The 1,127,061-nt window shown below is 39.3% G+C and overlaps 10 protein-coding genes across 36 annotated transcripts in view; 5 read left to right on the forward strand and 5 right to left on the reverse strand.

Annotated features, from left to right (window-relative positions):
* Positions 1 to 14,812: 14,812 nt before the first annotated feature.
* On the forward strand, positions 14,813 to 15,637 carry LOC148145963 (general transcription factor II-I repeat domain-containing protein 2A-like). Its single transcript, XM_087999261.1, has one exon. The coding sequence runs from the start codon at positions 14,813 to 14,815 to the stop codon at positions 15,635 to 15,637; it is 825 nt and encodes a 274-aa protein (XP_087855387.1).
* A 135,910-nt stretch (positions 15,638 to 151,547) lies between these two features.
* On the reverse strand, positions 151,548 to 350,701 carry tcf7l2 (transcription factor 7 like 2). 19 transcript variants are annotated; one of them, XM_043712749.2, is made up of 15 exons: positions 349,817 to 350,701; positions 349,505 to 349,574; positions 349,156 to 349,280; positions 264,419 to 264,520; positions 200,378 to 200,510; positions 174,889 to 174,991; positions 174,211 to 174,297; positions 162,447 to 162,587; positions 162,014 to 162,176; positions 161,376 to 161,483; positions 160,928 to 160,976; positions 160,095 to 160,167; positions 159,753 to 159,825; positions 158,708 to 158,732; positions 153,298 to 153,517 (listed from the first exon to the last, which is right to left on the reverse strand). In XM_043712749.2, exons 1-15 carry the CDS (start codon positions 350,003 to 350,005, stop codon positions 153,438 to 153,440), a joined length of 1,521 nt encoding a protein of 506 aa, XP_043568684.1. In that variant the 5' UTR covers positions 350,006 to 350,701; the 3' UTR covers positions 153,298 to 153,437. The 19 variants fall into 19 exon arrangements, with proteins under 19 accessions (XP_087855006.1, XP_087855011.1, XP_043568673.1 ...); XM_087998880.1 differs by lacking the exons at positions 158,708 to 158,732; positions 159,753 to 159,825 and adding an exon at positions 159,022 to 159,075 and having other exon boundaries at positions 151,548 to 153,517; positions 200,423 to 200,510; positions 349,817 to 350,672; XM_087998885.1 differs by lacking the exon at positions 158,708 to 158,732 and having other exon boundaries at positions 151,548 to 153,561; positions 349,817 to 350,667.
* Positions 350,702 to 403,723: 53,022 nt separating this feature from the next.
* Positions 403,724 to 737,828, reverse strand: vti1a (vesicle transport through interaction with t-SNAREs 1A). 5 transcript variants are annotated; one of them, XM_087998891.1, is made up of 9 exons: positions 737,697 to 737,828; positions 713,002 to 713,060; positions 711,218 to 711,328; positions 642,849 to 642,932; positions 640,833 to 640,853; positions 638,162 to 638,246; positions 562,757 to 562,827; positions 560,768 to 560,840; positions 403,724 to 406,721 (listed from the first exon to the last, which is right to left on the reverse strand). In XM_087998891.1, exons 1-8 carry the CDS (start codon positions 737,788 to 737,790, stop codon positions 560,775 to 560,777), a joined length of 591 nt encoding a protein of 196 aa, XP_087855017.1. In that variant the 5' UTR covers positions 737,791 to 737,828; the 3' UTR covers positions 403,724 to 406,721; positions 560,768 to 560,774. The 5 variants fall into 5 exon arrangements, with proteins under 5 accessions (XP_087855017.1, XP_087855019.1, XP_087855015.1 ...); XM_087998889.1 differs by having other exon boundaries at positions 404,142 to 406,721; positions 560,779 to 560,840; XM_087998893.1 differs by lacking the exon at positions 640,833 to 640,853 and having other exon boundaries at positions 403,728 to 406,721.
* Positions 737,829 to 737,909: 81 nt separating this feature from the next.
* zdhhc6 (zDHHC palmitoyltransferase 6) lies at positions 737,910 to 762,025 on the forward strand. 2 transcript variants are annotated; one of them, XM_087998887.1, is made up of 11 exons: positions 737,910 to 738,047; positions 738,740 to 739,267; positions 742,646 to 742,737; positions 750,377 to 750,536; positions 750,768 to 750,929; positions 751,362 to 751,415; positions 753,066 to 753,233; positions 755,841 to 755,882; positions 758,128 to 758,273; positions 760,132 to 760,178; positions 761,682 to 762,025. In XM_087998887.1, the coding sequence occupies exons 2-11, from the start codon at positions 738,971 to 738,973 to the stop codon at positions 761,780 to 761,782; spliced, it is 1,269 nt and encodes a 422-aa protein (XP_087855013.1). In that variant the 5' UTR covers positions 737,910 to 738,047; positions 738,740 to 738,970; the 3' UTR covers positions 761,783 to 762,025. The 2 variants fall into 2 exon arrangements, with proteins under 2 accessions (XP_087855013.1, XP_087855012.1); XM_087998886.1 differs by lacking the exon at positions 737,910 to 738,047 and adding an exon at positions 738,385 to 738,635.
* A 9,513-nt stretch (positions 762,026 to 771,538) lies between these two features.
* acsl5 (acyl-CoA synthetase long chain family member 5) lies at positions 771,539 to 830,371 on the reverse strand. Its single transcript, XM_043712730.2, has 21 exons — positions 830,233 to 830,371; positions 819,786 to 819,947; positions 817,850 to 817,964; positions 817,560 to 817,624; positions 815,108 to 815,209; positions 813,451 to 813,550; positions 805,125 to 805,303; positions 801,540 to 801,572; positions 796,597 to 796,648; positions 792,048 to 792,121; positions 787,367 to 787,444; positions 786,816 to 786,950; positions 786,292 to 786,426; positions 780,485 to 780,580; positions 780,143 to 780,215; positions 778,223 to 778,311; positions 778,027 to 778,143; positions 776,925 to 777,068; positions 776,551 to 776,652; positions 775,899 to 775,970; positions 771,539 to 771,795 (listed from the first exon to the last, which is right to left on the reverse strand). Exons 2-21 carry the CDS (start codon positions 819,915 to 819,917, stop codon positions 771,655 to 771,657), a joined length of 2,034 nt encoding a protein of 677 aa, XP_043568665.2. The 5' UTR covers positions 819,918 to 819,947; positions 830,233 to 830,371; the 3' UTR covers positions 771,539 to 771,654.
* Positions 830,372 to 835,674: 5,303 nt separating this feature from the next.
* gucy2g (guanylate cyclase 2g) lies at positions 835,675 to 907,870 on the forward strand. Its single transcript, XM_087999262.1, has 26 exons — positions 835,675 to 835,701; positions 845,216 to 845,500; positions 846,311 to 846,659; positions 851,433 to 851,593; positions 853,236 to 853,418; positions 854,990 to 855,134; positions 859,773 to 859,908; positions 860,507 to 860,661; positions 862,360 to 862,410; positions 864,154 to 864,198; positions 864,722 to 864,885; positions 864,996 to 865,130; positions 867,990 to 868,073; positions 869,247 to 869,351; positions 872,391 to 872,462; positions 880,769 to 880,937; positions 881,034 to 881,189; positions 886,651 to 886,822; positions 888,458 to 888,598; positions 892,125 to 892,317; positions 895,877 to 896,051; positions 900,875 to 900,973; positions 902,630 to 902,721; positions 904,875 to 904,982; positions 905,105 to 905,150; positions 907,454 to 907,870. Exons 1-26 carry the CDS (start codon positions 835,675 to 835,677, stop codon positions 907,459 to 907,461), a joined length of 3,456 nt encoding a protein of 1,151 aa, XP_087855388.1. The 3' UTR covers positions 907,462 to 907,870.
* An 11,966-nt stretch (positions 907,871 to 919,836) lies between these two features.
* Positions 919,837 to 972,813, reverse strand: LOC122561192 (EF-hand calcium-binding domain-containing protein 6-like). 3 transcript variants are annotated; one of them, XM_043712726.2, is made up of 18 exons: positions 972,409 to 972,813; positions 971,557 to 971,651; positions 967,568 to 967,668; positions 961,579 to 961,656; positions 959,992 to 960,165; positions 957,271 to 957,399; positions 952,752 to 952,822; positions 950,811 to 950,956; positions 949,303 to 949,499; positions 949,006 to 949,113; positions 947,094 to 947,159; positions 943,504 to 943,614; positions 936,639 to 936,741; positions 935,678 to 935,802; positions 935,324 to 935,567; positions 930,354 to 930,523; positions 923,103 to 923,265; positions 919,837 to 921,890 (listed from the first exon to the last, which is right to left on the reverse strand). In XM_043712726.2, the coding sequence occupies exons 1-18, from the start codon at positions 972,713 to 972,715 to the stop codon at positions 921,672 to 921,674; spliced, it is 2,607 nt and encodes an 868-aa protein (XP_043568661.1). In that variant the 5' UTR covers positions 972,716 to 972,813; the 3' UTR covers positions 919,837 to 921,671. The 3 variants fall into 3 exon arrangements, with proteins under 3 accessions (XP_043568661.1, XP_043568660.1, XP_087855020.1); XM_043712725.2 differs by having other exon boundaries at positions 952,671 to 952,822; positions 972,409 to 972,812; XM_087998894.1 differs by lacking the exon at positions 961,579 to 961,656 and having other exon boundaries at positions 952,671 to 952,822; positions 972,409 to 972,812.
* Positions 972,814 to 993,986: 21,173 nt separating this feature from the next.
* On the reverse strand, positions 993,987 to 1,004,825 carry prdx3 (peroxiredoxin 3). Its single transcript, XM_043712721.2, has 7 exons — positions 1,004,775 to 1,004,825; positions 1,004,035 to 1,004,161; positions 1,002,744 to 1,002,885; positions 1,000,311 to 1,000,446; positions 999,785 to 999,888; positions 995,929 to 996,094; positions 993,987 to 994,432 (listed from the first exon to the last, which is right to left on the reverse strand). The coding sequence occupies exons 1-7, from the start codon at positions 1,004,796 to 1,004,798 to the stop codon at positions 994,379 to 994,381; spliced, it is 753 nt and encodes a 250-aa protein (XP_043568656.1). The 5' UTR covers positions 1,004,799 to 1,004,825; the 3' UTR covers positions 993,987 to 994,378.
* Positions 1,004,826 to 1,004,996: 171 nt separating this feature from the next.
* lsm1 (LSM1, U6 small nuclear RNA associated) lies at positions 1,004,997 to 1,033,841 on the forward strand. Of its 2 annotated transcripts, none has more exons than XM_043712723.2 (4): positions 1,004,997 to 1,005,057; positions 1,025,776 to 1,025,844; positions 1,030,249 to 1,030,364; positions 1,031,248 to 1,033,841. In XM_043712723.2, exons 1-4 carry the CDS (start codon positions 1,005,012 to 1,005,014, stop codon positions 1,031,416 to 1,031,418), a joined length of 402 nt encoding a protein of 133 aa, XP_043568658.1. In that variant the 5' UTR covers positions 1,004,997 to 1,005,011; the 3' UTR covers positions 1,031,419 to 1,033,841. The 2 variants fall into 2 exon arrangements, with proteins under 2 accessions (XP_043568658.1, XP_087855022.1); XM_087998896.1 differs by lacking the exon at positions 1,004,997 to 1,005,057 and adding an exon at positions 1,019,104 to 1,019,134.
* Positions 1,033,842 to 1,053,710: 19,869 nt separating this feature from the next.
* LOC122561187 (G protein-coupled receptor kinase 5-like) overlaps positions 1,053,711 to 1,127,061 on the forward strand; it is a 233,515-nt gene continuing 160,164 nt past the window's right edge. Inside the window, exon 1 of the mRNA XM_043712718.2 lies at positions 1,053,711 to 1,053,987. Within this exon, the coding sequence (XP_043568653.1) occupies positions 1,053,936 to 1,053,987 (52 nt within the window). The 5' untranslated portion in view covers positions 1,053,711 to 1,053,935. The remainder of the gene's footprint in view (positions 1,053,988 to 1,127,061) is intronic.

A 1,127,061-nucleotide genomic window follows, 5' to 3' on the forward strand; every position in this document is an offset into this window, starting at 1 on the left:
AAGGATAAACCAGATCTGAAAGTTGAAGTTCTAAATTGGAGAAAGGCCTATTTTGATGGTATTAGGCAAGAACTTTTGAAAGCTGATTGGAGGCAGATGTTCGCAGATAAAGAGAGGGCTGGAAAATGGGAAGCCTTCAGAAATGGGGTAACGAGAATCCAGAGAAAGCATATTCCTGTCAGGCTGAAAGGGAAGGCTGGTAGGTATTGGGAATGCTGGATGACTAAAGGAATTGAGGGTTTGGTTAAGAGAAAGAAGGAAGCGTATGTCAGGTACAGACAGGATAGATCGAGTGAATCCATAGAAGACTGTAAAGGAAGTAAGAGTATATTTAAGAGGGAAATCAGGAGGGCAAAAAGGGGACATGAGATAGCTTTGGCAAATAGAATTAAGGAGAATCCAAAGGATTTTTACAAATATATTAAGGACAAAAGGGTAACTCGGGAGAGAATAGGGCCCCTCAAAGATCAGCAAGGCAGCCTTTGTGTGGAGCCACAGAAAATGGGGGAGATACTAAATGAATATTTTGCATCAGTATTTACTGTGGAAAAGGATATGGAAGATATAGAATGTAGGGAAATAGATGGTGACATCTTGCAAAATGTAAAGATTACAGAGGAGGAAGTGCTGGGTGTCTTGAAACGGTTAAAGGTGGATAAATCCCCAGGACCTGATCAGGTGTATCTGAGAACTCTGTGGGAAGCTAGAGAAGTGATTGCTGGGCCTCTTGCTGAGATATTTGTATCATCGATAGTCACAGGTGAGATGCCGGAAGACTGGAGGTTGGCAAACGTGGTGCCACTGTTTAAGAAGGGCGGTAAAGACAAGCCAGGGAACTACCTATAGACCAGTGAGACTGAATTCGGTGGTGGGCAAGTTGTTGGAGGGAATCCTGAGGAACAGGATGTACATGTATTTGGAAAGGCCAGGACTGATTAGGGATAGTCAACACGGCTTTGTGCGTGGAAAATCGTGTCTCACAAACTTGATTGAGTTTTTTGAAGAAGTAACAAAGAAGATTGATGAGGGCAGAGTAGTAGATGTGATCTATATGGACTTCAGTAAGGCATTCGACAAGGTTCCCCATGGGAGACTGATAAGCAAGGTTAGATCTCACAGAATGCAGGGGGAACTAGCCATTTGGATACAGAACTGGCTCAAAGGTAGAAGACAGAGGGTGGTGGAGGAGGGTTATTTTTCAGACTGGAGGCCTGTGACCAGTGGAGTGCCACAAGGATCGTGCTGGGCCCTCTACCTTTTGTCATTTACATAAATGATTTGGATGCGAGCATAAGAGGTACAGTTAGTAAGTTTGCAGATGACACCAAAATTGGAGATGTAGTGGACAGCGAAGAGGGTTACCTCAGATTACAACAGGATCTGGACCAGATGATCCAATGCGCTGAGAAGTGGCAGATGGACTTTAATTCAGGTAAATGCAAGGTGCTGCATTTTGGGAAAGCAAATCTTAGCAGGACTTATACACTTAATAGTAAGGTCCTAGGGAGTGTTGCTGAACAAAGAGACCTTGGAGTGCAGGTTCATAGTTCCTTGAAAGTGGAGTTTCAGATAGATAGGAAGGTGAAGAAGGCGTTTGGTATGCTTTCCTTTATTGGTCAGAGTATTGAGTACATGAGTTGGGAGATCATGTTGTGGCTGTACAGGACATTGGTTAGGCCACCTTTGGAATATTGTGTGCAATTCTGGTCTCCTTCCTATCGGAAAGATGTTGTGAAACTTGAAAGGGTTCAGAAAAGATTTACAAGGATGTTGCCAGGGTTGGACGATTTGAGCTACAGGGAGAGGCTGAACAGGCTGGGGCTGTTTTTCCTGGAGCGTCGGAGGCTGAGGGGTGACCTTATAGAAGTTTACAAAATTATGAGGAGCATGGATAGGATAAATAGACAAAGTCTTTTCGCTGGGGTGGGGGAGTCCAGAACTAGAGGGCATAGGTTTAGGGTGAGAGGGGAAAGATATAAAAGAGACCTACGAGGCAACTTTTTCATGCAGAGGATGGTACATGTATGGAATGAGCTGCCAGAGGATGTGGTGGAGGCTGGTACAATTGCAACATCTAAGAGGCATTTGGATGGGTATATGAATAGGAAGGGTTTTGAGGGATATGGCCGGGTGCTGGCAGGCGGGACTAGTTTGGGTTGGGATATCTGGTCGGCATGGACAGGTTGGACTGATGGGTCTGTTTCCATGCTGTACATCTCTATGACTCTATGATTTACCAATAAAGTTTAAATTGGTGCATCTTTTGGAAATTGCATATCCAAATAAATAGATACATTGCATGGTCATGAAAGCAATTATTGTTTGAGGTCAGCATCAGATGCTTGGTATGGAGGGATTTGCTGATGAGGAGAGATTGAAGAGGTTGGTATTGTACTCATTGGAGTTTAAAAGAATGAGAGGTAACCTTATTTAAACATCCAAGATCCTTAGGGGTTTAACAGGGTAGATGTGGAGAGGTCATTTCACCTTGTGAGAGAGTCTAGGACCAGAGGGCATAATTACAGAGAATGAGCTCACCTGTTGAAGGCAGAATTGAGGAGGGATTTCTTCTCTCAGAGGGGAATGAAACTGTGGAATTCTTTCACAGAGGGTTGTTGAGGCTGTATTGTTAAGTATATACAAGGCTTAGAGAGGCAGAGTTTTAATCATTAAGGGTTACAGAGAAAAGACAGGAAAGTCGATTTGAGATTATCAGATCATGTTTTGCCTATTTCTTCAACAATGAGCTGGTATATTCTTGTTGCTGGGCCTATCTGTCAGTGAGAAAATTAATTTTCCAGTGACCTTTTATTGTTTAGCCATAGTAACCAATGCCAAAGCACTTTCTTGACAACACCAGTTAAGACGTCTTTGAGTTAGAAAACTTGCTTTAATGGGAGGACAATGTAACTGGCAGAGATGTACATTTTGGAAGAATAGTGATTCAAAAGCTTTTACAAGATAATTTTCTAAATTACAATCACCAAACAGCAAGTTACATTACCTCTGTGCCAGGCTATCACTGCTACTAAGCGAACAAGGCATTTGTCTAGGGCAGCATGACCTGTGCGCTAGGAAAGAAACAGCCTCTTGCTTTTTTTAAAATTTGAACTAAAACCCAATATTTTCAACACATCGATCCCACATTTCATCATTGACTAAAGGGAAAGAAATTACAAATCCCATCTGCCCAAAGCAATTTCATTCAGTGACATCACATCGGGTTCAGTGCTGCCCAATCAAATTCAAAATGTGTTACATTGAAAGGTTAGATCGGTGGAATTTGTTTGGCTGTGATTTTGACAGACTGTGAAGGGATTGGTAGACTTTTAGTTGCTTTGTGGGATTGGGTGCTAGGAGCAAGCACGATAACTCCAATGGGCACAAACAAGGGTTCACATTACTCGTCTTGTGATTCAGGACAATGGTTTGTTTTCACAGGTTACTGCAAATGTTCTCACACTATTTCTCTTGAAGACTGTGACTGGCAATTAAACAGCAGCATTTAACCCACAGCCCACTCATTGCTCCAGAGTATTCCCACAGGAGGATGTTTCAGTTCCTAATATGGTGGCAGTGAATCTGCACATGAACCTGTTCCCTCAGCTCATTCCTGGGTTCAGAGAACTCATAACCCCTTCAAATCCACTGTGCTTTGCTGTTGACTTTCCATTACATTACTTTTGCTGATCTCTCCGGGGATACAGAGGTGGGGGTGGAGGATGGTAGGTTGCACATTCATTGAAGGCAGCAAACCTCCTTGTGTTGGCTATGCCCTTTGCGATGTTGTCAGGCTTGGAAATGAGGAAATCCTTTCGGTTTCACAATAGTGTCAAATCTCGTCATTTTGCTAACACGACACTTGATAGCAGTCACATTTCTGGCACAAAAAACATGGTTACCACCAAACTTCTGAAGGGAAAATACAGTTAGGGAAGCCAAGCCCAAAAACGTTTGAATGTACTGCTTTTCATTTTTCATAAGATCTTTTGGAATCCTATGTGCTGCCAGCTGGATTGGGTTTACCAAAGCACACAATCAAATGTGGACCAGTTGTAGTTCCTTCCTTTTCATTCTGCAGCCTCTTCAGAAAGGTCTCAAATGTCGTGAGGTGCGACCATCTCCATCCACTGCTGTAGCCCACCACTTAACTCTCCCAGATTTGTGGAAAAGGACTTTATAAGCAATTGGGGATACTCCAAAGGCGGACACATCCGGGTATTTGAAAGGATTGAAGAGGAAATATCTGCCAAATGTTTGATCTGTCCTCAGAGAGCAAAAGCATCAGCCTGTGAGATCGATTACCTTCATTTCCTGTCCACCTGGTCCCAGCCTGAGGCCTCTGAGCAGGTACAGCTGGGATCATCAGATAGTAAGTCGGGCAGGCTTGGCAGGAGAACCCAGGCTCCCCATTGACATGCCAGCAAGTCATTGTGCTGAAATAATGGCAAGAGGTTTAAGAAGCAACAGCTAGTCTTGAACAGATCTAAGACCAAAGTTTAAATTTGTTTTGAATTTTCATTGCGGCCCTCTTGAAACTCCCTCAGGATTCCAATGGTCTCACAACAGCCTCCTGCTATCCCCCATATACTTAGAGCCATAGAGCTGTATGAATGACAAACAAAAATCCTTCTGAATGGAGTTTTTGATCACTTTGAGATAAATGGTTGCTTGGTTGATTTTGCTGTGATCCTGGTTTGGTGGCATTCAGAAAAATGTGACTCATTAGGTTAATGGAAGCAATCACAGTGTTTCCTTCTATGGGCATTTTGAAATCTGGTTACCTGAGATGTAATAGTCACTTTTATTTATATAGATATACATGAGATAAACATAGAAAGTTAAGTGAACAAACAAATAGGGACCAATGGATGCAAACAGCAAAAAATCATTCACCATAGTAATTATGAGTACCCTTGGCATGACTGAATCATATTGTCTGGGGTTAGAGAAAAGCACTTCAGTGCATTTCTTTAGCATATGTTTGATGGGATTTTCTTTTGTTGTTCTGATTAGAGGCTCAATTGTTGCCACAGAAAGGATGGAATACTGTGTAAATGCTGGACTGGGAAACAGCAATATCTTGGATGCAGCAAAGGATGCCTGAAGGGCTTATTCACTAACAAGTTTAGGAATGGTTGATAGGTAATAGAATCAAAAATGGTCAATTTACAAATAAATGCAGTGGGTGAGCTATTAAGTATACTTAAAGCATGTATTTTGCCTGAGCATTTTGAAATTAATTTTTTTAACTCCTTTAGACACTTTATAACTCCAAGTGCACATCACATATTGAATGTATTTACACTGATTCCTTACATCTGTCACACTCTGGAAAAAGGACAGGAAAATACATTCTCCATAAGAAAATCACTTCCTGTGATTTGTGTTTTTTAGCCTTCTTGTACGCAATGGGAAATCCCCCTTCAGATTCTGAAATGCATTTTGTTGAGATCTAGAGGGTATAGAACAATAACCAAATTTTCATTTAATCAGGAAATAAAAAAGGAGAAATATCCCTTGAAACGGACTCTACACTCACCCAGACAGCAAGGATGGTTCGTGGAGCCACAAAGTAAACAGCCATGAGTATATTAGGGGATAAAACATCAGGCCATTTCACCCCTCAAATTGGCATGTAGAGAATTTGACATTTTCTCTCCCACGAGTTTAAACATTGTACAGCTCAAGAATGTTCATGGCAGTTTTCAGTTTCATTCTTCAAGTAGTATTTGTCTAGCGTGACATATTCAGGGGCCAAGTGGTTTGGTTTCGATTTGTCCCTTTATGAGGCATACAGGTAAAAAAAATCACACTCGCAAATATGGAGAAACAATCACAGCTCATTTTAGGCAAGACAGCAGAAATCACAAACATTTCTAAATGGAAAAATGTTCAAAACATTCATCAGGGCAGTATTAAAAATACCTCACTAAGCACATCTGTAGTGTAGAAAAAGGACAGAATGATGCAAATTTACATTTCTCATCAGTAACCAAATAAAAAATACTGAATTTCAGGCTGTTGCAGAAAAGCAGAGCTGATGGTTTTCTGCCATTGAAATTGATGCTCTTCAGTTGGATCAATTAATTAGCCATGTCTGAATGCCACACAGAAATCAGGTAGCCATGTTTTTTTTAAAAAAGTTTGGGTTCGGGGAATGGACAGATAAGCTGATAACCCTTGTGTTTTTGGTTTTAGGAGTTCCACTTTGTACCATTAATTGCAACTACCACCATTAATTATTGAGTAGTTTTGAGGACTTCTTTTCATGGACACCTTTAACATGAGCAGTAAAAATAAATAATTCAGATATAACCAGAATTTATTCTACAAAAGATTATGATGTGATTCACATGACAGATATTAAAATTTCACAGAAACAAAAATGATTCAAAGCAGCACAAAAAAAACAATCTAACCATTCTTAAATTACTAGAAATGTGTTTTATGATGAACATGTAGGAAGATTTTGCTGATTTTTAAATGAGAATGGATGTCCAAAAAAAAGTCTATTAAATAGAGTTTTCAATAAACACTTGTAGGATATAGGCATTATTTGTGGAGAGAGAAACAGAATTACATTTTGAAGTTGAAGACGATTCTCCAGAACTGGTACAATTCCCAACAGCATTGATACAATGCCCAGTTGGTGAACAAAGAGAGAGAACCACTTGCATACTGTCATGATCCCTAGAAGTCTCCTGACAAAGATTTGCAGGAAGGTGGCCATGATATTATCTGCTCTCAGAACATGAGTGGTTTGTAATGAAGTAGAGAAGTAAGGAAAAAGCTGCAGATATTTATGTATTCAGAAGCCTTTGAAGGTTGATAAGCCTGTTCAGAAAAAGCATATGGAATACTTTGTAGACAGGGATATTGCATCTAAAAGCAAAGAATTTGTACTTAATCTTTACAAATTACTGGTTAGGCCTCAGAGGGCATATTGTGTCTAGATCTGAGCATCAAGCTTTCATAAGGATATCATAGCCTTGCAGAGGATGGTTCCCAGGATCATATCAAGGAGGAGAGCCCCTAGTTACATTGCTGGAGAAGGTAAACTTCATAGAGGCATTCAAAATTATGAGGGCTTTTGATAGCGTAAGGAAGGAAATAAAAACCACAGATTCTGATTAACTGGCAAAAGAAGTAGTGGTGAAATGAGGAAGATGTTTCTCACATGGGTTTTTATGATCTAGAAACCTGTAGTTTAAAGAGGGCCAAGAGCAGACGACAAGGAACGTTCAAAAGACTTTGGGTATCTCCTGGAAGAGGACTAAATTCCAATGGGATGAGGAAAAGGCTGGGTGTAAGACTCAACTTCAAAAATCCAGCACAAGCACAATGGGATGAATGGGCCAAAAGATCCTAATACTCTTTCATTTCATTTGCTCTAAATAGCCCATTAATAGAGAATAAACAAACTCAAATCACAATGCAAAACTAATTAATAGTGTTGTGCAGCCCAGCAATCCATGGCTTTTATTCTGATGTTTGACAGTGGTAATGGTTTATTGATTATTCCTGCAATTAGCTTCAGACATGAGAAATGTAAAAGAACATCAAAAGGCTAAAACGTATGCCTCTGGAAAAGCAGGACACTTTCATTTTTATGTATAATCATATGCTTGTCCTCAGAGAGTGGCGTTTGATACAAAGTTACTTCGTTTGAACTCTCACTCATGCTCTCACTATCCACAGAATTAATACATAAATGCACAACTCTTTCTCAACAGGTGGTCTAACTTTGCTCTAAAGCAAATATTTTCATTAATTTCCTCCTCTTTACATGTAGTGCAATCCAGGTTAGGCTAGAAGTCCAAACAACCTTAACACAATGATAGCTTAATACAATGTAAGGCAGAGCTAAATAACATTACCGATGAAGAGAAATTTAACTTGATCAAATGAGTCATTGAAGCTCATAAGGTCAGGTCTCTTGGGTTTATAATCATTGCATTTATCCCCTGTTCTTGTTATGACTAGACTCCATTTCTTCTTATATTTTGTCTCAAAAACAATCATTTTTGTTATTTTACACAACTTAAATAATTTTTATTTAAGTTTACACAATCAGTATAAATACAATAATTCAAATAAACTGGCAAATAGTTTAAAATGTTGATTTTGTTACTTCTGAGCAGCTTTAAATCGTTAGAGAATTTATGATATTACATGAAACAAAGCTGTTTCCCTTTTTTTCATAATTTGTATTCATGTTATTTGCACCCATATGTCATTTCTGTAAGCTTGACTTTAACTTAGGGACCAGGAGTTGAAAGTCACATGACCCATGCCATTTTTAACTCCCATGCCATGTTAACACTTCACATCACATACTTCCACTTCCGCCATCACCAACTTTTTTTTAATTCATCCTTGGGTTTTGGGTGTTGCTGGCTGGCCAGCATTTATTACCCATCCCTAATTGCCCTTGAGAAGGCGGTGGTGAGCTGCCTTCTTGAATTTAACTTCACATCCTACACATTTCCCTTATGTTCAGCAGTTCTCTATCCACACTGGCAAAACTGATAATGTCTTACTCTTTTTCAAACAGGGAGGGAGTCAAAAATCAGTTAACGACAGGTCAATCAGCTTATTTTCCCAATGTATCATTGGGAAAATGTCAAAGTCTGTTATGAAGGATGTAAGAGCAGAGCGTTTAAAAATACATATACGGTATGTCATGACGAGGAAATCATGCCTGACAAGTTTATTGGAATTCTTTGGGAAATAACAAGCAGATTTACTAAAAGGCAAACAGTTGAGGTAAGATATTTGCTTTTGCAAAACGTTTGATAAGTTACTGTACTCTAGATAAAAGCCCACGAGGTTACAAGTAGTTACCAGTTAGGATGAGGGGCATTTTCAGAATGACTTACTCTAATTAGTGGAGCGCCATAACGGATCAGTGCTGGGGCCATGATTCCTACAATCTATATCAATGACTTAAATAATGGAAGTATTGCCAATGCGATGACACAAAAATCCCATTTCATGCACAAAATACATGAGGGTATTGCGGACTGCTGCCACACACAATTTGTTGTGGTATACGGAATATGATATTCAATGTTCCAAGAAATTCACCAAAGATCCTTCGACAGCATCTTCCAAACCCATTATCATTTTCATCTAGAAGGATAAGGGCAGCAGATACATGGGAATGCCAGCAGCTGCAAGTTCCCCTCCAAGCCTCTCACCATCCTGACTTGGAATTATATCACTATTCCTTCATTGTTGCTGGATCAAAAAAATTGGAATTCCCTCCCTACTACCACTGTGGATCAACCTACAGAACATGGACTGCAATACAGTTCAAAAAGCCCACTCACTATCACCTTGTTAAGGATAACTAGAAGATGGGCAGTAATGCTGACCAGCCAGCAACGCCCACATCCTGTAAGTAGATAAAAAATAATGTCAACACCTATGGCATTACTAGTATCTTTAATCTGTGACACAAAAAGGAATTTGGTGAAATAATCAGCCTTCTTGGACATAGAAAATATCAGTCAGAGTTCAGGAGGAATGCCTGTGGAACGAAAGGTTGTGTAAAAACCATGTCTTTTTATTTTGTGTTTTTAAAAACTGAGGGCTGAAATGAGAAGGAGCTTCAAAGAGTAGCAGCAATTCTGAAAGCAAGTACCTGTCATCCATTGTAGGCATCGTGTAAACAATTGTTTGACCAAGCAGTAATTGGGGTTTGAGTAGAAGACAGTTTGAAGCTGAGGAAATGTACAGATGCAGCTTTTGTTGGCAATAAGAAGTTGATTGATCAATGGGTTAGTGACAGATATCAATGACAGAGACCTTTTTGCCTGCAGCAGCTGTATGATTAGTTCTCAGGCAGTTGAACAGCTTGGAGCTGGAAACAAGTTACAAAGAGGGAGAAATGTTCAGCTCTTCCTGAGCTCAAGAGCAGTCTCTCTGTTCTCTGTTGTCAAAACTCACTTTAAACCTGAAGAAAACCAATAATAGCTGTTGTAAGCTTTTACTTTTAACTGATAAATCAGAGGGATTTTTAATAAGAGAAAAAGTCACTTTGTGTCTCTTACCAAGCAATGGAACCATCAGACATCAATGACAAAAACAAAATACTGGCCAGCAGACAAATGATATGGATCATATCAACAACCAAACCTGGGAGCAAAGACTATTGAACTGTCTTTTCAGTTTTTCTCCACTACTAATAACCTGTTTTCTCTGTCTTCATGGTTATGTGTGTAAAAGGAGGTTATAAGGGGATTAGATTTTTAGTAATACTATATGCCAGTGGTTTATAACAATTTACCAGTTGATTGAGTCCAATTACTTGTAATAAATAGTGATTCCTATTTAATACAGATAGCTGGTCTGTGTTTTCTATGGATCCAGGTCCGAAACTCAGGTAAATTGGGGAACTTTGTGTACTTTATCAAATCTTTACTTTTTGTGATGACTCAGGGAATAGTGGGGCTCAATTTCCAGCATGCTACCCAACTGAGACATAACACTTAATTGTTCAGATGGATGGAATTGACATGCTTCACACAGGAAGGCTGATTGGTTGATTGGTGTCCTTATTCATATTGGACTAGAGCGAGGGAATATTTGGATTCATATCAATGAATTTTATTTTATTTGATCTTAGTTTATAATAACAAAAGGCATCATCAATTTTCTCTCCTCACTGGCACCATAACCTTGCAAACTATTTTTTTCTACTGAATGATTATTCCACAACACTACATTCTACCTACATTCAAGGGACATGCTATTAGTCTTTATGAGCTTTTGCATCAATGTCCAATTCTATCTTCAATGGATTTTGGGAGAAGTTTTATTTCTGTGTCCATATCACCTATATGAGTATGATCTAACGTGTCTTGTTGTAGCGCATGCCTTTGTAGACTACGCTCATAGAGAGATGTAATTCATCTCTGAATGAGCGTGCTAGCTCTTGGACCTATTGGATGCATCATGCAACTCATCATCTTGCTGTACCTGCTTGGACATGACCAAAATGGATGAGATAAATGTTGTAGTGTGATATCTTTGGTGGTGCAGCTGATTGATTTGTTATCTTATGAACTGTAAGAATATGTAGATTTGTGTATGGTGGCAGACTGACGATAAAACAACCAACTGTTTCAGTGACATAAAAGGTCAGATGTCTGACCCAAGATTCTGCAATAACATTTAAGAGGGACAATGAAAATGCATGGAATGTTGAACTTTCTGTAAGCAACTACCCATTGAGCACTGCACCATGCTCTGCCAGGTTCCTGACCATTTGTGTGTAAGATGCATAAAGGAACAATGTTAGCACTTGGCAAACATTGAATGCTGTTCATTCCTTATGGGGCAATCACTTGGATGGAAGAGATAAAGGCTTCTGTTTTTCCCACAGTGTCCATGTGGTATATTGGGGTCTGAAATCTGTAATATTGCAGCTGACTTCATACACCATTTAGCTCACTGTCCTCTTATGGAGGAAAGTTTGTGTATGCCACAAAATGCCGGATACTGTCTAGGTGGGTAAGACAAGCCATACCAGTTTAATATTGGTATTGTGCCTTTAGGTGAAGGGATCTTCTCCCAAAGTCCATTGAGGATGCAATTGGACACTGATGCAAAGGCTCACAAAGTCCAATAGTATGCCCCTTGAATGTAGGTACAATGTAGTGTTGTGGAACAATCATTCAGTAGGGAAAAAATGCTTTGCAAGGATATGGTGCCAGTGAGGAGAAAAAATTGATTGTTTCTTTTGTTATCATAACGCAAGATCAAAGGTGCTTTGGCCATGATTTCTTCCGTTGTTAATAGAGATTGTGAAGTTTTATTCCCCTCTCATCCTCACATCCCTCCACAAAGGATATCAAAGTATTTTTATAGATGATGTGGACCAAATCTAGAAATTCTCAGCGGAGATATCAACAAAATTCAGCCAAGTTAATTTTAGCAGTGATATGTGATTCATTATCTATTTCTAGGAAATTTTGTAATATTACTTCATCAGCTAAAAAAGGGGTTCTGAAGATTCCAGAGCCAACATATATTTATTGTAACATCTTTCTGGTTAATAAATAAGATTTATTTCAATACCATTTGTTTATTTTATTCCTGCCGGATGTAAGATATGTAGATTTATTTAACCAAATCTAACCTTTAACTTTTTTTAAACATACTTAAAGTAAGATGTGTACCCAGGCAGTGAGTGTGAGTTAGAGTCATATTGTCATACACCAGAGAAACTTGCTGACCAACAAGCACCATACTAATCCTACTCACCTGCATTTTGTTCACAGTATATTATGCTCTGACATTTTAAGTGCTCATCCAGATGTTTGTTAAATGTTGCAACAGTACTTGCCTCCACTCCCTCGTAGGCAGCGTGTTCCATATTTCTACTACACACTGCATGAAAACATTTTTCCTCAGATCTCCTTTAAATCGCTTATTCCTCTCCTTTAACTTATGTCTGGTTCTATACACATTTGCTATAGGGAAAAGATTCTCACAATCCACCCCATCTCTGTCTCTCACAATTTTGTATATCTTAATCAGATCCCTCTTCAGCCCTTTCTGCACTAAGGAAAACAAACCCAGCCAATCCAGTCTCTTCTCATAACTGAGACTTTTCACTTTAGACAACATCCTGGTGTAACTCCTCTACACCCCCTCCAGAGCAATCACGTCCTTCTAACAATCTAAGGTCAAGAACCTCACATAGTGTCCCATCCGTAAGACTAACCAATGTTTATAAAGTTTATAAAGTTGAAACAAGACTTTCTTGTTCCTATATTCATATCCTGGCTAATGAAGACAAGCTTCCCATATGCCTCCTTCGCCCCCTTGTCCACCTTCAGGGAACTATGGACATGTACACACCATTCATCATGCATATCCTTCCCTTATTAGTCCTCCCAAAATGCTTCACTTCACACTTATTGGAATTAAATTCAATCTGCCATTGCTCTACCCAATTTACCAGCGAGACACTGAAGAATGTAAAACTCATTTTTCTCTGAAGGACAAAAGGATAACTAGGGAGAGAATAGGGTCCTCAAAGATCAGCAAGGCAGCCTTTGTGTGGAGCTGCAGGAGATGGAGCAGATACTAAATGAGTATTTTGCATCAGTATTTACTGTGGAAGAGGACATGGAAGATATAGAGTGTAGGGAAATAGATGGTGACATCTTGAAAAATGTCCATATTAGAGAGGAGGAAGCGCTGGATGTCTTGAAACACATAAAAGTGGATAAATCCCCAGGACCTGATCAGGTGTACCCTACAATTCTGTGGGAAACTAGGGAAGTTTTTCTGGGCCACTTGCTGAGATATTTGTATCATTGATAGTCACAGGTGAGGTGCTGGAAGACTGGAGGTTGGCTAACGTGGTGTCACTGTTTAAGAAGGGTAGTAAGGACGAGCCAGGGAACTAGTGAGCCTGACAAGTTGTTGGAGAGAATCCTGGGAGACAGGATGTACAAGTATTTGGAAAGGAAGGACTGATTAGGGATAATCAACATGGCTTTGTGTGTGGGAAATCATGTCTCACAAACTTGATTGAGTTTTTTGAAGATTGAGGATTGATGAGGGCAGAGTGATAGATGTGATCTATATGGACTTCAGTAAAGCATTCAACAAGGTTCCCCATGGGAGACTGATTAGCAAGGTTAGATCTCAAGGAATACAGGGAGAACTAGACATTTGGATACCGAACTGCCTCAAAGGTAGAAGACAGAGGATGGCAGTGGAGGGTTGTTTTTCAGACTGGATGCCTGTGACCAGTGGAATGCCACATGATTCAGAGCTGGGTCCACTACTTTTCATCATTTATATAAATGATTTGGATGTGAGCATAAGAGGTATAGTTAGTAAGTTTGCAGATGACACCAAAATTGGAGATGTAGTGGACACCGAAAAAGGTTACCTCAGATTACAACAGCATCTTGATCAGATGGGCCAATGGGCTGAGGAGTGGCAGATGGAGTTTAATTCAGATAAATGTGAGGTGCTGCATTCTGGGAAAGCAAAACTTAGTGGTAAGGTCCTAGGGAGTGTTGCTGAACAAAGAGACCTTGGAGTGCAGGTTCAAATCTCCTTGAAAGTTGAGTCGCAGGTAGATAGAATAGTGAAGAAGGCGTTTGGTATGCTTTCCTTTATTGGTCAGAGTATTGAGTACAGGCGTTGGGTTGGTCATGTTGCGGCTGTACAGGGCATTGGTTAGTCCACTGTTGGAATATTGCATGCAATTCTGGTCTCCTTCCTATCAGAAAGATGTTATGAAACTTGAAAGGGTTCAGAAAAGATTTACAAGGATATTGCAGGGTTGGAGGATTTGGGCTATAGGGAGAGGTTGTATAGGCTAGGGCAGTTTTCCCGAGACCGTCGGAGACTGAGGAGTGGCCTTATAGAGCAGACCTGGGCATTTTACAGCCCACGGGCCATATCCGGCCCTTTGGTCATTCCTGTTCGGCCCGCATGAGGTCAATCTTAAATTAGAACATAAATAAAAAAGTATTAACGCCATGCACGCAATACAACTGTGTTGCTTTTGTTTTGAAAAGGATGCTTTTTTTATTTATGTATGGACTCACATGCGCGTGTACGGGCGTGAACAGCTAAAAGTGGTGTTTGCTGGCTAGCCCTCAAAATGTCAGCTCACGCCAAGACAAGTTATGTCATATCCCACAAAATCACCAGAAACAGTAAACCGTTTTCTGATGGAGAGTTTATTAAGGAGTCCTTGTTGGACTCTGCAGAACTAATATGCCCGGAGAAAAAGGAGGCATTTGAGAATGTGCCCCTCTCCTGATGCACTATAATGAGAAGGATTGGGGACATCGCTAGAAATCTGGAGCTTCAGCTGCAGCACAGAGTGGTCAACTTTGACTTTTTTTCCTTGGCTTTGGCTGAAAGCTGCGACGTACGTGACACAGCCCAACTACTCATCTTCGTACGTGGGATAACTACGGACTTTAAAATCATGGAGGGGCTGGCAGCCATGCAGTCAATGAAAGGAACAACAACTGCTTATGATTTGTTCACGGAGGTAAATGCATGTTTGGACACATTGGGACTAAAATGGGACAAGCTGGCAGGTGTGACAACGGATGGTTGTCCAAATCTAACGGGAATAAATGTTGGACTCTTAAAGAGAATGCAGGATAAAGTGACAGAAATTGACCCTGAACAGAAATTGGTATTTTTTCATTGTATTATACATCAGGAAGTGTTGTGTAAGTCAGTGTTAAAAATTAACCATGTGGTTAAAGTTGTAACTAAAATAGTTAACTTCATCAAGGCAAGAGCTTTGAATCGCAGGCAGTTTGTTGCACTTTTGGAGGAAAATGAGACTGAACATCGTGACATAGACTACCACACAGCTGTCAGGTGGCTCAGCCTGGGCAAAATGCTGAAAAGTGTATGGGACCTGAGAGAAGAGATTCAAGATTTCTGTGTGAAGAAAGGGAATGGCATTCCACAGCTTTCAGATGCAGACTGGATTGCAGACCTTGGTTTTGCTGTTGATGTGACTGCACTTATGAATGAACTAAATGTGAAACTGCAGTGCAAGGGCCTTTTTGTGCATGAAATGTACAACTTGGTGAAGGCTTTTATGAGAAAGTTGCAGCTTCTCTCAAGCTAAAAGGAGGGCAACATTCTCACCCACTTGCCAACACTGAAGGAAGCTGCACCTTCAGCTGATTACCTCCACAAGTACTCATCTATGTTAGAAGCATTGCATGGTGAATTTTCAAGGCGATTTCAAGACTTTAAAATGGTTGAGAATGAAATGCACATGATTTTTTTCCCCATTTACATGCAATGTGGAGATTGCACCTAGTGATGTTCAGCTTGAACTCATTGACCTGCAATCTGACACACTTCTGGCAGAGTACTTTAGGTCAGTCTCACTGCTTGATTTTTATTCTTCCCTCAAAGAGGAGAACTTTCCACACATGAGGAGGCACAGTCAGAAGATTCTAGTCCTCGTTGGACCTACCTATATATGCGAACAGACATTCTCAGTGATGAAGTTCAACAAATCCAAATACCGAACCTCTATCACTGATGATCACCTCTCAGCTGTCCTTCGCATATCCACCTCAGACATTCAACCAGATTTCAGTGCACTTGTTCAGGCCCAAAACAGACTGGATTTTTCTCACTAAAAAAGTAAAATGAACTGAAAAACATCAAAAGCACTTATTGCTTTTTGTATAGAGTTGTTTGTTGTTTGTAATACTGAACAATAATGAAACAACTTTTCATTATTGGTTTGTGAGATTAACATGTTAAAAATAAAATGAAATACTGAAATTATTGTTTTTACTGTTTATTTCTTCTATATTTGACCTACTCCACAATTTCATATCTTTATTGTAACAGAATATCCTTATGATTATAAGTTTCAGTGAAAAACTATATAATTTAGTACTTTTTACAATGGGAGAAAATTAATACTGAGCAGAATTATGTTCAACTTATTTCTGGTTCGGCCCTCCAACACAACTCATGTTTCTCATGTGGCCCCTTGGAAGAATTAATTGCCCACCCCTGTTATAGAGGTTTACAAAATCATGAGGGGCATGGATAGGATAAATACACAAAGTCTTTTCCCTGGGATGGGGGAGTCCAGAACTAAAGGGCATAGGTTTAGGGTGAAAGGGGAAAGATATAAAAGAGACCTAAGAGGCAACTTTTCCACTCAGAGGGTGGTTCGTGTATGGAATGAGCTGCCAGAGGAAGTGGTGGAGGCTGGTAAAATTGCAACATTTAAAAGGCATTTGGATGGGTACATGAATAGGAAGGGTTTGGAGGGATATGGGCCGGGTGCTGGCAGGCGGGACTAGATTGGGAGATCTGGTCAGCATGGATGAGTTGGACCGAAAGCTCTGCTTCCGTGCTGTACATCTAAATATTTTGAGATTTTGGGTTTACCCAAATATTCAAATTGAAACCGCCCTCTTCAGAAAAACAGATCTTTCATGCAGTTATAGTAATTTTATGGCAGTACATAGAACATTCTCTCATACAATCAATGATGGCACACCTATTGTGATACTGCAGGTTGGTTCTTTCTTCTATAAAGCTCTGCACTGTTGATATTGTAAGTGTAATGGGTTATGACTGACTATGAGATATGTTAATGAGGCACAGTACATGTCAGCACAGGAAATAGTACAAAGTTGTACAATCTTGCTTTCTCTTGCAGCCTTATGGTAAGGTGAAGCCACAATGAAATGAATGCTTTCCTTTCCTCAGCAGACTCTGTAAGTATTCATCAGGTGTATTGTGCCTAATACCTCGGAGAGCTTTAGTGAGACTTCTCTATTTTTATTCTCCATTCTCTTTGAAAGAAAGCATCTAGCAGAGCACAGCAGATGATAATCATTGATGCCTATGCTTCGCAAGGCAAGTTGCTCCTAATCTGTGCATCATTCTGCTGCAGTAGCAGGGCTGCGAAAGCCATCATTTTCCCTGAATCGTTTTGCCTTAGATTTCTGCCGAAGTGGTGCAAGGATCACATCTGCCCAAATGCGTGCACAATGCAGTTTACCAGAGTTCATAATTTTCCAAAGGGGAGTGTGATCTTCTGCTGCAGTTCTGCACAGAGCATTGACTAGAGTTTCTAACTCTTCAGATGATTACTGAAACTTCCTTGGAACCGGTCTGTTGGACAGCAGTCTGCAGATTATGAGTGACACTCAATGATTCTCCTTCCAGTATATCTGGGAAATTACAAATGTGAGAAGGAAATGCAAGCTTCATGTAAAAGTCTCATCCCTGCTTTAAATAGGGCTTTGGCTGAACCATTGGAAATTGCTCCCTGGAAGTGGGCAGGTTTCCAGTCAGGTCAACCACAGAGTGAGAAACTCACCAGCAAGATTATCATTAAGCTCGAGGGCTGGAATGACCCAGAGGCATCTTTGACTGTAGTAGGTTAGTTTAAAAGCAGTTCACCCACCCAAAACTGACAGAAATCAGGACCATGTAAATTCTTCACAGGAAGCCACTTTGCTTCAATTAATTAAGTGCATAATTTGATTTTGAAATTACAAGCTAGCATCATGACACTTTGCCAATCCAAGTTCCTGTGTTAGGTCAATATAGTCAGAGCTGACCCTGCTTGACAGAACTTGGAACTAAATTCAGTTTTACACCAGAACAACTGGCATTAATTCAACATATTCAGCAAATTTGAGTTTGTTGGGTCACAGTGACCTGAAAAAGATCTGAACTTAGCTGCTATGCTCATCTCTTAAATGTGTACTCTTCGGCATGTCTGCTGTCACTAGATGCTACATTATTATGTGTAAATGCGCCTAATTGATAGTTCCAAACAACCACTGAAAACACAAAATCATTCCTTCTTTTATTGGTTGCTTAGCTGACATACACTTCCCAGATAAATGTAGGATTGTCTGTAGGCTTCACTAAATTGATATCAGTAGACAACTGCTATATTAGTTAGTGTTTTATTCCATCACCTCTCTGATTATCATACGCTGATAGATTTATGACAGTTGTTGGACCCAAAGATACTTACTACAGCATTTTCTAGTGCAGAGAGCGCTGTGAGGGAGTCCTAATGGATTAGATGGTTGTTACTTGATCGTCTGACAGACGGAATTGGGGATTTCTCCAAGCCATCCTTGCAAATGCCAGCCACCAGTCCTAAATATGCTAATAACCATGGCCCACAATTATCAGAATACCGACCTTCATAAAGGATTAGTTTTCTCAAGAGTCATTAAATATCAGAAGTTGGAGGTATTACACCATCAGCAGCATGCATTGGCTGCAAGCTTTATACAGCTGTATGTTTTGTTACATTCCTTTCTGGTTAGTAGAATTTAAACCAAAATACATTCTACCTGGGGGTCTCAAATGTAAAACCAGATCTGGAATGCACAGCAATAGTAGATGGGGATTTCAACTGAACAGCCTTGTGCTCATGCCCATACTGAATCAGAAGTTCAATATGTACAAGAGAAGGTGCTGGGATATGGAGGTGAGGATATTTCTGGACAGATCCAAGACAGATGGGCTGACTGATATATGGCAAACAGAGTTGAACCAGTTGTCCTCGAGTACTCTGCCTTATGTCAGCCATCTAGTGTTTCTCCAAAGGAGAAGGTTGGTGTAAAGTGTCATAGGGGAAAGCTTGGGTTGTTCATTTTCCACCCACCCATCTACAATCACCATGACAACTTGGCTACACCAGGAATTCTACGCTTTAATTCTTTAAGAAGCTGAATTAATGCTGAATATTTTGCCAGGTAAAAGGTGGCATGAGTTTTGCTAAGGAATTCAAGAGTCCAGCTATTGATGCCACAAGGCCATGAGTAACCTTTTACATGGACACTTCTGGCATATGTGGAAGCTAAGTATTGCTGGCCTCAGCTTTTCCTTCATTGCAGAACAGATGGCAAGGGAAGCCGTGTTGAGTAGCAGACTCCTGCATCATCTTCTGATGGCCACTAACACAAAGACTGCACACTGTAATGACTGTGTCCCCACAGTTTGATAGGATACCCACACAATTAGAATTTGGAAACTGTGTGTTCAATTGCCTCATTTACATCATCATGTGCATTATTGCAGTTAAGGAAGATGTGTTTCTCTTATCATTGGTGATGGCAACGCTCTTTTCAAATGAATTGATTTTAGTGCCAGATGAGAGCAAGGATTGAGAAGGAGGAAGAATGGGGTCAGTACATTCCTCATCTAGATCCCAGGAGAAAGTGGGGACTGCATATGCTGGAGATCAGAGTCGAGAGTGTGGTGCTGGAAAAGCACAGCAGGTCAGGCAGCATCCGAGGAGCAGGAAAATCGACATTTTGGGCAAAAGAAGAGCTTACGACCGAAACGTCGATTCTCCTGTCAGATGCTGTCTGACCTGCTGTGCTTATCCAGCACCAAACTCTTGAATCATCTAGATCCCAACCCACTTTGTGAAATATTAATGGTTACACCATTATGGTCAGTACAGGGCACATCATCAGAGGGAGACAAGGATCTCCAATGTGCAAAAGCCAAGTATAATGATGAAAATAGGACTCAATGTGATTTTATCACACAGGTCTGCATTTAGCCAAAAGAAAAATCAGAGGAATTGCTCTAATGTTTACAAGAAGATGAGATGGAGCTTGAGTTGCCAGGGTGGTGAGACAGGGGGATGTTCATTCATGATAATAACTACAGGTTAGCGAGAAGTTCTGCCAAATTTAATGATGGAATCTCTTTAACTTTTGTTTTGATTTGAGACATGAATCATGAAGCGTTAGTCTGCAATAAATGATTAGGAAGTCAAATGGAGTGTTGGGATTTATTGCAAGGGGAATCAAATGTAGAAGTTCAACAGTGTTGCTACAGCTGGATAGGGCCTTAGTGAGAGTGCATCTGGAATACTGTCTGCAGTTTTGCTCTCCTTACTTAAGAAAATATCTAATTACGTTAGAAACAGTTCAGAGAAAGATTACCTAACTGATTCCTGGGATGAAAGACTCATCTTCTGAGAAAAGATTGTGTATGTTGAACCAATACTTACTGACTGGGTCACTGAGTATAGTTAAGCCTGAGTTAGATTTTTGATCAATAGCGGAGTTGAGGATTATGAGAGGCAGACACATGGGTGGAATTAAGACCTCAGTCAGATCAGTCATGATCCAATCAAATGGTGAAGCAGGTTAGAGAAGCCAGATGGCTGGAGACAATGGCTTCAGTCTCCCCAACTTTTAACTGGAGAAGATTGCAGCTTCTCCACAACTAGATAACAGCTGAGAAAGCTGAAACAATGAGGCAGTAGAGCTGTAGAAATCATTGACAAAGAGATACAGCTGAGTAACAACCACAGACACTCTTCCACGTGATGTTGTCAGGGACCACATAGAGTCAGAAAGTCATAGAGATGTACAGCACAGAAACAAACTGTGCAGTCCAACTCATCCGTGATGAACAGATATCCTAAAGAAATCTAGTTCCTTTTGCCAGCATTTGGCCTATATCCCTCTAAACCCTTCCTCTTAATATACCAATCTAGATGCCTTTTAAATGTTGGAATTGTACCAACCTCCACCACTTCCTCTGGCAGCTCATTTCATACACACACCACAGTCTACACAAAACAGTTGCCCCTTAGCTCCCTTTTAAATCTTTCCCCTCTCACCTTAAACATATACTCTCTAGTTTTGGACTCTCCCTATCCTGAGGAAAAGACCTTAACAATTTACCCTATCCATGCCCCTCATGATTTTATAAACTTTTATATGTCACCCCTCAGCCTCTGATGCTCCAGGGAAAAAATGTGCCAGCCTATTCAGCCTCTCCCTATAGCTCAAACCCTCAAATCCTGGCAACTTCCTTGTAAGTCTTTTCTGAACTGTTTCAAGTTTCACACTATCGTTCCTAAAGGAGGGAGACCAGAATTATGCACAATATTCCAGAAGTGGCCTAGCTAATATCCTGTACAGCCACGACATGACCTCCCAACTCCTATACTCAATGCTCTGACCAATAAAAGAAAGTATACCAAACACCTTCTTCACAATCCTGCAACTCCACTTTCAAGGGGCTATGAACCAGAGGACGGTCCTGTCACAGATCCCTGGAGGACTCCAGAAGTGTTGATGCTGGAGCTGCAGCAAGAAACAAAGTCATTGCTGGGGATGCACTCTCTGTAATCAGATGGGTAACAGTAAGACTAGGTAAGTACATTCCTAACTAGACTGGTAAACAGAGGAAAAACATTGAAGGAGACTACCATAGTTTCCATTATCAGAAGCAAATAGAGGGCTGAAAGAATCTAGGAGTGATAAGGTGCAATGATCACAGTCAATATAATCTGTCTTTTTTCTTTACAATGTACCAGCAACACTTTTAAGTGCAAGAGCCCTTTAAGTTTATTAGCTCGAACTTAAAGCAACTTTCTTATGCTCAGGCTGTAACCATGAATCTCACACCACTGATTGGAGTCACTTGAATAATTAGTTCGGATCATTTCCATATTATGGCAGAGGCATAAAATTGATTGGAGAGATTCAGACATGGATTTGGTGGAAAAACAGTAACAAAGTAACAATGCTAGTTCAGTCCATAAACATGGCACTGATCTCATTAAGGAAAATGCTGTAAAACCTGGAAATAATGTGGGACTTCTCTCCATTATTCAATTGGCTTTGGCAGGATGCGGTAGAAACCAACAGAGAAAAAGGCATAAAGGCTGTTTGCAGTCACTTACACTGTTCCTCTTGAGATTCTGTCAAATTCCACTAAAGTTAATGCAGGAAACAGGGGCAGTCGCTATAGAATTCCAGTGCCCTGTTCTGTGTAGGATCAGAAAGTCTACTCTAATACACCAAGGCAAATAGAATGAACATGGGACTGACCTGGAAAGCATACACACCAGGGAAAATAAACTCAGTGTTGAGCCATTGCCCAATTCAAAAATAAATAACAAAAGCTCCAGAAAACTCAATGAAGACAAAGGGGAATTTATAAGTTATTGCACCTCCCTGAAAGCCCTCCAGGATGCGAACTCTCCACCCTTGCTAATCTCACTCTCAGCTCTGACAGGAAGAATCACAGGTGCGGAAAGATTAGACAGCTAGGAAAAGGATTAGAAAAATCCACAGCTGCACTCTTCCCATCCTTTCGCCTTTTCATTGTTCTGTTATGCAGTTTGCATGTTCGCTTCAATCTTGCTCCCTGCCTGAAACAGCCTGTAGTTTCCACCCTGACACCAATTCCTCACTACCCACTAAGGGACTAGACTTAAGTAACTCCCATTTCCATTCCTCATTAATGGTCAAGAAGTATCATGTCCTCGTTTTTTCAGAAGCTGGTCGCCCTGGTGTGTATTTCCAGCATTTTCTAATTTGTCCATCCTATAGATTTGACTGAAGCATTAAAGAAGTATGTGCCACATCCAAAAAGCTGCATCCATTTTATTTTTCAATCAGTATAAACAATGAAGGAATTCTGTCATGGTACAAGAATAAGGTTCCATATTCTGACAAAAGGTAATGCGTTTCATCACTGATAATTTTCTTCTATCTTTGCCGGAGCAACTTGGCACAGACACCTCATGAAATATATGGAAGGATATCATTTTGCTTGTAACTAAACAATACCATAAGAGCTTTGCAATCCAGGAAGGAAATACTTTTCACAGCCCACACACAATCTGAAATGTCATAATTAAAGTTGGTTTTAATAACTTGTCGTGGTTTCAGCTCAGTTTAAATTAAAAGCTGGTTCCTATTGCTAACTCACACCCATCTATTACTCCAGTCCATTAAAAAATGATTTGTCCATTAAAAATAAATTACCCCAGTTGCTCAAAATAAAACTGCTATATGACAGACACTTTTAACTTCACATACCTAGCAGAACTCAGGAAGGTGAGCAGTTAAAATCATCTGAATTGGATTACCACAGCTTGTCAAATATTAATATTCACAGTGATGAGCAGGGCCTTTGAGTTTTATCAATAGTTCCAGGTGGGGCTTGGCAATTGGGAGCATATGTAGCTGGATATGGGAATGCAATGAGAAGAATTCTGGAAGATGGAACCGTGAGAAGGATACTTCATGTCTGGAAAAAATGATAAGAGTCTCATGGGGTTGGGGAGCTGTAGACTGGATGCTGAACTATGGGCAAAACCTACGGGGAGGGCTAACTGCTGCGTGGATCATGATTCACAGGATGTGAGAGCGGGGATGTGTTTGCACAGCATGGAAGCATTGGGAGCAAAGATGAGGGACTCAAATTAAGGCCCTGCAGAACTGAAAGAACTGGAAGTGACTGCAAGTTGAAGGCACTGCTTGTGTTCTGTTAAGGAAGGTGCAGCTTGATTTTAAACACTTATTAGTAACAGAATATTTGCTCAAAATAATTCCAACAGGTTTTCCAACTTCATGTCGGGAAAATGATTTCAGCAACTCCACTCTCTTGTTCTTCAAGTTTCAAAATCATTCTTCCAGCTGTGTCCTAGAAATCAATGTAAAGATCTTTAGCGCTCACTATTCTTAGACAAAGTTAAGAAATGTGATTTGAAAACTTCAAAGCTTGTTTTACCTCAGATTGCAATGACAGTATGAAAGTGGCAGGATGGATGGGGGGGGCTTTTGCCCAAAACGTCAATTTTACTGCTCCTCGGATGCTGCCTGAACTGCTGTGCTTTTCCAGCCCCACTAATCCAGAATCTGATTTCCAGCATCTGCAGTCATTGATATTACCTAGTATGAGAGTGACAACAGAAGGGAAGCTTTCGGCTCAAGAGTGAGGGAGAGGTGGTGACATAGTGGTGATGTCACTTGATGTGTAAGCAAGAGACCCAGGCTAATGTTCTGGGACAAGGGTTTGAATCCCACTGTGGTGGATGGTGAAATTTGAATTCAATAAAAATCTGGCATTAATAGATTACTTAATGGAGACTATATAACCATTGTTGATTGCGTTAAAACCCATTATTCACTAATGTCCTTAAGGGAAGGAAATCTGCTATCCATATCTCATCTGCCCAATCCCACAGCAATCGGGTTGACCTTTGCAATAGGGTTTTTCTACTTGTGCCCAGAGACAAGGGGGATTGATCATGTTAGTGGGGCTTTCAAGGATAGAGGGAGCAAGGGGAGCAGTTTGATAGTTGAGTGAAATGTTCATTGCTTTGGAGACCTCGGGTAGGAGTTGAAACATACACCAGCATCATCCAGCTTGAAGATAAAGCCAGAAAGAGTCAAACAGACACATGAGTGATGAGATGATCAGTATCATGTACCATCTGTAGTAAAGACAGAACTAAGAACACACAAATGTTACTCGTGTTAGTTTAATTCTGACAGAAATGAGGAACAGATGAACTGGTCGGAAATAACAGCAGAAAAAATGTGACAGGGAAGTGTTAGCAGGACAGCTTGCATACTGATAGCCTTATTGGATGATAGGGGCCAGGGTGGAAGAATAGGCCTGACATTATCATGGATTTCTCTAAGATGGACCCAGCACTTTGATAAGTTTCTATTCCCTCCTGTAAGTTTCCATTAACCATTAGTTTGTATTTTTTGTTAGAGCTACACCAATCAGGGTCTGTTTACCCCAATTTTTGCCTTGTTTAAAACAGTAGAAACTCAGCTTCCTTCTGTGCTGTCAGTTTCTACACTTCCACTTGGAGAGCTCCCACTTTGCTGTTCAGAGTGAATTGGAGGATGTGCTGACTCCTTCAAAACAGTTAGCAACAAATTCCAATGGCAAAGTATTTTCAGAAGAAAATGTGACAATGCAGAAAGTTTTCATTTTATTGAGATCTTGTATGTTGTAGGGGTTTCAAACCCTTTTATTTACAATGCGTCCGCTTGATTCAGTATCACTCAGATCTGTATGAAGATTGTGGGGGGGCAGGGATGTTGTGTAAAATTGTTTCACTAGTGGAAAAGTAATGAGGTAAGAAGAGCATTTACATGAGGGCCAGGTCTTTTGCATAGGTTTTGGAATAGTGATTAGTGAAATACTGATGTAAAATGGTTGTAAAATGGCTGGACTGTGGAAATTTCTCCTTGAGTTTTGAAATCAGCGCAGTCACTTCAGCAACAGACAGGAGTCAAGCAGGAAGAGATGGAATGTTACTTGGATCAATTACTTTACCCCACAACTAACTTCACTTTATACTTGATCAATCTTTTTATGATACGTACTAAAAATATCTACAACGGGAAGAAGCAGCTCAGGCAGACACTGAAGAAAAATACAGAGTTTTGTTTCTGACTCAGACCTGCAGGCTTTCTGAAGAAATTGAATGAAGGAAGCACATACTCCTGGGTTTTTGTGCCAACGTATTGCCAGGAATGTCACTCATGCCACCTGGAGGGATGAAAAGTGCTTTGATGCCCCTTGCAGCAGTCAGTGCAGAGTTCCCTGAATGTTGATCATTGTGATGCTCTCCCTTGTGTACTCCAGGCTATAACAAAGCCAGGGCCCCTTCACCACCGATGTCAAGGCCCAATTCTCATTGAATGGTGATGTTATGAAAGACACAGCAGGAAGTAACTATTCCAGACACATTATCAGGAGCAGATTTCACAGCCTCTGACAACAGTATAAGCATTTTTTTGGGACTGATATAGTGTAGGCCTGTGCTTATTAATAATTGTATTCCTCTGTTGTCTTATTTCAAATTTACTCTTTCATGAAATGTGGGAATCACTGGGAAGGCCAGGATATTTTTACCTGTCACTAATTCCCTTTGAACTGACTGCCTTGATAGACTATTTCCAAGGGCAGATAGGAGTCTGGACTCACATGTAGCACAGGATGGATAAGGACGGCAGATATTGTTTCCCCAAATTGCATTTGTGAATCACAGAATCCCTACAGTGTGAGAGCAGGCTATTCATCCCATTGAGACCACACCAACTCTCTGAAGAGCAACCCACCCACACCAACTTCCCTAGCCCATCTCTTTAATTCTACATTTCCCACGGTTAGCCTGCACATCCCTGAACACTATAGGCAATTTAGCATGGTCAATCCGGCTAACCTGCATATCTTTGGGCAGAATTTATAAAGTCAGAGATGTCTGGGGGGAGACAGTAGTACGTTATTTTAAACATAATGAGAATGAATTATGTAATGATAATTCAATCGAGTACTTGGGGAGAGCTGGTTTATGTGGGTCTGAAAGGGTTAATATCTAAAAGCAGGTGATTAGCACCGCCCACACTGTTGATGTCACATGATCACAAGAGATGGTCTGAGAAAATTCAATGGAGAGACAACGAAAGCTTTAGCATGAGCAGCAACCTGATAGAAGTTGTTCTGTAACCTGAAGTTATAACAGTTTACAGTATAGTTTACAGCAATGCAATAATTCTCTCAATACTTTATTTCTGAAGATCTCTACTCATTAGACCTTGGAGGTAGATTGTCCTATCCACAGCAGACCAGAGCATGTTACCAGCATTGGTTATGACAAGCATTAGTTATTGGCAAATTAGGAAATAATAACTATTTAGCCTATAACCTGATAATAGACTAATTATTCTAATGGTCATGATTTGGAGATGCCGGTGTTGGACTGGGGTGTACAAAGTTAAAAATCACACAACACCAGGTTATAGTCCAACAGGTTTAATTGGAAGCACACTAGCTTTCGGAGCGACGCTCCTTCATCAGGTGATAGTCACTATCACCTCATGAAGGAGCGTTGCTCAGAAAGCTAGTGTGCTTCCAATTAAACCTGTTGGACTATAACCTAGTGTTGTGTGATTTTTAACTTTATTCTAATGGTGTATTACTTCTTAACAAAACACACTTCCTCCTCCACAAACAGTAGAATGTGAATAAGAAGTGTCAGATTTTCCTCCCTTCATAGTATCAATATAGTTTTTGACAGTAAATATGTTTATGCTATGACGTATTGGCTCTTGTATAATGAATGCCAGAGCCACAGCTGAATGAAATATTCCACCCACACATTGACCAGCAGTCTTACACTTTCTAGGTGAATACGAGCACACACACACATAGTAGAAGTCTACTGTTGTGGTTTTCTTTCGGACTTTGCCAAATCCCATCCAAATAAAAGCCTGTGGGTCTATCCCATTGAGGATGTTTCTAATGTCAGATAGCTCCAAAATAATATCAAAGTTGAAAAGAAAAAAAATTAAGAACAAGACAGGCAGTTTGCATGACGCAAAATTTTGGGACCAGCTCAAAAGAGGATTTTCCAATGGTGCTAGCTGCTAGTTCATGTTGTGAGTGGAACATTCTATGAGTGAGTGGAACTGTGGCTCTGACATTGATTACACCACATCATTGCACAGGCATCTTTCTGTCAAAAACCATGAGGACAGTGTGAAGAGAAGAAAGCCTGAAACTTCTTATTTACTGCTTTAGCCCAAGTAGAAAATTGCATTACTGCTTCTGGCTGTTCTCAAGGTGGTGTCATTACCAAAGGGACATAGGCGTAAAGGTAGGTCATTTAGCCCATCAAGAATGCTTCATCATTCAACCAGATCATGGCTGACCTCATAACCCTAAATTCCATTATTCTGTCTTTTTATTAAATATATCCCTTGATTACCTTACTGATTAAAAATCTGTCTGTTTCTGCCTTGAGTATACTTACCAAACCATCCTCAACAACAACCCTCTGTAGTAAAGAATTGCACAGATTGACCACCCTCTAAGAGAAGAAATTCTTCCTCATTTCTGTCTTAAATTGGCAACCCAGGTTATGCCCTCTGGTACTGGAATAATCCTATAAGAAGAGATATCCTTTTCACATCTGCCGTGTGAAGTCCCCTAAAAAGCATAGATGTTTCGATAAGGTGACAGCTCATTCTTCTAAATGCAAATGAATACTGGCCCAATCTACTCAACTTCTCATCTGAAAATCCCTCCATACCTAAAACCAATCTTGCTAATCTATTCTGCATGGCCTCTATTGTCGCATCCTTAGATAAGGGGACCAAAACTGTTCACAGTATCCCAGCTGTAGTCTGGTTAATGCCTTCAATGCTTGATTAAAAAGGCCTCCCTATTTTTCTACTTCATTCCCTTTGAAATAAAGGCCAACAGTCCATTTCCCTTCTCTACTGCTGGCTGAACGTAGTGCTGGCTTCTTGTGATTCATGCATGAGGACTCCTAAATCCTGCTGTGCTTCAGCTTTCTGTGGTCTTGTCCATTTAAATAATAGTCAGCTCTTCTATTCTTCATACTAAAGTGGATAATCTCACATCTTCTTCAAGCGAGAGAATAACAAACTTGTATTTATGTAGCACCATTGTTTCCAATTGTGGAACACTTCAAAGCAATTTACTGCCTAATAATTACTTTTGATGTATGCTTACTTGTAATGTAGGAAACAGATCAACCAAACTGTATGTAGTTACATCCCACAATGGCAATATGATGATAATTAGGTAATCTGTTTAATTGATGATTTTTTACTGGCTATGAAATAATTTGTTGTCTGGACACATCATTCACCACTGGCCAGTTCAAAATGAACTGGAACTATGTGAATAACCATGTGCATAATATTTTCCTTTGGGGAGGTGGTGAGAGGTGTGGCAAGGGAAACTAATTGAGTGAACTGACCCTGAAGAGATATATGCCTTCTTCACTGCAAGCTCACCAAGTAACAGTGAGGGAAAAGATTAGATTAGATTACATTACATTACAGTGTGGAAACAGGCCCTTCGGCCCACCAAGTCCACAACGACCCGCCGAAGCGCAACCCACCCATACCCCTAACCTAACACTACGGGCAATTTAGCGTGGACAATTCACCTGACCTGTACATCTTTGGACGATGGGAGGAAACCGGAGCACCCGGAGGAAACCCACGCAGACACGGGGAGAACGTGCAAACTCCACATAGTCAGTCGCCTGAGGCGGGATTTGAACCTGGGTCTCAAGCGCTGTGAGGCAGCAGTGCTAACCACTGTGCCACCGTGCCGCTCCATTGGGAGCGTTTTTGCCTGACCAGCAATTATGTCAATGAATGACCTCTTAATGGACTTCACCAGTTTCCTCATTTCCCCTTCCCCACCTTATCCCAGATCCAACCTTCTAACTTGGCACTGCCCTCATGATCTGTCCTACCTGTCCATCTTCTTTTCCATCTATCCGCTCCATCCTCCTCTTCAACCTATCACCATTACCCTCACTTTATCTACCTATCTCACTCTCAGATACCTTCCCCCCACCCCCCCAGCCCCACCTCCCTCCCATTTATCTCTCTACCCCCTTGGCTCACAAGCCTCATTCCTGATGAGGTATTTGAAACATCGATTCTCCTGCTTCTCGGATGCTGCCTGACCTGCTGTGCTTTTCCAGCACCACATTCGCATCTCTGTTCTCTAGCATCTGCAGTCCTCACTTTCTCCTAGACCTCTCAATGGCCTCAACTCTGCTCCCCATTTACCTTCCTCTCCATACCTTCCCCTTCGGTTTGGCAGGCCCTCCATTTGGTGGCAATTGGAGGCATGTATTGGGGGAAGAAAGAAAAAGATCCATTTGTTGGACCATCAGAAGAGTGGGCCTTGCCCAAACGTTTTTAAGATGGCAGTTTCTACTGGGTTGCAAGATACTTGGGTATGCTCAGGAGAAGCTGATTGGCAGAGACACAGAAAGCTTTCTGAGCAACAAGGAAGGATAAATAGTTTACATATAACATGCCTGCCCAAAACTTAGTCATATTTCATTTATATTAATGAAATCTGGACCAAACGGAATTCAATGAATGCAGAAGAAAAGTTTTATTTATTTATTCTTTGCAGTTTTGTGTGTGTTGCTGAACCAGAAAGAAGTTGAATATTAAATGAAAACAATTCTTGTCATAGTATACTTACAGACTTTGCCAGTTCCATTAATGTTAATGAAAATCACTACAATCTTTATCTTTGTTATAAAACACTTCAGCCATTCACATTATTTGTTTTCATTAAAGTATTAATTTTATAATTGAACCATGAGCCCTAATTAACACTGCAGATGTCTAATTGGTTGCTTGCAGTGCTGTTTCTCACAAATATATGTTATGAATCCAGTTCAGAAAAGAAACACATGTCAAGCAATGCATTTTTAAAACCTTTAACACCCTTCCAGACCATTTTAAAGGACATTAGTGAGTCTTATTGATATTGAGCAGCTCATAGCTATAGCAACATTTTATACTGTTAGATTTACACCCTGAATAACACCTTTTTTCATTTTTCACTGCTGTTTAAAAGTCTCATTGATGACCACTTGTGTCAATACATAACACTTTCATTGCTAACCAATATAATCATACAAAACATAATAATCATACAAAACGTGCACACAGATATTTGATTAGAATCTATCATCTTCTACCCTCCCTAATGCCATTTATGACATTAACCAGCAGTTGGATTAGTTCCTTTTTCTTTAAAAGAGTCTTGCATATATATGGCCATGACCACCAGCCATCTCAAAGCATCTACAGCCAATGAAGGACTTTTTGAAATGTGGTCACTGCTATGATGTAATAAATGCAGCAGCAGTTTGCACAGAACAAATCCAACAAACAGCAGTGTGATGCAGACCAGATAATTTGAGGTTTTGAGAAATAAATATTGGCCAGGATACCCATAGTAACTCCACTGATTTCTTCAAAATAATACCTTGCGATCTTCTGTCAAACAAGCAGACAGATCCTGAATGTAACTTTCATCCAAAAGTTGGCACAGCTCATCCCTGACATGTCCTGCACTGCAGTGTCAACATAGGTTTTTGAAGCTCAAATCCTGAAAAGGGATTTGAATATCACTGTTTGATTGTAGTCTAACCTCAGTTCAGATATACATCTAATATCCTTGTTATGCACTGGCATCAACAAGACATATTGTCAAATAATCCACACAGCCAGCTTGGCTAGAATATACTAACCAGCGAGAGCCCTTGCTCTTCCTAAACATTAGAATGTTTTAACAGTTCTAAAGTAAATAAGTGGTGCAGGTGGTTTTAAGTAAATAAATCCATTATTGAACATACTGAAAATTTGATTGGTCGTATAAATCAGATGAGCTGTTATTAAAGCCGGGCATTGCGTGAGTTTTGAAAGGTACAAAATTAATTTTCTGAATACAGTTCCTGAAAACCCTGAGTTTTATTTTGTTTAGACTGTTGTAAGATCTCAGCTAAACTATGGAGAGGTTTTATTTCAACAGTATATTGTATCTGTTAAATGCAATACTTTGTCTGTGTATTATGTTACACAAACTGCAAGTTGAGACTTGTGTGAAGAAACTATTAACTCAAATTGTTCTGTAATCCATCTTTCAGATAATACTTGTAGGAATTTGGAAAGATTAATAATTTATAGATTGTCAACTGGCTTGAAATTTCCATGGAGGCAAGGGGGCAGGGTGAGGATTGAAGAAATGAGAAAAGACAGTGTGACATTCTTTGTAAGATTAAATCATGAAACTCCTTAAAATAGTTAGGAATCCTACTTTTTACATATTTGTGTAAGTAATATAAGAAATTAGTTACAGAACATTAACTTCTGGTCTGCTGAAAATCAATTTGAACATGCAGTCAAAATCCATATGCTGTAGGTTAAGGGTTATGCTGGTTGTGTAAATGTAAACCTCATGAACAACTGATAAAATAGGGATTTAGATAAGCTACTAGAAATGTCATGGCATTATACCATGTGACTGCTCAATATTGTCACGGTTCCGAACATGTTAAGTATTGTGACTTGTTGAGTCGAGTTGTGAAATTAGCCATTGTCCACTGTGTTTATTTTAAATGGAAATAAAAACAGACCTGAGCAGGGCCACTGGTTTATAGTGATTGAAAAAGTCAAATTCAATTTTTATTACATGGGACCCTAGGAATTTTATGAGATGCTTTGGGCAGTTGTATTCTGCAATTCTATGTTTGTAATTAGGAGCAGAGATTTATGGGTACTGAGTAAGTCAAATGTTGATTTTATTAAATAGCATTTTCTTTAAATTGTACAGTGAATTGGAGGTCACGTTTTGTAAGCTTTACCATTTCTCTATGAAAACCACAAACTCATGACCTTGGGCATAAACAAATGAGTTCAAGGGACAGGGAGGTTGCCATAACTTTTCATTTACATCAATATTCTGAGCCTGCTTAAAATTTGTTAATAAAAGATTAGAAGTAAAATTCCTTTTTGTACTTTGTCAAAGTCTTATTATAGGTCAGTGAAGAGCTAGTGGAGAATTGTGCTTCATAAAATTAGAGAATGTGAGCAAATGTGAGTACTGAATCTCCAGCTCAAAACCAGGGCTATGAACAACAGGAATAATTTCAACATACCCGGGCAATAACAGGCTGAGGAACATCCATGGGCACGTTGAGCTCCTAACGATGGGTTCGGACATTCTTGTCATTTCATTAGGAGCAGACGGAAAGCATGTGACCTGCCACACAGTGTTGAGGCTCTGTCCAACAGGAAGGTTAGGACTAAGATCTGAACCAGGAGGGTGAGACAATACACTACCACTAGCACCAAACACTATTGCCCCCAATGTTTACCACCAAGACCTATGCATAACCATAATACTTTTCTACAAGACAAGTAACTGAAATCATACTTTGCTGATCAACAGCATCGACTTGTATTTATGTATCACCTTTCACATAATACAAAGGTGCTATATAAATACAACTTGATATTGAACCTTTGTAAAATAAAGTTGACACATGAAAAGATATTAGGGCAGATGAGTAAAAGCTTGATCAAAGCAGTCGGTGATGGGAAATATTTCAAATCAGAAAAGAGAAGTAGTCATCTTAAAGGTTATTGGAAGGAATTCCAGAGTTTTGGACCTTGGCGGTTGAAGGCATGGCCACCAATGGTAAATGATTCAAAGCTTGGGGTGTTCTAGAGGCCAGGATTAGAGGACAGCAGATATTTTAGATATTTTATGGGCTGAAGGAGATTTCAGGGAAAGAAGGGGTCAAGATGTGGAAGGATTTGAGAACAAGGGTGAAAACTTTAAAATTGATGCGTTACTTAGCTAAGAGCCAATATAGATCTGTGAGAATAGGGATGATGTTTGATCAGGGCTTGATATGCATCAGGACATGGTCAGCAGAGGATTATATAACCTCATGTTTATAGGGGATTGAACATTGAGGGTGGCTAAGAGATCACTAGAATAGTTAAATCTAGAGTTTCTGACAACACTTCAGTGCTAACAATGGATCAGAACCACAGGTCTTCCATCAGCACCTAAGTAATAAAACAATAGTGATGATTTACAACCCAGAACGGATCTTCTTATAGAGGTAGAGGGCTAAGAATAAGTACCTTGCACTGTCTCTACTAAAAATAGAGTTTGCTGCCAATATAACAGTAAAGGAGGCAGCAGTGGTATTGATACAATAAAAATAGAAAAAGAGTTATGTACTGAAAGGTTTAGCAGTCCTTAATGTTAAAACATTTCCCTGTCCAAACTGAGTGAATCCCATGTTCCTGAAGTGACTGTGGGCAGATGCTGTCTCATTAAAATCTCATAGGCTTTCGTTTTACTTATATCTATTATGCAGTACTTTGTAAAAAATCTTTTGAAATTGCATATAGACAGCATCATCACATTACTCTCATTAACTTCAATCATTACTTGCCTTTAACAACTCCATGCAGAGCTTTACTGATTAGACAGTAATTTTCAAAATGAAATGTATGCTCTTTTTGGCAAAGTATCAGTCTTAAGGAGTTTCATGGAGAGTTTCATGTCCTGAAGCCTGTCAAAATCACTTGCCATATGTCATAAACTCACCTCATTAAATATCTTGCTCCCACCCCTTCAGTGGGCCACCTTACCTGATTCTAACCCCATTTTTCCACATGCCATTCTTGGAACAACTCACCACTCAGCCAGTACGCATCAAAAGACAGGCATCCATGGTGCCCTACCAAGTGTAAAAGGATCACTGTGCCCCCAGACTAGTATTGGCAATCTGCTGAGGCTCCTTACCAATAACATGATGGCACATCAGCCACAAAGCCTCACTGCACATGGCACATAGCCAGCTGAACTCTCTTATACATACAGTCCCAAACTCTCACTCTGACCCTGTTTAACCACATGGGAACACACAGTTTACCTGTCCTCCATTACATCCTGTCTAAACACAGTCTTTACATTACTGCGCAATGCTCAGAGCTTGTCATTGTCCAGAGGAATGTACAATTGGAAAACTCTAAACATGAGGTTTTACTTGCAACCAACAACAGTGAACACCATCAATCCACATGGAGGCGACAGTTCACCCTCACAATGCGAAAGAAATGCTGGCATCATTCCCGATCACTATTTTACATTCCACAACAGTCTGCTGCAGCCAGCTTTCATTAACAGGAACTGGATGTGAATCAGGTCCTGTCTGCTTAATGGTGCCTAACAGCTGAGATCGGTCATAGACAAAGGGAGTTTCCTTCTCCCCAGTGTCCTCCTCCTCCTATTGGGAAGCCAGCCCCCATTCCCCAGTTCTTCAATATCCAGCACTTCGCCTCATTGACTGCTCCGATTGGGCCGAGCATGGCCCACCAGAATGATATGACATACTCTGTCTGGGCCATTCTGGTACACCCTCCCCACACAGACTAGTCCAAGCAGTGGAACTGCCCCTTCAGTAGCCCCATTGTCTGCTCCACCACAGCCCTGGTTGAGGCTGGGCAGCATTGTATCAGTGCTCCCCATCAGGCAGGGCGTTTTACACTGGAGTCATGAGCCACGGTTGCAGCGGGTATCCCCTACCCTCTCAGTAACCAGCTTTGTAAGGCCCTGGACCTTCAAACCCACCAGGTACACCAGAATGCTCCAGGATGTTGGAGACACGGCAGCTGCCAGGGCAGTGGGCCCACACCCTCCAGGAAGTGGTAATGGTGATCACAGACCACCCAGGCATTAATGGAATGGATGTTCTTCCTGTTGATGAATTCCACAGTGTTGTGCTACTGACTCCCCTCAGTTCTATGTGTGTATAGTCGATGGCTCCTTGCACCTGGCGGAAGTCAGAAAGTGTGGTGCTGGAAAAGCACGGTATGTCAGGAAGTATCCGAGGAACAGGAGAATTGACGTTTTGAACATAAACCCTTCATTCCTGATGAAAGACTTATGCCCGAAATGTCGATTTTCCTGCTCCTTGGATGCTGCCTGACCTGTTCTGCTTTTTCAGCACCACACTTTTTGAATCTGATCTTCAACATCTGCAGTCTTCACTTTCTCCTACACCTGAGGGAAGCCAGCATTTGTCCTGAATTCCACTGCCCGGGCTGCAACACTGATCTGATCATGGGGGAATGAAGTGGACCAGGATGATCCTGTATAGATGGCATCGGGCACTTTCCTAATGTATTTGTGGGAGCACGACTGAGAGATCCCACACAGGTCACCCATCGTTCTCTAAAAGGTATCTGTAGTATAGACATTGACAGCAGTTGTCACCTTTACAGTCACCAGATCTCAAAAGAGTCAGGGGTGGCATGACCTGCAGATACTCCTCCAGACAGTGAGACACAGTGTCACCAATATCTCAATCAGTTATTCAGCTTCAGCCTCAGTGTGGGCACCAACTTGGTGAAGGTGCTGCTTCAGCTGAGTGACCAACACATGACAACAAAAAGGGAGAGCCTACTGCACTCCAACCCCCTTCCCATCCCAAGCCCACATCAACTTTTGTCTTCTGTATCTGGAAATGCCCTTACATGCAACTGAATGTTTTTTTTCCCATCACCAAATCATTCTTGGTTTTTTTACCATCTATTAACCACCATCAGTAACTCAATTGAATAATTTACATGTAAGGTAATGCAAACCATCAAAAGTGAGGGAGACAGGGTGAGAAGGTTTCGAGATGTTACTACACACCTCTGGGTCATGAAACCCATTCTCCTGGCTTAGAGGTAGGGGCACTACCACTGTATCACAAGAGTCCTTATTCTAGATTATTATTGAATTCATCTGTTGTAGTGTGATTTGAACAATAGTCTGCAGAACAGTACCTGGGTTGCTGGATTAATAATCTAGCAATAATACCCGAGGCCATCGCTCCCCTCAGTCAGATGTACATCAGCCATTAAATTTGTCATTGCAGTTAGCTCAATCCATTATAATATCACATGACAGATAATGACATGATTGTTTCTGGCTCCAACAGCCTCTTTGGAAGTTTTACAAGTGACAGGATGCTTTTGGCCAGCATGTCCTCTTTTTAAGTCATTGCTGTTAACTTCTGTATCAATGAGATGCCAATGTTAGACTTTCAAGCTGCAGTGGTGTGGTGCAAATCACCTTTGACTACCATTTGAACCCTAAGCACATTCACTCTGTAGATTGTAAATGGATGATGAAATGATTAGAAATGAAATAAAACTGGAGATTGCAAACATTTGCTTCATGCATTTGCCCCTTGAATGTCCAAGCAGAAACAGATCCCACACTTTTTCCATCAAATTCACACAGACTCCACACACCCTGAGCATTTAAAACCATGTTCCAGCTGCAGTTCAAATCTAGAGATAGCATGTCACTATGGGGCCACTATTGCCACATACTCTCCCTAGCCTCCCTATCCTCTTTTACCTCACACTGCCCTGATAGTCCATTCCCATCCATCCATCTCTTGTGGAGACCAATCACGTTGAGCGTTGCATCCACCCATCCTCCCTGCCCCCTGAACCCTGAGTTCACTCCTTACTGATGCCCATGCCCAAGCTGTTCCTCAATGTTGCCCCTGTGGAGGCCACGATGGTGGTTACTGCCAATAGCCCATCCTCGCTCCCACAGCCTAACACACCCTTCACCCACTCCCTGTTATTGTCCTTAACCCCACCTCAATACATACCTCTGTTTTACCCACTTTGCCCAGTTTTGCCTGTCCTGACCCACTTGGCAATGAGCAACCCACTTTGCCTACTGGTAACCTTCTCAACAATCACACATGGACCCCGAGGCCTTATCGGCCCCAGGCCTCTGAACGCCTTTGACAAGCAGCTCCTAGCAGCTCCCTGACTGACGATAGCTGATTGCCCCTGACTGCTGGTGTTGGCCCATTGCCTGCTCCCCAGACTGTAGTCAGACAGATCAGCTGACCTGACTGACCTGAATGGACAACTGATTGTGTCCAAGGCCCTGGAGAGTGTAGGTGCACCCATCACTGACTGGATTGGAATCCCCTGTGTGGCAGCACCTTTCCCGACACCTCACCTCACCCGACTAGACTGAGGACTAGCCCCTGCCCAGTTTTCAACCTGACCATGAGATTGATTAAGTAGGCTGGCATGCTAGGGACATTAGCTTGATGCTTGGTGTGCCCACCAGTAACCCCTACTCCCTCCCTCATCTCCCCTCCACAAACAGATCCCTACTAACAAGCAGCCTGTTCTGTGTGACTGTATGAAAGAACATGTCAGAACAGCAGAATGAATAGTTTGTAGGTTCTGGCAAAAGCACTAATAGGCATGGCACAGAATGACAAGGCAAAGCAGAGCATGGATGCTGTGAGGATGCAGGTAGGCAGGAAGTGAGTGAGTGCCTGAGATGCAGCCTGCTCCACTCCGTGAGCTGGGTGCCTGTCCCTATGCTCAGTGTCCTTGCAGCAAACTTTCATCACTAGTCGCTGGTTCGTCCTGCTATCTATATCCCTATTCCAAAGTGTTTTGCAAGTCTATCAGAGAAGTGCAATGAAGATTGTGAGGAGTTGGCAAATATCCAGTGCCAATGTCTGTGCAGAAAGGGTGCACGTGCTGGTGTCCGTAAATCATACCCTGAGATACCATTATGTTGTGAGAAACATGGACGCTCCTCACAATCGGGGTGAGCGGAGGTCACCAGATCCATACTGGGACCTCCAAGTTGAGAATTCTCGGTGTCTAGTTTGCTCACAGTGGGTGGTAGAGTAAGAATCTGTATATTAATGTAGCGAGAAGATCATCAACAAGCAATAATCCCCCTTTCGTAGGCAACTTGCCACTGCCTAGTGAGGATCTCGCCTTAGCTCACAGAACTTAGTTAAAAGAAGCAGTAATGTGTTCCAGGTTTGTCGAGATGGGCCTCACTGGATCTTCTGTGTAATTCTGTCATAATCTCACCATAACCCACATTGTTCAGGCCTCTGTACAATTCCACCCCAAGTCTTGAAAAGCTCTCCTATCCCAGTAGTTAAGCTGACTTTCCAGTTGCTGCTGCGATCATCTCTCTCCCCTTCTGTACACTTTTGGGGAGGACAGGTGTAACACTTACAACTCTTCCAATCCTCCAGCGTTATCTCCACTTTTAAGGAGGATTGGAAAGTTGTGACCAGAATGTGTGCACTTTATTTCTATCAGGAATGTCAGTTACATCACATCCGGACCAGATGAGTTTTATACTTTTGAAGATGGCCAGCCTTTCAATTACAGAAACATCGGCAGCATTCTTTATATAGATGCACAACCCACATTAAAATTAGATTACTTACAGTGTGGAAACAGGCTCTTCGGCCCAACGAGTCCACACCAAACTGCCAAAGCGCAACCCATCCCCTTACATTTACCCCTTCACCTAACACTACGGGCAATTTAGCGTGGCCAACTCACCTAACCTGCACATTTCTGGACTGTGGGAGGAAACCGGAGCACCCGGAGGAAACCCACGCAGACACAAGCAGAATGTGCAAACTCCACACAGTCAGTCGCCTGAGGCGGGAATTGAACCCGGGTCTCTGGTGCTGCAAGGCAGCAGTGCTAACCACTGTGCCACCAGGCCGCCCATAAAATAGGGCAATCTTTTTCAAAAAGGCCAAATATATAAAAACATAAGACATAGGAACATGAGTTTGCCAATCAGTCCTTCGAATCTGCCAATCAATGCAATCAGGCCTGATTTTCTTTTACAACACTATTTTTCTGCATTTTATTCCCATTTCGCTTGATCTTTTTAATATATTAGAAGTATGTCAATCTCAGTCTTGAACATACTGAACAGCTGAGCCTCCACAGTCTTCTGGGGCAGAGAATTCCAAAGATTCCCCACCCTCTGAGTTGAGGAGGTGCTCCTCATCCCAGTCCAAAATGGCCTGCCCCTCAATCTGAGATTGCATCTTGTGGTTCTAGATGCCCCACTTCCTAGCCAAAGGGAACATCTTTCCTGCTTCTACTCTGCCAAGTTCTTTATGAATTTTGCATGTTTGAATGAGATCACCTCTCATTCTTCTAAACTATAGAGAATAAAAATCCAGTCTTTTTAATCTCTTCAAGATTCGTGAGTTGATTAGGGGGTGGCTCAGTGGTTAACACTGCTGCTTCACTGCGCCAGGGACCTGGGTTCGATTCCACCTTCAGGCAACCGTCTATGTGGAGATTGCTTGTTCTCCCTGAGAGTATGTGGGTTGGCTTTGGTTTCCTCTGACAGTCCAACAATGTGCAGATTAGGTGGATTGTTCATGTTAAATTTCCCACAGTATCCAGGGATGTATGGATTAGCCACAGGAAATGCAGTCTTTAGAGAGTCAGTTTAGAAATAATGAGCTGAATGGCCTGCTCCCATAGCACAGGGATTCTATGAGTTTCCTTAAACCCTTGATCACATAGGTTAACCTCGTGAACCAAAGACCACTGTTGGTGAGAATAATACAGGTTGACAAGTGGCAGTTATTTAAACAGACATTTGAAAGTATGTTAACTTTTGACACACTGAATATATTGCATGTTGACACATCTGTTATGAACTAGTTATAATGGAGGGAAATGAGTAGTTTATCAAATACAACTGACTGACACATTGGTTTCGATCTCGTTTGTTTGCATTTACATTTAAACCAAAACAATTGGATCAGCATTATTGTTACCACAGACAACCAGAGCTGAAATCTTAGAAAAGATTCCTAACGTGTTAATATCACACTCCAGGAGACACAGTCTCACAATAAGGGACGGGCCATTCAGGACTGAGATGAGGGGAAAACATTATTGTGTGAATTTGTACAAAATTAAATCTCAGAGACCTTCCATTTCTGCTCTGGCCTGAAAGGTTAACTGTTTCTCTTCCCTCAAATGTTCCGAGGTTTGCTTATTATTTTCATTATCATTTGTTCTTAAGTTTAACATTTCATCCCTACACATTTTAATGTAGTCATGATTTGGAGACGCCGGTGTTGGACTGGGGTGTACAAAGTTTAAAAAAATCACCCAACACCAGGTTATAGTCCAACAGGTTTATTTGGAAGCACTAGTTTTCAGAGTGCTGCTCCTTCATCAGGTGGTTGTCCATTTTAATGTAAACCTGGTGACACATATAAAAATATCTTACTGAGGAGATGACAGGGCTTTGGAAGACCAACCTTTTCCACTGGAGAATCCAGAAATTCATTGCATCAAGATCTGCAAAATCTTGAAAGAGAAATCAAATCAAGTTACTGTGATAAACTCCGATGGTAAGTGCTCCAATAGGAAAACTTCCCCAACCTTCCCAATCTAATTCAGAACAAGACACACTTGATGGAATCAACGCTGGAAGAAAAATGTTCCTGGAAGCAACAGTTGACAGTGTAATTTTCAATATCATGTCAACGTTTCGTACTTGTGAAGAGAAGAACCCCACATATTTAGTAATAATGATCAAAATAGAGCATAGACCGTCAAAGAGAGGATGAGGAGAAGTGGCACTGGAATGACTTTGCAAATCCCTTATTAGCCCATCAATGGCTCACACAATCTGATGACAACCATAACACCTACAACTAAAATTCTCTAGTCGAGGAAATGGACACAAAATTTCTCTTGACATGAACAGAACAATTTGAGATTAATTGCCACCATGATAAATTGAGGCCTACCCCTGTCTAACTACATTAATAATAGGCAATGAAAGTTGAATTTGTCAGCATTATTTCAAAAGTAATCAAGATACTTTATGGAGTATGACTGTTGCACTAGCAAACTCTACTACGTGGATTTTGTCAATTTGTGAAGAATTTGTCAGCAGCTTTCTTATTAATCCATGGTTTGGCAACCATTTCCACCTGAAAAGCCTTTTTCTTTACAAAGATTGCCAATAAAAACTATTGGGAATCACAGGATGACAAAAGATTAATGAAAAGAGTAAAAACAGAGCTTTATTGAATGAGGAGAAAAGATATTTATTGAGATTCCAGGAAACGTTATGCACTTACTTGATTCTGTGAAAAGTCATTTGTTTTAACTTCTCTCTAATTCTTATAAGAATGACTGCAGCCACTACATGTAATTTCGATCTTGCATATAGATCAGGCAAATAACCATTCTCTATATTCCAGAACGTGATTGAATAAAAAGACATTATTTTTATGGAGAAAGTTGTATCTTGGTGTGACCTGAATCTTAAATTTGTCCTCAACTTTATTAACATTTTATTTGAGAATTAATTTTGCTTTAATCATTCACAGGAATGAGGGCATCACTGGCTAGGCCAATTTAAAGTATTCCTGATAAAGGGCTTTTGCCTGAAACATCGATTTTCCTGCTCCTTGGATGCTGCCTGATCTGTTGTGCTTTTCTAGCACCACTCTAATCTTGACTCAGTTTAAAGTCAATCCTATTGTTGTGGGTCTGGAGTCATATGTAGGCTAGCAGATCTCCTTCTTTAAAGGACATTAATGAATCAGATGGACTTATTATGACAATGCTTGCCATTAGACCTGCTTGCTATTCAGGAATTTTAGTGAATTCAAATCTCATTGTCCACAAGTGGGATCTGAATCCACATCTCAGAACTTCAACTTTGGGCTCTGGATTCCTAGCCCATTGACATTACCACTATGCCACCATCTCCCCATCATAATAGCATGTTTTCTTTCACTTCTAGATAGGTGCCACATCATAGAAAGGGCATGATTGCACTGGAGAGGGTACAGAGGGTATTCACCAGGAGGGGAGCTGTGGGTGTCTGATTAGGATTTATGCTGCCAAATGGGACTAGTTTAGTTTGGGAACCTGATTGGCATAGACTGAAGGGTCTGTTTCCATGCTATTGACTATAAAATGATAAGAGGCATACACAGGGTAGATAGGAGCCTTCCACATCCATCAAAGTTTTACTTGCACATCCACTAATATCATTTATTGTATCCGTTGCTCCCGATGCGGTCTCCTCTACACTGGGGAGACTGGGCACCTCCTAGCAGAGCACTTTAGGGAACATCTCCGGGACACCCGCACCAATCAACCACACCGCCCCGTGGCCCAACATTTGAACTCCCCCTCCCACTCTGCCAAGGACATGGAGGTCCTGGGCCTCCTTCACCGCCGCTCTCTCACCTCCAGACGCCTGGAGGAAGAACGCCTCATCTTCCGCCACAGAACATTTCAACTCCAGGGCATCAATGTGGACTTCAACAGCTTCCTCATTTCCCCTTCCCCCACCTCACCCTATTCCAAACTTCCAGCTCAGCACTGTCCCCATGACTTGTCCGGACTTGTCCTACCTGCCTATCTCCTTTTCCACCTATCCACTCCACTCCCTCCTCCCTGACCTATCACCTTCATCCCCTCCCCCACTCACCCATTGTACTCTATGCTACTTTCTCCCCACCCCCACCCTCCTCTAGCTTATCTCTCCACGATTCAGGCTCTCTGCCTTTATTCCCGATGAAGGGCTTTTGCCCGAAACGTTGATTTCACTGCTCCTTGGATGCCGACTGAACTGCTGTGCTCTTCCAGCACCACTAATCCAGAATCTGGTTTCCAGCATACATGTGGAGAGACCTCCAATCATGTACGTGGCATGTACTCCTGTGACTCAGCCAACATTGTCCATCTCATATGCTGCAGACAAGGATGCCCTGAGGCATGGTACATATGTGAGACTAAGCAGATGCCATAACAACGAATGAATGGACACCACGCAACAATCACTAGACAGGGTTGTTCAGCAGTCAGGGATATTCGGCCTCTGATCTTCGGGTGACCATCCTCCAAGGCAGACTTTGGGATACACAACAACGCAGAGGCTGATAGCCAAGTTCGGTACCCATGAGGATGGCCTCAACCAGGGCCTTGGGTTCATGTCACACTACAGGTGACCCCACTACACTATACACTCTCTCTCTCACACACAGACACACACACACTATTACATACTCACACACTCACGCAGACCCTCTCTCATACACACACATACACCCCCCACAGCCACACACTCTCTCAGAGCTTTTCTCCATCACACTCACAAACATACACTTTACCAAGCATGCACACAAACTCTCTCATGTGCACTCACACTCACATGCAGACACTCACACTATCTCATGCACGCACACATATAAATCTTTGCGGTGAATTTGCATTTGCAGTCAATTCATGTAATATTTCATAAATTCCACTTTGGAAATGGAACCAGTCTGACTCAAAATTGGGATACAGACAGATTCTGACCCCACACCTTTAATGCATTGTCTGAGCTGAGATGTCACCATTTTTTAAATAAAACCTTAAGCTATCTCAAAAATATGACTTAAAAGAAGTTCTTGGATTTACCTATTAATGAACCAAAACCTGCAACTCATTCTAAAAGATGAAAGACTTAACAGCAATCTAGGTTTGTTCAATATTCAGTTGCTTGGCACTGTGATCTTTTGCGATGACTTCTGTGTCTTATGATCCTGCTCCACAGCTACCCGATGAAGGAGCAGTGCTCCAAAAGCTTGTACTTCCAAATAAACCTGTTGGATTATAACCTGGTGTTGTGTAATGTTTAACTAATTTCTTTGAGGCATTTTCTATAATAATAATATTCAAATGTAAAAAAAGTTGGGAGTTACAAATAAGATACTCAAGAGCCTGTGTCTCTGGACCTGGGCACAGATGACTCTTGAACTAACTCTTCAGTCAGTATTGTATCTTCCGCCTGGGCAATTTGACAAAAGATGTTAGGAGGGCCACAGTGCAAGAAAAGCTTTCTAAATCTGTAAGTACATCTATGATCCACAAGTGGTGACACCACAGAATCTCCAGCCTATACTTACCCTCCAATAAACAGAAAAGGTACAATGTAATGTTGTCAGCCAATTATTTCAGGTTGTGAATTTACCTAAGGAAATGGAATAGCAGTTTTAATTAATTGTCAAACAAGCTTCTGGGCATGTGTCAGAGAGAAGTGAATAATTTAATCCCTTTGTGAAATCCCCACTCTCTTTTCTGACACAAGAGTGGAGTATTGTGATTGCACAGTATATTGAAGCAGCAAAGAATTCTCCCATTTAAACCATTGTTGCACCTTACTGGAGGAAAAGAGCATTGATAGATCAACATGTTAAGAAAACATGAACAGACTATAGCACTGAGCTATGCTCAGGATGGTGGATTTTTCCTGTGGCCATTGTATCCATACTGGTTTACATCTGCAGCAGACATTACACATGATTAGCATATTGCTGGTACAAAGCATTTTCCAGCCAGGGGATCTGATATTCCAATTTTGTAAAACCTAGGTTATTGAAGCCTGAGTTTTCTGCTCCTAGCTGCCACCTGTAATGGTGTAAATCCAGGCGCAAAAGATGGAAGGAAGCTTCTTACCTCCAGCTCACTACTCGCTTGATGTAGTTTCCAGTGCCATTTCCATTCTGCAGGAAACTGCCTTTCAAACAACTTTGAAGTGCCAACTTAGGCCACCTTCTACTTTTTGAACATGGTAGCCTTGCTTATCCATCCTTCTTCCTTGCAACCGTCTAAAATTAGGTCAGTTTGTTCATAATCTATATATCTCGTAACTTCTACCTTCATAGTTATCCCATCACTGACTCCTATTTCCACCATTCTAACATTGTGAGAAAGTGAAGACAGCAAATGCTTGAGATCAGAGTCAAAGAGTCTGGTGCTGGAAAAGCACAGCAGGTCAGGCAGCATCCGAAAAGCAGGAGAATTGACATTTCAAGCATAAGCCCTGATTCCTGATGAAGGGCTTATGCTCAAAACTTTGATTCACCTGCTCCTCGGATGCTGCCTTACCGGTTGTGCTTTTCCAGCACCACACACATGAACCACTCTACAATTGTACACTTCACCCTGTCTTAGCTCATCTGCTCTTGAAACTCTCATTCTGACCTATCTTTCCTCGAAACTGGATGGTTCCAGTGCAGTTCCTGCTGATCTTTCATACCCACACTCCATAAACATGAAGCCATCTAAAACATGCAACCCATCTCTTAATTCACAATGAAATCCCATTCCCTTATCATCCCACTATTCAGACTGACAGTGGCTCATGCTCAAGCAATATATTGATTTAACAATTTTCAGACTTACTGTCAAATCCCAGGATCGCCTTGCCCCTCCCTATTCCTGTAATCTTCTCCAACTCCACAATCTTCAAGATACACAAATGGAATATGGGTTTCCTGTGTTTAAAGATGTTTAATGATTAATTCTAAGTATGTCTGTAGCCATGGTAATTTCATTTTTAAGAAATAGTATGGGAGATATAGTTCTTCAAGCGCAGTAGAAAATTGTTTACATTAGGAGAGTTTTATGAGCAAACAGTTTACTGCATCTTCTTCAGTTTGTAAGTTGTAGAAATCATACTTTCTGTTAACTTTTGGAAATATCTATAGCTAGGAAAGCATTTTATTTTCAGTCCCAGGGTTTGCAGAAGTCTTGGCTGAGTCTGGATGTGAAAACAAACTATTAAATTACCTCAATATAAGGAGGTAATTTAAACATTAAATTATCTCAATATAAAGAGTTTAGTTTTAAAGTCCTGGGCCAGATTGTTTGGTTTATACCCAAAAAGGATTATTTGAAGCTGAGAAAGTACCAGCTCAGTTGAATGAAGACTCCAGGGGAGGCTATCAGATTCTCAAGTCTGAGAACTTAAGCCATAGTTGAATTAAGTCCTATAAATGTGACAAAGAATGGAATGGGCTCTAGTGTGAATACAGTAAAAGAGTGCTTTAATGTTCATGGGATTATGTTGTAACATGTACTTCAAATCTTTAAATTTGTGTCCCATGTAAGTAGCTTGGTTTATTATATTTAATCCTCATTTTTTTACACAATAAACTCCTGTTTTAGTGTTAAAACCAAATCTACAGCATACTGTGCTTATTTTTCAGTGTAGGAATATCTCTAAAAAGAAAAAAAATTGATGAAGCTAAATTGTAGCCTGGGATCCAATTTACCAGCAATGACATAAGCTGGGATCGTAATAGATAACGATAAACGTAGACTATCAATATTCAACTACATCTATCATCTGATTTGTAATACAGGAGACCTTCAAGGTCTAGCTTAGGTTGATGATATGTATGTAAGCTAACTCGCTGAGCTGGAAGGTTTGTTTTCAGATGTTTCATCACCATACTAGGTAACATCAACAGTGAAAGTCTCCAGTGAAGCGCTGGTGAATGTCCCCCTCTCTATTTATAGGTCTTTGTTTCTTAAGGTGGACCTTCAAAGTCTAATGTGATCTTTAATGAGGACAAATATTGACCCAAAATGGCTTCCATCATAACCTGATTCAAATTGAAGCAAGTCTTGTGAAACATGTATGAAATATCTTGGTATATGACATGGTTTGGTGTCATACTTTGTTTTATAAAGCCCTGTGGAACACTCTGAGATGTTTCATTACATTAAATACACTAAGTAAATATAAATTGTTGGCAACACCCATACTCTTGAGTTACTATTGGCCTAAATGTTAGAGTGGGTGATAATGGTGGGATAACAGCTGGTTTCCCGTATCTTGCTGCTATAGTAATTTGGCTAATGTAGGCTCTGAGTTGCCAGGCTCCACAATATCAGTTGGTGGGCATTAAGACGAGGAGTTTGTCATCATTACAATCTAAAAATCATATACAGTGATTTCTGTATTTTGGGAAACACTATTAAAATCCTGCAAAGAACTGTAACTGTTTCCGACTGCCTCTCAGTATCAGATTCCTGAAAGATTTTCAAAATATAATTTCCCTTGCCGAAATAAACAGTCCTCAGCAGGTACAACACACCACCCTCTCTGCCATCAGCTTGGAAGAGGAGCATTAACAAAGGATGGCAATAAGAAGAGTCAGTCATCATTCAAGGATGATATAGTTCACCAGAAATTGCCCTAAATCAAAAAACATATATATAACATCAATCATATCAGGGCTTCGCCGGTGGAGCATTAGTATTTCACCAATGGAGCCATAAAATTTACAGTCATCAAGTTTTCATAGCATGGCAAGAAGCTCTTTGACTCATTGAGTCATTGATTCTAATCCCATTTTACAGCACTTGGCCTGTAGCCTTTTATGGCAAGGCTTTTCAAATGCTCTGTGAAATAGTTCTTAAATGCCTGGAAAGTCTAACACCTTTTGCAGGTAGACCTGAAGTGAGTCCTCTACTCCCATTGGACTCTGACTATAAAGTGATCACTACTGCCTAATTTTATAGCATCATGTCAATACAGTCAGCCAGGGAATAATACAGGCATGTGCTTGATAGATGACTCATAGCTCTTCACCGCGGAGTGGCCTAATTTCTGAATGTTGTCGGGTACTAGATTAGATTCTCTACAGTATGGAAACAGGCCCTTCGGCCCAACAAGTCCACATCAACCCTCCAAAGAGTAACCCACCCAGACCCATTCCCCGACATTTGCCCCTGACTATTGAGCCTAGCACAATTTCACATGCACATCTTTGGACTGTGGGAGGAAATTGGAGCACCTGTAGGAAACCCATGCAGACACAGGGAGAATGTGCAAACTCCACACAGACAGTGGTCCAAGGTGAGAATTGAACCCAGGTCCCTGGCACTGTGACGCAGCAGTGCTAACCACTGAGCCATCATGCCGCTCATCGGTAGTACATTCATCGGTCCTTGTATGTTTGTAGGGCTGTTGAACTGTACAACATCCAGTGTGCAATTAGTGGCACCAACATTGCATTAGGTTAGCCACAGCAATAGGGGATTCTGTTCCCTCAATGTCTGAAGTGTACATGACAATATTCAGAGGAGCCTTCATGTCAATGTGCGTTCTATAGGAAGATACCAAGAAGCCTCTCTCACTGCTTCAAAGAAAAGAACCAGATTCATGAATGGCTTCTGGAAAATGAAAGCTAACCATGTAACAGTGGCTGGTAACGCGAGAATAGTGTGTCCCAAGCTGAAGCAGAGAAATGCAGCTACCTGGCTAAGGAGTGAAAAGACTGCTAGGATGTGGAGAGGCTGACTTTCACTGTCCAGACAAAGGATCACCGATAACCATCTAGAATAGGAATTATCCACTGTATCTTTCATAACTTTTCCAATCAGAAGGAACATGGCTGAGGAGTTGGTCCTAATTCCAATGGATCCAAAACTTAATGGCACACATAATCATTAAATTGCAAAGCACGCAAGGAAGTGCATTCTCTCAGCAGTAATCTTTCCATTTCTCATTAATAAATGTTAATGTGGTACCTGGAAATAAATGTAACTGTTTGTATGTCATATATGTTGCATTTTATCCTTCATAACAGACTTTATTTTATGTCCACATATTTCCTTTGATTCCCTATTAATGAAGGCTAACATTAGACGTTTCTCTTCAAGTTACAAAACTTCATCCAAATTTATTCCCAGAACCCAGCAATGGCCAAACTTGAGTTTCCATTCTGTACCATGAATTCCCAAGCTCCCCAGCAATATTACTTGTGAACTGTTCTGTTCAAGCAAAAATGTCAGGGCTAAACCCCATGGTGCCTCTTAGAAATACTTTTATAAATGATCAAATGGACATTCTCAAATTTCCAACGCTGTAAACTTTTGCATGCTCTAAAGCTGGATTAACATAATGTCATTTAAGTAAGTTAAGAAACTTATTAAGTAATTATATATTATGAAAGGAGAGTTATATGGACACACATTGTTGGTTATTTTTCTTCGATTTGATGGTCATTAAAATCTGCAAAAAATAAGGTTATTAAACTTTTTTTTTGAAAATGCTCAAATGATCTTGTAACTATGTACAGTAGTGACAATTTATTCCCTAAATCCTTCATCTGATGATTCAATCAGTACTTGTAGGTGTTCAGAATGTGTTTCAATACCCTGGAGGTTAGGATGTTCTTCAGAGTAGGCTTACTGAATGCTTTCAATCCCATGACCTCATTAGGTTGCTTTCCTGTGGGAGAATGCTCCTAATTGATAGAGACTCTGAATCATGCACAAATACTTAACTAAGTGAATTAATCCAGGACAGCATTGAATCCCAGCACAGAATCATCACTCAGCAAGATAAGGAAGTGGTGATAGTTGTGAACATAGCTTATTGCACGGTGTTTTGGTATGTATAATATTATCAGGACACAAATTAATTAGGAGACTAATGCATGGAGTTGTGGAAAAATGGTTAAACCTGACAGTAATGAGAAATTGAATATGGCTCTGACATTCTTTCACCAATTTCAAACTTATGAGGGATTTTGGTAAGCGAAAGAGCAAAAATTATGTTCTTAACTGGACAGTGAATCAGTATTAAGGTGATATCAATTTAAGATCAACACCAAAGAAGGATGATGTTGGGAGAATGTTTTTTAAGCTACACACTTTCACATATTACTATATCATATCTAAAACAACAGAGGAAGCAGAATGCATAAAAAAACTTTTGAAAGGGCAGTGGCTAAAAATAGGGAAGGACACAGGCTGGAGTGGGTAGGTCATTCAAAGATTGACTTATTGAACAGAATGGTTCTCTTCAACATTGTAAAAGCCTATGATTAGATGTAAGTCTCCCTTACATCAGTAATCCAGGTGGAGGGTATAACCAAATCACCTCTAGACAACCTGTAAGTCTTTAAACCTTCAAAAGACATAAGAAACATTACCAGGCAGACTGCAGATTTCACCTCAGCCCATCCAGTAAATAAACTGCTACTGTCAATCTCTGAATAGTTCCCTCACTTCCACCATCCTCCAGGCCAGGTCTTCAGCCAACTACAGCATCCAGGATATGAGTGCAATTCAAGCACACCTAGTTTTGTCATCCACTATCAAGTTTGGTTCTGCCATGTCAATCACTGCCACATATTCCCTCTCCATACTCAACCCTCTTATTACTCCAAGGTTATCTGGAGGGCAAGAATAATTCATGACTCCCTATGACAAATTGTTTCTTTCTGCCACCTTTCCCTGGTCCAGCAGGGATGTACTGCTGAGGCTGTACAAGGCTCGGGTCACACTACATTTGGAATACTGTGAGCAGTTTTGGAACCCACATCAAATGAAGAATGTGCTGGTCTCCGAGGGGGTCCAAGGAAGTTAACAAGGATGATCCTGGGGATAAAGGGCTTGTCATACGAGGAGCAGTTAAAGACACTGGATCAGTGCTCAGTGAAGTTGAAACTTACAGAATACTGAGAGGCCAGGATAGAATGGATGTGGAGAAGGTGTTTTCGACAATTGGAGAGACCAGAGCCCAAGGGCACAGCCTCAGAGTGAAGGGATGACCCTTTAGAACTGAAATGAGGAGGAATTCTTTCATCCAGAGGGTATGAATCTGTGGATCTTATTGTCACGGAGTGTTGTGGAGGCTGTGTCATGAGTGTATTTAAGGTAGAAGTTCTTGATTAGTAAGCAGATCATGGGTTATAGAGAGAAGGCAGGAGAATGAGGTTCAGAAACTATCAGTCATGATCGAATGGCAGAGCAGACTTCATGGATTGAATGGTCTAATTCTGCTCCTGAAGCTTTTGTTCTTATATTCCTTCCAGCTTCAGCTCCAACTTTGAGAGTTTAAGATCAGCTCTTTGCCTCAAGTAGCAACTTTCCCTCAAGCCAGCCACTTCCCAACAACATCTTACTTTAGCACTGACCTGCCACACCAGTTTGAAGCTTTACTGATTAGCGCCCAATCTTTTCTCATCTCAACTGTTCTATCATTTCTGGTCTTCCAAGTTTTTGTCAATGTTGTTAGTGGCTGCGTCTATTCAGACAATATCCTTTTTCCATTTGGAACTGCCATCGACCTCTTGCTTCTCATTTCCTTCGACAGCTGCCTAAACTGTGACTTCATCTCTTGTCCTATGCCCCTGTATTCATCGTCCACTCCCAGCTTCATGCTCTACACACCTACGGCAATTTGCTGTCTTCAGGTTCTTCTTTATTTTGCTTCGTTCACAGCCCTGGTCAGGGCCATTATCCATTGGAACAGAGACAGTCAACACAATAATTGCCTATAAGCCATACAGTCACACAGCAACCTGAAACTTTCTGCACAAGTTAGTGTCTTTAACTTACACTGCATGCACAGACTTGCAATTAGTACTAAAGAGCCCTATACTTAAAAAAAACCAACCATTCATTACCAAACATTTTGAAAGTGTATTAATGACACGCATTTCCCCCCTTCCAGAACACTTGCTGTTTACCTTATAGTTATCTCCATTCTGGTCCAATGTTAAATAGTAAAATGGTTTGGAGTTTACCACAATTAAACAAGAGGACAAACTAGGACATTCTTTATAACTCTTGCTAGGAGGTGCCCACTGACACTTCTAATCTCCTGCCCAAAAACTTGCTTTTACTGAACCAAACTACAAGTACGTATTATATTCTGGTCAACCTAAAGCTGGGGTTTCAAACCTCAAATCATATCCATAACCAAGACTAATTAATTCCATCTCAATGACACAGGCAACCCCTAATCTTTCCTCATCCACACCAAAGCATCAGAAATACTGCTACCTTGTCCCGAAATAAGCTCTCTTCACCCATTCTCTCTTGAAAAAAACTACAAAAAATCAATCATGTAAATTAAATTAGGGAGAATACAAAATCTGTATTTAGTAACTAAACCTTCTACCAAAATGATTTGGAGATGCATACACACACACACACACACACACATACAGATCCTCTCTCATATGATCACACATACTCGCACATGCACCCTCTCACAGACTTATACCCCTTTACACTCACACTCACACACACACCCTCTCTCACAGACACTCATAACCCCTGTACAACCCCCCCCCCCCACCCCCCACACACACACCCACACACCCACATGCACACATATACATATGTGGGGTGAATTTATACTTCCAGAAATATATTTTACTTTTCTCAAAAACTACATGAACCCACAAAAGATTCTGTAAATCCATTTTTTAGATTAGAATCAATCTGACTATTGTGGCATAGACAGTCTCACACAGAGCACTTCACACTTTAATGCATTATGTAGGCCGCTATGACACCAATTGTTAAAGTTCACTTGAGAATGTAACTTTTAAAGAAGTTTTGAGATTTACGCATGAAAGAACTGAAACCAACATGGTCATTCTAAAAGATGAGAGACTTAATAAATAAACCAGGTCTTTTTCAATATATAATTTTAGTTACACCACACTGTAAACTTTTGCTATAAATTCTGTGTCTTATGATCTTATAGGATAAAGTGAGGACTGCAGATGCTGGAGATCAGAGCTGAAAAATGTGTTGCTGGAAAAGTGCAGCAGGTCAGGCAGCATCTTAGGAGCAGGAGAATCAACGTTTCGGGCATAAGCCCTTCTTCAGGAATGAGGAGTGTGTGCCAAGCAGGCTAAGATAAAAGGTAGGGAGGAGGGACTTGGGGGAGGGGCATTGGGAATGCGATAGATGGAAGGAGGTTAAGGTGAGGGTAATAGGCCGGAGAGGGGGGTGGGGGCGGAGAGGTCGGGAAGAAGATTGCAGGTCAAGAATGCGGTGCTGAGTCTGAGGGTTGGGACTGAGATAAAGTGGGGGGAGGGGAAATGAGGAAGCTGGAGAAATCTGCATTCATCCCTTGTGGTTGGAGGGTTCCTAGGCGGAAGATGAGGCGCTCTTCCTCCAGGCGTCGTATTGCCATGGTCTGGCAATGGAGGAGGCCAAGGACCTGCATGTCCTTGGCGGAGTGGGAGGGGGAGTTAAAGTGTTCAGCCACAGGGCAGTTGGGTTGGTTGATGTGGGTGTCCCAGAGGTGTTCTCTGAAACATTCCGCAAGTAGGCGGCCTGTCTCCCCAATGTATAGGAGGCCAAATCGGTTGCAGCGGATGTAGTAAATGATGTGCGTGGAGGTGCAGGTGAATTTGTGATGGATATGGAAGGATCCCTTGGGGCCTTGGATGGAAGTAAGGGGGAAGGTGTGGGCGCAAGTTTTGCAATTCTTGCGGTTGCAGGGGAAGGTGCCGGGAGTGGAGGTTTGGTTGGTTGGGGGTGTGGACCTGACGAGGGAGTCGTGGAGGGAGTGGTCTTTCCGGAACGCTGATAGGGGAGGGGAGGGAAATATATCCCTGGTGGTGGGGTCCGTTTGGAGGTGGCGGAAATGATGAAGGATGATACGATGTATCTGGAGGTTGGTGGGGTGGTAGGTGAGGACCAGTGGGGTTCTGTCCAGGTGGCGATTGGAGGGGCGGGGTTCAAGGGCGGAGGAGGAGGAAGTGGAGGAGATGCGGTGGAGAGCATCGTCAACCACGTCTGAGGGGAAATTGTGGTAAAGTGAGGACTGCAGATGCCGGAGAGCTGAAAAATGTGTTGCTGGAAAAGCGCAGCAGGTCAGGCAGCATCCAAGGAGCAGGAGAATCAACGTTTCAGGCATAAGCCCGTCTTCAGGAATGGGGAGGGTGTGCCAAGCAGGCTAAGATAAAAGGTCGGGAGGAGGGACTTGGGGGAGGGGCGTTGGGAATGCGATATGTGGAAGGAGGTTGAGATGAGGGTGATAGGCCGGAGAGGGGGTGGGGGCGGACAGGTCGGGAAGAAGATTGCAGGTCAAGAAGGCAGTGCTGAGTCCGAGGGTTGGGACTGAGAAAAGGTGGGGGGAGCGGAAATGAGGAAGCTGGAGAAATCTGCATTCATCCCTTGTGGTTGGAGGGTTCCTAGGCTGAAGATGAGGCGCTCTTCCTCCAGGCGTCGTGTTGCAATGGTCTGGCAATGGAGGAGGCTAAGGACCTGCATGTCCTTGGCGGAGTGAGAGGGCGAGTTAAAGTGTTCAGCCACAAAGTGAGGACTGCAGATGCTGGAGCTGGAAAATGTGTTGCTAGAAAAGCGCAGCAGGTCAGGCAGCATCCAAGGAGCAGGAGAATCGACATTTCGGGCATAAGCCCTTGTTCAGGAATGAGGAGAGTGTGCCAAGCCAGGTAAGGTAAAAGGTAGGGAGGAGGGACTTCGGGAAGGGGCATTGGGAATGCAATAGGTGGAAGGAGGTTAAGGTGAGGGTAATAGGCCAGAGAGGGGGTGGGGGCGGAGAGGTCTGGAAGTTAAAGTGAGGACTGCAGATGCTGGAGATCAGAGCTGAAAAATGTGTTGCTGGAAAAGCGCAGCAGGTCAGGCAGCATCCAAGGAGCAGGAGAATGATCTTATACTCCACAACCACCTGATGAAGGAGCAATGCTCCGAAAGCTAGTGCTTCCAAATAAACCTGTTGGACTATAACCTGGTGTTGTGTGATTTTTAACTTTGTACCAAAATGCATGACATGCTGTGTTAAAAGTAATGACAATTTAAACATTTGGTTCACAAAAAGAAGTTGTGCTCGTGAATGTGTGTCATGAATTCAACACTTGAATGATCGCTTCGACTGCTGGCTTCCACCACTTCCTCTTCTTTTGCCAATTGACAGTAACATGATCATTTTGGTGGTTTGCTTGAAGTAACAATGGGTTAATCCAAGAACAGCTTGTTTATTCTCATGCCTGGGACTTGATCACATTCATGCAAATTTCTCTGGAGCTGAAATACTTTAGAAAACTTGGCAGGACCACTAATTTATTTTAAAAATGATTTTTTGCAATGATATTTTGGCCTGAATCTTCTATTCAGTGGAATGCCTGTGTCCAATATTGATCTGACAAAAAACAGCCCATTTACCTGCAAATGATTTTTCTGGCCAAATGTCAAATGGAGGATCCAGAAGGACTCCCTCAACACACGAATCCACAGAGGGAAGCAAAGAGAAGTTCTGCAGACACCACAAACCCTTTTTACAGCATTAGCTGCTGCATTCTCTGTGTGTCTAAAGGTCCCAAAACTTCTCAATGTGATGTACTGGTGAATGGCTATATATATTCCAACTGTGAAAGTGGATAGAATGAGTGAGATCAGTGGTTAGGATGGTAAGTGAGTGCAAGGCAGTTGAATGAGTCTGGGTGTCAGGATGGATCATCACAGTGTCAAAGGGGTCAGTGTGAGTGATTGAAGGCCCAATTGGTATAGTTACCCAGAAGTTAGAATAGGACATTTCTGTCTCACACCTCCTATATAACTATCCATGTATGTATGCCCAAACCATTCAAAGTATTCAACTCTAACTCCCTGTCAGAGATATTTATGAATGGTCCGAGGGAGAAAGAGAGTAATCTGTTGGAAATTCAAACTTCCTGAGAAATTCCCACAGAGTCAATGTGGCGGGGTTTCCTTGGGGTCCAGAGACTGGACGAAATGGAGCTTTTGAATTGTGACATTTTTAAGTCCAAACATGTTCCAAATAATTCAAACTAGAAGCTGCTTGATATTATACCTTTACAGGTAATGTGCAGAAGAAGGAAGTGACACATGAAAATTTGAAGTTTAGTTATAGGGGAATAAAAGGTTGAAAAATGGTTAATTTGTTCTTTCCGATATTTCTAAACAACCTATTAAGATGCCTTTAGAAGTCGAAGTAAGAAATTAAAAGGGATAAATCTACTAATTTTATTCACAGTTGAAACAGATTTGGAAATCTAATGGATATTTGACTAAATTCTTGGCTTTGAGCCCTTGCTGATAGTTTTTGGCTCAGCTGCAGCATATATGCCCCATTGTGCTTTATTATCAGAGCTGGTTATGTTCCAACTCTAGTGGGGTTTGTTCCTGAATTTATTTAGCCCGCGTGTCACTAAAGCAGTAAACATTTTATGTCTTGTTTTCCTGAAATGCTGAATACCCCTTGGCACTGGTAACCCTTCCTTATCTATTTTGAGAAGCTGCCTCAGATATATAATTGACTAAAAATAATAAATGTCCAGCTGGTCCAGTTTACTTTAGCCTAAACGTAGAGATTTTGTCCGTGAAGTTAAGACAAGTTGGATTTAGCTTTTCACTTTCTCATAATCCTATTGCTCAATACTTGGAGTCTCCCAGAAAAGAACTACGTGAAAAACTTTCAAACACAGGCTGAACAATGAGGCACCTATTGAAAGAATGATGGTTATCTTATGGAATGAAGAATTATTGTGAAATTCTAAATGCTAACCTAGGATCTGCAAGTCCAAGCATAACAAGTAATCTACTAAATATTAGTTTGGTTTGCAGCAGCTCCCACCTTATTTTGTGAAAATCCTTTTAGGTTTTAAAAAAAGGAAAGGCAATCAATTATAATCTGCAATCATGTCTTGCAAATGATATGAGTTTGGCATTCCTTGCGAAATTCTGGCCTGCACTGTGAAAACAAATGTAAGGGCATATTCAAACTCCTTTTTTTTGTCCCATTTGTATTTACTTTACTGTATGGAGGGATCAGCCAGCCTTTGGCTTTTTGTTATTTTCACATGGCAGGTCATGTCATTTTCTCAACCAAAGGCTCATGAGTTTAAGTTTCAATAGGACATTTTATCCCACCTTGTTTCCCTTTGTTACAGCCGCTCAGACAACACTGAATAGCTATTCAAATCAAGCAAACTTCTCCATGAAACAAAATCACATTTACTATTGGTTGATATCCAGAACATCATACTGTCTTAGGCTAACAGTCATAAATATTTAACATTCAGCACACTGCTGGAGGATGTTGGAGAGTATGCGCATAAACAATTTAGGAATGTGTATCTTACTGTTCAAATTTTCTGTCCCAAAGCAGCTGTAGAAGGTCACTTTGCAGAGTCTTGAATTTTCAAAGTTTGGAAGTGATAATTGATCAGCAATTGGAGCACAAAAACACAATTCCAATAAGAGCCAATGGATAGCAATAAACAATGGGAACTCTGGCAGATTATCCCTCACCTTAGCCCTATTGGTAAAATGAAGCTTTACAAGATCGTTCACAATCATAGGATGAATCAAAGTGCTTTACATTCAATAAAATCCTTTGTAATATAGTGTTTGAGTGGAAAAGAAAGGAAATACAGCAACCAATTATTTTTGACAGATGTTTCATGGGATGCGTCAATGCTAGCTAGGCTGACATTCTTTGCCAATCCCTACTTGGCTATAGAAGGCAATAGTGAGCTAGCTGTCTTCTTGAACCGCTGTTGTTCTTGGGATATAGGTACACCCACAGTGCTGTAAGTAAGGGAATTCTAGGATTTTGACACATCAACAGTGCCATAATTCCAAGTCAGGATAGTGTGTAGCTTGGAAGGGAATTTGTAGGTGGTGGTGTTCCAATGTATCTACTGCAATTATCCTTCTGGGTGGTAGAGATCGAGGGTTTAGAAGATACTGCCAGCAGACAATCTACACTAGGCCTTCTAACGTAAGGGTCATAAGCTGAAATTTTGGAGGTGCAAGCCCTGAGACAGCAATACAATGGAGCTGTGTGCAACCTTCCAGCTCAGCACGGTCCTCATGACCCATCCCATCTGTCCATCTCCCTTCCCACCTATCCACTCCACCCTCCCCTCTGACCTATCACATTTATCCCCACCTCCATTCACCTATTGCACTCTCAACTACCTTACCCCCAGACCCACTTCCCTCCCACTTATCTCTCCACCCCCGAGGCTCCCAGCCTCATTCCTGATGAAGAGCTTCTGCCCAAAATGTTGATTTTTCAGCTCCTCAGATGCTGCCGGACCTGCTGTGCTTTTCCAGCACCACACTCTCGACTCCTGCTCTAAAGGACAGGTCCCACTCTCACAGCTTTCCCCAGTAGTTCTCACGAAGGCATTGTAACTTTGAGCAAGCCATGAATTGGGGTTCATGGGGAACAAAAACTTAGGAAACATTAATTTACACAGTAAGCCCCTACCAAAAAACATTGAGGTGCATTATTTACTTTGATTAACTTGGCTGGTCAGGATGGCAGGAGAACTCATCTGCTCTTCTTCAAAAATTGTCAGGATATCATTTATGCCTTTTGCTAAAAGGTTAGACCATAAAAGTGGGGAAGTGTTGCTGCAATTATACAAGGTATTAGTGAGACCTTTTGGACCCCTGACTTGAGGAGGGATGTAGTTGTGTTGGAGGCAGTTCAGAGAAGGTTCACTAGATTGATTCCAGGAATAAGGGGTTTGTCTTATGAAGAGAGATTGAGCAGCTTAGGCCTGGAGTTTAGAAGAATGAGAGGAGATCTAATTGAGGTATGTATGATACAAAAGGGGATTGACAAAGTAGATGTAGAAAGGGTGTTTCCTCGTATGGCAGTCTAGAATGAGAGATCATCGTTTTAGGATAAGGGGCACTTTAACAGAGAAGAGGAAAAATTACATTCTCTCAAAGGGTCGTGAATCTGTGGAATTCATTACCACAGTGTATAATGAATGCCTCGATATTGAGTACACTTAAGGAGGAATTAGACAGGTTTTTAGTCAGGAACAGGTTGAAGGGTTATAGACAGCAGGCAGGAAAGTGGAGTTAAAGCTGAGATGAGATCAACCATGATTATATTAAATGATGTCGCAGGTTTGCGCAGCTGAATTTTGTCCTCCTGCTCCTAGTTCTTAGATTCTTTGGTCCACTCGAGAGTGATCTGACCTCAGTTTACAGTCTCATCTGATAAGCCCAACAGAGCAGCATTCCTTTAGCACGGCTCTAAGTTGTCCCCGTAGACTATGTGTTCAAATCTACAGGGTACTCTCAGGAGAGAGAGCAACAGCTGACACCAACCATCATATCCCTAGACAAGTCCCACCTGGCTTAACTACTTCAGTATAGATCAGGAGTTTAGTTTCATAACAATCAATCTTTCAATTGTTCAAAAAATTTATAGTAAAATATCAGTGACAAAAATCTGTAAAAGATAAAGTTGCTGAGGATGGATTCTTATTTCAGGAAACATCAAGTGTTTCTAACATAGGAGGGTATGTAATATCAGAGGAACAAAATCAATCCCCTGAGAAAAATATGATGTGAAGTAAGAAAAGATTTTTGTAGCAATATGAGACATTTCAAACTAAAGATTATAACACAATAAAAATAGTCAGTGCTAAAAGGGCACTGTTAACCCACAAGGGAACAGAACACTTATGACAGTTTTTAGTAATATAAAAATTCCCAACTATACAGCACCTCGAGCTTGTTACAATCTTTTCAAAAATCAATTATATTTGTACTTCATTCATATTTTCTACATTCCCTCACAGATCCCATTGTAACACATACTGTAGACTATTCACAGGGGAGGTATGTTTAAAAATTGGATTGCGCAATGCCAATTTTCTTGTGATTAAATGTATGCCAAAGGGTTCAATATGTCTGGCAGCAACCAATTAATGATGCCACCCTGTAAGTGTGTCACATGTCATCTTAGTTAGGCCTGCTCAGCTGATATTCAAGGTTTGTATCTATGATGGGCACTAAACAGACTGCAGTTGTAGACTGAGGGCTGAACACCAGACTGAGGCCAAACTGGGTTTCAAATTGAGCAGTAAGCATCAAGCATGCAGTAGTCAATTTTTTTCAGACTTTCAGGGGGTATTAAAGAGACCCTTGGAGGCTGCATCATAAAGGTAAGATCCAACATCTTTATTTACTTTATGATGAAATTAGGAGGAGCAGCATTAACTCAAAAGGATTCAGCTACTTAAAAAAGTAAATTGACTCACAAATGAGGATAAAATTCTTGGGAGGCTAAAAAGTGTAATTCAGCTCTCACATAGTTTTGAATAACATAAATGACTGGCACAGTAAGAAGGAAGGCAAGATGTCACATCTATGGGCAAGTGACTGAGCAGTGCAAATCCCCAATCCTTCATCCAAAAGCAGTGCTCTGAAAGCTAGTACTTCCAAATAATCTTGTTGGGATATAATCTGGTGTCCGTGCAATTTTTAACTTTGTCCACCCCACAACATATTTGGAAGGCGGTGGAAAAAGAGATGTTTGTTTGTAGGAGCAACTAGCATTGCCATTGGATCCCAGGCCTGCAATATATACTCACAGCAAATGTCTTTAAAACAGTCGGCACAGCTTTGCCTTGGGCTGCTGGCCGATATTATGAGTTTGCCCTGGATTCCTCATAAGTGTGGTGCTGGAAAAGCACAGTAGGTCAGGCAGTATCCGAGGAGCAGGACAATCGTCAGATGCTACCTCTCCTGCTCTGCTTTACCAGCACCAAACTCTCGACTCTGATCTCCAGCATCTGCAATCCTCCCTTTCTCCCAGGTTCCTCATGCTCAGGCCCAACAAAAGTGGGTGGGTGGGAAGGGGTCAGACGACGAGCAAAGGGACGCACTACTGGCATAATTGGAGTTCCTGGCATTTCTTCCTCCTTTTATTTGGAAAGATATAAGAAAGGGGGAGTTGACTGGAAACACTGTTTTCTAAATTATCTTCAAAGTTTAAAACCAAAGTACTTAACACCAGAATACTTAACACAAAATTACTGGAACATGGAGAAATGTAAAAGTATCCAAAGAGCTGATTTCAAAAGTGACCTGAAAATAAAGCTATGATTCTTGAAATGATCGTTCATGTACATTTAAGCAGCTCTGGTTCATTTATATTAATATAAATCCACAAAGTTGCATGGACTTGCCTTTGGCAATTAAATATGAGAAACCTAACTACAGACTAGCAGGTACTTCTAGAATTGGTGTAGTTCCCACACAGAACTAAAAGACAAACATTTCTTCTTTGGTATGGTACACTTGAGATAAGAAGCAAGTCAAACAGTCAGGGCAGGCAGGGACAAAGCAGAGAACAAGGTAGGAATGATAAATTAATTCAATGCAACGGGTCTAACAGGGAAGGCATGGTTAGGAACATGGGACTGGGACATCACAGCAATTACAGAAACATGGCTCAGGATGGACAGGACTTGCAGCTTAATGTTCCAGGATACAATGCTGCAGGAAGGACAGAAAGGGAGCCAACAGAGGAGAAGGAATGGCGTTTTTGATAAGGGATATCATTACAGCTGTACATCCAGGGAAGTTATCTGGGTGGAACTGAGAACTAAGAAAGGGCTGATCACCTTATTGGGTTATATTATAGACCCCCTAATAGTCAGAGGGAAATTGAAATTGAAAAACAAACTTGTAAGGAGATCTCAGCTATCTGTAAGAATAATAGGGTGGTTATGGTAGGGGATTTTAACTTTCCAAACATAGACTGGGACTGCCATTGTGTTAAGGGTTTAGATGAAGATGAATTCATTAAGTGTGTACAAGAAAATTTTCTGATTCAATATGTGGATGTACCTACTAGAGAAGATGCAAAACTTGACCTACTCTTGGGAAATAAGGCAGGGCAGGTGAAGGCAGGGCAGGTGACTGAGGTGTCAGTGAGGGAGCACTTTGGGGCCAGTGACCATAATTCTATCAGTTTTAAAATAGTGTTGGAAAAGGATAGACCAGATCTAAAAGTTGAAGTTCTAAATTGGAGAAAGGCCAATTTTGATGGTATTATGTAGGAACTTTCAAAATTTGATTGGGGGCAGATATTTGCAGGTAAAGGGACAGCTGGAAAATGAGAAGCCTTCGGAAATGAGATAACGAGAGTCCAAAGAGAATATATTTCCTGTTGGGTGAAAGGAAAGACTGGTAGGGATAGGGAATGCTGGATGACTAAAGAAATTGAGGGTTTGGTTAAGAAAAAGAAGGAAGCATATATCAAGAATGATTGAATGAATCTTTAGAAGAGTATAAAGGCAGTAGGATTATACTTAAGAGGGAAATCAGGAAGGCAAAAAGGGGACACAAGATAGCTTTGGCAAATAGAGTTAAGGAGAATCCAAAGGGTTTTTACAAATACATTAGGAGGGAATGGGACCACTCAAAGATCAGCAAGGCAGCCTTTGTGTGGAGCCGCAGGAGATGAGGGAGATACTAAACGAGTATTTTGCATCAGTATTTACTGTGGAAAAGGACATGGAAGATATAGAATGTAGGGAAATAGATGGTGACACCTTGAAAAATGTCCATATTACAGAGGACGAAGTGCTGGATGTCTTGAAATGCATAAAAGTGGACAAATCCCCAGGACCTGATCAGGTGTGCCCTAAAACATTGTGGGAAGCTAGGGAAGTGATTGCTAGGCCTCTTGCTGAGATATTTGTATCATCGATAGTCACAAGTGAGATGCCGGAAGACTGGAATTTGGCTAACATGGTGCCACTGTTTAAGAAGGAACAGCTAGGGAACAGTGGTAAGGAACAGCTAGGGAACTACAGATCAGTGAGCCTAATGTTGGTGGCGGGCAAGTTGTTGGAGGGAATCCTGAGGGACAGGATGTACATGTATTTGGAAAGGCAAGAACTGATTAGGGATAGTCAACATGGCTTTGTGTGTGGGAAATCATGTCTCACAAACTTGATTGAGTTTTTTGAAGAAATAACAAAGAGAATCAATGAGGACAGAGTGGTAGATATGATCTATATAGACTTCAGTAAAGCGTTCGATAAGGTTCCCTTTGGGAGACTGGTTGGCAAGGTTAGATCTCATGGAATACAGAGGAACCTTGATTATCTGAATGAGATGGGTGGGCACTATTTCATTCCGATAATTAATTATTTGATTAATTGATTCAATGCCTCTCCTCTGGGGCTTGGAGTTTTCTGAAGTTTCTTATTTCCTCGCTTTGCCTGCCTTGCTCCCTCTCTGTCTCAGGGTTTGTTTCTAAGCAGACACCCAATTGTGTGTAAGGGGCCTGCAGCATTGCTGAAGCCTGCCAGCCTGCCATCAGTTCAATCAGATTGACACAGTGAGCACTTGCTAAGTCCATTCTCCATTCAGAAGACGAGGAAGCAGCAAATCACGCACGAGCCCCCCCCCCCCCTCCCCTGTCCACCACCCTCTACCCCGTCCAACAGCATCTGCGCACCCAACCCTGGTCCACGCCAGTCCCTATCCCCACACCCAACCCTGTCCAACCCCACCTGCCCCTACCCCACCCCCAACCCCAATGCCATCCAACCCTGCACCTCTATCCACACTCACCCAACCATCCACCACCTCAATGCCAGTGCCCACACCCTGCCCCCGTGCGACCCAGCTACCCCCGCACCCCTGCTGCTGCCTTTGAGGGGTGAGTCTCTAAATAGTGGAGACACACACACACAAACACACACACACATTTTTAACAAGTTCTACCTTTGTCCTTTACAGGACAAGGCTGGAGAGATTATCTCGGGAATGGGGGGTTAGGGTACACCCCTGTGTAGAACTCCAGGGAAAGTATGGGGAGAGAGAGGGGGCTGGCAGTCAGTCATTTGGAGACTGTGCCTGGGCTCCCATCAATGTCCAGGACTGTTCTCGGCAGCATTTGCCAAATTCACTTTTAATCATTGTAAACAAAAGACGCAATCAGTGTTGGAAAAACCTCTTTAATATAATGTTTCTATCAGGACTTTGCAATCTTCGGATCATTCGAAATTCAGAAGATTGATATTCGGATGATCGAGGTTCTTCTGTACAGAGAGAACTAGCCATTTGGATACAGAACTGACTCAAAGATAGAAGACAGAGGGTGGTGGCGGAGGGTTGTTTTTCAGACTGGACGCCTGTGATCAGTGGAGTGCCACAAGGATCGGTGCTGGGTCCACTACTTTTCGTCATTTATATAAATGATTTGGATGTGAGCTTAAAAGGTATAATTAGTAAGTTTGCAGCAAAATTGGAAGTGTGGGGGCAACGAAGAAGGTTACCTCGGATTACAACAGGATCTTGATCAGATGGGCTGAGAAGTGGCAGATGGAGTTTAATTCAGATAAATGCGAGGTGCTGTATTTTGGGAAAACAAACCTTGGCAGGACTTATACACTTAATGGTCAGGTCCTAGGGAGTGTTGCTGAACAAAGAGACCTTGGAGTTGCAGGTTCATAGCTCCTTGAAAGTAGAGTCGCAGGTAGATAAAATAGTGAAGACGGCATTTGGTATGCTTTCTTTTATTGGTCAGAGAATTGAGTACAGGAGTTGGGATGTCGTATTGCAACTGTACAGAACATTGGTTAGGCCACTTTTGGAATATTGCAATTCTGGTCACCTTCCTCTCAGAAGGATGTTGAGAAACTTGAAAGGGTTCAGAAAAGATTTTACAAGGTTGTTGCCAAGGTTGGAGGATTTGAGCTATAGAGAGAGGCTGAACAGGCTGGGGCTGTTTTCCTCTAGTCTGAAAAACAACCCTCCATCACCACCCTCTGTCTTCTACCTTTGAGCCTGTTCTGATTCCAAAAGGCTTGTTCTCCCTGTATTCTGTGAGACCTAACCTTGCTAACCAGTCTCCCATGGGGAACCTTGTCGTACGCCTTACTGAAGTCTATATAGATCACGTCCACTGCCCTGCCCTCATCACTCATTTTTGTTACTTCTTCAATGAACTCAATCAAGTTTGTGAGACATGATTTCCCACGCACAAAGCCATGGTGACCAACCTTAATTACTCCTTGCCTTTCCAAATACATGTACATCCTGTCCCTCAGGATTCCCTCCAACAACTTGCCCACCACCGAAGTCAGACTCACTGGTATATAGTTCCCTGGCTTGTCCTTACCACCCTTCTTAAACAGTGGCACCACATTAGTCACCTTCCAGTCTTCTAGAACCTCACCTTTGACTATCGATGATACAAATATCTCAGCAAGTGGCCCAGCAATCACTTCCCTAGTTTCCCACAGAGTTTTAGGGTATACCTGATCAGGTCCTGGAGATTTATCCACTTTAATGCTTTTCAAGACATCCAGCACTTCCTCCTCTGTAATATGGACATTTTTCAAAATGTCACCATCTATTTCCCTGCATTCTATATCTTCTGTGTCCTTTTCCACAGTAAACACTGATGAAAAATACTCGGTTAGTATCTCGCCCATCTCCTGCATTTCCGTACAAAGGCTGTCTTGCTGATCTTTGAGGGGACCCATTCTCTCCCTAGTTACCCTTTAGTCATTAACATATTTGTAAAAATCCTTTGGATTCTCCTTAACACTATTTGCCAAAGCTAGCTCATGTCCCCTTTTTGCCCTCCTGATTTCCCTCTTAAATATACTCCTACTTCCTTTATACTCTTCTGAGGATTCACTCGATCTATCCTGTCTATACCTGACGTATGATTCCTTCCTTTTCTTAACCAAACCCTCTATTTCTTTAGTCATCCAGCATTCCCTATCCCTACCAACCTTTCCTTTCACCCTAACAGGTATATACTGTCTCTGGACTCTCGTTACCTCATTTCTGAAGGCTTCACGTTTTCCAGCTGTCCTTTTATCTGTGAACATCTGTCCCAAGTCTGCTTTTGAAAGTTCTTGCCTAATACCATCAAAGTTAGCCTTCCTCCAATTTTGAACTTCAACTTTTAGATCCTTTTCCATCACAATTTTGAAATTATGGTCACTGGTCCCAAAGTGCTCCCCCACTGACACTACAGTCACCTGCCCTGCCTTATTTCTCAAGATTATTCCTGAAGAAGGGCTCATGCCCGAAACGTCAATTCTCCTGCTCCTTGGATGCTGCCTGACCTGCTGCGCTTTTCCAGCAAAACATTTTCAGTTCTCAAGAGTAGTCAAGTTTTGCACCTTCTCTAGTAGGTACATCCACATATTGAATCAGAAAATTTTCTTGTACACAATTAACAAATTCCTCTCCATCTAAAACCTTAACATTATGGCAGTCCCAGTCTGTGTTTGGAAAGTTAAAATCCCCTACCATAACCACCCTATTATTCTTACAGGTAGCTGAGATCTCCTTACAAATCTGTTTCTCAAGTTCCCTCTGACTATTAGGGGTCTATAATAAAACCCAATAAGATGATCATCCCTTTCTTATTTCTTGGTTCAACCCAAATAACTTCCCTGGATGTATTTTCAGGAATATTCTCCCTCAGTAATGCTATCCTTTATCAAAATCACCACTCCCCCTCCTCTCTTGCCTCCCTTTCTGTCCTTCCTGTGGCAATTGTATCCTGGAACATTAAGCTGCCAGTCCTGCCCATCCCTGAGCCACATTTCTGTAATTGCTATGATATCCCAATCCCATGTTCCTAATCATGCCCTGAGTTCATTTGCCTTCCCTGTTAGGCCTCTTGCATTGAATTAAATGCAGTTTAATTTATCAGTCCTACCTTGTTCTTTGCTTTGTTCCTGCCTGCCCTGACTGTTTGACTCACTTCTGTTCTCACCTGTAGCAGTCTCAGATCCATCTCTTTCCTCACTATTTCCCTGGGTCCTACCCCACCACCTTACTAGTTTAAATGCTCCCATGCAGCTCTAGCAAATCGCCCAACCAGTATATTAGTTCCCTTCCAATTCAGGTGCAACCTGTCCTTTTTGTACATGTCACTTCTACCCCAGGAGAGATTCTATTGATCCAAAAAATGTAAATCTTTCTCCCATACATCAGCTCCTCAACCATGCATTCATCTGCTCTATCCTCCTATTCCTATCATCACTAGCTCGCAGCACCGAGGGTAATCCAGATATTACTAATCTCGAAGATCTCCTTTGTAAACTCCTACCTAACACTCTAGATTCTACCCTCAGAATATCATCCTTTTCTCTTCCTATTTTGTTGGTTGCAATATATACGATGACTTGCTGCTGGCCCTTCTCCCCTTTGCAAACACTCTGCACCCTCTCTGAGACATCCTTGATCTTGGAACCAGGGAGGCAAAACACTATTCTGATTTTTTCGCTGATGGCCACAGACATTGTCTGCCAGCATGTGCAGCTTTTATTTCATTATCTTTTGATAATGGTCAGTTTAACAATTGTTGTGAATGCCTCATATACACTGTTACCTATACTCAGGGAAAACTAATACTTCAGAGGTGCTTCAAACAGGTAGGATGTCCTTTATCTGATGAAGTAAAAGCAAAAGATCTGAACACACAGGTCCACAGATCCCTGAAAGTAGCAACACAGGTGTATAAAGGTGGTCAAGAAGGCATACTGCACACTTGCCTTCATCAGCCGGGGCATTGAATATAAAAGTTGGTGAGTTATGTTACAGTTATACAAACCTTTAGTTAGGCCACATTTGGAATATTATGTGCATTTCTGGTTGAAACACTACCAAAGGGACGTGAATGCTTTGGAGAGGGTGCAGAGAAGGTTTACCAGGACAGGTTGGATAAACTCGGATTGTTTTCACTGTAAAGGTGGAGACTGAGGGGCAACCTCATAGAAAGTTACAAAATTGAGAGGCATTGATAGGGTAGATAGTCAGAGGCTTTTTCCCAGGGCGGCAAGATCAACTATAAGAGGGTACAAGTTGAAGGTGAGAGCAACAAAGTTTAAGAATGATTCCTGAAGAAGGACTCATGCCCGAAACGTCGATTCTCCTGCTCCTTGGATGCTGCCTGACCTGCTGCGTTTTTCCAGCAACACATTTTCAGCCGAGGATGGTGGAGGGTTGTTTTTCAGACTGGCGGCCTGTGATCAATGGAGTGCCACAAAGATCGGTGCTGGGTCATCTACTTGTTGACATTCACGTAAATGATTTGGATGTGAGCATAAGAGGTACAGTTAGTAGGTTTGCAGATGACACCAAAATTGGAAGTGTAATTGACAGCGAAGAGGGCTACCTCAGATTACAACAGGATCTGGACCAGATGGGCCAATGGGCTGAAAAGTGGCAGATGGAGTTTAATTCAGTTAAATGCGAGGTGCTGAATTTTGGGAAAGCAAATCTTAGCAGGACTTATACACTTAACGGTAAGGTCCTAGAGAGTGTTGCTGAACAAAGACACCTTGGAGTGCAGGTTCATAGCTTCTTGAAAGTGGAGTTTCAGGTAGATAGGATAGTGAAGAAGGCATTTGGTATGCTTTCCTTTATTGGTCAGAGTATTGAGTACAGGAGTTGGGAGGTCATGTTGCAGCTGTACAGGACATTGGTTAGGCCACTGTTGGAATATTGCATGCAATTCTGGCCTCCTTCCTATCAGAAAGATGTTATGAAACTTGAAAGGGTTCAGAAAAGATTTACAAAGATGTTGCCAGGGTTGGAGGATTTGAGCTATAAGGTGAGGCTGAACAGACTGGGGCTGTTTTCCCTGGAGCATCGGAGGCTGAGGGGTGACCTTATAGAGGTTTACAAAATTATGAGAGGCATGGATAGGATAAATAGGCAAAGTCTTTTCCCTGGGGTCGGGGAGTCCAGAACTAGAGGGCATTAGTTTAGAGTGAGAGGGGAAAGATATAAAAGAGACCTAAGGGGCAACTTTTTCACGCAGAGGGTGGCACGTGTATGGAATGAGCTGCCAGAGGAAGTGGTGGAGGCTGGTACAATTACAACATTTAAGAGGTACTTGGATGCGTACATGAATAGGAAGTGTTTGGTGGAATATGGGCCGGGTACTGGCAGGTGGGACTAGATTAGGTTGGGATATCTGGTCGGCATGGATGAGTTGGACCGAAGGGTCTGCTTCCATGCTGTGCATCTCTATGACTCTATGACACTACTGGGTCTAAATAATGGTGAGGAACAGGCGCAGATGTGGTGGGCCGAAGGGCCCATTCCTGTGTTGTATAAAAGTTCTAATGGAGGTAATGACATGATCATATTTCTATCTGCCCTCACAAAATAACATGCTTGCTGCTGTCTGCCATATTGCATGCACTGGTGTCCATTTTATGCCTGTTAACATTAACCAATTTAATCAATGTAATCAAACTCTGTTTTGTTTTCTTCCTTGCATTTGTATGCATGGTCACGACTGCTTTCATTTGTAAAACAAATGCGTGAACTACAGAGTTTTGCTTTGACAATAATCTCATGAATATCACCCACAGTCTTATTCAATTTGCCTTTGTTTAAAATTCCACATTCACCCCACCCACACATAAATTAATACGAATATTACTTAGCCAAGTCTCAACCATCCTGACTGCATTATAACTGAGGAAATGGGCCAAGTGAGAAGGAAGCAATGGAAAGCTGCTGTTTGCCTTTAACTGTTTGCTAACTGCAGCAACCTGTCCATAAAAACCTAATTTTTTTCCCAATTCTTAAACTAAAAGTCAGAAATGAAACACAACCTCCTCCTCTGTATATCAGAGACACTGAGATCATTGGCCTTTGCAATTAGCAACAAGACAAGTTTTCTCACTGTTCACCTGAAAGAAAGCCTCAATGAGAGACCCAGCAGGCTCTCTGGTAAGAATATTACCTCCTTCCACTATCCAATGAACTGCAATGTTTTTCATAAAGATTCCCAAAGCATCTACCTTCCCAAATAGCCAATCCCATCGATGAATTCTGAGACACAGTTGACCAGGAAGTGGAAAGCCACTGAATTAAATTTTATTTTAAAAATTACCTTGAGTAAGATAATGATTAGGCCACATATATGGGGCGAAGGTAGAAGCTAAAATATGAATTAATGTTTTTTAAAATTATTTAAACTTTATCATGTTGGTGGCCTCAGGAGGAGGCCATTTAGTCCATCAAATACCTGCTAGTGCTTCACAAAGCAATCCAGTCAGTCCCACTCCTCTGCTCAATCCATATACTATGCACAGTTACTCCTCTCAAGGTTCATCTAAATACATTTCAAATTCATTATTGTTTCGGTTTCCACCATCCTAGTGGACAGTGAGTTCCGGGCCATCACCACTCATTGTGTAAAAGTGTTCTTCCTTACATTCCCTCTGCTTGCCCACAACCAAGGCTCTTGAATCCTTGTACCATCAGCTAACGTGAATAGTTTTTCCCAGTTTGCTTTATCTCAACTTGCCATGATCTTGAACACCTCTATAAATCTCACCTCAATGTCTCTGCTCCAAGGAGAGCAACCATTGCCAACTTAAACTCATGGCTACAATTCCTCATCCCTGGAACTTTCTCTTACATAGGAATTAGAAACAGGAGTAAGCAATACAGCCCTTCAAGCCCATTCCACCATTTAACATGATCATGGCTGATCTTATCCTGGTCTCAACTCCATACTCCTGCCTGCTTCCCAAAGTCCTTTATTCCTCTTTCTATCAGAAACGTATCTATTTCTGTCTTGAATCTGTTAATAGATTTGCCTCCATTACACTCTGGAGCAGAGAGTCCCACAGTCTCACAACCCTCTGAGAGAAATAGTTCCTCCTCATCTCCATTTTGAACCTATCTCTTTTTCCTCTCAATCTATACCTATGCCGTCTTGCTCGAGACTGTCCCACAAGGGGGAACATCTGTTCCACATCCACCTTATCAATCCCCTTTAGCATTTTATGCACCTCAATCAGATCGTCCCTCATTCTTCTGAAGTCCAAGTACAGGTCCAAGCTAATCAACCACCCTTCGTATGACAGCTCTTTCATCCCTGGAATCAATTTGATGAACTTTCTCCAGTGCCATCCTATCCTTCTTCAAGTAAGGAAACCAAAACTGGACACAATGCTCCAGATATCGTGTCACCAATGCCTTATATATTTGTAACAACAAATTCTGCATCTTCTTTTCTGCATCCTCTCCAGGACTAGACACAATCGTCCAGAGAGGGCCTCACTGGTGCTTTATAAATGTTCAGCATAGTGTCTATCTTTGTATGAAGTGCCCACATGAATTGTTAACCACTGTTTAATATGATTTGTTAACCATGTACATGCATCTCCAGGTATCACTGCTCCTGCGAGCCCTCTGTAACTGTCACATTGCTGGCATAGAAAGCGTTAAGTTGCTTTTCCCTAACCCTTCTACCTAAGTGCATTATCATACTTTCCTATGGTCAATTTCACCTGCCACATGTCTGCCCATTCTGCTCATCCATCCTATTACAGACAATTTGTCTCATCCTCAGTACCTGCCACTTTTCCCAAGTTTGGTGCCATCAGTGAAAAGTGACATTCTCAATTCCAACTTGCCATTTTTTTGTATCAAACTCCAAAAGCAGTGGCCCTTACACAGACTTTTGGAGAACACCACTGCTGATCATCTTCCAATCTGAAAAATTTCATATGACATGCTTTCTTTTGTCCTTAAGCCTGTTTTTCCTTTCCCCAGTTGGACCCTGAGTGTCCAGTTCCTGTTCAGGGTGGATACAAAAGGTGCCACAGTATTAGTCCAATGAAAGGCAGAAAAGTTACCTCCGGTGTCCTGGCCAATATGTTTACCTCAAAAAAATAACTCAGCAAAACAGGGAGGGGGGGGGGGGGTCACCTGTCATTTATAACACTGCCATTTGTAGCAGTTTACTGAACTCAAAATGGCTGCCATGTTTCCAATATGACAGCAGTGACTGCACTTCCAGAATAACTTCATTGGCTGTAAAGCGTATTGAAATATCCAATAGTCAGAAAGGGCACTATATAAATGCAAGTCTTCCATTTTTCTTTCGTAATCTTAACTACCCCTGTCAGTTTAGACCTCAACCTATGCTTTTCTACAGCCTATTCAATCTTTCCTATTACTAAGTGCTCATTCTGACACTTCTCAATGTCATTCTAGTTCATCTTTACTTGCACTTGTTTTTTTTTGTTTATATATGTGGGTGCAGGAAGTGAGCAGCCACCTCCTTTTAGCGATCACTGGGACCCAGTGGTGTATTTTGCTGACAGCAATTAATTAATTGGAAGCTGTCGGGGATGACAGCCAATTAAAAACAAGCATGACCCTCTCCAGAGAGCTACTTGACCCAGTCAGAGAGCTGGGAGCTATGCAGTATCATTGCCAGCATCAGCCATTTGCCAGGGCTACTGCTAGAGAATGAGGGTGCATTGATACCCAGGCCCCCCTCAAAGACAGGTGTGTGGTCTGGGAGCATTGCCTTGTGGGGTGGTGAGAGGGGGCTGTCGCTGAAGTCAGGCAGCATCATTGCCATGGTGGGTGCGGCGAATGGGGCATTGATGCTTCTTCCCACATGGGCCACAGAGTGCCCAGAAAAAAAATGCCCACCCACTGACCCTACCAGGAGGCCACTAAAACTTACCTGGTAGGCTTTCCATTTGGGAGTGGGGCTGTCGATGGCAGGCAATTGCATGTGACGATAGGAGTGGGCTTTAACTGGCCACTTCAATGACTCAACTCGGCCCTCAGTGGGTGGCCCAAGTGCCAAGCTTGCTGCCACAAGCAAAATGGCATGATGGTGGGATGACACTGGGAAACCCATGATGCCTTCCATGCAAATATTGCGAGCATTCTACTTCCCAGGTCATTGACAATGAGGCCAAAACTTTCTGACCTTATTTTCCAAAGATCATGTTGTGACTTAATTCTCTGAACCAAAATGCATCACTTCACACTTATCAATCATGAGTCAGTTACCAATAATGTGCCCATTCTGGGAGATACTTGGTCAATTAGTTACAAATGATGCCCATGTGAGACATTTGTGCACATTTTAATAAATAGTTAATGTGATGACAATAAAGATGACAATCTGATATGTTCTCACAACTCAGTGAGCAAATATAGTGAGACTACATAAACCTGCAAGATCAGTCAATCAGCCATATGTCTTGTTAACCCCCTGCCAGCAATAAGTCAGTATCCAGGAACATGTGCTTGAGCCTGGAGTTGTCCAAGGGTTAGATTTCTCACAGGTTGACAAAGTCTACATTCCTGTCAGAGAGTTCTTTAGAAAGTAGCTCACATTTTATCCCAGATGGCTTTCAGCATTGACTTAGTGTATTCTCATTACCATGTCTGTTACTTGGATTTGTGGTCCTTGACAAAATCCATTTTCCAATGGGTTGTTGCTAAATGGACCAGGAATCTGATGGCTGAGTTTGTTCACCTTCACAGCATTAGATTGCGGGTTGGATAACCTATTCTTAACTGGAAGATAATGTGAGGATTGCTATCTGCTTCCTGAGTGGTGAAATCCCAGATTTCAAGCTTCCATGGGAAATCTGGACAACACTAGAACGGTCAAGGATGGGCCCAGGAAGATATAGGACAAGTAGAACGTGAGAATCTGCTTCAGTTGTGACTGTGATCATCCAAGTCAGACCATCAGCCATGTACTGAAGGTGTGCTCTAAGAGACCCATTCCTGATAGTAGTTATAACCATTCACTATGTGTCAGTAGAAGTTGGTGGAATGGATTGTTTAAACTGTAACTGCATGTGAATAAAAAAGATAGATCTGGCACAATGATGTTAAGTTAGTCAGCTTGAGTCCAGAAGGTGAAAGAATTTGTTCTAAGCATCTCATGTCATGGAGGTAAAAAATTATTCTCAAGGATTACACACCTTTGTTCTGTGTCTAATATTGGCAGCTTGACTGCACAGAAAGAGGAAACAATCAGACTCCATATCAAACAGTTTCAAAGGGTCACGTAACATGGCACCAATTACAACCTACTTTTGTATATGAGCCAAAGCTACTTGGATGATTTGGAAAAGCCGGTGTTGAACTGGGGTGTACAAAGTTAAAAATCACACAACACCAGGTTATAGTCCAACAGGTTTATTTGGAAGCACGAGCTTTCATAGCACTGCTCCTTCATCAGGTGGTTGTCCAATACTTGGTTGGACTATAACCTGGTGTTGTGTGATTTTTAACTACTTGGTTGAGAGTAAGTGGAGGGCTGTTAGTGCAATTGAAGGGATGCTTCAGGAATCACTTGTTACAGTTATACGGTTTACAAAATTCTTAGGTTGTGCGACTGTGTCTTCAAGGTAAAATGGCAAGGATTATGTGGGCTGTTCTGAAGTCTACCTGACAGCAAACCTGAGTAGGTTGATATTGAGAGACTGAAGGCAGCCCAGATTTTACCTTCTTTCCAGTAAAACAATCTGTTTCTGTTTAAAGGCAATTAATGCAGCCTGTATGCTAACAGTGAATTGCCGATGAGTCTAAGTCCAAGAAAAGCATTCAGCATCTCACATTGCTGAAAATTATGTTCTAAACTATGCATTTAGTTCTGAGATGAAAGACGTTTGTGTTCTCAGAGATATTAATCTATCTGGATACATGGTGCATGTGATTCATATTGCCATGGAAGTGGAAACTCTCAGATAAGGTTAGTCTGTCAGGATCCTGGACAGTGACAGAGCAAAGATCTAATGGCCAAAAGTATCTATGGTGCATCACACAAGAATGTGGGTTGGAGCTTGGACTCAGATTGAAAGACCAGATTCATGGGGAGTTCAAACAAGGCTGGAAGATTTTACTAGATTTAGCTGAGGGAGAAGTCTCTAGGAGAACATGCACCATGAAAGACAATTTTGGAGTTAAAAAGTTTCTAAGTTGGAAAGGAAAAGGTGAGCCATAAACCTTGGGGAGCTAAGAAACATTTTAGGTGATTCTAAGAAAATTGAAGGTTTGCTTAAAGGACCATGTATTGTTTACCTGATGGTCTTCTCAGTTGGGTTTAAAAGATTAAAGTATAAGTTTACGACAAACATAGTGTTTAGTAAATAGTGTGTTTTGGTCTGTCTGTGACAGTAAACATTTTAAACCATGAAGTATTGCTGTGTCATCCATTCAGCTATTAGCTGGCTGTTCAAAAACCATTTTAAAAATGATTGGTCTCTACAGTAATTGGAATACACTGTTTTCAGACAAGAGGTGAATATTTTATTTGCATTGATTCTGAGAAGACGACTGTGGTCTCACAGTAATGCTCCACTTATAAATGAATACAAGTTTCTATGGCAAGGACAGATTCTGGCCCTGGGCAATTAGCCAGTTAAGCTATTCACTACAGCATTAGCTTCAAACACTAGGATTGTCTGGCACTGAAAGACTTATCAGCTTGTGATAACTCTCATTCGTTCATAGCTGAGTTACAAATGGAGTAATTTACAGTCACTGGGGCCTCTACAGTGCTCACTCATCCTGTTGAAATACTACAATTCAATTTACCTCAGTTTAAACAAGCTCATTCATGACATCAACTGGTTTGAAATGTTCCCAACTGCCACTAGCTTCAGATTTGGTAAATACAGAGAAGCTATTTATTCTTTGGGTAATCAAGAACAAACAGACATAATCTTAACATTAGAATAAGACATCTTATGGGGGAAAACAGGAAGCACTTTCTCACATAAAGGGGAATAGAATTTGGAATTCCACTGACACCATTACCCCTGCCCATAGCCCCCTAAGAATGCGAGGACAATGAAAGCTTTCAGTGACATAGGAAGGGAAAAGGTTGAGATTCTGAAGGGAGATTACAGAGAGTTAGGCAGGAATTTAAAAAGGAGGTCCTCAAGAGTAGTAATATCTGGATTCCCCCGCTGCTACTAGCTAGGGAGGGCAGGAATAGGGTAGAGCAGATTAATGCATGGCTGAGGAGCTGGTGTATGGGAGAAGGATTCACATTTTTGGATCATTGGAATCTCTTTTGGGGTAGAAGTGACCTGTACAAGAAGGACGGATTGCACCTAAATTTGAAGAGGACTAACATACTGTCAGGAACATTTGCTAGAACTGCTTGGGAGGATTCAAACTAGTAAGGTGAGGTGGGGGGTTGGTGGGGTGGTGTGAGATGGTAAGACTCAGGCAGTTAGTGAGGAAATACATCAATCTGAGACTGGTACAGTTGAGAACAGAAGTGAGTCAAACAGTCAGGGTAGGCAGGGATAATGTAGGACTAATAAATTAAACTGCAGTTATTTCAATGCAAGGGGCCTAACAGGGAAGGCAGATGGACTCAGAGCATGGTTAGGAATATGGGACTGGGATATCATAGCAATTACAGAAACATGGCTCAGGGATGGGCAGGACTGGCAGCTGAATGTTCCAGGATACAAATGCTACAGGAAATATAGAAAGAGAGGCAAGAGAGGAGGGGGAGTGGTGTTTTTGATAAGGGATAGCATTACAGCTGTGCTGAGGGAGGATATTCCTGGAAATACATCCAGGGAAGCTATCTGGTTGGAACTGAGAAATAAGAAAGGGATGATCACCTTATTGGGATTGTATTATATACCCCCCCCCCCCCCCCCCCCCCCCAATAGTCAGAGTGAAATTGAGAAACAAACTTGTAAGGAGATCTCAGCTATCTGTAAGAATGCTAGGGTGGTTATGGTAGGGGATTTTAACTTTCCAAACATTGACTGGGACTGCCATGGTGTTAAGGGTTTAGATGGAGAGGAATTTGTCACATGTGTACAAGACAACTTTCTGATTCAGTATGTGGATGTACCTACTGGAGAAGGTGCAAAACCTGACCTACTCTTGGGAAATAAGGCAGGGTAGGTGACTGAGGTGTCAGTGGGAGAGCGCTTTAGGGCCAGCGACCATAATTCTATTAGATTTAAAATAGTGATGGAAAAGGATAGACCAGATCTAAAAGTTGAAGTTCTAAATTGGAGAAAGGCCAATTTTGACGGTATTAGGCAAGAACCTTCAAAAGCTGATTGGGGGCAGATGTTCACAGGCAAAGGGACGGCTGGAAAATGGGAAGCCTTCAGAAATGAGATAACGAGAATCCAGAGAAAGTATATTCCTGTCAGGGTGAAAGGAAAGCCTGGTAGGTATTGGGATTGCTGGATGACTAAAGGAATTGAGGGTTTGGTTAAGAAAAAGAAGGAAACATATGTCAGGAATAGACAGAATAGATCGAGTGAATCCTTAGAAGAGTATAAAGGAAGTAGGAGTATACTTAAGAGGGAAATCAGGAGGGCAAAAAGGGGACATGAGATAGCTTTGACAAATAGAATTAAGGAAAATCCACAGGGTTTTTACAAATACATTCTCTAGGGAGAGAATAGGGCCACCCAAAGATCAGCAAGGTGGCCTTTGTGTGGAGCCACAGAAATTGGGGGAGATACTAAATGAGTATTTCGCCTTAGTATTTACTGTGGAAAAGAATATGGAAGATATAGACTGTAGGGAAATAGATTGTGACACCTTGCAAAATGTCCATATTACAGAGGAGGAAGTGCTGGATGTCTTGAAACGGGTAAAGGTGGATAAATCCCAAGGACCTGATCGGGTGTACCCTAGACCTCTGTGGGAAGCTAGAGAAGTGATTGCTGGGCCTCTTGCTGAGATATTTGTATCATCGATAGTACAGGTGAGGTGCCAGAAGACTGGAGGTTGGCTAACGTGGTGCCATTCTTTAAGTAGGGTAGTAAGTACAAGCCAGGGAACTATAGACCAGTGAGCCAGATGCTGGTGGTGGACAAGTTGTTGGAGGGAATCCTGACGGACAGGATGTACATGTATTTGGAAAGGCCAGGACTGATTAGGGATAGTTAACATGGCTTTGTGGGTGGGAAATCATGTCTCACAAACTTGATTGAGTTTTTTGAAGAAGTAACAAAGAGCATTGATGAGGGCAGAGTGGTAGATGTGATCTATATGAACTTCAGTAAGGCGTTCAACAAGGTTCCCCATGGGAGACTGATAAGCAAGGTTAGATCTCACGGAATACGGGGAGAACTAGCCAATTGGATACAGAACTGGCTCAAAGGTAGAATACAGAGGGTGGTGGTGGAGGGTTGTTTTTCAGACTGGAGGCCTGTGACCAGTGGAGTGCCACAAGGATCGGTGCTGGGTCCTCTACTTTTTATCATTTATATAAATGATTTGGATGCGAGCGTAAGAGGTACAGTTAGTAAGTTTGCAGATGACACCAAAATTGGAGGTGTAATTGACAGCGAAGAAGGTTACCTCAGATTACAACAGGATCTTGACCAGATGAGCCAATGGGCTGAGAAGTGGCAGATGGAGCTTAATTCAGACAAATGTGACATGCTGCATTTTGGGAAAGCAAATCTTAGCAGGACTTATACACTTAATGGTAAGGTCCTAGGGAGTGTGGCTGAACAAAGAGACCTTGGAGTGCAGGTTCATAGTTCCTTGAAAGTGGAGTCACAGGTAGATAGGATAGTGAAGAAGGCGTTTGGTGTGCTTTCCTTTATTGGTCAGAGTATTGAGTATAGGAGTTGGGAGGTCATGTTGCAGCTGTACAGGACATTGGTTAGGCCACTGTTGGAATATTGCATGCAATTCTGGTCTCCTTCCTATCAGAAAGATGCTGTGAAACTTGAAAGGGTTCAGAAAAGATTTACAAGGATGTTGCCACGATTGGAGGATTTGAGTTATGGGGGAGAGGCTGAACAGTCCAGGGCTGTTTTCCCTGGAGCGTCGGAAGCTGAGGGGTGACCTTGTAGAGGTTTACAAACCTATGAGGGGCATGGATAGGATAAATAGGCTAAGTCTTTTCCCTGGGGTCGGGGAGTCCAGAACTAGAGGACATAGGTTTAGGGTGAGAGGGGAAAGATATAAAAGAGATCCAAGGGGCAACGTTTTCACCCAGAGGGTGGTACGAGTATGGAATGAGCTGCCAGAGGAAGTGGTGGAGGCTGGTACAATTGCAACATTTAAAAGGCATTTGGATGGGTATATGAATAGGAAGGGTTTGGAGGGATATGGGCCGGGTGCTGGCCAGTGGGACTAGATTGAGTTAGGATATCTGGTCAGCATGGACAGGTTGGACCGAAGGGTCTGTTTCCATGCTGTACATCTCTATGACTCTATGACTCTAAGTCTGTGATTGCTCGATTCTGGCTAGGTAAGGGATATGGATCTCTGCCAGTTGAAATACAGATTTCACCGTGATCCAATTAAATGTTGGAAGAGTTTGAGGGGCTGAGTGGTCTCTTCCTGTTGCAATGCTCTGAGTTAAAACAGGATCGTTCAGATTATCTAGAGTATGGAAACAGGCTATTTGACCCAGCAAGTTTACACCAATCCTCCAAAGGGTATCCCATGCCCCTACCCTTTATTTACCCCTCACTAATACATCTAACACTGTGGGCAATTTAGCATGGCCAATTCACCTGGCCTACACAGCTTTGGATTGTGGGAGGAAACCCACTCAGACAGTTACCCAAGGTGGGAACCAAACCCAGGTCCTTAGCACTGTGAGATAGAAGTACTAACCACTGAGTCACCATACCACCTTTATATCAGGAATTCCACTGGTTACCAGATCCAGGTGGAGCAATTGACTTGAATTTACTAATTTAACCCATTCAACTCTGAATGTAGAGGGCAGTGTGTTAAAATGTGTATGCAATCAGGCATGGCAATTGGTAAACTGACTTTTAATTGTATTGTAAAAGTGCAAATATAAACATAACACCAATTTGTTAAATTAATGATTTGGAGATGCCGGTGTTGGACTGGGGTGTACAAAGTTAAAAATCACACAACACCAGGTTATAGTCCATCAGGTTTAATTGGAAGCAATAGCTTTCGGAGTGCTGCTCCTTCATCAGGTGATTGTTAAATCAAAGATGAAAAAAGTAACTTATTAAGAAGTCTATTGCCTTCTTTGGCTTATAATTAGCTTTTCCAAAAGAACAAAGAAAAGGAATCCATTCCTTTCAATTTTCTCCAATTATAACAGCTTGTCCAATTTATCCATATATCTGAAATTCAGCATCCTTGGATTTATTCTCCTCAATCTGTTTTACACTGTCTCTCACACCTTCCCAACCTTCCTAAACTATGGTGTCTAGAATAGAATATAATGCTCTAATTGAGACTCAAAACAGCACTTTGCACAGATAGATTCTAACTTTCTTACTGCTAATATACCCCTCAATAATGCCCAGGATCCCAGGTGCTCTACTAGCCACTTTTTCAATTTGTCTCAATCGGTCATGACAATTCAACAAATGAGGTAATCCAAGATGGAGGACGGGAAAAATTTCTGACTGTAAGAGCTGCTCCTTTTTTAGAGGTATTTTATGTGCTCGAGGTGATTTCCTCGAATTCCAGGAGCAGCAATTACTGTTTTATATGCATGATTTGGAGATGCCGGTGTTGGACTGGGGTGTACAAAGTTAAAAATCACACAACACCAGGTTATAGTCCAACAGGTTTAATTGGAAGCACACTAGCTTTTGGAGCGATGCTCCTTCATCAGGTGGTTGTGGAGGACTCAATCCTAACACACAGAATTTATAGCAAAAATTTACGGTGTGATGCAACCGAAATTATACATTGAAAAATTGATTGTCTGTTAAGCCTTTCATATGTTAGAATACAGTGATAGTTTCACTTCTTTCATCTGTAAATCACAAAACCTTTTTTAAAAAAAGTTGCATTCTCAGGTTAGCTGTTAACAATGGTGATAGCTAGACAATATGTTGAAGGTGTTGGCCCTCTGTGTTCTCTGGCTATGCCATGATGTTTAGATTGATTCTAATCTAAAAAGTGAGATAACGAAGTTTTACATAAGTTCGTGCAGTTTTTGAGCTCAGAGTTCTACATGAATGCATGCAGTTTTTGAGCAAAGTGCAATGTAACCCTGCAAGTACAAATTCACCCCACAAAATATATGTGTGCATGTGGGTCTTTGTCTGTCTGTGTGTCTGTCTGTCTGTCTGGGATGGGGGTTGTGAGTGTGAGAAAGCGTATGTGTGTGTGTAGAGAGTACAGAGTGTCTTAAGTCTGTGAGGGGGTGCATGTGGGAGTGTGTGTGTCTGTAAGGGTGTGTGTGGGTGTCTGTGTGCGTGTCTGTGTGTATGTGTATCCATGTGTACGTGTGTATAGGAGTGCCTGAGTGTGTGTGTAGGAGTATCTGTGTGTGTGTATAGTGCAATGGTGGTCACCAGTAGGGTGACATGAACCCAAGGTCCCGGTTGAGGCCCTCCCTATGGGTACCGAACGTAGCTATCAGCCTCTGCTCGGCCACTTTTCTCTGCTGCCTGTCCTGAAGTCCACCTTGGAGGATGGTCACCCGAAGGTCCGAGGTTGAATGTCCTGGACCGCAGAAGTGTTCCCCAACTGGGAGGGAACCCTCCTGTCTCTTGATTGTTGTGCGGTCATAGCCTTTGCTCAGTTTCCCCAATGTACCATGCTTCCGTTGGCTGAGTCACATGAGTACCTGCCATGTACAAGGTGGGAGGTGTCTCCACGCGTAATGGTGGTAGCTATGTCCACACCCTGACACGTCTTGCAGTGCCTACTGTGACACGGTTGTATGGAGTTGTCCTGGCATAGGCATAGCCAGAGAACACAGGGGGCCAACACCTTCAACATATTGTCTAGCTATCACCATTATTAACAGCTAACCCGAGAATGCAACTTTTTAAAAAAAGGTTTTGTGATTTACACATGAAAGAAGTGAAACTATCACTGTATTCTAACAGATGAAAGGCTTAACAGACAATCAATTTTTCAATCTATAGTAAATTTTTGCTATGAATTCTGTTTGTTAGGATTGAGCCCTCCACTACCACCTGGTGAAGGAGCGTCGCTTCAAAAGCTAGTGTGCTTCCAATTAAACCTGTTGGACTATAACCTGGTGTTGTGTGATTTTTAACTTTGTTTTATATGCTGTTGCATTGTTTTGGAACTTTGGAAAAAAAAAGTCAAACAACAGCCATTTAAAAGGGAGAAGAGCAGACAAAGGAAGCACAGACAAAGGAAGCACATGGTGAGGACAGTGCAGGAGAGAGAGAGAGAGAACGAATGAATGAACAAACGAACGAATGAATGAACGATCCAGCACAGTTACCGCCTTTGCAGTTTGAATTCGTGTATCGCTGGACATCGGAGTGCATCTGGGAAAATTAACAAACAGTGAAATTCACAACTAATCTTGGAGGAACCTGTTTGGGCAAAGTTCACAGCACAGAATCAGATAAGATAATCGTTGTTTTAAGTGTGTCCAATAGAAAGACTGCAGTAGTGAGTAGAGTGGGTTCTTTCTTGATTATATGTTTTTGGAGACAAGTGTCTTGATTAAACCTAAAATATAAGCATAGCTATTAATTTAACCTTGGGCAGTGTTTGTAGAGGAATAAGACAGTGTTACTTTCTGGGTCTGTAGATTGTGAAGGAGCAAAGATGGCCTTTGCAGTGATATGTACTTCTTGTCAGATGTGGGAGTTTAAAGAGAGTTTAAGGGTTACTGCGGATTATACCTGCCATAAATGCTGTTGGATGCAAATCTTATCAGATCGAGTAGATCGGTTGGAAAGACAGATAGAAGCGATGAGAAATTTGCAACAGCAACGGTATGTGATGAATGGCAGTTATAGGAAGGGGGGAAAGTCTCAGATACAGTCGCATAGATGGGTTAACTCCAGGAAGACTGAGAGAGGTCGACACATAGGGCAGTAGTCTTTTGTGGATATACCCATTTCAAACAGGTATGCTGTTTTGGAAAATGTACAAAGTTAAAAATCACACAACACCAGGTTATAGTCCAACAGGTTTAATTGGAAGCACACTAGCTTTCGGAACGACGTTCCTTCATCAGGTGGTAGTGGAGGGCTCAATCCTAGCACACAGAATTTATAGCAAAAATTTACAGTGTGATGTAACTGAAACTATACATTGAAAACTTGATTGTCTGTTAAGCCTTTCATCTGTTAGAATACAGTGATAGTTTCACTTCTTTCAGGGAAAATGCAGGGGGTGATGGATTCTCAGGGGAACATAGCACGAACAGCCAAGTTTCTGGTATTGAGACTGGCTCTAATGCAATGAGGGGTACATCAGCTTCCTAGAGATCAATTGTGTTAGGGGATTCTGTAGTCAGAGGTACAGACAGACGTTTCTGTGGCCAGCAGAGAAAAAGCAGAATGGTGTGTTGTTTCCCTGGTGCCAGGATCAAGGATGTCTCAGAGAGGGTGCAGAATGTTCTCACGGGGAAGAGGGGCCAGCAGGAGGTCATTGTCCACATTGGAACCAACGACATTGGAAGGGAAAAGCTTGAGACTCTGAAGGGAGATTACAGAGAGTTAGGCAGAAATTTAAAAAGGAGGTCCTCAAGGGTAGTAATATCTGAATTACTCCCAGTGCTATGAGCTAGTGAGGGCAGGAATAGGAGGGTAGAGCAGATGAATGCATGGCTGAGGAGCTGGTGTGTGGGAGAAGGATTCACATTTTTGGATCATTGGAATCTCTTTTGGGGTAGAAGTGACCTGTACAAGAAGGACAGATTGCACCTAAATTTGAAGGGGACTAATATACTGGCAGGGACATTTGTGAGAACTGCTTGGGAGGATTTAAACTAGTAAGGTGGGGGGGTGGGACCCAGGGAGATAGTGAGGAAAGAGATCGATCTGAGACGGGTAGAGCTGAGAACAGAAGTGAGTCAAACAATCAGGGCAGGCAGGGACAAGGTAGGACTAATAAATTAAACTGCAGTTATTTCAATGCAAGGGGCCTAACAGGGAAGGCAGATGAACTCAGAGCATGGTTAGGAACATGGGACTGGGACATCATAGCAGTTACAGAAACATGGCTCAGGGATGGGCAGGACTGGCAGCTGAATGTTCCAGGATACAAATGCTACAGGAAGGATAGAAAGGGAGGCAAGAGAGGAGGGGGAGTGGTGTTTTTGATAAGGGATAGCATTACAGCTGTGCTGAGGGAGGATATTCCTGGAAATACATCCAGGAAAGTTATTTGGGTGGAACTGAGAAATAAGAAAGGGATGATCACCTTATTGGGATTGTATTATATACCCCCCCCAATAGTCAGAGGGAAATTGAGAAACAAACTTGTAAGGAGATCTCAGCTCTCTGTAAGAATAATAGGGTAGTTATGGTAGGGGATTTTAACTTTCCAAACATCGACTGGGACTTCCATAGCGTTAAAGGTTTAGATGGAGAGGAATTTCTTAAGTGTGTACAAGACAATTTTCTGATTCAGTATGTGGATGTACCTACTAGAGAAGGTGCAAAACCTGACCTACTCTTGGGAAATAAGGCAGGGCAGGTGACTGAGGTGTTAGTGGGGGAGCACTTTGGGGCCAGCGACCATAATTCTATTCATTTTAAAATAGTGATGGAAAAGGATAGACCAGATCTAAAAGTTGAAGTTCTAAATTGGAGAAAGGCCAACTTTGACAGTATTAGGCAAGAACATTCGAAAGCTGATTGGAGGCAGATGTTCACAGGTACAGGGACAGCTGGAAAATGGGAAGCCTTCAGAAATGAGATAACAAGAATCTAGAGAAAGTATATTCCTGTCAGGGTGAAAGGAAAGGCTGGTAACTCTAGGGAATGCTGGATGACTAAAGAAATTAAGGGTTTGGTTAGGAAAACGAAGGAAGCATATGTCAGGTATAGACAGGATAGATTGAGTGAATCCTTAGAAGAGTATAAAGGAAGTAGGAGTATACTTAAGAGGGCAATCAGGAGGGCAAAACGGGGACATGAGATAGCTTTGGCAAATAGAATTAAGGAGAATCCAAAGGGTTTTTACAAATATATTAAGGACAAAAGGGTAACTAGGGTGAGAATAGGGCCACTCAAAATCAGCAAGGCGGCCTTTGTGTGGAGCCACAGAAAATGGGGGAGATACTAAATGAATATTTTGCATCAGCATTTACTGTGGAAAAGGCCGTCTGCTTTTTGTCATTTATATTAATGATTTGGATGTGAGCATAAGAGGTACAGTTAGTAAGTTTGCAGATGACACCAAAATTGGAGGTGTAGTGGACAGTGAAGAGGGTTACCACAGATTACAACAGGATCTGGACCAGATGGGCCAATGGGCTGAGAAGTGGCAGATAGAGTTTAATTCAGATAAATGTGAGGTGCTGCATTTTGGGAAAGCAAATCTTAGCAGGACTTATACACTTAATGGTAAGGTCCTAGGGAGTGCTGCTGAACAAAGAGACCTTGGAGTGTAGGTTCATAGTTCCTTGAAAGTGGAGTCGCAGGTAGATAGGTTAGTGAACAATGCATTTGTTATGCTTTCCTTTATTGGTCAGAGTATTGAGTACAGGAGTTGGGAGGTCATGTTGCGGCTGTACAGGACATTGGTTAGGCCACCTTTGGAATATTGCATGCAATTCTGGTCTCCTTCCTATTGGAAAGATGTTGTGAAACTTGAAAGGGTTCAGAAAAGATTTACAAGGATGTTTCCAGGGTTGGATGATCTGAGCTACAGGGAGGGGCTGAACAGGCTGGGGCTGTTTTCCCTGGAGCGTCAGAAGCTGAGGGGTGACCTAATAAAGGTTTACAAAATCATGAGGGGCATGGATAGGATAAATAGACAAAGTCTTTTCCCTGGGGTCGGGGAGTCCAGAACTAGAGGTTTAGGGTGAGAGGGGAAAGATATAAAAGAGACCCAAGAGGCAACTTTTTCACCCAGAGGGTGGTACGTGTATGGAATGAGCTGCCAGAGGATGTGGTGGAGGCTGGTACAATTGCAACATTTAAGAGGCATTTGGATGGGTATATGAATAGGAAGGGTTTGGAGGGATATGGGCCGGGTGCTGGCAGGTGGGACTAGATTGGGTTAGGATATTTGGTCGACATGGAAGGGTTGGACCGAAGGGTCTGTTTCCATGCTGTACATCTATATGACTCTATGATTCCTACATTTTTGGCATAGGTGGATCCAGAGGAAGTCTTGTACAATGTAAAAAGAACTGGCGTCTGTGTGCAGTCAGTCCAGTGCATCCTACAAATGCTTTTATCTTCTGAGATGTGCACTAGGACCATTAGAGTTCCAAAATACAGGTCTCGTATGGAAGGTTGCAAATTAAATGTAAAACAGCCTTGATTTGTTAGGCTGGTTAATGGTGTTTTCAGAGAGTCTTCCAAGTCACTAGCCTTAGTAAATCAAGTCACTGTACTGTTACATTTGCCTTATGGCAACTGTACTAGACCTGTACCTCAGGAACTTGCAGCAATGCCATAATTTAAATACCTGATGAGTGACTTCTAAATTGTGTGCAGGGTGTAAAATACGACTATAAGTACCAATCCAGAGAAGGTTTCTAACCAGGTGTTTAGGAAGGAAATCTGGAGATATGTTGGAGTGTGTGGAGTCCTGGAGAACTACATATGACTATGGTAGGACATACTCAAAGAGTTTCAGACAAGCATAAGAAGCAGTGAGGGAGACAATGAGAACTACAAAGCCAAATGTGGATTACACTGGGAATCAGAACCAAGCCTCATCCTCTTCTGGACGGTCATGGATGCTCGAAATGAGCAAGGCAGATCGGTGTGCTATGGTTAATGGTGTTTGCAAATAACATTGCGATGTGTGGTGGGGATGATGAGAACATTACCAAGTACTTGGAAAACTGGAGAAAAGCATTGAAAGTAAGGGGTAGGAAGATCAGCAGACCGAGCCCAATTTATGGATTATCAGTTTTAGCCCAAGGAAAAAGGAAATATTATGGGTGAAGGATTGGAGAAAGTGAGTAGTTTCAAATACTGGAATCAGTGGTGGAAGGAGATGGAAATATAGAAAGAAGATTATACAACAGTTTATAGGATTTCAGTAATTGGAAAGGATTCAATAGATTATTACTTGATAGAAAAATATCACTGAAACTAAAAAGAAGAATCTGTAAGACCCTTCTAAGATGCATTATTTATTAGTGCAGGAACATGGGCAAAATTAGAAAGAGAGGAACAACAACTGGATACCAAGCAGATATGGATCCTGAGAGAGATGTTTGGGATGAGGAGAAAGGACAACATCAGTTAGCACATCAACAGAAGCTGATTGTGGGAGCACAGCAGAAAGTAGCTGTCAAGAGATGGTCATCTATTGCTGAAAGAGAGAGAGAGAGAGAGAGAGAGAGAGAGCAATGTCAGATGTGGTGAGACGAGTGGAGGATCCAGGCTCCTGACAGGAAGACAGAGAAGAATAAGGCCTAAGACTAGACGGAAAAATGCGGTGGTTAGAGATTTAAACCAAGAGGGACTGGAAGAGAAATGGCGACTGACAGAGATGGAGAACTGTGATCAACCTACATTATATTAACTTCACCACCCCACCCTCATAAATGAACTTAGGGAAGCCGAAAGAAGAAGTAGCTATGAAATTCAAACATTCAAAGTGACTGTGCATTTTCTAGTGTTAATAGGCTTCACCCCCCTTTAACCACGGAGATGAGACTGTTGTTTACTTAGGTCATTCAGGTTCTGAAACAAATGTGCATCAATTAACCATGGTTTTAAAACCGTGGCAGAATTGATGGGACTAAATCCTGTTCCATTATTTGGCACTTTGTTTTGAATTAGAAAGTATATCTCCTACGGACTCTTCACACAACAGTAGCATTAAATTGCAAACCTCTGGCAGTCTTCCTCTCTAGTTTTGTCTGTTTTGCTCCTGAGTTGGAGAAAACGTACAGTAAAGGCGAGCAACTGTTTTAATGAGAGAAATTTGAGGAAGATTTGAGGGCATAGTAGTGGTTTAAGCTAAAAGCCCTTCATTATTTAGACGAAAGAATAAATCAAAATTAACACTATGATTGGTCTGTTGCTTTATTTAAAACCAAATCTGCACTGATGGACTCAAGAACGTCAGTTGTTCTGAAGAGCTAGTAGGGATGATAACAGATAGTGAATTCTATCTACCATATCTGGATATCATTTAGCAATGAATCAAAATTGTTTGTGAATAATTTTTCTAACAACCCTTCCTCCACCCAATGAAAATATTCAAATTAATTATTTAGACCTCAAACTTAAAAGCATTTCAGTATGTTCTACATTGGACCAAGGGCAAATTAAAACAGAAATTGCTGGAAAAGTTCAGCAGGTGGAGAGAAATCAGAGTTAATGCATCAGGTTGAATGAGCCTTCCTCATTTCTGAGCTTTTCCAGCAATTTCTGTTTTTGTTTCTGGTTTACAGCATCCACAGTTCTTTCATTGTTTTTTTAATCAGCAAATGACATTGTTTGTCTAACATTTTTGAGTCTGAACTATTAAGATTAATAAATGCCTATGTCAAAATTCATTTGCCGGGATTTTGATTGATGAACATAGCAGTGACAGAGTCAGTATAGCACTGAAAAAGGCCATTCTTCCCATTGACTCCTTGCCAGTTCCTTGTAGAGCAATCCAGTCAGTCTCACTGCCTCCACTCTTTAATGCACTGTCTGAGCTGAGGTGGCACTTTTTGTTATAAAACCTTAAGTTGTTTGGAGAATCTGACAAAGGAATTTCTGGGATTTACGTATTAAAGAACCAAAATTAGCAAACCTATTCCAGAAGGTGAAAGACTTAATCTAGATTTGTTCAATATATGATTTTGGTTGCATGACACTGTAATCTTTTGCAAAAAGTCTGTGTCCTTTGGTGCTGCTTCACAACCACCTAATGAAGAAGCAGCGCTCTGAAAGCTAGTGTCTCCAAATAAACCTGTTGGATGATAGCACGGTGTTGTGTGATTTTTAACTTTGTCCACCCCAGTCCAACACCGCCTCTGCCACATCGTACTCCCACTCTATGACTTTGTGTTATATTGAATGTTATCCACATCCCCAAATGGAGGCTATGACTTGTCAGGAAGAATTAAATATGTAAAGTGTTTAGTTTTCTTCAAGGAAATTCAATAGAGAGGATAGACTAGATTAATTTCAGTGGAAAAAGATTAAAAATAACATGCAAAAGAATGACTGGAGAAGGAAAAGGCATCGTGAAAAGTGGCAGAACTGGCAATGTTTAAATGTTAGAAATGTTTCCATGAGGCAAGTAACCAAGGGTCAATTCTGTTAGGATTGCTATTGTATAATTGGTTAGCCCAGTGCTGTATAAAACAATGCCAAATATCTTCGATAAACATTTCAAATAAGCTCCACTTAAGTGCCACTTTCAGTGCCAGAAGAAGAAGAAAAAGCAGCTTTTGATGAAGCAAATTCTGTTTGGTTACTTTTCTGCTTCAATACCAAGAAGCAGAGAGAAAAAAAAAATGGCAAAAGTAATAATAAAACAGGACTGATATCATTTTTCTGGGGTCTGGCTATTTTGAGCAGCCTGCAACAAGCAGTGTATTTATCTCGGTTTCTATGACCCTTTTCAGGCACTCTGTCAGTGAGCTTAAATTGAGCAGCCAGGCTGGGAGAAAGTTGGAGTCTGCTCCAGGCCTCGTCGGTCCACAGGGACTCAGGGAATTATTGTTGGCAAGCCTGGCTGGCTCCAGAAGTTGATCCAGTGCCCTCCACCCCTCCACCCCCTTACTGATGCAGCGGCAGACCAGGCTTGGAATGTCCTTATAACTTAATTACAGTTCGTGTTGATTGGCTGCTGGAGGTGGCCTTGTTACAAATGTTGAAATCTCTGGCGAACAAGGGTTACTATTCAAAGAACAAGCTGGAGTCTCACAGCCCATCCATAAACTCCTAAATTTGGACCAATCAGACCTTCACACTTTCTTGAAGTTGCCTACCTGCGTGGTCATGTTGGGCAAAGTGTTGTTATTGGAGGAAGCAGTGAAGTGAAACAGTTGAAAGTGTTATTAGATGCACAGTAAAGTAAGAGCTGAACCATAAAAGGAAAGCAATCTAGCAAAGCCTATTGATGGATAAGAGCTAAAATTACATTACCAACTAAATAATATTAGGGGAGGGCCTTTACACTAATGTTGCACCTATAAGTGAAACTGAAATATAAGGAGTGATTTGGAGGAGCCGGTGTTGGACTGGGGTGTACAATGTTAAAAATCATACAACACCGGGTTATAGACCAACAGGTTTATTTGGAAGCACTAGCTTTCAGAGCGCTGCTCTTTCATCACAACCACCTGATGAAGGACCAGAGCTCCGAAAGCTAGTGCTTCCAAATAAACCGGTTGGACTATAATCTGGTGTTGTGTGATTTTTAACTGAAATATAAGGAGTGATTTTTTTCTGTATCCTACGCCCATAAATGTGCTAAATGTAAGAAGTTTGAACTCATAACTCCCTCTGCCTGATTATCCTCCTGGTCAGCCTCCTCACATTTCACATTGGAGAAACTGTGCCTGAGAATAAATATTGTGTTGTTTTCAGTGACGTATAAATGTAGTTGGCACTGGTGACTCATCTGTGCAGCCAGTTTTACCTCATTTTATGCTGGTTACAAGATGTGGTTGTGAAAACAATAAGCAGGTTTTCACTGCAGTGCTGCAACAACAAAGTACAAAGGGCAGCACGGTGGCTCAGTGGTTAGCACTGCTGCCTCACAGCACCAGGGACCCAGGTTTGATCCCAGCCTTGGGTGATTATCTGTGTGGTGTTTGCACATTGTCCTACAATCCAAAGATGCGCTGGACATGTGAAATTGCCCATAGTTCAGGTAGATGCATCATTTAAGTGTAAAATGTAGGGGAATGTTTCTGGGCTGGTTATTCTTCGGAGTGTCAGTGTGGACTTGTTGGACCAAATGGCCTGTTTCCACACTGCAAGATTCTATGATGAAGTGTCTGGCAATCACAGACAGAATAGGAAATAGCCTCCCAGTCCTGCATGGACAGCTGGTTTGAACTCCATAGTACTATCCTTTGTTTCCCTCCAGTTCCTTACTTCATTATTTGTCTTGTGACCAAAAATATTGACAGAATGTCATTTTGTTTTCAGCAGAGTTCAAGGATGACTGATTCTTGCTGGAAATGAATTTCTAAACATTGGAGCTATACCAGGTTAAGGGTTTGAATTTTCAGGCAAGGCTTCCTCAGCTGGCGTCTTCATTCAGCATCAAATGGGTCTCATGTGTAAAAGATTCGTTAATAGATGACTTTTTGCTGTACTTTATCAATTTAAGCAATGATGCTATCCACAAAGACACAGTGCTTTTCCTTATGGGTAGGTTTGATTCTTTTTATTAGCTCTACCTTTTATGTTGCCTTCATTTGATTCCGTAATTGTGATGACACTCCACTCAATGCCCGGGAATCAAATTCTGATTGAGCCAGGATTTTCTCCAGCTGAGCCGTTATAAAACCAAGGCAATTCAAGTTCTCTCTTGCCAGGAATTTTCCATTTCATTCATTGATTCCATTGCCTTCCTTTCTATTGGTTAAATGGGACACACAAATATTCCTTCCCACCTTGTCCAATGCAGACGCAAGTTTCTGATCCCATATACAGATCACCACACCCTAGCTCACTGATAATCAAACCTCAACCTTACCATGTTACCAATCTACAGGAGCACTTTCTCAAAGGTTCTCCTTGCCAACCTTCTTAGCTCAACTTGACACAAGGTACAACTCATTGGCAGGCCCATCCCATTCCACATAGAGTCTTCCAATTAATCTTTGGACCCCAGCAGTCTATTTTCAGACAGCTCAGATACGGGCATTCCCCTTCATGTCAGGGGGTTGGCATGACCATGAGGAAAATTGAACTATTAGCACAAAGTCTCATGGGAACAAAAATGCCAGAAGAACAGAAGAGAAAACTGTTGAAAATATTCAAAAAGTACCTAAAATGTTGCATATTCAATTATCCTTACATGTTAAAAATCAGTTATTTCTCTGGTAAGACACACACTTTATACTGTGTCATTTAGAAATTGGACAGAGCACAGATAGGGTGACTTGGAACCTCTCATTTTGCCAAAAAATGAATACTTGTGGTACTGACAGTTGGTTTGTAATCCCACATACTCATTCTGCATCTTTAATTCATTCAGTGCTATTTTTTTAGGCGTCTATCATACTCATTGAAATTGACATGTGCTTATTTAATGTCATAACATCTCCAGGAGGAATTTTTCAAATTCTTTCAGGATGTAAGCACTGTTGTATATGCCAGCATTCACTGTCCATCCCTAATTTCCCTTGGGGAAGTAGTGGTGAGCTGCCTTCTTGAACCGCTGTAATCCATCTGATGTAGGGACACCCACACTGCTGTTGAGGAGGTGGTTCCAGGGTTAAGACCTGGTGACAGTGAAGAAATAGCGATACATTTCAAAGTCAGGATATTGTGTGGCTGGGAGGCGAAATTGCAGATGGTAGTCTTCTCATGTGTCTGACATCCTTGTCCTTTTAGGGGGTAGAGCTTGTGGGTTTAGAAGGTGTGCTTGAAGGAGCATGGGTGAGTTGTTGCACTGTATCCTGTAGATAGTGCTCACTGCTGTCAGTGTGTGTGTGGAGGGTGTGAATGTTTAAGGAGTTGGAGGAAGTATCAATATTCACTTCCTCTGAGCAACCAACAAATGCACTTTTAAACAACTCTGGCACTGCATTCACCAATCGTAAACTAGTTGCAGAAATCCTGAACAGGAGCATTAGGAAGGGCACCATTCTGAGTAGTACTTGGAGATGCTATCACATTTTTTTGGGTAATCCACTCTTCATTTGTATGTGCTGCCATTGTGCTACTTTGGAGGTAGTTAGCTTGCTCGAGCTGACAGTAATCCTTTATGGAAGTATTCAGTCAGTCAGCAGTGAGATTGAAAACCCACATTTCCAGCAAAATTCTATTATTTGAATGGTTTTGTGCTTGCACAGTTATTGCATCTGCAAAACATACAGAGGGGGAGAAGGCTAGAATCCAAGGACCTGTGACTTGAGACGGTAAAGTATAGGCTCAGAATCTCTTCCTTGCAGTCATCCAAGCAACAGTATCTGTTATTACTGCACTTCTCCCTACAGAAGTGCTCCGAGGGGTGAGTGGTTGCAGTTTATACCCAAGGCAGGAACAGAATGAGACTCAGTTTGTGTTACCCTGATGCTAATTGGTCAGAATTCTGGAAAGACCTTAGTTCTGGCAGAAGACTCTGGTACCAAGGGAAACACAGATCAATTGACACCGTTAATACGTGAGACACAATCGCTATGTCTGCCTGTGTGAGCTTCGCCTGTAACCAGCCCCATGCATCAGTGCTATGTCAGGAGATGGACAATCCCACCAATCATTGTAAGAGGAAAGGAAGCTGATTGGAGCTGTGTGGCTCTGGGTTTGTAAACCACTGGAATTAATTAGTTGCTGCTGGAGGTTCTGTGCACATTGCCTTTTGCTCTAAAGTTTTATTTCCTTCTAGTGGGCGGCACGGTGGCACAGTGGTTAGCACTGCTGCCTCACAGCGCCTGAGACCCGGGTTCAATTCCCGCCTCAGGTGACTGTCTGTGTGGAGTTTGCACGTTCTCCCCGTGTCTGCGTGGGTTTCCTCTGGGTGTTCCGGTTTCCTCCCACAGTCCAAAGATGTGCAGGTCAGGTGAATTGGCCATGCTAAATTGCCCGTAGTGTTAGGTAAGGGGTAAATGTAGGGGTATGGGTGGGTTGCGCTTCGGCGGGTCGGTGTGGACTTGTTGGGCCGAAGGGCCTGTTTCCACACTGTAATGTAATGTAATGTAATGCTTCAGTAAAGTGATAAGTCATAATTTAATCCATACCTTATCATGTTGAGTCCATTTTTACAAGCAATTTACAAATGTTGGTTCAATAATTACATTAAAAATATGTCTTATACCCAAGGAAGTCTCATAGACTGTTTTACCTATTGGGAAGAAATAAGAAAATGTGTTAATGATGATATTAATAAATACAAATCAAAACTTTATTTATCTTCAGCATGTAAATGGCAGCATGTAGATTCTATCTTCAGCACGGAGAAAAAAAGCATACATAAAAGAATATTAGTTGCTTTAGATAAGGTTGATTAGCAGGGCATGCAGTAGACAGTGTGGAGGTGTGCATGTGTATAGGATAACTGGATTGTCAGGTCTGCTGCAGCACCTTAATGGGTGGGTTGCCCTTCGGCCCAACAAGTCCACACCGACCTGCCGAAGCGCAACCCACCCATACCCCTACATTTACCCCTTACCTAACACTACGGGCAATTTAGCAATTTAGTATTATCACTGGCTTGTTTATCCAGAGACCCAGATAATGTTCTGGGGATCCAGGATCGCATCCTGCCATGGCAGATGGTGGAATTTGAATTCAGTTTTTAAAAATCTGGAATTAAGAGTCAAATGATGACCATGAGTGCATTTTTGATTGCCAGAAAAACCCACCTGGTTCACTAAGATCCTTCAGGAAAGGAAACTGCCATCCTTACCTGGTGTGGCTTAATCATAGATTAGAATCCCTACAGTATGGAAACAGGTCTTATGGCCCATCGAGTCCACACTGACCCTCTGAAGAGCATCCCACCCAGTCCCAATCTATCACTGTGCATTTCTCCTGAATGGCCCACCTAGCCTCCACATCCCTGAATATTATGGGTAATTTTGATGTCTAATCTGCACATTTTGGCCTGTGGGAGACACCCAAACAAAAACCACGTAGACGCAGGAAGAATGTGTAAACTCCACACAGACTCTTGCCTGAGGTTGGGATCAAAGTTGGGTCCCTAGCGCGGAGAGGCAGCAGTGCTAACCACTGAGGCACCATGCTGCCCTTACACGTGAGTTCAGATTCACAACAATGTGGTTGATTCTTATTTACTGCCTGAAATGGCACAGCAAGGCTCTCAGTTCAAGGGCTGCTTTGGGATATGCAGCAAATGTTAGCCTTCCCAGCAAGAATAAGAAAAAGCTTCTTTTAAGAACTTGTAGCATGATGAAGTCTGGTTCTGTTTTGCATTCTGCGATTCAGGATGCTGATATGTGGCAGACATGTGCCTCAAACGTTCCTTGGGAAGACAGGAGCAACACAGAATAACATAATAGATATGACCCACACGTCTTGTTATAAGTTTGTGAACAATTCTATCATTGCCTGGAGCATTTTGTACCTTTAAAATCACAACATTCTAAAAATGTTAACATTCCTTTCCAAAAAGAGTTTTAATTACATTGATTAAAACAGTCTTCTTAACTTACCACTGTATTCAACACTTTTATTGACAGATTCCATCATTCATACAGGAGAAAGAACTTCCCCCTAAAACCAGGTCAAAGCCAATCTATGAACTGAGCCACTCTTTAACATAGAACACTTTAGTGTTCCTTTCAGTGGAAAAGGTCATCCATGTATTGTTCTCATCCACTGCCAGTTCTATTGGACTGTGCTGCTGAAAGTCAGAGAGCCATGTGTGATGGATCACCAGTGGCCTAAGTGCTCTAGAGTATGACAGATTTTATGCCAGAGACACACGGGTTGGCTAATCAGCCTTCAGCAATTTTGAAAAGTAATTTAAAACCTTTGCTCAGTCCCCTCCTTCCTCTCTCAGATCACACCCTTCACTCCAAACTACAGGACTTACCTTGGACCACTGTCAGAGTTGCAATGGCCTGAGACTGTGCTTTTTGCAGGCGCGAAACCTCCCAACTAAACTTGTACTTCTTTCAATCCAGCCGACCTACTGCATGCACTGTTTTCTAAACAGAGGAGGTCAGTGACTGACTAGGTGACTACGTCACTTAATCTACAAGGATGGTTTGGACTGTCTGGCCTCTTGTCATTTTAATTGATGTGGAGATGCTGGTGTTGGACTGGGGTGGACAACATTAAGAATTACACAACACCGGGTTATAGTCCAATAGGTATATTTGGAAGTCAACGAAGGAGCAGCACTCCAAAAGCTAGTGATTCCAAATAAACCTGTTGGACTATAACCTGGTTTTTAACGTTGTCATTTTAAATCTCTGCCTTGATCCAACTCCGACTGTTCTGTCCATTGCCTGCTGCAGTGTTCTAACACATGATCAAGAAACAATGGCCTTATCTTTTAAGTTGACATTCAACTGCCTCCTGAACTTAATGTTGAGTTCAACGACTTTAAGATAAACGGAGGCAGAGGTTATCATCAGTATGATTTTTTTTGTTTTCACCTCTTGTTGTGTTGGGTTGGGCTTCAATATTGCATTTGAATAGTTTTCATGTAGCAATTAACACGTCATTTGCACAGAACCTTATCTCTCTTTACTGATACCTAATACGGCTCCCTGATGAAGAGTCGTCTAGACTCGAAAACTTAGCTTGTTTTCTCTCTGGAGGTCACAGCTGCCTGACCTACTGTGATATCCAGCACATTTTGTTTTCAGTACAAATTCCAACATCAGCAGTAATTTGCCCCTTACTTTTTTGATACTACACTCTTTAGCTGTTGCAACATTAGATCTTTTGTTATTTAATCTCTCCTGACCACCACACTACCACAAATATTCCCCATTGTTTTTCACGCACTCTCATCCCTTCCACTGGCTGAAAAAACTCTTATAATTCTATTTCTCTTCAGTTCTGATGAAAGGACATTAACTGGAAACATTAATTCTGTTTTTCTCTCCACAGATGCTGCCTGAGTTGCTGAGCTTTGTTCGTATGTCAGATTTCTAGTATCTTCAGTATTTTGCTTTATAAATAAATATTAATTGATGTATTAAATTTTTATTTCAATAGGATTTTGCTGAAAATTCTAACAATAATTATAAGATTACAACATACCAAATTGGATATTAAGTAAAGGGTGAAAATTAGATTAAGTTACAAACATCACATTCACTGAAGTATTTATTAGAAGGCAAATGTTACAGCATCAATTTGTGGATTTATTGTAGGTGGTTCTTGTTGCAAATAAATAACACAAAACCAGTGACAATCAGCCAATTCAAAAGTTTAAGTAAATAATCAACATAGTAATAAGTCCTTTCAAAAAAACTCTCCTCCACTAAAACCACAATGTGTTTTGTGGAAATAGCTGAAATTTAATCTGTAGTTTGCTGTTGACCGTGCTGTATACTGACTAGCTTTTCCCACCCCAATAAAAATGAAACCACAAGGGAACAGTAGTAAGGATTGTGACACAGCCATCTAATGACCCAGTCACTGTTCCTTTGCAGTTTAATTCACTTGGTCTAATTTCAAAAATGTCTAAAAGAAAATAATAGACAAGTCAAAGCAAACAGCCAAAGCTGAGGAGGAGGAGCGAGGGTGAGTGAGAGAGGTGCAGCGAGAGCAAGGAATGCAGTAAAATCAGTTTCTCATTTCCTACAGAGGGCCCCCTGCAGTGAAAACAACCTCTCTAAAACAAAGCACTCGTTTATGACTCAAACAATGTGATGTATTAAGCAATAGTTTCAAGATTTTTTTCCTGCCACCCAGTTGCAAAAACATACTCCAAAAATACCCATTAGCTGGCTTTAAGCATTAATCCCGTAAAGTGATGTAGCAGTCATACTGACAAATATATACTGAATTTTCTGTGGGGAATAACAGCAGAATTTCAACATATACTTTGAAACTTTTTGTGTACTCCATTTTTCTTTCATTTCCAGTGCAATCGTAAAATTCCTCTTTCCTGGAGAAATCAGTTTCTTGCTGTAAGATTCTACTAGGATTTTCCTTCAACCTCAGGGACTGACCAATCATCAAACAGTGGACCGTCCACCTGTCCTCTAACCCATCTCCATTAAAACCAGGAGCTTGGGGCAGGTTTGAGATTTAAGCCCCACCCAGTTTATCAGGTCATGGAGGTTACAATCCAGCTTGTAGTGTGACGGGTTTCCCTGTCATTAATCACATACAAACGCGTCAAGCATTGGCGGTTGCCAGAAAATAAGCTACGGCCTGTCAGGGTAGTGAGGGCTGGGACTATAATATGTTACTAATCATCTATAAACGTGGCATTCTTGTAACTCCATCCAGACAAATGATGAGTATTCTATCAGATTCCTAACTTGGGCTCTGTGGTGACAAACCTTCTCAACAGCAATAAGAAATTGGTAATAAATACTGAAGAATTTATCAGAGACATCCACACATCAAGAACAAAGTTTTTGGGTATCAAGAGGAGAATTACTCATTACTCAGCTTCTGATCCACTCTTGCAGCCACAGTACTTATAAAACTAGTCCAGTTCAGTTTCTGGTGAATAGTAACACCCAGGCTATTGATATTGAACAATCCACTAATGGCAATGCATTAAATATCAAAAGAAGATGGTTAGGATCTTTTAAACTTACTACCCACTGACCCAATGTTTGCCTCATTATCTGAGGAGTTATGAATGGTACTGAAAACTGTGCAATCATCAGTGACCATCCTCACTTCTGGTCTTGCAATGGAAGGGAGGTCACTGATGAAGTAGCTGAAGATGGTTGGTCCCAGAACACATTGTGTTAAGTACCATGTAGGGGGAAGAATCCCATTAATTTCCATTTTGAAAGGGCTCTTTGATGCCATACCCAGTTAAATACTATGCTGATGTCAGAGGCAGTCACTTTACCCTCACATCTAGGATCTTACTATTTTGCCCATATTTGAATTGGGTTATAATGAGGTCCAAGTTAAGAGATCCCAGCAAAATTCCAACTGGTCCTCTGTGGGCAGGTTATTACTGAGTAAGTGCCCTTTTATAGCATTCTTAGTGACATTGTCCATCACTTGGAGTGAATCTGATAGAGGCAGCCTAAACTGAAGCAGGCATCAGATGATTATTTGGATAAAAATCATGTGCAAAGTTATAGGGGACAAATCATGAGATTGGCACTAGGCAATGATGCTCATTTAACGAGCCAGAACAATAAAATGGGTCAAATGGCCTCCATCCGCATCATAACACTCTGTGATTCTGTGAATTAGTCAGTTCATTTGAAGGGTGAGACTGAAGTCTGTCAGAACCATCGACAACACTAAATAAGGCAGTAACCAATCTGCAGATTTCATCACAGTGTTTGCAATACACTCGCCTGAGGCAGAGCAAAATGTCAATGCGTTTAAGTAAAAGTAAATAATAAACCCTGGTCAGTGGTATTTAATTTAATATTTGTCCCCAAAGAAGTGATATGAAATTAATTATCTTCTAAATTTATTCCTCTCTTTTAAAAAAAAAATTGCTCAACTTCCTCTATCATGCCAGGTTGTTGTTTTTATGTCAAGGTTGCAGTTGGGGATTTTTTGAAGATGAGCCTAGATCGTCTTCATATAATACATTGATTAGCTTTTTTTGTAGTTTCTGTCACTGCACACACGCAACTGCCCAGCTGTGGAAAGAAAGCACAGGCATTTAGCTGATGATGTGTTATGTTCAATTGAAGTACAGGGATTCACATTCATAATTGCAACACCATCTCCAAAATGCCAATAAATGACCAAACCAAGTGTCAAAACCCGAGATATTTTGGCAGGGTCAAGGGCATGTGCAGCTAAACAGGCACTTAAAACATTCAAGGCTTCAATAAGGTGAATCCAAAGAAGCTCTTTCGCTGGTGGGTTACATTCAGAAGACAATGATATAACCTTATGGTTAGAGCTGCATCAATTCAGTGAAGGGAAGCTTTTATTCACACTGAGCAGTTTGGACATCTGGAACTTGCAACAACACTGAGCATGCCGGCGCAACTGTAATTTTCAACAACTGAATTTACTTTGTGGAATAATGAAGTTTCTTCTTCTCTGTGAAAGACAGTTTACTGAAGCTTAGTTTACAAAAAAAAAACTGTGAACCAGCGTCAGATTGCCTTCAATCACCACCAGCTGTCTACAAGAAGCAACTATTGTTTCAAGGACCCTCGTAGCCATTCTATCTGTTTTCCCTCTGGCTATCAGGCAGAAAGAGAATTCCAAACCATTCTCCCTCAGGCTTCTAGCTCTGAAGATAAAGAAGCTACTTCTTTGTTAAGTGCACATCATGAGCTGGATTTTTGCCTCTTCAATTCTGCTTCCAATTCCTTCTGTAGCATCCTAGAAACTACAGACTTTAGGGAAGGACCCTCATTTTTAGCAGTGCACAAGTCAACCAGCACCATTTTAATTCCCTGATCTTTCACAGTATCTGAGTTTCAAATCTCCTTGTGTTCCAGGACAGAACCCCACTGGTCCTCACCTACCACCCCACCAACCTCCATATACAGCGTATCATCCGCTGTCATTTCTGCCACCTCCAAACGGACCCCACCACCAAGGATATATTTCCCTCCCCTCCCCTACCAGCGTTCCGAAAAGACCACTCCCTCCGTGACTCCCTCGTCAGGTCCACACTCCCCACCAACCCAACCTCCAATCCCGGCACCTTCCCCTGCAACCGCAAGAAATGTAAAACTTGCGCCCACACCTCCCCCCTTACTTTCCTCCAAGGCCCCAAGGGACACTTCCATATCCGCCACAAATTCACCTGCACCTCCACTCATTTACTGCATCCGCTGCACCCGATGTGGCCTCCTCTATATTGGGGAGACAGGCCGCCTACTTGCGGAATGTTTCAGAGAACATCTCTGGGACACCTGGACAAACCAACCCAACCACCCCGTGGCTCAACACTTCAACTCCCCCTCCCACTCCACCAAGGACATGCAGGTCCTTGGTCTCCTCCATCGCCAGACCATAGCAACATGACGGTTGGAGGAAGAGCACCTCATCTTCTGCCTAGGAACCCTCCAACCACAAGGGATGAACTCAGATTTCTCCAGTTTCCTCATTTCCCCTCCCCCCACCTTGTCTCAGTCAAATCCCTCGAACTCAGCACCACCTTCCTAACCTGCAATCTTCTTCCTGACCTCTCCGCCCCCACACCACTCCAGCCTATCACCCTCACCTTGACCTCCTTCCACCAATCGCATTTCCAACGCCCCTCCCCAAGTCCCTCCTCCCTACCTTTTATCTTAGCCTGCTGGACACACTTTCCTCATTCCTGAAGAAGGGCTTATGCCCGAAACGTCGATTCTCCTGTTCCTTGGATGCTGCCTGACCTGCTGCGCTTTTCCAGCAACACATTTTCAGCTCTGATCTCCAGCATCTGCAGTCCTCACTTTCTCCTCCTGTGTTCTAGAAAACCAAAACACTGTCAAAAAAATACTTGTGTGTGGAACTTATTTTGTAAATCTCTCACGCCGTTCAGTGCTACAGGATTTTCCATTCCTGGGATGGGTACCAGATTTCAATTACATCGAATAGATTGTTTTTATAATGTAAATCATTGTCAAGATATATCTATCACACCCATTATTCTAATGGACTGTTCTGGTTTGAATTGCCGTTTGGTGAGTTTCTAGTACAAAATCCTCTGTCCACTCCTGCAAACTTCTCCAACAGGTTAGACTTCATCAGGAAAATCTACTCACTGCTGGACCCAATCAATTTTGAGATAAAATTGACCTCTGTGAGACTTCTCTTATTTGAGTTGTCTCTCAGTTAGGATTATGTTTATTGCAAGAAGATTATGTGCCTTCTTGTTGCGAAAAATGCAACATGAGTCACTCATATGACTCCGTGGCGACACTTTGTGCTTGATTCTCCACTTTCGAAATTGAATAGGTCTCTGAGAGTCATATGATTCCACGTTGATTTCGGGAAACCATCAGACCATAACTCAACCACTGAAATCTATTGCAATCTCCTTAGGGGCTGATAACTTTGAAAAATAAATTCCAAATTCTTGAAGGGATCAAATGACAAGATTTCAACTGAAGATTTTACTGCAGCACACAAACCAGAAGTAACTTTACTAAATGCTATTTCATAAGGAATTTATATCCCAGACAACAAAAAATTCCCTACTTAACACCAAAAATTACTGAAAAATCTCCTTGACAGGGGCATACTTTACATTGTCACATGATTAGATACTTTGTTCTCAAGAGATCAAGCTAAAGCTAGTCTTAGACATTGAAGTCAGTCTGGGAAAATTAACAAACACTGAAATTCACAACTAATCTTGGAGGAACCTATTTGGTAGAGGTCACAGCATAGAAACAGCTAAGTGATTTGTTTTAAGCTTGGCCTTACAGTAAGTCTACAGTAGTGAGTAGAGTGGGTTATTTCTTGATTATATGTTTTATTGAGATATGTCTCTTTATTAAGCTTACAAATATAAGCCATAAGTATTAAGTTAGCCTTGAGCAGTGTTTTGTATAGGGAAAAAACAGTGTTATTTCTGGGACTGTAGATTAAAAGAAGCAAAAACAGCCTTTTACAGAGTGATATACTCTTCTTGTCGGATGTAGGAGTTTAATGAGAGTTTAGGGGTTACTGCGGATTATATCTGCAAAAAATGTCGTTGGTTATGAATCCTATCCGATCGAATGGATCGGTTGGAGAGACAGTTGGAGGCAATGAGGAATTTACAGGAGCAAGGAAATGTGATGGATGGCACCTATAGGAAGGGAGAAAAGTTGTAGATACAGTCACATAGATGGGTTAACTCCAGGAAAGGTAAGAGAGGTAGGCAGGAGTCTTCTGTGGCTATCCTCATTTCAAACAAGTATGCTGTTTTGGAAAATGTAGGGGATGATGGATTCGCAGGGGAATGCAGCATGAACAGCAAAGTTTCTGGTATCGAGACTGGGTCTAACGCAATGAGGGGTAAGTCAGGTTCCAAGAAATCAATTGTGTTAGGGGACTCTCTAGTCTGAGGCACAGACAGATGTTTCTGTGGCCAGCAGGGAAAATTAAAATGGTGTGTTGCCTCCCTAGTGCCAGGATCAAGGATGTCTCAGAGAGGGTGCAGAACTTTTTCAAGAGAGAGAGGGACCTGCAAGGAGGTCATTGTACACATTGGAACCAATGACACAGGAGGGGAAAAGAATGAGACTCACAAAGTCTTATTGGGGGCGCGGCACGGTGGTTCAGTAGTTAGCACTGCTGCCTCACAGCACCAGGGTCCCAGGTTCAATTCCAGCCTCTGGCAACTGTCTGCATGGAGTTTTGCACATTCGGCCCGTGTCTGCGTGGGTTTCCTCTGGGTGCTCCGGTTTCCTCCCACAGTCCAAAGATGTGCAGGTCAGGTGAATTGGCCATGCTAAAGTGTTAGGTGAATTAATCAGAGGGAAATGGGACTGGGTGGGTTACTCTGCAGAGGTTCAGTGTGGACTTGTTGGGCGAAGGGCCTGTTTCCACACTGTAGGGAATCTAATCTAATCTAATCTAATCTAATCTAATCTAATCAAAGGACAACCTAGACAGTTAGGCAGGAATTTAAAAAGGAGGTCCTCGAGAGTAGTAATATCGGAATTATTCCCGGTGCTACAAGCTAGTGAGGGCAGGAATAGGAGGATAGAGCAGATTAATGCATGGCTGAGGAGCTGGTGTATGGGAGCAGGATCCACATTTTGGATCATTGGAAGCTCTTTTGGGATAGAAGTGACCTGTACAAGAAGGACGGATTATACCTGAATTTGACAGGGACTAATATACTGGCAGGGAAATTTCCTAGAGCTGCTTGGGAGGATTTAAACTAGAAAGGTGGGGGGAGCGGTGGGACCCAGTGAGATAGTGAGGAAAGAGATCAATCTGAGACAGGTACAGTTGAGAACAGAAGCGAGTCAAACAGTCAGGGCAGGCAGGGACAAGATAGGACTAATAAATTAAACTGCATTTATTTCAATGCAAGGGGCCTAACGGGGAAGCCACATGAACTCAGCTCATGATTAGGAACATGGGACTGGGATATCATAGCAGTTACAGAAACGTGGCTCAGGGATGGATAGGACTGGCAGCTTAGTGTTCCAGGATACAAATGCTACAGGAAGGATAGAAAGGGAGGCAAGAGAGGAGGAGAGGGAGTGGAGTTTGGATAAGGGATAGTATTGAGGGAGGATATTCCTGGAAATACATCCAGGGAAGTTATTTGGATGGAACTGAGAAATAGGAAAGGGATGATCACCTTATTGGGTTGTATTATAATCCTTGAGGAGAAAGTGAGGTCTGCAGATGCTGAAGATCAGAGCCGAAAATGTGTTGCTGGAAAAGTGCAGCAGGTCAGGCAGCATCCAGGGAACAGGAGAATCAACGTTTCGGGCATAAGCCCTTCTTCAGCCTGAAGAAGGGCTTATGCCCGAAACGCCGATTCTCCTGTTCCCTGGATGCTGCCTGACCTGCTGCGCTTTTCCAGCAACACATTTTCGGCTCTTGTATTATAATCCCCCTAATAGTCAGGGGGAAATTGAGAAACAAATTTGTAAGGAGATCTGTAATCTATAAGAATAATAGGGTAGTTATGGTCGGGGATTTTATCTTTCCAAACATAGACTGGGGCTGCCATAGTGTTAAGGGTTTAGATGGAGAGGAATTTGTTAAATGTGTAGAAGAAAATTTTCTGATTCAGTATGTGGATGTACCTACTAGAGAAGGTGCAAACCTTCCTGATGAAGGGCTTTTGCCGAAACGTCGATTTTGCTGCTCATCGGATGCTGCCTGAATTGCTGTGTTCTTCCAGCACCACTGATCCAGAATCTGGTTTCCAGCATCTGCAGTCATTGTTTTTACCAAGGTCCAAACCTTGACCTACTCTTAGGAAATAAGGCAGGGCAGGTGACTGAGGTGTCAGTGGGGGTGCACTTTGGGGACAGTGACCATAATTCCATTAGAATAGTAATGGAAAAGGATAAACCAGATATAAAAGTTGAAGTTCTAAATTGGAGGAAGGCTAATTTTCACGGTAATAGGCATGAACGTTCAAAAGCATATTGGGGACAGATATTCGCAGGTGAAGGGACGGCTGGAAAATGGGAAGCCTTCAGGAGTGAGATAACGAGAATCCAGAGACAGTATATTCCTGTTAGGGCGAAAGGAAAGGCTGGTAGGTATAGGGAATGCTGGATGACTAAAGTGTGATGTAACTGAAATTATACATTGAAAAATTGAAATTGAGAGTTTGGTTAAGGAAAAGAAGCAAGTATATGTCAGGCATAGACAGGATAGATCGAGTGAATCCTTAGAAGAGTATAAAGGTGGTAGGAGTATACCTAAGAGGGAAATCAGGAGGGCAAAACGGGGACATGAGATAGCTTTGGCAAATAGGATTAAGGAGAATCCAAAGGGTTTTTACAATTACATTAAGAACAAAAGGGTAACTAGGGAGAGAATAGTGCCTCTCAAAGAACAACAAGGCAGCCTTTGTGTGGAGCCGCAAGAGATGGGGGAGATACTAAATGAGTAGTTTCCATTAGTATTTGCTATGGAAAGGTACATGGAAGATATAGAATGTAGGGAAATAGATGGTGACATCTTGAAAAATGTCCATGTTACAGAGGAGGAAGTACTGGATGTCTTGAAAGGTGTAAGGGTGAATAAATCCCAAGGACCTGATCAGGTGTACTCCAGAAATCTGTGGGAAGCTAGGGAAGTGATTGCTGGGTCCTTTGCTGAGATATTTGTATCATCAATAGTCACAAAAGGTGCCGGAAGACTGGAGGTTGGCAAACGTGGTGCCACTGTTTAAGAAGGGTGGTAAAGACAAGCCAGGGAACTATAGACCAGTAAGCTTGACGTCGGTGGTGGGCAAGTTGTTGGAGGGAATCCTGACGGACAGGATGTACATGTATTTGGAAAGGCAAGGACTGATTAGGATACACAACATGGCTTTGTGTGTGGGAAATCATGTCTCACAAACTTGATTGAGTTTTTTGAAGAAGTAACAAAGAGGATTGATGAGGGCAGAGTGATGGATGTGATCTATATGGACTTCAGTAAGGTGTCTGACAAGGTTCCCCATGGGAGACTGATTAGCAAGATTAGATCTCATGGAGTACAGGGAGAACTAGCCATTTGGATACGGAACTGGCTCAAAGGTAGAAGACAGAGGGTGGGGATGGAGGGTTGTTTCTCAGACTGGAGGCCTGTGACCAGTGGAGTTCCACAAGGATCAGAGGTGGGTCCTCTACTTTTCATCATTTATATAAATGATTTGGATGTGAGCGTAAGAGGTATAGTTAGTAAGTTTGCAGATGACACCAAAATTGGAGGTGTAGTGGACAGTGAAGAAAATTACCTTAGATTACAACAGGATCTCGATCAGATGGGCCAATGGACTGAGAAGTGGTAGATGGAGTTTAATTTAGATAATTGTGAGGTGCTGCATTTTAGGAAAGTAAATCATATCAGGACTTACACACTTAATGGTAAAGTCCTAGGGAGTGTTGATGAACAAAGATACCTTGGAGTGCAGGTTTATAGCTCCTTTAAAATAGAGTCGCAGGTAGATAGGATAGTGAAGAAGGTGGGGGTGGGGAGAGAGTGGCATAGAGTGGCAAGGATGCCTGCCTTGAAGAAGTTTTCCTCCTCTCTCTACAAGAATCTCAGGGAGTCTCTCTCTCACTGCAACTCCCAGGTCATTTCCTCAGCCCTGAAGCTCTTCAACCATGTCCTGAAACAAACTCGCTATCACAGCCACATTTGCTTCCTCAGTGCCTGTCTCCGTAACCAACTCACCCCACACGGACTCCGGACCACCTTTAAACCAGCAGAGTTCGGACCCAAACAGGACAAACAGTACAGATTACAGATTCAAAAACACCAGTAACGGCTCTCCATCAACATCCTCCGCTCCACGCTTGCAGCAATGCGCCGGTACCTAACCTCTCTACAGTCTACCCTGCCTCAGCTGAGGGCCACACTCTCTCAGAATTGCAAAGGACCCACTCTGTACTACATCCTCAGGAGAATCCATACTCTCAACAAACAGTATTTCAATTCCATCTCAAACATTAAAAACTGTAAGTACAACAAACTTTTATCTACCCACCTCCATAACCAGCGCTCCTCGAACATTCCAGAAGATTCCACTGGCCTCGGAAACACCATTAGCCATGCGGCTGACGCAGCTACCACCCCCACGCTGATTGATGATGTCACTTCTGCCCCCATCATGGCCACTCCCACAGCCACTTCCGGCCCTCACATCATCGCTGATGCCACACGCTCAGTGACTTCCACCACCCCTACTGCCGTGTCTGCCACCACTTCCGACCCCACCAGCGCCACTCACCTGCATTCTGCTGACACGCCCCCCACAGACCCCACTGTCACTATCCCCACCCCCCAGAACCCCGAGGGGAACACTACCCCTGCTCATGACTCTATCCCCATTCCCCCCACCATCACACCCACTCCAGGTACTGGCTCCGACCCCACTCCCAGCTCTACACCCACACCAGCTCCCAGCTCCCAGCCCTGCCGAGTTTTCACCATCCCCCCAGACCTCCCCCTCACTGAGGACGAACGATCAGTCCTCAGCAAAGGACTCACCTTTGTCCCCCTCCGTCCACGCATCAATGAATTTAATACACGCCGTGACATCGAACAATTCTTCCGTCGCCTCCGCCTCAGAGCTTACTTTCACAATCAGGACTCCCGCCCACCTTCCGAGGACCCCTTCGCCCACCTCCAACACACTGCATCCACCTGGACACCCCGTGCTGGCCTATTACTTGCCCTCGACCTCTTCATTTCCAACTGCCGCCGGGACATTAATCACCTCAACCTGTCGACCCCCCTCCCCCACTCCAACCTCTCACCCTCACAACGCGCAGCCCTCCAATCCCTCTGCTCCAATCCTGACCTCACCATCATGCCAGCGGACAAAGGGGGCGCAGTGGTAGTCTGGCGCACTGACCTCTACATCGCTGAAGCCAACTCGAGGACACCTCTTCCTACTGCCCCCTTGACCTTGACCCCACCCCGCATCACCAAACCATCATCTCCCAGACCATACAGAACCTCATCACCTCAGGAGATCTCCCACCCACAGCTTCCAACCTCATAGTCCGGGAACCCCGCACTGCCCGGTTCTACCTCCTTCCCAAGATCCACAATGGCCGACCCATTGTCTCAGCATGCTCCTGCCCCACTGAACTCATCTCTACCTACCTCGACACTGTCCTATCCCCCCTAGTCCAGGAACTCCCCACATACGTTCGAGACACCACCCATGCCCTCCACCTCCTCCAAGACTTCCGTTTCCCCGGCCCCCAACGCCTCATCTTCACCATGGATATCCAATCCCTCTACACCTTCATCCGCCATGACCAGGGCCTCCAAGCCCTCCGTTTTTTCCTCTCCAGACGTTCCCAACAGTACCCCTCCACCGACACTCTCACTCGTTTGGCCGAACTGGTCCTCACCCTTAACAATTTCTCCTTTGAATCCTCCCACTTCCTCCAGACCAAAGGGGTAGCCATGGGCACATGTATGGGCCCCAGCTATCCCTGTCTCTTTGTTGGCTAAGTAGAGCAGTTAATCTTCCGTAATTACACCGGCACCACTCCCCACCTCTTCCTCCGCTACATTGATGACTGCATTGGCGCCACCTCGTGCTCCCGCAAGGAGGTTGAGCAATTCATCAACTTCACCAACACATTCCACCCTGACCTTAAATTTACCTGGACCATCTCTGACACCTCCCTCCCCTTCCTGGACCTCTCCATCTCCATCAGTGACGACCGACTTGACACTGACATTTTCTACAAACCCACCGACTCCCACAGCTACCTGGATTACACCTCTTCCCACCCTACCTCTTGCAAAAATGCCCTCCTGTATTCCCAATTCCTCCGCCTCCGCCGTATCTGCTCCCAGGAGGAGCGGTTCCACCATAGAACACACCAGATGGCCTCCTTCTTTAGAGACTGCAATTTCCCTTCCCCACGTGGTTAAAGATGCCCTCCAACGCATCTCATCCACATCCCGCACCTCCGCCCTCAACCGCAACAAGGACAGAACGCCCCTGGTGCTCACCTTCCACCCGACCAACCTTCGCATAAACCAAATCATCCGCCGACATTTCCGCCACCTCCAAACAGACCCCACCACCAGGGATATATTTCCCTCCCCACCCCTCTCCGCCTTCCGCAAAGACCGTTCCCTCCGTGACTACCTGGTCAGGTCCACGCCCCCCTACGACCCACCCTCCCATCCTGGCACTTTCCCCTGCCACCGCAGGAACTGTAAAACCTGCGCCCACACCTCCTCCCTCACCTCTATCCAAGGCCCCAAAGGAGCTTTCCACATCCATCAAAGTTTTACCTGCACATCCACTAATATCATCTATTGTATCCGTTGCTCCTGATGCGGTCTCCTCTACATTGGGGAGACTGGGTGCCTCCTAGCAGAGCGCTTTAGGGAACATCTCCGAGACACCCGCACCAATCAACCAAATCGCCCAGTGGCTCAACATTTCAACTCCCCCTCCCACTCTGCCGAGGATATGGAGGTGCTGGGCCTCCTCCACCGCCGCTCCCTCACCACCAGACGCCTGGAGGAAGAATGCCTCATCTTCCGCCTCGGAACATTTCAACCCCAGGGCATCAATGTGGATTTCAACAGTTTCCCCATTTCCCCTTCCCCCACCTCATCGTAGCTTCTAACCTCCAGCAACTCGATCCCCTGACCTGTCCGGACTTGTCCGACCTACCCAGCTCCTTTTCCACCTATCCACTCCACCCTCTCCTCCCTGACCTATCACCTTCATCTCCTTCCCCACTGACCTATTGTACTCTATGCCACTCTCTCCCCACCCCCACCCTCCTCTAGCTTATCTCTCCACGCTTCAGGCTCTCTGCCTTTATTCCTGATGAAGGGCTTTTGCCCGAAACGTCGATTTTGCCTGTCCTCGGATGCTGCCTGAATTGCTGTGCTCTTCCAGCACCACTGATCCAGAAGAAGGTTTCCAGCATCTGCAGTCATTGTTTTTACCTAGTGAAGAAGGTGTTTGGTATGCTTTCCTTTATTGGTCAGAGTATTGAGTACAGTAGTTGGGAGGTCATGTTGCGGCTGTACAGGACTTTGATTAGGCCACTGTTGGAATATTGCGTGCAATTCTGGTCTCCTTCCTATCAAAAGGATGTTGTGAAACTTGAAAGGGTTCAGAAGAGATTTACAAGGTTGTTGCCAGGGTTGGAGGATTTGAGCTATATGGAGAGGCTGAACAGGCTAAGGCTGTTTTCCCTGGAGTGTTGGAGGCTGAGGGGTGACCTTATAGAGATTTATAAAATCTTGAGGGACATACAAAGTTAAAAAAATCACACAACACCAGGTTATAGTCCATCAGATTTAATTGGAAGCACACTAGCTTTCGGATTGCAGCTCCTTCATCAGGTGATTGTGGAGGACACAATTGCAAGGCACAGAATTTATAGCAAAAAGTTTACTGGGTGATGTAACTGATATTCTACATTGAAAAATATCTTGATTGTCTGTTGAGTCTTTCATCTGTTCGAATACCATGATAGTTTCACTTCTTTCATGTGTAAATCACAAAACGTTTTTTTTTAAGTTGCAGTCTCAGGTTAACTGGCGTTTGGTATGCTTTCCTTTATTGGTCAGAGTATTGAGTACAGGAGTTGGGAGGTCATGTTGCAGCTGTACAGGACATTGGTTAGGCCACTGTTAGAATATTGCGAGCAATTCTGGCCTCCTTCCTATTGGAAAGATGTTGTGAAACTTGAAAGGGTTCAGAAAAGATTTACAAGGATGTTGCCAGGGTTGGAGGATTTGAGCTATAGGGAGAGGCTGAACAGGCTGGGGCTGTTTTCCCTGGAGCGTGGGAGGCTGAGGGGTAACCTGATAGATGTTTACAAAATTATGAGGGGCATGGATAGGATAAATAGGCAAAGTCTTTTCCCTGGGGTCAGGGAGTCCAAAACTAGAGGGCATAGGTTTAGGGTGAGAGGGGAAAGATACAAAAGAGACCAACAGGGCAACTTTTTCTTGCAGAGGGTGGTGCGTGTGTGAAATGAGCTGCCAGAGGATGTGGTGAAGGCTGGTACAATTGCAACATTTAAGAGGCTTTTGGATGGGTATATGAATAGGAAGGGTTTGGAGGGATATGGGTCGGGTGCTGGCAGGTGGGACTAGATTGGATTGGGATATCTAATTGGCATGGACAGGTTGGACCAAAGGGTCTGTTTCCGTGCTGCACATCTCAATGACTCTATGATTCTATAATTGGTGTTAGCTAGACTATATGTTGAAGGTGTTAGCCCCCTCTGTTCTCTGTCTGTGCCATGCTATTTAGATTGATTCTAATCTAAAAAGTGAGATAACAGAGATTTACACGAATTAATGCAGTTTTTGAGCAAAGTACAATGTAACTCTGCAAGTACAAATTCACCCCACAAACGTATATGTGTGCATATGGGTCTTTGCGTCTGTGCGTGTGGGTCTTTGTGTCCGTGTGTGTGTCTGTCTGTCTGTCTGGGTTGGAGGGTTGAGAGTGTGAGTATGTGTATATGTGTGTGTATGTGAGTATAGAGTGTCTTAAGTCTGTGTGGGGGGATGCACGTGTGAGTGTGGTTGTGTGTGTGTGTCTCTGGGGTGGGGGCTTGAGAGTGTCTGTGAGAGAGAGTGTATATGTGTGTGTGCGTGAGTGTAGAGTGGTCTAAGTCTCTGAGAGGATGCATGTATGAGTGTGGAAATGTCATTCAGAATAGAACAGATTACTGCAAGGAAGTGTACCGACAACTGAACAACCAGCAACACTACAGGCAACTACCAGCTGATCCGACCAAAGAACATACCCGTGAATTAAACAAATTGATCAGGACTTTGGATCCAGTCCTTCGGAGTTCCCTACGCGCCCTCATCCCACATACATCTCGTGTAGGTGACTTCTACTGCCTTCCAAAAGGTACACATAGCCAATACACAAGGACGTCCATTGTATCAGGCAATGGGACCCTGTGTGAGAATCTCTCTGGCTATGTTGAAGGCACCTGGAAACCTATTGTACAGGGGATCCCCAGCTTCTGTCGCGACAAAAACTCAACACCCACGGACCATTCGAACCGGGAACATTCTTCGTCACACCAGCATCCCCCACAATGAAGGCTTCACTGCAACAGCCTCAGTACTCAACACCAACAACTACCAATCTCCAAACATCGTCCTACAACTCATCCACTTTATCCTCGATCACAACGTCTTCACCTTTGACAACCAGTTCTTCATCTAGACACATGGAACAGCCATGGGGACCAAATTTGCACCCCAATATGCTAACATCTTCATGCACAGGTTTGCACAAGACTTCTTCTCTATGCAGGATCTCCAACCAACATTGTACACCAGGTACATTGACGACATTTTCTTCCTCTGGACCCATGGCAAGGAGTCACTGATAAAACTCCACAGTGATATCAACAAGTTTCATCCCACCATCAAATTCACCATGGACTGCTCTCGACCATCTGTCTCATTCTTGGACACATGCATCTCTACCAAGGATGGACACCTCAGCACCACACTCTACCACAAACCCACAGACAACCTCACTACACGTCTCCAGCTTCCACCCAAAACATATTAAAACAGCCATCCCCTATGGACAAGCCCTACGCATACACCGGATCTGCTCAGATGAGGAGCAACGTGACAGACACCTGGAAGTACTCAAGGATGCCCTCATAAGAATGGGGTATGATGCTTAACTCATTGACCGCCAGTTCCGATGTGCCACAGCAAGAACCGTAATAAGCTCCTCAGGAGACAGACATGTGCTGCAACCAACAGGGTACCCTTCGTTGTTCAGTATTTCCCAGGAGCTGAAAAACTATGCAATTTTCTTTGTGACCTGCAACACATCATCAGTGAGGATGAGCACCTCACCAAGACCTTCCCCACACCTCCACTGCTTGCCTTTAAACAATCGTCAAACCTGAAACAGATCATTGTTCGTGGCAAGCTGCCCGGCTTTCAGGACAACTCCATACAACCCTGTCACGGTAGGCGCTGCAAGACGTGTCAGAGTGTAGACATGGACACCACCAATACACATGGGGACACTTCCCACCTTGTACGTGGCAGGTACTCATGTGACTCAGCCAACGTTGTCTATCTTATTCGTTGCCGACAAGGATGCCCTGAGGCATGGTACATTGGGGAAACCGAGCAAAGGCTACGGCAACAGATGAATGGGCACCACACAACAATCAACAGACAGGAGTGTTCCCCCCAGTTGTGGAACCCTTCAGCGGTCCAGGACATTCAGCCTTGGACCTTCAGGTGACCATCCTCCAAGGCGGATTTCAGGACAGGCAGCAGCAAAAAGTGGCCGAGCAGAGGCTGATAGCTAAGTTCAGTACCCATAGGGAGGGCCTCAACTCGGACCTTGGGTTCATGTCACACTACAGGTGACCACCATTGCATTATATACACACACAGACGCTCCAACACACATACACTCACACACACCCTTACAGACACACACACTCCCATACTCACACATGCATCCTCTCAGAGACTTAGACCACTATACACTCACGCACACACATATACAATCTCTCTCACAGACACTCACAAGCCCCCACCCCAGACACACACTCTCCCACACTCACACATGCACTCCCTTACAGACTTAAGACACTCTACACTCACATACACTCACAACCCCCAACCCAGACAGACACACAGACACAAAGACCCACATGCACACATAAACATATACGTTTGTGGGGTGAATTTGTACTTGCACAGTTTCATTGTACTTTGCTCAAGAACTGCATGAATCCATGTAAAACTCTGTTATCTCACTTTTTAGATTAGAATCAATCTAAATATCATGGCACAGACAGAGAACACAGGGCTAACACCTTCAACATATTGTCTAACTAACACCAATTGTTACTGTTAACCTGAGAATACAACTTAAAAAAAAGGTTTTGTGATTTACACTTGAAAGAAGTGAAAATATCATGGTATTCGAACAGATGAAATACTCAACTGACAATCAAGGTATTTTTCATTGTATAATTTCAATTATATCACATTGTGAGCTTTTGCTATAAATTCTGTGCCTTACAATTGTGTCCTCCACAACCACTTGATGAAGGAGCGTCGCTCCGAAAGCTAGTGCTTCCAATTAAACCTGTTGGACTATAACCTGGTGTTGTGTGATTTTTAACTTTGTACACCCCAGTCCAACACCGGCATCTCCAAATCATGAGGGACATGGATAGGATAAATGGACAAAGTCTCTTGCCTGGGGTGGGGGAGTCCAGAACTAGAGGGCGTAGGTTTAAGGTGAGAGGGAAAGAAATAAAAGAGATCTAAGGGGCAAACCTTTCACACAGAGGGTGGTACGTGTATGGAATAAGCTACCAGATGATGTAGTGGAGGCTAGTACAATTGCAACATTTAACATCTGGATGGGTATATGAATAGGAAGAATTTGAAAGGATATGGCGGGTGCTGGCAGGTGGGACTAGAACGGGTTGGGATATCTGGCCAGCATGGACAAGTTGGACCGAAGGGTCTGTTTCCACGTTGTGCATCTCTATGACTCTATCCCTCCTTTAAAAATCAAGCCAGCCAGGTTTGTTGTCAGCAGGATTCAGAACAGGTCACTTGACCCTCTTAATTCTTCCCTTCAACCCAAAATTAAAGACAAAGTCCTAAAGTGTAACAGTCTTGCTCCATTTTTACAGCAAACAGTTCTGTAATTTGTCCAACACTGTAGCTACAATAACATCTGTGATACTTCAATGAATGCCCTGTGTTATTAAGTGTCACCCTCGGGAGTACTCTTAGCCTTGTTCTGGGTTTTGACAGTATCAGCTTGAATGTTACCCTCCCAAGAGCAAATTTACCACCATCATCCTGTGAAGTTCACTGACAGGTCAATGACAACCTTTGCAAATGAGGTGAGCAATGTTGTTATTGTTGGACCTTCTAGAATCTTCCTTTGATCTGCTTCGGCTGTATGCCGGCTGGTCCTGTAGGAAAAGTTGGAGCAGATTAGTGAAAACAAACGAGGCAGCTCAGTGCAGAGGAATAATCAACAAGTCAGGAAAGAGATGGGAGGAATTCTCAGGGCAGTGGCAAGTCTTAAGTATTGTTTGTACGTAATAAGCAGAATGAGATATAAAACAGTGTGTTGCTGTGACTTGAAGAGAGGGATAAGAAACCTGGAGCGCTAATGTTTAGGCAGCTGTCATTAAAGAGAGGTGTGGAAGATTGTTTCACCTTCATAATTCTGGTGAGATCATTATAGTATTCCTGGCATTGCTGTTAAATCTGAAGAGTAATCTCATGAAACCAATCACAAATTTTATTTTTCTTACTTTCCCTTGATCTCTTTTTCTCTCTCTATCCCTCATCCAATCTTTCTCTTTCCATTCATATTTCTGTCTCTACTTTCTTCTGTACTCCATTTTTTTTTTCTCTTTTCATGAGTCGAATTGATTTCGCAGTTTAGCAATTGCTTCCATCAATCAACAAGACTATGTCCTTATGACATTCTGAGTTTGAGGCAGGGTCACTCTGATTTCTCTCCACAGATGCTATGAGACCTACTGAGCATTACCAGCAACTTCTGTTTTTGTCTCTTTACTAAATTTGTACAACCAACCTTTTAGGCCACCAACATAATTGGACTTGATGGACACAGACAAAAGTTCCGACTTGGGATGCTTACCATAACAAGCAAATTTTAATGCAATGCCCCCTGAACTAGTTCCCCTCTGTAACCCCCTCTCAAGGCTTGAAAACTCCAAGAGCCACAGTGGCAAGGGTGAAGAGGAAGAGGAATGATCAGTTAGGCCCTATGCCCCATTAAAATTCTTAGGATTTAATAGTTGATGCCCATAACAGTATTGTTGGGGTCATGACCCCAGAATTTCACCTTGTGAATGCACTGAGATTAAGAACCCACAGCTCTAGTCTTGGGTGTTCGCACACTAAGATTAGAGCGCATTTTAATTTGACAAGTTGAGCTGAAAGGTGAATAAAATGGCTGGCTAAGGCAGCAGAGAATTCCCTGGAGCTGTTGATCATCGATGGGTTAAACAGAAAAGAACAATTTCACAAAGAACCAACAGATTTGAGTGACTCAGCAAGTAAAATAGGCTGGGCTCCAACTATTAGGAACAGAAAGTACAACCCACTATCTCATTTAGGAAGAAATTAAGAAATTACTTCACCACCATTAACAGGAAAGTGAGTCATCTTTATTATGCTTCCCTTGTATTTTGAATATCTTATTGTAATAGTGGCTTTGAAGAAAGCAAATTACATGATAACCTGAAGGGAGCGTAAATTCTCTGGTACTTATCTGCATGTGGTATCATTCAGAACTGCACACCCATCTCAACACGACAAACAAATGTTATGTAATTTCTAAACAGAGCATTTCCTATTTCACTCTGTAGCTACCACTTCAAATCGAAGAGAAATGAAGCATCAGGGTCTCAATTGGTCTTACAAACCCCTAGCAGGACTTGTGCTTCACACACCTAATGGATACCACCACAGTGTGAATGCTGATTGCGTAGTGCTCACTTGCAATGGCTGCCCTTTCTGCTCTTGCACAAATGAGTGGAATTTTCTGGGTCCACTCAGAGTTTTTTGGATGATGGCATGGGATGTTAATTGAATCGTTGTGGTCAAGAACATGATTTACGATCATGACATAAATACTCCAGGAGAAAGTGAGGACTGCAGATACTAGAGAGTCTGAGTTGAAAAGTGCAGTGCTGGAAAAACACAGCAGGTCAGGCAGCATCCGAGGAGCAGGAAAAGTTGATATTTTGGGCAGAAACCCTTCATCAGGCCCATTGGAATTACATTCAAGGGTGCAATCATAAACTGGGAAATAGTCACAAACCAGTCCATTAATAAGGAGTATACCTGATGGGGTACACCTCTTTGTCTAAGCTCCAAAAAGTACAACCTTCTTCAGTTATTTAGCTCCTTCATAACCAAGCTGTTTCTTTGTGGTGTTAGGGGTGCAGTCTCTCCACTTGATCAGCTTATGAGGTCTTGTTGATTGTTGACAGAGTGAGTGGGGAAGCCTGATTTGCTCAATTGGCTGCACCCAAACAAGGCAGCCACACCTGACTGATGCCAGCAAATACAACTGGGACAAGTAAATGATTGTGTCATTGTCCAATGGGAGCCCTTAGTTATCAAACATTTACATTCTCATTGTGATGAAGGATCAGTGACTTAAATGTTGCACAAGCTGCTGAATGTTATACCTCCGTTATGTAAGTGGGATAGGCGTGAGATGCAATGCTAGTTGGTGCCAGTAATGCTGATCTTGGTAGCTGCAATGAAGTGACAAACATTGATTGCACATGAGGCATCTATGGTAATTTCCAGCACCAACCTTATCTGTGACACAGTCTTCAGCAGTGTTAACTCTCACTCACAGGGGCATGGAGCAGATAGTGGTACATATCCTGGCGGAGTGCAGCAGATTATTTATCCTTGTATGGCACTGGAGATGCCTGTGAGTTCTGACCTCCAAAGCCATATTTGTCCAATGATCCATCACCTGTGCATGCACTCACCTTCACATTTTGTCTCAAAAAAAACCCCAAGAAAATTGGAATGCCCTAAAAATTCTTTCTTAATCCTTCCATTTCTCAAAAACATGATACCCCTTAGCAACCTCATCTGAAAACACAGAATTAGATTCTGCGTTTTTGCTGATGACATTTAGTTCACCACACCTCTACTGAACTCTTCACAAATTCCAAACACTCAATATCCAGACAAAATCACAACATGGTAGAAATCCACGATATTTATAAGTCAGTTAGAAATAAAGCCCACAAAGTATAACCTGAAGATAATTACAGTCATCGTAGAGCTGGAGCTGTTTTTGTCAGAGCCCTTTAACTGAGCTATAACCATAGCATCTTGCCCAAAAGTCCCCTGGAGGCACCCAGGGGTCTCCTCCTGTCTTGGGCAGAGCAGGTGCCTACTCTTGGGCAGTCCTCCAAGTGCCAGTGACATGAATTGGCACTGTTGTGCTCAGAGGTAAAACCAATGACTGCAGATGCTGGAAACCAGATTCTGGATTAGTGGTGTTGGAAGAGCACAGCAGTTCAGGCAGCATCCAAGGAGCTTCGAAATCGACGCTTCGGGCAAAAGCCCTTCATCAGGAATAAAGGCAGTGAGCCTGGAGCGTGGAGAGATAAGCTAGAGGAGGGTGGGGGTGGGGAGAAAGTAGCAGAGTACAATGGGTGAGTGGGGGAAGGGATGAAGGTGATAGGTCAGGGAGGAGAGGGTGGAGTGGATAGGTGGAAAAGGAGACAGGCAGGTATCACAAGTCCGGACAAGTCATGGCGACAGTGCTGAGCTGCAAGTTTAGAACTAGGGTGAGGTGGGGGAAGGGGAAATGAGGAAACTGTTGAAGTCCACATTGATGCCCTGGGGTTGAAGTGTTCCGAGGCGGAAGATGAGGCGTTCTTCCTCCAGGCGTCTGGTGGTGAGGGAGCGGCGGTGAAGGAGGCCCAGGACCTCCATGTCCTCGGCATAGTGGGAGGGGGAGTTGAAATGTTGGGCCAGGGGGCGGTGTGGTTGATTGGTGCGGGTGTCTCGGAGATGTTCCCTAAAGCGCTCTACGAGGAGGCGCCCAGTCTCCCCAATGTAGAGGAGACCGCATTGGGAGCAATGGAAACAATAAATGATATTAGTGGATGTGCAAGTAAAACTTTGATGGATGTGGAAGGCTCCTTTAGGGCCTTGGATAGAGGTGAGGGAGGAGGTGTGGGCGCAGATTTTACAGTTCCCGCGGTGGCAGGGGAAAGTGCCAGGATGGGAGGGTGAGTTGTAGGGGGGGCGTGGACCTGACCAGGTAGTCACGGAGGGAACGGTCTTTGCGGAAGGCGGAAAGGGGTGGGGAGGGAAATATATCCCTGGTGGTGGGGTCTTTTTGGAGGTGGCGGAAATGTCGGCGGATGATTTGGTTTATGCGAAGGTTGGTAGGGTGGAAGGTGACCACCAGGGGCGTTCTGTCCTTGTTACGGTTGGAGGGGTGGGGTCTGAGGGCGGAGGTGCGGGATGTAGATGAGATGCGTTGGAGGGCATCTTTAACCACGTGGGAAGGGAAATTGCGGTCTCTAAAGAAGGAAGCCATCTGGTGTGTTCTGTGGTGGAACTGGTCCTCCTAGGAGCAGATCTGGCGGAGGCGGAGGAATTGGGAATACAGGAGGGCATTTTTGCAAGAGGTAGGGTGGGAAGAGGTGTAATCCAGGTAGCTGTGCGAGTCGGTGGGTTTGTAAAAAATGTCAGTGTCAAGTCGGTCGTCATTAATGGAGATGGAGAGGTCCAGGAAGGGGAGGGAGGTGTCAGAGATGGTCCAGGTAAATTTAAGTTCGGGGTGGAATGTGTTGGTGAAGTTGATGAATTGCTCAACCTCCTCGCGGGAGCACGAGGTGGCGCCAATACAGTCATCAATGTAGCGGAGGAAGAGGTGGGGAGTGGTGCCAGTGTAATCTACGAAGATCAACTGCTCTACGTAGCCAACAAAGAGACAGGCATTCCTGGGACCCATACGTGTGCCCATGGCTACCCCTTTGGTCTGGAGGAAGTGGGAGGATTCAAAGGAGAAATTGTTAAGGGTGAGGACCAGTTCGGCCAAACGAATGAGTGTGTCCATGGAAGGGTACTGTTGGGGACGTCTGGAGAGGAAAAAACGGAGGGCTTGGAGGCCCTGGTCATGGCGGATGGAGGTATAGAGGGATTAGATATCCATGGTGAAGATGAGGCATTGGGGGCTGGGGAAACGGAAGTCTTGGAGGAGGTGGAGGGCGTGGGTGGTGTCTCGAACATATGTGGGGAATTCCTGGACTAGGAGGGATAGGACAGTGTCAAGGTAGGTAGAGATGAGTTCAGTGGGGCAGGAGCATGCTGAGACAATGGGTCGGCCACGTTGGTCAGGCTTGTGGATCTTGGGAAGGAGATAGAACCGGGCAGTGCGGGGTTCCCGGACTATGAGGTTGGAAGCTGTGGGTGGGAGATCTCCTGAGGTGATGAGGTTCTGTATGGTCTGGGAGATGATGGTTTGGTGATGGGGGGTGGGACTGTTGTGCTCAGTTGAGGGGTAGAGGAGATGTTTTGGATGTCCTCCCTTTTGATGCTGTGTTGAAGCCATTGGTAGCTGCAGCAGACAAAAGAGAGAATGTGTTATGAACAAGGACCAGAGCTTGGCTATGTTAGGTGTCCACTCTCAGGGGGGCAAAATAGGAATGTAACACAGCAATGGACCTTTTGCTTGGTTGCTGAGACACATCTTTTGGAATCTCCTGTTCTTGCTGGCTAACACAAGACATGTTGGGTGAGGAGTCAAATACCCAATCACCCATCCTGGCTCTCCCTACCATATTATGGACTAACGTCTCCTGGAATGAGACAAAGAGGGGTAATTGAGTGAGATGAAAGTGTCTCTTAGTGCTGCTGCAGGTGGGGGAAAAGGGTTGAAAAGTCCAGAATGAGTAGAGAGCGCAGAAGGCATGCAGGATTAACAGTCTATGGAGGGAGTGTGATGTGAGTGAGTGAGGAAGTTGCTGCATGCAATAGTCAGTGTGATACACTGTGGGCCTTGCTGGGAGGTGGGTGTAGTAGGAGAGAGAGAATGAGTGTGAGGCATCGGGAGATGATGTTTGAAGGAAGGCAGTGAGGATTTGGGAGCTGATGACCAGGGAGTCAGAAAGGGAGAGGCAAGCAGGGCACCTAATGGGGTGGGGACAGAGAAGAGTTGGGTGCTGCAGGGAGCAGAAGGCTCTCCATGTGAAGGATGGAGACACTAAGGACACTAAGTGGAGCAGGATGTCCACCATGTGGAGCAGTGAGGAGGGGCGAAGGAGGATGAGTGGAGAAGGAAGTGGGATGGCAGGGCACCTGTCAAGTGAAACAGTCAGTGGGAGAAAGGGTTACCAATAAGAATATCAAGAGAAGTGGGCAAGTAGGGCCCTGAGCAGCGCTGCAAATGTCGTAATCGTGACAAGTGTGGTGGCAGGAAATACATTAGTGTTACATCTCTATCTTTCAATATTGCTTTCAATCTTTTATTGGAGAGCTGGTATTCACTAATGTTGTTTTAAATTGAATACCTGTGGATCTTTCTAGACTCTGTACAACATCATATTTGTCAGCCAGTTTTTAAAGCTCTATGTTGCTTTAATGCTGTCTCAATAAAATTTACACCTTCATTGAAGAATTTAAGCGGGTGTTCTGTCCGGATTTACCAATTTCAAGATTTTAAAATCTGTTGCTTTCTCATTCTGTGCTTCTGTACTGCTCACCAAGTTTTCCCAACTTCTTTGGAGGTTTTCCTTTTTAATGATCAGAATATTGGCTATCTACTTCTCCTAGGGATTTTCCCACTTTCTACAGCCAGGTTGGAGTTTTCCCACTTCTTCCTGAGTAAAACAGATACCTTCCTGCATTTCACGATCCAAAACACCAAGTACTTCCTCCTACACAACTTTTAAACTTAAGGTTTCTGGCTGCACAACTTATAAATCATCCCACTAAAAATTGTAGTTTAATTACTGGCTTTTACTTAACAACGAGCTGTCCTCTGACACAGGGAGAGAGACAGAAACAGTTTGCCTTTAGACAGAGAGACCATCTAGAAGCTCAGTACATTTCCAGATGACCACAATCCTGCTACCTTGTGCTTATGCCATCGCTGCCAGTATGTGGTACTGGATAAGAGTTGTTTGCTGCCACCAGTATTGCTTGGTGTTTGTTTTGTCTTGGCCAACATGGTGAGTAGTGGGACCTGGTGCACTGTGGTAGAGAATCTACAGAAGAAGCACTGTTCTTAGGAAACAAGGTTTATTGCAATGTTGGCAATAAGTTCAACTACACTGAGTAAGGTATAATTACTAGGCCCTCAGGGAGTTCGTCCAGATACATCTGCTCCCTTCAAAAGCTTTAATAGAAACTCATCATCTCCACCAACAAACCGTGTGACATTGGTAGAATGGCTGGAATCGATGTTACTTGAACACGAACCCCTTCAGGACCATGAATGTAACATTAAGATGCAAACTACCAATGCAGTTTTTGATTCTTCAGGCACTGCATGGAAGGTGATGAAGATAACCTGTATCCAGTCCACTCAACAACTTCATATCATCCACTGCTGCCTTTCACAAATAAAGACCAAATCCTCACTCAATTTGCACTGTACTGAACTGAAACGTTTGTCACCGCAGCTTCTGTCAGATCTCTTTGAATAATTTACAGAGGAGTTGCATTTTATTTTGAGTGACTAAGATATTATTTGCTGAGTGTAGTAACAGTGATCTGTATGGTATGTGGTTCTCTTGATGTTTGCCTCTTAATTCACCTCTCTTCAACATCCAAATGTCTCTGGTCTCTTCAATTAATGTATTCTAAACTCTTTTTCTCTACTTATATATTATGTTGAGTATATCATTCATTTAATACAGTATTAACACTTATACTGTTGAAAAAGCAGTAAGTACATTACTCCTCCAGTTAATGATAGAAGGTAGCAGTGGAAACGATCACAAAAGTTAATCTTCAACCTACACTTCAGGATTAAAGCACCATGTCCCCATAAAATCAACGAGCTACTCTGGGATGTACATAGACTAGCTTTCTCTATGCTTCAATATATTTAGTTTAATGAATAGGGTTTTTTTTCTGCCATCTTCCATTAGAGTTTTGTCAAGCAGGATTCATGATGCCTGGTCTGCTATGGTTAGCAGTGATTTTTACTCTCACAGTCTTCCAGCCTTCATCTCATTCATTTTGCAATAGGTGCCTTAGCCACTTTTCTCAGGGAATTGGGTAGGCGGAGAGGCAGGGGTGCTCACTACTGCTGGGACCTTCCAGTTTTCATGTCTTTGGCACCATATTTAAAGCCACTTCCATCAATGCAACTCAGAAACTAGGCCTCATAGTGGGGCATCCATGCCTCAATATTCAATGCATAGCCCAGAGGAAAGGAAAGCTCACTCCCTGGTCTTCACAGATTGGGACTTGGATGGGTTTCTGCATGAGGTCAGGGAGAGCAGGACAATTCTCCTTTGGCCCAAAACTGCAGAAGGCCACACCACCAGACCCAGCCACCCTGGATGCACATTGCAGCCTGGGTCTATCCTGTGCCCTAGGTGAAGTGAGATGCCAGCAGCTGAGGATGATCAATGATCTTTTGTAATGTGCAAAGCTAAGTTCTCTCTTACAACCTCATACTCAAGGCCCCAGCATTTAGCCTAACCCTACCACCAAACATATATCTCATTCAGGGTCACGGACCCTAACTCTCACTATAGACATGCATCATGCCTATTCAATGACTCTCACCCACATCATCCTCCCAAACTACTGCCACTTGCTGCCCTCTGTGTTTCCTACTCCCTCACTGGGGACTCCTCACCATCTCTCTTACTACTGCATTTTATTGCTCTTTCATCCATTTGTATCACGTTCAACCTTCCTTAGTGTCATTGCAGAAAATGTGGCACGCCTTCCAGACTAACACCACCATGATTCCTCAACAGGCTTCTCTGTAATCTCTGGACTGCTTGCAATGGTTCTGCAGGATTGAGCAAAGACTAATCACCAAACTGCGAGGACACAGATCTCTGAACAGTAGTAGGATAAGCATCTGACCAAATATGGCCAAATCCCTGGTTGGAATAGGATGAGGCCAATGATTGATTGTAGTCATATCCCCTGACTCATTATAGTCTCCTTTCACTCCCATTAAGGTTCACAGAAAGTGTTTGCCACTTAAACTGCTGGCATGGCAGGTATGTTGATGTAGCACAGTGCTGCATCACGATATGCCAAATGGCTTCACTATTCAAATCTTCCACTTTCACAGGCTGTTTTTAGTTAGTCCTAAAGAGCACTAAGAAAGCAAGCTAACAGCCATGACATGCATGTATCCATGTGAACAGAAAAATATCCTCTGTGTAAATGCAGCAGTGCATGTATCCCAGCATACAAGGGCAGAAGCTTGCAAGTCATAGGTGACCTTAAGCAACAAAGTGAAGTGTTGAAGGTCTGAAGTGATGTCGAAGAGCAGGCATGATGTGGTGAGGCTGGTCCTTTGCTGATGCTGACTTGCAAAGGGTTGAGGGTGTTGGTGGTCATGGAGCACACAACGACATTGTGCTGAAGTACTTGTTTCATGGTGTCCAGGACAGGCAATAGGTGAGGGGCATCTGCTGTGTCCATGGCTTTCATGGCAGAGATTTACAGCATTTAGCTTCTCAGTGAAGGACAGGAGAATTGGAAGCGATGAATAAATAAAGTGGGTTGGGGTTTTAATGATGGGAAAATGTTTGAAAAGGAGGTAGTTGCCCCCACTTAATGCTGAAATGGAAAATCAGGAAAGTATTGTTTTAATGCTGAGAATAACATTGTTTTATTCTCACTGTAGTTTCCCACCTTCAATGGCATTGCTCCCACCACACCAGAGAAGGGATTATCCCAGCTTGTGATATGACCTGGAATTACGTTGATGATCATCTTTTTATCAAAGGAAGATTAGAAATGCACAAAGGACAGAAAATGTTCACAAACTTCTCTGCACATTTAGCTGTTAGTGCCTTGGTCATACTTGACGAATAGAATAATGTTCTCCTGGTTTCCCACTGAACCTAGCAAATTCCAACTTTTGGTACCAATTCCTGGATAATGCATAGGTGCAATCAAGAGTTTAATGAGACAGTGAAAGACATGCAAACTTCTCTTCAGTCAATTCCATCAATCTTACACTATACAAAAGCTTGCTCAAGGCATGTGGACCAATACAGCTAGACAGAGCTGGAGCTTGGCTTGTGGGGGTTGGGAGATTATATTTCACTTTGAGAGGCTAAACATATAACAACTTACTGAAGAACAGATCAGATATTGTACAAAACTAGTTAGGCAGCCAGTCCATTAGTGAGTCTTATCTAAAATGAACAAATATGAATGGTTTATCCTTGCTGTCTCCAATTACAGTCTTCCTGTCATTTATTTAAATCCAGAAAGCCTTATTGTAGCTCAAAATGTGCCCTAAACATCCAGCTGTCCACTTCTGAATAACACCATGTGTAGTAAAGGCTGTGTCAATCTGTCAGTCTCCATTAGCTGAAACCTTCTCTGTGTGGCCTTTATTGAAACAAAAAGAAACAAAGCACTAGATAAGGTTCAATAACATTGCAATACATTACCTCAGAAATGCTATTAGTTATAAAATCCCAGTAGTGTAGTCCTTCCTAAATTAAAAGATTTTACTTGAGAAAGACCCCGATAACAGCCATCATTGACCTGGAGTTTTATGTTCAATGTAAAGTTTGCTATGAAGCTGGGAGAAGAACTTCATTAAGGAAAAGATTCCAAAAAAAATCACGTTCACTTAAAAGAGACAAATCTGAATTTTACAAGAATACAGGAAATGAAATGAAACAAAAATAAAATGAACGCAGCTCTTCTGCAAAACAGTTTTTCTTTCAAAATCATTTATGCTGATACATAGTTTGAAAAATCACTCTTTAGTTTTGATTTTAACATTCACTGTTCGCTGTGGTAACTGTGGGTAGAAGGATACTGTCACCAGTCCTCTTTCTTTGATTGGGAATACAAGCCTAATCAGATTACAATACTACAGGAACAACCATTAATGAGTTTTAACAGGAAGAAGTTCTTATCTGTAACAAGATGTAGTTTATTGCATGATATCAATCATGTTCAAGTTACATTAGTAAGATAAACATTTTGCTGAGTCTATGAAGAGGTCAGTGGATCATAGGTCTTCACTTCACAGGGTCCTAAGATGTTCTCCCTTATCCAATATTAACCCTTTTAGAATCATTACCTTATACAAAATCTACCCCTCCCCATAACTTTTATTGTAGTTAATATGGTTATATTTACCACTAACCCCATCTTCCTCCCCCTCCCAAATGACTTCACCAATTTAGTGAATCTGGAGGCTTCGCAATTCTTCCAAAGCATGCTGTCTTCAAACTCAGAAAGGTCACTGGAGTTGAAACATTAATTCTCTCTCCACAGATGCTGCCATACTTGGTGGGTTTCTCCAGCAACTTTCTTTTTATTCATTGGATAAGGGCATCACTGTCCAGGCCAGAATTTATTGCCCATCCCTAATTGTCCAGAGGGCAGTTAAGAGTCAACCACATTGCTGTGGGTCTGGAGTCACATGTAGGCCAGACCAGGTAAAGATGGCAGTTCTTTTCCCTAAAAGAACAGTGAACTAGGTGCTTTTTTTCTCTCCACACCCCCCCCCCCTCCAACAATTGGCAAAGGATAATGGTCATCATCAGAATTTTAATTGCAGATTTTATTTTTAATTGAATACAAATTTCACCTCTGCCATGGTAGGATTCAAACCCAGATGCCCAGAACATTATTTGGGTCTCTGGATTTATAGTCCAGCAATAATACCACTAGGTTTGCGGTTTTAATTTGTTCCCGATCTCCATCATCTGCTGTTCTTGGTTTTAGTTTAGGTGTTTCCCAGCTTGTGATTCAGTATTTAAGTTGGAAGTAACTCTGCATCTTAAGAACTATTTGCTATAAGATGCCTAATGCTTTTATTGTATTTCACTCCTATCCACCATTAAATTTTGTAGATGGTATTATTTCTTCCACCATGTTTTCTCACTGTGATTATTTTTCTTACTAGAGAGCTTCTGCAGTATCTCAGGGCTGCTGCAATCTCAGTCAAATGTAAATAGCAATGCTGTTTAATTTTCCTTTGTTAAAAGTTTTAAGTGGTATGCTATAGCATGGTTGTATTATTTTCCTCTCAAAGCTTTTAATGCTGACAAATAGTAAGTAATGTGGATATATGACATCACTATGAGCTTGCTCATGTTTTTATGACCAGAATGTAGATTTCCCACTTTCTCAAAAGCAAAATGGAGGTTTATAGTCTCTTCATGAACAAAATGAAGGTTTTCTGCCTTGGTGAGATCAAAATTGGCAACTTCCCGCTTTTCACAGCCGAATAAATAACACATATTCTGTTCCATGACTTCCCTGAATAAGGCCTTGTATGTGTGCACTTAATGAATTTTTCCTTCCGGAACCACATTGTAAAACTATGGATCGCCAGTTCTTTGTTAGAAAAGAGAGATTACCCCAGCCTGTAATGTTAAGAATAAACTTTATCAAGTGGCAAAGAGTCATGGGCAATGGGAAAGCTTCAAACCGAAGAGAACTGAATCTGTTCTCATTGCAAAGGCGGCGGCTAAGAGGGGATTTGATAGAGACATACAAGATGATCAGAGGATTAGATAGGGTAGACAGTGAATGTCTTTTTCCTAGGATGATGACATCAGCTTGTACAAGGGGGCATAACTACAAATTGAGGGGTGATAGATTTAAGACAAATGTCAGAGGCAGGTTCTTTACTCAGAGCGTGGTACGGGCGTGGAATGCCCTACGTGCCAATGTAGTTAACTCAGCCATGTTAGGGAGATTCAAACAATACTTGAATAAGCACATAGATGATGATGGGATAGTGTAGGGGGACGAGCTGAGAATAGTTCACAGGTCAGCACAACATTGAGGGCCGAAGTGCCTGTTCTATGAAAATCAGTGTTCGCTGGTACACCCCAAGCTATTGGCCTTGGCCTAGACCCACACTTGTTTTTTCAGTCATCAGGTTGAAATATCAAACCAGGTCAAACTCTGACCATCCAGATTATGGAACCATTACTGAAGCAGTAGGAGAGGTTAGCTACCAGGAAAATCCAAATTTTCTTTTCAAATGGGCAAACAGAATAATGGGGAGTGATGTTTAACACTGAGAAATGTAACATCATTTGAATCAACAATATTCAAGTTTTGTCAATACCCAACACTACATTGTTCCATCAGCAGGGGTACCATGCAGTTATTTAAGAATCTATATCTAGAATAATTTTGAGAGACATGTTCAAATTCACATTCAGCCTCCAAAGCACCCAAAATGTTAGGTTCATGAAACAGAACTTGCGCCGACCTTCAACTACAGGAATGGAAATGTATCAGACATTGACCAGTATGGCATGGCCTCCGGGAACTCACATTCTGCTAAAAATAGGACCCTCCATGAGGAAGTTCAATACCAGGCAACCTGCTTAGTTATAAGCAATTACTTCTAAATTGCTAGCATCTCCTGGTTGGTCACATTGCGAGGCATGAACAGTTTCCAAAAGAGAAGAAAACCTCACCCCATATGCTATCTTTATTTACTTATTTTTTTTGAGAACGTAAATAACTAGAGCAATCTTGCACAAATCCGAATGATCATGCCCTCCAAGAGTTAATTTAAGGAGAGCTTGTAAACTTTTTAATTAATGGGACTAAATGCATTATTCAGCTCCTGTGAAATTCTTTACTGAAAGTCAACGGAGGGAAGCCTAACAAAAGCAAGATGCTTTTATAGGTTTTTGTACTTTGTAGGTCCTGTCCATAAAGCAGCTGAAGGCTCAATGCAAATTTACTATACGATTCTATATGGCAATCAACACATCCTGTTAAGTATAAAACAATAGTCTCTGATAATAGTTGAACCCAAAACCAAAGAGGTGTGAGACAAATCCTTCGCCACAGTGGCACCAGGTTGCCTATTAAAGCAAGATTCTTCTGCTGTAGGAAATAAGCTATGGCATTATATTACTATAAACCATAGTTTTCAATAAAGAGAAACATATTTATATCTAATATACAGCCATAAATTCTGTTTATAATTAACATTCACATAGCAAAGACAGTATGGTTTTGATTTATCTGGAGATTATTTTACTCTGGCACTGCAATGAATACTTGTTGTTGGTCTGCTTCTGGTGGCCGTATGTGCCACAGACTCAAGCTCCCTGCAATGGTTTTCGACTGTCAGGCTTACTAGTTTGTATTAATTTATCATGGGTTGTCTATTTCAGGTTTAAAACAATCTAGCTTTTCTGCATATTGAAACTAAACATTCCCACGTTAATAGACACATTAGCACACAAAGTTTCTTTGACTAGTGCAAAAACACAAATTATATTTATAATGTGGTTTTAATCCCAAAGGGCTTCACAGCCAATGAAATAATCAATTTTGGAAGTGTAGTCACTACTGATTTGCAGATGGTTACAGCAGCTAATTTACAAAGTCCCAGGAACAGAAAAGAGACCATCCACTTTCTTGGTCTTTGGCTGAGGGATAAATATAGGTCAAGGTAATGGGAAAGATTTCCCCTACTTTTCTCAAGTGTCCTCTTGTTTTCTTAACATTGACGTACATTTTGCAAGGTGACTGAGGCAACTGTGGGTCCACTACAGAATGTCTTTGGCCCCCAAAGGCTAAAGTAGGACAGCGAAAAAAAAAGAGTTGCCTGTCAATCAAGCAGCATTTCGCCTGAGTGGCATGAACACAGAGACCAGTATTGCAGTAGCTTACCTTTAGCCAAACACACATTCCCCGATCATCAGAATCAAATGGCCAGGACAGAAGACCAAAGCAATTGATCATGAATAGCTTTGCCTTAAGTGCTAGCAAATCCATACATCCATGTAAATTCCACATCACCAGCAACCTACAATAGCTTGCTTTCTCATTATCCAAAAGTCTCATGGAAATCTGGTCATTACACCTGGTAAACATAGTGTACCAGGAGGTAAAGTTTAAAGTACTACCAAAAACATAGGTTTCAAAAGGATTCAAAACTTAGCAGAATTGCAGCAAAAAGAAGACATTTACTAGGAGTGAGTGAAGTCAGAGATGTACAGCACAGAAACAGACTCTTCAGTCCAGTTCGTCCATGCCAACCAGATATCCTAAATTAATCTAATCCTATTTGCCAGCATTTAGTCCATATCCTTCTAAATGCCTTTTAAATATTGGAATTGCATCAGCCTCCACACTTCCTCTGGCAACTCATTCTATACACTCACCGCCCTCTGCATGAAAATGTTACCCTATATGTTCCTTTTGGGCTTGGGGCCAGATGATTGAAATATCTGTGAATGATCAGTGATGGCAGTATCTTAAATCGATCACGACGGGAAAAGCAGACACTTGGTAGTACAATCACCTGAGGGTTGAAATGATTCCCTTCTGTTCCCACTCCTCTTTGAGAGTAACAGAGGTGCTTTGGATCTTTTTTAAAGTATGTATTTGTCATTTCAGTTACTGTTTACATATGGATGATAAAGAATTAAACAACCAGCATTTCTTGGGTTAAAGATGTTTTATTATTAAAATCTACCCAAGAAAATAAATCCAAGACTTTGTAGGTAAAACACACATGAACGAAATATGCAGATACAAGTTGTAGGGGGGTTTAATGTTGGACAAAATAAAATTCAGTAAAACTTGAGTTCACAAGGGATAGATCCAGAGATGTTGTGACACAGCTGAAGCAGCCTTTCAAATCATAGTTGGTGTGTCCCTCTCTAAAAGCATGTTGTGAAATTCTATTCTTTCTGTATAATTTATTTGATTAATTGTATCTATGTTTCCACAACTAAACTCAGAGATATTCTTCCCACAGTTGCTGCTCATCTTCTGCTAATACACCTCCTTGGTCAACAGAGTTTGGTCAGTTACATGACTATTGTAATCAGAACTTCAAAACTAGATTTCATACACCAAAATGTAGGTTACATTAGCTCATGTCTGCAGTCATTGTAAGAAAAATCAAGATATTTTGTCTAAACAATTAACTTCTGAATGGCTCAATATTACATGGTTGAATACGGTTTCCCTCTATTTTGGTAAGACAGGAAAGTGTTTTCCTACATTTCCAAAGGTTTACAATCTCTGGTGGCATCTTTATAAACTCTCCATCTTCATCCCAATGAATTGGAACATCTCTCCCAAAAAAATGCAATATAACAGCCATTCTTAGTTGGGTTAGTGTCCCTGCTTCAGTTCAAAATAATCTTTTTTAAAACAAGATCCAAATGTCACTCTCCAGTCAATTATTTAATTATTAATGATAAAAATATCTTAGTAATTAACTGAGTCACTTATTCTTACTCCTCAACTTAAGGATGATGATTCAAGTCAAAAGATTTTTTTGAAACAAACCTGACAAATTGAGTGATCTTGAATGATCAGAGTTTTGGATTATTCCCTCTATGGTTGCAAGCTCAAGGGTGCAGACACAATAGTGTAACAGTAGAACTTCTATTTACTTTAAGAGTATGATTAAATTTACAGCAGACAGCAATGAAAACCACTCAAAACGAACTTGATGAAATTTTTGTAAAACAAAGAACCATGGATGCTGCAAATCTGAAACTAAAACAGAAATTGATGGAGAAACTCAGAAGGTCTGGCTGGATCAGTGGAGAAAAAACAAAGTAAACCTTTCAAATCCAGATGCTGCCAGGCTTACTGCATTTCTTCAGCACTTCATGTTTTTGATTTGAAATTTTTCCTTAATGAGGAACAGCAAAAAAACCTTTTATTTTGCAGAATTTCCAAGGGCCTAAAATTGGACCCATTAATTAGATGGAGCATTTCAGAATTTCTGATTTGCTCACTGCAGCACATTGAAATTTCTGTTCAGAAATTTTGGAGTAAGTCCACAAAATTGCCATGTTATTCAGTGGAAGTTATTGCACACATCATCAAATTCTTATTTAAAGAAAGCACTACTGGGACCAAGTTTGCACACAAAATCATTTTTCAGGGCAGATAGGACTCTGCAGAACATTTCACATTTTGCAGGCCTATCAGCATCTTGATGGGAGCATTCAGAAGGACAACGAAGATTCTCCCTTGGATACCCACCATTTACAATGCAAATCATAGTCCTAAATCATAATGATAGGACTAGAGACAGCACAGTGTTGCCTTAAAAGAACTGAGAAGCAGATTCAGAAGAGGGACAGGTGGGTGGTTCTTAAAATCTCCTTATTGTTGCATCATTTTACTAGCACAGAATGATCAGCTAAATGGATTCCTTTTGACTCAATTTCCATATAGAATAGAATTCCTGCAGTGTGAAAACAGGCCCTTCAGCCCAAAAAGTCCATACCAACCTTCCAAAGAGTAACCCTCCTAGACCGGTTGCCTTACATTTACCCCTGACTAATGCACCTAACCTAGAAATTCCTGAACACAATGGACAATTTAGCATGACCAATCCACCTAACCTACACAGCTTTGGACAGTGGGAGGAAACCGGAGCACCCATTAGAAGCTCCTGCAGACAAGGGGAGAATGTGCAAATTCCACACAGATAGTCGCCAGAGGCTAGAATCGAACCCAAGTCCCTGGTTCTGTGAGGCAGCAGTGCTAACCACTGAGCCATTGTGCCATCTTTTGGGCGATCCCTGACCTGAATTCATTGGAATCTCCTCACTGCCTAATGCAAAGGGAATTCAGCCAAATCTAACCTGTTCCAGGATGAAATCCCATTGCTAGCAGCTTGTGAGAGTAGAAAATCTTCAGAAGCAGAACAACATTTTGGACAATCTCTCAATTTTTCCGTTTGTCATGTATTACACTAATATCTGGACAAAGTTCTTTCAATTTGAACAAAGAACAAAAACAAAGAAAATTTACAGCCCAGGAACAGCCGATCCAAATGTACTGTTTAAACCTGTCGGTCAATTCCTAAGCATCTGTATCCCTCTGCTCCCCACCTACTCATGCATCTGTACAGATGCATTTTAAATGAATCTACAGTACCTGCCTCTACAATCTCTGCTGGCAACGCGTTCCAAAGCCCACCACCCTCTGTGTGAAGTACTAACTGTGTGTATCCCCCTTAAACTTTCCACCTCTCACCTTGAAAGTGTGACCTCTCGTTATTGAATCCTTCACCCTGGGGAAAAAGCTTGTCTCTATCTACCCTGTCTATACCCTTCATGATTTTGTAAACCTCAATCAGGTCCCCCCTCAATCTCCTTTTTTCTAAGGAAAATAAACCGAACCTACTCAACCTCTCTTCATAGTTAGCACCTCCCATACCAGGCAACATCCTCGTAAACCTTCTCTGCCCCCTCTCCAAAGCATCCACATCCTTTTGGTAATGTGGCAATAAGAACTGTACACAATATTCTAAATGCGACCGAACCAATGTCTTGTACAATTGTAACATGACTTGCCAGCTCTTATACCCCGTCCAATGAAGGCAAGCATACTATATGCCTTCTTGACCACTCTATCCACCTGTGCAGCAACCTTCAGGGTACAATGGACCTGCACTCCCAGAATTCTCTGCCCATCAACTTTTCCCAAGGCTCTTCCATTCATTGTATAATTCGATCTAGAATTAGACTTGCCTAAATGCATCACCTCACATTTGTCTGGATTGAAAACCATCTGTTACTTTTCCGCCCAACTCTCCAGTCTATCTATATCCTCCTGTATTCTTTGACAGTTCCTTATGCTTTCTGCTACTCCACCAATCTTCGTGTCATCTGCAAACTTGCTGATCATACCAACAGTGCCCTCTTTCAGATCATTTATGTCTGTAGACCTTTGCTGGAATTGCTTTCCTTCCCTTACTTTAAGAGAAAGTGAGACTGAATATGCTGGAGCTCAGAGTCATGGAGAAACTATCAGATTTTCTATCTCCACCAAGTTTTAATGATATAAATCTTAAATGTCACTTTTACTGTGACACTGGACAATTAAGATTGTTCAGGGTAATCAGGAAAGTGCAAAGTGCGATTAATTTTGGATTATCAAAGCAAATTGCTCACATGGATACAACAGGCCAAATAGTCATCTTCTGTGCTGTACAGTTCAAATGATTATAATGCAATAAAATTGATAACATCTCATCAAAATGGCTCAGCTATCCACCAGTTTTCACAAACCTAATCCAATCAATTTTCAGTAGATGAAAAAAAGCAAATCAAAATTGCTTGCCCAAAGCCTATGTTGGTGCGCATTCATCACTATTACTGAACAATACATATCATCATTCCTGATGAAGGGCTTTTGCCCGAAACATCGATTCTCCTGCTCCTTGGGTGCTGCCTGACCTGATGTGCTTTTTCAGCACCACTCTCTCAACTCTCATCTCCAGCATCTGCAGTCCTCACTTTTGTACTGTTACTGAACAAATCATGCCATGTAGAATGGCTGTTTTAAAGCTTTAATTGAAAAACTTACAAGCAATTTCCAATCTGTACAATTGTTTTATCAAGCAACAATTATATGTAGACCTGAAGCTAACTGCTGCACTTTGTGGCCTTAAAAAGACATGAATCCATCTTTGGAAAATAACACAATGTACACTACACAGTAGAACCATCAACTGATTTATCACGAACATGACCATCAGGCTCCTGTCACTGCTATATTACATCTTCAAATTGTACCCTGCCACAAGACTACAAATGCTTAGCTTTATTGCTGTATTTGGCAAGATCAATAACATTATAGGACTGGGACAGTGGTTGTAATGGAGCAGCTGGTCCATTGTTTGCAACTCATCGCCACAGTTGGCCATCACTAAGTTACTGTCAATGTATCCTCATTTGCAGACCATTACTTTTGAATGACAAGTACTAGTGTGTAAGTAATTGAGGCATTGCCAGATTGGCCATGGTTCAGAAGATCCAGCTGGGAGATGCTCATCAGATCAGAAATCCAGACAATGTGGCTTATACTGTGGATGTGTTCTCCAGCCGTTAATTCTTCATGGTTTCACATTGCAGAGTAAATGCAGCACAAATTAAGGTTTTTCCGACCAGAATGATCCCACAGCAAAGCCACTGACGTTTGTTTCTTTTGCTTCCCATTATGCCTGCACTTCAAATGACAGGACATTCTTGATGGTAATCATCATACACTTTGCTCAGCTTAAGGTTGTCAATTATGCTGTAGCAGCAAAACAGAGAGCATTCATTACCAATATCACCAAATAATAAAGAGGTTTTGATGAGTAAGGCACTTGCATTGTGTAATGGCGATGCTTGATATTTTCCAGGTATTGGTATTTTCATCAGACAAACATTCACATTGCATATAATCAACTGGAAACGTTCGGGTGATTACAGGTGGTGGTTAATAGAAGAAACAAACAAACACCATGGGTGGTGATTTGGTAACAGGGACAAAAAGTTTACTTGTATGTAACAGCACTCCTGAATATAAAAGAGAAATAGAAAACATTCACAGAAGGAACAATTTGAACAAAAAGCTGATATCTACTTTTCTGTGAACTACATCATTTGTGATAAATGAAAGCAAGCAATCATTTCATTTTTAAAAATCCATATTTAAAAACATACTCTATCCAGTTTCAAAGTGACAAACATCATTGAATGTTACAGGACTGAAAGAGGCCACTCACCTCATCTTGTCTGTACTGACTCATCTGTTGAGTACCTAATTAATTCCACTCCACTGCCCTTTCCCCACAGTTTGGTTTAGTTTTTCCCCTCAAATATCAAATTATCTTTGAATGTCACCATTCATCCTGCTTCCACTACCCTTTCAGGTCACAAACATTTTTCCTCATATCACATCCAGCTTTTTGCCAATCATCCTACATCTGTTGAGTTCACTGACTCTTCCTCATAGCTGTTTTGAAGAGAAGTCCTATTGGTCTCAAAATATTAACTGTCTCTTCACAGATGTTGCCAGATCTGCCAAGTTTCTCCACCACTTTGTCTTTTGTACAGTTCTCCAGCATTCACAGGATTTGGCTTTTTACCTTGAACCTCTTCTCTGGTTACCAAACATATTACCACTGAAGATAAACTTTTTCCTTATTTATCAAGGTATTGAGGAGTTGGAACACCTCCACATAATCTCTGAACAATCTCTATTCGAAGCAGAACAATCCCAGCTTTTCCGGTCTCTCCAAATAATTGACGCGCTTCTCCCTGGTGCCAATCTATCAAATTTCCATTGTGCTTGTACCTACTATCTCAGTCACAGATGACTTTAGTTTTATATACCATTATTAAAGACAATTCTGGCAATTCTTTTCAGAATGTGAACTTGTCTGGAAGTACCGCAATACTTAGCTTGGCAAATTTAACTCTTCACTTGAATTATTTGCTTTTATATTTGGTTGGCTTTCTGCTAGGGTCTATAAGGCATTTTGTTGCAAATTTGTTAATCATTAATTTCAACCACTACACTATTTTCAGATATTCCAAAATTGGTAAAACGTCCTCATTGTCAACCACAATCCCATCTAATCTAGTAGCCTGTGCAACTCACAATGTAAGACAAAAAACAGGGGAATCAAATGATCAAGTCAGAAAAAAAGACATCACAGGTGCTAAAGTCACCCAGTTTTAATTTGATCAAAATTCCATGAAAATACTATTAAGGCTTAGAAATAGACACATCCAACTGGAGCGGTCTGTGGAAAATCTTCCTTCCTCTTACACATTTGATTTAGCAATTAATTTAATACAGTGGCAGTAGCTATAATTATTTAAACTGGAGATGGAAGCCCAGCCACTGGAGACATTCATCTCAGCAAGCAGTTTCCAAGCTCTGAAACGCACACACATATTCCAGAGCAGACCTTGGTTGCAGTGGGTTGATGGATCACTATGGGCAAAAAAGCAGCAAGGCAAATTAAAGGCCAGGTAAGCTGAAGGGACAGCAAGATGTCAAAAAAAAAACATTAGCAGGTGTACATTATGGCTGTACCAAATCATATGGACTGCAATGGTTCAAGAAGGCAGCTCACCACTACCTTCTCTGGGTGATTAGGGATTAATTCATACTGACCTAGTCTGCAAAGCCAATAACCCCTGAATGGATAAATACACACACATTTGAAAGCATTTCAATTAACGTTGTTTCACATCAGTACGATCTTCCTGTTCCCCACTGCTGTCACACCAATAGAAAATTAATACTTGTTGGCGCAGATGATATTCCTGCGTGAATCAAAAACAGGAATATAAAAGTACAGTTAAAACTGGTGGAAGGATTTAGATTCTGGTCAGCTTTCTCTTCAGAACCAGACCATACAATGGTTCAAAAATCCTTCTCCCTGAGACTACCTGGATTACATGTATTTGGCTGGAAGCCATAGTTTGCATACATTGCATCCTACTGTAGCTATAACCCAAGGGTATGGAACCCTAGAATCCACCGGTTTTCACAAAATGCTGAAGCAACTAAATTAGGAAATGGGCTCCCAAAAATACCACACATATGTTCACAATGCTTTTTGTTGAATTTGAAAGTGTGCGCGTGTGTCTTAGAATAATCTCTATACCAACAGTAAATTGGATAACAATAAACAATTTGATTTCCATTACTGTATGTCATTCAGGTCACTACAACTGAAGGTCAAAAATAATCAATTTCCTGCTTATATTTGTGGAGTAAAAACTGCGAGATTTGTAATAATACTGAAGCTAATCCCCAAATTGAGTGACAACTTTTAACTCAGTGTAAGTGAATGGTTATTGCATTAGTTAAAATATGAGATTCCACAGTAACATTGGAAGCAATGAAGAATTATCTGTAACATTAGTCTTATGGCTTATAGCTCATGTTTGCAAAATCTGAATTTATATTGGCAAACATGAACCAGTGGTATTTGGAGTCTCACCAGGATAATTCAGATCTAAAAGTAAGAGGAAATTTAGTTTGTCCCACAACATATTAGCTTGGGATTTGATTTAGGAAAGGTCTTTTATATCATTTTGGGGGGCGGGGTCAGCCAGGTACTCAGTCGTCAGTATTCACATCAGAAAAGGACAATGTTAGTGAGCGTACGGAGACACGGATTACTACATTAGGTGGGATTGTGGTTGACAACAATGAGGTTTTAGCAATTTTGGAAGATCTGAAAATAAATAACACCCCTCGGCTGATGGAATTTATCCTTGGATTCTCTGGGAAGCTACAGAGGCAATTGCATAGCCTTTGGCTTCAATCTTTATGTCATTATAGTTGACAGGAATAGTGCCAGAAGACTGGAGGATAGCAAATGCTGTTCCTTTGTTTAAGAAGGGGAGTCAAGACAACCCTGATAATTATAGGTCAGTAAGCCTTACTTTGGTCATGGGTAAGATGTTGGAAAAGGTTATAAGACATAAGATTTATAATAACCTGGAAAGGAATAATTTGATTAGGGATAATCCACACGGTTTTGTGAAGGGTAGGTCGTGTCGAACTAACCTTATCGAGTTCTTCGAGAAGGTGACAAAACAGGTGGATGAAGATAAAGTAGTTGATGTGGTGTATATGGACTTCAGTAAGGCATTTGATAAGGTTCCACATGGTAGGGTATTGCACAAAATGTGAAGTTCTGGATTGAAGGCGATTTAGCAAATTGGATCAGAAATTAGCGAGCTGAAAGATGACAGAAGGTGGTGGTTGATGGGAAATATTCATCCTGGAGCTCAGTTTATCAGTGGTGTGCCACAAGGATCTGTTTTGGGGTCACTGCAGTTTGTCATTTTTATAAATGATCTAGATGTGGGCGTAGAAGGATGGGTTAGTAAATTTTCAGATGACACTAAAGTAGGCAGAGTTATGGATGCTGCCAAAGGATGTTGTGGATTACAGAGGGACGTAGATAAGATGCGTGGCTGCGCTGAGAAGTGGCAAATGTATAAAGTCTAAGGTAGTTCACTTCAGAATAAATAAAAGGAATGCAGAGTACTGGTAAAATTCTTAGCAGTGTAGATGAACAGAGGGATCTCGGTGTCCAGATGCATAAATCCCTGAAAGTTGCCACCCAGGTTGATAGGGGTATTAAGAAGGCATATGGTGTCTTGGCGTTTATTGGCAGGGGGATTGAGTTTCAGAGCCACGAGGTCATGCCTCAGCTGTACAAGACACTGGTAAGGCCGTACCTGGAGTATTGCATACAGTTCTGGTCACCACATTAAAGGAAGGATGTGGAAGCTTTGGAAAGGGTTCAGAGGAGATATACAAGGATGTTGCCCGGTATGGAGAGAAGGTGTTACGAGGAAAGTCTGAGGGAATGGAGGCTGTTTTTGTTGGAGAGAAGAAAGTTGAGAGGTGAATTAATCAAGACGTATAAGATAATCAGAGGGTTAGATAGGGTGGACAGCGAGAGCCTTTTTCCTGGGATGGTGAAGGCTAACATGAGGGGACATAGCTTTAAATTGAGGAGTGATAGATTTAGGACAGATATCAGGGGTAGCTTCTTTACTCAGTAGTAGGGGTGTGGAATGGCCTGCCAGCAACAGCAGCACACTCGCCACCGTTAAGGGCATTTAAATGGGCACTGGACATACATATGGATAATAATGGAAGTGTAGGTTAGATGGGCATCAGATCAATTTCACTGGAGGGCACAACATCGAGGGCCAAAGGGCCTGTACTACTTTGTAACGTTCTATGTTCTAACAACAACCTTTTCCACCTTTTAGACTGCCAAGTACTTGAATCTGATGTAAACTTTAAAGGAACACATTTCTGCTATAGCTAGCATCTAACTCAACGTTTATGCTGCAGCTATAAATTCAACTATTTCATATCAAGCATAAACGCGAGGTCTGTAAATTTACGGGTGGACTTTAAAAAGGAAAAAAGTGATTTTTTTTTTGTCCTGGGTGTTTTATTCTATCCATTTCATTTATGTCAGGTCTAGGTCACAAATTCAATGTGCACTTTTACCATAACGATCCCATATGAATATGAAGAAACTACATGGTTTACTGACACTACAACTGTTGAATAAATGCACTGTTACACACATTATTGAAGGGCTTGATATTATTGGGTAACAGAAAATCCTCGATTCCTAGATTCTGGATTGGATTCAATTGGAATGATTGCATCTTGAAAAAGGTCCAGAAGAAACAAACTTCTTGGCTCTAAACTTAATACCTAGTAAGCATGGATCATAGCATGATTCACAATACTGTAAAAAAACTGGACATTTTCATCAACAGACTGTGGATGGTTGCTGAGAGCAGTTGGGCAGATCTTGAAGTAGGAATTAATGACAGTAAGAAGATATTGCTTCCCATTTGATCCATGCTGAAATTATTCCTGTAGGACATGATAATAACATTGTAAATACAAAGAATGCAAATATAATATTCTGCAACAGTGTGGGATCAAATACAGAAAAATGTTGACTCCAAAGCATCCCACCTGACTAACTTAATGATACTAAGTAGATGTTACTATATTCATAATGATCCAGTTCAAAATCATTAACATTTGAAGTATTCTGAACACCCAACAATTAACCAACATTGTGCCACAGATTTCATGCTTTTAAATATAAACAAATACTATCATACATCAAAAATAATTAAACAAAATAAGTATATTAATCTAACACTATAAAGGATTGGTGTTATAATTAGTTCTACCTTTTACTCTACCCCACCACATCCCACTCCATAAGTTTTCTTAGTTGAAATTTTGAAAACTCATTCACTTTTCCTGGGACAACCCAGAATTTGCTTAGCTATTTTGAGAGTATCGCAGCTAAACCTTCAAAGCATATGGTTTTCTGGGGGCACCTCCATTAGATTTTAGCTGAGTGACCCTCAATTTTGTAACTAATCTCAGAACTCTGCATTCAACTACTACTGACCACTGCATTCCTGATGAAGGGCTTATGCCCGAAACATCGATTGTCCTGCTCCTTGAATACTACCTGACCTGCTGTGTTTTTCCAGCACCACATTCTTGACTCAAACTCCAGCATCTGCAGTCCTCACTTTTTTCTATGCAACCACTCCTGAACAGTTGCTTAAAATATCAGAAAACATTTTTGGTTCTCCAAAAGCCCATTACTATGGTTTCAAACTTAATCAAGCTGATTACTTCCAGAAAGAACCAAAAAGTTAAAGTTTAAATTGGAGTAAGGTCAATTTTGACAGTGTTAGACAAGAACTTTCAAAAGTTGATTGGAGGCAGACGTTTGCAGGTAAAGGGGCAGCCGGAAAATGGGAAGCCTTCAAAAATGAGATGAGAGTCCAGAGACTGTACGTTCATGTTAGGGTGAAGGGCAAGGCTGGTTGGTGTAGGGAACACTAGATGACTGGAGAAATTGAGCTTTTGGTCAAGTAGGAGGACAGCAAAGATCGAGTGAATCCCTAGAAGAGTATAAAGGCAGTAGGAGTATACTTAAGAGGGAAATCAGGAGGGCAAAAAGTGGACATCAGATAATTTGACAAATAGGCTTAAGGAGAATCCAAAGGAATTCTAAAAATATATTAAGGACAAAAGGGTAACTAGGGAGAGAATAGGGCCTCTTAAAGAACAGCAAGGCTGCCTATGTGTGGAATCGCAGGAGATGGGAGAAGATACGAAATGAGTATTTTGCATCAGTGTTTAGTGTAGAGAACATGGAAGGTAGAGAACATGAGGAAATAAATAGCCACATCTTGAAAAAATGTCTCTATTACAGAGGTGGTGGTGCAGGACACCTTAAAGCACATAAGGGTGGATAAATCCCCAGGACCTGATCAGATGAATGCTAAAATCCAGTGGGAAGCTAGGGAAAAGATTGCTGGGCCTCTTGCTGAGATATTTGTATCATCGATAGCCCATAGATGAGGTGCCGGAAGACTGGAGGTTGACAACGTAGTACCACTAGTTAAGAAAGATATTAGGGAAAAGCCAGGGAACTATGTGACAGAATTTACATGTATTTGGAAAGGCAAGGACTGATTATGGATAGGCAATGTGGCTTTGTGCATGATAAATTGTTTCTCACTAACTTGATTGAATTTTTTGAAGTAACAAAAGAAATTGATGAGGGCAGAGCAGTGGACATGATCTATATGGACTTCAGCAAGGCGCTCGACAAGGCACTTCATGGTGGACCAGTGAACAAAATTAGATCACTCGGAATAGAGGGCGAACTAGCCATTTGGATACAGAACTGGCTTGAAGGTAGAAGACAGAGGGTGATGGTGGAGGGTTGCTTTTCAGACTGGAGGCCTGTGACCAGCAGTGTGCCACAAGGATTGGTTCTGGGACCACTGCTTTTAGATAAATGACAAAGTGATTTGGATGTGAACATAGGAAGCATAGTTAGTATGTTTGCAGATGGCACCAAAATTAGTGGTATAATGGACAGTGAAGAACGATACCTCAGATTACAATGGAATCTTGATCAGATGGGCCAATGGGCTGAGGAGTGGCAGATGGAGTTTAATTTAGATAAATGTGAGGTGCTGCATTTTGGAAAGGCAATTCAGGGCTGGACTTAACTCTTAGTGGTAAGATACTGAGGAGTGTTGCTGAACAAAGGGATTTTGGAGTGCAGGTTCATAGTTCCTTGAAAGTGGAGTCACAGGTAGATAGGATAGTGAAGGCAACATCTGGTATGCCTTCCTTTATTGATCAGAGCACTGAGTATAGGTGTTGGGAGGTCATATTGTGGCGATACAGGACATTGATTAGGCCACTATTGGAATGCTGCATGCAATTCTGGTCTCCCTGCTATAGGATGGATATTGTGGAAATTGAAAGGGTTCAGAAAAGATTTACAAACCTGGGTTGACGAGTTGAGCTATAGGGAGAGGCTGGGGCTGTTTTCTCTGGAGTTGAAGGCCAGGGAACTGTGTGACCTTATGGAGGTTTATAAAACCATAAAACATAGAAAAGTACAGCACACGATGGTGTGCTGAGGATTAATCTTAATGTAAAATAACTTCACCTACGCACTCCTCAATTTACTGCTATGTGCATGTCCAGCAGTCGCTTAAATGTGCCTAATTTCATGATAAAAATCATGAGGTGCCCTGATATGACAAATAGACAAGGTCTTTTCCTTGGGGTGGGGAAGTTCAGAACTGGAGGGCATAGGTTTAGTGTGAGAGGAGAAGGATATAAAAGGGACCAAACAGGCAAATTTTTCACGCAAAGGATGATGCATTTATGGAATGAGCTGCCACAGGAAATGGTGGAGGCAGGTACAATTACAACATTTAAAAGGCATCTGGATGGGTATATAAATAGGAATGGTTTAGAGGGATATGAGCCAAATGCTGGCAAATGAAACTAGATTAATTTAGGATATCAGGTTGGCATGGACAAGTTGGACCGAAGAGTCTATTTCTATACTGTACATGTCTCTAACTCCAACTGTAATAAGGATAACAATATTTCAATGAGGATTACTGTAAACACAGCTATCAGTTAAATAAACCATCCGATCAAGTTCCATGGAGCTACAAGCTATAAGAAATCAAAACCAACAGTTCCTTCGCTACTGACGAACCATCAACCAGTGTTGCCTGTTGGCTATCCAGCAATGAACAGAGGCAAACTCAAAACAAAGAAACACAAACCGCCACCCATCTCAGTGGTATTTATAGAAATACAAATTAATCACCTTGGAATTCCAAACTTTCCTTAATTCTGGGAAACCATGTAATTTATTCTTTATTGGAAAAATTACAGATGCCGTGTCTCTTGTTCTTCAACAGAATAGGTACACCTGCTGTTTTATGATGCTCACCTTTAAATTGTTACCAACTTCATCCTCACAAACTACTTTTGAATTGTACTCATCTCAAGTTTGTGGGCTTTGCTGGCTTCTACATGTTGACCAGAGCTTTTCCCCACTGAACCTGCATTTAAAACTTAATTTCTAAAATAAAAAGCTATACTAAAATAGATGCAGGGATTCAAACAATAAGGTCATATTGGTCTTCCAAACAAAACTAGCCCCATAAGGGTCTGAAGGGGCAATTATTTTAATCTCTGACCATTAGTTTGAAAGTCTCCAATAGGAACCCTCAGGAATTGCATCCATAGGAACCCTTACTAATTTACAATGGATGTCAACCCTTTGGGAAATTCCACAACTGCCAATAGCCTTCTTTAGATCCTGCAAGCCACCAAAGTAATGCAACAGCTTGTAAGCAATCTTAATGGATTTATTTTCCTACCTTTGATCCTTCACGGTTTCTAAATCTGACTTTTTAAGTCATTCCTCCCAAGTTGCTTGTACCACACTGATAAATCTCTTGTCTGAGGTGTGAGACATTTTATAGGATTACCTTCCTCTTAGTAACAAAGTTAACTTCTCAAGTACTAGCTTTTAAATGGAAGAGTCACACTTTTCAAAACTGTAAGTGTCTTTTAAAAATGTTCTCTAGATCACCAACTTCACAATTGCATTTGAAACTTTGCTCAAGAATAATGCGTGGTCCACAAAACTCAACATTCAAGCAGATCTGGGAAAATGGCAGTAAAACTTGATACTGAGCGCAACAGGTCAGGCAGCAGGTCAGGCTGCCTGACCTGCTGCGCTTTTCCAGCAACACATTTTCAGCTCCGATCTCCAGCATCTGCAGTCCTCACTTTCTCCTAGTAAAACTTGAGAGTCAAGCTTATAATGTCACTGACAAAATGTATCCGTGAAGTAAACACCTAAAATTCAGAAAGCCTTCCATAAACATGTAAGGATGATCACAAGGTACTTGCATACTATATTCGATTTACAAGATCTGCAATTGTCATCCCAATGGTCTCAACTGTCATGTTTTGATGAAAGTGTACTGATAAATTTAATCATATTCAGCATTTGAATTGGGGCCAATTCTTAAATCAGTAAAGATACAACATTTATCTGACCATAATCATTTTTGCATGATAGCTATATTTGGACATTAAACTGTCTAGTAAATTGAATATATTACCATGGATGAAGTCATACCAAATTTAATAAAATGTAAGATTTTAAAAGAACTGCAATTAGGAATACATTTTGAGATCTTGGGATTGTAAAATACAAACAGATTAAAATTCTACAACAAACTACTCAGTATAACAGCTGTGTTGTTTGTTACTTGGAAACTTGACTACTTTTAAATCAGATATTCTCAGCAATAAAAAGGAAGGCATGGTCAGTGGAGAAACAGTGCAAAGTTCCAATATGAATTTCTTGACATGACAGGAATATGGTTAAAGCAGGAAAGCACAGCAAGCAACCTGCAATAAATTACAGCATCATTACAAAAGCAGCATTTTCAATATGAAATATCCCTCTATTTTACAAGGGAATTTTTTTGCGGTGGAGTTTCACAGATGCGTCATTATCAACCCCAAACATCTGGCCCAATGTCTCCATCCTCTCTACATGAGTGCCATCATAGCATCGATAGACTACTTGTCTATAAAAGGGTGCCAGAGCCTGATCCTGTCTTGGCCCAATCATTAAACATATACATTCCTGTGCATCAGTTAAGAGTGGGAACTCTGCAACATCTGTTTTCCTTCAGGCAAGATATCAGAGCCAAGTATATTTGAGTAAAGATGCTGCCATGAACAGCTCAGCTGTGTAGAAAGTAAAGGAACGTTGTTATATGGTACTGCTATGTGGTGACGATAGTTGGGATAACCAAATACTTGAAATCTCTCAGTGCAACTTGTTCATTTTGACATTGCCAGCCAACCATAGGAGACCAAAAGACAAGACAATCAATTCGGAGTGATCATGGAAAATTAAATGACTAACAGGAGGTGGCTGCTCCACAAATATCTCCGTCCTCAGAAACTGGGAAATCCAGTAAATCAGAGCAAAATACAAGGTAGAAGTGCCAACTGGATAATCATCTTGGTCCCCTCCTTAAGTCACTGGCATCACAGAAGCCAGTCTTCAACCTATTTGATTCACTCCGCATGGTATCAAGGAATGGCTAAAGGCACTGGACTTTGCAAAGGATATGAGCCTAAGAACAGCACTGAGGGCTTGTGCTCAGGAACTAGCTGAGACCATAGCCAAATGGTTCCAGTACAGCTACGACACTAACATCTAACTGATGATACAGAAAATTACCCAGGACTATCATGTCTAGCAAAAGCAGGACAAATTCAACCCTGTCAATTACCACCCGATCAGTTTACTATAAATCAAAACGTTGATGGAGGGGATAAAGGTATGCTTACTAATGCTCAGTTTGAGTTAACCCAGGATACTCAGCTCCTGATCTCATCAAAGCCTGGTCCAAACATGGACAATTGAACTCTAGAGGTGAGGGGAGAGTGACTGCTTTTGTTATCAAGGCAGCATTTGACTCTGTATAGTTTTAAAAAGGCTTAACAAAATTACAATCACCTGGAATCAGGGGAAAATTCTCTGCTGGTTGAAAGCATATCTAGGACAAGACATCATTGCAGGAATTCCTCAAGGTAGTGCCCTAGCCCAATTGTCTTCAGCTGTGTCATCCGTAACCTATGCTCCATCATGAGACCAAAAGATTGTGCAATGTTCAGCAATCCCCATTCACAATTCCTCAGATACTGAATAAGTCCATGTGCAGCAAGACCAACAACATCTAGGTTTATGCCTGAAATGTCAATTCTCCTGGTCCTCGGATGCTGCCTGTCCTGCTGTGCTTTTCCAGCACCACACTCTCGGCTCTGATCTCCAACATCTGCAGTCCTGACTTTCTCCTAATATCTAGGCTAAGACTAATAAAAGGCAAATGCTATTTGCACCTTATAAACAACCATTTCCAACAAAAGAGAATCTAACCATCAATCCTTGATGCTCATTTCTTTATACACCATCATCAGCATTCTGAAGGTTTCCATTGACCAGAAATTGAACTGGAACAGCTAAAACAGTGTTATAGCTACAAAACCAGGTCAGAGGCTAGAAACCCTGCAGCAAGTAACTCATCTGCTTCCTTCAAACCAAGTCAGGGCACAAGTCAGGAGTATTATGGAACTATATTTTCCTGCTTGAGTGCAGCTTCAAGAACACAGGAATCACAACAGCATTCAGAACAGAGCAGCCCACTTGATTGTTATCCAATTCACAACATTCAACATTGATTCACTTCACCATTGGCACACAGTGGCAATAGTGCATACAGTCTACAAGATGCACTCCAGTACTTTACCAAGGCTCTTCCAGTAGCACCTTCCAAATCCATGACCCCTGCCAGTTGAAAGGACAAGGCAAACAGGTATGTAACACCACCACCTCCAAGTCCCCATTGAAGCCACATACGAAATTCCAAAGATTCACAAACCTCTCAGATTAAATTCAATTTCATCTCCATCTCAAATGGGCAAATGTCGCTTGTGTAAATTTTCTGCTTTTTCACGATTCCCCCGGGAGTGGAAGAATCCTAATCAGCATTTATTCTGTCAATGACAATCAAAATCAGTTGTTTCAATAAGATCACCTCTTGGCCTTAATTGGCTAATCCAAGCAATTCCAAATTTAAAAAATTATGATAACTGGGTACCTTGATTAAGGTCACTTCAGCCGTTTCACATTTATTATAAAAAAAGGGAAAAATGTTTCCTTTGCAAGCAGTGAAATCAGTGTGGATAATTGTGTGTGATAAGGGACACAATGGGTGGAAAGGCAGAAGGTTGAAGTGAGACTGACTTCAGTAGGAAGGACCTATACCCAAACGTCGACTCTCTTGTCCCTCCGATGCTGCCTGACATGCTGTGCTATTCCAGCACCACACCTTTTGACTCCGATTCTCCAGCACCTACAATCCTCACTTGCTCCTTCTCTTGGACCTAGGTCAATGATGTGATCAATGATAAACTGAATGATAATTATGAAAACAAAATCAACCTATTTCTAACAAAAAGCAGTAATTATTTGTAAGGTCAGAAAAAAAAGTTCAACATGCAAATACAAATAATGACTTGTCCAAATTGAGAACCACCGAATATTTAATTTAGCCTTCATAGTAGACTGCATGTGCCCTTGGCATCCAAGACTGTGACCCCACCTCCATTGTTTAGCCATTGACATATGTCCATTCGGTTGTCTGAAATAACATTTTGTTTCCATCGGTTTATATGAAGTTTTACTACTTGCAGTCTTTCCAAACTTCTTTCAAATTTTCCAAGTTATTGATGCTGACTTCTGGTCCCAGGTCACAGTTTCTCTCAATATTCTTTAGAATTTTATATTGGATGGTGACATGCTTAACTATTTCCTAACTAGCTCACCAACACTGGTCCATGCGAACCAAATTTAAGCTGTTTGTCCAGGTTATCAACCAAGAACACAACAAACAGTAACAGACATTATAGATCTTATACAGGTTTATAAGATCATGAGGGACATGAATAGGGTGAATAGCCAAGATCTTTTTCCAAGAGTAAAGGAGTCCAAAATTAGAGGGCATAGGTGAGACAGGAAAGATTTAAAAGGGACCAGAGATACAACTTTTTCACACAGCGGTTGGTGTGTGTGTGTGTGTGGAATGAACTGCCAGAGTAAGTGATGCAAGCAAGTACAACAACAACATTTGAAAAGCATCTGGTTGGGTATATGAGTAGGAAGGGTTTATATGGTCCCAATACTGGCAAGTGGGACTAGATGAGTTTAGGATAATTGGTTGGCGCAAACAAGTTGGACGAAAGGGTTCTGCTTCTGTGCTGTATAACTCTATAACCATCCTGACTTGAAATTTATCACATCGGTCCTTCACTATCATTGCTTCAAAATCTCTTTCTGATGCAACTATGGGTGTCCCTATATCCCAAAAGGTAGTGGTTCCAAAAGACAGCTCACCACCACCTTCACCAGGGTAATTAGGATAGACAATAAATACTGGCTTAGACAGTGAAGTCCACATTTAACAAACAAATGAAAAAAAGTCTTCATCCTTTGATGCCTTACTATATTACGTTGGGAACATGCAAAACTCCAAAGTTCTTTCACAGATATAACTCTGATGGGATATAGGTGCTGAAAACCACCTGGTTTCACCAGTGAGAAATTTCAGTCCAATTTGAACAATACATTAGAATACACCGGCGTGAATAAATTCATCAATAACTCATCATACCAAAAACACAAATGTGCAATTTTAAAAAAAATGCAGCTGCCCTGACCTTGTCAAATCTGCTTTCATGGATTCAGAGGCAAAATTGTGGCAAAGGTTATAGCTAGGGCTCAGTACAACAAATGTTTTATGAATTGGCACCTGTGGGACCAGAAGTGTACTGGATGATCAAGAGGTCTGTATAATCAATGTAAAAACATACATTTAGTGATCAAAATATAATGCAGGGGGTATACACATTGCTTTATGTTACTTACAGCGTGAATCACTTAAACAATATTGCAACTTTCCTTAAAAACAACATATTGGCACAGAGCCTTCTCACTCGTACCCTCAACTGACTATTCGGACATTGTGGAGATTATGAAAATACAATAAAACTCGCGGTATTTTAGGTACATAATTTTTTGCCAGTTTGTGTGCGCCAGCTCGTAAGATATCAGTTAAAACAAAATTTGATATACAGATCATGCTGCTATAACATCTGTTTCATTAACATGAATTCGCTCGAACATGATTGACGAATTGAGGACACTGTTTCTGAAGCACAAACGTTTAAAATATGTGTTGGCTGTAATGCAATTACATTGCCAACACTTCAAGCACTGTTTCTATAACGTGATTTTTCTATAATGTGGGGTTGCACAAGAATGCAACCATTGTGTTATTGAAGAACTATCCATGTATACAAAGTAGTGCAATGCTCTGAAATGGGACTATCAACAATTCTGAAACAACTGAGGTTTTTCATGGACTTTTATTTAGTGCAAATTTTCTTAAATAGAATCATGGAGTCCCTACAACGTGGGGCCCTATCTTTGGCCCAACAAGTCCACACCGACCCTCTGAAGAATAACCCACCCAGACCCATTCTCCCTACATTTACCCCTGACTAATGCACCTAACACTATGGGCAATTTAGCGTGGCCAATTCACTTAGTCTGCACATCTTTGGACTTTGGAAGGAAACAGGAGCACCCAGAGAAAATCCACACAGACATGGGAAGAATGTGCAAACTCCACACAGAGAGCTGCACGAGTCTGGAATTGAACCCAGGTCCCTGGTGCTGTGAGGCAGCAGTGCTAATCACTGAGCCACTGAATGTTAAGTTAATTTCTACAACTTTGCATCCTGGGTGTTTTGATACCATTACTGTTATCATGAGAGCAATATGCTCAATATTACAACTGAAATAACACCACCTTAATTTTTACCTTCTACGTGGCTTTACACTGGGGTAAAAAGCTGTCACAAGGTTCTAAATTTTTGCCTAACATGTGCAAGCACTGAAGTGCACATGCTAAGTTAGATACATTTGGAAATTTGTTATATGTTTACATGGCTAAATAGTATTTTTAAAAGCTTTAAGGTTGATCTGGTCACAGAGTCCGAGGACTTTACAGCAAGGAATTCACTCAGTCCATTACAACCCTGCAATTTCTGAAAATGCAATTTTGCCCTTTTCCTGAACTCTACAGAGTTTTAACTCATAGAGTTATGTGCCAATGGGTTATAATGATTTATCTGTAGCTAGCATCTATTTATTCATAATAATTAGCAATGTTTGCAAAACTGGGAAGAGGGGTGAAAGTAGAGGGCTGAAATGATCAAGGAGAAAACTGGACTTCAGAAAAATAAAATAAAATGTTGACATACATGCAATAATTAGATTGGCCTTCAGCAAAGCATCTTCCAACTTCTATGCTGTAACAGACACAGTTCAAAAGCTTCAGTCAAATATGACTTCTATTGTCATACCCATTAAGCAATGAGCATTCTTTTTGTTACAAAGGGCAGAACACCGCAGCAGCTTCTGAACAGTTCAGTACTTCTGTAAAACGATTCATGATGTAAATCAAACAAATTTCCTCTAAATTGAAGACAGATTTATGAAATCCTAGAAAGTCACACTCCCACGTTTTTTTTTAAGTTGGCATCAATCTATGTAAAATATATTTACACTCCTAGTTCATCCCTTCACAGCAATCATTTTTCAATAGGAATCCGGAAACAGATGAGAATAACTCTCACATCACATCCAGTTCAAAACTGCCAAAGTGTTCTTCACATTCTGAGATGAGAGTACCAACCTATCGATGTTCTGAACATACTCATTTTCAAAAGCGATCTGGAGTCTGAAGCAGGCAGAAGACTAATGGAAGTTTGGCAAAATTTGATCAAACGATTTTAAGGTGACAACTCAGTGTTGGAAGAATTCACAAGTTTTAGCACACAGTTTTTGCGACAGGCAACTAGAGCCACTAACAAGAAGTCATTCATCATGTGTACTAAAAATCTAATCAGGCATTTGATTTTGGATGGGGGCAGAAGGAGTTAGCATAAGCACTCATAGCAAATAGTTTGGAAATCATCCAAACTGTAATGAGCACAGTACTTATCAATCTGCCTGGATAACTGATAGCATATTATGAATTACCAAGTTATTGCATATAACAGATGCAACGACAAAACATTAATGCTATAGGGACTGACATATAATAATCGCTATTAAGTATTTAACATTGGTAAGTTCATTAAACCCCCTTACAATATCATGAACAAATTATTCTCCTTTTCAGCTGGAAGTGCACCACTGTTGAAAACAGAATCAATTCATGGGATGCAGACTCATCTAACTTCTTTTGTATTCGACAGACTGTGCCATAAAACTCAAACTGTTAGGTGAGGAATAGAAGCATGTTAACAAGGCCGAAGAGAAAGATATTACCAAACCTAAGTGATATTTCCACAAGTGAAACAGGCATTTTCTAATATTTATCTGATAACTTAAAAACACATATGTACGGAAGGCTCCATTCTTTATTGCAAGACTTTTAAAAATCTGAACTTCAGTATATTTGCGATTCCATAATTTAAAAATGTTCCAACTTTAATATGAAATATGCGCACACACACAAAAAAAAATCAAATTACACATTATCCCTAGGGAATTCAGTGTCAGGAATTGGTTAACAAACATGGAATACTGTTTATTATGCAAACCTTTTATAGTGTTGAAACAGTAATAAAATATACTTTCAAAAAGGAAACACTCACCCTGAACTGTGAAGAAACGCAATTGCCACAAAGTAGTAATAGTTATAAACGATACGGAGTTAAAAAAAAAAGCAAAGTAAACAAAATCAAATGTAACTTAAATGACTAGATCTGCAACTTTTGTGCCCGGTACACTTTTTCTTCAGTAACTCTATATTTACAAAACCTCAACATTCACCTCTCACAAATCATCTGAACTTCGCAGAGATAAGAGTCAAATATTATTTTAAAAGTTTTGTTATGGCTCAGTTTAAAAGTCGATGATCCATTTTCTACTACAATGGAGAGCACACGAACACCACAAGAATTCTCTGCACGTACTAAGTTGCTTTTATTAATCCAGAACTGCATGCTACAGATACTGTACAGCATGAACATTGATTCATTACAAAAATGATTTCAAAAACAAAAAGAAAAAAGGAGCAAAAAACAGAACAGGAACATCACAGTTGTTAGGAAACATTGAGAGTATTCACAAAAGGTCATCAGCTTCTTAGTAAAATGGAAAAAAAAACAGCTATACAACTGCTTCATTTCTACTACAATGGCACCAAATGAATGAACTTTTTCATCAGTTGTATACAGCCTTTGCAACATCAACATGCCTATTTTAAAATTTACTAAATACCTACTGATAGTAGTGTACATAAAAAGTGGCAGTTTCAGTTTTGAGTAATTTCCCCAACGTACAGAAAATTTGGCCCTTATGAGTTTTATTAATTCTCACCCTTCAATGCTTTGCTTCATATGAATTTTTTTGGATGATTTTGCCAATAGCTACCAAACACATTGCGTTATAGCTTAAACTAGTCAGCAACATTAAATCTACATACATACCTATGTTACCTCACAGCTAAAAAGGACCAAAATACAGCAAAAATGGGGGAGGGAAGATGTATCAACCTTTAAAGTTTGGCACAGAATACATACATAGAATATAGGCTAAGCAATTCCAGGGGTTGAGGTTATAGTCCACTATGGGGCTTTAGATGGGTGATCAGATGCTTTTTTTTGTGCTATTCCAAAAAACATTCCTCCCTCCCCCAATCGCTTTCAAGTTTTATTTTGTACAATGGCTTTTATTTCAGCAATTTTGTGCACTTTTGTTCTTTACAATGCCACTACATTATCCATTTGGTGACAGTCATGTATCACAACAGAGGAAAAAAGGTGAATCCTTGGTAAATGAATCTTTTCATATATAAGATGCTTACACTAAGCAAAAAAAAACTTTATACATTGAAGAAATGAAAAATATTTAAAAGACAACATACATGATACAACAAGCATCTCTAAAGCAATAAATACTACTGGTCCTATAGCGTTGTAATTTCGTTTTGCAATCTCCCCCCCTCCCCCCTAAAAACAACGCCATGGAACAATGCATATTAACACAGTTTTCCCCATTATTTCTGTACATTTAAACAATAACACGTAACATCACAAAAGTTGTTCCACACAATTAACAGGTGGCACTGCATTCATTGTGCCCTTAAGGATAAAATGGACGTAAAATGATTGGTTCGCAAGCTCTTATTTAATACAAATAATACAGCGTAGCCAACTCCTTCCACAAGGGATTCTTTGAATTTGACGTTAGTCTCTTACTGGTAAAGAACCACCCAGTAAGAGCCCCATAACAGTGATGAACACTACAAGGTTTTGCAATGATTGACAAGAGGTTGGCAGGATTTCTCTCAAGGCTTATCCTACATATTCAAAGAGGACCTTGAAATAACAATGGGTCAAATATTGACCAATGCACTCCATAACATCTACCGACATGTAGCCATATGGCACAAATGAAATAAAAAGAACACTGGCAACTAGGCTAAAAGCTATTCTAAAGACTTGGTTACGAGTGAAAGTGGCTGGGACTGTGTCTCTTGCAAAGAACCATGGGAATGGATAACTGGCATGGATGAAGTCGAAGGTCGAGTCTGCGACGAAGAGGAGCATGTGGGCTGGTGCAAGGTGATGGATCGGTGCTCTAATGCCCCGTTCTGGCAACTAATAGCTGAAACTGCGCTGGACTTGAGTGCTGAGTTTGTTGACAAGACTGAGGAAGAAGATGGTGAGGAAAGATGGGCCAAAGGATCAGGTTTCATTGTGAGTGACAGAGGTTGTATTTGTTCAGTCTGTGGATCAGAGTCTGCTGTAGAAGGGCTTAACATGGAAGGAGAAGGGGGAGGAGAATCTAATATGCTTCCATCTGAAGAGGGTGGGCTGGCGCAGCTGCCTTCACCTTGTATGTAGCGAATGCACTTTTTTTTTCTCCTAGAAACAGGGAAAGATTTATCTGTAAATAAAGGGCAAAAAGACTAATGGAGTTGGTTATTTGAACAAAGAAAGTAATCTCATTCAGGCAACAAGAGAACATCCATGACACTCAAAGCATTAATAACTAATGCAAGGCTCAGTTAAGCCTGCATAACTAAATGGACTTACAAATTTGTTTAAATGTAACAAAGTTTAGCTTTCCGATGTGTAAAATACAAACCAAATGACAATATATCAGATTTATCTGTTAAGAACCACACCAATTTGAGAATGACAGGGGAAAGATACTAAAGAAAAGAATGAAGAAAAGGAAAGGAACAAGAAACCATAGAAAATGCAAAATGAAACAAGAATAACTGGTTCTATGGCCTGCAGGCTGTGGCTGATTCTTTTAATGGGCTGCAATGAAAAACGCAAGTCAATTAAGGTTGGTTGATTGAAAAAAGATTCACATTTCATTAATAGGTTTCCTTGTATGCGTCATTTTCATACCAGCTATCTGTGAGAGGAAAAAAGGCTTTATTGTACTTCACAATTCCTGGAGCAGTTTGGCCAAGGGTTTATTGTTAGAGTACATTTGGTTTCCTTTACAAACAAGCAATAGTTCAACCACCAAATAAAATTAGCAAACAACAACATGTAGTATTTATTAGTATGCCCCTCCTAACTTTTACTACATGGATAGAAAAATGCATTAGTATTCAGACTGCAAATAATCTTACTTTGTCCTGCATTTCGCCAAAAAAAGGGATATAGAGTCCACTTTTAAAGTTTTCTAACATTACACCTCATTGTCCCTCACCCAAGTTAAAACTTCACACCCAATAGAAGTCTGTCAAATGTATTCCAGGCCTGGATGGCAAGATGTATTTGAGACAGTTTCAGAGTTCAAGCCACAAAAGCCTGCAAGGTCAAACACATGCTAAGATGCAACATATGCATGCTGTTAAACCCAAGGTTCCTCATCACAAAAGGGCCATGTAACAAGACAGAAACATGCAAGTGAAGCAGCAGATCATGCATCGTATTAGAACAAAGCTGGAGGTGAAATGACCAACTTGGTGGGCTCAAAACAGAAAATAAAACGCAACAACAACAATTAGGTTATTGCCAAAGGAATAGGATCTTTTGACTCACTTCAAAATAATTGCAAGTCATGGCTTGGAAAGTACAAATAATCGTTATTTAGCTCAATCCCTGAACTGCTGAGGGTAAATGATCTGGAAGCTGTATTTAAACATTGCTTAAATTATTTCAATAACAGAGCAATTTATTTAAATACTGATCCCAAAAATTGTTTTGAAGTAAAAAAATATATAAATACAGATAAGACATTAGATTAGATGCAGAACAAAAACAAAATGCATGTGCCGGAGGTTTCTCTGTATCAGTGCATTACAGATGGACGTTCAGTTTCAAAATTTAAAAAAAGTTATAATAGGAACATTAATGATTTTGCAAATTCCAAATTAAAATGTTTGCTTGGTTGCAGGGGAAAAAAATTCTAAAGTTTCAGCAACTGTTAGTCAAACAAAATTAATAATAAACGGGCAGCATATGTTGAATCCTTTATAATTTCTGTTTCTGATGTCAATACTTTCAACTTGATACTTCTTCCCCATTTTCATTTTCTGCAAATGGATTTCATTTCTCTATTTTCCTCAGCCAAAATCCTTTCTCCAATAGCATCACCCCAGTACTGCCAATTTAATTAAGCCAGCAAATGGGAAATGTCAATTACATATTCCTCTCTCCTTCCAATGAACTTTAAGTTTCTAGAAACAATTTATCTTATTTTCTCCCATTTGGAGCTTCTAGGGTCACAGATCTTACAAAGCTAAGGCTCTGAACAAAAGAATACTTTTTAGGCCTGCTCCAAATGAACTGCGTTATACTTTTATTTGTCCAAAATCAATATTAGGTTTATAGATTGGGTAAGTTTTTCTTGCTATTAAGTGTCCTGCCTCCTAGTTAGCAGCATGTTAGTTTGGAAAATTGTGAAACAATGGCAGGAATGTAGTGAGAATTTCATTTGTTACTTCATTAGAGATTAAAGTTATATTAATTCTAATTACCACCTTTACTAATTGTCCAGCCCTCAGCAGCATTCTTCAAGAGTATGGCCAACCAATCTGTTACAATTCTTGCACTTTGGTTGGTGTCTGTGGATGGCAATGTGTACATTCCGCACACAATGAAGCGTTCATTGATTCAACCCAACCACAAGCTCTGGCTGCGAGGGATTGCTCATGCAAAGATATGTCTTAACATTCTGTGGAAGATCACACTGCTAACCATTCTTCTAACATTATGTAAAATGCATTGCTGAGTACATTCAATTTGACTCCATTTTTAACTCTTAGATGCAATAATCTGAAAAACAACAATATAAACGGAGACATTCCTCCCTCTTCCAAGAAAAGTCAAAATTAAAAATAAAAAGCATAAACTATTTTGCTTACAATTTTTTTTTCTAAATTCAAGTCAGGAAAAACCTGGGCAAAATCCAACAAATGTGCAGAGTTTAAATCATAATACATAATGCCATTGAGTCAAAGCACTGTGCAGCACAGAAACAGACCCTTCAGTCCAACTCATCCATGCTGACCAGATATCCGAAACTAAACTAGCCCCATTTGCCACATTTGGTCCATATCCCCCTAAATCATTCCTATTTATATACCCATTCAAATGTTGTAATTGTACCAGCCTCCACTATTTTCTCTGGCAACTCATTCCATACACGCACAACCGTCTGCATGAAAAAGTTGCCACTTAGGTCCCTTTTAAATCTTGTCCCTCTCACCCTAAACCTATGCCCCCTAGTTTTAGGCTCCCCAACCCTGGGGAAAAGACCTTGGCTATTCACCCTATCCATGTTGTTTAGCCCTCCAACCCAGGCAACATTTTTGTAAATCTTTTTGTAAATCTTTTCTGAACACTTTCAAATCCTTCACATAGCATGAAGACCAGAATTGCATGCAGTATTCGAAAAGTGGCTTCACCAATGTCCTGTACAGCTGCAACATGACCTCCTTACTCCTATACTCAATGTACTGACCAATAAAGGCAAGCATACCAAACGCCACCTTCACTAGCCTGCCTATCTGGGACTCCACTTTCAATGAGCTATGAACCTGCACTCCAAGGTCTCTTTGTTCTGCAACACTCACCAGGACCTTACCATTAAGTGTATAAGTCCTGCCCTGATTTGCCTTTCAAAAATACAGTACCTCATATTTATCCAAATTAAGTTAAAAATCACACAAAACCAGGTTATAGTCCAACAGGTTTAATTATAAGGTAAAAACAATGACTGCAGATGCTGAAAACCAGATTCTGGATCAGTGGTGCTGGAAGAGCACAGCAATTCAGGCAGCATCCGACGAGCAGGTTTAATTATAACCTGACTGTAACCTGGTGTTGTGTGATTTTTAACTTTGTACACCCCAGTCCAACACCGGCATCTCCAAATCTTATCCAAATTAAACTCCATCTACCATTCCTTGGCCCATTGGCGCATCTGATCAAAGTCCCGTTGTAGTCTGAAGTAGCCTGCCTTGCTGCCCACTGCACCTCCAATTTTGGTGTCACCTGCAAGCTTACCAACCATACTCGCTATGTTCACATCCAAATCATTTATATAAATTACAATAAGCAGTGGACCCAGCAGCGATCCTTGTGGCACACTGCTGGTCACAGGCCTCCAGTCTGAAAAGCACCACTCCACCTTCACCCTCTGTCTCATGCCTTTGCGCCAGTTCTGCATCTAAATGGCTAGTTCTCCTTGTATTCCATGTCATTTAATCTTGCTAATCAGTCTACCATGAAGAACATTGCAAATTTAATTTCACCTCAAAGCTTTTGAAGGATATGATGTGGGTGAACTACAACATACCTTAACTGCCTACAGCAACAAAGGATCACAAATACCAGGCAGTTAACAAATTGGTGAGGACAATGACACACTGGCTTGGACTCAGTTGTGATGTCCCCTACAAAATAAAGCGTACTGGCACTCACTATCTGGATTCAACATGGAAGGTGCCTGTTTTGGTATAGCACTCGAGTACACCCACTAACCTGGGAGTGTATCTAATAAGGGAGTTAATGTTTTCATGAGAAGAAAAGAAATTAGGACTGAAGTATTTCTTCTCAAAGGATGATATGTTAATTTTTAGGAATCTCGAATTCTCATTCCTATTATTTTGCAATTTTAAAGAAAGTTTTAATCATTATTGATGAATTATTTATCCATCACTTTTTTTTTAAAAATAGACTTAAATGACGTTGCAACAATCCAATTTCTATATTTTTGCAAAAGCCTTCACCACATAGAATACTAACCCACAAGTGCAAACTCAACATCTGAAATAAGGGATGGCACCCTCAAATATAAAGCATTTATGTGGCAATATTAAAGGTAACCATGCAATCAGATCATTTGAAGAATCCCATTCACAACTATTTATTTGGATTCTTTGCTCATTCCTTTTAATAATACATTTTGTATTATAATTCTAAACATTAGTTCATTGAAAATGCATGAAGATGCATTAATTGTGATGTCTCAATTAATTACTCAAAGAATTAAATCATTTGTAAATTTAAAAGGATTGCATGATAGCCAAAATGCTCATGGGTGCTAAGAATGCTATGAGAAATTAACCAGAAATGCTGCAGTCTCAAATTTACTGTTGCTTTTGCAAAATCAGTATCGGCAAACAATCCTCTGGCACCTGCTCAGTAATGTACGATGTTCGTCCATCACTTGGCAATTGTCCCTGTTGCATCTTACATAATATTTACTTTTAATTTGAGCACCAATTATTAGACATGACAGTCAAATAAGATGAAAAATGTATATCTCAATCATGGAATTCAGTCAGAAGCACAATTATATTTACATCTTAATTATGCTTTAAGTTCATGATTATAGAATGAAGGCAGCTACTCTTAACATACATGCCAACATAAAGACAATGCTAAAAAGAAACACGCAAGTGCACAGTCTCCATAAGCCCCAGATGATCATCAGAATTTTCAGTAATTTCAAAAGCTGATAAAGTGTGGTTAGAGAGACTGTAACACATTTTGAATTAGGTGAAATGAAGTGTGAAAAAGAGATCAAGCACTACGTATACATGAAAAACAATAAGTTTCAACTTGGAAGAAACAAATACCTACCATGACAACATTCCCACTTCAAAGACTGCATGTGTCAGGACAAAGAAATAAGATTTAACCAAATGCAGTCAACAGGAAAGGTGTATATAAACAGGACAAAACATTTATTCCCTCTACCCAGCCAAGTCCTAAGAATTAGAGAATTGGCAAATGGAGTAGTTTGAAAAGTTCTAGAGTACCCAGATTAGCTGTGGTGGATAAGCCTTTGACCGTTTGATGTCTGAGTTTGTTTAGTTAAACCGAATTGTAAGAAAACTAAAAGAGAAATTTAATTGTGTTACTTAAAAAGATATTCCAACAGATTTTGCACTCGCCTGAAAATGAAAGTTTCCTCTGAACGAGCTTGTAGCTGGTATGACGCCCAATTACTAAAAATAAATTGGCGATTAATACATAAAAATGTAAAAACATAGTTACTGGAGTGCACAAATACCTTTCTGCTTCTTGGAAACTTATCTGTTGTACAAATCTGTGATTATCACTCAGGAGAGGCGACTATTTTATCAATAAGATAACACTTTCTGTAAACAAAATAGTAACGCTATACGTTGAAATTTCACATTTACTGATCAAAATGGACTCATGCACAAAGAGTATCAGTACATGTTGTGCACTTAGAATGGCATTGTCCACACATCACCAGAAACCAGGTGAGAAATATATGTGTGTATACATATACAGATTTTGATGAACCATGGATGGTTAGTAGTTAGAGCCAGTTTCTAAGAATAAAACTTCTCTCTCCTCAATCTATGGTTCACTGCACCAATCTCCGACACAAGGTCACAGGCCCATCGTAACCACGGTTTGGGGAGGGCCAGGTAAAGGGAGGGATGGAGGTTAAAGGAAGTGGACAGTGCTTGCAAGGAGACAGACCAATGCTGCTAATAAAAGGCAACAGGTAAAAAAAGAAAAGGAAAGTAAAAAGAAAAATCTGCAATAAGCTATAGAATATTAGCACATTAGAGCACAGGAAAGTCACACGAATGCACTACAAATCCAATAAAGGGCATATTTAATTCCGGAAGGCCTAATGGGAGTATACCTGCAAGGTTTGCACCATAAACTCTGTTGGTCTAGCCCGAACAATGCCCGACACTTCTTTGGAGTATTTGCATCTGTTAGCATGAAGTAAACAAAAACAACAAATGGAGGATACTGCTCACTGGATGTGACATCTCAGCCAGAGCTAGTGGTTTAGCTGGCCAAGTTGGCATTCTCCCCTCATCACTCAAAAAACAAAATTCACACTTCCTGGCAACAATAGATGCAAGGGTAAGTATCGAATCCAATAAAAAAACACTGAAACAGTGATAGCAAGAAGGGGAAAGTACCAATTTAACCCAGCTGAAACCAACCATAGCAAACCTGGGAAAACGATACACACCTGCATGGGCCGCACCAGTTATTCTGTTGATCAAGGCCAAAGCGCGCTCGGCATTTCTTAGGAGCGCTCAGATCTGAACAAATTGGAAGAAAGCGAGCAGAGGAGACAGAAAAGGAAGAAAGAGAGACAAGAAAACAAAAAAGGAATAAATCAATGTATCTGTTACTAGTGATCAGTAATGCCCTCTAATTTCATAAAAATGTATTAAAATCACAGCTGTATTTTTCACCCGTTTAAAAAGCACCAATATTGTGTGGCAATATAAATTTGAATTATTTTATAGTAGATTTCAATCAGAATTGACAAAAAGAAGCAAGTGGACTGAATAAAGAACCTGCTGGTTACTGCCAGCAGAGAATGTTAGGCTTGAATCAAGCTAAGAGGTTAAAGTGCATTGCAAAAGAAGCTAGATAGCAGATTCAATTTTACATGCAGGTCTTTTGACAGCAAATGGGATTAGTTAGCTGGTAAGGCTAATTACATGGAGGATGCATCAGAAAACAGGTACAGCCCAAATGAATATGTCACTACAAAACAACAAGTACATATAACAAGCTTTAAAATAAGTTACAATAGTTAATGCACTTATTATTTTATTTTTACAAGAGTTTTACAAAAACAAGCACTAGGACATCTACAATTCATGCACCGATTACTTTATCGCTCTTGGAAAGGCAAACAAGCCATAAAATTAAAACTGCACATACAGTATTATAATTAATAATGTTATAAAACATAGTTAGCTGCTAGCTAGGGTTTAATCTGATTAAATGCTGTTATTCTGATATGTGAGGGGTGCCCTTTATTGTGGAAGATAATTGCTACCTACTTACCATTGGTTTCCCCTGCCTGCTTTTCCCTTTTCCTCTTCTTCCTCTTGCCCTAATAGCGAGAGAGAAAAAAAATGGAGAAGGGAAGAAAATAGCTCTGTTTGTCCATTAGGTTCACAAAAACCATGGCAATCATTATCTGAAACACCTCAGAAGAATACAACCCCAAGGACAGCAGGACTCCAAGAAGGCAGATCACAACCAGGGCAATTAGGGGTGAGTAATAAATTTTGACATAGCCAAAAAAAAAGTTCCTGCCAATCAACATTAAGAAAGAAAAGTTAGTGAAGAACAGCCCTCTGACATGCACAAGGTTCTGAAGATGGGAGGACACTGTTGGTTCATCATAGTTGTTATTTGCAGTATTAACTGAGACGTATGCTGGGCCTATAAAGAACAAAGAAAACAAGTATGGGTGACAGCAGGAAACGTATTAGGGAATCAAACTTACATAGTTATCTCGTGCTGACCAGCCTGGGTAGAGTTGCATATGAAGCTGCCGTTCCTTTCTAGCTAACTCGTAGTACTTTGCTTGTTCTTCTCGAGACAAGGCATGCCACTGAGAATGAATTGGGTAGGATGTAGGAGAAATAAAGCAAATTAACTACTTGCATATAGAAGAGCAAGAAAAGGTTCTTGCATGAAAACTGACTTTCAATACAATGTAAAGTATTAGCATTAACAATGGGACTATCTTCCTGATTCATTTACTGAAAAAATAATTAGAATTTATTGTAAAAGTAGAATACATGGATTCATAGGAAGTATACTGTTATGTCATTGGAGGAAGGCAAGATAAAGTATTCAACTGAAATAAAAATAAAGCTACAAAATAAAGGAAAAAATACTGTTGCAATTTAACAGATTTCACTGATCTGATTGAAATATTAATACAGCAGATTACCACATGCTGCCTCATTCAAATTAATGGAAACAATTGCCTCGAAGTCCTAAAGTCTGTCAGTCTGGACATACAATACAAAAACTTTCAAGGTCAATGTAAAAATTGACACTGACTGCCCTGCTCACTAAGGTCACATTTTGAACTTGGTCTTGTGCAAGTTCCTATCAATGGTTTAGATTACTTACCCTTCGGCCAAGGATCTGATTGATGGCTGCACTTTCTTTCAGCGTGCACTCTGCTACTACCTTCGCTCTCATTTCCTTCATGTACAACATGAATGCATTCAAAGGTTTCTTTATGTGTGGCTTTTTCTTCTCCTCTTCTTTTTTGGCATCCTGATGATGTTTTCTAAGAAAATGAGAATCATTCTAGACTTCAGCAGTGGAAGTGAAATAATAATTTAAATGATTCAATGTTAAAATCAAAACAAAAGCACATTATTAAAAAACTGGAGTGTAAACGGTTTACAATCCAAACAAAATGATATCTATTGTTTTTACATTTTCATAAAGGTTTTACTATGGAGCATAGGGCTACTTTAATAACATCTTGAACTATTTGCAAAGTTAACATGCCAGTTTTGTTTTTAAAAAACGAGGTACAAAAATTATGACTTACGAATTATTGAGGGATCCGATGTCACTCTGGGAAGACTCTTGTTTGACAGTTGGTGTGACAATGGCTGGATGAGGAATTCCCGTTGTGTGTAAACTGTGATGTGGTGGAACCATGTGTGGGGGGAACCTACCAGAGAGAAAACTGTGTAAATCAACAGAACAGAAATGAATGAACGGGAGGGATGGGTACATTTAATATATAAGCAAGCATACATGCAAGCACAAGCTGTCACAATCACTCTATGTAGCTGTGATTAATAACATAAAATGAATCATCATTACATGACTGTCAGTTTGACTTTGAGACTACTAAAGGTATTTCATGAATAAAAAAAATACAACGTATATGCTTCAGAAATACATATTATGAAATGTAAGTTCCAAGATTTTCTCTTATACAACGGTGTATGGGTTTATTTTTTTGAAAAAACAAGGGCAACTTTGATTTAGACCCTTTGACAACGTTTGCATCATAACCTGTCCAAATAATGTGGTCAAATCACAATTTCTAGCATTATTGAAATAGGCTGAATTTAAGATACATCAAAATCTTCCATGAATCAAACCAAGGACATTATTTCCTATTAATACAATAATGGTATATTTACTGCTTCATTTCAAAATATAGTAAAATGATTTTGGAGTGAACATTTCTGTCCAATTACACAGCACGTGGGAGGATGTTATTGTGCTAGCTGACAGATAGACTTTTTTTTCTCTAGCACAAAGTATTAGCAGAGTGAGCAGTGAAAATACCATTTACAGTTACCACATAAACATAAGACAGTACACAGGTGAAGTATTTTATAGTACACCAGGGCTTTCAAAAGCTCAAGAGTATTATTCTTCATGCGATGAAGTGGTTACATTCATTTCATTACCTGAAGAGACTTATGAGAGTTCATAAGTTAATGGACACTATAAAATGTCAATCTATCATAAGGTGATTACTACGATACCATCTACAAAATATTTGAAATTTGGTACAGCTATTGCATTATTTAATAGATATATCAGCAACTGAACAAGGAAACCACATTTACTATATTTTATTACATATATTCCATTGTAAAAACTTAAAATTCTAAACAGCTAATTATGAAAAAATCCTGACTGCTTTTATGGCTGCAAGCCAGAATATAATGATGTGCATAAACTCGCAGGCCATGTTACGAACAAACTCATTTTTGTTCCACAGTGTCTCTGGGGTTTCTATTGCATTCACTCTCACTTTATTTCACTGTTGACATTTTTCTGTTAACTGCATGTCATCTGCTTGGCTTTGTTTTATGTGTGAGCTGTGGGAAGCTTTTCTCCCCCTTGCAGTAAAAAAACAGCCTCTTTGAGTTGCAGCTAGTTTGTCATTATTCCCCCTCCTCTCCCTGTGCAGTTGTTATCTCTCATCTTTTCCAAGCTCAATTTTCCTGAGCTTTCTAAACCACCACAAACCCACATTATGGTTTATACATGATGCCTATCTCTTTGAAAGCAGCATATTTCAGAGCGGACCCTAGTCAGGAGAAGCACCTTCAGCCAATTTACTAGGCTGAGGGGCCCCGAAGCTCTAACATCTCAATCTAACAGGGTCACAGGGTGGCACAAGTGAGTGTCAGCTATTGCTATTTAATTGCCAGTCTATGCCTCTCTGCTGTGTTTAAAGTATAATGACCCATCACTTAATTCCAAGAAATCACTGCCCTACTACTGGATGGAATAAATATCAAAAGGCGTGCTCTGGCAGGGCATGGCATCTACATTTCCTACGGATGTCATTCGAATAATACAGACGTGTATTTCCATCAGCCTACTACCACACAAATGGCTTATATTTCTTTTTTATCTGAATAACTAATGTATGCCCCTACAGGAAAAACTGCTAAGTTGCTTTAATGATTCCCTTAAAAGTGCACAAATCGTGTTTCTTCCCTGACAATTTGATCCCTCCCCATTCTCTTTTACCCATCTTCCCCTCCCACCCCCCCCAAAAAACAAGACTAAACCAAACTGAAAGACAGGTATACCTACCAGAAATTAATCCTACCCCTTTCCCTCTTCTATACTGGACACCATCCACTTGTCTTACTGCAAGTTACAATGCTGGAAATTGTAAATATTACTGAAACATTCTTAAATCATATCTTGCTATTTTGTGATGAACACTTTTACTATTCTGCTAAGCCTCTGGAAATTGTTAATTTTAAATGGTTAATTTATCCTGTCCTTGTCTAATGCTGTACTTTCACAAATGCATCTACTAAATCTCTGGAGATGGGGAGCCTCGCCTAATAATCTATGCTAATTTAATTAACAGCTATCATCAAAATGCATTAGCTGTTTCAGCCCATCAGTAAAGTCTAACCCTCCACCAATTAAATTAGCTGAACTCTAAATCAGATGAACAGAAAATAAACCCATCATTAGGAGCAATTAGTGATTGCTTAAATACAGTGCTATGGAGTAGTTTGTAAATATACTTGTAGCCACTGGGAAATTAGCTAGTATTGGATTAATTGGGGCTGTGACGAACAGTCAGGGCCCCGATCAAAACAGTAGCTTTTCAAGTTCTGAACATCAGCTTCCAAGAGCTTTGATGTGTCATCAATTAGCAATCTCTCTTATTGGTTTTGTATGTTTGCATTTGTTGTGCATGCATATGGACATTAATATTGTACATGGAGCCAGAAACGGGTGTGATAATGCTGATGTGTTATAAAGTTTAATGCATACGTATTTATCTTCCATGGCAGCTATTTTGTCTAGTTAAAATTACATACAGATTTACAATATCTCATTACTTCTTTTACTTTACCTCCAGTATTACTAAATACCCATTTAAATTTTACGTGACTGGCACTATTAAACCTTGTGAAAATTATTGCATTTTTCCATTAAGAGGGCCTCATTACTGCTACCATGCAGTTTACCAATACCACAATTATACAATTATACTGAAGCCCGCAGTCATAATTTGGTGTCAGCATTCAGGCTCCATGTTGCAAGACTAAGTGAAACCATGAAACAGGACTGGGTAATTTTGGTTGCACTGCTTTACAATGTGAATATAAAATTTGTTTCTATTTAAGATTTAGAGATCAAAAGAGTAAATTTTGCTCAAAAGAGGCAAAATGAAATGACTGCAATAGAGATGGATTCAGCACAAGTCCGTATGCAGCTTAAGTGGGAAAATAATTTCGAGAGAGATCCTGTGCATGTAAATTTGAAAAGTCGGAAAGTATTCTGAATTCAACAACCTCTGCAAATCACATCAACAGTGGTTTTGGTTCGACATTAGAGGATCGTAGCAAGTAAAAAAGCTTAGCTTTTGTGAATAAAGTTCAAGAATTGCAACCATACTTTTTAGCTAAACAGAGAGACACAGGCCTTGGACCAGTCCCTATGCTCCCACTTTGCCCTACCCCATTTTAAGAAAAAGCACAAATTCCCAAAATAGAGAGCATAAGATTTTTAAAAGGCAGTACAAATACATATAAAATTTAATCTTTGCCCCAAAATACATTTAAATAGGCGTACTTGTCAGTGAGCTAGTTAGTGTGGTATTCCATATATATGTACAGAAAACTGCTGGCTTTGTTGCAACAAAGTACAGATGTGTTCTTTGACCTTTACTTGATGAGCTGGCTAATTGACACAAAGATTGGATGAATAATGTGAGTGAAATAAGCTGGTGTTTGTATGCTGTGATGGTAATACATAACTAGAAATGTGCTGGTTTACTTAATGCAATTTTGGTTTACTTTTGCCACTTTTCCAAATAGATCCAGGTATCTGTCTGCTTATGCCCAGAAACAGAAAGCCACCAATCTGTGGTACAACATAGAAGATTAATGGAAAATATAAGAAAGGATGACAACATGCACATCAGAAGTTTACCTGTGGAATGGTGGGGAGGGAACAGGTGAAGAAGTGAACAGCTCATCTAACATATTACCGAGTAGCCTCAGTACAGAACCATAGAAGTGCTACAGTGCAGAAAGGGGCCAGTCATCCCATCTTGTCCATGCTGATCCAAAACACTCAGATACCCTTTTCAATCCCATCTGCCTGCACCTTACTGCACTTAAATGCAGATTGAGGTACTTTTTTTGAGAGAGTTTAGAGTCTCTGCCTTCACCAAATATTCAGGCAGTGAATTCTAGACACCTACCACCCTCTGCATAAAAAAGGTTTTTCCTCACATCCTCTCTAATCCTTCTGCCACTCAGCTTGAATCCATGACCCTTGGTTTTTGAACTCTTTGCCAAGGGAAACAAGTTCTTCCTGTCTCTTCCATCTTTGCTGCTCACAATTTTGAAATCTCATACCATGTTCAAGTTAATGCCAGTTCTCCTCTCCCTAGGATAGGGAATTTCAAGACTAGGGGGCACATTTTAGGGTGAGAGGAAAAAGATTTTAAAAAGACAAATGTTTTTACAAAGAGGGTGGAATAAACAACTGCAACATTTAAAAGACATTTGGATAGATACATGCATAAGAAAGGTTTGGAGGGAGATGGGCCAGGAGCAGGCAGGTGGGACTAGTGTAGTCTGGGATTATGTTTGGCATGGACTCGTTGGACCGAAGGGTTTGGTTCCACGCTGTATGAGTCTCTGACTCTATGACACCCCGCAGCCTTCTCTGGTCCAAGGAATAGTGGGAAAGGGTGTAGGCTAGCCACACAATCTATGTTATGTAAACTCCCAAAAACATACAAGTAGAGATGCTTCGGAGTTTAGAAGAATAAGAGGGAATCTCATTGAAATAGATGAAATTCTGAGGGGGCTAGACAGACAGGATGCAGAAATGTTGTTTCCTCTGATGTGGATGGGGGAGGTGGGTGTGCGTGGGAATAAGGTCCCATGGTCTCAGTGGGTACAGAATAGGTCATTTCAGTCAGAGATAATAAGAAATATTTTCACAGGGGTGGCGAACCTGTGGAATTCTCTATCACAAACAGCAGAGGTAAAATCATTAGATTTCTAGAAGCTATGGGGATGTAGCAGGAGTACGTTCAAAGTTTGTGCGAAGAGTACGTGTTGAGATGCAGAATCAGTCAAAACCATGTTTTTACTTTAATCTACTTATCTTGTGTGGAGAGATTGAGCCAGCATGGCGGACAGTGAAAGAGGGTGGGGTAGTGCAAGACAACGAGCCCAATGGGGAAGATCGAGCCCCAGCGTGATGGTGATAGAGATAGAGGCCCCCGGCATCTGCGGTAGCATCAAAAATGGGGGGGGGGGGGGGGGAAGAGAAATCAAGCCCGACATGGAGACCGAACCGTCATAGGAATTATGAGTGCAGCATGGCTAAGCGCTTAAGAAAGACTGTAATATTGAACTTATTAACTGTATTTTCTTATTTTTCTAATTTGTACCAAAGATTTTGTACCTAGGTATTTTTAGATCTAAGATGACACCAGGAATGATGACACTGTACACTTTTCAATGTACTCCTGTATCCCTGTACCCGAGTACACAGGGGAATAAAATCTAATTCAAATTCAAAACTGTATTCGCAATGCTACTTGCTCCTGGCTGCACATCATCCACAATATTGGAGGATGGTTGGAAAGGCCAGTGTGAAAACAAACACCTCAGGATTTTGGAACTGATATCATTATCTTTATAGTGGAGCTTTATATTTCAAAAAGTATATGCGCTCTCTCTTGTATACAGATATATTTCTGTAGGTGGTCGAAAGGGATTCCACAGCATTAAACTTGTATTCAGTTGGTATACTGAGTAAGCAAGCATCTTAACTAATAGAGTTAACTAATCAAGATTTGAAGAACAAATTCACACTAGTATGGCACTGTGGTCAGGTCACAGTGAGAATTGACATAGTGCAGTAGTTTGAAATTTACAGCCACTGCAAATGGAATTCACAAATTTCAGGGACAAAACAAGAGTGCACTTTACTGGGAACATACACCTCTGCGTATTAAAGCTGTGTCGCTACAAAATAGGTCAATCAGCATTTAAACTCAATGCTCCTATGTGTCGCATGTCCTATTTTTATTTCAACTTTCATTTGTAACGTTCTTTTTACTGTTCTACAGAATATTATACTTGCAGTATATGCAAGTGTGGACCATAACATTGAATAGAACAGAATATCCTTTACTGTCACCAGTACTCAAGTAGAGAAGTACAGGAGCACAGTGAAAAATTTTACAATGGTGCAGAAGCAGGCCATTCAACCCATTAAGTTCACCTTGCCATTCAATGAGATCATGTTTGATCTGATTAACCTAAACTCCATTTTCCTGCCATTTCCCATAACCCTGGATTCCTTTATTGGTTAAAAATCTGTCTCAGCTTTGGATATTCTGCCTCACCATCCCTTTGTATTAAGGATTCCACTGATTCACTCACAAGAATTTTCTCATTTCTGCCTTAATCAGAGATTGTGCTCTCTGGGCTCGTACCTTCCCACAAGGGGAGACAATCTTTACGGATCTACCCTGTCAAGTTCTCCAAGAATCCTATATGGTTAAATAAGGTCGCTCCTCACTCTTCTATATTCTAACAAGCACAAACTACTCAATCTGTCTTCATAAGTCATCCCTGCCATACCTGCTATCAGCTGAGTGAACTCTCACTGGACCGCCTCCAAAGCCAATATATCTTTCTTTAGATAAGGACCCCCAAAACTTCACAGCATTCCAGCTGAGGTCTGACCAGTGCTACGCATAATTTTAGCAAAACCTCCCTACATTAATATCCCATTCTCTTTGGAATTAAGGCCAGCAGCCCATTTGCCCCCACTATTACACACTTAACTTGGACACTAGTTTGTTTTGATTAATGGATGAATTCCTTTGTGCTATAACTTTCGGCAGTCTTCCTCCTGAATAATATTCAGCTCCTCTATTCTTGCTGACGAAATGCAGTGCCTCACATTCCCCACATTATATTCCATCTGCCATGTTTTTGTCCAATTACTTTCACCTAGACCCCCTAATAGTCAGAGGGAAATTAAGAAACAAACTTGTAAGGAGATCTCAGCTATCTGTAAGAAAATAGGGTGGTTATGGTAGGGGATTTTAACTTTCCAAACAAACATAGACTGGGACTGCCATAGTGTTAAAGGTTTAGATGGAGAGGAATTTCTTAAGTGTGTACAAGACAATTTTCTGATTCAGTATGTGGATGTACCTAGTAGAGAAGGTGCAAAACTTGACCTACTCTTGGGAAATAAAGCAGGGCAGGTGACTGAGGTGTCAGGTGGGGAGCACTTTGGGGTTAGCGACCATAATTTTATTAGATTTAAAATAATGATGGAAAAGGATTGACCAGATCTAAAAGTTGAAGTTCTAAATTGGAGAAAGGCCTATTTTGACGGTATTAGGCAAGAACTTTCAAAAGCTGATTAGGGGCAGATGTTCGCAGGTAAAAAGGACGGTTGGAAAATGGGAAGCCTTCAGGAATAAGATAAATAGAATCCAGAGAAAGTATATTCCTGTCAGGGTGAAAGGAAAAGCTGGTAGGTATAGGGAATGCTGGATGCCTAAAGAAATTGAGGGTTTAGTTAAGAAAAAGAAGCAAGCATATGTAAGGTATAGACATATGCTTAGAATCCTTAGAAAAGTATACTCCTACTGCCTTTATACTCAAGAGGGAAATCAGGAGGGCAAAAAGGGGACATGAGATAGCTTTGGCTAATAGAGTTAAGGAAGATCCAAAGGGTTTTTAAAAATACATTAAGGACAAAAGGATAACTAGGGATAGAACAGGGCCCCTCAAGGATCAGCAAGGCGTCCTTTGTGCGGAACCGCAGAAAATGGGGGAGATACTAAATGAGCATTTTGCATCAGTATTTACTGTGGAAAAGGATATGGAAGATATAGAAAGTAGCAAAATAGATGGTAACACCTTGCAAAATGTCCATATTACAGAGGAGGAAGTGCTGGATGTCTTGAAACGCATAAAGTTGGATAAATCCCCAGGACCTGATCAGGTGTAACCTAGAACTCTGTGGGAAGCTAGAGAAGTGATTGCTGGGCCTCTTGTTTAGATATTTATATCATCAATAGTCAAAGGTGAGGTGCCAGAAGACTGGAGGTTGGCTAACGTGGTGCCATTGTTTAAGAAGGGTGGTAAGGACAAGCCAGGGAACTCTAGACCAGTGAGCCTGACATCAGTGGTGGGCAAGTTGTTGGAGGGAATCCTGAGAGACAGGATGTACATGTATTTAGAAAGGCAAGGACTGATTAGGGATAGTCAACACGGCTTTGTGTGTGGAAAATCATGCCTCACAAACTTGATTTGAGTTTTTTGAAGAAGTAACAAAGAGGATTGATGAGGGCAGAGTGGTAGATGTGATCTATATGGACTTCAGTAAGGTGTTCGACATGGTGCCCCATGGAAGACTGATTAGCAAGGTTAGATCTCAGGGAATACAGGGAGAACTAGCCATTTGGCTACAGAACTGGCTCAAAGGTAGAAGGCAGAGGGTGGTGGTGGAGGGTTGGTTTTCAGGCTGGAGGCCTGTGACCAGTGGAGTGCCACAAGGATCGGTGCTGGGTCTTCTACCCATTTCGTCATTTATATAAATGATTTGGATGTGAGCATAAGAGATATAGTTAGTAAGTTTGCAGATGACACCAAAATTGGAAGTGTAGTGAACAGTGAAGAAGGTTACCTCAGATTACAACCTCAGATGGGCCAATGGGCCGAGAAGTGGCAGATGGAGTTGACTTCAGATAAATGTGAGATGCTGCATTTTGGGAAAGCAAACTTTAGTAGGACTTATATACTTAATGGTAAGGTCCTAGGGAGTGTTGATGAACAAAGAGACCTTGGAGTGCAGGTTCATAGCTCCTTGAAAGTAGAGTCACAGGAAGATAGGATAATGAAGGCGGCGTTTGGTATGCTTTCCTTTATTGGTCAGAGTATGGAGTACAGGAGTTGGGAGGTCATGTTGCGGCTGTACAGGACATTGGTTAGGCCACTGTTGGAATATTGCATGCAATTCTGATCTCCTTCCTATCAGAAAGATGTTGCGAAACTTGAAAGGGTTCTGAAAAGATTTACAAGGATGTTGCCAAGGTTGGAGGATTTGAGCTATGGGGAGAGGCTGAACAGACTGGGGCTGTTTTCCCTGGAGCATCGGAGGCTGAGGGGTTACCTTATAAAGGTTTACAGAATTATGAGGGGCATGGATAGGATAAATAGGCAAAGTCTTTTCCCTGGGGTGGGGGTCCATAACTAGAAGGCATAGGTTTAGGGTGAGGGGAAAGATATAAAAGAGACCTACGGGACAACATTTTCACACAGAGGATGGTACGTGTATGGAATGAGCTGCCAGAGGAAGTGGAGGAGGCTGGTAGAATTGCATCGTTTAAAAGGCATTTGGATGGGTACATGAATAGGCAGGGTTTGGAGGGATATAGGCCAGGTGCTGGCAGGTGGGACTAGATCGGGTTGGGATATCTGGTCGGCATGGACGGTATAGACCAAAGGGTCTGGTTCCATGCTGTACATCTCTATGAGTCTATGACTCTGTATCCTTCTAAGTTCTTTGTCACCCTCACCACTAGCCAACTCACCTTTTTCGCGTATTCTGCAAACTTGGCTATCACATATTCACTTTCTACATGTAAGTCTTTTAATATACATTGTAATGAATGTGACCCGAGCACTGAATCCTGTAGCACACTAGAAGGTCCGCATCGGTCTTTGTTAGTCAGTCAATTATCTATGCATGCTAGTATACTACCTCCAACTTGATGGGCTCTTATTTTATTAAGCAGTCTAATGTATGATATCTTATCAAACACCTTCTGAAATTCTAAATATTTTAGATCCATTGTTTCCTCTTTATCTATCCTCCTTGCTGCCTCCTTAAAGAATTCTACTAAATTGGTCTGGCTTGACTTTCCATTCATCAAGCCATACTGACTCGGCTTGATCATATTGTGTATTTCTAAATATTCTGTTATTACTCACTTTATAGTAGATTTTAACACTTTCCCAAAGAGTTCCTCCAAGAGAAGTTGGGTCAATTACCGTGACTGATCAGCGATGCATGCAAGAACCTGGTGTCAAGGAATGGTAAGCCCCAAACGTTACATCACTGTAGCGTTTCCATCCTTCCCTCCTCCTTAAACCAATAAACAGGCTTTGAGCTAACTGGCCTGTAGTTATCTGTTTTTGTCTTCTTCCATTTTTAAATAAAAGATATTACACTGGCAGTTTTCCAATCCTCAGACTTTCCCAAACCCTCCAGAATTACCAAAGACTCCAATTTTCCTTTTGAGTTTATCTCCACACTGAAATTTTAAACTAATGGACAATACCAAGCACATTAATTGAGTCACTTTCTCTTCAATTAATGGTCAGTCATTGCTAGCTTTCTAAGAACAGTTTCCATGGAAAAAACAGATTTTTATGAAAATGGATATCAGTACAGAAAGCCATAGAATAATCTGAAGTCTCCTTCTCTATTGAGACGTTGAGCTACATGAGAATTGTTGAAAGCTAATTTACTCTATTCTTTCAGAAAATGTTTTAATTCTCACACATTGTTTATTTTCTTTTATGCATGAGAGAATCAATAATTTCCTCTTTCTAATTGCCTCTAAGGGTAAAAACTGAAAACAAATATGGGCAAAATACAGGCAATAAGGTACCGATCGAAGGGAAAGGTAAAAGGCAGAGTTAATTCCAACAGGAATCAACTCTCAGGCTATCAAACTCTCAAATGGTTGATTTTTGGACTCTGACGTCCTCCTAAAAGGACAACGTATTGTTTACCTAGCCCAGATTGTATGTGAAGGCAGGAAGGAATAATAGATAGCAAGTGGTGGAGATCAATGGGTAACTTTGTAATGTGTCAACCAAACAGTTGTGTGAAGATAAGCTTCTGCAAGGAGGCCTGAGAATCCAGTAAGTAAAAGGAATATTAGTGGATCCTAGTTTTTCCTTAAATTTAAGACGACCATGGAGATAATTTTATGATCGCTGGCTCCACTGATATATCAGCCATGGTACTCCAATAACTGCTGCAACTTACTACTTCCACAAAATCATTTCCTGCTTTTGAACTGGAGTACTTTTGTCATTGCACAATACTAAGGGCTTTATGTTCCTACCTACGGACTCAATAGAAACAGCTGCTGGCCTCTAAGTGCAAGAGCAGCCAGCCTATTACTTTTTTTTGGAGTAGTTCCATGTTGAAGTGGCCTTTAACCTGTGATGTAACGATGAAGATTATTACTCTCTGAACTGACTTAGTATGGCTCAAGTAGTGATAAGTGACTCTAGCCACGGGGTATAATAAATATTAACTGCACTTTTCTGTCTGCAAGTGCTAAAATATTGTCCCTTGGGCTCCAACATTGACTCCAACATTGATATAAAGTGTGCAATAATTGCAGCACACTCTTGACACTTACATATCCCCTTGGGGGCAATATTTTACCACTACAGCCTTGCAAAGGAGTCAATATTTGTGGACAATATTAATGATCGCCTTTCACAATAATTCTGTAGCAAAAAAAACTCCATTCCAAACAAATGACGCATTATTTGCTGGTTCACTCAAATCCAGTAGCTCTGGAAGACATTAGCTTGTTTATTTATTAAGACAATATAAATTGCACAAGCCAATTCTCCCACTGCAATAATGGAAATTGTAATGCCTGTCCTCAATGGGCAAAGACAAAGACATGATGATTAAAATTAAAGGGCTGTTGAGAAAATGCTGGAAGATTATGTACTTAAAATAAAATGAAGAGTTGATGACACCAAGGCGAGTGTACCCACCTTGACATGGAAGCATTGACGGTGAGCGCAGTGGGGTAAGGATGTCGAAATCCCCCTGTTGTGATTGGGTAAACAGGTTGACCTTGCCTGAAAAGAAAGAAAAAAAAAACCTGAAAACTTCTGCTGTTGGAAGCTCACTCTCATTTGACCAGAACAAAAAAATCTTGTTGATTTCACAGCTAGGATCAAAGGATGTAAATAAAGAACAATTTTAATGTGCTAAATCTGATAGAACCAGCTAATTAAATTTTATAACCTCTACTAATGTCAACAGAGACCTTCTCCCCAAGCTAAAACTAGGTGTTTTGTTGTGATAATTAAAGGCGAAGCGGCGTTTGCTTTAATGGAGCCATCACAATAATTGAGGGCTACAGATCCAAAAGAAAACAATAATGAATGTAAATTTATACCAAAATAAAATACATCAAATCAAAGAGCCGCGGTTCTGCTTCGGGCCTCTTTTGGTATTTAGAACTCAGTAGGAAAACATTAAATTAACAATCCTTAATTTGTAGCCTTTTGTCATAGTAACTAGTGTTGACAGGTGTTGCCAAGGGAGAAGCCCCATATGAATATGTGGGTACCCAGTAGCCAATCACAGCTCATTACAATAATTGCACAATACAGTAACATGCAAAATTCTATAGGAATTAAAGAAAAAGAACTGGAACTGCTTACTGTGGTACTAACCATCCTAGTGGATGGGGGATTTGGCCGACGGTACCTGGCGAAAGTGGATAATAAGGAGAAATATCTGAAGGATGTGGAGGCCTTGGAATTCCTAGAGATAGTAGAGAAAACCAAAATATTAACTTTCAAGAGTAAAACTGATTATAAAATATGTTGATAACTTCGAATGTATACTTGTTCCAGTTAAGCTTCCAGCTTCCAATTCCACCAACTTGGAAAAGTTTGGCAACCCAAGCCTTTAATAACTTAGGTCATGTGCACCTTTTGTCTCCATTTCTCAGCATATTTTTAATTGTTGCAGCTGTTGTTCATAAAATTACCTTCCGTTCAAGAAGCACTAATGGGGCTCTTATGACAAACTGCATGCAAGTGGGGCCCATGTCAACAGGCCGGGTTCAAGTCTCGCCTGCACCAGAGGGGTGTTGTAACATCGCTGAACAGGTTAGTTACTGAATATTTTCAAGAAACATCTGTACCTGAGCACAGGGTAACTTAACATTCAATTACATCACTTCAATTGTAATTACTTGGAGCATCACTTCAGAACAAGCAAGTTTGATATTAAAGTTTAGTTTTACAACATCAGTAAATGTTTGAGCATATTCACACCAAGATCCAGTAATTTTCAGGAAAATAATGCTGTGGTTTCACTTGATGGTCTCCATAAGACTCAGTCTTTGAAATTACTTACACAAGAATTAATTTACTTCCTCTGTGAATCTTTAGTATATTATAATTTTGCATGCACATCACATATGTTTCAATTATGTGGATAGCCTAAGACTCATTTTACATTTTATCTAATTCAAGTCTTGGTTCTTCCAACCACAATTTGCCATTAAATTCCAGCATACCACACAGAAGACCTGTTAAGCTGACAACAACCTTTCCAACTTTATTTTAATTAATAAACATTACTTACTTTAGTCAACCTTGAATTCAAAACATTGTATTCAAAATCATTTTAAAATCAGTAGTCTGGTCTAAACCAGCGTGTCTTTTAATCCTGCTTGAGAGAATCTTTTCCATCCTATCCAACTATCTCTCACAGTATTTCCAAAACTTCCATCACTGCCATTATCTTATTTCCTTATTAATGCCAAGCACCTTCCACTAACCTAACCCCCAGCTCATAATATCACAAATTGCACCCTGTCACTATTACAGGAAAGCTCGTTTCCTCCCTGAATCTAGGCCCTTGCCGTGAAGAAGTTTTTTTCATATAACACACTTGAATTAAAAGCAATATTTCCTCTATCATCGCCAAGCAATGCCATAGCAAATCCACTTGTGTGAAAAATATTCCACATCAGTCACACACTGTTAGGTACAAAACAATCACACAATTATTACCACCACCTGGCTTGGAGCCAGAAATTTACCAGCAATTACCATTGTCTGTTGAAATCACAACTTTACAAGCAGTTGCAATTCCTGTGATTTGTCTCTGAGGTTCACCATCAGAAGTATCTATTTATACAATTGTAAACTGCCACGAGATTAAACATAGTTCCATCACAACATCAAGATGTCACAACTATCTTGACCATCAAAGAATGCTAAGAAATCTGCTAAACTGTGTCTTGGCCCTAACATTTAAGATGCACATTTGAAAATTAATCCATATCACCTCACGTCAGAAGACAGGAAAGACAGTCATATACAAAAGTAACTAATCAGTTAAGCAGAAATTCAGGGAAAGAGATTACAACTACAGATTTGCTGACCACATTGTAATGATCATAACATGTAGTCATGACCAAATCTTGACAGAGTGAATTTAATTAAGTTTCTGAAGTTTATTTTTGAAACAAAGCCCTTGAATCTCATTACATCTCCAACAGCCTCAAATGTTTCCCTCCCGGTATGCTATTTGTTTCACTTAAGGTGCACTGTGCACTATGAAGCTATTTTTTTCACTTACTGTGCATTTTACACAATGAAGCTATTTATGCCCCCAACTAATCCCACTGCGCAAAGAAGGGTCAACATGTGACATTAATCACATTTTTCCACAAACAATTCAACATCCCTCTTGTATGGCATTATCTAACTGCACAAATTGTAGGACCGTAATGTTTACCTGGGTGCAGCCAGGGCAGTCAAGGCCACATGAAGCCAGCATAAATGTTCGGAATTCAATTTGCAGAGCCCCTGCATGGTGTTAATTATTGATATGAAAACAGCTAGGGCACTTATTTATCATACAGACAGAAAATGACTTAATTAACTGTGACCAACAAATGAGACTATTTCCCTTCATAGTTTTCATTTGAAGCTACAAATATACATTTATAATTCTTCCACAGTAGCTCCCTTTATCAACATTAAATTCAAGATTATTATTGTTTGTGAAGGTGCCCACACAAGAATTGATTGTGTTCCTTCCATTTATAAGGATGTACAAGAGGAAAATCTGTGCAAACACACATGGGCGAGGTAGAGATAAAACAGTTTGTATGCAAGATAGCAAAAAAAAACGGAGAAATTGTTTCAGGAACTCAAAGGGCAAAGCATTGGACTATATTAAAGCAGTTTTTTTTAAAGTTGCAGAGGCTAAATGCAATGAATGACGTGATGGCGATCATTGGATTGTGAAGTTACAATTCACAAACTGAAAATTGCTCTCAGCGCTCCAAGATACTGGCAGGAGTTAATCAGCCAGCTTTGCTGGTCCTGATGGCCAGTGATCTCTGCTAGATAACAGGTAACAAGATCAGGCTCAGCTATGTTTGCCAAAATCAAACAACTGCTGCCCTGACTATATATGATCATTTGTCCCATCAGATCACTTACTTCAGTCAAACAAAGGTAAAGGGGTAGGAGAAAAATATAGACAATATTTTACAATTAGACAATAATAAATAAAAATTCACTTTCAATGGATACATTTAAAGTTGTACTGCATTGTACAGTCAAGAGTGACTGAAAGTGGAACTAACAGTTTAGTGTTTGCAAAAGTCAACCATGAACTCAGGGATAATACTACATTACAACCATGACCATACAACAAGTACTTTGTTGAGACCAGTAGTGCAAGGCACTATAGAAATTTAGGTTTCTTTTTATAAAACTGTATGGCTTTTCCAGTTCACTACAAATGAAGACCCTTACTTGTACTTCAAGATTTGACTCCATATCTCAACATCTACTGCAATCATAACTGAAACATCCATAACCAGTACAATGGCTAATTGACATGTGGGGGAAAAAAAACATTTTTCTTAATACGAGTATCTCTTAACTAAAATATCATTTGATAGGTAGTAATGAAAGTACTTATTTCTCAGAAATGACTGCCACACTATTCAGATCTCTTGGCATCATGAAAGCCCAAAAACCCACGAAAACAGCAGCTAATGAACTTAAAAGACCCGATCCAAACAACAAGCAAAACAAATGTAATTTATAAAATACCTTGCAAGAACTGTAACAACACTACATTGGACAAACAGGCAGAAAACTAGCCACAGAATACACAAACGTCAATTCGTCTCAAAAATACATGACCCACTCTCACTAGTATCTTATATACAGATGAGGAAGGGCACCACTTCAACTGGGACAATGCATCCATCCTAGGACAAGCCAAAGACAGATACGCATAAGAATTCCTAGAAGCATGGCATTCCAACCGGAACTCTATCAACAAACACATCAACTTGGACTTCATTTACCATCCCGTAAGAAAAAGACCAGGAACTGATATCACCACAGGAATTGGTATCACCAACCCATGGAAACCTAAACACAAATAGACAGCGGGCCACTAACACCAGTGCTTCACCAGAAGCTCACTGATGACGTTACCTAGTATGGTGACGAAACGTCCAGCTCAGCAAGCAAACTTGCACCCAGAACCTCAACCTGAGCCACAAATCTTCTCAAAACTGGATAACTTATTTCTTCTTCCTTTCTCCAGCTATCTCCTCCTATTTCCATCAGCTGGACTCTGGTTCCTCAACATCTGATTGAGTCAATATGAATCTTAAATACCAAAACCATTTAACAGTTGATATTATGACACTGATTCACTTCTCTTAATAAAAGATCCTGATTTACTTGGCCCTACCAATGGATTCTGTAACCAGCCAAAGTTTTTTTGACTTTCACATTGAGCCGTAGAAGAAATTTCGACTGTAAAAAGTCATTATGCTTTTCCTTCTATCAGGTGAGGCTGGCACTGGAGAGTCTCTGCCCAATCTTTACCAGATATGTGAATGCATCCAGCCACTTTACAATAACTTCAATTACGTAGCTCTCCTCAGAGTTCCATAGTTTTTCCTATATGATCTTTCAACCAACCCTCAGCTCTCTAAGATTCATACATCATGATTCATTTTCATTTTGTCTTGTTTACCCTTACTTTGCAACCGATTTTAGCTTAAGCAAACTAAATCTCATCTTGGGCTGAGTTTAAACATCAAATCATACAATCAGAAATCTGTCATAGACTAGTGGGATAATCTGCAAGATATCAGTCTGTAAAGAAAAACACGAAAATTACTGCCTAACTAGTCATCTAGCAAAAACCATTCTCAAAGCAGTACTTTTTAAACACTGGATGATTGGTGATATTCATGTGTCTTGACTCCATTCTTGTCTGAAATACTGCCAACTCTCCTGTATATGAATACCTGGCAGCAACATCTCACAAATTGCAAACAAACTTCTCAAAGCCTTAATAGTTTTGGCATTACAGCATCATCTATTTGCAATAGTTGTTGGCCAAAACAAGGTCCCCCTTTCCCTACCACTTCAAAGAAATCAACATATATTTGTTCCCACTGTTTCTTATTTGATGATGGATTGAAAAGAACCTTCATTGGATAATTTCTCCATCCACGTATGCTTACAAAAAGTAGTGATAGTCCATATAAATGCAGTAGCTGTATGCTACTGCATTTATATGGACTATCCCTATGTGTCCATGATGAAATTCCCCTCTCTAAACCTGAGTAGAATGACTCAAATTTGAAAGGATACAACCTTGATCTATATTCAGTTCATTTCTACATGAGAAGTACTTCTGCAAATCATCATACATTACGGACTAATAATTTATTATATAACTGAATATTTTATTGAGCTCTTGGACTACATCACTAATTTATCTGCCAAGTACTGGCACATTATTTGTGCATATAAAGTTATTCAAAGTTAGCTCAATGGCTACAAAATTAACTTGTCTTATAGACACTGAATTCATATGAGCTGTAGACATGAAATATTTAATATTGAGCTTATACCTAAGTTTATCATTTGGTCACTCTTGTTTACCAGACTACTTCGTCCACTTTCGATAAATGTTTATTTGCTGATCCCTACTGTAAAGAACCCTGCCGAGTTTAAATGACTTTTCTTCTGCTAATTCCTTCCTATTGAGGAGACTTTGTTCACCTCCACTACTGCCAATGATAGTTTTGTATTTAATTCATTTTAGAGTGTAATGAATGCCCACACACTTGCCTCCCTAACCGAAACTGCAATAGCCATAGAAGTATTGAGAGATTGTACAATGCAGCATAAAAACACTGAAAACTTGGCAGACTGTATCAGACTCTCTGAAGATGGCACACTAAGCACAAAAGGATAATGGAGTTACTCCAGAGCTCTCAACGGTGTTTCTTTTTTGGAATTAAACTCACAACATTTTTAAATACCTTTACAAGGCCAGGCCATTGTAAGGTGAGAACAAATTGAACAAAGACCGTTTTTCATGTTTTTTTTTCTGAAATTGCATTTTCATTTGGTATTTCTTTTGACTTAATGTTTTAGGCAACTCAGGTTACACAGCAGTCTGTTTGGTGATATTAAAACTCTGCTTAACACTAATTTGAGACTGGATTGCTGGGATTGACACACAGGGATTTTGTTGTTCAGGCATCCCTTTAGCATACAAAAGTCACCTAACCATTTTTATGAGGGAAACATTTAATTTATCCTATTTCATCCACTCAAGTCAAATGTGTAATCTTAGTTTGTAGTTACACCTGCCCACCTTGTTAAGGCTGCATTCCCTTATTGTTCCCATGTGTCATTTTGCCAGTTGTGTACTGCATGGACTCATTGTGCAGCTCAACGCAATGTGCGCATGGGGCATCTTTCAAATTGCTCAAACTTCCTAAAAATTCAGTTTTACAAATTCCACATTGTGTAACAAAGGTCTTCAGTCCTTAATTTCTCAAATAAGTGCAAAAGAAAATTTCATCCCATCGAGGTCATCAGCTTTATGTTGTGTATTGCATGGGCTAAGATTAAAGCAGACTCACCTGCAAGTCACCATGACTGGACTAACTTTATTTAAACCTTCCAACAGAGAAGGCAACAGAACAGTATGTTCAGATCTTGCAATTTACTACAACATTGGTTGCAAAACTATCCAAGACTAGAGAAAACCAGTTCAGCGTACTTCTAAATTTAGAATATCCAACAACAGTAGATAAGATAGATTTGATTCTAACACTTTTCATTTCATTGTGCATCATGGCCATGAAAAACCTGTATGATGCTTTTCCTTTAAATTTTCATGGGTAAGGTTCATGAAGTAAATCCCTAATTTCCCACAAGAAACTGGCTCTGGATTTACGTTTTTGAACTGCTGCAGTCCACCTGATGTAGTTACATCTGCAGTAGTGTTGCAGAACAAATTCCAGGACATTGACGCAATGGCAGTGAAGGTAGGGACAATAGCTGTGCGTCTTGGAGGGGAAGGTCCAGGTAGTGGAGTTCCTGTGCGTCTGCTGAGTTAGTTGTTCCCAGGTGGCAGAGGTCACCATTCAAAATGAGCTGGAAGTGTTTCATGACTTGCTGTACTGCATCTTGTAAACACTACATACCTCTCTTACTGTAGGCTGGCGGTGGATTTACCAATTTACAGAGGTAAACAACGATGGATTAGGACTTGGCCAGAATTAGTTTAATCACAGCACCATTTCTTCATTATTATTTTCCACAATAATCCCACAGATGCAAGCCACAATTATCCAAACTAAAAAATAATCCAATCAAAGCTAGTCTTGAGGTTAGGTACAAAGGTTTTGCCAGCTGAAGAGCAACTTTCACCTGGCATCAAGCTACTTCCGTGATATTACTATTGAACTACAGTTCAGGGAGAATAATTTCAGGTTAATTGGTAACAAGCTCACTTCTGGTCAACCTCTTCAATTTAAAAACAAAGACACAGAACTAAGAACTGATTCAATTTGGTATCCTCATCAAGAATAAACAAGGCACATTTGACAGTCAGTGCAGAAAAGCAATACAATTTATTATACTTACAAGAGTTTGTTTGTAATGGGGGTATGAAACAGCTGCAAAACAGCCATAAAAAAGCACCAATGAAATGCTACATCAAATCACCAATTGGGGTTGAGAAACATATTAGTTACGATCAAACGGCGATCATAGTAGATGGGCCAAATCATCTAATTTTGCTCCAATATCTTATGGTCTTATGGAGCAGCCAAATACCTAGAGACCTGCTCAATGATGCTAATGAGGTAAATGTGTTAATTATTAGGACGCCCAGTAACATAAATAGAGTCATTCAGCATGGCAACTCATTCAACCAAGTTGCCCAAATGAAATTAATCCCGTTTCCTTGCATTTGAACGATATCCCTCTAAACCTGTCCTATTAATATATGTATCCAAATGGCTTTTAAATGCTGCAACCTTATCCACCTTTACCGATTCCTCTGGTGTTGTATCTTCTGGAAGACTTACACTGTTTCTCCAAAACCTAAAGTTCTTTATACAAATTGAAAGAATAACAAGCCCAAGGTTGACCCAATACTACAGCAGATATTCTCCTAATGTGAAAAAAAAAATTAATTCCATATCCTGCTTTGATTCACGTTACTGAGCCATACATACCTCTACTTTTCTTTTAATTCAAGGTCTTCAATCTTCTTACCAAAATTTCTGCATGACACCCAGTAAGTCCACACATAGAACATGTATCTTTTCTTTATACCATAAAATTATTCAATTAAGTTAGATTAGCTTTAACAAATACATGCTAGCCCTCCTTACTTGTTCATTTTAATCGAAATGAAATTAGATTTTGTTGTTTGCAATTGTTTCTGGTAACTGGCTGGTGCTTTCTTGGTTCATGCTTTATCCTACTGCCTGAATAATGATAAAACATTTACAATATCCAGTACTATACCAATACGTGTTGAAAATTGTAATCATAGCTTTAATATTTCTATCTCCTGATATTATGTAAAATATCATCTTTCAGCAAACCAGAATGAATTCTCAGGACCAGATAACTCAATTTACAGTAATGTTGATCTTTTAGCATGTCTTCTCTATCTATAATTGCTTTGTGTGTAACCTCTTTCTTCTTTTAGTGAAACCCTCACATTATCCACTTCCAAAGAGAAGGACTTTGTTTAGTATTAAGTCATATTCTCTCCTTCTACAAAAAAAAAATTCCCATTGGGGCCTTATGAAACCTGAACCAAAAGGGCATTTATTGAGCTAAATAATTTATTTTTAAGTGTGATTCACTAGTCATTACCAAGATGATTACAGCCTCACTTAAATCCTCACATACCATTTTATAAAAGGGCAATAAAGGTAAAACAACCTTGTTCTAGCAGAGACCTTGGATCCCTGTACACTAGCCCAAAAAGATGGAACAAATGTTAATCTCATTGCACCAAAGATCGGTCAAAGTTTCCAGTATGATGCAATCACCAACCATCTTCCCTTTGCTAAAGGGAGTGATCCCTCTACAACACCCTGATTTATCTCCAATAAAATTGATAACAGTTGCCCTTTTGCCTCCTCTCTTCACACCATCCAAGGCCCCAAACACTCCCAGGTGAATTACACTATATCTGTTGCTCAACAAAGTCTGTTCTACTTTAGGAGACCAAATGCAAATAAACTGAGGGCTTTGCAGGGCACCAATTCAGCCACAAGTATGACCTTGAGATTTCAGTCATCAATCACCTTAATTCTCCAGCTTGCTCGCGCACTGACCTTTCTGTCAAACATCTGCTGTATTCTAAAGAATTCAACATGTGCCCAAGAAACAGCTCATATTTCAGTTGGCAGCTTACAACCTTTTAGGGCTATACAATCGCAATAATCTTAGACTGCAACCTTTGGACCCACGTTGTTTCCGGTTTCTTTGCAGGTTTTAATTTGTATTGGCCAATGCACTTTGAGACAGGAAAAAAAGTGTTTTATGTTGGAGTGATAGTCCCTTTAAGAGCTAGACTAGACAGAAAAACCAAGGAACTTTGGATGCTGGAAATCAGAATTAAAATCAGAAACTGTTGAATGTGGCAGTAAGAACATTTCAATGGTTCAATCGTGCCAAGAAAAAAATGCCACAGGATTTCTGATGCTTTTACTAGAGATTAAAGAGATTACAAATTTATGAGTTATATTTTCATTTTGCCCTCCTTAATTTATTTCCCTCATGCTGACTGTGCAGAGTTCGGATAATTTATGCCCTGCCTGACCCTGCACTTAGCCGGTGTCTACATTCATGTTCTACTAGAAGTACCCAATTAGCAATTGAGAACAGCCAGCTATACCAATTCTTGCTAATCCAGGGACACTGAGGTCAGCTGAAAGTATTGTTGCAGTCTTTGTAGGTGCTTCATGCAGAATAGCATGTACAGGTAGTTCTTCTATAACACGATGATTGCGTCCTTGTGCAGCACCATGTTACAGAAAAATCATGCTTTAGAAGTAGCGCTTAGCGTTGGTGACGTAATTGCATTACAGCCAACACGTATTTTAAAAGTTCGTGCTTCAGAAATGGTACCACAATTAATCATATGCGTTAAAGCAGATTCACTTTAACAAAATGCACATTATAGCAGAATGGCATTTAATAGTAAACTGGTGGAGTCAACATCCACTTCTATAAACTGGAATGCTAATCTTCCACCAATTAAATTAAGATCAGCTAATTTTTCCAATTTCTTTAGGTTGAGTTTGTTTTATTGGATTTCATTATTAATGCCAGCTTTTCAATCTATCAGGGTTCACCTGCAATAATATCCAAGTGGCTTACAAACCCCTTGAACTATGCTACACCAATCAACTATAGTGGGAGTAGGAAATTGCATAATAAGCAAAGCAGCATTCTTTACCTTTGCCTCCGATTTTCATGACATGGTCATTGTCAAATTTAGAAAATCTGATCTGATATCAGAGGGCATCAAACTCTCCAAATGCCTTTGCAAATTTTGAAAGGCCAGGATTTTGCTGTAGTAAGGACAACAAAACAGTCCATGGCATAGGCAAGAACATGCATGACTTGAATATTAACATCAAGACATTATTACATATTCCTGGGGCAGGTGGGACATGAATCGGTCTCCTGGTCCCAAGGTACAGACACTATCACTGCACCCGAAGAGCCCCAAATCTTAACAATTCTGGTCTCCTTCCTATTAGGGGATGTTGTGAAACTTGAAAGGGTTCAGAAAAGATTTACAAGGATGTTACCAATGTGGAGGATTTAAGCTATAAGGAGAGGTGGAATAGGCTGGGGCTGTTTTCCCGACAATATTACAGGTTGAGGGATGACCGCAGAGAAGTTTATAAATGAGGGACATGGATAGGATAAATAGACAAGGTCATTTCCCAAGAGAAGGGGTGTCCAGAACTAGTGGGCATAGATTTAGGGTGAGAGGGTTAAGAATAAGACGGTGTTATTTTCTGGGTCTGTAGATTGTGAAGGAACAAAAATGGCCTTGTAATGATATGTACTTCTTGTCAGATGTGGGAGTTTAAAGAGTTACCGCGGATTATATCAGCCATAAATGCTGTTGGATGCAACTCTTATCAGATCGAGTGGATCAGTTGGAGAGACAATTGGAAGTGATGGGGAATTTGTAACAGCTAAGTATGTGATGGATGGCAGTTATAGAAAGGGGGCAAAGTCTCAGATACAGTCAAACAGATGGGTTAACTCCAGGAAGGGTAAGAGAGGTAGGCAACTAGAGCAGGAGTCTTTTGTGGATATACCCATTTCAAACAGGTATGCTGTTTTGGAAAGTGTAGGGGGTGATGGATTCTCAGGGGAATGTAGTACAAACAGCCAAGTTTCTGGTATTGAGACTGGCTCTAATGCAACGAGGGGTACGTCGACTTCCAAGAGATCAACTGTGTTAGGGGATTCTGTAGTCAGAGGTACAGACAGACGTTTCTGTGGCCAGCAGAGAAAAAGCAGAAAGGTGTGTTGTTTCCCTGGTGCCAGGATCAAGGATGTCTCAGAGAGGGTGCAGAATGTTCTCACTGGAGAGAAGGGCCAGCAGGAGGTTATTGTCCACATTGGAACCAACGACATTGGAAGGGAAAAGGTTGTGACTCTGAAGGGAGATTACAGAGAGTTAGATAGAAATTTATAAAGGAGGTCCTCAAGGGTAGTAATATCTGGATTACTCCCAGTGCTACAAGCTGGTGAGGGCAGGAATAGGAGGATAGAGCAGATGAATGCATGGCTGAGGAGCTGGTGTATGGGAGAAGGATTCACATTTTTGGATCATTGGAATCTCTTTTGGGGTAGAAGTGACCTGTACAAGGAGGATGGATTGCACCAAAATTGGAAGGGGACTAATATACTGGCAGGGAAATTTGCTAGAACTGCTTGGGAGGATTTAAACTAGTAAGGTGGGGGGGACACACAGGGAGATAGTGAGGAAAGAGATCGATCTGAGCCGAGAACAGAAGTGAGTCAAACAAACAATCAGGGCAGGCAGGGACAAGGTAGGACTAATAAATTAAACTGCATTTATTTCAATGCAAGGGGCCTAACAGAGAAGGCAGATGGACTCAGGGCATGGTTAGGAACATGGGACTGGGATATCATAACAATTACGGAAACATGGCTCAGGGATGGGCAGGACTGGCAGCTGAATGTTCCAGGATAGAAATGCTACAGGAAGGATAGAAAGGGAGGCAAATGAGGAGGGGGAGTGGCATTTTTGATAAGGGATAGCATTACAGCTGTGCTAAGGGAGGATATTCCCGGAAATACATCCAGGGAAGGTATTTGGGTGGAACTGAGAAATAAGAAAGGGATGATCACCTTATTGGGATTGTATTATAGACCCCTCCAATAGTCAGAGTGAAATTGAGAAACAAACTTGTAAGGAGATCTCAGCTATCTGTAAGAATAATAGGATGGTTATGGTAGGGGATTTTAACTTTCCAAACATCGACTGGGACTTCCATAGCGTTAAAGGTTTAGATGGAGAGGAATTTCTTAAGTGTGTACAAGACAATTTTCTGATACAGTATGTGGATGTACCTACTAGAGAAGGTGCAAAACCTGACCTACTCTTGGGAAATAAGGCAGGGTAGGTGACTGAGGTGTCAGTAGGGGAGCACTTTGGGGCCTGTGACCATAATTCTATTCGTTTAAAATAGTGATGGAAAAGGATAGACCAGATCTAAAAGTTGAATTCTAAATTGGAGAAAGGCCAACTTTGACGGTTTAGGCAAGAACTTTCAAAAGCTGATTGGAGGCAGATGTTCGCAGGTAAAGGGACGGCTGGAAAATGGGAAGCCTTCAGAAATGAGATAACAAGAATCCAGAGAAAGTATATTCCTGTCAGGATGAAAGGGAAGGCTGGTAACTCTAGGGAATGCTGGATGACTAAAGAAATTGAGGGTTGGGTTAAGGAAAAGAAGGAAGCATATGTCAGGTATAGACAGGATAGATTGAGTGAATCCTTAGAAGAGTATAAAGAAAGTAGGAGTATACTTAAGAGGGAAATCAGGAGGGCAAAACGGGAGCATGAGATAGCTTTGACAAATAGAATTAAGGAAAATCCACAGGGTTTTTACAAATACATTAAGGAAAAAAGGATAACTAAGGAGAGAATAGGGCCACCCAAAGATCAGCAAGGTGGCCTTTGTGTGGAGCCACAGAAAATGGGGGAGATACTAAATGAGTATTTTGTATCAGTATTTACTGTGGAAAAGGACATGGAAGGTATAGACTGTAGGGAAATAGATGGTGACATCTTGCAAAATGTCCAGATTACAGAGGAGGAAGTGCTGGATGTCTTGAAACAGTTAAAGGTGGATAAATCCCCACGACCTGATCAGGTGTACCCGAGAACTCTGTGGGAAGTTAGAGAAGTGATTGCTGGGCCTCTTGCTGAGATATTTGTATCATCAATAGTCACAGGTGAAGTGCTGGAAGATTGGAGGTTGGCAAACGTGGTTCCACTGTTTAAGAAGAGTGGTAAGGACAAGCCAGGGAACTGTAGATCAGTGAGCCTGACCTCGGTGGTTGGCAAGTTGTTGGAGGGAATCCTGAGGGACAGGATGTACATGTATTTGGAAAGGCAAGGATTGATTCGGGATATTCAACATGGCTTTGTGGGTGGGAAATCATGTCTTACCAACTTGGTTGAGTTTTTTGATGAAGTAACAAGATGATTGATGAGGGCAGAGCAGGAGATGTGATCTATATGGACTTCGGTAAGGCGTTCGACAAGGTTCCCCATGGGAGACTGATTAGCAAGATTAGATCTCATGGAATACAGGGAGAACTAGCCATTTGGATACAGAACTGGCTCAAAAGTAGAAGACAGAGGGTTGTGGTGGAGGGTTGGTTTTCAGACTGGAAGCCTGTGACCAGTGGAGTGCCACAAGAATCGGTGCTGGGTGCTCTACTTTTTGTCATTTACATAAATGATTTGGATGCGAGCATAAGAGGTACAGTTAATAAGTTTGCAGATGACACCAAAATTGGAGGTGTAGTGGACAGCAAAGAGGGTTACCTCAGATTACAACTGGATCTTGACCAGATGGGCCAGTGGGCTGAGAGTGGCAGATGGAGTTTAATTCAGATAAATGTGAGGTGCTGCATTTTGGGAAAGCTATTCTTAGCAGGACTTATACACTTAATCGTAAGGCCCTAGGCAGTGTTGCTGAACAAAGAGACCTTGCAGTGCAGGTTCATAGTTCCTTGAAAGTGGAGTCGCAGGTAGATAGGATAGTGAAGAAGGCATTTGGTATGCTTTCCTTTGTTGGTTAGAGTATTGAGTACAGGAGTTGGGAGATCATGTTGTGGCTGTCCAGGACATTGGTTAGGCCACTGTTGGAATATTGCCTGCAATTCTGGTCTCCTTCCTATCGGAAAGATGTTGTGAAAACTTGAAAGGGTTCAGAAAAGATTCACAAGGATGTTGCCAGGGTTGGAGGATCTGAGCTACATGGAGAGGCTGAACAGGCTGGGGCTGTTTTCCCTGGAGTGTCGGAGGCTGAGGGGTGACCTTATAGAGGTTTACAAAATTATGAGGGGCATGGATAGGATAAATAGGCAAAGTCTTTTCCCTGGGGTCAGGGAGTCCAGAACTAGAGGGCATAGGTTTCGGGTGAGAGGGGAAAGATATAAAAGAGACCTAAGGGGCAACTTTTTCACACAGAGGGTGGTATGTGTATGGAATGAGCCGCCAGAGGATGTCGTGGAGGCTGGTACAATTGCAATATTTAAGAGGCATTTGGATGGGTATATGAGGAGGAAGAAGGGTTTGGAGGGATATGGGCCGGGTGCTGGCAGGCGGGACTAAATTGGGTTGGGATATCTGGTCGGCATGGACGGGTTGGACCGAAGAGTCTGTTTCCATGCTGTACATCTCTATGACTCTATGACATAAAAGGGACCTAAGGGGCACTTTTTCATGCAGAGAGTGTTGCATGTATGGAATGATCTGCCAGATGAAGTTGTGGAGACTGGTAGAATTACAGCATTTAAAGGCACCTGGATGGGTATATGAATAGAAAGGGTTTACAGCGATATGGGTGCTGGCAAATGGAACTAGATTAGGTTAGATATCAGCATGGACGATTTGGACCAAAGGCTCCAAAGACTATCAATTGGACAAATCAAATTGGCAAAAACTTAGCTTGGAGAATGTGTTCGTTATAGACAGCATCTTAGAACAAAATATTCTAGAACCCAAGAGGGAACAGACTAATTTGGTAATGCGATAAGACAGTAGCAATTCAAGACACAATAATAAAGGATCTTTTGGGCAAAAGTAACCACAACATGGCAGAGTTTTAGATTCAGTTTTGCAGCGAGAAATGAGTGTCCAATGAATTATGAAGATGTGGGTGCACTGTACCTTAAAGAGAGTTAAAAGCAACAGAACTACTGACAGCACCAAATGTTCTGAAAAAAGATATAATGTAATCTTCTGGTCCAGCAGTTAGAATAGCTGGTTGCCTGGAGATAAAAACAGAGTCGAATTAGGCCAAACAGAATTAGGCCCCAAAAAATAACAAACTCCAATCCAGTTCGATTAGTATATTGACAATTTGAAAAGCCAATACTTTGGAGGCATAAGACTGGGTAACATTGAACAGTTGAGAAGAGAGCTGCCAAGCCACCAGCATGTAAAGACTGCCTGAAAAATAGCACTCTTCGAGGTACCTTTATCCATCAGTATCCTGTGAAGAAGAATCCCCAAGATGACGAAAAGACGACAGAAATACAGAGAATAATCGAAAGCTGCCTGGTTTTGAGATAAGTAGTTTTGTTTTGTAAACCTTAATTTTATCAGACCAGTATTGTAGAGGGGAAAGTAAAAGATAGGTTAGAGGAAGGAGTTGTAAATAGTTGTTAGTTAATTATTCTCTGTTATACATTAAGGAATCAACTTGTTATTTTTTACATTAAATAGTTCTTGGCCTCAAACTTTCACAGAAAAGATTTATCCCATGCAGTAATCTATTAAGCTGGTTTAAATTAAGGAGGGTTTATCCCGTGTCGTAACAGTTTGGGGGCTCATTGAGTTGTCAAAAATTGGTTTGTTGCATAGGATACAATGAATGACAATACGGAAAACATTGGTAGACATTTCAGGAGACATGTCATAACTTTCAACTAAGATATATTCCAGTGAGGAAGATTACCGGAAGTAACTTCCAACCATGGCTGAATAAGGAAGTTAACCTTGAAAGAAGAGGGTTACAATGCCAGAAGGATTATAGGAGGAGAACTTTGTGTGTGAAAGAAAAATAGCAAGAAATTAAAATCCAACAGTAAAAACTTCTATAATTGAGCATTGGTCCCTTAATGGTGAACTTTGGAAATAATCATGGATAAAGAGGAAATGGAAGAAACTTTGAACAACTATTCTGATCAGTCTTCACTGTACAAAAGACAAAATGTATCCCAAGAATAATGGAAAACCATGAGGCAAAAAAGGAGGAACTTAAAATAATCACCATCACTAGAGAAAAGCAATGGGACTTCTTAAGGTTGCCAAAACGTCTGGGTCATATATCTCCTTGGATTGATGTATTTGTAATCTTCCAAATTCTCCAGATTCTGCAACGGTCCTGGCAGATTGGAAAACGATAAAATGTAACCCTTCTGGAAAGAGGTGGCGGAAAATAGGAAATATTGGCCAGTTACTCCAACATCTGTCATTGAGAAAAATATTAGAGCCATAATAAAGAGGTAGACGCAGGTCATTTAGCAAGTTATAATACAATCAAGCAGAGTCAACATGGTTTTGTGCAGGGAATCAATATTTAACAAATTTATTTGACTTGTTTGAAGACGTAGCAAGCAGGGTAAATAAAGGGGAACCTGCAGATGTTGTGCATTTGAATTACCAATGGCATAAGGCAGCATGTAAAAGGTTAATGCACAATACAAGTTACGTCATTGATGTGACATTCAAACAGACAATGGAAATAGACTGCTGAGATAGTTATTGTACATTTATTGTAATCAGATATCCCACAATGCATCTCCAGAGCAAATGAGACTTAAACCCAGACCTTCTGGTTCAAAATGTGCCATATTCAGGTTGACAAACATGAAACAGTGGAGTACCATAGAGATCAGCTCCCAACCTCAGCTAGACTGAATCTAGATTAATGACTTGGATCAAGGGACTAATTGAATTGCAGCCAAATTTGTTGATGTTGTTATGAAAGTAGGTAGAAAAGCATGTTGTGAAGAGGATATAAAGAATCTGCAGAGGGATACAGACAAGTTAAATGAGAGGAAAAAAAGGCAGGAGGAACAAAATATGGAAAAATTTTACGTTGTCCACTACAACAGGACGAACAGAAAAACAGATCATTTAAATAAAGATATTATAGAATGTTGCAGCACAAGAGTACTTGGGTGTCCTTGTATATGAATCACATAAATTCAAGTAATTAAGGGAGTGAACAAAATGTCGGCCCTTATTGCAAGAGGTTGAAGTATAAACATATGGAAGTCTTGTTACAAGTTCTGACACCTGGAGTGGTGTCTGCACCACCAAACACACAGCAACACTAGTGTGCACCATCTACAAGTTACACTGCACTTTCTAAACTTCCCATCCTTTACCACCTAGAATATCAAGACCAGCAAATGCATGGGAAAGTTACTGCCTACAAGTTTCCCTCCAAGCTAATGACCATTGTGATTTGAATGTATGTCGTTGTTCCTTCACTTTTGCTCAGTAAAACTCCTGTACTGCTTCATGACAACACTGTGGATGTTCTTATATCCTCAGGACTGCTGAAGTTTCAGATAGTAGCTCACCATCGTTTTCTCCAGGAAACTGAAACTTAGGAATAAATGCTGGCCTATCCAGGGATGGTGGTTAGCACTGCTGCCTCACAGTGCCAGGAACCCGGGTTCGATTGCAGCCTGGGGCGACCCTGCGTCGAGTTTACATATTCTCCATGATGTCTGCGTGGGTTTCCTTCGGGTGCTCTGGTTTTCTCCCGCATTCCAAAGATATGAGGGTTAAATTGCCCATAGTGTCCATGGATGTGCAAACTAGGTGGACTAGCAATGGGAAATGCAGGGTTACGGGATAGGGAAGTGGGTGGTTCATGATGGGCCAAATGGCCTGCTTCCACACTGCAGGGTTCGGCATGGGACCATTTGCCACAGCAGATTCGCTGTCGACGATTAGCCACTGCCCTTTGACCACCACGGACGCTTAGCCACCATCCATTGACCACTGAAGACGATTCGCCACCACAAATACCGCAATAGAAGTATATACAATATTGGATGAACCCCATCAAGTCTTTTTACTAAAATACAATATACCTGAGAGAATAAAATAGGGGCTATGTTGAACATACCATCCACAAACCACGTCGATTATGCTAAATGATGTATCCAAGACTCCCTACCAAATACAATTATACGATTACTTCCTTGACCATCCAATATTGTATATGCTTCTACCAAATAAGCAGCGTTCAACATATGTATGTATGTTTGAAATGGTGAAGTCCTTGGTACCTAATCCCAGACCACAGTATAACCATTATGACTTTGAGCAGGCAGCTATCAGTGCTGAGAGAATGCTTTGCTGAAGTTAGAATTAGGGGCTGTTTCTTTCATTTGGCACAAAGTATGCATAGACATATTGCTGCAGTTTGAGCAACTCATCAATACAACACCGATCCTGATTATGCTTTAAAAGCAAAAATGATAATTGCTTTGGCTTTTATCTTTATATATAAGTTGCGCATAACTATCAAATGAACTAAAATTTAATTGCTTAATGTGAGATTTTACTGCCATTATAAAGATTTTTAAAATATATTTCCTTTTTCTGGTTAAAATTTGTAACTCATTCTTATATATAAACAAATAAAATGATATTTATTTTACCTTTTTTTTTAAATCAATATGTAGTATGTAGTTGTATAAATAAAGGGGACTGAGAAGTATGAAAGAACAGGTGGGAGGGAAAACAATCAGTACATATATGTTTCCGGTGGCGAATCGTCTCCAGAGGTCAAACAACCCCAGTGGAGAAACGCTGGTGGAGAACTGGCAGTGGCTAATCATCGGCGGTGAATCTGCCGTGGCGAATCGTCACCAACCTGTAGGGTTTCAATGGTACTATGAAATTAATAAAAATAAATGTGCACAGTTTAACTGTAAATAGGAGGGGACACTGTTTCACTGGAAGCTCTACAGAGAAGTTCAAAGAGAAAGAACAAAGAAAATTTACAGCCCATGAACAGGCTCTTTGGCCCTTCAAGCCTGAGTCAAACCAAATGTACTGTCTAAACCTGTCACCCAATTCCTAAGCATTTGTATCCCTCTGCTCACGCATCTGTCCAGATGCATCTTACCGTGCCTGCCTCTACCACCTCTGCTGGCAACCCATTCCAAACGCCCACCACCCTGTGTGTGAAGTATTTGCCATGTGTATCTCCCTTAAACTTTCCACCTCTCACCTTGATTCCGTGACCTCTCGTTATTGAATCCTTCACTCAGGGTGGATAGAGACAAGCTTTTTCCCAGTCTATACCCTTCATGATTTTGTAAACCTCAATCAGGTCCCCCCTCAATCTCCTTTTTTCTCATGAAAACCTTCTCTGCACCCTCTCCAAAGCGTCCATATCCTTTTGGTAATGTGGCAACAAGAACTGTACATAATATTTTAAATGCAGCCGAACCAATATCTTGTACAATTTTAACATGACTTGCAAGCTCTTATACTCAATACCTCGTCCAATGAAGGCAAGCATACTTGACCACTCTACCACCTGTGCAGCAACCTTCAGGGTACAATGGACCTGCACTCCCAGATCTCTCAGCCCATCAACTTTTCCCAAGGCTCTTCCGCACATTGTACAATTCGCTCTAAAATTAGTCTTGCCTAAATGCATCACCTCACATTTGTCTGGATTGAAATCCATCTGCCACTTTTTCACCCAACTGTCCAATCTATCCATATCCTCCTGTATTCTCCGACAGTCCCTTATGCTCTCTGCTACTCCACCAATCTTCATGTCATCTGCAAACTTGCTGATCATACCAACAGTGCCTTCTTCTAGATCATTTATGTATATCACAAACAACGGTGGCCCCAATACTGACCCCTGTGGAACACCACTGATCACCTTTCTCCATTTCGTGAAACTCCCTTCAACTACTACTCTGCCTCCTGTTGCTCAACTAGTTCTTTATCCACCTAGCGAGAACACCCTGCACACCATATGACTTCACTTTTCCATTAGTCTATCCTTGCATTTACTATCCTTCTAAAACCCTTCTGGAGTCGACACAGAGAGAAAGATGTGGAAACCCAGAACGTTCAGTGGGTGATCATGTTCTTTTTCAGATGGTGTGCTGTAAAAATTCTTACTATGGTACTATGTTGAAATCACTGATACAATGAGAACATGCCCTTTACTTTGCTAGTCCTGAGAAAATTGAATGAGGTGTTATTGCATTTGAACATTGTACGAGACTCATAACGGCTACTGAATAACCTCTTTGGCCCAGAATGTAGTTTTTCAAGATGTGTGTTTTATAGCATCTATTACACACATGGACTGGCAAAGCCAAACAATAGCAAACCACTCTCAAACAAGATTATTTGAGAGGAATGTCAAGATACTCCAATAGAATGTATTATAAAAAGCTTTTTAAAATGGTTTAGTAAAAAGGTGTATAGGAATTTTTCCAAGCTGCTGGCTGAGGATCCTCTCTCCCTTCAATGAAAGTTCCCCACATAGCTATATCTTCAACTACTTGCTTGTTGGTTGTAATGGCATTGTAGCACTTATCACCAAATGTGGCATTGCCTAACCCTATACTTCTCTGACAATTTCTTCAATTCCAAGCATCTTCCACCCATTCTCAACCCTCAAATAAAAAATGTTGTCTCACCCCTTCCAAATTCAATAAAAGAACACTCATTGAGATGTTTGCGGATTTTTCTTCCTCAATCACATTAGATAATTTCTCAGCCTCAGTGATTTTAACCATCATCCCAACTCATTTTGCTCTCTCTTCTGAGTTCACTGCCCTCAGTGAACCTCTCCCTCAACATTAACTTTCAATCACAGCCACTTCCCAGCGCTTGCCACCTCACATGGTCTTGGTAGTTCCATTCTATCAATCACAGGCAAGTCTACTTCTGATCAGTTCCTTCTTTCACTCTCCATCAACATCCACTACTACCTTTTGCATTCATCCCTGTAAATAATGCTTCTAATTCACTTACAATTATACCGCCAAAAGTTGAAATTAGTTTGCCACAACCATTTTGCAGTTATAGGTTTTCTCAGCCAGTTGCTCACTACTTCCTTCGAGGTTTCAGCCTGTATTAAAAGCATTCCCCTCTCTCAATGCAGCAGTTTCTCTGATATGGCCAAGATCTCCATTCCCTTTCGTCCAAAGAACTTGCACAGAAATAGTGGACAATTGGCTTAGTCATTCATTGCTAGGTCTGGTTGGAACAAAAACTAGTGCTTTTTGTTGAGAAAACCTATAACTGCAGAAAGGTTGTGGCAAAGTGACTTCAACTTTTGGAAGTATAATTGTACGTGAATTAGAAACATTATTTACAGGGATGAACTAAACCAATCCGCCACTCCAAGATCATCCTGAAATGCAAATGAAACTACAGATTGTTCTGCTATAACGCATGCTTAGTTATTGTGAATTCATTATAACGAGATTGCCAATTGGGGACAATGTTTCTGAAGCGCAAACTTTTAAAACATGTGTTGGCTGTAATGCAACTACATCACTACATATTTTAAAAGCACAATTTTTCTATAATGTGGAGTTGCTTCTTTACTCTACTGCAAACCATCTTCTTAAACTCCTCACCTTCAACATTATGTTAATAGTTCTCTGTCTTGATGTCATTCTCCCCTCCAACCCGCTGTCACCATCCTATTCCTCAAAACACAACTCCCGACCCACTGATGACTACCCTATCCCTTCCAAGGTCCTTGAAATTGATATTATTGCTCAACTTCATAAAGAATTAGGATTAATCATATGCAAATGTACATCCAATACACTGCTGTATCACAGTCAAATGTCAAACAATGTATCAGTCCATCAGCTGACAAAAAATATACAATACTCCAGAATTGTGAGACTATAAATATAGAAGATGTTGTTCCCTTTTATGCTGGTGTCCTTGTGAATGTTTTGATGATAGCATAATGAAAATCTGCAATAGAATGTCTTCTTTCATCAATGCTAGAGTCTACAAATTGATTATTTCAACTTTCTGAAGAATAAAATGACACAGCATTGAATGCGTATTTCTCCCAAATTCATGTACATCTTTCCTGGTACTCAATGTCTGAACAATTTCAGTTAGGTTTCTACCAAAGCCACAGTACTGAAATGGTTCCTATCAAAGCTCAGCTCCATTCTTAACCGTTTGTTTACTGGCAGATATCCTATGCAATGGATTATTTTCTTATTCTCACACATTTGCCTAGAATATCTTCCATGCTTCAAGTCGGAGTTCCTTTCTACTTTTCAATCATATACTGCTCTTCAGTGACAACCAAAAGCACAGCAATCATGTTTTTAATCCATAATGATAACATCCAGCTCTCCACTGCTCACCACCTCTCTCAACTCTTGTACAGTTCCTGAGTTATCAGGCTGTTTATCCAAAATTCAGTTGAACAGAAAATTCCTCCAATTTAAATATCAGGAGGACATATGCCATTGTTTTTGATCCTCTCTAGTTACTGACTCCATCCCATTCTCTTTTGTAACTGCCTGTGAAGAGATTTTTGAGATAAGACTAGTCTGTTCACAGGGAGTCTGGATTGACAGCAAGTGACCAACAATGGGAATTAAGCAAGTGAAGAATTGAACCACCATTGACATTTCTGGAGAAATTTCCCCAGGAAACCACAGGGTGGGCCCAAATTATTGAAGAAAATATTGACCGAGCTCAATCAAAAAGCTAAAAAATGGGCAACCTATTGTTTAAGTTTTAGATTTCTAACTCTGATCTTACAAAATAAATATGTTGAAACTAATAAACTTGTTGATTTCATTTACTTAAGGGCAGTTTCCCAGACTCTTAATCAGACTTTTCCGTGTATCTCACATTTAACATCTGAATCGCCAATCTAAATGCTGCAATCTAAAAGTAAAAGTTACACCTTCTAAACACATTAACTATGGAATCAGATATTCACAACAATGAGCTACAAGCTTAAAATTTGAAAGTGAGTATTTCCGATGCATAGCATCATGGCCTATCTGCACATGTACAGCTGCACCCATGGTATAAGGCCAGCTCATACCTTTTGCCCATGTAAGCTTTTAACCATGAACCTTAAGATGCCGATCTGAATATCAAGGAATTCAGAGTCTTCAAATTTAATGTTAATAATACAAATTCAAAAAGTTTATACGGTAGCACCATACATCACATATTTTCATTAATTTTATTTCGAAGAGGAAGAAAGGTAAACTATCTATCCACAGACTATTGGCTAGAAACACAGAGCTGACTCAACCAATGAGAAAATAGAAAGCATACCCTTGCACAAACAGAAAAACCTTTATAAACCATCTTTAACACTGAAAACGTCCCAAGGAACATCACAGAGGTATTATCAAAAATAAAAGAAGATGGAACCAGAAGAGCTATTGTACACACATGGTTTGGTTCCACATATCAGTGGCATAGGCCACAATCATAGCTATTTTTAAAACTAAGTAGAAAACTAAAGGACAAAGTTAATGTAATCAGCAATGAAAATCATAAAACATGTAAGTTGTATCAGTTCAAAATAAACTGAGCTCAAATGTTCAAATTAACTTTTAAAATTATGTCTCAGAGGAGTTTAGAACAGGTAAGAATTTATCTGACCAAAGGATGAGACAAACCTTTAAGTATTTATTAAGAAAGATGAGACATGGAAGAAATAAAAAGATCAACTGAGGGATCAGACTTACTCTAGTAGTTGTTAGTTTTGATGTGCGCGCAGACAGAGGCAGGTAGCTTGTCTAACCAAATAAAAATTCATTCAGATTCAAATGGCACTGTCAGCATTGCAAGTTATTTATTTTAATCTTACAAATTTTATTAATATTTTGAATAAATATTATAGTTTACAAATGTAGAATTAGTTTGCGATTCCATCCTTGGTACTCCTTGTTATTTTATTCAAACCTTATTTCTGTCTCTTCCTGTTCTCAATTATCATTCCCAAGGTAAAGCAGTTGACCCCTGCTTTACTGCCCCTTACTTATGGGCATGTATAATCAGGAAAATAGCAAAGCCATACATTTCCCTGTGCTAAGTGATGATTATCAGGTTTGCCCCTTTCTAGACACTTTACAGAGTGAGGGATCACAAGCAAGGGTATAAAAGCTATGGAACAATCAGTAAACTTCTCATATGTATATTATAGGAAAAAAAACTATAATAAGTATAAAGCATGAATTTTGCCATGAACTGAAAGAAACCACGTGGTGAATATTACACTACTGTGCCAGGGGTTTTTGGTTGGGAAGCATGTAACTTGGATCAGCTGGCCAGACCATCACAATCCCAGAGCTCAATCCCATGATAGAGAGGGAGAGTAGATGCTAAAATTGGCAGCCCACATAGCAAAGTAAGTAAATAATTATGGATCAATCAAGATTGTTTAAAATTGAATGAACTGCAATATTACATTGCTCATGCCTCAACAGCTGGTAACGACAGGCAGATGGGAGGGAAAGACTTCACTGCCTAAAGGGCCACCAACTTACCTTACGGCAGAAGTCATTGGCCTTTCTTCGTGTACTTGCTTGCATTTCCAGCAGTGTCCCTTATGGAGCTCTGGTGATGGGCAGGACATTCTCGCACTGTGGGGCATAAGTGCCACTTTGCCTTTATTTAGCCCAGCCACAGTGTCTTATGGTGGCAGGGCAAACTTGTGGAATCGCTCCTTTTTTTAAAAAGCTCAGCAAACAGTTCAGATCCCAAAAGCATGGAAGTTAACTTTTGTTTACATTTCTTCCTAAGTGTGTAAGTACATCACAGATCTACCTCAATTTTCACAACTGATTCTGTGCATACCTTGATATATAATTTAATGAAAAGAAACACAGAGTATTTGCAAATACCATCAGCAAGTACCCAGATAGGAAACTTTTGTTTTTGAAGCTGAACCAATAGCAATTTACCTTTACAAGCCACCTCAGCTAGAACAATAAAGGTCATAAAATGAAATTTGAAAAGTTAACTTTTCCACCAGAAAGTCATTCAGCCCTGGCAAAATTACATGTGCAACATTTGAGCACGGAATGCACAACTTTTAAATTCAATTCCATTGCTGATGCATATCATTCAGAACTTATAGTACAAAAATAAATTCCAAACATTACAGGTCATTCTGCTATAATGCGACAGCTGTGTTCCTCTGCAACCTCATGCAATAGAAAATCACAAAATGGAAATCTGCTTTAGAAAATCACATTGTAGAAGATTGCTAATATAAAATCGCTATACCAGTTCCGTAGGAAGTTCACATTATCCAAATAACGTCCACAATTCATCAATCATGTTATAGCCAATTGGCGCTAATGAAACGCACATTATAGCAGAACAACTTGTATTTAGTTCTGATAGAGATATGGATCTTCGCTAATGCCTTTTGAGAAAAAAAAAATCAGAAGACTTCCGAACACTATAATCCCAGAAGTACCAGTGAATTTTTTTTTCACTTACCTGTTTTGGGGTCCACATCTGCTGGTAAGTGTGGTGGAGGGTTACCTGGTGTGAAGTGTTCATTGCTGTATGTTATCAGTGGCGTTAACGGGTGGACATGATGGGGATGTTGCACAACGGGTACTTTGTTAGACTGTCAAAAGAAAGACAGGAAGAAAGTGAGTGTGACAACAGCAACCAACCGATGAACCATGACTTAGACTAATGGCATTGAGCTGAAAGGGGCCTCCAACAGGGAGCACATGAACACATTAAATGTTGTCAAAAATCAGAGGCCTACATTAGATGATGAATGGTCCTGGGTCAGATTTTATTTTAATATATGTCATCTCTCTTCTGCTATCAATTTAGGTGAATTGTAACAAAGGAGAGTAATTTAAATCACTCTGTATTAAAGCAACCATATCAGCTACTATTTATCAAATCAGGTTTTGGTTACTTAATAAACACCCAAATTCCATCAAGGCAACATCCATGTGAAAACTGCAGTAACTATGAAGCAGCATGGAGTAACAGAGAACTACAAACCTAATGGAATCGCAATGATAAGCCAATGTGATCATAATGAAAGAGAGGTTTTGCTTTTACCTGGTATGTCCAGCTTAACAAAAATATTACTTTTTTAAAATTTAATTGACTCTAATTCAATTTGTTGATGAAACTCCAGAACAATTACTGCCTAAAAGACAATTGCAAGCAGGAAAAACTTTTATTTAATAAAAGTTAATTTTTATTTAATACTGTATCCAAAAAATTCCCAAAAGTATGATCAATTATGTTCCACTTTTTTCAAAAAACCTTGAGATGTTGTTAACAAAGATGGTATTTATGGTCCGTATATAAATATGAAAACAGACTTCAGCTATGAACTTGAGGGAATATTTTCATGTGGCTCTTGTCAAAAAGAGTACAACTGGCTCAGTCATCAGGATTTTTTTATTAAATTAAAGTCACAAAGCATTAATATTTTGACATGCACATGAAACTATGTGATTTCATCTTTATTAACTAGTTGGTGAATGAAAAACAAAGTAAACAAATGAGAGGTTCACAGTAAAATAAAAATGTGAAAGCACCCCAACATCACAAATTATTCTCGGCAAGAGTGTTATCTATGTCTTATCACACCAATTCCATCATCATATGCATGCCTACCAGTGACATCTAGCAGCACTAAACCAGTACTGCATTTTTACTTTAAAAGGTTGACTAAAACATTCATCCAAGTAGTTTTTAAGAAGCTTTTTGAAACATATGAAGCCATGTTATTAAAAATGATTTCTGAAGCTACTTGCAAAGTGTGTATTATGAAAATCACAACTGATGTGCAGAATATGCAGGGTTAATTGTTGGGATTTTTGTTATATACAGAAACCTAAAGATAATCACAAACAACGGGTCCCTCTAAGAAAAACAGATCTGCTTCCCATCGAAACAAATGAGAAGTAAAACTTTTTTTTGATTGCGAGCATGAAGATTTCATCATGACGCTACAGGGCATTTTCAGCTGTGGAGTTGCAGCTGCTTGCTCTTTGCAAGAAGGCTCACTATTCACTCGCAGCACAAGTCTCCTATAAGTTTATGCTTCGGAAAGAATTTGCTGCAGAATCTTGCGAGCAAACAGCAGGAGGCTACAGCTCGTTATTTACAGTCTACAGTGTCTCCTGTTTCTAATTGGCGCCTGCTATTGTTGTAATGAGTTTATAGGAGGCATGGACAATATAGAATAGATCATGATTCAGTTGCTTCCCCTTTATAAATGTTTTGAAAGTCCCATCTCATCATCAACAAACTAATTTCAATTGCACTGAAACATTTATTAACACAAAACCAATTTGGAGCAATATAATCTGACTTCAATCCATCTTATTTCAGAGATTACTTTGATTCTGCCTAAATTCTCTTCAAAGCCCATTTATTACTCAAAAGTTAATACTTTAACCAGGATAGTCAAGAGCACCATTAATTTAACATGCATTAACACATGGGAACTTGCAGTTAGAACATTACCTCCTCTGCAAAGATCAATGGTCTAATACAGCCTCAAATATTTTCTCAGAAAGCATGCACAGGAAAATCATCTCAGCCATCGGGCTTTCTCAGCCATATTATGGTCTGATCTGATGCAGTCTTTGAACCACACCCTTTTCCGTGAATTGGGAATTGATTCAATTCTCGTTTGAATGCTTTGTCTGTGTTCAAAAATCAACTAGTCTTATTGAGAGGTACATGTTTAACCCAAGTTCAACTCACATGCCATTTTGAGCATGTGATTAATAGGCCTGGTTATGTTTGTTGCCTTCAATAGTTCTCCACATCCAACTCATCATTTACTTTTACTATTTCAAATGTTTGGGTAATATCCAGTTCTATCTTTCTATTTTGGTAGAAATTAAGCTTTAGCTTCCATACATGGTGCAATGATCTTAAAAACACAATGTACAATATTTTTCACTACACCAACATTTCTGTTGAGTCACAGTGGTCATCTCTGTTCACAAGTGCACTGGCCACAAGAGTTCCCAGTGAGTTTGTGCAGGTCTCAATCAAATTTCACTGTGTACAAATCTACAACAAGACACTACCCATATGTGGCACTAAATAATCCACCCATGCACAGAGTCCATAAGAATAGTTGATGTGGAAAGTCAGAACGACACTGAAGTGGAAGTAGTGAACATTGTGAATTTTGGATTATAGATGCTTCATAGGATGCAGTCAGAGTTGTGTTTGTCTTGAGACTGCCTGATATTCAGATGATATTTCAGCCCATAAAATTTACCAAAAACATAAATCAAATTTCCTGAAAGGATAACTTAAAACTAAGATAATAAAATAGTACCAGTCAACTCCAGAATATTTATTTTTTGGTGAGTTAACAGTGAGTAAGGAGTGGGCAAATAAACTGAAAAGTACAGAAAATGAGGAAGAGGAAATATAGAAGAAAAAAAAGAGACCAAATATAAAGAACAAAAGAACGAAGGCATTAAAGGAGCAGCCTCTTCAAACAAAGTGTAGTTACATAAATTTACATTTATGTTTCTAAATAAAACTTCAAATTGCTTACCAGATGACAGCTAACTCATGAAACACAGTAAACCACCAGTTTATACTTTGTCCAAATGCACATTGCGTCATGTGACTGAGCAAGCCGGTTGACTAGTGCTCCCAAATGGATTCGGAGTTCAGTCGCCCTTTAAAACTCATGAAGTAACAAAGCATTCAGGTGCTACAAGCAACACTTAGAGGGTTCTGAATAATTTTTGGTGAAAGGCAGTTATCATCCACAACACAATGCAACCCATCAGATTAGATCATTCACTGAACAAAGTCTAGCATGAAGGATCTGATTACAAGGTAGCAGTAAGACCAGAAATAAAAAAGTTCCCTGATAGCAAATACTGAAAAATGACAATGAATTATGCTGAGAGCACATTTTACATACGCTTATCAAATTTTAGACAGTATGATTGTATCTCAAGAAGTAGTACATTTATCAGGTAAACACATGGATAACCCAATTCAATCCATTAACTAAAATAACCAGATCCAAAAGAGAAAAATTAATGTAGTTCATATGAAAATTAGCAAAATATATGATCATTTCAAAGCATTTTAGTGATCTTTTGGGCACTTTTACATCTGTTAGGTACTATTTGCATTGACTATATTTTTGTATCAGTGAAAATTCTGAAGGGCAAGACTATGGGCAACATTTAACATAAATGTTTAGCTTGGATTTAAAACATAACCCACTTCCAATAGCATACAAAAGAGAAATGTACACTTAACAACACAGTCTGTAGCAGCTAAATATGTAGAGTCCAAATTACAATATTAACCTGTTAGTAAATTTAGCTACTTTAATTCCATTCCCTGATAGAGACTCCTAAACTGGTCATTAGCACATGCGTTTACGACCTAATCACATATCAGTAGCTGAATTCAGTAATACTACTCAACTGACATTTGTTTGAAACTAGACATAAACAGAATACAATTATTTCTCTCACTTACATTACAAGTTGGTAGGCAAGATTAGAAAGAACTCAATACCAAATCTGTACAAATAAGCCAAATATCAAGCTGATCGACACTATTGCTTTTTGAAGTAACTGATGTAATCAACAATACTTCACGTGAAAAATGGCATAGTTCAATTATCATTTGTTCTTATGGGAATACGCCCCAATTTTAAAGCTTTCAATACCTTTTCTTTTAGGAACACCACAACAGAAAATACTGAACACATTTTATTGCAACATAAAAGCATCACTGTCTTATATGAAGGATTTTTTTCTTCAAAAAGCAATAGTGTCGATCAGCTTGATATTTGGCTTATTTGTACAGATTTGGTATTGAGTTCTTTCTAATCTTACCTACCAACTTGTAATGTAAGTGAGAGAAATAATTGTATTCTGTTTATGTCTGTAAGCAACCTTGACTAGTTACTGCTGGAATAGGCAAGGAGGGAGATGAAGACGTTATTTTGAAACAAAAGCCTTTCATACTATATTTAGCAGTTTCAACTTGTACAAACTAAGAAAGTTGCAGCGATTTTTCATTCACTGGGCACTTGCCCTGGTCAAAATGTATCTCACAAACTAGAAGCATGATAATACCCGAGATGTAAACCCATGAGAAGAATAGAACTATTTTCACTGCATATACCAAATTCAGTTTCTTTCATTAGATTTCTAGTGATTAGAAATCAATTTCTGCACATGTCTGTGCTTCCAGTGGAAACCACAAACCAATGGGCTTGTATGTAGGTCACACCTGTATGGGCACAGAGGCAAGCATAAAGTGCATGGCTTTGAGCCAGATTTTATAGTACTGCTCTCTAATGCTCATTTAAATAGTCTTTCACTTTTCACTCCTTCCTCACTTGATTTCACCAGTTTCACATACACCCATCCATGGAGATCATGTCTATTTTTATCCTAATAGTAGAACTTTCTTTCTTAATTATGGTGACCATGAAACTATGTTCAGTGGGAATCGATATCAAAAAATCTTGTCACTTTTCTCTATTGAAAACTGTGTTATTTGGGATTTACATGAAGGAAAGAGGATGTTAGAATATTAAGCTGTTGCCAAGGGAGGAAACTGAGGAAATGCCTGTAGGAAGTGGGACTGTCCATCAAACAGTGGCAGTAGGCAGGCTGTGAAGGGAAACCCCTCCTCTTGGATCATTGCACAACACTTTACCCAGGAAACTCGAGTCAACCTCTGACCTTTCTAGTGTACTTAAGCGTCACATTCCAAATAAGCTGCAGTGGGAGATATTTCACTGGGGTGGACCCTACACAGTATTCACAATCAGGAATGTGACAGTCAATGATTGATTGAACAGTCGTAGTCCTTCCCTGCTTTTCTTAAAAAAGAGATTGGTAACCCGAGAGAAATGAAAGCTTGCCATTCACCTCTGATGTCATTAATCAAGAGACAGGCAAAACAAACTAGAGCTGTTGTGACCATCTTTCTACCCAGTCCCTTATATTGAATGCACCCCTATTGCGTTCATTGCATTTCTGTGCAGCTGAAGAAAGATTGGGTCTGAAATGTGCATTTGTGCTCAAAGTACAATAAAACAAAAGCAGCTACACAAGGGGGCTTGTCAGGCTGCCTTCCCCAGGCTAATTCTGGCAAGTCCGATGCTTTGCTTAAATTACTAGCCCTGAGCTTGGCTGTACCCAGACATGGCTTACTGTTCCAAAGCTACTAATCTTAATGGTCTGCAACACTACGTTCTCTTATTCTGCAAGTCTGCTCTGTATTAACTCTCTAATTGCTGGTCAATTACAAGTTACTGCAATTTTTATGCAGAAGTTTACGTTTGTTTATAAAAATGCTATGAACAGTTAAATTTTGCAATTCTGCCCCCAGCACAATAATTCTACATGAACAGAACTTGGAAGGATTTCCGAAAGGACAACATTTAAATCCACGCTTTTATTCAACATTTTCTTCTCATTCTCACTCACCAAAAAAAAACTTTCACACCTGAGTAAGCATTTTCTTCCAAATCTACTATCCCTATTCTTATTTATACAGTGGTCTGAGCCCTTTCACAGTATTATATAGCTCATTTCTGGCCAAGGTCTTGCCCTTTGTTAACTGGCCATTGTTCCCAAGGACAAGGCCTTCATTGACTAGTAAAACTCTCCTGTTCAGAAAGAGGCCTCTCTTCTCCTCCAACAAACGATAACAGGACCACTGACACGACAGCATACAAGACAATACTGCATGACCAGGCAGCACAAAACCTCTTCAGAATGCTCTCACATATTTCCACGCTGTTCCAGCTGTCAAGGAAGAAAGACAACTTTCGGGCCACCCAATTGTGTAAGCAAAATCAAATTAAAATCCAGTTTTGGGCCCTACTATTATCTGCTACTATTAAATGTACTTTTTACATTAAACAATTGACCGTCCAGCTCGACTGCGTCTCTGCATATTTTGGGAGCTAGAAGATTTTTGTGCATTTCAGTGGAACTGTCTCCCTTCTGGTTGCACTGTCAGTCAGCCGCAGCATTTTGTCAAACTTGCCCTCTCCATGTCTATTAAACTTTTGTTAATTTGCCTTTTGAAATTTTAACAAATATGGCACAACTATATGTTCTAAAATAAAGCAACCACAATCATTTGCAGTATTACTGCATCTTTATGTAAATAGCTGAAATTAGGCATTTATTTGTACAAGCCTGTGCAATAAAAAGAAAGATCACAGATTGGATGATTTTCTCAATAATCAACTTCTGAATCTTACAGTAAAGCTAATGCACAGTGGAAGAAATAAAGAGCTCCTGTTTGGAAAGGGAGGTGATGGGGGTGGGGAAGAATGCCACACTTAAATATTCATCTGGGATTCAACTTGCATTGTAAAAGAATAATTAAGACTACAAGACAAAAACAGAGAACAAAAGATCACAAACGAAGAAGTAACTTACTAAAAAATAGATTAACATGTGATCACAGCATGTTATAGCACATTAGCCACTGCTCAAGAACACTAGAGTTTCCGCAATTGGAAAATGCATTCCATTGCAAACGCAGTTACGTACTGAACTGAGTCCTTTATCCCAATTGCTTTACTAATTCCACCTGTTTCAAACATACTTGGGACCCTATACAAATCTGGCAGTCATAAGAAAAAAAAGCATTTAGATTGATGTTGGGAGGTATCTCTTTTACAAAGTAACCCATAAATGTAATTAAGATTTTGGTTATTGCAGAAGGTTAAAATAAGAGGATTTGCATAAATCTTTTCAATAATACATTTAATGCTTTTGACTCCCTTTATCAACCCAATAACATTGGCCAGTAACAGATCTTTTGCAGTTTCCTGACCAAGTTAGCTATCAAATTATCCTGTGCACTACATATGAACATTTAAAATGTTTTTCAGTAAGCTAATAGGTTTTGGATATATTCTGCACACCAATTCACACATTGAGTTAATATGGGACCTCTATCAGGTGGACGCATTGTTTTTCACTGTGATTTTAAATAAGTTACTTATTTCCATTTGATAACAGTGAACCCAAGGGCAGAAAGGTCACGCTTTACAAAGCAGTTACCATTTCTACAATACATATGTTTATTCAGAACTCTTCAGCATCACACTTTTCAACTAAAAAAAATTCCACTTATAACAGCTCAGTCTAAAATAAGAGTTTCACAGAGTCCACAGTACAATGACTGTGTGTGCCAGACAGGACAAGTAGTACAAGGAAAGTTAACTGACAGGCAATGATCGATTGGTGTTTCAGGTTGACAAATTCCAGCGGTACAAGACATCTGCCAAGCATGTGACCTGATAAATAGCAGCACCAAGGCTCAAGTATTCATTTCAGTATAAACTAGAAAGCAGTCATGTGCAAGAAAAAAAATATGAATTGCAGAAAAAAAGTTGGGCAATTTTATACATTCTTAATAAAGTCCTACTTATTTGAAATTACAGTATTTTTATGGCCTTCAAAACATAAGGAAAACGGAAACAGTACATATGCGCCAATCATTTCGCCTAGAATGCTAAGTGACATTAATGTAGCTGCAGTAAAATTACCATATTAAGTGATTAGGCAACAAAATACAGTAAAGGTCTCTTAATGGGAACACCTGCATGGAGAGTAAAATGTTTCCTTTATCCAATTACTGCTAAACAGGTATAAAAACCTTGAGTAGCGATCAGATGCAAATCGGAGGTGTTGAAAATTGAAGTTAAGAACTGATCTTTAATAGTATGTTTGCAAAATCTTAGAGAATGCAAAACTATCCAACTGCATGCATTAGACGTTTGTTGACTAACACAATGAGAATCCCGACCAACTCCGACTGTGAATGGCTGTAAGCACTTGGCTAAACAGATTTACCGACTGCATTTGTTTATCTCTTCTGATTCAATCATGGCCGTTTCTGTTTTGCCAGATCAGCCCAAAATATTCAACACAAACGAACAGAATCGTCATTAGAGTACATTTGGATTAAGTTAATCCATCAAGTGAATGCAACTTCTCAACTATCAAAGGGCTTCCCTGTCAGAAGTATACTGTAAATGATAACAATAAAAATTATGCCCGGACAACATACGGGGGATGTGGGCGATAGTGAGGAAGGTTTTTTAAATAGTGCCTGGAACAGTATCCTATAAAGATAAATTCAAGTTTTGGAATGATATTGAATGTTTTTTTTTAAATAAAAGCTCACATTCACAGTAACACAAGTTCACATCACTTCAAATTTTGCGTTTTTTTCCCTCCAACTTAAAAGTGCCACTTGAAACTTTTGGGCATTATCACTTCAACACCAAGAAGTTACACAAGGCTTTACCGTACATTAAGCTTAACATTTTAACCAATTCTCACAGGAATGATTAGGGTTTGCTGCAAAATACTCTCTGCCCCACACTTTACATATTTGTGTATCTGACACTTAAATACCAGTAGATACCATGTATTTGAGTGAAATACAATCATAATATAAAATCACCAGGCTAGTTGGTTAATTATAATGGAGGAAGGAAAAAAAAATCACAGGGAACATTCATGAAAAAAAAATTTCAGTCTTAAAATGCTCATTTTATTCATGCTGGTGGTATGTTCAGAACATCTGGCACTAATTTTGCTCATAGCAGGAAAAAGACAGCCCCACAGCAGTGGAATACATATACAAATGAAAACCTCAACCTATATACATACTGAAGAAAAACATCAGATTTGTTTTTAAATCCAATCAGAATGCATAACATTAGACCTAAATCGCCATTTGGGTACATTCTAAAATATCATTGAATGGAAGGCTTTTGTTACACTTCCCCACAGTGAACGAAGACATGCCAAAACCTCAAAAGTGAGGTTTTCCTGTAAACTCAAAGACTGTTCAGAAATGCTCTGCATATTCCTTTTTAACCAGTAAATAAAATCTTCTGCTCCTTCACAAAAGTCTATGAAAATGTGCACATTCAAAACAACAACTTGCTGTCTAAGATTCTACAAAGTACCTATTATATCTGAGGTGCGCCACGCTTAAAATAATTTTAGCATTTTCAAATACCTTTATAATGAGTGAACCTTCAAATATCAAATTATCATGTGCAGAGTATTAATAGACAATGCACAACTTTTAAAGGAGAAAGAATGCAAGTAAGAATATCAATATTGTTTTTACACTTGAATTCATAAAACAATTTTATTTTTGCTTTTCACAATCCAACTGATAGTGTGATATTAGTTAATAATAAAGTTTAATTTTTAAAAAATGCAACTTTTTTGCTTTCAATGCCCTTCAAATGACAAGCCTTTATTTAAAAAACGCCTGAGCTTTATACATTATTTGCACTCTGCTGCATTCAAAATAGCTTCAATAACTGAGTCATATAAGCAAATCATCTGACACTTTCCAATATATTTCATTTAAATTCCAGAAGCACAGTTTAACTGAATGCAAACAGGATAGTGGAATGTTGGAATGAGTCTAGTCACAGCTCAAAAATGTAAATTCAGAGTGCAGAATATTCCATACTAAACAGTTATCAGGTAAAAATCAGTACTGAGCTGGTTAAACAACTTTTCTGAAGAAAAGCCAGTCATGCTGCCTGCAATTGGGTTTCCCTTTTTGTTTCTTCTTCACAGAAGAGATGCTTCTGAAAGTGGCGACACAAAGGTCACAGTTTCAAGTATTGGATAGAAGGTCGCTCCTTTAGCTGACCACCTCTTAACCATAGTAACTGGCCTTATCTGAAGCCCATCGGTTGAAATAAAACACAAACGTGCACTGTAGCATATAGTAACTTACCCAGCTGTTTAGATTGAGATGCCAGCAACCAAACTGATGGAGAAAGGAGAGCCCAGAGGCTAGCGTTCCTCCTTTATTGTTCCCTTCTTCCATTCCCAGCAAAATCGCATCCCTCGGGTACATGCTGCTTTATCTTCTGTTGTCTCTTAACCTCTACAACTTTCCCCCCCTTTCTCTGTCTCCTTGGTGCCGACTGCGCTTTGTATCTTTGTGGCTTTGCGAGTGTCCTTTTTTTTTTAAAAACGATTACTAAAAAAATGTCTTAAAATATCAAGAGCTTTCCAGTTCTGTGACCTGGTGTTTTTAGAACAAACATTCTCATTCACGGTTTCCATTAGTAGCATCTTACTCCTAATGTAGTCCTATATCTGCCGTACAGCAGATACCAAAATTGAGGACACACTCAAACGATAACATAGATCACTGCACCAAAATGCTCACTTAGAAATGAGTAAGACCGCACACATGGGTATAACCCCATGCGTACCATTTATTTTCTTTTCAAAGCCGATAACTCTCCTAGGATTACCAAAATGACAATGCTGCAACTCTAAATGGAAAGGTATCAATAAGTGCAGCAGTGAGGAGACAAGCATTGGTTAAGGGAGCATGATCAACAAACTGTAGCATGCAGTCACATCTGTGGGAATGTCAAATCCCTCACGCTGAACTTCTGGGGGTAGAGCTGAGAGAATGCTCTTTTTTTGACACAGTGACATTATAATATATATCATACATACACGTACTCATACACTTGAAAATATAAAAAAAAAAGTAAAAAAAGACACCTGTGAGGTCTTGCCATCAGTCCCAGCAGGCTTTTTTTTATTATAACAGTAAATAGGGTGGAGAAAAGGCAAAGCACTAGACCTCACTGCAGCTTCTACTGGCTGACCTCGGCTACACACAATATACAAGAGCAGCTTTTGTATTGCAAGGATTCTCTTTCCGAGTTGCTTTTTGCATACTGCTTCCCGTCGCTAATTGCATCCCCAAACAAAACCCTCTCCATCTCCAAATTGGGGGCAGCTCATATGTTCCAGTAAATGCCTTTCACAATAGAAGCAAAAGTAATGAAATGCTCCCATTAACCGTGACACCCCCCCCCCTCCACACCCACCTCCAAAACCATGAGTAAAGGTGGCACACAGCCCACAAAACCATCCCACCTCCAAAAACCACTCAAACAAACTTTATACACATCCAGTTTAAAACTCATTCAGCAGAATCTGCAGAAACTGTCGCATACCTTTCTTTCCCATCTTATCTGTCTATTCAAAAAACTGACAAGACACGAGAACAGGGGAAACAAAACAGTATGCAGTTTTTTCCCTCTTTATTTAGTGCTCTGCACTAATCTGGCCTTCGCGTGCAAAGTGTCGGCCAGAAATCTTTAAGGCCTTAATACCAAAACAAAACCTTTGAATTCCCTTTATATGGTGCAATACAGGCGCTAACAAAGGCAATGAGGCTACAGTTTGACATGTAAAAAACCCAACAACGAGGCAGCTAATTACATTCCCTCCCTCTATTCATGGTGGCCACCACACTCCAGCAGCTTCTTTTGTCACACGTGCAATTTCTTAAGTAAACTGGGAGTTTGGTTGCTGATGATGGACAGTTACTAATCATTTAGCACAATGAATGCTAAGTACGGCAGAAAGGATGGGCAACTTCAACACAGATTTCTTTGGGATTGGAGGATGTGAGAAGAAAAAGCAGGAGGAAAGCTCGCCACACAGACGACGAAAGGTGAACACTTAAAATACCAGACCCTTTCAGGACACACATTTACCTTACATTCACTGAGGGAGTGGGTAGTGATGGTTCTTTTTTGGGGGGGTGGGGGGGGGGGGGGGGAGAGAATGTGGAGGGAATGGCAAAAAACACACTGTGGGAAAGAGAGACCGCAAATCAAACTTGCCAACTCAGATCAACTTCAGCCATTACAGCAAGAAAAGAAATTCTGAACGCTTCCATCACCCAATAGTTTCTTTCCCCCAGAAAAGTTTGTCTTAAATCTCAATTAAAACAAAACACGATGTAAAAGCACAATTCACCTAGAAGCTATATTTGTAAATCAAAAATAACACTCTAAGGCATTCAACGCTTCTTAAAATTTGCTAACTTACCATTTACACCTGCTCAAATTACGATGCTTCACCCTGCCTGAATTCAAGCATGCTGCCGTTCCCGTGCAACAGCTAAAATCAGCCAGTTCTTCATGATGTGGGCAAATCCACTGGGGGGCAGCACCCTACCTGAGCCACTAACAGCTGAGATGCTGCTGAGATAGGGAACGAAGCGTTTACATCCAACTCCAGCTCTCCAGGAAAAGATGCTCAAGTTCAGGTCTATTCAGTGAATTACCTTGCTTCATGGGAAAGAGATAATGAGATGGCAACACTCATTTGATCAGAACCAGCCCCAAATCACTAACGGTTCAGAAAGGAACAAAAGAGTAACAGTCGTTTGCCTTCTTGACAACATGAAAACCAGTTTCAATCTCCCATAATGTTAAACTGGCTGCTATTTTGAAACAAGAGACAAAAAAAGAATTTCCTCTATCACCCCTCCCTTCCCCAAGATATAAAGGCTAACATACCGTTTATTTTGCCCACGTAACCAGATCAGTTTAAGCAGCTTCATCAGAAAAAGTAGAACTACGAAATAATTTTGATACATCAATTGCAAGTTTTAAAATAATGGCAACTTAGCAAGTTGTATGTCTGTGCTCTAATATTTGTCACAGCCAAGCGTGGAAAGCAGTTCCATAAAGCTTCACTGCCCACTTTTGAAGCCTGCGTTACTAACACACGCAGAATGACACCACTGAGCGCCTTTAAAGGATACTAAGGGAAAAAATGACTATTGATCTTCAAATGGTGATAATTGAAAAGATCAAAAGATTAAACAAAATCAAAAAATGCGCTGACTTACCATGTTATGCTTTTTTTTGTTACAACTTGGTTGAAATTTCAGTCAAACAAGCTTCATCGGAGGTGTCAAATTTTTGGCGGACTGTGATCGTATTACTTCCGCAGCCTTGCCTCTCAATACTTCAGAACTTTTTACCTAGCTTTGGTTTACTTTGAAAGCTGCAGCTCAGCAAACCAGCACAAATTATCTTGCCACCTTCTACAGCTCTGATGCTTTGGCCGCTAACTTTGGAAGGCCCTTTACTACTGCATCAAAATTAGCATTGTCAAAGCGGTTAATGAATATTAATACTGTATTTGTCATTGGAGCTGGCCTGATGCTGAACTCCGAGCCATCCATCAGGGACAAGATTAAGAACACAATTATTTCTGACTGACAGGGTCCAAATCTGCTAGATTTTTTTTTGCAAAAAAAATAAGAGACAAAAAAAAACATCTTATGGGTTCCCCCTGGGGACGAACAGTCAGATTAATACACTTTTAATGAAGTGAAGGCTATTAAGTATGAAGAAAAAGCAAACAAGATGTACAAGTCGAACTTACAAATGCAGCAAGGTGGCTGATAAAAATTAAAAGAATACAATATCTTTTTCGACAGCTGTCTGAAATTTTTCTTCAGAGCTTTCTGCGATGAAGAAAGAATCTTTCTTCCCAAATCTGCATCATTTGAATAAGGAATGCACTGTTATAACCCACTTGGGATAATTGTCTCTATCTTATGTCTTAACAACATCAACTCAAAGGCAGGATCCTAAATAATTCCTACACAAATATAATAATCAACACTTCCTGAAAAACAATTGACAATCACTATTCTTCTCTCAATTGCATCTGCATAAATCATGTTGCTAAAAATACTTAAAAAAAATGTTAAACAGACCTTGTGCAGCTTTCACCATACCATATTAAAAAATTGCAAAAAAACTTTATCTTGCAATACAAAAGCACAAGTTATAACATACTTAGAAACAATGCCCTAACCTTATAAAGCTGACAGTTTCTGTGGAAATTTAATCATGAATATCGACAACAAAAGGCAACTTCATTTAACTAAGCTTTTATGGTTATCTTTTATTTACAGCTAAATATCACTAAAATTTCCCTCAAGTCATGCGACTTGGTTTGATCTCAAGTACAAGAACAGTAGATACACAGTAAATATTATCCATCGTTACTCTCACTTACTTCCTTTCCACCCATGCAAGCTTTGTTCTCTGCATTTTGGTAAATCTGCACAATTTTTAAAAATATATATCAGAATACAGCCATGGCACCCACAATGGGAGACAGTGAAAAAGTTCAGACGCAGTTTTAAAGAACAAAAAGAAATTTGGAATAAAGTGATTTGAATTGCAAACCTATAATATTTAATTGCTCAGCCAACCTTTAAGAGCAAGCTCTAAACACCTGAAACGGGGAAATATAGAACTGGTTTTAGCCCTGCTCACAGGACTAATTTTTCTTTCTCTGCAATGTTAAACCTTTTAAAACTTATTTTACTTAAAAGTTGATTTAAGGCTGAGGGGGTAGTGGAGGAGGAGGAGGAAAATAAAAAAACAAACTGACAGATGCAACAGTTAATGCCATCTGACCAGTGAAATAAGGGGGCCTGGGTCAAGCGACTATGGCTGCCAAGCTAATCTACTGCTCTCAATGACCACCCCACTTGCTGCTCCTAATACCATTAGCAATCCTTAGATGAACATTCTAAATTGGAGTTTTGTCCCCTTACGAGCCAGTCTGACCCTGGTGTAACAACCCTGGCACTCCATATGCAGATGATAAATCTCCCGAAAACACTTCTTTCAGCTTTAAGATTCTTTTTCCCTTGCGCGTCTTTTGTCTCGCTCAATTCTTTAAACCCACTCCGACTTGAAATAAACACTGCAAGCATGAAAATAAGCCCAATTTTTTCCACCAACATGTTACACATACCATTTAATTTTCAAGTGCACCATGATACATTTCGAACAAAGTATTATTGGTGTTTTCCATCTTGCTTGTCTTTGTGTAAATTGTGTCTATATTGTGTGTCTTGAGAACAGGTGAGAAAAAGGGAAAATGGAGGTCGTTTGTGAGAACTGTCACATTTGAAGCTTTCTAACCAAGTGAAGTTAGAGGCTGCTGACTCTGAAGCGGTGGGTACAGAAAGCATTTGCCTGACAGAACACTTACGGCAGACAGCTCCCGCTACCTCTACTTACACAGCACGATCACATCAGCCCTAGTATCAAATTAACTCACTGACTTTGAAAGTTATTGATCTGCTATTAAGACACTAGTGAACTTGATGAAATCAGTGCTGTAGGTGCAGTGAAGACTTCAAAGTCTCACACAGACACATAAAACAAGTTTCTTTGATCCTTTTTACGATCCGCAGAGGGTTTAAAGCCCAATTCTTGATGTGCTGCTTTTCACACTCATCAGGTCTGATTTTTTTTGCAATAGACAGCTTGATAATATTAATAGCACATATTTTAGAAAGCAGCTAATTCTAAACCAATACCTTAATTTGCTTAGACAACAGCATCATTTATTTAAACATGTCAAACAATTTTCACCTTTATTGCTGTCTGCACTGCAGGAATCAGGAATTTTCAATGCAGAAGTGTATACGGCCCTTGCCAAGTCTACATCAGTATTTTAACATTAAGATGACTAATGTGTACAAACTTGCTGAAATGCTTATCTGAAGGACTGACCATTAATATTTACTGCAAATTTGCTATGAAACACCATAAATAAGTATATTCGGAACTGATTTTATGGATTTATTGAATTGATATACAAGGTCAGGGTCTGGAGCTATTATTCAGAGATTTTTTTTAAAAAAGCACAATAGATTTTTTAAAAATAGCCAAGTGTCTAAAGGAATGCAACACTAAAGCATAACGAGCAGCAGTATTATTGGACATGCAATAAAAGATGTTAAGAAGTTCAAGTAAAGAGAAGAAAAGAATTTGAGCTGGAAACTGCAACTTTAAACTAGAAAATGAAATTGAATAAAGAAAAGAAAATCCAAACCTCAGTATGATAAAATAACCCACAGATTAGGCCCTCGGTCTTTCATTAGGGACAACAATTATTTCTTTCTACACAACACGCCAACATGAAAAACTAATTATTGATAAAGATATTTAAGCTGGAATTTAAAATATTGTACACTTTAGTAAAATGGTAAAAGAGTACTCTTTTAAACAAGGATCTCCTGCATTAACCAATTCTCAATTTCACTATTAAATTTTAATTACATTAGACAATGCCAAAAGTTCTAAGTTGGTTAGGAGGTAATATTTTAGTTTTAAGAGATATATTTGTAAAATATATTCAGCAAAAGTGACAATTTACATAGGTAAAATACACATGGTTAATTATGAGAAGTAGCATATTATTGTAAACAAAAAAATCTTAAAAAACAATCCTTTACCATGATTTTACATTTAAACAAAAAAAAGGTTCATGCAAATGTGCTACAAAATTCTCCTATGTGGACAGTTCTCACCAAAACACTGTTCACTAATGAAATCATCTACAATACAATTCAGGAACAAATTAAGTTTTTGTACTAGCTACTGGGGTCCCACTTACAATTCTAATGAAGTCAACACTCCAATAAGATGTGTTCAGAAAGTTTCCTGGGCCACCAGCACAGAGATCCTTTTCACCAATTAGTGCAAAGAAAAGAAGGGAAAAAAAAAGCGCCCGCACTCAAAGAGCTAGGCCTTACGGCAAATCTGTCATGTCGACTGAATTGATCAACGGGACTGGTATTTCTAATGGCACCTTGTCAGAAAAAGTCAGCCATAGGGAGCCACCTGTGTTACTCTTTGCAGACAGCTAAAGAGCAAGATACCGATCTCAGGCAACATCTTTTACTAACAATTTGGATGAGCAGTCTGATTTCTACTGCCGTACAACTTGTCATTCTGCAATCATCACCTGGCTACTTTTTTTTTGAGGATTGTTATACGCTGAACACAGCTCCTCTGTAGACAGCCAATTTACTCAATGCTACAAAAACTACAAAACGGTGAAAATTATCCATTTCTAACAAACACAATTAATTGTGCATATCATTATGTTCATGTATTCTCTTGCCTAATCCCAAACAGAGCTTAGACTTTGCAATATGACAAGAGTACAGTTGTCATGAGGTCCTGTTTGGCCAAGGAACACTTTTCCAGGTTCAATAACACAGCCCCCGAAATCTCAAAAGTTAGCACCAAACAATAAAGTGTCTATGAACCATTTTGCATTACAGTATATGGACAGCCAGATGTTTACCAAATACATTATTGGGTTCCACAAAAAGAATTCTGAAAGTGAGCTAACTTGCACATAAATATCAGGAGATGGACATATTTTTTCTTTGGGGGGGGGGGGGGGGGGCAGGCTTCCAGTTTGTTAAGTGACTCAAAAGCACTTGGATTGTAAATCACGTATTGTAACCTTTCTTGCTCTCATCAGTCAATGAAATTCTCAGGTTCTTTTTTCGCAGCCTGCGGCGGTGGCTTTGCCCAGGGACATGTACCAATAGAAAAATTTTCATTGTGTTAGCATTTCAAATGGCAGAAAGTGAAAGGAAGCCCTAACTGATCATAGCCTGCGGAATTAATTGGCTATTCTCTGAATAATGTCGCGCATCGCATATCCTTGGGAGACGAACACTAGCCAAGGCCACATTTTGTGCAACAGCTTCAAAAAAAAAGCGCTTCGGGGGTATTGGAGGTCTTAAGACTTTAGCGCATTTCCCCAAAGACCACGCAAATACAACCAGTGAGCCTTGCCCAACTAATCCATTTGGTAATTAAATGCACAATTTCATTAAACATTCTTTCATCGTTTCAAAATTATACGAACAATAGATTCCCTTCAAATCTATATGTAGGATTCTATACATCAATGCAATAAGTGCAACTGGAAGACTTCGGTTTTTAGTGATGAAAAGTATGAAATATTTTCGGCTTTTTGCCAATTTTAAAACAAAGAACTCAAGTAGACGCCATGTTGCTACTTGTTTCATTCTGTGGGATTAAAGTTTGAGCTTTCTTTCTTTCGTCAAAGGCTATGCAATGACCCTGCTTGATATGAGTATACTTCTCTTTAAGACACATCTTAATCTAACCTTTTGCAGGACTCTTTGCTTTCAAACTCAAAACAGCATTAAAAATAGGCATTGTTGGTCAGCCCTGGGAGACTGAGCTCCTAGCTTTCGCTGGCCAGGGCAGTAGCCTTCTGGATACACAGCTGCTTATGCACCAAGTTAAGCTCTGTATAGCAAAGGAAAGCAAAGTGGGAGAAAATGAAAAGACGAGATTAAGCATCTTCGCAAATGTTCCATCTTTCGTTATCGACTTCAGCCTAGCGTGAGGTGTCAATTTTCAGCTCTAAAGAGAGGACACAAATTCGCAGCGGTCCCATTATGCGGTCTCTTCGCTCATTGTATATTCCGTCAACGAAGTCAATCTTATTAACTTCCGCTCTGGTTCACACATGACATTTTCTTCAATTTTCTTGCCAACATCAAAAACATCAATTAGCAGCTAGAAAATAGGAAGGAACAAATGACAGAGCCCGATAACGTCAACTATTTGAAACAGAGGGTAAATCTATTCCGCAATAGTGAATGCATTCATTACCAATTCATTTTCAAAGCAGACTTCCAAATAGCAAGGAAAATTAAATTTATCATCTAGAAATGTCCAGAAATTGTTTGCTTTTTAATCCTATATCCACAGCGTCATTTCCAAATATATGATGATGAAATGTTACCTAGTTTTAGGTTTATACAATGCAACTTAGAGAGAAGTTGGAATTACTCTAGATGGGTTCAGCAGTATTCCGAATGCAATGAAAATCATGTAAAAACATGAAATAAATGGAACCATCCAAATTTACTCCAATATTTATGCACATTTTTTGGTCTACTTTCCAAATTTAAGTTTAAGAAAGATTTCTTTATCCATTGAAATGAGTCAAATTACAATCTTATTTGCTTTTTGCAGACGACTTTATTTTACTAGATAGCTGACATGTAGCTAAAAGTGTACTGTGGCAAACCTTGTTTTACAATACTTAAGTAAAAGCTATTTCTGCTGATGTGCCTGCTTTATGAGAATGCTTTCATGCTTGTATTACATCTCCAAGGGAGTGAATAAAAGCAAATTTAGTGACTGCTGAAGACGACTGCTCGGAATTAATGTGAACAGAAAAGAGCAGCTACACCAAATAAACAGATCACTTTCCTCTGGCCATTGATTTCTTGATCTTTTGACATTATTTACGAGCTTCCTATTCTCTTTCCTGTCTTTTTTCCAATGTCACAAAGGAAAAATGTCTAAACAGCTGATGGCAGGATTATCAATTAGCTGTCAAGATTCTGCTTTCCAGTACTGAACAATACCTGCCATAACACAGTGAATCAGTAATATAGTGAGGCACTTATAATACTGTGCTTTTTGTGTATAGACTTGCATAGCACAGTGAAAACGTCTTGACTGAAACTTACGTCTGATCATTTCTACAAATATATTGATTTATCTGTAACTGAATACATATTGTAAATTATAATTAAGAATTTATATTTAATATCAGATAACACTGACTTTTAAAACTATATATTTTTCCTTTTAAATTATGGGGTGGCAGATAGGGTGAGTGATACCTGCCACATAACCTCCTGTAAACACCTTCCATTAAAATTGCAATCATTTTCCTTAGGTACACGCCAAGACCTAATATTGGTGCTTTTATTTATTCTGTGTCTAAAATGGGGTGGAGAGAGATAGAAATAGTATCCAGAATCTGTGATCAAGTTGGCAACAGTGCTAATGAGGATGGATACATTCACTTAAACAATCATTTGCACAAAAGTGTATTTTGCTTTTAAAAGATTGTTGCAAGCTGTGAAACTAAGACTTTGAGAATTGTAATTTAATAAACATCTTACAAGATTCAGTAGCCAGTTCAGTATAATTAAGTCATTTTAAAAGCAAGACAAACAACTGAAAATAGCACTATCAAGTTAACAAGTTGGACGATATTGTCCAAGCTTTAGAAATCAAATTTCAACAGTAAAGGCACAGAAAATTACATGGTAGAAACAGAAACCATAGCCACATAAATGAATACACTGTTAGAGTTCACGAAAATAATAAGTTAAAATGTAAATGATCTTTATCTTAACTGGTATCTTTAAATAAAGTGCTAATGTAAAATACAGAATGTAAAACCATTTCAGTTTATTTAACAACTGTCTCTATGTTACTTTCAGTTTGTGAGAGAATTTTGCATCAAAATTTTCAATACTTTCAGTCCCTTAAGAGGTAGAACAGAGACCTTGGTAACTGCAAGGTGTTGAAAAAACATTGCTCCAGTAGCTTAAGTGGATGATGCTTGGAGGTTCTGACACATTTAAAAACCAATATCACTGCTGGGTAATTTAGTCAACATTTTATAACTATTTCAACATTCTGTGGCACCTTAAAATGTTGTTTCAGAATTAGTGCTTAAAGGAGCTACAAGTATTTTAAGTAATGACTTAGAAGATCGGGGACAGTAATCAGTCAGAACATATTTGGCGATGGGGTGGGAAGGAAAGGAGAGCATTGGTAAGGAAAGAATCTTCAAAGATTTTCCAATGCTTTAATACTTGGCTGTATTTGTTAAAACATTCCCCATCTGCAGTATAGTACAGTACACCCACGACTGCATAAAATTCAAAAATATTACACATGATCAGAACCAGGTTATGCATTGTTAAAGTCCAAAATTTATGTTTTAATTTGCAAGCTTTTTGTTAACATTTATCTAACATTTTTTTTTAAAAACTACTCAAATTATTATTGGTACCACAAATGTCAAAATCAAATTCTATAAAGTGTTATTGGTATTTTTTCCTGACAATTTACATCCTTATTTGGATTAACAAGTTCAAATATTTTTACTGTTGTGTCAATAGCAAAATGTTCATTGACCCAAAGCAACAAACAGTAACCACAAGCTGCTGATTACCGGCATTTGTGGTTGTGGTTCTGCACCGTACTCTGTCCTTGAAACTGATGCCGCACACGAATCCATTAGGCGAGAGCGTTGGTGCTCTTGATCTATTATTTACAAAGAAAACCCTCCCCTTGCTTAAGTGGCCCCTATACTTCAGCCTTCATTACATGATCATTTTTATTCCTGTAAAAAAAATCCTCCGTTTAATCAGGCTGATGGCACCTATATGGTATCCAGTCTTGCTGCTTGGGGTTAAAAAAAATCCTAGCATTCCTGCAATGGCATCATCATTTGGAGTACTGCGATAATTTAATATCTAAATTAAGTCTAATTTATTAGCAGAGACCCTGCGCTACTTGGCCTTTTTGAAACAAAACTGAACAATTTGCTTCCTATCATGCATTACTTTAGATTTTTCTTTAGTTATTGCACTATATACAATTCATTTTCAGACAATGCAAGCATTCTACATATGGTTTCGTTGACATTATAATCTGTGGAAATTTTTTTTTAAGGAAACTAATGGGATTTAATTATGTTTTAGATACTACTTAAGAAACCATTCCAAATGGAATATCTTTTTTTTTCAAATCAGTGGTAAACTTATTTAAGTGATACTTTATGCTTCATCAAGTGCTTGCATTTCTAACTTGCAGGACAATTTAAATATACAAGCATTTACTAATTGTTCTTGACCACATTCTCTTCTCACTAAATCATACAACTATACACCTCATAAGAACAAGATTGAAAAGCTATACAACAGATTAATCTCTCCTCCACTATTCTCTCCTTCACCCTTCCAAAACAATTTTTAAAAAATAAAATGTGATAGAATTTTTACTAATTGCTATGAATTTGTGCAATTATGTTATTTGTTGTGCAGGAAAAAAATACAATTTAAAAAAAAACTTTACTGCTGATTCATTTATACCATAATATTACAAGTCAAATGGATCCAAAAGCATGGACTATCACTAGAGGAATTGCCTTAATCATTTTGACATTTAACTAGCAATTATTAATTCAATTTGTCTTTATTACAGCTTGATAGATGAGACTGATGGATAACCATCACTAGCTGTGGTATGGCATTGCATGACAGAAAACTGCAGAACAATGCAATGTTATAGATAAAGCTGTGAAGCAGCTGCTACAATTGCACAGCGAAGACTCCCTTTCAGGTGCACACTATTAACCTGGCTACAGTTGATCTAAGTATTAGCAAAAATACTACAATGTTGAACTATTTGGGTCACAGTATTTCACGAATAGAAAAAAAGAAAAAAAATACAAGATGAAATATTCACTAACCATATCTCAAAATAAACAATTTTATTTGCAATGCCAGGTTTGCCAGATATTTAATTTTTCTATTAGCTATAGATAATCAGATTTGGTACCCACCAGAAACATTGCCAATCTATTTTTTTTTAAAAGAAATGCATGAATAGTGTGCACATTCGCCAGATTAAAGTGACTTTGATAGCCAATTGCAATTCCATGCCATTTAGTGCCAAGACATTTGATATTTTGACAACGTGGAGGTATACTCATCGCCATGTCACTGGCAGACACGAATGAAAATTGGTCAAAAGCAACCAGGTTTTCAAAACTTGTAATGAAGTTATATGATTTCTACTGATAGCCTGGAATTACTGAGAGTTTGAGTCACCATTGAGGAGTCCTAAAGTGCTGTATAATGTAGTGTTTTACAGCACAGTATATTTATCACATCAAAAGTATAACACCCCAAACTACTTACTTTTTTCTCGTTAAATATCTATTTCATTTTCGAAAGCGTTTACGGATTCCATTTACTCATCATTACTTGTCGGCAATTCTGTGACCTTATAGCCCAGCATATATAATTTTCTAAAATTTTCAAGATTTTTCTGTCGATATTGAATGCTTTTAGTTAGGACTCATTGGAAATAGTTCACTAATATTGCAGAAATGACCACATAATTTTAAATGGCTCTCAGACCTTCTCTAACTTGATCTGCTCCAGATGAAAAAAAAGAGACCCAATTTTTCCAGTCTTTGCTTATAACTAAAACTTTTGACTCGCTAGCATTTTCATTGTGCGTTCTGGATCCTCTCCATAATCTTGGCATCATCCCATAGTGCGCACAAAACTGGAAAAACAAAAACCTTCAGGCACTCATGCTTGGGATTGAGCACTCCTAAATCAGTTACAAACAGCATCCTTCCAATTTATTGCCCCTCTCCATCTCTCAAACTGGCATTATTCCAATCCCCGACAACTTCCACCCAATAGACATGAATTGAAAAGAAGATAGTGAAACAATACTGTACTTACAATCCCAAGGCCAAAAATCCAGATATCACCGAATTCCAGTACCTTGCTCTTGTTGCCATTCTTGCCGTGTGAATCCAAGAATGTAAAGACTGGAAATCAATTTGACCATTTTGGATATTATAGTAAGCCCTATACTGTCCCCATGAGTCATGTTTTGACATAAACATCCCACATAAACGTCTGTATTGTCAATTAGCACAATCCAATGATTTTTATCTTTTGTATTCTCGCAGCACTGAAAACATTTGGAGAACCAGCCTGGCTAACTTGGCATCATCAAAGATCATACTCAAAAGCTTCTTATCCAATGTTGCTCAGATGACTGGTGAACTAGATTTAATGTTCTGATTAATGATGGAATTTTAAAAATTGTTTCACCAAAATCTTGTAAAAGTTATTGTTCAGCTTTATTTCAACTGTAAAAATCAAATTTATACTCATTAGGAGAGCATAGTAAAAATGTGGCTCACTTCATTTCCAGCTTAACAAGTCCTAGCTGGTTCTTTATGACATATAGCTTTCATAGAAAGGAGACTGGGATCATATCTTAATAAGCAAAGTAATGAGGAAATGTTATTTTCAGTGTTATATATTTAAAAATGTAATTTATAGCAGGTTCATCCAATGGTTTCTCCAACCAAACAAATAAATGTTTATACACTGCACTTTTAAATAGCAAGATAGTACAGTGTAGTCATCAAACATTAGTCCAAGAACGAAACAGAGATCACAATTTCTTTAAAAAAATGAATGAGGTTTTAAACTCTTTTTAGAGAGATTTCAAATCACAAGATGAAACCAAAGTATGCAGAAAGAATTATCTAATAGTGGCGAGAGAATGACACAGAATGCGTGGTGTAGAATCATAGAAATAAGATATACTAAAACTGTGAAACTAAAAAAAGGAAGCATTGGCAATATGCAACTCTGAGCAATCAGCAGTTTAAAACTAAACCTGTGTCAATATTGTCAATAAAATGGTTTAAGCTAAAATGCTAACCTCGCCTTTCTCTTTTAGATGCTGATTGACTAGTGTGCCTTTTCAGAATACTTTCACAGGCTGCAACAAATATTTGTTGTGATGTCCTCACTAATGAGATGATTAAAGATTTGGCTTTCTGCCGAAAATAACATTTGTTTCTAACCCAGGTGAAAAACTTGCCTGGCCACTAGAAATGATTTTTCACCCTCTTCAAAGACCGGTCTTTATAGGTTTTTTTAAAACACGGATGGTTTAACTCTGTCTTAAACAATATTTGTACTTTGCCAGAACACCACTCCTTGCCATGTACTGTGAAAATATTTACGATTTAAGATTAAAGTCTTTATATCCAGAGAACAGTCTTTTACCATTTGCTGCCTAATGCAATCAAAGCAGACAAATTGTCGGGATCACTATCCGTTTGGAGTTAATCAACCATTCAGCCTAGTCTGTTCATTCTGTAATATTTCATGGAATGCAACAATGTGCACTTAATACCTCGCTGCAGTTTATATCGCAATTCTCAGCTTGATGATGCCCAAAGGGTGCAATTATCTTCAATTGCAGCAAGTTTTTTTTATGAAATTCTAGTTGACCGCGTCACATAAGAAATTGGAATATGCAAGCATTTCCACCCATTTCTCAAACAGCGTAAGCATTTTTGAGACTTAAATTATATAGGATTTAATTGCAGAGCAATATTAAATGCTTGTTAAATGTAAGCAAAAAGTCGACAATGGACCAAATTAATATACTGTGTGTATAAAATCTCAGCCCAGGAAAGGACAATTATAACCTAAGCTTTTCTAAAACTGTCAAAAAAATTTAAACTGGACCATACTACATAAAAATTGAGTTTACTTGTAACCAATTAAAGAGTAATGAATAATTGTTTGGTACTTGCCAGTAAATCATATAAAATGTAATGCCAGGGTGTCCTTTAATTGCTACTTTTAATGCACTGAACCAATTACCGTTTCAGCAGGAACTGATTATGTAACAGTTGCAAGGCAGTGAACACATGAAAGTTTGGTGGGGTGGGGGAGTGGAGAGAAGGTGGGGGGGTAGGGAGGGAGTGGGGAGGGGAGAGAGAGAGAAACAAACTCAAGTCTGAAATTTTTTTCCACGTAACAATCAAAATTCCTTTTTTATTCTCAGAGGTGAACTCTCCCAACTCAGTGTTAGAATACTACCGGGATTTAATAATCACTGCTAGATCTTCTCTACAGGTTCAAGCATCTGAGGAGATTATTCAGTATGTCAGCCGCAGCTTCAAAAATTTCACATCATATTTACTTTTTCTATAAGTCAACTGATCTGGAATCAATTGGTTTGCTCAGAGTTAAATGACGATTTGCGATGAAAGATAATCTACATTTACAGAATGAGATAATCTCAATTCTTTCAGTAAATTGAATTTAGAACTATAATTGCAGCCGGCACTCTGTGTTGCAACAATCCCCTACCCCTCCCCACAAAGTGTATACAACATGGATAATTGACACTGTACACCAGAGTTTAGCTGCTTCACATGCAGAGAATCCTTCTGTGTTATCCTATACCATCCCAAAACAAATCTTATGGATCAGGTTTTAGTTGTCCTAAAGAAGCAAAACTACTGAAGCAAGAATTGACAACAACACCAACTGTTCCCAGGTTACTCTATGAAGTTATCCAAAAGGCTATTGGAATGTTAGTCTTATCCCAATGGGAGTGGAATTCAAACATGGTGCTTTGATCACCGTGCATCCAGAATAAATAAAAACTGAAGCTACTGGAGAAACACAGCAAGCTCAGCAGCACCAGTGAAGAGAAAAAACACAAATAATATTCTGAGTCTGATGTGACTTGTCTTCAGAACAATCATCTAGAGTCCTGCTAAGGGTTAAGCCACTTGCACAGACTTGGTTATTCTTCTCTTGGGTTCAGAAGTTCAAGTGCGATCTAATCAAGGTCTTTAAAATGGTAGAAGGGACTCAATACAGAGATATTACACATGGTGGGGAATCTAGATTGGGCAGAATGTTAAAAATGGAGTCATATCGCTTCGTGGTGTAAGTAGGAAGATGTTAGTAAAAATCCGGAATTCCTGATTCTGAAAATAGTGTGGATATCAGAGTAAATGTATATTTCAAGACAAGGAAAGACATCGAAGTTTATGGGACAATGGGAGGTCAAGTTCAATGAGCCTGATTTAGTTAAATAACAAAATACATTCAAAAAAACATGAACGCTTATTCCTGCTCCCTTTGTTTCTTTCAAGGAGTAAAACAAGTTCTGTTTCCCCTAAAAGCAATAATTCACAAGAATCTCCTTATTGAGAAAATAACAGTAACAAGAAAGTAAATGTTTATAAAAGTGAATTCAACAAGTACGAAGACGACTTTGGTTGATTCACTTGTTAAAAGTTTCTGGCTTTCAATTTTATCTGGGGAACAAATGACAACCTGTGAGCTGGGGAATAACTGGTCCAAGTGTAAGCAGAGCTACGTCTCAACTTATGCCCTCAAAACCTCCAGTGCAGCACAAAGAACCACTCTTAAGTGTTTGCGCTAAAAATAAACTCAGAACTGTCAAAAGCAGTGCTGATATTTAGTGCTCCATGCACTAAGGTATCTCTCTTTTGGAGTAACTGACTCCCCTGCCCCACTGAAAGGCAAGTTTCCTGACTCAAGCCCTAGTCAGCCACTGGAAAGCAGAGTGGCAAGCAATTTGGTGAATCATGAGTCTTAATAGGGATGCCCTACTCCACATGAAGCTTCTGAGCAGAGATCAGCTATTGGGAGCAGAAGCCCAGGTTTTGGGGGATCAAGCAGTAAGGCGGCAAATCATTTATTTAGGGGTCACAGGGAGGAGTTTGAAGGAAAGGACGACCTTCAGTCACCAGCCCCTCACCATCCATTTCTACCCTCAATTTTCCTTAGATTGAGACTTCACCTCACTCCAAATCCAGCAGACATATCACCCTGGCTTCCAACCAATCACATTTCTCTGCTTCCAGGAAGTCAGATAATCAAGCCAATGGTCATTAATGGACCACTTAAGGGCCTTAAATGGTGGTGAGTTGAGAAGGTCCCCAATGAACATCCTTTCCAGACCTAATCGCTGAGGCAGTGAAATGGCAGCAAACATCTCCAGGGCCAATTCACCCAATTGTTTATCCTTATTGCTACTTTATTTTCCTCTCCTTGAGGTGGTGACAAGTGTCCAAAGGTACAAGTGAACAGAAAATGTGAATCTTTACTAAAGTACAGGACTCTAAATTTAAAAATTACGAACACTAAATGCCAATATTCTGTGTCATTTTAAAACTGTTGATTCTCTTTTAACTGTGAACATTCTAATTAAACTCCTAACAGTCTCCTGCAGGCTCTCTGTTCACAGACCAAAAGCAAGCTGCCTTGATTCCTTGCAAAGTTCTCATCACCACCTCTCACTGCTGCACATGAGCACACAGAGTCTCTCAACCTACAAAACAATATTAGAACCATCACCTAATTCTTTGGCGTCCAGATGTTATTTTGCAGATGTAACTTTTAAAACATATGGTCCCGTGGAACTAGTTTAAAGAACAAGGGAGTTATCCCACAGTCAACATCACAAATACAGATTTTATCTGGTCATTATCACCTTGCTGTTTGTGGGACTTTATTGCAGATAAACTGGCTACTGTGATTCCTACTTTCTAAGTGACTACATTCCAAAATGTAATAAGTTGGCTACAAAGCATTTTGGGATGACCAGTGGCAAAGAAAGTGCAAATCTCATTTTTTCCTTTTTACTTAAATCAGTCATAGATGATAGCATGCACCACTCTTTAATCAGAAGGTTCAGAGTTCAAATCACACAACAAAGAGAACAAGGCTGACGCTTACACGAAGTGCTGCACAGTCAGAGTAGCTGCATTTTGGATGAAATGGAAAACCATAATCCTTTTGTATTAATGTAAAGATCACATGGAACTACACTGTAGAGGAAGAGGGTTATCATCGTGTGCCTCGGCCAATATGGATTTTCAGTTAACATCATAAAATAGATTATCTGGTCATGTTCACTTTACTAATTATAGACACTATTGAAATCTAAATATTTTATCTCCCATTGTCACTGATAACGGAGAATACTTAATATACTGTAGTCACTATTGTTTACCATCTCACACTCTAATCTTCTGCAGAACATATACTTTAAACTATTTTTCTGACATAAAAATATAAGCATCATTTCCTCTATGCCCCAAGTGTGAAAATGATCCAGATTCATAGGATGAATACCTCCTCTCTCAGCACCTTGTATACATTACAAATAAAATCATACAGTGTCAGGCTGCCTCCTAGTATAAATCAATGATAAAGAAAGGCACCTGCCCTGGCAGTCAAAAGAGCTACTCAGCTACTCCAGCCCTACCTCCGAAGCCCTTTAAATTCATGACTTTCATTTATAGATCCAGATCTCTTTTGAAACCTTACCTAGAATCTACCTCTACCACTCTCCCAGGCACCATATTCCAAATCCTAACAACTCTGGAGTAAAGACGTTTAGCGATCTATATGGACTTCAGTAAGAAATGTCCTGTACAGCCGCACCATGACCTCCCAACTCCCGTACTCAATACTCTGACCAAAGGTTCGAAAAGGTTCCCCATGGGAGACTGATTAGCAAGGTTGGATCTCATGGAATACAGGGAGAACTAGCCATTTGGATACAGAACTGGCTCAAAGGTAGAAGACAGAGGGTGGTGGTGGAGGGTTGGTTTTCAGACTGGAAGCCTGTGACCAGTGGAGTGCCACAAGGATCGGTGCTGGGTCCTCTACTTGTTGTCATTTACATAAATGATTTGGACGCGAGCATAAGAGGTACAGTTAGTAAGTTTGCAAATGACACCAAAATTGGAGGTGTAGTGGACAGCAAAGAGGGTTACCTCAGATTACAACAGGATCTGGACCAGATGGGCTGAGAAGTGGCAGATGGAGTTTAATTCAGATAAATGCGAGGTGCTGAATTTTGGGAAAGCAAATCTTAGCAGGACTTATACACTTAATGGTAAGGTCCTAGGGAGTGTTGCTAAACAAAGAGACCTTGGACTGCAGGTTCATAGCTCCTTGAAAGTGGAGTCACAGGTAGATAGAATAGTTAAGGCGGCATTTGGTATGCTTTCCTTTATTGGTGAGAGTATTGAGCACAGGAGTTGGGAGGTCATGGTGCGGCTGTACAGAACATTGGTTAGGCCACTGTTGGAATATTGCATGAAATTCTGGTCTCCTTCCTATTGGAAAGATGTTGTGAAACTTGAAAGGGTTCAGAAAAGATTTGCAAGGATGTTTCCAGGATTGGAGGATTTGAGCTATCGGGTGAGGTTGAACAGGCTGGGGCTGTTTTCCCTGGAGCGTCGGAGGCTGAGGGGTGATCTTATAGTGGTTTACAAGATTATGAGGGGCATGGAGAGGATAAATAAGCAAAGGCTTTTCCCTGGGGTAAGGTAGTCCAGAACTAGAGGGCATAGGTTTAGGGTGAGGAGGGAAAGATATAAAAGAGACTGAAGGGGCAACTTTTTCACGCAGAGGGTGTTACATGTATGGAATGAGCTGCCAGAGGAAGTGGTGGAGGCTGGTACAATTGCAACATTTAAGAGGCATTTGGATGGGTATATGAATAGGAAGGGTTTGGAGGGATATGGGCGGGTGCTGGCAGGTGGGACTAGATTGGGTTGGGATATCTGGTCGGCATGGACGGGTTGGACTGAAGGGTCTGTTTCCATGCTGTACATCTCGATGAATATGACTCTATGACTCTTATCTCACTACTAGCCTTCTTGCTGATAATCATGAAATTATTACTTACTGACGCATCTTTTGTGGAAACAGAATGTCCTTTTCTACTCATCAAAATTGTTCATAATTTTGAAAAACCTCAATATGGTCTCCTCTTAATTTCTGCTCCAAGGAGAATAAGTCTGATTTGATTAATCTAAAATCCCTCATTCCTGGTATCATTCTAGTAAACCTGCTTTACACACTCTTCTATTAAAATGCATTATCTCACATTTCTTTGCACTGAAAATCATCTGCCAGGTCATTGCCCATTTGACCAACGTGACAATGGCACTTTAAAGTCTCTCAGCATCATCACAAATTACTGTTCTCCCTATCTTAGTATCAGCTTTAAAATTAGAGATTTTGCTCTCAACATCCATCTCCAAAACATTTATATAAATCAGAAAAATCATGGATCCCCAACACAAATTCCTAGGAAACATCAGTTTTTACTCTTCTTCAATTTAAGCCTACTTGCTGCTTCCTACCTTTCAGCCAACTTTTAATCCATGCTGCCAAGGACCCTTAATCCCAAAGACTTTTGATTTGCTAACAATCCTACCATGTGGCCATGTCAAATGCTTTCTGAAAGTCTAAATATACAACATCCACGGCACTACCCTCATCCACTGTCCGTGCCATCTTGTCAAAATACTGTTAAATTTGTCAGACATGACCTGCACTTATTAAAGCCACATTGATGGTCAAGTATGAACTAATTTTTCTCTAAGTGCATATTTAGCTTACTCTGTATTGTGGCCTCCATCAGCTTTCCCACTAATGGTATCAACACAACAGGTCTGCAATTACCTAGATTATCTTTTGCTCGTTTCTTGAACAATGGCATCACACTTATAATCCTCCAATCCCCTAGAGACTAATCCTGTGTTCAGTAAGGATTGGAAAATTTGTCAATGGACACTCAATTTGCTCCTTTGCCCCTCAGCAATCTAGGATGCATCCATCTCTATATGGAGTGCTGCCAGCCATTTTAACATCTCTTCTTTATCTATCATTTAACTGCTCAGTTGCTGTATACCTACATTTTCAAGGCCATTGTCACAATTTTTGAATTTAGTAAAAACAGAAGCAATATATTCATTTAGTATCTCTGCCACACTCTTGTTTCAGTAACCAGCTTATTCTGCTTGTGCCTTATGGGCCCCACTATTTCTCACTAACCTTTTACTATTAATATGTAAATACCAGGCTCAATAGGGCTAGAAAAGAAGGAACTCCGCTTTGCACATAATCTGTGAAGTACTTGACAGAGAGAGATAGTCGTGCTTCTGCTCTTTACATTATACTTTCATTTTACACGAATGGCCACCATACTCAATTGAACCAACTCAGTTTTGGCACTAAGTGTCTTTTCTACCAGTCCAGGTATTTTCAACCTTTAATTGCACTGAAGTAATGTCTTCATTTCCAAACCTTGAGTAAAACTGTTCATTTTTGTGCCTCTTTTCTGACCTTAAAGGTAACGCCAGGAAGAGATTGGGCAGCATAATTTACTGTAGACTTGCAAATTAACAATGGAGGTGCTTTGAGGTACAATTTGTGTCCTGTGACTAAAAAGGATGATTATCAGTGTCTAAGATGGGAGATATATGCAGTATATCATGGCTTCTGGTCATGTGGCTTTAAAGCACTACTGCCATTAAATTTAAAATTGTAATTGAAACATTATTGATGCGAGGAGTGCAAGGAAGTGCCCCTTTCAATGTGAAACTCACACCTTGTACTCATTACACATTCATCTCTCAATTATAAAATTCATAAAATATGAAATTATTTTGTGAAATATATTCAGCAGTGGTTAAAAAAAACACTTGTGGGGCAAAATCTCTGCTAATGGAGACAAGCAGAGAATTTTAAAATGCTGCTGCTGGAATTAAATTATGCAATGGAAATTTCAATAGTTATACTTCGGTTCTACGTAAAGGTTAAAGTTACAGTTATATTCACGTTAAGATGATACTTTCTCTACTCCAAGTCGCTATATTGGCAATGACTAATGGCCCCATGCATAAGCTAGATAACAACATGGTCATTAAATACAATCCAACATGAAAAGATACTTGGTTCCTCAAGAAAATACTTACTCCATCGTCAAAGATCACCACACTCATTGAACTAACTGCGTTTTTTATAATACTCTCTAGCCTGTAACATTACTACATGAGAGAAACCAGAGGTGACACTACCTCAAGTGCTGCTGATGGTTTATAAATCACTGCTATATTGAAGATAGCATATATTAAATGGGAGATCAGTGGAGCTTCCCCACTGTAAAACATAAAATGTCTCAACATGAAAGTTGTAAGAGATTTAAAAAGGGAAGGAGTACACAAAGCTAACTGCACCAGCTATTGGACGATCAGGATGCTACTTAAGGCCAATGCTGAATTTTCAAAAGATTATTTAAATGGGATACAAACCTAAACTTCAAAATATGTTGAGTATCAGATTTTATCATCTAAACCTTATTCCAATAAAATATTATAGATTTCCTAAATTAAAGACACATTTCCACTCCCATTGCACTTCTCACCAGTTCGTAGAAATGCCATTTGACTGTAAACTTACATTTCTATCACGAATTGTACTTCCTGATACTATGAAAGGTGCTATATAAATGGAAGACATTCCTTCCATTATTTTGCACTAACAAAGGCACTTTTACATAACTACATTCATATGTACCCCACATATAAACTAAAATTACAGTTAAAACATTGCTTATGTGAAATTGCAAAGATCTTTGGGTATCCTCCCCCACATTAGTCGCACAGGAGCTAAGATAATGTAAGAAATCAGTCTGAATATCATGTGAAAGGATCAGTACAAAGCAACTCACAGTACAATGCATTATTAATAAATTTCTGTCACTATACGAGAAATCCTTAAGAACTGAGATATAACAATGCTCCTTCAGGACTTGAGTGTTACCAATCACATCTTTAATCCCACTCCTAAAGTAATTTATGCTGGGTAAACAGAATTCTCAAGCTGCTCTTTTTTGTCTTAAGTAGATCTATAGGATGATTTCTTGTCATTGCTACTTCTAGCTATATCACAAGTGCATTCCAAATGGATGCACTTTTGATTTCATGAGAAATGCTGAATAGTGGAAATATTTGTGTATTGTGACGCTCCTAAGTAGAAATCATCCTCAACGTGGTTTTAAAACAGCATAATTGTAACCAAGCACATGATGAACCTCCTTTGTGAAATATAGATCTTTTCAGGAGGTTTGGGGAGGGGAAAGGAGGAGGAGATGGTGTGGGAGGGATTAAGATACAAATGGTATTTGTGCATATTGCAAGCTTAAGCAATTACTGTTTGGCCTGGAATACTGGTAATTAAACCTTAATCCTGTAATCATTGTTTTTGTTTTAATAACGAGAGAGTCAGCCAAAACAAAAATGCACACCAGCATAACCTGATCTTAGAATTATGTAAAATACATTATTATTCATAACCCATTCGTTAAAGGTATCACACACCAAGTTAGAAGACTGTGGAATGAATCTTTCTTCAATATGGTGCCAATTTTTAGGTATGCATACAGCAATATCCGTATGTCCTAAAACCAGGCATTTGAGGAATAGTTAGTTATAAAGCTTACATCTCCTTCACAAATGAGTAGCTAAGCTATCCCACTTAGTCATGGGAGTCATACGAAGAGATGGTTCAGCTTGTCAAGATCCCAACCTACTGCTAAATGAATCCTGCTGCTATGAATCTTTTGTAGTAAAAGTTCAACTTAAGTTTCTGGTTAGATTTGGAACTCATCTGCACAACTATTAACTCTCCTATTTGGAAATGCACGTGTTACTCTTCTGTATAGGTATTCCACTGTGATCACAATGTTTGGCTGCATATTCCATCAGCAACACAAATGTCTCAAAAATGCAAATCTGAAATGTTTTCTTTATTAAAAGGCCACACTTTCTTTGTTAGCATCTACTTTTAAGTGTCCTTTCAATTTTAATGCTCCTGAGGGGGTTGGAAAGGATCAAGTAAAATAAAATGTGACATTCTCGTTCACAGCCAATACCCGGCCCCAGGAAGAAAGCAGAGAAATATGGTATGCAACCCAGGTTCCCGCAACATTCTTTCACAGATTGGTGGCACTCTCTGCTAAGCCTCCCATCAACCCAGATTATACCTTTCATGGGACTCCTTCAGAGCTTCAGCCCTTTCACGACTTGCTTAGATAGTCACACCTCTAATGAAGAGACATTAAAATACTTGTATTAAACATTCAAAAAGATGAAGATCATGAGGCCCCAATTTCATTAATTCTGAATATCAAGATTAAGCGAGCTTTTGCCCTTCTAGTACACAAGAAATCCTTGAGCTCATAGAAAACCTGCATTACAATGTATCAGGTGTAGCACCCCTATCAAACTCCCCAACTGGACAAGTACTATTGTCAAACAGTATCTGCAGGTAGACATGAAATGGATGCCACATTTGGACTTGCCAGAGCAGTGCTGTGGCAGTGAGAAAAACAGCAGGATATGACAGAGACACATGATTGAACTATAATTCAACTGCACTGACACTTATTACAACATCTGCTCTATCACCACATATCACTTAAGACAGTAAGATGCAGAAACTGAGTCAACTGGATGATGGGTGAACTGATAATTCTCAACTCTACTTTGCTGCCTTTACTCCATAACCATCAATACACACTCAGGTTAAAAATGTATTTTGTCCTTGAATACACACAATGATCCAATCGTTACTACAGAGGACTGCAAATAATTCCATAAATTTATGACCCTCAGAGAAGTTTGTCTCCCTCATCTCTATTTAACTGGATGATGCCTTCCTCCGAGATTATACCCTATGGTCCTAGGCTCTTCTGCAAGGGGAAAGAACCTTCGAGTATCTACCTTAACAAGTTCCTTAAGAACCTCTTTCTTCTGAACTCCAAGGAGTTTAAATCCAAAGTGCTTAACTTCTTCTCATCAGTAAATCACTACACATTCAAAATCAACTTAGTGAATCTTCTCTGGACTGCCTCCACCATCAGTATACCTTACAATGAAGGATTCTCCTTCTCAACCCCTTCCCTCACGCAAGGCCTGGTGATCCTCAGGTAAAAACCATCATCAGCCATCTCTATCTAATGAGAAAGCAGCGTTATGATCTGGTAAAACTACAGCAAATTCACATTGATATCTTTCTTTTAACAAGGGTCCAAAACTGCCCATAGTATTCTAGGTCTGGTTTAATTAGCATCATTAATAGTTTTAGCTGGACCTCCCCATTTCTAGTTCTGAAGACATCATCCTGGACTCAAATACTGATCTGTTTCTCTCTTCACAAATGCTGCCAGACATGTTGAGTTTCGGCAGCGTTTAATCCCCATTTTAATATTGCATTTCCTTTAAACTGAGGACCAAAATTCCATGTGCCTTCTCTAGTACCTGCTGAATTTTTATTCTAGTTTTGGGATTTACGCGTGACGATATGCCAAATCCCTCTGCACGGCATCTTTCTCAAATTAAATAATAACTAAATGCTTTATTTTTCCTGCCAAAGAGCGTAACCTCAGATTTCCATACATTCTATTCCATCTTTCCAACCTTTTCCCCACTCATTTAACCAATCTGCCTCCCTCTGTTGTCTCTTTATCCCAGCGTCATCACTTGCCTTCCCATGTATGCTTGTGTCATCCGCAAAACTGGAGACAGTCCCTCACCCAAATTAATATATGCCGTAAATAAGTATGGCCTACACATTGATCTTTGGGATATCCCACTACTTATAGCTGCCACCTTGAAAATGGCCCCTTTATCACAATTCTCAGATTATTATCAATAATCCAGCTAATAAACTGCACCCAATACCATGGCTCTTATATTAAGCAACGTAAGGTGCAGTGCTTTTTTGAACTCCAGAAATATTACGTCTACTGTTTCCCTTTTAACTATCCTGCTTGTTACCTCCTCAAAGAATTATAATAAGTCTGAAGCTCCTGACGGCTTAATTATATTATGTATTTCTAAATGCTCTGTCATTCTATCCTCAATAGAAGACTCTTAACATTTTCCCAAAGGTAATGTCACATGAACTGGCCGATAGCCACCTGTTTTTTCCTCCTTCCCTTTTCAATATCCCAATCATTGAGGATTGACAGAATCCAAGGATTCTCGAAAGAATACTAACATTACTTCTGCGGTTCCTTCCTTCAATATCTTAGGATGCAACCCATCAGGGGACATATCTGTCTTTTGTCTCTTTCACTCCCTGGTACACTTTCCTCGTGGTAGTTGTTGTATTTATTGTCTCATCTTCCTTCCTGCCCCCCCCCCCGCACTCCTCCTCATCACCTACCCTTCCCATTCCCCCAGCCCGCCACCCCCAACCCCCACTGCTCCCTTTGAATATCCAGCATTGTTGTAGTCATGAGATGACTTGCAGCCCAAACTCCCAAATCCCCTGGTGGTATCTACATTAATCAAATGGTGGTGGTACATGGCCAATGGAACAAACTGATCAAAAATTGGCAGCAACTTTACTTCAGATATATTTCTTCAACTACGTTGGATTCATTACAGAGTGTACTGTGTGAACGGTCTGAAGCAGGTGAAAAAAACATTTTAAAAACTTAATAGTCAGACAATTTAGTCTGTAATACAAATGTGTGCATGATCTAATGCATGTTAAAGTACAGTGTGGATGTGTGTTTGGAATGGCTTTCAAGTTTTAATTTTGTTAGCTTTAAGTTGTAATTAAATTTATTTTGATATATTGAGTTAATTTGTGCTTCTAGCATAGGACCAGGTGTTAAAACATGTATTAGATTTTAAATTTTAATGGTTCCACAGAATGTTGCACCTATTATCACTTAAGCTTACACATCTCCACTTGCATCTAATGATGTAAAAATTGAGCAGCCAAACATTATCTTCAAAAAGAATAGCAAGTTTTAATGATACTCAAAAATTAACTTTAGAAGTTGAATTCAAAATTTAAAATGAAGCAATGAGGTACCAGAAAAGAAGAACACAGGATTAATCTATACATTAGCATAAACAAGTGCTATCCATTCAAACTGTTCCAGGACTTTCCACCCTTGGACATCTAGTCAACAGCAAAGTGCACAAACTTTAATGTGCTCAATCAATAGAATAAGAATCATACAGATGTGCACCTCCTCCTCATCATACATAGCATAAGTAAAGAAAATTGCAAGTGCAGTCAGAGGAAATGTGAATCCCTTCTATAACCTAAAGGATAGAGTATGATTGGAATCGTGGCAGGAGGAGATATAGCTGAAAACAATATGGATATCTAGCTAAAGGTAAACTTAGATTGAAAAACAATCCAAATTGCCTTAAAGACCAAAATGAGCAGAGGGAAACCAGATAACTGGAAAAGGATAACTGAAAAAAATGGGTCAACAGTAGTGAAAAAAAAATCCAAAGATGACAGACATCTATTAAATTATGTAACTTTTAAGTAAATAGGTTGAGTGTTTTATTCTTCTACCAAAAAACAATCAATCAGCTAGATGACTTCATCTAACAATGGATTCATAGAATTTTAACAAATACTGGAAGTTTCATGTTCAACACAATGTTTCTTCAACTAGATTAAGCATTACAGAGGCAGAGATGATGGGTTCATGCATTTTGTGCCATGGCTCTCTTTGTAAACTGCAAACATTGACAAATAACAATTGAACAACTATAACTTAAATGAAGATTGAGCCAATCCATAACTTGGAACAAAAATCCTTACATCCTAAACATGAAAAGCATAATTTTAATTGCAGATGCACAAATTTTTTTCGAAAACTGTTTCTAATGTACTTGTACACAGGTAGTGTTTTTGAGTTTCATGTTATGTGGCTTATTACAAAATAGACTGCACAAATGTTCACACCAATACCCGTAATAAAAAGTGGAATAAGAACAAAGAGTTTGGAAACACTTAACAGATCAGGCTGCATCTGCAGAGAGACAGAGCGCTAATATTTCAAGTCAATGATCTCTCGTCAGAACTGACTTGTTTAGTTTTTCTAGACTTTTCTTGTTCAGATTTCCAGCATCTCTAATATTTTTTTTTTACCTTAAGAAATAGGAACTATTTTCTATTATTTCCACAATCCTTTCTGCAAATGAGATCCAAAACTCTGCAATCAGATTAAACATCAAATACCTACCAAATAATGTAACCCTGCTCTAATTCCAAAACCATGGTTCCAATTCAAGCTGAAAGAACCTTCCAAATCAAGCCCTTCATTTAAACAAGGCTGACACAATGAACTCCAAAAATACTATGATCCTGAAACATTACATACAAAATCAAGCGCCTACATAAAAATCACCTCAATGCCTGAAATACTTCCTTGCGATCCCTTTACCCAAGGGATGGAAATGAGATTACCAAAACTCCCCTTTCCCACCTTTAAAGAAAATGCACTCAATCTGAGTGCAATGAGCCAGAAGCATAAAATGAAAACTAAATTGGTGCCATGTACCTTCGCTCCTCTTTTGCCTTATATTTCATTTACAAGAATCCCAAATCTTCTGTGCTGCACTTTTTGGAGTCTCTCTCCACTTAAATAATTGTCTGTCTTTTTACTTTTCTTACCCAAAATGCATAACCTTACTGCCAATTTCTTGGTTCTTGTACCATCTTGTGCATTAACTTTTTATGTGGTACCTTGTCAAAAGCTTTCTGGAAGAGATAAGGCTCCCATTTATGGGATTCAGTCATGCTGAATAGATGCTAAACTTGCTATCACAGCATGCCAAGAACTGCCAATTACTTGTAAGCGCACCAATGGAATCATAGCTCAGCACAAGTAGATGCCTTCAAAACTGAAAGGAGGGAGGATGGGGGTTTGGGGAGAGGGTTGAAGAGGAACAGGAATCATAAAGAGAAAATATTAATTTTACAGCAGCTACTGCTTTGATCCAAGTTTTAAAATCTATCATTGTACTATTTAATTCCACAGCAATGATACAACCTGCACATTAATTTTAACAGAAAATTTTTAAAGCCACCTTTTTGTTTTTAAAATGTCTAAAATATTGTTTTTCTTTGCCACCTACTGTTAAATATTCTCAGAAGCTCTGCATCCACTTTGTAAAACAGCAGGCTTACGTTATTTAACTTCAAACGTATATTTTCTTTATTGCTTAACAGCGTTCATGAGTTCAAGGATGATGGTTCTGTTAACAGTAAGAATTTCTCCTGTGTTTATCCTACTAAATATTTTCATGCAGCAGTTTGAAAAATCCATTAAAACCCTTGCACAAAAACAATCTGCATGAGAATCTACCATTTCAGTTGTATAAAAATAAGACAAAAAACTAAGCATGCTTTGCTTCTGTAATCCATACGCTTTGGGTCTCAGTGTCAATTAGCAAGCACTTAGGCCAGAATACTATGTTTGCACTAAAAAAAAAATCTGTAATTACTTCCAGAGAGGAAGAGGCTTTCACAGCATACAGACATCTCTAAAGCAGCTTTAAGTATTAGTTAGCTTGCGCCAATTGTGGGCAATAACTATCAGTATGGACTACAATAATTCTAGTTTGTTCCTTTACCAACAATTTCAAATTAACTAAAAGCAATTAAACTTTAGGGAACTGCCATCATTCACCAATAACATTATTCTCAAATGCAAATAGTGTAGTTTCCCAAGAGCTAGCAGCATCGGAGGACCATGTCTTCTGTATCTTTGGGAATGACTATTGCATTACCTGGGTCATTAACTTGCCAGAAAATAGTAAAAGACCAGTGGGGTTTGCTGATAATGACAGTGTAATGTATCTGGGCAGCAACTGCATTTACGAGTCAGAAAGTTGTGGGTTTCAGAGATTTGGGTGCAAAATCTATGTTGACACTTCAGTATTGAGATATTAAAGCAAGGCTGCCTTACCGTACAATGGAGATAAACCGTGTGGTGGCATTATTTAAAACAAAAAGTAACAGATCAGTTCTCTTCAGTGTCTTGCCCAAAATCTATTTTTCATCCAACACCACCAAAACCGATATTACACTGTTATTTGTGTGAAAATTGGCTGTCACATTTTCTATGTCGCAGCAATGACTACAATTCACAAACTATTTCACAGCCATAAAGCAGTGTGTGACACTGAGGCTGTGAACGTTGAGATGTAAATATAAGTCTTCCTTCCCTTTATCAACTTAGCTCACATTGAAGCCTGACTCTCCAAGGTTAAAGCACATAACCTAGCTAACAATCCAATACTGTTCTGGTACATGGAAACAGTACTGTATGTAGTAATTGGGAAGGCAGCAATAACACAAGTGCTCAATACGGTCACTACTGAGATATTAAACAGAGACCCTTAAAGTGCTGGAGAAGTGCTGTTAGAATACAGTATTCTAACAGATGAAAGGCTTAACAGACAATCAATTTTTTAATGTATAATTTCAGTTACATCACACTAAATTTTTGCTATAAATTCTGTTAGGATTGAAACCTCCACTATCACCTGATGAAGGAGCGGCGCTCCGAAAGCTAGTGTGCTTCCAATTAAACCTGTTGGACTATAACCTGGTGTTGTGTGATTTTTAACTTTGTACACCTCAGTCCAACACCAGCATCTCCAAATCATTATTTCAATAAGGGAATACACTATTAAATTTCATGTTTGCTGATGACAGCTGATGTTGTAAGAGAAAGTGAGGAGGTAGATGTAAAAGATGCTTCATGGCAATTCAGTTAAGTTCAGTGACTGGGCAGATGCAGTGTAATGTGGATAAATGTAAGCTGTTCATTTCAGTTGGGAATAAACAGAACAGCAGGAGCATTATTTAAATGGTGATAAGATTGAGAAAGCTTAATGTACAATGAGACCTAGGTGCCCTCATACACAGGCCATTGAAAACATTCTCGCAGATACAGCAAGCAGTTAGGAAGGCAAATGGTTGGTTTTCATAGCAAGATAACACGAGTTGAGGAGCAAGGAATTCTTGCTGCAGTTGTACAGCGCCTTGGGGATATCATACTTGAAGCAGCATGCGCAGCTTTGGTCTCCTTACTTAAGGAAAAGATATACATGCATCAAGGGAGTGCAGTGACTGCTCACTAGACTGATATCTGGGGTTTGCCAATGAGGGGAGATTCAGTTAACTGGACCGGTGATCACCGGCGTTCAGAAGAATGACAAGGATCTTCTTGAAGCATAGTGTTTTGACAGGGCTGGAGAGACCAGATGTTGGGATGATGTTTCTCTAAGCCCGGGGTTCCAGAAAAAGAAGTCACAGTCTCAGGATATGTGGTGGAACATTTTAAACTAAGATGAGAAATTTTTTAATGCAGTGGCTGGTGAACCTGTGGAATTCTCTCTCACAGATGGCTGTGGAGACAAAGTCACTGAATGCATTTAAGAAAAGAAAAAGATTTCTAAAGAATTAAGTTGTCAAAGGGTATGGGAAAAGAATGGGAGTATAATGTTGTGAAAAAAGGATCAGCTATAATCATGAATGGCAGAGCAGGCTTATTGGGGAAAATAAGAAGGAGCCTATTTCTTCTTTTATTTTCTATGTTTCTAGCTAGTTGAAGAATACAGGGAATTCTTTGGGTACCTTGAGCTCAATTTCCTTCTCACACACAATCAATATCACCAAGTGCAGATTGCCATGTATCTGGTTGTTTTTTGTGGGAGCTTACTTTACATAAAACTGTTTACTTATTTAGCTACATAACAGTTACTCTATTTCAAATTATTGAATTGATTGGGAAGAGATTGGAGTCCTATAGAGATTCAAGTCTTTCACTTGCTTTACATGAGCACTAATTCAGGAGCTGAAAGAAGTACTAATTTTGGTTCTTAGGAAGTTTGTTATTGCTGTACCATCAGGACTAGACATTTTAGGACAACTAGAAAAAAGTAACATTCTCACCTCTTCAGGAGATGTGAATTTCTTTTATTTGCTTCCATTTACAACACAATCAGCTAGAAAAGTACGTTCAAAACTCTCTGTTCTAAACTACAGCCAGCCAATTTAAAAGACCATTATTTTTAGGCTATGGAATTATTTCTATGGCGTAAAAGAGCCTGTGTACAAAAAAAAAGTACCCAACTCAAGGGCCAATGTAATGATAAACCAATCCCCATATGGCAACACATCCCTCAAAAATATACAGATGCAATGTACAATATCCTAACACCATCTGTTATCATGTAGTTATAGATTTGCACTGTAGAGTCATTAATCCCAGCAGTGTTTCTACAGAGAAGCACAAAGGGAGTACCAGGTCTTTCCCTAGAAGGGGAAGGAAAAGTTAATTTGATAATAATCATGTCCCTCACATCTTACAGTAACTCAAGAACAGAACCTGGTTTCCTCACTTTATCATTCCTGTCTCGATCTGTGTTTGGGCAACAAGTAGCCACAACTGGAAGGAGGAGTAATTAAAATTTAGAATAACCTTTCAAAATGTTTTACACAAGTATACTAAATGCAAAGTATTTATAATAGGATCAAGGCGGCACACAGCGCCCTTGCCTTCATCGGTCGAGGCTCTGAATATATAAGTAGGCAAGTTAGTTACAGCTGTACAAAACTTTAGTGAGGCCACATTTGGAATATTGAATGCAATTCTGATCAGCACAGTACCAGAAGAACATGGATGCTTTGAGAGAGTGCAGAGAAGTTTTACCAGGATGCTGCTTGGTGTGGACATATTCAGTTATGAGGAGAGGTTGGATAAACTCAAATTGTTGATACTGGAAGTACAGAGGCTGAGGGGTAACCTGATAGAGGTCTACAAAATTGCAAGAGGGATAGATAAGATGGAAAGGTCAACTACAAGAGGACACAAGTTTATCCTATCTCATCTTGAACCTATGAGAGGTGTGGAGAAAATCTTTCACATAGAGGGTGGCGAGTGCCTGGAATGCACTGCCAATGTAGACGGTAGACAACATTTAATGCATATCTTGATAGACACATGAATGAGAGGCAAACAGAGGATAGAAACTGCACATGAGCTGATGGGACTGTACAGGAATCATATGCTATTTGTACTATTTATAATGGAAGACAGTAACCATTCACAATTTAATAAAGTTTTGAAAAAAACTTTCAGATATTTTTCAGAACAGAATATTGCTCGTTTACCACAATAAAATCTCCCAAGATTCCTGATAGGAGCTTTATCAAACAAAATATGACACTGATCCAAATAAGGTCAGATGACTAAAGGCATGATTAAAAAAGTAGAGTTTAAGGAGTGCATTAAAGAATGAAAGGTGAAGAGGTAGAGAAGTGTACAGAGTAGGGTTTAAGAAGTCAGCAACTAACAATGCTCAAGCGGATACAATGAAAGGAACATAAACATCTTCAATGGTTATGTGGCTTGAGATTACAGATATACGGAGGAACGAGGCATAGAGGGATTTGAAACAAGCATTGCAATTTTAAAAGTCAAAAGTTAGCTTCAGAAGGAACCAATGTCAGGCAAGTGAGCATGGGGTGATATATCATGTTTTCCAGGATCCTATATGAATGACACAGGGAAAACTTTCTCTTTTGTTTGTGTGTGTGTGTGTGTGTGTGTGTGTGTGTGTGTGTGTGTGTGTGTGTATGTATGTGGGGGGGGGGAGAAGAGGAGAGAGAGAGAGAGAGAGAGAGAGAGATGGGGGGGGGGGGGGGGGGGGGGGGGGGGGAGATGTGTCACAAACTACCCTTTTTACATGTATGCAGATTAGTTTCCAATTCTGCTTCCTTGATGGTCATCTGCACAGTAGTGCAAAGTGTTTTAACTACTTTCACTTTGTCACTCTTTACATTCACTATTCCTAAATTCTGGAGTGCCTTAAGGCTTCATACAGATACGATTGTAGAATACTTTTTTCTGCACTTTCATTTACAAGGAGACCATAAACCACAATGCATTATCAAATGTGCAACACCAAATTGAGCAAATCAAAACCCACCTTTTAATACTTGATACTCAATTCCTATTTCTTTGGTAATAGTGGTTAGAGGGAGAAAGATGTCGAAGGAACAGGCAACATAGGGATTGTGAAAGAATTTGCACTTATAAAAGCATTTTTTTTGTATTCAAAACAGCTGCATAACAACGGAGTTATATTTTTCTGAAATTTGCCCTGGAGAGGACTCTCTGTAATTCACTGCTCTGTTTCCCTCAGGGCCAATACTGGAGTGCTTCCAAGCTGTGACACAGACAGGCGTTACATTACACTACCTCCTGCACCACCACAACGCTGTTGAATATACTTATTCAGATATAGTTAAACAAAAATGCAAAGGCTGCAACAATCATTCAACTGTTACCACCCAGTCACGGCCCCATCTCAGTGCCCCAAACCCCTGCCTGGGTAGTAGAATTTTTCACTAAATAACACATACTGAATACTTGAAGAACCACAATAGACCAACACATTTAGAAGAGAATGCTGCCTTTAAAGGTCTTGTCAAAATGGCATTGAAACTGCAGTAATTAGGAGAGATTTTTCAACTAACTTTGGTGCTACCGTCAAGCTTGTTTTGTTTACATTGATTTTAAATTCCAACAAATACTTCCTTAAACTCTCATAAAAGGGACTCTAGTCAACTGTCAATTTAAGCTCTTTTAAATGGAGACTGATCTGACAAGTACTGGTGCTGATGACATATAAATGAATGTTTGCTGAGGACCTCTGTGTTCACCCTTGACCTCTGTCCTGTAGATCACATTAAGCCTGACATTATCTTACTGTCAACTTGATCGGAAAGAGAGTTTAAGATAGAGTGCAATCAGACTAAGACAACAAGTTGAAATTGTAAAGCACGTAAATTTGGCTTTGTCTACCAGTAACAGCCAGTAAATATCAAACAAAAACTTCCTGCTTTCCATCACGGACACTAAAACATAAGCACCAACACCACCAAGTCTATTAGCCATAATATCAACAAAGTTGTTCATTTTATTTGCTCCTTTATGACAAGATTACACTGGAACTGATAGTCAAGGTGGGCTACAATACACAAAAAAGCCCTATTCATTCCACAGACAAATAGCTGGATTATCCAATTGTTCTCATTTCTGTATTGCGACAAGAAACTTTGTGAGATGTTAGTTACAACAAAAGCATACAGTTCTAGGCATTCTAACAGACAATAAATGAATCTTGTTAGAAGAATTATTTCATATTTGTTCTTAAAATGGGAGTTAGTCCAGTATTTATTGACCATTCCCAATTGGCGCTCATCAGACGATTATAAGCAAAGTTCTTGAACCGCTGGAGTCCACAAGTGGTACACACACCCACAATTCTCTCAGGAAGGGAGTTCCAGTATTTTGCATTAAGACTAGCAATACATATCTAAATGTAAAAAAATACAAAATTTCCAATTAATTAGTCTAACTTAAATTATTTAATTCATGAGGCATATCAACCTTCAAATCTCTCAGTCAACATCAAATAATATTTAAAACTTTAAGCAAAAACGTTCACACTGCAGGCATCAGGACTTCATTGCTGGGTACTAGTTACAGGCCCCATCATGATTGTCAATATTTGCTACTGGTAGCAGGAGGTGGGTGGAGGGTGCTGAGCTTGAAGAGCAAGTTACACAACTATTGTTAGGGCTGTTTGTTACCTCTCATGTCATTTCCAGATGAAATATGCTTCATGACACCAGGTGCAGCACCCACAAGGCAGGTCTATGCATAATATCTCATACTGATGATGGCAGTCTAGACATAGTTACATGTTTTCCTCTCTATTCACTCCCTTTACAAAGTTTGAATCAGTGGCCCAGAGCCAAAACATTGTTTACAGCAGTGAGAAGCAAATCAATGAAATTTCTTTTCCATAATTCCCTCTCATTTATCAAATAAACCACAAGAAAAATAATTGAATTAAACAAGGCTATTTCAGTGAATTTCAAAATTTTGAAAATCATACCCGTTTGCTTGCTTTTTCCGAAAAAAAACCTTGGAACTTGTTGCTTAAAAGGACAGTGAAAGTGGAGGTGATAAGTGATTTCAAATGGAGTTTAGCACTTGGGGGAATTAAATTTGTAGAGAGAGGATAAAGTTGAGAAACAGGACTAACAGCTCCATGGAGAGCCACATGGATTTGATAGGCCAAATGGTCTCCTGGGCCATACCAACTCAAAGACTCTAGTATGGACCTAAAATCCAAGGTTATCACCAAATTGAAGTGATACATTACTTATCATCAAGTTAAAAAAAGTCAATACAGGACAACTTAAAACACAAAACATTGAATAGGTGTCACCAAGCTTGGGTTTGAGAAGTCAACATTGTAACGAGAATTTGGGGTATGAGAAGGTAAAAGTTTCCACAGTTTGGAAGCCCTTGGTAGAAAAAAAAGTGTCAACAATAAAGTACGCAATAAATTTAACATAGTAGCTATGTTAGAGGGTGACCAAACACTGACACAGTGTACCTACAGTGAGAAGAACAAGCGAAAACCTGACTATACAGGATCCTTGAAATATAAAAAAAAGGCAATGAGAGAAAAATGACGACAAGGATGTAATCGTTGAAGAAATTTCTTCTGCATCATTAGAGTTTTGTATGGACTTTCACTAAACAGCCAGTTAACTAATGTGATGAAAATATGAATCTTGAAAAAAGAGGTAGCAGTAACTGTAGCAATGGCACTGAGATGATTTGACTGAAATCAAAGTTACCAAGACCAAAACTGTTGACAGATGAAGAACAAGTGATGAAACTCAAGTTATTGAGTGTCAGCTGTTGCACAGACTTAAGAAATATGAAGAAACAATAGCCAAACAGTGGTTTCTGTAACTTTAATAAATAAAGTTAAATGGACTGAGATTACAAGACTAATGTCAGTGATCTTGCTTAGTAACGGAATGCTTCTAAATGGCACTAGAATGAGAAGGACTGAAGAAATAGTATAGGGTAGGAGCACAATTACCGTGCAACACGCTGAGGATATGGGAACGAGTATTATTAGGACAAATTGTCTTATTGGACTAAACAATGAAGCAGCAAATTAAACTTGGCGGAATAAAATTTGATGTCAGACAATATGTAAGCAGAATGGAGAAAAGATTTTCATGAAGATCAATAGGGCTGGGGAAATGCAAGCCAAAAAAGTGAACTTTATCTTTAGGAAAGTTAGCAACCGTGATGCTTACATACAAATACATTGACTCAAATAAGCATTAATTACAAAAGGCATTTACAAAGATGCATTAATTAGTCATGCTTTCCTACCTCCATATTGTTTCAATAAAAGTCTGCAATAATTTCTTACTAATGAAAATTTGAGGAAATCAAGAAATATGGTCAAATTCTACATCGCTGCTAGCAGCTATTCTAATCCCTCTTTGTCTATCAACACTGTAAAGGAAACTGTTTCGACTGTTACAACTAGTGGTTCCTGTTTACCTGGTCAAAAACAGTTATAAAAAGAAGTTGGGAAAGTTCCAAATCAACTCTTATTCTTTCTTCAAGCAAAAAACAAACATCCCACAATACTATTTTTTACCCAAAGATCCACCTTACAATTGCCTAAGTAGCCACAGACAACATAGGGCCCAAAAAAAATCACAACTGCACTGGAGACATGGAAGTGCAAATAGGCATGCAAGCTACCATTTTGCATCTTTCGTCAGCTAAAAAAGATTTTATCCTTGATACAGAAACTATTTTCTAACATGGATGGAGCAATTGCCTGAAGGTGACATTCTAAATTCCCAGTCACTTTATGGTGACAGTGCAAGAGGTCACAAAGATTTAAACTAGTGATACTGTTTTCCAGCTATTACAAAAATATAACATAGACAAAACTCTCTTACAACCAACTTGTAGACGAATACCTTTATCATAGTCAAAGGTGTGAAAATAAAGTGCAAGATTTCCAAAGCAGCTTTAGGCTAGCCTAGTCTCTTCAAGCAAAGTTAAAACCAACAGTATGGAATCAGTTAGAATCATAGAATGGTTCTAACACCAGAGGCCATTCTGCTCAGCATGTACCTGTCAGCTCTCTGCAAGAGGAATTCAGCTGGACCCACTCCTCCATCTCACACTTCCTTCTGGAATTCATCACTTTACACTTCTCATCATTAATATTTCATGGCTGCCCATTCCACCAATCTATCTGTTTCCTCGAAGTCTCTTGATTCAAATTAAATTTTGTAGCAATTGCTAAGGCACATAAAAAAGTACTCGTTTACCTCACCATGCCCACTGCCTCCACATGTGATTTTCCCTTATGATCCCCAATCAACCCCACTTCTCACAAATGGTAAAGGGCCAACAAAATAAAGCATGTAGAAGACTTTTGTATTGTACCTTTGTCAGTGGCTAGTCTTTCCTCATATTTTCTCCATCTTTTACTTCCTTTTTCAGTTCCCTGAACTTTTTATATTGAGTCGGTTTCTCATAACTTATCAACCTCAGATTTTTTATACGCATATTTTCCTGCTTCATCTTACACATTTTTATTGATTTTTTCAGAGTGGTGCTGGAAAAGCACAGCAGGTCAGGCAGCATCTGAGGAGCAGGAAAATTGACGTTTCGGGCAAAAGCCCTTCATCAGGAATTAGGGAAGCTGGTGGAACCAATGGTAATGTTACTAGACTTGAAATCCATGCACCTCCATTCCAGTACAAGTATTCCTGATGAAGGGCTTTTGCCCGAAACATCGATTTTCCTGCTCCTCGGATGCTGCCTGACCTACTGTGCTTTTCCAGCATCACTCTGATCTAAACTCTGGTTTCCAGCATCTGCAGTCCTCACTTTTGCCTTACGCATTTCTATCATCCATTGAGCACTGGTTTAGTTTGTGCTACCTTTACCCCCCTCATGGCAACATACTTCACAATGTATTTGAAGCAATGCCTCCTTAAAGGCATTACAGTTGGGCCAGCAATCTTTGGTTCTAATTTACCTCAATCAGATTCTCTCTCAGCCCATTGAAATTGGCACTCCTTCAATTTATTATGTGACTCAGAATTGCTCCTTGTACTTTGCCATAAACTAACATTAATCTGATGGCACTATGCTCAGTGTCTCATAAATGTTACCCTCCTAACATTGGATCTACTTGACTCACCTTATTCATCAGATCTCAACAACGCGTCTTTCCTCAATGGACTGGAAACACATCAGATCTACAAAATTCACCTAACCACAGTTTAGAAACTCTTCCCCCTTGCTACTTTGCTTTATAGATTGAGCCCAATAATGTATAAAGCAAGGTAGCAAGGGGGAAGAGTTTCTAAACTGTGGTTAGGTGAATTTTGTAGATCTGATGTGTTTCCAGTCCATTGAGGAAAGACGCGTTGTTGAGATCTGATGAATAAGGTGAGTCAAGTAGATCCAATGTTAGGAGGGTAATATATATGAGACACTGAGCATAGTGCCATCAGATTAATGTTAGTTTAAGGCAAAGTACAAGGAGCAATTCTGAGTCAAATAATAAATTGAAGGAGTGCCAATTTCAATGGGCTGAGAGAGAATCTGATTCAGGGAAATTAGAACCAAAGATTGCTGGCCCAACTGTAACGCCTTTAAAGAGGCAAAGCTTCAAATACATTGTGAAGTATGTTGTCATGAGGGGGGTAAAGGTAGCACAAACTAAACCAGTGCTCAATGGATGATAGAAATGCGTAAGGCAAAAGTGAGGACTGCAGTTGCTGGAAACCAGAGTTTAGATCAGAGTGGTACTGGAAAAGCACAGCAGGTCAGGCAGCATCCGAGGAGCAGAAAAATCGATGTTTTGGGCAAAAGCCCTTCATCAGGAATTAGGGAAGCTGGTGGTACAATGGTAATGTAACTAGACTTGAAATCCATGCACCTCCATTCTAGTACAAGTATTCCTGATGAAGGGTTTTTGCCAGAAACGTCGATTTTCCTGCTCCTCGGATGCTGCCTGACCTGTGCTTTTCCAGCACCACTCTGATCTAAACTCTGGTTTCCAGCATCTGCAGTCCTCACTTTTGCCTTACGCATTTCTATCATCCATTGAGCACTGGTTTAGTTTGTGCTAGCTTTACCCCCCTCATGGCAACGTAATTCACAATGTATTTGAAGCAATGCCTCTTTAAAGGCATTACAGTTGGGCCAGCAATCTTTGGTTCTAATTTACCTGAATCAGATTCTCTCTCAACCCATTGAAATTGGCCTCCTTCAATTTATTATTTGACTCAGAATTGCTCCTTGTACTTTGCCATAAACTAACATTAATCTGATGGCACTATGCTCAGTGTCTCATAAATGTTACCCTCCTAACATTGGACCTACTTGACTCACCTTATTCATCAGATCTCAACAACGCATCTTTCCTCAATGGACTGGAAACATCAGATCTACAAAATTCACCTAACCACAGTTTAGAAACTCTTCCCCCTTGCTACCTTGCTTTATAGATTGAGCCCAATAATGTAAAGTCCTCTTTATAATTATGCTATCATGGTTTCACCTCTATAATTCCGTTGCAAATGTGTTCCACAATACTATTTATGGTCAAAAGAATATACTCCCGACAGTGCCTCAATCATTTCTCAGCTCTAGCTAAACTGATTTTGACCTTACCTAAACCAGGGTAGCCTCTCTCCTTCTTGCAGCACTATAGTACAGAGCAGCCTCTGTTATCCGATCATCAATTATCTGAAATTTGGATTATCCAAACAAAATCTCAAGGTCCTGTAAAAACATTATCTGTTATCCAAATAATCAGCAGTCCGAACAAGTTACTCATCCCCTCCCCATCTCATTTGGATAATCGAGGTTGTTCTATACTCCCTTTAATTAAAACTACAACACTGTCTCCTTTCTTTCTTTATCTTTTCTGAATATCTCAGGCGAATATTTAGTACCTAGTCCTCTTTTAAACCAGGTCTCTATTATCACCACTGGTTGATTGGCAAGTCACCAACTCACCATTTTCCTGCTTAACCTTAAAGTGCAGTGTAACCACATCCAAAAATGCACCATTCAGGAAATTTTCAACCTCAGGTGATATTCAAAGAAAGTACAGTAGAAGCTCAGCAGTTCTGGCAACATCTGCATAGAGAAACTAAATTTGTGTTTCAAGTTTGATGGGACTCTTCTTCAGAAGATCTGCAACAGTCTATTTTGCCATCTTGTTATAGTTGCCTGAGGAAGTTCTTTGTTGAGTGATAAGATATGCTGGAGAGGAGACCTAGCTGGTTCCAAAGAATAGACATATTGGACTCAAAAAGCTGTTGCTGCTCTTTCCACAGATGCTGCCAGACCTGAGAGTTTGTCCAGTACTTGATGTTTTCTTTTCACATCTTCAGCATCTGCACTTATTTTGCTATTATTGCACTACAGGTCGCTCTACTTTACCGTGTGTTTTGTTAATGCAAATTTGCTATAACACAATTGATGAACTGGGGACATTTCTATAACACGATTTCAGCCCCATTAAATGGTGCTGCTATTATGCAATTTTCTTATAACATGGGTTTGCATTTATTGCAGAACCTGTTTAGATTAGATTAAATTCCATACAGTGTGGAAATAGCCCCTTCGGCCCAACAAGTTCACACTGAAGAGTAAACCACCCAGACTCATTTCTCTCTGACTAATGCATCCAAGGCTATGGGTAATTTAGCATGGCCAATTCACCTGACCTGCACATCTTTGGAATGCGGGAGGAAACCGGAGCAAACCCATGCAGACACGGGGAGAATGTGCAAACTCCACACATTCGCCCAAGGCTGGAATCGAACTTGAGTCCCTGGCACTGTGAGGCAGCAGTGCTAACCACTGAGCCACCGTGCCGCCCTTTTATAGTGATGTTAGCTGTCATCGCATTCACACATTCTGATAATACTGCGCTGCTATGAAAATTCTCAGGAGTTCAGACATATCACAATGCTCTTTTGAGCTTGAGACAATCTTTGTGATAGACAAGGGAGAAATACTTAATGATATACTTCCACCCCATGAATAACAGGACAAAATCACAGCCAGTTGAGAATGGTTTAAAAAACCAGAGGAGCTTGCTCTGACAGAAAGTGGAGGATGTCAGAGAAAATGTCAAATTTGGAAAAGCAACATCAGCTTATGAAAGAACAGTCAATATCTTCCCTATATTTCCACTCCAAACTTATTTTATCACTCACCATAGAACTTTCCCAGGCCACACTCATGCAGGATGAAGGCACAGGCTGCTGCAGATCAACTTACCAAGTACCCCTTCACCACATGACCTTCTAAACTACCCACTGGCTTTGGCTTGACACTAATTGGCAAACCTGCTGAACTATATTGAGGCAAACAAAAAGACACCTGGAGTTCTGTCAAAACATGTCGCAAGTGAAAACTGAACAATTTAAATGGGCTCAGACCTACCATAGTGCAATTTGGTAAAAATGGGGGTAAGTATAACCTACAGAGAAACAAAGATTCACAAGAAGAAATTATAGAATTCTGTACTTGTATTCAAGATTATCCAATTTGACATGTATTGTTAGATCCAACAAGAGGAAATAAAGTGCATACGTACTTTCTCACTGGCAGGTTCTTTTCAATACAAATATCTCAACCAAGAAAGTAGGGGGAAAAAAAGCTACAAAAGTGGCTTTCAATAGATTTGCTAGTCAGAGATCAAATTTCACTTTAATGTGGGAATGCAGGCGAGTAAGTGAAATATGGGATTTTAGGTCTTGCCATTGTTCAAACCTCAAGACTTAGCCAAGAATGCACTGATTTTTTTTAAAGAAAGTAGTGTTTATTATAACTTAGATAAAAATAATTAGAATGGCAATCCAAAACATTGTAATAGTTACTTGTACAATAAAATAATGGAACCTTGGAATACAATCTAAAATCTAACTTGGTCAGATCGCAAGAAAGTGTACAAAGGGTCTTCATATGAGTCAAGTCACTGCAAGAAGAAAGTCTATAAAATACATCAATTCACTTCCCATACTTCTGCCTTTTACCAGCATAGCAAGTACAAGGTCCAGAAGATGTATGGCCTCATTAACTGTCTACACTGTTCAAAACTGAAAGTCCTCAATGCTGATCAGTATTCATTAGCCTCTGTTTGGAAGCGTTGATCTATGACCAATAGAGTAAAAGAACAGGATCATTCAATAAACCATGTGCAATTAAATCAAACATGACAAAATAAACCACACCCGTTATGTAGAATTTATGTTACGTTTACTTCAATAGTGAAAAATCAAGCTGTGAGATTGCAAACTTTATTCAGAATGTCTATTAGCTACCAATTGGCTACTGACATTGTGTACTTAAGTTGTGTCAACTCCTGCTAATTTAAAAAGGAGTTTAATTTCAATAATCTGATATTTCAAATATATCTTTGAGTAAACGTGGACTTTAATGATTAACAACAAGATTAGTGACACTAGAGCAAAATATTGAAGTTTAGAAACAGAAACAGAAATTGCTGTAGAAACTCAGGCGGTCTGGCTGCATATGGAGAGAAAGCAGAGATGATGTTTCAAGTCGAGTGACTCTTAGAGTCACAGACAAATAAAGCACAGAAAGAGACCCTTCAACCCAACTATTCCATTCTAACCAGATGTCCGAAATTAATCTAATCCCATTTGCCAGCATGTTGCCCATATCCATTTAAACTCTTTCTTTCATTTACCCATCCAGATGCCTTTTAAATGTTGTAATTGTACCAGCCTCTAACACTTCCTCTGGCAATTCATTCTATACACGCAGCACTTTCTGCTGGTGAAACAGTTGCCCCTTCAATCCTTTTTAAATCTTTCCCCTCTCACCTATGCCCTTTAGTTTTCGACTCCCCTACCCAGAGGAAGACTATTCACTCTATCCATTCTCCTCATGATTTTATAAATTTCAATAAGGTGACCCTTCAGCCTCTGACATTCTAGGGAAAATAACCCCAGCCTATTCATCCTCTCCCTATGACTCAAACCCTCCAACCCTGGCAGTATCCTTGTAAATCTTTTCTGAACCCTTTCATATTTAACAACATCCTTCCTACAGCAGCGAGACCAAAATTGAATGCAGTATTCCAAAAGAGGCCTAAACAGTGTCCTGCACTGCTGCAACACTCTTCTTCAGAGCTTTTATTCTACTCAAGTTTAGAAAGCTGCTCGGAAGTAGCAATGAGCAACATTCATCTGTACTGCAAGACCAATTCTCTTAACCATACTGCTTTTAAGTTGTCAAACTGTTCATGAAACATCCTATAGTAGATGACCAAAACTTTTGTTCAACTAAGTATTGGGGAAAAAAAGGAACCTTTGACTTCAGTGTACATTATATAATTCCATTCTGTGGTCACTAATTCAATCCTACTCCTCTTCAGCCAAACTAGCCTGCTCGCAACCTTGGTGTAATATTTGATGTAGAGCTGAGCTTGGTGTTACAATATTATCTAACTCATCCCCGGCCTTAGCTTATCTATTGCTGAAATCCTCGTACTTACCATAATCATCATCATAATATCTGGCTCAGTGCCAATTTTTTGTTTGATAATAGTGTGAAGCACCTTGGTGTTGTTTATTGCATTATTGACTCTTATGTACCAGGTCTCAAAATACACAGGGCAGATGGCAAATTTACGAATGAAACCTCCAAATTGCCCAGGAAAATGCACTCGGGGCAGCAAATTTGGGAATGATTGCCCTTGTAAATAGAACAAAAGGAAATGAAGTGGTGGTTGTAGGATGCATATATCTCATAATTGCTGTTGATTAGATGCACTACAAAACCGTAACCATATGACACAGGAGCAGGACTAGGACTAGGTCATTCAGCCCATCAAATCATAGTCATCTAACAATCATCACCTGCACTTTCCTGCCTTTTCCCACAAGATCAGCAACAAACCTGGGAGAGAAGCAACCTGCAATCGGAGGAATAGCATGAGAAACGCTCAGTGAGGCAGTCGCCTAGAGAGAGCAGAGGAGCCGAGAATCCTGACCCAGCTGCCTTTTTGCCAAGGCGGAGGAGGCAGAATCACTGACTAGTTTCCAGATGAAGAGATATTATATTGTTTATAGGTAGGGGAATCAAAGTTATCAGGGTTAGATGGGAATGTCGAACTCGGAACACAAACAGATCAGTCATGAACTTATTGATTGATGAGGCACTCTCAAAGGGCCAAAACAGCCTATTTCAGCTTGAAATTCAGTTGATATCCATAAAAAAAAAACCTTGAAATCACCAAAATAATGAATCAGTTGCAAATGAAATTGAAATCTGTACCTCAAGGCTGTATTTGTTCAGGAGCTCCTGTTTGGCAAACATGCAGGGGATATTATTGTGATGAAAGTTGTTGAATCAATTGCTGAATTTAAAACGAAGACAGAATCCAAAATGCAATAACTGCCTGGTTAATAATCTACTTTTGAGCGTACTTGATGGAAATGTATCAACTATAACCTCACCAATTTGTATGGTCTAGTAGGATATTTTTGTCTGTGTATAAACGTTTGTGTTACTAATTTGAAAAAACAAACCTTTGTTTTTTTGCCAGTCTAGAAAATGAATGATTTCCAAGTGCTGTGGCTTTAATATTGGATTGATACTTGAGGATATTGATAAATTCTTCTAATTCTGCTTCTAAAAGTCCAAATATTCCACTTCTTAACAGAAATACAGATGGTAATGTTAATACGCTTCACATGAATGTATCATGTCATAAATTATTTAGTGAGAATTAAAAAGCACCTGAAAACCAGAAAATAACCCCTGTAATATCAATAAAAGGCCTTTTTTTAAATGGAAGGACAAAGAGAAATGGACGGATTCTGCAGTAGTGTGTGTGCAAGCTATATGTATGCCATAATGACAGATATACAGAGGAATCTCGATTATTCAAAAGACACGGGCTGCGAGTATTTCGTTCAGTTAATTGAATTCCAGATAATCGAATGCCGGATAACAGTTTAGCCAAGCATTGGGACCTTGTGATCTTGCCAGATAATCTAATACTGGCTGATCGAATGCCAGCATACTGAAATATTGCTAACTGATCAATTAAAAAGTTAAGTATTTGACAAATCATGCTTTGTGAAATTGATTAATCCCTTTTCCATTGCAAATTTACCCACATCTGGACTTCAGTAAAGCATATACATGTACTGGCAAAAAGATGTATAAACTTGACCCACATCCACAAAGAAAAGGACTGCATAATTGGTTGATGCCCGACCCAGTTCCTTTTTCATAAAAATAGGTTGATGCTGAGAATCTAATATCACCTAACACTAAATACAAAGTCTTTGCAAATTGCAAACTAATATGTATTGCATTCCACTGAAGTTCAGTGGATATATGAACCAACACAAGATAAAGGGTTCCTATCAGCCCCTAGCCTTAATCAAATAGCATAATTTCAAGGTCCAAGTTCACACCCAAAATTGCTCACATCATTATTGATGTAAAGCACAGCAAAAGTAACTAATCATCCACTAACATACTGCAAATGCACACAAAGCCTATGTGTTACCCTACTCCATGCAAACATATGCATTTCCTTCAAAATGTTCAGTATTAAAATTTCAATATTTAAATATTCAGTGATAAAATAAGAATGGGCTGAATGTTCAAACTATTATCCAATGCATTTAATAAATCAAATATATTTTTTGCAGTTTAAATGCTGGCATTTTCTTAAGGAAAACCAGTTTTTTGCAGACACAAAAAATGTTTTATTCTAATATTTTAACAGAAAAGGAATTTCTTTTAAAGATAAAATGATATAAGTGAATAGTTATGGTACTTTTATTTTTGGTGCTTTGTCGATTACAGGGTAGAAGCCTAGAGCCCATGTAATGTTTTGCCAATAGAACTAGCTACTTTACCAAATTGTAGAATAGAGCAGCAAACGTTTTTTAAAATGTGTGTCTGATTCTGCTGTCAGGATTAGTAAACCAGGTTCAATGTAAAACTGGTAAAGTGAGCCATGCATGGATATCAATCTCCCCTACTCAAACTGGAAGTAACTAAATGGGATAACAAGTTAAAAATCAATGTTGTTCTTCCATCAGCCGACAGGAGGCAGCATTCATGAAGACGAATGATATTCTAGTTGCCATTATTCCCCTTTTCCCACAGTAAAACTTCATTCTTTTATTAATTTCCATCCAAGTGTCTTGATAAATCATTTGACCATCTAAACCCCTCAAAAATATGAATATGTATTTTGAAAGGATAACTACAGCTATTGCCAACAATAATGAGAGCATTACATTGTGCATATGCACTTTTAAGCAGAAATGAATTAGAGCCTAGAAGGGTTAACAAAGAGGTACTGTCTTGTTGAATAATCATTTATAATTTTTATTCTTCAGGCTCAGTTACAAACGAACACTCTATGAATGAAAAAGGCTACTTGTTATCATTCAGAGAGAACACTGAGGGAAGGAAAAAAGACGACATTATTCCCTTTCCCAAGCAGCTCAGAGTGGGCTGTTCTCAACTTCATGTCCTACATGACCTTTTAAGTCTATGATTCCATAGTTTTAAATTTTGTTTCAACTGCTCATTTAGTTAAAGTTGAACACTTGTTCACTGTGGCTTTTGTTTTGGCTGGGGAAAAAAAAAGGTGCAGGTGTTCTTTTCCCACTCATTTTAAAAGAGAACACCATGAACAATACGGTCACATTTACAGTGTGAACAATCTGCAGTCAGTCTGTACAAGTCAACATCCATCTCCACAAGAGCTGATTCTACCTTTATCTGTACAGAAAGCATCCTAAAAAAAAATCCATCAATACAAGGGATAACTGTCCAGAGTCAATTTCCTCAAGTAATGACTTTTTTTGCTTTTGGTCTGACTCTTAGGTTGTCAGTTTCAACAACCGCCATGAAGGTTTCAGCTTGCAGAAGGGGAAAAAAAACATGTTGCTGTGCAGGTTAAGTGAATGAAATGTAGTTCTGTACATAACTGACAGGGTTACATGGCAACATTACTTAAAAGCTGCCCGATCTTTGTAACCGAATATACACACTGCAAAATAATTCACGGTCTTCAGAACCATCTTCACAGTCAGAGGAATGAAGAGTGCACTATTCTGAACATCCTCCTTGTTTAAATTTAGTTCAGATGAACTGTTGCTGCCAAAAGTCAGTAATTTGAAAGCTGTTCCGTCTTGCCTATTTCTGCTCTCAGGTAACCTGGTTGCCATCAGTCACAGGCTAATCAGAAGCAGGTCTGTCTGTTCCAAGAATGTTTCTCCTGGTTCAAAAGCTCATCCAGCTTTTCACTGGATCTCTACTTTACTACAAGCAGTTTTTAAACACAGAGGGGCTAAAAGGAAAACAAAACCTTGAAAAGTCACTTTGTTTGAGTTCCCATTTGAAAGGGAGAATTACCAAGCATCTCACTGGGTCACTCCCTCAATATTTACAGTACGTGGATCTTAGCTGGCAACCATTCTTAACAAATATATTGACATTCCCTCATTCTGCCATCACAGCATAATAACAATGACAATCCAAAAGCCACCTTATCACTATTGTTTCACATACAATGACTGACCCTCAATGTACTCAACACTAATTCCAGTTTAACTTTAAAAGTCAGAAGTTAATTTTCTTTTGTAAGAAAAACAACTTCTGAAACATATGGTCAAAAACCACATTGAAGCTTAAGGCACTTGATTTTGTCAGGAGCTTCATTTCAGTGTGACAGACAAGAAAAATCAATAGCATTCAGTTACCAAGACAGACTTACAGAGAAGCTAGATTGTTCCTCTTGTAGAAGACATAATTGGGGTATTAAGTAATATGTTCAAAATTATGAGGTGGGGGTGTTGACAGAATGAATAAGGAGACATTGTTTTGACTAGAGTGTGCACTAGTAACAAATGCAATTTCTAAAAGGTAATTGGCTTTGCAGATGAAATACACACATTGGCAAGTCTAGGGGAAAAACACAGCGGGACCATTTGAGTAACTTTTTTATCTCAAGAAATCACAGTGGCATGATGGGTTGAATGGTCTGCATCAGTGTTTTAAGATTCACAGAATGAGATTAATAGGTGACCCTTGCACCTGTGTCAGCTCCTTGAAATGAGTCAAATGGTCCCTTATGTTCTGTGAGGTTTGATGATTTGTTCAATAGATATTTCACAACGAGCTCAAGTTGATCTTACAGTCTTATTTCGATTGTTACTTGTGATGTTCCCATCTTCCTTTATTGCCATGCTAAGCAACATGACAGTGAGCTATGACAGCAGCACATTTTCAGGACAACATAGACTTCTACTTATCCAATGTTTTCCCCAAAAAAAACATACTTAAGAAACATCTTTTAAAGAAAATAAGTCCTGATTTGAGAGTATTGGGACAAAATGTTGTAGCACCAGTCTACAACACTAATTTGTGCATCATGGTTCCTGATATCCATGAAGCAATAGCAGCAATTGTTTCAAAGAAGTTCTTTGTGCCTAAATGCTATTCTCAGCTCCAAGTATAAATTATCATTCAAATACAAATATTACATTCATGAAGATCTTTGTCTCCTCAAACATATAAAGGAACAATTATGACCATGGTGATCAGGTTTTTAAACTTAAGACACTATTGAATCAAGAGCCAACATAGATCATCAAGCACTGGGATAAAATTTGAACAGAACTTTGTGCAAGTTAGGATACATACCACCTCTTTCTGAGCCTAAATTAAAGAGGATAGAAGATCAGAAATGCTGCATTTCCAGCTCCAATTGGTCAGATTCAACTGGAGATGCAAAACCTGGACATCCAGGTGCCCATTAAAATCAGATTATTAGAGGGTAACACAGATACATCATCACCTTGCATTTACGGTGTAAATTCTGGCTCTTATTTCCTCACAAGAAAACTAGGAAAAAAGATGAGTTGGGACAAAGGAAGCAGTTTGAACAATGAAAACGTGGCACACAGCCACTGCTCCTCTATAATCTGAACCAAGCAAATACTTCTGATGTAAAAGCACCTCCGATATCAATGGGTCTCAACTTCAGATTTATATTAACAGTGCCATCATTGGTACAGCATAAAGGATGATGTTAGGCAAAACTCAGCTCAAGCAGATATGCACCGGGGACCTGATGCTATTTTCTTGCACGAGTATCTAAAGGACAGTCTGCCTTGGAATGTGAATTAGTTTATTAATTTTCCAAAAAAACTTCTAAATTCATGCGAACCTCCCATTAAACCATTTACTACACTTCTGATAAATCACAACTAAGTGACATTAGTTGTTCTGTGCCTTAAGCAATTTCTTTCCAATTACATTCTTGAAATAGTGCCATTAACTGCCTCACTAGCTTGATTACCCACTTTGTCCAGCTGTTTTGATTGTGCTAAGTTTGATAGCCAGCCATGTGCATCCACTAAAGTGCAAATTTCATTTCTGAACCTCTTTACTATTTTGGAAAAAAACCGACTTCTGTGATCAATAAAAGACACAAGGTATGTATTTGTTTAATTAAGTGGATAATTATTAAAAGTGCTCCATACTGTTCTTTATGACATTTCTGTGAGCCACAGCAGAATGACCTCTGGCACCAGTATCATGTATTACTTTTACTGCTTGGCTGCAAGTTGCTGCTTCTGGGCCATAACAGCTGCTGAGCGGAGCAAACAGCATTACGAAAAAACATATGAAATACTGCCAAGAAGTAAATCCATGACCTAAACTCATCAAAACAATATAGATACAGAACATGCAATCAATGAAAACCAGAATGACATACACAAACTATCAGAGACCATACCATTTCCCTCTTAAGTATCACCACATGAGCAGAAATTCAGGAACTTTCGCCAAAATCCTAAAATCATCAATTTCTCAATTACATTGACTTTTGCATTAACACACTTGATTTTGATATTTTAAACTTCACAACATTATATCCCACTTCTCCTAAAGGCTTTTTCGCTGAAAAGCATTAGTGTTTGTCGGGGTTGAGGGGATTTGGCCAGAAACTAGGTTAACCTGGTGGAATGTGGTTGCTATTTTGCCTGCAATGATCAGGAATGTACTCCTGCTAATCCTAGTCAACCTCTGAAGGCACTGGACCTAGGGATACTTTCTTTATCTTTGGACCATTATGAAGCACCTTATCAGACGTTTAGCTTCCTATCCTTGACTCAGCAAGTCATTGTGGCAACATTTGCAAGAGGGAGTTGAAATGTTTGTAAGTTATGAACAAGTTTGCATGTGGATCTTTTAACATAATTTCAGTTTTCATTTCCAAGTAATTTGCTTGTACTTATCTTCAATAGCATTTAAGACTCTATCTCTGCACAGCTATCAATAACTTCACTTAATATCTTGGTAAGATAATGAGCACAAACCCCTTCACTTTCAATAGAGTTTTGCTTAGGGGTGGAAGAAATGTGGAATGGAGTCAATTTTTAATATTACATGGAACTGTGAGATTTATGGGAAGTCCCACACCATCAGGTAACTTGAGCATTAAAAATTTTTCAAACTTCATTCATGCAGTGCAACAGCATCTGGCATACATATCAGACAGATTAGTGACCAGGGAAGGTATGCTTTGAATTTAGTGAAAAACAATTTGTCATGCTACCAAATTGCAAATATTCGATGTAAAGCAGTCACATAATCATTGGTATCTCGCTGTAGGAAGATTTCCGCTGCTTGCTATCTGTAGCAAAATCATAAACACATTCTTTGTGATTTTCTTTGAACAGAAGCATTCTTCACCCTAGAATACTGGTTGGTAGCCACATGTTCAAGGCTCATGCTGATTAGGAGGCTTACAATGTTTGCAGTTAACAAGACGTGAACAGGGATAGCAATGTATGAGCACGTGGCATGTCAACACTTTTGTTTTCTAATGTTTGTTTGTGTAAGAATACATCACAACCTTTATTGGGCTTTTCATCTCGAAAATGATATTCTAAGACAGAGGGATTGACATTAAACCACTATTTATATTCAGCTGAATTCTGTGCAAAACTCCAAATAATGACTGACTGCATCCAAAACCCATATCACAGAACCACCACAGCACAAGAGTTTTTTCACTGTCCATGCAAATTAACTAGTTTTGGAAACAATTTCAAATCATAGTAAGATATGATCAGGACAAGTTGAAGTGTTAGTATGCCACTAGGAGTACAAACTAGACACGTTCTCTGCACACTCACAGGTGGCAATTTTTTTTAAAATGGAAAATTCTGCATTCAGCCACATTAATCGCTGTGGACAATGGACAAAACCATTTAAAAGAAAAGCGCTAATGTTAACTGGGAGCATTGTCTTTTGGGAATTTAGGAGGGGTGTCAAACACAAGGAGAATTTATATCAACTGTAAATGAGTAGATACCCAAAACATTCCACCTGTAATCACTGAAAGGCTAATTCTCGTTAGATCGAGAAAGACCTTTTGCCAAATAAAATAAATAGTTTGACAGAAAAGAAATTGTCATTTCATTCGCAAACTTAATTCTATACATAGCAGTTAAGAGGAAATCAAAACTCCTACACAATAGGTGTTGCCAGAAATTTACCATAAAAGTTGTTTTTTGAAAAGGTAAATAACACCATAGTATATTTTACTAAGTTAACCATTGGACAATTAATCAGGACTTGATGAACACATAACAAAGGACAGCACACAGGTATTTTGTTAGCAGCTGTGGAGGATCACAGTGATAATTGGGGTCAAAGAATAACCTATTGTGCAGTGTTCAGCCAGTCACTGAAGCAGAGCAAAGAGCATTGCTCAGGGTTCACTTCTGCTTATGAATACAGAACAGGAATGTTGCTGGAAAGGGAAGAGGACATTACGATCTTATAATATTCTATAGTTACTTTTATATGCGTATCATAGCAATATAGGCTCTAGGTTACTGAAATCCATCAGTTAGATCCTAGCATTTACTCTGATAAATCTGGTTCCCTTTTATCACTGATTCAGGTTCATGGTTCCAAAAAAATTCAGACTCCATAAAGTCTGCCATGAGCATAAATGTTGAGAAGAAGTGTATGAGAGCTATGTGCAATCCCCTTCCCAAATAAATCCAACGTAACATTCCAATTGCCACAACAGTAACACATTATGCTATTTTCAAAATGAGTGAAGAATTCAACCATAAAACACCTTATACTTCCAGTATCTAACTGCCTATGCAGCCCCTTTTCACTTCACTATAGTTGTGAACACATTTCACAAATACCAAGGCAGAGGAGAAAGTTTTCTTATAAATGCGTCTACATATAAGTATACTATGTTTTTGTGTTTCAGAGACATTCACTTCACATGATCAACAAGTAATCTATTTTCTACTCGTGTTCAGCTTCTCTCCATACATGAGTCAAAGTGAACCATACCCCAATGTTTTCTGCAAAGATAAGAAAAGCTCAAAGGAAAATTGAAGTACTGCTGTTCAAACAACAATGAAGACACAATTTAAAAAAGATATTTCAATCCCTGTCTGACCATGGGCCAGGAATGGCAACCACACTGTATGCCACTGGCAAGCTCATTATTTGTTATTTTAAGATTTGAACTAGTTCCTATTTTGGCAAAGGTACATTATACACAATAGTATAATCAAGGATCTTGTGTGCTTAAATATATTGTACACAACAGCAACATTAAGGCATATTCTCCATAAGTTATTTACCAACAGCTTTATTCTTGAATGATAGTATCCTTTTGAAATACTCACACTGATGCAAAGAAAATACATCTAGCCACTACTTACAACAATATGTGCTGGAGATGGTGACCTAGCATCCTTCAGTCCTTGCCTACCCTGTAGGCTCCCTGCCTGCACATCAATCAATGGCCATTTCATCTGCAGGTACTGGATATGGGAAACAAAATAAAAGAAAATGATTAAAAAAGAAAAGAAAAACAAAAATCCATAAGTACAAATGAATGAACACAAAATGATAAAGTATAAAGATGAGCGATCATAAAAATTATTTGCCATGATGAAAAATAATGCCCTTGACACAGATCTGAATAATGGTTTCACCTTCCGCAACATGCATATTAATACACTAAATATTTAGTGCAATAAAATTGGACTAGGCAGTTCATTGAATTTCATGAAAATAACACTACTCCCTTTCCGAAGTCCTCATTTTTCTTTTCTCCAGTCTCAACTTACAGTCAATTTCTTAGAACTATAACCAATCTCAACTTATTTCACTAGTTCAGGTCTTATCAACTCAATTACATGTGTTTGAACATAAAGCAGTGAGGTGACTCAATCGAAAGTGAAACAGGAACAAACAGGTTAGGTGCTGGGCCAAAAAATAAATTTTTACATAATTAGTTGGATTGGGTGGAAGAACATGGAATCAAGGAAATTTTTAATTTAAAATAACAGTCAGCCACAGAAACGGAGAAATACAATTGGGTAGAACTTCAACAGAATCAGGATGGCGAGTTCCAGTGGGAGTCTCGAAGCAGAATTTAAACTAACACCACGCAGTGAAAGAAAGGTCACCCTCTAGGTCTTTTCGCCATTATGTCCAAGGGTCTGTTAACTGATAGAAACCATCATAGCTGGTATAGATATATAAATCGTCATATTTAGCAAAATGTACCAAACTTGCATTGGGATTTAGTCACACAAGGGTACAAAGTGCTCAGCAAGGAATGTGATATTTTGATGGTACTTTCTGTAATTTCCAACTTGAACTGTTTTGGAATATACTTGCCAATAATTTATGAAAAGCATATTTTTACAAATAAAAACAGTTGATCCATACAACCACTTTTGTTATCAATACTCCACATTAATAAGATACCATAGAATAGTCATCAACTCAAAGAATTAGATTATGACAGTATTATTGCCCTGCAAACCCAAACATTACAATACAAATTAGCCAGGCAAGTTAAAATAGAATACTTAAATAACCAAATTTGGTTGCATGTAAAAATGCATCATATTTTCACATCCACAACAATATTAAATGAATTACTTTACTAGCAAATAATGCCTGTGATGAAAATAGCAAGTCTCCTTTCACCCAACATGGAAATTTGTACAGAAAAGCACAAGATTGAATGTTCACCAATTCTGGTTTTCCAGCAGATATATTCAAAGGTGTGCAATACTGGATGCAACAGTTAATTACTTCAACTCTGAAATCATGAAACAGTCTGATTTTCTAAAGGCATCAGATCCTGTAGAAAACACATATGGAAGGCATCCCACAGGTCTACTTGGGAACAGATTTGTAATTGCTGGCCTGACATGGAACTGGAACTTGCAGGTGTTCTCGTAATATTACCCTTGTTTAAAAAAGCACAAAGGAATGTTTGAGCAAGAAACAAACTACAAAAAGGTATTATAAGTGTCTAAAGTCAAAGCCAAAATGTGTCGGGGTTGACATTAAACTCAGATTAAGATCTTCAATCCATTCGAAAATGTTCTAAAAGAAAAATACTGCCTAAAAAAGGAAATTTCAGCCAAAGCATTTTTGCAAGTGTGACTCATGGCAGCCCAATGCTCACATAATCTTCCACTCAACATCTCATCAATTTTACAACCAGTCACTTCAGTGTCCATCTCATGAAGTCTCACAGCAGAAGAGGTGGAAATGCTTGTGCCGTTGGGACTTTGTAACGTTCATACCACTGACTATGTTTAAATCCCAGATGTATAGCACATCAGATCCTGCAAGTCAGGATCTGCCCTTCACACTTGGTCCTGCACTATCATCCCCCCAAGGAAATAACCCAGAAAGGTAAGTTAGTTGCTAGCACCTGGAAGTACTAGGGGCGGGGTGGAGGACAGGAGGCCTATACTATACCCTGCTAATCAGCACAGGGGGCCACACCACTAGATACAGCCTGTCTGGGATAAGATTGCAAGCCAGGTCAGTGCAATGCCCCACAGGAACACAGTAAACAGCTTTGCAGGAAAGAGGTTAATGATCCTCCGCTCCCTGCTAAGATGAGTATCACCATCTTCTCTCTGCCAACTCACACTAGGGTCATCAGTCACTCTGACTCTGAATCGCATCTCATCATGGCTTGTGGAATACAACTCCCGTTATTGCAGCCTTTATGTCCATTTAACAGCTCTCACTACCACGTCCTTCTGAACACCTAACCTTCCTGTTCTGTGTATCCTACTTACTCGCTGGACATCTTACCTTCTCTCTTCTTCCAGCACCATTAACTGATTTTCCATCCACTATCATTACTGTCAGTCCCTCCCCTTGTCTCATTACAGGAAAGATTGTTATTCCGCTGCTATCTTCCTCCCTCCCTCCATCCATCCCACCCCACATGCAGTGTTTGTCAAATAAGCAGCTTGTAGAAGCTGTAGGTGAGACATTGATGGATCTTGTTACTGCACAGCAACATGCTCACCTTCTTAACTGTTCAGAACAATAACAAGCTGCCCCTTAAAAGCAATAAAAGGCAGAGGCTGACAGTCTCAGAATAAGCACAAAATAAGCATGAGATGCACGTGGTGTCCATGTATTCAAGGCAATCTAGCAGAAACACGCAAATCCTCAGTGTCTCGGACATCCAAAGTGAAGTCCTGAAGTGTGGATGTCGTGTATGAGATTGTCGAGATCTGCTGTGTGCGTGGTTTGGCATTGCTGAGTTATTTGGAGAAAGGGTGGAAGAGGACAGTGTCCATTAAGCATGCAATGACATTGTAGTGAAGACCAAATTGAATGAAGGACCTGAACAGCAAATGGGAAACTGCTGCTGCTGCCACCAGGCTACACTCTTTCATGCCCGAAATTGGCAACATCTAATTTTTTCAGTGAAGGAGATGAGAATGGGGGCTGCACAGACGCAAGACCAGTTAAGCTATTAATGACATACAAATGACTGAAAGGCAGTCATTGCTCATTAGTGAGATTCTGAACTCGCCTTTTACAATACTGGGAAGGTGGTGTGGTGAGGAGGTAATTGGAAAAAGTCTCAATGTCTAGGTTCTGCTTTTTTTCAAACACGCCATATTTTTCACCATTGTCCACACTGCTCAAGCGAATAGAAAATTCTGCTTATGCAGAGTTATTTGTTGATAATAATGTAATCATCAGCATTGAGCAATGATCTTATTTGTAAGGCGTCTTAAATATTTTATGTACTTACTGAACTTCAACTTGTTGAATGGCTTGACAACAGTGGATAATGCAACATCAAAAACAGCCTCAAATTACAAAACAGTCACAGCGCAGAATGCAAATGTGCCTTGTCAAGCCAAAAGAGATTCTCAGCAACAGTATTTTAGTTAGTCTCACTCCTCTGCCCTGCCCTGTAGCCTTGCAAACTTCTCTTCAGGTGCTTATCCAATTTTCTTTTGAATATTCCCTTTTGGAATCATTGTTGTGAAACTGTTGCAAACTTGGATAGCTGCAATCATATCAGTCCTTGAAAGCTCAATACACACATGCACATACACTTTTGGCAACTGCTTGTGCGGTTTTTCATAATCTCTAATGATATGCTTGTAGAGGAAGCCTTATCAGAGCCAGTTTTCTTAAAAAAGTAGCAAGGATTCCTGATTAAAATTTTAACATCTTTTCATTTTGTAACATTCTGTACATTCAAGTTTTGTGAATATTTTAAGAGTGCTTATGGGATAATGAGGGGCACGTGAATGAGCACTGTATCAATATTTAAGGGCTTTCTTATATTAGAACTCCTGCCTCTACAAATGGTAACTGGAGTTCCTCTCAGTTCCAAAAAATATTTATGATTTTGTTAGTTTTTAAAACTGTTGCCACCAACACAAGGCAAATAGCATACAATTATTTTAAAGGAATAAATGGATTTGGTGATATGGCTAGAAGAAGATTAGGCATGCATGCATGAAGCATAAACTCTGACAAAGAATTGCTGACAGTGATGTTGAGTTTCTGCACTTTAAATACTAAGTACTAAGTTTTTAAAAAATGTTGTGCTGACATTAATTTGATAACTGGCTAATTGTTTTCAAATTAATCTTTAACAAAACATTTCATTTGAGAGATGAATGCCATCTGAATGCCACCTCCAGAATTAAACGCCAAAATTACTCAGAACAAAATTTGTTTGCCCCACTAGTGATGGAGAGATCAGAGGGAAGAAAGGATCGCAAATGAAACCATGAACATGTACTACAATTGTTGCACATTTTGAGATAAACATCATTTTGTTACAGCTGTGACATGTAATTTCAGGGCAGCAAGATCCAAAAATAAATGAACGGCCACATAATCTGCATTTGCTATTAGTCAGAATAGCGCACTGGTATCATGGACTACTTCCTGAACACTGTATTTCCCCATCTCCCACTTCCACTGTCCAACCACTCAGTGTTGCACTTAATGTATACAGTACTAGGTTATGAGCTCAAGTAGCAGATGAATTCACAATTGTGACTCAGAGGTAAATGTGGCTTACTCAGCCAAAATACTGCCTACAGTCTCCACTTACAGCCTTAGAACAACTGCTACTTTAAAAGAAAGTACTCTGCTATTATTTGCTGCTGCTTCACAAATCTAGATGGAACCAGTTATTTAAGATTCATATTCTTGAATTGCATATTGTCTATTAGCAGAATTGTGCCATCAATACTCTGAACCTTATCTGGATTTGCTATTTTTCAACCAATTTTCCCTTGAAACACTTCAATGCTAACTCCTCTTGTTCTTGAGCCAAAAAACAATCCTGAAGCAGTAGAATAACACCATTATTTAACAAACCTTCACATCATTTAATATTTTCCAGAATTAAAATCTGAATACACTAACATTCCTCAAAATTCCTGAAATTTTGTGTATTCCAATGGATGCACATCAGGAGGTATGCTCACTTGTTTCATTTACAAAGTTTACACTTGCTAAGAAATTGTGTGATGGAATCTAGTGCCAGCATCAAAAGTTCCTGGATAAACTGCAACACAAGGTGGCTAAAGCTCACTCATCAAGCCTTGAAAGAACAGCTTCCCCTATCTTTTCCACTGCGTGCATCCAGACTCATGTAACACAAGAACCTTCATATGTTTAAACCACTGATTTGAGATAGCTCTTAAACCCAGGTACCATATGTGAAAAAGACAGTGCATTCTCATTGCAATGACCAGTCCTGGATCTACGTGGTAGCTTTGGATTTCACACGGCATACTGTAATGCATGACAGCACTAAAATCAGGCACAACCTGTGCTCTCACGTGTTAGATGTAACAATCTACTTATAGGTGCTAATATAAACCAGTTCCACTTCTCTGGCTGGTTGGAGTTTGCATCTGAAATGCAAAACGTAACTCAGGAATAGACTTCCTCAGATTTGCTGCAAATACAGTCCAGCACTTCTACTTGTGAGGACTCCACAATGTGAGGGTGACATCAGTATATCACACTCCTATCAGGATAAACCAATCATTTTATATTTGATTAGAACATTGAATTATTATTTGAATGCTGGAGAAGTCAAGAGATCAGCCTTTATGACATGGGATCAGTTAGTTCAGTTGGCTGAGCAGCTGGTTTGCAATGCAGAGTGATGTCAACTGAGAGGGTTCAATTCCTACAATGACTGAGGTTACCATGATGGTCCCACCTTCTCAATCTTGCTCCTCACCTGAAGCATAGTGACCCTCATGTTAAGCTCACCACCTGTCCCCTATTTCTTCTAAGAGAACAGCTCTTGTGGGCGGCACGGTGGCACAGTGGTTAGCACTGCTGCCTCACAGCGCCAGAGACCCGGGTTCAATTCCCGCCTCAGGCGACTGACTGTGTGGAGTTTGCACATTCTCCCCGTGTCTGCGTGGGTTTCCTCCGGGTGCTCCGGTTTCCTCCCACAGTCCAAAGATGTGCAGGTCAGGTGAATTGGCCATGCTAAATTGTCCGTAGTGTTAGGTAAGGGGTAAATGTAGGGGTATGGGTGGTTTGCGCTTCGGCGGGTCGGTGTGGACTTGTTGGGCCGAAGGGCCTGTTTCCACACTGTAAAGTAATCTAATCTAATCTAAAAAGCTCTATGGTCCTAATTTAACCTATCACATGACAACAATGAAAAGTCATTCCCAGAGGCTTACATCAGTTTCTAAAAAGAAAATCAATATCATCAGTTAAATGCTGAAGAAATGTAAAAGTTAAAAAGGGACATCATTGTTTAGACTAGGTGGAAGTGAGTACTGCAGATGCTGGAGATTAGAATCAAGATTAGAGTGGTGCTGGAAAAGTACAACAGATCAGGCAACATCGGAGGAGCAGGAAAATAGACGTTTCTGGCAAACTCCTGATGAACTCCTGCTCCTTGGATGCTGCCTCCCCCATCATCAGTTAGAGTCAATTCACATTACTTGTTGGACTTGAGTGAACCTACTATGGCTCGTTATATTAATTTGCACAAGTACAAGCTGGTGTCAAGAAACAGTGAAAGTGAGCAAGAAAGTTACAAAACCTCAAGATTGCTCAGCTCCAATTTTACAGTTTATGATTAATTTTTTCTGAAGTCAAAGTTTCTGTAATTAAAAACATGAATGACATCTATGACTGCATATGCAATGATGACTGACCACAGATATTGCCAACTTGTCTTCTTTTCAAGCAGCTTTTACCAAATCACACAAACTTCTTACCTCACCATTACATTGAAAGGAAACTTTAGTTACCCAACCTCCTCCCCCACTCATTTTTATTCCTACTGCCCCAAGTTTCAGGCATCTACTTCAAAATTCATTTTGTCTGCAGCTAAACAAAAGCAATACCACAGCTAGACTTTTTTTCCTCATGCCACTGCGATAAATAGGGTAGTTCCACCCTGAAGTAACAATTCCACATTGCTTTCATATCTGCTTATCTCCATTGTTTCTTTGGTGACCGTCTCTTATACATATGCACGTCATCTGTGCTCCTTGATTAACTGATTGGATGCCTGGGTCTGTGGGATCTTCGAACACAATTATGTGTACTTTTGTTTTTACCACACCCTTATTCCCACTATAAAATGGTTTGATTCATTGCAATAATCTATCCAATCACAAATTGCCAGCCTTTTTCCATATTAGTTCGAAGTCCATTCAGAAGCATAATCAAACGTTCAAATGAAATTCTGAAAATATAAATCAACCTTAAATTAGTCTACAAGGAATCAAGTAAATTGCATATTCATTCTTTTTTTTTTAAATAGTTGGTGGAAGTTTTGACCACGTTTAGCCGAATAAAGGAAAACCAAATCTTGACAGCCAATTGGATACATGTTATTCATACAAAGGCCTTTATTTAATAACTGGAACATACATACTAGTTTTATTGTAGCCATCAGAGAGTTAATGCATAAAAGGTCTCTCTGTTGCAGCTTTCTTAACTATGCAGCTAGGTCAATTTTAACAACTATCGAGTGCAGGACTTTCTAGTCCAATTGCTTATCAAATGAATTTATACAGAGAAAGCCAAAAGGAAGATAGGACCTCGACTCACTGCAGATTTGATTTATAATTTCATATTGCAGTCAAATCTGCAAGTAAAATCAGAGTCCATAGCAAAAGGCACTGAGGAAAAAAATAAACAAAATCAAGAAAATTCCAAAGCCTGCTGATCTGCTTTCTGAGGTTTAACTTTATTACCAACGCAACTTATTTTTCCTCATTTCTTTACCTGAACCACATGTTTTATGTGTCTGCATTTTAGTGTTGCTAGTCTGCACAACATGTAATTTTCAATTATGTTAAGGCATAACAAGATCACTGCCTGTAGTGCCTTGTGAGTGTGAGGAAATGAGACTCAGCCCTACTGCAGAGAGAGATAACCAAAACCAGATGGGCACAAGCAGTCCTACAGAGTTACGTAGTAGTAACCACCTCACAAACAATTCACTCACACAATGGAAACAGACGCCAGATAATTGCTGAGGCCCCATGCTTTCTGCACATAGCATATAGCGTTAAATTCTAGACTAGAAAAGTATGAAGGAAACACAGGTCAAGAGGTTTAATGACAAATTTGCCATGAGCAGAAATATTTCTATAAAGCTAAACTGGATTTCCTATCAGTCCAGGTCAAAAATATATTTAAGTACCAAAATTATTTATTCTTCAACTGCTCCTTCCCTCAAGTACACAGAAAAATATCTTTCAAAGAGTCCAAAATGTAAATCTAAATTTACACAAAGGCATGAAATGATCTATATAAACTTTGTGTTTTAAGAATTTTGGGTACTATAGACCACATATTTTGTTTTTAACTACTGTTTGGTACAATTATTTATTTCAAGTTACAGGAGAATTCGCGAGCCATTTTAATACAACAGGCACTCGGGAGTCTGATTCAGTGACCTGATCAACATTCCAGCCTCACCTTTAGTCAAAAGGGTGTATCACTCACTACCTGTTCACCAAACTACCCAGAAAGAGACCCTGAGGTTTACGCACTTAAACTAAACCTCTTTTCATAGAATAGAATAGGAGCCCTACAGTGTGGAAACAAGCCATTAGGCCCAAGTAACCCACCCAGACCCAATCCTCTATAATCCCTAGTGGAGGATTAGAACAGAGAATTTCAGAGTATAATTAGAGAGGGGGAAAACATAACATTTTCTCTGTTATCTTTCAACATTTCATTACTTTGGGGTATACAAGTGGATATAACAATGCTAAAATATATGCAATTTGAATGCAATTTTCCCTAATCCTTCCTACAACTTTCACATTTCTTGGAATGGAGTAGGAGACAATGTTCCATGGAAACATTGGCCACATTGTAGAGAAACCACTGCTATCTTAAGGGTTGCAGCAACACTGACATAATTAACAATAGAGATCAAGAAAGTACAAATAAAGTATTACATGTGATCTTAACCAAATCAAAATGGTCAGAATATTCTAATATAGTCTTATTATATGTCCAAGTTGCCATTAAAGATATAAGCCCTTAGTTTACAGTTTTGGTAACTGTTCTTTCCCCATGAGAGACCAGAATATTTGAAACATTTCCTGCTATAAATTTAGATTTCCAAAATTTGACTTTCTTAATACGAAAAGATTGCCAGGCTAAGCAATGCATTTCTGCTATCTAATTGTACACACTAAGCACACACAATTGAATGCATTGATCAGTAATAGGCACCCCAAATGCCAAGCAATGCTATATGCTTTTTCGCATCAGAGAGCGGCGGGAGCTGGGCGGAAGTGAAGGCAAGAGCGCAGAGCCGGTCGGGAAGGTAGGTGATTGTTATTTGAGTGGGTGTGTTCTAGATCCGAGGTCCTACAAAGTAGGGCCTCCCTCCTTCCCTCCTCCTCTAACCTAAATTAAAAGTCCACAGACTTGCCCCAAAAAGAGGGTCCAAGGAAGTTCCTGTGGATTGAAGAGTGAGGCTTTAGCTCAGGAGTCTCTGACAAGGAGGTTGAGTGAAGTGATTACGCCACAGTTGAAGAGGGTGAAGACATGACTGCCAAGCTGGTTCAGTGTGCTACATGCTTGATGTGGGAGGTCAACGACTCTGGTGTGTCTGGCTCGTATAAGTGTGGAAAGTGTGTGCACGTTCAGCTACTGACAGAGCAAATTGCAGCACTGATGAAAGAACTCGAGGACCTTAGGCTTATCCGAGAGAACGAGATCTTTCTGGACAAGACCTTCAGCGAAGTTATTACACCAATCGTACCAGAAGAGAACAGACGATGAGGAAGGCAGAGAGGAGACAGGTGCAAGAGACCCCGGGGAAAGTACCTGTCAGGAACAAGTTGAATCTTTTGGAAACAGTAGAGACAGATGACACTGCCAGTCCGCGAGGCGGCCAGATCTGTCAATCAAAAGTTGGCGTGGAGGCAGAGCGGAAGAGTCAGACATCGCACAGAGCCGTAGTAATAGGGGACTCCATAGTGAGAGGAACTGACCGGGGCTTTTGTGGCAGCAGACGGGACTTAAGGATGGTGTGTTGCCTTCCTGGTGCCAGGTTTAAAGATATCACAGACAGAGTGCAGGAAATCCTCAAGGACGAAGGTGAAGAGCCAGGGGTGGTGGTACATGTCGGCACAAATGATGTCAGGAAGAAGAGGAGGAACATACTACAGCGGGACTTCGGAGAACTAGGAAGAAGGCTGAAAAGCAGGGCGTCCAAGGTGGTTATCTCCGGTTTGCTTCCAGTTCCTCAGGCTGGTGAGGCCAGAATCAGGGAGATAATTGACTTGAACGTGTGGCTGGGGAACTGGTGCAGGAAGCAAGGATTTAAATTCTTGGATCACTGGGGTATGTTTTGTGGTAAGCATAAATTCTACAAGAGAGACGGTTTGCACCTGAATAGGTTAGGGACCAGCATTCTGGCAGGCAGGTTTGCTACTGCAACACAGCTATGTTTAAACCAAGTTGTTGTGGGGGGGGAAAGAGAGGTGAGGGGACGAACTGGATGTTTAAGAAGGAAATTGGAGGGAACGTTAGAACAAGGGAAGTCAAGAAAGACAACTGTATCAATGAGGCAGAAAACTCAGAAAGGGACCATGCTGTAAGGTTGAGTGAAATAGGAGTTGATGGGAAGGGTGAGGGCAGTAACAAATTAAAAATACTATACATGAATGCACGAAGCAATAGAAATAAGATGAATGTTTGAGGTTTTTTGGAAATTGGCAGATACGATATTGTGGAGATAACTGAGACGTGGCTTCAAGTGGACATGGCCTGGGAAATGAATATTAAAGGCTACACGTGCTATCGTAAGGACAGACTGACAGGCAGGGGGGGTGGGGTGGCCATGTTGGTAAGGGATGATATTCAGTCCCTTGCGCGGGGGGGAACCTAGAATCAGGGGATGTAGAGTCAGTGTGGATAGAGCTGAGAAATTCTCAGGGTAAAAAGACCCTCTTGCGAGTTATCTGCAGGCCCCCAAACAGTAGTCTGGATGTTGGATGTAAGTTAAATCAGGAGCTGAAATTGGCCTGTCGCAAAGATGTCACTACAGTTGTTATGGGGGATTTCAACATGCAGGTAGACTGGGAGAATCAGGATGGTATTGGACCTCAAGAAAGAGACTTTGTGGAGTGCCCCAGAGATGGATTCTTAGAACAGCTGGTGCTGGAGCCGACCAGGGAGAAAGCAATTCTGGATCTGGTATTGTGCAACGAACCAGAATTGGTCAGGGACCTCGAAGTGAAGGAGCCATTGGGAAATAGTGATCATAATACAATAAGCTTCAATCTGCAATTTGAGAGGGAGAGGGTACAATTGGAAGTGACAATATTTCTGTTGAATAAAGGGAACTATGAGGGAGGAGCTGGCCAAAGTTCAATGGTGCAATACCTTAGCAGGGATGACAGTGGAGGAACAATGGCAGATATTTCTGTGTATAATGCAGAAGTTGCAGGATCAGTTCATTCCAAAAAGGAAGAAAGATCCTAGGAGGAGGCATGGGTGGCTGTGGCTGATGAGGGAAGTTAAGAAACATATGAAGTTAAAAGAGAAAAAGTACAACATAGCAAAGATAAGTGGGAAAACGGAGGACTGGGAAGCTTTTAAAGAACAACAGATGATTACTAAGAAGGAAATATGCAGAGAAAAAATGAGGTACGAGGGTAAACTGGCCAATAATACAAAGGAGGGGATAGTAAAAGTTTTTTTTAGGTATGTGAAAGGCAAAAAAATGGTTAAGACTAAAATTGGGCCCTTGTAGACAGAAACAGGGGAATATATTACGGGGAACAAAGAAATGGCAGAAGAATTAAATTGGTACTTCAGATCTGTGTTCACTGGGGAAGACACAAGCAATTTCCCTGAGCTAACAGTGGCTGAAGGACCTGAACTTAAGGGAATTTATATTTGCCAGGAATTGGTGTTGGAGAGACCGTTAGGTCTGAAGGTTGATAAGTCCCTGGGGCCTGATGATCTACATCCCAGGGGACTGAAGGAGGTGGCTCGAGAAATCGTGGATGTGTTGGTAATTATTTTCCATAGTTCGATAGATTCGGGATCAGTTCCTACGGATTGGAGGGTGGCTAATGTTGTACCACTTTTTAAGAAAGGTGGGAGAGAGAAAACAGGAAATTATAGACCAGTTAGTCTGACCTCAGATGCTGGAGTCTATTATAAAGGATGAAATTACGACACATTTGGATAGTAGTAACAGGATAGGTCAGAGTCAGCATGGATTTATGAAGGGGAAATCATGCTTGACTAATCTTCTGGAATTTTTTGAGGATGTAACTCTGAAGATGGACGAGGGAGATCCAGTAGATGTAATGTACCTGGACTTTCAGAAAGCTTTTGATAAAGTCCCACATAGGAGGTTAGTGAGCAAAATTAGGGTGCATGGTATTGGGGGCAAAGTACTAACTTGCATTGAAAGTTGGTTGGCTGATAGGAAACAAAGAGTAGTGATAAACGGCTCCATTTCAGAATGGCAGGCAGTGACCAGTGGGGTACTGCAGGGATCAGTACTGGGACCGCAGCTTTTTACAATATATGTTAATGATATAGAAGATGGTATTAGCAATAACATTAACAAATTTGCTGATGATACTAAGCTGGGTGGCAGGGTGAAATGTGATGAGGATGTTAGGAGATTACAGGGTGACCTGGACAAGTTAGGTGAGTGGGCAGATGCATGGCAGATGCAGTTTAATGTGGATAAATGTATGGTTATCCACTTTGGTGGCAAGAACAGGAAGGCAGATTACTACCTAAATGGAACCAATTTAGGTAAAGGGACAGTACAGAGAGATCTGGGTGTTCTTGTACACCAGTCAATGAAGGTAAGCATGCAGGTACAGCAGGTAGTGAAGAAGGCTAATAGCATGCTGGCCTTCATAACAAGAGAGATTGAGTACAGAAGCAAAGAGGTTCTTCTGCAGCTGTACAAGGCCCTGGTGAGACCACACCTGGAGTACTGTGTGCAATTCTGGTCTCCAAATTTGAGAAAAGACATTCTGGCTATTGAGGGGGTGCAGCGTAGGTTCACGAGGTCAATTCCTGGAATGGTGGGACTACCTTACACTGAAAGACTGGAGCGACTGGGCTTGTATATCCTTGAGTTTAGAAGACTGAGAGGGGATCTGATTGAGACATATATAAGATTATTAAAGGATTGGACACTCTGGAGGCAGGAAACATGTTTTCGCTGATGGGTGAATGCCGAACCAGAGGACACAGCTTAAAAATAAGGGGTTGACAATTTAGGACAGCGATGAGGAGAAACTTCTTCACCCAGAGAGTGGTGGCTGTGTGGAATGCTCTGCCCCAGAGGGCAGTGGAGGCCCAATCTCTGGATTCATTTAAGACAGAGTTGGATAGAGCTCTCAAGGATTGTGGAATCAAGGGTTATGGAGATAAGGCAGGAACAGGATACTGATTAAGGATGATCAGCCATGATCATATTGAATGGTGGTGCAGACTCGAAGGGCAGAATGGCCTACTCCTGCACCTATTGTCTATTGAAACTATTTCTCTTACATCCCTGTAGACAATAAGATGCAGTCTTATTTATGTCTAACATGCATGCAAACCTGAATGTGTACAAACTGAAATAAGAGTGATACGAAATGAGATATCATTGCCTATGTAGATGGTGCCAACTGATCTTCCAGATGGCTGCTAGAGAATGTACTTTACTCTTCTTCTAAGTATTACCAATAAATTCATAAGAGAAGTTCAAGATTCCTTTGTAGTAGATGCATGCTGGAACTTAAGTGTTCCCTTTTATGCTACAATCACACAAATCAGCACTTAATGCCCCATTTATAATGGGTCAAAAATCACATGACACTTGGTTATCGTCCAACAGGTTTATTTGAAAACACAAGCTTTCAGGGCATCGCTCTAGCATCTGAAGGTTGAGCAAGGCTTCAAAAGCTCATGTTTTCAAATAAACCTGTTGGAGTATAACGTGGTGTTATGTGACTTTTGACCTTGTCTAGCACAATCCAACACCAGCACCTTCACATCACGACTGCCATTTATATTACAATCGATATTAATGATGTGCTATGCTTCATTTATGTTGTTGCCATCCTGAGGTTCGATGACCCTTTGTGCTAAATGTGCAATTAGAACCTTGGAATTATATTAATTATATTGCACAGTACAGCAATAGAGAAATACATAAATTTTAAAAGTGCACAGTTGTTTAACAGCTATTATGCCCATTTCTAATTTTAGATAATTCTCCATGGTTGAAGAACCTCAATAGAGATCTACAATGGAAAAGCAGTTGACATCAGCAGTATTTATTTTTGCTGCAGTCAGTTTTACTACCTCAGGAGGAACTAGGCAAAACCAATGCTTCCCCAAAGAGCTGCTCTTCATGACAATACAGGAGTTGTTCCTCCGGAGTGTTGCTGAACAAAGAGATCTTAGAGTACAGGTTCATAGCTCCTTGAAAGTGGAGTCGCAGGTAGAAAGGATAATGAAGAAGGCGTTTATTGGTCGGAGTATTGAGTACAGGAGTTGGGAGATCACGTTGCAGCTGTACAGGACACTGGTTAGGCCATTGTTGGAATATTGCATGCAATTCTGATCTCCTTCCTATCGGAAAGATGTTGTGAAACTTGATGTTGCCAGGGTTGGAGGATTTGAGCAATAGGGAGAGGCTGAACAGGCTGGGTCTGTTTTCCCGAGAGCGTCGGAGGCCGTGGGGTAACCTTAGAGGTTTAAAGAATTATGAGGGGCATGGATACAGTAAATAGACAAAGTCTTTTCCCTGGAGTGGGGGAGTGCAGAACTAGAGGGCATAGGTTTAGGGTGAGTGGGGAAAGATATAAAAGAGACCTAAGGGGTAACGTTTTCACGTGTATGGAATGAGCTGCCAGAGGAAGTGGTGAAGACTGGTACAATTGCAACATTTAAAAGGCTTTTGGATGGGTATATGAATAGGAAGGGTTTGGAGGGATATGGGCTGGGTGCTGGCAGGTGGGACTAGATTGGGTTGGGATATCTGGTCGGCATGGATGGGTTGGACTGAAGGGTCTATTTCCGTGCTGTACATCTCTATGACTCTATGAGTTCAGAGGGTCATCCTCGAGATCATCCTGATAGGCACACAAAGATCAAAAATAGGAAAGTCACCCTGCTATACATTGTGCACTTGTAGATAGGAGCACAATTTCAACTACATCCAGGATCAGAGCAAGAGGATCACAAAGCCTAGTCACAGAATGAGCAAAATAAGTGCTGTGAAAATAAACCCGCAGTTTAGAAAATTAGACTTCAAGCAAGGCAAGCTTGGTATGGCATAACATGTTCGTCCTTTATACTGGGAGGTCACTGACACCAAAACAGCAGCAAACCTGCCCAATGAACAATCCAATGTTTGTGTTGATGACACTGCAATTTTTTTTAAGGTTAGGGATTAAATCACTTCCAAACTGGATGAGCCAATTATCCCTGCTACAACTGGCAAGTAGGTCAGGCCTGCATTCGTAAAGGTACAAGATGTATTATCACTGTAATAATAAACCAAGACATTTTAAACAACAGAAAAATTTTTAAAAATGAACAGCAAAACTGATGCCTATAAATGGAGTGAAGTACTTTGGTGACTGATTTCCAGACTGATCCAAATATAGAAGAATTAGGTTGTTTAAAGGCAATCTCAAGTTAATGAGGCATTAATTAGGAATCTTGTTGACTATTTAATAAATGCATTGTTGAGAAAGTCAGAAAAGTGATGAATATAAGAATGAGCAATTATTTTAGTCATGACAATCTAAGGATTTGATTCTATGAAAAAATGTATGACACAGATGGTCATGCACCCCAGGATAACGTGGAAGAGATCCCAGTGTACTCAAAATATTGGTCTTGACTAGATGGCAAATTGACACTTATCAGCAGCTGTGGACAATGAATCAGTTAGATGATAATTGACAGTTAACCACCAAGCTTTCAATTTTAAACCAGGTAGATCAAAGCAATGTCCTGAGTAATGAACCAGGGAATGGCTATACACTACCACTGTGCCACAACATCGCTTCAGAAAAGGGCTGTCGATATTTTCAAATCAACCTATTCAGAAACGTTACGATACATATCTGGAACAGGTAGGTTACTACCACTGTGCCACAAGAGAATGGCTGTCATCAATTTGTTGAAACAGATGTGTTATACACGACAAGTTAAATGCTTTTAGATAGAACCCTTGCATTTCTAGTTAAGATTTTTATTTCAACAAGCCACACAACATAAATCTCTTCAATCTTCTGGATCAATCTTATTTATACACGTTAAAACTCTTTTTTATCAAAAACCACGAAAAAAACTAAATTCAAACAAACAGCGATTTGGGTATATACTGGAATACTGATTAGCTCACAACACCAGTTTGCCTTGTTACCTTTAACACATTAGGTATTCAGCATCCTATTAAGAAAACTAAATGCTAACAAGATGTACTATGTTCGTGTTCTGTCTACAAAGAACAGAACCCTGTATGTGTAGCTTCCCGCGCACACAAATGCACTGCAATGCAAGCCCAATTGACAATCCTAAATTGGCTACCAATGTAATTTTTCGTACACCCAGTATTATTTAGCAAATGGTGTCTGATTGCAATATCACTTCCAATATTGGACAGTGTACTGCGAGTCTTGTATGTGCGCTCTGATTAGGCACGATCAGTACCTTGTTCATGGCAAACAGCCAAAGGGAAATGCTGATTGGCACAAATCAACCATCTTTGGGATGCACAGCCTAAATAGCAAATCTCACATCAGTACTGAAAAAAATTCAACCAAATGATTAATCTAAGGATCGATGACTGTGGAACATGGAAATTGTTCGAGAAAAGATCAAGATTCATTGAGTTCACTTCAACCATCTTCATGAGATAAGTGCTGAAGATTTTGAGACATCATTGCAATCAATCTCTATAATTTGTCTGCAATATATATTGGCATGAGGCCCGATAGGTCCAAAACCACCTGTTTTGTCAAGTATATTATTATTGTCATGTCGTGTCTCAAAGCACCCTCGTTCTTCACTCTAAAGTGTAACTGTTGAACAAAATGTAATCTATATCAAAATTAATCAATACTTTTCGGTTCTAACATGTTCCTTCAGACGCCTTCTATAGATTCACCACTTGCTGATGGAAATATTGGCCTGAATTTGCAGTTAGTAGACAAAACATTTTGAAAGAAGTTGTCCACAACCAATGAACAGATTCCATGATGTAAATCTCCCCAATAATGATGCCAGTTTCAGTCCGGTGTCTGGAGACAGTGATGTCATCAAGTAACCATGAGTTTGAAGAATTCTCAAAACACCAAAGTTGTTGTGATCTCAGTTGAAAATACTGGACAGGCCAGATCTTTGTTATGATCTGGCTTGACAAACCATCTTTTAAAGAATAACATGTGGGAGAACCTAGCGGGCGAAAATAAGCAAGATACCAGGATTGAACCAACACCCCAAAACAAATATGTTCACGAGACAAGTTTAAACAAGACAAACATTAGCAATAATAACTAATTAGATATACTGAACAGACAATAATGAACCATTTAAATATTTTAAACCATACACAACATTTAAATTGTTTTTAAAAAAAAACACACATACAACTTGGACTCCAACGTTCAAGTTTAATGACGAGCTAAAGAAGGGAAAACAAACTGCAGGCCAACATCAAATGGGCAATGCATTCCACCCAGACATTAGTGACACTTGGGTTCTTAAATCTCTAAAATTCTCTCTCATTTACAGGGGACATCAAATCTCCACTTTCTAAGATTTAGCCATGGAATGGCCTTCAATCTTTCCAATCAAGTCCACTTCAACATCTAAAATCATGTCTTGGTAGTTCAATCTCCTCCTGAGACTCTTACTAAGCATCTAATTACTAGCACAATTTCAGCATTAACAAACAGTTAGCTTCAGCGAGTTGCCTCAGATTTCTAAAATAATTTTTTTCAGGGTCAGGAACATGGTTCAGTCAATAATTATGCCTTAGCATTCCATTACAAGATTACTTATAGTATAGGCTTGGCATTTTCACGGTTATTGCCATGAGAAAATTCATAACATTTGAAGTTCATATCAAATCACTAATTGTATGTTTATCACATGCATGAAGGCTACAATAGTGTGCCCCATGGAGGAGCAGGCAAAATCTGGACTTCCAGATGTACAGACACTAGAAGTTGCCATCAATTTTATGCAGTCATTGCAACCTCAGGGAACGCAGTATTTCTGCTTAATCCAATGCCTCCAAACCCATAATCACATTATCTCTTATATCCTAATAACTAGCTGCATTTTTTTTTGAACTGCAACATCCACTCCTGCATACAGCCTTCAAAATCTGGTCACAGCTACAATTTATAAACTGGCAAAATTACCTGCAAATTCAACATTACGCTCAACAGCTCAATGGCTGATTTTTTGTACCAGCAGCCACTGTTGTGATAGCTTCCATTTAACAGGCCCCTCTCACTTTAATTTTCTGTTCATCTTTTCCTTCCAATTGAAAGTCATCTGTCTTACATCAGCCCAGTTCCAAAATATATTCAAATCTTCCTGTAGCTTGTCCTTTTGAGTTTACCATCTTCATTCGCTTTGGAACATCTACTAATTTAGTCACTTGGCTTGTAACTTCTAGCAGCAAACCAATAAGAGAGATCCCAAAACATACACCAATGGACCCCATCAAAATTCTTTTCCTATCCTCTGGGTTCTAATTTTAACTATAAATTCAATAATAGTTATATCGCATATTCTTTTCAGGGCAAGCCAATAAACAATGCAGGCAAGTTGCAGTTATTCTTTGACCCTACAATAACTTTTAATTACAACTCAAAAATTTTTCACCCTTCTGCTTCAATATTTCCATCTTCTTTCCTTAAGAAGGATTGCCCAGTTAGGGCCAAACTGTTGGCAACTGATGCTCTGGACAGCAATGTACTGTGAATGGGGTGAAACCACCCAAAACTCATTTGACCCGAGACCTTTAACAGTGATCAAAGAGAAAAATTACTTTCGATGTATGAGCCTCATTTAGGAAAAGGCATTCAAACAAAAAATTCCAATCTTGAAAATTTAATCCAACAAATTGCATAAACAGGTAAAGCCAGGCTGTTAAAAATTCAACTACATTCATGGGTGCTACACAAATGAACTGAGAAAGGCTTTTGGTTTAACATAACATCTTTGTTTAAACATAACGTCTTAATTTAACAGTAAGTCTCCAACAAATTTCAGATGCAGAGTAAGAGCTTTAATCTGATACACAACTATTGAATTCCTGTTCTCATCATATCATTAAGGAATTATTTTGGCATCCTTAATATATGCATAATTTGGGGATGCCGGTGTTGGACTGGGGTATACAAAGTTGAAAATCACACAACACCAGGTTATAGTCCAACAGGTTTAATTGGAAGCACACTAGCTTTCGGAGCGATGCTCCTTCTTCAGGTGATAGTGGAGGGCTCGATCGTAACACAGAATTTATAGCAAAAATTTGCAGTGTGATGTAACTGAAATTACACATTGAATACTATCACTGTATTCTAACAGATGAAAGGCTTAACAGATAATCAGTTTTTCAATGTATAATTTCAGTTACATCACACAGTAAATTTTTGCTATAAATTCTATGTTACGATCGAGCCCTCCACTATCACCTGATGAAGGAGCATCGCCCCGAAAGCTAGTGTGCTTCCAATTAAACCTGTTAGACTATAACCTGGTGTTGTGTGATTTTTAACTTAATGTATGCATGCATTTTCTAAATAAAAAGAATTTTGTTTAATCATGGATGGGAGGAACTACATTGAGCAATTGCATAGAGAAAGAAGGGAGGTTGGATAGATTGACTTTGTTTTCACTGGAACGCAGGAGTTTGAGGGGCAACCTGATAGAAGTTTATAAGATTGTGAATGACACATGCACACACATAAATCTATTGGGTGTATTTGCATTTGCAGCTACAGTCCATTTTGTTCAAGAAACACAATCCGTAGAGTTAGTCAGTCAATATGGCATTTTGTTAATTCCTACTTTGGAAATAAAGCCAGTCTGGCTCCCAGATTGAAATACAGACTTGAAATATGACCTTACTCCTAAACTGCATTGTCTAACCTGAGGTGTCACCTTTATTCTGATAAAACTCGAAGTAATCTTGGGGCAGTGAATTGAAAGAAATTCTGGGATTTACATCTTAATCAATTGAAATTTGCACCACCATTCTAACTGATTAAAGACTTAATAGCCATCTAGTTTGTTTAATATACTTGCATAAGTTGTATGACCCTTTGATCTTTTACTTATAAATTCTATGTCTGATGTACTCTCTCTCATGAGCCCTCCTGATGAAGGAACAGGGGCACTGAAAGCTTGTGTTTCAAATAAACTTATTGGACTTTCACCCCAGTCCAACACCAGCACCTCCACATCATGGACAAAGTGGAAAGTATGAAGCCTTTTACCAGGGTGGAGGGGGTCAGTTAAGAGGGGATACAGGTTCAAGGGGTGTGTGGGTGTTTGTGGTGGTTGGAGGGGCGGTGAGATTTCCCAGAGATGCGAGAGTGAAGACAGTTTTAGCATGGAAGGGCACAATGTGTCAGCACATGCTTGGAGAGCCAAAGGGTTTGTTGCTGTGCTGTATTCATCTTTGTTCTTAATTCTATCTTGACTACACAAAATCAAAATACAACTCTAATGATTTTTATTAGTGTTCGGAACAGGGCTTGCAGGACTTGAACATCACCATGTTATTTATAACAACTGAGAAATGAGGGATAAGAACAATCCTAAAAGAAACATTTTAGAGGTGCAATGAAAGTGTACTTATTCTTGGATCAGTTCCATGTCAATTTTTTTAAATCCAGTGAAAGGACATTATGAAGCAAAATGAACGTGCAACTCAGAATTCCCCTGCAGAGCCTCCATTCCACAAGATCCCCACCATCATCAGCAGGGGTGCAACATTGAATTCAATTCAGACATCATTCTTAAAAAGACACAAGCCAGAGGGAAACAAACCCTGTGAAACATTGAAACCAGCATAGCATCTACAGATATCAATGCTTTTATTCAACAGGTTTTTTTTTGCACTAATACTTTTTGAAATGGTGATTTTTCAGAGTCTACACACATGGATTACCAAGCTGAGGTTACTTCTGCTCAAGCAAAACATTCATGCAAATGATTGTGCAACAATGTAGATAGAATGACATCCAAAATCTCAGTTCAAAATATTAAACTGCAAACAAGTTAAATGCTGAATTCTAAATTAAAAGAGCAGTCACAATTCCAAACACACTGCTTGCAGCTAAAGGTTTATCACCTTCTTACATCACTGTAATGGGAATACAGCAACCCAAATACTTTATTTACATGATAAATCCATGAGATACTTGTAAATATATTTTCTTAATGCAGGTTAAACCTAATCTTTCCAGCAAAAAGGCAATCTGTGTTTAAGGTATTTACAGCTCTTAATTCTCTAACCTTTATATGAGTATGCTAAGCACTGACATGAAATGTAGTTAAGTACAAAATGGCATAAAGTTCAGACTTAATTAGACTCATCCTAGGTTAACATGGTTTTCACATCAATAACAAAATACCAAAAGGAAAATATGCTTTCACTCTCACATCCTGCTTTCTTAATCATAAGAATTGGGAGAATAAATTTAATTATTTGCTTCAAAATGTAATGATTTCACTATTTGGACAATCAAGGTTGGAAATGCTGCTTAACTGAGCAAAACCGTTTAACTAACCAACCACCCAGCCACAGACTGGTGTAAAAGAAGTGAAGGGATAGGTTGTTAGGCACAGTATATCAAACCCTCTCAACTCTAACACAACTATCCATCTTGGCCACAACTTGAGAATAAAAAAAAATCAAAACTGCACCAATGCAATATGTTTCTATTTCCCACACAAGAGAGAAATCAGGTATCATGGTTGCAGATGCATACAAACTGAATCAAGTTAGTTTACATTAGAGCTTCAGAGTTGTAGGGAGGAAGTTGGTTGTGTTTCAAAGTTTCTGTTCAACGACTTTGGATTTGGGAATGGAACACAGAACAGATTGCTGCCTGGATTCAAAATGCAGTAAGTAGTTATTTCTGTTATTACACACAGAGTCAGAGAGATGTACAGCATGGAAACAGATCCTTCAGTCCAACTCGTCAGTGCCAAACAGATATCTTAACCCAATCCAGCATGCGGCCCATATCCCTCCAAACCCTTCCTATTCATATACCCATTGAGCTGCCTTTTAAACATTGTAATTATACCAGCCTCCACCACTTCCTCTGGCAGCTCATTCCATACACACACACCACCCTGTGTGTGAAATTGTTGCCCTTAGAACCCTTTTAAATTTCTCCCCCCCTCACCCATAACCTATGCCCTCTAGTTCTGCACTCCCTCACCCCAGGGAAAAGATCTTGTCTCTTTACCTTATCCATACCCCTCATGATTTTATGTACCCTCAGCCTCTGATGCTCCAAGGAAAATAGCCCCAGCCTATTCAGCCTCGGCCTATAGCTCAAATCTTCAAACCTTAGTAACATTCTTGTAAGATCTTTTTCAGAACTCAAGACAAAGGGTAAAATGCTCAATGTACAGTTTTCACAAGCCTGTAGTATTCAACTGGAAAACTGAACAGGTCTAGGTTTTACATGATACTTTTTCACACATCTTTAGAAAAGTTTTGACATGCATGAGCACTTAAAATACACAGTGGTGTTGGGCAAATTTGGTCCAAAGGCTCCAAAGTGGCCACACAGGGGACAAGCAGTTGGAGAAAAGTTGCTCCCTTACATGGTAAGAACAGAATTTGTGATGGGTTAACCCTCAGGTATCATTCCCTTTCCAAGCTCTCCAGTCAGAGAATCTATAGTTGGATGACCAGCCAAGGCAGGAAGAAGGAAACCTTTGATGTGAAAAGGATTTCCCACTACATAAGAAATAATTTAGCGGACTAAAAAGTGAGGAAGATGTATACTCATTGAGATTAGGCCCAAGAGAGAGATGAGATGAGATGAGGCTGAGGCCTATCAGGTTGGAGCCATTTTACAGGTGGCAAGGCATTGGTACCAAGTTGACAAAAACCCCCTCACCCTGATCCAGCTCCAGTTACTCACTGCCATCCTGGTTTGGCCTCCTGGTCTGCCCCAAGCTAGAGATGGAGTCCAGGGAGCCATTCTGACATTTTATTCTTGTGGCTGAGGATTAGCAGCTTCAGCGAGTGTCACTAAGCAGCACCTCCACACCACAGTAACAGCCACATGATCCTCAAATGGCGAATCACAGACATTGTTTTTGGGACCATTGAGGAGTTGGGAAGTGATGTAATGGTGAAGACCAGCAGTTTTTGGAGATGATCTCTGCAAACCCAACATTAAAGCACAGGCTTTGCAAATATCAACTACTTTCCATGGCCTTTATAAGAAGTTTTTGGAAGATAGGCCATTTTCTGCTTGAAAAATGGTATCTTCGTTTCTCTCAAAGGAGGAGAACAAATTGTCATAATCTCCTTATCCTATTCCTTGGGACATTTTATTCTAAAAAGGTAGAGATAGTTAGTATTAATGCCTCAAAAATAGAAATTTACCGCTTATAAAATTGATCACATAGTTAAATAACAACTGTACAAAACAAACGTCTGATCAATAACATACATTTATGAAGATAGTGACCATTTTGGGAAATTTAAAAAATATAGAAGATATCTTCCATTTTCAAACTATTAATCCTTTCAACATAATGTGTTCTTTCCATTTTAGTCCAGGAAATTACTTGTGTGTATAGTTCAGGCGAAAGTGAGTGATCATCCTGAAGGTTTTCAGCTGCTCTGACAAGATTTGTAAATAATAGTTCATTCCTCAAAAACATCAGTGGAATGTTTCAAAAAAATTACTGAATTAGTAGCCAGAGGAATGTCTATGGAAATGATTTGTATCAACTTCCAGCAGTCATTTAATAAACTCCCTCATTACAGACTGTTAGCTATATTTAAATTGAAGGAAAACTATTGATCCAGTTAAGGAACTGGCTGCAGCAAATGAGAGGTGGACGAATGGACAGGATGGATGGGACTACTGATGTCCTGCAATGGCCCACACTGGGGTCTCAATTTCTCAATACTGGGGGAGGTGGGAATGCAATGTTGGGAAGCATAGACTTTGAGCTCTGCAGTGTACATCATCTACTGTGTGGGTTACATAATACTTTTTTTCATTTCCACAAATAATACTGGTCACCAGTCAACTTCACATGTTTTTGTTTAAAAGGGAGGAATTTGGCTGAGTCAGGAAACTAGATTAATACTTGAAGGCAAAAAAACTGTTGTATTAAAGAAAAAGAGCAAGGGAATGGAGTTAACTGGCCAGCTCTTCCAAAGAGTCAATACAGACACAGTGGATACACTAGCCTCCTTCTGTACTTGCCATTCTATGAAACTCTTGATTTTTCTGTTCTTATCTAAATAGCAATAAGTGAATGTTTGAACATCCATTCAAACCACTGGACATGAAGAACTACATAGAGGAATCAGATTCTGATTACATTACTGGACTATATTGGGTTAATGACCAGAGTTAGGATTTCCTTGAGCTTACCATTACCGGCAGTTCTAAGTTACATGGTTATTTTGCTTCATATTGTCCTTTCACTGAATTTGAAAAAGTGACACAGAATTCATTTAAGAGTAATTACACTTCCACGGTAGCTCTAAGGTTTTCCTATCAGTATTGTTCTATTCGCTCATTTCTCAGTTTTTATAAAGAACGATTGTTGTTAGTGTCAGGAACAGAGCTTGCAGGACTTGAACATCACTGTATTAGAGTTATACAGTCAGATGTACAGAAACAGACCCTTCAGTCCAACTCATCCATATCAACCAGATATCCAAAACTAATCTCGTCCCATTTAACAACACATTGTCCATATCCCTCAAATTCCCATCCTTTTAAATGCTGAACTTGTACCAGCCTCCATCACTTCCTCTGGCAGCTCATTCCATACATGCACCACTCTTTGCGACCTTTCCACCCTCACCTTAAACCCATCCCCTCTAGTTCTGGGCTCCCCCACCCCAGGAAAAGACCTAGTCAATTTACCCTATCCATGCCCCTCAATTTTATAAACTTCTAGAAGGTTACCTCCCAGTCTCCAACATTCCAGAGAAAACAGCCCAGCCTATTCAGCCTCTCCAAATAGTTCAACCCCTCGAACCCTGGTAACATCCTTGTAAATCTTTTCTGAACCCTTTCAAGCTAGTTGTATTTTAATTTTGTACTGACAGTCAGTTTGTGATTTTGTGTAGTCAAGATAGGTAGAATTAAGATGAGGCATTACATCTCTAGCATTAGTTGATTCACAGTGCTACACCTGAGTGAAGCCAAAGATTATGCTGAAATCTTGGAGACGAGTTGAGTAGATGTGTCACACCAACTGAGCCAAAATGATTCAAACCACCAGAAAACAAGGATGAAATTAATTTTTCAATTCACTTTAACACATAGCTTTAAGAGTTGACCTTTTGTTGCAAAGCTGCTGCGGTTTCAGTGAACTTATGATTTAAAGCCACGAAAGAACATTAACCATTCAAATGGCTAGCAAGCTTTGGGACCTGGCAATTCAAAATGATGCGAACTCTTCCTTAATTGAATATCGAAGTTAATTTATTTTTCCTTTAAAAACTGAGCGTTGGAACCCTTTCTTAATTTTGAAATTATTTTGTAATGCTTTTCTATAACGAGTATTGTGATAATTAACCATTCATGGTTCCTCAAGTTACTGCACATTAGACTCCTGCAGCCTTTCACATATGAAAGATTTTCAAATGTTCAAATTTCAGTGTCATATGGCATGCACTCTCTTAATGTTTTTGCCTGACAGGAAATACTCTTATCGCGTGCTCTACAATGATTTGACACTTATGATCTGCTCTTATGATCCTTTAAAGAGTGGTAAGGTTGCAGCAATACAGTAAACAAAATCAAAATATATTAATGAAAACAAAGGGAGAACAACCATAATCACTGCATGACAGAATCAATCGTAAATCATAACTAAATACGTAACAAGAGTGATTTGTGCACTTCTTTTAAAAAAGTGTTTATTTGAGCCAAGCAAACAATGCATAATGCATATATGTCATTCCTTGTACACACACAATCCAACACTTTGCTGAATGATAATTATCTCCATAAAAACAGAATTTCAATACAGCTGCGTAAGATGCCAGCTCCTATAGATTCCTGCTTTGCTCAAACATTCAGCAGATTGAAATTTAAAACTAAATTTGGAATAAGATTTGAGATATATACTTATTTCAAAGTTAACATATCTGAGATGTCTCATTCAGTAGGGTAAGAGAATGAAAGGGAAATCCTGCCTTTGGGTAGTACTTATATAAAATTAACACAGGCTTGTCCAAGAGGCAGCCTGCCTTGGTTTCTGATGGGCTATCAGCAAACGTGGAAGAGAATCAGCCTCTGGTTGGAGGAGCAGCATGCTATATGAAAGTTCTTGGCAATTATTCAGCCCAAGGCTTGCCCATCAGGAATGGGGGTGAATGTGTAGCTGTTGGGCGAGACAACAGGAAGTAACCACCTGCTGAATTGGTGTGAGAATAAGGTTGAGGTGTTCGTGTGCACCTGTTTGGAGAAGAGACACAATTAGTAATAGTGAGAGTGAGAGAGAGAGCGGAGGTAAGGTAGAGCACGTGAAACCAACAGGGGGAAATAGAGCGCGAGATGTGTGAGAAAGGGAGAAAAAGTCTCTGGCGAAGTGATGACCCAGGAGGGAGTGAGAGGGGTACGATCGGGAGTGCTTGTGCGCATGCATTGAGTAGTGAGTAGAGAGGTGTGTGTAGGTGGGAGCAAGAAAGTAGGGCAGTGTGTGAGAACACGGAGACTAAGTGAGCCTAACACACATCCCACCAACCTGAAACCAAGCTGGGAGAGTAGAAAAGCCCAGGTCAAAAGGCCACCTGCTTAAAGCAGGTAGTGAGTAGATGTAATTTCACTGGACTAGGAACCCACAGAGCTAGTTTATGCTCAAGTTCCAAGTCCCATCCCAGCAGATCGTGAAATGTGAATTTGATTAATAAATCTGCAATTCAATGGGAGAGAGTTGAATGGCAACCATTGTCAGTCAGTCATAGAAATCCAAATGGTTCACCAATATCTTTTGAGGGAAGAAATCTTCCATCCTTACCTGGACTGGCCAACATGTGACTTCAGACCCTCAGCAAAGTGGTTGAAACTTAAATGCCTTCTAAAATGGTCACTCAGTTGCAACAAACCCAAAAAATAATTAAAAGGAGGAACTGGCCTGCCCAGATCGCGCACAGTGATATAGGTAAGAAAAATGGCATCGCAATCTAGCTTTGTTGACACCAGGTGTCTGACATTTAGTCATACAGCACAGAAACAAACCTTTTGGTCCAACTCATCCATGCTAATCAAACTTCCGAAACTAAACCAGTCCCACTTGTCTGCTTTTGGCTCATATCCCTTCAAACCTTTCCCTCTTCACGTACCAGTCCAAATGCCTTTTAAATGTTATAACTGTACCTGCGTCCACCACTTCCTCCGGCAGTTCATTCTACACACAAACCAGTCGCTGTGTGAAAAGGTTGTCCCTCATGTCCCTTTTAAATCTTTCTCCTCTTATCTTAAAAATGTCCCCTAGTTTTGAACTCCCCCACCCTAAGGAAAAGGCCCTTGCTATTCACCTTATGATTTTATAAATTTCTAAGGTCACCCTCAACCTCCAAGACTTCAGTGGAACCAGTTCCAGCTAATCCAGCCTCTCCTTTTAAATCAAGTCCTCCATTCCCGGCAACATCCTGCTAAATCTTTTCTGAACCCCCTCCAATTTAATAATATCTTTCCTATAGCATGGCGACCAGAGCTGCACACTATGCACTAAAGGCAGAACACATCCAAACCAGTCCATCGCTCCATATTAATCTGCTCTCAGTGATAGAAGGTGTCATTAACAGTGCTATCAAGCAGCATCTGCACAACAATAACCTGCTCAGTGACACTCTGTTTTTACCTTGGTGGAAACAAAGCTATGACTGCAGATGCTGGAAACCAGATTCTGGATTAGTGGTGCTGGAAGAGCACAGCAGTTCAGGCAGCATCCAAGGAGCTTCGAAATCGACGTTTCGGGCAAAAGCCCTTCATCAGGATGCTGCCTGAACTGCTGTGCTCTTCCAGCACCACTAATCCAGAATTTGTTTCCACCAAGGCCATTCAGCTCCAGGCCTCGTTGCAGACTTGCTCCAAAGAAGGAAAAAAAAACAGCTGAACTTCAGAGATGACAAGACTTACTGCCCTTAAAACTAATGCAGCATTTGACTAAGTACAACATCATGCTGCAATAGTAAAAATAGACTCAATGGAAATCAAGAGGAAATTTTCCCACTCGTGGGAGTCGTTTCCAGCACAAAGGAAAATAGTTGAGGTTGTTGAAGATCAATCATCTCAGTCCAAGCACAACTCGACAGGAGCTCCGCAGTGCAATGTCCTAGCCCCAACCATCTTCATGTACTATATCAATGATCTTCCACCCATCATAAGCACTGAAGTGGGGATGTTTGCTGTTAACTGCACAATGCTCGACACCATTCTGCAGCAAGTAACTCACTTTCCGTTTGCTAGTGCTGGTGCTACACCTACAAAAGACAAAGTCAGAAGTGTGATGGAATGTTCTCCATTTGCTTGGATGAGTGCAGCTCCAACAAACATTCAAGAAGCTAGAGTCCAGCCAGTAAAAAAAGCAGCCCACTTGATTGACACAACATTCACTTTCACTATCAGTGGCAGCTTACAAGATGCACAACAGCAACTCACCCAAATTTTTCTAACAGTAACTTCTAAACCAGTGACCACTACTACTTGGAGAACAATGGGGACAGCAGTTACCACCATCCATTCCTCAGAGCCTATGTTGTGCAAAAGGTGGTTCAATCTATGCTGGACAATAGCTCAAATTAAATTTATTTAAAATATTTTCTGGTTTCAAACTACACAACTGATGCAATTATAAAACAGCACACTGCACAGAATATATCAGTTACTCAGTACAGACTCCATTCTTCACAGTGTAATGGATTTATTTTCTCCTTGAGAACCAGCAACCAATTCAAACTAGTAATGTTAAGATGAATGGTGTTGTGCATATGTCACAGAGTGTAGCATTACCTGCTGACTTGAAAACAATTACTTGCTAAATCCATACACAGACTGAGTGATCAAAACCTACTGGCACCAAAGTACAGGGCTTGCAATATTCATTTTGAATTGTTAACAAGACTGGTGTTAATGTAATGCACCTCCACTGATCGCGTACAGACTCTTGCAGATCACTTTGCCATGCAGATGTTGATTAACAACTCTGCAGCAGATACAATACAACTTCTGATCAATATGGTACATTAAAATTGCCAATGCAGTCAGTTACCTTGAAGGATCAGAATAAACCAGAGACCAGCTGAAGCAAGTGCACAACCAAAGTAAGCCAATATTAAAACCGAACAGAAAAGATGAAAGAGTCAAGCATAAAACAAAAGTAAGATTGCAAAACAAAATACAAGAGTTTCAGCGGCAAGCTTGAAGTAAAACATCGTGAGGCTAGATGCCAATGAGAAACATAGCTCAAGTGAAGACTATGAACCCAGAACATTGCTGTGCTGTCCTCATAAAAATTGTAAAGTTATTCAAATGTGCATCTAAACTGTAACAATATTAAAAAGATCGGTAGTGTGTGCTTGGCAAGGAAAATAATGAACATGTTAATATATTACTGTCGTTACATATAATGCAGACACTCATGAGCTGAACTCTATAAAAAATAATCTGACAATCAGCAATCATAATCTTATTTCTTTCACTTGATCCCAAGTCAAATACTCAAGTAAACTTGCTGAAGACAGCATACATTTCGAAAAAAGGTCCTGGCAAAGGCTATGTTTTGTCCTTAATTTAATCAAACTGACTAAATTGCCAGTATGGCAAAACTGTAATTACAGTGGCTATCATTCATTTAAATATGACAGTCATGAACGTTTTAGCAGGGGACTGCGATGCAGAAGTTAGTTCTTGCCAGAGTGGAATAGGAATGCAAGATTAGCCCTTGATGTTCAGCAAGGTTCAACTTACTGGACTCGATCCGTCTTATCCATTGCAAAGTGAAAATTAATCTGATAGATACATTTATGCAAAAGTGAACCTCAGATGAGTCAGTGTTGCACACAAAAATATCAGCTCCATCTCACTGGTACTGGAAACCAAAAAGCCAAGAGCATCGATCGTTTGAGTTATATGGGAGTAGCTTTGTTTTAAACCATTGTGATTCAAAAGTGAACACTGATAAGCAGACCACATGTGCTGTACTCCTCCCAAAAAAGACAAAATTAATTACTTTCACAAATAGAGAATCAGGGCTTTGCATGACTCCAATTTGTGGGTGGAGGTATTTGAACTTCAACTTATGCTATGTAACTAGTTTACAGCTTCATTAACCATTGTGTTTGGTTTGGGCTCGACAACATGATGGATGGGGCAGTGCAGCATACTGCAACACAAACTGCTCTTCAGCTGCTAGTGCCTGAAAATGAATTCAGTCAAAAGTAAAGGAATGGGGAAGACTCTTAAGACAGAATATGAGGGGAACTAAATGACTTTGCATAGCATTAACTTTAGAGACCAAGTCTACAATGCAAACTGAACATAATCTCAGTCTTGCAAAAGGAAATTCTGAAAGGCTGGTGAATGGCAATAGGAGATGAGATATATTGCAGGTCTAGGAGAGATCAAGGGTGGGGCTAATGAGCTGGAGCAAAGTACAGAAAAGCTTTGAAACAGCTGACATGGGAGTGCCCAAAGTCAATAATGGGCAGCAAGGGTGTAAAGCTTTCCCTCTCCCCTCACTATGATTCTGCAACAAAGACTACAGTTTACAGCCAATTTGGGACAGATCAGTTGAAGTTTATTGAGTCAACTTCAAATAGAAATCCAACTACAACTACAAAATGTATTTAAAGCAAAATGGAAGGCACTTTTACAACTACTATGGTAACATTTTGCAGGATCTACTTGACACACCTCATTAAATTGTGCTGGGTCCTATTTACATTGCTTTTGAGATGAAAATAACTCAAATACAATATTTAAGAGGCATTTGGATGGGTATATGAATAGGAAGGGTTTGGAGGGATATGGGCCGGGTGCTGGCAGGTGGGACTAGATTGGGTTGGGATATCTGGTCTACATGGACGGGTTGGATCAAAGGGTCTGTTTCCATGCTGTACATCTCAATGACTCGATGACTATAATCGCCAGTCATCCAGAATCAGTTTGTACAACTCTTGCCATTTTAGTGATGGCAAAATTAGATTGTGCAGCAGGTGAGCAGAACTCTTGCAGCAACATCAATACATCAATACACTGCAACTATGAAGCTTGTCATGCTGATTCATGATGTTGAACGTGCTTACCAATGAACGCGGAAAAACTGCATTAAAACCTTTTGATTTCAGCAACCAACAGCAGGCCAACAATTTAGCACTGTGTGCATAACTAAATACTAATACTCTGACATTTGTAAACCAAACTAGAGAAGAAATATATAAAGCATCTTCGCTAACCATGTGATAGAGCATAAAGTGATAGTAACCATATCACTGACGATAAACCCTGTTTAAAATTACCTGAATTTATTTAACTCAAAATAAATTAGGATATCTTAAACTGCATGGCATGTTAATTGATTGTAAAAATCTTTCTAAATTCTCCTTTCAGTCTGCTCGAACTTTGAGAGGTTGTTTGGACACACAGTTAGCTTGTATGTACAAACATTTCTGCTAAAATTAAGTAAATAGAATGGGAATACTCAAGAAAATTCTGTGTACGTACATGAAGCAGTTTTTTTTTCCTCCAGGGTTGTACAGCCTTCACTAAACACAGATTAATTTCAGTGCAAACTGCAATTTCATTGAATAGTTCTCAAATCCCCCAACACCCTACCTCCATTCCCAACCCTCGCCACAGATCAGTAAGCATGGGAATAGAATTAAATTAAGATACAGCCAGATGAAAATTCAATGAACTGTGCTGGCAGGAAAAGAACCAAGCATTCCTAAAAATGAAAAGTCAACTTGGAGAAGCCACAGCACAGGACAAACATCAGGAGATAGAAAACGCAAAGCCAAGCAATTCCATAACAAACCAAATCAGTTCAAAGCTCCGCTGTACTGCCACATCCAGGCTTTAAACATTGAAAATTACATAATGAAACAAAGTTAAAAATCACACAACACCAGGTTATAGTCCAACAGGTTTGTTTGGAAGCACTAGCTTTTGGAGCGCTGCTCCTTCATCAGGTGCTTGTAGAGTATAAGTAGGACACAGAATTTATAGCAAGAGTTCACAGTGTGGTATAACAAATTATATATTGAAAAAGACCTGGATTGTTTGTTATATCGCTCATCTTTTAGAATCGGCATGTTGGTTTCAGTTCTTTCATACGTAAATTCCAGAATTTTCCTAAAGTTATATTTTCAAGTGAACTTTAACAATAGGTGCCGTGTTGGCCCAGATAATGCACCGAAGGTGTGAGGTGCCCTGTGTGAGGCTGTCTGTTCAGACTGGTTCTAATCTAAAAAAAGAGATTTACAGAATGTTAAGTGGATTCATGCAGTTTGTGCAAAATAAAATGTAATTCTGCGAGTACAAATTCACCCCACAAACACGTGTATGAGAGTGAGTGAGTGAGTGTGTGTGTGTGTGTGTCTCTGAGCGTATCCATGTAACATTCAGTAAATCCCTTTTTAAAATTTGAATCAGTCTGAACATTGGGGCACAGACAGCCTCACACAGGGCGCCTCACACCTTCAATGCATTATCTGGGCCAACATGGCACCTACTGTTAAAGTTCACTTGAGAATGTAACTTTAAGAAAGTTCTGGAATTTACATATGAAAGAACTGAAGGCAACATGGTCATTCTAAAATCTGAGAGACTTAATAAACAATCCAGGTCTTTCTCAATACATAATTTCAGTTACATCACACTGTAAAAGTTTATGATTAATTCTGCGTCCTCCGATCTTATACTCCACAAGCACCTGATGAAGGAGCGTCGCTCCGACAGCTAGTGTGCTTCCAAATAAATCTGTTGGACTATAACCTAGTGTGTGAGATTTTTAACTTTGTACACCCCAGTCCAATGCTGGCACCTCCAAATCACAATTAAACAATAGCAGGATGCTCCCCAAACATCCCCACCCTCAATGGTGAAGGAGCCCAGGGTAAAGCATTTGTAAACATTATATCAAGTGAATGATCTATCTCAGCCCTCTACTAAGGTCTCCTGCATCACAGGCTTAGTCTTCAGCCAATTTGATTCACTCCACATGATAACAAGGAATGTCTCAACACAGTGGATACTGCAAATACTTCTTGCCCTGATATCATTCCAGCAACAGTACTTAAAACATATTCTCCTGAACTAGCCATGTCCCTCTCCAAGCCCCTCCAGCACAGCATCAATCCAGCAGTAAGGCAAATTATTTCAGCATGTCCTTGTTTTCAAAAAAGCAGGACAAAGCCAAGCTGGCCAATTATCTCCCCATCAGTCAAATCTCAATCATAAGGAAGGAAGTTGTCATCAACAGTGCTTTGAGCAACACTTGCTCAGCAATAACCTACTGCTTAGATTTAGTTCCACCAAGGCCACTCAGTTCTTATTCTCATTACAGTGTTGCTACAAAAAATGAGCTAAAGAATGGAACTTGTAAGATTATGAGAAGGTGACTGCACTTGACATCAATGCAGCACTTGACCATGTAAGGCATTAATGAGTGTAACAAAACTGAAGTCAATGGGAATTGGAAGAAAAGCTCTGCACTGGTTAGAGTCATAATTAACCTAAAGGAAGGGGATTGTGGTTGTGTAAGTCAGTCATCTCAGCTCCAGGATATAACTGCACAAGTTCCTCAGGCTGGTGTCCAAGGCCCAAATATCCAAAGCTACTTCACCAATGACGTACCCGCCATCCTAAGGTCAGAAGTAGAGGTGTTTTCTCTGTCTTCACTTTGAATAATACAGCAATTACTGAAATGTTTTTGCAGGGGAGGCGGAAGGGGACAGAGGAATTTACCAAAGTTACAATCACAGGGTAAACAGTACTGTGCAAACTGATGGAGCTGTGGACTGACAAAACTGTGGATCTAGATAAATTTTACTCAATAGTTTTAAGAGATTGTTAATGAGGTAGTTGATGCATTGGTGTTAAGCTTCGAAAATTTCAAAGATTCAGGAAAGGTTCCACTGGATTAGAAATTAGTAAACATAACCCTACTATTCACAAAGGGAGAGGCACAGGAATCAGAAAAATGCATTTGTACTGCAGATGGTATCAGAATTGATTTAAGAAATTATAGTCTCCTCATCTTGGTGTCACCTGAGAATGTAGCTACTATGCCACTACTCCCCTCACTTGAGCCATTAATGTAAACTGTAAAATGTCAAGCCCCTAGCACAGATTCTCATGGGTCTCCATTAGTCATATTCCACCACTTAGAAAAAAAAAGCAAGGTAATCCAAAAGAATCAGCACAATACTGTCAAAGGGAAATCATGTTTAACCAATTCATTGGGGTTCTTTGAAGGAGTAATGTGCTATGGATGAAAGGGAGTTGCTTAGTATCCCTACCACTGGGCCAAAAAGTCTGCAGTCAAGTCAAACCGCATTCCCTCAATTTCCTGTCGGCTGCATGAGCCTTCAAGGTCCAGAAACAGCAGCAATTTCTGGAATCAGAATCCAATGTTATGCTGCCAATCTCTGTGCACGCAGCTTAGAGAGAATGCCAATGTTAAACCTGCATCAGATAGATATCATGATGTGTCAGAACAGGTTGATTAAGTAAAACTCAAAGACAGCCTGTAAACCTACTAACCTTGAATTGCACCTTTGATAAAATGCCACTTAAAATTTATTGTAGAAAATAAAAGCTCATGATGTAGGATAACAATGCATCAGCATGGACTGAAGATTGGCTGGCTGGGTCTTTGTCTGATTGGCAGGATGTGATGAGTGGAGTCCCTTGGGGACCTGTGCTAGGGCCTCAATTTAAACCAACGACTTAAGTGAAGGGAGAGAAGGCAAAGTGGCTACATTCTCAGCTGGCACCAAGATATGTAGGAAAGTACGTTGTAAAGACAACATTAGGAGGTTTGTATATGGACATACAGAGTGGGTGAGTGGACAAAAATTTGGCAGATGCAGTATAATATGGGAAATGTAATGTGTTCACTTCGACAGAAAGCATGAAAAAGCAGACTTAAAACGGAGATCAACTGCAGAATTTCGGAAGGAATTTAGGTATTCTGCTGCATGAATCACTAATTGTTAGTATGCAGGTAGAACACAGTGGAGGCAATTAATGTGATGCTATCCTTCATTACAAAAGAAAACTAACATAAAGGAGGCTGCGCTTCAATAATACAGGCCATCGATGAAACCACATTTCAAATCTTGTGTGCCATGTTGGTCTCCTAATATAATGAAGGATATAAGTACATTGGTGGCAGTTTAGAGGAAGTTTACTAGATAGATAACTGAAATAAGAGGGTTATCTTAGGAGGATAAGCTGACAGGGTGGGCTTGTTTTTACTGGAGTTCAGTGGAGGGACAGGTAACTTGATTTGAGTGCATGAGATCCTGAATAGTCCTGACAAGGTAAACATGGAAAAAATGTTTCATGTAGGTCAGTTCTGAATGAGGCGACTTGTTTTAAAACCAGGAGTTGCCCTTTCAAAACAAGGACAAGAAGATTTTCTTTTCCAGAGGATTGTGTGTACTTGGAACTCGGAAAGCAGTAGAGATGGAGTTATTGAGTTCAACAGATTCTTATTAGAGAAATTAAAGTAGATGGCAATGTGGAATTCGAAACACAAACAGACCAGCCATGATCTTTCTTAATAGTAGTGCAGACAGGCCAACTTCTGCTCCTATTTCATAGGTTTGTATGTTTGATGATGCTTGCACTGTTCAGCACCATTCACAAGTCCACAAATAATGAATCAGCCCATATTCAAATGCAGCAAAACCTGGTCAGTATCTAAACTCGAGCTGAGAAATGGAAATAGACCATCTCCAACAAACAAGAATTCCAATCCCCTCTTCTTGACATTCAATAGTAATAATTACTGAAGTATAACTGTCAACATCCTGTTGCCCAGAAAGTGAACTGGTGCAGTCACAGAAATACTGCGGTTACAAAAGCAGTTCAAAGGCAGGAATCTTAAGACCAGTAACTCTTCTTCTGACTCCTCAATGCCTGTCCACCATCTACAAGTACAATACTCCTCACTTGATTATATTAGTGCAATTAGAATTAGTCTTATTGTCACATGCAGGTCATTTTGCTATAACATATGTTCCGTTCACTGTAACGCGATTGGCGAAATGGGGACACTTTCTAAAGCGTGCACTTTTAAAGCGTATATCCATTATAACGTGATTCTGGCCCCATTAGTTTAAACGGTGCTGCTATTATGTATCAAGAGCACGGGATTGCACAAAAATGGAACTATCACGTAATAGTAGAACCAGATGTACACTCAATGAGTATAATGCAAAGTTTATATATTGTCACTCACAGTCATCTTACATATAAAGATATCTAGGCACAGCTTCTTTAGTTAGAAGAGTTGAGACAATAGAGAAATAAATGCCCAGCACTGCAGAAATAAAAGTTCAGAACAATAGACCACATTGGCACCTGGATTCCAGTCCGCACTGGGTCCTGGCTCCAGACCACACCGGGCTTCACCTTCCAATAACACGCATGAACCGTGACACTATCCAGGGTAATTGCAGCCTACTTGATTGACCATCCCATTCATCACCTTCAATGCTCAGACCTCCACCATTTGCAGTTAGTAGGGCATCATTACATACAATGTATGAGGCTCTACTGAAAATAAACAAGGTTCCTTTAACAGCACCATTCAAACCCATAGCCTCTACCAACGAGAAGAACAAAAGGTGCAAAGAAGCATCCCAACCTCATCATTCCCTCTAAGCTATATACCAGCCCAACTAAGTGACTATTCTTTCAGTCACTAGGTCAAATCCTGAACTCCCTTCCGAACAATTCACCAATGCAGCAGGACAACTGAGTAGATCATCAGGGCTGCAAAGGGGCATATTGACAGAGAGAGCTGGACTTTTTTTTAAAAACAGGAGGCAAACAACAGCTGGGATGGGTTATCAAGAAAGATAACTGAGGCCAAGGTACTGCACTCATATAACATACATTTAGTGAATAAGAGGGAAGGAAGAGCGACAATCTAGAAGTGCAACAGCAAATGGGACAATGACTGTTTTTGCTAAACATCTTGTGGTCATTTGCAATAGGCTCTTTAGCAAGATAATATTTAAATGTTAGATTGCCACTTTTTTCAAACAAACTATGCTCCAAAATTGATTTGCAATGAGTAGCTCAATTATCAAGTGATAAATTATCTGTTGTATGAGCAGTTCATATTGGTATAAGCAGCAAAATAACTCTCAGGCAACATACTGCAAATCTATGCAAACATAATAAACATGATGTGAGGCACTTTGATGGTAGTTCTAGTGTTCTCTGATAGACACAGTCAAATAGTGACCCATGCCATTTTTTTTAAAAACAAAAACCACTGATCTCTGTTGGAGGTTTAATAGAAAGAAAGAGTTAATGTATCTTGAGTAGTTCACTACCATACTGGACGTTGGTCACAAATAGTTAAACAATGAAATTAAAATGAAATATTGGAAGCAAACCACTAATTCTGAGCTCAATTAAGGATTTGTAGCATCATTTCAAAGACTTGAACGAACACCTAACACAAGTCAGGAGTTACCAAAACTCTAAGCAGCGCACAAGACATAATATAACATGCATGAGATATAAGAAGTGTTCTCCATTTCTTTCCTCCAAATTCTTGACATTACCAATCACTAATTTCCCTTGATCAGGTGCCAGCAAGCAAGCCACCTTCTTAAATTACTAGTATTGCCACAGCACTGTCAATTACAGGAATCCAAGATTTTGAATAAGGAAAAAAAATGAAGGAACAATATATTTGCAAATGGGGATGGTGCACAACTTGGAGGAGAACTTGCAAGGAAAGACATTTATTTGTGCCTGCTGACCTTGCCCTTCTAAGCTACCTTGTCCCGGATGGTGTTGAATTTTCTGCATGTTGTTGGAACAGCATTCACCCAGGCACAAGGGGCAACTTTGCATCGTGCTACTAACTTGTACCTCACAGGCACTGGCAATGTTTTGGACAGTCAGGAAGTGGGTTTCTTGCCAAGAACACTCAGCCTCTGACCCATCCCTCAGATTACAGAATTCATTTCGTTAGTCCAGCTAAGTTCTTGGACCATTAGTCTAGTGACAGTGGAACATTCAGTTAACAGTGGTGCTCTACTGTTGATACCCCACACAATTCCCACTAGAAACTATTTTACTAGGGCTTAATTATATCACAATCTGTCAAAGGCAGTCATGCTCACTTTATGATTTGGAGACGCCAGTGTTGGGCTAGGGAGTACAAAGTTAAAAATCACAACACCTGGTTATAGTCCAACAGGTTTATTTGGTAGCACTAGCTTTCAGAGTGCTGCTCCTTCATTGGGCGGTTGTGGAGAATAAGATTTTTAAGACACAAAATTTATAGCAAATGTTTAGTGTGCTGTAACTGAAATTATGTATTGAAAAAGACCTGTATTGTTTGTTAAGTCTCTCATTTTTTAGAATGAACATGTTGGTTTCAGTTCTTTTACATGTAAATCGCAAAACATTTTTTTAAAGTTACATTCTAAATTAGATAGACAGGGGAGAAGGTGATAGGTCAGAGAGGGGAGTGGAGCAGACAGATGGGAAAGGTGATGGACAGGTCAAGAAGGTGATGCAAGTTGGAGGCTTGGGACTGGGATAATGTGGAGAGGAAAGGGGAAAATGAGGAAACTGGTGAAGTCCATATCAATCCTGTGTGGTTGCAGGGTCCCAAGGTGGAATGAGGCATTCTTCCTCCAGGCATCGGGTGGTAAGGGTTTGGTAATGGAGGCGGCCCAGGACCTGCATGTCCTTGGCAGAGTGGGAGGGTGAGTTGATCTGTTTGGGTGCGGGTGTCCCAGAGATGTTCTCTGAAGCAGTCTGCGAGTTGGTGTCCTAGCTCCCCGATGTAGAGGAGAACTAAACTATTGTAAATTTCAATAATACTAAATGACAGGGTCACTGTAGTTACTGCCACTATCATGTTATAATATGCTCTGGAGTTTGGAGTATTGCTCAATATCTGCAAAAAGCATATGACCACTTTAATCCCCTTGTTTAAGTATCAAGAATTAAGGAGAGCATGGTTGCTTGGTTTCAGTACTAAACAAACATTGTCAAAATAAAATCTCCCAAAGTCAAATGAAACAGAATAAAATCTAGATCTAGAATGGCTCCAAGATAGCAATCTCTTAATCATATGAGCTTTGTTCATAGTTTAGTACATCATCTGAACAACTTAATGAGATGTGATTACCTCATGCTGAGTCATTCATTATTTGCTATGTGATAGAAGCCTGCATTTCCTATTTAATCCATATATTGCCCCGTTAAAATTATTTATTTATACATTGTATTCTTCAGCTATGACATCAAATTCCAACATACATAAATTTTCTGAGTTTGCAAAAGGTATTTATTACTTTTTGCTGTAAAACATTTATGAGTAATTAAAAGTGCACATCATTTTATGTGCAGCTGGTATTTTTACGCAAGTTGTTTGCTGTGTATATATTAAATTGTTCTGAATTGTCCTGTGTTTGCTTTTACTGTTAATACTGTGCCTTTTTGTGATCTTGCCAACAGGGACTTATGTTTGACTTGCCTCTTGGTTGGCTAAGTGAGTTAGCCTATATAAATACAAATTAGGAACAAAGAAAACAGTTCATAACAGCAATCCCTAAACTAACTACATGCCCAATGAAGTAGTTATATTGAAGATCACAAAAAAAGACTTAAACCAATTTGTTTTCAATGCTTTCTAAAGACAATTGGGGGAATTAATTTCAAACATTTCTGTTACAAATTCGAGGAAAATTCAAATAATAAACAGAACCTATGAAGTGAGTTACTGTTCAACAATGGGGTGCTAATTTTACTTCCCAATACTCTTTAAAAAAAGGGAAGTCTTGCATATTTAAATATACTAGTAATATTTCCAATGTATATCAACTATCTCATTTAAATGGCAAGTTAACAAAATTCTCAGGATATATTCTTGTAAAAAGGACTTCAGATAGTAGCCTCTTCGTTCCACATTAAAAAGTAGCATTTCTTCCCCAAACTAAGAGTATTGCAATAGGCTTGTAATAGGCTTCGTACCCATGGCGCCCCATAGTTTTGACAGTTGAACATTAATCTTACTGATAGCACTCAGCTGCCAGTAGTCAGGTTTCCGAGGTTTCAAGCCAGTCTGACCCGCAATAACTTATACTCCTCCCCCAACCCTACTCAGCTACCTTGCCAAAAGCCCCTTGCTATTCAAGTATCATCTTGCTGTAACAAATTACACCAGGGGCAGGATTACAGAACCGTCCATTCCCTCCTGGAGAGCAGGGAAATAAACATTCCCTCCCAGGATTGATCACCATTTGTTTCTCAATCAGTAATCCTCTGGTTGCCATTTCGACAGAGTAGGCTACGAGGCTTGCAACAGTACTCTCACCCTTCCCCCAATCAAAAGTAAGCTGAATGTCTTAATTGTCTATTATGAAGTGAAAGACAAGAGCTTTCCTCTTGAATCCTCACACAATGCTGGACTATCTCCACACATTTGTCTATCTGACAGCAGGCTGCGAGAGCCTAATCCTGCAAATTCAGAAAGGAAGAATGTCTCCTAAAGCTACTCATTCAATTCATTTGTCAAATCTCCCTGGGATATATGGCTGGGTAACACCTCTTCACTGCCAAATGATGTGGATGCCAAAGACTTTGAACCACACAGCCATTGGTTCAACTGCTTTCAAATAACTCAAGAGACAAGTGAAGCAAATTGTACAGGTTTGAGGTCTATAGATTTCGGAGATCTCCTCAGAAATGTTAATCCTTTCTCCTCCAAGCAGCAATCAAGGACAAAAACTGTAAACATAGGTTTCCTTTGGAAAGAATATTTATACATTTGTGATATAGTAATGTGCTTCTAGGATTGATTCTTGTCCACAACCACCTGATGAAGGAGCAGTGCTCCGAAAGCTAGTGCCTCCAAATAAACCTGTTGGACTATAACCTGGTGTTGTGTGAGTTTTAACATTATGCTTCTAGGAGGTTCTGAAAGTTAGCAATCAGATTTTCACAACAACCTCTTCCAGTTCTACTGAAAGGTTATTGACCTAAAATAGATGTCTTTTCCTGACTCTGTTTTCTTCGGTCAGACTAAGTTTTATTTTGAATTAGTTGCAATCTTTGAGCTGGAGAAATCTTTGGATACCCCTTACAAAAGAGAAAGTGGAAAGAACAATCAGCATTCCAAAATCAGAGCACATGTGGCAAACAGACTCAATAGAAACACCTTACTGATAGAGTCATAGAGTCATACAGATGTACAGCATGGAAACAGACCCTTCGGTCCAACCCGCCCATGCCGACCAGATATCCTAACCCAATCTAGTCTCACCTGCCAGCACCCGGCCCATATCCCTCCAAACCCTTCCTATTCATATACCCATCAAAATGCCTTGTAAATGTTGCAATTGTACCAGCCCCTCCACCACATCCTCTGGCAGCTCATTCCATACACGTACCACTCTCTGTGTGAAAAAGTTGCCTCTTCAGTCTCTTTTATATCTTCCCCCGCTCACCCTAAACCTATGCCCCCTAGTTCTGGACTCCCTGACCCCAGGGAAAAGACTTGGTCTATTTATCCCATCCATGCCCCTCATAATTTTGTAAACCTCTATAAGGTCACCCCTCAGCCTCGGACACTCCAGGGAAAACAGCCCCAGCCTGTTCAACCTCTGCCTGTTCAGCCCCTCCCTGTAGCTCAGATCCTCCAACCCTGGCAACATCCTTGTAAATCTTTTCTGAACCCTTTCAAGTTTCACAAATCTTTCCAATACGAAGGAGACAAGAATTGCACGCAATATTCCAATACAGCCACACCATGACCTCCCAATTGCTGTACCAATACTCTGACCAATAAAGGAAAGCATACCAAACGCATTCTTCACTATCCTATCTACCTGCGATTCCACTTTCAAGGAGCTATGAACCTGCACTCCAAAGTCTCTGTTCAACAACACTCCCTAGGACCTTACATTAAGTGTATAAGTCCTGCTAAGATTTGCTTTCTCAAAATGCAGCACCTCGCATTTATCGGAATTAAACTCCATCTGCCACTTCTCAGCCCATCTGGTCTAGATCCTGTTGTAATCTGAGGTAACCCGCTTTGCTGTCCACTACACTTCCAATTTTGGTGTCATCTGCAAACTTACTAACTGTACCTCTTATGCTTGTATCCAAATCATTTATGAAAATGACAAAACAGAGGGCCCAGCACTGATCCTTGTGGCACTCCACTGGTCACAGGCCTCTAGTCTGAAAAACAACCCTCCACCACCACCATCTGTCTTCTACCGTTGAGCCAGTTCTGTATCCAAATTGCTAGTTCTCCCTGTATTCCATGAGATCTAACCTTGCTAATCAGTCTCCCATGGGGAACCTTATCGAACGCCTGACCGAAGTCCATATAGATCACATCTACTGCTCTGCCCTCATCAATCCTCTTTGTTACTTCTACAAAAAAACTCAACCAAGTTTGTGAGACATGATTTCCCATGCACAAAGCAAAGTTGACTATCCCGAATCAGTCCTTGCCTCTCCAAATACATGTTCATCCTGTCCCTCAGGATTCCCTCCAAAAACTTGCCCACCACCGAGGTCAGGCTCACCGGTCTATAGTTCCCTGGCTTGTCTTTACCACCCTTCTTAAACTGTTGCACCACGTTTGCCAACCTCCAGTCTTCCGGCATCTCACCTGTGACTATCGATGATACAAATATCTCAGCAAGAGGCCCAGCAATCACCCACAGAGTTCTCGGGTACACCTGATCAGGTCCTGGGGATTTATCCACGTTTAACCATTTCAAGACATCCAGCACTTCCTCCTCTGTAATCTGGACGTTTTGCAAGATGTCACCATCTATTTCCCTATAGTCTATATCTTCCATGTCCTTTTCCACAGTAAATACTGATGCAAAATATTCATTTAGTATCTCCCCCATTTTCTGTGGCTTCACACAAAGGCCGCCTTGCTGATCTTTGAGGGGCCCTATTCTCTCCCTAGTTACTCTTTTGTCCTTAATATATTTGTAAAAACCCTTTGGATTCTCCTTAATTCTATTTGCCAAAGCTATCTCATGTCCCCATTTTGCCCTCCCGATTTCCCTCTTAAGTATACTCTTACTTTGTTTATACTCTTCTAAGGATTCACTCAATCTATCCTGTCTATACCTGACATACGCTTCCTTCTTTTTCTTAACCAAACCCTCAATTTCTTTAGTCATCCAGCATTCCCTAGAGTTACCAGCCTTCCCTTTCACCCTGACAGGAATATACTTTCTCTGGATTCTTGTTATCTCATTTCTGAAGGCTTCCCATTTTCCAGCCATCCCTTTACCTGCGAACATCTGCCTCCAATCAGCTTTTAAAAGTTCTTGCCTAATACCGTCAAAATTGGTCTTTCTTCAATTTAGAACTTCAACTTTTAGATCTGGTCTATCCTTTTCCATCACTGTTTTAAAACGAATTGAATTATGGTCGCTGGCCCCAAATTGCTCCCCCACTGACACCTCAGTCATCTCCCCTGCCTGATTTCCCAAGAGTAGGTCAAGTTTTGCACTCTCTCTAGTAGGTACATCCACATACTGAATCAGAAAATTGTCTTGTACGCACTTAAGAAATTCCTCTCCATCTAAACCTTTAACGCTATGGAAGTCCCAGTCGATGTTTGGAAAGTTAATATCCCCTACCATAACTACCCTATTTTTCTTACAGATAGCTGAGATCTGCTTACAAGTTTGTTTCTCAATTTCCCTCTGACTATAAGGGGGTCTGTAATACAATCCCAAGAAGGTGATCATCCCTTTCTTATTTCTCAGTTCCACCCAAATAACTTCCCTGGATGTATTTCTGGGAATATCCTCCCTCAGCACAGCTGTAATGCTATCCCTGATCAATAACGCCACTGCCCCTCCTCTCTTGCCTCCCTTTCTATCCTTCCTGTAGCATTTGTACCCTGGAACATTAAGTTGCCAGTCCTGCCCTTCCCTGAGCCATGTTTCCATAATTGCTATGATATCCCAGTCCCATGTTCCTAACCATGCCCTGAGTTCATCTGCCTTCCCTGTTAGGCCCCTTGCATTGAAAGGAATGCAGTTTAATTTATTAGTCCTACCTTGTCCCTGCCTGCCCTGACTGTTTGTTTGACTCACTTCTGTTCTCAACTGTACTAGTCTCAGATTGATCTCTTTCCTCACTACCTCCCTGGGTCCCACTGCACCCCCCCCCACCTTACTAATTTAAATCCTCCCAAGCAGTTCTAGCAAATTTCCCTGCCAGTATATTAGTCCCCTTCCAATTTAGGTGCAATCTGTCCTTCTTGTACAGGTCACTTCTACCCCAAAAGAGATTCCAATGATCCAAAAATGTGAATCCTTCTCCCACACACCAGCTCCTCAGCCATGCATTCATCTGCTCTATCCTCCTATTCCTGCCCTCACTAGCTCGTAGCACAGAGTAATCCAGATATTACTACCCATGAAGACCTTCTTTTTAAATTTCTGCCTAACTCTCTGTAATCTCCCTTCAGAATCTAAACCTTTTCCCTTACAATGTCGTTGGTTCCAATGTGGACAGTGACCTCCTGCTGGCCCCTCTTCCCCGTGAGAACATTCTGCACCCTCTCTGAGACATCCTTGATCCTGGCACCAGGGAAACAATACACCATTTCTGCTTTTTCTCTGCTGGCCACAGAAACGTCTGTCTGTACCTCTGACTACAGAATCCCCTAACACAATTGATCTCTTGGAAGCCGACGTACCCCTCATTGCATTAGAGCCAGTCTCAATACCAGAAACTTGGCTGTTCGTGCTACTTTCCCCTGAGAATCCATCACCCTCTAAATTTTCCAAAACAGCATACCTGTTTGAAATGGATATATCCACACAAAAGAGTCCTGCTCTAGCTGCCTACCTCTCTTACCCTTCCTGGAGTTAACCCATCTAGGTGACTGTATCTGAACTTTCCCCCCTTCCTATAACTACCATCCATCACATAAGGTTGCTGTTGCAAATTCCTCATCGCTCCTATCTGTCTCTCCAATCTGATAAGATTTGCATCCAACAGTTTTTATGCCCAAATACACAATTTATTTACATCTACAAATTGTCAATACAATTAGAAATGGGTTTTTGGTACTTACATTAGAATAATCAGGGATATTTACATTAAATAAAGGCATTAAGTTACAATGAATTATTGATCCAACATAAAGTTTAAACACATGAGTTCATGTTCTCACTACACCTGCGGCTTGCCAAAGTGAATTGGACCAATTCAGATGCAACATGGATTATGAAAGTACAGAATTCCACCTCAGTTAAGGTCCCATTCTTACTACACCACGTAATTGAATCTTCCGCTGTTAGTATACTTCATATGTCCATGTGGGTACAACACATGAGTAAGGAACAAGAGCAGACCACTTGGCCCTTCAGTAATTGAATAGGTTTTTTAAAAATGCATTCACAGGAAGCAGGCATTGCTGATTAGGGCCTCCATTTATTGCTCAACCCTAATTGCCCAGAGGCCAGTTAAAGAGTCAACCATGTGGTTATGGGTCTGGATGGCACCTTCCCCTGCCACCGCAGGAATTGCAAATCCTGCACCCACACCTCCTCCCTCACCTCCATCCAAGGCCCTAAAGGAGTCTTCCACATCCAAAGTTTTAACTGCACACCCACCAATATCATTTCTTGTATCCGTTGCTCCTGGACGCCTCCAACATTTCAACTCCCCCTCCCACTCTGCCGAGGACATTGAGGTCCTGGGCCTCCTTCACCGCCGCTCCCTCACTACCAGACACCTGGAGGAAGAACGCTTCATCTCCCGCCTTGGAACACTTCAACCCCAGGGCATTAATGTGGACTTCAACAGTTTCCTCATTTCCCCTTCCCCCACCTCAACCTCGTTCCAAACTTCCAGCTCAGCACTGTCCCCATGATTTGTCCTACCTGCCTATCTTCTTTGCCATCTATCCACTCCACCCTCCTCCCTGACCTATCACCTTCATCCCCTCCCCCACTCACCTATGCTACTTGCTCCCCATTCCCACCTCCACCCTCCTCTAGCTTATCTCTCCACCCTTCAGGCTCTCTGCCTTTATTCCTGATGAAGGGCTGTTGCCCGAAACACCGATTTTACTGCTCCTCGGATGCTGCCTGAACTGCTGTGCTCTTCCAGCACCACTAATCCAGAATCTGGTTTCCAGCATCTGCTGTCATTGTTTTTACCTAGTGACATATAGGTCAGAGTGGGTAAGGATAACAGCTTCCTCCTCTTAAGGAGACTAGTGAGCCAGGTGGGGCTTTTTTTTGACATTTGACAATGGCCACCATTAGAATCTTAATTCCAGATTCTGTTGAATTCCAGTTCCATCATTTACCATGGCAGGATTCAAACTGGATTCGCAGAACATTACTCAGGTCAATGAATTAACAGTCTAGTGATAATTTCTCAAAGCCGTCACCTCCTTAAGATCATAATGGATTTGACTTCAACCTTAACTCTACATCCTTGTATATATTTAAGGTAGAGATAGATAGATTCTCGATCAATAGGGAATCAAGGGTGATAGGGAAAATGCAGGAAAATCAAGCTGAGGAATGTGGTATCAGTTGTGATCCTATGCTGAATGGCAGAACAAATTCATGGGGCTAAATGGCCTACTCCTGTTCCTTTTTCTTATGGTCTTATCCATGTATACCCCCAATAATCTTCCACCCCTTTGCTGACCAAAAATCTATCTACCCCTGCCTTAAAAATGTGAAAATTCTGCATCCACAGCCTTTTGAGGAAGGGAATTTCAAAACTCTCAATGCTCAAAGAAAAACACATGTTTCCTTATCTGTGTTAAACAGGCAACCCCTTATTTTTACACAATGACCCCTTTTTCTAGAAGGGGGGAATTCCACATCCAGCCAGTCAGGTTCACTGAGGATCTTGTATGTTTCAACTGAGTCAACTTTGACTCTGATAATCTCCAAAGATACAAATCCAGCCATTCCTCACAAGGCAAACCACACATTCCAGGTATTAGTTTAATAACACTTCATTCAACTGCTACTAACATATTAAACATCCTTCTGAAAGTACACTGACCAATGGTCCTATGTAAGCTCCCTGCTCTTGCATTCATTTCTGCTCACAATGAAACATGATATTCTATTAGCTTGTGTGATTACTTGCTGTACCTGCAAACAAACGTTCTGCAATTATGCAGTAGGGCACCCAGATCTCTCAGTACTTCAGAACTTTGCAATCGCTCATCAGCAGTAGATGTGATCTATATGGACTTCAGTCAGGCGTCCGACAAGGCTCCCCATAGGAGATTGATTAGCAAGGTTAGATCTCATGGAATACAGGGAGAACGAGCCATTTGGATACAGACCTGGCTCAAAGGTAGAAGACAGAGGGTGGTGGTGGAGAGTTGTTTTTCAGACTGGAGGCCTGTGACCAGTGGAGTGCCACAAGGATCGGTGCTGGGCCCTCTACTTTTTGTCATTTACATAAATGATTTGGATGCAAACATAAGAGGTACAGTTAGTAAGTTTGCAGATGACACCAAAATTGGTGTAGTGGAAGCGAAGAGGGTTACCTCAGATTACAACAGGATCTGGACCAGATGAGCCAAATCGGCTGGGAAGTGGCGTTTAATTCAGATAAATGCGAGGTGCTGCATTTTGGGAAAGCAAACCTTAGCATGACTTACACTTAATGGTATGGTCCTAGGGAGTGTTGCTGAACAAAGAGACTTTGGAGTGCAGGTTCATAGCTCCTTGAAAGTGGAGTCGCAGGTAGATAGGATAGTGAAGAAGGCGTGTGGTCTACTTTCCTTTATTGGTCAGAGTATTGAGTACAGGAGTTGAGAGGTCATGTTGTGGCTGTACAGGATATTGGTTAGGCCACTGTTGGAATATTGCGTGCAATTCTGGTCTGCGTCCTATCAGAAAGATGTTGTGAAACCTGAAAGAGTTCAGGAAAGACTTACAAGGATGTTGGCAGGTTGGAGGATCTGAGCTACAGGGAGAGCCTAAACAGGCTGGGGCTGTTTTTCCTGGAGCGTCGGAGGATGAGGGATGACCTTATAGAGGTTTACAAAATTATGAGGGACATGGATAAGGTAAATAGGCAAAGTCTTTTCCATGGGGTCGGGGAGTCCAGAACTAGGGGGCATAGGTTTAGGGTGAGAGAGGGGAAAGATATAAGAGAGACCTAAGGGGCAATGTTTTCACACAGAGGGTGGTACGTGTATGGAATGAGCTGCCAGAGGAAGTGGTGGAGGTACAATTGGAACATTTAAGAGGCATTTGAATGGGTATATGAATAGGAAGGCTTTGGAGGGATATGGGCCGGGTGCTGGCAGGTGGGACTAGACTGGGTTGGGATATCTGGTTGGCATGTACGGGTTGGACCAAAGGGTCTGTTTCCATGCTGTACGTCCCTATGACTATTTAGAAAATGTGCTCTTTTTTCCCCTGCCAAAATAGGCAATGTTACATTTTTCCACATTATACTTGATTTGTGCATTCTTTAGCCACTCATTTAACCCATCTCTAATGCTTTGTGGGCCCCCTAACATAATCTTCACACCTCACTTTCCTACCTAGCTTTTGTCATCAGCAAACGTAGCTACAATACCTAATTGGTTAGTTCATTTAGCTGGTATGCAGTGCAGTGTCACACCAACAGTGGGTTCAATTTCCACACCCACTGACATCGCCCTGATGGACTTTCCTTTTCATACCTTCCCCCTCACCTGAGGGGTTGTGACCCTCAGGTTAAACCACCATCAATCATATCTCTCTAATGAGACTCCAGCCCTATGGTCCTGTAAGACTATGGAGACAAAAAAGTATTAGCTTGAACTAATCCAGGTGCCCTGTTAAGAATTCTTTAATAATAACTTGTAACATTTTCCCTATGATAGATCTCAAGCTAACAGGACTGTAGTTTCCTTCTTTATTTATAAAGAGAGGGGCGCAGAAAGGTGTTATGATAATTATATTCCAAGCTAATGGAAAATTCCCCAAATCTAAAATTGAAACCAATGTATAACTATTTCACCAGCGACTTCTTTTAAGACAGCACGAGAGCAAACAAAAGAGTTTATAACTTTCCAACATTCGTTAAGAAATAAAGTATGACTATATACCTTTTTGAAAGTGATGGCTCAAACTTCCAACTGTATTCTAAAACGTTGGTTGATTTTATTTTTGCAGAACAGAAACCAAAACCAGCCATGGAGTAACCTTGCACAGAAATAACATTCTCGTCATTATCAGGAGGTAATGAGTTGCAAAAAGTGTTGGCAAAGTTCAAAACTGCAGTGATAAATATATTCAGCACTGAGATTAAGCTTGATTGGGCAAAAACCAAGCTATTTTCAATTGTGGGGTATACCTTTAGAAATTTCATAGGCATAAAAACTTCACTTAGACAGATCTTGTACTATTATGGGATTAAAGCACTATTTTATAAAGCACACAAAGCTCCTTTTTGTAAAAAAATCTTTCATCCATTGACAAGACCAAGGAGTCTTGAGATATACTTCTTATGCTTAGGTTTCTTCGTGTTTGATCAATGTACTGTTAACATTTGGGAAATACATTATGATGTAAAACCACCTCAAAAGGCCTCATGAGGGACCTAAAAAGGAAGCTGAAGCACAGGACTGACTCGCAAAAATAACATTGTCTGTCCAGCTTTAAGAGATCAGCTTTACAAGTGTGTAACTATGTCATTCCAAGCCTGATTTGTAGCAAAAATTGTCAAGATGTTCGTTGCAATTATTTTTAAAACAAAACATCAACTCAAGTAAATAACCGGCATTTTCTGCAGCGCACTGATGACAATTCGATTTATGCAACTCAAAATATTTTTGGGATTTACTTTATACTATAGACATTTACTTTATACTGCAGCATATGCCTACGCTTAAGAAATCAATAAGTGAGCAATTAACCAATAGTCAGCTCAGAATAGCTAACTTTCCCAACAATCAAGGACTTAACAACTATGATGGAGCCCTCAGGAAGAAGCCTACAATTTACAACGATAGCTCTCAAATCCCAGTTTTTCCATTCTTTAAAAAAGGACTTAATGAGCAAAGATTAATGATTTGAGATCAACTTACAGACAAAAGCACGAGATCCTGTACTATGTATATGTGCTGTCAAAATGGCTCATTTCTTAAGCACTTATGGTTCTCGTGGTTTAAATGAATTGATGCAAAATAAATCAGTCGTTACTGTAAGCAAATAAAAATCAACAACTCAAATAGCCAGAGGGAGAGTAGGTAACTGCAGACAGGAAAGTACTGGTAGAAATTGGGGTGGAAAGCCGCAGGTTTCATGGCCTCAGGGCAGGTCCAAGAGGTTCCAACATGCCTATATTTGCTCAGCAACTAGAAAAGAACAAACTGCAATCTGCTCAAGGCAGGGGCTGGAATTGTGCCTCAATTGTAGCATTCTCCAAAACAGAACAACATCTCAAGAGCAGGTCTGGATTTCATTAACCCATCTTCCCCTCCCCTTTTCATCAACATAATGACATGCCATTCACTATACATGGGCATTGGAAGTTGTCAAAGGGTACAGTAGCTTGTTAAACTGGTTTAATCAATTCAATACCAATTCTCCTGGGGAGCAAAATCATGTTTTGGATAGCAACAATTTGCAGCAAAATAAAGTATCAGAGAGACTAAGAAATTCATATTCCTTCAGCCAACTTCAATATGACACCCAAGATTCACATCAAGTGAACTTGTGGATGTGATTCAGGTGTCAAGATCCAAAATGACTCCAAAACAAGAGATGAGAGTCCATCCCCCTGGAGCTTCTCACTTTGTTCAGTGTCAATTTTGGCCCAGACTCCAGATTCAAGACTTAAACTCGATTACATTAGATTCTCTACAGTGTGGAAACAGGCCCTTCAGCCCAACCAGTCCACACCGACCATCCGAAGAGTAACCCACCCAGAACCATTTCCCCTCTGACTAATGCACCTAACACTACGGGCAATTTGGCATGGCCAATTTACCTGACCTGCACATCTTTGGACTGTGGGAGGAAACCGGAGCACCCAGAGGAAACCCACGCAGACATAGGGAGAACGTGCAAACTCCACACAGACAGTCACCCGAGGCTGGAATTGAACCTGGGACCTTGGTGCTGTGAGGCAGCAGTGCTAACCACTGAGTCACCTAAGTCTTAAACTATAAACTACCTTGCACTATTGATGTCTTGTACTGTGACAACAGACCAAAACAAAAATGCTTATTTCGTAGGCATGAATGCTCATTTTTAAATTATCCTTTCTTGATGACATTTACATTTTTAATACCATTTTTAAATCTAAAAAACATTGTGCATTTCTGCAGCTTCATTCAGAACCACCAGGCTTTACAGCCAATAAAGTAATGTAGGGAACATTCCACACAATTTGTACACATCAAACTCCCTTAAACAGCAGAGAAGTCTATTTCTGTGATGGTGAACAAGGTGTATAAGGACACCAGGATGTACTCCCCTGCTCTCCTTAAAATAGTACCATGGGGACTCTTTTTTTTAAGCTAAGAGAGCAGATGCAGCTTTGGTTGAATGTCTTAACACAAAGATAGCTCCTCCACCACTGGAGCACTTCTTGTGATCCCCACAGGGACCGATAACATTTAAAAGGAAATTTGAACTTCAAGCTAATGAGGATGCTATGACAGGATTTCAAGATTAAAACTTTTACAATGATGATCAGGTGATCAAAATATCTAAATTACTATTTTAGAAGGCAACTTACACTCAAGCTCAGAAAAAAGCAGTCCCCGATTTTGTTATCAAAATGTAATCGTCCACAGAATTGTATCAACCAGTTCACAGCTGCTGTCGAGTGTGGTGCTGGGTATGCACAGCTGGTCAGACAGCATCCGAAGATTAGGATAATCGACACTCCTGATGAAAGGTTTATGCCTGAAACGTCGATTCTCCTGCTCCTCAGATGCTGCCTGATCGGCTGTGTTTTTCCAGCACCACACTCTCGACTCTGATTTCCAGCATCTGCAGACCTCACTTTCTCCTAGCTCACAGTCACTGCCAGCTTCCAATGGGTTCTCATTTCCCCAATTCACCAAGTGGTAACTTCAAATCACCACTTTCAGGGGCTTCCCCTTGATATTCAAAGCATTTTCAATATCAACTATCAGTAATAAAACTTGACCCAATGAGTCTTCCACCCTGGCTCTGCCAGAATCCTTGGATGGCATTGTGATGTATCCAACGCCCCTCCTCCAAGTCCCTCTTCCCTACCTTTTATCTTCTCCTGCTGAACACTCTCTGCTCATTCCTGAAGAAGGGCCTGTGCCCGAAACGTCGAATCTCCTGTTCCTTGGATGCTGCCTGACCTGCTGTGCTGTTCCAGCAATAAAGTTTCAACTTGTGATGTATCTAATCCACTACAGAACAGGCTCTCCCACTTTCCGCTTTGGTAATTCAAAGCTTTGTGCTCGCACACATGAAACCCAACTGTCAGCAATATTCATTGATATGTAGGGAAACCTGCAACCTGACCTCAAAGATGGGTTCCTCTACCTCCTCCCAAAGGTGGAATGAAACAGATCAGATTTTAAAACATGCAGAAATGATGATTAGCAGTTCTTGATCACAACTCCCTTTCATCTTCGAGAGAAATGGGCATTTTACAGCACAACTATTTAATACCTTTCTGATGCTTTAGGAAGACATGGGGATTGCTACTACTGCCTCCCACAATGAACAAGCAACTAAATCTTTGATCTTTTGCTTTAGAAAAAAATGGTTTACCTTAATATTAAAGACAGTTCTAAAACAATCTTATAAACCACAATTTTAACACATTCCTGTGCTTTCACAGAGAGGTGCCAGCCTTGATTTTTGTGCTCCAGTCCTAGAGTGGGACATGAACACACAAACGTTCAATTTAGAGGCAAGAATGCAATTAACTGAGCCAGGGTTGACAGCCTTTATAAAATATATTGTAATCCTAAACCTAAAGACAACATAATTCTGCAAGGATGTAGCAAAACCAAAAGCTCAATTTTGTAGATGAAGTATACTGATGCATTCAGAAGTTTTACTCAATCCTGGTTATTCGTATTTCTCTAAAGGAGCATCTTGCCGTGAACTGAAAGAATTGTAAAACTTTTAAAAAATACAATATTCAAAACATGCAGTTGTGCAAGAGGGTTAAATGTGAAATTGTCTGAGAGTTTACTGGATAGGTGTGTGTTAATATTAGTGTGCATGTCTGTGCGGTGGTGGTGGGGAGGAGAAATGCTATGGGTAAGGCTCAATTGCTTATCTGTACGTCAGCCTCAGCAACCACCCCCAATCAAGCCATCAACTTGAATGTTGAACTTCACAGTACTGGCTGCCTTTCGCAACAATCCTTTTGATGTTACCTCCAAAGCGAGAGATCAAAGCAGCAGAGTGTGGTGTGGGGAAGTCCCAGGCTCTTAGGCTGCCAGCCTGTGATATATGTAAAAGCCAAGCCAAAAAAAGGGAAGGCTTGAAGGGAGAAGTGTAGAAACAGTTCAGTCTAGTCAGAAACTAAAATTTCAAAAAAAGGGAAAGAGATTCTATTTTTTGCCCACTTTAAATTAGTACTCATTTAACCTCACTCATTTTATCTTTCAAACAAGTTTGGCTTGGATAAAGGTGAATGTATTTGTTTAGAGATATCAGCTCTTCCCAACACACCTGCACATGGTTTCTTATTAATAAAGGTACAACTTAACAAGTGTAAACTTGCAAAATCTTTTTCCGTCATAATAAATACTCTTGTCAGACTATGGCTTTGTTAAAGACCAGCTTCACTAGTGCACACATGTGTGTCTCTCTCTCTCTCTGTCCGGGATGGCAGCTGCTGGAGGAAAATAAAGTGAGAGGGAGGGAGACAGAGAGAGTGAGCGCATGAGAGGAAGAGATAATAAGAATCATAGTGCATTTTCATCTTACAAGACAATACCAGAATTTTGAGAGATTGATTCTCTCCCTAACCCCACTGCCCGTGTTAGGTTGAAAAATCTTCTGGTGGTGCTTATTACTTCTACACTGAATTTTAAATGGTCCTTTTCTCATCGCTTTGTGCCTACAAGTTGGTTTAAAACAAAAGACTTTTTTAAATTTGACAGATTTTGTCAATTTTCATCAAAGGAGTTGAAAAGAAGAAAGTTCATAGAACACTCAAAGGATTAAAAGTTTTAATGTAGCCTTCCTATTCCATCTTTCTTCTTCTCAGACTACAACCTAATAATTGTTACTCCAGAATGGGGCAACTCAGTTGAAGACGAAGTTAAAAATAAATGCTCTCCAGTAGATCAGATATTAATAGAGACAGGAGTTATGTAATGGGAGGGTTCAATTTAAAAATAAACACGAGGATGGAAAAAAGTTGAAGGTCCACCTCCAAATTCTTCCATATTACATGAAACTATCTTCTGTGAAAGTCAATAATATATATAGTTTATCAACTCCGTTACGACCAGAACCAATGTACTGCTTCAGTAAATGCCACGCTCTATACCTCCAAATGTTTTGCATTATTGTGCACAAGACCCAGGGCAACATAATGCTTCTGGCCAAGGTTACGGTAACATCTCTAAAAATAATAAATTGCAGATACTGCCTTCTAGAAATTTCAGACAATTTCATATTTAACTCTCTTGCCCAACTGAGGCAAATGAGCATTAACTCAGATTGACTGCATGTTTCAACCCAGTTAAAAAAAACAGCGAGGCAGAGGCAATGAGTGAATTTTAATTTGAATGGTATTTTACCGTTATGTGAAAATGAGAACTATCACTCGTTAGAAACAGGCATCAGATGATTTTACCCATCCATGATCGACACTAATTTAACAGGAGTGGTATAATTATAAAAATAAACTCCAACTATTTCACTTTCCACTGCCATTCTGTAACTCATTTTAGAATTGTAACCCTCCTTATAGTTCCATTTCTTACTAATGGGAATGGCTAGATTGTCCTAGAAAGTATGGATGGGCCCAAGTGGCAAATGGCCTTACTTCGCATAATACTGACTCCATAACAATGCTCAAGGCCCAAAGCTCTCTCAATGAAGAACTAGCTGCAAATGATACCAGAGGAGAACAGGCACCGAGAAATTATACAAAAAAAACGTGAAGCAGCAACAAACTGGTGCAGGCTAGTAATAAGAATTGGGCAGCACCACTCAGATGTGCTCTGCTTGATCACAGTTAGAAACAGATCCTGATGAAGGGCTTATGCCCAAAATATCAATCACCTGCTTCTCGAATGCTGCCTGACCAGCTGTGTTTTTCACAGAAGAGCACCACATTGTTTGACACAATTAGAGTCTGTCAGTTTGGATTACACAGAGAATAAATTATTTTCCAAAAGTTGCAAAAAAGTGATCACAAAAATCCTAACAATAACATTCTCAAAGCTGGGGTTCAAAATAACCATAATAGTGGTCAAGAAGCACATTAGAGTTGAAAATGATTGCTCAGGGTACCGGCACTAAAACAAAATTAGCACCCATGGAAAAACAGTAATCCAGGCTACCTTACCCAGTTTCTATTTCAAAAAAAGAGGTTGCCTGAATATTTAATACTTTTATTTAATACTCCTATTTAATACAAGACAAATCTCTTGATTTTTACCTGACATGGAGAAATACTGATCTAAAAATAGCTAATTGGAATATTAGAAGCCTGCTCTCCACCACATGCAAACTTTAGTAAAGTTTCTTAAATGTGGACTTCGGTCTCTAAATTTGGAAATCCTAGCAAAGCTGGATTTTCCATGCTCTCCACAAAAGGCAAGAAATTCCTTTCATAGACAAGATTGACTTAGCATACAAAAAGGAAAGAATTCAAACTAAGATTGAAAATTATTGGACCCACTTCTGTTTCTCTGGGGAGGTTGACCCCGATCATTGGATTAGCACATTTGAATTTTCGAGCTTAAAGTATGACGAAATGGCAGACCCATATCTCATCATTGCTTGGTATTATATTTTGCAGTTTTCACAAAAACTGGCCTTCAAGGCAACATTGATGGGATTGACAGAACATTAGTAACACTAATCTGGTATTGTTTTTACAGGCTGCATAACACAAACTTTTAAATGAACAGTCATTTATTTAAATGAACAGTCATTTATTTAAATGAACAGTCAGATGTTAAACTATGTTCTGAATTGAAACAAGAGTTTCAGCATATTCAGGAGGGAAGAACCACTTCATGGTAGAGCTGGATGACCTCACTTTATCCTAGAAATCCAGAGCTCTGTACTATAAATGGCCCTGCATTCTGAGCAGGTCAATTCCTGGATAAACACAACTGTACCCCCCACCACCAGTGCGGTCTACTCTTGAACACGCTCAGCGCTTCCCAGCTCAGACCCATGTCAGCAATCTTGGTTTGCAGGGGAGTTGGTGTTAATTGTCCCATGTGCACAGTTTTCCTCTTCCAGGCCCAGGTGGTTTGTAATCACCAGTTGTCTACCTGCAGTCTTCTCAATAATGTGAAAACCCACTTTTTTTAAGGAAAATCTAAATCAGGACCAATAAAGATATTTAAAAGCAGGCAGGTGATTATCAAAGATTGGATCGCATGTGGTCAAATCAGCAGTTTCAGGTTCACATATTCATGCATGGCTCTGTAGGAACAACACGAACTACCTATTACATGTACTCCAGATTTCTGTTTCTGCCAGCTATCTCAAGCAATCACTTGTATATTGAAGTACCAAACTGAAAAGGAAATAAAATAATTCAGAGCCTTTACAAGAATACACAATACAAGTTGGAGGAGCCTCAAGCCCTCATTTTAATCGATTGACTTCCCTCTTCTTCTGACCTTTCGAATTCCTACAAAATTACATATTGACTTAGAGAAAAAAGTAAGGCATAGAGGTCTGGTCTCCCTAAAACACACTTACAAGTTACATTCCATATCACAGCTCTTGCTGTCAGAAGTTATCCCAATGGATTTGTAGCCTGTAATTTATCTTATACCAATAACCCAATTAGTGCAGCTGATTAATTTGAAAGCAAATGGCTTTATGTTCTCCTGAAGGCCTATTTGCCAATTCCATTAAAAATAATTCTCCTCCTAAATACAAGGCTCTACCATACCTCATTACATGACAGGTGCTGGCCATTGTAATAAAGCAGTTGCTCAACAACAGCAGGATTTCCACCTTTTTCATGGCAAAAACCCACTCAAACCATAATACCTTCTATCTTGACAGCATCAGGAGATTTAAAAATCCTGTTCTAGGAGCATATTAAAAGGGTTCATGGCTGAACTCAAGACCTTCATAAACAAATCACTGACAAAAATATAAAAGTTTCACTTTTAAAAGACAAGTCAGGTTTTATCATGTTCTTATCAACTTCCAAAGAAGTGAGACAAACAATTTCCATTTCAAATCCAGTCCCCTGTTTGAATATGTCTGATCCGGATACTAATTAACAGGCATAAAGGGAACAGGAAATTACTTCAAAATATTTACTCCTTGACTTTTTAATGATTTTGCATCAACTGAAAGAGAAATTAGAAAATCAACAGCAAATATTGATTGGCTACTGAAGTGTGAAGAAATGGACTAAGAAAAATATTAGTTCTGGAACCAAAGTAGTAACCTAATTTCCTGTTAGCTCACCTGTCTGACAGCCATTTTCATAAGCACAAAGCTCGTATTTAGTACAGGAGATTGAGTGTTTCTGGTTGCCCAACCATAAGGTTCTGGCTGTCAGAGATGACAGATTAATTTATCAAAATAATCTTTTTTCAAAATTTTGATTAAAAAAACAACAGATTTGTGTATCATAATTTAAACAATCTCTTACTCTTCTTTTTGGAATCAGATTACTGGTATGTATTCATAAGAAAACAATCTAGAGCTAAACTGAAAATGCAGCTGTATCATGCAATCATGCATAATCCTCAGGAATGCATCAATTCTGATATGCCTTCTTTACCACATCACTGAATAAAGTTTCATCAAATTTGACAACTGAACCTGCTGTTTAAGGGATAAGCGTTCTTTTCGGATTCTCCAAATCAACAAGTTAGACTGCTTCAGAGTAGCTTGGTAGAAAATTCACAGTACTGACATGTTAGGAAGGGATCACTGGAGCTTTACTTTGAAAGAGCTTAATTGATCTTTTTGATAGACTCAAATAAATCAAACCAGATTGATTCACATGAGAATGGAACCTAATCCCACAGTCAGATCCATGTGAAAAGAAACCAAACCAGCTGTTAATTTGGGCTTTATAACATGAAGCACAAGAAATCCCAACTGATGTACAGGAGTCTAGGGCTTTAGTTAATATTTGCAATAATGAATCCACTTTCAAGAATTCACAAGTCAACAAATTTTAATTTTAAAAAGTGGAAGAACAAAGTTAAAGGTAGATTTCACATTTTGGCAAGTAAGGGTCAATAGCAAGCACAGTCAAACACCCAATAGCAGCTTACTCCTGCCTTATGTTAGTTGCTCACCAATTTACTCTCACTCAGCCATCAAGAGATTAAATCTTCAGAACTGAAGATTTTAGCCATCTTCATTTAGGCAGCAAGCCGACCACTAGGTGGTTATCAGGAAGACTATTATTCAAAGCCATGATTGGAGTTTTTTTTTGGGGGGGGGGGGGGGGGGGGGAGAGAGAGCTGTTTGCTCAAATTCCATATTTTGAAATCTCAAAATGTTGAAATGCTGCACGAAAGATTCTGACTAAGGCATACGTGGAATGTTTATTCTATGCTATCTCTGCAGTATTGTGATCTTAGATTCTATTTGTCCAAATGCACAGTGCAATAAACAGAACACATTATCATTCATTCATTTTATAATCCAAAATTAAGTACTTTAATGAATCTTAATTTATGCAGATTGGAAATTAACCAAATCATAGATTTTCTGATAATGGGATTCAAGGAATTTCAAAGCTGAAAAACTCCTACACAGATTAGTTTAGAATTATGCATTCTTGGAAGTACAAAATTACAGACAGATTATGGTTAGAATATAAATCTAGACTGCAGAACGTGTAGTATTCTCACAGAGGTTGCTCTAACTTGATTTCACAGAATTGCCTTCAAACAAAACAAGCTGTATCGCTAGCACTGAACACTCAGTATTTTCAAACTCACATTGCCCAGAATAAGGTGCTAATGACTAAATGGCAAATACCACTTGGTTTGAATGTGCGCCAGATAGATCACCAATTACCAAGATTCAAACCCTCTCTGTGATGCTATGATGAAAACAGGCAACTGTCCCAACAGCAAAACATGCAAAAATCGCTAACTCATTCATCGCCACACTGGCTAAATATTGCTACGTTAAAAAAAAATTAAAGTATAATATTTATAGTCCCCTTTATAAATATTAAGAAGAAATTCTTCAACTGGTCTTGGCCAAGTCAGTGCAATCATATGTAATATCCTTTGTTTCTTTTCACTTTTCAATCCCTTTGGACCATTGCAAGAGGAATCTTACCCAAACCTCCTCCCACCTCGTACCAAAACCGCTTCCATTCACACTTCTATTTCTTTGGGAAAAAAAAACATGACACCCTGCAGCCACACTGTCTGGACAAAAGTCCAAATTGTACTCAACAAAGAAGAGGAATGTGAATTACATTTTATAACAATGTTCGCATGGGAATACTAACAATGCCACAGTCTTCGGACTCACTCCTGGGGCTCAATCTAGCCTCCCAAATACCACGGGGAATGCATTCCCCATACAACCACTAAGCTATGAAACGGAGATTGCCAATAGCCTCTGTAAACAATTAGGGAAAAGGTTCACAATTTACGAGGCCTCAGGTCCCTAGGAACAATTCATAAATCACAATAAATCATAATCTGGTCCAGATTGCCCTTGCCGCCCTGCCAAGAGTTATGAAGTAAATAAGATCTTCCCTATACCAGCCTGAAATAGAGCATGGATTTTGACAACAAACTGGGACACAACATTAACTTGAGCACAGGGCTGGAAACCAAATGAGCAAATACAAATGAAATCAGCCGTTACAATTCTCTTAACTAAAATTTCCCACCTGCACATACACCAACCAAAGACTAGAAATGATGGAATTGCAGTCATGAACTACAATGTCAAGATCTATTTTGATGCACTTTCTCAAAAAGAAACACCTCTACGTGCACATTTAAATAATATTGCTGGATGTTATAAGCTTATGAATACCAGAGTAAAAAGTTACAGGGACAAAAAATTTCTTTGCTCGTGCTCAGAATTCCTTACATATCCAACAATCGATGTTTAGTCAAATTGATATCTGTCAAAGTCTACACTTCGTAACATTTACTCAATGAAAGGATCTACAAAAGCCAAGAGTTTCATGATAAACTGGACATTTCCATAAAAGTCTGGCACAAATTTGGAGTTACATTTATGGGTCCCATATTTAACTATTCCTCATTTTAATTGCAAAGAGAAGTACTCTACCTAACCAAGTTCTGTTCAAAACAAAAGGATAAGTTATTCTGTACTGATTAAAAAGAAAATTAAACAACTGACTTTAACAATAATTAAAAGTTCATAACTTAAGTTCAGCTCACATTGAATTGCAAAAAAATTACATTGGGTATATTGTCCATTACTACTGCCAATGTGAACACCATCATACAAAGATTCTGGGATCCTGTGCAAACAACAATAACAGACAAACTAATGTACAAAGGCAGCTCCTATATGAATTACTACTTTCTACAAACATAATATAATCACTGCAAAGAAAACACTAATGCTCTGCGCATATACTGTAGTGTTGGTTTGTGCATCTTTTCCTATTTTGTCCTGAAAACCTGTTAGTGGTTAAGGCATACAAGAGTACCTATCAATTCTTATAAAATTCCATTCAAGTAAAGTTGAACTTAGAAACCAAAAACTGAGAAGGACCAGCCTCAAAACGTATCAAGAGATTTCATTCAATTAAAAAATATGTAACAACTGAACACGTAAAATGCCTTTTCCACAAACAATGATAGCATCAACTGGAGCCAACTACACCAACATCCACTGCAACCACATTTTTTCTTTGCACTTTCCACTGAGCTTCCTTGTTGGACAAGTCAATAAAATGAATTTTAAAGTGGGAAGCTAACTCACCAGATTTTTTTCCCTGTTTGTTGAATCAAAACTTAAATGGAGCACCAATAAGAAACACAACAATCTTTATGTAACATTACAGACATTTAATCAGGGAAAAAGAAAGTGTCCAGAGTTTAAAAAAAACTCACCAAATTAACAAACATATTTAAAGTAGTGCTTTTGGTTTTAAACATCAGACATTTTTAAAAGGGAGTCAATATTGAAAATATCATAAAAGCAAGCTCAATATGGGTGTTCAACTTCATGCCACAAAAATTTAAAGATGTTGAAAATATGGAAATCTAGAGGAAAAATTTAAATTCCAAAAATAAAATGCTACATTACAATGCTGATAACAGGACAGCACAGTGGCAATATCATGAATTGATGTGGCCCCCAAGTTATTGATGCACTGACCCCATTATCATGTGGTGATAGCATAAGTTTCAACTCATCACATCACAACTTAAGAAAGCTGACTGAAAACAAGAAATCAAAATTAAACTTTAATGACGAGGTGTTTCGGAACGAAAGCAAGCAGCAGAGACTGGCAACCTGAGTGGTCATAATTTAAGAAATGAACCACATTATTAAAAAAGGTCCATACTGTATGATCAAGATCAACAGACTACACTTCACAATCAAAACCACAAACCAAATCTCTAACCATAGCCGGTTCATATGAATTCTAACACTCAGATAAAAAAAGCCACGTTTGCTGAGACTGAGATAATAATGAACTGAGTAATTTGAAATCAGAAACCTGTACACTTTGCATTTGTGGTTTCAAACTGTGAACCAATTCTCCTTTTAAAGTCAAACCGCTTATTTTTCAAATTTGCATATTGGGTTAATCTCCCCAGTGACATATTCTTAAAGAGTACAGATTTTGTTTCAAACAACAATTTTGTTTTTCAACCCTTCTAATGAATCACAGGAATATTTTGCTATTTCATTTCAGGAAGGATTGGTTTTTTTTGCAACTGTGCTGTCATGTGTAAAAATACAATTCTGGTTGTTCATAAGAGGAAAAGGAGTATAAAAAATTCCTATTTAAATTCAAACAAACATACATAAACATGCACAATGTAGATATACAATATTTAGTACAAGTACCAAAAGATAAATTTTAGAAGCACATAAAAATGCATGTTTCAGCATTTTTACACTTACCAAACAAAAGTATATCCTGCACAGCTTTCAATTTTTATTTGCAAATGGTTTATAATGCTTAAAAGAACCACTGATTATTTCTTACATTAAGGTGTATTTTTCGAACCACATTCATAATTCTCAAATCAGGCATAACCTTATGCAGAATTCTTACTTTCAGGTTAGTCTTGCAGATCTGAAAACTTTGACTTAAATAACTGCTAATGAAATTACTACTGTTGTCTATATACATTTTGTTTAGAAAGAGCATGGGAAAAAGTATTCAAGATCCTAAAGCTAGTTAGGCTTGTCTTTCTGCCTGAGGTACCGCTTGTAGCGATTTTTACACTGCACTGATATTGCACGAGCAGTTAGTACATCTTTTTGCCATTTGAGTATGTGAAACCCATTTGTATGAGCAGCTGGAACTGGGCACCTCTGCTGCTGTCCCAACAAGAAACAGCCAACATCTGCTTCAGCGCATCCAATCACTCTTAGCACATCCATTCCCCCTTTGACTAATGTGCATCGACAATCGTATATCACCTACAAATTGGCCCAAATGAATTAACTAGTGCTCTGCTTAACATTACGAGATTTAAATGGATTTTCTCTCTACAGGTCTCCTCAATAATTGCATTTATCCATCTTGTTGAAATACAGTTTACACTTGCTAACATCATTCCAATTCAAGCTACATTTTCTGCTCCAGTGGCAGGAACACTGGAGATTTGTCATCATATCATAACGGGTAATTCAAACAACAATTAGTTCTATGACGGCCCGTATGTCAACATCTGCTCCAGTAAGCGCAGCTTCAGTCCCGCACACAGCTTGCTAAGATGAATTGTGCTTACTAGTCTTCAATTTGGATACAGGCTTAACAAGTCGATGCTTCACAGGCAGAAGCCTCATTACAAGTTTTTCTTTATTAATTGTGCTGTTAAAAGGGAAGAGATGCAGTCATCCTACTTTACCAAAATATGACATTAAATATTTTATTCAAAAACATTTTTTATAAAAAAATACATTTAACAAATCATCAACTATTTACAAGTCTTCTATATTATGAACAAAACCAGAACATCCTCTGCCTTAATACTTAACCTTTGTTTTAGAAACTACTAAATAAAAAAATGTATTAGCGGAATCTGATGAGTAAGATATAGAGAGATGTTAGCAATACATTCTGAAGCTTTCCAGTCTAATGCAGATATCTCACTAAAAAAAACAGTTTCAACTATAAAAGTGCTTTTGATCCTATTTAAGTAAGTAAACAGCACCAACACCTATTTTTCAAAATAGCATCTACCTAGTGTTTCATGCATTAAGCTCTTAGGTAAACAAGAATACAATTGATGAAACCCAAGGCTGAGCTAGGCAATGTTGAGCAGAACAGAACTGGTAATGAGCACTGCTAGACAGCTGAAGTCTCGTGCAGAATTGCTAGGAGATGAGTACTTCTGCATTCAAAAAATAGAATGGAACAATGTAACTAACTCCTAGGCAACAGCATCAATTCAGCTGTGTAAACACATGCTTTCTCTCTCTTCTCATCTCCCCACCCCCTCAAAAAATCCTCATTATCTGTAAAGCTCCAGAAACTCCTCAACCCCATTACACACATTTCTGAACTATACGATACAATGTCAGCTGGGTACAGGGTACGATTTCAATCACTTTGTTTTCAGATTTTCTGCCTTTAACATCTGAAATATTTACTGAGATTCAGAGGGGAGCTAATTAAAACACTGCACACAATCAGTTGACAAACAGAACTAAAATTTGACATGTGCTGGACAGAGGAACAATCTACAGGTGCTGCTTGCCACTAGTGTTCTAAGAACAAAAGAGCAGCTGCTTTTGTTCTCCAACTCACTACCCAATACAGTTGTAGAACATGGAATCAGAACTCAATATTCCTCACCTGCAATGTTCCTGGGATCCGTTTAGTTGTCAAGAGACACCGAGTTGAGACCAAAGTACTATACTATCCTCCAGTAAAAGTTCTCTTGCAACCAGAAAGAGGTAAATGCATGTTTACATTGGTGCCTGCTTGGTTTAGAGATTGACATCTGTGCATCAGCTTTGCACATTTATATTACTAACCCTTGACAAAATGCAGTCTACAATTCTGCCACTTGGATAAAGAAGCCAATTTTCAGCGCAAACACTAGAAAGTTATGCATGAATGGTATCCTCCCACAATCCAAATTAAACAAACACTGATGGAACAGACTCTTACGAGGCCAAGCAATGAAATACAATATAATAACTTTTTTTTCCATTTCCCTGCAATGACATAACATTTGAGGAGCTTACCATTTGGGTGTGTAAACTTTGTACTTCCTGCAAAACAATCAATATCACCAGCTGTGTTACACTCAATCATACATAGGAAAGGTCACGGACCCAGTCAGGATTCTTCTAAGGCTCCTTCCCAAAATCCACAAACAAAGCTTCGCTGACAGACACTTTCAGCCTGTCCCTTCTCCACCAGAACTTATATCTTAAGATAGAGTCTTAGCTCCATCTTTTCTCCACTCAACCAGTGTCTGCCCATTCACATTGATGAATTTTCTGACACTGGGTCAATCACACAATTTCCAGTTTAATGGCCCTCTTCACCATGGATTTGCAGTCAGTCCCTCAACACATCCATTCCCCCATCAGTATGGCCTGAAGGGTCTCTATTTCTTCCTTGAAAGAAGGCCTGAACAGTCCTCAGCCATCATCACCCTCCTTTGCCTGGATGAGCTCGTACTGATTTGGAACAATTTTTCTTTAACCTCTCACTTTCTCCAAATAAAGGTGGGGGCTACAGATACCTGCATGGCACCAGTTGTCCCCCATGTCTTTGTAGAGTATGTGAAACACTCCTCCTTTCAGTCCAACAACTATCCACTCTCTCTCTCTCTCGCTCTCTCTCCAAACCATCAATAATATAATTGGTGGTGCTTGCTGTTCTCTTTGGAATTGGAAAGATTAGTCAAATTTGTTTCCAGTTTCTATCCTGAGCTCACCTTCATCCATCCAGTCTCGTCCTTTCCTTGACTTCTGTTTTTATTTCTATTCCTGGGTGTACGCTGTCCATCAATATCCATTACAAACCCACCAATCCCCAACTACCTTGATTACACTTTCACACACCCTGTTTCATGGAAGGACTCCATTCTCCATCAAATCCGTTGCAATTGATTTGTTCAGTCTTGTCTTCTGTCAAATCTGTTGCAATGACCCCACCATCTACTGTGGTATTTCCAACATGTCTTCCTTTTCCTCAACCGAGGATTGTCCCCACCACTGTTTAAAGGGTCCTCAGCTGTGTCCAACCTATTTCCTACATTTTTGCCCTCACCCCTTCTCCTCCCTCAGATATCAATGAAGAAAAGTGATTACTTCTCCTCACTTCTTCCACCCCCATCAGCCTCCATACTGAAAGGATTATCCTCCATTTCCAATGCTTCCAGCAGAATGCCACAACCACATTCTTACCCCACCCCCAAACTCCCTCATTAGCATTCCACAAGAACCGTTCCCTCTTTCCATCACTCAAAGGCTCTTTCATCTTCAACCCCTAACCCCCAAGGCACCTTCCAGTGCTACTGCAGATGATACTATGCTTATTCTTGTACTTCCTTCCTGTTCAATGTTCAAGGCCCCAGATATCTTCTGGTTGAAGCAACAATTTATGTGAATTGCTTTCAATAGTCTGTATGACCTTATGGTTATGCCTACCAAATCTGTCAGAATTCTTTGAAGAGGTAACAAGCAAATTAGACAAAGGAGAGCCAGTGCACATGATCTATTTGGATTCCAGAAGACCTTTGCCAATGTGACACACAACAGGAGTTTGCTGAATCAAGTAACAGCCAAGTTTAAGCTGACTGGCAGAAGGGAGTGAATGGGGATCAAGTGGTCTCTCTCAGGATGGTAGCTGGTGACTAGTGGAGCTCCACAGGAGTAGGTATTGGAACCACAGCTATTCACGTGATATATTAACGACCTGAACAAAGAAACATACGGCACTGTTAAGTTTGCAAATGACACAAAGATAGGAGACAGGACAGGTAGTGTTGATGTGGCAGGGAAGCTGCAGAAGAACTTGAACAGGCGAGGAGAGTGGGCAAAGAAATAGCAGATGCCATACAATGTGGACAAGTGTGAGGTTATGCACTTCAAAAGAAAGACAGAGACTATTTTCTAAATGGGGAAAAGCTCAAATCTGAAGCACAAAGGAACTTGGGAGTCTTAGCTCACTTTGCAGTTAAGGCACCAAACACAATGTTAGTATTCATTTCAAGAGGACTAGAATACATGGGTGTACTGCTGAGGGTTTAAAAGGTTCTGGTCAGACAATATTTGAAATACTGTGAACAGTTGGGGCCTCATACTAAGGAAGGATGTGATGGCTTTGGAGGAGGTCCAGAGGAGGATTACGAGAATGATCCCATGATGGGCTTATATATGACGTACAGTTGAGGATTCTGGGTCTATATTCAATGGAGTTTAACAAGCATGAGGGAAGGGGGCGATCTCACTGAAACTTACAGAATACTGAGAGAGGATGTTTCCACTGGTAGGAAAGGCTAGGTCCTTGGGCACAGCCTCAGAGTAAAGGGATGACCCTTTAGAACTGAGATGAGGAGGATTTCTTTCAGCCAAGAGGGTGGTGAATCTATGGAACTCATTGCCACAGAAGGCTGTGGTGGTCAAGTCATTGAATGTATTTAAAACAGAGAAACACAGGTTCTTTATTAGCATGGGGGAGAAAGGTTATGCAGAGGAGGCAGAAGAATTGGGTTGAGAAACAGATCAGCCATGAGCAAATGGTGGAGCAGACATAATGGGCCTAATATCCTATATTTTATGGAACCCAACATCCCAGAGGCTTGTTATTTCAATAAATCATCTTGCTCACATTTCTTCTCCTATTTCATGTTAACATTTCTGTCCTAGGCCTAATGCCATATTCCAGTGAGGCCGTTGCAAACTCAAGGAACACCACATGAATACTGTCCCACCCATAACCCCTTCGGTGTCTTATTTGCATGGGATTGTTACCATCAGAGTTTTTTTTTTTATTAACACCTAGCATTAACATCCATTCTTCAGCTACATGACCTCTCTACTACCCTTTGCCTTTCGCCCTGGACACCGTTGCCATCTATTTCAATTGCTTCCTCCCCATTTGCTAACTGCCTATAACCACAATTTTCTAATCTTAGAATCTCTATAGCATGGAAACAGGCCCTTCAGCCCAACAAGTCCCCACCGACCCTCCGGACAGTAACAAAAACCCATTACCCTACTCTATTACTCTACATTTACCCCTGACTAATGCAACTAACCAACACATCCCTGAATACTATGTACAATTTAGTACAGTTAATTGACCTAATCTACACATCTTTGGATTGTGGGAAGAAGCCAGAACACCCAGAGCGGAAACCTATGCAGATACAGGGAGAATGTGCAAACTTCTTTAGTTCTGACTTGTTGTGCTTTTCCAGTCCCACACTTTTCAACTCCAACCTCCAGCATCTGCAGTCTTCACTCTCTCTTACAGATTGCTGGCTACATGCTGGTTATACCCTTTAGTTCTGAAGAAGAATCATTTGGACTCAAACAGTAGCTATTTTTCTTTCCACGGATGTTTCAAGCTGAGTACCTCCATCATGTGCGGTTTAATTTCAGATTGCCACAATTTGCAATACTGTGCTTTTATTTATTGCACAGGCTCAAAACCTGTACTGTGCTACATGAGATAATCTCAGGCAAGCCAACAATCTGTAAGAGAGAATGCAGACTGCAGATGCTCTAATCACACGCAAAAAAAGTGTGACACTGGAAAAGCACAACAGATCAATTAGCATCCAAAGGAGCAGGAGAATTGAAGTTTCAGGCATAAGCCCTTCATCAGGAATGTGTACATGCGCATAAGTGTGTGTACATGCATGCACGCTGGGAAATAAATAGGAGGGTGGGGATGGGGCTGGGGGATGGGAGCTGGGAAGGCAATACATAGACGCAGGTGGGGATTGATGGTGATAGGCCGGAGGGGAGGGTGGAGCATGTAGGTGGGAAGGAAGATGGACAGGTAGGACTGTGCCAAGTTGGAGGGTTGGATCTGGGATGAGGTTGAGGAGAGGGACAATGAGGAAACTGGTGAATTCAACATTGATGCCATGTGCTTGGAGGGTCCCAACGCGGAAGATGACGCATTCTTCCTCCTGGCGTCAGGTGGCTTGCATTTAGCAGTGGAGGCGGTCCAGGACATGCATGTCCTTGGCAGAATGGGAGGGGGAATTGAATTGGTTGGCCACAGGGCAGTGGGGTTGTTTGGCGCGCGTGTCCCAGAGAAGCTCCCCGATACGTTCTACGAGTTGGCATCCTGCCTCCCCAACGGAGAGGAGAGACCAACTCGCAGAATGTTTCAGGAAACATCTCTGGTACACACATCAAACAATCCACCACCCCATAGCCGAAGACTTCAACTCCCCCTCCCCCTCGGTCAGGCAAGTCCTGGGCCACCTCCACCACCAAATCCAAGCCACCCAACACCAGGAGGAAGAACGCATCATCTTCTGCGTTGGGACCCTCCAAGAACATGATATCAATGTCAAATTCACCCATTTCCTCATCGCCCCTCTCCTCAACCTCATCTCAGATCTAACCTTCCAACCCATCATGGCCCTCTTGAACTGACCAACCAGTCCATCTTGCTTCCCACCCTCCCCTCCGATCTATAAACATCACCGCCCACCTGCATCTACCTATTGGCTTCCCAGATACCTTACCCCAGCCCCACCACTACCCTTTTATTTATCTCTCAGCCCCTCTCCTCCCTCCCCGCCAACATGCCTAAAGAATGGCTTATGCCCAAAACATCAATTCTCCTGCTCTTTGGATACTGTCTGACCTGCTGTACTTTCCCAGCACCACACTTCCAAATCTGTAAGTGCTTCCTGAGTTAAGCAGGGGAGGTTGGAAATAACAGAGGTCCCACTCTGAAATGACAAATCCAATACCTCCAGTGAAAAAAATATGCATCTGTTGACCTAAGACAAAATTAGTTACATTCATAATTATTTATACAATGAAATGTCTTATGGTGTTAGCCAACATAATGACACATTTTGAAACAAAAACTTATACTGGACTCGATCCCACAAATGAGATTACACTCAAACATGATAAAAAGGCATTTAGCATAAAGCAGATTACAAAGATGAATAAACCCCTCCACAATTATTTACACAAACTGCTGCAATAAGAAATATTTGGAACTTGTGTCAAAATACTTGAAATTACATTTTGAAGTGCAGTGCCTGCTGTTATATAGGAAAGTGTGTCAACCTTTTTGCGTCTTTCACAGACCACAAACAAATGAAATGAATACCCAGGCATTATGTCGGAGATTCAACAAGGGAAGAATATTGCTCAATAAAAAGTTCCTGCTCTTCAGAAAAAAAGTTGTATCATGGGTCCTTCAGCAAGCATCGAAAAGTGAAAGTAGGATTTGTTTGACAGCACTTTCAACAACAGCAAACCTTTCAGCACAGCACTTGAATGATAACCTGACACAAAGCACACTGATAGGAATACCCTGTGAATACCCACTGAAATTCAAGAGAATGAAAAAGACAGTATTTTTCACAAAACAAGTAGATCAGATTGATCAGTAGTAGTTATGAATGGCAACAGTCTGGATAATTATCCTTTCAACCGATTGTAATTTTTCTAAAAATTACATATTTTGTTCATACAAATTAGTTGCTTTAACTATATTGGAAAAATCTATTTACATTAGAAAAACAATGTTCAACTTACGAACCCTTACAAAAAAAGTGTTCCATGAAAAATGCAATATACTTTCTGAAGATTTAGTCTGCAGTCTCAAGGATGCAGGTGATAAGATTATGGACAACTCTGATGGTACTTGTTATCATGACTTCTTTCTGAAAGCTGTATGATTGTATATATATTTTTTTTTAAAAATCAATAAGCCCTTGCTCTCATGGTTACATCACCAGAACTTCAGGCATAAATCCACTTCAGGTACCATTATTTATAACACATGCTGGGACCTTTTATGAGCAGCTACACCCCTATCCTGCATTGCTTGGTGCTGGCTGTTTCACAAAGACTTGGAGAATTCCTCACATCTTTGACATGCAATGACCTTTATATTGAATGATTAACCGTGAAGATACTTCTGCATATATCCTGACGAAGATACGCTTGGCTCGTGTGGGCAGTCTCATTTTTGCATTGCAATTGTTGGTTCAAGTTCCAATTCAAGGATTTAGCAAGCCAGCACAGTACTGAGAAATGTTTCATTCATTGATATGGTTTTACCCTCTCAGGTGAGATATTGAGCCAAGGCCCTGTCTACCTCCTCCAGCAAATTTTAAGAATCAAGTGGAACCACTGAGTTAAAAAAAAACCTCGAATTTCTCTCAATTATCCGCTCAATTTTATCCAATCAGCCAATGCTCCCACAACCACACATTCAACGCAAATATTTGAGCAGATATTAATTCTACAATTGGAATCTTGCTCCACTTCAATCATAGGAGAAAGTGAGGACTGCAGATGTTGGAGATCAGAGCTGAAAATGTGTTGCTGGAAAAGCGCAGCCGGTCAGGCAGCATCCAAGGAACAGGAGATATCGACGTTTCAGGCATAAGCCTGAAGAAAGGCTTATGCCCGAAACGTCAATTCTCCTGTTCCTTGGATGCTGCCTGACCTGCTGCGCTTTTCCAGCAACACATTTCCAGCCCACTTCAATAATAAACAATTGCATGCAGTGCAGAGAGATGTTGTTGATTGAAATTTGATTAGCAAATTACCTACATAATGTAAAGCCTGCCCGAATTAAAAACTTTAGACCAGTGTAAATCAATATTGCAAAACTATCAAGATTTATTACAAAATTTCAACATCTGAATAGGCTTCAATAATGTTAATTATATCAAATACAGCTTTCAAATTTTGTTCTGGAGAGCTAGAATTTCATTCTGAAATGAATGCATGTTGAGCTGTCATGTTTTTGTCTGAGTTTCTCCCCTGCACCACCCCAAATAACCTTCACCCATCTTACACTTTGGGCAATATTCTCTAAGTAGAGAGCAATCCTAGAGTGCATGTCTTGTGAAGCACCCCAACATATCTTCCTACAGTAAAGATGCTTCCGTAACTGCAAGTTGCTGTTCAATAGGTTTGAAATTGGACAAATTTCTAACAAGGCCATTTTGTAATTATAAATTGTTTAAACTCACGACGAAGAGGAGAAAGCATGTATTGTCCTATCTGACCTTGTGACTCAACCTGACAAGAATGCTATAATTGTAAAAAAGTATTAAACTAATTCATTGAAAATTCAATTCTAGGTAACAATAATTTAAGTAATGACAAAACACTGAGGTCACTTTTCTTTTAATATTATGCCAATCACTGAATAATATCGAAATACAGAACACCACAATAAATTTTCAGGAAGAAGCATCAATAATTGCCAACATTATAGTGGGGTTTAAGTCTGCAGTTGACATCACAAATTGACTGTAAATAGAAATGTGCAAACACAAACATTCTTTTGAGAATTTCATATTTCTTAAAATGTTGGTACAACTTGATTAAGCATTGTTCCCAAGAAAGTAGATAACTTGCAATGAGAAAGAACCTTCCCAATCGGCAAGTTAAACAATACAAAAATACAACCTCACTTCATATGCACCAATGTACACTTGAACTAAGTTTATAAATGTCAGGCTGGTCTGTGTTAATGTAGTCTTCCAGTCAATAAGACTGTCAAACATATCCAGCAGTGCAACTGATGCCCTGAAAGCTTTATATCCAATTTAAGCTCATGTATAAATTTACACATCTTATCACACTTCCACAACTAATGAATTAAAAGCCAAACTTTGGAACTACACATTATATTTCTCATATAAAATGACTGAAAAGGCCATGCAAGCGGCTGGTAGTGGCAGGAATGATTTTGACAGAAGTAAAGAGCTTTAAACAATAAAATTTATTTATATTTATTAGCCTTTAACCCATTCTGCCTTTCAAGTAAGCTTGCAAATTCTGCACAGTGGTACTTAATAACAATAATCAATTTATGCAGTTCATGCACACTAAAACAACACCACCCATTTACCTGCAGTTACAAAATATTGTTTTTTTGATAGTCTGATTCCCACGTAATCTTCTTAAATTTGGATTCTCAACTGAATAAGTATAACAGCTAATTCTGTGTCTTAGACCCCACTTATTACGCATATTAGCTTCAGTTAAAATGGATCCAAATGCAAATAAACACTGTCGCAAATCAGTTACTCAAATCTAAAAACTCACCCCATGAGACAGAAGCAAATAAATTGCAAAACCACAACAAAATATCCAAAACTGGAAACTGTTTCCATTGCACTCTAACACTGCACTGAGACAAAGTTAAACGTAATGGTTGGGAATTCCTCCCAATTTCCTAAAGTTCTGTATTTTAATGCTATGGTTAGTTGAGGTTAGGCAAAATATAGTAGCCAATACCGCAAAAACAAAAGTTGATGAAAATTACATTTGTAATTCAAACAGTAGAGTCTTTCGATGGGTGCATACAGTCAAAGTAGTATTGGAAACAGATTTCAGAATTAGATCAGATTAGTAAAATATCTAAATGTTTTACCTTGCCTACATTTCAAACTTAGTCAGTCCGGAAAGTAATATATTGGAAGAATCTAGTCTATTGGAATTTCTAAATTGCAAACCTCAAATGGTACAAATAATGAAATGGGCTGGTGACTTGTAATGCAATTAAACATATAGCAAGATAAAAGAATAGTGGTTTAAGGAAGTGAGAGATCCTCTACAGTGCAGAAAAGAGACCATTTGGCCCATCAGGGCTCCAACCCTCTAAAGAGCATTCCCCCACCCTAGCCCAATAACGCCACATTCATCAAGGCTATGCCATCAAGCCTGCAGATTTCTGGACACTACAGGGCAATTTACCATGCAATCCACCAAACCTGCACATCACTGGGCTGTGGAAGCCCCTGGTTGAAACCTACACAAACATAGGGAGAATGTCTGTGTGGAGGTTGCACAGTCACCCTAGGCAGGAATCAAGTCCAAGTCCTTCGCGCTATGACACAGTCATATGATAGTGTTACACAGATATACGGAGGCTATATTAAGGATTGTACAGAATATTTTAAAAAGATATTGGTATAAATTGATGTTTGTTATTTCACAGTCCAAGAAACACCTTAAATTTCTATGTGATGATATATGCCATGGATTAATGAGGAATATCACTCTTCCTATTCCCCATAGATTCAGTTAATCTACTTGGGGGAAAAAAAACACTATCTTGTTGCTGCACCACAGCATCTTAAAAAATCCAAATAAACCCTGGATACTGAAAATTCCTTCCGATAAATTTTCATTTGCCAGAAGTTGAGAGAAGCAAAATAAACTTCAATTTAAAGAACAATCTCAAGTAATTAAGACATTCTGCATAATAAATGAAGCTGTGATTAAATTAAGAACAGATAAAAATCAAGCCACAGCACTGAAATCTAAAAAATTCTCACATTGTTTTGGCTTCATACATGCAAAAGAAAAGCAACCAGGCACCTGAGAAGTCCTCATATTTCATGTGAAAAAGGAGGAAATGGAGCAAGATAAATCTAATTACTATGTACTAATTCCCACTAAAATTCTCCACATTGGACATAGCATTAACACAATATTGTTTTAAAATGCCAATTATTCTCTTTTGTGCTACCATAATACAAACCTCAGTAGGCCACACACCTTGACATAAACTCCAGTTTGCATCCTGCAGGTAACTACTCATTGCATAAAAAAATTCCAGTGTACTTATTATTACAATGGAAGGAAGCGAACACTGACAATTAACATTAGTTGTGAGTGCCACAATTCGAACAAGGCCTTTAAATGAAACTATTTTCCCCTTGAAATTCCTGTTAGTAATTGAATCCCCAACTGTTTTCTTAAGGATTGGAGATACAAAAACATTCAGCCTTTCTGAAACCATTCGTAGTGAATAAGTGCACAGAACATTGTAGGGCTGAAATTAGGAAAGACAGGCAAGAACCACACACATGGAAAACTCAAGATTACAATAAAAGCACCCCTACCCTAAGGCCCCCACCCACCTTCAACTCGCCTTTGATAAACATGAATTTGAATTCCTCATCCTTTTTCTTTTTGTAGACAGCCACTGGGACAACTGTTCTAATTATTCTAACATTAACAGCAATTACAAGTACTACTCAAACACCTTTTGTTTCCTGAACAGCTTTTGCCAGCCTGAAATTCCTGCCTAAGAATGGTCTCTGTGGAAGATCTCTTGCCCCTCAGAGTGCAACATTAACATGTTTCTACCTATTTTATTCATGTCCCAGTGGTCCAATTGAAACTTTAATGCAAATTTGCCCAGGCATTTCTTCCCAGAAAGTCAGCACAGCTCTAGGCAATTCTTGTGGACGTTGAATACCCCCTCCCTCCCCTGCAAAGGAACTTGATACTGTCACAGAAGCACTCCCTTCCCACCAAGCCTCTTCAGTCTCAGCGGCAATCCAGGTGCCTATTCAATAAATTAAACCCTAGTGCAAACTGGAGGTACTGTGCATTTCCTTTGTCTGAACGTTTCATTACTCTACATTTCAAACAAAAGAAAACTTGCAGGTTTCTCCACGACAATGACCATTGGAACAAAGTAAATATAGTGTATTTCTATGGTCATGGTAATTTGCTTTTCTGTGACAACTTTATTGCTGGTTTCTGGCACTTTACGCTCTGCAGGCCAATGCTGCATTAAGCCCAGGTCACTGTCAAATTAATCTGAAACACTAATTGCCACACTATAAATTAGAAGTCAACTTAATTTTGTAGTTATGTCAAAGTTATGTGACATTTTCAATGGTTCTCTATCTGTTGGTCTGCCATAGAAGTTGACATACTAGTCAACCTTTAAAACTCAAAAAAAAAGTTTTTTAAAAATGGGGTTGACTTACAAATGAAAAGAGTATAAAAAATATGAACTCCTATCCATAGATGTGGAGGGTGGCCATTTGAAACTTAAAACTAACAACAGCAACTCACAGTAAATTCACTTGGCACAGTACGAAGAAACCTTCAATAATGATGAATTAATTTTCTCTGGCAACCAAAGAGTTCATCAAATTTATTGAATCACTTTCATTCTTGTGTCATTGCAAGAATCTCATCCTGGATCACATGTGGCGCTTTGGTTTCAGAATCATCCCTCCATAACAAATCACTGTCCTCTCCATTCACAGAATGAGGTATGATGCATCTTGAACGATCCAATGACATTTCGCTCAATTTGATGACAAAGCCATACAAAACATCGAGCAGGGCAGTGTACACATTTCCACTTATGATAAAACTTTCCTCCGTTAACCATCCACTTAAGAGTCACGGAGATGTAGAGCCCGGAAACAGACCCTTCAATCCAGCTTGTCCATCAACCAAATATCCTAATTAATCTAACCCATTTGCCAGCACTTGGCCCATATCCCTCTAAACCCTTCCTATTCATATACCCATCCAGATGTCTTTTAAATGATATCATTGTACCAGCCTCCACCACTTCCTCTGGCAGCTCTTTCCATACACGCACATCCTTTGCATGAAAGCGTTGCCCCAGAGGTCCATTTTAAATCTTCCCTCTCCCACTATATACCTCTGCCCTCTCGTTCAAGACTCCCCCCCCCACCTCAACCCAGGGAAAAGACCTTTTTACCTTGTTTATACACCCTATCCATGCCCCTCGTGATTTTATAAACCTCTATAAAAGGTCACCACTCAGCATCCGACGCTCCAGGGAAAACAGCCCAGTCTTACACCATTTGGAACAAATACTTGACCAGCTTGCTGAAGCACGTGTCAAATATTAAACCAACAGGTTTGTTATTTCTTCACAAATATCTCCTTACCGGATTTAGATTTGAACTTATAACACACTAAGCTACATTCACCAGTTGCCTATCCCACATATTAGCAATCCACAAGTTCACACCATCCTCAACCATATAACCACTATCATGGACATTCACCTGCAGGGAACTTATTTTTGGCATGATTTCACATTTGAAAATCATCATGAGTTTTACTTTAATTGTTTCAATGCAGACAAGAACCTCTATGAATCTTGTCTTTTCATGTTCAGTGGTTTTCACCTGAAAGGTTTTCAAACCTTTCTACTCCACAGTTGCTGTGCACATCAGGATTCCCATATTGCCAATGTGGCATAATGTTTTGCTGCTGTCTTATCATGAATTATTGGAAACTGGTAATTGTAGTCTCAAGCTCTTTAGTCGTTCCTGAGCAATGTTGTGTCCTCTGCCACAACAGAATTGTCTCGCTCCATACAGCAGCCAAAGCAGCCAACTGCTACACGAAAATCATTACCAGACTCCAGGTTAACTTTGGCCCTCAAGTGCACATCTACCTTTGATAATGAAACCAAACTGGCAATTTTAGAGGTCACATTCCAATACACACTTTAAAACCAAGTGAGTGGCACATTGCTCTCAAGCATCTTCATTCTTCTTCCATTCTCATGCCAGTTTTTCCACTAACACCAAATTCCATTCTAGATGTCCGTTTGCTTGCTAAGCTGGAAGGTTCATATTCAGAAATTTTGAAACCATACTAGATAACATCAGTGAGCCCCCACATGAAATTCCATTGCTACAGCAGTTATTCAATGGGTTAGAAAATATCATGGCTTTCAGCTTCAAACATAATTAGTTTGTTTTAAAGACTCATTTCTCATCCTTCATTGTATGGTCTGCTCTGTGTGGGCAGTCTGGAGACTCTCATGCCTCTTTACAACATAGCATCTCTTTGTAACACAGCTCATGTTGTTTGCTGAACTCCTTATACCCAGTATTATAGGTACCACGTGCAACTCGGAACAAAAGGTTGAGCCAGACGAACGTGAGAACATCATATGGCTGAACCATGAGGTAGATTTATATGCTTGAATATACGCAAAAAAACACAGAAATTTGGTTTTGTCTTATAAGAAAGGTCAATCTGTGGTTTGTGCATTCAACTTAATGGTCTCCCCCTGATCTTGCCTCCATGTAAGTTTTACTTAATGATTTTAAAAAGTATTACATGCAAGAATGACACTCCACTAAGACTTAAAACTTACAAAAGGAATCAACATGTGCAGCACAGAAACAAACCCTTCGGTCCAACTCATCCACACCAACCAGATATCCTAAATAAATCTAGTCCTATTTGCCAGAATTTGGCCCATATCTCTCTAAATTATTCCTATTCATGTACTCTAGATGCCTTTTAAATGTTGTATTTGTACCAGCCTCCACCAATTTTCTGGCAGTTCATTCCATACACGCACCACCCTCTGCATGAAAAGGCTGCCCCTTAGGTCCCTTTTAAACCTTTCCCTCTCACCTTAAACCTATTCCCTCCAGTTTTAAACTCCCCCACCTTGGGGAAAATACCTTTTCTATTTACCCTATCCATGCCCCTCATGTTTTCATAAACCTCTATAAGGTCACCTCTCAGTTTTCGACGCACCAGGAACACAGCCCCAGCCTATTCAGCCTCTCCATATAGCTCAAACCCTCCAGCCTTGCAATATCCTTATAGATCTTTTCTGAACCCTTCCAAGTTTCACAACATCCTTGCTATAGCAGGGAGACCAGAATTGCACGCAGTATTCCAAAAGTGGCTAACCAACGAGAGAATCCAGAGTTTTTCCGCAGTGGTCTATACAAAGTTTATGGTTTAAGGAAAGAATGCATTGGCCTGGATACAGATTACAATGTTCTAATCCCCATGAGAAGTGTGCAACGTCTCAAGTGAGGTCAGGATTGGATCCTACTTTGATTTCCCTCTGCAACTAAATAATCCAGTCAAGCTCACTATTGAAATTCATGTTATAGACAGGGATGTGGCACCCAAACAGAATCTTACCATACTGACAAAACTTCTGTCTTTACTTTACTATCCTTTTTCCATCTGTTAAGGTAAGTGCTAGACATGCATATTAAGACAAGAACTCAATTAGCACTTCTGTTGTTTACAAATCCAAAATTGATGCAACAGGCAAAACTGAGGTCCAATCTGGAGCCACTTAAACATTCCCATGCCCTTGCAAATACTCAAACACAGGCAACAGTTTATATTTATATCTTTGATCTGTTAGATATTTTCTATATCAACTTTTCAGAGAATTTATAACATACAAGTGGAGCAGGAAGGACTTAAACCTAGGTTTCCTGATTCAGAGGTAAGGACACACTACCACAGCCCCACAAGAGCCTTTCTTTGAATTTCCTGCACCTGGGGTTTGGAGATTCCTATCTTTAGTGCTGCAAATTAGTATGTAAACTTAAACTAAAGCAACATTCCAGACACAGGTCTTCCAAAGCTCAACTATCCTTATATAGAAAGAAAGTTATGCAATTGCTTGTTAACATATTCAAATTGAACATCAGCTCATTGATAGCATTATTAAGGTTTTTGGTTTTCTTTCTGGGTCTCCCCACTGGGGTCTTATTTTCTCAGGTGTATGGTCATTCCACTCTCCATCTTTGGCATAATTAGCTTTCCATTCCTGCTGCCCTTTTGAGGGGGCCACTACAGAGGACAATGCTCTGCGCCATAGCTCCCAGTAGAGAATTGGGAATACGGGATGGCATTTTTGCAAGAGGTAGGGTGGGAAGAGGCGTAATCCAGGTAGCTGTGGGAGTTGGTGGGTTTGTAAAAAATGTCAGTGCCAAGTCGGTGGTCATTAATGGAGATGGAGAGGTCCAGGAAGGGGAGGTACGCTGTCCAGCTAAGGTCAAGACTGAATAGTCAAAAAAAAAATAGGTAAAAATAAGGACTGCAGATGATGGAAACCAGAGTTTAGATTAGAGTGGTGCTGGAAAAGCACAGCAGGTCAGGCAGCGTCCTGTTCCTTGGATGCTACCTGAACGGCTGCGCTTTTCCAGCACCACTCTAATCTAGTCAAAAGAAATAGACTACTCATGCAAAAGTGACTCTGTCCTTCCAATCCACTCCAATCCCAACCAAAAAAAAAAAATCGGAACCATCTATCATGCTGCCACTTTTAGTCATTTCAGTTAATCAGTGACTGATTTGTGGCATCTTCACTCACCAACAGGTCACTCAAATCAGTCAGAAAACAGAGGGGGATGAAAAAAAATGAAGTTGCTCTTCCCAACAATCTGCACTGCACTTCTAGATAAACCAAGTATGAATAACAAAGGAATATTATTAAATCTAAATATTCTAACCATTACTAATTGGTTAATCCAATGTAAATTTGTATTTTGATAGCTACCCCTGCACTTAAAACGATCTTACAGTTTTTCTGGGAAAAAACGTTGATGCTTAACCCAGCCTTAGTTCAAAAACATAGGGTTAAAAGTGAAGTATATCAGCAACTGCATGCTTTACAAAGAATTTTTTTTTAAAATTCCACTACTCCTTTAAAAAAAGATCGATCAACAATACAGAACCAAACTCCCCCACTAAATCTTACTCCCAATTAATCAACAGGCATAATAAAAACTCCTGGTGTTCAATTTAGTTTGTAAATACTTACAGCAACAATAGTTCTCCCATTTGTTGATCACTACTGAGAAACCTCTCCATCATCTACATCTGCATTTCATTGACTTAAATTTACCACATGTTGAGATGGGAGCGGTCTCAAATCCATTTGAATCACTACACAAATATGCAAGTGATTTATTTTTTTAAATCGCGCTGGTTTAGTTGGACTCCATCTCATGCAAATTACTCCTCTGGTCTTCTAGGCCCCAAGCAACAAGTACACACAAATTTGGACTGTATAATTGTACCCTACTCTGCTAATACATTCTCAATCCAACAGCCAAATTTGAAGACATTTGCTAAAACTACTCCTATATTGACACTTCAGACATACAGAAAACGGTCTAATGTGGTGTTAAAGAGCCCATTCAGTGCCATAAACCCCCATGGAGATGGCAATTAGAGACAATTAACTTGAGCAGCCACAGCACAGATATAAGTTGTTTACTAAATCTCTCACATTCCTTGAAGCAAGACATTATCAAATATTTTGCCAAATGCAATTAAAATTCTAGCTAAATCCAGATTACAATTCTTGGTGTGTTTAAAGGGTTAAATCTCTGCACTGAAAACAACCAACTGCAAATAAACAAGTGGAAGGAAATGATTAAACCTGGCTAGCTCCAACACATTTTTAATCCCGTAGTTGTCTTTAGCAACAAACCCCACTTCCAACATCTCCTTGAATCATATGGTATAAGGCCAACACAACATTAAGTATTTCAACTTTCATAAGTGACACAGTCACAAATAAACTGCTGCAGATTTATGACTCTGTTGCAATTGCTAGCCAAGAGTTTGGAGAGATTTCTGTTATGATGGCTTGTCAATGAGTACATTTGGTTGCATTGTATCTGTTGAATCTAGCAGAGGGAACTTCTAGCAGCTAATACAGATAAAATCATATATTTAAAAAAACTTTCCTGCCAAACCAAGGACTTAAAGTTTCACTGACAAAGAGCTGCTGTATGAGCGTTAAACATACAACTCAAAAACTGAACCAACCACTGCAGAAAGTTCTTAGAGGACAGCTGGAAATTCTCTTCCAACTTTAGTTATGGTACAGAAACTTATGTTCTCACAAATCTCTGCAGCTGTCACTCCCAAATACATGATTTCCTACCTAGTACTGAATCTCTGCAAATGTGTTTTTAAAACAGCATCAATCCTTTTCTTGTAACTTCTCAAAACTATATCTCGGTAAGTGAAATTAAAATAGCAAAACACAAGGCAATGTAATATATGTGAAAGTATATTATGCACCACATTGCTACTCATATAACCTTTCAGACGAGAATTACCCATAACATTTTAAAAATAGGATGGCTTAAGAATTATAGGTTCTATTTTAAAAGCAGTAAACGTACAGAATTACTTGATTCTTGAAACCAAAAACTTTAGCAAAATACAGAGACATAGTAGGACAAACCCTTAACCTCTTACTATGCTGTTTGTTTCCCTGTCTTTTGAAAAATATTGAAATGTCACTTGTGGAATGCTTCCATGTCAACCAATTTCAAAAACAGAGGAAAATTCCCTGCTTAACTAATATTGTTTTATTTTCAGCTGAACTCACCTCTAGCGCGGTTCTGAAGAGAAAATCTCATTACTTGTTTCCAATTACCATACAAGTATTTAATATAGTATCCTTAGTAAATAAGTTTAAATAATTTTGAAAAGCCCTTTTAAAAAAAAAAATCACCATTCTTCAGAAATTGTTTTTTGAAAAAAAAGATTAACAATCATTAAGGACCTCTACAAAATCAAGGGTCCTATTATGACCAGTATAATTTTTTTAAAAAAGGTCATAATATCTGTAGTTGAAACACAGGTGTTTGACTGAAGCAACAGATCAAATATTTCATAACAAAAAAACCTCTGATGAAGTTGCGGGCTGAGACATCTGTAAATTGAATGTTCTTAAGTTACCTGCCCTGTACTTTTAACTGCTAGTCATAAACATTTTGTACATAATGCACAAATCTCCCAACACAAAAGACCAGGAACACCTGCTCCCTTCAACGTGATAAATATTTTACTGCTCCTATTTGATACATAATGGACTGTGTAATGATAAATAGTTTTGCATTGTACTAAGAAAAAGATATGCACCACGTGGAAGTACTGCCGTAGAATTTGCATGAATGGATATCATCTACCATTCTGTGGACGAGCCTGCATTGTTTTAATCAGGTTCTATTTGCTTTTGCCCACTGCCCCATGCTGGCAATATACATAATCTCAAATAAAAGTGGGCATTAAAATGTTATGCCGACACTAGAATTACAGTAGTAATTTAGATAATCATAAATGTCTCATCCAGTTCTCCCATACTGTACTGACAGTGCCAAAACTAGACATTTAATTATGATCCTACATGCAAGGTTGTAGAAGAGCAGTACAGTCTAATACATTATTCAATGATACAGCATACATAAAGGCCTGCAATTTAGGTATGTGGGGAAATTTTATACAAAAAGGTCTACATAGCTTCTGTACTTAATGCACTGCCTGTACGGTAGTCTACAAATGGGTGTCAAATCAATGTTTTGATTTTTAAAAATGTCACAATGTGGCAGACATATTAATCTACTACATACAGGACCAGCTGACTAAAAAACTAATCTGTTCAATTAAATCCATACATTCCTAAAAACTCAACAAAACTACACTGATACTAAGGTCTTACGAAAACAATTCAAGCTCCATTTACTTTATCTCCATAATTCAAAGATTTTCCAATGACATGCACTCCAAGTTAAGCAGATTTCCTCAACTGTGGGGGGGGGGGCTGTACATGGATGCTAACCATTAAGAACTAGTTTTCAAGAAAGATGAAAAAACAGAAAATTAAATTACACTTGTATTTAAACATTCCATCACTATGTTTAAAATAAATTAAACCATCATCACAACCTATACTGTTGGCATCTTCAGAAAAAAATCCATTTATAGAAAACCAAGTATGTCAAATTAATACTTTGCCTTTAAAATTGCACACTGAAAGAAAATTGTTCTGCAGTGATTTGGACAATTTTACAAAATTCAATTATTTTAGTCAACAGAGTGGTATGAATCTTGCCTGATGAAATAGAAACTGAGTATACCTTATAAACTTCTACTTTGGTGAGCAAATAGAATTGCTCTGGATTTCAAAACTGCAACCAATATAACTACATTCATGCAGATTGACACTTTCAAGAATCTTACTAAATAAACATTTCCCTCCCACCACCACTCCTCTTCCTTTGCGTGTGATGGTGGGAGAAAATTGCCAATATGTTAATAATACATCGTATTCCTCGTAGTGGGAATTCTGAACCCTGGTTCAGTTTCAGAGTTTAAAGTCTCTTGCCTAAAAGTATCAAAGTTTCCCTAGTTTATTTCACGTGACCCTGATGCTATTTCAAGGCTGACGGGGGCTGACAGTTCGAGAAATCGTGGAGGTAAACTGCGAAGGAGCTGAAAGCCTATCCAGTCTAGCAAATTAGCCCCAATCGCAATAGTAATGTCCCGCTGAGCTTCCTATTGTATTGCATGATGACCTGTAAAATTCTACACTTCCAATACAGTTAAGGTTTGACAAAAGATTTAACTCCCTTCATGAAAATGCCATGTAAAAACAAACAAAAAAAGTCTCACAAATTAGTTGATTATCAATAAAAGATGCCCGTTTCTATGCACTTTGTTTCAAAAGCTCAGTTTTTAAAGTAAAATACAACAAGCAGGTAGGCACTCTATTGGGAGAGTACTTTTTTTTAAAAAAAGACAACAAAACGAACAAGTCGACTTCACATCAGCCAGCTACAAGAAAGGATTAGAACCGGCAACAAACGGCTGACAACAGAAGCTGGAATGCCATTCACTTGTTTTGGGTGGGGGTGGGGGCTACGAGGATGTATGTATTCAAACGTGATTTTGTTTTAAGAGAAAAGTTTTTTTAAAAAATAAGTTCACCTAGTCAAGAGAAACCAGTAAAGGACAAACTCCCCCAAAACACAAAACATGAAATTTTGGTAAAAAGTATCGATCTTTGAAGTGAAGATATCTATGCATCAACAGCCTTAATAAGACGAGAAAGAGAAAATTAATCAGCACGGCGCTGATACGAGTAAAAGTGCTTGTGCGTTATTTTTATTTCAAGAATGCCCTGGGAAAACTTTAAACGTTTGTACGTTTTACTCCCCTTTGTTTTCAAGGCACTTCGAAAATGTAAATAAAAAAAAAACCTACCGTTCTCGCACTGGGAGATAAAGATCCATTGGGAAGGTAAGGGCTTGCCAGGTCAGGAATCATAATAAATGGGTAGCCAGGATATGGTGGGCCCTTGAACAACCCTCCATCTTGCCTCTTTGCCGCTAGGTCAAGAAACATGGCGGGGAATGAGAGAGAGAAAAAGAAAAAAAAAGTTAGGGATCAAACTTTTTCTCAACATACTTCACGCAGCACAACAGTCCGCCAGAAGTGCTCCCGACTCAAATCTGAGACATTTGAGAGAATTAAAGGAGAGACGAAGAGGAACAAAAAGTGACTTTTTAAAAAAAAAACAGAAACTTTTTTGTTTCTTTTCCGGCCAACTCACCTTCTTCTAAACTCTCCCTGGATTTGTCCCGAAAACTTTCTGGCTGACGAGGCGGCGGCCGCCTTTCCGCCTGAGAGGAACATGGTGGATGCGAAAGAGAGAGAGAGAGACACACACACACAAAGTCACAAGAGTTTGGATTATTCAGCTATGATCATCAGGTTGCAACATTATTATAACTTAGCCAAGTGTCTGAGGTAAAGAATTATTTTGTTTTCCCGTGCGCCACTATGTAAGTTCCCTTTACTGCCACTTTACCTCAGGTACAACAACAAAAAAGAAACTAAACAAACAGGAGATTTTGCTGCTTACCTCTGAGTCTGATGAACTGTTTTGGTTGGTCTCTGACTCGTTTACTAATGAAGACTTGACGTCTGCTAAATCCCTTTCTGCAGAAGCGTTCTCCGAGATCTTTTCTTCCTGCTCCCCTTCATCTTTAAAAGAGATCATTTCATCATTGGCCCCCAGATCGTCGCCGCCACCGCTGTTTAGCTGCGGCATCCTTTTTTAAAATAAAAGCGCCTTTTCTTTCCCTTTTTAAAAAAATGTATAAAGTGATCGACTTGATGCAACTCGTTCGGGGGGGAAAAAGGGAGTGGGGAGTGTTGATGGGGGGGGTGTTGTTAATCCGTCGCAAGTATGTTTTTTTTTCCCTTCTTCCTCTTGTTTCTTGTTCTTCTTGCCCCCCTCGCTATCTGTGAGTGAGTAAATAAATCGCAGGAGCGGTAATTGTTAGTGAAGGCACGCCGAGGAGCTAGCTCTCCTGCTCGGAGTGAAGTTGTTGGAGACTCGGCGGCGGCTGCTCCACTTCAAAGGCTCGCCGCTGTTTGATTGACACTTTGATTGACAGGGAAAGCTCCACAGCCTGTCCCCGCTCCCAAACTAATGAGATGCACAAGAGGGGAATACGTACAGAGTAATGAGGAGGGACTTACATGACGTCTGCATCAATAAATTAAAAGGCAACAGACAGACTGAGAGAGAGAGAAAGCGAGCAGAAAAGAGAGGGGTTGACTAAGGCTTTTAATGTTAATCAAAAGCCCTTGAACTTGATTTCCTCAATCTTTTTATTTTGCTTTTGTTTTGATCTTCCAACTTTTTGCTCCAGTTTATGCATCAGCCCAACAAGGGTTTTCCAACTCCGTTCTAGTTTTTCTTAAAGATATATCACGACGTTGCAATCGATCTTTATATACATACATACTATATAGGAAATCAAACAACCGTTTTAAGCTCCACACATTCTTCCATGTCGTTGGCCTGACCAGATTTATATCTCAGCTTGAGGATGCGCACCGAACATTTCCAGATAAATAGTGATACATTTTGAAAGTGTTATGGGATTGTTTTCATTAATTTCCTCAAGTACTGAAGTATGCAACAATATATTTCCTTCTTGCAAGAAAAATGTTTTAAAATGTTACTGTTTTCTCTTCTCAAATCTGCCGGCACTATTTGAATTCAGACTTTGACATGTTCGACAAAATGAAACGTTCTGATCATATTAATTTTAATAATGAACTAAACTATGCGAACTAACGTTGAAGTGGAAAGTTTGAATCTTGCGGTATAATTTTTTGAGTTAAATTGACGCATGCGTTTATGAGATAGATATTAAATATTAATTGAAATATGATAGCCCATGTAAGTTGAAGTTCATTTGTACCAGGATATGTCCAATACCACAGGATCACTCTTTGGAGTTTAAAGTGAGTTTTCATGCACGTCGTATTTTGCAGCTCCTATAATGTAAACACGAACCACACTAAAAATAAAACCATGTTTTATAAAAGGTAATAGTATAGCATACAGTTTGCACATTTATATAAAAAAATATTAATTTCGAAGCAAATTAATAGAAAGGTATTTAACATATTCCATACACCGCACAAACGCTATTTTTACAAATTTTAGTTTGCAATATTTATCTGGTCAATTATTTATTTTCTGCCCTTTTTATTAAAACAGCTTATGAATGAAATGTGCATCAAATGAGCATGCTGTGTATAAACTGTACGGGGAATTAACATCTCCACATCTCCTTTGATTCGGGCGATTACTAACGCCTCTGCAACCTCGATACAAAAGGGATCGCTTTTTACTTAGCTATATTAAATCAGCACATGCACGTTATAAAGCATCGCAAAGACAAAGACAAGATTTGCATCCTTATGCAACTGTCTTTCAACTATTATTAAGCCATCATTGATGTGTGAAAAATTGATGTTCTGTAAGAGGACTAATAGTGGAGGAGGGATTCGAGGTGGAGTTGCTGGCACTTTGATCTTTGATCGGCAAATTCCCATTTTTCTTTGTGTGACTATATTTGGTAAATCAGATTCGCACTCCACGTGTTGTGGGGAGTAAAAAGACTATTGCTTACTTCCGGGTCTGGAAGGGGAGAAAAAAAGCCCAAACTGGCAATGACGTTTGATTATTTCTTTCAGCTTATCAATTGCATTGGTATTTTCTCAATTTATTGGCATTCGCCGATTTCTGAGATCGAGTGGAGTTATGCTGTAAGGTGTTAATAAATATTAAAGTGCGTGAATAAGGCACAATGTATAACTAGTTTTATACTGCAGATGCTTTCCACAATAGACATATTTTGCATTGTAAAATATTGATTTAAGTATTTCTTCCACTTAATAACCATCAAAACGTTTCCATTGAAGATGAAAAATAGCATCAATGTCAACACGCACCTTAATTAATTAATACTGTACTAATGTGCATTATTAATGTTGATGGGTCAAAACCATGTCTGATTTGAATATACCACAGAGAAAACCTATGGTTAACATTGCCATAATAAGAGGATTGTTATATTTAATTGGCCCGTTATTTTTTATTTAAGCATAATGTTTTCACAGTTTATTGTGTCCCTGGCGGCAACCAACCAGAAAGGGTCATGACACGAACATTGGAGAGATTGGAAAAAAATAGAAAGGGACATGGAGCAGATTAAGCGCAATACACGCAGATACTAGGCTGAAGCATCTGCTCGTCTTCAGTAGGGAGCTGTGGGCTTGCTGGAGGCATGGGCATGCATTAGGGGATTTTATCAGGAACATCAGGACTACAAGTTTCCAAAAACACTTGCAACAAAAAAATGATACGCGCACACACGCGGACACACACGAAGCTCTCAAAGACACAACTTCAACAAAGAGACCACCTTATCCAGTAGCAGACAGGAGAGGCAACAAGGTGACTTCATGCTCTCTGGCGATCTGTTCTTATCTCGGATTCTGCCTTTTTTTTCTGTTTACTCACCAATAGAGAAAGAAAAGTTTTATTGAACACGAATTTTCGCCAGTAGCATCGTGGTTTCTTTATTATTATTTCACCTCAAAATCCTGTTTTAGGCGATCTCGTTTCTGGCGGCTGTGTCAATCTGAGTCGAGTGTCAAGTAAAAGTCAGAAAAGATTAAACGTACATCGAAGCAAAACAAGATTCCACCGTATGGAAATGCAGCAGATGTTAGCTTTGATGCATAGATTGTTTATACTATTATTTCACATTGATCCGCTTGTATTGATTCAGCTTTGTTGCCCAAGACGACGCGAAAGTTCCCGCTATTGCAGTGTCTGAGAGGTGTGGGAGGATTAGAAGAAGTTTGAAGTTTCGGCATTTGTTAAATATAAAGAACCCTTAGTCCCAAGATGTTCAATTAGTAAAACAAGTCGCGCATTTCATCGTAAATAATAGTGACATGTTTGTAGAAAAGGTTGCTTCGATAGCCCTACACAGAATAAGCATGCATAATTATGCAAAAAATATTTCATTATTAATTGTGTTACATGGAGTCAAAGTGAACACGGAGCCCTTAACTTTCAAACAGTTCTGTTTCGGACGAAATCGTTTGCGGCACAATAGAACGTGACTGAAGGGAATTGTAGTAACATCAGTTAGCGATTAAACGATACAATGGGTGTTTTCTTGTGAGCAAGTATGAATGCCCAGACAATTTCGTTAAATAAAGTTTATCCTTTTAAAATGTGTTCTTGAACATTTGCTGAGGCATGACTGGAAGTGAACCGTATTAATTGATCCAAGATGTATTCAAGAGTGCTGAAATAATTTCACTTTTGAAAGAGTTCTCGGTCTCCAAATCACGGATTGCAGCAAATAGTGTTTACATGGAACAAATCAAAAGCAGTTACCTTCCTTATGATGGTTAAAGGCTTCCTGGTCTCCATGTACCTGGGAAAAAGGACATTGGTTCTAAGAATGCTATTTGCTTTATACAGTTTCAAACTATGGGAAATGACTGACGTCGGAGGAAATAAACTCGGAATCTATGGCAATGAACAAAACTAATCAGAACGGAATAAACAAGGATGAGTAAAATGTAAAATTTAAAATAATTGTAATAATTAAGTAAAATGTGGTACATAGTTTGAAACATGGCATTTGTTTTTTCAGAATCAAAACTTTTCTCATTATTCTGCATATTTTAAAAAGTCGAAACACACAGAATACACAAACAAGGGAACTTCAAGTTTGATGGGAAAATGGGTGGACTCACAGCATACCATTTGAAAATGCAGCAATAAAGTCCAAGGATGTTATGTAATGAAAATGGAATTTAACTCAGTCAATGCCAATAATTATACATGAACAGAGTTAGGGAATGCTATTTATGGTTAAATTAAAAAAAGAAAAAATTCTGATTTACTTTGCTACAGTAAAGCGGTGATAGTACCTACAGAGAAAATAGCAAAAAACATCCTTTTATTGCAGAATGGAGAATTAGTGAATGTGGGTTGATTGGTGCATTTTAAACTGTTTTGGTATATTTAACATGATACCTGCAAAACAAATCCCTTACACTCTGTAACACTCACTAATATATATACATATATAATATGTTTCATTAAATAACTATAAATATCATTCATTAATCTAACCATAACATATAATGAAATCCAATAAATTAATTCACTGATATACCCATAAAAATAAACAAACTCCAGAAATAATATTTATTGGTGACATAAAGTGAACAGTTGTTCACACAGCAAGAACATAACCTACATTGATATACCCAAAAATTGACATACATTGCTAACCATAAAACATGCACCAATAAACTCCACAAAAAAGAACACCGTCATCTCACACAATAACAGACAAAAAAAAACTCTAAATAACACAAATAACAGTTATAACTAGAACATAATTATACTGATACCCCTAAGAAAATCATTCACAAGTGCATATAGTAAAAGAATCATTATAAATAATAGCTACCCCCCAAAAATGGCACACTAATGCATTTTGTCTAAAGCAATAGTAAAGGAGGACCATTACACAGGTAGAGACTTGGCCCTCACACTATTACAATGACTCTCTGTCATCAATACACATTATTTCTTTCTGACACAATTTTTCATAAATATTTGGGTATTGGAACATTGCAGCAGGAGTTGGCCATTCAACATCTCGTACTTGTTTTGCCATTTATATGATTGCGGCTGATTTGCACCTCAATTCCATTTACACACTTTTGATTTATATCAGTTTTGATAGCCAATCTATTGGTCTCAGTCTTGAATGTTTTAATTGGTTCAGCATCAACAGCCATTTGTGGAGAAAGAATAATACATTTCCACTACCCTTCAGGTGATAAAATGTTTGCAGATGTCACTCCCGATTGGCCTAGCTGTAATTAAGATAGGGTCCCCTTGTTTTAGATTCTCCCAACAGAAAAACATATCTTTGTATTCAACTTATTGAACTGTTTTATAATTTTAATATAGTACTATTTAATAATGAATAAAGTTTTATCATTTTAAGCATCTCCAATTCTGAGATCACCAATTCTAAACTGAAATGAACACAATCCGAGTTTTTATTTCTTCATAATTTAACCCCTTAAGATCCTAAAACACTTTGAGAAATCAAGACAATGTTCTCCATAAGGCATCATACCCAGAACTGAACACTATACCTCAGACGGAAACTGACAAAACCTCAACAACTGGAGCATAACTTCTTTCCCCTTGTAGTACAACCCTCTTGAGATAATGGAAAACATTTTGATTACTTCACTTATATTTTAATTTTTTGAGATTTGGGTTCTCAAACACCTAAATCCAAATGCTCCACTAGTTTCTAGTCTCCTGCCCCATAAAAAAAAAGTTCTGATCTGCCTTCTTTGAATCCAAATTATCTTCTACTTCCCCAAATTGAGCTCTATATGCTAGAGTTTCTTTCTCTCACTTAATGTTTCAATTTTTCCTTTGTAATTTTTGGCTACCATTTACAGAAGTTATTGAAAACCTGGATAGCGAACTCTCTGGGGTAGATTTTGATCTTGTTCAATAATGTGAAATGGATGATAGAGAGTCCAGAGCTCATTTTACATACATTCTGATATTCATTTCAATGTGACTTCAATCATAATAAAAATCAAGAGAAATATAAAATTCATTGCCAATTTAGTCACACTTATTTTACATTATTGCACTGAATGAAGATTGCTCTATTTCCTTCATCGAAATCATTGATATACATCAAACAGAAATTCAACTGGACAAACCATATAAATAACATGACTACTGGAGCCTGTTTAGAGGTTGGATTTTCTTTTGGGAGTATCTCACTTCTTTAATCTTCAAAACCTGTCTATCACTTACAAAGCAAAGTCAGGTGTGTGATGAAACTTCCTTGGATGTGTGTAGCTACAGCTACATTCAAGGAGCTTGACACCACCAAGACAATGTTTGATTGATGTCCCATCCAATACCTTAAAGATTCACTCCATCTACCACAGGCACACTGTGTTCAATAGGTATAGAAAGCATCTCAGAAAGACTTCTTGAAAAGTTCCTTCAAAGGTATACTTGGAATATTGTGAGCAGTTTGGTCCTTGTATTGAAGAAAGGATGCGGTGGCCTTGGTGAGGGTCCAGAGGAGGTTTACAAGAATAATCCCAAAGATGAAGGGCTTGTCATTAAGGAGTGGTTGAGGACTCTGGGTCTGTACTCAGAGTTTAGAAAGATGAGGAGGGATCTCATTGAAACTTACAGAATACTGTGAAGGCTGGATAGAATGGATGTGCAGAAGATGTTTCCACTCATAGAAGAGACCGGGACCCAAGGGCACAGCCACAATGAAGGGACAATACTTTAGAACTGAGATGAGGAGCAATTTCTTCAGCCAGAAGTTCATGAATCTGTGGAACTTACTGGACCACAGAAGGCTGTGGAAGCCAAGCATTTCTGTTTATTTAAGACAGAGATAGATAGGTGCTTGATTAGGAAGGGAAATGAAAGGTTATGGGTAGGTGGCAGGAGAATGGGGTTGAGAAACAAAAACAGCCATGATCAAATGGCTTAGCCAACACAATGGGCCAAATGGGTTTATTCTGCTTCTACATATTATGGTCTTACTTCCCAAACTCTCAAACACTTTGACGGGCAAAATATTGAAACATCATAGCCCACAGGTTCCTGACTGAATCACGCACACCATCACTGGATTGAAATTCTGAAAGACCTTATCTAACAACATAGTGGAAGTACCTGCAACAGATGTACTCCAGCAATCAAAGTCAGTGGGCCGCTCTACATTCAAAGGATAGTAAGAGAGAGCAACAAATGCTGACCATGCTAGCAACACACAACTACCAAGAATAAATTAAAAAGTTGACAGTTCAATGCTTCATTTAACAAGTCTTCCCTTTATATATTATGCATTATAATTTTGTGCATTTGTCTTCACTGAGCCAGCATAGTTTCTGACTACTCTTTCAGGGAAAAAAAAACTGCTTTTTGTTTTGATAGCTGTTGCGAGTTTTTGTTAACACTCACTTTTTGGATGTCTTGTCATTTTCTTTTTTTGTTGTTCTACTGCAGTTAACCCAGTTATTTCCATTTCTTTTGCATTTGAGTCAGTCTTTTGTTTTAGCTTAATCTTCTGTCTTATCTATTGACCATGGTTGATTACAATGCATGTGGACGATCTTTCATGGAAAGACTTGCATGAACACACACAATTATTCTCAGTCTTCAAATATGAGCTTTAATTTAATTCAGGATGGAAATGATGTAATAAAACAGGACAGAGAAGGTGGCAGGTCCTCTAGATGTCACTGAGTGGTCGAACTAATTTTTATTCCAGATTCTCATGAAGATTTGGAGGCCAGACTCCTCCTCTTAAATAGTCCTTAGGGATTGAGAAGGATTTGCTTCTATGCCAGTTCAATGGGTTCTGAGGTGACTGATAAGTCCAAAGCATGATCTGCAGAGTTCTAAGGAGAGTTGTGTACTTGCTCTGATGCCTCTACTCTGCACGTTCTTGACAAAGTTTCTTCACATTACTAAATAAAAACCGAGAGAACTGCGAATGCTGCAATTCAGAAACATAAACAGAAATTGCTGGAAATGCTCAGCAGGTCTGGCAGTATCTGTGCAGAGAAATTGGAGTTAATGTTTTGGGTCCAGTGACTCTACCTCAGAACCCTTATGAGGGAGAGTCACCGGACCTGAAACGTTAACTCTGATTTCTCTTCACGGATGCTGCCAGACGTGCTGAGCTTTTCCAGCAACTTCTGCTTTTGTTTCTTTGTATTATAGTGTCTTCCTGAGTGAATCTTCTCTGTTTTGCAAAGGCAGACTACTCTGCTGATTGCCTGTAGAATTGGGCAGATAGCCCACTTGATTTTCAGATATCTCTGTGGTGCTTCCAGTGAAATGAAGGTTTGTATTAAGGTACTCTTCCCCAGAATCATTGCCTGCCTCAAAATTGTTCTTGATTAAAAAAAATAGAAACTAAGAGTGGGAGTAGACTGTTTAGCTCTTTGAGTCTACTCTGTGAAATGCTTCTCTGATTGGGAATCAAATCAATACAGGGAAAACACCACTTCCCACACTCGATTACCAATGAACACCAACAAGAGTACCCCATATGTGTGCTAATATCATAATTCCCTCTAAGGTTGAAACTTGTAAAAACGAGTTTAATTACTTTACATCAGTGATGCTCAATAATCATCTTTACTCCTCCACATGGTTCAGCAACACTATTCAACAAACCTCTTCCACTCTCACCTCAGCTACTACCTCCCTTCCAGCATAATCTTCAACATACGATTACAACACACTAAAATACATCTCATTTAGTACAAACAAATTCATCCTTTCCTTTCTAAACCACACATTATCATGTTCTTGTTTCACATGCTAAAACTTGCACAATCACCAAGTATCTTCAATACTCCTAACGTCATCTTACACAAATTCCCCGTGGTCACACAAACCTATCTACACTAACTCACACCAAGTCCCAAACATCAATTATCCCTGTGCTTGCTAATTTAATTTGGTCCATATGCACCTTCCTGTGGCCGTCTATTTCAACCCTCCTTCCAACTCCCCTGATGATGTGTCCATCTGGGTCTCCTCCACCACCTAAACAAGGCCACCCACAAACTGGAGGAGGAACGCCCCATCTTTCTCCTCGGGACCCTACAACCACACGGCCTCAATTTTGAATTCACCAGTTTCTAAATCTCCCCTCCTCTCACCCATCCCAGATCCAACCCTCTGACTCAGCTCTGTCCTCTTGACCTGACCTACCCGTCCATCTTCTTTCCCACTTATCTGCTCCACAGTCCCCACTGACCTATCACAATCACCTATCGCCCACCTATCACCATCCCACCTACCTTTACCCTAGCCCCAACCTCTCCCCATGTTTATTTCTCAGTCCCCTTCCTCCTCCCCAGTCCTGGTTAAAGGGTTATGCCTCTTGATCCTCAGATGCTGCCTGACCTGCTGTGCTTTTTCCAGCACCACACTTTATCAACTCTGACTTCTCCAGCATCTGCAATCCTCACTATCTCTAATTTAATTTGGTTTCCAATGAAACAATGCCTCAATTTTAAAATTCTGATCTTTGCTTTCAATCCCTTTTTGTCCTCACCCATTCTTATTTCTGTATTTTCTTTCATATATCTTTCTAAGATATCTGTGCTTCACTAATTCTGATTTCTTAAACAGCCCTGATTTTCATTGTTCCAACATTGGTGTCTGAGCCTTCACTTTCCTAAACCACATGTTTTGAAAATCCCCTCCTACATCTCTCCACACCCACCATGCTTTTGTCCTGAATAGTTCTCTCTTTACCAAAGTTTTTGGTGATTGGCTCTAATATCTCCTGCTTCAATCTGGTGTGAATATTTAATGCTCCTGTTGTGCCCTGAGGGATTTTAGTATTGTAGAGGTATTGTATATATTGTTGTTTTATTACATTCATCACTTTCCCAACTTCATCCTACTTTGTTTCTTTTACACCTTCCACTACATCTACTTAATGCAAAAGTTCACACATCTCCACTCACCAAATCAACCTGTTCAATGACTTCAATTCACTTCTTCTGCAGGGTGGGTAGAAGGGTCCTCAACACCAACTCCATCATGCAGGCAGAGTAGAAGGGGTCATGTACATCAATGAATATACTTGGGCAAGGTATCTGCTTATTATTTCTGCTGCTTCATTCAACATGCAGCAAGCTTAGCATCTGCTATGTGATAATGTACAGCTTCTTTCTCCCTTCATAAGTCATCCCCTTTCTCAATCTGCCAAATATCAAGAGTCTCCCTCAGAATAACTGATACACATGGTGGATTTTTATTTTGAGCTTTCACTTTTCAGTACTCCAGACCTTCTTGTTACCAACTTGTACACTAGATCTCCCTGTGTCTTAGTGAGGTAGAGGGCTCTGTACCATTGGACAGCAGCAGCTACTGGTGGCAGGGACAGCCTAGCAGAAAATTCAAGAGCAAGCAAGGCTTTCTTCTAGCTGGCTCCACTATGAGCAAAACATTTCTGCTTCACACAAACTGCTATATGAGGTATTAGGAGGTGTGTCAAGGCGTTGCACCACTATGGTTAGGCACATGGTAGAGATCGCCCCCCCCCCCCCGGTTTCTGTGTGGCATCATCTTACGGAACATCCCACCATCTACCTTGTATAATGTAGTCTCTTTATCAGATAAGGCCACCCCAGCTTGGTTTGGGCATCTGGACGAATCTCAAATATCTGTCATGGTGGCTCTGAGTTCCAAATTGGAGATCATTTTTGATCAAATTAATTGATGCTTTGACAGAATAACTTTCTGAAATCTGCTCTCCAACAAGTGACTGTGAGTAGAGATCAATGTCAAGGCAGTGGTGCAAAGACAGCAGTCTCTTTTCAGTTATCTTCACGTTTGCATGTCTTTTTCTCCCCTCCACCAATACTAAACATATTGCCGTCAGCTTGGCTAAACCCAACTTGCCTCGCAGCAGTTGAATTGCCGAAGCTTACAATTCGGCGACCACATACATGTCAGGAGCCTTCACACAAGGATCTGCTTTGCTTATCTTGTATCTTTTCAGAGTAATAGAATTAGGAAACATTTAAGGAAATGTACAATGGATTGATCACTTGGGCGAGAAATGAATGGAATGCATTACTTACATTTGCCATTTGGTTGATTACCTTTATTTGATTTGGCACTTTGCTCCACATTATGGTTTGATATCAGCTTCCAAATGATAGGTCAGAATGTCATTGATTTAAAGTTGCCTCAATAGACAGAATGCTGGATAAAAGGGATGGTGAGTAATGTAATGAGTATTGCAGAGGGGTTCTGGCTAAGTTACAATTAGGGCATGATAGTGAGAAACCTAGCAGAATCATTGAACCTGAGACTAACATCTCCAACTAGAAGATGTGCTTCCAGTTCGTTTGGTCCCATTCATCTTTCCCCCAGGTTTTCTGCCTCTGCTGACGACTGCTCCTGTCGGACAGTCTTTCCTCCAAATGCAGGTTTTTCATAGAATCCCAACAGAATGGGAGCAAGCCATTCAGCCCATCAAGTCCACACCAACCCTCCGAAGAGCATTCCACCCAAATCTCCTCCCACTCCCCCAAATCTATCCCTGAAATTGTGCATTTTCCATGCCTAATCCACCTAGACTGCACTTCCCTCAACACTTTGGGCAATTTAGCATGGCCAATCCAACTAATCTGCGCATCTTTGGACTTTCCACAATGTAATGTGTATAAAAGGTAGTAACCCACAGTGGTGTGTGAAACTAACTGGGCTAAACTGCACAAAGTCTCCATGTAAGAAGGACTGGATCAAAAGCAGCCTAACGGTGAATTTTCTGATTACTCCAATGAGAATGTTAGGGATACATTTTTGCTCTATCAGCACAAACAAGCCAAAAGACGTCCTCGTGCTAGTAGAGTAAACTGACATGAGGGTTGTGAGATAACAAAGATACTGATTCCTATAAACCATGTATCAATATTTCCACAGATCCAATGAGCTGCAGATGACAGTAACTTTCTGTGCTGCTTCAGAAGACATCACTGCAGCTTGGGGTCCTCGTAGCCCAAGGCTGGGAGAGGCTTTTGTAATTTTGGGTTTAAATCCAGTGAGACAATCTAAGACTTCATCGAGGTATGATCTTGAACTTCCAATTTAGACACCATCACTTTGCTCCATGCAGGAGATTGACATGCAGGAGAAACTCAGAAGAGAAAATAGCAAGGAAGGGACTTAGTACTGGCATGTTGCTGAGACCTCCAGACAAATTTTATTGTTTGTTCCCATTTGCACTGTCTTGATCTCACCAAACAGACTGGAATAAAAATGACCGTAAGGTGACTTTTCTGATTAGAATATTAGCAATGTATTTTCATTGATGTATCTTAATAAAATTCAAAATTGTAAATGATTTAGAATGAAATATCAGTGCAGCACTGATAGAGCATTACAGTGTCAAAGGTGCCACGCTTCTGATGATCCATTAAACTCTGACCCATCATAGTTGAAGTAAAGATTCTATTACATTATTCAATGAAGAGAGGGCTGGCTCACCCTATGTCCTGGCCAATTTTACCTGTCAACCAACATAATTAAAACTGTTTATCTGCTCAAGATCTCATTGTTGTGGGTATTTGTTATGTCAGGTTGGCAGTTCATTTCTTTACAAAGACTGACGTCTATTCAAAATACTTAATTGGCTGTAAAATACTTTGATATGACCTTACTTGAGGTCATGAGGAATACGCTATAACTCAAAATCTTTCTTTGAAAAAACCTGTTCATGTTATCATATACCTTCAGGGCAGTTGCGACTTGAATCTAGTTCATCTAGCTCGGAGATAGGGACACCCTACTGCATTTTAAGAACCCCTGCTAGAGATTAGTTCACTTTCAGTAAGGACAATTCACACGAGATGTTAATGATTTGTTGTTAAAGCATCATGGTCTTCAGGTGTTGCTGAAAGTATCAGCCTGGAATCACCAGGAGCAGTCTTATATATGGATACTTTGTTTTTCTCTTTGTATCAAATTCCTTTTGTCACTATGTAACCTTATCATTTTAAAGTAGGATAGTATTCCTATTAAAATAGAAGAGGAATGAAATTCCACATGGATCCATTAAGTGGTCATAAGATGGCAATCTTTTGATTACTTAACGAGACCTCATGATTCAACCCAAAAATGAATATCTCAGCCCGACATACACTGTCGTCCACATTTAAGTTTGTGGCTGAGCTCCTTCATGTATTTTGTTCATACATTACATTACTTGATTTTACAAATTACTGGAAGTTGTTTCATAAAGTTGGAAAAAGCACACCAACTTTGTCTGGCAGTGGTTTACCCTCACAGGATTTCACTGCTCGATCTCGACTATCAATGGGAGTTGGTGAGATCAGTGTTTAGGAATGTTGGTTGATGTGTGCCTCCTGGAGTGATTCATTAAGACAGGTAAAATAGTTTTTTATTTTCCAGCTGCCTTCCTATTGTGAGGACATGTTTTCACACTGGGCCGTCCTTCACAATCTTGACTTCGTTTGGTTCATATGTTACACAGATAAGGGGAGTGGGGTCATGAAGGAGGTTTTGTACAAATACAGACCGGTGGCCAACATAGCTTGATATGGAGAAACATATGGCTTTATGTATTGGGACACAAATAGGAGATATTGACACAGCTGCTCCACTCAACCTGCTCCCAACCTAATTCCTCACTATCTTGCACTGCCACCATTCTCCCAGGCAATTCTCATCTGTGTACCCTTAAATCTGAAGGCTGTAGGAGTAATGCACATCTATCACAGTGGACAAACAGGTTGCTTGTGTGCTATGTAGTTCAACAGTACTTTGAAACAGCTTTACATCTTCCTTGGCATCCTGACACTGGAATTATACAGCTAAGTAAGGCAACTATTTTAACAACAATAAATCATCTCATCTCATTCCCTTTTCTGCTCATCCCATCTTAAACTTCAACACTACGAATGCAAAGCTAATGTTTTGTTACAAAGATCAAATCTTTTTCGTTGGCTGACTCCATGACATTTGCCCCGAATCCTCCTCACTGTCCCAGGCACCCTCAATCTAACTATACCCTTTTCTGACTCCACAATACTTTGCAGCTTATCACTCATCTCTCAGAGCAGCAAGCAGTGGATGAGCAAGAGCAATGTATGAAACCAGAAACTCAGTACCTTTGGCTCCTGCTACATCTCTCTCTTTGTCAGCTTACCCTAACTAAAGCTAATATTTTATACTGAAAACCTATGGCTTGATTTGATCACAGGTGCAGGATTGAGTCCACTGTGTCATTCAAGTTGATCATGGTTGATGGTCTATCTCAAAGCCCCAATGTTCCACATTCCCCCCAAATTCCTTGACACCTTTAAACTCCAGAAATCCATGTATTTCTTTCTTAAATGTATTCAGAGACTTTGCCTCTACAGTCTTCTACAGTCGAGCGTTCTAAAAGTTTACTCCCCTGACTGAAAAGAAATTCTAGGTGAAAGTGAGGACTGCAGATGCTGGAGATTAGAGTCAAGATTAGAGTGGTGCTGGAAAAGCACAGCAGGTTAGGCAGCATCTGAGGGGCAGGAAAATTGACGTTTCAGTCAAAAACCCTTCATCAGGAATGAAAATAAATTCTCGTAATCTCAGCCCTACCAGATAATCTGAGGTTGTGGCCCTTTTTCTGGACACCCTAAATCAGACGAAACATCATCCCGCCATGCAAGCTGTCCAGCTCTGTCAGAAATTTATGAGTTTCAATGAAATCCTCTCATTCTTCTAATCTCTATTGAATGCAGGCCCTGTTAACAAAGTGACCCCTCACATCACAACATCACAGACAGGAATCAGTTTGGTGAACCTTCGCTACACTATATGGAAAGTACATTTCCTCTTAAATAAGGAGACACAACTGCACACAGTATTCCAGGTGTAATATTATCAAAGCCCTATATACTGCAGTAAAACTTCCTTGTTCTTGTACTCAGACCTACTTGCAATGAAGGTCAACATACCATTTACCTTTTGAACGGCTTGCTGAAACTGTATGCTTGCTTTCTACATCAGTGTACAAGGACACCTGGGTCTCTTTGTATTCTGTTTCTCAAGCTAATTGAAATAAACTTTGCCACTCTGTTTTTCGTACCAAAGTAGAATAATGCAGAATTATCCATGTTAAACTGCAAGTGTCAAGCAATTTCTCACTGTCTCAATTTTTCTAAATTAACGAGAAGGGTATTTACATGCTCCTCAACACTAACAATCTGCCTAGTTTTGAGGTGTCTGCATACTGGAAAATGATTTGATTCCCTCATTTGATTCCCTCAAGCAAATTTTTGGAAAATATTGTGTATATCTGGGTTCCAATCATTGATCCCAGCAGTGCCCCACCCTACCTTCCAATCTGAAAAGTTCTATTTATTCCTACACTCTGTCTCCTGTCTGCTAACAAGTTCTCAATCCATACCATTATATTGTATCCAATCTAATGAGCTTTAATTTTATGCACTAACTTCTTTTTTAAGACTTTATTTAAAACATTCTGAAAATCCAAACACACCACATGCATTGATTATCCCTCATCTTTTCTACTAGTAATGTCCTCAAAAAACCAAGAAAGGTTTTCAAACATAATTTCTATTTCATAAATCCATTTTGACTTTCTGTAGAGTCAGAGGGTCAGCACCGAAACACACCCTTGGGTCCAACTCGTCCATGCCAACCAGATATCCTATAAATCAAGTCCCATTTGCCAGCATTTGGCCCATATTCCTCTATTCATGTATCCATCCAGATGCCTTTTAAATTTTGTAATTGTACCAGCCTCCATCTGTTCCTCTGGCACCTCATTCCATACACACATCACCCTCCGCATCATAATATTGCTCCTTAGGTCCAACCCCAGGGAAAAAAAGCTTAACTATTTTCCCTATTCATGCCCCTCATGTTTTTATGAACCTCTATAAAGTCACCCCTCAGATGCTGAAACTCCAGGGAAAATAGCCTCAGCCTATTCAATCTCTCCCCATAGCTCAAAGCCTCACCCTGGCAACATCCTCAGAAATCTTTTCTGAATCATCTCAAGTTTCACAACATCCTTTCTATAGGAAGGAGACCAGAATTGCACACAATACTCCAAAAGTGGCCGAACCAATGTCCTGTATATCCGCAACATGACCTCCCAACTCCTGGACTCAACACTCTGACCAATAAAGGAAAGCATACCAAACTCCTTATCTAACTGTGACTCCACTTTCGAGGAACAATGAACCCGCACTCCAAGGTCTCCTTGTTCAGCAACTTTTCCTAGGACCTTACCATTGAGCATAGAAGTCCTGCCCTGATTTGCCTTTGCAAAATACAGCACCTCACGTTTATCTAAATTAAACTTCATCTGCCACTCCTTGACCTTTTGGCTCATCTGATCAAAGTCCCATTGTACTCTGAGGTAACTTTCTTCGCTGTCCACTACACCTCCAATTTTGGTGTCATCTGCAAACCTACTAACCATATCTCCTATATTCACATCCAAATCATTTATATAAATGACAAAAAACAGTGGACCCAACACCAATCCTTGTGGCACACTGCTGGTCACAGGCCTCCAGTCTGAAAAGCAACCCTCCACCACCACCCTCTGTCTTCTACCTTCAAGACAGTTCAATATCTAAATACCTAGTTCTCCCTGTATTCCATGTGATCTAACCTTGCCAATCAGTCTACCACAAGGAAACTTGTAAAATGCCTTGCCAAATTCCATATAGATCACATCCACTGCTCTGCCCTCATCAATCCTCTTTGTTACTTTGTGGGGTGGCACAGTGGTTAGCACTGCTGCCTCACAGCATCAGGATCCGAGGTTTGGTTCCAGCCTCGGGCGACTGTCTATGTGGAGTTTGCACATTCTCCCCGTGTCTGTGTGGGTTTCCTTCGGGTGCTCTGGTTTCCTCTCACAGTGCAAAGATGTGCAGGTCAGGTGAATTGGCCATGGTCAATTGCCCATAGTGTTAGGTGCATTAGTCAGAGAGAAATGGGTCTGATAGGTTACTCTTTGGAGGGTCGGTGTGGACTGGTTGGGCCGAAGGGCCTGTTTCCACACTGTAGGGAATCTACTCTAATCTAAAAATTCAATCAAGTTAGTGAGACATGATTTTCCATGCAAAAAGCCATGTTGACAGTCCTTGCCTTTCCAAATACATGTAAATACTGTCCATCAGGATTCCCTCCAACAACTTGCCCACCATCAATGTAAAACTCACCGGTCTATAGTTTACTGGCTTTTCCTTACCACCTTTCTTAAATAGTGGCACAATGCTGGCCAACCACCAGTCTTCCAGCACCTCACCTGTGACTATCGATGATACAAATATCTCGGCAAGGGGCCCAGCAATTTCTTCCCTAGCTTCCCACAGGGTTCTTGGGTACATCTGATCAGGTCACAGGGATTTATTCGCCTTTATGTATTTTAAGGTGCCCAGCACCTTCTCTGTAATATGGACATTTTTCAAGATGTTGCTATTTATTTTCCTTTATTCGATATCTTCCAAATCCTTCTCCACAGTAAACGCTGAGACAAAATATTAGTTGAGTATCTCATTCATCTCCCGAGATTCCACACATAGGCTGTCTTGCTGATGTTTAAGGGGCCCTATTCTTTACTTAGTTACATTTTTGTCTTTAACATATTGTTATGGACCAGGACAGACGGTCTCAAACATTTCAGGAAAGTAACCCAGATCCTAACTTTGCCAGTTGTTTTAAGCATGGATATAGTGGATATTTCAGTAGCTGAAAATGTGTTGCTGGAAAAATGCAGCAGGTCAGGCAGCATCCAAGGAGCAGGAGAATCGATGTTTCGGGCATGAGCCCTTCTTCAGGAATGAGGAAAGTGTATCCAGCAGGCTAAGATAAAAGGTAGGGAGGAGGGACTTGGGGGGAGGGGTGTTGGAAATGCGATAGCCAAGTCCCTCCTCCCTACCTTTTATCTTAGCCTGCTGGACACACTTTCCTCATTCCTGAAGAAGGGCTCATGTCCGAAACGTCGATTCTCCTGCTCCTTGGATGCTGCCTGACATGCTGCGCTTTTCCAGCAACACATTTTCAGCTCTGATCTCCAGCATCTGATCTCCAGCATCTGCAGTCCTCACTTTCTCCTTGGATATTCCAGTAGTCATGCAGCTGGCCCAACAGGTTAGTTTTAAACAAAATAGAATTTATTTGCAAGATTATCAAATGAAACATAAACAAAAGAGAAAAGAACATAGAATAACTTAAACTATCTGAAAACCCAAACGACTACCCCAACTTAATCTTGCTGTTCCAAATTCCTGCAACAATCCCCATAAACATTCCTTGACAAAAAAGGTGAAATCAAACACAGGGTCTTACAGGAGAGAGCGAGAAAGCAGAGGGATTCATCATGGAACACCTTCTTCCATGGAGCTGCTTCTTGACTGGTTAGCAGGTCTGAGCCCAAGCCAGAGAAAAAGCTGAGCTGGGAGAACTGGCCACTTCCCCTTCAGAGAGTCATAGAGATATATAGCACAGAAACAGACTCTTCGATCCAAATTGTCCATGCCAACACTGTACAAGTATTTTTTTAAACAAGAAAGCCTTTTGCCTGAGGCAGTACCTGTTAGCTATAATCAGACTGGCCCTAAAAACCCACCAAGCCAACCTTTTGAAATCGCTGCTTTTATGACCTCTCTGAAAAAAAAAGTCAAGGACAGCATAATCTTGTTAAAGGAGCAGCATCATCACAGTATTTGTAGAATCCCTTTGGATTCTCCTCAACCCTTTTTGCCAAAACTCTTTCATGTCCCCTTTTTGCCGTCCTGATTTCCCACTTAAGTATATTCCTTTATACTCTTCCAAGGATTCACTCAATCTCTACTGTCTATACCTGACAAATGCTTCCTTCTTTTTCTTGACCAAAACCTCAATTTCTCTAATGAACTGAAAAAAAAATCACCCAAAGTGATTTGATAAATCTGATTGTGCTTGTAATAGACCCAAACTGGTTTTGAGACTGGTTCTGAAAATGAAAGTATTAAGATCTGCACTAAATAAAGTCCTAATGATACAAAGCAAAATACTGGAATGCTGGAATTCTGAAATAAAAACAGAAAGAATTGCAAATAGTAAGTCAGGGAATCTGTGGAGAGAACAGTAGAGATAACATTTCAGGTCAATTGCCATTCATTAGTTTCATAGTCTATAACCTGAAATATGAGCAATGTTCTCTCCACTGATGCTATCAAGTCTGCCAGGTATTTCTTTTGCTTTTATTAAAACCTCAGTGATCATCTGTGAGTGGCTTCAAAGTGGGACAGTGGAATTTGCTCAATCCAGAGGACAAGTGACATCATAACTGAGAATTTAGCCTTGATTTCCAGTTGACTGCAGTCAGTAACCAGGTACAAGGTTTATGATAAAGCAGCAATATTGTTCTGGACAAGACTAACCAGATCAAACTAAGAATTAGCTCTTTGGATTCCTTACAAACTATTGAGAAGAGTAAGAACTGTACTGAACAAGCGTATGCCAGAAATGTTTCAATACTTAATGAAGCAGACTCTAAAGCTGCCAAATGACACTGAGGAAGTAGCTGTCACAAGTAGGGATGCCAACCTTCTTGCTTTGGATGGAAATCTACAGGAATGATTGGTCTCTTGAGCACTGCTTCTGGCACACAAGAGAAACTGTCCTTGCCTTGTTCCTGTGAGCAGTGCATCGGCGGTCAAAGTGTGTCAAAGTTCTTCAGGTCCCCAAGCTCTGGAAATATTGCTTCATTGACAATTATGACGATGGCATCAAAGCTGATGCAAGTTGCCTGGAAACCATGTGATCCCTAACTGAGCATCTGGGAAGGGTGAAACAGAGAAGCACAAATGGGGGATTGGGAAACACAAAATGAGATAAAGAGAGGGAACATTACTAACAAGGGGGAGTAACAGAAAGGAACATAAACTGGAGGAGGGAGGGGAAGTTCATGTGGACCTGTGATGTGAGTTGTTGTAGCATTAGTTTTATTAAGGGAGTCAGGCAGGTTTGTTGCTCCTTTCTGAGGAAGGAGTCTCACATGCCTGAATCTGGGCTTAGAGTCATAGAGTGATATAGTCATAAAGATGTACAGCACAGAAACAGACCCTTCAGTCCAACTCGTTCATGATGACCATATATCCTAAATAAATCTACTCCCTTTTGCCAGCATTTGGCCTATAACCCTCTAAACCCTTCCTATTCATGTACCCCTCTAGATGCCTTTTAAATGTAATTGTACCAGCCTCTACCACTTCCTTTGGCAGCTCATTCCATGAACACACTACCCTTTGCATTAAAAAGTTGTCCCTTAGGGCCCTTTTAAATCTTTTGCCTCTCTCCTTAAAGCTATGCCCTCTAGTTTTGGACTCCCCTACCGTGGAGAAAAGACTTTGATAATTCACCCTATCCACATCCCTCAAGATTTTGTAAACATCTATAAGGTCACACACCCCCCCCCCCCCCCCCCCCAGTCTCCAATGTTTAAGGGAAAATAGCACCAATGATTCAGCTTCTCCCTATAGCTCAAACCTTCCAACCTTATAAATCTTTTCTGCACCCTTTCCAGTTCAACAACATCTTCTCTGTAGTAGGGAGACCAGAACTGTACACAGTATTTCAGAAGTGACCTAACCAACATCCTGTACAGCTGCAACATGACCACCCAACTCCTATACACAATGCACTGACCAATAAAGACAAGCATAGCAAACACCTTCTTCACTATCCTATCTACCTATGACTCCACCTTCAAGGAACAATGAACCTGCACTCCAGGGTCTCTTTGCTAGGCAACACTCCGCAGGGGCCTCCCATTAAATGTATGAGTTTTACCCTGATTTGCCTTACCAAAATGCAACACCTTACATTTATCTAAATTAAATGTAATCTGCCACTCCTTGACTCACCTGATTAAGATCCCATTGTACTCTGAGATAACCTTCTTCACTGTCCATACTTACCAACCATTCCTCCTATATTAATTCTTTGTGGAATATGGGATTTGGAATTATATTTGGTTCAGATTGGGTATTATTTATCATTATGTAACTATATACTGTAAACTGTCAAAATCATATGAAAATTCATTTAGAAATTGTTTGTATTGATGAGGCTTTTGTTGAATCATTGATATTTAGTTGGACCAGGATTTGGCTAGAGCAATGAGAAAAAAAAAGACATTGTTATAGGACAGAGGACAGAGGAGATTAAATAACAAAAGATATGGCAGGACAAGGCAAAAGGCTAATACGACCATAATGGTAGTTCAGAACAACTAATCTTATAACAAATAGTGGTAATGGTTACAATCTGAAATTGGTGATCACAATGCTGAGTCCAGAGGCTGTAAAGTGCTCACAGAAATGTTGGAGAATAATATGCTGAATGTGATCGAGAATGTGGTGCTGGAAAAGCACAGCAGGGCAGGCAGCATCCGAGGAGCAAGAGAATCGACAATTCCCCTGTTCCTCAGATGCTGTCTTACTTCCTGTGCTTTTCCAGCACCACTGTTCTGACTCTGATCTCCAACATCTCCCATGTTGAATGTGGTGTCTGGTGAGCTGAAAGGTAAGGTCAAGAGAAACCTTGCATGGTTCTGGGAGAGTGGGAGTGACAAGAGCAGGCATGCAGGGAGTAGAATGGATATATCAACTTTAGTGAAGGGGAATTCGCTGTTAATGGTAAAGGAAGGATTACTGGAAGCACGGGGAGGAAAGTAACTATTTGAGAATAGATGTGACATAGACAGAGAAACTAAATTGGAAAAGATACTAACAAAAAGTTGGGCAGTAGTACATGGAATCAAGGTAGCTCTGGGAGTCAGTCTGGAGTTCAACTATTTCAGATTATAAATACACCTTATATTTTTTTCCAAACAGCAGTTAATGGTATTAATTCTACCATTCACACCTCATTTGGAGTCATGATCTGTTTCTTCACTTGTTGCATTATCGTCTCAGTTTGCCTTGCACATTCTTGCCTTTTGACATTCAATTTCTCCTGCATGCCATCCTAACATAGACATTGCTTTTTGTTCATTTGTCATTTTCACTTTTCGTCTGCATAATTGTTTAAGATGTAAGAGGAAAAGTAGACCATTCAGCCCAGAAAGTTTGCTCTGCCATTCAATGAGATCATTGGCTGATCTGATAATTCTCAACTCTATTTTCCTGGCTTTCCCCCATAAGCTGAAAAATGTGTTGCTGGAAAAGCGCAGTAGGTCAGGCAGCATCCAAGGAGCAGGAGAATCGACATTTCGGGCATAAGCCCTTCTTCAGGAAGGACTGATCTCCAGCATCTGCAGTCCTTACTTTCCCCCATAACCCTTGATTCCCTTAATGATTAAAAATCTGTCATATTTAACAACCCAGCCTCCACAGTCCTTTGCACTAAAGAACTCCATAGTTTGGCCATTCTGTAAAGGAAGAAATTCATCCTCATTTCTATTTTAAATGAGTTTAAATTTGTGGGCGGCACAGTGGTTAGCACTGTTGCCTCACAGCGCTAGAGACCGGGGTTCAATTCCCACCTCAGGCGACTGACTGTGTGGAGTTTGCACATTCTCCCCATGTCTGCGTGAGTTTCCTCCGGGTGCTCTGGTTTCCTCCCACAGTCCAAAGATGTGCAGGTCAGGTGAATTGGCTATGCTAAATTGCCCGTAGTGTTAGGTAAGGGGTAAATGTAGGGGTATGGGTGGGTTGCGCTTCGGCGGGGCGGTGTGGACTTGTTGGGCCAAAGGACCTGTTTCCACACTGTAAGTAATCTAGTCTAATCTAGACCCCTTATTCTAAGATTATGCCCTTTGGTTGTAGACTCTCCTTCAAGGATAACAACCTTTTTGCATCGAACCCATCACGTCCCCTAAGAATCCTATTTCAATAAGATTGACAGAGGGTGGTGGTGGAGAGTTACTTTTCAGACTGGAGGCCTGAGGCCACTGGTGTGCCACAATGACTGGTGCTGAGTTCACTGCTTTTCATCATTTATACAAATGATTTTAATGTGAACATAAGAGTTCTGGTTAATAAGACACTAAAATTGGGGGTGCAGTGAACAGCAAAGAAAGTTACCTCACAGAGTACAATGGGATCTTGATCAGATGGGCCAATGGGCTGAGGAGTGGCAGATGAAGTTTAATTTAGATAAATGAGAGGTGCTGCATTTTGGAAAGGCAAATCAGGGTAGGACTTATACACTTAATGGTAAGATCCTGACAGGTGTTGCTGAACAAAGAGACTTTGGAGTACGGATTCAATGTTCCTTGAAAGTGGAGTTGCAGACAGATAGGATAGTGAAGAAAGCATTTGTTATGCTTGCCATTATTGGTCAGTGCATTAAGTCTAGGAATTGGGAAGTTATATTGTGGCTGTACAGGACATTGGTTAGGCTACTATTAGGATGCTGCATGCAGTTCTGGTCTCCCCGCTATAGGAAGAATATTGTGAAACTTGAAAGTGTTCAGAAAAGATTTACAAACCTGCCAGGTTTGGAGGGTTTAAGCTACAAGGAGATGCTGAAAAGACTGGGGCTATTTTCCCTGGAGTGTCAGAGGCTGAGGGGTGACCTTATAGAGGTTTATACAATCATGAGGGGCATGAATAGGGTAAATAAATGCAGTCTTTTCCCTGGGGTGAGGGAGTCTAAAACTAGGGGGCATAGGCTTAAGGTGAGAAAGGACAAATTTAAAAGAGATCTAAGGGGCAACATTTTCACACAGAGCATGGTGCATGAAAATGGCAGAGAAAATGGTGGAGGCTGGTACAATAACATTTAAAAGGCATCTGATGAGCACGTGAATAGGAAGGGTTTAGCCAGATATGGGCCAAATACTGGCAAATGGGACTAGACTTATTTAGGATATTTGGTCAGCATGGAGAGTTGGACTGAAGGGTCTCTTTCTGTGCTAATTATCTCTATGACTCTGTAAGGTTGCCCTTCTAAACTGCAATGTGTGCAGGCAAAATCTCGAGTATGATGCTGGAAAAGCACAGGCAGCATCTGAGGAGCAGGATAGTCAACGTTTTGGACATAAGCCCTTCATTAGGAAAGGAGCTCCAGCATCTGCAATCCTTACTTTCTCCACAGGCACGATCTACTCAATCTCTTCACAAATAGCAATACCTCCATACCTGGAATTAACCTAGTGAACCTTCTTTGGACTGCTTCTAATATCAGTATGTCTTTCCTTAGATAAGGGAACCAAAACTGTATTCTACATGTGGTCTGATTGGGCCTTATGTAGTTTTAGTAAAACCTCCCTATTTTTGAAATAAAGCCCACATTCCACTTGCCTTCCCAATAACCCACTAAACTTGTGTGAATTTACATCAGCAAAATTTTCCAATTCTACCAAAATTGATGTGAAAGGTTAAATCTGCTTTTCTTTCCATATATGCTATCTGACTTGGAGTATTTCTACCTAGTCTGCTTCTAATTCAGACTCCCAGAGTCTGCATTTTGCTTATTTTCATAGAGATTATTATTTTTGTTTGTAATTGTGAACTGAGTGAAGATGGGACAATATGGTATTAGAAGACCTGATTGAGAGTGGGCACCTTGTATCAACTATGCTTTTCCTGTATTCTTTTGTTATTCTGTGCCGGAAATGTTCTAGAGAATATAGGTATAAAAGCAGCAATTAACACACCAGTGTGAACATTTATTTGGATATATCACCTGACATTTTCCATGTATAGTTCAGAGACACATTCAGAGGTGCCTGTGGCTAACTCTGGGAATGTGCAGGCAAAGTTTTCATCATTTGTAAAGTAATAACAAACTTTTAAGAAATGGGTACAGAAGGCAACTAACAGATTTAAAGGTTATAAAATATTAATGCAAGGGAAGATTGTCAAAAGATGGACATCACTGGATTTGTAGATTTTTATTTATAATTCAGAGAGTAGAAGTATCTACTACTCACTCCCAATTTCAGTCTCATCATCACGGGAAAGTTCCAATTGGAAACCAGGCACTCCCCCCACAAATAATGTATTGATATTCAGTCCACACATCTAGTATAAATAAAATATAACCACACAGCTGTTTCACGCATAACACCCAAAGTGTGCAAATCAAATGTCATCCTATTTCTGCTCCATTGTGTTGTTCATACAGGAAATTATATAGGTAAAAGAAGTTACATTCTTTGTCATGCTTCCCATTTAGCAGCTTCTGCAAGGCAAATGCAATTTATATCATACACTTTTGATGAAAAGATATATAGATATTTAGTGCAGCATACATCTCATTTATGAATATTTCATAAACCTGCCATTTTCCAAGTTTTTACCATCCCTGTGGCAAACTGGAAGTGACACAATGGCTGAAACATGATTCTCAGTAAGCTCCCTATCAGTGTTTCATTGAACCCATCAATATACTACAACGCAAACTAGTCTGCTATACTGCAGCACTCAAAAATGTCAAACTAGTGCTATGGGATATTCATTGCTGAATTACGATTCCAATTCAACTCCACGTGATTTTAATCATTATGATTTTAACAGGTTGGATCCCATTAATTAATGGATGAATACTCTGTCGAGAGTGAGCTACCCTGCTCTTGGGTTTTATCTGTATATGGTAATGCCATTGTTAAAAATTTGACACTGATAAGTTTTATTTTAGAGCTTAACTATATCATATTAGGAGAATTTTATATCTTGTTAATAATTCAATAAGCCATCAGAATGGAGAGAAATATAACCAGTTTTCATATCTAGACAAAGGCCTAAATCATTAGGCTACTATAATTATGGATATTGGTAGCAATTTGGTAAAGTGGGATTAAATTGTGCCACCTCACTTATACCCACTGGTTATTTATCCCTGTGTAGAGATTTCTGTGAAACCGAGGGCATCATTGTGAATGTTGAAATTCATATGAAGTTCAGGTGTTCGAATTGGTGCTCTAGTTTTCACAGGAATCAAAAGGAAGCAACAGTGTGTCATCTATTTTACTTGGTTTGGTCACCCAAATGGAAGGTGAAAGTCAGGAATTAGACTCATGTTGGTAATTAGGAAGATCAATTTACCAAAACATTGAGTTTGGTCTCATTATTGCACAGTGATTAGCACAATTACTCATTCAAATCCCCATTTTCACAGTGCAAGTATCAATGGGGACATGGAATTAAAAATTTGTCACTGTTGACTTGTGTCATCAATTTAGTGCCAAGCAAATACCAGCATAAAATGTGGCATTAAAAATGTAATTAGAAATTATATGCTAAATCCGTTTATAATACACGTCTGACACACAGTGAAAACATATAGAAGTTACATTTAAAGCTGTATAGATTTAGAAATGCACAGGCTTTTGTACCAGACATATAATACCCATTGTCGTATTGCACTCAGACATGTCTTTCGAAAGAAATAATGAGTAACTGGAGTAAGACAATGAACCGTTGTCTTTTGTCACAGTTAGGGTAATTAGATACTAATGCACTTGCACTATTGACTGCTAATATTACACAGACAAATCAGTCCAAGGTTGCACAAACCAGTTTTACTTTTCAGTTCACAAGAGGCATTCTAATATTCTATAAATCATGCCAGAGAGATACTATTCCTCATGGGACCACTTGAGTCTCAGAAAAATTCTACAGCAATGGTAATCATGGGACTGCAGCTTATACTGATACAGCACAAGTCCTTGAAAGTTGGACTATGGCAGTAAACTAAATGTGAAGAAACTCTCACTTCCCCAATGGCTCAGTGAGGTTCTCTATTGAGTGGGTGAGTCATTTAACTCAGAAGGTTCACAGGTTTATCCATGGTATGATAGTAATTTACCTCAAACCCAGCAGCAATAGGATGTTAATATGTGACCTCAACATATCAATTGAGGGAGGGAAAGTCAGCTAGAACTTTCAATTGGAATTATCTGGATCTGCCCAGTACTTTCAGTAGGAAAACCAATAGCCCGCAGCCACCACCTGATCCAATGTACTTGCATGCCTGAGCCGTGACATCAGACAGAACTTGGGAGGACTTTTCTGCCCTTTGCTCCAGTCTGGGCATGATCTCTGGAATCTCTGTCACATATTGCCTTGCTTGGCTATGCATCCCCATCAGTTCATTAATGGCTGAGTCCAGAGGATTATCATCAGCAGGGTCCTCCTCGGAACTGAACTGCTGTGCTTTTCCAGCTCCACTCTAATCCAGACTCTGGTTTCCAGCATCTGCAGTCATTGTTTTTACCCATCAGCAGGGTCCTTGTCTCCAGTAGTCCTTTCATTGTCAGAGACCTCAGCCATTTGTTCTTCTGTTAGGTGTTAGCCTGTGTCAATCCTGTGCCCTTAAGCCTACGCTAGATGGATCATCCAGCAAAGTAATTGCCCCATGCACTGATGGAGTTTGAGGGGGAGTACCTTAAAGGTGCGTCGTCTGAGGTATGATGTGTCAGACTGGGAGAGATGGCCTTGGGCTCTAAGACTCTTCCATACGTGTCTGTCATCTGGAAGCTGCAGAGAAAAGGAAAGGATTTGTTTGTGTTGTGAGCTGCCACCATTCTCAGTTTTACAAAGATGTTGCTGATTGATGCACAGCTGTGACTAGTTGCTTGGAAGCTTTCTATTAAGATTGCTCTACATATTCAATCTCCCCTTCAGCACAGGTACAGCCCAATTGCTCACCGAAAACCACAGCTGACTGCTGCCCGAAGGCTGAGGGGAAGCCTTGGTCAAATATTCCCATTCCCTGCCTGTACACCCTCAAACTGGGTTGTGCACTTCTTATCCTGTAGAAAGGAGAGAAACTTTGAAAGACATTAATATGGACACAATACCAGCATTAATAGATATAGATAAAAAACGATGGAATGGAGGAAAGGCTTTATGAGTCAAAGGCTCTGAATGGAAAGTGTTCAAAGAGCTCAAATTGATGGAAATCAATAGAGCTTTACATGACACGTTTGCCTGATATTCCGGTGAGGTGTTGATTCTGAAGGCACCTTTTGTGGTTGTGACCTTATCCCCTACAAGTCTCTTGTGAGAAGCTAACAGATGTGAAAGTACTCCTACTCATATGAAAACTTGGGGAGCTAATGATGTGTGAAGTGCTGAGTGTTTTTGGCTCGTTTTGTGTTTGATGTGTGAACCTGGCAGTCACGTGAGAGGCTGTATCACTGTGATGCAAGCAGTGCAGCACTGGTAGCTGCAATGAGGGGACAGATGTTTTTGTACATAATGGAGTTTTCTGCCAACCCAATTGTGTGCAGCACACTCCTGTACAGCAGGAAGTTTACAAAGCAAACTCGTGCTCACATATGCATGAAGCATAAGTTGATAGTGGAACCACATCAAATGCTTTCTGGAAAATCAAGTATAGTATGTCTATTGGCTTCCCTTTATCCACAACGTGTTATTCCTTCGAAGAACTCCAATTAATTTCCCTTTGGCAAAACCACACTGACTCTTCATCACTATCTTGAGATTTCTAAGCGCATAGTTATAATCTCTTCATTGATTATTTCTAACACCTTCTCCTAGAGTTTCCTAGTTTAAGGATATTATTAAGCTGGAGAGGGTTCAGAAGAGACTTACTAGGATGTTGCTGGGTATGAAAAGTTTGAGTTATAAAGAAAGGCTGGATAGGCTGGGACTTTTTCACAGGAGCATAGGAGATTGAGAGGCGACTTAATAGAAGTTTATAAAATAATGAGGAGTATAGATAGAGTTAATTGTAGTTGTCTTTTCCGTAGGATTGAGGGGTTTCAAGACTAGAGGTCACATTTTTAAGGAGGGAGGCGAGAGGTTTAAAAAATACATGAAGGGCAAATGTTTTACACAGAGAGTAGTTTGTGTGTGAAATCAACTTCCTGAGGAAATAATGGATAAGGGTACAATTACAATGTTTAAAAGACATTTGGATAAGTACATGAATGGAAAAGATTTGGAGGGATATGGAACCAGGAGCAGGCAGGTGGGACTAGTTTAAATTTTTCAATTATGTACAGCATGGAATAGTGGGCCAAAGGGTCTATTTCCGTGCTGTATGACTCTGTGACCCTCAAAGGGAATATGTTTACTACTTTCCAGTCTGACAGAATCTTTTCTGAATTGAAAGAATGATCAAACATGAACAATAATGCATTGACCAGCATCTTTTAGACCCTGAGATGAAGTCCATCTGGACCCAGATACTCATCAGCCTGCAGCTCTATCAATTTATTTGGTATCACTTCCCTGGTAATTGTGATTTCATTAAGTTCCTTTCTCCACTATATCTCCTCATTATTGCTGGTACTGGAATATTATTTTTGTATCCTCTGTAGTGAAGACCAAAGCAAAATATTTGTTTATTTAATTCAGATATTCCCTTATTATCAATTATTAATTCCCACTTTAACAGTCAAGCCATTTCAATTGGTTCTTGTATCATATTGCTATGGTCAGTTTGCTCAGCAAGTCTACAACTCCTGCTTTCACCCAGGCAGACTGAGAAAACTTCAGACCTATTGGACAATTGCAAAGGCTGGCATTTCTGCTGTCTTACCTGCCTTGCTTGCAGTCATCCCTTCGTAATCAAGGAGCAAATCAGATAACCCGATCCCGAGTGGAGTGACTGCCTCTTAATCTGAAGTATCTCCTTCTTGATGTTTTGCGGCATCTGTGGTTCAGTCTCAAGCTCAAAAATGCTGTACTGAAGCTGCTCAAACTCCAAATCCTGACTGCAGGGCTGTTTATTCTGGATCAGTGTAGCATCCAAGATCTCCCTTCCACTGCAGCCCTGACAGATCACCTGAATTGCCATCTCTAATTAATTATATTGTTCACTTATAGATGTTGCATTTTATAGGTTTTGTTCACTTCACCACCAATTTGCAGACCACAATAAAACCTAAGAGCAGAAAAGACCTTAATCACTGATCAGAAATTCACCTAACAGATTGTTTTTCTAAAGCAAAGCAAGACCAATTCCTATCGGTTCCAAGGAATTTAGCTCTGTCTCTGACTGCCTGTCTCAGGGGAATTCAACTTGCCTGCTCCTTACTCAAGATAGTTATATTCATCATTATAAAGCTGTCGCAGGATTGTGATGAAGTTTCCTGAACATCCACCTCTCTGGAGAACAATCCACCGAGCCTTGTGATTTACTGAATCAAATGCTTTGGTTAGGTCCTGATGAGTTCCTGGGATTTCTCTCAACATTTTTCTTGACTCTCCAGTGGATGCTTCAAATCTGAAATAAAAACAGAGAATACTATGAAACTCGGCAAGTTTGACAGCATCTGTGGAGAAAGAAATAGTGTAAATATTTCAAGTCCAAAGGCTTCTTCAAACCAAGTTCCATTTCTCTTTCAACAGATGTTGCTAGACCTGCTGAGTTTCTTCAGCATTTTCTGTTTTTATTTTATTTCAATTTATAGTCCCAAAAGTGAACAAAAATGTGGTCTCTTACATGTTCATCCTCCTCCTTGTTTCTACACTAAAATTATGTCAATTATAGTCAAGTAAACAGAAACTTATATAAATGGCAAATTAATATTTATCTGGCAGTTGATATACCCACGGGATCACTATTAGTACCATTGCTAATGCTTACTAATAGCAGTTATCCAAGTGACTAATTATCATGTGTCCAATGTGTATCTGCTGTCAGACAGCTTATAAGTATTATCATTCAGGATAATGATAATCTTTATTACAGCTTCCAATTGGATCCAATCATTTATTTTTCTATTTTAAAAAGAAAATTACATGTTCTAAACACAGACTAAATTGAGCAAATACTTCAAGTTGTCACCCATGATAATCAAGGTTAAAAACAATAGTCTGGTCCTTGTTTAGCAAGACAAATGTGCAGATTGTGTTCAAGTCTCTATTATTTGTTGGTTGTTAGAGAAGACTTGGCTTTTATGTGGTAACACTAGCGTACCAGTCAGTATCTGAATACTGCTGAATTCAGTCAATCATAAAATGAAGCAGCACTGTAGGAGACCATGCAGCCTCTTGCAGCTTTTTCAATGTACAGTCCAGTTCTTGCTAAGTGCTATCCCCATATTCCTGGAATTTTATCTCTTACTTATTTTATCGCTAAGCCTACATATCAACATTTAGTTACTAGTGAAAAAGGACAAGCGGGTTCCTTTAGTCATCAACCACATTAAAAATCCTCTGCATTTCTGTCCTTCCCACCAAAAAAGGGATAACAACATTTTTTCCACATTGTATTCTGTTTGTTTGTTCTTGCCTACTCACTCAGTCTGTAAAAATCCCCTCAAATTTTCTTTGCATCCTCCTCACACTTTACAACTGTATTTAATTTTCTGCCATCAGCAAAACTGGAAATATTACGAATGGTCCCCACATCCAAATCTTCAGCAAACATCACTTCTGAATAGCTGAGCCCAACCTCTGACTCTGAAAGCTTCCTATTATCTTTAGCCTGGGAGGTGATTGCATTGAAACATAGATTTCTTAAGGGCTAGACAGACAACTGCTGAGAGGATGTTCCTCCTCATGGGAGAGTCTAGGACCAGAGGACATAGTCTCAGAATAAAGGGGCACTGATTTAAGACTGAGATGAAGAGAAGTTTCTTCTCTGAGGGTTGTGTGTCTTTGGAACTCCTTGCCACAGAGACCTGTGGGGTAAAGTCCCTGGGTACATTTAAGGCTGAGATTATTAGATTCTTGATCATCAGGGAATCAAGAGTTATGGGGAAAATGAAGAAAAGTGAATGTGAGGTATGTCAGATCAGCCTTGATTCTATTGAATGGCAGAGAAGGCTCATGGCGCTGAATGGTTTACTGATCCTGTGTCTTGTGGGCCCCAAAATAGTTCAGGAAGCATTCCCATACAAGTACGCCACTCACCACATTGAATTTAATGATTTATTATCACATATAATTTACACTAAAACAGTAAAATACAGTGAAAAGATTTTCCAATATTGCCACAGTCCAGCGCCATTTTGAATAATTTTAGAATAAGGCAAGAAAATAGAAAGACAGAGATAAAAATAGAGTCCACCAGTCCTGAGCCAACTCTTAACCATCAACGACACCTCTGCCACCATCCCTTGACTACAACCTCATCTCCATCTACACCGGTCCCAACCAACATCAAAGTCGCCAAACCTCAGGCACCATCTTTCCCTGCTGAGCCAATTCTTCTATGCCGCTGCTTCCCCATCAGCAGCGCCAGATTCAAAGGATGACAATTTCACTGATCTTCAGGCTCCTGGGCCTACATCACTAATGTCATCTCCACCAATGTAGCAGCCACTGATTCTGATGCCAGGCCCCTTGCTTGCCCTGGAAAGTAAGGAAGGAATCAATTGAGGTCCATGCTGGGCCTACTCTCCTCCATGCTGAGCTTGCTCTAGGTCCACTGCTGTTGCCATCTGAGCTCAAGAGGGAAGTAAAGAAAATATTAGACAGAAAGAACACAACAAAAGAGAAAAAAATCAAAAATGAACGAACTCCAACTCAAAAGCTCGACTCTGCCATCATCCTGCAACCTATTCGATAAGGACAAGGAAGAAATCACACTGAAGCAAGCCTTAGATAGTTCGCACATGCAAGTAATAGGCTGATTGTTCACTTCCAGCCCCTGCTAAAACAATCATTGGCCCTGAAATATGGTAAATACAAAGAAGTGAAGGTGAAGAGGTTAATTAAAAAAAAATGGCACAATCTTTTACTTCTTTTAAAGTTGGATCTAAATTTAATTCAGATGTTTGCTAAGTAAATTGTCTTAATATGTCAATGAAGTGTAGCCAAATATTATTTGTAGCTTCTAGAATCACAAATTATATATTTGTGTGTGTCATTCTGTCACCTTCAAAGCTCACCATGTGTCTAATGTATAAAATTAGCAGTGCTCTTGTTAACCAAATGAGTTTATTTAATAAACTGTAATTGAACACACTGCATATATATAATATAATCCAGATTAATAACACCAATAATAGTTTTTTAATCACAATTTTTAAAAATGTTTAAAGTTTTCAGGTCAGTTTTCTACAATGTATACGTTGTACTCTCACTATGGAATGGGGTATCATTAGCATTATATCAAACTTACACCACACCTGCAGTGCAATTCCTATTGAAAATAATAGGTTTTGAAATTGGATAATGAATTCACCAATTGCTCTGTCTTACTGACCAGCTATGCCACATGCTGGGTGGCTCCTTTGATCTTGTTCCTTCAGATCTGTTCTCATTGGTAGTGGTGCCCAGGAAGCTGTTTAAAATAAAAACACTTGCTGTCAAAATGCTAATAGTACTAAGTGTCACCAAAGCACACGGTAAAATGTTGATAACGTAAATATTTAGTGATATAAAAAGATTACATCTTGAATGTAAAAATGTGAGTTGTTTTGCCAATAGATAAGACACCAATAATTAGGTTCGACTGGTAGAAAAGCTTCCCTTTCTCTGTCTATGCACAAATCTACCTTTTAGAAATGTAGTCTAGTAGAATCATTCCTGATATTTACATTTGGATTCAAGTTGCAAGGTCTGACTTGAAATTTGGAGATTAATATTTGGTTAGGTGCTGACAGGTAATTGCTCAGCATTGTCTGCTGATCCCCAAACTTGGTGGAGACCCAGGCTTATTTTTACAGCCATTGAGAGATTATGTTGGAGAATCGGAATGCAAGTTCCATTCATTTTTGGAACATTATGGAGGGCATTCCATAATCAGAGAGAACTCTACCAATGATTGGAATCTGGTTAGAACACCAGGCTAGTCTGATCCACAATGACTGATGGAATATTTGCCTCCTCTCAGTTCCAACTACAGAGCTTTTGAAGAATAAATGTAATCGTTCTCAACCCATTTCTTAGAATCTTACTCATGAATGTTTTGTTTCAATCAATCAATCAGCTACATGCTGTCACCCTCCCCACCCACCAACCTCCACAAACAAACATGATCTGCAAACATACATTTTTCATATGTCTGCTGATACCAGTCAGCTCTACTGAACATCCACATCTCCCATACTGCTCCTCTACTCTAAACTATCAAATTATTTGTCAAGCATTCCAAACTGGATGAAAAGAAATTAAATACTGACAGGTTGGAAACCGTATTGTTTTCAGTCTCCTCTCTAGCCACCAAGTCCATCTCCCTTTCTGATGATAGACTGAGCTGAAAGGGCAATATGCAGCCTTGTTATTACAGTTGAACCTGAAATGAGCTTGTAACCACATAACAGTGCCATTAATAAGACCACTTGTATCTACCTTTAACCTTTATGACTCTACCGCTGCCTCAGCTCTTTGCTGCTAAAACACTCATGCTTGCATTTGTTTACTGTTGACTTGACCATTTAAATGCACTCTTGGCCAGCTTTTTTGTTCTGTCTTGTACAATCTTGAGGTTATCCAAACATTACTGTCCACATTTGGAAACTCACTAAATCCCATTTACTTATCACCTCGCTGTTAGCTGAGCCACATTGGCTCCCAATTAAACAGTTTAAAATGTCATTCTTGCTTTCAAATCCTTCCATGATTGTCGCCTCCCTATCTCATAGAGTCATAGAGCTGTACAGCATGGAAACAGAACCTTCGGTCCAACTCATCCATACCAACCAGATATTCTAAATTAATCTAGTCCCATTTGGCCCACATCCCGGTAAACCCTTCCTATTCACATACCCATCCAGATGCCTCTTAAATGCTGTAATTGTACCAGCCTCCACCACTTCCTCATGCATTACCCTCTGTGTGAAAAAGTTGCCTCTTAAGTCCCCTTTAAATCTTTCCTCTCTCACCTTAAACCTATGATCCTCTTGTTTCCTCCAGGGAAAAGACCTTCTCTGTTCACCATATCCATGCCCCTTGTGATTTTATAAACCCCTCTTAGATCACTGCTCAGCCTCTGCTGCTCCAGGGAAAACAGCCCCAGCCTATAGCTCTCCCTATAGCTCAAACCCTCCAACCCTGGGAACATCCTTCTCTGTAGTCATTTCCAGGTTAACAACCCATTGAGATATCGAAGCTTTTCAAGCTCTTCTGTCTTCAGCTTCGCTAATTTCAATGCCGTCTGACAGTCAATGGCCTTTAGCTGCTTGGGCCCCAAATTCTGGAATTCTTTCCCAAAATGATTCTGCTTCTATCTTTCCTCCTTTAAAGGACTCTTTAAAACATATTCTTTGACCTAACTATTGACCTCCTAACCTTGTAGCTTTTTGACTTGGAGTCATAATTTGATTCATAGTGTTGCTGTGAAGGATCTTGAAACATGTTTATAAGTAAAAGCATATTGTTATTAGGACCAGGAGACGTTATTCCATAATAAAGGGTATTTTAAGCAGCATTGAACATGAAATAGCTGCACTGGGAGAGCTTAATGCTGACAAGAACAGAGAAAAGTGGCAATGCTTTGTTTCCCATCAAATTCTTCAGTGAACAAACTATGAGTAAACACATCTTCCAAATGCAAAAGACAAAATGAATAGACCTTACATGTAGTTCCTGTGAATAGCATATCAGTAGGCTAATGGACTGTGTGGTATTGCAACACAAGGATGTTTTAGTCTCAGATAGCAATTCTCTTCCAAATTCTAAGTGAAGGTTAGACTTTATATTTGAGAGAGAGAGAAAGGTCGGACAGAATAGCTGACTCACATCAGTTATGGATATCTCTAGGCATCCTGTTTCACATCGGCATTTTGGGTCCAGGGATAAGAATATCTGAATCTGGTCTTCACCCAGCTATGGATATATATGCCGTGCAAGAAGCTCAATAAACAAATTCTGCCAGGCTTACATACAGACATCCAGTAAGGGCCCCTCATTCAAAGACACTCAGTGTCTGATTAAGGGATCTGCTATTTGTAAGGGGAAATCACAGAGAGCCACTGCCTCTCCTGACTGTTGATCCCTCCCTGAGAGGATGTGATTGATTCTCAGTTACAGTAGATGAGAGCAGGATGCAATGATAATTTATAATTGTCATTGTCCAAGAGGCAAGCAGTCTGTTTCTGATCCATGAGGCAAATACAGCTTCTGGTGGGTTTTTTTATTGCCATAGCATTTGCTGCTTTTGAATAAATGGGACTGAATTGAAGTATTTGAAGGTTTTAAATGCGATGGTCCCACAACAAATCATTTTAGAGTGTGGATTTTAAAAGAAAGGCTGAAAAGTGTTGGTAATTTTTAATGAAGGGTCTTTAAAAAAGATTAGGGCAAACAGCCTTTAAGGAACAGTAACCTACTCCAGGATGTCTCAGAGAGCAGAACTATGAAATTTTATAAATAAACTGGGACTTGAAAGGGTTTAGCAAAAATTTACAAGGATGTTGCCAAGTTTGGAGGGTTTGAGTTACGGGAGAAGTTGGGGCTGTTTTCCCTGGAGTGTCAGAGGCTGAGGGGTGACCTTATAAAGGTTTATAAAATCATGACGAGTATGGGTAAATAGGCAAGGTCTCATCACTGAGGTGGGGGAGTCCAGAATGAGAGGGCATAGGTTAGAGTGAGAGGAAAGATTTGAAAGGGACCTAAGGGGCAACGTTTTCATGCAAAGGGTGGGGCATGTATAGAATGAGCTGCCAGAGAAAGTGGTGGAGGCTGGTACAATTACAGCGTTTAAAGGCATCTGGATGGGTACATGAATAGGAAGGGATATGAGCCAAGTGCTGGCAAATGATATCTGGTCGGCATGGATGAGTTGGACCAAAGGGTCTATTTCCTGCTGCACATCTCTATGATTTACGATAGATGGAATATATATTGAAATCCATTACAAGTTTAGAATAATCAAGGATTGCATTTTGGTTAAGAAAATCCAGAGATTGGAAGACATCAGGACAGTTTGGAGGAGACAAGACTGGAATCAGAACCAAGCATAGTCTCTCTCCCAGGAGGGAGTTTTTTTTTCAGGGCAGTAAAGGAAATAAGTTACCTCCACAGGAAAAATAATCATTGATTTTTACAACTCGTCATACTCATTGTACTATGAGTGTTTGACGAGAAATCTGTAAGTTACGAGAAGCTGAGAAAGTCTAAGCTTTCAGTTGTGTGAGTATCCATGTAAGAAGACTCCATAACCCACAGAATGGTGAGAATCTGTTGAATCCAATTAAGATTCAGTCTGCAGGGGTTAGTTTTCTGGATGTTAATTGCTATAAAGTGCTGGTGTTGGGAATGTGTTGAAGCTTTGCATTGGTGGGCGCTTTAAGATATTTCTAACTGTGTTCTGTATCGAGATAGTTTTTTGTTGTTTCCACCTTTTATGTCATAAATCCCCATTCTGTTGTGCGTGCAAACATACATTTCAAAATACAAAAGGAGTAGGTCATTCAGCACCCCACCCCTCCCCCCACCCCCACAAGCCTGCTTGTTATTCAATAAGATCTTGGCTGAGCTGATTGTAACCTCAAATCTTTATTCTCATGTATCCCCGATAACTTTACACCCCATGTTTAACAAGGATTTACCTACCTCTGCCTTAGAAATATTCAAGAACTTGGCCTCCACACTTTGTCAGAGAGAGTTCCAAAGATGCACCCATATCTCTGTTTTAAATGTGTCACCCCTGAATTTTAAATAGTAACCCCTCATTCTAGATTGTCCACAAGAGGAAATGCCCTCCCAACATTTGCCCCATCAAGACCCCTCAGTAACATTTTGCTTCGATCAATTCATCTCTTGCTCTTCTAAACTCTAATGGACTGTGTACCTAACAAATCCAACTGCCCAATATTTCCTCATAAGACAAACTGTCCATTCCAGGTATTAGTACAGTAAACTTCTGAACTGCCTCCAATACAGTTAAAGAAATTCTACAACATTGTGTGATTCTGTTTCAGTGAATGACCTCCACATTAATTAACGTTTTAAAAACAATCTATCAGAATAGGTTTTATTCTGACTTGTCCAGTAGTTAATCAGTCAGGATCCTAACAGAATTTCAATTATGTTCATGTAAGCACTAATATTAACATGTTAAAAACCAATCTTCTTAAGTAACCATTTTTGTGTTTATACCATTGTACTAGTAATAGTGGATATGGAAGTTCACTGCAAGAAGAAATTGTTATCATGCATCATTTATAATGAGAGATTGTGTACAGACATTTACTGAAAGTACTAAATTATCACCAAGTGCTGCACATTTCTGTAGCATATTTCCTTATTTTGCCTGTATATGTTTTTGTGATTTAAATCTCTCCAAATTAGCCACTAAAATTTGATCACGTTTTGATATCATTTGAACTTCAGCAATTAAAACCTGTAAAATGAATCAGGTCCAAATTATAAGGCCCGGCAACTGCTTCAGTACATTGGACCCTTGGGCTGTGCCAGCTTGATTCCTTCAAGGAGTTCGTAGTGTGAATGCATAAATGAGTTAACGTCTTAGGTGTTTGATGTAAGATCACAGCAGGGAACAAAGTAGAACTGAAAAGTATTTTATGTTACTTGACTGCAGTTTGGCTGATAGTATTTAAGATTTTAGTTCAGAAATGGTAGTAAAACATTGTTCAGGTCGTTTCCATCTTTCCCTCTCGAGATAGTTTGATAGCACTATGATCCTGAGTATGATGCATGTGATTTTACACTCATGTATGTGAATTATTAAAAAGGCCTTGTGACTTAGAATTCAGGGAATCATTTGAGGTGTTGGGCTGTAGAGCAGCCAGCAAAATTCATTGTGACAAACTTACAGATCTACTGAGATGTTAGTAATACAACCCTCTGACATGAGTTCAATAGCAGTTACAACTGCCACTAAGATGTTGGAGAACATAAAATTAAAGGTAAGGATTTATTTAACCAAAGAAGCAAATTAATTTCTATCAATTCCTCTTTATTCTCCTGGGCTGAAGGATTGGGCTATGAGCAGTGATGGGAACAAGTTGAGGTGGAGCTGATATAGATATGGGAATTAACAACATAAGAGCCACTCAGAAGTATATATAGACATATTATTTGAAAATAGGACATAACATTCTGAGTTCATTTCTTGGTTAAAATTTTTTTTTATTCTTTCATGGGTGCCAAGCTGATATTTCTTGCCTGTCCCTAAATACACTTGAAACGAATGGCTTACTGGGCTTTCAGAAAGCAGTTAAGGATCTATCACACTCCTATGGGTCTGGAGTCACATGCAAGAAAGACCGAGTAAGAATAGAATATTTCCTTCGGTAAAGTACATTAATGAACATCATAAATTGTTATGACAAGTTGACTTTTCCACAGGATGGGGGGATTTCAAGATGAGGGGGCACATTTTTAAGGTGCGAGGAGAAAGAGATTTAAAAAAACATGAGGGGCAAATCTTTCACACAGAGGGTAGTTTGCATGTGGAATGAACTTCCTGAGGAAGTGGTGGATGTGGGTACAACAACTTTTTAAAGACATTTTGGATAAGTACATGAATAGCATGTACTTATCTTCCGCCGAGGAACCCTTCAACCACAAGGGATGAACTCAGATTTCTCCAGTTTCCTCATTTCCCCTCCCCCCACCTTGTCTCAGTCCCAACCCTCGAACTCAGCACCACCTTCCTCACCTGCAATCTTCTTCCTGACCTCTCCGACCCCACCCCCACTCTGGCCTATCACCCTCACCTTATCACCCTCACCTTAACCTCCTTCCACCTATCGCATTTCCAATGCCCCTCCCCCAAGTCCCGCCTCCCTACCTTTTATCTTAGCCTGCTGGACACACTTTCCTCATTTCTGAAGAAGGCCTCATGCCCGAAACGTCGATTCTCCTGCTTCTTGGATGCTGCCTGACCTGCTGCGCTTTTCCAGCAACACATTTTAAGCTCTGATCTCCAGCATCTGCAGTCCTCACTTTCTCCTAAGTACATGAATAGGAAAGGTTTGGAGGGAAATCGTCCAGGAGCAAGCAGGTGAGACTAGTTTAGTTTGAGATTATGTTCGGCATCGACTGGTTGGACTGAAGGGTCTGTTTCTGTGCTGTATGACTCTATGACTATGACTGATAGTAGTTTCACTATTACTGAGAATAGCTTAATATACTACATGTATTAATTGAATTTACATTTCACCAGCTCCTGTGTTGGGATTTAACTCAAAGGAATAGTCTGTGACTCTCATAACTACACTAGCTACTGTCTTCTCCTAGCGTGAGTTAGATTTACAAATAACTTTGATTCATACATTAAAATTCAGAGTGCTGAGCTGCATAAAAAGCACAAAGGAGCAGACAGACTGACCTGAATAGTGGTGCATTACCTGGCTGTTTTCTTATACAATTGTATACAGAGGATGAGGTGACGTGTGGGAAGTGCATTACTGCTAAAGATGAATGCGAGTCTCACAAAAGCCAATGTTTACATGTTCAAATGAAGGGAATAGAGTTCATGGAGAAATAACAACACAGAAAGAGAATGGGCCTAATTTTCATCTCAGGATTGAGAAACAGAAGTTGGCATTATTTCTAGCTCCTAAACTTAAATTAGGGGTGGGTACAGTTTCATACCCCTTTACTATTCAATACAGCGATTATAAAATGACCAGAGACCCAAAACAGAGCTCCCACAGTTCAAAGATGTGCAGGTCAGGTGAATTGGCTATGCTAATATGCCCATAGTGTTAGGCGCATTAGTGAAAGGGAAATGGGTCTGGGTGGGTTACACTTCGGAGGGTGGTGTGGATTTGTTGGGCTAAATGGCCTGTTTCCACACTGTTGGGAATCTAATCTAATCTAATCAGTATTTCAGTTCAATTATATTGTGTTCTCTCAATCTTGGATGCCGAAATGTTGGATTGTTACTCAAAATTAAAAGAATTGCCATAGCTGCACTAGTCATTGACAAACAGAAAAGAAGCAATGCTGATCTAATTAATGTAGTTTTTCTTCCGCTGTTTTCGTCACTGTCTGGGTAAACCTCCAGTGATTAACATTTCAGCTTTTAAACAGGTCTCTCTGACCTGGTAAGCATTTCTGTATCCCCCATTTTACTCTACTCAGTTTGTATATAGCAAAAAGCAAAAGATTACCTTTTTCTTAACTGACTTGATCACATGCAATAGTAAAAACAGTCAAGACATTTATATAACTTCTTTATTTAAATAGAAAGTACTTTACCTAAATTAGCACTTTTCCAAATGATTTTCATGCTTATCCTCTCTGTAGGTCTTGCATGCCGATGTCATAACCTTTTTAGTCTTGCTCAGTGGTAAAATTCTGACCCATGAATCAAAAAGTTGTAGGTTCAAGTTCGATGGAGGATTTGGGCAGATGGTCTAATCAGAGCAGTAATAAGGGAGCAGGTAAGTTTGGATGAAATGTTAAACTCAGCATCTGTCTACCTGTTTCAGGAGTGTTGAAAATACTTTCAGGAAAGTATGTGAACAAAGGCAGACATTTCTTCTCCTGTACTGGTCAAGATTTGTACTTGTAACAGCACAAATCAAAAGCAAACTAGCCACTCATTCAGCATATTTTCAATTTCAAACCTTGTTATGCATTAACTGTTCATTGCACTTAGTTAAAATCAATGAAGAGAATTCTCAGAAAGTAATTCAATGCTTATAAACCAGTATGAGACATCTTGAGGATGTGAAAGAACTGTACAAATTCAAGTTCTTTCATTCATTAAATTGTTTAAGACAAAGGAATGACACAGGATGGTTTATTTTTCTGTTGCTCCTGAATGTACTCCTTGAAAACAAGGTGAAAGTGAGGATGCAGATGCTGGAGACCAGAGTCTAGATTAGAGTGGTGCTGGAAAAGCACAGCAGGTCAGGCAGCATCCAAGGAGCAGGAAAATCGACATTTCGGGCAAAAGCCCTTCATCAGGAATCTCCTTGAAAACAAGGAAGAGAATTTATGAGGTGAGTTGAAGTGCAGCCACAAAGACTCCCCAAGGTATTTTGCCCATATGTGTCACTATCCAACACTGGTATTTATAGTCACTGGACACCTCTAATGTACTTGGACATGTCAGAGGAAATCTGCCTTTGCCATTTCCACTTTAGAAGGAAGGCTGCCAAAGAAGCTGTGCCATCTGCTATACAGTGACCTGTTCCTAGCTTCCTTGATTCAGGATTGACCATTTCCATGGAGGTGATAAGACCATAAGAAATAGGAGTGGAAGTAAGGCCATTCAACCCATCAAGTCCACTCCACCATTCAATCTTGGCTGATAGGCATTTCAACGAGGTAAAAACAATGACATTTCAACACCACTTACCCATACTCTCCCCATATCCCTTCATTCCTTGTGAGATTAAGAATTGATCAATCTCTGCCTTGAAGACATTTAACGTCCCGACCTCCACTGTGCTCCGTGGCAGTGAATTCCACAGGCCCACCACTCTCTGGCTGAAGAAATGTCTCATTTCCGTTCTAAATTGACCCCCTCTAATTCGAAGGCTTTGACCATTAGTCCGAGTATCCTCGCTTGACAGAAACAATTTCCCAGCGTCTACCCTTTCTAAGCCATGCATTGTCTTGTACGTTTCTATTAGATCTCCCCTCAACCTTCTGAACTCTAACGAATACAATCCCAGCTTCCTCAGCTATTCCTGTGATCATTAACTGCTTCATAAATATCCATACTACAGGATTCTTTCAGGAAACTGAGCAAATAATAATAATAATTATTATAATAATACAACACAATACAGCACAGAAACAGACCCTTTGGCTCACCAAGCCAGCACTGATTCCTAATCCTTATTTCGGCTCACTTTGTATTGCCCATGCACGGTTTCTATCCCTCTGTTCACCTCATGCTCATGTGTCTATCAAGGTACACCTTAAACATTGCTAATATGCCTTCCACCACCTCCACTCTGTGTGTTCCAGGCACGCACCACCCTCTGGGTGAAAGATTTTCCCTGCACTTCTCCCTTAAATGTTTCATCTCTCCACAATAAAATAATAAATTAAATAATAATAAATATAATAAATAAATCAACTAATAATAAATAATACTTTCCAGGTATGTAAGGGACAACACTTTATCAATCTTCCTGTGGAATGGAGGCAGGAAGGAGGAGGTTTCTGCTCCATGGACTACAACAAAATCCAAATATTGTCAATGCATTGTTAATTTTGGTTGTATTATGATAACACTATGGTTTTAAGAAGTAAATTTTGTCCTTTTTTATGAAGAAAGGTTGAGACAGAGGTGGTGAACAGTCTGCTCCAAAGCCAATAAAATAAACAGCTTGTGAGGCCTTGGGGTTTTTTTTTAAAGTTGGAACAATAGAAGCAGCCTAGATGGGTGGGATCAAGCTCCTAGAAAACCAGGATTTTTTTGCTTTAGTTTTAGCCTTCAGTAGCAGTTGCTATGGTCTTGAAGTTGGATGTAGAAAGTTTTGTTCCTCTGTCTGGTAGAGCTAAAAACTGAGGTTGTCTTCCTTCTGTTAGAATTGCAATGAGACAATCTATTTTACTGAATTTGTCTTTGACAAGGGTGTGTTTACGGGATGTTACTCTATTGAAACAGTTAATTAGTAGTAGTTAGTATATGTTATTTTGTTAAGCATTGCAATAGGGTTACAGTTAAACCAATTAGGCCAACGTTCTTTTCCACAGTAAACACTGTTTCAAAATACTCGTTTAGTATCTCCCCATCTCCTGCAGCTCCACACAAAGGCCGCCTTGCTGATCTTTGAGGGGCCCTATTCTCTCCCTAGTTACTCTTTTGTCCTTAGTGTATTTTTAAAAATTTTGTTTGTATTTTAATTACAATGATGAATAAAATGTGTTTTGTTCCAAGCCTGATAGGTTTGACCAGTTGAATTGCCTTGAACAACACACCTCACACTTATCTTAAAATTAGTAGTAGTTAGGGTCTAGACTATCTTCTTAATATATTTGGAGGTGGTTTGGTCTGGTCTGCAAGAGTATACATTTGAATGTAACTGTACTGTGTTCATATGTTCATGCTGTTTGCATATATTTTTGCTTGCTTAATGATGAACTGGTATGAGGTATCTGCCTACTATTCGGTACTTTGATGTGTACTAACAATATCAAAATAAATAAAAATACATAAAATGACAAATGGACTGTTCTAATATCACGCCTTTAGAATATATTGATCACATCATTCATATTAAAAATACACAATGGGAAACACAGATGTTTAAAGTTTATAATGCCACCATTAAGAAAATCTGAACAGCTAACTAGGTTGATATCTCAGCAACGCTATGATCAAAATCATTCATATTTAACAATGTTTGCCGATACAATAGTAATTTGCCAAAGGTCAACTTAATTAATAATTAATGATTCAGAGATTAGTAAATGGAGATACACAAAGGATCATAAAGCATGATTATGGGATTGTGCCAATCACCTTCTGATGCCAATAGTAGAGGGACTGTTTAGAAACAAACATGTCTATTACAGATTCCTTGTTATAGGACATAGGTTACTAATAATTTTGCAATTAACATAATGTAAATCAATCTAACAAGCAATATTCTAAAGGAGGTCTCCACAATTGACGCTGTAAACTATATGATTTTAATGTCACTGATTGCCACTGTGTGGCTGAGTTTTCAACTCCTTTTGCCACTGCAGGTTAAATCTGATGGAATGTCATGTAAAATCTTGAATTGAGCTTTCTCCATAGCTCAGTTTCATTACTCTGACCCCCCTTGCACAATATCAATTATCCTTTTTGCTCTTGTGTTTTCACAGCAAAGCCAAGACATTGTTTCTTTCTCGTCTGGCCTTCACACTTAAAAGCCTCCAATGCATTCAACCTGCAACATCCACATTCTTATCTTCCTGAAGTACAATGCTTTCACATCTCTAATCTTGCCCCAGGCTCCATTGGCCTCCAGTGCTTCTACAAATCAACTCCAAAACCTTTGTCTTCATCTTGAGATGCCTCCAACCAATACAATGATATCCTACTTCACTCTAACCTCTGAAACTGGTGTACTCAACATTTTTTGATTGCTGGTTGCTCTTTCAGATAGCAAGCCCTTTATCTCTGAATTCCCTTAGAAACTTCTACTCACTTTTTGCCTTCAAAAGCCTGTCAAGAAATTTCTTCACCTCTGCTTTTAGTCTATCTTTCTAATTCCATTTTATCTGTTCTCTCACTTTCATTTGAAGTACAGATTCATACTCTATTAAACACTCTATTATGTGCTTCCAGGGAGTATTAAATAATTACAAGCTTTTGTTGCACATACACCTTTTCAATGATAGATATTCTTCCATTGTGTAGATACAATATCAAGCAGTCTACATAATTGTAAAATATATCATTTTAGCCATAACAATACCAAAATTGTTTAAAGATTTCTTTTATTTGACTGTATTTATATCTTTAATGCATTTTGCATCAAATGGAAACTCATATCTTCACACAGAACATAGACATTTTTCATAAAGGCTTTTACGAACAGCCAATTAAGTATTTTAAAATGTAGTCACTGTTGTAAAATAGGAAGCACAAAAGCTAATTCGTGCCCAGTAACATCCCACAAACTGCAACATAAGATAGATGAGATAATTTGACAAGAGAGAAATATCAGTCTGAACACTGGAAAGCACTAGGCTAGAGTTAGCAGATCTTGTACAGCCCTCTGTTCAGCATTTCATCCAAAAGATTGCACCTCCAACAATGCAGCACTCACTCAATGTTGCACTGGACTGTTAGCCTGGATTTTATGCTCAAGACTCTGGCACTTAAAACCGCAACCTTCTGACTCAGAGGCGACAGTTTCACCAACTGAAGCACAGATGATACTGTACTAATGGAGAATATTTAAACCCAGGTTCTCCTTTGCCTTATTTTATTACTTGCACTTTGTCCCCATTTAGCTATTCTTTCCCATCATTTTAGATCTTCCAGACACTGGAGATTATTCATTGCTGAAAAAGCTGTGTGCCATGCCTCTGCTACATGTTACAAGTAGATGTGGCAGTATTGTTCAAAGTCATCTACTACTCAAGCATGGATTGGCTATTCACATGACACAGTCCTGTCGACATCAAAACTTGTTACATGGAATTCCAATATCAGAGTTGCCATCTTGTAGCTCAGGACACTGATATAAAAGTCCCAATGCTGACAAATTACTGCCAGCTTAAAACCAAATAAGTATAAATGAAATATAATTTATTCCTTACTTTGTGAAAATCCTATCAATGAAGCCAATCAAATTATAATCTGTTACATTTATATACTATTTCCTAAGACAGCGCAGAACCCATTGTCAAAGAGCTGTAAAAATTCTCATTTCCCATGTTAGTCCTAATCTTGAAAACCAGAAGCAGTGAAAAGTTCAAACTGGTCAACAGCCCCAGCAAATTAATGCAGATGACTAATATATAAGCATTGATTTTGTACAGAAATTATTATAGAATTCAGTGAGAAAGTTGTTCTAAATCATGAGTTCCTTTACTTCATCCTGCTTTTGAAGTAGATAAAGAAATTCAAGAGGTATTGTTGTAGAAAAGAGATGGGAACTTAAGAACCAGAATCCTTGAGAGTTATGATGAACAAATTTGGAAAAGGGTGTTGGCTGCAGCCAGTAAAAGCAAGTTTTATGAACCTAGGTCAGAAATCTCATTCAAATTCTTCAAATAATAATACTTTTCATACAAAATTCCGTCTTTGCTATTATTCTTTGCGGCTTGTTTTGGCTCATATTGGTTGAGCGTCCACTTCTACATGACAAATTTTTAAGTCATCCTAGCACAAGAACTTTGAGCTTTGGGTGTGGCTGTAGTTCCATGTCATAATATCATCTACGTCATGAAGTGAAGTTGGCTGCATGTAACACTTCATTGTGCTATGCAGTGGAGAGTTCTAATCTGGCTTCTAATTCCTAACGTGTGTTTCCAGTCTAAAATGGATTGCTTAAGGGATTGTAGACAAAACATTGGAGAATCATTCAACACAATTGCACCAATTGGGGTCATCTACTCATTACAGTGCAACAATATTATGATAATTCTGTCAGAATCAAAGTGATATGTACTTCATCAGTCCCCTCTGAGAGATAGCCCATGCATACATAGGATCAAAATTTACTGGGCAGGATTTACTGATAAAGCAGTGTTATCAATACAGAATTGATATCTGTATTCCAAATCTTTTATATTAGAATTTTTTTCCAACATCTTTTACACAGGCTCCAGATTCAATTCACTCAGTTCTGGCCCCACCCACAAAACCAGCCCTGTCCACAAGTTAAAATTGCAAACTTCCACCAAATCAGGACGACTTTTCAAATTATGCTTATTTTTCAAAGGATACTTATAGGGATGTTTTAAAACTTTACATACCAAAAAATATTTACTAAGAAAAAGCTGTGTCAATTAAATTAGTAAATGGATCAGTATGGGTTAATGGAGTCAATTTTTGAGTGTATAAATCATATTACTCACAGGGAGAGCACTGGTCACATTCATTTCTGGGAATAAACACATTTTCAACTGTATTAAGAAAACTGCACCAATTAGCACTCTTCGATGCATCAAGGAACACTTATTAATAGCAAGGAAGTAGAAAGAAACAATTATTCTCTATTATGTTGCCAAATAAAATGGGCTCATGGAAGATTTTTGTGTTTATGATTTTACAAATTAATTTTAACAGAAACTTAAACTCCATGATTTTGGAAGAGGAACCTTTTTAGCCCATACTTCCCCTTCAATGATGTTCATTTTGGGTTCCACCAAGGCTACTCGGCTCTTCATTTTATTTCAGTTTTGCTTCATGCGGTGAGGTGAAAGTGACCGTCCTTGACATGAAGGCAACATTTGACCAAATATGGCATCAAAGAGCCAACAAAAGCAATGGAAATCAGAGCAAAAACCTTACCACTGATTGCAGTCATACCTAGCACAAAGGATTTTGCTTGTTGGAGGCCAATCACTCAGGACATCACTGCAGGAGTTCATCGGGGCAGAGTATAGGTCTGACGACAGCATCAAGGACCTTCTTCCAACATTATGTCAGAAATGGGTAAGATCACTGATTATCGTACAACATTCAGCACCATTTACAACTCCTCAGATACTGAAGAAGCTCTATGCCAATATGCAGCAAGACTTGGACAACATTCAGGTTTGGGTTGATCAGTGAATAGTAATATTTTGAGTGACACATTGTCAGGCAATAACATCTCCAACAGGAGAGAATCTAACAATCTCCCCTTGACACTCAGCGGCATTAATATTGCAGAATCTCCCACTATCAATATCCTATAGGTTACCCAGCAAAGAGTAACTCACTTCCTGTTGCCCCTGGATTTTCATTGCATTTTATGGGGTATTCAGCCAATCCATGCACAGAATGTCCTTTAAATTGGCTCTGTGTAATACCTCCAATGTGTCATTGCTTTCCACTATTCAGTTAATGGATGTCTGAAGCAACTGAACATTGTGGAAATGCAAAATATTCTGAACTGCAACTTCGCTGAAGGTAATGCCTATTAAACTTTCTGAAGAGCCATCTGTTCCCCAACTCTCTGGAAGATCTTGATCCTAGCTGAGGAGGCATGACTTCTTGAAGGTGAGCACAACTATGTGAGAGCAACATAGTTGTATGACTCGCCATTCTTGATGTGTACATGTGCAGATTGTCAAGAGTTGTCACAGTCACTATCAAAGATTTACATGTGCCTCTTTACCTGCAGGAGTTACTAAATATTCATTGGAACTGTTATTTTTTTGTTGTGCACTGAAGATAATTGTAATGCCTTAACTGTGGTGCTAATGGAGGCCAGTGTGATTAGGAAGCTAACATTGTACCATACGAACAGTGCTTACTGCTAGTTCTTTTTCCCATGAGAATCTCTTCATTTCACAAGATGTGCACATTTCACAGCACAAATGTGCACATCTTCATTTCATAAGATACATTAAGATAAGGAAGGCTGTTTGTTCTATTTTAATTCATTCAGCTTTCACCATAACTGCATTGAATTCTTTATTTTTAAAATGACATCAGGTTTAATCACTGTTGTGAAAAGGAAGACTTTTTGATCTTGGTTCCAAATTTCCTTTTATGAATTCGAAGCTATGTCCCTTGCTAAATGATCACCTCCTCTCATCATCTGGTACCACTGAATATTGTTCAACTCTTTAAATGTGCTCATCTTTATATCTTTTTCTGCCCTTTCATAAGTTACCTTAATTGTTGTTAGTAATCTGTGCATGGGAAGAGAACAGCTATATTTATTTGCTTGATAGTAGACAATACTGGGAAAAATATTATGGAATTCAACGAGGTAAAGATGTCAGGTTCTGATGTTGAAGGGGCGGCACGTTGGCACAGTGGTTAGCACTGCTGCCTCACAGCGCCAGAGACCTGGGTTCAATTCCCGATTCAGGCGACTGACTGTGTGGAGTTTGCACATTCTCCCCGTGTCCGCGTGGGTTTCCTCTGGGTGCTCCGGTTTCCTCCCACAGTCCAAAGATGTGCAGGTCAGGTGAATTGGCCATGCTAAATTGCCTATAGTGTTAGGTAAAAGGGGTAAATGTAGGGGAATGGGTGGGTTGCGCTTCGGCGGGTCGGTGTGGACTTGTTGGGCCGAAGGGCCTGTTTCCACACTGTAAGTAATCTAATCTAATCTAAAAATCTAAACAGAAACACCAAAGACTGAACACTTTTTAAAGCATTAATGTAAAAGTTATACCAGAAGATCAGAGGTCTTGTCCATCTAATTAATACTTGTGTTCAAAGAATAGAAAAAGAAACAGACAAGTTTGCTCACCACCAAGCCTGCACCGATTCCTAATCCTTATTTAGATCCACTACTTATTTCCCATGCATGGTTTCTATCCCTCTGTTTGCCTTCCGTTCATGTATCTATCAAGATACATCTTAAACATTGCTAACATGCCTGCTTGCACCACCTCCGCTGGCCGTGTGTTCCAGGCACCCACCACCCAAATACATGGATCAATTTAGGAGAACCTAATTTGTTTTGTGGAAGCAAATTTACAGGTGCCCATTCTGTTGAGGAAATCTCAGTCCAATGATAAAGAAAATGCAGATGTTTGCTGCACAGATTTTAAAAGGCATTTGATAAAATGCCACATCGAAAGTACATTGACATAATTGGAGACACTGTAATGACAACATTGAAAGGAGTATGGTAGTATGATTGGGAAGCTGGTTACAGGGCACCCAAAATAGATATCTATGGTTGATTAATATTTTTAATGAACTGGTTTAATGCAGTGGCATCCTCAAAGTGCATGTTAGGACAACCTTTTGTACATACTTAATGAGCTAGAATTTTTTCAGTTCCAACATAATTTATGATGGTTTCCACGCTGAAATTTTCTGATTGCCTAAATAGCACATGCAAGAATGAAAAATTAGCAGGAGACAAACAGTAACCACAGTGCATAAGCGAATAAACAAATTTTAGATAAATATCAACCAGGGTCAATTTGATTGGCAGAACAGAGAGGCTGAATGGGTTGGGCATAAAGATCCAATTGGTGAAAAAGTCAAGGAAATGATGGAACATATTTACCATCTTGTGTTAAGCCTTTTTTGATGTAATGAAACATAAACCATTCTTTAACAGCTTCAAATATTACATAAATTAAGTGTGATGGAGTGGAGTTTCTGCTTTGGGTTCAATTGACAAATTGTGTCAGTTTTGAAGTGCTTTTTATTCTTGTGCTTTTGCTCAAGTGCATATGCTTACCTTCAAATACGAAATCCACCCTTGATGAACTCAATTGGACAGCATTTTAAAATATCCACGTTTTATTGGAAAAAAGTAGTTGATTTTGAAAATAACTCTGTACATTTGAGTGGTAACTGGATGGAACTTGATGTTAGAGAGCCGAATTGTGTTTATCACAATACATAAGCATTTCAAATTCAGCACTTGCGAGAAACCCAATTTTAAACTGCTGAAAATGTCTCTTAAGAAGTATACACAGCCATTTTAAGTTATATTGCAGGTCTGTAGCTAGTTTTTTTTTAGTAAATCAAAATCTTTTATAACAAACTTACTCGCATTTTTACAGCCAGAAAATCCTGCAGAACCTTCTCAAAAGCCATGCAAACAAGTATAATTAACAAAAACATGCAATGGTGTCTAATTCACTCTGGGGAAGTGACCAATTTTATGCACAGTGCCTGCTTCTCACATGATACTTAACTCGGGCAAAAAGTTGACTGCACAAAATGTAATCTTCAGTCAAAGTTCTGTAATCTTTTGTGCCATTGATACTGATTCTGGGTGAATTTTGTCCCCAGTTAAACTTTTCAAATGAGTGAAACTACAAGCCAGCATGTTTCACAAAAGAAACAATTGTGGTAGCTTTCCTCTTCTAGGAGGAAGGACTTTTAAAAAATATTACAAAAAATTGAACCGTGTCATGCTATACTTTTGGATGCAATTCTTTGTCCATGTAGAACAGGTGCAAATGGATTAAACATCACTCTCTGGTCTCTTGCATGAGGTGAGGGAAGCTAAGCTGAAGCAATAAGTGGGTTTTAGGTGAATCAGAAACTGGTACAGAATAAATGATGGTGTGTAGCAATGTTTCAGTTTGAGTTAGTTGGTTAAGTGATACTTTCCTTAATGCAGTTATGGAAACATTTTCCAGGAAATTTCATATCAATGGAGCTAGGTGACAGGCTTGAGAGGTGATGTGACCTACTTTTGTTCCGAGGTCCCTAAGACTTCCAGACAATGACATAGTTGCAGAGGAGATTTGTTCAGCTGATTTATGAATAATTAGAGGCTTTAGATATTAAGAGGGTGAGGGAAGTGAGGAGCTGTTTTCACTCCTACCATCAAGATACCGGATAGCAGTCCCAGAGGTCCTTGAGGATCTGGCGTGGGTCTGTGGTAGTTGAGCACCATTGGTTCGTGCCAATAAAAAGAGCATGCTGGAGAAACTTGACATGGTTGGCAGCATCAGTGGAGACAGAAATAGAATTAGTTTTCAAAGTCCGACATAGCTCTTCTTCAGAACTTCCCCTCAGTGGTGGTAGACTCGTGAATGCACATGCTGTGGGCTTGCTGCTGTATCACATGGGGATAGAATCACAATGTTAGGAATCCACATTGCCTGATGAGTGTGCAGGAGTGGCACCATATTTAAAGGGCAGCTAACTCCCATGTTCAATTTGTAAGTATCTTGCAGGCTTTTTACATAAAGTTCTGCTGTTTACATTTTCAGGATCTCTATTTCTGCTGCTACAGCCCAAAAAGATATTTCTAAGGCCAGGGAAGACACCTCTCATAAAAGAACATTCAGTGGCATCAAGAGGTCCAACATAGGTTCTGAGATATCACAGTCCAGCCAGAGCTTCCCCTCCAGTGCTTGAGGATATTACAGGAATGGGCTATGTTACCACTCTCTTCTCCTCACAAATGTCTACCCCTTAGGGACTCAGATCTGTGATGTAACTTCAAGGAGTCGTACACTGCCCCTTTAAATTCTGGACCCAGTCCTTAGTGGGTGGCACGGTGGCACAGAGGTTAGCACTGCTGCCTCACAGCGCCAGAGACCCGGGTTCAATACCCGCCTCAGGCGACTGACTGTGTGGAGTTTGCACGTTCTCCCCGTGTCTGCGTGGGTTTCCTCCGGGTGCTCCGGTTTCCTCCCACAGTCCAAAGACCTGCAGGTCAGGTGAATTGGCCATGCTAAATTGTCCGTAGTGTTAGGTAAGGGGTAAATGTAGGGGTATGGGTGGGTTGTGCTTCGGCGGGGCGGTGTGGACTTGTTGGGCCGAAGGGCCTGTTTCCACACTGTAAGTAATCTAATCTAATCTAATCCTTCTGGGTTCTGAATTTCCTTTTAGGCAGCTCCATTTCTCAGTGTGTCATTACAGCAAGGTTTTACACACAGAAAAAGTCTCCAAGATCAATCATATATCCTGTGACTTAGAGAACCCAGTCTCTTGGAAATCCAAAAGACCCACACAATGAGACAAGGAAGCCATGAGTCACCAGCTTTCACTGGGAAAGTTGCTGAAGGCATGTTCAATGAGCGGGAGCTAAGCAAATCACGGATGTGGAATTAAATCACGTTGAATTGCTTTTAAGTCAAATATAAGTGCCAATTAAGCATATTGAGCAAAAATTCAGTTTTATTCCCTTCCCAAAGGTGACTTCATCACTTACAGTTTTTCCACCACTGGGAATCCATGTAATTTTCCATGTTTGCCTGCCTTCATGGGTATTCCAACAGGCTCCATAAAATCCAACCCAGGATCTGCTCTATGTAAGATGGAGACAGGTAGGAGCATGCAAAAATGAATGATACCAGGAAAAATTATTTGCACTGGTTTGGGAGTCAGGGACCAGAAAACTATACACTTAAGATCACACCAAATGAGTAAATGGCGAAGTTACATATTTAAGTTTGAAAGAGTAGTTCTGATTACTATAAATATTAGTGAAATAGAACCAGTTATAGCTTTTGGAAATGTTGATAAATATTTGAAAATAAAATTAGGAAAATGCAAGTAAATTGGTCTAAATGGGCCAAAGGGTATTCCTTTGAAATATTGAAATCCGTATTAGACAATACTATCGAAATCACAATGGGCTGATGATATGTCTGTTTATTTTTTGTATCTTGTATTCCTTTATTTAATACTCTCTATACACCATACATACACACAATACGCTTGAATATTAGCATATGTCCACTCCTTGAAATTTCACTGAAGTTTTCAGAACACATGCAAATTGTGAGGTAGAGCTAGTGCTTAGATTAGTGAGCTAGAATGTGGTCGGCAGAAACAAAAGTTTGAAACTCATCTCATGCCCAGCTCTTGGAAATCTTTCATTTGGAGAGCACTATGAATCATTACAAATCATTACAATTTCATCCTTGTATTGGCCTATAAAAAAAATTCCTACATTTCTTTCAAGACAAACATGACTGACAAAAGAAGTTGAGCTGTTTACAATGATAAAAAGCTGAGTGTTCCAAAGTGTTTATTATATAATAGTACAAAGTCAATTAAAATGGATATTAATAACATGGTGTCATTTTTTGATCAGACCTTATTGAATGGCAGAACAGACTCAAGGGGCTGAATGGCCCATTCCTGTTACCGTGTAATTTAATGGATCAATGCTGCAAAATGAGCAAGAAATATAATCAGCTAAAGTCATAGACATATTATTTATTGACCTGTAGAGTGAATATAATGTTAGGCTTTATGCAGTGAGATGTTGCTGCCAGATCTAAAGATACGTGTCAGCCATACAGTTATTTATAAGAATGCACAAGTTATTGTGGGTTGGATAATCATATATATCTAAATTCATAACAAGTTTTGAACAGTCTGAAATGCTGTAACTAAATATAAATAAATAAAGACAGTATCATTTTTGATGTATTTAAATAATAAAGAATGATCCTTTGCATTACTAATTAAAGCCATAGTCATGACCTAGTGTATCTAGTGATTTGGACGTTTTTGTTTTACTAGCTTTGTAAAAAGATAATATTCAACAACTGTGATCTATGCTGGGATTAGAATTTCAGGGGTCAAAGAGGGATTTTGATTTTCAGAGTCTGGGCAGAATTGCTTTAAAATCTCACGAGTTCACTTTAAAAATGAATGAGAAAATAGGTTATCCAGGAGTCATTGTAAAAAAAAATCAATAGACAGCATATATCCACTTGGGTTATCAAAATCCTTGAATTTGAAGAAAAAAACACTTAAGGTATAGTACAGTGCAGGCTTTGAAATGTGATCACTCAGTATAAAGTAGGAAAAAAGGTGACACAAACACTTCATTTTTTTGGAATGTAACACTGTAATTGATATATTAAATAAAGTACACATTCCATACATCTAATGTGGAACACCAAAGAGAAAGCAAACATAAAGACAGATTCCATAGCTCTTTGTACAAAATCGATTGAATAAATAAATGCCCAGAAAATGTTCAACTGCAAACGGTCATTACAATAATGCCAAAATTCACACATAATTAAGCCTGCTTTTTTTTTAATACGTGTGGAAATGTAAGTGTATAAATATGTATGGATTTTTTGATATATCTCATTATTAGAAAATATAACCTAAAGTTAGCAGTAATTTATAAATCATGACACACTTCCAGATTGCCAATTAACTACCAGTTCTTTCTTAAAGTGAGGTTTCTTTGTCGATGCAGAGCTCACAGTCAAAGTCATGTAAAGGGGTTAAAATCTGCATTCATTAAACATTGAAGCATGTGTGTACCCACTGATTTTGTTGCCCCGAGAATAAGATATAACCTATTTTTGACAAGTTTTCATCTTCTCCGCAGAAGACAGTGAAACCCTCAACCACTACATGAAACCAAATAAGTCACAAGGAGGTTGGTAATGAATAATCCATTTTATATTCCAATGGCACCCGCAGCTCTGAGTGGTGGATCTCTGCCAGATGATAGCACGACTGCAAAGAAACCACATGACGCAGCTGATGTTTAAAGAAAACAGACATAAACCCAGAACAGATCATTAGCCACAAAACTGTTGTTTAATGCAATTTCTTAATGAACAAAATAGTTGATCCTAATAATGAAACAAAATAAAATGTTTAAACAGCAGCCAGGTTGTTGCTGATGCACAATTATTTTCTTGTCAAGTTTTTATGATTTAATGAGGTCCACTGGGACTGACATCTGTCAGTCAACCGTGACTTTTTGACACTATTACAACTTCAAATACATTTCCAGGCAGGCTGTTTTCTTCAGGTTTGAAATACTGAAATGATCTGACAGGTTTTAAAAAAATGGAGAGAAAAAAAAAGTATTGTGAAGAATGCAATTTTTTTTTCTGTGGGGTTGACAATCTGTGCTGCCATGGTAATAAAAAATATAGAGGTCATTATCTGATGAGGTTTGTCGAATTGGTGGAATTTAAGATAATGATAACCTCAATGGGTTCTACCCACATGGGATGGTCAGATCTGCACAATTTTGTTCACTATTAATTTCAGCCTTTGAAGCTCTCAGCTCTGAAGCAAAAGCAAAGAAAGCCCCCCACCAAGCCAGTTCCAAAATAAGACAATTCAGCCTGCCTTAAACAGAATTTCAAATGCTCTTCATCGTGTAGCTATGAACTGACGTCAGGCATGCTCTGGGTTTTTTGTCTTTATATGAAGCATTTAAAATTGTAGTAGCAACGCTTTGAATGTTGATTTATATTTCAATATTTTAATTGCAATTTAGCATCTTTTAATTATATTGCATTTTATTACTGCAAGAAAGACCTGAAGGTTAGTGATTTATTTCCAATTTTATTTTAAATATTTGACTGCATTTTCCATAATGTTACATGATGCATTTGTGGGAGAGGGAGTGTCACAATCATTAATTAGGTGTATACTTAAATTCTAAATCAATATGACGTCAGGAATTAAGCAATCTACTTGTTCTTTGGACTTGGGAATTGTGCATGTCAGGGCGTCATTCTATGTTTTATTTTTTAGTTAACCACAGTTACCCATCATTTATCCTCTGTAGATATAACCTGCAAGCTGTTGACAGATTGTACACACATACACAAAGGTCTGGAGCACACCAACATACAATCCCATCACAACAGGACTTGAAATGATTCTACTTTCCTTCTACTAGTACTGAACATGCAGTAACTCCTCACAATCCCAGTTTCACTAAAGTCACCTTCTCAACAACAAAAGGAAATAAGCAAACAATGCTACAAAAAAAACATTTTTGCCTGGCTTGCACTGGTGTCGATGCACAGTAGAGAAGAATCTGTCAGTGCAAGAAGATGATTCATGTGACCAATTTGTCCTAATTACACTGAACAAGCAGTTTGTCGTTATTAATCACAGAAGAATAGAGACGTATCAGTGGCCTGTGACAGCAAAATAAATGGCCAGCACAATGGTGAGAAGAATGATGGCACCCAGGATAAACATGAGGATCCGGTTCTGGATGATCCTAGACAGGGAATTTAGAAGGGGGACAGGAGGAAGGAAACAAGAAAAGAAGTAAAAACATTAGAATTTGCAACACATAAAATCTTTATTCAGCTAACTCTAGTGATCAAAGATGTCATAATATGCAGACTGAAGGTGCTCATGTAGATGTAACTACTGAATAGTATTGAAGCTTGGGGTATCAAATAGCAGCACGTTTATACCTTTACATTTCTACATGAAAATACACATATTGGATTTAATTCCTGCTGTTTGCTGAACACAGCGAGCTCCTGATTTGAAAATTACTTTCAAAGTGAACATTAAACAAACAGACGAAACACACAGCCACTAGTACATTGCACTTCTTATAAAATGAAGTACACAAAGATACCAAGTATCCAATTATTGTCGATTATATGGATGTCAAATTCTTAAATACCCAGTAGAGATAGAAAAGAAGGAAAAATTTGCACATGCTGAAATTCTCTAATAAAACCAGATGATGCTGGAAATACACAGCAGGTCTGGACCATCATTTGAAAAGATTCAAGTCAGGTTAATGTTTCAGGTGTGGAAACCTTTGGCAAAATAGTTTTGATCAAAGATCTACACACCTTGCATATTAATCTGTCTTTTCTCTTTACTCATGCTGATAAACCTGTTGTGCATTTCTTGCATTTTCTGCTTTTAGTTCTTAATATCTTATATTTACAAATGAAGCAAATAAAAAAATATGTGGAAGGCATAACTTTTCACTAAACAAGTGAAACGTGGAGCTGATTGCAAATGATACTTGTCAAATCAGTAATGCTCTCCTCCCGACACTCCAAAGGGGCTGCTCTCTGTCCTACTGACAGGTTACAAAATTATCACATTTGCTGACATGTCTTCCGCAAAACTGCTTTAGTTTTTGTCCACATTCTAAGCAGGAGATGAATGACCACCTCTGTAGCCATTCATCACTCACTGCAAGGGCTGGATCCATCTTGCTATCTGACGACTGCTGCCAGCAAGGATCAACAGAGAAACCTTCAGCAACCCCCAATGCTAGCCAGTGCCCAGACCACAGAAACAACAAAGGAAATGTGTAAATGCTCTTAGCTTTCAGCATAATGAAACCTGCCTGCAGACCTGGTGTACTGTCAATGTTTTCAAGAAAAGGATTCCTAGAACCAAACCATAAGTTGAAAAGAACGAAAACAGAGGAAGCATTGCTCCATTAAAGCTTCAGTTTCCCTGTTACTAGCTTACACATGCAGCTTTAAAGTGCATCAAACTGCACAAAAACCTCCCCTGGACATAACTATTTCCTTACGAGGCTACTGTCTTGTATACAAAACCTAAATATGAATACTTTTGCTTCTGAACAAGGGAATTCTGGAACTATCATAACATATATGTTTTGAAAAACAGTGTGCAGATATGATTCGGAAAGATAACCAAGATTATTTTGTTACCTTAGTTACAGCAGGTGAGTACTGTAAATAGATACATTTGATGAAGGATATACAGGTTATCAGTGGCATTTTCTTTCATTTGGTATTTTAGGTAATGAAAAGAATGATACCAATTCATTAAACATTAAAGTTTGCATTAAGATGACTCAAGGAACAATAATGTCTTACGAGATGTAAATATTTTCTATGAACTCAGTCTTTCTATATTTTTGATTGGTGTTTTTATTCACTGTCATCCTCCTTCTGATTTAGCATATCTACTTTTGTCTTAAGGTTGCAGAATACAAAATATGCTATAATAATTACACTAAAAGTATTCCATAAACATAATTAAGGTTAACACTCAGCAGATTATTAGACATTTTATTATAATAATAAAAGATACATTTTCATCTTTTTTTAAAAAGAGGTCTATATAAAAATCTGAGCACAGAGAAAATAAGTCTGCTTTACCTTGCATCATATTAACTGATAATATTTTAAAGTTGTGATAATTAAATACTGTATCATAGAATCCCCACAGTGTGGAAGCAGATCATTCGGTCCATCACGTCCACACTGATCCTCTGAAGAGCATCCCACTCAGACCCACACTATCTACCCTATCGCTGCATACCTATATTTCCCAAGGCCAATCCACCTAGCCTACACATCCCTAGACACAATGGGCAATTTTAGCACGGCTAATCTACCCATCCTGCACATCTTTGGACTATGGGAGAAAACTGGAGCTTCCGGAGGGAACCCATGCAGACAGTGGGAGAATGTCTGTGTGGAGTTTGTGCAATCACCCAAGGGTGGAATCAAACCTGGGTCCCTGGTGCTGAAACGCACCTCAGCTAACCACCTCAGCCACTGTGCCGCCCGACATGGTGAAAATGCTATCTGTAGACAATAAATTAAGAAAACAAAATGGAGGCTTCACATTGAGCTATTAATAGAAAGATCACATCATCAAATTTTTCATTCATTTTCCATTAAACTATTTCATTCACTTTTCTTCACTGTTCTTCAAGGACCATCTAAATGCTGGTAGCCTTGTAGTTAAACCATTTAGTATAGATTTTTAAAGAGACTTGAAGTCGTCAGAATTGTAACAATGAATAGATAAAGGAGATGACAAAGGTTTAATTAACTGTAGACTTCATATTTTGCTATTTTTCCTTATATTATATTAATATTTTCACTATTGCTTCTTTGGGATGCTCTATAGGCAACAAGCCTTTCCTCATAGATAGCTTATGCTTTGCATTCCTCTGTATCATCAGTTCAGTTCAAGGCCATGGATGGTTGATATAATAGAAATCAATTTTTTTGCCAGAATAAATCAACAAAATTTTCAGAACATTTTGCAGGCGAGCAGAAAGAAAAATGACAAGGCAAATCCATATATTCACAACTGGTTTGATTAACCTGGTATGCCAATATCAAAGGAGCACTCAGCACTTGATACAAACTTGCTAATCCACCACAGAAATAATTCACTGCAGAAGCTTTGGTAAAAGTCTGTAAAATCTACTCTCACAGGCAGGTAGAATGAAGTGTACTTTTAATAAATGTCCTCCACAAAAGGGCAAGGCGCAGTCTGTAAACTGGAGAACTCAATATGTTATTTGTTTCCGAAGAAATTGGGCATGAATTTGTGCTTCAGATGTATCTGAATTTGAGAAAGTGCATTGAACAAAGAATTGTTATTTCACAGGCAGGGGTCGGGGTAGTGGTGGGTGGGGACTGCAGCAAAGTAAAAATGGTAATAGTCTCTTGTACACCTCAAAAATGGAATTGGTCAAGATGGTCACCTGCTGGCGACAACCATACACTTCTCTTTTTTTTTCAGAAAAGGGTTCTGTCCGTGAGGAGGGAAGGAAGATGGCCAGTTGATGATGACCCATCATCATTGAAACAGGCAGCATATAAAAACTGTACTGATCCTCATCCAAACCATTTCAGGTTGCTGATTGGCATGGAACACATTGCTGGCTGACTCCACAGTCTAAAATGAGCTCAACAGTGTGCCCACCTACCATGGTATTTCAATTATATCTGTCAAAGGCAGCTTGTCCTCTTAAAAGGAAAATTGCACTCAATGCATTAAAGGTTCTGCAGATTTTCTGAGGAAGACTTGGAGAGAAACAAAAGCACAGGAAGTGGTGAAACAGTGAACAGAGAAGGCTTTTAGGTTTTCTGGTTTGTCACGAGGAGGTTAATTCATTCTGTAGATGGAAAGGCACAAAGTTTCCTCAGCATGTGTTGAATCACTTGCTCTGCAGGGTATGGGAGGAAGTTAATGTCTGGATTCTAGTCCTGAGGCCTTGACAGCAATGCTTCAAAAGACCTCATAAAGGGCCACTCTGCCAATGCTCTTGGCTGGTTCTTGCCAGACCAGAATGCTGCCACCCAGCTTGAGGTACAATTTGAAACTGGGCTTTTTCAGTGCCTTGCTATTTGAGGTAATCCACCAAAGTCTTAACCAATGAATGCCAACAGTCCTTCATGATTTACAGTGCAGACACTAGAGCAGCGTCACACAGTGACACTCAAAGTCACACAGAGGAGAAACACTAAGGGAATACACAAAAATTATTTGTTCAGTGTTTTGTTTAAATTATTCTAGTGTTGTTGCTATGGAATAACATTCATTTCAATGTTTTGACTGAGTGAACGCTATGTTGATGCACAGAAATGGATTGAAAAGTAGGGTACTTTGGAGCAACTGAAGAGTTGAGACATTGGGATGACATCTTATGGAAAGAAGAACATTTGTGCTTACTCATGGGCAGCTGAACCTGAGCAAATGGCTCCCGAATATCCCCTACCTGCCTCTTCTTCCCTAAAGGAGTCTTCTCAATGCTTGATGCTAAGGGTTGTGGTATTATGATAGTAAAGGTTGTGGAGGCACAGCTGACCATCATCAACCTGGACACATAACTGGATGAAAACTAAAGATTTGGGCACAGGAAGGAAAGAGGAACCCTGTGTTAAGGTAACAATTCAGATCAGCTATAACCTTATTGCATGGTGATACAGGCCTGAGTGACCAAATGGCTTACTGTTGCCCATATTTTTGATTTTGTTATCGTGTCCCCCCTCACCACCATAAGAGGGGTCACAACTTAAGGAGGGTTTCTCCTAGAGTCAAAACAATGCCTTTGATCTTCTTGTCATGATTTAGTGTCAGTCTTGAAATGAAAAAAAAGTTCACAACACTCCTCCAATAACACCTCAGAGCAGTTTTGTTAACTCTGCAAATGTAACAAAACCACCACACTTAAGAGTTTGGATGCTTAGCAATTTAAATAACACTGGTGACGGGCCCCTTATGCAGCTAAAATGTTTGGCTGGGAATCAGTTAACAGAGTAATGAGGTACAAAATGGCACATTGCAAATCAGATCAGTGTTAGATGCCATGACTCTTCCACTCAGTACATTTCTTGCGTTCACTTGTTCTAGTACCTGGTCATGGCTGCCCTTTGTTTGCGTTTAGGGCTTCTGTTGTGCTGCTGCCATCAACATACAGAATGTTATTCCATGGATTAGAAATGCCTTATAAATTCATCCCAAAACGTACTTTTATAATATTTGAAAGATTGAAAGATTCTACATTACTATGGTGATGGGGTGGCACAGATGAGCTGGCAACTTATGATTAATTAAAAAGGGAAATATATTTGGATCTTACTCAAACTAATGGAGTTCAGCATTATTTAACATAATTGTACTGTAACTTCAGACGAGGAGCAACTGCATTGTTAAATCTGAGTACCCAAAAGATGCTGTCCAAGTTGCATTGTTTTTACAGAGCTGACGATGGGAACAATGTTTCACTGTTTCACCACTGATGTGTAGGTATTTTCTAATCAACCTGTTCAGAAACATTATTAGATATCTCTGGAGCAAACAGGACTTGAACATGATTGTTCTGAGCCAGAGACAGGGACACCATCACTTTGGCTCCCTTCCCCCACACTGATGTGTACTTAATATCTCAAAATTGCTGCAGCTGTGTGATAGATACAAACAAAACCCGTCACAGATAGTTCAATCTCATGATCAGTAGTGGAAATACACTTTTAATCGTTTGATAATTGTTAATGGTCACCAATCACTTGGAAAGCTATTATAAAAATAAAGAATCTTATTCCTTTAGTCTGCAAATTGTTTTTGGAGAGCTTAAAAATATAAAATTAAAAAATGTTTACTTTTTCCCCTTAGCTTTCCTCTGTAATTTCTATTACTCTCACAATCCAATGTTTCTTTCTCTCTCTTCTGTATCTAATTTAACATTGAATTCACCCACTTTTAATTCAGCCCCCTTGACAGTCACTCCACTGCTTATTTCCCAGTCCTCAACTCTCATTGTTAAGGAGAAATCTTGTTGCTTTGCTGATGGAATTATCAGCAAGAATTTGAGTTATAGACTGCAGATGAGATCTACCTAAAGCAGATGCTATTGGATGTCTAAATAGAAAGCATTATGCTCATCAATGGACATTGGCATAAGGCATAAATACAACATGTGGCTGCATAAATTACAAGCATTTCTATTCTAGAAATATCCTAAATATTGTATCAGAATTTCCCTATACATGGAAACAAACTGGGTATTTCAAAACAAAAGCCATCATTCCTCCAAGTGCATATCTTAATAAAAGGTGAGAGAGTTCAAGGGTTAAGAGGGAGACCCAAGACATATCTCACAAAGATAGTCAAACAGGAATTTCATTCCCTAAATTACTGGCATAATGAAATACTTTCTTGTGGAAATAAACATTGCTCAGTTTGGCTGCACACAATTGGCTTTACTCAGCAACTTACTCAGAATGGCCCACATTTGAAATCCTTGAATCAAGAAGTCATCATTTACAATTCATAATTTTTACTTTATTTTAAAAGTTGCAATTTATTGTTGACTCACATTGCAGCACAAACCATGTCTTCATGGTTCTTATTCCTTTAGACCCCTGATACAGCTAAATCATTGTTCTTGATGTTTATCTGCAGCTTTCTAATTTAAAGCTGTCTGCAAATGCTGCAATAGAGAAAATGAGATGAGCAGACCTAAAAGAGAAACTTTTTAAGTATGTTTTGCAAAGAAGCTTTATATCTAAATTGATTCCATGCAGCAATATTGTGGCTGCCAAACTATGACAGAGAAACAGCAAGGTGTGCTGACTTTATTGTCCTTAGTTGGTTATTTTACTCTGAGCTTTCTGAGATAAAGTACAGACTATTTACTGAAAGACTTGAACTGTGCCTTTTCATTCACTGGGGAGTGGGAAGAAGGGGGCGACAATGGCTTCAGATATGAAATTGCTCAAGGCCAGTGACACTAATCACAACTGAAGAATTGTGAGAGAAGTGGAAATTTTTGTAACTATAATAAAGCATATAAAATCACAGTAAAGTGGGATCAAAACTACCCAATAACAGTTTAACCTGACAATTTTGATAGACCAGTGAGACTCATTTAGAGAACTGATCCTTGACAGTTTTAAAAGAATTTCCTACTAGGAAGCTGGTGGAGAATGGACTGGGTGGGCTGAGGTCCGGGATGAGGGAGATTAACCAGTGTTTACACATTGCAAAATTTATACTTAAACAGATAATAAATCAGTTGCTTTAAACAGAGATAAATTCAGCTATGTTGATGTGACAAATGTGATTTAACTTGTTAAGAGGACACCTGATTTCCTTTAAGAGCAAATTTCGACACACAAATCAAAAGGATGTATTTGTGGCCAGACCTGGCTTACCCTCAGTGGGAAATTATTGCCTTTTTAATGTAACCTAACTGAGTCTCCAAAGCAGATAAAGAGCATACAGCTTTTGCTGTCATTTCGCAATGCTTATGTTGCAGAACTGAGTTCTGTTTCCTTTTCTAATCTATTGGCACAGAAAAACATCCATGTAATTTAGAGATTTGTAAAATTGAAAATACACTGAGAGTTCTTAGTGTAGTAATCTTTTTAGCCTGCTGCTAGAGACCTTGCTGGGATAAAAATTTTGATGGTGCTAAAATCTCTCAAATTTGGATCTGAGAGAGGAGGGAAATAATAGTATTGAATTTGGTAGATCCACTTAGGTCAAAGAATCTGTGCTGCCTCATCCAATTTTTCACAGGTGGTGCAAAGAAAGAAAAAAATTCTGACTGACATGGCTGTGATGTGCTTCAGGTGTGCCCATGTGAGCAGGCAAAATAGAGGGATTGCTGCCTTACTGAATCAAGTTTAATACAGCAGTATTATTGGAACAAACCAATGTTTATTGACTGAGCTTTTTAAACATTGAAATATTGTATTTGAATGTGACTTTTTTATGTTTCCCCTAAAAACAGTATTTTTTTTGCACTCCTATTGTACCAATACATGTCATACCTCTCGTGCTGCAGCACCAGTGATAAGGATCAAAATGTCAACTTTAAACATATAAACTCCATCTTTTTTCTAGTCTGTTACAGATCAAATGCATTGAAAATGATGTATTACACACAACAAATAAAAATTCAGCAGCATTACAAAATACAAGAAAAAAGGGGCTTCAAAACATTTTTTAAAGCGAACTTTCATAAATATTTCAGGTTTTGCAGCTAATAATCTGCTCAGGCATCAGTGGAACAATTGGGACCTTTTGTGGAAAGGCACTTTACACACAAACATCTTGCTAAGAACTGTTCTCTGCATTTTCTGGGAACTTCAGCAGTTGCCTCCAGCAAATTTTGCAGCTGCAGTCTCCCAGCACCTGACGAGTGGGTGGCTTTTATGGCCACAATGCTGATTGGCTGGATCTGTAAACCCAGCATCTCCCCAGCGTTTACTCAGACGATACAAAGGTTTCTGCTCTGTCTAGACCTGAATCTCAGAACAATAATCAGAATGTGCCCTCTGCAGTACATATGCACTATTTTTCACAGGTGTAAATAACTGGGGCTAACTACAGCCACAGCAATGCTGTCTGCCTGCAACTTAAGGCCAACAACACAGACTACAGTGAATTATACTTTGACAATTATATTAACAGAATTGATAGAAATATTCAATAACCCATTTTTTCCTTCTACAGTATTGATTTTTCCCACATCTTTCAATACTGTCATAGTCATGCAGCACAGAAACAGACCCTTCGGTCCTACCAGACCATGCCTACCATACTCCCAAACTAAACTAGTCCCACTTGCCTGTGCTTGGTCCATATCCCCCCAAACATTTCTTGTTCATGTACTTATTTAAAATGTCTTCTAAATGTTATAGCTGCCATCGTATCCACCACTTCCTCTGGAAGTTCATTCCACACATTAACTACTCTGTACAAAAAAATTGCTCCACATATGTCTCACCTTAAAATTTGCCCCCTAGTCTTGAAATCACCCACCATAGGGAAAATCGACACGTCATTCACCTCAGCTATACCCCTCATGATTTTATAAACCTGTATAAGATCACCCTCAACCTCCTATGCTCCAGTGAAAAAAGTCCCATCCTCTCCAGACACTTCTTATGACTCTAACCCTCCATTCCTGACTATAATTTGGCAACTTGCTTCTGAACTCTTTTCAGCTCAATAATATCCTTCCTATAACAGGGTGCCTACAACTGGACACAGTATTCCAGAAGAGGCCTCATCAACGTCTTATACAACCTCAACATGATGTCCCAATTCCTACACTCAAAGGTCTGAGCAATGAAGCACGCATGCTAAACACCTTCTTATCCACCGAATCTATAAGTGACGCAAACTTCAAAGAATTATGCACCTGAGCCCCTAGGTCTCTCTCTGTTCTACATCACTATCCAAGGCCTTACCTTTAATTTTATAAGTCCTGTCATATTTGTTTTACTAAAATGCCACACCTTGCATTTATCCGAATTAAACTCTATCTGCCACCCTTCAGCCAATTGATCCAAATCTCTCTGTAATCTTAGGTAACCTTCTTCACTGTCCACTATACCACCAAGTTTGGTGTCATCAGCAAGCTCACTAACTATGGGTCTTCTACATTGTTATTTATATAAATGATTTAGATGACAAACAAAGTGGACCCAGGACAGACTCCTGTGAAGCACCTCTGGTCACAGGCCTCTGGTCCAAAACAACCCTCCCCCATCACTCCCTGTCTCCTGCCGAAAAGCCAATTTTGTATCCAACTGGCAACTCACCTCGAATACCATGTGATCTAACTTTTCTAATCAGCGCAAAATGCAGAACCTTGTTAAAGGCTTTACTAAAGTCCATGTAAACAATGTGTATAATTCTGCCCTCGTCAATCTTATTGGTTACTTCCTCAAAAAACTCAATCAAGTTTGAGAGTTTAGTATAGGAGTAGGAAATCTGTCCCACATTGCAGTTGCCTTCCTCTGTTTTGCAAAATAGTCATTGTTCAACTACGAGCCTCAACAGTGACTGTTAGAAACTACTCAGTCATCAAGAGCATCACCATCTAGCCAAACTAGTTCTGAAACAAAACAATCTGGAGAACTTTCCAAAGAAAGGTCACTGGACTCAAAATGTTAACTCTGCTTTCTCTCCACAGAGGCTGGCCGACTTGCGGAGTTTCTCCAGCAATTGCTGGTTTTGATTGTTTCAGATCTCTAGCACCCACACTTCTTTGTTTTATTTTTGCCAAACTGGACATATTCCTGTCTACAACATTTCCAGGAGAAGTGCAACAGTTATGGATGAGATACTTGGCTACTGGAACCATCCCTAAGCCAGAGTTGCTATAGCAATCTGTTGTGCATTATTCATGTTACAGATGAGATTACCAAATTCGACAGACAAGAATCAGATGAAATGAATATTACTAATGGTTATATTTAACAAATCTATGTTTTAACAAAACTGTATTCAAGGTTCTTCTCATACATACATCATTGAAAAAGTTTGAAACAGCAACATAATTGCAATATAGGTGAACATAAGTGATGGTGTTGCTTAATAGAGTGAGCTCACTTGCATTTGAGTAGAGTTTGTCTATTCCTGGTCTACCTCGTACAGTAATGAACTTGCCCTTACTTAACAAGAACACAAAATCTTATACAACACATCTTGGTTTGCTCATCCAAATCGACCCCTGACATCCTCTGAGGTTTTGAAGAAAGGTCATTAGCCTCAAATAATTAACTCTGCTTTCTTTCCATAGGTGCTACTAGATCTGCTGAACTTCTACAGCAAGTCCATGGTGTTTGACTCTTTCCATGAGCCTACTGCATTTGAGAGATATCTGAAGATGCTGGATTGTGAATCACAGCCCTTTGGCTTGACTGTTCTTAATGTAGTGAGCATGTGTAGAATATCAGATCAAGCATTTCCTATCAGAGAATATTGGTGTTCTTAGCTATTATCCCTTAACCAACCCAATGAAGTAAAGTTCATTCCTATGGATGGTGCTGTTCATGGCAACTTATTTCAGATCAGTCTAGAGATCACAACCGGTTGTCTTCATTACCGTATATTTACTCACTGAACTAATAGGAGTCATGTGTGCAGTCAATGTTCCAATGAACTTTTTGACTGATTAGTTATTTTTGAACTAATATATCATTGGCATTTAGAAAGTCAGAAAGGTTTGCACTAAGCAACACTTGTACCTTTGTTCTAATTGATCTTTCCTCTCAAAAGAGCATACAAAGAAGCTATTCCAAGGTGCAGTTTTGCTCCTAAGTATTTTCTAATTTGCAAAACCAAATTATCAGGGGTAATATTGGGGCACAAAACCAAGAAATGCTGGTCATACTTGCCATTTATAAACATTTTCACTCTCCATGGATGTTGCCTGACCTGTTAATTATTTACAGCATCATTTATTTTCATCTTAGATTTACAGCATTTACACTGGTCATATTTGTCTTCCCATAATGCTTCAAAATGAAGGATCAGCACTCCGAAAACTAGTGTTTTAATTTAACCTGTTGGACCATAACCTGGTGTCATGTGATTTTTCACTTTGTCCAACCCAGTCCAACAGCAGCACCTCCACATCATTCAAAATGATAGACAGAGTCAGATGATGGCTACAGCCAAACTGACCATTCCTGCTTCTCAAACATGCAAACGTTTATTCCAGGACCTTGATTTTGAAAATTGCTCCACAATCTACTTAAAGTATTTCAGTAAATTGAAGCAATTTTCTACTTTTAAAAAAAGTTAGAAATACAGCTGTTTCTTTCTGCATCCTATTCTCCTTTAATCTTACATATAAAACCATATGTGAAACTCTTTTCTATAATCTTCTCTCCTGGTCCTCTCTTTTTGAGGAATTCTGATCTATTCAAAGAGTCCGTCTTTGACCTGCATAAAATGGCAAATTAGTTAAAACAATAATTCTTTTTCAAATGAGTTGCATTTCAAAACCATCAAACAAAATAACATATCTACTTTTCCTTTCGAAAGTGTAGAAGCATTTTTAAATTCTACCAAGAAGGCAGAAACAGTTTTTGTCAGCTTATCTCAAAAAGTAAATACATTAAGGACTTATACACTTAATGGTAAGGTCCTAGGGAGTGTTGCTGAACAAAGAGACCTTAGAGTGCAGGTTCATAGCTCCTTGAACGTGAAGTCGCAGGTAGATAGGCTAGTGAAGAAGGCATTTGTTATGCTTTCCTTTATTAGTCAGAGTATTGAGTACAGGAGTTGGGAGGTCATGCTGCAGCTGTACAGGACATTGGTTTGGCCACTGTTGGAATATTGCGTACAATTCTGGTCTCCTTCCTATCGGAAAGATGTTGTGAAACTTGATAGGATTCAGAGAAGATTTACAACGATGTTGCCAGGGTTGGAGGATTTGAGCTATAGGGAGAGGCTGAACAGGCTGGGGCTGTTTTCCCTGGAGCGTCAGAGGCTGAGGGGTAACCTTATACAGGTTCACAAAATAGGCAAAGTTTTTTCCCTGGGGTCAGGGAGTCCAGAACTAGAGGGCATAGGGTGAGCGGGGAAAGATATAAAAGTGACCTAAGGGGCAACTTTTTCTCACAGACGGTGGTACATGTATGGAATGAGCTGCCAGAGGAAGTGGTGGAGGTTGGTACAATTGCAACATTTAAGATGCATTTGGATGGGTATATGAATAGGAAGGGTTCGGAGGGATATGGGCCGGGTGCTGGCAGGTGGGACTAGATTGCGTTGGGATATCTGGTCAGCAAGGACGAGTTGGACTGAAGGGTCTGTTTCCATGCTGTACATCTGTATGACTATGACTCTAAGTGATGGATACTTGAAATACAATGACTCCTCTAGATACCATGGCCTTGGAAATAACATGCATTGACTTGAATAGAAATAGTGCATATTATAATATTACTGTAACATATGCGTTGCCACATCAGCACTTTGATTCCTGCATTGTTGCAGCTGATGCATGTATTTGTAAAGGAACAAAACCCTTTTAAATAAAGTACTGGAAAATATTCAGATTAGTACCAATTTTGATAAGCCTAATTAATAAATGTGACATGAGAGGCAAAGAAGAGGAGGGAAGTAGGGAGAGAGTAAAACAGAATAATAGAGTACTTTCTCCATCTGGCTAATGGCATGACTACAGGTTCAATGCTACTGCAGGAACTGGGATTTCAGCCTATACGGCCATTTTCCCATTGAGCCCAATTTTCTGCTAACTATTTTTCTGGTCTAACAAGTCAAAACCAAGGGCTGAAGTTCTCTTAAAATATTGCAACAAATATCACTGAAGTCAAGGGCAATTTTCCATCAGCTTCCAGCAGAATTGAATTAAGTGCTCTCTTTGCACTTGAGAAACTCAGATTAATGGAGCATAGAATCTAAGCCATTTTCAAGCCTGTTTTTGAACCTTACAGTATAGGCATTATTTGCTGACACTGTGTTTAAAAAAAAGGAAACACAAATTTACTTTCTTTCTTGCAATACTTCTAAATTTTGCCTGATTCAACACTGGATGATATGCCAAAAGACTGCTTTTCATGGAACAATTTACAGGGCATCAGCCAAACAGGAAGTAACATTTCACCTGCATATTTGTCTCACTAACTTGTTGCACCGCACCTACACTTTGTGCCATGTCCCTTTATCCAATCCCCCGTCATTTAATGAAGTGCATACAACAGGTCCAAAATTCTGTAAACATTTCATGAGGGCGTACCCAGGAAATCCCAAGAGATTTGTTTTGCTCAAACTTAGTGAGTCAGTCTGCTACACTAAAACATTGTTGGTTCATTTAACCCTTGCAAGACATGTATACCAAGAAGGGGGAAACAATGGAAACATACAAAGATGAGAGAGGGCCAATAACTAAGTAAACAGGGATACAGCAAACAAGTCATCATGCAGTAACATCAATGACTTCAAAGGAAATTAGATAATGATTGAATTAGTTACAGTTAAGTATGTGGTGGAAAGTGTGACAAAGTAAGTGAGAACTGGTATACAGCATGATGAATGGAATAATCCACGAGGTTAAATATGAAAATATTTGGCACACTTCATATGCAGTCTTCTAGGTTCTTAAGAATAAAATTGTGCTGTCTCGTAGAACAGCTGGATCGTTTGCTGAAAGGGCGTAACAATAACCATGCAACTACACCCTGAAACTATGCAGTTCATAAATTTTTATTGTTTTCTAAGTATTGAAATCTCATTAGGGGTCATAATTCTGCAGTACTTTGTGACCCTTCCTGATAGTGGAGCTCAAGAATTCAGCAAAGACGTGCACTGCTGGCAAAGGTGCATGTCATGCTACTGTGCAAAGATTTGCTGTGCTCTAATTCACCAATACATCACGCTATCACGTAACAGTCTGACTATTTGTTTTACCATTTCAGCTGTAATTCATATTTGTGGCTTCTGCAGATACACAACATCCACTGTGACTGCAGCATCTGTTCAACAGTTGTACCAAATTTGATACTCATACTAGGTTTTGTTGAATTAGATTATTCAAATACCCTTTCAGGTTACAGAGGCATTTTCCTACAAACTAAGAAAAATACTGTTGAGGGCAAGTGATCTTAAATATTGTCCTCAAGGATTAGAGAAATGACCAATCCTGTTCTATTGCCTGAAGGCAAAAGCTGTGAAAGGAATTGTACACAGGAGACCAATTCTGGGAAATCGGAACAAATAATGAAATCGCTTTTCCAGAGAACCACATTTTTTACAGCCCTGTGACATAGTTAATCATATATTCCAGTGGTAAGAGTATGAGTGCCAAGATGAGATTACTATTTTACTGTTCAAATGCAGGCATCAATCGTCTTTTTGGATACCATTACTGAAATACTACTAGTAGTATTGCCACATGGTGCTGCCTGACATGGGTTAAATTGCTGGGATCACACTGATCTTTGATAAATAAAATAGAGCTCAGTGCTTGGATGCAAGCACAAATATGTACAGCTCTGCGGCCAACATCTGACTGCCAGTTGAATTTTAATGTTAACATGCTCATAGAACAGTTGGTCCTTTGTTAACATTAAAAAGATTAGAAATAAAGTTTTAAAAAGTTCCTAACCAACTGGCTGCCTGTACACTTTTTGAACTGTCACTTGTGTAGTTGCAGTTCTCGGTGCCAACCAAACTGGAGCCAATCTACTTCCTAACTTAAATCTGAGAACTTTAAATCCAAAGCACACTATATAGTTTGGGTTAATGCAAAGGCAAAGCCACTTCACATCAGTGCAAACTATGGAGTTGAAGAGCTTTTTTTATGACTATTCCGTGATTTTATTGTTCTACAGAGAATTTTTTAATAATCTACAAGTACTGGCTACTTTTGTACATCATGAAACTCTTTGACTTAGAGATGTGCTCAAGAGTTGAAAATTGAGGTCAATGGTGAATTCCAAAGATTCATTCTGTACTTTGGGCAGTAACTCTGCATTCATTAGTTGATAACTACAGTCAATATTTGTTTTATTGTATTCTCTACCCAAGTGAGTAGGGAACAGATGGGAGGGGAGTTTAACAAGCACATTTGGCAGAAGATATGATCTGATCTAAAGTTACCTTTATATTTAATGGAGTTATATACATTCTGAGAACAGTCTTCACTGTTACTGATACTTAAACACACACAGCTGGGAACATTATAACACAGGATGACATGATTACGCATTATAATAAATCCATTTTGGCAGTTAACATTTCCTCTAAATTAATTTGAGTTTCTCAGGCACCAATTTTTTTTAATGTTTCATTTTTCTACTTTTCAGTTTGAACCCACCCACACCCATGCTTGTTCACAGTTAGGGTCGAATTCCCCACTCCTGCATTATTTATACATTTTGTCCATTTTTGCATCCACTCCATTCTTTAACTGTCATATGTTAGCTTTCCATCTGCGGATTGGTCATATAAGCAATAGGGAAATGACAGGATCACTAACTGATTACTTCAGCATGCTAAGCACTACTGGAGACAGTATTTCTCTTTTGCCAATGGTGATAATGAATGAATGGTCTCAAAAGTTACTATTGGGATGGAATGTCTGAGGTGGTAGAAAATATGAAATTAATCATTAAACACCAGGGCAGCATCTCATGAAACATGGTATTGTTCTATCTGTGCGTACCCAATAATCACCAAACAGCTAAAGAAGATATGCACGGCACAACCTCTGTGCCTTATAACATTGAATTTACAAGACACTTTTTCTGAGGATGTGGAATCACATGCTTAAGAAGACTTCCCCAATTCGCATTTTAATGTGGTATGAAATCATGGCTTTAGCAAAGCACTTGCTAAAAAAATTAAAGGGAAGGGTCACTAGGGAACCGAACCAATGTTTCTACTCTGGAAGATTATGGAAGGCTGCTTGTTAAAGTGTTTCAGCTCATATGCTGTTTCTTTCCCTCACGTGAAGGGTATTGTCAGGGCACTTGCAAAAAGCCTCTCAAAGGATCAGGAAACAAGTTTTGCCACAGCAGTTCTCTGGTGCCTAGAGGATTTAGAATGTCATTTTTGAGGAAGGAACCTATTTTGGCATTTAACTTAATAGATAAAAAAAAGTCTGCATTGGAGCCAGTACAAATATCCTCATATTTTAAAAATAAATCTTTAAGTGAGGCTCAACCCCAGAAATTAAGAGCTGGGTGATACAATGAGTGACTTAGTCTGGTATATGAAATGGTTCAATTGTAGGAAAACCACTCTCAAGTTATGTGCTATATACCACAACTTTCTACATAACTTTGGGACTGATATTTTCCCACATTGTTTGAAGGCATGAAGTAGTTACACAGGAGTGTAACTGCCCTCAGCTTGTACAACTGATTGTTTTTTATGTCGGAACTGTTCAAAGTTTCCACAGACTTTTAAACAATAAAGGGCACCATTGCATAGTCCAAACCTGTTCTTATTCATTATCCACTGGAAACTCTGGCCTTTCCCTTTCCTTGCACAGAAACAGTGATCACTTTGTAAATTCAGGTCTTTGCTGCACATCAATTAACTCAGGAAAACAGAAATGAAAATCTGGAACTTTGTTCATTTTTAAAGCATGCACAGTTTTACTTTGGGTTAGCATATTTGTTAATTGGGGAAATCTTAGATCAAAATATTATAAATTTGAAGGAATTGACGTTTTGAGTGGATCCAATTTTCCACAGGCCATATGGTTGTTATGAGGCTAACACTGATTAAATATTGTGAAGTCGTCTGTCTATCACTGCTAATTTAATCTCTGGAGCCTCAGCATCTATCTTCATGGCCTCCAGTTCACATCAAGGAAAGCTCCATATCTGATTCTGTTGTAATCTCTGCAGTTCATATTAACTGAATCGGAATTAAAATTTTAAATTTACCCCTGGTCATTACCCTTTATTTTCCTTTTTGACTAGCTTCATACCGTTAATTTCTGGTGATGGATGAATCTATGGGCACTGCCTGCCTTTGGCATCTTATCTAAGGGACTTGGCTTTTTGTATGAGATACACAGTGACAACAGGAGAGATCGGACTGTAGCTCAAGTATATGCCAACACAGACACATGCAAAACGAGGAGTCAAATGACGGTAACACAACCCAGATGCCTGGCGGATTGCCTCACTAGTTTGGAAATGATCAAGTCAACTGTGACATACCCATGCAAACAGATTAGTTGGATATATGCTGAAAGTGGTGGTAAAAATGGTCAAAATGGCTACATTCCATGCTGTTTTAACCTAACGAAGTGGTATAGTCAGGTTAGAACCTTGAATGGAAAAATATAAGCTCTAAAAAAAAGTTACTTTTAATACAATGACGTATCTAACTTCCAGGACAAATCCGTCTTTGAATAATTTTATTCAATATCTGAAGTGTTAGAAGAAAGAATTCTTGAATTTGGGGCAGGGCTGAGGGGACGTACCATACAGCATTGGATGCCCAGTCGCTGTCCAGGGCACATGGAGAAAACATTGAAAACACACTACTAATTTAATAAGAATCCTACAAGTGATAGAGGAATCTGTTTTGAAATTAATCTGCCCCGCATCTAACTTGCCATATGATAACCTCATCTGCCAACTCATGGTGTTAACAGAGAGAAAACTCTCTGCAGGAATAGTATTTAAGAGCTTGTTCCTTAAATAGAATACTTTGATTCATTTGGCTAGATTTCTCATTAACTTCTGGGCCTTTGTTTTGTGGTTATTTTCTTGTATTTGAAGGAATGTAAAATGGCAGTAAAAATACATTTAGTTTTTTATTGTAACATCTACTAACAGGGTAGCAGAACTTATGTGGATACATTAACTTTGAAGCTTTCAGGAAGGTTGTTTCATAAAGTATGAACCTGTTCTGGATTTGTAACCACTGTTCTTACATAAATAGCCAATTTGTGCACTGGGAAGGCCTGCAAAGTCATGAGCTAAAGGACCAGCTAGTTTTCTTTGGTGGCACTGAGGCGGCCTAAATGGTTGCCTTTGGCTAATTATGAATTCCAGCATTAACATACATGAACATCCAGCGAGGACTACACAATGCATTACTTATTTCACTTGTAACTGAGACTTGGCAACCAAAAATGACAAAGCAATAATGGATGGCATTTAAGGTAGAATATTTTTCACATTTCACAGTTGACTTGGGCATTCCACTTGCATTTTATATAATGAAACATTGAACCATGGAGTTAATAGGGTTTTTAAAAAAATTTATGCAATACTACAAAAAAACCATATAGTCTATACATTCATTTGTATTATAGTTTTTATGCAATTCTCAAAAATATTTGCTTTAGCTTCTAATATTTAAACACAGCACAAACACCCATTTCAAATAGCAATACTGGCTTTTGTTTCTTATATTTTTATATATACAATCAACCGAAAACCTTCCTAATCTACAAAATTGCAAATGAAGTCTATTCAGAAGGACATTTTTTTTCTTGTTAACATTCAAACAAAGTTATAGGAATTTGAGCATTCACTAGATGTGATAATGAAGTCTGCTGTTCATGCACATAAAACTAAACTTATTTTATTGTATAGTTAATCTCTGCCTTCAGCTGAGACTATTGGGATGGGTGGGTGGGTGCGTATGCGTGTGTCTATATATGTGTGTGTGTGTGTATGTGTGCGTGTGTTATGTATGTGTTGCCATACTGAAACAGGCTGCTGTCAGCCAGGAGCCTGTGGTTGTCAGCTCCACCTACATCATTTGAATATTCAGAGTTCTATTGAAATTTAAATAAAAAGGATATTAATAAAAATAAAACACCACACAACCTTGTCACAGTAGATGCTGAAAGATGTGTCAGAATATTGACACAGATACCTCCATTACGCGTGGGGACACCACCCACCATGCACGTGGCAGGTACTCATGCCACTCAGCCAATGTTGTCTATCTCACACACTGCAGGCAAGGATGCCCTGAGGTGTGATACATTGGCGAGACCAAGCAGAGGCTATGGCAATGGATGGATGGACACTATTCAACAATCAACAAACAGGAGAGTTCCCTCCCAGTTGGAGAACACTTCAGTGGTCCAGGACATTCGACCTCGGGCCTTTGGGTGACCGTCCTCCAAGGCGGACTTCGGTAGAGGCAACAACGAAAAGTGGCCGAGCAGAGGCTGATAGCCAAGTTTGGTACCATGGGGATGTCCTCAACCAGGACCTCGGGTTTATGTCACACTGCAGGTGACCCCATTGCACATTAGACACACAGACAGACGAGAACACACACACACACACACACTCCAACAGGCCCTCTCTCATACACTCACATGTACACTCCCACACTCACTCATGCATCCTCTCACAGACCTATACCCCTTTACACTCACACACATACAACACACACACTCTCACAGACACTCATAGCCCCTGCCTCCCCACCCTCCCACCACCCCACATCCACATGCACACATATGCACATAGGTTTGTGGGGTGAATATGTACATACAGAATTACATTTTATTCTGCTCAAAAACTGCATGAATCCATGTAAGATTCTGTAAATCACTTCCCTAGATTAGAACCAGTCTGAACATTGGGGCACAGACAGCCTCACACAGGGCACCTGACACCATCAATACATTATCCGGGCCGACATGACATCAACTGTTAAAGTTCACTTGAGAATGTAACTTTTAAATGTTCTGCAATTTACATATGAAACCAACATTTCATTCCATAAGATGAGAGACTTAGCAAACAATCCAAGTCTTTTTCAACATATAATTTCAATAACATCACACTGTACACTTTTGCTATAAATTCTGTGTCTTACGATATTATGCTCCACAACCACCTGAAGGAGCAGCACTCTGAAAGCTAGTGCTTCCATATAAACCTATTGGACTATAACCTGGTATTGTGTGATTTTTAACTAAAAAAGATTGGTAATTGATAAGAATTGGTCTCTCAACTGCGTAAGGGGAATCTTTGTAATTTTTTTAAAGTTAAAAAATGCACATTCATAACTTATATATCTTGATTCCTTCGTATTCATTTTTCCTCAAGTTATTTCCTAATAATTTTTCCACTTTTCCTATTTAATCTCTTTCCACACCCCTGGACAGGATGGAACTGCAATCTTTTTCCCCAATATACGCCTGTCAGAGGGTGTGCAGGATCAATCCAAGATGATTCTTCCTTTTCCTCTCGAGAAGCATGACAAAAGTTATTTGGGGCGATAGATGGGACGGACTCAAATGGTTTCCCCTGTGGAGTCATAACATTAGTTCTCTAGCACATCTAAACAATCCAGAATTGGACCCAATTTGTTGCCCGTGTTTGTTCACAGGAAATATTTGGGCACCACTGCCTACAATAGAAATCAGCATAGAACAAATGCACAGTTCATGTGAAAAGTCAAGCCATGACAAATGGCACAAGTAATAATATCTAACGTCATTTGTCACATACAAATCCACCATTTCAGAAGAGTTGGAAGATTAAAAGCAGACATACCCAATCATAAGTAGTGCCTTATTATTTCCTTTTGTACAGCATCAGTCTTTCCTCGTGATAGGCAAATGCTCAGACTTTATTGGCAATATGTTTCATAGTTTAATTTTTTGATTCTAGAGTCCACTACGCTGCTTTACCTCACTTCAATTTCATAATCCTTTGATTTCAATTCTTTTGTTGTCTTTCCAGTCAATCTTAAAAGTTTTTTTTAAAAATCCCCACACACAACTTTGTGTATAGCATATCAGACATGCGGATTTTCTATTGGCTATGCTCTGCATTGTAAAATAATCCAACACTACAAGTGAATAGAGTTTGTAGAAACAACAATGTTATTGACTTGTTGCTCCTGTTCTATTTGGTTATTACCCTGGAGACCACAATCAATAGACTTTGCACCCCATTAGACTAACAAATTCCAGACTATGGCTGGAGCTGCACCAAGTCCTGCGATAAAATCCATGGTAATCAAATGCTCTCATGGGATATGAACTGAATTGTAAGATAGTTGTACACACTAATTAAAAGGATTTTCCCACTAAGGGTATCAATATAGCATATGACAGTGCACACACAAGTGGTTGCGTGTGGACAGTACTCACGGGCTTACCTTTTTTTAAACAACTAGCTCATGAGTGACTAAGCACGTACCAGCAAAAGTAAAATACCAAGTTACAATACACCCATCCCTTTTAATTAAGGGTAACATTGCAAAATACTACAGGAAAGTGAACAGTTGGATCTTTTAATGTGCAGTGTACTCTATTTTAGCTAAAGCCTGCACTTTTTGAAGCTACCATCGCATCGCTATCAAGGACTTATACTTCCGACAACCTTTTTAACTGAATATGCAGTAGCTTTGTACACACAAAATACAAAGGATTATTTGGGCAATAAATAATATATATATTCCTTTTTAAAATCAGTAAACTAAGGAAAGACGTATCAAAACTTGGCTGTTAACAGTCATACGTTTTAAGTTAAGATCCTGATTTTCCTTCTCAAATCGGCCGCAGAGTCAGGAGAAATCTTCAAATCCTTTTCAAAATCAACCTTTATAAATGGCTCACCACACTTCTGGTTTTTGGTCCAGGAAAGGGGGTGATTGGATAGTTTGGGAGTAGTGTCAGTTCCTGAGGCAGGTTAGGCAGAAAGTCTGCCTCAGACCTCCAGCAGTGAGTTCACCCTTTATAAATAAAGACTAAAGCATAAAATATCCCAACTGCTCTCATCTGACTCTCCATGCCAACCATTGCCCCTGTACCTACACCACATACCTCTTATGTCAGTCTATGCTAAACTGCCCACCTCCCATGGCAGTAATCCCATACACCTCCAATCATCCCTGTTGTCCTTTGTAGCCCCTACAACAACTCAATGCCAATTCATAGCCTGACCTCCCACTCTTTGCTTTTCCCTCTCCATGGAAACTCTTCTTTTATCCAGCACATGCATTAATCAGGAGGCATCCTGACAGAAAATAAACCCATTACTACTGAAGAACAAACACTGTCTCTCTGACACTAAAAAATCCAATACATTGAAATTGCTTCAACTAACATCTTGTGAAAGCAAGTGTTTGATTCAAGTAATAAATGGTTTAAAAAGCAAATTCAAGTACTCAACATGTAAAATAAAATTATCTTTTAAATCAAAACTGAAAGAATTGCAGATGGTGTAAATCAGAAATAAAAACAGATTTTGTGGGAAAAGCTTAGCAGGTCTACAGTTGAGAAGGTGACCAAACAGGTAGATGAGGATAAAGTGGTTGATGTCATGTATATGGATTTCAGTAAGGCGTTTGATAAGGTTCCCCATGGTCGGCTACTGCACAAAATATGGAAGCATGGAATTGAGGGCGATTTACTGGTTTGGATCAGAAATTGGCGAGCTGAAAGAAGACAGAGGGAGATGGTTGATGGGAAATGTTCATCCTGGAGTTCAATTACTAGTGGTGTACCGCAAGGATCTGTTTTGGGTCCACTGCTGTTTGTCATTTTTATAAACAACTTGGATAAGAGTGTAGAAGGATGGGTTAGTAAATTTGGAGATGACACTAAGGTCGGTACAATGGTTGTAGGTTACAGAGGGATATAGATTAGCTGCAGAGCTGGGCTGAGAGGTGGCAAATGGAGTTTAATGCAGAAAAGTGTGAGGTGATTCACTTTCAAAGGAGTAACAGGAATGGGTGAACGGTAATATTCTTGGTAGTGTACACAAGCAGAAGGATCTTGGTGTCCATGTACATAGATCCCTTAAAGTTGCCACCCAGGTTGATAGGGCTGTTAAGAAGGCACACGATGTGTTAGCTTTTATTAATAGAGGGATCGAGTTTTGGAACCATGAGGTCATGCTGCAGCTGTATAAAACTCTGTGCGGCTACACTTGGTATACTGCATGCATTTCTGGTCACCGCATTATAGGAAGGATGTGGACACTTTGGAAAGGGTTCAGAGGTGATTTACTAGGGTGCTGCCTGGTTTGGAGGGAAGGTCTTATGAGGAAAGGCTGAGGGACTTGAGGCTGTTTTCGTTAGAGAGAAGGAGGTTGAGAGGTGACTTAATTGTGACATAAGATAATAGAGGGTTAGATTTGGTGAACAGTGAGAGCCTTTTTCCTAAGATGGTGATGGCTAACATGAGGGGGCATAGCCTCAAATTGAGGGGTGATAGATGTATTAAGGCAGATGTCAGAGGTAGTTTCTTTACTCAGAGAGTAGTAGGGGTGTGGAACATACTGCCTGCAACAGTTGTAGACTCGCCAACCTTACAGGCATTTAAATAGTCATTATATAGGTATATGGACAAGAATGGAATAGTGTAAGTTAGATGGGCTTCAGATTGATTTCACAGGGCGGCGCAACATCGAGGGCCAAAAGGTCTGTACTGCGCTGTAATGTTCTATGTTCGGCAGCATTTGTGGAGTTCTGAGGAAGGGTCACTGGACCCAAAATGTTAACTCTGATTTCTTTCCATAGGTGTGCCAGACCTCCTGAGCTTTTCCAGCAAATTCTGTTTATATTTTTAATCAACCTGTTTGGACATTTTATAACCCACTTTCTGGACAGGTGGTACCTGAACCCTGATCTTCTGGTCCAGAGATGGTGCTACTACCACTTCTCCACAAGATCTCCTCAATGTCTTACTAAAACATTAATTTAAATTACATGCTTGATCCCTTATGTTATCAAACATTTCCAGTCAATTGACAGAGCTGTCCATCATTAGGAACTCAATTGTGAAAATGATAGTGTGGGAAATAAATCCATTCAGCACAAATCCTACGATGTTTTTACCTGATGAGAGAACTTCTGAACTAGCTAGTTGTTGTTTTACTCCACACCTTTCTTTTGGACAGTTTCTTGACAACTTTACCAGGTCCAACCAGTTTTTGCTTTCTCTTGTGAGCAAGCTTGCCTTTTCACAATCCTAAAGAGCACCTTACCTCTCCCAAACATGAACTGGGATCAGATTAAAAAGGGTACCTTAACTCTCCAAAAGGGGATAAATACAGACCATTCCTCCAGCTCTCACCTTTTGAAATGTTAATGGAAGTCCTAATGTCTCTCCCATGCCAATTCATGTAACCTAATGCTATCTAACCATTCTCTTTGCTCTCATACCTATATGTCAAGTTTGTGCCTCCTTTCATCATCCTTTCCTCCTTCAACTACCATGACAACTTATTCTGCATTATGTACATGTGGATACTCATAGGAGATAAAATATACTTCCATCACTGAAATGTTTATATCACAAATTACAGCCGATGGAGAAAGGTACTTGCATTCGTAAATATACATGTTGACACTTGTAGACACTTCTTGCCAAGTCAACACTTGTTGACACTTCTAGTTACATCTTGACAAGTTGACACTGGCTGACACTCTTGACAGGTCTCAGCAAGTTGGACAGTTCCCTAGGTTTTGCACCTTTTAAACATGTTCTTCTCCACAGTTAACAGCCCCACAGGACACCTGGCTCTATCCCATAAAAGATCCTTGTACCCACCCTCAACCTGACAACCCAAAGCCTCCCCTACTCCCAGAGTGACCTGGCACCATTCATACATAGATACCCCAATTCTCCAAAGACATCCTGGCTAACCAGACAAAATGCACGGAGAACAGACTTTGCTGTTATCTGTGCAATCTCCACACTCCTAGTTCCAGACAAGAGGGACTCTAGAATTCAAATTCAGTGGGGTCTGCAGAGTATTTAAATAGCAAGCTGCCTCCAGGAACTCTATTTGTGTACTGCCAAAATGAGGAATGCCACGTTGGGGGACAGGATTTGGGATTTTGGATTTCTTCCAACTCTTTTGGTACAACAGGTGTGTTCTCTGTCATGACGAAAATTGGGGTATTAACTTTTCTTCTTGAAGGGAACTCGCATTTGGTTACAAATGGCAAAGCCAGCATTGAAAGGATGAATATTCTACGGCCTGACTCAGTGGGATTTAACTTCCAAATTAAGTTAAGTAATCAAGTGATGACTGCATTCAGCTCAAAATAACTGTGATTTCTACCAAGCAGGGGTTCATGGAATTTTCATATTCTCTTGTTTTTTTCCATCTACTTACAACGATTAGAATGCTAATTAGCAAGACATTAGCAAGCAGAAGTACACAGCCATAGGAACCACTCCTCAGAATCTGCCATTGCACGGTGAACATAGCAATAAAACAATCCAGCACTGCTGTACAATGACCAGCTTGTAAAAGTTGTCAGGTTTTGCATCATAATTTCTGAGGATTGTTTTCTGGATTGCTACCCACAGAGGACTTGCTAACTCACAAGAGGATCTTATCCAATTTGCATCCTTCCTAACAGTAGGCTGGATTTTCCGAAGAGCACCAATCCCAAACAAATTTGAAACTTGTATCCTTTTTTCTATGTTTAAAAAAAAGGGTCCATGATTCTGTCAGGAGAATCTGATCAGGGCTCCTTCAGAAATATGGAGTTGTACTTCCATTCTGACAAGTCAGTTGTACTGCAGAACAGTAAGGGGAAGGCAAGCCATGGTCTATTCCTCATAAGAGTCAATTCCCATAATCTGTGATTTAAAGGTCCAGCATCACAGACTGACACTTTGGCAGCACCTATTAAATAGTGAGTACATACTGTAAGTGTGAGGTTATGGTGCTGAGAGGCTAAGATGCCAGATATGGGAGCTGTGAGGTCCAGGGTGCCAATTAAGCAGGAAACCAGGTGGTCAGGGTGTCAGGTAGGTAAGGTGCTACATAGTTAGAGATGGATGCAAGGTAAGTAGGCTGTCAGCTGGGTAGGATGGCAGGAGAAAGAAGTTGAGTCATCGGGTATGACAGCATAGTGGGGTTGGGGGTGCCATATAAGTAGGGTGCTAATTGTGCAAGTGCCAGATAAATAAGTACCAGCTAAGTAGAGTTCCAGGGCAACAGAAGTGGGAAGTAGGTAGGTTGCGCCAGGTGGGTAAGGTGCATAAGTAAGGGGACTGGGTCAAGCAGGAGGTGCTGGAAAATTTAGTGTCTGGATGGTAGCAGGGGAGGTGTAGTTGACAGTGAGAGGGATCAGTTGAATACTTACTCAGGTGTTAAACTGGTTTTCTATCTGTCTAGTTTTTCCTGAGTAACTCTTTACTTAATCACAGTGGACCTTTCTGAATGCTCCGATTTAAATGGATACTTTCAGAGGGTTCAGGCATTGGGGAATTGCCACTGGAATTTCCAATCTCCTGGGCAATTTCTTGGAGTGGGCTACATTGGGAATTCTACAGGGTCCCCATTCGCAGCTCCCATCTACAGGGCTGATCTTTCTGTATTTTATTCCTGGTTAGTTTGTGGCCTTTCCTTGCAGAAACGAAGAATAATTTAAAAAATAGAAACAGCAATCATAAGGCATTTTTGCATTGGGTTGTTTAGTTTGCAGCTATATGTTAGCGAACCAGTATCCTACGCTTGCATTCTTTCTTGTCCTTGTAGAAAAGCCACAAACATATGAACAAGTCAACTGTCATTTGGGTAAAGGAAATGGTTTTAACAATAAACACAGATATTAGTACAAGAAATTCTGCTCTTCCAGGGTATGAACTAAAAAAAAGTACCCATACTAAATCTCTATTGAAAATTATGTTCAGAATTGTAAAATGAGGGAGTACCTTATCAGTTGTGTTCGCAGATAATTCAGTACAGAGAGATTGGTCTAGAATTTGTTGATAAACAATAACAGCATGTGAATCACACACATTATCAACGTGCAAATCAACTGGATAGTTCCAGGAATTTGTCATTAAATAGTGAGCTAGCAATAGATAGGATAAACAGGAAGAAAACTTTCCTCTTTATAGAGAGATTAATGACCAGGGGACATAGATTTAAGGCAAGGGGCAGAAGGTTTACAGGAGATGTGAGGAAAAACTTTTTCATCGAGGGGGTGGTGGGAAACTACAACTCCCTGACTGTAAGGGTGGCAGAGACAGGAAGTCTCATAACATTTAAGAAGCATTGAGATGTGCACTTGTGATGCCAAGTGTTGGACAATGGGATTAGAATAGTTAGGTGGTTGTTTTTCACTGGCACAGTCATGATGGGCTGAAGAGCCTTTTTCTATGCTGAAGATCTTAGTGACTCTAAAATGCACATTTGGCATGTGGAATATTCATTTAAATTGTAACACATAATACAGGCTATAGTTATAAAGAGAGATTACGACTATCCTTGTTTGATATTGTATCCAGTATTGATAGATTTATTCAATGTGATATCGATACCTCCTCCCCAAGAAATATCACATTTAAATCTATATACTTTGATCCTGTGAAATACTCCATTGTCATGTGCAATATATTTAATTCGACAGTTTAAACTGTTCCTAACATGAATTTCCAGGAGTGACAGATCTCTAATTACCAGTACTTCATCCCAATTAAACATGCTTGTGTCACACACATCCTAAGTTTGGAATGTCTAAATCTAAATTCTAGTTATAACTCAGGGCGTTTTTCTTAATTCATGAGGGCACACCCAGCTTTACTCTTTACTAAAACCTTAGTGACAACCTTTGCTCAAGTAACATAGCAACCTGCATAATTACAAAATGTACGATGTGTCTAAATATAATTATAAATAAAGACAACCTAAGTATCTAAGCATCAATCCAATCTTGTGCAAGATCAGCTTTCCTTTACGGCTCTTGACATGGTTCATTTCGAATATCCTGCTAGTGTTAAATAAGAAGTGCAAAGAACTGTACATTCTAAAGATCATTATGAAAGAAAACTTCCGGGACTCTTGTGGTGAGGTGGTAATGTTTCTACCTCTGTGCCAGCAGGTCTGGATTCAACTCTCACCTTCTTCAGAGATGTGATTTAAAATATCCAAAGAAAACTTTTAACCTATTTTTCCTCTGGGATTTGACATGTGCCTCAGTCAATGCTGAAGTAGGAACATGGGAACAGATGTAGGCCTTCAATCCCTCATGGATGATCTATGGTCTAACTAACTCCTTATACTTGCTTTGGGCCCATATCCCTTGATACCTTACTTAATAAAAAATTGTCTATCTCAAATTTAAATTTAACAACTTAAATAGCATTGACTGCTGTTTGAGCAAACCTTCACTACTCTCTGCATTTTGAAGTGCTTGTTTAAAACTCTCCTGAGTGGCCTGGCTTTTCTGCTTAGACTATGACCCCTGGTTTTAGTGGACCTATAGTATACCTATCCTGTCTTTCCCTGTTAATATCCTGAAAACCTTGATTACTTGACCCCTTAACCATCTAATAAAGAGAATAAAGACTTAATTTGTCTATTCTTTTCCTTATAACTTAATACCTGAAGTTCAGGTGTCATCTTGCAAAAATGTGCTGAACTCCCTCCAGGCCCAAAACATCCTTTAGAACATGTGCATCATACTCTCCATACATTGGGTTAACGTTACACAAGATAAATTGTTACAGCTTTGGACATAGGTCAACCAGTCTGTTATTGGGTCTACAATTAAACACTAAGTTCCAAGCTAAGCTCCAAACTATCAAAATATAATGTGTATTGTTACTACATTCAAAGTGCAGTATATTAATCATTTTGGGGCTTGACATTAAATTGGTGCTTTAGACATTATAGCCTTTATTTAAAATTAGGCCTTCAATAAAGTACATTCATATTTGACCAAGTACTATCATAGATACATTATCACATTTATTTTAACAAAGATGAGGGTATTTTTGAAGCAATTGTTTTACAAAAAATAATTTAATTTCAACATTATTATTAATTAATTTCATTTATTTATGCATCATATTTGAGAAAACAAACAAGAGTGGTCATTTTGATCATCCATTTTGCTTTCTCTCTCTATCATTCTACATTTAACTGTTGCCCTTAGGCTCTCATATTGGAAGCACTTTGTATGGAAATATATTTTTGACCTCAACTCAAACCACATTTTTTCCAAACACCTTGTTGAAGCTTTAATACATCTTTAAGTATGAATTTTATATCAGCTTTAAAATGTGAGAATTGGTCCTTTCCTGAAGTTGTTTATTTACTTTTCAACCATTTACGCTTAAATACATGGATCACTGGTTCAGCACTTAACCTTTGTCAAGACATTAATTACAGTGAGAGACAAATATAAACTTTTAATTTTGTCTAAAAAAAACTCCAGCTAAGAATATTGCTCTTTTATAAAGTTTAAATAAAAATTCAGCCAAACTTAATCATGATCCCAATCTCTCTTATATATACATTCCAAATAATACCTGGTATTTTTGAGTGAATGTTTAAGGCAGCTAAGGCGGTTTGCAATATTTATCAGTATGACTGACAGAAAATGTTCTTTATGTTTAAATGTGTGGTTTTACTCCACCCATTAAAAAAAACTGACAAAGACAATAATGCTATTGTAATTCTAGTTTAATTGCACTAATGGGCGTACATTTGCCATCTCTTACATATTTGGCAAATATTAGTCCCGATATCTATCGGTATGACTAATAACATTTTCAAGATGAGAATACTGAAATTGGACTCGTGCCCAACCTAGTTCATTTTTTTCCTGCAAGTTAAATGCCCACTTTTGAAAGAAGGGAACACACAGCATTAACTACACTGTGCCCAAATGAATCTCAATCAAAGGAACCTTTGAGAACAGACTCTGGATGCAGGCCAATCAGATCATCTTCCTGTCTGTGCTGTAACAAAATGTGCCCCTGGTATGTAAGCCATGCCAGATTGAGCAGACAGGGCGACTGCAATCACAGCCCAACCTGTCTTAGCCAAGCAAAAATGCTGAAGGGAAAATTACCTGCATGGCTCCAGACTGAATTAGGCTGCTTTTTTTTCACACAGCAGTGTTTATTTTTTCTCTCTAGAAAGTCATATCTGACTCAAATGTAGAGTTTGTGCTGGTGACAGCTATCTGGACAAAATTATTTGTAAAATATATGCAGTACTTTGAAAGAAATCTCTATATCATACCATTATAATAAAATGCTCCCCAAGTCTCTACGCCTTAGGGGAGTCAAACTGTATTAATTCAAAATAGCAGAATAAAAATTCGAAGTACTTGACGGGTGAAAGGCAAACAGGTAAGAAACAAATTTAAATCAGCTTTGCATGATATATATGCAAGAAAACATGCATTATGTGACAATCCTTACTGTGCACCTCATGGCTGAGTTAGCATTAAACATTTAGGCTTGTCAGTTTTAAAGGTTAGTAGGTGGGCCAGACAGAGAAGTCATGTTAAAAACTTAAGTGGACAATTCCCAAATGGGTAAAAACAATGACTGCAGATGCTGGAAACCAGATTCTGGATCAATGGTGCTGGAAGAGCACAGCAGTTCAGGCAGCATCCGAGAAGCTTCAGCAAAATCGATGTTTCGGGCAAAAGCCCTTCATCAGGAATCTCTCTGCCTTTATTCCTGATGAAGGGCTTTTGCTCGAAACGTCGATTTTGCTGAAGCTCCTCAGATGCTGCCTGAACTGCTGTGCTCTTCCAGCACCATTGATCCAGAATTCCCAAATGGGATTGACTAAAGGCAAAACTGGATAGGATCCATACTATGCAGAGCAGAGGGGGCAAAAGATGGGGCACCACCAATGACCTCAGTGAGACAAATAAGAAAAAGCCCACTCCTAATTCAGTGATGTTTACTGGTAATTGGGAAGTCAATGCATTAACATTGGGATGGGGTAGGTGGAGTGTTCTTCATAGTTGGAAGGCCCATTAATGCTTACAATTCAAACAAAATTATCACACTGCCAGAAGTAAGAGAAAAGAACAACAATGAGGCTAAACTAGAGTAGATATTATGCCAATTATTTGTAATTCAGCAAAACATGAACTCTTAATATCCTATTAAAAGTACAAGGATATCATTATCAACATTCTCTTTTCACAAAACCTCTTTATCAAACTTCTTCACATTTTCTTTTGGAAACATTCACAATATTAAGATCATCTGTATTGTTAATTGAAATCCTTCAGCAGTGGAGACAGGTAAATGATTGATCTGAATGTATTACATGGCTGGGAGAAATTAGAGGGGCTCTAAAACCCTAAGCCTACACATCTTTTATATTTCGCAATGTACCCAAGTGTTGTGTTTTTGTTTGCACTTATGTCTTCTGCTACCCACAGAGTTTTGTCATTTTAAGCTCTTAATTTATATTGCAGCTGTCAATTTATGTCATTTACGACAGCATTTTCCACCTCCAACCCCTGATGTATAGACACCCATCTTCCATTATGGCTGTCATTTGTTGCCTGGCTTCAAGTGAAGTAAAAGAAAGGGGATAACCTTACCTTACAAGAAAATACAATGTGTAAAACTATCACTGACAGGGACAGTTGTACTGAAAGATAATTTATATCATATACTAGGATATTCCATCTTAAGACTCAAAGTAGGGCCTGTTAAATATGTTTGCAAGCCGATTGGGATATTTTAGCAAAATTGGAACTTGACTGATATTCCTAGAATTTTTTTTTTAAAGTACTAAAAAGTTACATATGTAGCCTTCTAATATTGAGTGATGTGATTTATCAATTTCACTCCCACTTACACAAAAGCAACAAATTAGCAGTAATGGGGGAACATAAATAGAATAGATTATTTATTCGCGTAAGTAGCTTCAAGTATATCTTGGTTTGATTGAAACTGTAAAACAGGGTATTTATATAATTACTCTCCCACAGCAATAAAAAAACTGCTCTCTATTTGGACAAAAGAATGTATAACACATAGGGATTTAAGTTGGGACAGCTTGCAACTCCTCCCCTCCACAGTTGGATAGAAGCAAACCTGCTCAACAATGAGAGGTGGTCCCATCCTCTGGAGCTGCCAGACCAGCAGATACACCAGTGCCACAAGCTCAGTAGTGGGCAATGCTGGTACTACAGGGATCCCAGAAGGAGGCCCCATGCAACTTACCGGAGGAAAATGCAGGCTTTTGGGTCAGGAATGCGTTTTGCAGGGGCAGATAAGATGGCAGGAAGGGAAGTTACTGACCTTTTTTTGGGGGGAGTGCAGCGATTTCCTGATGTGGAAAAACAACCCCCTGAAAATAATATACTCCTTCCTTTATCCCATTTTAAACACATTTCTTACAAAACAGGAATTCAATTCCTGCCCACAGCAATTGTATTTGGTGTGGGCAGCATACCAGAGTAATTTGAGCCTAATATTCTCTACAGTGTTAGTGGGAAGGTGAGAGGCTAGGTATTTGACCCATGTCACATGCCTCCTCCTGCCAAAGACACACTTGATGGTGCACAAGAGATCCAACTACGGGGTCTACATTTTGCTATCAGCAGCAAAGTTTAAGATGGTTGCTCAGATAAATCCAACAATCCTTGAGAAGTGGATTTTCTTTTTCCTGCCATCAATTTAAATCCAGTAATAAATACTGAAGATCTTGAAGAATCCCACAACTGTGAAGTCACTACATGGCCAACTTATTGTAGCTTTGCAGAGACAGCAAACCAGAAATAAATTACTTGAATGTACACATCGGCTTAAAGTATAAATGGAAATATCAAATGTTAAAAAAATGTATACGTGGAACATATCTAGATTTTTAGATTCCCTACAGCGTGGAAACAGGCCCTTCGGCCCAACCAGTCCACACCGACTATCCGAAGAGTAATCCACCCAGACCCACTTCCCTCCTACTAATGTGCCTAACACTATGGGCAATTTAACATGGCCAATTCACCTGACCTGCACATCTTTGGACTGTGGGAGGAAACCGGAGCACCTGGAGGAAACCCACGCAGACACTGGGAATGTGCAAACTCCACACAGACAGTCACCTGAGGCTGGAATTGAACCTGGGACCCTGGTGCTGTGAGGCAGCAGTGCTAATCACTGAGCCACCGTGCTGCCCCAAGGTAAGAATTTATTGTCTATGCTTATTTGCTGTGAAGAAGAGGGTGGTAGGCCAGCTTCTTGATTGGCTACAGTGCAGTTGGCAATGTCAGCGAGGGAGTTACATGTTTCAACCCAGCAACAATGAGGGAATGGGGATACAGTTCCAACTCAGCATTGTATGTGGCTTAAGGATGAGCTTGTGGCATGTTCCCATGCATTTGCTGCTGTTGTCTCTGTAGAAAATCATACCAGAATTATAATAAAACACCAGCTGGGTGTTTATAATTCTGGTCAAAGTATTCAGGTTAATCTGAACACTAGGAAGTGGTCATACTCGAAGGGGTGCGAGTAAGTTTATGAGGATGTTGCCACCAATGGAAAAATGTAACTATAAGGGAAGAGTGAATAGACCAGGGTTGTTTAGTTTGCAACTGAGACTGAGGAGAGACTTATTTGAGGTAAATAAAATTCTTAAAGGCCTTGATAAGAGTAGGCAGGAGCTATTTCCCTTTGTAGACAGGTCAATACCAAGGTGAATAAAGTATTTATTATACAAATTAGAGTGAACTTGAAGAGAAATGTTTTCATGAAGGGGATGATGAAGATCTGAAACTCACTGCATAAACACTCATCATAATTTAAAAGTACTTGGATATGCGCATTTTTTCTATTTTTTGACTAAAAGTGTAAAAGGGTGCCATTACATGTGTTTAATAATTTTGACTGGATTGCAGACTTGAGCAGGATTTGGAGGATGAAGTGGAGGTGTTTACAGCACTTCACCAGCCCATCCTAAAGGAAAATCAGAATCAGTGACAGCAACTTCTGGATTTCTGTGTTTGGTGAAGCACTTGTGGTCTTCAACTGTTGATGTCAGTCTCAGAGCAATAGTGACGACAAATTCTGACAGTTTCTTTGTCAATGTGCCACAAAGTCCTGGCCTAGATGCTTAGAGAACTTAAATGACAAATTCTGAGTTATTCCAAGGTGCAGGTGCACATTTTCCTCCAGCCAATCAGGCAAAATACAATCTGGGCTTTGTGTGTGGGCCACCTGTACAATCATTCAACTGTGTGTCAGCATGAGGGTCAACAGGGAGAGCATGATGAAGGGAGGGGGAGATATATAAAGGTATATACAACAAGGACTATTGAGTTTTAGATGCATTAAAAGGTTCAGCCTTGAGGTCGTGTTGCAATCTTCAGTACAAACTGCATTTAGGTGAGCAAAGGGGTGTAAGTATTTAAACACAGTAGAGTTGGATTTTAGGTACTTATTCAGTGCTCTTCAGTAGAATTATCCATGATTTTGCCTGAGAGACAATGAAGGAGTCTTGATATATTTCCATGTCAGGATGATGTTTGGCCTGGTGGGGAAATTGCTTATGATGGTATTTATTTACTTTACTGCCCTTGACTTCAAGAATGGCAATGGTCATGGATTTGGAAGGTATCACCAAGGCAGCCATGACAAGTTCCAGTAGTCCATTTAACATAAGGTTATAAGACTTTAAGATGTAAGACCATAAGACACAGGAGCAGAAATTAGGCCTTTCGGCCCATCGATCTGCTCTGCCATTCAATCATGGCCGATAGGTTTTTCAACCCCATTTTCCCTCTTTCTTCCCATAACCTTTGATCCCCATCGATCTGCTCTGCCATTCAATCATGGCTGATAGGTTTTTCAACCCCATTTTCCCTCTTTCTTCCCATAACCTTTGATCCCCTTGGCAATCAAGAACCGGTCTCTGTTTTAAATATACTCACTGACCTGGCTTGCACAACCTTCTGTAGCAATGAATTCTACAGACTCACCACTCTTTGGCTAAAGAAGTTCCTCCTTATCTCTGTTCTAAAGGGTCTTCCCTTTACTCTCAGGCTGTGCCCTCGGTCCTCATCTCTCCCATCAATGGAAATATTTTCCCAACGCCTCCTCTTTCCAGGTTGTTTAGTATTCTGTAAGTTTCAATCAGATCCCCTCTCATCCTTCTAAACTCCATTGAGTATAGTCCCAGAGTCGTCAAACGTTCCTCATAGGTTAAGCCTTTAATTCCTGGGATCATTCTTGTGAACCTTCCCAGGACCCACTCCAAGGCCAATACATCCTTCTTCAGGTATGGGGCCTAAAAATGCTCACAATACTCTAAATGTGGTCTGACTAAAGCCTTAAAAAAACCTTGGAGGTACATCCCTGCTTTTATATTCTAGCCCTGTCGAGATTAATGACAACATTGTATTTGCCTTTCTAACTATCGAGTCAACTTGAAAGTTTACCACAAAAGAATCCTGGACTAGGATTCCCAAGTCCCTTTGCACTTCAGATTCTGAATTTCTCCCCATTTAGAAAATAGTCCATGCCTCTATTCTTCCTACTGAAGTGCATGACCTCACACTTTCCCACACTGTATTTCATCTGCCATTTTGTTTAAGCATTAGAATCTCTACTATGTGGAAACAGGCCCTTCATCCTAACAAGTCCACATCGACCATCCGATGAGTATCCTACCCAGACCTATTCCCCTACATTTACCCCTGACTCATGCACCTAACTTATATATCCCTGAACACTAAGAGCAATTTAGCATAGCCAATTCACTTGACCTGCACATCTTTGGATTGGGGGAGGAAACCAGGGCACCCGGAGGAAACCCGGGCAGGTGCAGGGAAAATGTGCCCAAGGCTGGAATCGAACTTGGGTCCCTGGTGCTGTGAGGCAGCAGTGCTAACCACTGAGCCACTCTTTGCCCACTCTCCTAACCTGTCTAAATCTTTCTGCAGCGTCCCCACCTCCTCAACACTACTTGTTGCTCCATCTATCTTTGTTTCATCTGGAAACTTAGCCAGAATGCCCTCAGTTCCTTCATCCAGATCATTAATGTATAAACTGAAAAATTGACGTCCCAACACTGACCTTGTGGAGCATCACTAGTTAGTGGCTTCCATCCGGAGAAGGACCCTTTTATCCCCACTCTCTACCTTCTGCCTAACAGTCAATCTTCTATTCATGCTAGTACCTTGCCTCTAACACTACGAGCCCATAAACTTACTTAGCAGCCTCCTATGTAGGACTTTATCAAAGGCTTTCTGGAAATCCAAATAGTTAACATCCATTGGCTCTCCTTGGTCTAATCTGCTTGTTACCTCCTCAAAGAATTCTAACAGATTTGTCAGGCATGGCCACTCCTTGATGAAATCATGCTGACTTTGCTCTAGTTTACCATGGACTTCCAAGTATTCAGAAATCCCATCCTTCACAACGGACTCCAAAATCTTACCAATAATAGATGTGATCACGGTGTGCTAGTAGTGGTGACAGCAAATGTTTAAGATGGTGGACACTACCAATTAGTCCAATTGTTTGGTTTGAATCAAGCTTCATGACTGTGATTGGAGCTTACTCATTCAGATCAGTGGTGTGTATTCCATCACACTCCCGACCTGTGCCTTGTAGATGGTGGACAGGCTTTGGGATTTATAAACTGAGTTATTCCCTGCAGAATTCCCAGCTTGTGACCTGCTGTTGTAAACATATTATTTCTATGGCTGGTCCAACTGTTTTGACCAATCATTACCCACTAAGATTCTGGATTAGTGGTGCTGGAAGAGCACAGCAGTTCAGGCAGCATCCAAGGAGCTTCGAAATCAGCTGAACTGCTGTGCTCTTCCAGCACCACTAATCCAGAATCTGGTTTCCAGCATCTGCAGTCATTGTTATTACCCACTAAGATGTTGATTACAGTAGTCAAATGTGGTGGAATTGTTAGATCCTTTCTTATTGGAGGTGATTACTTGGCATTTGTGGAGCATGAATGCTACTTGCCACTTATCATTCTTAGTTAGAGACAAAAAAAATTGCAGATACTGGAATCCAAAGTAGACAGGCAGGAGGCTGGAAGAACACAGCAAGCCAGAGGTAAGACTCTGATGAAGGGCTTTTGCCCGAAACGTCGATTTTGCTGCTCCTCGGATGCTGCCTGAACCGCTGTGCTCTTCCAGCACCACTAATCCAGAAAGAGGTAAGACTCTCAATGAAGAGCATTTCTTTAGAATTCTTTGGACTTCAATTTTTCCAAGGGCTGTTTGACAGTCAGGGTTAAATGCTTTCTTAATGTGAAAGGTAATTATTCGCATCTCAAACAGCCTGATAATGAACTGCTCTTAACACTCTTGGGTAAGAGGCAGGAAAACGTGGCCATAATCTCTCTGACCGATGACTAACTACAATCTTTGATAGAATTTTACCTCAACAGAAACATATCTATTCACTCAGAAATTGTTGAAATTAAAGGATTAAAGAAAAGTAATTGGACTCAGTCAGAGAAGGGCTTTTTAGATTTATCAAATTATATTCCAGAATTGAGAGTTGGAAATCTGAAATGTAAACAGAAAATGCCAATAACACTCAGCATAGCAGACAATATTTGTGCAAAGAAAGAGTTAATTTTTCACGTCAGTAACTTCATACCAGAACCGGAAAATGCTAATTGATTTTAACAACATTCAAAGGTAGGGAGGTGAAAGGAGGAGAGAAAGGTGTTAACTTCCTACACAACTTTCAATGAAAGTTCAAGGTTTGCCACCAAATCTTTTCATTCAGCATATTAAATCTCTCATTCTCAAATTTGGAGTTCAGCATTTTTAGTTCCTGACCAGTGATTCTACATTTTCTTTTTGACAATGAATGCTGGCAATTATTTTGCTGTTGCCATTTAGTATCTCTAGATCCATCTTTTAACTCTTGCCCTATTATCATCCTGTTTTGTCTCGTTCCATCATTCCTTTTGTCATTTAATCTCTCCTGCATGTTAATGATATGTTAATTGTTTTATCAAGGTTTTATTGATTAAGTACCTTGAACACAGAAAATGAAATACATGTAAGAAAGATTCTGGGGCACTGTGTGTTGATTAGGGAGTAGAAAGGCATGTAAAGTGTTCTATTCTGTAAGTAAATCTAGTGCGAAGTAAAACACTGGTGCTTGGTTTCCTACTTGGCCATCTGGTTTCAGACTGAATTAAGACCCTAAGACATAGGGGTGGAACTAAGGCCATTTAACCCATCGAGTCCATGCTGCCATTTAATCATGGCTGATGGGCATTTCAACTCCACTTATCCACATTCTCCCTGTAGGCATTAATTCTTTACGAGTTCAAGAATATATCAATCTCTGCCTTGAAGACATTTCACTGCAGCCTCCACTGCGCTCCATGGCAATGAATTCCACAGGCCCACCACTCTCTGGCTGAAGAAATGTCTCCTCATTTCCATTCTAAATTGACCCCCTCTAATTCTAAGGCTGTGCTCACGGGTCCTAGTCTCCTCACCTAATGGAAACAACTTCCCAGCGTCCACCCTTTCTAAGCCATACATTATCTTGTAAGTTCCTATTAGAGCTCCCCTCAACTTTCTAAAAGATGTTCATTGTATGTTAGGTCTACCATTCCAGGGATCATCCATGTGAATCTCTGCTGGTCACGCTTCAGTGCCAGTATGTCCTTCCTGAGGTGTGGGACCCAAAATTGGACAGTCTTCTAAATGGGGCCTAATGGAGCTTTATAAAGTCTCAAAGCACATTGCTGCTTTTATATTCCAAACCTCTTGAGATAAGTGACAACATTACATTCGCTTTCTTAATCACTGACTCAATCTGCAAGTTAATCCTGGACTAGCACTCCCAGATCCCTTTGTACTTCGGCTTTATAAATTTTCTCACTGCTTAGAGAATAGTCTATGCCTGTATTCTTTTTTCCAAAGTGCAAGACCTCTCATTTGCTCACATTGAATTTCATCAGCCATTCCTGGACCATTCTCCTAAACTGTCTAAATCTTTCTGCAATCTCCCCACCTCCTCAGTACTACTTGCCTGTCCACCTAACTTCGTATCATCAGCAAACTTCACCAGAATGCTCCCAGTCCCTTCATCCAGATCATTAATATATAAAGTGAAAGCTGCGGCCCCAACACTGAACCCTGTGGGGCACCACTTGTCACCAGGTGCCATTCCGAAAAATAACTTTTTATCCCAACTCTCTGCCTTCTGTCAGACAGTCAATCCTCACTCCATGCGAGTAGGTGACCTCAAACACCATTAGCCCTCACCTTATTTAGCAGCCACTGTGAAGCACCTTATCAAAGGTATTTTGGATGTCCAGATAGACAACATCCACTGGGTTTCCCTGGTCTAAGCTACTTGTTACCTCTTCAAAGAATTCTAACAGATTTGTCAGGCATGACCTTCCCTTACTAAATCCATGCTGACCAAATTGTTCTAATTTGACCCTGCACTTCCAAAAATTTAGAAATCTCATCCTTAATGATGGATTCTAGAATTTTACGACAACCGAGGTTAGGCTAATCGGCCTTTAATTTTCCAACTTTTGTCTTGATCCTTTCTTGAACAAGGGGGTTGCAACAGTGATTTTCCAATCATCTGGCACTTTCCCCGACTCCGGTGACTTTTGAAAGATCATAACCAACACCTCTGTTATTTCTTCAGCTGCCTCCCTCAGAACTCCAGCATGTAGCCCATCCGGGCCAGTGTATTTATCAATTTTTAGACTTTTTAGCTTTTCTGGCACTTTCTCTTTTGCAATGCCTACCATACTCAACCCTGCCCCCTGACTCTCCATAAGTGTTGGGATATTACTCATGTCTTCCATTAAATTCTTCAGCTATTTCCTTATCTCCCATTACTAGCTTTCCAGCATCAATTTGGAGCGGCCCAATGTCTACTTTTGCCTGTAGTTTGTTTCTTATGTATTGAAGGAAACTTTTACTATCATTTCTAATATTACTGGCTAGCTTACCTACATATTTGTCCCTCTCCTTCCTTATTTCTATCTTTGTTATCCTTTGTTTGTTTTTGTAACCTTCCTAATCTTCTGATTTCCCAGTGCTCTTGGCCGTCTCTTTTTCTCTGATATATTTCCTGACTTCCTTTATTAGCCATGGCTGTCTAATCCCCCCACCCACCAGATAATCTTTCTTTTCTTTGAGATGAACCTCTGTACTGTGTCCTCAATTACACGCAGAAACTCCTGCTATTGTTGCTCTACTTTCTTCCCCACTAGGGTCTGCTTCCAGTTGATTTTTATCAGCTCCTCTCTCATGCCACTGTAATTAACAATGCCCTGATCAGAAACTTATCCTATTGTTCCTGCTTTCTCCATCTCTCCAGACTCTGCACTCACTTAAAACCAGTTACAGATAGAACATTTTCCAATTCTGATGAAAAGTTTTGACCTGAAATATTGACATTCGTTGTATCATCATAGCCACTGCCTGGCCTGCTGAATATTTACAATATTTTCTGTTTATATTCCATGATGTGGGCTGGCCCACTTAATACACACAGCATCTGGAACAAGTAATGTGAATGTAGAAATTGAGGCTGGTGAGTAAGCTTTCAAAAAATAGGAGTAAAATATTTCTTGACATAATTTAATATGGTTCACTGTGTAAATTAGATGCAAATACTAGGTGGTTGATACAGTTTATCAGAAAGCTAAATGTTTTCCCGAGGTTAAAAATGGCCCCTTACTATTACACCAGGATTGCGACACTCAGATGACGGTAAAATGGAGGGGTAAAGGTAAAAAAGAAAACAGTGAGCAAAAGACAATCTTGAACAGGAAGAGTTAATTGTAAGTCAGAGGAAGTTGGCCATGGAATTTTCCAAAACAGCAATAGTTGGTAGGCATGTAAAAAAATTGACTGCTCCTGCAACTGGGATTCCTGACTCATTCCATCTGGTCTTAATATTAAACTGTATGCTGTACTGAATAAAATTGATTATTTGCTATTTTCACACAAAGTAAATTTTTGTGTTTCACTGTAAATTGGAGAACTATATCTTAGATGCATTGACTCAAAATTTCAGTAACTGCCATTAAAACATGTATGTGAAAGCAGTTTACTCAAAATGTCTCAAAAAGGAGATCTAAGTCTGCAAAATAGTTATCTACATTTCACAAAGCATATATATGACACATTTGTATTTGTCAAAATAACCCAATTTTACCAGATAAAAGATTATGGGATGTGATTGCATCATGAGTTTAACTTTACTATCTGATGATTCTCCAAACTACCCTATGTGCTCTCAAAATAACTATAGAAAATAAGACATGATGGTCACTGATTAAATATCTTATTGGGTTTTAGCCTTTGTAAACACTTGTGCTTCTCCCATCTTCAACAGTTAGCAATTTCAGGACTTAATAACACTACTGAACTATGTGGTAAACTGAAAGTGGCTATGTTCAGTTCTGAGAGTCAGCTCAGTAATCATGTTCATAATCCAAATGTCTTAAAATCCCAGTCTTAGTTTCTGTTGATGACTGTAACCCCACCTTTTCCTAACTTGTTATTTATTTAAATGTTTGGGTGTGCCCTGAAATTTTGTGGTAAATCAAAATAAGTAGAATTGTGTTTTCAATTTTCCCTCAAATTTCTTCTTTCTTGTACTAACTGTACCTGAACACAAACAGAAACTTTTCTCCATAAGTAAACTTGGCCATTTATTGCAACTTATAGAGATTGAGAAAACGACCCTGCATTTAGCATTAGAACTGAGGAATTCTCTTTTTGCTCAATTTAATCAACAAAGGGTCTATTTTAATTTAACCACATGATAACATTCTGACAGGGCTGTGATTGAGCCAATCAGAATGCTTATCAGATTATAAAGCGCAGAAAGAAGAAAGCAGTAATATCACATAAGCTTGGATTAGTAGAAGCTGTGTTTCATTTTCAGGAATGGAAATTGGCTTTTGATACTTGCAAAGCTGAAAAGTCCTCAATTATCTGCAATCTCTGTAGAAACAGTAGCAGTATTGCTCCTGACATTTAATAGAAAAATGCTGTCATTTTTTTTCATGAAACTACAACGCGATTGCGTAATTTAGCAATCTTACTTCGTGTGGAAAACTCTGTTTTCGCAACCATTGCCATTTTTATTACCCATCACAATGTGATTGACAACTTATCAGAATGAGGTTTCTTTGTAAATAGTCTATGCAATGTGTTACTTAAATGGGACAACATCAGTACTTAAAAATATGCATAGTCACTTTGCTAGGTTGTGCATTTTGTTCTGGTGCAATTTGCCAGAAATTAGGGCATTAAATTTTGTGCAAGTTATCGTCAATGCAAATTAAATTTCGTAACTTTTTGAACCAGTTTAGAAACTGGCTTTGCTCAGAAAACTGACCATTAGTCAATCATCATTGGGAGTTTCTACGAATTGCATTTTTTTGCAGATCATCAAGGAGTCTCGGAAAATTTTAACTGGATCTTACGGTTGCAAAAGGCAGTGAACCTGACTTTGGCCAAGTGTTTTTCAAGTCATTTTCTTCCAATCGAAGAGAAACTGACTACTATACCTCAAGATATTTCACAAATTTTTTTTTGCACATGGCTCAGTGGTTAGCACTGCTGCCTCACAGCGCCAGGGACCCGGGTATGATTCCCGCCTCGGGCGACTGTCTGTGTGGAGTTTGCACATTCTCCCTGTGTCTGCGTGGGTTTCCTCCCACAATCCGAAGATTTGCAGATCAGGTGAATTGGCCATGCTAAATTGCCCGTGGTGTCAGGTGCATTAGTCAGAGGTAAATATAGGGGAATGGGTTTGGGTGGGTTATTCCTCGGAGGGTTAGTGTGGACTTGTTGGGCCAAAGGGCCAGTTCCCATACCATAGGGAATCTAATTTAATCTAATAGTAATTTCTAGTAACTTTAAATTGGGTTCATTACAGCTGGTGAACTCACCAGTAGGGTTAGAGTTGATTAAAATTGCTTTTTCTTTCGTTAAACCCAAGTTTCAGCTGTTTCAATGAATAAATCTTCAAGTTATGAACTTGGTTACAGTAAGGAATTTTCCTTGGTCACAACTTGCACCCAAGTCATCAACTGTATCCAAGACATCAGCACTAATCCTGGATAATTTTTTTTAAACATTTTTTTCTGCTATTCAATATATAACTGGAAAATTCTATGACATGTCTTGAGTTATTGTAAATAAGAGATCATAAGTTGTACAAACGTTGGTTTTTAAGAGTGTTTAGGTTAATGCTATTGAATATGACGACCAAAACAGCACCTGATCAGAGAAATTCAGATTTTCCACTCATTTTCTGCTCATACCCATTTGTACATGACTGATGAAACACTTGCCATGAAACAGCACAATTGAGCAATGTTTCAAAAAGTTCTTTTTTCTAAATATTGCTTTAAAAATAATGCCAAAAATGTTTTTCAAACATTCCAAAGAAAGTTGGCTCTAGTTCTAATTTTTACAATTTGGACAGCAGTGGAACTAAAAGGTTGTTCTAGATTGTATTTTTTTATTTTACAAATGGTGCCCATTAGAAACATTGGGAATGATATGAACAAAAGTGATTGAATTATTATTGTTTGCATTGAATTGTATGACAGCAAACTGATACAAACAGACTACAACAAAACCTACTAAACAATCCAGTTATCAGAGAGAGTGGAGGATCCAGAGTTAGGTATCAGCACCTAAAAGCAGTGGAAAGGGAAGACATTCATAAACACTGAAAAACAGGAGAGGAGAAAGACCTGAACATTGTCGTAATTACTGAAAAGTGGAGAAGAGGTGGTGGTGAAGAACTTTTACTTTTTTGCTAATCTCCAGTTTATAGTTAATAGTACAAGTGAAAGGCTCAAGTATGCTGAAGTAGCTAAAATTACAGGAAATAAAGTAACTAAATTCTGGCTAGTTAACTTGGCTGTGGGATATGGAGAGTCATGAACAATTCTCTTGATCTACACAAGACCACTTGTGGGAAGAAGCACTGCATAAGCTTGAGCTCTGAGCTTCAGAGCTTAAGCAGTAGCTCGAATCATTGAGATGCACCCATCAGCAGAGAACAACATGTTCAAAGAGTGGTCACACCACATGTGAGGGGCAAGTAGGCAGATAGGAAATTGGTGACCACCAGGCAATCCAAGAGAAACAAGCAAGTAGTGAATGCACGAAGAACAGTTACGAAGGGCATGTTTGGGTGTTAAATACTCTCAGTTACAAGACATTCAGAAAAGATAGGGAAAGAATAAAAGAGATGAAATGATGTGTTTGATAAAGGAGATCATTGCGTGCTGGAGCAAGAGGATATTGCAGTGCTGGGCCCACTGCTTTTCATCATTTATAAATGATTTGGATGTGAATATAGGAGGCATGGTTATTAAGTTTGCAGGTGACAGCAAAATAGGTGGCGTAGTGAACAGTGATGAAGATTATCTGAGAGTACAATGGGACCTTGATCAGATGGGCAAATGAGGCAAGAAGTGGCAGATGGAATTTAATTTAGGTAAATGTGAAGTGTTGCATTTTGGTAAGGAAAACCGGGGCATAACTCATATATTTAATGGTAGGGTCATGGGGAGTGTTGCTGAATACAGACCTAGGAATGCAGGTGCCTTGAAAGTGGAGTTGCAGGTAGACAGGATAGTGAAGGTGGTGTTTGGCATGTTTGCCTTCATTGGTCAGAACATTGGGTATGAGAGTTGGGATGTCATGTTGTGGCTGTACAGGACATTAATGAGGTATAATTCTAGTTGCCCTTTTATCAGAAGGATGTTGTTAAACTTGAGAGAAAAGATTTACAAGATATTGCTGGGACTGGAGAATTTGAGTTATAGGGAAAGGCTGAATAGGCTGGGGATTTTTTCCTTGGAGGCTGAGGAGTAACCTCATAGAAGTTATAAAATCATAAAGAACATCGATAGAGTGAATAGTCAAGGTCTTTTCTCATGGTAGAGAGGTCCAAAGCTAGAGGACATAAGTTTCAGGTAGGAGGGGAAAGACTTAAAAAGGACCTGAGGTGTAACTTTTTCCATTGTTGGACAATTGCAAGGGCCAAGGCTCCTTAATCAGGCAAACCCGGGTCCTCATACCTGCCTCATCTGCAGTTACACCTTTCTATCCCGATCACACAACAATTTTGAATTATCTAGTCTGAGGAATGGACTACCTTCTGGAGCAAAATCTCCAGGTGACTTCCTTCTTCTCTGATGTAGAATAATGTCCGCAGCTCAAATTCCAGTTGGCCAACTTCTCTCTGGAGTTTCTCAAGCTGCAAACACTTCTATATGTGTTTCCCCTGAATCACATTGGTGTCCAGCTGTTTAAACGTGATGCAGCAGCAACAACATATCACATGTCTTGCCATCAATGTTGAATTTGATTTCATTTATAAACAAATGATTCTAGATTTCCTGGTCTTTATATTCACAATATTACAGTGAAGTATAAAATAAGAAGTCACTAGTATTAATCCTACAAAAACAAAAATTAGTTGCTTAGAAAAATAAGGAAAACACTGGAGTCATAACTAAAGACCTTACTTTTCCTTTAAAGACGAGAAATATTAACCGTTCCTCCTCACTCAGTTTCTTCCCCAGCCCTCACCACTCACTGTAATTTGCGACATCACTCCATCACTGGTCTCATTACAGGTCGGCCTCAGAATCCAGGCCTTTTATCCTCTCCCACTCACCTCTAATTCTGGAGAGGTTACTTCCTGCAGAAAGCTGAGTGAAAGCACCTCTATGTACATCTGCACTCAATTCCCACTTTCAACAAAATTTCCAACAGTACACATACTCAGCCTTCATCTCACTCTGCTGAAGTCTCCTCTCATTGACCCTGCTCCTTACTCACCCTGCGGTGTAAGAATTCCCTTTCTTACATGAATCTGGCTAGAGACACATTTTACTTACAATGATCAACATCCCATTCAGACAAAGGAATTCAAGTGCTTGAATTCTAAATCAGGTGGCTACCTTCTTTATTTAGGCTATTTAACTTACTTTAAGGCTACTGAACCTATACAAGACACTGATTAGACCTTAAGTGGAGTACTGTATGTAGGCTTTATACATCAAAGGAAGGATGTGAGTAGGTTGGAGAGAGTGGGAAAGAGATTTAGAAAAATGGTTCCAGAGATGAGAAACTTTATTTCTGAGGATAGATTGGAGAATTTAGGATTGTTTCCTTTGGCTGGAGAAAACTGAGCGGAGATTTGAAAGAAGTTTACAAAATCATGACAGGCCTACATTGAATAGTTAGAGAGGATCAGTTCTTGCTCAGAAAAAGATTGAGAACCAATGGGCACAGCTTTAAAGTGCTGTGCAAAAGAAGCAAATGCAAGGTAAGAACAAACATGTTCACACAGCAAGTATCCAAGATTGGGATATAATAATAGGAAATGTGGTTGAAACAAGTTCTGTTGAGGCATCCAAGATAGGGCATTGGATAATTATTTAATAGAAACAGCACGCAGGGTTATGGTGAAAAGGCACAAGTTTGGCATGAAGTAAAAATGCTGACAGAACTGGAACAGACATAATGGGTCACATGACCTTTATCTGCTCCTTAGCCATTTTGTGAAATCACGTCTTTTCCCCTCCCCCCACATTATCCCAGCTCCAAGCCTCCAACTTGGCACTGCCCACCTGACCTGTCCATCACCTTTTCTACCTATCTGCTCCACTCTTCTCTCTGACCAACACTTTCTCCCTCACCTTCATCTACCTATCGCATTCTCAGCTACCTCCCCCCCCAACCTCACCTACCTCTCATTTATCTATCAGCCCCCGCCAGCCCACAAGCCTCATTCCTGATGAAGGACTTATACCCGAAACATCAATTCTCCTGCTCCTCGGATGCTGCCTGACCTGCTGTGCTTTTCCAGCACCACAATCTCGACTCTGACCTCCAGCATCTGCAGTTCTCACTTTCCCCTAGCTGCTGGGTCTAAGACAGGGTGAGTAAATATGTAAGGCCATTAGCTTTGTTTTCAGTTCAGAAGAATGTCAGATGAGCAAATATTTTAAAAATTCAGTTCAGAAGTGATTTCTTCAGTTTAGTTCAGAAGGCATCAGCTTGAATGTTTATTTAGTTTCTCTCTGAGAAGGAGGATTCAGGGCAGAATAAGTTATTTGGGCAGAAGGGTTGAGGTTATACAGTTCCTGAGCCAGAAGAAATACATGGGTCATTAGAACTGAAAATATTTAGGCTCTTTGATTTGTGACAAAAAGTATGCGTCAAAATTTGGAAAGGACTCATCAAACAGTCTCAACAGTCCACAGGAAAGAACCGGGAAGAAGTTAAGTAGCACCCTGAAGATTTGAGAAAGGGGGCAATTTCTCCGGATTTCAGTTTCTGTAATGAATAACAGATTGGGAAACAGATTGAAACTTTGTTTTGCTGTGTGGTTTGAGATTATTCATATACATTTAGATCTCTTTTATATCTTGTAATAAATTTCTGTTCATTTGTTAAATAAGATCTGCACCTCTTGTGAATATATCTCAATGATTAACCACCATGTAGTTTTAATAAATAGAAATGTATGATCTATCAAGCCAGGTTTCATTCTGAGATCGGACTTGTTCAGTACTATCATCAGCTGGCAGCATAACAACATTCACACATGAAGAATGACCATTTAAGCATGATACCAGACAGTAGCGTCAACCAGTGTAGCTATATGTTAGTGGAGTTGATGTCCTTAGACTGGTAGGAGGAGAAAACGTGAGGAAAGGGAAGGACATGTAAACATTTTCAATGCAGACAGACTAAGGAGACACTGTATGTATAATGCTTGCTAATTGTAATCTGATCCCATTTTGCTCGACTCTCAGCATACAGACAGTGCAGGATCATGTCTTTGCTTGGCATGCTGCCTGACCTAGGTTATTGCAGAGATGAGATTAGCTACACATTAGGTACAAATGATATACATTTCAACAGGATACAATATGACTGACTTGTATTTTTTTTTAAATTGACACCATTCTCAAATCATTGAAATAAATTGTTAATATGATATGGTAAATCCAAAAATATTAAAAGGAGTCTTATTGTTTCTCAGACATCTTCAGCCAGATGGAATGCTATTCAAACTAGTTTACATAAAAGCTTATGACAATATATGAAATGTTGCCATAGCAATCATATTTTCATGCCAAAAGGCTGGTCTGCTCAAAACATCGCTGGTATGATGTCATCACAGCTTGATGTCATTAAGACCGAGAGACAATTTGAGTTGTTCAGCTTTTGAATTTAACTCAAAGAATGAAGATATTGCCCAAAAGTAGAGGTATGGTGGAAGAGGGGGTAAAGATAACTGGGAAAACACTACCCCCATGACCTTCTTGAATATTCCTGATCCACAGTGGCAGTGAACGCTCAAGCTAGAAGCAAAATTAATCAGCTAATAAAGTTGTCTACAAGATGACAACAGATGGAAAACATATCGTGATGGTAAGGTATCTTGCAGTTGCACTAGCCTCCACCACTTCCTCTGGCAGCTCATTCCATACACGTACCACACTCTGTGTGAAAAAGTTGTCCCTTAGGTCTCTTTTATATCTTTTCTCTCTCACCCTAAACTTATGTCCTCTAGTTCTGGACTCCCACACCTCAAGGAAAAGATTTTGTCTATTTATCCTATCCATGCCCCTCTAGGTTTTTAAAAAAACCCTATATAAGATCATTTCTCAGCCTCCGACGCTACAGGGAAAACAGACCCAGCCTGTTCAATCTCTCCCTATAGCTCAAATCCTCCAACCCTGGCAACATCCTTGTAAATCTTCTCTGAACCCTTTCAAGTTTCACAACATCTTTCCGATAGGATGGAGACCAGAACTGCATGCAATATTCCAAAAGTGGCCTAATCAATGTTCCGTACAGCTGCAACATGACCTTCCAACTCCTGTACTCAATACTCTGACCAATAAAGGAAAGCATACAAAATACCTTCTTCACTATCCTATCTACCTGTGACTCTACTTTCGAGGAGCTATGAACCTGCACTCCAAGGTCTCTTTCTTCAGCAACACTCCCCAGAACCTTACCATTAAGTGTATAAGTCCTGCTAAGATTTGCTTTCCCAAGATGCAGCACCTCAGATTTATCTAAATTAAACTCCATCTGCTACTCCTCAGCCCATTGGCCCATCTGATCAAGATCTCCTGACCTGCTGAGTTTCTTCAGCAATTTCTGTTTCTGGAAAGTTCCATCTATGCTGCTATTTTCTGAAGTCTTTCTCCACTAAAATATTGCTCTGCCTCTTTTTATTTGCACCAAATTGCATGACCTCTCACTTTCCTAAATTAAAGACCATCTGTGAAGTTTTTGCCCATTAACTCAACTTATGTATATCCCTTGTGGATCCTAATGTCCTCACCACACATGCCCTCCTCCTTAATATTGCATCATCAGCAAACTTGGTTTAATTACCTCCTGACCCCTTCTCCAAATCATTGATATAGATAGTGAATAATTGGGGCCTGAGGACTGAGTCATGTGACACTCTGTTGCTGCAACCTAAAGATCCATTAGTCCCTCTGTCTTCTATGTGTTAACCAATTCTCAATCCATGCTAATGCATTATACTCAATACAGTGAGCTCCTATTTAATACAATAACTTTTTATATGGCAAATGCCTTCTGGAAATCCAAGTACACCATATTGACTGGCTCCCCTTTGTCAAGTATACTTGTTACATTCTCTAGCAATTTTTTCAAACATAATTTCCTTTCACAAGATCATGTTGGCTCTTTTTGATTGAGTTAAGCTATTTCTTCTTTCATAATGGACTCCAGCATTTTCCCAAAGATAGTTATTAAATTAATTAGCCTATAGTTTCCTGCCTTTCATTCATGAACAATGGTGTCACATTAGCAGTTTTCCAAACCTCTCAGAAACTGGTGAGTTCTGGAATAATGCCTCCACTGTCACTGCAGCCAGTTCCTTTAAATTCAATGGATCATATGTTGTGGAAATCATCCATAGATCCAAAATGTAATTGCTAGTCTAGCCTAGGTTAATCTGAACTGGGGTCAGACCTGGCACATTGCAATTGGCTTCAACTATCTCTCAAACAAAAATAAAATTACAGAGCCTGAACAGCAATGATCTGCTGCTGTGAACTAGTCATATGAGTATAGGATCGATTTGGCTGTAAATCTCCCTTCAGTTAAATAATCTTGACATCAATACATGAATATGTTGTTTGTGTAAGATTCTGAATGGGTGCCAGTACCTGTAGAACTATTCCCAAGCATGAGTCATTATCTTCATAAGAGAAGAGTAGAAGGAAAGAAAAACAGAGTGCAAAATCTTGTGGAGGTGATGGAATTCCAGCTGCCCGCTGGAAACCCAATGAGAGCCCTGCAGCATTCTGTAAACTTCTTGGACTGGTGTTGGGCATTTGTGATTAAGGAGCACAGGACAGACATGTCATTTGGTGAGGTGCCAGCCAGTTCTTCTTCAGAACTCAGCAATGTTACAGGGGAGGAGGCTGCCAGTACAACGTCCACCCAAGGGTTCGGAATCAGGGGGTGCCGAAGTACGGGTGAGTAATGGTGGGAATGGGTGTTGATGCCAAAGACTGGGAGGGCAGGGGCAGATTCTCTGTTGCTTCTCTACTGATGCTGGATGCCTCAGTCAGGCACAGAGTGGGATACACCGAGGAACCTGTAAGCATACACAATAAGCTTTGCTTAACATGATCCCAGAATGGTAAGCAACAACTCCTCCCTCCCCAATGTCGTCTGAATACCAATGCTGGGATGAAGCCATCTGTTAATTGGCCTTTTATTGGCCTAAATTAGCTGCATGGTGGGAAGGACATTCATCAACTTTCCCGCCACAGACTTAATTGAGGTAGAGGTGAGAATGTGGTTTATGACCCCATCCGCCACCCAATGCAATGACAGTCAAAAGCAGAATGATTAAGTATCAAATACACAAATTAATACCTATGCCAGTTCAGGCTGCAAAATTTAAGATTGTTTTTAAACATATCTTCAGCATACAAATCACAAATTTGGATAACTTTTGTAATTCCAGTTTTAAAAAGGGAGCTTAAGTTTTGAGGCAGGAGTGAAAAGAATTGATCTAATTCTAAATAAATTATTTCCATTAGTAAATAGCCAGGGAACCTGATCTCTAAGGGAAATCAGCTGAGAAGATTTCTGTTTCAGAAAGTGGGGGAAAAAAGATGTGAGCAAAATAAATTAGAAAAAATGAGAAAAGGCAAGATCGATCTGGTGTATGGTATGCAGTATGCAGCTTCAGTTGGAACCAAGGATATGTGCAGCTTGTCTTTATTTGTTTCTCAAAATATTGATAATTTCTCTCCCACAGTGTGGCTAAGCTCACGACAGAACTTAGTTCAGGCCCAAATAAAACACTACATTCTCTCCAGAGAAGAGAACAGGGCATCAGTGTTTGGCAAAAGTTTGTCAACAATTTCAGGGGCTGTTTTGCAGGGGTTCTGTCATACCACCTGCTTGAATGTATTCTAATCTAAGCTGTAAAAGGCAAACTCTGGGTCTCACGAATGAGCAAAGTCTGCTCACTGTCACAAATACTATGTTGCACCTACAGAATTAAAAACTTTAGCTCCCCAGGGCAAAAGAAGATGGTGTGATTCTACTTCCACATATTTGCCTAACACAATAGCAGAGAACCCACTCAAAATCCGTGTTGTCAAACCGTTGAATTCATTCAAAAAATTAAAATTGCTAAAAGAAGACAAGAAATTGAAGTTTTTGTTTTGCACTTTTCTAGATCAAGATATAACAGACTTGGAGAAAGGGACCCAGTTTTATACAAAATGAGAAGTCGCTGTTTCATTAGGCCATTGTTGACATTCAGATGCAGTAGGAACAGTTAACTGTTAATTACTGCTGTCACACTGGTAGGTTGATTCTGATTGGTCAGGGAGTTTCCATGGAAATGCATCAATGATTATCATTATCACTGTATTTTCAGTGAAAAAGGTGCATCACACCCACAAATTATCTTTGCCTAAATAAAGCAGGGTCCTCTATATTAATACATATAGCTTCTGGCATGTGCAACTGCAAGCCTGATAGATAATCTTAACGTTGGTTCCTGGTGTAATTCTAGCACAGTTGGATTATTCAATAAATGTTGTTCAATAGGAGTAGCATATCTGATGGCAGACGTACTGCTCTGAAGCTAGTAAGCTCAGGCTGGTTGAGCACAATCATCATGCTGTCTTTGTGAATGGTGAACGGGATGTCTTGTTTGATGAGGTCTGCCTTTGTTGGAAATGCACGGTTTAAAGGTCTGACACCAAATCGGTACTGAATTCATCTAGCACATTACTCATTTGTATGTAGGAAAAATTTTATTTTGATTAGATGGTATCATCCTGTTTTTGTAGAAAAAAACCCTTCCAGGGTATCATTCAGGGCCAAAAGTGGTAGGCAGTAGCCCTTTCACTTATTTTTGCCATGTACAATAAGTAGTGATTCAGCTGGGGCTGCCATTTGATGTTCCCTGGTGAACATTGGTGAACACATGACCAGAGCCCTATTCATGAGATTGACAACAAGACTGATAATGTAGCACTTGGAACTGAGGCAATGTCAAGTGAAAATTTACCAGTGAATGTGGGCTCTTGATAGATAGTAATAGGTGAACACATTGACTGACTTCTCAACTAGTTCAGGTGAAAGTGAGGACTGCAGATGCTGGAGATTAGAGTGGAGAGTGTGGTGCTGGAAAAGCACAGGCAGCATCCTTTGTCAGGTCCATGCTCACCCCCCCCCCCCCCCCCCCCCCATCAACCCACTCTCCCCGCCCGGCACCTTCCCCTGCTCCATGCCACCGGAGGAATTGCAAAACCTGTGCCCACACCTCACCTCCGTCAAAGGCCCCAAAGGAACCTTCTACATCCATCAAAGTTTCACCTGCACTTTCACACGTCATTCACTGCATTCATTGCTCCTGATGTGGTCTCCTCTACATTGGGGAGACAGGACACCTACTCGCAGACTGCTTCAGAGAACATCTCCGGGACACCCACTACAACCAACCCCACTGCCCCGTGGCCAAACACTTCAACTCCCCTTCCCACTTCACCAAGGACATGCTAGTCTAGGGCCGCCTCCATCGTCAAACCCTAACCACCCGATGCCTGGAGGAAAAACGCCTCATCTTCCGCCTTGGGACGCTCCAATCCTACATCATCAATGTGGATTTCACCAGTTTCTTCATTTCCCCTCCCTCCACCTTATCCCAGTTCCAACCTTCCAACTCAGCACCGCCCTCATGACTAGTCTTACTCATTCATCTTCCTTCCCACCTATCCGCTCCACCCTCCCCTCTGACCTATCACCTTGACCCCCACCTCCATATACCTATCGCACTCTCAGCTACCTTTCCTCCTGCCCACTCCCCTCCCATTTATCTCACCATCCCCTCCGCTGACAGCCTAATTTCTGATGGAGGGTCTTTGCCTGAAACGTCAATTCTCCTGCTCCTCAGATGCTGTCTGACATGCTGTGCGGAAAGGATTTGAACACACCAATTTAATAGCATTTATTTAATTTTACCATTTAATTTTTTAAATTTTACTTCTGGGACATGGGCATCGTTTGCTGGCTAAATACTATTGTCCCTTTCTAGTTGCTCTCAAGAAGGTGATAGTGAGCTGCCTTCCTGGATTACTGCAGTCCACATGCTGTAGGAACACCCACAATGTCCTTAGAGAGGGAATTCCAATATTTTGATGCAGTGACAATGAAGGAATGACAATATGTTTCTAGTCGGGAGGGTGAGTGACTTGGAGAGGAAATTGAAGGTGGTGGTGTTCTCATATATCTACTGCCCTTGCTCCTCTATCTGGAGCTGGATTTGGAAGGTGCTGTCTAAGGAACCTAGGTGAATTTCTGCAGTGCATGTTGTAGATAGCACATATTACTGCTATGGAGGTGGAGTTGGTGGAGACTGTTGATGCTTGTGGATGTGGTGTCAATCAAATGGGCTGCTTTGTCTGGATTGTACCAAGTTTCTTGAGTGTTGATGGAGCTGTACCCATCCAGGCAAGTGGAGAGTATTCCATCACACTCCTGACTTTTGTGTGGTAAATGGTGGATAGGCTTGGGGAGACAAGAGGTGAGTTAGTCGCCACAGTATTCCTAACCTTTGACCTGCTCCTTAGCCACTGTTTTTATATGGCAAATCTAGTTGGTAACCTCAAGGATTTTGATAGTGGGAGAATTCTGTGATGGTAATACAGAATGTCAAGGGACAGTGGTTAGATCATCTCTTATTGGAGATGGTCATTGCCTGGTCTTTCTGTGGCTCAAACATTACTTGCCACTTGTCAGCCAAAGTCTGAATATTGTCAAGTTCTTATTGCATTTGAACATATCTGAGGAGCTCGCAAATGGTGCTGAATATTATGCATTCATCCGTGACTATCCCCAGCTCTGATTTTATGATGGAGGGAAGGTCATCTATGAAGCAGCTGAAGGTTCCTACTTTGAGGAACGCCTGCAGAGATTCCTGGAGCACAGAATGGGGTTTATTCAGCTGTGTCAAGAATTTCTTTGATATAGTTGCAGATTCAAATATCACAAATGTGCCATCCATTAGACCTCTGCAACAGTGAGGCATACTTCTCATGGTATTGGAAAAACACAGCTGGTCAGGCAGCATCCGAATAGCAGGAGAATCAATGTTTCAGGCAAAAGCCCTTCATCAGGAATGAGGCTTGTGAGCCAAGGGGGTGGAGGGATAAATGGGAGGGGAGTGGGTCTGGGGGAAAAGTAGCTGAGAGTGCGATAGGTAGATGAAAGTGGGGGAGAAGGTGATAGGTCGGAGAGAAGGATAGAGCGGATAGATGGGAAGGAAGATGGACAGGTCATAAGGGCAGTGCCAAGTTGGAAGGTTGGATCTGGGATAACGGTTGGGGGGGGGGGGGGGGTAATGTTCCCACCTGGCTGGAGGGTTCCATTGTGGAAGATGAAGCATTCTTCCTCCAGACGTCGGGTGGTTAGGGTTTGGCAATGGAGTTTGCCCAGGACCTGCATGTCCTTGCTGGAATGGGAAGGGGCGTTAAAGTGTTCGGCCATGGGACGGTGGGGTTGGTTGGTGCTGGTGTCCTGGAGATGTTCTCTCATGCATTCTGCAAGTAAGGGTCCTGTCTCCCCAATGCAGAGGAGACCATATTGTGAGCAACAGATACATGTGTGGAAGTGCAGGTAAAACTGTGATGGATGTGGAAGATTCCTTTGGGGCCTTGAGGGGGGGAGGTGCGGGCGCAAGTTTTGCACTTCTTGCATCTTCTCAAATAACTCAGTAAGACTTGTAAGGCATGACCTACCCTTCACAAAACCATGTCGACTATCCCTAATCAACTTATTCCTTTCTAGATGATTATAAATTCTATCTCATAACTTTTTCCAACACTTTACTCACAACTGAACTAAGTATCCTGTTCTATAAATACCAGGGTTGTCTCTACTCCCCTTCCTGAACAATAAGGGAGTTCAAATTCAGAAGGTATCTCTTTCCATTTAATGCAGGATGAGGGCAATATACTTTTCTTAGTTAATGTCTCTTCATGAGAGCTTTACACAAACTACTAATACAGCTCACTTACTCCTTCACAGGTGTTATTTAAATTCATGCATTCAAGAGTCTTGTAAAATGATATCCGCTCTGACACAGTTATTATCTAATGTTCTTAATTGCATTGACTAGAAGTAACTTGTTATGTTTGTACTTTAATTTTTAGTCAGCTATTTAATTTTAGTCAAATAGTAAAAGCAAAATACTGTGGATGCTGATCATCTGAAATAAGAACAGTACTGTGCAGGTTCTGAGGAAGGATCACTGGACCCAAAAGTTAACTTTCCACAGATGCTGCCAGAGCTGCTGAGCTTTTCCAGCAAATTATTTCAGTACTGTGAAGGTTCTTGTTTTGGAAACTTTGGTTCTAAAGTGGAGGCAATTATACCTAACTCTAAGTTTGATTTGTATTTCTATATTGGGTGTTAAGGCGGCGAGATACAGTTTCAGTTTCATTTTTGAATTCTTTGAGTGGTACCAGGTTATCTGGAAATTGCTTCAAATGAAATTAAATGATGAAATGAAAAACTCTTAAAATGAATAACTCAGTGCCTTGGAAATTGAGGGTAGAAGTGAAGGAGCAAAAGATTGACTGTTGCTTAGCAACAACATATGCTATGACAGTGGGAGACAGAGACAGAAGCAAGTTTACTTTTAGAAAGAGAGAATTGTCTAGAAGGTCATGAGTGTACAGTTTTATTTTCTAGAAAGTGAGAGAAGCACGTCAGTTAGAGAAAAAAAACTGTACAAAATGGTTGTGCACTTAAAAGTCCTTTTAGGGCAGAAGAAAATAAGTACCAAGCTTAGAAGTTAGTAAGAGGAAAGCTCCAGAAACAAAGCTTTCAGGTCTCAGTGAGGAAGATATCATACAATATCTTTGAATGTGTGATTTTAAGGAACACATGTTAAGGAGTAAGTGAACTAGCTATATTACCAATTTTTAAAACGTCTTGTAAAGAGACGTGAGCGAAAAATAAAGCATTAATTCAGTGCAGAAGTTTGTTAGAAAGAAACCAAGTACTGTCATACCAAATGAACAAGGAACTTTAAAGGGAATCAGAGTAACATTTTACTGAAATTTGAGGTTGTAAGGTTATTGGGAAGATAAAAGGATTGAATTTTTATTTATGATATAATGGCAAAAACACTTGATACTTTTTATTTCAAATAGATCATCCAATTTGTTGAATCTATCCATCACACAGTTTTTCTATATTCTATTAAATTCAGAATTTACAGATTTTACTTAATGATCTCCTTTTTGATTCATGTAGTGAGAAACAAATCAGATGATACAATGCTGCTAATGTAAAATTCATCAGAATAATTGCAGTCTATATTGAATATGATCAGTATTTTCCACCCGTTTAATAACGAGCACATATACCTCTCAAATTTAATACAAATGCTTTAGGGTGCTTGATTCAAGTCGACAAATTGCTTTATCTCTGCCAGAAGAAACAGGCACAGACAGGTCCTGGGGATTTTCATTGTTTAGTGCTGATGGCAGTTGGATATGCAAAGCAGTATATTAACAGATACAGATGGTGTATTATAACTGTTTGTTTTCCAACAAAGTAAGGATTCAACACTTATATGTACTTTTCAAACAGAAAGATGAAAGCCTATATATTATTAAACATCTAAAGGGAATTTATCTATGATATAGCTTTCGGGATTAGTAGACTAAAGAACCTCAGGCTATCTGGTCTAGACCAATACTCAAAACATTCTGCCTCTTTAACTCGATATGAAAATATGCCATTAGAATTCACAACACAATAAAAATCCGCTAGAATTTACTTTGGAACAGTGAGTTTGTGTGGAGACATTCCCCAGAGTACATGCAGGCTGAGTTGGACTCTGCAGCTCATGCACGTACAAGCCCGTAGCTACAAGCACACTGTAAACACCTTGGTGAATCATTTTAGAGGTTTTTCTAATACACAGCTTCTCCAGTAAATTGTTCTAATTGCTTGAAAAGAATGCTATGTATTGTGTTAAGCCAAGCAAACTACGCATATAATTCTAATGTGCATATTGAAACTTATGACACTAAAAATGAAGCGGATTATGGTGGTTGAGAAATATAAAGTACATTCAAAGCAAATATTAAAGAAAATCTATAACTTACTAAATTTAAGTATTTTGAAAGAAACCTGAGAAAATAAGCACATACACTGGCCAATACTATAGCACATTTAAAAAAAAAGATTATAGTTGCACACTAGAAGAGTTGAGTTGACACCATGATGTGCCATCTTTTTATGATTGGATTAGAAATTGATAAAATAGATGCTGAGTGTTTATTTGAAAATAATCTATTGCTGTTTCAAACTTCAAGAAAATATAAATTTAAAGCAAATGCCTCTGGCTACCTGCCATTGATTTACAAATACATTGATCTCTCCCTTTGTCCCTTCAATTCCACAGAGTGCTGAATTTTATTAAAGGTAAGAACTGCTCGATCAGTTCATTGGTATCTCTCACGTTGGTCAACTTGTGTGTGTGAATGAGTACACTAGTATGCTGCTTCATCAGTACTCAGTTTACAGCCGATATCCATATATACATATTTTCCAAGCAGGGGTTTCACTGGACAACAATAAATGTCTCAATAACACAAGAGAACATTTCACGTTAACTACTTACTTTAGTGTTCAATTTGAAAACAGGTAACTTCAAACTAGGAATTAAATTTGGAACACTTACATCGTTAAAATTTAGCAGGATACATAATGCAATACCTTTATTCATTGGGTGAACCGAGCAATTCAAATTTAATTCAAGGATGGGTGTTTGCAAGATTGTACACCTGAAGCGTCATTAAGACTGACACATGATGCAACTAAAAACAGTTCTAATCCATGCTTAAACTGAATATTTAGTTTTTAAGTGAACCTGGCATGGATTCACCTCTTGAGAAAAACATGTATTGTAAGCCCTCACAATAGACTTTTATACAAAAGGCTACAGGTTGTGTTCTGGTCTGTCAACAATGTCAGGGTAGCATAAGCAAGGGGAGGAACGCTGAAGTAAGTACTTAATTTGCACTGTTGATGTTCGGGCAATGGGGGATATCAGAGCATAGTGGCAACATGATTCCACTTCACTAGTTTGTGCCCTTGTCAACAGAGATTTGAGATCTGCCCAGTTTAAAGGCATAAGATTTCAAGGGACAACTTTATTTTTCTCTAATGCATTTTATACACAGAAGTGAATCAGAGTGGCAGTAGGAAATATGAATACAGAGCAGAGGAAGCTGGCTAGGTTTGAAACTGAAAAAAGTTTTCAAAAGGTTTGGCAGATGGATGAAATTAGGGAGAAATGAAGAGAAAAGGGATGCAATTGACGCTATTATGCAGAGAAGCAAAGGGGGAATGAGGACATACACCTAAGACAGGATGAGGCATGTCACTAAAGTTAAGCAGGAACATCTTGACTTGGCTTTACTCAGGGCGAGTCAGAATCACTCAAGATTAGTCGCAAATAACATAACGTCTCTAGTTAATGATTTTTTTGCATAATTTAAGCATGCAATATGAGTATATAGAAATCAAAACTAAAATTCACACAGAATGGCTTTTATGTTCTTATACATATACTTGATTAAATGCAATGTGGTATCAACTGTTACTTTTCAGGTGAATTCATTTTCCCCAAAATTGGTTCAGATAACGATAAACATAAATGTGTAATCATGATCAGTACATCAGAACATTGCATGGAATAAGTCTCCTGAAATTGAATGCAGCAGTAATGTTCTTTGAGGAGTTAATAATCTAAAATATTGCTTGATTTCCCTATATCTGATATCCTGTTTTTATTTCAGATTTCTAGCATCTGCAGCATTTTCTTATACATTGCAGGAGTTCTTAATGAAATTTATTTATTAAATTCATAACTCCACAACTTCAGACTCTTTATTCAAGAACATCTGAACATTTGATTGAGAACTATTTTTTAGTGCTACAGAAGGGTGGCCATCTCAGGTTTTTCTCATGTAATTCTTAGCAAGCACAAAAGAGCATTGTTAGAAATTTAATAACATTTGTTAACTCTTTTGAACAATGCATGCCTTTGGGACCATTAGAGAAGATTTGGGAAAAAAATAGAAAATTGACTTCTAAAAATATATTTCAGATACAACACAAATCTTGTAACAAACTTTTCAAATTCAAAACCTCAAGGAAGACAAACGCTTCAATGTAATCATTGAAAAGATTAACTTCATTAGCAAAACACTGGGAACAAACCAATTAACAGACAATGAAAAATACTTGCATTCAATCACTCAAGTTACATTTTATTTAACATACACAGGTGCTGTCATAACTCAACTAATGCAACTATAATGCAACAATAATTACATATTCAGACATGCACATTTAAATAGCAACAAGCATTACTTAAAGGATAAAATAATGCAACTATAATTGTGTACATATATGCAAGTGCACTCCTTACAAGTTAATATCAGGATGTAGGTATTGCTGAAAGGCTGGCATTTATTATCTATTCCTAGAGCTTTGATCTTTAATTGGTGAAGCTGCTGTCACCCAATTATAAGAGAACACTAGAGTTTTGATCTAATGATAATAAAGAAATGGTGATGCCAGTTGGGATGGTGTTTGTCTCGGAAGTAAACCTATCCTCTCATACCTGTCACCCTTGTCTTTCATGTCAAAGGATTGCTGAGTTATAGTAGCCCTTCTATAGATATGATCACAATACCTTGGTGGTGCACTGAATAGATGTCTAAGCCAGTTAATGGGGTCTCAAGTATCCAGACTGCTTTGTTCTGGATAGTATGTACACACACATTTGCTTTATTTCACTAAATAAATATCTCGGGTCTTTAAAATATCTATTTGCTTTCAAAGTTGTATTTTTCAAAACAATACCATTGTTGATGACAAATTCATATTCTGCAGATAAATTCCAAAATAAATGTTATTATTCACCAAAGAGTGAATTTGGATATCTGAAATAAAAGTAAATTTGGAAAATCAATCTTACATTTAAATTACGAAAAATGTTTCAGAAGTACAGCTTTTGTGCATGACTGAATTTGGTTTCCTGTTTGAATTTAATATGGACAAACACCTGTTTTGCACTGCAAATTCAAATCTGAGACATGTGCTGAACATAGCTGGAAGTTTGTACACTTGACCCAACTTCCTGTTAATGATTCCAACCAAGATGCCAGACTGTGGAGTCGACAATATGTCTGCAAACTAAATTGTTTGGTTAAGTCAAAAATTACATGACACCCAGGTTATAGTCCAACAGGTTTATTTGAAGTCACAAGCTTTCGGAGCAATGCTCCTATAACTTGGTGTCATGTGATTTTTGACTTTGTCCACCCCAGTCCAACACTGGCACCTCCACATCATAAACTGTTTGCTAAAATACTTTACACTACTTCAGAAAGGCAACCTCTTCTTGCATTGCCAACCTTAAATTAGGACAGATTCAAATCTAGGAGAATACAAAGACACTAGTTACGTGTGGCATTGTAATGCATTTTCTGGCTCATTAAACTTGTGTGTAAAATAAGGCACCAACACTGTAAATTTCTCCTGTTTCTCTTGATGATTTAAATTGTCAAGAATCACACATTGGGAAGACAAGCTGGGGGAATCCTTAAGTAACAGGTGTGATGTTCATTAAATTTTGTTTGAGCTGCAGTATTTGAAATACTTATCAATCTACTACCTGCCAGAAGAATTTGACATTACAATCTGCTATGCTTTAAACAGCCAATAAATTTACTCTGTATTAGAAAATCCTAAATACTTAAGCATTGTCTATTAATGATGGCTTTCTTTGCCTTGTGGGCTCAAGCACTCACTTGAACATTAATAACCGCTCATTGTTTCTGAAGCAAAGGTAACCCATAGTTCTAATATGCTAGTCAAAATGAGTGCAAGTTTTCCAGATGTTTGGAAGGTTCAATGTGGCAATTTTACACAAATGTGTGTGGATGAGGTCATTTCAAGGGTTAATTAAGTGGGCTGGCAAAGAATTAGCAATCTATATTTGAATGTTCTTCAACAAGAATATAACAGGTCATTTATTGTGTGCACTAATGCCATGTATTTAAACACAATACAACATGATAAATTATTCAGATAGGAAGGTCTTCCTGTAGTTGATTTTCCCCAAGTACACTTACCACTTTTTAAAAAAAAAACAATGGTCATGTATCTAAATACAGCGTCCAAAATGAAATTCAGCTGGGAATGCTGTCAGATTCCTGTGTCATATCTCACAGGGGCTTTTAAGCCAAGAGCAGTTAGTTCCGAAAACTAGACACCTAGGGTCTTCTAAACATATGGGATCTCTCATCAAGAGGAAATATTTGGCCAGCAGAGGCAGCTGCAAATGGTGGCAATCAGCCTAGGATAAGCAATCTGAAACTTGCTTTGCTGTAATGTGCAGCCCACAATAATTAGAGAGAGAGGCTGATGTTATAATAGACTGCCAGCGGATCAGCTGCCAGCAGCAACAGGTCACATGTCAAAACAGCTAAGCACATTAGTCAACTTACAGGAAGTGATATATCAGGCCTACTGGCTCAGAGTCAGCTCTCACACTAAATCAGTCCCTTATGGGCCCACAGCTGGTGAAATAATGCCTACAGACTAGGCGTGGGCCAATATCAACACAAACCCCCATTCCCCATTAAGAAACACGGAGAAAGCGTCCCAGATCAGTAATGGAGGAAAGTCGATTTAGTTAACATTAGAAAATCTGTGCAATAAAATTCCATTTTATATTGCACAAATTTCAAATGCATGACTGAAGTTCTAATAGCACTTTTACTGCAGTAAGTAGCCTACTTTCTAATTCTTCCCCATATATCTCAAAAACTTCACAAATCTTTTCAAGAGGAATTATATAATTGGCAAGCAGAAATAATAAAACCAAACAAAATTATTGTGAAAAATCAGGACTCTCAAGTGAAATATGGCTGTGCATTTGACTAGATTTCCTTTTCTGGAGTTACATGGGCTGTCTTTTCAACGCAAATGACAAGTACATTCTCAACATTCCAATTTAGGAACTGTCACAAGCAAAATACAATATTCTTAAAGACAGATTTTAGACCTTTTTTGTTTCATGATCTTACTTCTATTGTATTCAAACAGATTTCACAAAGAGGCATTGGAGATGAAAATGGAAACGATTCCCAAAAGAAACCCCTCAACCTCTCAAAAGAAATGCTCAATATCTGAAACAAGCAAACAAGCAACCTGTTAAAAAGAGTTTCATTTCATGGATAGGATATGGACATCGCTGGCTAGACTAGCATTACTGTTCATCCTTAACTTTTGTGGAAAAGGTGGTGGTGAGCTGCCCTCAACCACTATTTCTTGGTGTGTAGGGATAACCACACTGTTGTTAGGGAGTTCTCAGATTTTGACTTAGTGACAGCGAAAGAATTGTGATGAACTACCAAATCAGGATGGTGCGTAGCTTGGATGGGATCTTGCAAGAGGTCATATTCCCATGAACCTGCTGCCCTCGTCCTTCTAGTTGTTTGAGGCTGTGTGTGTGTGGAATATGCTGTCTAAGGATCCTTGCTGACTCTTATAAAGTATACATACTACTGCCACGATGCATGAGTAGAACACCTTTGGAGTTATCTTTTTCATTTTTGGATCAAGGCTGTCATAACGTTAGGAGTGTGGTTCTGGAAAAGCACACCAGGTAAGGCAGCATCCGAGGAGCAAGAGAATCGAAGTTTCGGGCATAAGCTCTTCATCAGGGATCTGATCTCCAGCATTTGCAGTCCTCACTTTCTTCCTTTATTAAGGTTAAGTACCAAGTGAACCTGACAAAACCCAAAGTGAGCATTAATGACCAAGTTATTGCTGTGTAAGTGCTACTTGATTGCACTATGTCATCGTCCATCAATTTGCTAATGATCAAGAGTAGCCTAATGGGACAGCAATTGACAAAATTAGATTTGGAAAACAAAACCAAAAGAACTGTGGATGCTGTAAATCAGAAACAAAAACAGAAGTTGCTAAAAAGGTTCAGCAGGTCTGGCAGCATCTGTGAAAAGGAATCACAGTTAACGTTTCGGGTCCAGTGACACTTCCTCAAAACTCCCTCCAGTTCTGAGGAAGAGTCACCACACTCGAAATGTTAACTGTGATTCTTCCTCACAGATGCTGCCAGATCTATTGAGCTTTGCGAGCTACCTCTGTTTTTGTTTTAGATTTGGAAATACTGGATTTGTCCTGCTTTTTGTGGACAGGACATATCTGGGCAATCTGTCACATTGCTGGGTGGGGATGCCAATGATGTAACTGTACTGGAACAACTTGGCTATGGGCACAGACAATTCTTGAGCACAAATCTTCAGTACAATCACCAGAAAGTTGTCAGGGCCCACAGCCTTTGCAGTATCCAGAGTCTTCAGCTATCTATGATTGTCATATGGAGTGAATCAAATTGGTTGAAGACTGGCATCCTGTTTCTCCAGCTGGTTGTTTAATTTTTAACCATCATTCACAACTGGATATGATAGGACTGCAGCTTTGAACTGAATAGTAGTTTGTAGAATCACTTAGCTCTGCCTATTGCATGCTCTTCTATTGCGCTTGCAAGTAGTCATGCCAAATTAACACTTCAATTTTAATTGTTACAAACTTTAATTGACACTATTACGATACCCTAGATTTAAATAATTCTAGCAGTAAGCTCTTTTTGAGAGTTTAAAAAAAAGGAGGTAATTTGCCCTGGATTTTAAAATATGATGTCTTACACACTTGGCTCACATCCACAAATATTGAATACATCTCGGCCTGCAGTTTGTAGGTCATTTAATGCTTTGCTGAATTGTAAAGCAATGCAGAGGATTATCAGCTACATTATGCTTCTTGTAGTCAAACTTCCAAGAGGTTGGTTCTCAGCTAAACTTTAAGTGAGAATAGATTTGGGCAAGTCTTACATCCTTTTTAAGGTATTGCTGTTTAGATGGCAGCTTAGATGACTGGTTGGTCATTGGTTAGATAGTTCCAAGGCTTTTTGATGGAACTGCAAAGTAACTTATAGAATCAGAGTCCCTATAGTGTGGAAGCAGGCCATTTGGCCCTTTGATTTCACACTAACTCTCCAAAGAGCATCGCACCAAGACCCCTCCCTTCCCTATCCTTGTAACTCTTCATTTTCCATGGCTAATCCACCTAGCCTGCACATCCCTGGACACTACTAGCAATTTAGATGAGATGAGATTAGATTAGATTCCCTACACAGTGTGGAAACAGGCCCTTCGGCCCAACTAGTCTACACCGACCCTCTGAAGAGTAACTCACCCTGTCCCATTCCCTATATTTACCCCTGACTAATGCAACTAACACCATGGGCAATTTCACATGGCCAATTCACCTGACTGCACATCTCTGGATAGTGGGAGGAAACCAGAGCACCCGGAGGGATCCCATGCAGACACGTGGAAAATGTGCAAACTCCACACAGACAGTCGCCTGAGGCTGGAATCCAACCCAGGTCCCTGGTGCTGTGAGGCAGCAGTGCTAACCACTCAGCCACTGTGCATGACCTGTACATGTTTGGATTGTGGGAGGAAACATGAGCACCCGGAAGAAACCCATACAGATACCACAGGAATGTGCAAACTCCACACTAGACAGTCACCCGAGGGTGGAATTGAACCTGCTGTTATTTTAAAATGGGCAAATTGATGTCCACATCAAGTGACATAAACAAGTTCAAAGTTATTTTTCCAAATAAAGGTGGTGTGTGGATTACATATCCTGTGTTGTCAGTCGACAGTCTGAAATGCAACCACCCTAATTTTAATGAGGTAAATTATAATAATACAGGAGGTCAATGAGATACATTCACATTAATCTAATAGCCACTCAGTTTGATATTCCTTTTGTCTGTAGTGAAACAGAAAACATGAGCCAGCAGAAATACTACAGACCATAAGACATGGGAGCAGATGTAGGCCATTCAGCCGATGGAGTCTGCTTTGCCATTCAATGAGATCATGGCTGATTGGATAATACTTAATTCCAGTTTTCTGCCTTTTCCCCATAACCCTCGATTCCCTCACTGATTGAAAATCTGTCCAACTCAGCCATGAATGGACATCACAATCCAGTCTTACAGCTCTCTGTAGTAAAGAATTCCATAAATTTGCTAAATTCTGAGAACAGAAATTCAACAAATTTATCTCAGTCTTAAATGTGCTATACTTTATTCTGAAATTATACCCTGTGAGTCAGAGACTCTTCCAAAAGGGGAAACAATTTTTCACATCTACCCTATGAAGTTTGTATAGGATCTCATTCTTCTAAACATCAACAGGTACAGACTCAACCAACTCAATCTCTTCGCATGAGAGTGTCCCTACACACCTGGTATAAGCCTAGTGAACCTTCTCTGGACTACCTCGAATGCAAGTAAGTCTTTCCTTAGATATAGGGCTCCTCACATTACTGCAGCTATGGTCTGGCTAGTGCCTTGAATAGTTTTAGCAAAACCATCTCAATTTAATTATTCATTCCTTTTGAAATAAAGGCCAACATTCCATTTGCCTTCTCTGTTAACAACTGAACTTGGATGCTAGCTTTTTTGGGATTTGTGGACCCAGATTCCCAAATCCTCTCTCCTGTAACTTTATGCAATTTTTTTCCACTTAAACAATATTCCGCTGATGAGTGAGTGCCGAACCAGAGGACACAGCTTAAAAATGCGGGGTAGACCATTTAGGACAGAGATGAGGAGAAACTTCTTCACAGAGAGTGGTGGCTGTGTGGTTTGCTCTGCCCCAGAGAGCAGTGGAGGCCCAGTCTCTGGATTCATTTAAGAAAGAATTGGATAGAGCTCTCAAGGATAGTGGAATCAAGGGTTATGGAGATAAGGCAGGAACAGGATACTGATTAAGGATGATCAGCCATGATCATATTGAATGGTGGTGCAGGCTTGAAGGGCAGAATGGCCTACTCCTGCACCTATGGTCTATTGTTTATTCAGCTTCTCTCTTCTTCCTGCTAATATGCATAATGTCACATTTTCCTACATTACTTTCCATCTGCCAAGATTTTGCCACCTCATTTAACCTGTCCGTATTATCATATAAACTCGACAGTCCCTTTGTGAATGGGTTTGTGAATTCCTTGGGTGTCTGTGACTGTCTATATATAGGTAGGAATATACTTTTGACTCAGGGTGGTCTAGAGCTCAGAAGTCTACTTAAAAGTAGTGATTAAAAGTTCATAACATACTGGAACTTTAACATAGCTGATCCTGGCATGCTGTCTTTTACTATTCATTGAATAATGGTAATCCCAGAGTGAGAGATACATTGAGTTATAAGGTTATGGACTGCATTGAATGTAACTCTTTTGATGAGTCACAGTGCTTGATGGATACCCAGTCAGGCTGTTAACTGTCTTGACGTGGGCCTCCCCTCCCAGCCAAGAAAGACACACTTGAGAAAGCTCAAGGGACTGTAGGCATTGCTTAAAAGATGCTGTCCCCAGACCAGGCCAGACCAGTCCCAGGAAGGGTTGGAGTAATTTGGTAATGTAATGGGAGGGAGAACTACCTTGTGCTTGCCTCTCATCAGCTCACAGTGCCCAGGAAGGATACATAACCCCCTTGCCCAAGCACTAGTTTGCCAAGTTTAACCCCAGTCGGCCTGAACAGGTGGCCTTCTCCACCCCCGGTATAACCCCAGCAGTGTTGAGTTGAGGCCTTTAAGAGGCCACTAATTGGCCACAAAAAGCCTTCAAGCAGCCCACAGGTGAACAGGCCACCGTCAAGAAGCTGATTTTTAAGCCACCCGTGCCCCCAAACCCACACAACGATCCCACCTGAGTGGCTGGGAAATTCAGGTCATTGTATGAGTCTGAACTCACATGTTGGCCAGACTGGACAAGGCTGGCAGATCTGCTTTCCATTCCAAAGACATTAATGACTCAAATATAATTTTAACAATAACCCCACAGTTTCATTGTCTCCATTATTGAGATTAGCTTTTTCATTCCAAATTTATTAAGATGTTGAATTTAAATTCCACCAGCTGCCATGCTAGGATTTGAATGTCTGTCCACAAAAGCATCAGCCTAGGATTCTGGGTTGTTAGTCCAGTGACATTATATTATGCCACTGCCAAATACGTTCAGACCTATGTACTGCACCAGTTATGATACTTTTATGCATTCTGCACCTGGAACCACATTTCAAAGACTGAAATTAATTTGACATATTCACTTCAAACAGTACACTGGGAAGTCAGTGGCCATGGTTCAGTAGGTGGATAGGAACACTGCCCTTCCAATTTCACACCAATGTGAGCAAATAGTGGAAATATAACTCCCAATTGTCTTGGTTAAGAAAATAGAGCTGATGTTACACCTAGTGCAGTATGAGAGAGCAGCTTAATGCATTACTTTTCCTCATTACTCTTTTCCTTCTCTCTCTTTTTTGTGAGAAAGCAAGAGGGAAAGGTCATCATAGCAGACACAGTGAGTAAAAGAGCTCTTACAAAATGGCTGCTAAAATTACAGACCCTGTGACTTAAATACAGCATCCACTATGGATTGTCGGGCATCTCTTCTTTTCTGTTACTTGAGAGCAAAAGACAGACAAAATGCATTTGACTGCCAAACTGAGTTTACTGCACACTATTCAAGCAGAACAAGTGGTTTATTCACAGCTAGAACTGGGATGTCTCAGACAATCTAGGATGCTCAAAAGAAACACACTTACTTATCTCTAATGAAATCATAATAAGCAACACATAAAGTCTTCTCTTTCAGGGAAGATTTAACAAAGTGGTCACAGAAACATGCAAAAATGTAAATCAACTAAATAATAAGGGACGTCAGCATAACACATCAAAAATTTGGCATTTCTTACAATGCAGTAACTTCAGTCCAGGATGAATGTCCTTCAAGATTATGTACAGAAATCCTTAGGGGAACTTGAAAAAAGCAATTCAAATACACCATAATTATAAATTTTCAACTGAAACTCCAGTGTTTTCCCATCCACTTCATAATAAAAATGAAGCAAGAAGCTAAGTAAAAGGTATTTGTCAAGTTTAGTTAAAATTAAAACAAGTTTCAAAAGGTATTCTTGGTATTTCTCACTTATCACAGATAAATGAATTGTACACTTTTTATAACTACTATCCAGTCCTCATGCGATGTCTGTACATGTACTGAGTCATTTTAAACATAGGACTAAAATAGGTTTAAGTTTTAACTGCATAAAACAAAGCAAGGATTTCCTCATCATCCTGACCTTTTCATCACCTCTTCCAACTGCCAAATTATTAGACTGATTATCCAACATCCAATTCTGATGAGCAGTAACTTCCTACAATTAAAAATTGGGAAGACTAAAGCCATCAAACTCCAACTCAACTCCAGCTCTGGTTTCCTCACTCTTGTCTCCATTCCTCCCCTGGCAACTCTCTGTGATTAAACTATTTGCAAACTTGGTGTCATATTTGACCCATAGATGACCTTCTGATCACATATCTGACAATTACAAAGACTGCTTATTTCCACTTGGCTTTACCATTGTCTCAGTTTTCTGCTGTTGATATATTTATTCATACCTCTTCCAGAGCTGACCATTCCAATGTACTCTCGCTGGCCTTCCCGAATCTATCTCTGTAGGCTGCATCATTTTATTTTCCATATTTTTGACTGCAGACTGAAATGGAAAACTTTCTGTTTTAAAACCAAAGATTGTGGAAGAATTTGCTGTACTTCTAAAAACTCTGGATGCAGTGTTTACCTTGCTGCTTTGTTTGACCAATGGGGGTAACTAGACAAACCATCACCAGTACACAAAGAGAGAGATTTGGCCTGGCATTATGTAGTTGCTTGGTTTGTACAATTGTGACCAGCCGTGGATGCTAAACATCAACCTGATGACAACTTTCTGGCTCCTGAGTTGCTGGACAACTTGTGGTTGTGAATGATATAGTGAGCACTCTTCAGACCTCTGGAAGGGCAGGTGGTATGTGTCTCTTTTTTTCTGCAGTAAAAATTTATGAAGCCTGAGGAAAGGCAGTATTTCCTCCCAGTTGCTGTCAGTTGTTGCCCAGAACCAGTAAATACGAGACTTTACACTTAGTGTACCAACCACCCTATGGCTGCTGCAGGAAAGTGAAGAAACCTGGAGAAGAGAGACTGAAGTACAGAAAGTCCTGCAAGCTAAAAGGATCATCTCAAAAAACCACTTGGATTATTGCTATTGAACTGTGGTTTCCAGTTTATTCCCTTCATTAAAAAAAAAACAATTTTATTGTGCGTGCGTGCATACGTATATGTAAGGGCTTTAAAAGGGGGTTAGAACTTTATGTTAATAATTCACGGTTGTTTACTTGTGGTTAGAATTTGCTTATTTGTAATCAGTAGTTCTGGTTAAGAACAGGAACTTGGTCAGTATTTTCTGTTAACTTGATTAAATCATGGATTAAAGTCAAGCCTTATTGAATCTTGCCAAGCTCTCGTCCAAAGTCACTGAGGAAGCTTGAACTATTTTCAGGTTTGAGCATCATTTGAATGCATCAACCAAGCACTCTGTTGCAATTTGTCAATCATTTAACTTCCACAGTGAGCCTGCAGCAGGTTTGGCCCATTTGGGAAAGGGTGCGTAGGACTCCTGAGCATAGAAGGTAGGGCAAGACAAGGCTTATGATTGATACTGGGACTCCCATGATATATTTCCCCGAACAATTCTGGAGCGTTCTCCATGGATTCCTAATCTAGCTGCTCAACATCTGGTTTAATTGGACGTGAGATTTGCAGTACTTACCCTGCCCATTTGTACATGAAAATACCAACTGAGATTCAACAACTAGTATTCAACTGTCAGGTGTGTAGTTTAAGGCCTGCCTAAACATTGAAGCAGTCAGACCTCATCCAAGGTGCTTATCCCAATTTCTATCCACTGGTGGCCTGTTACACAGAGAAGGAATAGATAAACCCCAGTTCTAATCAACGCCATTTTTTCCAGTGGGGGCATTACTTGATTATTTTCAAGAACAGGAATTCTGGTGAACTGCTTTCTTAATTCAAACATCTCCCTCGCCAAGGAAGGTGTCAACATTATTAGAAATATGAAATATACAACATTGTTCCATTTTAGGATGGTGTTTAGGGCAAAATGAAGGGGGTTATATGACTGACTCTAAAATTGGCCTGACAACAACCTGGACGACAAGATTATTCGAAACAGGCTGGTGTTGTTTTGCTGGAAAGGAGGTGTAAGGAGTTTACACTTAGAGGCAATAGTCTCTACGGGGATCATAACACCATCCTTCTGAAAATATAGTTTGTATTATTCATACACAAGGTCGATAGCACCATGGATCCAAGATGAAGCTATCCAAGTCAGACATAGATCAAGTTCCAGCTGAAAATACAGGTGTACATCACACAGCAAGATATATACCCTATGTGACTGCACAGTGGAAAAGATTGCCTGCCCTGCACAGAAACAAATTTCATCACTAAAAAATCTTGCAGGCTGTTCTCTTTTGTGAAATATGACTCAAACAGTGAAGGGATGGCATTATAGTAACATGTACTACTCGCTACCCAGAGTAGAAGATGGTGGCTTTGGAAGGCAGACTGCTTCTTGCTATTCCGGAACTAAGCCGACACACAAAATTCAAAAGGATGACCTTGCCCCTGTTACTGAAGTGCTCCAGTGTTTTGATGACACAGTGTACTTTTATTGGAAGTTTTACAATGCATATTCAGTGTTTTTCCAGACACTCAGTTTCTTGTACCCACACAACCATGCTCAGTAGATTAGAGGCTCTCAAGCTTAGGGTACACAAGTATCTACTGATAGACTGGCTTGCACAGCTGTAGGTCCATTTTTGTTGGTCCACAGAGACTAATTGAAAGCCCATGTGACAATAATTTATTACACAAGCGCTCTTTAACATAAATCTCGTGCTAGCAACATTTCAAGCTTTGCTTAAATGAGAATTTAGTGTTAATATTGAAGCATTGTATTATTAGGCCCTAAATCTTTTGACATATGATAAAAAGCCTTATTCTTCCTTATTCTCTGACCAAAACAGCGCTAATAGATCTGTTAACTTTTGAAGATTTCTTTTAGCTTTAGCTTAGCACATTTGCTGCTAAACTGATAAATAGTAGAAAAAAAAACTATCAGTTTTAGATAATTGATTGATTATAACTTAATCTAACATTAATAACAATGTTAGTTGAAAATATAATGGTTAAGATCAGATATCAAACTACCATTACTGAGAAGGTCAAGAAACTGAAATGTATATGAAATGCAGTGAGATCCCAATGCAGTACAGTCAGCATACGATTCATTTTTGGGCGGGGGGGGCAGCAGGAACATGGAGAAATGACCTTGTGCTTTTATTAAAACAGCAGTGGCAAGCTGTGGTACCACAATTAGCTCTGCATTAGTGAAGGCAGGGGAGCCATGGGGGTCCTCAGTTAACTGTAGAAGGTTATTAAAAGGCGAGGCAAGGTGGGGCTGCAGTCACTGGCTGTGACCAGTGATTTAAGCGTGGTGCTGAGAACAGCACTCCTGCTTCTCATTAACTTAAACAAAAAGAAACTTGCAATTTATCTTTTGGGTGGAGGCCTTCAGCAGTCTCTTTAAGGACCAATTCTTTGGCTGTTATTTACCGGAGAAAACTGACCATATCACAGATGATGCATGCTGTGCACAGCTCCTAACAAGTATTACAAAAAGAACTCAAACATATGTTAGGCCCCCAGTTTGCATAAGAAACGGGCCTAATGGCAGTCTCAAGGCACCAGCCACTGGACATTTACAAGATACTTGATCTAGAGTGACTGCCTGAAAGATTTAATCGTTTGAAGGGGTGCTGGATCAGGATCTAATGTAGAAAGATGATTACAGAGATAATGATTAATGAATGGGTATTGGCGCAAGTTAGGATATGAGCAGCAGAGATTTTAGATGAGTTGTCCAACAACTTTTAAAATTAACAAGCTGCACTTACCAATCTAAATTCAGAGAATGAAAGGATGTAAGTTAAAAATAAGATTTAATAAGTAGCATATAGAAAACACTTATAAACCAAAATGAAATATTTGCCAATGGGCAAATAGATTGATGAAGGTAGGCACTAAAGTTGAAAATCAGTACACGAAAACATTTCCATCAAGTAACTTGGTATATCATGCAGATTTTTATTCAATAACTCATGTAATTGGTGTGTTCATACAATTACAATGTAACAATTTGAAATTAGAAATTAGAAACACATAATACCTAAATTACACAAAATTATTATACTCCAAAACACTGACAATTTAATTTAACAAAAACACTTCTTTGCACAATTAATGTATTGCATTCGTTTGACTTAGATTTTAATTAAATTTTCCATTTTTATTAAATGATTTCAAATAATCATTCGCTCTAACTTCTATGTAACTCTTGACATCTACACTTAGTTCCTCAATGTTTGTTAACACTCAATATTTCATCATCGGTCAAGAGCACGGTCTGAAGTATCACTCCTTATTTTCTGTATCACTGTCTGCCTTTTCAGTGTTTGTTGAAGCATTAAATATTTAAAGACAGCCCCACATTAGAACTACTTCTTTCTTGAGCCAATATAGAGATTCATTGGGCATGCTACTCAGCTGTTAGATTTTCTGAAGATTCACAAGATTCTGTGTTCTGATTTTGTTGATGTTCCCATAATAAGAACATTCAGTGTTGTCTCTTCATTATTTAGCTGTTCTGGAATGCTATTAATGTCATCTTTAAAAGTGATAATTGTACTTTACCATTCATAACGCATGGTTGAATGTGGCTCGCTTTGTCGAACAAAACTGAGAAATAAGAAAGGGATGATAACCTTACTGGGATTATATAATAGACGCCCTAATAGTCAGAGGGAAATTGAGAAACAAACTTGTATGGAGATCTAGCTATCTGTAAGAATAAGAGGGTAGTTATGGGAGGGATTTTAACAGAAAAAGTATATTCCTGTCAGGATGAAGGGAAAGGCTGGTAGGTATAGGGAATGCTGGATGACTGAAGAAATTGAGGGTTTGGTTAAGAAAAGGAAGGAAGCATATGTAAGATAGATCAAGTGAATTCTTAGAAGAGTATAAAGGAAGTAGGAGTATACTTAGGAAAATCAGAAGGGCAAAAAGGGGACATGAGATAGCTTTGGCAAATAGAATTAAGGAGAATCCAAAAAGAGTTTTTACAAATATATTAAGGGCAAAAGGGTAACTAGAGAGAGAATAGGGCCCCTCCAAGATCAGCAAGGAGCCCTTTGTGTGGAGCCACAGAAAATGGGGGAGATACTAAATGAGTATTTTGCATCAGTATTTACTGTGGAAAGGATATGGAAGATATAGACTGTAGGGAAATAGATGGTGACATCTTGCAAAATGTCCATATTACAGAGGAGGAAGTGCTGGATGTCTTGAAATCAGTAAAGGTGGATAAATCTCCAGGACCTGATCAGGTGTACCCTAGAACTCTGTGGGAAGCGAGAGAAGTGATTGCTGGGCCTCTTGCTGAGATATTTGTATCATCGATAGTCACAGGTGAGGTGCCGGAAGACTGGAGGTTGGCTAACATGGTGCCACTGTTTAAGAAGGGTGGTAAGGACAAGCCAGAGAACTATAGACCAGTGAGCTTGACGTCGGTGGTGGGCAAGTTGTTGGAGGGAATCCTGTAGGACAGCATGTACATGTATTTGGAAAGGCAAGGACTGATTAGGGATAGTCAACATGGCTTTGTGCGTGGGAAATCATGTCTCACAAACTTGATTGAGTTTTTTGAAGAAGTAACAAAGAGGATTGATGAGGGCAGAGCAGTAGATGTGATCTATATGGACTTCAGTAAGGCATTCGACAAGGTTCCCCATGGGAGGGTGATTAGCAAGGTTAGATCTCACGGAGTACAGGGAGAACTAGCCATTTGGATACAGAACTGGCTCAAAGGTAGAAGACAGAGGGTGGTGGTGAAGAGTTGTTTTTCAGACTAGAGGCCTGTGACCAGTGGAGTGCCACAAGGATCGGTGCTGGGCCCTCTACTTTTTTGTCATTTACATAAATGATTTGGATGCGAGCATAAAAGGTACAGTTAGAAAGTTGCAGATGACACCAAAATTGGAGGTGTAGTAGACAGAAAAGAGGGTTACCTCAGATTACAACAGGATCTTGACCAGATGGGCAAATGGGCTGAGAAGTGGCAGATGGAGTTTAATTCAGATAAATGTGAGGTGCTGCATTTTAGGAAAGCAAAGATTTAGCAGGACTTCTACAGTAAATGGTAAAGTCCTGGGGAGTGTTGCTGAACAAAGAGACATTGGAGTGCAGGCTCATAGCTCCTTGAAAGTGGAGCTGCAGGTAGATAGGAAAGTGAAGAAGGCATTTGGTTTGCTTTCCTTTATTGGTCAGAGTACAAGAGTTGAGAGGTCATGGTGCAGCTGTACAGGACATTGGTTAGGCTATTGATGGAATATTGTGTGCAATTCTGGTCTCCTTCCTATCAGAAAGATGTTGTGAAACTTGAAAAGGTTCAGAAAAGATTTACAAAGGTGTTGCCAGGGTTGGAGGATTTGAGCTTTAGGGAGAGGCTGAACAGGCTGGGGCTGTTTTCCCTGGAGCGTCGCAGGCTGAGGGGTGACCTTATCGAGGTTTACAAAATTATGAGGGCCATGGATAGGGTAAATAGGCAAAGTCTTTTCCCTGGGGTCGGAGAGTCCAGAACTAGAGGGCATAGGTTTAGGGTGAGAGGGGAAAGATATAAATGAGCTCTACGGGGCAACGTTTTCACTCAGAGGGTGGTACGTGAATGGAATGAGCTGCCAGAGGAAGTGGTGGAGTCTGGTACATTTGCAACATTTAAGAGGCATTTGGATGGGTATATGAATACGAAGGGTTTGGAGGGATATGAGCCGGGTGCTGGCAGGTGGGACTAGGTTAGGTTGGGATATCTGGTCGGCATGAATGGGTTGGACCGAAGGGTCTGTTTCCATGCTGTACATCTCCATAATTCTATGACTCTATAATAATATTCATATTCTTCTGATCTGCTGTCATCATATCCTGGGCCTGACTCATAACTGAAAGACTATAAGACATAGGAGCCCATCCTCAATGAGATCATGGCTGAGCTGATAACCTTCAACTCGACTTTCCTGCCTTTTCTCCATGACGTTGATCCCCTTAGTGATGAAAGATCTGTCTATCTTAGCCTTGAATATACGTAATTACCCAGCTTTGACAGCTCTCTGTGGCAAACAGTTTCACAAATTAACAGTGCACTGAGAGAACAAATACCTCCTCATCTCTGTCTTTAATGTGCAACCCCTTATTCTGACATTATGCCCTTTGGTCCTGAACACTCCCACAAGGGCAAATAACCTTTCCATGTCTACCCTGTGAAACCCCCTAAGAATGCTTCATATTTCAAAAAGTTGCCTCGGTTGCCTTCCCTATTACCTGAACTTGGTCGTGAGCTTTTTATGATTCATGCTCAAGGACCACTAAATTCCACTGCTCTGCAGCTTCTGCAGCTTTTCGTTCCTGTGTTGTTCCTGCAAAAAGGCATAGCTTTCATTTGTCACACAATACTCCATCTCCCAAGTTTTTGCCCACTCACTTAACCTGTCTACTGCCATCTTTGTTTCTTCCTTACCACTTGCCTTCCTAGCTACTTTTGTGTCATCCGTAAGCTTGGCTATAGTACATTGATTTTCCTCATCCAACTCATTAACATAAATTGTAAATAATTGTGGTTCCCCACACTGCACTAATTACAGGTTGACATCCTGAAATTGCCACCCTTATTCATCTTCCATTAGTTGGCCAATACTCTATCCATGCTAATCTACTACCTCTAACATCATTGGCTCTTATCTTTTTAAGTAGCCTACCACGTGATACCTTATCAAATACTTTCTGAAATCTACGTATATCATATCCACTGCCTATCTATCTAGCCTATTTGTTATCTCTTCAAAGAATTCCAGTAAATTTGTCAGGCATTATTTCCTTTCATGAAGTCATGCTGACTCCACTTGCTCATATAGTGCATTTCTAAATGTTCTGCTACTGCATCCTTTATAATAGATTCTAATATTTTTCCATTATTTAGCTAACTGACCTAGATTTACCTATTTTTTGTTTCCTTCCCTTTATATATAAAAAGTGTTAAACTTGGTAATTTTCAATATTTGTGGACTTTTCCATAATATAAGGATTCTTGGATGATTGCAGTTCATTTACTATCTCTGTAGCTACTTTCTTTAATATCCTAGCCCTTCATTATTTAGCTGTTCTGAAATGCTATTAATGTCATCTGCTATGAAGACTGATGCAAAGTACTAATTCAATTTCTCTGCCATTTCCTAGATCCCCATTACCATTCCTCTAGCTTCATTCTCTGAGCAGCCGATGTTTACTTTGGCTTCTCTCTTTCTTATTACTTGTTAACAAAGCTCTTGCTGTCCATCTTGATAGTATTTGCAAGTGTACACTCAAAGTTATCTTCTCTACTATTTAGTTGGTCATCTTTTGTTGGTTTTTAAAACGTTCTCAATCCTCTAGGCTACTACCAATCTTTGTTACATTGTATTTTTCATCCCAATCTGATGTTATTCTTCACATTCTGGTTAAACATGAAGGGCTTATCCTCCTCCTAACATCCTTCTTCTTCATTAGGACATTTCTTTGATGCAAGCCATTAACTATTTTCTGAAATGTCTGCCATTGTTCCTCAGCTGTCTTTGTTGCTAACTCCTCGTCCATGTCAGCCATTTTTGTTCTCATTCCCTTGTAACTGCCCTTTTTTAAGCTTAACCCTAATTGAATTTCCAACCTGATGTCTAACCCAATTTTACTCCACTCCCCCTCCCAAAACTGAATGCTAAATTCTACCACGTTATGAGTCACTGATTCCTCAGGAATCTTTAATGTAATCGATTAAGTTTGCCTCATTATACATCACCATATCTAAAACAGCCTGATTCCTCATTGGACCCATAACATATTGTTTTACAAAACGGTCCTGAATACATTCCATGAATTGTCCCTCATGGCTACCTCTGTCCAACTGACTTTCTCAAACTACATGAAAACCAAAGCCACCTAGATTAATGCACTGCTTTTGATACATCATCTCACCATCTTCTCAGTTATTCTCTGACAGAACATAAAATGCCTGTTAATGGGCATGTAGGCTGCGCCGATCAGTGTCATCCTCCCCTTTTTATTTCTTACATCCACCTATGTGGATTTTTCCCTTCTGATCCAAGATAATTTCTTGCTATCATACTTATTCTTTCCTGTACCAACAATGCTCCCCCACCACTCTGTATTTTTTGCCGGATCTTTTGAAAGCTCACAGACCACTGAGAACATAATTCTTAACTTTGATTACTATGTAATCATATCTCCGCTGTAGCTGTAAGATCACACTCATTAACCTGTATTTGTTCAGCTAATTAATTTTTGTTCCGAATGCTATATACATTCAAATAAAGAGTAATTAATTTTGCCTTTTTAGAATTACTTCCCTCTAATTGATTTACTGTTAATTGTCTATGCTTGCATACTCTGTGCCTTCCTTCTTTCAGTAATACTTTCTCTCTAGCCACACCAGTGGCGTTAGCACCTTCTCATCTGTCAACTTCTTATTCTAGCCTCTTCTTTTTCTTTCTCCAACTGTTGCTTGTCACTTTCTGTCAATCTTAGCCTTTTGGCTCTAACTTCTTCAGCTTAGTCATACAGCATGGAAACAGACTTTTTGGTCCAAGCAGTCTATGACAACGATAATCCCAAAGTAATCTAGTTCCACCTGCTTGTTCTTGCCCAGATCCCTCAAACACTTTTTATTCATGTACTTATCCAAATTTCTTTTAAACATTGTGACTGTACCTGCATCCACCACTGCCTCTGGACGTTCATTCCACACACGAACCACTCTCTGTGTAAAAGTCTTTATTAAATCTTTTTCTTCTCACCATTAAAATATGCCCCCGGTCTTGAAATCCCCCACTCTAGGGAGAAAAATTCACCTGATTTATATCCCTCATGATTTTATAAATCTCTATAAGGTCATCCCTCAGTCTCCTATGCTCCATTGAAAAAAGTTTCAGCCTATCCTGCCTCTCCATTCTTGGCAATATCCTGGTAAATCCCTTCTGAACCCCCACCAGCTTAATTTATCTTTCCTACAGCAGAGTGACAAGATCGGGACACACAATACTCCAGAAAACACTTGTGCAACCTCAATATGACATCCCAACTCTTTTACATAAAGGTCTGAGCTATGAAGACAAGCGTGCTATATGCCTTCTTAAACAACTTGTCTATATGTGACGCTAATTTAAAAATTATTACTTACCTGAACCCCTAGGTCTCTCTGTTGTATAGTATTACCCAAGGCCCGACCTTTAATTGTATAAGTCATGCCCTTGTTTGTTTTACCAAAACGCAATGCCTTGCATTTATTCAAATTGAACTCCATCTGCACTCTTCAGCCCAATGACCCAACTGATCTAGATCTTTTTGCAATTTTAGAAAACATTCTTCACCACCCACAATACCACCATGCCTTCTATATTCTTATCGAAATCATTTAGATAAATATCAAACAAAAGTGAACCCAGCACTGATCCCTGTGGAATACTGCTGGTCACAAGCCTCTCTTCAGAAAAACAACCCTCCACCATCACCTTCTGTCTCCTCCTGTTTAGCCAATTTTGTATCAAACTGGCAAGTTCACTCTGAATCTCATACGATTTAACTTTATTAATTTGTCTACTATACAGAACTTTGTCAAAGGCTTTACTAAAGTCCAAATAAATAATGTCCACTGCTCTGACTTCATCAATCATCTTGGTTACTGCCTCAAAGAATTCAATCAAGTTTCTGAGACATGATTCGCCTTGCTCAAAATCAGGTTGGCTATCCCAAATCATTCCTTGCTTCTCCAAATACATATAATCCTATCTTACAGAATCACCTCCAACAACTTACCCACCACCGACATCAGATTCACAGGTTATAGTTACCAGGTTTCTCCTTAAACAAAGACACAACATTAACAACTCACATTCATTGGCACCTCATCCGTAATTATATATGATACAAGTATTTCTGCGTAGGACTCTCTAATTTTGCAATTTCCACACAGCACCAAGACAAATCAGAAGAAACATTGTTTTAGCAGTCTGGCTAAAAGGCAGGTGAACAATGGACCTTGACTCTGTGATACACATGGAAGTATATTTCAATAGCAGATCAGAGGTAAGAACATGGACTCATAACAGCAGAACCTGGAAGGCTCGTGCTCTCCCTTATCCTGCCTGATCATTATGGAAAAACAGTGCCTATTAAAAAAGCACCATTTCTGGGTGAATTGGGAAATTCACCATTTATGAAGGACTCAAGGTATTTACAGATTCTGTTATGACTGTCGATGTGAGTAAACAGTTAATTAATTGTAGCCTCAGTTTTAAAACCAAACACCTCAAAGACCCTAAGGACTTCAAAACTGTATAGCCTTATTTTTCCCTGTCTGTATCAGACATGTCCTCTTTCAAACTTATGTTTATTTGTGTGTTTAATGTTGTGCTTCTATAAATTTTTTCAAGGTTTGTCCATCATAAAATCCTTTCTTTTCTCTCAAGAAAACCTTGGTAATTGGTCATTTTGTAGCAAACTACAGTTCAATTGAAGCGTGATAGCTGTGTGCTAGAATGATAATAAATTGTTTAAATGCAAAATGCTAGAAACATGAAAGAAACACAGAAAATGCTGGAGAAACCCAGCAGGTCTGGCCACATCTGCATATACAGAAACAGAATTTCAGGGGGTACCCTCGCCACCTATTACAAACTCTTCTCTCCTTTCCCTTCCTCTGCCAATCAATAGGACAAAAACAATTTTCAGTTCTGATGAGGCACACCAGACTCAAAACATTAACTCTGTTTTTCTCTTTCTATAGATGCTGCCAGACCTGCTAAGTTTCTTCAGCATTTCTGTCTTAAACAAAAACATTTGTTGGGACGAAGGGGTGTTGAAAAGGTGGCTGCTGATTTCCTCTCCTTTCCTGGTCATAACAATAGATATGGCATTGAAAAGGTCACTTGATCCATCATTTGTCAGCTCTTTATAATGGATACCAATTAGTACTTCTGAACTGAATTAGCTTCATTGTCACATGTATTCAAATCAGTACAATGAAAAGTTGATCGTCACCTCATCATCTTAAGTACAAAGGCACTTGGGTACAGATCCTTCAGATCAACCTCTTAGGAAATTTTAAAAAAACTAAAGAAATAAATAGTCCAGCATTATAGGTCAAAGGAACAAATTACAAAAATAAAAAAGAAACAAGTTCAAAATATCAGTCTTTCTGAACCAGTCCACACTGGCACCTTGCCTCAAGGGAAAGCTCTACTGTCTCTCTGCTGCCTGTGCTGGACCCATCAATGTCAGAGTCGCCCCACTTTAGGGGCCATCTCTATGGCTGGTGTCTGGTACATGGAATCTTCATGGTAAAGATATACTACATATTTGATCAAGCAAATTACAGAAGAGGGACAAAGTGATGTAGAATAGATAAAGTTAAAATACACACAACACCAGGTTATAGTCCAACAGGTTTAATTGGAAGCACACTAGCTTTCGGAGCGACGCACCTTCATCACGTGATGAAGGAGCGTCGCTCTGAAAGCTAGTATGCTTCCAATTAAACCTGTTGGACTATAACCTGGTGTTGTGTGATTTTTAACTTTGTACACCCCAGTCCAACACCGGCATCTCCAAATCATGACAAAAATAAATAATGAAGAGATATAAATTTAAGACTGATATAAGCTATCCTGAGATGTATAAACTTTGCTGCTTTTGGGGAGGGAAAATTGCAATGCAAGTGGTGAAGACTGTCATAATACATCAATGTTACTTTGAATAGCTTTTACAAGGTTGATAAACAAAACTCTGTTAGAGTTAAATATATTGTCATTCGCAAGGAATCCTCAAGGGAGAAATTGAAATGGAATCTAATGGAAAGCAATCCTCCTCAGGTGGATCTTCATGACACGATAATAACATATTTGATGTTGTGGAAATTTGTGGGACATTCAGAAATGAACTGCATGCTGTGTAGCTGAAGAGAGAGTCTTCCAGCATGTGACTTTATACCAAATTCCAGAATGCTCTAAGGTTCGGGGAAATCTTTTGCTAAATGTTTTGGACTTAACTTATAATTAGCCATTATGTAACAAAACACGTCAAGGTGTTTGACAGCTTGTATTTAAATAACATCTTTACCGTCCAAGTTATTTTTGCCAATAACTAAGCGAGCTTAGGCCATAACCAAGCCTTTATTTTATCCAAGATGTGTAACTCAGCTCAAAAATTCATGAAATCAGCAAAGTCTTTTTCAAACATGTTCATTCATGGGATGTTGCATGCCAGACCAGATTTATTACCCTTCCCTAATTGCCATTGAGAAGATGGTAGTGAACTGCATTCTTGAATGCTTGCAGTCCATGTGGTCCAGGTACACCCACAGCGCTGTTGACAAGGAATTCTAGGATTTTACTTCAGTGATAGTGAAGGAACAGCGGGCCACTTCCAAGTCAGGATTGTGCGGGGCTTGGAGGGGAAATTGCAGATGGTGATGTCCACATGTGACTTCAATGTAAGGGAACAGGTGGTTAGACCATTTTTCAACAAGAATTTTTTCACGTTTTGAAAGCAGAATGCTAAGGAAATAGATGGTTAGATATTTGTTCCAAGTATTACAACCATTTTTTTTCAGCCATAAAAATTTAAATAACAGTGGAAAAAAATGACAGCACAGGCTAACAGAAGATATCATAACTTTGTTCACTATTCTAGGGTGTTTTCTTCACTGGTAAACTGTTATAATGCACATGGAGAAGTAAACAATGGTCGTTAATTCGAAGAAACAATTTCTCTTTAAAGGACAGACTCCTATGTTGAATTACTGCTTTAAAGTAGATCTACATTGCAACACAGTCAGGACTCGCACTGAAACATTTCTCCATGGCCAAACAGAAAATCAGCCCCAAATGTTTGTTATTAGTTGCAGCATTTGTTATTAGTTAACTATCTCACTATCATTCAATGACAATGATATTACCATTAATGAATCCTCCAGACTACTGACATCTTCTGAGTTACACTTGGTCAGAAACTGAATTGGACCAGCCATGTAAATACTATATCAACAAAAGCAGGTCAGAGCTGGGCATCTTCACTGAGTAACTCATCTCCTTATTTTTCAAAGCCTAACCCACCATCAAGACTCAAGTCAGGAGTGTAATGGAACACTCTCTTGGATGAATGCAGCTCCGACAACACTCAAAGAAGCTCAACACCATCCAGGACAAAGCAGCTCACATGACTGGCAATCCATGCATTACCTTCATTAGTAATTTTGCACACCACTGATGCACAGTGGAAGGACTGTGTACTAACCACAAGATGCACTACACAAACTTACCAAGGCTCCTTTGGCAGCACTTTCAAAACTTGAGAAAACAAAGACAGCAGATATATGGAAACCTGCAAGTTCCCTTCCAAGACATGCACCATTCTGACTCAGAAGAATATTGCTGTTCCTTCACCAGAGTTATGTCAAAATCCCTGAACTTACTTCATAACAGTACTGTGGGTGTATCAACACCACATGGACTGCATTGGTTCAGCAAGGTAACTCACCTTCTCCATGGTAAGTAGGGATGAGCAATAAATACTGGCCTAGCCAGCAATACTCACATCGTATGGAAAAGAAAATGGAGTATACCTTTGGTCTTATTTAAGGCGATAACATGTTTCAAATGCGATTAATTGGCATAACTGGACTTTCGTCAATTATTGTGATTGGATTGAAACTGCCAGCTTCTTTTCATTGTAAACATCAGGCAGCATTATTTATCTAAGATGAAATACAGTGGATTCAACTTATTTTCAAATATGATGCTCTATTTATATAATCATTCATAAGTTTTTCATGTTTTCTTTATAGGGTATGAACAATTAATCAACTGTGCCCAATACAATTTAATTCAGCACGTTAACATCATAGTTCCAAAGAGGCTCTCGCACAGATCCCAGGAGTTAAATTGCGGAAAACCATTCCAGAAATGGTTACTTCCCAGTTTTTTTTATTTTTCTTAAATCATAATCATTAAAGGAAAAATCACTGGAGGGAGAGGAAACCACCAAAGTAATCAGCATGTGTGTCCCACAGCATATGTGTTGTGTAGTGATGAACTTTTTAAAAATAATCATTAGTTGGGCTTGTAGTTTCCTTACATTTCATGGAAACAGTTAGCTGTGAGCACAACAAAATTAGGCAGAGATTACTACAAAAAAAAAGACAAAAAAGCGCTCTAGTCAGTATGTAAACATACCAACTATGGCACCTAGTGGACACACTCTTTGACGGTCCCTCAGCTCCCAGTACCACAACATTCTGAATTGTCATGCTTTGTGGAGGAGCTCTTCAACTAATGATTATTCTTCAAAGGTGCAAGTCTGTTGAAAATCAAATGCTTTGGGGCACTAAAATCAGGCTAGTATTTTACTTTGACAGTACCTCTCCCTATAGTAATATTTCCCTTTAAGGGTCACTTTAATGACTTCATCGGCATTCATTATCCATCAGTGGGGCTGCAAGCAGCAGATATATTAGCATGTTTTTGTGCCTGTGCATCCTCTCTGTATTAGACGCACGTGCAAACATTTAACATTGACAACTGTTAGGTAAATTTTATTGGCAACTTGAACTAAACACTCTGCAGCAATATCTGTGGTACATGTAAGCACTTTAATGTACTGCAATTGCAGCATGTTCGACACACATGGATATGGTACTTGTACATCTCTGGATGAACTGCTTCTGAAAATTGAAGTCATAGCAATGTGAAGTGGGTCTTGGTAACCTTTTTTTTAAAATAAGCCTTGTACTAGGGACCATTCACTTTTAAGGTGAAGTGGATTCTTTCTAAATGTACATATCTGAAAACTGACATAAGTTCACAGAACTTCAATCAAACTGATGAATCACAACAAATAAACTTGGATGAGCTTGTGATTATTTAGGTGAATAATCAAATGAAATTCAGATTTATTTTACTTGGGTTTACAGATCTTACATCAGGGGAATCACTTTGTAATTTAGCCTGTTTTCTGCAAGGTCTGACACCCCTTGGCCTTGACTGTTATATGGGAAAATAATTAGTTACACTGAGTGCACTGGGGCATGAACTTCTAACTTAAACTGCAGATACACCCAGTATTTTCTCGCTTGTAATCCAGAAAACACTGAAGCATAGAAAAATGCAGTGTTTGCAGCAGCAGACAGAAATTGTGAAGGGGGCATGAACATTTCTAGTTCAAGATTTATCTCCTTTGCTGTCCAGGGCATGGCTTGGCAACATTCTAACTTGACAGGTGAAATGCCCTCCTGGGTGTTTCAAACTGGGAAAAAAAAAGCTGCTGTGTCCTTAGAGTTTATTAGTAACACAGCATTATCTTTAAAAAGAGTTCCTGCAGTTCTTGCAAGAAACTGAGAACTGACATGCTGTGTCCTTTCCTTGTATTGCTGTCCTTATTATTAATGACAAAAACATTTAATGTGCTCACTAGTCAAAAAGAACTCTGCCTCATTCTTCTGATGAAATGGGAATCACAACAGCATCCAGAACAAAGCAGCCCAACACTATCCACCACTATCTGCTCAATCCACTGCAACAACTTGCCAAGCATTCTTCAATTGCACCCTTTGGCCACTTCCATGTAGAAGGACTCAAGGGTACTCTGCTTGAAAACTAAAGTGAGCCTCTTCTGTTCTTACCCCTCAGAGACTAATTCTTCATTTGGTAGTTGTGGCAAATATCAATGCTTGGCTGAGTTTCAAGTGTTCCATTCAACTGTGAATCAATGACAGTCTCAAGAACATGTGATGAGAGTGTCGCTATAAAGTGTTTTTGTCTTGTTGACACAAATTAATAGGGTTATCAAGTCCTTCTCCTAAGCAGCAGTATTACTTTCTCCTCAGAACCAATGATATGGAGGTTTTTATTACCTGATGAGTTGTTTAGTTTTCCCTCAAGGAATGCAAAATACTTTCCATTGATACTGCATGGAATCTGAGGACTGTACTCACTGCATAAAGAGAATATAGCTATAAATGACAGATGGGTGGCAGGGAAGTAGTATAGAGTGACATGGATCTGAGGGGACATGTAGGTTACTTCGGAAAAGGGCGAGTTTTCCAGCATTTAACATTGCTAGGAGCTGTGATATTGTTTTAGAGAACCAAAGCAGGCCTTCTAATAGCTTGCCTCTGCAATCACAACCCAATTGCACTTAAGAGCAGTTTGCAATCAGTACTGATTTACAAAACTCAGTTTGAAAGGCAAAAATAGTGGGTGGCAAAAGGGTCAGTTGTGAGTTGTAAGGGGGTATATTTCTAATTTCAGAAAATGTTTGATTATCTATTACGGTATAGGTATTGTTTCTTCACTGTTTATATATTGTAAACTTGTACAGATAAATAAATAGCCATTATATAAATGGAAAAGAAACTCTGGAACTTGTTTTTTTTGTGTCTTTAATTTTATACATGGGCCATCTTAATCATTTTATCTTTATTCTCTAGGATCTGTATAGATTATCATTATCTGGAAGTGTACCATAATTTTCAAGAAGCAGCAGCAGGGGAATTGCACTGGAGTAATGAAAATTAAATACACATGTAGGAAAACATGGTAACTTAAATAACATCTCTTCTTCATTATAGGAACTCTGCATTACAGATTTGTTGGCTACATTTACTTCAGGAATGCAGGGATTCAAGGTTGATCTTTGCAGTGTGCACAAACTCCAACCCCAAAATCCTCCAGGACAAATGGTATTTGTACAGTCAGAAAGGTCACAAATGTTTCTCCAGGATCCAGAAAATAATGTAACCTCCTCATTTCCTGCCCCAGTGTATAGAGCTTGTACATTGGGTTTGAACAAATGAGTAAAAATGTAGGATCATCTGCCATAGATATTATATTTGGCCTACAAAGTGACTGAGTTCTTTGTCATATGTGCTTAACATTTTCTTCCCTTTACAATAACTCAATATCCTTACTCGATGTTCCTTTAAAAATAAATATGGCACACTTCCAGATAATGCTGATATGTATCGACTGGTGTGATGAAGGTCAGATAATTATGGTGACATTTTAACTAATTCTCTGACCTACTATTCCAGTATTAAACAAATAGCACAAAAACAGGCTATTCAGCCCAACTAATCTGTGCTGTAAAGATAACCATTACGCCCTGATGACGTGTTATTGCAATCGTTTAGTACAATCGGTGAAGTTCAGTCGTAGGGATAATTTTCATGGTAGTTCTTAATCATTGAAAGATAATTGCCTATATTACAGAATTAATCTGCACCAAACATGTGAATGAGCAATGATGTTATTAATGAGTTACGGAATGTCCTGTATTTAACTGGTTTTCTGTAAAGTATCCTGAAATTGATACATTGCGACTTGTCCTCAGCTAGCATCATCAGTCTACTTTGAATATTTTGGTCAAGTTATGAATAAAACACAAGTACCATCTATTTCTTTTCCATTTTTGACAGTGACAAAAAGTAGAAGGTAAACAGTTACTTAATCAGTTGTTTAAATGCCTAACAATTTTGTACAGCAGTGCAATATACCTTGTGGATTCTGCAATTGTTACAAATCTTGGATGGCAACACTCCGATATCTTGATCAGTTACCTGGCTTGTAACCAAGTAAATCACAATAACAGGATTCCACAGGTCTTCCTTTTAAGTAAAAACTGCACCTGAATTTCACAGAATTCAGCATTACTTTGTGCAGAGGAGGTCTCAATACTGATTGGTATTGATGAACTCTCAGTGCCAAAAGATGCAAAACAGTTTTCTTTGCCTGTGAAAACGTAGAGCTAACAGTAGCTGTTAAGTCCTCACCAGCCACATGACCTAAGTTGGAGAAAGCAGTGTGTGCCCTCAGGATTCCAGGACCTTCACTACTGCTTTTTGGATCAATTTGGAATGCATTCAACCACAGTGATCAATCCATAGAGTGTCTTTGACTTGTGTTTGATTTTCTAACTCACCTACAGCTCTGCTCCTTTGATGAGCAGGAACCCGAGGGCTGTTGGCACAGAGGATTAAGTAAAGCCATGTGGTCGAAGTGGATTTTTAAAATTTAAATCTGAAGTACTGACTTTGACAACAACGCTTTTTGCTGATCTCTGCACAAGCTGTGCAATGCTGGAAACCACGGACCATCAGTAGATAAAACAAACACAACATGTGAGGAAGAAATCACCGATAAGGATCCGTGGCAAAGGGTGCAACTCTTGAAATGAGGTTTGAGTATTGGAAACAAAATATATTTCATGAGAAGGCGCAAGGTCTGAAGATCAACAGTGTCAACTTGAATCTTTCTTTTCTCTCCTAGGCATTTACATGCATCACTATAACACAGCACTCCAACTACCTCTATTATCACCCACTGTTCAAATATCTTCCTCCCAGTTTCTACTTGCTCACAGCAGTGAGATTGGCCTAGTCAAAGTCCAACACAGTCTGTAAGACTGCAACTTTGGTTTGTTATCATTTTGTGTCCTCATAGCATTCAATGTACTAAATGTACAGACGCCTAAAAAAAAGACAAAGAACATACTTTCCTGCTTTAAAGATGACCAGTTTCATGCCATCCTTCTGCAATGATAACAATTAGTAAACAAGTCTGTAGTGTTTAAGATTCATTGCATAGTCATCAAATTCCTGTGAATCATGAGGTAAATTGAGACTACCACAGTGTCTGTCTGGAGAAAAGTTTCAAATATCCTAAATTCAATGACTGCAGTTGGGAATACTGTATATTGGGACACTGTTAAAGAAACAGATTTAGATGCCTTCTGTAGCACAATAGTTTTGACTTATAGGTACTGTGTACACTTTTGATCTCCTTACTTGAGGAAAGATGTAATTACATTAGAGGCAGTTCAGAGAATGCTCTCTAAATTAATTCCAGAGATGAAAGGTTTGTCTTTTGAAGTTTAGGCCCATACTCAGTAGAGTTTAAGAGAATGAGAGAAGATATAATTGAAGTATATAAGATGCTAAAGGTGATTTGCAGAGGAGGAACAGGGCAGATATTTCCCCCTTTGGTGCAATCTAAAATGAGTGGACATGGATTTAGAGTAAGGGGTGGCAGATTTAATTCCTGTTGTGGAATTACTTCTGTCAAAGTATCATGAGTCTATGGAATTCACTATGCCAGAGCGCAGTGGATGCCGGGACACTGTAAATTTGAGGAGGAAATAAAAAAATTCTTTAGTAACCAGTTAAAGGATTACAGGGTAGGAAAGTGGAGTTGAGGCTGAGATGAGATCAGCCATGATCACACTGAATGGTGGAGCAGGCTGAAAAGGTAGAATTGCCTACTCCTGACCTAGTTCTTATGTTCTAATGAATCACCACTGTGATTAAATCACTAATGATGTTAAGTCCAACTTTGTAAGTGTAAAGGAATTCATTGTTCAGTGCTAAGAATGAGAAGCTACCACGTCCATCAATAACAAATTGTAACTGTCTAAATTTGAAGAAAGAAAGCAATCAGGCCAAATCAAGAGGAAAGAAAACTGACAGGAAATATCTAATGGCTGATGTAAATGTAAACTGATTTCATGAAAAGAATACCTGGTAACCGTTCCATTTGAAAGTTTCAATCAAAATGCCTGGAGATACACCAGTAGAAGTGAAAACTGTGATCCTTCCTTGGTTATTTTGCCTATTTCATTCCAAAATATGTACACAAACCACACTGTACAAAGCTGATCTATCTCTCAGATGGAAAATAATTAAATCTTTTAAGCAAAGAATCTTCCTAAAACACTTGTTAGATACTACTTTAGATATTGTGCCATTGTTATTAATATAAACATGACAAAATATGAGTTTTATGCCTTCTTTCCTAATGGCACCACATCTACATTTAACAAATTAGATTAGATTCCCTACAGTGTGGAAACAGGCCCTTCGGCCCAACAAGCCCACACCGACACTCTGAAGACTAACCCACCCAGCCACATTTCCCTCTGACTATAGCACCTAACACTATGGGCAATTTAGCATGGCCAATTCACCTGACCTGCACAACTTTGGACTGTGTGAGGAAACTGGAGCACCCGGAGGAAACCCAGGCAGACACATGGAGAATGTGCAAACTCCACACAGGGAGAGGCTAAACAGGCTGGGGCTGTTTTCCCTGGAGTGTTGGAGGCTGAGGGGTGGCCTTCCAAATGCCTCTTAAATGTTGCAATTGTACCAGCCTCCACCACTTCCTCTGGCAGCTCATTCCATACCCTTACCACCCTCTGTGTGAAAAAGTTGCCCCTTAGGTTTCTTTTATATCTTTTCCCTCTCACCCTAAACCTATGCCTTTAGTTCTGGACTCCCTGACCCCAAGGAAAAGATATTTACTCTATCCATACCCCTCATAATTTTGTAAGAGGGTATTTCAGTTGATCATCAACAGGAGATCTGCTGCAGGTGTTGAGGAGGACCACTGGGTAGTAGATTGTGAATTGAACAAACTAGACAGCAAGAAAGATTTCCTTCCACCAGGGACAAAGGGTGAAGAAATTGGGATTGGTAGAAGTCATGGGATCATGGATGGTAAAGGAAGTGAAGAACTAATCAAAACATTGTGCACTGCAAAACACAAAGAAACAACTTGCACATAGACACAATGCTAGGTTATTACAGGGAACGTGACACACAAAATGCAACAAAATCCTCTGCCAAACATTATAATACTATAGCTAAACATATTAGTGTACAATAAACAAATACCATGTGTACCTTTGAGATAAATTCCCCTCTGGGAAACATAGGTATATGTGTATGTTGTAATACGTATGACCTTCATCTTCAGATATAATAACTATGTATTTTTTACTTAGATAATGATCCAATCAGTAGTCTAGAATTAGTCTAGTTCTAAAATGTAAACAATATTCACATATTATTGAATATCATTAAATTAAAAAGCTAAACAACATTGATTGCAAAATTCCCTCTTGTCAGATTGGTTAATGAAACTCAACCACACAGACCACCATAACCCTGGCTGTAATGCCTGGTCTGTTACCATTGTAATTAGCCTCATGGGCTTAAAAACTCTGCCTATTTTCTAAGAAAAGTGGTGCCGTTCTGGCATAATGAATTGGATTTGAAGAACATAGCAGATACAATGATGTGTGTTAAATTTTAGTAAAATCTGACTGCTAACAGAAATGGCACTTGCATCCCCAAAATAGTGTATGCAGCTGTCTTAGAAATTTCAGACTTTACCCCAGAACTCTAATCACGTAAACTTGGAGACAACCTGCATAGTTTATCAAAACAAGAGGTTGCAATCATAGACTTTGAAAGTGTTGAAAACTTTATCTATGAGCAATTTAGAACAATCTTTTTCTCAGTTGCCTTTTAGCAGTTTCAAAGAGAGAAATCTTCTGCTTTCCAACTTCTGCCAGAGTGCACATAATGGACATGTTAAACTTTCCACATAAGTCTTTGAAATGGAGGTAGAGCAGGAACATTAACAAGAGGAAATGAGGGAACCACAGCAAGATCGGCTACACAAAAGAAAAGATGTCCAACTAGAAGTCATCCACAAAAGCCTACAGCCAAGCCACTGCTTCAGGGATGTCTCAGATGAGTTCTGCTTAAGAAAGCAATGATTCAGGAAAGAAAGCATGTAAAACACTGTTTCCTCTTGTAAAATGACCTCCATACACCTTATGAATTCATTGTTTAAAATGCCAGCCACAAATATAAATCAACCAGAAAATTCCTTCAGTGAACAAAACAAATCAAAAGTCAAGAAATTGGACAGCATTATAGAAATGACAATGCTTTCTTCTTGTGATTCAACTTGTTGGACAGCATAGTGCCTCAATATATGCACTATTTCAACGGTACGGCATAAAGTACCTATCTTCTTCGATCTCCCAATACTCATCTGTACTGAATTGTTACTACATCTGACAGAAAATCAACTATGGAATAATAGCATACAGATGCATCTGGTTAAGCATTGTTGAATAAATGTACCACATTATGCCAGTGACTATTAAAAATAGCTATTATGCAGACTGCTAAGATGGTAAACCTCAACATTTTTAATGAAAATATTACTACAGAAATCTTTAATATGGCTGAGTAATTCAATGAAAAGCATGATTGTAATATTGAGACCACTAAATTGCTATAGATTTTTTTTGCCAAGGTCGGATACACTTAAAACAAAAAATACAATTCGTCCTTTTTGAGGAAATGTACACCACTTTAAGCAGCTAAAAATACTTCCACTAAGTAAGCGAAGCAGTAATCAATAGACCGGTTGATTTGGAACATAATCTGTTCTCACAGTGTACATTAAATGCTCATATCCACTAGTGTAGAACTCCTGAATGTGATATTTGTTTTACATTTGTGCTGTAGTTGCAAAAACTAAAACTCCTGCAGGATCCCAAAACTTATAAAATAACAACAGACTTAACAGAGGGTCTGAACGAAGTACTGTTCAAAAAGGCACCTGAGGGCAAAGATCAAAATTAACACTAACATTGAAACTCAAATTGACAATTAACAGTTGCTGCTTAATTAAGTCCTCCCAGAGAGGGAAGGAAGCATTTCTGTAGGAGCCTGTACTAAGTCCACTTTCTCAGCAAGTAACAAGGCATAATAATTAATTTGAAGTGCAGCAATTTATGTAAATTAACTACCTCTGCAGGAAAATAATATAAATGTGGCTAGCCATAAATCAGGCATGGTGATAATTATAGGCACTGCAGAGTGTATTTTTTAGATTACTAAATGCTCAAAATAGGTTTACGTCTTGAAGTATCAAGATAGAAATGGAGCTATGGCACATTTGCACATGCATTGTATAAGCTAGTAACAGTGGATTAGCACAATGAAATAACAGGATTAATTCCCAGAGTTTTAAGCTTAGTTATCAATAATATTTTTGTCCTGGGTGATTTTATTTTAAGTTTTTCAAAAATGTTAACTTCCTGCTGGGTGCATGCCATAACCCCAGCTCTTACATTTTTCCTATCTTCAATAATTCCACTCCTAAGCCACTGACTGCACATAAACTATTATTTTTATTGAAGCTACTTGCAATCATGAGTTTTCAGAATTTTATGTTAAAATAGACATGTATGCAGCCCAAGGCAAAAAAGATAAGCAGATGGATGTCGTAATGATCTGTTTGACAATACATGTAATGAATGTCAGCAGCTATTACATTGTGCCCTTTTCTTCAGCCAAAGGAATTTAAAATGGGACGTCCATAAAAATGAAGAAAAATAATCTAGGTTCTTGACTTGTTTAATCCACTACCTGCATTTTGCAAACTACATGCATGTCTCTGTCACGCAATTCATGCATCTATAATATGTAGAAATCAGGAAAAGGTAATGATCTTGGATTCTTTTCAAAGTGTCGGAAATCAACAATCAGTACTTAAAATATTTGCAAATGTGAAAAACTGCTTCTCACAGCAAATGACTTTAATATTTAAAGCACAATAAAATCTCTTCTGTACTGTAACTTCAACTATTTCCTATACATGGGGTATCAAGATTTCCAAAAGGCATTCAACAAGGTGCCACACAAAAGGCTGCTGCATAAGATATAGATGATGGTGCCGATTTTGGACTGCGGTGGACAAAGTTAAAAATCACACATCACCAGGTTATAGTCCACCAGGTTTAGAGCTTTCAAAGCACTGCTCGTTTGTCAGGTAGCTAGCGGGACAGGATCATAAATCTTCACTAAGATAAAGATAAAAGGTGTTATAGGCAATGTATTAGGACGGATAGAGGATTGATTAACCAACAGGAAGCAAAGAGTGTGACTAAATGAGTGCTATTCTGGTTGACAATCAGTGATTAGTTGTGTGCCTTGGGGATCAATGTTTGAACCGCAATTATTCATAACTTACACAGATAATTTGGAGTTGGGGCTCATGTATAAGTCTGTCAAAGTTTGTGGATGACCCTAAGATGAGTGGTAGAGCAAAGTGTGCAGAGGACTGTGAAACTTTGCGAAGGGACAGAGATAGTTTAAATGAGTGGGCAAAGGTCTGGCAGATGGAGTACAATAAATGTGAAGTCATCCAATTCGGTAGGAATAACAGTAAAAAGCAAAATATTACTTAAATGGTAAGAAATTGCAGCACACTGCTGTGCAGAGGTACCTGGGTGGCCTTGTGCATGAATCACAGAAGATTGGCCTGCAGATGCAATAGATAATTAAGAAGGCAAATGGATTTGTGTTTAAAAGCAGGTTATGTTGCAGCTGAACAGCGTACTGGGGAGGCCACACATGGAATACTGCATGCAGTTTTGGTCTCTTTACTTGAGAAATGATGTAGTGATCATAGAAGGAATGCAGAGGAGGTTAACTAGGTCGAGTTGGGAGTTGAGGGGGTTGATTTACAATGAGAGACTGAGTAGATTGTAATTATATTAATTGGAATTTAGAAGAATGGGGGGTGGAAGATCTTATAGAAATACATAAAATTACGAAGGGACTAGATAAGATAGAAGTAGAGAGGATGTTTGCACTGGTGGGTGAAACTAAAACAAGATGGCATTGCCTCAAAATTCGGGGGGAGCAGATTTAGAACTGAATTGAGAAGGAATTTCTTCACCCACAGGGTTGTGAATCTGTGGAATTCCCTAGCCAGTGAAGTGGTTGAGGCTTCCTCAGTACAAATTTTTAAAGCTAAGATAGATAATTTTTTGAACAGTAAATGAATGAAGGGTTATGGTGACAGGGCGGGTAAATGGAGCTGAGGCCACGAAAACATCAGCCATGATCTTGTTGAATGTCAGAAAGGCTCGAAGGGCCAGATGGCCTACTACTGCTCTAGATCTTATGTTCTTTATATGTTCTTATGTTGAGACAGATTACATTGATGAGTTAAGAGCATACAAAAGCAAAATATTGCAGATACCCAAGACCTGAGATGAAAGCTCGAAAGGTCTGGAGTATTCAGATCAAAAATGGACAAAGTTAGAGGTGTTAACAAGCTCTGATGAAAGATACTTCATCTAATAAATAATAAAAGGGGAGTGTTGTAAAATGCCACCAAAACTTTGAGTTAATTGTCGATTCTCTTCACAGCTAAAAGAATGGCTTTCTTATTTGTTACTTCTACACAATATTTTCAGAAGATTAGCTGGCATATAATTCACACCATTTTTTTCCTTAAAAAGTAGCTTAACTAAGTTTAAAAGGTGAATACTTTTTTTCCCTTTTCTCATTCTTTTTCAAGTGGAAAGATTTCTTGCACTTACTGAACCACCACATGGCATTATATCAGTCTTGCCAAGTTCTTCTCTACCATCAACTATTCTCAGATGTCTTACTTTATATTCCTCTTTGGGATGGATATGGATAAATTGTTGTCAGGACTTTATTGCTTAATATGATTTTCTTTAGAAATTTTCTTCAATAGTGTATCGATCTTTTTATCCAAACCATGAAGTAAAAGCCCACCTTAATGGTATCTACTCCAGTTTTTCAAGTTTTTGTTCAAATCCTCAAGCCTTTTCACCATCTTTCTGCATCTAATCACATGCAACTCCTCCTGATAAACATTACTTACACAAAAAACATTCCACCCCCAGCTCTCATACTAACTTTCAGATATTTCACATTTCAAAAATGCTTTCTTATCAATTATTTATGCCCAATGCTGATTTTAAGAACTTGTTAACAACTGTTCGTAACAGTAGAAATGTCTTTATTTCTTTCTGATGAACCACAGTGATTCATTAAAGTAACTTCTTTCTTTTCCATCAAGTCATTCATTTTACATTCCAGAAAGCAGCTTAATTAGCAAGGAGAAACAAAAAGATGACAGAATATTGGAGCATTTATTTATCCTTCTATCCGGTTATGCAGATTTTTTTCAGGTTGAATATTATTACCAAGAATAATAAGTCCATTAGTTTTATTTCTAGAGAAAGAAAACCCGAAGCAAATTCCAGTAAAACAGAAGTTCCAGACCAGTCAATTCCTTACTTTACTCAAGCTGAAATGATTGGTTTCCAATATATGAATGAGGAGCAGTAGATGACCATTTGGCCTTTGAGCCTGCTCCACCATTTATTAAGATCATGACTGATCTCATTAACTTCAAATTTATATTTCTCCCATCTCTGAAAATCTTTCACTGCCTTATTAACATGTATCTGTGCATTTCTGCCTCAAAAATATATTCAAAAGCTCTGCTACAAATGTATTTTCAGTAACACAGTTTGAAAGACTCTCAAGCCTCTTGGAGAAAAGAAAATCACGTAATTTCCATTTTAAATGGGAAATCTCTTCTTTGTAAACATTGGCAAGTAGTTCTAGCTTTTTCCATAAGAGGAAATTACTCTCTACATTTAGTCTGTCAAGACCTTCAGGATGCTAGGTATTTCAAACAAGACATTCTTATACTTGGAAGCTAGGGAATACAAGGCTTGTCTATCCAACCTTTCATCACAAGACAACCACCCATTCCAGGTATTAGTCTGGTAAAACTTCTCTGTACCGCTTCCAACATTGATATCCTTCCTTGAATGAGGTGATCATTATGATACACAGTGCTCTAGATGTGATCCCAGCAGTGCCGTATAAAATGGAAACATTACCTCCATACTTTAATATGGCATCTCCTTCAGAATACATGATAACATTTTAATTAGAATTCCTAATCCATCAGGACGAGGCACTTGTGAGCCTGCGGTTTTAACAATTTACTCATCAACATCTCTTGTGATTATAATTTTCTCAGGATACCCCTCCTATTTCCTGATTTATAGCTACTTCTAGGATATTACTTAAACCATACCTTTTCTGACAAATCTGACCTGTCATCTATTTTTGCATATGTGTGTTTTTTTTTCTATGTTTCATACTAGCTTTGACCTTTCTAATTAAGGAGAAAGTGAGGTCTGCAGATGCTGGAGATCAGAGCTGAAAATGTGTTGCTGGAAAAGCGCAGCAGGTCAGGCAGCATCCAGGGAACAGGAGAATCGACGTTACGGGCATGAGCCCTTCTTCAGAAAGCCCTTCTTTCTAATCCCAACATGGAGGCCATCCCACATATTTTGACTTACTTTTCACAATGTATCTATTTTGAAATACTCCTTGAATAGTCTGCCACTCTATCAACCTATCCTTTCAACTAATTTGCCAATTCACTTTAGCCAGCTCTGCTTTCATGCCCTCTATATGACTAAAATCTCCTATGATTGTTGCCATGCTTATCTGACAATCTCCCATTATTTCTTCCTCTAAGCTCCACATGACTGGGTGGTTACTGTTAGGGGGCCAGTACATCACTCCCACAGTGACTTCTTGTCTTATCATTCTTAATCTCTACCCAAGCAGTTTCCACATCTTTGTTTCCTGAACTTTAGTCAGTACTGTCTATTATGGTAATAGCATCATTAATTAACAGTGTCACCATTCCACTTTTTCCTAGTCTCCGGTCCTTTCCAAACATCCATTAACCTTCAGTATTCAGGTCTCAATTCAAGCCATCCTGTTTCCATGTCTCTATAATGGATACTTACTTCTATTAGCATTCTCAGTTCAATGGATTTGTTTCAAAGATATACAGTATTTAAATGTATCCTTTTTGGCAACCTCTAGTCCTATTGTTGAATACCTGTTAGATTTGTGTTTTATAGATTTAGAAGGATGTTGCCAGGGTTGGAGGATTTGAGCTATGGGGAGAGGCTGAACAGGCTGAGGCTGTTTTCCCTGGAGCGTCGGAGGCTGAGGGGTGACCTTATAGAGGTTTACAAAATTATGAGGGGCATGGATAGGAAATAATGGACAAAGTCTTTTCCATGGGGTTGGGGGGTGCAGAACTAGAGGGCATAGGTTTAGGGTGAGAGGGGAAAGATATAAAAGGGACCTAAGGGGCAACTTTTTCCACGCAGAGGGTGGTACGTGTATGGAATGAGCTGCCAAAGGAAGTGGTGGAGGCTGGTACAATTGCAACACTTTAAAGGCATCTGGATGGGTATATGAATAGGAAGGATTTGGAGGGATATGGGCCGGGTGCTGGCAGGTGGGACCAGATTAGGTTGGGATATCTGGTCAGCTTGGACGGGTTGGACCGACGGGTCTGTTTCTATGGCTCTATGACTCTATTATGGTTGTTTATCACTTCCCCATCTTAATATCTGGTAGATGAGAGATGAGACAATTTTTTTCAGTCACACATGTGACTCACAAATATAATTGTCATAAAGCAGCAGTTCAAAGTTTGTGAGAAGATTCGTAGCTCGGGTGCTCGTTATTGTGGTTCTGTTCGCCGAGCTGGGAATTTGTGTTGCAGACGTTTCGTCCCCTGTCTAGGTGACATCCTCAGTGCTTGGGAGCCTCCTGTGAAGTGCTTCTGTGATCTTTCCTCCGGCATTTATAGTGGTTTGAATCTGCCGCTTCTGGTTGTCAGTTCCAGCTGTCCATTGCAGTGGCCGGTATATTGGGTCCAGATGATGTGCTTATTGATTGATTCTGTGGATGAGTGCCATGCCTCTAGGAATTCCCTGGCTGTTCTCTGTTTGGCTTGTCCTATAATAGTAGTGTTGTCCCACTCGAATTCATGTTGCTTGTCATCTGCGTGTGTGGCTACTAAGGATAGCTGGTTGTGTCGTTTCGTGCTAGTTGGTGTTCATGGATGCGGATCGTTAGCTGTCTTCCTGTTTGTCTTATGTAGTGTTTTGTGCAGTCCTTGCATGGGATTTTGTACACTACATTGGTTTTGCTCATGCTGGGTATCGGATCCTTCGTTCTGGTGAGTTGTTGTCTGAGAGTGGCTGTTGGTTTGTGTACTGTTATGAGTGGTCCTAGTGGTCGCAGTAGTCTGGCTGTCAGTTCGGAAATGCTCTTGATGTATGGTAGTGTGGCTAGTCCTTTGGGATGTGGCATGTCCTCATTCCGTTGTCTTTCCCTTAGGCATCTGTTGATGAAATTGCGCGGGTATCCGTTTTTGGCGAATACATCGTATAGGTGTTCTTCTTCCTCTTTTTGCGGTTCTGGTGTACTGCAGTGTGTTGTGGCTCTTTTGAATAGTGTCTTGATGCAACTTCTTTTGTGTGTGTTGGGATGGTTGCTTTCGTAGTTCAGGGTCTGTGTGTGTGGCTTTCCTGTATACCTTTGTGGTGAATTCTCCGTTCGGTGAATTCGACTGGGACAACACTACTATTATGGAACAAGCCAAACAGAGAACAGCCAGGGAATTCCTAGAGGCATGGCACTCATTCACAGATTCAATCAATAAGCACATCGATCTGGACACAATATACTGGCCACTGAAACGGACAGCTGGAACTGACAACTGGAAGCGGCAGATTCAAACCACTACAAATGCCGGAGGGAAGATCACAGAAGCGATTCACAGGAGGGTCCCAAGCACTGAGGATGTCACCTAGACAGGGATCGAAACATCTGCAACACAAATTCCCAGCTCGGCGAACAGAACCACAACATAAAGCAGCAGTAAATAGCATTAGAACAAATAGAAATTAGATCAATCAGCAAGTTAGACAGATGGCGCCATGATATCATTGTCACTGAAACTCTCCACGGATTGATGTCTTGAACAAAAGAAAATTGCTATGGTTGTTGGAGGTCAATTATCTCGATCCCTGGACATCACTGTGTGAGTTCCTTGGGATAGCAGCCTAGGCCGGGCTAAATTCTGGTGCTGCACTAATGACTTTCCTTCCATTGTAAAGCTCAATGATGATTACACAACGTTCAGACACTGAAGCAATCTAAGTCCCTGTGCAGCAAGACATGAACATTCAGGATTGGGCTGCCAGTAATATTCATGTCACACAAATGCCAGGCAATGACCATCCCTAAGAAGAGGTAATATAACCATCAACCCTTGATGTTCAATGGTTTTGCTTTCATGAATCCCCCACTGTCAACATCTGGGGAGTACTGTGGCTACAAGATCAGGTCTGAGATTATAAATTTTGCAGCAGGTAGCTCACCTGCTGTTTCTCCAAAGCCTGTATCAATAACCATTACTGACAAAACACAAGCCAGGAGTGCAACTCTCTTGAATGGATGCAATTCCAACAATATTCAAGAAGGTGGCACCATACAGGATAAAGCAGCTTGTGTGACTAAATATATATCTACCACTTTCAACATTCACTTACTTTGCGAATGATGCGCAGTGCCAGCAGTATGAACCATCTAAATATCTATCTCACCATGGGTCTTTTAACAGCACCTTCTAAATCTGTGACCATTACCACTTAAAATACAGGGCAGCAGATGTATGGGAACCTGACTACCCATAGGTTTCCTTCCCAAGTTGAACACCATCCTAACATGGAACTATTTTGACATTCCTTTATGCCAAAATCCAGAAATTACCTTCCCAACAGCACCTTGGATCCCCCTACACTCCAAGAACTACAGTGGTTCAAGAGGGCAGCTCACCACCACATTCTACAGAGCAAACAGGAGCTGGCAATAAATTCTGGCCTACCTAGCGCCACTCACAAATGCGTAAAAGAAATGCAACTAAAAATGGAAACATCACTTACTTACAGACATTTATTTATTCATCATTTGGTAGCAACAGATCAGATATTGTTTCCTAAGAATCAGTCAAAAATACTTTACTTCCAGGGATATTTGCTTGTAATCTAGTATTGAAGTTCAAATTTATCACTTTTCAAAAAAAATGCTGGCAGCTTGTGAGTAACAGAACTTTAATCTTTGCCGATAAATCAAATCGTTTACAGTTGGCATTAGTTAGTTTTTAATTAAAATTTACAGTTTCATTTCTAAAGTTCCCAGCCTTCAGCAGGGTTTATACAAATTAGAGGCAGAATTAGGCTATTTAGCAAGGGCTTTTGCCTGAAACGTCAATTTTCCTGCTCCTCGGATGCTGCCTGACCTGCTGTATTTTTCCAGCACCACTCTAATCTAGACTCTATTTAGCCATTACAGCGTATACTGCCATTCAACAAGATCGTAGCTGATCTGTTGTGTTCCAAATTTTGCACTCGCAACCATCCCCAATAAACCTTGAATCTATTAACCTTTTCTGTAAAAACATTCAATGAGTCTGTCTCCATCAACACCTGGGAAAGAAAATTCCAAAGTTGCACAGCCCTCAGAGGGAAAAAAAAATTACCCTCGATCCTAAAAAGGCAACCCTTAAGTGTTAACACTGCTCCCTTATTCTGGGCTGCTCCACAAGAGGAAAAAATCTTTTCCATATCCAAGAGGTCAAGAGGATTCAGGATCTTATAACCTTCAACAAAGTCTGTCCTCAGTCTTCAAAACTGTAATGAAAACAAGACCAAGCTGTCCAAATATTTCCTCATGAGACAAGCTGCATTTCTATAAATGATTTGAATGTGAGTATAAGCAGAATAGTTAGTAAGTTTGCAGATGACCAAAATTTGAGGTATTGTAAACCTCAAGATTACCTCAGATGACAACAGGATCTAGATCAGATGTGCCAATGGATTGAGAAGTGGCAGATGAGGTTTAATGCGAGGTGCTGCATTTTGTACAAGCAAATCTTAGCAGGACTTATACACTTAATGGGTAGGTCCTCGGGAGTGTTGCTGAACAAAGAGACCTTGGAGTGCAGGGTCATAGCTCCTTGAAAGTGGAGTCACAGATAGATAGGATAGTGAAGAAGGCATTTGGTATGCTTTTCTTTATTGGTCAGAGTATTAAGTATAGGAATTGTAAGATCATTTGCGGCTATACAGGACATTGGTTAGGCCACTTTTGGATTACTGCGTGCAATTCTGGTCTCCTTCCTATCGGAAGGATGTTTGATACTTGAAAGGGTTCAGAAAAGTTTTGTAAGGACGTTGCCAAGCTTGGAGGATTTGAGCTAAAGGGAGAGGTTGAACAGGCTGGGACTGATTTCCCTGGAGCGCGGAGGCTAAGGAGTGACCTTATAGAGTTTTATAAAATCATGAGGGGCATGGATAGGATAAATAGACAAAGTCTTTTCCCTGGGGTGGTGGAATCCAGAACTAGAGGGAATAAGTTTAGGGTGAGAGAGGAAAGATATAAAAGAGACCTCAGAGGCAACTTTTTCATGTAGAGGGCAAATGAGCTGCCAGTGGAAGTAGTGGAGGCTAGTACAATTTTGGTGGGATATGGGTTGGGTGCTGGCAGGTGGGACTAGATTGGGTTGGGATATCTGGTTGGCATGAACGAGTTGAACCGAAGGATCTGTATCTGTGCTGTACATCTCTATGACTCTATGCTCATTCTCAGTATCAATCCATTAAACCTTCTCTGAACTGCCCCCAATGCATTTAAGTGCTTCCTTAAATAAAGGTACAGATACAACCCATTCCAACTTTGTTTTTCTTACCCATTCCCAAAAGAACTGCATATAATTTACATTTGCCCTGCCCAAACATTGCCCCACCCACAGTCAGAAACTTTACTGGACTTAGGTTTTGGGAAATCCAGACTGTGGGATTTCATCATAATCAATTTCTCCCACTTCAACCTGACCAGCATTGACAGTCCTGTGTAGTGCAGGGGAAGCATTGACAGTGTCTCTCCAAAAACGACTAGAATCCACAATCATACTATTGAAAGTCTTTCAATTCTCGAAAGCATTTGCAAGAAAACCACTCTCACACTGCTTGGAACTGTACACATTGTCAATCTTAAATTATATAGTGTGCGTTGGACTAACAAGTTATAAAGACAGCCATTGATTAAGTTTGTAAAAGTTAGAGAATCGAAAACTGGCTGCAATGCACCGTCCTTTGATCTCAAACTCACAAATGACCTGTTCAAGAGAAACTGAAGTTAGATCTAGTGATGACCATTTCCCATTAGGGTGATTTCAGAATGAATTACCTTTTATCTCAGTGCATGAGGGATCTTGTGGAAAACCAGTTTTATTTTAAAATGCACAAATAATACATACCAGCTCAAAGTGAAATACATTGGACTCCGTTCTTCCACATGAACATACCTAAACCATGTTACCATGAACAAGCATAAAGAAAATACGCAAAAAGAAAACCATAGATTTCTTGCATTAGAAAGAATGGAATTAGAAGTTGTACTAGAGATAGTGACTTTCAATGAACACATTCCCATTCAAGGGGAAATAGGACTCATGCAACCTCAGATATCTATAGATCAGTCAATTTGCTTCAGGTGAATGTAAATGCTCTCTCTGAATTCCTACATACACACTGGGGAGCCTGATATGAAGCAAAATGTCTTGGTGAACTACAAATCTAAATATTCAACAGATCTTTACGGTGCACCCACGATGAATTTTGTTGAATTAAAAAAAGATTGCACATATTGAAATGGTTTTAGACATGGCTAAAGATGTTATTTGGCAGCCCATTTACAGGCAGGTCAGCCTCCAGTCTGGAGGGAGGCGAGGCTTCAAGACCCCAGGCAACATGAGGAGAGCATCTGGGGTAGAAAGGGTGGCAGATTTCCATTGGGAGTAGTGGGTACCCTGTGTCTCCCTTTGGGATATATTGTAGATTGCCACCCACTCCTTCTCACCTGGGGAGAGACTGCTCTTCCTCACTCCCACCCATTTGTCAGTTAGGCTTCACTCACTACCAGCCTCTCCACCTGCTTACATCCTCCTTATGCCCAGAACTGGGTAATAAGATTTCCACTGAAAGAATTGTTGGGCTTAGTTCATTCAAGAAGTAGCTGAAACTGATTCTACTGTAACTGGGTCAGCTTTTATGCTAGGAGCTTATAAATATATACCTCCAACTTAGTGTGACTTAGCTGTTGAATTCAACTTGCAATAAAATGCTGGGAATTGGGTGATTATGACAGGAAGGGAAAGGATGTACTCTCTTGTTTATGTTCTCCCGTTTTTTGATTGGTTTCAGTCTCCAGGAGTTGGTTTTTACTCTGATACGGGAGAAGAAGCTAGTTAATTGGTGAGGTTCTGATAAGTTACTATGGTTCAGAAGAGTATAGCAACTGCTGATAAGGTTAATAAAAATATTAGTAAGGGCATAATTAAATTAAACCAGTAAGTTGTTAATTAGAACACATTCAGGATGGTAGGACAGATGATGTGATACAACTGTCCCTAGTGATAGTGCCTGGATGCCAGTTTGAGGCAGGAAAATACATGATTGCTCAGTGTTTGAACAAACAGCTATGGCTCAGGGTTGTTGAACTGGATGCTGTATTACAGACAATATGATGCATCAATGAGGGGGAATGTTACTGAAACAGTGCTGGAAATCACAGTGGGTAGACAGCATTTATGGACAGCAAGCTAATGTTTCGAGTCTAGCTAACTCTTCATCAGAGCTGATTTGAATTGTGGAGGGACCAGCATGTATGTAATAGTGGGGGTGTGGAGTGCTGCAACATTACGTGGACTCTTTGTACCAGGTGGCTATCACAGCTCTTAGGATAGGGCTGTTTTGATTTGGTCAGTGTTCAGGGACAGGACAGTCTGACTACAGGTAGGGAAGCCAAAGAGCTGGCATCTCAGCCTTTGCAATTGTCCAACATCTCAGAGGATATTTCTGCTTGTGTGGATGAACAAACTGACCATGGCACTGTGGTCTATGTATGGATGAAACTAAAGCTTTGCGCGACAGTTTAATTTTAAAAAATCACTTATTATAATTATTTGTCAGACAGAAATATGCTTGCAGGTATCTGGTTACATATTGAGACCTCCTGCACCATCTTCAAGTCTAATGCCACAGTGACAGCGTGTGTAGCAGCCACAACACAGGCACCAGTGAAGGTAGAGCAGTTACTTATCCATACTGAGTGTGAAAAAAAGTGAAATAATAATCTTTCAAATTGTTAGAATCAGTCAAACCCATCGCCAGCTTGAAATATTTTACTAAATGAAACAACCTTAAGTGAGGAAAAAATGAATAATGTGCCATCCTGTTTAACAGAGCAGCCTAACTTGCTTCAAAAATGAATGGCCTACTGAGTGGTGGGTAGGAGGGTTGGAAGAGGGGTAGGAAAGAAAGAAGTAAATGCTTGACATAGAAATAATGTTGAGCCCATTTACTTTCTAAATATGTAGGTAATAGACTAAATATTTCTGAATTTGGACTCAAAGGAGTCCAGAGTTAGTTGCAAATCACAGGTTAGTTAAGTGAGAATTAAGTAGCATAAAATTCATTAAGTTGGAATAAGTTGTTCATGACAGCTTCCATTGAAGAATCAAACAGATAGCCACACAGAGCTACATGGGTAGAAGTTTTGAATCATAAGAGTTATCATTGTATATTCTGAACATTACACATTCAATAAAAATGAAACAGAAACCACATATGACCCAGCAGGACCCTATGCTATAACAGAATAGTCTTAAATATGACATCCTATGACTTATGACTAAATGCTTTTAATAGCTTGAAGTTTGTGCAGATGTCTCAGCTACATAGGTCAAAATGTTTTTAAAACTCAAACAGCTAAATTAGAGATAGCATATAATCCTATCATGATAAAATCATATCACGAGAGTATGCCTGAAGATGGCTAATAACATGATACTGCAATTCCAAAAGATGTGGAAATGCAAGGCTATATCTGACATTCGATTCTTTGATTGAATGGAACAAAATGCTTACTTGATTTAAGAAAGCCAATAAAATGGTCTTTAACTCTAAATTGATATATTCTACATTAAAAATGTCAAGGGAGATAATTGAATATCATGCCCTTGACTGGTCTTGATTTTTTGGTCTGTCTTTAAATGTTTCATAATTGCAATAAAATGTATATCAAATCCTGCTTTGAGTGACATGGTGAACTGTCATTGTTCTATAACGCAGTTAGATGTATAATAAATTCTCCTGTTAACATATCCATCTTTCTCCTACAATGAGTGTGTAAACTTCATCTAAAGCCACCCTATCCCATAGCTGGTTAAGCAGCTATTGAAGTTATAAACATTCAAAAATTATGTTAAAAAATGGAGGAAGGAGCTATTATTATTACTTGTCGCAACGTTCATATGTACACTTTTCCCCATATTCTCAAGAATATTTTCCATAATTTTCTCATACTGATTAAAATGCACAACTAGAAACTCAAATGTAGCTACAAATCCATTTAAATCATAACATTATTGAAATACGTAAGTTATATTTTAGATGTAAATGCAGTCTTGAAAAGGTTATGAAGCATGCATGCAGTTCGAACATGTCCCATTTGGTAATTTTATTTAAATAAAACAAGTGCATGTACCCCTCCAGTAACACATCGCTCATGATTAACACTAAGAAATTGACCATGACTGCAAAATCGTTTATATTACTGCATCACATTTTTTCAGATAACTCAATTTCCCTCAATTTTACCCCAACTCACATGAAATATTCTAGTTTTAAAAATCAACAGGAAGATGTATCCCTTTTATGATCAGTAGCATAACTGCATGCCTTCTCCAGGACAAGTTTAGGCAACATTTCTTTTTCTTTGAGGTGTGGCCTTTTGTTCACAGACAATCTGACATTTACAGAGTATACAGAATTGAAATGATGTACGTATCAATAATCCTTTCAACCAGGGCATTTATTTCTGAGCTATTCAGAAGAGTTTCAAATGGATAGATATGGCCTATATATAATTAGTTAATTTGATATTTTCTCATGGTACACATTTTCTTCATATGTCGTTTCTTATTTCAATGAAGGGGTGCTAATAAAACAATGGGGTTGATGCAGTTGACTGAATGGCTACTTTGCAATGTCGAGTGATACCAACAACGAGGGTTCAATTCCCACACCAACTGAGGTTACCAAGAAGAACTGTCCTTCTCAACTTCTCTTCTTGCCTGAGGCATGGTGACCCTAAGGCTAAACTACCACCAGTCACTCTCCAGTGAAGAATAGCCCTATGGACTGATTGGACTATGGTCACTTTACCTTTACTTAATAAAACTTATCTGTTTGCAAGGTTGGTTTTTGGTCTTATATGCTGATTGCTACAATTTGAACTCGATGTGTGGGGCTTAATCAGATACAGGGCTAATTCAACTAGGAGAAAGTGAGGACTGCAGATGCTGGAGATCAGAGCTGAAAAATATGTTGCTGGAAAAGCGCAGCAGGTCAGGCAGCAACCAAGGAGCACGAGAATCGATGTTTCAGGCATAAGCCCTTCTTCAGGATTCCTGAAGAAGGGCTTATGCCCGAAACGTCGGTTCTCCTGCTTCTTGGATGCTGCCTGACCTGCTGCGCTTTTCCAGCGACACATTTTTCAGCTACAGGGCTAATTCATACAAGTTTGTGTTTTTTGGAGGGATTTTTGCTACGATGACCAGTGAGATTTCTCACCATATCTTAGCAAACCTTTCTCATTATTTAACTTCCCAATGATGTCCTTGATGTCCATTATAGACCCATCTTAACATTTATCATTCCTAGAACAACTCACCACTCACCAGATATCAACCACGACCAGCATCCCTTGAACCAAGCTGTTGTGCACCGAGATAAGTACAGTCAGCCTGAAGCTGCCCTGCACAGTTCCTGACATTTGTCAGGACAAGGCAGAGAGAGGGATATTAGTCAGGTATATCAGCGTCTTTCTTTGTGGGCAGTCCAGGAGTTCCTGTTGGATGGAGCGTTAAACACACGGATTGTCCTCCTCTCCCAGGACCGGCAGTGGAGGACACGATACCAGATCATGCCACCATTTTTAAGTGGTTTTGTTTTGGAGTGAGTAGCCCACTTTGCCCTCTTGTCCCCATATTCTCATAGAGTCACAGAGTCATGGAGATGTACAGCATGGAAACATTTCGTCCATGCCAACCAGATATCCCAACCCAATATAGTCCCACCTACCAGCACCCGGCCCATATTTCTCCAAACCCTTCCTATTCATAAACCCATCCAGATGCCTTTTAAATGTTGCAATTGCACCAGCCTCCACCACTTCCTCTGGCAGTTCATTCCATACACGTATCACCCTCTGTGTGAAAAGGTTGCCCATTAAGTCTCCCTTGTCTATCTATCCTATCTATGCCCCTCATGATTTTATAAACCTGTATAAGGTCACCCCAGGTGATTTTATAAACCTGTATAAGGTCACCCCTCAGCCTCCGATGCTCCAGGGAAAACAGCGCCAGCCTATTCAACCTCTCCCTATAGCTCAAATCCTCCAACCCTGGCAACATCCTTGTAAATCTTTTCTGAACTCTTTCAAATTTCACAGCATCGTTCCAATAGGAAGGAGACCAGAATTACACGCAATATTCCAAAAGTGGCCTAGCAAATGTCCTGTACAGCCACAACATGACCTCCAAAGTCTATACTCAATATTCTGACCAATAAAGGGAAGCATAGCAAACACCTCCTTCACTATCCTGCAACGCCACTTTCAAGGAGCTATGACCCTGCACTCCAAGGTCTCTTTGTTCAGCAACATTTCCTAGAACCTTACCATTAAGTTCTGCTAAGATTTGCTTTCCCAAAATGCAGCGCCTCTAAATTAAACTCCATCTGCCACTTCTCACCCCATTGGCTCATCTGATCAAGATCCCATTGTAATCCAAGGTAATCTTCGTCGCTGTTCACTACACCTCCAATTTTGGTGTCATCTGCAAACTTACTAACTATACCTCATAAGCTCACATCCGAATCATTTATATAAATGACAAAAATTAGTGGACCCCACACCAATTCTTGTGGCACACCACTGGTCACAGACCTGCAATCTGAAAACAACACTCCACCACCACCCTCTGTCTTCTACCTTTGAGCCAGTTCTGTATCCAAATGGCTAGTTCTCTCTGTATTCCGTGATTGCCAACCAATCTCCCATGGGGAACCTTGTTGAACGCCTTACTGAAGTCCATATAGATCACGTCTATCCACTCTGCCATCATCAATCCTCTTTGTTACTTCTTCAAAAAACTCAATCAAGTTTGTGAGGCATGATATCCCATGTTGACTATCCCTGATCAGTCCTTGCCTTTCCAAATACATGTACATCCTGTCCCTCAGGATTCCCTCCAACAACTTGCCCACCACCAATGTCAAGCTCACTGATCTATAGTTCCCTGGCTTGGCCTTACCACCTTTCTCAAACAGTGGCATCATGTTAGCCAACCTCCAGTCTTCCGGCACCTGTGACTATCAATGATACAAATATCTCAGCAAGAGTCCCAGTAATCACTTCTCTAGCTTCCCACAGAGTTCTCAGGTATACCTGATCAGGTCCTGGGGATTTATCCACTTTTATGGGTTTCAAAACACCCAGCACTTCCTCCTCTGTAATATGGACATTTATCAAGATGTCACCATCTACTTCCCTGCATTCTATATCTTCAATGTCCTTTTTCACAGCAAACACTGATGCAAAATACTTGTTTAGTATCTCCCCATCTCCTGTGCTCCACACAAAGGCTGCCTTGCTGATCTTTGAGGGGCTCTATTCTCTCTCTTTTGTCCTTAATGTATTTGTAAAAACCCTTTGGATTCTCCTTAACTCTATTTGTCAAAGCTATCTCATGTCCTCTTTTTGACCTCCTGATTTTCCACTTAAGTGTACTCCTACTGCCTTTATACTCTTCTAAGGATTCACTCAATTTATCTTGTCTATACCTGACATATGCTTACTTCTTTTTCTTTATCAAATCCTCAATTTCTTTAGTCATCAAGCATTCTCTATACCTACCAGCATTTGACTAACTGCACATTCTCTTTCTTCTGGTGACTACTACAAAGAGTCCAATAAGGTACAGTAGTAGAGAAATACTTTTTTTAGTGAAGTTCTCAGTTGATTTTCAGCATAAATGTTGATACGCTATTGGTGAAATTTTGGCAAAGTGTCCCAGAAGGCCTCCCAACATATTTCAAAAATTTTTTTCAGCCCTCCAGCAACAAGTGAACAATTGGAGGAGACAAATCTTAAATAATACTGGAGATGCACAGCAGACCTGGTTATTTCAGTTAGCTGGTTTTTGGAAGGATGTTAAAAGAAGTATTATTCCTCCATTCACAAACAATCTTCTTAGTGAGCCACAGTCAGCAAATTAATTAATACATCCCTTAACAATCCTCCAAATGGCTTTTACTAATGTGGCTTCAACTCTTATTGAAATAACATCTTGCGCATTAACCAAAGTGAAAGCTTTAACCATCATCTTGGCCTCCTCTTTACCACCTAGCATGTTCAGCCAAAATCATCCTTTAATTTTATAACTTTAATAACAGCTCATGGTCAAAATATGAGTTGCTTAAAACCACAGAATTTATACACAACATGAATAGTATCTTTTTAATTTTTAGGATTACTTCCATCTGGAGATTGATTTTTACTAAAGCAATAGTTTCTTTTTAAGTTAATCTTTTGAACAGAAAAATCAGCTGAGATGAGCTAACAGTGATATCAGTGTACTTGTTTTGGATTAACAGACAAATAGATGACAGTTATGCTAAAGAGATCATAGATAAATATGATGTACCAACAGTTTTTGAATGATAAATGTACTGATTTGGACATTATTCATCTTCAGAAGAAATGTAAACCAACAGAATTATACATTATAAAATAAAGGATTTAGATGGCTTTCAGGTAAGAAAATTGAACAGTTTCATTTAAAGACTCATCGGAATAAATTATAATACAATTTCGTAAATGCATCTATTACAAATTACTGTGCAATAGCATACAATGTTGAACAAATGTAATATCGACTTAAGTAAACTTGCCAAACAATTGAATGATTAGCAATTAAAAAAGCACAAGAAAAAGAGAATAAATACATCCTGCATTTCTAGCAGACTTTTCATGATGTATCAAAGCACTTTACAGCCAATGAAATACTCAAAGTGCTGTGAAACAATGCAGGTTGAATACGAGCATAGGTTTAGGGTGAGAGGGGAAAGATATAAAAGAGACCTACGGGACAACATTTTCACACAGAGGGCGGTGCGTGTATGGAATGAGCTGCCTGAGGAAGTGGTGGAGGCTAGTACAATTGCAACATTTAAGAGGCATTTGGATGGGTATATGAATAGGAAGGGTTTGGAGGGATATGGGCCGGGTGCTGGCAGGTGGGACTAGATTGGGTTGGGATATCTGGTCGGCATGGACAGGATGGACCAAAGTATCTGTTTCCATGCTGTACATCTCTATGACTCTAAATGTGCCAACTATGAAATTCTACAAATGTCTCTCAGAAAACAAGCTAAAACATTCCTTGCCTGCAGAAGTATATCCCTCTACCTTTGCGCACTACTGAGAAGTAGTTAAAGATGTAATAAGTACTACAACTGGAAGGAACCAAGAGGCACTGTTTCAGACAGAGTTTTATCACAGAGTGTCATGACAGTTTGGATTCCTTCTTCAAAAGGCACTGGATGTTGAGTCCTTAAACATTTTAAAGATTCTAGTTTCTTGATAAGCATTGGGGGTAGTCAGGAATGCGGAGCAATTAGTTCAGTTACGAATTGCAGAACAGGCTCAAGCAGCTAAGTGGCCTTCTCCTTATTCTAATTCATATGTTCAAACGTTACAAAAGAACAAATAACAAATGTATAATCTAACTAATGCGTTATTGAAGAATAATCACAACTTTCATTCGGCATATTTACATATGAACATTTAATAATATTTATTAATATATGCATCCAATATGATTTTTTTTTCTTTTTACTTCCAATATGCTTTTATTTTGTGCCAATATATTTCAGCTCATTATCATCAATTGCTCATCAGTATTATCAAAATGAATGGCAACCCTATAATTACCTGCACACTAACCAAATGCAAAACAACTGAGATCTCTGTTCGAACAAAGCACAAACATGCAAGGGCAGATCTGGAATTCCAATGCTTCACAGTTCAAGTAGGCATAGTACAGACATTTAACATTGCCATCATTTGGATTTATTGAAATCTTAGTGCCAACTGATATTCCTGCCTTTCTACAGTTCTGCATGATAAACTAATGACCAAACTAACAATCCTTCTCAAACTTTACTTTTTGTGCAAACTTACATTCTATTTTATTTTCATGAGCTTCCAGTCTATGACATTGCAGATTCCAATCATTCCTAATGACTGCATTCAAAGGAGTTGAGGCAGAGATATTAGCCCGGGAGAATGGTGAAGCAGATTTCTGTGTTTGGGAATCTGTACCTTTCTGTTCTGTCGTGAGTGTTAAGATGCATTTATTAGACTGATTCAGTTTTAGACTTGCTGGAAACATTCCCAAGCGAGAGAAATTGTGCTATGGATAGGAAGAGAAGAGGTATATAGCTTCAATAATTCTGGTTAAGAGTTGTTATCAACATTTTCAGTCCCAAGTCTTAAGTAAGGTCTACCTAAGTGGGTTCTGTGCAATTTTCCAAATTATTGTTAATGTGTAAGAATGAGGACAGACAGCTTATAAATTTCCATTCCAATTAATTTTTAAAAATTTCAATATCCCCAAGTATCATCAAAATGAGATTTTGTCTGCTCAAGTTAATTTTACATATCGTTAAAGGGTTGGATCAAATGCCTCCTAGCTTTTAGATTACAGGGGGAGTAGGCTCAAGGAGCAAAAAACCTATTCCTGCTTCCACTTCATTTGTATTAGAAAATTTCAGCCCTAGGAAGTTGTTGACATGCCTTTTGCTTCCAAAGATTTTGTTTTAAACTCAATAGCAATTTACTTAAAGAGATATGTATTCCATTCAGACTTAAAGAAGAAGCATAGCAACAACTGTGCTCATTAAGAGAAGGCATTTTGCAAGAGTGTATTATCATGTTATCTTTTTATTGAAAATCTCTGTGTGTACACAAACTATTGAGCATTCAGTGGCAGATTAGTGATACTTACCTTGACCGACAGCTATGGCAACGAAAAATAGTAGAACAGAATCACCTGCAGAGATACCTGATCAAATCTCTTTACACTTTATCATCTTCAATTTGAGGTTATTCTCTGGAATCCAATTTCAGTGTTGGGGGACCCCCAAAAAAATAAGGTTGGAGTCATACCTAGCACAAGGAATATGGCTGTGATTATTTAAAGTCAGTCATCTCAGGAAACTACTGCAGGGGTATCTCAGGAAAGGGGTATCTCAGGGTGGTGTCCCAGGGTGAACTACATTCAACTGTTTCACTGATGACCTTCTCTCCAAAACGTCAGAGTGAGGATGTTTGGTGATGACTGCACAATGTTCAGCACAATTCACAGCTCCTCAGATACTGAAGCAGTCCATGTTCAATTGCAGCAAGACTGGATCATATTCAGGTTTGGGGTGAAAAGTGGCAAATAACAACATTGGTGCTGCACAAATGCCAGGCAATTACCAGCTCCAGCAAGACAGAATCTCACCATCACTCCTTGACATTCAATGGTATTATCATTATTGAATACCCCACTATCAACATCCTGGGAATTTATATTGACAGAAACTCAACTGGACCTAGCCACATAAATACTGTGGCTACAATAACAGGTCAAATGCTAAGAATCCTACAGCAAGAAGTTCACCTCCTGAATGCCAAAGCTGTCCACAATCTACAAAGCACAAGCCAGGAATGTGATGGAATGTTCCCCATTTGTCTGAAGGAATTCAGCTCTAACAACATTCAAAAGCTTGACACCATCCAGGACAAAGCATCCTACTTGATTGGTACCACATCACAAACATTCACTCCATCCACCACTGATGCTCATTAGCTGCAGTGTGTGCCATTTATATTTGGCACTGTAGAAATTCACAGAGGCTCCACAGACAGCACCTTTCAAACCCACAACCACTATCCACTAGAAGGACAAAGGCAATAGATACATGGGAACACCACTATCTGCACATTCCCCGCCAAGTAACTCACCATCCTGACTCAGGAATATATATCGCCATACTTACAGGGTCGCTAGGTCAAAATGCTGGAACTCTCTTCCTAACAACCTTGTGGACTACCTACATGAAATGGATTGCAGCAGTTCAACAAGGTAGCATACCACCACCTTCTTAAGGGATCAAGGTACGGGCAATAAACGCTCGTCCCATCCAGTGACACTAAGATCTTATGAATGAACAAAAAAAAAGTACATGTGCCGTTGTGTTTGAATTTGTTAAGCAGAGTATAATTTAATAAACTGACTGACAAAATACTGTAGCAGTTAACTGCTTAGATACACAAATGCCAAATTTATGGGCAATCATTTCTTGGGATGATGACATTTAATAGCCTATCTTGTTTGTGTTCATCCTTTTCAGCATGTTTTGTAATTTTCTAACCACCCAGAATATCCTTGAATATCATTTAATTCGGAAATGAACATTCAGTTTTCCAAAACGGAGAAGAGATTACTTTTCATGAAAAGTTTAAAATAAATGTTATTCTAACCTGTTCTGTTTATAGTGCAGAAATGTAATGATTAGGCTTCCTGTGTTTTGGGGAAAAGAAAAAACAAATTTAGAAGTAATTTTCTTACCAAAATAAGTGAATGTTAGTATTTATATTGACTGTGAGGATAGGATTTTGAATGAAAGCAAAGGAGTTGTGGGCCCAGAAGTTTGGGCCAACAGGGCAGATTGCTAGCATGTTCTTGCCTCAAGGCAAGTGAAGGGTCTGGTTGGAGAGTGTGAAGGATAATGTCCGTAATAGATTTACAATGATTGAGTAGGCAGCCAAAACTTCACTACAGCTGAATCCCAATGGATGAATGGAAGCGGCCTCCTTTTAGCAGAATGTGGGGCCAGCAATCCATAAAGCATTATGTTCCACCATCCTGGACACCATTGACAGACTGGATGGGAACTTCTCCTTGCCAATAGCCTGGCAGCTGTGTTATGTTTTAAGTCTTTAAAAAGTCTTCAGAAGATGTTGCCATCTGAAGGTCTCAACTACTTTATTCACTTACATTGGAGATCTTATACCGGATGGTGGGGCTGTTGTGCCAGTGCTAAGTGGCTTCCAAATGGTCATGTAGCCTCAGGAGTACTGACAGTGTGTACAAATGCAGGGCATTAATCTTCCTGCTCATGAATTGGGTATATTGCGTGCAATTCTGGTCTCCTTCCTATCGGAAAGATGTTGTGAAACTTGAAAGGGTTCAGAAAAGATTTACAAGGATGTTGCCAGGTTAGAGGATTTGAGCTAGAGGGAGAGGCTGAGGAGGTTGGGGCTGTTTTCTCTGGAGCATGGTAGGCTGAGGGGTGACCTTATAAAATCATGTAGGGCACAGATAGGATAAATAGAGAAAGTCTTTTCCCTGGGGTAAGGAGTCCAGAACTAGAGGGTATAGGTTTAAGGTGAGAGGAGCAAGATGTAAAAGGGACCTAATGGACGACTTTTTCAAGCAGAGGTTTATACGTGAATGGAATGAGCTGCCAGAGGAAGTAGCGGAGGCTGGTACAAATGCAGCATTTAAAAGGCATCTGAATGGGCATATGAATAGGAAGGATTCAGAGGAATATGGGCCAAATGCTGGCAAATGGGACTAGATTGGGTTAGGATATCTGGTCAACATGGACGAGTTGGACAGAAGGGTCTGTTTCAATGCTGTACATTCTATGACTTGGCACTGACACAATGCAGGGCAGATCACATCATTGAACCAACTTTGGAACCACAACTGTAGAACAAAACTAAACTTCTTGTGACTCTTTCCTAATAAACAGTGCTGTTCCTATTACTAGTGTTATGGACAAGGTAAAAGATAACCATCGAGACTTCTGTTTCCTTCCCTATTGTTTAGTACACCTCTTGAGAAAACAAAAGTGTATTTCTTAACCCGGAGTGTGGATAATTTTAAATAACCAGCAATAATTTTTTTGTGTGTTTAAATAAAGAGGATTATTTATTCACACACTTAGAACATTCAATGCGATGTCACTTACTCACCCAGTCACACACCCAAATACACTCAAGGAAAGTATACATGATGTGGAGGTGCCAGTGTTGGACAGGGGTGGACAAAGGTAAAAATCACACTACACCAGATTATAGTCCAACAGATTAATTTGAAAGTCAAAACGTGTGGCGCTGGATAGGAAAACGGTCAGGCAGCATCTGAGGAGCAGGACAGTCGACATTTCGATCATAAGCCCTTCATCATTCTCGATGAAACGTCGACTCTCCTGCTCCTTGGATGCTGCCTGACCGGCTATGCTTTTCCAGGGCTACACTTTTTGACTCTGATCGCCAGCATCTGCAATGCTCACTTTCTCCAGGTTAATTTAAAAGCATAGTTAGAGTAATTGACATAGGGAATTATTTATTCTTCGAGTCATATTATAAAACTATTGCTTGGATATGCTTTTAATGGACATGACAATGGATTAAAAGTTTATTTCAGTTTGTAATTCCACTTTCTGCTGCTCCCCTTATGTCCTTTAACCACACCTCTGTTTGTTCAGCTATGTTTTGCTAATGTTAGATCATTCATTTTCCCAAGAAACATGTACCATGATTAAGCACTTTCAACAGCAATAGGTGAAAAAGAAACAAATTCAACCCCAATGTCTCCAGATACTATTCCTGCCAATTAATCGAAGTGTAGTCAATAATTCAAAAGCAGGATGGAGGTTTGCTTGCTGAGCTGGAAGGTTCATTTTCAGACGTTTCATCATCATATCAGGTAACATCTTCAGTGAGCCTCCAGACGAAGCACTGCAGGTGTTTCATGCTTTCTATGTTTGGGTTTCCTTGGGTTACGAAACTCTCTTTAAAAGGCTTCCTTTTAATCTATGATTAAAACTAGCAAATCTTCTAACTATGCTTGAGCCAAAAATTTAGTATTACTTCTATCTTACTATTCTGCAGGATTACAAAACATTTGTGTTATATGACCACTCCTTATTCAGAAGGGGATTTTACTTTGTATTTCAGTGCATAACATTTCATCTGATACTATTTGTCTGATCTACCAATGTTTGTTCTGAAGTCTTCAGATTTCTATATTTTATATCAAAGATTTAGATGAGGCGAACAAAGGTATGGTGGATAAATTTGCAAGTGACACCAAGATAGGTCAGAAAATATGTTGTGAAGACAAGATAAAGAGTTTGAAGACTGATCGAGACAAGTTGGGCAAGTCAGCAAAAATCTTGTAAATGGAGTATAATGTGGGAAAATGTGAAATTGTTCACAATGGCAGGAAGAATAAAAAAGCAGAGTATTTATTCATGGAAAACAACTGCAGAATTCCAAGGTGCAGAGGGATCAAATGTTCTAGTACATAAGTCACAAAATATTAGTATTCAGGTACAGCATGCAGTCAAGAAAGCCAATCTCATGCTATCCTTCATGATGAGGAGAAAACTAAGCTTCTGGTATGCAGGGCAATAGTGAGACCACATCTCAAACACTGTGAGCAGTTTTGGTCTCCTTATTTAAGGAAGAATGGAAAGACATTGCAGGTGATACACAGGGGGTTTACCAGCTTGATAGCTGGAATAAGCTAGCTTGCTTATGAGCTTAGGTTAGACAAACTGGACTTGACTGAGGCACGTAAGATCCTGAATGTTCGTGACTTGGTGGACATGGAGAGAAAATTCCTCATGTGGGTCAGCCCTGAATGAGGGGACACTGCTTTAAAACCAGCGGCTGTCTTTTTTAGAATAGAGGTGATGAGAGTTTTATTTCGTAGAGACTTACACAATTTGGGAACTCAGTGTCTTAAAATTTGCTGGAACTGAATCATTAAATATTGTTAACGCAGAGGTAGATGGATTTGTGTTAGGTAAGGGAATTAAACAATCTTTTGAATGAAGGAGGAGACCTGAGGGGCTGAATGGCCTACTTCCCCTATTGTATGTTTGTAACTATTTCAGTTGAATACAACGCCTATTTGGTGTCAGCTATCATTTTTGATTCTGTGTTTCCTACGTACTACGTGGGACTTCGAAGAACGAGGAAGAAGGCTGAAAAGCAAGACGTCCAGGGTGGTTATCTCCGGTTTGCTTCCGGTTCCTCGGGCTGGTGAGGCCAGAAACAGGGAGATAATGGACTCGAACGTGTGGCTGGGGAACTGGTGCAGGAAGCAAGGATTTAAATTCTTGGATCACTGGGGTATGTTTTGTGGTAAGCATAAATTCTACAAGAGAGACGGTTTGCACCTGAATAGGTTAGGGACCAGCATTCTGGCAGGCAGGTTTGCTACTGCAACACAGCTACGTTTAAACGAAGTAGAGGCGGGGGAGGGGACAAACTGGATGTTTAAGAAGGAAATTGAAGGGAAAGTTAGAACAAGGGAAGTCAAGAAAGACAACTATATCAATGAGGCAGAAAACTCAGAAAGGGATCATGCTGTAAGGTTGAGTGAAATAGGAGTTGATGGGAAGGGTGAGGGCAGTAACAAATTAAAAATACGATACATGAATGCACGAAGCATTAGAAGAAGGGTGGATGAGCTTGAGGCTCATTTGGAAATTGGCAGATACGATATTGTGAGGATAACTGAGACGTGGCTTCAAGTGGACATGGCCTGGGAAATGAATATTAAAGGCTACACGTGCTATCGTAAGGACAGATGACGGGCAGAGGGGGTGGGGTGGCCATGTTGGTAAGGGATGATATTCAGTCCCTTGCGCGGGGGGACCTATAATCAGGGGATGTAGAGTCAGTGTGGATGGAGCTGAGAAATTCTAAGGGTAAAAAGACCCTCTTGGGAGTTATCTACAGGACCGCAAACAGTAGTCTGGATGTCGGATGTAAGTTGAATCAGGAGCAGAAATTGGCCCGTCGCAAAGATGTTACTACAGTTGTTATGGGGGATTTCAACATGCAGCTAGACTGGGAGAATCAGGATGATATTGGACCTCAAGAAAGACTTTGTGGACTGCCTCCAAGATGGATTCTTAGAACAGCTGGTGCTGGAGCCTACCAGGGAGAAGGCAATTCTGGATCTGGTATTGTGCAACGAACCAGAATTGATCAGGGACCTCGAAGTGAAGGATCCATTGGGAAGTAGTGACCATAATACAATAAGCTTCAATCTGCAATTTGAGAGGGAGAGAGTACAATTGGAAGTGACAATATTTCTGTTGAATAAAGGGAACTATGGAGCTATGAGGGAGGAGCTGGCCAAAGTTCAATGGTGCAATACCTTAGCAGGAATGACAGTGGAGGAACAATGGCGGATATTTCTGTGTATAATGCAGAAGATGCAGGATCAGTTCATTCCAAAAAGGAAGAAAGATCCTAGGAGGAGGCATGGGTGGCTGTGGCTGATGAGGGAAGTTAAGAAACATATGAAGTTAAAAGAGAAAAAGTACAACATAGCAAAGATAAGTGGTAAAACGGAGGACTGGGAAGCTTTTAAAGAACAACAGAGGATTACGAAGAAGGAAATACTCAGAGAAAAAATGAGGTACGAAGGTAAACTGGCCGAAAATATAAAGGAGGACAGTAAAAGCTTTTTTAGGTATGTGAAAGGCAAAAAAATGGTTAAGACTAAAATTGAATTCTTGAAGACAGAAAGACGGGAATATATTACAGGGAACAAAGAAATGGCAGAAGAATTAAATTGGTACTTCAGATCGGTGTTCACTGGGGAAGACACAAGCAATTTCCCTGAGCTAACAGTGGCTGAAGGACCTGAACTTAAGGGAATTTATATTTGCCAGGAATTGATGTTGGAGAGACCGTTAGGTCTGAAGGTTGATAAGTCCCTGGGGCCTGACGGTCTACATCCCAGGGTACTGAAGGAGGTGGCTCGAGAAATCGTGGATGTGTTGATGATTATTTTCCAGAGTTCGATAGATTCGGGATCAGTTCCTGCGGATTGGAGGGTGGCTAATGTTATACCACTTTTTAAGAAAGGTGGGAGAGAGAAAGCAGGAAATTATAGACCAGTTAGCCTGACCTCAGTGGTGGGGAAGATGCTGGAGTCTATTATAAAGGATGAAATTACGACACATCTGGATAGTAGTAACAGGATAGGTCAGAGTCAGCATGGATTTATGAAGGGAAATCATGCTTGACTAATCTTCTGGAATTTTTTGAGGATGTAACTCTGAAAATGGACGAGGGAGATCCAGTAGATGTAGTGTACCTGGATTTTCAGAAAGCTTTTGATAAAGTCCCACATAGGAGGTTAGTGAGCAAAATTAGGGCGCATGGTATTGGGGGCAAAGTACTAACTTGGATTGAAAGTTGGTTGGCTGATAGGAAACAAAGAGTAGTGATAAACGGCTCCATTTTGGAATGGCAGGCAGTGACCAGTAGGGTACCGCAGGGATCAGGACTGGGACCGCAGCTTTTTACAATATATATTAATGATATAGAAGATGGTATTAGCAATAACATTAGCAAATTTGCTGATGATACTAAGCTGGGTGGCAGGGTGAAATGTGATGAGGATGTTAGGAGATTACAGGGTGACCAGGACAAGTTAGGTGAGCGGTCAGATGCATGGCAGATGCAGTTTAATGTGGATAAATGTATGGTTATCCACTTTGGTGGCAAGAACATGAAGGCAGATTACTACCTAAATGGAATCAATTTAGGTAAAGGGGCAGTACAGAGAGATCTGGGTGTTCTTGTACACCAGTCAATGAAGGTAAGCATGCAGGTACAGCAGGTAGTGAAGAAGGCTAACAGTATGCTGGCCTTCATAACAGGGATTGAGTATAGAAGCAAAGAGGTTCTTGTGCAGCTGTACAGGGCCCTGGTGAGACCACACCTGGAGTAGTGTGTGCAGTTCTGGTCTCCAAATTTGAGGAAAGACATTCTGACTATTGAGGAAGTGCAGCGTAGGTTCACGAGGTCAATTCCTGGAATGGCGGGACTACCTTACGCTGAAAGACTGGAGCGACTGGGCTTGTATACCCTTGAGATTAGAAGACTGAGAGGGGATCTGATTGAGACATATAGGATTATTAAAGGATTGGACACTCTGGAGGCAGGAAACATGTTTCAGCTGATGGACGAGTGCCGAACCAGAGGACACAGCTTAAAAATATGGGGCAGACCATTTAGGACAGAGATGAGGAGAAACTTCTTCACCCAGAGTGTGGTGGCTGTGTGGAATGCCCTGCCCCAGAGGGCAGTGGAGGCCCAATCTCTGGATTCATTTAAGAAAGAATTGGATAGAGCTCTCAAGGATAGTGAAATCAAGGGTTATGGAGATAAGGCAGGAACAGGATACTGATTAAGGATGATCAGCCATGATCATATTGAATGGTGGTGCAGACTCGAAGGGCAGAATGGCCTACTCCTGCACCTATGGTCTATTGTCTATTGTACAATCTGCCGGTTTGGATGGAATTAGCAGCCTGGATACAAACTACACTTGAAATTGAGTTGTTTTCAGAAGTGAAGCCATGGGCTAAATTATATGAGGCGCCAGATTCTCCACGTGTTCTGGCTTAGAAAGTAGGGAATTCCCCACCAAAAGGAATACCAGCAGCCATGAGAGGGTAGTAAACTTCAGAGGTGTTTTTAGATGAGCCTCTGGGGGCTACTAAGGAGGGATCCTCCCCATTCCCACCTTGCCTACCAGCTGGTTGTGAAAGGAAACTGGGTTAGAGTGGTGCTGGAAAAGCACAGCAGTTCAGGCAGCATCTGAGGAGCAGGAAGATCGCGTTTCGGGCAAAAGCCCTTCATCAGGAAACTGCTAAGTTGGCTACTTGCTTTGTCTGCTTCTTTTGCTGTTAAATGCCAATGGTGGCACTAATTGCCTGGGTAAGGGCCTCAACTGGCCCATTAGTGGGCGAACAGTCCAACCACCATCCCCATAATTACAATGGACGCAGAGGTAGGTGGGAAGACAGTAGAAAGAGCAAGTGCTGGACTGAACAAGGTCCCCCACCTTGAAGCCCATTGGCAGGGCAGTTTTTAACCCTACCATTGTTTAAATTTCCTCTTGTTTCCATTAAAAAAAGAAATTTTCCATGACAAGGAACATTAGGCAGTCTAATCAATTTAATCTTTTCTCTATCCATTAAATAATATTCATTGATGACAGAAAAATGATAACCTGGTTCAGCTTTATTAATACAATGGAAAATGTGCTTATAACAAAAAGAAAGCATTTACCTTAAGTATCTTGTCCTCCATCTGTGAGTAATTTAACATTAAACCATTGATATAAACTAAAAATCTGAACCATTTACTAAGTTAATTGGTGTACTTTAGTCAGTTTCTTCATAAAATCATAATAATCCAGTGGGATGTATATAAATTTCTATTGATTAAGAAAACTAATGGTTCCAACAGTGACACCTTGAGGCAGAGAACAGGGAGTTTTACCTTGCAGTTTTCTTTGCTATTGTGAACTTCGAAATGCTTATTGCCAACACTGGTCTCTGACGTTTTCAGAATTCTTTTCATAACACCAATATCCCATATTTTAGGAAGTGCAAGAAAAACACCAAGTTCCAATGACAACTGTAACCCTTCTGGGAGCAGAGCAAATGGAAGTGACACATTGTTTCAACCAAAAACGCATCTTCCAGCTCCAAACAGTTACCAAAATTAATACTTTAGACAATCCTCACTCTCCATCAAACTACTGCATTGACAATTAAAATCAATAATTCATTAATAAACACAGGCTCATTTCCAAAACATCTCCTTAGCCCTAAGCCAATGTAAAACAGGCTGCAAAAATAAACATACAAACACAAGTAAGACACAGATAATTTTAGTGCATGTGGATTTTTTTCGGTGGGGCACGTCAAATTGATTATTTTGATAAAATGCAAAGTTCAGATGAGTTCTTTCCCATCACTTAATCATTTAATTACTAACTCAAAGGCCAATACAATAGGATTCCCTTGGTGCACCATATGAAATGGATAAAATGCATTATTGCACAAGGTGACTTCAATTGATGCTCCCGAAACAATCCCAAGTTGAAAGCTTGACTACTGAGGTGCCTTTCTGACTATTACGTGCCAGAAAGTTTCACAATTATTTAAGGATGTATAAGGCAGAGAAGAAACGTGGTGGTGACTTAAATCTATTCACAGGATTTGCTTGCTGAAATCCATAAGAAGATAGCCAAATATGAGAGGGTGATCTTATTTCAATGAAAGGCCCATACTGGATCAAAATATGCAAGCTTTTAATGTGGATTATGTTTGAAGGCATGCTTTCCAGAGACACAGGGAGCTGGATATAACGTTTCACTGGGTGTGATTTAGACAGGAACAATGTCGGATGGCTAACTCACCATCTTCACAACCCCCTCTTTCCCTCACAGAATACAGCATCTAGCTGGCTGGCTGGCCTGCAACAATAGGCAGCCCACCCATTAGATGGAAATAAATAATTAAGCCTCAAATGAACTCAACCAATGCTGATATTACCCTGCCATCTGAGGAGAGTGAGCAGCCCTTTCTGAAGGAAAATATTTTTAAATGAGGAATTGGGGGTAGGAAAAGTACTGTCTCTGGAGGGTGCTCTTACTTAATTAATCACAGTTTTCTTCCCGCCTGAACAGCCTTTTTAATCCATCTCCAATCTCTCCCTTAGGTGGGAAAACCCATCTGCCTGAAGCCTCTTGACTTACCAGGATCTGTTATCCGTTGAGTCATTCATAGGTCTGCCTGCAACCTAGCAGTGCCCACTATGGGGGGCTGTGGCTGTCTGGCAGCTTTAAAGGGTGGGACTTCTCACAGAGCAGCATCGTCCCATTCTCCCCCAATCTCATTTGCCTGCAGTGTTTTATGATAGCAGGACAGGCTTGTTCTTTATTTGTGATGACTTTTCTTCCAGTGGGGTAGATGACGAGGAGAGTGAAAGGAGCTAGAGAAAGAGAGTCATCCACACGTGCCACTGTCTCACCAGGATCTTCTGCTTATCCTGGATAGATGACTCAGGTTCCCCATGTTCATTTTTGGGAGGAGACAATTTATAAATATAAAATACTGCGGATATTGAAAGCTTGAAAATAATATTCAGTAGACCTAGCAGCATTTGCAGATGGAAAAATAGAATTTACAAGATGTCAATGATGAGTGGCAAATAGAATATATAAATCGTAGCAATGGCTGACATACAAAATCACCTAACTAATAAAGACATTGTAATAATAACCAGCAAATAATACATTTATTATCTGTCATATCAACTCATTTCAGGGAAGACATCAACTTGAGTAGTTACCAGATTTATTTACTTGGTCATACGAGATCCATAATCCTTTTTGTTGCAATAATCAGAGTCTCAGAGCATCTCTTGAATTTGTGATTAATTGTGAAATTCTCGTTTTAACCCCCAAGGAGATAACACAGACATCTGCAGTGGATACAATTGTACATCAACTTTCTTCTGAGAATTTTTCATGAAAATTGTGTTAAAGGCTTGAACAGAAGTTAAAAATACAGAACACGTATGGGCGTCTGTTTTCAGTATTGATATATCCTAATATTGAATTTGCAACTTCAATGTATTATAAGATCAAAAGAAAAAGGAGTACAAGTCGGCCATTGAGCCCACCCAGCCATTCAATAAGAACATTGCTGATCTGTTTGCAAGCCTTTCCTCATTTTCCTGCCTGTCCCCCAATAAGTTACGACTCCCACGTAGATCAAAAAGATAGGTCAAGTACAACCTTGAAGATATGCTAATGACCCAGCCTCCAATATCTGAACATAATTCAAAAGAATAAAGGCCCTCCCCTCCAAGAGAATGAATTTTTCATCTCTATCTTCAATGCAACATCTCTTATTTTTAAACAGTGTCCCTAATACTCAATTCTCCCAGAGGAGGAAACATCCTCTCAGCATTTAAACTGCCAAGCTCCTCAAAATGCTGGATGTAAGTTTGCTCACTGAGCTGGAAGGTTCATTTTCAGACATTTCGTCACCATACTAAATAACATCATCAGTGAGTGTCCAGTGAAGCACTGGTGTTTTGTCCCACTTTCTATTTATGTGTTTAGGTTTCCTTGGGTTGGTTATATGATTTCCTGTGTTGGTGATGTCATTATCTGTTCTTTTTTATCTAAGGGTGAGTATACCTGAAAGGACTGACTGTGTTGCAGCCACATTTACTGACATACAAAGATAAGTGTAATAGAGCACTACCTCCATTTTTTCATATTTCCTGTTCTACGGAAATAGAAAGCAGGGCCAGTGCTTCACCAGAGGCTCACTGATGATGTTACCTAGTATGGTGACATAATGTCTGAAAATGAACCTTCTAGCTCAGTGAGCAAACTTACATCCAGCATTTTGAGGAGCTTGGCAGTTTAAATGCTGAGAGGATGTTTCCTCCTCTGGGAGAATTGAGTATTAGGGACACTGTTTAAAAATAAGAGATGTTGCATTGAAGATAGAGATGAGGAAAAATTCATTCTCTTGGAGGGCCTTTATTCTTTTGAATTATGTTCAGATATTGGAGACTGGGCTGTGAATCTTCTGAAAACTCTTCAGAATGCTTTAGCAAGATCACCACTCATCTTCTAAACTCCAATAGATATAGATCCAGTGTGCTAACGTTTTCCTTATAATACATGAATCTTCTCTGAACTGTCCTGAATACAAGCGTATGCTAGACTAAAACTGTATACAGTATTCCAGGTGTGCTTTCACTAATGCCCTGTACTGTTTTGTACCAATTCCTGTTCTAAGAGGAGCCAATATCCCATTACCACGCTAACATTTTGTGATTCATGTACAAGGGCAGGCAGATAGCTCCATATAACAATATTCTAGTCTCTTTCCATTTAAAAATATTTGCGTTATACTTACCCACATTATACTCCATCTTCCAAATTTTTGCCCATTCATTTAACCTGTGAATATTCCTTTGTATTCTCACCAGAAAACAAGAATTAGGGACATGAATAGATCTTTGGCCCCTTAATCCTGTTCTGCCATTCGATAAAATCATGACTGATTGGATTATGGCGTCAACTTCACTTTGTTGGATGTCCTCATAACCCTAGACTCCCTTGTCAATTAAAAATCTAACCGAGCTTTGAATGTATTCAATGACAGCTTCCACTGCTCTTGTTTTTTTCATCCACGTAATAAAGTCCTTCAGTTACTGGTAGTAAGCAAAAAGTGTTCTCCGAGAATGTACATTTCAGGATATCTGTATACTTCATTCCAAAAGTTGTTTGGTGGTAACATTCAATAGGATAGGACCTATTGCAATGTTTTCAATAGGTCTCACAGAACAGTTCAAAGGTCATGAAGAGCAGTTCAAAGGTCATGAAGAGCAGTTCAAAATATGAAAATTAGAGTGAGTAAAGGTCAGTAGCAGGAGAGCAAATAAACTGCATGATAGAAATGCTGATATTTAGCCAAATTACAGGGAAGGCAACTGAATTACATGGCTCTGTGTAGGAGATTTGGTGAAAGAGAAGTCAAGAGCAGTTTGAGATCTCTGTGCTGTTAGGCCAGGTTTTCAGAATTATTAGGCAGCTAGGTTTTCAACTGGGGTTCACAAAAAGCTGGATGTCACTCATGCCTCAGTATGGCTGAGAGTGGTGTTAAAAAGCTATATGCAGTGTCTTTTTGATGCAGCTGAGCAAGACTGGTGCAAAGATTGAGCTTGATGAAGAAGTGGAGGTAGTGCTCCATCACACTTACCTTTGTATGTCAGTAAGTTTGGCTGCAACACAGTCAATCCTTTCAGGTATTCCCACCCTTAAATAAAAAAGCTTACAGAAATTGATGATTTATTATTATTGAGATCATTTCAATCCCTATAGTGATTGATAACTTTTATTAAGATATCTGAATTCAGTGACTGACTGGCAAGATTACACAAAAAGCAACAAAGACAACATGGACTGACATTATTTTTGTAGAAACCTATATTTTAAACTACAGAAAATTATCCCATGCAACCTTTAGCATGACTGACAATTTCAAACCTCAGCAATACTTTATTCAGCCCATTAATTAACGCACTATTCTCCCTGAACCAGTCTAAAGCTATTCTTATTCCTGATGGTCTGCTTTCCTTTTCCCTTTCCCAGCTGGGTAACTTCTAATCCCTTAAATGACTTTCAGGATGTAAGTAATCCTGGAGATTTCCCCTTTTACACAAATGTAGGCAAATATTCCAAACTTGTTTAAATCCTGACCAATGGATCTCTCCAACTTAAGCAGGAGACTTTGTCTGCCTGCTGTATGTTGAATAAAGCTGTGAGCAATTTTTATCCTCCAGGTGCAAGTTTGGCTGCCTTCATGTCTGTTGTCTCTCAAGTTCTTGTCGACTCCTTTATGTCTGCGACTTATAGGGCTACTTTAGAAAAGTTCCCTAACCCAAACCTGTAAGGTTTTATTATGGACTCTTGCCCTCTCGAAGCCCATCACCGTGGCAAAGTGAATCATATGGGCTTTGCAGCAGGTAAAAATGCTAACTAACTATCCTCTAGCTTGGAATTCAATTGATACTTCAAAGCACAATAAGTTATAAACCTGACATCGATATACAGATGTCAATAACTTCACCTCCATATCTTCTTCCCAGTAAGTTAACCCAGACATTCATTAACATCCAAGCAACCCAATTTTGTTCTCTGGCAGAATCTAGAGCAGGTCACATAATTCCCTTCATTCCATTATCTGACCTTAAATGAAAGATGTGGCAGTGCTGGTATTGAACTGGGGTAGACAACTTTAAAAATCACACAACACCAGGTTATAGTCCAACAGGTTTATTTGGAGGTGCAAGCTTTCAGAGCACTGCTCCTTTGTCAGATAGCCAGGTCCTATGATCCTATTCCACTAGCTACCTGATGAAGGAGCAGTGCTCTGAAAGCTTGTATTTCCAAATAAATCTGTTGGACTATCACCTGGTGATGTGTTATTTTTTTAACTTAAATGAAAGAGACAGTCGAATCATAAAACCTTATAAATGTACATTTGTAATAAAATGAGTCTGTGAAATGTAATCTGATGGCTTGAAAATATTTCCTAAATAATGAGACAAATGAGGATCTGTATAAAATAAATGATTAAACTTCTCTCTCGTGAAAGTACCTGGCACTGTGGAATTCATTTTCAAAGCTATTTTACCTTGCTACCTTTTTTTTTGATTAGATTCCCTACAGTGTGGAAACACGCCCTTCGGCCCAACAAATCCACACCGACCCTCTGAAGAGTAACCCCCCCCTCTCTGACTAATGCTCCTAACAACTATGGACAATTTAGCATGACCAATTCACCTGACTTGCACATCTTTGGAATGTGGGAGGAAACCAGAGTAAACCCAGCCAGACACGGGGAGAATGTGCAAACTCCATACAGACAGTCGCCCGAGGCTGGAAACGAACCTGGGACCCTGACACTGTGAGGTAGCTCAGTGCTAATCACTGAGCCACCATGCCACTCTGTTCTCAGAAGCCACCCAAGAATTTCTATTGTTATTAACATTTTCAATTGGTGAAGCATCCTTGGGTGGATTTTCTCTGTGTCTCACTGTCCGAATATAAATGATGGAACAAATTCTGCTTAAAACATGTGTAAAAGTTTATTCATGCAATAAGTTTAAATATTAAATACCTTTTAAGTCAAAACAGCTGTTTCTGAAATCTTTTGAACCTACTACATATAAAATGTTAAGCAAAACATAAGTTGCTGGAAAACCTCAGCAGGTCTGACAGCATCCATGATTTCTCTTCACAGATGTTGCCAGATCTACTTATCTTTTCTAGCAACTTCTGTTTTTGTTTCTGATTTACAGCATCCACAGTTCTTTCAGTTTTTATATATAAAATGGTAGTGTTCATTTTGACACCTGGGGTATTTAGAAGCAAAGGTAAAACCAAGGTATGCCTCAATTTGGAGTACAACTCCAATACAAGAGCGTCAAGGTGACATTTTAATGTATCTTGTTAACATGCTTAAACATAGTGGAGCAACTATTTATCATAACACAGATGAATTAGAGATGAATGCCTAGGTGGCACTACTCCTTCACCTCGTAAAAATGCCCAATTTAACAACACAACATAAAGTAACTACTGTTGAGAAAATGTTACTGCTTTAAATGAAGATGAGAGATATTTTCCACAGGTGGACAAACTTATGACATTTATGAAGAACTAAAATTTTTATCAGTGTTCGTCACGATAATTGAAAGTCACAGTAAAGATCTAAACACTGCCGAAATGAATCGTAGGGTAACGCAAGTAGTAGACAGTTCAGAGAACAGGTAATAAATAAAATAATATATCCTAGTATATCCGTCTGAATCCTTTTACACCCAGCCCCCACCACCACCTAGCTGGAGAGATAAGTGTTTGAGGTGATCCACATTGGGACTTGGCTTATTATCACTGGAATTAATACAGGCAGAATGATGTTTGATTAGAAAACAACTAGATTTAACCAACAAAGCCTGATCAATAAAGATACGTTTTGGAAAAAGAAATGCACATTTAAGCATTTATAGATGCAGTGGCATAGATACAGTATCACAAAAATATGATTATTCAGCACATATCAGCTGGTCTGTTGATTTAGTTTCATTAACATAGAAATAATGACAGAAATAGTTGAAATGTTGTTCTTATGGTTTGCATTGTATGCTATAGTTTGAAATTATTTTATCTTTCCAAAATGGAAAATGTATTAAAGCTATAGACACTTCATGACAGAAAAGTAGATGCCCTTTTTTTGAAGTACTATCCACACAAAGCTTACAAGCAACTAAAATTTATCCTATAATTGATTCAAATTAGTAAAGACTAAAAGCCCAAGAAAATGTGGTCAGATATTGAAAAAGACAAACACATCAAGAAGCTGGTAGGGTGCAGATAGTTTCATTTATTATAATAATTTATATGAAAAGCCTTTCAATATTTTACTGATGAAATACTACTCACTGCCATTATGAAGTCCACAAACTGCACATTAAGAAAGTCTACTCGACTGAGCCATTTTCCAACATTACACTTTTTAAAAGAAAGATTAACAATTTTTCCAGAATAAATATAAATATTAAACATAATTTAGTCAAGGTGCAGGCACATTTTATTTCCTGAACTTTAAAGGTTAGTATTGGGTCACAGACTTTCATATTAAATCATGCTTAAGTAAATCTTAGGCACAAATTTACAAAAGCAGTCTCGGCAGAAAGCACATTTTGAGCAAGTCATATATTTGAGTGCGAACAATGGATGGCTTCAAAAATTTGTTTTATATTTGTATTACAGGCCTTTCACATCTATAATCCCAGAGAGCATCAAGGTCAGAGATAGTCTTTAAGTGTCCTCATAGGCAAGTGTTACAGTCAATTTATGCATAAAAAGTCCCAGAAACTGCAATAAATTATCTATTGATCTATTTCAAAAACATTAACTGAACTGGGTTGATAGTGGGAGACAGATAGTGTTTCTTGTGTGTGTACACATGTATACATAGGAGTGAAAGGAGAATACTAATTAAATCAATTACTTGCTTTATATTTCAAATGTCATCCACCCATGTTGTACACCACATTTGGGCCAGGTTTCAATATGAAAAAACTAAAAGGTCTTATTTATTGGAAGACAGCACGCATGACATTTATGCTAATAGTTGCAATACAATACTTTAGTCGGTTGAACAAAATACAAGGCTGATGGACAAGATCTTATCTTTATAAAGAGGTTTTATAAGTTTCTATCTATTGATCTACTAAGGCATGCAGAAGGCTTCCCAAGGAAATATTATCTGAGTCTTCTACATATTCTGGAACATTCATGCTTCCTATCAGTAGAATTACCTCAGTTATATCTGATGTTTTCTCGGAAAGATGAAAATGTATTTAACAAAAAAAAATTAATACTATTATAATTTTATTCAAGTGTCCCAAAATGTTCGGGATATTGGAAATACACGGTTGATCATTTTGGACTATTTATAACTATACCCAGCACCACATCTCTGAGAAAGGTCTCAAAGCACTTCAAATAAAATCAGGTGCTTTGAAGTTATGTAGACAAAAGTAGTAGTCACGCTGCACGCAAGACTCCACAAATGCCAACAAGATAAAAGTTAAATTGTTCTGATGGTGTTGTTCGAAGCAGGAATATTGGGTGAAACATTGAGTGAAAAATGTGCTCTCCGTCAAATTATGTCAAGGGGTCTCTAATATCGACTTGAACCATCAAAACAAGTGGAAGAGGCCTCCGTATAACAGCCAGTTTCAATGACAGCAAATCCAACAATCTAATGCTGTAGTAGGGAGCCAGTGTATTTTATAAGCTAAGTCTTGAATTTAAATGGAACTAAAGTTTCATACAAGAGTTTTTGAACAATCAGAGAGCAATGCTCCCTAATTGAAGATTTAATGGAAATATGTTGAAGGATATTAATGATAAATTACTTTTATGATTTTAAGCATTATTTCCATCAAAAATGAAATTAAGCATTGCTGATGTAAAACTGATAAGTACAGAAATCATGCTCTAATTTTGAAAAGATACTAGGACGTTACTTATAAGGCAAAGTTATCATTTACCTTGGATGGGTTAGAAAGTTCGAAAGAGGTGAAATCTCATGAAATTTTGTAGCAGCTAGCTAAAAATCGCTACATATGAATATACGAATTAGGAGCAGAAGTAAGCCAATCAGACTTTCAACTTTCTCCCACCATTCCAAGTGAATGTGGCTTATCTAATTACTGCAGATTCCTGCCTGTCCAGATTACCTATCGCCATCTTGCTTATCTAGAATCTACTCACCTCTCACTTAAAAGTATTTAAAGACTCTGCTTCCAAAACATTTTTGAGGAAGGTGGTTAAATGATATTTTGTGAGACAATAATTGCCTCAACTCTGTTTTCAAGAATGACACCAGTTCTCAAATTCCCCCAAAACAGAAATGCTCTTCTCTCATGCATCCTGTCATGAGCTCTCAGGATTTTGTTTCAATCAAGTTGCCTCCTAGTTATTCAAACTCCAGTGGATTCAAGCGCAGCCTGGACAACCTTTTCACACAACACAATCTGCCTATTCCAGGTATTAATCTTGCAAACCCTCTCTGCACTGATTCCAAAATATTTACATCCTTCCTTCAATGAGGAGACCAATATTGTGCACATCATCCTGATGTGATCCTGATCTGAAGTACAACCTTCACACTTTTGTATTCAATCCAGCTTGAAATAAACTATACTGTTCTGATATCTATTCTAATTGCATGTTGTACCTACTTTTTACAATTCATGCACTGGTACACCTATAACTCTCTACATCACTAAGTTTTGCAATCTATCATCATTTAGATATTACACTTTTTCTTCTTCCTGCTAATTTCACATTTCCAACATTAGACTCCATTGGCTTGATGACGTCCACTCACTTAGCCTATCTACATCCCTCTGATGCCTTCTTAAGTCTTCTTCACAACTTACTTTCCTGCATATCATTGTATCATCAACAATTTTCTGGCAATCAATCCTTTGGTCCTGTCATTTATGCTAGCTATGTAAATTATAAAAAGTGGAGACCTCAGTACTGATCCTGTGGCACACCATTCATTACATCTTGCCAAGCAGGACTGCAAGATGTTAGATTTTAATGGAGAAAGTGAGGTCTGCAGATGCTGGAGATCAGAGCTGGAAATGTGTTGCTGGAAAAGCGCAGCAGGTCAGGCAGCATCCAGGGAACAGGAGACTCGACGTTTCGGGCATAAGCCCTTCTTCAGGAAAGAAGGGCTTATGAAGAAGAAGGGCTTATGCCCAAAACGTCGATTCTCCTGTTCCCTGGATGCTGCCTGACCAGTTTCCAGTTAGATTTTAATGGCATTTCAGTTACATTGAAAATTTGCTTGGACATCCCATAAGTACATTATTTACTGCATTCAACTAATTATAAAAATCTGATTTGCATCTATGATGTAGGATTATCATCAATGCCAGTCTGAATTTTGTCCCTCAAGAAATCATACATTCCAAAGCACATTTTCCTCTATTGCTTGACCCTCCTCTCTTACCTTGTGAGATGCTATACAATTTTAAAGATAGAGTTCTTATTCCATAGTACATTTGATCTTCAATTTTTATAGTGAGCTTTTGTACCCTCTTTTAAATAGGTTAGGGATTAATTCCAATCTCAGTTGTAGCTTATTTGTACTGTGTTTTATAGCTGACTTGAACTTGCATCTCTGGGAATATCTATTATTAGTTTGTATTTCTTTTGGTTTTTATCATTAGCTTTGACTTATTTCTTGTATTTATTTTCTATTTGTTTGGAAACTCAGGTTCATCCCCTATTCAGCAGCAGTGTTAAATCGCCAAAGCTGAATCCTGATTTTTTTCCGAAAACTTGACTGCATTATCTTCACTTTTGGAATTTTCTTGAAATATTAAACACGCCTCATGTTGTAGCATTGCATCCTAAAATTGCTAAAGTGGCCAGGATCCACTCAATATTTGGTTTCATCACAAGTCACTCACTGTACAGACTGCAGTATTTTAACATTAGCCTCCAGGACTGTGTCTTTCTTTTGCGGATGAGGAACCTCATTTGAGTACTTGATAATTTTGTAGCAGTGCAAAATGCTCGTGTCAGTTCATTTGCAATATCTGTTAAACCACAATATTAGGTGAAAATAAATGCTGAGAACTTTACAGCATCTAAAAAAATTGGATTTTTGCATTTCTTTTTTCTGTAAATGAGGACAATGGACTAGCTGCTCAACTAACCCATTAGACAAGAGGAACTCTATTAAAGAGGAGAAAGATAAATCTCAAGAAACCTGTCAAGTTCACCCTGTAGTATAGTTCACACACATGCACTCCAATGGGAAGTCTGCAGAATGATGAGTGAGAACAAAAGGAATAGGATCTGGTGTAGATTGCTCCTACATTTAATAAGATCATTGTCATTCTGGTCTTAGTTTCAATCCCACTTTACTTCATGTTCTCCACAACCCTGAACTCTCCGATAATTCAAAAATCTTTCTACCTCAGACTTGAATATATACAATTACTCACCTTTCACAGCTCTATGGGCACCAGAATTCCAAAGATTCTCATCTTACTGAGAAAGGAAATTCTGCATCTGCTTTAAATGGGTGACCCTTATTCTGAAACTTTGCTCCCTAGGTCTAGATTCCCCAACAAGGGTAAATATCTTCCCAGTATCTGCCCTGTTAAGCTCTCTCAGACTCTTGTATGTTCAATAAGATCATTTGAACCTTCTGAACTTCAAAGAATATTTCCTCATAAGGAGTATAAATTTCAAAAGTAGGTAAGAGCCAGAATATGAAGCAGATGACAAATCCTTAGATAAATCAATGTAGGTGAAGCTAACTTCAAGGTTACATCTTCCAATATTTCTCAGGACCAAACATTTTTAATTCAAATAATTAGTTTAAGAACCACATGCAGTCCATTTAACATTTGTAATCTTTTAAGAATGTTGAAAATAGAAAATGCACATTCATTAAAATAACCTTAATGCAAGCATATGGTTAGAGATGCCTCAGATTTTCAAGCAAACGGCTTTCTTCCTTAAATATTGAGAATCAAAACCAAATTAGTCTATTTTCTTAACTAAGTCCATCTGCAAACATTAAACACTTTCCATGAAACATGAAATTTCCCATGACATTGTTGTAAAATGCAGACACATAATTTTTCACTTATTTCTCATCAAAACTGATGAGAAACTGATTTCTCATCAAAAGAAAATAAATTTACAATAGAAATGTGCAAATGAACCAAACACACAAGTGATGAACAAAGATAATTCACTTAAAATTAAGGTATATGTAATAATATGTGCTCATGTTTTGGCCACTTCTGAGAAAATACTCAGCTCTTTAATGTCTCTGAGCTATTCACAAAACTTTCCATGTTTTAGACCTTTCTCCCTTACTGATAAACAGAAAAGCAGAACTCCACCTGAGAGCAATTTGCTTCTTCTCTCCACCCCAAATGTTTTACGTTCGTCATTTTGTCTCTATTGGTTTTCTCAACCCATGACCACTTCCATCGAGAAGAACAAGCGCAGCAGATAATTAGGAACACCACAAACTACACGTTCCCATCTAAGCCATTCACCATCCTGACTCAGAAATATATCATTGTTCCTTCATTGCCGCTGGGTCAAAATCCTTGAACTTTCTCCCTAACAGCATTGTGGGTCTACCTAAAGTACACAGACCGTAGTGGTTCAAGAAGGCAGCTCACCACCACTTTCTCAAAGACAGCTAGAATTGAGCAATAAATGCTGAACTGTCAATGACCCCTATGTTCCATGAGTGAATGAAAAACATGAAAATAATCCATTTATCCATACTCTGTCTCCTATAATCAGTCCTTTAACCATGCTGACATGTTACCTACTGCACCATGTATTCTTACCTTATGCAGCAACTTTTGATATGGCACCTTATCAAATACTATCAACCTGTTTCCCTGTATCTACCTTTTGTTACTTCTTCATAAAGCCAGGTTCCTCCTGTAAAATTAAAAATCACACAACACCAGGTTATAGTCCAACAGGTTTATTTGGAAGGACTAGCTTTCGGAGCGCTGCTCCTTCGTTCCAGGACCTTCTCTATAACAGATGTTAGGCTAATAGGATTACAGTTTTCTGTTTTCTGCCACCCTGCATTCTTGAAATAAAGTGTTTTTTTTCTTCTTTCAATCCAATGGGCACTTTCAGAATCTAAGGAAGTTTGGTAGATTGTAACCAATGCAGCTACTAATTGCCATCACATCTTTTAAAAACCAAGATTTGGAGACGCTGGTGTTGGACTGGGGGGTACAAAGATTATAGTCCAACAGGTTTAATTGGAAGAACACTAGCTTTTGGAGCGACGCTCACCTGATGAAGAAGCGTCGCTCCAAAAGCTAGTGTGCTTCCAATTAAACCTGTTGGACTATAACTTGGTGTTGTGTGATTTTTAACTTTAAAAACCAAGGGTGCAAACCGTCCAAGTCCTGGAGACTTTTCAGCCTGTAGTCAAATTGTTTTCCTGTGACCTATTTCCTGGTGATCAGAATTGTTTTAAGTTCAGATCTCCCTGTTTGCAACTTCTTCTTAGTCTAAGTTTTATATCATCATTCTATTGTTTTAAGTTTGGTTTCTTTAATCATTTCCTCTCATACTGCCTACAACATTCTGACATTTTGATGAGATTGTCTTTGTTTTTCTCAGCTATTAGCCACTTACTCAACTGTTCATCTGCACTTATTACCCTTGGACAGAATAATTATTGGTTTCTATTCACTTTAATCCTTGCGAATTTACTTTCAGCATTCGTGAGTTACAAAGAGAATTTGTACTGACATTTCAGGTCAGGCAAGGACATCTCTTGCTAACCTGCTGTTTTTTTCAATACTGCATGGTGGTTTTGAGGTCTCTTCTCACCAATCATAAACAATTTCAGGTTTTCAGGTGCAATACGTTTATATGATTTCAGGATAAGACTTGCTTTAATAGTCAATTAATCTCTGATCTAAGAATCATTGTAGTTTGTGTGTCTGGCAATTGTCCCAATATCAGGAATCCAGTTTTTGCCATAGTTGTTCTGACTCCATTTCTGTTACAATTTCACCCATTTAATTGTCATATTACAAGTGAAGTTATCACAGTTTTCATCACTTATGCCGTTAATTTCAGCTGGCTAGTTTCAATACAGGGCATCCAGTTCTGTATATTTAATTTGTTCTGATCATTTGCTCTTTTATAAGTTAAGTCATACTCTCCATTATCTTGGTGGGGTTTCACAATCTGTTTTTCCCCTACACCTATCTCAGGATTTATGATAGCGGTAGAAATAAATTTACAGAAGTTAGAAGTACACAATGGTAGAACTTCTTGCACCCAAATTCAACATTCTGCAAGCTCTAGCTCTGTTTGGGAATACTTGCAACAAATTCAAATATTGGAGAGTTATATAGGAGGGAAAGGATGTTCCATCTGTAACAGTAGGGTGCTGATTTCTGAGGTGTCAATGGTAATGCTTATTGACTTGCTCCCGCTACTGTATTTTAATGAAAGGCTTCTGTTATTAAGCATTGTATGTCTGCATCTGCTCATTAGTCCAATGGTACCATTTTCAGAAATTCTCCAAGCATATGCAACATAGGTAGAAGTCTGTCCAAACAGTTCACAATGCCAGAATGATTTTACAGTTTTTTTTTGCTGTTGCTTGGTTTTTCATCCAAACTTGATTAGAATGAAGAAGGGCATGGTAATCAGAGTTAAAACCCTCTGCTCAATTTCTTGAATTTTAAATGCACTTATTTCATCTTGTGTTCTGTGACCCAATGCAGGGAGTTTACCTCCAGTAATGCTTCTGTTCATTATCTCAGCAAACCAGAATCTCCCATAATAATTTTTTTTCAATAATTATTAAGATTTCACATAAGCTGCAAGAGAATACTAGAGGTGCACACTTTGACAAGTCTTCAACCAATTTTAAGTAACCAATAAAATTTGCATCAGACATGTTGCAACTTTTGGTATTTTAATGGTTATGACCCTTCTCTCTATAGTCTGCTCTGGATGTTCCTTTTTATAGGTTAGTAATCATTGTGGTCAAGGTAAATTCTCATTCACGCACTCACAGACTACCTTGATCACTGTATCTGTACTAACAACCATTGAGTTTGACTTACTTTATTACATGAAATTGCTTTATTCTATCCATTTTATCATGAATGAGGGCAAAAAGGGGACATGAGAGAGCTTTGGCAAATAGGATTAAGGAGAATCCAAAGAAATTTTATAAATCCATTAGGGACAAAAGAGTAAGTAGGGAAAGAATAGGACCCCTCAAAGGTCAGCTAGGTAGCCTATGTGTGGAACAGCAGGAGATGGGAGAGATACTAAACAACTATTTTGCATCATTGTTTACTGTGGAGAAGGACCTGAAAGATGCAGAATGTGGGAAAATAGATGGTGACATCTTGAAAAATGTCCATATTACGAAGAGAAGATGTTGGATGTCTTAAAATGCATAAAGGTGGATAAATCCTCAGGACCTGATCAGGTGTACCCTAGAACTCCATGGGAAGCTAGAGAAGTGATTGCTGAGATATTTGGCTCATCAATAATTGCAGGTAAGGTGCCAGAAGACTGGAGGTTGGCTAATGTAGTGCCACTATTTAAGAAAATGGTAAGGACAAGCTAGGGAACTATAGACTGGAGAGCCTGACATCAATTGATGGAGGGAATCCTGAGGGACAGGGGTTTCATCATGGAAAGGCAAGGACTGTTTAGGGATAGTCAACATGGCTTTGTGTATGGGAAATCATGTCTCACAAACTTGATTGATTTTTTTAAAGCAGTAACAAAGATGATTGATGAGGGCAGTATGGTGGACGTGATCTATATGGACTTCAGTAAGGCGTTTGATAAAGTTCCCCTTGGTAGACTGGTTATCAAGGTTAGATTAATGGAATATAGGGAGAACTAGCCATTTGGATACAGAACTGGTTCAAAGGTAGAGGAGGGTTGCTTTTCAGACTGGAGTCTGTGACCAGTGGTGTGCCACAAGGATCGGTGCTTGGTCCACTGCTCTTCATCATCTATATAAATGATTTGGATGTGAACATAGCAGGTACAGTTAGTAAGTTTGCAGAAGACACCAAAAGTGTAGTGTACAGAAAAGAAGGTTAACCCAGAGTACAACAGGATCTTGATCAGATAGGTCAATGGGCTGAGGAGTGGCAGATGGAGTTTAATTTTGATAAATGTGAGGTGCTGCATTTTGGAAGGGCAAATCTGGGCAGGACTTATACACTTAATGATAAGGTTCTGGGGAGTGTTGCTGAACAAGGAGAGCTTGGAATGCAAGCTGACAGTTCCTTGAAAGTGGAGTATCAGGTAGATAGTATGTTTTAGTATGTTTTTCTTTATTGGTCAGAGTATTAAGTACAGGAGTTGGGAATCATGTAGCTTTACAGGACATTTTTGGAATATTGCATGCAATTCTGGTCTCTTTCCTATAGGAAGGATGTTGTGAAACTTGAAAGGGTTCAGAAAAAATTTACAAGGATGTTGCCAGGGTTAGAGGGTTTAAGCTATAGGGAGGGCCTGAATTAGCTGGGGCTGTTTTCCCTGGAGCGTCAGAGGCTGAGGGGTGACCTTAGCGGTTTATAAAATAATGAGGGACATGGATAGGGTAAATAGACAAAGTCTTTTCCCTGGGTTGGAATAGATCAGAACTAGAGGGCAGAAGTTTAGGGTGAGAGGGGAAAGATCTAAAAGGGACCTAAGAGGCTACTTTTTCATGCAAAGAGTGATGCATGTATGGAATGAGCTGCCAGAGGAAATGGAGGAGGCTGGTCAATGCAACATCTAAAAGACATTTGGATGAGTACATGAATAAGAAGGGCTTAGAGGGTTATGGGCCAAGTGCTGGCAAATGGGACTCGCTATCATTTAGGATATCTGGTCAGCATGGACGAGTTGGACCGAAGGGTTGGTTTCCATGCTGTACATCTCTATGGCTCTATGAACTACATCAATCTTGAGTAAATAGCACACTGGTGGGAATAATGAGAAAGTGGCCATCTGATATCTCAAAACGTGAAATTCTTTGGTATATCTCTGTCACTTTTCAACATCAATTGTAATGGATTGCATAGTTTTCTTAGTTAACTGCAATTACTGGCACCCAATTAAAAATCCAAAAGCTGTTTTTACAAACTATTTGCCCTGACTGAGAAATAATAATACATTTAGCTGCATTATTTGTCATGAATTCAACTGTCCTCTTAAACATTTTATATTTTAACAACTTTTTTTAATACTCCAATATTCGCCATTCTTTTCTCTTGTAATCTACATTTTATTTTGTCTTACCATTTAAGTTGGAAACACGTAACAAATACATTAAAAGTTATGGGAAAATTGCCAGTAACCATTGGCAACCATAAAATAGTTTAATTTTTAAAACCGGATTAGTTGTGGTGTCAATAAATATGTGACTATGCGGTTCATCATCCTATTATTTCCAATCCCGAGTGGATTACTTGCCAATTGAGAGTTCTTTCAATTAGAATATACAAACAAATAAATAAGGAACAAGAGTTGGCCACTTGGTCCTAAGGGTTTGCTCTGCCATTCAATAAGATCATAGCTGATTTTAACCTCAACCCGACATTCCTGCAAATCCCACCCCCTCAATAATCTTTCATCCCCTTAGTAATCAAGAATCTACCTAAAACAATTTAAACATTTGATATACACTGCTTTTTTTATGAAGGACATTCCAAAAACTCTGAACCCTCCCCTGACAAAATATGCTTCTCTCTCTCTTTTCAAAATGGATGACCCCTTATTTTCAAACTTTGCTACCCTGTACTAGGTTCTCTCACAATCCTTTTGACATCCACCCAGTCAAGTCTTCTCAGAATATTCTATGCTTAAATATGCCTCTGAATCTTCTAAACTTCAGAGGATACAGTCTTAGCCTGTCCGGTTTTTCTTCATAAGGAAATCCACTCTTCGAAGGTACGAGTCAAGTAAGCTTTTTCTGAACTGCATCCAACACATCAACATCCCTCAGTAAAGATGATGATCAGTATTGCACACACACTTCCGCAGAAGCGATCTCACCAGTGTCCTGAATAACTGAAGCATAATCTCCATACTGTTGCATTCAATTTCCCTCACAATAAAATATAGCATTGCGTTAGCTTTTCTGATTACATCCTGTACCTACAGGTAGTTCTTCTATAACGTGATGGTAGCGTTCTTGAGCAACCCTGCATTATAGAAAACTTGTGCTTTAGAAACAACACTCAAGGTGTTGGTGATGTAATTGTGTAACACCCAACACACGCTTTAAAAGATTATGCTTTAAAAACAGTGTCCCCAATTCATCAATTGCGTTACAGCGAATTCACATTAACAAAACGCGCGTAAAAGCAGAACAACCTCTACATACCAACCTTCTGTGATTCACGTGTTAGGGCATCCAGATCTCAGACATTTGGACAGGTACATGGACAAGAAAGATTTAGAGTGTTATGAGCCAAACACAGACAAATGAGACTAAATTGATTTAGGAAACAAGGTTGGCGTGGGCAAGTTGGGCCAAAGGGTATGTTTTCATGCTGCATGACATAATAATTTTGAGCTTTGCAACCTCTCACCATTTAGATAATCTGCTGCTTTTTTATTCTTTCTTCTGAAATGGACAAATTCATTGTATTCCATTTGCTAGATCTTTTCTCACTCACTTAACCTATCTATATCCCTTTGTAGACTCCTAATGCCTTCTTCACAACTCACCTTCCAACCTATCTTTGTGTCATCAGCAATTTCAGCTACCGTGCTTTTGGTCCCTTCATCAAAATTGTTTATATAAATTGTAAAGAATTGCAAATCCAGCAACAACCCCTGTGATACACACATCTCATGACCACCTTCCAACCTGAAAATTCCTACTCGCAACATCCTGTTAGCCAGCCAGTTGCTATGTTTTCCCTGACACTATCCATTTTTATTTTCTGCAATTATCTTTAATGTGGCATCTTATCAGTATATCCACTGATTCCCCATTATCTATAGCACAACTTACATCTTCAAAGAACTCCAATAAATTGGTTAATCATTAGTCTCTTTTGACAAGACCATGTTGGATGTGCTTGATTACTTTGATCTTATCTAAATACCCTGTTGTAAGCTCTTTAATAATAGCTTGTAACATTTTCCTTATGAGAGATGTCAAGCTAATTTGCCGGTAGTTTCCTACTTTCTGCCTTCCTCCTTTCCGCTCTTTTTGAATAAAAGAAGTTATAGTTAAAATTTTCCAATCCAAAGGCAGCTTTGTGCAAGTTGAACAAGTTTTGGGCAATTAAAACCACCACAATCCAAAAGAAGTGTGGACGCACATCAGGAATCTCACTAGTTATTTTTTTTTAAACTGACCCCAGGATAAAATCCATCTGGACGTGAAACTTGTCAACTTGCAGTTCCAACAATTTACTCAGTACTACTTCCTTGGTAATTGCAATTTTCTTTATTCCCTCCTGCTATTTCAATTCCTGATTTACAGCTTCACCCGGGATGCCACTTGTATCTACACTTGTGAAGACTGATGCAAGATATCCATTCAGTTCATCTGCCATCTCTTTATCCTCCATTTCTAATTTTGCAGACTTGTTTTCTACAGGAGCAACTTTACTCACTCTTTCCTTTTTTAAATATCTGAAGAAATTATTCCTGTTTTTTATATTTTTAGTTTCTCTCATAGTCTAACTTTTCTCTCCATCTTTTAGTAATTCTCTGTTTTTTAAATATTCTGTCCAATCTTCTGATCTGCCAAGTATTTTTGCACAATTATGTATCTTTTGTTTGAATGGGAAACTGTCTTTGACTGTTTTAATTAACCGTGCAAGTCCATCCCTTAGAATTTTCTGATATGCTGGAATGCATCTATTCTGCATTTCCTTGAATATCCCCTTGTTTGCTATTGAATCTCAATTGACTTATTCGATGAACTAAGTTGCCAGTTCACTTTCAATTGTCATTATTTAAATTTAAAACAGTAGACTTGGACTCTCACTCCTCTCCCTTGAACTATATGTAAAATTCAATTATATTATGGTCAATGTTCTAAAGAGATATGGAACATAAATGTGAGAAATGGAGTTCGGTTTCAGCTTGAGCAGATTCTGACTCAAAAGATAGAACTGTCTTGAATGGCTGAATAGCCTGCTCTGTTTATAAGTTAGCAAAGTGGCTAATGGAGTGTTACACTGTTTCAAGGGAATTGAAATGCATAAGTCAGAAAGTGATACTTCAGTTCTATTAGGTCTTGGATAAACTTTTGGGCATGAACTTCAGAAAAGGTATAGTGGTCTTGGATAGAGTACATTGCAAAGTCACTTAGATTACATAGAGGCTGAAAGTGTCAGGTTAGGACAACAGGCTGCATAAACTTACTTTTCATTCTCTTGAGTGGTGACAGCTGAAGTATGATCTAGATCATTAAAGATGATAAAGGAATTCAACAAAACAGACAGAGAACTTATTTATAGAATCTAGAACAGGGATAGTGTATTTATGATTAGAGATAGGATATACAATAGCACAATTAAGATTTTTTTTCAACAAAAGGATAATGCAAATCTCTTTCTAAAAGGCTACAGTTGACTGGCCAATTGACATATTTAAGACTGAGACTGTTAGATTTTAATGAGGTAGAGCACCAATGGGATATCAAGCAAGGATGGCTGAATAATTTGGTGTGCAAATCTGCCAATACTCAATAAACTGCCAAAACAGGCAAGAAGGGCTAAGTGGCTTGGTCTTATTCCTTAGACTTAGGTAATTTACGATCCAAGGCGAAGAAAAGCAATGATGGACAGTTAACAAAGGCGTACTGTTCTGACGTAACACTTGGGTAGCAATTGTTAGCCACAAAGCTTTTCAGCAAAAAAAATCAGTGCAAATTTCTCATGCATTAGTAATTCACAAGATTTTAATAAAAATTAGTTACAATTATTCTGACAATGCTACACTTGTTCTATGTTTATTAGTGACAAAACAGTTTTGTGATTTTGTACAGCACCCAGTGAGCATTCATTTGACTATGTCCTTCCTAAAAGGTTTTATGAACATCAAAAGTGGTCAAATGAAATAAGTGCTTTGATTGCAGGAGTAAAATTCAAAACAGCATCATGCCTTTACCTGTCATGAATGTGCAACATGGCAATGTAGAAGTCTTATTAAACAAAGTAGTTACTTTAAGCAATGATTTATAGCAGTTGTTAATGGAAAATCCCAATGCCAATAATGTAAGTGCAATCATTAAATTAATCAGCTTAACATCGTCTCAGTCAGAGATATTTGTGTCAACACAGGTGTGCATGAAACCCTATGACTTAATGCTGCTGCTTTACTGTTGAAATGTTCAAGTTTCATAATGTGGTAGAATCTTGTGTTGAGGAATATGCACATTACTATAAAGTATACATTTCTGTTGCAAGGAAATTAATATTGGGTGTATATGGAGCAATGAAAATGAAAACAGAGCAAACTATAATGGACGACTTATACACAATGCTTTGGCAGCAATTTAAAATATACCTAGCTGCTGAGGTAGTGTAGCAGAGAGAGGCCTTTATCCAGCATCTGGCCATGCAACACTGGACTTGGAAATCTTTGATATTGACACATAGCAACAAAACTAGAAAAACTGGACACATTCACCATGATGAGCACAAAAATGTCTTGGTTCAATGTAAATGAGTAAAATACAGGAAAGTTACTTTTAATAAGCATTGTAAAAGTAATTATCTCAAAAAATATTGAATAAAAATATATGCAAAAACCACTGACTTTGACCTATTGTAATTGACACATTGCTGCTACAGCACATCTCTATGATTGTACACTTGTATTGTAGAACCATTATCTGTTGTTACCAGTGCTTTGGAATTCACAACAAAAATGGGCTGAAGTCTAAAGTGTAAGCATCCAAGACAACTAAAACTGCTTTTATTTGAGGCAGTTGTGCATAATATAAGCAAAACATTAGCTAATACATTCCTTTTAAGTTACAGATAGCTAATATCTTGTGTCTGATAATAAAGATATTGAGCTGAATTCAACAAACTTGATGATACCTTTTACTTCCTAGTCATTTGATATAGTCTCAATTGACAGATTCTGATTTGTAATCTGTCTATTTAACTCCAAAAAACTACATACATTACTGTAGTGCAACATTTAAGTTTCACAAAACACATTATATTAATTGTATGTAGATCAATTTCTTTGTCCAAGATTTGAATCCAGTTGAACATTATAAGCAATCTGATCTTAAAACAGTATTTGAAACAGTTCTTCAGCATTGTTTACCCATAACACCAAAGTCTCAAACTCAGTTCTTACTTCAATTTTTTAAATATCTTTGGCTTTTCATGTTTGAAAGGGCAATTCCTTTCAGGACAAAAAGGAGTCAAGTTAATTTTATGTAGATAACATATCAAACACCCCTTTGAATGTATATACACCATTAGCGGACATGAACAAAATGGTGTGCGACAGAATTCTGTGCCATAGAATATGAATACCAATATCACTCAAGATAACAATTCAAAACTGAGCTAAAATTAAGAGTAGGCATTACATGGATATGAATATTCACTTTCAAAGTAAAGCTTCCATCTTATTAATATGCACATTGCTCTAGGGATGCAGCGTAACCTCTAGGTGATTTATCCAAATGAACATCTTTCACTTAATCCTAACACCAAGTGGGCTATTTAACTGCACAAAGTATCAAAATGGTTCGTGCCAGATTTCCATGAATGAAATAAGTTAGATATGTTTAGTCATATTACAACAAATAGCCTTTGTGAACAAAATTCTCCAAGACTCAATCAGAAAGCTTTCCTGAAAGAAATGATAAAATGACAAGTGCCTGCTTGTTGAATATTGAACACTTAAATTGGCAACCTATGAGATGGTCAACCCAGCGAGTAAAATAATATATTGGCAATATTTGGCTTCGAAGATTCTTTCATAAGCTTTCGTTAGGCCATCAAAGAAACAGACATTTTTATTTGAATATTGCTCGAGTGAAGAGAAGACTTCAGCCTAAATTTTCACAACGATAGAGAAGGTCTCCATCTTGGCCAAAATGATACTAGATCCCCGTGTCGAGAAGTCCTTCTTCCAACCTTAGCACCATTTTTCATTAGATGAGGTAGAGGGGTTGGATTGGGGTCAGGGTGGGGGAGTGAAGAGTGGAGGAAGAGAGTAGAGGAGAAAAGAGGACATATGGGACGGTTTGCAATTTGCACACCCATGGTCCACGGATGCAACCTGTACATATTAAACTGCCAATGCCTTCAGTCAGTCCTAATTTTCATTAGAGAAATTCCAAAACATGACTTGTTGGTTATGGATTTTACAGCAGAAGGTTTAAACTTACTGGAGTTCTTTAGAAAGTTAATACCTGTTGGGATAGGTCTGGGGACCCAATTAGAGGTAAGGCACACTTTGGGAAAAGCCCATTGGCCTTTTGGACTATTGATAATAAATTTTCAATGTGTATGAAAAGGTGGATAAGCTCATTGCAACAGTGAAATGCATAGGAACTGGGACGCTATCAAAGCATTTAAATCTCCTGCCTTAAAATTTCAAAATGTCTGCAGTTAAAAGTAACAGTGCTCTGACCATTTCACATAATAAACCTGAAGGCTTCAGTATTGGATTTGTGCCACGTGAATGATTTCACAACCTATCATTATCATAGTGGGGTTTCTGTCAGTTCACAATTTGATTGACAGCTCCAAATGTTTATCAAGTCTTTGATTCAGGCCAATAACTACAAATGCTTGCTTTTATAAAGAATTGAATAATTGAAGGAATTTAAATCTAGTGAATGTATTTTCAACAATGAGAGTGTTACTTATAAATAGTAAAATAACCAATAGATAATGAAAACTTTATTTTGTTTCATCTCATTTTTGGTCCTCTCATTAGTACTAAGTGAAATGGCATGGGAATGAAATCCCAAATCGGTAGTAGATGGGGCCATGAGTTGGCATAGATGAAATAAAAGGCCTTGGCAGAATGGATGGGGATATGAGGTGGCCTCGCTTGGCAAGGAGAAGTAAAGGGGAATATGCGTGGGAGCGAAAATGGTGAGAGTTAGGGAGTTATTTTCTGTTTCAGTCTTTTCCTCCGAAGTCCCTGAGCACTGTGGAGGGCCTTTCACAGAACACACCTTGACAACCAGCAACACCTGTGGCTACCTCTGCACTATTTCTGGGAATGGCAGGCTCAACACCCATTGAAGGGCGTTTCCTCCCAAGCTGGGTTTGCAAAGTCAGGTCGGGAACAAGAATTCAGGGCTTTGTTGCTGTGAGTGGCAGGGTACTTTTAATCCAAGTTGGACACTTGAGTGCCTTCTACCTTTTAACTGGCATGGAAACCAATCCTGGTCATCTCCACTGAGAATTTTCTTCCCTCCTATCAGTGTACAAGGATAATTTATACTTGAAGACCTGTGTGAGCAACATTTGAGTTGATCAGATAAATCACTTGCTTAAGACATGCAATATTGTGAGGCATGTTGCTAGAAAAAACACTTTCGTCTACAAATCAGGAGTACATCTATAATATTTTGACACAGAAGATGTTTTAGAAACCTGCATCTGTTTCAACTGAATGCCTTATTCAAGGCAGAAAAATCAGGTTCCAAAGCTAATGTGGATGATCTGCACATTTTCCCATACCCCACATATCTTAACAATTTCTATTTCAGCAATTTTTGCTCAACAAGATAATCTACACTCAAAGCTACCATCCAACTAAAAGTACATTAATGTACTTTTAATTGAACGATATCGTTCTGAAATTATGCATGAAAGGCTGACTATCATTAATTCCAGCATCATCAAAAGCCATATTTAATGAAACAAAAAAATGTAGATAATTCTATTCATAATAGAATGTGCAGTTTGTATTAAATAAGGGTTAAAAAGGCTTGAAGCAAAGAATTTACTTCCCTAAACAAATTTATCACTAGGTCTAATGATTAACACATGTTCCAATATTCACAGAATAGCACAGGCCCCTTAACAATGCCCTAAAGGAACCAGAATTTTATAATGGGGTTACAAATTAATTTCCCACTGTATATTATCTTTATTGATGTACATGATAAATACCTTTCACAGATGGCACACAAAAGGCAAACTTGCAATGGCTTTCTTATGGTAAACACATTTTTCAGAAAGCTGCATAATTAATGGACAATTTTAAAAGAACACTTTTCTTCGCTCTTGTCTAACTAAATAACTGCCAATCTGTACAAACAAACTACTGATGGATGGCTCGCTTTTGTTTTTAAAATTACGATAAATACTTTCAGAAGCAAATCTGAAGCATGTCAAGCATAAACATGGTAAAAATATGTCCGACTGGAGTATCATAAATCCTGATTTGATTCGGCCAACCTAAAAACAAACGTACCAGTGTCGACCACATTTTTCTAAATGCTATGTCTGATTAAGCTATGCCATTAAGTGACAGCTGAGTTCAAGCTGAACTTTAACATTAATATGATATTATTTAAATGACTTCATGTTATTTTTGCACAAAAAATGATGAATGATTTCTCGACACCCCAACTGACATAACGCAGGCAGACCATTTAATGAGTTTTGACAAAATGGAGACATATGTAGAATATTTGTTACTGAAACCGTCATTGTGGGCCTTTGGCAGCACTTGTTTTTGATTGTCTGCAGGCATTGAAGCATCTATTTCAATTCCTACTTCCCTTCCCTCTGAATTGTGAATTTAGCTAATGTCATTTTTAAGGGCATTTACATATTACTCTTAATCAGATATTTCTAAGTTACGGTTCACAGGCAGAAATATGAGGTTTCTGTAAAATGAGGCAATGACAATCAGTAAAGTGAACCTTTGTCAGTAACGGTTGGTGTTGGAAAAGGTTGTTGTAAGAATACTTAGAGAAAACAGAAAACTGACAAAGATGTAACCCCATCAGTGTTATTCATATATCAATGGACAAGCTGTCTTTAGCTTAAAGGCATGAAAATCCTTATTTTTGAAAAAAAAGTCTTGTTTGTTCTATTTGTTTTTGGTCAAAGTTGTTCACCTTTGTTCACCATTGCTTAAGTAAGTAGTCGAGTTTAGAAATTACTCATTTGTAGGCTAAAAGTGGTGCACTTTGTTAAACAAAAAAACAATAATGTTCTAATTCTTACTTCCAATAGGCTAGTATGCTTGCTGAACTCACATCAAACTTCTGGACAGCAAAGGTATTAATATAAATTAAAAGACATTAAAGTGGATACTGCAGTGTAGCATATTGCAATGTACGTTGATGAGCATTCCCCGAATGTAATCCTTTCAAAAGATGTTGATTGGAATACGAAAGTAGACAGATTGCCTAAATTACCTTGAAACAATGGGACATTTCTCTAAAACTGCTTAATCAAAGCAAAAAACACATGTTTGACCATGTATCCTTTTAAGTCTCCTTCCTCCAAAACTGGGAATCCAACTAAAGCAACTCAGATAAAAATAAATGAGATTATATTTTGGGGCAATATTAAATAAAGCTTGAGTTTTGGTCTAGTGGTAAATCAAATCTAAATAATAAGAACTGTGAAGGAAGCATTTTAAGCACAATGTTCTTAGGTTACTTGTATATTTCTTAGGAAGGACCAAAATCTAGCAGTTTTGCAAGAATAAATTTCCAAGTGTCTATGTCACCTGTTCCCACTTGGTACAAATCCTTAATAATCCCTAATCTCCAGCATTTACCTGGAACTGAGTGACAACTGAAATGTAACAATTGTTGTGTGTAAGACAGACTAGATATAGTGCTGAGAGCACTTACACACTGTACGATGCACATACAATGTTCTTGCTTAATTACCATTAACATTCTAGGCTATGTTAGACTTCAAGTTGACACTGAGTGAACAGTGGGAAATCTCTCCACTCAAGATGCAGTGAACTCAAAACCCAATAGATCCATCCAGTCACGCTTCATCTAATTACAACGGATGAGTGGCCAGCGTAAATGATGCACCTTATATGGAATTTGATGATTGGGAGGGAAGGCAGTCCGGCAGGAAGCTACCTCTTAAAAGTAGACTAATGTCCTGAGAGGAGAATTGCATTCTCTAATGGTGGTCAGTGGAAAGAATAATTGAAGCATCATTTAATGTTCTAAAATCCTTTGAGGCATTCCAGGAGGTGCTTTTGAAACATAGTGAGCAATGAAGGATTATCTTCTTTCCCTCAGTTGAAAGACAGATGGCTGATCAGGTCAATGGCTGCATCATATCTGAAGGTACTGGCTTCAGTGAAGGGTAAGGATAACCCCTTCATGATGAGACTTCTCTTCACATCACTGTTGTTGTTACATTAATCCTGCTTTAGTTTAAGAGCTATCAACTACTTCCTCTCCCATTTCACACTACGCATGCAAATCTCAATGGGACATTTCACTGTAATGTCCTTCAATTTACTCTCAAAAAATTGCTACTGTTAGTTCCCGCACCCTTGACAATACTTCTGCTTTTCCTTGAAGTATGCATACAATGCTATCTTGACTTGCACATCAACAAAGCATACAAACTAATCCATTGTCAATATTTGTGTAGGAAAAACCAGTATATAAACAAGGGAAGATTTAAGAACAAGAGGATTGCTAACTGACTGCACATTTGATGGCCACTAATATCATTAGCAGAGACAGGATGGGCAACATCATTGAAATATGACATAAATCAGAGGGCTTTGCACAGTAGGGTTTTTGAGAATCCTTCATTTTCCTTTTTGCTGAACTCCCAATATTCCAAGCAGCAAAGAAATCAGCAACCCCATCTAGCTGTTGAAATAGAGAGGTCTAACTAGGAGATGGTTAAGGTTAATGCAACAGCCAAGAAGTGACTTAGTGGAGAATTAGCTGATCTCTTGGGCTCCACAGAGGCTGACAGGTGTTGTACAGATTTTAAAGGCCTAACCTTTATAAGAAAAATGTTTTCTGTGTACCAGCAAATAATTCTGTAATGAAGGACAGAGAATGCAGTCACCTTAATGGGCATTGCAAATGGACAGTCCTTATAGGAGTAAGAGGCACCACAATTAGCAATTCTCTGGGATGCTCAAACTTAGAATATAGAAGTTCCACCACCTCCACCTCGGACAGGCTCGAGATTAAATTAAATAAATTTCAAACCAGATGTCATACTATCTGCTTTCTCATATATTGGATGGAGTAGGATTGCCAACTCTATTTGGATGTATTCCAACTGCCCAGCTCAAACAACTTTTCCTCTCATCTATCTCCAAACATTTTATAACTAATTAACAAAGGTGTCCAAAGAAAATATCAAACGTATATTTTTTTCTAAATGATCCTATAATATTTTTGCAGAAATGAGCAGAGAAATTAATTTTTAATTTATGTCGGCTCCAGGACAGTCCTTGAGGGTCAGAAAACCTTGCGGAAGTGCTGAGCCACAGTCTGATAGCAGGGCAGTTGTGCAATGAGAATAGAACATCTTGCCTTCTCATAGGATGATAACACAATTGGGATCCTTGCCAATTTCTCAACCAGCGATCAGCCCACATCCCCCCCACCAACACAAAGCCAGCTGGGCTAGATTATCCCAGGCCTGAGCCCTAAAGGTTTCCAACCGCAAGCGTTTTTAGGGCCTTCGACAGAGCCACGGCATCCTTCCAGCTTCCTGCATTACAAACACGGGGAAACAGCTTGCATAAGTCACAATCATCAACAAAACCTACAAGTCAGGTTCTATGAGTGAGAACCAGGGTGAAGATTAGCAAATAGATACATTTATAGTTAGTAAAATGTTGAAACTTTTGAAAAGCTGTTTATGCAAAGAGTATTTCTGGGTAGATGATGGCTCTGCAATATTATTTGAAAAGCATATCAATGTTGTCAGTGGGCACGTACAGTTTATTTAAGGTGGATGAAATCGACTGTAATTAGATATGACAGAAGAACAGCATGAAGCACTCTCAACGACTGAAGATCTCTAATTGTCCTTTCTGTCTCTGTACTGTCAATGGCGTCTTCCTCACCATTCTGAAGGTTCTTATCCCATGATGGTTCTAAGGATATTCCCATTGCAGAGCCAAGTGTGTGGCTTGTCTTGCGAAAACAACCAGATCTTTTTAGGTAATAGAATTATTGCTGGTGGTGCGTGTGCGCACATGTGTTTTTTTAAGATAAACTATTTAGAACAACTGCCAAATCAATCAAGAACCTGCACGATGTTCAACTGGTAGGAATGCACCAAATTTTACCTTCACATAATCAAAGCACTTACAAATAATGAGGCAGTAAGAGTTATCACAGGACCATAAGATTCTGAAACAAAAGTTGAACGTTTGGCCCATGAGTCTGCTCTGCAAATTAAATGAGATCATGGTTGGTCTGATAATCCTCAGCTCCATTTCTCAACTTTTCCCAACAGGTCAATTGCTTTAATGATTAAAAATTTGTCTATGTATCCTTCCGCCTGGTGAGGAGGTTTTTGTTTAAAATATAATCGGTTGCTGCTGCACACCATTCACTTCTACTCCTACATTCTTCCCTCACACATGCCTTGGTGTACACATATGTGGTTTGGCGGTCAGAAAAAGTGCTGTTGAGTTGTGTGTTTTTAAATTCATTATGGGATGAGGGCGTCGCTGGCTAGGCCTGCATTTGTTGCCCATCCCTAATTACCCAGAAGGCAGGTAAGAGTCAACCACATTGCTGTAGGTCACATTCAGGCCAGACCAGGTAAGGATGGCAGATTTCCTTCTCTAAATGATGTTAGTGAAGCAGGTGGGTTTTTCCTGACAATTGAGAATGGAGTGTGGTGCTGGAAAAGCACAGCAGGTCAGGCAGCATCCGAAGGCAGGAAAATTAACATTTCGGGCAAAAGCCTTCTGCCTGAAATGTCGATTTTTCTGCTCCTCGGATGCTGCCTGACCTGCTGTGCTTTTCCAGTACCACATTCTGGACTCTAACCTCCAACATTTGCAGTACTCACTTTCACCTTTCTGTATTAATAGTCTAGCGATAATACCACTAGGTCATCGCTTCCCCAATTATACGTATGGATATATTAAATAAAAGGCGTGTACTTGGAAGCTCCACAGTAGTACAATGGTTAGTATCCCTGCCTGCCATGTGGGAGAGCAGAGTTCAATTCCCCTCCAGGGAGTGAATGGCCGTGTGTAAATAAGGAAGCAGTGTTTAAGTGGGAGCTTTGCTGATGCAATGGGAGTGTCCCTATCTCTGGACCAAGAATTCCAGGTTCAGGTCCCAGTTAATCCAGAGGCATGTAGTAACATCTCTGAACAGGTTGATTTAAAAAAAAATCTAAAGCAAGGGGTCTTGTAGTCGTGTCCCAATCTTTAGGTCAGCACATCCAAGTTCAATCCCTCCTGTCCCAGAGGTGAGTCACAACAAGTCGTGTGGCACAGTGGTAGTGTCGCTATCTCAGAGGCCTATTCCAGAGTGTAAAATAGCAATCTGAACAGATTGATTAGAAAGTATCTGAAAGAGCTGTATAATTATCAACAATGCTCCAGAGGTCAGTACTTACAAGTTGATTGAAAAAGTACAGAACTGCTGCTTCCTCCTGAATGTCTGTTGGCTTTTGGACAGGAAATGGTCCAGAAGGAAAAAGGTGGAAACCGGTGTAGGTTTACAGTAAGATCCTTGTGAATCTTAGTCTTTTGCTGCCTAATGCAACATCTGATCTGTTAAACATCGCTGGTCCCAATTTACATGTATGAGTAGGATCCCCAGCCTGGAGCTTTCACTATCTAGACCAACCAAAAAGTCAGAATGGAACAGCCTCCATTACAAAGTCCACAGTTTATACAGTTTTCAGCACTCACATTTCCTAAACATAAGTGAGAGATTATTTACGTTTAAATAAGAATGTGAGATGAAAATTGGTCCCGGTAGTATTTAATTTTGGTGTCTATGTACAAATAGATTTTTATTCTACAAGCAGAATACAGTCGCTGATTGGGCCCTAATTTCCAAACTTCGTTCTCGGAGGACTCAATTGTGGGTATTAAAAGCATTTGTTTACATTAAAAAGACAGCATCACCTGCCCAAAAGGAAAATAGTATTTTATTGGTGAAAATGGTACTCTTCTATTATGGTATCAAATATTAACATCTGATCATTCATTGAAAGTAGGTGCCTTCACATGACCCCCCCCCCCCCCTCCATCTGAATGAATCCAGTCTGTCGCTGGTACCTCCAACATACTTCATTTTCTGCCTCTCATCACCCAATTACATCTGCTTTTATTTTTTCTTAGGCATTATACACCTTATTTTATCCTTGTAATATAACTGGCAAATTTGGGTGTTCCTACTATGACCATTTTTGTAAGAGACTGCCAGCTTTCATTACAAAGAATCAGCAGAGAGCAGAGAAAAAAAACAAACTCGAAATGACCTCAAAACGCCAAAACAAATTCTGACAGAGTTCAATCAAACTGTTGTAATCACTAGTTCTTATACTTGATAATGTAAATCTGCACTAAATTTAAAACCAAGAAACTAAACAAATAGTAATCAAAATTTTATTCAAAAACATCTCATATCACCTGTATGGATCAGTGTTTTACATAAATTCAATCATTAATACTGGCACTCCCATAGCACACAAGCTTCAATTATCAACCAAAAATGCTTTTCGTCCAGTTAGCATGAAACAACATTTCCACAGAGTATCAATGCACAACTTGGATTATTCTTTATGTGAGATGAATTTGTACTCTCTGTACTGCATGCACTCAGCAAAAAGCTACATAAATGATAAACAGGCATTGAAAAGGAATAGGAAAACTCAAATCAAACCAATGGCACATGTGCTGGGAGACCTTCATTTAAGAAAGGGGGAAAGTTATTTATATAAAAAGCACAACAGATTCCTACCTTGACCTTACCTTCGCAACATTCCTGTCAAGATCCTGGAGCTCTTACCAAGGTTGGTATCAGTTTCACGCAGCTGATAATAAGAATGAGGAAGGAAGGGGTTACACAGCAGAATAACTCAAAATAGTTATTTTATCACACAAGTCATCTTTTAAATTGAAAACAGATCTACACTGTCACTGATAGGAACCCATTTTTGTTCTTTTAGAAGAAAGTCAGCTGTATTCTGCTAAATAGGGATGAGTCAGCTAAAACATCAAATACGGAACCCATCTTTCTAGTTCTGACAAAGCATCTGCAATCTCAATACACAACCCAGGTTTACTCCTCTCAGACAATGACGAATCTGCTGTGTATTTCCAACATTTGCAGTTTTAAAAAAATCTTAACAGAAGCCACTTTGAACATCTTTATTCTGCATTTAAGGAGGCATTAGCTTTAACAAACATAATTTGGCATACACAAAGTGTTCAAACACTTAAAGGTGATGACCAACAATACATAAAGAGTTTAGGATATTGCAAAATATCTTTGTCAATAAAATGGTGTGTCCCCATTCTACCTTCCTCCTTTAAGTAAAAACACACTAGTGTCTCTTTAAGGATGTACTAACACCAAAACTAATGTTTAATTTTAATATTCATTACTAGCATTTATCTTTTGTAGAAGTAAGCAAACATAAAACATTCTCTACCTTGACTTTGGTATTCTGGAATCAGCAGAAGTTTAAAATTCTTATGCTACTTTCACATTACGCATACAATCATTGAAATGGAAAAACTGACATTGGATTTTGTTCAACTTGAAATTTATAAACATCAGCCAAGGAAAGGCAAAAACTGTGAACAGGCTTAAAGGTTCTGTGACCCAAATGCATATGTCATCCTACTATTTCATCATTTAGCTGTTCTTTCGCAATGCTGTGGCCCTGATGATACACAACTGTGAGATAAATTAAGGAATAATGAATGAAAATAACTGAAAAATAACCAAATCGATAAAGTTGTATCTTGTCTATTTTCATGGTAAAGTGTGCAGCACTTCCTTCTCAATATCAAAGGTATATATTACCACAAATAACATTATATGTGGACAAGACAATGGTTAGGCAAACTACCTTGCTGAAGTGACTTCAATTTGAAAATCTTACATGATAATTAGATCGACTTACTTAATTCACTAATCAAAACAGAACATCCTTTGACAATCTGTGAGAATATGACTATACCCTTAAGAAATACAAAACATATGTCGATTTGTTCATAAATTCAAAGCAAATGAAAATGGATTATGCATTCACATTCTAGTTAGACATTTTGTGAATCTGTACAGATAAGTATATACAAAGGACATTATGATAATTTAATGGACAAAAGCTTTCAAAAAATTGTAGATATTATACAGTTTTAACATATCAACATGCATCTTGTTTTTCTGCCAAAATGATTAGAATGTTGAGCTATTTAGATTGCCCACAAAATGCAATTTTAAAATTACCTAAAGCTAAATTATACAAATCAATGCAAGGATACAAGGAGAAAACAAAATGCAAAGTAGTCCTACTTCACAAACATTTCTGATATTGGAAAAATGAATGTTGTGTGCCCATGTTCGGAGATACGAAGCTTAAAAACTAACAAATTCCTAACTTCAGACCAAACTGGAAATTTGACTGCTGTCATTTAGCAACAAAAAATTTAATTAATTTATTAAAAGGAATGCTTGTCCTTCAAAACAATCCTTGAAATCCCTTAAACATCTGACTTCTTTGTTCTGTATTATTTTCTATAGTAGATGATTAGAACTACTGCAAGTTATATATTATAGAACATAGAACATAGAAGAATACAGCGCAGTACAGGCCCTTCGGCCCTCGATGTTGCACCGATCCAAGCCCACCTAACCTACACTAGCCCACTATCCTCCATATGCCTATCCAATGCCCGCTTAAATGCCCATAATGAGGGAGAGTCCACCACTGAAACTCACCCTTTCCCGAGCTCGTTGAATCTTTTCTTTGTCATGGTGAAGATTCTCTAGGATCTCCTGTCCAATTTGTTCTGTAATCCAAGAATAAAAGGTCACAAGTTACTCAATGTATATTAAAAACTGACAAAGTGAAGATTAAAATCTGTTGACTGAGCAGTGCAGTAAGATTGAAGCTAAAACGACATTCTAACAAATCACACAAACAAAACAATTTCTGTGGATAGTCTCATTGCAACTTACATTGAAGAAAACTCCTATAATAATAGGATCTCATGTAATGTTACTACTAGTAAGTAAGCTTCGACATTATTTTACACTGTACACAAAAGCTGTGGAAAGAGAACGACAGCAGGAGATATTTAATAACTTTTACTAACAGAATGGAAATATAACATAAAAGCTATCTGCAAAAGATTAGAAGATAAGTAAGAAGCTTATTCTTGAGGGAGTTAAAACATAAAACTTGGGCTTCTCTACAATTAAGTGCACTACACACATGTCTGAACATTCAACTTGAGAAACAATGTTAACACATGGAAATACTTTTTCCTCTTATTTAAATTCTCTTAAATACATATAACTGAAGAACTGGCATATAGTCTTTAACTAATCTTGAATTAAATTTTTGAAGGTATTAACAAACAGGAGTAATTTCAGAAGTATTGAATTAAAATCATTTATTTGAAAGGCATAATAAGTGCATTGTTGAAAAAAATTAAAATGCTTACAATTAATAAATGAAATCAGAACTTAACAATGAACTAACATTAAACAAAACTTGGTGATACAGCTCAAGTAGAGTTTGTGGAAGTGTTAAATGCTGCTGTTAACAATGACAGATGTAGCAAGATAAAAATTTTTTCAGATATTTGACTAGTAATTGATGTTCCCATTAAGGTATTTCTTCGGTGCTGGTTTGTCTCATGGGATTTTGAATAGTGTAATACCTAAAGGTTCAATGTATTTTTAAGAGTTTTTGCATTAAAAAGAATACACCAAGACAAATGTTTCAAGATGATTTGAAACCTCTTTTTTGTAAGAAAGGGAAGAGATGCCATTAAATACTGCTGATTCAAAGCAGGTTGGTTAATTAGGTTTCTTTCTGTTTCGTTTGGCTGCCAAGTTGACATCCTCACCTTGGTTCTAATGATTCAATCTATTTCTACCAGCAAATGTGACAATGCCACAGACAGTAATTGAGGGTAAAACATTGTCACTTTGATGAATTGTGTTTTTTCCTCATAGTCAATGACTAGTGAAGTCAATAAACAAGGAAAAGAAGCATGTCCGCTGGAATATCACAAAATGAATTGTTGTCTTGACACATAGGGATCAAAACATCATACATTAATTTCATCCTGGTGTGGGGCACGATGGCATCTGTTTCACTCTGACTGTCTGCACAGATAAATAATTGGGACCATCATCAATTTTGCAAGAGTTTTTTTATTCAGTATGTAGCACAACTGACGAACTTTGGCCCTTTTCACAAGAAGAACAGCCAACAGCAGAAAGTGCAGCCATGACATAGATGACTCTAGAGCTCTACCTTCTAAATAAACACATCCAAGGTAACGGCAAGCTTGAAGATACACACTTAAAAGGATATTTTTGAGAGAGAAAAAAATAACTTTTTCTCATGCTTAAACAGCTCTATCAAGGCCAGCAATGCTCAGTATCCTCGTGACTAGCCTGAAATAATTCATCCTCTGAATATGAATTAGCACTGGGTAATCACAGCATATTTATTACGCATTTCTGTGGTCCTTTCCTCCTGTGAATGCTGTATTATTCATTGCTTTTGCCCTGACCCTGGTACGCTCCTGTTCTGACAAATCATACTTGATTAAGACAAATCTTTATTAGTTAGGTAGTCAACTTCCCCATTTATCATTTGCAAATCTCATTCCCCTTTTCCAAGTGCGTTAAAACTGACTGCTGCAATTTGGTAGAAGCTGGTTAAAATGCTTATTATGGGAAATGAGTGTAAATTCAGATGCAAAAGTCAGTAATGGATGATAAGACAAAGAGTACATTTCATCAATTCCACATAAACAAATCAGAAAATGAAACTTAAAGGGTGGAACAATTTATAATTGTTTTCCTTGCACATTTGATACAATAAAATATAAAGTTAATTTAGTTTCATCCTATCTTCTTAGCGACTATATTTGATTTAAACACAAGAACCAGGGATTCATTGACAGAATGAGCAACAATGTTGAACACAGATTTCCATTTTACCAGCAAACAATACTGCTGCCCAAAAAATACTGCTTAGTACTGAGATAGCTCTTTGTGAATATGATTTTTGTTAAATCTAGTGTTAAAAAAGTAAATGAAATTGCTTATGAAGTAAAGCCTTTGAAATTTTTAATGTCACTTCTAAAAGGTAGTACAGGTACACTTTTTCTTGAGCCATAGATGGCTTTTCATTCCAACCTTAGCAATCATTTGAACTCACGTACATTTAAATAGCTCTTATCCAGCATACTTAATGAAGTGTTTCACAGCAACAGTGAGCTACATTATACAAGTTGGAGACAGGGCATTAGAAGACAGTGGCAAATGTAATTTATAACATAAAATGACACAAAAACCTTTGTGTTGTCCAATACGGAATAGCATCAACAGGAACTTTTGGAGATGTTTAGAATTCAGATTGTCATGTACCACCAGTTGAAAGATTGAACTAAGGGAACTGGCAAGTTTCGCGTTCATAGAAATTTGTGAAGGAAACCTTTATCCATTAAATTTAGTAAATTCTGTTTTGAGTAGATTGTGAAATTTATTTTTTTTTGTATTCAGAATGTATTAGGGATAGATGATTAGATTAGAGTCATACAGCATGGAAACAGACCTTTCAGTCCAACTCGTCCATGCTGACTAAATATCCAAAATTAATCCAGTCCCAACTGCCAGCACCCGGCCCATATCCCTCTCAACCCTTCCTATTCGTACACCCATCCAGATGCCTTTTAAAGGTTGTAATTGTATCAGTCTTCATCACTTTCTCTGGCAGCTCATTCCATATACGTACCACCCTCTGTGTGAAAATGTTGCCCCATAGATCCCTTTTAAATCTTTCCCCTCTCACCCTAAACCTATGTCCTCTAGTTCTGGACTCCATCACCCCAGGAAAAGACTTTGTCTATTTATCCTATCCATGCACCTCATGATTTTATAAACCTCTATAAGGTCACCCCTCAGCCTCTGATTCTCCATGGAAAACAGCCCCAGCCTATTCAACCTCTCCCTATAGCTCGAACCCTCCATCCCTGGCAAGTTCCCTGGAAATCTTTTCTGAACCTTTTCAAGTTTAACAACATCCTTCTGATAGGAGGGAGACCAGAATTGCACGCAATATTCCAAAGGTGGCCTAACCAATGTCCTGTACAGCCGCAACATGACCTCCCAACTCCTGTACTCAATACTCTGACCAATAAAGTAAAGCATACCAAACGCCTTCTTCACTATCCTATCTACCTGCATCTCCACATTTAAGGAGCTATGAACCTGTACCAAGATCTCTTTGTTCAGCAACACTCTCCAGGACTTTACCATTAAGTGTATAGGTCCTGCTCCGATTTGCTTTTCCAAAATGCAGCACCTTGCATATATCTAAATTAAACTCCATCTGCCACTCCTCAGCCCACTGGCCCATCTGATCACGGTCCCATTGTACTCTGAGGTAACCTTCCCAAGAGAAGGAAATTGGACTTCCAAAGGAAGAACTTCCCACAGAATGGAAATTGTTCCTGTCTAGCTGCTCTCAGTTGGCAATCATTTTCAAAAGACATGCATCAAAATCACAGTTTAGTCTTCCAATTCCAACAAAGACCCCCCTCATATTAAGGCCACGTACTTGAGCGTAAGAGACGGAAACAGGCAATATCCGGGAGGTAAATACCAAAAGAACTGCAGATGCTGTGAATCAGAAACAAAAATAAAAGTGACTGGAAAAGCTCAGCGAGTCTCGCAGCATCTGTGCCAAGAAATCAGAGCCAATGTTTCTCAATCAGTGACCTTCCTCAGAATTGACAGTAGCTAGGAAAATATAGTATCGGTTTACAGCAGAGAGTTAGGGTCAGCAGAAGAGTAAGGAGTAGAGTAAATGATAGGTGGGGATAGAGCCCAAAGAGAGAGAAGGTGAAAATTCCTGAAGGGCTTATGCCCGAAACGTCGATTCTACTGTTCCCTGGATGCTGCCTGACCTGCTGCACTGTTCCAGCAACACATTTCCAGCTCTGACCTCCAGCATCTGCAGACCTCACTTTCTCCCCAAAGAGAGAGAAGATAGCCGAATGATGATCAGGTTCTCAGAGTGAATAGCTGTCAATGGAGACTGCTCATTGCTATTGTTTAGCCACTAAGAGTATCCATTAACAGCTATTCACTCTCCCATCCAGACCGTCATCCACTCCTTTGTCTGTCCAACTGCCTTCTCTCTCCTTGGGCTCCAACCCCATCCATGCATATAAGCTGACATTTTCCAGGCTACCATCACTTCTGAGGGTCTTTCATAGAGCACAGAACATTACAGTGCAGTACAGGCCCTTCCACTCTTGTCATTGCACCGAACTGTCCAACCAATCTGAAGCCAATCTAACAGGCACTATTCCATTCTTGTCTATTTAACGACCCAATGACCATTTAAACTCCCATAAAGTGGCGACTCAAACCTGAGCCATGAACGTTAATTCTGATTTCCCGTCCCAACTGCTGCCAAACCAGCTCAGCCCCCCTCCTAGCAAACTCTGACCTTTTTAATATTGGGAAGATAATGGCCTAATGGTGTTTTGTTGGATATTTAATCCAGAGACACAGGTAATATTTTGAGGATCAGCGTTTATATTCTACCAGGGCAGATTGCTGAATTTGAATTCAATAAAAATTGAGAATTAAGACTCCAACAATGACCATTGCTGATTGTCAGAAAAAACCCATGGCACTCACTAATGTCCTTGAGGGAAGCAAACTGCTGTCCCTTCAACCCTCTGTCCTTATTTGAACAATTTAGATATTGTTGCTCCTCTTTATACAATGTCTTGATTTTCATGGTTTTTACTTCAGGCTTTAATAAGTGATAGACTTATTCTGGATACTGAATGAAGAGATTACTGGTCAGCCTGGATTGCATGTTATCTGTAAATCACAAACACACTGGATCTGAAATACAGTGAATGATACTTCCCCATTTTGCACATGATCACCTACAATTGCAAAGAAATTAATAACTTTTTGAAGTCTTTGGAAGCACAAACTGGAGTTATTTATCAAATTTAAGAAAGCACACAAAAGAATGCCCTATAAATTGTACTTTTCAGCTCAGTAGATTGATTCCAGAGGTGAGGGGTTTGTCGTATGAAGAGGGATTGAGCAGTTTAGACCTATACACTCCAGAGTTCAAAAGACAGACAAGAGACCTAATTGAGGTATCTGAAATGTTAAAGGGGACTGACAAGAAGACGTAGAGAGGATGTTTCCTCATGTGGGCAATCTAGAACAAAAAAATCATAATTTTAGGATAAAGCAGTGATGAGGAGAAATTACTTCTCTCAAAGGGTCGTAAATCTGTAGATTTCACTAGCCCAGAGTGTGGTGCATGATGAGACTTCAAGTAAATTTAAGGAGATAGACAGATTTTTGTAATGTTTAGATTATGGAGAGTGGGCAGAAAAGTAGAATTCCGACTGAGATGAAATCAGCCATGATCATAGTAAATCAAAAAGCACCCGCTCTTAGTTCTTAGATTCTTATGTACTTATTCTGCTTAGATAAATATTAATGTTGTAATTTTATTCTTCATCCCATCATTCATTCTTTTGTTGCACATAAAGAAGTTTTTCTAAGGGTGAAAATTTTCACTGGAAGATGAAGTACTGCTTAAACATGGTTTTAATAAATAATTGTGTTTCAGATTCTTGAAAAAAAAGTTAATGGTCTCTATTGAGATTGTAAATCCATAAAAAAGGACTCAGAGTTGCACAACAACCTGTTCTTGGTCCTCCAACAGATTCCTGGGAGAGCCCTCAGGAGTGTCGTTGAAAACCAGTGGCAGGGATTGGATCTGGCAGTGACTCCATTGTCTTCTCTCAGGATGATCACATTCGCCCTCCATTCTGTTAATGCCCGTGCTTTGCTCATCACCTAGACAGCTCATACAACAGCTGATAATACTGAGGCTGCACAGTCCACAGCTGATTCTGGATCAGTGGTGCTGGAAGAGCACAGCAATTCAGGCAGCATCCGAGGACAGGCAAAATCGACGTTTCGGGCAAAAGCCCTTTTACCAGTCCACAGCTGAGCCTACCAATATAGTGATGCTAGAGGTTATCTTCAAAGCCTATCTGCAGCCTCCTCCATTTAAAGTCAAGTTTTCCATCAGCAGTGTTGCAGCCACTAGGTTAAGTACAGTACTGCAGCATTGCAACAGAAAAATGTTGAGAATGTACAAGGGAGATAATTGTCGGGAGAGTGGAGCTGGAAAAGCACAGGTCACGCAGCATCTGAGGAGCAGGAGAATCGACGTTTCAGATATAAGCCCTTCATCAGGTTTTCCAGCACCACACTCTTAAGTCTGATCTCCAGCATCTGCAGTCCTCACTTTCTCCAAGGGAGATAATTGACTTGGTATGTAGCAGCATGAAGTCTTTTGATCGTTTACTATAAATTCTGTGTCCTACGAACCTGTCCCACTACCTTCCTGACGAAGGAGCAGCGCTCTGAAAGCTTGTACTTCGAAATAAACCTGTTGGACTATAAGCTGGTGTTGTGTGATTTTTAACTTTTGGATTAGTGGTGCTGGAAGAGCACAGCAATTCAGGCAGCATCCGAGGAGCAGTAAAATTGACGTTTCGGTTTGTCCACTCTCGTCCACCTCCACATCATATGGAGCAGCAGTGATTTCATTTCTAAATTTGCCTGATTGATTTTATCACTTTTGTCTTGAGCTTTGTGGATGCTTTTTGTATTGTGATCAAACATCTGTGGAACTGGAAATGGAGAACTAAGATTGCAATTATTGGCTTTGCTGGTAAATGAGTTATTCCCAGACAGCCTGGCCAGAAGAGAACATTCTGGATTACTTCACGCCGTCGTCCTCCTCCCATTTCTCCTGCTACTCACATAACTGGTAGCAGTGGCTATACCCTCATGATAGCAAGATCATGCAGCATATAGCACAAATCTTGAAGCCCAGACTATCAGGTTTTGCAGAGCTCTTCCTTCACCACATTTTAGGTAGTGGGTGCACTGTTTCAAGGCACCAATGTTCTGGCTTTATATCGGTGTCGGCTGCATAATATGATACTTACTGTATATATGACAGTTTGTGTGTGAACTGTCAGTGGACTCGTGTGCCATTCCACAAACAGACTGACCCAGCAACCATCTGAGCTCAAATGCAGCTGCTCAGCAGATTGCTGCAGAATGAAGGATTTAATCACTGCTGCCAAAATCTCAGACATTGACCTCATAATTCACTGCCTATATTCACACATCAATTAGATATTGGATATGGAGGGATGGGAATCCCTTTCAGTTCCAGGATAGGGAAGTGTTAACAAGTGACAGCAGGAAAGCAAAGTCAATGGTACCCTGCGCATTGGGGAAGTTTGTAATCATAGCAAAGCACTTAGATTGATCTTAGATTAAGATAAATGCTTGGCATAACATTGTGGGCTGAAGGGCATGTCTGTTCTATGTTCTAAAGCTCTGAATTTGCTCTACATAGTTCCACAGTTTCCTTACGATATTGACCTTCAGTGTCCTTCCATTATGCAACAGTGGACAAAGGGGGAGATTTTGAATAAATTTCTAGCTACCGGATGAAGGGAACTAGACATATGAAAGTTCTTCACCAGAACCATTGTCAGAACCACTGGTAATGCTGACCTCATCTGGATTTGACAGTGAAGTATGGCAGCAACAGATAACAAACTTTATTCAGAATGTCTATACTGAAATGCAGATGTCTTGTAAATTGTTTCCTGCATGAAATTCAAGTATCGTCTCTTGCTGAATGTCTTCCCCTTCTCCAACAGTTTGATCTGCTCTTTGTGGCCTCTGTTCATTTATCAAGTAATGCTGTATTCTGATAGGAAGGCCAATCAATGCACTGATGTTCGGAAACAAATAGTTTGTGCTGATGTCTTGAAAGTAGCAAAATCTTCTTCAGTGCTTGCTACATCATTCTCTGTAGACGTTTGCAACTTAAACTACAGAAAACAGCAAATGCTTATAGAATTATAGTAAAGTCAAGAGACATCAACCAGCAACTAACCTGCAACAAACCGGAAGGTCAGAACTGTCCGAGAGTTCTCTGCTTTATCACTGAACAAAGGCCCAAACAAGCGCCTTCCAGCCTTAACTTGAAGCATTAACTTTGATTTCTCTCCACTGATCCTGCCAGACCTGCTGAGACTTTTCCAGCAATGTCAGTTTTAGTATCTGATTTATAGCATCTGCAGTTCTTCTGGCTTTTCTTTTCCCTGGAGAAACTGCATCACATTTTCTGATTGGACAATTTACAGCCTTCTGAACTCAACACTGAGTTCAACAACTTCACAATATGTACAATGTCCTCCATTTAATTTTATTCTTATCCCATAGTGTCTGTCTCTTGTTTTCATGCCTTTACATTCAGTCAGAGCTGACCCTTATTCTATAATTAACACCTACTCACAAGTTATGCTTTATCTCTTCTGCACCATTTGCACTTTGTTCTCTAATATTGTTCACCCTAACTATTCCTTGACTTCCATTACAATTGTGCCTCTCCCTAATTCCAACAGCATGAAATGCATCAAACGCAACACAACTTCAGCATCTGCTGTAATTTGCTTTGATTAAAAACACGGTGCAATGGCAAGATAAAAGTAAATTTGCCACAGTCATACCAGACCATAGAGCTGATCTCTCATTACAAAGATGCCAGACCCACCTTCCAGGTGAAGCAGAGATTTACCTGCAGTTCACTCAATCTAGTCTACAACTCCAACACTTTCTGTTTTTGTTTAGATTAGATTAGATTACTTACAGTGTGGAAACAGGCCCTTCGGCTCAACAAGTCCACACCGACCCGCCGGAGCGCAGCCCACCCAAACCCATTTCCCCACATTTTACCCCTTCACCTAACACTACGGGCAATTTAGCATGGCCAATCCACCTAACCTGCACATTTTTGGAAACCGGAGCACCTGGAGGAAACCCACGCAGACACGGGGAGAATGTGCAAACTCCACACAGTCAGTTGCCTGAGGCGGGAATTGAACCTGGGTCTCTGGCACTGTGAGGCAACAGTGCTAACCACTGTGCCACCGTGCCGCCTCCAAGGGCTCTCTCCACTTGCCTGCATGTTGACTGAGCTAATTCTGGAAGTTGACAGTATCATGCATTCTGGTAAAACAAACAAAGGATTTATATAATTAAAGGTAGGGCCCTGAGTAGTGCTGTAGAACAGCCAGACCTAGGGGTTCAGGTACATGATTCTTTGAGATTTGCATCACAGAAAGACAGGATGGTTTAGCAAGCTTGCCTTCATTGTTCAGACCTTTTGAGTATAGGAATTGAAACATCATGTTGAGGTTGTACACGACGTTGATAAGGCCTCTTCTGGAGCACTTTGTGCAGTTCTGGTCACCTTGTCATAGGAAGGATATTATTAAACTGGAGAGGGTTCAGAAAGATTGACAAGTATGCTGCTGGGAATAGAAGGCTTGATTTATAAGGAGAGGCCAGATAGGCTGGGACTTCATTTCCACTGGAACGTAGGAAGTTGAGGGATGACCTTATAGAAGTTTACATAAACATGAGGGGCATAAATAAGGAATAGCAAAGGTCTTTGCCCGAGAGTGGGGGAATTCAAAATGGGGGCATGTTTTTACAGTGAGAGGAAAAAGATTTAAAACGGACATGAGTGGCAACCTTTTTTTTTTACAGTGTCGTTTGTGTACACAGTGTCAAGAGAAAGCAGTGAATGCAGATACAGTTACAACATTTAAAAGACATTTGGATAACTTCATCAATAGGACAGATTTGGAATATGAGCCAAGCACAGGCAGGTAGGACTAGTTAATTTGGGAATGTAGTCGGTGTGGACTGGTTGGATCAAAGGGTCTGTTTCCATGCTCTATGACTGGTGGTGGTTTAACCTCCGAGTTACCACAGCTCAGAAGGGGACCTCAGGGTGAGAAGGAGAACCCTTCATGGTGTAGTGGAATGGCCCCTGCAAATAGCACTAGTGGGGAGGAGGTTAACAGAGGGTGTAAACCTGTAAAAGGTTAACAGAGGGTGTTAGCTTGAGTATTGAGCTCCAAAATGACAATGTAAGCACCGAATCAGTTTTGTAGGCTGATGACATCACACTCTACCTGCTCTATATATTTGCAGCTACCGTTCACTGTGTGTGTTACAATATCCTTACCAATAACTGTACTTAGTGAAATTCTCCCAAGGGTTTGTAACGCAAGATGGAAATAATATTGGAGCTATTTGGTAATCTTGGTCACTCTTTGTCAAAACAATGGGTGCAAGGAATTTCAATTTCTTCTGTGACCCAGGGAAAATTCCTCACAGAGATGCCTTGTGGAGAATTCCGCACTGAAATTGATCCCTGATTGCTGCATGGCATCTATAAATGTAGTGAATGGCATGTGGCATCCCTTTGATGCTGAGCATAAAATCCAGTTGATTACTTTTTTTGTGTAAAGATGACTGCAACAGTCTTCAGTTCTTTTTTTTAAAAAATTGATCATACTTTTCTCAAATGGTCAAAATATGTTAATATATGATAAACTAGATAGATATTTGAAGAAATTGAGAAAGAATACCTGTTTGATACCGGTTTACGTTCAGCACTCGGTGCTGAGCTGGTAGTACATTAGAAATGTGACTTCCAATCATTAACTGTATTTTCATTGATTTAATTACATTGGATTAAAGCACTGACAGCACTCATTTACAAAATGACAAATCTAGGCTGATGACCATAATTTGATCTGCCTTCTAATTAACTTTTTTAAGAAAAAAACACACCTCAGACCTGACTCTTCATTTTATGAAACACTGCTCAAGATCTAACACTTCTTAGCAGATAATTATCTAATAAAAGTTGCTCAAAACTTAAAAGCAATCTATACAATTAGTCAAGACCTTAGGAGCTCTACCAACCTCTTTATTACAGCTACATATGGAATACTTAAATGATATTTATCAGAGAATCATTAAACATTCACCAGGATCATTTTAGCTGGAACCCTCCTGCCAATCTAAATTGAACCCATAATCACTGTTTAATAGATACATCCTTTGATAACTTTTATATTTAAGATGAAGAATAGAAATTCAGTCACTGCCTATATAAACACTGATGCTGATGTGCAGACTTTGGTTCACACCTGTACTGACCAAGCAAATGTGCAACACACATAAACAATGCTTAACTGGAAAATAAGTTCTCAGAGACAAAAGTAAACAAATCAAGAGCAATTAAGAATGGGCAATGAATTCTGGCCTTTCCAATGAATCTCCCATTCCAAGAAGCTACAAATAAAAACATGTGCTATTACTTCTCAATTTAGCAACTGGAATCTTCAATATGGACACAAAGGCCTGTAGGTGAATGTAATACTTAAAAACACATTTAGCTTTTCAAAATTATCTTGTTATTTAGGCTAATGTGACCTGAATACATTTTTCGCCAAAGAAAATACAAATTGATGAAAACCCCAGGAGGTCAGACTTCATCCATGGAAAATGGAACGTCAGGTCATCATTTCACATCCGTGTCAGAATCAGATAATTTTACAGATGAGACAAGATTTCTGTGATCATAGATGGATGTGATACAGAAAAGGGAGAATTTAAGATAGAATGTGTGTGGAATAAGTCAGAGATGAGACAGTAACCGAGACAGAGAAAAAAAGTCACTTTGAAAGCAAATGTTAACAAACATATGATCAAAAACAAGACAATAAAGGGACAGCAATGAAGGTGAACCAAACTATGACAAAAAACAAAAATCACATCACGGGTGAATCTTATTCCTCTTGGATTGTATTTGAAACAACTACATATTGTTATGGATATTGCTATCTTTATTGATCATTTCATAGCTAGTCCTTAGCATTTAAAAAGCAAATTATAGTATGTGCTATTTTGGAAAAGTACATTAGTTAATATATTTGCATTTAATTTGTCTTGCAAAGAAAATGTATTCTGACGAACATGGGTTAGAATTATTTTGTCAGATGATCAATATCATGCATTATTAGACATATTTTGAATTGGTCACATTTCAGATGTCATATCTTATTACTGTCACAAGATCTTTTCATAAGTATTTAATAGCTATGTATTTCATGCTTTTTCCAACTTAGAAAATCAGCACATTGAACTTTATCTCAAGGTGAGCCCATTTACACTGAGTAGACATTGTAGGCCAAAAAGGGCAAGCTACTTTACACTAATTCACCTCTCCTGAGCAGAGTAACATATTGTCTGCCATGAGATAGTGTGTTCCTGTTCTTCTAGGAAACTTCAAGTCAGTCTGACTATTAAAATAGCATACAAAATACTTTTGTATCAAAGAACAAACAAATTCAATGCAGTTGCTTTTTAAATTTAAAACCAGAACGTGAAGAAAGGAAATCAAATCCGGCAAAACATTTGAGTAGTATAATAGATTACAGCAGATGCTCCTTATTAAAATTAATGCTTCTTGACTATTGTATTCAGTCTCGATTTGAATCAGGTAAGAAATAAGGCAAAAAAAGTAACAAGAACAATGCAGCTCATTTAACAAATAATGTGAAATATATAAATAGACATGATCTACCTGTAATATTCATAATATAAATTACAAATCTCTCAACAAATAAAATTTTAATATTCGTAAAACAGAATATGAATTTGTAAGACAGGTAATAAAATTTCCCTTGGCTACAGGTAAAATGCAAGTTTATGGCCGTTGCTCTATTAAATACACAAAACATTTGACAGTTTAAATGGCATTTTATTTAAGTTGAAGGGCTTGGCTTCTTTCACTACATCTGTCAATGGATAGCCCGAAGGCCTGTACAAGATCAATGACAAATGGTCGACAAAGTCTGTGCAGCCTCATTCTAAACTCATCTAATTGGTAGAATGTCACATCACGGTAGTATTTATTTCTGCTTGGATCTAATAAATTATGTTAAATGGGTAAGTCAGCTAAAGAGGAACAAGTAGGTAGAATTTAAATACACCATGCAAACTCCAAAGCTGTTCTCTTTAAAAAAATTGCTGCGTCCTTTATAACATTAATGTAAATCTATAAACATCCAAAGCGCACAATGTAGATTTATATTTCTGTAATAACTTTTAACTTCCTTTGATCATCCTTACTTCTAAACAATAAGTGTGCCAAGGTTTCACTCTAATTTATGTGGTCCTGAAGTGATTGAATTAGTCAAGAGAGATAATACAGTTGTAAGAACCTGTCAGAATTCAGAAGAAAATGCAAAATAAAAGTAATTTTTTTTTAAAACATCACCCGCAACATCTAAAATTCAATTTATCATATGTAATGAGATGGTTCAATGTAAGTGAGCAAGCTTTTTTTTAAGTAGTATATGCATCAAAATGTCGAGGAGAAACTCAGTGAATAGCCTCTGAGTCGAAAGGCCCAAGGTTCAAGATCCAGTCCAGGTTTCGTTAACCAAGAATGAACCCAATCCATATCACAGGCAAGCCAGCATATAACAGCAAGAGGATATGGACTGCAAAATCACCCACAAAATTTTAAAACGATGTCTGATACAAAGGTGATCCATGAACATTGTGGCAGCCCTATGTAACATAAGCAAAGCCAAAACAGAAACCCCATACAGAAAAGAATTTGATCAAGCGGACTAAAGTGCTTATTTCCATATCATCACATTTTCAGAAATGCAAAGTTTACCAATTGAAAGAGCCTCAGATGCTCCAGTGGTAAAGATTTGAGAACCATGCAGCTTTAGTTAAAATTCCAGATTTAGCTGAGACTTGCATTGTGATTTTGTTTCCCAGTTATCAACTGAGCTGCGCCAAGATAACCTCAGTAGTATAAGCATCATCAAAACATGGAGGCACAGTGGCTCAGTGGTTAGCACTGCTGTCTCCCAGCGCCAGGGACCCAGGTTCGGTTCCAGCCTCGGGCAACTGTCTGTGTTGAGCTTGCACATTCGCCTCGTGTCTGTGAGGGCTTCCTCCCACAGTCCAAAGATGCGCAGATTAGATGAATTGGCCATGCTAAATTGCCCACAGTCTTCGGGCAGGAGTAAATATAGAGTAATAGGGTAGGGGAATGGGTCTAGGTGGGATACTCTTCGGAGAGTTGGTGTGGAACACCACTGATCACAGGCCTCCAAACCAAAAAAAACAACCTCCACCATCACTACTATAAAGTCAATTTTGTATCCAATTGGCAAGCTCACCCCAAATCCCATATGATCTAACTTTATTAATTAGTCTACCATACGGAACATTATCAAAGGCTTTACTAAAGTCCAAGTAATCAACAGCTACCTCACCGCCCTCAGCAATCTGTTTGGTTACTTCCTCAAAAATCTCAACCAAATTGTGAGACACCATTTCCCTTGCACAAAACCATGCTGACCATCCCAAATCATTCTTTAAGGGGTCCTACTCTCACTCTAGTTGCTCCCTTGCTCTTAATGTACTTATAGAATCTCTTTGGATTATCCTTAACCTTATCTGCCCAGGCTCTCAAGGCCCTTTGCCTTCCTGATTTCCCTTTAAGAATGCTCTACAATCTTTATACTCTTCAAGAGATTAATTTGATCCCAGTTGTTGATAACTAATATACGATTCGTTTTTATTTTTGACTAGAACCTCAATATTTTTATTCATCCATTGTTCCTTAATCTTACAGCCTTACCTTTCACTACAACAGGAACCCAATGCCTCTGAACTCTCACTATCACATTTTTGAAAGCCTCCCACCTGTCAATCATCCTTCACCTGCAAACAATCTATTCCAAACAACTTTCAAAAGTTCCTATTTCCTATAATTAAATTCTCTTGTCTCATATCATCATAGAGTTATGCTCACTGGTCCCAAAGTGCTTCCCTACTAACACTTCAGTCACTTGACCTGCCTTATTTCCACTGAATCCCTACAGTGCGGAAACATGTCATTTGGCCCAACAAATCCACACCGAGTCTCTGAAGAGGATCCCACCCAGACCCATCCTGCTACCCTTTCCATGTAACCTGACATTTCCCATGATAAATGCACTTAACCTACACACCCCTAAATACTATGGGCAATTTAGCATGGCCAATACACCTAACCTGCACATCCTTGGACAATGGGAGGAATCCAGAGCACCCGGCAGAAACCAATGTAGTCAGGGGGAGAACATGCAAACTACACACAGACAGTTGCCAGAGGGTGGAATTGAGCCCAGGTCCCTGGCACTGTGAGGTAGCAATGCTAACCACTGAGCCACCATGGCACCTCAGAGAATTATTTTCCAAGAGAATGTCACGTTTTGCTCATTCTCTAGTCAGAATATTTACATATCAATCAAGAAAATTTTCTTGAACACATTTAATAAATTCCTCACCATCTAAACCTTCAACACTATGGCACCTGGTCAATGTTTGGAAAATCAAAAACCCCTACTAATACAACATTACTATTCTTACATTTATCTGAAAACTCTTTACATATTTGCTCAATTTCCCTCTGATTATTGGGGCACCTATAGTACAATCACATCAAGATGATCGTCCCTTTCTCATTTCGAATTTCAACCTTTATGTTTTCACTGGATGATCCCTCAGAAATATCCTCTGATTACAGTAGTAATGTGTCCCTGAATCAAAAATGCCACTCTCCCTCCTTTTTTGTCTCCCTTTCAATCATTCCTATAGCATCTGAAGCACAGAACATTGAGCTGCCCGTCCCTCAGCCAAGTTTCCATAACACTATGAATATTTCATTGAAAATACAAATTTCACCATCCATCTTGGTGGGATTCAAACGCATGGCCCCAGAACAATAGTCTGGAGCTCTGGATTACCAATCCAGTCACATTATCATTAATAGCATCACCTCCCACTTTAATTCCCCTTACATAAGTGCTACAATAGAAAAAAAATCTGGAATTCAAAGAAGGGAGTTCTATATGAGTTGTTAAAACATCTTTTGTTGAAAATAAATTGAAGATTTCACTTTGCTTTAAATGGAATGTTTTCATACATTTTTCTTCCACTGAAAATGTGCAGTGAGATTGCAGGTAGTTGGAACATTCTGAATTCCTTTTGAATAGTTTCAAAAATCTCAATAGATACCTTTATTAAATACCTTCAGGATGCATAATGCAAATAATCTTTATTCCTCCAGGAAATCTAAAAATAAATCATTAAGAGAAAGACAAGAAGATAGCCAAAGTAGTACCATTTGAGTACTATTTAATACTTCAGTGGTATCCAATTCCTATGAGAATTCCAATGTAAATTATACAGACAGTCTACAGGTGGTAAATGGTTCTGTTCTGGAGTCCTTTAGAAGTCAATTTGTATACATCAGAACCCAATTCAGTACAATAAAAAAAAAGTCATTTGTGAGTACAGGAAATGTTAATATACTGGATCTTTCCAATCACACACCAATCTAAGATCATGTTCATAAATTAGGGACCCCCTGTATTCTTTGAAGCAGACAGAATAAACTCCAACCGCCATTCAGAAATTACTGAAATTTTATTGCATCAGGTTGGATATTTCCACTTAGGTGATCACGAGACTTAATTACACAGGAATAAATAGAAAACAAGGGACAACAGAGGAACGAAACAGGTATTTTGCATTGGTCTTCACCATCCAAGCTACATGCAACATTCAAGAACAGCTGTAATCAGGAAATGAAGGAAGGGAGGAACAAAGGAAAATGGCATCACCACGGAAGTGGCCGTGAGCAAATTGTTGGAATGTGGGCAAACATGTTCCCAGGTCCTGATTGATTTCATTCTAGGAACTTAAAAGTGGCTAATGAGATAGGTTTAATGTGGGTTTGAATTTTCTAAAATTGCCTAGACTCAGGGAAGATGTTATTGGATTCAGAGAAGATTCCGTTAGATTCAAAGAAGGAAAATGTAAATCCACTATTCAAAAAGGGAGTCAGAAAATAGGAAACGACAGGCCAGTTAATATCTGTCACAGGAAAAATGTTAGATGCTACCTTAAAAATGCCACAGAAAGGCACTTAGAAAAGTTCAAGATCATCTGGAAGAGTCAACATGGCATTGTGAAAGGAAAATTATGCTTAACTAATTTACTGGAGTTACTTGAAGTAGCACATGCTGTGGGTTGAGGGGACTGTTAAATGTACTGTACTTAGATTTCCAGAAAGTATTTGATCAGGTGTCACATCAAACATCACTCTGGAGGTAAAGCCTTTTGATTTAGGGGTAACATACTGACATGGATTGGCCCACTAAGAGGAAACAGAGAATAGATACTTTTTTTCCAGACAAGATGCAATAAATGGAATACTATGAAAATCATTATGGAGTTTCAATAGTTTACAATTTATATAAATGACTTGAATAAAGGAACTAAAGGCGTGGTTGCTAAGTTTGCTACAAAATAAAGTTAGATAGGAAACTAAGTTGCAACAAGGACTTCAGAATGCTAGAAGGGATATAGATAGATAGGTTAAGCAAGTTGATAAAGATCTAGCAAATGAACTGTAATGTAGAAAAATGGGAAATTTTCCATTTTGGCAGGAATAAAAAAGCATAACATCTGAACAATAAATGCTTGCATAGTGATCTGTATGTCCTTGTTAATGGTTTGTACGCAGTTATATTTAGTAATTAGGAAGGTTAATAGAATGTAACTGTATTAAATTCCCCTTGCAATAAACAAAAATTGGAAGGTTATGTTGTCAAGGGCACTGGAATAGTGCAGGGTATGGCTTCTAAGAAGCAGAAGTGAATAGATTCTTGGCTGCAAAGGTTAGAAGATTTTCAGGGGAAGGTGGGAATGTGGAATTAAGATTACAATCGGATCAGCCATGATTTTATTAAATGACACAGCAAGCTCGATGGCCCAAGTGGTCTAGTGCTGCTACTTAAGTATACATTCATTTGTATGTATATCCGTATGAATCTAGGATTGTTGTCAAAATATATTTGGTTCTTTACAGACGGAAGTCTGGTATCCTTATCCAAATGACTATACATAACCTTAGACCAAAAGCAAAGTGGTGTTCTTAATATGCCCCTGTAAATGGTCAAGTAAATCACCCACATACTCCAAAACTACTATGAAAAATATAATAAAGCCAAACAACTTGGTATTGATTATGATAAAGTTATACCGAAATTAGACAATTAATACTATTTAGGGATTTCTGCCAAAATGCAGAGAGCTCTGCTATGGCAACTTGAGGGCATAGGTTTAAGGTGAGAGGGGAAAGATTTAAAAGGGACCTCAGCGACAACGTTTTTCATGCAGAGTGGTGGTGCGTATATGCAATGAGATGGAAGTGGTAGAGGCTGGTACAATTACAACATTTAAAAAGCTTCTGGATTGATATATGAATAGGAAGGGTTAAGTGGGATATAGGCCAAATGCTGGCAAATGGGACTAGATTAACTTAGGATATCTAGTCGGCATGGACGAGTTGGACCAAAGGGTCTGTTTCCATGCTGTACAGTTCTATGACTCTGAAGCACACTTTTCAACTGATGTTTCCAACTCTTCATTAGTGGAAGGTGAATATTTTTTCCATGTCTCTTTTGATTGGCCAAGTAGCTTAAATTAGGAAAAGTTATTACAGCTGAAAAGTAGAGTTAGAAAATTTACTTTTAAAATATTTAATTAATTAATTAATTAGAAGAGAAATGGCTGGGCAAATGATGTGTTGTAGCTGTTGTCTGTGGGAATTTCTGTACACCAGTGCAATTCCGAATGACATCTGCTGCAAGAGTTGACTGCCCAAGAACCTTTGGTTCAGAGTTGATGACATTGTGGCTGAGCTGCTATATAAAGTGGGGAGAGATACCAAGACAGGAACAAGACTATGAGCGAGACAGACATTCGAATCCAGAATTTAGCTTTGGCGGAGCCTCAGTGTCTTTGTCCAATAGCTATGAGGCTCTTGCTCCCAATGTAAATTATGGTAAATCCTGCAGGGAAGATGAGCAAACCAGCCTAAGCGCAAGGCACAGCATGTACCTCAAGTGGAGGGTAACAAAGTGAAATATTGCAATAATAATAGTAGAAAACAAAGTTAAGGGATGAGATACTGTTTTCAGTGACCTCTGAGGGCAGTGATGCCTACCTGGTTCCAAGGTTAAGGACATCTCTTCTGGGATGGCAAGGCTCCAGTTATCATGATCCATACAGATACCAGTGACATAGATAAGACTAGGAAAAAGGTTCCATTGAGGGAATATAGACAACTCAGGTTAAATGAAAGTGCAGAACCACAAAGATCAGAAACTGTATAGGACTTCCACATAAATACTGTGGTTACAATAGCTACAGGCTAGAAATCCTGCAACAAGAACTTCACCTCCTGAGTGCCTGTCCACAAGGCACAAATCAAGGAATACTTGGTACTTGTCTGGATGAGTACAGCTGCAACAACAGTCAAAAAGGTTTACACCATCTCGTACAAAGTCGCCCCCTTGATTGGCACCACAACCATAAGCATCCACTCCCTCCACCAACAGTGCTCAGCAGTAGTCGTGTGTACCACCTACAAGATGCACTGCAGTTACTCACCCAGACTTCTTAGACAGCACCTTCCAAACTCACAACCACTACCATTTAGAAGGACAAGGGCAGTTGAAACATGAGAACACCATCACCTGCAAGTTCTTCTCCAATCCTGACTTGGAAATAGATCATTGTTGCTGCACTGTTGTTGAACCAAAATCCTGGAAACCCCTTTCTAATAGCATTGTGGGTGTACCTACACCAATGCCTGTAGTGTTTCAAGAGGGCAGATCACCATTATCTTCTCAAGCAAAGTAAGGATGGACAACGAATACTGGCCCAACCAGTGAAATCCACATCCCTGAGTGAATAAGTATAGAAGGCTCAATATATGGTTATGGACTCCACTCCTGCAGACTGAGAGATCTTGGTCTCATTTTATCAGAGTTTCATTGCTTATAGGTATTAGAATTATGTACTCTGGACTGGTAAATTCGGACATTAAGTGTGTTTTGAAGAATATAAGAAAGGTGCAGAATGCCATATACGTAGGCTCACGAAAAGAATTTGGGACAGTTCTACATCAAAGCAATTAGGATTTAGTTTAACCCTAAACTATGTGTAAACTAGATGATGGGTAAAAGAAAAGACAAATATTTGTTAGAAATGTGATATCATTGCTATTTCCAATTTACAATAATGGCTCAGAATTTAAAAGTAAAACTTTTACTGGTATCAACTTGGAAGGGCAATGGAGTTGGGGGAAATCACTCATAAATTACAGAAATTAAAGACAAAAGTAAAAAAAACTAGTAATAAGTAATAGTTGCTCAATGAAAGATGATGAATGAGCTAAAAAGGAAACTTATGATCTAGGAGTTTAGGAAATATGCTTAACAAAACATGGCTGCAATCCACACCAACCATCAAATGTTCAATTTAAAAACAAAAACATTTGATTGTGTTCCAACGAAATCCTAAACATATTGTGAATCAAATTGTAAAAATTATATTGTACTGTATCATGTCAGACTATATCTTGAATACTGCATCCAAGATATTCAACTGCTGGAGGCAATACTGAGTAGAGCCATGAGACTGTCAAAGGTGTGAACTCAAGGAAAGATTGCAGAAACTTAGCTTTTCAATTAGAGGAGCAAACATCTGAGAGGTGGTCCTTTTTCAATTAATTCCTGCTCCTTTTGCAGTGAGATTTCTAAGATCCTCCTTTACACAGCTGCATAATGACCCATTTCTTGCATGTTTCTACAACTTCGTGACAATTGCTATCCTGCTCTGCTTTTCACTGATTTTCCTAAACTCTGCACTTCAAAAGAGATAATTAAGCTGTGAATTCATCTAGATCTACAAAGCACTCTCAACATTAAATTTCCTTTAGTGCATTCTCAATTTATTTTAATTCATATTCACCAATCTCCTTGTGCTTCAGTGAATAACCTGAAGTTGGTATGAAATGACATGTTGTATGCTGCTGTGAGGATGTTATTTATGTTGATCTGAAGAGATAATCTGGATCGGTTCAACTCAATTTGGATATAAAAATCAAAATAAATTTCACAAATAAGCATTGCTGTATATAATATTTAAAATTAATATTTTTCCTTTCAATATCTGTTTACATTTCTTGCTTTAATAACATTTAAAAACTTCAATAAACTTATAATCAATTAATTTTGCGTTCAATATTATTTTCTCATCCTACAGTTTTACAAGATCTGCATCACGTTTTTTATATTTAATGTATCCACTTTTTCAGTGCTGTAATTACTAATTTGAACAAAAAGATGAAATTTGAAGTTTCCAGTATGAATACAAACTTTATGTTCAGCATGCTTTAAATAAAATGAGGAAATTGAAAAGAGTATGCAGCAAAATCCATGGTTGGAACACAATCTGGGATTACAGCATTAAATGACTCTGAGACAAGAAGTGCAGGATTCCAGAATGGTTACAGTGAGGATGCATTTGGAAAGAAAGTGCTGGGTGAAGACAGTGGGGTAGAGGCTTAGACACCAGAGGGGATTGCACAATACTTGCAAATTCAATTTCTAGTGCATACAGAACAATACTATGTCCAGATTAAAAATGAAAAAAAAAACATGTGGTTTTAAGCTACTGAAAAGTTTGTGCCTGTTGCTTAAGTTTATAATCCTCACAATTGTGTTTTTATTTAAACCTCGTATAACATTAGATGCCAGAACTCAGTGGTTGATTAGAGATGTAAGTGGTGCATTTTGCTCATAACATTGAGCCTTAATTTGCAGTCAAGGTGGATTTATCCTACCCATTGAATTCAAGAGACAGTTTTTCTTACAGTGTTTCGGGAAATACAAATATTACCATTGCTTTCCATTGTAGTGTGTAAAATTGTGAAATAGAAAATGTGGAAGTTGAGGAAAACACCTCCATTTATTCTGTGGAATGGTCCATTTACAATATAACTAAAGAAAACGCGGCAGTGACCTACCATCATCTGCTTTTAAAAATGGGTGAAAGCCCTGGATGCAATAAAAGCTTTGGGGTGTTTACAAATCCCTGTTGTAATTCTAAAGTTTTGTGCCTCCAACACAGCTGCCGCACTGGCATCTACTTGACAAAATGCAAACTTGCCCAGGTAATTAACTTCCATAAAAACAAGTTATATTGAATATGGCCAATTATTGACGTATCGGTCTACTGTCCAGCAGCAAGTGATGGAAGATATCATTAACAATGTTATAAAGTGGAACTTACTTGCCAAATTCTGGACATAAGGCTTTTGATTCCTTCACTTAAGTAAAAAGTGGACACTTCAGAACAGATTTGTCAAAGACATCACAAGTACATCTGAGAAAATCTCCCCATTTGAACACATCTATCCAAACCTACTGGTTGCTTTGAATTATTCTGATTTTTGTGAACAATCTTCTATGCAGAAACTCCTAGAAATAACAACTATGGACACTTTGTTATCAAGCACTGCCTCAAAAAGTTCAACAAGGTTCAGTTGGAATGAGCTATCCTTTATAAACTCTCGTCCTCTTTAATCTATTCATGCTTGTTAAACTGCTTAGCTATTCTAAGTTTTTGCTCCATTTTTAATAATTCCAAAAGGAAAATAAATGGATACTTGTGGGGGAAAAGAAAATAAGCAGAGCTATGGAGTTAAAGCAGGGGGAGTGAATTGAAAGATTGCTCAACAGAGAGCCAGCATAGATCTCACGAGCTGAGTGGCTTTCCTCTGCACCATAATGGCTCAGCTCACAATTGCTCAGTTTAGATTTTTTAAGAGCCACTTGATACTGATTCTCAATATCGCAAATTCAACAAATAAGTTGGATTTAAGAAGAGCAGTCACTCTGACCTCATGTAACACCAAGGCTGCATTAGATTGGGTGAGGCTGAACTTGTCTTTTAGAATGTTATAATTTCTTCCTTGTTTTACTGTGCAACATCATTTATAAAGCCCAAGATCCCATTTGTCCTTTTAACCACCTTCTCAATTGCTAAGCCACAAACAACCCACTGTCTCATCAATTAACAATTTATTACATTTAACAATTTATGTCTCTCAGTTCCTGCACCCATCCACCCTTAGAATGGCACAGTTAATTTATATTGTCTCTTCTTGTTATTTTACCAAAACGTATCCCTTCACACCTCTCTAAATTAACTTTCAGAAAAAGTTTCAGAAAAACAACATGGGAAGAAGATGCATAGAAAAACAGTGGGAGAATGATCAAATAGAAGATAACCTCCAAAGTCTCATATTCACCACATCCAACATATCATAGTACTGGGTGCAACAATTAGGGTGGGAAACAATATTGGCTGTGCCAGTGTCACTCATCTTCCACAAACAATTAAAAAATTATCCACAAAAATCGCAAAATGTTATCACAAAGTATCAAAAGACCAACAGTCTCGAAAACAATATTAGAAATGGTTCATTATGCAAACATCTCATTAAATTTGCAACATCTCTAGATTGGATAATTTAATATTGATAAAACATCTTTTAAAATTATATCTGTGAATTCATAAATCCACAGGATATGAAGGCCTACAGAAATAGGCAAACTATCTGATCTGATTTGAAACTACATTTAATGTCTTGTTCTCTCTGTTGACACCTGCATTTAACAGGTCAGGTTGCAAAGAAAATTATTGAATCCCTACCATGCACAAGGAGGCCATTTGGCCTATCAACCCTCTGAAGAGCATCCCACCCAGACGCAGGTCCGTCATTCACCCTGGCTAATCCATCCAGCCAGCACATACCTGGACATTACGGGCAATTTAGCATGGCTAATCCACGTAACCTGCACATGTTTGGACTGTTGGACGAAGCTAGACCACCAGGGGGAAAGCGTCTGGGGGGTGATACTGTGGCTTAATAGTTAGCATTGCTGCCTCACAGCACCAGGGACTTGGGTTCAATTCCAGCCTTGGGCAACTGTTTGTGTGGAGTTTGCACATTCTCCCCATGTCTGCATGTGTTTCCTTTGTGTGCTCAGAATTCCTGCCACAGTCATAAGATGCCCTGGTTAGGTGGATTGACCATGCTAAATTGCTTATAGTGTCCAGGGATCTGGAGGCTAGGTGGGTTAGCTATGGGCAATGCAGGGTTACAGGGATAGGATAGGGGGATCGATCTGGGTGGGATGCTCTTCAGAGGGTCAATGTGGACTCTGTAGGGGTTCTCTATTAAAAAAATTAGCAAATTCCATACAGTCACCCAATGCTGGAATCAAAGTCCAGGCCATGACGCTGTGAGGCAGAAATGCTAACCATTGTGTCACCCACTAAAATGGGAACCACAAAATTTGTCCTACATGCTGCAAAGCAAAATGTTAAACCAACATTTGTTTCATTAAGGTGAGAAACGTAAAATGTGTAAATTTCAACTTCTTAGAAGACAAAGATTTATGTAGAATCATTGTGTTAATTATAAAAAGATGTTGCATCACTCTATAGCAATAAGCAACAAAGCAAACAATATATGCTGAACTATATGGCCACTATAGTGCTTGATGGAAGAGTCTCATGGAGTCCTTGCAATTAGATCATTCACACACTTAAATAAGAAACTGACAGGTGCTGTTACATGGACATAAATTGTACAAAAAAATGCCGATTCAAAACATAATTTAGAAATAAACCATTATAGTTGGGCCAAAGAGCACAGGTTTAAATTAATAAAATCAGAAATTTATGACATTTATTAACAACTTGTTCATACCAAGATGAACAACACTTCAAGACAGGTGTCAACATTTAAGTACCTTTACGAGAGTGAAAAGGGGTTTTAAGAATGGATGAACTAAAATGTCTGAAGTTACCATCATCACATGGATGATGTTGTTGTCGATCCTTGGAGTTAAAAGGATATTTTATTTAAACTGAGTTGTTAAAAGGCTAGTTTAACATTTTAATGATAAAGTTATTTTTCAAGATATCCTTATTAACATTAAAGGGTGATGCAATTTTTTTCTACGGATGCTGCAAATGTAGTGAGATGTTTGTACACTGAAACACAAGTGCAAAAGACACAATATTTGTAATTCCTCCACTTCCATCAACTCACCAAGAAAAATAAGTCCATCAAAATTAATGTCCTGGGTTTTACTATCAGTTAATGAACAAATAGCACTCGATTTTAATTACAAATTGCAGATGCCCATGTACTTTATGTGCATATTGTGCAGAAAATTATGGTGACTTGGAATTTGATGCAGCATGCTGACATCTGCCAGGAGTTTTATACATAGAGCAAACAGTAACCTGTAAAAGTGAAGAATTCTTATCAAGGCAAAGAGTTTAATTCAATGTAGAATTGAGCACAAAAATCAAAATCTGGAAAAGGTAGGATTAAATGTGAAAGATAGAAAGAAACAACAAAAAAAGTCCAAAATGTAATGGTATGTCACATTGGTGAAATAAACTTTTCAGAGTAGCTGCTGAATTAATAGTACAGCTGTATTCAAGACTTATCATGTTGCTAAAATCTCAGACTTTCATTGACAGTACGTAACTTTGCCTAACATGTTGTGAGTATCTAGTGCTTAAATACTGAATTTCACATCCTTTGTGTGTTTGAATACAGAGTCCTTCAGTAACTTTTAGGATATCAAAGCTTAAAGATGGCAAATTGAACAAATATCCCTGTTTTCTTAGAAGCGGCAATCCAATATTCTCTGCAGCCATGCTAAGTGTTGATAGTCTCACTATTAAAATTTTGGCCAATATGTTATGCGATAGAATATTATTACATTTTGTAATCAATTATATGAATAACTCAAAGTGCATTTTATATGATAATATTGATTTCTTTCTTTCACATAAACTTTTCCACTGATTGTCCTGGGTTGAACAGATAGCCAAGAAAGCTTGAGTAAGTTAACCTAAACCATCAGTGGCTCAGCTCACTGAGAACAATGAAAGCAGTACAAATTTGGCATTAAAATTGAAGTTATATATTCAGGATTCTAAATCCAGGATCATTATTGCAGCAAGGGATTCATTATTTCTTGAACCTCAAAAAGTTTGGTATTAGTAACTTCAGTTGGGGATTTGGTTTAAACCTTATTGATAATGTATGAATTTCAAGTGTATGACACCAAAGGCAGAGATTCAATACTATTGAACTGAAGGAATACTGTTATTTGATGCAGCATAAACATTACTATTCAATACTATCAGCTGTCAGGCAGTGATTTGGCAATGTTTTAATTTATTACTCTGTACAAACCTTGAATTTTCTTATAGCAAAATACATGCATCAATTTAAAGCATAAATGATAAAGGGAAATGAAATGTCTTGCTCAGGATATCAAAAGTTATGTTGGTAAGAGCACTTAATTTTCAGCAGAAGGGATCCAATGTTGAAATAAATTAAAGGGTAAATTTAGGTGCACACTTTTGTTTTACAAAGAACACTGGATTGACAAACCTTTATGAATGAAAGAACATTTTGCATACTGATCAATCTGCATGATGCTGACATTTCTATTCTCAGGGATTTCTTGTGCTCAGCAAGGGGATATTATTGGAAAATTGAATTGTTTGGGTCTCTGTGTTAGCATCAAATCACAGAATTGTTACAACACAGAGAAAACCATTTAGCCCATTCTGTCTGCACGGGTTTGCCAAATGAGAAATTCATTTTGTGTCATTCTTCCACCATTCGATAGACCGAGAGTGAGGGAGGACATAATTGAGTTTTTTAACTTTTTGTGGGGCATAGACAGCATGAACAGGAAGAACCAATTTTACTTGTTGGAAGAATCAATGACCTAGGACACAGATTTAAAGTAAGGGGCAGGAGCTTTGAGGACACTTTTCTTCACCCAGAGGGTGATGGGAATCTGGATTTCACTGTCTGTAATAGGAGTAAGAGGCAAAAACCTTCATAACATTTAAGTAGTATTTCCACGTGCACTTGTGCTGCCAAAGCATATGAGGCTGTGGACCAAAGGCTGGAAAATGGGAATAAATTGTTAGGTGCTTATTTTTGACTGGCACAGCCTCGATAAGTTGAAGGGCCTTTCTCTGAGCTGTAAATCTCTATGAATCTATGTGACAGTTACCTTATTGAATCTCTCACTGCAGCTACTAATCATCCCAGCTGCTCCTCTCATCACTGGTTGGGTTCTCTCTACTCAATACTGAGCCAATGGGCAGAAAATATGGCAAAGTAACAGTCTGTGATTGAAGGAGCATTACACAGACTGAATTTTGATTGAAAATAATTGAAGACACCGATTAGTCTGAATCCTGGCCTCCACCAAACAATGTAACATTCTCTTAGTATTGCACTATCATGTCATCCTACATTTTGTACTCCAGAGTGTGGAATAGGGCTTGAACACAAACTTGACACACAGAGGTGATATTGATAGCACTGACTCACAAATGACACCATACCTTCCTAATCTATGCGATGATCTAAACTGTGCAAAATAGAACTTAATTTTCTCAGCAAAAACAGTATTCTGGAAATATCCAGATCAACAAACATTTGTGGAGAGAAAACACAAAAGTTAATCTTTCAGACCTTGTATCAGTAATGTTAACTCTGCTGTCATCTATAGAGATGTTGCCAGACCTGAATATTTTCCCACACTTTCATTTCAGATTTCCAACATCTGTAGTATTATTATCTGGTTTTAACACTTCAGTTGTAACACCATACAAAAACAGCAAATTACAAACTGTAAACATGTTGATCTGCTAAGGAGAAAACATGTGATATAATTAAATGATTGACTAATGTATTGTGCATACCAAACTAATTCAAATCTCTGTTTTGTAAAGCTATAGCATGTTCTGCAAATTGGCAGTGAAGTTACCAGACTATGACTGGGAACAGCTGTAAAATTAGAACCCAGCAAATGGTGTTATAGACATAGCAAAGAGCCTAAAACCAGTCTAAAACAACATTCAACGTATTCCTTGAAGGATTTCTTGAGACCCCTCCCCCCCCCCCTCTAAATCTTCAGTGAATGGTACTTTCCACTGCAAAATACAGGTCTGATACAGATCAAGTCAATCTGACTGTTACTATTAGTAAGTTCTCAAGACCAGCTGCAGGGATGATAATTTGACTGGAATCCTTAGGTAAACATAACAGTGGAGCTAATACTCCTTCTGCAAGCATATCTGCAAATTCCTAGCACCATTCTTAACGTTTTACTAAACAAAAAAATTAATACAAATTTGCCAGGACTGGATTTAAAGCATGCATGTTGAAAGATATGATGTGAGATTCAAAAAAGTCTCAATTTTTCAGGAAAGGAGAAAAAAAACAAAAAATAAGATTAATTTTGCCTGAGGGAAGAATTATACTTGAAGATGATCTTTACTGTTTCTGCATTCAACAGAAGCAGCTGTGTAAGCTACAGCTGTTACACAACCTACCAAAAGTAAGCCTTTGTAGAGTGAGCAACTTTTGAAATTCTTTTCACAAGTTCCTTAAAATAACTAACATTTGATGACACGTAATATTGTCAGAAAAATATATTTGCTTAAGGTGCCTATTTTGCATACATTTGTCCAGATATTAATTTCTATTTGTTCATGGGGTGCAGGTATGGTGGCTATGTTAGTATTGATTGCCTATCCTTAATTGCATTGAAACGGCACAGGTGAACTGCCTTCTTGAAACCCTGTAGTTCATGTGGTGAGGGTACACAAACAATCCTGTTGGCTAGAAAGTTTCAGGATTCTGATCCAGTAACAATGGTGGGACAGCAATATATTTACAAGTCAGAATGTTGTACAACTTGGAGGGATGGTGGAATTTCTACGTAGCTCCTATCCTTGCTCTCCTAGACAATAGGTGTTTAGAAGATTAAATTAGAGGAATTTTGGCAAGATGGAGCAATGCATCTTGAAAATGGTTTATACTGTCGCTACTATCCTCTGGTAGTGGACAGAGTAAATTCTAAAGGTGTGGAGCATTAATCAAGTGGGCTGCTTCGTTCTGGATGGTGTTCAGCTTTGAGTGTCGTTGGAGCTACTCAGATCCAGGCAAATTGAGAGTATTTCATCAAATTCCTGATGCCTTCAGTTAGTGTATAGGTTTGTGGGATCAGGGGAGTTCATGGTGAAGCATTTCCAGCTTCTGATTTGGTCTCATAGCCACAGTACTTTAATGGCCAGTCCAGTTAATTTTCTGGTTAATAGTGAGCTCCTCCAACCCCCCCTCTCCAATATTGATGGTGGAAGATTAAGCAAGGGCAATCCTACTGCATTGTATTCCCTATTTTTCACACCAAGACTCAATGTTATCATATGTTGTTGTGTATCGGGATTGACTGTTTCAGCATCCGCAGAATTGTGAATGGCACTGAACACTGAAATTATCAGCGAACATCGTTACTTCTGACCTTATGATGTTCCCACTGATGTAGGAAACATCATTGTTAAGGCAGCTGACGATGGTCCAGCCTAAAGCAAGGCCTTGAGCTGTAATGTCATGGGGATGAGATAATAGTTGTCAATAGCCACAATCACCATCCTTTGTGCTAGGCATAACTCTGGCAAGTGGAATGTTTTCCCGAACTCCAAGTTTATTTGGACATCATAATGCCAGCCAAATGTCTTGATATCAAAGATAATCACTCTTTTCTCACATTTGATCATATTTGAATCATAACCATAAAGAGGTCTGGAATATAATGATCTTGGTGGGACTCAAACTTAGCACGAGAAAGCATGTTATTGGTGAATAAGAAATGTTAAAGCACTGTCAAAGATACTTTTGACAGTTTGTTGATGATTGAGAATGGATTATTGGGATGTTAAAAAGTTGGATTGGATTTGTCATACATTTTATGTATTTGAAATACATGGGCAAGTTTATACTTTCTTAGGTTGTAGCTGTACTGAAACAGCTTGGCTACCGACATAGCTTGTTCTTCAGCCCAAGTCTTCAGTACTGCAGCTGAGATGTTGTCCAAGACCATGGCTTTGATGTATCTAATACGCTCAACATTTTTAAAAAAACAGTTGCTTGGTAGCGCAGATCTTGGGAATTACTGTTAATAATCACATTTTGTCAAAAATATTTGTCTTTCACACACCAGGATAATTCACAAAAATTTCCAATGTAAAGTGTAGTCAACATTTTCATACTATATGAGAAAATAGTCCTGAATGGTTGACAAGTGGACTCTAGTTAGTACAGGCCTAGCCATGAAGAATGCACCATTTAGTTGATGATTGACAGTTACCTGCCAGATGTGTCATCCTGTGAGCCTCACTGATCCTAAATTGGTCATTACTTTATGTGCTTGATATTGCATTTGTATTATCGTTTGGAAATAGTAGGAAACAAAATACTTATTTCATTCACTCAAAAAAACTCTACAGTTTGGATCCTTCATTTTAATCTAGTTAATTAAATCTTAATTGAAGCATGAAAGCCATTTACTAAAAATGTAATGTTTATTGTGACCAACTGGGAGGGTATTGAAATGAGGAAGACAATACTTCCTCCTCACTTGGTTGCAACACATATCAGAGTTATTCAACTCTGAAGAACATCATAAGTGGAAAATGAATTATCCCTTACCAAACAGATAAGACTCTAGTAAAGAAAAATGAGAATGGAGCCCCCCTGTACTCACAGGGACACGTTCCAGGACCTACTGCAGAAGACTGAAACCACGGATAGGAGCGAACTCATTCAATTAAATGGGAAACTTACCATCCCGGCAGTCTCCTGGTCCCTGGTTCCAGAACATTCCCTATAAGGTGTTTCGGCCACGGTAAATTGTGGGTAACTGAAACCGCAGAAAACAATTCCGCGGATACAGGGTCACCCTGTATTATATACTTTATATGGTCAATAAATACAGAAATAGAGAAAAAAAAAACAATGCTCCCTTGCTTTAGGTAAAATCAGAATTTAAAAACATTCTAATGAATTTTGCATTTCTTTTGTCAGAAAAAATGTAGTTTACTTAGGGATGCTGGATCAATATCTATTAAGGAGGAGTTTGAGAGTTTAAATGATAAAAACATTGATTTTTTTTCAGGAAATTAGGAAGGAACAGGTAATCAGCAGATTCTGCAGCAGCAAAAATAAAGGACTGGGGAAACTTAACAGATCTGGTAGCATCTATGGAGAGAGAAATGAAGTTAGTGTTTTCAGTTTAAATGGAGTCTTCTTTATAACACATCAATTTCAATTTCTGCTTTTATTTCAAATTTCCACCATTTGCAGTATTTTGCCTTTGTGGTAGTGATAGGTGTGGCATGTAAAGAGATGTAAAACTGAGTTCATGGAGATAAATTTACAGAGATTCTTGATGTGATGAATTTGACACATCCATTAGTGGGGAAAATACCAATCTATGTTACGTTCTTATGTTCACACTTCCATGTTTTTCAGTAGGAGTCAGTGGATAGCAATTAGAAACTTATTGCCTTATTTTCCAGCCCAGTGATATGTGGTCAACTCACTCTGTGCAGACAAGTTCCGCTATGTCAGCACAGATCAAACCTGGAGCCTCCTGGTCTGTAATGCAGATAATTCCCAAGAAAGAGAAACTCTTGACTTGTAATATGATAAGTACTGCAAAACATACAGAACTTATACCGCTAAGAGACCTTTGAATTTCAGCACTGCTGTTTCAGATTTATTAAATTATTTCTGAAATTCTAAATTGGAAAGCCTTATATGCACAACCCACTATCTTCCATTACCATGAACATGTTTTCTCAGGGATGATACTTGATATGTGTAAAGTTATTGATATGGTACCAAATCTGAACTATTAGGTACCTTAAACACATAAAACAGAAACGAAAATAGGCATTATTTGATTCAGGACATAAAGTAGATTGACCTAAATCCGTTTATCATTTATACATTTCTTTAACATAGTATGTTTGAGATATATATGTTTTATCTTGTTGCATCACTGCACTATCCAATTTGTACTAATACTCAAAGAGATAACTCCAGCTGTTGCTATTTTCAAGTGCAGCAAGCTGAGTCTAATTGAGGGTGACGTATGACAGAATACACTGAACAGTTTAAACCAGTCATGACTGAAGCTGCTGACAGAGCCTAAATGGTGCATGGCAGTAGGTCTTGCCCTGGCCTTGCATGGCAGTATTAGTACAGACTGGCTGTCAGGAGACATCATGAGGTGAAAATAGGCCAAAGTCAGTTTTAACATTTTCTTCAGTTTCATAAGCTATCCATTTTGATATTTACATGCCAAATGGGTCTCATTAACCTTTTTTTTGAATCACTGAATAGTACATCAAATTGAGGATTTTACATTTTCAGATAAACCAATCCCTATATAATAAGTTATTTTTAATTAGAATATAATTCCTCCAAAGTGAACAAATAGTCAGGTTTAACATATCCAGTCCACATTACATAAATGAATATATATTTGTAAAAAATGGCTTAATTAAAAATTATAACGCAATTAAAAATCATACAAATATAGTCTAATACTATCATAAAATGAATAGTCAGATGCAGTGTAAATTAAATATTTTAAGGGTTAATTCATTCATGTTCCTGTAAGTTCTAAAATCATGATTAGTTATATTGCACACTGCTCAAAATAAAAGTAAAAACATAAAAGAACCCAAAATGAGCTTTGATTTTCCACGCCACTTGGTTGTAAATGCTCTCAAGATGAAACATGTAACTCTCAGGGATAGAAAAGTATTTTTATAAACCTTCATAAAATTGGATATTCCAAAGTTTATTACAAATGCAGCAATGAGCTTCTCATTATGCAAAGATGGTTAATTTATTAATGTTTGACCTGAAATGAATTCTGACTTAGATTAACCCATAACATCTCATTACTTACTCCCTAATTAAATAGTTTTAAATTGCAATATTCAAATACATTTATTTCTGCAGGAAGTAGTAACAGTTCCAAATTTATTGCAAAAATCTTAAGTCGAAGGAACAGATCTTGTAGCATTAGGGGATCCAATATAACATAACTCCTAAGAGCAACTTCAATGGTAAAATCATATCAAAAGACCATGCAACAAATCATGGAAAGTTCCATAAAAATATCCATTCAAAACTCCAGACCATCCCATAGTTGAAAAGTTTACAATGAAGCTTGCAGAGTCAGAATGGTAAAATTCATTTCAATGCAAAATGTTTCTCCCACCATTTATTGACCATAGTTCTTTCTTATTGCTACAAATTCACTGGTTACAGCAATCTTTGCATACTTGCTATGACTTTCAGGCTGTATTTCATTTATCTCCAGCTAAGGATTATGTGGTAATGACATCAAGTTAAAAGGAAAGTAAATTAAATGAAAGGGTCTTTTATTTGTAATGCGTATTCTGCATGCATGGATTCTAGTTTTGATGATAGACTGATGTTGAGAAATACATTCCTATTCAGGAATTATGAATCCTTATGCTAATCTTCTACCAGTAATTAACATTGTGAGACGACGGGGTGGATTCCAAAAGGCCGAAGAAAGTGAAGAGTCCTCCAAATAGAGAAATTAGCAGCAGTTAAATAATTAATTAGTTATATAACTGTGAAATGTAGTACACAACTCCATCAACCAATTATTGTTTAAGCATAATGGAATGTATCTGCATAGAATAAGGCTATTCTGCCTGTGCTCGCTCTTTCAAAGAGCTGACTATATAGTCACACACACAGTCTTTTCCCACAATCACACAAATTAGTCTTTTTCCAAGTATATGTCCAACTACCTTTGAAACTTCCTATGCAATCTACACGTCCAGGTAGGATAACTAGGTCATTGCAACCCTCTATGAAATGCACATCTTACAAATGACACATTTGAAATCTTTACCTTCCCCTAATTGTTTTGCCAATTATTTTAAATCTGTGATCCCTGCTTACACTCTCCAAAGGAAACATGTTAGCCCTCATTGGTCTATCAGGACATTCATTATTTTGAACACCTCTATTAGGCTTTCTTCTCACCTTCTCTGTTCGAAGGATTACAATAATCAGCTTTTCCAATCTCTCCATATAGCTGAAGTCCTCATTCCTGATATCATAGAAATATAGCAGATAGGAGGAGGAGGAAGAGGGCAGCACTTGGCCCCTCGAGCTTGCTCCACCATTCCTCACGATCATAGTTGATCGCCTAACTTAATAGCTTAATCCTGCGTTCTCCTCATAACCTTTGATCCTATTCACCCTAAGTGTTGTATCTAGCTGCCTCTCGAATACATTCAATGTTTTGGCATCAACTACTTCCTGTGGTAATGAATTCCACAGTCTCACCACTTTTTATTAACTCTCTTCTGTTATTATTATAAATGTAGAGAAGAATGCAATCAATTCACAGACAATGTTCACAGATGGTGATGAGATATATGATCAATAATCTGTTTTAATTATGTTGGTGGCAGAACAAATATTGGCTAAGAGACAGGAAAAACTCCTCTGCTTTCAAATGATGTCGTTCAATCTTTTACATCATCTGAAGGGATTGAAAGCTTTCAGTATCACATCTGAATAATAGCACCTCTGACCTCAGTGCAACATTCCCTCAGCACATTCAAAGAAAGGAGTAAGCCCTTTGGCCCCTAAGAACTGCCATTTAATAAGGTTACAGCTGATTTGATTGTAAACTCACATTCTCTCCTGTCCCTAGGCAGCCTTTCACCCCTTGCTTACTAAGAATCAGTCTACCTCTGCACTAAAAATATCTAACGACTTTGCTTCCACTTGCCTTTCCAGGAAGACGGTTCTACAGACTCCACTCCAAAACTTTCAAAGTAGAAATGAGCATTCTATGACTGAGCTAAGGATGATATTCACAATGAACAGTCCAGAGCGCATGACAGAAACAGCACTAGATATACTTGAAAATGAAGCGTCAATCTGGTGAAGCTACAAAACAGGACTACTTGCATGTCCACAGCATTAGAAGTAAATGATCCCGCAACTAATGTATCAAATTTTAAGTTTTACAGTCCTGCCACATCCAGTCATGAATGTCAGTAGATAATTAAACAATTCACCGGATAAGGAGGCTCTACAAATACATCCATCCTTGATGACAGGAGAGCCCAGTACATCAGTGCAAAAGACAAGACTGAAGTATTTGCAACAATATTCAGCCAGAATTGCTAAAAGCCAGATGATCCACCTTGGTCTCTTCTGCAGACCCCTTGCATCAAGATGCTAGGCTTCAGGCCATTCAAATTACATAGAGGCAGACCCTTCAGTCCAACTTGTCCATGCTGACCAGAAATCTTAAATAAATCTAGTCCCACTTGCCAGCATTTGGCCCATATCCTTCTAAACCCTTCCTATTAATATACCTATCCATACTCCTTTTAAATGTTGTAATTGTACCAGCCTCCACCAGTTTCCTGTGTATGAAAAAGTTGCCCCTGAGGTCCCTTTTAAATATTTCCCCCCTCACCTTAAACCTATGCCCTCAAGCTTTGGACTCCCCAACCTCAGAGAAAAAAATCTCATCTATTTACACTATCCATGCCCCTCAGTCTCCGATGCTCCAGGGAAAATAATCCCCGCCTATTCAGCCTCTCCATACAGCTCAAACCCTCGAACTCTGGCAACATCCTTGTAAATCTTTTCTGAACCCTTTCAAATTTCACAACATCCTTCTTGTAGCAGAGAGACCAGAATTGCACACTATACTCCAAAAGTGGCCTAACCAATGTCCTGTACTACCAAAACAGGACTTCCCACTCCTATAACTCCATGCAATGACCAATAAAGGAAAGCATACCAAACACTTTCTTCAGTATTCTACCTACCCATGACTCTACTTTCAAGGAGCTATGAACCTGCACTCCAAGGTCTCTGTTCAGTAATATTCCCCAGGAATTTACCATTAAATGTATAAGTCTTACCCTGATTTGCCTTTCCAAAATGCAGTATCTCACATTTATCTAAATTAAACTCCATCTGCCACTCCTCAGCCGATTTGCCCATCTGATCAAGATCCCGTTGTAATCCGAGGTAACCTTCAATGCTACCCACTACACCACCAATTTGCGTGCCCTCTGCAAACTTACTAACGATACCTTTTATGTTCGCATTCAAATTGCTTCTATAAATGACAAAAAGCAGCGGACTCAGCACCAATCCGTGTGGCACCACATTGTGGTCACAGGCCTCCCGTCTGAACAGCAACCCTCCACCTCTACCTTCTGTCTTCTACCTTTGAGTCAGTTCTGCATCCAAATGGAGAGTTCTCCTTGTATTCCATATGATCTAACCTTGCTAACCAGTGTACTATGAGGAAACTTGTTGTACACCTTACAGATCACATCCACTGCTCTGCCCTCCTCAATCCTCTTCATGACTTCTTCAATAAAATCAATCAAGTTAGCAAGACATGATTTCCCCACACTGGACTATCCCAAATCAGTCCTTGCCTTTCTGAATTCATGTAAATCCTGTCCCTCAGGATTCCCTCCAACACTCAGCCACCACCAATGTCAGGCTCACTAGTCTATAGTTTCCTGGCTTTTGCTTACCACTTTTCTTAAATAGGGGCATCATGTTAGCCAAATTCCAGTCTTCCAGCACCTCGCCTGTGGCTATCGATGATACAATATCTCAGCAAGGCACCCAGCAATCACTTCTCTAAATTCCCACAGAGTTCTAGGGTATACCTTATCAGGTTGCAGGGATTTTTAAACCTTTACACGTTTTAAGATGTCCAGCACATCCTCCTCTGTAATATGGACATTTTTCAAGATGTTGCTATTTATTTTCCCACATTCTATATCTTCTATACCCTTCTCCACGTTGAACACTGATAGAAATACTTGTTTTGCATCTCGCCCATCTCCTGTGGTTCCACACATAGGCCGCCTTGCTAGTCTTTAAGGGGCCCTATTCTCTCCCAAGTTCCTCTTTTGTCCTGAATGTATTTGTAAAATCCCTTTGTATTCTCCTTAATGCTATTTGCCAAAGCTATCTCATGCCTCCTTTTTGGTATCCCGATATCCCTCTTAAGTATACTCCTACTGCCTTTATACTCTTCTAAGGATTCACTCGATCTCTGCTGTCTATGAAGAAACAGCTGAAGGCATTGGATACTGCAAAAGCTATGGGTCCCAACAAATTCCGGTAATAGTAACAAAGAATGTGCTGCAACCCGAGCCAAGATCTTGCAGAAGAGTTAGACATCGACCTGACATGTGGAAATTGGCCAGGTATGACCTGTATACAAAAACAAGATTCATCCAACCTGATCAATGACCGTCCCATCAGTCTACATTCAATCATCAGTACTATGAAAATAGGAGTCTTTAACAGTACTAGGAGACAGTGAGGACTGCAAATGCTGGAGTATCAGAATAGATAGTGTGGTGCTAGAAAAGCACAGCAGGTCAGGCAACATCCGAGGAGCAGGAGAAACAATGTTTCGGGCAGAAGACCTTCATCAGGAATGGTTCCTGATGAAGGGCTTATGCCCGAAACGTAGATTCTCCTGCTCCTTGGACGCTGTCTGATCTGCTGTTATTTTTTCCAACACCACACTCTCGTCTTCAACAGTACAGGTGCACAATCCCTTATTCGAAATGCTCAGGACCAGCTGGTTTTCAGAATTCAGAATTTTTCAAATTTCAGAATAAGTGACAGTTTGATGGTGAAATTTTTAAAAATCTTACTGAGTAAAACAGGCCCTGAAACAGAATGGAGGCCTGCCAGTGCAGGGCCACACACCCCCCACATCACATCTGAGTGACATGCATCAAGTGGATGTTGACTTAGGTTGACTGCATGTCAAACAACCTTGTTAATGAGAAAATAACTTCCCAAATAAAACCTTCGGATTTTGGAACTTTTCGGATTTTGGGATTTTGGATAAAGGGTTGTCTACCTATACCTGGCCAGCAATAACTTGCTCACTGATGCTCAGTTAGGGTTCTTTATTACATTCTTGGTTTAAATATGAACAAAAAAGCTGAACTCCAGAGAAGAGGTGAGAGTGACTGTCCTTGCCACAAGTGCCAGGAAATGACCATGTCCAATAAGAGAGAATTTAACCATCATTCCTCGACATTAAACTATGTTACTATCACTATATCCCCTACAATCAATATCCTAAAAGGTTACCATTCACTTGTGTAGGACTATCTATATAATACTGTAGCTACAAGAGTAGGTCAGAAGCTCGGACTCCTGTTGAAGACACCTCACCGCCAGACTCCTTAAGCTTGCCCATCATCTACAAGATACAATTCAGAGTACTCCCCACTTGCCGAGATGAATGCAGTTCTAACAACAATCAAAAGGGAAAAGCAACCTGATTGATTACTCACATCTACAAATTTTCACTCCCTCTAACATAGACACTGAGTAGCAGCAGCGTGCATCACCCACAAGATGCATTCCAGAAATTTACCAAGGCTCCTACCAAGCATTGTCTAAGCCACAATCACTACCATCTAGAAGGACAAGGGCAGCAGATACATTGGAACATCACCAACTGCAAAGCCCTCACCAAATCATTCACCATCCTGACTTATAAACATATTGTCATTCTCTAAATGTTGTTGGGTCAAAATTCTGAAACTCCCTTCCTAATTGTAGGTATACATACACCAAATGGACTGAAACAGTTAAACGGTTCACCACTTTTTTTTTGAAGGGTAACTAGGAATTGGCAATAAATTCTGCCCCAGCCAGAAGAGCCATATCTCATCAATGAAAAAAAAAGTATGTCAATCGAGTAGTCTGCATTCCACAAAAACATTTATCTGTGGAGAGAAAGCAGAATTAATGTTTCAGGTCCAGTGACCCTTCTTCAGAACTCTGCTTTCTCTCCATCGATGTTGCTAGTCCTGCTATGTTTCTCCAGCAACTTCTGTTTTTGTTTCAGATTTCCAGCATCCGCAGTTGTTTGTTTTTATCTGGCTGGTTTGGGAAAAATGAAAGACTAAGAAAATTCACCAGTTTATCCTCTTCTACCCTACACATCTACCTTAAATTAACAGCCATTGAATTCTCATTCCTTCAGCAGAAAGGCATTGGAAATGCTATTAGTAAGCAGACGACTCATTGTAGATTTTAAAATGTAGAAACTGCAAATACAAACTTCAAAATCCAGGTTATCATTTATTACAGAACTGATGTACAAGACATAATACTGCAATACAAGGACACTTCTGAATTCTGTACTTAATGAAATGAAATTTTGATATTCCTCTCCAATGACATTGTTCACTTGACGTATGACAGTAAAAATAGGCACTTGAACTAGAAAACTTATTGTCCATTTTCCCAAAGAGTATCTAAGTCAATTAAGATTTGGAGATGCTCAAAAACTGCATGAATATATGTAAAACTCAGTTATCTCACGTTTTAGATTAGAATCAATCTAAACATCATGGCATAGACAGAGAACACAGGGGGCTAATACCTTCAACATATTGTCTAGCTAATACCCATTGTTAGAGCTAACCTGAGAATGCAACTTTTTAAAAAAAGGTTTTGTGATTTACACATGAAAGAAGTGAAACTATCATGATAATCAAACAGATGAAAGACTCATCAGACAATCAAGGTATTTTTCAATGTATAATTTCAGTTAAATCACACTGTAAACTTTTGCTATAAATTCTGTGCCTTAGAATTGTGTCCTCCACAAACACCTGATGAAGGAGCGGCGCTCCGAAAGCTAGTTTGCTTCCAATTAAACCTGTTAGACTATAACTGGTGTTGCGTGATTTTTAACTAAGTCAGTTAAGTTAGTGTTCAGTCTGAAATATAATGTTCATATAGTAGGTGTTGTTTTTAGCAACTTTGCCTCAATACCTAGAAATTAGTTTATAAAGTTCAAAGGGTATGGGGAGAAAGGAGGGACATGATCAGTCAGGGTCATATTGAATGGCAGTGGATGCTCAAAGGGCCCACTCGTGCTCCTATTTTCTATATTTCTATTATGTATTCCTAAAATGGACAAAAGCACTCAAACATTTTATCTTCAAATCTTCTATTTGAATGATAGTTGAAATTCAGTGAAATATCAGTGATGATCATTTTTTCCAAAGAAACAGGCAGAAGTTTGTCATTAAGTTACTCATTTTACTAATGCCATGTGAAGGTAGCAGCATGTACCATCGAATGTTCACCAAAGTATTATCTTCTTTACCTGTATTTTCTATCCCAAGATTACACTTATACGAGCCTAAAGAATACACTATTTGTGCCCTAGACTAATAAGTCAATTTATACTCATTAATAATTCATCCCTGACCATCCATTACTCAGTTTAATATATACTCTCAGAAACTGCATTTATTCCTTTCATCTCAAAGAAAATTATTCAATGTTGTTAATCAGGGTAAGTTGACTGCACATAACTGATTAGTCAGTTATAACAAAAGCAGATTTCCAACACTGGGGTAAAGTCATACACTAAACATAAAAAAACTGCCAATATCACTCAGCATATCCCGCACAGCTGAAAGCAAAGTTGCAGTTTGCATAATTGTCAATGTTAAAATATATTAGCTGATAGATGAATTTTTGAATACAAATGGAAAAGGTCCATTACAAGGCTAAAAAAAACAAATCAGGCTTCAAGCCATTTCTTTATTCCTCCCAAAATGAGTAGCATGCTATTCTATTTCCTTGACAAGCCTGCATCTGATATTTTTCTGCATTAAATTATGCACTTTGGGATAAAAGTTCGATATTCTAGACTTTTTGTTTATGGCATGTGGGCATCCATGGTTAGGCTAGCATTTGTTGCCTATCCCCAATTGCCCTGGAGCGATGGTTACTGCCATCTGGAACCAATGCAGTCAGTGAAGTGTAAAAACACCTGCAAATGCTGATAGATAGGATTTTTACCCAGCAACAGCAAGCAAATGGTGAGACAATGCCAATTCAGGATGATGTTCGCCGGGAGTGAAACTTGCAGGTGGGGGTTATGTTATGCATCTGCTACCCTTATCTAGGTGGCTGAGGTCATAGACTTGCAAAGGAATGTTAAAGGAGCCTTGGTGAGTTGCAAAACCACACTTTGTAAATGGTATACAGTTGATGGTAAGTGAAGTTAATGCTGAGGAGAGTGGATGGGTTGCCAATTTGTGCTGGGTAGTGTCAAGCTTCTTATGTGTTGCTGAAGCTGCTTCCATACAGACACATTGAGAGTATTCCATCACACTCCTGACTTGGGTTATGGACCAGACCCTCTCAAAATATTTTATTAAGGTAGCTTAGATCCTAATGTTTTGTTATTTTAAAGGTAGATGTGAGGTGCATGTTCCAGATATGATGCAACTGGCCAAACTATTTGACATTAGGCAAAATTTAACTTATTTAAATATTATTAGATAAATTATGAAAGAAAAAGGAAATTTAGAAGAACTATTGGAAAACGTAACCTAATAACAGATACAGTATCTATTGGTAGTTAACTGTTCCAATATAGTAACATCCCATAAACATACCCCTAAGGAAAAAGGTAAATTCAGACACATGCCATTTTCCAGTCCAGGAGGAAACAACATCAAGAGAGATTTCAGACAAAGTCACAGTTAGGAGTCATTTACTGAAGCTCCAACTCCTCTGTGACCCAATCAGCTTTTGGCTGCTACAGCTAAAAAAAATGAGAAAGCTTGATCTGAGAGAACTGGCCACTCATCTTCCACTGTCACCACTGTTTATTTAAGACATCAAATGCCTCAGACTATCAACTTAGGCCATCTCCAGTAGCCATCTCTGCCTTTACAAGCTCTCTTCAAAAAAACCGAGGACAAAATAACCTCTTTAAAATGACAACATCATCACACTTGCATCTTGAAGATGGCGAGCAGGTTTTGTGGAGACAGGAGGCAAATTACCCACCACAGAATTCCTACCTTCTAACCCACTCTTGCAGCTACATGACTTATATGCGTAGGACATTATCCTGAGGAATGCCTGCAGTGATACTCTTGGACTGAGACAACTAACCTCCAACAACCACAATTATCTGCCTTTGTACGACCAATAGAAATATTTCCTCCTGATTCCCATATCTGTTGAAAGTGGTCAAAGGATCAATTACTTCTTACAGACTAAGTAACTGTGTGTGAATTTGAATAAACATTGCAGCTGAGCAACTGAGTTTGCTGCACACTCTCACTCAGACTGTGCGTTAGATGGAGTTGCAGCCTTACATATTCAGTACTTGAAGTCCTTAAAGATGAACTCTATTAAAAGGTAAAGGTACACATATAACTTGCCCCCTCTTCAAAAGAAAGTTCAACTATATAAAGAACAAGTGAGCTAATGAGTCTCTATAAACTATAAATAATTTAATGATATGTCCAGATCTCATGATAGTGATTGTGCCTAGGGGATGATGTTGATTTCCATAATCCTTTGTAATACTGTCTATCATTCTGGTTTGTCAAGGTTCTTTCTTTTTATTTTTTTGGAAATCTGCAACTTTTCTACTTGAGAATCAGCATGAAATAACTCCACAAAGGCCAGTATTCCGTGACCAAGTCACCCTTTATTTACATGTGGAAAGTCCTTGACACTGATCCAGCTCCCTCAGAGGCAGGTGTCAGAATGAACTTGATGTCTTCCACTCCTGTTCTTATCTGTCAGCCAGGGCTCCCTGATCAGATCAGATTAACAGCTCCAATCAAGGAACTCATACTCTATGACACCCACTTGGCTGATGATGTCAAAAATCACTACATCATAGTGATTGTTTGACTTTGTCAATGTCCTACTTACGTTCACTAGAACATTATTTCTGGCATTTATAAAAATATGGACAAAAGTGAAATAAACAACTGTGGATGCTGAAGCTCTGAAACAAAAACAGAAATTGCTGGAGAAACACAGCGGGTCTGGCAGCATTTGTGGAGAGAAAGCTGAATTAACATTTTGAGTCCAATGACCCTTCTTCACAAGCAGATATGTCAAGTGCATAAATACCCTATTTGACCCCTTGAGAGTACTCTCCCATTCAATAAGATCAAAGCTGATTGCACATACTCATCTATCCTGATAAGCTTTGATTCCCTTGTTTAACAGGAATCTATCTTAAAAATATTCAACAACCCAGCCTCTACCTCTATTTGAAGCAGAGAATTCAAACCATAGAGATAGAAAGTTCTTCTCAATTGTGTCCTAAAAGGGCAACATCTAATTTTTAATCAGTGCCCTGTACTTCAAGACTCATCCACAAGAAGCATCTTTTGCACATCATCTTGTCAAGACCATTCAGGATTTTATAAACGTCAGTCAAGTCACCACTTACTCTTTTGAATGCACATGAAAACAAGCCTAGTCCATCCAACATTTCCTCATAACACAACCCATTTTATTTCTGAAGTCACTGTCTCATCCATTGCTTGCAGCTCTTTGTTGCATGTGCTGTGCATCACCAATTGTGTGTGCAAACCTATCATTTCTTCAAGTGTTGGCTTGGGCTCAAGTTGATGGTTTTGTAGTTGCTCATGCTGGGTTTGGTTTGCCCTATGTACAAGCTGTTTCAGGTAAAGTAGCAAACTTTTTACATAATTAGGAAGATAAAGCTTATAGTTCATCCTTTTTTCTCCTCAGCGCTTCATTCAACATTGTTAGCCAAGCTAAAGCATCTCTTAAAGGGATAATCATCTCTGAGATAGTCTTCTCAAGATTAGATTTATCCTGAGCTGGTTGTTCAACCTTTTGCTTGACGTTTCATATTTTTCTCCACAGCAGAGAGCCAAGAATCTAGCTCCACTAACTCAATTATGGAAGTATTTCTTGAGTGTTCTCCTGTAGTTTCTTTTGTAGCTCTACATTTGCCTGATTCCGTTGATTGTGACTAGCACAAGATACAGAGACTAAAATGGCTACAATTGATGGCCCATTAGTACCGATGAAGTAGGACGTCTACAATGTCCAGGCAGATTGATTATACTTACATTAGTACCACTGTACCTACAAATGGAATCCATGAACTAACATTCAGTCGTTTCATTATTTTTTCCCATGTCTGTTTTTAAAATGCACGGGATAGAATATTCGCACTTGACACTATATTGAGCATAGCTAATAGTGAAGAGTCAACAATCTTCTCATTGCCACACCTTCCATGTCTTGTGATTTTTGGGCATTCAAATGGTCTTAACCACCAAGTTTGTGGTTAGTACCTAAAAACTTCCATTGACCTGTGAGGATCACTTTGTACTTGGGTCCACCTTTCAGTAGCAGGTAGATGTTACATGTTTTTGACTTGAGTAAATCTTTCTGGAAAACTTATATTGGGGTGGATGTTGCCACCAACTCACTAATTCTATTTGCCAGCTCCACTTCTGTAAAATCACAATAAGCCTTTTTCTCTGCAAGTGCTTATGAAGTGGTCTATGGATTTGGCAGATTTCTGTTTTAATTATAAGAATTCTAGTTGATTAATTCACAAGCTTAAACTTCCTCGGAACTTAACTTTTGTGATCATTTTTAGGTCTTCTACTGTTAATCCTGATTAGTTTGGGCAAATCTTCCTTCTCAATTGCTAAACAATCTTAATGGTTTGCTTCACTGAATTGGACACATCCAATTCTAGAAACATTGCTCACTGATGGAATATTTTAAATTATGACGTGTATGCTACTTAATGCCAATATAGCTGAAAAAAGGTCATCTTGGCCTCAGCTGGCAGATGGCCAACTGCACATGTAGCGTTGGTGTCGCAAAGATGGCGTTGATGATTTTTGGCAGTCTCCCAGGTATTAAATCTACAATAAGGATGTGGCAAGTTCTAATGATCATAAGGGGATGTCCCTGGCCATGGTAAAGAAAGCTTTGGTTGACAGCATGATTAATGTACAGAATCTATGCTCCTGGACAAGATTCAATATCAGAAGGGTGCACAAATCACTAAAAACGAACCTCAAGAGAAAGTGATAAAGAAGGTGATGAAACTAACAGATAGGAAACAATTAGTGAAGAAACAAGCAGACAGAAAACCCAAGCTACAAAGTGCAATAATCTGAAGCCAAAGACCTCAGAGCTACCACATCTTTCACAACAGAGTTGAACTCTCATTGCAATGAACCTTGTTCTACAGACAGGCTCATTCTCAAACCACATTATTCCAAATTGATATAATAGTAACATGCTACAATGCTGAATTTCATGCAAATTTAACTTTAATTCCCACACGGTCATATTAAAGATGCCAGGTGGATATTTCACTTCACCTGCTTGTGCATGCACCATCCAGAGGTGGTGATTATATGATTCATAGCTTTTACATTATGTTAGGAGGTCTGTTGTGTCCCAATTTAAACTGGAAAATTTTATGAACACCCCAATCATATGTCTTTGACCTTCCCTTGCTGGCTATCAACAAACAGAATTTTCCTTTGCTATTTAAAATTTTTATTCTTGGAGAAAGAAAACTGATGCACTTATAAATTATTTTGTAGACTTAAGCATCTTCAATGTAGCAATCTTGGTTGCAATAAAGTTATTGAGACCTCTTAAATCAAACAACATTGTTGGCGTAAAGAGTTTGAATCTTTCTAATACCATTTTAAGGCTCTTAAATCTCCTCAGGTCTTTTTAAAATTGCAGAGAATATTATTAGTTTCTTTTCAACTTGAAATAAAATGTAGATTCACATGTTTCTCATTTTCAGAACAGCAGCCACAGGATTTCTGATTTATTTTAAAAATTCTGCACATCAAGTAAAAGCTTTTCAAGCCTCAAAGTTTTCCTTAGTCTGGCTGGCTTGTTTTAGCTTTTGAAACAGATTTCTTGCAGCTCCACTTCCAGCATTTAGTTTAAACAGTGCTTTCTTTGGGGCTGTCTGTCTGCTTTATATTAAAGATACATTTCATTAAAGTTGTACTCACTGTTCCATAACACAGCATTTTCTTTTATTATTTCTCTTTCAATATTTAATAGATTCTTCACAGTCTATTCTGTACAATTTTATCATTTCTTTTCAAATTTCTGATTGTTTCCAAGCTTAGACAATAGTATCCACCACTACCACCAATATCATGTTAATGATACAGGGTTTAAGATGCAGTCTTCGGGTACTGATTTGCTGCATTGCTTAAATTATTTAAAATAATATTCTCTGTTATAAAACATTACCACAGAACAACTGGTTTCAGTGTACACTCCCAGTCACTGCACACTCCCAGTCAGGCAGATAGCCTTAACACTGCCTAGCACCTGGAGTCCTTCAAGATAAAGTTTCTTAAAAGCAAAAGGTGCACTGCTGGATGTGGTTCAGTATCAGATGGCAGCACAAATCACTAAGAAGAAACCTCAACAGAAAGTGATAGTCAATTTAATTGCTTTGTAAATATATTTTGGTTTCTTAATAATTTATCATACACTGGACATTGTAAACATTAATATGTTTCAGCTCAAAAAACTGATTGTATCCTTCAAAGTCCTTTTATCTTGCTACAAAAAAAGCATTTATGGAGAAGTTCATAATATATATGAATCAGAATCCCCATAACAGATTACCTCAAACCCAAAAAACCCTGGAAATACTCAGCAGGTCAGACAGCATCTGTGGAGACAGAAAAATAAGTTAAGTCACTAACTTTCCATCAGAATATTCTCAAGACGTTAGTTCCTGATGAGCAATCCCAGGAGTTTGTTTTTTTTTTCATTTCCACCATCTGCAGCATTTCATTATTTATCTAACTGACCAAAACTATTGTTTTGAGTAAAGACAAGTCAGTTCCCCAGAATACTACACATATTTTCGAAATCAGAATCTAAGTTAGCAGAAATGGAAAACATGCCCAAGCTTTGTTTCGGAGTTTATATCCCAAAAGAATCATCATCATCGCCATTCTGCTTGCACCAAAGCCAAGAGATGATGCAAGATAGCAATGTGAGCCTAAGTAGCAAATTTAAAATTGCAATGCAATTCATGTAAAATATTTAGTAATTAGTATCATCTTTATGCACTCATTAGATATTTTGTTTTCTTCATGATTTGGAGATGCCGGTGTTGGACTGGGGTGTATAAAGTTAAAAATCACAACACCAGGTTATAGTCCAACAGGTTTAATTGGAAGCACTAGCTTTCGGAGCACTGCTCCTTCATCAGGTGGTTGTGGAGTACACAATTGTAAGACACAGAATTACTGTGTCTTAAAATCATGTACTCCACAACCACCTGATGAAGGAGCAGCACTCCGAAAGCTAGTGCTTCCAATTAAACCTGTTGGACTATAACCTGGTGTTGTGCGATTTTTAACTCTGTTTTCTTCATACACAAAAAAAAGACCTATCTTCAGTCAGGAAAAAGCAATGAAATATTAGTTATTTTATACCAGCAAATTAGCTCTAAATTAATTTAAAAAAAAGACAAGTGGTCAAAAACCTAACTAACGGCAAGCCTGTTTTAGTATGTCGGCAATTTCAGTAAGCAATGGAAACTACAAGTGCAGAGTAATTTAGAAAATCATCCAAACTTCAACAAAGCATATGTATAAAATGAATTTTGTAAGGGAGCTGTCTGAGCTGATTTATTAACATGCATGCCACTGTTGTGTTTTAGTGACAATATAATCTCTTGGCCCAATATTTCGGCCATATAAATAATCATTAATTAAAAATAAAGTTATGAGAAAGCAAAGCAAAATGATAAATAAAGGTACACAATGTCTGAGAGAGCATGACACAACACTGAAGTTGCACATTAATAGCCCAATGCAGGGAATTGAATAGGCATTAGTAAGCGTTAGTAATTAAATGGGCTGTACACTGGAAAGAGTACACCCATGAATGAATGCACACCTATGCATACTTGTGCAGCTTTCTTTATACATAGAATTCTACAGAAGGAACAGTGCAAAAACAGGCCACTCAGGCTAACTGTTACATGTTAATATTTATATTCCACGTGATCTTTCCTCTGACCCACCTCATTGAAATGCCATATTTGATATTAATGGTAAAGTAAGCAAAGTTTAAAGTTAATCAAAGATAATGCAGCTTTTAGTCAACAGAATAATGGGTTTGAATTTTATTCTGACTAGCAACAATTTTAGCTAATTTATTGAAAAGCAGCATTAAACTGGTAGCTTAAATCAAAAATTGTACAGTCATTACAACAGCTTCAGTAGCTCCAGTACATGCCAAACTAGAAAACAGAACTGCCTCCATTGTCAATTTCAACTAAATGGCTGTCATGCAGCTTTCAGGGTGCCAACTTTGAGGTCTGCCATATAGTAATAAAGACCTTTTACTATAGAAAACAAAAGCTCCATTCACAGATATATAGCCTTCAGACACACTATTAGTACAAACAAGAGAAAGGCTGGGAACTAAAAAAAAATTCATACTCCAAAATCAGAAGTTCCAGGTTCAAGCCCCTGGGCTGCTTGACACTCATATCTGCCAACCTCAATTGAGCAGAGTCTAATCAGTTCTTGGCGAGACTACCAGTTACATTCTCATGGTGGTGAAGTACTCTGTTTCAGGAGAATGGAAAAACTGACACCACTCTTCTCATTACATTACTCCAATCAGTGAAACACTGGCCATACGCAACAAGGACTCCAAAGTTTGAGTTAGTCAGAATTGAGATATATACAAAAAAAATTGCCATATAATAGTGAAAAGAACACTGCATTTTAAAACTATATGTAGTTTGTTCGATAAAATTTGACAGAATTTTTTAAAAAAAACTTGTCTCCAAAGTTCATAATGTGAAGTTACTATACTTTGTTCCCACTGAAAGCTTAAATAGCACAACCCCAAAACAGGAGTGAGGAAGATGATCAGAAATTACCATTCACTCAAATTTTCAGAGAGGCAAGAGATAAAACCAATCTTCACAAAAATTCTGCAATAACCTCTGAAGCACAGGTTTTAAGGTCCAGACCCCACACACTGAAGAAGATTGCATCTCATTATCAAGGCACAACTAAAAAGAAAATCCCGTGCCTCAAGCTTTCATAACATCCAAGAAAATAACAAACATCATTAGGCCTAGAAAAATCAATTAATAGCAACAAATGAAAAATAATACTTCATGGATGGGTTAAATAGGCACAAAAAATTTTGCTATAAGTGTGAAGTATTTGTCCTCTAATTTGTTTCTCTCTTTAGTCTACAGGCTATGAGAAAGTTGCAAGTTTATATAGTGCCTTGAATAATGGGATAGAACTGGTGCACTGCTAAGGTATTAACAAGGGGTTAATATTCATCTGTCAAGTCATCAGGCCATGAGTATCTGACTGATGAAACATGAATTTAAATATTGCTACTTTGAACCTTTACAGAAACAACTCATCAGGAGGGCTGAAACTGGATTGTGCAGAACATTCTTGCTCTCCTAAAGCATACCAATATTCTCAAATTCCAGTAGTGTGAAATTTAAAGTGTACTGGTATTAAATAGCATAACCTTAGGTTTTTAGATTACTTAGTGTGGAAACAGGTCCTTGGGCCCAACAAGTCCACACTGACCCGCCGAAGCGCAACCCACCCAGACCCATTCCCCTACAATCACCCCTTCACCTAACACTACGGGCAATTTAGCATGGCCAATTCACCTAACCTGCACATTTTTGGACTGTGGGAAGAAACCGGAGCACCCGGAGGAAACCCACACAGACATGGGAAGAATGTGCAAACTCCACACAGTCGCCTGAGGCAGGAATTGAATCCGGGTCTCTGGCGCTGTGAGGCAGCAGTGCTAACCACTGTGCCACCGTGCCTTGATGACTGGACTTAAAGGTAGTCTTAAAGGTTTAACTAATATACCTAGCAGAAAACTAGCAAAATAAAACATACATTCAAAAATAAGACCTGCTGAATTTCAAAGTGGGTTTTGCCTCCAACAAAATATCGTTATCTCATGTAACAATGCTAATGTTGTTTTTCAGAACAGAAGAAACTAGGTGTGGAGAAAGTGCTATTGAAGGATCCAACAGACATTTCTTACAGTTGGTTATTCAATACAATTATACCATTCACAGATACACAAGAGTCTGGACTAGTATTGGGCAATTTGGTCATAGAGGAACAGCATGCTTCTCGTAGTCAGGGGACTTCAAGTAAAGATGACATGTAAGACCTTTATACCCTCTGACCATATACTGCAACACTATGATGAAATCATGAATAGCCTTCCCTCTAAGGTCCATAGCTCCATGTTTCATGCATGGTAATTGGTGTACCAACTCTGACTGCAGCAGTGACTTGCAGTTCCAGAAGTTGCCACTACATGCAGACCTGAGGTCTGCATAGAAAATAAAAACATAATTGGGGCAACACTGATTGTAAGCATGTAAATTGAAAGGTAAATTGAAATACTGTGACTCTTTGAGGAATACTGTGAGCCACTACAGAACATCCCCCATTTTCCAAAGATAAGAATTATCCCTAACAGACATACAAGGCTGTACACAGGCACATACTGTTAACATTTCCAGCCCAGGGACCTATTGTCAGAACTGAAAGCAGCTGGGAAAAGGTGGTGTTTATGCTAATAACAGGTATTGGGTTGGTGAGGGGGAGCAGACTAACAGTGCTGGGAACAACCCATATTTGATAAGACCTGGAAGTATGGGGATGGGTAATGAACAAAGCGGAATGCGTGCATGCTCTGAAATTGTCAAACTCAATGTTGGGTCCTGAAGTCTGTTGGGTGCCTGGGCAGAAGTTACTATTTTTCCAGCTTCTGTTGAGCTTCACTGGAGCAATACGGCAGACTTGAGATAGAAATGTTGGCATAGGTACAGAGTACGTATTGAAGAGGCAGGCAACTAAAAGACTGAGGTCATTTTTACGGCTGGATTGGAGATGTATGGCAAAGTGCTCACCAAATTTGTATTTTACTCACAGCCCAACAAGTCCACACGGACACCCTGAAAAATAACCTACCCAGACTCATTTGTCTACCCTATTATCCTACATTTATCCAAGTAGTGCACCAAACCTACACATCCCTGAATACTATGGACGATTTAGCATGGCCCATTCACCCAACCTGCACATCTTTGAATTGTGGGAGGAAATCGGAGCACCCGGAATCTAGACAGACACGGAGAGAATATACAAACTCCACAGAGACAGTCAGGCGAGGCTGGAATCAAACATGGATCCCTAGCACTGTGAGTCAGCAGTGATAACCACTGAGCCAACGTGCTACCGCCATGCAATACCTCATGAAAGTAGTCAGATCGATAGCAGAGAATCTGTGTTTTAAAAATCACACGTGTCCTCAATGTACAGGGGACTGTGTTGTGAGCAGGAAATAAATAAACTTGATTGAATGAAATGCAGGTAAACCACTACTTGACCTGGAAATTGTGTCTGGGACCTTGCGTGCTGAGAAGGGAGAAGGTAAATGGGCAAGTGCTGTACATTCTGCATTTCCAAGAGAAGGGATTTTGAGATGGGATTGGGAGTGCAGGATAATTGGACACAGATGTCCCAGAAGGACAAAATGCTAACAAGGAAGGGAAAATGAATGTGATACCAGTGGTCCTGCTGGAGATGGCAAATGGTAGCTTACAATCTTTCATATGTGGAAGCTAGTGGCAAGGCAAGTGCGAACAGGGAAACTCCATCATTGTTGTGGGAGGGGAGGGGAAGGTTGAGAGCAGAAGTGTAGGAAATGGGTCAGAAACAGCTTAGGGCCCAGTCGACCACGGTTGTATGGAATCCTTGATTGTGGAAAGAAGTGAGCATGTCTGAGGCCCGCCTGTGGAAAGTGGCATCATCAGAACAGATACAGAGAGGAAGAAATCAGGAGAATGGAATGGCATCATTACAGGAAATACGGTGTGAGGATGCACAGATGTATAGTCAAGTTAACGGTGAGTGTTTTTTTGGGGGTTTTTTATGAGTATCAATGGCTGCAACAACAACATTGTAGGTCTACCTATAAGTGGGCCTGAAGAAGGGCCTGTGCCCGAAACGTCGAATCTCCTGTTCCCTGGATGCTGCCTGACCTGCTGTGCTGTTCCAGCAATAAAGTTTCAACTACCTATAAGTGGTGCAAGAAGACAGTTTGTCAGCACATTCTCAAGGTCATCTAGTGTTGGGCAGAAACATTCTAGCCCAGCCAGCATTGCCCGCATACCGCAAATGGATTTAAAACAAAATATTTAATACTACCCTTGCTTGTGGTATCAGGATGTTGTACCATCCTGATGGTCACCTATGATTTGTTCCGAGATCTACATGGCCTTGGAAACCAGACCTGAAACATTAGCTACATGCAAAATGTGCCATGCTATAATGCTTTACAGGTATGAAGAAAAGCTGGACAGTGTTTAAGGAACCTAAAAAACGTGTTACAGATTTTTTTGCTTTGATGCACTTGGCTGACTGTAGCAGTGGTGCTAGTTGTGCTTGGAGGACATAATTGTTGTTTGTCTGCCAATAAGGCACACTCATTTTCACATAATGTACCTATATCTTGCCCAAAATATCCTGGCTAAAGGCTTTAACTGGTGTAGGGGTGAGCACTAATTTAATTTGCCTCTCTGAAAGCTCCTCTTCAGAAAAGTCACACTTTGCGGCAGCATCTCCTGACAAAACCAGTCAATAGATTTAGTTTTGCTGTCAGTATGACATGAGATGACGTCTACTAATCATAAGTACTAAGTGCACGAGTAGGCAATTCAGTCCCTTAATCCTGTTTTGCCATTTGATACAATCATGCCTCATCTCACGTCAGCCTCAATTCCATTTTCCAGCCTGCTCTCCATACCTCTTCAACTCATTACTAATTTAAAAAAGACTGTCTATCTCCTCCTTAAATTTACTCAATGTCCCAGTATCCATGACACTCTACGGTAATGAGTTTCACAAATTCACGACCTGTTGATAGAAGTAATTTCTCCTCATGTTTTAAATTTGCTGCTCCTTATCCTAAAACTATGACTTCTCATTCCAGATAGTCTCACATGAGGAAATATCCTTTCTATGTCTACTTTGTTAATCCCCTTATCAATTCTGCAGCTAATTCTTATCTTGGAATATTCCTCAAGAACCTTCCACATCTTTTATGGATATTTCTTAATTCTGAAAAGATCCCTGGGCAAGCAAGAGTTTCAGAACTCCCTTCCTGGGTAATTTATCAGTTGCACTATGTAACTCAAGTGCATAAGTTGATTGCACAGATATAACTCGGTAATGGTATCACTGGATGACCAGGCCATAAGCAATGCTTGCATTCCATTTCTCTTTGCATTTTTAAAAAACGTTGTATGCAATGAAGGGCTTATTTCTTCTGCAACTTTAATCTCACTTTCTTTTTCTTCCTTTATGCCTCTGTTTAGCTTTATTTTTCCTTGTTGCTACCCTTTACCAGCTTTAATTCCTTTAAGTGTTGGTGCAGGAACAACACGATGGCAGATTTAACATTTCAGACTTGTAGCTATAAAACTTAGCCTCCAGGTGGCATTTGTACGAAATAGGACATTGTAAACAGTCTCAGCTGTCCAAGGAGGAGAATTGGAATCAGTTAAGAATTTAAAAGTTGAGAGAGAAGGAATATTTCTCAGGAATTAAGTAAACATAAAAAGGATATTGCTGGAAATAGATACCAACTTTATTTTGCTGTTTAAGATTTTTATCAACTTTCTTATTTAAAGCTTTGATATCTTCTTCTTTTGTGTTTTTATGTGAAAGAACATTGCCAGGCTCATGTGAGGTGCCAAACTGCAAATAATTAAGTTTATGATCTTTCATAAGTCAGATATCACTCTGGGTACTGACTTGTCTAGAGTTACCTTCAACATAGTTTTGATGATGTTAGCATGGGAAGGAATTTTGATACAAAGACAAGGAGCACTACGTAATCTTCTTCACCTAATGTTGTGAATTATTTTTAGATTTGCTCCTAAAAGTAGATGACTTTGTTGTGTAAGGTCTCATCAACATTTAGGTGTCAATCAGCAGCTTGGCTTGAACATAAAATCCTCAGGAACCAGTACCACTTTAATTCAACTAAAATAATGAAAGTTCAAATAAATTCTGTAACTATTTCAAAACTGGAAAAACTCAGTAGCTCAGGCAGCATCTATGGACAGAAAGAGAGCTTACATTTCAGTTCAACGCCTTTTAATCAGAACTTACATGAAAAGTTTTCTACCTAAAACTAAGTGTTTTTAAAATGCTGTCTGACCTGCAGAATGTTTCCAAATTTTTCTTTCCCTTATGTCAGATTTTCACATCTGCAGTATTCCACTTTTATATGTGCATGCAGTTCCTGTTTGCACCACTTGATGGCTTACTTCACATTTTTCTCTCATTTTATTTGTCAACTTAGTTCCATTTTGAAGTCTCATATCAACATTTATTTTGGAAAATATCTACGCATTGCACAATTTAATCACTATCTTCTTAAAAACTGCTTTTCCCCTGAAACTCAATAACAAAACTTCACAAACTTGCAAATAAAGTGTGTTTTTTAAAACACTGGAGGAAGGTCAGGTGTGGAAGGTCGGGCAAACAGAGGAGTAGATTTCAGTGAAGTCGATTCAGTGAAGTCAGGTAACTTAGGTTAAGAAAGTTCCTGACTCAGCACATCACATCAACATAAAGAACCTTGTAACATGAAAGTGGCCAATCCAGCAGTGGATTGGAAGCAATCATGTAATGTTGATTTTATCCTAGAATTTTTAAAAGCTATCAGCCTCTCCCTCACATCTCCACTTACATGCCATGACAATAAAAAAAGTGCTGACTTAGTCCTCCCATTCATTCTCCATATCCCCTCATATCGCTATTACACTTCCATGACAACTCATACCCCCACAGCCACTCATCTAGCAGCCACCATATTCAGATTTCAGAAGCCATGGCGATGGAAAATAAATTATAATCCAGTAGAGCTTATAAACATTTGATGCAGAAAAAAATCAAATCAAGAACCTTAAATCCCCTCAAAGTCATGTGTTACAAAAACAAATGTCTATTCAGTAATCACAAAAAAAAACTTAATTCTTTAAAGCCCTCTTATAAGTATCAAAATGTGAATTCAGTCCCAAAGGTGACAAGTGCTTTTGGAGTTTTTGAAATTCTGCCCAACATTCATAATAATCTCAGGTGTGTAACTGTTCTTGAGAAATTTCAGCAATGAATACTACCGAAACTGCTGGAAAAGATGGAAGATCAAACTAGTGTTCTTTTTCAACTTCAGTCATCCTTTAAGAGTATTTCTATTGCACCAAACATTTGTGACTGACATGGACTAAGGCTCTGGAGTCTGTTTGAACTCAACACTAATTTAAACTGTCTTGGTCCATTTGGATTTCCTGCCTGTATGACCCATGGAACACTTCCTTTCAGTAGAAGTGGAATTTGACACAAATGGATGAGGGTTATCAACAGGTAGGTATCATCTCATTTTTACTAATCTCCAGAATCAGCTCAACTCCTCTAAAATCTGATTTATAATCTTTAATTTGTAAAAAGTGCACAGATAATTTATCGTTGAAAACTTCAATGAATTACACATAATTGGGTGAATTGCAAATTAAATAGGGATAGCAAAGCCCATTCATTTCACTTTAATCCTTCACGGAAAACCAGTACCTCTTCAATAGTGAAACATCTTATAAACACAATTCCAAACAGCAATCTTTGCCTGCATCTGCAACAATACAATTTTGGTCACCTATGATTTTCCTATTCTAACCCTGAAACTCATAATTGAACAATGATGTATGCATTTCTCTCAAAGATGGCTAAAATCAGGGAATTAGTAGTATGGGAGATTCAGTCCAAACACGATAGTTTGTTTAATGTCTATGACAAGACATTTTCAAACAATAGTTACTTAAAGATTTATTCCTATTCGAAAAGAGTAGCTAATGGTTTTGTAATCAAAGGACGAAGAATATTTTACTGGTCCAATCATAATGTCCAAGTGCATTTGTCATCACACTTCTAGTTGGACCAACTATAGAGCAATTAAAGCCACCCAGTTTAGTAGCTAGTTAACATCTATTCATTAATAAACTCTAATTTGTTCATTGAAAGTCTGAACATAACAGTTGGCAATAAAAATGTATTTACAAAAATAAGTTAATTCAGAATGTCAATTACCTCTAAAAGTATTGTAGTGAAGTTTGTTCTGCACAGTGGAAAATGCAGACTCAATACAAGCCTGGAGGTTACAATTAAACACCCAGCATGACTAACACAGGCTCCAATTACAATTATTAAAGGCTTTTCCTCTAATTTCTCTCATAAAATAAGACTTTTAATCATAACCTAACAGCATAGATAGCAGTATCAATTCCAAATTTTCTATGATATCCAGTTATTTTGTATGTTGAACTTTTCAAAATGCAATAATTTCAGGATAAAATTACATTTTGAAAAGGTTGTATCGATACAGTGAAGATTCCTTCAATAATTCTGTGAAACTTCCCACTTTTGATGGATTACTAAAATAATTGCTGCATGTATCATTCCTAAAAGGAACAATATTAATTGCTTAAAACAAAAAAAAGGGTTTTCAACACTTACCTAGTTCTAACAAAAATACCTTGATATTACAGGCTTAGAAAAATCAGGAGATCTGACATTCCAACCATTTTGTAATTTATTTAATGTGATGCTATTTTTTTTGTTGTAGGAACCTAAATAGGAGGCTAGTTAGCTCAGTTGGCTAGATGGCTCATGTGTGGCTTAGAATTAATTTGTTCTCATACAGCTACCAGTTGAAGTGCTAACATTTTAGAGGATACTGGACACAAATGGGCCGCTGCTAGAGTAAGAGACAAAGACTGTGTAAGTCACAGAGTCATAGCTCTGTACAGCATGAAACAGATCCTTCAGGTGCCAGCACACTGGAGATTGAGATTATACACTGTGGCCGAATTGTTTGCAGTAGAACCAAACTCTGATGGGTCAGGCTACAAGGGAAGTCTAATAGGCATGCATAGTGAAGTACAAACAGAAATTGCTAGAAAAGCTCAGAAGGTCTGGTAGAACAGTTCTGAGGAACGGTCACCAGACCCAAAACATTCACTCTGATTTCTCTTCATAGATGCTGCTGAGCTTTTCCAGTAACTTCTGTTTTGGCTTCTGATTTTCAGCATCCAGTTATTTCAGTTTTAATTACGCACAGTGAAATTCCTGTCTACTAATGTATATGTGGCTTGTACATCACAGTCATGAGCTACGTCATTGAAGATTAGCATTTGTGTCCAGTATCCTCTAAAATGTTAGCACTTCAACTGGTAGCTGTATGAGAACAAATTAATTCTAATGCCGCAGAATGAAGATATTAACCCTGCTGCCTGGATTCTGGCAATGACCCCATGGTGGGAGTGGAAATTCTTACAGTTGCATTACATCTCAGAGTTAAATTGTTGTGCTTGTGAAGTGACCAAGGTACCCTGCACCATGGGGAATCCTGCATCCTCAAAAGGTGGGTGCTTGTTGTGTGCTTCCCTCTAGGAAAAGAAAATGAGATGTACTTGGCATTCGCAGAATACACAGCTTCAGCAGTTTCCCTTATGCAACAGCAAAAAGCACATTGGGAGAAACATTGTTCAAGTTTAGAATGAACAAGACAGAAGAAATTTATGGTGACTGTCATTTTCATAGTCACTGGCATCATCAGGCTTCATTCGTAGTTGTAGCAGGTGATACATTTCAGTTAGGACCTTCTTCATGATATAATGACACAGCTCTTTGCAGCATTTGCAACAGGAAATCTGGCTTATTGAACAGCTTAGGTGGATACAGCCTTCATCTGAGAAATCATCTACCCATTCCTCCAGTTTCAGCATCTTGACCTGCTCTGTGTCACTTCAGCTTATTCTCTCTATCACGTTGTAAGCCAACAAACTGTATCCATGCCTGGGAGTAAATAGGTTGTGCAGAATCATTAAAATCAGGTCAAAGTCATTCAACTTTGCATCACCTGACTCTCTACAGACTTTGGCAATTTTAAACCACCCAGGAAAGTAAGCAACACTTTTACAAGTCTAAAAATTTGGAGAGTTAAAGAGCTGGTCCACAGCAATGCAAGCATTACAGGAAATTGTGGATTCTTAGAATTTCCTTATTGATAAATGAATTAGTTTGAAGTGTGATTCTAATAGTTGCGAGATTAAAGGTATCTAATGCTACAAGATTATTTCCCTGAATTTGTGACGATATGTCATCCCACAGCCAACTTAATTGGAAGGAAATGACCTGGGCATTACCTCACTGTTGTTTATGGAACTTTGTTTTGCATAAATTAGCTTTCATTATTTCCTACATAAAAGCAGTGACAACAGTTCAAAGGTGCTTCACTGGCTGTAAAACATGTTGGGATTTCTGATTGTCATGAAAGATGCTATACAAATGCAAGCTATCTTCCTCAGCAACATTTTATAGCTTCCAGGCAAGTGATAGAAAGGCTGCCTTCTGTTCTTGGTCAAAAGAATGAATCAACCTGTTGAGTGGTTCTATGGGTGGGAATGTACAGGAGAAAAAGAATGAAGAACCATAGCGAATGAGAGTCTCCAGTCTACCCTGATTTATTAAAATAAGTGGATAATGCTGTTAGATTAAGCTGTCAGTGGCATCTAGCCTAAGTAGCTATGCATGCTCCTTGATATACATTCCATTCACCTGTTGCTCAAAAGCAAGGAACCAAATCTTAATGTGATCAGTTAATTTGCTAGAAGCATTAATTTTAAGAGTGTGAAACATTCATACTGTAAAAGAGAATAGGATTAATCCTGAAAAATGCTCACTCTTAGACTGCCCTTAAAGGGCAAGGTTTCTCAAAATTTTGACTAACAGATTAAGCTAGCTATTTTAAGCTACTACAACAGTAGCAATACAAGTAGTTTTTGCTACTAAGGATGCTGCTGCCAACACAAAAGACAAATGAGAAATGTTGTATATGGATTTTAGTGCTGGTGTGATGCTAGGTACATAGCTGTACATCCCAAAACCTGGCAGATGATATCAACCAGCATATTGGCTGTTCAAAACAAACAAGGTACTGACTGTACTCAACCAGCTCACATGTGTAAAACTCAAAAAAATACGTCCAACATTAGATGCGATTCTGTGACGAGACAGCATGTGTTAAGTAATCCTGGATATGCAAAGAATTATGTGGATGACCAATTTGAGATTGTCAGTTGGACTTAAAGTATTGCAAAGTACTTCAGTATTACTTGCCACACATATTAATACACAGAGCTCTGTTCTTGATAGACAGAAAGAATGTGTACACATCGCATTTGTTTGTGATTTTTGTGAAGATTTATAGCTCAGGTTGTAAGTTTGTTTGCTGAACTGGAAGGAAGCTCAGATGTTTTGTCACCATACTAGGTAACATTATCAGTGAACCCTTGTTAAAGCACTGGTATACTGCGCCACTTTCTATTTACATGCCTTGGTCTGTTGTGGTGGGTGATATCACTTCCGTTTTTTTTCCTGAGGTTGGTAGATGGGGTCCAAATTGATGTGTTTGTTGATAGAGTTCTGGTTTGAACGCCAGGCCTCTAGGAATTCCCATGTGTCTTTCTTTAGCCTGTCCCAGGTTGGATGTATTGTCCCAGTCAAACTGATGCCTCTTGTTGTCTGTGTGTAAAAATACTGGTGATAGTTGGTTGTGTCTTTTGGTGGCTCGTTGGTGCTAATTTATCCTGGTAGCTAGTTTCCTGCCAGTCTGTCCGAAGCAATGTTTGTTGCAATCCTTGCAGACATTCATTCTGCTGGTTGTTGGTACAGGGTCCTTTAAGTTCATCAAGAGTTGTTTCATGTGTTAGTAGTTTTGTGGGCTACCATGATGCCATGGGGCCGGAGTAGTCTGGTTGTCATCTCAGAGAGGTCTTTAATGTATGGTAGCGAGGCTAGAGTCTCTGGGCATGTTGTGTCTTCTTGTTTAAGTCTGTTATTGTAAGAATCAGCGGACTGTGCATATTGGGTAACCATTGTTATTGAATATGTAGTATAGGTGTTTTTCTTTGGCATCTCATAGTTCCTGGGTGCTGCAGCCAGTTAAGGCTCATTTAAATGTCCTGATGCAGCTCAGTTTGTGGTTGTTGAGATGATAGTCTTGTAGTTGAGTATCTGGTCTGTGTGTATCGCTTTCCTGTAGACGCTGGTCTATAGCTCTCCATTGGTTTTTCACTCTACTGTGACATCTCTGAAGGGGTGTCAGTTGTTGTTCTCTTCCTCTTTGGTGAACTTTATACCAGGAACAATGTTGTTTGTGTATTTCTCCAAATTTGTTCTGCTTCATGATGACAAGAGGTGGCATCCACATAGTGGATCCAAAGGTTGGGCTGGATTGTGGGGAGGGGCTGTTCTTTCCAACCTCTGCATAAGTGCTTCTGCCAAGAATCCTGAGATTGGTGACTCCATGGGTGTCCCTTTGATTTGTCTGTCCCTTTGATTTGTCTGTAGGTCTTGTTGTTGAAGGTGGTGGGTTGTGAAGCACAGGTCTACTAGTATGAGGATGCTGTCCTTGCTGATGGTGCTGTCTGGTGTTTGTGTCCTTGGTTCGTTTAGTATTCGGCTAATATTTCATTGACCAGGGTGATGTTTATTGATGTGAACAGGGCCGTCACGTTGCTCCTAGGCGGAGTGGACAGAGTGGCTAGACATGAGACTGTGGGTCGGAGGGGAGCCCCTGGTTTGTGTACCTTTAGTAATCCATAGAAAAGGGGTGTGTTGGATCCTTCAGGTTTCATTCTTTGGAGGCCTGTTTTGTTAATTTCACCTGTCGTGTGGAGTTTCATCAGTGATGTTGTAATACTGTTTTCTATAATACTGCATTTGTCGCAAATCAACAAAATAGGCAAAATCCAATCTCTGCTTCTTTTTTTCAAGGCAGTGTTTTGAGTAATCAGATTCCACCTGCCTAGTTTAATATGTAAACAAAGCCTGGCAGTTACCTGGCAGTTATCATCTAACTGGACATTCTTCAAGGCAACATTTTTATCACAGCTGTCTTGCCAAAATAAGCAGTCACCTCTCATATAGTATAAATGCTGGTTTTCTTTACATTGGTATTTCTTACAAGTTTTATCAGTATGCGGAAGGTAAACATTTTGACTTTTTTCAGCAATATTTAAGTTTGGTACTAGCAAATACCTAATTGTCAGTTATCTCACAACTAGCAAGGTATTAGATTGTGGAGTTGGATTTATTTTGGTCAGGTAAATTCCAGTAGTTCCCCGTGACACATTTGAATCCCAGTTGTAACTTTGATAAAATAAGAATGCTATCACCACTATTTCCCTCATCACCTTCAAGCAGGGTAAAAAATTAAGGCTTCGCCAATTAGACTGGAATTATGCAAATTGTGATTCTTGGACTTCATGTGAAGAAAACTGTAGTGATTGTAACAAGGTCAGCTAGGTGGATCTCATAGAATACGAGTTCCTTGGTTGGACCAGATTAACAGCCTCAATCTGGGAGCCCTGACTGACAGATAAAAATAGGAGTGTCACATATCCTGACACTCAGAGCTGGATGTGAGGGTGCTGGATCAGTGTCAAGGACTCTCCACATGTAAACAAAGGGTGACTTGGTGATGGGATACTGGCCTCTGTGGAGTTATTTCATGAACAATAGGACGTTATGATCCATATTGTTTACTTTCGAGGATCATTAATTTTCAAGAAGTTCTGGTAAATCAATCAACAGAAAGAACGGGAGCTGTCACCCAAGAATTGGTCTAACAGTGAAGTTGCATGGAAAACAAAGGGATTTCTGTGCTTTTTTAGTTTCAGCATGAACTTGAACAAACAAATAAAAACCTCAACTGCAAAAGCCAAAATTGGCATGGATCTCTTATCAAAACTGTATCTTCAACAGCAGGTAATGCAGAAAAATAAAGTTAAATATGGCTGTATGAGAATGTGAGCTTCAAGTACATTGCAAAGTCACAAACCTTACAGTCAAAATACTTTTTTAAACAAAGAGACTTCCTGGTGATTTTGGTTCCTATTATTGTGCTATTAACGTATAATGTAGAAATGCATACAATTTACAGCAACTTAATTTCATCCTTTTGTTGCATATAACTCTTGATTCAGTCATCTCATTATTATATTGGAGTTTAAATGGACCACCACATGCATTTACATTTCACAATTCTTCCAAAAAAATGGTCAAAATAAAGTCATGCAACAGTAAACAGCAAATCAATGTATATGAATGGTTAGAAAATGCTTTAGTATTTTGATTTCTGCTCATATATTTGTGATGTTTATAGGAACTATAGCTTAAGACACTTCAATGCACACAAAGAAATAAAGAACGAGTTTTACCATTTGTGCTCTTCAATATAATAATTGTTAAGCCAGAGGAAAATGAATATGCAGACATTAACTCAGCAGGCTCCAGTAAACAAATAATTTCAATCGTGAATGTAAATTTAGCTCCCTCATTCGGTTGAGTTTAGTATCTCTCTTTAAGTCAGTTTTGGTGATGTAAATAGCACTCATGAAAAAAAATGGAAGCAAATAAAAATAGGAGCACAGAAAAAGTTACAGGATGCTAGATTTTTAAAAAAATTACTGATGGCAATCTATATCCTTTAAAAGCAGAAAATAATGTGACATGAGCCAAACAGACTAAAAATACATTTTTGTTGAACAAAACTATAAAATGTACTGTTCCACTTTAGCATCATCTGTCATTTTCAAAGTAATAATTCAGATATGCAGTCACTGCTATTAATTGTTACTGAAGTGTTCGAAATTGTATTTCACAGTTACTGGATTTTTGATAATGTTTCTATTCTATTATAACAAAACTATTCGACTGTTGAATGACATTTATTCTAGATTACCCATATTTATAATCAAGTCATGGTTTCCGAAATAACAGAGACATAACAGAAACTATTCAGTTAAGATGGCTACTTGGACAAGTCATGGAATAACTATGAATAATACCTGAAATCACAGATGGAAAAAGCAATTCTAATTACATTTGTATTTCAATATAAACATGTTTAAGAAAGCTGTTGAGACTGTAACATTAACAAGATAACTATACATAATTATAAGAATTCTTCATGTAACTACATAAGAATCTTCAAACACTGTGAATATCTGAAAAACATGAAGTAAATTTAGTTGTAAAAAAGCAATTATCCAATATGATTTTTGCTTTGTTTCAATACATAACCATAGATCAATATGTTAAGGATTTTATGAGAACACTTGATGAACAAAATGTTTTGGTCCGATATCCATGTGGTTTTTAATGCCGGAAGGTTTTTTAAAAGCAGCTAAAAGCTGCATAAAGCACATATTGTCCAATTAATGGGTCTGAATTCAGTTTGAAATACAGAATCATATTTTTGCAGATATTTAAGGTCTGCTCAAAAAACATCCCCAATTGATAGAAAATTGTCCCTTTAAAGAATATAAATTAACACACTGAATTAATGTCTAAAAGAAGCAAAAAAATCTTTACAGGAATAAATAAAAGTATATATTGTGCAACCTGTAATCTAAAAAGATGAAAATACATACCAATATAAATATTTTAGTAAACTGCCACACAAAAATACATGAATGTTTAATTTAGGCACTACCTATGTCATTATCTGTTATACATTCTACCATTGATTCCCTTTTGGGAATCCCAAAATGCATGCAGGTTTTTAAATCTCTCGATATCAGCATTACTTTATATTCTGTTGAAAACACTCAGACACAGCCCTATTGTAGAGGAAAAACTCTCATTCCCTATATAGCACATACTGGAACACATGAAAGGTACATCTTTTGGAGCATCTACAGAGTCACAGCAAGTTTTTTTTTTAAGTTTCCAAATACCACATGGGACTCAGCCTCCCGAGAAATTAACAAATCTACTTTGAGTTTTGGCACAGGGAAAGTCTCCAAATATATTTCTTCGACTCAAAGCAAGCAATAACTATCCATAAGACTCATCAAAATTAAAAGAAATATGAAGAATTTATTTTCGTAATTTTGCACTTTTATTAGATCCAAGCTGAAACATAAAATAGTTCAAAGTTAAGGATGAAAAGGCTCAGCTATCAAAATAACTTTAAAATCCTAGATCTAAACAGAGCTCATTCTGAATTGTTTGAATGAGAGATTAATTTCAGCCTTGTGCATGCTTCAAATTTTCATCTATAATACTGATACACATACAATTCAAAAATATTATATGTATACTTAAGGTTTTACTTTAGTAGCTTTGTTCACATCATAAGTTTGAAGAGTTATCTTAATTGTGAAGATCCAACATATTAGCATGGAGTGTCATTGATGTTAATTTACTCTAATTACATAAATTGTTGCACAATTCCAACAGACTCCAAGGAAGTCTGTTTAGACTATTTCTAACAAGTGGGTTCCCCTTTTTATTTCAAGTTTCAAATGTCTTGTTTATCTTCGTGTATTATGCATTGGATAGAAAGCTCCATTATGCTGGAACATATGCACCCTAGTTTAAACCACTTAACGGCAAAAACATCTTATGGAAAATAAAATGTAATGTCAAAAAATACATAATACTACATGAGTGAGCGGTGTTGTCAATACCCTCACTACAGAGCTTACTTGTGGCTTGTACAGATTTAATTTGCTTTCTCTTCAAAGAATAATATATACATTACTTTCTCCTAGAACACAACAAAAGTAACCAAACACTAGCACATCTTTCATCTTTTGTGCACATTACTTCCTAAATCTATTATGGTTTCAATTAAAAAATATCATAAAGGAGAAGCATTAATTTCAAGTTGTTATTGTATTACGCGCTTCAACTAGAATGGTAGAAGCTTGTGGTCATCCACAGAAAAACTGCATTCATATTACAGTATCTGAATGGTATTATCTACCGTGATTTTTTTTTGCTTTAAATTTAAGTTTAGCTATTTATTTAAACTTCACGTTTGCATGTAAAATGAAATAAGCATTAGTAGTACAATTTTAATGTAATTGCTTCATGTTGTGCGATTTATTTTTACATTGTTACAAAATTGAGAGGCAATAAGATGTGGTTTATTACAAGCTTTATTTAAATGGCCATATTGTAAGTTAAACATATTCTGTATAAAGCTCTAACCATATGCAATATTTTTGTGCCATTGTTCAACCCCCATGTTTTTATTTCTTTTTAAACCAAAAACAAAGTTTGCATGGAGGCTAACTTAGTGTACAGTATTGCAAAGTTACAGCAATTGAGGGATAAGTCAGAGGCTGCTTTCCATCTCATGAGACCATCGATTGCATCTTGGTAATCAACTATGATTAACATTATCTGCTGCAGCTCACCATGCCAGTGTCAGTGGCATTTGGAGCATAAGAAGACAGTGCTCTGAAAAGATGTAGGATTTCCTGGTCTATGCCTTCTCTGGGCTCTTCTTTCAGCCTTCTGTTTCACGTCACCTTTTCTGCTGCCCTTCAACTAGTCAGCCTCTGGAGGATATAGCCATCAGCGATTATCTTCCAGTTTTGAGTTTTTGTATGCTCATGTATGTGCACTTTGAATGGGATAATGTCTACATTATATCAGAAAAGTGAAGCTCAAGTAGTCTATAAAATTCATTGCCAGTTTAAGAGTGCATTATTATACACAACACAGAGAACCAAAGACTTTCCAACCCTATTCTTGTTTTACTTTGTTTCCTTTTAACAATACTGTCATGTCAAGCATAGTAAATACTAAGTCCCAGTAATCTAACTGAATTATTTGATAACTAATGGCATTTAGCTCCATGTTACAGACTGATACAGTGCTAATTCTGTATAGTTTCAATCTCACAATTTGAATCCAAGAAACAGCATGAGAAAATTGATCAGTAACAAGATGTTCCTGGTCAAGTTTCTCTTCAGAAGCAACTTACCTGTAAATAATAACTATTCAAAATACAGAAACATTGCTGAAGAACAGCAGAACAAATGAAATGTATGATTTTAAAACTGCACCTTGGCAAAGCAGTTTGAAGCGTTCGGACATTAAAGCTACTACGTGAATACAAGCTCTGGTTATTTATTTGCTTCTGAGATGTAATTATTAAAACAGTGATATGCCAAGGAATATACTGAGAAAATTATAGTTAATACTAAAGGTTGCTGTTCCCATAATACTTTATCCCATCAATAAGCAACAAAAGGCAGTGCTGGCTTTTGGTTTGTCTCGGTTTGTTTTGACCCAACCAAGTTTTTCCCCAGGGCTCAATTCTCCCTCCTGAAAGACTGCATTGACCACAGCATACTGCCTGTTAACTAGACAAAGTCAGTACTATTCTAACACTGATTTCTTTGTAAGCATATATAAAATGACCCAGTGACACTACACAAAGATAGTAATTATTGAATTACACAGCCTGTCACTGTCGTTTGTGTCACACCTCTAACAGGTGCCATTAACAGAACTGGCAAATTATAATAATCTTTTCAAGCCCTCTGTGGTCCTAATAATGCCTTTTCCTGCCCACATAATCTATGTCTGAACAGTAAGCCATTTATATTGTTACTATACATAGTGAACTGAAAGCTTTGACTTGTAGCTTGTTAAGATTGAAGAGCATTTACTATAACATTTACCATAAAAATGGTTTACAGTGCAGGATAATAACATACATTACGAAGCACTTAATATCAACAGCAAGGGATAAGATCATGACCATCAATTGGAGTTATTTCTAATATAAAATAGCTCATATAATTTATTTTATGGAACTGTGGTATATTATGCAGTCCAGGTTTTAGTGAAAAAGGACTCTTGTTTTGTTTAAAATTTAACTATAAGCAATACAAGATATGAAAACAATCATTAGAGCTTATTATTTTGAATTACAATTTCAGGTTAAATCATATGAAAGCTAATTGATTAGAATAGCAAATCAAGTACAAATTGCACATGGGGTGAAGGAATGCTTAGGGAATTTCGTTTTTTGCAATTTCCTTAAAATTAGGTTTTCCTTCAATTTCCTTAAGAAAAACAACAATGTGCAATGCTAGTTTATATTTCAAGTTAACTAATCTTCTTATAAAGGTTTTGATTTGCTTTTATTTCAAATCAGATAGCAATATGCTATAGCACAGGAAAAAAAATAGGATCCAAACAGTTGTGTAACATTGCTCAGGCAATATTACGAGAAATATATTTTCCTTAAATAATTATTGTTTGTGCACGTGTGTAATAATCCATATAAAAATGTACTTTCACCTCCGTGACACACTTATTTCTTTGAAATTTGATGCAGTAAAGTTGTGTGTTATCAGTATTGAGAGGTGTAAAAACAAGCTATGATAAAACTTTAATGCTAAGAATGTCAGTCACATTAATCATTTACTCTATGCAAACATCATTCTAATGATCACTCTGAACAGAAAAAAAATTGTTCAAAACTGAGCATCCTTTAAAGGTTTGGAGTGAGGGTATGGGTGGAGACAGGAAATGTCAAAAACATATTTATAATTTTCCAAATGTATCTCAAAAAGAAAGCCAGTGTTATGCATTTTGCAAATCAAATGTAAATTTCAGGCCATACTGTTCCTAATTATTCTAGTGTTTTATTTTTATGTAGTGATTAATTTAAAATGAAGTATAACATGGTAGTCCTTCTTTATTTGATAATTATTCATTGATAGTAAACACCTCTGATTCTTTTGATAGAAGCAAAGAGATGGTATGCGTTTTTTTTCATTTAAAAACCAATCACTAATCATAATACTAAGGTTAAGTTTATTCTGAAACCAAAACCTTTATTGCAAAATTCGACAATTTTTCAATTGACAAGCGAAAGAACAACAATCTCACTGTGCATCATTTGATAGGTTGATGTGAATTTTAAAGTGCACTATAAAATAATATTTAAAATCAGAATTAATCCATATTTGCATTATTATATTATTCAAGAGATTTCCTACCAATAATATTTGCATGAGGCAATTGAATTCTATGAGAATTAAGTTACATATGGAGACAAGATATGGACTAATGAAAGGTAAACTTTTATGCTGAAATTCTTCATGGTCACTGAAGCAAGTTACCAAAATTCAACTGGTAAAGATACAGTATTTTAAAGCAAAAACTAAAACTAAAACAATAACTCCTGTATTGTCTGTTCCAAATTTTCAGCTTAGATGTTGAAAACATTAGCTAGATTACTAATGCATGTTTATAAGCCCTACCTGATTGTGCACCAGTCAAGTAAATTGAAAGAATGTTACAGAAAAGTCAAACTTAGAAACAGCTCAAGAGCGCAGCCTATCTGCTTTTCCCCATCAATGTCATTTTAAATTGAAATCAACAGAAACGATCAATTTCTTGATGTTTTATGCAACATAACTACTACATTTTTTGAAGTTCACCGTAATGGGTGATTATTAAGCCAAAAAACAAACAAAATAATCAACTTTTCATTTATAGTTTGAGTTAAATAACACTCTACACTTAGAGTTATTTTGAAGATAATGCCTTGATTAGAACTTCATTTTTCAACAAATCTGTAAGCTTTTCAAAATTCCATAAAGGAAACTGCCTGGGGTTCCACTTCTCGCTTTTGTTTTCTACTTCCATAAGAAGACTTTGTTAAACATAATTAAGACTATTCTTTGAGTGTCACACAATGGACTCCACATCTTAGGGCTTTCCCACCAGCAACTCGAAGCAAAGAGAATTATTTCCGTCATTCTACATAATTCACAGAACAAAGGCCATTAAAGCATCTGACTGAAAATGATCCATTGCCATCCTTTCTAAAAATCGCACAGTATTTAAACTACACTTTTAACCATGATATTTTCAAGATGTCACAAAAACCCAAAATATTGGCGTTTCTTTAAAGTTTAATCATTAGCAATACTTGCATATGCTCAAAAGTTCTAGATTATCTATGATTTTGCAATTAAATATAATACTTACAAATGGGATTAATTTTTATTGTCTATATTGGATAAAATATTTATTCCAACATTAACAATGTGCAAAAGTTTATAAAAGAATACCCAACTCTCAATGATCAAACTGAAACTGAAATGAACTCCTCTTGGAAGGCAATAGAAAACAAAGTTCTGGAACATCAATTTTACTGCAATGACAGAAATTATTTTGTGACATCTACCACAGTGCAATATATTTACGTTTCTACAAAAATTACAATTTACAACATCATTTGACAAAAAAAGCAAAATACTACTTTAATAAGGTACTACATTTAAAATTCAATTAAGTTTTTGTGGATTAACAGAAAACCCGTGCCAAGCATTTTTTAAGGTTAATGTTCTTTGTCGTTTTGCAGTATCAGAGTGCAAGCACAAGTGCATCAAGTTCATTGATTGCAAATGTGCATAGTGCACATGCTGGAAAGGAGGAAAGGTAATATATTATATTTACTGTAATCTGAATATTTTAGAGAAACATATTCTATGAACTTTTAACCATCATTTTTCTTTCCACATTTTAATTTGTTTCTTAAAAACTATTTTCATACTTCATCATGACTCTTAACAAAATTTTAATCAATTGATTTCTATCCTCAAGTTACATCTCAATTTCAAAAAGGATCAATTTGCAAATATAAAAAGAGTGTGTAATGTGTGCATATATAGAGAAGATGCTAATCATCAAGTCAAACTTACATTTACTATTTTTATTCCAATGCAATATTTTGTTGTTTTTTTTCAATTTAATGGTTATTAAATACAACTTGGAATGACAGTACACTTGAACAAAAACTACGAATTCATTAAATGATGACATGTGCAAAAGCAATTTATTTAAAAATGGGAAAGTCTTTGAAACATATATCACAATGCCTTAAGCACTTAATTTTTTTAAAACATATCAATAATTTCTCTGTAAATATATTCAGAAATGTGTAGGTTAAAAAATTAAGACACTAAAAAATAAATTGTGGATTTAAAAACAACGTTGAAATCATTTACTTTCTTGGCCTGAAATGATGCTCAGCTGTCATAAGGCTTGACAACATCTGTTTTTCCTAATTACCAATAGCCTCTTCTTTTTGAGGGGTTTTTGAATGAAAATCAAACACAAACTATTGAATTCTCTTAAAGCCCTGTGCTCTTTTAGTCTTCCGTTGGCCATATCATGGTGAAGATCACTGCATGTTGAGCTGGTCATTGTGCAGATTGTGTGCTTTGTTTGGGGTATAAATTGGGGTTTGGGCCTTAGCTACCGTAGTTCAAGCGTAAAAATACTTTGCCCATCACACCATATACTGTTGCCAGCGACCCTCTAAATCCTTGAACCAACTGTGTCCTTTAGTGTCACAACAGATAATGCTGATTTATTACAATGTGAGAGTTTCAACTGATTAAAATAAGCCACAAGCACGTGGTATTGGAATTAGCACATTTAGAAGCCTGTTTCCCATATCCTATTTTGCGCTAGTGCGGCTGATCCCTGCAATTCTACGCGGGTGCAATTTTAATGACTGCTAGTTTTTGATGTTTCGATGAAAAACGCTGCTAGGTGTTTGTGGCAGCACTAGATACCGAGCCTGAATTGCTCTGACTGGAACGCTGTGACACTAGCTCTGTTTACGATATCATCGGTGTCATTTTCCTTTTAATGATAAGACACTTCCCTGACAAGGCTCGATTAGGGAAAAAATTATTATTACATTCACTTTTTTCAGACAGGGTAGGGAGATAAACAGAAGTGAGCCTTAGGGAGGAAAAGGGGTGAAGGTACGAGAAAAGCAAATAAAATTCTTTGCTTCTTCGGACTATTTAATTAACAGAAAAATGTTTGGAATATTGTATTCTTCATTCATCATTAATTTGCCTTGTTTGTTACCATGCTTTCATTGCTCCTTAATTACAGACAATATAATTTTGGATTTGATTTAGTTTAAATAATAAGATTCTTTTCCAACGCCCATGATCAACATGCACAGTAAGATGAAATGCTGTTAATCATATAAAAAGAAGTACGAGATAAAGGCTGGTACAATCAGTATCGATTTTGTTTAAGACTAAAGATGCTAAATAACCAACCAGACACAAGACTTCCTTTAAATAATCCAACATCTGCTCTATTAATAAGAAAGCTAGGCAGGGAGCAAATTCACTGGATTGGCCATCTAAGAAGTAAATTTTAATGCATATTGACATAAAAAGTGTTTCATTGTTGTGATTTTGAACTCATGATAACAGAATTTATGAAAAGCTTTTATTTTAAGAGTGCTAAGTAAACAATACGTCTTTTCTTAAATATATATTGCCCTTGAATAGTTTGAATTAAAGAAAGTACAAATATGATTAAGCTCAGAACACTCCAAATGTAGGTTATCATTCATATAATAATGTTTAATATTGTGCATTTTTTATGTTTAGTTTTGTCTTTTTAAGGTTATTATTGGAAGAACAACCAGATCAGATTCTCCAGTTTTGCTTCTGTTGACTTAAACAGCAATACCGAAGTTACCAGAGGCTAGGGAGAGATCAGAGTGCAATGGTTACAGGAGTACTTGAATACCCATCATCTGGCACAGCAAGATCTCAAAGTCTACAATAGGCTTCAAAGGGACCCGATTATTTTTTTTCCAAGACCTTGTGCTTTCCAGTGAAGCTGTAACCATGAATTCTTTCCACCTAATACCACAGAAAAAAAATCAAAACAGGCTAAACAAATTGATGTATTCTTTAATATAGTCAGTGCATCATCATAGGATCTTGTGTCTCGCTTGCTGACAACTTGAGCTCTGTGTACCATACATCTATCACTTTGTTGGCAACTTCAATGCTTCAGGAGGGAAAAAAAAGCCTCTCAATTGAGTTATTGGCACCTTTGATTGACATAGCCTAATCAGCTTATCTGCACATTAATAAAGCTGATGGCCTGCAGAGTTGGTCTTGTACCCAACCTCAATGAACTTCTAGGAGCGAAAGCCTCTCAGGCCAGCCTAATAGCTCCAGAAGCCATTTACTGCTGAATGCTTGCAGAAAGAGCCGAGCAGCAGTAAAATGGCTTAAATGTAAAAACCATTCCGTTTGTTTTGAGAGATTTTTATTTCCTGCAATAAAATGTTTTTCCTGCTCAGATCATGACCTTATAATGTTAAGTGTCCCTAAAATATTTCACATAATGCTGTATTTAATTGTTCAGCTTTAAATACGAACATTAATTCCATGAACATTATTTTCAGTCACCTGCAATGACACTAGTAATAAATACTATACCATATTATACATGTAGAAATATTAACTATTGCACGATATTCTGATGACATTACACAACTGGAACAGGTCCTAATAAAGGCAGCAGAGACAGGTCACTTTCCATATTTATACTGGATTGATCTTTTTATATTTAAAAAAAGTCTGTTTCTTCACAAAAAGCTTCATTTAGAATGAGCAATCCAAATCTGTTGCATTACTGAATTTATTTTGCTTACAGAAATTACCTCAATTTACTTATAAATTTTGGCAGATAAAATCTGGATTTCTTGTAATTTAACTCAGTCATACACTTCAGTTAGCATCCTATATTTCACATCTGAAGAAATCAATATTTTTCACCTGTGAAAATCAAAATTACACACCAAATATCAAACAAAGGGATGCAACTGTAATGTTTGTGACGTAACTGAATCTTTTACACTGTTATCCAATTCGTACAAGAGTTCAGATATCATTATATCAGATATTGTAGCACATTTAATTTTAAGGAAAACTATAATTCTGACTGACAAAGTGTTATAATTTTGCTTTTGTTATTCTGCCATATTCTTTTTTGCAGCTCTCTGCATGGAACATTTCCCATCTAAAGAACTCGACAAATACCATACTCTCAGATCTCATTTGCACGAGGTGTCCAGGAGAATCTGCTCCTTCATTGTATTCAGATCACCATGGGAAACTAAACTCTGTTAAATGAAGAAACAATTTCTGATTCTCTGCAACAGATGCTATTTATTTTTCCACCACAAGAAATGGTCCAATTACATCAGTCTATCATACTGTACACAATCTAGCTGAATTCCTATGTAGTCTCCAATGACATTTGTGAAACATCAACCCTCAATGAGTGAAGAAAAATATGGATAAAAAACAGCAGCCAGCAACTGGCATCCAGGTTATACTCGCTTCCCCAATGGAGTCTTTCTACCACAGTTTTTTTTTAATTTTACCAAGAATAAAGTGGTTACTGAAAAAAATACATAGATGTAATTGAATCTCAGGATTCCAACATGCTCAGAACCCCTAGATTTAATCGCTATCTTTTGCCAAACCATCAGCCATCTATTAGCCTGTACACTGAAGTGTCACATCTCTCCTAAACAGGGTAATGATTTCTCAGTAAAACTAACCTCTTATTATCCAAGCTCTAGTATAACAAATGCTTGCAAAACACTATCATCTAGTCATACAACACAACCATACAGTAAAGATAGTAATAATTGCTGGCAGCAGTTACAAAAGATACAAATCTCAGGAAAAAAATTCAAAAGAAAAGTTCCAAGATGACAAAATAAAACTTAAGTTTTTATGCCTCAGAGAAGTTAAAAACTTGCATAATTCAATCTGTAAAATAGCTTCATTATGGATCAGGCATTAGATCATCACATATAAAATGTTTTAAATTTTTTTAGCTTAATAATGAGCTTAATATCCTAAATATTAATAGTCTATTTTCTTTACTGTGTTAGATCACATCTTTCCCTTGTCAAATGTTTCTCTCATCTCTTGAAGGTATCAACTCATTACTGCATTGCAACTCAATGCACATTGCCCCATCCTCCAATATTTTGTTGAATGTCTATACAGCTATTAATTGGATGGTAAGCCTTGATAGTGTGTACCAACCTGTTACCCACCCAAAGGGACATCTAAGCTAAACCAATGCTGTCAAAAAATATTTTCTTTACTTACCAAATAATAGGTCTAGCAGCTCTATCATTGGCCCAGCTGAAATTGGCTACTAACATAATACAGTTCATGGATCAAACATGGAGCCTTTTGGTCTGAGTCTGTTATATCTATTATTTCGGTGCAAAATATGTTGTACCCAAATGTATTACTCACTATATCAAAACAGGAAGAAAATATGATGGACAATTTGAACACTACTGAATTGTGCTTTAAAGAAAACTTCGACATTACTCTATTTCTCTGCTACTCTATTACTTTTGCTTAGTTTAATTCAGCACATGAAGAAATCATCCAGTCCCATTCTTAATTAATTTTACCGACAGTACATTTTTTTTTAATCAGCATCTATAGCTTGCCGTTATTTGAAGAAACTTCATCTGCAGTCAGACTGCATCTTATCCATCCTGACATCCACAAGCAACATTGCTTTTCTGTTTGGAACTAAACTTCTTCCTGGTAATCCATACGGATGTTTCCTTTGCTTTTACCTTCCTTTTATATAATACTCTCTGACCCTCAAACTTTCTTCGTCATTCATTAACTTATTCTGTCTATCTGTGATGATACCACTTGTGTTTAGCCTCTTCTGCTTCCTTCCTTACCATTCTTAGTATAATGTTAGATAATATTCTTGCCATTTTCTTTTTGCTATCTCTCCATAGGACTCCTCATTTGAACTTTTCTTCAAGATGATTTTGAGGTTTGATTCAGAGTATAATGCTGCAAGACTGTTCCACCTGACCTCAAACTTGAATTATACCAGTTGTTAGCTTCCTTTTAAAGACAAAATATTACATATGAATGAAAAATACCTGTAAAACTATTTTATTTCTCAGAACTGAAAACCACGTATTCAAACTGAGTAATTAATGCCAAATCAAATAAATCATCTTTTCAACATTCACTGCCTGAACTTTGTGTAAAATCAGTAAATAATTTATTTTTCCATTAGCCAGCCTTTTCATTGAATATTATCAACATATAAACATCCTTTAAAAACAATTCAAGTTTTCCTCTGTGCAAACAGTATAATCAAAGAATTAGGTGTAAGGTTAGAAATGCAGTGATTTCTTAATACCACATCTTTCAATTATACATTTTGCACAGAAAAAGAATACTGAGTCATGTTTCTGCAAACACTTTATGCAAGTAATTATATTCTAACTTAATGCTATTTAGATACATATTTAGACACAGTAGCATCAATTGTTTTAGTAAATATCATGCCTTCAAATTTGAGAGGGGCACAAAATAACATCCAATCCCTTTCCATATGTAAACCACATCTATAGCTGCTGTCTTTTTCCTGCTTTGAAGTGTGCCAGAAATGTCATGTGTCATGAACACTACTGTGCATAAGGCATATAATTTGCTCAGTCTCAAAAATCCTTACCAGTTTCAACGGTTAGTTGGTATCCAGCCTCCAATCTCCGTGTTGACCTTTCCAACCGCTCTGTGTTATCCAACAGACACGCTCTCTGAAATAAAATTGTAGATGATTATACACACACTTAAATACGGGGCATAATTGTGTCTAATTCCAACAGTAAAGGAACTGTATGGGGGAAAAACAAGTTAAATTTTGGAGTGAGACACTGCAACAATTTGAATGAAGAGCTAAGTTCAGCTGAAAAGGAGAAATAAAAATCCACTTTCTAAAACTGCTTATTTCTTGTTTTCAAGGACTCATTGTTATTTTCAACAGTTACCAAGTAAGTACTATTTTGCTATTTTTAGTAATTGAAGGTGAACTACATGTCAAAGCACAAAGTAACTGCATTTTGTTTTCCTCTGGAATTTAATAAAGCCTAAATTCTAAATATCATACATCTATAAAGAGCTCTGGAAATATTGTGTGATAGTGTTAAGACACACAAAATACAAGAAAAAGCCTAACTTATGATGAGTGAGACTATTGAAGGTGGTGTTGGACTAACTAGTGAAGGCAAAATAAATAGTCTCAATTAAATGAATTCTTGTCTGAAATCAACTATTTCTTTGTACAAAGCTAAACAGACTAGAATTCTTTGAAAACATATTGGAAAAACCACTGAAAATTACCATAATCAAAACTATCATTAAAAAAAATGTAAGTGTAATTAATTTACAACAATGTGAATATGCAATATGAGTCTATTCAAACATGAGGGTGCATGCAGCTTAAAATAATTTTAATATCCAGTATCATAGAATAAATAGCATATTTTTGCTCTCATAAATCAGCTTCTGTAATTGTTTTATTTTATTTTGGAAACAGTTAATCTGAGCTTTGACTTATAAAACAAACTATGCTCCATTTTCACTAAAAACTAGAACTACTGCAATAGTTAGATTTACTGCATATTATTGATTATTAGAAATAGATCATAGCTGAAGAACAATCATATAGTAGTTTTGATCTTTAAATATAAGTTTTTACTTATATTTTTCTAAAATGTCTTATTATGGATTCCTACAGAATTTCACTTGGGATTTTATGCTCATTACAGCAAAATATGGAGCGCTTTGTGAATGCCAGGAGTCTTATTTAAACTGATGTTCCATTGAATAATTAGGCTCCAATACTGTGCCACACAAGTTGAAATAAATAGCTGTATAATAAGATAAGTAGAATTTTAGATAAGCAGAGCCACAGCACAATTATCATATCTTATATACAAAACATCTGTAACATTTTATTGTCATTGTTACTGTCATCATTAAGGTACACTCACTTTTTAAGGCCATTCTAAAATGAAAAAGCCTTTAATCAGTGGACATATCCCTTGACTTTAGTGCATCATGACAGAATTTGAATATTGGAATTGAACTTTATTTCCAGAAAAAAAATGTCAAATGAAGCTCAGAAAATGTATTTTGGTTAATGCTATTCAGAATAAATCTTATCTGTATATTATAGCAGTGTGACTACATCACCTTTGAAATGAGTAGACATAATATACATAACTTGAATAACTAAATCTTGAATTTAGGTGAATCAATACGGAAGGTTACTGAAGTATTAAAGCAAAGCTACGTGTTCTTTTCACCTGCTCCAAATGAAAGGAAAAAGTTCTGTAAGTGAAGTAATCTTAAATGTGTTAAGTTTATTAATTATAATGATTTTCTTTTAAGAAGAACTCCTACCACACAAAAGAAAAGAGGAAATAAAAGATTTTTACATACAGGATAGGGTCTCACTTGCAGTGTAGCTTCCTACCATTTTACGCCCATCAACTCTTTGCTTTAGAGAATTTTAATCCTACTTTCTTTCACGGAAAAAAAGGCTAGACCCTGGTTTGTTACAAGTTCTATTCATGCTGTCAAAAGGCATACAAACTAATCACATGGAAAAAACAAGAGGGGCTACCACATTTCAAGACCATTTTTGAGTCTGACAGTCAGAAAGCTTCACCAAGAACTTTCCTCGCTGACAGATGTCACTTAAAATTGGAGAAATACTTTCTAATAAAAATGGTGCCATATGAACAATCTGAATCATGTCCATAGAAGTGAGTTGCCTTGCTCTAATGAGCCCCTATGGATCTCCCTGATGCAGCTGTATTGACATGCTCACTTAAGCTAATACACCTAGACCAAGATGCCTTGGTGCCTTGAGCACTGACAGTCTGGGATACTGACAGTGTATCTTGCTTCAATCTTCAAAGGAGAAGTGATTAGAATGTTATCATTACCATTCGAAACGTGATTTTCCTATTCCCTCCTGGCAGAGGTGACATATCTGTGAGATGTGGCCAGCAGATCGCAGCAGCTAAAGCCACTTCAAAGCTTCCCTTGAAATTTTTTTCGAAATCATTAGAACAATGTGTTCAGATCAACGCAGATAGGACCTGATGTGAAGGTCAGACACACTGCAATAACAATCTATACTAATTAATCTAGCTCTTCAAATAATAAGTATACTTATTTTGGATAAATTATACTGATTACCTTACATAATATAGAAACAAAATGTAAAGAAATCCTGTATGGTCTGCAACATGGTTCTCAAAAAATTAACAGTTGACAGAAAACACCAATATTTTCCAAACACAGATACCTAACAACAAACACGATACACTCACCTCTTCACGCAATTTTATCAACTGTGAACGCACAGAAAGATGAAAAAGAAAGAAATGGCAGGGATGAAACATCTGTCATACAGTTGGGTATAACATTAACTATGACAATTTATCTGTTTACAATTACATACTTAGTATTAAGAAATCATAGAAGAGCTTCTTTAAAGCCTAAAAAGGCTCATGCAAAGAGAATTTTCAAAATCATATTTGAAAGAACAAAGATTAGCTCTTTCTTTGTCAACACAGACGGTTACAATCATTTCTCTCTTGTTTAGAATGTGAGAGATATGTTTGTTGCAATCTTCAAAGAAAGAACGAGGGGCTTCTTAGTGATGATTTTAAAGAGGCAAAGAGAGTATGGAGTATTATTTCAAGGTTCTGATGCAGATCCCACTGCAATTACCATTTAACAACTGTAATTAAAGACAAATCTTAATAGCTTGAGTGAAACCAAACAGACATATACAATGGGGCTAACTGCGCCAAGTTGTAAAGAGGTATGCATTTTAATTATTTGAATTCACAAGGTAAAAAAGTTACTTTCAGAAAAACTCAAGCACAATGCAAAATTACAAAGGTGGAGCTGATAATACAGTTGGTAAGACAGAAAAAGAAAACAGGAAAGAAAAGTATGTTTTTGTGAGATATTTTAGCATTCCAAGGTAGTTTATTAAATTATTCACTTAACAGAAACAAAACAAACACCACTTGACGGTACGATTGTCAAAATGTCTTGCTGTTTGCAAGACAGTCATATTCTTTCTTAACTCACTACCAGAATGTTCAATGGGCCAGAATCCAAAACTAAGCGGAAGAGACGACCTCGTCTCTGGTCATAACCATAAGTACTATGAAGCATGGCGCAGCTGTTTTACAATAGAACCTAAACAAAATGCGCTTTATCTTGTTTGTGCTGCTTGGCTGATTTTAAAGCTTCTCTATGGATTTGAAGATGGTTTTGCAATGGGCCTCAGGTTTTGTTTTGTACCATGCTGAGGTACATATTAATTCATATTAACAAAAAAAGTATTCAACTAGACAAGACAATGGCATAGTGGAAGCACTAAACAGTCTGAAATTTTACGATTACATTTTGCATTTTCTTCATTATCATCATTAAGAATGTAGTGCTGCCATTTCAGTTATGATAATCACAGGATTTTCAAACAAAGATTTTCAATATGGTATTCGATATGAGTGGTAATCTGTTCTTTGTAACCTGAAAAATCTGGTACGCGCTGGTTTGAACCGGCAGAATCTCTAGTGGCCAGACTGCTGCTGTGACTGAAATCGAAACTGCGCCGCAGTATGTGAAGACCACGTGATGCACGAAACTACAGAATTATGAAAAGCGATAACGCCAATTCCTTCTCTGCCCGCATACAGATAACGAATAAATGCTGAACTCTATTAAATGTCCTTTACACATTATCGCTAGGTGAACACACAATTTTCAGAACTTATAAAGGTTCACCATTCATTTCGTTATAAATCCATGCCATGCAACTAACAGATTTGTTGCTCATAATGATCTGCTCTGCCAAGGCTATATGAGATGATACTGACCTCCTTTAGATCTTCGGGAATTAAATTGACCGGCATCAACCTCTGCGCTAAAACTGCAGTATGGTGTATTTCTTGCACAGTAAGCCCCCATAGCACTATCGCTAGAGCTCACTACTTCACAGATTCCAGCCGTATTACTAGCATTAATAAAAAAATAAACTTATAAGCAAAGTTTAACATCTTGCAGATTTGTTCTAAGCTGGAAATTTGTTCATGAAATACAAAGTTTGTATCAGATATTTAGAAGGTCTACATGTCTTCTCTGTACTGTGATTAAAACTTAAATGGTTTAAAATCAGAGGCTTGTTGTTGCTCAGCTTTACATTAAACAATGTATTTCCACTTGAGTTGCTGTTAATGCTGTTAGTGAGCAGCTTGAGAAGACGTACTATTCGCTGACCTTCATCACCCTCAAGCCACCCACAAGGGTATGCTGATTAGTGGCCCTACCTGGTTCTCAGAGGTATTCCCATCTTCCCCTAGGAGCTCATTTCGAAGATTTACCTCATCACTGTAGGCGATCCGTGACCTTTTCTGGAAACGAAAGGAAAAAGAGCAAAATTTGTGTTAGAAAGTAGGCTTACGAATTATTCTAAGCATAGTCTTTCTATAGCAGGAGAGCCCCCTAATGGAAAACCTAGAGAAAAATGATCCACTTTAGCAGCTAACCACTTACATGGAAATTGTCTCTACATATAGATATATTGGAAATTAAAGAAATATACCACTTATCCAAAATTGGTACTTAATTCAAAATGACTTGAAAGAGTAGGTTTCATTCTATTGATTTCACCTCACACAACTTGTTTGTGGAAAGAAAGAGATGACAACAGGCAGTTAAAAACATTTAGAATTCTTCTGTTTAAAATCAGCTCACACAGATGACTTATTTTAAGAGAAAGCAAATTTATTCTTGTTACAAGTTATTCAGATTTCTCGTATTTACTTTTCAAAGTGGACTGCTGGTTAAAAAATGATTTTTTTTACTAACAAGCAAAGTTAATCAAGCTGTCACTTTTTAAAGAGCAAATATAAATTTTTGTTCCTAACTTTATGAAACTTTCTTCAGCAAAACAAAGTTCATGCACATAACAAAGTACAGTTAAAAATAGAATTCAACTGAGTATACTGAAATTAGATCTTTATAAAAATTTGAAAATAAATCGTTAATTATCCTAATACTAAGCTACTCAGAGTAATAGTAAACAATGTACATGTTTTGAACAAACAACACAATCCATCCATCAGTTTTTAATTTTTTGTTAATCTCTGTTTTTCCTGTGGAAAACCAAAATAGAAAAATTACCAAAATGCAATTGCATTAAAGAGAAAAGCATATTGTAGACCAAAAAGATTCCTATTTCAAATGGGTTAATTAATTACAATAATCTCTAACATTTAAGTGAAAAAATACTTAAAAATAAAAACTATGTGAAGTTACAAAACATTAAAAAGGTTTTCAAAAGACAGCACAAAACATTTTAAGTTGGGAGCACAAGTAAAGCACATTAAAGTGGCTAAATACAAACCTACAATCCAATATGCAAAATTGTGTTAACTAGTAATCACTACATTACAATTATCTCCTATTCTTCCTTAAAATTGGATACAATGCAAAAAAATTGAATACTTAAATCAGCTAAATTAAGTTTTCACTTGAGAATAAACCTCGACTATTCATGATGTTTCATCATTTTATCAACAGAATTGATGAAGGTATGAAGCATAAACAGGTTAAGAGTGTAAAACAAATTAAAACACTCCAAGTCAGTATCAAAATTATTACAGATTTCCCAAAGCAAAACCTGAAAAGTGAGAAGTTATTAAAATCTTCCTCATAACTGCATGAAACTGCATGGTCCAAACTTTCTATTGTATAAACGGTTTAGCAAACAGTTTTAAAAATATTAAAAAGTATATACCTTTGCTTAAAAGCAACTATTAATAGCAAAGTACATTTTAATACATGCCTTAATGTTATGTGAAAAGAATAGAAAAGGAAGCGTTGAGTGCAATTAGAATCAAAAGGGCAGCAGCAGCTTGTGATGAGAGTTGAGGCCTGGCAGGGGAGAGCTTTTCAAGAGACATCATCTGAACCATTTGAAACAGAGCTTCAGTTTTTTTCCTCTCTAACTCAGCAGCTTTTTTCTCCCCCATTTCCAAACTTCCTTTGCAACCATATTTAATCTTCACGGATATAGTTAAAGGTGTTTTAGAAAAAGGGACAGAGATTATATGGCAGCTATATATGGAGATGATGTAGCCCAGAGGTTGCAGTGCCAATCTGGCCAAATAGGCACTCGCGAGATTAAATGGAAAACAAGACTGACACCTATCACTACTAAATTAATTATTATGTTATTACTTAGACTCTGCTCATTTAATATATAATATTATTAACTGTCTGAAAACAGATGGGGAAAAAAGCAGTTGATCAAAATGTCGAAAATATTGAGGCTAACATCAACGACCATACTAATTTCAGCTATTTGGAATCAATAGCAGAAGTTGCAAACCTGAGTAGATGCAGAAATTTAGGATGGAACAATAAATCTTGTTAATAACACCTGCATCCCACAAATGAATTTTAAAAAATTGAAATTTGGAAAGATAATTTAGAGATTTTAAAAAAGCTCACATTGTGAACTACAACAAAACGTTGTGCAAACAGATTTATAGAATGACGGCATGAATTAATAATTGACTAAACTCTAGAAATGTTAAGAATATTATACCAAATTTAAGTAACATAATAGGAACCATCTTCCCCATCATAGCTGTCAGCATTAGCTCAGTGACAGCATTCTTGCCTCTGATTCAGAAGGGTGTGGGTTCAAACTTCACTCCAGAGATTTGAGCACATTAACTGCAATTTTGTGGAAATCTTTGGATGAACCATTAAATTAAGGCATCATCTAGACTTCCATTTGGATATGAAAGATTGCATGAACAGCATTTATCCCTCCATTAAACTAATCTTGCTAAAATAGATTATCTGGTTAATTATCATTTGTGAGACCTTGCCGTATTTCCTTGCGTTATAATATTGTAAATTCCTTATATGATCACCTCAAGATGTATTATTTACTTAAGAGTTTTAGTAAGTCCTGAGACAGTGAAAAGTTGTATAAAGACAAGTTCTTCCCTGATATTTCCTTTATCAAGTGCTTCAAGTGAGTTCACCAGATTCTCCTTCATCTTAGAGACAGAAATATTTGTTAAACATTTGTAAAAAAAAAGCCCCCAAAATAAATTGTAGATTATGAAAGGAATAACACGTTCCAGGTTAGATATTTCTATGATAAATGACGTTTCTCACCATTAACTATAAAATTCTTAAAAAGGAATCATCCATTTAACACAAATGCTTCGCAACTCTATTATTTTTAATCCTTTTCACACTCAACAAAGTTTCTTTCCTCTTCTGATGGCACAAAAACACCTTGAGGCACAGTCCTTTAAGTACTAATTCACAACTCTACTCATTCCAAATACTCAGTTTTCCAGTCTAAGACTATAAGGAAGGTATTCAACTGTGGATTACACAGAGAAGGATCCTAACTATGCCTTCCATTGACAATAACATACACACTTTTCAAGTAAAAATCACTGGATTGATGTTGGGTGCACGAATCTGGCTGGGACTTCATGGTCTAAGGACACTGAATTCTAATTATGACTGCCACAGCTTTTTTCTGCTAAATCAGCACAAGGTAGTGATCAAACCCGAGGTGTCCTGGTTTCAAACTCAGTAAAACTCCAAATTAGGATTTTTAACATACACGTTGCTCACTTCTTCACTTCAAATTAATTTTAGATATATTTAGTTAAACAAAAACTAAAATTGATACACAGATTTATTACAATTCCTGCTACATATTGAAACATAACTGTAGCAGGTTACATGATCCAAGAAGTCCAAGAAGTGGGGGCGGCACGGTGGCACAGTGGTTAGCACTGCTGCCTCACAGCGCCAGAGACCTGGGTCCAATTCCTGCCTCAGGCGACTGACTATGTGGAGTTTGCACATTCTCCCCGTGTCTGCGTGGGTTTCCTCCGGGTGCTCCGGTTTCCTCCCACAGTCCAAAGATGTACAGGTCAGGTGAATTGGCCATGTAGTGTTAGGTAAGGGGTAAATGTAGGGGAATGGGTGGGTTGCGCTTCGGCGGGACAGTGTGGACTTGTTGGGCCGAAGGGCCTGTTTCCACACTGTAAGTAATCTAATCTAATCTAATCTAATCTAATCTAATCTAAATCAACAAGCAACATTCCAAAGCACTACATTAACCAAATGAGGCAACAATACTTTTGTACAGCATCAACTTCCTACTCATTTAGTTGGTTCTGAAGAAGAGTCCCATTGATCTTGAAACTTTAACTCTCCTTCTCCCTTCACAGATGCTGCCACGTCTCCAGAGATTGTCAAGTACTTGATTTTCTGTGCCACTTTCCTGGACACAGGAAAAACCTTTGATGCCATTTACCCCCAAAATTGTCAAGACATCGAGTGAGTGAGTACAAACAACATACCAACTCTTTAGCACCTTTAACAAACTGCTTCTTCATTAATTGCCACTTGAACTGGATAAAAAGCAAGGAGGGATCCTCTTTTCATTTCTATTTATTTTCACCTTGAGACAGTCAAACTTTGACATGCTGATCAAAGGGATTGGAGGTCAGCAGGACAGAACATAGTCACTTCTTTTGTTCATGTAGAATTCAGAGGCTGAGCCCAAAATAATTAGAAATTATTTAACAATTTTCAAACTTTGCCAAATTAATTGTGCAAAACCCTAATATTCGAAGTCGTTGAAATGAGGTATTTTAGTTAATATAAGAAGGTAGCTTTCATAGTGAAATAACTGCAACTTGAAACCAACATATATCCAGAAGACATTATTCAAAAATAAAGCAAGTTCTTGTCTATGCCATAAAATCATTAGATATAGAAGCAAAATTAAATTATTCGGCCCAATAAGTGTACTGTACCATTTAATCATAGCAGATATGTTTCTCAACCTCATTCTCTTGCCTTCTTCCCATAATCACTGATCCCTTTACTAACCAAGAACTTACCTCTGAAGACACTCAATTACTTGACCTCCATAGCCTTCTGTGGCAATGAGTTCCACCCATTCAGACCCTCTTGCTGAAGAAATTCTCATCTCAGTTTTAAACGGTCATCCCCTCACTCTGAGGCTGTGCCTTGGATCCTAGTCTCTTTTGCTAGTAGAAACATTTTCTCCACATTGACTTTATCCAGGCCTCTCAGCATTCTGTAAGTTTCAATGTGATCCTCCTCATCCTTTTTAACTCCGTTAACTACAGACGCAGAATCCTCAATTACTCATGTGACAAACCTTCATTCCCAGGATCATTGTGAACGTGTAGACAGTTGACTGCATTGAAATAAATGTATAAAAATGCAACCAACTAGTTTTATTATCTCCCACATATATGCCTTGTAAATGTAAGGTAATCGTTTATACGGATGGGAAGAATTTCAAAGTCAGGTTACATAACATGATATCTAAAATGCTTCAGTTTAGAAAATGATTAGCATGTGATTTACCTAGGGTACGGGGATGAGATAGCTATGTATGAAACATTTTCTGCACAAGCCAAGAGTTCATGATATATAAAAACAGAGTGCTGGAGGACCTTAGCAGGTCTGGCATCTGTGGACGGTCAAACAGAACATGTGCTTCAAGTCCAGTATGATTCTTTTTCACTCCAGAACTCTTTATTTCAGATTTCCAGCATCTGCAATATTTTGCTTTTATAAAAGTTATAGCAATGATTGATATATTGGTATGGATAGCGAATGAGCTAACAGGAAAACAGACTTGGGATAAATAGGTCATTTTTCAGGATGGCAATCTGTAATAAGTGGAATGCCAAAGGGATCAGTGGTAGGGCTTCAACTATTTACCACCTGTGTTAATAATTTGCCTGAGGACAACTTTACTGTAGCCAAGTTTGCTGATGATTTGAAATTAGGTTAGAAAGCAAATTGTGACAAGGACATCAGAAAGTAATGTTGGGCTTTATTGCAAGGAGGAATGAGTTTAAAAGTAGGGAAAGCTTTGTTACAACTGTACAGAGTCTGGTGAAGCAATATCTAGAGTACTACATATAGCTTTGGTCACCTTGTTTAAGAATGGACAAACTTAAGAGTCATAGAGATGTATAGCATGGAAACAGACCCTTCAGTTCAACTCAGCCATGCCGGCCAGATATCTCAACCTAATCTAGTCCCACCTGTCAGCACCCGGTCCACATCCCTCAAAAGCCTTCCTATTCATATACCCATCCAGATGCCTTTTAAATGTTGCAATTGTACCAGCCTCCACCACATTCTCTGGCAGCTCATTCCATACACGTGCCGCCGTCTGCGTGAAAACATTGCCCCTTTGGTCTCTTTATATCTTTCCCCTCTCACCTTAAACCTTCTGGGATTTTGGGTAATCAAAGATGGAACATGGGAAAAATTTCTGCTCCTTTTTTTTGAGGTATTTTAGGTGTTAAGAGGTAATTTCCTCTAATTCCAGGAGCAGCAATTACTGTTTTGTATGCTGTTGCATTGTTTTGGAACTTTGGAGAAAACAATACTTGAGTAGAAGCTATTCAGAGGAGGTTCACTCTGGGATGAGTGGTTTGACTTATGAGAAAAGATCGAGCAGGTTGGGCCTATAATTATCAGTGTTTAGAAGAATGAGTAGTAATCCTAATGGAACATAGACATTTCTAAAGGAGCTTGGCAGGGCAAATGCTGAGAAGAAGAAAAAAAAGATGTTTCCACTCTGTGAGAAAAGCTAGAACAATGGAGGTCAGTTTGAAAAGGAACCTCCTTTCTAAGATGGAGATGAGGAATGTCTTCTCTGAGGATAGTTTATATTTGGATTTCTTTTCCCCAGAAAATAGGGGAAGGGAGTCATTTAATATATTCAAGATTTAATTAGAAAATCGTTTGATTGATGAGAGTCAAAGGTTACAGGGAGGTTGGCTGGCAAGTGGAGTTAAGGCCATAATCAAATCAGCCATGATCATATTGATTGGTAGACAGGTGCAAGGAGCCAAACACCGCATTCCTGCATCAATTTCAGAAAAGAACAGTGAAACTTGAGCCTTTATATAAAGTGATAGGTGAACGTTTTTCCTGGCGATTCCATATATTCTTCTAATATTCCCAGTGTTCACAAACTTAAATCACCTGACAATGAAACAGATAAATAATTCTGCTTTGATCTCCTTCATTTATTTTATTGGGGCATTGAAAATTGCCTCTTTCAATTAATAAGTAGGTAAAACTCATGTGTTTCACGAGGTTAAACATCAGTTATCACCCCTAACCTTTACTGACTCCATCCTTACGCTTCATCCATAATATGTTTCGTTCCACAATTTCATCTCCAATAAAACTTCAATATCTTTTCCTAAAGCTTTCTCCAAGAATCCATTCCTTACTTAAGATCAAACAATTCCCATTTCAGCAACAAAAAAGTACCATTGTGTTCCTGTAAATGCAAAGTAATAAATAAACAGGTTCTTCCTCCTCTCCACATCCCATGCTATTGAAATGGAGACTGTTTCCTGACTAATTGATTCTTCCTGCGAACTTCAAACCTATTAAATCTTTATTATCTCTCATGGAAACCTCAGTTTTATTTAACCAAGGCTCACCACTGCCAGTTTACCATTTCATTGCTTCTTAATCTTGTCAGCCTTTCTACTTCATGTCTGTTTCTAAACATAAAAATGGTAAGCATAGATCTTGAATGTAAAGCAGAAAACATCTGAACTAGACAGGAAAAATAAGTCTTATCAAAATGAAATGAGAAGCCTCCACACCTTGTCATTTTTGTTTCTCCCCAAATAAATACTCAAGCATTGAGATTTGATACGAATAAGAAGGCAGAAGTACAGATGTAGGATCTGGTTTGGGGGTTAAGGCTTGGCGTACATTGAAAGGAATAACTTCTACCGAGTCTTATCCATATTGAAGCTACAGTTGGGAGTGACACCAGATCATTGGAATTGAGTTGCAGACTCCAAAATATGGAGTCCAGAAGTATGCAATTTACTTTGAACTCAAAGATCAACATGACCAACTAATCAAAAACATATAAAAAATAACTAGTAAAATAATATGGCATGTGTTAGCATACTTGATGGATTGAATACAAGGTTCGATAGTGACCAAGGCCTTAACTTGTGACTTCGCCTAATTCAAATATAGAAATAGAAGTCCCAAAGCCAGAAATGTGCTGGGTTGTTCAAATAATAACACTAAAATAAAATTAATGAAAGTTGACTTTATCCACACTGATCAATTTTTTTTTACGTTTTCAATTTCTATCCACCCATTCTCTTTTTTTTTAAGGTATTTCCAATAAGGCATGAAAATAATACTTTTGATGATGTTTAATAGCTGTCATTGCTACAAAGCTAAAAGGCTGTATTTTAAACAATGCAAGTTGCAATTTAGTGAAGTTGTCAACAGAGTTTGTTGCATACATTGAAGAATAATGGAAAATAGCTGAATCCAACATAGACTGTTTGTAATTCATCTCAACATCTTCAAATTTCAATAAAGTTGTATTCCATTTCCAAAATAATTTGCAGAACAATAAGCATAACGAAATGCAAAGTTGTACTGAATCCCTAACTGACAGCTTGTATTGTTTCAAATTATCTTTTGTGATATGAATGATGGAGTAGCTTCCAATCCATCTAAGGAATCGGCAGACGCAGTAATTTTGACTCCAAGCAGCAACACAGCAGCCCATTTACAGAGAGATAGTGACTTTAACTATCAATGATTTTTATAAAATTAAACGTGATGAAACAGTTGTTACAATAGTGCTACAGCACGTTACATCATTCAAACAAAACGAAAATGTCCATATCTAGTCGAAAATGTCCATATCTAGTATAAAATGCCCACTGGGCTGAAATATATGATTTGTCATCAGAATCTCAGCAGAGAACTTGAAATGGGCCAAATAAAGTTAGTCTGCAGTATTATGAGTAACTAAAACCTTTTGAACGATAGCCATATCACAATCAATTATTCAATTAAATCACAATAGGCAGCTTAGACACTTCACTGTATGCTTAAGTATCAAACTGGGTTTACTTCTGGCTTCCCCAGCCCCCTATTTACTTTCTTTTAAAACCAAAATATTTATAAAGAAAGGACAATGCCAAATTAGGCAGTGTTCTATGATTTTGGTCTACTGATGAAACAGATCACTAGATGAGTAAAGATATCAATAAAATATTATTCCCCTCTCCCATATACACACATACATCATGGCAAGTATTCAACTGGCAGAGCAAGTAATGTCATAGGTTCACTACAGAGTAGCTTCAAGATTCATAACACCTTTTATTAATAGTTTATGAGTTCTATACTTAGAGTAGTCAGTCAAACCAAGTGTTCCACTGTTCTATGCCTTAGCTGTCAGTTGTTATTATCTACCAATATGGCAATAATGTGGATAGCATATGTTCTTCACTCAATAGAAAATCCCAAAGAAGTGAAAAGTATGACAATTAAAGTCCAGCCCTCAAGGAAGTCCTGTCCTACTGCATGTTAAATTAATGCAAAATGCAAGGCTAGACAAAAAGAGCTGTAACTTGGTGTAAAAATGAAAAACGATCATACTGCAGCACATGCACAAATAAAATATAGTGGATTAATTCACTCTAGGATGGTATAATTAAGTAACAGTGATGAAAAAAATGAAAACCGATTTGCTTAAAAAAATTAAATGTCACATGTTAGGAAGAGCCACGGATTCTAATAAGTGCATTAATAAATAGACAATGACCTGATAAATTAAAACAAAAATCAATCCTGAAAAAATAATCCTGTGGCACATTAAGAATTAACAATTCTTCTGTGACTAGAATTTTTAACTGGTTAGCCATTGGGACCACTGCCCAGTCATTTTCTTTTCACTAGCTTGCAACAGACCGAGATTATCAAACAATAACTTTATTTATACAATACCTTTAATGAAACGAAATGTCCCATGGCACTTCATAGAAACACGACAAATAAATTAAAATCCCACAAGTCAATATTTAGCAGGTGGCCAAAAGTTTCATTAAAAAGGTATATCTAAGGACTGTCAGAGGCAGACAAAGTTTTAGAGCTTGGGGGCTTAGCAGCCAACAAGCACAGCCACCAGTGGTACAGCAATAAAGCAGCAATGATTAAATATCTACATCAGATTTTTACTTCACTACATGCAACCAAGTGAGGGAAAAAGATTGATAAAGATAATAGTGGTGATTTTGACTGTTTAACTTTTTATTGGTATCCAAAACAAATTTGCAGTGATGAAAACTACTTAGAGCAACAAAATGGCTGGAGATGTTCTCAATGTTAAGCATAAAACTGCACAAAAACTAATTAGACTCAATGACAAAGTATCTTTTTACTGTTAATTTCCACTTTCCTGTAAGTTACTACCAAGAATCACTTATTACTATCACTGTTAAGGCAACAAGAATGTGGAATAAGAATGTTTGTATATAGATGACACATTATTATGTGGGACTATATAACAAAATCAAATAGTGATACAGCACTCAGAACTGATGAATTTGTGCAGTTCAGAAAGCCAGTGTAGTAAATGCCAAATAAAGAAATGTAACATAATTGTCATTTGCCATGTAATTTTGAAATTAAAGTATTAACACATTTCTTCTAGCTGCTGCCACACCTGAATTATTTACATTCTCTATTTCAGAGAAGCATCCTAAATAGTGTATTTTCTCATCTCAAAAATGAATTTCTCTAATTAAGTAAAATATCTTTATCACATTCAAATACCTTCATAGAACATATGAACCAGTAAAAACTTTTTGAAAATATTACCTACACATATTTAATGTGAGATGTCACCATTTACCTCTCTTGATCATCTGTAGTACTGCCAGGTAGCACTTTGTTGATTGTGTAGCAATCGAGTATTAAATTGTGTTCAATTGGTGGGTGAAAGTGAATACTGCAGATGCTGGAGATTAGTGTCAAGTGTGGGAGATGCTGGAAAAGCACAGCAAGTCAGGCAGCATCCGAGGAGCAGGAAAATCGACATTTCAGGAAAAAGCCCTTCATCAGGAATGAGGCTGGGAGCCTTGGGGTGGAGAGCTAAATGGGAGGAGGGGTGCCCCATAGGCTCCCAGTCTCATTCCTGATGAATGACCTTTGTCCGAAACGTCAACTTTCCTGCTCCTCGGATGCTGCTTAACCTGCTGTGCTTTTCCAGCACTACACTCTTGACTTCAAGTGGTGGGTGTTAACCAGGGAATCACTTACGTGCTTATATATAGCAGGCTAAAAATATGAGTGTTGAGTAAGGAGGTGTATGTTTGTGATTTGTACCAATGTAAATAAACGTTCAGAGTATGTAAGGATTAGATTTTAGATTGATCCTACATTGCTGCACTTCCTAGAATAGAACATGTTAATGGGAATTATAATGTTCAATGACAAAAATAACCTGGCACTATTACTTATCATGTCTCTAAGTGGCTAACAGAATTACAATATTAATTTGATCACTGACCTGCAATGGTTGCCTGCTGTGAAAATATTTGCCCTCAATTATTAATATTTTCTTCAACGTCTTATTTTTAGGCACTAGAAATTTTAAATGGCAAAATAAAGTTGTTAATAACTTCACAAAGTACCATATAGACTTGTGTAAAAGTCGAATTTTGTAGACTACTTTTACTGGTTCAATTTATAGGGTCGACTATTACATGAGCTTTGAGGAGCTGTAATTCATGCTCCAGTTCGAAATACCATATTATTAGCAGAAGTCAATTTGATCATTCAACTAATCCCGCGTAAAGAAGAAAAACACAATGAATTATAGTAAAGGTAATTACTGGATTAAAGCAAGAATGAATTACTGTTACTAAGTTTTATTTATACTGAAATCCTGCAAAATCACACTGTTCAACATTGCCATTATACCAGGCCGTGACACACTTAAAATGAAACATTTAGTGTGTAAGCGTCTTGAACTTTCCTGCCAAATTCTTCCAATTCCTCCCATTTACTCTTGTATGTAATGAACCTCAGCAACATTAACAAATCTGTCAAAGTATTAAAGATATATGTAGCTAATATTTCTTTTATTCAGATATAATGGCACAATTAAAATGATTAACTTTTTAACGGTACTAATTTTTGGATGTATTGTGAACAAAGTGAGACGAGTACTGATAGACTTAGTACTGGTCAGAATAATTGAATGAATGAATGAATGAATGAATCAATACATGCTATAGTAAACAAAGTGGACTAAGTTGAGTTATGAATGAATGAATGAATAGAGACACAATAAAGTAAACAAAGAGTGATGAGTAGAGTTACTGGTGAGAATGATTGAATGCAATTTCGTTTAAGTGGGTTAATGGGAACATGCAGTTTCCTCTGTAAAAGATTTCTTAATTGATACAGTAGGATCGACTTTTATATGAGATATATGGAAAATACAAGATTTGTTGACCAAAAATAAAGGGTCGACTTTTACATAAGATCAACATTTACACGAGTACAAATGGTGATGAAATTTAATCACTGAAACAGTTTTTATGCCATTATTGGAGTTCTAGTTGACTTCAAGGCTTCAATTTCTCTATTAAACTTAATAGTTTTGTCAGGATTGGAACTCAGGTAGTTGAATTGGAATTGTAGTGTGTATGCGTGCAGTGTATCCAATTTTCTAAAATGCAGTGAACCAGCCTGACAGTCAAACTGATAATGAAGAGTGAAGAAAAGCATGCCAGGGCAAAACCAAATCCATCTAAAATCACATTAAATCTCTGCAATCCTGATTTAAGCCAGTCATTGTTATGTCTTATAGTTGATGCATATCATGAGGGGCTTGGATAGAGTAAACAATAAAAGTCTTTTCCCCGAGCTAGGAAAAACCAAAACTAGTGGGCACAGACTTAAGGTGAGAGTGGAATGATATAAAAGGGGCAACTTTTTCACACAGAGGGTAGTGCATGTACTGAATGAGCTTCCAGAGGAAGTGGTGGAGGCGGGTACAATTACAATATTTAAAAGTCATCTGGATGTCTAAATGAATAGGAAAGGTTTAGAGGAATATGGGCCAATTGCTGGCAAATGGGACTAGATTTACTGAGGATATTTGGTTGGCATGGACAAGCTGAATCTAAGGGTATGTTTCCATGCTGTATACCTCTATGACAGTGTCCCTTTAAGAGGTGAGTCAGGAGATATTGGGTTAAGTGTTCAGCCAGTACTCATGGACTTGTTTGAATTTTGACAGTGTGCACAGCTTTGGGATAAAAACCTCCCTGCTCAGTTGCAGTAAATGGCGAACTCATATGTTTAGTTCTGACTAGCAACTAGTAACTGCCCAATACAGAATAGTCATGAATGGTGGTGGACATTAAACAAATAGAATGCTCCACAACCATACTATCCTCAGTGACAACAGAGCCTAGCACATCAGTACACAGACAAGAATGAAGCATTTCAGCTATCTTCAGTCAGAAGTGTTGAGTGGATGATTCATCTCAGCATCCTTCTATGATCCCCAGTGTAACAAGAGCTAGACTTCAGCTACTTTGAATCACTCTGCATTAAAATAACTGAATGCACTGACTGTTGTCAAGACAACACCAAACATTGGTACTGAAGACTATGTCTCTAACCAAGCTGTTCAGTACAGCTACAAAACTTGCATTAACCTAACAATCTTGGAATACCTGAGAAACTTCCCAAAGAGATACAGTGTTTTGTGATTTGGTGTAAAGATAACCAGCTCTCCACCAATGCCAGCAAAACTAAAGAGATGATCATCAGGGAGCAAGGAGAGGGCAAGTCGTTATCTACATCAATGGAGCGGAGGTGGAGATGATTGACAGCATCAAGTTTCTATGTGATGATAACCAACAATCTGTCTTGGATGCAATTGTTAAGACACAACAATGCCTCTTCTTGCTCAGGAGGCTAAAGAAATTCAGCATGTCCATAAGGACTCTCACCCACCTTTACAGACACACCACAGAAAGTATTCTATCTGGATGCATCACAGCTTGGCATGGCAGCTGCTCTGCCCAGGATCGTAAGAAACTACAGAAAGATGTGAACACAGCCCAGACCACCACACTAGCCAACATATCAGCCACTGACTCCATCTACACTTCGCCATGCCCCAGAAAGACAGCCAACACCAAAGCTCCCTCACACCCCAGTTATAATCTATTCCAACTTTTCCATCAGGCAGAAGGTACAAAAGCTTAAATACACATAACCAACAGGTTCAAGAAAAGCTTCTTTCCCACTGTTACTGGACTTTTGAATAGACCTCTCAAATTTCAAATCTAATGCTGATCTTGCTTTTTGTGCACCTTCTTTGCAACCGTAATTTTGTATTCCACACCCTGTTCAATTGCCCTGTGATATTTGTACTTTATGACCTGCGTGCAAAATCCAACATTGCATTGTTCTAAGGTGCATGTGATAATAATAAACCAAATCAAATAAATCAATCTACTCGCATTCATCAGGAAAGTGATGAAGGCATTGTATATAGCCAAATGTCACCTACTCAAGAACAATGTATTCATGCATCATTGTTAAGTTTTGGTTCTGCCAGGATCACTTTCTTTCAGACATTATTGCAACAATGGTCGAAACACAGAAAATAATGTCTAAAGGCAAGTCAAGAATAACTGCTGTTGATACCAAGGTAGAATTCAACTGACAGCATCAATAACACAGAAAAACAGTGGTAAATGGGAATTGGCAAGGGGCTTGTTGGAGAAACCCTCCATGATTTGGAGTCACAGCTAGCAGAAAGGACGATACTTGGATTGTTCGATGTCAACTACAGGACATTGTTGCACGCATGTCTCAATGTAATGCTCTAGGCCTAACCACATTCAGCTACTTTGTCAATGACCTGCCCTCCAGCAGAATGTCAGGTGGAGATGACTGCACAATATTCAGCACCATTTGTGATTCCTCAGATACTGAAATAGTCTGTGCCAGCATGCACAAAAACCTAGACAACATAAAAGCTTGGGACGATAAGTGGCAAGTAACATTCATGCCACTGATGTGCCAGGCAATAACCATTCTGAACATGAGATAATCTTAACATGTTTTGACCATTAACAGTAAGGAAAATTTGTAATAACTTTAAAATATTTAGGGAAACCTGTCACTACTTTCAAAAATGGTATGAAAAGGATTTTTAAGAGTTTGTATCAATTGTAAAAGGATCAATGGAATTGTCTTGTCTCATAAGTACTACTGGTTCATGTAACCTGGTGATACTTGGGCTGGAAGCTGCATCAATAGGAAGGGAGTTAAGATAAATGAGTAATGTGACCAGACACAAAGGCAGGCTGCAAAACAGAACAGCTCAAGAGTGAGGGCGATCAGCACACATATTCAAGTGCAAATATAAAATAGTCAGAGACAGAAAAGGGAACACTGAATTTGAGAGATGTTAATAAAACTCCAAATCAATTTCCTGTTTATCAGTAAGAAGATAAATACAACTCCAAAAACTCTTGGTGAATGATGTGTAAGAGCGCTGAAATGAACTGAATCCTAAAAGCAGACCACATAGCTCAGGCATGTACAAGAGTTGAGACTTCATATCAGTGGCTCAGATCATGAGTGTGGTATTACTGATTGGTCAGTTGAAAAGGAACTCTGGAAATCGACACCAACAGGACTGTCATGTTGAGAGTGAAAGATGACTTGTAGATGCGTGCACTTTTGGTGTTAACCATATATGGAGATCTCAGATGGAATATAGCTGTTGGTGAGCATGAATCAATGGACAATTAGATTGACTGGAAAAATGACAGATTAGCAGACTGGAGATGTAGTTAAAAGACTTTGGATCTGTGCTTGATTGCCACGTGTGCAGGGAGTGATGCAGGTGATCATGGTTTTTGTAAGACGCATCCTTGTTCCTTCAACTATTTAAAATGAAGTTTACCTTTTTACTTGAACCATCATTTGTTAGTTCTTTGGTCATTTATGTTTATTTGGATTAGTTTTACAAAAAAGCAAAATCTTGTTGGTAATTTCTACAAGAGATATTTGGGACATGGGTTGGTGGGTGGTCATTCAGCAACTTATAATTTCCCTGTGGGAATTGTCATAACCAATGTTTCCTCTTTGCTATGTGCCCCAAGACCTTGGAGGTCCATGGATTACAACCTTACCATTCCATGACATTAACATTGCTGAGTACCGCGCTACTATCAATGATGAATGGAACTGAACCAGCCAGATAAGTTGTGGGGCTGCAAAAGCTGGCCAGAGGTTGGGAATTCTGCAGTGTGTACCTTCTGTTTCCCCAACGAATGTCCATCACTTACAACGCACAGGGTCTAATAGAATGCTCTTCACTTGACTGGTTGAATCCAGCTCCAATAAAATTCAAGAAGCTTGAGGCCATCAAACATAAAGCAGCCCATTTGATCAGCACCTCATCCATTATCTTAAACATTCATTCCCTCTACCACCAATGCACAATGGTGGCATGTGAAATATCTCAGAGATGCACTGCAACAATCTTCCTTGGTTTTTTTGAAAACAATTTTTCAAACCCACAACTACCACCTGGAAAGATAACGGCAGCAGACATCCAGTAAAACCAGCACCCACACATTTCACTTCAAGTCACTCACCATCTGACTTGGAGCTATACTGCTGTTTAATCATTATCACTGGGTCAAAAGCCTGAAATTCCCTTCTAAACAGCATTAAGAGTACACCACCACGCCAGATAGGTTGTACTAGTTTAAGACAGTGGCATACTACCACTATCTTCTGATCTGACACATTCAGAACAAATGTTTTTAATGTTTAATTTTGAAGTGAACAGAAGCCTCTAGCCATGCTTCCCATTTCTTGTCTCTCCTATAAGGGGAAAACATCCTCTCATTCTCAGGAGCTTATTAGGTTTCATTGAGATTATCTCTTATTTTTCCAAACTCCAATGGATATTGATCCAATCTTGCCTCATAATTTTTTTTAAGTTCATTCATGGGAGGAGGGTTTTGCTGGCCAGGCCAGCATTTATTGCCTGTCCCTAATTGCCCAGAGGGTGGTTAAGAGTCAACCACATTGCTGTGGGTCCGAAGTCACGTGTAGGCCAGACCGGGTAAGGATGGCAGTTTCCGTCCAGTAAGGACATTAGTGAACCAGATGGGTTTTTCCAACAATCGACAATGGATTCACGATCAACATTAGACTATTAATTCCAGATGTTACTGAGTTCAAATTACATCATTTAGAACCAGTGTCTCTAGAACATTACGTGGATCTCTGGATTAACAGTCTAGCAATAATTCCACTAGGCCATTGACTTCTGTCCTCCCAGGAATCAGTGACTTTTCTTTGGATTACTTTTTCTAAGTCCTCACTTTCGTAATGACACGAAGTTGAGCCCCCCTAACCATCCTCAATGCAGAATAAGTGGGGAAATTGGTTACCTATTAAGTGAATAACAGGAGACCAGAGAAAAAGGAATAGATCAAGGAAGAAGAGGTAGCCACAGAAGTTGGAATCATGAAAGATTTAGGGAAAGAGTAAAGGAACCAGTAAATGGAAAATTTATGGATCACAATGAAGCAATGAAATCTACGGAAACTCTATTGATATGCAAGAGAGAATATGCATGGAATTGCTGAGAGACACAGGCCACAGAATCAGTGCAAATCCCACAGGGTAGTACAGTTAGCAAACTTCAGATGTTCTTTTCCACAGCTTAGTGAACTATATCACCCACCTGTCTCAAAGGGTCAAAATAGTCAAAGAAAGAAAGAATGGAGCGAGAAGCAAACAAGAGTCACAAAATGAGGCAAACAAAAGTAGAAAAAAAAATCAAAGCTAATACAGGATTAGATAGGAAATCATAGTCTCCAATTTATCATTTACAGCATCACAGGAAATCCATTTCATTGCAATGCTATGCAACATTTTCCAGTCATGTATTGTTGATTTAGTTAAGTAGGAGAGAAGTAAGTTGAAATTGAAGGGGTAGGGAAGGTGTGAATTAAATTTAAACAAAGGAAAGTGGCTGGAAAACTACCAATGTGAAACTGTCAGGAACTTAGGAAGGTGACATTCCCAATGAACAAGATCATCGTTAACTTAAAGAAAAATGAACCAACACATCTTTTTGGCAAGTGGGGTATTTGTGAAAACACAAAGTATTTTACAATACAAATTAAATTTAGTGTAGAGCTCAGAGTTCATTAAAATTTAATGAGTGAAATTTAAAGGCCCCAAAAGTTGAGGCTTGGGCTGGATACTTTTCCCAGGAACAGTTCAACAAAGATGGCAACCATACCAAAGTAATGTATATCGATGCTCATAACACACAGGGTCAGCAGATGAACCAACCCTCAAAATCTCCCAAACATCCAAGAAAATTCACTCATTGGGCCAACCTATCAGAGGCATGTTGACTCTTTAAACAGAATAGAAGGAAGTGGTGAGAAGCTGCTCCTCCAATCACAAGCTTGACTGAACTCGCTCATTATGGGGAAGAAGAGGTAGATTGAAAGGGGCTTAAGGGGAAGAAGTGTGATTGCAAAGAAGCTGGGAGGAAACGAGAGGATTGAGGGAAAGACAAGAAGGGTGTGCAAGGTGTTGACAGAGATGGGAAAGATGTGAAGTGGCTGAAGGAGACAGGAGGCCTGCAAGGGAGCTGGTGGGAGGGAGTGGGGATAGGGAAGGCAGAAAGACTGCAGGATGTAAGGAGAAAACATATGGGGAGCACAGCGAAATGGATGCAGCACAAAAATGTGTGAAAGAGAGAGGGGAGTGCCTACAAAGAAAAGAGAACAATTTCAAGCCTGTCAACAAAGAAACATTCCATTAAATAAGAGCAAGAAAATCTTGAAGTCCTAGGGAAAAATAAATGAGGTATCTCTAGTTCAAGACCGCACATGTTCAGGAGTTAGTCAATGCAGAAAAATTGTAATGGATGCTGTCGTTATGGTCATAGTGCCAATTGCAAATAGATCTAATCTAAGCTGCAGTAAAATGGATAGTAACTGTCTGGATAAAAGATTCTAACTTTGTGAATATGAGATGGTAACACATTAGCTCTGACCTCACCACTCTGCAGAAGGTGCGAGTAATGGCTTCTTTTGTGTAGAAGTAATGTGTTAAGTTATTTTGGAAACGAACAAGATTCTGTGTGGTAGATTGGTTAGTAAAGTTAGATCACATCAGATCCAGGAAGACCCAGCCAGTTGGACAGACAGTAAGAAACAGAAGGTTTCTTCGGATCAGAGTTGTTTTCGGACCAGAGGCCTGTGACCAGCAGTGTTCAGCATGGATCGGTGCTGGGTCCACTGTTGACTGACATTTAACTAAAAAATAAAACATTTGGATGAGAATATAGGAAACATGTTTAGTAAATATGCAGTTGACACCAAAACACCAAAATTGGTAGTATAGTGGACAGTGAAGGCGAAATCTTGATTACCTGGGCCAATAGGCCAAGGAGTGGAAGATCGAGTTTAAATTAGATAAATGTAAGGTATTGCATTTAGGTAACACAAACCCAGGCAGGACTTACACAGTTGATGGTAGGGCCATGGGAATTTATCAAACCTTTTGAGCTCATTCATACAGGGTATTATTTATTGCCCTGGTAACTACATGTGCTATTTGAGGAGTTCTCACACTACTGCATTTTCTGGAGAGACATAAGTTTGCAGGTACATAGATCCTTGAAAGTGCTGTCATAGGTAGACAGGGTGTGAAGGAGGTGTACAGCATTGAGTACAAGAGGTGGGACTTCGTGTTGCAGCTGTACAGGACATTGTTGAGGCAATTCCTGGTATACTGTGTACAGTTCAGGTCAGAGTCAGAGATGTACAGCACGGAAACAGACCCTTCAGTCCAACTCGTCTATGCTAACCAGATATCCCAATCTAATCTAGTCCCACCTGCCAGCACACGGCTCATATCCCTTCAAACCCTTTCTATTCATATACGCAGCCAGATGCCTTTTAAATGTTTTGATTGTACTAGCCTCCATCACTTCCTCTGGCAGCTTATTCAACCCTCTGTGTGAAAAAGTTGCCCCGTAGGTCTCTTGTATGTTTTTCCCCTCTCACCCTAAACTTATGCCCTCTAGTTCTGGACTCCCTCATCCCAGGGAAAAAGACTTTGTATGTCACTCTGCTATAGAAAGGATATTATTAAATTGGAAAGGCTGCGGAAAAGATACACAAGGACGTTACCAGGACTGGATGGTTTGAGTTATAAGGAGAGGTTATACAGGCTGGGAATTTTTTCCCTGGAGCATAGGAGGTTGAGGGGTGACCTTATGGAGGTTTGTAAAATCATGACAGGCATAGTTAAGATAAATAGCAAAGGTCTTTCCCTTAGGGTAGGGTACAGGTTTAAGGCGAGAGGGGAAAGATTTAAAAGAGACTCTTTTAATGCAGATGGTGATGCGTATACTGAAGGAACTGCCAGAAAAAGTGGTAGTTGCAGGTACAGTTACAACATTTAAAAGACATTACAGTGGGTACATGAATTGGAAAGGCTTACAGCAATATTGGCCAACACCAGGAAACATGACTAGTTTAGTTTGGAAAATCTGGTCGACGTGGACGCGTTGGACCAAGGGTGTTTTCGTGCTTTATGAATCTGGACTAATGCTATCTTATGGCAATCTAAGCACTGTAAGTTATCCTTACCATATGTGCTGCAGCTTTACGTTTAATGGAATTTATAATTATTGAGGATATTGATGAATTCTTCTAATTCTTCTTCTGAGAGTCCAAAGCCCTCATAATCATATGTGCAGTGTGCAGGAATTCTCACACTGCTGCATTTTCCAGAGTAGGTACCTCACAGGTTTTGAAACTATAAGCTTCATTTATTCATTCAGAGATAATTTCATCAATTTCTTTTTGAAGTAATTCTCACATTTAAGTAAAAATTAAGTTTTTCATAATTTAAGAGGCCACAGGAGAGAAAGAAAGACAGGTACAAACCACAGAATTAAGCATTTAATTGTGAAATATGACTTTTTTCCAGTGTTAATTATGATGGAAAGCTTATTTCTGAGGGTTTTTCTGCTTCAAAGACAAATTGAAATTCAGACCTTTCATTTTTAGCGGAACAGGTTAATTATATCTCCTGTGTTTTACATTATGCATTACAGATGCTAATTGCATCACCTATATTATCTTTCTTAAAAATTCTAAACCTGCATATAGTTCACGTACACATTATTTGATTTTCTGTTGTTACTCTTTGTCATCCTTTGCATCAACTTTTCCCCCATTAAATATTTTTATTTCTGCAGTTATAATTAGCTTTGTCAGTTGTCATTATACAATCTAACCACTTAGTTATTTCGTGCCAAATCTGTGAACATCCTCTGGCAGCAATCCCTTTCAACATATTTTATATTAAAGTTTTGTTACATTCTTTAGTTTATGCATACTTGTAGCCTTCAGTCTGAAATCTCCCGGTTCAGTCAAAGATTCCCCCCCACACAGTCCCTCAAGCACCCTATATGAGCATGGGTAATTTGCTCTTTCCCTACTTGTTGAACATATAGTTGCCTATTAAACAGAGTTCTAAAAATCCATCAACAGAAAAAGTATTGTGTGAAACGAGCATCATTATTCAGATTGTTATTAAGCCAAAGCCACATCGTGGCCAGGGGCTCATATCAATGTGTAATTACACCATATTTGGTACCAGTAATTAAAAGTAAGCAACAAGGTAGCAAATTAAGTATAACTGGTTAAAAGAACAGAAAAGGATGTGTTTTAAAAAGAAAGACTTAAAACTTGTAAAAGTGAATTTTAAGATTGACATTAGGTGTACTCATACAAGGAAGACAAGAACTTAGTACAGTGTGCAGATATAGCAAGTCATAGGAAGACAAACCATCATATTGGCTTTAAAATACAAGGAGACTGAAGTACAACTATAAGGACAAAATTTCTAGAAAATCTCATTATATGAAGCAGCATCTGCGGAGAGAAACAGTTAACATTTCAGGTTAATAAACAAAGGATCATCTGAAATGAACTAGACTGATATCTGGGATGAAAGGGTTGTCTTATAAAGTACAGCTAACCAGGTTAAGCCTTTATTCATTCCAGTTTTGAAGAACGAGGGGTGATCTTCTTAAAACCTGTAAGATTCTGAGGGGACTTGACAGGATAGCTATGGAGAAGATGTTTCCACTCATGTGGAAATCTCAAAGCAGAGAACAGCATTACAGAATATGGGGACATTCAGAAAATGTAATTAATTTATTAAAAAAGGGAATAAAAATAAACAAAAATAATACAAGTCAATTAGTTTAATATTTGTAGTGTAAAGATTAGAAGTAATTTTCATTGACATTATGGCATGACATTTACAGAAGTTCAAGGTAATCATGCAGACTCAACATGGTTTTTGGAATGGCAGATAATATTAAGCCAATTTATTTGCGTTCTTTTAGGAAAGTAAAATGTGTTGTGGATAAAGGGGAACCAGTGGATATGCTATATTTGGATTTCCAGAAGGCATTTGATAAAGGGCCACATCAAAGGTTGTTACAAAAAAAAATGAGCTCATGGCATGCAAAGTAATACATTGATATGGATAGATGATTGCCGAGCTAACAGGAAATAGAAAATAGGCATAAATTGGTAATTTTCTGTCTGGCAAAGTGTAATGAATGGTATGCCAAAAAGCTTAATGTTGGGAGACTCAACTTTAGCTTATAATTTATTTAATGATTGGATAAAGACTGGAAGATCTGATTTAGAAAATCAGAAACAACTTGATTGAAACATTTAAACTTCTGATTGGCGTGTTTGTAGATGTTAAGGGAATTCAGGTGATATGGGAACAAGTGTAGAAGGCAGAACAACTGTGACCTTGAGTAGTGAAGTGATTCAAAGGGCTGGATGTCTACTCTTGAGGAGTCTTGACAAGATGGATGTGGAAAGAACGTTTCCATTTGTGGAAGAAACTGAGGTATAGGGAGAGGCTGAACAGGCTGGGGCTGTTTTCCCTGGAACGTTGGAGACCTTATAGAGGTTTACAAAATTATGAGAGGCATGGATAGGGTAAATAAGCAAAGTCTTTTCCCTGGGGTCAGGGAGTCCAGAACTAGAGGGTATAGGTTTAGGGTGAGAGGGGATAGATATAAAAGAGACCTGCGGGGCAACTTTTTCACACAGAGGGTGGTACATGTATGGAATGAGTTGCCAGAGGAAGTGTTGGACGCTGATACAATTGCAACATTTAAGAGGCATTTGGATGGGTATATGAATAGGAAGGGTTTGGAGGGATATGGGCCGGGTGCTAGCAGGTGGGACTAGATTGGGTTGGGATATCTGGTCAGCATGGACGGGTTGGACCGAAGGGTCTGTTTCCATGCTGTGCATCTCTATGACTCCATGACTATGACTCTATGACTAAAAGTCACTGTTTCAAAATAAAGAGTCACCCATTAAAGATTGAGAAAATGAGATTTTTTTCTCTCAAAGTAATGAATCTTTGGTACTCTCTTCCTCAAAAGACACTGGAAGCAGAGTCTTTGAATATTTTTCAAGGAAAAGTAGATAGATTCTTGAAACATGCAGTTTCCTCTGTAAAAGATTTATAATGCGATATAGTAGGATCGACTTTTATATGAGATATATGGAAAATACAAGATTTGTTGACCAAAAATAAAGGGTCGACTTTTACATAAGATCAACATTTACACGAGTACAAATGGTGATGAAATTTAATCACTGAAACAGTTTTTATGCCATTATTGGAGTTCTAGTTGACTTCAAGGCTTCAATTTCTCTATTAAACTTAATAGTTTTGTCAGGATTGGAACTCAGGTAGCTGAATTGGAATTGTAGTGTGTATGCGTGCAGTGTATCCAATTTTCTAAAATGCAGTGAACCAGCCTGACAGTCAAACTGATAATGAAGAGTGAAGAAAAGCATGCCAGGGCAAAACCAAATCCATCTAAAATCACATTAAATCTCTGCAATCCTGATTTAAGCCAGTCATTGTTATGTCTTATAGTTGATGCATATCATGAGGGGCTTGGATAGAGTAAACAATAAAAGTCTTTTCCCCGAGCTAGGAAAAACCAAAACTAGAGGGCACAGACTTAAGGTGAGAGTGGAATGATATAAAAGGGGCAACTTTTTCACACAGAGGGTAGTGCATGTACTGAATGAGCTTCCAGAGGAAGTGGTGGAGGCGGGTACAATTACAATATTTAAAAGTCATCTGGATGTCTAAATGAATAGGAAAGGTTTAGAGGAATATGGGCCAATTGCTGGCAAATGGGACTAGATTTACTGAGGATATTTGGTTGGCATGGACAAGCTGAATCTAAGGGTATGTTTCCATGCTGTATACCTCTATGACAGTGTCCCTTTAAGAGGTGAGTCAGGAGATATTGGGTTAAGTGTTCAGCCAGTACTCATGGACTTGTTTGAATTTTGACAGTGTGCACAGCTTTGGGATAAAAACCTCCCTGCTCAGTTGCAGTAAATGGCGAACTCATATGTTTAGTTCTGACTAGCAACTAGTAACTGCCCAATACAGAATAGTCATGAATGGTGGTGGACATTAAACAAATAGAATGCTCCACAACCATACTATCCTCAGTGACAACAGAGCCTAGCACATCAGTACACAGACAAGGATGAAGCATTTCAGCTATCTTCAGTCAGAAGTGTTGAGTGGATGATTCATCTCAGCATCCTTCTATGATCCCCAGTGTAACAAGAGCTAGACTTCAGCTACTTTGAATCACTCTGCATTAAAATAACTGAATGCACTGACTGTTGTCAAGACAACACCAAACATTGGTACTGAAGACTATGTCTCTAACCAAGCTGTTCAGTACAGCTACAAAACTTGCATTAACCTAACAATCTTGGAATACCTGAGAAACTTCCCAAAGAGATACAGTGTTTTGTGATTTGGTGTAAAGATAACCAGCTCTCCATCAATGCCAGCAAAACTAAAGAGATGATCATCAGGGAGCAAGGAGAGGACATGTCCTCATCTACATCAATGGAGCGGAGGTGGAGATGATTGACAGCATCAAGTTTCTATGTGATGATAACCAACAATCTGTTGGAGGCTGATACAATTGCAACATTTAAGAGGCATTTGGATGGGTATATGAATAGGAAGGGTTTGGAGGGATATGGGCCGGGTGCTAGCAGGTGGGATTAGATTGGGTTGGGATATCTGGTCGGCATGAACGGGTTGGACCGAAGGGTCTGTTTCCATGCTGTGCATCTCTATGACTCCATGACTGTGACTCTATGACTAAAAGTCACTGTTTCAAAATAAAGAGTCACCCATTAAAGATTGAGAAAATGAGATTTTTTTTCTCTCAAAGTAATGAATCTTTGGTACTCTCTTCCTCAAAAGACACTGGAAGAAGAGACTTTGAATATTTTTCAAGGAAAAGTATATAGATTCTTGATAAGTAGAGGGTGAAAGGATATTGGCAGTAGACAGGAAATAGAATAATCAAATCAGCCATGACCTCATTGGATGATGGGACAGGCTCAAGCCGCTAATCAGTTCCTAATTGGCATGCTTGTAGATACTAAGGGAATTCAGGTGAGATGGGAACAAGTGTAGAAGGGAGATTAACTGTGGTCTTCTTGAGTAGTGAAGGGATTTAAAGGGCTGGATGCCTACTCCTGCTGATATGATCTCCTTAAAACAAAAGAATGTTAACATGTAATTTATTAGATTTGTTCAAAATAATTAAAAGTTTGGGTAGATTAAATTAACTGTCTCCAATACTTGAAAAGGCAATAATCAGAGGGCATAGATTTAGGATGACTGGAGGGGGAAAAAACCCAGAAGGAATTTTTTTTTAACAGTAATTTGGTTAGGATTTGACAGGCAGTTGAAATAGATTTAAAGATGGCTTTCAAAACCAACTTGGATAAATACTTGAGCAAGAAACATTAAGTCATTGACACTACATATGCAACTAGAATTTTGTGTAAACTACTTTATTATTTTATTTTTGATGAAACCACAGTCCAAATAAAATTCAATTTTAATGCCTAATTTTGGCGAATATTTAAATTTGCTTGTCACCGCTGCAAAGGTTGAACCACAATTTGTTTGGGATTTGATAAAACCTTTCTTCAGAGAAAAGAAGAATACATGTTTAAATGTAGCACTACAATGCTTCCTTTACACACTGCACTTTGTTAGAAAGTTGAGGACAAATACTGCACCATTAAATACAGGTAGAGTTAACATTCAATGATATTCAACTAATTATATTTGAGTAGCTCAAATATCTAAAAGTACATATTTGAAAATGCTTTGCGAATGATATGAAAATAAGAACTTGATAATGTGCCTTACACCCAAAACCTTTTCTAATTCAAAGGAGTAATGCTGGATTCCAGATTTCAAACACACCTTTTCTGGAATGTACGATTGTTCAGATTATGATTGTCCAATGGAGTTCTATCAAATTCCATTTTTCTCCTGCACAATGGTTGTGAGTACACCTCACGTTTCAAAATTACAGGTTTGGTATATTCAGCCGAAAGAAAGGAATCCAAATCAGCTACTACACCAACTTCAAATCAAATTGCAATGGCAAATGAACAAGTTAGAAACAAATAATTCCAAGATCTATCTGATACGAAATATCAATTTTAACTTAGACCATCACAGTGCTAATTCTGAATTTTGGCAATGAATATTAATAGAGAATTGCTCAACCAGTTCACTATTATTATCTATTTTCTTGCTTATCCTTACATTTAAAACTCTTCAATATGATATATAATCTCAGTATAATTGCATTCTACTGTAGCAATTTACCAATCTTTGTAGTTATATATCAATCTTTGCATTGCAGAGCAACAGGTTTAGAATTTATAAGAGTGTGCTGAATACCGTAAATCTTACAAAATACTATTTTGGCACTCTAGTCAGGATTCAAACTAGTATTTCGGCAAAAGTAAATGTGCTGAAGCTATATCAATGAATTGAATGAGTGCAGCAGATAACTTTCATAATATAATCTGCAATGTCTCACAATGAAATTAAACTTAGTTTGCAAATATCATGCATTAACCTGAAAGTTATAACAACCATGACTCCCCACCCCCTCTCTCCTGAAACAATAGAATGCCTTCATGGCTTGCAGTTGCACTGGTGTCTCAACCAACTGTCAATTGTGTATTAGCTTTCACGGTGAATACTGCAGGCTTACTGTAGAGGAAAACAGTCAGATCAATTTTGTCTCCATCCAAACACATGCAGCTGAATTTGTTGTATTGCAATCAGAAGTATGAATCTAGATTATTTTCTCTTTTCTAATGCTGTGCTGCTGCAGTGAACCACAACTTTTCTACCACTGTCTGAATAAAAATCACTCAACTCTGCCCAGACCAAGCAGTTAAACCAAATACCGGCTTGGTCACTGTCCCTCTAACACAATAGCTTCACCTCCCCTGTCATGTTCAAGCTCAAATTGGATACAAGTCACATCCTGAACAAGGCACCTACAAATTATAATGATTATTTGTGAAATCATCATTATTTATTTCAGTTTTGTTATTTTGCATCCAACAGATTTGTAACAAATGGAGAAGGTGGACATTATCTGAACCTTGGTGGACATTATCTGAACCTTGCTCTAAAACTGAATCAGTCTAGTTTCATCGTTAGAGTCAAGGGGAGCATATTCCGAAGTTCATTCCAGCAACTTCATTACAATTTTCAAATTTCAACACACATTGATTTTATTACAAAATGACCAAAAGAAACTGTTGGAATCAAATTTTAAGATCTAGAACTTTGAATTTTTCACCAAATGACTCAAGTATTAAATGGTTTACCAAATAATTACTAGAATTTACTGACTTGGTGTTTAAAATTCATTATACTTAAGTATTAGAAGAGTAAACCTAAAACAACATCAATTAACTCACACAGCATGAAGACTCAATTCATTCTCTCAAAATGGCAGTGATATATTTGATTATATTAAAAGTTCAGTAGAGAACAATGATGCCACCTTGTGGAACAACATAAAACTTTTCTAAATCAGAAATTACATGTTCTATACTGCTAATTTTATACAGAAAATATTATTTATGAATTAATATGCAAATAACCACATTTGAGGTTTTCCTATTTTCTTTGCAGATTTTGTAAAAATTGCCAACTTCAAAATTTCAAGCTCCACTGTCTATGAAATACAGATCAAAAGGAGGCACAGAAGTACAGACAATGGAACATTAAATCCAATCTTATAGGAGAGAAACAGATTTTATCTCATGCTGCTGAATTCTCAATCTCAGCTGCACCATTGTGGAGAAATGGCTCATTCTAAGTTGAAAGGAAAATTAGAGGCAGCGCCAAGTATGTAATTTTAAAACTGAGGAAAGGGGCAATTGTGAGCAGAAACCTGTTAGCAGGTACACTCACATTTACCCAACGGGATCTATAAGGTAAAAAGACTGAAAAAGGAAAAGCAGCATAATTTCATAACCTCCAAAATATATATTTTAAATTGTAATACTGCAAAGTTTACTACTAGAGACCAATAACAATGTCACAATCTTTTTAATTTGAACCCCACGTGTAAAGAATACAAGGGAATAGGACACCGTGATATTTAAAATATATTTATATTTTGGTAATTTTACACAGGATCAATGAGTTAAGATTAAATTTAGAAAATGAGGTTTGGTGTCCTTGCAGTCGTATCTCAATGATTAAATGAATGATCAGAGGATAAATTCAGTTGAAGAAATGCCTTCCAGACATAATAATCCGATCATCTTCCCATATCCCATTATAGTATCTAGCTGTTCTTAAATGAGTCTAGTATCATGGCCTCAAGCAACCTTCTGACAGCCATTGAGCCTCTATGGATAATTATTTCTCAATACCTGTGCTAAATTTCTTTTGCAACTATGATCACTGCCCACTTGTCCTGCTGCACCAGGTTCTTATGCCAGAAGATAATAGCACAGAAGGCCATTCAGAAAATTGTGCCTGTGCCTATGAAATTAAAATAGTTCTGTATCTTCTTTCTGTTTCAAATGTTTATCTCTCTTGTCTTAAGAGATTTAATGATCCATGCCTCTGTCAACTGAGGTAGTAATGCATGCTGTGCAACAGAGTGGTTCACATTCTGTCTCATTATATAGCTTTTATATTTTTACAAAATGCTTTCTTTATTAGATTGAAGAGCACATTCAAATCATTTTGTACAGTTTGTCTCCTTAGCACAGATCAGTCATATTCTATTTTTTCTACAACTGGATGATGCTTTTAATGTTACAGCAATCAAAATGGTTTAGTACTATCGACAAATGTTAACTCCCTCCATCAACAATGCTCAGTAGGAGCAATGTCTACCAATTGCAAGGTGCACTGCAGAAATTCACCAACACTCCTTCACTAAGATCTTCGCCACTGCCAAATAGAAGGACAAAGGTAGCGGATGGAAATACCACATCTGTAAATTTCCCTCCAAGCCACTTATCACCCTAACTTGGAAAAATATCATTCCTTCAGTGTTTCTGGGTCTAAATCATGGATCTCCCTCTCTACCAGAATTGAGGGATTACCTATACCAAATAATTCAAAGAGGCAGCTCAAGGGCAACTAGGGATGGGCAATAAATGCTGGCGTACCTGTGATGCCCACATCCCATGAATGAATAAAAAAAACTCCATGTGATCTTACTGTGTATTAATTCCCCTTAAGGAATTTCACAGGGTCAGTACAAAACGACTGAATCCCCTCGTTAGAAAATCTAGGACCAGTGGGCATGATCTCAAAATAAGGTCACTTATTTAAGACAGAGGTGAGGAGGATTTTTTTTCTATCTCAGACAGTAGGCAATCTGTGGAATTCTTTTACACACAGAGCTGTTGAGGATGTCATTTCAAGGCTTAGATAGACAATTTTTTAATCATTAAAAGAATCGAGGGTTAAAGATGAAAGGCAAAAGAGTATCAGATCAACCATGATTTCATTGGTTGGTCTACTTCCGCTCCTTCGTCGTATGTTTTTATGGTCTGTATAAATGAAGCACAATCTTTCTACCTTCATATTCATTTCATTTCACAATAAATAATATTATATTAGCTTCCCTATTACCTTGGTATATGCATACTAACCTTTTGTGATTTAATCACTAGGACCCACAGATCCCTCTGCAACTCAGAGTACAACATTATATCATAACTTCTGCCTCCATCTTGTATGTTTTTTTAGATTAGATTACATTACATTACAGTGTGGAAACAGGTCCTTCTGCCCAACAAGTCCACACCGACCCGCCGAAGTGCAACCCACCAATACCCTTACATTTACCCCTTACCTAACACTACGGCAATTTAGCATGGCCAATTCACTTGACCTGCACATCTTTGGACTGTGGGAGGAAACCGGAGCACCCAGAGGAAACCCACGCTGGCTTGTTTCTTTCTTTACCTTTTATATCACATTCAGATGGTTGCTATATAGCCATTTATCCAGACACTTTTTTTTAAAGACTATGCCCATTAATACCCTTTTTGCATTTTACATAAAGAAAATTTTAGTTAGCTCAAATCTGTTGCCCTTCACCTTATCAAAGGCCTTCCCTTCTCAAGTTTAAACCCTCATCCTATCTTTCTTCATTGATGCAAGGTCAATGTTAAAAGTTAACTTTGTTTTCCTCCACACATACTGCCTGATTTGCTGAATATTTCCAGCCATCTTTTCCTTTCGAATTCCCATAATGCACCATATTTTGTTTTCGCACAACAGATTTTTTTGTGTATAGGAATCCTTTGGACAGTAATTTAATTTTTCCTGGATGATAGATAATATATGGTTCCCAGGTCCTCTTATTCCAGTCAATTTTAAATGACATCCCTCTCCATTGCTAACATCAGATGATTTTGAAAGTGAGGGACTGCAGACGCTGAAGATCAGAGTCAAAAACTGTAGTGCTGAAAAAGCGCAGGTCAGGCAGCAGTCGAGGAGCAGGAGAGTTGACATTTTGGGGACATAAGCCCTTCAATCAGGAACTTTTCCATTGCCACACTTTTTGACTCTGAATCTTAGCAATGGGCCAATCTGACTATTGATTATTAGCATTTTGAAAGATACACTGCTTCCACATTTCTATAATTCCTCACATACGAAATTCAGTCAAAACATGCCAAATTCTTTGCTAAAACCTGGCCTTAATAGGTCCACATTATCTGGCTCCAAAGACACAAGGGAGACATTAAAGCATGGCAGACCACAAAATAAAACGAATAGGTTAATCAATAATGTGAGAGGTCCAGATATTAAGGAAGATTAGAGAAATTCAGAATTTTCAGCCTGCAATGAGTCTACCGAATAAAGTTGTCCTAGAGATAAACAATGCAGTTAAAAGAACTGAAAAAGTCATTTGAAGCATTTCAAAGGACATAGGAGTAGGGTAGGCCATTCTGCCCAATTGAGCCCATGCTGCCAGTCACCATAACCATGATCTTTCATCTCAATTCCATACTCTCACTCTTCTCTCCATACTCCTTGACATCTTTAGTTTCTGGAATTGTACTTCCTTCTTACATATATTCAATGATTTTTCCAAAAGGTTCACCACCTTCTGAATGAGGAAATTTCTCACTACAGTCTATTGTGTATATCCTGAAACTGCGGCTCCTTGCCAGAGGGATACATCATTCTTGCAGCTCATCCATACAGCTATATCAAAATTATACATGTTTTATTGAGACCCTTTCTTTCTCAGTTTGGTATATTTTAGTAAATAAATAACAGTAAGACAAAAAATGCAAGTTAAAATTAATAAAAGATAAATTTAGGGCTGGTATCAAGACTTGTTTCTTACATGTAGTGATTATGTAAAATAGTATCGGAGATCATGTAGGGAAGTTTGATTTATTCACTTTGTTGCAGCAATATGGATACACTCAGGTCTTTCAGAATTAATGAACTGAAATGAGTTGAATGGTCTTGCTCACATACTGTTATTTTTGTGATGTTCTCTTTCTAAATTAATGCAAGCAAAGTTGAAGAGCAGAATGAGAGTTTGGGCACTCAGTTTTAATGGAGACGTATTGAGTCAGCTTACACATATTAACAGACTCTGGCAGAAATGGATCACATGATATTGTGTCACTTTCAATGATGATATCTACATTCTCAAAAACATATTTTAAAAAATATACTAACCAAGGCACTATCACCACTTAGTCTTCCAATTTGTACCCAATATTTGTCATCCATTTTCTGCTTATTATGCTTACGAATGAGTCTAATGAATCTAAGAAACACAGCTTAAAACAACAGGTGTTTAGAAAATTTAATTGGAATGATTCTTACAATCAAAGCAAATAGCAAAAAAAGGACGTACACATTTTGAAGTTTGAAGACCAATGTATGTCCTTGATTCTATCCCTTTGTTCTTTTCTTTAGACTTCATTAGATTTTCCTAAAATAGTTCACCTTAAATTATATGAGGACATCTCTTACTGAAAATTCAGTAGAGGTCAGAGGAGGTCTACCAAACTGCTTGTCACAGATACAGCTAAAATTCAATAACACTCTTTGATGTGTGTGGAGATTGTGCTATGTGGCTGCTGTGCACAATTCTTTAAAGGCAACCATACTTAGTGAGAAGTTGGGATCAGTACCAACTACTCATTGGTAGAGGTCGTCCACTCATTCAAAGGAGGTTGAACCTCAAGGCCCATATTATTGGCAGAGATCAGATACTATTTTCAAGTTAATGTTGATCAATTTCCATTGGCTGTTGCTACGTTTCTGTAGACGTTTGTTGCTTCCTATAATTCGTTAAAATTCCAAAAGTCTTCAGCAAATTATGTAGCAGTTCTGGAAGGAGTCATTTCTGACTTCAAGGTTTCTGCACAAATCAGTTGTTTCTACTGAGGATACAGTCTCAAATATTTCCCTTGGAATACAGCATGGCTAGCAGAATAAGCAGAAGGCACATTAACCAGCGAAAGCTACCACAAGACGGATCAAGAGGGGAAAGAAGAGGTCTTAGTAGAAAATGTTACCTGGCCAAGTATTAACAGAGAATACAAGTCAAAGGAAAATCTCAGCAAGAAATGATAGGCTTGCAAGAGAAAATTCCACCCAAGTGTCACTGCAGTTCCAAAAAGCAGGTGATGCTTCCACTTAGTGGGCAAGTTGGGTTTTCTTACACAATTACATTCTTCAAAGCTCATTACATCTGCATGCACGTGTAAAATGCCAGATTTTACAGGTAGACAAGCAGAAAGTTCTGGTCCCTCTTGGGACCTTCCAGGCTCCAACTTTCAGATACCATATTTAAAACTCACTCACTGAACCCCATGAACATCATTGGACCAGGTATCATCACCCACACCCAAACTTGCAAATGATGCAGAAAACACAAAACTCTTTTGAGTTGCTCCTTCAGGGTGTGTTCAAGTGCAGGGACAATCTACTCTCAGGGATGAGGCAACAGAGCAGTCAGCAGGCTATCATCAATTCAGCTGTAGCCAAAACAACACCCAGACACAATGGCAGAAACCAAAAAAATGAAAGAATATTGAAGACACTCAATGTACAGATGTGTCAACTTTTTGCAAATGAATACAAAAGCACTTTCTACCTTCCTGTACAATCGTTTTGTACCTTTAACAGTTTTGCATTGCCCCTCATGGTATTTTAGAAAGAAATTATCACTTCAGATGCTCACAAGACCCTCAGGTACAGCACTGTGAAGAGTGCTGATGCTCTTATGTATAGGCCTCATTTCGCAGATGGAAATTTGCTGATAATGAGCAACATGAGCTACATGGTTATGTTGTATGCGCCAATTAGCATACTGTAGCCTTTTTGCATCACTCTTAATAGATTAATATCGCTTGCAAACAATGGCCTGTGCGTTACAAGCACAGTCCCATGTTAGATTAGATTACATTACAGTGTGGAAACAGGCCCTTCAGCCCTACAAGTCCACACCGACCCGCCGAAGCACAACCCACCCATACCCCTACATTTACCCCTTACCTAACACTACGGTCAATTTAGCATAGCCAATTCACCTGAGCTGCACATCTTTTGGACTGTGGGAGGAAACCCACGCAGACACGGGGAGAACGTGCAAACTCCACACAGTCGCCTGAGGCGGGAATTGAACCGGGTCTCTGGCGCTGTGAGGCAGCAGTGCTAACCACTGTGCCACCGTGCCGCCCACAGAATTTCATTCTGATGCTCTAGCCACTGAACAGGAGTTATTGGAGCAAAAGAAAAAAAAAGAAATTTTCCAATTTATGACATGCGAAACATCATAAAGTTTCACAGTAATAAAACAAGCATTTCAATGAGGGCACCAAGGCATATGCATCACACCTGGCTATTACTTATAAGTGTCCACAAAATGTTCACGCAAAGTCATTCGTTCTCTCAACCAGTCACTATCGTGTTCTCTTGTGTCTGCCTGCCTCATTTTACTACTGCTCCAGCTTCCTCTATCAACAGTTCCAACAGACTCCCTTTCTTCCACATCTGAGGCAACAGGTGGTTGCTCCACTTTTAGTATGTTCTCACTCCATCTTTGAGCTAGGTCATGCAATGCACAGTAAACAACCATAATTCTGGAGACCCTGCCCATGAGTAGTGCAGTGCTCCACCTTCGTAGTCCAAGCAATGGAAGTACATCATCAAAAACCCAAGCATCGGTTCAATGACAGCTTTAGTAAAAACATTGTATGCATCAGCCAGAGAATTGCGCTGGGTTTATTCGCCATTCTTTCTGAGGCTTCCCCTGGTCATCTATGAACCAGACCTGATGATGTGGGGCATAAACATTTGTGGCACTTGGCAGTTGTGTAGAATGTAAATGTTGCAACAGCTCCCTAAATAGCAAGTCCACACCTACAGGAATTGTTGTCTGTGAGGAAGTGAAATTTCTTTGTGTTCAGGAAACTGGTTGGCTTATATCAATCAGCTCAAAGCACCACGTGTGTATGACAGATAACCTCATGTACCCGACAGAACCCAGTAATAGGTGCATATTCCACATCGAGTGGGTTGCTGTCTGGATCTACAGTGGAATGATCCAACTGAACTGCTTTCTTGTAAACAGTATCTATAACCTCACAAATGCACTTGCGGTCTGGATTGGAAGATGCTAAACAAGACTTCAATTAAGCAAAGAAGCTGGTGGTGAGGAAATGCACTGATTTTGCTGCAACCTTCAATTCCACAGACAGAATGCTTCCTCCTAAGCCTACTGGTTGCAGATCGACCGACAGGAGATAGAAGTTGGAAATGATGGCTTCTCTAGTGGCGTGAAAAGCATTCTGTACAGTAGTTTACACATCTGGAGGTAACTGCAATGCCTTCTGTATATCATTTCCCGGTAGACTAGTCGAGTCACCGAAAACTCTCTTTCCCCACTTGCACAGCTTGCTTGTACACAGTTACAGCCCCCTGATTCTGATTTAGCTCTTCCCTTTTCCTCTTTCTTGGTCTTTTTCATCTTATCGATGGTAAGACTGCTGCTGCTTTCAATGGTTCCAACATCTGGCATGGAATTACTGATCTGTGAAGAGAGAGCAGGAATGAGACAGATACTTTGCATATGGCATCTTATCAAATTCAAGGGCAACTTTGGAGACTTATCGGGTTGCTCCCGTCCTGAGTGAAAGTCTGTCCTGCTGTCACCTGTTCATGGAGAGATGCAACCTCCATAACTCATGAATGGTGTGTGTCTTTTCTGATGCTGATACATACAATATATTTCTGCTTTTTATCTTAGCGTTATGCTTTTTGACATATGCATTCTAAGCAATGTGGATCTATTTGCCTTTCATCACCTGTTATGTAGCCCTGACACAATGGAAGATTCAGCCTGCATTATGGTTTAATCTCCAAGTCATTAACTTTTATGTTCAGCACTGTATAAATGTTCTAACATGGATGACTGTGCATTAATTTCTCCCCGACCCCAAGCTGCACCAGGAGCTCAACAGGATCAAGTTATTGGTCAACAACAACTAATTCTGACTTAGTGTTGCTGAAAAAGCATAGCAGCTCAGGCAGCATCCAAGGAACAGGAGAGTTGATGTTACAGGCATAAGCCCTTCATCAAAATGTCGACTCTGCTATTCATCAGACGCTGCCCGACCTGCTGTGTTTTTCCAGCACCACACTTTTCAACTGATTCTCCAGCACCTGCAGTTCTACTTTCTCTTAAAAATTTGACTTAATCAAATGCGAAATTACATTATATTTTGTTTTACTGGAGTTAGTTGTAAAACACATTCTATACAGAAGAAAACCATATGAGCCAGATCAAAAGTATGTGTGTTTAAGGTTGCTTTTACACTACAGGTGATTTAAAAACTTAGACTAACAAATGTGAGAATGTTTTGAAGTAATGACTTTTACTCAGACACAGCAACATTTTAAATGGTGTTAGTGTGCAGCATAGAGTATTAACAGAGAATTTTACCCAAGGAGTTTTACCCAACTTTTAGCTGGATTCTTTAAAAGTAATAATAAACTTAGCGACATCACACTGGTGTCAGTGTGCAGCATAAAGTATGTACTAGCCTATGTACATTGGTTTGTATGGTTATTTTAAGCTTGGTATCAACAGTTATTGTGGAGTTACACGTGATTCTTTTAATTGAATGGTATTGATAAATTTTGGAAAACTTTCAGACTCGTCAATTGGGAATGACTAAAGGGAGATACTACATTCTCTAACCAGATGAATACACTGTTCTATTCCTGTTACCTTATCAATTCTATAGATCTTTAGCAAGATAAGGTAAGGAGGATAAAGTGTTACATGAATCACCCTCTACGTGAAAAAATTACCCCTTAGGTCCTTTTTGCATCTTTCCCCTCTCACCCTAAACCTATGCTCTCTAGTTCTGGATTTTCCCATCCCAAGGAAAAGACCTTGTCTATTTACGCTATCCATACCAAACATGATTTTATAAACCTCTGTAAGGTTAACCTTCAGCCTCCAACGCTTCAGGGAAACAGCCCTAGCCTATTCAGCCTCTCCTTATAGCTCAACTGGAAAATGCGTTGGCATAAAATAATGGTGGTAAACTTTGAGTTCAAGTCTTTCAGCCTCTTCCGTTCTTTTGCGTATATTTCACACGTATAACTTGTTGGCCTTTGCCTTTTATCTCCTATCCCCTCTGTCCTTCTTATATTACCCCACCCCACTTTTGACTATCAGTCCTTTCACTATCTTCACGAGTACTGCTACTCTTGCCCCGACCCCATTCTCACTGAGATCCCAAGCCAAGCCTCACCCCTGTAACCAACCCTTTTTCAATTCCATTACTCTTCTTCACTACTCATAAACCAATTTACTTCATTGTGGTCACAATCCTTAATACTCAGTTCCCACCCTTCATTGTCCCTGCAATTTTTACTCTCCGCCTTGTAACCAAGTTTGCTCATTCCATTCCCAGGATCCCTCCACTATCACAGCCTTTAAGTTCCATTCACTACCTTTATTTTCTGACTGAATATACTTAAAAAGAAGTAGATGGACTTTTAGGGCCTAAAGGTGTCAAAGGGTATGAAGGGAGAGCAGGATTATGGCATTAAGTGAGAGGATTCGGCTGTGATCATGTCAAATGATTGAGTGGGTTCAATGGGCTGAATGGCATACTTCTTGTCCTATTTTCTGTGTTTTCCACCCACCCCATCCCTTCTGTAAATTTCTCATCTAGGCTTAGCCCCATTTTCCTGTCCTGGTCAGGTTTGCTGAATTCAGCCTCATTTGAGCAACGTAGTGGACCCATTGAGCCTTCATTCCTAACACTAAGTAATTAAGGACAATAGAGCTGACTGTATATGAATGAGACTCCTCATTCTGAGGAGCATGGAGGGACTTTATATCTAATGTCATAAGTGTTTGTGCAAGTAAACAGCTTATTTCCTGAGGGAGAAAAGTTAGTGTAAAATTTTGTACTCACAATAGATTGGAAGTAGTAATGGACAATTTCAGGTACCTGCCTTGTATACATAGTCAGGTTTGAGAACAGACGAGTTCCCAATTTTTGATAATGAAATTGCTCCCATTAACGTAACTCCAATAGGGTGATAATGAGTATTTGTGAAATACTAATAAACACAAAAGAGGTTCCTGTCAATTACAGTCAGAAAACCCCTGTCACATAAAATGTTCGGAGCAATTAATAACAAACGTTCAACCCACCAATTGGAAATTGGCACTTTGCCTCCTGCCCAAATAGGTCTACTCTTTTTTAAGCACCAGATAGGCCAGGAAGATTCCACTCCATGTGTCCAAGCCCTACACTTCATGAAGGATGTCTTCTTTGAGATCTACTACCTGTTGCAACCATATGGCAGGGTGAGGATGCAATGCCACAGCCACGAAGATGACCATGGCAATGAACTGTAATATGTCAAGCTCCACAGCACCATCAGCATTTGAACCACCATGACAGATATGTATCAGGAATCAAATGCTATATACTGCTCACATGGCTGATGATTCCTGGACACTAATCACACACATGGCCAGATTGCACATAATGAAAGTTCCGTTGTCACATATGACACAGCAGACCATAGCAATTCGGAATCAATGTTTCTGCTAGACCACTCTGAAGCAGCTTTATAGTACCCAGACAAAAAGATATACTGAATAAAAACCGAAAAGAACAGCAGATGCTGTAAATCAGAAATGAAAACAAAAGTTGCCAGAAAAACTCAGCAGGTTTGGCAGAATCTCTGTAGGGAATTCAAATTTAACACTTTGGGTCAGATGACCCTTCTTCAGAACTCAGCTGTTCTGAAGAAGGTTCACCAGACCTGAAACATTAACTTTGATTTCTCTACACAGTTGCTGCCAGACCTGCTGAGCTTTTCCAGCAACGTGTTTTTGTTTCTGATATAGGTATATTGCTAAGTTGCTGTTGCTGCATATCCCCACCATCATGGAGTCATAGCTCTTGCCACCAACTGCACAACCTTACTATCATGAGTACACGATCCTAGCCACATGCAAGTGCAGGCAATACCTTCCTGCCTAACTGTCCGTGATCAAATTATTCTCCAGCAATTCCAGTAAACACAACCCCAATTCCCTATAGTCCCAATTTTTTCGCTCAAAAACTGATAATCACAACGAATGCTTGACAATAACACAATAAAAACAAACACCAAATAATCATTTCAAACGATGTCATAATTACATCAACTAATCACTGTTCTATATTTCCTATGTGGAGAAAGTAAAAACTGCAGATGCTGGAGATCAGAGTCAAAAGTGTGGTGCTGGAAAAGCACAGCTGATCAGGCAGCATCCAAGGAGCAGGAGAATCGACATTTCAGGCATAAGCCCTTCATCAGGAATGGGGGGGGGGGGGTTGCTGAGAGATAAATGGGAGGGAGGTGGACCTGGGGGTAAGGAGACTGGAAATGTGATAGGTAGATGAAGGTGACAGGGAAAGGTGATAGGTTAGAGAGGAGGGTGGAGCGGATAGGTGGGAAGGAAGATGGACAGGTCAAGAGGGCAGTGCCAAGTTGGAGGCTTGGGACTGGGATAAGGCGGGGGGAGAGGAAATGAAGAAACTGGTGAAATCCAAATTGATCCCATGAGGTTGCAGGGTCCCTTAGTGGAAGATGAGGTGTTCTTCCTCCAGGCGTCCGGTGGTTAGGGTTGGCGATGGAGGCGGCCCAGAACTTGCATGTCCTTGATGGAGGGGGAGGGAGTTAAAGTATTTGGCCATAGGGAGGTGGGGTTGGTTGATGCAGGTGTCCCAGAGATGTTCTCTGGAACGACCCACAAGTTGGCGTCCTGTCTCCCCAATGTAGGGGAGACCACATCGGATGCAACTGATACAGTAAATGACATGTCTGGAATACAGGTAAATTTCTGTTGGATGTGGAAGGATCCTTGGGGGCACCAGATGGAGGTGAGGGAGAAGATGCGGGCTCAGTTTTTGGATTTCCTGCGTTGGTAGGGGATGGTGCTGGGAGTCGTATGTGGGCGGGGGCAAGGGTGCGTGAATCTGACAAGAGAATCATGGAGGGAATGGTCTCTCCAAAATGCAATTAGGGTGGGGATGGAAATATATCCCTCATGGTGGGGTCTGTTTGTAGGCGGCGGAAGTGGCGGAGGATGATGCGATGTAGCTGGAGATTGGTGAGGACCGGGGGATTCTGTCCTTGTTGCGATTGGAGGGGTAGGGTTCAGGGATGGACGTGCAGTAAGTGAAAGAGATCCACTGGAGGGCCTCGTCGACCACATGGGAGGGGATATTGCAGTTGTGGTTCTGTTCGCCGAGCTGGGAATTTGTGTTGCAGACGTTTCGTCCCCTGTCTAGGTGACATTCTCAGTGCTTGGGAGCCTCCTGTGAAGCGCTTCTGTGATGTTTCCTCCGGCATTTATAGTGGTTTGAATCTGCCGCTTCCGGTTGTCAGTTCCAGCTGTCCGTTGCAGTGGTCAGTATATTGGGTCCAAGTCGATGTGCTTATTGATTGAATCTGGATGAGAGCAGAAGGTAGCGCAGATCCAGTCAACTTGGGGATCATTTCAGAGAACATCTCTGGGATACCTGCACTAACCAAAGCCACCACCCTGTGGCCAAACACTTTAACTTCCTCTCCCACTCCACCAAGGACACGGAGGTCCTGGACCTCCTCCATTACCAAACCCTAACCACCCGACGCCAGGATGAAGAATGCCTCATCTTCCACCTTGGGACCCTGCAACCACACGAGATCAATGTGGATTTCACCAGTTTCCTCATTTCCCCTTCTCCCACCTTATCCCAGTCTCAAGCCTCCAACTCAGCACCTCCCTCTTGACCTGTCCATCTTCCTTCACACCTATCCGCTCCACCCTCCTTTCCAATCTAATCTATGACCTTTGCCCTACCCATCTTCATCTATCACTTTTCCAGCTACCTTTTCCCCAACCCAATCCACCCCTCCCATTTATCTCTCAGCCCCTATGGCCCACAAGGTTCATTCCTGGTGAAGGGCTTATGCCTGAAACGTAGATTCTCCTGCTCGTCGGATGCTGCCTGACCTAGTGTGCTTTTCCAGCACCACGCTCTCGACAATGTATTCCCTATGTGTCCATTTTCTCTATGTTTTATCTATTGCTATGCATTACTCTGTTGGCTGTGCAAAGTTACTATTTATCAATGAAACAGGCTTTGAATAACAACTTCATGCAGGTTTGACCCTTTTAAGTCCTGTCTACATCCTCTCAGCAAATGGGAAACTAGACCACCAGGGAAGGTAGTGAAGACAATGGATTCATAATTCATGAAGGCACTGCCAATCCCAGTCTCAACAATGCCCGAATCTACTGGAGTGCAGATTACTGAGCAGACATGAAATCCATGCACTCCTTTAACACAGCTGCCCAAATTTGTGACAGCAGATGTCTGAACTTGCATGCAAACAAGTTGAGATTGAGAGAGCGATCTGACCTTACAAGGGAGAAACTGAGCTTGCAAGGACTCAGTCTAAGCTTCTGCTATTTCAGCTTGTGTTACAATAGAATCAATGACATTAGTAATCGTGCACTGTATCATAGATAAATCCACAAGTGTGCTAAAGGAATTGGCCACTACTTCCATGCACTCCAAGTTAAATACAAAGTCCTGTTCAAAGTTGGTGCCAGAAACCCCAATGCTCTTTAACATTGCTATATAAATTAGGCCTTCCAAAAGGCCTCACACTGCAGCAATGAGTTCAATTGAGACTATACATCAACCATCTTCTGTAATCTGCCCTGTTAGAGTCCTCTGCAGCAGAAGTGATTCGTCCTCCAAGGAGCTGGTCTCAGTGCTACCCTTGTCCCATGTGCTATCCACAGGCCACTCGTCCCTGGTAACGCTTTAGGTGACATCTATGCTATCCTTTTAAGTATGAGCAACATCAGTTTCTGAATTATATCTGTGACTAAGATCAAGTGACAATGTCTCTTTATCAACACTCCCTTCTTGGTCTTCCAACATGGTCTTGTCATGATGTACTTTTTTAGTAAAGACCCATCCTTTCCATACCTGTCCTTCACAAATTCACTTATCCTTAATGTGCTCCTTGATATGAGCAACAAGTTCTGCTTAATAGAGATTGTTCATCGATGAGTGATAATAATGCAGTGAACTGATGTATGCCAGAGGATAGTGATACATTTGGTGAGATATGGCATTTTATGATGGATTCACTGACCTTGAGGTTACTGAGCTTGTTGTAATGTGCATTCAGCACTTTGGGGCTAGATTCAGTGCATTAGCGTTAACAAATATCTATTCATATTGCTTTCTCAATTCTAGAGGGTCAACTGGAACCCTTTTAATGGAGCACATTGTCTCCTGTCTCCATGGCTGATAGTCAGGTCCCCTGGCACCTGCGGCAGTTAGAACAGACAGCCGAGACGGCAGCAAGAACAGGAAGCCCCAGACTTAGTTCAGCACAGACTAGAGACAAGACCTGGCATGGACTGGAGGTGAGGCCTGGTGCAATCTGCTTAAAGGACTGTAATGCTGATTTATTTGTGATTTTTTAATCCTATACCTAAGACGACCTTGTAAGTGGCAACTTTGTAAACTTTTCTATGGACTCGTGTGAGGACATGACCCCATAAACCTAATTCTAATTCCAAAAAAAAAACACTGTATGAATAAAAGTTCACATTATTGTTGGGAGATATTACACTATCTACAAAGGAAAGCAAATTTTCAAATTAGAGATGATGAGTTGGCATTTAGTATTTGCTAACTGGTTATCAAAATAGCTTTTTTCTTTAAAAAAAAGGACCCAATATTTAATGAGCATGTACTCAAAACAAGAATTTACAGCATGGGCACAGGCCTTTTACCCAACAGGTTTCTGCTCGTGCTTATTCCATCCACAAGCTTTCTTCTGTCTTCCTTCAACACACCCTATAAATAAATCTTTCTATTTCTTTCTCTCTTGTGTACTTATTCAGTTTCCCCTTAATCCAATTTTCTAGTTGATCGCACACATTGAAGAACAGATGGATATCCAAAAACGTTGTCCTGCAATATTATTTCTTTCCCACATCATAAGAAGTGATCGATCAAGGAAAAAAAATAAATCAGTAAAAATTGGATATAAAAGATGGAACCTAAGGTACAGAATGTTGAGTATGCAAAGGTATTATGTGAAGATTTCATAGGTTTTGCAATACATAGTTAATTACAGCTAAAATGACAACTGCATTCTGAAAATTATATACATTTGGCACAAGTTAGATTTACAGATTCAGGAAATCCTAAAATATATTGAAAGCCTAGAAATATGTTCTCTAATAGCACATTGTACAATCATTGTGCCTGTCACTGATATAAAACAGGTTCTAAAATATGAATGCACCAGAATATTATTTGCTAGTTAATTGCAACACCATTTATAAATATTCTAGAACATGAAAAAATTACCCCAAAACAAACATCTGCAAATCAAAACAGGATACGTCAACATGCAATACCAACTCTCTGTCAGACTGTCTACAAACATCAATTTGTCACCCGAAGATAAGCTGAGTGTTGTTGGATTTCTTCAGCTCAAACCATTTATCCTAGCTCACCCCACTTCTGCTGCCAGTCGAAGATGCTATCAAGCTCTATTGTGCAGTGTATTCTACCAAGTGTCAAAATCGACCCCAGAGGGTCACTACTTCACATATCACTGCTTGCTATCAGCAGCCTGGGGATAAGAGCAATTTGGAAATCTCACCTCTGCAGAGACCTGTTATCATTTCAGATCATTGAGGACCAAAGGTCCACACTAGTTTCAGGGAAAAGGCCACTGCTTGTCATCATGTGCAAGAACAAGTATTTTCTGTTCTTGGCTTTTCTCCAGCTTTCAACTTTGAGTTACCTGGTTTCAGAGTTGGCCAATGCTAAACACCATATATAAATCATGTAAAACAGATCCTAGTTAGGATTTCAATTTTTTAAACAAACAAACAGTGAAAGTCAAAATATGCAATTCAAAAAAAACTGAAGCTCAGCAAAAAATTACATTGATGCATATGGAAGAAATATCCCAAACATCAAGCTTATATATACACTCATTTAATAAAGCTAAGACATTTCATTTATAAAGATTAAATAATTTACAAAGGATAGGAGAGCTTTCAAAACTTCAAGTGGAAATTAAGTTGAAAGATGGTTTTACCTATTTTTCAATGTAATCTGCATATTAAACATGACCTAAGTCTAGTGTGAAGCTTGCAGATTTCCTTTGTCTGTAACCAATATACAAAAGGATCACACAGTTCATATTTTAAATCAACAATAGAAAAATGTACTCCTACCCCTGTAACATAATAATCAAGCATCCCATGACCTTTGCAGATAAAAGCCCAAATACCCATTTTATTACCAGTGAAAAGTAAAAATGTGGGGATAAAATATTTAAATTTAGCATGTTTTGGGGCAGTTATAAAATACAGAAAAAGAAATAATTGTCATAATGGAAAACAAAATTATGTACTTCAGGTATCTCAAGTACTTAATTTTGCTATTTATGCTAAATAGCGTAAAGCAATCAGAGAAGGTTCAATGTTTTAGGACAAATTGTTTAATCCTTTTTTGTAGTCATGCGCCATCTTCTTCCATTCTGGACAGGGGACTGGCAGAGTGTAACCCTTACCTTTAAAATGGAAATACAAGATTATTGGCACAATGAACCATTCATCTTTATTAAGCTTTTCAGTATGTGGAGGCACTTAGCAGCATTAATATTACAAGCTGTTAATATTTATGTATTTAATATTAAAACGTGATGCACAATGTACAGGAATTACATTATCAAAGAACTTTGATTATTACTGTTTATTTCAGGCTTTGTTTGGTGCTTGGTGTGGCCTTCATAATTGCATATACCTCAATAAAGTTTAATTGGATTTCTATATGATCTTATAAATATATTATTTAAATGTATGCAATTATTTTACTTGGAATATTTTACAATACGAGTTCACTGATATTAAAGGTCACATAATTATTGCATCTACTGGGAAACAATTTCTCCACTGACACTTAACAACATCTTCTAGAACTGCACAAAATTCATAATGATTTCAGTCTTCTTCAGACATCTAGATCAAGAAATCAAAGTTTGACCCATTATTCATCGAAAGTTTACAGAAGAAATTTTACAACTAATTTTCTTAATATTTGTAACAAAATCAACAGTTAATTCCTCCAAAGTAATAAGAACAAATACATTTCACAAAGTAATTTCAATTTCAAGGTCTTAGGAGCATCGACACTTTCATTCTTTGGAAGATGTTTGGCCTCCATATACAGGAAACAGCACAACCCCTTGTATAGTGTGTCACATCGAAAAACATTCCTTACAAAATTCATGATCAGGTTATCTGCATTGGTTTTCTGCATACAACAAGAAATAATGCAATTTGCACCCTTTTATTGGTATCTTGTGCTCCCACAGATAGTGACTTTGGAAATGGAAAGGCCACTTAAGTTGGTAGGATTTCATGAAGCAGAACACTCTGCCATCCTGTCAACCTCCACTGTATTTAAATTCAGGATGGGAAGATCCATTCCTAAACTCTGATCAAGGACAAAGATAATTGTTTCTGAATAAGGAACTAGATATAAGCACAGCGTGTCTGCTGATAATCATACCTCCTTGCTCCTGTGTCTGACCTCCCTGCTCCTCTCTCCCCATGGCATTCAAGCCTAGAAATGTCTCCAACACTCCATAAATTGTTTACCTCACACCTGGATCCCATACAAACCTGAATATCCTTATGATTGCAGCCATGGCCTCCTACGAGGAACTGGCAAATGCAACAACTGTCCACCTTTGGCCAGTAGCTCTCACTAAGTGGGAAAGAGAGAAGAAGCTGACTGAAGATGTCAGCGGCCTCAGAAAGTGACAAACTAGAGTCACTAAATAACCAGAATTTGGAACATTTTCTGGCATAGGTGATAGCAATAGCAAAATCATGCTAAATTTTACAGCATCCTTTTTTTAAATATATTTTTATTAAAAGGAAAATTTCTTTTGAATATTACAAATACAAAACCTAACAATTCAAACTAATACTTAAAAGGAAACATGCTAATTACATAAATAAATATCAAACAACTAAGCTAAAAAATAAAAGTCTTAACAACAATAATAATGATAATAACCACAACACAGTTTAACAAAGCAAAGCAATAGCCCTCGATCATCAACTGCACAAGTTTATACATATTCATATGTTCGTAGCTCCACCTCTCTGGATACCAGATTCATTACATAGAATTGTCATGGCTATATAAAGGCGCTTAGTAGTATGGTGTACCCAGGTAGTCCAAAAAGGGAAGCCACGTCTGATAGAAATTCTCAGTTTTATGGTGTACCATACTCCTCAGAAAGTCCAAGGGGATGTGCTCCACGACTAGCTCACATCAGCCCTGGGGGATTTTCCGACACCTAGCCTAATATAATGTTCTTCCTGGCACAAATCATGAGGATTCCTTTTTTTGTGTGCATCTAATGAAAGTGAATTAACAAAGCCAAGAACAGGAGATACCAGGTCCTTCTCCACCTCCATCCCCAAGGCCTTCTTTATTTCACCTACCACAGCACTCCAATATGCCCGCAGTTTGTGGCAGGACCAAAGACAATGAGTAAGCATGCCCACGCTCACTTTACATTTAGGACACAAAGGAGATGCTCCTGTTTTAAATTTAGCAAGGTGGTCTGAGGCCAGATGGACCCTGTGGAGAATCTTCAATTGCAAGGCATGGGTCCTGTTGCAAATCGAGATCCTTCGTGCGTTCTCCCAGAGAAGAACAAAAAGAAAATCACCAAAGGCACTGATTGAAGGAATTTACCCCCATTCCAAGGAAATACCTACATATCCTACAACCATCCCAACCACCTCAACTCCCACCAGCTGGGGTGGCACCACATACACCAACCAACTGGTAGAGAGATTTAAAAAAACACACCCAAAAGCAAGGTTAGCACTATAAATAAGGCAACGAAAAACAAATATGTCACCCATCCCTTAACATAACTTAGAGATTAAAGATACTCTATCCATTCCAGACATCATTTCATGCAACTTATTACCAGAAAGGACATTCCATCAAGTCCTTTTTATAGAAGAGCAAGCCCGAACAGCTCTGTCCTCTACGCCTATTCGGCCGTTTGACTTAAGTCAACGTGTCCACAAAGCCCTTCGCTTTCTCTGGCGAGCCAAACAAATGCATGGATGCATTATGATTGATCCGAAGCACCGCTGGATATCTTGAAGAATACTGGATCCCAAGCTCTCTCAATTTCCTATTGACGCCATCATAGGACTTCCTTTTGCAGACTACTGCTGTCGTGAAGTTTTGAAAAACATGACCCTGGAGCCGCCACATCCCAATGCCCTCGAATCCCTCCCCTGGGCTCTAGAGGCTTCCATAACTCTCTGCTTGTCTTTATAATGATGAAACCTCACCAGGACAGGTGTGGGCGCTGATCCGCACCTTTCTTTCATGCCTCGATCCAATAGGCTCTTTCAATTGTTATCCTTCCCTTTTCAACTGTTATCCTTCCCTTTTCAACGTCCAAACCAAGGAACTGTGGGAACCACTTCTCGAAGAACTCTACCAGTCCACCAGCCTCTCACTTCTGACCCTTCCGGTATGCCAAAAACACGCAGGTTCTTTCTTCTGCCCCAGTTTTCGAGATTGTCTACCAGGTCCAACAGACCATGGATCAGTGTTTCCAAGGTTTCAATTCAACTCTTGGAGGAGTCAGTCTCTGCCTGTACCCCTGCAGCCAGGCACTCGGGCTCGTCAGTCCTTTCTCCCAGGTCTTGCAGCATAGCAGATACAGGAGCCAGCTTCTCCTCAATTCTTTCCTGGATCTGTCTCCCCAGGACTTCATGAGATTTGGCCAGCTCCTCAAACAGGGTTGGGTGAGTAAGCAAGCCCACTGCTTCAGAGGGCTGGGCAGTGGCTCCGGCCCTGGGCGAGCTTCCTCCTTTCTTCCACATTCTCCAGCTGCAAGAACAAAGGTAAGTAGAGTTTTTCAGGTTTCTAGCTTCTTTACTGTGGTTTTATTCATAGTAAAGTATTTGGGATGGGTCCTAGCTCTGTCGGGTCAGTGTTACAGCACGGAGCCCAGCAAACGCTATCCTAGCAGGATGCAGCTATCTTGGATCCCCCATAGCATTTTAATATAGAAAAATATCGAGAGATGCTTCACCAAGGCATATTCAGCAAGAACTGAAAAAGTTAAAATAAAAGTATTTATTACTAACAGCTTAATCAAATTGTCCAAATTTATAGATGTATACATACGAATGCATAGAAGAATACAAAAAGACTTATTTGTTTTAATATAGTGCCTTGATTGTAGTAATAGGTCTTTAAAACACTTCACAAGAATGCCATCAAATGAAATTTGACATCAAGTCACAAATGGAGATATCAAGGTAGATGGCTAAAGGCATAGTCAAAGAAGCAGTTCCTATATGTAACTAGTAATTCCACTGATTCCTCACATAAACATCTGTGCACAGTTCTGAACTGAATTGCTTTCATTTAGATCTAAGCAATCCTAATAGAGTCTGATGCTTTCTACAAACAGGGCATCACCTAGGTAAGTTGTTCATTGCAATTTTGCAAAGTGCCATAATTGGTGATTATCAGAAGTTTTTTTTTAAAAATACAAATTGCAAACATTCGAAAAATCTCCAAATAATCAAACATGGCAAGAAAACAGTTAACTATTGTTGTACTTCTACTTGCAGAATAATTTTACCCTAGCCTACAATCCATTTATATAATGTTGTTGACCTGCATACAAATGAGTGGCGTGCAGTACAATTTTAAACTTTCCTGCAAATATGCACATCACTCATTGTACAAATATGAACTGGTCCAGAGTAATCTGCAAAAATGCAACGTAAAACTTAGTGATTAAATTTTTAAAGGAATTTATTTAAGAAACCACTTCAACTTACCTTACGAATAAAATATATCTAACATTTTGTTACAAAGCATTCTATGTGTGGGCTAAGGTTTTGAAATGATTTATTGTTATAGAACTTTTTTTTATATGTAGAAGCCCTACAGTGTGGAAACAGGCCCTTCGGCCCAACAGATCCACTACGACCCTCCGAATAGTAACCATCCAGACCCATTCCCCTACCCTATTACTATACGCTATCCTCTGACCAATGCACCTAATCAACACATCCCTGAACACGCTGGGCAATTTAGCATGGCCAATTCATCTAAACTGCACATCTTTGAACCGGATTACCCGGAGGAAACACACATAGACACAGAGGAGAATGTGCAAACTCCACATAGACAGTCAGCCGAGGCTGGAATCGAACGTGTGTCCCTGGCGCTGTGAGACAACAGTGCTAACCACTGAACCACCGTGCTGCCCTCCACCAGTTGGTTGTTTGCATTATATTTAAATGAAACAGATTCACAAAAGAGACCAGTTGCATAACACAAAATAACATCAAACAAAAGTAAAAACAAAACACCACCATGAACAACCTATGAAGTTGAATTTGTTTAACTACATTTCCTATGCAATTTAGAGAACAATCTATTTGGCGATTTTTTAAAAAAGGCTACTGTTAAAAAATACTTGTGACATCCTATGATAATAAAATACAGCAGGATCAAGAAAACACCCTGAATCATCTTGTCTTCAACTCAAAAAACATTCAGTGCTGTAATTTATGCTGGTACAATCATACATTTGTACAGATCAAGACAAGCAATATGAATTATAATGTGTCCCTAACCAAAGTGCTTCACTCAATGCCATATGCATAGTAACTAGACGTCTGGAATCCAGCCAAGGTTCAGCTGCCAGCAAAAACTTTGTCACCTGCTTTGAACATCTGAAGTATGTTTACCCAATAGATTTCATTAAATTACATTTCCATTAGGAAGCATACAATGTTGATACTCGTCTCAAAGATAAAAGGAATGGCTAAGAGGCATGTCATTTGGCTTCCAGCTGATTGCAGTTTCTGGGCCAATCAAGAGAAGCAGCCAGAACAATACTTTATAAAGGCAGTATCCCCAAAGGCTGCAAGTTGGGTACAGCAAAACCATTAAAAAGGACCAGATAATTAAAACAAGTACTTCCTTTTCTAAAAACATTTTTAAAATCAAATTTAAATGTTAACATGTTTCATGCAATTAAATTGGGTCTTCAAAACTGATGGATATGTTTTAAAATGCAAGTTGAAATAGTTAAACTGCTGTTCAAAAAATAACATATGATCATTTATTTGTGGTTTAGTGCTCTTTCATTTTTAATGTTTGTCCAGTGATGCGGCAGTACAATTAATAGCATTCTGTTGAATAGCATAGGAAAAAATGCACCATTTTTAAACTTTACTCTGGAAGTATAAGTATTAACAGACTAATCTGACAAGGTTTCAAGATCCTGTCAATGCTGAGGTGCATTTTTTTTGTAAACACTATTTTCATTATTAAAACACAATAAAAATCAAAAGTATTGTCAAAATGAAGATAAAGCAATGCGCACAAACAACTGCACATTTCTGGAGACCAATTTAAGGCCAACCACAATCAAAATTGTGGTAAACACCCAGATATATTGTTTGTTTCTTGATAATTTTTCCTGATTATGGAAAACTATGATGTACTAGACAAACATTTACTTTATATAATGAATCTGTTCTCTGGGGACCAGCAACATTTCTCCTTGAACTGGGCTATTACTCAGAGATGCCGAACAGTGATCAAACTGGTTAGTTTAAGTTTAATTGGTTCTATCCATCAGCACTGGGGCCATTACATTGCGTGTGTCACAGTTTATTACTAGTTCTCAGCCTCCTACCCCACTATCAATCAAAAATGCAAAACCTATACATGGTCATAGATGAAACGGTATTGATTTTTAAACTCTTTTTAAAATTTCTATTTACTTTCTATTTTAAACACTAGTTATCAAAATGGAATTTGGGTTCACATCTACAATACTTTAAATTAAGAAATGTTTTGGCTCAGATTTCAACTTTGTTCTCAAAGGAAGGTGCTAAACAAAGAGAGAGGGACACACATGGAGGCCAAATAACACTGGGTTGCATGGGGAATTTGTCACTGAAGAAAAGGCAAGAATTAATCCAATGTATACAACATTGATAAAGTGCATTACTAATTCACACTAGCTTTCCAAAGAGGAAGAAGGGATTAAACATACATGAAATATGCCCCCAAATATTACACATTAAAACAGAATTAATTATGTGTTCTTTCTTTACTAATCCTCCTCAGTGACTCCATATATAAGAATGTAGACTGTGTTAGAAACTCATTTGTGCATCTCGGAAAGCACTGAGCTCTGGCTTCATGAACACCAAAACAAATAACAAACATCTCTTAGAATTGTCTAATATCTGAAATTTAATTTACTTTCACAGGTTACTGGACATAAGTGAAAGATTGTCTAGTTCACAAAGCTCCAGGTAATAAAAACCATCATTCACAACTCTTAAACACGGTGTGGTTGCTGTACACAAATCAACACAACCAAAATAAAATTATTGTGCAAGCCATCAGAAATAAAAAAAAACTACGTCAATAAAAAAAAAATCACTTTCATCATATGTTCCAGAAAAAAAACATCCAACAAGAAATCAGCTGATTGATTCAAACCAGCACCTACGGTCTTACTAGTCAGAAAACGCCTGATCTCGGAAGCTGAGCAGACTCAGGCCTGGTTAGTACTTGGATGGGAGACCGCCTGGGATTACCAGGTGCAGTAGGCTTAATAAATGGGCAGCACAGTGGCACAGTGGTTAGCACTGCTGCCTCACAGCACCAGAGACCTGGGTTCAATTCCGGCCTCAGGCAACTGTCTGTGTGGAGTTTGCACATTCTCCCAATGTCTGCATGGGTTTCCTCCAGGCGCTCCGGTTTCCTCCCACAGTCCAAAGATCTGCAGGTTAGGTGAATTGGCCATGCTAAATTGCCCATCGTGTTAGGTGAAGGGGTAAATGTAGGGGAATGGATCTGGGTGGGTTGCTCTTCGGAGGGTCAGTGGACTTGTTGGACTGAAGGGCCTGTTTCCACACGAAGTAATCTAATCTAAAAGGTGTTTATTTGTTACTGCCTTACTTTTGAGGACACAAGACACTCACGTCAAACATAGTGTGCATAAGTTGCAATCAAAACAACATATGCATAGCATTACACTGTAACCAAGAAACTAAAATTTAAATGCATATCTTTGCTGCATGTCACAAAGCCATACAGAAGGGGTTTCCAAAGTGGGGATTGGGACCCTAACAAAGGTCACAGGCTCTAACACAGCAACGGCTGCCACTGAACTCTGAGGGAGCTGTGCTTCCTCAAACAGGCGATGGCCTTAAGGTATTATCACTAAACTATTAATCCAGAGACTCAGGTAATGCCCTTTAGACTCAGGTTCAAATCCCGCCACGGCAGATGGCAGAATTTGAACACAACAAAAATCTGGGATTATTGATTCTTGGGAAATACACATCTGATTCACTAGTACCTTGCAGGGAAAGAAATCTGCAATCTTTATCCGTTCTGGCATGTGACTTCAGCAAAGTGCTTGACTTTTAACTGCAGTAATTGGCCTTGCAAGTGACATCCATGTCTCATGAACGAATAAAGCAAAACACAGGCCCCTGCCCTCACAGCACAAATGAATACCCACTCCACCCCAATCACAGATCTCATTGAGGAATTGTGAAAATTTAAGCCTTGAAGTAGAGTTGCAGAGCAAACAAGTTTGGGAATAAAAGCCATACAGTATAGCAACAGGAGTGAGTTGGTTTTAAGTGCCAAAGTACTGTAAATGTTTTTTTAAATATACTTTTCCATTTTATGAGTTGCACAACATCAATCATACCAATGAAAAGGCAATCACACTTGTAGCCCAACAGCTGATAGGTTAGACACACTAACATATATGCTGCAGTTTGACAGGAAGTCTGCACACCTGCTCAACAATGATGGAATTACATTGGGTCCACCATCCAATTATCAAGCAAAATTTGTCATGAGGTTACTAAGGTCATAAGATCATAAGGAATTGAAGCAGGACAGTCCACTGACCTGCTCTGCCACTTAGCAAGAGAATGGCTGATCTGACTGTCACTTTAACGCCACTTTCCTGCTTGCCTGCCCTCCATAACCCTCAATTACACTTGGAATCAAAAATCTGTTACATTAAGCATTAAATATAATGAATATCCATTGCTGTATGTGAAAAAGAATTCTGAAATCTAACAACAGTCGAGAGAGGAATTCCACTTCATCCTGATCTTAAATGGAAAGCACCCTGATTTTATTTGATGCCTTTCATTCAAAATTTCCCTGAAAGGGAAACCATCCTTCCAGCATTTTCCCTGTCGAGCCTTTTCTCCATCCTCCACATTTCAATAACATTACTTTTCATTCTCGTAATCTTCAATTAGTATAGGCCCAACTTTATTGCACAAGATACTTTGGCATTCCAGGAATCAATCTAGTGAACCTAATGCAAATTGCTTCCTTATGTAAGGAGGCAAAATTATACAGTGTTCTCAATGAATACTAGAGTAGTATTCCATCCTCAATTAAGTACAGGCATCAGATTAGAAAAACACTTCTTAGATCTTTTTCTAAAATAGGCCGGTAGCCAGAAGATGGGATGAGACTGATTAGCTCTTTTACAGCCAATGCTGACATAATAGGCTCAATGGCTTCTCCTGTATCAAAAATTCTTCCTATATTTCTATGCATAAGGAGTTTTATTTCTAGTGGGGCCTAGAAGCGGAAACCCCCTAGAAGGCATTGAGTTTTGACACTTTATTTGGCCCATTTTTTACCATTGTGAAGATTACTATTGTTCTGCCCTCTTTCCTGGAACAGTCACAGATATTTTAAAAGTAAAAATGAAAATGGTACTCTGAACTTCAATCCAAGTTAATAATCTAATGTTGAAATAGGAAGTTCAAACTTTTCTTTAAGTTTGCATAATATCAAACACAAAGTGGTTAACTGAGTGTCAGAAAATTTGGGTTTTCTAGAATTTGCCCATAGTTCAATTTATTTTATAAACTAAAATATGGAGTGATGTAGGTAGCAGATGCCGCCAAATGCGTTTTGTGAATTCAAGCCTAGCTAACTGCCCATCTCCAATGCTGAATACATGACCCTTATACTTTTCACATTTCTTTATGAAGTTGACATGGTGGTGTAGGGTTTCCCCGGTAATAAAGGAATCTCAAATCAAGCAGCACTTGATGGATTATAAAATTAGATGTCAACAACTCAGACAAACAAGTGGTCCACATCATTCATCACAATAGCATCACGAAACCTACTCCTCCTTCCTTTTTCCAAATCCTATCAACTTCACAATGTTATAGACCAGGTCAGGCCCCTTCAAAATAGTTTAAGAAAGTAGCCTAGACCCTAACCATTTTTTATTCTAAAGGTAGATGCGAAATGCCACGCTCCAGATGCAATGAGATTGGCCAAACCTAACTATTGGAAAACTTAACCAAATAATAGATACAGCACCTATTACTAATTAAACTGTTCCAATATAACAACAGCCCATAAACACACCCTTTGGCAAAAAGGTAAATTCAGACACAAATTTTTACATGCAGTTCTCCATTTAGGAAGAAATAATAGAGATTTCAGAGACAGCAGCAGTTAGGAATCATTTACTGAAGGTCCAACTCTTCTGGAACCCAAATAAGTTCTGACTGTTACAGCTCAAAGAAAAACTAGCAAGTGAAACCTGTGAGAACTGGCCGTTCCCCTTCCATTGTTACAATTGTTTTTAAACCTAAGGCCTCCTAAATTGTTGACTTCAGCAGTCTCCTGTAGACACTTCAACATCTGCCTTTACAACCTCTCTTTAACAAAACCCAGGACAATATAACATTCTTAAAGAGACAGCATCATCACAAGTGCTTGGGTAGTGAGCTCAATGTTTAGTCATGAAAAAAATGACTTCAATTATTTTGACCAAAAATAAATGTTTATACACAATAACAGCCAGGCACATCACAGAAGGGACTTTAGACGAAAAAGAAAATTTGTTGGTTAAAAGAGTAAGTGGAATAGCATAGCTGAAATGTTAGTGTATGAATATGAACCCAATGTTACGTATATGTCACTTGGATTGGAGGAGGAATAGAAGTGGGATAGCCATTTGTTCGAGATATGTACAGATGATTCAGACTTTTTCTGTAGGAAAAACAAAAAAAAATTGAAGTAAATATTGAAAGGCACAGAGAAATAAGCAGATCATGCACAGAACTCCATAATCACTTGGATATTTAAGTCCAGGCAATTGAAGAGATCAAAAAATGCCGATCATATTTTGGGCTTGATTAACAGGGACTCAGGATATTCAGAGCATCCTAGATTCATCAGGATAATAAACACTCGGTGAGGAGAAAGCTATAATGAAGCAGAGAAACCTAAAAAGGAGAAAATTAGGAAATTTTATTTTTAATTATCAAACATTTGAGGTCGAGAGGGAAAAATAAGTCACTGTGGAGGTAACAAATGATTAGAAAGTGAGAGCAAGAACGCAGAGAGAGAGAAAAGAGAAAGAAGAGAGCACGGAGAGATCACTGGATCATTTAAAAGGAAAGTTACATAAATATTTGAAGCAAAGAGAGATACAGGACTATGAAGAGAAAAAGTAGGGTAGCAGGTTAGCTTCAAACAGTTCAGCAAAGAACTGACACAGACACAACAGGCTCAATGAATTTGACCTATGAAGCAAAAACTTGTAAAGTTCCTTGTTAAAAAGAAACCAAATTACCTTATAACCCTCTTCCTGCAGGAGCTCTTGTATCATAGTGGTAGTGTTCATAACACTGGGCCAGTAATCTGATTTTTTTTTTCTGACAGCTAGCTTCTAGCTCTAATTTCAGGTGAGTTGGACTGTCAAGTACTGACCAACTTCAACTTCCATTAATACACCCAATTTTCCTTCTGAAATGTATGACATGAAGACAGACAGACAAACCAAATCATCCTCCTGTACTCACAACACAGTAAAGTGAAAACAATGACCCTCAAAATTGGTTCCTGACCAGACATTTGAATAAGCAGTACAAGACTTTGTAAATAACTGTAATACAGACACCAAGTTTACAGCTTAAGCAAGAGAATTAACAATTGATTGATAATACAGTAGCTTTAGCAGATCAAAGTTAAACAATAATCTAATTAATATCTATGATGAAAATGCAATCTTTCTTGATTCTAGTCTCACTACATACTAAGACAAATAAACAAGGTTTAAGGGACAAATTAAAAGAAAGAAAACAAGACGTAATTGGCTAGTTCACTTCAGCAGACTCCATGATCCGTAACATCACAGGCATATGGGTTTGGAGCTTGCTTGGTTTCTGAAGATATTGATGCATGTAACTATCTACTAGTAGGCTCTGAGGAGTATTTGTTTACAACTGAATTAATATTCTACAAACTTTCAATATTAAGAAGATAGCCACGGATAAAACAAACGTCTGTCCTGTAGCTTTTGCAGGTATAATCCTTCCGACATAAAAACAGTTCAAAAATCAGTTCAATCTTTGACTTCTCTTAGTCATACCGGTTGCCTCCATAGCAGATTCCGGTTAATATTCAACATACGCCATCTGTTTTGGGCACAATGCATCCCCAGAACCGAAACCTCTAGTTTTCCTTGACCAAGAATCAACTACAATTAACTTCCAGACTGGGCTACGCAAACAAACATCACTTTGCTTGGTCTCTTCTTTTTCTCAAAAACAAGCTCTGTTCAGAGTCCACAGGACATACTCAGCTCTCAGTTAACAGCTCCAAATCAAAAATGATAAAAATAAAAATAAAATAAGATAAGATAATAAGCCTCAACAAATAGGGATTACTTCACCAAAAGAGAAAATGCTGGAAAATCTCAGCAGGTCTGGCAGCATCTGTAAGGAGAGAAAAGAGCTGACGTTTCAAGTCTAAATAACCCTTTGTCAAAGCAGCTTTGACAAAGTGTCAGTTAGACTCAAAACGTCAGCTCTTTTCTCTCCTTACAGATGCTGCCAGACCTGCTGAGATTTTCCAGCATTTTCTCTTTTGGTTTCAGATTCCAGCATCCGCAGTAATTTTCTTTTATCCAGGGATTACTTCACATTGCACTCAAGTAATCACAACTCTTGAAGAAAATAGTGACAACTAATTTATCTGTCACTAAAAAAATCCGATTATACAAATAAAAATAAACATTGCCCATATTATGTAGTCTGATATCTAGTAAATAGGTTAATGTATTGCAGGTTTGCAGACTTTAAAAGAAATGCAATATTAATAAAATACATATATTGTTCCCAAGGAGAATTAAAAATTACACTTCGAGTAGAATGATTCACTTATAGCATGTCTCTTAATTATGTTGTACAACGCAGCATATTTAATTGCATGTTCACAATCTTGATCTTGCTTGCTACTGTCATCATCACCTTCTCAAGTACAGTTAGGAATGAGCAATAAATGCTGGCTGATGACCAAATCTCATGCACAAGTTTTTTAAAAATATACTGAAATTAAAACTAGGTATAAATTATTGTACATAAGAAGAACAATGCAGAGAAAAAGTTTTTCCCAGGGTTTAAATGAGTAGTTTTAAGTAGCCTTGTTCAAAAGATTTCTGTTCCGACAGAGTGAAGTGACAGTGAAGTTTAAAATTAAATAACTTGTTTATGTTGAAACCATACCCTTTGGTTTCTAGAGAAAAGAACAATAAATATTGATTAATGCTTAATTATACAAATTGCCATATATCCCAAAAACAATATCCTTCAGCTTCAATATGGTAAAGCTATGGCCAGTAGGAAGTGACATAAAGCAGCAAAACAGTCTTGGAGATTTGTTTTAAAAAAAATTAAAAACAGAAACAAAATCAAGACATTCAGATCACATCAAGCTGTGTTGCTGAAAGAGTTTACATCTCCTATTTGCACTGGGATTGAAGTGATCATGTACTATTCATTTCTAATCCATTCTAGATAATGAGCTGTTGAATGTTTTCAACTCCTTGTGAACGACTGTAAGACTTCTAAATAAAAAGGAAATGGATCGCTTTATGACTTTCTTTTCCATGTTACAAACTCTGATATAAAAACTATGATTCTTATTTTAAAATTATCACAATAGCATGCCTTTTGCCATGCTTTTACATGGTTTGAGAAACAGTGCTACAAAAATAGTTACTGCAGTTTCACATTAAACCTATGCATCAAATCAGTATATACACTTTGCATGATAACTAGCCAGATCAGGTTCACAGATCATCGCTCAAAATGGTATCTAAAATACCAGGCATTCAAATTCCCACCAACCTTTGAAGCACATCAAAACATCAATTTCACCAAGTTGTTGACATGCATTAGTTTATGCTGTAGCTTCACCTAGAAAGCAGAGTATCACTCGTCACCATCACAAGCGGCATTTTTAATGAAAGGGGCATAAAGATGTCAAATCCTCAATCAAATTCTTCTACATTTCAGGCATAAAGTTCAATTTAAATCATCTACTGTCATTGTGACACACCTTGACATATGAAGCCAACACTGTGTGCGCAAACACACTTTCATTAATTGGACCTCATTGTATCTGGTGAGGTACAGTATTTCAATAGAGTTCATTGATGCTTACCATTGTAAGCACTTACAAGATCAACATTTGAGGTTAAAATCACTTGCAAGTAAAAAATTATCTTTAAGCTTTTATTCTCATCTTTCCACAGATAAAATTCAGCAAGGCTCCTAAAGATGCCAGATGTTTTCTTGTCAACTTAATGCCAAATAATGGAGAATTCAAATTTTATAAATATACCTGACCAGAATTGCCAGCTTATTTTTGTAGACAGCAGCATTTCTGTGCAGTCATAAATGTGGTTTACAGAAGAATTACAATACATGCAAATGAAAACCTTAGTAGAGAAATGGAGAAAAAACTCTTACAATTGAATTATGAAAACTAGAAATTTTCTTGTACCTGTCCGGTATTTATCTTTAGCCATTTCTTTTCAAAAAATGCAATAAATTAAATACTGACTAAATTATCCTACCCTAGAATGGAGAAAAGAAAAGGACTGTTGTAACATTTATATATCGACAAATTTTAGTTGAAGGGCGATCCTACAATCTGAAAAAGCGTAAAGTGCATTATTTCCCAATATACATCAACAGGGATTAAGACTTCACGTATTCGGCATGAATATATTAATATTGAAAGAAAAGCTAGAGCAATAATTTCTATGAAAGATAATACTGAATATTTTTCTTTTAACTAGAGAAAGGCAGCAGAGACAGATAAAATAGAAAAGAAGAGCAGCCACTTTAAACATGAAGGGGTCAGTATTTAACTAAAACTTTGATTACTATTGTTAATCTTCAGGTTTCCCATAATTATTAAATCAAATTATGACTGATGCATCATTATTTTCTTTTAAAATCCAACTGGGTAATCAATTCAACTACATTTTCAAATGGAAACTTTAAAAACATTGATTATTCAAATCTTGGAAATGGAAAACCGTTCTGATATAATGTGACAAATTGCATTTCCATTCTAAGGATGCAAGAGATAAAATAATCTGTTATAATCATAGTTTTAAACAACATTTTTTTTCAGGCGATATAGTGTGTGTAGAAGTGCATTGTTTATGTTATGAGAAAAATTTTTGTTCAATTCTGCTTGTTGTCTTGCACTAATTGACATTGTGGTTTATAGAAAATTAATGTGTTGCTTGTGTGCTGTAGATTTTAGTTTAATGGAGGGCTGATAATTGATTATATTGATGAATGCTTCTAATTTTGCTTCCTTGAGAATCCAAATACCCTGTATGTCACCAGGAGAAAGACGGTATTATTAATAATATGACTGCATCGCCTAATAAATGAGTTAATGAGAATAAAAAAGAAGCTCCTGAAAGCCTAAGACATTGAAATAAGATTTAAAATGACCAATATTCTATTTCCTTACACTTCATTTTTCCAGTAATTATGCAACTATAAATGCCAATACTTTACCAAATGTTCTAGAGTGTTCTACGTTTAAAAATCAGGAAATAAAGCAACAGAACTACTGGAAGATAGAATACATCACTTATCTTTCGCTACAACACACTGACTGTCCAGAGGACAAAAACATTTCTCATCTATTTGTTTGGAGACTTTCAGTTACTTACTGATTTATTCCAAACAACAGAGAACTCAGATTTCATTCTTATACTTGATGTGCTGCCCACATTTTCTGCAAATAGTAATCACTGGTAAAGAAAGTTAAGAGCCACAATTCCTACTCCATAACAAATCAGGTAAACTCCAATAGCAAAATTAGAAAGAGAAGCACAAAGGTTAGTTTTGCAAAGTACAACACAGCAATAAGCTGAGAAAATCTATTTATCAGATTGCACAATAACTGGTACTCTTGACTGCTAAAAATGCTTATATTCATTTCTTGTTAATGTTTTAAAATGACCACCATACCATTCGTTTAATTCATTATTGGCGTTTCAAAATCGATGTTCAAAACTTACAACTGATTTCCAAGCTTATACCAGCAATATTCGAAATAATGAATAGTAAGCTCCATATTTTAAAGTTTAAGAAACAAAAGAATCCTTCACAATTTAATCTCTGCTCTGTAGAGAATATGATCTCAAGCAACAAACAATAACATATTTTTAATAAAGAGAAATCCTTCCCTAGACTCAGTCAATTGACCAGGATTCCAGAAAGACACCAGGTAGATCCCAGATCAAACTTTGTCTTTGTTCAGACAACAAGTCATAACTTTGACATTAGCAAAGGCATTACGACTGTCCACAATATTTCTAAGCTGATGGAAAGAGGGTTACAAGAGTTCAACTGGGCCTGAGCTTATGCATCAAGTTAACTTACGATGCAGTGTTTTTGCAGGTCTATTCAATTACATTGGTTCACTTACAGAAAAATTTTATAACAGAACACATTGACTAGCTTATTTCTATAACGTAAAATTTATGCAAGAACATAACCTGAAAATTTGAGTTCAATCTGAAGACTCAAATATACACAGGGCTCACAACAGAAACAACTCAGCAACCCAAATAGGTTTTGCACTAATTACCGCACTACAGAGATTCCTCCTAGAAAATGTATGCATAAATGCCAGGTGAATAAAATAAGCTTAGCTGCAATGTCCCCAAGCTGTGAAAGTGAAATAAGATAATAGGGTCTACCCTCGAGATCTAAAAGACTAAGCATCATAACAGAAATATGTAGTAAAAAAATGTTGTTATTTTTGGACCATGTCCACACAATCAGGACAGAAATGAGGGAGAAGGCATGCTATAGTTAAAAAATCTAGTGTTCGCTGTACCTGCAATTGAAAAGTCAGAAAACACTACCATCTAGTGGTGAGATCATTCGATCACTAAACATAAGCATAAATCCTAACAAAAAAAATTAAAATATTTCTTTAAAAAAACTCCTTACATTTTTTTAAAAATACCTGTTAACTCTTTGACCCATTTTGATAAGAATGGCCAAGATGGCACTAGAGAGCACTTGCTTCCAAATACACAATCAAGAAATAGATCAGTCAGTCACCAGGAATGGTGTCATTCGGCACTTTGTACAACCAGACTCTGCCAGTGGTGACAGCCTGTTTCGCACTGGTGAAAGAAACATCACACAATGCATTCAATAACAATTTGGCAACGATGACTGTTACTCACAATGTTGTTTTTCACCAGTTATAATCAATTAACCCTTCTCATGGCATGAGTCTCTCTCTCTCTACTGTTAGAATGGGATGAAAGAAAAAGATTTGCCTACACGTTTTACATATGTCAGCCTCTCCCATCTGAATGTAATCAGCTATGAGATTATATCACAGTATAATACACATAATTTATAACTAACAATCTTCCTTAATGACACAAATTTGGCATATTAGTGATAACACAGGCCAGTCGTAACAAAGGTAGATGAAAATAAAAGTTAAAAACTTTAAAATATACACCATAAATACATGTTTCATTGCTTCTTGATATTTGCTACAATACATTTTAATCTACAGAACTACACAATCGATTTATGCAAAGTATTCCTATGCAAAACTTCAGTGAAAATTATTTTCAAGATCTGCTTTGAGTTGTTTGAAGCATCAGCTTTGACTGAAGCAATAAAGATTACTGAAGCTGTTAGCAGTTTCAGCTGGAGAAATCTTTTGCGTCCTGCCTTATGCCAGAGAATCCTCTATTTCCTTGTGGGCATTGCCACAATTGTCTTGTAATGCAAAGAAAACAATGTCCAATTTCAGAGTAACGCTGAGTGTTAGAGATCGTGCCTCAGGTTTTCCAAGTGCACGCTGGATGGGATCTATTGGGATATGCTGTTTGGAATGATCAGTGTCTGTCTTTGGGACAGATGGCCTACATGCCGAGCATCACAATGACAGTGAGCACATTCCTTTACTACATTCCTTGAAATAAGCAAGGTACTGATCATACAAAATTAATTCACACTTGCAAAAGTCACAAGTGTCCAACATTAGATGTCATTCTGCAACTGGACAACATCTCCTACATAATTTTGAGTGTGCGAAGAATTATGGTGATAGCCAATTTAGAATTGTCAGTCAGACTCACAATATGATATATTTGCTTGTGCTGGAAGCTACATGTATTAACACAGAGGGCCTTATCCTTTGCAGACAAAGAATATGTACATACTGTACTTGTATATAATATAGAACATACTCTTACCAGACTACAGGACTACTTTGTCATTAGAGAGAAATGACTGGTGCCGATTTAACTGGAGGGTCACCAGGCCTCAGGCATGGGGAGAGGTTAAGAAGGAGAGTACTTCATCATAACTTCAGCTGGTGATGGGAATTGAACCCAGATCGTTGGCATCACACTGCTTTGCAAACCAACCAACCAGCCAACTGAGCTAAACCAACTCCCAAACTGTACAATGAAATAGGTGACAGCCAATCGCTTCTCAGAGCAATGCGTTGACCAAACAGAGATTATCTGCTTTAAGACAAAGCTTGGCATTTACCTGGTCATAACTAATTTTGCATCCACCATCAATGCCCACTCGCCAACCAATCAGGACTCTCCAACTCTCCACTCATGCACTTGCGGATGATACGAAAGTCGAAGGAGTTGTAGACAGTGAGGAAGGATGTGGCAGGTTACAGCGGGATATAGATAAGGTTACAGCGGGATACAGAACTGGACAGAAAGGTGGCAAATGGAGTTCAATGTAGCTAAATGTGAGGTGATTCACTTTGGTAAGAGTAATAAAAGATGGGGTACTGGGCTAATGGTCGGATACTTGGTAGTGTGGATGAGCAGAGGGATCTTGGTGTCCATGTACACAGATCTTTGAAAGTTGCCACCCAGGTAAATAGTGCTGTGAAGAAGGCATATGGCGTACTGGCTTTTATTGGTAGAGGAATTGAGTTCCGGAGTACGGAGGTCATGTTGCAGTTGTATAACATAGAACATAGAAGAATACAGCGCAGTACAGGCCCTTCGGCCCTCGATGTTGCGCCGATCCAAGCCCACCTAACCTACACTAGCCCACTATCCTCCATATGCCTATCCAATGCCCGCTTATATGCCCATAATGAGGGAGAGTCCACCACTGCTACTGGCAGGGCAGGGTATAAGACTCTGGTGCGGCCGCATCTGGAGTATTGTGTGCAGTTTTGGTCGCCATACTATGGGAAGGATGTGGAGGCACTGGAACGGGTGCAGAGGAGGTTTACCAGGATGTTGCCTGGTATGGTAGGAAGATCGTATGAGGAAAGGCTGAGGCACTTGGGGTTGTTTTCATTGGAGAAAAGAAGGTTTAGGGGTGACTTGATAGAGGTGTACAAGATGATTAGGGGTTCAGATAGGGTCGACAGTGAGAATCTTTTTCCACGTATGGAGTCAGCTATTACAAGGGGGCATAGCTTTAAATTAAGGGGGGGGTAGATATAGGACAGATGTTAGGGGTAGGTTCTTTACTCAGCGAGTCGTGAGTTCATGGAATGCCCTGCCAGTAGCAGTGGTGGACTCTCCCTCATTATGGGCATTTAAGCGGGCATTGGATAGGCATATGGAGGATAGTGGGCTCGTGTAGGTTAGGTGGGCTTGGATCGGCGCAACATCGAGGGCCGAAGGGCCTGTACTGCGCTGTATTCTTCTATGTTCTATGTTCAGTATGAATATGAGTGCAAGGGGAAAAGCTTCAAAACGTATCTTTTATTCTCAGGAAAATTGGAAGACCTGTTGGCAGTTCTATAAAACACAGGATGAAAATGTTTCTGTTTTCATCTCACACCTTTAAATCCATGACAACTACCTGGTTAAATGTATTGGCCAACGGAAGGCTTACAAGAGCATGTGGCAACATCTTTGATACTTCTTAGATTTCATAGCTCGCCTTGCCTCTTCTAATAGCTTTGTATACACTTCATCATCTACACATGCATACATAGCAGGACGTTTGATTCTTGATAAATAGGGTAAGGGAATTTTATATGTAACTTAATTTTTTTTTCTCTCTCTGAAACTTGCTAAACATGTCCTTGAGAAATATTAAAAAAAAACAATTGAATTGCAGATGCTGGCAAACTGAAATTGTCAGAAAAACTCAGCAGATCTGGCAGTGTCTGTGGAGAAAAAAAACAGAATTAATATTTTGAGTCCAGTAATCCTTCTTCAGACTGACAACAGCTTGTAAAAGGTAGTTATGTGCTGAAGACAGGGATTGAAGGGGTTGTGGCCCTCACTTGTCACCCTAACAGCATCCCCATCCAAAGGATAGTATGCAGCTATTTCTTCCTGCTCCAGCAGGATGCCACCAATAGACACACATGTTCCTCCACATCCTTAACAGCATTTCATAGGAACCGTTCCCTCTGGGACACCTTGGTCCAATCCTCCTCCACTCCGAATGCCTTCACAGCATGTTCCCATGCAATCACAAAGGTGCAATACTTGGCTATTTACTTCCTTCTTCCTGACTATCCATGGCTCCACATCCACCTTTTAGGTGAAGCAACGCTTACCTGTACTTCACTCAATCTACTACTGTAATTGATGCTTAAATTCTAGCCTCCCCTATACTGGGGAGACAAAATGCACACTGAGTGGCCACTTTGCAGAACACCTACATTCTGTCAACAAAAATGACACAGCTTCCAGTTGCCTGCAATTTCAACACACCATCATTTTCCCTGGGAAATATTTGTGTCTCAGGCCTACTGCAGCATACCAGCTAGGGTCTGCGCAAACTGCTAAAACAGCATCTCATTTCTTCACCTGGGGGCTGTGAAGCCTTCAGGACTCAACGTAAAGTTCAATAATTTTAGAACCCTGAACAACCTCTTGTCCTTTATCCAATCAAGACATGGGCTGCTTTCAGCACAGCCAACACACGTTCACCTACCTATGGTATCTATTATCAACTTTTCTTCCTTCCTGGCATATTATCATCCATCACTTTGTCTGCCTAATTGCTGTCCTCAGGGCTCCATCTCCACCTATCTAGTGACCTATCTAGTCACTCCTACCCACCACCCCTTCCTACTACCATCATTTCCTAGTTACTATCAGTTCTGAATCAGGGTCACTTGCCCAAAACATTAACTCTGCTTTCTCTCCACAGATTTTACCAAGGAGAATAATAAAGTCAAAAAAGTGAACATAGGAGAGATAAAACAAGAATAGAATAGAATGTCTTTTTAGTCTGCTTTGCCATTTGATAAATCACAGGTGATCATGGACTTCAAGTGGAGGTTTGCCCAATGTCCATATCCCTCAATAACTAATATATCAAAAGCTATCCCAGTTTTAAACATAATCAACGATGCAGTATCCACAACCTTCTGGGTTAGAGGTGCCCTGATTGGGTAAACTGCAGATCAATCCGACTTTCCAAAAATAATTATTTTGTTACACGGCCCTTCAAGCTTTGTTTGTACCTTTGTGGTAGATTTACTTAACATGATTAGTAGCTTATGAGACACAATAACCAATACTTATAAAACTGACTTACTGCAGCTACTTTACATTGAATTACCATTGTTTTTAGTGAACTCAACATGTGGCCATGCCAAACCTAAAACAAATAGTCCTTTGGTATTCTTTAATTTTGCATGGATCCTTTCTACTTACTAAGTCAATATAGCATTTAGAGGCCCTCCTGGTACAGTGGCAATGTCCCTACTTCTGGGCCAAGAGACCTGGGTTCAAGTCCCACCTGCTTCAGAGACATGTAATACCATCTCCAAACAGGTTAATTTAAAAAAAAAGCATTTTAATCAATCCAACCCATTTATGTTTAAGGATTGATTACTCTGCAATCTGAATCATCTGAACGGTAGAAGAATGAGGTAGACTTGTGGATCTGGGCTAAGACCCTACCAGAGAGAAAACAAAATATGGCCATCTATGCATCTAGGACAGCACGATTAAAGGGGTCTGTGATTAATTAACTGATATCGTGGAACTAAAGCTCTGTATAATCATATAATTTGTTAATCATATAATATCCTCAATTTTCTTATGGAACTCTCTATTCTTTGGGCCAAGATGGAATGCCTCATTTATTCAACATGTCAAAAACTACTGCTTCCCAGGAAAGGTTTGAAGGCAGAAGACATCTGACCCAATAGCATATCCTTCTGAGAACTAAGCACCAGCTGGAACCATTTGTCTTTGCATGAGCTAACTTATAACAATTAAGTAATTTAAATACTCATACCAATTTAGAGATCTCAAAATTAAATTTGCTCAAACTTTTATACAACTCAAGTCCATGAAATCAAGCTTTGATCATGTTTCATATATACCGAACACATCATCTTCCTTTTAGATTTCATCCTGCAGCTCTACTGGAACATTTATTGCTTTATCACTATTCAAATGACAAGCATCCATTTCACAAAATAACTTACTTCTTGCATGAAGCAACTCACCATGGCCATATTTTGCTTTCTCTCCGGTAGGGTCTTAGCGCAGATCCTCAGGTCTACCTCATTCTTCTACCATTCAGATGATTCAGATTGCAGAGTAATCAATCCTTAATCATATAGATTTGAATTCTGGATTCTCTGCCACAGCTGCTAGGATTGTAAATTTATGTCTGACCTCTTAATTTCTAACTTTCATCATGAAGAAACTATCCTCCCTGCATTATATTCAAGAAAATGAGGCAATGATGGCATGACCTAGATCAAATTTTTATGTAACTTTTGAAGCTTTTGTCTACTGAGATTCACATTACAAACACAACGCAACAACCATAGTTTCAATCTCGTCCTAGCTATAGTAATACAAGTGAATGCCCAATTAATGCCCACTATTGCATATCAGTGCAGAGAATTAAATGCACAATTAACAAAGAATGTTGGGTATCATATTTAGACAAATATTTCTGGAGATACTGCTGTTTGATATCAAAAGCTACCATAAACTGTTCAAAGAGGGTGCGTGCGCTAGTTTTATATCACAGACAGAGGAAACATAAAATACAGTATAAATCAAGAGAATCATTCAAAGAATGAAAATCATGCTGAGTTAAAAATGGCCATTTCCAATTCATTAATACTGCTAATCTAACACAGCAAGTGGACTCAATTATAGTGTGTCTTGGTTTAAAAAAATGGGTTTCATAACATTTTCACTTCTACTGCTATTACAATCTAAAGATTTACTTTCTGAGCAACACAAATGTCTTCCCATTCATAATGGCTTTAAAATGAGTGTTGTATAGTGATTTTACTCAAATTCTGATTATCTATTTCCCTATTTTCTCATCCCTCTTGAAAATACTGGCTTGGAATCCTGAGGCTTGTTTCAATTAGGCCATCAGTATCTCACCAAAGTGGCAATCTTTCACGTACAAGTCCAGATGGTGAGGAGCGGCAAGTGGTTACATAATAGGGGACATGACTGCTAAGCCTAATCTTGTTCTTACCCAACTTTTGTACAAATTCATTTTATAGCAGAAATCATGAAATAGAAATCAAGAGCAGAAATACTAGTCGCTTGTTTCCCTCCCATCTTGAGATTAAGGTTTGATCACAGAATCTTGCAGTACAAGAGTACAATATCACTATGTTTCGTTTGTGTTATCCAATTAATCTCAGTCCCTGATCTGTCCCCATAACTCTGCATTCATCGCTTTTTCAATTTTACACTCAATTGCCATTTGAAGTTCGTTAATAATGCTGTTTTGACCAGTCTTTCCATCAGTGAAATGCGTATCATAAATTATTGAATAAGAAAATTCTCATCAAGTTCTATTATTTGGTCTCTCAACTTCAACTCATAACAAAGCATGATCAGTAAATTCAATGTAAACCAAGAGCTGAACCTGTGCCTTTCTTAATATGTATGGCTTAGGACCACACCAGTAGTCTTTTTACTCACTCAGTCATCATGACAGCTTTAAAAGTGTCTTTCAGAAAATGTTAAATGCAGCAAAATATCATGATTAAAATTTACTAAACAGCACTATTACAATGAAAGGAATTTTTGGCGGATTAGCAACATGCAAAATTTGAAAATATTAAACATACTCAGACATGAAATTGAGGGAAATACAGAATATCAAAAAACTTCACCAATTTCTTAAAGAAACCATATATGACATGCAGATGTTTTTCTCCACACAAAGCATAAATTAACTTACAAAATCTTTATCAAGTTTTTCCAATTCCTGTTTATAACTTTTCATTCGGGTGCTGAATAGGCCACGACTTTGGAGTGGTATCTCCCGTATCTCAAGATCCATTTGTTCAAGCTGTATTGAAAATTAAAGTTATTAAGACATTGATATGGACTAGGTCAGACCACTCAAAACAATCTTAAGCAGACAGCCCAGACCGTATCTTTGTTATTTGTTTCGGTAAGTGTACAGTGAAAATTACCCAGATTAAGTTAGCTAGGTTGATTACCAGGTTTTAAAACAGAGAGAAAATTTATTCAAAAAATTACAGAATAAAAAACAAAGAACATAGAATATCCACAGAACTCAGTCTACCAAAACTAGACTTAATTATGCTTTCCGAATATACACAATAGTCCCAATAAACAAACCCCTTAAACACAGAGCAAAACTGAAGCAAAGGCTTACAGGTCCAAGTTGGAAGGGCAGAAGGAGAGAGTCTAGCAGTCTGTTTTCATACAGCCCACTACTGAACTGAACTGACTAACAACAAGAATTCAGCTTTCAGGACTGACCACTCCCCTTTCATTATACAGGCTACTTTGAAAACATGAAAGCTATGGTCTAAAGTCTCATCTGTCTACGTATTAACATAAAAGGCCTCCCAATAAACCCTTTCATCTCTGTACCAAACCAGCCAATTCGAAGCCCAGACTGCTTCACGACCCCTCTGAGAAAAATCAAAGACACAGTATCCTTGAGAAAAGGAACAGCTTTTAGAAAAAGGACCAGCTTTGTGACAATAATAAACTCCAGTGCGACCACTTCCATACAAACATTCTTGAGAGGTAATTTTATTCCCAAGACAACAAGAATCATTAATCAGTTTTATTTTTGGTAGATTCCTGCAAAGTGAAAAATGATCAACCTTGTACTATAATTTGAGAAAAACAATCAACGAGTGTTCTAATTGAATAAAGATAGACTTATAATAATTCTAAGTTCCTCAAATCAATGTTTCTTCTACTAGTAATTTTATTATTTTAAAGCATTGAGCCCCAACTCTGCTATTTACACTGCTTAAGTGAAATTATTGGACAATTGAATTCGTTTGCTCTAAGAACTACAAAATAAGAGGACTTATTTTGTGAACATGATTATAAAATGTTGTAACTTGGCATTATGATATGAATAAATCTCACAGCATGTTAATCTATGTCAAATAAAAGCCTTTTTTACTTACACACTCCTGTGATCATGCATACTAAGAACGAAACCCCTAATCAGTTTAATCTCTGTGTTTTGAAAGAAACACTGCCTTGATAGGATTCTCTTTTTAAGCAAATGAAGCTATCTGCTTCTAATCATGTTGTTCTCCGACTAAAAGGATAAGGCTGTAGAAACATGTCTTTTTACCTACTTAACAGCCTAAATTTCCTGCCAAATAAAGAGCTATTTCAAAGATAAGTTGATGGGACAGTGCACAAGGGAATGAAACATATCAATAAACCGTATGATGCTAATTTTTAGCACCAAAGATAGCCCAATAAAATTTATCTCACCAACATTCATCTGGAACAGAACATTTACACTTGCATTAACATTTAAACAAATTATATGGAAATTTAAATTTTCTAATTTTAGTTATTTATAATTTTAATAGTTCTATTTTCCTGAAACTATTTTTCATCTTTCACTCTCTGGATTCAAATGTAGACAAGCAGGAGGCTGGATTCAAATAGCAATTCTTCACACTGAATTCAAATAAATAAAACAAACCGCAGTAACTATCGAATGCAGTTTCTTACCAGTTCCCGAGCTTCTTCCATCTGCTTTTCCACATTTGCAACCATACTTTTTTTGTCATCTAGAGAATAAAGAAATGAACAAACATTCCATATCACATCTATTTGCCAAATGATTAAGATATTTAGACAATAATGATTGAAAAATGTCACCTAATTCAACAGTGAAATTTGATATATGGAGTTTAACAAATGGGACTGTGGAATACCATTTCATCTTTTAAAGGTAGAAGTACAAGCTCCTGTCATCGCTGAAAACAGCACAACTCACAAGTTACAGTAAAAACAATTCCCAGAGGCTCAAATTAAATGGCTATTTACTTTAAAAACAATGTGAAGATATCAAGGATACATGACTAAGTGTATAATCTGTAACTTTATTCCATAATTATTTGCTAAACCTCAAGCCAGTAAAGCAGCAGAGCCACATGTGAGATCTGTGACACATCCTACAATGCATCATACATAGCACAATCAAAATATATCGTGAAGTTAATTTAGGTTTCATAACACAGACTATATTGGAATTAAGTGAAACAAATGGCAGAGTTAAGTCATGACCTGGCAAAACTATTTTGACAATGTCATCTTTATTAGCAATGGTGCATTTCCAAATAGCAATGTAGAAAATATTTCACAATTGCAATCAAAATGTAAGTTTTAGAAATATTAAACAAATATCATAGGTAATAGAAATTAATTTGAGCTGATATATCTAGCCATGTCTTCTAGCTGGTACTGGTTTCTGCATTTGAAATAACCTAGTCTACATGCAGCCTACCCAGCAGCCCTTGAAGAGACAAAAGCAAAATACTGAAGATGCTGAAACCCAAAATAAAAACAGAAAATACAGTTTGAAGAGTATTTGTAGATTCTGTGAAGAGAGAAACAGCATTAATGTTTCAGGTGACGACTTTTCATCAGAACTGGAAATGTTTAGAGATGTAACAGGGTTTTAGCAAATTCAGAGGGAAGGGTACAGGGAAGGGAGGAATGAATAGAAGATACATTCTGTGACAGGACAGAGGACGGAAATGCAAAAGATGATGATTCAAAGCAAAAGAACATGGTGGGACAAATAGAGAAATCAAAGATCAGTCTGGGAAAGCTGTAAATGGCAATGGCACAATCATTAGCAGCCAGGAGAAACTGGCGATTACGACCGGAAATTAGTGAATTCAATATTGAGTCCAGAAAGCTACAAAATACCTAATCAAAAAAGTACATGCTGCTCCTCAAGCCTCCAATGAGTTTAATTAGAACACTTCAAAAGACCAAGACATAACGGTTAGAGCATGGTTTGGATTGAAAATTCAAATGACAAGCAACCCAAAAGACGGAATCTTACTTAGAGTCAGAGTCATCATACTGAAAAAAGGTGTTTTGTAAAGTACTTATACAATACAGAGGAACCTCAATTATCAAAAAGATTAATCGAATGCCGGATAATCAATGCCAGATAACATAGTTAGTCACACATCACAACCTTGTGATCTACTTCAGGTAATCCAAAATGCAATTAATCAAATACCAGATAATCGAGGTTCTTCCGTATATGTTTGGTATCCTTAGTGTAGAGGAGACCACATCACAAGTGAAGAAAGTACAAGCAAAACTGCTGTTTCACCTGGAAGGAACGTTTGCAACTATATGTGGTGAGAAAGGAGGAAGTAAAAAAAGGCAAATACCGTACCTTTTGCACTTGCAAAGAAGAAGTGAGGGTTTTTATTGGTGTTTGAAGCAAGTGAATGAGTTATTACAAAGCACAGTTCCTTCTGATTGCTGAAAGGGCAGAGGAGGCAAGGTAGACTTTAGTAGTGGTATCATGGCAGAGACCAGAATTAACAAAATATTATCAGTTCAATGTGGAGGCTGATGGGGTGCAAGTGGCACAAAAGATAGCCTATTGTAGTTCTGGGTGAGAAGAGGCGGGAACAGAAATACATGGAACGAGGCAGATGCAAACAACAATTTATCAAAAGGGTATCATCAGTTGAGGAACAGATAATAACAAAATAAAATAAAAATCAAAGAACTGCAGATATCAGAACCAAAATCTAATTACTGAAAAAACTCCGCAAGTCAGGCAGCATCTGTGAAGAGAAAGCAGAGTTAACGTTTCAGGTCCAGTGAACTGCCAATGGGATTGGTGGATATATAGAAAATTTTGGATAATTTGAAGATGGCAAAGTAAAAGAAAGGTGGAAAAATTTAGAGCTGGGCCATATGAAGGCAAGACCTATGGAAGGATAGAACGGAAATTGAGAACAACTTTATTTACATTTTCCAAAGAGAAGGAAACAGTCCTGAATTTATAAAGGCAAAAGACATGTGCGCAGGGATCTGACTGGAGCAAAAACATCCCATTTACCTTACAAAAAGAAAGGCAAACGAAGCTAGGACCCAAATTGTTTCTCACAGCAATGCCTTTTATTTAGAGGAAATAAATCGGAGTTAAAGAGAAGATTGTTCAATTTCAGAACAAGTTCTGCCACACAGGAAAGATTACTGGTAGATGGGAGTCACTGGAGTACGCCAGTGGAGAAATGGACAGGGTAGAATGATCAGTTGCCTTTGCAAAGCAGACATTTTGGCCCAGGAAACCAGAAGTTACTCAAGTGCTGACCGCATTGGAAAACTAGCAAGTAAAGATAGGAAAAGGGTGAACAAGGGGAGAAAAACAACAAAGCGAAGATTAGAAAAGATAACATTAGATCAGTGGGCTAACACCAGTCTGAATCAATGGGTCCACTAAGACAGTTCTTTCTGAGAATCTTAGAAAGGAGATAGAAGCAAGCTGTGTAGTCTGGGGGCAGGGGAAACTACAAGGTTTAAAGTCATGCAAAGAAAGCATCTGGAGGAGATTAGGTCAATGATAGTCAAAAAAAGTCTAACTACAATACATGTTCTACACTCCATACCCTAACTATTCACTGTATGAAAAGTTTTTTTTCCTCACATCACCCTTGCTTAATTTGCACATCACTTTTACAAGAGATAAGACTAGCAAAAGTTTACGATAAGAATAGCAGAAAGTTTCTGTTCACTTGGCAGAGCAATTATACCAATGCAAAAACGTTGAGGTCTAATGTGGAAATAAAGTTGGAAACAAAATCAATGCCAAAAGGAATAAATAATTGAAGAGTACATTTCTTAGCTGCCAAGTTCCCAGGGATAAAGGACTGGCCAGCTACAGTAAAGTATATACTGATAAGATGTTTGAAAAAGACCTGGAGTGCCTGCAGAAAGGGAAACATAAGGCTCAACATTTTTTGAAATCAAACACTGAATCAATCAAAAAGCAAAAAGTGAAGTTCACGATAAAAGGTATAAATCAGAGGCACAAATTGATTCATCATTAAATGCTGGGACACCAAATATACTGAACTTAGACGATAAACGAACCACAATTGAGCTAGTAAAAATAAGTGGGGGAGACCAGATTTCCTGCAAATAAACTTCAAGTTGTCATAGTGCACATCAGTTGCCCAAGTGCAACTTGATGACAAATGGAAAATAAGTTCAGGGAATCCAAGGTGGACGGTGGTAATGTCACTACAAGGTAAAAACAAAATGCTTTGGAAAGGTTGTACAAATCCCACCACGCAGATGGTGCAACAAAAATTCAACTAACTGGCCAGAAAATAAAAGCTAGTTGTATGAATTGTGAAACCACGGTTGATTATCAATACTGTAATTTAGGGAAGGTTATTTGTGGTGTTTACATGATAATGCTGACACATATCTCCAGACTTTCAGCAGCATGGTTGCATCTTAAATGCCTTTTGTGTAATGGCGTAGCAAACCACTCAAGTTGTACCAACCCATTAGGAAGTCTCAAAAAGAATGAAACAGAGGTGTTTCTGCTACCTAAGTCAAAGCTTATGCTCACCCAGCTCTGTTGACCCTACATAGGCTAAAATTGGGAGAGCTGCCCCACAGAATAGTCAAGCAACAGGCTCACATTATCAGTCAGGAATGGTCCCATGTGTATGATCAGGTCCCAGACATCAATAACACTCTTTCTGAGTATGTCACAGCCCATTGGCAGAACAGATTTACCAGAAGAGGCAGTATCGTGGTATGCAATTGGGAAGGGAGATGCCCTGTGAGTCATTAACATTGACTCTGGATTCCGTAATTTTTAAAAAATGTATTCATTTTGCAGAATGTGGGCATCATTGGCTGGCCAGCATTTATTGCCCATCCTTAGTTGAGAAGGTGGTGATGAGCTGCCTTCTTGAACCACTGCAGTCCACCTTCTGTGGGTTGACCCACAATGCCATTGGGAGGGAATTCCAGGATTTTGACCAGCAACAGTGAAGGAATGGTAATATATTTCCAAGTCAGAATGGTAAGTGGCTTGGAGGGGAACTTGAAGGTGGTGGTGTTCCTATATATCTACTACCCTTGCCTTTCTAGATGGAAGTGTTTGTGGTTTGAAAGGTACTGTCTGAGGATCTTTAGTGAATTTCTGCAGTGCATTTTGTAGACAGTACACATTGCTGCTACTCAGTCAGTGGTGGAGGGTCTGGATTCTTGTGCCAATTAAGCGGGGTGCTTTGTCCTGGATGGCGTCAAGTTTCTTCAGTGTTGTTGGGGCTGCACTCATCTAGGCAAGTGAGGAGTATTCCATCACACTCCTGATTTGCGCCTTGTAGACGGTAGACAGGCTTCCAGGAGTCAGGAGGGGAGTTATTCGCTGCAGTATTCCTAGCCTCTGACCTGGCTCTTGTACCCACTGTGTGTATGTGGTGAGTCCAGTTGAGTTTCTGATCAATGATAACTCCTTGGATGTTGAAAGTAGGGGAGTCGGTGATGATAACACCATTGAGAGTCACTGAATTCCCTCAATATCAGGTCAAATATGGGCAAGGAAACCTTCTGTAGATTACTATCTATACTTGGCATATCACCACTCTACCATTACCATCAAGCTGTGATCAACCTTAGCTCAATGAAGAATGCAGAAGGAAAAAGAGTCAGAGCTGCACAGCATGGAAACAAGCCCTCCAGTCCAACTCATCCATGCCAACCAGATATCCTAAATTAATCCAGTAGCATTTGCCAGCATCTGACCCATATCCCTCTAAAGCCTTCTTATTCATATTCCTATTCACATTCCCATCCGGATGCCTTTTAAATGTTGGAATGGTACCAGCCTCCACCACTTCCTCTGGCAGCTCATTCCATACATACAACAGCATGAAAACGTTGCCTCTTAGGTCTTTTAAATATTTGCCCTCTCATCTTAAACCGTTGCTCTCTAGTTTTGGACTTCCCCACCCTGGGGAAGAGACCTGCCCAGGATCAGCATCAAATATTTATAAAAGAGAGGTGTGAAACTGCTGAAGCTACAACAGAGTACAACTTGTGAACATCCATGAGATACAGCTGAAATAGCACAACATATATACATTCAAGGCATCCCTTAAACAACAGAACAGACCTAAATTCTGCAGGCTGATCACAATCAGCAGCAAATGGTGGAGGATGATTAAACAACTAACAGGAGGTGGCAGCCCCGCAAATATCTCCATCCGTAGTGATGGGGAAACCTAATGCATAATACAGGTTGAAGTATTTTATATCCATCTATAGATGGAAATGTGTTGCTGGAAAAGCGCAGCAGGTCAGGCAGCATCTAGGGAACAGGAGAATCGACGTTTCGGGCATTAGCCCTTCTTCAGGAAGAAGGGCTAATGCCCGAAACGTCGATTCTCCTGTTCCCTAGATGCTGCCTGACCTGCTGCGCTTTTCCAGCAACACATTTCCATCTCTGATCTCCAGCATCTGCAGACCTCACTTTCTCCTATATCCATCTATAACCAGAGGTGCCGAGTAGATGATTCTCAGCATAGATGCACATCTTCAGCCAATTCAATTGACTCCACACAATATCAAAGAAAAGCAATGGTCAAACATTGTCAAGGATGAGAACATTCATGTAATTGTTCGGAATTAGCTGTTCCACTAAATGAGCTGCTCCAATCTAGCTGCAACACAAGCATCAGTCTAGCAATCAAAGTGATGGTCTTCAAGACAGCACTTGATTGAGTGTAGCATCAAGGAGACCCAGCAAAACTGTAGTAATTGAGAATCAGGAGGAACATTCACAAGTGGTTTGAGTTCATCTAGCACAATGAAAGATATTTATGGTTGTTGGAGGTCAATTATCGAATCCAGGATATCATCACAGGAGTTCCTCAGTGTAGTGTCCTATGCCCAACCATAAGCATCTTAAGTTAGCCAAAGCTAGCATCAGAGTTCAATGGGCAATAGGAAAGCTAAATGGACTTTTGATTTTTAATTTCACAAGGGACTAGAGTATAAAAATAGGGGCGTTTGGCAAAAACTGTTCAAGGCACGAGCCAGACCACACTAGAATACTGTGATTAGTTTTGGTCCACTTATCTAAGGAAAGATACACTGGCATTGAAGTCAATCCAGTGAAGATTCACTAAGCTGATCCCAGGTACAGAGGGATTTTCTGATATGCAGAGATGAATAGGATGGGCTTGTACCCATTGGAGTTTAGAAGAATGAGAGGAGTCCTTATCAAAACACAGATGATTCTTTCAACGTTTGACAAGAAAGATGTGGAGAAGTTGTTTCCCCTAGTGAGAGTGCCTAAGACCAGAGGGCACAATCTCAAAATAAGGGTTTGTCTTTTAAGATATAGAGGAGGAGGAACCTTTTCTCTCAAAATGTATGTGAATATATGGAATTCTTTACCCCAAAGGGCTGTTGAAATGAAGTAATATTCAAGGCTGAAATGAACAGGTTTTTAATCAGTAAGGCCATCGAGGGATATGGGGATAAGGCAAGAATGTAGAATTGAGAATCATTTCAGTCATGATCTTCTTGACTGGCAAAGCAGGCTTAATGGGAAAGATTGCCTACTTCTGTTCCTACATTTTTGGTTTTAACCACCTTCAGCTGTTTCATCACACATCTGAACTGAGGATATTTGCTGATGATTGCACAATGTTCAGTATCATTCTCCTCTCAAATACTGAAGCAGTTCCTGTTCATATGCAGCAAGACCCAGACAATATCCAGGCTTGGGTAGGTAGCATTTGTGCCATACGAGAATCCAACAAATGACCATACCCAACAAAAGAGAACCTAATCATTGCATATTGGCATTCAATTGCATTACTATTGCTCTATCTCACAATATCAACATCCTGGGGGTGGCCATTTATATGAAATTTAACTACATTCACCACAAATAGTTTGGATGCTAAAACAAGCCAGGGGCTGGGAATTGTAAAGCAAGTAATACACTTTCTGACTCTTTAAAGTCTAACCAACATCTGCCAAATATTAGCACACAGAGCTACATCAAATCAGCCTCCCTATGTTGACGCTTGTAACACAGTAAAATTAAAATGTTGAATAACCCTCAAAACTGACTCCAATGATTCATAATTAGACATTGTGAATAACTGATGTCAGACACCAGGTTTCTCGCACAAAAATTTAATAAATTAATAATAGTGGCTTTAGCAGTGTTAAATCATAAGGTATTCTGATTAAAATCTATGATTAAAACCCAATCTTCCATGATTCTAGCCACTCTCACACAAAGACAGACAAACAGCACAATTAAAGAATGAATTAAAAGGATAAAATAAATGAGACGTATCCACTTAAGTGGACTCCATGACCCAATAACATCACCAGCATATGGGATTTTATCTTGCATGGTTTCTGACAACACCGATGCATGTAAACATCTTCCAATGGATTCCAAGGAATATTTATTTAATTCTAAGAACGGAGATTCTATTCTCTGAACTTTCAATAAGTCAAACATGAGAGGATAACCCAGGAGTAATCAAACATTTGTTCTATAGCTTTCGCAAGCACAATCCTTCAGACTTAAACATGGTTCAAAAACCAGCTCAGGAATTGAGTTTGGTTGCGAAATCTATCAGACTGTATAGATTGTTTGGAGCAGCAGTTAGAGGCAATAAAGGAACTGGGAGTGTAACGGATGGAAGTTTCAGGAAGGTAGAAAAACTGCAGATACAATCAGGCAAATAGGTTACCTCTAGGAAACATAGGAGAGGTAAACAGGTAGTGCAGGAGTTTCCTGTAGCTATCCCCATCTCAAACAAGTAGGCCATTTTGGAAAATGTAATGGATGAGAGATTCTCAAGGGAATGTAGCACTGACAGCCAGGTTACTGATACTAAGACTGGCTCTACTGTAATGAAGAGTACATCAGGTTCCAAGCAATCAATGATGATAGAGGACTCTCTAGTTAGGGGCACAGATAGATGTTTTTGTAGATGACAGCATGACATCTGATTGTAATGTTGCCTCCTTGGTGCCAGGGTTAAGGATGTCTCGGAGAAGGCACAGAATATTCTCAAAGGGGAGAGTGACCAGCAGGAGATTGCTGCACGTATTAGTACCAATGACACAGAAAGAGAAAAAGACGAGGTTCTGAAGAGAGAATATAGGAAATTAGGCAGGCGGTTAAAAAGTAGGTCCTTAAGGATAGAGATATCTACCTTACTCCTGTTGCCACGTGTGAGACAGAGTAGGAAAAGGAGGATACAACAGATGAGTGTGCGGCTGAGGAGCCACAGGAATTCATACTTTTGGATATTTGGATTCTCTTCTGGGGTAGAAGTGCTCTGTATAAGAAGGGTTGCACCGGAATTGGTAGAGGGCCAATAGGTGGGGAGATTTGCTAGGACTACTCAGGAGACTTTAAACTGGGGGAGTGCCAAACAAAGAGTGAGAAAAGAGATAAGTCTAACGCTGATATAGAGAAAAAGAGTAGGCAAGTCAAATAGTCAAGGTAGGCAACAGCAAGGTAAAACTGATGAATTAAACTGGTAAGGCAGGTAAACTCAGGGCATAGTTGGGAACATGGGTGTGGGGATATCATAGCTATTACAGAGATGTGGCTCAGGGAAGAGCAGGACTGCCAGCTTAGTGTTCAGAATAGAGAGATACCATAGGAAGGATACAAGGGAGGCAAGAGAGAAGGGGGAGTGGCATTTTTAGTTAGGGATAATGTTACGGCTGTACTTGAGGAAGATATTCCCATGAAATTATTTGGCTGGAACTGAGAAATAAGAAAAGGATGATCACCTTACTGGGCTTGTACTATAGGCAATGCAACAGTCAGCAGAAAAATTGAGAAGCAAATTTGTAATGAGAGCTCATATTCAGGTCATTCTGCCAAAACGTGCATTTCATAAACGTGAATTAGCTGTCATGCGATTGCCAAATTGCGGACACTGTTTCTAAAGCGCAAACTTTTAAAGTGTGTGTTGGCTGTAATGCGATTACATCACCAACACTTGAAGTGCCATTTCTAAAGCGTGATTTTTCTATAATGCCGGATTGCAGAAGAACGCAACCATCACGTTTTAGAACAACTACCTGTATCTGTAAGAATGATAGGATTGTAATGATAGGGGACTTTAACTTTCTAAACATAGACTGGGATTATAGTGTTAATGACTTGGATGGAGAGGAATTTCTTAAATGTGGACAAGAAAACTTTCTTATTCAGTATGTGGATGTATCTACTAGAGAAGGAGCAAAACGCGACCTCCTCTTAGGAAATAAGAGGGCAAGTGACTGAGGCGTCAGTGGGGGAAGTACTTTGGGGCCAGTGATCATAATTCTATTAGTTTCAAAATAGTGATGGAAAGGATAGACTTGATCTAAAAGTTAAAGTTCTAAAATAGAATAAGGCCAATTTTGATGGTATCAGGCAAGAACTTTCAAAAGTTGATTGGGAGAGTTGAGTGAAAGATTACGGGATGGATGGAATGTGGGAGGCCTTCAAAAATGAATAATGAGAGTCCAGAGGCAGTACGTTTCTGTTATTATGACGGCAAGGCTCTGGTCAAGAAAAATGAGGTGATATATGGCAGGTATTGACAGCTGGGATCAAGTGAATCTCTAGAAAAACAGTAGCAGGAGTATACTCATGAGGGAAATCAGGAAGGCAAAAAGGGGACATGAGAAAGCTTTGGCAAATGGGAGAATGCAAAGGGATTCCATAAATACATTAAAGAGAAAAAGAGAGAAACCAGGGAGAGATCAAGACCCCTTAAAGATCAGCAAGGCTGTCTATATGTGGAACTGCAGAGATCATTGAGATACTAAACGAGTATTTCGCATCAGTGTTTGTTGTGAGAAAGATACGGAAGCTACAGAACTTGGGAGAATTAAAAAGTCATATCTTGAAAAGTGTATGTACCACAGAGGAGGTGATATTAGACATCTTAAAACACAAAAGGTGAATAAATCACTGGAATCTGATCAGGTATATCCTAGAACTTTGGAGGAAGCTAGGGAAGTGATTGTTGGGCTCCTTGCTGAGATCATCGATAGTCACGGTTGAGGTGCCAGTGAATGGACGTTGGCTAATGTGGTGCCACTATTTAAGAAAGGTAGTAAGGAAAGCCAGGGAACCATAGACCAGTGAGCCTAACATCAATGTTATGAAGGTGTAGAAGTGTACTGTACTTTTAAGAGAGTGAAGGACTTGGCAAACACACGGAGTGCTGGAGACTTTACAATGTTTTGTTCAGAACAGATAGCACTGGCTGAGTTGCGTAGAGGCAAAAACAAATTCAAATTTGGCCAGTTTAAATCATACCCCAAAAATGCCAAATTCCAATCAAGTTTGAACTGAGTATATTGACAATCTTAAAAGCGAATAACACAATCTGATGCTTTAGGGGTGTAAGACTGAGGAAAATTATACAGTTACTGAGAGGAGAACTGCCAATCTACTTGCATGAAAAGACTGCCTGAAAAATAGCTCTTAAAAGATACCTTTCTCAATCAGTAACCTGCGAAGCAGAATCCCCAAGAAAAGATGACAGGCGTACAGAGAAGAACCGAAAGCTGCCTGGTTTTGAGATAAGTTTTGTTTTGTAAATCTTAATCGGGTTTTTTTAAAAATCGGACTAGTATTGTAGAAGGAGAAGGTAAAAGATAGATTAGAGGAAGGAGTTGTAAATAGTTGTTAGTTAATTATTCTCTGTTACACTTTAAGAATTAAAGTTGTTAATTTTTACTTTAAGTAGTTCTTGGCCTCTCGAATTTTCACAGATTACTGCACAGGATAAATATTTCCTGTGTTGCTGGGTTAAATTGAGCAGGAGGGTTTACCCCATTTTTAACATCAGTAATGGATAAGTTGTTAGAGGGGATTTTGAGGGACAACATTTATATATATTTGGAAATGCAAGGACTGATTAGGGATAATTAACATGGCTTTGTGCATGGGAAATTATGTCTCACTAACTCGACTGAGTTTTTTGAAGAAGTAACAAAGATGATTAATGAAGGCAGAGTGGTGGATATTGTTTTTATGGGCTTCAGTAAGACGTTCAACAAGGTTCTGCATGGTAGTCTGGGTTAGCAAGGTTTGACCACACGGAATCCAGTTGGAGCTAGCCACTTGGATGCAAAATTGCCTTGAAGTTAGGAGACTGAGGGTGGTGGTGGAGGGTTGTTTTTCAGACTGGAGGCCTGGGACCAGGAGGGTGCCACAAGAATCGGTGCTGGGTTCACTGTTTTTTGTCATTTATAGAAGTGATTTTGATGTGAATGTAGAAGGAATGGTTAATAAGTTTGCAAAACCGGTGGTGTAGTAGATAGTGAATGTTATCTCAGAGTACAATGGGATCTTGATCAGATGGGCTTATAGACTGAGGAGTGGCAGATGAAGTTTAATTTAGATAAATGTGAGGTGTTACATTTTGGAAAGGCAAATCAGGGCAGGACTTATACCTTTTTTTGTAAATATATTTATTAGCAATTTTTTTTAACTTTACAAACATACATTATTGAAAAATACAATCAATAACAAATATCAGTATAATAAAAAGAAAAAAAAAACAAATTATAATACAACTACTGTCTACGAACTACTAACCTACCCTATAATGCAAAACAAACCCGAACACTGTGCAAAGCAACATCAATAAGGGGTAAATAACTAATAGATCAAAAAAAAAGAAAAGCAAAAAAAAACCAAACGCTATGCTCGGCACAAAGTTCCCAAACAAAGGAACGGGAGAATTGTTTCTATACCCATATTAACTCAGGAGACCCCCTCCAGGGCCCAGGACTTGACAAACCTAACGATCCTGGTTAAACAAATGCCCTAGTTAAAATTACTGACAAATCTATATCCAAATAACTCAAGTAGGGCCACCACGTCTTATAAAAATGGTCTGCTGTGTGGTGCACAGTGTGTGTAAAAGCGTCCAAGGGAATGTGCTCCATAATTAATTTCTGCCATCCCAGCAAGTTCTCAGATGCCCAGTCCATCAGAATATTCTTCAGTGCACAGTATGCAAGAATATTAAGTAGTTCCATGCCTGTCCAAAGATGGTAAATTCGGTAGACCTAAGAGGAGAGATATCGGGTTTACTTTGACTTCAGTCCTCAATACCTTCCTCATCTCTCCCGCTACAGTGCTCCAATAAACACGGAGCCTGTGGCATGTCCAGAAGCAATGGGTAAGAGTACCTACACTTATTTTACATTTGGGGCACACTGAAGATGCTCCTTTTTTAAACTTTGCCAGTCAGTCTGGTTCCAGATGAGCCCTGTGCAGAACTTTTAACTGCGTAGTGCATGTCCTATTACAGATTGAGAGCTTCCAAGCATTCTCCCATGTTTCAGAAGAGATCTCCACTCCTAGCTCTTGCTCCCAGATCTCACATAACCGGTTAATATCCTGCCAGGCCCTGCCACCCAGCAGGCAATAGAGGGCACTAACCGAAAAGGTGCTTGTGGAATGTAGCAACAACCTCTCGGTGTCAGGCTTATAGGGCTTAGTGAGAAGCGTAGTCTTCTTCTGGATGAAATACCTAACCTGAAAAAAAGCAGAAAAGGTCTCTGCCGGGCAACCCGTATTTGCTGCTCTGTTGCTCAAAAGACATCATAACCTCTCCCTCAAACAAGTCTCCCAACCTAGAAACTCCTCTCGCTGCTCATAGTTTGAAACCTGAGTCCATCATCCCTGGTTGGAACCCTGGCATGCCAACTATAGGTGTAAGTGGTGAAGTCATGGATAAACAACCCTCACTCTGACGCATCGCCCTCCATGCCTTGACTGTACTAATGCCAGTGGGGTTGCAGCAGTCGTCCATAACTGTCCTCATCTTACCCATGAACAACAGGTTAATAAGAGGGCACTTTGCCTGGGAGGCCTCAATATCCAGCCATATTGAGTTCGGATCATTACCGACACAATCACAAAGGACAGCAGGGAACTCAAATGATACCTCCTTGAGGCAACTGCAATTTAGTGAGTTTGATGAGGGGCCGCCCACAATGCCAGACAAAGGAACCAAACCACCCCATATAAGCTTCCGCAGCGTTGGCCTGGGAAACATTATAGGGAGCATACGCAAAGGATAAAGCAAATGAGGAAGAACATTTATCTTAAGAAAGATATTCGGCCCAGCCATGAAATTGGAAGAGCCTCCCATCTCTGGAGATCTCGCCTAATATTGTCTAGCAAGTGAGCAAAGTTAGTCCAAAATAACAGATCAAACTTGGGGATAATACAAATGCCTAAGTACCGGAACCCTGCCCATGACCACTTAAAAGGGTACTTAAGGCCACCTTCAATTTCTGACACATCCTTAAGGTTCCCTAAAGGCATAACCTCCGATTTTGCAAAGTTAATCTTATATCCTGAAATAGCCCCAAATGAATTGATACATTGTATCAAATGGGGTACGGAGGTCATCGGGTTTGATAAAAACAGAAGGACATCATCCACATACAGCAGAACCTTGTGTGCCCTCGATCCCACTTCCGGAGTGGTTATGTGGACGTTCTGACGAATGGCCTCTGCCAGCGGCTCTCTCACCAACGTAAACAACAATGGTGAGAGGGAGCAGCCTTGCCGACTACCCGTACCAATCCTAAAATTCCCAGACTTCACCCCGTTGGTGATGACCGCGGCCAGAGGGTGGTGATATAAAACATCCACCCACCTAGCAAAGACCCCACCCAACCCAAATTGTTTTAAGACGTAAAAAAGATATGGCCATTCTACCCGGTCAAATGCTTTCTCTGCATCTAAGGAAATCACCAACCCCTGAATCGATCATTGCTGACAAACTTGGACCATATTCAGCAACCTTCTAATATTATTAGAGGACCTACAACCCCTTATAAAGCCTGTCTGGTCCTCTTTAACAGTATGGGGCAACACCTTTTCCAATGTCAGTGCCAGGATCTTGGACAGAATCTTGAAATCTGAATTTAACAGACAGATGGGCCTGTATGATGCACAATCGTCAGGAACCTTCCCCTTCTTAAGAATTAAGGAAATATTAGTTTCTCTCAAAGATGGTGGTAGGCATTCATGCATATAGGAGTGATTTTACATCTCCAACATTGGCCCTGACAGAATCCCTATAAACTCCTTATAAAACTCACCCAGGAGACCATCAGGGCCAGGCACTTTCCCACTCTGAAATTGCCTAGCTACCTCCTGTATTTCCTGAACTGTCAACAGGGCATTAAGGAGAGAGGCCTGTTCCAAGGTTACCCCTGGGAGGTCCAGGTTCTTAAAAAAGGTCTCCATTTTAGCCCTCCTGTCCTCGCAACCTTCAGACCGATACAATTCAGAGTAAAAGCTCTGAAAATCTCATTAATCTTTTTAGAATCATATGTAAGGACCCCGGCGCTTCTCTGATTGCAGTAATGGATTAGGGAGCACGCTTTCTCCTAGTTAGGTATGCTTAATAAGGCCTATCCCCATATTCAAACAGCCTTTGTCTAGCAAAAGCAAGTTCTTTTTATGCATTTTGTGTCAGTACTGAATTCAAGGCAGCCCGGAGGGCCATGATCTGCTGTAGCTTAGTCAGCAAACGCCGCGCAAAATATGCCGTTTCGGTGGCTTTCAAGTAGATGCTGCTGTTCCTCCTGTCGTTTCCAGCTAGCCAAATAGGAAAAAGCGAATCCCTTCGAGGTCTCCCATAGCACAGACAGACTACAAGCCGTGCCAAAGTTGATAGTCAAAAATTCCTGAAACTCCTTCAAAAAGTATTCCACAAATTTGGAATCCTTAAGGAGAAAAAGGTCCAAACGCCAGTGCCACAAACCTAGCCCTTCACTCTTGGCCTTAACCTCCAAATATACCGCTGCGTGATCAGAGATTGCTATATTCCCAATTTTACAACCCATAATCGAATCCAGAAGTGCCAAGGGAGCCAGAAAGAGGTCAATCCTTGTGTGACATTTATGTGGGTTTGAAAACAAGGTGAAGTCCCTGCCGGTAGGGTGAAGACATCTCCAAATTTCCACCAGCCCCAACTCCTTGCATAAGACAACCACCTGCTTGGCCTGTGAAGAAACAGTTGGGGGCCCACAAGGCATCCTGTCCACTGTCGGATCCAAAAGACAATTAAAATCCCCCCCCCATAATAATGTGCCGTGTTCCAAAAGCACTCAGCTTAGAGAAAGCACTAATCACAAATTTGAGGGGATGCGCCGGAGGACAGTAGACACTTAAAAAGCCATATTCCTCCCCATGTATCAGGCTTTAAGTATCACAAACCGTCCCTGCTCACCTCTCACGTGCTCTAATGTGAACGGAAGATTTTTCTGAATAAGTACCGCCACTCTCTGACCTTTAGTAGTAAAGGATGAAAAGAATACCCAGTCATAACCCCCCTGTTGTAATTTCAGGTGTTCCATATCATCAAGATGGGTTTCCTGCAACAAAGTGATATCATCCCTTTCCCTCTTAAGGCTAGAAAGCACTTTTTTCCTTTTAACAGGCAAATGACTTCCCTAAATGTTCCAGGTGCACCATTTAATAAGACACTTAGCTATATCCCCTTTAGAGATCCTTGCACCACTCGGAGGGAGAACCCTGCTACAAAGCACCGAGCATAAGTAAATAAAGACTCATAGAATCAAAAAACCATATATACAAAAACTTCTCTATCATAACTATAAACAACTATTACTACCAAAAAACTACAAAGAAAACCAACTATAAAACCTTGAATGGAAGACTCTTTCCCCTGCCCGTACGGGGCACTCACCCTACCCATCCCCTCCTTCACAGCTCCTTCAAACCTGGACTGTGCCCCAGCCTTAGGCCAGAAATAAAACCAGGAGATGATCCTTCAATCAACAGAAAAAAGACAAAGTCCACCCATCCCTGGCTTCATGTCACCCCGACTTGTGACGAAAAGAGAAACAGAAAAAAACAAAAAAAAAAGGAGACAACAAAGAACACCCTGTGCACTAACCCAATAAGCCCTTTCAATCTGCAGCTTGCTGGACTCGATGTGAAGGCCCAAAAACTTCGGCTGCCAGCTTTCAAAGAAGCTGACTGGTGGACGCTGCCTGAACTGCTGTGCTCTTCCAGCACCACTAATCTAGAATCTGGTTTCCAGCATCTGCAGTCATTGTTTTTACTTGGTTGCTCACCTTCCTCACTTCAGGGAGCCCGACAATTCGGAGATTTATCCTCCAACCTCGATTTGCGAGGTCATCGATATGGTCTCGCAAGGCCCACACCTCTTGCTCCAGCACCTGGAATGGACTGGATGAGAACCCCCATCGCAGCTTCCGAGGCCTTAGTTCGACTCTCCACCTCCTCCAGCTGCTTCCCCGAGGCCCTGGATCTCCTGCTCATGCTTCTGCAGCATGGATGTGATAGGTTGGACCTGGGCACGAATCTTCACACAGATCTCCTCAATCGCAGTCCCAACTTTCTAGGTAAGTCTCTCCATCGCCGCAGCCAATTCCTGTGAATCTGTCAGGTCCCTGGGGTGTTCAGGAGAGGTTGCTGCTGCTGCAGCAATCTCTGGTGTGGTAGGTGCAGCTGGGGAGTGTCCCCCCTGCTGCTGTTTGCTCGCTCCTTTTCCCTTTGGCATCCTTCCCACTCCCAAATGTTAACAAATATGTGCTCTGTAAGATTTTAAACTAATAATTCCACCACATAAGTTGGCCAGGGATGGCAAATAAATACCAGTATGCCTTGGCTGTTAGGCAGAGCTATCCACAGCAGTTCTACGGAATCGCCACCATCTTGCAGAGTCCCAGGACTTATACACTTAACAGTAAGGTCTTGGGTGTGTTGTCGAACCTTGGGGTGTAAGTTCATAGCTCCTTTAAGATGGAGTCATAGGTAGACAGGGTAGTGAAGGCGGCATTTTGGTATTCTTGCCTTTATTGCTCAGTCATTGAATATAGGAGTCGGGACATCATGTTGCAGCTAATCTAGACATTGTTTAGGCTGCTTTTGGATTACTGCATTCAATTCTATTCTCCCTGCTATAGGGAAGATCTTGTTAAACTTGAAAGAGTGCAGAAAAGATTTACAAGGATGTTGTCAGATTTGGAAGGTTTGAGCTATAGGGAGAGGCTCAATAATCTGCAGCTATTTTTCCTGGAGTGGAGGCTGAGGGGTGACCTTATAGTAGTTTACAGAATCATGAGGGACATGGATAGAGTGAATAGTCAAGGTCTTTTTCCCAAGGTAGGAAAGTCCAAAATTAGAGGACATAGGTTTAAGGTGAGAGGGGAAAGATTTAAAAGGGACCTAAGGGACAACCTTTTCACACATAGGGTAATGCATGTACGGAATAAGCTGCCAGAGGAAGTGTTGGAGGCTAGTACAATCACAACCCTTAAAAGGCAGCTGAATGAATACTTGAATAGGAAGGGATCTATGGGCCAAATGCTGGCAAATTGGACTGTATTAATTTCGGATATTTGGTGAGCATGACCAATCTATCTGTTCTGTGCTGTACAACTCTATGATTCTATCTGTCATCAGTTTGAGTATAAGACCTCCCGAAGTCTAAGCATTCATACAACACTTTTTAACAAGAAAAAGCCTGTAATTAACTACCAGGCCTGATTCCATGAATAAGTAACTGTTCATTTGAAACAAAGGGAACAAATAAGCTGTTGCGCATAATCCAAAGTTTAGCTTTCAGCTCACAGTTCACAGCTCCAAATCAAAAGAATAAAGAACAAAGATTATAATAAATTAAAACAATGAAAAATCAAAGCACACAAAAGTACAAGTCAGGAGTGTAAGGGGCTGCTCTTCACTTGATAAATAGAAGCTCTTACACAGTCAAGGAGCCCAACCACATCCTGGTCAGTGCAGCCCACTTGATTGTCACCCTAAGCACACCATCAACATTCGCTCTGTCCACCACTGCACAGTGCATACCATCTACAAGATGAAATGCAACAACTTACTAAAGATTCTACCACCTAGAATAAGGACAGCAAATGCAATGGAGTATCATCAACTGCCTCCAAACAATACACCACTCTGATTTAGACTTACATATCACTATTCTTTCAGTGCCACTGGGTCAAAATCCTGGAATTGCTTTCCTACCAACACTGTGGACGTACCTATCCTCCTCCCGCCATTGAGAAAAAAGTCATTTTAAAATTCATGTATGGCATCTCCCCTACTTCGACTGATATATGCCAAGATAAAATTGAGGCTAAATCTTTTATTTCTTAATGAAGTACTGTTTAGCTTAGTCTCTTAATCATATTACTAAAGTATTGCATAGGCCAAAATCTTATGGTAAAAACAGTAATTATATATAATGTTTTAAAGACAGTATTGTATATTAACTTCCTTAGGGTATTGAGATGCTCCTCGGGATTCAGCTAGTGTCCTAGTTTTGACGGAAAGCAATCTATGCCATTAGTACATGGCAACACATAATCATAGAACAGTTACAGCACAGCAGAAAGCTATTCAATCTTCAATGTCTGCGCCAGTTCTCTCCTAGATTCAGCTCGCTCCACTTCCAGGTTCTTTCTCCAGAGCCCCACAATTTGCTTTGCTTTCAAAAAGAAATTGGATCAGCACACAAAAGGAATCAGTAAATCTGTCTTCCATTTAGATAGCTCATTCTAGAATATTACCACTAGCTATGTCAAAAATCTTTTTAATCACATTATTTTATGTCACTAATCATTAATCACCGTATATTGATGAATTATATAATGTGTAATATGATAAATTAAAGATTGAAATTGAAATGCAACTTTTTTTTACAGTTCACTCAAATGAATATTTCAATATTAGTTATTTCAATAAAATTGTAGATTAAGTAAGTATTTTCAAATTGTATTGCAGCAATTAAAATCACTATCTTAGGGATTGCAGAAGTTTGCATTAATCATTCTGAAGTCTGCACTCTGGAAACTTTCAACATAGTACTTCTTTGAAGGATAGAGGTAACAAGCTGAGGAACTGGGTGATAAATCTAAGGACTCTATTATTTTATGGGTAGCCAATTTGTTTGTTCAAATACAGGTCAGGCCACGTAATTGGAATAAAGTAGTATTTTCAATAATTGTTGATGGTAGGTGCAGCTTTAGTTGCTTCAATAACAAAAATGTAGTCATTTAAAGGAAACTTTCTGCCAGTGGAATAGTCATAAGGTTTTAGTGAAGTATGTGCTTTATGAAGAAAGAATTCATTCAGCTGAGAATTACATAACTCATTTCAACTTGTTACTTTGCTAAGGCTCAAAATTGCTAAATGTTCAAAACAGACAGCTACAAAACGTGCACAGATACGAGATTCAGTTCCAGCAGTTTATTTTGAGCTTGCTTGGAAACATTTATTGTATTCAAGTCATAGAAGAAAGGGACAAGGGAGGTGTGCTACGGTATTGAACCACAAGGTTACAATTATGGACAGATGAGAACATTTAGTCAGGATAACAGCCCAATCTGCACTTGGTTTTGTCAGTAACAATAGGAAATAATGCTAAATATCTATCAAATATAGTCATGTGATGACTTTCAGCTCAGCGAACTCTAGGAAAGGACGTCAAGACCTTGGAGAGTGCAGATGAGATTGACCACAATGTTGATCAGGAACTTCAGTTACGCAGAGAAACTGGAGAAACTGGGACTATTCTCTTTCAAAGAGAGAAGACTAAGATGAAATTTAATTTAGGTGCTCAAAATTAGAACCAGAGGCAATGTGAAGAAACAGTTTTAAGTCCACAGGTTGCTGTGATTGGGAATGCACTGTCTGAGATGTCATGGAAGTAGATTCAGTATTAATTTTCATAAAAGAAATTTCAAAAGGGGAAAAAGAAGGTAGAAGGTATATGGAAAGAGCAGTGTGGTGGACCTAATTGGCTGACTTACCAAAGAGCTGACACAAGCACACCAGGGAAATGGTCTTGTTGTATGCTACATCATTCTACATTTCTATGATGTCATGCATTCATCATCTTTTAGATGACTTACATTTCAGCTAATTGAAGTCGCCACATCACTCTTTGGCAGTGCTCTCATTTTTATCTAACATTTAAGTAAGAGAAATTTGTCAACGGAATCAGGCCTGAAATAGGATGACCAATAAATTTAAGTGAACCTACCCCATGCAGACATTTGTGTTGGAAATCAATGTTAATGTTGTAAAATTCAGTGCCTTCAGAAGGTCATCACACATGCATACCAGGATCAAAAACTGGCTGCTGAATTTAGGCATTTGAAAGTAAAGTTTGCTAATTCACCAACCCAGAAACATCTAGGACAAAAACCTGTTAAAATCCAATTTTTAGGGGTCTTTGAATTTCATGTAGTAGGTTGGGCAAAATAAATACATTTCTGTCTTACAAAAGATTGCGCCTTCGGCCATGGATGAGGTAAACAAACAGCCACTGCTTTTCAAAACATCAGTTCCAAACAACAAGGTGATAAACAACAGCACCCCAGAGGGGGCAGTCCCTTCAGAAAGCAAAACATTATGTCAAAGACTGACACATGTTAACACATTCTAAATTCTAGCAGATGTAGGCATTAAAACAATAAAAAGAAAAGACAACAATAAGTCCTGTCATTTCTAGAAATAGAGAAAATAGCTAAGTCTTCTCCTTCTAAACAACTTTCTGCTGTTCCAAGCTACACATGATGGGTAGGGGGATCTCAATCCCAAATAATAACTGAACAGTAAATGTGAAATTCTCAAACTTTGCATTATACTATGATCAAAATAAAGGAGTTTCATTGCCTCATTCAGGATTGTAAAAATATGGAAAGTGAATGGGTTATTTGAAGAATCAAGTTTACCTCACCAAATCAAATTTCTCAATCTCCTGAGAAAGGCACAAAGATATAAGGTCTCATGTTAATTTAGTTACATTCCAGAACATTAACCCAACTTTGGGAACCATCTTCAACAAGTTACATTCAACAAGTTACATAGACACAGCAGAACCTGTTGTTTACTTGATTATGTGTCTATACTTAATTAAGCAGGTACTTATTGACTATGTTTTAAGAAAGTGAACAACATAATATTAACTTATTTTCCAGGAAATCGATTCTGCTTCATTTTTACTAAATTCAGGGGAAAAATGCTTTGTTCTTATATTTAAGATAATTAAATATCTAAGATAGACTCAAGGTGGCGATGCCAGCACAGTAGGTAGGTGTTCAGCCTGTCTGTTCGAAGCCGGTAGTATCCTTTTCTCTCTCCTTTTCAGCTTTTTTGCTTTGAGGTCAGAGCAATATTAGCAGAAGGGATGGCTGCAGTGTTGACAGCAAGGATGGAGACACCTGGTGGCAATAGCAGTGCCTCAAGTCAGACTCCTGATGGTGACAGGCCCAGAACCTAGACTCTTAGCCGAGGCTGGGCCTGGAGCAGGGATCCCTTGCTGTGGTAGACACAATGCCTGGACTCTTGACGTTGCCCTGAGTGGTAACTCCTGGCTGTGGTAGGCCCAATTACTGGACGCTTGGTAGTGGTGAGGCAGCGGTTATGTTGCAAGGACACTTGGCAGTATCAGTGAGGAGGCAGCAGCAGTAGAGCTGGGATCTCCTGGGGTATCATCATTGTGGTACCCAAAGCAGGGTCTCCTTGAGGCCCAGAACACCTTGCAGAGATCTTACAGAAACTCTGAAGCCATGCTTGAGACCCAATTTGAACAGAAGAAGAAACCTATGTAAGCAATTGCTTTTTATTGTTTTTGCCACTCAAAATAGCTCAGAGTTGTGGCAATGAAATACTTTTCAATGCATTTCCTAGATATATGACAACAAAATCATTCATATTTGCCTTTGTTTACAGCTATTTAACTAAAATGCATAGATACATATTATCCTGCTGTGGGCGGCACGGTGGCACAGTGGTTAGCACTGCTGCCTCACAGCGCCAGAGACCCGGGTTCAATTCCTGCCTCAGGCGACTGACTGTGTGGAATTTGCACGTTCTCCCCGTGTCTGCGTGGGTTTCCTCTCACAGTCCAAAGATGTGCAGATTAGGTGAATTGGCCATGCTAAATTGCCCGTAGTGTTAGGTAAGGGGTAAATGTAGGGGTATGGGTGGGTTACGCTTCAACGGGTCGGTGTGGACTTGTTGGGCCGAAGGGCCTGTTTCCACACTGTAATGTAATCTAATCTGCCATACATGGCTCAAAGTGTTTCTCTTCACAGATGCTACAAGACTTGCTGAGTATTTCCTACACTGGGAGAAAGTGAGGACTGCAGATCAGAGCTTAAAAATGTGTTGCTGGAAAAGCGCAGCAGGTCAGGCAGCATCAAAGGAGAAGGAGAATCGACGTTTCGGGCATAAGCCTTTCTTCAGGAATGAGTATTTCCTACACTTTGTTTTCATTAGAGTTCCAGCAACTGCCAATATTTTGTTTGTAATGAGATTATACATGTATTTCAATTAAAGTAAATAAACAAAGCCGTCACATCCATCCTTAATTATTTCTTCCCCAGTAAAACCAAAAACTCAGCACAAAGCAGTTTTCTTCAGAACAAAACTACTGACCCTAAGTTTAAATGGGGGATAGGGTGTATATCATAGGGAGTCACTTACCTACATGTCTACCTTGAAATGTTATCAACCTCCTCCAACCATCAGCCAACTTTGCTTCCTCACTCCCATGTCCTGATACCAATGTGCTGGATGTACATTTGCTCACTGAGGTGGAAGATTCATTTCCAGACGTTTTGTCACCCTACTAGGTAACACCTTCAGTGGGCCTTTATATGTTTGGGTTTTTTTCAGTTGGTGTGTCATCTCCTGTTCTTTTTCTCAGGGAGTGGCAGATGGGGTCTAACTCGATCTATTTGTTGATAGAGTTCCGGTTGGAATGCCATGCTTCTAGGAACTCTCGTGCGTGTCTCTGTTTGGCTTGTCCTAGGATGTGTGTTGTCCCAGTCGAAGTGGTGTCTTTCCTTATCTGTACTTAAGGATACTAGTGAGAGAGGGTCATCTCGTTTTGTGGCTAGTTGATGTTCATGTATCCTGGTGGCTAGTTTTCTGCCTGTTTGTCCAATGTAGTGTTTGTTACAGTTCTTGCACGGTATTTTGTAAATGACATTAGTTTTGCTTGTTGTCTGTATAGGGTCTTTCAAGTTTATTAGCTGCTGTTTTAGTGTGTTGGTGGGTTTGTGGGTTACCATGATGCCAAGATGTCCGAGTAGTTTGGCAGTCATTTCCCAGACGTCTCTAATGCAGGGAAGGGTGGCTAAGGTTTCTGGATGTATTTTGTCTGCTTGTTTGGGTTTGTTGCTGAGAAATTAACGGATTGTGTTCATTGGTTACCCATTCTTTTTGAATACATGGTATAGATGATTTTCCTCTGTTCTGTGTAGTTCCTCTGTGCTGCAGTGTGTGTTGGCTTGTTGAAATAAGGTTCTGATGCAAACGAAGCTGCATGAGAATTCCTAGAAGCATGGCATTCCAACCGGAACTCTATCAACAAACACATCTAGTTAGACCCCATCTACCACCCCTGAGAAAGAACAGGAAATGACATCACCAACCCAAAGAAACCCAAACATATAAATAGAAAGCAGGAATTACCAATAGTGTTTCACCCAAAGGCCCACTGAAGATGGTACTTAGTAGGGTGACAAAATGTGTGGAAATGAACCTTCCAGCTCAGCGAGCAAACCTACATCCAGAACCTCAACCTGAGGTACAAATCTTCTCAAAACTAATATGCTATTTTTGAGCCGGCAGTCAGGACACCACAGGGAGAAAGTCCAAGCCTGCTTTTAAAACCATAGATTTGTAATTTCAACCAATCATCCAAAGAGACATTAGATTCCAAACAATTACTACTCTCCCCTGATGTTCCTGAACCTGTTGGGTGTCACGAGCATTTTCGGTTCTTATTTCAGCTGTATTTTGCTCTTATATCAAGGTTTGATCCTAGGTCTATTTAGGAGGTCTTTGCCAGTAGTCTGATTCTAAAAAAGTCTTCAGAAACGACAGGTTAAGAGGAGGGGGGAAATTAACCAGGTTAACATTTCCGATTGTTAGCCAGCAATTTCTGCTTAACATGAACGAATGTTGATCGAGTCCAAGTTTCGGTTTTACTGTGATACTGTCTCGATGACATGGTGCATGTCAACACACTTCACTGCATTTCGTTCAATACTAATTGCTTATGAATAATTAACACCTTGCCTTTCAAATCAACCTTACCTTCCCATCGTTCAGCGTCTACTTCTGTTACTGATTAAAAATGCTTCGAACTTTAAACTTTTATGTATATATATTTTTCAAATACGTCATTTAAGACCGATCATCAGAATGCGAACCCAATCCCTGGACGGCGAGGTTCAGTCATCCCTCGGCTCTCTCTCCTCAACACCCGGCCAAACAGGAAAAGTATATTCCAGCAGAACAGCCTCCCTACCTCCAGATAGTTTCGGTATCCTCCCCACTTTATTGGTGATCTCTGCTGTCAAGGTGCCGAAATCCTGCTCGTAAACCTCGAAGTCCGAGGACATTTTCTGAGAGGTTGACTGCGGTACCAGATGTGTAGAGTGGGAGCGACGACCGTTTCCTTCACTCGCTCGCGCACACTACCGCCCGGAAAATCCTTCCCACTTGGGAGGGAGGGAGAGAGAAATCAGAAAGCCTGCTGTCTTTAAACACTTCGAAACGGAAAGGGACTGGAGAAGTTTCGACCAGGGTGATCGCGGCTGAAAATTACAGAGAACGTCTTCCCCTCACCGCTTTTTTAAAAAAAAATGTTTATAAAAATGTGAGCCAAGTTGAAGGGGGAGGAGGTTGTGGGTGGCACCGGCGGAAGTGGCGGGTTTGCAGAGACGGTTGGCGGCTCAGGGGAAGGGAGGAATAAAACTTTTAAACTTTTCACCTCCCCTTCTTTGCCTGACAAGGGAAATGGGTACAGGACTGGAATGAGCACGCTCCCGTTGTATTTTAAATCACTGATTTCCACTTGTGGGTGTGTGTGGTCCACGATTAGTACCAGCCCAGTGCAGCTCTCTCTCTCTCAGGCTGCTGGAGACACCGGCCTGGGCTCTGCACCCTTAGCCCCACCCGGGCAGCCGCTCCGTCTGATCATGTTTAATCTCCAGGAGCCGCCCTCCTCCTGGAGTTATCAAAGATACAGTATGCTTCCGGGGCACGAATGCAGCCAAACGGAAGGAGGAAGCTGTGTGGCGGCTTTGGGGAATCTGGATTGCAGTCAAGCTGACGTTTGGCTGCTCCTGTTTCTCGGACTCTCTGAGACCCAGGCCCACGGTTATCCCCACCTCAGCGCCCTGGATGTCTGCTCCAGCTGAAAGCAGTCAGAATCTGGAACAGTTGTGTTTTCTCCTCCATCCCCGTAAGTAACTGACTGAATCAAGGGTTTGATTATCGGGGTGGAGTCGATATTGATTCATTTCCATTAAACTCTAAACATATTTCATTCTTCTTACGTCCCACCAGGATGTCTTTTGAAGACACCGAACGAAAAGCTTCAAACACACAGAAACACTACAACTAAAGTAGTATCATGGGGAGTTTACTGGAGATGAAAATCGTGGTTGACGGAATTTGTTCGAAACGCTCTCTATTTATCAATCAAAAGTGATCCTTTTTTTTCTGGATGCAAGAATTATTCATTGCCTGACTCTCACTTCAATTAAGCATAACCGCCTGCGTTATGTTGGTTGCTGCATGTTAACTGAAGAATATTACTGCCTTCAATCAAAGACGATGTGTTCATTCATTAGATTTGAAAATCTACATGAATTGAAAAGAATTTGTCACTGGGGGCCAATTATCGCCTTGTCAGTTATTACGATATGTTCCTCCATGGCCATAATAGACTCAGTGCTTTGGTATTGGCCTCTTGACACTCCTGGTGGAAGCATAAATTTCATTTTGTTGATAAACTGGACAGTTCTTATACTTTACAACTACTTTAATGCAATGTTTGTTGGTCCTGGCTATGTCCCAATTGGATGGAAACCGGTAAGAAGAACATGTCTGCTCCTTTTCCTTAATTTTTCTCTTAAATATATAAAATGTTTAAAATTACAATGGCTGTTTGGATCTATTGTAAGCTGTATGTAGATAATTATTACAAGATTTCTACAACAAATGTAATACTCGCTGTCTGGTTGTGTGTCTAATGTAATGGTGATTGAATAAGGTGAGAGTAGAGATCAGGGTTCTTTGAACTTGCATTGTGAGTGGTAAGTCTATGCCGCTTAATGCTCCCAGCAATCATTGTGGTTGCTCAATGTGTAAGCGATCTGAGCTTTCTACTATGTTGCAAACTTGCCTGAAGCAATGGTAGTCATCTCAGTGAAACACATTGACATTCCATCTACTTGTCAATTTTTGATTGAAGAATTAATGAATCTCTCCTGATCTTTCATAATTAGTGCCTAGTGTGTCAAGTTTTCCTGTTTGGGGTCAACTCCTCACAAATCACAGACAATAACCTAAATAACAAACAACAGTTTCAAATACTGTTATAAACCAGGTTCTCTGCACTCATAGCCCTGTGAAGTGTTTCATAACATAACCTTCCAATTAATATGTTACATCCCAGCTGAGACTAGCACGTTGCTGCATATAGCTCAATCCCCCTTGTGCTCAGTTCAGCATCCTGGGGTTTGAACAGACCTTCCCCAAAGTTATAAAGGATATAGGGCAGACTGCAGCAGCACCTGACAACTGTCTGGCAAACTATTCAATCCCAACTAAGTATGTTGACGAGACATGCCAAAAAGAGGAAAGATGAGCAATACCAGAAAGAGGAAACAAAATTAGAAATCGCTAGAAAAACTCAGCAAGTCTGGCAACATTTGTGGAGTAAAGCAGAGTTACTATTTTGGGTTTGGATACCCTTTTTCAGAACAGATTATAGCTTGGAGAAGGTTGGTGTGTATGCTAGAGAGAGGTTGGGGGAAGGGGAAAAAAATAAATGATAGATGGAGTCCAAATAGAGAGAAAAACAGTTGGGCAGACTAAGAAATGGGTTAATGTCAGCCTAGAAGAATCTATAGCTGTTAATGGGGTCCATTAATGGTTGACAATCAGTTGTTTGTGGTAGCACTTCATGTAATAACAGACCCTGGTATTTGGGTAAGAAGATGGAAGAAGGTGCTCTGAACCTAAAATTATTGAACAATATGTTGAGTCCAGAAGATTGCAAAGTTCCCAAGCAGTAAATGTGATGTTCTTTTAGCTCATGCTCACTGGAGCATTGTAGCAAGCCTCAAGTAGAAATGTTGGCCAGGGAACACAATGGTGTGTTGGAATGGTAGGCAATTGGAAGCTTAGGGTCAGTTTTGTGGGCATAATATAGGTATTCTGCAAAGCGGTCGCCCAGTCCACACTTCGTCTCCCTCAAGTAGAGGACACCACATTGTGAGCATCTACCAGATGGAGTGAAGTGCAGGTAAAATGCTGCTTCACCTCGAAGGTGGAAGAAAGTAAATGAGCAGGTGTTACATTTTTTTGCGATTGCAAGGGAAGGTGCTGTGGGAGTGGGGATGGATATTGGGAGAATAGAAGGATTGAGCGAAGGTGTCTCGGAGGGAACAGTCCCTGTAATAGGCTAACAAGGGAAGGGAGGGTGTGTCTGGTGTTAGCATTCTGCTGGATGTGGTGGAAATGGCAGCTGATGATCCTTTGGATGTGGACGCTGGTAGGATAATAGGTGAGGACAAGGAAGGTCCTAGCACCGTTGTGGGAGGGAAGAGTGGTTTGGGGCTGAAGTACGGGAATGAGTCACATCCGGCTGAGGGCCCTATCAACAACGGTACTGGGGAATCGTTGGTGAGGAAGAAGGTAGACATTTTGGAGGTCCCCTTGTCAAAGTTGGTATCATCGGAACAGATGCGACGGAGTTGGAGGAGCTGGAAGACTGGACGAGGGTCTTTACAAGAAGCATGGTAAGGATTTATAGTCGAGGTAACTGTGGAAGTCAGTGGGTTTGTACTGGATGTTGATGGACAGCCGATCCCCAAACAGAAGTCAAAGAAGGGAAGGGTGGTGATAGAGATAGAATAGGAGAAGATGAGAGCAGAGTGGAAATTGGTTAATTTTTCCAAATCCGGATGGTAGAGGGAAGCAGCACTGATGATATACCAGAGGAAAACGTTGTGGGTGGACATAGCGTAGGATGGGAGCAAGCAATGTTCCACATACTCAATGAGACAGGCATAGCTAGGGATCATGGGGTTACCCTGGGGCTGTCTCTTGGATCTGAACAAAGTAGGAGGAGTTACAGGATAATTTGTTCAAAATGAGGGTAAGCTTGGCAGGTGGAGGAGGGTGGTGGTGGATGGGGGCAGTTCAGGCCTCTTCTCCAGGAATAAGCAAGAGCCCTGAGACCATCCTGCTGGGGGATGGACATGTAAAGGGGTTGCACATCAATGGTGAAGAGGCAGCAGCTGGAGCCTACTAACTGGAAATTCTTAAAATGACATAAAGGGTCATAAGTCAGAGGAATTTCACTCCCAAAATACAGTAGTAAACCAGTAGCTCCCCAGAATTCCATACTAAGTTTTCTGGAATAAAAAGACATTTTGTGAACTTAATATAGTAGTGTCTTTGAAAACACAACTGAAAGAGGAATAGATGCACTTGTTTAAACAGAATGCGTGGGAGAAAGTGGGAGTAAAATATCTCTTCCTCCTCCCCCACCCCACCCCACCCCACCCCCCGACTCCAGTGGGACTGTCTGTTCTTTTCAGTCTGGTAGTTAGACACGCCATTGTTCTCACATTCCAATAATTTAATCTGAACTATCAACATCTGTTTTCTCCTATCACTCCACCGAACCCTCCCTCCCCCTGGTCCATTGCTTAAGTGCTGTCCCATCCATACTTCAGTTTAACTCTGATGAGGAATCATTTAGACTTGAAACATTAGCTTGCTCTCTCTTCCTGGGTACTGCTGTGATTGCCAGTACTTTGTGTTTTCAGTACAGATTCCAGAATTTGCAGTAATTTCCTCTAAAATTGTGTGCACTTTTGTTTTCCTATCTCTGCACATTTTTGGATTAATACTTCTGCAATTCATTTATCGTGATGTATTTTGTCTTCTCTGTTGCAGTAATTGAAATCTCTAACAGGCACTATTAGCAACACTGCTGAGAAAGCTGTGCATGTTTGCCCAACTTTGAACTTTACTACCTAAAATAACACTTCTCATGATACAGGCAATTAGTAACCCAGGAATCTGCACATGTGCTCTCTCTCGCTCGTTCTGGCATCTCGCATTCTCTCACACATGATAACTGAATCATTCATTCTCTTTTGTTGTAATCAATATCTATATTCTTATACTGAAATCAACTACAATCATTGTAATTATCTATATACTCTGTTCCAGGACAACCCTCAGGATGCAGTCTATCTTCAGGACTGCAGAATCTGTCAAGGTTACAAGGCCCCACGGTCTCATCATTGTCGTAAATGTAACAGGTATGGTTGGACCAGTTCACGTAGAAAAGCACAACTGTGGGACCTCATTTTGTACAATTTTGCAATAACTATATTTTGAAATTGGAGAACATTTTCCATCAAGAGAGCTATTTCAATCATTTTCTTGATAACATTCTCATTGTGTTTTGATTTTTGTTCCCTTTTTCTTTTTAAAAATAAGTTCTTTACCTGCTTTAAAAAAAGAGTTATGAATTAACCTAATCAGGTAATGCATGGTTTGTTTTTGGTCCTTGTAATGACAAGATCAATTTTATGCCTATTTACAGATGATACTCCTCACCTCAAGATGAGATATGATGCATTCATACTCACAAAAATATAAAAACTCACTCAAGTTGCAATCTGAACTATCAAAGAATTACAGCACACATTGTCCAATCTGAAAAGATAGCTCACCATTTAATATTTAAATTGGAAAAACTTTGTCTAAAATAATTTGTCTCTTTTAGATGTCGATTGACTCTAGTGTTTTTGCAGCTATTTTCCATTCAGACTAATAACTTTGTAAACTTTACCCTTCCTAATTTAACCAAATTTGATTACTTATTGTTAGATGATAAATGTGTGCAACTAGATTATAATGATTATTACATCCACTGTAATATTTGCTAATTTCTAGTAGTTTCAAGAATTGAATTGCACTGAAGTGCTTTAAATAACTATTACAATCTGAACATTACACTGTTTCATCAATTTATATTGAAATTGTATTGCAACTCATTGTACGGTATCGTGTTAAATCTATATAGTCTCATAAAGACATAAGAACATACATATGATTTGGGAACAGGAGTATGCCACTCGGTCCCTAAACCTGCCTCCAACATTCAATAAGACCCAAGGTAATCTGATCAGTCCACATTCCCACGAACTCCGTTAAACATTTACTTGTCATGACATGCTTGTCAAGAATATATGTATTTCTACCTTAAAAATATCAAAGAAAATTACTTCCACAGAGTTTTGAGGCAGGGAGTACCAAAGACTTGTGACTCTGACAAAATATTTCTCCTTACCTGTCTTTTAAAGACTGAGGAGAAAGTGAGGTCTGCAGATGCTGACTTTTAAAGATTGACCCCAGGCACAGTCTTATGTTGAATCAATGACCCTTAGTTCTAGATTCTCCCAAAAGAAGTATTCTTTTTGCATATATGTTTCAATCTGGTCTCCTCTAACCCTTTTAAACTACAGCAGATACAATTCTAGCCTGTCTAACCTTTCTATATGGGTTGTGTTTCCTGTTTCATCTAGTAAACATTCTCTGAACTGGACCAATGCAATTACATCTTTTCATAAATAAGGAAGTCAATGTTGTATGTGGTAACAAGGTAAAAGCAGCCCTGTAAAACTTACAAAGTCGTCCCTCATTACATGTGGGGGATAGTGCCAAAATTGAGAGAACTGTTTCACAAACTAGTCAGCAATAGCTTAACATAGTCATGCTCAATGTCCTAGACACACTCACCACCCCTGGGTATGGCCACCAGGTATCCCCAACAAAAGTGGTATACTATCGGGAGGGAGTTACTTTAGGAATCCTCAACATTGACTCTGGACACCACAAAGTCCCACAACATCAGGTCAAACGTAGTTAAAGAAACCTCCTGCTGATTACTATGCAGTCCTCGCTCGACTGGTAAATCCATTCTCCTCCGTAGTGAATAACACTTGAAGTAAGAGCTGATGGCGGCAATGGTGTGATATGGAGGATTTCATTGTTGACCACCAAGAATGCATTGGTCGCAGTACTGCTGGTGGAGCTGATTGAGTCCTAAAGATTGTTGCTATTAGACTGGATCTATGCCAGGCAGTGAGGGTAACCAACGTGCTTGACTACATCCTCACCAATCTGCCTGCTGTAAATGGATCTTTCAATGACAGTATTGGTACCCAACAGATCTAGAAACTCGAACTAGGTATTCATGAGGTACTGTTGGCTATCAGCAGCAGAATCTCACTCCAGTATAATCTGCAACCTCGTGACCTGGCATATTCCCTACTCTACCTTACTGTCAAGCTAGTGGATCAACCTTGTTTCAATGAAGAATGCAAGAAGGCATGGCAGGACAGCCCCAAGCGTCATTAAAAATGAGATGTCAACCTGGTGAAGCTACAGAACAGGACCACATACGCCAAAATGAATAAGCAAGTGACAGACAAAGCCAAGTCATTCCACAACCAATGGATCAGATTTAAGGTCTGCAGTCCTGCCACATCCACGAGTGAATGGTGGTGGACAATTAAACACCTCATTAGAAGAGGAGACTCAAATTTCCCCATCCTCAATGATGGGAGAGTTGACGCTAATGGGCTTGCATGTAAATATTCAACTTGCAACATGAGTGATTTACTGGTGATGGTTAGCAGTTAAAAACAAAAAAATATGTTCCAGTGATTTGGTGGTGGAGAAACCATTCAGGTGTGTGATAGCACTTCCAGATATAAAAAATAAAAAAAAATGATGGGAGAGGCCAGCACATCAATGCAAAAGATAAGGTTGAAGCAGTTGCGACTATCTTCAGCCAGCAGTGCCAAAATGATCCATCTTGGCCTCTTCCAGAGCACCCCAGAATCACAGTTGCCAGTGTTCAGGCAATTCAATTCACTCCATGTAATATCAAAAAACTATTGAAGAGACTAGATATTCCAAAAGCCACAGACCCTGACTACTGGCAATAGTATTGAAGACTTGTGCTCCATAAGGTGCTGCATTCTTAGCCAGCTAGTCCAGTACTGGTGCAACACTGACATTTATCTGATGATGTGAAAAATTACCTAAGTATCCTATCCTGAAAAAAAGAATAAATCTACTTCAGCCAATTACCGCTCCATCAGTCTATGCTTGATTATCAGTAAAGTAATGGAAGGTGTCATCAACAATGCTATCAAGTCTCATCTGTTCAGCAATAACTTGCTTACTGATGCCCAGTGGGGTTCCGCCAGGGCTACTTAGCTCCTGATTTTGTTACAACCTTGGTTCAAACACAGACAAAAGAACTGAACGCCAGAAGTGAGATGAGAGTGACGGCCCTTGACGTGAAGGCAGCATTCGATTGATTGTGGCATTAAGGAACCATAGCAAAACTGGAATCGATGGGAATCTAAGGAACCTCTGTTGGTTGGAGTCATACCTGATACATACAAAGATGGTTGCAGTTTTGAAGGTCCTCCGCAGTAGGAGTTTCTCTTGGTAGTGTCCTAGGCCTAACCATCTTCAGCTCTTTCATCAATGTCATCCCTCCATCAAAAGGTCAGAACTGGGGATGTTCACCAATGATTGCGCAAATGTTCAATACCATTCGCAACTCCTGAGATACTGAAGCAGTCCAAGTCCAAATGCAGCAAGACTTGGGGAATGTCCAGATTTGGACTGAAAAATGGCAAGTAACATTTGTGCCACACAAATGCCAGGCAATGACCATCTCCAATAAGAAACATTCAAACCATTGCCCTTGACATTCTATGGCATTATAATCACTGAATCCAGCGCTATCAACCTTCTGGATGTTTTGACCAGAAACTGAACTGAACAACATAAATACTGGGCTAAAACAGCAAGTCAAATGCTAAGAATTCTGCTGTTAATAACCCTTGACTCCCCAAAGCCTACCCACCATCTAGAAGGCACCAAGTCAGGAGTGTGATAAAATGCTCCCCCCTTCCTTGGATGAATGCAGCTCCAACAACACTCAAGAACTTTGACACTGTCCAGGACAAAGCAGCCAGCTTGATTGGCATCACATCCACAAACGCTCAATTATTCCAATGCGAATGCACTGTAGCAGCAGTATATGCTGCCTACATGATGCACTGCAGAAGTTCTGCAAAGATGCTTAGATAGCTCTTTCCAAACCCACGATCACTTTTATCTGGAAGGACAAGGGCAGCAGATTCATGGGAACACTACCACTTGCAAGTTCCCCTCTAAACCACTCGGCATCCTGACTTGGAAATATATTGCTGTTCCACTAGTCTCATTGGGTCAAAATCCTGAAACTCCTTCCTTAACGGAATTGTGGGTCTACCTAAGCATGTGGACTGCAGCAGTTCAAGAAGCCAAATCATCACTACCTTTTCAAGGGCAACTTGGGACAGGTATAAGTGCTGCCCAGCTAGTGACATTTACATCCCATGAGTGAATAATTAAAAAAACACACTATGTCATCTTGCCAAACCCCTGCATGTCTGAAAGCTAACCTCATTGCATTGTGTTCCGTTCCTTCAAACAATGACATTCTATTAGCATTAAGTCAGCCAAACCCCTCCACATCTACATGCACTTTATAAACATTCACAATTTGGATGTCATACTTGATTCATTTTCCTGTTTAAAATGAGCATTTTCACATTCTCCCACATTATGCTTTATTTGCCAGATCTTTGCCCACTCACTTTATCTATCTAATTTATCATCCTAATTTTGCATGTTGAGAATGATTTCTGTAGTGGAGAAAGTTTACAGAATGAGTGGGAAGATATTGAGGAAAGGTTTGTGTGAATTGTCAAACTGCTCTTCCTGCACTGAAGGAAAACTTCCCAATTACTAACCCATTTTAAATAAGTAACAACTTTTCTTTTTTCCCCTGATGTATATCTTGCCAGTTGAATATTAGACTTAGTCTTAGGCATTAGTTTGTAGGAATAATCATAGTAATTTAACATTGAGTGTGAAAATGCATAGAATCAAAAACAGCTTTCCCATTGTCAATTCTGTCTGGAATTATTTAAAATTAATTTGTTATTGTTTATTCCCATTTGCTCCATAAATAAAACCATTAAAGTCAGGAGCATAATACAGAAAGTTACTTTTGTTATCTACTTGGTTTACCTATTCTCTGTTCAGTTTGATTAAGATGACGATAACTGAACATGATGAACCATAATACAGCAAGTACAATTCAACTATATTTGACGATATTACCAAAGTCTAATTTCTTCACCAATCACTCTAACAGTGAAGTTATTACTTATGCCAATTTCTGCTTAAATTTATAAACTTTATTTTGTATTTGCTATTTTGGTTCAAACGATTGTTTATATTCAAATGATATGAATTTTTCTTTGAAAATTTATTTCTAACATAGTAAAAACAACTTCTGTAATGGAACTGAAAAATGTATTGGTGTGTTATTCCTTCTAGCTGTCTTTGATCTATGTAACCAATTTATTATTCTCACCTCTTTGTGACCTTTTGATTATTGTTGGTTGTCAGTACTTTGCAGACACTTCTGCTAGGGAAATCCTTGTTGTTTCTATCCTGTCATAGTTTTACTTCTCAAGTATAACCAGCTCATTCGGTGATCTCTCCTCCCTTCCTTACAGTCAGCTCTAGTTTATTTTCAGGATCTCTCACCACTATCTTTATTAAATTTCCACTGAAACCCTGCACTGTTTACACTTCAAAATCTTTGCTCTTGTGTACAGTTCTCTGGCTTTGCCCAATCAGATTTCTAGCATTCGCTAGTCCCTGTCTTGGCTTGTGCACTGCATTTCCTCGCAGTTCAGGTATGAGATGAATTTTCTTCACTTCATACTCTGTTGTCAGTGATGCAATGGTCAGTCATCTTGCTGCTGTTTGTGAGAATTCTCTTCTGAAATACCTACATTTTTAAAAGGCTTCCTCATAAATATCTTGATTTTTGTCTCGCTTCTAAACTTTCTGCTCCTTTGACTAGTGACTGTGTTTCTAGACTTTTAAATATTTGTTCTCCAGAAATAGTAGATGACAGTAAGGCTGCATGTATTGTAAATTCCGTGCTCTCTTGGGAGTTGCCTTTATCTGCTACCATCCTTGTGGTGATATTGTTTTCGCAATTATATGAAGTAGAAAATTACAAAACTTTTAACTTGGTGGAAATGAAGCACTATGTCCATGTCAAGGTAGCCATGATGTGGAGTTGCCGGTGTGGAGTGGGGTTGGGCAAAGTTAAAAATCACATAAACACCAGGTTATTGCCCAACAGATTTATTTGAAAGTGCAAGCTTTCAGAGCACTGTTTCTTCATCAGATAGCTACCTGACGAAGGAGTAGTGCTACAAAAATTTATACTTGCAAATAAACCTGTTGGACGATAACCTGGTGTTTGTGTGATTTTTAACCATGTGAAGGTAGTATAAATTGAGAGGGAATATGTCAGTTCTGACATCTGCATGCTCTTCCTGCATGTCCTGTCCTGTAGTAGAAGTTGAAAACCTTTTACAAATGAGCTTGGTAAGTAACTGCAGAGTATCACCTATAGCATCAATATCAAAATTACACACTGCAGCTCTGCATTACTAAGAACTGTGTTGCATGGTTCCGACCAGTTTGTATCAAGCCAGAGGAGAAGATGAGCACGTCGTGGCACAACCATGCTTCTTTGGCTGCACTATTTAGGGAACACACCCCTGAAATGGTTTGTGTCTCAAGTATTAGCTTCTCAGTCAGAATTTCTCAAGCTTGCACCTCCATGCCAAGCTTCAATTAGCAGCAGGGAAACAGCTGACAGATGAGGGTATGACCAAGTGGCCCAGTAGTGAGCGATTATTTTCTAACTAATTCCTGAAAGTTAGTGGCCTAGATTTCAAGTAGAAATAAGTGGACTATCTGTACTCTATTATTGCAGTAAGTCATACAACTCCTTCTGCCCATTTCAATGAGGGGCATAAGCTCAAATTGTCAGCTGATGATCCAGCACTATACTGATCATTGTGTACTAAACTGAGGCTATGACTTCTTTGTAAGATAGAAAGACCCCTGGCAGTATTTCAAAGATAAGCCAATGCTTATCTCTCGTTAAACACCACAGAAATAAATTGTCTGATAGCTGTTATAATTATTGCCAGTACTATTTATGGAAGTTTACAATGTGCTTATTGCATACTTTGATTTCTACACTACAGTTTTGACTACACTTTAGAAAATAAAATACAAAATTCAGAGGAAAGGTCCCCTTCTAATCTAGCTTTGATAAATCTTATTTATGTGATATTTAGTTATTAATCATATTTTTCCCTTTGCTGTACAGTATTTTTCTACCTTTGAAATTATTATTTGAATGCAAGTCTTCATTTTTGAAAGGATTGCATGGGTCTCTTAAATGGAATAGTACACTTTCCATTTAAATAATATGTGTGAATGTAATGAAAGCATAATAAATGTAAAACTAATGTCAGATGTACCATGTAATTCAAATTACTTGACATGCTTCATGCTTAGTCAATGGCAATGGAATTGTCTTGTAGGCTGTCAACTATGTTAACAAAGAAAGGTATCTTGTGTATTACATTACCTTTGTATTTTAATACCGAAATTTTAAAAATCAGGTAAATATTATCTCGGGACTTCGTTACAGATACAAAACTCTTCATTGCTTTTGGTTTGCACTGTGCATCTTGTTACATCTAAATTGTTCATAATAGGTTTTTATATATATAAAATATACATTACACATGAATTGCTGCATTTGATTAAAATCGAAGTAAAATGAGAAGTCTTAACCTATTATTTAATTTATTATTTAATTCCTTAGCTTATTATAAGTATTGCAGTGGACTGTGCCCTTTCCTGGTCATTTGGTATTTTGGCTTGACAGAGTTGCACTTGTGCTGACCTAATATTTACCCTCTGTGCTTCCAGATGTGTCATGAAGATGGATCATCATTGTCCATGGATCAATAATTGTTGTGGTAATTTGAACCATGGCTACTTTACCTCATTCCTGTTGTTAGCACCGTTGGGTTGTATTCATGCTTCTGTGATTTTAATCATGACCATGTACACACAGCTTTATAACAGGGTAAGTAAGGCATGACATTATTCCAAGTAAATGGTATCACATTAGTAATTATGGTATTGTTCACTCCTGTGGGAGTAATCTCAAATATCATAGCCAAATTTGCACATAGTGTAGCATTTGATCGTGAGGAAATTCTTAATTGGATTTGTTTGTACATTGACATCAATTTGCTTGATGATTGTGTATTTTTTTCAAAATAAAATATATTTTAAAGTATTGCTTTTATTTCAGATATCATTTGGTTGGAGTTCAGTAAAGATTGACATGAGTCTGCCTCGAAGGGATACACAATTCGTTGTTCCTTTTGGAATTTATGGATTTGCAGCCTCACTCTTTGCTTTGGGATTGGCAATTGGTACAACAATAGCTGTCGGCATGTTATTTTTCATTCAGGTATAATTTGAAATTGAATGTTTTGATAAATCAATTTGTTGCAATTTTTTTCCCCATCCTGATTAATTCCATTGAAAAAAATTGAACCTTATTATTTAAAGATACCTTTTTTTTATTTTAGTACTATCAATTCTATTAATTTGATATATAAGAATCCCACGTTAGACCCACACTTGGAGCATTGTGCACCGTTCCAGTCTCTTTATTGTCCAATAAGACCCACACTCAGAACTGTGCACAGTTCCAATTATTTTCTACATTGCATTCCAAACATTCTACTGATGTTGAGCTATGAACTTTACCAAGAATTAGTGCCTATTCTACTGACTGAGAGACTACTGTATTATAATAGACTCTCTTCTAAATGTTTGAATTGACTAACATTAGCATGGGCATTAGAGTTCATTGTTTTGATCTTTTTTTTTGTTGTAGATGAAAGTGATCCTCAGAAATAAAACCACAATCGAAGTTTGGATTGAAGAAAAGGTAGGCTTGCATGAACAAGTTGGAGCGAAGGGGTCTGTTTCCATGTTCTATAACTCTCTGACTCGGTAAATTGTAAGTTTATAATCACAATTATTTTACATTTTAATGTCCCAAATGGTTAAAGTTGTGAAGACATTATCAAAACAATCAAAGTTTATCTTGGAATAAATCTTGGATGACATAACCATGGTACATTTACTGTATATACTTAGGTACCCTGGAAAAACACTGGTGGTTGAGGCTATTTGAATCATGTTGCTTTTGCATTGTTTTCATAATGGTGTTAGGTTGCAAATTCCAAGATTCTAAGCTACCACTCATTACTCAACAGTGATAAATGCCATGATTTTGATGGTGGTCCAGAAACATTGTTGTTCTTTTTTGGGTTCTTGAAGACACAAGGAGAGGAGAGTTTGAATTATGCTGTTTGTATTCCAGCATGCTCACTTTGAGCCTTGTTATGTTAGAGAGGATTTTAGGAATTGGGAGATATGCCTTTTTTTTTTTTAGATAACCCTCTTTATCTTCAGCCTTTACCTTGCAGACTGATCCTGAAGAATTACCATTTATTAACCCTTCCTAGCCATGATCAGAGACACTATGAACTCTAGTTGTCTTAATAGTGCATGACCGGAGCATAAATGGTCCATGGTCAATCTTGGATTGGCAAACTTGTGATTGCCCAATTATGCATTGGTTTCTTTCCATGTATCTGCTGCTCGTGTCCTGCTAGGTGATCATGGTTGCAGGTTTGAAAGTTACTGTCTAACGAGTCTTGGGTGAGCTACTGCAGTGTGTTGTGGAGATGGTGCACACTACTACAATTGTGTGTTAATTGTGATAGAAGTGAATGTATGAGGTGCCAGTCAATAGGCTGCTATGTTCTGGATGGCATCTTGTGTTATTGGAGCTGCACCCAAACAGATAAGTGGCGATTATTCCATCACTCCTTACTTGTACCTTTATAAATGCTGGACCATTCACTCTAATTTTGCTAAGGCTCCATACGCTGTAAAATGTCTTGACATGCAGGGCAGTTATGCTTGCCTCTTGTTTGGAATTCTGCTGTTTTGCTCAAGTTTAGACCAAGCTATAATGTGGCCAGGAACTGAGTGTCTGAGCCACTTAATTTTATGACTGAGCATTTGCTGCTTGAAAACACCATCATTTACCCCTTCCACTACTTCGCTGATGATCAAGATTTAATTGATAGGGCAGTAAATCTACTGAAGGTTCTGAAGAAGCATCACTCGAAATGTTATTTCTGTTTTCTCTTGGTAGATGCAGCCAGACCTGCTGAGTTTCTCCAGTAATTTCTGTTTTTGTTTGTTTCAGATGTCCTGCATTTGCAGTTTTTTTTTTATTTTACATTTAAGTATATCATAATGATTTATTGAGGAACTTTGGGTGAATTCAGTTCAGTTAAACGAGCACAGCCTGCTCAGGAAATAAAACTATCATGTCTTATGTGCAACTGGAGCAAGGTTTGAAAGTAGTTATATCATTACAGGTGATAGGATGTGATAGTCAGTGATGTAATGCCTTTACTTTACCCTGTTTTATTTATTTGTAATTTGTTTTGCAGATTACCATATTCAACACAATAATAAATTTTCCAAATTTAATAGTACACCTGTCTCCTTATCGTAGGCCAAAGACAGAATCCAGTATTATCAAACTGGTGAGGAATTCATCTTCCCATATGACCTTGGAAGCAAGTGGAAAAACTTCAGACAGGTGTTCACGTGGTCTGGAGTTCCCGATACAGATGGAATTTTCTGGCCTGTTCGTGAAGGCAGCCATCAGTACTCATTAACGGTTAATTTTTAAAATACTCTTGTAATGTTCTATGTAAGTTATTTATATCATATGAAATATTAAGAAGCAAATAAAAATGTACAATGTATATTTTTTCAAAAATCATTTTTCTGTTAAGTTTTAAAATTTCATTAAACCATGTGTTTTCTTCTGAACTCCCTGGCAAGGTCAGATTTCACTAATTATTCTGTGGCCTGCTTCAATATGATTTTTAATTCTCTTTGATATTAAAATGTTGTTAATTTGTTTGGTCCAATTTCTAGTGTTCTTTCATTCCAAGTGCAAGACCCATTCCAGGACTTGGGAACATAATCTATACTGAGATGCCATTGCGACACTGAAGCGAGTGATGTATAATTTCAAGTGTAGCCTTTCACATTGTTAAACACTAACACAACAGAGGTTGAAAGGTTGGCTAGGCAGGGTATAGGTGTATATCTTTCTAGGCAGCCAATCAGATGTAGGAATAGAATGAGGCCATTCTGCTCATCAAACTTTGCTCCACCATTCATCATTTGTATGTTATAATGATATGCTTCTCAACCCCATTCTCCTGCATTCTCCCCTTAACCTTTGTTTGCCTTACTAATCAAAAACCTAACTATTTCTGTCTTAAATACATTCAATGATTGGACTTCACAGCCTTCTGTGACAATGAGCTTCAGAGAATAACTTCCCTTCACTTTCCTCCTCATCACCATTCTAAAGGGTTATCCCTTCACTGTGAGACTGCACCCCTCAAGTCATAGTCTCTCTATTTGTGGAAGCATCTTCTACGTGTCTGCTCCAATCTGGCCCTTCTGTATCCTATAAGTTTCAATGACATCACCACCCACCCTCCCCCACATCATTCTAACCTTCAGCGAGTACAGACTCAAGAGTCCTCAACTGCTCCCCATATAACAAGGCCTTCATTCCTGCAATCAGCCTTCAAGACCAGCAGGCCCTTCCTTAGGTATTCGGCCCAAAGCTGCAAACAATGGTCCAAATATATTCTGACCAGAGCCTTGTACAACCTCAGCAGTACATTTCTGCTCTTGTTTTCTCGCCCTTTTGAAATGCCTGCTAACACTGTATTTGCCTTCCTAACTACCAAGTGAACCTGCATGTTAATGTTAAGAGAATCCTGAAGTAAGACTCCTAACTACCATGTGCTTCAGATTTCTGAAGCATTTCCCCAATTAGAAAATAGCCTATGCGTCTATTCTACCTACCATGGTTGTATTCTATCTGCCACATCCTTGCCCACTCTCGTAGCCTATCCAAGTCCTTCTGCGGCCTGTGCACCTCCTCAGCAGTACGTGTCCCTCCAGCTGCCTTTGTGTCATCTGCAAACCTAGCCACAATGCCCACTATTCCTTTGTCCAGAGTGTTAGTAGTTAAGAGTTTTATTTCAAGTTGCACATCATAAAACTCTTAACACTTGGACTACATGTTCCTCATATATATGCTCAGTTCTCACCCAATTATTATATTTTCTAATCGACTTGTTCAAAGATGTTATGAAATGCCTCTAAAGTAGGTGGAACCTGAATCCAAGCCTCCTGTCCCTAAGGGAGGGATAGTACCACAACAGCCCTCTCTCACCCAATTATTTTATTTTCTAATGAACCAATTCACTGATACAATTACACACCTCTGGAGCAAGTCAAACTTGAACCCAGCCTCCTGGCTCAGATGTAGGGAAATTACCACTGCACAACAAGATCCTGTCTAACCCAATTTTTTTTCCCAATCAATCTATTCAGAGATCTTATTGTACACATCTGGAGAGGATAGGTTTTGAACTGAGGTCTGCTGGCTCAGAGGTAGTGTTACTACCACTGTACCACAAGATACATTTTGACCTAGTTATCCTTTTTATAAACCATCACCTGGTCTCTTGTTCCATTTGATCTCCAGCATCTCTGCCAGACCCGATCTAAATATCCGAAGGCAATTTGCCAAAATAGGCACATGGTGTTCTCCCAGCATCTTGGGCAATATTCGTTCCTCAATAAAACATTAACTGCTCACTTGTCTCTTTTCTTTGTGAGATCATGCTTCTGCTAATTGATGGCTGTACCTACATGGGAAACAACTGTGACTCCAATTGCTTCAGTAAGTCTTGGCCGTGAAGACACAAAAGAATGCTGTAAATCCAAGTCCATTCATAGTAAAATCAAAACAATTCAGATTATATCATCTAGCTTCAATATTTAGTTTACATTTCTTCTTTAATCATGTGATTTCAAGATTGATCACTGGGGTGACCTTTTTTCAAGCCACAACTTATGCTACTTTTCAGCCAAGCCATTGGGAGGTACAGGAAAAGACTCCAGTGGACTTGTCTTTTGAATATTTCCTCCTGGCCCTCTATAATCAACTGCAGATTTATGATCTCACATTGAAATCACAAGTGATCTCTAGTATTTTTAATGAATTTGGGAAGGATCCATAATGAATCATTTTCCTTGAGATTTGGGTGATGGGGAATGTTTAAGTTTTGCTCTCACTCTTGATTTCATCTGAAACCCCAGTTGAATTACTTGTAATTTCTCTGTGACAATGACTAAATTTGTTCAATTTATATGGAAATGTATATTAAATTCTTGTATCTATTTACAGATAGAGCAGCTGAAACAGAAAGCTGATAAAAGAGTGAGAAGCGTAAGTAATGTAATGCCTGCAGGTTTGCGCCAGATGGCAGCATTTAGATGTGCCTTGTTAAAGTAATTTCTTGATATGAAATCTGAAATGAATTGTGTTTGCAGTTAGTTATCACAAAGAATCAAGAACTTGTCTTAGTCACTTGACATGTTTGCATAATATTTAATATGCTGCAAATGGTTTACAAATACATTTTTGTGATGATATCTTTTTGCTTGAAACATTTGGTTTAAGCTAACATTTTAAAAATAGATTTGTTATTTTGGCTTTATGCAGATTATTGTTTGAAGAAGATACATTGAAACTTATGCATTCTGAAATGAATAAAAGACGAGTAAATAAAAATCAATGTTTCACCACTCTTACAGGAGATACCTTTTTGAAGTAACAAAACTACTTAGGTTGACTATTTAAAAAATCATTCTCATGAGGCATATTAGCGATCTTTTCGAAGTCTGTTCCATTTAGCACAATGATAGTGCCACACAATACAATATAAGGCATTCTCAATGTGAATACGACCCTTGGGACTCCACAGCGGTGGTCACCTATGCTGATACTGTCACGGACAGTTGTATCTGCAGCAGGCAGTTTTGAGAGGATGAGGACAAGTGTGTTAGCTCCCTCGCCACCTGTCGAACAGCAATGACCTTTTGGACTCAATCAGCTCCATCAGTAGTGCTGCTGCCAAACCATTATTATTGATGGACATTAAAATCTCCCACTAAGAGTACATCCTACACCCTTGTCACTGTCAGTGCTTCTTCTAAGTGTTCAATATGGAAGAGCACAGATTTGACAGCTGAGGGAAGATGGTGTGTGTAATTGACAGGAGGTTTCCTTGTCCATGTTTGACCTGGTACCATGGGATATCATGGTGTCTGGTGTTAATGTTGAGGATTTCCAGGCACTTCCCTCCTGACTGTATACCACTGTATCACCACCTCTGCTGGGCCTGACATGCTGTTGGGACAGGAAACATCCAGGCATGGTGATGTGTTGTCTGGGATATTGTCTGTAATGAATAATTCTTTGGGTATGACTGTCAGGCTGAGAGAGAGCTCACGCAATTTGGCACTTGCCGCCCACATGTTAGTAAGGAGGACTTTCCAGGGTTGACAAAGCTGATTATGCCATTGCCATTTCTTGTGCCTAGGTCAATGTCAGGTGGTATCTCTGGTTTCATTTCTTCTCATCTGATGTTTGGTACAACTGAGTTGCTTGCTAAGCCATTTCAGAGGGCAGTTAAGCTATGGGTTTGGAATCAGATGTATGTTTGTGTTTCTGTGCTGTATGACTATGACTCTGTGTAAATGGATATTGGGCAATGCGAGCATACCAGATAGGACAACAGTTTCCTTCCTTAAAGGGTATTAGTGAACTTGATTTTTTTTTCTAACAATTGACCATGGTTTCATCATTATCAATAGGCTCTTAATTCCAGATTTTTATTGAATTCAAATTCCATCATTTGCCATGGCAGGATTTGAACCCGAGTTTCCAGAATGTTATCTGTGTCTCTGTGTTTGGGTTACTGGTCTGGCTATATGATGATGCTGATTGAATTAAGTGTATCTGTCAGACTTACTCCATTTTCACTTCCTTGTGAAATAAGGCAGGCTAATAATTAGTGGTATCTTGCCTCATACAGTTAAGTAATTTCTTGGGTTATCTTGGAGAGATTCAAAGAAGCATCTGCAAAAGACAAATGGTTTAGATGAGGAATGGGCACTTTTGTAGAGATTTTTTAAAAAGCTGCAAGAGGCAAATGTTTTACACACAGGATTGTTCATGTGGAGGATGTGAGTACAATTACAACATTTAAAAGTAATTTGGATGGATACATGAATAGGAAAGGTTTAGAGGGATATGGGCCAGGAGCAGGTAGGTGAGACTAGTTTCATTTGGGATTATGTTCAGTTGGACCGAAGAGTCTGTTTCTGTGCTGTATGACTCCATAACTCTATGTAAGTGGATATTGGGCAATACAAGTATACCAACACCTAACATATTTGAAGTCATTTATGGAATGACTGACTTGAGAACCTGCAATAGTGTATGCAACAGTATAAACTTATCAAGTCTTTAGGTACAACATCATTTAAAAGAATCATGATTTTTAACTTGATTAATGTATCCAGTACCTGTGCTATAAGGCTGCCATAAATCTGGTTACCTATTCATGTTAAAAATTTGTTGCTTATGTTTTTTTACGGTTTGTTATATGTATACTTTATATGGACAGGTCCAGTATAAAGTGATTGAAGACTACAGTGGAGCCTGCTGTCCAATCTCAAAAGGATACAAAACATTTTTTTGCACACCTTATACTGAAGAACCCAGAATGCAACTGAAGAAAGGAGAATTGATTCTAGTTACAAGGGGTCTCCCGTAAGTTGAGTCAAACTTGATTGTTCTCATGAAACATATAGCAAGCTTTGTTGATCAGAACACTTATTTCATCTTAAAGTAACTTTTGAACTTCTGAAACATCTGATGGATATAGCATATGACTTGAGGGAAATTGTCCTCATTTAATTCTGAGACCTCTTTAATGAAGCCGATCTTTAAACTTATCAAAAGTTATATGCTTATAGAAATCCTAATTCCTTGTTTAATCTGCAGACTTTTTTCAGATTCACTGCAAATCTCTCTTATATCCCCGTGAGATGTACTATATTCATACTTTACTTCAAAATAATCAAACACAGGAACATGGAAGAGCAGGCCATTCTGCCCTTCAGACCTGTTCCACCATTTAATATTATCATGTTCCTGCATTCTTCCCATACCCAGTGATCCCTTTAGCCCTAAGAACTACATCTAACACCTTCTGAAAACATTCCGTGTTTTGGGTCTCAACTGTTTTCTGTAGTGGAGAATTCCGTAGGCTCACCACTAGTGAAGAAATTTCTCTCCATCTCAGTTCTAAATGGTCTACCCCATATCCTGAAGACTTTGATCCCTCATTCTGGACTCCCTGGTCATTGGAAACATTCTTTCTGTGCTTTAATTTTACATGCTAATCTCTTAAATGTGACCTTATTGAAAGCATTCGCAAAGTTCAAATAAACTGCATGCACTGGCTTCCCTTATCGACTCTGCTAGTTACTTCCTCAAAAAAAGGTTCCAGTAGATTTTGAAAACATGATTTTCCTTTCGTAAGTCCAGGCTGACTCTGTCCAATCCTGTCAATAAGTGCTCAATTATTAAATCTTTTATTACAGTCTCTGGCATTTTCTGCACTACTGATGTCAGGCCAACTGATCTAAATTCCCTGTTTTCTTTCTCCATCCTTTTTTTAAATAGTGGGGTTACATTAGCTACCCTCCAATCCATTAGAATATATCCAGAGTTTATGTAATCTTGAAAGATGACCACCAATGTATCCTCAGTTTCTGAGGCCATTTCCTAACTACTGTGGGATGTACATTATCAGGTCTTGGGGATTTATTAACATTTAATCATATAAATTTTCCCAACACCATTTCCATACTAACAGTGATTTCCTTCTGTTCCTCTCTCTCTCTCACTACAACCTGTATTCCCCAACATTTTTGGGAGATAGTTTGTACTTAATTGGTCTACCATCTCTTTGTTTTCCATTACAATTTTCCTGTTCTTTATTGTAAGGGAGTACGTTTGACTTAACTAATTTTTTTTCTTCAAATATCTACAAAATCAACTTTTTCTTCTGTCTCCTTTTTAAGTTACTTTGTTTATATTTATCTTGGGTAGTGAAAATCATGCAGTTGTAGAACTTTTTTGTCCTGGCGTATTTCTGAAATAACTGCCAGTCTCCTTTCATATCCCCACCATTGTGACCTGTAGAGCATACTGGTAGTTGTACCATTTCAATTACTAGTTCATTACTATATCCATACCAATTCAGTTTTAATGTAGTCCCTTGCCATTCCTGGCATCTATGGTGTTGTCATGGTGTCTTTCTTACTTTTTGCTTCACATTCCTGCACTAATTACACAATGTTTATGCAAAACTAAGATTTGAACAAAATGTGAAAAAAAATGAGTTTAATATAATTTACTCAATGTATGAAATTGATTAATGACAGCAATATGCTTAAAATGAGAGAATCAAAAATGAGGTATCTAAAACAATGTGAACAGGGTAAATATTAAGTAGCAAAAACTAGGATGTTAACTGCAGTTTTTATTTGTACATAAAAATTCTCGAAGACGTGCCATTTTCGTACATAGAACAGAAAATCTTTTTACTGTTTCCCTTCAGGCATTGGATGTATGGCAACAAGAACCTGAAGACAAAAAATGCCCACGGTAAATAAACAAAACTTGCATTAATGTCTGCTAGGAAATGCCTACTTATGCTATTCCCTCTTTTTTTATTTGAATTTACAATGTAATTACATTTTTGGTCAGAAATTAAAAAAGATTTTAAAAAGTTTCACAATAATATTTCACCTCACTACCAGTTAAGAAGCAAACACAGATACAGAAAAGTTCTGAATAAGAGTTGTACTTGACTTGAAACATTAGCTCTATTTCTCTCTCCGCAGAAGCTGATAATCCTGCTGAGTTTCTCTGATTTCCAGCATTCATAGTATTTTGCTCTTATTCCTTTAAGGAGATTGTTTTGTTTGGTTACAGAATAATACAGCAAAGAAACATATCCTTCAATCTAACCAATCCATGGTGACTATAATCCCAAATTAAACTAGTCCCACATGCATGCATCTGGACCATATCCCTCCAAACAGTTCTTATTCATGTACCTATGTAAATGTCTTTTAAATGTCCTAACTGTACCCGCATCCACCACTTCCTCTGAAAGTCCTTTCCACACACGAACCACTTCGTGATTTTAAAAAAATACAATTGCCCCACACGTCTTTTTAAAATCTTTCTCCTCTCACTTTAAAAATATATCCCCTGATCTTGAAATCCCCTACCCTAGGGAAAAGACACCTGCCATTCACCTTATCTATACCCCTCATTATTTTTTGAACCTCTATAAAATCACCTCTCATCCTCCTGTGTTCCAGTGAAAAAAGTCCCAGCATATCATAAATCTCCTTATAACTCAAACCATCCATTCCCAGCAACATCCTCGTAAATCTCTTCTGAACCTTGTCCAGCCTAAGAATATCCTACGCGTAACAAGGAGACCAGGTGAGGAACTGTTGTAACATGAGATTCCTTCAAATTCTGGTTAAACATCCACACTCAGCAATTATCATTTTAAAAGCTGTCGAGATCATGAATGATTTAATTGCAATTGTCAACCTAGTTCAGTGGCAGCAGTCTTGCATGCAATTCAAAAAGTAGCTATGAAATCTAATTTGGCATTTTCAGGTCAGTACTGATGGTCTAGATTTGCAGATTTGATATTAGATATTCTCTGCAGCCCCTCGTAAAAATTGTAACTATGACTTTTGTGATTGTGGAATGTAAGTGTTGCATGTAACTTTTGGAAAGATACTCTCTCAGTTTATCTATTCGTGGTGTTAGCCGTTTAGGCTTCAACCCTAAAGTTCCAAGGAGTCCACATAATGTCCCAACATAATAACAGCAAGAGCTAACGGAGCTTTCCCTTCGTCACCCACCAGAGAAAAATGTTGCGAATGAGAAAGGACGCCAATCTCCAGGACCAACTTTTTGCTGTTCTCCTGATTTTAAGTGCTGGGGAAAGAAAAGAGTTTTAAATATCCTGGAGATAGAGGGAATAATCAAAAATTTGCATAATAAATAGTGGTAAGATCTGAACTATTTTCTATTTGAGCTTTGACATTTAATTCTATTGTCTTTTTATTTTTGTTTAAGTTGGACAGCATGAACGAGGTTGGTTCCCAAGAAGATGTGTGGAAAAATGCTTGTATGACACTGCCACAGAAAAACCAACAGAAGAAAAGAAGATTTTGTAACAGTTCCTTTTGCCTGTGCTTTTGACAGAATTTGTGATGATCTACAGGATCTATTTTCCTTAGCTTGAAAGTTTTAATCTTTTTTCAGATTTAGTTTATACTTGACCTGCTTTGGTAAAGCAACAGTTTTCACAAGCATTTTTTTTATAACCGAAAGAATTCCTTTGGATTCTCAATGTTTGTGAAACAGCCTAATTATGGTAATCTAGATTGTCAAAAACAATAAATCGTCTTCTGCTTTCATATGGGTTTGTGGTATTCCATCTTTAGTGAAACTAAGGAATCATTCTTGTGGTCCAGACTGGAGCTGAAATTCATTAATTTTGATCTAAATTACATGGCAGCATGTGATAGTATCACAAATCTTGCATGAGAAATTAAGCCTGCATGGTGAGCAAGGACTTTGACTTAGTATCAAAATTTCATTACATTCCAGATATAAAGACACTGATCAAAGGATTCTCCCCTAATGTGTTAAGTTTAATCAAGTAGCTAAGTAATTCCAGTAAAATTGAACAATTTGAATTGTACGATTTTGCAGACTTGGAAGTAAACACAAATAAAATGTGCATCTTCGACATTGTTTGCCTTTTACCTCTTGGAGTAGATTTAGAATAAACCACTGCAGATTGTTAATCCTTTTTGTATTAATACAATTAAAGTGGGCATAGCTGGCTGGGCCAGCATTTATTGTCCATTCCTAGCGGCCCTTGAGAAAATGGTGAGCTGCCTTGAACCACTGCAATCCATTTGGTGCAGATAAACCCTCAACACCATTAGAGTCATAGAAATGTACAGCCCAGAAACAGACCCTTCGGTCCAACCCATCCATGCCGACCAGATATCCCAACCCAATCTCATCCCACCTGCCAGCACCCGGCCCATATCCATCCAAACCCTTCCTATTCATATACCCATCCAATGGCCTTTTAAATGTTTCAATTGTACCAGCCTCCATCACTTCCTCTGGCAGCTCATTCCATACACGTACTACCCTCTGTGTAAAAAAAGTTGCCCCTAAGGTCTCTTTTATATCTTTCCCCTCTCACCCTAAACCTATGCCCTCTAGTTCTGGACTCCCCCACCCCAGGGAAAAGACTTGGTCTATTTATCCTACCATGTCCCTCAAATTTGTAAACTGCTGTAAGGTCACCCCTCAGCCTCCGACACTCCAGGGAAAACAACCCCAGCCTGTTCAGCCTCTCCCTATAGCTCAAATCTTCCAACCCTGGCAACATCCTTGTAAATCTTTTCTGACCCCTTTCAAATTTCACAACATCTTTCCGATAGGAAGGAGGCCAGAATTGCATGCAAGATCACTTTTGGAATATAACCAAAGTCCTGTATAGCCGCAACATGACCTCCCAACTCCTGTACTCAATACTCTGATCAATAAAGGAAAGCATACCAAATGCCTTCTTCACTATCCTATCTACCTGCGACTCTACTAGGGAGCAAGTTCCAGAATTTTGATTCAGCAAGATTGAAGAGCAATACATTTCCAAGTCAGATTGGTGAGTAGCTTGGAGTGGAACACAGAGGTAGTGGTGTTAAAATGTATATGTTGCTCTTGTCCTTCTGGTGGTAATGGTCATGGGTTTGTAAGGTGATTTTGAAGGGCCCTTGGTGAATTCTTGGAATGCATCTTGTTAAGGGTACATACTGCTACTATTGAACATCAGCAGTGGAGGAGGAAACTGTTTGTGGGTGTGGTGCCAAGCTGGCTACATTGCCCTGGACAGTGCAAAGTTTCTTGTGTTGTTGGAGCTGCACTCATGCAGGCAAGTGGGGAGTGTTCCATCACGTCCCTTGCTGTTGATGGACAGGCTTAGAGGAATTAGGAGGTGATTTATTCTCTCCGGCTTTCTGAGCCTCTGACCTGCTGGATGTGAGCTACATTTAAGTCCTTGAGTACATAACGTACAGTACCAACAACAATCTAATTCTGGACCATGGGCTCCTTGTGCAAAAGAGGATATGCTCACAAATGTGATTTTAAAATTAAGCTGAATTTGGGTTTAAATTTTATTTTTGCTGCAGGATGGCAAGTAAACAGGTTCTCCACCAGTTAGGATGTTTCACTTTTGATAGGAAATAGGTTTTGATAAATATAGGCCCCAACAGTCCTCAACAGTAAACATAGATCCCTCTATTATTTGAAAAAGAGTAGAGTAATACTTTCTAGTGTTTGAGCCATAATTTAAATCAACCCAAATCACTTAGCCTGATAATTTTTTTCTAATTACATTGCAGTAACTTCCACAAACAGCATATGACTGACTGCTCTATATCCTACAATATAACAATGATTACCTTTCCAAAGACCTCCAGCACTTTGGCATATTTTCAGGTCATGAAAGATGTGGGATAGATATGTGATATCAGTTTATAAGCTTTGTGTTTCTTTTCCCAATTTAAAGTGAATGACAAAAAAATCCTAACCTCCCTTTAGAAGTTGTCTTAATATCTGGGACTAGCTCATCATCTGTTGGGTGATGATGGGGTTCTTCAGTACCAGATATAACAGCTATAGATGGTTGCCTGAATGGTTCTAATCACAGAACAGGAAGCTGAATCAACAGTTGTAATGTGTATGTGGCCCAAAAAGGTGTACATAAGTTTACTATGGCATCTACAAAATAAAACAATGTATTCATAATGGAATACAAGGCATGAATTGGTGCAAGTTGGAGCTTGGTGCAGAGTGGATTGTGAAGCTATGACTTATTGCTTGTACTTGATGTTACACAAAAACATTTACTATACCTAGAAATTAAGTTAGGGTTACTTTATCTAGGTTTTGATCTTTTACCTTTATTTATTTATTTATAAGTTGAATGTACAGACTGATTACATTTTAAAAATGCAAGGTTATGTAAATGCCTTAGAGATGACAGAGTAAGCTTGTTGTGAAACTACAACAATTGGAAAGCATTGTGATCCCAGCTAACCACTGTGTATCAGGAGTAAGTGTCTGCATTTTAAGAAACTTCAGTTGAGAGTTTTTGAGCTGGAGTCCACTCAGGCATCAGGGCATAGAGAGTTACCTGGACACTTTTTAATTCAGGGTTCACACTGTATAAATTAGAAAGTGTCACAAATCTGATTATCGGTGTCTGTCTAGGAAAATTAACAAATAGTGAAATTCACAATTGATCTTAGAGGAACCTGTTTGGGAGAGGTCAACGCACAGAAACAGATTACTCCTGGTGCTACGAGCTAGTGAGGGTAGGAATAGGAGGATAGAGCATGGCTGAGGAACTGGTGTATGGGAGAAGGATTCAGATTTTTGGATCATTGGAATTTCTTCTGGGGGAGAAGCGACCTGTACAAGAAAGCTGGATTGCACCTGAGTTGGAAGAGGACTAGTACACTGGCAGGGAGATTTGCTAGAGCTGCTAGGGAGGATTTAAACTACGATGGTGGTTGGGGGTGGGGGTGGGGTAACCCAGGGAGATAGTGAGGAAAGAGATCAATCTGAGACTGCTACAGTTGAGAAAAGAAGCAAGTCAAACAGTCAGGGCAGGCAGGGACAAAGCAGAGAACAAGGTAGGAACGATAAGTTAAACTGCATTTATTTCAATGCAAGAGGCCTAACAGGGAAGGCAGACGAACACAGGGCATGCTTAGGAACATGTGACTGAGATATCATAGCAATTACAGAAACATGGCTCAGGGATGGACAGGACTGGCAGCGTAATGTTCCAGGATACAAATGCTACAGGAAGGACGGAAAGGGAGGCAAGAGAGGACGGGGAGTGGCATTTTTCATAAGGGATAGCATTACAGCTGTACTGAGGGAAGATATACCTGGAAATACATCCAGGCAAATTATTTGGGTGATGCTGAGAAATAAGAAAGGTATGATCACCTTATTAGGATTGTATTGTAGTCCGCCTAATAGTCAGTGGGTGACCTACTCTTAAGAAATAATTCAGGGCAGGTGACTGAGGTGTCAGTGGGGGAGCACTTTGGGGCTAGTAACCATAATTCTATTAGTTTTAAAATAGTGAGGGAAGAGGATAGACCAAATCTAAAAGTTAAAGTTCTAAATTGGAGAAAGGCCAATTTTGACAAAATTAGGCAGGAACTTTCAAAAGCTGTTTGTGGGCAGATGTTTGAAACTAAAGGGATGGCTGGAAAATGGGAAGCCTTCAGAAATGAGATGAGAGTCCAGAGACAGGATATTCCCGTTAGGGCGAGTGGAAATGCTGGTAGGTGCAGGGAATGCTGCATGACCTAAGAAATTGAGGGTTTGATTAAGAAAAAGAAGGAAGCAGATGTCAGGTATAGACAGGACAGATTGAGTGAATCCTTAGAGTACAAAGGCAGTGGACATAAACTCGAGGGAAATCAGGAGGGCAAAAAAGGGGACATGAAAGAGCTTTAGCAAATAGGGTTAAGGGAAATGCAAGAGGTTTTTACAAATACACTAAGGACAAAAGGGTAACTAGGGAGAGAATAGGGCCCCTCAAAGATCAGCAAGGTGGCATTTGTGTAGAGCCGCAGGAGAGGAGGTGATATTAAACAAGTATATTGCATCAGTGTTTGGAGGACATGAAAGATATAGAATGTGGGGAAATAGATAGTGGCATCTAAAAAAAAATCTCCATATTGCAGAGGAGGAAGTGCTGGATGTCTTGAAACGAATAAAAGTGGATAAATCCCCAGGACCTGATCAGGTGTAGCCTGGAACTCTGTACGAAACTAGGGAAGTGATTGCTAGGCCGCTTGCTGATATATTGGTATCATCGATAGTCACAGGTGGGTACTGGAAGACTGGAGGTTGGTCAACATGGTGCCACTCTTTAAGAAAGGTGGTAAGGATAAGCCAAGGAACTATGGACCAGTGAGCCTGACATTGGTGATGGGCAAGTAGGAAGGGTTTAGAGGAATATGGGCCAGGTGCTGGCAGGTGGGACTAGATTGGGTTGGAATATCTGATCGACTTGGACAGGTTAGACCAAAGGGTCTGTTTCTATGCTGTACATCTCTATGACTCTTAAGTTGTTGGAGGGAATCGTGAGGGACAGGATGTACATGTATTTGAAAAGGCAAGGACTGATTAGGGAAAGTCAGCATGGCTTTGTGTGTGGGAAATCATGTCTGTCTGATTGATTTGTTTAAAGAAGTAACTAAGAGGATTGATGAGGGCAGATTGGTAGACGTGATCTATATGTACTTCAGTAAGGCGTTCAACAAGGTTCCCCATGGGAGACTGGTTAGCAAAGTTAGATCTCATGGAATACAGGGAGATCTGGCCATTTGGATACAGAACTGGCAGAAAACAGAGGGTGGTGGTGGAGGTTTGATTTTCAGACTGGAGGCCTGTGACCAGTGAGGGGTCACAAGGATAAGTGCTGGGTCCTCTACTTATCATCATTTATATAATTTGATTTGGATACGAGCAAAGAGGTATTCTTAGTAAGTTTTCAGCTGACACCAAAATTGGAGGTGTAGTGGACAGCGAAGAAGCTTACCTCAAATTACAACGGGATCTTAGTCAGATGGGCCAATGGGCGGAGGAGTGGCAGATAGAGTTTAACTTAGATAAATGTGAGGTGCCGCATTTTGGGGAAGCAAATCTTAGCAGGACTTATACATTTAATGCTAAGTTCCTAGGGGGTGTTGCTGAACAAAAAAACCTTGGAGTGCAGCTCCATCGCTCCTTGAAAGTGGAGTCGCAATTAGATAGAATAGTGAAGGCAATGTTTGGTATGCTTTCCTTTATTGGTAAGACTATTTAGTACAGGAGATGGGAGCTCATGTTGTGGTTGTACAGGACATTGTTTAGGCCACTTTTGGAATATTGCATGCAATTCTGGTCTCCTTCCTATCAGAAAGATGTCGTGAAATTTGAAAGGGTTGGAGGAATTGAACTATAGGGAGAGGTTGAATAGGTTGGGGCTGTTTTCCCTGGACCATCGGAGGTTGAGGGGTTACCTTACAGAGGTTTATAGTCCCCTTAAGAACACACTGCGTAAGTAGGATGAGGTTTTGTTGAGAGAATTGGAGGAGTTAGCATCCAATATTAAAAAGCAGAACTTCAAAAGAATACTCCTTGGATTATTATTTAAGCCAAGTACAAATTGGCATGTGGCAAAATACATTATGGAATGGGTGGGAAGCAGGTGGTTGAACACAAGGGGCACTGGCAGCAGAAGCATATGATCCACCATGACTGTACTGAATGTTGGAACATGTTGAAAGACTGAATGGCCTTGTTCTTATGTTTTGTGCTGGTGTTGTGGAAGTGAGGATTTGAATATGTTCTAGGTGATTTTCCAGGCTTGAACTGACGATTACCAATATTCAGGACCAACTACAAACAGGTTCAAGCCGACTCCATGTTGGAACAGTTGTAGAGTTACGATCTGATGCCTGAGTGGAAAGAATTGAAGCAACTTCACCTGGTCGTGACAGGTATGTCTTCAACCATTTTCCTCCACACAATTCAAGTTTTGCAATGATTCCTTCATGTCATACTCTATTAAATACAAACCTGATAGCAAGAGCAGATATCTTAACTTTTGCTAATACACCTTCCTGCTTTCTGTATTATTGGTCATTCCCAGAAATGAACTAACTATCTTTTATAAGGATTAGCTGGTAAGCTACACTCAGTCAGAAAGGAAAGATCACATCCAGAGTGAGTGTATAGTTTGGGGAATTTGGAGGCTACGTGATAATTTGGTGGAGAGGAAGACGTGCTTTTTCCTAGCTTTTTTGGCTAATCACTTCAAAGGTCTTTTTTAGTGTGATAAATTAAAGGCCAGGATCAGTGGCCCAGCCCAAAAGAGTGACATCACTGATAAACCATAAGTCCATTGGTTTGTGATAGCTCCTAATTTGACGATATGGTATAGGTTACTTTCAGATTGAAGGTAAATAGAGGGGAGTATTTACAGGTTGCAAACTATATAACCAGTAGGAAATCTTTAAAAATCAAATTAAGAACTAAGTAATTAAAACAGAATTGCAGGGCCAGGTAATCTCTTGTACCTGCATGATGTTGGAACTGGTGGACCCCCCATTGTGGTTCAAAGTGACCGCATCTGTAACAACTGTTGGTTGCTTGAGGAACTCAGATTCCAGCTCAGCGAGTCTGAGCCAAAGTTTTAAACACTGACACATCAGGGAGAGAGGAAAGTGGCCTGGATGCTGTGTTTCAGGAGGCAGTCACACCCCTTAAGGTAACTATCTCAAATTTGATCAGTGGTTAGGGACAGGAGAATGAGACTACAAGCAGAGAGGGTATTGGATCCAGGAGATAGTGCTGAAGGAATCTCTGCTCTTAAACTAGTTCAGTTGTATGGAAATTTATGGAAAAATTTCAAATGAATGGGTAGGGGGAATGCTCAGTGGACGCTTTTACAGTTCCCAGAACAAGTAATAGGACAGAGAGTATGAAAAGACTCAGGAATCTAACTTCAGGCACAGCAGATAAAACACAACTCTGAGAAAGGGGTCAGGCAAAGCAGGACTAAGTGTGTTGTACTTAAATGCACACATTATATAACACAAAGTAAATGAACTTGTAGCGCAGATTGAAATTGGTGTAGCTATCTTCTAAATGGGGAAAGGCTTTGGAAATGTGAAGCACAAAGGGATCTTGGAGTCCTCTTTCACGATTCTCTTGAGGTCAACGTATTGATTCAGTTGGTAGTTTGGAAGGTGTTTTCACTAGTAGCAGAGAGTAGGTGCTGAGGGCACAGCCTCCGTGAAGGGATGACCCTTTAGAACTGAGATGCCGAGGAATTTCTTCAGCCAGAGAATGGTTAATCTGTTGAACTCATTGCCACAGAAAGCTGTCATTGAATGTATTAAGATAGAGATAGATAGGTTTTTGATCAGCAAGGGCATCATGGGTTACAGGGAGAAGGTAGGAAAATGGAGTTGAGAAACATCAGCCATGATCAGATGGCACAGCAGACTTGATGGCTTGAACGGCCAATTCTGTTGCTAATATCTTAAGGCCTACCCAGGTCATGATCAGAATCCAATTTATCTGTTGCAAATGCAGTCTTCAATCTTTCCAAAATCCAGAACAAACATTCACCGAGGAATTGAATTATATGAATTGATTTACTCCTATACAGCGGTCCCCCGTACCTGCGGGGGATACTTTCCAAGACCTACCGCAGAAGCCCGAAACTGCGTATTGAAGCAAACACATTGATTTAAATGAGAAATTTACCTTCCCAGCAGCCCCCCCCCCCCCCCCTCCGGTCTCTGGTTCTGGAATGTTCCCTGTAACATATTCGGGCCGCGGTAAACCACGAGTAACTGAAACAGCAGAAAACTATTCCATGGATACAGCGGTTGTCCTGTATTTAATCAAATTAACACACCACAAAGGACTTGAACTTGGACATTGAAGCAAGGTTATGATTCTAGAATGAAACCTGGCTTGATAGGTCTTATTTACTTATTTTAATTAGCAACTGAGATATTCACAAATATTGGCAGATTTTTTTAATAAACATTCATTGTTACAGAAGAAATTTTAACAATCTAAATATAGATTACAAAACAAACCTTGTTTCCCAACAATATCTATTACCAAGACTCATGTCTAGAGAAATGGTAACCAATATCAAATCTCTAACTGACTCATTACAGACTAAAGAGTGAAATTGATGAGAGTGGTTTCCAAGTCTGCTAACTTGAGCTTTTTACAAATGCGAGTACCTAAACCTTCTTAATTCTAGTGACATGCAGATTTTTAAATTTCCTAGTTTGGAACTTTCACAAACGAAACCCACCTACTGAGGTCAATGTTTCTCAATACTGCCCTGACACCACCTTGCCAAGAAATTTAAATTTGTTTCTGAACTCAATCCTGTCTTTTGAACTGAATTTTAAATAAACTTGTTCAATGCTAGATGCTTCTGAACTAAAATCAGAATTTTTTTATCCTCGCTGTTGTAAATCCAACAATATAAACTCCTTTTTTCACTTGTTTTCTAACAAACACTGGATTCTTGTTACAGAAGGACACTCTGATTTCTTTTTTAATTGAATCGAAATCTTTCACAGATATAACCAATCAGCATTTGCCTTTATTTTGAAATCCAAATAGGATATATAAATTATACACTTTCCGTCTCATATTAAAAATTACTGTTAGATGCTATTGTAGCTTCGACTTGGGCATCTCAACAACCTATAGCCCTAGAGCAAGCACCATCAACATCATGTGAATGAGCTTTTGATCGTTTTTGGGAAAGAGGTTCGTGATTGTACATGTGGTACGGAACATTTTAAAATTATGCTGTATTGATGTTCAACTATGCTTCATTTCACAGTGTAACTGCTAATTGTGAAGCACATAAACTGATCTAAGTTGAAATAAGCTATGTTTTAGATCAAGACATTCTAAACAATTTACATTAAGCCCCAGATAATTATAAAATGTACAATTGTAAAATGGTAAAACCTTCCAATTCAGCAAGCAAACTTACATCCAGAATCTCAACCTGAGCTACAAATCTTCTCCAAATTCACTAATGTCAAAGGTAACCTGGATTATTAGAAAAACATTGGGAAAGAAGATTCTGGCTTACATCATTATATTTTGAAAGAATTGTTTCCATAGTGAACTGGGTTCATGATCATTATAATTTTATTCCCTCCCCTCAAACACACACACCATCACTCTCACTCCTTTCGGCAGTTATCATAAAACTTCAACTTTTAAATCAAAAATTTGAAACACTGCATGTTGATGTTCTAAATTCGCACACAATTTTCAAGTCTGTTGTAAATGTGTTTTATTGAGTTTGTGATTGTACAGTTTGAGGCTGAATATGCTATTCAAAGGCAACAAGACAAGAAGCACAATCCAGAGATTCCTTACTGTGTATTGACAACTATGCTTGTGTGTTCTTGTAGAGCTGATCAATCTCACTTTTGAAGTACTTGGCAAGTTCTGATCTTTTGGCCTTCAGTGTTGGAGTTAGGAGTCCATTTTCAATAGTGAACATCTCCGTGTGTAGATAAAGATCTTTTACCTAAAAGAGAAGATTTGATTTCAGAATATTTCCAAAAAGAATGATCTTGTCACTAACAAATTGGTTTAAGAGTCAAAATTGCAACATTTAAATGTGGTGTCTCACATTCTGGAGTTCTTGGTAATTGGAAAAGGTTAAGATAACATGATGTTTAGTTGAAATAAATAAACCTAGATTAGAAAAATTGAGAAACAGAAGGTACAGATCCAAGGTAATTAGAAAAGAAGCAATGAAAATGTGAATCTTTTCACCCTGCAAGTGATTAGGATCTTCGGGAGTGTTATAGAGGCCTAAAAGGAAAAAAGGAAGAACATGCAGAGCTATGGAGAGTGTCTGTAAGTGAAATATTCCTTCTGAGACTCAACACAGACAGACTGATCCAAGTAACTTGCTCCTGTGGTGTTGGTATTAAACCAACTTGGTCACTTTGGCACACCTTTGGAACAGGTGGGACTTGAAACTGGACCTCCTGACTCAGAGATAAGGACATTATGCTGTATCCCACTCTGTGCTGCTACCATTCCATAAGTCCATGGTTAAGTGGTAGAAGACACAGCTGTACTTAATGGACATTTACTTGATTCAAAAGAAAGCAGCTGGTTTCCCACAGGATCTATGCCTGGTTACTCATCTGTACATTATTTGTTCTGACAAAGTTTTAACTGTGTGTCTCTCACCAAAGATGCTGCCAGAGCTGCTGTGATTTTCCAATACATTGTTATTTCAGATTACAGCATCTGCAATACTTTGCTTTCATGATGTCAATTAATCATTTGAAAACATAAGATTACCAAGTTTGCAATGCCATGATTGGTAACGTAGTGAAAATGCAGATGGAAGCAAAAATTTAGAAAGAGCCATTGATAGATTGAATGAGCGGACAAACCTGGCTGATGGATTTCGAAACTTGAAAGTGTAAACTTATCCATTTTTAGATTACTTTACAGTGTGGAAACAGGCCCTTCGACCCAAGAAGCGCAAACCACCAATACCCCTACATTTACCCCTTACCTAACACTATGGACAATTTAGCATAGCCAATTCACCTGACCTGCATATTTTTGGACTGTGGGAGGAAACCGGAGCACCCGGAGAAAACCCACGCAGACACTGGGAGAATGTGCAAACTCCACACAGTCAGTCGCCTGAGGTGGGTCTCTGGCGCTGTGAGGCAGCAGTGCTAACCACTGTGCCACCGTGCCGCCCACAAGTTTGGTCCAAGGAAGAATAAATATTATTTAAATAAATAGTGAAAAGATTAGGAACAGTGGTAACTTAAATCTGTTCTATGTCCTGATTATTAAAATGTAGTCAGATACAAAACAGAACAATATAGAGTTATTCTTTTATAGCTAGAAGGCTAAAATACATAAAGCAGGAAAACAAACAGCTCTCCAAAGATCTAGGCTGAACCACATTTGTTGGATAACATGTACCATTCTTGACATTATAGTTTAGGAAATTTATTACCCTTGGATGGAGTGTTGTAAAGGTTTTATAGTTCTACCTGTGCTCCAAGGATTAGCTTCAAAAAGATTATATAAACTAGGATTATATTCCTTGACAAATATAATTAGGAGATTAGTGGGTTTGAAACTTTATGAACTTGCAAGGGTAGATAAATAAGATGTTTTCTCTTGTTTTGACTCCCCCCGTAAGAATATATACTAAGAGCAAACCATTCTGGAATGAAATTGAGAAGCACTTCTTACACAAAGGATAGTAAAAGTGTGGAACTTCCTCCCCCCAAAAGCAGTAGATGCTACCTCAATGGATAATGTAAAATCTTGAGTATTGCTGAAACATTTTTCATCTAGCACTAATCAGGACAATTCACAAAACGTGCCAATGTAAAGAGAAAACTAAAATATGATAGGTTCATAGCGGAGTCGCAGGTTGATATATAGTGAAGAAGGCGTTTGGTATGCTTTCCTTTATTGGTCAGAGTATTGGAATACGGGAGTTGGGAGGTCAAGTTGCGGCTGTACAGGACATCGGTTAGGCTACTGTTGGAATATTGCGTGCAATTCTGGTCTCCTTCCTATCAGAAAGATGTGAAACTTGAAAGGGTTCAGAAAAGATTTACAAGGATGTTGCCAGGGTTGGAGGATTTGAACTATAGGGAGAGGTTGAATAGGCTAGGGCTGTTTTCCCTGGATTGTCAGAGGCTGTGGGATGACCTTATAGAAGTTTATAAAATCATGAGGGGCATGGATAGGATAAATAGGCAAAGTCTTTTCCCTTGTGTGGGGGAGTCCAGAACTAGAGGGCATAGGTTTAGGGTGAGAGGGGAAAGATATAAAAGAGACCTAAGGGACAACATTTTCACACAGAGGGTGGTACGTGTATGAAGTGAGCTGCCAGAGGAAGTGGTGGAGGCTGGTACAATTGCAACATTTAAAAGGCATCTGGATGGGTATATGAATAGGAAGGGTATGGACGGATATGGGCCAGGTGTTGGCAGGTGGGACTGGATTGGGTTTGGGATATCTGGTCAGACGAGTTGGTCTGCTTCCATGCTGTACATCTCTATGACTCTAGGAGAGTGCTGACTGGTTGACAAGTAATTGATAGAAGCATTGCCCTGTAAAATGAACTTGAGAATGGCAGTCACCAATTATTTTTTTGAGATGAAACTTATGCACTCTGTGAATGTTCTTTCTGTCTGCAAAATTATAGATTGAATTTAATATCTGTGGTGAGATTTGAATCCAAGTCCCAGAGCCTGAGCCTGGATCCTTGAATTGCTGACACAGTGACATTAAAACGCAAAGAAGTCCTTCTCTATGTTAATGGAAATCATACTCTTAACTAGTTGTAGCAATTTGCTCTCCCTTTCCACCATACCTTCATGTTATTCAGAGCTGGTCATAGATATGATTAGACATAACACACAAAGTGCCTTGGTCAGCTGATACATTCACAGTGAACTACATAAGGACAAACTCTATCATATATATGCGCTATGTGGCAGCTTGTTACTCTTACACAATTTAAAAGCTGAGATTGATTGATTTACATTTCATAAGGGTATAAAAGGATTTGGAGCAAATACAAAATTGAAAGGAGCTAAGGTACAAATCAGTCATCTAATCTGATGACAAAGTGCTGGAGCAGCTAACTGTCTTAATCCTGCTTTTATAAAGGTTGATTCAGGACTATTAGTTTAATAACATTTTAAACTATAGAAAAATATTTAACCAAGATTTGCCCTGACTACAGTACAAGATGCTATTGAAATTTAAAGCGCTGAGGATCAACAACCAACTTTCTCTGTCCATATCACACTTTTAGTATTAAAATAGCTTGTTTAGTCAAGGCCAGATTGCTTCAATCCTTTGAGACAAAGGCACCCATTTAGTCTTAGGCGTGGATGTGCACAGTCAATAAATAGGAGAGTGAAGCAAAGGAATGGACAGCATATTTAAGTGTTACCAGGAAATAAATTGCAAGTCTTTGGGGAAAAGACTGGAGTTACAGTGGTGAACGCTTTTGTTTTTGTGGGAGATTTGTATGTTGGGATACCTGCACGTGTTGGGAAATTAGAACACTATAAAACTAAGCAAAAGGAGATCACTGTACACACATTTATGATTTTGAAAAATTCACGAAATGTGAACGTCACTGGTTAGGCCAGCATTTATTGTTCAGCCCGAGTTGCACTGGAGATGATATTTGGGAGTTGCTTTATTAAAGCACAAGTCCACATGAGTTACAAACACCACCATTCCCACATTAGGAATGTAATTTCCGAATTTTGACCCAGCAGTGATTGATGACCGCAGAATATATTCCAGCAAGGCTATATTGGATGATAAAAACAATTGCAGGATTGTTTTTAAGTTCTATTTTTCTTGGCTCCCAAATCAAATCACAGAGGAAAGAATTGCTCATCTTTACACCAGTTACTATGGAATAAACACATTGATGGTAAATCATGAACTACTTTAAACATTGTGCAGTTTAGAGAAGAATAGCCAGTAATAAGATGGAGATGTAATTGAATCAACAGACAGGTGAGGGTTGAGGGATTAATTATTATAGTGTCACTCAAATAGTCAATTTATATTGCTGTGTTTTAAGTTTTGAATTTAATAATGTACCTGTTCAAATGATTTTAGTCCAGCTTCTTTTCCCAGTTTAACCATGTCTTCTAAAATAACCTTCTTTACTTCCTAAAAATGGAGAGGGTAAAGATGTGAGAAAAGTACTACAACCTTTGCTTTCTTTGTACATTGGTAAACCTAGATCTGAACCAAATATGCTTGATCAAACTGGATCATTTAATTTTTATTTCAATTTGAAAGCCTCTGGATTCATGCATAGAGGTGGAATTTAGATTTCATCAGCAGAGTCCATGATTTACTTAATGTCTTGCATAGCACGAACATAAATCTTAACTGGTGACTTCTTAAGAATTAACAAGACAACACTGGTCCATGAACCGCAACTGTTCACCTTTCAACAACAAATGCAAGGCATTTTATCCACTTCAAATCTACGGGCCCTCTCCCACAAACCATCCAATGCCATTGATCTTCCGGGGAATAGGAATAAATATGCACAGTTGGAGTCCTTCCACACTAGAAACATTAACAATTGACCCAAAGACAAGGTGAATCTTCATAGTTTTAATCCACCATCAGTCATTTAAAATTAGAAAAACCGTAAATGGAGAGGATTCCAAGATTCATTACAAGTTCTTATACTAATTTAAATCTTAAGCAACTACATTTAGAAAATAAAAATTCGTACTGAATTCTTGCAAAGTTGTTGGTAAGAGCCTTTGAATCCTTTACTTGTGGCAAATTCTGGAAGCACCTCTGGGTCAGGTACCACAATGGCTACTAAATGAGACTGAAAAGGGTGTAAAAAATAAGTACGTGATATAATTAGTTTCTTGAAAGCAAAATGAAAACTTTCCAAAATTCATGCAACAACCTGCTTTCAATACCAGTAGTGTTCAACGAGACATAAAAACCAAGTAACAGAAATTTAACCACAAGTTAAATCATAGCAGGATAGCTTTTTTTTTTATTTCCTAGTACACATACAAGATAGTATTATTCAAAATAGCTTTGGGAGTCAAAAATATAAAACATAGAGATGACAAATCACCTAAATATTACCTTCAAGCTGTCTCCATGCACAAAAACTTGGGCTACAGGAGCGCTTCGAATATATATATTCTCAATTCTCTCTGGTGCAATATATTCTCCTTGAGCTAGTTTAAATATATTCTTCTTCCTGTCAATTATTTTCAGTGTTCCATTCTGAAAATGCAAAAGTGAGATGAAGTAGATCAGAAAAATCCAAATTCTCTCTCCAACATTTTTGCTGTTAAATCTCAGTGAGCAATCAGAAATTAGTCATTAATTATTAAGAGCAAACACTCATTATTTCTTAACAGTAGAATCACCTTTGCTCATTATTGTCCTTTCAATCTTCCGATGCTCATTAGTTGTAAACAAAAACTCATTAGTATTTTACTTGTCCAGACAGGTGCATTGCAGCTTAAAAAACTGGCTCAGTTAATTATTCGAGCCTAAACAGGCTTCTCAGATGGAATTAATAAGCAATTAATCTTTTTTAGAGCACAGCGTGATTTTTCCTTTGCATTCAGAGTTAATCAGTTCCAGGAAAGCAACTATACTCAAATTCAGTTGTGATATACATTTCTAGTAAATAACAACATTTTAATTAACACAGCAACAGGACTAGATAGCATTCATATCATCTTCCTGAGGTAACTGAGGCTGCAACTATCTAGTTTTCAGCTCTGATAACATTCTGAAAGGAGGAGAAGAAATGAAAAAGGTTGAGCAAGTATTTATGTCAATGTTGAATCAATCATCTATTGCAATATTCTTACGCAGTCGTACTGTTAGTGAAAAAAAAATCAATGCTACTCTGTCTAAAAGGAGATCGATGGATTTTGAAAATTTATAGGTATTTTCTAACCAACCTCTTGAAAGATGTTGTCACTCACCTCTAAAACAGATAAAACTGAACCTGGCTTTTCTGACCCAGGGATAGGGGCACTACCACTGCATCACAAGAGCCTCTTGGAAAGTTATGAATATTTCTGTTGAACCTGTTTAGAGATGTACTGTAATTACAGAACTCTGAAGCAAGAGGAGCTTGAATCAGGCAGGGCATAGCATACAAACAACCACAGATTAGAGTATGAAGATATCCAATTAGTTTATGAAATTAAAGGAAATGACTTACAGGCAGCCATTTTCCAACGTCCCCTGTATGGAGCCATCCATCAGAATCTTTCGCTTCAGCTGTTCTTTCCGAATCTTTAAGATAACCTTTGAACACATTTGAGCCCTTGACACAGACCTAAATTAGAAAAGGCCACTAGCATCAGCAAATGTCTGTTTCCAACATTTAAAGCATGGCGTGATAAGTTCTCCATTACCTCTCCTTCTCCATTGGCAGCAAAATAATTCATATCTTCAACATCAACCAATTTTACAATATTACAGGGAATCGGTGCTCCAACATGGCCTAGAAGGAAAAGCAGTACATGAACAGACTGGAATGATGATTTCATGAACAAGCCAAACGTGGCCACTTGGTGCCCATGGCAAACAGGTCAGAGGCTGTCCACGTGGATTTGCTTTTGAACCTGTCAATATTCACTATACCCATGTTCAAAAAATGCGAGATCATAAGGGATTCTCTTCCAACAGCTTGCATGTGCACATGGAATATAGGCGCATCGTGTCCTATTGTTTGTATCGTATCCTTCTATGGCTGTGTGCACTGTAAGCTATTGAATGTTTGTATACAACAATTAAGATCTGGAAAGTTAGACATGCACTTTTGTTTGATCAGGGTGTCAGTTTATTTTTCATGGTATCCATCAACATCTCAGGATAGAACCTGTATAGAATAGGACATTGCTATATTTAGTCACAATTGATCAGAAAGAAGAAACTGGAATTAATTATAATACTTCCATATATAGGCAATAGGTTGGTCATCTTTAATTACAATCTAGGCTTTCTTAAAGAAATTCTGTCAGCACAATAGTTGTCAATTATCTCCACCTAAAAGAAGACAGCTCAGAGTAAAACTAGTTGCTTTGTTGTAGAATCACATCATGGTACACTCATAGTCTCAATCCTACTTGTTTCAACTTCCATCTCCTGTAAAATTTATCTTCCCATGTCTTCATCGGTCCTGGTGTTCTTAGGTTACAAACTTGTATTTTGTACTTCTATAGTTGGCTTATTGGCAAATTTAGCTACAGCTTGGAGTCAGCTTTCAGATACATGCTGCCAATAGCCACCTTTCTTTTGTGTTAACAAGATAACAGCCGAAGATTCCATTATTATTGTTAGATGCTGGTTAGACGTTACATTCTGAAAGAGTTCGAGATTTATTACAACTAAATTTTGGAAAAACCAAAACTGTCATTTGCTACCATGCAAAATTTAATCCCCAACCTTCTGATCCTGTTTGCCATGACAGTGACTGCTCAATCATCACCAATATGAAACCTCATTGACTAATGAAAATTGGTATCAAACTCAACGTCTAGAGCACAGAGTCCCATTTTCACCTTGAAACAAGTACCAATCTCCTTCCTGAATTCAGTCCTCAATTGCCACCAAGACCTTCATCCAAGCTTGAAATTAACTTCAAATTTGATTTCTCCGCCATCTCCTCGCCTATTAACTACTCTGCAATGGCCTTTTCATGGACCCAATACTCCATATTGCGTTAACAACAACTTACCCAGAACACCAACACCTGCATCTTACCTTACAAAAATTCCACTTACCCCGTCCACTAGATCCCTTTGCAAACAGCAATTAATTATTTGTTAATTTTAAAACTGAATGACAGATTTTTGTTAGCCAAAGAAATAGAGGAAAAGGTAGTTGTTTGGAGTTAAGCCACAGATTAGCCCTGATCTCATTGAATGGCACTACAGGGACTTGAGGTTGTCAAATGGAATATTCTTCTTCTCATTTACCTCCTGCTTCAGTATATGGGGATATTTTTAAAATTCTCAAATCCCAACAATTTCCCTCTTCTAATCTCGCAGCTTCCTCTGCCCACGATACATTCAAAGCTTTGTGAGCCAGTTCCCTTAGCATGTTTTCCATTATGTTAATTAGAAATGGATTTAGAATGTAAATCAACCTTAAACAGTTATTGTTAATTCTAGTTAATTAAGCGGTTTGTTTACTTGTTGTCCAATTCTGAAATCAGTCACACTTGACAGGTAACATTGATTTAGAGTAAGAGTTGAAGGAAACATTTTAATTGATAATTAAGGCATTTGAGAGGAGATTGGAGAGGCTGGGCTGTTTGTAAAGCAAATTACCTGCAGTAGAATCTCCAACCATCGAGATGGTGCATCCAGCAGTGCATTCGGTTTGTCCATATGCTTCAAAAATCTAGACAGGACAACAAAAGCATCTAGATCCCATCTTACCAACGCAATATAATTAGGTTTACTGTTAAAGCACAAAATTTATTTATTCATGGTGGTAATTCTTTGATTTTTTTTGGCCTTTATTTCCCAACTTAAATATTCCCACAAATGTAATTTTCATTCATTTCCTAAAATACAAAACCTGCAATGTATTAGAAAGGTTTGGAATGCAGAATTAAATTTTGAAGTGAAAGCAGATAACTAAAAGTACAAGCTAGAACCTGTACTTACTTGACAGCCCAGTGCTGCTCGAAGGAACGTCAGAACAGAAGGGGAGATGGGAGCAGCTCCTGTTACCATCACACGGACACGTCCTCCCATTGTAGCCTTTGGTACATACATAATATTATTTTCAAATACAAATTAAAATGTTCATAAACAAAAGAGAAATAAGGAATTGTTTCATTGAATGATAAACTGGGATGTAGAATGTGTTTATAACTGGTTCTTAGTATTGGTACTTTGCTCATGTGCAGTTTAAGATAATAACATGTATAAACACAATTTGTACTCATAGGGTACAACTAGAGTCAGAGAGTAATATGGTGTAAAAGGAGACCGTCCAACCCATTGAGACCATGATGGCTCTCTATAGAAATTTTCTAGTTAGTTTTACCCCTCACTCTATCCCCATTGTGCTAGATTTTATTTCCTTCACATGCCAAATATGAAGTCCTTTTGAAATCATTGATCATCTCCATTTCCATCACCCTCATAGGCAGCAAGATCCTATTCTCCTGTTCTTGTTTCCTACAATCTGTAAGCTTTTTTCTCCCAGTCCCCTATATGTCTTGCCTAATTTCTTAATTCTGTGGTTTTTAAGCCTTGTACTAATGGGAAGATCTGTTCTTTTTCTGCCTTTTTCTGTTATAATCTACATCTCAAACAAAATTCCCCTCAATCACCTTTATTCCAAGGAGAATAATTTCAGCTCTTCCAAACTAATCTTGCTGCTAAATTCTCTCACCTTGGAACTATTGTAGTAAATTCCCTCTGCATTCTTTCAAGGACCCGAACATCCTTCTCAATGTGAAGTGACTAGATCTAGGCAACATTCGAGTTGTGGCTTCATAAGACCTTAGAAAAGATTAGCATAAAATCTCTGCCTTTGGACATAATATCTCTATTTACAAAGCTCAGGATCCCAGATACTTTGCCAACCACGTTTTCAATATCTCCTGCAACCAAAGATCTGTGCATATGAATCTCCTTTCACCCCCAACCCTAAATCAATTTGTTCCTGCATACTTGAGAACTATGCCGTTGAATCTTCTTCCCACTTCCCTGAAAAAATGGATCACCTTTTTAAAATGAATTTGCCACTTGTCTGTCCATTCTGCTAACTGTGATATAAGATCTATAATTTATATATTAACTCAGTTGGATGAATGAGTGGTTTGTGATGTGTAGTGATACCAACAGTATGGGTTCAATTCCTACCTCAGCTATAGTTACCATGAAGGATTCTCCTCTCAGTCTCTCTCCCCTCCTGAGGCGTGGTGACCTTCAGGATAAACCATCATCAGTTGTCTCTCTGTAATGAGAGAGCAGCCCCGTGGTCTGGTGGACCTATGGCAACTTTACCTTTAATGTAATTTATTTGGATTTTTGAATGTTGAACAACTGGCATAAAGGTTTTTAGGGAGTTCTTTAAAACCCAGTATTAGGGCAAGACTTCCTGGGGTTCTTTTAGTGGAAAACTAACAAACAAACAAACAAAGCAAGCAGTGTAATGTCAGATAGAAGATTCTGGTTGGACTTAGCAATAACACGCGTAGCTTGAAAAAGAGCTTTTCGATTTCGGTTTTTGGAGAAATTTTGGTTGAAGCTGGATGTGGGAATCAGTTGCTCCTGAGAAGGTTTAAGGTTGTTAAGAAATACATTCTCTCTAAAAGGGAAAAAAATCTCAAAAGAACTGCAGATGCTGGAAATCAGAAACAGAAACAAAAATTGCTAGAAAAGCTCAGCAAGACTGTGGAAAGCATCTGTGGAAAGAAATCAGAGTTAACGTTTAATCCTCAGTATCCAAGAGCCCAAATGCACCTTCTAGGTGAAGTAGCACTTTACCTATACTTCATTCAATTTAGTCTACTGCATTTGCTGCACACAATGTGGTCTCCTCTACATTGGGAAAATGAACATAGAATAATACAGCGCAGAACGGGCCTGCCCCTAACATCTGTCTTAAATTTATCACCCCTCAATTTGTAGTTATGTCCCCTCGTACAAGCTAACGTCATCATCCTAGGAAAAAGACTGTCTCTGTCTACCCTACCTAATCCTCTGATCATCTTGTATGTCTCTATCAAATCCCCTCTTAGCCTGTTTCTTTCCAATGAGAACAGACCCAAATCTCTCAGCCTTTCCTCTGGGTGACCATTTCGCAGAACACCAAGAGTTCTGTCTGCCAAAGGTTGCTATCAGCTTCCAGTTGCCTGCCACTTCAACACACCATCTTATTCTCTGGACAACATCTGTGTGTCTCAGACTTGCTACAGTGCTTCAGGGAATCTCAGTGCAAGCTGGAGGAACGGCATCTCATTTTCCACTTGGGAGCACTACAGCCTTCTGGACTTAATATCGAATTCAACAATTTTTGGGCTTGAGGCACCTTCTCCCATGTCCTTACCCCAACCCCGACACACCAAGCCTTGTTATCACGTGTTGAAGTGTGTGGTGCTGGAAAAACACAGCAGGTCAGGCAGCATTCAAGGTGCAGGAGAATCGACATTTCGAACATGAGCTCTTCATCAGGAATGAGACAGTGGCCCAAGGGGCTGAGAGGTAAATAGGAGGTGGGCGGGGCTGGGGGAAGGCAGCTGAGAATGTGATAGGTAGATGAAGTTGGGGGTGACGGTGATATCACCTTCTCAGCTACCTTCCCCACCCCCCTCCCATTTATCTCTCAGCCTCCTTAGGCCATACCCTCATTCCTGAAGAAGAGCTAATGCTAAATATGTTGACTCTCCTGCTCCTTGGATGCTGTCTGACCGGCTGTACTTTTCTAGCACCATACTCTTCGACTCTGATCTCCAGCATCTGCTGTGCTCACTTTCTCCCTTGTTATTGCATGGTCTGCTATTACACATAATCTATTGTTAATCACGAATAGTCCTCATTAATAGCCATTTATTTTCCTATGTTGACCGTTATCCAATCCTTTATCTGTCTAAATGCTCTTCCCGCCCTTTGGGCTCCATCTCCACCTATCATTTACCCCCTCCCACCTTCTCCCACCCTATTTTCTGCGTAAAAACCAACATTTTCCTCGCTACTATTAGTTCTGAAGAAGGATCATTGGACCCGAAATATTTACTCTGATTTTTCTCCACAGATGATGCCAGACCTGCTGAAATGTTCCAGCCATTTCTGTTTCTGTTTTTATCTAAAAGGAGTTTAGTTTAAAAATTTTAGATCAGAGATGTTTGGTTTCCGTGAAGGGGTTATTTGAAGCTGAGAAAGTGTATGCTCAGCTGTATGAAAAGCTCCAAAAGAAACATCAAATTCTCAAGACAGGAATTGAAGCTACAATTAAATTAAGTCCTATTGATGTAAAAGACAAAAATTCTCTCTAGTGTGAGTACTATAGAGTGTTGTGATGAATGGAATTGTATTTTAACATATATTTCAAAATTTGTGTTATATGTAAATAGTTTGGTTTATTCTATTTTATCTTTATTTTACCTACTTATTTTACTCTGTTTTATTGTTAAGAAGATCTAGCAAATCAGCTTTAAATCTAGGATCTGACTCATCCAGAAATAACATCAACTAGGATCATAACATTCCCTATCTATACCTTGCTGCAGTCAGTTAATATCTGCTAGACTTCAAATTTGGCATCGTTGGCAAATGACATTTCACTCTGTATTCAAGTCAGAGACACATTGGAATAAAACCTCAATTACTGTAATCTCAAAAATTGAAATTGTCCTGAGACTTCATTACGTGGAGAACTGCCTAATGATATTCCATATACAACAGCTACTAGTTTGAAGATCAACTGCTGCCAAGTGGTTTGCAAGCAAGTTCTGAACTGCATTAGGAGTAAATAACCAGCACTTATTATTCTAGATGATAACAATGAGCTGTAATTTAGCAATAAATGCATTTATTCCAACTGACTACTAGAATTTCTCTGCTTGAAGCATCTATTGCCAGAGGCACTTCACAATGGAAAAATTCAATCTTCCACATTATGGAAATGTATAGATTGGCAAACTGATCATGTGCTTGCTCGTGGGCAGATTATTCTAAGGAACTTAATATACATAAAAGTAATTGAAGTAGTTACCACAAAGAAAATGAAAAATAGCTGTTTCCCCACGCTTGGTTAATGACTACCCATTACTGCACAGCAGTGGCAGAGGCCAGATACAAGTTTTCAAAATCATCAGGAGTCTGTACTGAGTAGGTAGGAAGAAAACGTTTCAGCTCTCAAAAGGATCAGGAACCAAAAGGCACAGTTTTCAAGTATTTTGCAAAAGCAGCAACAAGGTGAGAAAAATGCTTTTCACACAGCAAATGGTTTAGATTTGGAATGCACTGCCTGGAATAAAGTGAAGGAGGGCTCAATAGGCATTCAAGAGAACATTGGGTGATTTAAATAAAAATAATGTGCGGTGTTATGTGGAAGAGGCAGGTGTTTGGTATTAAGTCAATGTGTCCAGAGAGCTAGTGTAAACACAGTGGGCTGAATGGCCTCCTGCACCATTCAGTGAATCTGTGAACTGAAAAAAAAATTTTTTCAACATTATGTGATTATAGTAGAAAGAGTTGTTAGAATTTAGAAGTACAGATGTTACAGACAGAAATGAGAGAGAGTTGAAACTCCTGTTTCCTTCTGTACCCAAGAATTCTCGGTCAATGTGAATAACCAGCAGCAAGCTGTGGTTTTAAATATAAAGGATTATTTATCCTATATTCACCCTGAAATATAATGCTATATCACTCCTTTATCACTCACACACATATGAATGACAAACATACATAACTAATTGGATACTTTTACAAGTTATAAACCAAGTCAGTCAAATATTGGTCACATAACAGTCACATAGTTTTGCTCATATTAGGAAGGAGCAGGGATTGCACACCCACCAAAGAAGCAATTTCTCTCTCAAATCCATGTGGATTCAATGGCTAAAGTTGTACATCAGGATTATTGCAGGATTCCCTTGAAGAAATGGGTTTTCATTCGTTAATACTATCAGTTGCTTCATATCTTGTTATCTTGAAATAAGTTTTACATTTTTGGACATGAACAGGCTTGGAGCTCTGAGGATACCTTTTAGGCATTGATATTGCTGTTTCAGCTGCTTTTTCATACTGTTGTTTCAAAGCTAGTCTGGTTCTGGTGCTTTGGGTAGTAAGATTCATTATCAGTGATGAGTTCCAGTCAGATGTCTAAGTGGTCAAATCCTTCTATTGTCCACACAGAATGAATTGAAGGTCAAAGCTATTGCTCTTTAATGGGGAATAGATGCTGGTTAATTATACCCACTTATGACTGAACTGGTTACATGACAGATTTCATTTATTTCCATCCCAGAGATAGTGAGAATAGGGTTCTATGGATTTTGAGATTTGGATAAGTAGTAGGAGATGTGAATTCTACAAATAGTTTAATCTTGGCATGTTCATTCAAAGGAGGCATTGCACACATGCTCATTCAATGAGAAACTTTCTGGAGACAAGAGGTACTTCCTCATCTACGCAGAAATTGCAAAAGTCACTTGACCATCATCTGCCATCTTAGTGGTATTTTGACATCCATGTATAAAACAAAAGCTAAATCTAAAAAATTGTATATTAAATGCAATGTTTAATCCCATGAATATGACATAACTTTACTGGTTTTACACAAACTAACAAATATTTATTGAAAATAACACACATTACCAAAGAATTAATACATTTGATCTTCATGTTAGCTGAGCATAACCAAGACCCTAACAGGAAACACAGATACTTTTATGTAGATAGACAGTAAAACATGTTGTTCAGATAATTTTGCAAAATGGGACAGTTAAAATTACCTGAACTTTGTTGAAAACAAGTTTATCCCAGAAACTGTCATTTCTAATAATTTTTTTGGATATTTCAGCTTCTTTACTACGGACAGCAAGATTCAACAACCATCTCTTGAAAGGTGTTTGTGCTCCACTTTGTACCTGTGAATAACCAAGCATAGCTCAGACATGTAGGCTCTGTACTTAGTATCTCATAATTATTCAGTTATATAAATAAACTTTGCATTTGGGTGAATTTACAATATGGTTAATATGGCATTCACAGCATTTTCAAGGCTGATGAACACTAAAAGGTGAATAGGTCTCAGTGACCAGATTTGGTCAGATGTATAAGAAATGCAATGCATTCAAATCAAAAAAGGTAGGCTTCGGTTTTACCCGATCTTTGGAAGGGAAAGAAAATAGATTCAGGCATCCATTAAATGTTCAAATAGAGTAAATCCCTATGAAAAGAATACTGGGAAGAATAATTGCACTGAAAATCAATTAATTCCATTTCTCTAAAATTACTTTCAACAAAAGAAACAAACCTTATCATAGATTCGATTCAACAGTCTTGGCACAACTGGAAAGACAGTGGGCTGCAGCATCTTCATGTCATCTGCTAACAATTGAATATTACCTTGGAAGAATCCCACTCTGGCACCACTACAGTACAGAGCTGTCTGAAACAGTACAATTTTATCCATTCAATTAGACATTTTCAACATGCTCCTATAATTAATAATCACACTGATACCAGAACATTGCCAGAAAGGTCAAGGCTGGTTGCTGAGTTTTGCATCAGTTCAGAATGAAGTTTTTGGAATCCAGAAAAGAATTGGATCACTTATTCATCATGTTGAAAACACAATTAAGAATCTAAAATTACATTTTGGATATCAGTAACAGTAGATGCCTATGTGCAAAGATTTGCATTTTGTATAACTAATGAACAAAATGAGTCACAAAGTCTATTGTAATGATCTTGCCCAATATTAGTCCCTTTGTTATAATTATATATTATATGCCCAAGGCTTACTACTTTATAAAGCCAGTTTATACAAAACAAAAAAAGGTGTGCAATAAAACAGATCATTACCTGCACCACTCTTTCAAACATATGTGCCAGGGGAAGATAGGATATAGAAATATCATCGGTTCTGGGTATAAATGTGCTCTGTTCAGATAAGAGACAGGGGGCTATTAGATTATTTCAAAACAATCCACAGTTGAAGACATGTTAGCAAGTGACCTAAAAATAAATAAGTTTCAATTGCACCTTTGAAACATAATGCAAACTTATGTATAATTCTTAGCATAGGGTTAATGCCATTCCAATCTTCAACCCAAACTAATCTGCAATAACTCTTATAGACTGACCAAACCTCCTCAAAATATGTTAAGATGATAGCCTAGACCCTAATGTTTTCTTACTTTAAAGGCAAGTGTAAGGCGTTGCAGTTCGATTGGTCAAACTACTCAACTTTAAGAAAAACATACTTTATTTTTACACTGGAGTTAAAATACTGACAAAATAAAAGTAAAAGAATTACCTTATCAAAACTATATCAAAATTCTTAACAAAACAATATGTATATTAATTATTACTAATTAGCTGCTCCAATATCCCATAAACACACCTCTGGCAAAGGCAAGTTCAGTGAAATAGATTGTCTCATGTGCAATTCTAGCAGCAGGAAGAGAACCCCAACTATTAGCATTAACAGGGAAAGGAACAAATGCTTCCACATCCAGCTTCAAGATCCCAGCAACTGCTGAAAGTTAAAATGAAAATCCTGGTTCTGTTGGAACTTGACCCCACCCATTCAGGTTGCTTCTATTGTTCCAATGTTTAAAAAAAACTAAGGCCTCTCAAGCCAATTACTTTATTGGCTTTGAGAAGCCTGACCAACTCTTCAGGCTTAACCTTTCTTCATTAAAAAAAAAGAACAAAATGCATCTCTTAAAGCCATAGAATCATCACAAATTTTAAAAAAGTGCTCAAATTCAGACAAATGTAGCATAGATTTAGTGGGCTGTGCCTTAACAATTCTGTGACTATCCCAAAGTACAACCAATGCTGAATATCTGAGCTATCTATATATGGCTCATGGAAATAGTCAGCATGTCAGGCAGTAAGTGTGGAAAAACTGTTGACTTTTCAGTCTGATATTTCAGTACTGGACAAGGTCAAAAATTAAAGCAGGTTTCAAGAAATGATAGAAGCAGGGAGGGAGGTATAGGTGAGGATGAGAAAAATGCTTTTGTCTACAAACTGTGACCAAACAAACTCAGTCTCCAACTCAGATAGCCTACTTATATATCCATTCCAAAAATGGCTCTTGTGCCACATTAAAACTGATAGTTTAAACCTGTTTCTGCCTAACAGAACTGATTCCTTCCGATCTTAGCTATTTGCTCCCTATGTCCAGTTTCTCATCAATTTCCATGGCTTCTTATAGGCCAACACCACTCTCCCTCAATCACTATTCAAAACTTTCCAGCTTCCTGCATCTAAAATGTTTCCTTTCACTGGGGACTTTCAATCCTCATTCTCATCAGGATAGCTGGTGGCTCACCCCTTTTTTCTTGAATGGAGGTTTATCCTGTTTTCAGGTAGCAGAAAGTGAGGACTGCAGATGCTGGAGATCAGAGTCGAGAGTGTGGTGCTGGAAAAGCACAGCACATCAGGCAGCATCTGACGAGCAGGAGAATCAACGTTTTGGGCATTAGCCCTTCATCAGGAAATTGTTTTCATCCACTTTCACCTGCCTCTGCCAGGTTGAACTTGTCTAACATTGAACAAGATGTGGAGGTGCTAGTGTTGGACTGGGGTGAACAAGGTCAGAAGTCACACGACAGCAGTTTATAAGTCCAAAAGGTTTATTGAAGCTTTTGGAGCGCTGCTCCTTCATCAGGTGCATCAATGCATCATCCTGAGGTGGGAATTGAACCCAGGTCTCTGGCTGTTATTCCAGTCATTTGGTTTGTCTCCAATATTTTTATTGTTTTGTAATAATCTCTCTGCCTCAATTAATAAAATCATAGCTTATCCCTTCACTTGCTATTCAGCTGTTGACACTCCACTCACACAATTTGTACTATCTTTTGATCTCTCCACCTATAAATTCTGTGCCTGTGTGCTTCCCTCTACTTTACCTGATGAAGGAACAGTGCTCTGAAAGCTTGTGATTTCAAGTAAACTGTTGGACTATAACATGGTGCTATGTGATGTCTGACCTTACATTAAATAACTTCACCTTTAATATCATTTACTTATTCCAAGTAAAACAAATCTTCAATGGGAAACTTTATGCCATCATACACATCCTTTGCCTAGTACATTTTTGATTATATTTATGCTACATCCTGCTCTCAACCTGAATTGGAAAATTTAAACAACATTGTTTCCAATTTCAACTCTTCTCTCACATCATCTACTTCCAACTTTTTCTAGACTTCTCCATCCCTAATTCTGAGATAGACTATTTAGAAAAATCCTCTCAAAGCCCACTAACTTCCATTATTACCTTCACTATGGTTTCCCTGCCCCCACCCCTCCCCCCAACCCCCCACTTCCTTTCCTGTAACTTCTCTGTTCAGTCACATCTGTTTGGATGAAGCAAGCTTCCATTCTAGTTCATCCAATAGGTCTTCCTTTCTCCAACACTGGATGATTCACTGTTGAGTCGATTCTGCTTCATGTACTTTTGCTCTTTCCTCTTTCCGTTTGTCCTAATTTTCCACCTCACCGGCCTCCACATTCAATGCATCATCCTCCATCATTACTGCCATCCTATGATGTTACCACCAAACATTGTTTTCACTTCCCTTTCAGCATTCCAAAGCAACTCATACTTCCATGTTCCTGGTTGGCTCAAAGTCCTGCCCCTTCCCGCAGTAACTTCCTGTTCAAGTTTAGAAGATACTTTCTGACACCCTCTCCTACTTCCAGGTAAACGAATGAATTGCATGTTCTCCTTCACAGCATTGTTATAGTGGTGAAGTAATCTATGTGGCCTATCATGTCTACACAAGTTGCACCACCTGTCTTTACTCTGTAACTCTGTATATCATTTCTACTTATTTAAATTTCCAATGTTCTCCTGAATGCCTCAATTGATCCCGTCTCCATCACACTTGCAAGCTGTACATTCCCTATCCTTACGACTCACTGTGTGAAGAAGTTTCTTACCTTGCAATTGCTTCTTATGTAAAACTTTAAAATTTCAATCCATTTATAAGTGGCAACTGTATCTCCCTGTCCAAATCCCTCATGATCTTGAAAACCTCTGTCAAATCTCCATTTGGTTTTCTCTTTTCAATGTTGTCTTCTCTACATTACCCATATCAAATGGAAGTTTGTGACCATTTTGTACAACACTTCCATTTGTTGTGCATGCTAAAGCCCAAACTTCTGTTCTCCAATTTTAACCCTTTGTCTTAACCCCACTTCTCTATACTGTTCCAATGAGACTCAATATAAGTTGAATGAACAATATCCTACCTTTTGATTTAGCACCTTTAAGCTTTCTGGATTCCTTTGCTCACTACACCCTCTAAATTATTTTTGGATGTATGCAGCCCTTTAATATCTCTGTCCAGCCATGCACATGTTGTAACCTAAGGTGCTTGACTTGTACACAAACTGCCAGGAATGTTCAGTTGCTTGGCAACCATTGGGCTTAGAAGAAACATTGTCCCACTTCTAAAAGCAGTAACATCATTAACATATTCTAGTTCTGATGAAACACCATCAACAACTTGAGACCTAATTGTTTATTTCTGCACAGATGCTGCCTGATGTGCTGAGTATTTCCTGCCTTTTCTGTTTTATCATCCAATAAGTTTTGCCAAAGAGAATCTGAAACTGGAGCATACATTTTACCATCCTTTCAAACACACATAAGAAAGTTTAATAACATAACCTAGAAAAAAAAAGTCCCTGTCCTTTAAATTATACTTCAGTTTCTCCAATTTGTCCCCTCATAAAATAGAATTCAAAACTCATGTGGAAAATCTCTCATCCGCTAATACATATTGACTTTTTGCTCTCTAAAGTCTTCCTTCCTTCCCTTCCAGCCTTTTCTCAGTGCCCCTCCACATCTGATGGGGTTACTTGAGGATACAGCATCTGCTCCCTCTGCTTGTTGTAGAGAAGACAATATTGAAAAGAAAAAAGCTAAAAGATTTGACAGACGTTTTCAAGATCATGAGGCATTTGGACAGAATAGATAGGGAGGTACTGTTGCCACTTATAAATGGATTGAAGTTTTAAAGTGCTTTACATAAGTTAAAGTCTGTTAAAGTCTACACAATGATATTTTCTATACATCGACTCATGCCTTAATAATCTTCAGCATTGCTTTTCTGCTGTGTTTTCCACTGTGTTTAGCTGTTAGCTCAATGTTCTCCATATTTTATGTCCTGATGGTGTAAGTTAAGCTTGCTGTACAACTGAGAAAGGAAAGGTAATTAATCTGAAACATTCATTCTGTTTCTCTTGTCATAGATTTTGATTCATTGAATATTTTCAGTATTTTCTGTTTTCAAAGAAATTCGAGGGGGCCCAGGTAAATAAGCTCCTCAGAACCAGATTGAAGAAAGTTCAACAAATCAAATGTAAAATGCAAAATAAAGTGGGAGACAAGCACAGAATAACATAAGTAAACCTATTTTTGTCTTAAACATGATCACAAGCTATTAAGTTCTGAAAGTTTCCTTTGTTACCAACAGAGCTCACTTTTTATGCAGATTTCATCCAATTTGTAGATACAAACCTCAATTATTTTGAAGAAGGCTGCTGAGTTGGCCACAACATTCCCATGAGTCAGCATAGCTCCTTTAGGATTACCTAATTCAGACAAATAAAAAATCAGCAGCTCATTATCTGAAAATTCCTTCTTAGAAATCAATAAATCTAATTTCTGCTCCCTCCACATCCTCAATAAAATACAAGATAGTCAATATACTTAAATATCTTTGAGGTATGTCTGTCTTACTTCCACACTGCATTAGGAAAACAATTTAAGATTTATATTTATTTTAAATAAAGTTGTTTGGACATGTCATAGCACACCTTTGTGGCACACCTTTGATTCCAAACCATTACTATGTCTGCACCACAAGAAGCCTAACTTAATATTTATTCAGCAGGTGGGAAAATAGATTACGTTAAACCCCTGACTTTTTGACCTGACTAGCATCAATTTTACAGACAAATTCAGATACCTGTAACAGAATTATGGAGGATTCATGGGTAAATATTTGTGGAGTATACAAAACTGCTAACTTATCGTGTAAATTCCAGATTTATGTCAGGATGTTTCTAGAACATGTCAGTTTTCAGGCAGTTTCTATGCAACTCCAAAAACAGGAACATTTACTGAGGAATTAAAATCCAAGTCAGACATTGAGTTGATGCTATTATTCAGAGTAGTCGATATATCACAAAGCATTTTTGGTTCATATTTTCTCCAGTGAGACAAATAGGTCACTTGCTCCTTGAATACCTTCAGTTAAAAAATAATCCGTGTAGAAAACAATCTCGGTAATGTCTTCTGTTTAATTCTCATTCCCTCTCCCAAAATTCAGAGCTTATTTTTTAAACTCACCAATTTTAGTGACTTTTAAAACAAAAACAAAAATTGTTTTTTTGAAAGGGTTTTCCCACCTGCACTGATAGCAACTATGCATGTCCACATTCATGAAGAGAGTATGTGATCCAAAAAGAGCTGCAAAGAGCCAGTCTAAGTAGCAAGAATGCACACATAAACAAGAAAATGTTTCATAAAGCAGGTTTGAATTGAGTTTTAATGGAACTGAAAAACTTTTACAGTTTATTTGAATTGAATTTTGAAAACTGTAAAGTCCTGCCTATGACAGATAAACATTGCACTCACTAATGGATGAAGCAACACTTAACAATCTGTTTAAAAACTTAAGCCAAGGTTTAAGTTTTTCACAAGATCCTCTTGAATCCTTCAAATATCAGTCCTGGAAATCCTGCTTGAGCTAATCCAGCAGAAAAAGCACAATGGCTCAGTGAATAACGTACAATTCTATAGAGATCAAAGATCAGAGCCAATGCCTACAACCTACCATCTCTCAGCCCCAGCCCGCAAGCCTCATTCCTGATGAAGGGCTTATGCACGAAACGTTGATTCTCCAGCAGTGGCCGAGTCACTCATGATGTCACTTCCACCCCTGTCAGCCCCACTTCTGCCCCCTTTGTGAGTGTCACTTCCGTTGGTGATGCCACTCTCGACCCTATAATCACACCCACTCAATCAATTATCTCTGCCCCCAACTCCAAATCCAGCTCCATTCCAGGTCCTAGCTCCCATCCCTGCTGTGTATTCACCATTCCCCCATCCCTCCCCCTCACTGAGGATGAACGTTCAGTCCTCAGCAAAGACCTCATCTTTATCTCTCTACACTCCCAAATTAATGAGTTCGACACATGCTGCAAACTTGAACATTTCTGCTGCCACCTCCGCCTCCAGGCTCACTTTTTCGACCAGGACACCCGCCCATCCACCAAGGACCCCATCTCCCACCTCCAACACACCCTATCAACTTGGACACCCCGTGCCGGCCTGTTATCTGCCCTCGACCTCTGCATTTCAAACTGTCACCATGACATTGACCGCCTCAACCTGTCCACCCCCCTCACCCATTCCAACCTCCCACCCTCACAATGCGCAGCCCTTCACTCCCTCCACTCCAACCCCAACCTCACTATCAAACTACTGCAGACTAGGCGGGTGCAGTAGTAGTCTGACAAACCAACCTTTACACCACTGAAACCAGGCACCAACCCACAGACACCTCCTCCTACTGCCCCCTTGATCACAATCCCACCTTCAATCACCAAACCATCATCTTCCGAACCTTCCACAACCTCATCACCTCCAGGGATCTCCCTCCCAAAGCTTCCAACCTCATTATCCATGAACCCAGCACTGCCCGATTCTATCTCCTACTGAAGATTCACAAACCTGACTGCTCTGGTCGAACCATTGTCTCAGCCTGCGCCTGTTCCGCTGAACTCATCTCTTCCTACCTTGACACTGTCCTGTCCCCATTAGTCCAGGAACTCCCCACCTACATTCACGATATACCCACACCCTTCACCTCCTCCAAGATTTTTGTTTCCTGGCCTCATCTTCACCATGGACATCCACTCCCTTACGCATCGATCCGCCATGGCAAAGGTCTGCAAGCCCTCTGTTTCTTCCTCTCAGCCCGGCCCAACCAGTAACCCTCCACTGACACCCTCATCCACTTGGCTGAACTGGTCCTCAACCTCAATAACTTTTCCTTCCAATCCTCCCACTTTCTCCACCCACATGGGACCCAGCTATGCATGCCTGTATGTCGGGTACGTGGAACAGTCCATCTTCCGCAGTTACACCAACACCACCCCCCACCTGTTTCTCCGCTACATCAATGACTGTATTGGCGCCATCTCGTGCTCCCATGAGTAGATTGAACAGTTCATCAACTTTACCAACACCTTCCACCCCGACCTGAAATTCACCTGGACCATCTTGGACACCTCCCTCCACTTCCTGGACTTCTCCACCACCGTCTCTGGCAACTGACTAACTGCAGACAACCACTACAAATCCCACCAACTCCCACAGCTACCTAGACTACATCTCCTCCCACCCTACCTCCTGTAAAAATGCCATCTCTTATTCCCAATTCCTCCGCCTCCACCACATCTGTTCCCAGGATGACTAATTCAACCTCAGAAAATCCCAGATGGCCTCATTCTTCCATGACTGCAATTTCCCTTCCTACGTGGTTGACAATGCCTTCCAGCGTATCTCCTCCACTTCACGCACCAACAACCTTGAACCCCACCCCTTCTAATGGAACAAGGACAGAACCCTGGTCCTTACCTTCCACCCCACCAACCTCCGCATACATTGCATCATCCTCCGCCACTTCCGCCACCTCCAAACAGACCCCACCACCAAAGATATATTTTCTTCCCTACCCTTATAAGTGTTCTGGACAGACCATTCCCTCCGTGACTTCCTCGACATGTCCACAGCCCCCAACAGCCCACACCCCCACTCCAGGCACCTTCCCATGACACCACAAGAAGTGCCCACACTACTCCCCTCACTTCTGTCCAAGGCCCCAAGAGATCCTTCCACATCCATCAGAAATTTGCCTGTACCTCTACCAATGTCATCTACGGTGTGGTCTCCTCTACATCAGGGAGACAGGACGCCTTCTTGTGGATCATTTCAGAGAACATCTCTGGGACACTCTCACCTACCAACCCCACCACCCTGTGGCTGAACACTTCAACTCCCCTCCCACTCCATCAAGGACATGGAGGTTCTGCGCCTCCTCCACTACCAAGCCACTACCACCAGACGTGTGGAGGAAAAACGCCTCATATTCCGCCTTGGCACCCTGCAACCACGTGGGATAAATGTGGATTTCAACAGCTTCCTCATTTCTCCTACTCCAACATTTTCCCAGTCCCAAACCTCCAACTCAGCATTGCCTTCCGGACCTGACATCATTCCCCTCTCTCACCTATCACCTTCTCCCTCTCCTTCATCCACCTATTGCTTTCTCAACTACCTTCCCCCAACCCCACCCCCTCCCATTTATCTCTCAGCTCCAGCCCACATGCCTCATTCCTCGGATGCTGCCTGACTTGCTGTGCTTTCCCAGACCACACTCTCGACTCTGATCTCCAGCATCTGCAGTTCTCACTTTCCCCTAACATGCCAAGTCAGGTTATTATGTATTGTTGACATTTCTTTTCTTGGCTAAGCAAAGTGAAATTTATTGGTATTATTTTTTTGATCACTGCACTTAACTCTATCTTAATTCCAATTGCATACTAGCATTTTCTCCTTTTTAGTTCTTCTCCATCCAGAAGTACAATGTCAAAGTCAAGCCATCAATATTTAAAAATATTTGGCTTTTTCCAGTCTAGACCATCAAACAAAGATGACCGATTTAATTTTTTTATTCACTTCTGGGACATGGGCATTGCTGGTTGCCCAATATTTATTGCCCATTCCTAGTTGCTATTGAGGTGGATGTAACAAGCTGCCTTCTTGAACTAGTGTAGTCCATGTGCTGGGGAGACAATTCCAGGATATGGAACTTAAATCAATTTTAAATGGAATTCGGTGAGTGTCTTGGCCGGATTCAAATCAAAGTTTTTCAAATCCAAGAGCAAAATTTCTCTGCCTTGCATGATGGATGACTCATTATTCATTGTAAACACTCGATGCAGAATATACTTTTTAGCCTGGAAACCATCTATAAGTTGAACAGGATTTGAAATACCTGTTGTTCCACTTGTAAAGCATACAATGCACATATCTTCAGGTTCTGGTGGCTATAAAACAATAAGTGAAGTTTCATTTTAAACACATAATTTAAACTAAACATACAACTTACTGCCTAGTAAGCACAAAGAGAGCAGCTAGACATAGAATGTGAGCTTGGGAATTTGGCGGGCAAGGGAGTAAAAGGAGGTTCTGTTCCGATATTTTGCATAAAATTAAGGAGCCAAGAGAGGGATTTGGAGATCAGCAGAAGGATCTGCAATTTGAAGCATAGAAGCTTCAAAGAGGTGACAAGATCGTGAGTAAGTTTAGGGTTTTATCTTTTTCTTTCACTTAATATATAAACAGGCACAATAGCTTTAATTGGTAAGGAAGGGGGATTATATATATACTTTGCATTAAATTTAAAACTTAACAAGTTAAGCTACTTTATTTAGCCACAGATAATCAAGTGTTATGTGTAATCTTAGTTAATTGGATTAAACACAATAAAGATGGATGTGAAGGTGATGCGTTGGGCCTGTAGCAGGTGGGAGCTAGTGAACGCCAACATTTGTGGCAAACACCTGAAGTTTGAGGAACTTCTGTTCTGAGTTGATGTGCTGCAAGCTGAGCTTTAGACATTGTGATACATTAGGAAGAGGAAAGGCACCTGCACACTTTTTTCTTGAAGGCAGTCACATCCTTTAGGTTATGATCTTCTGATTGGTTCATGTTCAGGGATGACAGAGTGTGTTAGTGAATGAGACAGATAAGGGGATTAAAAAAGCAGGATTAAAGGAGTCCACTCCTTGGAATTGCCCAATAAATTCAATTTTATGGAAGCTTGCATCGATGAGAGTGGGAGTTGCAAAGGCAAATGACTGAACTGACCATGAAACGATGGTACAGGAAGTCACTTAATTGGGTGAGTAGACAGGAAAATTGTAATAGGGGATGGTATGGTGTTATAGAAGCCCCATGTTTAATAACTTTTGCAGACTTTTGTGGATGCCTGAACTTTTTTTAAATAAACAACTCAAGTAAAGGACACTGGCACACTTTTTAAAAATAAGGCATTTCTTAAATGTAATATGTCTTATGATAACTGTCTGATTTTTGTAGAGCCCCTGCCTGGGGTTATGACTGTCAAGTTGCATCTTCTGCTTTGGATTTTTCACTTAGTGATCAGCCTGGAAAAAAAGCAAGAGCTTCCCAGCTCAACTCTTCCTGCATCTGGAAAACATCTTGTTGTGGGTCAAGTTAGTACCTGAAACTCTCCAGGTCTAATCTGAGCCCTGAATGTCCTTCTGAAGAACATCTGTGAACATCCTTGATATCATGTAACCTGAACAAGCTGCATTAGTAAAGATCCCAGAGACACTTGCTTCTGTTTGGTGACACCTGCCTACAAAAGCCAGTAAACCCAATCATTCTGAAGATTCCACACCTTGCCCTTTTGGCCTTTGAAAGCAAAGGTTTATTGGCCAAAAGTTTAAATTTTATCGAAAAGTGAACCAGTTTTATTCTTGTTCCCTGGTATGAATGGATGTGTGTATTTGTAGATTATATTTCCCTGTGACAAACTGTATATGTTAACTAATTCTGTAGCTTTGTAAAATAAGTTTTCTTTTATACTAAATAGTTCATTTTGTGTTTATCAAAGAAACCTTGTTGACAGATCTTTTTGCCCTAATATAGAGAAAGCGTACGATGTGCCATTTTGGAAACTGGGTCAAATAATTGATATTTTTATGTCCCATGGAGTAGCAAGACTAGAGAAAGAGAGTGTGCATGTCCAGTCTCAGACAACAACATAGTCACAATAGACACTGTTCTCTGCAATGGAGATCACAAGACCAGATAGCTGTGTAGACTGCCAGTGATCAGAACAACTGTTCTGATCTGCAACAAAACTTACAGTGGGAAGGGATACCAACAACATTGACACGGAAGGAAAATCATCTGCTTAGGGATTTTGAGCCTCTAGCGGCTACATTTAAAGAGAGCAGAAACTCAACTGTACCAATCTCTGGATTACTATCAAACAAGTTGGTGTGAGTTACATAAAACTGGACAGGCTCAAAGACTGGAGTGGGAGAAATAAGTTTCAATTTATGCAGCACTGGCACCGGTGCTGAGGCAACTATATTATTCGGATGGCCTTCACTTGAACATTGTTGAGATGAGTGTTCTAGTAAGTCATATAATTAGAGTGGTAGATAGAGGATGATGTCAGTGAAAAATCAAATAATATGGTAAGAGAGCAGAAAAGCAATTGAGTAGTAACAACCAAACTGTGGGAGGAAGGGACAGAGAGTATGAACTTAAGAATGCACCAGCAGATAAAGCCAGTGATTGCTACAGTAAATCAAGAGTTAAAGGCTCTGAATTTTAAAAAAATTCACATGGCCATTACAGAGACATGGCTATAAGGTGACCAAGAGGATCAGATAGGGCAGACAGTGAAAATCTTTTTTCTAGGATGATGATGTCAGCTTGTACGAGGGGGCATAACTACAAATTGAGGAGTGATAGATTTAAGACAGATGTCAGAGGCAGGTTTTTCACTCAGAAGGGCGTGGAATGCCCTACCTGCCAATGTAGTTAACTCAGCCACCTTAGGGAGATTTAAACAATCCTTGAATAAGCACATAGATAATGATGGGATAGTGTAGGGGGATGAACTTAGAATCGACGCAACAGGCCGAAGGACCTGTTCTGTGCTGTATTGTTCTTTGTTCTAAGACTGGGACCTGAATATTGAAGTATCTGACACTTCAAAAAGAATGAAAGCTAAGAAGATGTGGTGGGGTAAGAGTGTGTTATGTGTTAAGGATATCATTAATACATTCCTGAGACATTCTCTTAGCTGTCAAGAACAAGATGTAGAATTAATTTGGGTCGATACAAAAAACAAGAAATCAAGAGGTCATTTATGGAAGTACTTTACAGGTTCCCTAATGGTAGTTATATTACACAACTGAATGTACAGGAATAAATAAATGGGATTGTAAGAAAATACCATAATCATCACAGGTGATGTTAATTTACACATTGATTGGATGAATCAGATTGACAAAGGTAGCCTACAAAAGAGTATTCATAGAATGGAAATCGAGACAATTTCTGAGAGCGTTACATGTTAGAGCCAACTTTGGAGCAGTCTATTCTAAAGCTGAGAGTGAACAATGAGACAGAACTAATCAATGATGTCATGACAAAAAGAGGTTTCTAGGTGATAACAATGATCACATGATTAAAATTTAAAGTTCCATTTGAAGGGAAAGAAATGTAGGTCCCAGGCTGTCTTCATTTAAAAAAACTGAATGAAGATAATGATTAAAGGTATGAAGGCAGAGCTAATGAAAGTAAGTTTAAAACCTAAAGGTTTAAAGAGTAGGACAGTAGAAATGAAAAGGCAGATGTGAAATGAAATATTTAATAGTTCAGCAAAGATTTACCTCAGGTCAGAAGAAATACTTTTGAGGAAGGATACGTCATCTGTCACTGATTAAGAATAATATTTTTTTTTAAAAAAGGCTCTGTAGAGATATGCAAAAATTAATGGTAGGTCAGCAGATTTCCCAGATTTTAAGAACTAGCATACAATTACTACACCAAAAGTAAAGAGGAAGAAAGTGAAGCATGAGGGAAAACCAGCTATAATAAAAAAGGACAATAAGAATAATGCTAAACTTAATGTTGGTCCTCTGGAGTATGAGACTTAGAAATTGATAGTATAAAACAAGGAAATGGTGAAGGTATCAACCAGGTTTTTTATGTCTCTCTTTGCTGTTGAAGAATTTGAAATGTTTCCAAAGGTGATTGAAAACTAAGAAGTGAATGGGGGAACTTAAAATAATCAACATCACAGGAAAGATGTGATGGGAAGATTGTTTGACAATTCCCCAGGATCAAATCACCTCTATCCTAGGGACTTAAAAACATTGGCAGAGTTGGGGATGTTATTGACCAATATTTTCCAAAATTCTTTAGGTTTTAAAAGGGTCCCAATGGATTAGCCAACAGCTAATTGACATCTTCATTTAAGAAAGAAGGGAGACTTAAAATTGTAATTTAAGATAAATCTTGAAAATCTATTTTATTAAATCTATTTTGAGGAAGTACCATGTATGATGGATAAAGGGAAAACTGCAGGTGTAGTTAGATTTCCAAAAAGCATTTGATTAATTAAGGCTTTTAGGCTAGATGAACAGATTGTCAAAGTCGAGATGCAATGCCAAGCCTTTATAAAACTGGGTAAATGTAAATTTGTAGCTCTGCTTGTAGTTTTGACCTCCTCAAGAATATCATAATTAGAAATAGAATTAGAGTTAGGTTTCATTGTCACATGTACTAAAGTACAGACGTGCAGGAGGACAGTGAAAAGTGTAGAAAGTTGCCATTCACAGTGTCATCTGAGGCAGTAGAGAGGGTGTGAGCAATTCACTATGACACTGCCAAACATGAAGCAATGTAGAGGTTGAAAAATTGGGGCAATTTTTATGAGAAAAGTAATAGGTGATTTATTAGGTTGTAAATGGATGCAGCAGAATAGACAGAAACAGACTGCTTCTGGTGTTTGACTGGCACAGGATAAGGAAGCATTAAGCCTGACTGGGCTGATAAATTGCACAACATTTCAGAACAGGTTAGGTAGAAATTTGAAAGAAAGGGAACAAAAGGAATGTGTAACATGAGTTGTGTTCATGAAGATAAAATCCAACACAAATTGGCCAGAACATTTTCTATGTAACTGCACTTCCTAGTCTTGAATTTGGTTTGTTTACCTGTTAATACAAATGAGCTGGTTTATATGATACTGACAAATCAGGTTAACATTATATTATCTAATAATCAATCCCTCAATATGACAGTAAATCAAAAAAGAGATTAAAACAGAGTAATGATTCAGCAATGTCACTATCATCATATATTACGTTCAGTCAAGATACTTACAATTGGCTTTTTTAAGTTCGCTCTTCCAAGATCCTATGAAGGAAAACATTTGTAATTAATATTTGTGGCTTTCCTAAGCTACTGCTGAGGAAGTTGGAGCATTGAACTGTAAAGACATAAATAACAGTTCAGTATGGATATTGTTTGCTCAGGGAATCAAAGGTAGTAAAAGATTGATTAGTGTTATGAGTCAGTAGTGAGCTGCATACTATTGCAGAGATTCTAAATAATTATTTCAAATAAAGTAAACATTTCAAAATTTAAATCAAAGCAAAATACTGAAGACTCTGGAAATATGAATAAAAGTAGAGAATGCTGGAGAAACTCAGCAAGTCTGGCAACATGTGCGGAGAATGAAACATGAATTAACATTTTGAGTCCGAAGGGACTGGAAGGGACTGGAAAATGGTGGTTTTATTCTGTTGGAATAATTCTGTTGGCATATTCTACTGGGGGAGGAGAAGAAATGTTGAGGGTGTCCAGAACAAAAGACAAATGGAGTGCTAAATGTGGTCGAGATAGAGGTATCACATAGGGGTGAAAAGGAGAAAGTAGATCCACTCTGCTAATGGCATAGCCAACGAGATGTAAACAAGACACAATTTGTGGTTTAGGTGAGAGGGGTCTGGAGAAAGATAGGGAGGCCATTAGTAATCAAAAATGGTGGACAGAGGTCATGCTTTGAGGTTGTGGAATCAATGTTTAATCCTAGAGGCTGTAAGGTGCCTGCCCAGAAAATGAGGTGTTGTTCCTCCAGTTTGCAATGAGGTTCATTGGAACCCTATAGCAGGCCCAGGATGGAAACGTTAACATGGGAGCAAGGCGGTTTCTTGAAATGACAAGAAACTGGAGGGTCTTGGTCCTTCTTATGAACAAAACAGAGGGATTCAGCAAAGTAGTCACCCAGTCTACATTTGGTCTCACTAATGTACAAAGGGGATTGTAATTTCAGCAGTGAATACAATAGACTAGATTCAAAGACGTACAAGTGAAACATCGCATCACCCGGAAGGTATGTTTAGGGCCTTGGACAATGAGAGGCATGGAGGTGTTCGGTAAGTGTTCCACCTTCTGCGATAGTATGAGAAGATGCCATGGGGAGTGGGGGTGTTGAGGAAGTGTACATATCATGGACATGGGCTGAACTAACTCCTGTGCTTTAAACATCTATAATGAGAGAGGTTCTCTTTGAAACTTATAAAATTCTGACAGGGCTAACAGATTGGATGCAGGGATGATATTTCCTTGAGGTGGATGGCAGGAGTGGGGAAGGAGTTTGGGGTGGCACGGTAGCTCAGTGGTTAGCACTGCTGTCTCACAGCGCCAGGGACCCAGGTTCGATTCAAGCCTTGGTTGACTGTCTGTGTGGAGTGCGCACATTCTTCCCATGTCTGCGTGGGTTTCCTCCAGGTGCTCCAGTTTCCTCCCACAATCCAAAGATGTGCAGGTCAGGTGAATTGGCCATGCTAAATTGCCCGTAGTGTTAGGTGCATTAGTCAGAGGGAAATAGGTCTGGGTGGGTTACTCTTCGGAGGGTCAGTGTGGACTGGTTGGGCCGAAGGGTCTGTTTCCACACTGTAGGTAATCTAATCTAATCTAATAATGGTCAAGAACATGGGATTATGGAGCTTATGGAGTTCAACCTGGATAAATGCGAAGTGATGCATTTTGGAAGGTTGAACTCAAATGCTGAATATAGTATTAAAGACAGAATTCTTGGCAGTGTGGAGGAACAGAGAGATCTGGGTGTGCAAGTACATAGATCCCTCAATGTTGCCATCCAAGTGGATAGGGTTGTTAAGAAAGCATATGGTGGTTTGCCTTTCATTAACAGGGGGGATCGAGTTTAAGAACCGCGAGGTTTTGCTACAGCTCTACAAGTCCCTGGTGAGACCACATTTGGAATATCGTGTCCAGTTCTGGTCACCCTACTGTAGGAAAGATACAGAAGCTTTGGAGAGGGTACAAAGGTTTACCAGGACGCTGCCTGGACTGGAGTGCTTGCCTTATGAAGAAAGGTTGAATAAGCTCTGACTTTTCTCTCCGGAGAGAAGGAGAAAGAGAGGAGACCTGATCGAGGTATACAAGATAATGAGTGGAATAGATAGAATCAATAGCCAGAGACTTTTCCCCAGGGCTGAATTGACTGGTATGAGGAGTCATAGTTTGAAGATATTAGGAGGAAGAAAGAAAAAGATAAATTTTTGAAAGGACAGAGTCAATAGCTTGGGATGAGAGTGGGAGACCAACATTTAGGTGGAAGATCAGCCATGACCATAATGAATGGTGGAGTGAGATCAATGGCATACTTTTGGTTTTGTCTTCAAAGCTTCTATAATAATAAAGTTAGCTTTAGAATCAAGACTACTATAGTCTCAAAAACAATAATATCTGAAAGACCAGCAAAGAAAAGGCAGTATTTCTGAGAGTTTGGTCATTATTCACACTGAATAGACAAACGAATGAAAATTTTGTAAATGTTGAGTGCCCAAGACCAAACTTACTGACATCTGTATAATGGACAAAAAGGCCACCTTCTACTTTCTGTTTTCTATTCTACAATTACAGAACAGTATCTCAAGTTGCTGGAGGAAGCATAAACTGTAATAGCCACACTTTCAGATGAGGGGAAAAGAAAATATTGTCAGAAAGTAGGGTAAAATCAAAGAGGAGAAACCAATTGAGATTGAAGCAAAGAGGTACATTTGTAATTCTGAAGAAAATTCACGAGTCATTTATAACTTTTAGTAGATATTCAAGGCTCCACCTGGTGCGTAGTTCATTTAGTATAAGCTAGAAACATAAAAATTAAAGCTTTTTGTGCAGATATTTGGTAAGATATTTTCGATATATTTATGAATGGAATCAGAAGAAGCGACAAATTTAACTGCAGTTTTCTCCAGTAATGAAGCTCATTAAAATGAATATCTGTACTAGTAACTACATGGCCAAGTCCAAAAATAATAAGTTAACTCAATATGACCCTATGTTATCTGAGTCCATTAATCATTTTACCTGATTAAGAAGGTCATGAATATGAAGCTTTAAGTCACTGAGTTGGAACAAACCTTCCAGCTCAGCGAGCTAACTTACGTACTTATCATCAACCTAAGCTAAAATCTTCTCAAACATTGCTAATGAAGGTTGAACCCTATAATGCATCAAGTACGGAAATTACACAAGGACAGACTTGAAGAAATCTTCAAAAAATTTGTAAATTTAGATTTTTGATTTATCTTTACAATTAGTGAAATGTTTTACATTTACGGAAACTGAACAATCAATTGGATTCAGTTGATTAAGTTAGGATAGTGGAACAATGTGCATGACGATATGGAAGCACATTCTTATGTCTATACATGAAAATTCAGGATTTTAAAATTTTTTTGTTAGCTACAATGATGATGAGCTTTTACTTCTGGTTTGATTGACAAAACATGAATTCCACACAGCCTGAGGCAAAGGCCAAAATATGAAAGATGAATGTTGGAAGGGACCTTATCTGTCTGGTTATTATTTAATTAATTACGTTTTAGCTTCATAGTTACATGTGGAGTAAGCAATTATTCTATCCTGCCATCTTACCTCAACTTCTTTCAATGACAGAACTTCAATACCACATTTTGTTCCATGTTCTTTTAAAGCATCATCAAATGGATCCATTAGAATTATAGTTTTTAAAATTGGGATGAGGTTTTTTTCATAGTTTTCCAGCAAAATATGAACTTTGTTTGGTTTGTCACATATCACAGTGGAAATTTCAGCTGCAAGAAGAGTGTTAAAGTTAGTGAAATTGTTCCATCATAATACATTTCACTTGCTGTTCAAACATAAACAGAGATTTAATCTCACACGAAATGGAAATTGAAATAGTGCATCATTTAGTAACATTCTTTTATTAAAATTTTAAAAATCACACAATACCAGGTTATAGTCCAATAGGTTTATTTGGAAGCACTAGCTTTCGGAGCACTGCTCCTTCATCAGGTGGTTGTGGTGTATAAGATTGTAAGACACAGAATTTATAGCAAAGGTTTACAGTGTGATGTAACTGAAATTATATATTGAGAAAGACCTGGATTGTTTGTTAAGTCTCTCGTCTTTTAGAATGAATATGTTGGTTTCAGTTCTTTCATATGTAAATCGCAGAATTTTTAAAAATTACATTCTCAAGTGAACTTTAACAATTGGTGTCATGTTGGTATTTAAGGTGTGAGGTGCCCTGTGTGAGGCTGTCTGTGCCACAACCTTCAGACTGATTCCAATCTAAAAAATGGATTTACAGAATCTTACATGTATTCATGCAGTTTTTGAGCAAAATAAAATGTAATTCTGCAAGTACACATTCACCCCACAAACTTATGTCTGTGTGTGTGTGTGTGTGTATATGTGTGTGTCGGGGGTGGGGGGGCAGTTATGAGTGTCAAAGAACAAAGAACATTTACAACCCAGGAACAGACCCTTCGACCCTCCAAGCCTGAGCCAATCCAAATCCACTGTCTAAACCTATCGCCCAATTCTTAAGCATCTGTATCCTTCTGCTCCCCACTTACTCATGCAACTGTCCAGACATACCTTAAATGAATCTACTGTGCCTGCCTCTACCACCTCTGCTGGCAACGTGTTCCAGGCACCTACGATTCTCTGTGCAAAGTACCCTCCGCCTGTATCCCCCTTAAACTTTTCACCTCTCACCTTGAACATGTGACCTCTCGTTATTAAATCCTCACCATGGGAAAAAGCTTATCTCTATCTACCCTGTCTATACCCTTCACAATTCTGTAGACCTCAATCAGGTTCCCCCCTCAATCTCCATTTTTCTAATGAAAACAATCCTAACCTACTCAACTTCTCTTCATAGCTAGCACCTTCCATACCAGGCAACATCCTCATAAACCTTCTCTGCACCCTCTCCACAGCGTCCACATCCTTTGGTAGTGTGGCGACCAGAACTGTACACAGTATTCTAAATGCGGCCGAACCAAAGTCTTGTACAACTTTAACATGAGCTGCCAGCTCTTATACTCAATACCCCATCAGATGAAGGCACGCATACCATATGCCTTCTTGACCATTCTATCGACCTGTGCAGCCACCTTCAGGGTACAATGGACCTGAACTCCCAGATCTCTCTGCTCATCAACTTTACCCAAGGCTCTTCCATTTACAGTATAGTTGGCTGTAGATTTAGACTTCCCAAAATGCATCACCTCACATTTGCCTGGATTGAACTCCATCTGCCACTTCTCCACCCAACTCTCCAGTCTATCTATACTCTCCTGTAATCTTTGACAGTCCCCTATGCTTTCTGCTACTCCACTAATCTTTGTGTCATGATTTGGAGATGCCGGTGTTGGACTGGGGTGTACAATGTTAAAAATCCTACAACATCAGGTTATAGTCCAACAGGTTTAATTGGAAGCACTAGCTTTCTGAGCACCGCTCCTTCATCAGGTGATTGTGGAGTACTCCAATTAACCAATTAGTGCTTTCCACTAATCTTCGTGTCATCTGCAAACTTACTGATCAGACTAACAATGCCCTCTTCCAGATCATTTATGTATATCACAAACAACAGTGGCCACAGCACTGATCCCTGTGGAACACCACTGATCACCTTTCTCCATTTCGAGAAACTCCCGTCAACTACTGCTCTCTGTCTCCTGTTACTCAACAGTTCTTTATGATTAGATTGGATTAGATTCCCTACAGTGTGAAAACAGGTCATTTGGCCCAACCAGTCCACACCAACCCTCCGAAGAGTAACCCACCCAGAGCCATTTCCCTCTGACTATTGCACCTGACACTATGGGCAATTTTGCATGGCCAATTCACCTGATCTGCACATCTTTGGACTGTGGGAGGAAATTGGAACACCCGGAAGAAGCCCACACAGACACAGTGAGAATGTGCAAACTCCACACAGATGGTCGCCCGAGGGTGGACTCGAACCCAGGTTCCTGGTGCTGAGAGGCAGCAGTGCTAACCACTGAGCCACCATGCCGCCCCAAGCTAGAACACCCTGCACACCATGTGACTTCACTCTTGGAGCGCCTTACTAAAGTTCATGTATATGATATCTACAGTCCTTCCTTCTTCTATCAACTCGGTCACTTCCTCAAAGAACTCCATTAAGTTGCACGATCTCCCATGCACAAAACCATGTTGCCTATCATTGATAAGCCCATTCTTTTCCAAATATAAATAGATTTTATCCCTCAGTACCTTCTCCAATAACTTTCTCACCACTGCCATCAGGCTCACTGGTCTGTAGTTACCTAGAATATCTCTACTGCCCTTCTTGTACAGGGGAAAACATTAGCAACCCTCCAGACCTCCAGTCCTCCAGTTCACCTGTGTTTAAGGATACTACAAAGATATCTGTCAGGGCCCCCAGCTATTTCCTCTCTTGCCTTCCTCAGCAACCTGAGATAGATCCCATCTGGTCCTGGGGATTTGTCCACCTTAATATCCTTTAGCCTACCCAACACATCTTCCCTACTTATGTCAACGTGATCCAGAGTAAACAAACTTCTATCTCTAATCTCAACATTCATCATGTCCCTCTCCTCAGTGAACACTGATGCAAAGTTATAATTAAAAAATTCACCCATTTTCTCAGGTTCGACTCACAACCTTCCTTCCTTATACTTTAGTGGACCAACCCTTTCTCTAGTTACCCTCTTGCTTCTTACATATGAATAAAAGGCCTTGGGATTCTCATTAATTCTGCTCGCTAAAATTATTTCATGACCCCTTTTAGCCCATTTGATTCCTCACTTAAGATTGGTCCTACTCTCCCAATATTCCTCCAAGGCCCATTCTGTTCTTAGCTGCTTGGACCTTATGTGCGCTTCCCTTTTCCTCTTGACTAGCTTCACAATTTCTCCTGTCATCCACGGTTCACAAATCTTGCCTTTCCTATCCCTTGTTTTCAAAGGAACATGTCTATTCCGCTCGATCTTCAACCTATCTTTGAAAGTCTCCCACATATCAAATGTTGACTTCCTTTCAAATAGCTGCACTCAATCCACATTTCCCAGCTCCTGCCGAATTTTGATATAATTGGCCTTGGCCCAGTTTAGTACTCTTCCCTTGGGACCACTCTCATCTTTGTCTACAAGTATTCTAAAACTTAAAGAATTGAGGTCGTTATTCCCAAAGAAATTCCACACTGCAACTTCTACCACCTGGCCTGGTTCATTCCCCAATACCAGGTTGATTATGGCTCCTTGCCTCATCGGATTTTCAACATACTGCTCTAGAAAACTTTCCTGGATGCTCCTTACAAATGCTGCCCCATCCAGACCTCTGACACTAAGTGTATCCCAGTCAATGGTGGGAAACTTAAAATCTCCCATCACCACCACCCTGTTGTCTCTACATCTTTCCATAATCTGTTTACCTATTTGTTCTTCTACTGTTGGGAGGCCTGTAGTACAGCCCCAAAAATGTAACTGCACCCTTCTTAATTCTCAGCTCTACCCATAATGCCTCACTGCTCAAGCCCTCCATAGGTCCTCCTTTAGCACAGCTGTAATATCATCCCTGATCAGCAATGCAACTCCTCCCCCCCTCCTTCTTTTACTTCCCTCCCTGTTCTGTCTGAAGCATCTATATCCTGAAACTTTTAGTTGTCAATCATGCCCTTCCTTCAACCAAGTTTCTGTGATTGCAATAATGTCATACTCCCAGGCACCAATTCAAGCCCTAAGTTCACTGCCTTACACACTATACCCCTTGCATTAAAGTAAATGCACTTCAGGCCACCAGTTCTTTTGCGTTCATCTGCTCTCTGCTTGCTCTTCCCCTTTGTAATGCTAACTTCACGATCCTTACAGTCTCTAGTTTCCACCTCACTGTCTACTGGTCTTCTCCTCAGGTTCCCAGCCCCCTGCCACATTAGTTTAAAACCTCCCCAACAGCAGTAGTAAAAATTACCCTTAGGATATTAGCTCCAGTCTGGTTCAGGTGTAGACCACCCAATTTGTAATAGTCCCACTTTCCCCAAAACTGGTTCCAGTGTCCCACAAATCTGAACCCCTCCCTCCTACACCACCCCTCAAGCCTATTCTTTCAAGCACACAAACACACAGACAATCCAACACACACTCCTGTAAACACACACTATTCCTACAGATCCATACACCCATGCAGACCTCTCTCATACAAAAACTCTCTCTCATACGCTCACACATACACTCTCACACGCACACATGTACCCTCTCACAAATTTATACCCATTTACACTCACAGTCACAGACATACATACACACACATTCTCTCACAGACACTCATATCCCCCACCCCCCACACACACTTAGATGTACACACACATATACGTATAAGTTTGTGGGGTGAACTTGCACTTGCAGGATTACAGTTTATTTTGGTCAAAAACTGCATGAATGCATGTAAGATTCTGTAAATCCATTTTTTAGATTAGAATCAGTCTGACCATTGTAGCATAGAAAGTCTCACACAGGGCACCTCACACCTTAAATGCATTAGCTGGGCTGACATGACACAATTGTTAACCTCCACTTGAGAATGTAACTTTATAAAAGCTCTGCGATTTACATATGAAAGAACTGAAACCAACATATTCATTCTAAAAGATTAGCGACTTAACAAACAATCCAGGTCTTTTTCAATATATAATTTCAGTTACATCACACTGTAAACTTTTGCTATAAATTCTGTCTTACAATCTTATACTCCACAACCACCTGATGAAGGAGCAGTGCTCCGAAAGCTAGTGTTTCCAAATAGACCTTTAGATTACATTACCTACAGTGTGGAAACAGGCCATTCGTACCAACAAGTCCACACCGACCCTCCGAAGAGCATCCCATCCAGACCCATTCCTCCATATTTACCCTGACTAATGCACCTAACGTTACAGGCAATTTACATAGAACATAGAACATTACAGCGCAGTACAGGCCCTTCGGCCCTCGATGTTGTGCCAATTCACCCAACCTGCACAACTTTGGACTGTGAGAGGAAACCGGAGCACCCAGAGGAAACCCACGCAGACACGGGGAGAATGTGCAAACTCCACACAGACAGTTGCCCAAGGCAGGAATTGAACCTGGGTCCCTGGCGCTGTGAGGCAGTAGTGTTAACCACTGAGCCAACGTGATGCCCTGGACTATAACTTTGTCCACCCCAGTCCAACACCAGCATTTCCTAATCTTTACTAAAATTGTCCTTCCACAAAAACCACCGCCATAGACCATATGAAATAGTAACAGAAGTAAGTCATTCAGCCCCTCAAACCTATTCTACGATTCAGTTGGATGATGGCTGATCCAACATTCCTCACATCCAATTTCCTGTTTCTTCCCCCATAAAAATCACTAATAACCCTTTATTCCCCTCCTGATCATGGATCTGTCTAACTCAGATATACACAAGGACTCTATCCCCACAGCAAGGAGCTCCAATGACTTTCAACCCTCAGAGAATAAATTCCTAATCTCAGTCTCAGACTGACTCGCCTTAATTTTGAGTCTATGCCCTCTGGTCCTAGACTTTCCCATGTAGGGAAACATCCCCTCTGTATTTATCCTATCAAGCCCCTTAAAAATTCCATATGCTTCAATGAAATCACCTCCCATTCTTCTAAACTTCAGTGAGTTGAGTCCCAACCTGTTTAAACTTTGCTCATAAGACAATCCCTCCCCAGTGCGGATCATTTAAGTGAACCTTCTCTGAAGTACCTCCAATGAAAATACATCATTCAGCCAGTTAGTCAATTAGCAATCATGAATGTTTTAATGTAATCTTGTCATAAAGGATCAAGTCAATTCAAATCTTTCTCCCAATAATTAGATGAACTAAACTTGGCACCACTTAAATCCTTCAATCTTTTTATCAAAATCGCAAAAGATTCCTTCTAAGAAACTGTAAATGTTCTTTACCTCTGTTTTAGAGTAGTACATTGTTTAACATGATGGGTCAGACTCTTACAGTCAGCAAGACTCTGTCGAACTTGAACAATAGCAGTGAGACCCAGATGTAAAAGTTCTGCTCCATTGCCAACAAATCTAATTTATACTAGTCTGGGAAATTCAAACAGGAAGGAAGCCTAAACTCAGCATTAATTTCAAATGACTTTTCTGAGTTAAAGGATCTTAAACCACAATGTGGGAGTCACAAATTTATGGAGAAACTGTAAATTGAACAGAGGATAAAGATCCAATTAAATTTTAATTTCTGATATTTTAAAAAAAAACTTGCTCTTTAAATACTAAAAGCAAAATACATTGAAGCTGGTAGAGTTAAAATAACTCTCTGCTTGATTGTTTTATTGATGGGTTATCAGGTTATGGCTGGAAAAATGTAATGTCTGTTCAAGCAATTTCAAGAGTTCATTGTTGATGTCTCCAAGTGTTATTATGATATCATGAATGTTTTATCTGAGTTTCAAAAGCTACAGTTATCTCAGTCAGATTAATTTTGAGTTCACAATTTGACAGTTTGGAAAGGGTATTAAAGGTTTAGCTCTAATTGATGTGGGGTCTACGTAGGACTTTGTTCATTTTTATAACGATTAACCACTGGACTGGAAAGGATTGTGAACTTTTTTTCCACAGTCAAGTGTTGAAAGCAGAGCTGTATCAGACAATTGGAAATGTTTTTGTGTCCATACATCTGCTGAAGTCTGCTTATGGAGGATAATGGATGTGTAGCAATATAGACAGCAAGGGGGCAACACTCGCTGCAAACTGTGTGACTGTGCACATGCACAGCCACTCCTGTGAATGCATGTCAACTCCATTTCCAGCATTGACTTCTGGTTCCAGATCTCAGAAACCTTGTTTGTAGGATAGGTAGGGCACTGAAGGGGTGGGTTGGACTTGAAGGGGTGTGAGTCTTGCTGACTCTAAAAATCTGACCCATCAGAGGGCCTACCAGCTTGTTAAACAACTGAGACCAAGTCCCAGAGAATTGATTCAGGGCCTCTAATCAGAATACCTCAGCACTCACAACCTCCTGTAGCTACCTACTGTCTGCTTCCATGATCAGTGAGCCCAGCTTAATCCTGTCCTCATGGGTTGAAAATTGTGTGTTTTGGGACACTTTGTACTAAGGCAGGAAATTTCATGTTTTAAGCTAGGTGCCTTAGCCCTGTGTGGAAGATTGTGAATCCAGATCTTCTTGTGCTGTTCGTTGGATCAGCAGTTCCATTCTGCAACTAATGCTCATTGACAGAATGGTTTCCTTGTTCTGCATGTGGGATCATAGAATCATTCCCAACTTTACAAACTGAAGGAATGGTCTATGTGCAGACTTATGCCACACTGGAGATAAGAAAAGCTATTGTTATGTTGAAAACTGTAGCATTAACTAACTCCTCTCTTCTTCCTTCAATCCACACATAGAGGTGCCTTATCTGATGCCCATTCTTTGTCAAGCTGGCAAATGCTTTTTCCCTCTTAATACATGAGGCTATTCATATAAGTCCCATTGCTGCTTTGGTACAATTTAGCTATTACAGGCACCTGAATCTGACTATACTTTGCCTGTAATTATATTAGTCATAGCAATTGGAATAGATTCTTATCTATCAGGTACCCACACTCCATTTTAAAAATAACATTCATTCCCAGGCATAAATACTCGGAGAAAAATAAAACATATGACCCACTTTCAAGACGACCTGCCCGACAGTTTGGAGGAAACTAAACAAATGTCCATTTTCATACAATGCAATTATTTCACAAACTGCTACTGAGGGATGCAGGAGCACATGACTGCACCATGGGAGTGAGCTGCAGCACGATGCAGAACAAGTAACTTATATAACAGGCCGATATCTGCTTTCAATGCAGATAATTATTACACAGTGACATACATAGTTATATTTCACAAGTAAAAAAAAACTTTCTTCACTGATACACACCTTTGTTAATGATGTAAACAATAGCTTCAGGTCCTAAAGTGTCGTATAAAGGTACCACAGCCATAGAGTAAGTATAGCAAGCCAGCTCAGAAATGATCCACTATTAAAAGACAAGTTCTGGAGTTAGTATCTCAATTAAAGACAGCATAAGTTATAAGTAAAAACAGTTTACAAATCCATTTGCAAGATATCATTTCACAACTAATACATCAGTATATTGCATGGGGCACCAAGTCAATGATAAATCATCATTTTTCAGCCATTGAGGCATGGAATATGAAAGAACGCTAAAGCTAAAATATTGTTTGAATCCAAATTTATCCAAATTAATTTATTCAGATCAGAATGATTACTGAATGTAGGTAAAAGTCAATGTTACCTGATGTTCACTAAACAGTCATGATAAAATTACTCAAATAGAGCTCTCATGTCGCATTGCCTAAGCAACTGAAAATGGAAACAGTTCTAATACCAGAAGGATTTGATCATCTTTTAATATCAGGTTAGTCGGGAAAGATATAATCTAATTTAATTACGGGACTTATCTCAGATTAACTAGATAATATTTGAACAGTAGACAATTTGATCCCAGAGTATAAGTTAATTAGCTAGCTGTTTATTATCCCCTCCTTGTTGGATAAATAAGTATGAGCACATTGTGATCAGTGAGACTTTTGCATTATGACTGCAGCCTTCTACAATGGTCTCAGCTGCTAGCTGTTTATATTGAAGAAAAAAATTCAATTATTTTTCTATGTTCAAAGTTGGCAAAGAGGTTCCATCACTAGTTGATCAAATTCAGCAGGCCAGTATGTACAGCAAGAAATGTTACATTCTGTCTCAATAAAGTATTTTTGCCTACTATTATTGGTGGCCAAATCTTCAACTGACCTCCACAATGCCTTGAGACACCAAAAAAAGGAGTATGGATAGCAATTGTACAAGTATACTATTTCTCGGATGACAAAGTTATGAGGGGCATGGATAAGATGAATAGTTAAGGTCTTTTTCCCAATGTCGGGGAATCCAAAACTAGATGGCATCGGTTTAAGGTGTGAGGGGAAAAATTTAAAAGGGACCACTCTTTCACACAGAAGGTGGTTCATGTTGCGAATGAATTGTCTGAGGATGTGGTAGAAGCTGGTACAACTACAACATTTAAAAGACATTTGGAAGGGTATATGAATAAAAAGGGTTTAGAGGGATATGGGCCAAATGCTGGTAAATGAGATTCGATCAATTTACAATATCTGGTCGGCATGGACAAGTTGGCCCGAAGGGCCTGTTTCTGTGCTGTGCACCTCTATGACTCTCTGACTCAAAGTGGTGTATGTGGGCCCAGTTACAACATTTAAAAGATACCTAGGTAAGTACATGAATAGGAAATGTTTGGAGGGATATGGGCCGGCAGCTTAGTTAGGGATTATATTCAGCATGGACTGGTTGGATCAAAGGATCTGTTTCTATGCTGCCTGTGTGGCACACATTACGAACTAACCTGGGGCCAGTCCATTTCTTAGACAGCACCATCAGCTCTACAGAAATCTCGTCATAAGATTGAGTTGAGTGATAAAATGAGAGCTCAAGCCTTTGGGTTTGTGAATTGCAATCATAACAAGAAAATAATTTGAATTGATTAATGTTAGGAGTACATTACCTCAGGTCTATTTTGAGCAAACACACCAATGTACTGATCTGGTGATGGATTGCATCCTCGATATAAAAGGCCAGATCCAAGGTACTCTGCTCTGTCAGATACCTACAAATAGAAAAGACAATTTTAAAATCGAGATTGTTTTCTTATAGATCAGTGCATTTTAACCCAGACTGTCTGGTAGATTTCATACAGTCTTCTCCACCTTAACAAAAAACAACAGGTAATTGCCATATAACTCACTATTTGGTATCCTACTGATGATTTTTGTTCCCTGATTACATCAGGAACAACTCCAGGAATGGTTAGATGCATACTGGATGCATCTCTTTGTCTAGATTGTCTCCTTCCTATACCTGGCTGGGAAAGCTCACAAAGACAAGCAGTCCTTTCTTTCTAGCGACCACCCAGAATAACTCTAGTCTGTGATATTCACTCATTTTTAGGGGAGCTTGCACCATGATCTTGAAAATGACTCTCGCTGCCCTCTTTCTCACGGCAATGTTAAATGCACGAAGACAAATTTTGCTTACACAAGTTGAATTGACAGCCCTTTAAAAACAACAGCCAGGTTCCAGTTTCAGTGTTCTTGTTTCTGGGTTTTCTTACCTGCACCTGGATCTTCAAAGGGTGAGGGCTGATTCAGACCGTGAGAGTACACCCACATGCCTGATCTGGCTAACTCTATTATGGAGATAGGTATGGCCTGTGTCTCCACACATTACAGGATGGTGTACTAGCTTTTTAAAAGGAACATGACTGATAGCACATCAGTAGAGTTGTGAAACATAGCCTGCACGAGGGATCATATTGAAAGGGAAATTTGAAAGGTCCTCTTCACACCTCCCCAATTCCAAGGTATCTGTCTCCTGTCCTCAACCGTCATGTGCCTTATGCGAGAATATGTCTCTGCAAACACTCCCACATGGCCCCCTCATGCTCCCCATGTTATGGCATAGCAATATCACTGGGACTGGAAAAGCACAGCCGGTCAGGCAGCATCTGAGGGGCAGGAGAATCGACGTTTCAGGCGTAAGCCCTTCATCAGCCCTTCATTAGATTCCTCAAATGCTGTCTGATCGGCTGTGCTTTTCCAGCGCCACACTCTTCAACTCTGATCTCCATGATCTGTAGTCCTCACTTTTGCCATAGCAATGTCACTGTCCACAGTATACTGCATAGAAACAAAGAACCTTATAGTCACCAGTGTCTGTGTAAAACACAAGCTTAGGAAAGTGTTCATTCATAACTTTCCACTGTATTAAAACAGTGTTTATAAAAACCTTGATTCATTACAGCCCAATAAGTTTACCAATAATCCACACAATACAGATCAAAATATTTTTGATTTTCAGGACTACCTGGCAGTCTTCATGACTGCTTTTCTTCAATATCAAGGTGCAATGTTTGTTATATAAAATAGGGTTCTGTCTACTAATATACATAGCTGCTAAATATGTGCAAATACATTAAACTCTGAGCTCATCTATTAATCTTAAATGAGTTTCCAGTGTAATTCTTAGCAATGTCCAAATTATTTTGACTATTTGTAATGTACAACACATTAATTATGCTCTCCCAGTCTGTGCTTGCAAGACTTGAACTGTACGCCTACCCTTCTGCGACTGGGCACTATTAAATGGAAATATAAGTTACACTTTTTACATCAATGTTTTTTCATGAATGCTTACATTTGTATTTCAGTAATCTAACCTGAATTCTATTGCAGGGCCTAAAGAACACAAGCATACTCAGCTATGGACCCCAGGTATACGTAGGCAGGATATTAGTTCTGATAATTAACTGATTTTTGTACTGTGATTAGGACATTATGAGTCACTCCATTCCCAATATAGCGTCTTCTAATGACATATCATACCAATACTATTACAGTTCAAATTAGATTCCGTTGCAAAGCAGTAACAAAAGTACTGCAATCATCAGGTACCCTGAAACAAGAGTTTCAATCATGAGTTTTATTTAAGGTAATTTTCCAGTTGTAGATTATTTTAATATTTTACTAGCTTTACAGGTGGATATGTATGAATTTCAAAAGGTGAGTGTCTTGTGACTAGCTATGATTTTATGATTTTTCCAGCAAAAGGTAAAGTTTGAATGGAACTATTAGTTTATCAACCTCTAACAATGCCATGTAACACCTCAAAGTTCAGCCAGCTGTAATTCAAATGACAGATAGCTAGGGTACAAAGTTCATTTGCATGAAAGTGAATAGATTTGAAGTCAGATCAGTGCATAAGACATGGCATCGTGTTATTTGGAGAGGAAGGGTGGGGGACCCAGAATTCCTTCTCCACTTCCACCAACACCAATAAAAAAATTTTTGGCACTTCTCAGGATGAATCACTTCTCAAAATTAGTATTTTCTAACATTTAATAACTGTATATAGATCTCTCCAAATTATTTTCAGTATTTCTTATTAATCACAATACGTACCTGTTTGTATGAAAGCCACTGATAGGGCTGATTAGGTTTCCTGTAGCCTAGACAAGGTCCATCATCTGACAGGAAAAATAAATATTTGACAGTGAATATCAAATGTAGCAAAAAGATCTTGGGTATATGAATAGGAAGAATTTAAAGGTATATGTACCAAATGCTGGCAAATGTGACTGGATCAGATTGGAATGTCTGGTTGGGGGGATGATTTGGACCGAAGGGTTATGTTTCTATGCTGCATGACTCTATAAATATTTTTAGCCACAAGACTGAGTATATTTTCATACCTGATACATGTAAACCTCTTTGGAAAGCTTCATAAAGTGTTTTGGCATCGTCATAAAAGTAAGATATCACATTATCATCCTTCAACAGTGCACATCGTCTGGCACCTTCACTGTTCTGAAATAAAAATAAAATATTTTAACATTTATTAAGAAAACATCTCTAAGCGAAGGTTTGTCATTGTCAGAACAAATCATATTGCAAGTCCAGGCTGAACACTTCTAAGTCAATTTATAACACATTCTGCAGCAGAATAATTACTACTCTACCTCAATGCATTTTTATAGTAAAATTAGAAGCAGGACAGAAGATAAAATTTTACCTGTTTCAACTACTGGCCTCTGTACCTTTTGACAACATTCTTTGAGGCAACCTAATTCATCTCCTCTGAGTCTGCTATCCTTTGGACATTTGCAAGCTCAGAGAGTAGCAATCCCACCAAAGGATGGTGACTTTGAAGGTGCTTCCATCTCTAGGCACCTTCTGAAGACTTTGAAATGTTTTTAAAAATTTCTGGCCCCAGTTTCCAGGGGAACACTTTGGAAGGGAAGCCATCTAGCTCTACTTTGGCCCAGTGTTCATTGCCATAAAGAGGGTTAGAGTTGGAGACCTCATGGCTTACCCAACCACGAACTTGTCTGGATTCAGAACTGGCAGATGGTGGCATCCACAATTTGGAAATCTCAATGCCATTCTACCCTAGCCACATGCACACCAAATACATCCCACAAACTAGCAGTTACTAATTCAAACTTCTTTGAAGATTGTCCAAATTTGAGAATTTCCTCCAGGCTCCACTTTCAAGCTGGTCTCTATGGATCCAGAATGATCTTCCCATTGACTGCAGGATGTTTTTTTCTCAATTTGCTGAACTAGTATCCAGTGAGGTTTTAAAATTCTCATCCATGATTTCAAATCCTACCATGGCCTCTTCCCTCCCATTGCTCCATTACCACAATCTTTAGAGATTCTAATCTGAGTTCATCTAATTCTGCACTCTTCATCTTCCTAGATTTTAATTGTGTCTGAACGCTAAGCTCTGCAATCTCTTCCCTAAATCTCTCCACCCCACTTTTCTCCTTTCATACAGAGTATAAAACCTATCATGTCTAAACATTTTTGGTGATCTGCCCTGATATTTCACAATAAGGCCGAGTATTAGATTTGATTTTAGAATGTCTGAGGATGTACAATAAAGCGAACAAAACCTATACCCTATGAATGAACTCTGTCTTTTAAAATAAAGAGCATCTCAGGCTGATTTATCTGGAGAAAGTGTAAATTGTTGATGATAGCTGGTTAAATGCCATAGCAGCAGGTCAGGACTCCCCAGATTCTCCAGAATTCTTCTCGTTGAGATGGAACATTTGTTTCATAACTCTGACTGTATCATATTAGATTTAAAACTGAAAACCTATGGTACATATATTTCCTCCCCACCTACCCGAAAACAAAGATAGCATGATATTATTCTACTAGAAAGGCAAATGCTCTTCAGAGAATTTAAAGGATAAATGTATTCCCTCGTGTGGCTGTTATGTCCAGGTTTGAATCTCTAATTGGCAGTGATTTAATTGACTAGGATTGGGTTAGGCATACTAAATTCAAACTCACCTCAGCATTACTGGGGAAAGCTTATAAATATGAATAATTATCCAGTTCAGGAATCATTGGGTCACAACATGCATGGAGCTTTCTCAAAGTTTGAAACAGATACAGAAGAGGAAAGTCAAAATGCTCAGAAACGATTAAGGTGACCAGCAATTGTATTGCTTCGAATTCAGAAGGTGAGCTCCACAATTCAAGCCAAAGGGAAAATTGCAAATCTAGATTAAGTAGGAAGAAACATTTTGGGTGAAGAAAACTTTCCAACTTAACAAACTTGTAAGCACTCAAGTCACTTTTACCATTATATTTGTTGTCAAAATTTCTACTTGCCTTAGTTTGCACAGATTGCTTGGAAAGGTCACATGTGACTTTAACGGGTTTTGGTTTGGCTGTCACCCAGTAAAAAACAGTTGCAATCAGAACCAGAACAGATACAGAGCAAGTCAGGAGCAGGATGCTCATGTTTTTAACTTCTGAAAGAAAGCTGTAAACCTGAAAGAATTGCACAACAAGAAATCCGTCAGTGAGACATTTTTCATAATGCATCACAAAACACATTCTTTTAATTACAACATCAATCTCAATAGTCATAGAGTCAGAGAGATATACAGCACAGAAACAGACCCTTCGGTCCAACTCGTCCATGTCAACCAGATATCCTAAAGTAATTTCGTCCCATTTGCCAGCACTTGGCCCATATCCCTCTAAACCCTTCCTAAACATGTACCCATTCAGATACCTTTTAAATGCTGTAATTGTGCCAGCATCTACAACTTCCTCTGGCATCTCGTTCCATACACGCACCCCCTTTGTGTGAAAAAGTTGCCCCTTAGATCCCTTTTAAATCTTACCCCTCTCACCCTAAATTTATGCTCTCTAGTTCTGGACTCCCCCATCCAGGATAAAGATGTTGGCTATTTACCCTATCCATTACCCTCATGATTTAAAAACCTCTATAAGGTCACCCCTCAGCCTCTGACGCTCCAGGGAAAATGCCCCAGCCTATTCAGCCTCTCCCTATAGCTCAAACCCTCCAACCCTGGCAACATCCTTGTAAATCTTTTCTGGACCCTTTCAAGTTTCACGACATCCTGTCTATAGAAGGGAGACCAGAATTGCACACAATATTCCAAAACTGGCCTAACCAAAGTCCTGTACAGTGACAACATGACCTCCCAACTCCTATACTCAATGTTCTTTTTATTAACATGATTTACATGACACCAATTTTGTTTTTTACCCTCTTTCTCAAGCATATAGACTGAGAATCTTGCATAAGTGCCTGAGTTAGTTAGTAGTCATTAATTACAAATGCAAAGCTAAAATAATGATATTTTATATAAGTTGCAAAATATTATATATTGCTATCACAAATAAGTCACAAAGGGATCTGAAAGTAACTCAGCAGCAGACTCTTGAAAACAACTACTTTGAAGAACTGCAATTGACTCATTCATCTTCTCCTGCCTGCTGATAATTAGCCATCACAATGTCATGACAACACACTGATCAGGAGCCCCAAAAGAAAACAATTTATACTTTCATTGTTTTATTTTTCAAAATAGCCATGGATAAGAAATCATGCTTGGGGCAAGAGTGCTTCTTTTTGTTATCTGAAGGCTGCATTTACTTCCTATTGCAACTAATTCTAATCTACTCAACAGTGTTTTTTCCCTTTTACGTCCTTCACATTTCCTTCTTTAAAGGCCTGATATTATATCTTCTTCACATTAATGACATGTGTTTCAGAATGAATCACTCACTCAATCTAATCCTATGGACACTGTGCAAAAGGCAAATCCATTTGTTCAAACTGAACTGTTGGAATAGGCAAGGAAATGTTCAATCTAGTTAAGTTTTAGACCTAATACTAGGAAATTCTTTATGACACAAAGAATGATAAGCACAATGACTAACTCCTAGAATGAATAGTGGAGGCAAGCCAATTGAATCATGCAATGGGAGTGCTGGGTGGCGGGGAGGAGGAGGAGAAGCTAATTCTGAATGGATCAATTAACATAGGCTCAGTGACCAGATTAATCATAATTAACCTGTGACATAAAATTTTTTTATGGTACTTGAAGATAGATGAAAACCTCAGTCAAGAACTTTATTAAAGAATGAAAATATTTAAATTTGTTCAAAAGAAAAATTTAAATGAACAGTGGTATGATTAAAATTGGAACAAGCTAAGACCAAATTTGAAATGCAATATCTTCATGAACACGTTTTACGTAAACATGCAACACACTATCAGAGATCATTTTGTCACACACTTCTTCATAAAAGACAATATAGTTTATGGAATACGATGTGATTTATCTCACAGTCCTATGTATTCACCTATATAAGCATCATTCATACTCATTTGCTATTGCCACATCTTGGACTTGTACCTCTGTAAGTGCTAATTCCATTTCTCTGAATGTTTTTGGTTACAAGGAACTCCTTTAATTTTGAACTCAAAACTCACCAAAGGTTAAGAGTTCCATGAACATTCACGTCATTGTCATTCCATGGTTTAAAAAATAATTATAAACTGTTTGTTAGGAATTAAAGTGGCAATTTTTATAATGTAAAATTATTAAGGGAGCAACAAAGTGAGAATCAACTAAATTGCCATATAATTAAGCATATATTCAAGTTGTTCCCAATAAACTGCCTGATATTCACGTTGGAATCTTATCAAAAACCATTAACTAATTGTGAATTACTCTTATGCTTCAGTTTTGTAAATATGTTGGTAACTTGATACAGATTTAGGAAATGGAAATTTCACTTTTTGATCTAACAGTTATTTTCTGATGGTAACAGATTGTCAATATTACATTTTAAAGGAAAAGGATTCTGTCACTTTCCATCGTCTCACTCTGGTCAGTTAGAATTTTTAATCTTGAAATGGATCGAATTTGATGGGTTTTCAATCTGGTAGAAGGTTCTACAAAAATGTCAATAAATGTTTTATTAATAATGTAAAACTTAAGAATGCCAGGTAAATTCATGTAAATCCTGGAACCTATTTAAATTTGATGTTTCTAGTTGTTATGGATTAAGTAAAAGCTAATGTACAGGTGTCTACCCTGCATATTCTATAATTACCACATTACTTTTCTTCATTGAAAACTGTCTGCTAATTTCTAAAACTGAAAAGAATTGGTATCAGTTCAGTAAGCATCATGAAGAACAAACTAGAAAATGTAACTTGCTCATTGATGATTCAAGCAGTTTATTCAATAACATTTAAAATCTGATTTCCAACTGTGTTTTAAAAGTATCTAAGCATTTTAAGTGATCCAAAGTGTGCATTACAGTGTACTGTGTCATTCTACTTGCTACTTAAATATCATAAACTATACAAATTCACATCTGTCATGTTTTAACATTGCCTTTGGTGCCATAAATATGCAATTAGGAAATGGGTTGATGTAAGAAAAGTTCGTGATCAAGCAAATTAGAGATAATTTCTTATTTGAAATAAATGAATGACATTTTCAAGTGAAGCAATGGGATTATTTGTTTTTTCTCAAGGGTAAACATCAACTGTAATTCTTTAAAGTTAACATTAAAGCTAGAGATATTGCTAATGAATATACAGATAAACCTCTGAGGCATGCTCTGATCCAACCATGACCTCAATAGGACTGGGTGTGAAAATTTGTAATTTAAACAACTTGGGGCATAGATGCCTGATGTATCACCTATACATAATGTGAACAAAGACTCTTTGCACAAATGCCTAAGGACTGGCCTGAGCTTCTCTGCACAGACAAACCCATACTAAAACAATTATAGCAGTGATAATTTATGAAGAAAAGTGGAGGTTCATGTAAATTAATGATGGTCCAAATTTTAAGTGGTTAGGATAGCAAAACTGTCAGTGATTGCTTTTCTTTACCCCTCTCAAACTAGCAGCAACTTTTAAAGCTGATAGTTCTACAGTTAAAAGCAGGTATCTAGAAGTTGCTGTCAGTGATTTAATGCTGCTACAAACTGTTAATCTTTAAAGGTAATTGCAGATATTACATTTTAACAATAGAATTATGCCACAAGATTTCATGTTCTTGAACAAGAGCACAAATAAAACAAATATGATTAATTTACCAATGTGGTTTATAAATACACATGTTAAACTTTGTTTTACTTCTTACTTCCCCAAGAATTATCTTTACTTTATGATATCTTGAGTTATGTACTTATGTTGGGAACACTCAAAAGAATTCCATGGTCCTTTGGAACCTTAATTTCTCCAGAGTTCTACCTAGTCTCAGAGACAAGGGCTTTATTATTATCTATTGACTGGATGCCTCAATCCATTGTTCTGGTTACTTTTAAAATATTTCTTAGCTAATTCTACTGATTGTTTATTTTGCAACAAGACTCTGTTTGGACCACTTTCATTCTTTCATCAGATTCAAATTAGGAAATCTTCCTGTTTTGTTTCCCCACAAAATTCAAACTGAGACTAAGCCTCATCCACATCTCTCAGTGCAAATGAAGTTAGTTTTAGGGCTTCCTTCCAGTGCAGGTTTAGCTAATTGCCACTTACTTTCTGCCTCTTAGTGAACTGCAAACCACATAGGTCCAAACTGCAATTAATCCTTTCAGCAAATATGCAGATGAATTCAAACCAAAGAATCTCCCTGAGTTTCATCCAATTCCATAATGAAGTGGCAAGCTCTAGAATGATCTCAATCAACATCAAGTTAATTATTCCTCAGGTACAATTTCTTCTTTAATTTGATGGAAGGAGATGGAATTTTCAATACTTGAGGTTTTACTAACTTAACTCTAACTTCCAAACAAAAACAGCCCCCAAATTGCAAGGATTTCAACCATCTCATAGCCACCAACAGGATCAGAGATAGGTCATCTATTAGAATTCTCCACTAGCCTTTATGTGACCTTACCTTTCTAGCTATCAATCACTAAAAGTGAACATGTTCTCAAGATTCCAAATTTCTTTTAATTGTATTTACCCCATTTTCTACTTTGAAACTTTAATTCCTAAAACTAAACCTACGTTCTAAAATATATGTCATGAACTAGATATTTGCAACAGCATTGTTCCATAACCCCCAGAATGCAATCAGTAGAAGTCACTAATGTCATGAAAATGTTTTAGGCTATTAATCTTTAGCCTGGATTTTCATGGTGGAAGTGGTGGATGTGGTTGAAAACCTGAAGTCCTGTCTCTGCACATGTCAATTATCATTTGTTTGGATGTGGTTTTAGTGAACTGGGTGTCTGAAACACAAAGATTATATCTGGTAGGAGTAGGACTGAACTTGTTGGGTACATTTGGATAGCCACAACATCCTTTTGGAGAGGGCGAAAGTGAGGACTGCAGATGCTGAGGATCAGAGTCAAGATGAGAGTGGTGCTGGAAAAAGTACAGCAGGTCAGGCAACATCCAAGGAGCAGGAAAATCGACGTTTCAGGCAAATGCCCTTCAGCCCAACTGAGAGGTCAGTTGCCCACTTGGACATAATTCCACAGCATCTTTCAGGGAAGTCCAAATTAATTTTGAGGAATGTTGGGTGGCCTGCACAGATGAACTCTCGAAAAAAAGTGTCAAGATGAGAAGTTAAAAGTATCTTTTGAAAGTACCTGTCAAAATGTCATGGCCTTCACACTCTGAAAAATGTGGAGTTTTAAAAGATTTTGCTTGCTAGTTAACTCAAAAGTTTGAAATAAGTCCATGGGCTTGCATTAGTGCAGCATAACCAATTTTGTAACCATCTCTTATTGAATTTAATTTCCATTTCACAGTTTGATAGATTGTTACAAGTGGTCTAAGGCTCTCTAAAATGCGACTATGCATTCCAAAACTCATTATTATCAAACATTACTGAACTAAATGCTTATTGTTATAAGATATTATGTAATTGAAGGATTGTAAACATCATAACTTATTTGTGAATGAATGAGTTTTCATCAATATTGTTAAGATGGTAATTGTGTTTTATCTCATCTGTGCATGGATCCTGAGGTCGACCCATGTTGTGTATTCAATGGTTTGGCAGATGTAAAGGCAAAGAGTAGAGAGAGAGAAGGCCTGGAATTAGCATGAGCTGGCATTGTTGGCATAGGGACCTTAAAGAGTAATGGGTAGGCAGATGGCATGATTTGATGTAGGGATCATAAAGGGCCATGGAGACTCGGTGCATAGACATGGATTGGGGTGGAAGGTTTCAGGGGAAGTGGTTACAGGATCCATGGGTTGTCATAGGAGGGTATGCAGAGTCTGCAGGTGGTACAGAAGCATAAGGGGTGAGGCTGGAGCACTGTTTTATGTTTTATTATATTTCTTTTAGAAACCTCAATATAGTTCAGGTATACAGAGGCAGACATTGCACCAGCCTGACTCTATAATCTGCATCCCTGGTCTCATTCTTGGGGTACACCAGACTAATACCCAGGAACCCCCATCACTCAAGAATGAGAATCCCAATTTCTGGTACATTTTCTGTTGGTTTGGTTTCACAGAGCCAGAAAATATCCCAACTCTGCTCTCCCATCTTGAATGCACAAGCCCGGAGGTGTCTGTAAGAACATTTTAAACAGTCGCATCATGTTTAGTGAGGTGAAACTTGGTTTTAATAGTACCCTAAGTTCATAATTACTTACATTGATCCATAAAAACTAACTTTATGTTTGTGAAGTGTCAAATATGTCCATTAAAATAAAAATAAATACATGATTAAAAATAATATTTTTGTACAAGTTTGTTTATAATATTTCTGCTTACACACAAATATTACATCTTTATCTCAGTCATTCATTTCATTCTTTGTAAAATCTTAATTCAAAATGAAAAGTTTGGTACTTTTTCTTCCAAGTTTCTGTCTGTGAGAGTGTTTCAATGTGATTGGCTATTTATATCATTGATGACATAACTGTTGCTGGATGGATTGCGACCTCCTCAAATTGGCATCAGGGGAAACTGAAATCCCTGGCAGAAAAATCTTTGTGGGTAGCTTTCTTTGAGGTCAAGGGGAAGTATTGTCATTTCACTGATGACAAAAAAGCTGATACCTCAGTGCTTCAGAGATAAATTGATTTCAAAACTTATCTTTCAGTTATTCACATTATCCTGAGGAAAATCTCCATGGAAGTAAGATATACATTGTTAACATCGAACTTGAGAAATATATTAGATATTTGCAATGTCCATCAGTGATCACAGGCTACTGCTTCCTCACTATAATGTATTCCTCAAGGCTCACTCTACAAGAAAACATCATCATAGCAAATGTCTGACTACAATTCTCTGATGCTGCAGCATAATTAATAAAATCTATTGGAACTTTGTAAATTACTTATTTGCCCATGCTAGAGGCATTAAAATTTATGTCAAGGTGGTTCATTCAAGTAATGTCCATAAAGATGCAAACTATAATCTCACCCAAAAGTGAGATTATAGCAGTTTTCCAGCAGTTTTACATCTGAACGTTCCCATTTGTCAATCCCCACACTGCGTACTCTTGTTTTGAACCAAGCAGCCATAGGAAACACTGAGCCAAAATTCATGCACATTTTTGTACAGAAAGAGGCACATATGTGTCTCCTTCTCATTTCAAGATCTGAATTAGACAGATGGCAAAGGAAAGAACCTATTTGCTGTATTAATAGGTAAGTTGTGATAGAGACAATGATTGAGAAAGTTGAGAACAAATAGAGGAAACGGAGTTACTCTTTTCCAAAATAATGCCATATAGTTTTGTCACTATTTTGGATCTTTTTGAAATTAATTCTAGACAGGAGCTTTTAGCAAATAGAATTATACTAAAGTTTGAAATATTAAAAGCATAACATGTTGAGACAATTTTAAAGAAAATCGAAATAAGGAAAAGACAATTCTACCTGAGGTGTTTTCCAGTTTAAGTTAAGTAAATTTATCCATTGATGTAGGGATGTACAGCATGTTCATTATTTTATTTTGTTTTGGGCTGTCATGTTTTCTAGCCTCTTTTATGACATTACAATCATAACTGTGGGAATGTATGTTCACCCGAGATGAAATAAGACACATAATTTATTACCCCAGTTTGCCTTCAGAGAAAGTCAAGGAATGCACATGCGAAAGCCACAGAAATCTGCTCGAAATCACAAAGGGGTGCTATTTTATCAGCCCTGGATTAAACAGGGCATTGTGCAAATAGTTAGAGTCAACTCCATAAAAACAAGATAGTAAAATCCCTTTACATGTGAAACTGAACCTGGGATGCCATCTTCGACATGCCTCACTACTGTAAGAAGGAATTTGGTCCAACTGTTATGTAACATTGTTTTATTCTTTCATGGATGTGAACATTGCTGACAAGGTCAACATTTGTTGCCCATTCCTAGTTGCCCTTGATAAGGTCATAGTGGTATTCCTGACCCAAAGGTGCTTCAGAAAATCCAATTATACATAACACTGGACTGGGTAGAAGATGAAAAACTGTTTTGGGATATGGAATTGTGGGATAATTGAATGAAATGTTTATTGTTATAAGGCAATATATAGTTGAAAGATTGTAAGCATAGTAAATTATTTATCAATGAGAATATTTTCTTCAATATAATAAAATCTGCAATATTTTATCTCCTTTCAGTGTGTGTCCCTATCCATGTGGATATGCAGTGGTTTGGGGAGTGGGTGAGCAAAGGGCAGCGGGTGGGGACATGAGTTGGCATGAGCTAACAGTTATGCTGGGTCAAGAACATCATTAGACATTTATAATTTGACTGAAGTTTTTGTATCATGTGCAGTCGTTGAAATCAAGATAGTATTTGCTTTACTAGTTAGATATACACTGACCATAACGGTAAGTGTTTTGTTCGAAATTTAAACTTCCAGAAGAGCCAACAACGGGAGATTTATCAAGAGAAAATTCTAAGCATCTCGCAGCAATAAAGTTGAATCCAAATTAATCAAAACTGATTCTTTGCTAACCAATATACTCATGCTGTAGTATTTGACTGAAGAAGCTTAGATTGCAGTAAAAGGTTTAAAATTATTATTTAGTTTTAATTTGTTCTCTTATCTCTGATTGCAGTTGTCTATCTCTTAGTGCAGTTGAAAGATAAGACACTATACACTTAATGCAAAAGTTGTCCTGTGATTGCCAAATATTATCATGTTCAATCAATATTTTAGATTTTCCATCGTTCAATCATAAATTACAAAACTGCACCAAAATAAAATCATATCTTATTGGTGATTGATTTGACCTTATTAGTATTTTACATGAAGCTGTGTGAACAGTTGTACAATATTCAAATTGCAATCTACACTGACAGATTATCTAGAATATAAGGCCTTTAATATGCTGAACATGGAAATATGTGTTGCTCGAAGTTACTGCTGTAGAAATTTTAATCAAGAATTATGCTTATTTTTGTTTTAATGTGAAATGATTTGCTATGAGCATGCATAAGAACTGGTAGTATCACTCAGGAGTTTGATTGGTTATCGGTTTGGGAACTGTGTCGTGTTTAAACATTTGTCTTTAAAACACATCCTTTGTCATGTAGCCATGTGTGATGTTATTGTTTGATTGGGGAGAATCTTTAAACCTTTTTAAGCAGGTCAAAAGATTATTTGTTCTCTTTTCCTCTCAATATGATTTACCTATTCAATTTACTCAAACCTTAGTACTCTTTTGAACTGTTGACTGTTTTATGCATTCAGTACTAATATTTCCTTCACATCACACATCTTTAGCACAAAAGTACTTTTATTTCTTTTACTGTTGAATGACTGCACCTTTGTCTCTTCCTGTACGGCATTGTAAATCCTATTTCTTTCAGTTCTTCAGATTCACTGCTGCTCTAAACTTTAGAACTTCACTCTTAGCTTTGTCAAACTTTCCTTCTTTCTACTTACTCTACTTAAAATAGAAAATAATAAAAATGGTAAATACTGGAAATACTCTACAGGTGAGACAGCATCAGTGGAGAGTAAAACATAGTTAACCATTCAGTTCTGAGGGAAGATCACAGATCTAAAAATGTTGACTGTATCTCACAATAGATGCTACCAAAACTGCAGGGTATTTATAGTACCATCATTTTTCATTTCAATATTGTTTCCATTTTAAAAAAAAAACAAACTTGATCTCAAGTAGTCATTATTCTGAGCTAATTTGTGTACTTCTTGCTCCTTTAACACTTGGTGAGGTCCTACCCTAACGGCTTTATTCATTCACTTACATATTTCAGCAAAGGACCGAAGCTTCACTCTTGCAGTCTAAGATCGCAGAACAAGCAGACTGAAGAACAACTTACTAATTCATTACAGCTCAACTATTATCCAAGGCAGAATATAAACAGAGGTGACTTCAACCAATGAAACATTTCTTTTGTAAATACTGACAACAATCACAACCAATGAGCAACTAAAACTCCAATAATTGTATTATGTCCGTAAAACATGTTAAGATATGTTCTCTATTAGATGTCAGATGCTGGTTTAAATGTCTGTAGTAGTCTAAGGATTTAATACATATCACTTCTTAATAAAAATGTAATTTTGGACATGAACATGCAGTACAATCTAAACCTATACAACGGCATGATAAGCTACAGTAGCTGTTATTCATAGATTTTAGCATTAAGGATGATAGTGTACAAAAGTCAACACCATTCCAATTTTATTAATTAGTTTATAACTAAGAACTAAAAACAGACATATTTTGTTATATCAACAAGGAAGCAATTTACCTATTAGCACAACAGTTAATAACTGCAAGTTGAAATGATAGAATACAAACATTAAGGTTGAACACCCTACCTTTATTGCTGGAGGCACTTTGTGACTGGTAATCCAACCCCTAGTCTGGGTTTAAGGTTTATATGTGTGCATACACATATGGTTACTTACTGCTCACACAGCAATTGCTCAAGACATACTTTTCGCACACTGGAATTTCACTCCTGCCACACATGGCTAGTAGCCAATTTTTGATACTGCGCCCAGGTAATCTTTGAACCTTGCTGAGATGAGTTCCAAAGTTCATTTAGCTCAAACAATCCTGATAGTAGCAACTACAATCAATCAGTTTTGTTTTCATCTTTAACTCTTTCAACGGGGTTGGCTATGCTCGGTGTTCTAGCTCAATCCAAAAAGATTAATAGAAATATTGTAACATGCATTCATTTCTATTATGATGCACCGTCTTGAATTAAATTAGTAAGGTGCATCTGGATCTATTGGCATTATCACAAAACACAGAATTATAGAAATGAATGATGCAGAAGAGGCCATTCCAGGCTAAATTTGGCATCAAGAAGCCCTGGCAAAACTAAAGTCAATGGAAATCAGGGTAAAAACTCTTTGCTGATTGGAGTCAGACCTGGCATACAGGAAGATTGTTGAGGTTGTTGGAAGTCAGGCATTTTAGTTCCAGGACACCTTTGCAGTAGTTTATCTGGTAACTGTTCTTGGTTCAACCATCTTCAGCTGCTTCATCAACAACCTTCCCTCCATCATCAGGTCAAAGTCAGGATGCTCTTGGATGATTGCAGAATGTTCAACATCATTCATGACTCCTCAGATACAGAAGCACTCCAGATTCAAATGCAGCAAGATCTGGACAATATAAAAGCTTGCACTGACAGGTGGCAGGCTAGTGAGCTTTACATCAGTGGTAGGGAAATTATTGGAGGAGATTCTTCAGTTGAAGATTTACTCATATTTGGGAAAATATGGACTTATTAATGATAGGAAGTGTGGCTTTGTGCAGGCAAGGTCATGTCTCACAAAACTGATTAAGTTTTTTGTGGAAGTGACAAAGTTGATTGATGAGGTTGGTGGATGTGATCCACATGGACTTTAGCAAGGCCTTTGACAAGGCCCCTTGTGGCAGGCTAATGCAAAAGGTGAAGTCACATGGTATCCATGGTGAGCTGATAAGATGGATACAGAACTGGCTGACTCATAGAAAACAGTACGTAGCAGTGAAAAAGTATTTGTTTGATTGGAGATCTGTGACCAGTGATGTTCAGCAGGGGTCAGTGCTGGGACCCCTATTGTTTGTAATACATACAAATCATTGGGAGGAGAATGTTTGTGCCTGATTAGTAAGTTTGTGGATGACACAAAGATTTGGGGGAGCTGTGGATAGTGAGGAGCATTACCAGAGAATACAGCAGGACATATATAGGCTGGAGACTTGGTCAGAGAAATGGCAGGTGGAGTTTAATCTGGGAAAATGCAAAGTAATGCATTTTGGATGATCTAATGCAGGAGGGAAGTATGTAGTAAATGGCAGAACCCTTAGTATCTTCAGCTTACTGAAGGATCTTGGCATACAGGTCCACAGTTCCCAAAAGGTGGCAAGACAAATGGATAAGGTGGTCAAGATGCTTACTTTCATCGGTTGGGGCATAGAGTATAAAAATTGGCAAGTCATATTGCAACTTTATAGAACTTTAGTTTGGCCACATTTGGAATATTGTGGATAGTTCTGGTTGCCACAAATACAAGAAGGATGTGGAGGTTTTGGAGAGGATACAGAAATGGTTTACCAGAATGTTTACTGGTTTGAAAAGGTATTTGCTACTGAGGAGAGATTGGACAAACTTGGTTTGTTTTCACTTGAATGTTGAAGAATGAGGAGCGACCTGATAGAAATTCACAAAATAATGAGAGACATGGATAGAATGGACAGTCAGTTTTTTTTTCTATTACTCAAGACATAGACTTAAGGTAAAAGGGAGTAAGTTTAAAGAAATGTGAGAGACAGATTTTTTACACAGAGGATAGCAAGTCCCTGGAATGTGCTGCCAGAGGAGGTGGTGAGGCAAGCACAATAGCAACATTTAAGAGGCAACTTGACAGACATATTAATAGGCAGGGAATAGGGGGATACAGACTGAATAGAGGCAAAAGGTTTTTGGCTTAGAAAGGCATCATGTGTCAATGCAGTCTTGGTGGGCTGAAGGGCCTGTTCCTTTCTGTACTTCTTTCTTTGTTCAAGAAGGACGCTCATACCACCTTCTCAAGGACAACTAGGCTTGGGCAATACATGCTGGCCCAGTCACTAAAGCCCATGATAGTGGTTGTGGTTTTGGAAGGTGCTGTCTAAGAATTCGGTGATGAAAAGTCAGTCTAATTCCAATCTAATCTTTCTACCAATTATTTTAAACTATACCCTGTAGTTAGTCAATTCTCTGCTCTGTCCTGTCTATGCTTTTAAGTTACATTTATTGGTTGTACACCTCAATTAAATCTTCTCTTAGCCAATGAAAATAATCTCATTCTATCCAACTCTTAACTCAGAGTTGAAATTATCCTTCTATCTCTCTTGTCTGAAACGTGGTAACTAGGACTGCTGAGTTGCCATGCTTGCTCATTGCTGTTTTAAAAGATTCTGCAAGGTTATAGCTCATTTTCTGTACCACAATTCATATAATCATGGGTTCCATTGAGAACAGCCTTTATGGTGTTATCCATTATCTCCTATCATAATTCATGTTTCCAGAACTTCACAATAATCAGCAACTCACTCAATTTTCCATTCTTCTTACTATCTACATTTCTTAAAAAAAACTAAACCCAATGTCACTCCTGAATTTATCTGTCCTTCATTCTTTCCTATTTAATCTCTTTGGTGGCTGGATTTGATCACCTGTGTTTGTTCAAGTTACATTAGCCAGTCTTCTCTGAAACTTTTCACCGTTAAAACTGAATAGTTTGTCCTAGTAAGCTCTACCCACTGTTCTGGGTTGCAAAGATGGCACCATTTACCTATTGTACCCCTCAGGTGACCTAATTTTACCTTTCTTATGCCTACATACAGGTTGATACACCAGCCTTGTGAAAATGACGACTAATGCAGACCCATCATGAGCTAGTTACTAATGATGTCAGATAATTGTCCAGCCATTTATCAAGAAATGATCATGATTTGTAGATCAATGTTAGCTAAGTTATTGGTTGGCTGGCCCATTTTTGAAGAAGGGGACCAGGGACATAATCTCAGTGTCTTGATCAATGTTTATCCCTAACTCTAATAACAAAGGTTAGCTGATCATTTACCTTGTTGATAGTTATTGAATCATATTGGTTCTCATGTTTCCTACATGACAACAGCAACTGCATTTCAAAGATAATTCATTAGGTATAAAATACTTTAGGATGTCCTGAGGTTATGACAGGATCATATAATGCAATCTTTCAAAATCTTTTGAACCAGAAAAAGAAAAGGTTATGTAGATTATTATCAAGGGATACTGTATAAGTTAGCCTTGATTTTTGATACTGTTATCACAGGAAACCTGATCTCCCAGGGCTACTGAAGTTTGAAACCATTTCACTGATAACTATGACAAAATTGCTTAAGATAAAATTTTGGAGCTCAAAGATCAGTTTTAACTTTGGACATGATGTATAATTTCAACAGACAAGCTGACATGTCAACCCCCACAAAATAATGCCCCTAATTTGTTCTTGTTTAGTGGGAAAGTTAGCAAGTTGAATATGTTTATGATAGATTTAAAATAGTTACAAACTAGCTAATTAGAAATCCAACCCTCCTCCCAGATATGGAATCAATAGTTATGCAGCTATTATCTCAAGTTAGTGGATACTCCACAGAAGATAATGTACATCCTGTCTCTGAATCATTACCGAATTTCCACATCGCCATGTTCAATAAGTGAGGAGAAAGAATCTCCTGTAGGTTAATAATCTTTAATAGCTACTCAGAGAATTCAATGAATGGTTAACTTTTGTTTCCTGAAAGATAGAGATGATAATTGTACAGTGTGTCAGCTCTAAGTACATTAAAAAGCGAAAGAACTGCAGATGCTAGAAATCAAAAACAAAAACAGAAATTGCTGGAAAAGCTCAGCAGGTCTGGCAGCATCTGTGCAGAGAAATCAGAGTTAATGTTTCTGATCCATTGACCCTTCCTCAGTTCTATTTTGTTCCAAAGAAAATTAATAATACTAAGTTGCAAAAAGATTCAGCAATTGCCACCTAATAGAATTGAGATTGATTAGACAATAAGGAGGATTATTGCATACATATAACACATTACTATGGATGTGGATGCATTATTAGAAAGAATCATGAAGATTATCAAGGAATTAGACTGTTGAAATGTTAGATGAGATCGTCAGGTAATATAGGTGCAAGCAATTGGTCTGCATGAACGAGTTGGACTGAAGGGTCTGGTTCAGTGCTGTACATTTCTATGACTCTATTACTCTAATATGTATTTTGTGATCATGCTGGTTTTGTGCTATGATTGGGAAGAATCTCTCTCTTTTTTGTGCTTGCTGTATAACTAAACAAATTAACACATTCAAAGCAAGTTTCCAATGTTTGCCATACATCAGTAGTTGGCAATTTGGCTGGAGTTTGGTAGACTTTTACTTATTTTGATACCAAATTTAACTATTCATTCAACTACAGGGTAAACCAACCCCAATGCTGCTGCTGTTTTGGAGGTAGTAATGAATTATACACAGTTGATTAAATTGTGAAAAACAGATCAGCTGAAGTAGTGAGCTGTTCATAAATGTGCACACAATAGCTAATTCACTGTTTAATTTCAGTTGTAGAATTGTACTGATTGAAGTCAGATTTCAATTGCAGCATAATTTTCACTTGGTTAATAAATTAGGATGAATTAATGCACTGCAAAATACATCTTGAAATTTAAGAAATTAAATGATTAAATATTCTTATTTTGTTATTGACAGTACCTCTGCAAGACAAGTAATAACTATTACAAGTTGACTAAATGTAGTTAAATTAAATTTAATGTACTGTCATTTGCTTATGCTGAAACTGTACTTTGATTTTGAAAATACACGTTTTACAAGGATTTGTTCTTTGTACTTTTGGCTTGTAATGAATGCAGATATTGAATGAAAGTCTAAAGTTAATCAGTTACTAACTATTACAATATTTCTACTAACCTACGTAAAAGAAAGACAGTCTGTAACTTTTATGGGTTTTAGTAGCTAAGGTTAAGAACTATGCCAGGAAAGATAAGATAAAGAGCTATACTGTGTTATAAGGACAAAGTTACTTTTAATATAAACATTCAGAAGTCCAAAGAACAGACCAAGCAGAATATTAATGTTGACAACTGGACCAAAATGTGCCTTTTAAACTTTTTGATTATATTACAAGTGAAAATTGTCATGGGGCAATACTATGATTGGGTGTTTACATAAGATTTTATCATACTATTTTTGTGACAGTCTATTAAGAGTAAACATGGACTACAACATGGAGTTGCAGGTGGTAAGCACTATTTTGCAACAAAGTTGGAGGCATGCCGCTGACCACTGCAAATCTGATCCAAGTTATAATATAAATGAATTGCTGGACTTGGTAATCTTCTGTAATGGCACTGCTTATTCGTATAAACTAGCTACAATCCTATCAGAAACATTTGACATCTTTCAACATTTTTTGACATAATTTGCAGCTCTTAACTACTTCCATTAACTACTAAAAGACAACTTGCAGCCTTCAATTCATCTCATTAGCACTGCAATGCATTGTTTCAGCTATCAGTTGATATCTGTTACATCCCAAACAGACATTGAACATAATATCAAAATGTGCATCATTTGATTTCCTTCAGTGCTTTTTGCTGACAGAAACTAAGAAAAGATTGCAGTGAGAACATTTGCCTAGGTCCTGAGGTCCCACTTGGTCCCACTGCAATTTGACATGCAGCCTTTAACTTACCATTTTCTATAGTCCCCAAAGTTGATTATAGCTCTCTACATGATGAACCAATCCTCAATTGCATTATAGCAATGGTAAAGATATATTACATTGTCAAGAATGGGATAATTAAAATAGTTAGTTCATCTACATACTGTATAGGAGCAAATGTTCAATGCTGTATTTATTTAGGCATTGGTTATACACAGTAAATACACTTCACAAGAACATCTAACAATAAACATGATGTGCAAATTTATTTATACTTCATAAAAATCAGAGAAATGAAATCAGTATTGAGATGTGGCAGGAATAATGAAAAAGCAAAACAGATTGACACTTCTTGGTTTTGCCTATGTATACTCTTCACTTACAGGGTGCCATCTCCAATGTTTGACAGCTGAGAAAATTTAGTGAAGCCAGTTGACTTGACACACTTCTAATTAGATTAGATTCCCTACAGTGTGGAAACAGGCCCTTCGGCCCAACAAGTCCACACTGACCCTCCGAAGAGTAACCCAGCCAGACCCATTTCCCTCTGACTAATGCACCTAACACTATAGGCAATTTAGCATGGCCAATTGGTTAAGAAAAAGAAGAAAGCATATGTCAGGTGTAGACAGGATAGATCGAGTCAATCCTTAGAAGAGTATAAAGAAAGTAGGAGTATACTTAAGAGGGAAACCAGGAGGGCAAAAAGGGGACATCAGATAGCTTTGGCAAATAGAATTAAGGAGAATCCAAAGGATTTTTACAAATATATTAAGGACAAAAGGGTAACTAGGGAGAGAATAGGGCCCCTCAAAGATCAGCAAGGTGGCCTTTGTGTGGAGCCACAGAAAATGGGGGAGATACTAAATGAATATTTTGAATCAGTATTTACTGTGGAAAAGGATATGGAAGATATAGACTGTAGGGAAATAGATGGTAACATCCTGCAAAATGTAAAGATTACAGAGGAGGAATTGCTGGATGTCTTGAAACGGTTAAAAGTGGATAAATCCCCAGGCCTGATCAGGTGTACCCGAGAACTCTGTGGGAAGCTAGAGAAGTGATTGCTGGACCTCTTGCTGAGACATTTGTACCATCGATAGTCACAGGTGAGGTGCCGGAAGACTGGAGGTTGGCAAACATGGTGCCACTGTTTAAGAAGGGTGGTAAAGACAAGCCAGGGAACTATAGACAGTTGAGTCTGACCTCGGTTGTGGGCAAGTTGTTGGAGGGAATCCTGAGGGACAGGATGTACATGTATTTGGAAAGGCAAGGACTGATTAGGGATAGTCAACATGGCTTTGTGCGTGGGAAATTATGTCTCACAAACTTGATTGAGTTTTTTGAAGAAGTAACAAAGAAGATTGATGAGGGCAGAGCAGTAGATGTGATCTATATGGACTTCAGTAAGGTGTTCGACAAGGTTCCCCATGGGAGACTGATTAGCAAGGTTAGATCTCATGAAATATAGGGAGAACTAGCCATTTGGATACAGAACTGGCTCAAAGGTAGAAGGCAGAGGGTGGTGGTGGAGGGTTGTTTTTCAGACTGGAGGCCTGTGACCAGTGGAATGCTACAAGGATTGGTGCTGGGTCCTCTACTTTTTTCCATTTACATAAACGATTTGGATGAGAGAGTAAGAGGTACAGTTAGTAAGTTTGCAGATGACACCAAAATAGGAGGTGTAGTGGACAGTGAAGAGGGTTACCTCAGATTACAACAGGATCTGGACCAGAAGGGCCAATGGGCTGAGAAGTGGCAGATGGAGTTTAATTCAGATAAATGCTAAGTGCTGCATTTTGGGAAAGCAAATCTTAGCAGGACTTATACACTTAATGGTAAGGTCTTAGGGAGTGTTGCTGAACAAAGAGACCTTGGAGTGCAGGTTCATAGCTCCTTGAAAGTGGAGTCGCAGGTAGATAGGATGGTGAAGAAGGCGTTTGGTATGCTTTCCTTTATTGGTCAGAGTATTGAGTACAGGAGTTGGGAGGTCATGTTGTGGCTGTACAGGACATTGGTTAGGCCACTGTTGGAATATTGTGTGTAATTCTGGTCTCCTTCCTATCGGAAAGATGTTGTGAAACTTGAAAGGGTTCAGAAAAGATTTACAAGGATGTTGCCAGGGTTAGAGGATCTGAGCGACAGGGAGTTGCTGAACAGGCTAGGGCTGTTTTCCCTGGAGTGTTGGAGGCTGAAGGGTGACCTTATAGAGGTTTACAAAATTATGAGGGGCATGGATAGGATAAATAGACAAAGTCTTTTCCCTGGGATCGGGGAATCCAGAACTGGAGAGCATAGGTTTAGGGTGAGTGGGGAAAAATATAAAAGAGACCTAAGGGGCAACATTTTCACGCAAAGGGTGGTACATGTATGGAATGAGCTGATAGAGGATGTGGTGGAGGCTGGTACAATTGCAACATTTAAAAGGCATTTGGATGGATATATGAATAGGAAGGGTTTGGAGGGCTATGGGCCGGGTGCTGGCAGGCAGGACTAGATTGGGTTGGGATATCTGGTCGGCATGGATGGGTTGGACCGAAGGGTCTATTTCCGTGCTGTATTTCTCTATGATTCTATAATTCAAATAATCGGCACATCTTTTGGACTGCAGGAGGAAATCGCGCAGACACAGGGACAATGCACAAATTACACACAGACAGTCACCTGAGGCTGGAATCGAACTTGGGATCCTGATGCTGTGAGGCAGGACTGCTAACCACTGAGTCATAATACTTTCAACATGGTTAAGAGGCAAAACTAGAAATTCAAGATGAGACAAGTTGTTCTTTGTAAGTGATATGATGTACATACAACATCTTCTATGGAATTTACAGGACTGCTGCTAGTTGAGCTCATACTAAACACCTCTCCTAAAGTGTAATTCCTGTTAATGGACCTTTTCAGAGTCCAACATCGCATTACAGCTAATTTCCTCGCCACAGCAATATATACACAGTCACAGACACAAGCTTCAGCATCAACACATGAATAGCACATTATTCCAACCAGGCAAAATAGTGACCTTCAAAAAAAAGATTGATGAAATTCTATTCTTTAATGCGGAATACCAAAGACTGCACACATAAACAAGCCACAGATCTTGGCATGAAGGAAATGAATGGGACTTTTGGTAACAACACTGCATTTTCCACAGAAGATAAAAGCACCTTCTTCATTTACTGGTGTCATTTTCCTTTGTGCGTACATATCCTGTGCAATGGCAGCACCACTTTGATGCTCGACACCTCGATTGCGCAAGTGATTGTAGAAGGCCTTGAAATCAGCAGGGAATCTCATGTAAATTAAGGAATTCTAAGCGTAGAGTGACAGCATTTGTTATATGCATCACAAGCTTGCTAGCACCATGGACAAGTCTCAGTATCTTTCCATTAAGTCTTTCAAAGGAAAAGCGACTATAGACACAATGTGGTTCCAAAGTCTGAGCTATATCAACTAAATGAAGTACCTGATACACATTTATACTCATGCGTAGATCAAAGCACAGGGATCCAAAACTTGCAAAGTAGTGAATGATCACCTGTCACCAGTGCAGAAACTCAACAATTTCTAACAGTTCCTTGCCTAGTATTTACATAGCTTCTACAAGAAGAAGGTGGTGCTGGTAGAAATCATCCGGTATTGTGCCAAACAGCACAGAGTCAGAGTAGTGTGAAAGCCACACTCTGCATTTGTTTGTTTTCCAGTGTGCCATATGCTGTTTGATAAAAGTCTTTGAAGGCACAATATGAGATTTAATGGTTTTTTTATTTGGTTTTTTTTTTATCATTTTGGGTTTGCACAGTTTTTGGGGTTTTCATAGTTATTGCTTATAGAGCGTTTGCTGGCTTATAGGTTTTAGGCCATGTAGATTTTGTAAACTATATGAAAAGTTTTCAAAAGTGAATTACTTGCATTACAATTATCTTTCTGCACTTTTCCCCCTTTTTCCAATGCATGGTTCATGAATTACTTTGGATATTAATTGATGCCTTTGAGAGCTTCCTTGAGAGCTTTGGTTTAATAGATATGAGGATTTTAATGACTTGATTGAATTCTTCTGGATATCTTTGAAAACTGGAAGCCATTGAGAGCTTTTTCAATACCTACTAACCTATTACCTCTTTTATATCCAGGAGCATTATCTATTCATTCCTAATGTGAACATTTGATAGCTGTGCTATTTGTAAGAACAACAAATGCAGAGTGTCCTTCAGAATTTGGCTTTTTAAATAATTATATCACTTTTTAATTATCTGGAGGATAGAGATTTTTTCTTTCATTATATTATTTTGTCTGCATTTTCTTTGACTTCATTTTTATTGTTATTAAACTCTTTAATTCTGCATCATAGGATATATATTTTCAACTCCTTTTCTACAACTGTTTTGCCTTAATCTACTGTTCATTTGCAGTAAGAAAATTAGACAGGAAGGAGTTCATTTGAGATTTATAATGGTGCTTTCTGACTTCGAAGAAGGAATAGGAAAAAAGCAAACGTGATTAGCACTCTCTGATGATATACATACATCGCAAACATAGGATCAACATTTATTTGACTAGGCATTTTTTCCACATAATGTTAAACATTAGTGAGTTTTGCAAAGATTTGTAGCTCAGGTTGAGATTCTGGATGCAGGTTTGCTCACTGAGCTGAAACATTCATTTTCAGGCATCACCATACTAGGAAATGTTATCAGTGGCCTCCAGATGAAGCACTGTTGACATGACCTGCGTTTTATTTATGTCTTTAGGTTTCCTTGGGTTGGTGATGTCATTTCATGTGGTGATGTCATTTCATGTGGTGATGTCATTTCATGTGGTGATGTCATTTCCAGTTCTTTTTCTCAGGAAGTGGTAAATGGGATCCAAGTCAATGTGTTTGTTGATAGAGTTCCAGTTCCATGCTTCTACGAATTCTCATCCGTGTCTCTACTTGGCTTGTCCTAGGCTGGATATGTTGTCCCAGTCAAAGCGGTGTCCTTCCTCATCTGTATGTAAGGATGGTGGTGTGAGTGGGTCATGTCTTTTTGTGGCTAGCTGATGTTCATTTATCCTGGTGGCTTCAAGATCATCAATAGTACCCTTACTGGCATAAAATTCACTAAAGAGGAGGAAAACAACAACAAGCTGCCAATCCTAGGTGTCACAGTAGAGCGAACAGTCAATGGGGAATTCCAAACCAGCGTCTACAGGAAATCAACACATACTGACCAAATACTAAACTGCAGAATCAATCATCTCAACACTCACAAACAAAGCTGCATTAGAACATTATTTCAATGAGCCAACACACACTGCAGCACAGAGCAGAGGAAAATCACCTATACGGTGTATTCAAAAAGAACAGATACACAATGAACACAGTCCACTGATGTCTCAGCAACACACCCCAATAAGCAGACAAGACAAGTCCAGAAACCCTAGCTACTCTCTCCCACAGCAAAGACATCTCGGAAATGACTGCCAGACTACTCAGAGCTCTTGGCATCATGGTAACCCACAAACCCACCAACACATTAAAAGAGCAGCTAATGAACTTGAAAGATCCCATACAGACAACAAGCAAAACTAATGTCATTAACAAAATACCCTGCAAGAACTGTAACAAACACTACATTGGACAAACAGGTAGAAAACTAGCCACTAGGATACGTGAACATCAACTAGCCACAAAAAGACATGACCCAGTCTCACCAGTATCCTTACATACAGATGAGGAAGGAGACCACTTCGACTGGGACAACACATCCAGAGACACAAGAATTCCTAGAAGCATGGCATTCCATCTGGAACTCTATCAACAAACACATTGACTTGGATCCCATTTACCACCCCCTGAGAAAAAGAACAGGAAATAACATCACCAACCCAAGGAAACCTAAACACATAAATAGAAAGTGGGCCATGCCACCGGTGCTTCATCTGGAGACCCATTGATGATGTTACCTAGTATGGTGATAAAACGTCTGAAAACGAACCTTCCAGCTCAGCGAGCAAACCTACATATGCCATTTGTTAAGCATCATTTGAAATTGGCACCGTTATTTCACAAAGGAGGAACCAAAACTGTACACTAAAAATGACTGCTAGGTAATGTATGGTATATAATGGAGCACTGAAATGATAATTATGTAACTGATTATGGTACTCTGGGATCGACAGAGAAGAAGAGCAGATCAGACAATAAAGGAACACTTGAAGAGAAAAATCTTAGACACTACATTAGAGAGCTGTACCAGTAACCTACTTTGCATAGATATAAATAAAGTATTGCATACTGAAGAATTGAAGGAGCCTTACCCTAAGATAATGAACCTTTACCCTCTCAGAGTGTGTATGTAGGTACCACCAGCCCAGCTGTACTAAGGAGGAGTACCTAACTGTGCTGGTAGCAGTGTTAGCCTAAAGCATAGAATAAAGCAATGTATATCACAGAATGGGTCTGTTCCTAAGTCCTGGAGATCATTGCTACATTCAGATTTTACACAACCTTATCCCTCATTATGCTATTTATGACATATCAACCAAATACGCAGAAGCAACTGACAATGACCTTCCTTTGTAAAATGTAACATGTTCCTCACATACTTTGTGCAATAGAATTAAAAAGGATCAACATTTATTTTCCAATTGTCAGGATTTCCAAGAGCCTGTTTAATTTAAATGGCATATTCAGGTTGATGTAAGCCAGTGACCATCAGCTAACAGCTCGCTCACAGTGCACTGTTCCCTGGTAAGGAAGCCCTGGGAGCCAAGCAGAGCAGCACATTTTGCACCAATTTCCCACAAAATCAGACATACATTTTCAACTATCATAATGAAATAGAAAGCTAACTGGGTAAGAGAATATTGGGAACTACAAAGTTCAAGGAGAAAGTGAGGTCTGCAGATGCTGGAGATCAAAGTTGAAACTTTATTGCTGGAACAGCACAGCAGGTCAGGCAGCATCCAGGGAACAGGAGATTCGACGTTTCGGGCACAGGCCCTTCTTCTGAAGAAGGGCCTGTGCCCGAAACGTCGAATCTCCTGTTCCCTGGATGCTGCCTGACCTGCTGTGCTGTTCCAGCAATAAAGTTTCAACTACAAAGTTCAGAAAAGCATAATTTGAGAACAAGAAGAAGGGGTTTATTGTGACCAGAGTCTAATTGAACGCAACCTAATAATTTCTATTAAAACATTTTTTTTTAAAAACTGTCAATACTACTGTAAGAAATAGTTATTACTGATTACATTTTATCAAATTGAGTCATATTTAGGAGTTGGAATGATCAGAACAGTCAGAATTTCAGAAATTTAGCTTGCGGGACCCATGTGCAAGCTTACTTCATTTTCCCTAATTTATCACTTTAATCAAACTCATTAATAAGAATTGTGCCAATTAAAGACAGAATGCAGGTATTCAGGGATTAACACATCCGCCTGGTGCATTGGGCATAAATATAACACGGATTTGTGATATTGTCATGACCTGAAATACTGGTCACACCATCTTAATTACTTAATGGTTGGAAAATAACAAGAAAGAAATCTAAATTTCATCAAGAAGAGCTTAACACTATCATTAATCATAAATAATCATTAACAGAATACTGTGCTATGGCTGCAATACCAATATTACTTGTCTTCTCCTTTTTACATTGGCTTTTATGACTATCGGCATGAGCAGCACTCCTTCAATATAGAATAATGGAATTGTACAGAATATGAGAACAGGAAGAAACCATTCCGCTCATCATGCCAATGACAGCTCTTTGCTTCAGCTATTTAATGTGGCCCACTCCTCTTACTTTTCCCTCATAGCTCTACCATGTTGTCCCTTTATGCATTAATCCAGTTCCTTATTGAAGAGCACTGATGAATTTGCTCCCAGGCAGTGCATTCCAGATCAAACAACTCACTACATAAAATAGGTTCTTTATGTCTCCTCTAGTTTTTACATTTGTATCTTTCTGCACAACTATTTAGGATTTAGTCAATGCAAATCCATGCATGTAAACTGAAAGTCCCCTTATTTGCTGAGTTTAAGGTCATTATTCCATTTCCTAGCCTGTACTGGCGATACTGTTCAGTAATGTGCAGCATTGTTTACGTCTCTCCATATATGGGGTTTGTACTGAGATAATGGAGCTTGGTTAGGCAGGGATCCCATTTGTCCTGAACCTTTTTAGTAAGGACAACTCTTGTTGTAGTAGGTCATATCTTCTCCTAATTATTTCCTATGTACTGTACTAAAACCCTTCATAATTTTGGACAACTTTCCAAATTTCCTAACTTGACAACATAATCAGTTTGTGCATCCATATTGTGTTCCTATTAACTTCATTCTTGTCAAGAATTTCCTTCAACCTGGGTAGGATAAATAAATATTTTATATTTGCCTTTAGTTTTTATGATAGAAGACCAGAACACTATTTCCCTGTCTATGCAGTTGTGTGCCATTGAGTAAGAACATACCTTATACATTTTCAGTCAAATAGCTCCGAGCTTAAAGATGACAAGAGGTTGACTTAATACAGATGAGTACATTCCCAAATGTGGGAAAGGTGAACTGGGAAGAGAACATATTGGGAAGTAGTAAATTCAAAATAACACAATTTGGGTGCACTAAGAGGGGTATTGTCAAGACCAGAGTCTAACTAAACACACCCATTAAAACAAGATACAAATCATGTTGTTGATGCTGATGCAAAATACACTGAAAACTGACTACTTCTCATCAAATTGAAGTGTGTTTAGGAATTAAAATGATTGGAACAGTCAGAATTTCAGAAACTATGAATAGAACTAACAGTTTTGCTGCCCTCTGGGATTTACTTCATTTACTCAAACTTATCACTTAAATCAAATTCATTAACAAGATTTGTGCCAATTACAGACAGAATACTCAGGGATTAACACACCCATCTGGTGCATTGTGTATAAATATGACATAGATCTGTGATATTGTTATGACCTGAAATACTGGTCACACCATCTGAAATATCTAACAGCTGGAAATTAACAAGAAAGCACTCGAAATTTCGTCGAGAAGAGCTTAATGTGCATTATGGCTGCATTACTAAGTATTTCACTCGTATTCTTCTTTTCCCAGTTGCTTCCTCTTATAAACTGCACAGCGGTTTCTAAACTTTTCTTAGGCCTTCAAGCTCCCCAAAACATCTCCTTCCCTTTCAGTGCCATGAGACTGGGATCTGCCATGCAGCTTGCCATCGAGAAAGTCAATTCAGACCCCCTTTTCATGTTAAATTACACACTGGATTTTGTGTACGCCGACAGTGACTGTGACCCAAAGACATCCATTAATGCATTTATCAGCCAGGTACAAAAATACAATATTTCAGTGCTCTTCGGGCCAGCCTGTCAAGAGGCAGCAGAGGTAAGAGCTATGTGTCAAGGATCTCACATCTGGTGGTCAGTAAGTTACTGTTTGTTTTGTATCATTTACTGCAATTTGCACTAAATTGTTAATTTAGTCGTAAAAAAAAATTACAGGAACAATGCAACCCCTTGGATTCAAAGAGCAAAATGTAACTAACTAAACTAGCAATTTTTAACATTTAAATCCAATTATATTGTAATCTTGAAAAGCTTAAAGTAAACTTAACAAGACATTCTCAGTAAATCATTTGTCAATCTTTCAGAATTCTGTCTGTCTCCAGTTGTTCTGCAGATTTGAGTAGTATTGTTTCAGGTGGACTGTCAACTTGATATATTATTTTGGTCTGGTAGGTGAGACTGCATTCGGAAGAAGCAGCTATGATGTGTTATTTTTAATTGCTTGAAAGTATGAAACATAACTTTAGAGAACATTTCCTGAAACATTTAAGTTTTTTGTGAAGATCCTTAAACAGGAAAGACATTTAGCAGGTGAACAAAGAATGGAAGTGATCTAATCTAAGAAAGTAAAATAATTTCAGAAGACAATAAAAATGAAGAAAACGGGAAGTGAGAGGAAATTATGGTTATGAAGGGGTGAAGAAAATAGAAATTAAAAAGGAATGACTAGAAAAAGAGTCCACATGCAAAGGAGAACATTTAAAGCAATGATAAAGAAATTAATAGTTGAAGAAGTCAAATACTGTTGAAATGAAAAAGCTAAAAGAAAGATTAATGTCAATTTAGTTCTTATATTAGACTGCTATAACCTACTTGTGTGTTGACTATTCTTGCAAATTACTGTTTTTAGATTACAGGTTTATTCGCCTCTCAATGGAACATCCCCATCTTTGGATTTGTGGACCAGCCACCTGCATTAGACCATTTCCTTGCGTATGACACTTACATAAAACTGCTGTCTCCATTGCAAATCATCAGCGACGCCCTGACTAAAACATTGCAGTTCTTTGGCTGGAAGTATGTTGCCCTTATTGGAGGGACTGCCAGTGATTCAACATGGGACAAAATTGATGAGCTCTGGGAAATTGTGGTGAAGAAATTGGAAATAAACTTTACCATCACAGCTCAAGCCAAATATAACACAGGCAATTCAACCCTTCATCGGGCACATCTCAAGCAAATTGCCACTGTAGCTAGAAGTAAGTGTGACCAGTTTATTGCACAAGCAGATCACTGGGCAAATTTTCCCAGGAAGGGGTTTGGGGCCTGCATGTGGGGAGTTCAATTTGATTAGAGTTGATCAGGAGAATTGAAGAGTACCAGCCAGGATGGAGGTTGCTGTTCACAGCACTCCACGTTTGAGTGTGGCTTCAAAGCTTGACATTGCCAACTTTTTGGAGGTCTTGCACTTCATTCACCACCAGTCCTATGAGATCACAGGCATTAGAGATCTGAGCTATCTTTTGTAATATTCACTTTTGCTCTTTTCAAGGATCCCAGCTGGGTCAAGCATTATCACATTCCATTCCACATATAATTGCCAGCACTTTATATCTGCCATGATGCTGCACACTAAGTTACTGCATCATATTAGGTTAAGAGCCAGTGGCTTTTCTCCACTGAATCAGCAATTCCTTAATCAACAGTACTTCTGATGTCATTAAGGGTCATTCTATAGTAAGTAATATGTTGCAAAAATATATATATTTATCTATAAATGCATAGAGAATATTGAACAAATGTGCAAGTTTTCAAGGTGACTATCATGATTAGAGGTTTTCATTTTTAAGAGCAAGGTTGTTTCCTTTTTATTTCATTCTGATTTTGTCTTTTAGAATTTAATAAACAAATTCATGATTAATTTGTGTTCAATATTTGTATTTTAGCCTTGTTTTATTATTGAGAAACCTTGGAAAAACAGTCCAAAATCTTTAGTGAATAGTCAGTTTAAGACTGAGATGAGGAGGAAATTCTTGTCAGAGAGTTGAACTCCTTTCCAAGGTGAGCTGTGGGGACAGAGTCCTTGTCTATACTTAAGGCTGAGATAAAAGCTTTATCAGTGAGGAATCAAGAGTTATGGGCAAATGACAGGGAAGCGAATGTGAGTGTTGGGTCATCTCTGATCTTATTGAATGGCAGAGTATTGAATGGCCTACACCTATTTCTTATGGTCTTAGAGTTGTATATCACAAATGACTTATAAGAGGATTGAAATCGGATCGCAATATTAAAATGCATAATTCAAAGTGGACCATCCAACCACTGTGATTATTTGATCGTTCCACCAAACGATGGCTGATTTGAAACATTCATTTGCATAGGATTAATGTATCTGTCTTCTCTCCATATCTCTCAGTGCCCTATCTAACAGAATTCTTTCAGTTTCACTCTCGAGTATTTTAACTCTCTATCCACATTTCTTTTTGAGAGAAAAGTGTTAGATTTCAATAGGGTCTTTTTCATCCATTCAAACAGGCCCATAGGGCCTTGGTGTGACAGCTCATCCAAAACATGTCACCCAGAGAGTACAATGCTCTCTCAGTACTGTACTGGAAGTCCTGATCTAGCTCAAGCCCAAGAGCAGGATTTGAACCATGAATCTTATAATTCAATAGGAAGGATGCTAACAACCAAACCACAATTAACATTGAGCAGTATACTATCGTATTAATGGTTGAAACATTTGTACTTAAAATCCTGACAGTAAGATACTGTGAATATTGGAGATCTGAAATTATACAGAAAATGTTGGAGAAATCAACAGTTTTGTCAACATCTGTGGAAAGAGAAGCAGTTTACAATTTGAGTCCAATGTGACTCTTTTGTTGTGAAGAAAAGTCACGTTGGACTTGAAATATGAGAGCCAGCATTAGTTGCCTTTGAGAAAGTGGTGATGAGCTGCCTTCTTGATCTGCTATACTCCATCTGGGGAAGGTCATTCCGCAATGTTGTTAGAGAGTGTGAATGTTTGTGTATGTGCTGCCAATCAAGCAGGCTGCTGTGTTCTAGATAGTGTTGAACTTCTTGAATGTTGTTGCAGCTGCATTCATCCAGGTGAGCAAGGGGTATACCATCTAACTCTTGATTTGTGCTTTGTGGATGGTGGACAGTTTTCGGGGAGTCAGCAGGTGAGTTATGCACTACAGGATTCCTAGTTTCTGACCTACTATTATAGCCACTGTATTAACATGGCTAGTCCAGTTCAGTTTCTGATCAATGATAAATTCAGGTTGTAGATAGTGGGAGATTCTTCGATTGTAATTCTATTGAATTTCAAGCGGTGATGGTTAGATTTTCTGTTGTGGGATATGGTCATTGCCTAGCACTTGTGGGATGCAAATGTTATTTGCTACTTGTCAGCTCAAACCTGGATATTGTCCAGGTCTTGCTGCATTTGAACATGGACTACTTCTTTATCTGTGGAGTCACAAATGATGCTGAATATTTCACAATCATCAACAAATATCACCACATCTGACCTTATAATGGAGGGATGACCTTTGACAAAGCAGTTGAAAAGGTTTGAGCTGAGGACACTACCTCGAAGACCAACTGCAGAAGAGTCCCAGAGCTGATCTCGAAGTTCCACAAACATCTTCCTTAGTGCCAGTATGTACAGAGTAATCTTTTGCTTTAAATGTGTTATGTTGTTGAGTTAAAAAAAAGTTGTTTTTGATACAAGAACATGAGGTTTGTTGGATTATATTGCTCTGAGCACAAAAGCAAGATAAAACAATTCTGTGTTTGATGATATTAAATTTCATGCGCAAACAAGTAAAAAGAATTGTGCATTAAGAGCCTTTGAAATACCAAAATAAGCAACTATCTCTTATTTCACCTTTTTTTTATTTACTTGTGGAATATGGTCATTATTGATAGGCATTTTTTATCCATCCCCATTGCTCTTGAGAAGGTAATGGTGAGTCATCTTCTTGATCAGCTGTAGGCCATCACCCAGAGTCCTGTTAGGAAGGGAATTCCAGGATTTTGACCTGTTGACATTAAAGGAATGCTGATATAGTTCCAAAACAGGATGTTATGTAGATTTGAGAAGAGCTTATAGGTAGTGGTATTCCAAAGCACCTGCTGCTCATGTTCCTTTAGGTGGTAAAAGTCTCAGGTTAGGAAGGTGCTGTCAGAGGAGAATTGCAGTGCACCTTGTAGATGGTATACAGTGCTGTCAGTGTGCATTGTTGGTGGAGGGAGTGATTGTTTAAGGTGGTGAATGAGAAAACATTTTAAAAGTTAAGCTCAAGAAGTCCTCTTGATGTTTTCCATGCCATTATATCCATCTCAAAAATGCCCATGGCCTGTAATGGCAATGTGTGCCCCAAAATTGTATTTTTGCATTGTGTCACCATAGTCTTAACAGATCATAGGGGCTGCTCTCTCATTAGAGAGAAGTGACGGTGGTGATTTAACCTGAGGGCCATCAGACCTCAGGCGAGGGAAGAGGTTGAGAAGGAGAGTCCTTCATAGTAATCTCAAACCTGTACCCTTTATGGTGTCTCATACCAATTATGGCATTTCCGTCCCTAATGATCTACTGTACATGGGGCAGATTCCGACAGTGCCAGTAGGATGTGTAAACAAAGGTGATTTAATTCATGACTCTCACTATGTTTAAAAAACTGCTTTCAGGACAATAGAAGTGTCAGCCATCTAGACCACTTTAGATTACAATAGCTCAAATGGCAAGGCAGTTGAAACCATTTCATTTTCTCTAAACAAACATTATGAAATTGATAGCAGAAACCAGAAATCAATGCTCCCAATCAAACTGAAGCAAAGCTGTTATAACAATCTAATGGTTGTCTGACCTTCAAGAATATATAATAGGTTTAGCTCATTAATGATTGAATTAGATCATAAAGCATAAGATTTGGAGCAAAGTTAGGCCATTTGACCCATTGAGTCTGCTCTGCCAGTTAGTCATGGCTGATATGTTTCTCAATCCCATTCTCCTGCCTTCTCCCCATAACTTTTGATCCCCATACTAATCAAGAACCCATCTGCCTCTGTTTTAAATACACTCAATGACTTGACCTTCTGTGATAATGAATACCACAGATTCATCACCTTCTCGCTGAAGAAACTCCCCTCATCTCAGTTCTAAAGAGTCTATGGATGGCGTGGTGGCACAGTGGTTAGCACTGCTGCCTCATAGCACCAGAGACCCGGGTTCAATTCCCGCCTTATTCTCCCCGTGTCTACGTGGGTTTCCTCCGAGTGTTCCGGTTTTCTCCCACAGTCACAAAGATGTGCAGGTTAGGTGAATTGGCCATGTTAAATTGCCTGTAATGTTAGGTGTAGGGGAATGGGTCTGGGTGGGTTGCTCTTCGGAGGGTTGGTGTGGATTTATTGGGCTGAGGGGCCTGTTTCCACACTGTATGCAATCTAATCTGAGCCCTCAGATCCTAGTCTCTCCCCCGAGTGGAAACACCTTCTCCAGGTCCACTCAAAGCAGGCCTCTCAGTATTCTGTAAGTTTCAAACAAATACCCCTCGAACTTCTAAACTTCATCAAGTACAGATGCTGAGTCCTCAACCACTCATTATAGGACAAGCCCTTCATCTCCGGGATCATTCTTATAAATCTCAACTGGATCCTCTGCAACGCCTGCACATCTTTCCTTAGATACAGGGCCCAAAACTACACACAGTATTCCAAATGTGTTCTGATCTGAACCTAATACAGACTCAGCAATACATCCCTGCTCTAAATTAAATTGAATTTAAATTCTACCAGCCACAGTGATGGAAAATGAAGTTGTGTATCCAGAGCAACAGCCTTGGTATTTGGATCACTAGTTCAAAGACATAGATTGTATTTAAATAATTTTACTTTTTTCAGCAACACCACACAATCAATAAGTTATTGATTAGAGATGTTTACACCTATACTGAGTGTGCACGCATAAAGACAAATGTTATCACATAATGAGCAGTAAAACCGCTATAATCATATCGTAGATCCTTCATTATGTTTTAAGTCAGTAACACTGTTCAATGTTTATTTTTCAGTTGTCATTTTAATTTGTACTCCTAAGGTGGTAGGATCAATAATGTCAGAAGCTCAACAGCTTGGAATAACAAGTGGAGAATATGTGTTTTTTATATTGCAACTTTATGAGGTGAGTAATAGTGTGGTGAGTATATTTTTAAAACATATTTTTTACAATTAACCTTTTAAAAGAAGGTGAATATTTGTTTGACAAAATCCATTACTCACAGCATAGAGTCAACTGACTAGTCCTAGTAGAACCTCATAAGTTGACAATGTGTATGTGTTGATAACAGTATTTTGATCTTCTATAGAATTGGCAGGTAAACTACATGTCAATTATGCATGAAAAGTAATGTTTTGCAACTCATTCCTATTACATAATGTAATTCAATACTGATAGTGCTTAATTGGATTGCCACCTTGAACAAATAGTGAAGAGTAGTGAGCTAAAAAAAATGATCACAATAACTTGTGATGCTGAATTCTAGAAGATAATGCCTTCCTTGATTTTTTTTTAATGCTTGGATTTTGTGGACACATTAATAAATACTTCAGGGTTGGAAATTAAAATGAGAGAGGTGTACACCAGACTGCTGGAACAGAGTAACAATTTGACAATATAATCCAATATCAAACTTTTTCCATAACTATGACGTAACATAATCAGACAGTCATGTGGCTGTTGGCTAGTAAATAATATTCTGAGGCCATCTACTTAGAGATTTCCTTCCAATAGTATGATCAAGCATTCCATGGCTTAAAAAATTATAACAAAGCTTTGATTACTTAAAAATGTGCACCCATAAATCACTCTGCGTGATATCAGCACATGAGTTTTAACACCTTGCTGACTTAATTAAGTTATTTATCTAATTTGATTTCCTGTTTACACAATTCTGCCACACTGCAAGTTCCTCTTTCCTGTGATCTATTATTTCTGGAACTGATTGTGTTCCCACATTCTCACAAATATTCACGTATTTTGTTACATTAACAAGGTAAATCCAGAGGAGAATGCTGTGTGCTTATATTTCTGGCAGGATGGCTGATATATTGCCCATAAATGTTCAAGTATTTTGATGCTTCAAAGACCAGAAACGGTCTAGGCTATTCACAGCAACACTTGTAACAAGTTCAGAGGAGTGGTGAAAGTCACAGTGTTTTTTTTGTTGTCAGTGACAAACCTGGGGAATAAGGGAATATAAGTGATGCTTTTTTGCTTCTGTTTGCTTCACAGACAGATAGATTAGAAATCGAATGTTTTGCATGTCTCCCAGCATGTCATTCCTGAACACTCAGGTTGAGACACCAACCTTAAGCTACAATCCAGAGCCTTTTGCATTAATAGCTGGAGGTATACAAACAATATCAACAACAATAATCCACCTAAAGAAAGAAATGGAAAACAATAGGTTGCAGGATAAAGAGAGAATAAGGAAGAATTTATAGCATGCAATTCAGAGGTTTTGTTTTGCAACAATAAATATTTCTTGTTCACTTCTTGCTTGGACTGTCCTTTACTCATGAGTTATAAAAAGAAACATGGACATCTAGAATGAATTAACTAAAACAAAATGCAGCTCAACATATCACACATCTGTGGTGCTATTCATCCCAAGTTTTAGTAGACTACAGCATAGATGAAAGGAGAGTAACAGTATTGAGGTTCATCCAGAATATCCCAATTCCACCCCTTAGTACCAGAAAAGATCCATAAGACCTTATGAAAACAACTTATATTGCTTCAATCTTGTTCATCTTCTCCACAGGATTATCTTTGGAAATCTGCTTTAGTGGATGGGAAAGATTCAATTGCCTTGAACCTGTACAAATCGGTATTCCTGATTGGACTGAAGTCATATTCTGAACATGGCTACTTCAATTTTTTACAAGAAGTGTACCAACGATTAAAAGGAGCCCCTTTTTACAGTGATTTGGCTTCAGAAAAAGAGGTTTATAAGAGAACTTGCTTATGTTGCTAGAATCATGTTGTCATTCTTTAATAATAGTAAATGATTATTTGGAGAGCCAGTGCAGATATGATGGACTGAATGGCCTCCTCCTACACTGTAATAATTCTGTGGTTTTGTTTAATGGATAAAACACCTCCAGGTGTACCAATGAAAACATTGGAAAATGAGCATGGTATGTGAGCTCCTATGTTATACTCTCTTTAGTCATAAGAATGGATACTTCAGTCGGGATAGTGATCTGGGAAAACCTGCCATAATAGTTGCATTGTGAAGAGCATAGGTCTAATATTACATCCTATGCAGTAAAAAATATACTATATGACAGCCAGTTGTGCTATGCTTGAGGGAGATGGTGACATAATGGTACTTTCACTAGGCTAGTAATCAAGGAACTAGGCTAATGCTTTTGGGACTTGGGTTCAAATCTTATTATAGTAGCTTGATGAATTTGCATTTCATTTAATAAATTGGGAATACCAAGCTAGTCTCAGTAATGAAGCTATCGTTGATTACCTTAAAAACCCACCTGGTTCACTTACGCCCTACAGAGAAGGAAATCTGCCATCCTCATTGGGCTTGGCCACAGTGCGAGTCCTAAGCTGGTTGACTCTTAACTGCTCACAGAAATGGCTGAGCAAGCCTTTCAGTTCAACAGCAATTAGAGATGACAATGAGTGTTGGCCAAGCCATGCCAGCAACACCCACTTGGTGCCCATGAAAGAAAAAAAATTTAGAAATAAAATTGACCTTTGAAAAGTTAGGATAAATATATCAAAGCATTATCTGGGATTTTATGTTCAAATTCAGGCATTTTTTCCTATTTGATAACAGGAAATAAAAGTGAAGGTTTGTGGAATTCAAGCAGGAGAATCTAAATGAATGGTTCATGCCATTCAAGTGACAAGACCTTGACATGAAGTTTGCCCGTCAAAGAAAAGTTATATAGAAAATAATTGTTATTGTTAAGTTATCTAAATAATCATTATTATTAGACAGAATTGAACAAAGCAGAAAACATGTTCAAGGTTTCATGAGGCTCAGTGTTGCAACAGTGACACCTATCTACTGACCGATGCCTTTGAAGACTGAAAGCAATACGCTGAGTACTTTTCTACAGCAATAACTGGATAAGCTCAGAAGAACGAATTGTGTCAAATGAGAGGTAATCCTGATCAATTCAAAACAAGGCAAGATGCAAAAATGCCCCAGTCTGAATGAATTAAGAGATGAACAGGCAAGTGTTTTATATAAGACAATAAGGATATGAAAGCATTAAAAAAAAGTTAAAAACAGAAAGTAGATTTGGATTAGATTTTGGGTTGGCAGAGACATAATGGAGCAAATGCCTTCATTCTATCCCATTCATTCTCATGTCTTTCATGTAAATCTTGCTTTAAGATGTATACTGTGATATTATTAAAAAGATAATGCACCAAATTAATTAGATCAAGCAGTGGATTTAGATGAAGAAATAAAAAGGACACATTAGTTTAGCAATTGAATTTTAAGACAATTTTGAGTTTAATCTATGTTTATCTGGTATAATGCAGGTGAGCTCCTATGCAGCTTATCTTCATGATGCAGTAATACTGTATGCCATGGGTGTTCACAAAATGTTAAAAGCAGGAAAGAACCCATTTGATGGAAGAGCACTTATTAAGAATTTGAAAGGTTTCAGCAAAGGGCGATTTTATGGTATGTAACAGAAGATTGTACCTCAGGCTTTCTTTACTTGTCGTCACTTTGCTGTTCGATTACTATTAGTAATTGAAAACAGGGCCAATTGCAACAGAATTTAATTAATCAGCTTCCTTCTTATTTATTGGTCTTCAGATAATCTCTTACTATTAACACCACAGGGACATAAGGCAGAACAAGTTAAAATTGGCCCTAAAAATGATGTTTTAATCCCTTTCAAACGTATTGTATGACTTCATTGATGCAGCACTGAGACCACAAGGAACTGTAACAATTCAAGAAGACAGCTCTCCACCACCTTCTTCAGGCTATTTAGGGATGGACAATAAACGCTGACAGAGCCAGCTATATCCTCATCCCTGACAGAATTTTTTAAAAATCAGTAAATCTTTTATTATTTCAAGAGTATTAGAATGCCAGTGTACTGGTGTGCATTCAATAAATAATCCTTTGTGATAATTGTATAAATTACTAAAACTTTTAACAAGAAGTGCTGGAGGTTACAGTGGATCAGGCAGCATCCAAGGAGAGAAACTCTTCATCAGAGATGATCACTTTTAGTTTACAGTACAGATTCCAGCATCTGCAATAATTTGCTCCTACTAAAACTTCTAATTAGGAATTTTCCTATGCCATTGTCTTTGAAGCTCTTTGAAAGAACAAACTGTTTTATATCCATTTTATTCGCCCCTCATTGTGACAGTTCATTGCCGTTCCTCTTTCTCACGCTCTGGAAGGGAAGTGAATGATCATGGATTAAAATGCAGCAGCTAGCACAGTACTCAATTATAGGCCAGAGAACAGAATAGCCTTTTCTTTCACTTGTAGATACTCTGCCTTCAAACAAACAATCTTATTCGTAGCCTAGCTGAGATTCCACAGAATGTGTCCAGGAAATAACTACAATAGTCATCACTAGAGAACAAATGCTAGGGAAACTAACGGGGCTAAAGACTGACAAGTCCCCTGCACATTAAAAGAAGTAGCTACAAAGATAGTAGATACACTGATAGAAATCTTCCTGGAATCCTTAACTTCAGGAAAATTCCCAGAGAATTGGAAAACTGCCAGTGTATCATCCTTATTTAAATAGACAAAACAATACATAACTATAGACCAGTTTGCTTAATGTCTGTTAGAGTGTAATATAAAGGATGTAATAGCAGAACATTTAATGTGTAATGTGATCAAGCAGAATCAGCACAGCTTCATGAAAGATATTAGAATTCTTTGAGGAGATGATAAACTGGATAGATAAAGGGAAGGAGGGGATGTAGTATGTTTCAATTCTCAGAAAACGTTTGCTAATACGCTACACATTAGACTACTTAATAAAGTAAGACCCCATGATGTTGGAGGACGTCTATCAGTATGAATAGAGGATTGACTAACAGATAGACGACAGAGAATTGGGATGAGGGAAACATTTCCAGACTGGCAACTTGTAATTGGTAGTGTGCCACAGGGATTATTGCTGGGACCACAATTATTTACAATACATCTCAATGATTTGAATGAGGAAAATGAATTTACTATCGCCAAGTTTGCAGATAACACAAAAAAAGGTGAGAAGGCATAACGCAAAGAGTCTGCAGAGTGATACAGACAGGTAATGTGAATGTGGAAAAACTTGACAGATGGAATATAATGTGGAGAAATGTGAGGTTACGCATTTTGGCAGGAAGAACAGAGTCTCTGGAGTAACACGTGGGCTGTGAGCTCTGGAGCAGCGTGTGAGAAACCAGCTCTGGCGCAGTCCATGGGGAGTTAAGCCCAGAGCAGCATGGGCTGCGAGCCCTGGAGCAGTGTGTGGGGAGTGAGTCCTGAGGCAGTGTGTGAGGAGTGAGTCCTGGAGCAGTGCGTGGGGAGTGAGTCCTGGCGCAGTGCGTGGGGAATAAGTCCTGGAGCAGCGCATGGGGAGTGAGCCCTGGAGCAGTGTGTGGGGAGTGAGTCCTGGAGCAGTGCATGGGGAGTGAGTCCTGGAGCAGTGCGTGGGGAGTGTGTCCTGGAGCAGTGTGTGGGGAGTGAGCCCTGGAGCAGTGTGTGGGGGGTGAGTCCTGGAGCAGTGCATGGGGATGAGTCCTGGAGCAGTGTGGGGGGAGTGAGTCCCGGAGCAGCGCGTGGGGAGTGAGTCCTGGAGCAATGAGTGCGCTGCGAGCCCTGGAGCAGCACATGGTGAAGCAGCCTTGGAGTAGCACACAGACAGGGACCAGTGCAGGAGAGGCATTCCTGGAACTTACCTTGGAGCAGCTGAGTGCCAGTACAGAGTGGACTGGAGGCTTAGAGTGGAGCGGGGACGACTGTTGGTCTGGTGTCTGGTGCAAGCGGTCAGACCATGTGTGGTGGCCCTGTGCTGAGCCTCTACAATATAGTATTTATTTGAATTTTTTTTAACTGGCTGTAATGTTAATCCTTTAATGATGTCTTATTCCAAACTTATTTTTTAAAATTCTGTAAAATAGTGCAACAAATTATTATTCCTCTTTTTGTATTCAAGGTTCGTACCTTGATACTTGTACCTAAGATGGCGCCATAAGATACAGACATTGTAAAAGCTTTTGACTGTAGTTCTACAATGGAACACACATAATAATAAAGGATATCCTATAAAGGATATTCCATTTTATTTATATGGGAGAAGACTGTAGAAAAGTACAGGACAGAGGGATTTGGACGTCCTTGTCTGTGAATCATAAAAAGCTGGCATCCAAATATCAGCAGGTAATAAGGAAGGCAAGCAGAATATTGGCCTTTATTTCAAATGGAATAGAATATAAAAGGAGGGAAGTTTTACTAAAACTGTACTGGGCACTAGTCAGGCCACAGCAGGAATACTGAGAACAGCCCCTTATCCAGGAAAAGGGTATATTGGCATTGGGGGAGGCAGTCAAATTCAGGTTCACTCAGCTGATACCAAGTATTGAGGAACTGTCTTAGGAGTAGAGGTTGTGTAGAATGGTCTTGTTCTCATAGAAATATAGAAAAATCAGAGGTGACATTATTGAAGATTCTTAAAGGACTTGACAGAGTAGGTGGGGAAAGATTATTTCCCCTTGTAGAGGACTCTAAGACCAAAGCGCATAATTTCAGAATAAGGGATCACACGTTTAAAACTGAGATGAGGAGTATTTTTTTTCTCTCAGGGTTGTGCATTCTTTACTGCTGTCGAGGCTGGGGATATTCAAGGCTGAGATAGACAGATTTTCATTCAGTAATGTAAACAAGGATTATGGGGATAAAGGCGGGTAAATGGAGCTGAGGACTGTAATATTAGTCATGATCTCATTGAGCAGAATTAAAGGGCTGAATGGCCTACTTCTGCTCCTGTGTCCTTTGTCTATTGGTGATGGAAGGTCGGCTGGCAGTTTGACATTATAGCCCTCTGAATCCATCATGTAGTAAAGAAAATTTACCAAAATGCTTTGGTGGAAACCATCCAGAAGGTACTTTTTTATTTGAAAACAACAAGATGCATTTTGTCAGATATTGGTGCACAAACTGTAGAAGAATAACATTGTCCTGAGAGAAGTAGAGTTTTTGACTAATGTGCAAAAATTATAAAAATAGTGCACAATTGTATAATTAATGGGGTCCACCTCCACACAAATCTATCCCCTTATGTGATCATGTTGCAGTATTGCCTTTTACAAAATGAATAATGTATGGCAGTTTATATGTTTATTTATACTCTGTTTCCTGCAATTTTCCTGCCTAAAAGCTATTTGCAACCACATTCCTACTCCAGCTGGAAGTGTAGGGTAGTCTCAGCTATCATCTTTCCTCCAACTATCATGTTTGCCAATCTGTAGTGCTCAAGCAGCAGGAAGCACAATTGGAGTAGGAGAACTTATGTTAATTTTATTTCCTTCTCATTAATGATATAGTTAATTTCAAAATATCCAACAGCTAGCCAAGAAAGGATGATGTTCACATGATTCAAACAAAGGCAAATAGTCTGTTTATTATCTTTCTTAAACTTATTGTTCTTTCCTTTTCGTGTATTACACTTATTAAACCTCATTTGACATTACATTCATTCACTCTAATTGACACTTTCTTTTCAGTCCTTGCATTGTATCTTTCTCAAGCTTCCAAGTTGATTGATTGCCTACCCTGAATCAACTCAGATTCTCAGCAACTTGGTACACAAATTAAACTAAACTTGCAAAGACATCAGTTAGTTGCCCTGTTATAGTAACTGTAAGCCCAATATAGCCATGTGAAAGAAAACTAGTCAAATGGGAGTATTGAAACTGCAATAGATCATTTACAGGCCTTTTGCAGGCCAGCACTCAATGGGAAGGAAAGACAGAGTACTTAGCTGCTCTGAAACTCTATGTTTTGGAGAAGGGAATCAAGGCTGACACTTTCAGTTCAGTCTCTCCAGAAAAGTTCTATCTAATAGCAGATGCCAGTAATTTACCACCAAATCTAGTTAAATTTACAGAAATTAATGTTTGCTTGCTTTTAATTACAACAATATTATTATAGATATTGTAAAAGTTATGAAGACTGTAACTTTTTTGTACGTAGAGGACAAGCAGCCCATATGAAAAGCGCAAACATCCCTTGACCCTCTTGTACTACTCAAAGCTATATATAAGTTGAGCAGAAACACTACCTTTCTCTTAATAGGTATAACTGGCCCAGTGGATATTGATAGTTCTGGACTACAACATTTGGATTATTCTGTCTATGACCTACAATTGTATGAGAACATCACAAAGTTTGTTCCTGTTCTTCACTATGACAGTTACAGAAAATCAATAAGGTAGGTTCTACTGAGCAGGTTATTATTAGGTCATTGAATACTGTAGTGCTTCATAACTTCATTTTCATGCAGTCATGAAATGATGAAAATCTCCTTCCTCTAAAGGCTCACGAAAAAGTATTTGCTAAATTTACTTCACATTTGGGGTAAGAACTATGCATCATTCTGGTCACATTACATTTCAAGATACAATTGTGTTTTAAAATCATAATGTTAATATATGATAAAATTCACAAAAATATCTTCTTAAAAATTGCAATAATTTGCACAGTCGCAGTCTGATACCTTGTTGTAACATTTTTATAAAATACATTTCTATTCAATTATGTAACAATGTTAAGATTTTGTAAGTAACAATAGGTCATCAAATGGAACTGGAGAGATAGTAATTATGAGTAAAATCATGAACACATTTATAAGGAGCACAGAATTTTACTATACACAATATGTAGACAAAATTATTCTCTTGAAAACTAGAATGTTAGGTAGAATGTATACCAACAACAGGAGTCTTCCTTGGCACAGACAATGTGTTTACTTCTAGTAAATGTATAAAATGAATCATTGAATGAATATTTCCTCTTTCTCACTTTTACAGCACAACTAAGGAATTTATTAATATTTCATGGCCTAGAAAAACTCCAGTCGAAGACTCCCCTGTGTGTGGATTTTACAATGAACTTTGTGAAACAGACTCTAGAAGTAATCGTTTAACAAAGTCACTCTCCTGTACGGGACAATCTGGATGCACCAGTAAGTCTTTTCCTGTCCATCATTTTCCTTTGCTTTATGGCATGTGCTTTGCGTAATATCACTGAATAATTCAGGGGCTTAAACAATTAACTTATGAAGGCAACTTACATTGATTAGGTTCCAAACCATTGGATATGAAGATTAAGGACAGATTTAGTTGAGGTACTGAAGACAACTTAATGGATTGAAAGAGCAGATGGAATTAAGGGCTTGAATCTTATCAGAAGTTGGCTAAGTGTCACTTCTGACAAAGTTCATGGAAGGCTTCTCTCCACTAGACCTTCTTGCACTATCTAAGCACCAGACATATATGGAGCCCTGCTTGTTGTCATCTCCCACCCACCATAGGTGGAAGTACTTGCGACTGCCAGGATGTTCTAGGATCTGTGGCCATGTTGTGATGTTTGATGCGTATCTGTGCATCCAGTTAAGCACTGGAAGTCCAGAGCTGACTTTCATCATACACATAGTGGGAGAGTAACTACTAACCCAATGCTTCCCAAGGCACATTGGTGACAGGACTGATACTCCATTGTACGTACAAGTGCACAGTCTCACATCTGTTGCTATTTAGATTCCAAGCCTTCAACTTATCCACCCTTAACCCCATCCCATTTAACAACCCTGTCTAAATCATGCTACTTTTATCCCAATGCCCAGTGTAGCCCAAATTGTCAGCATTGTTCACTGTGAGATCAATCTCATATAGGGAAGCCTTCAACCATTTCAAGACATTCACTTTTATACAGCAACAACAGAAATGATCAATAAACAAACTGAAGCCCCATTATCTCTCGGAACAAAACAGACTGCTTACCTTTCGAGCACCCAAAAATTTACTCAGTGAATGACCAATGCACCCACCTCTCATTTACTGGAATCAAGTGTCACATAAGTCTCAACTGGCTTGTTGTGCCCATGCTGCAGAGCTCTAACAGAGTAAAGGTGATGTTCCTCCTGCTCAATGTCCTCATCTTCCTCCTCGGAAGGCTGCTGCCACTTTCCCAACTCTCCAGCACCATCACACTTCCTCTTTGTCTGCTCCAGTTGTTTAGAGTGCAGCATGCCAGGATAATACAGCACTTTCTGTCCAGATGGTACTACAAGACACCCCCTCCAGACCAATCCAAGCATTGGAATCTCATCCGGGGGAGGGCTACTGTCTGCTCCACCATGGCCCTTGTTGATGAATGAGCTACATTGTGTCTACACTCGGCTTCAGTGATGATTGCGTACCTGTGCAACCCCGTGTTACAGAAAAATCATGCTTCAGAAACAACGCTTGAAGTTATGGTGCTGTAATCGAGTTACAGCCAACACACATTTTAAAAGTTTGCGCTGTAGAGCCCCAATTCATCAATCACATTACAGCGAATTCACATTAACAAAATGCACATTATAACAGAAAAACCTGCAGTCAACTGGTAATGCCTCAGAAATCAAGCACAAACACTAGGACAGAGCGCAGGACCTTTCTGCCTGGACAGCTCATTATTCAGACCAAGACATAGGCCTGCGAAAGAATTGTTGTGTTCAGTTCCACAATCCTGCTTTTAGTTCCTCATCCTCAACACTCCTTTTTAAAATTGATAATGGAATCAGTTTGCACCAATGTTTCTGACAAGGCATTCAAGATCCTTATGGAGAAATTTCTCCTTGACTCCCCTCTACATCTAACATCTTGTGCATTTTTTACAGGAGGCACCATTGTTTACAATACTACAGCACTTTCTCCATCAAACACAACAGGTACTGGAAATCAGTTTTCTGAAAATGTGGTGGTTTATGTTAGCTGTTTAAAATGAGAGTGAATTGCTGGAACAATGGTGCAGGGACTGTGGAGTTTGGAATGTTCTTACAGTAGTAAACTTTCACTGCAGCTTTTGATGTCAATAATCTCCCACAAAGTTCAAACACTTAGTCAAGCTTGGTGTCACCTACTCATTATACTTACAAACCTTGCTCACAAAGTACAAGTGGTGCCCATTTGCAAGTTCAGAAGAGGCAGACTGCTTGCAGCATCAAACCCATTTTTTCAATTTCACTAATTTTCATATTCACTTTGGGCTGCTGCTATAAAAACAAAGTTAAAAATCACACAACACCAGGTTATAGTCCAACAGGTTTAATTGGAAGCACACTAGCTTTCGGAGTGACGCTCCTTCATCAGGTGACAGTGGAGGGCTCGATCGTAACACAGAATTTATAGCAAAAATTTGCAGTCTGATGTAACTGAAATTATACATTGAAAAATTGATTGTCTGTTAAGCCTTTCATCTGTTAGAATAGGCTTAACAGACAATCAATTTTTCAATGTATAATTTCAGTTACTGCAAATTTTTGCTATAAATTCTGTGTTACGATCGAGCCCTCCACTGTCACCTGATGAAGGAGCGTCACTCCGAAAGCTAGTGTGCTTCCAATTAAACCTGTTGGACTATAACCTGGTGTTGTGTGATTTTTAACTTTGTACACCCCAGTCCAACACCAGCATCTCCAAATCATGGCTATAAAAATAGACCATTTCTCCAGATTAGCCCCACAGCTGGTGAAAATGGAAATCAACTTCATCCAACCCAACCATTTTGCAGGAAATGCCTCTGTAATTATGAGCTTCCCTGTAACTGGTAACTGCAAATGGGTGTTTGAACTTTTATCATAGAATCCCTACAGTGTGGAAGCAGGCCCTTCAGCCCAACAAGTCCACACCAACTGTCTGAAGAGTAACCCACTCAGACCCATTCCCCTACTCTACATTTACTCTGACTAATGCACCTAACCTACTCATCACTGAAGACTGTGGGCAATTTAGCATGGCTGATCTAACTAACCTGCACACCTTTGGATTGTGGGAAGAAACCAGAATCCCCAAGGAAACACACACAGACACAAGGAGAATGTGCAAACTCCACACATAGTTACCTGAGGCTGGAATCAAACCCAGGTCCCTGGCGCTGAGAGGCAGCGGTGCTAGCCATTGTGCCACCCCTATATCTTGAAAGCTATATTAATGAGCAAAGGGTTTTTGTGATTGTACAAATGCTCCTTCTCACTGATGCATGTAAATAGATGAATTCTTCCTCCTCTGTTCTTTTGTCATTAGCTTCCCATTTAAATTGTATAATGACATTCTGGGAAGGACTGGACAGTGGGAGTTCTGGTCAGGTCAGATTGTCTTCTAACACAGTAGTGCTGGAAACTCAAAAAAATGCCAATATATTGTCGAATATAATGCAAAATAAAGTCAACAGCTTGCAAATGGCATGATAGTTTGTAGATGTGTGGAAAATCTTAGGGTATAGTCACTCTGAAAAATAGGAAGGGTATAATTTTAAGGGGGGTAGACAAACAGAATAGAATTAATAGTTTCATTTTGGAACTGGTTCTGTTGTGGTCATTTAAATTCAAAAGCTGACTTTGCAAAGTAATATTGCAAGGAGGGGGTAACTGTTGATTGTTTCTCTGATCTGAAAGCTTGTTCTTTTCCCACAGTGAACATCACTGTCACTACCATGACATCTCCACAGAACGCAACAGGTACTGAAAATGCCCTCTTGAAAGTATGCTCTTCAGAAACCAACCACCATATCCCTTCCTCAAGCACCTACCTACCCACCTAACTTGAAGACCTCTCTCTTATACTGAGATCTCCCTCTAACACGGGCAGTGATCACTGACCTATGTTCCTTCTCTTCTCTTACACCATCTCGTTATCCACACTCTTAGGTCTTATTTCCTGCCAACTTCCGGTCTCCTCTGCCAATAACTGGCTGTCCAATTGTAAAATCACCAGATTATGGAGCTCTCCTGAGTGACAGCAAGAGAGCCACAATTTTATCCAGAGGTTGTGACTCTGGTGGCCAATGTGCAAACATTAAAATGTCTGCACTTGGCAGTTAGAATTCTTCTCATTCTCACCTTCTATAGAGTTTAAAATTCTTTATGGCAGACACTGATGCATTACAATTCTGATAAGTTCTGGCCACAGACATTCCCACTGTATATTATCAATTTAGATCGGTTTGGTTATGCGCTCAGATCATTTGCTTTGTTTTTCCAGATAACATCATTGTGATAGCAGTCATTGTCGTTGTGTTCGTGGCTCTTGTTGTATCTGCTGTCATTGTCTTCCTGAAGACACAGAAATATAAATCATTAAATCAAGATCAGGATATGTGGTGGAAAATAAATTATGAAGACATAACTATTCTGAAAGATAACAAGGTACAGGATTGGCAGCATGTAACGTTTTTTGCCGTTAAGCGTTAAAAGAGACCTGAAATGAAGCACAATTTTACACAAGTGCAATTCCTTTTTTTCTGTATCAATGACAGAAGCCTGATAGTACTGTATCAATGAAAGAAGTTGGAAGCCTTGGATCAAATACCAACACCTCAAGCCATCACAATTACGGCTTCAGAGATAAACTAGGAAACAGAGTATTTTATTCTACAGTGGGTTTTTACCAGGTGAGTTTGCTTCGGGAATATTTACATTGTTAAATTTATCACTATGACATTGTTTCATTGAGTAACATCAGGGCAACACCAACAATAAAAGTTTTAACAAAATTTAGTAGAAATTGTTTTGAAAATGCTTACATAACACTACTTTGAATTAAAGGCCAATTCATTTTAGTACAATTATATCTTCATAATCTGATACTTCATATACATTGACTCACATCACATCAAGAAAATATACTATGATTATCAAGAGTTTCTTTTATTGATTGGTGTCACTGACTAAGCTGATATTTATTGCCCACCCTAATTTTGTAGACATAAGTTAAAAGTCATACTTCATCCAAAAGCGTTTTGGATGCTCCTCCAAATGTGCCATAACGTTTTATTTATGGGACTAGGGTCATCTGTTTTCCAAGCCCAGGGAAGTACAGGAGATCCGGTGACGAGCGGTGTCCCGCAGGGTTCGGTGCTGGGGCCACAGCTGTTCGCATTATATATTAATGATTTGGATGAGGGAACCGGGGGCATTCTAGCGAAGTTTGCCGATGATACGAAGTTAGGTGGACAGGCAGGTAGTACTGAGGAAGTGGGGAGGCTACAGAAGGATCTAGACAGGTTGGGAGAGTGGTCCAGGAAATGGCTGATGGAATTTAACGTGAGCAAGTGCGAGGTCTTGCACTTTGGCAAAAAGAATAAAAGCATAGACTACTTTCTAAATGGTGAGAAAATTAATAAAGCCAAAGCACAAAGGGATCTGGGAGTGCTAGTCGAGGATTCTCTAAAGGTAAACATGCAGGTTGAGTCCGTGATTAAGAAAGCGAATGCAATGTTGTCTCTTATCTCAAGAGGGTTGGAATATAAAAGCAGAGATGTACTACTAAGACTTTATAAAGCTCTGGTTAGGCCCCATTTGGAGTACTGTGTCCAGTTTTGGTCCCCATACCTCAGGAAGGACATACTGGCACTGGAACGTGTCCAGCGGAGATTCACACGGATGATCCCTGGAATGACAGGTCTAACATATGAGGAACGGCTGAGGATACTGGGATTGTATTCGTTGGAGTTTAGAAGATTAAGGGGAGACTTAATAGAGATGTACAAAATAATACATGGCTTGGAAAAGGTGGATGCTAGGAAATTGTTTCCGTTAGACGAGGAGACTAGGACCCGTGGACACAGCCTTAGAATTAGAGGGGGTCATTTCAGAACAGAAATGCGGAGACATTTCTTCAGCCAGAGAGTGTGGGCCTGTGGAATTCATTGCCACGGAGTGCAGTGGAAGCCGGGACGCTAAATGTTTTCAAGGCCGAGATTGATAGATTCTTGTTGTCTAGAGGAATTAAGGGCTACGGGGAGAACGCTGGTAAGTGGAGCTGAAATGAACATCAGCCATGATTGAATGGCGGAGTGGACTCGATGGGCCGAATGGCCTTACTTCCACTCCTATGTCTTATGGTCTTATGGTCTAATGATAAAGTTCATGACTTGGTGGGATTTAACAGGTCCTCTCCATGCTCACTTCTCAGGTTCACTTTGAGTGATTAAACTCAGCAATGGGGACAATTCACAGCTACCTCTAATTTTCCTGCCCTCACTCCTTAAATCTGTTCCCCAACCACTGGACTGTAATCCACACCTCCTTCACACCACCTAAAAACCCTGCTGTTCGGCTCCCAGGATTAGCTACACCCAGCCCCAGTGCACCCGCTAGTTGTGGATGAATTCCTGACTTCTGATATTCCCCCAGTCTTTGGTTCTGTCACCTCCTGCCTGGTCTGATAAATATTATCCAGACCATAATCTCAGCTCCATTGAAGATAACATGATGACACAGCATCAGCTGCAGGTGCAATCCCAATAGAATTTTGCAGCAATCAAAAATTGTGAACAATAAATTGTTAATCATACTGTTCTCACAAAATTAGCTACTGGCACAAAATGTTGTTGAACTGAGTTATTGTTCAAGCAAATTTCCAAACGAATAAGAATCTTTGATATCAGCTATGTCATGAAAATACTGCTATGTGTTATGGTTCTGCTACTGTGTAACCCTCTCCTTGTTTCCGAAAGTGTCTGATTAAAGGCACTGTAGTGACCGAGTTCATATCAAAACTACTAAATCTGTGAAAAATTCTCAAAAACGTACCACCATGTCCAGAAATCCAAAATAATCTTTCAGAGCGTGGGATGCCATGGAATTCCCCAGGAGAAGATGTACTGGCATGTGGCCTAAGGGAGGTGATGGCCTTGTGGAATTATCGCTGAACCAATAATCTAGAGAACCAGTTAAATTCTGGGGGCCGTAGCAGATGGTGGAATTTGAATTCAATAATGTGGTTGACTCTTAGCTACCCTCTGGGCAATAAATGCTGGCTCATTCATAAATAAAAAGTTATGGCACATTTGGAGGAGCATCCAAAACGCTTTTGGATGAAGTATGATTTTTAAATATTCTGGCCAGACCTCTGGCCAATAAAGACCTCCTCCTGTAATCTTGGAGCATCCTGAAGATAAATTTGTCAAGATGCACAACACCAGTGAGGACAAACATGCAGAGTGGATTTTACAAGCTTAAACACTCAAGCCAGCTTACATATCCAAAGTATAGCAGGGTCCGTCCATTTTCCTGTAGAGACAATTCAGTTAAGAGTGTGTTAGAATCTGTGGCCAGCAACCAGTTTAGTGCCCAACACATTGTCACGTATTAACAAGTCTCCAGTTTTGCAGAATAAATACTGGTTCGTTATTGCAGGAACATTTCATCAGACAAACTACCAAGTCAAATCACAAGTCCGTTGAAAGAAAACTTGTTACAAATAAATTAACTTGACTGCTGTGGTACTCATTGTTTCTGTATGACAGGGAAATTATGTAGCAGTTATGCACCTTGATGAATCGATATCTCCAGATATGAGCAAGCAATCAATACAACAAGAATTGCAGATGGTATGACAAATATGGTTACAGTTTGTGTGCGATTAAATACCTCTTAGGTTAGATTTTAAAACTATTAGTTATATATGTTTTAGAATTTACTTTCTTATTGATTCTTTTTCCACATTCTCTCTGTTCCTTGTACAGGATGCTGACCCTTACTAGGATCCAATTCCTCAGGTCACTGCAGCCCTATGTCCCAGATTGTTGGACATGTACATGTCGAAACAATGAGTACTGCCAACCAATTCTTTCATGCCTGGTCCTGTCCCTCACTGACAACCAAGACATGCATCACCTTATGGTGATTGCTTTGTAATGCTTGGGAGCAGTAACCCTGTCTTAGATTAGATTAGATTACTTACAGTGTGGAAACAGGCCCTTCGGCCCAACAAGTCCACACCGACCCGCCGAAGCGCAACCAACCCATACCCCTACATTTACCCCTTTAACCTAACACTACAGGCAATTTAGCATGGCCAATTCACCTGACCTGCACATCTTTGTGACTGTGGGAGGAAACCGGAGCACCCGGAGGAAACCCACGCAGACACGGGGAGAATGTGCAAACTCCACACAGTCAGTCGCCTGAGGCGGGAATTGAACCCGGGTCTCTGGCGCTGTGAGGCAGCAGTGCTAACCACTGTGCCACCGTGCCGCCCACTCTTTACTCATTCACAGTCTAAGAGCACTGTGGGTGCTATTTGTGACTCTTTTCAATTTCCACTTGTTTAATTCAGCTGACTCAGCAGGAAATAGGGCTCACAGGCATCCCTGATTGGAACCTGTTACACAAGCCCTTTAGTAACTTCACAAATTAAATATTTCTGCAGGACATATACACTGACAATGTTTTGCAAAGGACAGTCTAAGAATCTAAGAAATAGCAGCATGAGTTAAGACAGGTGGCTCCTTGAACCTGCTTGACCAGTCAATAAGATTGTGACTCATCTTCTATATCAATCCAAATTTTCTGTACTATTCCCCCAGTACTTGAGATCCATAATGTCCGAGCTTTACTTTCTTTATTACTGAGACTTTTATATACTATAGGTTAAGGAGCTGGGAGATTAGATTTTCGCAGGTGCAAGTTTAGTGACTCAGATATGTTTATTTGGAAGTCAAATATATACATATATATTCAATTTCAAGATGTGTCTAACTGAATATTAATGTTGATTCTAGATGCGAGAACTAAGACACGAAAATCTAGTAACTTTCTTTGGTATATGTATAGATGCACCACGCTGGTATATCATTTCACAATACTGCAAAAGGGGAAGTTTAAAGGTAAGTTAATTGAAGTAAGTGTGTATATGTAACATGAAATCATTGATTATTTTCAAATGTGTAAAGTATTTATTAAATAGGTACCTGCTCACAGAGATTGAGATCATTCATTCATTTACCTCAGTTGCTTCCTCCCCTTTCTCTTGCCCACTAGAGCAAATGTCCTCTAAATGTTCCCCCATGAAATACTTGTGAACCCACATTTGTCTGCACTTTCTAGACTCATGCTCCCTCTAGTCTTATCTTGTCTATAAGATCGGCCTTTTGGTCTCTTGACACTATTCTCATTGGGCTGCTGACCACCAAACTTCCCATTTTGGTTTCTATGTGCATGGTTCCCTTTCCACATGAAGTGATCTACCCCTTTCATGACTACCATCATCAGCTCCATCTCAAAAAGCCCATTCCATTCACTTTTACCTTGCAAGTTATTACCTCATCTTCATGATTCCATTTGTGTCTATCTGATCAGAGCCAAAGTATATATGAACATAGAACATACAAGTAGGAACAGAAATATATAATTTAGCCCTTTGAGCCCACTCTGCCATTCAGTAAAATCTTGGCTGATATTTTTGTTTTTCAAATCCCACATTGCCATCTACCCTGATTATCACGGATTCCCCTGCCTACAAGAGTCTATCCATCGCTAGCTTTAAAAATGTTCAATGACTCCCCATCCATTGTTTTTTGCAATGTTCCAAAGCTGCACAACCCTCTGAACAAAAAACAAATTCTGTACATCTCTGTCCTGTAAGGTCAATCCCCAATTCTAAAATAGTGCCCCGAAGTGTGGACTGCCCCACAAAAAGAAAACATCCTTCTCACATCCCCTGTGTCAAAACCATTCAGGATCTGATACAGTGCAGTCAAGTGACCCTTCACTCTTTTAAACTCCAGAAGAAACAAAGCTATCCTCATGAGAGAACTCATTCATTCCAGGTATCAACCTAGAAAACCACCTCTGAACTAGCTCCATATCTACATCCTTCAGAAATGGCTTCAACGCTGTTGTCTCTAGATTTGTTCAAGGATGTAAATTTGCAGTATCTCATCTACCTGCTCTTGTATGACAATTTTCAAATTTAAAAGGTTGGCCTCCTATATACTGAAAGGTCCATCACTTTTTTACTCCTCCATTGTTTCTCTAGGTGCTTTATCTGACATTAAGTAATGTCTGTGATGGGATTTTTTCTACTTAAGCATTATGGAGGCTGAAAACTCTGACATTATCTCTCATGACAGATTCTCTTCCTAGCCTTGCCCATTGTCTCAGTCTAAATTACAACCTCTGCATTTTCTTCAATCTTGATCCTCTACCTTATCATATATCCACTGCCATATATATAACACTACTCACCTCCGGCGCTGCAGCAATCTGTCTGCTTTTCTCCCCTCCAGTTCTGAGTATTCCAATGTTATTCTGATTAGCTCCCATTCTCCACCCTCAATACAGATATTTCTAATCAACCTACAACCTACACACCTCTGAGAGCAAATGGGGCTTGAACTCCTGCCTCCTGGCTTAGAGGTAGGGTCAGTACCACTATGCCATAAGAGCACTTGAACATGATTTGGGTCTCTGGATTAATAGTCTAGTGATAATATCACTGAGCCATTGCATCCCCTCCACCCTCTATTCAATACAATTCATCTAATACCATATAACTATATACTAATCTCAATCAATTCCTGCTCAAACAATGCTCTTTCCTTGCTGATATACATTATATCTCAGTATTCCAATACCTACAGTTTATAATGAGACAAAAAACGTTGCAGTTGCTGGAATCCAACATAAACAGGCAGGAGGCTGGAAGAACACAGCAAGCTAAGCAGCATCAGGAGGTGGGTTACACCTGAAAGAAGGGTTACACCTGAAACATTGACTTCTCCATCTCCTGAATCTGCCTGGTTTGCTGTGTTCTGCCAGCCTCCTGCCTGTCTATTTCCAATTTGTAATGTTCACACTTGCGTTTAAATCCATTTGCATCTCCACTCCCGACTACTATAACTTCCTGAGGAACACTCTGCTGCTCTGAGTCTGATCTTTTGTATGCCTGTCTCTCCTTTTGTCCCATTTAGACAGCAGTTGCCTTAACTATTTAGATCCCAGATTCTGGTATTTTCTCTCTAAACCCCTCTGCCTCTCCAGCTCTCTCTCATTTTTTAAGACACTATAAAACTTATTTCTTTCTTAATTTAATCATTCTTATTGTCTCCTTCTCGGTTCACAGTCCATTTTCATTGTTGCCTCCTCTGTTGAGAATTATAGTGATGAAAAGAGAGCACTCTTGGTTTTCTCCCTTGTGTGTCAGCCATAGCTCATTGGTGGCACGCTGAATCACAAGATCCTGGGTTCTCATTCCAGAGCATAAGACATTAGTGTTCACACTCTAGTGCAGTCCTGATGAAGCAATAAATGCTGTCTTTCAAAAATACCACATGGCTTTAGTTCCAAGAAGAGCTGAATGATTATTACTGATATCTTGGCCAATACAGTTCCCAAACTTAACATTTCCCCATCACCAGACAGAGAGAATTAAAACTCACTTTGCATTATCCCTGGTGGTATCTTTTTCTTAAAACACAGTTTTTTAAAAAATTGAAAATGGTATGGTGCTTTCTGTGGTTCAGCTTTCACCGCAGAGCAATTAGAATGTTTATCATTTATTACTTCCTCTTTCAAATGATGGAGATTGTAACATGAGATCCAGATTGTCATCATCTGTAATTGACACAAGTTGCACTTAACAATCACCTTTAACTTTTAAAAACATCTTCAGGCAATTTACATGCAAAACTAAGTTATGAGAAAATATTAAAAATATCTTTCACACTAGAGATGCAAAAAGAGTGATTTTCATTTGAATGGCATCAATGATGAGATGTAAAATTAGGAATTGTAATTTTGAGGGCGTTGCAACTTTCAACATTTGTGATTATTTTCTTTCATTCAAGAAAGCGAATGAAAATATCAGCTCATGCTTATATCAGAAGAAAAACTGTAACTGAATATATTCAATATTCTCTCATTAGGACATCCTGAAAAACACAGATGTTGAACTTGACTGGGTTTTTAAGCTGTCACTTGCTTATGATATAGTAAATGTGAGTACCGGAAGCCAGATTTTACATTTTCCAGGTAATAAAGTACAAATTCATCGTGATATTCAGTATATTAATTTCAGGAATTGAATTTTAAAACAGTCTGATATTCTCATTAAAATCCATGTAAGTTTGAAATACTTTCTGGTTTGATGTTTTAGTGAAAGGTCATTCATGTCTGAGGTATCTGTTATAAAGTTGGTTATCTCTCTTAATGGTTGGTAAATCTGTCTGAATTGATGCATTTAATATGTTTCTTTTGATTAATTCACATGATGACAGTGTAGGCAAGGTCAACATATATTACCCATCATTAACTGCCTTTAAGGAGATGGAGTTGAACTACTTTCATAGTTTGCTGCGGTCCTTGAATTGAAAGAACACTCACCTTAGGGGATCCCAGGATTTTAACTCAGTCGATGACAATGAAGGAATAATGCTTTAATTTCAAGTCAGATTATTCTGTAATATGAAAGGGTGATCATATTCTGAGTTACCCGCTGTTCTTTCTAGTGGTGGGGATTACACAGTTAGAAGGTACTGACCAAGAAACCCTTTCGACTGGTAGTGCATCTTGTAGAAGGTTAACACTACAGCTATGCTACTGCAGACTGCGCATGCTTAAAGTGGTGATGAGGTTGTCAATCAAATTTGTCCTAGGTGGTGTGAATTTTCTAGAGCAAAGCTGGAGTTGCACTCACTAAGGGTGTGAGGAGTATTACATCACACCCCTGACTAATTGTGCCCAGGAGATAGGTATTCAGGTATCAAGAGAAGAGTCACTTGTCACAGAATACCCAGTTTCTGTCTTATTCACATAGCCACTGAATTTAGGTGGTTGTCCCAGGCATGCATCTCATCAATTGCTGCCTGCATAATATTGATGGTGATGGATTTGGTAATGTTAATGCCATTGAATGTCAAAAGAAGTTGGTTAAACTCTCTCTTATGTAAAAACATTATCTGGGGCTGATACGCTATCTTTCCCAGGGTTCCTTGGTTTCCCAGGTTGGCAAGGGCAACCTCCCAGCTCAAGCCTGAGTTAAAATTGCCATCTGGCCTTCATTAGTCCCTGACATGGGTATGTGAACAAGGGGCAGGCCATGACCTTTCAGATCCAGAATGAGTAAGCAACTGGAGCCATTAGAAACTGCCAAGTTTCTACTGCCTTGAAGAACATGTGAGGATGAAATGTCAAGATGCTCTTCACCTGCAAGAAGTCGAATATGATCAGTGTCTCAAAGAGCATTTCCGGATGAAATTCCTACAGCCTAGTTTCACATGTCAATCCCTGGTTAGGATTGTGGGCAGAAGTGAGAGGGAAGGCATTTTGGCCCCACTAAACCAGAAGGCTCTGGGATGGTAGGGCCCATCAGCCTTCATTGATGGTGTTCCTAAGAGAAGATCATTTTGATTTACAAATCTCCAACTATGGCTTAACTAGCCAAGTGTGTATCAGCTGAGAGGACAGAAGATCACAAATAGTACCAACAGTAATGTTAAGAGTAGATGAGGTTCTTCAGTCTGCTCAGTAGCTCATCCAAGAGAAGCACTATCCCAAATTCAGTTGCTACCTGGTGGCATACGGGGCATAAGGGATACAGGGAGAGTGTGGGTAAGTGATGTTGAAATGCCCATCAACCATGATTGAATGGTGGAATGGACTCGATGGGCCAAATGGCCTTACTTCCACTCCTATTTCTTATGGTCTTATATGTTGCATCACGGTGAGATTACCTCTAGAACAAGGGATGGCAGAGACTATGAACAAACCCCACCCACTTAAATGGACTCAACATTCAGGTGGTTCAGCAACATGCACCAAAGTTATGGCAGAATCAGTGATCATGAGCCATCACAATATTGTTCATGCTTATAGTTTTTCTCCTGCAATGTTAAACAGGTGAACTATCTCTTCCATCAGATTTGATAGAGTCCCATAAAGAGTCAATCTTTCTCTTCCTGATGCTGACTGGTCTCTTTTCTTCAAATTTTCATACTTTTGTTTCTGATTTCCAGCATTCAGCAATTTTTCTTTCTTTCTACAAAAATGGCCCATTAATCAAAAAACAGTCTGACTCAAAGCCCATCTTCTGCAATTTATCTGACTCTTGTAATATGATGCTCCACATTTAATGCTCCAGAGATCACTGTTGCTCAAGAGTCAACTATCAGATTATACTGAGAAAGAAATTACTCATAGCTAGAAGCAAATATGTATATGTTATGATACTGAGCCTACACCAGCCTGAATACATTCTACTGTACTTTCCTGGTACATTATGAAGATTGCTGAGGTTTTAAAGAAGTTGATGCTTCACTACTGTATTAAGGATTCACTCGATCTATCCTGTCTATACCTGACATATGCTTCCTTCTTTTTCTTAAACAAACCCTTTAGTCAACATTCCCTACACCTACCAGCCTTTCCTTTCACCCTGACAGGATTTCTCTGGATTCTCGTTATCTATGAACATCTGCCCCCAATCAGCTTTTGAAAGTTCTTGCCTAATACTGTCAAAATTGGCCTCTCTCCAATTAAGAACTTCAACTTTTAGATCTGGTCTATCCTCTTCCATCACTATTTTAAATCTCATAGAATTATGGTCGCTGGTCCCAAAGTGCTCCCCCACTCACACCTCAGTCACATGCCCTGCCTTATTTCCCAAGAGTAGATCAAATTTTGCACCTTCTCTAGTAGGTACATCCACATACTGAATCAGAAGATTTTCTTGTATAAAGGCAGTAGGAGTATACTTAAGAGGGAAATCAGGAGGGAAAAAAGGGGACATGAGATAGCTTTGGCAAATAGAATTAAGGATTTTTACAAATATATTAAGGACAAAAGGGTAACTAGGGAGAGAATAGGGCCCCTCAAAGATCAGCAAGGTGGCCTTTGTGTGGAGCCACAGAAAATGGGGGAGATATTAAACGGGTATTTTGCATCAGTATTTACTATGGAAAAGGATATGGAAGATATAGAATGTAGGGAAACAGATGGTGACACCTTGCAAAATGTCCATATTACAGAGGAGGAAGTGCTGAATGTATTGAAATGCATAAAGGTGGATAAATCCCCAGGACCTGATCAGGTGTACCCTAGAACTCTGTGGGAAGCTAGGGAAGTGATTGCTGGGCCTCTTGCTGAGATATTTATATCATTAATAGTCATAGGTGAGGTGCCGGAAGACTGGAGGTTGGCTAACATGGTGCCACTGTTTAAGAAGGGTGGTAAGGACAAGTCAGGGAACTATAGACCATTGAACCTGATGTCGGTGGTGGGCAAGTTGTTGGAGAGAACCCTGAGGGACCGGATGTACATGTGTTTGGAAAGGCAAGGACTGATTAGAGATAGTCAACATGGCTTTGTGCATGGGAAATCATGCCTCACAAACTTCATTGAGTTTTTTGAAGAAGTAACAAAGAGGATTTATGAGGGCAGAGCAGTAGATGTGATCTATATGGACTTCAGTAAGGCATTCGTCAAGGTTCCCCATGGGAGGGTGATTAGCAAGGTTAGATCTCACGGAACACAGGGAGAACTAGCCATTTGGATACAGAACTGGCTCAAAGGTAGAAGACAGAGGGTGGTGGTGGAGGGTTGTTTTTCAGACTGGAGGCCTGTGACCAGTGGAGTGCCACAAGGATCGGTGCTGGGTCCTCTACTTTTTGCCATTTACATAAATGATTTGGATGTGAGCATAACAGGTACAGTTAGTAAGTTTGCAGATGACACCAAAATTGGAGGTGTAGTGGACAGCGAAGAAGGTTACCTCAGATTACAACAGGATCTTGATCAGATGGGCCAATGGGCTGAGAAGTGGCAGATGGAGTTTAATTCAGATAAATGTGAGGTGCTGCATTTTGGGAAAGCAAATCTTAGCAGGACTTATACACTTAATGGTAAGGTCTTAGGGAGTGTTGTTGAACAAAGAGACCGTGGGAGTGCAGGTTCATAGTTCCTTGAAAGTGGAGTCATAGGTAGATAGGATAGTGAAGAAGGTTTTTTTTGGTATGCTTTCCTTTATTGGTCAGAGTATTGAGTACAGGAGTTGGGAGGTCATGTTGTGGCTGTACAGGTCATTGGTTGGGCCTCTGTTGGAATATTGCGTGCAATTCTGGTCTCCTTCCTATCGGAAAGATGTTGTGAAACTTGAAAGGGTTCAGAAAAGATTTACAAGGATGTTGCCAGGGTTGGAGGATTTCAGTTATGGGGAGAGGCTGAACAGGCCAGGGCTGTTTTCCCTGGAGCGTCGGAGGCTGAGGGTGACCTTATCAAGGTTTACAAAATTATGAGGGGCATGGATAGGATATATAGACAAAGTCTTTTCCCTGGGGTGGGGGAGTCCAGAACTAGAGGGCATAGGTTTAGGGTGAGAGGGGAAAGATATAAAAGAGACCTAAGGGGCAACTTTTTCACACAGAGGGTGGTGCATGTATGGAATGAGCTGCCAGAGGAAGTGATGGAGACTGGTACAATTGCAACATTTAAAAGGCATTTGGATGGGTATATGGATAGGAAGGATTTGGAGGGATATGTGCCGGGTGCTGGCAGGTGGGACTGGATTGGGTTGGGATATCTGGTCGGCATGGATGGGTTGGACCGAAGGGTCTGTGTCCATGCTGTACTTCTCAATGACTCTATGACTCTAATTCAATCTCTGCAAAATTCCTGAATTATTCATTTTGGAGTAAAGAAAAAAATCTGAAAGCAAAGAGATCATGCTGGAACTTAACCAATCATCACCAATCTCTCAAGGGCAACAAAAACTGAAATTGCTGGAGAAACCCAGCAGCATCTGTGGAGAGAGAAAGAGTTAACATTTTAAGGCCACTGGCCTTTCTTTAGAACCAATAGCATCAAGGAAAGTGTAGTTTTTATGTTGTTCACAGGTGATGGAGGTGTATGTTGGGAGGGGATGGAGGTGTATGATGGGGAGGGGATGGAGGTGTATGTTGGGAGGGGATGGAGGTGTATGATGGGGAGGGGATGGAGGTGTATGTTGGGAGGGGATGGAGGTGTATGATGGGGAGGGGATGGAGGTGTATGATGGGGAGGGGATGGAGGTGTATGTTGGGAGGGGATGGAGGTGTATGATGGGGAGGGGATGGAGGTGTATGATGGGGAGGGCAGAAGTGAGCAAACAGGTGAAGATTGAGCACAGAGACAGAGATAGAGAGAGAGACAGAGAGAGAGACAGAGAGAGAGGCAGAGAGAGACAGAAGAGAGAGAGAGACAGAGAGAGAGAGGAAGAAGCAGCCAAAGGGTTTGATGACAGTAAGCCTGGAAAGAAGAGAAGCTAGATCAGTGATAATGGGAACAATGAGGGGCTGAAAATGGGCTGCCTGTGCTGAAAACAATCCATGTCATGACAGGACCCAGGGTGTGGAGGTGGGTAAAAATTCATGGAAGGAGGTGTTCAGACTCTAAAATTGTTGAACTTGATATTAATAAGACCATAACATCATAAGAAATAGGAATAGGCTATTCCATACCTCCAGCCTGCTATGTTATTCAGTAGGATCATGGCTGATCTGATACTCCTCACATCCACTTTCCACATAACCTTTAATTCCCTTATTGATCAAGAATCTATCCATCTCAGCCTTAAATATACACAAGGACTCTGCCCCCACAGCTCTCCTTGGCAAGGCATTCCAAAGACTCACAACCCTCTGAAACAATAAATTATTTTTCATCTCCGTCTTCAATTGGTGCCCCTTTATTCTAATACTATACCCTCTGGTACTAGACTTTCCCATGAGGGGAAGCATTTACCCTCTCAAGCCCCCTAAGAATCCAATATGTTTCAATGAGATCACCTTTGATTGTTCTCAACTCAGGAAGTAGTGTGCCAACCAGTTTAGTCTTTGCTCATAAGATAATCCTTCCACATCAGTGAACATTCTATGAAAGTGAACTGCATCCAATGAAATAGTATTTTTCTTTAAGGGGATCAAACCTGTTCTGAGTACTCCAGATGTGGTCTCACCAGCACCTTGCACAGTTGCAGTAAGACGTCCTGACTCTTATATTCCAACCTAGTTGAAACAAGGGCCAATATTCTTTCAGCCTTCCTGATTATCTGTTGTCCCTGTATGCTAACATTCGGCATTTTGTGTACAAATACCCCCAAGTTCCTTTGTGAAGCTTCCTATAGATTTTCTTCATTTAAATGATATTCCATTCTTTTATTTTTCCTTACAAAAGAACAACTTCAAATTTTTCTGCATTACACTCCATTTGTCAACCGATTACCCATTTATTTAACCTATCAATATCTCTCTGTAAATAGTTTGTATCCCTCTCCCACCTATTTTTGTGTCATTTGCAAATTTGGCTACAATACATTCATTTCCTTCCTCCAAGTCATTAATACACATTGTAAACAGTTGTGGTCCCAGCACTGATCCCTGTGGATCCCCACTAGTCATGGGTCACCAACCTGAAAAATAACCCCTTATTGCCATTCATTGATTCCTGTTCAGTTCCTATCCTCCAACACTGTGGACTCTTATATAATAATGGAACATTTTGTGAGGTACCATGATGAATGCCTTCTCAAAGTGCAAATACAACACATCTATTGGTTCCCCTCCATCTGTTCCGGTTGAGATTTCCTTGAAAAACTCCAATAAATAATAAGCAATAAATATTGAGTCCTGAAGATCGCAGGGTCCCTCAGCAGAAAATGAGATACTGTTCTTCCAGCTTGCACTCAGACTTGCTAGAACACTGCAATAGGCCTGAGACAGAAATATTGACTAGGAGCATGTTGAAGTGACAGGTAACTGGAAGCCCAGGATCATTTTTACAGACAGGATGGAGATGTTCTACATAGTGATCTTCCAGTCTGCATTTCATCTTCCCCAATGTAGAGGAGTCTTGGTGAATGCATGAAGGTGCCATGGGGCATAGAGAATGGAGGAGGAGAGGACCAGTGTGTCCCAGAGGGAATGGTCCCTTTGGAATGCCAACATGAGACAGGAGAGGGAAGTATGTCTGATGGTGGTATAAATGGCCGCTTTTGATCTTACAACAAGTAACAAATACAGATTTGACCAGAGAAACCTACATCCCAAGAAAAACTAAGAGAAAATCACTGATTAGGCCACTCAGATGGTGTATCATGAACAGTTCTCTGTGTTGTGTCAGGGAGGAAGTAAACACTTGAAATTCATTGGAGTTAAGAGGTATGAGAGATGATCTTATTGAATCATAAGATTCTGAGTAAGGTGGATTCTGTGAGGATATTTCCTCTTGTGTAGGTATCTAGAAATAGAGCACAGTTTAAAGATAAGGGGTTTCCCGACCGAAAGTAGTGTTGAAGATGAATTTCCTATGTCAGAGGATTATTAGACTTTTGAATTCTCTTTCACAAAGAACATTGGAGGCTGGTCATTGAATATAATCAAATCCAAGTTAGACGAGTCTTTCTGTTGACCAGAGAGTCAAGGGTTGTTATAGATAGGCTGGAAAATAGAGTTAAGGGCACAGCTGGATCAGTCATGATCTTATGAGTGGTGGAGAAAGGGACAAATGATCTTCTCCTCCATCTCTTTCTTATAGTCTCACAAAGCGTACAGAGAAAGTTTACCAGAGTGTCACCAGAGATGAGGAAATTCAGATATGATAAGAAGTTTAAAAAGTTAGGACATTTTTGTCTGTAACACTGATTGTTAAAAGATGATTGAATAGACGTTATCAAGTTGACAAGAGGTTCTAATAAAGAGTAAAACTGATCCCTTTGATGAACAGATTAATGACCAGAGGTCATAGATTCAAAATCATTAGCAAAAGATCAACTGTACAGATGTGAAGGATGTCATTTTCACTCAACATCTGAAACTGTTATCAGAGAGCTGAAGCAGAACTCAATGATTCTTAGGACTTGAGGAAGAGAAACCTAAAAAGGGTTGCAAATAAAAAGTAAGAATTCAGATCTAAACACATCTGCTTGTTCTCATACAAGTTCAGGGACAATGGTCTACCTCTGTACTATAGATACATTTAATCAACCTGTTCAGATGTGTTAAGACACACCAGCGGAGCAGGTGGGTCTTGAACCTGGGCTTTCAGGTTTGGAAATAGGGAGGTAATCATTGTGCCACAACAGCTCGCTTCTATACTGTAAAGGTCTAAGGTTTTGAACCTGTATTTTATTAATGACACAGACCACAATGGTTTTTGCCTTAGATGTTTTCAGATTCAGTGTCACTGGTCATAACTAAATTAATCTATTACAGTAAACATCTCTAAGCAAAGGTAGCAGAAAAGGTAGAGATAAGAATATTTTCTTTTAATATAGGGAATGATATTTTTGCATAATAGCCAACTAAAGTCTCATGGCAATTTAAAACCTAAAACCTGTCTGGTAGACAGTCGGATGCAAGTGAAGATATCAGGATTTGGCCTGTGGGAACTTCGATATGGAAGGAAAAGGAAAGTGATCACCACACAAGATATGAACTGTGAAGGTACATTCAATCAGCATTTAGCAGTGGTTCAGAAAAACCTTGCCTTGAGGAAAATGCCATCTATTTCCCAAATTTATCAAATTTATTTTCTTGCAGAACTGTACTGGACTGCTCCTGAACTGTTACGACTCAGTGAATACCCACTGAATGGGACCCAGAAAGGAGATGTGTATAGTTTTGCCATTATTATGAGAGAGTTGCTGTATCATGGGGATAATGGACCATTCCATGATTTTCAGATGACACAAGAAGGTAAAACAGCAATTGTATTAATTGTTATGGTTTCTCTTCCTTCCTCCTGCTCTTCCTCTTGTTTCGTTTGGCTGCTCTTCCTCAGCTTGCCATTGTGCGGCTAGTAGCAACAAAGAGGTTTTGCAGGTTTCCATAAACCTTAACATCTATTCTCTAAGCCCTGCAGAGGTCTTCCAAAATGCTCTAAAAAGTGGAACTATTGTTTAAGCATTCTGATGGTCTGCTCGATCACAATTCATGAGGCAGCATTGCTTTTATCAGATGTGTGCTATCCATGTTTGTTTGGAAGATTCACAAACCATGATATTCAAGGGTCACTCGCTAATTCCCACTCCCCCAGCCGCATTTCCTTGTGTTTTAAATGCAGAGGGTGTTAAGGACCGACATTGAATGAGGCATTATTCAGTGAGGCTGCCAGGAAAAAGCTTACATTTGTAGTGCAAAGGGTTAGATAGTCTACATCATCAGCAGAAGTGATGTAAAATCATAATACTATTAGGAGATGGTTCACTATTGCAGCATCGTGGTAGAGATTAGGTCTTGCCTTGTACGTAGCTAGAAATTAGCATGATTGGGTAAAAGGTCATGTTTGCTGACAACCAAGATTTTTGTGATCTTTATCAATCCCCTTTCCTGGACCCAGTCGAGAATAGCAGATGGTGGCAGCAGGTGAACAGAAGACTATCCAGCAATGAAACAACAACCAATGGTGTGCAGAAACCGAGCAGAGAAACCTTGGGCAGAGAAATCCATGCCAAACAATGACTGAACTGGAGTCACAGATTAGCAAAGTATTGCAGAATTTCAGGACAAGATACAAAGTGCAATGAAGAACAAGTCTAACTCTTGTGTGCTACATAAGGTAGTGCAGATGACATGCTAGTCGGACAAGGGATTGATGAGGAAAATGGTTGCATATGACAAAGTATTTAACGAATTTGATTGGTGTCATCGGGGGGCAAGAAGAGGAAGAAATGGCACAAAAGTTATCCCATCTAATTTACAGAGGGCTACGTCTAGAAAGAGAAGGGTTATTTTTAAAGCAGAGTATTGCCTCAACAAGCTTATAAATCACAAGCTAATGGAAAAACTCACAAAAAGAGCAAAGAACTATAACTGTGGATGCTGGAACTCTGAATCAAAATAAGAAATTGCTTGAAAATCCCACAAAGTTTAGCAAAGTCCAAGAAAGATTCAAATTTGTGTTTGAGATAAAAAAGATCAACTGGAAGTCGTTGGCATTTGGAAATTTTAGAACACAGACATAATGCATGTTTACACTTGAACACTGGAACTGTGGTTTTGATACTGTCTGACACTGAACCGTGCTTAGAGCAAGATTTAGGCAAACCACAGAAAGTTATTGTTGAGATGAAGGCGGAGACTGGGGTGGGAAATGTAGGGTAATGAGATATCAATAATGAGAGGTAATGCAATGAATGGAGTCAAGAGATGGGGGTGGAAGATGTAATGTAAAATGTTAATGTGAATATGCAAATTGTTTTATTCAACAGGGTAAGTGATGTGAAATGACATGATCAATTGGAGACACAACAATGTCGTAGAGGCAAAGTTTTGGCCTACACGTAGTTAGTATTTACCATGTTTGAATAAAGGATAATGTTTGCTGACAACCAAGACTCCTGCAAATGTTATCAACCCTTTTACCAGTTGCAACTACAGTAGAATAGCAAAGCATCCTTTGTGATACCCACCAATGGCTGAACATGTACTCAAGTGCAGGGATACAGCAGTACAGTGAAAACTGTACAAAGTCACCATTTCTGATGCCATCTAAGGTTAAAAAAAGTGTCTAGTTACAAAATCTTCGACATAAATTAACAAAATGAAGAGATGAAGTTATAAGTTCAGCATTATAGACCAGACAAAGAGAAACAAAAATAAAAGCGGATGGAGTACATGGGTGGGGGTACACACTGTCCCTCACCTTGAGGCTGGGAGTATACACTGTCCCTCACCATGAGGCCGGGGGGTACACACTGTCCCTCACCTCAAGGCCGGGGGTACACACTGTCCCTCACCTTGAGGCCAGGAGTGCACACTGTCCCTCACCTCAAGGCTGGGAGTACACACTGTCCCTCACCTCGAGGCTGGAAGTACACACTATCCCTCACCACGAGGCCGGGGGTACACACTGTCCCTCACCTTGAGGCCAGGGGTACACACTGTCCCTCACCTCGAGGCTGGGAGTACACACTATCCCTCACCACGAGGCCGGGGGTACACACTGTCCCTCACCTTGAGGCTGGGGGTACACACTGTCCCTCACCTCGAGGCTGGGAGTACACACTGTCCCTCACCACGAGGCCGGGGGTACACACTTTCCCTCACCTCAAAGCCAGGGGTACACACTGTCCCTCACCTCAAGGCTGGGAGTACACACTGTCCCTCACCACGAGGCTGAGAGTCCATGCTGGGTCTCACCTCGAGGCTGGGAGTCCATGCTGGGCCTCACCTCAAACAGTTGCATTACTTTGGGCACTGAATTACAAATTAGCAGCACTGATGTCATGGACGACACAATCTGTCAACTCTGCATTCTCCCGCTGCACACTTTTAGATTAGATTAGATTAGATTAGATTAGATTACAGTGTGGAAACAGGCCCTTCGGCCCAACAAGTCCACACAGACCCGCCGAAGCGAAACCCACCCATACCCCTACATTTACCCCTTACCTAACACTGCGGGCAATTTAATATGGCAAATTCACCTAACCTGCACATCTTTGGACTGTGGGAGGAAACCGGAGCACCCGGAGGAAACCCACGCAGACACGGGGAGAACGTGCAAACTCCACACAGTCAGTCGCCTGAGTCGGGAATTGAACCCGGGTCTCTGGCGCTGCGAGGCAGCAGTGCTAACCACTGTGCCACCGTGCCGCCCACTTCTTGAGCACATGCTGCTATCCTGCCAAGTATGGCTCCTTGCAGAAGTGTGTGTGCAGCTTTAGATCCCATCTTAGAGTCAGAACAGCACTCACAGTGTTGAAACAAAATGGGCACAGCACCTAATCTGTTTGGGCTAGGGCACAGTAACTGCTGGAATCCATGAAATTTATTCCCAGTTCCCCACTGCTTACTGCATTGTTAAAGATATTTCTTGTCGCAGTAAAGAGTGAATGGGTAATTGTGAATAAGATAGTTAATCATATATGAAATGCCATCTCAAAGGAAAACAAGTTGTTCTAAGTCAGCATTAATATCAATGAGGTCAGAGCTGGAATACTCTCTCTTCACACAATGTGTGAGATAAGGGTCACAAAGGAGCTGTAAGAAGAATTGCAGGATTCTAGATTTTGAGGAGAATCTCACCTAAAATGAATTGTCATCCTTCAAAAACATAACTGTGTTAGGGATACGATCAAGGCTGTACATTATAGGATATAGGGTGAGGAGTATACTGTAAAGCTTTGGTTAAGGTAGCCTTTCTGGTGAGGGTGGTGGGTAAATATTATTAAATGGATTGGGTAGAGCCCATGATAGAGCATTCGTATATATTGTGTGGATAAATGGGTTTTCTCTCATAGCATCTTTTCTTATGCTGTTATGTCACAGAAAATTTACAGAATGCACAATGCCAGGTTGCCCCAGATGACTACCGGAGAGGCGTGAAGGCAGGTGAGGGGGCGTAGGGTAGGAAACTGTAACTAATGCTCAGTGGATGAAATCATGTCTTAGCTATTCTGTACTGTTCAGTGGCAAAGAAAGATAATACAAAAGCTCCAGAATAATACAAGAAAACCTTCTTAAATATCTCCCCAGAAAAACAGCCAGAATTGCTGCCAACATAGAGCAGCAGTCCAGCTGGTCAGCCTGTGTCTTTCTGGTCACATGTTGCTGACCTTGGGGAAATTGAATGAATCATCATGAGACACTGACCGAAAGGAGACAATCAATGAAGCTTCCATTGCTTTTTGGCTCCCCCGAGTGGAGATTCATAGGATAGCTGTGATAGAAGTTTGGGAAAACATCTTTGTGTTGCTGTTTGTGTGGTTAACGGTGTAAAAAGAAATGAACAAAAACTGAAAATAGCTTCAGGACTTGGACAAAAGATTAAGCGTTAAGAAAGATTATGATTAACACTTTCTGATATAAATTCTATGTGGTTTTAAACCTCCAGCACCTCTCTTCTATAATATGGACTCTTTGCAAGACATCAATATTTATTTCCCTGAATCCCCTAGACTCCATTTCTTTTGCTACTGTAAAAACTGAAACAAAATATTCATTTAGTATCTTTCCAATCTGCTATGGTTCCATATATTGACAACCTTGTTGATCTTTAAGGGGCCCTATTTTCACTCTAGTTGCTCTTAATATACTTGTAGAATCTCTTTGGATTATCCTTAACCTTATCTGCCAAGGCTAATTCATATCCTCTTTTTGCTCTCCTGATTTCCATCTTCAGAATGCCTTCTAGAGGAGAACAGCTCACAATTCCAAATACAAGAAAGTTGTGAAGTGTTATTCTTGAGAAGAATGGGAGCGGGTCTGCTGGAGAGGGAAAAAGAGCAAGGAGGAAGTTCTCAGGATGGTGGGGAGGAGAGATTGTTAGTAAATGTTATTAAAATGGCAAAAAAAGGTTGGTCTCCCCATATTCTGAGGCACGATCACTTGCTGAAGATTAGAGGGATGTACAAGAGGGAGAAAGAGAAAATGTTAACTCGAATGAACTTGAAATTAAAATTGGGGCAAGTAATACATCTAACATAGGACAACAGCAAATTTTGACATTTGAGATTGTCAAATTATTTGATGCTTCCCCCAACATTTTTGAACCAAAGAACAATGCAGATTTTCAGAAATCATCCAAAACCTGCCTGTCATGATTAAAATATTGTGGCACAGGAATAATAAATTTCCCTTAGGGCTCTCGGAATAACTCTGACATCAGTAGAGCTGCATGCAGAATCATGACCCAAACTATTCCCTACCAGCAACATGGTCATACACAAATAGCGTGAGTCAAACTTGTCATTTATCTTTCTTGTGCGGGTGAGAAAGGTTTTAGCAGATATGAATGTAAAGTGTCCAATATTGGGCTTTATTTAGTAATAAGATCGACTAAAGAGAGAAATATTTTCACACAAAGACTAGAGAAATGCGGAACTCTGTCTCCCCAATGGCATTGAGGCTAGATCAATTGAAAATTTCAAAACTGAGATTGATGCAATTTTGTCAGGCAAGGGTATTCAGGAATTTGGGACTGATGCAGGTTAATGGATTTAAGGCACAGATCATTATTAATAGAACAGGCCCCATTGGCCTTGTTCTTGTATTCCTTCCAAGTTAACAAGATAGTAAATGTTGAATCCTCTGATTTGGTTTGAGATTGGTTCTGGTTCAGAATAACTTGAGGAATTTGTCAATGAAATATATTTTGGATTTAAATTATAACCCCCACACCATTCATTTTCTTTATACATTTCATTGTATTTAGAAATTATTAATGCAGTCATAAACCCAGTGATCTTGTTGAGACCTACACTGTCTGCGGAAAAATGCAATGAACCGATTGTCACACTGCTGACTGCTTGCTGGGATGAAAGTCCACACAGAAGGCCACACTTTCAGTCAATCAAACACGCTCTGCGAAACGCTAGTCCAGAAGGGTGAGTTTTACAAGCCACTGCTCACCGATAAGGTTTTCATTTTTCTTGGGTCTTAACAACGTGCGGCACGGTGGCTCAGTGGTTAGCACTGCTGCCTCACAGCACCAGCGTCCCAGGTTCAATTCCAGCCTCGGGCAACTGTCTGTATGGAGTTCGCACATTCTCCCCGTGTCTGTGTGGGTTTCCTCCAGGTGCTCCGGTTTCCACCCACGTCTGAAGATTACAGATCAGGTGAATTGGCCATGCTAAATTGCCCGTAGTGTTAGGTGCATTAATCAGAGGTAAATGGGACTGGGTGGGTTACTCTTCAGAGGGTCGGTGTGGACTTGTTGGGCCGAAGGGCCTGTTTCCACACTGTAGGTAATCTAATCTAATCTAATCTAAAAAAAACTCATGACAATTAAGTAAGAGCTCACAATAACACTGGTACAGATAATGCTATCCATCACAGCTGGGCAATTTTGTCTTAGGATTTGTTTCTGTTATGTGCCTGATTAATGATAAAGTTAAAAACCACACAACACCAGGTTATAGTCCAATGGGATTATTGGAAAGTACAAGCTTTCAGAGCACTTTTCCTTCGTCAGGTAACTAGTCAGGCAACCTGGTGTTGGGTGATTTTTAACTTTGTCCACCCAGTTCAACACCAGCACCTCCACATCCTGGTTAATGATACATTGTTGAAGATGCTGTTAAGTTGTATGTGATAACTGTGTACATGGCATAGTGGTTTAAAGTTAATGAAATAGATAATAAGATTTGAAGCATTTTGATTTGTAAAGATAGGACATTGACATTCTCTCTCTGAATGCTTTTTATAAATAAGCTTATAAGGAGACACTGGCTTGTGCAGTATGAGTTGGCTGGATGGCTGGCTTGAAATGTAGAGTGATGCCAACAGTGTGTGTTCAATTCCCACACCAGCGGAGGTTAACATTTAGGACTCTCCTTCTTAACATCTCCCCTCACCTGAGGCATGATGACCCTATCATATGAACTTGATGTGAACCAAAGAACAATGCAGATTTTCAGAAACCACCCAAAACCGGCCTGTCCTGATTAAAATACTGTGGCACAGGAATAATAAATTTCCCTTCGGGTTCTCAGTGATAACTCTGACATCAGTAGACCTCCAAGGAGCACGACTAGTAAAAACCTTAATCATAACACAAAAAGAAACCTCATAAATTTAAGAAATAATATTAAGAATGCCAAATTCACTCTCCTGTCCATCTGGTGATCTATGGTTACTGAAGGCCCGAACCACACTAACGGCTGCTGCCAGCTCCTTCTGCATAGACTCTCACCAGGAATTCAGCCTAACATTCTGGGGGCTTCCAGAACTTCATGCTTTCCAGCAGCGCCAGCACTTTGCTGATTTTATTTTCCACAGTCTGTGTGTTCCATTCGTGAGCTACCAGGAAACTAAGAGGTCTCTAACGCACATCTCTTTTGCTGGTCCTCAGATTGCTAAAAACCTTTCAAGCATTTGCTCAGGTATGATCGAATGGCCACCACAGCTGTATTCAGTGCCACTCAGATACCAGTTCCTGTAAGGAGCAAGAATGTACAAAGAAGATGGGTGCATTTCATGAATGCTGTTTATCTAGTTGTTTATTCATTTTTTCTATATAGTGAGGTGAGCATTCTGGACAGTATGGTGGATAAACTGGAAAAATATGCGAATCATCTGGAAGAAGTGGTTGAAGAAAGGACAAACCAACTCATGGTGGAGAAGAGGAAGACAGATCAGCTTCTGTCCAACCTGTTGCCTAGGTACTGATTTTCTCAAACTTTGACATCTGAAAAGCTCTGATTCTCCTCATAAAATATTATTCTTACCTCTAGTACTTAAACATGTTATTCTAATGATAACATTGCACACAAACCTTCTACACTGTCACAAAGCTCTTTCTGGGACACACTGTGCATTCACTTTTACCACCCGGTTTGACAAATTCAGATCAAATTGTGGTACAATTGCTGCAGCTATTGCTGCAGGAAGTTACCTGATATAAGAATGGAATTTGGCCACATGGCCCATCAAGTCTGCTCCACCATTCGATTATGGCTGATATGTTTCTCAACCTCATCCTCCTGCCTTCTCCCCGTAACTTTTGATCCCCTCACCAATTAAGGACCTATCTATCTTTGTATTAAATACACTCAGTGGCCTAACCTTCATAGCCTTCTCCACAGGTTAACCACCCTCTGACTGAAGAAATACCTCCTCATCTCAGTTCTAACGATTGTCCCTTTGCTTTAAGGCTGTGCCCTCAAATTCTAGTCTCTCCTACTAGTGGAAACATCTTCTCCCTATCCACTCTATCCATGCGTCTCAGTATTCTGTACATTTCAATGAGATCCCTCCTCGTCCTTACAATGTCCATCAAGTACAGACCTACAGTCCTCAACCACTCCTCATAGGACAAGCCCTTCATCTCTGCAATCATTCTCATAAACATCCTCTGGAACTCCTCTGAGACATCTTTCCTTAGATAGAAGGCCTAAAACTGTTCACAATTTTCTAAATGCAGTCTCACCAGAGCCTTATAGTCTCAGCAGGACAATTCTGCTCTTGTATTCTAGCCCTCTTGAAATGAATGCTAACATTGCATATGCCAACTAACCTTAAATGAATCCTGAAGTAGGACACCCAAATCCCTTTGTGCTTCAGATTTCTGAAGTCTTTCCCTATTTAGAAAATAGCCTACACCCTAAACTTCCTACCAAAGTGCATAGCCTCACACTTTGCCACATTATATTTCATCTGCCACATCTTTGCCCACTCTTCTGACAAGTGCTTCTGCAACCGCCCCATTTCCTCAACATTCCCTGCTCCTCCACTTATCTTTGTGTCATCTGCAAAATTAGCATCAATGCCTTCAGTTCCTTTGTCCAGATCATTTATATATAATGTGATTAGTTGTTGTCCCAACACGACCCTTGCAGAACTCCACTAATCACCAGCACCATCCTGAAAAAGACTTACTTATCCCCACAAAAAAACAAAAGAACTGCAGATGCTAGAAATCAGAAACAAAAACAGAAATTCCTGCTAAATCTCAGTCTGGCAGCATCTGTGAAGAGAAATCAGAGTTAATGCTTCAGGCCCAGTGAGCCTTCTTCAGAACTCTTCCTGTTCTTTATTCACGGTTACTCAATTGTAATACCGTTACATATGTTTCAGCTTCTCCCTCTCAAACTGCAGGGTGAATTCTATTATATACAATCACAGTCCCCTCGGGTTTCTTCATCTTAAGCTCCTGAATCAGGTCTGCCTCATGACATCTTGCCAAATCCAGAATTTCCTGTTCCATAGTGGGCTCTACCTCAAGCTGCTCCAAAAAAAGTCCTGTAAATATTCCATGAATTTCTTTTCTTGGGATTCGCTATTCACAATTTCTCTGTTTCCTATTCCTCAGCTAATTTTTGCATCCATGTTGCTACTGTCCTTCCTATTCCATGGTCTATAACTTTCCTCATGTCTATTGTGTGGCATTGTATTCAATGCCTCTTGGAAGATACATCAATAGTCTTTGTTATTTCTTCAAGAAACTGCAGCAAGTTAATTAGGCATAATTTTCCCTTAAGAAATACATGCTGACTCTTCTAAATTAACCCACCTTTCTCAAAGGTGAATATTAATTCTATCCTGACCCACAGATTCTGGAAGTTAACCCACCTTTGAAGGTAAACAGACTGGTCTATAGTTGCTAGGCTTATCTTTGATGTGGAGATGCCGGTGTTAAACTGGGTTGGACAAACTTAAAAATTACACAACACCAGGCTATAGTCCAATAGGTTTATTTGGAATGTTACATGGATTGGCTGCTATACATACACACATATACACACTCTTACATATTCACACAATCACGCAGACCCTCTCTCATACACACGCACACATACAGCCCCCACACTCATACTCACCTACACACTCTCTCACAGGCTTATACTCCATCACATTCACACACACTCTACCAAACATGCACACACGCAAACACCCACTCTCTCACGTACACACTCACATGCACACACTCACATTCTCTCTCTCACTCATGCACGCACATACACATATAAGTCTATGGGATAAATTTGCATTTGTCGAATTCTATTTGCAGATACATTCTATTTTGCTCAAAAACCACACAATCAGTCAATCCATGTAACGTTTTATAAATTCCTGCTTCGGAAATAGAACCAGTCTGACTCAAGATTGGGATACAGACAGACTCTAACCTCATACCTTTAATGCATTGGCTGAGCTGAGATGGCCTCTTTTGTTTATAAAACTTTAACTTATCTTGAGAATGTGACTTAAAAGAAGTTCTGGGAATTACATATAAATGAACCGAAACTTGCAAGCCATTCAAAAACTTGAAAGACTTAACAGCAATCTAGGTTTGTTCAATATACCGTTTCAGTTGCATGATACTGTGCTCTTTTGCTATAAATTCTGTGTCTGATGGTCCTGTTCCACAGCTACCTGATGAAGGAGCAGCGCTCCGAAAGCTAATGCTTCCAAATAAACCTGTTGGACTATAATCTAGTGCTGTGTGATTTTTAACTTTGGGCTTATTTTAACAACCTATTTTGAACAATGACATAACATTTGCAATTCTCCAGTCTTCAATTTCCACTCTCGCTTCAAAATCCTTGGATGCATCTCATCTAGTCCTCGTATCTCATCAACTTTAAGCCCCAACAGCTTATTCATTGCCTCCTCCTGGTCAATTTTAAACCTTTCAAGTGACTGAGTTTCTTCCTCTGTCACATGGTCTGGCATCTCCTCATAGAGGAGATGTAATGGATTAATTTAAGAACCCAGATATGCCTCTTGCCTCCATGACTAATTTCCCTGTTTTGGTCCCTAATCCACTTTACTGCTGATTTTAACATCCTTTTAGATTTTTATACATCTGTTAGCAAGTTATTTTGTGACATGATGTAAGCAAATTTATGCCCTTTTAAATGCAAAGCAACTAAATGGGCTCTTAACATAAATGTTCAGTCTTGCAATGCCAAGCACATTTCATAAAGGCTGCAAGGTTAGAGAAAAATTGTCTCATGATAAACACACCTTCAGATCCGATTTAAGTGCATTAGTTTTCAAATGTTTTATTCATACCCAATAGGGCAGCCCAAATCCAGGTAAATAAGCATTCTGGGCTTTTGAAGATTTTTCTTTTAATATTTCAAGTCAATGACCTTTCATCAAGTTTTCAAAGATGTAAGCATCTTCTTTAGATTATGAAACCGTTGCCTGCTGACTTCTAGATGCCATTCTAATCATCAACAGGTTCATTGCAGAACAGCTCATGCAAGGAAACCATGTGGAGCCAGAATTCTTTGAATGTGTTACTATCTCCTTCTCAGATATTGTTGGCTTCACAAGCCTGTGCTCTGTCAGCACCCCACTGCAAATTGTGGATATGCTCAATGACCTGTACAGCCTGTTTGATGACATTATTAAGTCTTATGATGTCTACAAGGTAGGAAAATGCTGACTGGATAACACTTGATACATTTAGTGTTTAATAAAATTCAACACTTTTGCTCCTGTTATCTTGACTTCAGGAGGGTTAAGCTCAGGATAAACAATTGTATGATTTCACCATGTTTGACATGAAGGAAAGACCAAATAATAAAAGAGGTCAAGTAATTCTTGAACATATGTATTAGAAAAAGCAAAACATTTCTGAAGCCAATACAGTGTCACTCCACTGGAGTGTCTTATAGACTTAACATGTAGACATTTCCCAGTGAAAATTTAACAGTGCACTGCTCCATTCAGAGTAAACCTTAATGATACCTGAACAACTTTATGCACTGCAAAAACCTGCTAGTTACTATTAATATAAGAACATACGAACAAGAGTAGGCCATTCAACCCCTCGAGCCTGTTCCATCATTCAAGGAGACTATGGTTGCTCTAACTTGATATACCTACCTTCGGCCCTTAAATACACTGGTTTAACAAAACTTTATCGAGCTCACATTTAAAATGAACAGCTGAAGGTGTATTTTCATTTCTAGTTAGACTGTTCCCTTAATCTCACAATTTGTGTAAGGTAGGCAACGGAGCAGCACTTGGTTTAGTCCTTCTTCATCTCCCACAATCACCAACCCCTCCCCCTGCAATCTCTTCATACACCTCAGGTGCATGCAGTGCATTGCTGATGCTTTTAACCTTTCCAATTAATACTTTTTTTAAATATAGAATCATCCCAATCATATGGAATGATTCCATTCAGACATGATTTCTTTCCTCAAACCAGTTTAATCACTTGTAGCCTTCAATGAATTCATCTGTTTGTGTTTCAGCATCTTGGTGTGGCACAGTTATCATTAGGCTAAATTAAATTATTGTCAGAGTAAGTAAAGAGACAAATAAATATAAGGTGTTTTTAAAAATGACTTGCTCCAATGTCAAGCTTTAAAGTGGTCATTGACTCCTCCATTGGTTTTGTAAAATATAGTAATCAAGTCCCACCACATGCCAAGTTCCAGCCTGGAGTAACAAGGATAAGAGGAAGCCTTAGTATTGTGAGACTACCACACCAAAGTTAAACAGAAGTTTCAAATATCTAGACCCTGTTATGAATGATTCACTGAATGTGATACATAATTGCATAAGTACATTGTTACATTGTAGTTTGAATTTCAATGCTGACAAGCTATTACAATAGGATGATAGAACGATCAGAAATGATTGGACAGATGTGTAGTCCTCATGGCATTCCTAACTACTGGACAACCTCTGTCTTTGCAACAGGAGCACAGGGAAGTGGGAACTCTGGCTCAATCATATCCTTTAGAGAAGGAAAGCCTGGGACCCTAACCTGGCCTAGCCTACATGTGACTCCAGATTCATAATAATATGCTTGAACTTTGAATGCCCTTTGACACAGTCTCGCAATACACCATAAAGGTAATGAAACCAGATGGGCCACCAAATATCAACAAAGACCGAAAAAGACACCAGCATTTACAGCCCAGTCAATATCAAAAGACACTAGATATGGTAAAGACTATAGTTGTTGCTGAGTTTTTGCAGTACATCTTCTAAATAGTACACATCACTGTGTGTAGTGCACAATTGTGTGTGAGATGGGACGCCAATCGAGTGATCTGCTTCTTTAGTGTTTTTGGAGTTGTACTGATGCAGGCAATGAGAGAATATTGTACCATATTCCTGATTGTATCTTGTAGGCAGAGGATAGGCTTTAATGAGTCAGCAGATGAGTTGTTTGCTGCAGAACTGGATTAAAATTGGAATCTTCGATCTGCAATAGTATTGAAGATTTCAGCTCCAGAACTAGCTGCAACCCCTAGACATCTGTTCCAGTTCAGTTACACTGGCATCCACCCAGTGTGTGGAAAATTGCTCATAAATGCCCTGTCACCAAAAAGTAGGACAAATCAAATTTGGTCAACTATTGCCCCATCGGTCTCCTCAAAATCATCAACAAGGTAATGGAAGATGCTGTCATAGGTGTCATTAAGCAGCAATAATAAGCTATTCATTAACATCAGTTTGAGTTCTGCCATACCCATTTGGTTCTTGACCTCATACCAGCCTTGTTCCAAATATGGACAAAAGGGCTGAATTCAAGAGGGCAATGATGGTGACTGTCCTTGATGTCACAGCAGTATTTCACAGAGTGTGTTATCAGGGAACCCTGTCAAAACTAAGGTCAATGGGCATGAAGGGGCAAACTTAATGCTGGTTGGAGTCTTACCTAAGACAAAGGAAGATGGTTATGTTTGTTGGAGGTCAGTCATCTCAGCCCCAGTTCTCAAAGCAGGATTTCCCCGGGCAGTGACACAGTCTCAACCATCTTCATGAGGTCAGAGATGGGGATGTTTGCTGATAATTGCACAAAGTTCAATATCATTTGTGACTCATCAAATGCTGAGCCAGTTCATGTCCATATGCAGCAAGACCTGGGCCATATTCAGGCTTGGGCTTACAAGTGCCAAATACATTCCTGCAAATCAAGTACCAGAAAATGACCATCTTCAACAAGAAAGAATTTAACTATTGCCCCTTGATGTACAATGGCATTGCCATCACTAAATCTCCCACTATCAACCTCCTGGGAATTACCATTGACCAGTAAGTGAATCAGTCATGTAAATTCTGTAACCAAAAGAGAAAGTTAGAGACTGGGAATTCTGCAGCAAGTAACTCACCTCCTGTATCGTCAAAGCCTATCCACTGTATACAAGGTACAAGTCATGAGTGTGGTAGAATACCCTCTACTTACTTGGATGAGTGCAGCTCCATATACACTAAAGAAGTTTGGCACCATCCGGGACAATGCCACACATTGGATTGGCACCCTATCTAACACCTTGAACCATTGATGGACAGTGGCAATGTGTACTACCTATGAGGTGTACAATAATAACTCACCAAGGCTCCTTAGAGCACCTTTTAAGCCTACAACCTCTGCCACCTGGAGGAAAAGGGCAACATCTACATTACTAAATTGTAAATATATCGCTGTTCCTTCACTGAGTCATGATCCTGGAATGTTCTCCCAAATAGCACTGTGGGTAATCCTGCACTCTGGGGTGACTGTACTGGTTCAGGAAGACAATTCAATACCACTTTCTCAAGGAAAATACAGACAGGCAATAAATACTGGCCCAGCCAGAGATGACTACAGCTCTAAACAAATACAAAAGGTTAATAGGAAATGACAATGTTAAATGCTGGCACGGTTACTTTTCTCTGACATTTGTTCAACTGATTACATTATTTAAATAACACTTGCATTGGAAGTAAATGGTTGTGGATTCTATTTAAAATGGTTAGAGTGATTGTAAATGTTTACAAATTTAAACAGAGTGCTATATCATCCTGAGAAGGTATCATTGTATTCAATTAAGTCTGCTGCTACTTTCCCTTTAAAAAAGTTAAATCCAATTTAAAAGCGAGAAATAAATTCTCTTTGTGTCTGTTAACTTCCATTAGTCCAGATGTTTACACATCATTTCCAATTACGAAAGATTTGACAGCATTCTATTTCTATCTAACTGAAGGTTGAAACAATAGGCGATGCTTACATGGTAGCAAGTGGACTGCCCATTCGCAATGGAATACAGCATGCAGGGGAAATTGCCACAATGTCTTTGCATTTTCTCAGTGCCATTGTGACCTTCAAGATAAGACACGTAGATAATGTACAACTGAAACTCCGCACAGGCCTCAACACAGGTAACATAACATCAATCTATTTTAAATGTTTTGAGCACTAATTGTTTTATTTTTCTTTTGCATGATATATAGAATATATTATTTGTAGTCTTCCCATTGTCCTTGTATTCTTGCATGATTTCAGTTAAAAATCTAAATTTAAATAATGGTCATAATTTTATGCAGGCACAGAGCACCACACACTGGCTGAAGAGTAGGGGGTGAGACTGTTACGGCATGCCAGGGAACCCCAGGTTGACTTATGTCCATTGGGCTGTCACATGGGCTCAGGGCAAGACCATCTCACCCATCTGGAAGACCCGTATTTGAGAGCCGTTGGTCAATCAGAGGTCTGCCAGCTCGAGTCCCGATAGTCCCATCAGGAGGCTTGACAACTATTGGAAAGGCAGACAGCCACGAATGAAGAGTATTGCTTGGGCCCTATGGCAAGATGATTGGGTGGGTATAGGGTTTCACCGGAGCCAGTAATGGAGAAAGGAGTAAGGGAGTCACAGACGGGAGATTGTGAGGGGTTGACAAGCAAGGGCAGGGTGCACCATGATGTGACCTTCTTTGAGAACAGGGTTCCTGAATGGAGTGGGACCCCAGTTCAGGTACAACCTGGCCATGAGCATTCAACAGATGGCTGTGGTATAAGGATATAGGGTCTGAAAGAGTCCATTCTGAGGCATGTTTTAAGCACCACTCACTATGATGATTCCACACAGACTTGTTGGGAGAACAACTTAGGGTCTTAAAAGCATAAGACCATCCTGGTTTTGCTCATAGACTCTGTAACAATGTTATTCGTATCAGTGTAACTTGTACCTATTTGCTAACATGCAATAAACCACATCTTGTTGAAGTCAGGAGCCTCTTCTCATTAAACAATCAAGTGGTTATTCTCTGCCACCCTAGACCAGGGCTGTATAGCTCCCTACCCTAAAAGATCATGGTGGCAGCAAACCTAGCCCTTGGTACTCAGTGCTACAGCTTGCCTCATGAGATAGGTAGTCAGCTGTGAGGGTGGGAATTGTTTATATCACATGGTGAGCAGTGGAATGGAATCCATTGAACTGCCTCATTCCATAGGCAGGTAGGAGTGGAGGTCTGATGATTTCTTCAGGCACAGTTTTAAGAATTCTGCACAGTCAGATGGCCAACACCTGGAAGAGCTGTACTTTGAATAATCCAACAGTAGGTCAGGCAGCATCCAAGGAGCAGAATTGACATTTCGATTGATTCCTGAAGAGGGGCTTACGCCCGAAACGTCGATTCTCCTGCTCCTTGGATGCTGCCTGACCTGCTGCGCTTTTCCAGCAACACATTTTTCAGCTCTGATCTCCAGCATCTGCAGTCCTCACTTTCTCATAATCCAACAGTAGAAAACATTATGGCAACATTCAACAAGGCAGAATCCATAGTCAATGATAAAAACATTTCAGGCCTGATAAAAACATTTCAGGCACTGCATTTAAAAATGCTACAGAATTAAAGGCTAAGTACTTACAGCAAAAATCAAAACGTTACTGTCACGGCAGGCTGACAAATTGAGACAGGTCTTTAGAAGGGAAATCAAGAGCCATAGAATCAATTCACAGACCTGGAGACTTCACAAAGACAGAATTAAAAAGGGCATATTCAAAGTCCAAATATACAAGTTCTAATGTAAGAAGAAAGTAGAAGACTTTATTCAGGCCACAGGAATGTTGGGAGATCTATTATTTCATCCTTGCTAAAGGTGTTAAGTGTCTATTGAAAGCGGACTCCAAGAATCATTCAGGTAGAAACCAGGATGAAAACAGTCATCAACATTAGGCTGTAGTCAACAAGAATTAAGCCAGAGAAGAAAATTATATGTAAGTGGGAGGTATTTCTTGACATCACAAACATCATTCACTGAAACTGGAGAGAGTGAGAAGCATTACTTTAACTCATAGAGGGTGAGAATAATTCAGCAAACTGTTAATGGTACAGAGGTTTTTATTTAGCCACGAAAAATGTGAATCCTCAACTTTAACCGGAAAAGCATAGAAGAGGACGGCTTAAATTCAAACAGAGAATTTAGTTTCCTTATGTTCGGAGCAATAAACCCTGAGTCATGTGACAGCCCAAAACACATAAGTCAACCTGGGGTTCCCTGCGTTGCACTAACAGTCTCAACCCCTACTCTTCAGCCACTGTATGGAGCCTCTGAGCCTGCATAAAATTATGACCATTATTTAAATTTAGATTTTTAATTGAAATTATGCAAGAGCACAAGGACAACGGGAAGACTACAGATAATGCATTCTATTACTAGTGACAGCAATCCTCAAATAGCTGAGTTCAGGAAGTGAACAGGGTGGTTTCACCAATACCACCATCATTGAGGCTGAATGAAAAGGTTTAGCCTAATGAACATATTAAAGAATCTACCCACTTCAGCACACACTTATCAACAGTGCAAGGGTCTGAAAGGATTCACAGTTAACTACTCACTCTGATAATGTCATACAAACTTGGTGGGACAACAGCTTAGGGTCTTGAAGGAATAAGACCATTGAGGCTCTCCTGTTAGTCTCCTTGCAATGTTGATTATATTGAACTTTACTATATGTCACTCACCCAAAGCTGTGGCAATGATGTCCTGGATATGGAGATGTGTGGGAATTTGGGCAGTTGCTACATCCTGCTGGGAAATGATCCCTGCCACGAGTGCCACAGGGAAGTAGGGATAATGGCAGAGTTGATGACTCCCATGGAAAATCCAAATATTCTTCCTCGCCCTAACCCACAATGATTCCACATGCGGAATCTTTGCTCTCATAAACAAAGATATTACAAAAACAGGAAAGGTTATGTGAAACTTCTATAAATCTCTGATGTTGCCACAACTACGGTATAGAGGCAAGACCTGGTTGCCATACTTTAGGAAGGATGTAAAGGTCTTTGGGAAGGTGTTTTGGTCTTTTCTAGTTACTCTGCAACTCCTGTCAAGGTAGAGCTGACTCTGCTCAGGCTTCAGAATTTATAAGTTAAAAGGGAGCCGCTGGACAGTGAGACTTTATTAATGGCTGTGTTTCTTACGTTTCTATAAGGTGTTACCAGCTTAGACCAATTTCATAATCATAGCTAAATTGTTACTGAGTAGGAATTGAATGGTGTTGAGCCAATAAGTGAATGAAAATACTTCTACATCCTCTCGCTCTTGCCATTCCCGCATTGTGGTTGGGAGTAGTGGTGCTAAAAGTGAACCCCAGGTATTCTACTTTTAAACTCTTCATCACATTCAATGGCTGTGGACAGTTCCCTTCAAGTTTAGTACATGAAGATGCAATAAGAGGTCATTGCAATGAATGAGAGGTCGGATAAAAGCAAAGCAAACACACTGCAAGGGCTTGATGACAAGTTTCATCACCATCTAAATTCTGCATCTTTTTACCTTCTGTCCTATCAGAGTTCCCGCATTTGATGATTAACAATTGTTCTTATTCTGACTGAAGTTCTTATTCAGTTTAGATAGGGATGGCAAAATAGAACAGCTCAAACTACTGATCAAATTTATTTGTATTCAATGTAACTTTATCAATTTATGAGATTTACACAATCACTAGAATAGTAGTCAAAGTCCAACTACACGGGATCAATGTGGATTTCATCAGTTTCCTCATTTCCCCTCCTCCACCTTATCCCAGTTCCAATCTTCCAACTTGACCTGTCCTACCTGCACATCTTCCTTCCCACCTATCCGCTCCACCTTCCTCTCTGACCTATCACCTTCACCCACACCTTCATCTACCTATCACATTTTCAGCTATCTTCCCCCAGCCCCATGCCCCTCCCATTTATCTCTCAGCCCCCTTGGCCCACAATCCTCATTCCTGATGAAGGGCTTATGCTCAAAATGTTGACTCTCCTGCTCCTCGGATGCTGCCTGACCGGCTGGGCATTTCTATTACCATAATCTCGACTCTGATCTCCAGCAGTCCTCACTTTCTCTGAGTCAAGTTATATCACCCTCCTTCTAGAGGGCATATGAACGTTTCTATGGAAGCGATTCTATGTGTTAGACATGAGCTCAATATCCAGACAGTATTTGAATTGTAAGACACAGGATGACCAAAGGTTCAATTCTAGTTTTAAAACAAATTTGGTGCTGTCCTATTGAGAAATTCTCAAGTATGAAAGAAAGAACAACAACATTCCACTTTTGGTAGATAGCTATGTTCAAGAAACCTATTATTCCTTCATGTGATTGGCAATATTATATTTCACTCATTTTTTTTTAAGATTAGATTCCCTACAGTGTGGAAACAGGCCCTTCGGCCCAACAAATCCACACCGACCCCTCCGAAGAGTAACCCACACAGACCCATTTCCCTCTGACTAATATAAGTAACACTATGTACAATTTAGCATGGCCAATTCACCTGACCTACACATCTTTGGACTGAGGGAGGAAACCAGAGCACATGGAGGAAATCCACACAGACATGGGGAGAATGTGCAAACTCCACACAGACAGTTGCCTCAGGCTGGAATTGAACCTGGGACCCTGGTGCTGTGAGGCAGCAGTGCTAACCACTGAGCCACTGAGCCACCTCACAGTGTTAAACATGGTAACATAATCTCCAAAGATTCCTCAGAGGAGTTTTACTTTCCAGTTTCAATATTATCTGATCAACTTAGAATCTTGTTGCTTCGGTTTGAGAGCTGATTCTTGGGAGCTGATTTCTAGTTGTTGCAAATTACATGAACCAGGAAACAGCACCCGAATATTGGTTGGTAGATTGAATGGTAGCAATTACAGAGCTGTGAAGAGACTATTCCTCCCTTAAATCACTGCTTAATTATTCTTGCAGGTCCAGTAGTTACAGGCGTAGTTGGAACAACGATGCCCAGATACTGTCTGTTTGGTGATACTGTCAATGTAGCATCAAGAATGGAAAGCAATGGTTTGCGTAAGTATTTGGTGTTTTTCCTCTTTGGTTCTTAAATAAATAAAATAACCCAAAGAACTCAGCTTCCCTGGCAACTGGACGGGACAGTATCCTGTACACAAATGTTAACTACTCCAGATGGTATGACTGCAATCAATTCTGCAAATCCTTCTCTGTGCTGTGAATATTTGGAAAATATTTTGCTGAGTGAAAACATGGACACAGTAAATGTAAGTTAAATTTCAGACATACATTTAAAAGAAATTAACGTTCAATGGCTCGAAGAAATCAGTTTCATTTAATTTGTTTACTACTATGGGTTTTTAGATCAATGACAGAGGAAATGCCTTTTCACCGAACAGAAATAATTGTGGTCAGAAAGGAGGAATCAGGGAAACAGACCTGATGAAAATATCTCTCCAATTTCTTGCGTATTCTCAACAGCAACTTGTATTGACATAGCTATTCGCAAGTAATACAATGTCCCCTAGTGGTTCACAGAAGTATTATTAACAAAATACTTGTGCTTTCTAACATAAATTAATGTTTAGTGTGGAACTTAGTATGGACAAGAAATCAAATGAACTGTTTCCAATCTATTATCTGGCTCATTTATGACAATGATAGATGGATTAGAACATAACTCCTCCTGACCAATTCATCCCACTCTCTCACCACCTTGATACACTTGCCCCATTCTCTCTCACCATCTTGACACACTTGCCCCATTCCCTCACCATCCTGACACACTTGCCCCATTCTCTCTCACCATCCTAACACACTTGCCCCATTCTCTCTCATATCCTTTCACACTTGCCCCATTCTCTCTCACCATTCTTTCACACTTGCCCCATTCCCTCTCACCATCCTCATGCTCAGACCCTCTGTCTCTCACCTTTCCAAGCATGCACTGACTCTCTAAAAGAGCACAGGGACCAAGTCAGCAGAACAGGCTGTGAAGGCCACAATGGATGGGAGTTGCAGCAACAGCATGTATGTGCCCTCCCAAGGCAGCTGGCATCCCATACAGGACAGAGTAAACAAACACATCTTGGCAGCTTTCTACCATCCTGAATCCCTTTTTGGCAATAACTTTTCCAAAGCACTTGGTCCTAGGAGGAAGAAGTGAGTTTGTGTAACTGAGTGACTGTACAAGAGGGAGTGTGATTGTGAGATCAGTGAGTCTGCATGGGATAGAGAGGAGATATGAGATAGGACATCTATGAGAGGGAGGGAGTCTGTGAGAAGCAGAGACAGAGACAGTCTGAGTGTGCACAGGTATACATGTGTGTGGGCATGTGCAAAAGTGAGAACCCTGTGACTAGGTGTGAGCTTCCTCTTACCCTCAACAAAACCTACATACAAAGAAGCTCAACAAAGAAGGAAACACAGGCTGGAAGGCAACCCGAGACAGACTTCCATATGAATTCCATTAAGTTAGCTCAGAGTGAGGTGAATGCAAGGTAGTGATCACTAAATTCAACTCCTTAGTTTAATTCCAGTTCCCATCCCTTCTCTGGTCATGACTTAGGGCCTTGTCTCTTGGGCTGTGTTTCAGAAGTGAAAAGATATAAAAGGTTTTATTGGTTAGCTCTACTGCTTGGTTCTTTTTGTAGTCATTTTCCTGCTCCTATTTCTTATACACTTATACTATATTCATCTTTTTTTGATATTTAGCTTTGACAATACACATATCAGAGAGCACTGCTGAAGCACTGAGGGCACTGGGAGGATACGATGTTGTAAAGAGAGGGACAATTAAAGTGAAGGTAGGTAACCAAACTGTGAACATAAATTAATAGTTAGGACTTCCTTTTAGTTTCTTTCCCTATAGAAATGGTTTTTTGAAAACACTTGTTTGAAAGTAATACATTTGACATCTGCACTTAACAAGTTGGCAAATGAATTAAGTTGCCATTTCTATATACTCTGCAATTCAATTTTATGAAATATATTCAGAGATCTTCTCTGGGAATGTTGCTAGTGCCTTAATATAAGTAATATCCGAAGTGGCCTATTGGTCCTTAGGTAAAATTTAAAAATCTACTGTGACCCACAATACCTTTGTTTGTCTTTAATGAGCATGGTTTGTAGTTATGTTAAAGACAATCTGAAGCTTCCTCAGTGTGAAACATCTCCTTCAGAATAATCTGCCAAAATTGGACACTTCAGGTTTTGTAACAAAACATTTTTTTGTCATCATACAACAAAACATCTATCATTGAAAAAGCCATGCAACTTACCTACAACTTGTATTGAGAATTTCAAGTTTAAGGTAGCCTTTAATATACTCTAAAATAATCAAAGCTGGGCTGAGGTGGATTTGCTGAGTGCGATTATCCCTTCCCTCGAGGTGATGAGGAAGCTATCAAGAAGGGCAAATGGACAAGTTGGCTCCAGATAAGTAGTTGCCCCCCCTTCTCACCATTTCAACAATTAAGCATTGAGTAGGAAGGTATATGGATGCCTTTCGCATCTTAATACTAATTAAGGCCATTAATTAGAAAATAGTTGGTTTTCTATCAGAGAAAAATACCTTACCTTCTGGTATGGAGTTGGGATACTCTATTTCCACCTGTCTTGGTCATTCAGAGGCAGGGATAGGGAGCCAAGAGGATGAACACTGAAGGCTACCCCTACCCTTGCGCCAAATCCCTAATACCCCTCTTCCCCATGAGTCCAAAAAAGAACATCCTTAACTTCTCACCAATTAAGCCACTAAATTGGCCTTTATGGCAATTCTATCGGACTTGGTGACTGCAAACCTCAGATACTTTGGCAACTTCTGGTGGGCCAGGATTTCATTATTGAGGCTTATGATTCACTGAAGAGTTCACTAGTCAGCTTTGAAGGTGTAGGTTTGGAGCTTGATTTCAAACTTTCTCATTGGTGGGGCAGAGAGTCAGATACCCTCCCCCATACTTAACACACGGAACCCTAACTCTCAGCTGCTCTCTCTGACTTCCCCTCCATTCCTGAAACAAAATTCATGATGACTCTTTTAGTTTGCAATTTGTTGTTGATATAATTTAAGGAGCATAAATAAGCCACAGTTAAGGGGTTTGCTATTTGAGTACAAGTGGATCTGTCTAGATTTACTATTGTACCCACACAAAACTTATGTAATTGTACTCAACTTTAATACAAGACCTAAAATAATTATTTTAAAATTTCTTCCAAATATTTAAGAACAGTTTTTTCAATGTCATCCTTCCTCCACTAAGCATCTGAGGGGTACTGTATCAAATTTCCTAGTCCAGATTATTAGCATGTTAGTTTCTGATGGAAGGTGGAAGCAAGGGACTTGCTGGCACTCCTAGCAACTAGACTTGACTTTTCTCCTTGAAGGTTATGAAAATAACCTTACCCATAACCATCTCCATCTTCATGCTTCTCATAAGCCATGCTGATCTCAATGATCTTCCAGCCTAGGCTGACTCCAGATTAGAGTTTGGAACATCTCCTTCTGGGTGCTGCCTTTACTTTTGGATGTTTTGTGGCTCAGTATATTGGGAAATGAGGTAGGAGACTGGAAAATGCTTGCTTTCATTTCACTTCAGTGCACAATGATTGGTGTAGGCACAAGCTCAGGTTTATTCAATCAAGGATGAATCCTGGGACAATGTCATGGGAATGGTGACCTGGTGAACTAAATCTCCACTCCCTTTTCCTCTTTCCTGTGTCTGAACCCTGAGCATTCTTCAGACACAAAGAAAAGTATCCCCTTGCTCTGGTTTCCTTCAATTTAAAAACATGGAAGTTATACATTAAAGAAAAATACTTTTTTAAGGCAAAGTCTTCACACTTACTGTTTGGCACACCGAACCTTTGGTATAAGAAAATGTAATTTACTTTAGAAACAAAACAATTGAATATTTCAATATGTACCATCAAAAATATGACCCGCTTGTATTTTTCATAGGGAAAAGGTATTCAAGCAACATATTGGCTAAGAAACAAAGAAGGATTCAACAAGCCTTTACCAACATTAAATTGCAACATGGGAGAAGAGTTTAAGGACACAATGGAGGTAGGAATGGATTAGCTGGATGTAAAGTATGTCTAAAAAGGTACCAAAAAGCTGCTAAATATTTCTGGTGTGACAGTACTGTGCCTTTAAGAGGGATTAATTCTGTGCTGTTTCTCTTGCAGAGTGATGTTGACAGTGGTGATGGAATGTCTGCTTCTGAAGCAATGGGTAAACAGCTATGAGCTCCCTGAGTGTATCTTTGTAATTAGACAAAAGACTCAGGAGTTGGTGGACTCAGGCTCGTACAGTTTTAGTTTTGCTTTCAGTTAGGTTGAGAGCTGACTGTTGAAGCTGATAGGTACGGCTCTCTCTCTGTACTGCAACAAAAAGCTTGAGTTCTCTCTCTGCTGTTCAGTTGTTTCTTTAGTGTTCCTTTCTCCTTGATTGGCAGATAGCATAAGAGAAAAATCTGTCTTGCTAAATTTGTCTTTGCCAAGGATATGTTTATGGGTGCTGCCATATTGGAACAGTTAATGATTGATAGTTAAGTCATATATACTATTTTGTTAAGTATTTCAATAGAGATAATGTTATGCCAGAGTGTGGTGCTGGAAAAGCACAGCAGGTCAGGCAGCATCCAAGGAGCAGGAGAATTGATGTTTTGGGCATAAGCCCTTCATTCCTGATGAAGGACTAATGCCCGAAAAGTCGATTTTTCTGTTCCTCGGATGCTGCCTGTCCTGCTGTGCTTTTCCAGGACCACACTCTCGGCTCTGATCTCCAGCATCTGCAATGCTCACTTTCTCTAGTATAAAGTGATGCCACTTTTTTCTTGTTTGTGTTTTAACTGTGTTATAAGAATAAAGTGTGTTTGGCTTAAAGCCTAGCAGTGGACTAATCAAATCACATCAGGAATACAACTCCTTAAACTTGCCTTTAAATAAGATATAAGTTAAGGTATAGGCTTTTTCCTTGATATATTTTGAGCGGGTTTGTCTGGTCCATAACACTAGACCAAAAAGACAGACTCCCCTCTTAAGCAGCAGTAGAATATTTATTCTAAAAGAAAGGATAATTTTTCTTACACAATCTCCAAATGTCCTAAAGCATTTTTTGCAGCCAATGAATTGCTTTTAAGAAGCACTGTCACTGTATAATGTAGAAAATAAAATGCCATGAACTTTTGTGTGAGCAAAGAGGTTGCTATATTGATAGGCAACCAACATGCATTTAAAAGTCACTTGGGCATTCACACCTCAGCTTATTAGCATTCACAACAGCCTCATTGCAGCCAGCTTAATATCAAGTCATCTTAAAACTGCTTCATAAATTATCTGGTGCATTCATCAGTGTTGTTTAATTGATCCTAAATGGAAGATTTCCCTTTATCCAAATAGTACATAATGAATGTGCTTTAGTTATTTTAATCTTCTTGGCAGATAAAGGCAGGCTCCTTCAAGAAAACACATTTCCCAATCTCTTCCACATCTTTCTTAAACCACTCAATCCCTTTACCTGTTCCTTTCTTCCCTTTTTCCTATCTCTCATTCATTCCCCACCAATCCCAACTACAACCATCCCTTTATCGAGATAACTGTCCAGCAGCAACGACATAGCCTGCAGCCCACAACTTAAATTTTGAAATAATCTAGTTCCATGTTCCATTCCCAATTTTCAAGGTGTCTTCATCACACCAGAAATATTCAAACAAGCTAATTTTGTGTTGTCAGCTGAGTCCTCTTCTTTGTGTACATATGCCCAGAACACTTGAACAACATTGGCACAGGTTGCACTGCCCAGGTTCTGTAATACTGACCCCATTGTTAGGAACAATAACAGACAAAGGAACCATCTCTCAACATCCAGTCTTGTATACTTTGCAATTGAGACCACCAAGTCCTCCTTAGCATTCTGTCCTTTTCTGGTATCAAACATGCATTGCCTCTTTGCACAAAGAACAGGTTAAATGCTCATATCCCTAACACCAATCAATTCTCTTGTGCGGGAAACATCCAGATCATACTTCTTCAGGTGCAAGCTTCTTTTCAAATCACCTGACTATCACCAAACTTCAGCTCTTTCTCGCCTTTCAACGCCCTTTGTCTGATGGCTTCTTCTTACAAATCCTGAAATAATTTTCTGTCTATGGCATTTTAACCCATTTAGTGTCATTGAGGATGTTTGTCTTGCTTCTCAAAATGAGACTTCCTTCCCTCATTATCACCCCCTCTTATGGTCTAACGAGACATTGCAAGCACAATTTGATTTGTCCAACTCAGAAGCCTCTCACTTCAGTCATTCAGAATAGTGGTTTACTATGGAGGTCAGCTTTGCTATATTTCAGCAGCTGAAAGTCCTGCTTTTCCTCAGCTTTCTAGCTTGTATGATTTATATCTGAACAGCGTGACAGTGATGTTATATAACACACAATATATCAATGAATCATTATTTGCTCCTATTCTGTAGTAATTTGGTAATATTGAAATTCTAACCTACTGTGACCATGTTTCAAATTTTACCATCCCATGTAGATGTTTGAGAAGGATGATGCAGAACAAGCAACATTTGTCCCAATGCAGGTAGCAGGGAATTCTACATCAGATCCTCCAGAAGATAAAGGTACAAGGCCTCTTGGATGCAGTTTTGAGAAAAATAAAACCTTCTGATTAGCACAAGGCGCTCTCAAAGATGCAAAGAACACAAATATGTTAAAAACAGATGATCAGAATTCTAAGAAGTCAATTTTAGAGTACTTCACATTTAATTCATTGATAACGGTGCAACAATTATTATCTCAAAGAGTAATGGCTTAGAAAAATATATTTACCAGAAATTTATAATAATAAGCATTATATTGTTATGATCCCAGACCAGGCCATCAAAGTTATGTTCTAATTGGGCTAGGGAACAGTACCCTTTTTTTACAATGTGGAGATGCCAATGTTGGACTGGGATGGAAAAGCTCAGAAGTCACACAACACAAGGTTATGTCCAACAGGTTTATTTGAAATCACAAGCTTTCAGAGCACTACTTCAGACTTCATCTGATGAAGGAGCAGCCCTCCAAAAGCTTGTGATTTCAAATAAACCTGTTGGACGATAACCTGGTGTCATGTGACTTCTGACCTTTTTGAAAGGAGACAAAGTGAGATTCCAGTCACCCACTGAGAGAATAAATCCCTGAAATTTTCTGGTTTTGGAAAATAAAACTTATTATACACGGTTAGAAAAATGAAACAATTTACAATATTAATACAATTTATATTCTGTCTTCTTGAATTAAAACAAAATGTAAATATTGGTAACAGACAAACAGTGATCAAACATCACCTCAAAACACATTAAATAGCAAACCTGTAAGTTACTTTTAAACCTGTAAGAAACCTTTCAATTACTGTATTTTACCAGGAAAGAAGCTGAAACTTTGTTTTGTTATTTTCATAAAAATGATAAAGGACTTATAGTTTACTGGCCTTGACCTTTAAGTGGAAATAAGCTAAATCTACCTTCTGGTTACTTAAACTGGAGATCTTTACTCACGTAAATATTGTGGTTGGTCATCTGATTGCTGTACAATCTAGTGCTGTCGCACCTTCAGTCTTGACAATAAAAGGGTATTATGTTATTGAGCAGTTATTTTCATAGAATTCTTACAGTACTGAAAGAGACCATTTGACCCATCAAGTCTGCACCAATCCTCTGAAGAGCATCCCACCCAGATCCAGCCCCAAACCTTATTCTTATAATGCTGCATTTACCATGGCTAATCGATTTAGCTTACACCTCATGGGGCAATTTTTAGCATAGCCAATGCTCCTAACTTGCAAATCTTTGGACCAAGGGAGAAAACCAGAGCAAGCTCAACACAGACAGTTACCCAAGGCTAGGATTGAACTCAGAACCCTAGCACTGTGACACAATAGTGCTAACCAATAAACCACCATGCAACCCTAGTGGTTAGCACATTGATATAACCATGATGTGCTGTCGCATGATACACTAATGATCTGTCACTATCATACTGTGACACTTATGTTAGCCCCCAGAAAATAAATGTGATGTGGATCTCACAGTATTGAAGAATTCAATGAACGTTTATTATAGCACCTGGTATTTACAGTGTGCTTCACTCAGAATGTCATGCTCCAAAAGAACAGAGCTCAATAAGATGGAGACTGGAAGATTTATGTCATAAATTCACATGCCATAATAAGGTGATGAAAACATGAGTATGTCCCTTTAAGGTATATCATATATCATTTGTAAGACATAATACAAACAGAGCATAAAAGTGATCAGTCAGAGAGATTTAGAACAGAATGGTAAACAAGCAGCAGAGTTTCAGATGAAATACAACTTATGGATCGGGATAGATTGAAGGTCATCCTAGAGGACTTTATAATGGACTGGAACTGACACAGACAGGAATGAAGGTTTTTAAAGTTGACTGGCTAGGATAGAAGCAGCCAGCCTTTGGGATGAAGAAGGTATAAGGTTGAAAGTTCATCTTAGGATCTCCTAGAATACTGAGGGTTGAGAATAGTTTGGTTCACCCTAAGATAGTGGCTGAGAGGACAAGAAAAAGGTTTTTGTCTTCTTAATGCTATACTGGGAAAAAAAACTCCCATAAAGCTGGATGAAAATGCACCCACATGCTGTTAAATGAAGAGTCATCTACACGGAAACATTAGTTTGCTCTATCTCCATGGATGCTGTCTGACCTGCACTGATCTCCAGCATTTGTGGTTTTCTGTTAACTCACTTGTCTAACAATGCAGGACCACACAGAAGTGTCACCTCAGATTACACACTCAAATCCTTGTGTGTGTTTGAACTTTTTGTTGAAGAGGCAAAAGATTATAGATAAATGGAAATTAGTGATTGTAACAGCTGCCTTATTTGTTTATTATAGATAGGCACTCGCTGTCATTTACATGAACTTGCATATATTCTACACTGTTACACTGATCATAGAACAGGGGAAGCAATATCAAAACGTGTTTGAAGTTTGTAATAGGTGATTGAGTTATTTGACAATTTTGCTTTACTTGTTGACAATTTGCACAATAAATTACATGTAAATATACTAGTTCCTGCAAAATATCACTATATCTTCATTTGATAAATTCACTTACACCAAACAATGAAGTATATTTATTCAATACCTAACTAGGAGTCATGATTCTAAAATGTGTGCTCACTGATAACTCTATTTGATAAATTAATGTTCCATTAGATCTAGTACATTCACTAATTAAATTTGATGATACCGTGTGTTCTTTATACCGATATACGTTTAGTCACAATCCACAACTACTGTCTCTCAGGCGTTTTGTTAAAATAACAAAATCAGATTATTAAAAATGTTAATAGCCTGGTACAGTAATTAAATGAACTTATCATGCCACAACAAGTGTCTCAGATTGACAGTCAAGCCAAACTTTAGACATTTCATTGAGTCTTGGAATTAGGAAAAACTGGAGCTGCAGCCTGATTTCTTCAACTCTAGAGGATATTGCACTGCCACCTATTGAGCATCTACATGAAAAAAACAAGTTTAGTACTTCAGCGTGATTTTGTGGTTAAATCTTTTTTCTAAAAGGCCTCAATTTCTGTAGGTAGAGATCAATCAACTTCAGGACCATCCAAAACAGCAGTCTAAACAAAAGCAGAACTTACTGGGAAAGCTCAGCAAGTCTAGCAACATCTGTGGGGAGAAATCAGAGTAAACACTTCATGTCCAGTGACCCTTCCTCAGAACTGATGGCACCTAGGAAAATGTCGGTTTCTATGCAGAAGATAGGGTGGGGAGAGAGGGTAAGGAGTAAATGATAGGTGGGGATAGAGTCCAAAGACAGAGAAGAACAGTTGGACAGACAAAGAGGTAAATAATGATCTGTCTGGGAGGGTGAATAGCTGTTAATGGAGACTGTAAGTGGCGAACAATACGTAGAGTGTAATGGCAGACTGAGAGGTAACAAGGCCTGGTGTGTGGGTTTTGGTGGGGGGCGGGGGTGCTAGGACATGGGGGGAGTTCAGAGTTCAGGCCCTAAAATTATTGAACTCGATATTGAGTCCAGAGAGCTGCAGGGTCCTCAAGTGGAAAATGAGGTGCTACTCTTCCAGCTTGCACTGAGCTTCACTGGAACACAAAAGCAAGCCTGAGACAGAGATGTTGGCCAGAGAACAGGGTCATGTGTTAAAGTGACAGGCAACTGGAAGCTCAGGGTCTTTGGTGCAGGCAGAATGTAAATGAAGTGGTCACCCAGTCTGAGTTTCATTTCCCCATTGTAGTGGAGACCGCATTGTGAGCAGTGGATGCAGAAGACGAGATTGTGTGAAGTTCAGGTGAAGTGCTGCTTCATCAGGAAGGCATGTTGGACCCTTGGATTCTGGCGGTAAATGGGCAGACGTTACACCTTCAGCAGTTGCAGGCGAAGATGCTGTGGGGCTGTAGGGGTGTGTTGGGAGTGAAGAAAAAATGGACCAGGGCATCCTGGAGAGAACAGTCCCTGCGGAAGGTGGATAAGGGAGGGGAGGGGAATGTGTGTCACTATGTGGGGAAGGGTGGAAATGGCGCCTGATGATCTTCTGGATGTGGATGCTGTTGGGATGTTAGGTAAGGACAAGGGCAACCCTATCGCTGTTTCAGGAGGGAAGAAAGGAGGTGAGGGGGGAAGTGTAGGAGATGGGTCATATCCAGTTGAGGGCCCTGTCAACAATGGTCTTGGAGAATCCTCGTTAAGGAAGAAGGTGGACATTTTGGAGGCTCCCTTGTTGAAGTTGGCCTCACCAGCACGTATGTGACAGAATGAAAGAACTAGGAGAATGGAATGGAGTCTTTACAAGAAGTAGAGTGCAAGAATGTATATTTCAGGTAGCTGTGGGAGTCAGTGGGTTTACAGTGGTTATTAGTGGCCAGTCTATCCCCAAAAATGGAAATGGAAATAGAGATGTCAAGGAAGGGAAGGGAAGAGTCAGAGATACACCAGGTGAAAGTAAGGGTTGGGTGGAAATTAGAAGCAATGATGGACTTTACCAATTCCAAACAAGAGAGGGAAGAGCACTGATGATACCATCGATATATCGGAGAAAGAGTTATGGGTAGGGGTCATCTATTAGCAGTCCATTAAGTTTCTATTCAATTATAAAGTGGAACTGGATTTAACTTTGTTCAGCTGGTGGTTTGTTCCCGGGGTTAAAAAATTTTGAATCAAAGCCCCAAGCCACCACAAGATCACAATCGAGACTGTTAGGTGAAGGAATAAGAGCACGTTGAAAGAGATGCTAAACTAAGGTCCACTCTCTCTATTCATGTGGATATTGAAGATTGTATAATAGTCTTTAAAGAAATGCGTGGAATTGTTCCACTGTCTGATCAAAGTTTGATCTGGTCTGGGCTCCCACATCATCACCACCTGAACATTATAAGTAATCACTTGGTTCCTTACTATTTGTGGAATCATGTTATATACAAATTAACAATCACAAATCAGTTGTGAACACAGGTCAAAAAATGCTGCAGAACTTTTCTTAGAAGTGTGCTGATGTATAACATAAATTCAATCTTTTTTAACTTTGAAATATTTAAAACTGTTTGGGAGTGGAGATCCAAGATGGCAGTGAACTGTTAAGACTGCTCTGCTAGGGCTCCACATCAAAACCCAAGTAAGGTGGGTTTTCATCCCCCCTCTCCCCCCCAACTAAGAAAAGTCTGTTAAAATAGCATAAAAAGTGTCTAGAACATTTTAAACTCGGAAAATGAAGTCTAATAAAGGAAAGGTAGCCAAAGGATTGCAGCCAGCAGGTCATTCCCCTCGAGTGTGGGAGGCACTCGTGGCCCCGGCCCAGACTCCCAAGGCAGCGCCTTTGAACCTGCGAGACCAACAGAATCGAACACACTCCGAGAGAGAATCGACTCGGTGCTGGAACTGTTCTCGGCCATGCTAAAAAAGCATGAACAGCAGATCCAAGCGTTGGGTTGAGGCGGTCGAACAAAAGACTGTGGCATTGGAGACTGATGTGGAGAATCTGGACAGATGGATCTGAACACTGGAAGACCAGGTTCGGACTCTGTTGGATCAGGTCGACGACCTCGAAAATCGAGGTCAGAGGAAAAACCTACGAGTTGTCAGGCTCCCAGAGCGTGAGAAAGGTGAGAGCTTGGTCCACTTCCTGGAACAGTGGCACGTGCAGCTCCTGTGGCTGGAGGTTGAGTTGGGCCGGGTATATGTGGAGCAGGCTCACCGGATTGCGATGCGCAGGTCTGAGTCAGATCAGCACCCCAGCCTGGTCCTAACGCGACTCCAGGACTATAAAGAGGAGCAGCTGATAATGGAAGCCTCCAGAAGACTGGGAAGAGATTCACAGCACCTGGTACACAAAGGGTCGAAAACTTTGTTTTTTTCAGGTCTTTTCTGGAGCCATAATCAAGAAGAAGAAATCCTTCGATGAGATCAAGAAGAAATTGAGAGATTTGAATATCCAAAATTCTTTGAGGTACCCGACAGTACTGCACTTTAATCATGGAGGGTCTGTTTATAACCTTTTGAACTCGTTAAAATAAGTGATCCGGGTTGGGTGGAACAGAATTGAAAAGTGTGGTGCTGGAAAAACACAGCAAGCCAGGCAGCATCCGAGGAGCAGGAGAATTGACGTTTCGGGCATAAGCCCTTCTTCAGGAATGAGGCTGGTGTGCCAAGCGGGCTGAGATAAAAGGTAGGGGGGAGGGAATTTGGGGGAGGGGCGCTGGGAATACAATAGGTGGAAGGAGGTGAGGGTGAGGGTGATAGGCCAGAGAGGGGTTGGGGGCGGAGAGGTCAGGAAGAAGATTGCAGGTCAAGAGGGCGGTGCTGAATCCGGGGGTTGGGACTGAGATAAGGTGGAGGGAGGGGGAAATGAGGAAGCTGGAGAAATCTCCATTCATCCCGTGTGGTTGGAGGGTTCCTAGGCGGAAGATGAGGCGCTCTTCCTCCAGGCGTCGTGTGGCCAGGGTCTGGCGATGGAGGAGGCCAAGGACCTGCATGTCCTTGGTGGAGTGGGAGGGGGAGTTAAAGTGTTCAGCCACGGGGCAGTTAGGTTGGTTGGTGTCAGTGTCCCAGAGGTGTTCCCTGAAACATTCCGCAAGTAGGTGGCCTGTCTCCCCAATGTAGAGGAGACAACATCGGGGGCAGCAGATACAGTAAATGATGTGTGTGGAGGTGCAGGTGAATTTGCAATGGATATGGAAGGATCCATTGGGGCCTTGGAGAGAGGTGTGGGCGCAAGTTTTGCACTTCTTGCGGTTGCAGGGGAAGGTGCCGGGAGTGGAGGTTGGGTTGGTGGGGGGTGTGGACCTGACGAGGGAGTCGAGGAGGGAGTGGTCCCTCCAGAACGCTGATAGGGGTGGGGAGGGAAATATATCCCTGGTGGTGGGGTCTGTTTGGAGGTGGCGGAAATGACGGAAGATGATACGATGTATCTGGAGGTTGGTGGGGTGGAAGGTGAGGACCAGTGGGGTTCTGTCCTGGTGGCGATTGGAAGGGCAGGGTTCAAGGGTGGAGGTGCGAGAAGTGGAGGAGATGTGGTGGAGAGCATCGTCGACTACGTTGGAGGGGAAATTGCGGTCTTTGAAGAAGGAGGCCATTTGGGTTGTTCGGTAGTGGAATTGGTCCTCCTGGGAGCAAATACGGCGGAGGCGAAGGAATTGGGAATATGGGATAGCGATTTTCAACACTTTTCAACTTTGGTCTCCAGCATCTGCAGTCCTCACTTTCTCCTGGGTGGAACAGAAACAAAGACAATTATGGCAATGGTGAGGATTTTTTTATGGCAGACAAATGAGGTTGATGTATGGAGGGGACAGGGTGAGTGCATACTGTTAACTCCCATGTGTGTAAATAACAGGTTTTTTTTGTTTTGGTGTTGCTTGGGTCTGAGGTGCTGGAAGGATTGTAAGGTTGTAAGGTTTAGGACAAATGGCCCCTATGGGTTAGGGTGGAAATCTCCAGCGGTTTGTTGTTTATATGTTTGTTTGGTTAAGTGTAGTGGTTGGTTGTTTAATTCTAGTAACATTTGTAGGAATAGTTTTTAGGTCTTATAAATTCTGTGGTTTTTCCACTTGGTGCACCATGAATAAGCTTCTTCTTCTCAGGGGCTGCGGGCTTCTGTGGGCAGTCATGGCTAGTGGTTCATTTGGATGGTGCACCTGGAGCATAAAAGGGAGCCACGCTGCGATTAAAAGAAAGAGGATGCTCTTAAACCTTAGAAAGGAAAGGGTTGACATCGCTCTGCTGCAGGAAGCACACTTAACTGACAGGGAACATGTGAAGTTGCAGCAGGGAGGATTTGGTAGGATATCTTCTCCTCTTTCAACTCCAAAAGTAGAGGCGTGGCTATACTAATACAAAGGAACCTCCCATTCCAGATAGTAGAACAAATCAAGGATGAATTCGGTTCATCATTTTCAAGGCCTTAATGCACAGGGAAGAGTATTGCATCCTGAATGTCTATTGTCCCTTGGTGCACCCCCTTAAATTCTTAATTGATGTAATTTCTAAATTAATGGCTCTTGGGATGCACCATACGATTATAGGAGGAGACTTTAACTATCTCATGGACCCCAAGGGAGATAGGATGCCATGGGGTCTCTCAGGTATCTCCCTGCAATCTAAACAGCTAGAGGACTTGTGTGAGGAGTTGGCATTGGTGGATATGTGGAGATATCTCCACCCTAATGGTAGGAATTCTATCTTTTACTCAAACCCACATAAATGGCACATGAGAACTGATGTGTTCCTTGCTCCACCAGTCTGTTTGGATTTGGTGTTGTCCTGCAGGATAGGGAATATAGCTATCTCAGACCATGCGGCAATGTACTTGGATGTCAAGATTAAGGATAATGGAATAGACACGTGACACTGGATCATGGACCTGTTCCTTTTGAAGGATAGTAAATTTATAGAGTACTTCAAAAAGGAGTTTGGGACCTTCTGGGATATCAATTCGGTTACGGGCTAGTAATCAGTCGGTGCTTTGGGAGACCGCCAAGGCATTCTGAAGGGGTTTGATTATCTCATATTCAGCAACCAGGAAAAGGCTGAGAGGGGAGCAGCAACAGATGCTCGAGGCCCGGCTAAAAGCAGCCGAGTCGGCATACAACGACAGACCATCTGTGGTCAATCTGCAGAGAGTCACAGTTCTCTGGGCTGCTCTGAATTCAGTGCTTATGCAGGCGGCGAAGAGAGAGGTCTCCTTTGCAAAGGACAAACAGGGATAAGCCAGGTAGATAGCTGGCTTATCTGGCTAAGAAGAAAAATGCTCCGCAGTCCATTGTGTCCATTGCGGAGAGAACTGGAACTATCACTCACGAGTCGAAAAAGATTAATGTCATATTTCAGAAATTTTATGCAGAGTTATACTGGTCAGAGGGCTGTAAGGTTGGGGTAGCAAGAATAGAATCTTTTTTCAAGAACCTGGACCTCCCCGGCATAACTGCAGAGCAAGCCTCCCTTTTAAATGTGCCCTTAACAACACAGAAGGTGCAAGAGGCAATAAGACAACTCCAAAGTGGCAAAGCACCTGGCCCAGACGGGTTTCCGAGTGAGTTATACAAAGAGTTCATAAACATGTTGGCTCAGCCAATCCTTGGAATGTATAATCACTCATATAACCCGCCTCAGGCGACTGACTGTGTGGAGTTTGCACGTTCTCCCCGTGTCTGCGTGGGTTTCCTCTGGGTGCTCCAGTTTCCTCCCACAGTCCAAAGATGTGCAGGTCAGGTGAATTGGCCATGCTAAATTGCCCGTAGTGTTAGGTAAGGGGTAAATGTAGGGGTATGGGTGGGTAATGTTTCGGCGGGTCGATGTGGACTTGTTGGGCCGAAAGGCCTGTTTCCACGCTGTAATGTAATGTAATCTAACCAGGACTGCCTTCCACCCTCTTTAGGGAGGCCAATATCTCCCTTATTTTAAAGAAAGGAAAAGAACCTGAGGACTGTGCCTCATATAGACCTCCCTTGTCGGTGAATGTAGATTTTAAAATCCTGTCAAAGATGCTGGACCTGAGATTGGAAAAGGTACTACCCACTATTATAGAAGAAGGCCAGATATGCTTCATTAAGGGCCGTAGCTCTTCCAATCACATTAGGAGGGTGTTCAATTAGCAAGTATGCCAGCAGAGGTTGATTCCGGGTTTGGTGGTCTCCTTGGACATGGAAAAGGCGTTTGATCAGGTCGAGTGGCTGTATCTTTTTGGAGTCCTAGAACACTTTAGGTCTTGGGGGGCTTTCGCTAAGTGGGTGGCAGTGCTATATAGTGATCCCAAGGCAGCAGTTCTTACGAACGGTGTTGTCGGATAATTTTAGTGTTGAGAGAGGCAGCCGACAAGAGTGCCCTCTCTTGCAGCTATTATTACCTTAGTAATTGAACCATTGGTAGAGGCCATTCGGAAAGATCCTGAAATAGTGGCTCCAAAGGTAGGAATGAGAGAGCACAAAATTACTCCCTATGCTGATGATGTAGTCCTATTTTTGGGTAATCTGGAAAAGTTCGTACCCTGAGTAATTCAAAAAATTAAACTATTCGGCATCTTTTAGGGATATAGAATAAACTTTATAAAGTTGGAAGCTATGCCCATGGGGGACTTGGTGGGAGTGCCTGACCTGGAGGATGGAATACAGTTTCCATTTCGATGGTCGCAAAAAGGTTTTCTTTATCTGGGTATTTTTATTACCCCTGTTTTCCATTAGCTGTACAGAGCTAATTTCATGCAATTGTTTGATAGGATAAGACAGGATCTGCAGCGGTGGGAGGGATTACCAATGTTTTGGTTAGGCCAACTAGCCTTGACTAAAATGAATGTTCTTCCTTGGCTACTGTATCCTACAAGTGGGCTCCTGCTGTTGCTGTCCAGACAGGTGTGGCGCAGGCTAAATGACTGACTTGGGTCCTTCATTTGGTGTCGTTGATGCCCTCTCATTAAATTTATTAAGTTGCAACTCCCACAACATATGGGGAGGGTTGAGGGGGTGGAGTGGGGTGTGTATCTCCCAGAATTGAAGCAATATCAAACAGGTGCCCTATTGTCATATGTGGGTGACTGGGTGCATAAGGATCCTGGGCGATATGTCTTGACATCGAGTCTTCTTACGTAAGTTGTCCCCCTTCGTTAATTTATTGTTTATGGATAGGATAAAATCTGAGGATGAGCATTGTAAAAGCCCAATTATCTTAAATATGGTCAAAATGTGGAGAATAATGCGGTAGGGAGAGGGAAGTTCACTGTTCACCCCTTTAGTTGGAGCCTCAGGATTTAAGATGGGGTCAATGGACTCTTGCTTTAAGACATGGGAAGTCAAGGGAGTCTCCTGTTTGGGAGATTTATTTGAGGGAGAGGTCCTGATGTCTTTTGACCAATTAAGTCACAAATATGGGCTACCAAGGAAGGACCTCTTTCGTTATTTCCAGATTAGGGACTACATATGGAGAAAGACCATACTCTTGGCTCAGCCCGATATGTCTGATATAGAGAGAAGAGTGGTCTGGTGTGCAGGCACTCTCTCAGTCAGTACTCTGTACCATTTACAGAGAAAGGCACCCTGGAGGATACAGAAAGACTCAATGGAGTCTGGAATCAGGAACTAGGAGAAGAAATTTTGTTTGAAATGTGTGAGGACTTATGGGAGAATGTGAAGAAAATTTTGATATGCAATAAATCGCAAGCTATGCAATTGAAGACTCTTCACAGGGCCCTTATGGCCCCAGAACGGTGAGCAAAGTTCAAGAAAGAAACGTCTCCAGGATGTCCTAAACGTAAAATTAGCACAGGCACCCTTATACATTGTTTGTGGTCATGTTGCAGGATCTGTGAATATTGGCGTGTCATATTTAGTGAGTTGGAGGGGATTCTGGGAATCGAGGTTAAGGCGGATCCGGTATTCCTTCTTCTGGGATTGCCGGCTTTGCCCTGCTTGGTTGACCATGAGTAGAGACTATTTAACATTCTCTCACACTGTGCACGGAAGAACATTCTAATGAACTGGATCTCAGAAAAAACCCCAGGGCTCATGGGCTGACGTACATTGGTGATGGAGCACATTCCCCAAGATTCTCTCACTAATGTGGTACACCAGAAAACAGAACCATTCTAAAAGACGTGGCGGCCCTTTTAAAATTACATCGATATGGATTTGTCGGCAAGACTGACCAGGGCCTTTTATATAGTCGTGGGGGTCGGATTTGGTGGTCCAGGGGCTCTGGGTGGAGGAAGCTTGATAAATACAGCTTTTACAACTGACGTGCCCGTGAATGGGAGCCTCGGTGGGAGCACAGTGAGTGGTGGAATTGAATTGAATTGAATTGAATTGAATTGAATTTAGTTTAGTCTAGTTTAATTTTAAGTTAATTTGAATTAAGTTAAGCTAATTTAAGATGATTTTATTTAAACCGACTCATTCTAAGTTGGATTGGGTTGGTATAGTTCAATCTGGGTCAACCTAATTTAATTCACTAAGCACAGTTGCTTATTGACTCTCAATATGGAGAGATTGTTTTGTATTTTTTTTCTTTTCTTGTGATAGTTTTGGTGTATTCTATAGAATAGTAGGTAGTTTCCTGTTAACGTTTTTGTAATATACAATTGTTATACTGTTTTCTTTTTTATACTTTTAATAATTTTTTAAAAGAATAAAAACTTCTAATAAAAAGAAATATTAAAAAAATGATTTGGGAGTAATTTTGACTATGATGGCATAGGTATCAGCAAAACAACAGAATGTTTTGTATCTCTCCTGAATTTTCTTTCCATTGGGGTCAGTTCAAAACCCTTTAAAAATGTATTCTTCACCAACATTGCAGCAAAGCATTGGAAAGAGAGTGTGAGAACAATTCAGACTTGGACAGAAGTCCAGATGTTAGTGCATCCATTAAAAGTCATCTTACCCTGCTGAAAAATACCATGTTTATTGTTCATTTCTCAAAGTAAACAGTTTTACAACAATGAATTGTACTAGACTAAGTGGATCCTGTTTTCATTTGAAATTATGGCATTAAATCAGTCTTATTTTCATCAACCCGTTGTACGATAAAGAGTATTGATGCTTCATTTATTACAAGAAATTAAGGATTAACTGCAAATGGGACCCACCTGATAGCCAGGTTGGGAGCGTGGCCTACACTCTCAAAGAACAGCCTATTGGGTTTCTACGAAGGTTTTTGCAGCCTTCCAAATTTGAGGAGGCTGGGGAGCAAGGGTACACTTCTATATTCCTAGGATTTCAACACCCTCCCTCCGCCCAGAGAATCAGCTATCCCTGCTGTAGCTTGCAGCTTGAAGGACCAGCTCATGGCTGTAGCTGTGCCCAAGTGGTCTAAATGGCCACCATTGCCAGGTTGTTCAAGATAGTTCCTGTTAAACTCCTTTAACTTTGGCAGGAAGAGTAGAAAACAATCTCCAAAATACACATGATCACAAGTCCATACATTTTATGGGGGTTATTACGTTAATTATAGGAAGGCATGAGGTAGACTTTGTATCTGGAAACCCAAAGGCGTAAGAACACATTTAATCTAATCTTCTGCAAACAACCTCTCTCCATACATATACTTGAGTTGTTCAACGTTGTAAGTTAAGTTATTGCTGGGTTACTTGACATGAAATACAATCTGTTTATACATATCATTTAAATAGCTGTAAATAGAACATATGTCCTCCAAACAGATCTGCATTATAGCCCAGCCAACTGTGAGACATTGTTGGCTTCATATTTGGTAGTTACAGTGCAAGGAGTACACATTTTGCATTTGGAACTATAAATCTGAATATATGTTAAAATGAATGTTGTAACTCTTTTGACGAACCTAATAATCCACAAAGTTGAATGCATATCATGAGATGTTGAACAAGTAATTACCTCAAGCAGGTGAGAAACCTGAGCAGCTCTGTCATGCACATAATTCATTCTCCTACTCTTAAGTTTCAAAAGTTGCAATATTACAGTGAAACAGGGTTTAGGGTCCAGTAGAGTTTTGGCTAGAGAACCAGCATGTAGATTAAGGTTCACGGGTTCGATATCTGTTCCAGTTGAGGGACACTCAGGACCTGCCACCTTGCCCTACATGACATTTGGCCGTGGTTCAGCAAATAATCACTGAGGACCTTCCTTTGAGCTGAGAACTAAGAAAGTGCCAATGACAGGGAATGGCCATTGGGAATGGGCCAAAGTGAATTGCTCTTGATGGCAAAATAGTCTACTATGCTATAACCCATTTTATGATTCTATGTGCTGCCATCTGTATCCATTGAGTTTTTCTTTTCAACAGTTCTGCCTCACTTTAAATCTGAGTTGACCTGAAGATTTGTCCTTTATCACATCCATCATTTTAACAACAAAAGGTTTTGTCCTTTCAGATGTCAGGATCACCATAGAGCTCTAATGAAAGGCCAATCTTGAAATGTGAACTTGCTCCTTCACTTTCCAGGCATTGTGCCTGACTTGCTGAATGTTTGCACAATTTTCTAGATATGCAGCGTGATATTCTTTACAACACATCTTTGCAATCTAAAATCCCTTAAACTCTAAATTTACTTATGAAATTAAGTGAAGACTTGCAGTCTGGGATTGTCCACCATCATTTGGAAATGCATGACTGTCATAAGCCTTCATTGTCACAGTTTATACATAAGCTATTAAATTTAAAAATCCAATCAAACTGTACAAGACTTTTAAAAAAAATCACTCTGATTTGCAGAAAGCGGGCAAACAAATCATATTCATGGGGCTTTGAAGATTTTGTTGATAATATTTGAATACTTAATTTTGCCTTCCATGTTTTCATCATATTTTGACATCATGTGATAAATTTCATCTTCATCCAAAACTATGTTACAGAGTCGAAGAACAGATCGAAATTCAGGCAGTGTGAGAAATCCAGTGCTGGTAAAATCCAATTTTCTACACACCCTTTCCAGTGTTTTCCGATTACCAGCTAACTATAAGAGGGCAATTAAAAGAATAATAGAATCTTAGAAGCAGTCTGTACATTCAATTCAGTCACTATAATTGTCAATATTATCAAATCAACAAAATTAACATCTTATAAAATCAACAGTGCTCCACCATTGAAATAACTGAATATACGAATACCACATCTTTAAGGTTTAAGGTTAGACCAGATAATATCATGTCTTATTACTACAACTTGATTTTTTTTCAGATCACTAACAAGTGTAGTTTTTCCGTTGAGCTCTACACTGATGTCTTTATATTTTTATCTGAAGAACAAAATGTCTACAATAGCACAAGACTACTGCAGCCAACACTTTTTCCAAAGCTAATTTTAAGTATCCATTTGTTATACAGATCTATGCAAGCTGTAATAAGACTCTTGAAAACCAAAAAAGTTGTAGATTCAAATTATTATTTATAAATTCAATGATGATGTTATGTTGACTTGTCAGCTTTAAGTTAGGCAGCAGAAAAAGAACTACAATTTGCACCTGCATTCAGAAAATAGAAATAAAATAGCAAACTGATGTTTGTGAGTGAAGATTTCTATGCAGTACTCATCAGAATATTGCATTTCCACTTTAAGACGCAAACGCAAATTGGATACCCAAGTGCTTTGATTAGTTTTTATAACATGCTAGTCACAAACATGTCAATTGGTTCATGCATCTAAATAAATATTCTAAATTGCCTTCAACTTCACAAACTAGGGAATGTAAATGAAATCAGCATGGGAGAGGATGCTTAATTCCACTAATCTGCTCCTACAACTTTCATTATATTGTGAAGCTCATAAACATAGTGAAGTTATAAGTGTAAGTGTAAAGAATTACCCTGTACTTTTGTATTCTATGACAGAACTCATTAGGGGTTAGCCATGCACCCTGGGAGGTGGAACACCCACAGTAGGTCATATCATATTTCCATCAGTTATACACAAAGCCTAATAATTAATTCCACCGATAAATTTGCAATCCTAGATCAGATTTGAAAGTAATGAACCCGATAGGATGTGCTTCTGAATCTGGACTGTTAGTGTTCTCCACAACTTAATGATTCCGACTTCAACTCCCAAGTAGATTGCAACACAAACCCCCACTTGCATTGAATCTATTACATATATTTTGCTTGTCACAAGTTAAAGTGAAATATTAGCTACATCCTCCAGTGAACCACTTTGTGAATCTTTCTATTACCTTTCTTCGCAGTTTCTCTGTGACCATATTCAGACCTTTATGCATGGATTCTGTGTACATTGTGATCTCTGGTTGATGTTTTCGGCTTGGAGTTTTTAAATTGTTCAACCTGATTGCTCTCCTTCGATCTTCAAATGGCTGAAGGAACTCCAGATAAGAAACCCTAAATGAAATACATGCCATTGTTTCAAAGAAAATTTATCTCTCAAAACAATACACGAGTTTAAGGTATACTTTGGATTTGTAAGCTGGGCACAGTCAGGAAGGAGAGATCACATCCTGAGTGAGACACAGCCCAAGTGGGCTGAGGAGTGGCAGTTGGAGTTTAATTCAGATAAATGTAAAGTATTGCATTTTTGTAAAACAAACAGACAGCACTGACACAGTTACAGTTTTCAAACACAGAGACCGAGGGATTCAGGTACATTGTTCTTTGAAAGTTGCGTCACAGGTAGATAGGGTGATTAAGAAGGCATTTAACATGCTTGCATTCATTGCTCAGGGGAATTGGTTTAGCTCGGATTGGTTGAATTGTTGGTTTACGGAGCAGTGTGATGCCAATAGTGGGGTTCAATTCCCAACACTGGTTTGAGGTTACCATGAAGAAGTCTCCTTCTCAACCTCTTCCCTCCCCTGAGGTCTGATGGCCATCAGGTTAAATCACCACCAGTCGCTTCTCTCTAATGAGAGAGCAGCCCCTATATTTGGGTAAGACTATGGTAACACAACAACAACATTCATTGCTTACACAATTGAGTACAGGAGTTAGGACGTCATGCTGAGGTTTTGCAGGACGTTGGTGTAGCCATTCTTGGAATACTGTGTACAGTTCTGGTCATCCTGCTATAGGAAGGATACTATTAAATTGGAGAGGGCTCAGAGAAGATTTACTAGCATGTTGCCTATACTGAGAATGAACTGCCAGAGGTGGTGGTAGATGCAGATACAGTTACAACATTTAAAAGGTATTTGGATAGGAATATGAATGGGAAAAGGGATCTGAACCAAATACAGGCAAGTGGGACTAGTTTAGCTTGGGAACTTGGTCAGCATGAACGAGTTGGACTGAAGAGTGCTGTATGACTCTATGATCATAGTACTGTGGTACAGAGAACCGGGGGGAGAATAGAGAAATGTAGTTGGAATCAGGGCTAGTATAGTCAAAGGAATAGACACTGTTCTCTATGGCCAGGAACAAGCTTTGCCTGAAAGGTGCCTGATTTGAGGAAATCTCACCTGGGCTGCAAAAGAACTTGGAGTTGGAGGGGAAAGATCCAGGTTTCTCGATTCATATAGGTATCACCAATATAGGTAGAAAGAAGAAAGAGATTCGACTAAAGGAATACAGCAAAGGGCTAAATTAGAAATTAGTACCAAAAAGGTAATAATCTCTGGACTGGTACAGGATCAAAAAGATTAACGAGATAAATACACGGCTCAAAGGTTGGTATAGAAGAAACAGGTTTGAAGTCATTATACATTGGCACCAGTACTGGGAAAGAGCCAATTGTTCTGGTGGGACAGCCTCTACCTGGAACACGTTGGGCCAGCTGTCTGGGCAAATTGTATAAATAGGGCTTTATATTAAAGAGTGAGTGTGCGAGGGTGAGTGTGTGTGCGTGTTTTGCATGGAAAATGATTAAAAAGGTTAAACAGGGTGGGCTCAGCAGAAGGTATTAAAGTCTCCAGAACAAGTAACAGGACAAAGAGTATGGAAAGGGTTAGGAATCTAACTTCAGGCACAGAAGATAAAATGACAATAATGAGAAGGGGACAGTCAATGAACGAGTTGGACTGAAGAGTGCTGTATGACTCTATGATCATAGTGGAGAAAGTGAGGTCTGCAGATGCTGGAGATCAGAGCTGGAAATGTGTTGCTGGAAAAGCGCAGCAGGTCAGGCAGCATCCAGGGAACAGGAGAATCGACGTTTCGGGCATAAGCCCTTCTTCAGGAATGAGGAAAGTTTGTCCAGCAGGCTAAGATAAAAGGTAGGGAGGAGGGACTTGGGGTAGGGGCGTCAGAAATGTGATAGGTGGAAAGAGGTCAAGGTGAGGGTGATAGGTCAGACTGGGATGGGGGCGGAGAGGTCGGGAAGAAGATTGCAGGTTAGGAAGGCGGTGCTGAATTCGATGGATTTGACTGCGGTGCTGAATTCGATGGATTTGACTGAGACAGGGTGGGGGGAGGGGAAATGAGGAAACTGGTGAAATCCGAGTTCATCCCTTGTGGTTGGAGGGTTCCTAGGCGGAAGATGAGGCGTTCTTCCTCCAACCGTCGTTTTGTTGTGGTCTGACGATGGAGGAGTCCAAAGACCTGCATATCCTTGGTGGAGTGGGAGGGGGAATTGAAATGTTGAGCTACAGGGTGGTTGGGTTGGTTGGTCCGGGTGTCCCAGAGGTGTTCTCTGAAACGCTCCGCAAGTAGCCGGCCTGTCTCCCCAATATAGAGGAGGCCACATCGGGTGCAGAGGATGCAATAGATGATGTGTGTGGAGGTGCAGGTGAATCTGTGGCGGATATGGAAGTTTCCTTTGGGGCCTTGGAGGGAGGTGAGGGGGGAAGTGTGGGCGCAAGTCTTGCACCTCCTGCGGTTGCAGGGGAAGGTGCCGGGAGTGGAGGTTGGGTTGGTGGGGGGTGTGGATCTGACGAGGGAGTCACGGAGGGAGTGGTCTTTACGGAATGCTGATAGGGGATCATATCTATGATCATAGTACTGTGGTACAGAGAACCAATCAAGAGGGGGGAGACTGAGAGTGTTATACGTAAATGCATGCAATACACGAAACAAGGTAAATAAGCTTGATTGAAATTGGTGGGTATAACGTTGTAGGTATCATGGAGACATGGCTGCACATAGATCCTATTGAAAGGAAAGGCGGATGAGCAGAGGGGGAAGGGATGTCTTGTTAGTAAGAAATAAAATAAATCCATGGCATGAAGTGATATAGATTTGGAAGATTTAGAATCTGTGTGGGGAAAGTTGAGGAATTGCAAAGGAATAAAGACCCTGATGGGAGTTATGTGCAGGCCTGCTAGTAATAGTCAGGATGTCAGGAAGAAAACAGATTAGGAGATAGAGAAAGCATGCAAGAAAGACACTAGTACAATAATTTTGGGGTGGTGGTGGGGGGCGGGGGATTTAATGTGCAGGTGGACTGGGAAAATCAGGTTGGTAGTATATCCCAAGAAAGAGAATTTGGGGAAAATCTATGGAGATGGATTTCTGGAGCAGCTTGTGGTAGAATCTACAAAGGAACATAAATTCTGGATTTGATGATGTGTAGTGAGCCAGACATGATTAAGGAGCTGAAGGTGAAGGACCCTTTAGGGGACGGTTATGATAATATGTTAGGATTCACCCCGCAGTTGAGAGGGAGAAGCTGGGATCAGATGTAACTATCACAACTGAGTAAAGGTAACTATAAAGACATGAGAGAGGAACTGGCCAGAATTGATTGGAATGGGAGGCTAGCAGGGAAGATGGTGCAGCAGCAATGGCAGGAATTTCTGGGAGTGGTTCAGGAGGCTCAGCAAAAATTCATCCCAAGGAAGAAGAAACATACAATGGGGAGGACAAGGCAACCATGGCTGACAAGGGAAGTCAGGGACAGCATAAAAACAAAAGAAAAAGCATACAATGTGGGAAAGATTAGTGGGAAGCCTTTACAAACCAGCTGAAATAACTAAAAAAGCAATAAGGGGGGAAGAAGTTGGAATATGAGGGTGAGCTAGCTGGTATTATAAAAGAAGATTGCAAGAGAGTTTTATAGATATATAAAAGGTAAAAGAGAGGCAAAAGTGGGCATTGGATTGCTGGAAAGTGAGGCTGGAGAAGTAGTAATGGAAAACAAAGAAATGGCACAGAAACCGAATAGAAGCATCAGTCTTCAAGGTGGAAGACACCAGCAGCAAATCAGAACATCAATACAGTCAGGGAGCAGAGGTGATTGATGTGGATATCGTTTAGGTGAAGGTGCTGAGAAGCTGATTGCCTGAAGGCGGATAAATCACCTAGACCAGATGGATTACACCCCAGAGTTCTGAAGGAGATAACTGAGCAGATTGTGGAGGCATTGTGTTGATCATACAGGAATCACTGGAATTAAGGAGGGTCCCAGAAGACTGGAAAATGGCTAATGTCACAGCCCAGTTTAAGAAGGAAGGAAGGCAGAAAACAAGAAACCATAGACCAGTTGACCTGACCTCAGTCATTGGTGAGATTTTAAGAGTCCATTATTAAAGATGAGATTGCGGAGTACTTGAAAATACATGGCAAACTAGGACTGAATCTGCATAGCATCGTCAAGGGGAGGTTATGCCTGACAAATCTGTTAGAATTCTTTGACAAGGTAATGAAAGGGAAGCCAGTGGGTGTGATCTCTTTAGATTTCTAAAAGGCATTTGACAAGGCGCTGCACAGCAGACTGCTAAATAAGATAACAGCCCATGGTGTCAGGGTTAAGATACTAGCATGAGTAGAGGATTGGCTGATTGGCAGAAGACAGAGGGTGGGGATAAAGGGTGGCAGCCGGTGGTGACACTGCTGGGATTGATGGGTGAAAGTCAACTGATTAAGGCCAGCTAGAGAACAGGATGGCCTTATTCAAAGTTGGTCAATTCAGGACCTTCCTTCCTTCAGGGGAAGAGTATCAGCAGAAAGTTCCCATATCCATAAAGTCCAGCTCCATCTGAACTATATAAGATGAGCAGTGTGGGCTATTCCTGATGCAATGGTTTCTCTTCCTACTCCCACACTGTTACTTCTGCTATTCTCAGCATCTCTCCTTGATCCCCTGTTTCTTATTCACATGCTGCCTTTGATAACAGTGTTGATTTTCACATGTATGTGAATGACAATCACTTCACCAGTATCTCTCTTGATTCCTCCATCACCACTGTATTCTCACACTGCTTATCAGACATTCAGCACTGAATGAATAGTAATTTCCTCTATTTGAACATCTAGAAGTGAGAAGCCCCTGTTTTCAAACCCTCTTCCAAACTTAAACCCCTTGCTACTAATTACGTACCCATCCTTGGCTATAATCTGACTAAATAAATCTGTTGCAACCTTATGTTGACTCTGACAGGAACGTTTGACCACACATTTACACTTTCATTGAGGCAATCTATTTCCATCTCAGTAACATTGCCCTACTTCACCCCACTCCAGTATATCTGCTGCTGAAACTTTCAGTTATGCCTCATATTTTACCTCTGTCTATTTACCTTTTCTCTAGTCATTGTTTCCATAGATTCTGAAGGACTTCAGAATGTTGATCAGGAAATTCTCCTGTTCTACCACCTGCCAATAAGCATATGGCAGGATTTATAGGCTGATAATCAACCCTGGTTTGGCCACCTCATGAATGCACACTCTGTGGCCAATAAGTCCTGGCATAGGACCTGAACCTTCTAGCCTCAAGGTAGGGGCACTACCACTATGCCACCAGACTTCCCTTGATACCGTTAGACTTGACTGTTTCAATGTGTTAGAACAAAGTGAGGACTGCAGATGCTGGAAATCAGAGTCGAGAGTGTGGTGCTGGAAAAACACAGCAGGTCAGGCAGCATCGGAGAAGCAGGAGAATCGACATTTCGGGCAAAAACCTTTCATCAGGAATGAGACTTATGAGCCAAGGGGGTAGAGAGATAAATGGAAAGGGGGTGGGGCTGGGGGAAAGGTAGCTGATAGTGCGATAGCTAGATGAAGGGGGTAATAGGTCAGAGAGGAGGGTGGAATGGATAGATGGGAAGGAAGATGGAGAGGTAAGACAGGTCATGACAGGGGTTCTGAGTTGGAAGGTTGGATCTGGGATAAGGTGGGGGGAGAGGAAATAAGGAAACTGGTGAAATCCACATTAATCCTGTGTGGTTGGAAACTCCCAAGGCGGAAGATGTGGCATTCTTCCTCCAGGTGTAAGCTGGTTAGGATTTGGCGATGGAGGAGGCCCAGGACCTGCATGTCCTTGGCAGAGTGGGAGGGGGAATTAAAATATTCATTCACGGGGCAATGGGGTTGCTTTGTGTTTCTGACTGGTTTCACACATTCTACTCTCTACTATCTTGAGGTCACCCAAAATTCAGCTGTTCGTGTCTCATGTCATACCAACTAGTAACCTATAATCCGCTGTACTCACTGACTACAATGTGTTCTGATCAACAGTATCTTGATTTAAATATTCCTGTCCACAAATTGTAATCCATTCCTGGCTTTACTCGTTTTTTTCTGTAATCTCCTTCAGTCCCACAAGCTCCAAGACATCCAGACTCATCAAATTCTGACCGACTTAGCATCCCTGATTTTAATTACAGCCTCATGGGCTGACACTTCCCATTTAGATTAGATTACATTACAGTGTGGAAACAGGCCCTTCGGCCCAACAAGTCCACACCGACCCGCCGAAGCGCAACCCACCCATACCCCTACATTTACCCCTTACCTAACACTACGGGCAATTTAGCGTGGCCAATTCACCTGACCTGCACATCTTTGGACTGTGGGAGGAAACCGGAGCACCCGGAGGAAACCCTCGCAGACACGGGGAGAACGTGCAAACTCCACACAGTCAGTTGCCTGAAGCGGGAAATGAACCCGGGTCTCAGGCGCTGTGAGGCAACAGTGCTAACCACTGTGCCACCGTGCCGCCCACTAGGCCCTTGTCTCCAGAATTCTCTCCCTGCAACTCTCCACCTTACACTTTCCTTCTTTAAGACACAACTTAAAGATACACCTTTGACCTAGTTATGGACCATCTGTCCGAACCTCTCATATGGTTCAGTGTCATATTTTATTTTATAGTGTTTCTATGATATACCTGGGGATGTTCTATACATTAAAGGTACTATATAAATATAGGAAGTAGTTGCTGTTTTAATCTTTCTTTGACAAAGGAAGTAAGGTAAATTTTGTAATGCTGGCATGCCTATTTTGTTTGACCATTTTCATCATATTTCCCCTCCAGGTCAGCACATTTGAAGCATCAGACTCATGTGTGATTAAGAATGCATATCTAGAATCTTTACCCCACCAAATCGATATTTTATCCTGGGTCATAAAGTGGTTATATGTGACTTTGTGCTTGTAAACTCATATCCTACTGTTGCATGAAAAACACATTAATGCATCTGGGTTATCCCAAAATAAGTCATTATACATCCTTTATTAATCCTTATTCATCTCTGTGTCACACAGGCAGGGTAATCCATGGAGGAACTCATTTCAAAAAAGACAACTGGGCACTAACTAACCGGTTCTTCTTGTGGGTAAACCTGTTGGCGATTATCTCACAGGCCTGATCATTCAGTGCCTCGCATACATCCATAAGAACATCTTTGAACTCCTCTTTGCTAACAAAGCCCGTGTTAAATTGATCAAACTCACGAAAGTTTGTCCAGAGGTCATCTAGCAAGAGCTTAACCTATGATAAGGAAACACCATAGTAATCAATAAAAATGGAAATCAGGAATAAGATAACGAACTGGCTTGAGGTATATACATATGTACCAGAATAATCTTTAAAATATTAAGGGATATTGGATTCGACAACAGCAGTATTGTTTTTAGTAAAGAAATTATTCCTTGGTTTCTTCTTACTTTACCTTCATACATATAATCAAATGAGTTTAATGATATTACTGATAGGTTTAAACTCTTCCAATGCAGTCTGCCAACTAATGTGTCTCATTAAACTTGTAGAGAATCTTGGAGTATCTTAGTTGAAATGATAAGGATTGTAACTGGAATTCAGTTTTGATTTAAACATTGCATCTTTGTGAATTCAACTTAAGAATACTTAAACAGCTAGTCAATTTGAAGTGCTTAAGAAACAGACTGACATTCTTGCGCATTAGCTTTATTGAAGCCCACAATGTCTTCTACCAGGAACTCTTCCTGTGCCTATATTCATTTGTCACTCACTAGGCAAACTGCAAGAGGCTACAATTACATTCCGGTAGGAAATTTTATGGAAAAAGTACAGAGGAGTTTTATGATGCTGCTTAATGGAAGCATCATGTGCCTCTAGTGATAAAGGGAATTAATGTTTGAGGTAACCGTGGGAACTGGGCAATGTAATAACCCACATTTTTGGGGGGTGTTACGGATCTATTTCCGATGAGTGGGAAATCCTGAAATCCACGTCATTGTCTTACTGGAGGCAGCTACAGGGAGGGAATATGATAAAACGATGAAATCAGCTCCTGTTAAATATAAAGAATGCTTTTAAGATCTCGTGTGTGCAATGATTACTATAGATATAGTTGATATCAAAAGAACAAATGAAAGACAAATTTTAGGCATAATTTATAGATTGTCCCATATTTGGCCATGTTAACCAGAAGGGTACCAATATCTTGGAGGGGAAATTTGCTCATGATCTTCAGGTGGGTTTAACTAATTCAGCAGGGGATGGGAATCAAAATTGTAGTTTGAGTATATAGGACGTTGAGAGTAGTGAGGTCACAACTAAGGTTTCAAGGTCAAAAAAAGGCACCAGCAAGCAAGAAGTTGGTTTGAAGTGTGTCTACTTCAACGCCAGGAGCATCCGGAATAAGGTGAGAGAACCTGCAGCATGGGTATGTACCTGGATTTTGATGTTGTGGCCATTTAAAAGATATGGGTAGAGCAGGGACAGGAATGGTTGTTGCAGATTCCAGGATTTAGATGTTTCAGTAAGAACAGAGAAAATAGTAAAAGTGGGCGTGGTGTGGCATTGTTAGTCAAGGACAGTATTACAGTTGCAGAAAAGACATTTGAGAACTCATCCACTGAGGTAGTATGGGCTGACTTTAGAGAAAGGAAAGGAGAGATTATCCTGTTGGAGTTTTCTATAGGCCTCCAAAACATTCCAGAGATGTAGAGGAAATGATAGCAAAGATGACCCTCGATAGGAGCAAGAGTAACAGGGTAGTTGTTATGGGGACTTTAACTTTCCAAATATTGACAGAGAACCTATAATTCAAGTCCTTTAGATGGGTCAGTTTTGTCCAATGTGTGCAGGAGGGTTTCTTGACACAGTGTGTTGACAGGCCAACTAGGGGCAAGGCCACATTGGATTTGGTACTGGGTAATGAAGCCAGCCAGGTCTTAGATTTGGACGTAGGTGAGCACTTTGATGATTGTGACAACAATTCAGTTATGTTTACTTTACTAATGGAAAGGGATAGGTATGTACTGCAGTGCAAGAGTTATAGCTGGGGGAAAGGCAATTACGATGCGATTAAACAAGATTTAGGATGCATAGGATGGTGAAGGAAACTGCAGGAAATGGGCACAATTGAAATGTACAGCTTATTAAAGGACCAGCTACTGCAGGTCCCTGATAAATATGTACCGGTCAGGCAGGGAGGAAGTTGTCAAGTGAGGGAGCAGTGGTTTACTAAGGAAGTTGAATCTCTTGTCAAGAGGAAGAAGAAGAATAATGTTAGGATGAGATGTGATGGTTCTGGCGTTTGAGAGTTACAAGTTAGCCACAAAAGACATAAAGAGAGAGCTAGGAAGAGCCGGGAGGGGACATGAGAAGTCATTGGCAGATAGGATCAAGGAAAACGCTAAGGCTTTCTATAGGTATATCAGGAATAAAAGAATTACTAGAGTAAGATTTGGGCCAATCAAGCATTGTAGTGGGAAATTGTGCGTGGAGTCATAGGAGATAGGGGAACCACTAAATGAATACTTTTCATCAGTAATCCAACTAAAAAAAGACAACATGGTTGAGGAGAATACTGACAAACAGGCTACCAGACTAAATGTGGGATTGAGGTTCACAAGGAAGAGGTGTTAGCAATTCTGGAAAGTGTAAAAATAGATAAGTCCCCTGAGCCGGATGGAATTTATTCTAGGATTGTCTGGGAAGCCAAGAAGGAGATCGCTGAGTCTTTGGCTTTGATCTTTATGGCGGCATTGTCTACAGGAATGGTGCAAATGTTATTTTCTTGTTCAAGAAGGGGAGTAGAGACAACCCTGGAAATTATAGAACTGTGAGCCTTACTTCGGTTGTGGGAAAAGTGTTGGAAAGGGTTATAAGAGATAGGATTTATAATCATCTAGAAATGAATAACTGATTAGGGATAGTCAACATACTTTTGTGAAGAGTAGACCATGCCTCACAAACCTAATTGAGTTCCTTGAGAAGGTGACCAAACGGGTGGATGAGGGTAAAGCGGTTGATGTGGTGTATATGGATTTCAGTAAAGCGTTTGATAAGGTTCCCCATGATAGGCTATTGCACAAATTACGGAGGCATGGGATTGAGGGTGATTTAGCTGTTTGGATCAGAAATTCGCTAGCTGAAACAAGACAGAGGGTGGTGGTTGATGGGAAATATTCATCCTGGAGTTCAGTTAGTAGTGGTCTACTGTAAGGATCTGTTTTGGGACCACTGTTGTGTGTCATTTTTATTAATGACCTGGATGAGGGCATAGAAGGATGGGTTAGTAAATTTGGGGATGACACTAAGGTCGGTAGAGTTATGGATAGTGACAAAGGATGTTTCAGGTTACAGAGGGACATGGATAATCTGCAGAGTTGGGCTGAGAGGTGGCAAATGGAGTTTAATGCAGCAAAATGTGAGGTGATTCACTTTGGAAGGAGTAACAGGAATGCAGAGTATTGGGCTAAAGATAAGATTTTTGGTAGTGTAGATAAACAGAGAGATCTCAGTGTCCAGGTACATAGATCCTTGAAAGTTGCCACCTTGATTGATAGGGTTGTTAAGAAGACATACGATGTGTTAGCTCTTATTAGTAGAGGGATTGAATTTCGGAACCATGAGGTCATGCTGCAACTGTACAAAACTCTGGTGTGGCCACATTTGGAGTATTGCGAACAGTTCTGGTCACCGCATTATAGGAAGGAGGTGGGAGCTTTGGAAAGGGTTCAGAGGAGATTTATGAGGATGCTGCCTGGTATGGAAATAAGGTCTTATGAGGAAAGGCTGAGGGACTTGAGGCTGTTTTCGTTAGAGAGAAGAAGGTTGAGAGGTCACTTAATTGAGACATATAAGATAATCAGAGGGTTAGATAGGTTAGATATTGAGAGCCTTTTTACTTGGCTGGGGATGGCTAGCACAAGGGGACATAGCTCTAAATTGAGGGGTGATTGATTTCGGAGAGATGTCAGAGGTAGTTTCTTTACCCAGACAGTAGTAGAGGCATAGAATGCACTGCCTGCAACAGTAGTAGACTCGCCAACTTTAAGGGCATTTAAATGGTCATTGGATAGGCATATGGAAGAGAATGGAATAGTACAGGTTAGATGGGCTTCCGATTGAATTCACAGGTTGGCGCAACATCGAGTGCCAAAGGGCCTGTATTGCGCTGTAATGTTCAATATTCTATGTTCTATGTTCTATTTATATTCAAATATGTCTTTATTTATAAATGTATAGGGGAAGGTTTAAATCAGTTGGCTGGACAGCAGATTTGCATTGCAGAGTGATGCCAACGGTGTAGGTTCAATTCCCACACTGATTGAGGTTACCATGAAGGACTCACCTTCTCAACCTTTCCCCTCACTTTAGCTGAGGTGATTCTCAAATTAAACCACCACTAGTCATCTCTCTCTCTAATGAGAGAGCAGTCCTTTGGCCTGACAAGACTATGGTGACCAACATATAGGCCCAAATATTTTTCAAAATGAACTTTTATTGAAGTTCAACTATTGCGATTTCAGCAATTGAATAAACAAACCATTAATTTATATTCAGTAATGAATGTGTCATGTTGGCCACAATGCCAGGAAAAGTTCTTTGCTCTTCTTTAACTAGAATAGTACCAAAGGATACCTTATTTGCAACTAAAACAATTGTTTTAACAAGAATAGGGGTTTAGTTTTGCACCTTTTTGCCAATTCAACAATGCAGCACACTAGTGTTACATTATTGTCAACTTTGCGAGCTTTAGTTTTTGATCATAGATATTCAAACTCACAAGTTTCTGACCTTGAGGTGAAAACACTAATAACTTACATCATAGGAATGAAGTCTGAAATCTCATTTTCAGCAAAAAAATAATACTTCTTCATGAAAAAATAGATGTAGTCAGCCAAATAGATGTAGTCACCCAATGTTGTGCTGTGTCTATTTTATCCTACTTCTTATGCTGAATCTGAGTGCAATTTAAATAAACCTTAAATGTAAATGATGTATGAAAGTGCTATCTGCTGATTTACCACTGACCATGCATATAAACGTAAGTTCTTAATTGAATAATTACTTAACCTTAGCTTGCAGATTATCCTCAATTATTTCTGTGTCACAGTTGAACTTCCTGGATCGAATCAGGAAGTCACTGTCACCTTTAACTGGTGGATGGATTTTGGCATTTGGGTAACAAGCTGATTTAGGTGAGAATCCAAAATGTCGAACAAATTCATAGAAATCCAAAGTGTTATCCTGACTGGTAATTAAAGTGCTCCATAGTTTTCGGACGTCATCTCTTGTGATTGGTGGGTGAATATCAAATCTGTATACGACAAGAAAAAGGTATCAGCATCTTCCAAGAAAATGTTATCATGATTATTAAATCACAAATATGTACATTTTAGTGGGAAGAGCAAAACATATTTCCTTAACTGCTTCAAAAGCTGGTACATTGACTCAGGAGAAAATCGTCTGGTGTTCATTTTATCAAGTTTGTTAAAGTTTTGTTCCACCATTTGATATTGTTTCTTCACAAGATCCTGTATAATATTTGAGATCTAGAATGAAAGAAGTTATCCATAAGTGCTGGCAAGTTCCACTCCTTGTAGCCAATGAGTGAAGAGTGAAACCAGAGCAGATTTTAATTGATATCGATTTCTTCACAATATAAATCATTACAACTGTCTAACTCTTATCTCGACTCACAAGCTCTGTCACTCAACATCCTTTGAAGTGTACTTAAGTAACCTTTCAATTGATGCTGTCAAGATATTTTAAATAAATGCATTCAGAAGTTATATGACACACCTCTGAGGAGTTGGGATTGAATCCAAGTCTTTGCGCTCAGAGGTAGGAACATTAAGTACATGTATATACTTAGCCTCTAATGATACAATTGACAACCTGCACTTCTCAATAACTAATAATTTATCTTCAATCCTAAACATTGAGTTTGGCATTTAATTGGAAAAGCATCACCTAGTCTTAGGATTTGCATCCGAAATAAGGGAATCTATAACCAATGCAACGTCAAGATTCATCAAAATAACAGTAAAAGTAAATTATCAAAGTAAATGTGCCTTGTCAATTCTCTTCAGTGACTCTCAACCATATTCCATTTTTGAATCCATGCTTCAATAATAGTTTTCAATAGGAGCGCGTACTAGGAAATCGTGAGCATACTCATTACAATTTTACACCTATTAATAAGCTTGCAGATCTTATCTAATTAATAAAATAACTTGGATACAGGCCATACCAGAAGGTCCACCGGTTATAATGAACATGTCAAGTGAGCTTTGAATCCATTCTGTCTGAAGATGATAATGAAAAACTGGCAAAGCATGTCAAATACAAACATTTCAAATAGAAAATAATAGCTATTAATCTTTACCTGATCTGTAGTTCTTCCTGAGCCATACTCTTTGTCTGTTGAATTTTCTTTGCTCAAGTTTGTCATCATAGACTTGTCACATAACAGACTCTTTGCACCTTTACTATTGTGCAATGAAAACAAAGACATGTACTACTTAATTTGGTTTCCATTTTAAATATAGGTTGCAATCATTCATAGTTACACAATAATTTATGTAACTTAAGAATAACAAATATTGCTGTTTGCCATCGACTCAGTTTCAACTTTTCTCCTTTCCTCAGATCAGCAACTCCCTGCAGTGAAGTTGTCTGACCAGTGTCAGTTGCCCTTTACAAAGTCTGAAGTTAATGTCATCAGAAAGTAGACAGCCTCAGTACCTTGCGGTCACACTAATGCACTCTCATCAAAGGTTGCCAAGTAGCAGTCAGGAGTTGTAAACAGTTTGAACATTACACTCCTAAAGCATATTAACTGAGACTGCATATAGTAATTGTTGCATTAATCAGAACAAAGTTGGATAACTCAATAGAGATTAGATATTGAATCTGAATTTTTTAGATCTTGCAATTATATTAGTGCCTCAACCAATTGGACTATTAGTGGAGATTATATTCTTTAACAATACCTTTTTAATTTTTTCAAATTATAAACAATAAAATACACGAGGAAGGACCCAGTAACTCAGGAGTGGTGAAACCTTCAGTGAGTGGTAAAGCCTTCAGTGAGCCTTCAGCATTGGGAATGGTGGTTCTCATACGATTGTACATAATTTTATCACTACCAACAAAATAGTGATGATTGCATGGAATACAATTCCACTTTTACCCCTTCACCTTAGTACGAAAATGAGAAGGATGACTATATAATGAACCTTGATAAGAAATGACTCCTATGTAATCCTCAGTGGAGGATAATATATTAAACTATACCTCCATTATGTATTATATTTGAAGTATGAAATTATATTATGTATAACCTACATCATTGGGAGAATTAGTAACCATACTTATACACCAAACCACATAAGGATGTTATAGGTATCATGGGTAGATGGACAAATGTTTGGTAAAGGAGATATGTTTTAAAGACAGCTTTATGGAAGAAAGAGACATAAAGATCAGAGACACCTAAGCACTCTAGAACTTAGGACCTCGGGAGAAAATTCCAGAAAGAGTCCATTAGCCTAGAATTTAGCAAACATACCCCATCAATTCAAGAAGAGAGGGAGGAAGAAAATAGAAAATTGTAGGCCAATTAGTTTGATGTCTGTCATGGGTAAGCTGTTAGAATCATCTCTAGGGAGGTTATAACTGGGCACTAGGGAAAATTTAAGGTAACCAGGAGGAGTCATCATGATTTTATAGAAAGGAAATTATGTTTAACCAATTTGTTGGCATTCTTTGAAGGAGTAACATGCACAATGGATAAAGGGGAATATGTTGATGCATTGTACTTGGATTTCGAGAAAGTATTTGACAAGACTCCACAAAAAGGCAAAGAAGGAGCTTATGAATACTTGGTAGCATACTAGCATGCATAGAAGATTGGTTGTTGGCAAAAAGCAGAAAGGATGCGTAAGTTGGTCTTTTTCAGATCGGCGGGATATGTGCAGGGATCCTCCAGGGATCTGTGGTGGGTACTCAGCTTTTTATAATTTATACAATTTAAAATTAAATAATTTTAATGAGGGGATTGAAGGCATGGTAGCTAAGTTTGCAAGTGACACAAAGAAAGATCGGAAAGTATATTGTGAAGATGACAAAATAAGGGTGAAGACTGATGTACATAAGTTAAGTGAGTGGACAAAAATATGAAATATGAAATATAATGAGGTAAAATGTAATGTTGGTCACTTTAGCAGGAAGAATATAGAAGCAGAGTATTATTTAAATGGTGAACGACTGCAAAAGGCCATGGTGTGGAAAGATCTAGGTGTTCAAGTGCACGGGTCTCAAGAATTTGGTATGCAGACGGGCCAAATGAGCTAGAATGCTAATTGAATGGTATTCTTTATTACGAGAAGAATTGGACAAAAAAGTAACAATGCTATGCTTCAGTTATACAGAGTATTGATGAAACCACATCTCAAATATTGTGTGCAGTTTGGTCTCCTTACTTAGGGAAGGATGTTAATGCATTGGAGGAGTTCTGAGAAGATTTACTGGTTTGGTATTTGGAATCAATAAGTTACATTTTATGATAAAACATTGGACAAGCTGGACTTGTTTTCCCTAGAGTTGAAACGAGTGAGGGATGATTTGATTCAAGTTTATAAGATCCTGAATGGTCTTAACAAAGTGGACATGGAAAGGATATTTACTCTTGGGAGTGAGACAAAAAGGAGGACTGCAGATGCTGGAAATCAGAGTCTAGATTAGAGTGTTGCTGGGAAAGCACAGCAGGTCAGGCAGCATCCAAGGAGCAGGAATATTGACATTTCGGGCAAAGGGCTTTTGCCTGAAAAGTCGATTTTCCTGCTCCTCGGAGGCTGCCTGACCTGCTGTGCTTTTCCAGCACCACTCTAATCTAGACTCTTGGGAGTGAGTCCAGAACCAAAGGACCCTGCTTGAAAATTACAGTTGTCCTTTTAGGAAAGCGATGAGGAGAAATATTTTCTCTCTGAGTGTTGTGAACTTTGGAACACTGCATCAGAAGATGGGAGAAATGGGATATTAATATTGATACCGGAGGTAGATAGATGTTTGATAGATAAGAGAGTCAACAGTTCTAAGAAATAGATCAGATTAAGGAATTCGGAACATAAACAAATCAGCCTTCATCTTAATGAATAGTGTAGTTCATTGAAGTAGAGACTGGCCTACTTTGTTATATGTTCGCATATTTACAAGATGCAATTTATTTTTTCAGCCAAATGGTGGCAGGGTTCCTCATCTGCACAGCTGTGAATAAAACTATTCTGTCTTGTGAGAAACTTGAAACCAACAAATTACTGAGAAAACATTCTCTCCCATGATGACCTTAAAAGGAATGAGTATGTCAGACTTCATCTAAGGAAGGTTATTTGTGATTATCAAGCAGAATGTTATAAATTGTCCCTCAATTGTGCCTAATTGTACATCTATGTATCACATCTAAGATATTTTGAATGATATTGGCTATTAAATATGTCATAATCCAGCTTTTTGTCTACTTGGTATTTGTATACATTTTTAAATTATTCTGTAACTACATCAATATGTAAAATGCATTTAAAGGCCTGGAATTTCTGTATTAATGTTAAGCTCATTTGCAGTATGATTATTTGTACAAATTGCACATAAGGATGCCAATTTCAATGTTTCCTGCCAGTGGCTGACAGCTCAACATCACCCCAAGACCCAATATCGACAAAGGTTATGTCTTCTTACAACCTGCCCCCAAATGAGATTCCCCAGTTTGTTGCAGTTCCAGACCAACCACTCTAAATCGTTAAGCTGCTGGTGTCTTTATTCACCTGCCCCTTCAATTGGTCGCAACAAGATTAATTTAAAAAGGATCCCCTCCCTTGTTAATACTTTCTTACCAACGTAATTTACGTTTAAAAGGTACCAATTTAACCATGGTTGAGTTAATGAAAAAATGAGTTTATTAATAACCAAACACAATAAGAAATAATAATGCAACACACACACAAATCAGAAACAAGAAGCCAGTACAGAAAAAGAAAGAAGTTAATAGGCCTACGGATCAGTTTCCGAGTTATTTGCGTTGAGTAGACGGTGGATAATCAAGCAGTCAATTTCAAGATTCTTGATTTTACAGGTTAGTTGAAATTTTTTGGCTCATTTATCTTTGAACTGACTCACTAACTAGCCTTAAGCACTCCAAGCAAGACAGCCCAAGACCTGTATTGCAGTAGTGACTAGTGGATGGCTCTTTGACTGTGACTTTCACAGCACACTAGCACTTAAACCAAACAAGTACACATGACTACTTTTCCAACAGGACTGAAACCCATTCTTAACCTCTGTACCTGTGTAATCTTGAAAGAGGAAAATAGAAATATGTCTATTGCCTAGACTGCTGTCTTTTCTCCCGTCATATTCCTAGTCTGAGATACTCACAGGAAATTACAGTTCACTTTGCAATGCATTTCTCCCTTTGAAGTTGCTTTGACACTTTCAGACATTCTTCAATGCCTCTCCATTGGGTTTATATCCACAGTCATCTGGTGCTGTATCTCCCCTTTTTAAAAAAAACATGTTGCAAGCAGTTCTTCAACACGTCCAAATGTGATTCAAAGTTGTGATCTGTGACTGCGACAATCTGATGTAAAATTTTCAAGTTTTTGTAGGTTTTGTAGATTTCTTGGGAAGAAAGTCTCTCTAGTTATGTGGTAAGCATAACAGTAATTAAATTGGGAAACATCTACTGATGTCCACAGAGGTGCAGTTGAACATGGGAATCTGGAAGCTGCTGTCAGAGGTGTAGTGAAGTTATCCTGAGGTTATTGAGAGATGTAAATTGCTGAATGACTTCCTTTATCAACTATTTACAAAGAAGGTAGGAGAGAGCATACTTCAAACCATATAGTCTTGATCTAAACTTGAAACATCAGCAGACATAACTGATGCTGTGTACTCTGCATTAGTTTAATAGGTCTTACCCATTCTCCCTCCCAAGTCTTTTGCTCTGTTCCATTAAATCATCATAATTGTTTAACCATCAACATTTCTTTTTACATATAACCACAAATATTTCTCTCAACCCAGCGAAGCCCCCGCCTCCATCTCTCTGTCCTCAGCTCACCTTGGGGGAGGAAATCTGACTCTGTCATCAGCCTGTCTTCAGGGAAGAATAAGGCTTTTATTCAAAGACAGAGTCTTGAGCTGACTAAGTGTATAAACTGACACCACAGAGGACACCACAGGTGCACCCACCATGAAGACCTGAAGGTAATGACAATGTACACCTGCACTGTGGAGTGTAGGAAACTGAGCAAGCATAAAATAATTGGCTTCCTCTGAGAGACCATTAAGCAAAGTATAGCTTGCAGCAGCTTCTTAACTTCCATTGAAATACATCCTATGCCTCACAGTTGAAGGTGAGGTCTGAGCCGATATACAGTATCAGAAAGGAACAATGCACCAGCCTCAGTAACCAATTTAATATGACCCTTCTCACAATTAACAAACTCATTAGAGTGTTGACAGTCATCTTGAGGTCCTATAACTTAAAACAGTAAAAATACACCATTGCTTTCATTAGCATCTATGTCTTGGACACTAAGTGTTATGATTTGTTTTTGTTAAATTGTCCTGCTACATGGACTCATCTGCTGCTCCTACATAAAAATCTGAAATGGCTTCTTTTGCTACAAGTGTGGAACTGTGCATTAGTGGCTGGGTAGTTTTCCTGCCAATGTGGATGGCTCCGATTTCACCATGAGAATGGAGCAATGGGGGCATTGTTTTCAGTTTCTAAATGACCAAGCTAGCTTGTGGTTAACAACCTGAACAGCTAACATATTTTACCACTTCTTCCTCTATTCCAAGTTGGACAAGAATTATGTCAGCAATATATAAAAGCATATCAAATGGCTTTATCAGTTTTGGAAGGAAGCACTGAGGTGTGAGATGCTGGCATCTTCATCAGAGCCAACCTTTGATTCAATGGTTCAGAGTGGGCTAGGGGCTTAATTATCGCTATAGGCATAGTTATGTTCTGCAGTTGAGCAAGTATGGATTAACTAGTTTATATCCAATCTCCATGTAGTAGCTGGTAAGCCAATTTTTTTGTTTGTCATCTCCTATGAACTGAACTGGGAGGTTTTTCGACACTTTCCTGCTGCAAATCTTCTGCTACATACTGACCATCTGACTGTTCAATTCTTCAGACTATTTATTCATGATGTCGATTAAGCTAGACAGCAGCATGTGAATGCTTGTGCTTAGGGCTTTCCCTGAGGACATACCTTCTTCTGTTGACAGCTTCAAATGTTACCATCATCAATTAGGATGCCTGTGAGGTTTTACTGATCAAGAGGTCCAATACTGCTGCCAACATGTACATATGGAAGTCATAGAAAGAGAGGAGAGTTTTTCCTCATACTGGTGAGCAAAATCTTCATCAATTATTCTCATTACATACGTAAGTTAGTCGGAGAAAACATCCTCTACAAACCTTGCAGACTAGATTCTCATTCCAAGTGTGTCCCTTCATCAGCAGACATCATTGATAATGTACACAATTCATTACAATAATATAATTTACCTAATATCCAACAAGCTGTATTACGTATGAATTTGAAATCCATGGAGGGGCATGACATTGCTGTATGCCAGCAACTATTTGGGCTGATGTATGCAGGGACAAGTGAACTTTTGTTGGCATGATAAGTCTTATTTAGCATCTTTGTTCCTTTAGCACTTAGGGAGAGATGGAAGGAAAGGGAAGAAAATTGAAGGAAAGTGAAAGGAAGGGATGGGAGGAAGTGAAGGAGGAAATGAAGAGAAGGAAGAAAGACTTAACATTCCATGGTCACTGACCAAAACACCCAAGTGATTATATCAGTTTTTCATACATTAAAACAGCTGTAGTGAACAAAACATGTATTTCTATATCATTATTGAGTATTGCAATCTTTCAGAATGCATACTACCTATCTCCTACAGAGATAGTGAGTGTCTACATTGGTAATAAAAACACCTGTTTTATGAATATTCACATATGTGAAGCCAAAAAAGCACATTTATGAATGCCAGTTAACTTTGTCTATTCAGAGTTAAGCAGGTCTTTATTGGTGAATTGATAAATGGCTATTAGGAACTACACTATCTAATGGTGCTTGCTTATATCAACTCAAGTCTGTTTCATCATATACCTTTGGACTCAAATTGGAAAGAATCTGACATACAGCAACCTACAATAAAGAACTGCTTACCAGCTGTCAAATATGGACATGAACTCAAGATATTTCACATTGCCTTGGGCATCCAGTGGTATCCGGTTCTTCAGATAACTTATTTCTTCATCTGACATGTCAATGCCAAATCTTGGAGAATAAACAAAAAAATACAGAATATAATAATAACCCAGCAAACTGATAAAAGGTTTAATTCCATGCTCTTCAGAAAAGTTTACATTCCACAGAATACTGCAAACAATAGAGGTTTACATGCATGGTGTGTCTATTTCCCAGTATTTCAGAAATGTTTGGTTGACATGTAAAAGATTTTTATTTGCTCCAACGTAATGTAGATCATTTTATCCAGTAAATAACATGATCGCTGTTAGGATTGGGTGTTGTTATGTACCATATTAGAATTCAAAAAACACACATTATCTAAAGCATTCATTTTTCTGCGCAATGGAGTAACATTCCTGACTTTTGGCCAGAAAGTTTAGGACATAATGGCCAAAGGTGTGTTCATAACAGAGTCAAATAAGTTGAATATTAGTTCTGAAGAAGGGTCACTGGACCTGAAATGTTGACTCTGGTTTCTCTGTACAGATGATGCCAGACCTGCTGAATTTTTCAAGCAATGTCGGTTTTTGCTTCTGATTCCGAGTATCTGCAGTTCTTTTGATTTTTTTTTGTTTAGGTTGAATATCAACTTGTAAATCATTCCAACATACGCCAAAGGCATGTGGTGAATGTGTGGTGAATTCCTAGTCAGCCATGTGATGGAAAGAAAATTGAAACCACTATCATCAGTATTTGTAGTTGCTGACCACAAAATGCATATTAAATTGAATTTTGCTACAGCAACTCAAACTACTTGGGCTCAGTTGTCTAAATGGCCAGTGTGGATCAAACTGGTGCCATCAGACCAGGTTTCAATCCCTATGACAAGTAGAATGGATTTGGCACTTGCCACCTTACCCTATCAGAGAATGAGATTGCACCTGACTTCAGGCAGATAATTCAAGAAGAAGATTTTTGTGTGTTAAGATATCAGGAGCTTTTCCTTTTCCCTAAGATTCTGCACATATTATTCAGCCTGATCACACCATCACCATAGCCACCTAATACTCTGACTCGATCAAAGGAAGGAAAGTAGTGGAGTTCACCTGTCACACTTGAACTTCAAAATTATTCTAAGTCAAATTTCAAGCAGCAAAATGATATTAGTGATTACAATAAGAGCCTATGTTAAATTGAAGCTAATTGTTGGTACTAGAAATTGTGCTTACAAGATTTTAAATCAAAGTGTCCTTAAAATCAAATAGGATCTTAGGAAAATAACAACCTATTAAGTTGAGGGTGTGTAATTTTGAAATATCCTGTAGTATATTTAACACAACAATGATTATTATTCACATATACTAAAGCTTCTTTATTGTTCTTTTCTTTCTTGCAAACTAGTGTAACAATGTATCTCATTAATGGCTCAAACTCCTGTGTAAAAAGGTTGCAACACACATTAGATTTAACTTTTTAAGCAGTACACTCTCAGGTGTCTATAGGTTAGCTAGTTGTACCAATACAATAACATCTGTCTTTCCTTCTCAAAAAAAAATGTATTGGCAAAAGTTCTTCAGTGATCCATTTGTATCTACATTGCTTTTTCTGTGGACTCTGCGTGAGACTACAATGAAAGAGTTATAGAGTCATGGTTACGTACAGTACAGAAACAGACCCTTCAGTTCAACTCGTCCATGACAATCAGATGTCCTAGATAAATCTAGTCCCATTTGCCAGCATTTGGTCCATATCCCTCTAAATCCTGCCTATTCATATACCTATCCAGATGCCTTTTAAATGTTGTAATTGTACCAGGCTCCACCACTTCCACTGGCAACTTATTCCATACATGCACCACCCTGTGTGTGAAAAAGCTGTCCCTTAACGCCCTTTCAAATCTTTCCCCCTCACCTTAAACCCATAGCCTCTGGTTCTGGACTCCCCCACCCCAGGAAAAAGATCTTGTCACTCTATCCATGCCTCTCATGATTTTATAAACCTCTATAAGGTCACCCCTCAATTAACGATAATATTTTATACCACAGGTTTAAGAACATTATAAATTGCTTTGAGATAATTCACAGGAGGTATAGTTAGTAAGTTTGCAGATGACACCAAAGTGTAGTGGACAGTGAAGAAGGTTACAATAGGACCTTGATCAGATGGGCCAATGGGCTGAGGAGTGGCAGATGGAGTTTAATTTAGATAAATGCAAGGTGCTGTATTTTGGGAAAGCAAATCAGAGCAGGACTTATACACTTAATGGTAAGGTCCTAGGGAGCGTTGCTGAACCTTGGAGTGCAGGTTTGTAGCTCCTTGAAAGTAGAGTTGCAGGTAGATAGGATAGTGAAGAAGGCATCTGGAATGTTTTCCTTTATTGGTCCGAGCATTGAGTGGGAGATCATGGGAGGTCATGTTGTGGCTATACAGGACTTTGGATAGGCCACTTTTGGAATGTTGCATGCAATTCTGGTCTCCTTCCTATCGGAAGGATGTTGTGAAACTTGAAAGGATTCAGAAAAGATTTACAAGGATGTTGACAGGGTTGGACAATTGGAGCTCTAGGGAGAGGCTGAACAAGCTGGGGCTGTTTTCCCTGAAGCGTCGAAAGCTGAGGGGTGACCTCATGGAGGTTTATAAAATCATGAGTGGCATGGATAGGATAAATAGGCAAAGTCTTTTCCATGGGGTGAGGGAGTCCAGAACTAGAGGGCATAGGATTAGGGTGAGAGGGAAAAGATATGAAAGGGACCTAAGGGGCAACATTTTTCACGCAGAGGGTGGTGCATATGTGGAATGACCTGCTTGGGGAAGTGGTGGAGGCTGGTACAATTGCAACATTTAAAAGGTATCTGGATGGGTCTTTGAATAGGAAGGGTTTGGAGGGATGAGGGCCGGGTGCTGGCAGGTGGGACTAGATTAGGATGGGATATCTGGTTGGCATGGACGAGTTGGACCAAAAGGTCAGTTTTTGTACTGTTTATCTCTATGACTCTATGAATGATCAGGATATTTACAGGGTGTCACAGATCTGCAAATACAAAACCTGGAGATGTGGGTTCTTGTCAGGTTTTGCTAAATCTAATGGCAGAAACTGATGATAATTTCCTGGCTGCAGATAACAATATTAAGAGGTTGTTTGAGTGTAGTTCACTCAGGCCTGTGTTCAAACAACCCCATGCCTCCAAGATTCCAATGTCCTCTCAAAGTCCTTCATGCCCATGATCTATTTCCAAAAGTCCCTCTGTGCCCTCTGCATTCGCTCCTCAGGCAACTGGAAATTAAAGCTGGAACAGAGAATAAAGTCTGAGGCATAAACTTTGTTAAAATATTTAAATGAGCAATCTGCTCAGAGACTGAGTTAGTCACCCACCTGATTGCCCCATCCCCGTTAATAATGACACTGGGCAGGCACATTGCATGCGCAGATCACTTTGCACAAAGTTTGCTGTAAACAAAATTATTGTTTATGTTCTTAGCAACCTAATATTGCAAATACTTTACTATACTGTCTATAATCTTATAAAAACCGTAAATCATCCATAAGAAAAGTTTTAAAAATATACCTGTTTTTTAAAATTGTCCAGAAGGCTTGTTGGCTGATTACATCTCGTTTCTGCTTGTCAATTTTACTGTAAAACAAGAGGTTGTATCAGCTTGATGTGTAAGCACTTGAAAAGTATGTGACATTGTGCGGTTTTGTGATGTCACCCTACTTCGCCACTCATCTTCCATCAACTCCTCTGCTAATAACAACCTCCATTCACACCTTTGGTGTCTCCAGACTGGACAAATCCAATTTTCTCCTGGCAGGGTCTCCCATCTTCCATTCTCTCCATATTTTTACCACTGCCCTCCATCAGAATGTACCTCCAAGTCTACCTCTTTAATCAAGCTCTTGGTCAAAATTTCTTATTTCTCCTTCTATGACTTAATGCCAAGAATGTCAAAAAAAGTGTTTATTGCTACTGTTATGGTTAAGTGCTTTGGATCAGTTTGCTGAGCTAAATGCACTCTACAATTGTAGGTTCTTAGAATCATACAGTACAAAAGAAGCTTGTCAGCCCATCAAGTCTGTAACACCAGAAATATATAACTACTTCCACTAGTTCCACTTCCTGCACCAGGCCCATAGCCTTGAATGTTATGGCACTTTAAGTACTTTTTAAAAGTTCTGAGGCTTCTCGTCTCAACTATCCTGGCAGTGCATTACAGAACCCCAGTGTCCACTCAGTGAAAATAAAATTCCTCAAATCCCCACTAAACCTCCTGCTTTTCATGTTAAAATTATGCCCCCCCCCCCTTGTTATTAACCCTGCAACTAAGGGGAATAGCTGCTTTCTGTTTCCCATGTCCATGCCCTTTATAATCTTATACACTTCTATCAGGTCCCCACTCAATCTTTCCTGCTCTAAAGAAAACAACTCAAGCTTATCTAGCTTCTCTCCACAGCTGAAATGTTCCATGCCAATCCTCTCCAGTGCAGTCACAACCTTCCGATAATGTGGTGACCAGAACTGCTCACTGTACTCCAGCTGTTGTCTAAATAAAGATCGTACAACTCAAACATAACCTCCCTACTCTTATAATCTATGCCACAATTGATAAAGGCAAGTATGACACACCCCTTCTTAACCACCCTTTAACCTGCCCAGCTACATTTGGGGATCTATGGAAAAGCACCTCATGATCCCTCTGTTGTTGAACCAGAATCTAGGCTGACATTTCAGTTCATTATTGATGGCAAGATGTGTTGTTAGGGGTTCCATTTGTTGGTTGAAATTTTATACCAACCCCCTCCAATGCAGAGGGCCAACTGCTCTGTACTGCCATTGAGAGAAGTGCCCCTTGGAAAGGCTGCAAGGAAAATGAGAGCATGCGTCCATTTTACAGTTCCCTCACAGAAGAGGAAAATACTTCATTATTCAAACAGGCAGGTCTCAGCTTTTATTGAGGAAAGCATTCCACTAAAGTTATCCTTGGCCCCAGTGGGTTCTCTTGTTGAGACATTGTTGTCTTTGCATCTGATGGCGTTCCCTCCACCCCCAAACCACTATCGCACAAGAGACTGCAGGCAGGCCAGCTCTATGCAGAACATGGACTGTCCATGTAGCAAGGAGTCAGTCTGCTATTAATGGCCCCTGGCTGGATCTTTAATTAGTTAAATTGTTTGTCAACCTCCAATCTCCAGGAGTTGAGAAGCTGCTATCTCCACTATTGGTGACATCCCGAGGGACAGCACTGCATAGAGATGTCCTGGTGTGCACCCTCCTCCCATACCTTTGGCCGGCACATTTTGCTCAGCACCTTGTGGGGCAGTAAAGTCTCACTTAAGGGGTACCAGCCACACAGAATATCTGTGTAAAAACATTAATTGTACTCTGAAAGTTATCAATTGCTGTTCTAGGCACATGTTTTTTTTCTTTGTTATAAGTTTGCGATGGTCATCAAATGCATAAAATTAATTATATCACTTACTGAAAACTTCCTAAAAGGGAAAGGAATTCATTGTGTAACAGTTCCATTAGCTTTGCCTCCAAAGCAGTGACTGAGGATTGAGAACCAAAGCTTCTGAGTTTGTTAAATCTGCATTGGACAATGAAGAATGATTATAAACACTATAAACAGAATTCATCTTGAAATTATTTCACAGCATATGTACACTGCATTATTTCTGCAGTCAAGACATATTCTGTAGGACCAGTTTTCTATTGCAGGCATGAAACAAAGAAACAATTCCAAATGAAAATACCTATTGCCTGACTACATTGTCACCTGTGATTTTCATCAGTTATAATTCGGTGAGGTATTCCGTTTCCACTTCTATCTTGAAAATTGTGAAGGAACTCCATGTAGTTTATAGTTGCTGCATCTTCTTGAAGTCCACAACGCACAAGGAAAGTATTTAGTTGGACATCCTGCAGCCGAAGATTGTATTTTTTCAAGACACATAGGAAGTTGTCTCTGGATACCTTCATGTGAAAAGAAAATTCCTAGAAGTGGTTTCCCCAATTTATGCATTGACACTCTAGCACAAAGTAAATTTTAATGAAAGCGCTTAACAAGGTGACTGATAACATATTAATACCTAAAACCAGTTATCAACATTTATCCTGTAATAAATTATTTATCATTGTGTTAATATTGCTTCATCCTGCCCTATTTCTCATTTTATTTGTTATTGGCTGTGTATGTTAAACTGTTACCAGCTGACTATAGTGAAAAGTCAAATCAGGTAGAGTGTAAAATGGGCACCTGACCATGTCCTACTCATTTTCCATTTGAAGGGTTAAGTTAAAAGACCCCTTAGCTTTTAGACATAACTTTTATTCTGGTACTTAATTCTAAAGGGGCCATTGTTTTGATGTAGCTCATTTTAAAAAAAAAGCTTTATACTCTGCTTTTCTAATGTTACTGAGAACAATGCTATTGACAACCTCCATCTTTCTACAATAGACTGGATAATGGGTCGTTCAGTTAACAGATGTTTCTCTCCAGTGTGCTGACATGCACCCTTACCTCAAATTCCTGCAAAGAAGACTAACAGCACCATTATATCATCAGCACCTCTCCACTCACCAGACTCATTGACATTGTGGCCTGTCAAAGCTGAATCAGTAAATTAGTGTTTAATATCTGGAAGAGTATTTACATTGTGGATTAATTATACTGGGAACAGAGTCAAGGCTCCGTGGAATTATTTACTGTTAGAACTGTATCCTTTTAGTCTCAGCTGGATTCCTGCCCAGTTTCCATTGTGTCACTCAATCCCTTAATTTGGCAAAATAAATATTCCCTTTTCAAAATTGGATTTTCTTTAAATAGCAGAAAAAGTGTACCGTTTTCATAAAAAACATATCTCATATAAATCATCCAACAATGAGTGCCATACATGCTTTTATGCTTTCAAGCAAATATGAAATGTTTACCAAACACTATTACGAAGACAGTGTCCCTTAATTGTCTCCACTATATAACTCTATGAAGTTACTCTGTTAAGCCTACAGTACGTTCCAAATGTCACTTGAAAATTGGCCATCTAACCTACTGGCACATTCCCCAAAAAACTGAATAGGACAAAAGCTAATTTGTTTTGCACACTGCAATATTGAGGCATTTTAAGCTCCTCCTTCCCCATACTGACGCACATAATTCGTCTTGACTGGTACAGAGAAACACAAACAGAAGTTAAAAATCACTTGAGACTAGAATGGAACTTTGAGCAATCTGTGCAGTTTCATCAACATTTAATGTCAATGTAGGTCCTAGGAACACCAAGTTACCTTTCCGGAGTTGTCTTGGTCATAGTAATAAAAATCAGTCAGCATACTCTTGAAACCTTCTCTAAACTTTTCCTTTAACCAGTTTTCTATGTCCAATGTCAATTTTCTCTCCATGCCTGCTTTGGTTTGGTTTCTTCCAGGGGATTCTGCATTTGAATGGGAAAGGTAATCCATGAATGCAAAAATAATAAACAAAATCCAGCTAGGGAAAGCAATTGGATCATCAAAGATTTGACAGATTCATCAGTTCATGTTCATATCTATGTTTACCTGTAATTGTGGCACAACTTTTAAACAGCAAAGATTGAAATGCAGCATATTGCTTTGTACTGATTACATTTGGTTGCTTATGAGCTGGATGGAAAATAAAGGGATGCTGATTTCATGTTGAACACAGTTCCAAGCCCTCAGGTTCACATACACGTTCTTACACATTCAAAGCCAAAGATTTGTTACAGTTTCAGGCACTTTAATGTGATTGATTAACATGCATTTTATTTTTATTACATCTAATTCTCATTTAAGGGATATGTTGTCTCCCTCTACCTGGCTGGGTACTCACATATATAGAGTCATAGTGTCGTAGAGATATAAAGCACGAAACAGAACCTTTGGTCTATTTTGTCTATGCCGACCAGATATCCTAACCCAATGTAGTCCCATTTGCCAGTACTTGGCCCATATCCCTTTAAACCCTTCCTAATCATATAGCCATCCAGATGCATTTTAAATGTTGCATTGGTACCAGCCTCTACCACTTCCTCTGGCAGCTCATTCCACACACTACCATTCTCTGCATGAAAAGATTGACCCTTAGGTCTCCTTTAGATTTTTCCCCTCTCACCGTAAACCTACCCCTCTGGTTCTGGACTCCCCCCCAGGGAAAAGATGGATTTACCCTATTTACCATAACTATTTACTCTATCCATGCCCCTTATGATTTTATACACCTTTTTAAGGTCACCCCTCAGCCTCCGTTGTTCCAGGGAAAGCAGCCCCAGCCTGTTCAGCCTCTCCCTGTAACTCAAATCCTCCAATCCTGATAACATCCTTGTAAATCTTTTCTGAGCCCTGTCAAGTTTCAAAACATCCTTCAGATAGATGGAAGACCAGAATTGCACACAATATTCGAAAAATGGCCCAACCAATGTCTTGTACAGCTTCAACATGACCTCCCTACTCCTATATTCAATGCTCTGACCAATAAAGTAAAGCATACCAAAAGCCTTCTCCACTATCCTATCGACCTGCGATTCCACTTTCAAGGAACTATGAACCTGCACTCCAAGATCTCTTTGTTCAGGCACACTCCCCAGGACCTTACCATTAAGTGTATAAGTCCTGCTCTGATTTGCCTTTCCAAAATGCAGCACCTTGCATTTATCTAAATTAAACTCCATCTGGCACTCTTCAGCCCATTGGCCCATATCCCAATTAGCAATAAGACACCCCCATCTACCAGGAGAACCGAGGTTTAGTAAGAAAATCAGGGCCCTATGCCATAAGTAGGACCCCAATGCTGGTTTTACTGCCTGCTGAGCAATGGACACTAATTCAGAATAAAATAGAAGTGGCATTATACTGATGAGGCCATGAGGAGAAAGAATAATGTGGGCTTCAGCCTCCCTGGACTCCCTAGTCCCAACTCTCCATGAACCTCACTTTTTCCTAACCTGGAGCTTGAAATCTGCCTCGCAACACCCATGTGCTGCTTGCAGCTCACTGCAAATATGTCAGCAAGGCCTGACCCTAAAAATATACTGGACATCCTACTGGCACTATGGAACAGCCAGTCAACAGCTTAATGGTTAAAATCAACCCTGTAGCTCCATGAAGAATAAAGGAAGCACCCAGACATACTTGGTTGATCTTCTGGCAATCTGAATCTGGTCGATTTGCCAAGTGCTGATGGAACTGCTCCCCATCCTGCTCTGTTCTCACCTGTTGTTTGGAAACCCAAAGCCCTCATTAAACTGCCAGCTTTAACGATTCCAAGATCATCTGGGTCATACCTGGAAATGGAGAAGATAAAGGATAATAAAACTCAGAAAAAGTTTAGCATGGAAAGGGAATAATGAGTAATCAAAATCAAAGTCTAGAAAGTCGAGTTCTATATCACTGTAATGGGGAGGACTTGTTTTCTTTTCAAGAAATAATGACTTAAATACTTAAGCTATTTAATGTAATATGTAAGACGTATTCTCATTGTGAAAGAATAATACCGAATGGTGACAAGACCTCTCCAATGTGTTGTTCCTTGCATTGAAAAGCCATTGACCATTTGCAAAGTGTATCATCTACACTGGGGCTGCTCCTGAAAAAGAAACCCTGACCATACGTTAACTACAAGGTTAATGGCTTTGCTGAATCTTGTATCATATCACCTATCTCCTGCATTATCACAATTTTTTAATGAATATGCTTTTTACTCTTAAAACATTCCAAAATTATTGTGGACACCTAATGTACATTAACTAATGCTACCAACTGACCAATTAAATATCCTGGAATCTGTAAAACTGTACTTATATCACAGCTAATGATTGGAGACCATTGTTGGAATGTTGGTTTCAGCAAAACATTACCTTATTTATACTGTCTGCTGTTGGAATTCTTTCTTTCCTTGGAGAACATTCTAGCTCTGGTTGCATTCAGAGAACAGGGACAAGCATCCACTTTTTCTAAGCATTTAGTGAACCAGGCTTGTAGTGCACCAGAAATATATGTACTCACACCACTTCTCTCCAAGAGTTAAAATGGATCTCACTACAATATTTCCATCGCTGCAAAGAAGATCTTAATAAAACCTCTTTGCAGTGAAGCCAACATTCAGCCTGGACTGTTCTGATGCAGTGTACCAATGCTTGGTGGAATATGTCACAATTTGTCTGCTCTATCATGAAGGCACTGCCCTTGCCACTGGAGTGTACAGCAACCAGATGAGAAGTGGAAGAGGAGGAGGAAGAGGAGAAAGATAAGCAACCAATCTTGTCCTTTTCTGATCAAAGTGTTCATGATCAGCTCGTCCAACTGCAGTCCCAGTGAACACAAACTGAATTCCCTATTCACCAACATTTCCACACCTCACCTTCAGAGACTGAGAAGGGACATGATGGGGGATGATTATAAAATTATGAGGTTTATAGACAGGAAGAAACTTTTCCTCTTGATGAAGTAATCCAAAACTGGGGGCATAGATTTTAGAGAAGAGGCAGAAGGTTTCCAAAGAGATGTGAGGAGAAATTGTTTTCACCCAGAGGGTGGTAGGAATCTGGAACTCACTGCCTGTAATGTTGGTAGAGGCAGAAACCCTCATAATATTGAAGAAGCATTTACATGTGCACTTGTGATGCCAAGACAGAAAAGGCTATGGCAAAAGTGAGTATTGCAGATACTGGAAATCAGAGTCTAGATTAGAGTGGTGCTGGAAAAGCACAGCAGGTCAGGCAGCATCCGAGGAGCAGGAAAATCGACATTTTGGGCTAAAGGCCTTCTTTTGCCTGAAACGTCAATTTTCCGACTCCTCGGATACTGCCTGACCTGCTGTGCTTTTCCAGCACCATTCTAATCTAGACAAGGCTATGGGCCAACTGCTGGAAAATGGAATTAGAAGAGTTAGGTGATTGTTTTTGACTAACATGGAAATGATGCTGTAGATCTCTATGACAATATGACTCCTCCAAATGCTTGACATTGACCACAGGTTTTCTGTATTTGAGATGTACCAATTATTTCACTGTGCATTCCCATCAGCCTTTCCTGTATTCCATCCCTCATCTGAGTCCTCTGCAGCAGATCCATCTGTAAGCTAACATCTGGATAACTGGTTTCCCCTCTCCTAACTGCAGGTTACTAAGTATTTCAGCATATGCACATCCCTCCTCCAAACTATTCTGAAAAGTAAGTAATTCTGTTTCTTCATCATTATTCCACATTTCCTCTTTAATTGCTTGCTCCTATACCTCTGACTAGCCAGGTTCTCGGCTATCTGAAAGAAGAAAGGCACAATGATAAAGTTGCACGTGCAAGGATGTAGCAAGTATATCCTTAAATCACACACTTTAAGGATGTGAGATTTAAAAAGATGGTTTAGATCATTATCTTCAATTTTCTCAACACCGCTGCTGGCCACAGCCTCAGACATGGCTGGTTCAATGATGGTGAATTGCTGCTGCCTCCAGTATTGCACCATCTTGTAATGCAGGGAAGAAGACAGTGCATCACTGGGTGAGGTATGATAGTAATGATATGGTTGAATGGTTTTGAAAAGGTAGCATTGTGTGCAAACTGAGAGGCTCTCAGAGTCCAGTGTTTGAGGGCAAGATGATGGTGAGGCATAAGTGATGACTTACAGAGATTGAATGGACAGAGTGTAGGGAACTGAGCTTATGGTTCAGGTTTAAGGATATGGCATGTGGATACATTTATAAACCTTGAGCAATGTGGGATGCCATTGAATGTTTTGTGGCACCTGCATCCAATCCTATACCACAGGCATTGACCATGACAGTTGGCTGCCTTTACAGTATCTGTCCAAAAGGTCTCCTGTGCTTAAAGAATCTCTCTCCTTATTATTATCTCCTGCACCATGGTCTCCAGTGCTACATCAGAGAAACTTGGAGTCTACTCTCCACTAAGTTGTGCTATTTGTTTATGTTTACCAGGTCAAGCTAATTTTCAGAACAACATGCCTTCCTCTTAAGAGGTACAAGTTGATTTTAACTCTTGCAGTTTAGCATGAACTCGTGTGAGCATCTCACTGTTTTGTTCACTCAACAGCACCTTAATGCTGGCTGAATGAAAACATCAAGCAGCAGAATGAACGAGCACAGGTTAATCCTGTATCATTATCTCAGGTTTTCAGGTGCTATCTAACTTTGCCCCTGAGGTTTGCGATCTCTTAAAGTTTTAACATTTTAAAAATAGGATTCAAACATTTTGACCCAGAACCATTTATGGAGAAGTAGTCACTGTAGCAGCATAGATGAGATTTACGTGTCAGGACCAAGCAAAGATCCTAACACAGCTGAATCGACCCAACTTTACAATGGACAATTGCACAGAGTCTATAGCCCCCTGAAAATGTCTCCAACTCCGAGGTAGATTCAGAGGTTTTGGATGGTTCTAACTCACTTAGCTAAATAGTTAGCAAGGACAAATTATGGAATTAAAAACCTGCTGTAACTGCTGATAATTAGAAAACTGACCCTCATCTCAACATCCCAGCAACTCCCTAACCCCCAATCTCTGATTGATGCTCCCCCTTCCTTGACTCCCCAGCTCGACGTAACCTTTAACCACCCCATAATACAACACACATCCTGACCCTCAACTCCCCACCTCCACTCCATGGTCTTGATGTACACATCCCCAATTCACATCCTATCCCATTGCTTGCCTAGACTCAATGTCTCTGATGCAGGCATTTGCTGACCCAACCCCTACATATCCGATTACTCACCGTACTATCCTATACCTTCCATAATCCCTGCAATGCCCCAAGCTACCAATAGTCCCCTGGACCTGAATTCCCAACCTATCGTAAGCCCTCACCTATACTTGACAACCAAATCCCTAACCATCTAGCACCTGCATCCCCTCACTACCTGGCACCTGTACATCTCCGAGGAGAAAGTGAGGTCTGCAGATGCTGGAGATCAAAGTTGAAACTTTATTGCTGGAACAGCACAGCAGGTCAGGCAGCATCCAGGGAACAGGAGATTCGACGTTTCGGGCACAGGCCCTTCTTCAGGAAACATTCCTGAAGAAGGGCCTGTGCCCGAAACGTCGAATCTCCTGTTCCCTGGATGCTGCCTGACCTGCTGTGCTGTTCCAGCAATAAAGTTTCAAACCTGTACATCCCCATCCATCTGCCATCTGTAACCCTCTCACTCTTTACTCCTCCCTGACACTCTTCCTTTAACTCACATGGCATCCTATTCCTCCCCCCATTGGCACCTTGCAGCACATCCACCTGCCATTCAACCCTCTCCCTTACTAGACACACTGTCCTTCTCTCAGCTGTCAAAGTGGCTACAGGACTTTTAAGCCACTGAATACTGCACCTACTACTGGAAAAAGGGTGTGTGGTTTCAGCACTGATCTACTCCACTGCTGGTTGTGTGTATTATTGACCCCATGTATGCTGCTTCAGCTGGAAATGTCCTAGATGTTCACATGATAAGTTCCACCAAAGTAAAGTGGGCAACCTTTAGTCTATTTTTGTTCGGAAATGGGGATTCCAACCAGATCACAAGATTTATTAACCACATAATGGACATATGAACGTGTTCATTTTAAGCGTTTTAACACTTGCCCCAAAATGCCACTTGCTTCAGAAAAGCGTTATAAGCCTTCGAAAATCAGATTTTTTGTGTGTTTTAATCATACAAGTCTTGCATGCCATCAAACCATTTGCTACAAATCACTGCATTACTAATATTGCAGTTATTAATAGTACCTTTCCAACAGTTTTATGAATTCTTCTTGTTCCATTTCAATTCCTAGTTGATGCAAAACATTTTGAAATGTGACTGGAAGCATTCTACCGTTATCCACTTTTATAAAAAGATCTCTCAGTTCCAGTGGTCTGGAAATAAGACAAAATCGTGTGTTAGGCAGATTTATATATTTACACATTCTGAGGTGCAATTTGGTTTCTAGAGACCTGCTTCATCAGATGGGGAATGGTTGCATGGCCCCATTACAAATATGGAAATGTGTTGCTGGAAAAGCGCAGCAGGTCAGGCAGCATCTAGGGAACAGGAGAATCGACGTTTCGGGCATTAGCCCTTCTTCAGGAAAGTAGGCCAGGTAGTGAGGGGATGCAGGTGCTAGATGGTTAGGGATTTGGTTGTCAAGTATAGGTGAGGGCTTACGATAGGTTGGGAATTCAGGACCAGGGGACTATTGGTAGCTTGGGGCATTGCAGGAATTCCTGAAGAAGGGCTAATGCCCGAAACGTCGATTCTCCTGTTCCCTAGATGCTGCCTGACCTGCTCCGCTTTTCCAGCAACACATTTCCATCTCTGATCTCCAGCATCTGCAGACCTCACTTTCTCCCATTACAAATATCCTAACAATCAGCAAATTGCTGACACTGATATAGAATCACAGACTGCAGAAGAGTCCTTTTGGCTCATCAATTCTGTACCACCAAAAATAAACTGCGACCAACACCACTCCCACTTTTCTGCATTAGGCCCATAGCCTTGAATGATAGTGGCCTTAAAGGTGGCATCAACCTCTGAGTTTCAGAAATGGAGGTGGGCATGAGGACAATGAAAGAAATAAACAGGAATTATTCAAGGTGCAACATCTGCCCCTATTTAGTGTCATTTCAGTTTAAATTGACTGCAAATAATCTCCTTTCATTACAGGATTTTTTTTAATCCACTGTTTAAACTATATTGGTTTATCACAGTGCACCATGAAAAATATTCTTTGCATTTCTCAACATTAGTCACTTGCGCATGTATCTTATAAACCCTGTTTAATGATCATATTATGAGAAATGACTACCAAGCCTCAGACTAGAATATCGCCACATGCTCTGGACTTGTGTTGTTTTATTTTTGTTGATCTCAAACTACTCCTGTGTTATTTCAATCAAATAAAATCTAATAACCTTCAAACACTGAACTTAAGTGATTCTTTACATCTAGCAGCTTTTGCAGAAATGCTAATGTGTTGAGAATGATGGTCCTTCACAACAAGGCAACACAGGGCCAAGTATATCAAAACGATCTAGAAAGATTTACCAGAAGATCTATCAAGGGCAAAACTCTCCATGGGCTGGAGTCATACTTAGAATAAAAGAAGAGAGCTGTGGTTGTTGGAGGGCCAACTATTTCAGCACCAGGGTAATATTTCAGGAGTCCCTCAGGGTAGTGTCTAAGATCTAACCACTTTCAGCTGCTTCATCAATGATTTCCCACCACCAGCTAGTCACAAATGGGGATGTTCTGTAGCATTCACAACTCTACTGACGCTGAAAGAGTTTGTGCCAGTCTGCAGCAAGACCTCAACAACAATCAGTCTTGGGCTAAGTGACAAGTAACATTTGTGCTACATTAGTGTCAGAAATGACCATTTCCAGCAAGAGAAAATCTAACCATTTCTGGTTGATTTTCAAAGGCATTAACACTGTCGAATCCCCACAGTCAACATCCTAGAAATTGCCATTTATCAGAAACGTGACTGGATTAATCATAGGCATACTGTGGCTATAAGAACAGGTTAGAGACTTCACATTTTGCAGCAAGTAACTGATTTCCTGACAACCCAAGCCTGTCCACTATTTACAAGGTATAACTCAGGAACATGGTGGAATGTTCTTCACTAGTTCGGATGAGTGTAGCTTAAGCAACACTCAAGAAGCTCAACACAATGTTTAACAATGCATCTCACTGATCGGTACCCATCCACCTTCAACATTCACGTTGCTGTACACTAGCAGCATTGGGTGCCAAGGCTTCTTTGAAAGTACTTTCCAAACAAACAATTTTGACCATCTAGAAGAATAAGAGCAATAGGCGCAAGAAAATGCCACCATTTTCAAGTTTCCTTCCATACCACAGTATTTTGACTTGAAAATATATCACCAACACCCTCACTCTCACTGGGTCTAAATCCTGAAAGTGTTTAGCAACAGCATGGTAGGTGTACATATATCAGATATATTAAAACAATCCCATAAGGCTGCTCACCACCAACTTTTCAAGAACAGTTAGGGATGGGAACAACGACCAACCATGCTAGCACAATCCATGAACAAATTAAAGAATACAAAAGGTATAGGCATAAAACATTCACGTATGAGAAAATGTAAATCGACAAATACCAGTGTTAAGCTCCTAAGGATTTCACATACCCTGAGTCCAGTACCCTACAACATTTTGCTGTGTCATTTCATCATTTTGTGTCAATATTTCTATGAGAGACCCTATTGAACAGTGGCAAAATCATACACAGTCTTACCACTTACTAGGCATGTCAGTAACACCCACCAAATAAATATCCCACTGTCTATTAAAAGCTGAGAACACCACAAGTAGAGCTTATCATTAATGAGGCATAACTTTTTTTCATTTAAGGAAACAGAGAGAAAGATACTTTTCAAGTTTAAAGCAAACAATAAAAAAACTGTTTCTTCACATTTTTATAAAAACATTGATATTACCTTTCCCGAACCATTGCTTTCAATTGTATGTGAACTTGTGTTGCACTCATTCTTTTGTTTTCCTGGGGCCTTTTTACAGGATCCATCCAAGCTGGATACCCCTTTGGTTCTTGTTCTTTGAAGTGTGAATAAAAGTTTTCAAATGTAATGATGGACTTTGCATTAAGTTTAAGTCTGTAATTAGGCAAATGTTGAACAATACTGGTCAGAAAAAATATTGAACATTACTTTAGTGTGTTATTTAGTCGACATGAATAGTGCTATTTAATTTCTGTCTAAGACTCTTTCTTATCTTGGTCACCCAAATAAAACAGAATAACTTACAAACAGTAAAAAAATGTTAAAAATCACACAACACCAGGTTATAGTCCAACAGGTTTATTTGGAAGCACTAGCTTTCAAAGTGCTGCTCCTCACAACCACGTGATGAAGGAGCAGCACACCAAAAGCTCATACTTCCAAGTAAACCTGTTGGACTATAACCTGGTGTCGTGTGATTTTTAACTTTGTACACCCTAGTCCAAAATCAGCATCTCCAAATCATTAAAAAAATGTTGGCAGTGCAAATTATTCAGGAATTTTGTGAACTGGAGTTGGGGCAAAAACAAAAGAAGAGACACAATTTATCTGGGAACCCACTTTGATCCACAATCCTCAGAATAATATGTACTACTGTTTCAAGATGCTTTATTGACATTTGTTATGATGGCAATCTCAATGTCTAAGAGAAATTCAAATTAGCTCCTTGGAAAATTACGGAAATGTCTATGCTTGAAGTCCATGCTTTCTAAGTTGAATTTTACGAACAGAAATTTTAAGATGGCAACTGGGTTATCTTTCATATATCCAGCAGATTAAGTTAAAATGAAGTTTAATAAGCTACAAAAAACTGTTACGGTATAATGATTTTATAAAACATAATATAAAAGCAAAACTGATAAATAGGAAGAGAAGATAGGATTTATCTGAGTAACCCTGAGTAGGGCAAAACTTATTCTCCTTCTACAACATCACTGACTGACAGATAATAAAGCACCCCCATTGACATAGAACCTCAAAGAAGACCCACTCAGTCATCTGAAATCCTGTAGCCCCTACATGAACACACACTGCACCTGACAAACTAACAATAATGCCATTTCTTAATCATACATCTCTTGGGTGACTGTAAACCTGCTACTTGACCAAAGTTTCAAGGTTTTAATCTTCCACAGAATGTGGACAGAACTTAATTGCTTAAGGGTCAGTCAGGGAAGTTGTGGTCACTTGATCTACAAGTGGAACATGAGGATCAGTTCTAATTGTGACTGTAGCATCTGAATGAGACCTTCGCCCACAGACTGAATGCCTCCCCTAAAAGATCATTTCCTAGTGGCATCTGAAACATTGCATCAGCATAAACTATTAAATATGTTATTAGCCTTAACAATAACTATAATTACCCAGACAGACAAAGAAAAAAAATGACATCAAAATAAAAGTAAAATAAAATAAAGCTTGCATATATTAGTCAACACTGAGCTTCTGATGTGGAATAAAATGTCCTTGAGTACTACTTTGTCATTCAAAACACACATTATAACATACCTCAGTAAAAGATGATAGAACTGCCTTGCAGCAATGTATCTTCTCAAAAATCGAGTAAGAATTGTCAGTAGTACTTCCCTGAAGTATGGAAAAATTGTTCCATCATACATTGCGTGTAACTTTATCCATTAGCTTTCACTCTCAGTTATACTGCTGAATTGTATTAGATTACTCATCTCTGAAATAAGCTAACCATTACTGATTTCTTACACTTATCACATGCAAATAAATGTAAACAGGCCAAAAACTGTTGCAATAGCAGGTCAGGTGAGCTTCAAAGCTCACCACTCACATCGCACTCTATGTAGTATAAGTAATTGGGATTTTGAATCAATAATGGCACAGCAATGCCAATGTCATAGCAGGGACCTCATGAATGTTGCTTCTGAGAGTTTATTTTCATGTCCAATAAACTAAAATATAAGGGAAAGAAAAATTATGCTAGATGGAGGAAAATGTAGGATGAAGTAAGAGGACACTTAAGGGAGCAGTCAAGATAAAAGGAGATTAAGAGAAGGTCCTAGGGAGTGTTGCTGAACAAAGAGACCTTGGACTGCAGGTTCATAGCTCCTTGAAAGTGGAGTCGCAGGTAAATAGGATAGTGAAGAAGGCGTTTGGCATGCTTTCCTTTATTGATCAGAGTATTGAGTACGGGACTTGGGAAGTCATGTTGCGGCTGTATAGGACATTGGTTAGGCCACTGTTGGAATATTGCATGCAATTCTGGTTCTTTTCCTATCGGAAAGATGTTGTGAAACTTGAAAAGGTTCCGAAAAGATTCACAAGAATGTTGCCAGGGTTGGAGGATCTGAGTTATAGGGAGTGGCTGAACAGGCTGGGGCTGTTTTCCCTGGAGTGTCGAAAGCTGAGGGGTGACCTTGTAGAAGTTTACAAAATTATGAGGGGCATGGATAGGATAAATACACAATTTCTTTTCCCTGGGGTGGGGAGTCCAAAACTAGAGGGCATAGGTTTAGGGTGAGAGGGGAAAGACATAAAAGAGATCTAAGGGGCAACGTTTTCACACAGAGGGTGGTACGATTATGCATTGAGCTGCCAGAGGAAATGGTGGAGGCTAGTACAATTGCAACATTTAAAAGACATTTGGTTATATGAATAGGAAGACTTTGGAGGGATATGATCCAGGTGCTGGCAGGTGGGACTAGATTGGGTTGGGACTAGATTGGGTTGGGATTAGATTGGGTTGGGACTAGATTGGGTTGGGATATCTGGTCGGCATGGACGAGTTGGACCAAAGGGTCTGATTCTATGCAGTACATCTCTATGACTCTATGACTCTAAATAGAATAAAGAGTCAGGAAGGAAACGTAAAAAAGACATTTAAAAACAAGCAGAAGGTGAGGGCAATGTAACTCAGTTGTGTTTGAAAATTGTTATATCAACCTTGAGAAGTTAAAAGCCAAAGCCAGTGATGGTGCGTGAAATGTAACGACATTGAAGGATAGAACTATTATGATCAAGTGAAATACACAGTAGATATTGTTCTCATAGGAACGAAGGAACTGAAAGACAAACAAAGGTGAAGATTCATATATGTGGCCTTCTAATACCACTATCATAGTGTTTACAACCAGAAATTACACGGTGGAGAAACTAAATCCGAAGTCATGTAGTTCCTGTCAAGCATACAGCACTAACTACATGTCCCAAGTTACTTCTACGTCATTTCTGAAAGAAATCAATTTTATTATCATTTGAACAAATAATATTTCTCTGAATGCTAAAGTGCTTTGGTCCTAAAAATTATCAATTTCCAATATTTACAAAGTGCAGATGCTAAAGCTTGTATTAAAATACTGGTAAGACAGATAAAATTCATTTAAAGATAAACTCCAGGAACAACTCAGAATGATTTCACAACCTCACTGATCCTTTCATGGGCCAGGAAGGTCCATTAAAATGTCAGGAATATGAATTACATTAGTTGCCAGCTTTAAATGGATGCAACAGGAATTATTTGTAATCGCATCATAAATCCATTAGGAAGGATTTTTATGATGCAGTGGTAGTGTCCCAACACCTGGATTGGGATGTCTGGGTTCAAGTCCTACCTGCTCCAGAGGTGTGTAATAACATCTCTGAATAGGCTGATCATAAAAAAGTTAAATTTTTAAAAAAGTATTTCAATCCATTAGGTTCAGTGGGGAGCCTAACAAGGTAGGACTGCAATTGGTTTTGATGAAGTTAGCAGCAAACATTCTAGTAATTTGCAAAGGATCAGAACTCATCGCATATCTCTTTCACACTGAAATGTAGGATCTTTCACAAGATAATAATGCCAAGTGTTGTTAATGTGCCATTCTAATTCTGTCCCAATGCAAGGCTTCTAATAATTGAAAGCTGAGGAAACAGCAAGAATTCTCTGAGTGACTAAAATTCAATAAATGTAAATGAACCTTTCTTACTCTAATCATTTAGAAATAATTTAAATGTGGATACATGCATTAGTGTGATGCACTATTCTAATCAGAAGTATAGATGTGCATGTACACTGACCAGGGATATTTGGGGAAATTCATGGACTTAATAGTAAGGGAGAGTAAGGAATAAATGCGGTGTCAAAAACTTTGAAGGGAAGTGCATTTCCACATCTTTGCACATATGATTAACAAAAGACCTCTATTTAACATGTCTAAAATTCAACTTTTGTTAATGCAAGCATTTAATAAAGTAAAACTGTTTAACTTCTGATAATCTGCTTAGTATTTGCAAATCCTCGTCGTTTGTTGCTCTATATTGAGTTAATTGATCTTAGAAAATTAATTTGGTGGATAAATGGACTCAAATGTTCTGGGCTCAGAAAGAGAAACCACTCCTGATTATTGTTTACTTGTCTGTGTTATAATATGCAAGATTGTGGTCACAGGTTAAGAAAGTAAGCGAGCTCAGCTTTGATTTTCTCCATATAAATTAGCTGCTGACATGCAAATGTAAACCTTCCAATAAAACACTTTTTTAAAATTATTTATTGAAATTTGCTAGCAATGCCTGCATTTGCTTCCAATTGCCGATGAGAAGGAGAAGGCAAGTTTGCAAATTGGTGCAAAATTCAGCCAAGACGTGATGTGTTGATTGTGTGCAATTTATTGGGGTTAGCTCCTAATCATAATCATTCATAGCTCCAGATACAGATTTGGGCATGTGAAAGGAGATGATCTAATGATGGGACCATAAAATTTCAGAAGGGGTGAAATTTATGAGAATGCAGCCAATTATAGCAAAATGGACGAAAAGGAAAATTGATTTTGTCTCACTTCTTGTCTGCATAAAGTTAAGATATAAGGGAATTCCAGTGGGAAACCCATTACTGCCATTAATAGTATGCTAAGAAAATATAAACAGCAAAGCAATAGCTCAAAAGGTCCTAAAGATTGTGGAGAAAAAAGAAATAAAATTGTCCAGAAATAACCTCAAACCTAAATTGTTTTCTTACTGTACACTTTGCATATTGCATGCATGAATTATTGGAAATTTCATGCAAGATAACTGGCTCCATCAATCTCAAACTCACCCTAATTCATCATTATAATGGAGTTTCCTTATGAAACCTCCTTGCTTCTGTTTACTTGACCTCAGAAAAGAATTTAATGCCTAACATGAGCAAAATTCTTGACTAACTGATCGGGTTCACATGACTCACATCTGTTAATAAATCAAGGACAAAAAGAGAACCTATGCTTTTTAAATCCTGACAGTCCTACCAAGGGAATGCAAAAGATGCCTGCATCTTCTTCACAAGGGAGGCTGTCACTGAATGAAGCCATTTCATTGACAACTGACCTGTAAACAAGTTTCACCGCAGAGCTGAACTCTATTTGTGGCTGTGAACGTCTCTAATGGAGTATTGGCATGGGCAAGCATAAAGTGCAAGGTAAATTTACCCAGTCAAACTTGATTATGGATGATTACAGTACAAGTTACTTCTATACTATACTAAAATAAAGATTGCTGTATTGTACAGCCAATAATACTTGGTCAACGACTACCACTTATACTGACAGTGACTGATCTAAACAAAAATATTCAATGCTGTATTTCCCTACTATTGAGTGATAGCTATATAGTCAATCAAAGATGGTTATAACATGATTAGTCAACTTTAAATTGATTCATATGCTTAAATCCACCTGAAAAAAACTTTGGGTATTATCACTTAAGATTTAAAGAAAACTGTACACACAATGTGTAACTTCTTTAAAAAGTCTTTGTCCAAACTGTTCAAAGGGTAGCCAGTAGTAAATTCAACCCTTTTGTTTCATTAAGATAGCTGCCTGTCTCTATGTTTGTAAGTATGTGTGCTGTCTTTAAGAATTAGAGCCTGTCTTTGGCAAACAGGCTTTCATTGTCCATTATGCGTGCACAATAACAAATCTCATCAATTTGCTTATATTGTCTCTTTTATGAATTCTTATGCTTCACTGTTCATTTATCTTGCTTCTGTTTAGTTACCCTCCAGCTGCAAGACTCCAGGGTTCCTAACAGTCCCATGCATGCCTGCAATGTTTGCTGTCTAGATCATTGTGCACAGGCCATATCTTTATTTTAATTCTTCTGTATTTTTGATTGTGGACAGAAATGCGAAAGTTCTGTTTCAAAACCAAGGATAACAGAAAGGATTACTATATTTTTTTAAAAAGTAGGTAACTTGGCACTCTTTGCAGGTACTGTTTACACAACTATTTGTTCAAGCAGTGGAGTTACTATAGACAAACTGGATCAGATATGGGGGTTGGGGTTGGTTGAAGGGAGGCCAGCAGCAAGTAACTGAGTGGTCTGTGGAATAGTGACCTCTGTCGATGACAAAGGCCATCCCCCTGTCAACGACTATATGATTTGGTTCCCAGGTAACTGAGAAGCTTATGGGCATAAATGTTTGTGCCGAAACCATCAGGCTTCCAAAAAGGGAGGAGCTGTCTCTCTCTCTCTCTCTCTGGAGTGAAAAGAACCCACGAATCTGAAGAAAGCCTGTATATTCCACCCTAATGGTAGCTGCAAGCTTAGCTTTTTAACCAATAAGTTAGAGAGTTGATAAACGTGAGCCAGTCATCCTGTGCCTCCTGCAAGCAAATGAAAGCACGTGAGGAAGGAAGATTGGGGAGTGGCAGGTCCTTACAAGTTAAGAGGATCATCTCAGTGAACCCAGTGGATAGACGTCATAACCAGTCTCCCAGTCTTTCCCTCCACCGTTACCCATTTTCTGTTGTCAAGAGTGTGGTGCTGGAAAAGCACAGTAGTTTCAGCAGCATTTGAGGAGCAGGAGATTCGACATTTCAGGCATAAACCCTTCATCGGGAATCTCATTTTCCCATTTTCTGTTGTGTCTGTCTGTATGTGTAGGGGGTAGCTTTATAAGGGGAGTTAAATTTTAACTGGCAAAGGTATATGCCAATTGTTTCTCTTTAGCCAGAATCCATTTATTTTCAATAATTAGTAATTCTTGTTAATTGAAGAGACCTAGTCCATGCTTTCTGTCAATCTGGATCTAAAAGCCAGGAACTCGGGGAATTGCATATACTTTTATAAAATCTTTAGCATTTGTGATGGTACCAAAAAAGCAGGGCTTGATATACCCAATGAGGTGTAATACTTGCACTTATTCAAACACTGCATATAGTATATTTTATTTACATTAATTTGTGTTAACTCAATAAATACTTTATTATTTTCAATAAATTGGCCACGTCCATTTCAAAACTGAAAGTTGGGTTGAAGTTCATGCTGGTTATTACCAGAAATCTGGCAAATTTCTTTCCTCTGAAAGGCAGTAGATATATTAGGCAAGCTGATCTCAACATCTGATTTTATTACACAAGTTCTCAGCCAATGAGCTCCATACTAACAATGAAGTAACACAAAATGCACCTTCAGTTATATGAAACACAATCTGATTTAAACTGTTAAAACTAACCCACATTAATGCTTGCTTAAATTTAAAACGCTTCAGTAAAGAAAAAGACTTGTGCTTCACCTTGTCACATGACCTCTACCAGTAGGGTCATGCGCCTGGAAAAGCTGTTTTAGAATGTAGAATCCACCAGATCTAAGCTTTTCATGTAGAAGATATTGAAGCTGGAAAACCAATAAGGAGAAATCATTAGATCCACAAAATGCCCCATGTCAACATATAATTACAATTCATGCTTTCTTCAGACATTCTTCACTTGTGTTTTCAGAGAAAGGCAACTCTGTAAGATCACAATAAATATGATCTGAAATTTCCACATTCATGAAATAGTGTGATGCAAAACTAAGCAGTGTTAGGCACTGAAACTCACTTTGCATACTGTCAAGTCTGGAGATCAGAAAACACTGCATTATCAGAATACAGCATTTGGTCTATAGCAAAAAGCTAATTAAAAGAATGTAATTTCACAGATTCAAAGAAGTACAAGCAATCAGCAATTATACTATTTTAATTACACAAGCTGCTCCAAAATGAAATTAGAGTCCAGAACCTGTGTTCTTAATTTGCGTTCTTGTAATCCATTCAATACATATCCCTTGTGTGAAGTCATGCAGTTTATGGTTTTTATATTTTATTGATTTGTCAGTAATCTTCAAAATGTTGTTTGCATTTTCTAAGCTATAACTGAGGCCTGAAAAATTGAACATTTGTTCCACTATCAAATACGTTGAAAACAAGATGCAACAAATTGTCTCACTGTGACCAGGTTTATCTAATTGATTTTTGCTTACACAATCAAGAATAATTAACAAGTCTATTCTTATTATAGGAGAAAGTGAGGACTGCAGATGCTGGAGATCAGAGCTGAAAATGTGTTGCTGGAAAAGCGCAGCAGGTCAGGCAGCATCCAAGGAACAGGAGAATCGACGTTTCGGGCAAAAGCCCTTCTTCAGGAATGAGGAAAGTGTGTCCAGCAGGCTAAGATAAAAGGTAGGGAGGAGGGACTTGGGGGAGGGGCGTTGGAAATGCGATAGGTGGAAGGAGGTCAAGGTGAAGGTGATAGGCCAGAGTGGGGTGGGGGCGGAGAGGTCAGGAAGAAGATTGCAGGTTAGAAAGGCGGTGCTGAGTTCGAGTGTTGGGACTGAGACAAGGTGGGGGGAGGGGAAATGAGGAAACTGGAGAAATCTGAGTTCATCCCTTGTGGTTGGAGGGCTCCTATGCGGAAAATGAGGCGCTCTTCCTCCAGCCGTCATGTTGCTATGGTCTGGCGATGGAGGAGTCCAAGGTCCTGCATGTCCTTGGGGGAGTGGGAGGGGGAGTTGAAGTGTTGAGCCACGGGGTGGTTGGGTTGGTTGGTCCGGGTGTCCCAGAGGTGTTCTCTGAAACGTTCCGCAAGTAGACGGTCTGTCTCCCCAATATAGAGGAGGCCACATCGGATGCAGCGGATGCAATAAGTGATGTGTGTGGAGGTGCAGGTGAATTTGTGGTGGATATGGAAGTATCCCTTGGGGCCTTGGAGGGAAGTAAGGGGGGGGTGTGGGCGCAAGTTTCGCATTTCTTGCGATTGCAGGGGAAGATGCCGGGAGTGGAGGCTGGGTTGGTTGGGGGTGTGGACCTGACGAGGGAGTCACGGAGGGAGTGGTCTTTTCGGAACGCTAATAGGGGAGGGGAGGGAAATATATCCCTGGTGGTGGGGTCCTTTTGGAGGTGGCGGAATTGACGGCGGATGATACGCTATATATGGAGGTTGGTGGGGTGGTAGGTGAGGACCAGTGGGGTTCTGTCCTGGTGGCGGTTGGAGGGGCGGGGCTCAAGGGCGGAGGAGCGGGAAGTGGAGGAGATGCGGTGGAGGGCATCGTCGACCACGTCTGGGGGGAAATTGCGGTCTTTGAAGAAGGAGGCCATTTGGGTTATACAGTATTGGAACTGGTCCTCCTGGGAGCAGATGCGGCGGAGACGAAGGAATTGGGAATATGGGATGGCGTTTTTACAGGGGACAGGGTGGGAGGAGGTGTAGTCTAGGTAGCTGTGGGAGTCGGTCGGTTTATAGTAAATGTCCGTGTTGATTCGGTCGCCTGAGATAGAAATGGAAAGGTCTAGGAAGGGGAGGGAGGAGTCTGAGACGGTCCAGGTGAATTTGAGGTCGGGATGGAAGGTGTTGGTAAAATAGATGAATTGTTCAACCTCCTCGTGGGAGCAAGAGGCAGCGCCGATACAGTCATTGATGTAGCGGAGGAAAAGGTGGGGGGTGCTGTCAGTGTAGCTGCGGAAGATGGACTGTTCCACATATCCTACGAAGAGGCAGGCATAGCTGGGGCCCATGCGGGTGCCCATGGCTACTCCTTTTATTATAGATAATATAGTTGGTACTCTGACCTCAATAATACACCACTACTTGATCTGGGCTGAATCAGTCTAACTATTAATTAATCTACAAAGGTGGAATCTGAATACTTATGCTATTTCCAGAATGTCAGTGTGGTTTTTAACAGTAAAGATGCCCGTCAGTTAAACCCACTTGCTATCAGAATATCTTTAATATTTTACAACCTGTTGGAGTGCCCTAAGATAGCTAGACCATTGCATTGTTAGGTAAGAACAGCAGAGATCTGTGTTCCACACAGCCTCTTATTGCTAGCACTAAAATGAAAAGATCCAAACTCCACTATTCACAGAAGAGGCATCTGCTGTCCTGCCGACCTATGTATTTAACGCACAATATGACATGGTACTGAAGTATAAAGGTACAACATGGGTTCAATTCTCGATTTGTCCCAATCTCTGTTGAGGCAGTTGTACAAATGCTGCTTTTAGCTCTAGTGATATTAAGCTGCAAAGGAGATGGAAATTAGTCAGAGTCCCTGTTCTTGATTGATTTTCAATGAGTCCTCATAGAAGTGAATGTGAAAAAGCTCAAAATCTAAAATTAAAAAAGGAAAGTGTTGGCCTGTCATTGCCTGAGCCATCGATCTCTTTTCTTTCAATAGCTGGGATTAGATCGACCAACTGTAGGGCTGATCCAGATTTTGTGGAAAGAAAGGTGATTAAATGGAGTAGGAGTAAGGGCACAATAAAGTAAGTACATTATTAAACAGAACATCTGTCCTAGGATTCTGATTAAGAAAAAAAGTCGAGAGTGTGGTGGTAGAAAAGCACAGCAGGTCAGGCAGCATCCGAGGAGCAGGAGAATCGATGTTTCGGGCATAAGCCCTTCTTCAAGAATATGTCCGAAACATCGATTTTCCTGCTCCTCGGAAGCTGTCTGACCTGCCGTGCTTTTCCAGCAGCATACTCGTGACTCTGATCTCCAGCATCTGCAGTCCTCACTTTGTCCTGATTAAGAAAAAAGCCAAGGAGTGGAATGAATATTTTAAAAGAACCTATTACATCACATTTCATCCCTGCATTGTTACATAAATTCTAAAATGCATCAAAAGCTCAAAACATTAATCTATTACGAATATGTAATCAGTTTAACTTAGTAAAACAATTATTTCTATTCTATTTGAACACAGAGAATCATTAAAATCAGCAGGAAACATATAATTAATATGTTTTCTGTTGATTTCAGCTCATGTGTAAAAAGGAGTATAATGATGCCATTTATGTGCCTGAGATCCTTAACTGAAATGCAGACAATAAGGATTTATGCTTCTGAGATCCCAAATTTAAGAACATTTTTCAGTCAGATATTTAAATGATGGATTCACTGAATTATGTTTTATGAATCAATTGTATTACGTACATGAGGATCCCATGAAATGAATCTCGGCTCCATTTGCTAGATCCACCGACCAATACCATGCTGACCAAACATATTCCCTTTTGTAACACCTATTCCTGTATTTGATAGGTGATAGGCACAAGACAATTTTCTAAACTTGGTGCAATCATTCATTTTTAAGCAAAATTCAAACCATGCAATGATTATGCCTTAGCTTCAAATTTTTTATTTGCTATTGCCTCTAATTTATATATACACCAAATTGAGAATGCAAACGCAGCACATTAAAAATGCATAATATTTAATTCTACAGCTCTAAATTTCTTACCTCATCAATTTGCAGTCTCATTTGTGTACCAGGTCTTGTGATAATTGTCTCAACATCATGATCAACCAGTCTGGGGTCACTGGCCCACCGTTTTTCTAATGTAAAAAATCATTCTTTTCATCCAAAAGTTACAGAATTGTGAATTTAATTCACCCCTTAAAGAGTCATAGAGTCATAGAGATGTACAGCATGGAAACAGATCCTTCGATCCAACCCGTCCATGCCAACCAGATATCCTCAGTAAATCTAGTCTCACTTGCCAGCATTTGTCCCATATCTCTCCAAACCCTTCCTATTCATAGACCCATCCAGATGCCTTTTAAATTTTGTAATTTTCCACCCTCCACCACTTCCTCTGGCAGTTCATTCCATACCCAACCCTACTTATAAAATGTAAAACAAAATTATTTAATGTTCAATCATTATAGCTACTTGCTCATGCAAACCTTTTCCTTAATTGGTTTTTATCAAGTATTTGAAAAGTCTCTATTTGTTTTCAAGGTTCTCCCATGAATCAATCATTTGTGGGCGCAGAGGCAACTAACCAAGACCTCTTTTCACCAGCAGCTATTTGAGGTGTTAAAGGATGGTTCATCATGGTGAATCAGCCTGTGCAGTAAGCAGTGTTTCCCTGGAGCATTTGAAAACTGGACAATATAGGTTGAATTTTAATGCTTTCCTGACTCATATTTTCTGAGTGACTATCCAGTTCAGCTCACGTAATCTTCGAACCACTATATCGTTCACAGCTGCAAGACTCAGCTGAGCATGTTCACACCACTGAACACGTAATTCATGGTGCACGCTTATTCCTGAGATACTAATCAGTATGTATTTAATAGTGGAACTTACTGAGATTTATCCAGTGATCAAGCTTTCTCCAGTTGTCCATTTGTCCCCTACTGTGCTCTTTAAGCGCATTTTCCAAAGTAGAGATGTATTCACGCCTTCTGGGACTTGTTTTCAATGGACCTCCATTATTTGAAGCTTCCTGAGAAGCAGATCTTTCACTACCTTGTCTTCCATTTGACAGGTTCGATTCTCCCTGAACTGAAATAGTTTCAGGATTGCCCAGCCTTGACAAAGGGTGCTGCACTTCAGGAAACATGGATGGTAACCCTGAATGTGAAGCGGGTCTGGTAATGCTTACCTGAGCCATTTTGTCTAACTTGAACAAATGCTAAATCACCGTGATTAGAAAAGCACTGGTGTCCTTGCTGCAAACAGGAACTCTCGTCACAGCGACAACTGTGTTGCTATAGGCAACCTCAATTCTATACCTCTGAAAGGAATTAGCTGCAGGGGAGATCTGATTGAATGACTGTCTGTTAAAGGTTTCTACTAAATTAAACAAACTTCTGCTATTGTCAATTCAATAGAGTGTCATTAAAACCGAGCACAGTAGTTAGAAGCTGTGTCATACCATTGACATTCTTCGAACAAAGCCTTGATTATTATAGACTTAACTCTTTTCTATTTGAGTCCTTTGGTTTCTGCAGTTTTAAAAATCTACACTGTGGATTTTAAGCCCCTTTTGAATTGTTCTTTCTTCATCTCTAATATTACTTTCACAAGATTGCCAAAGTATCCCGTAAGACAAAACATTGCCTGTACCCTATTCTACATTGAGTGCTTGTCAACCTACACTGGCTCCAATTATCCCGAAGTCTCAAACTAAATTCCCTCAATGGCTTTGCCTGTCACTATCTCTGTAACTTCCTTCACTCCTAGAATTCCAAGAACTCTGGGTTAGAAATGTAACACTATACAAATATGGCTCCTGTAGTCATGTGACATATGTGTTCTGAGCAATACACTGCGACATTTGTTTTGCAACCAGTTCATTAAAGAGATGGTATAAGTTAGCATGCTGTCCTACGAGCTTATAACAGAGTCAGAGTGGAGCTGAGATTGAAAGTTGAAAAGCTGTTTAGAAGCACAGCTGCTAAAAGAGGAACACAGGAATGCTGAGAGCTGCTGAACGCTGTTAGAAGTTACAGAAGCTGCAGAAAATGAACAAAGAAGCATGCTGCAGCTGAAAACCAGACATATTGGGTTGAATCTCATTTCTTTTGGCTAAATGCCCATTGTGTCCAAGTTTTTGAAGGACTCTTGTCATAAGGCCTAGTGAGATTTCTCGCTAAATGTACCAATGTGTCTCACTAACTATCTACCCCACCCCATATCATCCCTCATGCCTGATTTGATCCCCATGTTGCCATGAGCTTTGAAATAACACACAGAAGCCAGCATCCCATCACCAAGTGGCCCTTTATTTACACATGGAGAGTCCTTGGCATTGATATAGCTCTCTCAGAGCCAGCTTTCAGAGTGAACAGAACCTCTGACACTCCTGTTTATATCTATCAGCCAGACTCCCTGATTGGACCAGATTAACAGCCCCAGTCAGGGAACTCATATTCTATGAGGTCCACCTGGCTGACTTCATTACAATTACTACGTGATATTCCCGGAACAACTTGCTTGGCATCCCTTTTTCCTATATCATCTTTAAAAATCCTTAGCGCACCCAAAGAGGCATTGTTAGTCTGGAGCTGCCTGGCACGATGGAAATTGGAGGGAAATGGGTGTCTCACTTCATGGACAGGGTGGTGCAGAGATAAGATGCGCTCTTCCTCCAGGACCAGCAGAGCAGGTCATGCCACCCAGGTCAGTTATGTCTCAGCCATTTAGACACATGACCAACAGTGGAAAGAATATCAATGAACTCCTCCACTCCACCAGAATAAGTCCCACCACTTCTCTCTGATCCCTCATACTCATTCTATCTCAGCTCCTGCACCCACCTCCCAACAAGGCTGATGCTCTACTACTCTCACTACAGCCTGCAACATCCTGCCTCACTTGCTGTTACTGTCGCAGCAAACCCCTTACAGCAGCCCTGCCTGTCAGTGTTGTCTGTTCACTCACTTGGAACATATTTCCACCTGCAGGAAAAGTAACAGCTATGCCACCCATTTTCATCTTCCTTAATTCCTGCCCCTCTCTCATTTGAGGAGTATAACAGCCCACACAATAGGGCAGAAAGAGTAAAGATGGATGGTGGGCTACCCCTTATGAAAACCCTGACTCTGACCATCCTGAGTGGCTGACTGACCATGTCCAAGCCACTGGACTGGTTTCAGAGGCTGCCCTAGGCTTACTATGCTGGGACTCCCTGAATGCAGACTGTCCCCCTTGAGGACTGCCAACGCCCATAACAAGCCTCTGGCTTTGTGACTGCACTAGCCAGCAAGGCAAGGCAAATCAGGAATGCTGTGAGATTCCAGGTAGGCTCACACTGTCCTTGCAGCAGCATTGCGATAGGAACCTGGCAACAGGACAAGCCTGTTTCACTGTCAATGAGATCATGGCTGGTCTGTGGCCTCACTCCACATATCTGCCTTTGACTCTTATCTCTTAATACCTTTGCTTAACAAAACTTTATTTATCTCAGATATAAAATTGTCAACTGACCTAGTGTTCACTGTCATTTGTGGAAGAGTGTTCCAAGCATCTACTACCCTTTGTATTGTCGAAGTGCTTCCTAACATCTCTCATGAGCAGTCTGGCTGTAATTCTCAGACTATGTCCTCTGGTTCTACAATGGTAGCCATGATGTGGAGGTGCCCACGTTGGACTGGAGTGGACAAAGTCAGAAGTCACACAACATCAGGTTTTTGTCCAACAGCTCCAAGAGCTTGTGATTTCAAATAAACCTATTGGACTATAACCTGTGTCATGTAACTTCTGACTTGGTTCTAGGATGATAGTTGCCGGAGCAACTTGAGGTGCAGTAGATGTGGTCATCTGGTCAAACATGAGCAAAGTACAGTAATCAAGGACCAATAACCAGTGCAGTGCTTGCAATGAATACCAAGCTGAACAAGTTAGAGAGATGCTGATGACACATAACATCCCAAAGTGCATCGTCTTTGCAGGAGGTGATTATCTGGTCACCATTGCTTCAATGACTACCAGTGAAATTGTGGAATGTGTGAAAGCTACAGTTGTTCCAGCATTCCAGATATTGCGATGAGTGACAATAGCCCTCCATTCACAACTTAATAATTCAGCCTCTTCATCAAGGATTGGGAAATTCAACACGAATCATCATCTTCACATTGTCACTGCTCAGACGGAAAAGCTGAGGCAGCAGTAAAAATAGCCAAAGGGATCATACAGGAATCAAGCAAATACACCATCATACACACACACATATGTGCGTATATATATTGTATATATATTACACACACACAAGGCAATTTTCAAGTGAAGTATCATACCCACGTGAGGCATGGAAAACAGTCCAGTTCAAAGATTAATATCATATTGTATCCAAACTACTCTTTGAAGAAACACAAAGTAGTAACAACGATTAGTGACAAAATCAAGGTGAAATGGCAGAAAGCCACTTTTCATTTCAACAAAACTACCAAGCCATTGCAAGAACTGAGCACAGGAGAGCCAGTCAGGGTATGAGTCTTTAACACTCTCAACAAGTGGCAACCTGGGACCTGCCTACAGTGTTTGTACACTGGAGAAGTAAACAGCCAGATCGCAATCAGGGGCATACATGCACAATTAGAGAAGCTATTACAGAGGTTGTCACTACCACTGCCCAGGGGACAGCAGTGATTTTGCCAAACAATCCCGGAAGCATCGACTTGTCTTCCGTGAAGTCCATGATGTCAACAGTGATGAACTTAGACAATCTCAACGGGGAGGCTGGTGAGATGCCAAGGAACAAAAGTCCTTTGAGGTCTTCCATATGAACAGGGAAAATCAAGCAGGTAGACACTGAGGGAAAGGCTGAAACCTGGTTTGGGGGGGTTGGGGAGGTTGGGAAGGGGTCGGTATGGGGCTGGGGGAGGGACAGAGATGGTGGGGGGGGAATGGCGTCACTCAACAGTGGTCACTTTGGCACTTGCACAGACCTCCTCACTCCTTCATTCATCCCAGGATTTGTGAGCCATCTGGTTCGGCCACTTCTGGAGTATTGCATATGATTCTGGTCTCCCTGCTATTGGGTGGGGGAGTCTAAAACTAGAGGACATAGGTTTAGGGTGAGAGGGGAAAGGTAGAAAAGGGACCTAAAGAGCAACTTTTTCACATAGAGGGTAGTGTGTGTATGGAATGAGCTGCCAGAGGAAGTGGTGGAGGCTGGTACAATTACAACATTTAAAAGGATTCTGGATGGGTATATGAATAGGAAGGGTTTAGAGGGATGTGGGCCAAGTGCTGGCAAATGGGACTAAATTAGGTTAAGATATCTGGTCAGCATGGACAAGTTGGACTGAAGGGTCTGTTTCCATGCTGTACATCTCTATGACTCTATGACTGCAGACAGACGTGAGGAAGATGCGAATTCACCATCTGCACAGACCACAGGTTAACCATCAGTCCCAGAGGTCGACAGCATCTCAACAACGGAAATGGAACAAGTTACTGTGACAACAAGTGATATGTGAACCAAAGTCCCTAGAGAAGGAACCTCATCTAGATGAATGACCAACAACATGCATGGATACCTTTAAGAGACCAGTACGATTTTAACACTGTATCCACAATGCATGTGCAGAGACTGACAACAGTAACAAACTGCTCATGTAGAAGAACAGTGTGTGCATCATAGCTAACTTGGGTAACCCAAGTATAAATGAAAATGATAGGATTTTCCTTGCAAAAAAAGAACACTTGGATAGATATGCAATATTGGCTTGCCATAGTCCTGTGACCATGGTCACAGAGATCTTACAACTGTTCAATGAAGAGACAGTTCAAGCCAGACTGTTGTAAACTTGTAACAAACTCTACCTTCTAATTTTAACTTCATACGGATCCTCTATTCTGCTTTCCACATGACTGGTGGCCATGTCTAGAGCTGTCTAGGCTTATTGTTTAGAGTACACACTGCCAAGTATCTCCACATCTTCAACTCAATCTCCACCTTTCGGACTTTGCTTCTGACATACCTTCTCAACCAAAGCATTTTGACCCTCCTAATATTTTGTCCATTTTTATCTGATTTCACCTATGGAAAGTCACCATGAGATATTTTTCCATGTTAAAGATGCTAAATAATCAAGTTGTTGCTGTACTCCTGTGACCTTTTCATTAAATGCCAGTTCAATGTATCAGCACTGTTCTAAATCAGGATATTCAAATTTTGAGAGAACAGTTTCAAGTGAGCACAGTTTGTACATCTGTGATCAGCCTCCCTTTCTTACATTTTTTTTGGTCTTTATTGCAAGGCTCTGGATATGACAAGAAACAAAATATAAACACCAGAAGGAACCAATTATTATACCAATTACTAGGTAATTGATAACACTGATATCAGAACAAGTAATCGTGGAAGAAAACACTTCAACATTTCAGCCTATTTACCCTCAATCTTTATATTCAGAAAGAAAAGTGTTATTGAAACTTTTGTAAGAAAGACTTAAGGTGACTGGTTTTCAAGTGTACAAAGCTGGGTCATACAACTTTGAGGCTGTATTTAGACAGGTTTTAGATAGCAGCTAGGATTGTGGTTTTCAAGTAGGCAGTATGGTGCTCCATTTACTTTGGTAAAAGGCCAAGTTCTGCATTCTGCAGATGCTTTTTTTTATTCTTACACATACGCATGTTACTCATCACCTAAGTTAAATTTAAAATGTTTGTACAATGCAGGTGGCAATGCCCATGTCAGAACTGAAGAAGAATCATTTTGGATCTAAAATGTTAACTCGATTTCTCTCTTCACAGATGATTCCAGACCTGCTGGGTTTTTTCAGTATTCTGTGTTCTGTTTTCAGTTTGTAGGTTGGTTAAATATGTTTTTCGGTCAAAGGAACCCTGAGCCTTCAACCAAGTTTGAAGTTGAAATCCATGCAATGTCAAACTGAAGTGAAGGGATGCCAGTACCATCAACTCCTAAGAGTCTCACATTGCTCTGTTCTGAGATTTTCTATGAAATTCATTTTTGGAATGTGCCTGTCACCCCACGGAGAAAGTGAGGACTGCAGATGCTGGAGATCAGAGTCAAGAGTGTGGTGCTCGAAAAGCACAACCTGTCAGTCAGCATCCGAGCAGCAAGAGAATTGATGTTTTGGGCATAAGCCCATCATCAGAAATCCTGATAAAGGGCTTATGCCCAAAATGCCGACTCTCCTGTTCCTCGGATGCTGTCTGACAGGCTATGCTTTTCCAGCACCACACTCTCGACTCTGTCACTGCATGGCCAACATTTATTTCCCAGTTCTAATTGGCATTGAACTGAGTGGCTTGCTAAGCCATTTCAGAGGGCAGTTAACATTGTTTGTGGGTATGGAGTCATATGTCAACCAGATCGAGTAAGAATGGCAAAGTTCTATTCCTAAAGAAGATTAGTTTACCAGATGAATACTTACAACAATCGACAACGTTGTAATGGTTGCCATTAGGTTAGCCTTTTAATACCAGATTTTTATTGAATTCAAATTTTGTTATCTGCCATGGTAGGATTTGATACAGGATCAGCCACAACCATATTAAATGGCAGAGCGTTTGCTACTAGTTTCAATGTTTCTATGTCCCCAGAATATAGCTCTGAGGATTACTAGTCAAACGTTGTGGTGCTGGAAAAGCACATCCAGTCAGGCAGCATCCAAAGGAGCAGGAGAGATGATGTTTCGAGCATGAGCTCTTCATCAGGAATGTGGTGGGAGGTGGAGGGGAGCCAAGGGTGCTGAGAGATAAACGGATGGGGGGGTGGGGCTGGGGAAAAATAGTTGGGAATGCAATAGGTAGATGCAGATGGGGAATGATGGTGATAGGTCAGAGTTGAGGGTGGAGCAGATAGGTGGGAATGAAGGTGTGCGGTAGGACAGTTCAAGAGGGTGGTGTCGAGTTGGAGGGTTGGATCTGGGATAAGATGGGGGGAGGGGAGATGAGGAAACTGGTGAAATTGAAATTGATCCCATGTGGTTGGAGGGTCCCAAGGCAGAATATGAGGTCTTCTTCCTCCAGGCGTTGGGTGGCTAGGGTTTGGTGGTGGGGGAGGCCCAGGACTTGCACACCCTTGGCAGAGTGAGAGTGGGAGTTGAAGTGGTCAACCACAGGCCAGTGGGATTGATGGCACGTGTGTCTCAGAAATGTTCTCGGAAATGTTCCACAATTCAGCATCCTGTCTCCCCAGAGTAGAGGAGACCACATCGAGAGCAACGGGCATGGTCGGTGAGATGTTTGGATGTGCAGAAAAATCTCTGTCAGATGTGGAAGGATCCTTTGGGGTATTGGATGGAGGTGAGTGGGGAGATATTGGCGCAGAATTTACACCTCTTATGTCCTTGTTGTTGGAGGAGTGGGGTCCAAGGGCAGAGGTGCAGGAAGTGGAGGAGATGCGCTGGACAGCATTGTTGACCATGTGGGAGGTGAAATTATGGTCTTTGAAGTAGGAGACCATCTGGGATGTGCTAGAGTGGAATTGGTCCGTCTGGGAGCAAATGTAATGGAGGCAGAGGAATTGGGAGTAAGGGATAGCATTTTTACGGGGGAGGGAGAAGTTGTAGCCCAGGTAGCTGTGGATTACTATTGGATTGCCTGAGGATTACTAGTCTATTGACAGTCCCACTATGCAGCCCCTTCCCCAAGATTGTGTCAGTGCCTGACCCAGAACAGCCAGTGGAAATTGAAATTGTATTGTAAAAATATCTTCAGGTGCAGGAGAAGACAATGTGAAAATTCCATTTGAAGTCAAATTTCTGGGACTCTGGGTGATGGTGAACTGTTCCACTTAACAAATTACCAATGTGAAAATAATCCCACTTTTCTTCATTTGTAGAGTAAACGTCTATTTGCCATCAGGTGAATTTTGGATTGTGCCAGCAAAGTGTCAGCATAAAGAAGAAGGGATGATTGTTTTCTTTTTCTCTTGACAAAAATCATGAGAAATAACCTAGAATATCTAGACAGCAAGATTAACTAAACCATGAAGGTTCTAATGATAACAAAGTCCTCTGATCAGCTTACAACATCCATCAATGTAAATGATATCCACAATTCTCCTGCTTTATAAATGCGAGAAGGTGATCCTTCATTGTTCAGGTCATCTTGCATAATTAAAACCTGGTTTCTGGGTGTAACTGAGGCAACTTTACCATCTATTGTTGAGAAAACATGTTACTTGATCTTTAAATATGGTAGCTAGGGTAATTTCTATTCAGCAGAGCAATAATTATATTCTGTGTTTACATTTGTCCTGGTAGATTAGTATACAAAGCAATTATAAGCACAAAGACTTATGATAACCTAGCACATAAATTTCACCATTTATAATAAAGCTGCCAATACTCTAACGGGATTGCAAAATTGACCCTATAGATTATTTTTGTATTTTTTTTTAAGAATAGCTGTACAATTGCTCAGTGTTATGTGTTATGAATTGAACAGAGATTTTTATTGTAATTGTTTTTTAAAAGAATTTAAATGCCTTAAATTTTCTGGTACACTGTCACATTTCTCAAATATTCTAAAATGATAGAGGTACAATCTTTTGCTTTATATAGGTAAATGTTGGGGAAAATACAAATTCAAACAAATGAACAGCAGTTGAATTAATGACCAGATAGCCTGTAAATAATGGCACAGTAGAGTGAGGAATGTTAGTCAAGATATCAGGAGAACTTCTTGATCTCTGAATTATGCCATAGAATCTCTAATATCAGGACCTCAAGAATAGGCAGATTGATTTAACATCTGGTTTGAAATTATCTCCTAGCATACTGACATTGCTACTGTCAGATACTATGGTCTGAACCTTACGTTGTTTTATTTAAGTTCAAGTTGTATCAGGTCTTTTGGACACTTTTCCACCAACCTAGCAGGTTTTATCACCATATCTTAGCAAACTCACCATATTAGTTACAGACCGTGTGCCCCATTGATATCTGTTACATATCATCTCCACCCCGTTTTATCACATGCCCTTCCTGAAGTCACTTGCCACTCAGTGGATACCCTTCTGTTTGTGCCATCTTTGAAAGGTCGTTGTGCACCCAGATAAATGTTGACAATTAGGTGTTGCCCCTCACCAGAAATGTCATGGCACAGCAGCCCTTCAAGCCATATTACCCATGGACCAGAGCCAGCATGGCTGACACTCCCTTGCATATACAATCCCATTCTCTCTCCATAGCTGATGTTTAACCATCAAGCTACACTCTTTACCTGTCTGTACATTCTATCCCCACTGTCCAGTGTAGATCTGCAGTACAAGTTGTCCAGTAGGGGAACATCACATACAGACGAACAATTGGACAAATACAGTTAGGAGCTTTGATTTACAGAAATCAATAGAGGCTGAAGTTACTCCTGATAATGCAAATCGAATTTCTGCATCATGAACAAATATTAATTTACAGTCCACCTTGCTCTTGTCTCTTGGAACAGGGTATAGGTGAAGTTCTCTCTGGCTTGTATCACCTAATGTAGCTGAACCCTGTCATGGACAAAGTCAGCTTTCTCCTCCCCAATGTATTCCTCCTCATGAAGACTGCTCCTGTTCTCCCAGTTCTTCAGCATCTATCATATCAGCTGCTGCAATTGTGCAGAACACAGCATGCCAGGGTGATGTGATACACTCTGTCCAGATTATCCTTGAACATCCAAGAACAGCAGCCTCAGCAGCCCTGTCATCTGATCCAGTGAGGCCCTGGTTGAAGCCTGGACAACACCAAGGACATGGGTTGCAAGACACTGGCAGAACTAAGTACCTGAATGCCCATAGCTAAGCCCTGAACTGGAATTAGATCAGCCCCAGGACTGACTGCAGGAGAATCCCAGCACTGACTGTCGTCCTCCTTTGCCCCAGGATTGCTATCTCCTGACTGTAACACATGGTCACATGCCTGAAGCGCGAAGTATAAACTGCTGGCATATGTAGCAAGCATCATGTTGATAAAGCTCGATGACACATAGTGACATATCCATCCCTATGATTGTTCAGTGCTCCCCACCATAACAAACCACCTCCCAATTCCTCTGCACTGAGAAACTGGGAAACTGTAACTGAGTACTGAAGACCTTGTCTTTTAAAGAAGTTATGTGAGGCACACAGAGGCTAGCAGGCTACACATCTGTATTGAGGCCAGCAAGTGAGCATGAAGGAAGCCATGTGAAGTATACAGAGTAAACGCAAAGTGATTGAGCATTAAGAAAGTGAGCTGAGAGCCATGAGATGCATCCTATGCAGATAGAGTCATAGAGATGTACAGCACGGAAACAGACCCATTCGTTCCAACCCGTCCATGCCAACCAGATATCCCAAACCAATCTAGTCCCATCTGCCAGCACCCACCCCATATCCCTCCAAACCCTTCCTATTCATATACCTGTCCAGATGGCTTTTAAATGTTGCAATTTTACTAGCCTCCACCACTTCCTCTGGCAGCTCATTCCATATACATACCAGCCTCTGCGTGAAAACGTTGCCCCTTAGGTCTCTTTTATATCTTTCCCCTCTCACACTAAACCTATGCCCTTTGGTTCTGGACTCCCCCAATCCAGGGAAAAGACTTTGTCGATTTACCCTATCCATGCCCCTCATAATTTTGTAAACCTCTATAAGGTCACCCCTCAGCCTCCGGCACTCCAGGGAAAACAGCCCCAGCCTGTTCAGCCTCTCCCTATAGCTCAAATCCTCCAACCCTGGCAATATCCTATAAATCTTTTCGGAACCTTTTCAAGTTTCACAACATCTTTCCGATAGGAAAAAGACCAGAATTACATGCAATATTCCAACAGTGGCCTAACCAGTGTCCTGTACAGCTGCAACATGACCTCCCAACTCCTGTACTCAATACTCTGACCAATAAAGGAAAGCATACCAAATGCCTTCTTCACTATCCTAGCTACCTGTGACTCCACTTTCAAGAAACTATGAACCTGCACTCCAAGGTCTCTTTGTTCCGCAACACTCCTTAGGACCTTAACATTAAGTGGATAAGTCCTGCTAAGATTTGCTTTCTCAAAATGCAGCACCTCACATTTATCTGAATTAAACTCCACCTGCCACTTCTCAGCCCATTGTCCCATCTGATCAAGATCCTGTTGTAATCTGAAGTAATCTTCTTCACTGTCCACTATACCTCCAGTTTTGGTGTCATTAGCAAACTTACTAACTATACCTCTTATGCTCACAATCAAATCATTTATATAAATAACGAAAAGTAGTGGACCCAGCACTGGTCCTTGTGGCCCTCCACTAGTCATAGATCTCCAGTATGAAAAACAACCCTCCAGCACCACCCTCTGTCTTCAACCTTTGAGCCAGTTCTGTATCCTTGAGGTAAGTGCGTGTTACTGTGTGTAAAATGACCTGGAGGAAGCACTCAGATTATTAGTGCTCCGGAGCTCCAAATTGTTCAAGGCTTGAAGTGTTGACAGAGTTAGTCTGAGAGCAGGCATGCTGAGGTGATGAGGCTGGTAGTTTGCTGTTGCCAACTTGCAAGGTTATAAAGTCCCACGAAGGATGGTGGGCATGGGCATTTCTCTGAAGAAGCAGTTATATGATGGTCAGTAAAAATATTCGGAGAGTGGCAGCTACCAGGTAACCGCTCTGAATTATTTGTGGGAAATTTTGCCATCCGCTTTTGCGTTGAACAAGAGGAAAATTGGCAGTATTGCAATACAGTGAGTTGGGGCGCTAATGAGATGCCACTCAAGAATGAGATCCTAAAGTCACCATTTATGTCTTAAAGGGCAAATCAGGAAAACAATCTCAACATCAAAGACGTGTTTTTAAAATTCTCACCATATTTTCCCACATTTCTTGCCATTGCTCATGTCACACCAGGGCGGGTAAAATTGCACTCCATGTTCCAAGATGGGAATGAAAACAAGTACAAAGCAAAGTTACAAATTGAATTTAATACAACTTATATTGAGAAATTGATTAATATCAGGGAGAAGCAAGTAGATTCTGGCAAAATTGGACTGGAACCACAAGGCTTAGGTTTGTCTTCGGAATGTGGCTGGAAACTTGGATATAACTTGAACTGCTTTTTGGTTTATTTGTATTTAGTAAAAACCCCTTACTGTATTTTCCATGTTTCAACACTTTACACAGAGAAGGCCATACCAGTGCAAATGGAGAAAAGATAGCCAGGAGGAGAATTATGAGCTTCTGCAAAGAAGAGCTACAGTGGTGATGGAACAAGTCATACTTTTTTCAATCTATGGGGCTGAATATTACTCTTTTTGGCCAAGTATCAGTTTTGTTGGGTTTTCACAGAATGTTTCTCTCCATGGGTCCTAGAAAATTTTCTCAATGCATTTTACCAAACTCACTTCATTAAACTACCTATCCCACATCATCACATGTCCCTTGCTTGATTCTAGCCCCATTCTACTATTTGCTGTACCCAATACAGGGATAACCTGAAATGCATTTGCATCCCTGCCATTGGTACCAAATATCAAAGGTCATTGTGCACTTGGACAAGCACTGTTAGTCTTGCGCAATTCCTGACATTTTCCCCGTATTTGCATATCTCACTGCATGGTGGAGTGTGCTCAGACCGCAAGGGTTTGCCACCAAGAGGTGACAGATTTGAGCTCCAAGGAATTCTTTCCAAACTTCTGTTTGCAACTTAGATCCTTTGCACACAGAGTGGTTAGGGCACAGTCAGTCCTGTGAAAGTTTACAATATATAAAATCATAATTTGGGAATTTGGATTTTTCAAATAGAGACAAATGAATTTTAGTTTCAATGTTGTGAAGGTAACCTTTTTTAAAAATAGAGGTCAGAAAGCCATTTTGAAAAGTGACCTAAACATATCACTTCCAAGAAAACATATGACTTAGTAAAAGCCGAGCCATATACCAACAGTGCTGATTGATGGAGTTTTTAAACTGCTGAGTATTTTACGTACAGAAAAACAAATGGCAGTTTAGTTTGAGTTCAGTTCAAAAGAATTAGATTCCAGATTCATTCCTGCAGAAGAATTTGGATTTTGGTTCAGAAACGCAGTTTCATCCTAGCAGCAAGGCAGTTTTGTTGGGTTTGTAGAATCTCCAAGATGAAAGAGTTTGTGCAGAAATTACTTTTGGCTGTCAGAACTGAAAAGGAGTTTGACATTTGAAAATAAGTCAAAACGTTTCAACAGTCCAAGATGGAAAAGTGGTCAGTCAATTAACAATAAAGCATTAAGAAACAAGTGGTATTTCTCTGGGATTGAGTATCTGAAAAGGATATTTTTGGGGAAAATGTTTTGGCTGTTTATGTTAAGATATTTTCAAATTGGCATGCATATATACACATAGGTTTGTTAGTGTTTGTTTTTCCTCTTTGAATAACAAACCTGTGTTCTTGTATTAAAAGATCACTGCAGCCCTTGTGTGAATATGCTCAGGATCCACCCAGTAAGATAACCAATGGCAAAAGTAAAAAATATGATCTGTTCAAGCCAAGTTTCATTCTGGGATCTGATTTGTCCAGTAGTTTCATTAGCTGGGACCAAAACATTGGCAGGCCAAATAGATATTCATAGAGTTTCTACAGCCCAGAAAGAGGCTCTTTTATAACCTCCTTGCTCTTGTATTCAATATCTTGACCAATAAAGTCCAATATCCCATTTGCTGTCTTGACCACCTTATCTTTATGTCCTGCTGCCTTCAAGGATCCATGGATATGCATATCAAAGTCCATCTGGGCTTCCTGGGGTCCTACCATTATACATGTACTTACTTGCCTTATTTGTCTCCCAAAATTGTCTCACATCTCAGGATTAAATTTCATTTATTACTGTTCAGCCCACTTGGGCTGGGCCAGCTTTTACTGCAACAAGTCAAAGGAGGGAATTAATTATTATGGACCTTGGATGAAAATTAGTATGATGCATTAGCAGGAGAGATGCTGAGGTGCCCCAGGCAGTAAATAGGAAATGTTGAGGATAGGAAGGGTTAGTTTTTGGGAGGATGAGGTGGGTGAGAGCGATTGAGTGGGCATGATGCATGCAATATTGAGGGTTGCCTTAGTGAGTTGTGTAAAGTGGTAGAGTTAGAATGGGTGCTGGCCATGTGAGTGAGAGGTAGCAGAGATGGTGGCATTAAATATGGTGGCAGAAGATCATTGACCTTCTTCCCATATAGGTGGCTATTCCAATTCACTTGCAATTTCCGTCAAAGTTGGCTTGAACTGCCGGCATGGCCTCCTGCAAATGGCTGCTTTCTCCATGTCTACTTTCTCCATGTCTACTAATACTTCCAGGTTCCTGTGCACAAAGCAAGAAGCTAACTTTCTTTTCTGTTGGGCCATGTGATTTGTAATAATGATCAAGCACCACAGTGTGCGTTGTCACTCTGACTTTCAGCATCAGAAATGGCATATAGCTGCCTTTTAAAAATGGTGTCAGATGAGTGAAAGACAGAAGGCTCCAGCTGTGGCAAGTACTTCTCTCTATCCAGCCATATAATCACCTAATAAAATTTTGCAGGAGCCTGGTCATACTATCAATGAAGTGAGAGCAGAAGGTTGTGTGAGATATCTTGTTACAAACTATGTTGGACCAGGTACAATGACTTGAGCTTGAATAAACATTAACAGAAAGTGGGAACATTCTGTCCATAGAAACAGACCCGAAATTTGGGGCCTTTCAATTTTACGCTAACTTTTATCACCCAATAAAATTAGTAAATAGTAGTCTTTGTCCTAATTGTAATCCTTAGCAGAAAACTCCCATATAAGGCAGCCATAACTAAAGCAAGAAATAACCTTTACAAATTTTGATATAAATAGCAGCTAAAGTCTATATTGATGAGAGTCCTACACTTCCACTATTTTAAATAAATTAAAACCAGAAAAAGTCTACGTTCACAATGTGCATAATGATGCAAGGCACAAGATACGTGAAGCCCAAAGTCAATGCCATGTTAATTGAGACTAACCAGCAGGGGGTGCACAATGCTTCAATACATTATAACAAATGCAATTTGAACAATGGCTCAGGTATATGTCATCTTCACAAGTGGTAATGAAAACACCGGTTACTACATTGTGATAGCAATCATACTTGTTATAAACAACCATGCATTGGAATTTAATCTACTGGTGCTTGGTGATTATTTTTAATTCCAATTAAAAGCAACACTATTTGAGATCTTAAGAAATTGCTTCAAGAGGCTATTGTGCTTATGAGTAAATTTTGTCCATGTATGGACATTTCAGGAGAAAACAAATTGGTTTAACAAGCTGCACTGAGCCCAAGTTCTTCCTTGTAAATAAAATATGATACTAGTGTCAAACTCTTTTGGTTTGGGGGCATTGTGCCTTCATACAACCTCAACAAGAGATATTCTTTTAATGGAAATGCTACTTTCTATGAAATATGAGCTTATTGATCACTCTAAATTATGTAGGCAACCCATAATGTTCTTTTGAAAGCAAAAATTCAATTCATAACACAAATCCATTAACAAAATGTTTTATGAAATTTGTTTAGTAGATACTATTACCTCAGCTTCTCAAGATCTTCCCAACATGCCCATTAAGTCCTCTCAGTTTCTTGTTTCTACATTTGTTAAGGTTTATCACTTACACGGAACTCTTTGTAAAGGCTAAAAATATGCACAGCTTCACCACTCCCTGGTGAAGAAGTTCCTCCTTATCTCTGTTCTAAAATTTCTTTATTCTAAGGTTGTGCCCTCGGGACCTCATCTCTCTGCCAATGGAAACATCTTCCCAAAATCCACTCTGTCCAGGCCATTCAGTACTCTGTAAATTTCAGTCAGATCCCCTCTCATCCTTCTATAATCCAAGTATAGCCCCAGAGTCCTCAAACGTTCCTCATACATAAAGCCTTTCATTCCTGGGATTATTCTCATGAACCTCCCCTGGACCTGCCTCAGAGCCAATACATCTTTCCTGAGGTATACGGCCCAAAATTGCTCACAATACTTATGAAGCCTCAGAGGTACATTCCTGCTTTTATATTTTAATACTCTCAAGATGAATGGGAACACTGTATTTGCCTTCCTAACTACCAACTCAACCTGCAGGTATACTTTTAGAGAAACCTGGTGTAGAAATCCCAAGTGGCTGTATTCTTTTAAAAGTATCTGTCACTCTGTATACCTGAGTCCAAGCTAGGAATTTGACTATTCTGATAAAATAAATTGGGGTTAATACACAGCTTGCTAGGGCCAAACAATACCCAATTGGTAAATTCCCCATTGTTAAAAGTATCATCAAGGAATAAAGGGGTTCAAAGATCATTAATAGAAAGTTTAGAGAAAGATTTAATTTTGTATACTTTATGGAGGAGAAACACAATATTTTAATATAATTGTACACAAGATAGAAAACTGTGTTAAATATTTAAGAGCAGACACAAAGATGAGAAATTTAATGAAGTATTTGCTATGTTGGCAAAGGCTGAAGTTTCAATAGGATTGACCCCCTCCACAAATCAGACTTCAGTCATTAAAAAAACATTTTTAGGTGATTCCGACCATTGCTTTTCATTTGTTTTAATGCAACTGGTGACAAGATGAGTTATCACAAAATATTATCAGGTTCTTTCTCTAAATTCCAAAAGCTAAGAGAGCCCCATTAAAATGAAAATTTCAGATAAACAAATTTCAGCCATAATCAACAAGACTGGTTTCTAATTATACCAATGAGATTAGGGAAATCTAACATTTTGGTCCAAGGAAGGGTTGGACAAAGCCAAGTAAAATAGTTAATTGAGATTCCATTAGCACAGGTGTGGCACATGCGTAACTATTACAAGGAAAATATACGCATATGTTTCTTGTCAAGAGTGGAAAATCAGTTGGTGAGTTCAGAACAGGAAAGCTGCACCTTGATTTGAATTATATAGAAAGATAATAATGGAGAAAATGGGCTAGACATCACTTATGCAAGTCCTCAGACTCTTGAACACCAATTTTGGTGCACATGCACAGTTTGACTAGTTGGACAGTAGCTATCAAGATTAGATTCAAGTTTCAATGGCATTCTTAAAAGGATCCATTACATATAATGCAGTTACATGCAGGCATGTCATCACAACCATATTTGTGTACATCTCTGCCATTTTCTACTTCATTTTTAATCTATAGCAGATTAAAAACTGCACATTAGAAGATGAAATGCTTTAAATTACCGATTAGGAAGGTAGGGAAAATGTGCTGATGGAGAAATGAGAAGCCAATTTTAGTTTGTATTTTCTTTCTAATGAAAGGTCACTAAATTTGAAATGTAAGCATTATTTTCTTTCTTTGGATGCTACCAGACCTGCTATGTTTCTCCAGCACTGTTTTTGTTCACAGTTCATTACTTTATTTGCATTTTCATTTCAGGCTATTCTCTACGAAGTCAACACACCCACAGTGAACATGCAAAAGCATTACCACAATTCACTGCATTGTGTTAATGTTGCCTTGATGATCTTTGTCTGTTTTACATTTCACAAGGTAAATCCACCTCTCCACACGAACATAGAATTTACAAGTGGAATTAGGCTAATTGATTCTTCAAGGCTGTGCTGTGATTTAATTAGTTCTTAACTAATCTGGTGTTTTCAACTGCAATTGCCCGATCACCCCCATAACCAGTGTCTATGAAGAAAATACCAGAGTTGTCTTGAATAAGTTCAATAACCCAAACACTCCTGTTTTCTGGGGAATTGAATTCAACATACTACTACCCTCAATCTCATTCTAATAAGTTAAACATGGCTTCTTTTTCACAAACTCATGTTAATTTTGCTCAATACCTCCACAATTTTTTTCCATGAATTCCCCAGATTTATGAAAGTCAATACTGGTGGTGCTCAGTGGGTAGCACTTCTACCTCTCAGCGCCAGGGACCTGGGGTCAATTCCTGCCTCGGGAATGGTCTGTGTAGAGTTTGCACGTTCTCCCTGTGTCTGTGGGGGTTTCCTCCACAATCACAAAGATGCATAGGCTTTGTGATTTTGAATTGACTATGCTAAATTGTCCATAGTGTTATGTGCATTAGTCAGGGGCAAATATGAGTCTGGATGTGTTACTCTTCAGAGGGTTGGTGTGGACTTATTGGGCTGAAGGGCCTGTTTCTATATTGTAGGGAATCTAATCTAACTTCAGTTACCCTTTCCCTCTGGTTATCATTACACAAATTGCTATCCTACTCTTACTTTTTTGTTTTCCTTTGACTTACCACATCACTTCACACGTGATTCACTTACCTCCACTATTTAAAGCCCTCTCTACTACAATACCTTCAGAGGTAGGAAGAGGGATGAGTTTCAAAAGTAGATTTCAGGGAGTTGGGAAGGAAATTCAAGAGAGGTCCCCATAAGCAGTAGTCACAGGATTACTCCAGTGCGTTACTAGTGAAATTAAGATCAGGAAGATCAATCAATTGAACATGTGGCTGGAGAAATGCTGTAGGAGGAGAGTATCAGATTTCTGAGGCTTTGGACCATATTGGACATGTACAGGCTAGTCAGGTTACATCTTAAATTGGGCTGGGACTGATCAAGAGACTTTACCTACACTGCAAAATTCCATGACTCATACCATAATAATAAAAAATAAAGTATTTAAATATCATAAGCACACAATTAGTAACAGTAAGAATTTAGACTTGGAGGGAAGAGACGATACTTTGAAATATTATTTCCAAATGAAGAAGCAAATTAGAAAAAAATGTTGAGATACATTCAAGATGAATTTAGATGCTTTTTTGGGGGGGCAATCTCAAGGACACAAATATTAAATGGATTGTATTAATTGGGATAAGTACTCAGGAACTTAAGAAGGTGGAGCAAATGTTATTGGTTACAAGGAGTCATATTGGACGCAAAACATTAATTCTGCTTCTCTAACCGTTATGCTGCTAGACCTATTAAGTTTTTCCAGCAACTTTGGATTTTATTTCAGATCGCCAGTCCCATAATAGTGTGCACACTTTGGGAGGTGGTAATGAAGTAGTAATGTCACTGGACTAGTTGTCCAGAGGCCCTAGCTAATTTGAATACAAATGGAGAATTTGAATTCAATAAAAAGTTGGGAAATTAAAAGCTTGCTTAATGGCAGCCATGTAACCATTGTCAATTGTTATTGAAGCACACCTGATACACTAATGCACCTTTGAAAGAGCATGGTCATTCTGCTCTATTTTAATCTTGTTAATTCAAGGAACCGGTCAGGAAAGTGTTTGGAATACTTCCCATACTTGCCTGGACGAGTGCAGCCCCAACACGATCAAGAGGCTTAACGCCATTCAGAACACAGCAGTCCATTCTTTGCCACCACAAATTCATTCCCTCCATCACTATACCATGGTAGAGTGCTGCAACTATCTGAGCTGCACTACAGAAATTCACCAAGCCTCCTCAGACAGCACCTTCCCAACCCATAATCACTACCACCTGGAAGTGGTATCTGGACAGCAGATATGTGGAATACAACCAACTAGAAGTTGCCCTCCAAGCCATTCACTCTCCAGACTTGGAGTCATTTCTTCAGTTTCAAAATCCTGGAATGCCTTCCTAACAGCACTGAGACTTAACATTCTAAGAAGCAAGTTCACAACAACCTTTTAAAGAATGGATAATAAATTCTGGCCCAGCCAATGGCATCCACAACTCAAACAAGTTGAGGAACTTAAAGGTTTAGAAGCAAATCAAAACGTCAAGGACGGAGTAGAAAATCAATTGAGAGAAGTAATTTGACAAAAGAGAAAGGTTTTTCAGAGGCACAGATAGTAGAAGCGTAGTCAGTAGAGGGTTGTGATGAATTAGGTACTAATAGATCTACACATGGAGGTAAATGTCATGGATGAGGTATGAATCAAAGAATGGCTACATTGTAGGAGCACAGAATGCCAGTCATGTCTAAACTGATTGTATGAGTTCCCTAGCCAGTCATACTTCCACCAGCCTTTTCTCTGTAGTTCTGCAACCTTTCTCTCTTCAGACAGTTACATGATTCCTTACTAAAAGCTATGATTAAATCAACCTAAGTCAAACTCAGTGGAAGGCAGTGACTCTTGGAAAGCTTAAAGATATTGGGAAACTGAGAATACGGACAGGCTGGTAGAACGGTCTGACATTTAGCAGATTAAGTTTAATAAAGAATGAGAAAAAGTAAAGAATACAATTCTGAAAAGTACAGAGCGAGAGTTATTTGTGCTTAAATCATTGAAGGTGTGGGATAAGTTGAACTGGTAAGGAGGTATGATATTCTGGTCTAACTACAAGTAATTGTAAAAAGCTCCTTGATCTCCAGTTCTGAGCACCATACAGTGAGTAGGTGGTGAAAACATTGGGCAAGGTGCACAAAGATTTAGGAAGATAACTCTAGGGATGAGGCACATGAATTTCATAGATGAAAGCTTGAAAAGGAAAGGTTAAAACCAGCTTTCACAAAAGGGTTTTGAAATCCTTGTGATTTGCCTGAGAGACACTGCTTCCAATGATGAAAGGACACCAATGCAAATTGAATGAAAAAAGAACCAACAGTAACTTGAGGTCCAACAGTAACTTGAGGAGAAATCTTTTTATACAGGTAGTGGTTAAGAATGCACAATGTGTTGGAGGTACAAAAATAGTGGCTACAATAGAAAAATTAGATAAACGCCTGGAGAGAAAAATTTTGTACGACTATGGGGCAAAGACTAAGGAATGGAACTAACTGATTTATTCTTGCAGAATGCCAGAGTCATGGAGGCTGAATAGATAACATTCGTGCTGCAACCATTTTATGATCCTATAGTTGTCATGCTGCAGAGATCCACTGCCAAAAATAATCCAAATGACAGAATTAGCTCAGCACAACAAGCTTTAAGTATTTAACTTGCAATCTATTTTTCCAATGCTTTGGATGTGGAAACTTGAGAGAATGTGGAGAAGGTTCACTAAGTTGTTGCCTGCTCGAGGCCATTGGCCATGAAGAAAGGTTTAAAATAAAAACTAGGATTGTTTTTGCTGGAAAGACAGCAGCTGGAAGGAGACCTTTTAGAGGTCTACAAAATTATGAAAGGCATAGATAGGTTGAATAGTCAGAGGCTTTTTTCACCCCCCACAGTTAAAGTTTCAATTGCAAGGGGGCATAGGTTCAAGGTGAAAAAGTTTAAGGGAGATGTGCGAGGGAGGTTTTTCCCTGCAGAGAGTGGTAGGACTTTGGGACGCATCACCAGAAGAAATGGGGAACCAGGCAATTTGGCGACATTTAAGAGGCATCTGGATGGTGACATGAATAGAGAGGGAAGAGGCGGATATGGACTGAATAAAGGCAGGTTTGTTTTTTAGTCTAGTTAGGACATTATGATCAGCACAGGCTTACAGGGCCAAAAGGCCTGTTCCTATGCTGTACTTCTCTTTTGTACTTTGTTAGCTAATGGTCTGAATTTCTGAAATACAACAACACATTCCTAAGCACTGTTGCAGCTTTAAAGAAATTAGAGGACAATGGAACATAAGCATTCATATCTTTATTTTGAGGCAGGCATGATAATGATATATTTTAAAAATCAAGTCAGTGGTTATTTAAACAATAAGTTTAAATGTAGAGCTCATAAAAAATAAATCTCAGGAGACAATCAATTTCTGGTACCTGGTTAGCTATCTCAATATTAGTTGTCACAATATATTGCCAGACCTTGTACATTTGGCTTTCTTCAAGACATGTCTTCTGAGAGAGAATTCAGTAGTGCTAGTACTTGATTTCATTCAAAATTACTAGACAGACATTTTAAATATAGTACTTTCTGAATTTTAAAAATCAGACAACCAACACTATTCCCTGGTTTAAAAACATTCAAAAAAAAATCCAAGCTGGAACAAGAATAGTAAGAATGAAATTTAGAGGCTACTCCTTGACCTTTGCAAAGTATTCCTTAGAACCTTTTGGGGAAGGCTTGATCTGTAAAATAAATCATGAACAAATTTATTACACTTAGTGAAACACATGTTTGCTATTAAAGTTATTTAATCTTTTAAAATTTAAGTTACAGGGTGCAGTATAAACATGGGAATTTGTAAGTGCAGATAGCTCAAGGCAGTTCAGAAATTTATTGGAAATGGTCATTGGTAATATACTGAAAGCCGTTGTCTTATATTGATTATGGTGAATACAATTGCAATCCCATTTCACCCTTTTGACTTTGGATCAATTGAGGAAGGAACTGAATGTAAATTAGTCAAATAAACAGTATAACCGTGCACAAAATATAGTATCAACACACAGCATGTGTTAAATAGCTTCAATTCCCCAATGCCAATGTCAATCAAGATATCACATTAAAAGGAGAAAGTGAGGACTGCAGATGCTGGAGTACCAGAGTTGAAAAATGTGCTGCTGGAAAAACACAGCAGGCCAGGCAGCATCCGAGGAGCAGGAGAATCGACGTTTCGGGCATAAGCCCTTCTTCAGGAGCCAAATAACTTCTCCAATAATGAAAATTGAGGAAGCAGTGTAAGCTTCCATTTTAATTATGCGGGATTTCTGTCCTAGTACCAGGATCTGACAACTGGATTGTTACTTTTGTTGGTAATCTTATGCGTAAACTTGTTGACTAAACTTTAATATGTCATGAACTACAGATTAGTATTGCCGATAGCAAGTTATAAACTGAATTACAGCAACTTTGGAGCACTGAAACAGCCTATGTTGCCAAAATAATCTATAACATTTAATACTGTAAAATCAAACCATTCTTCTTCACACAACTGTTTTAAAGAAAAGACAGTTGAAACTTTATTGCTGGAACAGCACAGCAGGTCAGGCAGCATCCAGGGAACAGGAGATTCGACGTTTCGGGCACAGGCCCTTCTTCAGGAATGGCCTGAAGAAGGGCCTGTGCCCGAAACGTCGAATCTCCTGTTCCCTGGATGCTGCCTGACCTGCTGTGCTGTTCCAGCAATAAAGTTTCAACTTTGATCTCCAGCATCTGCAGTCCTCACTTTCTCCTTAAAGAAAAGACACACCATTAAAGAAAGTTAGTCTTCTAAAGAAGGAATGTTCGATTTTACCTAAACCAACATACAAAAACTAGAGATTAAGATAAAAATGTACATTGTAAGAAAAGTTGTATTTAGCATAATCGTCATTAGTTTGAAGAGAGGAAGAGAGGAAATGCATCTTTAGCTCTGCTGGAAGGAGGAACAGTTGATGTCAGTGGTTATTGGGATATGTTAAAACACAGCTACATTAAATGGGAAATCTACTGATTTAAACAAGAAATTTGACATACATGTGGACATTTGAGGAATAACAAGGAAATAGAGATTTTGTAATACATGAAAATATTGTGTTCAAATCATTTGCAACAGAATTCTGGTTTTGCTTTTACACAGAACACAAAAAAAGCACAAACAATGCCATTTCATTAAATTGTAACACACTGAATTTGAACAAACCGTTGGAGAGTGAGGTGTCCAATCAGCTGGGCAAACTTCTCCGTGTGTTTCCACAAACTGGAAGGCCTTAACCAAACGTAGAGTCTCTTCAACACTGCGACCTACAGGCAGGTCATTGATGCCAATATGCTTGATAATGCCGTTTGTATCTATGATGAAAAGACCTCTGGAAAAATTGGAACATTTTAGATGTGAGTAAATGAGAAAATATAATTCTATAAATATCTGTTAGTAATGCATTGATCATATCTCAAATTTATAATGCGAAGAATTGTCACACTTCTATTCAAGCATCGTTAAACTGAAACGAGTTGAAAACATACCTGAAGTGTTTCAGTGATGGGGAAAAAGCATTAATGTTTAAAACTGAGTATAGGCAATAGATAGAACACAATGCTAGCACATGGTTGTTTTAATTCTGAATCTGAAGTTCAAGCGTTGTTCAAACTGAAATTAAATCTTCGACACCTGATAAAGTGCCTTAAGTTGCTGAAGAAAAAGCTACTTGTAATTTAGGACAGAGGGAAAGCTGTCAACATCGAGTCACAGAATAATTGATATGGAAGGTTACAATCATGCAGTTAAAGTTATTCAAGGTCATTGGTTGAGATACACTATTGCTTCATGAGATGCTTTACACTGCAATGGCAAACGCAAAGTGCCATATGAGCAAATTCCCCTTTGGCAGCAATGATAAAGTATGTGATAACAAAATTGATATGCATGTTACATAGACAAAATTTGGCAACATAGAAAGGAATTGTTGAGAATAAGTATTTGTCACTTCTTCAGTAAGCACTTAACCATCAACTTTTGATAAATGTGGCAGACGTAAGCATATTGTGCTTTAAGTGATAGTTACAGATGCCAGAAAACTTTAATAGACTTGTAATGTTTCTATCAGGTTCTAGGAGATTTGACAGGAGACACTGAGGATGCAAGTCTTCTCTTAAAATGACGCGATTCATGAATAGGCAGTTTGAGTGAGAACAGAATGAGGGATTGCTTATTCTGCTTTTGCAGCCTTTATTCTGTGAATTCATGGAATGCTGGAGCACAGAACAAAGCCTTTCAGTTCATTATGCCCATACCAGCACTTGAAAGGAGCTGGACTTCCCCCATCTTTAACCTTACCTCAAAGTTTTTATCCATACATTAAATCCTTTCTGAAATATTTCCATCATTCTTCCACGTAGTGGATTCCAGATCATTAGGACTCACTACATACGAAAGGTTTCTTTTTAGATAGGGTATGTTTGCCAACAACCTAATGCCTGGATCCTCCATTACCAATCCTACTGTTGAGGAAAAATTGTTTTGATATCTACTCCATTAAAATACATGTTCTCGAAACTGCTTTAAGCCTGCTAAAGCACTCACATCCAAATGGTTTCTAGTGTAGCACATTCAAGACTTAGTTCTAGGATTCAGAAGCATCACTACACTTATCCCATTCTATTCTAAAACTTTGCACAATCACATCTACTGATGGCTACTCTTGTTAGGAAAACTGATCTTCCTCAACCTTTTGCCATTGGAAAATTGACCCTCTTTTTCTCACCTTTGTTGCACCATGTGAGCTTGTTCTGCCAACCTCCACAAACCTGCATCCACAACTTTTTTTTGAATAGTTTAAGAATTAATTGCAACAGTGTCAAGGGGTCCACATGCTGATGGCTTACAATCACGAGCACATGTCAGTTGTGTGCTTGGTTGTTGGACTCTCAGATGTAAGCTACATCTACAAAGTAGCATTTCTGCTTAATCTAGACAAACACTTCTGAGCAGTGATGGATTAGTGCTGCACAGCTGACAATGGGGGACATACGATATAGTGCAAGGTCTTTCTTTATCACTGCATGACAAGGCATTAATTCCAACATACATAGTTAAAAACAGAAATGGAAATTTCACTTAAGTGGAGTAAAACTATAAATGTGCAAAAAAAATGAGAACCGCATCATTCAATTTCAGGTAGGAACAGAATATTAATAAAACAGTGTACAATTCTGGCAGAACAGAAAAAAATGCCAATTAAAAGTTAACTTTTTTCTGCAAATTCCTATTGTAATGTGTAGTTAGTAAAAACTCTATCTTCTAAAAATTTGTGGAGATGTGGAAAAAGACTGCCAATCAGCCTGAGTCAAGAGCTTTCATTTCAATCTGCAACCAAACAAGTTTTAAAATTCAAAATTTAAATTCAGATTTAAATTCAAGCTGAGACTAATGAAATAAAGCACAGGTTCAATTCCTGCTCTGCTTAAGGCAGAATGGGCACATGCCTCCTAGCTCTGCCCCGACAATCTACCATGCACAAATCTGCTAAGGAACGTAGCTGAGGACAAAATTATCAGAAGGTAATGAGCCAACAGCCGGTCTTTGGGCAGGACACAAAAGGGAATAGAGGTGAGGAAAATAATAAAAAAAAAACTTGCACACCTTTTACATTGTCAGAAAATTCCAAAATGCTTACAACAGTGCACTTTTCAAATATAATTATTTAGGCAAAGTCACAAACATTATGTATATAGAGTGAAGCTCTACATATGGACTATGAATATGTATCCTCAAAAGATCAGTTTATGATTATTTTGAGGGAGGGAAGAAAATTATAAGACCACTTGTGTCTACCTAAAGCAGCAGAATTAACAAATCTAAAAGATAGCACCACCAACAATGCAACAAACTCCGTTATAGTAGTGCAAGAAAGCAAGCAAAAAAAAATTTGCCAATCTTTGGAACAGAGGTTGCTGATGCTTGGTTTTAACAGCATACTAATCTATAGCTCCTACTGATCCAGCCTGCTGGCTTGAGAAAACTATTATATTGGAGGAGTGTTCCATTTCGCAAGTCACAATACCACAGATTTTAATAACCTATGTCAGGCTCTACCTTAGTTGCACATCATTGTCCTGATATTTTTTTTTTTTTATGTTCAGTAAGATTACATTAGGTGATTTTAAATGGTTTTCATGGGACATCGCATCGCTGGCTAAGACAACATTTATTGCCTATCTCTATTTGCCCTTAAAGCAGTGGTGAGTTGCCTTCTTAAACCACTGCAGATCATTTGGCATTGGAAGACCTACAATGCTGTTAGGAAGGGAAATTGATAAAACCTGTCTGTTATTTGTTGATTTATCATGTGAGAATTTTTCCAATATGACTGCCATTAGACAGGCTAAGCAGCCATCAATATTCCTAGAGTCTTCCTACATCTAACACTACACTGCATTTCTCAATGCTAAGGTTCGTGACATCATGTGGACAGCTCAAGGTCAATGATAAAAGATAATGACTTCATCAGTGAGTGCTCGACCTGGACCAAATTAAATAGTTTTTACTGTCAATATCCAAACATATCTGCAAGCTTGAAAACACAGGTTGGAAGGCAGGCCTTTTTATCTATTTGCAAGCAACTAATCAGAACAAATTCCAATACTATTAGATTTGCTACAGTATGGAAACAGGCTCTTCAGCCCAACAAGTCAACACCGACCCTTCGAAGAGTAACCCATCCAGACCCATTCCCCTACCCTATATTTACCCCTGACTAATGCACCTAACACTATGGGCAATTTAGCATGACCAATTCACCTGACCTGCACATCTTTTGTATTGTGGGAGGAAACCAGAGCACCCGGAGGAAACCCATGCAGACATGGGAAGAATGTGCAAACTCCAGTGTCCTTGATGACATACATTAAACTGCTTTAAAAAAAAAGTGTCCTCAATCTCAACTTGTACCTCATTATTACAACTATATCAATTAATTCCACTACCATTGAGGTAGTCAAGAGTGAAATTAGACCACTGTTTCCATTCTGTTTAACCTGCAACAATGAAAACCTCTTACCTCAGTGCAATACCAGCGTTTTCCAATAACACCCCATAATCGCGAGAGATCTGCTTTGTTATATCAGACAGCAGTGGTATATGCATATGCCCTAGACCTCCGCTCTGAATTGAGAGAACAAAGGAAAGTTACCAAAAACAAACTAAAAAGGAAAATTTACTTCCTATTGCTGAAGTTACTACTTTAAAAATTTTATACTAAGTACAAATAAATTTGAGAATTTGTGATTACTGTGCCTGACTTTCTATAAAGACTAATATCAACAATACTATTTTCAGACACCACCAAAAATATCATTTTTATCATTAATGCTTGATAAGACATTCTTTCCTTTCCAAAACTAATTTTGAAACAAATTCAATATTCTGAGAGTTTGAAACAGCAATTATTGTTTAGCAGTTATCTTATTCAAATACTAACTTTATAGAACTACTGCAACTGAAACACAGCTGAAATTCAAATTTTTCTAAAATGCAAATAAACTTCAAAGGTCCAGATGTATAAATCTTCATCTTTCCTTCCATACCTTTCTCGGAGTGTTGATCCAGGCAAGGTGAGAGAAATGAGAGTCTACAGAAACACCAATTACTTCACAGTTTACATCATGGAATTCATTTGCTTTGTTACTGAATGCAACAATCTCAGTTGGACAAACAAATGTGCTGCAAAAATAAATTTGAGAAAAAATTAAGTGTAAGATCATGCAGTCTTTTTAATCAACTAATAATAACCAGAATAGTAAAAGGTAAACCTGGTTAAAAGAAAATCCATTATGTCTTAGATTCTAGCAAACATTTAATAGGTCAAACACAAATACATTTGTTTTATTTGCACAATTGTATTTTTAAAAGTGGTTCATAAACTGCAACTTGAACTCTGGAATCTGTGTCCACATATCTATGGCATAAAATATAGTATTGGGAAAGAAAGAAAAAAGCAATAGGCAAAGTTTACGACAAATAGATTTCACTGTAGATGAATGTGAGGTCACCCGTTTTGGATGTAAAAAGGGATAAAACGAAGTACCATCAAAATGATGCACAGTCAGAAATAGAGATCCAGAGAGATTTGGGTCTCCGTGCAAATAACTTAAAATTTTGTAGCAGCAGAAAGTAACAATAAAAAAAAAAATGCCAACTTTCTATTTAATCCAGAGGATTATACAAAAGGAGTAGACGTTTTGGTATAGCAAAGCATAGCTCTAGTTAGACCATACCAACACTAAGACAAGTCTGGGCATCACACCGAGGGAAAAATATAGAGGCCTTGGAAGGAGTATAGGTTAAATTAGCCAGATGATACAGACAGTCCAACAGTTAACTTACTACATTACATAAACTAAGATTGTATTCCTTAGGATTTATATTTGAGGTGTTTGAATCAAGTTTTCAAGATATTAAGGGAACAGATGGGATAAATTAGGAGTCATAAGTTATAATATAGAACATGAAAAGAGTGGTCGAAGTTTAGACTTTTCTTCTGGTAATTGATGTTTGATCATTTGTGGAGGGATATGGGGATATATACAAACTTCAGCAGGTTTATTTTAGGTACCTTTCCTCTGTTTGTTATTTCAACACAGAATGGAGGACTAGGGCAGACACATGCAATTAGGTCGCAAAGCGGCCTTAGTCCCATTGAATGGTGGAACAAAATTAATGGCTGAAAAAGATCATGTGCACTCAGAAAAGGCAGACATAATAATGAGAAGGAAAAGTACCTAAATGCCTCAACAACTGCCCAATTGGTCTTTAGGAACTACACATGACTATGTTCAATGCATTATTTTGTTCAATTTTAGAAGTACTTATCATTCATTGGCATTTATTACTCTTAAAGTGTGAGGCATATTTAGTACAACGTTTAATTTACAATATTTAGAAAATGTGCCAATACTAATGGGGCACTTATTTTTCCATTTTTAATAAAAGTGCTATTAAAATCTTAAACTCAGTGGCCATTGAAAAGGAGCTATTTAGTAAACAGGGTTAAACAATCTAAAAGCTGTTTTGAAAACATATATGTACAGATTTCAGCAGGTTCATCTCCAAAAAAGTCAGAAGTGTTTGATGTGGGAAAGCCATCAGGATTGCTCAAGCGTGAATAATTGAGAAAAAAGCCCCAAGATCAGAAAACAATATATCATTTACAACTTCATAAAAACTGCCTGTAGAAATCTGATTATTTTTATGTAACATTTAATTTCTGGTCAACTTCCTAAATATTGCAAAACAAACTCGTGCATAATAAACCAGCAATTCTAAATACCTTCAACAGTGTTGTTAAATACATTTAATTCTGCATAAAAAAAACAATATTTTATTTTTCACTTGCTGTACTACAAGCATGACTGGAATGCAGACCAGAGATTACAACAACTATTCCATCCCTACAAAAATGAACATTTGAGCCAGGAAATTAAAAGTAGAAAGGTAGCCATGCATTATTGCTTATTCGGTGGGGTTAGTTTGACAGTTATTGTGTGGAATAGGGATTCAGAATGGAATAAAACAAAGTTACAGGTCAGAACAAACAAAAACAGAAGTGAAAGCTGATAAAGAAAGTAACAGAATAACCAAAAACTGTACACAAGTTAAAAATCATAGATTAAACAAACCCCACCCACAAAGTAGTATGAGTAATCAAGGTATGGAAGCACAACAGTTGTTCTTCCCTGAAAAATGTACTCCACCCATCATTTGCCTAATATTTTCAGAACAGATAGACAAGATGTGCAAGGCCATCTCCTCCTCAACTGAGCAAAACAGTGTAATTTCTGTCGTGACTAAAACTACCCTCAGAAAATAATCGAAACAAAAAAACTGTTTGTATGCATTAGAATTGGTCTTAAGGTGTCGAGAAATTTTGAAAACTACAAAATGAGAGAGAAATGTGGCAAAAAAGTTTCTTCCTCTTAAAATAAAACTTCTTAGCAAATTCAGATACCAAGGTTACTTACAAATCCAAAGGATAGAAGAAAATGACGAGATATTTTCCTTTGTAGTCATCCAAATTGATCTCTTTGAACTCACCATTGGCCACAGCAGTGCCCTTGAAAAATGGAGCAGGTTGGGTAACAGCAGGAGTAAAGTTTGAATAAGCTGGAAGGTACAAGGGCCAATTATCTACACTCTTCCTATTAACCACACAATTACACACAAAGAACATTTGCATGAATATTCATATCCTTAGTATGCCTGCACAAAAGAATACTTTTAGAATTGCTACATAGAAACATCAATTAGCATTCTCTGGAATGTGAAAATATGATCCTCACAAGAGAAAATACTAACCAAGAGATCAGAAAGAGGTAATACACACTAACAAAACATAAAGCAATATTTTTCACAAAGTGGAGTTTTAAAATATAATTCTAAAAAAAATACAAAACACTGGAATACCATCATTTTCTACAAAGGCAAATCTTGTTAATTCAGAAAATGGTCATTTTGCAATAAATTAAGAGTGGAATACATTCCAAGTACTATTTAATTAATCACTTAAAAAAAAGTCTTGTTAGACAAATCAGGAACAATATTTCAGTACTTTTGGGGAAGATTAGTAAACCAATTAAAAACCCAAATGGTGCATCATAGCAAGTTACTCAATATTCAAAATTCAATCACATTCTGTTTACTAGTTCACACCAATATGATACTGGGAATGGTATAAGAAAGCAGATAGATCCAATTTGTGGGGTAAGCACAATGATGCCCATTGCGAACTCATGGAACTACGACTATGTTTATTAGAGAAGTGCAGGCTTAGAGGTGATTGTAAAATAACAAAGTAAACAGATTTTGTCCAACTGGATAGGTAATTTGAAAAGCTACCAAGGTGATATCATTTAGAGTACCTGTATTTGCAAGGCCAAAGTGAGATTACATGGCAAAGGAAGAGTGTTTCAAGGCATAAAACGTTAACTGTGGAGTAGCTGATAACAAAGACTTGATTTACTATTGTCTCCCAAAGCTTGTCAGATTCCCTTACAACACAGAGACTAATCTCAGTCCTATCATTAAATTGTCCAGTTCTATTCCATATTTTGTTTCTTCCAGAAAATGGATACAGGTTTGATGACAGTGTCTGTTGCTGCATTAATTTGAAATTCTTGCTTATTAGTGCTGGCGAATTTAGCTATAAAAATCAATCTGCTTCCATTCAGTCTGAAGTGAAAGGCTCAGTTTAATGATTTTCACTCAAACTAGCCAAGGTCATTTTAGGACAGCTTAGCTTCCCAGAGTACTTACTTGTACTGAAATTGCATTTATGATTTATGAAACATGCTGAACTCCGCCAGCTTGTTGCATTTTGCTGTATGTAGTGCAGTCGGAGAGCCGCAGAAACTCCCCTGGCGAATAAGCATGCTCGAGAAAACTACAAAATCAACAGAAACAGAGCAGACAAGAAATTACACCAACTGAAAGTACATTTAGATAAATATTACATTTATGTTTCTGGCAGACACAAAGATAAATAAAACCATACGCTCACAGTAGCCTAGCTCCCCAAACAAATTAAATTAAGTGATAAGAAATTCAGATCACTTCATATCGTTTAACCTGGCAAAACAAAAAAGCAGAGAGATGTTGGGGGTGGAAAAGGGAAGGTTGACCTTCAGCAACTGCACGGCAGGAATTAAAGGCAGGCAGATTGCCTCCTGATGCTACTCCAGTGAACACGAGGAGTCATGTCGCCATGTGATTGAGCTAAAGCTGGTCCCGCGCAATCACAACGCGGCACGGAGCTAAAAAAAACACACAAACTCCAAGTCTCTGTCGAGAGGGACAAGACACATTGGAACGTCCAGGGCGTGGGACATTGACAGAGCAGCGAGTGGCCACAGTGTCCAGTAAACACTATCGCAGCGCGCGGCACTCATAAATAGGGACGCTTAAAGATCAAAAAATAAAGTCAGCATACAGAGATAACCGAGAATTCGCAATGACCTAAATCAGAGAGAAATAAAAAAAAGAGTTCTTCCCCTCATCCGACTCACAGCTACCGCCGCCATCTTGGTGCCCACAGCCACACCCCCTCCAGCAGAAACCTGTTGCCCCTAATAATGACGGTCAACAATAAAATCAAAAAAATCCCACAGTCAATAACACTGAGTCCGCGATACATCAAATAGAAATAAAACAAACAAAAATAAACAGAAGGAGACGCCTACTCAACCAATCGGATGTGACGTCACCGGTCTCGCCCCTATTTCCGGAGGAGCAAGATGAACTACATGCCAGGAACAGCCAGCCTGATAGAGGACATTGACAGTAAGGGAATATACTCTATTATCATCATCACAGGGAGTTCCAGTCAGCCTGATAGAGGACATTGACAGTAAGGGAATATACTCTATTATCATCATCACAGGGAGTTACAGTCAGCCTGATAGAGGACATTGACAGTAAGGGAATATACTCTATTATCATCATCACAGGGAGTTACAGTCAGCCTGATAGAGGACATTGACAGTAAGGGAATATACTCTATTATCATCATCACAGGGAGTTACAGTCAGCCTGATAGAGGACATTGACAGTAAGGGAATATACTCTATTATCATCACAGGGAGTTACAGTCAGCCTGATAGAGGACATTGACAGTAAGGGAACATACTCTATTATCATCATCACAGGGAGTTACAGTCAGCCTGATAGAGGACATTGACAGTAAGGGAATATACTCTATTATCACCACAGGGAGTTACAGTCAGTCTGATAGAGGACATTGACAGTAAGGGAATATACTCTATTATCATCATCACAGGGAGTTACAGTCAGCCTGATAGAGGACATTGACAGTAAGGGAATATACTCTATTATCATCACAGGGAGTTACAGTCAGCCTGATAGAGGACATTGACAGTAAGGGAATATACTCTATTATCATCACAGGGAGTTACAGTCAGCCTGATAGAGGACATTGACAGTAAGGGAATATACTCTATTATCATCATCACAGGGAGTTACAGTCAGCCTGATAGAGGACATTGACAGTAAGGGAATATACTCTATTATCACCACAGGGAGTTACAGTCAGCCTGATAGAGGACATTGACAGTAAGGGAATATACTCTATTATCATCATCACAGGGAGTTACAGTCAGCCTGATAGAGGACATTGACAGTAAGGGAATATACTCTATTATCATCACAGGGAGTTACAGTCAGCCTGATAGAGGACATTGACAGTAAGGGAATATACTCTATTATCATCACAGGGAGTTACAGTCAGCCTGATAGAGGACATTGACAGTAAGGGAATATACTCTATTATCATCACAGGGAGTTACAGTCAGTCTGATAGAGGACATTGACAGTAAGGGAATATACTCTATTATCATCACAGGGAGTTACAGTGAGCCTGATAGAGGACATTGACAGTAAGGGAATATACTCTATTATCATCATCACAGGGAGTTACACTCAGCCTGATAGAGGACATTGACAGTAAGGGAACATACTCATCACCATCATCATCACAGGGAGTTACAGTCAGCCTGATAGAGGACATTGACAGTAAGGGAATATACTCTATTATCATCATCACAGGGAGTTACACTCAGCCTGATAGAGGATATTGACAGTAAGGGAATATACTCTATTATCATCATCACAGGGAGTTACACTCAGCCTGATTGAGGACATTGACAGTAAGGGAATATACTCTATTATCATCATCACAGGGAGTTACAGTCAGCCTGATAGAGGACATTGACAGTAAGGAAATATACTCTATTATCATCATCACAGGGAGTTACAGTCAGCCTGATAGAGGACATTGACAGTAAGGGAATATACTCTATTATCAACATCACAGGGAATTACAGTCAGCCTGATAGAGGACATTGACAGTAAGGGAATATACTCTATTATCATCATCACAGGGAGTTACAGCTAGCCTGATAGAGGATATTGACAGTAAGGGAATATACTCTATTATCATCATCACAGGGAGTTACACTCAGCCTGATAGAGGATATTGACAGTAAGGGAATATACTCTATTATCATCATCATCATCATCATCACAGGGAGTTACAGTGAGCCTGATTGAGGACATTGACAGTAAGGGAATATACTCTATTATCATCATCACAAGGAGTTACAGTCAGCCTGATAGAGGACATTGACAGTAAGGGAATATACTCTATTATCATCACAGAGAGTTACAGTCAGCCTGATAGAGGACATTGACAGTAAGGGAATATACTCTATTATCATCATCATCACAGGGAGTTACACTCGGCCTGATAGAGGACATTGACAGTAAGGGAGTATACTCTATAATCATCATCACAGGGAGTTACAGTCAGCCTGATAGAGGACATTGATAGTAAGGGAAGATACTCTATTATCATAATCACAGGGAGTTACAGTCAGCCTGATAGAGGACATTGACAGTAAGGGAATATAGAGCTGAAAATGTGTTGCTGGAAAAGCGCAGCAGGTCAGGCAGTATCCAAGGAACAGGAGAATCGACGTTTCGGGCATAAGCCATTCTTCAGGAAGGGCTGTTCCTTGGATGCTGCCTGACCTGCTTCGTTTTTCCAGCAGCACATTTTCAGCTCTGATCTCCAGCATCTGCAGTCCTCACTTTCTCCAGTAAGGGAATATACTCTATTATCATCATCACAGGGAGTTACAGTCAGCCTGATAGAGGACATTGACAGTAAGGGAATATACTCTATTATCATCATCACAGGGAGTTACAGTCAGCCTGATAGAGGACATTGACAGTAAGGGAATATACTCTATTATCATCATCACAGGGAGTTACAGTCAGTCTGATAGAGGACATTGACAGTTAGGGAATATACTCTATTATCATCATCACAGGGAGTTACAGTCAGTCTGATAGAGGACATTGACAGTAAGGGAATATACTCTATTATCATCACAGAGAGTTATAGTCAGCCTGATAGAGGACATTGACAGTAAGGGAATATACTCTATTATCATCACAGAGAGTTACAGTCAGCCTGATAGAGGACATTGACAGTAAGGGAATATACTCTATTATCATCACAGAGAGTTACAGTCAGCTTGGTAGAGGACATTGACAGTAAGGGAATATACTCTATTATCAACATCACAGGGAATTATAGTCAGCCTGATAGAGGACATTGATAGTAAGGGAATATACTCTATTATCATCATCACAGGGAGTTACACTCAGCCTGATAGAGGACATTGACAGTAAGGGAATATACTCTATTATCATCATCACAGGGAGTTACAGCCAGCCTGATAGACGACATTGACAGTAAGGGAATATACTCATCACCATCATCATCACAGGGAGTTACAGTCAGCCTGATAGAGGATATTGACAGTAAGGGATTATACTCTATTATCATCATCATCATCACAGGGAGTTACAGTCAGCCCGATAGAGGACATTGATAGTAAGGGAATATACTCTATTATCATCATCACAGGGAGTTACAGTCAGCCTGATAGAGGACATTGACAGTAAGGGAATATACTCTATTATCATCATCACAGGGAGTTACAGCCAGCCTGATAGACGACATTGACAGTAAGGGAATATACTCATCACCATCATCATCACAGGGAGTTACAGTCAGCCTGATAGAGGACATTGACAGTAAGGGAATATACTCTATTATCATCATCACAGGGAGTTACAGCCAGCCTGATAGACGACATTGACAGTAAGGGAATATACTCATCACCATCATCATCACAGGGAGTTACAGTCAGCCTGATAGAGGATATTGACAGTAAGGAAATATACTCTATTATCATCATCATCATCACAGCGAGTTACACTCAGCCCGATAGAGGACATTGACAGTAAGGGAATATACTCTATTATCATCATCACAGGGAATTACAGTCAGCCTGATAGAGGACATTGACAGTAAGGGAATATACTCTATTATCATCATCACAGGGAGTTACAGTCAGCCTGATTGAGGACATTGACAGTAAGGGAATATACTCTATTATCATCATCACAGGGAGTTACAGCCAGCCTGATAGACGACATTGACAGTAAGGGAATATACTCATCACCATCATCATCACGGGGAGTTACAGTCAGCCTGATAGAGGACATTGACAGTAAGGGAATATACTCTATTATCATCATCATCACAGGGAGTTACACTCGACCTGATTGAGGACATTGACAGTAAGGGAATATACTCTATTATCATCATCACAGGGAGTTACAGTCAGCCTGATAGAGGACATTGACAGTAAGGGAATATAGAGCTGAAAATGTGTTGCTGGTAAAGCGCAGCAGGTCAGGCAGTATCCAAGGAACAGGAGAATCGACGTTTCGGGCATAAGCCATTCTTCAGGAAGGGCTGTTCCTTGGATGCTGCCTGACCTGCTTCGCTTTTCCAGCAGCACATTTTCAGCTCTGATCTCCAGCATCTGCAGTCCTCACTTTCTCCAGTAAGGGAATATACTCTATTATCATCATCACAGGGAGTTACAGTCAGCCTGATAGAGGACATTGACAGTAAGGGAATATACTCTATTATCATCATCACAGGGAGTTCCAGTCAGCCTGATAGAGGACATTGACAGTAAGGGAATATACTCTATTATCATCATCACAGGGAGTTACAGTCAGTCTGATAGAGGACATTGACAGTTAGGGAATATACTCTATTATCATTACCCAGGGAGTTATAGTCAGCCTGATAGAGGACATTGATAGTAAGGGAATATACTCTAATCATCACAGGGAGTTACAGTCAGCCTGATAGAGGACATTGACAGTAAGGGAATATACTCTATTATCATTACCCAGGGAGTTATAGTCAGCCTGATAGAGGACATTGATAGTAAGGGAATATACTCTAATCATCACAGGGAGTTATAGTCAGCCTGATAGAGGACATTGACAGTAAGGGAATATAGCTTAAAAATGTGTTGCTGGAAAAGCGCAGCAGGTCAGGCAGCATCAAAGGAGCAAGAGAATCGACGTTTCGGGCATAAGCCCTTCTTCAGAAATGCTTATGCCCGAAACGTCGATTTTCCTGCGCCTTTGATGCTGCCTGACCTGCTGCGCTTTTCCAGCAACACATTTTTAAGCTCTGATCTCCAGCATCTGCAGTCCTCACTTTCTCCTAGTAAGGGAATATACTCGATTATCATCATGGGGAGTTATAGCCAGTTTGATGGAGGACTTTGACAGTAAGGGAATACAGTATCATCATCATGGGGAGTTATAGCCAGTCTGATAGGTAACATCTTCAGTGCGCCTCCCGCTGAAGCACTGGTGATGTATCCTGTTTTCTATTTATATGTTTGAGTTTCATAGGGTGATTGAATCATTTCCTGTGGTGACAGCATTTCCCATGGTGATTTCATTTCCTGTTCTTTTTCTCAGGGGGTGGTAAATGGGGTCCATGTTGATGTGTTTGTTTCGGTTAGAATGCCATGCTTCTCGCAATTTTCATGCATGTCTCTATTTGGCTTGTCCTAAGATGGATGTCTCAGTCGAAGTGGTGTCCTTCCTCATCCGTATGTAAGGATACTAGTGAGCGTGGGTCATGTCGTTTTGTGGCTACTTGATGTTCATGTATCCTGTTGGCTAGTTTTCTGCCTGTTTGTCCATTCTAGTGTTTGTTACACTTTTTGCAAGGTACTTTGTAAATGTCATTAATTTTGCTTGTTTGTGTTAGGGTCTTTCAAGTTCATTAGCTGCTGTTTTAGAATGTTGGTGGGTTTGTGGGCTCCCATGATGCCAAGAGGTCTCAGTAGTCTGGCAGTCATTTCTGATATGTCTTTGATGTAGGGGAGAATGACTAGGGTTTCTGAACATGTTTTGTCTGCTTGTTGCTGAGAAATCAGTGGACTGTGTTCATAGAGTACGTGTTCTTTTTGAATACACTGTATAGCTGACTTTCCTCTGGCCTGCGTAGTTCCTCTGTGCTCGAATGCAGCTTTGTTTGTGGATGTTGGGACGATTGCTTCTGTGGTGCAATATTTGGTCTGTATGTGTTGTTTTCCTGTAGATGCTGGTTTGAAGTTCCCCAATGGCTGTTTGCTCTACTGCAACGTTTAGGAATGGTGGTTTCTTTTTTGTTATTGTTTTTCTCCTCTTTTTAGTGAATTTTATGCCAGTAAGGGTATTCTTGATGGTCTTGAAGGTTTCCTCTCATCCTTCAGACAAACTGATGGAACACCCATGGGATCTCCAATATCAGGGTTCTTAGCAGTGGCAGTAATGCAGAGACTTGAACAAACACTTCTGCCAACCATCCAACCCAAAGTTTGGATCCGCGATTTGGATGACACCTTTGTCATCACTAAATGAAACTAATTAGAGGAAACCTCTAACAGCAAACACATTGACTTGGATCCTGTTTATCACCCTCTGAGAAAAAGAACAGGAAATTATGTCATCGCAGGAAATGACACCACCAACCCTAGGAAACTCAAACATGTAAATAGAGAGCAGGCTATACCACCAGTGCTTCATTAGGAGGCTCATTGAAGACGTTACCTAGTATGGTGATGAAACATCTGAAAAAGAACATTCTAGCTCAGCGAGCAAACCTACGTTCAGTAGCCAGTCTAATAGAGGGCTATTGACAGCAAGGGTATATGCTCAATTATCATCATACCAAGCTTTAGCTAGTCTGATAAAGGGCATTGACAGTCAGGGAATAGATTGAGTTATAGTCAAGTTGAGTTGTAGTCCATCTGATGGAGGAGATTGAAGTCAGTTATCATCATGTTGACAAGTAGTCGATCCAATAGTGGACATTTATAGGCAGGGAAAGTGCTCAATTATTATCTTGTTGAACTGTAATAATTCTGATACAGAATGTTGATAATAAGGGCAGATACTCAATTATCAGTATGTCAAACTGCAGTCACACTGATAGAGAATATTTACAGTAAGGTCATAGACTCAATTATTATCATGTTGACCTGTAGCCAGTCTGTTGGAGACATAGAAAGTAAGGGAGATGACTCGATTATTGTCATGTTGACTTATAGTCTGTCTCACATATGATGTGGACAGTACAGAATGTACTCCATAGTCATCATAGCACACTATAGCCAGTGATTTGGGACATGGAAATAGAGTCATAGAGATGTACAGCATGGAAACAGACCCTTCGGTCCAACATGTCCATGCCGACCAGATATCCCAACCCAATCTAGTCCCACCTGCCAGCACCCGACCCATATCCCTCCAAACCCTTCCTATTCATATACCCCATCCAAATGCCTCTTAAATGTTGCAATTGTACCAGCCTCCACCGCTTCCTCCGGCAGCTCATTCCATACATGTGCCACTCTCTGTGTGGAAAAAATTGCCCCTTAGTTCTCTTTTATATCTTTCCCCTCTCACCCTAAACCTATGCCCCCTAGTTCTGGACTCCCCAACCCCAGGGAAAGGACTTTGCCTATTTACCCTATCCATGCCCCTCTTAATTTTGTAAACCTCTATATGGTCACCCCTCAGCCTGCGACGCTCCAGGGAAAACTGCCCCAGCCTGTTCAGCCTCTCCCTATAGCTCAAATCCTCCAACCCTGGCAACATCCTTGTAAATCTTTTCTGAACCCTTTCACAACATCTTTCCAATAGGAAGGAGACCAGAATTGCACGCAATATTCCAACAGTGGCCAAACTAATGTCCTGTACAGCCACAACATGACCTCCCAACTCCTGTACTCAATACTCTGACCAATAAAGGAAAGTATACCAAACGCCTTCTTCACTATCCTATCTACCTGCGACTCCACTTTCAAGGAGCAATGAACCTGCAGTCCAAGGTCTCTTTGTTCAGCAACACTCCCTAGGACCTTACCATTAAGTGTATAAGTCCTGCTAAGACTTGCTTTCCCAAAATGCAGCACCTCGCATTTATCTGAATTAAACTCCATCTGCCACTTCTCAGCCCATTGGCCTGTCTGGTCAAGATCCTGTTGTAATCTGAGGAAAACCGCTTCGCTGTCCACTACACCTCCAATTTTGGTATCATCTGCAAACTTACTAACTGTACCTCTTATGCTCACATCCAAATCATTTATGTAAATAACAAAAAGTAGAGGACCCAGCACCAATCCTTGTGGCACTCCACTGGTCACAGGCCTGCAGTTTGAAAAAAGCAACCCTCCACCACCACCCTCTGTCTGCTACCTTTGAGCCAGTTCTGTATCCAAATGGCTAGTTCTCCCTGTATTCCATGAGGTCTAACCTTGCTAATCAGTCTCCCATGGGGAACCCGTGTCGAACGCCTTACTGAAGTCCATATAGATCACATCTAATGCTCTGCCCTCAATCCTCTTTGTTACTACTTCAAAAAACTCAATCAAGATTGTGAGACATGATTTCCCATAAACAAAGCCATGTTGATTATCCCTAATCATGTCCCTAATCATGGACTACTTTCTAAACGGTGAGAAAATTCGTAAAGCCAAAGTACAGAGGGATCTGGGAGTGCTAGTTGAGGATTCTCTAAAGGTAAACATGCAGATTGAGTCCGTGATTAAGAAAGCGAATGCAATGTTGTCAATTATCTCAAGAGGGTTGGAATATAAAAGCACTGTTGTGCTACTGAGACTTTATTAAGCTCTGGTTAGGCCCCATTTGGAGTACTGTGTCCAGTTTTGGTCCCCACACCTCAGGAAGGACATACTGGCACTGGAGCGTGTCCAGCGGAGATTCACACGGATGATCCCTGGAATGGGAGGTCTAACATATGAGGAACAGCTGAGGATCCTGGGATTGTATTCATTGGAGTTTAGAAGATTAAGGGGAGATCTAATAGAAACTTACAAGATAATACATGGCTTGGAGAGGGTGGACGCTAGGAAATTGTTTCCGTTAGGCGAGGAGACTAGGACCGTGGACACAGCCTTAGAATTAGAGGGGGGAAATTCAGAACAGAAATGCAGAGACATTTCTTCAGCCAGAGAGTGGTGGGCCTGTGGAATTCATTGCCGCAGAGTGCAGTGGAGGCTGGGACGCTAAATGTCTTCAAGGCAGAAATTGATAAATTCTTGATGTCACAAGGAATTAAGGGCTACGGGGAGAATGCGGGTAAGTGGAGTTGAAATGCCCATCAGCCATGATTCAATGGTGGAGTGGACTCAATGGGCCGAATGGCCTTACTTCCGCTCCTATGTCTTATGGTCTTATGGCCTTTCCAAATACATGTACATCCTATCCCTCAGGATTCCCTCCAACAACTTGCCCACCACCGAGGTCAGGCTCACCGGTCTATAGTTCCCTGGCTTGTCCTTACCGCCTTTCTTAGACAGTGGCACCACGTTTGCCAACCTCCAGTCTTCCAGCACCTCACCTGTGACTATCGATGATACAAATATCTCAGCAAAAGGCCCAGCAATCACTTCTCTCGCTTCCCACTGAGTTCTAGGGTACACCTGAGGCTGGTACAATTGCAACATTTAAGAGGCATTTGGATGGGTATATGAATAGGAAGGGTTTGGAGGGGTATGGGCTGGGTGCTGGCAGGTGGGCCTTCATTGGGTTGGGATATCTGGTCGGCATGGACGGGTTGGACCGAAGGGTCTGTTTCCTTGCTGTACATCTCTATGACTCTATGACCTGATCAGGTCCTGGGGATTTATCCACCTTTACCCATTTCAGGACATCCAGCACTTTCTCCTCTGTAATTTGGACATTTTGCAAGATGTCACCATCTATTTCCCTACAGTCTATATCTTCCATATCCTTTTCCACAGTAAATACTGATACAAAATACTCATTTAGTATCTCCCCCATTTTCTGTGGCTCCATACAAAGGCAGCCTTGCTGATCTTTGAGGGGCCCTATTCACTCCTTAGTTACCCTTTTGTCTTTAATGTATTTGTAAAAACTCTTTGGATTCTCCTTACTTCTATTTGCTAAAGCTATCTCGTCTCATTTTTACCCTCCTGATTTCCCTCTTAAGTATATTCCTACTTTCTTTATACTCTTCTAAGGATTCACTCGATCTATCCTGTCTATATCTTACATATGCTTCCTTCTTCTTAACCAAACCCTCAATTTGTTTAGTGATCCAGCATTCCCTATACCTACCAGCCTTTCCTTTCATCCTGACAGGAATATACTTTTTCTGGATTCTTGTTATCTCATTTCTGAAGGCTTCCCATTTTCCAATACCGTCAAAATTGGCCTTTCTCCAATTTAGAACTTCAACTTTTAGATCTGGTCTATCCATTTCCATCACTATTTTAAAACGAATAGAATTATGGTCTCTGGCCCCAAAGTGCTCTCCCACTGACACCTCAGTCACATGCCCTGCCTTATTTCCCAAGAGTAGGTCAAGGTTTGCACCTTCTCTAGTAGGTACATCCACATACTGAATCAGAAAATTGTCTTGTACGCACTTAACAAATTTCTCCATCTAAACCTTTAACACTATGGCAGTCCCAGTCTATGTTTGGAAAGTTGCAATCCCCTACCATAACTACCCTATTATTCTTACAGATAGCTGAGATCTCCTTACAAGTTTGTTTCTCAATTTCCCTCTGACTGTAAGGGGTCTATAATACAATCCCAATAAGGTGGTCATCTCTTTCTTATTTCTCAGTTCCACCCAAGTACCTTCCCTGGATGTATTTCCGGGAATATCCTCCCTCGACACAGCTGTACTGCTATCCCTTATCAAAAATGCCACTCCCCCTCCTCTCTTGCCTCCCTTTCTATCCTTCCTGTCGCATTTGTATCCTGGAACATAAAGCTGCCTGTCCTGAAGAGAATTGACTCAATTATCGTCATGTCAAGCTGTAGTCAGTCTGATGAGGGACGTTGACAGTAAGGGAATAGAGCTGAAAATGTGCTGCTGGAAAAGCGCAGCAGGTCAGGCAGCATCCAAGGAGCAGGAGAATCGACATTTCGGGCATGAGCCCTTCTTCCATAAGGGAATAGACTCCATTATCACCTTGTGCTGAAGTAATTCTGGTAAAGGACATTGACAGGCATGGAATATACTTACATTATACTCCTAGTATACTCAAATGTTGTCGCATCGAGCTTTAACCAATCTTTCGAGTAGCTTGATAGTAAGAGAATATACTCACTGTGCGTACTCAATTATTGTCATGTTGAGCTATAGTCAATCTGCTAAAAGCCATTGACAATAAGGGAATATACTCTCATTGGGTGACTAAAATCTAGCAAAAATCATGAAAACCAATCTGTAAAAGCTTCAGTAAAGTTTTTAAAATGTAGATATTTGGCTGAAACAAATATGGGTCCTTTACGGGTAAAGTTAGTAGAATTTATGATGGGGAATCGGAACATGAGAGAGAAGTTAAATGATTTATTTTTGTCTGTTTTTATAAGAAAATACCAGAAATCTCTCCAAAGTAGAGATCCCTGTGACTGAGGATAATGAGTTGAAAGAATTCAGAATTAGTATGAAGATTGTTCTAGAGAAACAATGGGTCTTAAAAGTTGATAAGTGCCCTGGCTTGAAACAATTCATCCCAGAGTGTTGAAGGAACTGGCTATAGAGATTGTCATTGCATTGAAGGTTATGTTTCAAATTTCTGTCCATTCTGTAAAGATACCTGTGGATTTGAAAAGTATCAAATGTCTCCCCACTATTTAAGAGACTGAGAGGGAAAACAGGCAAGGACACACCTATTAGCCTAACATCAGTAATCGGGGAAAATGCTAGAATCTATTATAAACGATGAGATAAGTAGACACTAGTTGATGATTACTTGGTTGGGCACAATCAGGATGAATTTGTGAATTGAAAATTGTTTAACAAGCTTATTGGAGTTTTCTGAAAACGGTACAACAATGAATAAAGGAGAACTGATGGATTTAGTATACATAAATTAAAATAGGAAAGAAAAGTTCACATTATATTCAGGAAATATCAAAATGAATTGTATATGTACAACTAGTATGAGCAAGCTAATGAGATACATATCTGGTGAAATTGCTCATAAGCCAGTGCGTAGAATGGAAGATATGAGTCTTTTACACCTACTCTGAGCATTTAGCAATCCAGATCAACTGTAACACAGAATGATGGTTACTTCAGGTGTGTGGAGCCAGGTGTAGATGTCTTGTCTGTTTTCCACAATGTATTCAATGATCTGCACTAAACTACAGACATAAGAGTGTAAGTTATGAGTGTGCCATTGGGGGCTCTGTTCATATTTGATTATAGTAATTGTGGGAAGTGTTAATACATACAGCACTAGCCATCAGTGCACCAGAGACTGATTTCCCACATGAAGTACAAAGTGCTAAGTGTTCTTTTGAAATTATTTCTAAAAGTGTATATTATAAATATCATTTAAAGAACCTTTTGCTGTACTATAGACATAAGTTTGATTCTATAAAGTTAACAGACCTTCACATCAATTGAAAGTAGTAATGTATTTCATCATTGTTTGACATCAAATATTGTTGCACGACTATGAACATCATGACATACAAAAATGTACAGTATAAAATTAAATTTAAGACATACTTTTTCTCAGGTATTTTAAGAAGGAAAATATTATGCAACTTATAACACCAAGCATGTATATTTTGACATAAAGCATTTGATATTGAAAGTATTGCTCTCGTGACCCCTTTTAGTATTTCAAACAGTTAAACTTTACTTTGAAAGAATCACTTTTGAAAACCAGATAGAGCTTCGAGTCTGAAGTTCTTTTTTAATGCATCCAAAGCTTGTGAGAATCTTGCTCATAGAAGAGGGCTATTTTCCCATTAGTTATTTGTTATTCAATGAATTGGGATTATCTTTCTTTTCAGACCAGATAGTAGTGGTAAAAAGCTATTTTAAATAAATTCTCAGTATAAACTAAACATTGGTAAATGGATCATCCATGGGAATAATGGTTTTTAAAAAAAAATATTTGTAGTACTGAAACTGGCTTCCAGATTGGATAGTATACTTGTCTTTACACTCTCATAAAAGGAGCTTACCTACTATAAGTTCTGTGAATAGAAAAATAAATCTCCAGTCTTTATGCAGTAACCCTTTTTTAAAATTCATTCATGGGGTGAGCACGTCACTGGTAAGGCCAGCATTGATTGCCCATCCCTAATTACCCAGAAGGCAGTTAAGAATCAATCACATTGCTGTGGGTCTGGAGTCATATGTAGGCCAGACCATATAAGGATAGGAGCTTCCTTCGCTAATGGACATTAGTGAACCAGATGAGCTTTATCCCAACAATCAGCAATGGATTTATGACTTAATTCCAGGTGTTTTTTAACTGAGTTCAAATTGCACCATCTGCCATGGCAGGAATCAACTTGGGTCCCCAGAACATTCGAGGAGAAAGTGAAGACTGCAGATGCTGGAGATCAGAGCTGAAAATGTGTTGCTGGAAAAGTGCAGCAGGTCAGGCAGCATCCAAGGAACAGGAGAATCGACGTTTTGGGCATAAGATTCCTGAAGAAGGGCTTATGCTCGAAACGTCGATTCTCCTGTTCCTTGGATGCTGCCTGACCTGCGCTTTTCCAGCAACACATTTTCAGCCCTTTTCTCCCCAGAACATTACCTGGGTCTCTGGATTAACAATCCAATGTTAATACCACTAGACATTGCCTCACCTGAGAGTGTTTAAGATTGAAGTCCCTGTATACATAGTACATTGATGTGCATGTGTGTGTTTGATGAGTAGAGAGTATCATTTTATATCAGAACAGTTATACCCTTCCACCGCCAAAATTCACTCATTGTCTTTAAGTCTTTTGCTGAAACTAAACCATGTTAGAGAGGGTTTTGCCATACCCCATGGTCCAGACCTGAACATAATTTACTATGTTGAGCAAAGGAAATTTTCAAAGGTCATATTTACTCTCTTCATATCAAAGGTGCAACAGAGTACCTGGCTGTTCAAAACTAGTTTCCAAAATGACAGTCCAGCCAACATTAGGAAGAAACTGCATGGTTCTTCTCAATTGCTTTATCCACAAAACACTTGTAGTGAGCCACTGCCAAAGTACACCTTCTGAGAAAAAGATTTTGTGTGAGAAATTACTTTCCTTTTAAGGCTTCAATAATTTGATAGCATAGTCAGGAAAGGATTCCTCCCCACTGGTTAACACTACATTTGACACTGACTCCTCATTAGTGATTTTATTTGTTAGTTTATACAGTATTTTCTTGCATTCCTCTATTTATTTTGTAAAAATTCCTCAGATCTAAAAACTTTCTGTTTTGAAACAAAGTATAATGAGCTATTTGTATAATCTGTCAGATTTAGCTGATTATGCTCATTATAACAGAATGTACACTGTAAATATTGCATATTTTTTTCCAGACCGTTTCCTTCAACTGATTGGCACGATCATTGTTTGCTATGTCTGACTGCTACTTGCAAGATGGCAAAATGCCTAGGTTGGCTATTGTCTTTTTCCTACATATACAGAAGGATTGGTTACACCTTCTGCTATCCATCATCCACCTGTGGTTGAAAACAAATTCTGGTTAATCTAACTCTGTCCAGCTGCTGAACACGTGCCTGGCAGTGCCCAGTTGACTGTTACCTGTATACTTAAAAAAGAATGAACATAAAAGGCAAAATTGGACCACAGATTCTCCTCATCAACATGCAAAAAGTTGTGTGAAAGAAAATTGCTAATCCTTAATTTGTATTCTTACATTTGCATCCTCATCTTTTTCTAGCATTAATCTGTTCCTATGATATAAACTTGGCTCTTTCTATCCACCTAGCTTTTACTCCTAGTTCAAATAGGTCAACATTAGTACAGCAGTCATTTTAGTCAGTTTTCCCCATGGTAACTTAACCTTTGTGAGCTATCACCATTTCCCTTTCTGGTGCTATCTGGAGGAGCTTCTGTGCTGATGCAGTCAGGAAGTTCTTTTAAAAGTATAGCTTTGCCCTTTCAGAAAAGTTTAAACCATATGATCCAAAAATAATTTTTGCAAAGCAAGCAAGTATACTGACAAAATTCTCCTTTTTGACCAAAGAGGAGGTAATGACAAGGGCTGCCTGAGAATGTGCAGACCGATGTTCTTCGCTGAGTTATACAGTTATCACGTTGTACAACACTGAACAGACTGTCAGGTCCAACTTGTCCACGGCGACCAGACATCCTAAACTAGCCGAGTCCCATTTGGTCCATATCCCTCTTAAACCCTTCCTGTTCATGAACCCATCTTGATGCCTTTTAGATGTTGTAATTGTACCAGCCTCCACCACTTCCAGTGGCAGCTCATTCCATATACACACCACCCTGTGTGAAAAAGTTTCCCCTTAAGTCCCTTTTAAGTCTTTCTCCTCTCACCTTAAGCATATGCCCCCTAATTTTAGACTCGCCCACACTGGGGAAAACTCCTTGGCTATTCATCCTAACCATGTGCCTCATGCTTTTATAAACCTCTACAAGGTCGCCCTCAGTGTCCTACACTCCAGGGAAAATAGCCCCAGTCTATTCAGCCTCTCCCTATAGCTCAAACCTTCTAACCCTGGCAACATCCTTGTAAACCTTTTCTGCACCCTTTCAAGTTTAACAATACCTTCCCTATCGCAGGGAGACCAGAACTGAACACAGTATTCCTAAAGTTGCCTAACTAATGTCCTGTATAGCCACAACATGATATCAATGCACTGACCAATAAAGACAAGCATATGAATCGCCTTCTTTCCTACCCTGTCTACTTGCGACTCCACTTTCAAAGAACTATGAACCTGCACCTCAAGGTCTCTTTGTTTGACTACACACCCCAGGACCCTATCATAAAGTATAAAAGTCCTGCCCTGATTTGCCTAAAAAAAATGCAACACCTCACATTTATCTAAATTAAACTCGATCTGCCACTGCTCAGCCCATCTGATCAAGGTCCCATTGTATTTCAAGGCAACCTTCACTGCCCACTACACCACCAATTTTGGTGTCATTTAAAAAATTACTAACTATTCCTCCTATATTCACATACAAATCACTTATATAAATGATAAAAAGCAGTGGACGCAGCACTGATCCTTGCGGCTCACTGTTGGTCAGGCCTCCAGTCCAAGAAACAACCCTCTACCATCATCGCTCTATATTTCCTTGGCTTTTGCTTACCACCTTTCTTAAATAATGGCACCACATTAGCCACCCTCCAGTCTTCCAGCACCTCACTGGTGGCCATCAGTGCAAATATCTGACCAAGGGGCCCAACAGTCACTTCCCTAGCTTACCACAAAGTTCTAGAATGCACCTGATCCGGTCCTGGGGATTTATGCACCTTGATGCATTTTAAGGCGCCCAGTACGTCTTCCTCTTGGACACTTTTCAAGATATTGCTGTTTATTTCTCAAAGTTCTATAGCTTCCAATTGCTCCACTGTAAATACTGGTGCAATACTAGATATTCATTTAGTATCTCATCCATTTCATGTGATTCCACACACAGACTGTCTTGCTGATCTCCCTAGTTGCTCTTTTGCCCTTGTTGTATTTGTAGAATCTCTTCGGGTTCTCCTTAATCCTAATCTTTAACCTTATTTGCCAAAGCTATCTCATGTCCCCGTTTTGTCTTCCTGATTTCCCTCTTGGGTTTACTCCTACTGCCCTTATATTCCCATTCACCAGCTGATTGAGCATTTCCAACCCCTCTAATCTATGCCATAGAGATCCACTTGATCTTTCAAGATAGCATGACTGGCGGGATAGAAATAGATTTATTACATGGGGGATATTTGGACTTTGTGTAGTCATATAAGTGATTGCAAATTTTCAACCTGTTTTACATCTTTCCTAGTTCTCTTCCACTGCTATCATTAAGAACATCATAGCAATATTTAGCTCTTTTCCCTCTCTTACAGAGCGAAAGGATCGAGAAACTATTGCATAGTGCCTTGTAAAATGGAGAAGATTGCTGTGAAATGCTGATTTGTAGAACATTCTCTGAATTTGCATTCCACTCTTGAATGAATCACTTAATAAGCAAAGCTTCTTTCTGAAGGGAAATAAAATAAACAGCGTTGAAATAACATCAAGCACTCAGTGCTATGGATTCTACTGTTTGGTACATAATTCAAGGAGCTTCATACTATTTTGCTTTTGTGTTGAAATAGACAATCACTTCTGGAAACTAGAAAGAAAAACAGAGAATTCTGGGAACTTGCAATAGGTCAGGCAGCACATGAAGTATTAGCAGTCCATCTCTCCATTTTCCATTTCACTTATGTAAGTTTAGTGATTTTCGTATGAAATTTCAATAGCAATTACTTATTTTTATTTTGAATGTAAAATGTTATCGGGCAATTGTTCCCCATTTACAAGAACGGGGAACTATGCTATCTGAACAATATGGTCCCTGCCCTATTTGTAGAGAAAATGGGAACATTTCCAGCAACCTCTATTGTACTGCAGACAGAGCTGGATAACGCATTAGGATGCTAGTTATCAGCGGCGGAGCCCTTGGCGAAGAGATGCTGGCTCATTGTAACTTATTTTTGAGTGGAATAATAACAAACAGTGAGCAAGCTAAGTTTTCTTCCATCAGTGAGCCATTTTACTCAACTTAAATAAAATGGCTTCTAACTATCTTCATGTAATCTTCTGAAGCTAATGAAAGTTTGCCCTCAAAACCTGTTGCCTGTGTTTCTGTCGCTGTGCTCACAACAAAAGAGGAAAGTCTCAGCCAGAACAACCACTTTCAATGTTGTAGTCTACCTCATCAGCAATTTAATTATCTTTCATTTTCAGTCCCTTATTTACAAATACTTTGCAGTAAGGCAAATCACATTAATCTAACATTTGACTTGAGATAATGCTACTCGCCCTCATCTGTTTAATGACATCACAAAGTTATTTGGTCCATTTTATTTTTCTATGTTCAAGAGCTGATTGGCTCAAAATTAAAGCTCTCAAGTAATGGAATAACGATTTTTCACGTCTTAAAATTTGAAATATAATTGGTTTACTAAAATGGTTGGCCTGAATCCTGCAGCTACACATATAGGACCTTGCTGTGTCAATTCAAGAGCTTTTAGTAACATACCTTTCATTCTTGTCCTCTTTTTTGACCTCATATTAATACTGTTTCTTCTAAAATTGAAACAATTTGTATTTTATTAAAAACATTTATTTATATCTATTATGGAAAATGATACCAAAAAGTTGCACAGAGATGTAATGCAAAATTAATGTTGAAACAAAATGAAGGTACTTCTAACCAAAACAGGAATTTGAGGGGCGTTTGGAAAATATTTATTGTAAGAGACAAAAACAGCTATAGGAATATGTAATCAGAAGGAAGGTTCTGTAGCTGCATGACCTACAAATTAATTTCACAGATCATGAAATATTTCCAAATCAGCAGCCCTGTCAAGTTGCATTCCACATGAACAAAGTTACCTCCACAACTCTGATGTATGAAGATAAAGCAATCTCCCCAGGCTGGGTGAATTTTCTTATGTATGTATCCTCTTTTAGATTGTCTCAACAAATGAAGGAAATTCCTCTCAAAATGTTGGCATACAGCATGCTGCTAGGTGCTTTAATCCACTTGAGGTTATTTGCAAAGAAAAGAATTCTTCTGCTTCTTGTTTACTCAATGAGAATCAAAGGGTCACAGATGTTTGGAAAATCTTTTATTCAGAATAAACTGCCATGTATCATTTTCATGTTAATAGCCTTGATGTAAGTGACAGATTGCTGTATTTCAATTCATAAATTAAAAGATGCCAATATTCATCTAGACAATGCATTTTTAGTATGCAGAACAGGACCGTTTTCAAACAATGTAGCAGCAAAAATGGCAACATCTACTGAAATGTGTGCTCATCCTATGTTCAAAATTCCAAAAGGATACCTTGCGTCATAAAATGACTGCGATGTCATTTTTAATGTTTAACCAATTTAATTGATAAAAGGGGGGAATATTCTCAACTTATGCTATTAATTCAATATTGAAAACAGCCCATTTATTTATGACAACTACCTCTGTTTCCGTAGCAGTTCTAAAGTAATAAAATATTTTGAGGCATTATGCGAGACCATTATGTGTCGACATTTGGCATCAGAAAATATGAAGATAGTTGATCCAAAAACTTTGTCATAAAAGTAGGTTTTAAAGGATGCCTTAAAGCAGCAAAGAGATAGAAATGTGGATGGTGTTTTATGTGTGGAGTTCATGATCGTAGTGCCCAAGCATCTGAAATCAATATTCCCTGAAATCTTTGTGGCTGTGTATTCACTTTAAACAGCATGTTAATGCTGTGCTGATGCATTCACTCCCAGTTTCTCCAGCCTTTCCCTCACATCAACCTCAGAGGTCCAAACAGCGGGCGGAGAAATTAGTGGGAACATTGACTGAAATCATTCTCAACAATGGTAAAACAATTAAATTGGGAAAGTTTTGAGATGCCAGAATAAGAGGAGTGGAGGTGTCTCCAATTTTATAGGGCTGGATGAGGTAATAAACAGGAGGAGCAAGGTCTTGGACGGATTTATAAACAAGGATAAGCATTTTAAAATTGAATGCCTGTCGTTATTACTTAGCCAGAAACTGATGTGTGAACGTAAGCGGCACGCACAAGGAATTGGGATTTGGTGCAAGTAAGGGCATAGGAAGCAGAGTTTTCTAATGCCTTGAGTTTACAGATAGTAGAATGTGGGAGCCTGACCAGCATGAAATAGTTAAGTCCAGACTATCAAAGGCATGCATGAGTGTTTCAGCAGCAGACAGGTTGAGACAGGGCAAAGTGAGATGATGTAAGAGGTGGAAATATGCAGTTTTAGTGATGGCACGAATCTGTGGTTGGAAGCACATTTTTGTATCAAACATGATTCCAAGCTTCCAAAGATAGTTCAGCCTCTTAACAGATGCTAACAAAGTGATAACAGTCAGAGCGAGGAGATGGAGTTTTAGCATGGTGATGAAAAATAATGACTTCAATCTTCCCAATGTATGATTTTAAGCAAATTTTGGCACGTCTAGTATTGGATGTTAAAAACTCTGATAACTTAGAAATAGTAGAGGAGTCAAGGAAGGTGATGTGACATGGAGCTGGGTGTCATCAGTGTTGATGTGAAAGTCACTGCTCTGTTTTTGGATGTTGTGTTTTTGACTGAGGAGGACAGTTAAATGTTTCAGAGACACCAGTGAAACTGGTGCTGGAGCAGGAAGAGAAGCCATTTCAGATGATGCGAGCTACAATTAAATAATTGAGAATGGAATAAGGCAAGAACAATGTTAACTACTTCAGAGAAATATAAATTGTTGGATTATGAATTGTTTGGCCATTAATATATGTTGAATGAAGAAAAAAATCAGTATCTGCAATGAAGGAGTCTGTAAGGTTTAAATTTGATGTGCTTGAGAAGACTGATAGCCATGGGAGGTCAAAAAGCACAGGATAATGGATAAGTAGGATTTGGTTCAAGACAGAGTACAAGCATCAAGGTTTTGGATGAACAGAAGGTGAAGCTTGGGAAGTTGGAGGTGGTGGTGGTGGTGATGGCTGGGGGAATGGTGCTGGTGCTGGCTTGGGGGGCATTGGGGAAAGCATTGGAACTGTTGAATTTGAAGATATCAAAGGAATGAATGCAGGTTTCACCAGAAGTATGGCAGTGACAGATAGGCACCATCACAAGGATAAAAGCTGTTGGTTTTTGTAATTAGCAGAGTATGAGTCTGAAACCTCATAGATTAATGCCTCAGTTAAGATAGCAGTCAGAGGAATGTCAGACATCAAGCGCTAACCTTCACACAACATAGATTCAAAGTTTTAATAATGGTTTATTCGCAGACAGAAACAGGCCATCTGACTCAAGTCCAAATTGATGTCTATGTCTACCAACTTCTGTTTCTGTTTACTCTTCAATAGGGAAGGTCCTGTACTGTGCATTGTCATTTAGGGATGGGACCTTCAAGCGTTCCAAAGTACAATTGTGTACTTGTGTTGAAGTACAGAGCAAAATTACCTTTAGTTTGTTCCTATCAGTTTGCAAGACTATTTTTTCACTGGACTCTTATGATTAATTGTACTACATAAAATATCTCTCTTTTTTTTATTAACAGAGAAACATTTAGTAGTACTTCGAGATGGGAGAACATTAATAGGATATTTAAGGAGTGTAGATCAATTTGGTAAGTATTATTATGGGAACAAAATAAAGTTATTTAAGCATTGTGGTGGATCAATCATTTTTGATCATTGAAAGTTGCATTGGCCATGTGGTCAAAGTTGTTAAATATCTCCATAGACAATTAAAAGAATTGTTGTGTTGCTGTGGTGATGGATTTGAATCAGTACGGTTATTGCAGATCACTCGAGCTGGGAGAGATTTTAGCATTGGATTAAGACCCATCACAGGAAGTATAGAATTGTTCAGATTCAGATTGTGATTGTTTTAATTGAATGCAGAAGCAGTACAAATGTAATAGGAATATCATTACTCCTCCCAGAAATTAAATAGAAGTGAAGAGGTATGAAAAGTTAGAATACCCATTTTAATGTTTTAAGAACATTTCACATATGACTACTTGGCAGAATGCACCTTGACACAATTGAAAGGAATAGTTAATAAAGAAATTGATATTGGTGGTCACAAGGAACATCAAGAGATTTAGATGTTCATATGCCAAGCCAGTAGTTTATAATAGCCTGACAAGTACTCCAACAAATGTGGTTAAATAAAATCAAGATTGAGCTTTTAAATATAAGAGGAGCAGTTCAAAAAAGGGGACTATGCAAAGCTCTATAGCTGGAATTTCTGTGCATTTGGAAGATTGAGTTTTATACTGTGTTGAGAGCAAGATTAATTAATTGTCTCTTGAAAGTGTCCAAATATGGCCCTTTGTTCAAGTAGGCCTGCAGAGCGCTGAAGTTCACAATTGGAAAAATCAAACTTAGTTTTTCAACCATCTCAGTTAGAACATTTTCATTTTTTTGGCCTTTTAATAGTTAGAAAAATGTGTTTACCAAACATCTTAGGAGAGTTTATTGTTCTTGTACAATTCAGAGGGATGGGAAATATTTTGTGTCAAGTTTGTCAGTGACTTTTCTCAACAGTTCTTTTTGATCCTGGATATAAACCCATGATTTCTTTATCCCTTCGTAATTTTGCCTCTATCTGCTTAGAGTAACTCAAGTCACTTCATGTGTTTCAGCAGGAGAGATCATCAGTCTGCAAAGGAATATTATTGCCAATAGAAAAAAAACCTGTTAATGACATGCCCCACTTTGAAACTGCAAAATAGAATGGATTCAAGGAGATTTCCCTGAGGATTCTCTGTTAGGTGTTGTGAAGTGGAAGTGCCGGTGTTGGACTGGGTTGGGCAAGGTCAAAAATCACACAACATCAGGTTATAGTCCCACACGTTTATTTTAAAACACAAGCTTTTGGAGCTTCGCTCCTTCTTCAGGTGCTAGGCATGAATGCAGGATAAGTGCTCTGGCTGGGACGTTTGCTTTCATCATTTCAGCAATTGTGCAATGGGTTGAGAGTTGTAACAGATTCTGTAATGTTTGAGAATTGCTTCATTTTTAGATTCTGAGTTTGAGAGTGCAACTAGTTGCGAAGGAGACGGCAGGTTGTACAGCAATTATGTCAGAAATATCAAAATGCAGTTGCTAAGGTTTATTGGCCTGAGAAGTTGCTTTCCACTGAACTTCAGTTGTTCAAGTAGTTTAAACAGGTCTTAGCAAGACTTATACACTTAATGGCAAGATCCTAGGGAGTGTTGCTGAACAAAGAGACCTTGGAGTGCAGGTTCATAGCTCCTTGAAAGTGGAGTTGGAGGTAGATAGGATAGTGAAGAAGGCATTTGGTATGCTTTCCTTTATTGGTCAGAGTATTGAGTACAGGAGTTGGGAGGTCATGTTGCTGATGTACAGGACATTGGTTAGGCCACTGTTGGAATATTGTGTGCAATTCTGGCCTCCTTCCTATTGGAAAGATGATGTGAAACTTGAAAGGGTTCAGAAAAGATTTACAAGGATGTTGCCAGGGTTGGAGGATTTGAGCTATAGGGAGAGGCTGAACAGGCTGGGGCTGTTTTTCCTGGAGCGTTGGAGGTTGAGTGTTGACCTTATAGAAGTTTACAAAATCATGAGGGGCACAGATAGGATAAATAGACAAAGTATTTTCCCTAGGGTGGGGGAGTCCAGAACTAGAGGGCATAGGTTTAGGGTGAGAGGGGAAAGATATAAAAGAGACCTAAGGGGCAGCTTTTTCACCCAGAGGGTGGTACGTGTATGGAATGAGCTGCCAGAGGAAGTGGTGGAGGCTGGTGCAATTGCAACATTTAAAAGGCATTTGGATGGGTATATGAATAGGAAGGGCTTGGAAGAATATGGGCTGGGTGCTGGCAGGTGGAACTAGATTGGGTTGGTATTTCTGGTCGGCATGGATGGGTTGGACCAAAGTGTCTGTTTCCGTGCTGTACATCTCTATGACTCTAAACAGAGAAATGATTAACACTAATGTGTAATTAGAACTTGAAGAACCACATCATTATAGAGCATATCAAGGTGATCTTTGGATGGAAAGTTTAATATAGCTGTCATTTCCACTCACTCACCTCTCAGCAAATATGTCAAAATGTCACACAGCAGAGGGTAGAATGTGACTCCTGTCATGACTCAAGAGGGTAGTGCATTGGAAATCCAACCCCACTATTCCCAGATTTGTCACAAATATCAAACCACTGAATTGCACAATTTTATCTAATTGTCTAATTCAGGTTAAATAAATGTGCACACCAGGTTTTCATGAACAGGAAAACAACTACTTATTGTGATAAAACTATTTTAACCAATAGCGATAAGGAGACATGAATTATTAACATATAAATCTATAATTAAAAATCTACCCCTTTCTAAAATTTCCATACAGATACAAACCCACAAAAGAGACAAGAGATGAGTATTATAGGTGTTGGGGAAGTACAAAAAGGTCAGAGAAGCACATTTCTGGTACCATTCTGGATCTCAGATGTTGATGTGTTGTTTCCTTTTGGCCTTCTTTCAACTCCTTCTAATTCTTTGCTAATACTATGAAGTTGTGGATGTTCTGATTTCCTCTCTTTTGTTCACTGGTTGAGGATTCGCCTTTTCAATGCCTCTTAAGATGGCTTTCCCCCTTCTTTCAACAGGGGATTTTGTAGAGGGAGGAACTTACAGAGAAAGATGGAGGCAGTAACTAACTACTAGATGTTTTCTTTCCCTTATCCATACAAACGGGAGAGAGAGATGGATGTTTTCTCTTTGCAGACTGGATTTTTCTCCTGTATTGTTCACACCCAAGACTGCAGCTAGATGCCGGAATCAATCAAGTGAATGTTACTATGCTGAACCTTTGAAAACCAATCAGAATGCTGCCTCTGGGTAAAATTGACTTGATCACATCCGGATCATGCCTTTCAGTCCTGAATGTTCCCTCATTATTTGAATAAGGCAACATTATACAACAAGAATATGTGCTTTTTAGATTTAGAATATGTGGCATTACATTTGGAATATAAATCTGTAGTGGCGGCCGTAAAACGATCACTGACTTAAAAACCCATCCCGCTCACTTGTCCTTTGAAGGAAGAAAATCTGTCTTACCTGGTCCAGCCCACATGTGATTCCAAACCCACAGCAATGCTGTTGATTGTAAACTGACCTTTGAAATGCCTTAGCAAACTACTGAGTCCAGGAGTAATTAGGAGTGGGCAACAAATATTGGCCCTCCAGTGATGTCTACATTCAATGAAAGAATTAGTGAAAACCCTATGTCAAATACATATTGACTGTGAAATACTATCCAATGTGGTTTATCTGAAACCATGCAGTTTGAAATTGACTTTGGAATTTTACCTTGGGGTAATAGGAGAGCTCTCTTTGAATTTGAACTTTGCACATGTTAGCTTATTTTGTCGACATATTCACTTGATTTTCCCAAATCTCCAATGCACATCTACTTCAGTGATGATGTTGTGGAGAAATGGTACTTTTTCTTTTGATGAAAATTATCATAGGTAAAACTATGGTGGGTTTGGATTGAATAGAAATGTAGCAACAGTTTTGACCAGCATGTTTCAAACTGTTCAATTCATGAGTTAAATAAGTATCATTTCATACAACTCTGATATAAAAAAATTTTTAAAAATTAATTTTATATATAACAGTTGAGACTATCCTAGCAAAAATTGTGATGTGACATATCACATTGCCCCCTGGGATGTAAGTTTGAGACTAATCCTCATGACACTTTCATCCTAACAGATCTAGGTTCATACTGTCCTGTAATCTGTTATGACTGAGATCTTTATTTTACATTTCACTGTATGATCTTTAAGTATAACCTTTAGAGAGAATTAGGTGTGAATTAAGAATTAAGCTTGAATTAAGCTGTAGAATTGCAATGCAATTACAACACAAAAAATGTGCTTTTATTGATGATCGTGTAGTGATCTTCTTCATGTATTGATTTAAAATCTCTTGAGAGTGGAATCCATGCTAATCACCAAGGCAATTATGTTTATGCTTCCATCACTGTGTTGCAGCTAATTTGGTTCTTCATCGGACAGTGGAACGAATCCACGTAGGAAGAAAATACGGTGATATTCCCAGAGGGATTTTTGTTGTCCGAGGAGAAAATGTGGTGCTTCTGGGGGAAATAGTGAGTTTAGTTTTTCTCTGATTTCCTACTTCATTATTTTTGAACCATATTAATCAAAACATTGACAGAAAATTGGAGAATAACTTTAGATTGATGTTCTGCTTTGCAAAAATTAATTAACCATTGATTACACCACCTACTTCTACCTAGATAGCATTGCTTGATGTCCCTGTCTCACCTCATTTCCTGGTGAAACCAGAATTTGTTCTTTCATTACCTCTGGACTTAAATATTTAAATGCACTCTAGGCTGGTCTCTCCCACTCTATCTTCTGTAAACCTGGGATTGTTCAAAACTCGACTGCTTATATCTTAAATAATAGCAAGTACCATTTCCCCTTTCAGGACAGCGCTCACTGCCTTACATTGGCTGTCAGTCAAGCAATATTTTATTTGTAAATTTCCTTCCTTATTGTCAAACCATCTGTTGCCTTATTCCTATCTATCTCTGTAATCTGCAGCACTATAACTCCTTGATATCTCTGCACTCCCCTAATCCTGACCTTTTGTGCATCCCCATTTTTTATTGCTCCACTACTGGTGGCTGTGCATTCAGTTGCCTTAACCAGAGTTTTCACATGTCCCCTGTACACCTCTGCATTCTCTATCTTATTTTCTTCCTTTACACACACTCCTCTTTGATCAAGCTTTTCGTCATTTTATCCATTGTCTCCTCATGTGGTTGGATACCATACTATGTTCATAATGCTTCTGTGAAGTGTCTTGGGATACTATTTTGTTAAAGGTACAATATAAATATAAGTTATTGTCATTATTGGATTAAGATTTGCAGTACTTTTCCTCTAATTCAGCAAGCAAAATGATGGTCTTGTTTAAATTTGATATTCTATTGCATTCCTTTAATGGCTGATTTTGCCTTACAGGATCTGGAAAGGGAGACGGATACTCCCTTACAGAGGGTGTCTATTGAGGAGATCCTGGAAGCTCAAAGAGTTCAACAGCATGAAAAACAAGAGGCAGAAAAGGCAAAAAGTGAAGCTTTGAGAGAACGAGGATTATCTGTCCCCCGTACAGATACTCTTGATGAATACTAAAGAAATCACTATTAAGAATACAATACCAGACTTTACCACATCACCTTTTTTTAAATGACTGGAGTTGGTAGGTTTCACTGCTGAAATGGGATAGATGATAACTATAAATGAATGAACTCCATATGTTAAAAAAAAGTTTTTAACAGACATTTTACAATGGACTTGCTGTGCTTTTTAAAACACAGCAACAAAGCAATAGAAAAATGCATTGAGTTAATTTATGGGTTGTTGAAATCCACTCTATCAATCTGAAAATGTAACAGTAAAAGACAATGAAGCTTTAATCACACGTGATGGGCTTTCCATTCAGCGAAAGGATGTGCCATACCAATCAATGTGTCGGTAGGTTTTTCTTACATTATCTTGCTGTGTATTTACCAAAAATAAAAATATCATTCATTTCATAATTTGCATAGTTTCAACTCATCCCTCTGTTAATTGTAGGATCTTGTTTATGCACAGATCAGTTCTCTTGTTTGAATGCAAAATAACACCATATTGAAAGTTGTGAGCAGTGAGTGAATACGTCATCGATAATCTATTATATGGCAATCTCACAATAACATTTGCTGATATACACTTATCTATGACCTAATTTGCACTCTTCCTGGCTACTTGTGAGCAGGAAAGTAGTATTAAGATATTCCTTTACGTGGAAAATTTGTATTTCCACTAGTAGCACTCTGGAGGGTCAGCATATTTTGGTATAGTTTTGTGAAAATGGCAAGTTTTATCCTACTTTTGGTTTCTTTCATAGTTCCAACGATTAAATTAATTTGCTGAAACTGATCTACTGTTACTTGGTTATGTCTTATATTTACTTTGCAAGTTTTTAATATTGGGTGAAAGTGAGGACTGCAGATGCTGGAGGTTAGAGTCGAGAGTTTGGTGCTGGAAAAGCACAGCAGGTCAGGCAGCATCCAGGAGCAGGAAAATCGATATTTCCTTCATCAGGAATTTTGTATATTGACTTACTGCTGAAGGAATGTCTTCTGTGTAGTTGACCTACAATATATATTGCTTCATAAATAACATATTTCTCTGGGAGCAGCACATAAAATGCCTTAGAAATGTGCCTATATTGAAGTTACGTAAGAAGTGTTTGCTTAGTCCATCTGTGGAGAGATTTTAGAAGCAAATGTGTTGAAGATAGAACTATCCAGTTCAGATCTCAAAGTACTAATACACATTTTATCATAAAGATATATTTGGCTGTGCAACATGATTATAGTTCAAAGATCTCAACATAGGGGTATACATTCGGTTCAGGATAGACAGTAACCCCTTCAATCTGCAAAGGCTTAAGTTTCACATAAAGAGCATAGAATAGCTAAATGAACTGTAATTTGCCAGTTGTATCGTCCCTTGTCTCATAACACATAAGCCAGGGGACATTCAGTTTCTTATTTATTGCTTTGCCCAAGCCGCTGAATGACATTAAGTCTGTAAGTGACAGAGATCTTGTACCAACTTGGCCCTGGTCACAAACTCCAAGCCCCTACAGTCACTATCAACAATACACCCCTCAATTTAGTTCAGAGATTTTGCAGTCTTGATAGTGTCCCCTCCAATAACACCATAAGACATAGGAACAGGAATTAGGCCGTTCAGCCAATTGAGTCTGCTCTATCATTCAATCATGGCTGATAAGTTTCTCAACCCCATTCTCCCACTTTCTCCTTGTAACCCATGATCCCCTTGATACTCAAGAACCTATCTATCTCAGTCTTAAATATACTCAATGACCTGCCTCCACAGCCTTCTGTGCAGTGAAATCCATAGATTCACCACTCTCTGGCTGAAAATGTTTCTCCTTAACTCCGTTCTAAAATGTCTGCCCTTTACTTTAAGGCTGTGCCCTCAGGTCCTAGTCTCTCCTACCAATGGAAACATCTTCCCAACATCTACTTTGTCCAAGCCATTCAGTGTTCTTTAAGTTTCAATTAGAGCCCTCTCAATCTTCTAAACTCCACTGTGTATAGACCCAGAATCCTCAAGCATTCCTCATATGTTATGCTGTTCATTCCTGGGACCAATCTCATGGATCTCCTCTGAACACGTTCCAGGGCCAGTACATCCTTCCTGAGATATGGGGCCCAAAACTGCACACAATACACCAAATGTGGTCTGACCAGAGCCTTGTGGAGTCTCAGAAGTACATTCCTGCTTTTATATTCGAATCCTTTCAAAATAAATGCCATCATTGGATTTGCCTTCTGAACTACTGATTTGACCTGCAACTTTACCTGAAATCACCCATCCCTTGGCAAACTGGCATGGCACAGTTGTTAGCACGGGCACCCTTGGGCAACTGTCTGTAGGAAGTTTGGACCTTCTCCCTGTGTCTGCATGGGTTTCTGCTGGGTGTTGCGGTTATGTCCCATAGTCCAAACATGTGCAGGTTAGGTGGGATTGCCATGCTAAATTGCCCCATAGTGCCCAGAGATGAGCAATCTCTGAGAGGGGAGGGGGGACTGCAGGGGTGTTAGCCATTATAAATGTGAGGTTATGGGGATAGGGTGGATTTGGCTGAGTTGTTCTACAGAGGATCAATGCAGACTTGTTTGGCCAAATTGCCCCTCTCTGCACTGTAGAAATTCTGTTATTCAAATGCATTTAGCAGGCTCGCCTACTAACAGGCTTTAGAGAGAGCATGGAGTTTGTGTCAAAAGAAAGATCAAAGTTACCAGGTAGTAGTTTGTACATATTTCTCAATGAGTATTAGGCATAGATAATCTGCGGATGTCATGTGAAACACCTTGATATATTCCATTTCTCTGATTTAAGACCTATATGCAAAATAGGACAAAATCTCTAACATCGAAGTTCTTCCAAAGTGCAGCTGACCTCGTCGAGTGAGCATGCTTTGTTGGGTCAGCCATGTGGTTTGTATGGAGGATTCTCCCACAGTGAAGGCGGTATTATACAGCCAGCTGAGGACCAAAACCCATGTCATAGATGTCCCAAACTTAAAAGCAAAGACATTGTGGAAGCCAGTCTGAGCCTGTAAGTTGGACCCCATTACATAGAAAGAGCAACCCTGGACAAATACAAAAGGCTCTGTCGTCAGGTAATCTCAACATTTGAGAACAGAATTCCTACAGAATACGTGAGCACACTGCCATCCCTCCAAGAGTGAATTCATATGTAATATTTTCTATTAGATCTGCAAGTGATGTTGTTAACATTAAATATGGGATAACACCAATCTAGGCAGTGAATATTTCATCTCATTACTGAAAAAAATCATCCATCAAAGCAACAGGCAAATCCATCAAGTCATGTTAGAACTTGAGCAACAAGGAAATGAAGCAGTGCATTGCCAGCTGAGATATGAGTGAAAGAAAGGTTGCTTCAATGTACCGACCAATCATTAAGTCCTGGAGATATCAAAGAAATGTGTATCAGCATCAAGTTTAGTAAATGCGGTTCCAAAACTCTGGGATCAGAACTTTATTAAATCTTATTCCAAATTTCAAAGTAGTGATGATATTGACAGCTTTAACCTGAAATTTAAATAACTACCTCGTCACCCCAAAATAAAATGGGTTACACAACTCATAATTAAACAGTAACATTTCAGATCTTATAATTTAACATAAAACTGTCTGTGAGCAGAGGAAAATAAAACCCAAGCAAGAGTTCAGGTTTTTAAAGTGAATGCTGTCAGAGCTCTCATTGAAACTCAGGTTAGAAAAGCTGATACATTTTTAAGCATAATGTACCACCATGAGAACATAACAAAAGAAAGAGGTGCAGGATTAGGTCATATTGGCCCACCAAAGCTGTATTTGCCATTCAATACGATCCTCGTTGATCTTTGGCTTCAAATCCCCTTTTTGTCCTACTCTCTCTCTTCCTTGAGACCCTGAGAGATCAAAAATCTGTCAATCTCAACCTTAAATGTATCCAACAATGGAGCATCTACAATTCTTTGGGATAGAAAATCCCAAAGATGCACACTCCTTAGAGCAAAAAATATCCTCCTCATCTCTATGCTAAATGACTGATTCATCCTGAGACTTTTCTTTGTGTTCTGGATTCCCCAGTCAGGAAAAACCTCTGCGACAAGATTAGTGTGGTGCTGGAAAAACACAGCAGGTCAGGCAGCGTCCCAGGAGCAGGAAAATCAACGTTTCGGTCAGGAGCCCTTCATCAGGATTCCTGATGAAGGTCTCCTGCCCAAAAATCGATTTTCCTGCTCCTCGGATACTGCTTGACCTGCTGTGCTTTTCCAGCACCACTCTAATCTTGATTCTGATCCAGCATCTGCAGTCCTCACTTTTTCCTAGTTGAAAAGCTCTGAAAGTCAATCCTGTCAAATCCCTTCAGAATCTTTTCTCATAGTTCTAAATATCAAAGAGTACAGGTTGTTCTCCTATAACACGTGTTTCGTTAATGTGAATTTGCTATAACACAATTGACGAATTGGATCACTGTTTCTATAGCACGAACTTCAAAAGTGTGCATTGGTTATAATACAATTCCGTCCCCATTAGTTTAAATGGTGCTGCTATTACGTGATTTTCTTATAACATGGGATTGCACGAAAATGGTACGACCGTGTAATAGAAGAACTGACTGTATTGGCCCAGCTTACTTAGACTCACTTTATAGGGGGTAATCCTGTCATTCTGAATCAAAGTAGTGAATATTTACAACCTCCAGTTCAAGTGTATCATGGCTTAAATAAGGAAAACAAAATGATGCACAGCAATCAAAGTGTGATCTCACCAAAGCTCTGTACAATTGTAGCAAGATTTCTGAATTCATTTACTCCCATGCCCTTGCAATCAATGCAAATGTGACATTTGCCTTCCTAGTTGATTGCAGTACTTGCATGTGAACTTATTGTTCCTTGTTCAAATGCATCAAGTTTCTCTGAACATCACAAGTTTGATACCTTTGAAAGATATTCTAAATAAAAAATCTCTCACTTTGCCACCTTTTACTCCAAATGTCATTCATTTAATCTGTCTTTTTGTATTTTCAATCTCTTTGTGTCCTTCCCACAGCTTACATTCTTAGCTAGCTTTGTATGGTCATCCAGAGTTATTCTTTGTATCTTTATCTGTGGTATTAATATAAATTGTACATAGTTAAGGCCACAGCACTGATCCCTTCAGAATTCTATTGGACACAGCAAGCTAATTTGAAAATGCGCTCTCTGTTGCACTCTTTGGTTCCTATCTGTTGACTAATATTCTAGCCTTGTCAATTTATTACTCCCAAATCCATAAGCCCTTATCTCATGTACCTTTTATGTGCTACCTTTTTCAATGCTTTCTGGAAATCCAGGTATACTACTTTTATCTGACCTGCTAATTGCATTTTCAAAAAGCTCTTAAGAAATCTGTTGAAGTGATTTCCCTTTGATTAAACCATGTTGATTTTTAATGACCAAATTATGGTTTTCTAAGTGCATTGTTAATGAAAGATAAGGTAAAGTCACTATAGTTCCAGATCACCATAGGACTCTGCTCTCATTTGAGAAAGTCGTGCTGAGTTTAACCCGAGGGTCATCATGCCTCTGCAGAAGGGTGAGGTCGAGAAGTTGGGATCTTCCAACTAACCTCAGTTACTGCAGGAATTGAACCCATGTTGTTGACATCAATCTGTAAACCAGTCATCCAGATAACTCGCCCCCTCTAATTGTTGACGCTTATTAAGAGAAACATGGCATCTTCTTTAGTTTGTATTATGCAAGTTACTGTTTGTGTTGAATGTACCTGATCATAATTCCTCTCTACATATTCATCAATAAAACAACCTAGAAATTTGTACCTTACTTTATCAAATGTTTGGCTTCGGAGGGATGAAAAAAGCAAGCATTTTAAAGACATGAATATCTGGTTCAGATCATGTTATTGTGCTGCTGGGCCACATTATTGTATAAAGAGATACAGGGTAGTGTGAGTCACCTCCCCCAAAATAAGGCTAGCACATTGTTTATGGAATAACTGATGTCACTGTATCCTTGAAAATATATAAGGCAAGGTCCAAATTTATTGCATTGAAGATTAGTGCTAAGGAATGACACATTTTCTGTTTGAGATACTTGTTGTCATTTCGCGCACTCTCTGATCCCATATAACACAATTATACACAGAATAAAGTTCCCTCTGTTCAAGCCTGTTACAAAGCGCAGATCAAACTCCGAAGTGGATCACTTCCTGGGCCATTGTGGGGTTTTCACCCCCTTTCCCACACCAAACCTTGATATCACTAATTTAGACAGAATTCTGTGCATAAAGTCCATCTGCTCTAGGAAGTGAATTGAGATAATTCAATTCAATTTCGTGGAGGATCATTACAGCCAAAAGACATCAGTTTGGGTTGCATTTCAAATAAATTCCTTTATATGCAAGGAAATGTCTATTACAAGAGTAACTTCAGACTCTAAATCCACTGCTTGTAAATGAATAAGTAATCTTCCCTTAATCAGATAACAACATAAAGAAAGAGTGGAGCTTGAAGGAAACTAATTTTGCCAGAAGATTTATTGCCATCGAACATAATACAATATGTCAGCTATACCCTAGCCTTCCTGATTGCTTTGTATGGTGGTGCACTGTTGCATTATCCAGTTGATCAGATAAATATATATTCAGTATGCTGTGACATTAACTAGGCTTATGTAAACAAAATGCAGGATAACAACTTTTACCATGGTAACATGCAGTATTAATATTTGCAAAGCAAATTGCGTTTGTATATGAAAATGTCTAATTAGCGTCATATGAAATGTTGTTATGTTGTAAAGCTATAGGAGTTTACAAATGATACGTTTTGCAAGTGCAAAAATTCTACCCTTTTCTGCATATGTACTTTGGCCTATTGCACAGGTAATGTTAAACCCTTGTCATGTAAACATCACACATACAAGAAGAGTAGACCCTTGAGCCTGACTGTGTGAAAATATTGGCATATTTACATTAGTACAAATCAAGATGCAATGTATTAAGCGTTACAGAATTGTTGAAATGAATTTACCATGTTATAATATATCGATTTCTTTCTCGTACATGAGGGACATTCACAAAACGACATTGAGTGTAGGTAGGTGAGTTGTAGCAGAAAAAAGATATAAAATATTTAATTATTAAACTAATTTTATGATAATATAAAATGGGATACAACACATCTGGGTGAAACCACAATCAAATTATGAATAAATTGTATATCTTTTGCTATGTTTTTTTGTCTAATTGGTAGAAGACATCAAGTTACAGCCTGAAGGCATAAAATTGCATTGAGGTTGAAAACTTAATCTAATTTTGGGAATTTATGCTTAGGTGCATATAGACAAGTTCCAGATTTCCCAGCGTCATCACAGGTTCCAGGTGCCTGGTTTAGCAATACATTTAGATTTCTATTTGTGAAAATATTCAACAAGACAGGGCAACGACAACAAAAAACTCAGGATTAATATTGATTGTTGCCAATAAGGTGGAATTGGTGACACTGCATCTTACCTTCCCAGTATAAACATGATATTATGGCAAAAATACAAACAGTTCCCTTGGCATTGCATTTGAAAGCTCAGCCACACCTCTTCGAAGTTGACACTTTGGCCTTGAGTAGACCATTCTGCAATATCAGTCTCAGACTTTCTAGGAAATTAACATTAATCTTCAAGGCTCTACTGTGAAAAAAGAAAAAAAAATCACTGGGTTTTAAAAAATAATAATTTTCTTTTGAGTGTTTTTGTAAATCAGTTCCAGAAATATCTGAAGCAGAGGAAAAATGTTGTATAATTGTACAAGGTCATTGCAGATAGGAGATCTTGTAATGAAACTTCCAGGAATAAGTCCAGCCAGAGCTGACAACCCTAATCTGCATTTCTTTGGAATGTACTCAGTTCACAATAAAAAGTGCTTTTTGCAGCCTTCCACACAGAGTTAAAATAGGCTTTTTTGGCTGTGTCAGATTTCATACAATATCTACAGTATGGAAGTAGGCCATTTGGCCCATACCAACCTACCAAAAGGCATCCCATCAACTCACCCACATTTCCCATGGCTACTCCATCTAGCCTGTACATCCCTGAACACTATAGAACAATTTAGCTTGGCAATCTACCTAACCTACACATCTTTGGACTGTGCGAGGAAACCAGAGCACCCAAAGGAAACCTATGCAGACACAAGGAGAATGTACAAACAACACACAGAATTCACCCAAGGTTGGAATTGAACCGGGATCTCTGGCACTATGAGGCAGTAGAGGTAACCACTGAGTCATCATGCCACCTTTGAGGTTTGTGGAGTATTTGGAGGTTTCTCACTGTACCTTACCAAACTCACCTTACTACCCTCCTGCTCTGTTTTGTTTTGCTAGTCCAGTTCTATTGTCATCTTACCATGGGCCATTCCCAGAAGAAGTTGCCGCTCACTCGATATTCACCAAAAGACCAGCATCCCTGGCATGCACATCATGTTTAAACAAGTCACTGACATTCCAAACTTGCATTGCCCAGTGACAGGCAGTAAGGCAGAAGATGTCAGAGAGGTGAAGACGGTGCTGTGATTCTCTAAAAGGGTCCTGGTGGATGGCATGGTGCAAATCAAAGGCATCCTCTTCCTGGAGGACTGGTTGAGGACATCATGGCACCAGATGCTGGAAGCCTGATCTGAATTTGCCAACTGGGTCTGTGCAATCTCCATTGCTCAGATGAGTGGCCAGCATGTCACACGAAGGTCAATGACCTTGTCTGTTGGCCAGGACATATGCCACATTCTTTTAGCTACCTCACACTCAATCTCTGCAACTGCACCCACCTCCCATCAAAGCTCATGCTCTGCCACTTCCACTATCTTCACCACCTTCCCTCAGAGACTCGAGTTTCCCCATACCACTAGCCTTTTATGGCCACTGTGCCACCTACTGTCTTACCCAAATCACCTCACCACCTTTCCCATACCTGCACCTGTTCTAACAGCAGTTTCACCCACTTTCAGCTCAGTCAATGCCTCCCTTCCTCTAATTCCAGAAGAACATAGCCCACAATAGGGCGTAGGGCCTGGACAGCTGGAGGAGTACATGACACTGGGCTCCTCACCAATATGAGGGGATAGTTCTCTCCTTCACAAGAGAAGACCAGTCCCATGGTTATGCTGAGACATCCATTTCCTGCCAAGTGAGGAATTCATTCCACGGTAATTCTCATTGTAACATCATTGTCAGTGTCATTCATTACACACCACTTCTATCCAATAGCTGTGTCTTGTGGCTACTAGTTGATTATCTATGTCCTTAGTGGAGGAATGGCCTTCTTCATTAGAAGTTACCTTCTTGACCCCTGACAAAGAGAGAGAGCACCAAGGCCTCAAAGGAAGCCACGAGAAGGCTGCTTCAGATAGTGATGTCTCCAGGTACCCCTTCCTTGCCAGGAGACAGGGATGTGCCAGGAGGTACCCAACCAGAGAAGGATCACACACAAGCCCCTCAGAACCTTCCACCCAGGACCCTCCAGAAGTGGCTGGATCCTCCATGTCCACCCATCTACTCCCTTGTGAAGCTTGGAAGTTGAAGCTGAGGAAGCCCACAGAAGCTTCTCAGCACGCTGGGCTGTCCAGACACAAATGTCCTTGTGGCCTCCAACCTAATCTCAAAGGCCAAAGACTCCACTACTGAGCAGATTTCCTCTAACATGCTGCAGAACCTGGGGAAAGACTAAACCCTGGAGGAAAAGAAAGCAAAACCTCTTTCAAGGGCATTTTGATGGCAGGACTGACCGTGCATTGTGCATGATGTATCACAATTGGGTTGGTTTTGCACTACATCTGTTTGAGTCCCTGAATCTAACAATGTCAGCTCAATGTCTAGCTTCAGGATGTATTACGGATCAATGTCTGTGTTGAGAGCCTGCTGCAGCATGTGGAAATAAGATGAACAAGGTAAAGAACAGGGCAATGGGTTCTGTTGACACCATTGCCCTTCATGGTCAAACTTTTGCTGGATGAATTGGTCAGCAACGTTCTTGGGCAGGGAGGGATAGAATGCATAGGGAACCAATGCAGTGGGATTACCAAAGAGTATGCCCACGGATTGGTGTCCTGCATGTAATGTTGTTGCCCTCTAAAAGATCTCAAATTGGTTGGTCTTGCAGCCCCCTCACAGGTTGAGACATCACAATACCACCATCCTCCCAACTCCATCTTGTTCCCAGTTGCATACTTTCAATTTCCAGTAAGATGGAAGATGACAGTGAATGCTTTTTGGCCAGTTGCTTTCAGCCTGTATCTCTTTATATTGTGATACCCAACCATCCAGGTTCCCTTCCTAACAGGCCTTCCCATAAACCCCATAGGCTTTACATCTCCACAAGTCCCCACTCAACCCATCTACATGACCCTGCACCTGGACTCCATCCCCCCCGCAGTCCAGCTCCAGTCATGGGAGCTAACACTGTGCCATATTTGAAGCTGGGGTGCTCCTGACTTCGCCCCTCTTGCAATACCTCATTTCCATCCATGTTATACCGTATCCTCCCCTTTAAAATACAGTTACCTCCTTTAACCCCTCTTTTCCCCAGCCTGTAGCCTTCAGTCCCCACAATGACATTCCCAAATATCGTCCCCAGTGCAGCAACACCCTTTGTTCCCTTATCCCCTTTCCGCTTTGTTTCTTTGGACGGACCCCATGGACTGAATATGGCCCATTCCCTCGAGTCACCTAATCAGAGGCCCCCAGGCAGCAAGTGACAAAACCCCAGACTGACACCTGTATGTGTTTCTGACTGCAATGTTCCCCCACCACTGCCCCGAACCCCAGACTTCTGCTGTGGAACCACAGGCCTGCCTGTGACCACTCTCCAAACTGCAGAGATGTAGATTCCCTGATTGAAACCACCTGACAGAATGTCTGACCACGGCCAATCCTCTGGACTAGTATTGGAGGCAGACCCCCTGACTGGCAAGTCCTCCATTGAGGATCACTGCCAAAGGTTTTCAGCCCTGGCTGCCTGCTCGCTGCCCATGCAGTGTGTGTTTGTTGTGTAAGCTGCTGGCACATGGTGCATGTGAGGTTAATGTGGCACAGTGTGTACAACAGGGCGTCTGCTCACTTGACTGAGGACTGCTCTCCAGCAAGGCAAACTGCCTAGTTGTGTGACTGCACTAATTGGTACAGCAAGGCAAGGATGTTTTTTTTAGATTAGATTAGATTAGATTTAGATTAGATTAGATTACATTACAGTGTGGAAACAGGCCCTTCGGCCCAACAAGTCCACACCGACCCGCCGAAGCGAAACCCACCCATACCCCTACATTTACCCCTTACCTAACACTACGGGCAATTTAGCATGGCCAATTCACCTGACCCTGCACATCTTTTTGGACTGTGGGAGGAAACCGGAGCACCCGGAGGAAACCCACGCAGACACGGGGAGAACGTGCAAACTCCACACAGTCAGTCGCCTGAGGCGGGAATTGAACCCGGGTCTCAGGCGCTGTGAGGCAGCAGTGCTAACCACTGTGCCACCGTGCCGCCCACCATGTTATGAATATGTAGCTAAGTGAGAAGGCGCTAAGAGAGCAAGCAAGCAGCCCTGAGATGCACACTGGTCCAATCTGCATAAAATGTCCTTGCAACAACCTTTCCATGCTAGTTGCTGGTGAACCCTGCTATGCAGCTTCCCAAACATCCTGCACGTAGATTGAAGGAGTGCTCTGAAGATTGTGAGGGGTTGACAAATATCAGATTCTAATATCTAGATGATGGATGTGTGCAGCTGGTATACTTGGAGCTTACCCAGAGAAGTCATTTTGTACTGAACAACGCAAAGGCCATCACAACCATCAGTGAGCTGAAGTTGTCTGGTACCAGTTCTGACTTCCAAGCTGAGAATTCTCAGTATGTCTCGTTTGCTTACAGCAGGTAGAACAATGGGAAGTTGCATATTAGTGAAGTGAGATGTGCAATTAATAAAACGGAAGTGGGTACTGCAGATGCTGGAGATTAGAGTCTAGATTAGAGTGGTGCTGGAAACGCACAGCAGGTCAGGCAGCATCTGAGGAGCAGGAAAATCAATGTTTCGGGCAAAAGCCCTTCATCAGAAAGGCCCTTCCTGATGAAGGGCTTTTGCTCAAAACATCGATTTTCCTGTTCCTCGGATGCTGTCTGACCTGTTGTGCTTTTCCAGCACCACTCTAATCTTGTGCAATTTATAAGGTCATTAACAAGCATTAATCCCTCTTAACAGGCAGCTCACTGCTTCCTAGTGAGAATCTCACTTCAATGCCCCGAACTTGTTAAAAAGTTACAACAAATTTGTCCTGACGCTGAAGTTGACCCCACGAGATTTCTCACATGATGTTGACACAATTTTTGCTATAGCTCACATAATATATATGTTATACATATAAATTTTCATGCAGAATTATAAACTTACAAGTAAATCCTTGAACATTTGGCAATATATAACCAGATGTTCCTGGAAGAGTTATTTTTAGTTATTTATATTTTTATATCCATTTTTCAAAGAAATACAGCTAAGCCGATATCAGAGGTCAACATCATGCTTAAAAGGTTTTGAGCGTCTAACAGCACTTGGTGGCAATGCACACCTTGGGGTGTATTTGATGTAATAAAAAATCTCACTCACTGACTGTACAATTGACAGGAACATCTGCTCCCCCTCACTTCCTTTAGAAAAGGCCTGCTACATGAAATTCCTCTCAAGCTATGGATCAAGGATCCTGGCAGCAGAAATCACACTCACCTTGAAGTGGCAGCTAACCCTATCGACAAACATTACCACTAGAGAGAGTGATCATTGCTGCATTGACACCCATCCATATCCAGAGACAATGGTGGATCCCAAGGGCAGGTAATGGTATGGGTGTTGGTGGAGCTCAGGCGATGAGAAGTCAACAGCAAGGGTGGCAAGCTAACTTTCAGCAGCCCACCATTCCTAATTGTAGGTCCATCAATCAGACACTGAGTATCTTTGATTGAGAGACCACCCACTTTGAGCCCACATACAACTCCACATGAGTCTCCTTCTCATGCTTCCCACATAAAGAACCCCTGCCTGCCACCAAGCTCAGACCAGTTACAGTACAATTCTATCTTAATTACCCTTTAAAGGTCTCAATTTATGGGTGTAAAGGACATTGGTTAGGCCACTTTTGGAAGACTGCATTCAATTCTAGTCTCCCTGCTGTAAGAAAGACGTTAAACTTGAAAGTGTTCAGAAAAGTTTTACAAGGGTGTTGCTAGGGTTAGAGTGTTTGAGCAATAGGGAGAGGCTGAATAAGCTAGGGTTTGTTCCCTGGACTGTTGGATGCTGAGGGGAGATATTATGGAAGGTTATAAAATTATGAGCGACATGGATAGGGTGAATAGTTGTTTTTTTCCAGGGTAGGGGAATCCAAAACTGAAGGGCAAACGTTGAAGGTGAGTGGGAAAAGATCTACAAGGTACCTAAGGGACAACTTTTTCATGCAGAGGATGGTGTGTGTATGAAATGAACTACCAGAGGAAGTGGTGAAGGCTGGTACAATCATAACATTTTCAAAGGCATCTGGGTGGATACGTGAATAGGAAGAGTTTAGAGGGATATGGGCCATATGCTGGCAAATGGAACTAGATTGATTTAGGATATCTGGTTGGCATGGACCAGTTGAACCGAAAGGTCTGTTTCTGTGCTGCACATCTTGATGACTCTCTGACTGTAGTTGCCGGCAAGGCAGGATGGCTATCTACTTTTTTTGTTGTTGTTGCGGAAGTTGTGAGGTCAAGTCCCCCTCTGGGATTTGTTGGTAAGAGCTGGGGAAATTGCTGGTCAGAAGAGGTTGCCATTCCAAATACAACCACTTGCCTCTCTCTCTCTGAGAGAGACATCTATGGACTCTTGCAGTCTATGATCAATTAATTACATACAAATGGTCACTAGAAGCAGGATGCAAACTCCTAAACTCATTATACACAAGTTACAGAGAGTGGAATATGAAGATATTAGTGACTTGGATATTCTCAAGCACTCTAATGGGTTTGCATTTGTGTAAAACAAGTAGCTGATCATAAAACAATGTTAATTATAAAAAGACAGTTTGATAGTTGTATTTTAAAGGGAATCAGAGCCTTATGATAAAATGTATCATAAAATAATAAAATAAAAATGTTCAATCTAATCTTAAAATCTTGATTGATATGAAGTATTAAAATGTAGGTACTTAACCACTACATGTATTAGAGCTGATAATATGAAATCATTATTTTTTGAAGTGGAAACAAGGCCAAAGAAACATTGGCAACTTGGTTTTTATTTTCATCATTTCTGAGCAACACTTATGAAATTGTATGTTCTCATTGTCTTCTCGCATTTTTCTGTCCCTTTTTTCATTAGCCACTGTGTCTGGATTTTTTTGTAATGGTACTAGTCCAACTCCAAGAGGAAAAGTACAAAGAGGGCTGCCACTGCTCACCCAGAAGGCCCCATTTAGATTTTATGGTCGATAGGCAGTTAACTGCCTAACATTATGCCTGTCATTCCCTTGTGAAAAGATCTGGGAAGATGTGCCGCTTCCAAAGCTGTTGGTGAATCTTCTGCCATGCCATGTCATCAATTTATTCCCACCTGGCTACTGGGCACATGGGAGGGAACATAAAACTCCAGCCTGTACCTGTATTACAAGAATGTACACCAGACAGCAGAAATGCAGCCTCCGTGGTGAGAGAAACAGAGTTAATGAGCAGGATTTTCCTGGAATCAGGGACACTACTGACCTTCGAAGATGATGGTAAAATTTAAAAGTATGGACAATTGACACTTTTCTAGGACTGACGTTAAAGAAGTTTCTCAAGAGATTTATGAATGAATGATTGATTCTTAGAAGCACATGCTATTATGACAACAGAGCTCATTGCTTCTGTACTGAGTGAATGGACATGGAAATGTCATAGGTTGAAATGGAATGAATGAGGGACCATTAGCAGGGAATAGAGGAGCATAGGCTGGTATGCAGAGCATGAGGGTAATGATTGGAGGGGCATGTATTTACATGAATTTACAAGCTAGGAAGTTTCCCAACTCTTATTACCTGTCCTCAGGCTGGAAATCCAGTCCAATATTTCAGTTCAATGAGTTGTTACGAGAAACGGGACGTAAATACATTTAAACAAGTGCAGAGCAGAGAAAGTAGGTGAGGCAGGTACTTGCTTAAAATCTGTTACATTGCCCATTTTTTCTAGTTCTAACAAAATATCATAGCCCTTAAACACTATTTTAACCACTTAGAATTAAATTTGGGCCTGTTAATTCCATTTTCTTTCTCCAAAGATTCTGCTCTGTATATGCAACATTTTCTGTTTTTACTTCTTGTTTCTAGCATGGAAAGTATTTCAATTTTGTTTGTCTAATAATTTGGAATTTTGTCTGCCTCTATTAACCTGCATCTTCAATTCATGCTGTCTTGATTCATTAGTTTCTATGCCTACCAATCCCTCGAAGAACAAGAATTCATTTCACATCTAATTTTTAATATTTTATCATAATGAGCATTCTTTTACTGTTTGTTGTTCTACCCTCTACCATTCGTAAAACTGATCAGTCAGTCAATGGCAGAGAACAATATCCAGGCCCTTCGCTGGCTGACAGAGGTGCAAGGTACATCGGAACATTGGAAATGCAGGAATTGTTAAATTCAAATAGCTATGAATAAAATACCTGCATAAAATATTTGTGACAGACAGCAGAAAACTAAGAAAACCAAACATTTATCTTGGGGGCTGGGCAGAGTATTTCTGCCTCTGAGAGTTTGTCCACCCTTTGGAAATACACCTTATTGGCCTGATTCGTTTGGAATATTGGGAGACACAAGTAGGAGTCAAATGCTCAACAGAAGAAAGAGGAAACCTCTGCAGGCCTTTTTTGTAACCCTGCTGATATTGTCTCAAGACCACCCTGGTGAAGACCTGGGAGAATACATAATAGCTCACATTTTCAAAATGGAAACTTGGATAAGATCAAATGAGCTGCAGGTCTGGAAGAAAAAAAATTGAAAGTAAGTGAGCTAGAGGGCTTCATGCATAAGAATAAATGGTAAGACATTTTCAAATTAGTGTGAGTCTATTGAACCACTTTAGCTCTTCGGGAAGGAAAGCTGATATGCTGCCATTGGCTGTTATTAAAGCGTTTATTTACAAAACATCCCAGCAATATTTATGGCAATGAAACAGGAGTTATCCTGTAACCTAAATTATACATTCACTTCTGCTTTCAATCTGATGTTCTTATTTGGGCTTTTAAAGACCTGACTACGATTATTTGGCACAACATCTTACATTTTATTCATCAACTTACATAAACTTTTATAAAATAGCAAAGCTTGAATTTCCTTAGCTATTTTATGGCTGGTGGGGGATGGGTATCAACAGAATCTAGCCAGGTGATGGGGGAGCTTAGTTAGGCCAGGCTGATTCTCGTCAAGTGGACCGTGCAAAATTCATTCAGAAAGGGCTGCAGTTAACGAAACAGCAACATTCATAGAATCCCTACAGTGTTGGCCCATCTAGTCTTCACCAACCCTCCAAAAAGCATCCTGCCTAAACACAGCCTCCCACCCTATCCCATACCCCTGCATTTTATCATGGTTAATCTAACCATCCTACACATCCCTGGACAATATGGGCAATTTAGCATGGCCAATTCACCTAACCCTGCATATTTATGGACTGTGGGAGGAAACTGGGGGATCCAGAGGAAACCCACACTGACATGGGGAGAATGTGCAAACTCCACATAGACAGTCACCCAAGGCTGAAATAAAACCCAAGTCCCTGGTGCTGTGAGGTAGCAGTGATAACTACTGAGCCACCATGCCACCCCACAAATGACAAGCACTATTCACTTCTACCAACGGGCAGGGTATTCTTGCCTTGCCCATATAATAAGGGAGTGCCACTGTTTCTACCCAGTTTTGAACTAGGAATATTTTGTGTATTGAGCAAACGTGATAACCACTACTCTACAGAAACACAAAATTTAATAGAATTTCCACAAATTATGTTTCCTTTGCTCCTATTGTTGTGCATTCATACACTATGCAATCATATTGATATGCCCATCCCCGTCTACAAATGAGCCTCTTTTATTTCAGAATCTAAGTTCTTGTAGAAATGAATTACACAGACATTCATCCTTGTTGGGAAAGTTTAAAATTCTAAAATGAGAAATTTTGAAAAAAGTAATTTAGGACAATAGCTTGTCAGCTTGCCACAGCTACATCCATCTTTCTCCCTCCCAAGGTGGGAAACCTGGAGCCTACTACCTGTAACCCCATGAGTTGAGACAGGACAAAGATGCATTCATGTAATAGAAGTTCCACCCCTTACCACTAACATCCCAGTGAGCTGCCACAAGAATGGTCTACTGCTATTTCTGTATACACAAGAATTTTTACAAGTTTGGCTTGGGTAACACAGTAACCACTTAAAGCTTACAGTAGCATTTCTACATCAACAACTGAGATTGCATAAACAATTAAAATAATTGTAAAAAAAGAAGTGATTTTATACATATTTGCCTTATTTTGTTTAGTATTGATTAATATTTTGAAATACACACTTTTTCAATGCAGTGTACAGTAACCTTTCGAGGTAAAATTTGCCAGTTTATACCATTTTATGAAGGGAGTGCTCACCTCAACAAGAGCTGGTCCTTGAGCCCTTGGACCATTAATGTTCTTTGATGCAGTCCTGTCTGAGGGGATTATCTCCCAGGACTTAATGTCACAGTTGTATTTCTTTATGTTGACTTTCTACGCATCCTTGGAAAGTGCTTCTTCTATTCTTCTGTGCATCTGTCCTGAGTAAGCCAGGAGAAATTAACTATGTGACCAATGCAATGAAGCTGATTGTGGATGATCATAGCATCAATGTTTGTAGCGTCTGTTTGTGAGGAATTGTTATTAATTGTTGGTGTGCCTACCCACCTATTCATAGGTGCTGTTGATGATATGACCACAGTGTTTTGATGTGCCTCCTGCATAATGTTCCTGTTTCAAGCCTGTGCTGTAAGTTAGGGATCATGACTGCATGGTAGATCACGCACTTGACTTCAGGTTTGCTGCTGTGTACTTCAAACATTTCCTTACTCAAGTAGACAAAGGCTGAACTAGTAAATTTCAGGAAATACTGAATCTTCTTTGTTAATCACAGCCTTCTGTGATAGATAACTTTCAAGGTACTGGAAGTGTTTCACTTTCCAAGTACTTACTGGGAGATGATGGTTTAGTGGTATTATCGCTGGACTGTTAATTCAGAGACCCAGATAACCCTCTGTGGCTCTGAGTTTGAATCCTGCCATGGGGTTATATTAAAAATAAAGTCTGGAAGTAAGAGATATTGTCAATTGTTGGGAAAGACCCTCCCTGGTTCACTAATGTCCTTTAGGGAAAGAACATGCCATCCTTACCTGGTCTGGCCTACCTATGACTCCAGATCTACAGCAATGTGGTTGACTCTAAACTGCCCTCTGGGCAATTAGGGACAGGCAATAAATGCTGGTCTAGCCATTCAGTGAGTGAATATTTTTAAAAATCAATGGAGCAGGTAAAAAGTGCTCTCGGCAAATTCGCATTTTCTAAAATGTCTCTGTTGACAAAATTTATTTTAACTGTCATTGAAATTAATCTTTTCCTGATGAATTATTTTGCATACCTGTACAGATTTTATCCTAATTTTGAATCCAATAGCAACTTTTCCTAGCACCACTCTACAATCAGTAGAACAGTTATGATGTTTCTTTCAAGTTTTTTCCATTCCCCCAATAAATACACAAAGAATGTACAAGATTGTTTATTATTTGTGTCAGTTGGAGGAGACAATTAATACAGGCACCTGCTATCCTGTATGCTGGATCTTCCTTACTGGTAACAAAATCAGAAATTGCTGGAAAAGCTCAGCTGGGTTTGGCAGTATCTGTGAAGAGAAATCAAAGTTAACATTTCAGATCCAGTAACCTGTCCTCAGAATACAATTTGATTTCTCTCCACAGATACTGCCAGACCTGCCAAGCTTTTACAGCAATTTTTGTTTCTGTTTCTGATTTACGGCATCCTCAGTTCTTTCGGTTCTTCCTTATTGGTATCTGGTGAGTGTTAAAGATCCAGTATTGACTATTACTGGAAGTAGAAAACTAATGAATAGTACAGTAACTCTAATCCACAAGTTATAACACTCAAGTTATTTTACATGTTAAGAAAGACAATTGAGGAAAAGCAAACAATGATGAATGTCAGTGAATTAGTAATCTGAAGGCCCAGGTTCAAAACCCTCAGTTGTATTTAAATTCAATGAAAAGATCTAGAATTAAACGCTAGTTCCTGTTGATTGTTAGAAAAATCTATCTGGTTTACTAATATCCTTTAGGGAAGGAAATCTGTCATTCTTACCTGGTCTGGCTTACGTCTGACTCCAGACCTTCAACACTAAAGTTGAATCTTGAGTGCAATCTATTGCAGCTTAGTTGTACCAAAGTGCTGTCAAAATGGAATAAAATCATGTCTACCTCCTGTCGTTGATCAAAGGCAACAGACACAACAATAGCAGGTCTGATTCTTAACAAGTCTCCCTTACTAACATTGACTTACACCAAAATTGGGGAACAAGTCAAGCAATAGCCTAGCATAGGCAAATTCAATGAATAATATGTTACTAACCATCATGTGCATTCCTCATTAAAGGGGATGGACCCACCAAAGTTGGCAGCATGGTGGTATACAGTTTGCTGGGAACTTCCCTGGGAAAGTCCTTAACATTGACTCTGGATCCAATGAAGCCTCATGACATGAGGCCAAACATGAACAAGAGAGACCATTTGCTGATAACCCCCTCCCCCAATTTGAGAGATCAAATTATAAGTTCCCCTCATATTGAAGATCGATTAAAAGAAATACTGAGCTTGGCAAGTGAACAGAATGTACTGCTGTTTGAAGACTTCAAAGTTAATCATTAAGTGTAACTTGGGAGTACTACTACTAACCAAGCTTTTAAAGCAAGTTTTTGAGATAATTTGTCAGGTAACGTGTTTTAGAACTGACCAGAGAGCAAGTTATATTAAAATTGGTATTGTGGCATTCATAATCTCAGAGTAAAGGCATCACTAAGTAGTATCAATAGCAATATGATTTTATTTTTCAATCAGTTTCTCAGGGAGAATATTGGGTCTAAGACAAGTATTTTAAACTTAAATAAGTTTGACTACTTGGGCATGAAAGCTATGCTGACTGAAGTGAACTGGAATAATGGGTTAAGGGTTATGTAATAAAGACATGGTGATAGACATTTAAGGGGAAATTCCATAATATTAAGAACAAGTGTATTCTTATTATGAAGACAAGTTCTAAAGGGAGGATCCCACCATCTTTTGTTAAATAAAGAAGTTAGGAAAAGCATCACACATAAGGAAAAAACATAAACTTGCACAAAGGTGAGAGGCAGGTCAGCTGTTTGGTCAGAATAAAAAGAACAGCAGAGAATGTCTAAAAGATAAACCGGGAAGAGGAAATTAAAGTAAGAAAGAAAGTTAGCTACAAATGCGAAAATGGATAGCCAAGACCTTCTATAGGTACATTAGAAAGCAAAAGAGTAGGAAAGTTAGCATTGGTCCTCGAAAGTATACAAGAAACATCCTAACAGTACTGGTCCCCAGAATATTACTGTTGGGGCAGCCAAATCCATTAAATGGCAAGATTGTACACTAAATAACCGAGAGTAAAGACAAGGATGAGGAAGCACATGAAATCCATCCATTCAGAGTAGAAATTTCATGGAGAAATCTCTAAGAAAAAGACTGAACATATGAGGGAAAGGTTTGGAAACCCCAGACTGCTGAAAAATCTCATCCAAAACCAAATGAATTCAGCATGTTGCCATGCGCAGGCAGACTCAAATTTGACTGTGTCACACTTTCAACCGAAGAGGCAAATATACGTGAATAAGTGTGAATGTGCAGAATTTCAGCTACCATTCTCCAAACTGAATATAAACAGCTGAAAACTGACTGGCCTGTTGGTTCTCTTCTAAATGAAAAATGATAATTCATTTTTGAGGTTGAAAAGTTTCCATTCGATATAAATGTTTGAATTTTTTCTTCTTATAATTCAAACTGTGTGTATTAAGTTTAAGTGACATGAGATTCAACTTTCTCTGCTCCCTAAATTGCTTTTGGATGATCTTCTTTATTGCATCATTTTGCTCTTTAGAGTTTGTGCATCCTTAAACTCAGAAGGAAAAAACAGGAAAAGGAAAAACTTTGCAAATGACATAAACAATTCTGAATGGTTTTGTAAACCTCAGAACAGTGCTCTAGTATGGGCAGCAGATTGATTTCCCAGTGTTACATTTTATTCCTGTTTTATTCCCCTCTGTGGCTAAGCACAATCATTTTGAGTGCACTCAACCAGCTTTGTCTTGGAGAATATCAAAACGGCATTAGTGATGTGGAGATGCCAGTATTGGACTGGGGTGGACAAAGTCAGAAGTCACATGACACTAGGTTATAAGCCAACACAGTTATTTGAAATCACAAGCTTTTAGAGCACTGCTCCTTTAGCAGGTGAAGTGGTCGATATGCACAGTCTTCTTGGTAATCCTTGCCACTTTGATCTGGCAGATTATGGTGTTGATGGTAGCCACGATGTGGAGGTGCTGGTGTTGGACTGGGGTGACAAAGTCAGAAGTCACACGACACCAGATTATAGTCCATTTTACCTTACAAACGAGCAGTGCTCCAAAAGCTTGTGATTTCAAATAAATTTGTTGGACTATAACCTTGTGTTGTGTGACTTCTGAAAAAGGTATTAGAACGGGAAACAATTGTGGAATTTGACATCCAGACAGTTGATAAAGTATGGCGCTGGAACAAGCACAGCAGGTCAGGTAGTTTCTGAGGAGCAAGAGATTGTCTATTTGGCATTTTGGGCATAATCCTTCTTCAGAACCTTTATGAACTGACTCTCCAGCATCTACAGTCCTCACTTTCTCCTACATCCAGATAGTTGCAAACCAGCCACCTTTTGGGAGTAAAAGTGGCTGATAAATTGGTCAGTAGACTTGGCACCCTAGTCACTGCAATGCATTGATGAGGGCTGAAGTGGCCCAGGCAATGGGACTACAACTCCCAGAACGCCGGCGGAGGCTGCGGCTGCGCAGTGGCTTGATTTGGGGTGTGGCGAGCGGTGTGGGAGCCCCCTGCAGGCCGGGAGGGTTCGTGGCAGCCTCCGTTTCCCTCCTCCCTCCCTCCCTCCCCCGCCCCCTGGAGGAGCCCAGAGCATGGGGGGGAAGATCGGCGGCTAGTCGCTGGTAGTCTCTGTGTGTGTGATGTCCCGGTGCCCTGGCTGTCTCCGACACAGCGGGGGAGGGCAAGGCGAAAGGGAAGCGGGAGAAGAGGCAGGCAGCCCGGCTCAGCCAGCAGCTTGAGAAAGCAAAGGCAGCAGGGTTTGACAGCAGCAGCAGCAGCAGCGGGGGAAGAGGAGTTCAGTTCCTGAGCCGCATTTCTCCCCAAGTCAATGGAGCTGGAGAATATAGTCGCCAACACGGTCTTGTTAAAAGCCAGAGAAGGTAATGCATACATATAGATAGAAATGTACTGGGGCTCTCTCTCTCTCTCTCTCTCTTACATTTGCTGGAGAGGGAAGGTTGGAAAGCAGGGGGAAATGTAAAATCAATTTATTTTCTCAATCAAGAGAGGAAAGGGGGAGAAGAAGCACTTTTTTTCATGACTTGTTGAGGGATTTCCTGGTGAGATGTAAATGTTTTACTGCGGGAGCTCGCAGTTAATGGATTGAGTGCGAACAACAGAAAGGGGCTGGCATTTACAGCAATGGCAGGTTTTAGTGAAAAGACACATCCATGCTGTACGTTTTCACCCCTCACTCCATTTTGACCTTAATTTTTTTTCTCTCTTTTGTGGCGGTGGGTGTTTGGGGGGGGGGGGGGGGGTGTTAGATGGCGAAGAGGCTGGAGGTGTGCTGTTATTTAAATTGAGATGTTGTGCATTGACATCACGTACTGATTTCTCAGCCTGAGAATCTCTTTTTTCGGGACTGTGCAGTGACACAGTGATTTCGTGCAAAGGAAAAGACCCTGACACATTACACCCAACCAGTGATACTAGATCTGTTTGAAATAACGTATCTCTTTGCGTTGGTGTTTAATATGTGTTTGTGTGTATAGACTGTCCAGCAGACCCAGATTGCATTTCAGACGTGCAGATTATCGATTTACTGGGCAGCCTAAAGGGCGCTAAATGACTGTATATTTTGTTTGCGAGAGGGTACAGCCTCGCTTCACACTTGACATATCTCAGTCGCTGTAAGCTCCGCGTTAACCATCTTATTAAAAGGTTGGTTTGCATGGGTGGGGAGATAGGTTGCGACTGATTTCTAAGAATTTTCCATATTTGCGTTTCTGTTTTGATAAATGCAAAGCCACCCCTATAACAAGCTGCAATACATCTGGGACCGAGAAGAGCTTTTCGTTGCATTAAACTATCTGTACATCACGTTCGCCTCTTCAGTGGCCGTCATGTCAGGACTATCTGAACTACTCTGGGTTCTTGTTTTTTTTAAAAGCGAGGGCTTTGTATTTCATATCCATGTCCTTCAAAAAAAGATTTAAAACACAGTATTGAATCGACTTGGCAATTCCTCAGGAAAATCCACTTCGATATAGCAGTCACTATATCTGGTTGTAATGTGAAGATACATAAGCATGTTTGTGTTTTTTTTGTCAAGAGGGTTACATTGATGCAACCACGATAGACTGTTAACTGAGGTTCTGTTATTTCCCTTACAATATCATTTGTTCCTGAGGGGCAAATATGAAAGCACAGCATTTTAGCATCGCTGAAGGTGCATTGAATTTCATGCTAATATTGTGCTTTGTTTCGGCTGAGAGATTTTCTTTCCCCTCCGTGAGTATGTTTTGGCCATTTGGAAATACGCAATGCTTTGTGTAAGCAGAATTGACCGGGAAAGATTGGCATGAGCAGAGGCTGAATCGCTGAACAAGAAAAGCCCGTCTGTTACGTTTATAATCACATAACATTTTAGCACATTACAGTTTCTGTATCTGACGTTAGAGGGCACAGGTCTCCGGAAACTCCGCTGGAGAGCTGAGTGTTTTACGCACGTTTCTGTTTTTGCAATGCTAAAGGTGAAAGCATGAAATTTGCATTGCTTTTGGGGATGGTAAGTATGCAAATTAGAGGAACTTGCAGGCGATCATATGATAAGTGGGCAGTAGACAGATTGATATTCAGTTTGAAATCTTCCTGGCCTTGGTGTAATCTGCAGAGGTTTTTTTTTCGATGCAGTGAGCATTAACACTTCAGGGCAATGGTCTACTTGTACCAACGTATCTCTTTATCCAGAAAATATATATGTTTAAATATTGGGTAAGAAAACATAAAACATTTAACAACATTGATTAAATATGGCAGCACGAGACTACTTTTGGGTCTATTTGTGTCCGCTGAATGACATTTCATCATCGGGCTGTTTGCATGGTATTGCGCACTGTCCTATTCCATGTGTGAATCTTGATGTACCACTGGTTGCCACCATGGAAACCCCCCATGTAAAAGAAAACTGCATTTCTATTTTCTAAAAAAAAACTGGCATTGGGCATAATATTTAGAATCACCAGAGGGACGTGGAAACTATTCAATGCTTGTGGCCTGACTTGACCTTCCCAGCACTTTAAGGCCAGTTCTTGGGTGCAATATGAAATATCTTTCAGGGACTAGTATAGAGTAGTCTCTGTCTATTGAAGGTAGGCTGTGGCCTTGTTTCTGGCTCTTTTTTGTTTGTTTCTGATCATGGATTGCAACATACCCACCACGACACCAACTTCGTGTAATGGGATTTTGTTTAAACAAACCCCCTTTTAATTCAAATATGTTCTGATGTGGAGCTTTTGATGTGGACATATTTTCTTCTTTTTAAAATAGAGTCTTTCCTTGTTCATATCATTCATGGAATGTTGCTGAGATATGAGCCTACACAGAAACAGAAAATCAAGTTGCAGTTTTGGTCAGGATTATCTTCATTGGAGTTCGAAGAATGGGGAGGGAGGGGAAAGAATCACCTAGAAACTGATAAAATGCTAACAGGGTAAACACAGGAAGGATTTACCCAATGACCGAGAGTCTGGAACTAGGGATCACAGCCTCGGGATATGGAGTAGAGCATTTAGGACTGAAATGAGAAGAAATATCCAAAAAGTAGTGAGCCTGTGGGACTCTCTGCCACAGAAAGCACTTCAAGCCAGAACATTGAATGTTTGCAAGGAGGAGTTAGATATAGTTCTTGGGGTTAAAGGGATCAAAGGGGGGAAAGCAAGGAACAGGGTACTGAGTTAGATAATCAACCATGGCCATATTAAATGGTAGAGCAGGCTCAATGGCCAACTACTGCTCTTATTTTCTGTGTTTCCTTTGTGACTGTTATGTCATTATCTGCCAAATGATAATTCATTACAGAAAGACTAAAATCAATCATTATTCCTGTGATTATCATTTAATACTCCGACTGTATATAAATTGGGAACAAAAGGAAGAAAGCTCTGACAAACCTGTGTAAAACACTGGCTCTGTCCTAACTAGATTATTCTCACCAATTCAGGGCACCACACTTTAGGAAGAATGTGAACACTGAGGATTCAGTAAAATGTTTTTAGAGATATTACCAGGATGAGGAAATTCAATAATGTGGATAAAGTGGAAATTCTGGGGTTGTGTTCCTTCGAACAGGGAAGGTTATGTGATTATTCATTAGAGGTGCTCAAAATTATGAGGGGTCCAGACAGCATAACTAGGGATAAACTGTTCCTCTTGGCAAAACGATCACAAACTTGAGGTCACAGATTTAAAGTGATTGGCAACAGAACCTAAGGTGACATGAAGGGAATAAAGTAATGTAGCAAATGGTCATGATCTAGGTTGCATTGTCTCAATGGATGGAGGAGGCACATTCAGCCATGACTTTCAAAGGGAATTGGATAATGTCCTGAAATGGGACAAAATGCAGAGTTACTTTGAAACTACTGAGGGAATAAGACCAGCTAAATTGTTCTTGCAGAGAGCCTGCATGGCTGGAATGGCCTCCTCCTGTGCTTGTAACCATTCTGTTATACGTCATGCATGATCATTTGACATTAATCTCCTTTGGAATTAATGTATTCAGTCTGTTGATTGTGTGCTGTCATCGCTTCAATCATGAAAAAGAGTTGCACTTCTAAAAAGATCTATGAAAAATATAGATTTCTGCCATTTAACAAAACCTGCTAAGCATTACAACCTAGGTCTTTTGTTACTTTTGTAGTTAAACTTTTTTTTGTTTTATAAGTTTGTAAGAATGTGTTTTTGTGAAACAACATTACATATAGCTGTGCACTCATATTTTAGGAGGCCATTGAATATTTAGGTGTACAAGCTGAAAGGTTTTGCATGTTCCATACATAATTTATGAATTACCTGTGCTTCTTGATTGCAATGTTGCTTCAGGAGGAATATACGAGCACTGCAGACTGCATACTAATAGGGGTCTTGAAATAATTTCAGGTATAAATTTAAGGTGTAAATGGGTTATCTGGGCTGACATGACACCAATTGTTAAAGTTCACTTGAGAATGTAACTTTAAAAAATTTCTGTGATTTATTTATGAAAGAAGTGAAACCAACATTTTCATTCTAAGCGATGAGAGACTTAACAAACAATTCAGGTCTTTTTCAATATATAATTTCAGTTACATTACATTGTAAACTTTTGCTATAAATTCTGTGTTTTGTGATCTTATACTTCACAACCACCTGATGAAGGAACAGCACTCTGAAAGCTAGTGCTTCCAAATAAACCTGTTGGACTATAACCTGGTGTTGTGTGATTTCTAACATTGTGGTACTGCTAGGAGATGACTACATACTAATTGCCTGGATGATTGCATTTTCAAATACAGTAATTCAAACTGTGTTTGTATATACTATGTACTATTGGGCTAGAATTAATTTTGTTTATTAAATGTCAGCCTTACATAAACGTTGACGTTAAAATTTCTAATCACCAGCAACAGTGCAGCTGTCAGCTGTAGCAAGGTTGTGGGTTAATGTCTCAGTCCAGAGTCAAATGAGTGTGTAATCTTGGCTGATAGTAGCACTCCCTCAATACTGCACTATCAGAAATTCTCTTTCAGTTTGAAAAGATCTTATAATATTTTAAAGAGCGATTATGAGTTCATTTTGAAGTCTCATGGGAGCAAAGAACTAAGGAGAAAGAATACAGCAGTTCTTAAGCCTGCCATGCGATTCAATGAAATCAGGCTGATTTGGTTGTAGTCTCATTTCCAGTTGCTTATCTACCATCTCCATCTCCCCATCAACTTTGTCTCAAAATCTAATAACTCGGCCTTGAATAATGATTTGGAGATGCCGGTGTTGGACTGGGGTGTACAAAGTTAAAAGTCACGCAATACCAGGTTATAGTCCAACAGGTTTATTTGGAAGCACTCGCTTTCGAAGCATTGCTCCTTCATCAGGTGGTTGACAACCACCTGATGAAGGACGATACTCTGGTGTTGTGTGATGTTTAGCCTTCGCCATCATCATTTTCTGGGTGAAATTCATGAATCTGAAAAGGGAGAAATGTCTCCTCACTTCTGTCTTAAAAGCAAGACTGTATTCTTAATCTGTGTCCTTTGTTCTGGTCATCCCCACAGGGGGAAGCATTCTCTCAGAATCCACCTTGTCATTTCCCTTGGGATCTAATGTTTCAATAAGATCAACTCTCATTTTTCTAAGCTAAATGGGTCTACCCCCAACCTGTTCAAACTTTTTGAATAAATAAGCCCTTCATTCCAGTAATGAGTCAAGTGAACCTTATCAGAATTGCTTCTGAAGCAGTTATATATTTGTTCAAATGTGGAGGCCAATGCACGGTACTCCAGATCTTTTCTCACCAAATATAGCTGCAGTAAAATCTCTGTTGTTATACTCCATTCCCCTTGCAATACATGACATTTTATTTTCCTTTTCAATCATTTGCTGTATCTGCATACTAACCTTTTATGACACATGTACCAGGTCACCCAAATCCTTTTGTACATTGAATTCTGCAGTCTCTCTCCATTTCGAGTAGTATAATGTGCTGCTTTTGTATTTTTCCTATTTTCTGCAAATCACTCATTCTGCCAGAACTTTTTATAATCACTAAACCTGTGTATATGCATTTGTAGACTCTCTAATTCGCTTCACAATTTACTTTCCTACCTATTTTGGTTTCATTGACAAATTTGGCTGCTTCAGATTTGGTTCACACATTCTAGTCATTGATGCAGATTATAAATAGTTGAGGCCCAAGCATTTACCCCTGTGGCTTTGTACTAGTTGCAGATTGCCAACCCCAAAAAAAGACCCATTTACTCATCATTCTCTACTTCATGTTAGCTCAATAATCATTTAACAATGCTAATATGTTACTCCTTGTAACGTAACTCGTATTTTGTGTGGTAAGCTTTCGTGTGGCATCCTGCGGAATGCCTTTTGGTCTCCCTTAACCAATACTACCAACAGTAGAATATGTGGTTATTATTTCAAGTCGTTTGGGATCAAGTGATTGACTGCTGCATTTCTCTATATAACGATAGTGGTTATTACTTCACAGGTATTTAATTATCCTGTATGTAAAATGCTTTGGGCAACCTGAGGTTATGCCAAGTACAATGTAAATGCATTAATTGGTGTTCTATCAACATCAGGTAGGAATTCAAGAATAATATTTTCACTGATATACAATTTAGGTATAATTTTAGGGAAATTAACATGCATGAACATTTCTTTGAAATGGTAATCCTGCCCTGCACTCACCACTTAAAAAAGCCAGCAGGGACTTTAATGTAAGATCTCTCCCAGTGTTATTTGATAACAAGCTCTGGAAAATACTTGAGAGTGACTACTGTGACTTATTTTGCATATGTTGTTTATTTACCTACTGTGATTAAAGACTTGCTAATGAACATTGAAAAATAAACCTTCTGCCATCATGTCATTGAGCTATGTGGCATGTCCTGATGAAAGAGACTGTCCTGCATTACTTTTAGGAGTTATCTGATAATTCCCAAGTGAAATGATGTGGAGGACTCATATGTTGAAGACTTGCTTCCCTGTTTCCAATTTTGTAATTTTAAGTCCTCTCTCATGATGTTCATTTTTAGTAATTTAAGTTGGTAACAATGATCAATATTTGTACCAATGTTTTGGGATCCAAAGGATGCATCAGACATCCTTTTCTTTGCAATATTTTTGCTGGAAAGTTTTGAATATTTGTTTAAAAGAAAATTTGTATCATCTTAACGGTGTCAGAAAGTAGGAAATATTGATGCTTGAGCCGCAACCTTGAACACAGTTGGTTCTGAGTTGCACCAATAACATTCCTGATTGTTATTAGGAATGTTGAACAGATAGCTGTCATTGTATCAATGAGAAAGCATCCGACTAGTTCCTGCAGTTTATTAGAATAATTTGATGTTTAGCCTTCAACTATATTATGCACACCAAGACTGGTTTCAGTTCTAATTTCTGAGCATTTGTGTGTATTGGAATCCTCTAACACAAAATTTGCTTTTTGTTTTAGTTTTAATAGCTGCTAAAGTTTGGCTTCAGAATATTCTAAGACTGAATTTGAACACAGCTTAATTTATTAAAATTCACCACCCAAAGCCTGCATATAGTTTATTCTGGATTGTGGACGTCTGCAAAACCATTGTCAATTATTGTTTATCTGGCAGAATGTGCAAATTAATTTTGGCCCATTTTTTCTGCCCATCACCCCTTTGATTAAATTGCTTTGTATTACTTTCACTTTGTTAATGTATTGGATATTGACAAAATTAACAAGATAGCAGAAAGTCCTTGACCTAAAGGTGGACTGGCCACCTTCTGATTGGAACATCAATAACTAATTTGATTTTGCAATTTGAGACTAGCATAGGTTTTAACCCAGTTTGAATATAACATCCTTTCTAAGCTGCGTTTGGTCAAAACAATGTATTCAAACTTGCAGGTGCTGTAAATCTTTTAGTTTAAAAAGAAGTTTAATTTACTGCTCAGTCATCTTTTAGCTATTCGAATGGTTAGAGGATGAAAGGTCAAGTCTAGTGAACTTTACACTGGGCAGAAGTGTTAAGCCAGCCATTCTTAGAATTGTGTATTTATAAAAAGTAGCTGGTCCAGTTTTTGCATTGGGCATAATGGCTTTAAATAACTGAATATCTTTCTTTGTGCAAAATCTGATCTGAAAGCTGCCATTAGCCACAGTAATTTGCTTTCAGACGTTATAAACTCACTTGGGGGAAATGCCTGTATTTTTTCTGGGCAGCCTTCCCTTCCCCTCTGAACACCACAAAGTGAGCATCAAAGAAATGCGTAGCTTTCTATTGAGTCTATTGCCCAAATTCAAACATTTAAGCTCACTGTGTGACGTAAAGGGAAAATCTCCCAAAAGTAATATTTATACAACATCCAAGGTTCTTGATCCTGTTGTCATTGGAGCTATTTGCTTTTGAGCTTGTTGCTTTGACCTGTATATTTATGTTTCTTGTACTAAGACTTTGTAATACTATGCTGTCTCATTTTGCTGTTTCTTAAAGAATGTTCTAAAATCCCTTTTAATTGTATCTTAATTTATCATTAATGTGGATTACCAATGATATTTAAATAATCTGAGGCATGTTTTGTCAGGCAACAATTATACTTGTGATAGAGAAGTGCATTTTTATGTGAAAGGTTTACAGGATGAGAGTTACTTAAAATATTATATATTATTTATATGATTCAGTTATGGCCGTGGATAAGTTGGAGTTGAATTGATATACTAGACCAAGGTGTTGATGACTCCTGTTATTTCTGATAGTTTTTCCTGTTCATAGGAGCACTGAGCTGGTATGAATGTTGCACAAGAATCTGAGTATTGGGATTGAACTTTGCCTTAGAGTGATTTCTGTTTACAGGATTTGATTTTAAGAGGCCAGGTTTTTATAAAGCAACAAATAGGGTTTAATTGGCATGTAGATGCATGAACCTTTATCTTTGTTGTTGATGTATAAAACTTGTCACAGTGGAAATGTATTGGGATTTTTAACCTATCAATGTGCATCATGTGGAAACTTTACAATTTGAACTGAGTATATTTTTTAAAAATCACTTTTTGTACTTGAATTTATTTTTGCTACATTTTGAATCACTTATTTATTACCCTTTCTTTGCTTCTAGCATAGGAGTTCATTATCTATTCATTTTACTTCTATATTTAGAAATTTTCTTCATTTAGAAATGATCCCTTCAAAATCTTGTATTGATTTCCTAATTTAAACAAATTAATATCCCCCACTACTAGTCAGCATAATTAATATAGACAAGAAATAATAGAGATCCATGTGCGATTTATTTTCGAGGTCAGCAGAGGAGACACAAGATAACTTGCTCTCATTGTGCAATCAGCTCTGGGAAAGTTATAGAGTCTCTTATCAGAGGCAGAGTGATAGACAAGTGTGAGGTGATCAAAGAGATTCAGCTTAAATTTGTGAAGAGTAGATTTTGTCTCGAGTTGAATATTTTTGAAGCAGTCATGAGCTATGTCAAAATGAGCACCTAGCCTTCTAACTATGCCGTCACTAACACCACTGATTGCAATCTTTGTGATCGTGCTTGTTCGTATCTCATCTACTGCTGCAACCCCTTATCCATGTACTTGTTACCTCTAGACTTGATTATTTCAATGTATTCCTAGTTAGTTTCTTACACTCTACCCTCTGCAAATACTTCCATTGCCTCCCTTCTCTCTTCCTCTGTAATTTCCTCTTGTCCCACAGCCCCTGAGCTCCTCCAACCCTAGCCCCTTGAGCATCCCGGTTTATAACCGCTCCGAAATAGATGGCTGTCCATTTCAGATGCTGAGGCCTACATTTTGGGGTTCCCTCCCTCAATCCTGTCACCTTATTGTCCTTCATTAAGATACTGAGTCCTAGCTCTTTGACTGACCGACTTTTGATCAGCTCCAAAAGTGTGTGATTTAATGTCAGCTGTTGTTTTAGAGTGCTTCTGAAAAGTGTTTTATTACGTTAAAGGCAGTAGATAAATTTATTGTTTAGGGAAACATCTATAGATGTTGCAGGCAGCATTTGATGAAGAAATTAAGAGGAAAAAAGCACTGGGATTAGAGAGAAAGTTTGGGTTGATAATTGTTTTGAATGTAGGACATAATTTAGAGATAAAAGCAGCATTCTCTGCTTGGCTAACTATGGTAAGTGGTGTGCACCAGGGCTCTGGTTATCCATCATTTCTAGTAATGACTTTGAAGGAATGGGAAGTTTCATTTCCAGATTTACAACTGGCTGAGTGTTGGGGGGAGTAGTAGGTTGTGTAGATGGTAGCGCAAAGTTGTTAGTGAGACAGCACGGAAACAGACCTTTTGATCCAACTCATCCATGACAGCCAGAAATCCTAAACTGATCAGTCTCATTAGCCAGCATTTGGCTCTCTAAAACCTTCCTATTCATGTACCCATCTAGATGCCTTTTAAATGTTTTTAGTTACTTAAAGTGAGTGGGCAAAGGTCTGACAGATTGAATACAATGTTAATAAATGTGAAGTCATCCATTTCGGTTGGAGTAACAGTAAAAAGGATTAATAAATGAATAGTAAAAAGTTGCAGCATGCTGCCATGGATGGGTTCCTGGGTGTCCTCGTGCATGAATCACAAGGGTTGGCCCACAGATACAACAAGTAATTAGGAAGGCAAATGAAATTTTATCCTCATTGCTACAGGGATTGAATTTAAAAGCAGGGAGGTTATGTTGCGGCTGTATAGGGTGCTGGTGTGCAGATTTGGTCTCCTTACTTGAGAAAGGATGTACTGGCACTAGAGGGGGTGCAGAGGAGGTTCACTAGGTTGATTCTGGAGTTGAGGGAGTTGGCTTATGAGGAGAGGCTGAGTAGACTGGGATTATATTCATTGGAATTCAGAAGAATAAGGGGGGATGTTACAGAAACATATAAAATTATGAAGGGAATAGGTAAGATATAAGTAGAGAGGATATTTCCACTGGCAGGTGAAACTAGGATGAGAGGGCATATCCTCAAAATTAGGGGGAGCAGATTTAGGACTGAATAGAGAAGGAACTTTTTCACCCAGAGGGTTGTAAATCTGTGGAATTCCCTTTCCAGGAAAGTACTTGGTGCTACTTCAGTAAACGTTTTTCAAGCTAAGAATTTTTGTTTTGAACAATAAAGGAATTAAGAGATAAGATGAGAGCACAGGTAGGTGGAGCGGAGTCCATGAAAAGATCAGCCATGATCTTATTGAATAGTGGAGCAGGCTGGAGGGGCCAGATGGCCTCCCACTCTTAGTTCTTTTGTTCTTAAAAGTTGTAATTGCACCACCCTCTACTACTACTTTTGCCAGCTCATTCTGTACACGCGCCATCCTCTGCGTGAAAAAGTTGTCCCTTAGGTCCCTTTTAAATTTTTCCCCTATCCCTTTAAACCTATCCTCTCTAGTTTTGGGCTTCCCTATCCTGGGGAAAAGACCTTAGCTGTACACTCTATCCAAGTCTCTCATGATTTTATAAACCTCCAAAATGTCACCCCTCAGCCTCCAACGCTCCAGGAAAATTAGCCCCAGCCTATTCAGCCTCTCCCTGTAGCTCAAGTCTTCCAATTCCAGCAACATTCTTGTAAATCTTTTCTGAACCTTTTCATAAGACCATAAGACATAGGAGCGGAAGTAAGGCCATTCAGCCCATCGAGCTGAAAATGTGTTGCTGGAAAAGCGCAGCAGGTCAGGCAGCATCCAAGGAGCAGGAAATTCTAAGTTTCAGGCAAAAGCCCTTCATCAGGAATAGAGGCAGGAAGCCTCCAGGGTGGAGAGATAAATGGAGGGGGAGCTGCTGGGGAGAAGGTAGCAAAGCTTACAATAGGTGAATGGGGGTGGGGGATGGAGGTGATAGGTCAGAGGGGAGGGTGGAGTGGATAGGTGGGAAGGGAGATTGGCAGGTAGGACCGGTCATGGGGACAGTGCTAAGCTGGAAGGTTGGAACTGCGGTAAGGTGGGGGGGAGGGGAAATGAGGAAACTAGTGAAGTCCACATTGATGCCCTGGGGTTGAAGAGTTCCGAGGTGGAAAATGAGGCATTCTTCCTTCAGGTGTCGGGTGGTGAGGTAGCGGCAGTGGAGGAGGCCCAGGACCTGCATGTCCTCGGCAGAGTGGGAGGGGGAGTTGAAATGTTGGGCCACGGGCGGTGGGGTTGATTTGTGCGGGTGTCCCGGAGATGTTCCCTGAAGCGCTCTGCGAGGAGGTGTCCAATCTCCCTAATGTAAAGGAGACCACATCGGGAGCAACGGATACAATAAATGACATTGGTGGATGTGCAGGTGAAACTTTGAATGTGGAAGACTCCTTTAGGGCCTTGGATGGTGGTGAGGGAGGAGGTGTGGGCACAGGCTTTGCAATTCCTGCAGTGGCAGGGGAGGGTGCCAGGACTGGAGGGTGGTTTGGGGGGCGTGGACCTGACCAGGTAATCATGGAGGGAACGGTCTTTGCGGAAAGGGGTGGGGAGGGAAATATATCTCTGGTGGTGGGGTCCGTTTGGAGGTGGCAGAAATTATCCTGTCTGCCTGTGACTCCCACTTTCAAGCAACCATGCACCTGCACCCCTTTGACCCTATGTTTGGCAAAACTCCCCAGGACCCTACTATTAAGTCTGAAACGTTGATTCTCCTGCTCCTCTGATGCTTTCTGACCTGCTGTGCTTTTCCAGTACAACACTCTTGACCCCTACCATTAAGTATATAAGTCCTTCCCAGCTTTGCCTTATCACAATGCAACACCTCACACTTATCTATATTAAACTCCATTTGCCACTTCTTGGCCCATTTGCCCGTCCAATCAAAGGTCCTGTTGTAATCTAAGGTAACTTTCATTACTGTCCACTGTCCTCCAATTTTGATGTCATCTGCACACTTGTTAATTATACCTCCTAGATTCACATCCAAATCATTTATAAAAATGACAAAAAGCAGTGGACCCAGCAGCGATGCTTGCGGCACATGACTGGTCACAGACCTCCAGTCCAAAAAAATTCCCCCGATATCACCCTCTGTCTCTTAGCTTTAAGACAATTTTGTATCCAATTGGCTAGCACCCCCTGGGTTCAATGTGATCTATCCTGCTAACCACTCTATGTGGAACCTTGTCAACACTTTGTTGAAGTTCATACAAACCACATTAACAGCTCTGACTTCATCAATTTTCCTTGTCAACTTTTCAAAAAATTCAGTTAGTGAGACACAAATTCCTATGTGCAAAGCCATTTTGACTCTTCACTAATTAGTCCTTGTCTTTCCAAATGCATGTAAATCCTGTCCCTCAGAATCCTCTCCAATTTACCCGTTGCTGATGTCATGCTCACCAGACTATAGTTCCCTGACTTTTCCTTACCACCTTTCTTAAATAGTGGCACCATGTCAGCCACCCTCCAGTCTTCTGACACCTCACATGGAGCTATCAATAATACAAATATCTCAGCATGTGGCCCAGCAATCTCTACCCTAGCCTCCCAAAAAGTTCTGAAATATACCTGAACAGAACTCGGGGATATCCACCTTTGAGACGTTCAGCACTATCTCTTCTGTATTATAGACACATAAGATATTTATGTCCCAAGATTTCTAGTTTCCAATTCCTTCTTCACAATAAATACTGATGCATAGTACTCGTTTAGTATCTCACCAATCTGTTGTGTTTCACCTATGTTCAGCCTTTCTGATCTTAAGGGGCACTTTTCTCTCCCTAGTTACTCTTTTGACCTTAATGTATTTGTAGAATCTCTTTGGATTCTCCTTAACCCTATTTGCCAAAGATAACTCATGTTCCCTTTTTGTCCTCCTGATTTCCCTGTTAGTATGCTTCTACTGACTTTATACTCTAAGGATTCACTCAATCCCAGCTGTCTCTACCCGACATATGCTGCCTCCTTTTTCTTGACCAGAGCCTCAATTTCTCTAATCATCCAGCCTTCCCTACAACTACCAGCCTTGCCCTTCAGACTAATAGGAACATTCTATCTCTGCACTCTCATCTCATTTTTAAAGGCCTCCCACTTTCCAACTATTTCTTTACCTACAAATAGCCTCTTCCAATCGACTTTTGAAAGTTCTTGCCAAATACTGTCAAAATTGGCCTACTTCAATTTAAACTATAACTTTTTTCAATCAGGTCCATCTTTTTCCGTAACTATTTAAAAACTAATAGAATTATAATCACTGGCCCCAAAGTGCTCCCCCATTGTCACCTCAGTCATCTGCTCTGCCTTATTTCCCAAGAGTAGGTCAAGTTTTGCTCCTTTTCTAGTAGGTACATCCACGTACTGAATCAGAAAGTTTTCTTGTACACACTTAACAAATACCTCTCATCCAAGCCCTTAACACTAAGGCAGTCCCTGTCTATGTATGGAAAGTTAAAATCCCCGAGCATTACAACTATTATTCTTACAGATATCTGAAGTCTCCTTACATGTTTAATTCTCAATTTCCTGCTGACTATTGAGGGACCTATAGTACAATTCCAGTAAGGTAATCATCCCTTTCCTATTTCTTAGTTCCGCCCATATAACATCACTGGATGATCTCCCAGGAATATCCTCCCTGAGTAAAACTGTAGAGTAATCCTTAACCAAAAATGCCACTTGCCTCCCTTTCTATCCTTCTTATAGCATCTGCACCCCAGACTGTTAAGCTGCCAGCCATGCCCTTCACTGAGCCACATTTTTATAATCGCTATGATATTCCAGTCCATGTTGCCAAAATGCCCTTAGTTTATCTGTCTTACCTGTCATTGAGATAAATACAGTTTAATTTTATCAATCTTACCTTGCTCTTTGGTGAGAGACCAAAAAGAATGCAGATGTTGGAATCCAAAGTAGACAAAACAGGACGTTGGAAGATCCCAGCAAGCAAGGCAGCTCATGAGGTGGAGAAGTCAATGTTTTGGGATCGAGCCTTCATCGGAACTGGGCTTCCAGTCTCAATGAAGGGTCTCATCCTGAAACATTGATTTCTTCACCTGATGCTATCTGGCTTGTTGTGTTCTTCCAGCATCCTGTCTGTCTACTTACCTAGTTTTTTTGCCTTGACTATTAACTTGCTGGCTTCTCTATCAGCCTTGGACTTATCTCTTTTCTGACTATCTCTTTGGCTCCCTTCCCCCCTGCACTAGTTTAAAACCTCCCTTGTAGCACTAGCAAATCTCCCTGGCAGGATATTGGTCCCTTTCCAAATCAAGTGCAACCCATTCTTCTTGGACAGCTCAACTCTACACCAGAAGAGATCTCAGTGATCCATAGGTGTGAGTCCCTGCTCCCTGCAGCAGCTCTTCAGCCATGCATTCATCTGGCCTATCCTCCTATTTCTACTCTCGCTAGCATATGGCACTGGGAATAAGTCACCAAGTGACAAAGACTGAATGAAAATGCAAAACCATGATGCTTGAATTAAACCCAGCATCATACATGTAATACAGACAAATAGTATTTTCTAGACATATGGAATGAAAGGGTTTTGGAGTGGAGTTGAGACCACAACCAGAGAAGACATGATCTTATTAAATGGTGGTATGAGCATGAAGGGCTGAATGGCCTACTTATGCTCCCATGAGTACTTTTGTTGTGTAATATGTTAATGAGGTGTACTGAACAATTAGTTTCTCAAGATTAATTACTTGTAAATGCAATTAATTGATTATAGAATAAGTGATGTGATTGGCCTTAGTGTTGACAGGTAAGATTAACAAGACTGTCTTGTTCTTGATCACTTACCAACCAAGCTGGAAGTGAATGGTTAAATATGTCAAATAACAACAGTATTTGTCTCCATAGTGATAGTCCTCTAAAGGAATAGCTTGTTGATGCTCACTGAGAGGACCTGAACCTGATGGTTGATCACTTGAGAAACCTCCATTTACAAAACTATATCCCAAAATATATCATCCTTTGAATAGATGTGAAAAGATTGAATGCAATGAAATGCTGTTTTGTATGTATTTAATCTTCCCTAGATTTCTTTAAAATTTTGCTTGTGATACAGTCACTAGGAAAACTATATTCAAGATATTTAAATTTTTAATATGTAATGAAAAGTAAAATGAGGCTGTCCAGTATTTCAGAATATTTAGTCAAACATTCAGTGCCTATATGGCTAACTCTTAACTGGTTATTTACAGCCCATAAGTAAAAAGTACAGCCCATGCCTATCTATGCTCTGGAAAATTTGACATGGGAAGTGTGCGATTAAATTGTTGCAGCCTGTTGAAGTAGTGATGGACCTTCTATCTATTGCATTCCAGACATACTTCTGGGCTCACGGTTTAGTAAATTGTTCCAAAATGTTGCCAATGTTATGCCCCAACCTCAGAATGTGAACAAGTCATCAACACTCAACCTACTATCAGTGTTCGAGATAGCAGCGCAAAATGTGATCAGTGTAAAATAGATAAATGTATTCAGACAGATGTTTCCAATAGAAAACACACTGAAATCTGTAATATATTCCAATAATGAGAAAGGAATTATGGATGAACTTTTGTCTTACTTGATTGTATAGGATCTTGAGCTTTGACACCAGGCGTTCTTGCAATGTAAAAATAATTCTTCAGCTGAGCGTTGCGCTGCCATCAAAGTCATTAGACTGGTATTTTTAATCACAGTCATTGAAACAGTTTTTAATAATGAGTGTTTTGAAGGATACTGAAAAGATAAAGTCCCAAGGGAAAATGAAATGAAGAGATACTGCTCCTCTCAAAATCCCTATGTCTGCCCAAGCTTTTCAATCGGTTCACACTCAGCCTGTCCAGCTGAAATCTAGTTTTATGACAAATATATCTCTCATTTATTTCGCCCATAATTAATTGCTATTGTGGATTTTAAGACTTACTTTTGTTTGGTAAACTGATTCATGAGAAAACATCTGTTAACCAAAGATGAAAGCAATCTCAAGTGTTGCATAATTTGAACAGAAGTCTTTAGTTGTAGGCCTCTGAATGAGAGTGGTTTCATTTTAAAGACATTGGATTTTGTTGTTAACGTGGCAAGAATATTTAATCAGTCTTAACAAAAGAAAAGCTCTGTTAAAGTCACTAAACAATTTTGTCCAAATGCATCATCCATTAGATTCAGAGAATGTTGAATCTATCTCTTTCCACATACATACATGGCATTCTCATGAATGTAAGACTGCATTTCATAAAACTGTATTTATCATGCCTCAGCCAAGAAAGATCTTTTAATCTCACTGTGTCGAGGCTGGTTAGCACCTCATTAATTTTCTTTGAAAATTAGTTTACATCTTGATGCTTTATGCCGTATTTGAGACTTCTGAAAAACTAATTATGAAAGAAGTTGCTTTTCGTTGGAACAAAAATCCGCATAATTTAGGGAATTGGATTGTAGACTGTATTCTTTATCTTATTTGCTCGCTGGCTGAAAGCCGAATAAACAAAAGCTGAGCCCATCCCACCCGTGCAGTAGCAATCCTGGCAGTCAAGAGGGTTTTCGCTTGCTGTATTTGGGGAGTGACTGCAGCAACTTTTTTCTGAATGTAGTTCATTGAATAAATACAGGGTTGCATTCATATGGTGCTTTTCACATCTTCAGAATGTCCCAATGGACCTGCAACCAGTTTAAAATGTAACCTCCAGAAACCATAGCAGCCAGTTTGCACACAGTACGTTTCCTATAAGCAGCAACCAGATAATTACAAGGTAATCTGTGATTGTGATGTTGATTTGAGGGATCAGTATTGATATGGGCATTAGGAAAACTCCTCTGCTCTTCAAATAGTGACGTGATCTATTTGTCTTGTTGAGACAGCAGATTAGGCCTGATGTAATATAAATCCAAAAGATGACACATCTGACAGTGCAAAACTGTTGTTACTACTCTGGAGTTTAGTATTAACTTTTGTGCTCATGTCTTTGGAGTGGGTCTTGAACCCACAACCTCCTGACTCAGTGAGACACTTGATTAGCATTTCTAACAGCACCACTTGTTTGCTTCATTGCTCAGTGATCCAAGTTGATCAGCTTCAGTACTCCGCCTCATCTCATGAATTTGCATTGCATTGTTTTGCCCATTTTTGTATTAGAAATTTGATTATTTTTAAATGTTAGTATTGGTTTTGTCCTTTTCTCAGGCAAATTGAGTTGTTGGCATCCTGTCAGATTGTTGTTAACCTGAGGCTTTTTGTTTTAAATTAATGTGTGGTGTGGATTTATTTGCTCAATGGTTGAGTTCCTCTGTTAACTCTACAAATATACATGATAATTAATGGCATTACCATCATTGAATTCCTCACCATCAATATCTCAGGGTCACTATTGACCAGAGACCTGGACCAGCCAACTAAATACAAAGGCTACAAGAGTAGGTGGGAGGCTGGGAATTTAGCATTGAGTAACTCACTTCCTGATTACCTAAAGTTTTTCCACCATCAACAGGGCATAAGTCAGAAGTGTCCAATGATTCTGTCCAATTAGATTAGATTAGATTCCTTACAGTGTGGAAACAGGTCATTCGGCCCAACAAGTCCACACCGACCCTCCGAAGAACAACCCACCCAGACCCATTCCCCTACATCTACCCCTGACTAATGCACCTAACACTACGGGCAATTTAGCATGGCCAATTCACCTGCACATCTTTGGACTGTGGGAGGAAACTGGAGTACCCGGAGGAAACCCACGTAGACATGGGGAGACTGCAAGCTCCACACAGACAGTTACCCGAGGCTGGAATCGAGCCTGGGACCCTGGTGCTGTGAGGCAGCAGTGCTAACCACTGAGCCACTATTACTTCCATCATGGCAGCTCCCCTAACTCTGGGGAGATTCACCTCCACTAATGGTGTACCATGGATGTTGTATTATCTATAGTGCAACAATCACCAAGGCTTTTTCAGCAGTGCTTCACGAATGTTGCCCTCTATCACCTGTGAGGGGAACAGGTAGATAGGGACATCAACATCCCAAGATCCCTCAAAGTTGAATATCACTGTCGTGAGGAAATATTTCACTTATTTTTTGACTGTCACTGCATCAAATTTCTGAAACCCACTCCCTAATAGCATGATTGGAAATGCCTTCACTACATAGGCTGTAGTGGTTCAGGAAAGCAGCTCACTATCATTGGCTCAAGGACAAATAAGGATAGGTAATAAATGACCAGCAAAGACCTTTATCCTATTAAAACACTGTTATAACTCTGCGCATTACACTAGAAGATATGTTACAATAGCAGGAAACTTGAGGCAGATGTCTGATTTAGTGGATAAGCATTCAGCTCAGTGCTAGATAATTTTTGGATAATGAGCAGATTGCTGTCCTGCGAGTGGGATGAACCTAAAAGTTCCTGCTACAGTGAGGCTGCATTGCCAGTGAGATTTGCATTTAGAGTCTGACCTTGTTTTTTTTCTCTAAGTTTAACTCAACTGAATTTGCTGTTTGTTAATGTACAACTGACTGCACAATACTTGCTTTCGTAGACAACTGGAGAATTTGGAAATGCTAGGAACCAAATTTTCTCATCAGACAGTTCCTGTCCTGCAACTGGGATGCATGCCATTTCTGAAGTATAACAATGAATAAAATATTAGCAAATGATCCACAACATTGTGCTGAAAAGACCAGACCCTGCCAAGCATACCATCCTTTTTTTTCCCCAAAGTTGGCAGTGCTTGAACATGAGAATTCTGAATACATGGCACCATAACTTTGAATACATACCAGTTAATTCTGCCATGGGTTGCACACTTCTGCTCAGATTTACAGCTCAGGTAGAAAAACACAGCTCATGCAATCATAAGGTTAAAAACATAGTGAAATGCTAGTACCAGCTCTTAGGAGCAGGAGTAGACCATTCAGCCCCTCAAGCCTGTTCCACCATTCATTGAGATCATGGCTCGTCTATGGCCCAACTCCATATGCCTACCTTTGGCCCATAGGCTTAAAATTAACAACTGATCTTGCATTCATTACCTTTTGTGGAAGAGATTCCAAATGTTATACACCTTTTGTGTGCAGAAGTGTTTCCAGTCATCTCTCCTGAGCAGTCTCGCCCTAATTCTCAGAATCTCTCCCCTAGTTCTACAATCCCCACCCTGTGGAAATAGTTTACCTTTATCGGCCTGGTCTTTTGGTGTTAATGTCTTGAAGACTTTGATTGGATCACCCCTTAGTGCTTAAATTCAAGAGAAAACTGACCTGATTTGTATGATCTCTCCTCATAACTTAACCCTGATGTTATGGTTCATTTCAGTGCTGGAAAGTGATGGTAAGCTATGCAGATTACTTGTCTTTAAGCAATAAATAAGTACTTTAGTCATTTCATTGTGACCTATCTGAGAACTTTTAAAGGAGGTACCACATCAATTGAGAACTACTTGAAAATAAATAAAGTGATAAAAGGAATCTCAAATGCATAATTATATCATTTGTATAATAAGTTTAATTGTCATCTTGGTTGTCTTAACAATTTAGAAAGTTTCAGCAGTTTTACAGATTGGGACAGATTTTGTTGTGTGATGTTTAAGACTTAACACTTGTTCATGGAATTGTAACAGGGTTTTGCATGGTAACTTGCTGTCAACCAAGCATATTTAGGGGTGTCCAGGATTTGTGTGCAAGTGTGTGTGTATCCCTAACTAATCATTTTGAAGATGCAGTTTCTGAACTAGGAGGTAAGGATTCATTAAGAAATAAAATACAGAAAGCAAAATCTGGTCAATCATGATTGCATCTTTGTAAACCTTTTTATGATCATCTAAAAAAAATGTCCTGCTCACAACACCTTCTTCCTGAAGTGACACATTTTATTTTCAGGTATATTGTTTTGTCACTTTGTTTCGGCAATGATGGCTTGTCATATTGCCAATCACTTAGATAAGTATATGTATCTTTCCATTACATCTTCAAAGGAGGTGATGCTGGTCTCACCTCAGACCTGCTAAATGTTGATCTATCACACAAATCTCCCTAAACCTTTCGTCAGCTTCCCACTTCAAGTTATTTAAATACTTGATGTGCTTTTCTATTCTTTTTATAAAATGATCCCTGAAGAATCCCTATCATTTGTCTTATCATGGCTTTTCTATATTCATGAAGGATTTCTTAGAGTTGATGTTGGAAATTTGGAATGTTGCCTTGAGAGTTTTTGCCAACTTGATGTTAAGGAAGGATTTTTGAACCTGAAAAAGGACGGGAAATTCATGATGGTTTACAGGCTTCACATTTGAACATATGCACCACTCCCCACCCCCTTCCATTTCCACTTCCGGTCACTCTCACTTCAATCTACCCCAAGCTTCTCTTTCTTTCACTGACTGGCATTCTGATCACTTTCTATATCAAACCTCACCACTCCCTGATCCCCTCTTCCCCCCCTCCCCAACTCTTTCTCAATCTAACTCTTAAACGTGAAGGGTGTTGGAGTGTGTGCAACAGAATTGGACAGTCAGGAATGTTTTCAGGGAGGTTGTTTACTAATCGTTCATACAAGGTGGTGTTGCTGCCTCGGTCATTATTTGTTGCTCATTCTTAATTTCTCTTGAAAGGGTGATCATGAGTTTGAATCTCTGCTGGCATTGCTGTGTAGGTGCACCCTCAGTGTTGATAGGGAAGGAGTTCCAGGATTTGATCCAAAGGCAGTGAAGGAAAGGTGATATACTTCCAATTCAGGATGATGCGTGGCTTATAATAGAACTTGATGGTGTTCCCATGTCTGCTGCCCACCTTCCTCTAGATGGTAGAGGTTACAATTTATAAAATGCTGTCAAAAAGCCTAAACGGTTTGCTGCAATTCATCTTGAAAGTGGTAATACTTCTGCCATTGTGTATCAGCGGTGAAAGGAGTACATTTGCTCAGTTGGAGTGCAAGTCAAGTGGTCTGTTTTGACTTGGTGGTATGGAGATTCGTGAATGGTGCTGGAACTGCACTGATCAGGAGAGGGGTGAGTATTCCAACACAATCCTGATTCATGCTTTGTCAATGATGACAGGCTTTGGCAATCAGGTGAATGACATGCCTCGGAATTCTTTGCTTCTGACCTGCTCTTTTAGCCATGGTATTTAAATGCTTGTTTTAGTTCAATTTCTGGTCAGTGGTGACATCCAGGATGTTGATTGTGGGATATTCAGGGATGGTAATGCCATTGAATGTCAAGGGCAGTGGTCAGATTTTCTCTCTTGTTGGCAAAGGTCTCTACCTAGCATTTGTGTGATGTAAATTTTATTTGCCACTTATCAGCCAATGGTGGATATTGTTCAGATCTTGCTACATGCGGACATGGACTAAGGAGTATTGAATGTGCTGAGTGTCATACAATCATCAGTGAACATCCCTAACTTTGACCTTGGAGGAAGATGAAGCAACTAAAGATGGTTGCGACTTGGTCACAACACTGAGGAACTTGTGCAGTGATGCCCAGAGAATGAGATGACTGACCTCCAACAATCTCGACCATTTTTCTTTGTGCTAAGTATAACTCCAACCAGTGGAGAATTTTCACTTGATTATCATTGAATCCATTTTTGCCAGGGCTCCTTGATACCAAATGTTTGCTTTGTAAAAAGTCTTTGTGGCAGCAATGGAAACTATTCATGGCTTACAACCTATTTCAGAACTGTTGGAAAACTCAGTGATGTCATTGCTACTGTTCAATAAATGCACCTGGCACTTCGACCCTAAGCGATGGTCTTGTTATTATTGCTGTCTGAAGTCTAGGTAGATCATGCAGTATTACATGATAAAACATGCACGCTCACACAAAGTTAAATTTTGCTATTTCATCCCAAGATATACTGCAAAGTCACTTAGATGCAAACATTCAACAGGTTTATTTGAAAGCACTAGCTTTCAGAGCGCTGCTCCCTCCACCCGATGAAGGAGCAGCACTCAGAAAGCTAGTGCTTCTAAATAAACCTGTTAGACTATAGACTAGTGTTGTGATTTTTAACTTTGTACACCCCAGTCCAACACCAGCATCTCCAAATCATAGATGCTAACAGTAAGCAAATTTCCCTCTGGATCAAAAAAGATAAAAAGCTCCATGACAGAAGTAGACTTTGAGATGCTGAAAATATGTTTGAGAAACATTTTATCACTGGACTATATAATTGTTTTAAAAGTTAGTATACTTCTACAAAAATAACTTTAATCTAGCAAACTGTTTTGTCTTTCAAGATTTCTGAATTATTAGAATTGTAATTAAATTGTACGCTTTTATATTCAAACAAACATTGTTGACCCATCAGCTCATACTATTGCAGTCATACTCTATGATGATCTTCCTTACCTTTGCATCACAAATGCAATTAAGGGTGCCAATTGAAGACTGAGATGAGGAAGAATTCTTCTCAAAGAATTGAGTCTTTGCCTGCACAGGTTTCTGTAGCAATGAATTCTGGAATTCTTCAGTATATTTAAGGTTGAAATAAATCCTAGATGAGTTGAAGAATCCAGGATTATGGGGAAAAAGCAGGAAAGTGTATGTCAGGAGAGTTGGAACATCTGCTTCATTCTCTCAATCACATTTTCCTTTCTGTTTCATTCCTTTATATTTACATGATATAGCGTTGAACTAGCTATTGTAACTTAATCTTCCTGGTTCAGACTGTTTACGGTTCAGTGGGAGCACTGGTGGGTGCACTGATATATATTTGCTTGCCTTATTAATGTATGTCGCAATACCTTGTGGAGGGTTTTGTGCTGTCTCAGATTTGTGCATATTCCAGGAAAAAAAGCACACAAAGTCTCTGGACAAGTGTAAGTATAACAATGGTTAATGTTATTATTTTTCCGTACTCCTTTAAAATGTGGCCAATTACTCAATCGGGACTGAACATAATTTATATCTAATCAATTAAAAAATACATAGTTTCAGGAAAGACAAATACGCTTTCAAGATCCTCATATTGAGCTACAATACATTGGGGCAGCACTCAGCAATTTCTTCACTAGCTTTTATTCTACAAAGTTTAAAGTATTCAGTTTATTTCCAACTTACAGTTCAATTTTGTATCCTCTCCATGCTGTCATTGAATAAGGTTTTGTGTTATCTTTGTTCAACGCATGCACTCTAGCAAACATTCTGTGAATTTTCCAATTAAATCCTTGTCTTTAAACTGGTTCTCTTGTTACAATACAGGTCAAATACTGCAATACATATGACAAAGACAAGAACCAACATTTGAAAATCAGACATAATTCTAAGAGGATTGATCGATTATCATTGCACAGTTCTATATTTTGAAACCTGTTTTTCCATATAATTTCCTTCCAAGTTCCACCCTTTTCCTCCACTGACTTCAAAACAGCACCTTTATTGTCAAATCAAGGGAGAGCGTGCAAAAAAAAAGGAAGAAGGGATAGGTACATCAGCTGCCTGCACGCTTAGTTTAAGTACAGGTGCAGCAGCCCAAAGAATAGCTGGTTCAATGCTAAATCATGTGAAAGACATCAAAGGAATGAGACAGAAAGAAAATCTTGATTGTGAGAATGAAGCAGATGTTCTAACACTCCTCGCATTCACTTTCCTGCCTTTTCCCCATAATCCTTGATTCCTCTACTGATCTAGAATTTATTTCAACCTTGATTTGGAGGAGGTGGTGTTGGACTGGGGTGGACAAAGTTAAAAATCAGAGTCTAGATTAGAGTGGTGCTGGAAATGCACAGCAGGTTAGGCAGCATCCAAGGAACAGGAAAATCGACGTTTCGGGCAAAAGCCCTTCATCAGGAATGTAAATTTTCCTGCTCCTCGAATGCTGCCTGACCTGCTGTGCTTTTCCAGCACCACTCTGATCTAAACTCTGGTTTCCAGCATCTGCAGTCCTTGTCTTTACCAAAGTTTAAAAATCTCTCAACACTAGGTTATAGTCCAACAGGTTTATTTGGAGGCACTAGCTTTCGAAGTGCCGCTGCTTCATCAGGTGGTTGTGAAGCAGGATTATAAGAGACAAACTTTTGCTATAAATTCTATGATGTCATATAGCTGAAATGATATATTGAACAAAATTTGATTAGGTCTTTAGAATGGCTTTGCTAGTTTTGATTCTTTAATATGTAAATCCCAGAATTTCTTTTAAATTGCATTCTCAAGAGACCTTAAGGTTTTATAACAAAAGGTGCTATCTCAGCTCAGACAATGCATTAAAGGTGTGAGGTTAAAGTGTGCCTGTGTCCCAATCTTGAGTCAGTCTGGTTCTATTTCTAAAGTGGAATTTACATGATATTACATGGATTGACTGTCTGCAGGTTATCTTACAAGACATCTTACAAGAATCCACAAAAACGTGGTCTGCTGTAACCTTTTAAATTTACTTGTTGAAGTCACTAGCCAGAGCAAACTGGTTTATTTTAGATGTTAGCAGTACCAAGCCAGTACTCCTCACCCATTTCCCAACTGCAGTGATGCTGTTTAGAATATAGTTTTGCAGCAGTACATTCTCCAAATTAATGTCAGTGCCTATTCAAAGTGTGCAGCATCATTAAGGAACACCATTTTCTTATTCAACTCTAAATCAAGATTGAAAGCCTTGCAGATTACTTATTTCTCAAATGGCCAATTTTGGCAGATCCATTACTATTTGGGCCAAGTGATAGCCAAACATAGATTGCAATTGCAACAGAGACTCTTCCATTCTTTAGATCTCAGGATCTTAACATCTGTTATTTTCAATGTATCATGATGAGGTCTCTCTCTCTCTCTCTCTCTCTCTCTCTCACATTTCTAAAAGGACGATTGCAATTCATCTGGAAGGGTACATGAATAGGAAGGGTTAGAGGGACACGGGCCAAATGCTGGCAAATGGGACTTGATTAATTTAGGATATCTAGTTGGCATGGACCAGTTGGACTGAAAACCTCTGACTCTCTGTGACAACGTACAATAAGGTACAACTAGATGTTAGAACCTGTTGAAATGCATATTGGTAAACTTTATACAAGGCTCACTTGATGTGAGAGTGGCAATGTGAAAATTCGATAGCACTTCCATAAATAATATGGATGTTAAAGCCAGGGTCAACGTAAATCTTAGGGACAAAAACAGAAATTCAGAGGGAGAAACTCAGCAGACCTGACAGTATCTGTGGAGAAAACGCAGAACTAATCTTTTGAGTCCCTGCTTCAGAACTGATAATAGCTAGGAAAAAGTGGTATTTATGGTGAAGATGGGGTGGTGGGGTGGGTGGAAGGCATGAGCAGATAGGTTAAGATGGAGCCTACAGTAAGAGTGAAGGACATTTAGGGAGTTAAAAGGATGGATGATGGTGTGCTCAGGAGAAAGGAAAGCTGATAATGGGGACCATAAGTGTGTGAAAATAGGTGGCTGTGCTGCAAGTAGCCCATGTCATGACAGTTGGGGTGCATTGTGGGAGTGGGTAATGGACGTGGAAGGTGGTGTTCAGGTTCTAAAATTATCAAACTCCGTATTGAGTCCTGAAGGCTTTAGAGTCACCACGCAAATAATGACATTCTTCTAGCTTATGCGGAGCTTCACTGGAGCCTGAGATCGAGATGTTGGCAAAAAAACATGGTGTGTTGAAGTGGCAGGCAGCTGGGAGCTCGGAGTCATTTTTAAAGGCAGTGTAGGTGATCCATAAAGTGGACGCCCAGTCCATTTTATCTCCCCAGTGTAGAGGAGTCCACATTGTGAGCAGTGAATGCAGTAGACGAGATTGGGTGAAATTTAGCTAAATCACTGCTTCAAAGAGACATTGGACTGCAGGTTCATAGCTCCTTGAAAGTGGAGTCGCAGGTAGATAGGATAGTGAAGAAGGCGTTTAGTATGCTTTCCTTTATTGGTCAGAGTATTGAGTTCAGGAGTTGGGATGTCATGTTGCGGCTGTACAGGACATTGGTTAGGTCACTGTTGGAATATTGTGTGCAATTCTGGTCTTCCTATCGGAAAGATGTTGTGAAACTTGAAAGGGTTCAGAAAAGATTTACAAGGATGTTGCCAGGGTTGGAGGATCTGAGCTACAGGGAGAGGCTGAACAGGCTGGGGCTGTTTTCCCTGGAGCGTCGGAGGCTGAGGGGTGACCTTATAGAGGTTTACAAAATTATGAGGGGCATGGATAGAATAAATAGACAAAGTCTTTTCGCTGGGGTGGGTGAGTCCAGAACTAGAGGGCATAGGTTTAGGGTGAGAGGAGAAAGATATGAAAGAGACCTAAGGGGCAACCTTTTCATGCAGAGAGTGGTACGTGTATGGAATGAACTGCCAGAGGATGTGGTGGAGGCTGGTACAATTGCAACATCTAAGAGGCATTTAGATGGGTATATGAATAGGAAGGGTTTGGAGGGATATGGGCCAGGCGCTGGCAGGTGGGAATAGATTAGGTTGGGATATCTGGTCGGCATGGATGGGTTGGACCGAAGGGTCTGTTTCCATGCTATACATCTCTATGACTCTATGACCTGGAAGATGTGTCTGGGGCCTTGGATAGTGAGGAGAGAGAACATAAACAGATGCTGCTGGACCTGCTGAATTTCTGATTTCATTTTAGATTTCCAGCATCTGTGGTTTTTTTGTTTTACATAAATCTTGGGGAAAATGCTCTTTAAATTATGTATGTTGCTTTTTATTTCTAAATTAAAAAGAAACTTTGGAATATATGTGTAAGAGTTTTCTGTCTAATATAGTTTGAAATGTAACCTGAGAAAATGTTTCCACTTACACATTACTCCTTAAAAAGTGGTTGGTTTCTACCTGGCATCTCCCCACAGCTAAATAGCTGTGATTGAAAAATCAGAACATGTTGCCAGCAGTGATCCTGAATCCCAGTGCTTGATCATGCTATGGCCACTGTGCTGCTTCGTTCCATTTTTCTGAAGGAAATCAGTGTCATTTCAAGACTCACTTTTGTACTAGTAATCCCAAAAGACTGATGAACTTAGACAATAGTGAATAGAGTAACATGGATGCAGTACAATTCCGGCTTGATTCTACATTTCTGATGTGTCAACACGTGGTAAGGTGCTGTTGAGAGCCTGCTATGTATTTCCACTCACAAGTGGAAAGCTAGGAGGAAGTGAGGACTACAGATACTGGAGATCAGAGTCGAGAGTGTGGTGCTGGGAAAGAGCAGCAGGCCAGGCAGCATCCAAGGAGCAGGACACTCGATGTTTTGGGCATAAGCCCTTCATCAGGAATGCAGGTCTCATGCCCAAAACGTCGACTCTCCTGCTCCTCGGATGCTGCCTGACCTTTGCTTTTCCAACACCACACCCTTGGCAAGTGGAAAGCTGAAAGGGTGGCGTACACTTTATTACCTAGCGGTTGCTGAAATAGTATTTTCTCAGTAATAACTCAGCAAACCCACCTGGAAAGGAGCATGGTTTATTACTGAACACCAAAGTTGAGCCACTACACGCATGCATGGCATTCCCCACCTTAGGACAGATGGTTCTGTAGACCCATCCCTGGGTCTGACTTATTTTCTAATCAACCTGTTCAGAGATATTATGACAAACCTAAGGAGCAGTTGGGACTTGAGTCCAGGCCTCTTGGTTCAGGGATAGGGACACTGCCACAGTGCCATAAAAACCCTTATGAAGATTAGATTAGATTACATTACATTACATTACAGTGTGGAAACAGGCCCTTCGGCCCAACAAGACCACACCGACCCGCCGAAGCATAACCCACCCATACTCCTACATTTACCCCTTACCTAACACTACGGGCAATTCACCATGGCCAATTCACCTGACCTGCACATCTTTGGACTGTGGGAGGAAACCGGAGCACCTGGAGGAAATCCACGCAGACACTGGGAGAACGTGCAAACTCCACGCAGTCAGTTGCCTGAGGTGGGAATTGAACCCGGGTCTCTGGCGCTGTGAGGCAGCAGTGCTAACCACTGTGCCATCGTGCCGCCCAAGGTGAAGTTGAAGAAGTTGAGAATTGTATTTACGCCATGTAGGAATTGAACCTAAAGTCTCTGGATTTGAGGGCCACATTATCCATTGTGCCAAGGGCGCAGGTGTTGATTTCCAGCTGGGAAAGCCTTTGCCTCATTTCCAGGGGAATTCATACTCCAAACTCTCCATGAGAAGATTAATTAGTGATTCCAATGGGCCCTTTAGGGTCTATTAGTCTCGATGCAATTATGGGAAACCTAAAAAAGCAATTGATGCAAAAGGTACCAATTATAGATTTAGATGATTAAAGATGGAAGGAGGCTCGAGTGGAGCATGGACAGAATGGATTGAAAAGCCATTTACCTTCTACCTGAAATAATACTATGAAATAGTATTATAGGAAATAACTGAAGACAACAAGATTTTTTTGTATACTTAGACAAAAAGAAATATCTTTATGTTCTTGCGAGTTCTGTTGATTTCTTTAATACATGTACGTGACCTTTGAAATTCAGATCTTCCAATAAATAGACTTTCAGTATCCGGGGCCGTTTTGTCATTGTGCACTGTAAAACGTCGTCACTGTTTTTACTCGTTTAAGTGACGTGTGATATTTCATACTTTTGAAGATGTTTTATATGAAGCTGCGGTTACATTATCCTAAAACTGGAGGCGAAATACTATGGAAGCTGGATATCCAAAATAAATTAGTGCAAGAAACAGTCATCCAATCAGGCATCGACCATGGGACTCTCCTGTGGAGCCAATGGCGTTCAATTGTTCAGCGTTTGATTGTGTGTCTACCGAATGCCCACTGTATGTGCTTAGTTTAACCTGCATGTGGCAATTGAGAAGGAGAAACTACACTCTAGGCCAGAAGCATGAGAGCAAACATCTTAGAGCATTGAATGAGGCTCTTGTTCAGACACAGTCTGGATTATATCATCTCTGCATATCTCAGAGGCATAAAACACATCTTTTTGTTTTAAATGTAGCGTAACTCTACACAAATAGCATTAAAACTTCTTTGTAACAGTAGTTACGTTTTTGACCAGTTCTCCAATCCCATGCTTGCAAGTGTTACTTTGTATACAAAATAGTACATGTACAGTTGATTTATAGTATACAATTTACAGCAGAACCCTTGTTTGGTTTAGAGGAAATGAAGTATTGGGAACTAAACTGATAGTTTTCAGCTGTTTAGAATATTTCTGGTTCCTCTAGTATTAGCAAACTATGTTTTTGTGTAGATCAACTTCCTTCTACTTTAATTTTAATTTCTCCAATTAATTAATGTAAGTATTGACAATTGTTCTTAACATGGCATTCTCTGATCATCTACTTAAACTAGCTGAGTGGTAATGAGATCTTTATTTTTCGAACCTTAATGATAGATGATTCTAGTGTTTTTGCTCTGTGAAGCAATAATCTAACAGAAAAAAAAGTGACTTCAGTTTATTTGTTCAAATAGATATTACAGCTTCATTCAGAAGCTTTCCAGCTGTAAATCCAAGCATGACCCAATTCTGCAGAGAAATGTTGTGAAACTTTTTAAAGGATGTATTCTCGTACTGTTTTAAAGTTGGCACTGGGGAGGTGCTGAGGGAGTAGCGCTTGGACCTCCTGTACATTTCTTAAATCTATTTTCTGTAAACAGAAACCCTGAGCATTACCAGTTGTACATGATAATGCAGCATGGATGAAAATTACTTGAGGTTGGCCCTAAAAAATAAATCGGGTTTGAAGTGATATTTGTGCTAAACATTTTGGCATGATGGTCCGTGTAAGATGAAAATGTCAGTTATGCAATTTAACTTTCTTCCTAATAACCTGATGTGTCCATCAAAGATAAATTGCTCTCAATGATTGTAATGTAAAATCCAGTATCCAGTCATAGACTAGTTAGAATGGGGCCATTTGGTCCATAGAATTCGTGCCAGCTTTCTGCAAAAGCAACTTGGGGTCAGTCTCACTCTCACATTCTTTTGCTTTCCTGAAACTTTTCAGTTGCTAATCCAATTCATTTGAAAGCCATGATTGAATCTGCCTCCATCTCACCCTCACCCTCAGTGGTGTGTTCCATGTCCTAATGTCTTGTAATGTAAAATGATTTTACTATTGTGTCACTGTTAATTCTTCCACCATTCACCTTCTGTCTGTACTGTCTAGTTCTTAAACCAGGAACTAATCAGAGTAGTTTCTCTATCCTGCCCAGATTCTGTCAAGATTTTATATACCTCTATCAAATTTCCTATCAACCTTCTCTAACAAGCAACTCCCTTCAATTTATCCATATCCCTAGGACCATTCTTGAAGATTTTTTTCCAGTATCCTCACCAGTACCTTCAATGTTCTAAAAGGACACAGTACTCCAGCTGATGCTGAACCAGTGTTTTGTGAAGGTTCATCATGATCTTGCTTTTGAGGTCTGTCAATTTATAACCTTCCCAAAGCACCCCGTCACATTTAATAATTTAGATGCAGTAGAACTCCCATTTCCGCAAATTCGGTTTCCGTGGTTTCATTTGTCCGTGGTTTACTGTGGCCTGAAAACATTACATGGAACATTCCAGAAATAATTCCAGGGGCTGCCGGGGTGGTGAGTTTCCCATTTAAATGATATGGTTCATTACTATCCGCGGATTCTGGCATCTTTAAGTCTTGGAACGTATACCCGTGGATACAGGGGGACACCTGTGGTCATATCTAAAATCCTTTTATACCTACACCCCTTTGGACTTGCATTTCTTGGTTTCCAATGTTTCTCCCTGTCAATACATATTATTAGCACTTTTCTGTGTAAGATTTGATTTGCCATAAATCTGTTTATTTCCCCTCGCTGTCTGTCAACTTCCTCTTAATGATTGTTTCAATACTTTGAGGTTTTGTTTCACCTGCATGTTTTGAAATTGTGCCTTGCACATCCAAGTCTAAGTAATTAATGTAGATCAAGAAAACCAGTGGTGCTAATAATCACACCAGGTGCTACTTTTATGTAACTTCCTCCAGTTCAAACAAATTCTGTTTCCTGTTGCTCAGCCAATTTGGCATCTGTGCTGGCATTTCTCTTTTATTCCATAAGTTTTACCTTTACTAAAAAGTCTCTCATTTAAAACCTCATCGATGTCCATGTACAATACATCAACTTCATCACCTTCATCAACATTCACTGTGTCTTCATCAAAAACTTAATCAAATTAATTGATTATGACTTCACAGTAATGAATTTATTTTAGTATCTGTCCCAGATCACACCTTATTTAGATCACTAAATGATATATTTCTGACAGCTGCCAATCTGTACAGTACAGTATAAGAGAATTTGTAAGATGACTGGGTTCGATCCTTGAATATCAGTAGTGTTCAGAATCCATAAACATTTATGTGCTGTCATTGGTAAGGACTGAAGTACTGAGGAGTCAACTGAAATTTGAAAAACTGAGATTGATAGACTTTTATTAGGTCAGGGTGTTGAGGGGTATACGGGATAAGATGTGTCAGTGAACTTTGCTGAGTAGACCAGCTGCAATTTGGTATAATGGAATAATAGGCTAAAGGAGACTTCCTAAGAGAATTCTACTTCTGTTTTCTTAAGGTTGTAATGAAAGTTGGATTACATGAGAAAAACATACAATATAATTACCTCAGGACAAGAGAAGAAGATTCACGAGTTTGAATTGTTTGCTTTTTCATTCCTGCATGTTAGAAAGGTATCGATGAAATGAGCATTCTCCTTCATAAGTACGATCAGTGGAACTAATGGACAGAGGTGGGTTGAAAGCAGTTTTTGTTGAAGATCGAAGTAATGACCTAATGAAATTGTGGAATAGCTTGAAACTTAATTTAATTCTGCGCATTCATATGATATAGCTGCTATGGGTTTCAAGCCTGGAGCAATGAAAACTTAAATTAAAAAGGAGGTAGGAGTTATTTAACTTGCAGATGTGGTGCAGTGTTCCTCACTGAGGTGAAACGTTAGATCGTCACACCGATGTGAGATTTACTGGGATGTGTGAACAAGTTCACAACTGTAGAATAAGGATTTATAAATAAATCTGCAATTGGTCTCTGACAAATAATAAATTTATTTTGATTACTTGTTTTAGGTACATAAATAACATTATTCAGGATGCATAATCCATGAATAAACAAACCTTTAAAATCTGAAAAGGTGCAGTTTTTATACTGAAGCTGGGAAAAATATAAAATTTAAAACCAAATGCATTTTCACTTTTACTACTTTATCACCATAGTAATGCATACCGTTGCTGATAGATTCTGTTTAAATAGATCTTTAAATGCAGAACATTAATTCAGAATCTCCTTCTAAACTTGAACAGTGGTTCAGTCTGCCAAAACTTGCTTTTGAGTTTTGTATAAAAGTACATTAAATAAAAGAACTGTGACTGCTGTGATCATTTAGAGCACAAAATATAAAAGACCTACTCTGTTGGTCCCCTGAGCCCTTTGCCAAACTTGGATCATCTCCTTTGCATTTACATTCAACTCTTGTACTCACCAACTATAATAATTGAGTTAGTTTATAGCATGCATATAATCGCTCCTGAGGGATTTTTTTTTTCTGTCAGAGGAGATGGGATTTACAATCATTCTGATGCAGCCTTGTAAACTCTAACTAGACTATTTGCCCATAAAAGTGGCTGCAGCTAGGTGCGTTGCAAACTGGATGTTATTGTTAGCAACATTGTGTCTCTTTAGTTGACCACATGACTTCTGAGAAACTGCATAAACTTGAGGCAGAGGCCTCCAATAGAAAAAGCCATTGTTTAGACAAGTAATTTTGACATGTCTCATGTTGCATATCTTTATTATGCAGTACATACTTAGCTGAGTAGAGATACCAAGTTGGTGGTCTAAGAGATTGTCAAAATATGTTTGGAGTCATTTGATTCATTGCCCTTCTACTTTTGCTTTTTAGATTTTGTCACTGCCGATATTTCATTAATTGTTTTCCCTTGTCCACAGAACTTCCTCCTTGGAAACTTACCAGCTTTACTTAGTCTTGATTTGAATGTTTCCTACTTGCTGTGATTCATTGTTCACCATGACTGGCTCAAATACAATGATGCAAAATTTGCTCGTAAATAAATGTGACAGCCAAGTGTGGTGCACGAAGAATGGTAGACAGACACTCACCAGCCATCCCACTGTTATGTTTCAGAAAACCAGATGAAAGATGGTATTGGAGGCAATCTTACCAGCCTGAGCCATTACAAGCATTCACCACCTCGACTTATTCACATCTCAGACTCAATGAATGACTATTTTTGCTCAAGTGAAACCCTAATGAATGCATTCTTCATGCACACAATTAAACGCAATTGAAATAAAATTACTAGTGTTTCAGTACATGCTAAGAAAATTGTCAAGGCTTTGCCCAAGGTAGGCCAGACACTATCTTGGTCTGAATTTTCCTAAACGTCAGGTAAAATGTCAATTTCAGTTAGTTTTATGGAGGGCTCCTCTCTGTGAGCTAGAGTGAGTAATCTCATGCAATTCTTTGTTGCTTACCTTATTACGTATGCATCATGCATCTAAGGCACCTAACTCATGCTATTGTACACTCACTAACCACTGAAGTACTCCTCTTCAATCTGTAATGGCCAATGACGTGGTCTGAATTGCTTTGTGTCCGGGGTTTGTCTCCTATGCAGTTGGTGACTACAAATGTTTCACATACAGAGTGTTATGATTACTGATGTCATTGTGAGTTACATGTCACCATGTAAGTATCTGATTAATGTCGTTGCCTCTTATAGAGCCTCACATCAGTCTTATGTAGAGCTTGTGTCCTCAGGCAGGCAAAGTCCTCTGTTCGCTCCAAATGTTGTGGCAGCCATTTTGCATTTCCATTATGCCTTTGCAATTCAGATGAGGATGGAAGGCAAGGTAGATCACATTTCACTGAGTGAGTCACAGGCTCAGCCTGTTCATCTAGGGAGTGTCTGAACTTTCTGTTCCTTTCTTCCTTGTATTACTTGCAATCCTGTCAGTTCTGAGATTCCACGTTTTTCCAGAAACTCCTTGATTTAAGCCTTCACCACCCAAATATTATGTCCTCAGTCTCGGACCTACAACTTAACCATGTCAACAATTGTGCTGCACTGTTTGCCTGTCAAATCCAGGGTGGTGGTGATTGTCAATAACCTCTCACCCCCTCCCTGCAGTAATCCAATGATGCACTCTATCATCTGCCACCCTTTTGTGTTAGGTTGCCTTTCTCCGCAAAAATTGTCCTGTCTGCATCCCAATATGTTGCCTCCTATCCCCACAATTGATATCCCCAGCTTCCCAAACACAGCGACCCAATGACCCTTATTTCACTTCCATAGACAGACACCCAAGACTGACTAACTGTGGCTCACCCCTGGACTGATTTGGGATGACAGCCCCAATTGTTGAGTGATCAGAACCCTGGCAAATTGGTGTAATTCCCTGACTGGTTACAAAGGACCTGCAGAACTAACCGGGCTCTAATGATCCAGAACCCTGGCCCTGACTGCTCCGTACAACTGACAGACCATGTCCAAGCCCCTGGACAGAGCTTGCATGTTATCCTTGACTTGCTGTGCCTCGATTCCCTGAGTGTTGACAGTCCTCCTTGACTGAGCCCTACCCCCTGCCTTAGACTTTGACCATTTGTTTGAAGCCCTTAGTGTGTTATACAACCTGCCGGCACATGCTGTTGGTGTGACGTTGATACAGTACACCATACAGTAACATGACACTGCTGACATCCAGCATTAGAAGGGAAGACAAGACAGAAGAACAGTAAGCCAATAAGTTTTGATTGAGGACACAATGTACAAAAAGGCGAGACAGAGATGCGGTGAGCATCCAAGTAGGAATATAGTGTTAAGGAACCAAGCAAAGAGTCCTGAGATGTACCTTGCTCCAATGCATGAGAGCGCTGCCGGTCTATGTGTGCTGGAGATATGGCGTGACGATGTTGTGAGGCTGGTGCCTGTCCAATGCCAATGTCGGTGGATGGAGGTGCAGGGAGGGCATAGTACTGCATCCAGTGGAGCATGCTCTGAAATGTTGGAAAAGCTGGCCAAGATGGAGGCTCTAGAGGAGAAAGCAGTGAGCTGATGTTGGCATTGAACCTAGTCTGACTTCCATGCCAGAGATTGTGACTGTCTTTTTTTTCTCTCTACGCCATGTTGGAGAATAGCAAACTGTGAATAAACAAGGTGAGATTAGGTAACAACAAGATGCGAAATCATGCAAATAGGGCCCTTACAGCTCTCAGGGGATGCTGTCATCCTGCCCTCCAAACCTTGCCTGAACACTTTTTTCTCAATCTTGAGAATCTAATTTTTCCAGTCTTGCAGTATTTTCTCAACTGATTCATCATTGCCAACATCCTGCAAGGACTTGAAAAATTCAGCCCATGATGCCATGAAACTTTGATTTGAATCAATCTGACATTTAAGTGCTACCATTCTTAGCCTCCTAACGGTAAAGTATGTTTGGCTTGTTACTGTAATTATTTATGCAATTGAGGGACAGTTCGCTATGTAGGCAGCTACAGAAGAACAGAACTTTTGATTCTTTGTCATCCATTTGACCGTTTACTTTGGCTTTATTGCAACAATGTTATTGCTAAAATGAAATTTCTTGTCCATTGCTTTGAGTTTGGCAATCCTCGTTTCTTTCTACAAAGCAAAAAATTGATGCATTCACTGCATCCCTAATAAAATGAGCTCATGTAAAACTTCAGTGATTGTGTCCATTTGGAAATCAAGCAAGGAATAGGCAATTTTGTTAATCTAGAAAACTAGCAGAAATTAACTAACAATTTCAGTTATCCTTATGCAGCTGTTTGCCTGCTCCCACAATACAGAAACTGATTATTTAATTACAGTTCTGACATTAAGTTTATGAATGTGAAAAACCACTATGTGCTCAGGCTTGTAGTTTAAACTGTAAACTTTTAAAATGTGTTTGTTCACGGGATATGGGCATTGCTGACTAGTCCAGTAATCACTCCTCATTCCAAGTTTCTGTTGAGAAGGTGGTGGTGAGTGTCCCTCTTGAATCACTGCAGTCTATGAATTGTAGGTACTGTAGGGGCATTTCTTTTATGGAGGGATTTGGAGGATTTTGAGCCAGTGATAGTAAAGGAATAGTAATATAGTTCCAAGTCAAGGATGGTGTAAGACTCTGAGGGGTACATGAAAGAAATGCTGTTACTGTTCAGCTGCTGTTGTTTTTCAAGGTGGCAGCGATCACTGATTTGGAAGATGGTTTTGAAGGATCGTTGCTGAGATGCATTGCACACGGTTGCCTCTGTGTCAATGGTGAAGGAGTACATGTTAGAAGTGGTCGGTGGGGGTATCAATCAAGTGGCTGCTTTGTCCTGAATGGTGGCAAGTATCTTGACTATTCTTGTTGGAACTACGCTCATCCAGACAAGATATAGATAACTTTCCTAAGTTTAATAAGTGCTATAAACAAAAACAGAAATTGCTGGAGAAACTCAGCAGGTTCTGAAGAAGACTCACTGGACTTGAAATGTTAACTCTGCTTTCTCTGCGCAAATGCCGCCACACCTGCTGAGTTTCTCTGGCAATTTCTATTTTTGTTTGATTTCCAGTATCTGCAGCTCTCTTTCTTATATAAGTGCTGGAAAGCCTGAAAGAAAAATGTAAAGTTTAAGGCACAAAACACAACTTGCTGCAAGTATATCAGAGGCTTCAGTTTGCAATTTTTCATGAAAATAACATTTTCGATTATTATTTATTGAAACCTATTCTGGAAATGTAATTACTTTTCCTTGCATCTTAAACCATTCTCCCAAGATTGCCAGATGTATTATTGAGAGTATAGGATTTAACCTTTGCATTATTGATCGTAAAAATCATTTTTAATACAGACATGGACAAAAATTTATAACTATTGACAGTCCTTTCATTTATGCACAACTTCAGCTGTCTAGAATCTGAGCTTATTTCTTATAGTCTGGGACACTGCTCTGAGTTTTTATTGGCATATTCTGGTCAATGTTAAACATTTTTCTACTTCACAATTGGCACGATTTCAATTTATTAAAAATAAGTGACATTTTGATTTTCAGCATACTACCTAGAACAACACTCCTCCAAAACTACTTCAGTTGCTACCTTATTACACACTCTTGCATATTCAACACCCTCCTACTCTATACTGTGTCCAGAAACATCCTTCCAGTTCAAGTTGTTAGTTATCCACGGCCGACATTCTTAGATCATAATATATTGACCTTTTGTTCCCATGCTGCTGCTCTGCAAGAGGAATTCATCTAGTCCCATTCCTCCCTTGGCGCGCAATCCTGCAACTATTTTTATCTTGAGGTGCTTGTCAAATCCTGTTTTGAAAGCCATGAAATCTACCTCTGCCACCCTGGCAGGCAATAAATTGCAATTCCTTGTCTTGTGGGGAAAAAAAGTTATCTCATACATTAGGGTGGTACACTTAACTTCCTTGTAATCTTTTTCAAACTCCTCCTTCCAACCACTATTTAGGATTTTTCTCCCCACTGTATGCATTTAACATGGTTCTTTTTACTCGTCACCCAGTTCCAGATAAACTCTTTCTCCTTTCTCTGGAGGTAATTTGGCATTTTCTCCTCTGAATTTGTCATTCTGCGTTACTTTCCACTTCCTTTCCTCAGTTTGTTCCATTTTTCACTTCCTCCTGTGATTGTAATTGCAATTTGTTCTGTTCGAGGGGAGGCATTACAGGTTGTACCCAGCGGAAACAAATGAAAACGGAAGTCTCTCAATAGTGCACTTGACATGGTTGCTAAAAGGAAAAAATTTGGTTTGGAACATTTGAATTGCATTCAAAGGCAAGTTGAAAACTTCCAAACCACTGGTTTGAATAACTGCGTATGGGAGCAGAATTCCAGGCAATATTGCTGCCTGAGGCAGTGTGTCTCTTGGTCTTATTGGCATAAGGACTGGGTTGAGTCCTGGAGTGAGCAATGGATTTTAACTATACCCTGCCAAAAACAAAGTTGAGATGAGTTTAGAACAGTCAGAATGCTAATAATGAGAGGAATGACCTTTCTTTGAACATTTGAGCATTCTTTTTCCCTATTATCTTTGGCACTTGCTTGCTTAAGTATGATTACTGAGTTGAATACTTACTAACATTGCATCAAATGTGGAAACTTAATAGAGGTGAATGAGTAACATTTTGGTCCAATCTTTCTTCCTGGACTGTTTGTTCATGGACACTAGAATTTAAAAAGTCTCAAGAATTATATATGCTGTATTCCTGAGTCCATGAATCCTTTACTTGAACACTCAAGATGTGCAGATGTACATTTTTCATGATAGCATCTCCTGTAGTGCTGTCCAGATGCTGCCAATAGCTGCTGCTAAGCCTTCTAAGAGAGTGCACTGCAGGACTGAAGCAGTGTCAAAGTGGTTCTGCTTCTGTTTTGAACAGAAGACTCTGATTTAACTTTAGCCTCATGGAAAACTTTCAAGCTGGCAGTGTCTATTTTGTTTAGGAGATGAGATCGCTTGGAGACTGTCATGGCAGCTTATTTTCCCAGAATGTCTGGTCAGTTGTCCGCCTCAAATTTTATTTTGCGGATTGCATAAAATATAGAGAAACTTCTTTCAACGAAATTCATTTAGATTTGTTTTATAGAATTCTTGATTGGAAAACTGAAAAGCTGCACTTAACCAGTTGGCTAAAAATCAGATTCTTAATCTTTGTTCTTGATGATACAGAATATTATAAATTATATGAAAACTAGTTTGCCAGTTCAACTGAGTTAAAATAAATGTTAATCAATACATTGTTTGAAATAGCTGTCAAACGTAGTTGTCTATTTTGGAATCCAGAAACAGAGATTATACCAAACTTAAGAGATTTCTGTTCAAGGAATGAAAAAAAGCACACTCAAGCTAACTGGGGCCGAGTTATTTTTTCCTTTGCTTAATTAAACTTTAGAATAAAATTAGTAAATAAGTAGAAAGTTATGATTTCGATAGGGAAAACCAGCAGGCATTTAAAGAATGGGCCATTTGTGACACATTTAACTTAAATGTCAAAGACACTTCAGTGTAGCAAACAAGGAAGTATGCCTGTGAGTGCACATTAAGTAATGAAGCTGAACAACACAAATAGCAATATGAAAGTACTTATGGTCAGAACGTGGTAGATTAGTTGTAAATAAAGCAGTTCCATCGTTCACAGTTGTTTAAGTGCTTGAAAAATTTTATGGTAGATCCCTGGAAATCCCTTGAATTTTTAGTTCATTCTTGGGGTGAACAGTATTTATTGCCTATTTCTAACCGTCAAGACTGTGATGGTGAGCCACTTTCTTGAAATGTTGCAATTCATGTCGATGAGGTAAATTGATTTTTCTGCAACAGTTTGAACAACAGGGTTGGCCATATCAGTGGGCAGTAAAAAACCAACCACATGTCTGGAGTCGCATGTAGGCATTTCCTCCCCTGAAGGGAGAAACTAGATGGATTTTAATGACAATCCAGGGAGTAAATTCAAGGCATCTGAAGTCATTTCCATATAGTGTCTCAGGAGTTAGTGACAGAAAATGCTTTTCAAGAGGAACATGAGGTTCAGAACATATGATCATGTTTCTGATGGTGAGTGATGCGTTGAAATTGTCTTAAAAGCTGTTGTGACTGGAAAAGTAAAGTTGCTTGCATCCAAATAGACACAAAAAGTACACTCTGGCATTTATAAGTTATTTTTTTATTTTAACAATAGCTGGCTACAAGTTCCGGGTGAAAGGTCACTGGACCTGAAATGTTGACTGTTCTTTCTGTACAGATGCTGTCAGACTTGCTGAGTTTTTCGGGTAATTTGTGTTTCTGTTTCAAAAACAAAGGGATCCGGGAGGTTGTACCTTTAACAAAACCTATAAAACAAAATTTCATCCCCCTACTCTGAAATAATGCTTGTCTGAAAAGAAAATAAGGAAAGATGAATATAAGATAAATAATTGAGATGGATCCATATGTAAAAATGTCTTGGAACTTATTATTTGATCATATCAAGATCAGCCCTCCACTCAAAACTAACATGTTGGATTCTTGCTTGAAATATTCCTAATCTATTTCATGGATAGGAGAATGTTCTGTGACAAGATGATTTAACTGGTTAGTGAAGGATAGTCAGATTTCAATAGAAACTGTTAACAAGTCGAGCCAAGTTATTGCATGGTAGTAGCATATGCTGCTACATTATTAAACAACAAAATAATTCATGTGCTCAGGTGAATTAAAACATTGCAGAGAATCTATCCAGTATTGTCAGAGCAATAACCATGGCCAGAGAAGCTGGTACCAAGTGTCAAAGTAAAATGCTGTCAATGCCCGTAAGTCTGAAATAAAAGTTGAAAATGCTGCAAATACTCATCAAGTCTGGTAGCATCTGTGGAAAGAGAAATTGAGTTAATGTTTTGAGTTTAGCATGAACTAAAGAGGATAGAAGTGTGAGTTACTATTGTATGGGGAGATGAGGAGGGAAGACCAAAATGGAAAGTCTGTGATAGGGTAGATTGCTGGAAAGATTAAATACAAAGATATCACTGAACAAGAGGAGGAGAGGAAATGATATTGATCTGGAATTCTGCGTAGTCCAAGATGAAGGATGGGAAAAAATTTGTGGCTGTAAGAGCAGCTGCTTTTTTTTTAGATATTTTCAGTGTTGGAAGTGTTTTGCTCATTCTCGGAGCAGTGGTTACTATTTTGTAAACAGTTGCATTGTTTTGGAACTTTGGGGGGGAAAGATCAAAACAACGGCACTTTAAAAGGCATTTGGATGCGGATATAAATAAGAAGGGCTTAAGAGGGATATGTGTCAAGTGCTGTCAAATGGGATGAGATTAATTTAGGATATCTGGTCAGCATGGACCTGTTGGACTGAAGGGTCTGTTTACATGTTTTATATCTCTATGACCCTAAGACAGTCATCACACGGTCTTCAACTGAGGGAAGAGTTGAGGAAGGTGCCTGAGTAGATCAGGGAAAAAATAATAATCCATGCGCCCCTCAAATAGACAGGAACAACTACCATCCATATGTGCACCCATAACAGCACTTTGCATTTGGAGTTTAAGGAGAAGTTACTCAATCAGAAAACAAGTTCAAGTCGGGTGCTGGCGCATGGTGGTGCTTTGGTGTTGTTTGGGTCTCTGCTTAAGGAAGAAGTGGAGCGCTGTCAGATTGTCCTGGTGAGTGTTGCAGGTGTAGAGACATTTTGGTCAATTGTAGTGAAGGTGGTGGTTCTGGCCAGACACTGGAAATTGTTGAAATGACGGAGGGCATCGGACTACTTAGACATGTGGGTGGGGAAGGGACTGAACAAGGGGAAGCATGTTACAGACAAAATATGGAAGTGTGTCCTTGCCAGATTTGCGAAGATCGCTTTCAAATTTATAACCCTAATAACAAATTAGTGTTTTAATGGAACTTATCTTTCACCATAACTTAGATTAAAGTTGTCTCGTAACATGTAAGTAATCTAATCTAATCTAATATTTGGAAACTAGAGCCATAATTGTGAAAAAAATATATATATATAAGATCATAAAGCACCTCATAAATATTACCTCTGTAAAGTGGATGTTTGTCCATCAGAATGCTTGATATTATTTGCAACTTTATATCCTTGTCAATGAATGATCATTTCTTTCTCGTAAGCTGGCTCATAAACCCATTATCCTATAACAGTGGCCGTTTTATGTGTGCTATCCCATCAACTCAATATGCTCCTGATAATTTCTCATAAATAAAGACAAAAATAGGTTGAGGAAGAATGGACTAGCAGTAGTAAATCTGTATGGATAATTGTTGACTTTTGTGACAATGTATCACTTCACAATATGACTGATTTTGATTTCTCTGTCTGTCTTATCAAGTTCCTTTTGTATTTCCTGAAGATATTACATGGGTATCTTGTTTATAACACTTGCGCCATTCATTTTCTATCAGTACTTTTAACAACAGAAATATGCTTTTTTTCCCTTATGTGCCATCTACTCCATTTTTTGACCCAGTGTAGCTGTTTCTTTGTAAAGCACCTCTGTGCAGTATCTCCATGCGTTATTCAGTTTTCTCTTAAATGATTTCAGGGTTTTGGTCTTCACCAGTCTGCCATGAAACATTTTGAATTGTTCTCTTTTTAATATGAAGAACTTTCTGACATCAGTCCAAAATGTTTCTGTCTCTAAATTATATCTGCCTCTTGGCATGTCTTGATTTATTTTGAAGCCATGGTCTAGTTCACCTTCTCTATATACCTTCATTTTTCCTCTGCCTGAAGGCAGTTCTAACCCAGAGCATCATAACCTCCACCACTAGTAGTGCAAGGAGACAGTTACCATATACCTCCCAAGCTTTTGGCATCAATCTGATCCATACAGACCGTCCAGTCAATTGAACCAACTGGTAGACAACTTGTTGTGGCAACATAGATTTTTACAACCATGTTATCACCTGGAGCATTGGTAATGATGGTAGAGGTTCCAATGTTCTTTCCATTAAAACAAAGAACAAAGAAAATTTACAGCCCAGGAACAGGCCCTTCGGCCCTCCAAGCCTGAGCCGATCCAAATGTACTGTCTAAACCTGTCGATCAATTCCTAAGCATCTGTTTCCCTCTGCTCCCCAACTACTCATGCATTTGTCCAGGCGCATCTTAAATGAATCTACCATGCCTGCCTCTACCACCTCTGCTGGCAACGCGTTCCAAATGCCCACCACCTTCTGTGTGAAGTACTTACCGCGTATATCCCCTCTTAAACGTTTCACCTGTCACCTTGAAAGCTTGACCTCTCGTTATTGAATCCTTCACCCTGGGAAAAAGCTTGTCTCTATCCACCCTGTCTATACCCTTCATGATTTTGTAAACCTTAATCAAGCCCCCCCTCAATCTCCTTTTTTCTAATGAAAATAAACCTAACCTACTCAACCTTTCTTCATAGCTAGCATCTTCCATACCAGGCAACATCCTCGTAAACCTTCTCTGCACCCTCTTCAAAGCGTCCACATCCTTTTGGTTATGTGGCGACCAGAACTGTACACAGTATTCTAAATGTGGCCAAACCAATGTCTTGTACAATTTTAACATGACTTGCCAGCTCTTGTACTCAATACCCCGTCCAATGAAGGCAAGCGTACTATATACCTTCTTGACCACTCTATCCACCTGTGCAGCAACCTTCAGGGTACAATGGACCTGCACTCCCAGATCTCTCTGCCCATCAACTTTTCCCAAGGCTCTTCCTTCATTGTATAATTCGCTCTAGAATTAGTCTTGCGGAAATGCATCACCTCACATTTTTCTGGATTGAAAACTATCTGCTACTTTTCTGCCCAACTGTCCAGTCTATCCATATCCTCCTGTATTCTCTGACAGTCCCTTACGCTTACTGCTACTCCACCAATCTTCGTGTCATCTGCAAACTTGCTGATCATACCAACAGTGCCTTCTTCTAGATCATTTATGTACATCACAACAGTGGCCCCAATACTGACCCCTGTGGAACACCACTGGTCACCTTTCTCCATTTCGAGAAACTCCCTTCAACTACTACTACTCTGTCTCCTGTTGCTCAACCAGTTCTTTATCCACCTAGCTAGAACATCCTGCACACCATGTGACTTCACTTTCTCTATTAGTCTACCATGGGGAACATTATCAAGCACCTTACTAAAGTCCTTGTAAATGACATTAACAGCCCTTCCTTCATCTATCAACTTGGTCACTTCCTCAAAGAACTCTAAGTTGGTAAGGCACGATCTCCCCCGCATAAAACCGTGTTGCCTATTACTGATAAGCCCATTCTTTTCTAAATATAAATAGATCCTATCCCTCAGTACCTTCTCCAGCAACTTCCCCACCACTGACGTCAGGCTCACTGGTCTGTAGTTACCCAGAATATCCCTACTACCCTTCTTGTACAGGGGGACAACATGAGCAACCTTCCAGTCCTCCGACACTTCAGCTGTATTTAAGGATGCCACAAAGATATCTGTCAGAGCCCCAGCTATATCCCCTCTCACCTCCCTCAGCAACCTGGGATAGATCCCATCCGGTCCACCTTAATAATCTCTAGCCTACCCAACACATCTTTCCTACTTATGTCAACATGATCCAGACTAATTAAACTTCTATCTCTAATCTCAACATTCATCATGTTCCTCTCCTCAGTGAACACTGATGCAAAGTAATCATTCAGAATCTCACTCATTCTCTCAGGTTCGGCACACAGCCTTCCTTCGTTATCCTTTAGCGGACCAATCCTTTCTCTACTTACCCGCTTGCTGCTTTTATAAGAATAAAATGCTTTGGGATTCTTGTTAATTCTGCTCGCTAAAGCTATTTCATGACCCCTTTTAGCCCGCTTGATTCCTCATTTAAGACTTGTCCTACTCCCCTGATATTCTTCCAGGGCCTGTTCTGTTCTTAGCTGCCTGGACCTTATGTATGCTTCCCTTTTCCTTTTGGCTAGTTGTACAATTTCTCCTGTCATCCACAGTTCACGAGTCTTGCCCTTCCTACCCTTTGCCTTCGACGGGACATGCTTATCCTGCACTATCTTTGAAAGCCTCCCACATCTCAAATGTGGACTTCCCTTCAAATAGCTATGTCCAATCCACATTTCTGAGCTCCTGCCTAATTTTGATATAATTGGCCTTGGCCCAGTTTAGTACTCTTTCCTTAGGACCACTCTCTTCTTTGTCTACGAGTATTCTAAAACTTACAGAATTGTGGTCACTGTTCTCAAAGAAATCCACCACCGCAGCTTCTACCACCTGGCCTCGTTCTCCAGTACCAGGTCCAATATGGCCTCTTCCCTCGTTGGACATACTGCTCTAGAAAACTCTACCCCATCCAGACCCCTGACACTAAGTGTATCCCAATCAATATTGGGAAAATTAAAATCTCCCATCACCACTACCTTATTGCCTCTACATCTTTCCATAATCTGTTTACCTATTTGTTCTTCTACCTCACACTCACTGTTGGGAGGCCTGTAATACAGCCCCAACAGTGTAATTGCACCCTTTTTATTTCTCAGCTCTACCCATAATGCCTCACTACCCTAGACCGCCATAGTGTGCTCCTTTAGCACAGCCGTGATATCGTCCTTGACCAGCAATGCAACTGCGCCCCTCCCCCTTTTACTTTCCTCCCTGTCCTGTCTGAAGCGTCTATATCCTGGAACATTTAATTGCCAATCATCATGCCCTTCCTTCAAACAAGTCTCTATGGTTGCAATGACGTCATACTCACAGTCACCAATCCAAGCCCTAAGTTCATCTGCCTTACACACTCTACTCCTTGCATTAATGTAGATACATTTCAGGCCACCAGGTTTTTTTGCGCTCATCTACTCTCTGTCTACTCTTCCCTTTATTAATGCTATCTTCATAATTCTTACAGTCTCCAGTCTCTACCTCGCTGTCTACTTGTTTTCTTTTCTGGTTCTCAGCCCCCTGCCACATTAGTTTAAAACCTCCCCAACAGCAGTAGCAAAAACTCCCCCAAGGACATTGGTTCCGGTCTGGTTCAAATGTAGACTGTCTGTTTTGTAATATTCCCACCTTCCCCAGAACTGGTCCCAATGCCCAACAAATCTGAATCCCTCCCTCCTACACCATCTATCAAGCCACGTGTTCATCCTGCCTATTTTTTCATTTCTCCGCTGGCTAGCACGTGGTAGTAATCCTGAGATCACTGCCTTTGAGGTCCTCTTTAACTTCTCTCCTAGCTCCCTGAATTCTTCTTTCAGGACCTCGTCTCACTTTCTGCTTATATCGTTGGTGCCTATATGCACCAAGACAACTCGCTGTTCACCCTCCCCTTTTAGAATGCTCTGCAGCTGATCGGTGACATTCTTGACACAAGCACCTGGGAGGGAATATACCATCCAGGAGCCCCGTTTTCAGCCACAGAACCGCCTATCTACTCCCCTCATAATAGAATCCCCTATGACTATGGCCCTACGAGTCTTTTTCTCGCCCTTCTGAACAGCAGTGCCCGCCACAGTGCCATGGTCTGGCAACTGCTGTCCTTCCCTGGTGAGCCATCTTCTCCCCCCCCCCCCCCAAATAAGGGCTTATGCCTGAAACATTGATTCTCCTGCTCCTTTGATGCTGCCTGACCTGCTGCACTTTTCCAGCAACACATTTTCCAGCTCTGATCTCCAGCATCTACAGTCCTCACTCTCTCCTAGCCATCTCCCCCAATAGTATCCAAAACGGTATACCTGTTTTGGAGGGAGATGACTGCAAGGGACACGTGCACTGCCTTCCTACTCTTTTTCAGTCTTTTGGTCACCCATTCATGGTCTCTCTCAGCAATTCTAACCTGCGGTGAGCTATCCACAACCACCTCGTGATGGTCATGCGGTCAAACAACAGCTGCAGCTGGACACACTTCTTGCAAGTGTAAGAGTCAGGAATGTCAGACACGTTCCTAAGCGCCCACATCGAGCAAGAGGCACGTGCCACGGTTCTGAGGTCCCCTGCCATTGTAAGCTTAACTTTATGTGAACTAACTAAAACCAAACAATGCACTTAAATATATGAAAAAGACAGATAAAGAAAAAATAAAAGCCTTACCTTACAGAATCTTTTTCTTCCAGTTAGAGGAGGGGGGGGGGGGCGGGAGGGAGACACTACACGTGTAGTATCTCGGGTTTAGCCACTGCCCAAATATGCATTAAGCCCTTGCCTTCCCAGCAGCACTTGCTTCACTCAACCTTCTCTCCTTGCCGCTCTGTCAAAATGGAGGCTACATGGGTGATCAGAAATCTCTCCCACGCTTCTAGCCTGCCATTGATATAGGTTGGAAGGATTTATGAATTAATCCACAACCTGTTTGTTTTGTTATGAATGCACATTGTTGGGTAAAAAGTCCTGGCATGTGTCTTGAATTGGATATTATGGCCTACAGCTGGGAAACTGACCACCTTCTCTATATTTAAAACACATTAAGTATTACACATTCACCAGTTCCATCCAAATAAAGATCCCATAGGAACTGTATTGAACACTGGTTTGTTGATCTATCTGATTCCACTCTGTCCATAAGTATCAGCTGTGTCTTGCACTTCACCCAGTTTTTTTGTTTTAATACCATATCTGGGTTCTCATTTGAGAACTCCCTCCTTCAAAAAGGTTCAATAGAAGCCTCTCATATGGAACCTTTTAAAATGTTTTGTGGAAGTCTAGTTGTATTGTATCGCAAAGCTTTTCAAATCCCTTTTTGGGTTTTTTTCTTAGAAGTCAAGATTTTTTGAGCTTTGACGTTCTTTTCTGAATTTGCATTGATTGCCTTTTCCTAGATGTTCACACTAATAGGGTATGCTTTTATTCTTCACAAATTGATTCCATTATCTTCGCCAAAAATGTTGGATCTAATGAAGCCCCCTCATTATTTCTGGTTTGTTGGCTTTTTGAAAATGGTGACATTTCGCCCTTTTTATCAATCTAGCGAACTTCCTTAAGGGATGTAGGTTTGCTCGCTGAGCTGGAAGGTTCGTTTTCGGACGTTTCATCACCGTACTAGGTAACATCATCAGAGTGTCTCTGAATGAAACTTCACTGATGATGAAACGTCTGAAAATGAATCTTCCAGCTCAGCGAGAAAACCTACTATCAGAACCACAACCTGAGCTACAAATCTTCTCAAAACTCACTAAACCTCCTTAACATAGCTCCAACAGCACCTCCATGGATCCCATTCCATATCTGCCTGCATGAGTCTGATTACAGAGATGTTTTACAAATATTGGTCCAGATATTTTGAGTGAGGTTGGAAAGCGAGTTTCCTGATCGGCCTACTTCCCCTTTGATATTTTCAGCATCGGAGATTCCACCTGTTACAAATTTGTCCAGAAGTCTTCAAATCCAGTCGCAAAGAAAGTTTTTGGAGAAACCACTGCCTTGGTTATAGCTGTCAGTTTGCCTCGTTCTGTGATTTACATGTCCAATACTCTGCCAGCCACTTTGCAAATGATTGTGAAATGGTAAGAATGTGGGGTTAGTGTTGCAAGTGGATGTGGATAGGGTATTGTGCCTGGTGGGTAAGATGCCAGCTAAATAAATTAATGCTTAGGGTAGGTCAGAGGCTGGTCTGTTGGATCTGACAGGTGCGAGGGTTTTCTGGTCTGTCAGTGAAGAAATTTCCAAGGGTGATGGGAGGGGATGTCAGGTAAACATGCTAGTGGGATAGTGTCCTTTCCTGGTGTGTGAGCGGTATAGGGGGCTTTTCAGGTCTAGAATGTTTGGATATGTCGGCCAGGCTCCAGTCAGAGCAATGACTGTCAGTTTTATTTGGGGAAGCCACCAGCACAGGATGCTGGACTGTCAGAGTGCAGTGCAGTTGGAGTCAGGTTGGGAGGAAGTGGTGCTGATCCATGGTGTAAGGGGTGTGGGGGAGGAGTCGTTGGAGGTGAGTTTAATAATTACCCAGGAGTTAGAGAAGGGTTTTTTTAAAATCTTCTAACTTTACCTGAGTGAATATACAGTGAGGCTGAACCTCCAAACTTTAATGGACTTTTGTGGGGCATTCCAGATTCAGGGGAATTGACATTCGGATAGATCTATTTCCCAGGCAGTTCCCGTGAAGTCAGCTCCATCAGGGATTCTGCATGGATTCAACAGGTAATTCAAGTCGACATTACTGCAGCCAGTATCTAACCATCAGAATACCTGGTCCATAAAGTGCTGAATTTGCTTTATTTTAAAAAAAAGTGACTTTGTTCACTGGATTTACTACCAGAACCAGATCTAGTAAGTAATTAATGGGTTACTTATAATGAATGTCAATAGAATGCCTGTGAATTGCAGTACTATCCCTCAGAAGGTTTAGAAGTCAAGACCTTATGGGAAACCTTGAAACAGCGTTATGTCTTGTTTGTATTTTAATTTTTTTCCATTGGTAAATTAAACTGTGTGTATTCTACATGCCTCCTGCATTTTTGTACAAAGCGGAAACAACTGATTTGAGTACATTTTCCTCTTGAGTGATCAGACCAGTTATACTCAGATCTTCAGCTTGAAACCTGAGGGCATAGAAGTAAGAGCTTTTACCAATGGAAACGGTGGAAATGAAATACCATGGGGCTCAAAGATTTTGAAGGCAGAGGCAAGGGAGTTGTTTGGCAAAGTAGCATTAGCACCAATAATGTCTGACAGGAATAGCAGCTTTGGTGAGGGAACTGTATTTTTACCAGGCATGGAAAATAATTCTCTCAGATTTTGAGAGAGATGGGGATGTAACTATTGAGGAAATGATTGGAGATGGCTCAGTCTGATTGTAAACATAAATATTGTAAGGCCTTGTGATGAGTTTGAAAGGATAGCCGTAGCTATTGGAGTAGAGGGAGAATGAATAAGGACAGCAAGATGAGAAAATGGAGGAAAGAAGCAAATCAAAATTAGGTGGAGACTTCTATAAAATTAGCCTTAAACTCATATTATGCATTGTTATTTTAAACATGGAAAGAATCCACACAGCAGGATTGGATTGAAATACAATCATGAGTAAATGTCCATCTTAGTCATATGACCTCTGATGTGTACATTCACAATAGGCAGAACTCTTATGTTCACTTCAGTTAAGACCTTGTGTTGAATACACTACTGTGTTACATACACAAAACATGATGTCAGAAGTGACACTAAATTGAGTGTTGCAGAGCAAGAATAAAGCAAAAATACAGAGAGACACTTGTGTGCAGAGCTGTAAGCTGCCATTCAAATAAACAAAACAAAAAGTGAAGAACAATGAAGCATGCTACAGTTTTTTTTTAAAGAAAAAGCTGTTTCTTAACAATTCAAATTGCACTGGGTATGAAGAAAAACTGAACTTGTTTCCAGGCAAATTGGGACATTCTGAAATAGCAGATTTGTTTTGCAAATCAGAAGAATGCTAACAATTCACTATGCTTCTATCAGTTTGGGAAGAGACTGTTTCAAAGAATATTCAACTTTAAATTTCTCTGAAGAGCAGAAAAAAACTCAGCAGAAATTTAAAAAGCTTTAAAGGCACATTTTGAATACCAAGTGAATGGAACATGGTCAACATTAGGGACCCAGGTGAAAAAGACTCCATTCATCCAAATGTAACATCATTAACTCAGTTCACAGAAAACTGAGCTAATTAAAGGTAGAACCATTAGGTGTAAGAGATCCTGTCACAAAAATATGCATTTTGTAAATCAACTAAGATGATTTTTAAACTGAGCCAAAGGAAACATCATTCTGTACAGCAGATGTTGGAGAAAAAGCTGATAACCTGATGTGCATTATCATGATACACAAATAATTTAAAGATCATGTCCGAGAGACATGTAAATAAATGGACAGAAGTGGGACCAGCTGGAATAACTAACAATTACTTGTGCAGGAGAATAGTCATGTATATTTGGTAACTTGGGTGACTGAATATGCATGAAAGAGCATGTAATCTTTGTCTTGTATGAAAAAGGGGGTGTTTGGATTGAATACAGATGTTATTCCTAGTTTGCACATCTCATATCCACTTCGTACAACTTTGTGTTGAACACAGTGCTGCATTGTACACATGAAACAATAGATGTTGCCAATTGTGCTGAATTTGCAAGTTAGAACTCTCCAGTCCATCTGGTGTAGGTGCACCCTAAATGCTGTCGGGAATTTTGACCAAGTGACAGTGAACGAACAGCAATATATTTCCAAGCCTGAATGGTGAATGGCTTGGAGGGAAATTTGCAGCTGGAGGTGGTGTTCCCATGTATTTGCTGCTCTTGCCTTTCTGGATGGTCATGGTTATGGGTTTGGAAGGTGCTGTCTTCAGAAGCATTGGTGAATTGCTGCTGCCCATCTTGTAGATGGGGTACATTCTGTATCAGTGATGAAGGGAATGTATGTTTGAGAATGTGGTGGCGATCAGGTAGGAAACTTTGTCATGGGTAAGGTCAAATCTGTTGAATGTCACAGGAGCTGCACTCTTGAGGCAAATGGAAAGTATTCCATCTGCTTTTAGATTTGTGCCTTGTAAATGGCAGACAGGTTTTGGGGAGTTAAGTCAGTTACTTGCTGAAGGGTTCCTAGCCTGTAAGCTACTCTTATAGCTGCCATATTTATGTGCTTAGTTAAATGATATACATACCTTGTTTCAAAACAATGTTTACTTTAAAAAACTTTGTATGTTTCTATCTGAGGTATTTGAATTATCACCTCAATTTCTATCACTGCATGGCGCAATACTCCCAAATACAGTTCATGCTATCTCTTGTATCTGTGTAGTTTCATGTTGACCAGGATTCAACTCGTCAGGTGGCCCATGGAATATTTGTTATAGTGGTCAAAGTTTGCTTGGCTTGGCACTTACAACATGTGAATTTTTCCTTCATAGTGAGTTAAACAAAAAAACAAGTTGGAGTTATCATCTTAATTTCTCCAAAAATTAGATTATTGTCAAAAGCTTCATGTGTTAATTCCAAGCAGTCCCTCACAAATTTGTATTAGTGTAATATATGTGAGAGTTAAAATTTCTGTTGCTCTTTCTTCTAGGTTTTCCTTCTTGGTGATTTCAAGCTTGGTGAGTTCCCAATCGCAGAGCTGTCTGCCTCTGAAAGGGAAGCTTCTAAGAGCAGATTTGTTTTGACTCACAGTGAATTTAGTTAGGATTGTGTCATGTCTGTAGTTTTGGAGGATTCATCAGTCACATTGAAAGCATTGTTTAGATTGCTGAAGCATTTCATCTTGCAGTCCAGAGGACAATTTATAAGAATACCAATTCAAGGGGAAAGCAAACATTCATACTGCATGAGGAGAAAGTGGACTCTGGTAAACATGTTGCCATGGCAAATGCACTGATCAGTGAAGACTGACAGTTAAGTGCCAGACTTGGTTTAAAATTTAAGCCAAGCAAGTTGACTGTGATTGGTTAGGACATTTTGCTGAGAAATGAACTAGCAAATGGCTGTCATCTATTTTGTTGAGTTGAAACAGGCGCTGTGCAGTCCATGTTCTTTTTGCCCTGCACATTTATATATGCAGGTTTGAATGCGCACACGTGTGCCACACTGTAAGCCTGACTGACAATCCTAAATGAGATGTCTCTTTGTGCACTTGTCTAAAATTATTGGTTTGTGTATAACACTAGTAATTTTTAGCACCCAATAAAATTGGTTGTCTGTTAATTTCATTGTGGAAACAGAAGAGCATAACAAAACATAATCTAGTCCAAATGAACTTAGCTTAGTGTTTGTTGAGAATCTTAAACAAGGAAGTAAATTGGTTAAAATTTATTTTGAAATGTAACTGCTTGTTCTGAGATGAAAGTAAAATTGATTTTATGTATCAAATTGTTAACAATTAATAAAAAGCTCTTCTTGTTGCTGTCTTATTGACGTCCTAATTTTGCTGTATTTTTAATGAAATCTAACGAACTTGATGATATTTCATTCATTTTGAAATTGTTTCAAGGAATCTGGAAGAAAGCATTTGCCAAAATCACTCTGTTCTTTGCTCTGTAGCAGTTGCCTGCATTTTTGAGCTTACTGTAGCCTGGTCAGCACAACAGCAGTTGATTTGTGAAATATGTTTTTCTACAAAACTATAACTGCAAACCAACAAAGGAAATATATCCATGTGTTGAACAGATTCCTGTGCAATTGCAAGTAATCAAATCTACTTGAATAAAATAGAATTGCTGTCAACTTTGTATACTGAGACTCACCTTTTCAGGTTGGACACACCACTCCACTATAATAAATCATGGATAATGTAATCTCTGCACAAATATTTGTAAGAATTCAGTCTTTATTGTTTCTGAGATACTGTTGGACATTGCTGTATTTTAAAACTCTCACTGGTAGTCTTTTGTTATTGCTTAACTTGTTTTTTTGACCTCAAGGGATGTTTCTCCCTTGGATGTGCCAACATATTTCAGTTAAGTATGCTTCCAAGCAAGGCATTTAACCTTTGATTAAACGCTTATATATAATACTGAAAAATGATGTTAATTGTGCAGCAGCTGTTTTCTCTTCAATTAATAATAGAAATTGTACCCCTGAAGTGAATTTGTAAAAGTTTGACTGGCAATTGAAAAAAGTAGCAAGACAGATGAGGATGAATTGCTACCAAAGAACTAACAGTCCATGACGCTACCCCATCCCTCCCACTTGCTTCATCCTTTCAACTTCAGTCAAGAATATGGACTGTGTATTTCTTTGTAGTTTCTTCTTTTACATTGTCTACTTGACATCTCTGAAAAGGTTGATTAGAAAAATGTCTATGACCTTGTCTATATTTTCCTGTAAGACAATTTTGATGTTTTGACATGTGTATGAAACAGCTGATCAGGGAGTGTGCAAGAGTATGACATTTTGATACCCATTCCTTTATAGTTGAAGCTATTAAACTCCAGCCTTCCTGGGATAGATATATAGCTCAGCAAATGGACGAACATGAGTACAGAAGGGAAAAGTGTCATTTTTTAAAAATAAAGCTTGTAAGTTCAAAATAACTCCAAATTTAGGTTTTCCTGAATATCTGATTTTGGCCTAAAACTTCAGCTCATCAAACATTCATATATTTAAAAACACTTACAAAAGTTCACAATATGGCTCCATGCATTTTCAAACTGGCTTTAAATTTCTGAAGAAATGGTACAGTCTGATTGTTTGTTTGCGATGATTACTCTTCAAATAATTGCCATGCCTAGAGGTGATTTTTAGAAAGGTTGTTGATACTTCTTGCAAAGTAAGCTGAACAATTAGACTCTTTGGTTGTGGTGGTGGCTACATCCTTATCAGTAGATTCAAGGAACATCAAATTGGCTGGAAACACAAAGTATGGGATAAGTCAGCTATTGTCCAACAAGCTCAACTTAACCAGAGACAATTGGGAAGGTTCCAAAAACCATCCAGAAGTAAAAGATAAAATTCAATAAAACAATTTTTAAAATAAATATAAAGCTGTCCTACTGGAGAAATGATGTGACAAAATAAGACATTTAAAATGTTTTCAAACTGACCTCTTACTGTGAGGCGCTCTCATGGAAAGGTGCCATACTGATATCCGACAATGTAGTGTTCTCACTGATAGCAATAGACATGCTAACAGTAATGTAGAAACCTCTGTACAGTAAGGTGGGCCGATGTGCAACTTGGCAGTGTGTATGAGCACGCGCACTATCCATCCCTGTCCATCTCGGTTTTAAAGACTTCTTTTGATCTTTTTAACATAGATAAATTTTATTCCATTTTTCTACTGTATGGAATTGTTTTGCACTAATAGCAAAGCCTGACCACCATCTACAAGGCACAAGTCAGGAGTATGATGGAATACTCCCCAGTTGTCTAGATAAGTGCAGTGCATTTGATGCCATTCACAACAAAACAGTCCACTAGATTGGCACCTCATCTGCAAACATTCACTCCCTCCATCATTGATGCGCCGGAGCAGCAGCGTATACCGTCTACAAGTGCACTGCAGAAATTCACCAAAGTTCCTTATGCATTACCTTCCAAACCCATGAACACTATAATCTAGAAGGACAACGGCAGCAGATACATGGGAATACCGCCACCTGCAAATTCCCCACCAAACCGTTCACCTTCCTAACTTAGAAAGCTCTCACCATTCCTTCACTGTCACTGGATCAAAATCCTGGAATCCCCCTTTTAAAGGTCTACCTACAGCAGATGGACTGCACTGCTTCAGGAAGTCAGCTCACCATCGTCTTCTCAAGTGCAACCAGGAGTGGGCAATAAATAATGGCCAATTTAAAAAAAAAACAAATTCATAAATGGTGACAATGTGAATGGCAAGACTCTAATGTAACTTTGAAAAAAGTTCTGATATTTTCTTACCAATATCTGGAAAAGAAAGACAGATGTGTGGATCTTTAATCCTTCTACTTAAATCTGCATGTTTGGAATTGTCATAAAATACACTGGACACCTGCTCCCATGAAAACTGTAGCCAAAAGAAAGCGATGAAATAACTGGCTTCTGCCAAACTTCATACGTCCTGCTCAGTGAAGTATCTCAGTTCTTTGAAACAAACTTCAGGCTTCTGCAGCTGGACAAGAAAATTGGTTTTGACCATTAACCTGCTGGAAAGGATTATTGGTCTTTAAAATTCATCCTTTATACTGTTAACTTTTATATCAAATAACAAGAACAAAGTAATATATCATTCAAAGAAGAAATTCTTCTACTGTTTAATATATCTTTCTGAACAATCCATGGTGTACCCTGCACTTAGCTAACTTCTTGTAAATCATATAGGAACTGCAGCATTCATGAATGTTATTTATAGATCATGGTAGTGAATAAGGCATGTTGAAAATAGTCTCAAATGTAGCTTTAGCTTCTGGACTTCCTTTCTCTAAATATGAATATGGCAAAGGACATAAATTATCTACTGTTCAAAGCACTTCTGTTGAAGATGGGCAACAGAAACTCTCAGTTATATCTTTTGAAATGGAATGTTCCCCACTACACATCTTGTAAACCTGCCCTGGCAATTGTCCTCTGGTAGGAGAAAGTGAGGACTGCAGATGCTGGAGATCAGAAAAATGTGTTGCTGGAAAAGCGCAGCAGGTCAGGCAGCATCAAAGGAGCAGGAGAATCGACATTTCGGGCATAAGCCCTTCTTCAGGAATCCGAAACGTTGATTCTCCTGTTCCTAATTATCCTCTGGTGTCCACAGAGAGGAGGCCTCCCCCACCTTGGGAGTATCTTTAAATAGCTGTTGCAAAACAAGGGGTCTCCTTTACCCTGGAGATGACCAGAAATTTCCTCCCTCAGAGGTCTATAATCCTTGGAAGTCTGTAGCCACAAAGCAGTTGAATTTAGAATATGTGTAAGACTGAGTTATCCAGATTTTTGATCTGCAAAGGAATCGAGAGTTACGGGGAGGGCAGGAAAGGAAAGTGGGATTAAGGACAAAAGCAGATCCGCCAGGGTTTCTCTGAATGATGGAGAAAGCTAGACAAGCTTAGTTGACTCTTCCTATTTTTTATGTTCTTAAGAGTTAATGATACAAGTATACCAGAATTCCCAATAGACTGACTTTTCCCATTTGTTATAAAGTCATACAGCACAGAAACAGAGCCTTCGATCCAACTCGTCCATGCTGACCAAGTTTTCCAAACTAACTTAGTCCCACTTACCTACATTTGGCCCATATCTTCCTCAACATTTCCCAAATGTTGTAACTATACCTGCATCTACCACTTCCTCAGGCAGTTCATTTCACATATGAGCCACCCTCTATGTGAAAAGGTTGCCCCATTCAAATTTTTCTCCCCTCACCTTAAAATTATGCCCTCTGGTTTTGAACTCCCCAACCCTAGGGAAAATACCTATTCACCTTATCCCTACCCCTCATAATTTCATAAACCTCTATCCTCAACCTCCTACGCTTCAGTGAAAAAAGTCCCAGCCTATCCAGCCTCTACTTTATTAATGCCTCATTAGTGAATTAAACGAATCATTTTGGATACAAAAGCAAGACTAAAACAGTGTCCGTTCTAACCTTCAGGTTACGTTTTTTCCTAACAGTCTTGTGAATAACTAGATGTCTGTGTTAAAGGAATGCACCACAGAAGATTAACTGAAATCATTCTGTTGAGCCTCACTTCACGAAATAAATTTGTTAGGTTGTAAATTGAAGTTAAAGCTCATCTGTGCTTTTTTTTGATCCCCAGCTGCTCCATTTTATTGTGCTATCACACTCTGCTGATAAGTGTGACAGCGTTGGTTATTGGAAGAGCAATAGAATAACAATTTAGTTCAAGCATCTGACTTAACACTGAAATTATGAAGACTTACTTCAGCATCTTTGAGTGGTACTATCTGAGCAAATTGTTCCTCTAAAAGTGGCGTAATAAATCCATAACATCTAAATTATTATGCAAGAAATCCCCTTGTATTGATTTAACATCTTTAGCACCCTAGGGGCATCTAAAAGTGCCTTGCAGACAATGAAATGCTCACTTATACAACAACCAAAGTCTCTCAAACAGTGATGTGATAACAATCGCGTGATTTGCTTTATATTGTTGGTTGAGGGATCAAAGCTAAAAATGTGTTGCTGGAAAAGCGCAGCAGGTCAGGCAGCATCCGAGGAGCAGGAGAATCGACGTTTCGGGCATGAGCCCTTCTTCAGGAATGAGGAAAGTGTGCCAAGCAGGCTAAGATAAAAGGTAGGAAGGAGGGAATTCGGGGAGGGGTGTTGGAAATGCGATAGGTTTGCAGTCCTCACTTTCTCCTAGAAATGATCTCCAGCATCTGCAGTCCTCACTTTCTCCATGAGGGATGAGTTCACTGGATGCTCTTCCAGAAAGTAGTGCTGTGGAATCTTTCACATCCACCTGAGAGAGCTCACAGCACCTTGGTTTAGCACTGCATCCAAAAAGATGGCACATCCTACAATGTAGCACTCTCTAAGCACTGCACTGGTGTGATAGCCTACATTTTGTGCGCCAGTTCTAGCAGTGGGACTTCAATCCACAATCCTTTGAGGTGGATGCTAAAATGCTCGCCAAGAGCCACACTTGAAGCCTAGGCTGTGCCTGGAGATGAATGAAACTTTTTGCAACAAGTTTTTGCAAAACACTATTACGCAACCCATTATGCAATATGTTATTCAAATGTGACTGATACAAATGGAGCTGTTTGCATTTCTGATTAGTGAATGCAAAATGAGAAATATCCATATGACCTTAATATTCATTAGCCTAGACAGAAATACATAACCATATTGTGCATTTGCTAGCTAAATGGTAAGATTAAAAGTGAGATTTGTTTTTTCTGCTTATTGTGAGAGCTTTACTTTAGTTACGAAGCAGTGATACGTGGTTAAGAAATGTTTCATGTGAGTTATGTTTACCTGGGAATGCATGCAAGACATTTCATACAAGAAATCAGCACTTGTGGCTAAATGCGTTACGTCATACTCCTGAGAAGTGAGCAATTTACGTTGGACAACATAGATGTAAGAAATGTGCAGTTACTGGAAGAAGTCTTTTGCATATCGTTTTTGGCACCTTTCCCTGAAATACTTCATGAAAGCAAAAGTACTCCTTACACAACCCAGCGGTCAGTTACATTTCACTTCCTCTTCACCTGAACTTTGTTGTTGCAGGACACCATCCTGTCAACTTGCAGATGCTGCTGGGGCTGAAGTTCGGAGAAAGAGAGAATTCATGAGAGAGTTTGTCTCATTAAATAGAACTATGGACTTCATTCATAGCAGTTCTGTGTGAGTGACATCATAACTATGAATAAAGAACTTGCATCTATATAGTTCACTTCATGAGCACCTCTCAGTGAATTATTTTTTGACATATAGTTACTGTTGTGGACAGATACACTGACCAATTTCGACAGAATATGATCCCACAAATACGAATGGTATAAGTTAATCTGTTTTTTGGTAGAGTTTGTTGAGGGATGAACGTTTGCAAAGATGCTGTTCGGCTCCTTGCTTCTTGGCAGATTCTGCCATGAGATCATTTCTGGCCACCTGAATGCACCACCTATAGCTGCAGTACGTTCTCAGTAACACATGGAATTCACTGCTCAGGATTTTGGTTCTTGCTAACTGTTAGTGAGTATGCCTTGCTAAAACCTGTAAGTGATGTTGAGCTTACAAAAAGATGCAATGCAGAAGGAGTTGTTGAATGCTGAAAGAAAATCTGCTAGACGGTGCTACACAAATAGCTTCCAAATAAAGGTACACACCTGTCATTTACGGTCTCATTCATCATTCCCTAGGAACTGTGTGCAACGTCAACAAATGCTTATTTTACTAGTTCAAGTCAATAGTATTTGGGGTTTTTTTATCAGTTGAAGCATGGAGTGTAAGTGTAAGGAACTAGAATCACAAAGGTTGCAGCACAAGAGATACCATTCACTTTTCAAATTCTTACCACTCTCCTAGAGTCATAGAGGCGTACAGCATGGAAACAGACCCTTCGGTCCAACTTATCCATGCTGACCAGATATCCCAACCCAATCTAGTCCCAAGTGCCAGTACCCGGCCCATATCCCTCCAAATCCATCCTATTCATATATCCATTCAGATGCCTTTTAAATGTTGCAATTGTACCAACCTCTACCACTTCCTCTGACAGCATGTTACCACCCTCTGCGTGAAAAAGTTGCCCCTTAGATCTCTTTTATATCTTTCCCCTTTCACCCTAACCCTGTGCCCTCTAGTTCTGGACTCCCCCACCCCAGGGAAAAGATCTTGTCTATTTACCCTATCTGTACTGCTCATGATTTTATAAACCTCTCTAAAGTCACCCCTTAGCCTCCAGTGCTCCAGGGAAAACAGCCCCAGCCTATTCAACCTCTCCCTATAGCTCAAATCCTCCAACCCTGGCAACATCCTTGTCAATCTTTTCTGAACCTTTTCAAGTTTCACAAACATCCTTCCGATAGGACCGAGACCAGAATTGCAGGCAATATTCCACCTGCTGGTTTCATTTGGCTAGCTCTACTCCCTTGCCATTTTTTGTGTATTGCTACAATATACTTCCACTTGCTGGTTCTTTTGGAAATAATTGATTGAATCTGCTTCATTACTGTCTTCAGACAGGGAAATCAACTCATTACCTCTTGCAGCATTTGGATGGCTGCTTTTCTCAGATTGTTTGGTTCTTCTGCCAGTCACTTTAATCTGTATTTTCTGGTTCTTGACCATTTGCCAATGGGGATGGGTTTCTCTCCATTGACTCTGTCTACAGCTGTCAAGAATTGCCTCCTGTAAGGTTAAGCACTAGAGCTGTTTTGGCACTTCATTATTTGGGATATTTTATGAAAAGGGTATTAAAACAAGGTATGTCATACATTGTTTATTCACCTGGATGATACCAGGAATGAGAAACTTCAGTTACGAAGATTCACTTGGGAAGGCTGTGAACATGTCAAAAGGTTTCATTGGAAATATGCAGGGATATGTTGGAGCTGGTAACAGAGTGAACAAATAAGATATGAGGAACACTTCTACCTTTCACTAAGATCGTGGCTGATCTTTGTGTTTTGAATTAAACATTCCCATCAACTCCAGATCATCTTCGATTCTAGTTAAACAAGAGTATTTGGTCTACTTCAGAACTTAAATATATTCCGTCATCCACAAAGAAATTCCCTTACCTTTATCTAAAAGGGCCACCCATAATTTTAAAAACATGTTCTCTAGTTCTGGACTCACCCACAAGAGAAAACATCTTTTTCATGCCCACCTTGTCAAGACTATTCAGCATCTTTCAAACTTGAATCAAATCTCCCTCTTTTAAGCTCCAAATCGAGCAATACCAGGCTATCCAGTCTTTTGTCGTAAGACGATCTCAGCAGTCATTGATCCAACCCCTCAAGGATCATGTGTCCTGCATGTGGCAATGTCTAAAGGTAACATATTGGACCTGCCTGACATTTACGAATCTTTTGAAACAGACTGTTGGAAATAAGTCATCTTTGATCTAAAAGGACTGCTAGGGAAGAGAATTTGAGGTATTGGGGCAGATTTCACGGGAGTATGTTATATAGCTTTTATTAAGATTAAAAAATGTTGATTAGAAATTGAAGTTGTGTAGAGCAGGGAATAGTCATGTATTTGGACTGGTGTTTTTCCCATTGAAGATGGTATATGGTGCTCCCCAAGGATAAGTGCTTGGACCACTGCAATCTCTTTAGTAAATAGAAATGGCAGATATTGGAACTGAGTAAGTTAGCATCTGCCTATGATATTGATCTTGAAAGTGTGACAAACATTATGGATGATCCAATTGGCTGCAGTATAGAAAGGCAATACATAATATGTAACAGAGTGGACAGACAAGTGACAGAGGTTAATGCAGGGAGTTATGAAGTGAGTGTCAATAGATATGGGGCTGGAGAAGCATCAGAGGAGGAAGAAAGTCGACATTTCAGGCTGGGAACCTTCTTCAGGACAATGAAATGATGTGTTTTGGCAGAAGGGGTAATAAAAGACAGGTTTTAGTTAATGAGACCCCTCTAAATTATGCAGGAACATAGGGATTTGGGACTTATGTACACAGTTCCTTAAAGATTTTGTGAAATGTTGGGAGAGTAGTTAGCAAAATAGATGGAATCTTGAGCCTAATAATTGAGGTCTCGAGTCCAAAAGCAGGGAGGTTGTGCTGAACCCTTTATCAAACCCTGGATAGGCCACAATTCGAATATCCAGTTCAGGTCACCACACTTTAGAAAAGATACGTGAAGATCCCCAAGAAGGGGGGTAGAGAAATTTACTTCAGTACTTCCAGACATTCAAAAATTTAGGTTAATTTGGAGAAGCTGAAGGTATACTGCAAATTAGATTGAAGTAGATTTGATGGGATTTTGACAGGTTTAGAAAACAATAAACAATTTCTATTAGCTATGGTAAAACTAGTAAAAGGCCACAGATTTAAGGGTTGGTTAAGAGGGAGGGATGTGAAGAAGAATACTTTTGCGCAGCGAATGGTAAAGATCTGGAATTCTCTCTGAGGGTGGTGAAAGTGGAGATAATGTTTTCCGCAGGACATTGGGCTATTTGAGAGGAATAAACTTGCAGCTCTGTGAGATTAGAACAAGTACAGTGGATTGGCAGGTTTGCTCCACGGAGGGTCAGTATGGAAGTGATTGGCTGAATGGCTTCCTTAGATTCACCAATTGTATATAAGGAAAGTTGTCAAAAGTATGGATTCTTTTGCATCAGGGAACATTTGTGATAAAGGCAGTTGTATCTTTTAGAAAAAATGTGGGTAGCTATTTGAAAGTAGTGGGCCCAAGGAGATCTTGAACAATGGGATTTTCAATACTTAAGTCAAGTTGCAATGAGCAAAACTAGTTCCTTTTGCTTTTTATTCAAAATTTCTTTGCTTTTGAATCTGTGAACTCCAAAACGCGCAAGTCATTCCTGTTGCCGGTGTAACTTATTTTCAAGATATGACACTTTTAATAATTTTATACTTGAGTTGTGTTTTAATTATTTTTCTTTAAATGTTTATTCATCATTTTCAAAAAGAACTAAAATTTATCAAAAGCATTTATTACAGAGAAGCATATGGATTATTATTTGGGGGAAGAAAATGGTTGTAGCCTCTTAGCCCAAGATTCTAATTGCAGCCTAATGTTATAGGATAAGGGTCACACTTTTGAAGTAAGAGGCAGTATGTATGAGGGGCAAAAGAAAGAAATCTTAATATATCATTTCAGAATTATTTACAAATTAATTCACTGCAAGTTCAGATGCCTCTGCCCCATGAAAAGAATTGCCTTGAATACTTCCATTATTATCTTTTGCATTTTTCTGATTATTAATTTGTCGTATGTCAATTTAAGGCAGAATATTTGATATAATTGATCAGTGAACTTCATCTGTTATTCTGGATGCTAAGCAGCTCCCCAGCAGTCTGCCCGACAGTGTCAGGTTGGAATTTAACAAATCATTATTTCTGATAAGGCCTACACACGTTCCTAATGTGGGAATTATAAATTGTCTATTATCTTGTTTTACAAGCAATGTGACTAGTAAGCAGTTAGAGCTAAACAAATTGGCTAAAAATTATGTTTTGCTAATTCTACATGATATTGGTTACATTTTTCTTAATTTTGAAATATTATTTCAACTTTAACATTATTGAAGTACTCTTTTACCATCTTCTGCTCCAGCAATGTTTTTCTAAGGAGTGGTAGGAACCTTGTTATCTGATAACCAATTTATTTCCTGTTGAATTCAAGTAGTATTCTCTAAAATTGAGCTGTTAATTCATCATTATTGACCCTCTTATCTGCAAGAATATCCTGAATTGCAACTGACAGGAAATTAATTTAAATGAGGATTTTTTTGTGTGTGTTGTTTAAGTGGATGTGGTTTGTGGCTAGCTTCTTTACCAGGTTGCATTAGCAGATAGATTTTCATGCAGGTATGCAAGGTTTTGTTTTGCTTCATTAATCACCTCTTTTCTGAACGGTTACGTGAGAGGATTTGAAAGAGTTAACGTTCAGATATGACCGGAAAGCAAGCCTAGGTAACTGCGAGGAATTGCATAGATGTGTTTTTCAGCAACTTGCTTAGGAAAATAAATTATCAAAATTTGATAGGCTCACGTGCTGTTATAGAAGACTAGATTTTTACAGCACTATGGAGACCCTGTACTTTCAAACTGACAGCTGGAACTGGATGTTTTTGAGTCCTGTCTCCATCTCCGATTGGAAGCCATTTCACCGGTGATGGAAAGGAGGTGAGAAGTTCCTGAATTGACTAGGATATTTGAGAATACTAGATAGTTCATTAGATGAAAATTGCTTTGTTGGAAGTGAACCCAATTTGTGGGAATCGTTGCTTTATTGGTAGTTCATAAAAGCACTGAATGTTTGATGTGGTGAATTTAATTGCTACTGCTTAACCTAAAACTTAATGACACTAGAGGTCACATGACTAAGGCAAGTCAGAACATGGTGTACAAATTATTCATCCAAGCATTCACTCCTTTCAATAAAAGAATAAACAATTATATGCACAACCATTTACAGTTTACAATTTTCTCACTATAGCTGGTCAATAAATAAAAGTATCATTCATGAGCAAAACTGCATTAATTCTAGTTTGTCTCACTTTTGTAAATATCTGTTATTGCATACAAAATCTTTGAATAGTACAGGTCTCCTGATGGTACACATTGTTGGTTTTTCATCTGGTATCAGCTCATTGCTGCATTGATGTTCCTTAACTGGGGAATGTCATCCCAGTGCTTTTGCTAGGGTAATTTGTAATTTATTGCCCTTACTGTAAAGCACCTGTAACATTGTCTTAATCAGCTGCTCTGGGCAATCCTCCATCACTGATAATGGGTTTGGTTGGTTTACTTAATTTTCGATCACCATGTTGGTGAGATTCGCCAGGAACTTCCTGTCTGAGCCACTTCTTTGGTGTTGTGAGCCCTTTTGCTCTGGATGTACAACACAGTGATGTAAGCTTATTCCATCATAGCAGCAGAGACAAAGCTTTTCAATGTGACGACGGTGAATCACAGTTGGCTATTCACATGTTAACCCATAATTGTTTGTAACTACTTGAGTATCTTGGACAGAGACTCATCTGTGCCACAGCAGAGGTATGTACCAAGACTGTCCCAATTGATTTTCCACTATCATCCATTACAAGGGTCAATCAACTCCCATTGTTAGAGTAAACAGGTTGTGAATTTCATGCAGCATTGGATTCAGGAATAGTCACTTGTGCTCACATTGAATGCATCCTCCTGTTGTGCTGTCTTCTTCTCATGAGGCATGTGCTCCCCTCCTCCAGGTTTTTGATCTTGCTCATTGCCTGCACCTTTTGAACCAAAATCTGTCGGCCCCAGTTGCAGGAACAGAGTATGACTTCTTCAGCTACTGTCTAGTGCTGCAACATTCTATCAGGACGGCAAATAAGGCTTCAAGCTTCATTCATCATTACACGTAACCTGTATGTCCTCTCATATAGGATTTGAATCTAGTTCACCACCAACCATTGATGAAAGGTCTGAACGAATACAGTGTGGCCTAGCACACATTCTTGTCATGCCAGAATTCCATGTTGTACTCTCGATTACCCCAAAATTCTGCTGCCCTGCTCCCTCTGAGACAAGCATGTCTGTGATGACAGGATGCTGCGGTAAAGATGGTAGACAAGGCACAACTGGATTCTGGTGCCGGAGTAGATGGGAGATGGAAGGGCAGAGGTTCTTCAAGTAGCATCCAACTGTCAGCCGTTGAGACATGATGTTTTTGGGATTTAATGCGAAGTGTGAGCACTATCTGATGCTGCCATCTCCATGGCTGGACAGTGTGCACAGGATTAGGAATGTCGAAAAGAGTTGCTTGGAGACAAGGCTGGCCCACGTAACGTGTCGCAGATGAAATATTGCCCTTACAGTCAAACACTGTCCATGTTGTTCCCTCAAAACTGCTTTCTACTACACAGGCACACTTCTGTCTAGCTCCCCTCTCCTGGCTGCAGGCAAATGCAGAAACCCTTCTTCCTGCAGCCACTTGAACAGCAGAGCCTCTTTCTCCATCACCCCATTCCTCCCCAGCTTTGCTGCACCCGCTCTATCCCGCACCCCACTGACGTGAATCTGAATGCCACCAGCCTGATCCCCTCAACTTGAATCAGAGTGGCACCAGGCCTTCAATGCCTCCCAATCAGTAGTTGGCAACCATTTTCCTGCCAAAAAAGTATCAGTCAGTGCAGACCAGTGTCCCACTTTCTGAATATACTGCACACAGGCACCAAAGATGCTCAGGCAGAGCAGGAGGAGTTTGAGTAGTCTCCCAGGCACTGCTGGGAGTAATCCAGGGCAAAGGCATCTTTGGAAATTGTGGGACAATCCTGTCAAATACAGGACGGTTGGTCACCCAGCATTCTGTTTTCTAACATTTCTCCTTTGGGTAACAGTCTTTAAGCTCTTTGAACATCCGAGAGGAGGATATGCTGATGAGGGTCAAGCAAATGTTTTAATCAAATGCTTTCAGATATGTGACTCACCTCTGTGGCCAGTAGGACTTCAACACAGTGTTTCTGGCCCAGAGGTAGGGCAATTTCTGTTACATTACAAGAGCCCACCTCCTAAGAGTTATATTTGACGTATAATTCAGGTACTTTAACAGTCTCCCTTCTGAAAACCATGATTGATCCCAAGTCAATCATAAAATGTATTTGGTGTTCTGGTCAGGGTTGTTACACAGCTGAATGCCAGTCGTTAATACTGCAGCAAAGGCCTGAAAGGATGTGCAAATATCAACTTTCTCACTTTCTACCTGCCAAAGGAAGTGCAGTGCAACTGTTAATGTCAACTTATTGACTTGTAGAAATCAAATGAAACTGAACCATTAAGAAAATGAATACTGGTACCATTCTGAAATGCACAACAACATGCTGGATGTATATATCAGCAGCCAATGAGAAATGTGGATGAATAATTGTCTTGGTGACTTTTCATCAGCACGAGTACAAGTACTTGGCAGAACTAAACAGAACAAGGCAGGGAGTGTGGAGAAGCAAACCAGGTAAATGTCAAGAATACAAATCAGCTAACTTTCACGCAGAATTTACCAATGGATTTAGTTATCTATAATTGTATTTAATATTCTGAAAAGACATGTGAAGGGCTATATACTGTTCATATATGATCTATTAGATTTTTGAAAAGCATAGGTGCAGAACAAGTTAATCCTGACTCCAGCGAGGGAGGGAAAGCAGCAAATTGTGAATATGAAAACTTGGCAGCAAGATGACTGCTGACTGATAGTTAGGGTTTCCACATTAAATGCTGGATGTATTGGTATTTAAGTATGGATGGTCAAATGTATTTTTAAAAAAACCATCAAATTCATCACTTGAAATAGAGCAAAGATGTATATTTTTTAAAAAAAAGACAACTCCATCCTTCTGCAATGGTAAACCGATATCATTTTACCATTTGCACTGTATTTGAAAGTGGAATGTTTTAATGTAGTAATTATGAGCTATGTTTCTGAATTTCTGAAACTACAGTTATATTACTGTAAATGACTTCATTTTAGATAAATATGATTAATATGATATAAAAATTGAAGATGTGAATATAAAACATTAGCTAGTGATTTCTTCACTTCATCTCCCCTCTGTTGACCACTGTATTGATTCATTCCTGTGATATGCTTTCACGTGCAAACTTTTTTCCCATTCCCATCTTGAATCAGTAACTACCCCCATCATTTCTCTGTGTAGGTCACTGGAGCAGGAGCTCTAGCTAAATTTCATGACTGATACAGGAACAGTGAAGCCAATTAGAATGCTTTATTAGCTTAACTAAATTATTGTTAACTAAGTAAGAACCAAAAGAACTGTGAACGCTGTAAATCAGAAGCATAAACAAGTTGCTGGAAAAGCTCAGCATGTCTGGCAGCATCTGTGAAGAGGAATCAAAGTTAACATTTCTGTTCCGGTCATCCTTCCTCAGAACCGGACCCAAAGCATTGACTTTGATTTATCTTCACAGATGCTGCCAGACCTGCTGAGCTCTTTCAGCAACTTCTGTTTTTGTTAGTGTTAACTAACTCTTTGTATAGACATTAGACTTGGAAGCTTTCCAGTTTTTTTTCAATGGAGAAACTGAGAGCCATCTGGGGAGCTAAATTCTTCATTCTGCCTAAAGGATTTATCAGCATGGTCGTCTGATAACTGTTGGAAGTGACTGCTGACTGATGAGAGATGCTGCATTTCATTGAATAATACAAGTTTTATTGTAGGGATTCTTATGCCAGGATAGATGTTGTTTGTATTTGTATAGATATATTTTCCTGTGATATTAAAAACTAAGTATGTTCACAATTCTTGTGAAGTAGCTGAAGGAAATTAATGAAGCCATGAGTATTCAATGCAGACATAGGAACATGTAAATTAAGAGGAGGAATGGTTCATTTGACCCCTCAAGTCAGCTGTACCATTTGGTAAGGTTATAATTGATCTGATTGTGCCCTCGACTCCAGTTTAAAACTTAACCCTAATACCCTTAGATTCTTGAATGACAAGGGACACAATGTAACTCAGCCTTAAATATGTTCAGAATTCCTGTCTCCTTCACTAAATGGGGAAGTAACTTGCACAAATCTACAAGCTTTCACAAAAAAGTCTCCTAATTTTTATCTTAAATGGAGACCATTTACTTGTAGGCAGTGTTCCCTAGGTCTTGTCTCTCCCACAAAAGAAAACATACTTTCAGCATCCACCCTAAAAGTCCCCTTGAGCACTTATTTGTTTCAGTAGATCTCTTTCCATTCATGGAGACTCAATCTGTCAAACATTTTCTCTTCAGATAGCCCCTTCATCTCGAGAGCAGTTGAGTGAACATGTTCTAAACTGCTCCGAATACAATTATATCCTGTAAAAGATGAGACCAGACTGTACAGAGTGCCATAAATGTGGTCACACCAATTCCTCACACAACTGTAGCAAAACCTCCTTGCATTTGCATTCCATTCCCCTTTGAATCATAGAGTCCTACAGCACGGAGATAGGCTCTTTGGTCCAAACTGATCCATACTGACCAAAATGTCCATCCATGGTAACCCCATTTCCATGCACTTGGCCCATATCCTTCTAAACCTTTCCTATCCAAATATTTATCTAAATGCCTTTTAAACGTTGTTGATGTACCCATCTCAACCACTTCCGCTGGCAGCTCATTCCATATGCGTACCACCTCTGTGTTTTTAAAAAAAAAGTTGTCGAGGTTCCCTTTTATTCTTTCCTCTCTAACCTTAAACTAATGCCCTCTAGTCCTCGATTCCCCAATCCTAAGAAAAAGACAGTACATTCACCCGCTTCTTGCCTCTCATAATCTTACATATTTCTATAAGATCCCCCCTCAGTCTCCTATGCTCTAAAGAAAAAAAACTCCTCGCTTGTCCAATCTCTCCCTATAACACAAATCGTTGAGTCCAGGCAGCATCCATGTAAATTTCTTCTGCCCTCTTTGCAGTTTAATAACATCCTTCCAAAGCAAGGTGACTAAAACTGATACTCCAAGTGCGGCCTTATCAATGTCCTGTACAGCTGCAACATAACTTCACAATTTGTATAATCACTGCCCTGACCGATGAAAGCCAGTGTGCCAAAAGCCACCTTCATTGCTCTGTCTACCTGTGACTCTACTTTCAGAGAACCGTGAACCTGAATTCCAAGATCCCTCTGTTCCACTACATTCCTTAAGGCCCCACCGTTCACCATGAAACTCCTATTATGATTTGACTTTACAAAATGCAAGACCTCACACTTGCCCTATAGTAAACTCCATTTGCCATTTCTCGGTCCACTTCCCCAGCTGCTCAATGTCCTGCTGCAATTTCTGATAACCTTCCTGTCTATCCACGATACTGCCTATTTTAGTGTCATCTGCAAACTTATTAATCATGCCTTGGACATTCTCATCCAAATCATTGATATAGATAACAAATAGTAATGGGCCCAGCACCGACTCCCGAGGCAATCCACTACTCTCTCAACCTATTTTATCCATCTCCTGTTGTTATTAGCTTGCAAATATTTTACCCATGCTGCAATGTTACCCCCCATATCATGGACTCTTATTCTGTAGAGTAAGGTTTGATGTGACACCTTGCCACCGTTATGGAAATCCAAATATGACACGTTCACAGGTTCTCCTTTAGTCCTCAAAGGACTGTAATAAACCAATCAAACACAATAAGCCTTTCACAAGCCCATGTTAACTCTGCCTGAATGCATTAAGGTTTCCCATATACCTTTCATAACGCTATTATATTATCTCCATAATTGCTATAAACATTTTCTCTGACAGATGTTGAGCTTTTTAATAATTTCTAGCTTTTTGCCTGCTATTTTTTTGAATAGACAAGTTACATTCACGATTTCATTATTTCCAATCCCACGTGAGCTTTCCAGAATGTAGGCAATTTTGAATGAAACCAAATCTATCTCAGCAGCCACTACTTTTAGGCTGGTATCCAGCAGGGCCATGTGATTTGTAAGCTTTTAGTTCTAATGGTTTTCCATGGTGATTGTGGTTGTTTTAATTCCCTTTTCTCCATTTCAACTTTTGGTTCACAACTATTTCTGGGATGTTATTTTGTGTTTACTACAGTGGAGACAGGTTCAAAATGTCTGGTCAGCTTATCTTCTATTCCCATATTTTCCTTTGTTAATTCCCTGACACTTTCTCTAGAGGATGAGCACTCACTTTAATTATCATTTTTCTTTCTAAATGTCTGTCAAAACTCTTGCTGTTTTTATTTTCAGCTGGTTTTCCTCTCCAATTCTAATTTCTCTTTCCTTGTTTATGTCTTGGACATACTATAAAAAAGAAAATCCTCTCACCTGTCTTTATGGGATTACCTGCTGCCTTGTTCAATTTGACACAGTCTCTAAATTCCTCATGATTTGGAGATGCTGGTGTTGGACTGGGGTGTACAAAGTTAAAAATCACACAACACCAGGTTATAGTCCAACAGGTTTAATTGGAAGCACTAGCTTTCGGAGCGCCGCTCCTTCCATCAGGTGGGGAGCGACGCTCCGAAAGCTAGTGTGCTTCCAATTAAACCTGTTGGGCTATAACCTGGTGTTGTGTGATTTTTAACTTTAAGTTCCTCAGTTACCTACAAAGAGTGCAATTTTAAAACAAAATTCTGCAGATTGAAACAAACAGAGGAAATGCTGGACAAACCCAACAGACCAGTTCAGAAACACCTCTGAAGAAGTCATTTTGGACTCAAGACGTCAACTCTGTTTCTGTCTCCATGATGATGCCAGACCTGCTGAGTTTTTCCAGTACTTCCTTTTTATCACAGCACATCCTGCCTCTCTAGAGTCTTTCCTTCTCACTGAAATGTATGTTTGCCAAGTGTTATAAAATACCTCTGCAAATGTCTGCTACTACAACTCTACTCTTCTATCAGTTAACCTAATTTCCCAGTTCCCTTTCCCTCATCTGCAGTAAGAAATGGTGTTCTTTAGCACATCAAAAAGTTGTGATCTCAGCAAAGGCTAATTTCTTGTCATTTGGCTGTAAAGAATTTGAGTATTTGTTGAAGAACTATAGATTTGGCCAAAGCTTTAGAAGCACACTCATCAGAACATTTGCAAGAATGCTAATACAAAGAAGACCAATGTTTTATACTGTATGAGAAGTGAATGCTGATTGCTAAATGGATTCTGGTAGAAGTATGGCCACCTGATGAGTGTGACATGAGAATCCTCAAAAAACAATACAAAGGTTAGCTTGATTCAGTAAATTGTTCCAGTAATTTAGAAACATAGAAAGTAGGAGAAGGAGTGCAATGGCAATTGCTTCTCAATGCCAGGGATCTGGGTTTGATTCGAGCCTTGGGTGACTGTGTGGAGTTTGCACGTTCTCCGGTGTCTGCATGGGTTTCAATTTAGTGCTGTCTGCAGTTCAAAGATGTGCAGGTTAGGTGAATTGGCCACGCTAAATTGTCCGTAGTGTCCAGGCTGCATGGCTAATATGAAGTTATGGGAATAGGGTAGTGATTTGGTTGTGACGCTGTTTGGAGGGGTGGGGAAAACCCAATGGGCCAAATGGCCCCCCCCTCTGCAGTGTTGGGATTCTATGCATAGGCAACACAGGTGCTTAAGTTTGCTCTGCCATTCAATATAATCATAGCTAGTGATCAAGATTTCCAGTTGTTGCAAACACTTCCTGTGTTTACTCTGCCTACTTTTAGAATTTTATAGGTTTCTATGAGATCTCCACTCATTCTTCTAAACCCCAGTGGAAATAATTGTAACTGATCCGGTCTCTGTCAGTCCTGCTATCCCAGGAATCAGACTAGTAAACCTTTGTTTTACTCTCTGCATTGCCACAACAACCATTCTCAGTTGTGGTCTCACCAGGGTCCTGCACAATTGCAGAAAAACATCCCTGCCCTCATATTTGAATTTGCTTGCTATGAATGCCAACTTGCCATTTGCCTAATAGCTTTGACAAAGGGTCAGATCGACTCGAAACGTCAGCTCTTTTCTCACCTTACAGATGCTGCCATACCTGCTGAGATTTTCCAGCATTTTCTGTTTTTTGCTATTTGCCTTCACTGCCTGCCATACCTCGATGCTTACTTTCAGTGACTGGTATACAAGGATACCCAGGTGCCCCTCCCCATTGAACCTCCCAATTTACCAATCTATCATCGTTCTGATAACAATCTGCCTTCCTATTTTTGCTGCCAAAGTGGATAGCCTTACAGTTATCTACTTTATACTTTATTTGCCATGCATTTGCACACTCATTCAACTTGTCCAAATTGCACTGAATCTCTGCATCCTCCTCACAGTTCACCCTCTCACCCAGCTTTGTGTCATCTGCAAACTTTAAAATATTACATTAATCTTCATCTAAATCATTATACTATGTTATGAATAGTATAGGGGTCCAAGCAATGATCCCTGCAATATCCCAAGTCACTGCCTGCCAATCAGTAAAGACTTTTTCATTTCTATTCCCTTTCCTGTCTGCCTATCAGTTCTCTATCCATGTCAATACACTAACGTCAATCCCATGTGCTTTAATTTTGTATGCTAATCTCTTATCTGGGACCTTACTGTAGAAAAACTGAGCTCCATTACCAAAAAGAGGCTGGGTGGCCTTTAAAAAAAATCCTTACATCATATAATACTTTGCACAACCACCAGCCATCCCAAAGTGCTTTGCAGCCAATGAAAACATTTGAAATGTAACCACAATTGTCATATAGGATTTGCAATAACACCTATAAGCAGCAGTGTGATAATAACCAGTAATTTATTCTTTTCTCAAGTTCGTTGTGGAATCAGTTTTGGCCAGGACACCCAGAGGAAGCTTCTCTAATCCTTCACAAAGTAGTGTCATGGAATCTTTTACATTTACTCAAACAGGCAACTAGAGTCTTGGTTTAGCATCTCATTTAAAAGACATTTTATACTAAAAGACATACTCCCTTAATACTGGCACAAGAATGACAGCCTTGATTTTTTTTTTTTCTGTACTCCTACTCCAGAGTCACTGCATGAAGTTCAACAAGTTTTCTCAGTTAATATTTTGAATTGTAGAAATTTTAGGAGTGATTAGTAGTTCATTGAGAAAGTGATAGAACATACATTTCT

This window comes from Chiloscyllium plagiosum, unplaced genomic scaffold (genome assembly GCF_037043375.1).
Source record: "Chiloscyllium plagiosum isolate Xiang-an unplaced genomic scaffold, Cpla_swu_hap1 HiC_scaffold_22, whole genome shotgun sequence".
In the NCBI taxonomy this organism is placed as follows: Eukaryota; Metazoa; Chordata; class Chondrichthyes; order Orectolobiformes; family Hemiscylliidae; genus Chiloscyllium; species Chiloscyllium plagiosum.

Bases quoted from the DNA above. Each gene is read 5' to 3' on its own strand.
- LOC148145963 (XM_087999261.1), top strand. From the start codon at position 14,813: ATGAGAAGGATTGGGGACATCGCTAGAAATCTGGAGCTTCAGCTGCAG.
- tcf7l2 (XM_087998885.1), bottom strand. From the start codon at position 350,005: ATGCCGCAGCTAAACAGCGGTGGCGGCGACGATCTGGGGGCCAATGAT. The intron at 162,588-174,210 runs GTGGGTACACTC...TGATTTACACAG, and splicing joins GTCAATGCTTCCATGTCAAG to TTTTCTCTCTGGTAGGTTCC. The intron at 162,177-162,446 runs GTAAGTCATAAT...TCATTTTCTTAG, and splicing joins ATCGGATCCCTCAATAATTC to AAAACATCATCAGGATGCCA.
- vti1a (XM_087998889.1), bottom strand. From the start codon at position 737,790: ATGTCCTCGGACTTCGAGGTTTACGAGCAGGATTTCGGCACCTTGACA. The intron at 713,061-737,696 runs GTAGGGAGGCTG...TTTATTCTCTAG, and splicing joins GATACCGAAACTATCTGGAG to ATGACAAAAAAAGTATGGTT. The intron at 640,854-642,848 runs GTAGGGCCACTA...GTGCGTTCACAG, and splicing joins GGAATACCTCTGAGAACCAG to TTGATAAAATTGCGTGAAGA.
- zdhhc6 (XM_087998887.1), top strand. From the start codon at position 738,971: ATGTTAACTGAAGAATATTACTGCCTTCAATCAAAGACGATGTGTTCA. The intron at 739,268-742,645 runs GTAAGAAGAACA...ACTCTGTTCCAG, and splicing joins TCCCAATTGGATGGAAACCG to GACAACCCTCAGGATGCAGT. The intron at 755,883-758,127 runs GTAAGTAATGTA...TTATATGGACAG, and splicing joins CTGATAAAAGAGTGAGAAGC to GTCCAGTATAAAGTGATTGA.
- acsl5 (XM_043712730.2), bottom strand. From the start codon at position 819,917: ATGAGCATCCTGCTCCTGACTTGCTCTGTATCTGTTCTGGTTCTGATT. The intron at 780,581-786,291 runs GTAATTTTAACT...TATGTACCAAAG, and splicing joins TTGTTTTCAACAAAGTTCAG to GCTACAATGGGAGGACGTGT. The intron at 771,796-775,898 runs GTACATTATTAA...CTTCTCTTTTAG, and splicing joins GACTAAAATCATTTGAACAG to GTAAAAGATCTTTATCTACA.
- gucy2g (XM_087999262.1), top strand. From the start codon at position 835,675: ATGGACTACAACATGGAGTTGCAGGTG. The intron at 835,702-845,215 runs GTAAGCACTATT...TTCTTTTCCCAG, and splicing joins ACAACATGGAGTTGCAGGTG to TTGCTTCCTCTTATAAACTG. The intron at 872,463-880,768 runs GTGAGTACCGGA...CTTTTAATATAG, and splicing joins TTGCTTATGATATAGTAAAT to GGAATGATATTTTTGCATAA.
- LOC122561192 (XM_043712725.2), bottom strand. From the start codon at position 972,715: ATGGCTCAGGTAAGCATTACCAGACCCGCTTCACATTCAGGGTTACCA. The intron at 947,160-949,005 runs GTAAGTGATATA...CTTGTTTTACAG, and splicing joins TCCCTTTTAGGAAGTTTTCA to TAAAATTGACAAGCAGAAAC. The intron at 935,568-935,677 runs GTTAAGGAAATA...TGTCGTATACAG, and splicing joins ATGTACCAGCTTTTGAAGCA to ATTTGATATTCACCCACCAA.
- prdx3 (XM_043712721.2), bottom strand. From the start codon at position 1,004,798: ATGGCGGCGGTAGCTGTGAGTCGG. The intron at 1,000,447-1,002,743 runs GTAAGTAACCTT...TTATTTTTGCAG, and splicing joins TTCTTCTATCCTTTGGATTT to CACATTTGTTTGTCCAACTG. The intron at 994,433-995,928 runs GTTTGTTCAAAT...TTTATTTTACAG, and splicing joins GGACACCTCACTCTCCAACG to ATCAAGCCTTCCCCAAAAGG.
- lsm1 (XM_043712723.2), top strand. From the start codon at position 1,005,012: ATGAACTACATGCCAGGAACAGCCAGCCTGATAGAGGACATTGACA. The intron at 1,005,058-1,025,775 runs GTAAGGGAATAT...TTTTATTAACAG, and splicing joins CCTGATAGAGGACATTGACA to AGAAACATTTAGTAGTACTT. The intron at 1,025,845-1,030,248 runs GTAAGTATTATT...ACTGTGTTGCAG, and splicing joins AAGGAGTGTAGATCAATTTG to CTAATTTGGTTCTTCATCGG.